The sequence below is a fragment of the Penicillium subrubescens genome, assembly GCF_028828155.1.
Source record: "Penicillium subrubescens strain IBT 31985 chromosome Unknown utg000011l_segment0_segment0, whole genome shotgun sequence".
In the NCBI taxonomy this organism is placed as follows: domain Eukaryota; kingdom Fungi; phylum Ascomycota; class Eurotiomycetes; order Eurotiales; family Aspergillaceae; genus Penicillium; species Penicillium subrubescens.
The window spans coordinates 459210-1543233 of record NW_026643161.1 but is presented as its reverse complement, the minus strand read 5'-3'; the positions used below and the strand labels follow the sequence as shown (position 1 = coordinate 1543233).

Sequence of the window (1084024 nt, the reverse complement as noted above, 5' to 3'; positions counted from 1 at the left end):
AAAAGAAGATACTAATATATACAGAGATCTTCTTCGCTATCTCTTAGGCACGATTAACCTCAGGATCCTATTTAGAAGAGACCTAACCTAGGGACTAGAAGGTTTTATTGATTTGTTATACACTAATACTAAATATAGTAAATCTACTGAAGGCTATATTTAGTTCTTAATAGGTATACCGGTTTTATAGTCCTCCTATAGATAGGATATTGTTTTAATATCCTTTATAATAGCTGAATACTGTATAATAAGCACTACTATTAAAGAGGGTATTGTATTAGCTAAATTAGCTACCGATTTAATACTCTCCCTGCTATAGAATAAAGATAACCCTAAAACGAATCTACTCCTGCTCTATTGTAACTCTAATAATACAATAAGAATTGTCACTAACAGTAAGTTAAGCACTAAAGTGTTATAGATCAATACTCGATATCACTTAGTGCGCGATTTAGTAAAAAAGAATCTTGTTGTATTAATTAATATTCCCAGCAAAAAGAATACAGCGGATATCTTAACGAAGGCAAAGCTATATAGTGTTTTTGAAGACGATCGTGATAGATTACTGTATATAACGAAACCCGTAGACTGTACGAATTGACCTGCTTAACGAATTGACCTCCTTAACGAATTGATTTCTGATGGCGATCTATCGCCACTACGCAAGGAAGCAGGAGAGAGAGGAACAATCTAGTTCGAATACCTGGAGAACTATCTCTGCAGAAGAAAGGAAACAAAGGAAGGGAAAGGCCTATATAGGCCGAAGCAATCAACCTGGCCCTGGAATCAACCTCCAGGAGAATCCCGACCGGGGATTCCCTCGAGGGAGATCCCTATCGAATCTCCATCAATTTCCTTAGTGATTATCATATTTAACCAAATTGCAATCTTTCACATATTTTATGTTTACAAAATTGTTGATTTTGAATACTTTCCTATATAATTCCTACTATTGTCTCCTATCAGAAGATGCTATTTCCTAAGCCTGTTTACTTAATTCTATCACCAAGAAGATTGTGTTCAAATTGCTTCTGTTATATAAAAGTTTTGTTAAATCTCGCGATCGTATGTTTTGACTTCTTCGGCCTAGGCCCTGTAGGGGATATAATAACTCGATCCCTTTAACCTCGATAGGGTTTACAGGGTTTGTCGTCTTCTTTAGCCCTGCATAAAGCAGGCCGGGGTTTTCCTGTCAGGACCAGGCCTTATTCCTTTCCTTTATGCTTCAGGGCCTTATAGACCCTGTTCTGTTTCCTTCTACTTCTTCTTCCTTTCCTAGTCGTCTTCGTCATCCTATTTTAAATAGACCAATTAACTTAGTCTCTCTCTCTCTCCCTCTCTCCGCTTCCTGTGCCAGTAGTACCGTGGGCGCTGTCAGTAACACTATTCTTTTTGTATGTATATAGGGCTAATAGGGATATCAATATACCTTTACCTTGATCTACACTATCTACGCGCGAAATACAAGGTCGCTATTGTCGGCCAGAAAAAGCGGGTCATATTTCTATTAGGCTAAAAGATATACTCAAGTACGGTCCTCGGGCTTTATTTGGATATATAACAGATCAAGTCGTTCAGGGGCAGATGTACCCCCTACTATATAGGCTAACAGCTATCTATTCTAACCTTAATTAGCTAATATCCTGTAATATTGAAGATAATAGTAGCCTACTTGATTAGGGCTTAAGAGGAAGTACCTCTTGTTTTGATTAGAAGAGCCTATCGTATTCTTGTAGTATTATTACAGATTACTACTATATAATTCGTTCTATTAATTCCTGTTAGCTTATATAGTTATATATTAACGTAGATAAAGTACTATAGTTTACTTACTCTCTTCTACGGAGTATATAAAACAATTTTACGTGACTTTGCCCTTCTATACAGCTCACAATCGAATAATTCGTTACTATACACCTCGTCACTAATTCGATAGTAATTAATTCTAGCCGTAGGTTAGCTAATATAGCTTAATCTAAAGTGCGCTAGTTCTAGTATAATTATTACTAGTAAGTATATATAGGAAACGCTTAATAGAATAAGTGCCTCTGTGGATTATAATAGTCGAATTAATGTTATATATAAAAATAGTATATGATGGCGATCTATCGCCACTACGCAAGGAAGCCGGAGAGAGAGGAACAATCTAGTTCGAATACATGGAGAACTATCTCTGCGGAAGAAAGGAAACAAAGGAAGGGAAAGGCCTATATAGGCCGAAGCAATCAACCTGGCCCTGGAATCAACCTCCAGGAGAATCCCGACTGGGGATTCCCTCGAGGGAGATCCCTATCGGATCTCCATCACACCCCCTGCAGGGCCAGCACAGGAAAAGCAACAGGAACAGGGGAAAATCAGTCAATCAATCTAATCTAAACGCGTTTCGCTTAACTCGCTTAACATTCTGGTTTGGCCAATGGGGGCACTTGGATCACTGGGGATCGCATGTGTAGTAAATCCCTTCTGTTCTCTTCGAAAACCGGGTGGGGCTTCGCTTTTGTGAGGATATCAGCTGGATTGGCTTTGCTGGGTATGTTGACCAGGGTAATCAAATTCTTTCGTATGCAATCGCGTATCAAATGGTAGCGAGTGCTAATCCAATTCATTTTGGGTGCAATCTTTGAATTCATGACAGTTGTAATCGCGTTGTCGGAGTCGCTGTGAAGCAGTAATGGGGTGTTCTTTTCAAAATCCTCATCCTGGTTCAATGGGTTCCTCAGGCCAAGGTCAGCGCACAACTTAGCTAGGTAAAGGCCTTCCTTTAGGGCAGGTGTCATTGCGCAGTATTCAGCCATTGTAGACGATGCGGCTACTATCTCCTGTCTATTCGAAGACCAGGAGATCGGGGCGCCTGCGAAGAACCAAATGTAGGCTTCGGTGGATTTGCCATCTTCTGCATCACCGTATGAAGAATCAACGTAGCCTTCGAGGCCTTTCGTAGGATCTCTTCCGAATGGGATTCCCAAGTCGATCGTGCCAGCAAGGTATTGCAAAAGGTCTCTGTAAGCTAACATGTCTGCTTCCCTTGGGGAACCACTTCGTCTTTGCAATTTGGAAACAGCCGAAGCAATATCAGGGCGCATTTTGATAGACAGCCAGCCGACCTTTCCCATCTTCTGTGCGTATTTCAATTTATCGACGCAATCGGCTGGGTCTGGCTTTTCGATGGGTGTTCTCCAAGATGGATTCATTGGAATTGATGCAGGATTAGTGTTTTGTAAGCCTTCGTCGCGAATAAGGTGTGTCAGATAGGCCTGTTGGTTGGCAAGGATCACACTCCCTTCTCGTGTGATATCACATCCTAAGAATCTGCTGAATGGTAGCTCTTTTAGCTTTCTCTTACTCGCAAGACCTTGTCTAATGGCAGCAACTTCTGCTTCTTCACCAGTCGCAAGCATATCGTCAACGTAAATCAGAATGTAGACTGAAAAATCCGGGTTTGTGTAAATACACGGCTCTGATTCCAGTGGCTCAAGACCTAATTCGTCGAGGTCTTTTGTGCACACTTCGTGCCAAAGGTAGCCCGCTTGACGCAATCCGTAGAGGGCCTGATTCAACAGACAAACGAAGTCGGTTCCATCAGGGCTGTAATATTCGTGGCCAGTAGGTTGTTTCATGAAAATTGCACGATTGTCGAGTGCTGCATTAAGATAGGCAGCCACCACATCCCATTGCCACACTCTATAACCACTGATTGCAGCCATTGATAGGAAAAGCTTCGCTGCAGCATCTGATGCGACCGGTGCATATCGTTCATCAGGTTGGAAATCAACTCCTGGGGTTTGGCGGTTGCCACAAACCACCCATCTAGCGCGAAATTCAAGGATATATCCTTCGCTATCCTGTTTCAAGTCATAGACCCATTTACCAGGGAGAATCGATGTGCCTTTAGGTGGTCGTGGAACCAAAGTCATGGTATTAGCCGCCGCAATCTTTCCCAATTGGACCTTCTCTGCTTGTAACCAATATTCTGCGTAGGGTGTTTTCATTGCTTGGAGGTGGGTGTGAGGGATTTCCACCATTCCGGATCTAATTCTCTCGGTCGCAGTACAAATCAATCCTGGGCCAATCACATCATCATCTTCAATATTGCCAGTGTAGTATGATCCATCGTCTTCCCGCAGCACCATTGCACCTTTAGCAGGGTAAGTTGTCATGCCTGGCGTCAATTGGCGTGGCTGTGGTGCCCTTTGTGATCTGCGGGTTGGTTCCAGTGAAGATGATTTTCTAGTTCTTCGATTCGGTGCAATTGGAGGATTCGCATTTGTTGAAATCGTTGATATTGGGTCAACCGAAGATGTTTCTCTTTCTAAGGTAGATCGATTTGATTCAGGCAATGGTTCTGCATTTGACGATGTAATCGTTTCTGCAATTGATTCAGTAGCGGTTGGTGTAGGCATATGTTGATGATGTTGAAGGTGTTGTTCATGTAGATATTCGTCGGGTGGGTTCTCCACTGGACCCTCCACAGTTGGCAATGGTGTATCGGGATCTTGAAGATCACCAAATAACCTCTTCATTGGTGTTCTCGGCTGCAATCCTCGCACTGTATGTGGTTCAATCTGTCGAGGCGAAGGTATTGTAGCCCTTTGAATGCCAGGCCAATGTGGTTGAAAGGAAATTGAGGTAGTATTTTGGTTTTGTTGAAATGGTTGATGTTGGGAAGTTGGTGGATTTGGTAAATGAGGAAGAATTGGCAATTGCCTCTCCACCACGGGTGCTATCCTCGGTGCGACCGGTGTGGTAGATGCTATTGTCTGTGTATTACTTCGTGCAATCGTTGGATTCGAAATTCGTGCTGCTATTGGGGTAGTGTGGGCTATTTCATGGCTACTCGATACCGTCAAGTTTGGTCGATTCGGTGCACTTGGTGCAATCGGTGCCGTGAGTTGCATGCGAGGTTGTTTCCTTCGCCTTTGGGGGTTTATTGGTGGCTCTTGTGATCGTACTTGGGCCAATGCGGGAGGTGTTCTCGTACGTGGGATAGGTTCAATAACCTTTTCTCCATGAATCGTCATCTGGGTTGGCAATTTCGGTGCTTCTTGTGCAATTTCATCAGGTTCAATCGGCTTAGGGATCTTTCGCAATGGTAGTGGTTCTTCCCAAAATGCAACATCCCTTCGTGAAACCACTTGCTTCTTCGAAGGATCGTAGATACGGTAGATATGGCCATTCTCTCCCTCATAACCAACGAGGTAACCTATCCATGCACGTGGAGCCATTTTGTTCCCTTGTACTCTTCGCTCCTTTGGAATATGAACGTATGCTTTGGAGTACCATACTCGCAAGAAGCCTAGGTCAATTGGACCTGACTGTCGAAGGTTTAGTTCTCTGTTCCAAGTTTCAATTGGTGATTCTTGTTGATTTGGACGGCGGATTCTGTTAAGGATGTATGTTGATGCAATTGCGGCTTCGGGCCACAGGAACGCTGGGGCTTCGGGGGCGGAAATCATGAGGGTTCGTGCGGACTGCATAATAATGTGGCCTGTAAATTCTGCAACACCATTCTGTTCATGTGTGTAGGGTGCTGATGGGGATATCAATGTGCCTTTCCCCTCAATCCACACTATCCACGCGCGAAATGCGAGGTCGCCATCTATTCTGACCTCAATTGGCCAATATCCTGTGACATTGAAGATGATAGTAGCCCACTTGATTAGGGCTTGAGAGGAAGCATCTCTTGTCTTGATTGGGAGAGCCCATCGCATTCTTGTAGCATCATCACAGATTACCACCATATAATTCGTTCCATTAATTCCTGTTGGCTTGCATGGTTGTATGTCAATGTGGATGAAGTGCCATGGTTTACTTGCTCTCTTCTGAGGAGTATGTGAAACGATTTTGCGTGACTTTGCCCGTCTACAAGGCTCACAATCAAATGATTCGTCACCGTGCACCTGATCACCAATTCGATGGTGATTGATTCTAGCCGTCGGTTGTCCAACATGGCCCAGTCTAAAGTGTGCTAGTTCTGGTGTAATTGTTGCCAGTGAGTATGCATAGGAAACGCTTGATGGAACGAGTGCCTCTGTGGATTGTGATGGTCGAATTGATGTTGTATGCAAGAATGGCACACCTCTCTTTCGGTATGCGTATGCCATGATAATTGATTCGTCAAGTGGATTAACGAATGTGTTCTTCCAGTCTTTCCAACCCATGCCGTGCTCGTAGTAGGTTCTTGTGGTTGACAGTAGATTAAATGGACCTTCAGGAACATATTCGCATCGAACATCCAGGTTTACCACCCGGTCGGGGAACACTAAGTTGATTCTAGCGATCGCTTTGCCTTTCGCAACTAGTGTTCGGCCCTCCGAGGTTTGACATCTGTATGCATTATCCTTGTATGGTTCAAAGTGCATGATTGCATCGCCATCCACACAGATTGTGCGCGAAGCACCTGAATCAACTATCCATTCGCCTCGAGAACGCGCGATGGTAGCCATTGAAAGTGGAATCGGCATATTCTGGTCTACACCACCTGTGTACATGACCGTTTGGGGAATTCTTCCTTGTTCAAAATCATAATCTTCTAATTGTGATATCTGGTCGTCGTCAAACCAATCATCATCGTCAATCATCGTTGTTGCAAGGCAATCGTTTGTGGAAATGTAGGATTCTTCTAATGTCATTGAAGCAAAACCTGTTGTATCCAAGTATTGAGGATAAAGATCGTCTTCATAAATTGCTGCAGCTGATGGATTCTGATCGGTTGGTTTTGGTAGGGTAGTGGAAATCAACGGCAACTGTGGTAGTGTCGTGGATGGTTGGGTTGATGCTGTAGTAGATGGTTTCGGAGCCATTGGAGTAGGCAATGGTGGTACAGCAGCTGCAGGGGTTGTATTCGCAGCGCTCATGTTCGGATATGGCTTTGACGTGCCATCCTTTCGAATTCGATTATCGTAGATGAGGTTCCAATTGTCAGGTTTTGGGCCATTCATGTTATCACGGTGCTTCCATGGGTAGCTGACCCATATTCCCTTGACTGGCTTCCAATCTGGAGCTCGATGTTCAATGGATATGTGTGCACACACACGAACCATGTGTAGCCTGCCACAAAAGGTGCAACAGCCATTTGGTGTAGTTTGAGGTTCGCTGTTCTTCCATTCCTCGATCCATTTTCCGATATTGGCACCTTTTCCCCTTGGGGGTGTGTTCTTTAAGGGCCAGTATTCGCTGTTGTTGAATCGGCCTAGATTACCAGCATTTGAATTACTAGCATTTGGATTTGGGTTGTTGGATGAAGCTTTATCAATCGATGCAGCAGTAATCGAGTGGAGTTCTGCTGATTCAAGTTCATTCTCGAGTTCGTTGAAGAGCTTATGCAAGTCCACATCTTTGAAATCCTCTGGGTTTGCATAGATTCTGTCATTGTTCGTGTGCCTCGCTACGATCATAGTAGGAATATCTCCGCGGATTTCATGGAGGAGCACACCAGCGATTAGAAATGGTGGAGTAACCATCTTTTGGGCAGTCTTCGCATATCGGTCACGAAAAGCTGTCAGGAATTCAATGCCAGATGTGAATTGGGAACGTCTTGTTTCCCACCATGCAACGCAGTCCTTGATAGCTGCATGGTATCCAGTTTTGTTGAGGGTTTCTTTCAATGCACCGATATACTCATCGGCGAATTGGGTAGGTGTACGGCGTGAGAGCATCAATCTGTTGATCTCCTTCGAAACCGATTGGTACAGCCACGATTGAATATCCTTTGATACTCGGAACCATCGTGCTGCATGTGGTGAAGTGGTAGGTGGGCGCTCAATTTGCGCATCAATCAGCCTGTGTAAATTCTTTTGCTGAAGGATTCGTGTCACATCATCCAGCCAGGTATCAAAATCATTGGCGTTGGTAAGCTTATCATCAATTGCATGAAGTGTGTAGGATTCGGGAACATCAGTGATCTGGGTGACTGCACCCCCTGCAGCAGTAGATGGGTCTGCAATGAAGTTACTGTAATCAACCCTCGCAGCGGGTGATTTGGCAAAAGAAGAGTCGTGTTGTAGACTCATTGTGAAGTTAACTCTCGAGTGGTCTCTCGAGTAGCGTCAGAGTGTCAAAGAAGCTCGAGTGGTATCCCGAGTATCATCAAAGTTGGTCAAAAATCATCAAAATATCAGATCGGGCTGCATAACCTGATGGCGATCTATCGCCACTACGCAAGGAAGCCGGAGAGAGAGGAACAATCTAGTTCGAATACATGGAGAACTATCTCTGCGGAAGAAAGGAAACAAAGGAAGGGAAAGGCCTATATAGGCCGAAGCAATCAACCTGGCCCTGGAATCAACCTCCAGGAGAATCCCGACTGGGGATTCCCTCGAGGGAGATCCCTATCGGATCTCCATCAGTATACCTCTCTTTCGATATACGTATACTATAATAATTGATTTATTATATAGATTAACGAAAGTGTTCTTCTAATCTTTCTAGCCTATACTATACTTATAGTAGGTTTATATAGTTAATAGTAGGTTAAATAGGCCTTTAGGAATATATTCGTATTGAATATCTAGGTTTACTACCTAGTTAGGGAACACTAAGTTAATTTTAGCGATCGCTTTACCTTTCGCAACTAGTGTTCGACCCTCCGAGGCTTAATATCTGTATATATTAGCCTTATATAGTTTAAAGTATATAATTGTATCGCTATCTATATAGATTGTACGCGAAGTACCTAAATCAACTATCTATTCGCCTCGAGAACACGGAACAGTAGCTAGCTATTAAAAGTAGAATCGGTATATTCTAGTCTACACTACCTATATATATAACTATTTAGGGAATTCTTCCTTATTCAAAATTATAATCTTTTAATTATAATATCTAGTCGTCGTTAAACTAATTATTATCGTTAATTATCGGTATTATAAGGCAATCGTTTATAGAAATATAGGATTCTTCTAACATTATCAAAGCAAAACCTATTATATCTAAGTATTAAGGGTAAAGATTATCTTTATAAATTACTATAGCTAATAAATTCTGATTAGTTAGTTCTAGTAGAGTAGTAGAAATTTATAGTAACTATAGTAGTGTTATAGATAGTTAGGTTAATACTGTAGTAGATAGTTTCGGAGCTATTAGAGGAGTAGGCAATAGTAGAATATTAGTTGTAGTTAGATTCGTGCTCGTAGCGCTTATATTCGGGTATAGCTTTAAAGTACTATCTTTTCGAATTCGATTATCGTAGATAAGGTACTAATTATTAGGTTTTAGGCTATTTATATTATCACGGTGCTTCTATAGGTAACTGACCTATATTCCCTTTACTAGCTTCTAATCTAGAGCTCGATATTCAATAGATATATATACACACACACGAACTATATATAGCCTACCACAAAAGGTGTAACAGCTATTTAGTGTAGTTTAAGGTTCGCTATTCTTCTATTCCTCGATCTATTTTCCGATATTAGCACCTTTTCCCCTCAGGTGTATATTTTTTAAGGGCTAGTATTCGCTGTTGTTAAATTAGCCTTGATTACTAGTATTACTAGTATTTAGATTTAGATTACTAGATAAAGCTTTATTAATTGATATAGTAGTAATTGAGTAGAGTTCTGCTAATTTAAGTTTATTCTCGAGTTTGTTAAAGAGCTTATATAAGTCTATATTTTTGAAATCCTCTTATATAGTTTCTATTATTATTTATATACCTTGCTACGATTGTAATAGGAATATCTTCGCGGATTTTATAGAGGAGCACACTAGCGATTAGAAATAGTAGAGTAACTATCTTTTAGGCAGTCTTCGTATATCGGTCACGGAAAGCTTTTAGGAACTCAATACTAGATATAAATTAGGATAAATTAGGAACGTCTTATCTCCTACTATACAACACAGTCCTTAATAGCTGTATAGTATCTAGTTTTGTTAAGGGTTTCTTTTAGGGTGAGGCTGTTAGCACGATACAAAAAGTCTGGCGGCACGATATAAAGCCTGATTTCTGCCTAATTCTCACTAAGTATTTCATACCCTTATAATTACTAATTTAACCACCCTCTTTCTTCTTACACATACGTATCCTTTCCTTCTTCTATTCTATCTTCTACTACTAGGCCTATTATATAACCTCTTACTAGCCCTACTATAATCATATAACCTATATAACAACCTGATTCAATCTATCTACAACTAACTAGGCCAATTTGCTACTTAGTAGTCTGCTGTGCCCTTCTCTTTGATTCCTTCTCTGCTATCACTAATTTCTTAGCCTTCCGACCGCAGCTAACCCTACGCCCTTACCGAATTTTTGTCTCCTAGTTTGATAGTATTCGCCTTGTCGATATATCGGTTCTCTTTGAAGGCAGTAGTACTATAATTCCTATAGTTTTATCTATAGAAACGTAGGTACCTTAGCTTCGCTTTGCCCTAAATTTCCGACCGGTAAAATACTTCCCCCCCTATCGTTACTAACGCTTTATAGTCTCTAGCAGTTTCGGCTGTTTAACCCCCTTTACCTGCGTAGGCTTATTAATCCGAACCCTTCCCATTCGTCTGATTTACTACTAATTCGTCTAAATTACCCGATTTAGTAGGATTAGCTAGTATTGTTAGTTAAAATAGGATAGAAGAAGAGATTAGCCACGATCTATTAGATCTTTTATTATATAATTATATAGAAGACTAAGAGATTTCTAGTAGTATTAGGTATAAGAGGGTAGTAGCTTCCCTACTTAGCTAAATTCCCCCTATATATTATAAACCTTTCGAATTACGCTTCGTAAGATTTAAATAAGGAGATTACGTAAAATTAAAACTTAAAGCGAGATAGGGTAATAGTGTATTTTGTCTTAGATTAAGTTAAAAGCCTATAAATTTATATAGGAAATAACTCGAGAAATAACTTATATTATTATAAGACTATCGCTAGTTAAGGTACGAATTTCTCGCTTAAGCTTTACGTAGGCTCCTTCTATATAAGGAGAAGTAAGCTTATTATAATAGAGAATTCTATTAAGATAGTAGTGTATAAATTGCTTTGCCCTTTTACTAAATTACTACTTTTTAATATATTTAATACTAATTAATAGATTAGATTACTAAGGGCTTTTAGAAAAGAGGCCTTTCGTACTTCTATCCTATCCTTAATAGGCTTAAGGATAATCTATATAAATTTAGCCTTAATAGATCGCTATTCGTCGATAGTCTACTTAGGGTCTTATAAGAGTAATTACTTTAAGATTATTAACTATATATAAGTCTTAATATTCTTTATAATATACATATACTAGAGATAGAGTATATAAGCTAAATTCTTAAAGACCTTCCTATATATATTTAAAAGAGTATCTGTATTTTTAGAGAAGATAATACGTAAGGCTTAAACCTTTACCTATATAAGGTATATTTAAAGAGCTTAAAATATCTAGAGATATAATAATTCTTACTTATTATTAACAAAGCAATAGGCTACGTAGAAGGTTTTCCTTACTAAGGTTTATCTAATAATATTAATTATTAGTGTATTATACCTAGTTAAGTAAATTAGTTTTATCTTATCTTTCTCTTATTTGTCCTATCTTATTAATTAGTCATGTATAATATCTATCTATATAATATTTAGATAAATATAAAGAAATTAAAGGCTAATCCTTAAGATAAAAATGATTCTAATTAACCGCTACCTTTTATCTAATTTGTAGTATATAATCTACCTAGGTAAGCTCTCGATAACTACTTTAATCGATATATACCCGGTAAGGAAAAGGGATCTAATTCGGGCGTAGAGGTTTTTAAGGTCTTTTAAGTTTAGTAGACTCTTTTTAGGCTCTAAAAGTATTAAAATTACTATAGGTTTTAAGCCTTTTTCGAAGTAATTAAGGAGTTGCGCTTCCTTTTCTTTCCTCTCTTTTTACTATAGCGGAACCAGGAGATGTGGTAGAATTAGGCTATAATTATATTTACTATATCTTATTACTATCTTATAATAGTTAGGAATAATATTATTCTTAGCTTTCCGCTAGTAGATATATATTATATAAGGGTAGTTAGTCCTAATCTTAATAACCTTACAAGATTTAGCCTTAGATAAGACTAAAGGGAATAAGATAGTTTAACCCTTATTAGATTAAACCTTCTTGTTACTAGGGTAAAACCCTATTCCTTTGCTGATTCTTAGAGGGCTTCCTTTGTAAGGTTAAGAGTTGTATAGAATAGTAGTAGACTTAGTGGTTGTCGGATTTACGCCGTGTGCATAAACCCTGGTGTAGTGTGCTTATAGGCGCACATAGGTCGATCGAATACCACGATTATAGAAGAGAGACTATCGTATATAGACTAATATGATGTCATATCGATAGCTATAGAATCTGTCAGCATATAGTAGGGGGTATATCGGCCCCTGAACGACCTGATCTCTTATATCTCCAAATAAAGCCTGAAGACTGTGCTTAAGTACGCCTTTTTGGCCTAATGGAAATATGACCCGCTTTTCTGGCCGACAGAATCTGCTAGAATCTTCTATGTGGTAACCACTAAGATATTCATGATGTCAAGACTAGATATCAGCTGATCTATATGATACTATAACTAGGTCATATAGAACCTAGCAGAACTAAATGACATCAATACAATCTGCCTAAATCTCCCGCTTTCTCAATTATATAAGGAATCTAAATCCCTGAGCAGAGTGATAAAAATTCTAAGTCTCTTATTATTCTCTAATCTGAATATATGCTATCTTACCAAGGATAGTAATTCCTCTTCCACCTATTTAACCCTGCTTCCTATCCGTCATAGCCTGCTCACAGAGACGAAAGTGCAATAGAGGTGGGTCGGCAGCGAACAGGTTGAACAGTAGAAGGTCAACACAGTTTAATCAGAATTGCCTTGAGCTCTATTCGTAAGTGGAAATAGTGTTAAACTTGTTCAATTTAACTAGGGAAACAGGCAGTATTTATAACTTTAGGTATATAGCAGAATGTCACAGAAAAAGACTGATAAAAATCTCAGAATAATATAGGGGTATATAAGAGTGTTAGGAAACTTGTTGTTCTTTGCGTTATAATATAATAGTTGATATCTTTTATCGTATTGTATAGTCGTGCTCTGTAGTGTTAATATAATTAGTCCGACTATATTGCTTATAGTTGTGCACTAGGGTGTTTATCCGATTAGTCCGATATATATTGCTTATTAACACACTTAGTGCGGGGTATTGTATATCTATATATTAACACACACCCTTAGCTCTTGATGAAAAGTAAAGTAAGAGCTAAATTAGATAAAATAGAGGAAGAAGGGATAAAAGGGTCCTTCTAATAAATAGGGAGGATTTCTATACCTAGCTGTTAAACGAAAATAGTATATTTTTCGGTAGTAAAGCGCTTCGTAAGTCTATTAGCTAGTATTTCAGCTAATTTAATCTATTCAATTCGTAGCTGTTTCGCCTAAACTTCCTAGCGAATTTAAAGTTGATGAATATTAACGTAACGAAGCTTAGTTTAGAAGGAGGACTTCTCTTATATAAGTAGGTTAACTATCTACTTATTGTTATATTAAATCGTATCTAATTAGTTGGGGTTAAATTAGATAAAGGAAAAGAGGCGTTTAATCTAATATAGCTACTTAGCTGCGTAGCTAATTGTAAGCAATTTAGCTTTAGTTGTTAATATAGTAATAGTCTTCTGCTTACGTGATTTCTATTTAATTAGGCCTCCGAATAGGCAAAAGATAAATCCTTTAGAGCTCTTCCGATTAGGATTATCGGTAAAGCTTGTATCTAAAGCAGTAATAAAGACAGAAGCTCTTATTTCGCTGTTAAAACAGAGGGAAAGGTATTTTGTCTAATATAGGTAGGAAATTAGATAATTAATAGCTTTTAAGTACTTCTCGTTGCAGCGAGTAAGCGATTTTGCTGGCAATTAGTTAGCGAATATAGTATCCGGCCGGGTCTAAATAGTAGGGAATAAGGTTAATCTATATTCTTGTTGATATAGCTTAATATACTTCGGATTAATTTCTAATAAGATTAGATTAAGCTTTTGGGTGATTAGTAGTAGTGTGTTAATAGGCTTATTATTATTTACTAGGTTGAATCGGGTAGCTATCTTTTTAATATACGCTGCTTAATTAAGCTAGGTCTTTCGTTTTAATTAGTCTTGTATAATTCGAATATTAATAAATTAGGTTAATTCGCTATAGTCTTTTATTTTAAATTGTTGTAAGAGAAGGTCTTTGATTTATTAAGCGTATATACTCTTACTTTAATAATAGGTAGTAAGGAAATTATTAACGAATACTATAATAACTATACGATTATTAGTGTAAAGAGTAGGGTTATTAGGGTACGATTAAAATCTAAGTAAGAGAAGTATCTCTTTAATATTATCTTCCTATCTCTTATTAGCGATTCGTAGACTATATACTACTTTATATAGGCGAAGAATCGTCGATTTCTTGCCTAATCTAGGTAGATATTAGTAATAAACTTCTTCTTTTAGCGAGCTATTCAAGAATGTATTAACTATATCTATCTAAAAGGTTTTAAGGTTATATTATATAATAATCGTAATAAGTGTACGAAAGGTTCTAATAGCAAGGGTACTAGTTTAAGCGTCTTAATTATTAGGGATTTAGGTGTTACCTCGTACGTATAAGCGTGCTTTAAATTGTGTAAGGTAGCCTAATTTATCTAATTTATAGGCAAATACCTATCTTATTAGGATTAATTGGTAGCGAGAGCACTCTAATTAGTCTAAACCTTTACAATTTGTCTGATATATATATATAATAAGGTTTATATTGATTAGTTTAAATATATATATATCTAGTAGCTTGTTAAATTTAATTTGTATAGCTTAACGAAATTAGCTTTCAAAAGAGTAGTTAACTAGGTAATAATAGCTAGAAGGTAGTAGAGGAATTAATAAAATTAGTACCTTTACTTATTTACTTTAGTCTAGCAGGAAGGCCTACGTAAGTAAAGTAAGGTTAATATAAGGGCGCTTAACCTTATCTAGGTCTTAGCTAGTATCTAAATCGGATCGTTGTCGCTTTAGTATAAAGAGGGGTTTGTAGCTAGAAGGGTCGAAGTTAGTGTTATTAATTAGTACAAAAGGCTATATCTAGCTAGATTAGCTAGTATCGTCGATATTAGACGGATTAGATTAGTTAGATTAGTCGAATTCGTCTGCTTTTAGATTAAGTAGAGGAGTAAGCGGTTAGTCTTTAAGGATTTCGTCGTGATCGCTTAGAACCGTATCGTTTTAATTAGAAGTAAGCTAAAAGTAAGGTAAATATAAGGTTTCAGAAGGCTAAGAGGGTATAGCAGGATCTATTTTAGCCTCTATAGGACTTCTACCCCCTAGATCTTACTGTATTGTCTGATTATTATTGAAATTAACTAGAATATCTATATCGTTAAGGATTCTTATTATTTCTTTATTGTTAAGAGTAGTAATCACTACGATAGATTGCTATCTTTATAGATACAAATCCTTTAATTAGGTAATAAGGAATCGTAGAATTCGTTTTCGTTAAATTATATATCTTATATATAAATTGTCAGCATATAGTAGGGGGTATATCGGCCCCTGAACGACCTGATCTCTTATATCTCCAAATAAAGCCTGAAGACTGTGCTTAAGTACGCCTTTTTGGCCTAATGGAAATATGACCCGCTTTTCTGGCCGACATAAATTACTCGACGATTAGAGGGTATCCAAATTCGCTAAATATTGTATACTTTATAGCCTACTAGATAGCTAATAGCTACGTATAGCGCTAGCTTAGCTAGTCTAGGAAGCTTATTAATACGTACGTACGCTTTATATCCGAAGATTCGTATATTCGAAAGGTTAGGTTTAGCTTATAGCTAATATAGGGTATTATCGCCTAAATAGGCTATAAGTGCTTTATATAGCGATTGCTAGTTAATTAAGTAGTACGGTATACGATTTTAAATATAAATAGCTATCTTAGCTGCCTTAGGCTAAAGATAGCTTAGTAGGTTTATATTAATCGTTATCTACCTAGCTATCTTTAATATTAATATACTATATCGTTTAGCGTAGCTATTTTAATTAGGCTAATAGGGCAGAGTAGTCTCTAACTTAATTCCGCGAGTAGTTGCTTATTAATTAAAGAAGTCGGATAACGTGATTCACAAGCGAGCGGATCACACAAGCGAGCGGATCACCCCACCCAAAATCGCGTCTTCCTACCACCCTACCTAATTCAACCGCCTACTATACCACCAATTCGAACTGAATCTTCGCAGAAATCGGCCAATCAGGAGGGCAGGATCCTACTAGCCCTTAATAAAATTAAAAATAGCCGTGTCAAATCTATTCGTGCAGCAGCGAAGCTATACGATATACCCTACAGCACACTACATACGCGTCTTAATCACCGAGTATCGCGCGATGATACACGCGCAAACTCGCATAAATTGACCGAATTAGAAGAAGATTCGCTTATTCAATGGATTTTCTCAATGGATTCGCGTAGAGCAGCGCCTAGGCGTGCTACTGTACGAGAAATAGCTGATATTCTTCTTGCAGCGCGTGGAATTACCCCTCCGCCGACCGTTGGTATCAATTAGGTATCAAATTTTATTAAACGACGTGATAAGATTGGAATACGCTTCTCTAGGCGATATAACTACTAGCGCGCTCTTAACGAGGATCCAAAGGCTATAAAAGTGTGGTTTTTGACGGTACAACGCACGATTAATAAGAACAGTATCCAACCTAAGGATATCTACAACTTTGACGAGACTGGATTTGCAATAGGCCTTATATTATCGCAAACGGTGGTTACACGAGCAGAATACTACGGTCGGCGATCAATCCTCTAGCTAGGTAATCGCGAATAGGTCACTGCGATCGAAACGATATACGCTGACGGCTATTCGCTGCCGCCCTGCATTATATTTAAAGGCTCGGTTTATATCGCTGGTTGGTTTAAAACAAATATCCCTAAGGATTAGCGAATCGAAGTATCGAGTAATAGCTGGACTACCAATAATATCGGCCTTCGCTAGCTCTAAAAGATCTTTATTCTATACACTAATTCGCGTGTACGAGGGCGATTTCGGCTATTAATCCTTGACAGGTATAGTAGCTATCTTACACCTCAATTCGATTGAATCTATACTGAAAATGATATTATACCACTCTGCATACCTTTGCATTCGTCTTACTTACTTCAACCGCTTAATATTAGGTGCTTTGCAGTGCTAAAGCGTGCCTACGGTTGCTTTGTGAGCGATTTAGCCTGTACTAGCTATAATCACATCGATAAGCTTGATTTTCTTGCAGACTATCCACGCGCAAGGGCAGAAGCTTTTCAGCCGAATATCGTTTAAAGCAGCTTTGCAGCTACTAGTATCGTACTAGTTGATACTGACAGAGTGCTTTCTAAGCTAAATATTTCCCTCCGAACGCCTTCACCACCATCAAGCCGACTAAGCAGCAGATCTAGCGAATTCACACCAGAAACGCCTAAAACAGTAGCCCAGCTACAAAAGCAGGCTAAAATGATGAAAGATCTAATAGATCGGCGGTCAAAAAGCCCTCTAAGCCCGTTAAAATTAGTGGTTGATCAGATTCTTAAGGGCTACTATCGAGCGTTACACTACACTACGCTACTACTAAAGGAGAACGCCGATCTACGCGCATCAAATAAAAAGAAACGCCAAAAGCGCACTCGATCGACTAGACGGATTACACACAAAGGGGGCCTAACAATCGAAGAGGGCCTACAGCTAGCTCAGCAGCCAATTCAGCTAGTAGAAGCTGATGAGGTAGTATCGCATAAGGAGGTCGATCTGCCTAACCAGCCGATTCAACCGGCCAGGAGGGCTCCGTATACCTGCAGTGGATGTGGAGTGACAGGGCATAGGATTACTTTATGTAAAAATCGAATTATCTAGTTAAATTAATAGGTGTTGGTTAAGATAATCAATTTTGAAATTTTGCAATAGGGGTAGGTGATCCGCTCGCTTGTGTGATCCGCTCGCTTGTGAATCACGTTAGTGCTTTTTCGTTATCTAAATACACTATAAGGACGCTTAGGTTAAATTAGTTTCGTACGAAATCGATTTAATTAGAAAGGGATTATATTAAATTAGTCTTCGAAGAAAGGTCTTACGCTAGCTAATATTTAGTTACAGGATCGACTGAATATAATAGGTAGGAAGTTTTCGTAAGCGATTGCTTAAAGTAAATAAGGTCCTAGTACAGAGATTCGAACAGTTGATTATATTATATTAGTAATCAAGAGACTTAACGTAATAAATTAGTTAGTTTATATACTTTGTAATAGCTAATAGGCGAAGATATATCTTTAATTATAACGTTTAATATATACTCTAATAGGCGTGATATAATATTATAGCTAATATAGCCTAGTCTTCGGTGCTATTAATTAATTGTACTATTAAGTTATTTCTTTATATATAAAGATAGTATAATTTTACTAAATTAGTTAGTAAGGGGAGATATATAATTATATATAGTATAAGTAAGAGATAAGTAAGAGATAGGTAAAGGAAGAGAGATATAATTAGTAGTGTAGCGCCTTATATCTATCACTTTATCCTATTTAATTAGATAAATACCTAATTTCGTACTTAAGTAGCAAATTAGTGTTCTATTACCCTCTTCTAGAGTAGAATTCTTACTATTATAATAGATTCTAGCGCTTACAGTATATTCTGCTAATATAAGGTTAATATAGAATCTAGGGTAGTATATAATATACTTTAAAGGAAAGGTGCTTCTATTAAGAGATTTTGTTAAGGTAACTATAAGCTCTCCGTAACTAAGGATTGTAGTCTTAGTATTTCCTACTATAACAGAGGAAATAACTAGCCTATAGTTTAATAGTAGGTCTCTATTATTCGTGATATAGATTAATACTCCGGTATTATAGCACTATATATCGTTTTTCTTAATAGAGACCTAAATTGTGCTTATTACCTTACTATCGTTGCTTCGGAAGATATTATTAGTTTACTCTCTCGGAATATATACTAAAAATATATCTCTTTTAGTCGATTTAGGTAATTCGTCTGATTCGGCTATTTTGTCTAATTTAGATTTATCTAATTTTTAATACTTTTTGATTATATACTAGTAGGCCTTCTTAAATCCTAGTAAGTATTTATATCGTTATTTAAATACTTACTAGGCCTTTCTGCTAGGCTTCTAATCCTTTAGCTTAACTAGCGGGTTGATATAGCTGTATTAATCAAAATCGTGATAGCTATTACTTAGTAGACCCTTATATAGGTAGGTGCCCTTACCCTTTCGGCCTAGTTTTGTTAGTGTTTCGTTTAATTCCGATTCTTTATTAGGGTTTCGGCCCTAATAGGTTTAGTGTATAATCTGTTGCCTATTATATATAGATAGTATAATTAGTTAATATTATTTAATAAAGAGATTAACTAATTTAGTAAGTATAGGCTACTATAAGCCCTAAGGGATTGTATTACACTAGAATATATAGAAGCCTTAGTCGCTTAGTTAAATAGCCTCTAGGAAGTCGTAGACTAAAGCGAGAGGGTCTTAGAAGTAAGAGATATTAGCCTAACTTCCTTGTGATTTACAAATAATCTACTTTTAGCCCTATATAGTAAGTTAAGAGGATTTAGATAGTAGCGCTTAGCGCTTAATTTTATCCTAATCACGTAGGATTTGCTGATTCTTCGATTAGTCTGATCGGGCGAATATAACGCGTAGCTGTATAATTGCGTTACGTAGTAATAGGCTATTAATTATCTTTCTTCCCTTAGGTGTAAGGTATAATTGAATACCTTACTTAAGAGACTGAATTAATCGTATATATTGCTTAAAATTAGATCTAGACGAATTGTATTCGTTAAGAAGGATTCTATAGATAGATGATTTAGTATAAGATTAATTAGGTGTATAGGTGATGGTTTATTAGATATAAAGGTATTAGACGGCTACCTAGCTATATCAGATATCGGTAGCTTTATCGGTTCCTACGGCGGCGTAGCAGGCAGTTAATCAGGATTAGTGTATTACTATACACTGTTTTCTACTATATAGTCTTATATAGCAGTAATCTAGGAGGTCTAGTGTACGTGGCTTTTTAGTGGATATTTAAGCTAGGTGGCTTATAGATTAGTTAAATCTATTACTTATAAGACAAAAGTAATAGGTAAGATAAAAGTAAGAGTAAAGTGAGATATCCGAAAGCTTTAGCAAAGGGCTGCAGCAATCGGGCTTATAACTATCGGATTTACGCTGTGTGTATAAACCCTAGTGTGGTGTGCTTATAGGCGTATATAGGTCGATCGAATACCACAATTATAGAAGAGAGACGAAAGTGTAATAGAGGTAGGTCAGCAGCGAATAGGTTGAATAGTGGAAGGTCAACACAGTTTAATCAGAATTACCTTAAGCTCTATTCGTGAGTGGAAATAGTGTCAAACTTGTTTAATTTAACTAGGGAAATAGGCAGTATTTATAACTTTAGGTATATAGCAGAATGTCACAGAAAAAGACTGATAAAAATCTCAGAATAACATAGGGGCATATAAGAGTGTTAGGAAACTTGTTGTTCTTTGCGTTATGATGTGATAGTTGATATCTTTCATCGTATTGTATAGTCGTGCTCTGTGGTGTTGATATAATTGGTCCGACCGTATTGCTTATAGTCGTGCACTGGGGTGTTTATCCGATTGGTCCGATGTGTATTGCTTATTAACACACTTAGTGCGGGGTATTGTATATCCATATGTTGACAGTGGTTATATTAGTAGTATTTTATAAGACTCTAGAAAATCTATTGTTAGTAGGGTAGGGTATAGGAGGTTTTTAGTAAGATAGATTGAATTAGATTATTATATAGGTTATATAATTGTAGTAGGGCTAGTAGGGAGTTATATAATAGGCCTAGTAGTAGAAGATAGAATAGAAGAAGGAAAGGATACGTATATATAAGAAGAAAGAGGGTAGTTAAATTAGTAATTGTAAGGGTATAAAATACTTAGTGAGAATTAGGCAGAAATTAGGCTTTATATCGTACCGCTAGACTTTTCGTATTATACTAACAGCCTTACCTAAGATAAGAGGAAAGTAAGAGAAAGATAAGAACTAATTTACTTCGGGTAATTAGGTATAATATACCGATAATTAATATTATCAGATAAACCTTAACAAGGAAAACCTTCTACGTAGCTTATTGCTTTATTAATAATAAGTAAGAATCGTTGTATCTTTAGATATTTTAAGCTCTTTAAATATAGCTTATACAGGCAAAGATTTAAGCTCTACGTATTATCTTCTCCGATGAGGCAGACTCTCTTCTAACTATATATAGGGAGATCTTTAAGGATTTAACTTATATACTCTATCTCTAGTATATTATAAAGAACATCGAAACTTGTATATAGCTAATAATTTTAAAGCAATTACTCTTATAAGACCTTCCGGATATTCTAAAGAAGACTATCGACGAATAGCGATCTATTAAGGCTAAATTTATACAGATTATCCTTAAGCCTACTAAGGATAAGATAGAGGTATAAAAGGCCTCTTTTATAGAAGCCCTTAGCGATCTAATCTACTAATTAGTAGTCGAATATATTAAAAAGTAGTAGTTTAGTAAGAGGGCAAAGTAATTTATACGCTACTATCTTAACGGAATTCTCTATTATAATAAGCTTACTTCTTCTTATATAGAAGGAGCCTACGTAAAGCTTAAGCGAAAAATTCGTACCTTAACTAGCAATATTCTTATAACGATATAAGTCGTTTCTCGAGTCGTTTCCTATACAAATTTGCAGGCTTTTAACTTAATCCAGGACGAAATGCACTGTTACCCTATCTCGCTTTAAGTTCTAATTTTACGTAATCTCCTTAATCAAATCTTACGAAGCGTAATTCGAAAGGTTTATAATATATAGGGGGAATTTAGCTAAGCAGGGAAGCTACTACCCTCTTATACCTAATACTACTAGAAATCTCTTAGTCTTCTATATAATTATATAATAAAGGATCTAATAGATCGTGGCTAATCTCTTCTTCTATCCTATTTTAACCGATAACACTAGCTAATCCTACTAAATCGGGTAATTTAGACGAATCAGCAGTAAATCAGACGAATGGGAAGGGTTTAGATTAATAAGCTAGCTTAGGTAAAGGGGGTTAGATAGCTAAAACTGCTTAAGACTATAAAGCGTTAGTAAAGATAGGGGGGAAGTATTTTACCGGTCGGAAATCTAGGGCAAAGCGAAGGCAAGGTACCTACGTTTCTATAGATAAAACTATAGAAATTGTGGTACTACTGCCTTTAAAGAGAACCGATATATCAACAAGGCGAATACTATCAAACTAGGAGACAAAACTTCGGCAAGGGCGTAGGGTTAGCTGCGGTCGGAAGGCTAAGAAATTAGTAATAGCAGAGAAAGAATTAAAGAGAAGGGCACAGCAGATTACTAAGTAGCGAATTGGGCTAGTTAGTAGATAGATTAAATAAGATTAATATGTGGGTTATATAATTATAGCAGGGCTAGTAGGGGGTTATATAATAGGCCTAGTAGTAGAAGATAGAATAGAAGAAGGAAAGGATACGTGTGTGTATAAGACGAAAGAGTGTGGTTATATTGGTAATTGTAAGGCTTGGCAAAAATCAGGCAGAAATCAGGCGAAAGGTCGTGCCGCCTGAATTTTGAGGTCGTGCCAGCAGTCGCCCCCTTTAAATATAAGATCTAAATTTATATATCTAGTCTTAGCTACTAATACGACCTAATCCGGGTCTAGCGACTTATTGAACTATCTTTTAAGTAGTACGCTACCTCGAAAGATAAAGAAAGGTAGTAATATGAAGCTATTAGCGGAGATATATTCGATCGTAGTAAGGCTCTCTCGCTTATTAACCTCTACGTAAGCCCTCTTACGCCTAATTAATCGAGTACGAGCGGGCTACTACCTTAATATAAAGCCGGTCTTATCGAAATTATAGATATTCCTATACTTAATCTACTTAAGCACCGGTTCTAAGCTGTTAAACTAGTGCTATATTATAGTAGCAGATACCTTCGCTCTCTCTAATTCGATCTGCTTATTAGTAATTAGTAGAAGATTAGGGTTAATCTGCTTAATAAACGAATAAGCCTACTAGTGATTAACTAGCTTTAGCCTAGGGGGTCTATTTTTAACGTTAGCTAGCCGTGGGAGGATTGCTAAGGTTTTAAGTATAGTCGTATTAGGATAATTCCTTTCGTACTACCGCTAAAGTAGTAAGTAGATTTGTAAGATCCTTGATATCTCTACTATTCAGCTTAATATTAAGGGTGCTGAGGCTATTAATAGTGCGTATAATTGCACTCTCTTAGGCCTTAGTAAGCAGGCGTGGGCGATTCTAGTTACTAATCTTTAACAGTAGCCCTTAAGACCTGCGGCGAATGCGCTAGTAGGATACGCTATATTCTCGCGCTAAAGCAGAAATATTGTGATTTTTACTGCTTTGGTAGGCTTCTAAAGCCTTGCTAATTTGATCCTCTTCTTCTACATACGAATTGCTCATAGTGGTGGCGGATAATTTGGGTGCGAAGGTGGTAAATAGGGGGATTTTTGGCGTTGGAAAATTTTTGACGTTGGAACTTAGACCACCCAAACCCGGTAGGGGTTGGGTGGTCAGTGCCACGGGTATAGCTATTGTACCTTTTGTAGCAGGCTATATATAGTTCGTGTGTGTATATATAGGGTGAGGTTAATGGCACTACATGAACGTTACTCGCACTACAAACTAGGCCCTTTTCGGTTAACGTCCGCCCCACCACCAAAAGGTACATTTAAGACCTACAGAAATATCGCTGTCTTTATGTGTAGTCATATTCCTTTGGTTCTTATGATAAATAGCCATAATAATTATCGAATAATAGGTAAACATATAGTGACGTGCTCGAAGTAAATACTGACCCTAAGAGCGACCGCAAAAAAGGGCTTATTATTCATAGAAATATCTAGACAGAAGCCTTGGTAGACCGTAGTTGATTTTTTAGGTGTCGGATGTACTTTGTGGTGGTGAAAAGTTGCCAAGGCGGGTACTAACCCAAAAAGGTTTAGTATGTAGTGCGAGTAACGTTCATGTAGTGCCATTAACCTGACCCTATATATATATCTATTAAACACCGAGCTCTAGATTAGAAGCTAGTAAAGGGAATATAGGTTAGTTACCTATAGAAGCACCGTAATAATATAAATAGCCTAAAACCTAATAATTAGAACCTTATCTACGATAATCGAATTCGAAAGGATAGTTCGTTAAAGCTATATCCGAATATAAGCGCTACGAATATAACCCCTGTAGCTACTATACTACTATTGCCTACTCTAATAGCTCCGAAACTATCTACTACAGCATTAACCTAACTATCCACGAAACTACTATGGTTGCTCTTAATTTCTACTACTTTACTAAAACTAACCGATCAGAATCCATTAGCTATAGTAATTTATAAAGACAATCTTTACCCTTAATACTTAGATATAACAGATTTTGCCTTATTAACACTAGAACCTAATATTAACGAATATATAAGCGATTACTTTACGATAACGATAATTAATAATAATAATTAGTTTAATAACGATAAATAGACACTATAATTAGAAGGGGATTACAACTTCGAATAAGGAAGAATCCTCTAAACTATTATATACACTAGTAGTATACACTAATTTATACCGATTCTACTTGTAATAGCTATAGTTACCTGTTCGCGAGGCGAATAGGTTATTGATTTAGGTGCTTTACGCACAATATACGTAGATAGCGATGCAGTTATCTATTTCGAACTGTATGAAGACAATACGTATACATATCAGACCTTAGAGGGTCGAATACTAGTTACGAATAGTAAAGTAATTACTAGAATTAACTTAGTATTCCCTAACTAGGTAATAAACCTAGATATTCGATACGAATATATTCCTAAGGGACTATTTAATCTGCTATTAACTAAAAGAACCTATTAGGAGTATAGTATAGGTTGGAAAGACTAGAAGAACACATTCGTTAACCTACTTAACGAATTAACTATTATAGTATATATATACAGAAAGAGAGGTATACTATTTGTCGGACTTACGCTGTGTGCATAAACCCTGAGGTGGTGTGCTTGTAGGCGCACACAGGTCGATCGAATACCACGATTATGGAAGAGAGACGAAAGTGCAATAGAGGTAGGTCAGCAGCGAACAGGTTGAACAGTGGAAGGTTAACACAGTTTAATCAGAATTGCCTTAAGCTCTATTCGTGAGTGAAAATAGTGTCAAACTTATAATATTGTTATCAAACTTATTCAATCTAACTAGGGAAACAGGCAGTATTTATAACTTTGGGTATATAGCAGAATATCACAGGAAAAGACTAATGAAAATCCGAAATAATATAGGGGTATACAAGAGTGTTGGGAAACTCGTTGCTTTTTCTATTAAACAAAAATAGTATATTTTTCAGCGGGAAAGCGCTTAGTAAGTCTATTAGCTAGTATTTCGGCTATTTTAATCTATTCAACTCGCACCTATTTCGCTTAAACTTCCTGTCGAATCCAAAGCTAGTAAATATCTACGTAACGAAGCTTAATTTAGAAGGAGGATTTCTCTTGTGTAAGCAGATCAACAGTTTACTTGTTATTATATTAAATTATATCTAACTAGTCAGGGTTAAATTAGATAAAGGAGAACAGGCGCTTAATCTAGTATAGCTACTTAGCTACGTAGCTAATTGTACGCAATTCGGCTTCTGTTGTTGATATAGTAATAGTCTTTTACTTAACGTAGTTCCCGGCTTACCTGATAACCCGGTTAACCCGATAACCCCCTCCAAATTCGCGTCTTCCTACCAACACACCAACTTCAACCACCTACCATGCCACCAATCCGCTCTGAATCCTGGCTAAAATCGGCCAATCAGGAGGGCAAGATTCAATTAGCCCTCCAAGATATTAAAGAGGGTCGAATCAAATCTTTACACGCAGCGACGAAGCTATATGATATACCCTACGCTACCCTGCATGCGCGCTCTTCCGGAGTAGCCCCACGCGTCGATACACGATGGCATCGTCATAAATTGACCCAATTGGAAGAGGATTCGCTAGCTGAGTGGATTATATCTATGGATACGCGTGGTGCAGCCCCTAGGCCCTCTACCGTACGCGATATGGCCAATATTCTACTAGCTGCGCGTGGTGAGAGCCCACCGGCTACTGTTGGCAAAAATTGGCCATCTTCTTTCGTTCAACGGCGCGATGAGCTTCGATCATGCTTTTCTAAGCGATATGACTATCATCGCGCTCTTAACGAGGATCCAAAGGCTATAAACGAGTGGTTTTCGATGGTACAACGCGCGATTGAGGAGAACGGTATCCAATCAGAGGATATCTACAACTTTGATGAGACTGGATTCGCAATGGGCCTTATATCATCGCAAAAGGTGGTTACACGAGCAGAATACTACGGTCGGCGATCAATTCTACAGCCAGGAAATCGCGAATGGGTCACTGCGATCGAAACTATATGCGCTGACGGCTATTCGCTGCCGCCCTGTATTATATTCAAAGGCTCGGTTTATATCGCTGGTTGGTTTGAATCAAATCTCCCTAGGGATTGGCGAATCGAAGTATCAGATAATGGCTGGACTACCGATGAAATCGGCCTTCGCTGGCTCCAAAAGATCTTTATTCCGTACACTAATTCGCGTGTACGAGGGCGATTTCGGCTGTTAATCCTTGACGGGCACGGTAGTCATCTTACGCCTCAATTCGATCGAATCTGTGTCGAAAATGATATTATACCACTCTGTATGCCGTCGCATTCTTCACATCTACTACAACCGCTTGATGTTGGGTGCTTCGCAGTGCTAAAGCGTGCGTACAGTCGCTTCGTGAGCGATTTAACCCGAACTGGCTATAATCATATCGACAAGCTTGATTTTTTAGCTGACTACCCACGCGCACGGCTAGAAGCTTTTCAGCCGAACATTATTCAGAATAGCTTCGCAGCTGCTGGTATTGTACCAGTTAATGCCGAAAGGGTGCTTTCTAAGCTTACTATATCTCTTCGAACGCCTTCACCCCCATTAAGCCGACCAAGCAGCAGATCTAGCGAATTCACACTAGAAACGCCTAGAACAGTAGCCCAGCTACAAAAGCAGGCTAAAATGATGAAAGATCTAATAGATCGGCGGTCAAAAAGCCCTCCAAGCCCGTTGAAATTAGTGGTTGATCAGATTCTTAAGGGCCACTATAAAGCATTACACAACACTGCTTTATTAGTGAAGGAGAACGCCGATCTACGCGCAACGAATGAAAAAAAACGTCAAAAGCGCACTCGATCGACTAGACGGATTACACACGAAGGGGGCCTATCAATCGAAGAGGGCCTACAGCTAGCTCAGCAGCTAATTCAGCCAGTAGAAGCTGATGAGGTAGTATCGCATGAGGAGGTCGATCTGCCTAATCAGCCGATTCAACCGGCCAGGAGGGCTCCGCCTACCTGCAGTGGATGTGGAAAAACTGGCCACAGGATTACTTCATGTAAAAATCGTGTTATCTAGTTAGATTAATTGGTGTTGGTTGCGATTATCGATTTTGAAAATTTCTAATGGGGGTGGGTTATCGGGTTAACCGGGTTATCAGGTAAGCCGGGAACTACGTTACGTGATTTCTACTTAATTAGGCCTCTAAATAGGCAAAAGATAAATCCTTTAAAGCTCTTTCGATTAGGATTATTGGTAAAGCTTATATCTAAGGCAGCAGTGAAGATAGAAGCTCTTATTTCGCTGTCAAAACAGAGAGAAAGGTATTTTGTCTAATATAGGTAGGAAATTAGATAATTAATAGCTTCTAAGTGCTTTTTGTTATAGCGAGTAAGCAATTTCGCTAGTAGTTAGTTAATAAATATAGTATCCGGCTGGGTCTAAATAGCAGGGAATTAGGTTAATCTATATTCTTGTTAATAGAGCTTAACAATCTTTAGATTAATTAATCCTAATAGTATTAGATTAAGCCTTTAAGTAGTTAGTAGTAGTATTTTGATAGGTTTACTGTTTAGTAGGTTAAATCTAGTAGCTATTTTTTTAATATATACTACTTAGTTAAGCTAGGTCTTTTGTTTTAATCGGTTTCGTATAATTCGAATACTAATAAATTAGGTTAATTCGCTATAGTCTTTTATTTTAAATCGTTATAAGAGAAGGTCTTTAATTTACTAAGTGTATATACTCTTACTTCGATAATAGGCAGTAAGGAAATCGTTAACGAATACTATAATAACTATATAATTATTAGTATAAAGAGTAGGGTTATTAGAGTATAATTAAAAACTAAGTAAGAGAAGTATCTCTTTAATATTATCTTCCTATCTCTTACTAGCGATTCGTAAACTATATACTACTTTATATAGGCGAAGAATTATTAATTTCCTATAGCCTAAGCTAGGTAGGTATTAATAGTAGACTTCTTCTTTTAGTAAGCTATTTAGGAACGTATTAACTATATCTATCTAAAAGGTTTCGAGGTTATATTATATAATAAGGTTTGCACTAATTAATTTAAATATATATATATATCTAGAAGCTTATTAAATTCGATTTATATAGCTTAACGAAATTAGCTTTCGAAAGGGTAGCTAACTAGTTAATAATAGCTAGAGGGTAGTAGGGGAATTAATAAAATTAGTACCTTTAGTTACTTACTTTAGTCTAGTAGGAAGGCCTACGTAAGTAAAGTAAGGTTAATATAAGGGCGTTTAACCTTATCTAGGTCTTAGCTAGTATTTAAATCAGATCGTAGTTACTTTAGTATAGAGAGAGGTTTATAGCTAGAACTATCGAAGTTAGTGTTATTAATTAGTACGAATAGCTATATTTAGTCTAATTAGCTAGATTAGTCTGAATTATTAGAAGATTTATCTAATTTTAGATTAAGTAGAGGAGTGATTAGTTAATCTTTAAGGATTTCGTTATAATTACTTAGAACAGTGTTGTTTTAATTAGAAGTAAGCTAAAGGTAAGGTGAAAATATAAGGTCTTAGAAGGATATAAGGATATAGTGTGAAGGGCTGAAGCAAGACTTAGATTCAATCTAACTAGGCCAACATGCTGTTTACAAAAAGCTTAAGGAGGGGAAGTTAATCCCGCGCGTTCCCCACGTTAACATACTAAGGTCCCGTGATACACGTGACTAACATCGGGCACTAGCCTGTAACAATACCCCCCTCCTAGTCGAGCTCGCTAGGGGTGCGACGACATAGGTTTCGGTGCTGATTTGCTGGCGAATCACATCCGAAACGGGGCCGTACCGCTCTTCAAAGGTATCTAAGGCGCTACAATCCTGCACTGAGTCTAATGTTTGCTATGTCTGTTCTGCCTATCCTCTCTATTTCACTAACGCTTCGTTACGATATCCTCGCCTAATCTTCCTCCGTCGTACGGCTAGGATTTGCTCTATATCGTATTCCTCTTCTCTATCAACTAGTAGTAGTAGTAGCTGCGAATCGTTTACTAGCTAAGATAGGAACGGGTCCGTTGCTACTAGGCGAACTAACTCGATATAAAACACTAGGTATATACTAGTAGGTATATTAAGTCGGACAGTGAACAGTGACGGAACGTCTACTACTCGGTACCGAGTATATAGCTAATCTAACTTCTTTGATAGTCGTTGTATACGTACGTTCCGAAGGTTTAGCTAAACCTAGTTATCCTTTTTATAGACAGGCGCGGCCTGTTGATGTCGGTTCGCTTATTCTTCTTAAAGGGCCTATACCGAAGCGATAGCGGCCTAGGCCTAATCGGTGGCTTCTCGTAGGTAATTCACGAACGTTTCGCCTGCCTTTCGCAGTAGGGTTAGGGCGTCTTCTAGCTACCCTGCTTTGTTAATACTAATCGGGTTAATATAGTAGCCGTAGGTAAAGAAGAATAGCGAGATTCTAGTTAAAGTAGTATTACGATTATTAATTACTACAGTAACTATTAGTAGTAGATCCTTCTAGTTATCCTATACGTACGTCGTGAATATATATAGGATTCGTTCGATCTCTTAATTAGTACGCTCTGTTGCGCTGTTAGTCTAGGGGTAAAAAGTAGTAGATAATCAGCGTCGAATCAATAGCCTTTCGTATACTATTTCCTAGAAAGAGCTTACGAATTAGGGGCTATAGTCGCTTATAATCGCTAGTAGCACCCTATAATATATATAGAAGTATATAAGGAACGCCTCTGCTATATCTTTTACTGTTGTATTCTTTATTCTGATTAGAATCACGCCCTTCGTTAACCGGTCTGTTATTACTATACAGTTCGTTACTCCTATAGGTCTAGAGGGTAGTAACTTAGTAATAAAGTCCACTAATATTTCAGCCTAGATTCGCTAGGGGATTAGTAGTGGTTTTAATAACCTATATTTTGTGTCTCGCTATACAGAGCTTCGTCTATAAACTATATAGTTCCGGAGGAAACGTTGTACGTCTTTCGCCGCTCCTAATTAGAAGAATCGTTAAGATAGTATCGAATAGGTAACGTCTTGCCTAGGATATACTATAACGTATAAATCGTAGATCTTCTGTATAATCCCTATACGTAGAACCTTATTATCGGGAATCTAGACCTGTTATCTAAAATAGAGTACCCCTCGATTGTCTAAATAGCACTCCGATAGACTTATCTTAATATTTATTTCAGCGGCGATTCGGCGCTCCCCTGTTAGCAAAGCGTAAGTGATTTGTTAATAGATTAAGTCAGACGCCCTTACCCTTTTCTATTCTACCTAGAGTTCTTCTTCTTTAAAGAGAGGGATATTTCTCTCGAAATCGATCTCTTTATTAGGTTAATCGTTAGCTAATTAAGGGTCTAGCCGTCCTATTTTAACCTTAACCCTTTTAAGTAGTACTTAGAAGTAATTCGATAACCTTTCATCAGTGATACTCTATAGTATATCCTAGCTTCGTCGTAATAGTGCGTCTAGCCTTACTATAAGCTTACTAGGGCGATAATAGAGATCGAAATCGAACTCTGTTAAGAGGTCTGCCTAGCGTATCTACTGTTCGTTAAGGTGTTATACTTTACCGAAGTATTAAAGGTTCTTATAGTCTGTTACGATAGTAAATCGGGGCACTATCTTTAGTTCCGGTCTCTATTTACGTAGGGCCTATATAATCGCTAGGAGCTCCTTATCGTAGATCTCGTAGTTCGATTCTGCTAGGGATAGCTTCTAGGATAGATAGACGTATAGCTATAGTTACCTATTAGGCCTGTATTACGATAGAACTACTCTAATAGCCTAGCTAGAGGCGTTAGTTTTTACGACTGTTTAACGATCCTCTTCGAAGTAAGCTAGGATTAGTGTATTTATAAAGAGTTCCTTTAATTCTATAAAGGCTAGTTAGTAGTTATTATCCTATTTAAAGAAAGCGTCTTTCTTTATAAGCTATATTAATAGTACCGAAAGGTTAGCGAATTAAGGTATAAACAGCCGGTAGAAGTTCGCGAATCTAATAAAGCTTCGTATATCCTATATAGACTTCGGTCTCTCCTATACTCTAATAGCCTTTACCTTCTTTAGATTAATATAGATCCCCTTTCTAGCTTCGACGATAAAGCTAAGGTATTTTACTAACTCCTATTCGAACTCCGACTTCGCAATATTACATTATAGGCTAGTATCTATTAGTTTCTATAGTATATCGCCGACCTTTTAGCAGTAATCTGCTAGCATTCTGTTAGTGTAAATAATTATGTTATCTACGTATACCGACACAAAGTTGTCTAGGTACTCTCGTAGAGTTTAATTAATATACCTTTAGAACGTTACCGGTGCACTAGTTAGCCTAAAGGGAGTTACGTTCTACTTATAGAGCCTGTATTACGTCCGAAATACTATCTTCTATTCTTCTCTAGGGTAGATACAAATCTTATAGAAGGCTACGATAATATTAAGCTTCGTAAACTAGCGGGTATAGCCTATATTCCGTAATGTCTCTCGAATTAGCGGTAAAGGGTAGCGATCCTTTACTATTCGTTTATTTAACCCTCAGTAATCTACGTAGAATCGTACGCTACCGCCTAGCTTCCTAACTAGTAGGATTAGTGCTGCTACAGGCGATTAGCTTACGCGTATAAAGTTTTTCCTAAGTAGGTCTGTTAACGTTTTTCGTAGGTAAAGAAGCTCTTCCTTATTTATACCGTAGAGAGGACTATATAGTAGTAGCTCTTCGACACTATTTCAGTCACGTTTTAGAGGGATCTTATAGTCGATTCCTAATCTATATAGAGGCAGCTAGTCGGCTAGCTATTAGCTAAAAGCGGCTAACTATCGCTAGTAGTGTTTCGGTAGCTTATCCTTTAGGTTAATATACTTCTTAGGGCAGAGTACTCTCTCGATATCGTCTAGTAAAACCTTACCGATTCGCAGGCGATCTATATCCGATACGCTCTATATAAGATATTAGATATATAATACCTCGGCCTACGTAACGCGTAATCTCTTTACTCTAATAGGCCTAATAGTACGATCCGCGCGGTTCTAATATCTAGTTCGCTCTCTAGACTTTGTAAAGATATCTAGGTATCCTTTCTTTGCTAAATATCGTCTGTTTACCTCGTGTAGCTATAGGTCTCTAAGTATTATACTATTGCTTTGCGGTTCGATAATATACGCGAATACCCGGCCTTATTACTAGCTATAGATATTAAGGTCGAAATAGGTAATATAGGTAATTTAGTACTAATTCAGTACTACTCCGTTAAGGATTCGTAGCTGTATCTTAATACGCAGGAGGTTAAACGCCTAGATTAAGGACTTATTCACTGTTGTATAACAGCGGTAACCGCTGTCGATAAGAGCTTATATAAATTAAATTCTATTTACTCTAGTATCGACTATAAATAGTAGTGTCTTACGTTTTAGTAGCTTTTCGACCCCCTTTCGCTCCTGCTCGCGGCTTAGAATAGGAGCTACTCTTTTTCTGAATTATCCTTAGTAATTATACCCTTATCGTCGGAAGTCGTTAAATCTAGGTTACTTATAGGCTTCGACCTCTTTACTTTAACTATACGCCCTTTTTCTTTCTTACTCGAGGAAGTAGCGATACGTACACTATTCGGCTGTTGTGCTAGTAGTAACGTATACCTCGCGATAAGGTATCTAAATCTCCTGTATCGTAAGTATTTCCCTTTAGCCTATTACTAATCTACCTTGTCCTAGCTAACCTATTAAGCTTACTTTAGTGTTCTACTTTTAGGTCGGCGGTATTTCGTATATAGCTTAGTATAGTTTACTAATACAGTCGGTGCCTAATCTATTTCGTCGCTATTCTACCTAGTTAAGTACAGACAACGTGTTCGTTCCTCTTTATTAATATTAAGGGTATCTATATCTAAGCTATTCTCGTAGAGCCGGGAGATTAGGCCTAACGAGGTAGTAGGGATACCTCGATTTATTAATGCGTTCGTTATAGTCTTATTAAGCGCGTTAAGGAGGATCTGCCTTTTTGCTTCGTTGTACTATTTAAGAGCGTTTATATCCGCGAACTCCTTCTCTAATCGGGGAAGGAATCTAGAAAAGCTTATATCCTCTAGTTATCGAATCTAGTAGAGTCGTCTTGCTACGCGTGCCTTAATATTCGGGTCTCTGTAGATACTCTTAAGGAAATCGAGTAAGGCCTACGGTTCGCTAGTGTTTTAGCGGAGTTTTACAAAGGTTCTAGTATTCTTCTATACTAGCTTCTTTAGTCTAGAGAATACGTAGATAAATTAATCCTAGGGAGAATTAATAGCTTCGCTATCTACGTTAAGCTTATTCTCAATCGAAATTCGCTAGGTTAGCTAGTCGCTTATGCTTTTACTGAATAGTTTTAGGTCTAGTAGGCGTAGCTTCGGTCGGTGAATCCTCTCTGTTCGTAAGGGAATCAGCACCGATTCGATAGCTAATCGCGCTAGTGTTGCTTGCTCTTTGTTCGTCGTGGTCGTCGTTACGGCTAACGAGGCCTGCTACTCTAGTATTACCTTAAGGCGATGTATCCGCTCCTCTTAAGCAGTATCTTACTAGTGACGCCGCTCCCTTTCTTTGTTCTGTATAGCCTAGGTCTGTGCTATCTGCTATAGTAGCGTTCGCGCTTACCCGGGAGGGCTTATCGATTCCTGTTGCTATATTACTGCTAGGGGTTACGTAGCGTACTGGTAATACTTCGGTCGCTTTTTGTCTAATGTTCTAATATACCTAGGAATTAGGATCTTCTAGGGCTTTCTAATACGTCTCGAGCGCTAAGAGATCTATACGCGAGGATTCCGTTCCGATATGTGTTCGTCGCTGAATCGCTAGGGATTCAGGGGTATTCTAACGAGTGCCTAGGTCGCTTTCCTAGGGCTTTTTTAATGACTAATGATACTTCTAGGTGTAGAAGGAAGCTTTTTGTATGTGAAGGGCTAAAGCAAGACTTAGATTTAATCTAACTAGGCCAATATGCTGTTTACAAAAAGCTTAAGGAGGGGAAGTTAATCCCGCGCGTTCCCTACGTCAACATACCAAGGTCCCGTGATACACGTGACCAACATCGGGCACTGGCCCGTGATATATAGTAAGGTCTAATTTAGTAGTAGTAGTGCTTTTACCCCCTAGATCTTACTGTATCTAGTCTAATTGTATATCGATATTGTTAAGGATTCGTATAGTTTCTTCTTTATTAAGAGTAGTAATTAGCTATAATAGGTTAGTGTCTTCGTAGATATATATTTTTTGATTTAGTAAGGAGGGATGATAGAAAGAATCTTCGTTGAATTATACGTCTTGTATATAAATAATTCAGCGATTCGTAGGTATCTAAATACGCTAAATATTGTATACTTTATAGCCTACTAGGTAGCTAATAGCCGCGCGTAGTATAAGCTTAGCTAGCCTTAGTAGCTTAATAATACGTATATAGGCTTTATATCCGAAGATTCTGATATTAGATAGATTAGGTTTAATCTAAAGCTAATATAGTATATTATTACCTAGGTAAGCTATAAGTACTTTATATAGTAACTACTAGTTAAGAGATCAGCAAGGAATATAATTTTGTATATAAACAGCTGTTATAGCTACCTTAGGCTAGAGATAGCTTAGTAGGTTTAAATTAATTGTTATCTACCTAGCTATCTTTAATATTAATACACTATATCGCTTAGCGTAGCTATTTTAATTAGGTTGATAGGGCAGAGTAGTTTCTAGGTTAATTCTATACGTAGGTGCTTTATAGCTAAAAAAATTAGATAGGGATTACTCGTTATTAGAATAGATAGTAAGGACGTAAAGGTTAAATTAATTTTAGACGAAATTAATCTGATTACAGAGAGATTATGTTAAATTAGTTTTTGAAGAGAGATCTTTAGCTAGTTAATATTTAGTAATAGGATTAACTAAGTATAATAGGTATAAGGTTTTTATAAGCGATTGCTTAAAGTATATAAGGTCCTAGTATATTAATTTGAATAGTCGACTATATTGTATTAGTAGTCGAGAGATTTAACGTAGTGAATTAGCTAGTTTATATACTTCGTAATAGCTAATAGGCGAAGATATATCTTTGATTATAGCGTTTGATATATACTCTAGTAGGCGTGATATAATATCGTGGCTAATATAGCCTAATCTTCGGTGCTACTAATTAGTTGTACTATTAAGCTGTTTCTTCGTATAGGAAGATAGTATAACCTTACTAAACTAGTTAGTAAGGGGAGATATATAATCGTGTGAAGTATAAGTAAGAGATAAGTAAGAGATAGGTAAAGAAAGAGAGATATAATTAGTAGTGTAACGCCCTATATCTATCGTTTTATCCTATTTAATCAGATATATACTAGATTTCGTATTTAATTAGCAGATAGACGTTCTATCTTTCTCTTCTAGTATACAGCTCTTACTATTAAGATAGATTCCTGCTCTTATAGTATATTCTACTAATATTAGGTTAATATAGAATCTAGGGTAATACGCGATATACTTTAAAGGAAAGGTGCTTCTATTAAGAGATTTCGTTAGGGTAATAGTAAGCTCTCTGTAGCTAAGGATTATAGTCTTAGTATTTCCTGTGAAGGGCTGAAGCAAGACTTAGATTCAATCTAACTAGGCCAACATGCTGTTTACAAAAAGCTTAAGGAGGGGAAGTTAATCCCGCGCGTTACCTACGTCAACATACTAAGGTCCCGTGATATACGTGACTAATATCGGGCACTGGCCTGTAATAATACCCCCCTCCTAGTTAAGCTTACTAGGGGTGCAACGATATAGGTTTTAGTGCCGATTTGCTAACGAATTATATCCGAAACAGGGCTGTACTACTCTTTAAAGGCATCTAAGGCGCTACAATCCTATATTAAGTCCAATATTTACTATATCTGTTCTGCCTATCCTCTCTATTTTATTAACGCTTCGTTGCGATATCCTCGCCTAATCTTCCTCTATCGTACAGCTAGGATTTGCTCTATATCGTATTCCTCTTCTCTATTAATTAATAATAGTAGTAGCTACGAATCGTCTATTAGCTAAGATAGGAATAGGTCTGTTACTGCTAGGTAAACTAACTTGATATAGAACACTAGGTATATACTAGTAGGTATATTAAGTCGGATAGTGAACGGTAACGGAACGTCTACTACCTAGTACTAAGTATATAGCTAATCTAACTTCTTTAATAGTTGTTGTGTGCGTACGTTCCGAAGGTTTAGCTAAACCTAGTTATCCTTTTTATAGATAGGCGCGGCCTGTTGACGTCGGTTTGCTTATTCTTCTTAAAGGGCCTATACTAAAGCGATAGCGGCCTAGGCCTAATTAGTGGCTTCTTGTAGGCGATTTACGGATATTTTGCCTACCTTTCGCGGTAGGGTTAGGGCGTCTTCTAGCTATCCTACTTTGTTAATATTAATTAGGTTAATATAATAGCTATAGGTAAAGAAGAATAGCGAGATTCTAATTAAAGTAGTATTACGATTATTAATTATTATAGTAACTATTAGTAATAGATCCTTCTAGTTATCCTATATATATATCGTGAATATACGTAGGATTTGTTTGATCTCTTAATTAATACGCTCTGTTACGCTATTAGTCTAGGGGTAAAAAGTAATAGATAATTAGCGTCGAATCGATAGCCTTTTGTATACTATTTCTTAGAAAGAGCTTACGAATTAAGGGCTATAGTCGCTTATAATTACTAGTAGTACCTTATAATATATATAGAAGTATATAAGGAACGCCTCTACTATATCTTTTACTATTATATTCTTTATTCCGATTAGAATCACGCTCTTTGTTAATTAATCTGTTACTATTATATAGTTTATTACTTTTATAGGTCTAGAGGGTAGTAACTTAGTAATAAAGTCTACTAATATTTCGGCTTAGATTTGCTAGGGGATTAGTAATAGTTTTAATAATCTATATTTTATATCTAGCTATATAGAGCTTTATCTATAAACTATATAGTTCTAGAGAAAACGTTATATATCTTTCGCTACTCCTAGCTAGAAGAACTATTAAGATAGTATCGAATAGGTAGTATCTTGCCTAAGATATACTATAACGTATAAATCGTAGATCTTCTATATAATCTGACGGATTTACGCCGTGTGCATAAACCCTGGTGTGGTGTGCTTGTAGGCGCACACAGGTCGATCGAATACCACGATTATAGAAGAGCGACGAAAGTGCAATAGAGGTAGGTCGGCAGCGAACAGGTTGAACAGTGGAGGGTCAACACAGTTTAATCAGAATTGCCTTGAGCTCTATTCGTGAGTGGAAAGGGTGTCAAACTTGTTCAATTTAACTAGGGAAACAGGCAGTATTTATAACTTTGGGTACATAGCAGAATATCACAGGAAAAGAGTCATAAAAGTCCGAAATAACATAGGGGCATACGAGAGTGTTAGGAAACTCGTTACTTTTTCCATTTGATGCAGTAGTTGATAATTAGCATCGTATATCATGAAGCGGTGTATAGGGATGCAGATTTATGCATCCGATTGCATTAGCGCGCGCATACATACATACGCTCGCTTATTGCGGGATACGCACACACACACATGTTAACACACCCCCTCAGCTCTCGATGTGAGGGCAGAATGAAGTCAAAGTGAGAGCTGAATAAGATAGAACAGAGAAAGAAGGGATAAAGGGATCCTTCTAGTGAAAAGGGAGGATTTCCATACCTAGCTGTTGAACAAAAACAGCATATTTTTCGGCGGGAAAGCGCTTAGTAAGTCCATCAGCTAGCATTTCGGCTGATTTGATCCATTCAACTCGCAGCCGTTTCGCTTAAACTTCCTGTCGAATCCAAAGCTGATGAATATCCACGTAACGAAGCTTAGTTTAGAAGGAGGATTTCTCTCGTGTAAGCAGATCAACAGTTTGCTTATTGTCACATTGAATTATATCCAACTAGTCAGGGTCAAATTGGATAAAGGAGAACAGGCGCTTAATCCAGTATAGCTGCTTAGCTGCGTGGCTAATCGCAAGCAATTCGGCTTCTGTCGTTGATATAGTGATAGTCTTTTGCTTGCGTGATTTCCACTCAATTGGGCCTCCAAATAGGCAAAAGATAAATCCTTCAGAGCTCTTTCGATCAGGATTATCGGCAAAGCTTACATCTGAGGCAGCAGTGAAGATAGAAGCTCTCATTTCGCTGTCAAAACAGAGAGAAAGGTGTTTCGTCTGATATAGGTAGGAAATCAGATGATTAACAGCTTCTAAGTGCTTTTCGTTGCAGCGAGTAAGCGATTTCGCTAGCAGTTGGTTAGCAAATGCAGTGTCCGGCCGGGTCCAAACGGCAGGGAACAAGGTTGATCCACATTCTTGTTGATAGAGCTTAACAATCTTTGGATTAATTAATCCTGATAGTATTAGATCAAGCCTTTGGGTGGTTGGTAGTGGTATTTTGACAGGTTTGCTGTTCAGCAGGTTAAATCTAGCAGCTATTTTTTCAATATATGCTGCTTAGTTGAGCCAGGTCTTTCGTTTTAATCGGTTTCGCACAATTCGAATACCAATAAATTGGGTCAATTCGCCACAGTCTTTCATTTCAAATCGTTATGAGAGAAGGTCTTTAATTTGCTGAGCGTGTGTGCTCTCACTTCGATGATAGGTAGCAAGGAAATCGTCAACGAATACCATAATAACCATACGATTATCAGTGTAAAGGGCAGGGTCGTCAGGGCACGATTGAAATCCAAGTAAGAGAAGCATCTCTTTGATATCATCTTCCCATCTCTTACCAGCGATTCGTAGACCATATACTGCTTTGTGTAGGCGAAGAATCATTGATTTCTTGTGGCCTAAGCCAGGTGGGTATCGGCAGTAGACTTCTTCTTTCAGCGAGCTATTCAGGAACGCATTGACTGCATCCATCTGAAAGGTTTCGAGGTTATATCGTGTGATAATCGCGATAAGCGTGCGAAAGGTTCTAGCAGCAAGGGTGCTAGTGCGAGCGTCTTGATCGTCAGGGATTTGGGTGTCGCCTCGTACACATAGGCGTGCTTTGAATCGTGTGAGGTAGCCTGATTTATCTGATTTATAGGCAAATACCCATCTTATTGGGATCAACTGGTGTCGAGGGCAATCTGATTGATTAAGGTCTTTGCAATTCGTCTGATGTGTGTGTGTAATGAGGTTTGCACTGATTGGTTCAAATGCATGTATATCTAGAAGCTTGTTGAATTCGATTTGTATAGCTTGACGAAATTGACTTTCGAAAGGGTGGCTGACTAGTTGATGATAGCTAGAGGGTAGTGGGGGAATTGATGAAATCAGCACTTTTGGTTGCTTGCTTTGGTCTAGCAGGAAGGCCTGCGTAAGTGAAGTGAGGTTGATGTGAGGGCGTTTAACCTCATCTAGGTCTCGGCTAGTATCTGAATCAGATCGTAGTCGCTTTGGTATAGAGAGGGGTTCGTAGCCAGAAGGGTCGAAGTTAGTGTTATCAATTAGCACAAAAGGCTGCATCTGGCTAGATTGGCCAGTATCGTCGATATCAGACGGATCAGATTGGTCAGGTTAGTTGAATTCGTCTGCTTTTGGATCAATTAGAGGAGTAAGCGGTTGGTCTCTAAGGATTTCGTCGTCTAGCTCATTTAAATTGGAAGTGAGCTGAATGTGAGGTGAAAGTAAGGTTTCAGAAGGTTGCGAGGATATAGTAGGGTCTAATTCAGCAGTAGTAGTGCTTCCACCCCCTAGATCTTGCTGCATCTAGTCTGATTTTATATCGATATCGTCAAGGATTTGTGTGGTTTCCTCTTCATAAAGAGTGGTAATTGGCTGCAATAGGTTGGTGTCTTCGTAGATGCGTATTTTTTGATTTGGTAAGGAGGGATTGTAGAATTCTTCTTCGTTGAATTGCACGTCTCGTGCACGAATGATTCGGCGATTCGTAGGTATCCAAATACGCCAAATATTGTGTGCTTCATAGCCTACTAGGTAGCCAATAGCCGCGCGTAGTGCAAGCTTAGCTAGCCTTAGTAGCTTAGTGATGCGTACGTAGGCTTTGCATCCGAAGATTCTGACATTGGATAGATCAGGTTTAGTCTGAAGCCAATGTAGTACATTGTCACCTAGGTAAGCTGCGAGTGCTTCATGTGGTGACTGCCAATTAAGAGATCGGTGAGGAATACGATTTTGAATATAAACAGCTGTCATAGCTGCCTCAGGCCAGAGATAGCTTGGTAGGTTTAAATCAATCGTCATCTGCCTAGCCATCTTTGATATTAATACACCATATCGCTCAGCGTAGCCATTTTGATTAGGTTGATAGGGCGGAGTGGTTTCTAGGTTGATTCCACGCGAAGGTGCTTCGTGGCCAAAGAAATCAGATAGGGATTGCTCGTCATCAGAATAAATAGTGAGGACGCGAAGGTTGAATTGATTTTAGACGAAATCAATCTGATTGCAGAGAGATTGTGTTGAATTAGTTTTAGAAGAGAGATCTTCAGCTAGTTAATATTTAGTGACAGGATCAACTAAGTGTAATAGGTATAAGGTTTTTGTGAGCGATTGCTCAAAGTGTATAAGGTCCCAGTGCATTGATTCGAATAGTCGACTATACTGCATTAGTAATCGAGAGACTTGACGTAGTGAATTAGCCAGTTTGCATACTTCGCAATGGCTGATAGGCGAGGATATATCTTTGATTGTGACGTTTGATGCATGCTCTGGTAGGCGTGATATAATATCGTGGCCAATATAGCCTAATCTTCGGTGCCACTGATCAGTCGTGCCATCAAGCTGTTTCTTCGTGTAGGAAGATAGCACAACCTTACTAAACTGGTCAGTAAGGGGAGATACATGATTGTGTGAAGCATAAGTGAGAGATAAGTGAGAGATAGGTAAAGAAAGAGAGACATAATTAGCAGTGTGACGCCCTGTGTCTATTGTTTCATCCCATTTGATCAGATATATACCAGATTTTGCATTCAATCGGCAGATAGGCGTTCCATCTTTCTCTTCTAGCATACAGCTCTTGCCGTTAAGATAGATTCCTGCGCTTACAGCACGTTCTGCTGATATCAGGTTGATATAGAATCCAGGGCAGTACGCGACATACTTTAAAGGAAAGGTGCTTCCATCGAGAGATTTCGTTGGGGTAACTGTGAGCTCTCCGTAGCCAAGGATTGTAGTCTCAGTATTTCCCACCATAACGGAGGAAACAACTAGCCTATAGTTTGACAGTAGATCTCTGTTGTTCGTGACATAGATTAATGCTCCGGTATCATAGCACCATATATCGTTTTTCTTAGCAGAAACCCAAATTGTGCTCATTGCCTTACTATCGTTGCTTCGGAAGATGTCATTAGTTTGCTCTCTCGGAATATATACTGAAAATGCATCTCTTTTAGTCGATTCAGGTGATTCGTCTGATTCGGCTATTTCGTCTGATTCGGATTCATCTGATTTTTGATGCTTTTTGATTGCATACTAGTAGGCCTTTTTGAATCCTAGTGAGAATTCACATTGTTGTTTGAATACTTGCTGGGCCTTTCTGCTAGGCTTCCAATCCTTTGGCCTGACTAGCGGGTTGATGTAGCTGCATTGATCAAAATCGTGATAGCCGTTGCTTAGTAGACCCTTGCATAGGCAGGTGCCCTTACCCTTTCGGCCCGGTTTCGTTGGCGTTTTATTCGATTCTGATTCTTCATTGTCATCAGGATTTCGGCCCTGATAGGTTTAGTGTGCAATTTATCGCCTATTGTGTATAGCCGGTGCGATTGGTCGATATTGTTCAACGAAGAGATTAACTAATTCAGTGAGTGTAGGCTGCTGGAAGCCCTGAAGGATTGTATTGCACCAGAATATATAGAAGCCTTGGTCGCTTGGTTGAATAGCCTCTAGGAAGTCGTAGACTGAAGCGAGAGGGTCTTAGAAGTGAGAGATATTGGCCTGACTCCCTTATAATTTGCAAATAATCCACTTTTGGCCCCATGTAGTAAGTTGAGAGGATTTAGATAGTGGCGCTTAGCGCTTGATTTCATCCCAATCACGCAGGATTTGCCGATTCTTCGATTGGTCTGATCGGGCGAATATAGCGCGTAGCTGTATAATTGCGTCGTGTAGTGACAGGCCGTTGATAATCTTTCTTCCCTCAGGTGTAAGAGATAATTGAATACCTTGCTTAAGAGACTAAATCGATCGTATATATTGCTTGAAATCAGATCTAGACGAATTGTATTCGTCAAGAAGGATTCTATAGATCGATATTTGATTTGGTGTAAGATCAATCAGGCGTATAGGGGTCTTTTGGTCTTCATTAACCACATCTGATAGCTGTGGCTTTATCGGCTCCTGCAGCGGCGTAGCAGGTTGTTGATCAGGATTAGCGTATTGCCACACACTGTTTTCTACTGCATAGTCTTGTACAGCAGTAATCCAGGAGGTCCAGTGTAAGTAGCTTTTTAGTGGATATTTAAGCCAGGTGGCTTGTATTTCAGTTGAATCCATCACTTATAAGACGAAAGTGATAGAAAGATAAGGTGAAAGTGAAGGTAAAGTGAGATATCCGAAAGCTTTAGCAAAGGGCTGCAGCGATCGGGCTCATAACTAACGGATTTACGCCGTGTGCATAAACCCTGGTGTGGTGTGCTTGTAGGCGCACACAGGTCGATCGAATACCACGATTATGGAAGAGCGACGAAAGTGCAATAGAGGTGGGTCGGCAGCGAACAGGTTAAACAGTAGAGGGTCAACACAGTTTAATCAGAATTGCCTTGAGCTCTATTCGTGAGTGGAAAGGGTGTCAAACTTGTTCAATTTAACTAGGGAAACAGGCAGTATTTATAACTTTGGGTACATAGCAGAATGTCACAGGAAAAGAGTCATGAAAGTCCGAAATAACATAGGGGCATACGAGAGTGTTAGGAAACTCGTTGCTTTTTCCATTTGATGCAGTAGTTGATAATTAGCATCGTATATCATGAAGCGGTGTATAGGGATGCAGATTTATGCATCCGATTGCATTAGCGCGCGCATACATGCATGCGCTCGCTTATTGCGGGATACGCACACACACACATATTGACATAATCCCTATACGTAGAACCTTATTATTAGGAATCTAGACCTATTACCTAAAATAGAGTACTCCTTGATTATTTAAATAATACTCTAATAGACTTATCTTAATATTTGTTTCGGCAGCGATTTAGCGCTCCTTTATTAGTAAAGTATAGGTAATTTATTAGTAGATTAAGTCGGATACCCTTACCCTTTTTTATTTTACTTAAAGTTCTTCTTCTTTAAAGAGAGGGATATTTCTCTCGAAGTTGATCTCTTTATTAGGTTAGTCGTTAGCTAATTAAGGGTCTAGCTATCCTATTTTAATCTTAACCCTTTTTAGTAGAACTTAGAAGCGATTCGATAACCTTTTATCGGTAATACTCTATAGTATATCCTAGCTTCGTTATAATAGTACGTCTAGCCTTATTATAAGCTTATTAGGGTAGTAATAGAGATCAAAATCGAACTCTATTAAGAGGTCTGCCTAGCGTATCTACTATTCGTTAAGGTATTATACTTTACTAAAGTATTAAAGGTTCTTATAGTCTGTTATAATAGTAAATCGGGGTACTATCTTTAGTTCCGGTCTCTATTCGCGTAAGGCTTATATAATAGCTAGGAGCTTCTTATCGTAGATCTTATAGTTCGATTCTACTAGAGATAGCTTCTAGGATAGATAGGCGTATAGCTGTCACGGGTTAGACCCGCTTCTTACTATGTGGCCCTGCCACATAGCCTTCCCCGCACGTTCCGTTCTGCCACCGCCCTGTCTGCTTACTTCTATTGTTGTTCCGCTTGATCCACTCCTTCTCTTCTCCAAGCTTTTTGTAAACAGCATGTTGGCCTAGTTAGATTGAATCTAAGTCTTGCTTCAGCCTTTCACATACAAAAAGCTTCCTTCTCGTGATCGAGTCGTACTAGCCAGCCAGCCAGAATTTCGTTTTCCCCTAGCCAGACCCCCGATTCCCCGCCGAAATGGACCAGAACCAGCCCCTTTTTGCTTTAATTCAGCAACTCCAGCAACAACTCGTCGACCAGCAACGCCAGCTAGAGACCCTCGCGCCTACTCGCTCGCATTTCAGACTACCAGACCCGCCTAGATTCGACGGCCGACCATTTAGTCTAAAGACGTGGCTTCCAGCTGTTCAAGCAAAGCTACGGTCGGACGGCTTAGCCGGTCAACAAGCATTCGACTACGTATACGATCGCCTTGAGCCACCCCAGCAAGCCTCAGTCTTACATCTTCGCGAAACCAACCCGACACCCGAAGCAGTCTTCCAGTATTTCGAACGTCTTTGTCATAATCCTCGTGAGAAACAAGATGCAGTTCTCCGATTCGCCAATATCCGCCAGAAAGACGACGAAAGCCTAGTTGCCTACCTCGCCCGATTCGAACGTCTATCGCACGAAGCTAAGGTTCACCAGCAGGATCTACTTCGTACGATTACGCTACACCGCGGACTACGCCCCGCGTTACGCCAGATTCTTGAGCAGTCGTATGACACTCTATTCGATCTCGAATACGATGATTATATAGAACTACTCCAACGTCATGACCGCCGCCAGCAGCGCCCGGTCACCCAACGCCAGAACCAGACTAGCCAGAACCAGACTAGCCAGAACCAGACTAGCCAGAACCAGACTAGCCAGAACCAGACTAGCCAGAACCAAACTCGCCAGACTCAGACTCGCCAAAGCCAGCTAGACCTAATGGACCTTGACCCAGTTCGTATAAACGCCGCCCAATCATCACCAGTTCGAGTGAAATCAAACCGCGTGCGCCTATCAAAACCGCCACTCCCACTAGGCTTTAATAACCCCGCTAATATCGCCGAGCGCGCGAAGCACGGGCTTTGCTACTACTGCGGTGCATGTAGTCACTGGATATCTGCGTGTCCTTTTCGACTTGCCGCGAATAAACGGTCTAAATCCCTCAGTTTAGATTCAGCAACGGACCAGTCCCGAAACGACCCCGATTCGTCGCCGTTTTGGAATTCAGACGGTTACGACTCAGATCACCCTTCTGACCTAGGAGGGGGTAATGTCACGGGTTAGACCCGCTTCTTACTATGTGGCCCTGCCACATAGCCTTCCCCGCACGTTCCGTTCTGCCACCGCCCTGTCTGCTTACTTCTATTGTTGTTCCGCTTGATCCACTCCTTCTCTTCTCCAAGCTTTTTGTAAACAGCATGTTGGCCTAGTTAGATTGAATCTAAGTCTTGCTTCAGCCTTTCACAATAGCTATAGTTACCTATCGGGCCTATATTACGATAGAACTACTTTAGTAGCCTAGCTAGAGGCGTTAGTTTTTATAACTGTTTAATAATCCTCTTCGAAGTAAGCTAGGATTAGTGTATTTATAAAGAGTTCCTTTAATTCTATAAAGGCTAGTTAATAGTTATTGTCTATTTAAAGAAAGCGTCTTTCTTTATAAGCTATATTAATAGTGCCGAAAGGTTAGCGAATCGAGGTATAAATAGCCGGTAGAAGTTCGCGAATCTAATAAAGCTTTGTATATCCTATATAGACTTCGGTCTCTCTTATACTCTAATAGCCTCTACCTTCTTTAGATTAATATAGATCCCCTTTCTAGCTTTAACGATAAAGCTAAGGTATTTTACTAACTCCTATTCGAACTCTGACTTTGTAATATTATATTATAGGCTAATATCTATTAATTTCTATAGTATATCGTTAACCTTTTAGTAGTAATCTGCTAGCGTTCTGTTAGTGTAGATAATTATATTATCTATGTATACTAATATAAAGTCGTTTAGGTACTCTTGTAGAGTTTAATTAATATACCTTTAGAACGTTACTAGTATACCTATTAGCCTAAAGGGAGTTACGTTCTACTTATAGAGCCTGTATTACGTCCGAAATACTATCTTCTATTCTTCTTTAAGGTAAACACGAATCTTATAGAAGGCTGCGATAATATTAAGCTTTATAAACTAGTAGGTATAGCCTATATTCTGTAATATCTCTCGAATTAGTAGTAGAGGGTAGCGATCCTTTACTGTTTATTTATTTAACCCTTAGTAATCGACGTAGAATCGTACGCTATTACCTAGCTTCCTAACTAGTAGGATAGGCGATTAGCTTATACGTATAAAGGTTTTCTTAAGTAGGTCTGTTAACGTTTTTCGTAGGTAAAGAAGCTCTTCCTTATTTATACTATAGAGTAGACTATATAATAGTGGCTCTTTAACACTGTTTCGGTTACGTTTTAGAGGGATCTTATAGTCGATTCCTAGTCTATATAGAGGTAGCGCTAGCTATTAGCTAAAAGCGGCTAACTATCGCTAGTAGTGTTTCGGTAGCTTATCCTTTAGGTTAATATACTTCTTAGGGCGGAGTGCTCTCTTAATATTATCTAGTGAAACCTTACTAATTCGTAGGCGATCTATATCTAATACGCTCTGTATAAGATATTAGATATATAATACCTCGGCCTATATAATATATAGTCTCTTTACTTTAATAGGCCTAATAGTGCGATCCGCGTAGTTCTAATATCTAGTTCGCTCTCTAGACTTCGTAAAGATATCTAGGTATCCTTTCTTTGCTAAATATTGTCTGTTTACCTTGTATAGCTATAGGTCCCTAAGTATTATACTATCGCTTTGCGGTTTAATAATATACGCGAATACCTAGCCTTATTACTAGTGTGATCTATAATAGGGCAAAGGGTGTATAAGGTTGTATTGTCTCCTAACGTAGAACTAAATACATAGTATATTGCCGAGGGTAGGATCACGTACGCGGAAGTGGCATATCACGCGTGTAGGAGTAGTATATCACGTACATAGAAGTAGTAGAAAGGAGGAGACCGCTTACTACTATCCGGCCTTAGCCGAGTAGAAGCCTTAAGAAAAAGATTCCGGGGTCCCGGGATCTTATCCTCCCCTACTAAACTCGATTTCGCCCTAAGATTATATATCCGTATAAAGGAGCGTACGGCTAGTAGTATCTATCTACGAATAGAAACAAAGTAACTAGATATATAAAAGAAAGGAGATAAAGCCTAAAACTTATAGCTCTCTATAAAAGAATAGCGGAAATTAAAGGATTTCTAAATATAGAAGGGACCGGGAGTAGTCGGCTATAGCTACGACTTTAGGCAGGCGTAACTAATATATAAAGAAAGTAGCCGAATTTAGTAAATAAAGAATCAATAAGGGAAATTAATATAATATAAACAGACGCGTTTCCTCTCTCTCTCGTAATTTCTTCCTACTTTACTATCCCTCGAAATTATAACTCTTTACTCCCTCTTATATACGTAAGATTCTACTCCTAAAATAGGTAAGAAAGCTTTAAGATCTTAATAAAGCTTCTAAATTAATACGTATAACAGTAACTACTTACTCTTAAATTAGAAGTCCTGAGAAGGGACTCTCCTAAACTAATTCCTTACTCCTAGGCATCTTTCTATCTATCAAAGTAAGCCCTTATACTTAGGGAATGACTGTTAGCACGACATCGATTTGCTGGCGGCACGACATTTTGCCTGAATTCTGCCTGGTTTTTGCCAAGCCTTTCACGCCTTACAATTACCAATTCAACCACCCTCTTTCTTCTTACTCACACGCATCCTTTCCTTCTTCTATTCTATCTTCTACTACTAGGCCTATCACATAACTTCTACTAGCCCTGCTATAATCACATAACCCACGCACTAATTCAATTCAATCTATCTACTAACTAGGCCAATTCGCCACTTAGTAATCTGCCGTGCCCTTCTCTTTAATTCATTCTCCGCTATCACCAATTTCTTAGCCTTCCGACCGCGGCCAGCCCCACGCCCTTGCCGAAGTTTTGTCTCCTAGTTTGATAGTATTCGCCTTGTCGATGTGTCGGTTCTCTTTGAAGGCGGTGGTACCACAATTCCTATAGTTTTATCTATAGAAACGTAGGTACCCCGGCTTCGCTTTACCCTAAATTTCCGACCGGTAGGATATTTCCCCCCTATCGTTGCTAACGCTTTACAGTCTTAAGCAGTTTCGGCCGTCTAACCCCCCTTTACCTACGCCGGCTTATTAATCCGAACCCTTCCTATCCGTCTGATTCGCTGCCGATTCGTCTGAATTACCCGATTTAGCAGGATTAGCTAGTGTTGTCGGTCAAAATAGGATAGAAGAAAAGATTAGCCACGATCTATAAGATCTTTTATTATATAATTGCATAGAAGACTAAGAGATTTCTGGTAGTATTAGGTGCAAGAGGGTAGTAGCTTCCCTACTCGGCTGAATTCCCCCTATATATTATAAACCTTTCGAATTGCGCTTCGCGAGATTCGACTAAGGAGATTGCGTAAAATTAGAACTTAAAGTAAGATAGGGTAACAGTGTATTTCGTCCTGGATTAAGTTAAAAGCCTGCAAATTTGTATAGGAAACGACTCGAGAAACAACTTACATTGTTATAAGAATATTGCTAGTTAAGGTACAAATTTCTCGCTTAAGCTTTGCGTAGGCTCCTTTTACACAAGAAGAAGTAAGCTTATTATAATAGAGAATTCCGTTAAGATAGCAGCGTATAAATTGCTTTACCCTCTCACTAAACTACTACTTTTTAATATATTCGACTACTGATTAGTAGATTAGGTAACTAAGGGCTTCTAGAAAAGAGGCCTTTCTTGCTTCTATCCTATCCTTAATAGGCTTAAGGATAATCTGTATAAATTTAGCCTTAACAGATCGCTATTCCTCGATAGTCTTCTTTAGAACGTCTAAATCAGGGTCTTATAAGAATAATTGCTTTGAAATTATTAGCTATACATAAGTTTCGATATTCTTTATAATATACTAGAGACAGAGTATATAAGTTAAATCCTTAAAGATCTCCCTATATATATTTAGAAGAGAGTCTGCGTCGTCGGAGATAATAACACGCAGAGCTTAAATCTTTGCTTGTGTAAGCTGTGTTTGAAGAGCTTAAAATATCTAAAGATATAACGATTCTTGCTTATTATTAACAAAGTAATAGGCTACGTAGAAGGTTTTCCTTATTAAGGTTTATCCGACAATATTAATTATTAGTATATTATACCTAATTAACCTAAGTAAATTAGCTTTCTCTTATCTTTCTCTTATCTTTCTCTTACTTTCCTCTTATCTTTCTCTTATTTATCCTATCTTACCGATTAGTCTTATATATAGTATCTATCTATAGAACGTTTGGATAAACACGAAGAAATTGAAGGCTAATCTATAAGATAAAAAGGATTCTGATTAGCCGCTGCCTTTTATCTAATTCGTGTTGTATAATCCACCTAGGTAGGCTCTCTATTATTGCTTTAATCGATATACGCCCGGTAAGGAAAAGGGATCTAGTTCGGGCGCAGAGGTTGTTAAGGTCTCTAAGGTTTAGTAGACTCTTCTTAGGCTGTAAAAGTGTTGAAATTGCTATAGGTTTTAGGCCTTTTCGAAGTAATTAAGGAGTTACGCTTCCTTTTCTTTCCTCTCTTTTTGCCGTAATAGAACCAGGAGATTCAGTGGAATTAGGCTATAATTGTGTTCACTATATTTAACCACTATCTTATAACGATTTAGAGCCTCTTTCCTACCCTTCCGATAGCAGATATATATCATATATAGGCAATTAGTCCCAATTTTGATAACCTCGCGAGATTTAGCCTTAAATAAGACTAGAGGGTCTTTAGTAGGCTTTGGCTAAAGGGAACATAAGAGTTTAACCCTTCTTAGATTTAACCTTCTTGTTACTAGGGTAAAACCCTGTTCCTTTGCTAATTCTTAGAGGGCTTCCTTTGCAAGGTCAATCGTATCATAGAATTGTGGTAGGCTTAGTAGTAGTATAGGTAGTATTGTAGACACTAGTAAATCTATAGTTAGTAGGGTAGGGGGTAGTAGGGGTAGGGGGTAGTAGGCCTAGTATTAGATAGATTGAATAAGATTAATATATAGGTTATGTGATTATAGTAGGGCTAGTAGAAGTTATATAATAGGCCTAGTAGTAGAAGATAGAATAGAAGAAGGAAAGGATACGTATATATAAGAAGAAAGAGGGTGGTTGAATTAGTAATTGTAAGGTGTGACGGGCTTAGCAAAAATCAGGCAGAAATCAGGCAAAATATCGTGCCGCCAGCAAATCGATGTCGTGCCAACAGTAGAACCTTAGAAGAATACTCCAACTTCATCACAATCATTAAACTTGATTTAACTAGCTATAAAAAACAGGCAGTATTTATAACTTTATGAAATTAAGGCAATACGTTAGACTAGAATCTTATAGAAATCAGAAGAAATAGAGTATTGAAGCTCTTTCGTTATATATACAATCTATTAATGTCAATCGTTGAAGATCGTCGTCACGTAGACGTTCCGTCGCATTCTGTCAAGTTCGATAGCTCTTATAGGCTTATACACCTACTTATATCGATACACCCCCTCAGCTCTCAATATGAGGTTAAAGTAAGAGCTAAATAAAAGGCAATAGAGTCGTCTAATGCTAGCTTTCGTTCGATTCTTCTACAGGTAAGATTTCTATGCCTAGCTGTTGAACAAAGGCAGTATGTTTTTCTGCAGATAAACGCTTCGTGAGGCCGTCGGCTATTATTTCGGCCGATTTGACCTATTCAATTCGCAATCGTCTAGCTTAGACTTCCTAGCGAATCTAAAGCTAGTAGATATTAATATAACGAAGTTTAGTCTGAAATATTGATTTCTCTTGCGTAAGTAAATCAACTATCTGCTGATTATCGTATTCGATTATATCTAATTAGTTAGTTTCGAATTGGATAAAGGAAAAGAGGCGTTTGATCTAATATAGCTGCTTAGCTACGTAGCTAATAGTGTTATGATATATCCTGGCATGAGGTTATTCCCAAGTGTTGGTGCCTCAGGCTTCCCGGGCCTGATAAGCCGGCAGGCCTTCCCTATGTGTTGGTGCATCAGGCTTCCCGGACCTGATAAGCCGTCAGGCTTTCTGTGGAGGTTCGCTGGGGCTTCGGCATTAGTACGCGTACGAACTCCTACAGGGAACACCCTTGACAGAGGTTACACAAGCCTCGTGTTTCACCCCGCTCCTATTTCCCTACTAAGGATATATCTCCTTCCTGTTTGAGCGATGAGACTGTATATAAATTAACCTATGTTGAAGAGGTTTTACGATCCTCAAGAAACAGTCTTTGACCTTTCTACACTATTAACTTAGCTCTATTCCTCCTACCTGATTGATAGGCCTCTATCCTAACTTATAGAGTATATCTTTACAATTTCTGTTTCTTCTTCTTCGATTACCTAGGAGAAATAGTACTAAGGACCTATTCTACCCCCTCTACTAAAGGGGCACCGAACCCTCCCTGTATCGCAGAAGAAATCCTAATTACGACCGACTAGGGTTTAACCCTAACCGATCTTAATACCAACCTCGCAGCTACTTAAGCTACTATAGAAAAGCTGTAGAGGCTTAAAGATTTATAAGACTAAGTCGAAACGCTTAGATTATAGCTTATAGGGCGAAACTATAACGAAACTCCGTTAAACCTATACTAGGACCCTTACGAATTATCAGGAAAGGGTTAGGATATTAAGCTTAAAAATATTCTTACGTTCACTCTCAACTCTTCACTATAACAATAACAAGAATAGCTCCTAGACCTTTAATAGCAATTCGAAGGAGATCTAAGGCGCTATTACGACAGTCGGACCTAAATCCTTAGAGTATTAAGCTATATAGATATAACCTGTCGGTAGAGATAGTACTAATATATTAACGAAAAGTCGCTAATTACTAACCGAAACCTTAAAGAAGATTAGCCTTACTTTAAGGACTAGACCCTAACCCTTATTAAGAACGTAGCTAGTCTCTAATCTGAAGTAATAGGCTAGCTCGAAAGGGCCTGCTAGCTAAAAGATAAGGACCTATAAGAGTTCTACGCCTGTTTAGATACCCTAGAACGCTACTTCCTAAGGGTAGCCGAGAAAGAGAGAGCCCTTTCCTTCTTCGCGAAACTTCTATACGACCTCTAAAACAATATCCGCTACTATATTATAAAACTCCCGGAGACCCGTAAGGAGATAATTAATATTGCGTACTACTTCTAGGACTTACAGCGATTAGAAACGAGTCGGAAGCGAAAGTATATAGAGACTACAGATAAACCCTTACGAAAGAGGAATTTAACTAAGAGAACCTAAGACAATAAAAGATCCCGAAAGCCTTAGACCGATAAGAATATACCTACAAAAGACTGCCTAAACCCTATCGGAGAGGACAGGAAACGTAACCGATACTTTAACTGTAGGAGCGAAAAGCATTACTCTAACAAATACCCTAATCCGCCGAAGGATAAACCTACTACCGCTATATAATCTGCCCTACAGGGAAATAACAGCGAGACAGATTAAATCCTACGGATCTATCTCTCCCTATAGTAGGAACCCGAACTCGGTTCTATATCCTAGTTACCGTTACCGCCTGAAATAACCTCGAAACCTATACCGACCTTAATAATTATACTAAGGTCGATCTTATAAGGTTCGAATTTGTTAAAAGGTATAAGCTTAGCTAAGCGAAACTAACTATACCCCTTATCGACGCTATCAATAAACAAGCAACCCCTACCTACGGAGTATAAAACGTCCCCCTAAAGGCTACTAATTCTAGGGGTATAACCCGTTAATTCACTCGCCTATATATAGCAATCGACCGAGACCCCTAGCTATAAGGAAGCCCTATACTCCTCTCTATAACTATAATTCACGACCTAGATATTTATATCGCTAGGCGAAGTAGCCTCTAGTAGTTTAGAACGTTATCTATCGAAATTCTTCTACCTATACGCTTTGCTAAGAAAGCCCGAAACTACGCGTATATCTTCGCTGTAGTTAAACTACCTAAGAAAGTGTAGCTCCCTATCGACTGTGATAACGACGAAACCGCACCGGAACCCTACTGATTACCCCCTAAACTATTAAAGTTTAACGAGCTTTTCTTATCCTAAAACTCGAAGACCCTACCTTTATCGAATAAATATAACTACGCTATTGACCTTATACCCGGAGTAAAGGTCCTGTATAGGCCTATCTACCCTCTATCACAAAAGGAACTCGTAGAACTACGCAAATATATCGACAAGAATCTTAAGAACAGCTAAATCCGCGAATCTAAAAGTCTAGCTAGAGCCTCTATTTTATTCGTACTAAAAACCGATAGAGGCCTCCGCCTCTGTATCGACTACCGAGGACTTAACAAGGTTTCGGTAAAGAATCGCTACCCTTTACCCCTTATTTCGGAGATCTTAGACCGACTCGCCGGTTTAAAGGTCTTTAGCAAGATTAATATCTAAGACGCCTACTACTAAATTCGTATTAAGGAAGGCGACGAATAGAAAACAGCCTTCCGCACTCGTTACAGGCACTACGAATATATAGTTATACCCTTCGGCCTTACGAATACGCCTACAACCTTCTAGAACTATATCTATATTACGCTTTACGATATTCTCGATACCTTTGCGGTAGCTTACCTTAATAATATCCTAATCTTTTCGGCAGACCGGGATTTATATATAAGCTACCTCTATTAGGTGCTTAAATAGCTACAGAAAGCGGGCCTATACGTTAAGCCTAGTAAGTACGCCTTCTACTAAGGCTAGGTTAAATTCCTAGGTTTCGTTATATCCCTTAAGGGCGTTTCGATAGACCCTCGCCGGGTTAGCGATATCGCTTTATAGGAGATTCCTAAAATATATAGGGATATCTAGGTATTCCTAGGATTTTGTAATTTCTACTATAGGTTTATTAAGAATTACTCTTATATTACACTACCTCTTACGGCCCTACTAAAAGATAGTAAAAATAGGCGAAAGCTAGGTTAGGTTAACCTAACTCTTAGCAAGAAGGTAGCGTTTCGCCGCTTAATCGCTGCCTTTTAGTCTATACCTCTCCTTTAACACTTTAATCTATCAAAGCCTATTCAGTTAAAGACTAATACGTCTGATAGCGCTATAGCAGGGATCCTCTCTTAGCCTAACAAGAGCAGGATATAATATCTAGTAGCGTTCTAGTCGCGGAAGTTTAGTAGGGCAGAGACCCTCTATAGAACACCGGATTAGGAGCTATTTACTATTATATATTTGTTTAAATATTAGCGGTATTACCTCGAGGGGAGTGTATACCTAATTAAAGTGTTCTTAGACTATTCGAACCTTTAAGCTTTTATAAAGTAATTAAAGCTTAATAGTAGGTAAGCATAGTAGTGCTTAGCCCTTACACTATTTAATTTTGTGATAAAACATCGCACTAGGAAGAATAATCCCGTAGATAGACCCTCTCAGCGTTAGCTCCTAAGTAATTATAAGGTTAACCTGATTTCGCTGTTAAGCCGCCGAATAGCTAACGAATCGTAGACAACTAATCACTATTCTATTATAGTCTAGTCGCTAACTATAAGTACACTTACCTCGAATATCCTACACTTCGAAGAGAACGAAGATAGGGATAAATCGATTAGTATAATCGATTAGGGGGAGCTTAGGCGTACGCGCTGTCTCCCTAACGCATAAGTAAAGCTAGCTTATACCTCCGAGCAGGTATACCTTATTAAGGTAGGTACAGACCTTAAGGAGCTTATTAGGTAACTTTAAGGTAAAGACCTAGAGACTTAGCGCCGAAAGACCGCTATACAGTCGTTAACTCTAGGGTTTAAGGGCTAGAGTATTAAACCCGAGGGTCTTATGCGGTTCAAAGAACGTATTTATATCCCCGCGGGGAGTAACTTAAGAAACACACTAATAAGTATATATTATAATAACCCCCTTACTAGCCACTTTAGTTATACGAGAACCCTTAAGCTAATAAAAAGGAAATATTATTAGCCGAATATCTATATAAACGTTACCGAATACGTCCGGGCTTATCAGATCTGCTAGAGTATTACAGCAAAAAGATATAAGCCGTATAGGAAGCTACAGCCGCTCCCGATTCCTTTAAGGCCTTTCTCAGAAATTTTAATAGACTTTGTGACGGGCTTACTACTAATAACTGTCGGATTTACGCCGTGTGCATAAACCCTGAGGCGTGTGCTTGTAGGCGCACACAGGTCGATCGAATACCACGATTATGGAAGAGAGACGAAAGTGCAATAGAGGTAGGTCGGCAGCGAACAGGTTGAACAGTGGAGGGTCAACACAGTTAAATCAGAATTGCCTTAAGCTCTATTCGTGAGTGAAAATGGTGTCAAACTTATGACATTGTCGTCAAACTTATTCAATTTAACTAGGGAAACAGGCAGTATTTATAACTTTGGGTACATAGCAGAATGTTATAGGAAAAGAGTCATAAAAGTCCGAAATAACATAGGGGAATACAAGAGTGTTAGGAAACTCGTTGCTTTTTCTATTTAATACAGTAGTTGATAATTAGTATCGTATATCATAAAGCGGTGTATATAGATGCAGATTTATGTATCCGATTGTATTAGCGCGCGCACGTATGTATGCACTCGCTTATTGCGGGGATACGCACACACATATATATTAACACACCCCCTCAGCTCTCGATGTGAGGGCAGAATGAAATCAAAGTGAGAGCTGAATGAGATAAAACGGAAAAGATAGGATAAAAGGGCTTTATAAGAAAGAAGGTAAGCATTTTATGTGGTTTTCAGGAGGTTTTCGAGGTCGATTCGCCTGGTGATCGTGATTGATCCGAAAGATATTGCATAAAGGTAATCGGGAGGCTTGATATGGTGAATTGACCAGTTTGTATGCTTTGGAATGGCTGATTAGCGAAGATATCTCTTTGATAGTGGTGTTTAATGAGTGTGTAGGGGTTCTACCCCCTAGGTCTTGTGTAATCTGCTGATACGGTATAGCAGCATTGTGTGAAGCAGTATTGTGTGAAGCAGTATTGTGTGAAGCAGTATCGTGTGAAGCAGTATCGTGTGAAGCAGTATCGTGTAAAGCAGTATCGTGTGAAGCAGTATCGTGTGAAGCAGTATTGTGTGAAGCAGTATCGTGTGAAGCAGTAGTAAGGGCTAGGTGAGCAATAGGTGAAGATCGAGCAGTGTAATTAACAGATGATTCGACAGTAGTTGATTCGTCCTATTTGATCAGGTAAATGCCTGATTTCGTATTCAATCGGCAAATTGGTGTTCTATCACTCTCTTCTAGAGTGCAATTTTTACTATTGAGATAGATTCCAGCGCTTGCAGTATATTCTGCTGATATCAGGTTGATATAGAATCCAGGGCAGTATACGACGTTTTTCAAGGGAAAGGTGCTTCTATCAAGAGATTATGTTAGCTTAACTTTGAGGTCTCTATATCCAAGGATTGTGGTTTCAGTATTTCCGACTATAACTAAGGAAACGATTAGTCTATAGCTTAATAGTAGATCCTTGTTATTCGTGATATAGATTGATGCTCTAGTATTATAGCACTAGATATCGTTTTGCTTAGCAGTAATCCAAGTTGTGCTTATTGCTTTAGTGCCTTCGTCTCAGAAGATATCTTTGATCTGTTCCTTTGGAATATATACTGCGAATGTATTTCTGCTGGCTGATTTAGTCAAATTAGTTAATTCGTCTGTTAGTTCTTCGGCTGATGATTCGTCTGATTCTTCTGATTCGTCTGATTTTTGATGCTTTTTAATTGTATAATCATAGGCTGTTTTAAATCTTAGTGATGATTTGTATCGTTCTTTAAAAGCTTATTAGGCCTTCTTGTTAGGCTTCTAATTATTCGGTGTGACTAGTGGATTGATATAGCTATATTAATCGAAATCGTGATCGCTGTTACTTAGTGGACCTTTGTATAGATAAGTGCCCTTTCGGCCTAGTTTCGATAGCTTTTCGTTACTATCGGATTCGCTATTAGGGTTTCGGCCCTGATAGGTCTAGTGTGCTATTCGCCTACGGCTAGGCAATACGATTAGTTGATATTAGTTAATAAAGAGATTAACTAGTTTAGTAAGTGTATACTACTATAGGCCCTGAAGGATAGTATTATACTAGAAAGTGTAAAAGCCTTAGTCGCTTAGTTAAATAGCTTCGAGGAAGTCGTAGACTAAAGCGAGAGGGTCTTAGAAGTGAGAGATATTAGCCTGAATTCCTTCTGATTAGCAGATAATCTATTTCTAGCCCTATATAGCTAGTTTAGATGAATCGATTGGTAGATTCTCGCGTTTTATTGTATCCTAATTGCGTAGGATTTGGCGATTCTTTGATTGGTCTAATCGAGCGAATATAGTACGTAGCTGTAGGATTGTATTGCGTAGTGATAGGCCGTTAATGATTCTTCTTCCTTCTAGTGTAACAGATACTTAAATACTATACTTAAGTGATTGAATTGATCGTATGTATTGCTTAAAATTAGATCTAGACGAATTGTATTCGTTAAGAAGGATTCTATAGATCGATATTTGATTTAGTGTAAGATCAATCAGGCGTATAGCGGTCTTTTGGTCTGTATTAACTATATTTAATAGCTATGGCTTTATTGGCTCCTGCGGCGGCGTAGCAGGTTGTTGATCAGGATTAATATATTACTATACACTGTTTTCTACTGTATAGTCTTGTACAGCAGTAATCTAGGAGGTCTAGTGTGCGTGGCTTTTTAGTGGATATTTAAGCTAGGTAGCTTGTATTTCAGTTGAATCTATTACTTATAAGACGAAAGTGATAGAAAGATAAGGTGAAAGTGAAGGTAAAGTGAGATATCCGAAAGCTTTAACAAAGGGCTGCAGCGATCGGGCTTATAACTATCGGATTTACGCTGTGTGCATAAACCCTAAGGCGTGTGCTTGTAGGCGCACACAGGTCGATCGAATACCACGATTATAGAAGAGAGACGAAAGTGCAATAGAGGTAGGTCGGCAGCGAACAGGTTGAACAGTAGAGGGTTAACACAGTTTAATCAGAATTGCCTTAAGCTCTATTCGTAAGTGAAAATAGTGTCAAACTTATAACATTGTCGTCAAACTTGTTCAATTTAACTAGGGAAACAGGCAGTATTTATAACTTTGGGTACATAGCAGAATGTTATAGGAAAAGAGTCATGAAAGTCCGAAATAACATGGGGGAATACGAGAGTGTTAGGAAACTCGTTGCTTTTTCCATTTGATGCAGTAGTTGATAATTAGCATCGTATATTATGAAGCGGTGTATATAGATGCAGATTTATGCATCCGATTGCATTAGCGCGCGCACGCATGCATGCGCTCGCTTATTGCGGGGATACGCACACACACATATGTTAACAATAACCTACAAAGGGAAGCTAGTCAATATAATCCTAGTTATTATCGATAGGTTTACGAAATAGTCACTATTCCTCGCCGTTTCTATAACGATTACCGCAGCAGAACTTACTAAGATCTTCTATAATTATATTAAGCTACGCTTTAGACTACCTAAAGGCATTGTTTTAGACCGGGGGTCCCTATTCACTAGCAAGTTTTAGTTAAATCTATACTACCTTACCTAAGTACGCTTAAGGCTTTCAACAGCGTTTTACCCCTAAACCGATAGTCAAACAGAGCGCATAAACTAAACGCTTAAACACTACCTTCGATGTTTCGTAGCCAACAACTAAGTAATATAGCCGAACCTCCTTAGATCCGCTAAGTTTATATATAATAACGTAGCGAACGTAATAACTAGTGTCTCTCTATTCTAAGCACTGATAGGCTACTTACTAGATTTCCGTTAACGTTTCGAGGGCGAAACTTCTTACAGAGAGGTCCTAGCGGCATCCGTACGAATTAAGAAACTCGAAGCGCTCCGTTAAAAGCTACAGGAACACTAGCGAAAGGCAAGCGAGACTATAACGAAACACTATAATAAGGATTATATTCCTATATAATTCAAGAAGGGAGATCTTATCGGATTATTAACAAGGAACCTAAGGTTAAAAGGAAGCAGGAAACTAGCCCCCTACTTTATTAGGCCCTTCTAAGTCTTACAGACTATTAAAGAATAAGCTTACTACCTAAGTTTACCTTAGTAGTACAACCGAATCCACAATATCTTTTATATATCCTTACTTAAGCTATAGCGGAATCTCTATAGAAAGGATAACGAACCCTTACCGATACCCGAACTCAAGGAGGAGGATAAGTACAAAGTAGAAGAAGTGTATAACGAGAAGCTAATCGAAGGAGAAACCTACTTCCTTATTAAATAGAAGGGCTAGCCCTCGGAATATAACTAATAGGTCTACTACAAGGATATAGAAAACGCTATAGAAGTAATATAATCTTACTCGAAACAAAAAAGAGTAAAGAATTCCCTAGTTATTAGAAGGAAGTAACAAAAATATACTAAATCCCTAGCGAAAGCCGGTAAAATACACAGACAGAAGAAGCCTTAAGGGTAACCTCTAACTAGATTATTAGCAAGGAGATCTGTATAAAAGATCCCCGCCGGAAAAGTAACGAACAGCTACTAAAACTATAACGAAAGTACCTAGCTCTACTAAGTAAAGAGAAGGGAAAAGATAACCCCTAAATTTCCTCTAGGGGTAGAGGAAAATCGATTATAGTCTGCTCCTTTAACTTATCTCCGCTAATAGAAATATTGCTATTATTATCCGAATCCCGGTTATCCTAGGCCTCGCGAACTACCTACGAAACACTGTCGAAAAAGGCCTGTTTTCTTAGAGTCTAAGTAATATATCCCTTGTCTCCGGGAAGTAAGCGAAGGAGTCGCTTAGAGAACTACGCAGCCTTCTCCTCTACAGTATCGAGAGGACTAGGAGCAGGAACAGAGGGAAGCTTAGAGTAGTAGGCTATAAGAAACGTATTATAGTTAGTATAATTTTGCTAGCGAAATTATAGTTAGAATATACCGAAACCTACGATCTATAAATATACCTTAATATATACCTTATTCCCGGTTAACCGATGCTCCTTATAGTAAGCCTACTCTAAAACGTTGAAGTAGTGCGCTAGTTCCTTTATAAATTTAGCGACCTTTCGACGGACCTCTAAGGGATATAGCTACTCTATAAATTATTCCGAATTAGCCGGGTCGACTATCTAGAACACCCGCTAAGCCTACGCGAATATAAGATTCAGATCCTAGCAATCTCCTAGTATCGTAGTCGCGGCCTACAGAATTATTAGCTTTATCTTCAAAGAACTTAGCGAAACCTATAGGAATATATATCGAAGCGCGGCCGGAATACTGCTTGCACAAAACCGAAGCCTTAGTATCGCGAATACACTCTACAGCGAAAGGCAAACCTAGAGTCGCGTCCTACTCAGCGATCGTAGTACGTAGACAGTGTATACACTAGAGGATTATTATAAAAACGGGATTGTCTAGTAGAGGACGAGTAGTAGTGCAGGTTCCAGGAGGTATCGTGAGGTTTTCGGGAGTGAATAGATAGGGAAACGATAGTGAAAGGGTGCGTCTTGATAAGGGTATAGAAAAAACAGATGGAAGAGGATGAAGGAGGAAGAAGAAAAGGAGAGGGTGATATTAGCGATATTAACAAAGAAACGCGTTTCCTTTGTTTACCCCTCTACTAGGTAACCCCTAGTGTTAACCTTCCCTTTTTTCTAGCTTATACGCTCCTTCCTTATTTGACTGCTACTCCTTATAATTGTTTACGCGTCTGTTTACCTCGCTTAAGGGCAAGCGATCCTTGGAGGGAGGATAATTGTTATGATATATCCTGGCATGAGGTTATTCCCAAGTGTTGGTGCCTTAGGCTTCCCGGGCCTGATAAGCCGGCAGGCCTTCCCTATGTATTGGTGCATCAGGCTTCCCGGACCTGATAAGCCGTCAGGCTTTCTGTGGAGGTTCGCTGGGGCTTCGGCATCAGTACGCGTACGAACTCCTACAGGGAACACCCTTGACAGAGGTTACACAAGCCCTGTGTTTCACCCCGCTCCTATTTCCCTACCAAGGATACATCTCCTTCCTGTTTGAGCGATGAGACTGTATATAAATTGACCTATGTTGAAGAGGTTTTACGATCCTCAAGAAACAGTCTTTGACCTTTCTACACTATTGACTTGGCTCCATTCCTCCTACCTGATTGACAGGCCTCTATCCTGACTTATAGAGTATATCTTTACAAATAGCTAGTAATTCGGCTTCTGTAGTCGACGTAGTGATAGTCTTCTGCTTACGCGATTTCTATTTAATTAGGCTACTAAATAAGCAGAAGATAAATCCTTTAGAGCTCTTTCGGTTAGAATTGTTAGCAAAGCTTGTATCTGAGGCAGTAGTGAAGATAGAGGCTCTTATTTCGCTATTAAAGCAGAGCGAAAGGTATCTCGTTGTATAAAGATACAATATTAGATAGTCGACAGCTGCTAAATACTTCTTATTGCAGCGAGTAAGCGATTTAGCTAGTAATTAGTTAGCGAATATAGTGTCTAGTTGTGTCTAAACAGTAGGGAAAAGGGTAGATCCACACTTTTGTTGAAATAGCTTAACGATTTTCGGGTTAATTAGTTCTATTAGAATTAGATTAAGCTTTTGTGTAGCTAGAAGTAGTAGTATCAGGGCTTTCTAGCTGTTTAGTAGGTTAAATCTAGTAGCTATCTTTTTAATATAGGCTGCTTAATTTAGCTAGGTCTTTCGTTTTGATCGATCACGTACGATTCGAATACTAATAAACTATATCAGTTCGCTGCAATCCTTTATTTATAATTGTTCTAAGAGTAGTCTTTTGATTTACTAAGCGTACGAACTCTCACTTTTGTGATAGGCAGCAAGGAAATCGTCGACGAATACTATAATAATTATACGATTATCGGTATAAAGGGCAGGGTTATCAGGGCAAGGTTTAAATCTAAGTAAGAGCAGTATCTCTTTAATATTATCTTCCTATCGCTTACCAGCGATTCGTAGGCTATATACTGCTTTGTGCAAGCGTAAAACTATCGATTTCCTGCCTAATCCCAGGGGATATTAGTAGTAAACTTCTTCCTTTAGCGAGCTATTTAGGAAGGCGTTAATAGTATCTATCTAAAAGGTTTTAAGGTCAAATCGTGTGATAATCGCGATAAGCGTACGAAACGTTCTAGCTATAAGTGTGCTAATACGAGCGTCTTAGTCGTTAAGAACTTATATATCTCTACGTATATATAAGCGGGCTTTAAAGCGTATAAGATAGCCTAATTTGTCTGATTTATAAGCGAATACCTATCGTATTAGGATAAACTAGTAGCAGGGGTAGTCTGATTAGTTAATTCCTTTGTAATTCGTCTAGTGTGCGTATATAACTAGATATACGCTTATTAGTTCAAATACACGTATATCTATAAGCTTATTGAATTTAATCTATATAGCTTAACGAAATTAGCTCTCGAAAGGGTAGCTAGCTAGCTGATTGTAGCCGGATAGTGTAGGTAGAATAGAGGATATTAGAATTTTTGGCTGCTTTTGTATACTTTAGTCTAGCAGGAAAGCCTGTATAAATACTGTGAGGTTAATATAAGGGCGCTTAGTATTATTATAGTCTCGGCTAGTATCGGAATTAGAACGTAGGCGTTTAGTCGATATAGTAAGCGGCTTATAGCCGGAAGGGTCGAAATTAGTGTTATTAATAAGCACGAAAGGCTGTATCTAGCTAGATTAGCTAGTATCTTTAGTATTAGAAGGGTCTGATTAGTCTAATTAGTTAGATTAGTCGAATTCGTCTGCTTTTAGATCTAGTAGAGGGGTAGGCAGTTAGTCTTTAAGGATTTCGTTATGATCGCTTAGAACAGTGTTGTTTTAATTAGAAGTAAGCTAAAAGTGAGGCGAATATAAGGTTTCGGAAGGCTAAGAGTGTATAGTAGGATTTATATTAGCCGCTATAGGGCTTCTACCCCCTAGATCTTACTGTATCGTCTGATCGTTGTTGAAATTGACTGGAATATCGATATCGTTAAGGATTCTGTCGACATGAGTGGGTGCATAAGCCCATAAGAGCTATCGAACTTGACAGAATGCGACGGAACGTCCACGTGACGACGATCTTCAACGATTGACATCAACAACTTGCACACATAACGAAAGAGCTTCAACACTCTATTTCTCCTGATTTCTATGAGATTCTAGTCTGACGTATTGCCTCGATTTCATGAAGTTATAAATACTGCCTGTTTTCTATAGCTAGTTGAATTAAGTTTAATGATTGTGATAAAGTTGGAGCATTCTTCTATCATAAGTTAACTTCCGATTCTAAGCCGAATCGTACGACGACCTGACCTAACCTATACGATTCTTCGCCAATCGTATACTGATTTGACTAACTGTGTACACTCGCTTGCTTGTACACGCCGAAGGATTTATGCTAACCCCGTAAATCCGACAGTTATGAGCCCGATCGCTGCAGCCTGTTGCTAAAGCTTTCGGATTCACTCTTCTCTAATCTATCTCTTACTTTCGTCTCACCTGTCTATCACTTTCGCGTTATAAGTGATAGATTCGACTAATATTCAAGCCACCTGGCTTAACTACCCTTTGAAGTGCTACGCGCACTGGATCCCTTAGTACACTGCTGTGCAAGACTATACACTATCGAATAGTGTGTGGAAATACACTAACCCTGACGAACAGCCTGCTACACCTCCGCAGGAGCCGATAAAGCCACAGATATCTGATGTGGTTAAACGACTATCGAATACGTTCACTTCAGACGAACAACCTACGCGCCTGATTGATCTTACACCTAATCAGCTATCAATCTACAAGATTCTGCTAAGCGAGTATAAGTCGTCGAAATCAGACTACCTTCGCTATATACGCGCAATCGAATTGCTAAAGCAAGGCATTCGCTTATCACTTACGCCTGAGGGAAGGCAAATCGTCAACGGCCTATCCCTACGTAAAGCCATTATAAAGCTTCGTGCTACGTTCGCTCTATCAAGCCAATCGAAGAACCGCTAAATCCTACGCGATTAAGATACACTAAAACGCCAAACGCTGCCTACCAAGCCTTCCAATCTAGCCACATAGTGCCAGAAATAGGTGATTTGCTAAGCCGACGGCGAACAGGCCAATATTGCCCAGTTCCAAGATCCCTTATCACCAATTTATGACTTCCTAGAGGCTATTCAACCTTACGATCAAAGCTTCTACACGTTCTGGCATAACACTATCCTTCAGGGGATAAAGCAGCCGACTTTAACAGAGCTAGTCAATCAATTTATCGACCAATATCGATCAGCCCCGCTGTCTACTAGCGGAAGCAGACGGCAGATTGCTCACACGACCTATCAGGGCCGAAGTCCTGATAACGATAATAACGAAAAACCACCGAAACCACGCCGAAAGGGCACCTACCCTTGCTAGGGTCTACCTAATAACAGTAACCACGATTTCAACAGATACCCATACATCAACCCACGCGCTAGGCCTAAGGGCTAGCAGCCAGACGAAGAAATTCAACAGACCTTCCAAAGGATTTGCGAATCATCACCTGTATTTAAGACTGCGTACGACCTTGCAGTCAAAAGACACCAAAAGCCAGCTAAATCGGGCAACCAGAAGCATACACACAAACGCGAGCTAGAGCAAGCTCCACTAGACGAAGAAACGACGACTAGGGATACTTTCTCTGCCTATATCCCGAAACAGCAAGCTGAAGACCTCTTCCGAGCCGATGATAGGAAAGCTATAAGCACGATTTGGATCCTAGCTAAGAAAAATAACACCTAGTGCTATAATACTAGAGTATCTATCTATATTACGAATAACAGAGATCTACTATCAAACTATAGGCCAGTCGTTTCCTCCGTTATAGTAGGAAATACTGAGACTACTATCCTCGGATATAGAGAGCTTATCTTGAAGCCAACACAATCTCTTGATGGAACTAGTTTTCCCTTAAAGCACGTCGTATATTGCCCTGGATTCCACATCAACCTGATCTCTATAGAAAGAGCTGCAAGCGCTAGAATCTATCTAAACGGCAAAGATTATATACTAGAGGAGAAGGATAGCACGCTAATATACCGATTGAATGCGAAATCAGGTATTTATCTAATCAAATAGGACGAAATGTCTACTACCAGACACTCTGCTAATCACGTTTCCCTTCCTTCACCTATCTCTCAGCTATCTCTCACTTCCGATTCACTTAATGATAATATTGCTAGCCAATTCGACAAAATTGCCCTATCTTTACACACGAAGAAGCCGCTGGATAGAACTATTGACCAATAGCACCGACGATTAGGCCATATCAGCCACGACGTTATAGCACGACTACCACAGCACTCATTAAACATCACTATCAAAGATATATCCTCGCCTATTAGCTATTGCGAAGTATGTAAACTAGCTAATTCACCACGTTAAATCTCTCGATTACCGATACGATATAATCGACCGTTCGAATCGCTGCACTAGGACCTTATTCACTTCGAGCAATCGCTCACGAAAACTTCCTACCTATCATATTCGGTCGATCCAGTGACCAAATATCAGCTAGCGCAAGACCTTCCTTCGAAAACCGATTCGACACAATCGCTTTCTGACCAAATTGACTTCGTACGAAACCAATTCAACCTAAGCGTCCTTATAGTGCATTCAGATAACGAAAAGACCCTATCCGACTTCTTCAATCAGCAAGCAACCGCTCGCGGAATCAAGCTAGAGACTACTCCGCCCTATCAGCCTGACCAAAATAGCTACGCTGAACGATATAGTGCATTGATATCAAAGATGGCTAGGCAGATAACAATTGATGCAAACCTACTAAGCTATCTATAGCCTGAAGCAGCTAAAACAGCTGTTTATATTCAAAATCGCATACCACACCGATCAATCAACTGGCAATCGCCACATAAAGCACTCGCAGCCTATCTAGGCGACAATGCACCACATTGGCTACAAGCCAAACCTGACCTTTCGAATATACGAATTTTCGGATACAAAGCGTACGTACGCATCAACAAGCTTCCTAGACTAGCTAAGCTAGCGCCACGCGCGGCTATCGGCTATCTAGTAGGCTATAAAGCACACAATATTTAGCGAATTTGGATACCCTCTAATCGCCGAGTGATTCGTGCACGAGACGTGCAATTCAATAAGGACGAATTCTACGATTCCTCACTGCCCAATCAGAAGATTCGCATCTATGAAGATAGCAATCTATCGCAGCCGATTACCACACTTGACGATGAAGAAACGATAAGAATCCTTGACGATATCGATATACCAATTACTTCCCTGCAGCATAATCTAGGGGTAGAAGCCCTAGTACGACGGCTAATTTAGATCCTGCTGCACCCTCTCAGCCTTCCGAAACCTCACATTCGCCTCACTTTCAGCTCACTTCTTCTAATCAAAACGACACTGTTCTAAGCGATCATAACGAAATCCTTGGAGACCAACCGCCTACCCCTCCACTAGATCCAAAAGCAGACAAATTTGACCAATCAGACCAATCAGACCCTTCTGATACTAAAGACACTGGCCAATCTAGCCAGATGCAGCCTTTCGTGCTTATTGATAACACCAATTTCGACCCTTCTGGCTATGAGCCGCTTACTATATCGACTAAACGCCCACGATCTGATTCAGATGCTAGCCGAGACGAAGCTAAGCGCCCTCATATCAACCTCACAGCGTTTATGCAGGCCTTCCTGCTAGACCAAAGCATACAAAAGCAGCCAAAAATCCTGATATCCTCTATTCCACCTACACCATCCGGCTACAATCAGCTAGCTAGCCACCCTTTCGAGAGCCAATTTCGTCAAGCTATACAGATTGAATTCAACAAGCTTATAGATATGCGTGCATTCGAACCAATAAGCGCACATCTAGTCACACACGCACATCAGACGAATTGCAAAGGCATTGACTAATTAGATTGTCCTCGCCACTAGTTTATCCCAATGCGATGGGTATTCGCATATAAATCAGACGAATCAGGCTATCTCACACGCTTCAAAGCTCGCTTATGTGTGCGTGGAGACACACAAGTTCTTAACGACCAAGACGCTCGCACTAGCACACTTGCGGCTAGAACGTTTCGCACACTTATCGCGATTATCACACGATTTAACCTTGAAACCTTTCAGATAGATGCTGTCAACGCCTTCCTAAACAGCTCGCTAAAGGAAGAAGTTTACTGCCGATATCCCCTAGGATTAGGCAGGAAATCGATAGTTTTACGCTTGCACAAAGCAGTATATAGTCTACGAATTGCTGGTAAGCGATGGGAAGATGATATTAAAGAGATACTGCTCTCACTTGGATTCAAACCTTACCCTGATGACCCTGCCCTTTATACCGATAATCGCATGATTATTATGGTATTCGTCGACGATTTCCTTGCTGCCTATCACAAAAGTGAGAGTTCGCACGCTCAGCAAATCAAAAGACTACTCTCAGAACGATTCGAAATGAAGGATTACGGCGAACTGACACAGTTCATTGGTATTCGAATCGTACGTGATCGATCAAAACGAAAGACCTGGCTAAATCAAGCAGCCTACATTAAAAAGATAGCTGCTAGATTCAACCTGCTAAACAGCCAGAAAGCCCCAAAACTGCCACTTCCAGCCTATAAGCTTGATCCAATTCTGACAGAACCAATCGACCCGAAGATTATCAAGCTATATCAACAAAAGTGTGGATCTACCCTTTTCCCTGCTGTTTGGACCCGACCAGATACTACATTCGCCAACCAATTGCTAGCTAAATCGCTTACTCGCTGTAATGAGAAGTATTTAGCAGCTGTCGACTGTCTGATATTGTATCTTTATGCCACGAGATACCTTTCGCTCTGCTTCGATAGCGAAATAAGAGCTTCTATCTTCACTGCCGCCTCAGATGTAAGCTTTGCTGATAATCCTGACCGAAAGAGCTCTAAAGGATTCATCTTCTGCTTATTTAGTAGCCCGATTGAATGGAAATCGCGCAAGCAGAAGACTATTACCACATCGACTACAGAAGCCGAATTGCTAGCTATTAGCCACGCGGCTAAGCAGCTATACTAGATCAAACGCCTCTTTTCCTTCATCCAATTCGAAACTGACCAATTAGATATGATCGAATACAATAATCAGCAGACAGTTGATTTGCTCACGCGCGAGAAATCAACATTTCAGACCAAACTTCGTCATATTGATATCCACCAGCTTTGGATTCGCCAGGAAGTCCAAGCTAGACGATTGCGAATTGAATAGGTTAAATCGGCCGAAATAATAGCCGACGGCCTGACGAAGCGCTTATCTGCAGAGAAACATACTGCCTTTGTTCAACAGCTAGGTATGGAGATCTTACCTGCAGAGAAATCCCCTTCCTTCTGATATCTCTCATTCAGCTCTCACTTTGACCTCACATTGAGAGCTGAGGGGGTGTGTCGACATAAGTGGGTGCATAAGCCTATAAGAGCTATCGAACTTAACAGAATGCGACGGAACGTCTACGTGACGACGATCTTCAACGATTGACATCAACAACTTGCACACATAACGAAAGAGCTTCAACACTCTATTTCTCCTGATTTCTATAAGATTCTAGTCTGACGTATTGCCTCGATTTCATGAAGTTATAAATACTGCCTGTTTTCTATAGCTAGTTGAATCAAGTTTAATGATTGTGATAAAGTTAGAGCATTCTTCTATCATAAGTTAACTTCCGATTCTGAGCCGAATCGTACGACAACCTGACCTGACCTATACGATTCTTCGCCAATCGTATACTGATTTGACCAACCGTGTACACTCGCTTGCTTGTGCACGCCGAAGGATTTATGCTGACCCCGTAAATCCGACAGATTCTTATCGTTTCTTTATTGTCGAGAGTAGTAATCGGCTACAATAGATTGCTATCTTTATAGATATAAATCTTCTGATTAGGCAATAAGGAATCGTAGAATTCGTCCTTATTGAATTATACGTCTCGTACACGAATCACTCAGCGATTAGAGGGTATCTAAATTCGCTAAATATTATATACTTTATAGCCTACTAGGTAGCCGATAGCCGCGCGTAGCGCTAGCTTAGCTAGTCTAGGAAGCTTGTTAATACGCACGTACGCTTTATATCCGAAGATTCGTATATTCGAAAGGTCAGGTTTAGCTTACAGCTAATAGTGTATTATCGCCTAGATAGGCTACAAGTACTTTATATAGCGATTACTAGTTAATTAAGCGGTACAGTATACGATTTTGAATATAAACAGCTGTTTTAGCTACTTTAGGCTATAGATAGCTTAATAGGTTTGTGTTAATCGTTATCTGTCTAGCTATCTTTAATATTAATATACTATATCGTTCAGCGTAGCTATTTTAGTTAGGCTAATAGGGCGGAGTAGTCTTTAGCTTAATTCCGCGAGCGGTTGCTTACTAATTAAAGAAGTTAGATAGTATCTTTTCGTTATCTAAGTGCACTATAAGGACGCTTAGGTTAAATTAGTTTCGTACAAAATCAATTTAGTCGGAAAGCGATTATATTAAATCGGTTTTCGAAGGAAGGTCTTACGCTAGCTAATATTTAGTTATAGGACTAATCGAATATAATAGGTAGGACGGTTTTGGAAGCGATTACTCGAAGTAAATAAGGTCCTAGTGTAGAGATTCGAATAGTTAATTATATCGTATCGGTAATCGAGAGATTTAACGTAGTAAATTAGCTAGTTTATATACTTCGCAATAGCTTATAGGCGAGGATATATCTTTAATAGTAATATTTAATAAGTACTCTAGTAGTCGTGCTATAACGTCGTGGCTAATATAGCCTACTCGTCGGTACTATTAGTTAATAGTTCTATCTAGCGGCTTCTTTGTGTATAAAGATAGGGCAATCTTATCGAATTAGCTAGTAATATTATTATCAAGTAAATCGGAAGTAAGAGATAGCTAAGAGATAGGTAAAGGAAGGGAAACGTGATTAGTAGAGTATCTAGTAGTAGATATTTCGTCCTATTTAATTAAATAAATACCTAATTTCTTATTTAATCAGTATATTAACGTACTATCTTTCTCCTCTAACGTATAATCTCTACTATTTAGATAGATTCTAGCACTTATAGCTTATTCTGTAGAAATTAGGTTAATATAAAATTTAGGGTAATATATGTCGGATTTACGCTGTGTGCATAAACCCTGGTGTAGTGTGCTTGTGGGCGCACATAGGTCGATCGAATACCACGATTATGGAAGAGAGACGAAAGTGCAATAGAGGTGGGTCGGCAGCGAACAGGTTGAACAGTGGAGGGTCAACATAGTTAAGTCAGAATTACCTTGAGCTCTACTCGTAAGTGAAAATGGTGTCAAACTTATGACATTGTCGTCAAACTTGTTCAATTTAACTAGGGAAACAGGCAGTATTTATAACTTTGGGTACATGGCAGAATGTCACAGGAAAAGACTGATGAGAATCCGAAATAACATGGGGGCATACGAGAGTGTTAGGAAACTCGATGCTTTTTCCATTTGATGCAGTAGTTGATAATCAGCATCGTATATCATCAAGCGGTGTATAGGGATACAGATTTATGCATCCAATTGCATTAGCGCGCGCATGCATGCATGCGCTCGCTTATTGCGGGGATACGCACACACACACATGTTGACAGACCCTAGTAAGGGTAGGTGCCCTTTTGGCGTGGTTTCGGTGGCTTTTCGTTACTATTATCGTCGTTATCGGGCCCTCGGCCTTAATAGGTTGTATAAGCAATCTGCTGTCTGCTTCCGCTAGTAGACGGCAGGGCTGATCGATATTAGTCGATAAATTGATTAACTAGCTCTGTTAAAGTAGGCTGCTTTATCCCTTAAAGGATAGTGTTATACTAGAACGTGTAGAAGCTTTGATTGTATGGTTAAATAGCCTCTAGGAAATCATAAATTGCTGATAAGGGATCTTAGAACTAGGTAATATTAGCCTGTTCGCTGACGGCTTAGCAAATTACCTATTTTTGGTACTATATAGCTAGATTAGAAGGCTTAGTAGGCAGCGTTTAGCGCTTTAATATATCCTAATCGCGTAGGATTTAGCGGTTCTTCGATTAGCTTAATAGAGCGAACGTAGTACAAAGCTTTATAATAGCTTCGCGTAGGGATTGGCTGTTAACGATTTGCCTTCCCTTAGGCGTAAGTAATAAGCGAATGCCTTGCTTTAGCGATTCAATTGCGCGTATATAGCGAAGGTAGTCTAATTTTGACGACTTGTACTCGCTTAGCAGAATCTTGTAGATTAATAGCTGATTAGATATAAGATCAATCAGGCGTGTAGGTTGTTCGTCTAAAGTAAACGTATTCGATAGTCGTTTAACTATATTAGATATCTATAGCTTAATTAGCTCCTACGGGGGTATAGCAGGCTGTTCATCAGGATTAATATATTTCCACACACTATTCGATAGTGTATAGTCTTACACAGCAGTGTACCACAGGATCTAGTGCGCGTAGCACTTTAAAGGATAGCTAAGCTAGGTAGCTTAAATATTAGTCGAATCCATCACTTATAAATCGAAAGTGATAGACAGGTAAGGCGAAAGTAATCGAAAGATCAGAGAAGAGTAAATCCGAAAGCTTTAGCAACAGGCTACAGCGATCGGGCTTATAACTGTCGGATTTACGGGGTTAGTATAAATCCTTCGGCGTGCACAAGCAAGCGAGTGTGTACGGTTGGTCAAATTAGTATACAATTAGCGAAGAATCGTATAGGTCAGGTCAAAGTGTCGTACGATTCGGCTCAGAATCGGAAGTTAACTTATAATAGAAGAATGCTCCAACTTCATCACAATCATTAAACTTGATTCAACTAGCTATAGAAAACAGGCAGTATTTATAACTTCATAAAATCGAGGCAATACGTCAGACTAGAATCTCATAGAAATCAGGGGAAATAGAGTGTTGAAGCTCTTTCGTCATGTGTGCAAGTTATTGATGTTAATCGTTGAAGATCGTCGTCACGTGGACGTTCCGTCGCATTCTGTCAAGTTCGATAGCTCTCATGGGCTTATGCACCCACTCTCTTGAGGCTTATGCACCCACTCATGTCGACAATATAATATAACAGGATATAATAGAAGGATAATAAAACATAATAGGAGGATAATAGAAGAGGAAGATATAATATACCCGCTAGATAAATATACTCAATCGCGAAAGCTATACCTACTAGGCCTTAATTTAAGTATTCTTAGTACTCTTGCTATACGAATAATAGTCTTTATAAGGAAGATTAGGTTCGTGTATACGCCTTAGTACCTAATAGGTATCTCTAAGGTGTATAGTTTCGCCGTTAAGATTAGTGCAAAGGATTCGGGGTATATATCTAAAGGTCGATACTACGTTAATATATTATCTGTATACACTAATAGCTATTCGCGTATAAATACCGACTTATATTTAAAGGATATAGCGTAAGAATCTGTCGATCGTAATATATATCTCGATACTGTATCCTGATAGCTTTATATAGCTATTTATATACTAGATATAATTTAGACTAGGTGAACGATATACTTAGCGCTGCTGCTAGAGATTAAGCGTTCGGCGGAGAAGGGTATTAGGGCGCTTATCGCGGTAGATAGAGAAGACCTGATTGTAAGGAAAAATATAGCCCTTTTAGCGGAGATAGGTATACAGGAGGCCTCTCCTAAACCCTTCGATTTTTCTATCCTGAATCTCCTCCTGAACTACCTCCCTAATCTACTGCTCCTGTAGAGCGTAGGCCTGAGGATCGTTAGTACGTAGACGAAGACTAAGCTGCTATCGTAGTTGTTTCAGCGTGATAGAGGCGATTTTGAAGCCTTTATAGTGGAGGATTGGCAGGATCTCTTTATCGGAGAGATTATTATATATAAGGAATCGAATACGGTCGCAAAGGGTCTGATTATCAGCCGTATTAGGGGGTAATCGGCGAAGCCCCTAATCACGTAGGCGACGGGTGAGTGTACTGTGGGAGATATTGATCGAATAACGCCGGGCGAGTTCTATGCAGATAGCCTCACTAGTTTCCTGCTGGTTGAAAAGGTCGACGATTTTATCCTTATAAGGGCTTAAATCGATCTAAGTGCGCACCATTTTTAGTAAGTAAATCAAAAAGGAATAGGTTGATATTGATTGATCGGATTCGTATAGTATAGTGATTTATGGATATACAACATTTTTATACTCCGCCTAGCCTCGGCTGGGCCTTGGTGATCGCAGCATTGCGACCCAGAAAGAAGCCACTTTCGCATAGATAGAACTAGTAAATCAGGCTCCTAGAAAGGCTGCCAGTCTGTCAGTGATGAGCCTGCAGCAAGGCATCCTGGAGTACAGTCGGTGTGACGAAGCATGTAGGAGGAAAGATAGGAAAGCGGCCAGGCCGCCCGGGCGGCAAAGGAAGCGGTGAATGCACTTTACCAAAAAAAATTCATACTGACTAAGTGATCCCTATTTCCCGCCGTAGGTAGCTGGACTCTATAATACCGCCATTACCTGGTTTGACCACATCTACATTGCTAAGCAGGAAGCCCCTCGGCTGTAGTCACTTCCTGTGAAGCTTGACAATGCATAGTTAAGGTGAACGGCTGGGGCAAGGTGGCCGGTCTCACATGTCGCCGTATCACAGATGAGTCAGTCAAGGATTCATACTCATTCCAACTCGGTAAGGACCAAGAGTAGCAGGAGATCTAAACGTTCCAGACGGTTGCACCCATTTTCGAAGAATGCGAGAGAATTGTCATCTTGAACGCAAAGGCAAGGATAGCAGCGACCCTAGCGTCGAAGAGAACGAGATCAACCCATTCGAAGCAGCCGGCGTGTTGATTAACAGTCGGCCCCAGCGGACCCAGACCCATCCTCGCGTGCTGCGGCCCCGACCATCTTGGCCATTTCATCAACTTGTCCAAATTGACCCCGCGAACGTAACGAATATAGCGCCCAGACTTGCGCTTTCCCAATTTGAAATGATCCGTGACATGATTATCCGTCAATTACTGACGACCTCTTCAATGGCTGAAACAGCTGGCCGTAGCAAACGTTCAATCATAACTACTAGTGCAAACCTCCGAATGTTTGGCGGTGTTCATCGAGCCGTCACAACTGTTTCGGGGTCGTGCGCCATATAAGAATCCTAGCATTAGGAACGGCAATTAGGCCACGACAGGCCTTTACGACTCTCTAAGTTCGTTTTCAGGAAGTGGTATACTCAACTTTTATGTACAGCGATATATTTGCTGTACGGTATCCTACATATCGCATCTCCTAACTAGTCCAAAATCTGAACCCGTAGCCAGCATAGTGGGTTATGTATAACGAGCCAATTCTTTGATAAAAAGAGTGTATTCAACAAGAATTCTAAAAATGGGAAAGAAAGAAAAAGAGTGTTTAATTAAGAAGAGGAGATGCACCATATAGATGCACCACTATAACAAACCGATTCCACCACTCCATCACGTGACAGCATGCATCCAATTTTCAGATCGTAACACACTATTAATCAAAAAATGGGCCCCTATTGGGCCCCAACGATGGCTCGTGGGCCTAAATAAATGGCCCAAATTCCATCGTAGGCCCGAGAACCAGACCCATAGCCTAGCCCATTTGTGGGTTAGGTATTTGGGCTGGAATTCGGGCTCGGCAGAAGGCCACCATTGCCTTGTATGACCTGTATTGCGGCATATCCACCGCAGCAAAGCCCAACAGTAAAGACATTCCTTGCTGATTTATCTCCTGTGGAAATCGCAAGCCCACAGCAGGCACAAAGGCCGATGCAAATCGCATCGGTTGACATTTTGTGGAGGTAATGTCTTCAATATTAATTAAACTGAAGGTCTCAACATAAAGTGTGGGCAAAAATACTTACATAAGATTGATATTCAACTTGAGATGACACAAGAAGATAGTTGTAAGAAGCAAATTGTTATGTGTCGTGAAGATGAACTAGATTGCATAAATTCTCTGATGCAGTGGATTGAGTAATGAAAAACAAGGTATATGGCAGTTGTATGGAGTATGAAGAAAAAACAGTTTGTACAGCTGAGATTCCCGAAGTCGAGCGGGTGGGTGTTATTTAAATCTCAGTGGGAATGAGCATTAGGTTAAATAGGGTCAAAATTTCAAACCTGCCTTGGCGGGCCCAAACCTAACAAACCAATAAGTCTGGGATATCGAACCAAATCCAATACTCCATCCTGTGCTGTGGAAGTCCTGTCGAATAGGGTGCGGGAGTGATGCATTACCTGATGGAAAGCGGTCCGTGCTATCTGTATATCAGGAATGAAGACATCATCACCGTCTTACGGGAGCGAGTCATCTACAAGTGTTCGGGGATATGACGTGGCAATGCGCGGTGCAATCCATCACGCTTCATAAGAGCTCTTCGCCAACCGATGGCTTAAGGTAGCGGTGAGCGACATGACTATCCAGGTACGGCCCGATATATACATGGCTTGCCCGCTGGAGCAGAATCTATTATAGAGCCAAAGGACAGATGCAATACCTATTCCGGCGACCCACATACAATGATTAAGGTATGTGAAGTCTTTGTAGGATTAGCCTGATAACGACGGCTCTCCTTCCCTATACCCAGCTAAGCTAGCTGCGGAGCAGTGCCGCGTTACAGTGCGATTATTGTATACACTCGACGTATCGTAGAGTAGACCTGATAAGTATTGTTTAATTTGCTACTTACAATGAATAGTTAAAAATTCTATAATTATAGTGGAAATGTCTAGGCTCAAAGGGAGAGTAAAAATTCGTAAGAACGAACTATTAAATAAAGGACTATAAAAGGGAGTACTAACATAGCATTATCCAAGCAGCTTCAATATATATGTCGGAGGTACGTCGAATATTAAGGCTTTCTCTCGGCGGTCCCAAATCTTATATACGTCGGCCCAAGACCAAGACAGACAAAGTACGGGTCGCTGTCTTGACTACTTCGCAGTGACTGACCCGCGCAATATCAAGACGAACATCTATCAGGCCAGAGGTGCCGCCAAGGATTCATACGACTGGATCCTCTATCATCCTCAGTTCTAGTGTTAGCGCGACAGTAACGTAACGACAGTCAGGTGCTTTGGGTCAAGGGAGACCCCGGTAAAGGCAAGACTATGCTACTGTGTGGCATCATCGATGAGCTCCACCTTACCACGAAACTAGCAGATCCCCAAGCCAAGACAATCCTATCATTCTTTTTCTGCCAAGCCACAGTCCCTAAGCCCAGCAACCCTCATGCCGTCATGCACGGCCTAATCTAATAACTTACATACATGTTGGACTAGGAATAAGACACCGAACTCGGCTGGTATCCCATTGCATTGTGTTTGCAAGACTAGTTCAACTCGATCATCCTATAAGCGCGTTTCTCGCTTGCCTTCAAAGCCACGAAAATCCCATCATTAAGGGCAGCCGCAGCTTTCCGGCAGCCGAATAGCTCCAGAGCCTGATCATTACAGCACTGGAGTAATATACCGCATTCAGCGGTCAGCCATGCAATTGACCGCTGAAGCTGACCCTGCTCTTATTCGAGCCGTATCTTCAGTGCAGAATCGACGATATAACAATCCCATAAGCGGAGGTACCAGTTCAGAAGGCTGACGGTGGGAGCCGCGAGGGAGATGTGATGATTTAGAATATATTCAAACTCGGTGGAGAGGCTTGCTGAAGTTGTGGGACCTTGTATTCACTCTGATCAGCATTGCTATTTCTATGTTTACGTGGCTCTTAGACCTGGTTTTCGCTAACTCAAATGCCTTTTCTAGGTGTCCGATTGTGTGATTCCTCCTGCATCTCATCATCCGCATTTGCGTCAACGCGTTGTCTTTTGGACTGCGACGTGGGAGAGGACAAAGGTCGTCTAAGAGAACTTATAGTGGTCGATTAGTTGCTAGATGGTAACCTGACTCTCATGAGTCTGTTAAATACATCGTGAAAATATTCATTATACAGCGTATGACATGTCTATCACCGTAATACTTGTAGCTTCCAATGTTGGTGTTCACGGTTCACGGTTTATTAACCTCTCAATGCCTCATAATCAAGTTGATTCAACGTTCAAATCTGGCCTCGTCGTACCATACGCTTTGACCGATGACCTCGGCCGACCTTGGCTCTCAGATTGTTGCATGTAATCTATAGCCTCCGCAGACATCCGATCTGACTTTTGCAAGTGGCCATGGGAAGCAGACCTTGATCGCGTTCGTTGCGAATTGCAATATGCCTCTGGGGCTGGATCACCTTTCTGCCTCCACAGCGTCTGTATTTCATGGCGTATGTTAAGGCACTTTCTTTCTCTCTATTTTGCATGCGAAGGTTGATCTTCCTATGACTGAGCAGGAGTTCAATAACATTTGACACCCCATATTGAATCGCTCTCATTAAAGGAGTCTCCCTATGCGAGAATGGGCTGGCATCGGCACCATAAAAAAGCATGAGCTCCGCCCGAGCATAATCGTTGTCTGTGGCTGCCAGGCGCAGGAGACTACTGTTCTGGCGCTGGATGTTCCACTTGAGGATGTGGGGTTGCAGTCTGCAGTAGAGATCTCGAAATGACATGCCCAGCGAGCCCAGGCCATGACAGTCTAGCTGAGAGACAATAAGGACAATAAGTGAGATAATCTGGTCTGGAAGGGCTTGGAGTATTCCCTATAGGGATTCAGCGGATGTCCACAGGAAAGCGTGGAGGGCTTGCAGAAGTGATATTAAACTGACCATTGCAGAGGATGAGCGTATATAGATAGTGAGAATCATACAAACGGCAGTAAGTTTGTGAGTGGGAGAGCTTGTAGCTGTTTTCAAAGATTGTCCTGATACAGGGTATGTGTGTGTGTGATATCATTTACCCTGACCCCTCGCGAACGATATGCAGGATACAACTACTTTCTAAATACATGTTGATTGATCCCTGAGATTGTTCCAAACTTCCTGAACGGTGAACTTTGAGCCTCACCTCGTAAAGCCCGTCGTGGCCTTGTTGCCATCGGCGTTATTAGGCTGCCCGCATGGCACGGCTATAATGAGTTCCAATCAGAACTCCCATATTTAGGATGTATTTTCCCGGAATCAAGTCTAAAGAGTGTGAGGTCAGACTGATTTCGAAAACTACTGTATTCAAATTCAAATTCTGCGTTGAGAGGCCAGTGTTGTGTTCAAAAGCCAAAATAAGACCGCAGCGATGCGATCCATCATAAACAGAGTATTGATTTTAAACGTACTGTAGCCGCTTTGAATGACGTATCTAAGGAGCCCAGAGCTTATGTCACCCTAGAATGACGATTGGGTGAACGTCTCGTGAACTTCGACCAAATGAGAAGGTGCCCGTGAGCAATCACGTAGAAATCCACAGCAGGAAGGTAAGTCGCAGGAGAGAATGTACTTCTCCGATCATCGCTGATGCTCTGTGATGTCACCGAAGAACAAATAGGAAGCCTTTAGCCGCGAGGAAATAAGGGTGGCTTTACGATTTGTATCTTACTAGTCAACTTCATGGGCGTGTAAAATTAGATGTAAAGCCCTATCCGGGTTGACACAAGTTAAGAATGCGCCCTAAGCATAGATGAATTTGTTTGGTTCGTAGGATTAAGTATTACCCGGCGAGGCGAAGAAATATATAGTAGTTGGAAGTTTATTCAATTAATCATCCGAGTAAAAATTTGGTTTGAAAAGGAAGATGTAAAGATGCCTGGATTCGTAAAGCAAGTTCCTGCTCTGGTCGAGATGGATCAGGTCCCACGCTATCTATGAAGTCTCTTAAGTGGAGAATAGCAGGGGAATTCATCTGGGATGGCATGAGGACGAGGAATTAAGTGCAGACGGTGTCAGCGAAAACTAAAGATTTGTGGGCATTTCAAAGGTTTAATATGAGATGTCCGTATATAGAGGAAATATACGTGTTGAGGGCACCACCAGTGCAGAGGACATCAGTTTAATACAAGCTTCGGGACAAGAGGAAAGACTGCAATATTTTAGTATTACCTCCTTGCTACAGGGGTTTGGTCTTATATACTACGTAAGAAAAGCATGTGAAGAAGAATCGCAGCGGCATAGTACGAGAAGGCGAGAAAGGTAGTGTCGATATGTTTAGTAACTATGGGGAATTATGGTAAGCTTCAACTTATACTTATTTGGGTAGAAATGCATAAGGAATAAACCTGACCGTCTCTGGCTACAGACCCTCGTACATGTAATCTGGATATCTGTGGGGGAAAAGTGTCAGAAGCCACGGCCAGAGTTTCTAGCTCGTCGCGCAGGAAATCTAGCGCTCGATTCAAACTATCCTGGAGCGTCGGTAAGTGTAACATTCTTTTCTTTTTGACTACGGGGCGCAATAGAGTCGATTGCCGTCTTTTCTCTATAGCAGGCAGGGATGGCTGGGAGAGGAGCGACTGTTGTAGGGTGGGCAGTGGCATAGTAGGAACAGGGGCTCTATGACGGTCAGCGTTTGGAAGATCAAATGATTGTGGGGAGAGTCAACTTTCAAATACGGATCCTCTAGTATTGTGAGGACACTGAAAGGAGTTAACGAAGGGGTCAAACGTAGTTATACGTAAGCGGTCATAATTAACTAGCGCTTGTATAATAGTTTGATCTTATATACCGACAATCGAACAGCGAATTATGCGAGTCCGAGCTGGAAATTGTGATCCACTGTTATAACAAGGGCGATAATTAAGGGGAGGTGGAGGAGATGGACGGGTTCGATACTGGCCGTAGTGAAGGTCGTGCGAATTTACTGGAATCGGAACGCTGCAGCCTATGTAAGGACGAGTTTTGACTAGAGGGGGCAAAGACACTAATCGATAGGAGGGCACCGCGGCGGTTCGATAGTTGTTGTAAGGAATCAGGATCATCAAGAGATAATATCGTACGTGAAGGGACAGCTTTGCACGACCAACACGCCTCGGCTCGTAATTGGCGTGGATGATGTTTATTTTATTCCAAATCTCAGCTCCATTACGACAGTTCCAGTGACTCCGGGGGCCACCGAAGGGCGCTTATAGAAGTAGAAGTTGAACTGCGGTTCCTTGGGTGGCCTTAGTGTGACCTCAATCGGCTTCGATACCAAAAAGGGGTTGACTTCCGAACATAATTGCTGTGTACTCGTATTAACGCGCCAAACCCTTTAGTATTTCCAATTTCTCGTATTCGGGGAAATAAACTTCTTGGCACATTCTGCAACCAGGCACTAGGATATGAAACAAAAAATGGCTCACCGCTCCCACTGTTCTTGGATAAATACCACGAGCCCCTCTGCTTATTGACATAGTTCTCGTTGGCAACTCGCAATTATGGATATCTCAACCACTTTGAATCCAAATGATCTTTTCTCCGCCAAGGGCCTAGTTGTCGTCGTCACAGGCGGAGGCAGTGGTATGCCTTTACTATGTCTGGCGTTTTATGTTCATTAACCCTGATATCTCTTAGGAATTGGCCTCGCCATAACCTCGTGTCTCAGCCAAGCCGGTGCGGCCCGCATATATATTCTTGGCCGCCGCCTATCCACACTTCAGGAAGCTGCTAGCAGCGTCGGCAGTGCTGTTATACCCGTGCAATGCGATATCACTAGCCATTCCTCCGTTTCCGCCGCTGTTGCAAAGATAGAAACTGAGATCGGCTATATCGATGTTTTAATCAATAATGCTGGTGTGCAGGGCCCCGATCACAAGCCTGCTAGAGACGCAGAAACAATAGAAGATCTTCAAGTGATATTGCTCACGGATCCGGAGGGCTGGCAGCCCACTTTTGCAGCTAACTCAAGCGCAGTTGTTGGAGTCTCCGCAGCCTTCTTGAAACTCCTTGATGCAGGAAACATACGGCGGGGCTGGGAAGGAGGGAAGATTCCTTTGGGGCGATCTCGGCGGCGGGATACCGCAGGCTTTACCGAAGATGGGACCCAAGTTAACGATGAGAGGAGCAGTCAGATAATAACAGTTGGGAGTATTTCTGGCCTTAACCGCTTTATAACGGCGGGATTAGCTTATGGCGCGAGCAAGGCTGCGGCGATTCATTTGAGTAAGATGTTGACTTACTTATTGGCACCATGGGGGATCAGAAGCAACGTGATAAATCCTGGAGGTAAGTCACTTATCTAGCAAGAGCCCCAACATCATTGGTTTTTTGTTGGACCGTAACTTACCACTTATAGTCTATCCTTCAAGGATGACAGCTGGCACAAATGACAACTACACCTACATGGAAGTCCCCGCTGGTCGGAAAGGCGGCTATCAGGATATTTGTGGCGTTTTATTATATCTTGTAGGGAAGGCCGGAGCTTATGTCAATGGAAGTATGGAGAATACAGACGGGGGCCGCCTGAGCGTGATGCCTGCAACATATTAGCCCTGGCTAATTAATGTTCGCATAAGATGTCGAAGGTGTTATGATTCGAGGCAGTTGCTGCTCAAGAACCACGCCGCATCATCGGAAATAATTCCCACACTATCTCTACGAAGACCAAGTTGATTTGCTTGAATTTCTGATGTATATCCCCTCAGAGATTAGAATGACCAAGCTTCGATTGGTCTGCTGGAACAGTTTCCATTCGCGGAGCACGGCACTCGCAACGACGCTGCGGACTGATTCCATTCAAGATACAGCCGCGAACATCTCCTGATAGTCGATGCCAAATTTCTGTCGGTAGCCTTTCATCACCAGTCACGCTTTCCGAATCCCATTAGGCTTAGTCTTAAATACACACTTAAAGCCTATGATACAGCATGATCCCTAGGGGGAACTTCTTTTCGTGGTACCTCCCCCCCCCCCCCCCCGGCCCTCTCCTCCCATGTTCCATGATCGAGAAGAGAAGCGTATTCGTTCTGGATGTTGGAAATAGATTGTGGGTCACGTGGCCGCCAAGCGGGCGGAGCGGCCCCACTCGTAGCTATCTAGACCTCTTCGCCCTTAGCAATTTCATCCTCTTTACACTCTCGTCAACCTTCCAGTGTGCACTGTAGCCTATCTCCAACACTGGATAGCGGCCCACCTTTCCAGCTGGTTCGGACCGACACTGTTTCGTGGAATTTCGAAGGATCAACGTCTTTGTTGGTGCTCCGCTCGCCATCAAATGACCTCATTGCCAGGGTGCGGGATGCCAGCAGTGGCCAATGCTTTCAGACCCTGGAGGGCCATAACGACTCGATCCATTTATCGCCTTCTCCCATGATTATAGGCTCGTCGCCTCAGCTTCGGTCAATGAGACCATCAAGTTAGAGGATACAAGCAGCGAGAAATGCCTCCGGACCCGCAGGGCCCATTGCAATCTGGTTAGCTTGGTCACCTTCTCCCGTTGTTCCAGGCTCCTGACCTCGGCTTCGGTCAATTTCATATCGGAAAATGGTATCAAGCTGTGGGATGTCGGCACTGGCGACTGCCTAACAGGCCCTTCATGATGAAAGAGATATCGCAGTAAAATCGCTCGACGTTACTATCTCATGCCTCGAAACTGATAACCGTACCATTTACTTACCTTCAATTCCGAATATAGGACTAACCAGCGTCGATCTCCAGGTGTAGTGATTTAGAGGATATACTGTAGTAAGCTACGGATAATATTCTACCATGTTTATAGAACTTGAAGACATGCTAAACGTACTTCTGCTTCGACCACCTTATGCCAACCTAGAGACATTGTACCCTGGCCCTACAGCAGAAAAGGACTCCAGGGCATTTTGTGGCGCTGGATTATAGCCTCTTCGTTCCAGATACCCCGAGAGCATCCGCGGTTGCTCATCCCTGGGTGGAGGACCCCATCGCGCCTCCCCTGGTGGCAGCCACCTTCGCTGTGGAGCAGATGAGTCGAGCCTATCCTCCTGGCGTCTCCTTCGGTCAAGCTCAGGTTCTGGCGCTGACTCCTCCATTGCTAGCATCATCTCACGTAAATTAGTGAAATCGCCGGACTTAGACGCGTCAATGATATCCGACCATTCTTGGAAATAGCTTTCTTTCGCTCCCACTTGCATGATCAGATGCTTCTTCTTGTGAGCACGGATTGCCTGTGAGAAGCTCTTTCGAAGTTTATCTGCTTCTTCTACCATCATGGCCGCGCGATCTGCGACGTCCAGCATTTGCCGCAGTCTTGACTCCTGGTCGTATGCAGAGATGGCATCGAGCTTGGGTATCGAATAAACAGGGCCTTCAGGAGCCGTTAACGTGCGTGGGATTCCAAGGGAGAAAAGATGACAGGCCTTGGCGGAGAGACTCAGCCGTATGTCGAACTCGGCCTCGCAGTTCACCAACAACAGCAAGCGAACAATTTCAGGTAACCCGCTCCTACTCCCCGGTTCCTCGTACATTCGCCAGGAAGCACGTAGTCTGTCTCTTATAGCTCCGTGGATGATTCGTACACCTTTGAACGTCGACTTCCGAGTCTTTGAACCTTCCATACTGATATTTACATTCGATGGCCCGCCGCTGCCAGCAGCCCCAACTGTAAACTTTTGGCCGGAGGTGATCTCCTGTTCGGAGACCTCCATTCGATCTGCCTGGGGCATTACCCCTCGGATGTGAGGACCATGTTCGGCATTATTGGAGCTGACAATAGCGTCGACCTGGGCATACCGGATGCGATGGCTCATAGAATATGGCCGCATGAAGTTGAGCTTTAGCTGGATCTCATGCATCTCTCTCCCTTCGTGCATGCATGGCCGGATAGATTCCAATTTCGCATCGAAGCTGATATCGTGCTTGTCGTAGCTGGCTAGGATGAAACCATCGCCGTTATCGCGACGTACTCCGCTCCAGATATTGGGGTTGAATTCGGGCGTCAGGTGTATCCCTTTACTTTCTTCCTGAGGATCTTCGCTTGCCTTTTCAACCGAATCACGGATAGGCCGGCCCATTGAATTGTCACTCATAGGTCTGGTATATACCAAAGGCTGTTCCTCGAGTTCATCGGAAAGCTTCGAATATTGAGCAAGCAAGTCCACTATCTCTTTCAAGCCCCCCTGCTTAGCCAGTTGCAGCGCCGACATACCTTCACACCCTTTCATGTCAACATCCGCCCTATACTTGAGCAAAAGCTTCACAACATCCTTCCACCCAAACCGGCAGACCTTATGCAGTACCGTATTCCCATCGTCATCGGCCAGGTTCACATCCGCCCCATACCGAAGCAGAACCTCCATAACCTCAATGCTTTTCCCACTCAAACACAAATGTAACGCCGTCTGTCCCCAATGATCAACAGCATCAGCCACTGCCCGGAACTGAAGCAACATCTCAGCAGCGTCCTGCGAGCCCCCCATCGCCGCTTTATGCAACGGTGTGCGCCCATCATTACCCTTAACATCAATCTCCACATCAGTCTCAAGCAGCAAGCGCAGGATCCCAACCTCTCCGAAATTACTCGCCACATGCAGCGCCGTTTCACCGGTATTCATCATCTTGTTAGCATCCGCCCCACCCTCAATCAGCAACTTAACAGCACCCACGTTCCTCGTAGAGCAGGCAATATGCAATGGCGTGTTTCCGAGAAAATCCCGAACATCGACATCCGCACAGCGTCGGATAATGAACTTAACAATCTCTGGGTTGCCGCTAGAACACGCCTTGTGAAGCGGCGTTTGGCCGTCTTTGCTGTCGACGTAGTCGATTCTCGCTCCCTGCGAGAAGAGAGCGATGACTCTGTCCACGTCGTTTTCGCCGGCAGCATAGAGTAACCGGTTATTGTGCGCGACCTGTACCAGGTTATTTTAAATACTCACCTTTTTTTGGTTACCCCGGGCGAGTTAATTGCACACTCACGTCTCCGTTCATATCCGCCGACGACCCTTGAATACCGCCATCTGGTGCAGATGAATGCCGCTCTGACTCAACCGAAACTACCTGAACTGGTTCAGTTCGGTATCGACTGACTCGGTAATCCATTGAGGTCAGAAAACGGGTCACTTCCGCGAGAGTGAAAAGCTTGTGAATGTTTTGTTTTGGAGGGGCGGGGAAGAAGATGGAAATTGAGGTCGGGCTCAGCCGCACTTCAGGGCACTACAGCCAACGATGTATCCTTAGTACAGTAGTATCTAAAGACCCTCATGAGCTTGCACATGGCAGCAGTCCTCGTCAGGCTATTGGGACCATGGATTCATACTTTCTCCTGGTGTCCGGTGTTGATCCCCGCTAGGCAGACCAAAGTGAATCATCCGTGGTTGTGCAATGCGGCCCGATCTTGCACGTGAGGGTAAGCATAAGGCAAACCCAGTTAGACAGAAACCCAAAATCTAAAGACAGTGAAGAACGCAAGCCAGTTATTTCCGGCACCTTATCAAAACCGAACGTTTTCAACTTTCGGAACTTCTCCAAATTCTGTCTCGCTTTTCGCCCTTGTTTCGTTTCAGGGCCACAGCGTGCGACAGCGCGCGTCACCAGTTATTCTCTTCGATCGCCCTGAAACGAAGAACGACTGAAGGGGTTACAACCCTGCGCGAGCTGCCCGCAAAGTTTGGCTGCGTTGTCACTACAAAAATCGTTCCAAATTCTCGCCGCTGATTGGTTAATTTTCTCGCCAAGACGTATTCTAGTTCGCTTGAGTCTATCTCGTCTGATTGCTCGTCGACTTCTCCATCCATCTTATTAGCTCTTAGGGTTCTAGGGCTTCGTTCCACACTTCTGTCTACGTTTCCCTCCTATGGCTGGCTCGTGCTGAGTCGGCTTTGCTAGAATAACTCTCTTCTTGACTTAAGTTCTGTTAAGGTATTGATATTAAGTTAATACTTTTAACGTTTATCGTTGCTGATTCGCTGGCTTGTGGAATCCGCGGCTTTACGACTTGACTAACATGTGAGAGTACACTGAGTGCTGTCGAAACTACGGTTGCAGTTAGATTTATAGTTTGACTCGATTCTTCGGTCTATTCATGATTCAAATAGATCCAATCGGCTTCGGCTGCTACCTTCCGTAAATTTAAGCACGCCATGACCGTGTAGCCTGAGCTCTTCGCACTCCCACTAGGCCAGATATCTTCGACTATGACGTCATAAAAGAAAACTTACCCTGCTTAGCTCTTTTGTGAGATTTTAGTTTTATGTTTTTTTCTGCCTAGCTTTAATATATGTCCCACTCTTCAACCTGTTCTGACTTTACGGATATAGTTTTGTATCTATGTACTGTACAGAGACGTACGCCGCACTTTGCTACGCAACTTAGCATATATAATTAGCTAATCCTATGGATCATGTGCGTGTACCTACGTTAGACTTTATTATCACTCAAGTTAGCTCCACTTCACTTTCGCACTGATTTATACAGTAGTTTGCGATTTTGCGATGTCTGTATGATTCCCCACGAGTGCACTTTTAGCACATACAACCATAGGGTGTGGAGAGCAGGGCTTCCCGTCCGCTCAGCCGTATTTAAGTCACATGCCGGCCAGTTAGTAGTATAGTGGGTGACCACATGCTAATCCTGGCTGTTGTATGTTTTTATTTCTTCTTGTGGATTAGATAGAATATCTCATTAGTTCCTGGTCTCTCCACTTTGGCTGAGGCTTGGCTTGTGTATTGTGCAGGAGTATATCCGATATTAGGATGTCCGCGCTTCATCTTTCCCGGTCATTGTTCAGGGTGGACGGACCAGCCCGCTGCTTTTGCTGAGGCCTTGATCAATGCTCTTAGAATTTTTTTGGCGAGTAGAGAATGGAAGGCTCTATGGTAATGCTTTGTCTACAGGTCAGGAGTAATAATGAGCCGCCGACTCATCAGGGTCGATCCGACCCCTAGATCGGAGGCTTGACATTTTGAGATACAAGATTTTAAGATCAAGTCCTATAGCGGAGCTAAGTATCATTGTATTTAATCAAAGACCGTAGGCCGAGTAGTTTGAAGGCGCTAAATATTTTGGAAGGTTACGGAAGTTCTTGGTTTGAGATATTACAGTAAGGATTTTGGAGAGAGATTCCGTAGAATAAATAATTGTTGTTAGCATCGCTGCAAGTGGTATATACTATCTACACCGATAGCCGTCTTATACTATGTACCTTCTCTCTGGGTCTCCTAGTAGGTACTGTGGGTAAAACAAGATCGCAACTCCTCACACAGCATCTATATTTACGAAGAAAGCTAGATAATTATGGTTTATGAAAAGAACATACGATTGATTGGTCGATCTGCGTAGTTATACAGGACAGAGTTCTAATGGTTGTAAGAAAACGTGGCCTTTTTGACTGAATTGGGTTTAGGCGGTGTTTGTTGGTGATAACGATAAGAGGGCACATGCATCATCATCGGGGGATCTCCCATTGTTGCCAACTTCACCTCGGACCTACTCACTCTTTCGTAGTTCAAATACCACTACAATGGTAAGCCTTACTCTGGTCCTGGCACTCACAAGTTGATGAATCTAATTCCTCAGGCTCAAACTCCTCAACAACGCCGTGCAAACGAAAAGTTTGCTAAGAACGAGGCCGCCAAGCGCGGAAAAGGGCCAACCGCCGTCTTGAAAGCCAAACAACAGAACAAGTCGCCCATTTCCACCAGCTGGGTTGGTATGTAGCTGGGTAGCTCCTCATCGCAAGCTGTATCATGAAGCTAACCTCAATCTCCAGTGATTTTGGCCTTCGTCGTGTGCGGTGGCCTCATCCTTGAGCTGTTCAGGATCGTCCCTGAGATCTGGAATACCGTGGCCTCGATGCTCTCCCGAATCACTGGGTAGAGGAACCTCTTCCCTCTCCCACACACCCATACCTCCCTCCATTCGAAGATACCCTAAGATCGATTCGACTTCGACCTTGTGTCTACACCCCGACACTCCATACTCCATTGCGACCGGACGTAACTGCTGCTCCGGTATGGCTGGGAAGAGCCTCCCCCCTTCCGCGCTTCCTTCATTGTACAATACTCTTAACCTACGATCCAACATTGCATTGACAAACCGCAATGCCAGTGCCAATACTTTTTTTTGCTGCCTTCAAAGATGCTATTCTATGGACAAAGTCGTAGATCGCTATTATCTGTTTGTAAACAAGTTGTAGATAAACTTCTGACCTTCGACCAGACCACCTGATTGAAGACAGGCCGCAAAAGCAAGAAGAGTGCTAAGTGAGAGCTTCCGACGGATCACTCACGATGTCTCCTGTGTCTGCCTGCAGCTCTTTCTTTGATTTCTCTTTCTTCTCCTTCCGCTTCTTCTTCTTCTTCAATTCGGCCGGCTGGAAGGAGGCCTCATCAATAGTAGCCTCCTGGGTCGACGATGGTGTGACCTTCTTCTTGCCTTTCTTCTTCTTGATCAAAGTGCCTTCGGTCGGGATTCCATCCAATTCAATCCGTTCCGAGGCCCGTTGCATGAGCAAACGCATCTGCTCCACATTTCGCATCGCCTTCTTCATCTCAGCGTCGCCGTCATCCTCCACCAAGATAGCTTCGGGCCCGTCTTTGCTTGCCAGTGATAGGTGTCCGAGCCCGCTAGAGTCCACCTGTAGCAGTGAGCGCTTAGTACCTGTGGGACCACCAGCCGGTCCAACCAGATAGTCGCGGGATGGGATCTCCTCAGTTCCGAATGTCTCATCAGCTGCGACTTCCATTTTTTTGTGTCGGCTCCGGCGGATACCAGGATCTCGCTCCGAGCGATCAGGCTGACTGGAGTCCAACTTCAAGTCCACGATGGGGATGGAATCAATATCCAGTGCGTCGGCGTTCGAATCGTTGGCGAACGGAGGCGTTGATGTCCCTGAAAGCGAGGCAATGTAGAATGGATCGTCTTTGTAGCGTTCCCTGCGCCCGAGTTTTCGCCTCTCGGTCGCACCGGAGGATTCTGTTGCGCCCCGAAGAACGTTCTGGTATGAGCTATCGGGGTGCATCTCAATAGAAGCAATGGCAGGAAGTGCCTTGGCAGGGGAGAGAGCGAGGTCAGAGACGTAGTAGAAATCCTGCAACGAGCCACGCTGGTTTGTTTCGAATTGAGAACCGTCCAATGTATGAAATAGGCTCTGGAGATCATCATTGAACGGTACATCCAGTTGCAAGGTTGGAGGCAAGACCACCTTCTTTTGAGCACTGAATGCTACCGGGTTGAGCTCCAGACCCGTGAAGAGACTAGGAAGGACGGAGGCGAGAAGGAACGGCATTTCCTGGACATCAGGACGTAGTGCTTCAGCACTCAAGCGAAGAACCTCCAAGAACTCGATAGCACGCTCCTGCACATCCAAGTCCGGATGAGCTGCCAACGCCTCAAGAAACTCCACGACTCTCGCCAGAAGGAGAGATGTTTCAGTTTTCCACGAATCACCCGGTCCCGAATCTCGGTTCACCCGTGCAAAGACTTTTGGAATTGCCTGCAGGAATAGTTGAAGTGTCCTTGCAGGCAGGGTGACGTTAGATAGGTCGATCAAAGATTGAAGAGTCCGACTAGGTGAGGAGAGATCGTTGGCATATTCGCCTGCGACCCAAGATATGGGGCCGAGGACGTCACTGCCGACGTTTGAACCGGCCGGAAAGAAATTTGATCGGTTGTCGATCAGCAAAAGCGACTCGGCAGCTCTGGTCGCCTCCAATCGCACTCCTCTTACACGCACAGCGATGTTGCGTATCTCCGATCCAATTCGGAAAGCAGTGCTCGATTTGAAGTTCACGGCAGCGTCCTGGCCAGGCGTCTGATTCCAATACTTGTCTACCTCTGACGGTGGCAGGAGACGGATTAGTTGGACCAGAATACTGACGTACCACTCAAAATCCACAACCTCTGAATAGTTGTTTTGAGAGCAGATGTCTAAGATGCGATGCACGACCTCACTTCGGTAGTCGTTTGGCAAGGCGACCGCAGTATGTGCACTAGGTTCTGGAGACCTGGACCCCTCAGGTTCTTCAAATTCAGGGTGGATAGATGGTACTGTCTCAAGTTCAGGTCCATTTGCCGAGGACAGCGTAGCCAATCGCAGCTGATCAAGTAGTCGTTCTACCACCACTTGCAGGGTCTCACTTGTCACCATTCCAGCAGCAAGCTCCAGTGCCTGTAGCCGGATAGAAATGTCTGGATCGTCCAAGCAGTCCATAATCACATCCTGCTGCATGGACACCAAGGTAGGGTGTGTGGTGACAATACGGTTCAATGCCAGAAGAGCGACGTATTTCACTTCAAAGCATCAGCGGCAATACAAATCAAAAGCATCCAGTAGGGGTTCTCTTACAGTTAGGATCAGAGTCGATGACGATCATCCCTCTAAGCTTCCCAACACAGAGAGTTGCAACGTCATCTCTTTCCTGAAGATTGTCCTCGCCATCAAGAATTCCTCCTTGGATGATTCCATTGATACACTCGTATAGCAGGGACATCGCCGATGTGGTTTGAATAATAGTGACCAAAGGACGCAGCAGTTTGCGGGTCAACCTTGGCTCCAAGGGTGTCAAAGTCGCGAACTGAGAAAATTAGCATTTCCCAATCAAAAAAAGGGAAGGGAGGCTCACAAGCTTGATAATCTTTATGGCCATCCAATTATTGCCGCTGTCGACGAGAAGCTCGAAGAACCTCGGGGCCAGTGGGAGGAAATCGTGTGGTCGCCGCCATCCTAATTCACAGACAACATTGATAGCAGCCGTGGTCACACTGCTATCCTCTTGGTCATCCATCAATCGATCTTGAATTTTGGGCCATCCGAGCTTGAGCGCCTCCGGATACACTAGCGCAAGGCGGTAGAGGCACACAATCGACTTCTTCCGGACGACTGGGCTTGAATGTGAAAGTCGAGATAGAATATCGGGTAATAATGACATGGCCAGTGATGGGGTGATGATGTGCGGTAGAGAAGCTAGCGGTAATGATAACGTGGGGATGGTGGGAGAGACGATGTCCTGGTTATACTGCTCAGATCTTGCACGACGGGAATCGGGGGAGAGACAGATCATCCTGAGAAGCTCAAGTCTCCACCAGCTGATCATAACGGACCTTCTTTAACATATTTGTTGCCAACATCAGCACTTCCGTGTCAGGACGGAAGCTCTGTACTGCCCCTAAATATCCCACTCGTTTTTGAAGGTATTTCGAGGAGGACATTACTTCCAGGACATGGAAGGAAGCCCATGACATGTCGTAGCCAAACATTTCCAGGTAGATGAGCTTCAATAGTGCCGTTGCCTTTTTGTCTATCGAGATTCAGCAAGCGAAGCTGACCGGGGATTCAATATCGAGCGCCTACCCATGTCTTGGGATTTGATCTCCGCTTTACACTCGCGCAAGCAGCTTTGGACATATTCATCCTCCCCGCCTTTGTGAGTTCGGAGACCTTTGATCAGGTCATAGAGGGATTTTTCGAACCTGTGCGATTAAGATTGGTCCGTTAGCCCAGTGGCCAAGCCTATCTTCGGGGAGGTTGTCGGTCGGAAGTACACTCACATCGTGTCTGCGAGTCACCGACTGACAATGACGTGAAATTATTAGACTTCAAGACCACGTTGTAGAATGATTCATCAACCACGCAGCATAGTCTGTACAGTGTGTACGATGGTACTGCGTGGTCCTGATCGTCCCGAAAGCTGAGCTCCGAGTGCGCCGCAATGCCGAGTTTACGTGGGGGGAGCTGGGCGGGTTGACCGATAAGGATCACGGGACCTGGTATCGCAAGCTCCGGGGGTGTTCAAGCGGGTGAGACTGTGAGATGGTCGAGAGACGTCTCCACCATCTCGACGTCCGTCAATCATCACTCCCAAACACCTATTGCACTCTTTTGTTCCCGCAGTTTGTGGGTTGCTTTGAAAGAGCGCAAGACTCGATTCTACAGAGTAACTACCTCTTGATCTCCCCCCCAATTGGCTTATGTCGTTATAGACCTACCTTTTTGCCTTCCGGACCCCCCCCCTATGATGAACTCTTGACTGATCGGATTCCTTCTAGTCTCGTCCCCCCGCACGTCTTCCAAGCACTTTTCACCATGGGTGGTCTCGCAGATGCAGAAGTCAATGGGTCTGATGTGCTATCTGCCCTTCGACTCTCCCAACAGGCCCCGGCAATCCTCGGACATGGTCCAGCACCGAACACGCACGCCGCTTCCTCCAAGTCCTCACGGGATACAGCCGAGGAATACAGCCGTATTGAACAACTTTTCCTCGCCTGCCTGCAAACTGGAGATGACCAGTCCGCACAAACATGCCTTGATCGGCTGAGCAATCGCTTTGGTCCCTCAAACGAGCGAGTCATGGGGCTGCGTGGCTTGTTCCAGGAAGCGACTGCAAAAGATCAGCCAGCGCTGGAAAAATGCCTGGCAGAATATGAGACAATTCTGTCCGAGAGTCCAGTCAATGTGGTTAGTCATTATTGTCCTTTATTTTTGGGCTGCCCTCGGGCAGGGTAGGCGATCGCAGTATGGTTTTAACTGACCCGTCTCTCCATCCATGTCTAGCCTATCATGAAACGCCGAGTCGCTCTGCTTCGCTCACTCCAACGGCCCTCCGATGCCATTGCCGCTCTCATTCAGCTTCTCGATGCTATCCCCACAGATGCCGAGGCCTGGGGAGAGCTGGCCGACCTATATCAATCCCAAGGACTGGGATCACAGGCAATTTTTAGCTTGGAGGAGGCACTACTGATCGCCCCGAATTCCTGGAATGTATGGCTTTGGTTTTTCCCCTCGGTTATCAAACCCCTGCTGACTCATGTCTATCTTTTGCAGATTCACGCCCGGCTTGGTGAATTGCTCTACGTCTGTTCCTCTTCTTCCGAGGGTGATGCAGCCCGACTTGCTGGCAAGTCGGTTCAGCATTTCTGCCGGAGTATTGAACTCTGCGATGATTATCTGCGGGGTTTCTACGGTTTAGCCTTGGTAAGTTCGCTCCTGTGGGGACTGATTGCATCTTGTGGTACCATCTACTGACAAGATCTCGCTCTTTTTTCTTGTTGTCCTATAGGCCTCGTCTCGCGTTCTTGATAACAAGTACGCCCCCGAAAGCCCTTCCGACCCAGCTGTCCCTTCCCGAAAAACAATTCAGCAGCTCCAGGCATTTGCACTTCAGCGGCTGGAACATATCATTCAATCCCGGTCGGTGGATGATCAACATTGGGCATCCAGTCGGAGTGAGCTTATTGCGGCCAAGGAGCTGCTGAATCGCTTCGCGCCGTCCAAATGATGATCGACCGTTATTACTCTGTTTCTCTCTGGATACCCTAATCAAACTTATCAACATGTCACCCGTTGCAAGGATGTGTCAAGGATGTTTTTATTGTTGTAATTTTATCATGTATGCCTAGGCTTGGATCTGAGTGAGGAAACGCAGTCGGCATGACGTACGTGGTGGTGGCTGTACCGGGGCCTACGGGCATGTCGAGTTGCTGACCATGGGCTGCCCAATAATTCTGTTCATGGATTGGATGCGCTCTGTTGATGTGGTGGAGTATACAAAACTGCTCTATAGTAGACGTGGTTGCATGAATGCATGAATCGCCGGGGTTGTATGTTCAGCTCGTCCCTCTTGAGTCATCTTCTCCTTGCATCTCTATATATTTCAGGGGAGCCTAGCTTCCCAAGACCTTTACCATTTGAGGTGATCGCTATCTTATGGTAAAATGACAGTCAATTAGTTCTGGACCAGTCTGTATGTTGGACGTTCTTGAGCCAAGACGTCAAGGCATGAAAGTTAGAGACCGCCGGCCTACATGGAGGCTCATCTGCTGTCTATTATTTCCGGGTGGTCAACCGTTGGTAGGGTAGCTTTCCAACTGCTCGATGTGTACCCAATCGATCCTGGATGGAGACAGATCAGGCTCTTTGCAGATGCATGATGAGTCAGACAAACCGACAGGCTGTACGATCGAGATTCGCAGGCATTAGTTTGATGAAGTAGTACTACTATATAGTATAGGACACATCATCAATCATTTATTGACTATTGATCCTGGATCATTCTACATGGGATCCCTACTACTACACAAGTCGGTTGTTGCCACTTCGTTATCTTTCATCCTTTCCCGTTCCCAGTGCTAGCATCGGGGCTGGTGATTGGGCACAGTAGTCGGGCAGCAGATCGACATGGATCTTAGCCGATCCACTCGCTACTCAGGCGGCTAACTGAATTGACCCAATCCTGATGGGCGAGAGAGAGTATGTATGCCAGAGTGTGTCGTCCGTCGTGAGTCAGATCTTGGGACAGACTCACATTATGAGTCCCCTGCCGGGTTGACTCCTGGAGAGAAGAGCAAAAGTTGGTACCTAAATCTCTACGTATAGTCAGGTAGACATAGGGCACTGAGCACCAGGGGAACATCTGGTGGCGTCTCGATCCTTAGAGCCTGCGCTACTTACGCGCCTTACAGAGTCAGTCGGGATTCTAGGCTCTCGTCGTGCAGGGATCTAAAAGTACCATGCGAGAAGAACCTTCTTTTCTCGTGGTCTCGACCTGTCGCGTTTGGAGGTTCTTTGTTCTTGTGCTACTACGATAATACTTAGTACATAGTATGGAATTCTAGTGTTGCCCTTAGTACCGGAGGATATTGGTAGTAGACTCGGTAGAGGGTAAAGAGTTGTTGTTATACTTAGTATTATGGTCTAACGAGGGTCAACTGATACCCAATCCAGGCCCAATCTCGGTTTTCTGTTGAATTATTTCGTAGAGTTACACACATTCTTTTACTGTAGGGTCATGGACATTTCCATACCAGCTGTACATAGCCACTGACAAAATCTTCACCCACATTTAACTAATATTATTATTTACTCCGATCAGGCAGGCATGAGACACAACACAAAACCCTCCATCCACCCTGGTCTTCCTTTTTTCTCTTCCTCTTCCCTTCCTCTCGCGATAGTCAACTCCCTGGCTATAATATACCCTAGTATTACTATCCCGGCCTATCGTGAACAAGGGCCACCGTCTTAAGCTCACACGATATACTCCTACCATACCTCTTGATACTTGATCCACCCACTTTTTCTCTCTCCGTGATTCTCATCCTTGAACCTATAATATACTTTCCAAGGATTCATCCCTTGTCCGTGCAAAGAAAACGGGAACATTCTGATCCTCCTTCTTGACTCTCTCGATCGGCGCAAGGGGATTTCCCAAGTTGTCCCAAGTCAATCCTCAAGGCCCAAGCCTCACGCCTCCTAAAAACAAGCGGGGCCAGTCAAATGCGAGGTTCTCTCTTCCCTTTACCCCCCGCGTCCACCAAACTGGATCCTGGTCAAAACAAAACAAAAAAACTAAACTGACCAAGAGAGAAAAAAAAAAGTGCCCAACCAGTCTTCCCCACCAAACAAGCACAAGCAGCAGCCCGTCGCCGCCTGGAAAATCCTCCGCCCTCTCCGTCTCGTCCACCACCTCCACTTCCTCCGCTTCCTCCTCCTTCTCTTTTCTTCCCACATCGCCGCCACATTCCCACCCTAAACTTCCCTCCTCGCTTCGTGCATGCGAGACGAAGAGAGAGGAAGAGGGCCTTTCTTCCTTTCAAAACCTATATCTCCCTCTTTTAATTACAGAGGCTCTGCAATCTCTCTATGACGTATGTTTACACTTGCTCTTAATCTTATTAAATTCCCCCTCCATCCCCCTCCCCATTGTTTTGGCCCTTCTTCTTCCCACCCCTGTCCCTTTTCCTTGCCGATCAAAGGAAAAAACAACCCCCCCCCCTCCTAGGGCCTCCACCGCCCGCGCAGCTCAGTCTCCTTGCGCCGAGATCCTTCGCTGACTCTCTCTTCCTTCTCCTTTCCCCTTACAGGCTCAGCATCTCGATTGACCCCCAAGATCCGCACGGCTCGGATTCTCTGTCGGACGAGGACGACTCGTCGCCGGTGCATATTGGCAGCCATGACTTTGATGAGGACTATGATGAGTGGGCGCAGCTGTCTTATCCGGATGAATTGAAACCGTCTGATTCAGCCTCGAGACCAAGGATATCGCACCGTAGTCGCTCGCTCCACGGTTCCCGCTCCGCTTCGGGCCGCCCAACCCCAGCACACCGGCGAATGGTTCCTGAACGCGAGTCACGCGAGTCCTATGGGACTCGCTCCCGCCGGCACCCGTCGCCTCCAGAATCCCCCGACAGTGGCGATTCAGAGGAGTACCCGATTCCGAGCCATTACACCCGCGCCCCTCCTGCCGAACGGAGGTGGCCACAGGCCCCGGCCGCACCGGGTTACCCCCAAGCAACTCATCCGGTCCAACCTTTGGCGCATATCCTCCAGGACAGGCGCCGCCCTACCAGCAGCACCCCAATGGCGAGCTAGTTCGCCTCGGCCCTGCCAATCCTGGGGCTCAACCGTACGGCCCGGGACACTACCCATACGGCGCCCACGGCGCGCAGTTCCAAGCCCCACACGCAGCCGCCATGCACCAGTTCTATCCCCACGATCAAGGGCACCCCCGTCACCCCTCTCGCCCACCACCGCAGTCACGAATGGATCCGCATAATCCCCAACCACACATGCCACCCCACATGGCCGGGCATGTCTCACCCTCGCCATACGGCGCATCGCCGTTCCACCAAGAATTGATGCATTATGCGCCAAACCCATTCCTCAACTATCGAGACCCATACTCTATGATTCCTGGCATGGTACCGCCAGGCTTTTTCCCTTATCCTCAGGTACCTTCCCCATCTCAACTGCCGGAAGCAGCCAAGTCTCCAGCGCCCGCGCCTGCACCAACCCCGGCACCGGCACCAGCACCCGAACCAGCATCCGCCCCAGCTCCCGCAGCTGATGCAGCAAAGGATGAAGCCATTGCGCGACTGGAGAAGTTGATTATGGACGAACGTGCAGAGCGTGAGGCCAAGGAGGCGGCGCGTATTGCTGCAATTGAGCGTGAGAAGGCTGAGAAGGCGGCTCGAGAGCAGCAGCTCGCGCACGACCGGAAGATCGCCGAGGAAGCGGCATTCTTGGCTCGGACAGATGCGGAGAAAAGGGCTGCCGAAGCAGCGGCGGCAGCGAAGGATGAAGCAGAGAAACTTGCGGCCACTGCGGCGTCAGAGGCTGCAGCGGCCGCTACTAAAGCTGCTACCGATGCCGCCGCGGCCGCGGCCGAGCAGGCAGCCAAGGAGGCAGCCAGTGCCGCAGCTGCAGCAGCCAACAAGCCTCCTCCGGAGAAAAAGAAGCCTATCAAATTCAAGGATGCCGTGGGAAGGAAATTCAGTTTCCCCTTCGAGTTGTGTGCTACATGGCAGGTGAGTAATCTTTTCCATCTTTCTATCTTCTTTTTGGAGAGACTGTATATGCATGAAAGTGTGACTGACAGATGCGTTTATAGGGAATGGAAGATCTGATCAAGCAGGCCTTCCTTCATATCGAAGTGATTGGACCACATGTTGCGGAAGGGCATTATGATCTTGTAGGCCCCAACGGTGACATCATTCTCCCTCAAGTCTGGGAGACTGTCGTTGAACCGGATTGGACCATCACCATGCACATGTGGCCTATTCCTGAAAAGCCCAAAGATCCGGAACCCCCAGCTAAGGAGGAGGGCGCGGCTCCCCCTGCAAAGGCCGACCCGCCTTCCGCAGCAGCAGCTCCGGAGCCTAAAAAGAAACCTGAAGGTATGTCCCGTGGCTATTGGCTATCTAGCTGAGCAGAGCTAGAGGAATGCGCCTCCCGTACACTTCTAGGTAATGTACTAACCATTTATCTTAACAGTTGTCAAGAAACCGGTACGGAAAGGCGACGCAGGTGGTTTTGCAAAGTGGATGTTGGGTGGCCGCCCTCCTCCCAAGGGACCCAAGGCTGCAAAGGCCGCAGAGAAGAAACCCGAACCCGCTCCTGCTCCTCAGTGAGGTGTATTGCAGAATATGTTGGATGGCCGGGGCGTGGCTCGCCTTGTGGGGGGCTTCCCCCGTTCTATCCTTCTAGATACATAACCATCCACCACCCCCATACCCCACCCTTCACCCTCCGTGGGTCGAATTGTTGGCCCTCTCGCAATTGAGCTTGGGGCAGGCAAGAGAAGAAAGGCATCAAGCCTTGAGAGTGAAATGTTGCAGAAAAAGTCGGTCACCAAGGACATCGGACTGTGTTTGGACAGCCAGTAGCTTCGGCCTCTTTGCCTCTCGGGTGACTCGTCGTCACCTACCAAGAAGACACATGAGAACCCGGTCTTCAAGGCATTCTTGTGCCGTGGCCCTGGTTAACAGTCGCGAAGGTGTCCATGAAAGGCTTGTCACTTAATTACTGTCCCTCCGTGGACCTTATCGCCATTTACTCACATCTATAACTGAATTGAAATACCCATGAAAATGTTTTTAAACTAAATCTTGGAAGACCCACATATAATTTGGCTTTTGATTTCGCGCTGGACTTGCGGTGGGCGTAAACAACCCTCTCTATTTCTTGCTCTAGACCTCTAGATCTTGCGTAATTTTCCCAGCTGAGCTTCTGTGATAGGCTCGCAGTGTAGAGAAGATGTTCCCATTTATCGCTGAGGAAGTAGCGGCTTCCACCCAATAGGTTCTCCTGACGCATCGCCTAAGAGATCTCCTGTCTCAGCACTGGACACTCCTCTCCCTCCATCTGCGGTCTGCCTCAAACTAGGACTACCTTGTAGAGAAGCACTTCTCTCTTGGCTAGAACTTCCAGAGGGAATTCGACCAGCTGTTGCTTGGGAGCTCAACGATACTGGTTTCCGAGGGACCGCCGGCGGCGATTTCTCCACGACAGGAGCATCTCCTCCTGGAGACTGCATGTTATCTTTAGATCTGCCTGAAGTTCCCCGCCGGGGAGGTGGTAATGGCCGTCTATCAACACGAGCATCTGGTCCCTGGTCTGTATCTCTCGAGCCTGGGATCCAGTCCGGCTCGTCGTCCATACTAAAGGGATTTGATTTTCGTTGAGGGTTTGGAACGAGTCCGGCCTTTGGCGGTTGTACCGCTGCTTTTGCAGCCACGCCTATCATATTATTGATCAGCAACTGAGCTGAGTAATTTGCGCGAGAATCAGCACTGTTTTACCTACCATTATCAAGCCACCATTTGCTTCGATCAGAGCTCGCAGGTGGTAAGCCAGGTGCAATGGGATCTTGCGGGGCACTGTCTTCATCATCCATGTCTAGCAGATTGATGGTATCGGAAAGCGCATCGCGCTGTTTCTCTTCGTAGAGTAAACGTCTGAGATTATCTTTGAGTGCGATGTCGACGATGTCAATTATACAATCGAATTTGGCGTAGACTGGTCGATGATCTGAACACCTTAGATCGGCGGTATGGTATTGTGTCTGTCGCAGGTTGGCTCCTCTCCACAGGATGCGGTCACACCAAGCGGGGATTCGGGACTTATCACTGCAGATAGGTTAGTTGAAGGCTATACCTCTGATGGAATTAGGCCAGGGAGGAGGGTCTCTTACGAGGTATCATAATGATCGGTTCCAACGTCATATTTATAGGTTGGAGGGAATGTAATGAGGCCTTCAGAATAGAATTGGAAAACCCTTCCTGCGCCCATGTGCAGATTCAACTAATAGTCGTTAGTACAGAGCAATGCAAGCTGTGAGTCAAGTTGTTCCCTTACCTGATCGTTGTCGTACAGTTTCTGGAGATCACCTTGCGATACAAGATCGCGAACGATGTGGTTGCCTAGACCAATTCGATAATTGAAGTCACCAAGCCAGATCGTGGAGTCATGGTCGGCGATAGTTCGATTCTTTTGGAATCGCAAGCCACGGTCAATTGTTTCGTAATCGCGATCTCGTTCATCGTCATTCCCAAATCCAGCAGCCAGATGGGCAGTGACGAAGCAGATGCTCGTGTTTGAGAAGTCGAAACGGATTGCACAGCCTCCTTTGTTGCCAGCAATTCCGGAAAGACCGGTCTATCAATTTATTAGCTTCAGAACACACAGGAGGCCAGCAGTTTGATACAATATCATGATGAAGCATTACCTTTTTGACAGCTCCTTCAACATTTTTGATCTCCTTCAGCGCATCTGCTTTTACGTAGATCATCAAGGCAGCGCCTACAAGCTGTCCACTTCGCAGCAAGACATATTTACCGGTTCCTCTCGCGCTCGTGTGTTCATTCAAACAATTTTGAACGGCCCTTTCCCAGCCCTTGCGGTTGCTTGGATCAGTTGACATGATCTGTTGAGGGCTGAGGTCAACAATTTCCTGGAACCCGACGGCGAATATTGTGGGATCTTCCTTCGAATGATCCCCGTCAGGGAAGAGCCAAGAAGAAAGATCTGCGCCTGGACCTTCATCACGACCGTTCACGTTGAACGTACCAACCCACATGCGAATCTTCCTAGAAGACGAGTATTCAGCCGCGCGTCGACTTAAGTCTTCGGTGACTAGATCATTCATTGGGTCATAGAGATGAACCGGGATTTGGTTTGCTAGTCGACCTAGCAAGAGGTCAATCGTCTTTTGTCGCGCTTTGTCGGTGAAATTGTTGACGTAGAGTCTTGTTGCGCTTTTCCTTGCGTCTGCCAACGCTCCCGCAAGAGACATTTTTCCAGTGCGGGTAAAAGAGGACTTGAGGGCCCCAGTTCCTGCATATATCTTAGAAAGTGCATCTCCATTATCGGCCCATAGGGTGGAGTGTCGCATTTGCAGGTCCGAACTAAGTCTTGCACCTTGCTGAGATAAAAAGGCTCCCAGAGCCATCGCACTGATGATGGTTTGAACCAGGTTTGTCCGATCAAGACAATCCAGACAATTAGTTCGAAAAACACCTTCTTGTTGAAGAAGGATGGACGAAGTGCTGGCTGCATCCTCTCTGTCCAAGATCGAAGAGGCCGGGCGGGTACTATCCTCGGATAGGAAATAGGCAAATCCGTCCAGAGAGTCGGCCAATTCATACTTGATTTGATGACTGGCTTCATATCCAGCGGGGCCTCGAGTTTCGGCATGGAAGTCATAATCTGTCATTCGCAAAAGGCTTTGGTGGGGAGATCTCGGGAACCCCTCTTTCTGCCTGACAGAGCTTCGAGCAATATGTTCTCGAAACTTGGCCGATAGATCTGCCTCGCCAGATTTGAGTTCACTGAGTAGGTTAACAATGTGGACAGCTCCGTACTCCAGTTCCAAACTCTCAAAGTGTTGGTTGAACGCGTGCTGGGTTGCTTCAAACGAGCGTGTCACTTCAATCTTCTGCTGACCAGGGATCAGTCCGGGTGTTTGTTCCCAGAAAATGGGCACCGAGCCTCGAATTTGCACATATGAAAAGCAGATCCCTGGAGACACCCAAAGAACTATCTCGGTCTCTACAAAATTCGCCACATTTCCGTCGTCATCGATACCTCGCGAGTTGAATCGTGTACCGGCACGCCGGGAGGATTGCCGAGAGATGATGGTCAACAGAGCTGGTAAATTCGTCCGTACTTTCGGCAAGATTGAGACTGTTGCAGGGATCTTCAGTGTACCGGCATACCCTCGAATGACACATGTCAACATTTGAGATGCATCGAGCTTTGCCTTGTCGTAAGGTGGAAGGTGACTTCGGAACAAAAGAAGGGGGTGGATCATGTATGAATTCCACAACATGTCCTCGTCTAATGAGTCAATGTCAAAAGCGGCTGATTTCTCCGACCTAGTGTGAAAGTTCAGCTGGCTGATAACTTGGTGGATGAGTTTATTAGCTTACCGATCCTGCAAACGATCAGTCAAGTTGAAATCGAGACTATAGTAAAAACTCCCATCTCCAAGAAGCTTCTTCAAGGCCAGGAACGGATGATCGGTGACAACTTCTTTCCCATCCGTGCCAGGCCGCTCATCGACGGCGAATTGGGAGCTAGTTTCGTAGTCCAGGCCATACTCATATTCGGATCGGTTGAGACAATCTAAAATTTTGTTAGAATATCAAAAAAAGGGAAGAACTGATGATAGGTATTTTTCATCAGATGCGTACAGAAGTCTACATTGTCAATCCTAGAAACTGCTTCTGCGGGACGCACAGTAGCCGCTTGCGAGGAGCCGGTAACCACGCAAACAAAAACATCTTCGTTCAGCGTAACAAGACCTAGAGTGCCGTACCCAGCACCCAAAGATCGATATCCCGCAAGGTCCACGGACGAAGCCTCGAGAAATTCGACCTGACAGCGGGGGGCGGCTCTAGGCCCACCCTCTGCTTCGTTGTAGTGGAAGATCAAGACATGATCGGAAGCAAGTAATGCAATTGTCCGTCGTGGCTGATCTTGACAGAGAACGCGGAGATTAAACATGGCTCGTGAAATGATTTTGAATTGTCGCGCTGTCTATCATATGCACTGCTGGAGGCTTAGCCTCAACTGCCCAACGGAAAGCAGGTGGCTCCTGCTGGTCCATGCGCGAGTAAAACCGCTTGATCGAAGAGGACGACCACTGGTCACCGACAGTATCTGTCAAAATATTGGCGCGTATCTTGATTTTCCAGGATTGTACTCTTTTCGAATATTTTGACACTAGATGAGTGGTGATGGATGTGGTTGGATGTGGATGTGGCTGAGCTTGGGGGTTGTATAAGTGATGATTGATACGCGGGGAATGGTTCCTTATCGCCCGCTGACTCAGCACCGCAAGTTTTCAATTTTCTCCAAAAACCTTCTTTTCTCCAGTTCCTGGAGATTCAAACCAACAAAAGTCCTTTCTTCATACACACACTCTCTTTTGCTGCAGCCATGGGTTTGGCCGGGCCCAAGAAGTATGCCTCTCTCCTGCGATTTACATCGCATCCTTACTAACATTTCACAGCAAAACTAAGATCTCCCATGATCCGAACAACACAAAATGGGCCCGCTCCACGTCCGGCTTCGGACACCGGATCATGAGCGCCCAGGGCTGGACCCCAGGTAATCGCCTGGGAGCCAAAGATGCTGCACATGCCGAACACTTGACCTCTGCGAGTATCTCTCATATCAAGGTCACCCTCAAGGACGATAATCTTGGACTGGGTGCGCGCGTCGGACGAGAGGGCCAACCCACCGGCTTGGATGCTTTCAAAGGGTTGCTGGGTCGACTAAACGGCAAGAGCGACACGGAACTTCAAGTCGAACAACGGAAGAGAGATGACGTTCAGTTGGCTCGTTACGTTGCCCTCAAGTTCCAGGAGGTGCGCTTCGTGCGGGGTGGGCTACTGACCCAGGAGAAACTCCAGCGCTTGCCCGAGACACCCAAGGAAGAGCAGGTGAACAAGAAGACCGAAACCACATCCAGCGACGATAACACCGAGTCTGCGACCGATAAATCCTCCAAGTCCAAATCCAAGTCCAAGTCTTCGAAAAAGTCCTCGAAGAAGTCCCGCTCCCAATCCGACGAGGCAGACAGCTCGTCATCTGATAAGAAGAAAAAGAAGAAGTCCAAGAAGAGAAAGGCGGAAGAGGACGATGATGAGCCCGAAACCACAACCAAACGCCGGGCCTCTACTCCTGAGGATAAGCCTTCCACCGAGTCTAAGCCTCCAGTGCCCACGGTTCCCGCCGTTTCACTAGGCGAACGTCGGCCGATTGGCAGACAGGTGTTCCGTGGGCGACACATTGCGCAGAAAAAGAGGGCTCTCATGGACGACAAATCGCTCAATGAGGTGAGTTCATGAATCCAGAGGATTAACCCATTCAGAGTTCAATATTTGATCACATTGCTAATTCTGGTGTTTGGGAACAGATCTTCATGGTTAAGGCGTAGATATCAGGGCTGCATTTCATAGACATACATTATCGGGATTCATGGGCAGGGTGTTTGGCGCAAATCGGTCGTTCGTTACACAAAGTCCAATACATTTATTTTTCAATCGGGGCGAGAACAGTCTATTGGCTGTCTCCGTCTGTTTGATATCTTTCTCACACAAATACTTTCATGAAGTTTCTCCTGCAAACGAAGCTCCGTAACTCAAGTCGACGCCAAAGTCGCGACTCATCTTCCACCATTCCCTCATAGGAGATGATCAAGATTGATAAAACACACGGTCTTATTTTATTTGCTTCCGCCAGAATCCCGGTTGCCCCGACTCATCCCCCTAACAATCATCCGTCTGTGGTGGCCCCACGTAGCTATTGTACCAGGCGCAAAGATGGGCATATTCCAACTTATCATACTGCTCCACATACTCACCAACATGCATATACATTCATCCCACATCCTCTTCACCCATCTCAGTCGTCCCGTCCTCCCAGCCAGGATTGACCTCATAATTCCTCTCTTCAGGAGTCAAGGTAGGCCACTGCTTAGACATGATCTTAACAACAGGCCTGTGCATATGATCCAACGACTCTAAACAAATATCATCCACAAAGAGCGCGAAATTATAGCGTGCTCCAAATCCATATTCTGGGCCCGGTTGGTGGTAAGGCTTATCCTCCCTAAGCTCCTGCTGTAAACAGCGAGGGGATGACGATACTAACGGCAGCTGCTCCGCAACCCAGATATTGAAGTGATCGCGGACTTCATGGGAGGTTGCACCGTCGAACTTCTTAGGATCATTTTTGATGATGAGCTGGTGGTATGGTAGCATATCAGCCGCTTCTGGTCCTCGAGCATTTTCATTTTCAAACATCTCTTGGATTTTATCTTCAATCAGTTGGGGAGCATCCGCTCCCAGGCTTTGTTGTCTTTGTACGTGCAGCGATACATGGAGAAGCCCCATGGAAGATTCGGTTTCTTGTAACCATTACCAAATTCATGCGAATCCATTCAAATGGAATGTTTTCTTCTGGGACGCCGCAATACTTCCGGCGTTGGATGGCATGAAATTGGAAGTTGGAGGGTTTGTTGGTGATGATTCGTGGTAGCAGACGCAAAGCTACTGGGAATGCGAGGCTGAGATGCCTCATGGGTTGAAGAGTCTTCATGTCGATAAAGAATCAATTGTTCTTCCGTTTGATCATAAAGAATTGGTACCAGGGACTAAATTCAGGTTCTGGGAAGAAAGATTAAGGAGAAGGTCTCAAGCATTTTTAGCGTCTCCTGAGCCTCTCTTTTATCACGTGCCAAGATGCAGGGATTACAGTAGTCTTAGAAGCTGTATAGATAAGTCAAGTGTCTGTGTTTCAACTTTGAATTTACATCATTGAAGGGTTTCCAGCGATATACTCGCAAAAAGGTCATGCTGTGACTTGATGTTCAGCCTCTAATTTAACAGATTGAACTATACGGCGGAGAATCTTTTACTAGTTGGTACAATCAAATGACCGAACTAATCAAATAGCGTGATGATTGACTGATGCTCCCAGCCGTGTCTCATATAAACTGCAATGTAACTACTACGACCTATACTATATCTCCATTTATTATTGTAGTACAATGTACTCCGTACACAAAGTGTAACTATGTAGAAACTAAAAATGGGATAACTACCGCTCGGAGCCTCGGTATTACCTAAGCCCGTGGCACCCGACGTCATCTGCCCTTGCAACTGTTAAGAATCTAAAGATTCCCTGCGACACACGCGGGGAGCCCAAAGTCAATATTCCAATCTTCTCCCCGATTCCCTTCTTCAGGTCGTGGTACAGAAAGATGAATGGAGATACCACGCAAAGACGCGAGCCAACCACCACGGCCACCAGGCCTCGAGCAAGGCCCGGGAATGCTGAGAGGAAACGGTATGCACCCTGCTGCCTGTCCAGCCTCCATATTCCAAGATCCTCACTGACATCTCATCAGCATCCACTGGGCACCGCTGAATGTCGGTCTGGAGCGTCGCGCACAGACACTAATCGTGCTCTGCCATACACTCACTATTGCTATCTTCTTGACCAGTTTCTTCTTCACATGCGCCATCCCCTTGTTCTGGCCACTCCTGCTCCCGTACCTGGTCTATATCTCACTATTCTCCACGGCACCCACATCAGGAGAACTCAAGGGCCGGAGTAACTTCTTGCGTCACCTTCCAATCTGGAAGGTCTACGCATCTTACTTCCCAGCCCGTCTTCACAGGGAGGAAGTCTTGCCCCCAACGAAGAAGTATATCTTCGGCTATCACCCACATGGCATCATCTCACACGGTGCATTTGCCGCCTTCGGCACAGAGGCACTCGGTTTTTCAAAACTATTCCCAGGAATCACAAACACCCTCTTGACCCTGGACTCGAACTTCCGCATCCCATTCTACCGAGAGTACGCGCTTGCCATGGGTCTGGCGAGTGTGTCCAGGGAATCATGCGAGAATCTCCTAACCAAAGGCGGTCCCAACGGCGAAGGCATGGGCCGGGCAATCACCATCGTCATTGGCGGAGCTCGTGAATCACTCAACTCTCAACCCTATTCACTCCGTCTAGTCCTAAAGCGACGAAAAGGGTTCATCAAACTAGCCATTCGCACGGGCGCAGATTTAGTGCCCGTTCTCGCCTTTGGCGAAAATGATCTTTACGAACAAGTCGACTCTGACGAACATCCGATTATCCACAAACTGCAAATGCTGATCAAGCGCACAATGGGATTTACGATTCCGCTTTTCCATGCGCGAGGAGTATTCAACTATGACGTTGGATTGATGCCTTATCGACGACCTCTTAATATTGTGACTGGCAAGCCGATTCCAGTGATGCAACAGTCGAATCGGGATAAGATCAATGATAGCTACATCGATGAGCTTCATGCCAAATATGTGGAGGAACTGCAACGATTATGGGATCAGTGGAAAGATGTCTACGCTAAGGATAGGACAGGTGAATTGGAGATTATTGCCTGATTTAAACCAGTGAAGTCTCTCGGCTGGTTGGGATGTTTACAGCCGGTGTGTAAGGGAGCTTTATGAGTATGAAAATCTGTCCATGTCCATATATCTATTTGTCTACAGATACCATGCATACCCAGCACCTGAAATCAGGCATCGAAAGGAGAACACACATCGCAAATTAAAACAATTCACGCTCAAGAAAAGCAAGTAATCAAAAATACATTGTCTCTTGGGCGGGAAAATGCCAGAGAAAAAGGAACCAAATTCTTAATAAAGAGAAAAAAAAAAATCGCATGGACATGATAAAGGTAACATCAAGTAGATAGACGGGGTATCAGATCAATCAGAAGCATCAAAAAAAGGCAAGAAAAAAAATGAAACGGAATGAGGTCCAACTGCAGCAGCTTTATTAACTTGATGGAGAGCCTGGGATTGGCTCCACGGGGAGAGAAGGAGTGGGAGTCAACCCCGGGACTTCAGCAGAGCTTGAACCTCGACGACTATCACCCGAAACGCGCTTGAAGTGTCCAAGAGAGTTTCTGTCCAGATGACCGCTCTCCACTCGGCCTTGAATCATCTCATCAAGCATCCGGGACACCTCGTCCATGTTCTTTCTCCGGTCCTCCTCTCTTTCACCGGATTTCCCGGGAACAGCATGCCTAGAGGGGCTTGTATTTTTGTCGCTCACGTCACCTGGGGGCGGAAGCCGGGGACTGCTGGGCCCAGAAGCCGACGAGTCCACCTTGACTTTGAGTTCTGGGGATTGAGAGTCGCCGGTCACAGCCGCCAGATCACGGTGGCGGGCAGCAGACCGCAGTGCCGCTAGCATTCGGTCTTTATCATCGAGCTGGATGCGAAGCTCATTGATCTCCATGTCTTTCTCACGAAGTAAGGTCATCATGTCTGGGTGTTCAGAGATAGTGGTGGTGGATGGAGCGTTAGATTTGACTCCCACCGACATTCGGGAGTGACTCGAACGGCGAGCCTGAAGTAGTCGACGCTCCAACGTGGAAATGTATCGATTCTTGTCGCTCAGGTCAGCTTGCAGGGCGGTGACTTGTCGCTGCAGGCTTGCTTTGCCATCACCAAACTCGCCCATGTCCTCGTCATCTTCATTGCTGAAGGAGCCGTTGGCGAATGACATCCCTGAAGGGTCATTGCTGTTGACCGACATGAATGAGATGGGTCGAATGGAGTGAGCTGCACCCAATGTAGATTGACTGGCCGATGACCGAAGTGAACGGGTTCCCGCGTCGGTGCTGGACATTCTGGAAAGGCGACCAAAGGCAGAAGAGAGACTACCGTGGTTGTTCACACCGGTTGATTTGGAGCTGAGAATCAACCGGTTCAGATGCTCAATCCGTTCTTTCAAAGCGGTCCTGGCCAGCTGCATCTCCAGCACTTGCTCCTCATGGCGAGCCTGGGCCTCCTTTTCAAATTGTTGCTCATCCCACTTGAGCTCCTTCTCCGCCTGCGCCTTGGCCTGGGTGTCCAGTTGGCCACGAAGTGCTTGAATCTCCATCCGGTAGCGTTCAAGCAGAACCCGACTACCCGCATCACCACCACCACTACCGTATGCTTCCTCGGCCTTCTTTGCATGACTGACGATGCTGTTCTTCGCTCGAGCAGCAAACTTCAAGGTGTTCAGGGTCTCCCCCGAGTGTGCATTGATACCAGCGACTAGCTGAACCGTGCAGAGAATACTCACGAGAGAGTTTCCTGATAGCGCGGGCTGTAGCAATCTCGTCAATTTGGAATCACGGTATGGCAAATGCCTACCATCCCGATCAATCGGATTGCCTTGCTTGTCCTTGTTCTCCGAAAGCTTTGAGATAATGTTACCCAAAGTAAGCAAACTCTTGTTGATGTGGGCACCTTCGGTTCGGCGCTCTTTGTCGTCGGCCGCACGCTCTGAACCAGCCAGATCGATCAAACTCAGGGTTGACACTCGGACACCACCAGGAGCAATGCCAGACCGCTTATCCTGCGAGTCGCCGGCAGGGACTCGTTCGCGACTTTCGACGACAATCTGAACAACCGCATGACTTCGAGAACTGCGCGCATTGAACTGGGTGCTGCTAGTGCGTCTGGCATGGTCTCCTCTTGCGATCACCCGCAGAAGCTGTGTCGGGCTCTGCACGATCTCTTCCTTCAGTGGCGTTGCATACACGCCGCGTTTACTGTCTTCGCGAAGCTTGATTTCCTCCTGTTGAGGTGCAGGGACACCGTTGGTAACCGACGTCGAGAGAAGATCGTGAATTTTTTCATTATAGATCTCCAGATAACTGACTCGGAGCAAAAACTCTCGATGAGGCGTTTCTCGAATGAAGGAAAATATATCGGTGATGGCGAGTGGAATCACACCAGGAGAAGTGGCGGTACCTTGCATCGAGAACGTTTTACCAGTACCTGTCATACCGTAGGCAAAGACAGTACCGTGATATCCTTCCATGACCCGTCGCACAAGCCGTTTCGCGGCTGCATCATACACCTTGGCGTTGTTTTCCTGTGGTGTAAAGACATTATCTGTTTGCGAGGGTTAGCGCAGGTTCTGATTTCCGACCTTGTAAGATCAATCTCTGTGCGCCCTAAATACTTACCATAATAGTAATCACCTCCATCTTTGCCGCGGTGAGAAATCAGACTGCGACGTCCATCCAGTCCCCATTCACCGTGGTTTCGTGGAGTCTCGCCTCCCATGCTGGTATCCGGTCGGACACGGACACTGACAATCACATTGCCCTTGGACTCTTTAGGCTTGCCACCCTTGCCGGTACCCGCGGCATCTTCCGTGTCCTCAAATGTGGTTGCACTGGTGGAACAGGAACCATTGGCAGAAGAGCTCCGACTGTGAGACGGCGAGGCCTCCGGATCCCGTGCCTCTGCCAGGACTGACTTTCCATCTGCGCTGCCATTGAGTAAAGACGGGGTTTTGGAGCTGCGATAGCTGCTCGTAGTGCCTGTGCTTAGCCGTGAGCTTCGCTGCTGCTTCACACTCCCGGAGGAAGTGAGGCCTTGGATGCCTGACACCGAGGATGCCGCTGTGGATGGGCGGCTGGCCGCCTTGGGAGGCTGTGGGAAAGAAGCGATGCTAATTGTACGGCGTAGAGTCTTGTCGGGGCTGCTCGGTGTGCGGCCACTGGAAACAGATCGGACGGCACTCAGATTGGAAGTTGAGTTGGAATTCGATAGCGGGGACCGAGCGAGGGACGGGGGTCTGGGACTGGACGGTGTCCGTAGCTTTGACAGTTGGTATGGTGATGCGGATCGGGTGCCATCGGGGGCCGGGGTGCTTTTTCTGGCAGGTTTGGGAGTTGGTAGTGGGGGCAAAGAGCCCGTTGGAGGGTTTGTTGATGGCCGTGAAGGTGTTGGAAGAGTGGACATGGAGGCCATGGTTCTGTTTGTATTGCGCCGGTCACCGGGGCATGTAATAATTCCCAATTCCCTTCCCCAGATCGTTAATTCAGTTGATAAGTTGCAGGCGAGAACACCACATGCGGGCGAGTTTAAAGAGTTGTTTGCGTCGCGACTGTGAGAGATCTCAAATTGGGCGGCGGCGGGGGGATTCAGCACTGTCAACGCGATTTGATCAGCCACTGATTTCCGATACACAACGGCGATAAACACCAGCCCTTTCCCAGCGTTGTCGGAGCTGGTTGCGGGAGCAGTGGTTTTTCTCCCACTAGACCGAGAGTCCTCAAGAGTGTCGCGCGCGCCGGGTCTGTTGAGAGATTGAAGAATTGTGGGGGTTCGGATACTCACAGGTTCAAACAACCATGCGTTGCGATCGCGACGGGGGAGGTGAAACTCGGATGTCCACGAAGCGCCACTGCCGCAGTGTTTAAGAGAGAAGGTGACCGAGGAGAGGATCGAACAGTTTGGACTCGAGCCGTGCCGATCAGCGATCAGAGGGAAAATCGGGAGATCGAAATAGCGGTAGAGGAAATAATCGAAAGATGGAGTGGAGAGAGAAAAGAGTGTGAAGAAGGCACGACAGTTGGAAGAATAATTGGAGTAGAGTAGAGTAGTAACTAAGTCTAAGTCTGTCTAAAATCTCCAAGTCTCTTTTGCTCCCCCGCGCAACGCGGAAAGGCACCAGGCCCCATTTTGGTTTATTTCTATCCTCCTGAAGATTACGAAGATTTACTAAGTAGGTATGTACACTACCTACTCCTTCTACCTCCTCGAAGGACCTCGAAGGAGAGAGTCCCTTCTACCCTTAACTCTTCTCTCCTGTCCTCCTCTAGGCACAAATACTCTCCTATATTGTCCATCAATACTTGCATGAAGTAAACAATCTCCCAGTCCCCTTGGTCTTTTCTCGGCCAATCCTTTTTTTCGGTCCTTTTGTTTTCCTCCTTCCATCAAATCACACCCAATCCACTAAGTTACCAACCGTCTCCCGGAGAAAAGGGGTAGACATGGCGTGGTGCTAAAACAAGACAATCACAGTCTAATGCTCGAAGGAGTCAAGGTGCCAGTTCCTGGTGGTCTCGAGGGAGCTGAGGGGATCCAATCATGATCTTGGATAGACCAGCTGTGGAGGAAGTTACTCGGGACCCAAAGGAACTTGGTGAAAAAGGGGGGCGAATGAAGGTTCGCCCTGGGCTCTGGTGGAGTGTGTCTGGACCGAATTATTGTGATGATTGGGAAACTCACTGATTACAGAGTGTCCCAAGAAACTTAGAAACTTAGAAACTGGAGACCGGGGCGAAACAAGCAGCAATTAAAGGCGCAGCACTTGGACAATCCAAATGATGGCTGATTTGTGGGACTTCATCTGTGCTGAACGCCCAGACGAGTCACAACGCTGAAAAAGGAAACAAACTCGGGCCCCATGTGCGAACTGAACGTTGATCCTCATTTGATCTTCGCCCCATCATTACCACCAGACCCACTCCGGTCTACACTTCCACTGTCCAGTGTGGTCTCTCCCTCAAGACTGGAGAGAAACAGACAACCTCCAAAGACCACGGAATCTCCTTGAAGATGACTCCCGGATTGTTTACCAAGTCTCTCTCCTTTTTTTCGCCTCTCAGCAGGCCACAGCCCAGTGAGGATCAACAAATAGATCGAGAATAAACGCAAGGGTCAAAACGAACTGCCGTCCCATCCGGTAGACGGTGGAGTCCCTGGTACTCCAAACCGATTTGCCTGGATGATCATAGGAGAGATTGCGACATGACAGGTAGCGGATCGTGCGGCTGACAGATCGAGGGAGATGTCAGTGTCACTACTAAATAGTATGGTTGATCAACGAACTCCTTAGAGTCTCTACCACTCCCTCCGCTGTGCAAGGACCTCCGAGGGTCGATGCCCTCCCGAGTCCCTAGATTGGCGAGCTATCAACTTGATCTCTCGTTGATCCTGTCGGGGGAGAGTTAGGCAGAGATAATAGTCCCATTGACCTGCATGCATATCATGCAGTCGAGGTATGTATATGCGTTGGCCTACTCCCCTGGCGACTATCAATTATGAAACATCATACGGCATCGATCCCGGGACGCAGGAGAGAACAGAACAATGGAAGCCATAACAAGTTTGTACAAAGATCCAAGGAAGTATGGTTCATCAATTTCTTCGTCATTATTTTCATCATCAAATGGTCATTATTTCATACCCCCAAAGTCCAACTGTCGGGCCGCATTCTTAAAGGGACCGTCATCGTTATCGCCACCACGTCGAGCCAAATCATCCCCCATTTTCTTAGTCCCCGACTTCCGCGGGAGATCTTCATTCTTGGTCGGACGCGGCTCGGCCGTCCACCACTTGTGCTGTAAGACCTGCAGGGCCGTGGCGCGCTTACGAGGGTCCAAAACACACATCGACATGAGCAGATCAGCGCCCACCGGGCCCGCCGTAGGGAACTGCCGAAGGAAGAAGTCTCGTCCTTGCAACGGCACCGCCTTGTCTGTGACGTAATTGGCCAATTGGGTTACCCCCGGCCAATTTTCCTCGGTGGGTGTGCCAAAGGCCTCGCAGATCTTGCTAATCTGGTCTAGATCCGACATGCCTGCCAGCAATGGGACTCGCAAGAGTAACTCTGCAAAGACCATGCCCATAGACCAGACGTCCACCGCGCCGGAATATTGCTTGGCACCGAAGAGCAGCTCAGGAGGCCGATACCAGCGAGTGATGACTTGGTGGGTCATATTGAGGTAGGGGTCTGCAAATGATCGCGCCAGACCAAAATCAGCCAACTTGACCTCGCCATCGGCTGCGATCAACAAGTTGTTAGGTTTGATATCTCGATGGAGGACAAAGTTTTCATGGCAGAACCACACTCCTCGAGCCAACATGCCCATCCAGGCTTTGACATCACCCACACCGTAGTGAATATCACCATCTTTTATCAGCATTTCAAGATCGCCTCCGGGAAGAAACTCCAAGACTAGATTGAGATTCTGATCTTTGGATGAAAAGACATCATGGAGCGCAATGACATTCCGATGAGACAGCTCTTGGAGGTACTTGACTTCCCGGATTGCGTCCATGGTGAGTCCATCTTTATATTCCGCATTGACTTTGATCTTCTTGATCGCGACGCATGAGGAGGGGTCGTCGCGGAAGTGTCCTAGGTATACGATAGCGTATGTACCTTCACCGAGTTTTTTGCCTATTCCATTTGTTAGTCTCGATGCGGATTTCTCAGTGACTTGGGTTGCTATGGTATGAAACGTACCCTTGGTGTATTTCCGTCGCACATCATCATTTAGCTGTTCCGTGAGCTCACGTTCCGGATTCGATTGGGCCTTGGCAGCGACTGCCTGGCCAGTTGAACGAGGAACAGCCGAAGCTTTCAACCGTAGGGCAGAATTGGGTGATGCGACGGTCAACGAAGGCGAGCGAGAGGCGAATGGTGAAAGGGCCATTGCGAATGTGAGCTGAGCACAGAGGCTCGAATGAGCTCAGAACTGGAGGATAGAAATAGCCAGTATCCAGGGACGAGATGATTGAAAGACAATCAAAAAGTATATGAGATTCCCTATCGCAGAGTCATCTCTTAAAAAAGAGAAATGGATGTAGATAGGTTGAAAGAATGCGAGAGCTCCAGCAGGTAAATGGCCCAGAAGCTGTACCATGAACGCGCCTCGGAGTATCGTTGATCCCGAAGGTGGTGAGTGGCTCCGAAATTTCTCAGCGCGGCCAAACAGTTGGAAGCCACGGGCAACTCGGCCATCCAACGATATACTTCCCTCGGGCCAATTCCTCCCTCACCTCTCCTCCCTCCCTCATTTCTGTCCTGAGGAGGGCCGCCAATTCCCAGGGAGCGATCTACCCACGCCAGCCCAACATAAACCACAAGCCCAGAGAGTAACTTGCGGGAGTCAGTCCGCAAGTTCAATTCAACCCCGTCATGGCTCTGCACAACCCCCAAGTCCGAAGTCTCCCACGACTCTTCCAAACCCTCAACATCTCCAAACAATGCATTCGCCCACTGCACCGCAAAGCCGCACCCTCTGTGCCGGCCCCAACCCCCTTCGTTCCGGACGTCCAAACCTTCCTCACTCTGATCGGCCGTGAAATGTCCAAGCACGCGAGCAAGATCTCCTCCTGGGAGCAACTCTTCGCCTCCAACTCCGACCAGCTCCGCGAACTAGGCATCGAACCCGCCCGGCAACGCCGATATCTCATGCGGAAGCGCGAGAAGTTCCGCAACGGCGTCTACGGACCCGGCGGTGACCTGGAACAAGTCGTGGACGGGGTGGCCCAATTGCGCGTTGTGGAAGTCCCCCGCGAGTCCGGCAGTGCAGCAGACGGAGCATCATCTGCAACATTGACGCCGGGAATGAAAAAGGCCATTGTGAACCTGGCACCCGATGTCACGGAATACAAGCACAGCGTGACGGCCGAGCTGAAGAAGTTTGCGCATATGAAGATCCACCGGGGTTCGAAGATTATGGGGCCGTTTCTACAGCCTATCAAGGGGTCTCATGGCTCTGCGGCGACGATCTCGGTTCAGGAGGGTATGTGGGAGGATAAGCGGGGAGTGAAGGTTGATGGTGGTGAGCGACGACGGGTTGAGGTTCGGGCGAAGAAGAGGCTCGAGGAGAGGAGGAAAGCGTAAGGGTTTGACTCGGATGGAATTGGCGTTTTCCTGCATATCTCTTGAGCCCTTCCTGATGGACTTGTGTGTTCTATTTGCAATGTACCATACTGCTATACTATCAACTATCTCATATTCAAGGGCTGTAATTGCCCCTTTCAGTTTGCTACCATTCCAGTTCGGGGAGTTATTCATTGAGTACCATCTTCGAAAGTACAGTCAAGAGAGCCTTTCCGTCTTATACAGCTAGATGGTCAGTCAGGATTGTCTGTCATACTTTCTCACCAGCTACTCGCTTTCAAACGTGAGATCGTCTTGAATCGTCTTCAATTAGATAGATATAATAACAGTCACGGTATCAACACAGAAGGGATAACGAAGATAGAAACCGCACAGCGCGATGAAGAGAAATACAAAGGTTTAGTGTACAAGGAGTACGATCGTTCCCAGGACGTCGAGAGTGGGAGGACGAGAGGCGATATCTATAAGAGAGGATGACCAACCTCAGGAGCAACCTCCTTTCTTCATGTCCCCACCACTCCGATGCGAAGAGGTCATTAAATGTAATAACAGGTAACCAAAGTTCTAGTGACTTTCTTTTGTAGGAGGTGCCGACTCGCGGGCTCCGTCTATTCCTTGGTGTTACGCTTCTCATAACGGACAAAGGACTTGCCCAGAGGCTTGGAGAACAGGGACTAGAGATAATGTTAGTTGAGGACTTTTTTTTTAATAAGTATACGACATGTTGTGCATGAATCACTTACCGAGTAGTCTGTCTCAGGAATGCCGGGGGCATCGGGGGGGGTTGGAGAACTTGAATTGCCTGACCAGGGCGGCCAAAATTGTGCCGAGCTGGACGTAGGCGAACTGCTCACCGATGCAGCGGTGACGACCGGCGCCGAAGGGCAGGTAAGGGCTGTTGGTACCCTTGCTCACCAGACCATAACCGTAATCGATCTTCTCGTCGTCCTCCTCATCCTCCTTGACGGCGTTGTCCTCGTCCCAGCGGTGGGGGTTCCACTTCAGAGGCTCGGGGAAGTACTCCTCTGACCGAGCAGTGACACCGGGGGAAGACAGGACGTTGTGGGAAGTGGGGATGACATAGGGGGTTCCCTCGACGGGCATGGGGTTCTTGACGGCGCGAATGATAGAGTGGATAGGAGCGTGGATGCGGAGGGTCTCCTTGATGACCTTGGAGTGCAAGTCGAGCTTCTGGAGGGTCTCGAAGGTCAGGTCAGGCAGATCCTTACCCAGAATACGGAGCTGCTCCTGGTAGAGTTCCTCAATGATCTCGGGGCAGGTGGCCAGGCGCAGAACAATCCAAGCAGCGGTCGAAGAGGACGAGTGCTGACCGGCCATCAACAAGGCGATCATCATGTGGGCGACCTCCTCATCAGGGACCGGGGTACCGTTCTTGTAGGTGCACGACATCAGGTTCCAGACCATATCCTCAGAGTCCTTCTTGCCACCAGCCTCACGACGCTTGCGAATGATATCCATGTAGGTCTCGGTCAACTTGCGCTGGGCAGCGTCACGCTTGCGGTTGTGAGGGAGCGGGGCCCAGGGCAGCATGAAGTTGATAGGGGCGAATCCCATGTCCAGGTCGTGGTACATCTCGGCGAAGGTAGAGTTGAATCGATCACGAACCTCCTTGCCCTGCAGGGAGCGCGACGCAGTGTAGATGGTGATTTCCGCAATGACCTTGGTAACGTCGAAGGTGCCCTTGGAGTCCTGGAAAGCGGGGGAGGTCTTGACAAAGTCATTGACCTCGTCGGTGATCAGGCGGACATAGGAGCGGAGCGCGTCAGAAGTGAGGCCGAACTTGACGAACTATATGTAGCCATTTTGGTTAGTACTCGGCGCGTAAAGATTTAGCAGTGGCGGATGGTTGCCTGTTCTCACCTTCTTCTGCTCCATCAATTTGGAGTTGGGGCAATCGTAGACGACATTGCTTCCAAAGACAGGAGTGGTCAGGGGCGAGTAAACCTCCTCGGCGCACACGTCACGCAGCTTGCCGTTCAGAATGAATTCATTGCCCTTAGTACCCAGGTACACGGTGGTCTTCTTGCCGAGGAGGACGAAGGTGAAAATGTCACCGTACTGCAAAGGAGAGGCATTAGAGCGCGTTCACTTCAAAGGAGTATAGAGGGAGTTTGCGCACCTTTTCACGGGCATTGAAGAAGAACTTGTACGGGTCAATACCATAACTGATGGTGCTGCCAACGAAGGGGAACCAGTGGAAAACGACGGGGGGCTCGTGAGGGTTCTTGAACAGGAGCTGGCGCAGGACATTGATCACGACGGACAAGGCGATGAATGACAATGCGCCGACCGAGACGAGTGTGTAAATGGACTGCGTCGAGCAATGCTCGCAGAACTTGTCGAGGAAACTGTTGAGGAGACCCATGGCGGACGGAGGCGATTAGGGGGTTCGAAGATCAAGTGGACAAGAGGAGAAAGGAATTCCCAAAGCCTTCAGGGGCGAGGCGACGGGGAAAAACAAGATAGAACCACGCGAACGGTAGCAGCTGGTTCCTCCGCAGTTCAAGAGGGAAAATTGGTGTAGTGGAAGAGTTGGCAGTTGTCCCAGGTGGAAGGGGGCGCAAAATAATTATCTCCGCGCTCATTCGGTGAGGACCCGCCAGTGGCCATTGGTCCCTCGTCCCATAGTCTGTTTCCCATGGTTCGATCAAGAATATTCTTGTACAATTGTGCACACTATAATAGACTATATCACATATTTCGCAGTTTGGTTGAACCTATTCCTTAATCCTCAATTCTTAAAGGACCTTTCTTGACTGGACAATCGAGTGCCTTCGACGGAAGTATGGGTTCATACAGAAAAAGGACTCCGATCTCCCGTCCAATAAGGATCGCGCAATCCCCAAATGGGCAGTTTATCACGCCACGTTGGTGGAGGCTTTTGACTCCCCGAATCTACACCCCTAAATGGTTACTTCAAACAGCACCCTACTATAGACTTTGTCAAGCTAGTTTTCGTACATTATATGGTAATCGGGGCTTGTGGTCAGTACACTGTTTATGATTCAACGTATGGCCACTCGGTTTGGAAATTATCGAAGATTGTGTACTAGACAACGGCAAGTATGGCACACACGGGGTCCAGAGCAACGGCATGCTCTGGCGTGTTGTAGAATGACCGTAGTAGGGCATACGAGAAGGGTAGAGGTGAAGTTGGAGGGCAAATAGCGGAACAAAGGGTTATCATTGTATTCTCCCTATTTGACAGAGGAAATATATCCATCTATGACGCTAGCCATGGCGCTAGCCATGGCGCTGAGCAAAGCGCAGTCTATGCTCTAGAGGGTCTTTCCCACTAGCGCGCAGTGGTGGCATGATGTAGGGTCCAAGCAATACTGTAGCAGTTTCACTACAATGATGTTGATTCGAGACGCTCATGGTACTATGAATATTGCATTCCTATCAACGCCAGACTGTAAAAGGACTCTACACTATACATTAAGAAAGCCCCTTTTGTGCCATACCAGTCCCTGTCCCCAAATAGTTACCTTCCTGAACCGCAAAGTAATACATACACAAAATTCACAAAATTCACACAATTCACCCCACTAGACCCCAGTCCAAGTAAGATGGAACCCTGACTAGTCATAAAGGGCAGGATCTCCAGCTTGGCCCAAATTCACAAAGTCCTTGGGATCACGATCACCGCGAGGAGAGGGTTCGCGGCGCGACGCTCTGGGCCGATTGTGCACTCGCTTCCCAGCCTCGTTCTTGTGGTAGACCTTGACTGGAGTGCTGCTGCCCTCGGCATGCTCGCTGAAGTGGACGTCATTAACACTACTCAGCATAGTGCGCTCACGCTCGACCTTGCGCTTGGAGAAGTCCAGCTTGTCAAGTGCTCCAGTGAGGCCATCTGTGCTGTCGTTCACGGTAGGATACTTTTGGGTAAGCCATGGATGTTCGAGACACTCATCCACCGTGATGCGTTTCTCAACGTCCACGGTGAGCATCTTGTCAATCAGGTCCAGAGCCGGGTCGCCAACAGAGTCCCAGTAAGGGGAGGGGTAGTCGAAACGACCCATCTTGATCTGCTGTGCCAGAGTGTAGGGGTTCTCCCGCGTGTACAATTCATCCGAAAAGGGCGGGAAGCCGCAGAGGCAGATGTAAAGTACCACACCCAGGGACCAGACATCCACAGCCTTGGTGTATCGTCGCCGGCGGGTCTCTTGCAAGATCTCTGGCGCGACATCTGTATCGATTAGTCTCGAGAACAATTCCCTCTCTTCTGCGTATCAATAGCTTTGAACTTACAACTAGGTGTACCGCAGCTATGGACAAGAAGTGTTAGCGCATGTCTACGGTTGGGATGAAATGAGAAATGGTCTGAAGTCTTACAGGGTTGTGGTGAATGAATCCTCCCCAATGATCTTAGCCAGACCGAAGTCGCCCAGCTTGACGGTCAGCTTCTTGTCCGAGACAAGAATATTCTCGGGCTTGATGTCCCGATGAACGATTCCTCGATCATGCTGAATTCGGGGGTTAGCACGAGTTCATTTGCTAGACAGTCCGGAACGGAGGAAAACACTTACCAGATACTTCAACCCCTCGAAGAGCTGACGGAACACATGGCGGGTTTCGGCCTCGCTGAGCTTCTGCTTGGTCACGATCAAGTTGAACAGCTCACCCTCCGGGGCTAGCTCCAAAATCAGATAGGCACCATCGGTCTCATCAAAGGTGTCCTTCAGGCAAAGCAAGTTTGGGTGATTCACACTCATCAGAAGAGCAATCTCTTGCTGTAATGCCTCATTCTGGGACTGGGATTTTTGTGAATCACCTGGCCGTTTCTCGAAACACTTGGCGGCATACTGCTTGCCCGTAGTTCGATCAGCACATAGGTACACCGTAGCAAAATGACCTTTGCCAAGCTGCTGAAGTCTTCGGTAATGGTGGCGGAAGCCACTGGCATCTCGCGTACGAGGGTAACGGAAGACAAATCGAGCCTCGTTCAGAATGGAGACTTCATCTCTATCTTCGAGCTCGCGAGACTTGTTACGGCCCACCAAGGCATCATTAACGAAGGTTCCGTTGCTGGAGAGATCCTCCAACATGGCAACCACATCGCCTTTGCGCTTCTCGGAGAAGAGAAGGAAATGCCGGTTCGAAATCGTTGGGCTGTTTATGACCAGATCTACACAGGGAAGAAGAAACATGTTAGTTGATCGTCATGCAAGTGCCAATGAACATGTGTTTACGAACCACACTCGGGATGACGGCCGAACAAGTAGCCGCCAGGGACGCGACCATTCCCTTGTTTGCGCGACTGGGACTTCTTGCTGGATTTATCATTGGCGGACTCATCACGCCCGTCACAACCATCTCGTTGCTTCAAGACGACGGCACCGCTCACACTGTCATCAAGCGGAATGAGGTATCCCCAAACTCCCTCCGCACTCTCGTCGTCCACCTCGTCTGCGTATGTCCGTGGGGGGTAAATGAACTGTGACAGGGCTTGCGTATCCCCTGGAGGCGACGAATAGGCCTGAGAGAAATCATTCGCTGGAGTTTGCTGACTGACATGTTGGTTCGGGCTGTCTGGAGGAGTGGCCGTGACTTCGTTACGGATATCCGTGGCCGTCGAGTTGCCGTGGGTCAGCGGAGTCGGTAGATAGTCATGGATAACCGGTGTCTCGAGGGGTTGGTGTTGTTGCTGACTTGAGATTCTCTGCGAGCGCCGGGGCTTCTTCAAATCCTGCGAATCGAGGTCCACGCTGTGCTGTCGGAGATGGAACAGACGGGGTCAGCCAAGCCGCAAGTCACGAACCACGTCGACGAATACTTACTCTGCCTCGTTTGAGCGAGCTTTTTTCACGAGGCGCCATCTTTCTCACTCATACCACACAGACCCCCGGTATTGGGAATTTGTCACAGGCCAATTAGCTGTGCCGTCTGGATGAGGCTTCCCGGGGCATGGACCGTCGGGGGTAGCCAGCGAGAATTCAGGAACTCGGCAGTATCGAGTCTTCACAGGTGAACTTCGGACGAATCGGAGTTCCTTGGGCCAAACAAAACCAATCTGAAGGGAAAGTGGGTTTGGGACGAGCGGGGGAAAGAAGAAACGGGGGAAGCTTTGGAGGCTCAAAGAAGCTACTTTTTCGAGGGTAGGAGGTCCTCAGCCGCCACCCGCCCCAAGTTGGACATGTCAACACGGTCTTATTTGCTATGTATCCAATTGGTAGGGATGTATATGGATCAATGTTATGGAATAATATATCGCCTAGATTAGGTATGCTAGTAGAAGATATCAATTTTTGACCCTGGTCAAGCCTGGTTGATCATGAATCTTTTTGATTACTAGTTATTTGTTTTCTCGTAGTTACTCAGAGCGGGTCAATTCCTCTATTGGACCAGGGGGGAACCAACCAACCAAGTATGGAATTAACTGCCTAGGTTCGCCGCGTCAACACGTGCCGTCTCCATTCCCCACGAATTCTAAGGAATCTCGAGTCCGACCGTGGTCACTTTCTCTCTCTCAACATCCCTAGACTGAAAGTGAGAATGGACGGGTAAGTGAAATCAATGAACCTGTTTCAGAGGAACTATACCATATGCTAATTAGAAACTCTGACGACCAGTCTCTCGGTCGGGATTCGACGCTCTGCATTCGAGAAGTTGGCGGCCTTGGCCGTCAAGTCTCCCGGCAATGACGACGGTTCGGACCTGGCGCGCCTGGCCAAACAGACTCGACTGGCCCGTCAGCCCGATGGAGCTCTCAATGGAGTATTGAAAGAGCAAGCTCCGACTTCTCGAGTTCCAATGGTATGCATATACCCACGACTGCATGCTGTTGCGGGGTGATCGTATACTAATACCAAGATCTATACATAGGGGATTCGTGAACTCGATGTCTTGCTCGCCCTATGCAAGGCCGCCTCCTCCGTGAACGATCCCGAACATGCCAATCGTCTGGTCTCCCAATTGTCTCGATACTTGCCAGAGTCCCCTACTCAGCTGTTTCGCCCATCACCGTTCCTCCACCAGGTTAAGCCGTCACCGTGGGAGATTCTCTCTCACAGTCTGACTACGGCACTTTTGTCCTTGGCCACCGAGTTTTCATCATTGCGCAAAGTGGCCCTCAACGCGGTCAGCGGATACCTGAAGAACTGCTCCGATGCGGTCAATGCGGTCACCCCGTTTCAATACTCCTCATCCGAAGCGGGCGGACGGGGTGTTGTCCACGAATCGATCGCTGTCTTGTCAATTGCGGTGTCGCTGGTTGGATTCCTGGAGGCATCCGCCAAGTATACTGTTATCTGGACTGCCGGAGAGAAGTTGCAAATCATCGATCTGTTGCGATCAATGCTTTCTGAGTCGTTCATGATTGCCGTTGAAACTGCTTCGTCGACTGTTCGTAATGCCAGCCACTCGGACGCCTCCATCAAGGATTGGAGAAAGTACACGAGGCGGTATGCAGCCCATGGGCGCCCATTGGGTGCCATGCTGGTTCAAGAGGGCTTCATGCGCTTCGTCAAGTCATGCGCCGCATCCTTGATCGGATCCCAGAATCTGTCGGATGACCAGCTTTTGGATGAATACATGGCTGGGGTTGGCATTGCCAAGAGTTACGATGAAGCCGACATCGCTCTGATCGAACGCGTTACGGACCTCATTAGCGAGGAGATCAACCTGCTGGAGGATGGATCAGATTATCTGCAAGTTGGGTCTCCCTCTCAGCAGCGACTGGCCTTTTCCGTGAAGGGCCATGCTCTGGTTGGATTCTTGAACTGCGTTGTTCTCGGTGAAGATGCTGCTAATAATGATGTCCTTTTGTCCTGGCTTGAGACTACTGTGGGTGACCCTCAACAGATGGCGTGTGACGAGCTGGCAATCACTGCGCTCAAGTGCACGGCAATTCTCGCCAGAATGTCTTCAAATGGAGCCACGCTGGGACGACGCTGCTTGTTGAAATATTTGGTCCACGGTCGCGCATCAAAGGGCTCTGTTGTTGCTGTGGCCTCTCGATGCCTTGCCCAAATTTTGAGTATTCTCTCCGAGGATTCCGTGATTGCGACATTGTACTCTCTGGGCAATTCACTGAGCCCCGGCCCCAAGGGTGACCAAGCAAATCAAGATCATGTCCTGGTCGATTCCACTGGGATTACAGGAAACCTGGTCGCTTATGCGCATGCAGGCAATGCAAGCCAAGCAACACTCTCGGCTCTTGGCGAGGAAGAGACCTTGACCAACCGAAATATCGTCCATGCTATTGTGATCATTGCGACCAGCTGCAATGATGATAAGATCAGCGCACTCGCACAGTCGATGCTTCTACAAAAGGTCGGCAAGATCAATGTCTCAGTGGACGCTTTCATCATCCAGGAAGCGGCTGTCCTTGCATTGAGTAGCGGACAGCCTGAGTTCCTGCTGCTGCTGAAGTTCTACAACCGCATTTACCTTGACGGAGTTCACAAGGGTCTTGATATGATTACCGATGCTGTTCAGTGTGCCATGTCGTATCTCTCTGCAACCCTAGACGGCAACTCTCCACTTCACAGACTTTACCTGACCCATCTGCTGGAGAGTGTTGTCAACAAGGGAGATGTCCCTGATGTGGGTGAGTCCGAACGCCATAGGGAGGTTGTCTTCGCCCATGGCGACATCACGCCCCTCTTGAAACCCCTGGCACTGCTTGTATCTTCAAAGAAGGCAACCATGGAGACTTGCAATTTGACTTTGGGCTATGATGAGGCCATCTGCTCGTTGTTCCGTGATGCCTGGTTCAACATCGCCATTCATGGAATTTCGCTCAACTCCAGCATTTATCACAAGCATCTCAAGGAACTGAGTCTCCTCGCGAGCCACTCCCCACCATTGGTTGCAGAGGAGCGTATGGAGTCTCTTGAGAGTGACGTCGAGCTCAACACGGTGCTCAGGAGGGGCACGGGACCACAGCGTGTTCTAGAGCAGAAACGCTCGCTGATTGCGGAGCTACCCGGTCGGGAGTCTGACATCAAGCGCTTGGATTACCCCAGATCGGTGTTTCTCAATGCTGTCTTGCTGGTTGAAACTCTCCGCTCGGCATCTGGTGACTGCACTAAGGTTCTTAATTACTTCCGGGATCCAGCCGTGGCTGCTCCCGAGATGGTCATTTGCATGAATGCCGTTGCAGACAAGGTTGTAACCTGCTATCTCTCGCGCACGCTTTCTGGGGAGTTTGATGAGTTCTCGGCGCCCTACCTTGCGAAGCAGCTGGCCAACTTCCTCACAGCTTGCTGCCATCGCATCGAGAGAATTCAACACATCGCGACGCAATGCACCGACAAGATCATTCGTGAATGCCCTTCTGCTCTCTGCGAGAAGCATTCGCTCTTTGCTTTACTCGAGATTTTGACCGTGATGTGGTTATCATGCCTCCAAGGGGAGCTTGATGAATTCGAGTGGAAGCCAACACTGGTTTCTCCGATGGGCATTGTCAAAGTAGACTTGCCTGATAATTATGCTCTGCGAAAGGCCACATTGAACCGTTTCCTAGAGCGAGCTAGAACATGGGTTACCACAGTCTTGAACATCGCCCCATTGGACATCAAGGGATTGCTTCAGGTACGTGGAGTTTAACGTTCTAATATGCGAATCAGCACTCACATCTATATCAGACATATCTCTCTGAGTACGATGACGATGGTGGCTATGGCCATATCTCATTGGGTCGCTCCTTCGCTCTTGAGATGGGTTCCCTTATTCCCCGTAGCGACCCTCGTCTGGGTAAGTTCTTCTCTGACCCGGAGGTACTCTCTAATCCGCTTGTCTAACATGTTGAACAGGTTCCATTGATAGCCATGAGAGTGAAGTTAATGTCGCTTCCGACTTTATGGCGCTCTATACCACACGACAGAAGTACCGCCGTCCAGATATCTCGTTGCTTGACAATGCAGATGGCCTTAACTTTGGAATTGGCGGTTGGTCAACTAGTCCTATCTCTCATCAATGTCTATACTGACCCGCTGCAATTTCTAGGCCGCAAGTCCGAATCGGACTTCTCAACCGAGTCTGCTAACGCTCTTGAATACTCCCTGGCTCGCCTTTACGGACGTAGCATGAAGGGAGACGAAATTCCTCTCGGAGAAGTGAGAGATGCTCTGCGGCAAGCTGCGCGTTTGATCTGCAGCAGTAGCAACCCTCGACTCTCTGTTGTTCACTACTTGGTGGCTTTGCCCTTCCAGATCTTCACCAAGGATACAATCAAGCTGGGCGTCTCTTTGTGGCTTGGTGTGATCCACGAGAACCCAAGCGTCGAGCCGCGCATCCTGGCACATGTAGTCGAGGCATGGGACAAGAGCATCCAGAGACGCCAAGGCCTGTTTGACCCGACTTTCGAGTATGAAATTTATTTCCCCCCTTGTTCGTGCTCAACAATTTCTAACATCTTGCTTTAGTTACTTGGATCCGCTGCAGACCAAGATCGAGTTGCTGCCTACAGACAAAGCATCTATGCTGAGGAAGCAACAGGAAGCGCAGGACACACTCTCGCCACACTTGCGTGTGCTTCAGTTCTTTGAGAGCCACTTCAGTGCTGTGCGCCTAGGCAATCTCCAGGACCAGCAGTTGTTCTGTCGCCTGATTAACAACACGCTCGTGGCGCTCACTAAAACGAAGGGTCATCCTTTGGCGAGGGAGATTCACTTCCGCATCGTTCTCTTTGGCTTGCGCATCTTGCAGCATCTAAGCCCACGTAATGGTGCCGCCACCTGGAAGCTCAAGGACCAGATTTTGTCTGCTGCACTAAGCTGGTTCAAGCATGCACCAAGGTATGTGTTCTTTTCGAGAACACTATTAACGAGACGGGAACATTTCGCTAACTCGCTTAGATGGTCATTCGGTGGTAATCGCTTGCAGATCAAGGCCGAAGACAAGGTTTTCAGCGACGTGCTTTCCGCTCTGCGGAATGTTGCAGACATTGCTACCCAGGTCCAGGGATCGTACAAGTCCTTGCAATCTAAGCAAGAACTGACCCAGATCCTCATCGAGAATGAGAGAACCCGTCTTCGAGTTTGGCTGTTCCCTCTGGAGCCTGAGCGAAAGCACCACATTCCCGGAATTGGCGGCTCCAAGAACTCCACAGATGTAAGCTCTCCCAGTTTCCATTTATCTAACATTTACGAATCGAGAGACGCTGACACGAAAAAATAGGCTGTTACGGCGTATCTCCGACTTGCGTGGGCTGAGAGCCCGGGTCTTGCCATTCAGCTTGCTTCGCGTTTCCCATCGATCAAGATGCAGACCGAGATTCGGTGGTTGATCCTCAATTTCCCTGAGAAGGCTGTCCATGAGCCGAGCGCTTTGGAAATCATGTTTGACTCCTCCCTGCAGCCTGATGTCAACTTCCAGCTCAAGGTTAGTATCCGAACGGATCTATGCGATGATGTATCTCGACTTGCTGACAGTGATTTAGTATCTGTTGTACTGGGCGCCAGTCAACCCAACAGAAGCGATCACCTACTTCCTTCCTGCATATGGGAATCATCCATTCATTCTTCAGTATGCCATGCGGGCCCTGGAGAGCCATTCTATGGATATTCGTTTCTACTTTGTGCCACAGCTGGTCCAGGCTCTTCGATACGATGCTTTGGGTTATGTTGAACGCTATACCCTTGAAACAGCGAAGCAATCCCAGCTGTTCGCTCATCAAGTGATCTGGAACATGAAGGCCAACTCCTACAAGGACGAGGACTCGCAAGTGGTAAGTGTCTACTATGCCTCTCATATTTCATTAGTCGTGATCTAACTCTCAAAACCTACAGCCGGATCCGATTAAGCCAACACTGGATCGATTCCTCGAGGCCCTGATCTCAAGTTTCACGATTGAAGAGCGTGACTTTTACGAGCGAGAATTCTCCTTCTTCAATGAAATCACCGGCATATCTGGTAAGCTCCGTCCGTATATCAAGCGGAGCAAGCCCGAGAAGAAGCAAAAGATTGAAGAGGAACTGCGCAAGATCAAGGTCGAGGTCGGCGTGTACCTGCCCAGTAATCCCGACGGTGTGGTCGTCGGAATCGACCGCAAGTCCGGAAAGCCTTTGCAGAGTCACGCCAAGGCACCGTACATGGCAACCTTCCGAATCCAAAAGACCCGGCCTCGTCTCGAAGGCAAGGGTGATGCGGCCAAGGCTGTCGTCGTTAACGGGACTGAACAGCGCCAGCTGGGGTCTCGTCAAGGCGAGCAAGACCAGGAGACTTACGAAGTTTGGCAGTCGGCTATCTTCAAGGTCGGCGACGACTGTCGTCAGGATATGCTTGCCCTGCAGATGATTGCAGCCTTCCGTAGCATCTTCTCCAACGTCGGACTGGACGTCTGGGTATTCCCATACCGGGTGACCTCGACCGCGCCAGGCTGCGGTGTGATCGACGTCCTGCCGAACTCAATCTCCCGAGACATGCTCGGCCGCGAGGCCGTCAACGGATTATACGATTACTTCGTCTCCAAATACGGCGGCGAAGACTCAATCCGCTTCCAAGAAGCCCGCACAAACTTCGTCAAGAGTATGGCCGCATACTCCGTCATCTCCTATCTCCTCCAATTCAAGGACCGACACAACGGCAACATCATGGTCGACGACGCAGGACATATCATCCACATCGATTTCGGATTCTGCTTCGACATCGCCCCCGGCGGTGTCCGCTTCGAGCGCGCCCCTTTCAAGTTAACCTCCGAAATGGTCGCAGTCATGAGCGGCACCCACAACCCCGCGCACCATCCTAGCGGGACGTCCGGAATTAGCCTTCCAGGCAGCAACTCGCATAACCCGACGACCACACAGCCGTACCGGTGGTTCGAGTCGCTTGTGGTCAAGGCGTTCCTTGCTTCGCGGCCGTACTGCACGAAGCTGGCGCATATTGTCTCGCTGATGCTGGATAGTGGACTTCCGTGCTTCAAACCTGAGACACTGAAGAACTTCCGGGATCGATTTGTGTTGGAGAAGAGCGAGCGCGATGCTGCGGAGTACATGCGTGAATTGGTGCGCAAGTCGTACATGAGCGTGTCGACTAAGGGATATGATCAGTTCCAGCTTATGACAAACGGTATCCCATACTAATTGGGTCTGATTTGCCTTGGTTATGGCGGTTTAAGCTTTGCTGTTGGCCGTTTTGTCTTCACTGTTTGTGACATCCGTTCAAGTATGATTTGCTTTTTTCTTCTCACCATTTATGGTCTAATAATATTTCAATGAATATGGATCCGCCTTATCATAAGCTTCTTTTTTAGTATGAGCCAGAAAAACATAATACACGTGCCAAAATCAAGTCCTGAATCGCTTAAAAAAATAAAAGTTCATAGCTCATGCATGTCTCACTTGGAGGCCTGGACAGCCAGAGATCGTAGATAACGTCGTGTCTGAAACTTTCCCAGCCCTTCAAGTCAATATCAAATAGTCGATAGCGGCCGGTCATCCACCAGGCGGACTCAGTTAAACCAGCTCCTTCTGTGTGATCCCATCGATTGTCAATTTGGCACCGACTGTACCAATCACCGCGACACCCCGGGGCACCTTGACATCACGAATCTTGAAGCAGCCAAAGACAACCATTCTCGTCAGAGCCGGGCAGCATCGGAAGATGCACTGCGCCAAGTAGTCATCCACCACGCCATTAAACGAAATATCCAAATACTTCAGCTCTGGGTAACGCTTGTTCTCGCCAAAGACTGTTTCGTATGCTGCGTGTGAGATGTGGCGGCAAGAGGCGACGTTCAAACTTTGGAGTCTGGCACCTGAGTGCTCCATCAATGCGATGAAGCTGTTTGATGCGAGGCCGACGGGCTCGGGTGGGCCACCGGGATTCGCCATATCCACGTCGCGTACACGGTGGAAATCTGCGAATGTCAGGGGAGGATTGGGCCATTCGTGGAAAAGATCGGATAGAGCTTTGTCTGTGAATTCTGCGTTTATGGCAAGACGAAGCTTGGTCAGACGTCGACATTTCTGCCGTATTAGCTGGAGCAGCCTGTCATCTGCAAAGTAAAATTCTTCCAAGGATAGGGATCGTAGATTGGAACCGAGCTCAGTGATAATCTGGAGAAGAGGCTCGGGGGTCGTTTCCTGACTGATATGCAATGATAGGTGCTCCAGGGTCTTCATCGTAGAGATTGCTTCCAGTGCTTTGTCACCAATCTTGTTGAGATGCTTCAACTTCAGACGCTGAAGTTGTGTGCAGTTCTTGGCCATGACTTCGGCTGTCTCGTCATCAAAGGCGGAATCAAGGTTCCACAGTTTTAGGCTCCGAAGTCGCGGACCCAGCCGAGTGAAAAGCTCCCGCCAGACTTCGTCTGTCACCAAATTTGGTGAATCTAGATGTAAGTCTTGAATGTTCATATCTCGGTCCATCATGTATTGGAAAATGCGATCCTTCATTGGGGTGACGAATCGCAAGTTGAGTCGAGTGAGATTTGGCATGGTGGCGAGGATCTTATGGTAGTCATCGGTACCAAGCTCTGTACTTCGCGTCAGAATTCGACTCAAAGGGTGAAAGCTTTGATATAGTTATTCATGATCAGTGGTACGTACTAGCACAATCGTAAATGTCAATCTCCTTGTTCTGCGGGCGTAGAAAAAGATCCAAAGTCGTGGAGGTGATCGCTCGTCTTCGAGCCAAAATCTGGCTGAGGCGTTGCATCACTGGTGGCGGAAGGTCGCCAAACTCTTCCACATCGGAGATGTTTTCCGCCACTTTCTATCAGGAGAATTAGCATCCATTGCCATAGCAGAAGGGCAAAATCTTTCTCGAGCATACCTTGATGCAGGTCTCTAGTAGACTCTGAGCGCCCTGGGAAACCAGTCCATCCAGCAGATCAGCTTGATTTTGGCGCCGCCTAATTCCAGGTGTGGGCTTCTTAGGTGAAGCCTTCTTGTTGTCCCCGTCGACATGCTTCTTGGAGCATTCTGCGCAGAGGAGGCCTCCATCGGGGCCCGCCTTGCTGTAGGGGGTGACAGTGAACCGCTTGCCACAGACTTCGCAGTTTTCTAGTTGTCCGGGAACCGGCCGCTCTTTCTCGTCCACCATCTCGTTGGCCAGAGCATCATCGTCATCGTCCGGTTCTCCAACCCGACGAGCCTTGCGGCGGGCGAACTCCTTGCTCTTCTTAATCTTTTCAATGGCTTGTTGGCGTTTGCGCTTCTTTGCCTTGTCCTCTGGCGAGTCCGGCTCTGGTGTTGGCTCATATTCGGGCTCTTCCATGTCAACGTCGCCATCTTCCTCTTCGTTTGTAGCCTGGCGGGCAGCGTCTGCCACTCGTCGGTCGTAGTCATCGCGAATCTGGGCGGCGGAGATATTGTTTGACTGTAGCGAAAAGAACAGAATTAGCCAATGAAGACCGATGAACCAGTAGATAAGTGTCGACCGGTGCACATACAGCAAGGAAATCCGTCAGTGCAGATCGCCTAAAAAGTGATCAATTAGTTGAATGCAAATACTGGAGTTTATGGAGTCGGGAATATGAGGTCATACGGGCCGCGAATATTACTAGCCTGTCTTCGGCTCGCCCTGCAACAAAGTATTAGTACCTCAGTCATCCAGAAAATCGAGGGGTAGCATACATCTTGACCGTAAGGAGAGCAGTGAAGGTGAAGGTGAGAGTACCAGAGAGTGTTGTTGATAATATCGATGAGAGAGTACAGTAGTTGGGCAGTTGCGATTGGAGCGCAGGTCACGGGATCGCGACAGTTTCGCGTTGCACTTAACGCGAGTCTCGTTGTTTCTTATCGACAGATAAGTGGATAAAGTGGCGACGGACTGGCAACTCGATCTCTCGATTTCGCGATCGGGGGATGGAAGAATATCAAAAAGAGAGAGAGAATTAAAAGGGTACTGGAATGAGGCAAATCCTTTTCCGATAGTTGATCTTGGAATGGTCATGAAAATTTTTTGGAGTCGGACCGACCGAAGAGATTTCCTGGTTCCTGATTGAGTGGTTCACTTCAGGCACCTCAGTCGATCGATCACCGCTCCTCTCTCCGATCACCTCGTCTTCTTCTTCTCCTCATCCATCTCTCCCTTCATTTGATCATCATTTCCTTTCCTTCTACACGCTCGCTTGAGAGTCTGGTCTACTCCAACTCAGTTCTTCACTCTCTTCCTTTCCTTCAACCCCTTTTCCGTGTTTACCCTTTCACCCGGCGCCGGGATCTCAGATACTAGGTGAGTGAGGCTCTTAAGTCAAGCGCATTTCTCGAGTTTGCCCAGTTTTTATTTCCATCACGTCGATCGACTTGATGCTGAGTCAAGGTGCTAATTAGGTCAATATCACAGATTAGAGCCCTTCCATCACCTCAGCCATTTCTCAGTTTCCCCAATACTCCATAGTCCCTCTTCCCTACAATCTCCGCTTATCTCTCCCTCCACCCTTTACTCTCCAACATCCACCATCCACCATCACAATGAGAAGAAGATCTCAGGCCGCGGTGATCCCCGACTCGGAGGAGGACGTTGTCAGTGGCACGTCATTGAGGAATTCTTCCTCCTCTCGTCGACAAGCGCCCCCGCGGAAGCCTTCACATTCCTCTCGCGTCATCCAAGATTCCGAGGATGATGGCCTCGCCAGTCTAGACTCGGATCCTCCTAACATTTCTACTTCTCGAAATGGCTCTACAATGGCTGTGAAGGTGGTAATTCCCACAAAGAAAGATGCATCGCCGAGCGACTCAAGCGGCTCGTCCGGTATCCGGTCCACCGATGGGACCACCGGCTGCAGTACCCCGGCGACCAGTGTCGGGACTCCTGCCGAGTCTAGCATCAAGCGGACTCGAGGCCGTGTGAACGCATCGGATCGTGCCCAAAGCCTTCGCACCAGCATCATGACCAGAAGAGCATCCTTACGAGGCCAGCGTGGGACAAAGAGGTCCGCGGATGATGCTGCATTGTCAGAAGATGAACTAAGCCTCGAAACCTCCGACGCGGCCATAGCTCATGCTCTCCAGATGGAGGAGTATGAACAGCCGGCGCCCAAGAAACAGAAGACTGCGGCCTCAAAGCGATCCAGGCAACGCGCACCAGCTGTTCCGGAAATCATGGATCTATCGAGCGACAGTGAATTGTCCGAATGGGATCTCATCGAGAAGTCCTTGAGCTCAGAGGAGGATCTGTATTCCTCGGCCGGCTCATTCTACGAGACGGGACCGCGAGGACAATCAGAGGAACAGGGCCAGGACGATGATGACGACGACGACTCATATGATTGGGATGCGGGGGACCGGCGAAGAAGAGAGGAGAATCAAGCTGACCTGCCCCCGAGCTGGGATGAGCAGAGAAAAGCACGCCGGGTAAGTCTTAGGGTTGAGCGATTCTTGGGTAAGATGCCTCGACAACTGGTCGACTGACGCTGTTCTAGATGCTCGCCGACCGGAAGAAGCTGGAGAAGAAGCATCCAGCCATCATCACTATGTGGGATACGCTAAAGGCAACGCCTATCATCACACCAAAGGCCGCCCCGCAGCCGGAATCCATTACTCGCAAACTCAAACCATTCCAATTGGAAGGTTTGAACTGGATGATGGAGCAGGAAAAGACCCAATACCGAGGTGGTCTCCTTGGTGATGAAATGGGCATGGGCAAGACAATTCAAGCCGTGTCCCTTATAATGTCGGATTTCCCTCAGCGTGAACCGACCCTTGTCCTTGTTCCACCCGTTGCTCTGATGCAATGGGTTTCTGAGATCAAGGTGCGTATCCGGTTCTCCCTTCGAACTGTGAATTTGCAAGCTCATTTTATCTTTCAGGAATACACCAATGGCAAGTTGAAGGTTTGCGTTTACCACAACTCGGATTCCAAGGTCAAAAAGCTCTCGCGGGCGGATCTGCGGAAGTACAACGTGATCATGATTTCTTGTGAGTTACCAACCTCTTTACTTATGAACAGAGTGTGCTAACTTTGCCTCAAGACTCGAGCCTTGAATCCATTCACAGAAAGCAAGAAAAGGGTTGGACTCGTGGCAATGGAACCGTGAAGGAAGATAGCGTGATTCATTCTATCGACTATCACCGGTTGATCCTCGATGAAGCACACAGTATCAAGGTAATTTGAACCTTTCTACCCGCGATTTCTTGAGGTGATGGTGCTGACTTGAGCAGCAACGTACTACGGGTGTGGCCAAAGCTTGCTTTGCCCTGAAGGCTTCCTACAAGTGGTGCTTGTCCGGCACCCCCGTGCAAAACAGGATTGGAGAGTTTTTCTCCCTCTTGCGCTTCCTACAAGTCAAGCCCTTTGCCTGTTACTTTTGCAAGCAATGCCCCTGTGAGCAGCTCCAGTGGTCTGCGAACAAGCAGGGTCGTTGCACCGAATGTGGACATACGTATGTTGACGAATCTGTTATCGTCTAATTCCAGAACCCTCCTTTGAGACACCCGCTGACTTGAGTTTAGTGGCTTCAACCATATCTCCCTCTTCAACAAAGAGATTCTGAATCCCAGTAAGTTGAACTTGCACTACACTGCTCTCCTGGAAGGATACTGATATTGTTATAGTCACGGAGGGAAGATCTATGACAGAGCGTAAGGAAGGCTTGGCGAAGCTTCGGTTGATCACCGACCATATCATGCTTCGACGCATGAAGGAAGAGCATACGTCTTCGTTGGAACTTCCACCAAAACGGTAAGAATTTTGCCAGCTACAACAATCACCCTACCTGGTCGTTTGAGGCTAATGCGTAATTACCTCCCCCAGCATCACCATCCACAATGAGTTTTTCGGCGAGATCGAACATGATTTCTCCCGGAGTATCATGACCAACACTTCGCGCCAATTTGACACCTATGTCAGCCGAGGTGTGATGCTCAACAATTACGCCAACATTTTCGGTTTGATCATGCAGATGCGACAAGTCGCCAATCACCCCGATCTCATCCTCAAGAAACATGTGCAGCCTGGATTCAATGTTCTGGTCTGCCGCGTTTGTGATGAGCCTGCGGAGGATGCGATTCGGTCGCGTTGTCGCCATGAGTTCTGCCGCAAGTGTGCGAAGGATTACATTCAGTCCTTCGACGATACCTCGGCGGTCGACTGCCCTCAATGCCACATCCCTCTCTCGATTGATCTGGAGCAGCCTACCATTGAACAAACTGGGGAAGGAGTGAAGAAGAACTCGATCATCAACCGCATAATGATGGATAAGTGGACGTCCTCGACCAAGATCGAAACTCTTCTTTACGAACTCTACCAGCAGCGAAGCAAGAGTCATACACCCAAATCGATCATCTTTTCGCAGTTCACATCGATGCTTCAGCTTGTGGAGTGGCGCCTGCGTCATGCCGGATTCAATACGGTGATGCTCGATGGAACGATGACGCCTGCACAGCGACAGAAGTCTATCGAACACTTCATGAAGAATGCCGACGTGGAAGTGTTTCTGGTTTCGCTGAAGGCGGGCGGTGTGGCCCTGAACTTGACCGAGGCATCCCGAGTGTTCATTGTTGACCCGTAAATCCCCCACCCACATCGATGTTTTCTTGATCGTCTTTTCGGTTCCTTTTCACTGACAGTTTCCATACAGATGGTGGAATCCCGCAGCGGAATGGCAGAGTGCCGATCGGAGTCACCGCATTGGCCAGCAGCGGCCCTGTGTCATTACCCGGCTGACTATCGAAGATTCGGTCGAGTCGCGAATTGTCCAGCTCCAGGAAAAGAAGGCGAACCTCATTCGGGGTACAATCAACAAAGACCAGGGCAAGGCCCTGGAGAAACTGACACCCGAAGACATGCAGTTCTTGTTCCGGGGTTCGTAGACAGCCCTGGCGTCAATGCGGAAACCCAATTTGCCGCCTCTGCCAAAGGGGAAGCCACGCGGCGCCTGTGATTGTTTTACGGTTCACGATGTCTCCCCGACGTCACTCCAAAGCTGCAGGGTTGACCCCACGAAAAGCAACATGTATGATTTCATGACCCCATTTTTTTTATTTTTGAAACCCCCCTCTATCGTTTGTATGCGGCGGATTCGCAGCGAGTGATTTGACCTTTGCACTTGATCCCCTGTGTTCCTTTATCAAGTACGCTTTAATATGCTTTAACTTAGCTATTGTACTATCAAAAAACAAATTTCACATCATTACAATTTTGAATGGCTCCTACAGTACTTATTTTTTTCTTGTGTACACAACACAGTACTCCACACATGTGCTTGGCATTAATCGGAACCCGGATCTTTATCAGTTACCGTATCCGAGTTGTCTCCACCTTGACTTTCGCAAGGCATCCATGTATGTACAGTAAATGCCAGTATGCCACGGGCGTGTACTGTACTGTAGGGCTGGTGATGGTGCCCACTAGGGAAATATAACTCCAAAGAGTACACCAATAAGGTGATTGATCAACACTCAGGGACCCATTATGATTCCTATCCATTTGTACTGTGTCCACCAGATACAAAGTATAAACCCATCGCGATGACCTCATCCGGCATTAAATCTTGGCATGGACTTGGCGCAACCACAGCCCCTCCACCTCGCAACCGATGATCAATGCAAGTCTTGCGATCGTGCTGCTCTTTTTATGCTGTTGCCTGTGGTAAGGCTGAAAAGCTTGGCTCATACTGGGCTATTTCCCACCCCACCTGCCCTGAGTAACCTGAGATTTCTTAGAGAGAAAAAAAAGGGCGGCCATATCATTTCCCGTTCTAACCGACCTCGCCTAGGCCGTGTCGTCCTCTTCCTCCAGCCCCCACGCTTTCCTTTTTCTTACGCCCCTCTGATCACTGCATATCCTTACCATTCCTACGATTATCCTTACTCTTCGCTCCATTAATCCCATAATGATCCTGCCCGACTAGTGCCGCATCCAGATCCATACTGTTTAAAGAAGACAAACTCCCCACTCGCCATGGCTGCAAATACCGTGGATCACTTTGGCCCGAAGCTGGTCGAAAAGGCCGACAAAATCCAGCAACGCATGAGCACGAAGGAAGACTCACAGCCTGCCGGTGGCTTTGATGCGACCCCCATTCCCCATGCGCCGCCGGGGTATACCGTCAAGTTCACCTTCCACCGCGCGGTGGACCTCCCCTTCGCAGATATCAGTAGTTTCTCGTCGGATCCTTACGTCTTTGCGCGTCTCGAGGTCGATCTGCCCCGCCGTCACAAGCAAGACCCTGGTGTGACATTCCGAACTCCTACGATACACAAGGATAAGAACCCCATCTGGAACTGTGAATGGATTGTCGCGAACGTGCCAGCCTCGGGGTTCAAGCTCAAGACGCTTGTGTATGATGAGGATCCCGCGGATCACGATGATAAGCTGGGTCTCACAACTATTGATGTTCCCTCACTCTCGGAGAACTGGTCGGATATCAAAGAACAACCGTTCAAGGTCAAGCATCGCTTCGCTAGTAAGCGGGTCTATGTCTTGACCAACATCTCCAAGGTCACGGGTCACCATAAAGAGTCGTTTATTTACATGAGCATCGAATGCCTGGGGAAGACTCCGGGTACCGAGGGTGGCCAGATGTATACCGTCGGTCCCAATATCTGGTTCAAGCACTTCTCTCCTCTCATCGGACGGCTAGCTGGTGTGAAGGACCAAGTTCAGAGCGAGGATGGAAGTGGCAAGGAGATCAGTCGATACAAGTAAGTCGCGCGATCAATCTTTCTGTTTTGGTGTTTTGCTCTTCGTGCTGACAATCTGCCCGACCAGTTTCCAAGCCATCCAGATGCAGCTAACCGGGCCAGTCCCGTCGCAGATGTACCACCGCTATGTAGAGTTTAAGCCTTTCGTGGCAGGCATGTTCCAGGCCCAAAGCTTGCGAGGTCGAATCCTGCACAAGGCGCTTCGTCACCAGCATCAGCGCATCTACAACTTTGATCGCTCGACGCTGTATGGTACCTTCCCAGAGCCTTGCCGGGAAATGACCCAAAAGTTCCTTGAGTTTATCCAATATGGCCAAGGTGGACGTATTTTCACCTACGTGCTTATGCTGGATGGCCAATTCCGGTTCACCGAGACTGGCAAAGAATTTGGAATCGACTTGCTAAGCAAACACACTATGCACAGTGATGTCACGAGCTACATTGCTTTCTCGGGCGAGTTCTTTGTCCGCCGTCGCAAACACCGCCATCGCCATCGCTCTCGCTCGCAGTCCCCTGCATCACGCCCCTCCACATCGCATCCATCTACTGAGATTCCCGTTGAGGAGGACGGCGACGAGGACCATTCCAAGGAGGTCCAGGAAGTCTCCACCGATCCTGCGGACTATGAACTTTTCATCGACAACGATAGCGGTACATATCGTCCGAATGCCGAGCTTCTACCCTTGCTCAAGGAGTTTTTCGGCTCCAACTTCCCCGGTCTGCATATCACGACACTAGACTGCAACGGCGACGCTGAGCGTATGGGCCAGCTCAAGGAAGAGCAGCGTGAGTCTAAGAGAAAGCAGGGCCACCTCGTCACGTACCTGCAACAGAACAGTGTCTCCTCCCTGTCCATCTCCAGCTCAGAGGAGGATGAACTCAACGAGCGCAGCGGGTCTGGCAAACAACGCGGTGATCTCTCTCGCCGAGTTCATGAGATGCGCGATGTCAAGGGTCAGATGATGCGGTGGGTTGAACACGATGGCCACGCCGATCGACCCAAGCATCGCCATGGCGCCGGGCGCGATCGAGCAGCTTCGATGGGTGAGGTTAAAAATGCTCGCAAACCTGCGTCTGCGGTAGATTCGGCGGCCTAGGTTGTGCTGTTAATTTTGTTTCCCAGTGCCTCCTTGTTTGTGTGTTTTCTTTTTTTTGTCCTTTCAGCTGCTTAATACACTTTCTGCTCGGTCTGGAACCGAGTATCACGACGTTCACGACCTGGTTGATATTCGAGGCCACGATGCAATATCTGGAAAGGAAGGAGATAGATGGGAGAGAATGGTCGGGAGGAGGCGTTGTATAGTGATTCCGAGTGTGTTTCATAGGCCTTTCTTTGATGATCATTAGTTTTATTACTATTGTTACTTTACGATTTTACACTTACGATGACTATTAATATGGCGTGCACTTTGTGTCTGGAACTCTTGTGCCTGGAGTGTGTAAACATGATAGATGTTGTTTTGATTCCGGACTTCTTATATTTCTCCATTCCTCTATAGCTCAAGCTGCTTCTTTTTTCTTTTTTTCCCTCCTTTCTGACAGTAACTTTAACCAGCGCCTCGCGAGGGACTCGTTGTTGGAGGCTGAAACAAAGCGCCTGATCAGCCCCTCTCCGTGGTAATCTCGGAGCTCTGCACCGAAGAGAGGTGAGAGAGAATCATGACTCTGTCGAGTGACTTGAACAAGCCCAGAAAGTGAATGGAAAGTCATGCAAAACATATCAACTTCCACATAAAACAAAGGCGCAAACTATCAGGCGATCCATGGGGCGTAACAAGCCCAAGATTGAAAGAGGCGCTCCACCGATCCCCCCCGAGGGCATCCACCCCCTCCTTCAAATCGACGCGATCAACCCGATCCCAAGCTTCGACTACTCCACCCTCTTCGCCCCCTCCTCCTCCCTCTCCTCTCCTACTCCTCCCACCAGCCCCCCAACATCGCAGCTTTTCACGACTGAATGACGGGTTTCTCTTGTTTGCCTACTCTCTCCTACGGGCCATCCGACTACCGCGCGCCTTGTCGATGGCCGATTGACTCGGTGCTTATTCCGACTCTTTCTCGCGCCGTGACCTGAATCCTCTGGTGCCTGCGCCGCCATCATGGGCAATGTCGCCAGTCGTCTCGATGACGCTGGGAACTTGTTCTTCAAGGACCAGAATCGCTGTATGTCTGCCCCTTGCCGGCTCCTATCTCCCGAGTCTTGCGACCAAGCTGATCAAATTCGGTGCCCTCACAGTGTCCATCGCCGCCGTCACCATAAGCAACTCCCGCCGCCGCTTGCTGACGCTATCCCCGAATGCGTTCCCTGCGGCCAGATTTATTGCAAAGAGGGAACCTGGCGACGAGACGCCGATCGAATATATCCAGGTAAGGTCTACAAGAGAGGGTGTTTAGGATACCCCGGAGCGGCGGTGTCAAGCGGGCTAATCAATAACAACATTGCAGGATCCTGATCTCCCCCCAACAGCCCCACTCCCGACGTTCCTGCTGCGCCTATCGAATGATGATGAGCTCATCTTCAACTTCACCTTCATTCTCCGCCAGACACAGACCGGAAATGTCGCCGGTTCCACCGTTAATGGCGTTTCGACATCGCTACCCGAGGTGGTGGACACCAACCTTACAGGGCTCACGTTTGCCCACGCGTCCAACTCGAAAGAACTGGATAACCTGATCACAAGGGAGTTCCACGCGAACCCAAACTTGCAGAATAATTCCAACGTCCAGCTCATCGGAAATTACTCCACCGAAGGTTCGCCCTCTGTGTCTTTCGAATGGTGCTGGAGATGGAAGCCTCCAAAAGCCACAGAAGACAAAGGAGGTGGCTGGCGGAACAGCTGCAGCTTCTTGGACTACGATCAGAAAACGAATCGCCTTAATACCCTTGCGCATTTCTCCTTCTGGGTACATAATTCCGTTCGCCCACTACCCAGCCCGCTTCTCTCCTCACCCAACCTAGAGTTGCCCGTGCTGCCCTCACGGAGCCGCGTCCCCTCGACTCAGTCCGCCATTTCGCATTTCAGCGACAGCGATGCTGTTTCAACGTCGAATTTTCCAGTCACCACTCCCCCCGAATCCGCAGACGGACCTCCTTCACTCCCACCACCACCCGTTCCAGCCTTACCCCCGCCCCCACCTCCCGTGAAAGTCGATCTGTTGCATTCTCGCCCGGGAGATGATGTGAGCGTCGCGGAGGATGGCCCGCTCTTCCGTGCCACGATGAAAGCGTTGGAGCAGAAGACAGGGAGCATGCGGGCGAAAATAAAGAAGGTCCTTAAAAAGGCCGAGGCTGCACAGCAAGCACAAGTGGCCTGCAACGAGTCTATGGAGGCGTTCCTGGGCTCTCTGAACGATGCATCGACATCAAATGCCCACGCGATCCAGCCGGCGTTGGATCATTACTTCGAGAAGATCGCTCGTCAGATCCAGAACTACGAGCTGACCAACACGGTACAATTGCAGAAGCTGGTTATTGACCCGCTCATCAAGCTCTACAATAACGACATCAAACAAGCCGAGTCTAAAAAGAAGGACTTTGATGAGGAGAGCCGCGACTACTATGCCTATGTCAGCCGATACCTCGGCCAACGGCAAGACTCTCTCAAGGAGAAGAAACGCGCAGAAAGTGACTCAAAATATCAGGCTAAGCGTCGGAACTTCGAGCTCAAGCGCTTTGATTATTCTTCCTTCATGCAAGATCTGCACGGCGGCCGCAAGGAACAAGAGGTCCTTTCGCATCTGACTAAGTATGCAGACTTCCAGGCACAAGCTTTCTTGGCAGCTGCCAAGAAAGTTGAAGAAATGGCTCCTCAATTAAATGCCCTCGTGCATGAGGTCAACCAAGCGGACAAGGAGTTCCAGTTCCAAAGGTCCGAGCGTGAAGAGAAGCGTAGGGCGTTGGAGAAGAACAGCAACCCCTACTTGGAGCCTGATGTCGTTGCTGGTGCGCCCGCAAGCCTCGCATCGGCGTCCACCACTGCTGCTGCTGCTGCTGCTGCTGCCGCCGCCGCCGCTAATAACGGTAGCGCGTCTGGTGAAGTAGAGTTGGGGCGAGCAGACAGCACTGGCTCACAGCTCCGCGGGGTTATTAGCAACAGTTCTTCTGTTTCGTCGCAAGTGAACGCGGGGTCGGTTGGTTCTTCTGCTGGGATCTCGGCACCTACCGCGAATAACAATGCGGCTGGCGCACAGAACCAGAATCGCTTCAAGGGCATTCGAGATCTTGAAGAGCGAGATAATCTTGGATCTGATCGCACTGCTGGTCAGCAGCGGAAAGAGGGTCTCCTGTGGGCGCTATCTCGTCCTGGTTCGCACATGGATCCGAAGGGTATCAATAAACAGGCATGGCACAAGTAAGTTACCCTAATCTCTCTTCCCTTCCCCTCCTATCGGATTTCTGTTCTTACGCTTTTTTCTCTCCCAGGTTTTGGATTGTTTTAGATCAAGGAAAGCTTTCCGAGTACAGTAATTGGAAGCAAAAACTAGACCTCCACATGGAGCCCATTGATCTGCGGATGGCTTCTGTTCGCGAAGCTAGAAATGCGGAGCGACGCTTCTGCTTTGAAGTCATTACGCCTCAGTACAAACGCATATATCAAGCCACCTCGGAAGAGGACATGGCAAATTGGATACGCTCTATCAATAATGCGCTTCAGAGTGCAGTGGAAGGCCAGGGAATGCCGCCACCCCCGCTTTCGTCCAAGAATGAGTCTTCTAGCGGCCGTGACATTGGCTCAGTGTTGACGGGCAAGAGCTCCTCTGTGTCTGGTCACCATTCTTATTCGAATAGCTCCAGCACCACCGCCACCACTAGCGGTGTCAGTCGCCGCACTACGGTTGGAGCCCGACCTAGCTTCGTGAGAAATGACAGCAACACTTACGAGGAGAATCCCTCACGCTTGCTTCAGGTTGTTCGCGAGGCCGACGAAGGGAATAACTGGTGTGCCGACTGTGGTTCCTCGTCCAAGGTTGAATGGGTGTCCATCAACCTTGGTATTATACTGTGCATCGAGTGTAGCGGTATCCACCGATCTCTAGGAACTCACATTTCCAAGATCCGTTCGCTCACACTTGATGTCCACTCGTTCTCCAACGATATTGTGGAAATCCTCTTGCAGATCGGTAACCGTGTCAGCAACATGATCTGGGAGGCCACGCTGGACCAGTCACAGAAGCCGATTGCCAGCTCCACCCGCGAGCAACGGCTCAAGTTTATCACGGCTAAATACGTTGATCGAGCACACGTCGAGCGTCTGCCGTCCCCACGATCCCGCTTTGCAACCCCGGATGAGACACTGCTAGCATCTATCAAGAAGAATGATATACAAGGTGTTCTCTATGGTATCGCCTTGCGTGCCAACGTGAACGTGGCAGATCGCTCCCGCAACACGCACGCCGTTTTCCTGGCCCTTGCAGCCGCCGACCCAGCCTCTCCAGGCTCCACCCCGACCACCCTCTCCGCTCGCTCGAGTGCAAAGGCCATCCCTTTCCCTATCGCCGAGCTGCTGGTCCAGAACGGCGCGGAGATTCCCCCAGCACCGCCATCCATCCCTCTCTCCCCGGCCGCCCAACTGTACATCAGTCAACGCACGGCCCGCACATCTGCCTTTAGTGCTCCTGGCCTGGGTAAGCCCGCCGTCAGTGATACCTTAGGCTCGCTACCTACCATCCGTGCTTCTAGTAAAGATGGACCGGTCTCGTCTGCGTCCCAGAGCTCCACTAGCTCCTTGGATACTAAGGAGAAAGAGAAGCTCTCTAAGCGCGGGAGTGCTGGTGCCCGTTTTGCCGGGAAGGTGGCGTCTCTTGGAATTGATCGATAAAATCTCTACCTAAATCTCACGTCAACTACCTTTCTTTCCATCTTTCCGTTTCCCTCCTCGTCCCTCCAGATACTCTCTCCCCCCTCTCGATTGGCATGAGAGGCTCTACCTTGATCACGCCTTTTATATACTATCCTATTCACCGTCCGAATATATCCTTCTAATGAGCTTTGCATGACCCACTCCCATTCCCCTTTTGATGACCTTTTTCTTCTCACGTATAGGCAGGGGGTAATGTTTGAGATCATTGATCATTGGTGGCCTAGCTTCTTTTCTTTTTCAATTTCATTTTTGTCTCTTTTGACTCCCCACCTTTTGCTATTGCTTCTTTATACTCTTCTCATTTCCTTATGGAAGAGCACAGGTATGAGGCCGTTTACCTGGTCTCTCTATTTTATATCATGACTTTGTCTTTTTTTGTATTCACTTTATACTTCTTGAGATAATTGACTGGGATGGTGGTCTTGGGTCTTTGACCGGACGGATCTTCCTTGGATTGTCTGTTCTTTTCTTGATGCTTCTTTTCTTGGGTATGTTGGTTTTTACACGGTTATAGGAAGGGTTGTCCGATGTCGGTTGTGAATATTCGTATTGGCGAGTTGATGGGGTTGGACTGATTCTGGTCTCTGCGCTATCTAGTTGATGGCTTGTGAGTTTGATTTGTCTAAAGTTTCTTACTAAAGGTTCATTGCCGAAGGGTCTCTTCGTTTGCTAGAAGACATGTATCTTGCTTAACGTTGAACATACTTAGCGAAGACATGTGCGTCGATGAGAGAGCATTCCATTAGAGTGTACGTGCTATTCTAGAACGAGGTCTACCTAGCTTCTACCAACTTCAACCAAACATCGACGAAAGCGTAGTCACTCTACAAACATAGACCCTATGCTGCTACAATGCTACAATGAATTAGTTAGTCCCAATTGGTAATGTCAATCCAACCAACCCTTCGAAGATTCAAATCAGCCCTGCCAATTCTCCCAACACATTTGACTTTTGCATGTGAGTCAATCACCAGCGCAAGCCCACAGGCCGTTCCATCCTATCCGGACAATACAAATCCTGCGGAGATACCCTACCCTACCGGAGGGGGATGCTCAGCTCCGAATATCTCGTTGCCTGACAGTGGCAATTTCTATCCTTCTGTTGAATGTGATCCTCCACTGACGCCAGCAGCTGCCGATGTCCACTTATCGATCCACATGATGCGACGCAGGTGCATGCTGTGGGGCCCGTGGCGTGCACGGTATGCGGCATCGGCCGAAGAAAATGCTCAGCTCCGAGTGGAGATTGTCAACTCCAATCGGTAAGTCCGTGAAGTTTTGATCGTGGTTCTGCTTTAGCTGAGTTTGGATAGACTATTATTGAGTAGTCGTAGTGGTGGTGCTGTGGCATCTGGTTGAGCCACAGTTAACTCGGACCAGCCGAGTCCAATCCAGTCCAGTCGAGCATAACACACGCGATTAAAGCCCCGCGGATAAAGTAGGGCGAAAAGCAGAAGTCTGTCCGTACAGTGCCACACCAACAATCGCCTCAAAGCACAAAGCACCTGCCTCAAGCAGAGCAGGTACCATGGCCACAGTAACAGACCAATCATGCCGATCCTGCAGTAGCTGATTCCTTCTTTAGGCAAAGGAGCAATAACATTCTGGGGCCAAGTCCCATCACTTTGACTCACCCCAATTGATCTCCAGTCGATCAGCCACGACGCCCTCGTTGAACCATTCTCCATTCCCCTTCCAGAAACAGAACGGGGCTGTGCAAGCCTTTCTGTCTCAAGACAACAGTAACATTGCCTGTGTACCGGGTCCTACGGTCCTGCGATCCCCCAAACCTGTGGAATATGGAGTATGGACACATTTGTCCCACGAAGACCATACACCGAAGTGGAGCAGTAAGACACTCCCACCCCTTTGTGGCGTCTGTAAGTGTCTCTTTCCAAGGAAAAGGTGATCTCCAAAAATGGTACGTGTTCAATTGGATACAGTAGTACCCTGGTTAGTACTGTCCGGTGAACTGTAGTCGGTATGACTATGCGGAGGGCATAAGTCCGAATGAACCAAAATAACATCCCTGACTGGGCCGCGTAGTATCGCCCAACCCCTTCCCATCCATATCTTCAGAATTCCATCAGCGGCGCTCAATTGGGAAGACTTGTGGATGGGGACACCGTTTCCTCTAGGGCTTTTCACCATGTCGCAAAGTGATGCCCATCAACGTATGTGGAGGTAAGATGACGTTGTGTGATTGGGTGGCTGGTCAGGAACGCGGAGATCATAACCGCCTGTGACGTCATGAACCCCCATGTGGCGCCTGGGCGCCTCAGGCTTGTTAGGCTCGTCAGGCTTCCGGGTGGCGCCGATCGTGACCGTGATGTGAAGTGTGCGAAATGAGAAGGAGGAGAAGTTCAACTGGGGCGGGTCTGTCCTCTAGTTTGAGGTCTTGGGGTTGGCATGAATTTTGTGGTAGTGGAGGTGGCTGCCTCGGCTGTCAATAGCATATACCTCTTCTATGTAATCGAAGTAGGTCGCAAGTACGTCCAGTATATGTCTGTAATCGACGATCGGTATGCATGGCAGGAGCGTCGTTTTCATTCTTGTGTAACATAGAGCTCTATGCAGTCATCGGGCTGGAATCTTTGATCCTGCATTGATTGAGTCCCTGACCATCACTGTCTAAAGAAGCTTCGGACAGCGTTCAGGGGTGATGATGAACACTGTCAAGTCTCACAGTGAGGCGGACTGATCACCTGATCCTTCAGGAAAAGGTTTCTTGACCATCCATATGCGAGGATACCCAAAGAGCTGAGCAGCAGCGAGGGAAAGGGCTGCAGCAATTGGTCATCAGAGACCTATTCATAGAACCACAAGCCAGGGCTTGACATGCTTTCCTTCGTGTACTCAACGATGCCTACGAGTAGTCGGCGCCGTATAGTACAGTATAACACCTAATTCAGTCTGCGTCAGTGGTAGCTCAAGCCCGAAGGGGTACTCCGTATGTTGTACGGAGTAGAGATGAGAAAGAATCAAAGAGCCGGAGAAACGTCCTCCTTTCGAAAGAGCGAGATGGCGACTCTATGAACTCGGGGAGGCCGTGTGATCGACAGGCTGATTGCTATTTTGTTTCTCATGTGATTGCCACCACAAGAAAGACCAGCGTATGGGTCGTGTGGAGGGGTCTGAAACAAATCAGATTACGGGACAAAGTCAATGGGAAATGAGGATGCAGTAATCCATAGGGCACACGTGTACCTTTGGTATAGGATTATTGGAAATTATAGATAGTATGTAACCGTGTATACATGATTGCAGTAGTATCAACATAGAGAATACTTGGAGTATATCTGGTTGCTCACCGCCCTCATGATTGGCTGGGGCGCAATGCCGAAGGTGGAGACTCTGACGTCAGAAATCGACTCAACTTCCACTTCCACCCCCACTAGTCGACTCGATTCAAGCCTCTCGAGTCCAGCCCCCCGTCTCGCACGAAAGATAGACAAGAGGTTAAAATACAGCTCCTGCAGCGGGTTCCCGCCTTACCCGACAGGATGGTCTGATCGCCCTGGTGCCCTTGGGTCACCTCCGGGAAACCCAAAATGTTGCACAACGGTCCTCGGATGAAGCTTGCCTTTCTGTAAGGTATGAATGCATTGAACGGTCCTGGAATGCTCATGACAAGCCACATTGGGCTTCTGTGGTGGCGCTATTTATGGGCATTGTCCTAGGGTGATGTTCGTTTCATCCACAACCACACACGGCGTCGACTACCGAAATGGGCAGTAGCCAGTAAGCAGCTTTTGGTTTTCCGGGCGCCACCGGAATTTTTGGAGACCTCATCGCCCATTGGCGGGATCATGATCGAGTCTAGTGGGAGTGTACCAAGTGGTCCTTCCCGGGCTCTCCTCCCCCCGTCTGTGCGGCTAATGTCGTGCCCTCTTTTGCTGCACCTGGGCACCTGGCTTTGGTCCCCTGGTCCTGGCCTTGGAAGTGCTGACGGACCCCATTCTTTGATACCTCATCAGTACCGTTGTCCTCCCTTGGAAGGAAACAGAAGCCCGCGATTATTGTGTGGCCGCCGCCACCACCACCCAATTTCCATCGAGATACACATACTGATACTCTATATTTACGAATTATTATTATTATTATATTTGGATCATTTCGCTTTTTATTCCCCAATTGTTCAATTTCCCCATTATCGATCCACTTATCGACAGTTCACCCACTCCCTCATACATGCATAACCGACACCCCTGACGGTGGCAACTTGGCCTTGCAACCCTTTTCACTGCCACCACCATTGGCTGCCCCAATCTGTAATTTTGGCTTGTCCTCCAGTTTCCATACTCGCGGCCCGCTGGTTGGCACGTCTCTCCCCCATTGCCCATGGTCCCGCTTGTTTCTATTTATGATCCCTTTGTACTGTAAGATCGGTGATCCATGATTGAAGACGGATCAAGTCCGATTTATGCCTTGTGTGACTCGCCATCAGGCATTAACAGATCGCCAATTGCGTTGCCTGACTCTTGGACTTTAATTCCACCTCTCTCAGACCTGCGTCATTGGCTCAATGCCACGCAATTTGTGGCTTGATAACCCCCGAATGGTCTACAATCTCCAATTGGCTTCTCCAATCCCCAAGCGTTCTTTTCTTCCCCCAGCAGATCCGTGGGCTGCTTAAGCCACAACCCACCTGTGGCACGGCCTACTCTGTTCAACGACCCGCTGAGCCGCTTATATTCGAGGAACAACCGAGCCAACTTCTTCAATTTACTACTCTCTACTGAAGGTGAGAGTGGACAGATATAAGAGAAGAAAAAAGGGTTTGCGAGATCAAAAGGCCCGCACTTGCTCCACCTTGCTTGATCACAAGCATTCGTCAACAGAACAATAATCATTCAAAAAGCCCCCCAAGGCTCAAGAATAAAAAGAAGATCGGCGGATTGAGTGGCGCATGGCTGAAAGAAAAACCCGACCAACTTGAAGATCTGATTCAAATCCGTCTGTTGGTGGAGCTTGTGGTGCATACCTTGTTATGGTGATGGTACCTAGTCCCAGTGACTTTTGTCTAGGAGGTTATTTAGTTTAGTGTGCTGCTGTGGTCTGGGCAGGGGATATCCACTTATCCTCCTCGCGCACACAAACACCCACCCCCAATCCCACACTCCCAACGCCTCTCCATCACCAGACTTGACCCACAAGCTTCGACTAGGTACTTCCCAAGACACACCAATACTCTGGGTGCATTTTCTGTACCCTTTTTCCCAGTGTCTCCAGCACAGTCGTGACTCAAAAAAACATACTCCTTCACGGCCTATCACCGCTCACGAATCATCCTGGGTCCGATCAATCATTCAATCGGTTCACAACGGTTCACTTCCCTTGTCCACCTCCTCCACCTGATTGACTCTATTCACTCGCCCGTTCTCTAGACATCTGATGTTTCATTGACCCTATAGCACATCTGTCCCACTGTCAGCCACAGCTCAGACGTGGTTCTGACGATTCTACTCCATATCCCTGCTCTTCTTTGGGCGCCCAAAGCATTCGATTCCGCCACAGTGCTCATCCACAGTCGCAAAGCTCATTCGTCTAGCACGCTGTGGCTGGTTGTCAGCAGAGCAATTCTGTTGTTTGACATCCATTGATCTGGATTTCTGTCAATTCCTTTTTGCTTCAACCTATCCTTTAGCCTTGTATTCTTTTTCGATTCTCTTATTTTCTGATTATTTTTACTCTGCTGCCTTTTTCTTGTCTCCATTCAAGCTCTCCACATTTGCCGTCCGTTAGGAGGTATATCTGGGAAGTCCCAGGTCCCGCGGAGGTTCGGGTTTCTTTTGCTTTGATCCTTCGAGCACTTCTCTTTTCATCTTCACGCTCAACGGTACGTCCGTGCAGGGAGTCTCTTATTGCTCCTCGTCAACTGAGCCACACCCGATCCCTCGGTCCCGCTTCCTGCAGCGGCTTTGCTCCCTTTCCACTAGGTTGGTTCTCTCTTGGCCTATCATTTGCTTGTTGTTTCATTCGTCTATTTGTTTTTCTCTTCTATCTGGATCCCCGTTTGGTGCTTAGGGCCCCTCTTGCCCCGCGGCCCTTCTCACCATCACACATTGTCAACAAACTATATCTATGTTTCATTCTAGTCTGACCCTTCTGACTTGACGGTCACATAGGCTGTTGTGTCTCATTTTTTCTTGTCCCTATTAGCCAGGTAAGCTACAATCTCTCTGATCGGTTCTTGCTGCGTCTACCCTGTTGTCTCGCGTTGTCCCCTTTCCCACGTTCCTCCAGTCTTGCCTGTCACCGAATTTTGTGCGAATCACCAACCCTACAAGGGCTAGGCTCTTGTCCAATCGGTTTCGGGCCTTCTTGGCGGGGTCTTTTTCCATCCCTTTGCCTACCTTTGTGCTATTCGTATCCTCGCGGAGGATTTACCCTTTCCCCTGCCTTTGATAGAAGATCAGGCCGTTGGTCGAGTTTTCACCTCGTGGGGAAAATAGTTTCAACACTTTACCCAAAAGAGTTCCTATAGCGGCGCTCCCAGGATCTCTCCCATGCCCTCTTTCAATTTGTTGTCCCCTTTTCACCCCAGACAGTCAAATTTGCCGTCCGGCTACGACCCCTCTCTATTGGGGTGAAGCTCTCATTTTGCATCTCATATTGATTCATCTCATTTTGATTCATTTATTTCTCCGCCCTCTACCTTATTCCACTAGTGTTGACCAGCAGGCGTACACTTCCGTCATGGGTCACAGTACTGTGTGGCTTTCCATGGGAAAGCCTACCACTGTTGGCTCGGTCGTGCTTAAGCGCCTGGCTGTACGCTATCAACAGCCTTCTGCATCGTGAGGGCACTGTTGTTTCTCTTCCTGGTTCTGCTGTCCCTACTTCCTACTTTTCGTTTGATTGGCATCTTCGTGTCTGGGCTTCTATCACTTACCTTGCAAGCCTACCCACTTTGTTCAAACTGACCTCGTCTTTTGTCCTCATTCTTCTGCAGAGGTTTTACTGACCATTGTATCTATTATCAACAGAGTCTTTCTTCCCAACGCCGCTTGGTCCGTCTAGCATTCTGTGATAGGTTTGATTTCTTTGGTCATCTGCTTCTGTGGACGGTCCTTAGACCCGGAAGGGCCTCACGCTCCGTCGGTTCAGTTCTAGACGTATGTGGTATCATATACATCATCTTCTCCGGCCTTCCATTCTTGTCTCCTATTTACTCACACCAGTCTAGGAAGAGATCTCACCAAACTTATCCTCCCACCACGCTAGTCTGCGAAACCAGGCCCCATGGGCAATGTTTCTCCCAAAAAGATCATTACATCCCAAGCGGCAGGAGATGGGATATCTCTAGCACCTGAGCCCAACATGTTACAATCCAACTCGACATACGGTCAGTGTTTTCCCAGACGATACAGCAAACGCGCAATGACGCATATCCTGGAGCCATATCCGTGGGGAATATATCCGTTGATGAGATGTTTTGATTTTGCAGATGTGTCAACCGCGAACAAGTACCCACAGCCAGGATATTCAATCCACCCGTCGACTTCGACTTACCCTCCCGGACACTATGAACCGCCATCTCCCCTGAATATGAGCAACATGGCTTATTCGCTCCCGAATCATAATCGTCAATCACCGTCATCTCCGTTTGAAGGCCAGCATCTTATCCATCAATACCCGTCTGCCCATCCACAGGGCCTCGTGTACCCGATACAATCCATGGGCCATTATCCCGGTCCAAATTCTGGTGGGAATGTACCATATGCCGTACCTTATGCACCAGGGTTCGTGCCTTACTCGATGCAGCACCCTGGGGCTGGCCAACATGTCGCGGGTCACTATCCACAGTATGTGAATAATCCGACGATGCAGAACATGGGCCCAGGACAAGCCCCGGGCTATGGGGCAGGCTATTACCATCCGGGTTACGCACCGTCTTCTCGACATGGATCACAATCTGGGCCTGTACAAATGCGGCACTCGGGTTCTCAATCCAGACAGGGGAGTTTATCTCAGGGAACGTCGACGGGACACACGAAGAAGGATACAGACAAACGGGGATTGGATGGAGAATACGACGTATCGAAGACAATTGTGGACGGCTCGAATCCGATGAAGTTGGCGCCAGCTTCATCCATCTCACCCGGTACGTGGGAACCTATGTACTCGAAAAGAGCTGTCAACAAGCCCCGCGGTAGGAGACGTCTTCAGGCAAATACTCTTACTGACGTACCTTGTTTCCTTCCATCAGATTCAGCCCTTCTCTCTCAACCCGTACAGACTACACTTAGTACCCCCCGCGGACCACCCCGAAAGCCTAAACAGTCCGGTCACGCCTTATGGGTGGGAAACCTACCACCCGGCGCAAGCGTGGTCGACCTCAAAGACCATTTCTCACAGGACGCAACCACCAACATCGAAAGCGTGTTTCTAATTTCCAAGAGTAATTGTGCGTTTGTGAACTACAAGTCCGCCGCGGCCTGTGCGGCTGCTCTCGCTCGCTTCCACGACTCCCGTTTCCAGGGTATCCGTCTCGTGTGTCGTCTCCGTAAGGGCTTCACAGCTCCGGGGTCAGGTTTGGGTCTCGGTGTGGCGGGTCCAGGTTCTCGGTCTCGTCCGGAGGAGACGAGAGACCCTCCTCATCCTGGGGTTGAAGTCGGATCGTTATCGGAGACCCCGAGTCCTGGACAGCTGGCGGACGGGGAGGGTTCTCGTACTCTGGATCGGTACTTTATCGTTAAGAGTTTGACGGTGGAGGATCTTGAGCTTAGCAAGCAGAGTGGGATCTGGGCGACGCAGACGCACAATGAAACTAACTTGAATCGTGCCTTCGAGGTGAGTGAATCCCCCTTCCCAAGTGGACTTTGTTTCTCTTTGATTTTCTCGACTTCATCTACTCGCATGATAACTCCTCACTGACACCGGTGTACCTACTAGAATACCGATCATGTTTACCTGATCTTCTCAGCCAACAAGTCAGGTGAATACTTCGGCTACGCTCGCATGTTATCACCCATCAACGACGACGAGGAGCTCGCCCTGGAGATGCCACCTCGCCCGGAGCCTCTCGCCGGCACAACCGATGAATTGGAGGTGACTACAACCGCAGCGACTTCCACAGCCCCTAAGGGCCGAATCATCGATGACTCAGCACGCGGCACGATCTTCTGGGAAGTTGAATCCTCAGAAGACGAGCACGACAATTCCAACGGCGAGAAAAGTGTCGATGGCACTGGTGCTGGTGCCGGCCCTGGCCCTCCTATCTCCGCCCCTGGATCTATCACAGTCGACGATGAAGAGGCTCAGTCCTTTGGCAAGCCGTTTCGCATTCAGTGGTTATCGACCGAGCGGGTGCCATTCCATCGGACACGGGGACTCCGGAATCCGTGGAATGCTAATCGCGAGGTGAAGATTGCCCGCGACGGTACTGAAATCGAGCCGACCGTTGGGCGGAAATTGATTGCCTTGTTCCATCTGCCATGAGGGGCTCCCCATTCCCCGAAGGTATGATTCTGGGATCTTTCAGGGCGGGTGATAAGACCGGGCTTTTCCCCGTCCTCTTTCGTTTCCTCTCTCTGTCTCTTCTGGGTTTGGGATTATTTTGGTGAATGGGGTGACTACCTTGGGAATCGAGGAGATACGCTCCTCTGTGTATGCTTTTGTGATTTAATTGTCCATATCAATGGTTCGTAATATGGTATACTTGAATTGCATACTATATTATGGCAAATGATCTGGGCAATTGATCCTTCAGGCATGCATAGACAGCTAAGATCTTCGATCGTCGATCTATGATTGATTATCTCTACCCAAGTGGTTCCCATTCACCTAAAACCCCGGAAGAGAAGAGTCATCTTGAAATGAGGATGTCAAAGGGGGGGAAACACAGCAATCAGAAATCCACACTCCCACAACCCCTCAACCCGGGTGGTGATGGGAGGAGGGATGGGGTCTGTACCAAAAAAACACTATTTATGGGAGAGGAGCAATACACGATGTACGTCCACTTGGGCTTTTGTTGACGATTCTTTACTTTTTCTTTCTTCAAATTTGATCTCCATTTTTATTTCCATTTCCATTTCCACCTTTATTCTCATCTCCATATCACCCCTCTCTACTACTACTCTATGTGGATTCTGGTGGCGCCACACCTCCATTTTCGGTGGTGCCATACAATATTCCCCTGGTGGAATGATACTCTACCAGTGACCAAATCAACCCACGGAATTACTTACTGGGGTGTTTTCCTTTTATGTGCTATTTTGTCATTGATTGCGTTTGTCTTCTTTCTTTTTTTTGTGCATGGGGTAATGTGTATCACTATGACGAGGGATGGAATGTGGCGGGTGTGGGGAAGAGAAGAAGTGGACAGTAGTACAGACTGTAATGTGGTATGGGGTAAAGGGGAGGAGAACTAAAAGGAAGTACGACATGATGACTGTATGCATACATAGGCACATTGCTAAGGTCGAGGTGACACTATATGGAACTTTACAGATTTCTTATGTGTAGAGATATGTATACATAAATAGCATGGCATGTTTATGCAGAGGTCGGGTGTACCTTTTGGTGGTGAGTCCGCGCTAACCCGAAAGTGGGTTTAGTATGTCGTGCCGTGAACGTTCTTGTCGTGCCGTTAACACGATCCTAAATTTAGACATGATCAGTATAGAGACTGTTCACTATCCAATAACCACTAATCTGATTTTGCGTACAAGTCTGCTCCGTGTTCGAGAAGCATTTTTACTACTTCGACATGACCCTCGGCAGATGCAGTGTTGATAGGGGTCCAGCCACGGTCGTTGGTCTAGTGGATATTTGCACCATTTTTGATGAGGATCATGACAAAGCCTAGATCACCACTGCGTGCGGCCTCGTATAGTGGCGATTGTTCTTCCATCTGCGGTATGTCGATACTCGTTCGATTTCTATCTGACGAGTTGAGTAAAAAGCGTCAATCGCTGCAAGGGTATCCGTCAATATCAAATTTGTCAAGAAAGTGTAAGGGCATAAAAGCGATTAGGTAGTAAGGCTATGGTTGAGGTTAGCACTTTAATGAGTCTTCGGTCCCTTGTCGCCGCTTACAATGGAAGGTGTATACAACTGCCGCTGAATTTAACTTGTGATGATCGAGCTCGGCTGACCTGGTTACGAACTTATTCTCAGGTGTCCATGAGAGCCTTTGCCATACTTGTGTCTTCAACTCCGAGGATGTGATCTTAATGAGACAAAACTCCGCTTTTACTTGTATCCTATGAAATAACATACCCATTTCACTAACGGGATGATTCACTATCCTATAACCAGTGGAAACTGCCCTTTACCCTCTTCCACATGGAAACCCCACTTGATACCTGCATATTCCTTTCTTGCGCTCGCTTCGACTAGGAACTTTTCTTTGATAGGTCCCATGATCGAGACCATACTCGCCGCGATTTTGGGCTCCTTCCAGACTCCACCAACAGGTGAAATATCATATCGAAGGATGACCATGGCCACCAAGAGCAGAATCTCGGAGCTGGCAAAGTGTCGGCCAGGACAGATTGTTGGCGATAAACCAAACGTCAGGAACCCTCCCACCCGACGAGATTCCTTTTTCTCTCCAGAGTTCATGAACCGACGTTCGTTAAATACCCCAGAAGTCTCGCCCCAAACTTCTGGGCGCTGAGCCACCAATTCTGATACGATGCTGACCGTGTTCCCGGCCTTGAGAAGATATTCATCCGCAAGGAGAGTGTCTTTCAAAACGAGGCGGGTCGGGGCGGAATTAGTCCGGGTACGAAGAATCTCCTGGAATGTGGAGAGTAGAAGGGGGCACTGCTCCCGAATCGCTGTTAAGTTGATGCGATATGTTCCATCCGTAGCTATAATAAGAGCATTCGCCTGAATCTCCTCACGGATTTCGTCGAGGAGCTTTTGTCGGTAGTATAGGTCAAAGAGGCACCAGAACATAGCGGGAATAGTATTTGATACCAATCCTAGTAGCGTACCGACTTCGAGCTTAGAGTATTCCTCGAGAGTGAATCCACTTTCTATAGATATCTTTAACCGCATAGTTGTAAGTTCCGATGCTTGGTTATGGCCGCCGTCCTGAAAGTACTTCAGAATTGCATTAGCGGCCCTCCGACGACCCTTCCATGCCTTTCGTGCAGTAAGCCACGGTAGAGTATTTGCTATTAGCATAGTAAGGCCGGTTTCGAAGTCCCTTAGGAACACTTAGTATCGGGAGTCTTCTTTATAAAAATATGGTTTAACTCACCACCACCCATCCTTAATTACCTTATCTTTATAAGGGTTCATTGGGCCGTATGCAGCTTCTGTGCTAGCAGCTATGGTAGCATCTTTGCACCACTCGTATAAGTCGAATATGGAGCTCTCCCCTAACTTCTCAATAAATGGCCGAAGCAACTGGATCATCTGAATGTTCATTTTATCCAAAGCTTTCCCCGACAGTGCCGGGGTCATAGCGTGCAAGATCTTAGAGCTGAGACCCTCACCGCCGGCATCTCTCTCCTTAAGGAGATTTAGAGTCCTCTGGTTTGAGATACCGGAGATATTCTTAGCACTAAAAAATAGTAGTGGCTCAAAGCTAAGCGTTTTAGCGTTACGCTGCACAGCTTGCATCAGATCTGGCGAGGTAATCACATAAAACTTAGTAAAGAACATGTCCAAACTAATGATAGGTTGCCCAGGGTGCTTCTTGCTGTTCAAATCATCTGTTATCATCCTAACTCCACCATTTCGGATAGGTCGGAGGAAACCTACGCCTGATTACCCCAGTGATCGACTCCATACCACAAAATGCCAAATATGTGTCCCAGGATCGGAATGCCGCTGATCACTAACGGTGGTTCACGAGGATCATGTCGCGAGCCATTAAACACAAAGTACCCCAGTGCCACGACGACGCCGAGGATCAAGAGCTGTGTTATGTCGATCATGGCGAGCTCTTAGATCAGCAAATTCCTATGAACGACAAGTTTTGGGGAAAGGGGTGAACCTTTAAACCCCCGATGCAGATCTTGATTGTTTCCTTTGAGCGTTCCAGTTCACTAGTTTACTTAGTTCAGCGTCAGCTTAGCATGCTTACAGCTGACTAGCCCGAGATAGCATGTGTAGAGAAAAGTGCCCCACTGGTGTCAGCGTTGAGCGGTTTGTGATTCAGCCGTGGCCCAGAGCTGGTGGCTGAATCGTGGGCCAATTACTGAAAAAGTTCCAGGTCAAAATGGTGTTTGCCCCCAAAAGGTGGTGGACTTCGAAGTTACATGACAGATTGAGATCTGGCAATGCCCTTCAGTCGCATCCGCAGTTCGTCGTATTTCAAAAACACCACAAAATTAGCTATATTCTACCACCTCCCATGAATACGTGATTACTGCTGCCAGCCAATCTTTAAAGGTATTCCGGCCGTGTAGGAAGAGAAGGGAGTTATACCAAGTGACCAACTCTCTCTTATTGTTTTGTTTGGTAATAAATCCGGTATCTATGGCATTTTGATCGTCGTAATACCGAGTACTAGCACCATTCCTGGGGTACCCGACTTTTCTCTGTCGAAGCTTTAGTATGCAAGAGCTTTCAGCCGGCTAAGATTCCCACCACCCCCTGGAACTTAACGATAATTTCGTAGCACACCTTCATCCTATCCCATGGGGGTGATTGGGATTCGGCGTATTCTATTCCATTTGTATGGCTAAGGGTTTTGGGGTTACCATAAATCCCAATCAGGGTTTTAATGTTTTTGCCCCTAAACCCCAATCAATCTTTTTGGCAACACTATACCTCAAAATTTTCATTGATTAGCTAATGTTGGTTCTTCTCTTATGCTGTAAATTTTTAAAGCGATTAGAGCAAGAAAGGTCAATCTTAGCGCGGTTAAAATTGGTCGACTTTTTCTAACCTGTATATGAATACAATTACGTACCATATCTAGAATCTTATATATAAATAAAATTAGGCCCAATTAGATAGAAAATCTTTCAGGCTCTACAAAAATACATTTATCATCCCTCTACGTCTAATATTCACGGAATTATTTGCGTATGAAATTCAATAGATGTAGGTGGGCCTCCTTCCCAATCCGTTGAAACTGTCACTTAAGGTTATTCCTATCCGTCAAAACCGTCACAACAAAAGGTTATTACCGAAGCCACGCACGCTAACTAAATAACGGGGAATCAACACAGACACAACACGTTTTAATAACGTAATTCACAAGCTGGTGGCCCACCCCAAAACACCTGTAAAAGGATGGTCTCCTAGTCAAGGTAGAAGCCCGTCAATCAGGTAGGAGAAAGGTACCATGTCAGATTGTGCAAAGAAGTCAAACACTGTTTCTTGAGGAGCTCTAAAGCCTCCTCTTCGTGACTCTATTTTTTACAGTCTTGTCTCCAAAACAGGAAGGAGAACTATCCTTGGAGATAAAGAGGGGTAATGGGGTGAACACGAAGCATTTGGTAGGACGAAATATCACGTGGCTTTTGTCTATGTCACGTGGTCACAACGGATAAGGCCACTAGGAACAGGAGACTGTAAGTTTTATGTAAATGCGGCTAGTAAAAAGCTGCTGTGTCCCTAGTGATTCCCCGTTCGACGCTTCTCCAATCTTCATCCCGTGACTCGACGCTCGAAAACACAACACCAGCCTGCACACGAGCATACATAAGTCTGCCTGATGGATGGCCTTCGCGACATTATTCTCTCAGAACTCAGGGTTTTGCATCAAGATGGTGGCATTCTTGGATTAATCCAGCTCATTGACCGGCTTCGATCGACCGGCCCTCCGTATCATCCTGTGATTCTCGATCTCTGCTGCCTCATCCGAACACTTTGGCAATTACGGTCGCTGACAAGGGATCAATTATGGCCTGGTAACTTTATGTTGCAAGCCTTTCAGTGGATTTGCGAGGCAAAGATGGCAATGAAAGGACTATTTGCAACGATGACGAGCAAGGTTGTAGATGAGGGCGCGATCCAACAAAGAGCAAACTCTGTGCTATGGGCGCTGAATCGATTTCAGGCGATGACTCGATTGTATGGACTTTTAAAATCCATTGGAAAGTCTGTAGGCTAATCCCGTCATACAGCCTGGTCGCGCCATGTGAGTCTGTTGTCAACAAAGGTGGAGGCCTTCTTATTTGCCGGAGGCACGGCCAGGATCGGTATAAACTGGATTCAGGTTGCACATACGAGGACGAGAACACCGTATTGCAAGAATTTTGGAGCAATCGCAATGCCGGAATCTTTGAGCATATCAGCCTCAAGAGTGGTGGAACACAGTACTATGACCCTAGTAGGTGCTCTTTCATGGTCCTTCACCCGTCGGTCAGTGGCAAGCTTACCAAATTATAGTGTTCTGGTCTCGTGACCAACTCAGTGCGAGGGAGTACTTCACCGTCGGTCGCGTTTTTATGATGCTTTGGGATGTGAACGCCCTTCGAAGGGACCTTCAGGAGATTGCTGATGAGGACCCAACGGTTCACGCGAATCGGCGCTCGTTTATGGTCATGGAGAACTCTTACACCGGACCATACACCGGGCCGGAGACTGTTAGGCGGTTTGTCGTCGTTGCGGAAGGCGTCCGATCATCCTATTGCCTGTGTGTCGGAATCAGGACCTTTAAAGTTTCCTTACTGACTCTCATCAGACCAATAAGTTCGTTCAACGACCACGGCTGCTCCCAGCAGCAGGATCAGCGGAGTTATGGAGTGATTTATACCGGGAATATATCGCAAGCCGCCGACCTTCCAGAGGAGAGAGGGATGATTTATCCGCCTATCTACATTACTCCTGTTGCGCCCAAGCCCTGGTCTCGCGAGGTTCTGCTTAAGACTGACGTACCACCGGTGCCCTTAAACTCGGAACTTCCCTCACTTGAACTGCCTGCCCAATGTCGACTTGACTATCGTCGCCTGTGTGAAGTGGAGCATATCGTTTGCAGCAGGAATATAGGCTTGGTTTGTAGCGAGTCATTAAGAATCCTTGAGGAATACGCTGCGTCTGTCGGTTTGGCAAGCCAAAGCCTAAGCAAGATAGATGAAGACGTCATGGATTTGTCATGAATTCTTTGCGGTCCAAGCACGCGATTTGTTGCAGCTCGCGAAGGGGGGTGCTCCTGGCCCCATGTCAGTCTCGCCTGTTGGTTTGTTTGATAAACTAAAGTTTGAAACAGCTAAAGTCGCGATGGAGATTGGACAGCAGGATCACGCAAAGGTCGGAGGTGAGACTGCGGATACGGATACCTCGCTTACGATGGACTTGTGCCATGCTGAGCTAGCAAGGCCACCCTTTGTCGAAATTTTTGAACGTCGAAGCCACCAATTAACCGGAAGTAAGTACCACACTTTAATGCAAAATTCGCCTGACCTGTGCATTACCTACTAGCCGCCCAAGTGTTTCACCTTAACATTGTGGAACACACTAACAGCCAAACCAACATTCCCAGTAGTATTCAGAGTCCACAAAGAGCCTTGTTGCTGTTCGCTGAACATTCCAAGCACTCTTAACCACTCAGGGTAGCACATTGTCCCAATAGATTCAAGCTTTCTACGTAGAAAGGACGTCTTCCATTTGTTGCCGTTATAGCCTGGTCAAACATCTCAAGATCGAATGAATTCTTCCATGCTGAATATTGGCCCTGAGGTCTCCTTGAGATTTGATTGATCCTCGCCCGCTGCCACCATGGCGAACGAATGCTTTCGCTGAAATCAAACTCGAGCGCGATCGAGAGACAGCGAGAGAAATGGCGGAGTCCACGAGGGAGATATCCGATGTCGTTGTCTGCTCGGACGCATTTGTGCGTGAGGGCTACCTGGGAGCGGCTATTGTCACGCTCAATAATGACAAAGCGGTGATAGAATCTCGCCAGGTGCGGGTGGGCCCGATGGCATAACGTTTTCGAATCTCACATTTACTTTGGCTTAGACAGACTGCTGTTTCATTTAGAGCCAGCTAGAAGGTGAGGCTTACAGTAACACCACATAACCACTCTTCTGCCATTTATTGTTCTGCGTGGATTATCTTTCACCAGTCACCTTCCAGAATCTACCATACATCATCAATTGCGTTGGACTCCTCTTCTTCTCCGTCACCTGTGTCCCAACAATCATCATCTTCGAACTGCCAATTACTCTTCTCACTCAAGGAATTTCAATCTTCATTAGATAATATGTCTAATTGGTCCGAATTGTCCTGACCTAGTCCGGATAGTGCGTCGCTATTAACTAACCCAGAAAGCATTCCGAACAAACCACCTTCGATTGTTGATATTCTGCCCAAGAAGCGATCGTCGTGCCTCTTAAAAGCTAGCAATATCTCACCTTATACCAATTATCGTTTTCAAGTGGACATCCCAGTTCCATTGTGCCACGATCCCATCGAGCGTAACCTTAAGAAAACAAAGATATTAATTTTTGTAGTAAGAAATAGCCCTCCCATATAGGTCTTTCACTTCATCCTACTCCAATTCAGATTCCATTTCGACCATTAGTAGATTATTAGCGGCGCGAACATTTAGACTGATAACTGTAAGTATTCTTGGAAGGCTTAAGACCGTTTCGTCGGGACAGCGAATCTGAGGCGGTAAATTACAGTATATGAAAGTTAGCGTAGGCGAATAGCCAGATATTTTTGTATCTCGTGAGCCCAACCGCTCCCGAAGCAGGCGAGCCTGCAATTTTCACAATTAATCTAGGAGCCTGCCAGATTGTTCATCCCATATCCGAAGGAGAGGAATAGAGTAAATAGGATCAATAGAGGCCCATGAGTGATTAGAGAGTCCTTTCCCCCAAGAACACGGTTAGTATATCGCAAAAGCTCAGAAACAAGCCTTGTTGAAGCCTGTGGTGGTTTGTACAGGAAACCTAGAGATATTATTTCCGAGATTTATCTTACGTTGTTCGATCAATGTAGAGATCAATTAATTATCTATGATCAGAAGAGTAGCTGATGGAACCTTATCAACGAAAGTTCGTTCCGCATTATCATCACATGTCAGACTTTGGTTAACATAGTGGTAGTTCTGTTGCGTTTTTAGGGGGCATATGAACACATAACGACACAACATGCGATATCTTTACATGTGGGTCAGGGCGCTCAGAGGCGTGCTCAGTTCTACTCAGTGAGCAAAAGTGGCGAGGGGCTGAGCACTAAAACGGAACGGGAAAGCTAAGACCTGGCATAGGAAATCCGGTACGTAGGTAGTTAATAATGTATGGAGGACATAGTTAATATATCTTTACTATCATAGATAATCTGCCCTACATCATTTGTCTGGAATTCGTAGATTGCTTAATGGGATAGTCCACCAATCATGGAGAGAATCGGTCTTTCTATCTTCAAGGACTACTAAAGTCTGTCGGAGGATATTTCCAATAAGCATCCAGAGTCTATCCTACAACGACTACTGACCACCTGGGTTAAACGCAGTCGTACTTATGTAACCGGCCAGTCCAAACCCAAAACGGCCCACGGTCAACTCTTTTCCTCCTTCAACCAGTTAGATTCACTTCTCCTCGACTCGTCAGCATCATTACTCATTACTCTCTCCATCCCGTCCGATCCAATCTGATCCCATCTCGGCCCAATCTTTCCATCGTTTCGTCTCCACTTACCCTGCCTCTTGATCCACCCGGTGCCCCGTCGTTACCTTTCGGATACGACAAGCTAACGAGCTAAGACAAACTCACTTGACTGAGTTGGGTAATGGGTGGATACTAACTCTCTTAATATCATGATCTCACTGGCTGGCTGGAATTTGTGATGGCGCTACCCCAGATATTCTGCTCTGTGGACTTGGCCCGAGCTTAACTTTCCTGATTGCAGCTGTCCTCTTTTTTGCCCCCCTCCTCTTCTGCTCTCACTTACTCCTCTCATCTCTGTGTGTGGGAACTCTCTCCCTGTCTCTCTCTTAGTGGCACCACCACACAACTCGTCTGCTTCCTTTCCCCGGTTTCAATTATTCCCCCCCCCCCCCTCGTTCTCTCTTCCCTCCTTCCTGCTTCTCTCTCCTCTTCCCATTTCTACTCTCATCCTACCCATCCTCTCTCTCACTGCTGATCTCTTCCAACCATTCTTCCATTCTTCTACATCTCCCTGGCCCCTTTCAACCCCCCCTTCTTTGCAGTGTCCCCATCAACGTCATCCACAATCACCTCTCCTACGCTACAACTGGGTCCCCTCTTCCCTCCTGGTTGTGCGTACGCTTCGGCTTCACCCCAATCGACCCTTATCGCATGAGAAGGGCGGCGAGTCCGTCCGAGACCCCGTCTTCTCATCCCCCAGCTCAGTTTCCTGAGTTTCTTCGTGCTCTCTCTTCCATCCTACGTCCATCCGTGGCTCACTCGCATCATCGCCATTATCCATTCCCACGACTAGCACGCCCATCCCATCAACAACCACACCTCCATAATCATCATGTCTGACGATCGCTCGACCTCCCCCATCTCCGTCCCCTCGTCGGAGAATCGTCCCCGCCGGGGTTCGTTCGCGGGTCTCCCATTCACCGACCTCTTCTCCAAGCAGAGTAACAATCCCTCCGGCCAGCAGACAGGCAACAACACCCAAGCCAATCAGCAGCGCCGGCTGTCCATTACCACCCTCGGCCTGTCGGGCTCGCCCACCCAGGCCTCCACCTTCGGAAGCCGAGCCTTCCGCCGAGGCAGCCTGTCCAGCTCATGGGGCTCAACCCAGAACAATGAAGATGCCGTGGCGGAGGATGCAGAGGGGTCCTCCCCCGGTGCGACTCCTAGTTCACCCTTTGCTCGGCGAGTGTCCTTTGGGGCCCAAGCTCTACGCGAGGCACGGGCCGGAAGTATAGGCAATGGTAGATACCCACCCCCTAGTTCATCCCTGGCAGGGGCTCGGCGCACCGCGTCGACCGCGGTGGCGGGCTCCTCCATCCCGGGTCATAGCCCTTCTTCTTCTGCTTCTTCCCGATCTCCCGCATCTGCAAGTTCTTCAGCTGCCCCTCTGGAAGAGAGATCTAACGCATCACGCCGCCCAGGCGAAGGCTTCAATTGGACCGAGGCGCTCCGTCACCGCGCCGAGCGTGCCCCATCCATCGGGGGGCCCGTCTCGCCGAATCCTGGCCGTAACGTAGGCCACCAACGTGCCGCATCGATTGCCACGATGGAGCAACCGATTCGAGAAATCCCTAAGCAGCCTAAGCAGAATAAGCCCGATTTCTTCCAGGAGAAGATCCTGCGGGGTGACTTTATGGATTAAGGAAGTATGTGGATGATGAAGTTATCTGCATGTTTTTCCTGCCATATTCTCTTCTATATCTTGTCTATCTGCATCTGTTATTGTCAAGGGCTACTTTCCATCCGGTATCCTCTCGTGTTTGGATGACATCCAACGAGAGAGATGGACGAGGCCCTGGCAGGCGTCATACTGTGTGTTTTTTGGTCTTTTTATCTTCATCGTGGAGTTTTGGAAATAGGTCCCAAGTTGCCTACCTTTCTTATGTCATGATTATTGAGGGGAAGTTTCAGATTGTGATTGGAATTGGGATTGACGCATACTGGATGTTCATCTACAACTGATTACTGTTGATTATGCTTGTCTGGGTCTGGATCGTGTTACCTGGCTATCATTTGTTGTCTCATTTAAAGTACACGATTCCTCATCCTGGTGTTGAGGACGGAATGTCTGATGAAACTAAATTGTCATGAGAATACTATTGAAATACTCAAAAAGATCAACAAATGACAATGCTCTTGTAAACTGCAAATATACCATTCTAAAACTCTCCTTGTCTATATGTGTACTCAATTTCCCTCGATATAATACATTTTACTTCTTCTCTGCCCTCTCTTGTCCGTCCCATCTCTCTTTCTCTCCCTCCATCACTCCTCACCACCTCATCTCTAAGCCTGCGAAGGCCCCGCCTCCGTCGTATCCTCCGCATGAATATGCCCCGGCATCTCAGCATTCTTCCTCCCCGCTGCCTCTTCCTCCTCCCGATCAAACCCCTCGGCGACCCTCTGATCCATCAACTGCGCCGTAGTCAACTGCTCCTCCGGCGCCGGCGCCGTCCATTTCGAACTCTCCCAAGGCTTCACCCGCATAACATACATCATATCCATCTCCTCAAGCGTCTTATCCTTGCCCTCCAGAACAAAGAAATAAACCACAAGCACCGCAACAAACAAACACCCCGCAAACACATACCCATACGCAAAATCAATATCCCCCGTAATAAACGGGGTAAAAAACCCAATCAAAAAATTCCACAACCAATTCGACGCCGTCGCTAACGCCATTGCCCGTGCTCTGTAACGACTGGGATATAGTTCGGCGACGATGGCCCATACCATGGGTCCCCATGTCATTGCGAAGCCGGTGATGAAGAGGCACGCGAAGACGACCATTGCTTTTCCGGCAGCGGGGGTTGCGGGGGGGTTTGCGACGTCCAGGGAGAAGTGCCCGACGGAGGCGAAGATCATGAAACAGATGAACATCCAGATTCCGCCGGCGATGAGCGATTTGCGGCGGCCGAAGTGCTCGATTACGTAGAGGCCGCCAAAGGTGGTGCCGAAGTTTACGCCGCCGAGGATCATTTGGGTTACGTAGGTGTTGCTGATGCCGGCGCCGTTGAAGATGACGGTTCCCTAGAGAAGAGAAGAAGAAAGAGGTTAGCCTCTAACTGGAGAAGGATTTTCAAGACCAGACACCCATGGTAGAGGATTAGGGCTTATGGTTTACAATTTGGGGTTCACTCACATAATAAAAGAAATAATTAGCACCCGTAAGCTGCTGCAACGCCTGCAGCACCACACCAAGGGCAATCCGATACGGCATCCTCGGAGCCTGAAACATTTCAATCCACCCATGCCAACCACCCCTCGCACCCTTCTCTGCATCAAGTTGTTCCTGAATCTCAAGAATCTCATGAACAATGACACGGTGATTCTCCGAGACACCGTATAACTTGCTCATCGTCTTCTTGGCAATATCGATTTTCCCCATGCGGTAGTCGAAACGTGGTGATTCGGGGAAGAGGAGGATTCCGAATCCGAGAATTAGACCCCAGAGAAATGTTATTCCGAGGGGGATGCGCCAGGATGCGGTGTTGGAGATGTGTTCTGTGCCGTAGTTTATGCAGTAGGCAATGAAGATTCCCAGGGTTACGAAGAGTTGGTAGGAACTAGCCCCGAGAATTAGCATTAGCATATCCATATCCATGTTCCCATTCTTCTTCTCTTCTTCTTATCCAGTTTCTTTTTCTTTCTTTCAAGATTATGTTTGGGGTTAACTTACCAAACCATCGCACCACGAATATGTCTCGGCGCAATCTCACCCTGATACATAGGAACAAGCAGCGAACAAGCACCAACCCCAAACCCCGTCACAAAACGACCCATCATCATTTGATACCATTTCCCCGACGGAGAAGAGATCTGGATAATCAGGCCAACATGCAGAATCACACACCAGGCGAAAATGGACCATTTACGGCCGATTCGATCGGCGAGGGGACCGGCGAGGAGGGCGCCTATCATGGTGCCGATTGATAACTGGATAAAAAACCGAACTGTTAGTGATGACACTGGTATACACATCAAACCCTGAATAGTTACAATCTCCCTTTCTTTATTCTCTTTCTGGTTAAAGTGCCCTTTCGAGGTGAATGTGTAAACTTACCATAGAAACAATCAACCCAGACCTAACATTACTAAATGCCCACTCCCCATTCCTAAACTGTCCATACCGCTGCTTATAGTTCATCATTTCGAGGAACCCTGAGATCTGGCCCGTATCATAACCGAAAATAATACCGCCGATAGAGACGAATGCGCCCAGGGTGAGGGAGCGCCATGTTACCCATGGGACGCGGCTTTCGTCAAAGGAGGAGCTGCGGCGCTTTTTTTCGTTGTCGGAGGCTGTGGAGGAGGGAGGGAAGGGGGGTGTTGATTCTGATTGTGGTTGGGATTGGGATTGGGATTGGGGTTGGGAGTTGTTGTTGTTGGTGAAAGGGTTTTTCATGGTGAGGATATACAATGGATAATTGATAGAGGGATTGTCGAAGGAGGAATGAAATGGAAGTGAACTGGGAGGATTCGACCAATATGAGGCAAGAAGAGGATAAAAAGAAGAAACTGCCCAGCTAAGCTCTGGTTTAAAGAAACAAGTTATTAATTAACGAGATAAATCCGCCTCCATCCGCTCCCAACTTGAAATCACACGCCACTATCCCCATTGCAACTATCGAATGTTGGAATGAGCCCGTCATGGATGATGGAGGGGATGAGCCCCGCCGCCACTGGGGTGGCATGCTTACATTATTCTTTGAATTAGATTGAAAATCCTGAATATTCTAGTTATTCTATAGTATATACAGGCCAGTTACTTCTCTTATTGTGGTTCTTCGGTGGTGGCTCTATATATGTAATAACTAATAAGTATACTAGGGCTGTACTAAGGTTAAGGATCGCCGGGGCCTTGGGTCTCTCCCGCAGCCACCACCGCACGTTCCTAACTTCCTATAGGTGGTGGTTGAAGATATAAAGCCACATCGATAATCCTTAATTCTCGTTCCCAGGGCCCTGGCTTTTGGCCTTGCTCTCTATTAAACTTATTTATTTCTGTATATAGTGATTCAGTGATTGCGAGACTTTGCGCTGCCCGTTTTGTTACATTGCTGCGTGTGGTAGGAGGCGGGTACGGAGTAATGACGTCAACCACCAGTTTGTTCGTTTAGAAATGTTTCCGTGGGAGGGATCTTTTTGAATCCGTGTTTTGGTCGAGAAAGGTTGGGGTTATTATGGGTTTCGGGGAGGGGAGGCGAGATTTGGGTAAGGTGGTGTGTGTGTGTGTGTGTGTGTGTGTGTGGTTGGATTTAGGAGGCAATGTATGTACCATGATTTATTGAGCTAGATGTCATTTTAGGGTTATGAGGAAGAGAAAGAAAGTAGTGTTTAATATATGCAACAACAATGTCTCATAATTCATTCAGAATCAAATCAAGGTATCCCTAACTATACGCCAAATCTAAGTGCGATAACAATGCCAAAAAAAATACAATCTCATCTTTTTAATCTCATCTCTCATCCCATCTTTAATAGGCCATCCGCTTGCCAATCTCACTCTGCCAGTTACGCGACTTCTCGAAGCCGTTAGACGCAGTCTGGTAGTCGAGCATGGCCTGGTAAACCTCCTCTTGACTGTTCAGCACGAATGGGCCGTACTGCACCACCTTCTGATCCAGAGGCTGACCAGCCACAATGATAAAGCGGGCATCTGAGTCCGCATTATCTGGCACAGAGGCCTCGACAAGGTCACCCTCCTGTTCAAAGACAACATTGTGGAATTCCTTGACAGTCTGTGTAGAATCGTTCGATCCAAAGATAGTCTTGCCAGCCAGAGTATAAGCAAAGGCATTCCAGCCCTGAGGCAGGGCCTGCGATAGACGACCACCAGGACGAATAGTAACATCTAACAACCAGACAGGCGTATACGCAAGTTCCTTCACAGAATCAACACCATGCGACTGGCCAGAAATGACCTTAATCTCAACACGGTCCTCATCCGTCTTAACGAGGGGGATCTCGCTAGCACGCAGATCCCGATACCGAGGCTCACACATCTTCAATTCCTTGGGGAGATCAACCCAAAGTTGCATGCCGACATTGGGCGAGCCATCGGGGTTCTCGTGGGGCATTTCAGCGTGCATAATGCCACGACCGGCAGTCATGAATTGCAAATCGCCCGGTCCGATGGTTCCCTTGTTTCCGGCGAAATCTTCGTGATCGACACCCCCGGACAACAGGTATGTGATGGTCTCCTGGCCGCGGTGGGGGTGATCGGGGAACCCGGCACCCTTGCCGATGGTGAAGTGATCAAGCATGAGGAAGGGGCTGAAGTTGCGCAGTTTGGCGGTGCCGATGGAGCGGCGGACGCGGGCGCCGGCGCCTTCGGCTTGCTCGATGGCCAGAAAGACCTGGCGGATTGCGCGGGCGGTGCTCATTTCGGTGATGGGGAGGACGATGGGGGTGGGGTAGGACAAGAGGGAGTCGAAGTTGGGATCTGTAGGAGTAGTGGTGGTATTGATGGAAGTCTTAGGCAGATACTGCGACAAAGTAGCTGGGAGCTTCTGGTGCAGGAAAGTAGTGATAGAGTCCTGAATAAATGTAGTAGTCGAAGGACTATAAGCGTAGAGGATTGCTGTGATGCAAATTAAAAAAGGCAAAAGTAGTCTCATGGGCGCGATGGCGGCCTTTTATGTCTCTGGAGGTCGGGACCTCGGAATGTTCGAGTATGGAGTAGAGAAATAGAGATTGAATTATGGAAGAGTCTAAAGTCTAAAGTCAGCGTTAGTCAATGGCTTATAATAAGAATGTTTAAGCAGCGTAGCTGGGCGCATCCAGTGCTTTGCAAGAAATCAGTCAGCGGGGTCGATAGACACATTCGGGGTGATTTCAGCGAATCGTGGCGAGCGGATTTACGGAATTAATCCATTCTGAGTGATGGTTAAGATGACCAAGATGCCCGTCAGCAGGTGATAAGCGGGTCCACCTTGATGCTTTGACACCTTGTGGCCTTGGTGCCGTGGTGCCTATATTCTAAGGTGTAATAATCATTGGATCAGCAAATGACTCCAATAGAAGAACATAGAGTTGTCTGGTTTTGGTTTGGATTTTAGCTGACTATTTCCATTATAAGCAAGGACAGATTCAAGTGAATTAGCATAACTCTAACTGTCTCTGTCGTCGTGTGGCGAGCTTGTTGAACAGACATGCTCTTGAGTGTAAGCAGTATATATTTAGACAGAGAAGAAGTCACAATAGCGATGGATAAGGCATGTTGTTTCCCCAAGCATGTATTCGTAAAGCAGGAATATCTATACTACTCTTGGAAATTGAGGCCGAGTAGTATAATTGTTAGAGTCTCTTCCATGCATCTCATATTGCGATCTAGTCGGACTCGACTTTGTAGTTGATGCTGTGGCCACCTCAGATAATCGCTATCTGATAAGGCCACGGAGCAGCTCCCGCTCTCCGTTCTCCGCTTTACGCCCAGCTCTCTCCACGCGATCGCCTACTGCATAGGCTTACAGCACTCTTGTCGGTTGATCTTGAGATACCGTATTGGAATTTATGATATTTCATCTCTCCTGCCGAGAGATCCCGCGAATACCCTGACGGGGAAGCCCGAGCGCAGCAAACGCCTGTCGACACCCTCTCTTGGCTGTGTGCCATACAAACCACGTCATTGCCAGCCGGAGATATCATATCAGACTAAATTTCCAGCAGGATGGGTCGATCGAGGTGGAATCTCACACCTTGGCTGGTGCTGGGATGCGCTGCATCCAACGCTTGGGCAGCCAAGAGACCGTTCAACATCCATGACGATCTACTGGCCTATCCACAGGTACGTCGAGGACGCAGCGCACCTTACCTTGCCTTATTTGTCGCATGATCTAATCAATCCCGTCTTCGCAGTACCAAGTTCTTTTCCCAGAGGAATACATCTTAGAATCCCAAGCCGAAGAGCTACTCCAGACACATGTCTCGCCCGAAACCCCAGACTCCAGCGTCGAGCGAAACGACCCGCAAATCTACACAGGAAAGGACCACACCGAAGATACCACACAAGCGCGCGAAGACCTGATTCACCCGAAATACGCATACGAAGAGATGATCCTGGACGACCGGCGGCTTCTTTGCCAGATTCCCCGCGTGGCCACCGACGAGGCTAATAGCACGGCTGGCCGCGCAACTCAAGAAGCCGATGAACAGAATGAGCTGGCACGGGCTACTGATCGGGGTCTTGAGCTTCTACGTGAGATGGAGGGAAAGTGCATGTACTATTTCTCTGGTTGGTGGTCGTACTCTTTCTGCTACAGAAACCAGATTAAGCAGTTTCATGCTCGTCCTGTTGGAGGTGGTGTTCCGAGTTACCCACCTGTTGAGGACCCTACTACCCATTCCTTCGTGCTGGGTCGATTCCAAGAGGGAACGAGTAAGGATGGGGAGGGGGATGAGAAGAAGAAGCAGAAGCAGAAGCAGACAACTCAAACCGATGTGGCGGAACTACGCACCAAGGGTGGCTCACGCTATCTGGTACAACATCTCCGTGGCGGTACCAAGTGTGATCTGACGGGGCGAGACCGCAGGGTCGAAGTCCAGTTCCACTGTCACCCGCAGTCAACGGACCAGATTGGCTGGATTAAAGAGCTGACCACCTGTTCCTACTTGATGGTTATCTACACTCCCCGTCTTTGCGACGACGTTGCTTTCCTGCCACCGCAGCAAGATGAGGTCCACAATATCGAATGCCGCGAGATCCTCAGACCCGAGGACGTCTCTGACTGGGAGGCCGGGAATGAGTGGTACCAGGCCCATCAACTGGCCGATGCTGCCGCTGCCCATACGGAAGTGCAAACCGTCGGTGGAATTGTCGTTGGCGGCCAGCAACTAGTCGGCATGGAAGGCAAGAAAATCGAGAAGGGTAAAGTGGCCTCGTTCGGTGAGGAGACCGTGGAGGTGGTTGTCAAGCGCGAAAATGGTGAAATGCAGCGTCCGTCCAAAGAGGTGATGAAGAAGTATAACATTGACCTGGAGAGTATCGAGGAAATGAAGAAACGACTCGATAAAATCGCCGAAGGCAAAGACTGGACCTTGGAAGTTGTGGAGAGCAACGGAGTGATCAAGTTCCAGGGTGCCATTGAGAAGGATGAAGATGAACTTGATGTGAAAGCAGAGTCCGGTTCATCTTCGCAGCAGCCCGCAGACCAAGCCAATGTCGATGATACAGCAGGTTCCGAATCTGCATCTGAGACAAAGAAAAATTCAAAATCGCACCAGAAGCCCTCCGAGGATGAAATGGAGGAGTCTGTTGGCAGTGAGGAAACTTTCAAAGATGAGCTATAAGAGGAGAGGGGGAAAGATCGTGATCCTGTACAGTAGAAGATCAATTGATATAGTTTCTTGAAGTAATCCGTTCAGTGATCCATCGATCAAAATAGATTGTGAAGAAAGGCCCAGTCTGGGGCCTCTGGGCACGACCGGGTTGGTTCCAGGAACAGCCGGTTAGCTTCATGCCCAAAGACGTCAGTTGCCCAAGTTGCCGGGAACCGAGTGGGGGCATCAGGAGAAGCAGTTTAAAGGACACGCAGTTGGGGAGAGAGGGGTTCATAGAGAGGAAATAAGTAATTGGTTAGATTATTATTTGTGGGAGAGAAAAGAAGAGGATAAAAAGCAGAGATAAGTAGTTTGTAGTTGGGTGGTTTGAGGTTTGATGGCCCAGGCACTCGAGCCTACGTAAGGAACGTGACCCGTGAACCCAAACCTCCTAGCGATCGTCTCCCGGCCCACCTTCCCACTCCTCCCTGATTCCCTATTCCCTAATCCCAATTCCACTCGGCCACTGCCACTCTTCTCCTCCCCCTCCTGCCCTTTGGGTCTCTCTTCCTTCTATCGGCGGTTCTTCTATTCCTCCCCGCCTACTCTCTTTCGCCCATCTATCCTCCTCCTATCTAACCCCCCTCCCTTGCCCGCACCAGCCTAAACACACCAGAGCTGCCAAGGCTGACCAACCCCCGGCAACGGCCAGCAACACCCACCCGGTCTCCTCTCCGGATAAACAAGCATACCTCAATCCGAGCTGGCACTTTATCTTCGCTGCTGTCGCTAGCAGCGCTCGGACTCTGTTACTCGAACGAGACGAAGAACCAGCCCAATAGGTGGCTTCGCATTAATCATGGGGTTCCTCGGGGTTTACACGGCTGTGTATGATTACCAGCCTCAGGGAGAGGGCGAACTGGAAATCAAAGAGGGTGATCTTCTCTATGTTCTGGACAAGAACAGTGATGATGATTGGTGGAAGGCCAAGAAGAAGGCTGAACGGGACGATGAGGATGAACCGGAAGGTCTAGTCCCGAACAACTATGTTGAAGAGGTGAGTTCGCCAGGACTTTGGAGATATACAGCCGCGTAGCCCGGTCTGCGCATTGAATGCGCTCAGGGGATGTCAAGAATATGCAATTGGATTGATACTTACCTCTCAACTCGCATTAAACAGGCGCAACCAGTACACCAGGCCAAGGCTCTTTTCGACTACACACGGCAAACGGACGAGGAGGTTTCATTCTCGGAAGACTCCGAGATCCTGGTCTACGATACGTCAGATCCGGATTGGACTTTGGTTGGAGTCGGCGCGGAGTATGGATTTGCGCCGGCCAACTACATCGAAATCGTGGGAGATGCTACTCCAACCGCTGGTACAACCGCCGTGCCTCCCTCTCCACCATCCGCCGCCGAGCCCGCACCGCCGTCTCTTCCTACACGGCCAACGCAGCCTGCCCCCGAAGAATATGAAGAGACCCCGTCTCCGTCTCCCATAGACACCCTGCAGAATCCCGCGGCGGCCGCGATTGCGAATATCATCCATCAGCAGCATGCGCCTCCCAGCGCGCAACCCGAGCCCACACGAGATGAGCCGTCACCACCCCGGTTGCCAACTCGGCCTTCGCATGAGCAGGAAGAGGTTCGTGAAGAATCCCCGCCACCTGCTCTTCCGCGCCGGCCTCCATCGGAACAGTTTACCCCGCCAATGCCCCAATACGATCCCGACCCGTCTCCACCTCCGCCTCGTCCTTCGCAGCCCGCTCCTCCTATGGGTGGAAATAGCCGGCATTATGTCAAGGAATCTCCTCCATACAATCGGGCCGGCGAGATGACGCCCCGATCGCCGTCTGGCTACCATATCTACAACATCAACGAGATGGTCGAAGTCATGGGCAAGCGGAAGAAGATGCCGACGACGTTGGGTATTAACATGGTCACGGGAATCATCTTTATTTCCCCCGAGGGCGACGATCGTCAACAGGAATGGACCGCGGAGAAGCTCACCCACTACTCAATTGAGGGTAAGCACGTCTTTGTCGACTTGGTCCGACCTAGCAAGAGCATCGATTTCCACGCAGGAGCCAAAGATACCGCTCAAGAGATTGTCGCTGCTCTGGGTGAGATTGCTGGAGCTTACCGAGCCGAAGGACTTCGAGAAGTGATCGCAGCTGGTGAAGGCGGTGGTGCTCAAAAGAAGGGTCAGATTTTGTATGATTTCATGGCGCAAGGAGATGATGAAGTTACGGTAGCCGTGGGCGACGAAGTTGCAATCATTGATGACACCAAGGCTGAAGAATGGTGGATGGTCCGACGCTTGAAGAACGGAAAAGAGGGTGTCGTTCCCAGCAGTTACGTTGAGATTACCGGATTTATGCCTCTCATACCCACCCCGGTGGTTGATACTGGTATTTCGAGCGTCGAGCGAAACCGCTTGGAGGAAGCTCGTCTTGCCAAAGCCGCAATTGGAAAGACCAGGACCGATTCAATGGATTCTAGCGAGGTAAGAATGCGACACCCACGACGCTATCCCCAAAGTGTGCCCCCATTGGTTATTGACACACAACTCCCTATCCAGCGCAAACGTGATAGCAAGCGCGACAGTAAATCGGCCAAGTCAAGTGAGTCATTCTATGGAAGCTTCGGAAAGTTGGGAATTGGGTCATTAACGGAATACATTAGAGCCGGATCCTAGCAAGGTGAGGAAGTGGACAGATCGGAGCAAGGCTTTCACTGTGGAGGCGCAGTATATCGGCCTTTTGGACGGCAAGATTCAACTTCACAAGGTCAACGGTATTAAGATTGCAGTTCCTATCGCAAAAATGTCCGTCGAGGATCTCGAGTACGTGGAGAAGGTTGCCGGTGTTTCACTCGATGAAGACAAGCCACTGTCCAGCATTCGAGCTCGGGGAACTTCTGACTCCAAACGAGGCTCTGCGGGTGCGTCCGTGCAGCGTCCCGAGTACGATTGGTTCGACTTTTTCCTCAAGTCTGGCGTTGGGCCACACCAATGCGAGCGCTATGCGCAGAACTTTATTAAGGACTCGATGGATGAGTCTGTCTTGCCAGATATCACCCCGGAGACACTGCGTACGCTAGGTTTGAAGGAGGGCGATATTCTCCGAGTTATGCGCCACCTTGACACCACGCTTGGCCGTACTGGTGCCAAATCTAAGCTTCGCAACGTGAGTTTCGGGGGCGAGGAGGTTATTGGCAATGGCGAAGAAGGTGGACTCTTTGCCGGACCTGGTGGTATGCTGCGTAACAACACTCGCAAGGGGAGACCGGCACCGGCTGTTCAGGCGGGTGACGTTGTTGATCCTAAGGCGTTTGAGCAAGCAGATGAGTCCAAGCCCAAGGCTGAAGAGAGAGCCTCAACTCCCCCGGCTCCTGCAGCCCCCGAGAAGCCTGTTGCTCGTGGGTTCGATGATGATGCATGGGAGGTGAAGAAGCCCAAGGAGTCTGCAGCAGCAGCAGCTCTTCCATCTGGTACAGCTTCGCCCCCACCTGCTCAACCTCCTATCCAGAAGCAAGTCACTGGTGCATTGGCAGACTTGTCCCTTCTTCAAGCCCCTCTGCAGCCGAATGCTGCACAACCCACTCCCACACCGGCCGTCTCAACTATCCCTGCGCTTCAGCCGCAGCAGACTGCTGTGCAGAGCCCACCAGTCCAGCCACAGCAGACAGGTGCCACTCCTAATTTCTTTACCCAAATCGCACAGATCGGCCAGCATCAGCAGCAACAGCAGGCCCAGGCATTCAGCCCTCAACAAACTGGATTCCAGGCGCAAGCCAGACAGCGTCCACAGGCTCCGCAGAACATGGCCCAGAACTCGCTTCTCCCACCACCTCCGCAGCGTCCGCTGTCAGCACCACAGAACTTCATGCAGCAGCAGAACTCCTTTGGTCCTCCTCCATTGCAGCCTCAGTTGACAGGAGTTCCCCAGCCAGGTCCTGCTCTTCCAGGCCAGAGTTTGACCGAGCTGAACCAGCAACGTTTACAGCCTCAGATCCAGATGCAGCCGCAAGTCACTGGCTTCATGGGCCAGAATCAGTACCAGAACGGAATGATGATCCCTCAGCCTACGGGCTTCACTCCGCAGTCACAATTTGGCATCCAGCAGCAACAACAGAACCAGCTGCCCTACACGAACGGCCAACCTGGCTTCCAGGGCATGGCTCCACAAGCTACTGGCTTTGGTGGATTCGCACCACCCCAGCAGCCGATGCAAACTGGAATCAACTCCATGCTACCCCCCGCACTCCAGCCTCAGCAGACTGGTGCTAATGGCTTCGGCACCAACGCATACTCGATCAATAATCCGCCCCCAGTCCCACCAATTCCTCAGCAGCCAACAGCCACCCCTCTGTCGCCTCAGAAGACGGGACCGCCTCCATCAATTAGATTCGGTGTCAAGCCAGATGCACCCAAGAAGCTTGCCCCTCAGCCGACGGGATTGCGGGCAAACCTTTCTCAAGCTAGTAAGTGCATCATCCTTGATCTATACCTAGGCCATGAGCAATTCAGATAACTAACCTATACTTTCTATAGCGCCCAACAACCCCTTCGGCTTCTAGTGGACATTGTGTCTTTGAACATTCGCTCCGTCCTGTCTGGCATATATAATTCTGTCGTTGTCTACCTTTTGTGATACTGGCGATTGGCAAACCCCTCCCTCTTTGTTTTGCGCGAATTCTGTATCCACTGGGGGCTGGAATCTTACATATCTCAGCTTGTCCTTTTCATACTCATTCTTGCACTCGTGGAATTGACATGCGTACATACTATATACCACATCATACCATTACCGCTCTATCCATGGTCTCAAATGTCTCGTCTCGTCTCGTCTTCAGTTTCTCTAATGCAGGCCACGTTTATATGAGCCTGGTTTTCTTGCGAAATTCCCTGACTTAGCGAGCCATCATCGTCCCATTTACCTTTATCCCGTCCCTGTCCCCGTCTGTGTCTTTCACACTTTGACCCATTTACATGCCCTTGCATTCCCTCGTCTCCGTTGATGGTTATGTGGTTGCTTCAGTGCCATTGAATGCCCCATGTCTCTCTCACAGATACTTTCGTTCGCTGTTCTGCTTTTCATTTGTCGCATGAGTGACCATCATGGTTCTTCTCTACCCTGCTCTATCTCTCCTGTTACATATCTCATGCGCTCTGATATGGGTAAAATGCTGTCTTGCATCTTCCATAGCTTTTTCATTTTGCCCTTTTCCTTTTTCTGTTGGGTGTAACTTTGTTTGTGGATGATGTTGATGTATGGTACATAGGATGAAATTTGATGTGTATTTTCAAGATAAATGATTTTCCTCCTTAGATCAAGATTGGGGCCATGCGCAGGCTTCTTTTGAAAGACTTTATGATAGGGATCTAGTTGTGCGTTTCTACGGGTAACCAGAGGATAAGTGCATGTAAAAGCTTTTGTAAGATTGAATGCTGCTTCGGGGGTATAAGATAATAAAGATCAAGATTGACCCGTCTAATCGTTCCAAAGAACCAAAATCACCGCCGGATATCCTGAAAGATATCCATGAATATTCATCACATCATAGATCCCGCCCTTTCTATAAGAAACAGAAGCACCAAGCGCCGGAGATAACCCGCTACCAAGAAAGATATGCATCACGACAAAAGAAGACATCAAAAAAAGCCCTCTATCTGGAGGTGCCTCTCCGTCTAGAGGTGCACTCCTAAGGTACTTCGCTGTCATCCCAGATGCCAAAGACCGGCAGGTCCTCGGCCATATACAACAGACCGTTCTCCGGGAACATCACATCAGAAAGTGGAGAGGGTCCGCCGGACATCGGCGGTTGACCTTGATCTGTTGGTATGGTACCACCGGGTGAACAACCGACTGGAATACCAGAAGTAGTCAGCGCCGAGATAGCAGCGTCGTAAGACAGCGGTGCGCCGTCCGGTCCGTACGAGAGGGCGTCCCAGATATCAGTCCCAGAGGCGTGTGCGCCCGCCGTGGCACCACCTGGTTGTGCAGCGAACATTGAGGATGGGGTATTTCCAGCTAATTTAGCGGAGGAGGATGGTGATGGGACTATGGGGGATTGCTGGGGTTCGCGGTGACTGGGTCGGGGAAGATCACGGACGGCGAGGGGGGATGTAGAGTCTGTACTGCCGCCGACTTGACCGAAGAGTTGGTCGACTTGTCTGCTTCGGCGCTCCATCCATGTCCGGTTGCGTCGTTGGACGTATTCCGCTACTGCGCCGCGGAGGTACTTCACAATCTGAAGGAAACGACATGCGTGAGGATCGTGAGGGACGAAGAGGCCCAGGAAGCGTTCTGCTTTATTGAGACCTTCTTCCAACGGGAGAAGGTTGTCGTAATCGGCGAAGAAGGCTGCGCCGAGAACGACGGCCGAGTTGAAGACTGAGTTTATTAGGAATGGGAGACGGCGTGGGAGAGAACCGAATCGGGCGAGGTCATCTACCACGTCTAGGCCGCGGAGGGCAGAGTAGACACATGCGTCTGCGAAGAGGGAGATGCGGGAGCTGCTGTTGCGTGATTCGGATGTGGAGGATTGGTCTGCTTTGCTTTTGACGTACTGAGCCACGCGGTAGACGAGGAAAGGTCGCGTTAGGAGGATAATCGACCAGTAGTATGATCCAAAGACATGGGCGGCAGCAAGGCTTTCCTCCATGGACTTATTGTCCAGTCGTTCTGTTTGCATCCTGAGGACTGTAGGCAAAGTTCGAACCCAAGCACGATGTTGGTTTGAGATCGCTTCGGCCACGTTGATCGAGATGAATTGTTTCATATAGACATCCGTCAAGATCCGTTCAAAGATACGACACAGCGATATCACAGCTACCGAAAGCTGTTGATCGGGTGTCAAATTTCGCTGCTGATCTCCAGAAACGAGCGTATCGTCTCGAATGTCATAGTCATAATCCGATGTGGCTGGGGGCCGGCCTAATGATGCACTAAGGAACAGATCCATCATCCGTAGACTCTTCCAGACACGTTCTCTAGCTCTCCTTTCACGACCACAGAAAAGTGCATTTGCGTCTTTCCGGTGTATACCGACAGCATAAGCAGCTCGCAGAGCAACACCGAGGTTCATAAATGCGCCGTTCCGCCTGCATGCGCCAAGCATGTACATCGAGACCAAGATGTATGATTGAATAGTGTGAATGCTGGGCGTTTCTTGAAAGGCTGAAAAAGCCAATTGACGACCACTGCTGAAGTACTGTTCCGCGAGGGTCTGATTGATATCGGAGACTTGCGCACCAATCGCAAGGACGAGATAGAAGATGGAGCTGACGGTATCTTCATCACCAGATGGGTTTCCAACCCAATTGGCCAGACGCGGATGAAATTCTTCAAGATCGAAAAGATCTAGCAGTGGGCTTGTAGCAAGGACAAATTGCTGCGCAAGTCGCTGGGCCTCTTCATTACTTGGCGGTGGGATGAGAGGTCCGGGCTGGGTACTCGGGTTACTCTGAAAGGCCTCCAACATGGAATGGCGCGAGTTGTCTTCGGTAAACTCGCACCGGCCAATAGAAGAGGACACAACCCGGCGCACACTCTGTAAGAAGGACAAGCTCGCCGAATCTCCAATATACATGAACTTCCCTTGCCCATCACGCAGAAGTCGAGCCACTTTTGGCACAGGCGCCGTACCCTCCTTCTCATCCCTGACCTGTTGCTCCAAATTCATGCCGCGGTCCTCCAATGAATTCAACAAGCGATCCATAGCCGTTTCGCGCTGCGGCGAAGGCACTATACGTTCGCTGAGTAGCATTGTAGAGTCCTTGGATTCGGGTTTGAGCAAGCGTGCGGGGCGATCGGAGAAATGGCATTCTGGTTCCTTGTTCCGTTGGATACATATTGTACAGGGCTGCTCGCCATTGCATTTCTGCTTGCGTCGCTTGCAGCTGTCACAGGCTCGGCGACATCGGAGTCGCCCCCCTGGGGCTGTACTGGCACGAGGCATCTCGGTGGGTAGGTTGCACGGCTCGTGCCGGATTTAGTTGGTGGGACGGCAGTATCGAGTGGTGGGGGTCATGGAAATGAGGGAACAATATCGAAGGAATGTTGATCTCAGCAGAGAGACTGAGTGCTAAGCTGGGATTAGTTGGATTGCGCGTGGCGCATGAGTCCGCGGCGGAACGGAGGAAGTGCGGGTTGCTGCTGCTTTCCCCGGACTCGGCGACCTGACTAAGCGCGTTCCGCCGATGCCAAGACGAAGTATAGAACTCAGGCAGGGCGAACTACTCCGTACAGTGGGGTTCTTAAGTTTGAAACCACCACCAAATTCCAAAATCATCTTCGTAGTCACTATCTAAAAAGAGAGTAAAATTTTGGTATCCGGGCAATCGGGAAAGACAATCAAACTGAACTTTAGAAAGATAAAAAGAAGAGAAGATTCAAGATTATGTGGTTGGACCGTTTGTCTGGTCTTGACTCAGAGATTTAAACTGTCACTGTATACGTATAGCGATTTCCATTTAGATTTTAACAGTAAATACTAAGCCCTCACGATTTAATTTGGCCTGAATGTCACAATCTTCCCCCAAGTATCCGCAGTGCCCCAAATACCAGATCGCAAACACGTCAACTGCGCAATCTGGCTATGATCCACAAACAAATCGACATCGACGCCGAACTCACGGATATACCAGTTGAAAACCTTGGGATCTGCCGCCTCAAATATCACACGTTCCGGTGGAAGCTCTTTCATGATCCTCGAGACTCCATCGGTTCGCCACGAATTGACATTCTCAGTGATGCCATCGGATTCGATCATTAGGCGCTTGAACCCCGCGTCGAGGAACTTGCGGCCCAAGTTAATCAATTTTCCTGGGTCTGAAGTACCGATGGCTTCGAGTCCAGATGTAGGGGTGTCACCACCAGCGCCGAATTGGATTCCCAGTTCGGGCTTGGGCTCGAGTTTGTAGGATTGGACTTTGTCGACTAGTCGAAGCCAATCGTCTTCGGGAATGGAAAGGAAGCCTGATGATAACTCGATGATGTCGAAGCTAGGGGCATAATGATTAGCTATAGAAGCAAAGATGGAGAGGGATGAGAATGTACCCCAAGTCTTTGCATTTCCTTAAATATCGGTCGAAGACAGTATTCGGATCGGGATGGGTGAGAAGGCGCTCAGCCCATCCACCCTAAAAAAAGGTTATACCTTTTAACCAAACATCCGAACATAGTTTTTGGAGACATACCGTGGAAACATAGACACCATTATCGTGGGCCAGATCAATTAATTCGCGCAGGGTTTTCTCCTGGAACAGCGTAAATGACCCTAAATAGCTCATCAGTCATATGCTCTCACTCTGTTGATCAAGGACTCATTCAACGAGCCTCCGGCAAATTTCAACCCATCAACATGATCACCCATTCTGCAAAGATTTATTACAAGCTGAATACCTTTATCGCGATAGGTGTATCTTACGTCTCCAACACGTCTGCCAGGTATCGCTTCCCCATCACCTAAACCAGCATGAGTTACAATTTGAGCTGTCCGAGTCAATCGTTCATACCGAGTAATATGGACCTCGAATTTCAGTCATGCCAATACTTCTGGGCTTTCCTTGGCGAGGGTTTGATCTTGCAATGACGAATCCATTCTGATCTTGCAAAAGAGTTGGGCTTTCGTTTGGAGACCTCCCTGATAACGCTCTAATGTGCATGGGTCCCGCAACCCTTGGCGATATGAGGCACAGTACGGTGAGTGATCTGCTTGGAAGCAGTTGTAATCAACAGGGTGATACTCGTCATGATCGTTGGTTATGGGTTGGGGGTTAGACACAGTGGAGATGAGCTATACAGCACCGAACCGAGCAACAACAGATCCATCAATTCTTGGACTGTCGATGAAGAGCGAAGAAGCTAAGTTCAATGCGTGGAACGTATTGAGAAAGGAGACCAATATTTTATTCATATCCTGTTTAGATACATTGTGTTCCTTTGTTACCGAGTTGTGCGAGGGTTGACGTCAATTATACTTCACTCCGCGGACTTGAGTACTGCATGCTGAAGATGACCTCAGAAGGAGCCAAACAGACTTGGAAAATAGCTGGACCTTCATTGATATGATACCACTATCTCCAGAGTAGGAATAATCAGATAATGCTAAATCCATTTCACATTTCTAGGATCTCCAGTGAAGCTTTCGGCAGCGTTCCGAGCCCCACCTACAAAACTAAACGAAGTATACAATGTCGACCGGCCCTCCTCTGGGCACAGACCCAACCAAACCGAACCAGAAAGCAGACTTTCGTACTTTGTGAGCTGCTAGTCTGCTTGATGGGCCAGCCTGCGTGGTCACTATTCTCTTATAGCGAGGCCCACTTTTACTAATGCCAAAGCCCATGTAGCTTCTCGGATCCGCCCGGATTCAAAGAGGACCAGGACCAGGTCCTGCCAAGGAAGCCCGGGACCCTGGGATGTCCGATTCCGCGTTCTCGGATTCTGGATTCTAGGGGTTCCGCTGAGTAAAGAGAGAGCCTATACCTAGCCCTTTCTTTAAGTTATTAGAGGTAGATAAAAAGTCATCTTCTATAAAGCAGGGGGGAGGTGACTCCCATCCGCCGGGATCCGGTGTAGAATGGACCCTAGTCTGCATGTTTGCCCACATGCATACGAGTCCCTCTCGTACCAAGGAGAAATGAACAGGGCAGAACGAGCATAGTTATGCAATGCCACACGAAGATATACACAAGTTATACCAATAGCTTGATCTAACGAGAGTCATTTTCGGAGGACCCGAGACGGGTCAAGTCTTGATTATATTCTAATTGTCTCTATCCTTAAACGAAAGTATAGCTAAAAAGGAGTCGGCGCCGAGGCCACAGCGCAGGGCTGATCCAATTTATTTGGTGTCACATTCATCAATTATGTTATGCACATAGATTCGATGCATTTTGGATGATTTTATCCTCCAAAAATACACTGAAGTGGCCTATCAGATCTCGTCAGACTATGATACGGTGGAGCCACCCGCCATATACGAAGTATGAGCAATACATATGTTAGTATGTGCATTGTCTATAGCCTTTGTACGAGAACGAGTACGCAAGAGGCACGCGACACTTGTTTTCCTTTCATGCACGATCTCCTCTACCAATCCGCTCGAGTTCCACAAGCCTTGGCGCATTGCCCTACTGCCTGTCACGCATTTGATTCGATGATGATTCTAATTCGGACTCATCAAGTACCATTCAGTTGATTGACTCGGCATCCGGCCTGTCCGAACATCCGCTGGGCATGCTGTCCCTATTGCCAAGTTTCAGAGGTCGTCGGCGGTTTCGGTTGGCCGTGGCTGCTCTTTCCTCCCCAGGACCCCAGCAAAATAGACCAACCATGGCCAAAAAGGGAAATGATGGGCGGAAATCACCCACCGGTGACTGCCCTCGTGCCTGGTTCTCTCTTCGGATCGGTCTCGGTCTCTACAATCTCACGGCGTTGGGCTTTGGATTCGGCCCAGCATGATTCTGGTCACTTACCCTCCACCAGTGCTATTCTTACGGGGACCCATGCCTCATTTGTATCATATCTGATTTTATCTCTTGTTTCCCCCCCCGTTCTTTTCATCGGTGGCAGCTTCTCTTCGACGTTGTGCTGCGAGAGCTTGGCTATCTTGAACTCGTCATGGGTGCTGGGGCTATTCTCGAGCCCTTGGCGGTGATTGTGCTCCTCTTTGGAGGTACCTGGATCAATAGGGTCACCAAAACCGCGTTTTCACACACATATATTCGGCGACAGTCTTCCGAATACGTACAAGCCGACTCGCGAGACTCTCTGGAGTCAGGATGTTCAAGCCCAACATCCAAGGACGGCCGTTTGAGCGCTCGATCCTGCTCCCCGATACCGCAGATTTCCGATGATCGATGGCATAAACGACAGCTCAAAATCCTAGGCCTGTCCTGGACGATATCTTCTCCCAATACGGAGGTGTTCAAAGACCGACTGCTGAGCCGTCTGCTTCGAAAATTGCCTTTTCTGGTGGAATGCTGGTACTGGGCTCTGGTATATTGGGTAAGTTGACGCTGGCCGTGGGAAGAAAAGAAGATAACAAGCTCCATTCCCTTCTCTAACCGTCGGGTTATACAAACAGACATATCAGCTCGGTCGTGCATTCACCGCCGTCACTCTTCAAGAAGACACCGTCAACGTCGCCAGAAGCCATGCCCTGAAATTGATTGAGTTGGAGGAACGCCTAAGAATCTTCTGGGAGTTGCCCATTCAGCACTTCTTTCTTCGTCACCCTTTGGTCATGACTTGGATCAATTGGATATACTCCTTCATCCATATCCCGGGTACTATCGCATTCCTTGTCTGGCTATATTACTATACTATCACTCGCAATCGAATTAGTGAGCCGCAACAAGGAAAGCCCCGAGGGACAGTGGGTGGATCGCCAGCAGGCCCATTACTGTATCAGGCGAGACGACGCACATTGGCTGTGTGCAATCTGCTCGCATTCGTGGTGTTTACCCTCTGGCCCTGTATGCCGCCTCGTTTGCTTAGCGATCCAAATGTCGAGGGCCCCGAAGGAGAGCTTGCTCGTAGTTATGGCTTCATCGACACTGTACATGGGGCCAATGGTGCTGGAAGTGTGTGGACAGAGAACCGATTCTGCAATCAATATGGTAAGTATGATTGTATTTTCTTGCGCCACAGTCGAGTTCCTTATCTGACTATGTTTGCTTTCTTCAGCGGCAATGCCGTCCTTGCATTTTGGTTACTCTCTAATGATTGGACTTACCATTATGACCATCCCACTTCCTTCGCACCATCGAAGAGCCCTCCGTTCTCGCCTCGGATGGGGCATCGGGCTGCGCATCCCATCGTGGCAGAGGATGGTCTGTCTAGTTCTCGGTTTCCTCTATCCGTTCATTATCTTGGTGGCTATCGTGGCCACAGCCAACCACTTTATTGTGGATGCAGTTGCCGGAGCTCTGGTGTGTGCCTTAGGATGGTGGTCAAATGGAGTGCTGTTGAATCTGTTACCGGTGGAGGACTACTTTCTCTGGCTGGTTCGAATCCATAAGCCAGAGCCAACATCCATCAACATCATCGACAGGTTATCCGATGAGTGGGAATCGGAGGATTCCGAGATACGACCGGCTGTACTGCCACCATGAAGAAGCACATTCTTTGTAGATAGTTGCTGAACACCACTGTGATAGCATGATTGACGTTGGACAGAACTTGTGGATACCCAAAGGACTTCGCCGCCTAGTGGCCGAAGCTCGTCGATGCCGTGTGAATATGGCATAAGCATTATTATTACCAGGCACGTCTTACATAGAACGAAGCTTGATGTTGTTTGGACTTTGTGCATTCTCATGTCCCTGTCGTAGGTTGGTCGATACCTGTGAATACTATAATTTCTTTGTCTTTTCATCCATTAGAACATGATATCTTCAAAGTCTTAAAAGAAGTCAAAATGCTAGAAACTGGTATGCAGTATGCCGTATCCGGAGAGTGACAGGTGTATATTCTCGGTGACGTTTTCCAGCTGTGGGGTTTCAGATGCTTACAGAAGCAGAGAGCTATCACAATGAGACCACAGCCACCAACTTCCAATCGAATTATTTCAAGTCTTATGGCGACAGTACGGCTCTTTCAAATCTCCATTTCTTTTGAATATTTCTTTTCTACACCTTGAGAATCTCTTCTTCATTTAAAACGACATTGCTGTCAACCTGGTAGCTCGTGGTATCTCCTAGTGAGTCTCTAGTCCCATAAACTGAGCCTGAATCTAACTCAGCATCAACGGAATCATATATACGAATTTCTGTGACTGAGTTAGACACTATCAAAGACCTCAGCAGTCTACAATCACTTCTGGGTGGCTCCTGAGCTTTATTCTCCATCTGGCCACCTACGGGGGCTAGATACAGATTGCACCGGCTTCGAGAAGCGGATTACAACTATCACCAGGCCTCAAGAAACCTTGGGTGGAACGAAAGTGGTGTTAATTGACCATCAAACACTTCAAGTGAAGGTCTTGCAGGCGGTGATTCAGACGACAAGCTGCCTATCTACGGTGACATCGCGGTGGAGCCCTGTGCACTCCAATCAGCTCGCCCTACATTCAACTTCGTGAGCTAATTCAAGAGTTTTTGACTCGAGGAGAGCTCTATTCAGCTCTACAAACATCTACCGAGGCAGGAAGCACCCACCGGACCCTTCAGTGCTGCCGTGGTGAAGCTATTCCGAAGTTGTGGCGTCATTGGCCGCTGTTCCCCGTTCTCAGACCCCAACGCGTCCTTCCCGCGATCCGACCTGCGCGACTCTAACCTTCTCCACATCTTTCTCACCCACCTTCCCCTGCCACCCATTCGCACCACCCAACATCCCCCTCTCCCCCAATTCTTGACCCATTCCCCTCGACACACTGGGTACTGCAACCATGGCCGACGATACTCCTGTCGCTGCCCCCGCTGAGGCCGTCGACCAGCCCGAGCGCGCTGCCGCGGCCGGCGACAAGCCTACCGACCAGGAATCCGAGAACGTGACCACCACCGAGGACAAGAAGACCGGTAAGCTCACCCTCACATCCGCGCATGGCCCCCGATCGGGAGTCAAGCTTCTCGATTGAAGCTGGCCCTCAGACCGGGAGGATCATGCCCTCTGTGCGACCACAGCCAGCTAACCTCACTTGCCTTGGCCCGCCTAGACACTGCGAGCGCAACCGACGAGAAGAAGGGCGCCGAAGCTGGCGCTGACAAGGCTATTGACTCTGGTGATGCGAATGAGGCCAAGGATGCCGCCGCCACTGCCGCTGGTGATGCCGCAGAGGCGAACGGAACCCCAGCCTCTTCCAAGAAGGCCTCAAAGGACCGCCGCCGCTCCAGCGGTGTCGCTGAGAAGTCCAAGCTGAACAAACGCAAGTCTATGACCAAGCTCACTCAGCTGAGCGTGCAGCCTGGCGAGTACTACCTTGCGCGTCTGCGTAGCTATGCGCCATGGCCATCCATCATCTGCGACGAGGAGATGCTCCCTCAGTCTCTGCTTGACACCCGTCCCGTCACGGCTGCGCAACCCGACGGAACCTACCGCGCTGACTACGCGGATGGTGGAAAGCGAGCCCACGAGCGTACCTACCCCGTCATGTTCTTCCAGAGCAACGAGTTGTAAGTGATTGACATCTTCGAAAACCCGAGAATGGCCGGGTGTACATTGTTTCAATTGATAGCTGATTGTCGGTCTACGCAGCGCCTGGATCCCCAACACCCAACTTACCCCGATCACCGCTGCCGAGTGCAAGGATGTCTCTGAGAAGAACAAGGCCAAGGGCCTGATCGAGGCATACAAGGTTGCTTCGGAGGGCCACGACCTCGCATACTTCAAAAAGATGCTGTCGGACCACGAGGCCGCCATCCAGCAAGAAATTGAGGAGGAAGAAGCCGCCGAGGCCGCAAAGGCAGCTGCTAAGGCTGAGAAGGAGGCCGCAAAGGAGGCCGCTAAGGAGGCTAAGAAGGCCGCCGCCACCAAGTCCAAGCGCAAGAGCAAGGGCCCCGATACCGATGTTGAAATGGAGGATGCGGACGACTCCAAGAAGGCCAAGGCCTCCAAGAAGCGCAAGAACGAGACTGATGGCGATGCTGAGAAGGTGAGTGTCCATTGCTACATTGCCGACGAGCTTTACAAGCTTTGAAACTGACTTCATGGATAGCCCGCGAAGACTCCCAAGACCAGCACCAAGCTGAAGTTGACTACCCCGAAGGCGCCTGCGGAGGAGAAGAAGACCCCCGCCAGCAAGGCCAAGAAGGCCACCTCCAAGAAGGCCAAGGCCGCGGAGGAAGACTCTACCCCCGAGGCCAAGGAGCCAGAGAAGCAGGTTGACCCCGAGGAGCTGAAGAAAAAGAAGGAGAAGGAGAGTATGTATCACCAAGAGCCTACCGAGGGCGAAGCTATACTTTTGAAGAAAACACAGACTAATTATCGACTACAGTTCTTTTCCTGCGTCACAAGCTGCAAAAGGGATTCATTTCCCGTGAAATGCCACCCAAGGAGGATGAGATGGCCACCATGGCCGGTTATTTCGACAAGTTGGACAAGCACGCTGATCTGGAAGTTTCCATCATCCGCTCTACCAAGATCAACAAGGTTCTGAAGATGATCGTCAAGCTGGACACCATCCCCCGGGATGAGGAATTCCAATTCCGTCACCGCGCAATGAACATCTTGACTAGCTGGAAGAGTGTGCTGGAGACTGACGTCCCTGCGCCATCCGACAAGGAGAGCAAGCCCACTGCGAACGGCGCCCACAAGAACGATGACGGTGCCGATACTCCCAAGGTGGACACCGAGGAGGAGAAGGAGCCCGAGAGCAAGGCCGCCAACGATGATACCCCTATGCCCGACGCCGAAAAGGAAGAGGCCGATCAGACGGAATCCAAGGAACCCGCCGAGGAGAAGACTGTGGGGGCTGCCGCGTAAGCGTGCAACGCCGGGAATGGAGTACAAGTACATGCTCTGGAGTCTTCTACGTTGTTCTCCCTTCCAATCTTGTGTGTCTTTTCTTTTGCTGTCTCTCATGGAACCGGTCTGGGTGCTGCTCTGCTCTGATACTGAACTTCTGATGTCTTTCCTCTCTAACTCTCCTCTGATCCGATTTGGACAGAGACTTGTTCATGTTATGCTGTGTTTCTTTCTTCCTCTATCTCCCCCTCCCTTCCTGATAATCCACCCATGCGTTGCCATTGCCATGTAGTATCTGCAAATCTTTGGGTCTGGGGTTTGAAACTGGTCTGGGCTTTTTGTGGCTTGGCCTGGTTAATTGTTTTGTGTTAATTTAAGGCAATGAAAAATGGTGTCCTTCAATTTAATATTTGTGGTGTTTCTTCTAATGTATCTGATTCGTTCCTTAGTGACCGTATAAATGGGTAGTGGTAGAAGGTGTGGTTGTATCTTGCCCCTATGGCCGATGACTGACCGTAATTGAAAGTATCTCTACTTTCATGCCATTTAGGTATCAAGACAGCCCTCAGCGTAGGGGGAAGTCTCAGTGGAGAGGGTATTCAAGGTTCGAAGAGATCCCGATGTACATAAAGTAGACTATCTGTGGAGGCATGGTATCATCCTGAATCTCTTCTGCGATGGTACAAGGTCTATCATCCTATATCAAGATATCAAACATCTATGAAGATTGTTTGTCATTAGGCACTTCCATCCATCTAAGACTGATATTCGAGCCATATCCAACTAGCCACGGCCAAACATCAAACATTTCAAAGTAAGTCCCGTCGCCTCTCTCATGAATCGAACCTCCAACCTTCGTCTCCCCTATATACTGCACCGTGTTACTGCATCACCATCCACGGACACCGATAAACATCGTCGTTTCTACACTGCACCTGATATCCACCTTTATACCCTCTTCACATCGTTTAAAAGGCTATTGACGTATGAAATAAAGTAAGGCATAGAGGTGTATTACTATAAATCTTTATTCGAAGAATAGTATTACTAAAAAACCTCCAAAAAAGAACTCCCCCGCCTAGGGGTGTGCCCGGCCGTCCGTGGAGCTTACAGCGTCAACACTGGCCCAGTACTTTTCTTCTTTTGTCTGCTCTTTCCTCCAGGGCACACCTATGGTTCACCAATTTATGGTGGGTACCAACTAGGCCATGTGAGGGGGGAGAGTGAATGTTTGTCCTGGAAATCGGTGATAAGCTTGCTTTGACGCTTGGAATTGCCTTTTTGGATCTTGACTCTTTTTGGATGTTGTACATACTCAATGCTGGAATTTGAGGATGAACAAACAATTTGGTGTTTATTTTTCCTATCGCTCTACTATAGACCGGACACCCTTTATAATGGAGGAAGTCCTCGAAAAGAAAACAAGTAACTAAATCTGATGATATGTATGATATAAGACGAATAATCCTCCTGCCCAATTAACAATCCCTGCGCCCGACAATGCAGAATGAAAGATGCAAGTGATTAATCCCAATGTTTCCGATGTTTATCGACTCAAGTCGTAGAGTTTTATATAAGTGCACCGCGGTGTTCTACTCGCCACGTGTGCCGCTGGCAAGACTCTCGTCGACGGCCACAATGACCAGAGCGCAGATGTCATCCACCTTGCCCCCGCGGTAGTAGTCTCCCGGGTAGTAACGCTGCGCCTCCTTGGCGAAGGGGCCATCGCGGCGGAAGTCGACACTGGCAACCTTGGCTTCACCGGCGATGGAGGCGGCCAGAAGGGATTGGAGGGTAAGGGTGGATTCGAGAGATGCGTTCTCCTTTTCGTTTGGTTGAGATGCGGAAGGGTTCTTTGGCGGTGGGAATGCAGTGGCCAGTCCGCCTGGAACTGTCAGTCCAGCAAGAGTATCGGAAATCCCGACGCCATAGTCTTCAGTGGCTGTCCAAGCGCCAGTCAAGACCATACGACTCGTGACAACTTTCAGTATATCCTGATTATTCAGGTTGTCAAAGACACCGTCTGTAGCGAGGATGAGCACGTCACCGTGCTGCATCTGGACATTTGTGACGGCGGCATCCTTGGGGAAGTCTTCCAAATAGGCTCCCCCAAAGACTGACGCCTGAGCACGCATTTTCGGGGGAATCACGCTTAGTTGATAGGGTGTATTGAACCCGTGGGTTTGCGGGACAGAGTAGTGGTGGACGGCGGCAAGACGGAGTAGCACAGAGCCCGAGTCACCCAGATTAGCCAGCTCAACACGGCCATCTGGAAGCGCGACGCCGACAGACGCAGTGCTGCCACCCGCCTTGATCGCCGGGTCCTCCACAACCTGGTCATATCCGGCCTGCAACAGTTGCTTCGGCCGCAGTTTGTCTGCAGGCGAGTCCCAGGACAGAGCCGACTGAGCCATATACCCACACAGACCATGCGAAAAGTCCGCCGGATCGACGCGGGACTCTGTCCAGCCGCCTACACCATCAGCCACCGCAAAGGCGACCGCATCGCCTGCATCCGGGTGGCCTGAAATCTCGGAGCCGATGCGGCTTACAAAGAAGGCATCCTCACCACTGTCAGGGCGATTGCGCCGGCGGACGGTCGGGTTCTTGTCTGTAGAGACACCGATGACATCTGACACCGTAGGATCATAGTTATAGGCATTTTTGAGCGGGTGGAAGCGGCGGCCTTTACCCGACGAGGAGACGGCAACCCGATAGGAGATCCGAGAGGACGAGGGCGAGGGATCGGATAGCCGGCCGGGAGTGAAATGGAAGGACCGCTGGAGGGTGTTGTTCAGGGCATATTTGCGAGAGATGGGCGCCAAGGACGGTCGAGAAGTCCCGGCGAACGAGAATAAGGAAGTTTTTGCGCTAGAGTGAGAAATCCTGTCGCGAACAAGGGTTTGTATTTGTAGGCTGCAGGTGGAACTGCAGGCTCTACAGGACACACTTGGCGGGATCATCGCAGGGGGGAAGATCACGACCCTCCCACGAACGAGAGCTCACTGGAGCATCGGAGGACTCGAGAGAAAGAAGGAAGAGAACGAGTCAATTTGGACGAGTAAAGTATAAAGAAAAGAACAGGTGAAGATGAGAGAAAGTCACAAAGGAAATAAAAAACTCAGGAGCGCAGCTGGCCGAACGGATAAGAAATGAACCCGCAGCCTTATCGCGATTGACCGCCTGGCGTCATTGTAATTTTAATTTTTTGTTGAGATTTATCAAGTTTACTTAAGAAGATATGGTATTATAGACTAATTAAAGGTATTTTTACTCTGTACAGGTCCATAGGACTGCCGGTATGTGGTTATTTTCGTAGACTTATCTCAAGCTAGGCTCTGATGTAGGTATACTAGTTGCTGTGTTGGTAAATTTCTATCTTCTCCGGCTTCTGCTTTATCAGTTCTGCCGCCCGCAACTTCCACCTCTGACTTGCTCGCCCATTTGGCTCAGCTCCAAGCTCCTCTTTTAACGCAGCACCTCCTCTTTCGTTGAACAAATTCATTCCCTAGAAGCGCGAGCTTCACTACATTCAAGATGATGCACCCCTCACGACAGGCCTATGTCGAGGAGGCGGCAGAGGTAAGCGACCATCCATTCACGCGACGATTCCTACTGGTCAAGCCTTGTACATGGATTCGCAAGCTATTGCTTGGACTCGGGGCCTCAATCTATCGCTTTTGTTTGAATGCGCGTCGTCGCATGATATTCTTGAATACGAAGCTAATATGCGACACCTCTAGGAGATGGACACGGGCATTGATCTCGCCAACATCCGTAAGCGATCCCCTCCAACAAGCACTCTATAACCCTACTAACAACACGAAAACAGCTGTCGACACAGACTATGAGATCCCCGCATCAGCAGCGGGCATCGCCCCCGAACGGGCATCCGCCATCGCAGCCCAATTCGAGCGCAAACGACGCGCCGCCGCTATGGTGGTGCCCACAGACGATACCCGCGTGCGCCTACGACTACGAGAGCTCGGCGAACCCATCACACTCTTCGGTGAAGGCGTCGTAGAGCGACGAGACCGTCTGCGCGAGCTGTTGACCGACCTGGCAGACCGACGGGGTGAGGGTGATATTGAGATGGAAGAGGCCGAGGAGGAGGAAGAGGCCGAACAGCAGGAGGAATTCTACACAGAGGGCACAGACGCGCTTCTAGAAGCTCGGAAAGCTATTGCTCGCTATTCACTACCGCGAGCGAAGGCCCGAGTAGCACGACTAAAGGAGGAATCGACTATCCCGCTTCGAACACACGTCAAGCACCGGAAAGCGGTCAAAGAGAAGCTGGGAGGGTTTGACTTGTACGGATCACAGATTGCGGGTGACCGGCCGGTCAGTATCTGTCGATTCGCACCGGATGGGCAGACTATCGCGGCTGGAAACTGGGGCGGCAGTATCAAGCTGCTGACCGTGCCGAACTTGGAGGAAAAGGCAAACCTGAAGGGACATAATGACCGTGTTGGTGGTCTAGCGTGGTTCCCAGGAGCTACGCTCCCGGAATCAAACGTATCACCATCAAGTGTTAACCTCATCTCCGGAGGTGGGGAGGGAAATATCAAGCTGTGGGCACTCGATTCAGACAAACCACTAGCCACGCTGTCTGGACACTCAGGGCGAGTGTGTCGCACCGAATTCCACCCCTCAGGACGATATGCAGCGTCTGCCTCCTTCGATACAACATGGCGACTCTGGGACGTCGAGACTACTACGGAGCTACTCTTGCAAGAAGGCCATTCACGGGAGGTGTACACCATATCCTTCAACAACGACGGATCTCTCCTTGCCAGCGGAGGTCTTGACAGTATTGGCCGTATCTGGGATCTGCGGACAGGCCGCACGGTAATGATTCTGGAGGGCCACGTCCGCGAAATCTTCGCCATGGACTGGGGTGTGGACGGATACCGCGTTCTGTCGGGATCTGGCGATGGATGGGTCAAATGCTGGGATCTGCGACAAGTGCGGAATATCGGCGGGATTGGCGCACACAAGAGTGTTGTGTCTGATCTTCGCTGGTATAAGGGTGCCGAGTCAGCTTCCTTCTTGCCTACTACCGATGGGCAGATGGAGGTTGATGGAGCTCCTGCACCGACGGGCGATGCGGGAGTCCAGCCCAAGAAGTCTGGTACTTTCTTCGTGTCGAGTGGTTTTGACAAGAATGTCAATATCTTCAGCGCTGATGACTGGTCGTTGGTGAAGACGCTTAGTGGGCATTCGGGTAATGTTCTCAGTACGGATGTTAGTGGTGATGCACAGTGGATCGCAAGCTGTGGCCACGATCGTACCGTGAAGCTTTGGGGTATTGAGGGATAAATTCATAAAATCTTTTGTCCTCGTCCATTCGGACTGCTTCTGTATTAGCCTGCTTTTCCTCACGATGGTGACTGTGGGATGTTCATTATGAATAAGATGATGCTCTAGAACTAGTAAATCTATCGACCTTCGAATTCGTGGTAGACCCCAGTACATAAAGGGCCACCCGATTGTTTTCATAAAACAAGATCCAAGAAGTACAGCCTTTCCATAGCATATTTAAATCTCAAATGCCCCTGTACAATATATGCGTACAGAGTGACCTGAAATAAGACTCTTCAAGGCCTCCAGCAAAGCACACGTACTATTACCAGAACCCAGGTCTCGAATTCAACTTGAACAATAGTTAGGGGCAGATTTGAATAGGGCAATCAGATGTATCCGACCCAAAGATGTTCTTTGTATACTATCACGTGAGCGTGCGGGGATGACGTAAGTTGCAGTTTTCCGCGGCAGGATATCTCCGACTCCGACGCTCGGCTTCAAGCTTTCTTCTATCAACAATTTCAAAATGGCCCTCCACGCCCCACGCCTGGCGCGGCACTTATGCCGCTCAGCGACACCACGGAAGATCATCACATCCACCCGACAAGGCCTGATCAACTCATCCCAACGCGATGCGTGCACGCTCTGCCAGTCTCGCACCCAGATAAACCGAAGCTCAACTTTCGGCCTCGGGCCAAAGTCCATATACAAGCCTACAAACACACCAACCCGCCGCGCAGCCTCAACAGCAACATCCTCAGCACAAACTCCTACTGAAACAACCGAACCCCCCATCACCGGCGCCCCAGACATAACAAACCATTACACAATCTTCCCAAAAACCCTCCCAGCGGGACCACCCCCATCCTCACCCTTCGAAATCTCCATCAGCGACCTCCGCCGCGAATTCCTCCAACTCCAAGGCACAGTCCACCCCGACAAATACCCCTCCGGCGCGGCAAAACAGCAAGCCGAAGCGCTATCCGCGCGCATCAACGAAGCCTACCGCACCCTCTCCGACCCTCTCCAACGCGCGCAGTATCTCCTCCGTGAATGGCACGGGATCGACGTCACAGCCGAAGACGCCTCGACCAAGCACGCGCTGGACGCTAACACGCTTATGGAAGTGATGGAGGTGCAGGAGACGATTGAGGAGGTTGGTGCTTCGCCGGAGGCGGAGGCGGAGATTGATGCTTTAAAGGATGAGAATGAGGTGCGGATTAGGGATTGTGTGGGGGTTTTGGCGGGGGCGTTTGATCGGGGGGATATTGAGGGGGCGAGGAGGGAGTGTGTTAAGTTGAGGTTTTGGTATAGCGTTGGGGAAGGGTTGAGGGAGTGGGAGCCTGGGAGTACGGAGATTCGGTTGGTGCATGGGTCTTAGATGGGGGAAGTGTATTATGATTTGGATATGACTTGTATTGGATTGAAGATGGGACTTTCTTGGGATAGTATATAGATTTGAGATATCCTCCCCTCTTGTATTATTTGAGATTGTTATTTGATGGTGGTGATGTACGATATTCTCGGTTGTAGTATAATGACGATGATATCGATAGACATTGACTTGTATGTTCCAAGATGTCAGTCAATTACTATGACGAGCTCTGCTTGTGTAGAAACACATTCTAGCCATGAAATCCTGGGTACACTGTGGAAATCATGAATGGAATCCAATAATATTGACTTCTACTTTCTTGAAGGAATGCCACGAGTCTATTGAAACTTCGGGTCCCATTCATGTAGAAGCAGTAATGTTCTAGATTATAAAACAGGGTGAGCATGAATATTGATACTGTAATCGTCCAATACTAATCTTTCCTTATAAAGAGAGCAACCAAACCATTCAAGTTGAAGCAGAATAACAAAGTACGACCCATCCTGCAACTACAACCTATTCCATTTGCCTTATCAGCGCTACCAACAACTCCCCGCACCACAGACCGCCACCAGAACTCAGTCAAGGCGAACAAGATCAAGTCCAAATCGGCGAACAAAACATTTTCTTGTCTTGCTATAGTCAGCACTAAAAATCTAAAAAAGTGAAGCTGTCTAGGACACGCACTAACTACAATAGAAACCCAAATTCCAGGGCGATGGTTCTGTTCCAAGTGAGGCCCGCATTTGGGAGGCGAGTTGTAGGCGATTGGGCACGAATGGGGGAAGAAGATCGGCTTTAGTTCTACCTGATTCGCCCAACAAACCCCCATCTCGAATCCCTAATTTGCGGAGCTTGATTGGATATGGAGGCTTGCTGCATAGTTGCTTTACTTTTTTACTAATTAGATTTTTACCGATGCGATTGCGGGTATGCACGGTGATGGAAATGAATGTCTAAGAGTACTACTAACTACTAACGGTTCGTGATGAGGTACTACTATAAATGGGAGAACATACTTGACAAGGTTATTCCAGAGGAATATTGTTGACTTCATGATTACTATTGAGAACCCTTTGGGTACCAGACGAGTTGATACACCGGAGACAAACCCCTGGTCGATCCGAGTCGAGTCGGTCTGCTGGCAAGGCGTTGGCGTTGATGATGGCCCCCCTCCTCTTCTCCTCTCCCCATCAGCACTGCACACGTAGCCCGCTACCAGGACTTTCGGCGACTATCTGGGTCCTGTACCCGAGTGATGCTGGGCCAAGATTGACTAAACTCCTGTGGGAGGGTGGAATCAGTGCTGCATACTTAAACAGTTGCGACACCACGGTCGCCGACAGTAGTGGGAATAATCATTTACCTTTTCATCATCATCAAATATAATCCGCCTTTGGGATCACACCAGCAGAGCAGCAGCTCCCATGGACCAACGGGACTTTAGTAGGTGTGTACCACCACACAACCCTCCCAGTACCCCCAACCCATTGTCCCAAGCGGCTTTAGCCTCGGATCTAAAATCGCGGAACATTGCTGACCCCGTCAACCCTCTCTGCACCAACAGTATTATCCACTCACCATCATTCACATTCCTCGTCGGGCCCAAACACACCAAATTAACCATCCAGTCCGGTCTCGCCCAACATGTCTCCAAACCACTGCACAACCTCATGAACAATGGACACACACGGGAATCCAGACACCGCATCGCAGTACTAGAGGATGAAGATGTCGAAACCTTCGTCGCATTCTGCGAGTATGCGTATACCGGCGATTATAAGGTGCCTCGGTTACCGGTGCCAGCACCACTGCTAACACCCGTACCCGCACCAGAGTCATCACCCCGAGAGGATACCCGGACGAGAGCGGTAGAGTGTGTGACCAGTCCAGGACTTTCTTGGAGAGGGACGTATCGTTCGGATTCGGTTTCGTCGGCGGTACCCCCGCCAGCCCCGTCGCCGCCGCCGGAGAGTGAGACTGATGCTCAGACTGTGAAGGCTGAGGGGGAGGTAGCGTCGGTGGTTGAGGAGGATGTGTCTGCTGAAGCGGAGGCTGAGGTAGAGACTGAAGCTGAAGCTAGTCCTGAGACAGAAGCAGTTGCAGAAGAAGCGGCAGAGCCCGAGGCACAGGAGACACCTACCGATGAAGCTCAACCGCCACAAGAGACAGATGAGACCATCGAGCCCACCGAGCCAGTTGAGGAACCTAGCATAGCAGACTGGGCCCAATATCGGGTTTACGAGGATGCACTTGCAGACACTGGAGCGCAGACAACCACTGAACCCGCTGAACGGGCCAACTCGCCAACCTGGGAAGGATCATCAGCATGTCTGGGGATGAGTAGGAGGAAAAGAATTGCGCTGAAAAAGAAGATGAGGAAAGAGAGGATGCAAACCGTGCCGCTGGAAGAGGAACCCCCAGCAAGCTTGACGCCGCCATCGACGCCGCCTCGTCAGGCCTCTGACGTTGTCCAGACGCAAGACGAGCCCGCACCAGATCCCGAGCCTGTACCGATAGAAGCGGAAGACATTGAGCCCGAGCCAGTTGCAAACGAAGACGATGCGCCAGCAGAACTAGAAGAAGCAGAGGCAGAGGCAGAAATAGAGGCACCAACGAAGGAACCACCAGCCTCGTTCCTACCCTCCCCAGCGCCCTCGCCCTCCGCAATCCTCTACGATGGCCCAGAATGGGCTCAACCTGACTGTCCTCCCCAAGAAGAAAATGCAAATTCCAAAGGCGAAGATGACACACCAGGCCCAAAATCCTCAACCTCCTGGGACAATTCCCCAACAGCCTCACAAACCATCCAAGAACCCTCCTCCCCGAAACCAATCATCGACATGTCCTTTGCAAAGCAACAATCCGACTCGTCCCCAAGAACCCCCGGCCTCAGCCTCTGGGACGAATTCGCCGCATTACAATACAACGATGACACCGCAGTACCATCAACCCCAAAGCCACCCACCAACTCAACGTCAACTTCAACGGAACTCCCCTACCTAACCTTCCACGCAAAAGTCTACGTCTTCGCAACACGATACCTCATCCCAGCCCTCGCCCAACTCTGTCTCCGGAAACTGCACACCGACCTCGTCCACCTTCCTCTTGGCGGTGGGAACATCGAGGAAGGACAGACACAATCACAAACACAGGACTACACAGAAGCCGACGCCGATGCCGATGCACAGGCACATCCACCCACTAGACCGGGTCTACCCGGTGCATCAGCAATAGTCCTCGACGTGCTCCGCTACGCCTACACAAAGACCACACGTCTAGAACCAATCAACCCTACCTCTGCGACACAGCTACGTGAGAACGAGCTGCGGAGACTGGTGGTGCATTATGCAGCTTGTCGGGTAAAGGAATTGGCGCGGTGGCATGGGGGTGGAAGTGGGAGTGCGACGCCTGCGGTTAGAGGGGTTGGTGTGGGTGTTGATGGGATGAAGCCGGATAGTTTGCGGGCTTTGTTGGATGGGACGCCTGAGTTGGCGAGTGATCTTGTTTATCGGATGATGTGATGGAGACCTAGATTCGAGATTGGTAGTGGATTTGGGATGGGATTCGGGGGTTGTCCGGGTTTGATGCACTGTTTCCCTGTTGTTCATGATGCAAGAGTGCATAAGTGTATATATGAAGGGGATCCGCTGGACTACTGCTTTTCTTCTTTCTTGGTATCTTGGCCTTTGTATCAGGTTGCATTATTTTGTGATTCTTGGCGTTGAGACTGTTTCATTGAAGTCTTTTCATTTCTTGGCTGTGGCAATGCATTTTTTGTACTCCGTACTCTGTGAATGGAGTTGTCCAAGGACCTCAATTTTGAGTCTGAATATGAGTATCTTCTAGAGAGCACGTCATACATCGAAGACTTATAGACATTCGAGAATAGTCTCCGCATATCGTACATAGGTATGATATATATCTGTATAAACTGATAGAAAACGGTTGACACCATTCAATCGAATACTATTACAACCAATGATGTACCTCATATTCCCCACGATCCACTAACCGTTATGAACTAGGACTGTACAATCCTCCACCCACATCCTCTTTTTCATCCATATTATTCATTCAGTAGTCATCGTACTGTGCTCCATCACCGACCCACCAACAAGCACCCGCCAGGCCTGGGCAGACTTGGCAGACACCGATAACATCATAACAACCGACCAATCCGCCACTCCTCAAAAATGATGAAAGAATAAGCATGAAACGCAATTCTGCCGGTGATCGACAGTCGTGATTCCTTGGTTCTCTTGGCAGGGATTATTTCCGGGACTGAATAGTTCAATAGTTCCCCGTTAGCGCGGGGTGTTGGCGTGGAGGCTGTGAAGGAAATTTAAGATAGGCGATGGATGATGATGCATTCAGGGGTCGCCTAATACAGTAGTTGCAGCTAGTTATGAATCATGATAGTTACGAGATTCAATTAGCATAAAGTTGATTAGTGACAGGAGTTTCATTAGGAGAATAAGTACGGAGTACTGATCACCTGATCCATCACCTGGGCTTGGATCTATCAACATCGCCTCTTCTCCTCTCCACCCAGTCAGCCTATTCGCTGATCATTACAGACTGTTTTCTGCCTTGTCTGGTTGCAATTTCCCCTGACTTGAACTCTTTTATTTCTTTTTTCTCACACAGCCTCACACACTACAGCCCCTAAAAAGCTTGGCAGCGGTCCGGCGATGATGCGTCGATCATCGGCCTTGGCTGACCACGTTGTACAGTTCCTTCCTCCGAAAGGTATACCAAGACTGCTGTCCATTCGGCCCGAGAGGATTACCTCTTTAATATTCATCCCAAAGACCAAGATTTCCGGCGTGAAGTTTCTCACAGAATTCAACAAAGCACAATCTTGCGAGTTGCTCGTTCAGACCTGACGTGCAACTCACCTGGTCCCAACCCGCTCAGGGGTGGATATCAACACACCCGAACCGAGCCACGCAGCAAGAACCACAGCCAGTTCTTGGCACTGATGAACGCTCTTCCGGCCCAGGCAGAGAAATTTCCTTTTCCTGCAAGACACTGACTTCAGACCCCAATTTCAAATCCCCAGAGGGTGGGAACTGGGCATCCGACATCTAACGCCCAACTGTGACCCCCTAAACCCTTAACTCTCCGGCCCAGAGTGGGTCGCCCGCACTGACTCCTCGAACTATAGACTCCATTTTCCCACTATTCCATCCACCAAACAAACCATGTCCCCATACGGAGTATGGACCACATCACCCTGCGCCCCCCTGGCGGCAATGAATGCCTAGCCAGAAATCACGGGGCGATCAATGCTCCAGTTCTTGGCCTCCTGATAAGCCTCTGGATTCTGGTAGGTCCATTCTGGCGAGCAATGCCCTGACGACAGAGTCAATGGCCTAGGCACCAGGTTATACAGTTGCCCTCGGAGACGCGGTGTGTCTAGTTGTCGCGGCAGTTCTTGGTGTTTGTCTTGGCCGTGGATCGTGCCGTGAAGATCTGGCTGGGCGATGATGAATCTGTGGCGGATGGTTTGGACCATCTGAGATGGTACTATTGAATTATCGGGGATTTAAAGGTGATGGAGAGCTTCTTTAAGGGAGTTAATTCTATTCCATTCAATCTATTCATCTGCATTTCCAAGCTATTTCTGATTCTTCTTCCAGTCACTTCATTGCATTTGCATCAGCCATTGCCAATTATCATTGCCGTCTTTTGTTCCCTTTCCCTCTTCTTTTTTCCGGTCCCCACTGGACATCTCGTTTGTTGATATCTTCATTCTTTGCTTCATCAAGCTGGAGGGACTATCATAGTCCTTGACCTCCAATCCACTCTCTTTTGATTCTATCTACTTCCAAGGGGAACATCCAATTGCATTGCTATACAGCACATCTCATTTTATATAACAATTTTCATCACAATGTCCGCTCTCTCCAGCCCAGGCCTCCTGGGCACCGAAAGCTACGAGCTTCCACCACACTCCTCCCACTCCAACGCCTCCAACACACCAATCCTACATGGAGACCCCGAGAAGTCTCAAAAACCATACAGACTTCCCTTCACACAACGACTTCGCCACTTCACCTGGGCCTGGTATACCCTCACAATGAGCACAGGCGGCCTCGCCCTACTAATCGCCAACCAACCAAACACATTCCCGGGCCTCTACCAGATCGGCCTCGCAGTCTACATCATCAACCTCGTCCTCTTCGCCGCAGTGTGCTCTCTTATGGCTACCCGCTTCATCATCCACGGCAATTTCATTGAATCCCTCACCCACGACCGCGAAGGCCTCTTCTTCCCAACCTTCTGGCTCTCCATCGCAACAATGATCACCGGACTAGAGAAATACTTCGGCGACGACCCCGCACCCGCCTTCTCCACAACCCTCCAAGTCCTTTTCTGGATATATTGCGTCTGCACCTTCGCCGTCGCCGTCTTCCAATACTCCTACCTCTTCTCCTCAGTCACCTACAGACTCCAAACCATGATGCCCTCCTGGGTCCTCCCAGCCTTCCCCATCATGCTCAGCGGAACAATCGCCTCTGTCATCGCCGAGCGTCAACCCTCCCACTCTGCCATCCCCATCGTCGCCGCAGGAATGACCTTCCAAGGCCTCGGCTTCAGCCTCAGCTTCATGATGTACTCGCACTACATCGGCCGCCTAATGGAATCAGGCCTGCCCTGCCGCGAGCACAGACCGGGAATGTTCATCTGCGTCGGTCCACCCGCTTTCACTGCACTAGCCCTCATCGGCATGGCGCGCGGTCTCCCAGAAACAATCTCCGTAATGGGAAGCGAAGATACCGTCGCCGATGGCCGGGTCTTGGAGATTCTGGCTCTAGCAGCAGGCGCGTTCCTGTGGGCTTTGAGTCTGTGGTTCTTCTGTGTTGCGCTTATTGCGGTTGTGAGGGCACCACCTACAGCTTTCCACTTGAGTTGGTGGGCGATGGTTTTCCCGAATACGGGGTTTACGCTTGCGACTATTGTTTTGGGAAACGCGTTTGGGAGTGAGGCGATTAAGGGGGTTGGTTCGGCTATGTCGGTTTGTGTTGTGGGGATGTGGGTATTTGTGTTTGTGAATCATGTTTTGGCGGTGGTTCGTCAGGATATTATGTTTCCTGGCAAGGACGAGGATGTCTCGGATTAGGTTGAGGAGTCGTGTTGATTTCTTGTCCGGCGAGTGTCGTGGAGTCTTGCTTTTCATCTTCTGCTCTGCTGGTTTCTTCATCTTGTCTCATGCTCTTTTCAGCATATGGTTTCACTCTTCATGGCGTTGCGATTCCCTCTTTGGTTTGGATATACTGGCATGTTTTGGGCGTTGGTGCATCTTGTGGGGGTCGTTTGTGACACGGCTTCATTTCGATCTTGCATATACACATACACATACATATACACTAGAGCCTCGATAAATAAATGGTCTAAAAGGAGTCAATTCTTATTCGCCCTGCCTCAAAACTGTAACCTGTCCAGTGTTCTATCTATCTGTAACCTCATGCCGACCATCGAACCAGGAGACTAGCCTTCGCGTCACGAGACACGGCTCTAGAATCAGCCCCAACTGATCGGCCATGCTACCTGTTGCTCAAGCTGATGTACCACCGAGCTTCGTGATATGCGTAAGAAGGGCTTTGTTCCAGCATGGACTTGGGTTTGTCCCTTCAGCACGAGTGCCTTGGTTTCCATGGGATCTCTTCATGTCGCGTTGCAATGCCTCCCAGCATGATCAGAGGCCTTGCACGAATGCATGGGGTCTTTGAAACAAAGATTTGAGCAGTCACTTTGACGTTCTCTCTCCATTCTCTCAATCAGTGCAATCTTTCTAGTGTTCTGATTTTCTATTCCCGGCCAAGATCGAAATAACCGCGCGTCAACAAGCACCATGGAGCTCCAAAGTAAGACGCGACGAATCACAAATCTCCTCAAGTCTACTCTCTCAAAGTCAAGAAGACCAAGCGAAGAGGAAGATGAAGATAAAGTTCAGGTTCAAATTCTATCTATTTTCTATTTGACAAAGTGAGTTCCTCTTGGCTTCGTCCCTGTTGACCGAAGTCATCAGGGACTACTAGGCCCCAGCACCACGTCGAGGTGGGAACTCGTCGCTGGGGTAAATCGCGAAAGAGTAAATGTCTTAGATCAAAAAAAGGAGAGTGGGCAAGTCTACGATGAGAGGAGGACAGAATGGGCAGAAGAGAAGAAGAATGAGTGCAGAGGGGAAGGGAGTGTTTACAAGAGTGAAGGCAGCGTCATGTGCAGCATCTGGCATGAGGTAGATGGCCGAAATGGTCAGGGGAGATAGCAGACGATAATTGGTTGAAGAGATCCAAAAGATGAGTACGGCAAGGAGAAGGGGAGTGGGCAGAATGGGCAGAGATGGAGGGGAAAGGGGAGAACCTGGGGGCCAGCAGTCAGTTGGGAATGAAGAAGGGACGATGAAGAAGAAGTCTGGAGAGGAAAAAAAGAGAAGAAGAAGATGGAAGGGAGAGAAGGGAGTATTTAAATGCCTTGGCTTAAGGATGGCGAAGGCTATTTCCAGCGCGCTGTTGATGGGGATGTTGACTTGTTGAGGGTATACAACGCGTCCCAGCAGGTGGATTTTGCTGGGGTTCCAGGATCGACGTCGGAGTCCCAAGAGGGAAGAGAACCAGAAAATCAGGGGGCTGGGAAACTTAGAATATAATCCTGGTTCAGGGCAAAAGGTCGGATGATCGGCTGTCAAGTTCAGTGTTCCTTAGGTCCGTCTGGCCGTTGGGAATACGTATCAAAACACGGCACATGTATTTCTGGCTCCTTCCTACTATGCAGTCGGGAGTCCTGATTAGGGTGCTGGGATGGAAAACTCTGCAAAGGCTCCCGGCTGCACTGTTGACATGCCCAACTGTTTAGAAGGCATGAAAGTTTGTTATTGTCGTATTGTTCCTGTTGGATGGTCGGACGACGTTGTTCAACTAAGCTGCGGCGGTCCGAAATTAGACGCGGTAAACGCCCCTGCCAGATCCCGTGACTTCGTAAACCCTCATTCGGGAATATATACTGTTGACATGACTAGCCTTGTTTGAACAATAAATCCGTCATTCGGGTCGAAACTGTTGGAAGACTTCACATTCTTGCATTCCTGTAGCTTTTGTTATGATATGATGACCCAAGTGTATGGGGAGCGAGCTTCCTTTCCGATAATCAACGCACTTACCTACTTAGATGAGATGGAGCAAGTGGCCCAAGCACTGCAACAAACGGGAAAAATTTCAGGATATCACCGGCCGGTACCCCTTCGGCATATGGCTTACTCGGATGCGCCGTCTTGTATTTTTCACTTGGCTCCGGGACCTTCTCCCGACTTTCGGCCGACCCTGGCTCAATTCATTGATTCCCATACGGTTGGTTCAGTAATTTTCACTTGGTCATTTTCAGTACGGTACGTTTTGACAGGTGGCTGTCACAGCACTATCTATACACATATTATCCCTGCGATGGGCATTATGAATTATGCACACTTCAAGCCCTGTAAGTCATCGAGATGCATTTGGAATACCAGCCACTTTGCATCCAGATCAACTCTTCAGCAAGTATTGAGGGCTTCCCCAAACTTCAGTTCGTCGTCATTATTCTCCATCTCCTGCACATCCTGAAAGATATCCTGATAAAAGCGATCCTTGGCAAACATCCACTTGGTGTACTCGGCATCACTGGGGGCGATTCTATGCCGGATCAAGCTCTCATATGCCTCGATGTCCTTCCGAGAAGAGCCAGGAACGGGGTACGACCAGGGACGAAGGAAGATGTTTCGGCTTTCCAAGTACTGCTGATAACCGGTGATGACTTCCCAAAACATTAGTGAAAGCACTCCAAATCATGATCGAAATTACTGACTAGTGGTGCCTTTTTCTTATTGTAGAAATCGAGGGGAGCACGCTACGTACAGATCAGAGTCTCAGATCAAACAAAGTGGTTGCGAACAGCCTCTGCCACTTTCTTGATAGTTTCGGTATCGTAACTGGGCTTTCCATCACTCGAGAACTGGAAGATAATTCAAAATGAGACATAAATTGCTTCTCTCTAAACAACAGGATAGGTAGATTGACCGTGACTGCTCGAGCATTTTCCGAAACAGACCACATCAACTGGGCATCAACCAGAGTTTCCCATTTCTCGTGTTGCATCCGCAAAAGAGAGTCCATCAGCCTTCTCCGCTTGTTTAGTTCCCATCTTGCATTCACTGCAATTTACCCTGACCGCGTCTGTCACCATCTTAGAGGTTGTTCTGGTGTTATGGACCCTCTTTTCCTTCTTATTGTGGTCTTTGCCCTTGTTCCTTATCGGCGAACTTCGTGGTAATCATCTCGCCGGTTTCGTCGTGGTAGTTGCGGACCAAGCCGCGGTTAGTGACGACGAGATCGTCGCCAGCAAGAACAAGGTCAATCAGCTAGTCGGCCACGACTATCTTGGTTGTGGCATTGTTTTTGATCGCAATTCCGTAGCGTACCCGCAGAGAATGTGGTGGCCCTACCCTGGTCGGCAAGTCTGACGTATGTCTGCACCAGACGCGCTTCACTGCGCTCGTGATCCCAGTACTGATGGATGGAAAAGTGAAATACCATCCACGTCGCAAGGACTTCCATATCGACTTTCCCGCTGTTGGACGGGCCTGGTCTCTTTCCGTTCCGCTGTCCGACGAGTGGATGGGTCATTCCCGTCTCGTGCCAGTGTAGCGCGTAGCGGGTCGAATGGTCGTAGTAAAATCAGCGAGCGCAATGAGAATGGTGATTTTTGTGCGAGGTGAGCAACCGTGTAACGTTCGTCCGAGGGGACCGGGGGAAGTGCATATTTGATCTCGACAAGATCTCTCATTGGGTCAACCTTACCGTTATAAGCGGGGTGGCGTGTCCGAATACATAGATCTCGTGAACTTGAGTAGCATATTCTCCGCGGTGTTGTAAAGCTTGCCCGCCTCCCAGGCCCAGCATGGCTTTGCAGAGTGAGACTGCAGAGAGCCCCCACGTCATATTTATGGACCAGAATGTGTAGGCGAATGTGTTGGATGAGACTGAGGCGAGATTATCGTCTGTTGTGTTGATGGGCGAGGTGGAACCGGAGGACTTAAAGTATTAACGGAAGCAACCATTGCTAGTTGGATATCGCCGTTGTTTTCGTAATCGACCGGCCAGAAGATGTCCTTCACCTGGGTTGCGACCCCGGTACATTCAACGAGGAAAACAAGCTCATCGGAGTGGACGACCCTGGCGAGTAGTACCGGCTTATTGTCTTCAAAGACACCTCGGTGGACAGGGGTAGCTTGGAAATTTGGTAGGCCGAGAGGCTCTTTGGGAGCGTGCTCTTGTCGTACTCCGAAGTGCTAGGAATGGAGTGGGGTAAAGCTATAACAAGGAAGAGCTCGTGTGTCACAATCCCCTTTTAGGCAAGCAGTAGAAGAAGATGGAGAGAAGGAATCAACACAGGAAATATCCACGCAGTGTGGCAAAAAAAGCCTCAAAACTCCGATCAAGAACTCGAATATCCAGAGGGAGAGGAAAAAGTAATTCAGAGCCGTACTTGAAGAAGCAGTCATTCGTATTAAGTGAGATGCTGTGCTCTTTGATTTTCTTCACCACGCTCTTAGCATCGAGCGTTCCATGTTGAGATGGCACTGCTTTCATTCTCCCCTCATACCTCTTTTGGAACCATGTCAGTGGTGCAGGGGGGTTGGATGAGGTCGGCTGGATAGTACCCTTGCGGTATTTTGTGAAGCGATCGAGTAGGTTTGTGCCGTCAAGACTAAAGATTCCAATCTGAAGGACTTGACGGGTGTCGAAAGTGAACTCCAGGTCAATGCTAACGAGCGTGGAAAGTTGGCAAAGTGGGCGTATGAGCGTGCTCAGCCTGGATAGTCGTTGCCAACTTGCTGACGGGAAACCATTGACTAGACGCTGACAGTGAAAACATCTTTTTCGACTTCTGCAGGGACTTCTTGACTATTTTGTTGAGTAGTTTATAGAATTCGTGATATATAGGAGGGCAGTCTCCTGGTATCCTTCAATCTTCAATATGTACAACCCATCTTGAGGAGAGATGCAGATAACTTCATCAGGAATAATATAGTAGCGGACAGACGCCCAGGGTCAAGCGAGACCAGCCGAGAGAGAAGAGGATTTAATGCCTAGTTATAGATGATGGGAAGTAAAAGTAGGAGGAGCGTAACAAGGTTTCTGGAAAGAAGAAGGAAAAATGTATCAGACCCAGAGAGGACGTCTTATAGAAGACCTCAATAAAGAAACCAAACGTTGGTAGTGCTGGAGATCTACATTAGTGTTCAATGACCACTGTTTGAGACATGTCCATTTCAAACCAGTTTTCCCAGTCAGCATAGAGGAAAGACCCCCAAAGCCCTGCTACATCTAGTATCAAAGTGCAACCTCAATGCAGGCCACCCACTTAATCACGGACGGTTCGATAGCAGAATTGCTTGAAGTATCAAGCCTCGGAGCGAATTTCAAAAACCTGGACGCAGCGGTAGAAGGCATCTATCGTCGGGGTTTGAATTGGCGAGGATGTTCATACATTTCAAGATGGACCGATTCATCTGGGAAATAGGAATATGGAATTTGAAAGTCCGAAAGAAACCAGAAGGATTCACAGAGGATCTGTATGGAAGCGAGACCACACCTAGAAGAAGCAACGGAAGACGGGATCTCGCCTCAGCATTTTATGCTGACAAGGATATCATACACCGACCACCCACCCACCTCTCGATGGACCAACTCACCTGAGAAAACAGTAGTCCACGTGGGTTGAGAAACACTTCAGGTTCATAGGGAATGCCAAAGAGGGCCCGTAGCGGAGAGTCATCGAACCTAGAAGAAGCAGTGGAAGACAGAGATCTCCCCTCAGCCTTTGGCCTGCAGAGAATGGGAAGAGAGAATTTTAGAAGAGTTGACTCACCTTGGATGAAAAGAACTCTTGATGTTTGATAAACATTCAAGAGGATCTGTAGGGGAGAGTGACCGAACCTAGGAGAAGCGGAGGAAGACAGGAATCTCCCCTCAGCCTTTGGACCGGAGAGAACGGGAGAGAATGAAAGATAATTAGAGAGAGAGGTCAAGAAGGGTGTACTCACCAGAGAGGAAAAGATATTGACGATGTTTGAGAAACAACAAGTGGGAATAAACAGGAAAGTGGGAGAGTCTAGAAGAAGCGGCGGAAGACGAGGATCTCCCCTCAGCTTTTGAACTTGGTGAGGAGGGGAGGGGATTGGGGATAGCGGTAGAGAGGACTCACCTTATGGGGGACAAGTTGACAGAGGAGAGGAAGGATGAATGGAGGTGAAAGTGGGTGGGGAAGTAGAAGCCCAGAGGAAGAGAGGAGGAAAGATGGAGTTGTAAGAAAGAAGAAGAAGAGGAGGAGTAAGGTTGGGGGTGGGAGAGAAGAGAAGAAGATGGTTGGAGAAGGGGAGAAAGAAGGGGAAATTAGGGAGAGGGAGGAAACTTTTATAATTCCCAGGGAGCAGGAAGGCAGCACTTTGCCCGATTAGGCAGTCTATAGGATTGTCGTGCTGCCTTTGGCTGCAGGGAGGCAGCTGCAGCCCTACGCCCAAGCACCCACTACCAAGGACCTACGTTGCATTGGCCATGGCAAACAGGCTACAATAGTCGATAACCGGATTGGGATTTTGATGTACTACACCTAGATGGGAAATACTGGGGCTGTTATGGTATCAAAGTCGGATTTTGGATCTGTGTATTGAATGGAATATTGAAACCTGTAAAATTCCTGATTTGTAGCGTTCGCGCACAGGAAACATCCAGAAATTCAGGTAGAGGGATAGAATGAAGGAAACAAAAGAGATGTATCGGAATGGAACGCTTGTAGCTATCAAATTGATTATTTCCCCAAGTCTCATCCGCTATATTCACAAATCAATCCAAAGTGTCCGAGTAGTAACAATAAGGGCAGTAAATGCGAGATTGATGACGTTGAAAACGAATGTACCGCACGTCAGTCCATAGTTTGTCCTGCAGTGCCAGTCCCATACAGGTCTCCGAGTCGGTCTCGCAGATCCTGGACTCTCGCGAGCCGACCTCGCTCCCGCAGCTCCAGATAGGCGATTTTTCGCATAATCAAAGGGTCCCCTTTGTGGAGGAAAGCGTAGCGGTTGGCGAACTATCCGAGTAGATCATTGTTGTTAACGGCGTCCTCACAAGCGCTGATGCACTCGTCTTCGTGGAGAGATGTGATCTTTGTGTGGTCCAAAAGCTTGTTCATGGCGTCCGCGATCTCTTCCGGACGTATGGCGTCGTCATGGTCCACACGCACTTCGTAGAGGCGTGGTAGAGGGGTAGTAGGTACCATGATGAGGTGTTGTGGAGGTTGTAGGCTGAGAGGAGCCCGTTTCAGGGAAAGTGACGAGTAGGAATAATGAGTTGCGCAGTGTGTAAATCCGAAAGTGTAATTATGTGAGATAGTCGGCAAGACCGCTTGAATGCGGGATGGAGATGATTATGGAAAACCATAGAGGTGACCAGAAGATAGGAAGTTGGATTTGGAGGCAACGTTTGCTTTCACTTTATAGTTTGGTACCTTGACACCCTGTATAGATGCGAGAGATATAGAAGCGAGAGATGTTAATAGGAGAGAGGAGAAGCAGGAAGGGAAATTCGTTAATTCCTGCAGTAATTCGAAATCAGCCTAGGTTGCCTAATTGGGATACGTACAGGCCTTGGGAACTAGGCATCAAAGTAAAGGCGGTCTTGGGAAGCAGTCAGTTAGATATCCAATAATGGGTTCTTAGCCTGTGGCCGCTATGCGCGGCCGTAGATCGTCAACAATCGTATCAGATAAAAAAGCAACGAGATTCCCAAGACTCTCCTATCTCTATTCTTTTATTTCGGACTTCCTACATCTTGTGATCTCTAATCGTGTAACTTATGTTACAAATACTGCCTGTTTTCTAAGTTTAATTCAACAAGTTTGACATCTTTCATATTGATGAGTAGAGTTTCTAGGTCTACTTGACCATACTGTGTTGACCTCCCAGTGTTCAACCTTTCTGTTTAATACTGCCGTTGTTCGCTCCCTTGTGTTTAGTCTCTCTTCCACAATCGTGGCTCTTTGCCTAAATCGCACGACCTTCGTATCCTATTCCGATCGCGGATGAACGCTTCTGTGCACACCCCATAATTTATGCGCAGTGTGTGAATCCGACAAGATGCGTGAAGGTAGTAGGAGTGATAACAAGATAAGAACGCGACGCGGAATTCACACAGTGACTAGCTCCCTTTCTACCACCCTTTGTACCGCCTATCCTTATCATCTCCCTTAGATAATTAGACCCTCTATACAACCGTATCATCTTCATCATTATCAAGAGTGGCAGGAATGTAAGGGTACTGTCATGGGCTCATAAGGGCCCGTTCGAAGCTATCCCTAGCTCGAGGATTACTGCCAAGATTTCTCAGGTGCGATCAAAGGGCCGGTCAGGATATGTGGGGGTAATCGAAGGTCACGTGGAATTTCGGGAAAGTTCGTGGGCGCACACATATTATTATGACTTCATGCTCCAAGTGAATAAGACTCTAAGCCGTTCTGAGAGGTTAATTGACTTTTGACAGAGCCTAGCATTACTCGTCACCTAACCTTCTTCGGTAATTGGTCTAATCCTATGTTGCCACTGCACTGCATCATTCCAACCCCAACATTTAATAACGCCACCTTACGCACAAGAAGAAATAGCCTACGTCAATATGATTTTAGCTGAAGCTTAACTAAATCCATAGATAGTTATGGCACAGTACGTACCATATATAAGACAGATAATTCTTTCTTGCTAGGCATATGCCATCTCCTCTTTTTCATCGCTCCACGGAGACGAAGGCACTCTACTACACCACACCTATCCTATTGGTATTTATACTACTCTCCATTCCCCAGACCCAACAGTTGCCGATGAGTATGGTTCGAGCTCAACTGCTTACTTTTACTACTAGGAATTATCAACCTAATAAAAAACGTCGATATGGCGACTACAAACCAATACCTTGACATCATCATTGAAGATGACATGAAGTATGACATTCGTATTGAAAATGCTCAAATGGAAAGGTATTTTTGCCAGAAACCGTTCGAGTCTGCAATATTTGACATTGGAATAGCGGCGAATTTTACAGACTGGGTAATCCAAACGATGTCCTAACCACCGATGACATTAATGACATGAGCATTCGTCACAACGGTGGTAGTAGGGAGATCTGTTCTATATGCGAGCCCGGTTCTATGTTAGGACCTTCCGGCGCGATCGACCTTGTGGACGATGTGAGGGATACAAGAATTTGCACTCTCACTTGGCATGCAACTCTGAAGCCCGGAGAACACAATTCCTTCCTGATACGTAATCAAGATCCCAAATACCGAGTCGATATCGGAAAATGGAATGAATCTGGGCCTATTGGGGAAGTTCCGGTTTCTGTCAGCGAGAACTAAAACAACTCATCCTTGTCGAGCATGTTCTCGTCAAGCATGAACTATATGGGAAAGCAATTTGGATCGATTGCCAGGCTGTTTCACTGCTTTGTTGGGTTGTCGTTGGCAGAAAGAAGATTGTTATTTGCGTTGTCTTCGGTTGTCACTGCCATTTATGGAATCAGATTGTCTTGTACACACACAGACTTATTATTCAAAGAATCGTCCTGGACTATATTCAATTATCCCATTCAATTATTCTAGTTAAAGTATATTTTGAAGTCCTATCCCTCCACAAGCGACACCTGCTACTTCAAACAGGAGAAGGGTCCTAGCCAATAGAGGCCCTCCAAACGTTATTATTATTGGCTGGAGCTAATCATGGTTGATCGATCACACGCCCGTACTGATCCGCACATAACCATCGCTCAGATCCACTAATTTTCGATCTCCAATCCCTTGTACTCATGCGACCCGCAATAATCCCAGTTTTTTTTTTTTTTTCGAGAGATTCATCATCCAGCTCGAACGCCTAGGTGAGTGATGCCATGAGAGAAGGACCAGTCTATAGCGCGAAGGAGGTCAATGACTAACCATCATATGACGCATAGCATCCAGGAATTAAGGACCGCGAGGACCCCGAGCTAAAGGGTTATAGGCCTTGCGAGCGCGCAATGGTGGAGCGCACGACCGAGCAGCCATCAGAGTATAGTTATTATCGTCGCGCCGTAGAATAGCACTCTCTAGGGTAGAACCTTCAGAACGTATTGTGCGTTGGTTAATCTGTCTAGCTAAGAAAATTAATAAGCCTCGCGGGCCGCCGCGTCTAAATCGAATGTAAATACAGGGTTACACTAACGTGGGCGCCTAATGTACAGAATATAGGAGGCGAGACTACAGATCAGGTATAACGATCCGGTATATAATATCCTTCGAGTAGTTATTAGAGAACTATTTACCTATACCTTTAGTCGAATCGTGTTTTATATCAAAAAAAACTAGTGAGAAGTTCGTTGACAAATCCTCTGAATAATTTCTCTAGCCTAGTCAGTATTTTTAGTTAACTAAAGTCCTCTATTGTTGGCACTAGGCGGACAATATGAATGTAAAATGCACCTACAACCATGCATTCATCTATTGATTGTTGAGTAGTTTTCAAAACCAATCAACTTGGCATTCTCTGACACCACAAAGCTTGTGGCATAATACTTGGTATGGAAGGACTTTTGATGTGGGCTAGATCTCTGGCTTAGCTGAAGCGAGAGCTGTACTTTGTTACATTCCTAAGCGATGAGACTGATGTGATCCGAGCTAGTGGAGCTAAAGCGACTGCGAATTTTTCGTTGCTGCTAACCTGGCAATATGCTACCTATACGCCACGAAATGCTAAGAGTTATGAAAAGTGGAATGGCGTAGAAACAACCGAAATGACGAACAATGCACCTATGACTAAGGAACTTGAACGAGAAAATTTCTGCAGAATATGCTTAGTGTAAAGTCGACTGGAAGGCCGATTGAATATTATTACAGGTTTTTTGATTCGGTTGAATCATCACCGAGAGATACAAGCGAGAAATAATGTTCTCCTCCCTGGATACAGCATAGAGGCCCTGGAGAACTTCCCATCAATATCCTAGGAGCTACTGTATCACCGCTCTTGCCTAACTAGATTACATAAGAAATATTAAGAGTTTTCTGAGCCGGTGGAAAGCGAGGAAGCCCGAGTATGATGAGCCCGAGTATGATGAGCTTTGGCCAGCTACCAGCAACGAATATCGATAAAGGCACAACCGTCTCAACAGTTTCATTGTCGGATTTCCGCACGATCCAAGTTTTAGTTACATTGTGGTATCATCCTTTCATTTACACATCAACACAACCTTTTATTGACGCAGAGCCCTAAAACATTGAGATTCTCGGTGTCCCTACCTCTGCAATGTCTCTACTCCTAGTGCTATTCTGAGAGTAACATCGACCAGTATCGGCGAGGTGGTAAAGAAACCCCCTCAAAACAAATTTCTTTGAAGGAGGCTAATATGCCTAAGGGTACCCTCAGATGTTCTTTAGAAACTCTACGACAGCTAGCCATATGAGAGGGGTGGTGGGGCAAAGCGTTATTAAGCGGACGCAGCACTGGGAATGTTTAACCGCGAATATCTCACCAACACCCCACAAAACTAGCTTCAAGTCCCGTAAACAAGACCATTCCACTATAGTCTCTCGACAAACGCTTCGGCAATTAACAGAAGCTAAGACCTTATTTACAAGTGTGACATCGATATATTCTTTCGTAATGATATACACCAGAAAGGTCATCAGCATAGAACTTTGTTATCGTGAAATTGACTGCTCCCTAATTTATACACACAATTTATATCGAGGCAAAGGATCCTTTGTCTACCAGCCAAGAAATTACATTACAGACTAACTAATAGTATAAAGGTCACTTGTTCGAGTAAAGTGTTGGAGAAAGCAGGTGGCATTACACGCTTCAAATTATAAACCGGTAGTCCTTTAGAGAATTTTCAAAACTCAAATTCACACGTATCTCAAATGTTACTCTGTCACCGTCTCTGCTATTATATAGTCTGTTATCATACCTATTTGAGTAGATTGTTGTGGGTTCAAACGGTGGTCAGATGAGACTGACTTCGCAATGTGCTCTGCATCTTCCGTGAAAGTACACACGTGCTGAAGACCACCACTGCCGAGTAGATTTATAGCTGCTCTTTTCCAAGAATTGCGAGTGCGTTATCTCGCAATAACTTTGTTTTCAGGTTAGGCAAAATAATTGATACCGTCAAACAGCCTTGAGAATCATGCATAAAGGTAGACGCAAAGAGCTTTTATGTTCCCACAAGTTGAGCGTCATCACTTGCAAAAACTTCCCTGGGTAGATTCGATTCCTGTAGTGAGACACGCCCATGTGCGATCGTGAGAATCCATCAAGACGGCGGCTCCGACCAGTTTGCTGCAAGGGCCACCGTTCGCAGTCAGGGTCCTGATATCGTCCGTCACACCACTGATAGGAACATCCTTCGCTGACTGAACCCGACACAGCCAATGAGGATGACCTGGGACCGAGGCGGGTGCCTGGTAGTCCGCATAGTTCAAAGCACCTAGAACAAACTTAGGGTCCCCAACTTGCAGCTTTCCATCACATATATGAAAGTGGATCTGCTCCTGTTTTCGTGATTTCACCGAATTGATCACCAAAGCCTGTGTCTCTCGATCGTAGAGAGTCTGTCCCCAGTCCCAAGGCTCTTCAGAGGTGAGTTCAAGGATCCCCGGTACCCGCTGTGTGGTCGACAGCAGCTCATCATTCAACCTTATCCACAAACCGCTGGGACTAGATGGACAATTCTTGTGTCTCACGCAGTTGCACACCGAATTGAACCAGAGGTAACATGAGTCGCAGCCCCAATTGGCTTCGGCACAGCCTTCGTTGCAGTAGGACTGCTTTAGCTTGCTTGTTGAGGTGAGGGGTGTATTATTGCAGGTTCCCAGATCACACTGTTGACAAGTTGCGCTTCCTTGGTCACAATCGCATTTGGTGAGGTTATTGTTTTGGATCCAATCTGAGTGACAGTGATTGTCAGGCGCAGGGCCCTGTGCGGAGCAAGTTTCCAAAGCCCAGAAGAGAATCAAGCATATTTTGATGCAAAATATCTTGTCAAATTTCATATTGAAGTTTGTTCCAGTTCGAGGAGCATTGAAATTCATATCGATATTGTAAAGCTGGATACTTTACCATATTAATACGACATTCACCTTCGAACTATTTGGTTATATTTAAGACGACTGCGTCATTTTGACCGAGAATGAACGAAAGGTATTTGGCTCGTAGTTTCGCTTACTATTTGTTCTCCTCACTTCCCCCAGGCTCACAGAAAACTGAAGTTCTAGCCCGAGTACTTGACCGTGGTTCAAGATCCGGCCCAGGCTCGCGCCCATGAGCTGTCGTCTGACCGCCCAAGAGTGGATGACGTATTGCCACTTGGCTACCTAAGTAGCCAGCGATCAAAATACATTACTTGTTCACGAGTGATGACCTGCGAGCCCTCTCGTGGAAAGATCACATCTTGTACACGCGATTGAAGAGGTGAAGGCATGATAACCGCACTGAAGGAGGTCCGCAAAGAAGATGGAATGATATAAGTATCTCGATAACCAACTTTAAGGGAACACGTTGTCCAATGCGGGAATTATTTAGCTAGGTTAGGTACGGTCATTAGAGCAACGTGCAGGAAGAGGGGAAGAAGCCGAGCTAAGTTATGTCCGATCTAGGTCCTAGGTAACCAAGAAGCAACAGCGCGGTTACAGTCGGATGATAACGACTAGCAGACACGAGCAACGCGCAGGGTATTCTGGTTGCTCAGAAAAGTAGCTCAGGGAGTAGCTCAGCCTCAACAGGCAAGCTCGGGAGCGCTCAGGACCAGCTTAGGGCAGCGTGATGAATAACCCCACCTGTGCTGAGGTCCAGGAGTCGATCGCTTCCCGAGACGGTAGCCTTACCGTCACCAATATTAGAAGGGAAAGGAATTTTTAGAAAGGGGAAGAACGATCATATTCCGACTTTTTATATACACCGAACACCGTAACAGCCCACCAGGGCGGTAACATCCAGTATAGCTCATGCAGGTAGAAGACAAACAACACCGGGTATCATGACGGTCTAGTAGTAGACCAAGATAATGCAAGATTTTTTGTAGACGCCATCATGGGAAGAGGCGTGATGTCAAGGGAAAGATCAGAGTCGATAGCCGTAGACAGGTTCTGCGATTACGCAGGCGCTGGGGAGCCGAAACGTCGTTGATCTCCAGGACCGCAAAGCGCACGGTCCATGACCGAACCAAAGACTGAGATGCCAAAGCTCATCGCGAATCATTTAAGCAACCTTCCTGCCCACATTCCCAATTCCACGACCAACGACGCTAATAATCACATCACCATCCTCGTTCTCACCAGCAGCATCACGGATACCCCAGCCCGGAGCACCAAATTTGGCCAGATCACGAGCAAGCTGGATCATATTAGGGTCGGCGATAACCTCCCGACCAACCTGGAGACGTCCGACATCCTCAGAGCCCATAGTCATAAGGGTCAACATAGTCGTAGCCGCAGCCGGGGGTACACAGCCACCCTTGGAGATAGTCTCGAGCAACTGGAAAGCACACTTCTTGCCGATATCCTCGGGGGCTTCGCCGCCGGAGGGTGGGGAGGCAACGTCGGCAGAGAAGAGGCAGCCGGTGGAAGACTCAGCAACGAGGGACAGACCGAATCCAAGACCGATCTTCTTCTTGGCATTGGCGTTGTTCCTGTCCGGAACGGAGATGAGAGGCGCAGACGAGACGTCGGAGAAGATATAAGTGTCTGGGCTGAGGGGGTTGAGGATGCCACGGGCGGACTCGATCATGCGAGCGTTGTTGGAGCCGGAGACACCAATCGAGTATGCGACACCGCGGACGCGCTTTATACGGCCGGGATTCATAAGGTGTAGGGTCTTTGGTAGGCGAATCTGATGGCCAAACGTGAACTGAACCTCACCACCGCCACCGCGGCCATTGGGTCCTGGGTTGGAACGCTTCAGGATGCGCAGTTCGACGTTGTTGAACATGCCGAATTGGTTGTACAGCGGGAGGATTGCGGTGCGGACGCTGTCGACAGACATATCGCCTGTCGGGGTCGAGGAGGTAATCACACCGGGTCCAGAGAAAAGGACCTTCAGAGGCGCTTTGGAGAATGGGGCCAACAAGCACAGAGGAATCAAGAAGTAGCTCAATCCGCGACTGCAGTTTGATGGAAGCTCATGTCTGATTACACCGCCACTGGCGCCAACTCCGCTTGCACTGCCAGTGACCAAGCCGGGCTTGTACACAAGAATAGTACCCGTGTACGAGATTTCCATTTGGGAGCCATTGGTGACAGCTTCGAGCAGGCGCAGGAAAGAAATCTCATGCGGCGCCAGACCAGGGTTCGTGGGCGAGGAGGCGCGAATTTGCGAGATGTGTACGGTGCGGCCGGTCAAGGTTGAGAGGACCAGGCGATAAACGAGGTTGTGATGCGAGGTAAACCGCAGGGGGGCCTGGGATGTTGTCGCCATTTTTGCGGTTGGCTTTGTCTTGGTCTTTTCACTCTTTTCAGCAGGCTCCGCTTGAAGCTCGGCCTGTCGAAAAAAGAAAAATCGACGGCGACAGGTTGATCCGCTCCGGTGGATCGGGTTAAGTCCGGGGGGTCTGAGCTTTATCTCCGCCCCATCGGATTATTGTGCAATGGCCCGCAGTTGATCCCTTTGCATGCGACATCACACCACTGACATCTATTCTCGAAACTTGACCCGTTGATTGATATTTCTTGTTGGTTTTATACCCTGCGACTTGCTACAAGATGCTTCCTCCAGCACTCAACATTCCAAAATGGTATTCATCTCCCACGATGCCCCCTCCATGTTACCCCTCCACCAATGATTCATAATCATTCATCACAGGGAAACCAGTCACATCCCAAATCAATACCCAGACCCTTTAACAGATATGCTGATACATACAAATCTAGGCTCGAGGCAAATTCCCACCTCCTCCAACCCCCAGTCAATAACTACTGCGTGTACCACCCCTCCTCCCCGGCAACAGCCGGTTACACCGTCATGATCGTCGGCGGGCCCAACGCACGAACAGACTACCACATCAACACCACACCAGAGTTCTTCTATCAATACCGGGGCTCCATGCTGCTCAAGACAGTAGACACATCAACAATGCCGCCCACATTCCAAGACATTCCGATCCACGAAGGCTCGATCTTCTTGCTACCGCCGAATACACCGCACTGTCCTGTGCGCTTCAAGGATACGGTGGGCGTGGTGATGGAGCAGCCCCGGGCCGAGAATGCGGTTGATATCATGCGGTGGTACTGCAGGAATTGTAGTGGGGTTGTATGGGAGAAGCGCTTTGTGTGCACTGATCTCGGGACGCAGGTCAAGGAAGTGGTTGAGGAGTTTGCTGCAGACGAGGAGAAAAGACGGTGCAAGGCGTGTGGAGAGATGGCGGCTACAAAATATGGCGAGGGAGAATTGGAACAACCACCTGCGCATCCTGAATGAAGGAGGCCTGTCTTGACTAACTGGCTGTATGAGTAAGGAGAGAAGCGGGCGTTGTCACATATTGTGTTTCACTTGACGACGAACCTGCACGACGGTGGAGGGAGGTATATCACGAGTGATGAATTCAACATTTCCGAAAGACAGCCGTCCGTGCCCAAGGCACTAAGGACTACTTGGTTCCCAATGCAGTGAGAGGACGAGCCCTTCAACCACCGTGACGTACGGGGCATTCAAAAACGACCAAGATTGGGGGTATGATGATTAGATTTTATAGTAATCTCTACATATGTGGCTCGTAGAAAAGCAGTATGGTACGGCCAAGAGCAAGTACCTGACTCAAGAAATACACCAACAGTATTGACAATCATTGATATCAGTGCAAATCCGAAGTGAAAAAGAAAGTTGAAGTTTGAGGGAAAATAAAAAGGAAGTGGCAAATGAAGGCCAGGCAAATGCGATAGATGCAAGTCCCACGAAGCGAAAGGCAAAATGTGTATAGACACGCTTGAGAACGAATGAAAAGATCCGAAAATGAGGGAGGAGTAATACACAGTGTTGAAGGGGGAATGGGGAAGCAACGTCATGTCAAAGACCAAAAGCTGGCAGCTTGAGCAGATCTCATGCTCGAGTGCAAAGATGGTGGAGATGCAAAAACATGTACTAGAATGAAGTCAAAATGTAAAAAAAAGTAGCAGCCATATTAATCACCCCCATTGTGCATCTTCATGTGATGCCATCGGCATCACTCACATATTCACCATTGCCCATTATTCATCAAAAGGACAGTCGATACTCTCATGGCCATCTCGCTCGCAAAGAGCACACCACTTCGACTCATCAATGACTCCAGACGACTTGCCGGCGATAGGGGCCATCGATGAACCCAGGCCGCCAATACCCTTTAGACCCTCGAGCACAACGTCGCGGCCAGTCTTCTGGGAGGGAGCGCTATCCGTGTGGCTGTTAGCGTATGCATTGTCCTCAGGTGCTTCAGTAGGCTTCTCGACGGGCGCTGCGGGGCTTTTTGGCTTGTTGACCCCGGTGTTGCCAGAGCCGAACATGCTGGTGCAGTTCAAGATATCATGACCGCCCGTCTCGCAGATTTCACACCACAGAGCATCGTCATCAGAAGAACGCTCCGACTCGGGCATGGGCTCCAATCGGGGCTGGGACGAATTGGAGAAGCCACGGTGGTGTTGCCGCTGATCGTTTGTCGGCATATCGTGCCAGTCATTAGGGACCACGGTGCGGTCAGAGAGACGGTGAGCGTGGTTGATATTGTGGTTCACAGTAATGTTACCCGAAGAACTTGACGGCTTGTGTTGCTGCTTTGGCGAGAGTGTCACCGTGGAGCTGCGGTTGCGACCACCGGAGCCCAATCGTAGTTCCTGCAGTTCCCGTTCCAGTTCCTCAATGCGTGTGTCCTTGGACTGGGTGGTTCCCTCGAACTCCTGCAGCCGTTGCTCCAGCTGAGAGATCTGCTCGCTCTGCTCTTTGTGGGCATCGACCGAGCCGTTCTCGCCCAGACCGGCAGCTCCAGGGTTGCCCCGGCTCAAAGAGTGGATGATAGCCTTGAGTCCACGGATCTCATCATCTTTCTGTTCCAGCTCGTATGAGCCCCGAGGGCCATCTGCTGCAGCATGGGCATGTTTCAGTGCGGTCGCTGACTGATCCCGCTCTTTCTTCAGTTCCAACTTGGTTCGTTCCACCTCGCCGCGGAGGAACTCGACCTCGGCCCTTGCCTCTGCCTCGCCTCGCCGTGCATCTTCGAGCCCTTCCTCCAACTCTGAGACAAGCTCCTCCAGCTGCTTGAGCTGTTGTGCAACGATTTCAACATCCTCACCACGGTTCTGCAACTCATTGTTTTGCTGCATGAGCTCGTCCAGACGTTGTTCATACACGCGCTCCGTCTCAGATGCGGCGATCTCCAAGGTATCCAAAGTACTTCGGAAATCCGCACGGTGGCCATCAAACTCAGCAGTCAGTTGGGCGATCCGTTCATTCCTCTCGCGTAGTTGCGTGCGGATATTGATCGCATCTGCCCCTTCTAGCTCCTCCATCGTCTTTTGGAATTCGCTCAGTGTCTTCGATTGCTCATCCAATTGCTTATCTCGGTCGAGTAATTGTTTCTCCAAGCTCTTGATCTGATCCTTCAACTCTTGTGTCTCCGCAGACGACGGCCGAGCGAAGTCGGAGGGTCTACCATATGAGGAGGCATTGTCGTCATCCAAACTGATGCGCGAAGGTGGTCTATCGGACAGACGAGAGGGTGCCTTGACTGGGCTTCGTGGGTATCCATTGATGCCAGAAGTTCTGGAAGCTGCGGAGGGTGTGCGCAGGCCACCGAGGCTGAGTTTCGGGGGAGAGACGGAGGTTCGCGGAGACTCCGGACGAGGCAGCGATGGTCGACGGATTCGAGGACGAGCCATCGATGGGCTTGGGCCCATTGACTTGCTGAAATTAGGTGGGGGTCGTCCTGGAGTTGTAGGCACGGTGAACGTATTTGCCGACGAAGACGCTGATCGGCGCGTGACGTATTTGCTGTTGTTCATAGGCACAAAGATACCCGATCCAGGGACGGTGGTAGCAAAGTACTTTCGTCCTTCCACATCGCCGCTATTCTTTCCTCGTTGCGAGTGTTCAGGGCCGAGTTCGATGCCGGCGAAGCGACCAGGCTTGCCCGCCACGGTTCCCAAGTATTTGACGGTGCCGTACATGCCACCAGGCACGTTGACAATATCGCCAACCTTGATGTCGTCAAAGGCCGCCATTTTGCAAAGTAGGCCCCAGCCAGTATGCGAATCGACAGGGGTAGTCGATGTTTGACAAAGGATCGAGGGGAAGTTGTTGACGCGGGCGGGGAGCAAAAAAAGTGCAGATGACAGTCAGGAGGAATCTAAACAATCAAAGTGCCGGGCCCAACGTGGATCATGGTCGTCGGGCTAAAAGGATAGACACCCAACGACGTGAGGAGGAAAGGAGAAGAACGAGATCGAAAACAAACCTGTACAGCCCGAGACACAACTGGGCATATATACAAAGGCCTGGCAGAAAGGGGGCAATTGCGGGACAACAAAGCCAAAAAGGAACTTGAGTTACTTAGTACTTCAGCTTTACCCGTAGTCCCATGGATCTTAAGGTGGAACTCCCGCCTCCACCCTGCGTAATCTTCTCCCCCCATTCATCCACTCACATTACCGCCCGGAACTCGACGACTCTTCTCCGACCTCGAACTGCTTCTTGCATATCCCTCCTTACCGTGGACATACTATTGCAACCAATCCGAGACAATCTCAACTCCTGTCTTTCTTTCAAATACTGCGCTCAGCGTGGGATCCTAGCGCGTCGACTGGCCATTTTCCAATACTCGCGGTCGATCAGATCTCCCATTAATCGGGAAGCTCCATTCTCACCATGGCGCAATATTTCTTCGACCTCCTCTACAACTTTACGGATTGCATGTGTTGCTTTCCAAGCACACCGCAGCTGAAGATTAATAACAGGAGTTTCAAGCTTCTGCGACTGCTAGGCGAGGTATGAATCAAGCCGCGTGGCCGCTCTCAGTCCTTGAACTAGGTGACCTGTCCGGATGAAGACGTGGTCCCAGAACTAACGCGTACACCAAATGTATCCAGGGTGGTTTCTCCTACGTTTACCTCGTCCAAGATAAGACAACCTCGGAACTGTTCGCGCTCAAGAAAATCCGCTGCCCGTTCGGCCAAGAATCCGTCTCGCAAGCCCTGAAGGAAGTCGAAGCTTACAGCCTGTTCACATCGACGGACAACATCATCCACGCGATTGATCACTGCGTCTCGAAAGAATCTGGATCCAAATTCCGGTCTGATGGTGGCGAGCCTGGCTCAAAAACAGTCTATATTCTGCTGCCATACTACCAACGGGGCAACCTCCAAGATGCCATTAACGCCAACCTGGTCAATCACACTCGATTCCCGGAGAAGCGACTGATGATGTTGATGCTGGGCGTGGCCAAAGCCTTGAAGGCCATGCATCAGTATCGAGTTCAGAGCGGCTCCGCATCGACTCGCAAGGCCAAGGGCGTGCGAAGAGAGGGTGAGGAGGCGGATGACGAGAGGACAATGCAGATGAAGCCTAAGCGGCGCGCCAGCCATCGCGCGGATGATGAGGATGAGGAGAATGAGCCATTGATGGATGATGAGGTGACGCGCAGTCAGGAGGGCGTGCAGGAGGGTGGTCTGCGCCCTTATGCGCACCGTGATATCAAGCCGGGTGGGTATCCTCTCGTTCTCTATGCTTTCATCATTACCACCCGAGTCACAATGCTAATTCTTCCTCCATAGGTAATATCATGATTGACGACGATGGTCAGACCCCTATTTTGATGGACCTCGGTTCCCTCGCCCCGAGTCCCATTGCCATCACATCCCGCTCCTTGGCCTTGGCAGTGCAGGATACCGCCGCCGAGCATAGCACGATGCCATACCGCGCCCCAGAACTCTTCGACGTGAAGACGGGATCCATCATTGACACAAAAGTTGACATCTGGTCTTTGGGTTGCACACTATATGCCTGTCTAGTGGGTAAGAGCCCCTTCGAGGCTCGTAGTGATGAGACCGGTGGTAGCCTGAGCATGTGCGTGCTCGGCGGCGACTGGCGATTCCCGGACGAAAAGACCACCGCCACCAAGGGCAAGGGCAAGGTTGGCGTTGATGCCGACAACTCATCCGGCAGCAGCGAGCAAGTGATCAGTGCTCCTGTCAAGGAGGTTGTTCGCAAGTGTCTGCAAGTCGAGGCGGCGGAACGTCCGGATATCGATGAGTTGATCCAAATCATGCAGGATGTCATCAGCGAGTTGCCGGACGACGATGGCATCGCGTAGGCTCATCATATTTTGTTTTACTTCTGTCTTGTCTTTTCATTCTCATCTACCCTCAATTTCCCCGACAGGCTCGGAAGGACTGTCTCGCGCGCGATTTGAAATTTGGCGATCTGTACAGTATAGGTTGAACATTGGTTATAACTTGGCATATAATCTGTCTCTATTGATTTGGTCATTTACCACGGATTCGCTGAAGTAGTGCACATTATGCTTTGGATATTAATGCATGCATTTTTGTCACTTTGATTTTAGATCTTCCAGTGCTGCTATCTGCTCACATAGGCAGGCTTGATGCTGGGTACATCCAATATACCCTCATCATGACGAAATATCGCCATCCACCATTCCATCCTCGCGAGATGGTCGCCATCCAATTCAACAGTCTCCTTCCTAGCATCAAGGCACAGGAACTCTCAATTCTCTACCCACAATGAGCCATAAATTCACACCTGATACAAGGGGAACAGCAGTAGTCGAATGGTTCCCCGAAAGAGTCCAAAACAAAACCTGTACTAACCTACCCACCCTCACCCTCATACTTCCCAAATCTCCTATCTCCATCCAAACTAACATCTCCAACCACAGTCCTCCTAGCAGGCTTCATCCACGGCGAACTCCCCGCCGCAACCGCCGAAGCCCTCTCCCACGGCGGCGCAGGCTGCATAATCTTCACCGGCCGCTCCCAATCCGAAGTCCAACCCGCCATAAACAACATAAACCGCAAATACCCACAGACAAAAATCCTCTTCGTCACAGCCGACACATCCAGTCTATCGAACATGCGCGAGGCAGCCCGGACAATCAAAGGACTTGGTGTCCCCATAGACGGCATCGTTTGTTATCCAACCATTATGGCGGCGGATTGGCAGAAGACTGCTGATGGGATCGAGTCGCATTTCCAGAATAATTATCTGGCTTATTTTGTGCTTGTTAATGCTTTGTTGGAGGCTATGTTATCTGGTTCGAGGGTCGTGTTGATGACGACTAGTATACGGCGGGAGGCGCCGGCGCCGAGGTGGGAGGATATTAATTTTGCGGTGAGTTGGTGCCAATAGGGATCTTTTGAGATGAAATAGAAGTGATTCTCTACTGGTGGATTGGGGCTGGGCTGATATGATGTGCAGAATGGGGAGAGATATCACTCTCTTGATGGGTATTCGCAGTCGATGTTTGCGAATATTCTGTTCGCGAAATCGCTGGCCCAGATATGTGCTGAAAAATCTGTTGTTGCATTCTCGGCTAATCCTGGGAGTAAGTTATAGTTTCCTCGTCGCTGTGTACGACCGTGATTATTTGAGGTCAAGCTCATGAAGGCAGATACTACGACCAACGTGCAAACGTACCTCTCGCCCGAGGACGTGGCATCGTGGCTGCAGCGGAAGAAAGAAGGTAGGTCTGACGATGTATTCATATACATCTGATGGATTTTGCTTTGCCATCCTAAGATCAACTTCTCATACATCTCCAGCTGGCGAGGATCTGCCCATCCTGCTTCAACAAGCCCCCAAGTCCCTTTCGCAAGCAAGTGCCACCATTATCCGGGGCCTCCTCGACCCCATGCTCGCAGGTAAGCAGGAAACTCTCCCCTCCCTAACTACTACCGGTATCATATCAAGTGGAGCAAATCAGTAACGTAAGCTTGATGCTATCAGAACAATCCGGCGCTTTCCTGGATAACTGCGAAGTCCTCACCCTGCCGTACCTAGATTTCCCCGTGGGCGAAGAAAGCGCTACAGCACTATGGAAGCAAAGTGAAGTCTACGTCGAAGCAGCCGGATTAACACAAGTTGTCTAGATAGCATCCATTTCTAGATAAACAACTACTCCGGCTGCTGGGGTAGATCCGTCCTACCGAGATAAGCTTGCGGGGAAGTTTGTCAGACCGCGGTAGATACCCTGCCGGGATAGGAAAGCTGTCTGCCATCGGACCAATTGAGAGAGACTGAGGAGTTGATAAGAGATTTGGTTGTTGGAGATGGATGAGCGGGCAATTGTCCGCCATCGTTAACTTGTTATGTTGATGCTCTGTCCGCCACCGTCGTTTTCTCCGCAAGCCTGGCGCTTTGACCTGGTGGATTGGGGGCTTGTCATTGGTGCGATGGTGTTAGGGTGGCCGGGAGGCGATAGCTTGTTCTTTTGTGTCGGAATGAGTTCCGGGTTGTGGCTTTCATGGGAGGGGGTGATTTGGGGTATATCAAGGCAAGATAGATATGGAAAGGGAGGTACCGTCAGTGGAATCGATGCCAGATACTGATTTTCGTTGAAGAGGCTTGGATTCGACTATAGACGAATGATCTGCGCGGTTCTTATCATTGCTTTTCTCTGGGTAGGACTCGTCTCTTTAGGCGTCCATTGTTGATGTGCGCATAATTGCGATCAACATCAGTGGAAAGTCTTGTATTCACAGTGTCCTCCCTTCCAGACAACTCGGCTGGTCGGCCATAGAAATACACGCCGAGCTGCCTACCCCATAGTCTACTATTACATATCCATAACCAACCACTGGGTTTCATCGTTAGGTAATGAAATCATGGCCATTATGAACAGACCAGGCAAAGATCATCAAGACATGTTTGGGCACTGCGGGGAAAGATTATCTATCGTACCCACCGCTTATCATGCAGGTGTACTCCGTACATTCCACACTGTGACTCTCAAGCGGAATCCAGGCCGCCTTATTTCGTTCATTCTTTCTCCTCTTCTGAACCAGAATTGGTTATCTTCTGCCGACCGGACATCATCGGCAAATTTGGAACACCTAGACTAGGACGAGCATCTGGTGTCTTATCAACGCTGTGATGTGCCCTTGTACTACCGCACGTATATACATCTGCACGTAACCCGCCGATCTTAGCAGGGGTTGTATTTGCTTTTGTGCCTTGCCAAACTCTGCTATTCCTTCTCCCTTTTCTCTTAACACTGCATCTAGGGACCTACTATGGCACCAGTTGTGGATAAATCGGCCATTCCTGGCACAGTGACACTAGTGGATGTGGAGCATGTCCTGCATACACGCCATCTGGACAGTGGAAATGGGGATATTGTGTTGATTCCGACCCCTTCGCATGATCCAGATGATCCGTTAAATTGGAGTCGCAAGCGGAAATTGCTATCGACTGTTTGTGTGAGCGTGTGAGTACTAACCACATTCAATAATCAATTGTGGGCAGGTATAACTGACGAGAATTTGATTGGTCTAGTTATACTCTGTTCGCTGGTATCGCCTGCTCGGTGGTATACTCCGTGCTCACCCCTCTATCAAAAGAGACCGGGCTCTCAGTGAGCACACTCAATGAAGGAACTGGGTACATGTTTCTGCTGGCTGGATGGGGTTTGCTATTCTGGCAGCCCTTTGCTATGCAATTTGGCAAGCGTTTGACCTTTATACTCTCTCTGGCTGGTATCTTGGTATGTTATCCGAAGCTAAGGCATGGTAGAATACTGCTAATTTATCGCAGGGTACTACAATGTGGGGGTAAGAATATCCTGGGCTTTTGATCAAAGAGAGGAGCATATGACTGACCCTATCCAACTGCAGACCATATGCAAACACTCAAGGCCAATGGATTGCTCGAAATGTCATCTCGGGCTTTTTCACTGCACCCATCGAAGCCCTCCCTGAAATCAGCGTGACAGACGTGGTAAGTCTCCCTCATTCAATCCAGAACCAAAAAACCCCGAGCTTGTAGCTAAACCCCTCCAAAATAGTATTTCACCCACGAACGCGGCACATACATGGGCCTCTACGCTTTTTTCCTCGCCGGCAGCAACTACTTCGCCCCAGTAATCTGCGGCTTTATCGCCGAATACCAAGGCTGGCGCTGGGTATTCTACTGGCCCAGCATCTTCGTCGGCTGCGCCATGATCTTTTTATTCTTTTTCATGGAAGAAACAAACTACGTCCGCGAACGTGCCGAAGATAGCACTATCGCCAACGTGCGTTTGAGCTCGTCGAATAGTTCACAAAGTGGCGATCCTGAGAAAGGCGTTCCAGTATCGGATCCGCCGACGCAGACTGAGGAGGGCACTGTTTATACGAAGAAGTCGTATATTCAGAAACTTGCTCTTCTGGGGCCGAAGCAGAAGCAGAATACTATGTTTCGGCGGCTTTGGCAGACGATTTATTACCTTTCGTGGCCGGTTATTTTTTATGCTGGGTGAGTTATTGTGATGGAGACTTTAGAGCTTGATTACTGGATTCTAATGGTCGATTAGATTTTCATATGGTTCATACCTCGTTTTATTCAATATCCTGAATGGCACGGCTTCCATCATTTTGGGCTCCGCACCGTACAATTTTGGGTAAGCAGCATAAGCCCATGAATACATTGTTCCAAGGCTAACAAGCAATAGCACCTCCATGGTCGGTCTCAGCTACGTCGCATGCTGCCTAGGAGTAGCAATCGGGTGGGCCTCCTTCCGAACATATCATGAACTCAGACTAACTCAACACAGCTCCATCTTCACCGGCCGCTTCAGCGACTGGCTAACCATCAAGCTCGCCCGCCGCAACGGGGGCGTAATGGAAGCTGAGCACCGACTATGGCCATTCCTCGCCTGTCTCATCCTCGTTCCCGGGTCTCTGCTTTTGTGGGGTGTCGGTGCCGCACACGAGGTCCACTGGTTTGGCCTCATGGTGGCTATGTGCATGCTCGCATTCACCAATACCTGCGGAATCACCCTGAGTGTGAATTACCTGGTTGACAGCTACCGGGAGCTGAGTGGCGTCGCTATGGCGAGTGTGATTCTTGTGCGGAACACTATGTCCTTTGCTATTGGATATGGGTGAGTTCATGACTTTCAAAGTACTATCCTGTGGGCGGGAAATGCTAATATTTCGTCTCTGTCAGTATCACGCCATGGATCGATAATATGGGGTACCAGAACTGTTTTATTTCGGCTGCTTTTGTTGGTATGGCTTGTGCGGCGGTGTTCCTGGTTATGATCAAATTTGGAAAGTCGTGTCGGATTCGTAGTCGGGAGAAGTATTGGGCGATTGTGCAAGAGAACTGGGAGAAGGGAATGGGTCATTAGGTTAGTCACATAATCAAATATCAGATTCAGTGGCCCAGAAGGGAAGTTCATTTTGAGATTATGGCGTTGAACACGTGAGACTCCTTAGCCTATAGTTCGATTACAGATCTTAGGCTCTAGGAGATGAAATTCGGCCACGCCCGCTTGAAGGCGATTCTGCGTATCGGCTCCTCTTCCTCAATCTAGCACCGTAGATCCTGAAAACAAACGGCATGGGAGCTAACAAGATTGATATCCCTCCCAAAATAGTCATTGTCCAATGTACCCCGATCCCTTCGTACATCGGGCGGGCAGCCATCACCATTCCGCCCGCTACTAGGTAGCGAGCCATCGTAATGCTCGCCAGTGCACTCGCTGCGTGATCCCCATAGCTATCGATGATATATTCGTAGCTACTGATGTAGATCGATATCAGCACAGCACCGAACAGTCCGCACGCAATGAGGCCCGACCACGCCGGGATAGACGGGTAATTTGTCCATCCCAACCAGAATAGTGAGATGGGTAAGAACGGGCCGGCAACAATTGCTGGCCAGAGTCGGAATTCGGGAGGTACCGACGCGCCCCTTTCGTACTGAGTCTTTCTGCGCGCCCATGTATAGAGGGCAGGAGCTGTGAATGTAGCGATTGTTGCACCGGCAGCGATCGCCCCGAAACAGGACCCGGTTTGTCCTGTGGAGAAGTTGTATGTCTGTTTGAAGATGTAGTCAAATCCAGAGAGAAAAGTGAAAAGAATGCAATATAACAGAATCAAGTACGCTCCCAGCACAGCAATCACTGGCTCGGTGCTGAAGAATATAACGGGACGCAGGATGGTAGCTTTCACACGTTGGAAGAAGGAGCTCCTAGAATGCTCAGACATGTAGCGCTGATCGCCAGTTTGACGTCGTAGTTGCTTCGATTTCCAATCGAGTAATATCGGTAGATATGATTCGGGGAGAAAGAGAAGTGCCACGATCCAGGCAAAGGTCGATATAATGAGAGTTATATACTCTGTCCAGCGCCAGGTTAAGTCTGGTTGGGAAGAAATCCAACCACCTGCGATTGGGCTAATCATCGGACCTGAATTACCGCAGTATCAGTATTGGGATATTGAGCTTTAGGAGTTGACATACCTGCAATATTAGCCCAAGCAATCATTGGAAACACGAAAGCACGTTTCACAGGACGAAATTGATCGCCAACACTGGATCCATTTATCGATAGCGTCGGACTAGAGAAAAGTCCCACGAAGTAACGACATATCACTTGACCCGCGAATGTCGGCGTAAGGGCTGACCCAAGGACGAAAAGGAGGTATATAAAAGTAGACACCAGGTAAGTAGGATTCCGTCCAATCGATTCTGACAACGGTCCTGCGAAAAGGGAGCCTGAACCAATCCCAAAAAGATACATTGCCGTTGAGAGATTTTGGGCTACTCGAGATACTCCAAACTCGCGGCTTGCACGCTCGTTGGCCTGGGAGTCGGCGGCGCCCGCCCATCCTTGGGTGAAAATCAAAAGCACGAGGATTCCAATATTTTTCGATCTTGACAGCAGTGACCAGTTTTTGGGATCTATTGGGTCGGCTTCCCCGCTCGTCTTCACCCAGATTTGGCCATTACTATCGGCGGCTAGGAACGTGGTTAGCACTCTACCCGTCTACGTGTATTCGGACATTTTCTCACATGGTGATTCATGGATGAGCTCGTCGGTGCTAATTCGTAATGCAGCGGTTGACTCTTGTCCGACTTCAAGGGTAACGAGCTTCTTGATGCGTCGATTTTGGACCAAGGCCCACATCCGGGATGCAGATGAATGAAAACTACTCACACGATCTCTTTCCGGAACGGGAGGGATGGGGTATTCGGAAATCCAGGTGATATTGACCCATAAGAACGCCCATACATGACCAATTTCCAGACCGGCAGAGAGCGTGTGGTCAGTCTCAGTCTGAGAGGGATTGATTCAGTTCGACAGTCCTCGATGCACGAACGGTGAAGGTCATGGAAGCTTCAGCAGCTTTCAAGGCGGTCGGTCTTCTTACTTTCTGGTTTTCGTGCCAAAAGTTCAGTGATGTCAAAATCGGTGATGTAAATATCAGTGAACAGCCAATCACAATCACTGTCCATCACGTGATGGCGCTGAACCTTGGTGAGTCTTGACCCCAGACTGACATTACTCAGTTTACTCATTGAGCCTGGCTCTGAGCGCCATCCTAAGAGTGGCGGCTTCTCAGATAGGAAAGCTCTGCCCTGCACTGCCCTGCAGTGCTCTGTAAAGGAAACATGGTACATATGGTGCCATAGGTACTGTCATAATGTGGGGATTGCAGCGGTGGGGAAAATTCGGGGAGGAAAAAGCGTGGGGGAGGCAAAGGATCTGTAGAAGTTCAATGCCAACCTATCTTCTATATCCTTGGTTTATTTTTGAATGTTTACATACCTTAGGCTGTTATTTACCAAAGTCTTCACCTGTAGGATGCCCTTGATACTATTTCCGAGGCTGAAGTCATTGGCTTGCCTAATCTCCTCGACGCGGGGCTACTCACTTTTAGCCGGCGCGGGTAAAATGCGCTACACTGGGCTTCTTGGCTATTCTCGAGGTCGCTTAAATAGCAATTGGGTTTCCCTTCATTTTGTTTAAATGATCACGGTATTCTGACTGGCTGGATTACACTTCTTCTGCCGCAGATTCATTCAAAATCACACTCTTGATACCCATCTCCAAGATTGACACCTAAATCCCCACAAAAGGCCCCAAAAGAAACATCAATATGGCTGCTCCCAAACCCCTCATCACGCATCTCTACACAGCAGACCCCTCAGCACACGTGTTCAACGGCAAGCTATACATCTACCCCTCCCACGACCGGGAGACAGATATTCAATTCAACGACAATGGCGACCAATACGACATGACCGACTACCACGTCTTCTCGATGGACTCCATTGACGGTCCCGTCGCAGACTCCGGCGTCGTTCTCTCCGCCAAGGACGTCCCCTGGGTTTCCAAGCAGATGTGGGCACCAGACGCCGCCACCAAGAACGGAAAATACTATCTTGTTTTCCCAGCCCGAGACCAGGAGGGTATCTTCCGCATTGGCGTTGCCGTTTCCGACTCGCCCACTGGTCCTTTCGCTCCTGAGAAGAACTATATCCCGGGTAGTTACAGTATTGATCCGGCTGTTTTTGTCGACGAGGATGAGAAGCCTTATTTGTACTTTGGCGGTCTTTGGGGTGGACAATTGCAGTGCTGGGAGAAGTCTGGCTCTGAGGTTAAGGAGGGCGATAAGATGAATGGACTCGTCTTTAATGCTTCCAAGTCCGGTCCACAAGAGCCTTCTGGTGCAGGTGTGCCGGCTTTGTGTCCGCGTGTGGGCCAGTTGAGCGATGATATGCTCACTTTCGTCTCGCCTCCACAAGAGTTGCAGATTCTGGCTCCGGAGACTGGTGAGCCTATTGCGGCTGATGATCATGAGAGACGCTTCTTTGAGGCGGCGTGGATGCATCGCTACAATGGTCAATATTACTTCTCGTACTCTACGGGTGACTCGCATTATCTTGTCTATGCGACGGGATCTTCGCCTATGGGACCATTCACCTACCAGGGTCGGATTTTGGAGCCTGTGCTGGGATGGACTACGCATCATTCTATTGTGGAGTTCAAGGGCAAGTGGTACTTGTTCTATCATGATTGCGAGCTCTCTGGGGGTGTGGATCATTTGAGATCTGTCAAGGTGCGGGAGATTGTGTACGATGCGGAAGGGAAGATACACTTGGCTTGATTGTTACTTTTGTAAACTTATATCTTGGAAGGAATTGAATAAGCAAGTCAAGTTGGGTATTTTTGAAAAAGTCTGTCCGACTGAGGATCTAGAGCTCGACTATGTCACGACCTTATACGCATTCCGCTAATTGACTTATGAATTATGCAAAATCTAGAAATTGTGTTGTAACCTCTAGGCAAATATAATTGATTGGTGGAGAATTCGTCGAAGTAGGTTCCGGATAATTGAGCCTACCCATATTGGACGAGGATATCTCTCAACGTACAGCCTCTAGCCTATATAACAAAAGAACAATAAAGAAAGTCTTGATTGGAAGGATGAAAGAATTCTATTATACGCATTGTAGTCTAATGCAAAACAAAGCCAATGCGCTATGCCAAAAAGATTCCCGTAAAACCAGCATCCCGGCCCAAGAACAAAGAGAATATCTCATCTCATCAATATTTCCGAAACGGCCCATCACTCGAATTCCTCGCCTTCCTAAGCGCATCCTCCCACTCACGAGCCATCCATTCAAGAACCTCCTCCTCCTCCGTACCATCCTCACTCATCTCGTAATCCCCCTCATCGTCATCATTCCCCTCCCCCTCTACTTCTTCTTCTTCTTCTTCTTCTTCTTCTTCTTCTTCTTCTTCTTCACTCCCATAACACTCCCAAACTGGCTCAAAAAAGACACCATCCCCCAAACCCCCCATATCCAGCGCCGGCACCGGCACCGACAACCCACTATTCACAGCATCAGTAAAACCCGGCATCCCAATAAAATACCCAAAACGGCGTCTTTTCGTCGCAATATCCACATAACTCTCGTCCGGGACCCCCACCCAACTCCGAATCTGGAAGGGATAGGACAACGTCGCCGGTTGAGCGGGATGCACTTGGTGGTAGTGCCGAGCTAGGGTGTCGAGTTGAGGTGAGGTGAGGAGGTGGAAGGCTAGGTGGGTTTTTGGGAATTCGGGGTGTGGTTGGCCTGTTTCGTTGTTTACGAAGGGGGTTAGTGGGGAAGACATTGAGTGCATGGTTGCTGAGAAGGAGGGGTGGTATTTTCGTCTTTTGTTGGGTGTGGTTGATGATGGAGGGTTGGATTGGGGAGGTGGCGAGGATGATGTGGATGGAGTTGAGTTGGATGCAGTTGTGTCTGAGGTCTCGGTGGGAGTGGAGGCTGATGATTCGGAGCTTGACGAGTCGAAGCTGGACCTTCGGTCTTGATGGAACTGGTCTGAAGGCATTTTGAACACGCCAAAGCTGCGAGAAGGTGAAGAAATAGATCAATCAAATAGCAACGCGAATGCCAATGTGGATGAGGTTTGCTAAAAAAAAAAAAAAAAAAAGGGACCGAAAAAGGCCACATTTATAGAATTGATCCGAAGGGTTCAAGAACTCAATTGTATTTGTTTGCTTTGTTCAGTTTGATATGAATGCAGGAAATAGACAATGGGATGTAACTTTCTCAAACATAAAGGTGTACAGGCTTGAAGCTCGCAGACAATTGACATCCTTTGTTTCCCTCCCGAGACGAGGAGATTCCTGAGAAAGCGAACCCGCGATTGCTTTGTTGCAGAAACAGCGATGCAAGAAATGTGAGATAACCCAAAATCTCACTTTAGATCATAATGTGCACGTCAACAGTCGACACATACCCCCTAGAGAGACAAGTTGGCAACACCTGAAGAAAGATCGGGTTCATCTGAGACCGGCGGAAGTCCGGCATACTTGTTGATCCAGTTCAAAACGGTACGGTGCCACAACAAAGAGTTCTCCGGGTTGAGCACCCAGTGATTTTCATCAGGGAATGTCAGGAAGGCACTGTCTACACCTCGCATCTGCAGCACGTTAAACGCGGCGAGGCCTTCTGCGATAGTGAGGCGGTAGTCCAGCTCATTGTGGATGATGAGATGAGGTGTCGCCCAATTCTCGGTGAACCGTGAGGGATCCCACTTCGCCCAGTTCTCGGGGACTTTCCAGATAGGGCCCTTCAGGTCGTGCAGTGGGAAGTACTGCTCCTCACTTGCTAGCTGCGAGGTCATGCTGAATACACCGTCGTGAGTGACCAGCGCCTTGAACTTGCGGCCGAGTGGATGCCCCTGGATCCAGTTCATCATGTAGCCGCCATAGGATGCACCTAGCGCCACAGCTCGGGTGGTGTCGATGTAGTGGAGGTTTTGCTCAATGTACTCAAAGCCCTTGACAAGGTCCTCGTATGGCCGGCCACCCCATTCACCGCAGATGCCGTCTGTAAAGTCCTGGCCATAGCCAGTACTGCCGGTCGGATTGGGAGTGACAACGACATAGCCTTGTTCGGCGAATACGGCAGGGTTCCATCGAGTGCTCCACGAATCATTCCAAGCACCCTGAGGCCCGCCGTGGATCAGATAGGCCAGGGGATATCGCTCCCCGGGCTTGAAATGGGAAGGCTTCACCACCCAGGCATGCACCTTATGGCCCTCGGCTCCCTTGAACCAGATCTCGTCCACCTGTGCTGATGATAAACCAAAGGCAGAGCCTCCGCGGCAGTTCGACGAGACGACCCGGACTTGGTCTGGGTGAGCCGGGTCAATGATAGACCACACACTGTTATCCACTAAGCTAGAGCTAGAAACAAATAGTTTGGATGTCTTGGCCCCAGCAGGAACGACATCATTCACAGTGCCCTCCCATGTCAGCTTCTTCAGTGAATCAGGAGTAGCCTTTCGAACTCCGTCCAGAGGCAACTGGTACAAGACTCCACGGCCGGTTTCCTCAACCTGGATGAGCAAGGACTTGCCGTCCTGAGCAAAGGACACGGCTGAAGGGCTAAGCTCCCAATCACCCTTTCCATCAGCGGTCTCGAATACCTCAAACATCTCGCCATTCCACGGGTTTGGAGCATAGAGAATTCGATTCTTGTCCGACTCATATCCGTCCTTCTGCATAGCCAGTAGAGCAATAGAGCCACCATCTGGGGACAGCACAGGTGAGGCCATTGCACCCTGGAGGCTCGTTACCTTGCAGGGCTTGGCATCTGAGACGCTCATACTGGTCCACGAGAACATCGGAGCATAGTAGCAAGCGCAGGCAGTGTGCGTGGCGGGGTTTAGATTCGGGTCCTTCGCAATAAATACGATAGCCGAAGGACTGATATCAAAGTCACCAGTACCACCGAAAGGGGGAATTGGCGATTCAACCGGTCCCAGCCCAGACACAGAAATCAAATTCGTAAGTCCCGAAACCGAGTACTTGCCCGCCTGTCTGCGCGCCGGCGACAGGGGCGCCTGCTCAAGCAAACCATAAAAGATGGCATACTTCTGCGGGTCAATGTACGCATCCCAATGCCGCACAAACAACGAAGTGTACAGTCGACCGGTGGTGTGTGATTTTTTCGCGTCGTGTGGGTTGAACAGGGAACCGTCTGTATTGGCCTTGCCTGACACAGCAAAGCCAATCTTGCCCGGTTCGATGACAGTGACCTTCAAATCCGACACTGGGCCGGGGACGGTACCAGCGGTGTATGTTCTATCAACCTCGCGCGCATTGCCGACAATGAAGCTCGTGTTGCCGTTGGGCTTGATCTTCAGCCAGACGAGCTGGTCGCTATCGCCCAGCCACTGGGGGTTGCTGGCACTGGGATCATTGGTGATAAGAGCCGATCGGCCAGAGTCAATGTCAATAACACGGATCTCGTTGGTCTTAGAATGCGAGTCGAATGAGTAGGATGTTTGGGTGTAGACAGCGAGGGTGCCTGCGGCGTTGGGGACGGCTGAGGACCGCCTGGGGGCGCCGAGGAGGACCCTGAGGGATGTTAATTGGGGAGCTTTATAGGTATCACGACGAAAACCATATAATGAAAGGCCAATATGGAGGGCGATGATATTTAACTAGAGGTCACTTACTCGGGAGTAAACTTCATAGGGCGGATTGTCATATCAATCAGCTCGAGATGAGGGGACAAGATAGCTAGCGCGGAGCTTCCCAGGGATGAGGGTGTAGACAGGGAAATGTGATGTCAGGGGTAAGAATAAGTAAATCCAGGAGGGAATGGTCCTGAATTCAGCGACTGTCAGTGAGAGTAAAATGTAGTGAAGATATGAACTGTAAGAGGAATGCAAAGACGAGCTTGCTGGGGAGGTTGGGGAATGCAACGTGACTCGACTCCATGCGGGGTATCGTCGCCATGGGTCCACGACTCCAACTAAGATCGGGTCCCGATCTAAACACGCTACTTTGCCACAACAAGCAAAGAGTGACCATGGTACAACCTGATTTATTTTTAACCTATAACAGCGAGTCTCTTGTAATAAAATTAAACAACAACGCGTCTACACGGTGAAGGAACTCACCCTTGAAGATAGATTAGGTAGATGGAACCCGGATATATATTTCTAGACTCGGACTGAAGCCTATACCTGCTGTTTGCTGTTCTTGGGAACAACCAAATTCTTAAAACCAACAGATTAAAGAAAAAGAAATAACACCTTTTGTATCCAGATAGCTCCAAAAACTATTATTACAAACAAGAAAACAAAATTGGAATCATAATCTACTCCTCTTCCTCCTCGCTCTCGTCCTCCTCCATACCCTCTGCAGCATTCACAGTGAAGGTAGGAGCCTGATCCACACCAACATAGCTGTCGCTCATGAGGTACAGCGTCAATTCATGCTCCCCAGGCGTGGGCACCACATATTCCAGTCGCAAATCAAGCTTGCGACCAATAGTAACTCGCTTAATGGCCAGCAGGTTCTTGGTCTTCTCCTCACCAACAACCAGCCACCAGTTCTCCATCTTCTGGTTGGGATAGAAGGGCGCGTGGACAACGGTGTCGACTTCGTCTTCTTCCTCGACCTCCCGCTGGATCTTGACCTTGAGGTAGGCGGGTTCGCCGGAGGTGACATTCTCCGGGTCTTCGACTTCAAAGTCCAGCTCGATGCTGGGGTACTTGTCGTTGGTGAATGCGGCGGCTTGGGCGAGCTGCTTGTTGTTGAGCCCAAGGCGCTTGACCAGGGTGGCGTAGTCCTTGTTCTCCGATGGATCCATGGCCTCCATGAACTCGAAGATGTCGTTGATCCTGCAAGAAGTCGAATTAGTATATGTGCAATGTCGATCTGAGATAGGTGATACATACTCATACTCCTTGGCCACCTCGATAACCTCGGGCGAGAAGTGAGGAATTTGCTTGAGGGGACTATCGCGATCCCACATAGCCTGAACCACCATCTGCGACAGCTCCATGGCATTCATAGCGTTGAGGTGACCCTCCGAGGAGAGAACATCCACACAGGCACTGAGCAAGTTGAGAACTTTCCGAACAATGTCCTCCTGATCCTTGGCAAGATCGATAGGAAGTTGCATCCGCGAGAAGTGGGCTTGCAAGAGAACGAACGCCTTGAAGTGTGGGGAGTCGAACGCGGGCTCAGACATCTTGACTGGCACACGGTCGTATACACGACGGAGGATGTGGTCCTCATGCCGGCGCATCTGGACGGACTCGAACTCGGTGGCCGAGGTGACGATCTCCAGGATACCCTTGAGCTTCGTACGAGCAGAGAGAGACAGCAGGAAGGTTTGCATGGTAATGAAGGAGATGTTGTAGTAGGCGCTGATCATAGCGGCATTCAGAGGGGACACGCTATCATCCTCCTCGTCCAGGTCGATAATCTTGGCGTCGGACAGTTCCTTCAAGGTAGTCTCAACCAACTCGGACAAAAAGGTGCTGAGACCCTCATGGCTCACGTCACTGAGGCCGTAGAAGCTGGGGTTGGCGAGAAGACGGCGGTAGAAGTAGGTATAAGTCATCCAGTCAACAGCATCCTGGGTGGAAGCGAGGGTACGAGTGCTAGCCTCCGTTACAAAAGCGTCATGCAAATAGACCTGGAGGTGGCTCTCAACGGGCAAAGCCTCATTAAGGAACTTCTTGTAGTACTCGCGCTTAACAGCAGGCACCATCAGCACACCACGACCGCTCTTGTCAACGCCGGGACGAGAAGCCTTGCCGAACATCTGAAGGATCTCGCTGATGGGGTAGTCGATGTAGCGGTGCTCACGGCCATCGAAGAACTGGGTGTTCATGACAATGACTAAATGGGCAGTGACATTCAACTCCCAGCAGACATCACGCGAGGCGAGGAGAACCTGGATAGCGCCAATGCTGAAGAGATGCGAAACAATACGCTTGTCAGTCTGGCTTAAAGCCTCGTGATAGTAGCCAATACCGTGACTCAACGAAGTAGCCAGGGTCTGCTCCTGGACGCGAGACAGCAGTGGGGCCAGCTCCTCGACATCCGCGTTCAAGAACCGATCTTCATTATCATCAATGGCACATGCAGCCAAAAGATCCATCGCTGTGGAACGAGTCTGCTTGCGGCTGGGGACGAAAACCAGAGCAGGCTTGTCAGGAGACAGCTGAAGAATTGATTGGTAGGCGGGTCGAGACATGGCAAGCATGAGGGAGGGGAAGTGAGGAATGGTGTATGACTGGATGTGCAGCTCCAAGGGCACAGGGCGAGCGTGAGGACTGAAATTGTAGATAGTGTGCTTGTTGGCGCCGATCCACTCGCCAATATCGCGGGCGTTGGAAAGAGGCACACTTAGGCCGAGAATGCGCATCTCGTTCTCGGTCTGTAGGGCAATGTAATGCATCCGAGAAACAACTACCTCGTAGACGTATCCACCAAAACCACCGAGCATGTGAAGCTCATCGGCGATGAACAGCTGGACAGTCTGAACGTTCTTACGCCTCTGCCACTGACGGGACAGGACGTCCCATTGAACAGGGGTGGCAAGGACAAGATCGGCCTGCTCTAGGAGCTTCAAGTCGGCTGTTGTCTCGCCGGTAAGCTTGACAATGGTCTTGCCACCACCGATGCCGCCTAGTCGCTTCTCCCAGTCAGCTAGGCGCAGGTCGACGAGCTCCTGGAAGGGAGCAATGTAGACCGCACGGCCCTCATTCTCAGCAGACCAGTGACGGAGCAGGGCCAGCTCAGCGCAAACAGTCTTGCCGCTACCAGTGGGTGCGCCGATGAAGACATTGTCGTCTGAGTCGAAGACAGACTTGAAGACCTGAGTCTGAATCTTGTTGAAGTGCTCCCAGTCGGGATACAACTTCTGGTACTCCTCGCGCTTCAAGGCCTTGACGGGGGCACGCTGCATATCCAGCAGAGGAGTGTGGGGAGGGAAGCGCTCGGGGAGAATAAGCTTCTGGAAAGACACGGCGATCTTCGTCTCAGAGTGCATCCAGCGATCGGACACCAGGGAGATGAAGTAGTTGGGAGGCATAGGCTCGGTAATCGGGACAGTAAACTCGACCATGTGCTCGTTCATCTCGGAAATGGCAAATTCACGGCGCAAAAGGAAACGGTCATGGAACAGGATCTCTTCACCATCACAATCCTCAACCAGAATCCAGAAATCTTGAGCGTTTCCATGAACAGCATCGTCCCAGACAAAGTTGGGGCTGATGGTCAATTCAACGCGAAGCATGGATCGGGTAATGGGCTGCACTTGAGCTTGCACATCAAGTCGAGGGAACTTGGAGACAAGGTCACATACAACACGACCAGCCTTGGGCATACCGAGCAGCTCACCCATGCGGGGAGGATCCAGGTCGAAGTAGCTGGGCCATGGAACATCAATTCGCTCAGCCTTCTGGAGAATATCCCTTGGACAGCCTGGGAATTGACGCAGAGGTGACATGGTGGGCCACATACGCTTCTCGGCCATCTTGCAGAGGTCAAGGGCAGTCTTGGCTACCGAGGACCAGCCCTTCTTCAAGCAAATCTCGAAAATGGCGCGAATGATACGACCAGCAGACTGGGTGACGTAGACCATGTCGGCCATCAAAGCGAGACCTTCCAGCTTCAGACGGGAGATGTAGGCCTGAAGGAGGACATTGATCTTAGCGTGAGGCTCATCAATAGTCTCTTTAACAGGGACTGGCACACGGCCCAGAAGCTTGCCAAGCTCCAGCTTCTCATCCTGGCGAACCGGGATGTACTTAAACTCGTCACTAAGAGCGAAAATGCGGAAGAGTTCGATGGTAGTAATGGAAGGCTGGAGGTGCTGGGCGTAGGTGAGCATCGAGTTGTGACCAATGTAGTAATGAGAGGAGATGCGGCCAAGCTCAGTCGACTGGAGACGACCAGTCTTCTTCTCGTACTTGACCAGACCGGCTCTCTCGAGGACCGTGGCGGCAGAATGGATCAGATCGACACGCTTCTGCTCTAGAGCATCGTCATTCTCATAGTCTGCACCGACGCTGTACAGACCAGGTGAGCGGAGCATGCGGACGTAAAGGTAGGTATAACCAAGCCACTCGACACCATCGTCACGGGTGCGAACATTGCCAAGCACAACTTCAGCATTCAGATTGTCAGCAAGCTTGCTCATGAGCTGAGACTCGATGGGCAATTGCTGATTCAGAAGCGAGAGGTAGTATTGGATCTCGGCTTGGGAGGTGATGATGATACCTTCACCAAAAGTATCGTACTGCGGTCGGCCAGCACGTCCGAGCATCTGGAGAACATCTTGCGGGCTGAGCTCGACCCAGCTACCCTTCTCGGGGGAATAGACTTGAGTTCCCTTGATGATGACAGTATGGGCAGGAAGATTGACACCCCAAGCCAAAGTTGCGGTACAGACAAGGACCTGAATGCTGCCATCGGCGAACAGGGCTTGGACGGAATCACGATCCGCAAGACTGAGACCAGCGTGATGGATTCCGAGACCGTAGGGCAGAAGATCCTTCAAGGACGCGTCGTCAACGGAATCAGCCTCCTCGGAGAGGATTGCACGGCTGGCAGCATCACTGCGGAGAATCTGTCCAATGGTCTCCATCTCGATGGCCTTGTCCCTGATATACTTGGCCGTCTTTGCTGTTTCCTTCCGCGAGTGGACGAAGATAAGCATCTGGTTTCGCTTCTGACCAACCTGCTCCATGACCTTGTTGTAGCAGATATCGTTCATGGTCTTCAGCTGCTTGATCGCCTTCTTATCGGTCACGCCGATGAATTCCTGCTTCAGAGGGCAAGGGCGGTAAGAGCCGTCGAAGTGGAACACACCCGTCTCAGGGTCTGCACGGAGGAAGCTTGCCACATCGCGGTAATTGGGAAGAGTAGCACTCAGACCAACAATGCGGACGGGGTCACCAGTCTGCTCAACTCGGCGGATGGTACGGCTGACAATGCTCTCGAGAACGGGACCACGGTCGTCGTGGAGAAGGTGAATCTCATCAATGACGATAAGACGAACAAGATTGGTGTAGCTGGTTTCTGATGCCTTGCGAGTAATGACATCGTACTTTTCGGGGGTGGTGACAATGATCTGGGTATCGGCAATTTGCTGCTTGTTGAGTTGGCGATCACCAGTAAGCTCAGCCACGCGAATGCCGTATGGCTCGAGGCGCTTTCCAAGATTTCCAACCTGTTCTTGGACAAGGGCCTTTAGGGGAGAGATGTAGATTATCTTAAAGTCGTCAAGCATGATCTCACCAGTTTCCGGGTTGCGATTTTTGCCAATCTCGCGGAGAATGGTGAGCATAGCGACGTTAGTCTTTCCGGAACCAGTGGGAGCACAGACGAGCAGATTGCCATCGTCGTGGAAAGCTGTCGGGTAGCACTTGGTCTGAATTCGATTCAGCTCCTTGGAGCTTCCGAAGCCGACACGCGCCCAGTCGGGAAGGTCTGTCGTAGGGATGTTTTTCTCACCAGGCAGCTTCTTGGCTTGAGGCGGGGGGACGTGAATCTCTTCATAGCCCTTGAAAGTTCGCTTGGTTGAGCCTTGGGGCAGCTTGACGTTGGGGTTAGTCATGAGGTGGTTACCCTGGTGGAAGACAAGATTCTCAAGGTTGATCAGTCGCTTGGGCTGTAGACCACCGACCAAGCCATTTTCACCAACTTGCTTCTGCTCCTGCGCTTCTGGCGCTGAAGGAACATCGACATCCATCAAGTCCAACTTGATCTTCTCGGGTCGGTGGGCGAGATCGTCGGTGGTCTTTCCGCGAATTTCATCCAAAACGGCACGGTGTCCAGCCTCGACCATCTGGCTCTCGACAAGGTTTCTTGCGTCTGCGTCTTCAGCAACCTGTCTCCAACGAGTAACCCAGACGACCTTGGTACGGTTAGAGACCAATTTTGCGACGAGATCAGGGTGGTCGTAGTCGAAGAGCTCCATCAAGTCGTTTTCAACATCCCGCAGGGGTTTCTCTGTACCGTCCTCCGCCTGGCCACCGAGAACGTCGAGAGCCTCCTTGGTCTTCTCTTGTTGAATATGGGCGTCGGGGTATACGGCACCAATCTGACGTTGGAGCCAGTACGCGTCGATCTCGCGGGCAGACACGGTCAATCCAGATTTATCCTTGGCCTTGTCGGCCCGGTCCAGACCTCCATCGAGAACCATTTCATCGGCCTCTTCAAGTTCCTCGGCGGAGCCCTCGCCTTTGGGTTGGTCCAGTTCGTCCAGTTCGTCCTCATCGGAGTCTTCATCCCGGATCTCGTCGACGGTGCCCATGCGGTCCTCGTCCTCGTCCTCCTCGTCGAAAACAACAGCCACACCTTGGCGCTCATCGAGCTCGCCTTCACCCTCGTCTAAACCGCCGTCCATATCCTCGTCTTCGTCTTCAGCATCGTAGTCGGTGATTTTCTTGCCTAGGTTGACAAGCTCGTTGAACTCCTTTGGATTCATCGAAGTACCCAACAAATCATCAATCTCCTTCTTTTTATCGAAATCCTTCATATCCTCGTCCTTGAGCAGCTCTAGCACAGCGTCGGCTGCACTGCGAACGACTTCGTGGGGTACATCGCCAAGGTTGGTACCAGTTATCGTAAGGATGAGGTCGTAAGTAGCTCGTGTGGCGGGTGTTCGGGGGCGATATTTGAGGCCCTCGATCAAAGCATCGGCTGCTGAAAGGATACCCTGGCCTCGTTGTTGCGCAGGCTGGCCGCGCTGGCGTTTCCTCTGTTCCCGCAGAAGCACGTCCTCGCCTTCGTGAATAGCACCTCGCTCGAGATCTGCTGCGGTCTTCTTCTTCGACTTCGGAACATCGTCGCGCGCGACTCGCGCACCCATTTCGCGAATGCCAATGCGGCCCGCGAGAGACTCTGGGTCACCGGTGGGCTCGTCATTGACGCGACTGATGAACCGACGGTCCGCCTGGAGAACCAGGTTGGACATCGCCGAGTACTTATATTGAGAGATATTTTGGTCCGCCATGTTGGGCGTGAGGTGGGAAAAGCTTTCCCAAGCAACAGATCAAAAGAGTGATAAAAAGGAAAAATGAGTGAGTCGCGACTCTGATCGGCCTCGTTGCGCCGCACTCAGATGTCGACCGCGTCGCACGTTGGGGGTATATCAGCGATTGAAGGGTGTTCAGGAGGTCTCACAAACCTGGCTCATCCTTCTCTGGCAAGTGAAAGGACTTGTATGGGGGAGAAATGGAGCCAGGGTTGATGAGAGGATTTGCAGATTTGCAGGGAGAGTTGAGCTCGGGAAGATTTCGGTGGCGAAGGCGGAAGGAGGGGAGCTTTTGTGGTTCTGCCGCTTCTCTCCCCGTTGACGTAGAAAGGCGTTGACGTTGCAACGATGCGTGTCAATGCTCGGGGCTTTGCTCAGTTGGCTCCTTGTTTACGATCATCGGTTGACCGAGTCCCAGTCATCGCATCTTTTCAATGCCATGTTCATCGAGCAATTTGCCACCATGCGCGTCGCAGCTCGTTGCGCCCTCGCGTACCCGCGACGCTCCCGCCAGTTGAACAGTACAGAGGCGCCAAAACGAAGGCGACTGTCAAATTGAACGACCTCCCACAGGGTGTTGTCAAATTGGAAACCTACGATGACGGAATGGATGATGCCCCTCGGTATCCTACCGTGGTGCAAGGGCATCGCAATAACATGCAGAAGTTTAAGAACTGTGTTATCCTAACAAGAGTTGGAGGCTTTTACGAGGTATGGCATGGAATTTTAGGAATATAACAGATACTCTCTAATACAATCATATTAGCTTTATTTCGAACAAGCCGAAGAACTTGCGCCACTGCTTAGCTTGAAGCTCGCGTCCAAGAAAACCAGCGCCGGACCCGTTCCGATGGCCGGCTTCCCTTTCTTCCAGCTCGATCGCTTCCTCAAGATACTCGTTCAAGACCTCAATAAATATGTGGCTATCAGCGAGGAGTTTGCTATTGAGGCAGAGGACAAGCTAAAATCTGGAGGCTTGATGTGGGACCGGAAGGTGGCTAGAATCATCACGCCAGGGACCTTGATTGATGAAAAGTTCATCGATCCCTCTGAGAACAACTTTTTGCTGGCAATATACTTGGATGTTACTGCATTAGCAGCGCAATCAAAGGACCAAGTCGATTCTCAATCGTCGCATCACATATTGTCCTCTGTACCTCAGGCTGTAGGCTTGTCGTGGATGGACTTGTCTACGGGCGACTTCTATACACAGCTCACAACATTACAGATGTTACCATCGGCCATCGCTAGAATTGGAGCTCGCGAAATCCTCGTTGATCAGAATGTTCAAGATTTGATCGGCCAGGAACTCCAGCTACTGGTTGGACATGAGCACCGTCTTGTGACATTCTTCCGATTTCCCGAAAAGTTCGCACCGATGTCTGAATGGGACTCCATGCTCGAAGCCCCCATTCCGGAAGATGCCCATGCCACATTCACTCCAGAGGAAATAGCCGCTGGGTACAGCCTACTTGAGTACACTCGAGTACAGCTGCAGAGGACAGACCTCAAACTCTCGCCTCCGCGCCGGCGGCATTTAGACGAATCCATGAGCATCGATCGAAACAGTCTAAGAGGTCTTGAGATTCTTGAGACTGCACGGGATGGGTTTGGTAAAGGAAGCCTGCTTCATGCTGTCCGCAGAACCAGCACAAAAAGCGGTGCTCGCCTTTTACGGGATCGACTGAGTAAGCCTTTCAAAGATTGGACCAAACTTTCACTTTCGCTAATCTCAAGTACATAGCCTCTCCGTCTACATCCATCCAAGTAATCAACGACCGATTGGACCTTGTCTCGGTGTTTATTGACAACCCCGATCTCCGCGATGGCGTAATTCAGTTGCTCAAACGCAGCTACGATGCTCAGCGCTTGGTACAAAAGTTTGCTCTTGGCAAAGGAGATGCCGACGACTTGATTTGCCTTTCTCGAGCCGTTGAAGCCTCCAAGGGGGTTAGACAAGTCCTCTCCGACCATGCGAGACAACTGCGTAAGTCCGATGCGAAACAAAGCCTAGCGTCAATGATCTCTCGTCTTCATCTCGACGGTCCGATTGCTATAGCGGACCGCATCTTGGCTGCCATCGACGAGGATTGTCTCCTTCAGCAGCAACATATCGAAGAAAATACGGCTGCTGAAGCGGCTCGCCTTGCCCAAGAAGTTGCTTTGAACGAAGGCACCCCCAGCGAGCTGGAGGCACTGCCAAAGAAAGTTCGTGCCAAACCCAGCGGGCGCACCGCCACCGTGGATACGGACTTCGGGCCTGTTGAGACATGGATTATGCGCCGCGATGCCAGCAAGACACTGAAAACCCTCCATGAGCAACTGGACGGATTCTTCGATGAGAAGAGTACACTAACCCAGCGCCTCCGTGAGTCCGTGTGTTCCACCAATCTCACACTCAAATGGACGCCCGGACTAGGCCACATTTGCCACGTCAAAGGCGCCAAAATCTCTCAGCAGTCCCTTGAAGATCTAGGCGTCACGCGAAATGTGTCGTCCACCAAATCCACCCGCTCCTTCTACCTACCGGCCTGGACCGAGCTCGGCAACCGCATGGATAATGTGAAAGTGCGAATTCGACAAGAAGAACAAGCTATCTTCGAGCGCCTCCGCCGCGAAGTTATTCTCAACTTAGTCAAGATCCGCCGCAACGCCGCGGTCATGGACGAACTGGACGTGGCCTGCTCATTCGCCACCCTAGCTCAAGAACAGCAAATGGTCCGACCCATTCTCAACGAAGGAACCACACACAAAATTGCCGGCGGGCGCCACCCAACCGTGAAACTGGGCCTCGAAGAGCAAGGCCGGACGTTCGTCAGCAACGATTGCTTCCTCGGCGAGCGCGAGCGCATCTGGCTCATCACAGGCCCTAACATGGCCGGTAAAAGCACCTTTCTGCGGCAAAATGCACTGATTACGATCCTCGCACAAGTCGGCTCCTATGTGCCTGCTGCCTACGCCGAGATCGGGGTCGTTGACCAGATCTTCAGTCGTATCGGGGCTGCAGACGACCTATTCCGCGACCAATCGACTTTCATGGTCGAGATGCTGGAGACTGCAACGATCTTGAAGCAGGCCAGTCCGCGATCATTTGTGATAATGGATGAGGTCGGGCGAGGTACGACGCCAGAAGATGGGACGGCGGTAAGCTTTGCATGTCTTCATCATCTCCACTACCGAAATCGCAGCCGCGTGCTGTTCGCCACGCACTTCCATGCGCTGGCGGATATGACGAAGTCATTTGAGTGTTTGGAGAGGTATTGTACTGATGTCAAGGAAAGCCCCGGTGGAGGCTTCTCGTTTGTGCATCGTTTACGAAAGGGCGTGAATCGGGAGTCGCATGCGCTCAAGGTGGCAAAGCTGGCTGGGTTACCCAGGGAGACTCTTGAGCTTGCGTCTCGTATCCAAGGGCAGTTGAGAGAAGAAATAGGCTCCTCAGACGATGCCAGGTTAATCAACGAGACTTGCGATGACAATCGACCTCTCTCGCATACTGCCTAGACCCTTGCACCGCCGCTCTGAAGCTGAATTTGAGTTTCGATCTGTACAAAGCATATCTCGATGTCCTGTTTATAATAACCTTGTATTATATTTATGACCCGATTTCATTCAGAACTACGTGTCTTATGTAGCGCCACCACTTCCCCAAGTCACATTGCCCTTGACCACCTGACACTTATTCCCACCATCCCCAATGGCTGGATTCTGCATCGCGTTAGTGCTTATGGACCCGGCACCGGGCCGACGATATAAGGCCGATAAGGCGGAGAGCTTGGGCCACATTATGGGGGAAAGCTTTGTTATTATTGTTTGGGAACCTTTGGGCTTGGATTTGGATTTGAGTTTGAGTTGGGGTCATCCCGTGGTTGTCAATGGGTCAATAGTTGCTTATCGTAGCGACGAACTATCAGTCATTCCGATGACTGTCGACTTCTCGAATTTCACTATTAAATTTAGTGACTCCTAATGACTCAACCTGGCAACTAACTATAACACCGCAGGATGTGTCGGTCAACTTGAAAATATCTATATGCAGCATCCTGGATATATCTAACTGCAAGCAATGACGTACCAGAAGTAGACCCTTTTCCTCTGCTCACATGCAAATTATGAAACGCCGTGGATAAAGGGCTGGTCCAAGCGCCCACCGTTCCACACTTTACGGCTTAGAAACTACATCGACTTGTATAGTGGTCGCGGTTTATTGTTATTCTTCCCCATGTGAATTACTCTGTTGTTGGCAGATACTGGCAAGTAAATACATTAGGTTCATCTACGACTAGCTCACGAAACTGGCCCGAATAGCTGGAAAGAGTATACCAGAAGTAATAGTGTGCGTCGATGTCTTCATGGCTCGGCCATTTCCCCTCATTCCAAGGAGCAAACACCTCATCATCCATAATTGGCTACCAACCCCCACGTTGCGGTCCGTAGATGAGACGCGGGACATCGAGATTCCGGAGAAAGGGAGAGGTGGATCTGCAATACACAAGCAGCTATGGAGCAAGGAATAACATCAAGACGAGTCTGATTCGACAAGTCGGCTCCGAGGACATGGATGATAGGTACAGCAACGCAGTAGGCGACGAGAAGTCCGCACTGCAGTTCGCACAAAACAAGTCAGGCAACCAACTCATTCACAGTGTTTTGGAGCACGATGCGGCTCTGTTTTGGGCACGAATTTGCCAGAGTTGCGAGCATCGGCGAGTCCGCGCTGTTTAGATTGATGGTTGACGGTTAGGGCTCGAAGGATGAGCCGTGCATTGACTGGCGATTGGCTACTAGCTCTCCCGTATTGCCGTCAGTTGTCCAAGCGGGTTTCATTTCGGATCAAAGTCTGTATTCATTGGCTAGAATCCCGGATCTTTGCAGTTTACAGTACTGAAGTATGCCCAACATCCAGTCATGCTCGTCATCTGGTTGTTGTCGTGGTTGTATTCGTCTCGCGGTTGGCGCTTGACCGCGATGTCAACGGGAGGCTCTGAATGGACCATTTCTTATAAAATCAGGTTGCTATTTCCCGTTCAGACTGGCCATTTTCTGTGTCAACATAAGATAGGATTTTTCTCTGGGCACGTCCAGTATACAGAAATCTATTCGGACTTTGAACATTGAAGTTTCTATTTGCAAACGGGACCCTTCTTTATACATCGCCATTGTCCGACCTCTATATCTCTTTACACTGATACAGTCCTGTCTACCATCATGGCTGATCCAGTAACACCCACAAAGCCGAAGGAGACAGGCACAGACACAACGTCTCCAGCCACAGGTTCTGGTGGCACAGCTTCGTACGTTTCCAAATGATATAACATCAACCTATGGCTCAATTATGAGATATCCCATACTAGAGATATCTGACTTGCTCCTTTTCTGTCGACAGAAATGGTTCTGGATCCGGAAGCTCAAGCCAAGATCAGGAACTCCGGGGGGTGGGCGGCTGGGTAAGCAGGACCTCCTTTCCCCTGTCTCCATACGCCGAGGATGCTCTATATTAACGGGCGAAGATTGGGGATAAGTAAACCCTCCCCCGCGTCACGCCATACCTAGCCCAGCGAGGAGGCGAAGGAATCATACGGTAAGAGGAGAGATCCCTTTCTAGATTTGACCCGGGCATCAAGAAATGATTCAAATCCGGCCAATCGGGGTGTGATCATTTATTAACAAAACGGTTAGGTTTAACCCGGAATTACCCGATGTGGTTATATTGGCCACTGCACGACCAAGCCGATGACGTTGATGATATTATGGCGATATTGATGGATACTTGCAAGATGGGAAGGAATTTTTCTTGAAATTGCAGGGATGCAATGTTCCCGCGACGGAACATACGGCGACAGCCACAACACACAGACAGAAAGGATTTATCATTGGTTTTTGTTCATATTGGGCTTTGCTTCAGACATTTATGATTCGAGGAATGGGCTGTTAGTGGGGACAATGCAGGGAGCGGAGGCTTCCCCTCTTCTTCTCTCCACCGGGACACGGAATGAGATGCAACTGGATATGAGACTGGTGCTGGCGCTAGTCCTGGGAAAGGGTCATATTGAGGGGTTGTGCACAGATGACTAGCATTATTACTATTATTATTATTATTTTGTATTTGGCTACGGCCGGGGCTAAGCATATACTTGTACCAGCCAAGAATGAATCATTTGTTTTGTTAGCTTCTACTCTTTCCCACTATTGATTGAATCGTGATCCACAATTCATGACTCGCACGCAGCTATCGTGTACTCTTTGGAATGGATTTCTGAATCCACGTCTTTCTTGCATTATACGTATACACCGCTACGGCACCGAAGACCGCCGTTGGCTGTACATTAATACAAATTGTAGTATCGCCGTGTTGCATTCGCAACGCACTAGTGCCCAAGAACGGGATCTAGGAAGCCACTAGTCTGCAATCCTGGTCATTGTCGGATTTCGACATTCCGCGGAAGCAAGTTGAGTCAGTATTCATAAGCATAATGAATGCCTTCAATTGAACTCGGACGGGCTCAGTCTGCTGGTAGGGCTGAGGGTGGATACCGGCTGGCTGTGAGAGTGGAGTCGACCATTAGGCCGGAAGTACCTGCAAGAGGTGATGCATGCTTGCCTGATACCTAATACCCGGTTATCGGAATCAGTTTCCAGGTCCTGGATCCTGTTCAGCATTTATCCTCAGTGACTGGGGGGTACGTTGTTCACAAGCACTTCGTTGAGGTTAAATGAAACATCTTACGAACGTTCAAGATTTGTCGTTTCTGTGTTCTTATTGGTCCTAGGTAAGAGAGTTAGAAGCTTGGGCCGCTATTCCCGATGATTAGGTATCAACAAGGGACAGATACAGTGGCAGTTCGAAGGTCTGAATAATGTGAAGACCAGAGAAGTGGTTCAACCCAGATTTCTTTCGGAACGTCATTTTAGTCATTTTTAAACCGCCTTTCTGATTAGTTCAGGTATCTTTTCCCCACTATCTCTAGATGGCTTGAAACGCAAGGGGGTCCATAAACCAGGGTGTTGTCATTGTTGTGTTGCCTTCCAGTGTCGATGGGTGTTTCCAACGATCGCTCAGTGCAACTTTGAAGTACGCGGATGCAAGCATGAGGGTGCCTGAATGTACATTGAATGCAGCATCCCCTCCAAAGTACTGGGTCCATGGGGCTGAGCTGCTCACATGGGGATGATCACTCGTGTCTCTGGTTGAACCGACACCAGAAGGTACTTTTATACTGAACTTGCTCTTTACCCGTTGACCGTTCGCTATGTTGCTACGTTTGCTAATCCCAGAGCTTGACTCACGTCTCAAAACGAGGTAAGAAGGCTTAATATGCCTGCTCAGTAAACGAAAGGGGGAAAAGTTATGAGGTTAGCCAAGGAAGACGAAGAAGACGAAGAAGAAGAAGAAGAAGAAGAAGAAGAAGAAGAAGAAGAAGAAGAAGAAGAAGAAGAAGAAGAAGAAGAAGAAGAAGAAGAAGAAGAAGAAGAAGAAGAAGGATAATCACTTTCCGAAATGAGTTGCTGATTGAACCAGTCACGTAAGATCAGATATAAATTAGGCTCGGAGGCCGAATATGAGAGCTATGGGGACGAAGAGAAAAGCCATGAGCTAAGCAATGCGAGAAGTGGCAGATTGTCAAGGTAGCAAGAGTCATCTACCGGTGGTTCATGACCTTGCTAAACCTTTGCAGTGAGATGAGTATTGAACGCTGTAAGCGAGAGATGGATGGCAAAAACAATGGGGTTGCTAGTCAATCTGGGTATGCATCTCCCTCTGAAGGCGCAATTGTAATAGCATGACCGTCAGTATCCAGGGCTGTCATCAGAACCAACCTTCAAATTCCAAGTTCAGCGAGCTTAAGACGTGAAATGGATCTCAAGGAAAAGTCCATCTTCGACATGCAGGCCGTGATGTTATTCCCAAGGACCTAGGTTCGATTAATGCTGGGCCGACATCTCATGTCTTGATCAGGGTTGAAGTGATCCGGCTTGAAGTTTGCCCGTGATCTTTCCCCACAGTAGATACCGTGGAGCTTCTCTTTCCACACGGAAAGTGTCTTGAACACTTCAGGAGGACCATAGACACGGCCTGACCCCTCCTTGTTGCCATAAATTAGAAGCAAGCTTTCTTTGTTGAAGATCATGATGAGCCCGAGATATCCGTGCCCTTCGCTACGCTGCGACCCACCCATCCGCTTCCGCGTATGGGTGCGCCACCTTTTCATGCCCACCACCTTTTCATGCCCAATTTTCGAATACACCATGCGATTAATCAACCAAAACTAGCTAAAAACACGCAATTAACCCATATAGAAGAGCTCTCCGTTATCCTTCGCTTCCTTCGCACTATCCTTTGCACTCTGAATAGTCTCATCCGATAGTTGTGAAGGCTTGAAGCCGTACGCCTTCTCCGCTGCCTTATCAATCCTCCGCTTCTCTGCAGCGTTTTCCTTCTCCTTTCTCTTTTTAATTGACCGATTCGCATCACGAGCCCTTAGTATACCATCCTGGCTAAGCGGTTTAACCTGCCGCTTAGTATATACTCGACGTTGGGGGTCTTGCGCAGCCCGAACGCGCCGAAGTGAATCCTGCGTCATAGCAAGCTCCTCCAGCTTATCTAGCTGGTGTTTGAAATTTTTGGCTAAATTTCGCTGAGCCTTCGCTGAATTGACCTGAAGATCTCTTAATATCTTCGCGTGATTCCTCTCCAGCGCTTCGACAGTAGTGGGAGGGCTATTTTCCACGCTAGAAGATAGAAATTCTGGAGATAGTGTGCGAATATACGACCGAAGCTCCGGTGCATATAGTTCAGGAGGATCTTGCTGATTCGCTAGATTATCCACAATCTGACTACCATTGACTGGGTAAATACCACGCTCTTTGAAAGATTGACGAATAATTCGCGGATTAAAGGCCTTTTCGCGAATTGGCCCGATAATCCGCAGGAAATCTGATTTCCCATACGGTCGACCACCCCAGAACGATAGCTCATTATTCGTAAGGCGAAACTGCTGTTTATAATTCAAAAAGGGCTTCCCATCAAGCGGTTGACAGAGGTGTGTAGAATGCGGTAGAAATGCGAATGGTACGATCGCATGCTGCTCGTATTTCTCCAGAAATTCGAGGGTAAGATGCGCGCCGTGCCCGTCGAATATAAGATATCGCTTCTCGCCTGATCGTAAGCGATCACCAGCAGTAGCAGTAATAAAGTAGCCTAGCTAAGCTAGTGCTAATTCATCAGAAATCCAGCCGTTTGGTGATATTGCAGTGCCTGTGTTAGGCGGCAGGGCTTCGCTACTATTGTACCAGGTTTCCATAAAGTTAGATCCGCTACTTTTGAAGATAAAGAGCGGATCCATTAGCCAGCCGTCAGCAGCGATACACTCAACTGCAGTGATAGTCTCGCCTCGCTTAGTTTCAGCTAGATTAGGGTAAGATAAGCGAGAGCCGATAACTTTCCTTGATCGCCCTTGGCTAGGCTGGAAGCCGCATTCATCGAAGTTGTATACTAGCCGTGGGGGTATATTATGGAGGAGAGTTGCTAGCTTATAGTACCAATGCGCAAGGAAGCCTGCATCTTCGGCTTGGATTCGCTTTAATTCCTTCGTCTTCTGCTTCACTGGGGCTAGCTTTAGATGCGCTGGAAGACGTGCTATAAAGCGATACGCCCACATCTTGCTAACCTGCCTCTCCGGCTCGCCCCCTCGTGCGATCGCACGATTCGCCCACGCTTCTATAATCGCTGCGGTAGGGGGAAGGTTCCAATCGCGCATTTTAGCTATCCAATTGATTAAGGCTTTCTCCTGGAATGCACGAAGGGCGTTTCTCTGCGAATCCTGCGGTGTAGGAGGCGATTTGGCCTTTCTGACGCGCTTCGAAAGGGTATCGCGAGACACGTCGAATTCACGCGCAATTTTGGAGAAATTTGGTTTTTTTTCGCGCATAGCGGCTGCGAAGGCCTTTGCCATACGTTCTTCGTTGAAATTAGCAGATTTAGGCATATTGGGTGGTTGAAGTAGCTGAATGTGTGGTGTATTCGAAAATTGGGCATGAAAAGGTGGTGGGCATGAAAAGGTGGCGCACCCATACGCGGAAGCGGATGGGTGGGTCGCAGCGTAGCGAAGGGCACGGATACGTCGCATCACAATATGCCCCACAAATGTATGGGCCATGCTGCAGTCGATGTAGGTGATTCTGAATTAATCCGGTCAATTGGCCCAGCCAGTCGACCTCAAGGCCGTATTTCAGGAGCTTTTGCTCTTCGATCTTCACAATTCTCTCTAGATGTAAAAAAAAAGATCCTGTGCTAGAAAGTCTGTAATATTGTGCAACGTTTTGGGTGGGATGGGTGACTTCTTACCCCGAATAAGCAAGCCCGGACCCTCATGGATCTCGAAAGCAGTGAGGCCATGCTCCAAGGTAAGCTTTGCTGTGGATTTGAACAGGTCCTTGATCTGGAATACCTGCACAGTCGTGGCCCATTCCTAGGTCCGTAGCCCGAGATTTCCGTCGAAATACCATCTTTTGTAGGTAGAAAGCCAGGTTCATGATAGGTTTTGGGATATAAGTGCACTCAAGGTAGTCAGCTGTGGCGGCAATTTCGTAGAAATTATCAAGAGTGATCCAATAAGGGGCGCTGTCGACTAGACCAAGGGCGAGGATCAAAAGAACCTGAATTGCCCAGGGATTAAGTCCATGTAGGGTCAGTTTCTTGAGTCCACCTTCCTTCGATGCTGTCAGCCAACGATCACTCCGCCGCTTCAAAGTATCTCGACTCCATGGCCAGGCGGTCGGAGGAGACTTGAAACGACGTATATTGTAGGTCACCCTTAGGGAGGCGGGTTCGGGAAGCCAAATCATCTTGATGAGGCTGGTGGTCCCTGTTGGTGATTTGGTTGAGAGTATCGGAGACGACGATCAGTAAGTCACCGTCCCGAGCAATGATCAAGGGATCTATGTGAGCCATGGTGTCGTCTTGGTTGACAGGAGAGTAATAGAAGAGGCAAAGAGAGAACGGAGGAAGAGAGAGTGGAGACAGAGAGTAGACGAAGAGAAAGGAAGAAGAGAGAGGCTGGCAGAAGAGAGATTGATAGAGGACAGATTGGCGGAGGAGGTATTAGCAGAGGAGAGAAGGGCAGAGGAGAGAAGGGCAGAGGAGACCAGTATAGAGTAGATAAGGAAGTAGAGTGTCACTGACAGAATAGCCAGTAGCAATGAAGGCCACAGTGGCTACGAAGGGGAAATTGTAAGTTGATTCAGAAAAGGTAGATCAACCTCTCGTGAACTTCAAATACATCTCAGCCTTCGTGGATGCCACTCACTGCTTAATGAAATTTGATAAAGTTGCGCCAAAGCTTCTTAATGTGAAGCAGTAGCAGGAAACTTGGATGATATTGAAGCTATGAGGAATCTAAGTTTGGATGAGCCCTGGGGCTCCTAAAGTAGTGTGGGGCCGAGGCTCCACCCTAATCTACGAAGAAAGCTATCCCTCATTATGGACTCGTATATCAAGATGTCAATAGAATTCTATAGACGGATTTATATCACGTGCACCGCTCAAATTTCTGGGACTTGAAAGATCAGAAACCGATTTGATAAATATATGAGAGAAACAAAAACCAGGCCAATGATTAGCCATAAGTCAGAGATCTGGTTGTCATAATTGACAGATATTTCGCTGAGTTGAGAGATTAGTCTCGGGTACATTATAGTGCAAGGATTTCTTACTATTAATGCACAGAGTACTATCAACGTTTGTTCGGTGGCTATGCTGAGCATCAATTTAGGGGCATAGAAATGATGAAGGAATCTGGGATGGCATTTCAAATCATTGCCCCGCTCTGGGTCTCGGCCTTGAATTCTCTTCTAACGGGTTAAGAAATGGGTTCTGAGATACGGATATGTTAAAGCCCAGTGAACTGATGGCCGATGGTTTTAAAACATCTTGGTTGAGGCTTTGCGTGACGACATTGGTGTTCTACACTAGAAAACAAAGCAGAAGAGGAAGCCGTGTTGAATCTGTCTGAAGGGTAATTCCGTCCTTCTTGCCGACGGGCAGATGCTATTAAGTGACTCAAAGAGGAGTCCACTATAAATTTGAATAAATCAGAATGATGGATTGGTATACAAGCGACTTTTGTACGCAAGTTTGAGGATATCACGGCAGTCAAGAAAGTATGCTGCCATTGCAATCCGAAAGAGATTTTTGGAGGTTACATAATGAGGGCCTTCATCCTCCATGCCATGCATGCTCAACAAGATGGTTTGCACCACCCAGGGATTGAATCCGGGTAACACCAGCCTCACAAGCCAAGATTTCGTGTAGTTCATCTTTCATCGACCGCTAAGCACGGCCGCGAAGTATTTGGAAGTCCATGAGAGACTGTTTGCGAAGACTAAGAATGACTGAGTAACTTGGTCATCCTCACGGGGGCGGCATTTCTCGTTGGCGATCGAAAGGATAGGCACGGGAACGACGTGTAAAAAGATCCATCCAAGGGATCATGAGCAGTGTCTTTTGGTCAACCATATCGGGAATCTTGGATCCACATGTATGTAAGATGTTCAATATGGTTTCCATAACCACGGAATCACACCCTGGAATGTTCAAGTGTAAGGCTCCTGTGAGCAGCTAGTACCCTGCCCTCCGGCCATCTCATTCCCAGTCGTGTGCGAAAGTAGGGTGAAGACATTGTAAGATGCTTGGAGGAGACTTGGAATTTTCGCGACTGGCTGGGTGATAAACCTAAAGGTACAGTGGTTGAGCCACTCCCGACGATGAGAATCAAGTCACCTTCAGGGTCGATGGGTATGATCTCTCCGGTGGTGGTTGGATCTATGATTTCAGGGTACTGGTAAGTGATCAGAGGGCGAGTTCGGAACTTGTGAGGAACGCGAGTGAGAACCGATGAGCTTAGCGGCTGTCAGTTGCGATGACTGTGGATAACCCGGAGAAAGTCAGGAGGAGGAGGAGCTGCCTGGTTCCAGAAGTTTGCCGAATTTGCCTATGGCGGCAGACAAACAATTGGATGATGGGTCTTACTGAGGCGCTCAGGTGCTGAGCCTGCCCTGGAAGACTCTGTCCGGTAGCGTGTCGAACTAAGAAGTCTAATTGGCCATCCCAGATGAGTATATCATATGAATCCTTATATTCGTGCCAGTTCTCGCGAAGATTCCATCACTGTGTGAGCATTGACCAGACCAGCATCTCAGTAATTACCTGAATTCGCTAGGTTTATCGACTTTGAGTGAGTCCAGTACCTTGATAATTCCAGGTTCTTTTCTAAGCGCATGTAATCGCAAAGGACTGTAATCCGGTCACCATGAGGCACAGCGTATTATCGACAAAGCTCTTCATCAAATAGCCAAGCAGTGCGATATGATATCAAGATGGCAGATCAATTTGATTGGCCATCAGTCCTGGAAAAGAGGTCAACACAAAGGCAAATACGACACCCTCAACTTGGAAAAAGAACGATAATTGTATCAAGTCCTAGAGATATATAATTGACGATATCGATTTGCAGAGACAGCACGATGCCTTACAGAAAGCAATTTTATCCTAGTGGGGACCACACCAGTCGCCACAATATATGAGTTACTGCTTCTGATATAACATCCATCCTCTCTCTTTGGGTTGGTAAGTAATTCAGTGCAAAGCCTAGGTAAGGTTTATATCACCATTCAGAAGCCTTAAGAACCATGCAAGGGTGTAAAAGAGCAAAGGCTTTGAGGGAAACTCCCGGTAGCCCAATGAGTAAGTGCTTATCGCAAGCTACACCCATACTGAGCATGTTGATATGTTCACGAATTTTTCCACTCATTCGCAGCGTAGATACCGAACCCGGAGAAAGGGTGAAGTAGTTACACGTGGCTTGATGTACACAAAGTAGCTGTTTCATCAAAATCAAGGTAGATAGACGACCATGAGCAAGAAGCTCTCCAATTACCATTCAGAGATTGCGTCAGTCATTTAACACTACCAACATACGACTTGGAAGATCGTAAACTTCTTAAAATATAGTCTCGGGATCCCACAACCGAATCCGCTTGTGGGGACATTCCCGACCGCGAAAATCCCGCGTGGAGACTAGTCCATACCCCAGCTCCCGGAGGCAACATTAGTCGCACAATCTCTCAAGCGTTATTCAATCATTATACTGTTCCATTTCCAGTATATTTCACAAGCATGACATGCGAAAAGTGCCCGTCCGACAAGCCGGCCCCTGAGCCCGCCCCGGATCACAACCAGCCCCTTGTTCGACGCGTTCTCCAGATGTGCACGAGATTCTTGCCTGAGGGATCTGCGCTGCTTTCCTCATCATGCTGTTGGCTGCCGGTATGGATTAAAATATCCCCTATTGTGAGTGCGTATATGCTGATCATCTAGACGGTCCTCGATTTTCTCTTTGCAGGGTCGGTTACCGCTGCTGGCGTGGAGTACCTTCGGAATGCGCTCTTGGCAACCTCCATCGTGGGACTTGTGTGGGGAGTGCGTCGTGAAGGATTCTCTCGACGGATGGTGTGGCGTATCGTGATCTGTTTCGGATTGTTGGCATGGGCGCAGTATAATCGGCGGACGCAGGTGGTGCGTCCTGGATCGCATAGTTGTCATTAATCGAGGACGTGAATAGAGCTATGGTTCATGCTGCACTTTTTGCTAGTAATCTCTAGGTCTCGCTTTCCTCTCTTATAAAACTTTCTCTTCATGAAGAAACTTCCTCTTTTCGTATATCCTACATCATTCCGCACTACACACACACCAACACCAGAGCACAACACAATCTTCGAAATGGCAGGACGGATCTGTCAGTCCCATCCGGTGAAGCTGGATCGGGTATGTGCATGACAAGCCCCATGTCAACATATTCAGGGTCAGAATATAGCCAGAGTAGCTGATGTTGAAATTCTCCTATGTATGATCCTGGAAAAGAATTACTCGATCGTCATACTCCCAGAAATGAGACTGAAATCGAACGTCGCTGTACAGTACACTTAGAAATATTGATGTATTTGCCGTATTCTTCTGATTTGTAACTATCACTAAGAGCCCTGAATGGCGTCACAAATGGAGAGAGGTAGAAAGCGAACCTCCAAACAAACCATGGGCTCATTTGCCGACGAAATTGAGGTCAAGATAGATGTGTCCGTCCATGCCCGTTTCAAATGTGACTTGTCATTGCGGGTTCCTCCGGCTCATCTCGGGATGAGGTTAGATGGCATGAAAATGGGGTTGTTGAGGAGAGAGTGGATAAAGGGGAGGTGTTAGTATATTTCCAAATCTGGAGCTCTCCATAACCTTCGTCTGATAGTCACTTACCTTGAACTCTAGGCCCCATTCCGGGACATGTGAGATGCCGTTTAGCTTTTCTTCCATCTGCGCGATATGCTCAAGAAGCTGGTCGCCCAGAAGACTCTCATCGGCACATGGAGAACGGCGGGGTGTACGCGGGGATGGTCTCCAAGAACGGGTAACCTTGCTGGCAGTGTTGAGAGTACGGCTGTTGTGGTTGGGGTTTTCCCATTCCTTCGCAGCCTGGCAGAACGAAAATGGGCTGCATGCCGAGGTAGTTACGGCAGGCTCCTCCCCAGAGAGAGCTTCAGTAGACGGAGTCTTGAACTGGCCCGAATATTTCATCAAAGCCCCAGCCTTTTTGGCGTTGCACTTAAAGGTGCAGTGGATTTGTTGGGCCCCGAGATAGGCAATTTGTAGATCGAGAAGATCGAAGCATTGCTTCAGATATGCGTTTCTTTTGCCAAAGATCACTTCCAGAATCCACTTTGGAATAGGCGACGGACCTAGATGAGCAGAGGCGAGACACTTTTGCTGGGTCAACTGTGTGAGGTGTGGAAAGAGGGATTTCCAGCGGAAGATGTACGTGATGTAAATTAATTCCCATGACCAATCGGTGAGCTCTGTAGGGAACAACCGGACAAGCTGCTGGCAGCACCAGAGGCTCCATGTCTGGAGTGCCTCGCGGCAGAGGAAATAATCCGTGGCTAGTGCCACTTTCCATAGTCTCCCGCAAGATACCGGGTGAGGAATTTGCCACTGGCTTCCGTGAATGGCGTTGAGCAGAATTTCCATTGTCTTAGAATCGTGTTCGGTGGTGGATAGATACAACTCGACCGCACCGTTGACGGTGACCGCACGTCCCTCGCGCCAGTTTGTGCTAAACTGCGCTCTGAAGTAGGCAGAAGCAAGGGCAACATGCTTCGAGGACAGGAGGAACTTGGTATACTTTGGACTTTCATCGTAATCGACGGTCTCGTCACATTCGTCACGAGTAAACAGGAGGACGTCGCCATCGGGGTTGATGACGATCACGTCGTCGGTGGACTGAGTATCGCTCATTTTGTCGTCTTCTGTTCCTTGGATGTAAGAGTGGTATCAGTGAGCGGTGATCTTATGAGGTTGTGAGAAGTGATTTTAGGACTGACTGTTCGATGCAGTTGATTTGGGACGAGGTTCTTAGCTGAGCGATCCGCGAGGAGGAGCGAGGAGGAGCGAGGGAGTTGATGTTGGTTGGAGGAAGAAAGGAGGAAGGAGAGGAGAGAGGAGAAATGAAGAAGGGGAAATTGCTGCAGAGAGACTGGAAATCATGTGGAGTTCAACTGCCGCTAGAAGTTGTTTGATCGCTCCGGAGTTTGCGCCGGAGGTCTACGTTCGCCATTAATCGATGTCTAGATGGTTCTCGCTTTCCTCGATCATCTTCCTACCAAGTAGCAAGGCAAGCCTTAGGTGATCTGGAAATGGTGTAGAGCTACCTCTTACCTCCGAGACAAACACACGTAGTGTTGAGGACCATCGCAAGCTTCTGTTTCTGTCATCTTTTCCAGGGGCGTCATTTCTAGATATTGTATCTGAGAGTACTAGACTTGACCAACTCACAACAGAATATGAGTAGTCAATAGTTGTGGATGGGGAATAAATACTCACTGGTCCGCTGACGCCCCCTAAACTTTTGATTCATGGTAATATAGTATGAAACAATTGAGCCGAAACCCGGAAATAGCGTCCTATTGGGATCCAGCTCTTAATCATGGCACTCCGATGAGGATATCATCATAGTGAGAGAGCGGTCGACATAGCATGAAAGTCGATATAGTATAAAGGTCAGTTATTTATCACGCTGGCTCTTACGAGAAGTGGCCAACCTTTGTGTCCTCCTCTCCAGATGTTTTCGGGTGTTTCGCAGTAACGGTGCCATGAGTTGTCTGGGATAGTCAGGATAGTTAGTGAGCGGTATGATGTGTTGAGTGTTAAGGGTGTGCGTACACTATCTGTCAACAGTTAAATGGTATGTACCGTACATCGCTTGATGAGATTACATTCTATTCGATTTCAACTCATAGTAGGCCTTTACTAAGCTGAGAATTAGTTATTCATTGTTGTAATCTAACAAAAATGGCTGTAATCTAACAAAAAATGTGTCGCGAAGCCAGCTATCTCTTTAGCTTTCCTCAGGCATGTTCAGCCCGGGAAGGAGACAGTAGAACTTCTAGATATGCTCTCCAGTCAAGGGAGGTATGAAGAGGCAGAAGCGATGCATCGACGGCCGCTAGAAGGCAGTGAGAAGCTGCTCGGCCGCGAGCATCCTGATACGTTCACCAGTGTTAATTAATTTGGCTCAGTCCTTGACAGACAAGGGAAATCTGCACAGGCGCAAGTGATGTATTGATAGGCTCTAGAAACACGACATAAGATGTTTGTACGTGAGCAATTTTACACTGCGATCAGTCTTGACGTTCTGTAGATTTTGTCGATCAATACAGGAACATGACGAGCCTTCTTAACTCTGGATTGTACCTATAGCATGTACTGTAGAAACAGCATCTATATCGATCTGCTGTAAATACTTCGTGAACCTCGTTTGTGACTGGTTATGCTCATAGGTCGATCCACCGGACTCATGTGCCATTGTCAGTTAGCAGGCCATCTCCCACGGTTAGGTGTGGCTGTTCGCTTAGCGGCGCTAGTATCTTTCATACGGCACGTTGCATATCTGTTTTTTTCCTGTGTATTGGCCTTATCAGTACTCCGTACTGTGATTTCATGTACCTTTCTAGTGCCAAGACTTTCACCAAAATTGCTATGCTCCAAGGCAATATGATTACGATAAGTTCGGAAATCACTTTTGAGCTAAAGGTAGACGAAAGGATGCTACAGTGTCTTTTCTACCCATCTCAGGTGATTTGGTTGATGATCTTGGCGTGATAGTAGTCAACAGCGGACTTTCTAGCACTGCGTCTCGGTGTAATTCCCCACGCCAACATTTGTAATCCGTGTTTGAATAGAGATATCAATAAGCATTTTATGATTGATGTTTGTGCAGCCTCGGGCAATATTCGAGATGTGTATTAGGGATGACGGGGCTCAAATGTGCAGGTACCTGGTGGGCGTTCCACCACACAGGGCATTTCATGTCACCGGGATGGGGGTTATATGACATCGAGGCCTCGTCGTTTAGAAAATTTTTACCGTGCAGTAAAGCAATGTGTGGCTTTCGATTGCCCAGGCAACGGCCCAAGCGACCTACTGGTGTACTATACTCTGCCCGCATCTATCATTATAGAACTACAGTCAGAAGACCTGGGTAGTTACCAAACCATGGTATATATTTTCAGTTGTAACATCCAGCAGATGCCACCGGTGAAATTATAGACATAAGATCCTAGAGGTGGGCCCCGAGGTAATTGAGTTAATGCGTAACTAAGGATATTGAGAAGTATTCAAACTACAGCAGATTAAGATTACACTCACGAGACCCTGCTAATTTAGAAACCATGCATTTTTAATACTGGTTTGAGATCATGTGACCCAGGTAGAAATATGGTGTTTTGGGGTGTCCAGCTCGGCCGGGAAGTACATTAGTAAGATTTGTTTCGTAATCTCCTCCATCTTCTTATCATCATGTGGCGGCGTCGGGTCTTATTGGGCTAGGCTACCCGCCGGCTCCTCAGGACAATCGTGACGATCCCTATCAATCCCAGACCTGCCAGACCAGTCTAAAGTCGGTATCTGATGCATACCGAAGGCAACAAGTCACAAGCTAAGCATGCGATGGCTAGAAATATTTATACTGTATCTTCTCGCACGATAGGGAAAGGAAAAGCAGCTCAATAGTTCAAGGTGGGCAAGATCGACCATCGATAATTATGACTCATTTGAATACGAGTAGCTATCAGCAACCGTTTACTCCGTACATAACTCTCTCTTCTCGCCGCCGCCTTCTGCGCATGAAGTTGAATCCCCTCAATGATTTGCAATACAGTAACATAATGGAACCGAAAAAGATTATCCCAGCATCTGCTTCACCAGAAGCCCAACATCACTTCATGACCTCTTATCCTTGGACTAGCCCGCTATTCGCCGACTCATCCCTACTCCCTATCCAATCAACTCATCAACATCCTTGGCCTGGGATGACCTCCCGCTTTATGGCAGATACCCTCCGCTCGACAGATTCAATTCGTCACCTCCAGTCCTTTTTCAAGCACAACTCTAACATTACTCCGGCAAATACGCACGAACTAGACCCTCTAACGGGAGAAGTCTGGACTCTTTACTCCCTAGGGCGTGCTATTGAAGGACATGAACGTATTTCCCATGGCGGATTTGTCGCTACACTACTTGATCAGCAAACTGGGTCAGCCGTGATTTTTAATCCTGGGTTTGAGAGCCCTAAAACTGCAAAAGTTACGGTGCAATATCTTCGTCCGCTAGGAACTCCGTCAGCGGTGCTTTGCAGAGGCTGGGTTGAGAGGGTCGATGGGAGGAAGATTTGGGCAAAAGCTGTCATTCAGGGAGAAGATGGGGAACCAATTGCTAAGGGGGAAGCGCTGTATATTCATTCTCATTCTAGGGCAACTTTGTAACATTTTTTCTTTCTTTAGGATTTTTGCATTGTCCTTAAGTTGCATATGTTAGTGATAGAACGCTCACTACACTTCGCCACCTTTACCTTTCGTAATTTCGACAATCATCTTACGTTGCCAGGAATCGATGTTTCTTGCCATTTTGTAGGTGCTGTGGGTGTCTGTAAATGCTAGCTGGGACAGCGCGTGTAGACAACACCCATGGTTAGGTGGGATGGTTATTTTTTAGATATATAGCAGTACTTTTTACTCTTGTTTCATACGCCTTGCGTTATTTCCATACAATCATGGAACAGGTTTTCAAAAACCAAAGTAGCCATATTATCGGGATTAGCGTCTCATATGATTAGGGTTTGAAAGAGCGTCTCTCCGTTTCCCCGCGTGGAAGGCAATTACGGCCGGCACTGTATCATTCGATCGCTACAAGCATGGACTTCAGGGCTCGATCCACGCAGAATTCCATTCTCCTGAAAGCCCAGGGACAATTTCTCAAAATAGAGTGACCAGAAACTCCGACTGTCCCCTTATCGTTCCGGCGTGATCAAGACCTTGTCCCCGACACACTGCTCCGATGATTGGCTTCCAAGAATATGACGCATCGTACGGTCATTTCTGGAGTCCCTTCTAAACCGTATAAGCACATTGTGCCCGGCCCACAGGACGTACCAGAGCGAACTAATCACATGTTACTGTAACAAATTGCTGCCCTGATTCTTCCTCAATGTGATTGGTTCAGAACTAGTGTACAAAACTTCATTCACCCCGTATCGGAGGGTGGCGTGGGTAGCATGTCGATCCGTAGCGTGCGGTAGTTGAAGTATCTACACCACAGTGGCGGATCCCAGTCGCAGGCCTGGCGAGATCTCGGAGTAGTGGATACAACGCATGAACAGGTACTCTGACTCAGCATACTGGTGCAATGCCCTTCAATCTTGCTGTGCAGCACTGTATGATGGGAGTCCCGCGAGAAATCTCAGGACCATGATTGGTTGGAACTACATTTAGATCCACAAAACCGCATCAAACACTGGTGACAAGAATTCGTGATTCAGCCTGGTACGACGCCGGCTACGTCATAATTCCTACTTTTATCCTGGGTGGCCCTCCTGCGGTTGCCGCAATTTGAGACTTTACATCTCAGTCTAGGTATGTTCATTTGAAGAGATCTTTTGATTCTGATTACATTGTTAAAGCCCGTATATAAGCTGACAGATAGACTCACAATAGATGTTATCAGAGTTATCAGAGTTATCGAGCTTCACACGACGCAATAACCGCTACAGCCACCAAAGTGGCTCATGTGCTATCCTTTCTAGGCAAAAGCCAGCATGAACACCACTTGCTCAATCAACTGTCGCCGGTGCCTAGAGGGTTACAGTCAAACAATGCTCGCATATACTCAGTCTCAGATTTCAATACTGGTTGGTCTAGATGAGTACTCCAGAATATTCAGTGACGCAGACCATGTTTCCTCCGGTGTTGTGCCACACCAACAAGTCCCTGACCCTCCGAATATATCTGTGATGGAAGAAGCCAGGAACCTCATTGTTAATGATGCAGGTGTTCACCGGTCTTGAGCTATATAGCTTTTGTTCTGCGGACCCCATACGATTCTTGATAAATCAGTGCACCTTGTCAAATTAAAATCTGTTCTTCCATGATCAGTATCCTTTATTGATGCGCTAACTTTGTGCTATAATACCCCATTACTATGAGGCCCTATTGACCCTTCCATATGCTGTTTCTTGTTGAGAGAATGGCGATCTATTGAATACTTTTATCGCTCAATAATTCCCACAATTGCCTGTGATATTCCAGGCTAGCCGGGTAGTTAACTACTGTAGTTAGTTAACTATGTGGGCATACATAATAATGACTAGTACATGCGGGTTTACTATATCCCTTCTCCGGGAACCACTGCTGCTTCTGTTCCGTCAAGATCAAGGGGGTCATGTGACCTAATCCGGCTAGGGCGGAGAGGGAAAAGCGGTCAAATTTATGATAGGTTTTATGCACTGGAGAATGACCGCTACGCACCGCCGTACGGCGGTCGCGGCGCTAGGAATCTCCACTGCTGAGGCTTGCCAGAGTGAGTAGCTTTCTAATGTCCAGAATGCAATCGGCCACGATTCTTGATTGCGAGATGACTTACTGTGTTTAGGATAGTGGTTTCCGGGTCAGGGTGTTGATTAGGCATGCGTCATTCACGAACCAGGGTGAGTCCTCGGCCGCGTCTCGTCACGCGGGCTGTCGCAAATCAAGTCTTAATCCGCAGAGCTTCGGGGTACTTCCTAAGCTGATGATCATATAATGATTTTCACAAACTGTGGCAGTGTATGGGTCGTTACGAGGGAGTGGCTTTCTTGTCAGCGAGAGCACCGAGCTCGCTCGCGATCAATCTCTCACATCTCATGCCGTCATATTCTCATCAAATAGCCATGTCCATTTTTCCGACCTGAAGCCAGCATCGTAGTAAGAATCTGGGAGACACGGAGCACCTTCAATTTTGATGAGGCATTGGAACAGTTGAATAGGTCGCACACACATGTCACGAGTGGGCATGCCTAGTGATAGGTCAATGAATCGGAAATGAGGCGAGGCATCTGGTAGCGAACACATTAGACAGATCGCGATACATGGTGTGGAAACTGCTTGTGGGAGACGCAGCGTCGTGGAGGTGGAGACCGTTGTACGCTTTTCAAGGCGGTTGCGAAAGGAGTAGGAGACTGGCGCCAATTGAAGACACGACACAGTCGGCCGGAGAGACCTTGGTAGGTAACGCGTAGGAGGGAGACTTCTCCCTGTGGGGCGTGGCACATGATGGCAGGGACGGACAAGTCGAGAGGACCCGACGAGACTGTCTATGTGGCCTGAGAGGAGAGACACGCGTGTCAGTGTGCAAATAAGCAGAGGCAGCTACCTCATCCGCACTGAAGACCTGAAGTCTACCAGGGAAGGTGGTGTCGTCCTAGTGGGGCAGGTCCGACCTGTCGTTACTATCTCACTCGCACTAAGAACCTGCGGCTGGGCGATGGATGTGCCATTCAGAATTTGAGCTTGATCTCCACCGCGGAGGGCTTAACGCCGTTAAAGGAAGCCGTTTCCGAAGGACACTCGCACAAATGTTCTATATTTGACGAGACTGGTGTCCTTCCCAGGTGGCTCAGGATCTATCACGTTGAGAGTATATGTTTGGCCCTTATCGAGATATGTCACAGGACGTCTCTCAGACTGCGAAAGTTCATAGAAATCCATCATTTAAGTTTCATCACTGATCAAAGTCGTGATCAAAAGGCCAAACGGAGTCCCAATATTCCATTTCATCCCTAGAGTCAGAATGAAAATTTCGTAAAGATACACCTGCATCTTCGCATCGAAGCTTCAAGTTCTCTACTTTGTGAGCGATCTCAGTTTCGTTCAACCCGCAGTGTCTAATGCAAATGGTCCCAAGTTTCGGACAGACATTTGAATCCAGCAGGAGCTCACACTCTTCGAGCAACCACACTAGCAATTCCATATCGTGATAGAATAGGGATAGTAGTTCCAACGAAGGTGGAAGTATATCTACTAGACTTTGCGTCGGCCTTCCTTCCTCCTGTTCCACAATGCCGGTGCAGGGGGCATGTAGAGTCTTTAAGTTCGTAAAATCTGCAAATGACCCTAGGAAGAAATTCTCATTCTCTTCGGGATCGATACCATACTCGTCTTCACTGATCGAAACTGCCTGCAATGTCGTCTTGTGCAGCAAAAGGGCCTCATAAAGCCTGCGGTGGTTGGATGGCTCGTATGCTACCGTGGCCCCGCCGTGAGAGTAACGGAATGTTTTCAACGCCTTGCAGGATCTTATCCAAGTCTGAAGTCCGTCATTTGCACAAGACATTCTCAAATCAATATCGGTGACGTTTGAGCAACCAATCTCTACGGGAAGACCCCATGGATTGCGTTGATTCTCTTCCTCGGTCCACTCCCACCCGTCATAGAGCATGTGGCCGCCTAGCTTTCGCATAGCAGGGAAATTGAAAAATGGTAACATCAGTTCAGTCTCTGACCAGCCCTCCGTATCCCGGGGCGCTGCCCAGGCCTCTTCGAGATGTGGAAAGACTGGGGTCTCTGCTTTGGCAGCATCTATCAACATGCCATAAACATAGTCCGCTTGAATACTCCAGATAAAGCTGATTTTGCGCAAATTGTTCAGCCTAGGGATCATCAAGGCTAGCCAGGCATCCGTGATGCCACATTCGAGGTCCTTGATCCATGTCACTTGTCGCTTACTGTCACTGCTTGCTTCTCGGACTAGCCTCTCCATGATATCACGATCAAAATCAATATCGCTAGGATAACCATGATTGTCACAGGTTGTCTTAGTCTGCCAGGAGCACAAGTCCAGCACCTGAACTACGCTCGCGAGATCGGGGTTCCGAACTATCGTATATAAAAACTGGGACACCTGTCTAATTTCTGGTACCGGTACCCCGGGACGATAGGCGCACAGTTTGACTTCGACGAAGATGGTCCGGTGCAGTGCGGTGTAAAGTCGTCGGCATGAGCTTGCCAGATGCAGGCGATTATGTTGATTTTCCAACTGCGCGGAAATGAGGCAGAGTGTTTCAGTTGGAAGTTGAAGAAGCATGGTGGGGGATGTGAAAGATGAAAATCAACTGAATGTTAATTCAAGGGGAAAAGGACTGGATACAGTACGTTGCGAAACCGGTGCAACCGCCCCTACTCTTCGCGAGACTTTCTAGACTCATCGCCAACAAGCACTAGAACGTATTAGGAATAGCCCCGGAATATAAATTTTCCTGTACCAGTCTCGAGACTATCCGTCCGTGCCCTTCGCTACGCTGCAACCCACCCATACGCTCCCGCATATGAGTGCGCCACGCCCCCTTCATAGCCACTCGACCTTCATAGATTTTTGAATAAACCATTCAACCATGAAACAATCGAAAAACCATTTCTTCCCCATAAAGCAGAGGGCCTGGTTGCATTGGAAGTAGTCTGTCACCAGCGCCACTTTGGTCAACAATGCCAGATCTACTTGCAGTGGAATCTGATCATTGCGCCGTGTAGAATGTTCAGGGCAATGCGAACACCCTCAGGCTCGAAGCCATCGATTCTGATCTTGACATTTCCTTTCTGAGAAAGCTCCTGGTCTTCAGGCCAATTCTGACCCAGTCTTGCCTTGAAGTAGTCCGAGGACTGCGTGAGCAAGTTGGACGAAACCTTGAATCGAGTCCCCTCTCGTGTATGGCTGGGAAGGAGCGTCGTGAATGAGTCTGATGGATCATCCTTTTCTTTCACGGAGACAATAATCACGTCCCCCTTGGGATCGATGATCTCAACTTTTGGGCCAGCCATGGTGCCAGTACGTTCGATGAAGTGGGATGGAAGCTCTGATTTCACTTGAGATTTGTGAGGAGACGGTTTGCGAGACGTTGATGAACTTTCTGGACTCCGGATCAGTTCGAGAATGAAGAGGAGATTTCCGAGTCGTGCGTAGTTATTAGGCTGTTTGTAGAAGGTTGAGGGTGAAGAATCTGAGAGTCGTTTGTGACTTTGATCGATTGTAGAGTGCATGGAGAGACGGGTTATGAAGAAGAAGAGTATGATAGCACGGAAAGATCCAAAAGAAACAGCGTTCACTAGGATCTTTTTGTTTGCCGAAGTTGCAGAGACAGCACGAGCAAGCGTCGTCAAATTAGATCTTGAAGACGATACTCGACTGGGTGACGGAGTGTCCGGAGGTGGGATGTGTCAGAATGGATGAGTGAAGAGATTGTCAGAGAAAAGAGAAGAGTATAGAAAAAGAAATTCGAGCTGAATAAAATCAAGGAACTTGAGCTAGAACTATTGTGTCGATCGTGGGTAGATATGGCGCGCGTGGTATCGTGGTGGAGATGGGCATAATGCGTGCTTCTCGGGTCACATTAACAAGATTATAATTATTTGTGTATATATTATAGGGGCATGCCGGATTAAATTATCCACTTTAAGCTAACAGTCTGGGTTTAACGTGTCCATGATTCAGCGAGCTTTTTCAACGACCATCTCTTATTTCACTTAGTAATGAGAACCCTGAAATGGGTCCAGGTGTCTTGTACCAGAACAACACTTAAGGTATCAGAAGACTGTCCTCACAAAAACTGTGATCCGTGATTCCATAACCTTTGCTACCATGTATATTTCCTGCTTCATAGTTGGCGAACCGTAGCACAGGCTGTATACTGAAGCCAGCTGGGGGCCCTTATATTTCCTGTCCTTTCTAAGATTTTCGTTGCTAGCAAATTTTTGATGATTATTAAGGAGTTCTCGAATTCTCATGCTACGCAGCAGGATCTCTCCCCTCGGCGATTAGTCTTGATAAAATGCCAAGCCATATTGATTTCCATAACTATTGATACAATTACCATCCTAGCAATTCGGCAATATACTATTCTGAACGAATTATTCAACTGCTGAATACATGTATGCCTCACCAATTATCCTTCCGACGCATCATTAGCCCGTTGGTATCCAAGTCGGTGTTCAGCCTTTTGGATGCCATCGGTGACTGCCATACGCTCTTCGACCGGTGATTGAAAAAGCCTGGCCCAATCAAGCTCAGTTGCCCTCAGACTTGTTAAGCTGAACAACCCGTTGGGTAGCAGTCTCTGTCTTGTGGAATCGCCAGGGCTTGATCTTCCGCTCGAACAGCTCATCGAGCTCAGCACCAGATCGTCTGAAAATTGAAAGGTCAGCTTCACTATTTCAAAGATAGGTTTATAATTTGCTCATGGTCTCACCCGGTAGTCTCCGGAATCAGGAGCCACATGCCGGCAACGAAGGGAAGACCAAGGCCGGCGTAGAACCATCCTGTTTTCAAGTTCCAGTTCCATTTGTTGCTGTTAGTCATGTATGGAACGAGCACATTCATCACAACGCCAGCAACGCAGGTAACGGCTGCTGCGAAGCCAGCAGTATACGGCCTGAGACGCTGAGACGAAACCTCTCCAATGTATCCCCAGCCAGTCGCGCCATTGGCAGCCAAACCAGTGTCTGATAATTGAGTCAGTAGATGCGCCATCAGCGAGGAGGGGGTACTCACTCCACAGGCAAGCGAATAGGATAAAAACATAGGTTGACGCGTTAACCCGAGGACAAACTCCAACAATACCGATGGCAACGCATGATACCCAGCAAAGTGTCGTTCCCGAGCAAGCGAGTAATCTTCTGCCAACACGGTCGGCAACAAGGATTATGACAATGACTGTCGCAATTTGAATCGAGTTGGTGATAACTTTGATCTTAAAGGGATCCGCGAGTCCAGCCTGTTGGAAGAAGTATGTCCCAAATGTTCCGAAGAGACTGAGACCAATCAACTGCTGAGTGAGATTGGTCCAGCAAGAGATAACAGTACGAAGGCCGTTAGTTCCTTGGAAAATGGCATACCACTTTTCGCGTCGCTGCTCAGCTGCAACTTCACGTTCGTGCTCAACAGCCATAACCAGAACTTGGAATTGGCGCTCCAGGTCATAATTGGGCACTCCGCGGTTGAGCCTGAGAAGGTGCTTCTTTGCTTGATCATACTTCCCGGCATTGACGCACCAGGCTGGAGATTCCGGAACAAAAACGTAGATCAGAATCATGAGGCCGATCTGTGCCCACTGGGTATAGATTGGTGTTAAATAGTTTGTCGGATCATCTTTGGACAGATGCTGAAGAGCGACTTGAGCAAAGAAGGAACCTAGCGTCCACCAGAAGCTGTAGCACATCAACAAGCCACCGCGGATGCGAGTAGGCGCGACCTCGGAGATATATGTTGGGACAGTCGATTGCAGGCATCCGACTCCTATTCCCGCGAGGAGCTTAGCTACCAGCCAACCTGGCCACGATCTCGCAAGGCACTCGGCAATCACGCTTGCCACCAGGATGACCCAATAGGTGTACATGGCAATCTTTCTTCCATACCGACTGGAAAGGAATGGCAAAGTAGTCATCCCGATGATCTGACCACAGGACATGATCGAACTCCAGCCACTGAGGATGGGCGATTCAAGTGCAGGCTTTCCATTTTTCCCGACACTGGTGGCAAAGCGGGCGACAAATCCGGTATTGGCAATAATGCTGGCATTGATTCTAGGGAACAAAATACAGTCAGAGAAAGGCGGGCGAAACTCGTTCTTTGGAACTTCACATACCCGATTTGGTAACCATCGGTCGCCGCACTGAAGGCCATCGCAAAGCACACAAGGGTGCAAAGCTTGAAAGTTTTGATAGTCTCTAGAGCGCCTAGGTGTTCATACCCAGTGATCACTTGGCCCTTTGTCGCCGCGACGAAGGTCGGATCAGACTTCTCGAGTCCATCCTCCGGGGCGTTCTCAATCTCTCTTGCAGACGGGTTCGACTCAGTTACAAGCCTCTTTGGGGACTCCATTTCGAAGGACGAATATCACATGAAATAGAACAATCTTGAAGTATACAAAAGGGAAGAGCTTGATGAGCGTATTATAAATTTAAAGCTTGCCGGCTTCTGAAGCGTCAAGTCGGCTGTCGCATGACCCAACAAAGAGCAACAGCCGCACATGAGACTCGGCCCTCATTATACCGAGAGAAGCTCAGTGAAGACAAATACGCGAGTCTTTCTGTCAATAGTTGATGCTCACCATATTTGTCCATGGTAGATGTGGGTACTCTGGGGTTCGGTAGTGCCAGAACAATTACCAACCCCGCCGTCATTTCGCTCCACCGAGATCCCCGCAACTTCCCCAGAAGCTAATTTCCTTGGCGAAGTCGAGCAATTGGCTGATAAGTACAATAACCGACGCTGGTTCTGCCTATGTGCCTAGCATCAAGAGGCGTCAAACCGGGGCCAACTGTGGGGCTGTCAGGTTGTCGAATCGCTGTCATTTTGTACTCGATTGCCGGATTGATACCCGATTCATTTGCCGATGGTTTCTCTAAACACGAATCACATGGAGAGGAGATCATAGTTGATTGAAGAGGACCTAGAGCCAGAGCTGCTGGTTAGTACACCCGTCAGGACCCTTCCTTCGTAAACTATACCTAAGTAGGGAAGGTTCGCGGTGTGGTAGTTTGTGGCCCCGCCAGGCTAAGCTATATTGGGGCTAGTCTCATAAGCATAGGACGACCGTGATCTAGTGTTTTCTCAGGTTCAGGCAAATGAAGTTCTTTCTGACTTTCCTGACATCCCCACGGTGTAGTGTCTTGTCAAAGCTTTCTAGATTTTGGCCTTCTATCCGTTATTTTACAACCTATTTTAGTGTACTTGGTGGAAATCATATGCAAGCGATCATAGTCACGGTTTAGAAATATTGAATATTGAGATGCACGCAATTGACAAAAGCTCGAGGCTACCATTTATGTTTCGAAGAATTCTCCAACTATTCAACTATTCTAATATTGCCCTCTGCGGCGTGCTTTGAACGATTTCTCCAAGTATGATGCGGACTTTTTAGGAGTTCGCCTCAGAGTCTCGTAATTCACATGTGTGATACCGTAGCGCGGACCATACCCAGCAGACCATTCTAAGAACCAATTAGTTGGGGAAAAATAAAGTACTATGAGTAATGAGGTGTAGTACGTACCGAAATTGTCCATGAGACTCCACGCGCAATACCCTTGAACCACGACACCATCTTCATGAATGGCCCGGGAAATTGCATCGAGATAGAGTCCGAAATACCGAATCCGAAAAGTATCGTTGACTGCTTCATTCAGTGTCATTTGACTTTCACCAGGGCAGGGACAGCCATTCTCGGTGATGATGATTGGCAAGTGGTATCGATCCCAGACCCAGTTCATAAGCTTTCGGAACCCATCAGGCGCGACACGAAGCCAGGCCATGCCCGACACGGGTCCAAGGGACTTTCCTTCGCTGTTGGTTGCTAGCTCCTCCACGTTCCCCGTGCAATCATCCTCGGTTGGTGGGCCCGGAAGGGCACGGGCGAATTTAGTGGAGTAGTGATTCATCCCGTAATAGGCATTGGATGGCGCAGTCTTGCGGAGAAGGGTCATCTCCTCGGTGGTGAACTCAGGTAGTCGAGACCCCATTTGAGCCCGCATTTGGGCGGGGTAATTCTTTCCCAAGAAGATGGGGTCCCCAAACCAGCCAATATAGAATTCCAGTCTGCGTTGGGCCGCAGCTTTGTGCTCCTCGCTAGCTGCGTCCCATGGCTCATAGAAGTGACCATTCAGCACGATGGAGATAACCCCATTTTGAGAAGGTTGAAACTCTGTCGCGTACATATCCACAACGGCCGCGTGGGACAGAATGATAGTATGTCCGACACGCCATGGCTCTATTCGTGAATCATGTCCAGCGGCGGCGCTGTGACCGGGAGCAAGGACACCGCTGTGATGACCAAAAATTGAGATAATGTACGGCTCGTTGAACGTACACCATTTCTTGACGCGATCACCAAACCGAGAGAAACACAACCTGGCAAAGCTCTCAAAGTCTGCCTTAAACTCGGCTGTGTTCAAGAATGCTCCATAGCGGTCATAGAGCTCTTGTGGCACATCCCAATGGTATAAGGTAACGATAGGCTCGATATTGCGGGCCAAAAGACCATCGATCAGTCTTCCGTAGAATGCAATGCCATTTTCGTTGATAGGGTCATTTCGTCCACCCAGTGGGATAACACGAGACCAGGCAATGGAGAAACGGTAGACGTCGACATCGTACGAGGCCATCAAGTCCAAATCTTCAAGCATGCGAGTATAGTGATCACAGGCCACATCACCATTCTCATCATTGGTTCGTGATGGCTCAAGATGACTAAAGGTATCCCAAATAGATTTTCCTTTGCCATCTTGAGCAGCACCACCCTCGATCTGGTAAGCAGCAGTAGCTGTTCCCCAGAAGAAATCAGCAGGAAGAGGCAATTCTTCCACATGGCGAGGCTCGACCGCCCATTCTTCCTGGTCAGCACGAAGAACATTGTCCCCGGCCTGGAACATGTTGACGTTCATGATGAGAAGCTTGACCTGAGGAGTCCAAGTCACGGCGTGGCGTTTTTGTAGCTGCGATTTCAGCCAAAAGCTCTCCGGGTAAAAAGACAAACTAATGAAGGCAGGAAGGTCGGCTATTGAGCGGAACATACGGCATATGATGCGCTAATTCAATATTGATCTCGGGGCAATCCATGCCTGCAATTGCCAATTTTCGCGCATAGCTTTGCCGGCTCGGTGCCTCATCCTACCGAAGCTAATGCCTTCACAGCCGCGGCATTATGTGCAGTCTCGTAAGCCACAAACCTACAACTCCTCAAAACGCTATGACCCAAAGCGACCATAGACACTATACCTTCGACGAACAGAAACGACTGAACTTTTCGCACACTACTATGACCTCAGTCGAATCCATCGGTCCCAATATGGATAAGCAGAATTGGCACTGTGATCGAATTACCGCGCCATGGGCCCCGAACACGCCTGGTCCAGATACCGAATGGCTTTTCCGCAAGGAGTTTGAGGTGAAGCCTTTCGTTCAAGCCAAACTCGCTATCACTGCTCAAGGTGTATACGAGGCGGAGATCAATGGCCACCGTGTGGGCGACCATTTCATGGCCCCAGGATGGACATCTTATGATAGAAGACTCCAATACCAGACTTTTGACGTTACGGTTATGCTGCTGAACGGTCGCAACTGTATTGGTGTTCGCGTCGCTGAAGGCTGGTTTTGCGGACGTATTGGCTTTGAAGGTGGCCACCGAAATATTTGGGGACCTCATCCAGCATTGATGGCCCAGCTCGAAATTTATTACGCCGACGACACCGTTCAAATCATACCAACCGACGGCACCTGGGCTGTTCAAAGAGGCCCTATTCAATTGGCAGAAATATATAATGGGGAAAAATACGATGCAACTCTCGAGGTCCCATATTGGTCGACCATTGTGCCCGAAGGAGCTGCCGATTTTGCTTACACTGGACAGCCTGCTCTATGCATGCCACCCCTACCTGATGCACTCAAATTGACACCGGGGTTTGGTGAGCCTGTGAGGCGGATTGAGATTATTCAACCAGTTCAATACCTTGTTTCTCCAACTGGAAAATCTATTCTTGATTTTGGTCAAAACTTGGTGGGATATGTCAGGCTGAAGAATATCAAGGGTCTTCGCGGTCGCAAAATTATTCTTTCCCACGCGGAGGTTCTTGAAAAGCAGGAGCTTTGCGTCAGACCTCTTCGTCAATGTGACGCTGTTGATCAATATATCCTTAAGGGAGACCAGAGCGGCGAGATGTACGAGCCTCGTTTTACCTTCCACGGATTTCGTTATGCTCAAGTCGATGGGTGGACTAGCGACTCCGAATTGATCGACTCGGTCGAGGCAGTTATGTGCCATTCAGATATAAAAGATGTCGGCTCATTCGCATGTTCGGATAAATTGATCAATCAACTATACCAGAACATTCGCTGGGGAATGAAGGGCAATTTCCTTTCGGTGCCAACTGACTGTCCTCAGCGCGATGAGCGTCTTGGTTGGTCCGGAGACCTGGCACTGTTTGCTCCAACGGCAGTACTGTTGTTTGACTGCTATGACTTTCTTAAGAATTGGCTTGTCGATGTGTGGTATGATCAGCAGACACTTGACGGTGTCCCTGCCATGGTCACACCCAATGCAACACTCCCAGACCCTGTCTGGTGTCGTCGGAAGCCTTGTGCAATCTGGCATGATGTCACTATCCTTGCACCGTGGGCGCTGTATGAGGAGACTGGGAAGTTGGAAATTCTAGAACAGCAATATGAGAGCATGACGACCTGGATGAAGAAACTGCCTAGGAATAAGGAAGTTTGCACTCACCTTTGGGATACCAGTATTTTCCAGCTTGGGGTAAGAGATTCTCGACTTCAAGTTCCTCTCCTTTTATGATTGCTGGTATTGATAATAAGCTCTAGGACTGGCTCGATCCAGATGCTCCACCCAACGCACCCTGGAAAGGCAAGACAGACGCACAGCTGGTAGCCAACGCGTTCTTAATCCACAGTCTAGAACTCATGGCTCGAATCACAGATCTCCTTCACAAGAACGAAGAGAAACTCGAATTCGAGAGAGAGTTCGAAGCTGCCAAGAAGCAGTTCCAGGAGGAATACGTGACCTCGAACGGCCGCCTTGTATCCGACAGCCAGGCAGCTTATGCCATCGCGGTATGCTTCGGTCTGCTTACACCCGCACAACAAGAACGAGCCGGAAACCGCCTTGTCTATCTAGTACGAAAGAACAACTTTCGAATTGGGACCGGTTTCGCTGGAACCCCGTTCTTGTGTGAAGCGCTTGCCTTAACAGGTCATATTCAAGTGGCTTATGCGATGCTCCTCGAAAAGGGCTGTCCTTCATGGTTGTATCCGGTCACCATGGGCGCTACTACCGTCTGGGAGCGGTGGGATAGTATGCTGCCCGATGGTTCAATCAATCCTGGTGAAATGACTTCCTTCAATCATTATGCGCTTGGGTCAATCGCGAAGTTCTTGTATGAGAGATTAGCAGGTTTGCAAAGACTCAAGCCTGGGTGGAAGAAATGTCGCATTGCCCCTTGCATTGGTGCAGAACTCTCGGAGGCCTCTGCTTCACATGAAAGTCCTCTGGGTCGCGTGTCTTGTTCATGGAAGACTACTGAGTCCGGTGAGAAGCAAAGCCATCTAGAGGTCAAAGTTAGAGTTCCACCGGGTGTGACCTGTGAGATTATCCTGCCAGAGGGATCGGGGGAGTTGCAGAAGACTGTTGGCCAAGGAGAATGGACATTTGAGACTGTCTTTATGCGCGATTACGAGTGGCCTGTGAAGGCTTTGCCTCCTAAGACTTGATCCGAGGAGAAAATTTAGCTTTGCAAGTTTTTAGTCTGTTTTCAATTTATCGCTTTAGCTCAATTACAATCAAGGCCTTTGCACCTTTTTCAAGGACCCTGCCTGTGCGATATAATCTGTTCCTGGACGCCCTTTTAATCTTCCTTTAAACCCTGTGTCTCAAGATTCTTTAGTTGGTCAAGGAGGCGTAAAGAGCGAGCGATTTTGAATAACAAAGTGGCCAGGGTAACAGCAAAGCTATCTCTTGAGAGTTTCGTGCCTCATCCTGTTAGCGTACAGGCATCTGGTGTATATTTTGATTGACCATGCTGTATGACTTCGATAGGGGAATACTTGAGCGCGCACTTTTAGCCGTTTGCAAATTGAATCATCTGTAACGAAATTTATAGTGAAAGAATTGAAACGTCATTGACGGTAAAGCTAATCTAGCTGTTCATCGAGCAGTATCCCAAAGTCTCCGACCATTCCTAACGTGTAGACACATGCAGCCTTATTGTCCAAAGCGATGTTCTTAAATAAAGTCTCGAGTCTCCTCGGGCAGACGCTAAAATCATCACGCACCATTGAGTGGCTGATAATAGGTCACGCCATTCACAGTCGTAGTCAGAGTTCCATTGGCCTCAAAAATATTGTCCATCGCATCAATTGTCAAATGGAATCCATCAGGCCCAGTCTTCTTGACAGCGTTCACAGCGCCGGTCTGTGCTATATCGGAGACCCAGTCCAACTGACTGAGCCAAGGATTCGAGGCAGTCAAGGTCAGAGTAACAGATTCATAGCCATTGATAAAGTGCTGTGCATCATCAGAGTAATTGGTGTAGTTGACGGATACAGTCTTGAAGCTGCCGAAGAGCGGGTCCCTAGTCAGGCTGGCTTTTGCGAGGCCGCTAGCCTTGCCGTAGAGAGTGTAGTTTCCCGCAGGTAAAGAATAAGACGTAGGAAGAGTTGAGTTAGGTGGGAACGAAGTCGCCCAGGGAATATAATCAGGTGCAGTAAAAATAGGGGCGGGGGTCGTGGGTTTGCGACTGGAAAGTCGTGCTAACATCAATCGGTAGGTTCGACCTCCTTGGGCAGTCGAGACTGGGCAGGGCAGTGGGTTGACACCCCCACAGGCAGGTGAGGTTACCAAGGTCTGCCAATAGACAATACGGGTTCCATCGGGAGAAAAGGCCGGGTCTGCTCTGCCATTCCAGTTCGGGTCGTTGACGCTGCCATTGCTTCCATCACCAGCATAGTTGACCTGTTGACCAAAGTAGTCACCCCGATCACCATAGCGATCGATCAAAATTGGTTGGAAGAAGCGGCGTGCACCGTTATTGCGAGTCGATGAAGCAGCGGTGACGGTGACTAGGTCAATCAATGGAGGAATATACCGCTCTCCGGCCATCCACATCTGTCGATTGGAGCCTCGAGTATCCATGGTGACAAACCACTGATTGTCATGAGAGAAAGCGATGGGATCCGCATATTCTGGGTGGCTGGTGAGACGGCGAACGGCACCGGTGATGATATGCACTGCAAAAAGATCAATGTTGTTTGCTTCGCGTGTTGATCCAATGTACAGAATTTCGTCCCCAGAACCACTGAATCCGCGAAGCTCACCAACGGTAATGGCCTCGTCATGTATCTTCAATTCCGTGCCCTGGGCCATGATAGGCGCGGTGCCGTTTGGATGAACAAGGAGGTTGACATTAACAAGATCGTATCTTGGAACAAGAAGGGTCCCATCAGTTGGATTCTGACGGAACTGCAGTTGGCCATAATAAGCGAACTGGCCACCAGTTGTAAATGAGCTCCAACCCATATGAATACCGTCAGGGTGGAGACGCATTTCCCGTGGACTACCCGACTTGTTGGTGCCTGTTGGCCAGTAAATTGGATAAATATGTGTCTTATTTGGCGTGCACTCGTCGCTGGCCAGGGGAATACCACTGCAGTCCAGAATATTGTGTCCCCAGAGAGCCTGTCGGGAATTTCGAGCCACATGAGGATAGTCTCGCTGTGGGTCGAGGCCGCGAGCTCTCTGTGAGAGAACACCACAGCTCAGGCATTTCCATGGGTCGCCATTGGGAAACTTTGTACCGTCCGCTTTGACAAGGATGATATGTTCTCCGACATATATGCTGGCCGGATCTGGTGCCGCTGGGGCACCAACAAACTCGACATTGACGACCACATGTTTCCCATCGGGTGCGAAGTCGCCTGCCTGGAAGGACTCTGATATCTGTCCAATGCAGCCGGTCCGGTGGGGGTTTATGGAGGCCGTGCACGCGCCCGTGCTGTTGCTTGGTGCAACCGGAGGTAGAGGAAGTTCAACAACGTCAATCGGCTCTGGTTGAGGAGTTGCTGGTATAGTTGACGCCATGGCAAGCGCAAGCGTGCCTGCGATGGCAGAGAAAGTCCAACGCATGTTGGACATGAAAAGAAAAATTGAAAAAACTCTTGATCTTTAAGACTTGGTTGAAAATGATCCATCCTGTGGTGGGAGAATGTAGCTGGCTTATAACCAAACGTGCCGATCCTCCTGGGATGTAACAATACACTATGGCATGTTATACGAACACGAGTCGAATCTGCGTATAGTTCCAAGGTTTGCAGGTCGGCAAAATGTGGGGAAAGGGACTTATCCCGATTCGTCTCAGAACGCGGAGAATGAAGACATTGCCGCCTAAGAGTCAGAATTGTCAGAAAAACACGGTAAAAGAGGCTTTTGCCTGAGTTCCGAAGTCAAATGCGCTCGGTGCCAGTTATACCGAGTCATCAGGTCGGCTTTTGATCATCGAAAACCAAGAACAACTCGTTGTTCTGTGGTGGAATTGGGGTTGGCTAGGATCCGCACGCTGATGCCCCACTGTTTCGAAAACTATACCGAAGGAGGTAAGAAGAACGAGGATCTGCCTGTCACACATCGGCCTTCTCATTGACAACGGCTAAAGGCCAGGCAATTCCCGATCGTGTAGAATCATCCAAATGTGCCGCGGCAACAATGACCAAGAATTTGCCCCAGCCTTCCATCCACCACGCACTGGTCAGAATATGGAGAACAGCCCCATAGTGAGCGAGTGTAACCAACGACCTTGGCTCGAGTTGCTGCATAAGATCCAAATACTCTGGATCTATTATAGCAGGCCAAGCGAGAACGGTAGCTTCATTGTTGCTAGTGATGGAAGAATCACATAGATCCAGAAGGTGCTGATTGGAGCGATCTAACACTGCCCGCAGGCTACTCGGAGGATGAGAGGAGCGGTGATCACCTGCTTGCTGATTGATGAGCGATTCAAGTCGAGAACGCACTCCATAGACATGGCTTGAGCGCATAGCTCGTCGCTCACATGTAGCAAATTTTAGTAGAGGCCGCATATCACCCCGCTCGATCCACTCTCGTGCCTTTTCCACAATTGAAGCTGTCCCACGGACTAATTTGAAAACTTCCATAACTTCGCCCATATGCATCGAGGAAGGTTCGGTTTTGAGGCCTTGGGAGGCGAATGAGAAGCCGGAAATGAGAAATGAACAGGCAAACAGACTCTGGCAGTTTTGAGGGGTCACATCACTGAGAAGTGGTACAAAGAGTGATAATGCTTGGCTGTAGTGTCGCATTGCGATATCTGTATATGTCTGTCGGCGAGGTCCGGAGCATTGCTGGGAAAGATGGAGTGCTGAGAGCCCCAGTATACCATGCATGACAAACGGGTGGCTCAATCCCTCCTTGGGGACTTGACTTCGGAGAACTTCACTTAAAGCCTCATTCTCGGTCAGCGACACGGCCGTCGCTGTATGCCAATGATGGAGAAGTTCAAGTTCGACTAGTGGAAGTCCGGTGTGAATCTCGTCTCTTGGTAGTTGATTGTTCTCGCCAAAACTGCCATGACGAGGATGACTTTGCTGGTAGCTATCGAAAGTACATGGAAGTCCCTTTTTGTGGCAGGATCCACAAATAGGCCGAAATTCGTCGCATTTGATTCGACGCTGCTTGCACAGGGAACAGCCGTGATGAGATTTTTTATGCGAGCGTCGCAATGGCATGGTTACAGGGGTAGACTTGGGGAAGCTGGGCTGAGAAGCGCGTTAGTATGTCATTTATCTTCCAAGCTGGGGTCTAACCTCAGGTAACTACCTCGGGCTGGGCCGTGGAAAACCAATGAGTCAGCAAAACTTGCCCGCTCAGGTTCTCCGTAGGCCCCTAGGCCTCGATTTCCAATTGAGATATTATTCCTTTACAACAAGTCGGCTTTACAAATGATGGGGGAAAAAGCACAGTACAGAGAGACTCGGCGGGAAGCTCCATGGTAGCGACAGTGGGAGGGCGATATGAAGGATAAAGCGCAAGCAGCACGGCAGCACGCAAGAAGTCAGGGAACATGAAGAGGAGTAATGATAGACTTTGTAGAGTGTCAAGATTGGGTATTGATGCTATGAAACATGAAATTGCTAGATCGAGCAAATCAATTCGTCACTGCGACGAAGAACTGTTACCTGCCAGAGAAACCTGGAATGGTAGAGGAGCATTGTTGCGTATTCTGCACAAAGCCCTCATCACAGACCTCATGGTCATTCAGGTCAAGCCGTGAATTCCTCCTAGGTGTCATTTAGAGGGCGAGGTCGACTCATGGGGCTGTACCAAAGACAGCTGAGTTCGTCAGGCCATGACTATCGGGTAGCAGTTGAAGGTGGCAAAATATTTCCGCTTCCTCGTGCCAACCATCCAGCTGAGCTAGGATCATCGGCCGGTCTGCAGAATGCAGACGCTTTGGGATGATGCAAGAAGCGGTTGGGGCTGATCTGCTTCAATGCAGAAGTAAACCGCCCAGCCCATGGTTCCCACATTAGCGGGATATTGGAAATACCAATAGGGATGAAATAGAGAAGTCCATGGCTCTTCAGCTCGCATCTTCTCCTTGTGGTTCTAATCTAGCTTTTTTCGCTCTTCGCTTCATCTCCCGCTTTGATAGAGGCTTCTCAGGTTCCACGGCGGCCTCGGAGCCGAGAGAGGCTTTTCTCTTCAAGGTATCAGTATTAACTTCCGACTCTGCGGAAGTGGCTGCTTTCTTTTGGCCCTTCTGCTTCGAGGTCGTCTTCTCGGACGTTACTTTCTCTCCGCCATGGACGATATCGACGATCCCGCGCCAGCTCGTACGCTTAAGCTTGGCCAAGGCTGTGACCTTTCGGGCTTCTTCACAAATTGCCTCCTTGCCGCGCTCTTGTGATAATCCCCAGACACAGGTCAAGTTGATCACATCCCATGGAGCCCGCAAGCTCAGTGCGCGCCTGGCCTCGCTTGATACGATGATGCCTCGTCCTCCCCTGGTAGCTCTGATCAATGACATTGCATTGCCGATCAAATTCCGGCGCGCATCCAGCCCACTGCCTGTGACTCCCGGGCCATAGCAGATCTCCAAACGAATACCACGTGATATAGCAGCCGACAGCATTTTGAATTTAAAGTGGAATGGAAGTCGCACAGAAAGATCGAGTGATATCACGTCACACTCCAGATTGGTGCAAGCATTGAGAAGAGTTTTCTCATTTGTCGGGCGAAGAGCAACGATGTCATAGGCTTGTGACAAGGTGTTGAGCCGCTGGTTTTGCGCGGGATCGGAGAGAGTAAGGTTGAGACGGGTGAGCAACTGGAGGGACTTGGGCGCATTCGATGGGAGAGGCGGTGGAGTGAGGCTTGGAGGAAGCTTGCCTGTGATTGTTTGGGACAAGGCGACAGTGGTGTAACCCACTGCGGTCAGGTCAGTACCTCATGTGGTCCGCAAGCTTTAAATATGTTTGGAGCGGGTGCCAAGGTCAGGGCAGTATGACTTACGTTCAGCCAGGAAGTTTAGGGTATGGGGTGCCTCGGGATCATCTGGACTGTAGGGGACATTCAAATCGTAAAACATGGTGCCGTTTAAAAAGGGGCCAGGGGACACACTGGGGCGGTTCCTGCGTCCGTTGAGAAATCAAGAAACTTGAGAAACACCGCGGGTCACGACCTATCCGAAAGAGGCAACTAGAAAATCCTACGGAACAACATATCCCCGAGCCACTCGCAGTCTAGCCGTGTTGGGCCTGCTCTCCACAAGCAAGTCCCGTGACAAGGCGGAACAGATCTCGCTCGCATCATATTATCACCCCTCCAAAACCCCATTGCATCAGGACGATCGATAGCACAGCTGAGTTCGAGCTGGCGACTTGCTGGGCCTGCTGCTGCTGTTGTCTTCTTCCTGTGTCAACGACCCTCGACGCCCCCATCTCCCGTTACTAGGCTACACCCCCGCGTAACCCCGCCGCATCTGATTTCTATTGTGGGCGGATTCGGAAGCCGTCTGCAATCACCATGGCGCGCGTCTACGCCGATGTCAACGAGCACATGCCACGATCCTACTGGGACTATGACAGTGTGAACATTTCCTGGGGTGTCCTTGAGAACTACGAGATCGTTCGCAAGATTGGTACGTAACGTTCTGATTGGAGGTCATCCGACCCGGGATGGTGGTGTTATCACCTGCCATTCTGTCTGGGGTGTGGGGACAAGCTCCAGCCTGACCGTTTGCTGACACTATTCCTTTTCAGGTCGAGGCAAGTACTCTGAGGTGTTCGAAGGCATCAACGTCGTCAACTACCAGAAATGCGTTATCAAGGTCCTCAAGCCCGTGAAGAAGAAGAAGATCAAGCGAGAGATCAAGATTCTCCAGAATCTTGCTGGCGGCCCCAACGTCGTAGCTCTGCTCGACGTTGTTAGGGACAACCAGAGCAAGACTCCCAGCTTGGTCTTTGAGGCAGTCAACAACACTGATTTCCGGACCTTGTACCCTCGCTTCACGGACTATGATGTCCGCTTCTACGTTTATGAGCTCCTTAAGGCGTTGGACTTCTGTCACAGCAAGGGTATCATGCACCGAGATGTGAAGCCCCACAATGTCATGATCGATCATGAGAAGCGCAAGGTAGGTAAATTTTAATCCCCACCAATGATAAAGATTCTAACATGCTATAGCTGCGACTGATCGACTGGGGTCTTGCCGAGTTCTACCACAAGGGCACTGAATACAACGTCCGAGTCGCTTCTCGGTACTTCAAGGGCCCCGAGCTGCTTGTCGATTTTCAGGAGTACGACTACTCCCTCGATATGTGGTCACTGGGTGCCATGTTTGCTTCCATGATTTTCCGCAAGGAGCCCTTCTTCCATGGCAACAGCAACTCTGACCAACTGGTCAAGATTGCCAAGGTTCTGGGAACAGAAGAGCTGTTTGAATACCTGGACAAGTACGACATTGAGCTCGACCCGCAGTACGACGATATCCTCTCGCGCTTCCCTCGCAAGCCATGGCACTCGTTTGTCACGGCCGAGAACCAGCGCTTTGTCAGCGATGAAGCTATTGACTTCCTTGATAAGCTGCTTCGTTATGACCATGCCGTATGCTATTCCTGTTTCCATCAACATCGGACGAAATACTAAACAAACATTTCATAGGAACGCCTGACTGCTCAAGAGGCCATGGCTCACGCCTACTTTGATCCCGTCCGCGCCGATTCTCTGAACAACGCGGCTGCACAGTCCTGATCCGCGTCGGCCACGAACAACCTCGACCCTTTTTTTTATCTTCCTTGCAGTTCCTACCAGCACTTCTCCCACCCCCTTCTCCCCTACCATCCTATCTACAGAATTATCGCCCGGTATCACAAGCCACCTTTCGTGTCTGAGTTGGACATTTGCCGTTTTCAGCGGCTTGCGGTCAAGGAAAGAACAAAGAGAATCTCGATGCCACCTCTTCCCAATGTTTTCTCCGGGCTTTCCTCTCGGCGGAAGAGGGGCGATGAATGATCGAATTCCGAACGGAGACGACGTTGATGACAAGACATGACATCTAATCTTCTTGGGCTGCCCAGCCCTGTATCGCCTCGGTTCTACGGGCGTCTTAGTGAGCGCAATCAAATCAGTTGTCCCCTTAAAGTGGGAGGAACATCCTTTCCCTACGCTTCCGCTTCCTTAATTGTACAGCGTCGGTTTCTTCCGTCCTCGCCAATTCTTTCCCCTTTGCCACTCCATCATCCCTTGCTCTGGTGTTATGGATTTTCTTTCCCCTTCCCTGTTTTCATCTGGTTTTGCCTTTCGCCGTTTCTGCTTTCCTTGGTTCTTACTTGCGGCTATTTCTAGCTTAACATGCACATTCAATGGAGTGATGGTATTGGGGAGGTACTGATGATTGGCGACCATACTATGAGGGGTTTCCGAAGACACAATGCATTGCCAGTTCACTTTTCATGACTTTCTTTCCGGTATTTACATTGATGTGCAGATCTGCTGCTGTTGTAGATGTCTCGTTAGTCCTCGCCGACTATCACCTTATCGTTCGCTGATCGGATCGCCCGTTGGCACCAGCGCCATCACGTGAGTCCAATTTCGATAGCTTGTAGCAGCAACTGGAGACCGAACAAAACATAAGAAAAGGGCAAAATCAACAACTATAAACCCGTTTACCAATTTCAAGGGGGTGCATGATTCTAGAGAAAGCCACACTTGCATCTGCCAACCCCAGCGTCGCGTGGTCCCCACCGATCCTCACTTGGGCCCCGCTCGCTCATTCGTCGTGGGAAATTTAATCTGCCCGCATTCGCACAACCACCCCTCCTTGTCGCATCTCCATCCCCTCAAGATACTTATCAGGCGATTCGTGGCGCGATCGGCGCCTTGGAGATTCCCTCCGAAATATCGATCATTCTCCAGGATGGCTCAAAACTCTGCCTCCCAAAACCCCAGTCAGTCCTCTCCCTCCAATGATTCATGACTCATGCTAGAGTCCGCAAGCTCACCAAGAACCTACGATACAGCTGGGGAGCCCACTGCCCCTTTGACCCAGAACCCCCCTCCCGTTGACGAGCAGACGCGCAACCAGATCGCCGAAGCTGCTGCTGCGAACGATGGCTCCGCTGTCCCGAAGGTGAAGTCCGAGAAGGAGTGTATGTACAACCCGCGAAATCGTCGATCCTGAATTGCCCAAGGAAACATGGACTCTTGCTCGAGATGAACTTATGCTGATGTATTTTGGCTACTATACAGTGGAGCGCGAGCGCAAGAAGGCCGAAAAGGCAAAGAAGTTTGCAGAGAAGCAGGCCAAGGCCAAGACTGCTAAGCCCGCTGCTCCCAAGGCCGAGAAGAAGGTGCAGAAGGTTGAGAAGGAGAAGACCGCCGACGCCTATGATCCCAAGGTCATCGAGGAAGGCCGCCTCGAATGGTGGGAGGAGCGCGATCTCTTCAAGCCCGAATGGGGCCCTGATGGCAAGGTCAAGCCTGAGGGCTCCTTCGTCATTCCCATCCCTCCTCCCAACGTTACCGGTTCCCTTCACATGGGTCACGCCCTGACCAACGCCCTGCAAGACACCATGATCCGTTGGCAACGAATGAAGGGCAAGACCACTCTGTGGCTTCCCGGTATGGACCACGCTGGTATCTCCACCCAGAGTGTTGTCGAGAAGATGCTGTGGAAGAAGGAGAAGAAGACTCGTCACGACCTTGGACGGGAGGCCATGACCAAGCTCATTTGGGACTGGAAGGACGAATACCACAAGAACATCAAGAACGCTCTCCGCAGAGTCGGTGGTTCCTTCGACTGGTCGCGTGAAGCTTTCACCATGGACCCCAACTTGTCCGCTGCCGTGACCGAGACCTTTGTTCGTCTGCACGAGGAGGGCATCATCTACCGTGCCAACCGCCTGGTTAACTGGTGTGTTGCTTTGAACACTTCCCTGTCTAACCTTGAGGTCGACAACAAGGAGATCGAAGGCCGCACTCTCCTGGACGTTCCTGGCTACGACCGCAAGGTCGAGTTCGGTGTTCTCACCCACTTCTGCTACGAGATCGACGGTTCTACGGAGCGCATTGAGATCGCTACTACTCGTCCCGAGACCATGGTCGGTGACAGTGGTATTGCCGTCCACCCCAACGACCCTCGCTACAAGCACCTGATCGGCAAGAACGCCCGCCACCCCTTCGTTGACCGTCTGCTCCCCATTGTCGCCGATGAGGGTGTTGAGCCCGAGTTCGGTACTGGTGCCGTGAAGATCACCCCCGCTCACGACTTCAACGATTTCAACCGTGGTAAGCAGCACAACTTGGAGTTCATCTCCGTCCTTAACGACGATGGTACCTTCAACAAGAACGGCGGTCCCTTCGCTGGCATGAAGCGTTTCGATGCCCGTTACAAGGTTATTGATATGCTCAAGGAGAAGGGCTTGTACGTCAAGTGGGAGCACAACCCCATGAAGGTGCCCCGCTGCTCCAAGTCTAACGACGTTATCGAGCCCATCCTTAAGCCTCAATGGTGGATGAAGATGGAGTCTCTAGCTGGTCCCGCTATCGAGGCTGTTGAGAAGGGTGACATCATCATCCGTCCTGAGTCTGCAGAGAAGAACTACTTCCGCTGGATGCACAACCTGAACGACTGGTGTCTGTCTCGTCAGCTCTGGTGGGGTCACCAGGCTCCCGCCTACTTCGTTAACATTGAGGGCGAGGAAAACGACGACGCTGATGGCAACTTCTGGGTCACTGGCCGCACCGAGGAGGATGCCCGCGCGAAGGCCGAGGCCAAGTTCCCCGGCAAGAAGTTCACCCTCGACCGCGATCCCGATGTCCTCGACACGTGGTTCTCTTCTGGTCTTTGGCCCTTCTCGACTCTGGGCTGGCCCCGTAAGACTCACGACTTTGAGAACCTCTACCCCACTTCTGTGCTTGAGACTGGTTGGGATATTCTGTTCTTCTGGGTCGCTCGTATGATCATGCTCGGTATCAAGATGACCGGTCAGATTCCCTTCCGGGAGGTGTACTGCCACTCTCTCATTCGTGACTCGGAGGGTCGCAAGATGTCCAAGTCTCTTGGTAACGTTATTGACCCTCTGGATGTTATGGAGGGTATCCAGCTGCAGACTCTGCACGACAAGCTGCTGGTCGGTAACCTTGCTGACAAGGAGGTCGCCACTGCCACCAAGTACCAGAAGAAGGCCTTCCCCAAGGGTATTCCCGAGTGTGGTGCTGACGCTCTTCGCTTCGCCCTCGTCTCCTACACCACTGGTGGTATGTATTTATCCTGCCCTGATTTACTTTCATCTACTAATCTCGTGTTTCACAGGTGGTGACATCGCTTTCGATGTTCAGGTCATCCACGGTTACCGTCGTTTCTGTAACAAGATCTACCAGGCTACCAAGTTCGTTCTTGGCAAGCTCGGTGACGACTTCAAGCCCCTGGCCACCGTTTCCAAGACTGGCAATGAGTCTCTGTCTGAGCGCTGGATTCTGCACAAGTTCAACGCTGCTGCCAAGGAGATCAACGAGGCTCTGGAGGCCCGTGAGTTCTCCGTCACCGCCAACGTCTCTTACCAGTACTGGTACTCCCAGCTCTGCGACGTCTTCATCGAGAACTCCAAGTACTTGCTGGCTGAGGATGCTTCTCCTGAGACCCAGGAGTCCGCCAAGCAGACCCTTTACACCGCTCTCGAGGGTGCTCTGTGCCTCATTCACCCCATCATGCCCTTCGTGACTGAGCACTTGTGGCAGCGTCTGCCCCGCCGCCCCGAGGACAAGACCTTCTCGATCATGCGTGCCAAGTTCCCCGAGTACCGTGCCGAGTTCGACGACCCAGCCGCTGAGAAGGCTTACGAGCTCATCCTGAACTCCTCCAAGGCCATCCGTTCCATTCTGGCCCAGTACGATGTCAAGACTAAGGGTGACATCATCATCCAGACCTACGACGCTACCAGCGAGAAGACCGTCTCTGAGCAGCTCTCCACCATCCACTCCCTGGGTGGCAAAACTCTGGGTGAGCTATCCCACCTGGGCCCAGACAACAAGACTCCTGCCGGCTGCGTTGTTGCCGCGGTCGGTGCCGAGGCTGCCGTCTACCTGCGTGTGTCCAAGGAGGTTGCGCTTGAGCAGGAGGAGAAGGCCAAGGCCAGCCTTGAGCGGGCTCGTGAGACCGTGCGCCGGTCCCAGGGTGTCATGAGCGCTCCTAACTGGAAGGAGAAGGTCAAGGCTGAGGTCCAGGAGGCCGAGGAGAAGCGTCTCCGCGATGCCGAGAGCGAGGCTGCTCGCTTGGAGGAGCAGATCAAGGAGTTTGAGAAACTGCGTTTGGAGTAAATGCAGAAGCTACTGCCGTTTGGTCTGTAGATAAAATTATATGAATTGAACAACCTCTTTGTTTTTGTTAAACTGGACGCTTTCTCACACGGTTTGATGACATATTGGTTGTAGTGTCAGGTTCCATCGTTGTCCATCTATTGTCTGTGTGCCACGGAGCGCAATGTGAGACAATGCCGAACTATTTCCGGGTAGCAACTTCATCCACCAAGGTACTAGCTGGTGGTTGGGTAGTAGAAGGCAAGCTGCAGCCCCAGTGAGGTCCCACAGCCATAGAAGTGTATCGAAATATACACAACTAAGTATATCGTAAGTTTGCATTCGAAGCAGGTATAAATATCTTCATCCTGGGTCCTTACTACCATCGGATCGTCCCATTCTCATCCATTATCCTTTGCAAGATGTCCTCGCCAATCAACCTTCGTGACCCCGGACGTCCAATACGGGTTGGTGTGGTTTTCATGAATAGGTAAGTCTCTTGAATACTTACCCCGACTCCCTGCCAAACGCTCGGAACCAGCGTAACGGAACATGTCGATATTGCTCCCGCCGGATTCTTCTCTTGTATCAGTCGCAAATTTCTCAACCGCGCACCCCCAAACCTCGTCTCCGATGAACTAAAATCACAGGCCTTGGAATTTGAACATCATTGGGTCACCGAGGATGGCAAAATTCGCGCCCACTTAACAGGAAATCTTCAAGTGATGCCCACATCAGGTCTGCCCTCTCTGCACACCTTAATGCATATCTCTAACGAGACTCATAATTGGCTTAACCAGAACTCTTTCACCAACTGCCCACCACTCGACATCATAGTCATCGAAGCTAACGCAGTAGGCTACCAAACTAGTCAGGCAGAGAAACAATTTCTCTGCAAGGCCTACTCCGAATGTGCCGCACTCCTGTGTGTCTGTGCAGGATTCATGCCTGTACTAGCCGCTGGAATCTTAGAGGGCAAGACCGTAACTGGGCCTATCCCGATGCTCCCTATGATGCGGCGGACGGCCCCTGGGACGAACTGGATTAAGAGGCGGTGGGCTCAAGACGGGAAGATATGGACTACGGGGTCTTTATTGAATGGGATGGATATGGTGGCTGCGTTTGGAAGACAGACTTGGGGTGGCAAAGATAAAAATACCTTGGTTGATAATATGATTCAGGTTGGGTATTGGCCTGAGAGGGATGTTAATTATGCGGATGTAGGTCGTCCGACTTCGAGGCTTTAGGTTGGTGTCATTCCATGAGTTGAGTGGTCGCTGGTTGCGAAAGTACCAGAGGATGTGAGGACATGGGGTCTGAATTGGTACAGACTATGTTGTTTCATTTATCAAGGTAGAATGCAGCGTGTAATTTCCTCGACTGTTCTAAAATTGCTGGGTCCTTGACGCAAATATATTTTGGTTGAGACTTCCTGTACATGCTATACCTGCCCACCCAAATCCCTTCACCTGACCCAAGAATTTCCGAAAGTGTCTATTGAAATGTCTTTCTAGACAGTTCAAACGCTAAATTTCTACTTATAATGAAGGTAAGGGAGTGAACTCAGTCAACGTGAAGAGATGTTATGCATGTCTTTCCTAGCACCTCCATATGCCCGTCGCGGCTAAACCTTCCCTCCGCGGTTTTAGATCGCTTCGACCTGCTATCCGCCCCCAGAAGTCACCATGAAATATAGACATCTCTTCAGCCTTGTCAGTGTTGATCGATAGATTCAATCTCATCTTGTTGCCATACCCTTGTGAAATATAAAGCTTCGAATTATGGAGGATGAGTGGCGTTATATGTGTCCGCGTCCTAGACGAAGAAAGGCGTGTAACCCTTGCAAAGAGCGCAAAATCCGATGTCTTCGTGATGAGAAGCTCCAGGACAATGAGATATGCCGAAGGTATGACAGACACAGAGCAGTTATAGCTGAAGTGGAGAATTTGAGCCTCAAGAGAAGTGCTGTCAACGCTTTCGAGTTCTATATTGACATACAAACTAGATGCGCGAAGCTGGGAATTTCCTGTAATCTCGGGACAGACGCTCGGCCTTCTACTCGGTAGTCCTCTAAAAAAATTCTATCTAATTTTACAATGGCTAATTTGAACTTGTCAAAGTCGCACCGGAAATACTTCCGATCGTTCCAATATGGAGAGCGAAAGATCTCTTACTGGCAAAGATGTTGTTTCCAAGCTGTTTCAAAACGAGCCCGCACCCAAGGATTACTTAGGTGAACTTTACGACCTTCATCGCCAGGCCTTTCAGACGTCAAGCCACAAGGAGTTGCAGATACCCCCTTCCGACTCCTCCTCTAGCAAATCGAATACGGTAATAGAAGATGCAGACATGCTCCTCAATGTGTTCAGAAACCGTCAGCATTATTTCCCATTCGTTTCCATATCTGAAAATGCCTCGGCATCCTCCATGGCGGTGGATCATCCTTTCTTACTTATGGCAATACTGAATGTGTGCTCGTCACGAGTCCCTTCTTTACATCAAAAGACCGACGAAAGGTTTCGCCAAGTTCTGAGCCAAAGAATTGTTTTTCACGATGAGAAGAGCCTTGACTATCTTCAGGGTCTATTGGTATATATTGCTTGGTATTTCAACCTATGCCAGCCACAAAGAGAGAAGTATAAGGACCAACATTTGACTTTTCATGAGCAGGTACCCCTTTCACTTCAAACCCTTGAGCAATCAAGTCTCACAATTCTTGCAAATTGCACTGAACATGTGTACTGAGCTTAAACTTAGTCCGAGTCATCCTGACAAGGAATCTCGGGACGCGTGTCTAGGCTGCTATAATCTCTCATCGATGTGAGTAATCTGACGATTCATCAGCCCTGTCAATTCAATACAATTCTAAATCAACTGCTTAGATTCTGCACTGGTTTAGAGCGACCGCGCTCGGGTACTGCTGCTTGTCCCCTTGGCGGAACCTTCGATGAAACAATAATTTCAGATGAGCAGAATGACATCCAAAAACAACACACAGAACTGCAAATACTCTCCCGCCGAATGGTCCACTATGAAGCAAAACTTGACTGTTGGCCTATCAGTTCTGAGAACAATAGAGCGACACAGGGAGATATAAAAGCTTTTGATTCGGAACTGAAGCAGCTTATCTCTTCCAAGTCAATACACCAGAAAGACAACTGTATGTTGAGTTATCTCCGATTGGTGACTGCGGATTTCTAATACCCTTGCAGCGCCAATCCATCTTTCATACTTGTTCCTGAGAGCAAAAGTGCTGTTCTTGCCCCTGAAAGCATGGGGTATCGACTCGTGCAAAACACGGGACACACATCTACTGGCTCCTCCTATTTCGGATCTGATCGAAGCTGCTATTTCATGCTTCCAAGGAATCTGTAATCTCCTGGAAGCTTTTCTGGCGTTACCAGTTGACCAATACACATGTTTCACAACAAAGGAGTGGTTTCAATTAATCCTGACCACGAGTATGGCATCACGGACATGCTTCTTTTGTCCTGCCAATGCAGGCTTGGAATGGGAAAAATTTCGAGCCGAATCACGCGCTAAGATCGCCACCTACCTCAAGAGCTTATCTCAAATGATGGATAGCATTTCCACTTCCAATAGTGGAGGTCACCCGGACATTTTCGCAATGTTCAAATCGGTACTAGATCTTCTAGTCCCGAAATATGCTCCACATGAGACTGGTACTCGATGTTCGTCGCCCTCACAGGATACAGGAAGCGTGCTATCCGCTACCGAGCAGGACAATATGGATGCAGAACTACCCTGTACGGGATCTAGTAGCTGTCCGATCTTGAATGGTAGTATCAAAGGCACGGATTTCTGGCGAGCTTCGGAAGCAGCCCGGTGTTTTGATGGAAGCACAGATTCGTGTGATTTAGGGGATGGTCTATTCAACGGCTCTCAGGACTGGCTGAATGTGTTTTCACAGTGGGTAGTTGACTTGAACGATGCAGATGATTATGCATGATCAAACAAACGAACATTGACTCTTGATTTGGCCCTCAAGGATCTTCGTGCATTTCAATCCACATGGCTAATTTCCATAAAAAAGGAGAAAAAAATATAGATCATAGTAGTTACGATATGTTGCTGCCTGAAATATCAGGCACTATTCAGGCTCCCATTCTCGAAGCTCCGGCCGGGTGGGTCCTTATCGATAATAGTGCCAAGCCCTCACCCCAAAACTTTTCTGCTTTTTTTACTCCGATCATCCTCAAGACACAAAAAATCACTGCCACCATGTTGCGCGAAGTGTACGTACCTGAAGATTGACTATGCTATATGATTTGACTGACTCGTCATTTTTAGCAAGGCAAAGAACCCGCGCACTGCGCGCATCCTCAAGGCGCGCGAGCCCCAACTCATCGAACCCCCAAAGAAGACTCTACTGCTGCACGGCACAAAATGCCCCCAGTCCCTCGACACCGTCTTGAAGACTTTCCACTCCCTCACAAAGCCCAATTCCGTCCTGTTCCACAAGAAGAATGAGAACCTTCACCCCTTCGAGAACACCGAGAGCATGGAGTTCTTGGCAAACAAGAATGAGTGTGGTCTGGTAGTCTTCGGAAGCAGCAACAAGAAGCGCCCCAATTGCGTTACTCTCGCCCGAATTTTCAACTCACAAACTCTTGATATCTGCGAATTGATTCTTCTCCCTCCCGCTGATAAGAACGCCATCCCACCCATTAACGAGCTCAACATGCCCGTTGGACTCGGCATGCGGCCAATGATGCTCTTCTCTGGTAGCCCCTGGGAGGACCCGACATCCTCTTCGCACGTTATGCTGAAGAGTTTCTTCCTCGATATGTTCAAGGGTGAGGAAACCAACCAGATCGACGTTGAGGGTCTCCAGTACATTTTGATGGTCGGCGCTGAGGAGCCCCGCGACAATCTTTCTCCTGTCATCCACCTGCGGTGGTACAAGGTTATTACCAAGCGCAGCGGCCACAAGCTGCCTCGCGTTGAGTTGGAGGAGGTTGGTCCCAAGTTCGACTTCAAGATCGGCCGCCAGCGCCCCGCTACCCCCGAGGCCATGAAGGAGGCCATGAAGCAGGGCAAGCGTCCCAACGAGGAGATGCGCAACAAGAAGAACATCACCCTGGACTCTATGGGTGACAAGATCGGTCGTGTCCACTTGGGCAAGCAGGATCTGGGCGGTCTTCAGACCCGTAAGATGAAGGGTCTCAAGCGTCGGGCGGGTATTGACTCGGACGACGAGGATGAGGACTTGGAGATGATGGATGTGGATGAGATTTTAGAGGACGAAGGCCACAAGCGGGCTCGTACGGACTAGAACTGATTCTTGCATTGTTGCGTATTTACACTATCTCAAGGCGTTTGGTCCGGCTGGGGTTTGTGCTTCTTGACGCCTGTGTATCTGCAGGTTTCCTGTACCGACATGGAAAAGTATTATAGTGAAGCGATGCTTCTTTACAAATGATTTTCAATTTGCATTGTCTTCATAGATGTAGCTATATTTCTCATTTAGGCTATTTCCAGTCAGTCTGCGTATCATACTTGCACCTCGAAAGTTTAATCTTCCTGCGAAACTTCGATTTGACCTGTGAATGAAGCCTCCAAGTTGGTATCAGACTAGTCTCCAGACAATGTTCAGAGAAGCGGTATTCTTCGGGTACACTCCTTCACAAAATACAAGGTTGAACCATCATTCACATATACGACAAGTCCTTATTACTGGGACAATAGGATGCACCACGATGAAATTATCACTGTAGACCACGTGACCATGACGTCGGCCGTCGGCATCGTCTCACATGCCGAGGCCCTTTTCGCATTTGAGGATCCGAGTCAAAGTGCCGCCCTCCCCTCCCCCATATTCTTATCTTTTCTTTACTTCTTCTCTTCCCAACCCTATGAACATCTCCGACCTACCGACTCGTCACTGTGGTGCACTCCCTCAGTAGTCCCCTCCGTCCGAGTCCGACCTCCAAACGAGGTCTCGCGCGCCGTTATGGATGCGCTCATTGTGAGCAATTCCTCCGAGAAGCACATGCAAAGAGCTGCAGCAACTGACATGATACCTGCCAACTACAGTCCCGCCTGGACGCCCTCGTTCTGAACCCCGATCTCGCACCCTTCTTGTCGCTGTTGAAAGGTGCGCGCAATGGCGTCGTTTACGGGTCGAAAGTGCGATTTCCGCATGCGCTGGTGTATGTTAAGCCTCGAATACTTTTAGAGCGGAATGATACCGGGATAGCTTGAGTACTGACTATTGTGATTTTGCGAATAGTATGATCTTTCTCTTCCGATCTGGAACGTACGTGGACTTCCTCGTCCCCTTTCTCTTCGGAGTTCTCCGAGAACTAACTTATTCCGGCCTTATAGATTCCGAGAAAAGGTCAAGCTCGTCTTCAAAGCGACACGCCAGCATGCTCGAAACCTAGCCACATTTGCAATCATATACAAGGCTTCCATGATTATTCTACGGAACATTTCCCCCGCAGGATCCGGGAAGGAAGGCCGTTATGACAGCTTCTTTGCGGGTTTGTTGGGTGGATACGCGGTCTTTGGCCGGCAGCGGGGAAGCATTAGCCAGCAGGTATGCCGATATCCCCACACCGAGGCCAAACGTACCTCGGGATGTTTATGTCGCAACACTAAACCCCCCAATCCAGATTGTCATTTATGTCTTCGCCCGCGTTATGCTCTCCCTCGCCAAATTGTCCGTCGAACCTAACATGCACCCGCTCTCCTCCCTCATCACCCCCGAATCCCGCGCCCAGATCACCAACAATGCCTGGCCTGCCTTTGCCAGTCTGAGCTGGGCATTCGTCATGTATCTTTTCCGATGGTACCCGGAGACCCTGGCGTCCAGTTTGCGGAGTAGCATGGTCTACATGTGCGTCACCCTCATTATCCCCTCCCCACTCCGCCAGATCTGGCCCTGTTTCTACCCGGATCATTTCAACTAATCAATTCTCTGGGGGATAGTTATGCGGACTCGGATCACTGGGATTCGTTCCGGACCTTGTTCATACACAATAAATGAGATTCTTGCAAAGCATGATGATCACAGTGATTAAGTACACGTACCCCGTTTTTCTTTCCAGCTGGTTTGGGATGTCGCACGGCGTATATACTGGAGTCTTTGTTTTCTTGTTTAGGTCAATCGCTGATACCGCGTTATTTCTTGGAAGATGTAGTCTTGGGATGCATTTTTTTATAAAGGCCTACTGATCGTTATCATTACCCTGTATTATGAGACACGGACCAATTTGCCCTCTTTTTATGCTTTCTATGAGGATTCATTTACATACGCCAGCTAGTGATATAAGATTTTATGCAAAGACCATATTTCTTGATGCTAAAAATGAGGGACTCCTCACTCTCCTGTAGATAATCTCCTCGTCTGGCAGTACTAGTGACTTGCATCATTTCGAGCTCCTCCAAAATTGTACTCGTGCATCCGGCATTCTTATTCCGCGTTTTTCCTTGGGGGCCAGAATTTCTTCTTACCGAGCTAGAATTTCTTCCCGCTGACCAAGGTGTCGCTTCAGCAATTGGGATTCCATCGGCATTTGTTCCAACCGGGTTTTTTGTTCTTGTGAGGACTTGTTGGTACAACCTCGCTTCATCTCTAATCCCTGAAGAAATCCTTTCGATCGGGCTTCTCCAAAGGCCATTTCGTGATTGATGGATTCAATGGTACGAATCACGATATCAAGGAGATTCATGACGTGTCGGTTGGTGTGATAAAGCTGCACACCTTCGCCTGGCAGCCGTAAAATGACAAAATAGACCTGACCCATCTTTGCATGGGGGCTGCCATAGGCGGAGGGGAACTCATGTTTTTGCGGTCTCGCCGGTGCGAGCGTTGTATCTAACGCTGTTGTTGTGAGTAGGGGCTTGATGGACGAGGTAGTGGAAGCTGAGGGAATGGTGCCGGGCAGGAGCAGGATGTTAGCGATGATGAATTTCACGTACTTAGAGAAGCTTTCGAAGCTTTTATGCTATGTCTCTGACTCCTCAGGCTGTGATTCGTGCTCCAATGTATGTTGTTGTTATCCATTGTGAGGCGGGAAGTAATCTGCCTCTACCCCACAGCATTCACACCCCCGCGGCGGGAGTGGGAGCAGGAAGGAAAGGGTTAGGGAACAGCTTTGAGATTAGAGTATTATTGGAAAAAGGCGGGTCTTCATAGGCGTTGTTTGGAATGGAATCTATATTGGAGGCCATGATTTCAAGCGATTGAAGCGATTGAGGAAGCTATGAGGAGTTTAAGATGGCGCGAATCGAAAGTAATGAATGAAAGTGATGTGGAACGGTGAAGGAGAGGATCGAGAGAGAGATTGAGGGAAGAGGACAGAAGAGCGTTCGTCAATTTCCGGCTCATCGGAAGACTTGTCGTCGGGGTCTCGAGGTTTCCACAGCGTCCCACTTAGTCATGACCTTCGGGGCTTCCATTTGACATGACCTGGTAGAATACTAAAAGGGACAAGCTATAAGCATGCAAGCTGGGTACCGGCCGCAATATATGAGCATCTGTGTGTCTTCCACGGTCGTGGATAGAGGGAAGAGTGACACTGTCTGGAGTGACTAGTCTGGTGAGGAAGGAAGGTGGATGTCTACAGTTGCCCGCCATTATATGTGGCAAGCGAATAGGAAACATTATCTCTAAAAGGGAATTTTCCGGCGTAAGGGTACTTTCCCCGGATACTTTGTGTGGTTGATGTTTACGTGCTTCGAAGCAAACAAAATACTATTCTACGTACTTGTCGCCTGGCTGAGCAAAAACAGAGGCACGGATACCCCCGGCAATCTTCTAGATCACATGAGATTGGACAAAAAGATGTTCATTTTATGGTGGCCATTTCATAGCTTTGATGAGAATCCCGAATTTTTAGGAACATGATAATGTGCATCCCATAACAAAGTGGAGGGATTCAATGGTGGAGGTATCCGTGAGATCACCACACGAGTCGTCATGACTGAACAGCAAAGTAGGATTCAAGAGCTTATCATCTTGCAAGTCTACCCGTCTTATCCCACATAGAAATCACTTCTTGGGCAATTTCCACACCCCAAAGAAAGTATGTCCACCACCCCTCCGCATCTTCTCTTCATGCTTCAAACCCTCCTCCAGATGCTCCTTCTCCAAAACTATCACATCACACAAGTCAATATCAAACTCAACCACACCCCAAAACATAACACAACACGACACGAAGAAATAAACTCACGAAAGCTACACTGCCCCTTCTGACATCGCGACTTCTCCCAAACACAATTCGCGCAAGCCCCCTCAAACATATCAGGAATAACAACACAGCCCACGAATTGGCCTTTGCCTTGTTCGCACTGCTCACACTGCGGTGTGACCTTGACACCAACGGCTTGGGCGAGCATGGCGTTGCGCTTGCGGGGTCGTGAATCGAGGAAACTCTTGAGGTTCAGAGCTTCTTTGATGATTATGATGCGTTTGTTGACGGGTTCACGGACCGGAGTGAGATGCATCATGTCGTGCCATGGAGGGAGGCTGATAGTAGTCCATTGGGCTTCGCGGAGATAATGGACTCGTTTTCCTGGGGGAGGGTCTTCAGGTTCAACTTGTGGGGTTGGACTTTCCTGGAGGAGGGCGTCGATTTCGGAGAGGACGTTTGCGGGGAGACCTAGGTCGTCGGTTGGGTTGGATGGAGGAGGGATTTTGCTCTTGAGTTGAGACTCGGGTGGTGCGGTAGAGTCCATTGCGTGTAGATGTTGAGGTTTGTGAAGGAACTGGTAGCTATTGATCGTAAACACGAAAAAGCGAGGGGAAAGGCGTTAGGGAGGAGTACGACGAGAAAATGTTTGATTTAAACAAAACAAGAGATACAATACTGGACGACGGGAAAAGCTAAGATGCAAACATCAAACATCATACTGAACAGAGTCTGCTCACTCGCTCAGGGGTTGTCATATCAACTCTAATAGTACAAGAAGCATAAATAATACACAGGTTCCTTGCCGCAGCAAGACAGAACCTCAGAAATGGAAATAAAAACAAAGTAGTAGACTTTCGTCTACTGGGTATTACCACCTTCAAGTTCGACCAGAATCTTCAAATCGCCATCCATCCAGTCCACAGTATCTGCAGACAAGAGTGCGAAAGCCCAGTCCTTCTCACTTTGAATCGTGATGAGGCCATCCGGCACCAAGGCCTTGACCTTCCAGCTGGCTGCGGCAGCTGAGTCTCGGATTTGCTGATCAATGCTATCCGAGCCTTGGAGGAGGGGAAGACCGGGGATTTGGCCATGATAGCGACGGAGAACCGATTCCTTGATCGTGTCGACATTGGGGCATTGACCTGCTTGGAGGTCGAGTCGAGGGAGTATGCGCTTGCCGTGCTGAAGCACGTTGATGCGGAGGTAGATTTGAGTATGGGTACTTGGATGGGAAGAAGGCATGTTTGCAGCCATGTGGGATTTCGCATCATGGATAGGGACAAATGGCTGCTGTGAATGGAACTGTTGATCGGCTCCCGCTTGTCCTTGAGGACCCGGATGAGCACCATGCCTGGCAGCAATGTTCTCGCGGATAATCCGCGAGACGTCGCGGGTGATACTGCTAGCGCTATTGGGGATTTAGCAAATGATTTTCTCGCGGGGGGAAGTGAGTTCCAAAACTTACAATTCGTCACGCGCAGGAGGGTTGCGTGAACCTCCAATACGCCATGGTAGATTTGTCGTAGCGTCAGCGTGGACGATACGGTTGACATTTGCGTCCTCGCAGCCAGTCGGACAGTCATAATCTCCGTTGTGGACCACATGATAATGGCTATCCACAGCCGCAACCAATCCACGCCAATCGGGCTGCTGAAGACCAGAGAGAGACCAGAGATTATCCAGTTCATAGTCCTGGTTGTACATATCATATGATTTAGACATGTCGTTCCAGTCCACTGTGTATCCGTCCAGTAGCAGGTCAACCAACCCGATATCCATAATCTGTCCAGATTCGATCGGCGCCTGAGTGACCTGTCCTGGAGGTGGCGGCGGGGGCGGTGCCATTGATTGACTTTGATTGTGCATCTGCTGGAGCTGCTGCTCTGGAGAATATCGAGGGCCATTGAGATCCTGGAAGCCTTCATCGGTTTTGCGGCGCCGGCGCTCTTCTGGGCCCCCTCCCTTCCGTGATTCAATCGCATATTGGCGTTGTCGTTCGTTGGTAACCATTCGTCTCAAAAGAGGGATGACCAAAGAAATGATCTTTTGCTGGTCGCGGGGCCAAATGTAAGTCCTTGGCCCCATACCCTCATTCACGACATTTTCTCCGAAGAAACGCTCGCCATTTCCCTCGTCGTCGAGGAATTGTCGAACGCAGTTCCAAAGTCGGAGCTTGACCATTTCCGTATCCCCCTTCCCGCGCTGACCAACACAGTCACGTCGTTCAGGATAATCATCATCCAGCATAAAACCTTTGGCTGCAGCTTGGAGATGCAAGAAGTTTTCGGGTGACAGTTCAAGCGACGCAAATAGTTTCGACATTGGAGGACGAGTGTATTTTTTGTTGCTCGAGGGTTGGCGGAACAGTGCCGCAGCGGAATGGACACCAACTGCGCGCGCTTCAGAAAGCGACTGCGGCGGGACGGGACGAATATCAATGTTATCACCAGCATAGGCATGCTGGCCTGGTTGAGACTGTTGAGAAAGTGGATGCTGTGCTCCGGAGAGACCAGATCCAGCTAGCGCAGGGTCTAGGTTTTCATCGTTTCTCTTTCGTTTCTTCGAAACAGTGCGGGATAGTCCAGATCCTTGGGAATGGTCGTTCTGTACCCGCAGGTGTCGGCCGCCTCCCATTCCCGCGCCAAAGTTCGTATCCCCGAATCCATCGTCGCCAAGATGCATGTCTGCACTGTACCCATCAAGTTGATGATGGCCTGCTACTCCGGCAGCAGTTGCAACAGCGGCAGCCCATTGAGGAGAGACATCTTGACCTGCAGCTGCGGTCGCTGCCTCCACCAAACCAGCGAGCTGGTTGTCGCTAGGAGTGTAACCGCTATTCGGATCAAGATGGACGTTGGTATTCGTTTGGGAGGTGATGTCTGCGGCGGAGGAGGGAGGGTGGTGACTGTTTGTATTTGAGGACGACATAGTTGTAGGTGGGGTGTGAAGTATGGGATGGGTGAATTCTTGAGAAGACGGAAATTGGCAACAGAAAATTTGCGACGGTGAAGCGCCTCAGTTTCCCGGCAAGCAGGAAAGATAATTTGCGTAAATTAAAGCTGGTGGAATAGTCTGGTGTGGTCTGAACGACAAGATTCGGCGATAGATCAACAACCAAGAGCTCCGTGATGACTGGACGATGGCTGTAGATGATCGTGAACGCGTCGGAGTGGCGAGCTGGAGGGGAAATTCCCAGGGGAAACCTCACAGCAATGCGCCCCGCGAGGGGTAGCAGAAGCGTCGAATATCTGAGGAGATCGAAGCTATTGACGAAAGCTCTTGAGCTTCCGACTGATAAGAGCGCAACGCGACGGGGCGATTGATGATGATGTTTGCGTAGTTTGAAGGAAGGACAGACAGTGCAAACCTTGCAGTTTGGTCACGTGAGTGTCCACTCTCCGATACTACCGCAGCATTCCGCACTATCAACAACAAGTGCTCCGTACAAGAGAACATCTCTATTCTATAGGAACTTGAATTCTCTGAATGGTCACCTTGAATCAGTTCCAGTATGCCAGTATTTGAGATAATTGTTCCAAATAAGACGAAGCCACAGCCTATGAAAGACATGGTCTATTATTTCAATCAAATTTGCTAAGGAAGCCTCCCAAAACCAGCAGTTATAATGTACAAGAAGGTAAAACTAACAATATACACCGATGAATGCCATTACTCGGTCTTCATCCGAAAACGATTTGATCAGAGTAGATCGCTATCGGTTCGGATAGATCAAAGGTAGATTCCAAAACATGAAGCACAGATGTCATCAGCAACGCCAGTAAATCGGGAATATAGAAGAGAGATTGCAACTCCAACAAAATACTCTCAAAACTCGGCCTGCGTTGAAAAGAGAGCCGTTGAAGGATTTGTTCCAATGCCTAGAAGCCATCGCCCTCTTTCCAAGGACGACCAGCTTCTAGGGCGCGGTATTTGGGGTTCTTGCCACGCTCAATCGCAGCCTGAAGAGTGTCGGCGACCTTCGTTTCCATTCCAATGACCTCTTTTTCTATCTCAGATTGCTGACCAAGAGGCGGGAGATCCAGGTCCATAGTTTCATCCAATTCTCCCGCAGCCTGTGCCATCCGGAGATCCTCCGCCCAGTAGATCAAATCATCTAGTCGCTGCTGCAAATCTTTCCTTTCAGAATCCATATCACGCCATTCTTGGTACTTTTCAGGGCTGCCGAAGCAGAACCCGTACCCATCACAGAGACAGATACTCTCTTCCACACAGACAACGGGTTTGCCCGTGAAGACGTATTGCCATAGGTATTCCCAGATACGACCCGCGATGTAATCACTTAGATCTGTCTGCAGCAGCCAGTCGCGGTAGAAAATGAACCGAGCACGTGGGATCGTGCGAATGCGATCCCGGGATAGGGCAAACTGAGCGCAGCATGGCTGGGAGAGAACCGATGGTACGGGCTGGTCTGGGAATAGTTCTCCCCAGGCACGAGCCAGCATCACCTCCTCCTGCTTGGTTTCGTCTTCTTCCACGGCACCAGGGTGCATCCATGCGGGACATCCGGGGCCGAACGCGCAACGCGTGTTCATATACCCTTCTCGAATGACCCGCTCCATGCTCAATCGTCGGAGAATCTCCGCTGCGTCGCCACCAAACAGCTCCTCGTTATGCCAGGCATTCTGATGCGAGTGCATAAACACCGCTACGTCGGGGAGATTGTCATAGAAGTCGATAATGAACGATAAATATATCATCACTTCGTGGCCCTTGTTCTTCGGTGGGTGTAGGGGCGCTTTCGGGTCATCCGCAACATAGATGGCAGTGCCCCAGTCCGGTAATTCCGTCGCGATCCAGCTCGTATCTTCCTTCTTGGTCCTAGGCACAACCAACATCTTTGTGTACGTCGAGCCAGGAGGTTTGGGGATACCAGGGACGAAATTGGGCTGAGGGGCGTACAGGCTTTTACTGCCATGACTGGTAAAGTTGAATGCGCCTGTCCAGTTATGGCCATGGGCTGAATAATCCGTGCCATAGTAGTCCCCTAGACCCACGGCCTGCGGATAGCTACTCCATGGTCGTGATAGCTTACGGGCTGTGAAGAAAAGGATGCAGGAGAAGCTGAAGCCGATGAAGAGGACCGCGCGCCGTGAGAGAATCATGGAAAGAGGTAGGTAGGACAAGGACAATTATACGCGGCGAATTTGTCTGTTGCACAAGATAGGAGTTAGCCTCAATCTTCGTCAAGTCGCAGTGTCTGTATCACTGCGCGTCTCACAAGATGGCAATGCGATCAAACTTCTTCCAACGTACTCAAAACTCAGAAAAACACATTGCACCTGAACCAAGTAGATCGATTGGTCTCAGAAGGGAAATCGAGGTATAGCTAGAAAGCAAGTTGTCGCAATTGCAGTCGACGATACTAAACCACAGCGAATTGAGGAGAAAAAGAAGTTTGTCCCCCCTCAAAGGTCTAGATTGGGGCATGTCCGTACCTAATAATTGACGTGCCAGTAACTCAAAAGGCCCATCGCGGGGCGGCGTGAGCGAATGAAGGGCTGAAACACGGTCGAAAGTGGAGCTGTAAGTGGTCCTCGGATTGCGCACCGCGAAAAGATGACGACAACAACGGGACAAGAATTGTGGCTTAACGCATCGGCTGAAGATCCCGCAAAAGGGAGCGACCAGGGATAAAAACCTTACAGATCGGAGGCACGACGGAGGACCAGGAATGCAGCAGGATGAAGGGTATTTGTGTGCGGAGTACAGACGGAGGCCGTCCTGCACCTGTAAAAGGTGAAACTGACTGGCCACTGCAGATCTTTGAAGCCGCAAATGAAATTTAGACCTGTAGCAATGAGAAGGCGCAGATCGCCCCTGAACATCCGACTAGAATTGAACTCTATCTCCAAGACTCTCCTCACTGAGAAGAATTTGGCGATCGAGTACATGACCGACAATCTATGTGTAGTGTGGTCCCATTGTATACAATAACTATTGCAAAAACGTAACAAATAATTCATTTGGGTAAATAACGTTGTTCGATAGTCTCGGTCCTATCAAGCCTTAGTCTCTCCGAGATGGATATATATCGCACTGATACCCATCCGTACCACACATTCATATAATCAGAAACATATTATTTTCATTGGAAATCTCATATCTCTCTATTGCCACCTACATGCAACGATGTAATTGAAAACACATGCAAAAATCCATTCTCTTTAGGTTTGGGGGTGCAAATGAGCCTAAACGTAATGGTGATTAGGTGATGTCTATAGCGAGGAAGGAATTGTTTCTTCGATACTCTAAATCAATCATCCGCATTGAAATCTGAAGAACAAATCCATTCAAAACAAAGAATAAAATTGATCAACCGAAATATCATTCAAACGGGGTGCCTACTATGAAGCAGCAAGCGTACTCAACTTCCATCATGATATAGTTTTCGTGACTTTTGAGGAGAAAAGTCAGAAATCCAGTAGCAAACCTACACTGACTATGTAACGACCACTGCTTTACTATCAATCGTAACAGAAATCGACTCAAAAAATGACCAGTCTCTTGTAGTTGCTTGCAGTCTCTCGAGTGGCAAGAGTGGCGCCTATCAGAAACCTGACATTGGTTATCTCACGTGACAACGCGAAAACTTGCGGCGCCGAGTGTCCCCAGAAGGGAAATTTCCTGGATCCGCATCTTTTGTCTTCTCCCTTCTCCAGAATGCGCTGTCATGATGCAGAGCCCCAAGATTCACGGTCGGCCCGCTGAGGACTCTGCTCCTCTCAAGACATCTTATGCCACCACCAAGAAGTCCCACGACCCGTGGGTTCACTTGCTAGCTGGCGCGTAAGTCTTTTTTTCTCTCTTATGGTTGTCCCCGGATAATCGCCATCAGCCATCGGTGGATCTACACTAACACAAGCACGGCCATACAGGACTGGTGGTTTCGCAACTGCTATCGCTACATCTCCCCTCGATGTTCTGAGAACACGTCTTCAATCCGATTTCTATCAACGTCCTTCCCCTACCTCCGCGACCTCCGCGGCCGCTTCCGCCATCTCCAAACATACAAGCCACAAGACAACTCGAATCATTAGCAATATCTACCAAGCAGAAGGATGGCGAGCGTTCTTCCGCGGTCTCGGCCCTAGTCTTGCTGGTGTGGTCCCGGCGACCGCCATCAAGTTCTACGTCTACGGAAACTGCAAGCGGATCGGTGCCCAACTGCTAGGTACCGGCGAAGATTCAACCCTCGTGCACGCGCAGGCCGCCATCTGCGCGGGAATCGCGACAGCTACAGCAACAAACCCGATCTGGCTGGTCAAGACACGATTGCAATTAGATAAGGCCCAAACAACCACCGGAACCCGCCGGTACAAGAACAGTCTGGACTGTGTCCGCCAGGTGCTTCGTCAGGAAGGCATCAGCGGATTGTACAAGGGACTCAGCGCGAGTTATTTGGGTTCTTTAGAGACTGCGCTTCACTTGGTCCTTTATGAACGGATAAAGACTATTTTGCATACTTCGCTCGGATCGCCGGATGGCAAGGATACAGCCACTCAGAAGGAAATTACGAGCTGGCTCAGCACAACTGGTGCGGCTGGATCCGCCAAGTTTGCTGCGGCTCTTATCGCATATCCCCATGAGGTACGGAGTCGTCCGTCGAGAGACCAGTATTGACACTTGTACTGACTGATTATTCTGCAGGTCATCCGAACACGACTCCGTCAAGCGCCAATGGAGAACGGCGTCCCCAAATACACCGGCTTGGCACAGTGCTTCCGACTTATCGCCAAGGAAGAGGGAATGGCTGGTCTCTACGGAGGTCTGATGCCGCACATGGTTCGCTCGATTCCCTCAGCCATTATCACCCTGGGTGTCTACGAGTTCGTTCTGCGATTCATCGGCACATCAGCATAAACAAAACAACACCACACTACACCACACAACAATAAGTGCATTCGCACACTGTACAATATCATCTCGACCCGGCCTCCTGTATCCAGTCTTTGCTGGACAAGGCGCTGCCGTGGCCTAATTGCATGTATTCTTACCTGGGCGTTGGGGGACTGGAACTTTTTGGGGCTGTGCATAGAATCTCCTTTCAAGGAATGTACCATATATCACTACACATCGGTTGTCATTACCATCAATCTAAGATAGATTGGATATCTGGAGTTGGTTTTTTTTTTTTTTTGCTTAGCTATCCAACAGGATTGGATTGGTATTCGGTGTCGAGCTAGATTTTAGAAGAAACAAAAAGAAATGTTTCTGGCTATTTGGCATAAAATCCCGAAATCATTGATTGTTATATTGAAAGTATAATTTGCACGCCAGTACAAAGGTAGTTCGTGCGAGTCGTCGCTCTAAAGGAACAAGTAACAGGGCCTTGGAAGACACGCACATAGATCGAAGTGAAAAGAACTTAAAACCCGGGTATGAAATTTTGCTCAAGAACGCCATGCAACGCTGATTTAAAGTAAAGAGGGTGGAGATATGGCCACAAGTGAGATGCCGAGGGCTCAGTTTAATAAGAAGAAAAAGTACATTAGGGTGGATCAAGATGCTTCTTCGTCGGCAGCCTCTTCCACAGTGGCGGCCCGACTCTTGCCCTTGGATGGGGATTCAGCAAGTGCAGGATCAACCTCAGCATCTTCTTTGCTGGTCTGGTCGCTGCTGCCCCAGGCAGGAGGGATCACAGAGGGACCGGCCTCTGGGACTTGCTCGGGTTGTACGTCTGTCCACTCCTGGGAGGGGGAGTCTGCTCTATGCTCAGTCGACGAGGGAGCGCTAGGCACGGACCAGTTTGGGATGGCGTTGCCTGTGTCGGCCGGTGCGGAAATTGGTGCACTGGTCTCGGCGGTGGCAGTCTCTTGAGCCGGGGCTTCATCACCTTGACTGGTGACTGCGCCATCTAATGAAGTGGATTGCAGCGGGACAGGTACGGTGGGGGTTGGGGTGACACCCTGTGCTACGCTTCTGGTACCTGGCTCCGCGGAATGAAGTGGAAGAAGGGTCCAACCGGGTGGAAGGGTAAGTCCTTCAGGAAGACGGGAGTCTCCAGCAGGTAGAGGTGTGGCGCCTGGGTTAGAGAAAAACTGGCGACGCGATGTAATGGTTGAGGTGCCGGTTGGCAGACTTGTCGTGGGTGTCGGAGACGTCGCTGTTTGGGCTTGAGGATTGGCTTGCAATCGAAGCCGATCCAGCTCCATCTGAAGTTGGGTCACATGGCGCAACTGCTCTGCTGCAGCGCGTAGAGAGCTAATTTCTTGCGCAATTTGCTGCTCTATTTGCTGCAATTGGGCGCGAATGTTTGCGGACCCGGAGCCGGAGCCCGTGGCGTTTGGCACATGTTGGATGGGAGTTGGAGCTGCCGGACGGTGACCGAACCCAAGCCCAAAGCCGATTTGTCGCGCACCAGCTGGGTTCGCATTGGCGGGGGGTTGCAATGGGGCATTGCCTTGGTGAATCTGCTGGTGAAGATTGTGGAATAGCTCACCACGAACGGCGCCAAAGCCAATTCGGAATGGACCAAATTGATATACTCGAGCTCTGGGCTGCTCTCCTTGAGCACCAGGCTGGCCAGGCATTTGATTCCCACCAACGCCATTGGGTTGAGCGGCGCCTCCAACATTTCCGGGTTGATTGTTGATATTGGCAGCGGCTCCTTGAAGGCGTTGAGGTGCAACCACAGGGCGTCGACAAGTCGGGCAATTCTGTTGTCTTTCAAGCCAGCTTCGCAGGCATGCGAAGTGAAGGATATGCCCACAAGGGAGCTTCTTCGGACGCAGGCGGTCAGGAACACGCTGTGCGGCCGCTGCTGGCCGTGGAGCAGCCTCTCCTTCGGCAGCAGCAGCGGGTTGAGTTGAAGTCATTTCCTCTCGACAGATAATGCAGACATCTTCGCGTGCAACCTCCTCGGCAGTGGCATCAGGGTATCGTTCATTCATGTCTCGGGTCGCGTTCCGATACCGGAGGAAGTCCATAATACGACGGGCGAAAGATCGCATGGTAACAACAACATCGCGTAGGATGTGAATTGGCAAACCAAAGAAGCGCAGGAGAATGGCAAAGAAAACCAAGTAAACGGCGAGCTTAAGGAAGTCTGTAAGCAGGTCAAGGTAGAAGACCCACCGACCCTTCTCCTCCCACCCTGGAACATCAATCTCTAACTCGTTGACGTCGTTCTCATCGGGCAGATCGGTTGGAGGGGAGCTTGCCCCTGCGCGGGCGTGTTCCCGGATAGCTTCGACACGAGCGGCTCGAATCTCGGCCCGGCGTTCCTCCATCTTCACCTTGACTTGCTTGTGGGTGATATAGATCTCCGTCAAGGCGATGCTGTATCGAAGGGTGGTCGAAGTTGATAGAATGGTCAAGATTGCGAATTCAAAGCCGAACATGATCATCATATCTGCTCGCGCCTCCTCAATGACGACGTTGACACAGTAACGGAGCATCAACGCATTGAAGAGGACTGACAACACCAGCGAAAGTGCCAATCGGATATGGAAGAGTCGTGGATTTGCCGGGGGTTGCTGTTCGAGGTATTCCACACGTCCTTCGCCAATCCATCCCCAGACTTTCCCAACCAGAAGCAGGACGAACATGACCAGAAACCAACCGCCGAGCTCGCCCCGGAAGATGGTCATGGCGAGACATGTCTCCGTTACTGCAAACCATGCCCGCTCATAGAGTTGTTCTGTTTCAATAGGCCGAAGAGGTCCGTATAGGAGTCGCTGCAGCCAGAAAAGGATGAAACCGGTTGCAAGGAGACATAGATTCGTTAGGATCTGTACAGTAGCAAGGCACACGGGTCAGTATAATTCGAGCAGGGCTATGATATCCCATAGCCATGGGGAGGATGAAAGAATGGTTTCAAATCATACCATAAGATTCGCACTACTCTGCGATAGATATACACAAGCTGAGTAAAAGTTCGCTCTCTGGTGTAGCGCTTTCAAGAACACACCGGTGGCCAAGGCCACGGAGGCCTAACAGGAGTCAGCGGGGGACACAAGGATAGAGATTCGATTAGAGTTCGGAGAGTTCACTTACCCCAGAGTACGCGGCCAGTCTCATAGCGATTGAACTGAGACTTGCGAGTTGATGGTCATGAGAGGAGGAAGGGGGGAAATCAACCTCTCATGGGTGTTCGGGAGACGTGGAGTATACCTCAATCTGGACAGCTTTCCAGAATAACGCCCGCCTCCGCATATTACGTCAGCCCCAACTATCCTGGGCGCACGTGCCTTCTTGCCTCAGGCCTGTCTTCATGACGGAACAACAAGAAGCCCGTATGACTAAATGTTGCCTATGGCACATTTTTGGTCTAGCGGTATTATGCCCCAACTTCAATGAGAGAAGCGAATCAGGTGCTTTGATAAATCGCTTTTGACTGATCTTTTTATTTTGCTTTAAAGCCTTGTGTAATCTGGCCCATTGTTCAAATCATGATTGCTAACATGGGTCTAATTTGATGGGGTTTCAAATGTATGAAACTCTATACGAAGTATAGGTATCCTGGAGGGTTCCTCGCAATTGGGAATAACGCGTGAAAGCTGAATTCTGTATGAAAGAAGGGTCATAGAGTTAGGTACATGTCTATGCTAAGTGAGGATTTCAAGACATGATAATCCTTAAATCTTGTTCAAAGGCAACACCTCCCTTGTCGTGACTGATTTGACCAGCAAATTTGACCAAGTTTTCTCTCACCCCATGAACACCGCCATCCGTCTTAGTGACGCAATTATTCTTTTGGACTACAGATATGGAGAAATTGGAGCGCTTCATTGCTCTGATGAGGGTCAGCAGATAGTCAACTTCTTTTGTTCCCCGTTATTACCACTCGCACTCTTGACGATCTTGGGAATTCCTTTCAAATTCGCGGGACTCGATTTTGAGTCGTTTGTTTGAGCCATTTAACATGTGTTCAACGAGTTTCGGGAAAGACCATCATTGACTTGTCATAGATTTTGCCTGGTGTCAGTTTCCCTATATCGCGGTGTGAACGCGAAGGCCTTGAACGAGAAACTTTAGAGATGGTTGAGAGTCTCGCTCCAAGCCTAGAAGTATTCATTTCAATGGAATCATTAAGTTTGGGCCAAATCAAGCGTTGGTACAGAAATCACCCAAATATGACAGTTCAAGAATTTCCACTGGGAAGGGACAGCCTCGAAAGTTGCGTTCAAGCCCAGCGTTGGACCTTCCTCAATTTGGGGAGCGTCAAGCTAAGACTGACTGGATGTGTCACTTACCTATCCAAGCATCGAATTCCGCGTTCAGAAGGAAGCTGTTTATTCTAAGGGTCAATAATAGAATTCCAATGGGCTTGGGCTTTATGATAGAGGTGGGGGATCTATTTACCCGTCTGTAGCTTGCTATAGGCTCTACGGATTTCAGAACCCGAAGTGTGGGGAGATCGGTTATTAGAGCGATCGCCGTGACTTCGGGGCTTCCGAAGATACTGTAGATAGATCTCCCTCTATTTCTAGCCAAAATGAATAAGATCTTCTGAGACATTTTCCTGGATGTTCCCAAAGACAGTACTAGACAGAAATCCCACCATTTTCCAATAAACTCACTCTCGAGAATAATCTAATCTTCGACAATCACGATGGCTGAATTACAGACGATCCGCTGGGGTATTATTGGTAAGTCTTCAACGAGATAGATGCTAAACATAATACTCATAAAATTGGGGCAACGGGAATGATCTCGTCCTGGTTCGTAGAGGACCTCGTCCTATAATGGGACGGAATGAAAGTGAAACACATCATCCAAGCCATCGGATCCTCCAGTCTCCAAAAAGGCCAAGATTTCTCCGCAAAGTACTGTCCCAAACAGAATTCCCGGATATACGATAGCTACGGTAAGGTTTACCTCGACGACGACGTGGATATCGTCTACATTGGTACGCCGCACGGATATCACTATCGCGACTGCATGGAAGCTATTGCCGCAGGCAAGAACGTCGACGTAGCTGAAGCGATGTGGCTGCGTCATCGACCGCTATACATTGAGTTGAAGCGACTATTGCACGAGGAGAAGGTGATCGGCGATGTATTCCGGGCAAAATGTGATTTCGCATCAGACATTGGTCTTGCGGATTTACCTGCTACATCTCGCTATCGTGATCTCAGCCTGGGTGCAGGATCGCTACTTGACATTGGTGTTTATTCTCTGACATGGATCATGGCTGCATTGAACGATCACCCAGCTGGTCAGGGAGAGAAACCGCTGATTCTGGCTACGCAAACCCACGAGGAGGGTATTGAAGTGACCACCAGTGCTATTCTACAATATCCTTCGACAAGTCGACAAGGTATCGTGACTACTACCAATAAAGATTCTGCCCCCCCTTGGGGACGGTTTTGCCGTGATACACGGTACCGAGGGGTTTATTGAGATTGAAGGACAGGCGCCTTCAATCCCGGAGTCTTTTACTGTATCCCAAGCAGAAAGGGGGAAGTGCAGAAAGATGTTTCTTTAAGAGAGAGGTATGACACGGTCAGAGGCATGAACATGGACTCGTTGGAGGTGGATTTGTATATGAGGCTCAGAACACGGCTTTGGATGTTCTTGGGGGTCGGAAGGAGAGTCGTATCATGCCTTGGGCTGAGACGGTATACATTATGGAGATCATGGATGAGATTCGACGACAGGGCAAGACTATGTACCCGGGAGAGTGACGAGGTTGCATAAATTTCATCAGTGCTGGTGGTTCATTTCATTGTAATCCTCATTCTATGGTCAACTTCTATACTGAATTTTCAAACGATGTCTGTATGTTGGGCCGCAGATGACTGAACAATATTGATTCGTTCCATGGCTTCTCCACGCATATGGTTCATCAAGACTCCCTCTCATTCGGGTGCCTCGTCTCATTTCTCTGAATCTTACTTTTGCTTCGCAAGACCTGTCAATGATTCAATGAATCTCGCTGCAGGCGGGATAGGCCATGCAAGATCGTCGGTAGGGTCTTCGTGCACCTCACCCGTGGTTACTAGATCCACGAGTACAACAGCAACGTAGCCGCCAATAGCAGTGAGTATATGCCACCTGTATTTTGATCAATAATCTGTCTTTTGTATACACAACATATGGAACATACCATCCGTGAAGTTCAGTCAAGAATGCCAAAGGCAGACCGACCGCATGTCTCGTTTTGATAAGGGTCCCACATGCCCAATCATCAATGAGCCACACGAAGTAGCCCAAGCCAAAGCAGACTGATACTATTAGCGTGTGCCTCACATTTTGGAAGGGCATATCATACATATACCGAAGAATGAGATGTTGCGAAGCTTTTTCCTCAGGAAAGGATCGGGAACTTGCTGTGTAATGATCTTTGACGTCCGCGTCGCGATCATATAAACCGCAAGTCCAAAGCTAACCGCGTGAAGCAAGAACTCGTTCATAACCATGTGAACGACCATCACGATGGTGAACAGTACGGATAGAACAATTCCCACGATTTTGGTTCGCTCTGGGCTAGCCTTGAAAGTCAAGATTCGGTAAAGCAGTGGTGTTGTGAGAAGATGCATCGACAGCTCGTCCGCTAAAAATCAGTTCTGTCAGTCGGCTGTTTGTGAGCACTTGGGTAGCTAGTTGAAACATACACATCTGAGTGTGATATTTGAGGGTCATATGGTAACCAGCCGAGCAGACGCCCACACCGATCAGCCCCAAATACGAGATCGAGCGGAACCCCATTTGCTTTTTCTTTTGGAGTTGTCGAAGTCCATATATTCCGAAGAGAACTAGAAAAAAACCGGTTATTAATCGCGACCTTGTCACATCCCTAGATCCAATCCCGCCTGACTCACTGAAGATAAGGCTGCTGAAAGTGTTGATGAACTCGGCAACAAATCGAGTAACCACATAGTCCTGTTTGACAAGTGAGTATCAACTGCTCAATCAATCATGTAGGAACTTCTCCGAGAGCGTTGTTCACCTCTTCACAAAAGCTAGATTGGACACGTAAGTGGCTTGTTTGTCGGGAGGGGCTTGGAAGATCATAACAAACTTTAGATAAGACGTTGCAGGGCCCCAGAAGGGGACCACGGGGATGGTGGCCATGTGGCAGGGATGGTTGTCCAGTAAATTTGCTTTGATTTGCAGGATCAGGATAGTCGTGGTTATGTGTTCTGCGAGCCTGAATCTTTTAAATGGGAGCCTTCGGAACGCGCGGCGAAGAGTTCAGTGGGGCGAGGGGATTTCGGGATCTGATCTTTACCCGAACGGGTAATTCCAATCTGTACTACAATATTCTCACAATAGTTTTGATTCTTGTTTGATTTGGATAATGTCTTTGTTCGGAGAAGAATTGATCTATGGAAGATGCTTGGCTAACGAACATTTTATCAATGAGCAAAATTCCCCACAAATTGCAAGCCGTTCCTCCATCATGATCGCATCGACTCCACTTTCCGCTCCATTAATCCCAGTTCTGCTCACTGAGACATGCTGACACCATCGTCATCCATACCCCCATCTTCACTTATCACTCTTCTCCGACAGCGAAACCTGATACATGAGAGTTGCGATAGTATCGGTGAGGCCTCTGATCTTAGCATGCTGCGATGCGATGTAGCCGCTCAAAGCATTGATTCTGTCCTTCTGGCCCTCGATAATCGCCTGCATCGAGGTAACGGTCGTGTTGAGAGACTCCACGGTAGATCGAAGGAGATAGTTGTTTGCAACCAAGTCCTCCGTACTCACAACTTCCTCCTTGTCGTTGCAGATAATCTTGACCAGCTCCGGGTGTCCTTCGACTCGACTAGTCACTGCAGCGGGGAATCCGTTACCCGTGGCAGGTCCCTGGGTGATCAGTTTCGAGTTCGAGACTGGCGACTTGAGGATATTTTTGGCGGCTTGGGCGATAGGGACGTTTTGGAATGGAGCAGGCTCGGAGGAGATGGGTTGGGTGCTCTGGCTGGCGATGGCAGTTGCCGAATCCGAGGAAGAAGACTGTGTCGCGTGTTCAATATGCTCGGAGTGGGCTGGGGGAGAAGAAGCTGTGCTACTTGTATTTGCCCTCATGTGAGCCCCGAGGTCCCAGTGAACATGATACCGATCATGCTGTGTAGTCGCCGAAGCCGAAGCCGAACCGGAAGCAGAACGGGAACTCGAAGCAACAGTAGGCGGCGCATCGTGAGCCTTTTCCACGTTGCTTGTGGTCACTGTATCCGGTGAGCTGCCCTTACGATACACAATAGCCGGTCCTTCGTCAACGGTAGTTTCAATCTTGTAGGTCTTGGACTTGTCCGCGCCGGTAGCTTTTTCGTATCGGGTATGACCCTGGAGCCGGGAGTGAACTCGGGAAGATGCGAAGGGAATCACAACATCACGCATAAACTTGAGAACCGTAAGACCGGGGCTAAGACCCATCATCTCGAAGCCGCGCCAATATTCCCAGACCACCTTGACCTCCCAGCGCTGAAAGCTTGTCTCATTGTTTTCGAAGCGTTCGATGATCTTTTCTGTATGCTTGGTGACCTCGACCCATGTCATGGTATCCAGGTTGGGCTCCGCAGACTCAGCTGTGGAGGCGTTGGTGTCCGACATTTTCAGTTGGTGGTGCAATTGAAGGTGATGAAAAGTGGACTCGGACTTGAGAGACCTTGGAAGTGAGTTGATCAGGATGGGAGGGTGGTGAGAGAGGGTTTTTCCCAGAGAGGGATGCAAAGTAAGGTTATGTGGAAGAGGAGATCACCAAGGCGTGGGGAGATGAAGGTAGTAGAAGTTTGGGAGATCAGATCGGGGTGTGAATTCCAGAGCGCTCGAGCTATCGCAGAAACTGCGAGCTAGATAGCAAGGCAACGTAGAAACAAAATCTTGACTCTCTCTGCCGAATGAACTTCCTCAAGAATCAGTCTGGCGAGTCCAAGAAATTATATTCACAAGCAACTACTTCAAAGCATAATATCCACCGTAGTGTCTTTAGCCCATGAGAATTGTTGAAGGCCCGGTTGAAGACTTGAGGCCATTCTATGAGATCCTTGATTCGGAAACTGTCTTCTCTGTGCATAGCAAGAAGGGACCTCCAACTTTCGCTTCAAAAGTTTCAAGATCTGGTCTCATCCTCTACACCGCGGTCAGCGACGAACCCAGGTACTTGGCGAAGCCAGATCTACTCTTATCTTAATCTGGCCATAATATTGACTGCATATGTCTGGAAGAAGGAATCTTGAATGATATTTCTGTGCATCGAATTGCCCCAGGATCGGTCATGAGAAAAAGAGATCAGTAGAATTTCCTCTCAAAATTTCATGATAGTGGTTTTCGACAAACTATGTACCTGGACTAAACCCATATTTTCCTCACGTTCTTGTATATGTCCACCCATCTTTACCGCGGTTAGCTTAAAATAGCCTCGCTGTATTCCCTGTTCCTCCTGAAAATGACCAAGATACCTTGAATGCTTTGTTCATCGTTTTTCCTTTCCCCATATCTCAAAAATATTGATCTAGGGAATACGGCAACTCATTATCCCCGACTGGCGTCATTGTTGAATATCATTAAGCTTTCTTCTATAGAACCTAGAGCAAATTGCAGATCAAGGCTGATTGGTCCTGATCAACAAGGCTAATCGCGTGGGGCTGAGTTCTGGACCAGCGGTAAGCAAATCGAGTGACACGTCACAGAAGGCGCTAAGGTGCACTAAACGTCGTATCTCTTTGGACCCCAAATCCCACACCTCAGTAGGATTGTTTAGAGGTTAGCTTGTAATTCGGAGAGGCGATTCGTGTGGAACCTCGGGCTTCATCATCGATCGCGATCATAAAACAATTGCACCTGGGCTGTTCAGATCTCTACCTGCTTTTTTGAGGCATGAAACTGGCTAATCATTTGACCCTGGGTTAATCTCATGTCGCCCGTGCACTGCCCGTTGAATTCAGCCTCACCCCGCAACTCCCATACATAAATACTCCCCGAGTCAAGGACCTCCGCGACACATTCTAAGCTTCGCGACACATTCTAAGCCACCTAGACTATAGTAATCCCGGTGCCAAAATGATCAAACCCAGTAGTCGCCCATGCTACCACAGGTCGACATTATTGCAATGGAGACAAGGTAGGCAACGCAACTTCTTCCATGATCCAGCCCATACTAATGGTTTAGGCGATGAATGGCGAGAGCAGACTATCAATCCCATGCATTTGATGGCCAGGGACGGCCGTCTGGCACTTGATGTTATAGATAAAGATACCCAGGTTTATATTATGTACGTTCGTCGATGCGCCCGGGTCAATTGGTTGTAAAAAATGCTAACCTCCAAAAGACTAGCGAGTGCCAATGAGATTCGGGACTGCCATGATTGCAAAGTAGCATTGACTGAGACTTTTCTCATGCCCTCAATCTGGTGGACCAATCATCTGAAAAGGTCAAATGGGTTCTTTGGCTGTGAAGCGACTCGAGATAGAGGAAGAATAACCAGTCTAAGTATGTGTCCTAATCCGAGTGATACAATCACAACTCTAACACAACTTGGTAGACACATGGTCCTTCTTCCAGTCAAAAGTGATAAAGTCTACCGACGACTACAGCTGGTCCAAGTTCAACATTTTCACAAGATGGACATCTGGCAAAAACCAAACGGGCATTCTCATCTTCGACAACAAATCACACCCATTCACAGATATCATCCCCGATGAACATCTCCTCACCGACCCATTCTGGGTCTACCTATATATCCTCGAATCCGTCTCCGAATTCGAAGATCGCGCAGTCTGGTCAATTCGCAACCTAATCCGACCAATCGAAAAAGGACAGAAACAAATCCTTACGAAAAATGAAAGGCCAAAGCCAAATTACCGTGAATTACACGACATCGCCCGCCACTCTATCCACGTCACTGAAACCCTCGACGTAGCCCTACAAACAATCGAGCGTATCCTCGAAAACCACCGCGCAAACATGAGTCCCACTAATTCAAGCACCGGCTCAAGTCCCGGCCTCTCAACTCCCTTCCCCCCCTTCCGCCAAGACCGCAACGTCTTACAAGAAATCCAATCCAGCCTCTCCTTTTCACAAAGCTACCTCTCCAGTCTCCGCCACCGATCCATCGCCAATGAAAAACGACTACAGAATGAGATCCAACTTACGTTCCAGACGGTTGCACGACATGACGCGTTAGTCTTGATGGATGATAGTGCGGCATTGAAGACACTTGCTTTTGTCACTTTTACCTTTTTGCCGCCGACGTTTATCTGTGCGATGTTTAGTATGTCGTTTTTCAATTATGATCAGAATCTTGGGTGGAGGGTTTCGGGGAAGTTTTGGATTTATTGGGTTTTGACGGTGCCGACGACGATTCTTTCGGCCGCGTTGTGGTTTTATTGGCAGAGGAATCCGCCTTCGAGGAAGTTTGGGGATCGGATTGATACTTTTTCGAGGGGCTTGGATGGGTATAGGGAGAGTGCGTGATGTGTTGGTATTGTGGAAGTGGGAATGTATTTTGGGCACTGTTAAGGCTGTGTACATCCACCTCACGATATAATACAGTTTTGAATTTATTCAAAACGGAAATAACTTTCATTGGAATGAATATACGATATACTAATCTAGGCTTATCTTCAATTCAATTGTTCCAATTCTTCAGACAAACCGTGGAACCCGCCAAGCCGATCGCCATTTATCTGATCGAATCACGTGCCGCCCCGCCATCGGCGACGTAACCAGCTGAGACAATCGGTCGATCCGGGCAGCCCTGGGGTAATCCCCCCATCTCCATCTTTCTCTTTTCCAATTCCCCCTCAATCACCAGAGCAATGCCCTTGCTATGGCAATGGCCTCCTCACCCGCATTATTCACGGCCTCTCGAGCCCAAACACTGACATACCTACTAGCGGTTTGTCCCTTCTCCATCGCCTTCCTCGTGTTCATCAATTCCTCCGTCTCGTTCGTCGTCACGGATCTGATCGGGTTGCACGATGGTGAGGGCGATGCGGTTGGCACGTTAGGTTTTGCAGATGAGCTGCTTGCTCTCGCTGCTTGTCCGCTTTGGGGGGTTCTTTCTGATCGGATTGGTGTTCGCTATGTAAGTGCAGCGCTTCATGATCATCCCTTCGCTCGCGATGTCGTGGTTGCTGATATGATAAAGGTGTGCACTATTGGCTATGCGGTCATTGCTGTTGCGTTGGTTCTTTTCGTGCAGGCCACGAATGTGTATCCGCAGCTGCTTCTGGGGAGGTTGTTGTTTAGTGTTGGTGGCTCGGCGGTGTCGACGATGGTCACCGCCGTTCTGCCTACCGTCACGGGTAAGGCGTTGCGGGATCAGGCTTATCGGGTGTCGGTCTCGTCCGAGTTGACGATAACCCCGGCACGGTTGAATGGTCACCGCAGTGATGACACGAGTTCTCACGCATCACCATCTGCTCGATTATCCGGGTTTGTTGGCTTGTTTGCCGGCTGTGGTGCGCTTGTGTCACTCGGTGTTTTTTTACCCCTTCCGGCTCGATTTGAGAAACTCGGTCTTTCGCCCACGCAAGCTATCCAACGGAGTTATTACCTGGTTGCCGCGGTTGCGATGGTGATCAGCTTGATCAGCTTCATCGGTCTGAGGAATCTGCCCGAGGAGGAAGGGAAAGGGTGGCGGGCGTTGTGCAATCGACACACGGGTGACCTCGATGAGGAGGACGAGCATTTCAACGGACCAGAAAGACTGCCGTACTGGAAACAACTGACCACGGCAATACTCCTAGGATTCCGGAATCGCAGCATTGGTCTCGGATACGTGGGAGGATTCGTTGCCCGCGCATCCTCAGTGGGAATCTCATTATTCATTCCTCTGGCTGTGAACCACTATTACCGAGTGTCTGGACTCTGCGACGGAGATCACGACCCAATGTCTAATTCCGGGCTTGGGGATATCAAAAAGGCGTGCCCGCGCGCTTACATACTGGCCTCTATCTTGACTGGTGTATCCCAACTGATCGCCCTCATTGCTGCACCGGCATTCGGATATCTCACCGACAAGTCTCGGCGGTACAACGTGCCTCTCCTCGTGGCAGCCTTGGTCGGCGTGGTGGGTTATCTCGCATTCGGGCTACTACCAAACCCGCAATACAAAGGACCCGATGGCAATGCCGGCGTTTTCATCGTGATGGCCTTACTAGGAATTAGTCAGATTGGCGCCATCGTGTGCAGTCTAGCCGTGCTCAGCAATGGAATCCTCGAGGTCGGCGTTGACGACAACACACTTCGTAAAATCTACGCCGAGCAAAATGTCGATCACGAGGGGGCCAATCATCCCGGTGGAGAAGGCGAGAACCAGCCGCTTCTGGCCCGCTCCGTCAACCATCGGCTGCAGCACCTGTCACACTTGAAGGGGTCCATTGCCGGGGTGTACTCGCTGTACGGCGGGGCGGGGATATTGATTCTCACGAAAGTGGGTGGATTGCTCTTTGATGTGTTGTCCTCGGGGACTCCGTTCTATATAATGGCTGTGTTTAATGGGATTTTACTTGTGACGGGACTTGGGTGTGGGATATTGAATCATGTTGGGCGATCTAAGGGAGTGTGAAAGTTGGGTTTAGAATGGATGCTATTTTTATGACTATCATTGTTGTTGACAGTATCATGAGAGAGGGTATTTTGCATCTGTAACTGTAGTGCTGCACCAAGCTGTACTCTGTAGCGGCGTTTCACTGTGGCCGCGCTAGTTCTCTGGGCTCCGCCTCGTGCAGGGTCAAAATGGTCGAGGGGAACATTTAGGTGCAGCCGCGGGCCGGCGCTAGTTTAGTCGAGCACAGCTGCAGAGTAGTGCATACAGTAGTGAGGGAGGATTGCATGTTGGGAAAAGGTAACCTGGGGCCGGCGCGTAAGTAATGCGACTCTATTTACGGAGTACAGACTATCAATAATGGAATATTGTATTCTGATTTCTACGAGAGTATACTTTGTAGGGCACTTTAAAGTTCCACCTGATTTAAGCTGAGGTAATCCCAAGCGATGAACTGTGAACACCTAAGGCATCCAGGCATAAATGAACCCCAAACTCATCGGTGGCTTTTTTTCCCTTTCTCCACCCTCATTTAAATTGAATCTTCGCTAGGACCCAGAAGCCCCCCCTCCAACTTCTTCAAGGGTGGAAAAATAATAATCACAGGGCCGGGCCAGGGAGCAGGGACCAAGTTCTGGACTCGAGATCATGATCAGGAGGGGGGTCTTTTACGAAAAAGACCATCAAGACCACCGGTTTTTTTCCTTTCGCAAACCACTCATCACCCACAGTTTATGACGACCGTCATCACAACCTTCCCTATCGGGCATGGCAGCTGGGCAAATAATCGGCCCAACCCTTGGAAAATTAGATTTTCATGGATTTCCACCGGACTCTAATCCGAGATTGTTCTAGCGTTCTCTGGATGGAGGATACTGGCGTGGCCCCCTTTTTTTCCCACTTGACTTGGTCAGTGACACTAAACTTCGTGAACTTGGGGGGGTGAATAATACTCAATACATAAATACATACAGTATGTACTGAATGAACCCCTGGGGATCCAGTTTGGCCCTGTTCCTGGCCCCGTTTTTTTGAGTTTTGGTACCTGAACCGTTCCCTTTTTCCCTTTGCCTTTTCGTTAGCCGCTCGCCTTCACCCAAATGAGTAAATTACTTCCAATCCCACGATGCCTTGCAATGCGCCTCCGGCTCCTCTTGGCAATTACCAGCCTATCAATGTTCCAGTAGCTTCCCGGGTAACGCTCGCCAAGGTCGCTTTCGTATGTAGCCCAGAACCCTACAGTCTGCTCATTTGTGTTGGTACCTGAGTCCACCCTAATTCCCAGTATGGGCGTATCGCGCTACCCCCCTCTGTCTGTCATGATTGATGATTCCCCCCCCTCTTTCGGGTCCTTGCGCCCCCAGACTAACAAACTAGCAGACTTTTGGCAGGACTAGGGGACTAAGGGACTGGACGAGGGGCCTGGGGGCGGCAACTTCATCTCATCCTTCCTCTCTCTCCCTCTCTCTCTCTTCCTTTCTTCCCTTTTCCACACTCCCCCAGTCTCTACTTACGCGCGCGACGCTTCTGGCCCCCGTCCTTCCCTTCGCTTCTCAGTCTCTCGTTAACGATCTTTTAAAGATCCAGTCACTCTTTTTCGGCCAGTCGTTGATCCTGCTTTAAAGTACTCTTTTCGTCGCCAATTACACTCTTTACACTCCTTGGACCCTGAATCCCGTCTCATCTCAAATCCAAACACAACAAAGTCATCATGCGTTTCCACACTGTCGCTCTCCTCACTGGCGCTACTGCTGCCGCGGCCGGTCAAACCGCTACTCTGCTTCTGCCTGGTTTCCAGGGTCGCACCCTCGAGGCTGGTATCATCAGCAAGGTATGTATCATTGTGCGCGTCGCAATAGAGTCCTCCATATTCGAACACTTGCGCGAGGCATTCAAGACATATCGCTAATCCATCTCTGATATAGGCCGGCGATGCCACCACCTACCTGGTCACCTGCCCTACCAGTGTCGCCTCTGCTGACTGCGGTATCCCCGGCAAGGGCATGACCGCCATCGCTGCCCCCAGCTCTGCTGAGCTGTACCAGGCCTACGCCGACGGCAGGTAAGTAATGAACTTCCACCAACGCCCCCCGGGTATCGCATCGCATCGCATCGCGCATACTAACTCTTTTCCAGCACCGCCACCGTCTCCTGCGCCATCGCCGGCACAACCTACGCCTCCTGCTCCGCTGCCCAAGGCACCGTCACCGTCCAGCACACCCTGGACTCCAAGAACATCAACTGGATGCCCGTGACCGTCACCGGCGACTGCTCCACCAGCACTCCCACTCCCACCCCAACCCCGACTATCACCACCACCGCCGTGGTCCAGACCTCCACTTCGACCTCCAGCCCGATCTCGAGCCCCGTCAAGTCTTCTTCGCGCCCGGCTTCGTCCACCCCCTTGCCAGCAGCACTCCTCTGGCTCCTAGCCAGACTGGTGCTGCTAGCACCTCCGCCCCGGCTGTCACTTACCCTGCTGCGCCTAACGCTGCCGGCTCTCTGGTCGGTAACAGCTGGACTCTGGGTGGTGCTGTCCTCGCTCTGGCTTACGCTCTTGTCTAAGGGAGTGAGAGAGAAGAAACGAAAAGCGATTCTCGGGATTAGGGACGGGATTATTTTTGTCCTATCCTGTTTTTCTTCGACCTTTTTTTCGCAGATGCGTTGATTAGATGTTGATTTGGATGCTCTGCGTTTGCATCTACATCTATATCTGCGCATTCCTACCTTTCTCACTCGGGGGGTTTGTGTGGTAATGTTTCCTTTTCTTTGGATGTCTATCATGTACTTCACCTTACACTGTACACATCTATCCCTATTACTTAATGATTTTTGATACCTTTTTTTTCCCTTTTTCTCTTATCCACGACAGCATGATCCAGCGCACCGGCTCCTGTACTTTTTTTTCCTCTTTTTCTTACATACCTTGATTTGATTTTATTCTTATATGCTCATACTCTGGCTGTTCCTGTGTGTACTCTTAGTGTGGATAGGTAAATCTAACCTCTGACCATATCTTAACCCCAATTCTACCCTTGTATTTCTACCTCCCGATCTCTCCACAGCCACATCCTTGGCCCCATGCCCATGTCCCATCTTTACAGGCTGCTTGAAGGAACCAAAATTTTTCTCGTGCGAAGATTAGATCAAGTTACATGAATTGTGGTATCTTGGGTAGCAAATTTATTGTCAACAATTCAGGCTATGAAATACATTTCAATGGCTAATCAGAGCAATGGAATCAAGGAGAAAAATGATAGGAACTGATGAGGAATGTGATTCCAAAGAGAAGTTAACTTGGGAAACAGGATACATGAGATGAGTGTTCTCGGGGCTGTTGAAATTGCCCTGAGCTTACAGGATACCGAGGCACTCAGGCGTTGCAATCCTGAGTGGCAGGATCTCAACGAAACTGGGGAAAGGTCTCATACAATTGTGCGCGCTAGTGATCATGGCAATGCCCGAATGTGCTTGATGGTACATGGATCAGCGTTTTGGGTAGACATGTTTTTGAAACGTTGTTCGACTTGGGATTCATTCTGTCTCTCTTGACCTCATGCCACTTGAATGCCGGCGCTCTAGGCTCATAGATGTATCATAATCTATGCCCTCGAAAAGATCCACAAGCCGGTTGAGCTTTTCAACGACCTTAGTTCCTTTAGTGAAGAGATACCGCAGTTTCCCGGTCCCATCTCCCTTGTCTGTATCTGCAAGAATTATGAGCCGGCTTGCAGGATCTGTTGGTAGGGCGTTGGGAGCATAGCGTAAGTTGGTTGGTGTGTCGACCAAGATGGGTCGGAGGAAGGCCATTTTACCATCAACGAAATAATCGAACTTCCCAGATCTGCTTTGCTTGACAAGATGATTGAAACAATGTGCTTTGAGGCCGAGGTTGAAGCTATAATCAGCATACGAAGCTGAATAGCTGCCCCAATTACTCTGCACTATTTTGCATTGTTTGCCATTGGCGAGGAAGTCGAGCGCATTCTTTCGAGAGTTATTCTGGGTCGTGTAATAGCTTTTCGTTCGACCAAGAAATAGCTGGTCCCGAGCGGCGCAGCATTTCTCGAAATATTTCCACCAGATTGCTTGCATCTGTGGGTCGGGATGGACTCGAAGAGACTGGTAAGAATTTTTGACATTAATTGCCCATTGGCGCCGAGTTTCGTTTGCACCATGAAGCGCTGCAGAAAATTCCTCTTTCGTCATCTTCATATCAGCCTGGAGAATCTGACTAGATCCCCTTGAAATATATCCTTGCCATAGAGGGAGAGCCACATTTAAGCCCCGATCGGCCCAACGTACTGGGAAACCTTCAGGGAGCCAGAACTCAAGGTCCGAAGACTTTAGGGTCTGTAGAATACAGGCCCCAAACATCTCGAGAAGATTCAGGGAGAGCTGCTCAGAGCTATCTCGCGGATAATGGCCCACTGTACCAAGTGTCACGAAAATAGACTCGAAGTCGTCCTGTCCTTCAAGTTCCTCCCACACCTTGTAATGCAATGAGGGGTATTTGCGTCGTTTCTCGGGGTCGTTGTGTTGGTATTGAATCCGCTCCGAAAGAACAACCGCTTGACCAACATACAGGTAGAACATGTTCGGAATCCGCAGAATATGGAGATAGACTCCGGAGCGATCATCACTGTCAGGGTTACCCCCAATTCCGATCAAGCTAGGATAGGTTAGCTTTCTTTCGTCAGATAGGGCTAGAATAGAGACACCTACTCATCCAATGTGATAGAGCCTTTCTCGAAAACCTCCCTCGCTGCCGGAGTCAACTGATCACAGAGACCATCCTCGATCCGTGCAGAATACCTAATTAAATCTCCATAACGCTTCTTCTGGGTCTCTTTCAGTTGAATTCCTGAGATGATGGAATCTGCAATTAGCCTGAGGGGTGGCTTGGGTAGGATGGGGTCCCCGATTAGAGCGTCCTGGTGGGAAACCTGACGGGGGAAGCTGTTATCTGCCAAGAACGAGGAGAAACGACCACCAGGGAGCTTGCGAATTTCCTCCAAAACTGCCTTTGCATATTTTTCCGTTTCAGTATTAAATTCAACTGAATCATCAGGCTCGGTCTCTTCCTCGACGTTCATTCTCTCTCCCTCGCTGTCCCATCTGTGTCTCTCGCCAATCATTCTCTCTTTTGTCAACCTTTGCCACCATGGGTGTTTGCAGTCACAGAAACCTGGTACGATTCTAATGGGCTCATCCGGAGAGTAAGGGTAGCAGTAGAGTATCCATCCACAGTCCGGACACTCTATTCAGAAGTCAGTACATTTTTTAAGCTAGCACCAGTGGGTCACGAACCGAAGCGTCCTGTTAGCCGTGTGGCCATGATCTTTTTGGAGACCATCTTGGAGGTTCTTGCTGGGAAGTCAGCTCCTTGAGGAGTGGAGGGGGAGGGAGAAGACTGCAAGTGAGAGTGTGAGTGGGAGTGCGAAAATTGGAATCAAGAGCGTGTGAAGGTTGAAAGATTGATGATTTGAGTTAGCTCGAAGACCGACCACCCATAAATAGAATACCATCTACTCGCTTTCCTAATGTTTGTGACAGAGTGGCTGATTTTCTCCTTCCTCTTTATACTCCAGGACCCGCGTTTGCTCCTTGAGCCTATTGCGGCCCTCGATGCTCTGTTTGTCTCGTGCCTTCCTAGATAGTCGAAATCGATGTGCTTTTCCACTTCTATTTCCTTACGTAGTGGCACAGAGTACGCCAACAGTTTGATTGCTCACAAAGACTTCAGTCTTACTTACCAAAAGCAGGAAGGAAGGAGACATAGAATAGTAAGTAATTTATCACAATGAGGCGCCAATCGGGAATAATAGGAAGAAAAGAGCGGTGGAGTGACTGAACGAGCCCTTCTACTTTAAAAAATGTGTTTTTCACGAGTCATCGTTAAGCCACCACTACAATATAGTACAGGTACAAAGCCAGATAATCTAGTAGTACCTTAGTACGAACTGTGTAAGCGGATAAAATTGATCCATAAATTCAGACTACTAGTCGATAAGAGGCCCAACTTATTTTATTATAACGATTGTCACAGTTTGCTCTATACTACTTAACTTCATGAAGAACACTGCACTAGAGCGAAGAGTCCACTTTGGACAATAGAAATAGAAGAGAAAGCTAGTCAGCCTCTACGGAGTCATATGGATAACTATACGTGTAAAGAAGATCAGCCTAGAAGGGCCTCCGCTATTTTTGAACTGGTTCTTTGCATTAAATGTAGTGGTTTGATACATGTAAGCACTCTCTCTCTCTCTCTCTCTCTCTCTCTCTCTCTCCCCCCCCACCGGGCTTATGGGTTTTTTCTATCTTTAGTACACAATAAGATAAGAAAACAAAACTGACTGAGATCCCCTCCTGATGGTAGATTCATTGTTTTTCCAGGCCCTAAGCCTTGTTCTGTCGACCTATAAGAGACCTCTTCTTCCCCCTTTATGTCCTGCTTCGTTAGAGATCTATAGATTGATTGGCTGAGTAAATATTTCCTAGTAGCATAGGTTCGTCGTGCTACTGTACTTTATGTCTTATAACACTAGTTTATGTCTCTTCGAGGACAGCTAGGAGTATATAGCTTGGCATAGTAATAAAATATCAGAGTCTGGTGAGGATTAAGCACCGTTTTTCTGACCACCTTCAGTCTTGATGGCCTAACATAGTTAGAAGACATAGACTAGGTTAGTAGCAGCTTAGAAATTAAATTCGTTTTGTTTAATCTACACATACTATTAGTCTTGGTGGCTTTAAAAGATTGTTTACAAGAGGCACGTAAATATTTTCAAAGGGAAGAGCTTTTGTAAGAGTAGTAGGAAATAATGGCGGGGTGAGGTAAATAAAGCACATGCAGTTTCTTTGTTTTCCTAGGCCCTACAACTACCCTTCTTCAGCCTAAAGATACCTCCCTCCTATTTTCCTTTTTTTCTCCTTTATCTTTCTCTAGACTAATCATTTGACTTTGGTCGTAACATCCACAGAGTCGGGATGCGGTAAAAAAAGGCAAATTTGGTAAGTCATATATGGATTGCTCTATAGAGTCCGTACGATTAAATCTTCATTATTCTTGCTATTATCACAGGCTACAATGTCTATAGGCTCTATCGTAGGCCATAAATGGTGGGTCGCGTGATTAGTCGGTTTTTTTGCCTTCCATAGAACTTGGGAACTCGGACAATAGAGAAAGGGAAAGGATAAGACGAAAGAGGGAAACATTAGATGAGCACGAGAAAGATATCCTGTTTTACTACTTTTTAATCTTTTATTACTTCATTTTAGACATCTTTAGTCTATCTATAGAGAGTTCTACTAAGAGAGTAGTTTTAAAATAAATAAAAAAACTAAAATTTAGCCCGGGGGCGGATTTGAACCACCGAATCTTCGCATTTTTTTCATGGATCTCTCCATTAGTGTATGGTGTGTAATACCGATACAAGTGCGACGCCTTAGCCACTTGGCCACACGGGCTTGTGTGTTGTAAAGTTGTGTTATTGAAAATACATACTGTGATTAATAGTTAGAGTATTCAGTAAATTAGTAACATAAGAAAGCACGGTCGGGGCATCCAGCTCACACGTACCCAAACCTCTAGATTGTATAACATTTTTTAATGCAGAAAAACTTTTAAGCACCTTATTTTACCACTTCTCAAGATTATTACTAAGTATCGAATTTCACAACATGTCGGTGTCTTTACTCTCGCTATCGCTATTTAAGGATTCCGATTCTGACGTATTTATTACTACGTAATCTACTACTAGTACTACGTTAGAGATTAATTAAATTCTCTATGATCTTCCGTCTGTGAGTGATCGTTTTAAGGTGGGTGGTGAGCGAAGAAGAAGAAGGTAGTGGTGTTGTTTGTGTGTTAAAGATATATCTCTTATTTCTTTGTTGACACTTTTGACTTATACCCCCAAAGAAACCATATTTTTCTTTCAAAATATATAATTTACTATAAAAAAGACTATTTCTTTTATTTTACTATAAATAATTAATAGGAAGAGTCTTTAAGAGTGTTATATAATATATTATATAGAGTTGTATAGAGTGATAGTATATTTTAGTGGGGTATAGATCGCTGGAACCCGCTAACTATAGTTCCTCTTGGTCTTAGTTCTGGATAGTGATTGAATATAGGATAATGTCTCTGTGTTTTCTTTCGTTAACAAGCCTGCGTGGCCAAGTAGTAAGGCGCTCCACTCGTATTGTAATTACCAAATTACAAGTCATGGAGAGACCGTCGGTGCAACTCCGGCCGTGGGCAGTTCTTTTTTCTTTCTCTTTTCCTTTTCTTTCTTTCTTTCTTTTTTTTTAAAAATTTGTCTTACTTATCTATCTACCTAACGTCTCAAGCTGTGATTTATAAGATAAATTTGAAGGCCTATCAGGGTTTACAATTTAAAAAAAGCATACATATTCTAATATAGAAGTATATTTTTACAGTACCTAGAGGCTAGAATCCACGTAGGACTAAAAAGCGTCGCAACTTGTAGTTTATTTGGTTGAACAATCATATATCCCGATGTATTAAGTAGGAATAATAAGAATGATATAGAGTAGGGGAAATCCTGACAGATTAATGGCTATGGCTCTGATATAGAGGATCGGCTGTCTAGTTATCAACTTTCTCTCGTGTAGTCTGGCTACATATCGGTCTCGTGTGTTTCATCTAATCATCGAAGAATGATCTGTTTATTTGTTTGTTTGCTTTATTAATTTGCTTGTCTTGCTCTAGCGATACGCTTCACATACGTCCTCGCAGTCTTCATCCGTTTTGTTTAGATTCCATTTGTCTCATTATCCTTATTTCTATGATTTACAGTACATTTCGTCTTTGTGTGATCGATCTATTCGGCCTCAAACATTGCTCTGAGAGATGGTAGTGTGCCTTGCTCCCATTGCTATCGAGGTGGCGTTGTTTATCACTCTGATCTCTCTACTACGACGGTCTTTCTCATTCGTACCTCGATCTGTCATGATCTACTCAATCTGCCACCAGTGCTTACCCTACTCAGTATTAAATATGAAATATAATGTAGTAACAGTATCAGATATTAAATAAAGTTTGTTTTGGGACTATGGACTTCATTATAGCAGGCAAGATCGATAACGTGAAGATCTTATTAACCGTAGAGAATTCAGTGGACTAAGGTCACCCTATTATGGAAATATTACGTATGAAGTAGATAGCTGTAGTTAGCATTTGTTATATTTTACTTTGACCCTGCTCAGCGGGAAAGAAATCCGTCAAGCTAACCACGCATCCACTAATTACAATGCACATAGAATTTCTAAAACTCCTGATAAATCGCTAGGCAACGATGATCAATAACGTGATCAGGGACCAAAAGTTATCAAATCAAAACACGAAGACCAAGTCTGACCAGGATCTAATTCACAATCTCGAAAACCCATCTATGCATTCTCCTCATTATAATCCGAGAATCGATCCCGCAAGGTAACCATAAGCGTAGGTTTATCCCACAGGAAATATACCTTCTGATTTACCCAATCAGCGCTCTCGGGGCACAGGTTGAGATCGAAATTATAAAGTAATTTGCAGAGAATAAGCCGGATCTCGCAGTAAGCCAATCTAGCGTAATCAATCAGATGAAAACAATGAATGTGCGGGGGATCTCTTGGTGATTGACTTACGTCTTTCCGAGACAACCTCTCGGTCCCAGGCTGAAGGGCTGCAGGACGTCTTTTTTGTCCCCGTCAAAACGGGGGTTGTTCCCTAGCCACCGTTCCGGGATGAAATTGTTTGGAAGGGCAAAGTTGGAGGTGGAGCGGTACGAGGCATAGTGGTGACAACTGACGACAGTCTAGTAAAGTGTTAACAGGGCCGTAGAAGAATACTTGATGAAGTGTACGCACCCCCTCCGGTACGAAGTGGCCATCAACGGATGCTCCACCCGCCGGGATGATGCGCGCGAGACTGGTCACGAAAGGTGGATACATGCGTAGCGACTCTTCAATGACAGCAGCCAGATACGGTAGTGCAGCAGAGCTGCGGAATGTAATGTCCTCGGCTGAATGGAATACAGATCGAATTTCGCTGACCACGTGGCTCATAGCGCGAGGGTTCGTACAGAGATAGAAAATACACCCGCATAAAAGTGTTGCGCTGGTTTCGCTCCCTGCAACGATCAAACTAACATATTGGTCAGCTTACCTGCGGAAACGTCGTAGTTTGACAGAAAGGACATACATAAACGCATTAGAATGAATCTCCGCACGAGTCATCATCCTCGGCCCATCATGATCCTGCTCTTTCGATTCACTCAGTCCATTCTGCAAAATCGCAGACATAAAGTCCGACCGGGTTGTCTTCGTCTCCAACCGACGATCAACCCGACGAGCAGCAAGATCAAAATGCTCCACAGCCTTTTGCTTAACACCTTTTGGGATAAGTGCAGAAAGCAAGCTATGAAAGACGGGGAACTGCCGCGCCATACCATCATACGCCAACGCTTTAATAGACTTGAATATCAAATCAATCCACGGGTGTAATTGACTATCCTTCAGACACCCGAAGGATTCACCGAACATCAAGTCACCGGCGATATCAAACGTAGTATAGTTCATCCAATTCTTAATATCAAGAACCGAAGACCCTTTTTGAATCTCCGCCCGCACCTTAGAAATCATCGTATCAACATACCCCGTGATAAGAGGTTCTTGTTCCCTGAGTGCTCGATCCGAGAATGCAGGCGCGAGTAACTTGCGCTGACGAGCATGCGAGGCATTATCTATCTCACCAATGAGATGATTGACGCCATTCGCCGGGGCCAAATAACGCGACGGATCTTTCTGGAAACAACCTCCCGGTCGAGCTCCATAGATATCCCGAAAGGCCCGGGGTGTATTAAACACAAGTTCATTTGGACCGACGCGGATCACGGGCCCGTATCTCTCATGTAAAGTCGTGGCGTCTAGATGGGCGTATCCCCGGAACACGGACCACTGATTGGGCACGCGTGAGATGGCCCAGAGCCTTGGGCCTGGGAAACAAGCGAGGGGTGAGAAGAAAAGCTGGTAGACGATACTATATGCAAAGACAAGTAAGACCTGGGGGTGTGTTTCACAACGGTTAGCGCTGTCTCTGTGGCATATAGAGATATAGTATAACATAAGCAGTAGCATAAGGATTCGACTATAAATTTTGGGAGTGATGTGGTTGGGCAGAAGTGAAATAATAGCTATAGGGACCTGTAGCTGTCATAGATCAGAGAGTATTGATACAACTTACTAGAAATCCTGCAGAGAGGCTCCAAAATAGGATATCAGAGGACAAGCTAGGTGATAGCATGCTAAGATGCAATTTCGATGCGGAGGGAATACACCCTAGAGCCCTGCAAATGGCCTCTATCATGGTATTTTACACTTTTGGTGGTTGTCGGTGATCGACCTATAGTAGGAGTAGTGTCGAGATACACCCCGGTCTGGCTGGTCGTTTAGAGATGAGAACTCTAGGACAGTCAAAAGTGCAATCGAAAGGTCGTACTAGAGCGAAGTAAACCAGTCGAGTTGAAGATGGAATCGGATGGTGACAGGATGAGAAGATAATAAAGCTCAGCTCCGCCTAAAGGATCTCATCTCAGCACCAAGACTGTTGGATGCAGACTAAATGCTGATGGCGTTCATGTAGTGGCAGTAGTGCGGAAGGAAGCGGTAGTATGAGTGGAACAAGTGGTACAGCCTCATCGTCATGTTGGTTTTTCCCTTGTTTGCTCTCATCTCGTGTTGGTTTTTTCCCTTCTTTGGCTTCAACCATGTCGTTGTCTTGGACTGCGATAGTAAATTGTGCATTTCTCACCGAATGTCTCGTATTTGTCTTCGGTGTCGTTTCTCTTCCAGTTCGATTGCCGAACCAACTAATCAATCCGATAATCAAGGTCCAGCTTCAAACTGCGGCTTCCGACCGTACACAATGTGTAGATTGCAATAAGTGTGAACCTGGGAGTTCTTCAAATCTTTTCTAACCCCAGCCAGGAACACCTGGGTATCATTGTTGGACCAACCCAGCACTCTCGTGAACAGCGCCAGAGAGTAAGACTCGACCGCCATCAAAAGCGAGCACAAATTATACCGACCAATTTGTTTCTGGATAGGATTCCCGGACCAAGCACTGGAAGGAACCTACTCGCCAGAAAAGAAACGGAAAGATTCCAAGCGCCCAGGTTAGCCCCCACTGTTCGAAAAAGGCAAAAGTACAATCATACCAAGACACTAAACGAGTCATACATCAAACTAAAAAGACCAGGGTCATTTTCATACCTTGTACACCTCATCCCGAACATCTTCAAACCCAGCCTCTACCAGACGTTGCCGGTGTCCCTCAGCGATATTCATCGGTCTTTGAAATGCCTCACTAGCCTCATGCAATCGATCAAGATACTCGCATAATGTCGGTGCCAGACGCATGGTATCATCATCCGATTTGAGCGTGACTTCAAACTCCTGCAACTCGATCCACCCACCGGGCTTGAGATGCTCATGCGCCTGTCGCAGCAGCCGGGGCCAATCGGCGATCGCACCGCCTAAATCCCGTGCATGGATAAAATCAAATGGCCGGCTGGCACTAAAAAGCCACGGTTCCTCAGCGTCATCGACTAGGAAGCGCAGGTTGGGTGGGACCCAGGATGGTTGGATGGGACTGAGATCTGTACCGATGACTTCGGCGCTGGGATAGCTATCTGCAAAGTCGATGGCCCAGATGCCCGTGCCCGTGCCAATGTCTAACACTCGTTGGATAGAATTGTCCAGCGGGGCTCGGAAGAGTGCACCATTGAGGACTAGATTGCGGACGTGATGCAGTAGATCTTGTCGGTCTTGCTCTTGTTCGTCGTTGGGGAGGACGTAGAGACCCTCACGATAAGAGTGGTATCGTCGACCATTTTCATAGGCGTAGTCTTCTACATCTGATAGCAAGGAAGCTGTATAGCTGGATGTGTCGGAGTGATAGTAATCGTCGTTGTCGAATATAGATCCTTCTACGTCGTTGGTCGAATCTTCCGTGGAGGACATGTCCACATCAGGCGGCTGAAACGAGGCTGAACCGGGATCTGGATCCGGTGGACTCCACGAAGATGGATTTGAAAAATCCTCCGGTTGCATTATGACAGTTTCACTCTGATTTTCAAATGCTGAAGCAGACGTCGTTCGTGATAAAGGCCTGACATCTTCGGATGTGAACGTCACCGCCCGGAAAGTTGAATTTTCATCGTTTGCGGGACGCAGTGGAGACAGTCTGGGTCTCTCTTCAGGGACATCCTCGTCAGCCGCTTCTGAGATGGGACTCAATTGCGGTGATATCGCTAGTTTGTGATTTATCCGATCGTTCCCGGATCTGCGATAGCCTTAGCGTTAAGGCTGCGTGGCGGGGATAAGAATGCTTGGATAGTGCGATCCACATTAGAAGGTTCTGTGGCCTCGGTAGATATCTCCATCCCATCAACGCACGGAGGGAGTCTCTCAATCTCTACTTATGAACTGATCTTTCATCTTCGGGCCCCAGTATGGGCTGGAGGGATAATGGCGATGGGGAAGATGGTAATTCCTGTGACTGGCCGTTCATCACGATCTGGGACTCGGAATTTGACGCCAGAAGGGATCTAACTGATTACACTGCATCGGATTTATGATTATCACGATTTACATATCCAGTGAAGTCGACAATGCGGCCGTTAGAACGACAAGGGCCTGGCAAAGCCATATCTGTGCCGACGCCAGTCCTGCAATCGTCAACACGAGGCTTTTCAGAAGCCATCGCGGGATAACAACCGCAGAAACCGAAGAAACCGGGATTCATGAGGACTGTGATGGTTTCAGGCGTCTTGAGATAACGTCCCGTTTGTCGAACCCGTTAATAACGAAGGAGACCAGTGTAATAAGACGCAGCTAGTCAGCGCGACCGTCTGAGACAGGGACGGTAGGACCAGCACCGGAACTGTATCTGCAGAAAGACCGTAGATGGTGTGAATTAGGATCGTCTCAGATTTATCTGCTTCAGATTATGAAGTTGTAGTGTTGGGGTTGCTGGCGTTGCCCATGTAGAACAAAAAGGTTGGGAAATCACCCCGAATTATATCACAGACTGCATTGTGGCATAGTCGAGTGGATGAGAATGCTCGTGTCCTCCAAGACATGCAGTTTTTATGCCGATAGCCTTTAGCCAGCGTCCGATTTGTCTTCTTTGGTGTCACTTGTCATGGCGGTTTACAAATTGGATTGTACTAGTCGGACTTGCGGAGAAGGTGAACAAAGAAAATTGCATCCTGGTCCGGCTTAGACGCAAACTTCTCGGGAGAACCTTCCTCTCGGCTTACTCTCGTGACTATGACTAGCAGATCTACATTTAAAACAAAAGCGCAGAATGATTCTCGTCTAGCCATGTTATTCCTGCATCAAGGGCTGTAGTTGGCCCCACTTCTAACTAGGGTCTTGTCGTGTCGCGGTGGGTATTATCTCATGCATCATTCACGTCTTGGAAAAAACAGCGCCTTCACTTTGGCCCTGCCCCAAATTAACTGCGCAATCCACCCCGGGTAAACCGCTCCGCCATGCCCATTCCTCGCATATTGGGTACTTGATTTTGACGGGACCGCCGCTCGCTTTCAGGACCTCGCACCTCCAGCCCGGCATGAAGCACGCCGGCACGCAGGATACGCATATGTGCCTCCTGGTTAAAAGAGCGCAGGCTCTCCAGAGTCTTATCCTGAACATCTGTCCTCAGATCGGTCTGGTTCGAAACTAGAACTCCTTTCTCCAAGTCGATACGGGCATCCAGCACGCCCTTCTTCACCAACTGGATGAGTTCTTGGACAAATGGTGATGAAACACTGGTGGGCTGTGCCTCGCCGCCGATTACCTCGGGCGCAAAGATGGTTGCCATCGAAGTCAGAGTGACACGGCTGAAAGGCACAAGATATTGTTTGATCGCCTTAGTGCGGATCAGCGTGTAGAGCTCAGCAACGTGGCGCTGAAGGTGAAGATCAAGAAGGTAATCGGTGCGATAAGCTTCCAGAATGTCCAGACAAGGGCGGAACTTGGAATTGCAGAAGAATGCAATCGCACGTCGAATGTGGGGTTCAAGCTCGAGGAAGTTGCGGAAAGCGCTGTTCTCTAGAACGCGACGCTGTAGATCTCCGCGGTCCATAGATGCCATAGCACATAAACCGCCATATACCGCGACGTCATTGGGAGTGATGATCTCGTTGAAAGTGTCGGCCAGGCTGACATCAGTCGACAGGAAGTTGTTGGCAGCTTCCAGGTATGAACCCGAATGCAGCTGGGCAAGACCCATAGCAGCGGCCATCTTGGGCTGGTTCTTAAGCTGGTCCTCGGGTTTCGACTGGGCGTTGCGCAGGCGGTGCACATTCGCCTGGACGGCAAGCCAATCTCCACGCTCGACGGAGACGTTAATCAGCTTGAACAGCATGGAAGCGATATGGTTCGGTGTTGTGCAATAGTCTCGCATGCGGGTGTATGCTTTCGAAGCGCCGAGCAGATCGCCAGTCTCGTAATAGTGGTTTCCAATATCCTCGTTGCCCATCTAGTAAAGAAATTTAGAGCCAACCAGCGCATATTGAATCGGTAGATACGTACCCGAATGCTCTCTTTAATCAGATTGTTCTTGTACCCCCGAAGCTCCTGCTCTAATCGCTCGGATTGAGCTTGGACCTGCCGTTGTACATTATGAACCCACGCTCCGTCGAGAGAAGCATCCTTCTCCTTCGGTGCTACTTCCGACAGCGCACGCACTGCCTTTTCGTATTGTGAAACATCCTTCCCAGACTTGGCCTCGGCCACTGCGAGTTTCAGCGCTTCGGTTGAGAGGGCTGTGGAGGAGGTTCCAATGAGGTAGAGACGATCGAATCGGGTCCGGCCTTGAGGAGTCACAAGTTAGAACTAGTCCAGTAGAGTGGGAAATTGCAGCGCCAACTTACCGACATAGTTCGCAATGTAAGATTCCAGATCGAATTTGGGAGGGTCTGCCAGATTCCACACGTCAGTTACGAGTCTCCAGCTATCGGCGGGTATGTTGCCTGCCCCGCAGGAGGATCGACGTACCATGGACTTTGATTCGTGGAATATTCTCCTGAGTTTCACTCACACCCGGGAGGCCTTGTGAAGAGGCTCCCAGAGACGCTGACGGGAATGGACCAGCGTATGAGGTCTGTGTAGAAGAGGGGAAGGCATCTGGTAGTGTGTCCATCTTGCCTGCACTGCCGGGGAAAGCAGCACTGGCTCAGACACAGACGGCGAGGGAAGAGTAGCGAGAGAAATAAGCTATTGATCGAGTGCGCAATTCAAATTTTCAAAATTCGAAGGCAAATCGGGATCTGGGTGAAGACGAGGTGTTGTAAGAGTGGGAGACAGGTTGATCATCATTGTGATGGCTCGTTGACCTGGTGAGCTGATAGGCAGTATCCGACCGCCCCAGTCACCGCTATTTCAGCCTCATCGATGCGGCTTCCAGGCTTGCGGGACTGTCATAAACAACTGAATCGAGGTATTTTGTTTTATTATCCGGTGAATAAACATAAAGTCTTCCGTATTAGCCAGTCTATTACGTGGAACTATAATGGTATTACTTCCGAAATGTATTGAATGAGATGCCCAATGAGAACTGCTAAGGAAAGTAGAACGTAACTATGTGTAAATATATTGCTCATAGCATGCCCATTTTATATCCCTGTCATTGAACATGAAGTTCAAATACCTATCCCTAGGAGTCTGTTTCTATGATCCCGAGGTCATACTCCTACAGTTAATTTCAATTTAGCTAACAAAAGAAGAGGAATCATTACCAGAGGAGGAAACGCTGAACACGGCACTGCATACTACTGACCATCTATCAGTGTACAGGGAAGGGAGATAGTGTATTGCCACATTATCGAATGGAAGCTCGATTCTAGAATCTAGATCATCTATGAATTTATAATTTACTTCAAAGATATTTCTAACACATACGACCATAGGGTGTGGAGAACAGGGCTTCCCGTCCGCTCAGCCGTACTTAAGCCCATTATAGTACGCAGTCAATTCTCAACGCGCCCTGCGCTCTAAAATGGCGCCGGATTTGGTCTTAGGGTGAGTGTGGGTGATATGGATGAGAAGTTTGGAGACTGGGGTTGACAGCGCCCACGGCACTGCTGGCACAGGAAGCGAAGAGAGAGAGAGAGGGAGACTGAGTCAAATTGGTCTATCTAGAGCATGAAGACGAAGACGACTAGGAAAAAGGAAGAAGAAGAAGAAGCAGAAGGGAACAGAACAGGGTCTATAAGGCCCTGAAGCACAAAGGAAAGGAACAAGGCCTGGTCCTGACAGGAAAACCCCGGCCTGCTTCATGCAGGGCCAAAGAAGACGACAAACCCTGCAAACCCTCGAGGTCAAAGGGATCGAGTCATCACATCCCCCACAGGGCCTAGGCCGAAGTCACCAAAACCTTCTTGTGACTGAAGCAGTTTGAACACAATCTTCTTGGTGATAGAATCAAGTAAACAGGCTTAGGAAATACCATCTTTTGACAGGAAACAATAGTAAGAAATTATGCAGGAGAGCATTAAAAATGAACAATTTGTAAACATGAAATGTGTGAAAGATTGCAATTTGGTCAAATATGATAATCACCAAGGAAATCAATTCGTCAAGTCTGGGGGTTTCGTCATGCACAGCAATTTATCACGATCGTCTTCAAAAACACTATGCGGCTTTGCTTTCGTCAAGATATCCGCTGCATTCTTTTTGCTGGGAATGTTGATTAATGCAACGAGATTCTTTTTCACCAAATCGCGCACTAAGTGATATCGAGTATTGATCCATGACACTTTAGTGCTCAACTTGCCGTTGGTGACAATTCTTATCGCATTGTCGGAGTCACAATGGAGCAGGAGTGGATTCGTTTCAGGGTCATCTTCATTCCATAGCGGGGAGAGTGTCAAATCGGCAGCCAATTTAGCCAATGCAATACCCTCTTTGACAGCAGTGCTCATTGCACAGTATTCAGCCATTGTAGAGGATGTTGCAACGATATCCTGTCTATAGGAGGACCATGAAACCGGTGCGCCTGCAAAGAACCAAATGTAGGCCTCGGTGGATTTACCACGTTCAGCATCAGCGTATGACGAATCAACAAAACCTTCTAGTCCCCGGGTTGGGTCTCTTCCAAATGGTATTCCAAGGTCAATTGTGCCTGAGAGATAGCGGAGGAGGTCTTTGTATGCATTGGCATCTTCCTTTCGTGGAGATTTATTGCGCCTTTGCAATTTTGACACAGGAGCTGCAATATCTGGTCGCATTTTGATTGACAACCATCCGACCTTGCCCATTTTCCTCGCATAGTCGAGCTTGTCAATGTTGTCAACCACATCGTCGTCAGTTGTTCTCCAAGAGGGATCCATTGGAATTGAAGCAGGGGAAGCATTAGCAAAACCTTCGTCAGAAATCAATGTTGAAAGGTAAATCTGTTGGTTCATGAAGATAATGCCTTTCTTTTGGTCATAGAAAATGTCACATCCCAAAAATCTTTTGAATGGTAGGATCTTCAGCTTACGCTTCAAAGCCATTGCATCGCGAATTCGCTTAATTTCACTGTCAAGGCCAGTAGAGAGTACATCATCAACGTAGATTAACACGAACGTGTTTTTCTCATAATTCGTGTAGATGCACGGTTCAGTCGGCAATAGTGTCAAGCCAATATCTTTCAAATCCTCATCGAACACGTTATGCCACAGGTGGCCTGCTTGTCGTAAGCCATACAGTGCCTGCTGTAGCAATGCAACATATTCAACACCATCAGGGCTTTGGTATTCGTGGCCAGTAGGTTGTTTCATGAAAATCACTCGGTTATCCAATGCAGCATTGAGATATGCGCCCACAATATCCCATTAGTCAATAGTCCACTTCCTGGTAGCTGCTAATGTGAGAAACAATTTAGCAGCAGCATCAGAAACGACTAGGGCAAATCTCTCATCTGGTTGAAAGTCAATTCCTGGTGCTTAGCGGTTACCACATACAACCCATCTAGCACGAAATTCCAAAACGTAGCCATCGCTGTCAGATTTTAAATCATAGACCCATTTCCCTGGCAAAATTGACGTGCCCTTTGGAGGATGAGGAACAAGGACCATTGTATTTGAAGCAGCAATTTTATCCAATTGGACTTTTTCGGCTTGTAGCCAATAGTCTGCAAAATCGGATTTCATTGCTTCCATGTAGGTGTTAGGGATCTTCACCATTCCCGTGCGAAAGCGCTCTGCTGCACAACAAGCAATCCCATCACCTACTGTTACTTCTTCAATTGCAATTGATAAAGGATCCAATGCCATTGGACCTTTCGCAGGATATTTAACCATACCGGGGCCAAGGTCGGCTGGTTTTCTTTCTCTGGCAGAACGTCTAGGTTGAGTTTGTTGTGTTAGCTGTGTTGGTTGTGTTGAAACAATTGCAATTGGGTCAACAGAAGATGTTTCTCGAATTAAACGACCAATTGGTGATTGAACAGAGTGTGGAATTGGGGATTCAATTGGTAATGAGGAACTTCTTGGAAATCCACCTGGGGCAATTGGTGTGGGTAATGATGGTTGTTGAAAATTTTCAATGCTTGGAATTGGTAAGTCGGGATCTTGCTCACGCACAACTTCACTAAACAATCTTTTTGCTGGCGTATTTGGCGGCAATCCACGAACTGTGTGAGGTCGAAGTTGTTCAATTGGGGGTAATGAAGCTAATGGAATAGCTGGACGAGTTTGTTGAATTGGTAAAAATGAAATATTTGAAACATTCTGATTTTCTAAAAATGAAGATTCACGAGAAGATGATTGAATTGGTGGAGATAGAGCAATTTGGGTTTCTGAAGTAGGTAGAGATGGTTGAAAATGCTGAATCCTTGCCTTTGGCAATGCAATTGGTCTCGTAGTAGTCTGAAGTGGTAGGGTAATTGCTCTTTGATGCATTGGTGCATTTGGTTGTAGCACCTCAATTGGCATTGGTGTCATACTTGGTTCAACATATTCATGAGCAACAGGACTCGAATGATGCGATTGCAATTGCGATTGAGGTTGAGTTGAAGGTTGAATTGAGGCTTGAGGGGATCTTTGTTCATGTTCAATTGGAATCTCATCTTTCTTTCTCGAAATTGTCAAAGGGTGGCGTTCGCGAGGTTCATGAGGTTTTTGCTGGTCAATTGGAATTGGATCTTCCAACCTTGGTAAATGGCGAATTGGCAATGGTTCTTCCCAAAATGCAACATCACGACGGAGAACCACCTGTCTTTTCGAAGGATCGTAGATTCTGTAGATATGGCCATTGTTGCCCTCGTATCCAACTAAATAGCCAATCCATGCGCGTGGTTCCATCTTTTTACCTTGCACCCTCTGTTCTTTGGGGATATGAACATAGGCTTTGGAAAACCAGACACGCAGGAAACCTAAGTCAATTGGGCCAGCTTCACGAAGTTGCAAACCGTTGTTCCACTTTTCTATTGGAGATTCAATTTCACCTGGTCGGCGAATTCGATTCAACACGTAGGTTGTCGCCATTGCTGCTTCTGGCCAAAGGTAGGCGGGCGCATTGGGTGCGGAAATCATAAGGGTCCTTGCTCCTTGCATCACAATGTGCCCAGAGGATTCGGCAACACCATTCTGTTCGTGAGTAGCCGGGGGAGAGATTGTAAACGCAGTACCTTTCTGCTTGATCCATGCAATGAATCTCAAAAAGCTCAGATCGCCATCAGTCCGTATTTCAAATGGCCAACAGCCCACAATGTTAAAGATTTGGGTTGCCCAATCAATCAAGACGTCGGAGGAACTGCCCTTCGTCTTAATTGGTATTGCCCATCTTCGTCGAGTTGCATCATCGCAAATAATCAGGGCATGATCAATTCCTCCAATCCCCGTTGGCTTACAAGGCTGAAGATCAATATGAAGAAATTCAAATGGTTTAGTTGCACGCTTCTGAGGTGTGTGTGAAATGATCTTCTTTGACTTAGCCAATCGGCAGGGTTCGCAATTGAATTCATGGTCGCCTTGCACTTCATCACCAATTCGATGATGATTGATTTTGGCCGTGGGTTGACCAACATGACCCAAACGAAAATGTGCTAGCTCTGGCGAAATTGTCGCAAGTGAAAAGGCTTGAGAAACACACTTTGGCGCAATTAATTCAGTTGACAATGATGGTCGAATTGAAATTGTGTGTAAAAATGGCACACCACGTTGACGAAATGCATATGCCTTGATAATGGATTCATCCCAAGGGTCTACCATCACATTCTTCCAATCTTTCCAAGCCAATGCGTTGTCGTAGTAGGCCCTGGTTGTCGAAAGCAAGTTGAATGGTCCTTCTGGCACATACTCACATTGTACGTTCAAATCAACAATTCGATCAGGGAGGACCAAATTGATTCTTGCAATTGCCTGTCCCTTAGCAACCAAAGTTCTGCCTTCTGAGGTTTAGCAAGTGTAACCCTCATTTGGTTTGTAAGGTTCAAAGTGGATAATTGCATCACCATCAACACAAATTGAGCGTGAGGCACCTGAGTCAACTATCCATTCGCCAGTAGAACGAGTAATTGTGGCCAAGGATGAGGGAAAGGGGAATCTTTGGTCAACTTCAAGGGTATTCAGTGCACAGGAGTCTATTCTACCCGCATCAAAATCATTCTCATCCCCCACAGGGATTGCTTCATTGAACCATTCGTCAGTTTCAACCATTGCTGTTGCAAAATGGTATTCAGGGCCATTTCCAAATAGTTCGACTGTCAAGCTTGAGTAGCCATAGGGGTAGTAATATGAAATTGTCTGGGCAGTTAAATCTGTTTGCAAAGAAGAAGAGGAAGAATCCTGTTGAACTGGTGGTGCATGTCCAATGACTGGTTGAGGGGATCTGTCAACAATTGACGACTGAGGATCAATCTTGTTTGAAGAAGAAATTGGTGCTTGGTTCAATTTTAAAGAAGAAGAAGGATTGGGCATATTGTGGTCTGGGATAGGTGGAACTGTTGGTGGAGTAGTGCCATCCTTTCGGATTCGGTTATCATAGTTCCAACCTTGGGGTTTTTGGCCATCCAAATTGTTTCTATTCCTCCATGGGAAATTGATCCAAAGGCCTCTTGTAGGTTTCCATGTAGGTGGACGCTTTTCATACACCAAGTGCATACAATCCTTTGCTGGGTGGCCATGCTTACCACAAAACGAACAGCAACCTTGGGGGGTAACTTGGTTTAGGCCTTCAATCCAGTCCTTAACCCATTTGCTGGCAGCTCCAACACCACCAGGAGGTTTATTCTTCAAAGGCCAAAATTCTGAATTGGAACCACCTGGATTGGAATTTGGATTGGCCCTTGACGCAAGTGCAACTGACTGGATAGATTGAAACGTTTCCAATTCGGTTGTGAGGTCTGTGCAAAGCTTGTAGAACTCACTGATGTTGAAGTCTGTCGCTTTCGCATATTTTTCATCGAAAGAAGAGTGCTTCGAAGCAACCATTGTTGGATTGTCATCACGAATTTCATGTAACAGAACTTGACGCAGGAGAATTGGATTGATTTCAACTCTCTTTGAGATTTTGGTGACGGTATCTCTAAAGGAATTGACGTAGTCAACGGCTGAAGTGTACTGGGATCTGCGAAGAGACCACCAAGTCACACAATCCTTGTTCATTGCATTGTAGCCGGTGACGTTCAACACATTTTTGAGGTTTTCAATGTATTCGTCAGCGAATTCAATCCGAAAATTGCGAGATGTTACCATTCGGTTGATATCCTTTGCAACGGATTGATACATCCAAATTTGCACATCTCGTGAGATCTTCACCCAGCGGTCAGCAAGTGGGGAGTCTCTTGGAGGTCGAGGAATTGAAGAGTCAATAAAACGCCAAAGGCCCTTTTGACGAAGAACGCGATAGACATCATCAAGCCAAGTGTCAAAGTCGTTGACATTTTCCAAATCATCAAGAGGATTGAGTTGATATTCATCAGGGGCATCAGTTGCCTGGTTTAGATTACCTTGCGAAGCTGCATTGGTAGAAACGTAGTCACTGTAGTCGACTTGTGCCGCTACAGACTTAGCGAACACAGGATCCTGGCGTTGTGCCATGGTAACAGGTTGATTAAATCAGAAGAAGAATCAAAAAGGGCTGCATAACCTGACAGCGCCCACGGCACTGCTGGCACAGGAAGCGAAGAGAGAGAGAGAGGGAGACTGAGTCAAATTGGTCTATCTAGAGCATGAAGACGAAGACGACTAGGAAAAAGGAAGAAGAAGAAGAAGCAGAAGGGAACAGAACAGGGTCTATAAGGCCCTGAAGCACAAAGGAAAGGAACAAGGCCTGGTCCTGACAGGAAAACCCCGGCCTGCTTCATGCAGGGCCAAAGAAGACGACAAACCCTGCAAACCCTCGAGGTCAAAGGGATCGAGTCATCAGGGGTGATAGAGGTGAGAGCGGGTGAGAATGGAGAAAGGATTCTCACCACATATTGTTGAATATCCCGGTCACTGAGATAGTCACGGGAGCGCGTGCATATATATATGTCTACCTGGCTATCAGCCTCTTTGTACCTAGATAAGACAATCAACTCCCCATCTACCATGCAATCATTGAAGCGTCACTTATAACTCAACACGCCGTGTCTATTGCGCACTCACCCTATCTCACCCTGGTCGCGCGACCTTAAAGCAGCACTCACCCACTTCTCACCCGGGCGGCAGCCACCGACTACTGCCTGCACATAAGCCCCGCACCATTACTAATCCTAGCAAATAAGGTAGCTTAGCTTAGTGGGGAACCGGATGATCGCCGCTTTATGGTCGTGCGATAAGGGTGAGTAGGGTAAGCGCACAATCAATGGGGTGAGATGCGGAGTGAAAGCAGGTGAGACTCACCCTGTCGCGCGACCACCGTTAATTTTGCTGTCAGATCTTGGGCTCTAGAGAGATAGGCCAGCTATTGCTGTATTATAGCACAGTAGCACGACTCGTAAATGTAGGCGTTGGATCTATATCCTTTAGACTTGACGAGCCCTTCTTCTAGACTTTTGTTGTTGCGCAGGAGCTACGAAAAATATTTAAAGACTTAGACTAAGAAGGCTCCTGATGCAATACATTAGGACCGTTTGTTGAATGCCAGTCCTGATATACCTGCTGCGGTCGGATCACATAGGCGCGGTAGTCCTGTACAATCTTCCACCCTGTGGAGTCGTTTAAGCTTCTAGTTTTGACAAGAAAATACGCTGGCCTGATATTGAAGAGCTTGTATTTGATACCTGATATGTCCTCTTGCTGTCATACTCATTGGATGTATTGTTTAGAACTACGCCAGAGTGGATAATAAACTGATCCACTAGGGGCCCGTAGTCTCCCCAGTTGCAACAGGTGAACTGTTACAGGAAATCAAAACACGACCTTCCAAGCCTCACCATCATCATCTGTAAAGAAATAACAATCTCCAATAGCCTCGACGTCATCATCACGATATCGGCCTCCGTAATAACAACGTCCAATTCTCCTTTTCCGCGCTTATTAACGTTAATTAAATATTGCATTCCCTTGTTTCCAGAGTGCCACTCTTGTGAAAGATCTCCCCAATGTGGTACGCGAAGACAAAATCCCCAGCCGAGCCAAAGTTCTGGTTGTAGTGCGTGGCCCTGGAGTAGTTCAAATGATCACCCACCTCGACTGGCACATATGCCCCAAACGCATTAGTGCCTCCTTGGATGCTGGAACTAAAGGCCAGCAACTCCCTGTGCGTTCCCTCACCACCCCGTGCAATCTTGACACAAGTAACCATAAACAGATTCGGACCGTATCCAAGGATCTCAGCTGAACGGACGCAACACTCTTCTCAATGTACGCTGGTGTCGGCTCGATAGAGTACGTGTCCATCGTGGGGACTTTGTAGGCGCCGCGCACAGTATTGTCCCAGTGGGCGCTTGCGGAGGTACAAGAGGATGTCCCTGCAGAACTTGAAGCATTTGTGCAGCTAGCCCGTCTCTCTCTTTTTCAAGAGGCATAAACAAAGTACTAAGTCCCGGAGCTAATGGCCTAGTAGAATCCCGAGAGGCAAGTGTTTGAGACTTCTGAGCATGGTGATTAAAGTCCTGCTAACAGCTGGCCAGTTTCTGCAATCACAGATTAAAAAGCCTATGACCGGCCCCGAAGAACTTGATCGGCTGCCACCTTCGTCAAGCATTTATCATGCACTGCTTGATCCTGAATTCGTTCATCCTATGGGCAGTCCTTCAGCCCATAGTATTCTAGAAGAAACTCAAACCCAAGTGTTTGCAGGCAAGTCTTCTGGCTTGACTCTTATGCATGGACGTTCCTTATCCTTCGGACACCCGAGGTGTATCGAAAGCTCAAGAAGGAGGTGTCGACCGCATGGCTACAACTGGACCAACCTCCGAAATTGGCTGACCTGGAAAAATTACTATATCTTGTGAGTGAACAGAAAGTGACTTATTAGAAGCTTCAGTGACTTACAGATCAGAATGCGGTTATCAAGGAATCACTTTGTGCCGGTGGTGGCACTACTTCTCCGCTTAGCCGCGTGGTACCCCAAGGCGGTGCCACTATTTGGGGATGCTTTGTTCCCGGCGGGGTATGTGTACAAATTAATGGCTTTATGGACTTTTGAAGAGGACCCAACTAATACTTACTTTGACTTAGACTGTGGTTGGTTTCAGCAGCCACTTTGTTCACCATGCGGTCGATGCCTTTGAGCAAGCCGACAAGTTCATACCTGAGCGATGGCTCAACGGTGACAGTGCAGGAAACGAGAAATTCTTTGTACCATTTGGCCGAGGGCTGCGACGGTGCATTGGCGAAAATTATATCATACCGTTATTCTCAGATGTGTTGTCTAGGCTTTTCGGATGACCTGCTGAATTCTCATCGAACAGCTTCGCCTGGGTGATTTTGAGAACCTGTGTGGCACATGTATTTCGCAAGTTTGATCTAGAAATTGACCCGTCGAGGTTTGTTTCCTTCAACCCAACTCTTAAATGTCTTCTAACAATTATGGTGGCTGATTTGTCTATTTACATCTAGTCCGCTCGAACTTAACTAGAAAGACCGATTTGTCCCAGTGTATACAAAGCCTGTGTTCAAAGTCTGCTTGACACCAGTTACCTCATGAAAGCCTAAGTCTTCGGCATTATCCTCTGTGATTGCCCACCAAGTTGATGAATAGTTCACGAAAGTCCAGAAGATAACATGGTAGAAGCGACACCAATTATTTAGCAACAATCTAGGGCATGTATGATCTGAAATTCGTTGACACCTTCAAGAATAGATAAATGGAATTGAAGTCGTATATAAATGAAAATGTTGTGACAAGAATCTTCGGTTTCGTTCGGCTATAAGGGAATTGCATTCAAACTCTTCGGATGTTCGTTGAGGTCTCTAGAGACTATACATCTTCAATAGTTCGAGGGAGGCAAAAAACACTCGGTCTTAAGATTTCACGTATGGATTAAGGGGTTGAATGTGCTGTCATGCAGATCAATTGAGCCGAATTAAGACTTGCTTGCGTGATTTCCATACATTTACCTAACACTGTTTCGGTGATAGTTTTCAACTTGTTCTATCTCACGCTCGAGTCAAAGGGCCAAGTAAGGGCGTGGTGCCTTGGTGGGGCTTGACGAATATGAAATTTATATAGTTGCAGTGACATACTTGAATTCCATAAATAGCCTAGAATATTCCGTTCAGTTGTTCCAGAGAGCCAGGCCAGGCATGTCAAGGAAGATCTACATGCCTTCAAGTCCCTCTCGTGCTTTGTCCCTCCTGATCGACGACATAGACCTAGGACAAGAGGCTAGTAGCACTACCCGGGGGACAATGGATTCCTTCAAATTGAAGTCTGGAGTCACATGATTCAACCAGCGGTCTGATCTGTTCAACAGTCCGTTCTTTACTAGAAAATATGGAAAACATGGAAACGTCGTAGGCCCGGAGCAGTCTCTCCACATATGGTGATGTGGTGTGAGGATCCGGGAGAACGATGTCCAAAACGAGCAGGTGAGTATTGGCCCTGAAAGCTGGCATCAGATTCTTGACGATTTTCCGTGCATCGTCATCCGTCCAGTCGTGCAAAATCTGCCGCAATAAGTAGGCATCGCCCCTGGTCTGCTCGGGCGTGAAAAAATCATGTGGTAGAAACTCAATCCGTTTTGCCCAGGCATCATTTGGGAGAGAGGACCTCCCTCTCTGTACAACATTGGGGAGATCCTGTACGATGATCTTTATGTTCGGGAACATTTTTGCAATTGCAAAACCGCCGTGGCCTAGAGAGCCACCGACCTATTTTGCAAGATCCCCGGAGTCAGCACAGAACATCGCTTTGGACAGGATGTCAAAATAAATATGTAAAATGGAGTAGAAATTGGTACACAGACATCGACCAATGTTTGAAAGGGGCTCCAATCGATGGCGATTGATAGATGTTTGAGAGAGTGCGATGGAGATGCTAACAAAGCAGTCATACTAGCGTGAAACCTGGCCTTCTGATCAGGGTCCTCGTCCATTATCTCCCATATTGTGCGTCTAGACCTCTTTGTTATAGTCCCGACCATGTAAAGCTAGAGCTGCTGGTCCTTGCAGGCTATTTCCCCTGTCGAATCAAGTTTGATAGAGTCAAAGAATTACGAGCATGCCCGAAGATCGACGTCGCACATGAAATGTGTCATATCGGCAATATCTGAATCACGATGGATTACGGCGGACATGGCACTATGGCGCATGTTTCCTGCTTCATCCAGCAACATCGGCAAGCCGAACAAGGCGTTGCAGCAATTCTGGCGAGATCTGAGCACTGGCCGCTAACTGAGTGTATGAAATAGATCCATTTAGAGGTACCTGCTGCGGGATCCCCATCTGAACCAAGGCTTGCATAGTCCCAAGCTCAACTCCCTGTGTCTGGATTAGCCATATCGTGGTTTGAAGACGGCTGGATATCGGATTGGCAATCAGAAGAACTTACAGTTCCCGCAAAAGTCGTTAGGCGCTCTTGTGGTCCTCTAGCAAGTCTGAGTATATTCATTGCTGCGGTTATCAGATCTTCTCGAGCGCTGAGCCCCTCCAAACTCAGAAACGAAAGATCATAGGGAGAATTATCTGGAGTAAAGTCGTAATTACTATACCCAGCCTCATCCAGCTCGGTAGCGAAGATATTGGTGGCCTGGGTGAGTTCCTCCAAGGTTTTCCGCAGTGTCGACATCTTCATTTGACAGCGTAGGGACCACTGGAGCGACAGATGGTAGGTGAAGAAGTGGTCTACGTGCATATGGCCCCCTTTTATTGGCATGAAATCCAGCCATATGAAGTGAAATGTACAACAATACCCTTGACAAGGTTTCAGGTTGATGAATCTCATCAAAACACCAGTCCTGATTCGAGGTGTTCATACCCAAAGGGGCACATAGACCCACTATCTCGCTGTGCAACATTAAGAATTTGAGGAAAGCAAGGATTCAAAAGAATATGTTTTTGAATTAATATAAACGATTCTGGTCTATATTTCTGGAAATGCGGCTATGTTATTTGTTTTACCAGAAGCAGTCACCGGAGGCTCAGCCGCATGCTGAATATCATGAACATCTGTAAGGACACAGGAGGTTGTCTTAAGCGAGTGATCAGTCAGTAGCTTTGGCGATAAGGCCATGTACTTGACTTAACAAAACTATTTCTGATCATTGCCTGATCAAGCCCGGATGTATACTCTGAAACGACAGATGCAAACCAGTATCAGTACTGGACATCAAATGATATTAGTCAAGAGCTAGATTTACGGTGACGGACTGATTAATAGGCACCAGTGAAGTATGTAGGTATACTGTGGGTTACGTCGGCAACGTCACTGCCCGGTGGAGTGATAATTGCAAAATAAGCCGCGTACTTGGGTGAAGGGGGCTCGTAAGCTCGCCCTTGCGTTTGTGCAGAATGTGTAAATCAGGGGGGCGCACAATATTTCATTTTACTGACATATTCGGGGTTGTAGCATCCTTGGATCGCGCCGAAATTGGCCCACCTTAGTTATTCACGCGCAATGACGTTCTCCAGTCTCAGGAATTGAATGAAATTTATATCGTTCCCTAGAGTATCTTTACTCCTTCAAAGTATCCCCATACTGTCAGACACGGTCAATACATTAGAGACAATGTCTTTTCTCGGGCTGGCCCTCCTAGTGGCTACGAGCTGTCTCATTATCAGATCTATTTACCGCCTGTATCTTCACCCTCTTCGAAGAATCCCAGGCCCTAGACTCGCCGCTATCACCCATTTATATGAGTTTTACTACGATGTCCTCTGCCGGGGGAGATTTATTTGGGAAATTGAGAGACTACACAAGCAATACGGTGGGCCTTCTTTTTTACTACTTACATCCTTCATCCTGCGTGAATTCTAATGGAAATGCGAAGGCCCTATCATACGGATCAATCCACGAGAGGTCCACGTTATTGATCCCTCATTCTATGACGAGATCTACGCTCGAAATTGCCGACCACGGGACAAGGACGCTAAGTTTGTCCCTACATTCGGCCTGCCCTTCTCCCTGCTGAGTACAATTGGACACAGACAGCATCGTTTCCGTCGTTCAATTCTGTCTAGCTTCTTTTCAAAGCGTTCTGTGATGGATATCGGGTTTCTTATTGAGGAGAAAACCCGAAAACTCATGCAACGTTTGGAAGAGTTTTATGAGAATCAGCAGGTTGTACAACTAGACTCTGCCTTTGTTGCGCTGACTTCCGATATTATCACGTCATACTGCTACGGTGAATCCGGTGATTTCCTTGATGATTCGAGTTTTCGTAGCGATATTCGTGATTCGGTTATCGATGCAACCTCCATTTGCCACTTTGTTCGATTCTTTCCATTTGTGATTTCTATGATTACGGCAGTCCCAACTAGTGTCATGAGGATTATCATGCCAGGAAAGGCAGGGTTGCTTGACTTTCAGCAGTCTATCGCCGAAAAGGCCTCGCAAACACTGAAGGGAAGCAGATCATCTATTGCTGGGCACGAAACCATATACGACAAATTGGTTCAGCCCAGTATCCCGGCTGAGGAGCGAAGTATCCAACGCATCCAGGATGAGAGCTCGCTTGTTCTCGCCGCAGGTACAGAAACCACCAGCCGCATTATTACGATTGCCATGTTCTATCTCAGCACAAACAAACCAATGCTAGACACTTTGCGAGCGGAACTCAAGCGAGTCCTTCCAACACCCACGAGCTCGACTACCTGGGTTCAGCTGGAGAAACTTCCATACCTGGTATGCCCATTCGTATGTCATTCATTCTGCCTCAAGATATCTAAGAAACTATTACAGACTGGTGTTATTCGTGAATCCTTACGCTTAGGGCATGGCATTACTTGTCGTCTTCCCCGTGTAGCTCCGGACGAAGTTTTGAAGTACGGGGCCTTCGAGATTCAATCCGGAGTAAGATGATCACGTAAAAGGCACCTGGTGGTAATAAAAGCTCACCGATTCTCAGACACCTATGAGCACCTCTACTGTGCTTCTTCATCGCAACGCGGATATCTTCCCAGATCCTGACAAGTTTGACCCTAACAGGTGGATCAATAAAGGCGAGATAGACAATACCCTCGCGCGGTATATCGTGTCCTTTACTAGAGGAAGTCGTATATGCTTAGGATTAAAGTAAGTAAATGTGTCATTCCATTAGCAAGGTGCTGATTTTTCTAGCCTCGCATATAGCGAGCTATATACGGTCATTGCATACATTGCCCGGCGATTCAGCTTCGAAATGTACAATACCACTCTCGAAGATGTGACTGTCACCCGGGACATGATGGTTGGCTATACTTCAAGGGGGGATCTGCAAGTCTATGCCAAAGTGACAAATTTGATCCAGGAGTAAACACCTCGCATTGTAGTGGTTTTTAACTGAATCGCTTTGGAACTTCGGCCGGGCCGCCTGCGGCAGATTTGTATGTGCTAATATTTCATTCAAATCGAAGATTATTACAATCTGTTACATCATAGACATCGAGGGACTAGAAAGCCATAGCTATACGACTTTTCCTATTGCTCACAGAAAGCCTTTTTTGTCGTGACCCTGAATTCGAGCTTTTCCTGCATCATTCCCTCTCTAGTGAGACAAGCCGGTATATCAGGTATGTCCTGATGACCCAACAAACTAGTTTTAGATGATTTGTTGGCTTATTAAATTGCGAGAGTTACCATTATCTTGTCACAGTCTATCTCTACCGCAAGTCTTTTACAATGAATTCTCTTCCCCGAATATTGTCACTTATTCAATCAACAGCATGTTGAACCTGTAAATACGCCGCTAAATTTTCACTTATCCATCAAGCAAATCGCTTCAGGAATCATTCGCATGATCGCAGTTATCTTGAATAATATAGTTCGGGGATATGCACCACCAAGAGGTCCTTATCACAATCAATAGGTTCGAGAAACCGGAGTCAGGCTAAACCACGAAGCGGGAGGCAAAAATTTGTGGCCCAACGTTTCACAACGTCTGGACACGTCGGATCATCCCCTGCACCCTTGCGGGCTCGCACCCTTGCGGGCTCGCACCCACGGTGCATACAGTAATAAGCTTGGCAGTTGAAATAACACTAGACCGCTATTCGTGCATTAATTAATCAGTCGCTCTGTGCTCCATAGGTAGGTTTCTGCTTGAGAAGCTCACAGTATGATGGTTCACTACTGGAATGATAATAAACACCATGAGATTTATGTTGGCAACCCTTGACCTGGTACAGATGTCTGCGCCAAGTTCCACTTTTGTTGTGTACCGATATGCGTAAATTCGTATGCATTTTTGCCACCTTGGACCGCTACGATCCGAGTCCCGTGGACCCTTGCGCCTAGAGTTATCCACTCCTCTGATTCCTGGTATTTTGGTTCTCCAGATCGATATCGATTCAACCTTCATCTCTCGTTTTCTAGTCCTTTGATTATTGACTAACTCTGATTGGCCCATTCACATATCTTTATTCAAATCCACACAGGCCTTACATGTTGACAGAGTCTGTAAGGGGTGACGGTATTCATGTAGAGGAGCGGGGTTTCATAGAGTCTCAAGAATATTCACAGTAATTATGAGTCAAGTGTAGGTCGCTCCAAAATGAACCATGGAATCAGAAAATGCAGTATATATAGAGTCCCAGACCCTCGGGCATTCTTGCGCCAGATGCACGTGTTGAAGAATTTCTTGTCTTTCCTACGCAGCAACAACAACTACCTACCTACTTTCATCGAATTTGCCAATAATTCACTTTATTCTCTTATAGTCACCCCTTCCGTTCTTTTTCAGCCAAGTCGAATCTGCACCCAAAACGCAAAACTTGTTATGGATTCCATTGGCAAAACATACATTGTTACTGGAGGTTGGAGGTAGCTCCGGCATCGGGCTGGCTGTTGTCGAGAGCTTACTCAACCGGAACGCTTCAGATTATCGATATATCGACAGCCGTTCCAAAAAGCCTGATATCAGCTCAGCAGAAGGGACTTGTGCACCTCCATACAGGATTTGATGTCAGCTCACGGGAACAAATCTCCACCGCTTTCGAGGCCATTTCCCTGCAATCTCCGGATATTCACGGACTGGTCAACAGTGCTGGCATCGCACCCGAGACACTAGACAATCTCGGTCTCCCCGAGGAGGATGATATCTTCAAAAGAATCATGGATGTCAACTTGTACGGGACCTGGAATGCTGGAACCGCCTACCTCAAGCACCTCTGCACACGTTATCCTGAAATCATCCAAGATGAGAAAAATCGAGAGGGCCTCGGGAGCATCGTGAACCTGACCTCAGAGTCGGTCATCAGAGCGGATCCAGACATGGCTTCATGCAATACCAGCAAGCATGCTGTGGTTGGTCTGACCAAGTCTTGGGCGAAAGATTTTGTCAGACGCGGAGTACGTGTCAACTGTGTCGCCCCAGGGCTGACGGATACTCCGATGGTTCGAAATGAGAACTTGGACCAAGCGATGGTTGAGGAATTAATCAACAGTGTGCCTATGAAACGTGCAGCTCGACCAGAGGAGGTTGCAGAGCTTATCGTTTTTCTACTGAGTGAGAGACCCTTCTACATGACGGGCCAGGTGATTCCTATCGAGGGAGGTATTACAATCTAGTCCCGCATGCTTTCCCTTTCGAGAAAGCTTCGTATTTAAATGGAGATTGATAGCTTAATCAAATTGGGTTAACGGAATATTCGGTCCGCTGCCTTATTCAGACCTTCCACCCACACATGCACGCACACACAGAGCTTCTTCAAAAAGCCACCATGGCACTACAACTGTTTGCTTGGTTTAATCTCCATAATCTGAGTAACAAAGTACACTCTGCTTCTTTAAAAAATGTCAAGTATTGGAATAAAAGGTGGGGTCAGAAAAGCTGGGAGCAGTCTCAGCTTCTTATGGCGAATGGAATTTCCAGGACTGTGGACTACACTTTCATAGTAATATAGTGAAATAGACATTCTGGATACCGACAGTCTATCACAACCATACGACCGCGAAAATGTCCTTAGAAGGGAACAGGCAGCTAGCGATAGAAAAGCAGGATCGGTATCTAATGCTTACGAGAACGAAATCGACGCTGATTGTTCTACATATGAAACAAGCTTGAAAGCTCACACTAAGCAATAATTGAGGTAAATACTCTTGAGATAAGGAAGCCAACAGGAGCGCTCAGGGCGATCTTTGAGAGTATGTGCATTCCTATCTTTCGGATCTAAATATTTCTCACGGACAACCTCACATTCTCCACCCCTAACCGCACGGCCTCATTTCATATTGACGGGCAAGAATATCCTAGTCCCCAGAACCCTTCAAAAGTCTCATTAGGAGTATATCATAAGTGAATTTGAACGGTGAACGATTACAATTTCCCTAAACATGTGTTATGAGTGAGGCATCACATATGACTACTTCGATCCTAACACGGTGGCTGCTACACTATCGATCGCTGCAGGATTGGCCACCGTCGAAATATCCCCAATTGATCCGACATCGTCAGCGAGGATCTTGCGAAGGATACGCCTTGTGATCTTCCCAGAGCGTGTTTTGGGAATATCCTGAACAAGATAAACCGTCCGGGGAACGGCAAGGGAGCCAATGCTCTTGAGCACTTGTTGTTTGAGATCCTTTCGCACATCCCGGTCGGGAGGTTGGCTCTTAAGGACCGCAAAGGCGACGAGAGCTTCTCCCGTGAGAGAATCACCCACACCGACAACAGCAACCTCCGCCGTAAATTCACACTCAAGCAAAGCGGCTTCAATTTCGGCCGTCGACAGACGATGGCCGGAAACGTTTACGACATCGTCGACTCGGCCCTTTATCCAAAAATATCCATCCTCATCTTGACGTGCGCCGTCCCCAGTAAACTTTGTAAAAAAAGAGTAAATCACTGCGATATCAAAGTGGGAGTGGGATACGTACGTAATAGCCGGGATAAACATTAAGGTAGGTGTCCATGAATCGCTGGTGATCGTTCCATGCTGTGCGAGCCATGCTGGGCCACGGCTGCCGGAAAGCGAGTATCCCTTCCGGACACGCTGTTTCTACCTCTTTTCCCGTAATGGGGTCTAAGATGACCGGGTCCAATCCCAAGCAAGGCAGTGTACAGCTACCCGGTTTTGTAGGAGTGATTCTTGCTAGAGGAGCGAGAACAAACGAGCCGGTTTCGGTCTGGAAATAGGTGTCCAACAGATCTGCCTTCTCCTTACCTACTATACGATGATACCAGTCCCAGACGTCAGGGGCAATAGGCTCCCCAATAGACCCCAAAACCCGTAAAGATGTCATGGCCTGATGAATCTCCGCATCGCTGAACCGTCTCAAAAGTCTAATAACGGTTGGGGCGGCGTAGAAGTGGGTAACTGAGTGAAGGTCACAGATGTCCCAGAGTCGTGAGACAGTTGGATGGAGCGGACTCCCTTCAAAGATCACAGTAGTGCAGCCTAGCAGGAGTGGCGCATATAGGGCATACACCAACCCCGTGATCCACCCTATATCAGAGGGGGTAAAAAAGACGTCACTAGGGTGCATGTCGAACACATGATGGCCTGTTGCCGCGGCGCCCGTCAGGAATCCCGCAGTAGAGTGCACAAGTCCTTTGGGTTTTCCCGTCGATCCGGACGTATACAAAATGAACAAAGGATCTTCCGAGGCCATTGACTCTGGCGCAATGTCCTTCAGTGGCGCTGTATTGTCAATGACCTCGTGCCACCAGACATCTCGCCCGGGGTTCCAGGAGACAGAATCTTGGCCGTGCTGGTAGACAAGAACGGTACGCACATCAGGGCAGCTCCCTAGGGCTTCGTCGACTGTCTGCTTCATGGGAATGTCTCTTCCCCCTCGTCTGCTCTTATCTGCTGTCACTACCAGAAATGCCCCAGCGTCGCGTATTCGGTCTCCTAAGGCCTGCGCCGAGAACCCATCAAATACCAGCGAGTGAATAGCTCCCAAGTGGTTGATTGCGAGGACTGTCACAAAGGCTTCGGGAATCATTGGCATGTAAACACATACTCGGTCACCCTTTCTAACACCGAGGTTACGAAGAGCCGCTGCCGCCTGGAATATCTGTTTCGAAAGTTCACCATATGAGATTGAATGGCCACAGTCAGGCTCATCGCCTTCGTAGATGATGGCAATGCGAGAAGGGTCCTGCTCAGCGTGACGATGCACGCAATTATACGCTGCATTGAGACGGCCGTTAGCAAACCACTGAAGGTTTCCTTCGGCGAGTTTGCCTTGTCGAATGCTCGTGAAGTCCTTCTCGTACGTCAGAAACTGTCGGGTTGTTTGTGCCCAGAAGAAGTCGACATCGCTTATTGACTCTTGATATCGCTGCTTGTAGTCGGCAAAGTCTTGCAGGCGAAAGCGAGTACTGTGTTCGCTATTTCTATAGAAGGCGTGTCATAAGTATCAGTGTGCAGAATGACTTGTCAAAAAGAAGGGGTGAACTCACCCATCTTTACCAATGCTACCCATGGTTTTCAATTGTCTAAAGCGCAGACTTATTTGATTGGATATCGACTAGTTTCCTCTTAAACACAAGCTAAAATGCCCTTTCCCTCATTTATACATACCACGACTCTTTGCCATCTCATTCTTGCCGTGACACCGTACTGGAAATGTTGTTTTCTGCGTCACAGTAAAATTACTTGTTGACCCACCTCATGCAAGCTGCATTCGTGGTGATACATTTAAACATTGATTGAATTCTCGCATTCTTCAACTATGGTGACACAATGCAGGGTAGAAAATGGGCAGACAAGGAGTAAACAAGCCTAAGACTCATCTCCCAATTCCGTGTCTAACTCTTGTCATCATCTCGGATTCCGTATACCGCTCACCGGATCAGCTATGCGGAAGGTTACACAAGGAAGCTTTGACAATTGCCTTGCAGCAGCTTGGCTGTATCAGTCACCGAAATGACGTCGGCTCCGGGGCGGTCGTTATGTACATATCAGACCCTCACTGGCGCATTATACATGCATACTACATCAATGCGAAGCCTGGATTCATGCAGTAGGAATGTATGCACCCTATGTCTTTCTCGTAATCCAGAGACAGGCGAGGCTTCGCGGGTCTTGTCCTGACCGTCGTAGCCGTGAAGTAAGGAGATGGTCATTTCCCAAGTCTTCACTATAGACATTTAGGGTGGGTCGTTTGCCTTGCTCACGTACCATGGCATGATGCATAGCGAGGTAAGGGTGGCTTATGCACTAAATGTTCCCTGTTCCTTCCCTGATAATGGGTGGGTAAAATGATCTCATTCATTGGAGGAGTTTGAGCTTAGAATATTGAAGAGAGGGAGGACGCACAGCGGCCTTGTCAGATTGACAGATTTGTTCGCAGCATCGCAAAAAACACCCTGCTATGGCCATTAGCATCTTAAGAACGATATGGGCAAAGGAACTAGACGTCCAACTAGAATATGTTGAAGATGACGACAACTTTTTCGAAGTTGGAGGCACCTCAATCAGCGCAGTGCAGCTTGCAGCGGCCGCTCAAACAGCGGGCATTGATCTCACAGTTACAGACATCTATCAACATCCGCAATGGGCAGAGCTAGTAGCCGTCATAGATGGCAGATCCTGCTGCTCCCCCATTGAAACCTGCACCTGATGTCTTGCCGTTTGAGCTCGTGAGTCCTCAGAAAGTGGAGCGGATTCGCGAAAAGATAGCCAAGCGCCTACGTGTACCGGCCGCAGATATTGAGGATATTTATCCATGTTCGCCACTCCAAGAGGCACTCATGATGCTCTCAATGAAGGAAAAAGGAAGCTATCTTTCACAATTTGTTTTTCGGTTGCCCTCCACCGTGGACATCCCACGTCTCCGAAGAGCATGGAACAAGATTGTGGAAGCAAGCGACGTCCTACGCTCTCGGTTAGTTTATTTGGCAGAGGGCTGCTTCCAAGTTGTCGTCAAAAGTGCCATCAGTTGGCAGACAGCGAACGAGTTGGAGACTTATCTGGCCTCCGACAAGGGTTCTTTGATGCTGCTGGGACATCCCTTGGTTCGATTGGCAGTCATCCACCCCCATGCCGAGCATCAGGCCTTTTTAGTCTGGACTATACATCATTCAATTCATGACAGATGGTCAATCAACCTTGTATTGAATGAAGTAAACAAATTGTCCCAAATGGACCTCCAGAAATTCCCTGACACCTTTCCTTCGCCACCTCCAAAGTTTGCTGGGTTCATCAAACATCTCCTGACGGACGACCAGACTCAAATGGAACAGTTCTGGACATCTCGACTTGCGAAAATCCGACCCCGGCAGTTTCCACCTCTGCCCTCGCCATTTTATCAGCCTCGTACCAAGGATATTCTGAAGCGTTCAGCCCCTATCGCCCGTCGGGATCACTCTAAAACCACCATGTCCACTGTCATTCAGGCCGCGTGGGGATTGACTATCGGTAGACACACTGGATGCAACGATGTCGTTTTTGGCATGACTTTGATAGGACGCGATACCCCGGTATCTGGTATTACGCACATGTTGGGGCCAACAATCGCAACTGTCCCTATACCCATGGTGTTGAACCGGGATCAGAAGGTTGCAACTTTCCTGAAACAAACTCAGCAAGAACTGGCAGAGATCATTCCATTTGAACATATCGGCTTGCAAAGAATCTTTGAACTTGATGAATCCACACGCACAGCTTGTAACTTTCAGAGCCTGCTTGTGATACAGCCATATATGGCGAGCTCCGCCCCTGATGGTTGGAAGCAGGTTGACATATCAAATCGCGATGTGTACCCACATGGGTTGGTCGTAGAGTGTCTATTGAGTGAGAACCAGAGCCAGCTGAAGATACAGCTCTACTTCGATCCAGGCCTTCTCACACAAGAAGAGGTTCAAACGATAGTTGACGACTTTGAAAGGGCTATCTCAGTGCTGGGCAATATAGGGCATGAAGGGCATGTTATTCGAGATTTGGGCCTGATTTAGTCATCTACTTCGAAAGAGTAATTTGATTGTAACAAGGCTTCGATTTCTTCTTCCTCTTGGAATGTTCTGGGCTGGTATTATGTCTCAATATTTTTAAATCACCGGCTTTTTCGTCAGTATAGCCTAGCTGAGCCACTATTAAGCTAAGTACTGATTAATCAGAAACCAAACTGCGAGGCCAAGACGTCATTATTGTTCATGCCAGTCAAAAGAGAATAAAGAGCAATATATTGCCTTTGCCCAATGACGTATTTCTGCTCCTGGATGACAGGGACTCTATCGGGCTAGCTTGCGATGACAACTAATAATTCATTTCATACCTTTTTTGTAAAACTTCATACAATGCACCAATTTTGACCAAGTTACCGCTTTTTCGGTGGGACAAGTCTTACGGTCTGAGACTATGAAGGGCACTCAGCGGAATTCATATCTGTGAGCATGCACAAAGAAGACGGTACAATGACATTTGTGACAGATAGGTTGGAGGCTTTGCACGTAATGCATGCAACAGGACCACAGCTAACTCGCAAAGTCCTTCCATTCCTCGAGCATTTTCCCGTGTTTGGCACACAGCGGTTGTAAACCGGTACGCATCGTTGCCGACAGGAATTCTCGCCGGAATGATTTTACTTCCTCCAGTTCCTGCATGTGAAATAATATCCACAATGATATTTGCACCGCTCTTCAAATCGCCCATATGCGTCTGATCTGACTCTATGACACTGCTTTGTATCTGAAGTAGAGCTGTGCCTCCATATTGAGACATAGGATTCGTCGGTCCTTTCATATTTTTGAAAAAGTTCGATCGAAAGGGGCCGGGCTCAATAGCAGCAACTATTATTACAAAGTCTGCGACCTCTTCGCGAAGAGACTCAGCAAATATTGACAAAGCTGCTTTGGAAGCAGCGTAGGGACCCAGACTTGTTAGCCCGACCAAGCAGCCATAGACGACATGACGAAGATGCGACCCGAACAGTGCTTGCGCATAAAAGGAAGAACCGCTCGAGTCAACTGCAGAGGCCCAAAGAGATCTGTTAGAATTAGACCCAGAGTCTCAGAATGCCTGTATTTCAAGGTAAGAGAGGACAGACGATTTCATGCTTGCTTTTATGGCAATTCTCACCGAACCTCTTCAGTTCCTCCTATTTGACACATCCCGGCATTGTTCAAGAGAACATCAATCCGACCATACAATTCTAACGCTTGCTGAACAACTCGTTGGAGCTGTGACATCGAGGGCTAAGGTTTCTGCTCTTGATTTTATCAAGATTTCTTGCCGTGACGATCACCTTGTCTCCTTGGCTGAGAACCTCATGGACGAAAGCATCCCCAAAACCAGACGAACATTCAGTGATTGACCAGACTAAGAAGACCATTTCGTATGGATTGCAAATTAACCTCAGTTAAATTGGAGAATTGAAAGCAGTGAAGTCGCCATGTGTGGTCTAGCTCTGATTATGCAATAAGTCACGTTCTGGGTAAATTGCTGTTACAGTTGACGACGCGATTGTCGCAGCCTATCAAGCTTACTAATAATCAAAAATATCTCTCCTTGCCACCTCCATTCCATACCATTACCAACTCAGCCATGTAACTCATCACATTCCGAGCTTGCAAAGTCTTTATAGTGGCCTCCCCATATCACACAGCTCATTATCTTCACTGTCATGAACAGGCTGCGGCCAAAAGGCAAATTAATATCCTTTCGTGCAAATGCACACCGCCAGGAAATCAATATTTTTCGATAAATACCTGGACAATCAAGGATGGAGACTCAGACTTCAATCATGAGCCATATGTTCCTTGGATTATACTATTGATGTGGAAAGCGCGATTTTGGTGTGCCAAGGAAAAAATCTGCTCGACCATAACCGCCCCTTGCTTGCGTTGCCGTCTCCGTCTCGAGAGTGACCCGCGAAACTGAACCGGCAGCCCTACTATTATTTTGGTTTGCTTTAGCGGTGAGCCGATTTGTAAGGTGGCCTAAAGCTGGTATGCTTCATTTGTATATTATTCGAGACGCTATTGCCTTTCTCGTGAATCTATCTCAAAACCTGAGATCCGTCTAACATGATGCCCTCAGTAACTGCATGAGAGGAGATGGTAATGCGTGAGATTGACTTATTCGACTCTGCTTATCTGAGCGAACACTATGATCTACTTCTGGAGAGCTATTTTGAGAACAAAGTCCGTGATGTGCCAATATATTGGAATCTCTACAAAGCCGTGGATCGGGCGTCGACACTTCAATCCACTAAAGGTCTCTTGGTTCTCGATCTCGGCACTGGTACTGGGCGAATACTCAAAGCCCTAGCCTAGGAAGCAGCGCGAGACAAGGTGAGCCTGTCATCATCCACATTTCTCGGGCTGGACATCTCGCAGCACCTGCTTGATAGAGCAGCCAAGACAGCCAAGATCCGCGACATGAATATCCGATGGCTTCAAGGCTCAGCTTCCGAGCTTCAAACAATCCCCGAACTCGCTACCAAGGAGGTTGATCTCATAATCCTTTCCGCTGGAAGTTTCAGTCACTTATATGAGCCGGGTCAGCCGGAGGAGTTCCTCAATCAAGTGGCTCTGGTCCTGAAGCCGGAGACCGGGCGGGCGTGTATCCCACTCGCAAACTCCTTCATTCCTAAAGGTGGTCGTGAAGCCCAGTTGCCTGATATTGATGCGCCACAGCAGCTGGTCAGTAAGGAATTCCCGAATGTTGTTTATCAGACTAGTATCGTCGGTGGCAAGACGGTTGGGAGCACCTATCATGAGAGACGTGACATGTTTGTGACCAGGAAGCTGGAGGACGGCAACGAACCGGTCATTGAGAGGAATTGTGTTTCAACACCAGTGAGATTGTGGTGTGTGAATGAATTTATGGAAATGGCCTGCAATGCTGGCTTCAATGTTGTTCAGCATTTGCAAGGGCAAGAAGAGACGTACTTTACAACTTCTTGGCAAGGCTTAAACATGGACGGCTCTCTCTGGGACGGCTCTCTCTGCATGATAATGAGACGGCTTTTCAATATCTTATCAAAGAAAATCAGGTAGCATTATTAGGCAGATGATAAAGAGACATTCTGGTAATATAATTATGATAATCAAGATATTTGAAAAGGATTTTCTCTTGGAGATAGAAGGGGCGATCTCAAATCACCGTAGCCTGGATCTCACATTGAGCTAGAAACTCCTCACTGAAAGGATAATCCACGTATCCCCTTTTCGAGCCTGGGGTGTAGAATGTGTCGTGGTGATATTGTTGCAACGACAATCCTGCTTTGATTCGAAAAGGAAGATCCGGAGTCGAAATGAAAAAACGGCCAAAAGTAGGCGCAATCTGGTAACCGGGATAGTCCACATCAACAGCTCGTTGAGCAGAGGAAGCAGTGTAGCCACCCGACAAAGGAATTGGGCGGGATGAGCCCCATGATTTAATGAAAACAGAACTATCTTCTACCGGGTCTTTGCCTTCGGAAGAAGCATCTGTCTCCCATCTGGGGTTACCCAGACTTAAGTAGGCAATATCCAAGCCTCTGAGTTGACTGATCAAGTGCTGAAACTGAGGAATCAGCTTGCTTGTCGTCATCCTCATCCCAAATTCTTCTGCTCAAGGACTGAGCTTGACACCAACCCGATCGGCGCCACCACAACTTTGGTGACCTCCAATGGAAATCGGGATCAGTTCTCGATACTTCCACCCCAATCAATTTTTCGTTTGTTGCAAACATCCTGGATGAATTAATCAATAATAAACCCGTGTGCTCCGTGTATTTCTACTCCGTCGAATCCAGCTACCATCGCATTCCGAGCGGCTTTAGCAAAGTCTGCGATGTAATCGTTAATCTCTTGCCCGGTCAGCGCTCGTGGAATTCGGATAGGGCAGCATCGTCACTCGTGATGAGTACAGGTACTGGGCTGCTGGATACATAATCAAGGCCGGCGTCATCCAAAACTTCTGCGTCGGCAGCTCGCCCGTTTGCCCAGAGTTGGAGAAAAATGAATGACCCCTTCGAATGAACCTGGTCTGTGATTTCCTTCCATGCTTGGATCTGCTCGTCACTCCAGATGCCCGGGGTATTATTAAATCTAACAGCTTTCGCGCTAATTGCGGTTGCTTCAGCAATGATCAAGGTCGCTGGGACAGACGCGCGTTGGCCATAGTATTATTTGACGAACGGTAGCTGCACAAAACGTTCATCTGCCCGTAATCGGGTCAGAGGAGCCATAACAATTCGGTGTTGGAGCTCACAATGACCAATACACAGCGACTAGAAAAGGCGGCTAAGAGGTGGTTCCATGGCCAAGAGGTAGTTGACTAGTTCACACCTTATGCAAATCTGCTGTTCAATTGGTACGTATTGGTAATTTCTGGGTTTGATAAGATGAGGACCATGCTCGCTTGATATAGCATTCTTCCAACTTATTTACAAACAACGTTTTCAGGCCAATGAACTCTTGCTAGAATGAGCAGTGTCTTAATTACCTTGGCTTCCGCAAGAGTGATGAGTCCCAAATATGCATTGCATCATTAGCTGCAAACATGGGACGAAATTTAAGAAGCAAGGGTGCGCTTGACATACATGGAACTGCTGGAGGTGTATCTGATTGGTACTTGGGGAGACATAGGAGATTGCAGATCTGCCTTCTCATGCAAGGCGATTGGTGCATGCTCAGTACTCAGAGATTTGTCAGGAGCATTCGCTTGAAAGCTACTTTTAGTGCACTATACATGCAATAAGCCGGTATTATTTCAAACCAAGAAAATATATGACAAAGAGCCTTACACCTGCAGTACTGAGGCTAAGGAATTCTGTCAACTTTCTGCGAACAGTGCTTTCATTGACAGTGGACACCACCGTCTTCTGATACCTCGCTTGTCCCGCTCCAATCGTTGTTCCACCGCTCCTAAATTGATGAGCAGTCTTTGTGCTTGTTTTGTATTCACCAAGGAGAGTAAGTATGTGAGGTGGATTTGGTGGCCATATGAATGTGGGTTACAATTCGATCATCTTGCCACCCTATAGCCTATGATCCTGACCTACCAATCCCTGCATTAAGGTCTGAAGTTACCGATTCTAGGCCCAGTTATGAAGAGTACACATTGTCTAAACAACCTGTTCGTTTACTAGTTGCCTATGCTGGTTGACCATGACATGAAATACTTGTCTAGGCCAGATAGGCCTAAATAAAGAAATGTCAGTATATTCATCTGTCAAAGATCTATGGCAGGGATCCATAGTCCATATTCCACCAATATCTGCAAAGATTGCATTAGCGGGTAAAAGGTCGTGCTTGACAATAGACATTCTCCACTGGCGCTCAGAATCATGTATGACAACATTCCTCAAACGAAGATGCTACTATACCTGCCGAGTCTGCCATGTAATCAACTGACAGGGCCATCCAATAGCACCTCAAGTATTTGCCAGGCACCCCCACTCTGTAGCATTGCAATCATTATCATATCTTCGAATTCAGCTTCAGCCTGGCTGAAATTGCTGAGACGGCAAGGGGGCCACAGCCTGCAGTGCTACCAGAAGAACCGTGCCGGATTCCCACTAGACTACCGGAACATTATTGGTATCAGATCTTCGCTCCGACGTTCTTCTTTCTCTCGGACTGAGATAAGAGAAGCAAAGGACAGCTTGATTACATTCATGAGGTTGCCAAATCGTGATATTTCAAGTCTTTTGTGATTTGTGTGCTTCATCAGTGGTTGGTACCCCCGCAACCACGTTCATAACCCCAAGCCAGTTGCTGATTGATTTTGCGCAATGAAATACAGAAGCACCGGGACCGACGACTGGGCTGTTTTAAGCACCAAGATCACACGCAACTATAAGCCATTACTCCTTTATCCACGCAAGAATGGGCCCCTTTGGAGCAGTTGCAGACGACAACTCCTGGGGTGACCTCGTCAAGCTAGGTGCCCTTTTCGGGGAGCTCAACGCTTGCCTGGCAAATCAGGAGCTCATTCGTCGTCCCAGCCCAGAGCAAGTAGTGCGGCTTATGGAGTTGGCCTCTCCCACTAGTATGGGCACAGGAAGACCAGTGGGAGAAGTGATCCGCGATGCTGCAGAGATCTTGTCTTTCCGGATCGCCGTAGGTCATCACAGATTCTACTCGTGTGTTCCATCACCAGCCTCTCCTATATCATGGTTGGGTGACACTCTTACAACAGCATTCAACCCTTTTGGCGGGAGTCTAGAAGCTGGGTCTGGAGTTTGCACAATTGAAGTTGCGTTGATCAAATGGATCGCAGACCGATTCGGCTTTCCCACATTTTCTTCAGGTGGTCACTTTGTTTCCGGGGCTTCGATGGCAAACTTGACTGCCCTGACTGTTGCCCGTGATCAATTACTGGATTTTGAGGATCAAACCAATGGTGATGATAGACCATCCAACGGAGTGGCTTACCTTTCCAGTCATGCCCATTTTTGTATCCGGAAAGCTCTTCGGATCATTGGTCTATCGAATCGGCAAATCCGCGTGATCAATTCTGATGCCAACTTTCGGATGGATATCGGGCATTTGCAGCGGAGCATCTCGGATGACCTAGCGCAAGGCCGACACCCATTCCTTATTATCGCCACTTGTGGAACAACCAACACTGGAAGCATCGACCCGCTAGAAGAGATTGCGCAAATAGCCCGCTCAAGAGGCATGTGGATGCATGTGGATGCGGCCTATGGTGGATCTGTTGCATTTTCCAAATCTCATCGAGCCAAGATCAAGGGAATCGGCTTGGCAGACAGTATAGCTTGGGACGCGCACAAATGGCTTTTTCAAACACATGGCTGTGGGGCGGTTCTCTTCCGGGAGAAATCACATCCCTTGAAGAGTTTTGCTTCTTCTGCACAGTATGTTCGCGATGTCGAGCATATGGCCACGGAAGAAGACCAGAATACAATGCTCGACCCGTGGAACTACGGAATGGAATTGACTCGACCGGCGCGGCATATGAAGCTATGGTTTACACTTCAGGTTCTAGGTACAGATGCGATAGACAGGATGATAAGTTCGGGATTCCACCTCGCAAAACATTTGGAAACTTCACTTCGTCAATTAGACGGTTGGGAAATAACTTCTCCAGGATCCTTGGCCATCTTGACTTTTCGTTATGCTCCGCAAACCAGGGATCATATCACCAAAGCCGAGACTATGCCCGGCACCTTTGATCTCCTGAACGAGCTCATCTCGAAGGAACTTACCGCCCGTAATGTGGCGGTGATCTTTACCACCCGTGTACTAGATAGGGTGTGCCTCCGGATGTGCATGATCAACCCCAATCAGACTACTGCCGACGTTGACATTGTGGTAAACACGCTGGATGTTGTTTCACGCGAATGCCATGAAGCTCTCTGCAAGGACTGAGACTTGAAACTAGACTATCTTGCCAGTTTTCTGTCTGTCAATGTGCTCAAGATAGGATATTTCATAGGCCACGAGTGGTTAAGCGGGACTGGAAATTTTGTTTATTTTTTTTTCCAGAATTGGAGATGTTATATATGTAAATTAATCAGCATGTTGACCATGAGAGTATCTGAGGCTGAGGGGTGTTTAGATTGTGTACTATAACCACCGAACGTGAGGGCCTTTCATTGAAAACCAGCTTGCTGCAGCTCCGTCAGACTCAAAGTGTAGTTTGTATTCGATAATGACGGCGTCCATTTCTAGTACAGTAGCCGAGACATTCGTTCCGGAAGACTTGATAACAGTTTAGGGAAGAAGAAATATTGCGTGTTTTGCTAATACACCGACTGTCTACAGAATCAATAAAGAACCGGAAGAAGCAGATCACATTACGCTTCAGATGTTCGCAGACTATCCACCTCAAATAACCAACTTCTGCCCTGTGGACTACTCCTTACTCCTTGCTCAAAGGGCCAGATTCCAGTGGATACATTTACAAGACTTTACATAAAATGATCATGCCGCTCGATAGCTAGATTCGTCATCCCTTCTTTTGCCGGTTAGGAATGGTGTTCTACATATGTCTGTCTCCTATACGCGTGTTGTGTTTCCCTGGTTGCCCCCGGCTGAAAAAAAATACAAAGGCCTCCTTACTTGAAACGAAGGCGCTTCCAGCTATGATAGCGATTCCACAGTCGGATACTTTATATTACGGCACCTATGCACCGGTGGCTTCTTACTACACTAATTATTTCAATTCGTTGCAGCTTCTTCAATCTAACCATGACCGTGGATCAGATCGTCTCATTTTCTGGGTGCAATCGACTAGCACATGATGACCATGCCAAGCTGACTCGGTGGAACTCTGTTGTTCCCCCGACCGTCAAACAGTGCGCACATTCTTTATTCCAACAACGCTCCATCCTCCAGCCAAATGATACCTCTATTGATGCTTGGGATGGGAGACTCTCATACGGTGCACTGGACGCTCTGTCCGACGATCTTGCCGACAACCTCAGCGCACGCTACAATTTAGCAGGCCAATTTATCCCTATTTGCATGTTCAAATCCAAATGGGTTCTTGTGGCTATGCTAGGGGCACTCAAGGCTGGTGCTGCCTTTGTGCTCTTAGACCCGAGTCATCCCTCGGATCGGCTCCGTCAAATATGTCGAGATGTTACTGCGCCGCTCATTATGGTCTCGACACTAAGTCAATTCATGATCTCTACATTGGGGATCAAGGCTGTGATTGTTGATGAAGAGCTTGGCTCCTTATCCACGGATGTTCGTTCGAAGGATGAGTTGCACAGCCCCACTGTTTTTGATCCCAGCAGCGCCATGTTTGTTGTTTTTACCTCTGGCTCGACAGGCAAGCCCAAGGGCGCAATAATTTCACATGAATCCTTCTCTACCAGCGCGATGTCGGCCCTCGAACCTATGCGGATGCAGCAGCAATCGCGAGTCTTGCAGTTCGCCTCCTTTGCTTTTGATGCGAGTGTTCTCGAGCACATGTTCACCGTTATTGCAGGTGGCTGCGTATGCATACCCTCTGAAAATGCAAGGCAGAATCAGCTTTCAAAGAGCGTCAATGATCTCAGAGTCAATTGGGCATGTCTTACACCATCGGTGGCTCGGCTTATCACGCCAGATACTGTCCCTGGCCTCCGGCACCTAATTCTGTGCGGTGAAGCAATAACCTCATCCGATATTGATAGATGGCCCGCACACGTCCAAATGATTGGCATCTATGGCCCGGCCGAGTGCAGTATTCTCGCTACGATTCAAACCGATTTGAGATCTGCCGAGCTGCCGACCGACCTTGGTTATGCTCCCGCAGCAACTTGCTGGGTTGTCGATCCGGAAGACATTAACCAGCTGGTTCCAATAGGTGACGAAGGGGAACTCATCATTGAAGGCGCAATTGTGGGCTCTGGCTACATTCAAAATCAAGAACAATCTGCTGCTGCATTCATCAATGCGCCAACTTGGCTCAGAGACTTTCGATGCGACACCACTGAGGGACGTCCCCATCGCCTGTACAAAACAGGCGACCTTGTGCGCCAAGAACAAAACGGTTCGCTGGAATTTTTGAGTCGGAAGGACACACAAGTCAAGATCAACGGACAAAGGGTTGAGCTGGGTGAGATAGAACACCAAATCCGTTGCATTCTACCGCAAGGGACACAAGAAGCTATCGCAGAAGTGTTCAAGTTCCACGAGAGTGTTATATTGGTCGCCTTTCTTCAACGGACAGAGCTCAAAGGGGCTGAGAAAACAGACCGCTTGTTCCTGGACTCAACACAGAACCATATCGATCAAGCCCAAGCCCTACATTCCCAGTTAGAACTGGTCTTGCCAAGTTTTATGGTACCTCGATATTTCTTACCTATCTCTTATGTTCCAAAGACGCATACGGACAAGATCAACAGACGTCTTCTTCAAGAACAAGCAAAAATGATCACACCGCAGCATTTGAGAAGCTATTGCATCATCCAGTCGAAGTCTACCAGCGAGTCGGCGGAAGATGAACGGCCATTGACTGCTCAAGAACGCAAATTACGTGAGATATGGGGCCAGTTACTTCGGATACCTTTGATTGACATCAAGCGCGACGACAGTTGGATTGGCTTGGGGGGAATTCTATTCTCACCATGAAAATGATCTCCTTGGCGGAAGATGAGGATATCTTCCTTTCGGTTCAAGACGTTTACCGACTCCAAACACTGGAAGCAATATCGGCGACAGTGACTGCAGACAATCAGTTACATGCTGCGACAATCATTCATCCCTTTGCGCTGGTGGATCAGGGTCCAAATTCGCGCACAAGGGGCTTGATTCGAGATATTTCTCGGCAGTATCAGTCTGTGTGCTCATCTTTCACGATTGAAGATATATACCCCTGTTACCCTACGCAAGCTTATTGGATATCTGAGTCAGTATCTCAAGCGGGCAATTACACAGTTGAGATTAGTGCCACTCTTTCGCCGGATACAGACGAGAAACGATTGGCCGAAGCATGGCACCTGGTAGCGGCAGGAAATCCTAGTCTTCGCACGCAGATTGTCGAGGTTTCTGGTGATTTCTTTCAAGTAGTGATGAAGGAAGCCTCTACCCTGCATGTACTTGAAGCCTCACGCTTTGAAGTCTCCCACGGTGACAACATTTGGGGACTGGTCAAGCCACTTGTGTGGGCAGAGAAGATTGGGGTCTCGCTTCGGATCTGGATCCATCATGCCATTTTTGACGGTTTCACCTTGTCTTTGCTGATGCAGCAGCTTACAAAGGCCTACCAAGAGGGCCAGGCTGCGGTGACTCAGCGAGCATATAGCAACTTTGTTAAATGGGCCGTTTCGATATCCCCTGAGGTAGAATCGTTCTGGACGCAAACCTTCCGTGGCTTTCACGGCCAGATTTACCCGGCTCTCCCATCCGAGACATACAGACCGTTGCCAACTGGTCACATTGATGGTGGCATTATCCGGTGCTATAACGATTCTCAACTTGCCACCAAAATTCGCCTGTCGCTGACTTTGACGTTGGCTCGGATGATGAACGACTTTGATGTTGTTTTCAGCGAGATCGTTTGGCGGCGTGAAGCGCCCATTGTGGGTATTGCAGAGACAATGGGTCCCACGACTGCTCGGGTGCCTGTCCGCGTGGCTCTCGCCCCTCTGATGAGTCTTCGAGACACACTTGAGCGGCTCCAGAGCCAAATCTTGCAAAGCACACCTTTTCAATGTGCCGAGATGTGTCAAATTGCCACATTCAGCTCGAGCACGGCCTCTGGGTGCCGGGCGCAAACTACATTGATGATCCAACCCACCTACGACGAGGCGATCTCTCCGCCGTTCAAGCAATGGACCTACCAATTCCACGAAAGCGTTATGCGGGCTCCCTGGGCTTTGACGGTTATCTGCGAGGTGTCTTCAGATCTCGTGCAAATTTCCGCCAAGTATGATCCGAATATTCTGGAGCCACAGCAGGCTCTGCGGCTAATGACGACTTTTGAAGAAATATTTGACTTGATTCAACAGCAACCGGGCTTAAGAGTAAATGAGGTCACGAACCCTTCAGATATACTTTAAAAGTTGCATAAATGGATCGAGATATTGATCCTACTTGCCAGAGCTTAGGTCTATGGAGGGACTTGGGTGATCCTGCCGAGATCACTATACCAGCCATGCCCTAACCCATATTTTATAGAACTGCATTTTCATATCCTTTTCATGCGGAGACAGATATTTTGAGAAATTCAATTAATCTATGCGAAAAACGAATTATTGGGTCGCTGGTCTACTGTGCTTGTAAGTAGAAAGTGTGTATTTACGGATTATTTTGAGTTTTCTATTACTTGATAGAAAACAAAAGACTATGATACTAGGCCTTTATATGACAATATTCAGAGCGTGTTGCGTTCATCATGCAGAACAGACAAGTTCTTGTTTCCGTAACTCGCTTCAAACGGTGTTCGGGTTTGTATGTAAATTCAATGCAATCACTTCCGGGACTCACAGGGATCTCACAAGACCCTCTGTTATACGACCAACAATCAGTAACCTGTCTCATCAGCCTGTGTAGGAAGAGTATTGCACTATACCAGCAATATTGATCAAGACTGGGCCATGCTCTGCTACGCGGCAGCTTCCAGCTCCGGGAATGAATTATCGAAGTGTTGATAGGCTGGGGACTCTGGCGAAAAACCAAAAGTGTGGCAGGTAAAATGGTTCCAAATCAATTCTAATGAATGCCGACTGCAAGTTACGATTGAATAGTGGACCAGAATACAAAAGGAAAGCCAATAGCGGTTGCGGTAAACAGTGCTCCGCGAATCGGAGTCGCCACCCTAGACGAAACTTCCATACAGGACCATGTTCCTCTATGAATTCTGTTGTCGCGTGCCAATTTAACCCGATCCCGTGAGAGTTACATTCTAGATATCGAGCTCACTCTGGGCTCTCACACGTTATACTCGCTCCAGAATCTCTGTTGGTGGTTTCTACCATTTGCTTTCTCTCTTGAACGGCTAAAATCCGAAGTAATGGCTCCGCGACTGGACAAGTCAATTCAGAGTCTGCCAAAAGAGCTCCTTATACAAGTTTACAGATGGCTAGATGAGCCATCTTACACTGCTTTATCGCAGACAGGGCGATTTTTCAGATCTGCACTAGTCCTCGTCATGCCCACAACACCCGAGGAAAAGTTGACTTATCTTGATGCTATGGAGACCAGGTCTAGGTACGTCATAACGCCTATCAATGTTATTGATTTTTGTTAACAACTTGTGTTCGATACAAAAATTACTGCTATTGCAGCTGTTGTTTCAGACTGCGGTTTCGAGGTGCATTCGCAGCCAAATAAATCGAAGGGGAACGTGCCAAGGGGAATGTTTCAAGACATAGTCGGGTTTGCTTAGAGTGTGGATTAAGAACAGGTCTCTATCTATCGGGCAAGGTCATATCACTCCAAAGGAAGACTTGCTTCGTATGCGGCCTCTGCAGGAAAACTTACGCACGTGGATTTTACTGCACGTCGTGTTGGAGCTGCTCTCTGTGTTGAAGCCCGAAGTAACGCCCTATTCCCGCAATGTGGCAGCTCACTGGATTATTGTCAGAGCCGGAAACTCTGTTCACTGTGCTCCAAGCCCTACCAAGAACTGAAACATGAGGTCGGTGAAAGTCTGGACTCGGTGAACTTTTAATTTAAATGCGACTGTTCGAAAGTCAAGTGGAACAAAAGTATGTGAAGATGCTACTCATAGCGCATAATAGGGCGGCAAACTATAGCGGTCGAGCGACGGAATGTGGTATAACATAATGCTCTACTCGCAAAGATTTTCTCAATGAATATGACGTAACTTCTTCAAACAGTATAGAACATTCGAGACTTCCAATGAGAACATTTCAGGCAACAAGATCGCTCTGTGGAAGAAGGTCACTTTGTTTATAATGAGACTTACTGAAACGCAACGAAAGTCAAGAGGAAGAAAAAGGGTCTGATTTGAAAATGTGTGTGTGTGTGTGTGTGTGAGAAGGAAACGAATGGGTCCCTCAGTGATCCGTTTGTATTCGAAATGGACCGAAAATAATGCTTCACCTTGATAGCTCCCCACAAAGCTCGCTATTTTGTCACGGCTGCAGCCGCTTCTTTCAATTTCTCCGCCATCATGGCTTGTTGCGCTTCGTTGAGCCCCTTCACTACGGGCCGCGAGTTTAGCTTGGCTAACCAGACAGACAAATTGGGAAACTCGCTCTCATCATAGCCGTCTTCCGACAGGACGTTCCTGGCAGTGTTCTGCCATGACACAAAAGCCAGATCAGCATATGATAATCTCCCACCGACAAGCCAATCTCTCTTTGCCAGAATCCGATCGAGAACTCCAGAGACTCGACGAACTTCCGTGATGTACCGATCGATAGCGCTCTGCACACGCTCTGGGTGATAGCGCTTGAACCAGACGGCCTGACCAAAGTAGGGCCCTTGCCCGGACATTTGAAAGTGAAGGAACTGGCGAGCATGGTGCGCCTCAGGGCTTCCATGCGGGAAACTCAGTTTCTGATCTTTGTCGTAGGTTTCGATCAGGTATTCGATAATGGCGCCGGATTCCCAGAGGGTAATTCCTGTGTTGGGATCCTCGATAGTCGGTAGACGGCCATTGGGGTTGATAGCTTGATACCCTACTTTCTTAAGGTCGCAGAATTGAGTCGGAACTTCTTGAATGGGAAGCCCCAGTTCCTGCAGAATGATGGAAACCTTCAACGGATTTGGGCCAAATGAGCCACCATAGATTTTGATTGGCTTTAATAGATGAGCCATGATACAGGAGTTGGAATAAGAAAATGAACAAAGTAATGCAGAGTGAGAATGGACATTTCGACCAAGATTGGTGTGGCAGGCTGTCCCTTTTGAACCATCGCCTTGAAACGAAGATTGACGGTATTTGTAATCTTTCGTACACTTACTTCATCAATCCGGTCAACACGTTCCGGACTGTGGAGCAAATAATAAGCACGGAGGAAGCACGGTAGCCTTCATATTTGAGTCCAAAAAGGATTGGTTGCCTATGCAAGGTGGCTGGCTGCCAATGGCAAGCACACACCCACGTCCTCTGCAGTTAAACTACAGCCATGTCTATGCACAACATTAGCGTGGCCAATTAGAACGTCTGTCGGAAGAGCAAAGGTCCCGGAGGACTGTCTACCGTAGATCCATTTCGGCTCTATTTTCGCCATCGAATTAGAATCATTGGGAATTTGACAAATCCTCTCGGCATTTGGGGTGTCATGAGCCGCAGCACTGGGAAATCCTGCCGATTGTGTGGACAATATCGGCCATTCAGTCTACTCCGACCCAGTTATTGATGTAGACAAATTTTGTATAATATCTCGAAATTCGAGGCCAGTTCTGTCGCACATCGGCCCGGCTAACCTTATCCTATAAATTTAATAATTCGTACGAATAAATTCGAAGGATTTTACTGAGAATCAAAGTTTTGAAAAATAACTTTTCGAAAATAAATCCATCTTAGATACTAGAGCCTGCATTGCTGTATGCATCGGCAAGATCCTCCATCTTGTGGGCTTGCAGGAAGTCTTTGAAGGTGACCGGCGTGATTTGTGGGTATTTGGAGTTGTCCAATTCTTTCTTGAGGTAGGTCTGGCCGTTAGTGCAGTAGTATTGGTAGAATCTCAAACCAATCAGCATTAGCGTTGATTCGATAACATTGAACTTAGGACTTGGACACTCACAAAGCAATATAGGCGAACATGTTTGAAGGGTCCTTATGGAAGATTGCCTGCATCTTCTTGTAGAGATCATCGAGCGATCCGAGGCGGTGGAGCTCTGGCCGTGTGCCATAAACTTTGGCGAAGTCTTCAGCGATGTCACGAATTGTACGACGATCACCCAGGACTGTTTGACATGTGTATGTTTAGTGATTTGAGTTGCTGTGAAAGAGTAGGTTGACATGATCTCACAGTGTTGCATGCCCACAGCATTTCGATCCTGCGCCACCGCCGCCACAAACTCCGCGGCAGTGTCGTATGTAGTTGACTCCCACATCTCGTCCCCGTTGCCGTAATAGTTAAGTCTGCAGGACTTTTCGTCCCAAACCCCGAAGTAGCCACTCCAGAAAGTCTCCATGAAGACACCAATCAGAACATGTACACCCTTGACGGTCTTTTTTGTATTCAAATGCGCCTTCACATGCTTCATAGGATCCTTGGCCGGATGCTGGCCAAGTTCCAATTTCGTGAAGTCCAGACAATAGTCGCTTGCGATGTAGCGACTAACGCCCTCCAATTCGCAGGCATCCACGAGAAGCTTTTGGCCATTGGTCATGAGTTCATTATCACCCAGGTAACAACAGATCACCACATCGCATCCGCGAGCGAATTGGCGTAAACTGACTAGGTCGGTCGCATTGCCTTCAAAGACAGTCACCCGAGAGGAGTCTCGGAACTGCTTAGGGAGCTTGGATTCATTACGGCAGAAACCTCGGATGTGAACATCGGGAGACTTGCACAGGTTGTTTGCGATAAGACGGGCAAACTTTCCCGTGATACCTGCGATACCGACCGTGATAGGCATTTCTTCGAGGGCCAGTGAGTTCGATTGTCACGACGGCCCGGCTATGATCAGTTCGGAGTCAATGAGATGGTGGCCAGTTGGACCTTGGAAACAGGCAATAAATACTACGGATCTACCAACAAGGGACGACAGGATGACAAAGCTCGGATGCGTCATGACTAGTTAGTTAACTTAAGTTAGTTAGTTACTCCGTAGTTATTAACTAACTACCTAGTTAACTTACCTTATTTCCGTCCCGCCATCGATACGACAGCGTTATGACCAATCGTTGCTCAGGTACAGACTACTCCGGACCCACACATGCAGCAAGTCCACATTAAGCATGGCCCTGACGTTTTGATTAGCCTGCGAAAGCAAGTTACTCATGCAGGTAACTGGACTAGTTACCGGAAGGGAAGTGCTCGAAACGAGGATTGGCTGCGCCTTGTTTCTGGCAGTAGGTCGAACAGGATTCCATGAGGATCTAGCACGCCGGTCGGGCCGACGGAATAGTGTATCCCGATCCTACGAGCTTCTGCCGTTTGATTATCACGGCGAAGCAATTGGTTAGACCGAACTGACAAATCGTTGATTGAGTTTGAACCCATTCGAGTAACTTACCTCGGTAGCGGGTGGTGGACAAGACCTGAACTTGCTCATATAAAGAGGAAACAATTATTTATATCGACCGAGCGCTAGCTCTGGCCAGAACGAGAAATAGCATCACTTAAGACGTTTATTTGTCAACTTGATTCGACCCATTATCCGCCGAAGATATATTCGACCGAAATTTTCCTTATACCATCGCATGCAGAATGTCGAAGCTTTTCAACCCGCTTCGGATCGGTAGCAAAATGCTCAACCAAAGGATTGCTATGGCACCTATGACTCGACTTCGTGCCGACCAGTCGCATCTTCCCCTGCCCTCCGTGAAAGAATACTACGAGCAGCGTTCTAGTGTTCCCGGGTCCCTCATTGTCACCGAAGCCACCATAATCAGTCCTCGACATGGAGGTTATGCCAACGTTCCTGGCATCTATAATGATCAGCAAGTCGCTGCATGGAGAGCAGTTACAGATGCTGTCCACGAGAAGGGGTCCCATATATACCTTCAGCTCTGGGCCCTGGGGCGAGCCGCAAATCCTGGGCTTTTGAGTCAGGCGGGGTACCCTCTACTCTCGGCGAGTGACGTTCCAATGAAGAGCGCGTTCAGCGATGAAATCCACCAACCCCGCCCAATGACAGAGACAGAGATCCAGGACGCGATCACGGATTTCCGGATCGCAGCCAAGAATGCTATGATGGCTGGATTTGACGGCGTCGAGATTCATGGAGCCAATGGATATCTTGTCGATCAGTTCCTTCAAGATGTTTCCAACCAGCGAACAGACAAGTGGGGTGGAGATATCGCGAACCGATCTAGATTCGCCGTTGAAGTCACGAGAGCCGTTGTTGCCGAAATTGGTAACCAGCGCACTGCTATCCGGTTGAGTCCGTGGAGCAGATACCAAGGCATGCGCATGGCAGATCCCATTCCGCAATTCTCTAACTTGGTCAGTCAATTGGCTCAATTTAAGTTGGCCTATTTACACGCTTGCGAGTCAGATTCGAAAGACGTGAATGATGGAGACTTGAACTGGCTCTTGGAGGCATATGGCAATAGTAGTCCTGTTTTAGTGGCTGGCAACTACAACGGAGACACAGCCCAGACAGCGGTTGATACGACTTACGCCAATCATGATGTAGTCGTTGCTTTTGGTCGCCCATACATTGGAAACCCCGACCTACCCTTCAAGGTGAAGCAGGGTCTGCCCTTCGCAGGATTTGATCCGACAACTATGTATGGACAGGGAACTGGTGGCTACATTGATTATCCGTTCAGCAATGAGTTTGCATCTATCTCGGTGAAGGCTTAATCTGAGCAATGGGAAGATCATCGTATACAATAGACATTTCGTTCACTTCTTTGATTTGCAATTACTTCGCATGGCCTGTTGATAGGAACTTTCCTAAAAATCAAGAACGGGTCTACAGCTCTATGAGTGGCTTGATATTGATGAACGTCAACAGTCCGACAGTCAGGGTCCTTGATAGTCTCCAGATGAGCGAATTCGTAAAGGTTTTGTTTGACTGATTTGCCTGACCCCAGTAGCAGTAGCAGTGGCTAAATAGTCAGTCCTCATCGCCCAGGAATCTCGCGCATCTACACATCTCCGTGTGTCTCTCTTCCCTCTTACAGGGTGGTCATATGTAAGTTAGATCTCTAGTTCGGCTTGGGCAATTGCCACAGAATGGTCCAGACAGGCGTTCCCCGAGCGCCTATCAGAGGCGAATGCCGAGAAGTCCTGAACATAGGGCTTTCTCATGTAGACCACTATATTCAATTTTAACCATAGCGTGCTGCTCACCTTGCGTATGCAGTGGGGTTGATTTCAAATCAATCTGTCGCATAGTTAACTAACTATATCTCATCGAGGAGGCCGTTTGCTCTACCTACAAGCGTTCATCGAAGATCATTAAAAGTCACTCGGTCCCGAAGATTACTACAACTGCCACCAACGACCCTTCGTTAGAGTGTGGGTGCATACTGGAGGTAGTATTTCGTCGGCGGTGACAATTCAGTCCTTGGCGCTGCCTTTGCCGTTTCTGACCTATTACCCCGAGTTCAGGTTGTCGCCAAGACCAATTCCGAGAGCAATGTCAACGACGCCTGAAGTACAGTAATCTCACACGTGTACGCATTATTAATGACGAGCTACGGATGCCATATTTTAGTATCTAGTGAGTTACTTGCAGGTAACCAACTGACTACCAAACTTCCAAAGTTTTGGAAGCTTAGGCATATGTACGTCTCGGCCATAGTTAACTAGGCACGGGCTTCCAGAAATGGGAAATTGGTGGGTGCGCCCCCGGAACGAGTCTGCTAGATTAGACATGCGTGAAAGTCTACCGGCCCGCTGGAACCCGGGTTCCAGCTCAGCGGGTGTCAAGGAGAATATGGCGATATTAATAATAAGGGAGTATGATTAGGTAAGTTTCCCAAAGTCACCTTCAAAAATGAGCCGTGGCGCCGAGATCGTACGTCATTTCATCGACACCTGACAAGAGGCACTCTCACACGCACCAACCTGACTACCGCAGTTTGGATATCACAAAGTCAAGGACAGTGTCCCCAGTGTTCCCTAAGGCCATGGACGCCCGCGAGCTGCAACGTTGGGGTCGGAACTCCCACATTCCAGCGGTACGCAACTTCTGCCCGGCGCCTGAACCTGTACCGTGAAAAGGAACTAACAGTCCAGGAAAGTGCGTGGAATGTCGGGAGCGCAAAGCCAAGGTATCCCTAGACCCTTGCTGTCCCACCCACGAGAGAGATCGCTAAACCAAAATAGTGCTCGAAAACGCAACCTTGTGCGCCGTGCGTCCGCAACAACCGTAAATGTATCTACACATCGAAAGTGTCCCGAACACCGCTCACGCGCAAGTATGGTCCTCTCCCGTAGTCTCTTGTGTATTGAATGACCTGAAGCGAGACTGATATACGGCGTGAAGGCACCTTACTGCTGTTGAAACTCGACTCCATGCTCTGGAATATGCGCTCGAGAGGTTATTTCCAGGCGGTTCAATGCAAGACATGACACGCGACCTGCTACTGATGGATTCGTCCTTCGAGCAAACTGCCACCGAAGTCCCCACCGAAGTTAGCAAATATCAAGGATTATCCACAGATAAGTCCCCAGGAGCAGGGTCCTTTGCCGATAGTTTCCTTCCTTCCAATCATTCTTCGGCCCCCAGCGCCGAGGACCTCTTATCGATGGATATAGACGATTTCAGCCGATCATCAGCAGAAGTCTACACGCCACCAGCAACCATCCACGAAGAGTCCATGTTTATTGATGCATACTTCACACACTACCACACTGTCTACCCCCTCTTACACGAGGAGACCTTTCGAAGTGTGCGAGTCAGCCAACAATTTCCCACACATTGGCCTGTCTTGGTCAATGCAGTCCTTGCTCTTGGGTCTTGGTTGACTCCCGGTACGTCTCTTGGCGTGGAGAAAGCTTATTTCGCCAGAGCCGAAGAGCTGTTGGGAAAAACTCCGATAGGCACCAACGAAATTCGAAGTCTCACCTTGGTGCAAGGTCTAGTTCTTCTGAGCTCACTGGCACAACATCAAGGGCAGCCTGAGAAAAGCATACAATACACCAACTCTGCAGTTCAGATGTCTGTCAGTCTCAATTTGCACATGGAACCTCAAGATGCTCAAAGTACAGAGCTGGACAAAGAGATTCGTCGGCGGATCTGGTGGAGTGTGTACTGCGCAGAAAGCTGTTCTGCGAAAATCTACGGACGTCCGCTTCTATTGCCAGAAGACGCGTTGATAACCACTCGACCAGTCTCGAATATTAGGGAGAATGTATACGCCCATTTAATTTCTCTGTCCCTCTTATTCTGGATGCGAAAGGAGATGCTAATATCAATTTTCTGACAAGGACCTCACCTCGTCAAGCACATATTTTCCTCAACAGTCGGACCAAATAACCATATACATGGGGTTGATCCAACAATCGAGCTATCATCGCCTGGCTAATCGGATATATCGTCACCTCCTGTCCTACCCTGATTTTGGATCTAAGGAGGTTCAAGAAGTGGAGGAGATGATAGATAAATGGCACAAAACTTCATCGGTTTGCCTGCACAACGTGAATCCATCCTCATCTCCGGAATGGTACGTAACTGCACGTCGACGACAGATCATGTGTGATCGAAGCCTTCGCCTCCTCATTCATCGACCGTTGCTGCTACGATGGCTCAGAATACGCGCAATCGATGGAGGGCCTTGCCTGTCCAACGACCCAGCTGAAGTACAATGTCGGGCCAAAGGACTGAAGATTGCCCGTGCGACTATTGAGATGATCTCAACGTCTTTTGTTCGAGGTCAATATTCTAAATTGACTGTCGCATTCACTCTGTAAGCCTAGGTCTGGCGGTATAATTTATCATGACTTATTTGTCTAATTGAACCACTCCAGGTACTCGCTATTCCATGCACTCATCGTTCCCCTGATTCACATCATGGTCGATCCATCTACGCCAAGCTCCATTTCATGCATGGAAGATGTCAATAAAGCTAATAGCGCACTACAAAATCTTCGCTCGGAGCTCGATCCTCTCTCGCAGAGCTTTTTCGTGGCTATCAAACAGCTTGTTAATGTATCCGAACGGGCGCTCAAGGGATATCAGGATATTTCCGCTCCATCCGAGACAAGACAGACCTTGAAGCCAAATGATGTTCGACCTTCAGCAAATAATATTTTTGGTAATGAAGAGCTGAAAATACTCAAAGATCAGGAAGCGAGGGTGGCGCAGCAGTTTGACTTTTCGCAATGGCTGGATCTATGATTAAGTCATCGACATGCGCATAAATCTAGTAAATTCTATGAATCTCGGTTCACTTTCAACAGAGTAAGCAATGTGCTTAGGGGCATAGATATATTTTAAGCTTAGCCAGTCGTTTGAGCACAAGACATGACACTGCATTCAATGGTAAATGTCATTTTTTCCAAGTTTTCGAGTTGATCTTCCGAGTAGCGAACAATGATAAGGGCATCGAGGCGCGTAAGGGGGTTCTAAGAGATCTTCAGTTGAAGGAGGAGGCTTCGTGTACCGACATATCTTCTTGAAAAGTCACTATGGCAAAAGACCTGTCAACTCTTAGAATCGCGAGGTGTTCTATTGGAAAAACAGAATGGGGTAAACTGGCTTGTATCGAGATGGGGTCTTAGCATATTGCAAGATAGTGCCTCTCGAGCGCATTCGCATTCATTAAGAATCAATATCGTTGAATTCCAGAAGTCTATATATATGAATACAAGCAAGGCTAATAGTCTCTGTATAGTACATGAGTTGCTGACAAACGGAACCAGAATAAAGAGCAGACGCAAATACATCAATGAATCAAATCGACGATTTCTCTAGCCGACAGAATGCATTGCGACGGGGTAAACGGTTATCAGAGCCATAAAGCTCAATGCAGCCATTCTGGAAGATCAGTGGGCCCTTTGAATAGACCTCTCCTCTGTCAGTCTTATGGTAGACTTCATCTACCAATTCACGGATGTAGCTGTCCAGATTGGGCTGATCCTGCCACTTCCATTCCAGTTCCCCGCCATATTCCTTCGGTAGATCGTCAGCGGCAATGTGCGAGAGCAAAAAGGATTTAGACTCTGCGGGCGAAAGTACAAAAATCTTTGACCTAGTTTCAGGGTCAAACCACTGACTTATTGCTTCCCACACGGACTTGAAGAAGGCAGGCGCTCCCACGACCTGTTCAAGAAGATGAGAAAAAGAGTCAGTACAATAGAGCAGGAACAAGACACGTAGCTTTGGGGGATTGAATACGTACAAACACCCTTCCTAGGGTTTCCGGATAGTGCGCAGTAGCAATTCTGCTCGCCTCCTGGAGATATTTGCGAATATTCCAGAACTGAAAAACGCTCACGCCGCTGATATCGACAATATGCGTAGATGCGGAGACAGGTTGCTTGGAATTGGGTCGAGGCAGCTCGGAAACGAGCGGGAACACAAACTGCAGCAGGTTCTCATACAAGGCGTGAAGGTGGAGTATATATGTTGGCACTTGAGTATGAGCGTGCGAGTCTGGTAACGGTGCTTTCTCGAGGTACTTCAAATACACATCAAGGCTCTTCTTGGATAGCCTCCGAACTTGGAAAACATAGATGGGCCTCCCCACCTTGTCTCGCCGCCCTATCCATTGGGGATACTTTGAGTTGTCAGCGAATTAGCTGATAATTCAAACCCCTTGGTATATTAGACGCGCATACCATCTTCCGTGTCTCCTCATAAGCGGTCACATCAATGTCTTTGTAGAATCCTCGAATGTCATGTGCTTGTCGCCACGTTTGAAAGTGGTGGTATTGATCGAATGAAGCAGCCACATTAAAGCGCTGCGCTCGCAGGAAACGTCTAGTGTTGATGGAAAAAATTGGTTATCAGTGGACCAGTCTTGTCAGAAAAACGACCCGCATTCCCATCCGCTTACAATATGGTGGTGTCATCACTATTTTCGGCTCTAGTGAACGTGTTGAATCCATTCTGGCGACACAAGCCTTTGAACTCGGAGATTGGATCCTTTGACTCTGCGTTTGGAGCTGAAGTCGGGGTCATGATCGGAGCCATGGCGATGGGAGTAGTCGCAATTGGGTATCAATCTTCCCACTCGATGAGGCAAGGAAAGGTTATATTCAATCGATTCACTCGCAGGAGAGTCTGAGCATCTCGTCCCATACAAAGTTGATATCCAGGTATGCTCTCAGCATGCGAAGGTCCCTTTTAAATATCTAATCGTGGCCTGAATCTACCTAGACTGGACTCTTTGTCAGCATGAAGCGTTCGGATGCCTTCCGTCCGTCGTGAGAAGCGAGTATTTTGGCAAGCCGGGAAACCAGGGATCCATATCATCAGCTGCAATAGATCTATTCAAGATGTCCCGCTTCAAGGATCCTTGAGCCAGGGAAACTTGCCTGCGGCTTATCAAGCCAGGGAATCATGAATTCAATAAGACACGCACCGAGCTGGGCGACGGGGTACCGTCCTCCGCATGTTTAATTGCGAAATGATTTCATCCATTCCCCCTCTCGTCCCAACGAGGGACGAGAGTCTGCGAGCGATTTGTCAGTAGCCCTTCCACGATCTTCAGCGTGTCCCCGGGGTTGCTCTGGCCGATTGCCTTCCTACATCTGGAAAGCCCTGGAAGGACCAACGAAACGCGGGGAATCCAAGTGGGTCCCCTCCACCCCGGAACACACTCTCCCAGCATGGTGGTTGGTTAGCGTTCCGGAGAAAGGAACACGACCAATTGCAGAGCGTCTACCACTCGGACGATCATGAAGTCAATCGCGGTCCACTCTAGTTCCAACTCTTATGCCCGTGGGGGGTGGGGTGGGATTTGCGGTGGTGGCGAGGGTGACTCCAGATTCTTACCTAGTGGAGGAGGTCGGGGTAGTCGAGTCCTGGGTGGACATAACTCCGACGCGGATTTGAAATTTGGAAGAGCCGAGCGAGTATCTGAGTACCTCACTGATCGCCGTCAAGCGGTATTGCGTCCTCTCCGGCGTATTCAGAGACCGATCTGCCAAAGGTCAGTCGATCGTCGATCCCTTTTACTCATCATCATCACCACTGCACCAAAGCGCAACTATTGCTGGTCATCCCGGACGAAAGCTGAACCCCCGTTTCCACCATGAGTCAGTCTTTCTCACATCCAGATGCGCCCAGGGGCTTCAAGCGGAAGCGAACAGCACATGCATGCGAAGAATGTCGCTCACGCAAATCTCGCTGCGACGGAGGTCGGCCAGTGTGTGACAAGTGCAATGAGATGGGCTTTCTATGCCATTACAACCCGCCAAAGAAGTCGTTTGAGCCCTCCGTGCCGACCAAGAAGACCCCGTCAGATTCGGCCACTGCGTCGGTCGCGGCTCGCCTTGATCGCATGCAACAGCTATTGGAGACCCTCATCTCCAAGACCGACGCGGGCGGCTCTCCTTACCTTCCCAAGTCACCACCAGAGACTCTTTTGATGCACTTGACACCGTCAACGGATCCAGTTGATGGCATGGCTTGCATAACCTTTAAGGATGAGACTGACGCGGGCCATTTTGGTGTGTACCAAATATCCCTTCAGCAGAAGTGTAAGAGCGCCTTTTCTTCGCAAATTTGTGCTAATAAAATCTCCTCCCCAGGCCCGACCTCTAATTCGATGTTCCTGGAACATATCGTTGATGCAGTGAATTGCTTTCCTCGAGCGCATACCTTGCAACCTTCCCTGAGGAGAGGGTTCCCGATCTCACCATCGGAGTGGCCATCGCCAGGACCTGCGGCGAAAAAGCCGGCCATACCGTCGATTGCACCTTTCAGCACAAGCGGATCTTCGGAGCCGTTGTCTTATGAAGCCACAATGGGTCTGCTGCAGCGATACTTTCAAAACACAGGTGACATGTTCCCATACTTATCTAAAGCCTCAGTTCTGGCTTATCTCGGGCACAGTGATCAGGTGATGTTAGAGAAACTAAGGCCCGCACCTCGTTGCCTGGTGTACACATGCTTGGCATTTGCCAGCATTCATGGAGGGTCTGAGAATAATCGAGCAGGTGCCATGCAAAATGCTCAACGGAATTTTGAAGCAGCGCGAGCCACGTTGCCAGAGCTCATGTCGCAAACTCCGGACATAGAGACTGGTGAGTGCTTTAGGTATTGCCACATATTAGCAGGACGCGTTATCTGATATCTCCATGACAGTCCAGGCTCTCATTCTGTTTCTACAGTACTCACAAGGGACACAAAGGTCTTCTGAGACATGGGGATTGATGGCAGCAATTGTTCAACGAGCTTTCCAGATTGGACTGTATCGCTCTACTCCTTCAACTGGCATGACCCCTTCAGAAGTGGAGACTCGTACTCAGACATGGCACATGGTGTTTATGATGGATAAGTGAGTGGCCTGAATTATCTTGGACCCCCAAGGTTTGTCTAACTTGACATCATTTAGGATGTGCAGTATGACGTTTGGCCGACCACCCCTTGTCCCAAACAACTACATGGATGGCTCATTGCCCCCAAATGGAACCTTCGAATTGGAAAACAACATACCAGAGCAGTCACGGCATATATCAAGGAATCTGGCTGGCCCTGACCTATTTTTTCAGACCTGGTATGTACTCCATCACAGACGAAGCTTGACACGAATATTCTCCAGGAACCTGTCGCTTACGGCTCCAGTAAACTCAATCTCATCCTGGGAGATATCATTGACACAGTCTACGGAAGCAACATTGAGGCTTTGTTACCAGCTAGTCTGTTAGACTTGCAACAACACGTCATTCGCATAGAGGGACGCCTATCTGAATGGAAAACCCAATTACCTAGACTCTGTCAATTTTTGAACTCTTCCGACATGGAGAACATCCAGCTTCCTGAATGTAGCATTCGTGATCGACGGACCTTTGTTATACTGAGTCTTCGTTACCTGAACATTCGCTCGCTCCTGCACAGAGCCACAATATTTCGATTTCTGGACAGCAAACCCACACATCAAGAATCCCGCGAGTCCCTCAAATCACACATTTCGGTGAACACCTGCATCGAGGCTGCTGTTTTGTCCATCAAGATTATATCTCAGTCGGTGCAAAGACGAGATATACTACCAATATGGTGGTTTTCTGCATACTACAGTGAGTTATATATGGGCTAGAACAATTCCAAGTCCATCTGCTAACCGATCTGCTCTCCAGCGCTCACAGCGTCGCTGACGATATTTGCCGCAATTTCTCTCCTCCTGAAAGAGCCAAGTCATCTTCAACGCTATACAGTCCATGACCTACTATCGATGCTTCAAGTGGCCCTCGACTCACTCGACAATCTCCAACAGGACAGCCTAGTCGTGGATCGATGCCAGCAAGCCCTTCACCTTGTTATTCACATGTGTTGGGCTGTGATTGGTCAGCCTTTGCCCACGGAGTCTTTGACTAGAGATTTGAAGCAGCAAATGCTACCCGCCCGTGAACAAGATGGTAGGAATTTGGGTTTCAGTGATTCTTTCTCTGACCACGACTCCGCTACCTGTGCTACTTTGACCTCTTCAGATCCGTGGGGACTTGAGCAAATTGATATTGATGGTATCTGTCTCCGCGATCTGGTGGGTAATTTACAAGCCCTTACTGGACAATTCTGAAGCAAGCAAAGGGACGTACGATTGCTTGTAACAGTGGATGAATAGTCAATGAAAACGAAATTGACGCACTGTTTGCATTTTGTCGCTGTTGAACCTGGCTGCACTCCCTTCCCTTGATACTGGCTCAATTTTATCAATGTGGAATTAAGATAATCGTGCTGGCATATTGGCATGCCTAATGTTTCTAGAGGGCCATACGGCGTCATAAGCCTCCACAGAGCTTTTCAGACAAAAGAAATCTATAATGCTGATTCCATGAAGGAACTACATCCAAATGATTTTATTTACGATTTGTGAAATCAATTTCTTCCCAAATGGTGCCAGTCAGACAGAATCAATGCTCTAATCAATTCGAAATTTCATTCAAATGATTTCAATTTATATGTGTAAAACAGCATGCTAGACTTATCAAGACCAAGTACATTGAGAACACAGGACTCCTCGGCGAATTAGGACTCAATTATGGGGAAGACAAGGTAAGATTCAAAGTTGTTACCCGAGTAGACAAAGTGTCTTCCCTTGTTGACAGTGCGTTCATGGAACTGGACAACATCTGGGGTCTTGTGACGGAAGCTGTCGTTACCCTGGATCCGCAACTGAAGGGTTTCACCAGGATGGAAGAGAGTCGACGTGGGCAGGATTTCAATGTCGACAGGGACAATCTCGCGGGGTCTCAGGAGGAGTCGCCGGGCGTGGGTGTGGTACGGCCGATCGATGGTAGTTTTCTTCAAATCAAGCTCACGGTGACTCACACGAAGCCACCCGAGACCGAGAGGGCCATCATCAATCATGGAGAATGCCACAAATGGCGTGATGTTTCCATCTTTGTCGAGCTTGTCAAGCTGAACGAAAAGGTCCATGTCTTCTCCCTCATCCGTGGCAACCTAGAGGCGGAGACGCATGTTGCCTGTAAGTTCGGTCTCCTTCGAGAATCGGTGCTGGAAGCGAAGGCAATCATCGGTCACTGTCGAGTTATAAGCGACCTCGGAGATGGCGGAAGGGTTTTGGTCGACCAGTGTGCCCTCATTGAGGTCGAGATACTTTCGGGTGTATTGGGTGCGGGCCAGCGGCCATTCCTGCTCTGGTCGGAATTCGGCCTTCCAAGCACGATCACGAATTTCCAGACGAACCCGGGGCCAAAGGTCAACCTCGCTCTTCTGGCCCTTCAAAAACTTAGTGAAGAACGCTTCCTGGCGCTTCACGCTCTCAGGCTCAAAGAAGTACCGCCATTTCTTTTGACCATGCACTTCAAGCCACTTATCCTTAGAGCTGATACCGACGAATCCATTCAAGGTACCGCGTGTGTGCATACCATGATCACCCCAGTCAGCAACGACGTATGCGGGAGCCGTGATCTTGGCGAGATCTGAAACACATTTCGACCTGTGATAGTCGTCCAGGAGGGGGTGCGCCTTGTTATTCTCAATCAAGTCCTCCACGAGATTAACTCCCGCGCGGCAAGACCACTGGGTGAAATGCAGGAATTTGGTCTCGGGAATGCCACCGTGGTGAGTGTAGTCACGGTAGAAGTCGGTGAAGCCTTCCCAGGGCACAAAGGCAGCCAGGTGGGGAGGGTTCTGGGCCGCGATGCCCCATTGCACGATGGAGAGATAGGAAACGCCAATCATGCCCACTTTGCCGTTCGACCAAGGCAATGTGCCCGCCCATTCAATAACATCGTGACCGTCCCGGCTCTCTTGCTGACTGAAGATCTCCAGGTCACCCTCGGATCCCCAGGAGCCCCGACTGTCGCCGTTGATCACCGCATAGCCCTTCTTGGTCCACACCACGGGGTCGACGCTTTCCCACACGGTATACTTAGAGATCCAGCCCTTCGGAACGTCAGCGCCAGGGAAGATGTCGAAGGTCTTGGGGCCGTGCTTTCCGTATGGGCTGAAAGTGAAGATAATGGGGAGCTTGTCGGTGACGCCTTCGGGACGGAAGACATCCACGTACACCTTGACGCCGTCGCGCATGGTAACGGGGACATCCCAGGTAATGTTCATGCCATCGGCCGTCTCTTCCTTGTTTGGGATCAGTGGAGGACGGGAGGTTTCCTTGAGGGGAATACCTTTCTTCCAGTAGAAAGGCTTCACGCCACAAGGGTTTTTGCCGGTGACTTCCATTTGGTCTGTGGGTTGGGAAGAATATAGTGTAAGTGCCGATCGGGTCGTTTTGTTGGTGCGATGAGAGCGGTTGGTATGAAATTACAGACTGGCAAATGTAGCGGCGGTCCTTGTTATATACCCTGTCCGTCGCCGCAGTCTCACTCAATGAACCCACCATGTTCATCGAGATTGCCAGGGGCATTTACTCACGGCTTCTCGGCATGGCGTATGGGAATTTGCTCCGGGCAATCTGGATCCGAAAGAGCCAGTTGCAAGGCTATTGTCGGACGCGGCAAATATCGCTTGCCTCGGGGTAAAGATACACCGTGATATTCATTGCATTGCGTTGCATACCGGCGGAAGATTGTAGTCCGTATACTATCCACGGTCCGGTAACCCGCAAAATAGGTTGCGAACTATGGGGTAGTTCGCCACCATATTCGGCCCGGGGCGGGATTGCAACCTGACTTGAGGCCGCGGGGGTATTTCGGATGTTCAACGGCACCGTGCCCAAGGCCGAAGCTTGACCTCAATCATTGTGGAGGATGGAGAATGGAGATTCCCCGGAGATGGTCATCCGGTCTGCCTGGCTGCCGTGGGGAAAGACTGGCAAAGAGATCCTCACGTCGCCACTGGCGTATGAAGCGAAGCCGGGTTAAATACCTTGGGCCTTTTCGCGTCAAGATACAGGAATTCCTGATGAACCAGCAACAGCTCTCGTTCAATATTTCAGAAATTATCCCATTCGTCCAGCATCTTTGGATTTGTATCTACGCTTTCACATCTATCATGGCAAGTCACTCGGTCATTGCCATCTCACCCCCGAATACGGGTAGCTTCCACGTCCCGCTCAGCCCTGCTGCGCTAGCCACCGTCAATCAATTCCTTCAAGAGAATCACGACCGGTATCATCCGTTCTTTAATGATCGAGGATTTCACAATCATATCACTCATTATCTGCTCGCGTCACTCTCTCTGGGGGCTACCGCCGCCCAGATCACGCGCAGTTTTGAACAGGAAAAAGCTATTCAGCGCCCTCAACTGCCCCTAAATCTGGAGAACAGCAAACGTCTCGCGGATCCCGAGTTGTTCAAGGATTGCATGGGGAAGGAAGAGTTCTACCGGGATTATCTCATCTTTTTCCAGAATGAGATCAAGGAAAAGGGGATAGGTGGGGTGTTGAACGAATACCTATTCTGCAGAAAGGAGAATGCCGAACTATTGTTCACTCGGCTTTTCGCAAGTACGTGAAACCCTGCAACATCCACGATCACGCATTAACTGTCGCATCAGGCTTCCTGCATCCCTTGATTCATCTTGGCTACGGGATTGAGTTTCAGCAGCCTGCTATCATTGCCGAAGCACTAGCACAGACAGCCGTTCATCAGAACGAGGTTTCTGTTGTGATGCTTGGAGCAGAGCATGCTGCCTCGTCCTTGGACGGTCCGTCGCCTCCACTTCTTGATCTCCTCGCACAAGCGCGCGTGGATGACTCGATCCGCAACGCATCCTGCTGGGGTGATGGTAGCTGGATCGAAGACGTACCTCTTACCCAGGCTCCCAAGAGACTTTGGGATATTGCGGCCCAATGGAGAGTCCAACCTAATGAGCTACATGGGAAGACAGCCGAGATGATCAATGTAAACGGCTTCATGTGCGGAGCGGCTCAAATGCCACCCAAGGAGTACAAGCTCGACTTTTTCTTGATTCATAACCTGAATTGCTCAATCTTCTTCCCCTCCATTCTCAAGCAGAACTGGATGAGCACGGAGAACAAAGTTCGCTTATTGGAATGGAAGGGTCGCTTCGACGTGATCTCCTATGCGGCGCGTGGATGTCCAACTCTGGTTGAGTCCGAAATCCTCAACTATCAGCCCAAGCGGCCGCAGCATGGCTGGGCCAATCTGTTCCAGAGAGTCAATGATCTGGATGATGACTCTCACGTCACGAAGTTTCTACGTGGAATGGCACATGGAGAGCAGTTCTGCGAGCCATACGACTTTGGCAAGGAAAGGTTTCCGTTGACCCGTAGCATGTGGCTTCGCATTGCTCACATGGCTATTGATACAACAGAGAAAGAGCCGATTGCTAAGAATCGTTGGGTCAGAGGTGCTGGTTTTCCTTCTCAGTGGGATCACTTCCATGACAGACTACCATAATGCTTGAAATCCTTTTGTTTCATTACATACAGGGAGCTTCATTTGTATCGACTGTCGAATAGTTTTTGATTGATCTATAGTCATATGGAGAATGTCTGTTTGTTTCTATCAGAAAGTATTGGCTAAGCAATGGGTCTACGGCGTATACGCTCGGTAAACAAGTAAACTCGTGATTAATGGCGGTTACCGGGTTAGTATGATTCCCCTCTACATATTACATGTAGACATAATGGAAATGAAGTATTCTTATGAAGTTATTCTACTTCCGAAACTCGGACTTTTGTTGAGCCACTGAATGAGGTTTCTGTGCTCCCATTTCCACTTCTACTCGTGCAATCACAGGCATTCAGGGTGAGGAACTTCGAAATAACATTCCAGTTGGTGTCCTTTTCTAAAACCATCTTTTTTCGATTTTACGACTAGGGACAAGCGACACAAGATGGTCAATTACTAATGTGATATGAGTAAAGTTGGACAATAATTTTTCTCATGGAGACATCGAATGCTTTCGTGACTAGCTCTGAAATAATCAATCAATCAAAGCCACGTTTTCGGCATGATTTACAGTTGGCTTGTCAGCCAGTTGTTGGTCCGTCGGTGGAATTTGGGGTTCCGATACAGCCGCGAGACCGGACATTAATGGATTCGGATCCTGTTTTCACACCCCTCAGTCCCATAATTTTGGATTGGAGCATCCAAGTCAAGCGACTTACCAGAATCAATTTGTTTGTTCGGAGAGCAAGTTTTCCGCTTTCCTTGACAAATTGCATGAGAGCAACGGATTCCCCAGTCACGGTCTTGTTGTTGGAAAAGATAATCTCGTACGTCGTGATGACTATCAAGTCCATCATGTCGGGTCCGTGGCTATATACCTTCTTCGGGATGTGTAAAAGTCCTGGGAATGAAGCCCAAAATCTAAGGATGTGTTGGCGAATTTCTACAGATGGGGTTCAGTTTCCAGGCAGTGCCTCGAGGTCGGTATATCCACCGTCGAGTATTAAACGCGAATACACGACACGCATACCTTCATGGCCTTTGAAAATCTTTCCAAAAGCCTGGAATTCTCCTTCTGTATGATAGAGCTGGCTCCATCTCACAGCTGCTTCGGCTGAATAACCATCGAGAAGTTGAAAGAAATTCTCGACAGCCAACTTGACATGCATCGGGGTATTTGCAGGCCAGCTTGTTGCTGCAGATTTCAAGAAAATAGGGGTCGACATCACTGAAGCAGACAAATGGAAGTTTGGAATGGAGTCTTTTCCTACACTATCAGCGATCTGGCTTGGGTTTAAATATCCCACTGGCAATACTCGCACCACCGAATTAATCGCAGAAGCCTTGCCTGTTCAAAAGCCCCCGAACTCCTGTTGGCCTACGATACCCCATGTTCTCCGACTATACCCCCACCTTTCAAAATTGTCAACCCAATCAGGATGTCTGGGCGGGCGCAATTCTCGTATCTCCGATCTGGTACCTCCGCTGTCTGCAATTAATTTCCTGGGGCTAAACCTATCCGCGGGTATTTCGGAATCTATGGATTCAACCAGCCAGTGGTTCCCGTTGAGGCGTTCGTTATGTTATTACGTGTTTTCTGGATGGGACGTGATCTGCTTACTAACATGGGCGGTAACGGGATTGTCATGTATCTTAGCTAGTCTCGGGATTCTTTCCTCAATAACAATCCGACCGAGTTTCATCCGATCATATATTCGAGTTGTTATCCTGATACTAGCAACTGGTTTCTTTCGTATTTGATCATTGTCATTATTCTGACCGTTTCTTACGGCCCACCTCGACGGGGAACCGACCCCTTCACCGTCAAGGGGACCCCGCCGACTCCAGAATCCTATGTTGTTTGGGCCTGAACAATCAATATGTTGCGCATGCAAATAATAGTGGAACAAGATTTGTTGCGGGGAAGCGTTTTGCATGATACTCCCACGGAACTCTTCAGCGTTTAGTCTCTCGTGGAACGCTCTCTTGGCCGAATTGGTAATAACGGAAGGCCCTTGTTCCATCAGCAGCCAGTAGACATGCGCGTAGCCTCACAAAGAAGGTCATGCCATTTTCAATTCCAAATAATACTTAGTGTCACTCAAAGCTTTTGTCAGCGGACCATGGAGCCCATGAACTACGCCTTGAGTCCTCGAACAGTTCGGACGAGGACTCGTGCGTTGTTCAATATAATTGTTCTTGAATTTCATGGCGTAAGAGACTCCATGGACAGTCAATATGTTGTCAGAACATATCAATCTTTACCATACTCTGCATATGTTGCGTTGAAAGAGGTATGTTGAGGTGCATACTTGGTGAAATTGTGCAGAGGGTTGCCTTTCTGGACAAGGTGTGACTACAGACCGCGGTAAATCTGTTCCTACTTCGTCCATATGAGCTATCTATAATTCGTCCCTCCATCCTAGCCTAAAAGGAGTGAATACTCGTTTGTAATATGGGGGTTCACATACCATGGTCGGGTGACCCACTCGATCAAAAAGACGACATGGTTTATAGAAAAGGGAATTTGAGAATTACCCTTCCATTTGTTCTTCCGTTGCATTCGGGTAGTATGTAAACTGCAAGTCGCTAAGTGTCAGAACAAGAAAATAAAAGGTTGTTTGGACTCAGTCTCACAATGTTTGTAGGCAATTTCTCTTCACTGTACTCGCCCCAAAATAGAAATGCAAGTTTGTGAGGTGAAGAGTTTGAGTTGAAGCAGACAGGAGACGTAGTATGGCTTTGAGAGATATTGAACGACCTGTGGCGGTCAGTCAGAATGGCGTCCTTAAATATTTAGGAAAGATCTCACACCCCCATTTGACCAATGCGACGGCGGAAGTTATTTGTTTCATAGCATCGGGCACTCCACAATATCATTATCAACCAGCAGGCCAACGTACCGTGATACCCGCCCCAGCTGCGCACCCAAACTTCAGCCCATAGCGGCGTTGAAATCAGCCTCGCCGTTCATTTTGCCAATCCTGGTTTTCAATTCAACGGAATCTGCAAGTGCCGAGAAAGCACTGTTTCAGCCTGATCAAGGTGAACCAATAATGCTGCATGAGCCCAGGAGAGTGAGGATCAGTGCAGTGGTCGCGCGACGCAGGATGATTCCCACCCACTCTCACCCGGATTCTCATCCTGTCTATTGCGCACTCACCCTATCTCGCCCCGGTCGCGCGACTTAAAACCGGCGCTCACCCTAAACTCACCCGGGCGACACCCACCCGACTATTGACCGCACATAAGCCTATTATAGTACGCGGCCAATTTTCGAAGCGCCCTAAGCTCTAAAACGGCGCAAAACTTGATCTTAGGGTGATTGTGGGTGATATGGGCGAGAAATTTGGAGACTGCGGTGATAGATGGGAACGGGGTGAGAATAGGGTGAGAATAGGGTGAGAGCGGGTGAGAGCGGGTGAGAGCGGGTGAGAGCGGGTGAGGAGGGTGAGGATTTTCACTCAGATTACCCAGTCTCCCATTTTCACTTAAGACTGAGACATAAGTATAAGCACAAAGGGAACGAACAGGCCTGGACCTGGCAGGGAATCCACGGCCTGCCTCATGCAGGGCCAAAGAAGACGACAAACTCTGCAAACCCTCGAGGTCAAAGGGATCGAGTCATCAGAAGAGATACGAGGATACAGTGTTAAATTAAGCATTGTAAGCTATGCTATGGATAGGTATAGTTCGTGTCACTCAATTTAGTAGATGGATACTTTCTCGTAACGAAGCAACCAGGGCTAGTTTTTCCAATAATGAACCTGATCCCACCCATAGCTCCTGAAATCTTTAGCTGAGGACTACACTGCAATGAAAAGTTTGCCCTCTCAGACGTCTGTTTGTCAGAATTTCATTAGCTTCAGTACTAGATGGGAGCGAGAGACTTATCGATCTCTCTGAGGTATGTTAAGGACGATTTTATGAACGTAATACCAATCTGCAAATACCGCTACATTTAGGTAGCGATTTCTTTCTAGTTCCATAGAAAGATACCCCAGCTAGGTTCCATAACCAAGCCGGAGCTTGCTATTGCTCTCTCCCCTGTATAGCGCCGGGCAAGCACCAAATAAGTAGATGGTATACTGGACCATAGTTAAGTAAACACTAGCGAATTAATGTATACTCAGTCCTCATGGCGCTTAATATGAGATCTCACGACCGGAGAGGCTCAAGATCGTAAGTCCTTTCCCCGGATATAGAGCTAGGGCTCCAAACTCCTCATAGTGATGGTCTATCTGAGAAAAAAAAATGGTCACTAGTTCAATTCAATTTTAATTAGTGAAGTACCCTAGATTCGGCGACAGGAGAGCTCCTCGACTCTGGTGATTCTTATAGGAACGAGCCCCTCGTTTCTGTATCCTCTTTAGTCATAATCATTAATTCGCCCTTGCAAAAAGGATTACCAGACCAAACGGTTGTGACATCCACGGTGATTTTAGTTTCCATTTTCTTTAATAGAAAAGAAGCCACTAGGACGCAGACAGGAAGGGGGAAAGGGACGGAAAGTAGCTGAGTAGCCACTTCAGCGCTTCTCGGGTATCCAGGGCGATTGGGTCAAAAATAGAGGGGCTCAAGAGGCTTAAGGGGCTTAAAGGGCCTAAAGGGGCTGAAGACCAAAGCGGCAAGACCAGACATCCAAACGAATGACAAAAAACGGGTGGGCACCGACATACAACAGTCAGGATTCGCATGTGGTCACATATCATTCACCTAACGTAGTCCCCGGCCATTTCGTACAGGAGGTCGAGCTATACACCCCACAAACTACAGTAGATGAGATTCTTTGAATTATGATATTCTGAACCATAAGCATCATCCGTAGTCAGAACTAGATTACCCTCGAAGGATTTAAAAGGGTTCTTAGATGCTCATAGAACGGCTTATAATGATCTAATGTCCACGATGTGTACCACCTTCTTCGATCAAAGGATAGAAAAATCTGTCTTTCTTGTAAAAATACGGACCCTCGGGGACTATTCCAGTATATCTGGATTAGAATTATAATTCTGGAGAGAGCGAGCGAGCAGTCTTCGGGTCAATTTCCGCTTATCGTATAACCATTACCGAATTCTTCCTGTATCCGTGGATCTAGCTCCCTTACAAATAAACTCGGCTACTCTCGTCTAAGAAAAGACAGGGATCAGTCCTCAGAAAGTCGAGGTAGATCGGGTTACCAAAAGAGAAGAACCCTCCGGATCGTTAGATATGACGAGAAAGTTCTCTGGTGCAAAGCCCTTATCAGGCGATATGTTGACTCTGCCTCCGAAGAATATGTACACTATATAGGCCTTGCGGTTATAATGGCAAATGATTAGGAGTACAATCCTCCGATAAATAATTCGTTCCTCGCTGCGTTGTTCATTTTGGCAGTGGCCCCGTCGTGTTGGATTTTCTCGATTGCGGCTAGTATTTTCTTGATGATGATTAATTCTTCAAGCCGCCAGAGGATTTGGAATGCTATATCAATGTACCTCTAGTTGAGTGGATTGTGTAAATTGTTTATCCGCAGCCCAGGGATGAATTAGAAGCTCGAGTTCACCATATAGATTGTAGCACCTACTCTAATGCAAGATGGACCAGGGTGGGACCTTGGAAGAATGGGGTTGCTATACTGATGTGCCATCATGTGTTTGGTGACAGTAATTTATACTGCGTACAAGCGGCGGGTGTCATGCTACTAGATGAGTTCATGACCTTTTAAGGGATAGATATTCAACAACTGAGCTAGATTAGGTTCAACTGCGGTCATTAATTCAGACAAAAACGTACCACAGCATATAGAACATATTGGTGAACATATTGGTGAACATATTGGGTATTATTACAGTTCAGCCCGCTTGTTTTTATCATCCAAGACAGCCTGGCCCCAGACACTGAATTTCTGAATGCTTCCAGATTCCGACTACCTGTGGCATGGATGAATGCGAGGTTAGTGTCGCGTGACGTCGCTTTCAATTCAGTCAGGATAGAGATCGAGAAGGGAAAATCCAAAGGCAATAAAGGTTTTAGATTGATTTCGAGCGGCCCAATACCTCTCAGTGAAACCTTCTCTGACTATCTTGGGTGGTAAGGGCTCAACAGTTCATCCAATATCCCCGAGTTTCTCACCGCCATTGAATCTTTCTCATGTATTTAAGGCAAAAGGCATGGCCGTAGGCGTCGCCATGCGAGCTCTTCAATCACCTCGACCCGATGCCGCCGCAGGCCAGCTTCTCGAGCAGCTTCTGTAGCAGCGTTGATATAACCTCAAGTGCAGATGGTTGGATTTGACCTCATCAGCCAAGCATGTAATAAGTGTGCCAAAAGGAATTAATCCCTCTTCGGAGCCTCCTGCTCCTGGCGAGTCAAATTCTCCGACCATAACTTCGCAACCCAGCACGACACCAGAATGTCCACCGTTGGCTTGACTAGCCCACTTGCAAATGTGATTGTCCACGCTGTGCTAGTCGCCAGAAGTGACCCGTTCTTATCATTCCAACTACACTGATCGTCCGGATTTGGAGATTCCCAGTTGGCTTCAATCGTACGGAAGAGCATACTCCTGGTACCTTGTGGATCCTCATGATAGACTTGCCAGTTTCCAGCCCAATTTCGGCGGATGGTGAGATCTCCTTCTAAAGGACTATCGGGATTTGCACGCAGCTTGAGCCCAGGACAGTCAAGGTCCTTGCGCTCAATGTCGTAAAGCACGTTTTCTCGTGAAAAGTTCTCTGGTGGGAAGGGGTATTCAGCCATTCCCAGGCGTCTTTCGGCCCTTCGGATACCGAGGGAGTCAGTCACAGCGGACAGGCGGTGGGAAATTTGATATGGCCGACAATTCGGCATGCTTTCTGTGCCTCCTGAGGCGTAAATAGATTGACCATATTGATATCCTTCATCGAGTGGCTGGTCGAAGATGAAAGTCACTTTTTTCTCCACTGAACTGTCCTTAGCGGGTGCGACCGTTGAGGATAGTTCCAATGAATGCGTCATTGCATTGTTCGATCTGTGTAAGTCGTTGTTACGCTTTGCGCCATTTGCAACCAATAGCGCTGCAATCACGTCATGATTACAGCTGAGAGCCATGTCGAGGGGTGTCTTGGTCTGGTCGGAGACAGCGTTCACGTCTGCCCCGGCTTGAATCAGCAGCTGAACACATTCAACATGACCGTTATGCGCCGCCCAGTGCAAGGGAGCCCAATCGTAGAATGTTTTGATGGATGGATTGGCCCCGCTTCTTAAAAGGTATTCGACTATCTTGGTATCACCACCTGCAGCAGCAGTATAAAGTTCACTTTCACCACCAGTCCCTGTGGTGTTAGGATTTGCTCCGAGGGCGAGAAGCAGGTCCAGGATCTCCCTTTTGGAATGGCGTATGTTTGCGCGCCATGGAGTCTTTCCGCTGTCATTTTTTTCGTCAACTTCTGCGCCAGATGATATAAGGGCTCTGATCATCGATTCGCTCTCGCATCTAGTCGCGCGATGTAACGCCGTTTGCCCAGTGTGATCCTTCGCGTTAACATCCACACCTGATTGTGTCAACGCCTCTACCGCCGCCAGATGGGTTAGCTCGACGCTGAGGAAAAATGCAGTCTCTATAATATTCTCATCTCGGTTGCAGGTGCTTTCCCGGACTCGATCAGCTGCAATTCTAATCTCTGGGCTGTTAGAATCGGCTGCGATGAGCAGTACCACGTTTGGGTCCGTACTAGTCGAATTCGAAGCTTGTTCGACGATCAACTTTCGGACACCAGCCCAGTTTCTCTCCGCGGCAAGCAAAAGTATACCCCTGCCGTGCGCGGTCCGTAGATCCACTTGGGCGCCGCTTTTGATCAGAAGCTCGACCGCCTTCTCAAAGCCTTTTTCCATCGCCACCGCCAGAGGTGTTTTCCCGGACTCATCCACAGCGTCAATATCGAGTGTGTCATTCAGCAATCTTGCCGCAACATTTGTTAGGCCCATAGAGACAGCAACATGCAGAGCTGTGACTTCTAGCGACCGCGGAGACCTCGCTTTGTCTTTCGATATTTCTACGAAGTCTGTACTTGACATGTTGGCGGTACCCTTCACCACTTTGAGGCTGGCCTGCGAGGTGCTTATCCCGGAGTGCGATGAATCCTCGATGGCATCAGCTTTTCCGGGGCTATTTGCCGCTTCTGCCGTGGAGTAAGCCCCGTACTTGATCAGATCCAGCCCATCCAGCAAGGCAAGAAGTGGCTTTCTCTTATTTGGTTCCGATAAGAGTAGATACAACTCCTCGAGTACTGCTGGTTTGAGTGACACTTCGGGGCTCTCGCGAGCATGTCCGCCCATGTACTGAGCAGCATAACACGCCAGTGGGTAATCACTCGCTATCGTCCAGAGTGTTGCCTCGCGAAGAGTTGGTAGTGAAAGGTACATTGCACAGCTCATAGTAATGAGTTCGTGGAAGTCGGGGAAATACTGTTGGCGGCGCTGATCGAAGTATTTTTTTGTGGTGAAGTGAACCAAGTTGACCTTTTTTGTGTTGATATCGACAGTGACAAGGCCAGCACAGATTTTGATAATGTGTTGTGCTTCAACTATATCATCTTCATCGAAGTCCACCCCACGCTCTATAGCTAAGGCATGCTGGAGCTCCATGAGTGACAGGGGACGGAATGCATAGGTCAACCAGCCAAGGGCCTTATGAGCAGTTGTCTTGTGGTACGAAGGCTGCGAGTCAATTCGTTTCACTGCTTTGTCGTATGTTTCATCGAGATCATCAGGTAGAGATTTGAGAATTTCTCGGACATTGTTGACAGTGAGTGCAGTTTTCAAGGCATCGACATGGAGCCGAGCAAGCAGAAACCTGATAACATATTGTCAATCCGGGTCAAATTCCTGAAAGTATGTAGACATGCGTGCCTACATTTTCTCTGCAGTCTTTACCACTGCAGTCTTGATTTCTTGGCGCAATGACGGACGTCGAGTCACAAATTTTAGTAGTCCCCGATGATCTGCCTCTATCTCTTGGTCGATGTATACTTCGATGTCTTGCCTGTTTGCTCTTATCTCAATACGTTTGAAGTTGTCCAATGCTTCGTCTGTGTTCTCAGGAAGTCGAGAGGTCACGATTAAATGGCAATCAAGGCGTTGAAGTGCTTCTACCAACTGCCAGCGGAACTGATCACGACATTCGTCAATGGCATCGACGACGATAAATACCTGGTGGTAGAGCTGTATCGCATCCTTCATTTCCCGCAGTAGAACCTTCGGCGCCATCATGTCTCCAGCAGTCGGAGCCCTTGATGCCTCAAATTCCCTTTGAAGGGAGTTCGGTAGCTGGACGCCATCAGGTGCTAGTAGCTGTTGCAGAAGGCTGCCGATGACGTTTGCAAATGTCTGGTCCGGCTGGTCGTATTTCAGGTACATGAATGCGATACCGACATTGGACTTCTGTCTGGCCAGCTTAGGAAGCTCTTCGATAATGATTGATCTGATGGCTATTAGATGCTGCTCAATTTCAAGACAGGATGGAACTTGGGAGCTTTACGCAATAGCAGTCTTCCCGGCACCAGCTAGAAAATGTTTAGATAGAATTAATGTGAGCCAGTTGACTGGGCTAGACTCACGAATTCCGTAGCACCATAGTAATCTCACTTCCCCAGAGAACCAATCAATCAACTCTGGTAAGTCAAGAAACCATTTGCCCGATCCCTCTGGTATTTGTGACGATGTAGTAAGATGATCTTGTTCAGGCTGCAAAGTACTCAACCAATTCAAGACGGATTTCTTCAGTTGCTTCATCTCCGCTGTGCACAGTCAATGATCTTTCTCGTTTGTTTCAAAGCTTTCGCCGGACGATGCTCGTACCGCTTTGCGCCCTTTTGTCGAGATGCCCCAGCAGCTCCCTAGCCCACATATCGAGTTAATAAAAAGCCTCAATGTCTTATAGAGACTACTACTGAATATAACCATATACGAACCTCTGCTGTGTTAACAAGATAGTGTTTGCATGTTGCTCTATCCTCGAAATGCGCTCAAGAATAGCGTAGACTTCCTTTTTTGTCGAAAACCATTTGGCCTTAGTGCGTAGCTCGCAATATTGACTCCCCACTGTCAAACTTTCGGTACTTGGATCAAACCCGAGTGTAGCGGCAAGATCATCACAGGCATCTTGAAATTGTTGAACCAGAGCGGCTTGGTGGGCAATGGCGTCTGGGTTCAAAGACTCCGTTCGGATCCCCGCCCGAACGTTTTCTAAAAGAACAAGAAGAGATGCGGCTTCTTTCGCTAGGAGCGCCCTTTCGGCCGACGCATGTCTGGCGTTCCTGAGGTAGCCGATGATCCCAGTGGTCACCCGAGCGGCAACATCTGCGGCTGAAAGTATGCTAACAGTGAGGCTGAAAGGATCCATGCTGTTCGATGGTAACAGAAGCGTGGGTTTTCTAGTGTGAAAACCAGGAGCTGGCTGGGATTTTAAGAGGGCTGATTTTCCATTTGCGGGGTTATTGTTAGGGTTATTGTTAAGAAAAACCCGAGGGATTATCACCCAATACCTCTATGCTTGGCCTATCTAGGGTCAGCAGCCTCCCCAACAGGGTTATCGAGCCTCGGAGCGGCCGAGCCGCCAAAAGGATCGAGGCTGACTGCATCATTTCATTCCACAAGCCTTGGTACTCACCAATCATAACCGAGGGAGCCAGCCACCCTTGTTCATTAAGGGGCGAGAAAGTCTCTTGTTACGGCCCGTGCCTTGTGGATAAGAGTTAATAACGTTTGAAATGAGTCGCCCTTTCCCTTTCCTCTCTCCTCCTCTCCTTTAGCTCTTAGCTTTCTCAACTCTCATGAATCTTATCTGTCTCCTGCTTCGTTTTATGTCCTCTCGTATATGGCCGTTCTTTCCAAAAAGGTTATCCGCCCTCACGCGCCAGCGAGGAACCTCGTTGTATATGAGCTGGAGATGGAAACAGTGGAACCGTCTTCAGGATAATGCCATAATATAGCCCCAAAGAGAACTTGTCTCGGTCTCTCAGCAAGAATTCAACATAGTCGACTAATAAACATAGCATCATGCCTGGCATGTCTTTGTCTAGCGAACAAAACATAGCTTCTGACCGAAGTAGTGGAGGAATTAATAATTATTCCCGAAAATTCCCCCCTAGTCTAGCCCCCGTGAATTTCCAAACTCTTTCTATTGGACCTTTGCTTGGTCTCTTTATCTTTATCGTATTGAATTATTAGTGCAATGTTCTGAAATTCAGGCTCGGCTAGAGTGGTTCGCTTCTATTGGATTCGACTGTTATCGAGAGTGTATCGAACTCGTTTCCCGATGTACTTGCCCTCAATAACAGTGAAGTCTATTTCCCGAGGCAAGGAAATACATTGGCTATCACAACAAGCGCGCACTAACTACGCACTTTAGCCTAAGGCGGCATTGAAGTCAGCCTCGCCGTTCATTTAGCCAATCCTGGGTTAGGATTCAATAGATCTGTAAGTGCTAAGAGAGCACAGTTTTAGCCTATGAAGGTGAAACAATAAAGCTGTATCTAAGCCTAGGTAAGAGAGGGTCCGTGCGGTGGTCGTGCGACGCAGGGTGCTTCTCACCCGCTCTCACCCAGATTCTCAACCTCCTATCTATTACGCACTCGCCCTCTCACACCCTAGTCGCACGACGTTGAAGCGGCGCTCACCCACTTCTCACCGGGGCGGCAGCCACCCGACTATTGACTGCACATAAGCCGATTATAGTACGCAGTCAATCCTTAATGCGCCCTGAGCCCTAAAATGGCGTCGGATTTGATCTTAGTGTGAGTATGGGTGATATGGGTGATAAGAGGTGAGAACAGAGTGAAAATGGGTGAGAATATGGCGAGGATTCTTACCCCAATCACCTAGGTCACCTACTTTCCCTTTTCCCTTTAACTCTGGGCCATAAATATAAGCCTAGGGCGTATATACGATCTGCTGTTGTTTTCCCCTTAATACTTAGCTATTCGAAGAAGATGCTCCCGAAAGAGGTCTAAAAGAATCTCGATGAAAGAATTATACGTGCCGCGTTACGTGGCTTCACCCGTGAATATTAGAATAAACGGGAACTGGAGCATGACAGAATAGCATGGGTAAAGAATAAAAGGAATCCAAAATAATTAAGGGGGCACACCAATATGTTTAGGGAGAGCCTTCATCATGCCTCCCCTAATATAAATCCGCAAAAGCAGGTGTCTTGTTCATATAGGCACTCCATGTCGTGAGAGGCTCATCAACAATCTGCAAGCGTGGTCAGCGCACTTCTCACAATTAATGACAAATTTTGCTTGAGAAGACGAAAACCTACATCAACACTCGAGTCAAGTGCCTCGCCACCGTAGTACCCGAACTCTGGCATTAGACGCATATTCTCCAGCAGTTCCTCTTGGGCAACTTCAGGCATTCCAGCTGCCGCGAGAATGCCTTTGAATACCGCATGTGGCAGCTCCGAGAAAACCGCAACCTTCCCAGCGTTGGGGTACTCATCCTTGAAAGTGGCCAAAATTTCGAGAGGCGTATAGTACTTCGTGGCAGCGTAGATCCGCTTGCCCAGGGTCTCGTCTCTCTTTAGAAGAATCCCCTTGACAAATTTGCCCGTATCATACTCTGACGCAAATAGCGGAATCGGACTATCGCCAGGAATTGGAAGCGCAAGTTTCCATGTACCTTCCGGCGTTTTCCGCAAATTGCCTCCGGGGATATTTGACATGTAGAAGCCTGGAAGCATGAACGTGGCAGGAATTCCTTCACTGCGGATGTATTCTTCAACCTTCGCTTTGCTGTCGAAGTGATGGACTTGGGAGAGGATACCACCGGAGACTGAGTGAAGGATTTCCCAAAGCGTTAAAGGTAATGTCCGGCAGAAGATATGGTATGCGAAAATAAGGAAGGCAGATGATACGTACGTTTCGTGACATTTAGTAGGCTGCTCCACACCAAGTGCTGAATACCCTCTTTCTAGTTGCCCATTGTTAAATTACCGATGAATTACTCTAAAAGGAAATGGAAGAAAAAAGTATCAATGGTTAAAACCTCTTACCTTGCAAGCATCAGCAATGTTTTTCCCTTGAGCAAATTCGAGCTCGGCGCTGTGGTGGTCCCAATAATTGGTGACAGCATATACTCCATAAGCACCCTTCAGTGCCTTTTGAATGGATTCCCCATCACTCAAATCGGCCTTTTTGTTCAAATATCGTGATTAGTTTGTCTCTAAACTGAACATTCTCCTAAAGGAGACATACCGCAACAATTTCGGCGCCCTTCAAGGCCAAGGCTTTGGCACTAGCCTTCGTAACGTCGCGCGTAATTGCTCGAACGTGAAATTTGCCAGCTGCACTGTCCGACAAAAGACTGCTGACGACAGAGCCACCTTGCTTTCCAGTTGCCCCAAAAACGACGATTATTTGCTTGGACATATTCACGGACTTCAAAAATGGGTTATTACTATGATCCATAAGAATTAAAAATTGGGACAGCGAAGAATAATAAGCATGATCAGAGGAAGTGTAGCATATATATGGGCTCTGGCCATCCTGTCCGTGGTCATGGTTACCTATAAAGGTACACCATGACAAATTGTATGGTAGGGTTCAGAGCAGGAATTTTGGTGAGAGGATGAGCCGCGTGGAGCAATGGGAGCAATGACAAATACTTAAAAGTCAATTCAAAGTCAAATACATTAATTCCTCCCATTGATGATTGGCTTATCTTCCGTTGTTAATATTTCTTGTTCTCATTCGGTCTCGTTCCGTGTCCCCTTCGTTCCTTCTCGTTTCCAGTTCCCCTCATTCTTCCCATTCTGGGATCTCACTGCATATATCACTGCATATAGGTTGTTGGTTACTAGGCCAAGTGCGAAGATAAAACTAGGTGGATTGATTCGCCATAATGTAAGAACCCTGTAGCAATTGCTCTGTGAGATTACTCGATATCGAGATGGATGAATATCCAGGGTCTCATTCCAGCCGCATCTCAGTTTCGATTTGTTTTGCGAATGATCTTGCTCCCTTGTAGATCTAAATGTATAAGCAACCGTGAGAATATAAAAACGATTGAAAAGCCTACCGATACAGGTGTTCAGAGTGGTCAGTTTCTTTGACGCATGCTCTATCCTCCATATATTTGCCGACGAGCCGCGTATTGAACAGGCATGACAGCTACCTCACAGTTTTGGGCCCAAGAGAGCTTTGGAAAGGTGGCTCCGCACCATGCTTCCATCAGAGCCTTGTGGGAAGGCAAATGGAGAGCTCCAGTACGTGTTGTTCCGACGAGATTGGTAGATGACTTCTGTTGATGAAAGCCTGGCTTAGTGTGCTATGGGAATATACCCCTTTCCTGACGGCGACATCAGGGATTTTGACAAGGTTTTTAAGACCCTTATTGAGGTACGTACGCATGTTGTCGAAAAATGGATTTACACACTATCAGCATGTTAACTTTGCGTGGTTTAGATGAATATGACAGAGCCATATGACCCAGATACCTACGCTTCGGCTTTTTTTCCTGTCGCTGAGGAGCTTGAAACTGCGGCAGCCAAAGCCGATGCCAATAAAGAAACGGCATTGGCTTCTAACCTCTACTTGTTCGATGAGTCTATGTGTCAATATCATTTGCATCGAGCTAACGGTATGCCAGACGTGCCGCCCCTCTATATCGAATATCCCGCTTCCCTATCAGTTGATCCCCCAAAACCTTCGAGGCTTGGGAGCGAGGCAAAGCGGCGTATTCCAAGGGCGGGAAATACCTTACGCCACCAAACTTGGAAGTTTTTATTCCTCATTCCTACGCTTCTGCGCCCGACGGGGACGGAAACACTATCCAAGCTTATGTGCGAATTCCAGAGCATGCATCGAAATCATCACCTGTCCCTGTGGTGCCCTTTGTTTGTGGACTTGATGCCTATCGTACGGATTTTACAAGCCGAATCGATGAACATATTCGTCGAGGATTTGCCTGTGTGAGTGTTGAGATCCCGGGAACTGGGGACTCGCCTGCTTCAAAAGAGGACCCTCTCAGTCCTGACAGTCAGTGGTCAAGTGTTTTGGACTGGATCGAGTCGCAGGAGGTATTTGACTCGAAGAAGATCTGTGCTCGGTCCATGAGCACTGGAGGGTACTACGGCATGCGTATGGCCCATACTCACGCGGATCGCTTGTTGGCGGTCGTTAGTCAAGGCGGGGGGTGCCATCGAATGTTTGACAAAGAGTGGATCAAGGCCCAGGATAGGATGGAGTACCCATATGCGTAAGTGGTTTAGTATATCAGTGTTGCGAGACTTCATTTCTAATCGAAAATAGTCTCGCGGAAGCTCTGGCGTACAAGTTCGGATACGACTCAGTCGAGGCATATAGTGAAAATGCTCAATCGCGATTCTCGCTTCTACAGTGCGGTATTTTTGACAATCCATGCTGTCGATTGTTGTTAATCAGTGTAAGTGGTCCAATCGCAATGCGGTCTGAGAGGTCCAAGTTTCTAACCCATTGATGTAAAGGGCACGAAAGATGAGATTTTTCCTATCGAAGACTCGATGATTCCATTCCAGCACGGGAGAGTCAAAGATGTCAGGTAAAAATAATCCCATGCGGAATCTCCTGATCTACTATGACTAACGTTGGCACCTAGTTTCATCCAAGGCGCATATCATATCGGTAATCCAGGTGCTGAAAGTTATGTGTACGACTGGTTTGACCAGTTTAAGTAGTCGCAATATCAAGCTCGCCGCCCTCTTTCCGTTAAACATCATTTTAGGCAACTGAACCGAGCAGGATCTGTCGCAGTGGCAGGATTGGTGGATACCTGGAGAAAGGAGATCCTGTAACTACAAGTTATCCGCTTTGAATAGTTATGTTTATGCCCACATAAAATGCCAGATAGGGGCTGTAGAGCAATTCATATTCATTGTGATTTCTATTGATGACTCGATCCCTTTGACCTCGAGGGTTTGCAGGTTTGTCGTCTTCTTTGGCCCTGCATGAAGCAGGCCGGTGATTTCCTGCCAGGTCCAGGCCCGTTCCTTTTCCTTTGTGCTTCAGGGCCTTATAGACCCTGTTCTGTTCCCTTCTGCTTCTTCTTCCTTTCCTAGTCGTCTTTGTCTTCCTGTTCTAGATAGACCAATTGATTCAGTCTCCCTTCTCTCTCTTCGCTTCCTGTGCCAGCCGTGCCGTGGGCACTGTCATCTATTGGTGCACCTACATGGCTTACTCATCTATGTTCCGACATTGATGCAACATCTGCCTTCGTGAAACTGGTGACGCGCGTTGCGTCCTGAAACGATGATAACGTAGGGACGTAGAACGGCGGACAGGCAAGGCAAAGGAAAAATTGACATTGTTTTGCCTAGCTAACAGTCGGTCATAAAGATGAGTAATGACCAATAGAAACGCAGATAGTATAACTAATAGCCAAAACACCTCTAACTTAGAAATAGAAAACCGAAAGCCAGGAATTGGCTAACCAGCCGTCGTATCACAATTATACAAGTGCATCGGCGTATTGTTTTACGTTGTCTTCGAGAAGGCCTTTCTAGATATAGTGTTGCAGCCGGCGGCGAGGGCTCGTTTTCGTCAGTAGTTCCTGGCTATATACTTTGTGTGGATTAAGGAGTTATCAAGAACAACTTCCTTAGGGGAATAATAAAACGTAGCGGTGAAGAACGGAGACGGTAATTGATTCGAATGAGAAGTAGATTTTGATATAAAAATTCACAGAAGGCGCTAGCGAACGTCGAAAGTTTAAGATTCTAAGGGCTTTTGCAAGACAATATATAAACAAGGATCACCTCTGTAGTGCTCGCGAAGTAGGTAGTAGTAGAGCGGGAGGGCTACCACGAACGGATACAACCGAACACAAGAAGAAAGGAACGTAACCTAGGATCCAACTAAGCATTAACAAGAGAGAGGCTCAGCGGGTATATGTTTCTCGCTATGTTCTCGCTGTGTCAACGTTGGCGTCGCGCAGCCGTAGGGTTTGTAAACCCTTCCACTCCATTCCTCCATTTTAAAGCAAGCCTTAGAACAAGTCGCGGCTTAGTAGCTAAGTGGTAATACTTTTGAAGTGCTAGATTCCTACTTTCTATAACAATCCACTCGACAGATGATCCAGGAGCAGCTTCACAGGATATTCAAAAGTGGGCCCGTTCAGCCAAGCGTTATTCCTAAACAATTTTCAAATTAGCCTCTGTATCCCTCAATCAATCAATCAATCAACACTCTATTAACCTGTTGCAGCCTAACTAGTGGCGTAATGGCTATGCAGGCGCTTCCTCCGGCGGAAGCAAGAGTGATCCGAACGCCAGACCCGCGCATAAAACAGTAAATACATAGGAAAACGGCGTCATGCCATAGAAAATCAGCCCAAAAACAGCCCAAAAACAGTACCGAAACGCCCTCCAAGCCCTCAGTCCTACGATATATCCCTCAATTCGCCCTCAAAATGGCCTGCTGTTTCCCCTGTATCTCCATCCTCAGGTATCTCTCCTGCTTCGTTATCGATTGGTGGCGTTCGTTGTTGATGTTGGATGTATTCTTCCACGACCTCTCGGTTAGCCGTGGGTTTGGCGTTCCTCCTACCCAGCGTCTTCACCCCCTCTGTATCCCTCTGCTCCCTCATAAATGAGAGAAAAGTCCCGATTCAGAAGGTAAAAAATCCTCCGTGAATTCATATCTTCTGTGAGGATTCATATATATAAGGTATATAGGATGTATGTGTTTAGTTACTGCCTATTGCGTCGGTCATATACTAGATATATCAACTACTTAAGTTACGCCGGACAAGATATTGAGGCGCTCCGTAGTTAGGAGTCCTGGGCAGGGAAATACAAATTCTTCGATATACAGTCAGCGTTTATTAGATAACTAACTAGAGTAATATTTGGAACATTGTACCTGCCCTACCTATCTCTCTACCAGTGAGCGGAAGTATTATGTTCCGGGTACTAATAAACGGCCACTATAGACGTTATATACATTCAAATATATTTGGAACATAGTACTTCCCTTCCCGCCCCTACCGCTTTTCTCTACCGTATAGTCTCTTTGCGGGTTATTATAACGCCTGCGTTTGCAATCAAGAGGTGTAACCGGCTGTTCTGAGCCAGAAACGCTGAAGCATAACTCCGAACGCTCTTAAGAGAGCCCCAGTTAAGCTAAAGAAGGTAGACATTTAGAGATATTACAAGTTCCCCAATAGCCTTCTTTAACTTTTCGAGATTTCGTGCTGTTAGATATAGTTTCGCCCCGGTCATCGACAACGCTTTGGCAGTCTCGACTCTGATACCCGAAGAGCAACCTGTGATCAGGATCACCTTGTCTATCCATTTTCCAATGAGACCTTCATCTCGGACAATCTGCTCAGCCGTCGGGCGCTTATCCCCGGGGCCACTTGGATTAGCATAAGCTGCAGCGTATCGAGATGTTATAATGGCAGCTTAGGTGAAGTAAAAGTATGGGGAAGTAGGTTCTGACACAGCGTAGAAGACTTTGTGTTTTTGCCGAGAACAGATGAGTGTTGACTGACCTGCTTATATATTTAGAGAGAAGAACGAAGGGATGCTTTGAACAGAGCGAGGGCTTTCGTGGTACTCGAGGCGAGCAGCAGGGTGAATTCTCGCGAATCAGGAAATATTGCCTCACCGTAAGTGGAGTAGAATTGAACTCACCACATTTAGAATAAATAAAGACGGGTCATATTACCACTATTTAAGGTTGCGCTAATGCAGCTGGGTGACAGCTCTATATCTTTATCCATGGTTCTCATAGTCTAGAATGGCCTCTTCCGCCTTTTCGTCAGCCGCACACCTTGATCTATTCCCTAGCCCCCAAATGCGCGATAATTTGATTGTCCTTGAACCATTCGTGGATGAATACGGGCTCTGTGAAGGCCTATGAAACTCGATGGAAGGAACTGCGGGAATATTAGTCTGGAAAGACCCTTAGGATCCGAACGGCTGGGAGGTAACACGCTCTTTTATGTCTGCCTAGGGCTTAGCGGTCCACAACTGTTAGGATCTGTTTCGATCTACGAACTATTAGCGTCTGAAACGGGGAGACAAGCTTTTATTTTACGTTCCATAGGCGATTCGTGGCTAAGCTGACCGTTGCATGATTCAATAGTTGCCGTGTTTTTTCGAGTTCCTAGGCTCCTCCCGTGTGGATATAGAGTCACAATAGACGGATAATACATGCTACATTTGATAGGAGGCTTACAGACTCCAAAAAAGGACCTTGTGCTTTTGTCTTTTGATTTTCTTTCCCTCCTCTTCATGCTTGACAATAATTTTGGTTCTGTGGCCCTTATCTGTTCTACAGAGGAAAAAAATACTATCGCTTATTTCATACTTTAAGTCCGTCTCCTCGGATCTCTTGATTGGTCTTCGAATCCCTCTTTAATTAGATAATAAAGCCCAATGGAATACACTAGCGTATCCTTTCGAATATACAGTCCAATTGCTCGATCAGTAGCAGTTTGTTCGAACCTAGGCCTTTTTTAAACAAAAATGTCATTTTGTGCGCCTTTGGCGAGCAAATTATTATTAGCAAATTAGTTCTCATTGTAAGGTTGTAGTAGATGAAGACATACCATTTTCCCAACCCCACGCCGTGTTGTACATCGGTGTCTTGCCATCGGGGACTTGAACGTTATTCCCAGTTTGCTCTATGATTTCAAGTTACTTCTGGGCATACTGTCTGGGAGAATGACTGACTCACGGTTGAAGGCAATCATTTGCTTAGCACCCTTAACACACTTACTGGTATCATCCGCACAATAAGCAGCAACTTGAGCGGCGGCGACATGTTTAGAGGAGGTAGACCCAGTGACATTACATTTATAACCTGCCATGTACCTGGTTCTCTTGTTAGTTAACGGACTAGAACTAGTTTATGGACACTTACATATTGGGCTGACCACAACCGTTCGGGACCTATCTGGTGTCAGTTAAGTAAAACCTAGCTGAATATTCATACACTTACCCAGAGCCAAGCACAGGTGCATCCACCAGGAGGACAAGCTGGAAGATCCTCGGGCACTTCATAGGTAGCAACCCGTTTCCACGGGGTGCTTTAGACATATATTAGGAACCCAGGCATCTATAGTGTAAAAAGCTTCAGAAAAGAACTCACTGCTCCAAAACTGTAAACACAGCCAAGTTCTCCATTGTTACCGCAGCCAGGTCAGACTGATAGCTGATAGCAAACGCAGTGCCAGCGGCCATGGATTGGTTGTTGGTATGCATTGCTCCATCGTCCTGAATGCAGTCGGCGGGGCTTCCAGGACCAGCCCAGTCTTCGGGGTGCTCTTTCCCGTCCGGCCATTCAGAGGTATACTTTCCATCGTATGAAAGCGTAGTCTGCGCGCGGTTGTGTGCAAGTTCCACCGTGAACGTTCCTCCGGCTGGAAGTTGCAGGATGTCGCCATGCGCTGGAGGTGCTGCGTCACAGCCGCGATCATGTTGGAACCACCATTTTTCATGGGTGAGATTGTATAGGGGACCCACGGCTGTGTTTGTATTCGCGTTGTCTGTGGAAAGGTCGGGACCTCCTAGGCAGTACATGCCTTTTACCCAAGCGACTGTGTGTCCTTGAGCAACAGCAATCAATGCTAGGAATGCAACGGGGTGCAACATGATGAATAAGGCAGAAATTCTTGAGAGAAAAGAAAAGCAGGAGCGAAGAGCGTGGTTATGTTGGAAGGAAATGAGACTGAGAGCAAGTAGGGAACTCAGCTAAGGAAGTACAGGTATTTATACAGAAAACATGAGAATACGACTATGGGTGCATCATAATAACTCTGGATGAGAGCTTGGCCATGTTATCCGGGGTACACTTGCCCTGGTTCTTGAGTATTCATTAATGTTGTTTCAGGTTCTCTACTAAGCGGCAATTGCAGTTACATCCATACAATATAGAGAAAAATGCTTTCCGAATATGAAACAGACTAACTAGTATAGGAGATTGGTCTCTCGGGTTCCAAGAGGAATAACTTTCGCTGGAAGCAATCTTTCAAATTGGTTTCGGCCAGCTAAGGTATTTCGGCATGTAGACAAGACTGTCAAGATATTGATTACGAAAGACTGATCGCAGTGTGAATAGTCAAGGCCTGCTTCAAGAGTAATGCCGACCGGGGTGGAGGCTCGCCCTTCACTGAAGCTCCCCTGTGTTTCATGATACTGTACTGGATTTACAGTCGTATTTTAAGAGTACAGTGGCACCGCAAAAGTCTGTGACCACCCTGATTCACCGCTATGTTCTGCCACGATTCTGCCGCACCAAAATTCTCCATATGGACCCTAATTATACAGCGGAAACGGGAAGAGTGCGAAGGTATAACCGATTTCGAAAACTACTGTATAGTTACGAGACAAAGCATCGTATTTTAATGAGAGTAAGTCATGGTACTGAAACCGATACAGGAATATTGATATTCCGTCAATAATATGGACTAGTGTCTCTTGGCGGTGGGGCGAGAGTAGCACTCGAAGAGTAAATGAGGTTGCACCGGTTTCGGGACGTACTGTATGTAAATAATATGAAATGGAATCTGTGAAAGAGAAGCTCTTATAGTAGTAGTAGTTGATAGAATGTAGTTGCTATAGTGGTAGTAATGCAGTTGCTACGGTAATGTATGGTAATAATTCTTGGCAAAATTGATTATGTGATGGGGGTATGAACATAATTGCGGTGCCAGTAAGTTAGTAAAAGCTGCAGTGTCCCTAGTGATTCCCTGCCGCTATTAAAACGTGTGGTGTCTGTATTGATTCCCACTACGAAGAGGTAAATTACACTATTAATGACAGATTGGCCGGAATTGGATGAGAGTGGGGAGTGCGTAAACTATGGCCAATCAAAAGGTGCTGATGAGGGACGCAAGTGTAAATAAGCTTTTCTCCTGCGTCTACTCCGTAGGCTCTGTCAGATCCTGGATTCCACTGACAAACACACTCCATCTTTTGGAACGCCAAAGGTTGTGCACCTAGTGGCTTTCGGGAGAGAAGTCACGTTCAGAGCTAGAGGCGAGTCATCACAAGTGTGGCTTGTGAAGTCCAAGGTTGTCGATCGGGGATGAGTCTTCGCTTGCACGGGGTGGCAAGAACCTCAGGACGAAGTTTCACGCAGCACCACGTGTAGCTGAGTTGCCTAAAAAAGTCTGCTACCACCAATATGTCAGTGCTTCAGTATTTTGATACTCTAGAGCACCGAGCAGTCTTGTTAATTGTGCCACGCGTGCGCAACCGTTGAACGGAAAGAGCTTGACTTAACAATACTAGGGATGTTATGATGCCGACATCCAAAGAAAGTGACGTTCAAAGTGGTGTGCATCCTGTCTTATTCTCTGGAGTGCACCCCTCGAACCATATGGAATATACTCCAAATCTTGCCCAGGAGAACTTTTTCCTCAGCAACACGGCGTCCACTCCGTCCTTTTTGCACGCAGAGCAAATTAGCCCCAACAGTGCGACGCTCAGTGGAACTGATGCCGCTGTCCTCACCGCAAACCTTGAGACAGCATTACCTGGACTGCGACCGCTCAACTTGCTAGCGTCGGCAGCCACCTAGGCAGAGCAGGAATTGGCCTTCCTTCGCGGGTATCGCTTGTATCCCAAGGCTATTGCCTGGTCGTTCATCTTGTCTTCCACCCTAATAATAGAAGGATTTGATACCCTTCTTATTTTCAATTCTTCGTATTCCCTGTATTCAAACAAAGATAGGGAACACCAACAACAGAGTTCGGCTATCAAATTTCCTTATGTAGCAATTTGCCTTGTCAACTGCAGCAGAGGCTGGCGAGATAGTCGGGCTAGTTGTAAATAGCTATTTCGCTGATCGAATCGGCTATCGCTAGACAATAGTCTCTGCGTTGATATTTCTAATGTTCAGTATTTTGTTGGCATTTTTTGCGACGAGTATCCGAATGTTGTTGGCAGCACAAATTTTGTATGGGATTCTATAGGGCATTTTTCAAACATTGTCAACTATATACGCAGCGGAAGTGATGCCTATCACTCTACGCGCCTATCTCCTTAGTAATATAAATCTGTGTTAGATTATTAGCCAATTTTTGGCTACAGGATACTAAGAAAGTCCGTCGACAGTACGTCCTAATAGTCGTATCAGATCCCCTTTGCAATTCAATAGGCTATTGGACTTCCTATTCTAGTCACAGTCGTATTCGCCCCGGAATCTCTATAGTAGTTGGTCCGCCACAGGAGATAACACGAGGCCGAAAGATCTTTGACGAGGTTGACCAAGAAGGGAAAAAATCCATATTAACCAAACAGTGGCTATAATAGAGTATACAAACGAGATTAAAAAGTACCTGAAAGAAGATAACGGAGGTATGTTATATCTAGACGCCTTCCAAGGAGTGATCGACGACGAACCGAGATCGTCTGTATAGTTTAGATCGCACAACAGGCGTACGGTACCAGCTTGATAGGCTAGGGGACAACGTTTTACGAGCAGGCTAGTTTTAGTGTTGACAACGCTCTCAATCTTTCCCTAGGAGTCTACGGACTAGATATAGTTGGCGCTGTAATCTCCTAGTCGGTCTTGTTACGTATCGAACGTCGTAGACTATCTTTACGGCCTTTCAGCCCTGCTAACTATTCTACTAGCTGGTGGTATTGTTAGCGCTCTTCCAACATTCCATAACCAGCTCTAGACTCTCGGGTCTTTGCTTCTGATTTTGACATTTGTATACGATATAACGATCGGACCCGTTTGTTATGTTCTAGTCGCGGAAATCCCATCGACTCGGCTTCGTACCAAAACGGTGGTCCTAGCTTGAATTGCCTATAATTTAGCTAGGATTCTCATCAATTGGATAACACCACATATGCTAAGCCCCACAGCGTGGAATTGGAAAGTAAAGTCCTGCTTCTTCTTCGCTGGAACCACGGCTCTTTGCCTTGTCTAGACCTACTAGAGACTGCCAGAGACCTTCGGCCTAAGTTATCTCGAGATTGACATTCTATTCGAACGGAATGCAAAAACGAGCAAGTTCCGCGAGCTTCGCATGAACCTTGAAAGCTCAGGATATTTTAGTATACGGAATTTTCCTAGGGAGACGGACGTTTGGCAGAGGTATTAGATCAATTATTTAAATAAAAATCGAGGCCTGAGAGTGGCGACCCCGGTAGCGATGCAGGAATTACACTCCTATGCCAATTTTCCGGCGATCAAAGTCAATACTGTGGCACCAAATAATTATGAAGAGCTACTTTTGCGCTGGATAAAGCTAGGGCGAAACGAGGTTCAAGCGCTCTTTAACCCTGGGTCTCATATATGGGCTTCAGTTACTAGTATCTAATTGCTTTGGGGATCTTTGAATGTCAATAATTTATAAGGGCTACAAATGGCTCGGGGATTTTCAAGCTCCCATTTAATGACTGCTACCTTCCCGTGTATTTGCTCTTCCTGTTCCTTTCTTTACATTGATTTCTAACTCCCATTCCGGTGATATGAAATGCCCTGTGTGACGAAACGCGTACCTGGTACTTACATATTTGAGCGCCGTCACTCCAACCCAACATATCGGACTTTAGCTGAGAGCAGCAAAAACAATAATCATTTGGTTTATTATTGAATACTTTCTTTCAAATAAAGATCATGCACTGTTAAAACGGTGGATTACAGACAACCCTTACTACTGGAAAACCCGCTGTTTCCTACAGTGACGCCAGGATCACCTACACGAGCATCTGAAGGAATAGAAAAGATAACGCCGCATTATCTCGACTACTATTTAGCTGTATTGATCTTTTACATCATCCGAATTGAGTAGTTACCACGGGGGCCTTGCAATCGGCAGTCTTCATTATTAGAGGATGGCATAGATGATGTAGGGCCTGGGGTGTCCTGCCCACTGCGTTCTTTCTGATCAGAGTTGGGGCTTTGTTCTAGAAATTTCCCACCTGAAGAAGCTAGCCTGAGAATCCAATGCACTCAGACCGTCTCTGTACTATCTTGGGGAGAAACCCAACATGACAAAGAACATATTCGCCGCATTTTTCTGGTTAACAGGTGGCAGTTGAAGCAATCCGAGCTGTGGTGACGAACCAGTTGGCGAAGGTAGGGGAGAGAGGCACATATAATGATGAAATTTGCTTCGATGTTACTACCCAACGTGTTTTGTCATTAGACACTTTTATAGGACTATTATTAGAACAAATTTGCGTGATCACTCACATGAAGACACTGGCAAGAGCCAGCTTGTACGAGAAATCCGGTGTTGTTACTAAAGGCCATAAGGTCGCTAAGCGCAGAATGCTGGTGATGATGGTTCTTGACCACGATAAATATTAGCGTTGTCAAGATTGATGAAAGATGTCCCGCAAAGAGTCATCTGACTCATTACAAAGGAGCGGAGGAAAAATACTCACAGACATCCAATGCAGAACATAGCTACCACGCCAAATTTTTGAAGGAAGCGCATATGAAGGCCCCATACAACTCGGATTGGTATCAGTATCAAAGTCACGTCACTCAGAGTATTAGTGACTGCAGTTGCAAGATATACGCCAGGCCTATTAATGCATGAACCGACCCCTTCTGGTATCGAAATATCCCAGCCTTTCTGGACTGGATTGCAAGCGAAGATGAGGGCCAGGGTCAGTGCTAGACTGTATCCCGAGATGAAAAAGGCGATAATGTAGATGCTGTAAACCCATCCTTGTGATGATGTGCTGAGGAGTCTGTAATACAGCATAAGTAAAGAAAGCTTGGCGAACGCGAGGCAGGGAACGTAGATAACTGCTGCTGCTAGGACGACCTTTCCGTTCCATGGTCATCGCAGACATCAATTAGCACATCAGCTTTCTTTACGACATATTTTCGTAGAATTGATACCTTGAGAAGCGTATCTACGGTCTGTGGAGACAATTCATCAATATGTCGTCCAATGCCCCCGAAAGCGTAGCCGTCTTTTAATGAAGTTCAGTTTAGCCATGGACGCTTACCAAAGTCAACTCCGTGACACTTACACAGGATAGTGGCTTGGGTGCCGATTGATAGAGACTTGTATCATGTCAACTTTTAGTCCAAATGTTGAATAGGTGCGGGTGCTGTTCCTACCCAAGCAAAGATGATACATACTAATTAGACGTCAACATGGCCTGATTACCTGAAGAATATGTCATTGAGGCCGGATATACGTACCATCATCCCACCAGAACTTCCTCATTATTAAACTCTTAGTATATAAGCGCATGGCCAGACAGCAGGTGCTCAACATTAGTCCGACGGCAACCAAGACCTGATTGGCTACTTGCAAAAACGGATTTGATCCATTGGCGCTGACAAGCTCCATATTCATCAAAAAAATCATTAACGTGGGCTAGTACCATGCCTTTAGCCTGAAAAGGTTGATACAGCATGAGATATCAAGCTGCGCACTTGGCGTAATAATCATGGCTCTAGTGGCGCTATCATATCAATCGTTGAGTCATTCATTTAACTAAGTAAGTTACTGCTCGGTTAGTTAATTAGTCCGCTCCTTTGAGTGAACTTTAACTAAGTGTGACGGCTGACGTAGCAGCGCACATGACCAGTTAACGAATAGTTAAAGCTAGTTAACTAAGTTACAAGATGGGGGATTAGGTAAGTGGGTCCGTCATTGTCACATGACCACTGAACTAGTAGTTGGCGATATTTTGCACAGTGAAGTGTTAACTATTATCGGATTATTATGATACCGGGCCTAATCAATATCATATAGATATTAAGTGGATAGCGAATATTAATGATATTTTGGGAAGAGAATATTCAGGTAGGTGAACTGACACCTTAACCCGCCTGAAGAGCACCCGGATAGAGCGGCGGGTCACCTAGCACCAAACGATGGGCCCTAGGTGAACACGGCCCTACTTTTTGCTATTGTATGTTATTGCATTTTTTATATCCATATCGACAATGGGAGAATAGTTATGGTTAACAAAAGAAGTAGCAGTTGAAATGGTCGTATCGTTGTACGTAGATCCTTGTGCCCGAGCCCTTCTAAGTATATCGAAGGTTGCCATTATACTCCGCGGCTCTTTATCTCCTTTATTTTCCTTTACACAAAGCCCGAACGATTAATTGTCAATATTGTTTAGTCCAAAACATACAACAGAAGATGATGGTAAGACTACAGTAGATCACATGACGTTAAGCTCCCTACACGATATTATTCCTGCCTGAGGCACCGTAATTTCCTCCCTCGGCCTCTCCCGAGCCTCGGAACGCTGAGTAGTAATCACGAAATAATCGGGGTCGGTCAAATCCCCGGATTCTAGATTCTCGTCTCGCTGCTCCAAACCCGCGGACGCGTTGATCTCGCAATTTCCCGATGAATAATTTCTTGATACTCTAATCTCGGCTCTCAGGTCCTCAACCGACACTCGGTTCATCTAGTCGCAATCTACAAGTTCCTTATAAAGCCCGGCATAGCTCCCCCGCAGTATCTCCGCATCCAACTACGAATTCACAACCAACGAAAGAAAACACTATCTCACCAAAATGGCATCAACCAAATCCGTAGCCCTCGTCATTGGCGCTTCCCGTGGTATAGGTCGCCAAATAGCCATTGATCTGGCTAGCGATGGCTACGCAGGTACCTCCACCACTCTTTCTTCCCCTCATCACTATACCACGATCTAAACTAACAACCCTCTTTCCATACAGTAATGCTAGCAGCAAAATCCGCCTCCCCCACTGACACAACCTCTCCCTTCCCACCAGACCCCAACTCCAAAGCCTCAACAATAACAACCGTCGCCCACGAAATCCACCTAGCCGGGCACACAGCTGCAACAGTTGTCGTCGACGTCCGCAACCCAGACCAAATCCAAAACGCCGTCGACGAAACGCTCCGCGTTTTCGGGCGCCTGGACGTGCTTGTGTATAACTCGGGGGCGATATGGTGGTCTTCTGTTGAGAATACGCCGTTGAAGAGGTTCAAGCTTATGCAGCAGGTTAATCCTGAGGGTCTTTATGCGAGTGTTCAGGCTGTTTTGCCTGTTTTTGGGAAGGAGGGGAAGTGGAAGGGCAGGATTGTGGTTGTTTGTCCGCCGATTTATTCGAGGTTTTTTAGGGGGAAGACGGGGTATGCTATGGGTATGTATTGAGGATTCGCCTGGATTTTTGGCTGTGCCTTGAGAGGGTGATTAGTCGCTTATATTGGTGTTTTGTGTGTGTAGGGAAGGTTGGTATGAGTGTGCTGGTCAAGGGTCTTGCGATGGATTTCATTCGTCAAGAACGGAGTGAAATGGCTATTACTGGGATTTGGCCTGCCTCGGTACGTACAATTATCTCCTTCCCGCATGCATACATCCGATTCCACCTCATCTCATCTCATCTAACCTCCATCTATTATCTAGTCCATCGAATCCGCCGCAACAGAATTCAACAAATCGGAAGATAAATCCTACAAAAGGGACCTCCGGAAACCGGTACGTCAATCAATCTAAATTCCAATTCCAATTTCACTTTCCTAATCTATCCTGCAGAAAATCTTCTCCGACGCAATCCTAGCCATGCTCCGCGCCCCAGCTACCACTGTAAACGGCCTCCTCGATACCGATGAGGACTTTCTCCGCGAAAAATGCGGTGTCACCGATTTCTCCCAGTACGCTGTGATTCCTGGCTCGACGCCTCGGCGGATTATGCCGGCGAAATTTCCGGTGTTGGAGGTTGCGGAGCAGGATGATGAGGGGCAGAGAATGGATAGTACGAAGATTCGGGCTAGTAAGATGTAATTGGGTGAGAAGGAGAAGTGGGGTGTGTGGTTGTATTTTATATCTGACATGCTAGGCGATATTTTGGAGACTGTGGGCATGATGAGGCTTGCCAGAGGGTCTGAGAAATGATGTCCCAGTACAAGCCAAGTGGGTTGGACCGGAAATGTAAATATCACTTGTTAGATTGCAGTAGATATCGATCCCATTAATGCAAGCTTAACTCGTACGAAAACGCTCAATGCCGATGCAAATGAAAATAAAAAGAAAAAGAAAAAGAAAAAAGAAAAAAGAAAAAAGAAAAAAAAGGGACACAATATCCACGAGTCCAGCCGAAAAAAAACACCATGACCAGGATTAAATCGAACTCGAAATCAGAATCATTAGAAAAAAGCCCTCCCTGCCTCTAACAACCACCAAGGCTGCTAGCAAAGCAAGGCAAGACAGTGTAGTCAATTATCAACACCAGTCCCCATGCCATATGCCATCACCATACCGGCTTACAGCAACACCGCAAAGCCAGCAACAACACCACCAACCAACACACACAGCCCATAAACCTGGCTCATCTCAACAGAGACACCACGGGGAGCCGCACCAGTAGCCCCACCGGTCTGAATGACATTGCTGGCGGCGGTGCTAGTAGCAGCCACGGACGAGGAAGCGGTAGAGGTGACGTTGACACGGGGCGGGTTTTGAGCGCCGCAGGGGTTGGCAGTGCGGCATCTGGATTGACAGGCGGAATCGCTGCAGGCGTTGACGCATTGGTTATTGGCTTCGGTGCAGATGAAGTACGGCAGGGTCTGGGAGTACTCTGAGGCGTTGGGGGAGATGCCGTTGCTGCAGACACAGCTGTATGTGAGGGTTTCCTGGAGGAGGGGGTGTTTAGTATGTTGAACGGATGGGATGGGCTGGAGAGAGGGAGGGGGTATGACTTACAGCAGTGCAGTTGTTGCTCTCTGGGACGCCGGAGGCGATTTGGAGGCAGAGTAGGGGACAGGCGGATTTTTGGGCACTGCACCAGTATTCTTTTGATGGATGTTAGAACTTGAGCTCTATATTGAGACAGACTGGGGAGGTGTTGCCATGAAGCAGGGTAGGTTGACTTACGACGCGTCTTGATATCGACCGAGTTGGGGTCAATGGATGAGGTAGACTGGCTGTTCACCAGAGCAGCCGTCGAGGCCAGGACCAGCAGCAGATTAGACAGCATGGTTGATCGGTGGTGAGGGTGGTGTGGTGGTTTTTGAAACGGGGATACTGGGTTGAGACTAGATAAGAAAAAACAGAAATCGATGTCAGTCCAGGCAATGACAGATGACAGAGCAACAACGGAGGCAAGTTATTTGCATGTAGATCGGGTTGTTACACGCATGAGAGGTAAAAATAGACAGATCGGGCAGTGGAGGGAATGAAGGGAGGGAGAGAAGAGGCCAAAGTCCGAGGATGTGGACAGGGACGGGGCCTTCCAGTGTCTGGGTCAAACTTACAGTGATCGCTGGAATTCCTGGACCTGCTTCGAGAACGAAGGCAAGAATGGAGGAGATTAGGTGGAGGCAAGGATGAGGGACAGAGGAGAGGGCCAAAGGCGAGGCAGATCCAATGCAAGCGGGTCTTGTAGCGACAGACGGAACGAGTGACAGGTAAGAAAGTGGAAGCAGGAAAGATGAGAAGGCAGGAGGAGAGCACAGAAGAGAGAAGAAGAAGAGAAATAAAACACGCAAGGAGACTACAAGTGGAGCAGAAAAGATCCCGGACGATCACGAGGACATCAGTAGTCTCTCTAACTCCGGAGTGTACTAAATATACTACTACTAAAGACTAGCTTCGGCTGTCTCCTTTCAAGTTCCAGAGTTTCCCTAATTCTTCTTCCTTTTTTTTCTTGAGTCCCATCAGGGTCCTATCAGGGTCTGGCAAGCCGACCAGAAATGTACTAGACCTACGGTGCTGGGACTAGCGGTGGCCCGGGCAGATTCACTAGCGCAATCAATTGTGGAGTGTAGTACCGCGGTTGCATGATTTGTTAAGAGTCAGTCAAACGGTAATTGAGCCCATTGATGGAGATTCTGGGCACCGACTGCTCTCTGCATAACTGTTGTACCCGATAGACAATGTCCATTGCACATAACAAACCCCACGTCGATCGCATCTTTGTCAAACACCTTTTCTGGGGAGCTTCTCAAGCTCCCAAGCTCTAGACCCAAGGCGGTGGACATGTCATGTCGATCCGGGGATATCGGCTATGATTATCAGAATTGACTTTTTCGGTTCTCCCCCTTTTCAAAGAGTTTCCTCAAGTCTCCTACAATCATCCACATTGACGCCGTTTGAAGACATGCAAGTGCAGTCATCATGCCCATCATTGACTCACCGACCAGTCCCCGCTGCAACGAGGCGAAAACAGGTCCGGCGTGCTACTGTAGTGTCCGCCACAGTGTCCTAAAAGACACACTTGATAAGGGATGTCTCACTTCTAGTAGCTGCGCCGATCAAGGGCGCTAAACTGGGTTGGGACTAGTCAGATTGTTGGGGCTTGGAGCTGGTGGCAGTTGGCGGAGGGCAATTGTTTGGGAATTATTCTCCTTGGAGTGTAGGATAGAGATATAGGAGAGGGGAAGTCGGTGTGATTATATTGCAGTTAGGAAAGCAAGTGTATGCAGTTGGTGGAGTTATATTAATGTAATCAACCTGGATTGGAACAGTAGGTGCAATGTGAATTGCATGATGAAGGGGTATGCTGGTCCCATTCCACGGACAGTCAGACCATCCAATCAGGGGCTGGCCCACAACAGTCCTCGGCACTTTGCACTCAACATGGAAATACAGTACATAACAGTAATACTGGATACTGTATGCTATAAGACAGCTTGAGAAGGCTCTCTCAGGTCAGAAATTCGAATCCCTTTATCAGCATTGCCCATGGAGTCATGATCCATCTTGACATTTAGTTCAAAAAATGAGAAATTTTCATATACAATGATAATACTAGGATTCAATTAAAACATGAAACACCTAATCAGCAAATAGAGAACAGTCCCAACTGGTATACTAGGTTTGAGGATGAGCCGGTTAATCTACCAGCTCGCTTTCAAGGTACAACCTGAGGTATCCTCAAAGGCACCACTCTATATGACTGAGATGACTGCCGTGCCTATTGTAGCTTGACTCATGTGCTGGCTGTTGCCTAGAGCTCATCGCTGTGCTCAACAAGCTCGGACCAATCCAGCTCTTGCATCAGGGGTGTCAAGCCTATCGATTCAAGGTACTATTTACTGTGCCACATGCGCATGTGCTCGTACGTATAAAATCTAAGCCACAACATCAAGGCTATGCAAATTTGAGCCTCATTACGTCGTTACATCATTCTATCGCTCGACTTGACTGATTTCTTAAAACTTTCAGGTTTATCAATTGTGGCTGGGGTCGAACACAGTATGTGGAGAAGCGCCCGACTACAGTTCAGCTGTTCTAAGCCAATCAAACAGTTTTTTGATGAATTGTTGGTCGCCAACCGAAAAACAACACATCACTTTCATCTACGGGAATAAGTTGTTTGTTAGATTTTGAAAGTGATCGATGATTATGTATATAAGGGTATATCTGCTCCTGTCCTTGAAATGCAATGAATCGATATACATTCATTGATTGAGCCATTTCCTCATCCGTCTACCTCTTCAACTCCAGTGTCGCCAGGCAGCTAAGCAGTCATCCCACTGAACCATTTTTGATTCGAAAAGTCAGCTATTCAAATTTTTGATCTGTCATTGAGCCTCTTATCCATTAAAGACTAATATTCGTGATAATTTCATACCGACATCATCATGGAAAGTCTTACTGATGCGATGGGTAGCACTCGCTTGAGTGACGAACCTGAAGAGCCCGAGCAGCTTCTATTCAACCCTTCACCAAATAGTGGGATCGATGAAACAATCCTGAATAACATTCCACGTTATCTGTTTCGTCTTGCGACGCCAAACTCCGCTGGAATAACGAATGAGAGATGGGTCTGTTCGGAGTCGGTCCGCCAGAATACACCTTCTTCCATGGAAGATGTTTTCTTCAACATGGACAACGAGAAACAAATCAAGGTGGCCCGAATTCTAGATTCACATCTCTGGTGGCGGCAAGCGCGCAACCCGGATGATAACTTTGTTTCCTGGACTAGCTCGCTGCTTTTCGTCCTCCAGTATATATACTACCGACATTACAAGGACGGAACAAGTCTTGCAGAAATCAAACTATACGTCGTCGATACGATGAAATTCCCCCGTGGAACATTCATGCTTGATTTAAATTTGATCGATATTTTCCGTGACTATAACGATGGTCTAGAAAACCTCTGGTCTCTGCGCAATCGGCCCAACCTTTACTTTGGGGAATATCTCTCGCAGGGGTCACTGATGATCGAAAATAAATGTCAAGCGATCACTGCTGAGGTGATTTTTAAGCAGGATCGACTGCGTCGTATACAGCCTCACTTTGCAGAACTCCATCATGGAAAGAGGGAAGATAAGCCGGAATGGGTGAGAGAAGTCAATCGACTCCGTAACACCATTTGGCCACCTCCTGGCTCGCCGCTGATCTCTCCGACGGAGCTGGGCGATCGTTTACAGGCTGTCCAAGAAATTTTGCAACATGTTTCAGCGGACTGGAAATGCCCCGTCGCCATTTACTTTGCCGCACTTATCGGCCCAGAAGGCTTCATCAGAGGACAAGATACGGCAAATGACAAGGTCGTTGGCACAGATCCCCGATCAGTGTATCTTCCTCGTGAGTTATTCAAGCGTTTCTGCCCATAACTGACCAAAATCACTAATCACAATCATGTAAATTAGACTTCGAACTACCAGACAAAATCGGACCGAGGGATTTCGAAGTGTTCGCACTAGATACAACTCCCGAGCTGAAGCAGGTAAAAAAGCTTGTTTTGGAGACATATCGTTATACGGTCTTCCAAAACCTACTAGGTCGGTTCATCAAAATTGAACTCCCCATTCCCCGTACCCTTGCTGATCTCAGGGCCGTTTTTTTAACTCGAAGATACCGAAGCAAGCAATCCTAATTTGCACGTTGAAAGCGACTCGATAGGGAATCAACCTGCTTCCGCGGCAGCTGATTCAAAGAGAAGGCAGCTGGCTGAGAGGATTGAACGTGACCCGTCGAAGGTTTGCCTAGCCGTTGTACGGATGCTCTCTCAAGAGGCAGCGTTGGCTACTTCCTCGGAAGATCTTTTCTAAGTGGCGCGACCTCACCTACTTTATGCTCACTCATTAGTTATGTGTTGGCTCGTCCTTGGACTCAGATGTGGATCATTCATTGATTTTGCGAGATGGCTCTTCTTGTATTTACAAGGCTGAGGTTAACGAATGAATTACGCATGGTATACAAAATTGCAAGCAATCACCAATATACTCTTGTTGACTTGGCTCTCAAGCTCACTGTAGATGCGGTCTGACCGAACACTGAAATTGAAGTCTTACCTACTTATGGCAGCTAGACCTATTTCTATACAGTCATACCAGCGTGATGAAAAAATTTCTCCGTCTCCCCTGGAATGGAATATAATTTCGAGAATAAAATCAATTAGAGTACGGAGTTTGAGATAAATGACGGGCGGCTGTAGCATAAATTAAGGGTGAGTTACCCGCTGTATTAGTTACGACCATTACAATACCATACTAACAATACATCGTGAACACCTCCGGGCTTACCTAACCTCACTCCACACCCCAAAAGCTCCCCCCCCATTCTCCATCCCATCCGCCTTTGACTTTCAACACGAGCTAAAAGACGAACCACCCCATCCGATCGATTCCTAACAAGCCCGCTTGGACTCGGAAGCCTGGTTTCCAAGGTCAGTGCCCTTCCTCAACTCCATTCTCTGCCCAGAACCACCCAGTATATCAGCATCAAACTGCGCATCTCGCTCCGTTTCACCTGCCCCAACTAAACCCCCCTCCCGGATCCCCGATTCCCACCCCCTCCTTCTATAATTGTCTCTCCCCGCATGGACCGGACCCAACGCTCCGATCCGCATGAGACATACATGCATCGCACCACATGCATGGTCATGCACATGCCCTGCCAGCCGCGGGGCTCAATAGACTGCTCCGCTGATAACCTGATACCACCTTGACCGCTGAAGCTGACGCTGACGCTGACATCGCCTTCTACTACTACTAGCTCCCTGCGAAGCACAGGACACAGGCTAGTCTCACCCACTATCTGATGGATGGAGCCTGCGACTGAGGAGGTCGCACCGGCTTCGGCATCGGCATCTTTGCCACAGCCACAATCCCAGTCGCAGCTCTCCTCCCCGCACGAGAATGGGAAAACCCCCGTCGTCGCCGATAAGAACGTGTCCCTCGATAACAATGACAATGAAAATGCGCCCGACCACGATAATCGAAACGGCACTCCCAATCCCGATTCCACAACCCTAGAAAGCGCCGCATCAAGCACAAAATCCCGTCCCGTCTCCAGCGTCGTCCCACCCTTCTGGCAACGCCATGAACGGTCGGTGTCGAGGGCATCGCTGAGCTCGCTGGCGCAGAGCAGGATTATTCGGTTGGAGGATCATACGGCGGATCCGGATTCGGAGACGAGTCGGGGATTGTGGGCGAGGAGTGTTGCTATTGATGATCATGTTGTTGTACAAGGGAAGAGTGGGGTGGGGTCTTATGTTGTTTGGAATTGTGTGATTCAGACGCTTGATGTAAGTTGAAGATTGAGGGTTCATGGGAGATTGTATGGGGCTAGGGATTGGCTTGGTTTGTGGTTGGGATTGTGCTGATTTGTTCTATAGGGAGGTCCGATTGTTGTTCGAATGAGGTATGCTCGTGTCTTCATTCTTTGTGCTTCGAGTCAACTATTAGTTGACGGGTGGAATTCATGCTAAAGCATGATGCGATCTAGATACTCCGAATTCGACGATCTACGCCAAAGACTCGAATCCGCATTTCCACACGCTAGAAATGCCCTTCCAGCTTTGCCCCCGAAAAGTGTACTCTGTATGTCTCCTCCTCTCCCCTCATGTCCGTCCCCTCTCATCCAGACTAACACGCATCCAAGTTAAATTCCGCCCCAAATTTCTCGAATCCCGACGCATCGGTCTAGAATATTTCCTCAAGTACGCCCTCCCCCTTTCCAAAGAGAAAAACAGTACCGCGATGATCCGACTAACCCCTAACGCTGTCATTCTAGTTGTGTCCTCCTAAACCCCGAATTCTCCAGCTCACCCATCGTCAAGGACTTTCTCTTTGGTCGTTTGTCATGAACATTTTCTTATCGCTTCACGTATATATGCCATGTTTTTGGGGATGTACTTTTTGTAGGAATACTCAATACTCGATAATCGATACTTAATCAGTTTCCCGATTGTGACAGGGCACAAGTCAAGTCCAGTCCCGTTGCGCATGGAGTTATGCGGACTCGCACGCGGTTTCAGTTTTCGTATCCTTATAGGCATTGGCATTTCTGGCCTGATTGAATTCAAATTGGATTCTTTTTTCTTATACAACTGGATTGATGAATATTCGCACGTGGACCAGTCCAATCCTATCCAATCCGACCAATAAGAGTTTATGAAACGTGAAAAGTCTTATTAAAAGCAGGTTTGATGTTGATCACACTAAGAAAAAAAGAAGAAAATCAAAACCCAGATGGGCAAGGTAGGGAGTGAAACCACACTCAACACTCGACAAAGAACACAAAGAAATCAAGAGAGAATGACAACTGCACCCAAAAATGACCGGCAGCGAAAAAATAGGTAAGACAGCAAAAGCAGACACCAAATGTAACCAGGAACCCATCCCATCCCAAACCATCCATGTCCAATGACCCAAACCAAAACCAAACCAAGTGAGAAAAGAGAAAAACGCCTTTGCTATGATACAAGTATCTTCCATCTGTGCATATGATACAGAAACGGGGAGGTCATAAGCATATTATTGGCCATCGGCATGGGCCAGTATAAGTTGTAGCCAGAAGACCTCCCGTCAAAACGAAAAAGAAAACAAAAGAAGGGAAGTCCGTGGAGACCACGGAGAAATAAAGAATCAAGTAATGAAAGCAATGTGCATCATTGTGCAGCAACCGGACCATCCACTGAATCTGATGGCCCTTCGGGTACCTGTGACTGTGATTGAGACTGTGACTCGATCTCAGCGCCAGTCTTATCACCCTTGCCACCCCTCCGCCTAGACACCCAAGACCTGAGATCTGCCCACAAAATCTTCCGCAAACTAATATTCGCCATATGAATCATGCCCAAAAACTGTCTGGGCCCCGGCATACCCCCGGAGAAAACAAGATAAAGTCCACAATCCTGATCCCCATCCGGCCGAAACTTGTCATGATAAGCCTTCTTGCCATGGATGGGTAATCTCCGGAATGTATGACCATACAATTCCCTCGTCAGACTTGCCAATGGGCCCACCATACCGGTGATATCGTCTCGCGCGAGTGCATGAACGGGCTCAAAGCCGAAGCCTAGATATGATACGCCCGCGCGATTCAGCAAGGCCATTGCTGAGACGATGAGTAGATCGCTGATTCCCTTTGCCGCGCCGGGGGCTACGATGCATGGATCAACGTGGTATCCGCCCTCGCCCAGCCGGCGGAGTGCAGCGAAACCGTTGATTGTCCCATCTGGTCCTCGGCTGTATACGAATGTCATCAGCGCGGGTAGCGCGAAGGGATCGTACACGGTGATAAAGGCTTGCGGACCGCCGGAGGTATTCCGCTCCGCGCGCCATGCGTCATAGATCCCGACCAGCTCAGACTGGAGCTGGGCATCTGTGCCATGCACAGCGGGCGCATACACGCCCAGACTAATTCCGCCCTTGGTGCGATTGAGGAGTTGGCGATTCTGCACGGCGATACGTTTCCCGCTACGCTCGAGGAGGACTTCGTTTGTTTGTGGGTTGAGGACGCGCTCTGTTCCGAAGCGAATGGTTGTCCAGCCCTTTGGTTGGGCGAAGTCGCGGACAAATGATGCGCTGGCGCCCATGAAGGCTAGACCCAAGTGGTGTCGGCGGCGGTAGATGGCGAATTCGGCGAGGAGGGAGGGGATCATGTGTGGTTCGCAGAGGGGGTCACCGCCAACGATGGCGACGTGGTTGCGTATCTTGAAGGAAAGGGCGCCGGTGCGGCTTTGATTGACGAAGAATCGATAGCTGTGGTCGAGGATGCCCATGTGTGCGACGCGGCCGTATTGAGCAGTTAGTCGTTGGATGGCGGTCATCGTGGAAAAGTCGTCCAGGCAGAAGACGGCACCTGTATCAGTGCTATTGCTGCTAGTCTGGCCGCGGGATGGAGGGCTGGAGCGAAGAGACTCCATGCTGGGGCGGTGGTGGCTGGATACAGTGGGTGCAACAGTTGATGCGGTTGAGGTGGCGATCTCGTGCGACTCGCAGCCATCCAGGCTTGTCGTAGGTGTGCTGGTGCTGTCCACTCCCGTTAACGTGCGACTGCTACTGCTGCGAGAGCTGGCACATGAGGAAGCTGTGAGCTCTGTGGTAAAATTGCTGCGAAGGTGATCCACGACGGATGCACAGGAGATATCCAACCGGTCATGCATTTTGGTCGACGCGGCAGTGACGGTGTACATCTGATCGACCAATGCATCGCCGAGCTCATCAAGAAGCAGTGATTTCTTTTGTTTTGTGCCGACGATATCGACAGCGTTCTTTCGACCTCGTCGGCCACGCTTCTTCTTCTCCGCCGCGGAGGCGATATTGATCGTGGGTTGCATAGTCGGTTCCATCATGCTGAGGACACTGGTGACCATAATGGGCGGAATAGCCTCATTCGGGGACAGAATTGCAGCTGTCATGATGAGATGTTATGAGATGAAAGTTGAGAAATTCAGTCGAGGGGAAATGGGCGAGTCTGCACGCAACTCTAGGGAGGGAAGGAAGCGGTCCCAGCAGAGCAGATCGCCGCCAGTGGGAAGTCAAACAAATGAAAAGAGGAAGATAGTTGGACAGGTATCAAGCCATACGAGAAATTTAAAAACGAGGAGAGAGGAAAAATAAAATGAGAAAAGAAGGAGAGAAATACGAGGAATTAAAAAAGGAAATCTTGGAGGAAGCAAGAGCCCGAGAACGTGACGCGAAAGGCAATTCGAAGGACTCCCAAATTAAAAAAAAATAAAATAAAAGAAAATAATGAGAAAAGCCCGGAATCATTTAACTACTTTCGCATGGGCATTGCAAAGCATTGACTGCGACACACTCTTGCCTTCCTACAGGTTCATCTATGAAATCAATGTCCCCCCCCCCCCCCCAACCAGAATAAGCTCACCCGAGGTTCCTCGTTAGAAGTCATCAAAACCCGATCCTATTTGTTGTGCCAAACTTTCCGTGCCAGGCGTACCAGCTGAGTCTAATGTCTAAAATTCCTGCTCAAACTATGGAACCAGTTACCAATCACCCGTTAGGCAGAGGCATTTTTTATTCAGCAAAGCTGTTGGTTACAACTTATGGGTCCCTTTTCATGATCCGGACCTTGGCCCCTTCCGTTGGCCGTAGACGAGCCCGCCAATCCTGGCAGACTAACAGCTGTTACGGGGATCTACGGGGTCCAAGGCTGTGGTGGGGCTGGGAAGCATGGGTTAGAGAAAAAAGGGTCCAGAGAGTTTGTTAGACTCAGTCAGCCATCGGCCTTAGGGTCAAGAGTCTACTCATTAGAGTCTACTGTAATTCTATGGTCGCGTGTGGTTGTGGACGCCACCAAGTCTGGAGAAAAAAGGGTCGAGATGCCCGATAGACCATAGAGAGTGAGTCTCTCCTCTGTACTTATCAGTACGATCCGGGATTGTCACTCGGGGCCAAAAGAAACGACCAAATCATAAGAATGCTGGTGCCTGACGGAAACTGGTATAAAATGACGACAGATCAGCCTGTCACCCTGTCGGACGACTGTCACGTGAAATTAAGATTCAGACAAGCCTCATTAGCGTCTCTTGGCACCGGGTCAGGGTCTTCGGTCCCAGACATTCCAGTCTGCTGCCCTTCTGTCAGGGTATAGGACTAACGAAAGTGTATTGGTATACTTGTATTGAGCCGTGAATAGCTTATATTACACTCTGATTCCCACCGTGGACTTTTCAGATTTATTCTTCCACTTCTAGTGTCCACCCTAGTGACAAACCACCCTCCTATCAAAACTCAACCCGGTCGGCTCGCAACGCTACCTCTATCCAGGACAAATCGCATTTCCGCCCCACTTGGCCAGGTCTACAGGGTGTCTGGATCATGAAATCCAACTAATTCCATCGCCCTAATCGCCCCCAGCTTACCAACACCAGAACAGTAGTAGTAGTTCACTAGAAGCGAAACCATAAATGGCTGCCTGGCGGGATTTTCTCGGCCCGCCCATTCGCACTCCGCGGGTTCCGATTCTTCTCCGATTGAATTCGATGGGGCGGAACGCCACTAGAACAGAACGGGGAACTAAACACGGGATACAGGAACACGGGGACTGAAGCTCGGCTAACCAGTTCATCTGGACAAGAGTATACGGGTTTGATACTCGTGATGAGCCTAACTATACGAACATTTCCAATCTCATATTTCATGTAGTCAGTCGATTTTCCAAGTCCGGCGGTGGCGCAGAGACTGCTAAGAATATCTTATATTTCCATCGAGTCACGCATGGCATAGCCTGATAGAATACGAACTAACGAAAGAGGAAATACTGCGCAATACCCGAGCGTGTGAGATCGGGTTCTCGAAATGGGCAATTCGATGCTTGGCTGCGCCCAGAATCGCGATTATAGACCAATTTGGTAAGTAGGCGTCCAGATTGTGGCTGTTATTTTTGGTTCTTGGCGGAAATCCGGATGTCGGATGGCTTTCTTGAGGTCTCTCGGGAGGAAATCTTGAGGTTCCGAGGCGTGGAATGGTATCCTCTTGCTGATGCATCCATTTATGCCAAGATCGCCGTGCTTCGGCTTAGTCCATGAAGAAAGAGGATTGGTAACTCCAACTACCGGACAAATTAATTAAGAAGCATCCTGGTGGACGGTTATCTGTTTTTAATTAATTAATTAGAACTCTAGATAACCCTATTAACTTGAGAAGATCGCGATCTAGAAATAAGCTCACACAAACCACCACCACCACTCTCTATACTTTAATCCTATCAATCGTTCAAGTGGGTAACAAGCCATGAAATCCCAGAGAATCTCAGCCAACGCACAGCAATGGCTTCGGAGGATGGCTGGTGGCTGCCTGCTCGGGTAGAGCCGAGTATCCCAGCTAGTAAATGATAGTTGCCTAGATCTTACTGTACATACTATGTGGGGAGGCCTTTACTAGTCTCTGTGCTAAATCAGCCCTACAATTTTATGGCATCCACTCACCAGGTGAGTGCAGTTTCCGCCCTATCGCACGCAAAGTCGTCGAAGGATACTATACTCAAGTAGGGCTACTCGGCTGTCGGAACTCGGGCGTGGGAAAGCATGGGGAACCCTGCGCGAGGAAGCATACGACGGGTATGATTTGTTGGCTGTTCGGGTCCTGGTTGTCGACATTGTTGAAGTTTAAACATTCTTCTCTATGATCTTGAAGCTGCTAGTAGTTAGAGAGGCCTCTACTTACACAGCAGAGCTTCGAGGGGAACTTAGTGAGGCTTAACTGATCCATCTATAGATGATTGGATTCCAGTCATATTGATGGAAGATATTTTGAGAATTTACGGTGAGCTTGTACTATATAATACAACGAATATCAAATGGAATGAGGAAGGATGGATTTTATTGGAATGATAAAGATGTCTGTTTGTGTTGTTTGATGAAATTTCGTATTGTTCATTTGTTTCCGTTCTTGGAGATAGATTGGAGAGATGAGAAGCAGGAGTAGCGAAAGTATTGTGGATGTCGTGATGTTGTTGAAGTCGATGTGCGATATGGGCCGAAGGCGGAAGGGTTGACAGAGTTCCATTTTGAATGTGCCCTGACACGCAAACTGGAACTGGCCAGCTACGTGACGCCTGTTCAAAAGAAGCTCAGTCTGACCCGGAGGGTGAAGGGGGCCAGTTGAGTGTCCAGAAAAGGGATCGATCGAAGGCGCACGGTATTCGGGATGGATTTGTAGCGGAGAAACGGAGGAAGGGAAGCAAGGCAGTGATTGAAGGCCGAGACGTCGAGCATGGGAAGGTAGACTGGGGTTTCCATCGAATTTGTCCTGACACGCAAACTGGATATTACCAGTTACGTGACGCCTGTTCGAAGAGGAGCCAAGTGACGCCCGCTGTCGATTTCGTTGTTGAGTTGTGCGGATACGTGAACGGACGGACGTTTGAGATCGTGGATTGGAGACCAATGTGTCGAGAGAGGAAGAGGATGATTGACCAAGGTCCCCTTCGGATTTATCCTGACATGCAACTGGTTGCCCAGCTACATGACGCCTGTCCGAAAGACAAAGCCAACATCGTATGTGGTTGTTGCGTGGTAGAAGGATGGTGGAGAGACAGTGATTGGAGGCCAATGTGTCAAGTATACTGAAGTGGCTGTGGTAGAAAGACCTAAGAAACGTAGTATCAAAACTTGATCAGTGATGGGTGGAGTTATGGATGGAGTGATAGTTGGATGGATAGAACATACCTTGAGATAGAAAGGTCAAGATATGAAGGTATGTTATAATGTGGACGTGCCATGTTGTTGACGTGTCAAGGTCAGGTCAAGTGTAGATGGACAAGACATGTTAAGATGGAAGGATCATGTCAAGAGGGAGGTCCAAATAAAGTTGAGTGGCAGCCAGGTGGGCCGGGCCGGAGAGGAGAGCATACCAAGACCTGGGGAAGATGAGGAAGATGGAGAAGATGGGGAGGATTGGAGAGAGGAAAAGAAGAAGAAGTTGGGGGAAGGGAGGAAGCCTTTATACTCCTAGGGGACGGGGGAGGAAGCCCTAGTTTCCAAGATTTCCTAAACGGGTAAATTTGCTGGTCGAGGGGGCTGCGTGCCTTCCTGAATAGGACATTCTGTATGTATTTTGCCTCTGAGGACGCACAAAACCCACAAACAAAATTGCTCCCGCGAGCGCGTGCCTTCCTAATCGGGAATATCAAAACCGCGGATGGCCGAATTCGTGGGATGGGGCATGGGGGAGGGATGTTGTACGGGGAGGTATACCGTGAATGAAACGTGATATACGGCTGCTGATCGTGGATGTGGGGGATCAGAATGTAGAGGGCTTATAGTAGAGACCTGCTACAAGTAGATACGTTGATAATGGGCTCTATTATCCGTTCACTAAAAGAGTAAGTCGTCGCTGACTGCGATACCACTCCAGGCACTATAATATCGAGAGTATGGCATCATCGAGAGAGAACAGCAGCATCGAGGGCACAGCACTATACCAGGGTGCGAGCTAGGTGGAGAGACCGTGATAGTCACGGTGAGCATACTAAGATCACGTCGTGTGTATCATCGCAGCCCGGAGGGTCTTGCTGAATAGGCCAGTATCGCATCCAGGACCATCGGCTACAGGTACACCGGCTACCTCTACGCAAGAACAGGGACGAGACCTACGGCGACACGGCCACGACGAGAGTGACGTCTAGCGACGACACGAGAAGACTGCCACAGCAAGCTCCTTAAAGCTTACGGACAGAAGGTGACTACTCAGAAACTCACATCACGGGGTTCTACCAGGGCAAGGCTCTACAGCGTGATGGTCGAGTTCTTTGGCAGCAGACTTGACCATGAAACGCGTGGGGCGGAGCTGATATATCCTACGAGTCTTTGTGAGCACAGAGGTGCTGACACTCATAGCTCTGACGAGGGACTGGCTCGCAAGTTGCTACCATGGCACTACCGGACTACGAAATGAATAGAGAGACTGGGACTACCACGATGAACAGACAGAAGGTGTGCCATCACACAACGCGGAGAGTCTTGCTAACCATGTGTGTATCGCATCAAGGACCATCGGATTCACTCTACGCAAAAACAGGAGCAAGCCAGTCCTACGAGGCCACGGCCACGATGAAAGCGACGTCCAGTGATGGCACGAGAAAACGCGACAGCGAGCTCGCACACACGGAAACCCTCTAGAAAAGAGCCCCTTACAGCTTACGGACATAAAGTGACTGCTTAGGCACTCAAAGCAAGAGGATCTGGCAGGGTGGAGCTCTACGGCTTCGCGGTCGAGTTCTCTGGCGGCGAACTGGGAACTGGGCTTCTCTATTCTATGAGGCTTTGTGGGCACATGAAAGGCGAAAGACTACCAAGGTGAGTAGTTTGGCTCGTGAAATTTACTGGATTCTGACACATATTGGCTCTCCGGCCAGAGACTCTCCAGGATATTGCGAAAGTGGGGCGGGCTCATTGAAAGCGTGACACTACCAGACTACAGGATGAATAAAGAGACTGGGCTGGCCACAACACTCAGACCGAGATCACAGTATGTGGGGCGTCACAGCATGGAGGGTTCTGCTAGCCAAGCGTGTTTTACGTACAGGATCATCGGCTTCAGGTACACGAACCCCAAACTGTCACGGATATGACGAGTGCAAGATCTACCCATCACGCGAGAAGAGCTCCATGACAAGTCTACCATTGAGGGCACCAAAGCCACGGCCAAAAACAACTCGCAAACGCGATATGGGTGCTTGCTCAGTCACGGCAAGACGATCGGACCGAGCAGCGCTTCGCGGCGCGGGGCCTAAGCTCTTTGGCAGCGGACTTGAGTACCGCATGACAATGCTGTCATCCAACCAATTGTCTTTGTGAGTGTGAGACTACCCACATATTTTTTCCCTCGCATACAGACTCTGCGAGATACCCTCAGTCGGGGAGCAGACTTCTCATGGTCCTCACAGAGATGCTGCCCACAACAAGGTAGAGTGTGACAACCCTCTCTTCTTGAACACTGATGTTGAAGGATCTGACCAATCATCGCCAACAGGTTCCTGTCATGATTACTCCCAACGCAGCCAATGAGACCAAGAACGAAGATAATCCCTCGACATACAGCTCACGCCATCTACGCTAGGTACTTCGGCATGGTGGAGACATAAAGAAGCTCGGGTTAAACGGTACGACAGGCATCCCATCTACGCACGGTACCGTTGGAATGGATCATGGAAGGCCATCTACAGTCTGCACGTTGAGTGGAGGAACACTAGCCGGGGTCGATTCAAATACCCGCTTGGGCGATGATGGTTTTAACTCCGGGCCGGATTAAACTCGGGATACTCGTGGTAATATTCCATGCCGATCAGAATCAAGCACGAGGTCGGTGTTGTTGACACTGATGGATGGCTTTGACAGGTTACCTAACGGTGGCTTAAGCCTTTGTTCCTCCTACGTCGTTTTACTCCGGGCTTTTCGCCGACAGGAACCTGTGCAGGGTCAGCCACAACAATCAGCGAGATCCGATAAGTATACTTCGTTGCAGAACCTATCAACGATGCACTTTTGACCAGCACCTGCAGCAGTGGGAGGCATGTGCTCAACACAAGCAGTGATTGGCGCTTTTGCCCAGGCGCCAAGCCCGTCATGGCGGAGCTTCGCCGACCTGAAGATGGACTGTGATTGGTTGATGCACTCAAAAAAGGAGGCTGACCCACTGACTGCCAGGTACACAAAAATGTTAAGCTCCGCCTCCCCCCAGTATTCTTCCCACGGATCTCGATAAACGACAGAAATAAACAAAAACGGACCCCAATCGAAGATTCGATGCAGAATCTTGTTGACCTACAGGCAATGTTACTCTCGTGCCGAATCCCGGCTGGAGCAGAAGCAAAAACTAACCCGCTAGCGCCCCTCCCCGCTGACCGAGTGCCTGGTTTATTATGGAGGCCGTTGCATCGCTGACCCTATGGCATTCCTTAGCGTCAACATGTGCATGCAGTGATCGTCGCTCATTTGCCAATTGCTTTAGATTAGCTCGCATTATCCGGCTCTTCATGGAAGTTTTTCTCCACGTGGGTCGCGGTATGCTATTCCTGCCCCTCTCCAGAAGCTGCACAGGCACGAGCACGAGCACGACAACATTGACACGAACTTATAAAATGCTGCGACCATCGCGTCTTGGGAAATGATTCTCTCCCTCTCGTTCACCAGCCAAATTTCCTTCTTCCTTCGAGGTCAGACTCAGCTGTTCAATCATGAAGGCCAACACTCTCCTTCCCCTTCTGGGTCTCTCCGGCAGCGCCGTCGGCGCCGTCGTCAACCGCCACTCCAACGGTCCCTTCGGCTACGCCTCCGGTTCCAAGGAGTCCATTGCCAACCTGAAGGACAAGGTTGAGAATGTTGTCTGGATTCTGATGGAGAACCGTGGTTTCGACAACATCCTGGGTGGTGTGCACAAGAAGGGTCTTGACAACGTTGTCAACAACGGACCTTTCTGCAATCCTCTGAACGTCGCTGACCCCAAGGGCGAGAAGACGTGCAGTCAGTTCAAGGACTTTGACTCTGTTATCCACGACCCGGATCACTCCGTCACTGGTGTCAACTTCGAGCTGTACGGTCAGTGGAGCCCTAACAACGACGCTATTGCCAATGGCACTCTCAAGGCCAACCTCGATGGCTTCGTTGAGCGCCAGATTGAGCGTTACAACATCTCCGCCAAGCTCGCCACTGAGGAGGTTATGGGTTACTACTCCGAGGATGAGATTCCTACTATGGTCGACCTCGTGAACGAATTCACCACCTTCAACTACTGGCACTCGTGTGTCCCCGGTGTAAGTACTCTTTCTTACCTCGTCCTAAATCCTCTCACTAACCATTAATCAGCCCACCAACCCCAACCGTCTCTGTGCCATTGCCGGTACCCCCGACGGCCACGGCAAGAACGACAATGACTTCGATGTCTCTGCCATCACCATCCCCAGCATCTTCCAGGTTGCTTCCGAGAAGGGCATCTCCTGGAAGAACTACGACGGCACCAACGGCGCCTTCCTCTCCGACGCTCTCTTCTTCAACTGGACCGTCGCCAACGCCAAGTCCAACGTCGTTCCCTTCGAGAACTTCTACCAGGACGCCTACCTCGGCACCCTCCCCAAGCTCTCCTACCTCAACCCGTCCTGCTGCGGTCTGGACACCAACTCCATGCACCCCTCCGGCAACGTCTCCACCGGCCAGGTCCTGCTCAAGCAGATCTACGATGCCGTCCGCACCGGTCCCCAGTGGGACAAGACCCTGCTGCTGATCACCTTCGACGAGACCGGTGGATTCTACGACCACGTTGCTCCCCCTTGGCCGTCCGCCCCGACAACAAGACCTACACCGAGAAGGCCAAGGATGGCAGCTCCTACACTCTGAACTTCGACCGTCTCGGTGGCCGTATGCCCACTTGGCTCGTTTCTCCCTACGCCCCTGCCGGTTACGTCGAGAACTTCGGTGTTGACCCCGCCACCGGCAAGTCGGCTTCTTACTCTGCTACCTCCGTCCTTAAGACTCTGGGTTACCTGTGGGACCTGAAGGACTTCACTCCTCGTGTTTCTCACTCCCCTGCCTTTGACCACCTGATTGGTCCTAAGGTTCGCAAGGCTCCTCAGACCCTGGCTAACCCCCACCCCTTCCCTGAGGCTGTTTAAGTGAATTGCTTTGATGCATAGGATCACTTCCTTTTTCTTTTTGTTCAACTTTTTTCTTTTCTTTTCTGTGAACGAGCGGGTTGATTCCGTACTGAGAATGTAAATTTGGATATACTTACTATGATATGAACCTTTATTTTGGGAGGGTACTTTGAATGAAAAAGTTCGTTGCTGAATTCATATTTCACTACGTACGAAATTCTCTCGGGGATCGGAAATAGAAAAGGGCTAGACATGATGAGATTAGCGAGATTGGTCAAGGATGTCTTGAAGATGGACCAGGGATGTGAGGAAATGGGTGTTCCCCGACAACCTTCTAACACTGTGGTCTACCGCCATGCCCTCAAAAGATCTGGGTGAAGGAGGTCTCAGTACGCTACCTTTTTAACGGCCCCAAGACCAAGCCCACTACCGCCATTACCGGCGGGGACACCAGCTGCTGCCTTATCGACCCTTGCAGTGAATGTTGTTGGAAAAGTCTTGAAAAAAAGAGCCTTTTGAAGGAAGGGTAAGAAGACTCGGTGGTGCGAAGGTTGTGCGGAAATGGGAGGTGGGACGTGAGATAAGGGGGTAAGAGCATGATTCGAAGAGGAAAGATGACAGAGCTGAGGGTTAATTGGATCGAACAGAACGTGAGATTGCTGAGGGCCCTGGATATGTTAGAAAGACGTTTTAGAAAGACGCGTTAAAACGACATGCTAGGAAGACATGTAGAAAGACCTTCTTAAAAGCGTGTAGAGAAAAATTAGGAATAGTCGCATTTTATGGCCTTTGGTGAAGTTATCCTGAATATGGATATTTGAATATGGATATTTGAGAAGCTTCCACACAGATTCCAGCTTCAATTTGACCATACTCAACTGTTACTCGAATGAAATGAAATTGACCCAGTTTTCTTGCATTGAACAATTGATTCCACTAGTGGCTGCTCTCGAAAATCCGCTCCAAGAGTCACTGCGGCGTTGTTATTTGGTGTAATCTCGCATGAAGCCTCGAAAGTCTTGCTCTGTGTTCACTTGGAAGTTTGTAGATATCCTTGACCCGTTGCTCGTGTGGGAGGAACCAGACCTTAATAGTCATCACCCGGATAGGTGGGATCAAACAGCCCACGAGCAAACATTCCCACTAATTCGAAATAAGCAAACTGTCGAGACCTTCCCGAGTCGAACCCTCGATTCCCAGGTCACCGTACAAACTCACCCCGATGGTCAGACGATGCTCCATCGAGTCCCCAAGATGCCCGCCGCGGTCCTCCCAATTTTCACCACTCACCATATATCACACTCTACACAGCCACCAAAACTTTTTAAAGCCTCAAAAATAGCACAAGAGAAGTGGCCTAGCTCTGCTGAATATAATGATATAAAAAATATATCAAAAAGCCTCTCCAAAAAGGTCGACCGCAGAAGTCAGCAGATGCCTCGAAAAAAAAGAGAACCACCACTCACCCACTGAAACCTCTGCGCTCAACACAAGCTTCATAGCACTCAGAGTCCGACAGCCGGCCACAACTTCCGAGGAATCATGACCTGAGGACCCCAGAGTCCATACAGACCGCTAGGTTCCCGGCGAGTGGCAGTTAATATTTTGGGTTTGAAACCGATCATAACCCCTGTTTGCTAATGCATTCCGCCCCTTTTTCCCCTCCTCCTCGCTGTCTTTTACTATTGTACAGATTTTTGCTTGCTCTCCGTGATGAGATACTTCACGTAGTGACCTTCGTTTGGGATAATTTCTCTATTGTGAAGCCTGGACGGGCAACACGACCCTCGGGGTTCCAGATGTGTATGGTGTTCGGTCTTTTCTTGGAACCTAGATTGTGATGAATGAATACATAATGTTGCAACATCAGGTACATATCTCAATATCACCTTCAGACAAAGTATACAGCACTGTTACGCTCTTCATGAGACGAGATCATGCCACGACCTCCAAGCTGGCGATTTTGGATCCCGATCTTCCTTGCACTACATCCTACAGAAGTTGCAAATACAACAGAAATCAGAATATATTCAACGTGAAGATTTAAGAACGAAACGTCAAAACACGCGGACTCAACCGCATTCATAAATGGCAATAGAAGTCAAGAATTATTCACAAAATACCCCCAGCTAATGTTTATCCCAGCATAGCGCAAGGATGAAAACATCGCTGTGGGGTATCGCAGAAAAGAAGAGAAAATTTCGTGACACAGAAATCTAATTGAGATCTCCAAGGCAAAAATACACAGAAATTGATCGTTGATCAAGTTAGAATCATGATCAGATCAAAACCCGATCAACGCCCGACCTCCATCTTACAGGAAGAGAAGAGACAGCACCGCGGTGGCAGCCATCCAGAGACCCGACGACGCGCCAACCGAGACAGCGGCATTGAAGGCGGGGGACTGGCTGGGCGAGGAGGCGGTAGCAGTAGTTGGAACTGAGCTGGGCTGCATACTGCTCTTCATAGTCGACGAGGCACCAACAGTGGCAACGGAGGTGCTGACAAGGGGGGTGCTGGTCACACCGGCGGGACGGCTGCTGCTGGGGATAGCAGAGACAGAGCTGCCAGGAACGACCGAGCTAGAACCGTGGGGAACAACGACACTGGTGGCGGAACCAGCCGGGACGGTCTCGCTGGTAGCGACGGAAGATGGCGCAATGGGGCTGGTCATGGTCATTGTCGAGACAGTGCTGTAGGTTGACACGAAGGTGCTGGAACCCGAGGTCATAGTCTCGGTCACGGGGCAGATGGTGGTCGTCTCGAAGGTGGTGACGGTGGTAGCTGACTCGGCGGGGGTCAGGGTGATAACCACGGAGCTGGTGGAGCTGGTGGAGCGGGTGGGAGTCACGGTCATGGTGGAGATGGAGCTGTATGTCGAGACGTAGGTGCTAGTGCCCGAGGTCATGGTGGCAGTGACAGGGCAGATAGTCGTGGTGGTGTAAACCTCCTCGGTGACGGTGGAACCCTGAGCAGATGCAGAGGCAGAGGCAGTGGAGCGGGTAGGAGTCACGGTCATAGTAGAGATAGTGCTGTAAGTCGAGGTGATCACGCTGGTGCCGGAGGTATGAGTCTCGGTGACAGGGCAGATAGTCGTGGTGGTGTAGATCTCCTCGGTGGTGGTGGAACCCTGGGCAGGGGCAGTGGACTTGCTGGTCTGGGAGGCATTGCTCGAGCTGGGGGTAGTCTTCACAGAGGTGCTGCTGGCGGTGGCAGACTCAGACTCGGTTTCGGTGACTGGGCAGACGGTGGTGGTCACCGGGATGGTCGAGGTCACAACGGTGGTCGACTCGGCTGGGCAGTTGGTGACAGTGGTAGCACACTGGGTGATGGTCACTTCGGAGGTGGTGTAGATGGTCGAAGTGGTCATCTTCTGAGTGCTGGTCACGGAGTGAGGCACGCTGGTCGAGCTAGGGACGGCAGTCGAGGTTGGAACACGGGTCGAGCTAGCAATACCAGTGGAGCTGGGGACACCAGACGAGCTAGCAACACTGCTTGAGCTGGCAACAACGCTGGAGCTAGCAACACCGCTGGAGCTAGGAACACCGCTGGAGCTAGGAACACTGCTGGAGCTAGGAACACCGCTGGAGCTAGGAACACCGCTGGAGCTAGGAACCAAGGAGCTGCTAGCGGAAATAGTCGAGGTGATAGTAGGAACCGACACCGAGACAGTCGAATACGGGACCGAGCTGGAGAGAGTCTCCGAGCACGACGAGCTGGAAGAAGGCACCGAGACAGAAATTGAAGTGGACGATGCCAAGGGAATCGACGAGCTGGGCAGACCAGTGCTGCTAGGCACAGAACCCGAAGATGAGGACGAGTGACGAGGCACATGGGGAACGGCACTGCCCACGGCCAGGATGGAGGCCAGGGTGATCGAGGTAGAGAACTTCATTTTTTGAGGTGTTGCTGGTGATATGGAGGATGTAAATTGCAGAGACTGAATGAAGGTGGTCACGTCTAGGTGATGTTTGTCAAATGCTGGATAGCGGTGAGATTGAGAAAAGAGTGTGTATCTTTGATATCAAAACGAATGATAAGAAATGGGCCAGTAGGCCAGAAACGAAGGACGAGGCAGCAACAGATGGATGTAGGAACCTACTCCCAAGAAAGTGGGCAGAGCAGACTTCTAAAAGGGACCGCAGCCTTGGGGGGTTCGCTAGGCTGTGAGCATTGACTTGTTGACTTGAACCATCTCCACTTTCTGGCTAAGAGTGGGGATTCGCTAAGTTTGTAGTAGTGACATCAACAGGGTTGAAGTATCGCGGATGGCTAATCTCATTACTTTAGTATTATTTTCTCGATTGTCTACAACTATCAAGAGTGATACCAACCTTAATGATCGTGATTATTCTAAACCATTTCATGAATACGTTGAACGTTCTTGCAATGCACAGTCATTTTTCTTCTAGAGGATCTGGATAGGCATGGAGGATAAGGAGTCCACCGCAAAGCCTGGAATAGGCAATGACAAGCAGGCACCAACAGGGATGAACAGGGACCAGGAAGCAATCGAAAACAATGAACCAGTCATGGCTTGACTATGACAGAATCGAGTCTCCACACGGATCCATCCTCTCCATTTTCGACGGAGTAAGTAGTTTTAATTAGGATATTCTGTACCTGCAGGGTTCGGGATTGACGGACGGAATCAGGGCTCGACCCACCAAAGGAAAATTCTACCATATGGTGGTTCTTAGGAGCCACTATGATGGTCAAATCAGGTTATTTGACTGAGTTATCAAGCAGATATCATTCACAACATCTACAGACCTCTCTATTATCATCGTTGACTATATTTTGTCAGCGTAAGCGAGTTGTCCATGTTGTAATTTGTGACATTTTGAGTTCAACTTACAAGCATCTTAAGGTTTATGCGCAAGGCTTTTCCCACGTGTCATTGGTGCTTTTCTTGACGACGGAGTCCATCGAGCTCGATTCGGTGCAAATTAATTAAGATCGACAGTACACTGCCGGTTCTCCCGCTTCCCCTCAGATCTGACGGATTTCAATCAATTCTCCTCAGAAATATAACCATACGTACGTTATTGAGGGCAAAAAGATAAACCCCAATTGACAGAGAACTACAATATTCGCGAGCCCTTGATATTTCATTAACTTGAATAGAACCACTATCGGTGACTATGGGTGTCTGCCTGCACTATGACGACATTGCTTGCATCCTTTAGAACCCACCCACCCATCGAGGCGAGGCTGTAGAAGATTCCTTCTTACACACATCCGCTATTCCGCGGCTAGCATCCATGCCTGTTCGGATATTTTCCATCTCAGGCAAGTCCTAACTGTGCCCTGCCGATCACTATCCCAGCCGACCGTGGTCAAGGCTCAAGAGTCAAGACATCCAGACGGAAAGGAAATTTGGCACCAAAACGCCACCCGACGATCCTTGGCGAATGTGGCTGGCTTCCACAGGAACCACCCCACCAAACCACGTTGTGTCGTTGCTGGAACTAAATATAAATTTCCGTCCATAAAGGGAATTTTCACTATGATAGAGTAGCACAAGGTATTATTAAAATCAACTACTGTAGATTGTTTCAGAACAAAAGGTTAATTTCATGGGTTCGAATCGTCAGTGTCATGGATCTGTGTTCGAGGTTTGATACTCATCGGAGTACTCCGATGAAAGCTCCAAAATATATATCCACCGTCTCCACGGCTTCCAGGAGCGATTTCTTGATTCCTTCGAATCTACTATGACCACGTCGGACTCATCACTGAGATAACACCACAACGTTGGGTAATGGTAAATGCTACGCCGATAACAGCTACTATTCTTGACTTGACGCTGTTTTAAGCGTCGTCTTTACCTTAATCTCAGTTATGGACTTAGCACGTACTAGTGACTTTCTGCCCACCCATAGATTGTACCTTCGGTATGGTATTGCCAGCCATACAAGAGGTACATACTCTCCAAAAATACTTTTCAAAAATACTTCGGAAATGTTACCAAATTATTACTTTCTCGGACTCTACGCATTTCAGTGCCTATATTTTGACTATATCTTTATTAATAATATAAGATTTATACAATAATTGAGTCGATTGAAGTCCTTTCACCTCAAGTCTCTGATGATTGCCAGTATACACCAAAATCAACCTATCTCTACTCGTTCAGTAGACATTAGTTCGCTTAGTCGTTTGTCGGTCCCTATCGACCCTCCGTGACCGCTTGACAACTGCGAAAGGGAAGTCACCGTCTCCGTCTGTGACATTCGTGTATGATGAGCGCCTTCATACCCAATATTAGGTAGCGGATCAAGGTCATCTCGAGGTTGATCTATCACAGACACATCCTGATCGCCCGTATGACGTCTTTTCCGCCGGTATAGGATGAACGCGCCGATAGTTGCGCCTATCAATATAACACCTAATGGAACTCCAAGGCCAATTCCAACCTTACTTGCTCGTGACAAGCCACCGCTAGTCTGAGAAGTCGTCTCTGTTGTAGAGGGTGATGTTGTTCCCGTGCCAGTCGGAGGAGGGAGAGACGTGGTCGCTGATTGAGTAGGGCTTGAAGTCGTGGATGAGGATTGGTTGACGAAATTGTACGAGACCGGTGACGGATCACTTGTGTATCGTTTTGAAACCCCAAATGTAACACTCGTAATGTTGTTCCCGTATGACTCGCCCTCTGCAGTGAATGGCTGGAGCTTGAAGTTGCAGCCAGACTCTTGGTAGTCTTGGCGAGTCGCGATCCACACGTAACTATTGTTATTGCTTATGTTCTCTAAAAAAACGGGAGTCAGAATGCCCCTAGGAGCTTTTAATACTGATGCAAGACTATCTCACCTTCTAATGCGCGGTCATCGCCACCGCAGCTCTCATAAAGCGAGACCAGAGGGGCGACAACATCCCAGGTTACGTTCACCAAGTCCGCTACTATAAAACGGAACACGGCCTCTGTTGGAAATGTAAAATTGCCTGCCATGTTCCAGCTAGTGGCATGGAAAGAAAATGGCGGGTGACCGTTGATCGTGGGGGGATATGAAGGCAAGGCGACCTCGATGGAAGTCGTTGAGAAAGTGAGGTTAAAAAAGAGGGGGAAAGTTAGTTCATGAACGGATAAGGCGGCTAACTAACAACCCCTGCTATGTGTGATATGTAATGGGATCATTCTCCTCGCTTGCATTAGACTAAGGAGTTTATGGGGTAGCTCCTGTGGTCCCTGTCTAGTGCGGGATGCTAATGCACTACTAGCTCCCCATCGTGATCCCAAATATTCTACACTCATCTGCATCGGAAGGGCAAAAAGATCCCGATATTGAAGCCGATAAAGATAAAGAACCTAAAATGAAGCAGCTAACAGGGCGCGTTGCTCGTCCTTCGTAGAGGGGTTGTCGGCGATAGAGGTATAATATATGCCGCCAAGATTTGGGGTCCGGGTACCCCAGAGGCAGGAAGCGCTAGTTGGTTAGTTATCTGCCGCTAAGACTAGCCACATATTGGAGCTCATCCTGTTCACCAATCAGTTAGGGTAGGCGGCGTCCACCGCCACCTTGCCGGCGCCGTAATGAGGCTTGCTGTATCCGCAAATTTATTTCACAGTTTGTGTACTCTCATCGATATATACTGAGTCCACCCATGCCTGCACCGTCAGATGAACTTCAGAATGCTGAATATGGATCATTCACTGGGCTCGAGAGCTCTCACGACGTGACTGAGCCTCTTGACCATGCCGAGAGCAATCATACGGACCACCAACGAGGAGGAGAGTGTGCAACAGGGCTTGCGGGGGGTGGCCATGTATTTATTCAACGGCGACAAAAATGCGACAAAAATGAAGGCCTAATGGGAAAGTGCGGGATCAGCTGTCATGAGTCATAATGACCGGGTAGGGGGTCAGTACAATATAATGGAGGTTTCAGGCCTGTCAACAGAGGGAGTGACATCCTGCACTGGCATCCAAAGCATGCAAGAATCAGATATTAATAAGACAAATGGAAGCAAAATACAATAGAGATATCAAAGTAAAAACCGATGCCATTAGCATCGGATCAAGCTTTCTTTATTCCAAAACAGAAAAAAAAGAGATTGAGAAGCCAGCAATGGAAGTGACGGGCTAAAAGCATCCAAAACGCCAGGCAAGGTTGAATACTCAAGTTGAACATGTCCGATATAGGTCCCCGAATGAGCCACTTACTATGGCGTGAGGTGGCACCCCGCTGAGTTCAATCGTATCCCCATCCAGCGAAATGGGGGAGCTGCTGTCATAGTAGATGGAAAAGCCAGCGCTAATCATGTATGACGCAGTATTGTTGAATAAATCTGACCTCTAGAATTATTCCGTCTTTTTCTTGTATACAAATGATATACATCACAGTCTTCTAATTTACTCCGGCAGGAATGATATTCCATTGGGATTTAATCTTGTCAAGACGTTCTCCTCTTTCGTTCAAAGAATAATCTAGCTGCAGCATAGCCCTCGGATAGAGAATTCTTCGTCGAGGGGCAGAATATTCGTTCCAAAACATCTGGAAGCGCCATTATACTGACGGCGCGACGAATGTCCACCAAGAGTTTACGGTAGCGCTAATGCCTCAAAGCCATCGGTATGTGGAGTACATGAATCAACAACTTATAAAGGCGTAAATATTTCAAAGCAATCGGAATGTGGAGTACGATATTCAACAACATAGCCTGGCAATTGTTAAGCTTGCGTCAGAAGCAGGACATTTATCCTGACCCCGACTAGATAGGCTACTATGCCAACCAAAAGAGGAACAATCAAGCCATACCTAAAAGGAGGGGCTTTTTTGTGAACTAGAATGACTGATTTATCCAATGAGTTCTCTCAGGAGTTGGCTTGTTCCAGGAGGTAATCCTTCCCCTCGCAATGGGCATCTGTGCTTACTAGCCTTTGAATAATACATGCGATACACCCATTAACTTTGTTCCTAAGGGACCCACAATATATTAATCCAGAAACCGCATGATCCACTAGGGCGACAGCTCTCCATCAGCAACGCCATGCTGGCGACGCGAAGGAGGAAGCGAGCTACCCTGCCCGCTCTCCTGATCTATCTCTAACATCTCGCCCCCAATTCTACTATACTAAAGATTTTACAGATCATCGCCAACAAAAATTGACGCCGCCGAAGAATTGCCAAGCAAAGCTATCACGATATCTTCTAAACCCGCGATCTTTCAGGTATTCCAATCCCAAAACTTGGTGATGTTATTGTTTCGGCATCAGCATCTCATCCGCTCATCAAGCTGTTAGTTTCAAGGGGCTTGCCCCTTAGAAAAAGATAAGCGAGCCTTCCATGGATGTTCTACAGGGTCTTCATCTCATAGTGTAGAGCTGTGGACATTTCTTTCTCCCATGCCTTCCTCCGTTGGCTCAGAATTAAAATACGTTGACCGAAATTGTCAATTACATTGTCCATTATTTGTCTCACTAATGCATGATAAGCAATGTATCTTATGTTCAATGGCTCTACTTTCATCCCCTCTCAAAGTTCCCAGGGGAACTAATCCGGCTTTATTAAGCTCAGCGGCGCCAACAGATCTTTGACCAGAGCATTAGTCGGAGTCACGTATTACCAAGCAGATATACAACAAGTGATAGAGCAACATATCTCACATCTATGAACTGAAGTAATTTTCATATCCTTCGTGGTGCATTATCTCTATTTGGATGCGTTATTATCCGGCTATTCGTCATCGGCACTAAGTAAAGTTCACCATGTTTGCTTATCCCAGATATGTCTATAATATGGAAAATCAATTTTGGCCCTGATGCAGCTACGTCAACCAGTACCTAAGCCCATGCGCACTCTTCTGAAACTCAAAACAGCTGAAAATAGCGCGGAGAAGTAGAATGAACCTAGCCTCCTATCACAATGTTTCCACGCCAAGAAATTCAAATATATGACGTGTACGCATAAACAGGGAGACTGATATTAAATTGATTGAAAAATATCCTTTCGGCTTCATTGCAAGAGTCGGCTCCACTTGGAAGTTCTTCTTTCGCCAATGTAAGTAGGCCCTAATCTAGGTGTAGCAACATCGAGTATCAACGATGGACCGACAAACTTCATATTACGTGCCTGTTTTCGGATAAAACCCCCAAAAGACCCGACGATTCAGCCGTGAGGTCCATTGTCAGGCTAGGATCACCAGCCAAAGTCAAGCCATAGCCAAATCGGAGGCATAGCATCAACGAAGGAAGAATGCTGGTAGTAATCATGATGCCGTGATGGATTGAGTTGTTTGTCACTTGCAAATTTGTTTCGATGTGGTTGAAAGAAAATGATGCAGCTGACAGTGCTCTTGAGGCCGGCTGGGATATCCCTGTTGTTTCAACTCTGCAGCAAGCTTTGGAGGCAACCGTTGAGCACTCCGGGAGCTCTGAGAGAACCTCCATTGATAACGAGACCTTGACCGCCACTGCCAATGACACGTCGGTTATCATCGTCACAGCTGGCGGAGATTTCAATCTCACGGATGATATCATTGTGAAACACGGGTTTTCGACCAACCTCTGGGAGGCTAGCTTTTGGGGTATGAACACCGCAGTGAACATTCAGAACACATCTGTCTCGTACATCACCGATATCAATGTCACAACCCACAACGGCGCCGGCAACATCTACGCCTATGGATCTGAAACAGTCGTGCACGTCGATGGAGCGTGGCTTCATAGCTCTGGTGCAGCTGCGCATGGACTCATGCATCTGGTAACGGAACGATTATTGCGACCGGTGTGCGTCATTATTCTGGGGGAAGCTGCTGCTCGTCCTTCGCTGGTGATATACACCGTCCGCAACCCCCTCATGATATGACCAGCCTTTCCCATATGCCCAATTCCAATCCCATTATGATGATACAGCATGATTTGTAGCCTGCAGCTACCCTCTGCCCACCGCAATCATGGCAGGGAGATACAGGCTCCGGTCATGTGACCCCATTGGAACATCCACCACGATGACTTCTTTGTCTTCTTCTCTTCCTTCTTCCCAGCCCTACAAGTAAAACTCGGGTTTCTTCACCACTCCTTCTGCAAGAAAACTCAACATTGTGCCCTTTGCTCTATAACTTGCCTTCCCGCTAGCATATATGAACACAAGCTGAACATATTTATATCTCAGTCATCATCTTCTCCGCCCTATTTTGGGTTAGCGCAGGATGAATTCGAAATGAGACGCCATTCCACCCAGTACATGGGCCTGCTATCAGAGAGGCTTTCGGATAAACCTGTGTACGCAAAGTTCAAACTTTCTAACGAAGATATGAAACCTCCCTGATGGAATGTTCGCCAAAGCGTCCTCATGATATTTCACCAGCCTCTGACAGCACTCGCTCCGAAAGTTGACCGAAGATGTTCCCCAACCAGAAAACGTCTTTTATACGAGTGGGTTCTGCCTTTGCACCACCAGCTCAAGCTGCCAATCATGATTACCACCTTTAAAGAGACATCTCGCCAATAGCCTCCCGGGACAGAGACTGCAACGGAGCTCTAGAGCATGGATCAGAAGATTTGCGCATATTTCTTAATGCGATCACGGTGTCTGAGTTGAGAAATGGTACTTTCCGGTGCCTGTCAGGGCCGAGCAAGATGTGACCGCGTATTCTGCTGTCATCGCTACTTGCCGCACCAGGACTCCGGTTCTTTGAATCGACACCGTCTGGGGTACGCTGACCAGAACTCTGGTATAAAGTGATTTCACTTTACTCGACTCTTGAATGCGGCGCTTATATAATTTCTCTTGCCTGGCTTTGGCTTGTCATTCCTTCGTCCCTTCAGACAGCCCAACTACCCGGCTCTGCCGGCCTTCCTGTGGTGGTCTTCACATTATCTGATGCATTCACCGCGCGGCACGCACTGGTCACCCTCTCGGATCTAAGCGACCGGATCTTTGTCAAGGAATTTTCTATTCCTCGTCAGTTTTATTGACCCTGTCCCTCAAGAGAGACTTAGACTGATGGTTAGCAGACTATGCGTTGCCGCATTGGGGCACGGATGGACGAGATATAGACGTTCTTCGGATCGTGGTCAGACAGGACGTTGTTCCTCAGCTGTCAATCATTTATGATTTACTGACGCAAGAGATTCGACAGCTATGTGAGCAGTGATCGGTAGGCAGGAAAGAAGTTGGTATCCAGAGATCTACGTGCCGACCACGAGAAGAAGATATACCCTTTAAGTATCTTCCAACTGTCAACATGCTAAGATCTTGTGGCACGCGTGACCACTATCGGCCATTAGCCTGTCCACGGGTGACAAACAATGCTTATTATCAGCATTTCATCCAAATAGTTAATCCACACCTCGTACAAGAAAAAAATAATCCGTATAGTGGCCTAGGAACAGAAATTGCTTGGAGTCTTAACATCACCACGCGCTTTAAGTTGTGCCGAAACCGAAGTTGTGCCGTTTTTATAAATATTCGAAATTGCTGATTAACCGCCTTGACCGAGTGATCCCTATTTCCCGATGTACCCAAATGAAGTTAATCTCAAGCATCCATAATCTGCTGGGGATATAATATCCGGGTCTGGAACCCCAGATAATATGACATAAGCGAATCAAGGGCCTGGCTGAACTTAATCGTGCGGGGGTAACGCTTAGGCCGGCAGTAAGAGAGAGTTCCACGAGTTCCCTCCAAAACCCTCTTCTCTTCATACATGACGAGCAAACAATAAGCCCAGAAACCACTTTAATGCATGGACCCCAAATCGCGTGATGCCCCGGAAAGCGCACACCAAATCTCGGTACGGGTGTGATCACTGTCGACGTCGACGCGTCAAATGTGACGAGCAGGGACCACCATGCATCAAGTGCATTACCCGACAATTGGAGGGCTGCACGTATTCCAGGGTTCTACCTGCATATCTGCTCAACACCCGTCGACCAAGTCATGATTCTATTAAAACAAGTCCCGTCAGCCTTGGACCCTTTGTTGGACCGAACGGTATCGGTCCGCCACCGAAATCCCCGCTGGAGACGCTGGGTGTGGACGAACTGGAGCTAATGCATCAGTTTGCGACGGAGACGTATCAAAGTCTTTGTGTCAGTGAATCGGAGAGAGTGACATGGCAGAAAGTTGTGCCTCGACTGGCGTTGAAGCATCGGTATTTGATGCATGGCATTTTGTCATTGGCTTCGCTGCATATTGCCACGACGTTGGAAGCGCCTCAAGCACGGGTCTATATCGATATGGGGCTTGAGTATCACAGCATGAGTCTTGAGCCGTTCCGGGTTGCAATTGACAATCTGACACCGCAGAATTGCGACGCGGTCTTTGCAGAATCAGTCGTTACCACGGCAATTAGTCTGTCATTGCCACAATTAACTGCCACCCACGGGAATGAAGGGGGAATGATCGAACATATGGTGACGGTCTTCGAACTTCTCCAAGGCGTCAAGAAGATATTGACGATCGGTCGATCATGGATCCGCCTGGAACTCTTCTCAAAAGGCGAATTTTGGAAAGACAGCTCTGCCGAACTCGACGACGATACCCAATCTGCACTGAATCAACTATCCTTCCTGAATAACCAGACCCGTTCAGGCGGTGACGACATCCAGCACGGTATTAATCGAGATGTCATTAATTATCTCAGACACTGTTTCATGAAATCCTCTTTCTCCTCGGATCCCGCTCCGGTCCTTGCATGGCTTGGTTCTGTGGATAAAGGTTTTGTAAATGGCATTCGGAGGAGGTCGCCATTTCAACTTCTGATACTCGCATATTGGGGTATTCTTCTAGCCGAACTCGATGGAAATCGTTGGTGGGCTCGCAATGCGGGGAAGGCGCTAGTCTCTGAGATTCTGGAGTCATTGGATGCTGAAGATCTTTTGTGGGAGGGTTGTCTTGAATGGGTTCGTCGGAAGTTGGGTTCGCACGATGCCCAAGGAAATGGGGCCAATGGGATCGAAAAATCAAGCTATACTTGACTCATGGGGATATTGATTACCAGATACAGCAACTTTCATGAAGTCACTAACTTGGCCACTTGTAGACAACTTGACCTTTGGGTGCCCAGGTCGTTTCGTTTGTCCAATTTTGATACGCTTTTGTCCTCTTCCAGGACCCGCTGGGGGTTATTATAATAGATCGCCAAAAACATGAATCTACTTTACTCAGTCGGGTTTCATACAACCCTTCCTGCCCTTAATTTTACTACTTGAGGCGCCACTGGGATTTGCTTTCAAACTCAGACATGTTGCATTATTTGTACATACAGATATGCGCGCGCCGATAGAAGCCACAGACCAATCCAAATATCACCGCATTGAACCCAGGAAAAACCAAAGGTCGATCGAATTTCTTCTATGCAAAAACAGGAGGATTCAAGCCAGAAGGAAGGCGAAGGAGATCCCACCCCCCGAATTTGTGATCGTCCACTGTGTCGGTGGGGTATGAACCCTCCCTGGGAGTAGATGAATGGCAGCCGGGTATCACCAGTCTATCTTGTCGACAACCGTCTGCATCTCCTCAATGGCGTCTTCAAATGCAAAGACGGCGACTAGTGTCTTATGGAAGGATGGGATGAGTTCAGCAGCAGGGTGGTCCTTGTTATTATTCTTCACGATTTCTTCAATAATGTGATCCAGATTAATACCTCTCTCACCACAGAGAGCTCGAATGGAATGGACCGCTTGGTAGCTGGCCCGTTCAGCAATCTTCCGAACTTCGTGGCAGGGGTCCGTAATAGTCTCGTCGAATTCTTCCCAGTCCTTGATCAGGGTCTTCCAGTTCGGGACGAGGTGGTTCCGTGCGCGTCGAGACATGACAAATCTGTCTCCTTCGTTTCCTCGGAGGGCGATCCAGGCATACGCGTCGTGGAGTTGACCTTTCCGGGGGCCGTGTAGATGAAACACCTGTCCCAGGTCCAGCATTGCTATCTGGTCATTCTCCTCTCCAATACGGGTGATCAAGTCAATGGTAGCCAGGGTCAAATGAATGTCGGGTCCTTCGAGAGATGGGATCGGCTGGTCGTACTCGTTCACGTAGCCAACGATGGGAATGTTTTCAACGACGTGATCGAGCGAGATGTCATTTGCAAGCCAGTAGCCAGAAGGTAGTCGATTTTTGTAGCGATTTGAGTAGTAATCCTGATCTGGGTAGCCGAGTTTCAGGCAGTGTTCAAACTGTACCTCGAAGGGTATCAATTCAGGATCGGAGTTAGAGGTGGCAGGTTCTTCCTCGGTTTTGCTGGGGCCTATAGGAGATTTTGGTGAATTTGCGGTCACAAACGGTTTGGGAGAACATGCTTCAGTTCGCAAGAGGCTCGGGATAATGGTAGGGCTCATGCTAGCGAATGTGCTGGGACTGGAGCTTGGGCTGTTCATCGGTGTGATCTCCGGGGTAGCCATCGGGCTAGCCCTGGGACTGGTCTTTGGGCTGTTATGTGAGGTTTTTCCCGGTGTATCGTTTGGGACTTCTATCTTCATGGTTAATGGGCGGCTTCGGGGGAGGAGGGCGAGTAGAGGAGTTCCAAAGCATTCTGATGTTGATTTTGAGAGGGAGAGCGTCACAGGAGTTGGGAAAGACAGAGAAAAGAACACAAGAAGAGCCGCGGACTGTTTGTGTCCAAAAAGGGAAACAAATCTGGAACAAACTGGACAAGTTTGTCATCGGCTGTGATTGCCCAAATAAAATGTTGGATTCGTACACCATGCAGCTAGTCTTTCTCACATACCCATTCACACTGCTGGAAACCACCATCTTCTTGAAATTTGCATTTTGGGGTCTCTTCAAGAATACCCATACGTGCATCTAGGTTTGATTTGATTTGACATGGCATCAGAGCTCGAGCCTATTGATATCATGGACAGTGATGATTCAACCTCCATCAAAGAGGAGTCGGACTTGGACTCCACTGAACGTCCCTCAGGAAACCCAATGAATCAGGGCTCCCCCCTCTTGAGTCATTCACTGAAAATACCAAAACTGCTGCTACCTCGAAGACCCATATTCCTATGATACCTAGCAGCAAGAGGGGTCCCAAGCTTCGTCCAGGGGTGTGGCTCTCTGCGGGAATTTCCCGTAAATATTTGGTGCACGATATTCCTATTGCTGGAGTCATCAATGAGCACGGAATCCCTCGACCTTCACTGAGGGGGCCAGATATATGGCCCGCCGAGGATACCATCGCAGAGATTACTCGAATGGCCGAGGCTAATGACTTGTCGGCGATACAAGAAGCCAAATCTCTCTTCCACCTCTCTGGCTTCCAGAAAAATCAGCTGCGTGATGCATACATCTGGATTGCACTACGACAACATGAGGATGGCAGTTTTGTCATGTCCAAGTCTGCCAGAGACCGCCTCGTTCCTGACTGGCGCGAGCTTCTAGACTCCAAGCACAATGCTCCGCCTCCTACTACACTTGACTTGCGTCAGAGCGGAACTGCGATGGCTTCTTCTCATGATCTGCCGATGAACCTCAACGAGATTTTCGATCGCCTTGATAACCAGGATGCTATTATCAAATCTCTCTCACGCCAAGTCGAGAGTAAATACACTGCCATCGGGCAGCTTACCCAGTGCATTCATGCCCAAGTGGCTAGCAATCAACATGTTGTTGCTGGTCTTCGTCAAGCTGAGCGTGCCATGGAGGGCCCGTTGGGGGGCTGCCGACAGCAGTAGTCGAAGTAGGATCCTGGGGGTATGGCTGAGTGTCCTCGCTTCGAATCACTGTATGGGTTATCCACGAAGCATAGATATTTGAGTCGGTAATCGGTGTGCAACGAGGAGTATGTCAAGATACATGTTGCCTTTGTAATGACAAGTCCAGGTTTAACTCTACCCATATCTATCATCGTCTACATCCTGCCTTGATATCTCCAAGTTCGAGCTTTTTAGTAGCATTGAAATTGTTCTTGTTACCTAGTACTCAGGGCACTGAACCGGAATATATGATGTGACCATAGTAGATGGGGGCTGAGCGGGCTCCACTCATCATCAGACCTTTGCAAGCCCTCCCGTCGAGGACAATATCCACCTATCACAGTCTCAAACTGTATCATATTTATCATCTTCTGGGATATACACAGTCTACCACAGTCTCTGGCTTGTGATTGGCCAATTCGCGCGGAGAACGGCTTGATAAGCGCTGTCCTAGTTCCCGATCGTGATCTCCTCACAACGGTTGTCCACCTCAGCGCTGGGTCTCCCAAGCGAAAGATCCTAAACTCGAGAGAAGTCAACTAAACAAAAATGGTTTCCTATCGCCCGGCAAGGCTGGAGGATCTAGCCCAAATCCGCACCATCAACACACATTATATTCTCAATACTTCGCTCACATTCGTGCGAACCCCACCACCCTTTGAGTCATACATCGCCAAACTAAACGATCTTAACACTCGAGGCCTTCCATATATTGTCGCATTGGATGATGAACAGCGTGCAGACGATGGTCACGCTCTTGTCCTCGGATACGCGTCCCTTTCTCCATTCCGCCCACAAATGGTTTCATACGCTCCAACTGTTGAGCTCACTCTATTCATTCACCCGGATTATCAATCGCGTGCGATAGGATCTGCCCTCCTTGCGCAGTTTCTTGGGAGTGTTGAAACTGGCCAAGTCTGGCATACCTGTGAGGGAATGGGTGGCCAAATCGAGTTGAGTGACCAGAACGATGAAAACGCGTCCGCTAGCGCTACTCAAGTCCGAAACGTGATTGCTGTGATGGCTGTGGATCCTGAGGGCAAGGGTCAGGGTGAAGCTTTGAGGACATGGTATTTGAAACGAGGGTTTGAGGAATGTGGTCGAATGAGGAAGGTTGGGTTCAAGAGAGGACACTGGTGAGAACCCGAAATAGAAAAAAATTGATTAACCGGGTTTGACATGAAGCTGATGATATACACTAGGATCGACACTGTTTGGCTACAATATTCTATGCCAGAGTAGATTGAAAGCAATTTTCGTGCAAGAGACATCGAGGTATCAGTGCCATATATCTAGAGACTCCGCATGCGATCTTGCTTCGTCGGCATCTGTTACCTTTCTTTGGTGGCATGTATACTTGACAAGGACGAATCATCGTGATCGTGGCACAATTTCTACTAAAGCCCTTCATGTGTTGAGGATGCCCATCTATATAGTATATATCTGTGGCATGTGTTAAGTTAAGTCCTTCTAAGGCGCCTGGTCCTAATCCACGCTTGCAACATGCGTCTCTTCACAGGCAGTTTGTATACCCCACCTATTCAGTTCAATGAAAACGGCCTACCTCGGCGATCAAAGGTATTTCCCGCATTGATTGGTTTATCAGAGCGTCAGAATGATCACTTGGATAATGGGCGATGACCTTCTCATGTTTGTATTTAGTATCAGAATTTGAGGTAGTGTTTGATGCATTCCGAACTAAAGAAGGAACAATGAAACGGCTCGGATCACGTGACTTGCTTTGGCAACTCCAACGTCACTTCGACATTCTATTCAAACAAATTTCCTCATCAAACTTGCGCGAAGCATCTCCTCGCACTACCCAAGAACATCTGCATCGCAATACGAGGTCTGTGCGGGGTAACTGGAGTCACCATGGCACAAGCTCCCCAGGGTCAACCCGACGCCTTGAACGAAGGCCGACGTATCTACCTAGGTCTGGCCATCTTTATCGGTCGCGCCTTTTCGCCTCTAAATGACTCCTAGGGAATCTACCTTACCAGGCGAGCCCCTACGACATCGAGAACCTTCTTGCCGCCAATGGCTTCGATAAAACAGAAAGTATCCACATCTCGGTTGATCCCGTGAGCGCGAGGAACCCCGGCTACTGCTTCGTCGACTTCCCCGACAAGGCGACAGCCGACCGTGTTCTTACCTCCTTGAATGCCCAGTTCAACGGACGGTCCGTCAAGGTCGGGCCATGCGAGCCCAAGAAACAGCAGAACCGCCGCTTCGGCCGCGAGAACGAGTACGCCTTCAATCGATGGGGTGACTGGAACTCGCAGACCCACAATAGCGAGACTACCGCCAGTCGAGGGAATGGCCGAGGCATTAAGCAGGGTCCAACCGGGGCCCTGCATCATTTCGAAGATATGGTAAATAAGAAAGGCTGGAGACTCTTTGTCGGCGGGCTGGACAAGATGATCAATCAAGCGCAACATAATAGTGAAATCGCTGACTTATTCGCTGCCTTCAAACCGTGCGCGGAATTCTCCCATACTCACACTCCAATTTCAGCGCTAATCCACATCTGTGTACTAGTGTCGCCATTGGCAAACGCATCACCCCAGACGAGTATACGAGATCGTTCCCGGGCAAGCACCACTACTGCTTCATTGATTTTGAAACGAAGGAGGACATGGACGCTGCGATTAAGACACTCAATGGCAGTGTTTATATGGGGAGCCAGCTGAAGGTTCGCCCAGCAAAGGAGATGCCGAAGGCACTAAAGGATCGTCGTATGGGGCTGGGAAGTAATCGCCCTGATGAGGATGAAGGCAAAATCCCTTATTCGGACTATGTAGCGGGGTCGAGTCGAGCCCTGGAATCCAGTAACTGGCGCAGGAAGGGTACCTAGTGACTCTATCACGGCACTATGTCGATGGTATTCTATGTCACTGCGACTTTTCTAATCCTACTCAGATAGCAATTCTTGAACCGAAACCTACAGAATATTTTTATTTCTAGGAAATTAGCTCAACGTCCCCGCAGAATGATCCGACCACGCGGACCTTCTCTAATTAGTCGAAATAAATTGCGGCTATAACGAGGTCAGCACTAGATCCTAGGAGGAAACACTGAGAATGAACAAAGAAAATATCCATGGCGAGATTATGAGCCACCTTGGGTCTTCGGCGCCCTGTCTATGCAGTCATCATCGCCTAAAGGAGATGACTCGACCAAATTTTAGACTGTCGCACATTCACACTCCGTGCGAGGGCATCAGTTTTCTACTGTTACACAACCGCCGTTAAACGATCAATTCCCGAAACTTCTCTTGTCATACATCATGTAGGAACAGTATTTTCCCTCTTACGTTCCTGACTGTGATGAAGCCGGAACTAACAAACAGGTAGCAATTAAAGAGGATGAGCCACACAAAATATAGAGGAAAAAATCCGGGGCTTGTCATATTCAGCTGCGGGGGAAAGTGAACAGGGGGCCAAAGCGAAAGCTAATTCATGGAATTACCCGTACTATCAGAAGAATCGCGTGATTGACCCGCAATTCAGGGTCTACTGTCTTGTCAAGAGTATTCGGGTCCTCGTCATTCTACACCGTAATGAGGGAATCGTCTATAACGAAAGCTAATAATACACATACTGGGGCCATGGCCATCCTGTCAGGCAGCTCATGGAAACCAGTCCTCTAACAACCAAAGCGAAGACTGTTGGTCTGTTGGCTTGCTGACAAATGGACGCTAGAGAGAAACGAAGTACATTACTGCAGGCATAGCCCTCTTGGGGTCCGAATGTACGCTTATAATCATACAGTGTATTTTTTTTATCAAGGTTGTGTAAGAACAACGGGCGCAGTGCCTGCCGTTCAAGCACACAAATATAGCACAAACTACTATGCTACTTCTTGGCGACATAGCAGTCCAGTTGGGGGCAATTATTCCAGACAAGGTAAGACTCAAGTTTCAGAACCAGAGAAGGCAGCTTCCAAAGTGGATTGTGGAAGCCCACTCGACCGACAAGATTTGCTTAGCTTAAGGGGCCCGGCTGGATCACTAGTTAGCTAATCTCAGGTAAATTTTGGACACGATGTGAAACAAAAGGTGCTCGCAAGGAAGACTTCATAAAGAAATAAATATGCAATAAGACTTTGGGGTTCAGTTACATCGCCATCTAATACCTGGCATCCAGGTAGTACATCGTTTAACTTTGTTCCTGGGGCCAACTAAAGCGTGAATTGAAGGTCTTGGTTGCTTAACCTGCCAAGTTCCCACCTGCTTCTCTCCACCCGATCGCAGGGATGATTTTTCTATTTTTCTATTTCGCCGCATGGCAGTTAAGCCTTGCGAGCCAAGATTCCTGTTGGTACAAACGTCACAGCACAGATCAGGGATCTCTATCTTAAGAACTACGGTACAATACTTCTATTAATGATTCGCAAACTTCGACAAGCTTCGCTCCAGATGCCAAGCTGGGGGCAGCTTAACGTATCAAGCGGATCCAAACTTTGACCGAGGGCCGTCGGAAAAGAGCGACTGCGCCTTCCGAAAGTCTTCTGTAGTACATATGACTATGGTAGCACTCAGAAGTGACTGGCGCAAAAACCACCAGCCATTTCAGCCTATCGTAGCGGCGACTGGACGGAGAACGGAGTGTTAAACGGAGGGAAACCCGAGACCAACAACCAATTAGGTAGGCGGTACAAAGGTTTCCGCCCCAGCGGCTGCTAAAAAAAATACCAGTCGCTTTTTCCCATTGAGCCGCAGGCCGCCCCTTTTCAGTAGCTGATCGTGTGTCCATTTCGCAATTTGGGGGCGGTCCGTATTCTTGTCCACATCTTTGAGTGAAAAGCTGTGAGCTATCGATAGTCCACCACTACCAAGAAGAATACCAAGGATAATTATCCACCCCTAAAAGCCCACCTTCCCGGCCCGGACAGGACACGATTCAAGTCAATCGAAAATGGCGGAAGGACAGATCTCCGAGCGGGTTAAAGAGGGACCCAATGGGGTTCTATAAGATCTTATAGCGGCCTATAGGGTCTCATCGAGGAGGCCTTTGCGAGCTATTTGCGGGCTATGTACGGAGTAGTTATATAATGGTGACCACACAGTCCGGCCCCGAGGCGAATAAGCTCACGTCACCCCTTGGACCCTTTTTTTGGACCCTGCATTACAATGGGTTATGATGGCAGGAAACGTGTGAAGGTTGAATATGATGCGGGCTCTGACCTGTAGGATTGAAGGGGGTGGATGGCCTAACCGTCGGATTCGTCCAACCGTTCCAACAGTACAACACTTATCGCCACGTTGGAGACTTGGAGTCGTGCAGGAAACAAGTGAGACTAGCTGTGGGGAAACCAGACACTCGCACGGAGTCTTCGGGCCACTGACAGTATCCGAAGAGGTCTCACACGAAGAGTTTCCTATTCCGCACCATCCAATGAACTCCTCAGGGACACCCGCTGAACCAATGAAATGCCTCAAAACCCATGACACAACAAGGTTAGGTAAGAGGAACAAGGCTTTTCGAGTTGCTGGTCGGTCCCCTTAGTGTGCCCCGCCCACAGCCTCGTTTGGGCAAAAGACCGCATGACCCTGAACTTTTTGAAAGGACTAAGATGCACTCACTGGATGAAACCCTGGACTGGGGCTTGCAGGTCCACAGCCAAATTCCCACGCCGCTTGGCCAACTGTAGCAAATTGGGGCCTTTTTTCTTTACGGAGTAGAGGCTTTTGGGCTGATGGAGACGACTGGTCCTGTGCCCATTCTTTTCCCCATGTTCTATTTTATTTATTATTAGGTCCGCCGCTCGCTCGAGCCGGACTCTCCGAGGGAGATTTTCATTTCTGCTTTTCGTGTTTCTCTTGTTGGATGATTTTCGCTCGTTTAGCAGCTGCAGCTGTATAGCACATACTCACACACATACATACCCACGAAGGAGCCACTTGTATGGCATCGCCCATGTCGACCTGCTAATATACATCCTCGCCAACATGTTGCGTCAATCCAATTCGCGTTGGGCAGAAGCCGGCGACTCCGCCGCGATGCTAGGGGGCTCTGCAGCTCGACCAATGGCCTATTTCAACTACTTTTGCTGCGCTCTGCCAGCTCGTGCTTGTACAGCGGCCTTTACTTGGGAATCCTCGAAGAAGTTTTGGTTTAGCTACCTGACTGTCTCAACGATTTGCGCCAAAATTCTCCATATCTACGCTCATGCCGACTCCATCAAAGCTAAACACTTGTTCCTTTGGGGCCCTACATTCTTTGTTCAAGACGCAATTTTCCTTTTGATAGTATTTGCGCTCACTCGCAACTTCCAGCGAGCATGGCTGCGCTATACGGCTTCGACGACGGTCATTATGGGGACGTAAGTATTGTGTACTTCAATATTAGGATGATTAGAGCTTTGCTGACACGGAATCTTTCTATAGATTGATCCTCTCCACGATGGCCGCGGCTAATACCTCATTTTATTTCACCACCGGCGCTGAAATTCACTGGCGACAAGCAGGCGGCTTCAACCGCGATCCCGCTTCGATCAACACCCTGCTCACCGGATTGACTGGCCTTGTCATTGTCGACGTTCTATATATTGTGGCAGCCGGCTTGACAACACCATGGATCTATAACGGCGTGGAATCGATGATTTCGATTTGGATCTCAATGATAAAATCCATTTTCAAGCCTGTCGCACCGTACGCAAAGGCTGGTGTCAACAAGGCTCTTAGCCGCTGGAGCAAGGGCCGGGAGGTCTTTGAAAGAATGAAGATCTACGAACCCGTTCCGTTGAGCGACTATGATGAGGAGGAAGACAAGGCCACGCCTAGCGGTGCGCCACTGCTCGATCACCCACCCCAGACTCTTGAGAACCGACGCTGGAATCTCCATTGGGCAAAGAGCGGCGACTGGAAGCGCGATATTGACTGGAAGCTCTGGTTGAAGCGCGCTCTCGTGGTCTTCCCTACGGCATACATTTTCTTCGTGCGCCTGCTTCGCCCATCAAATTCGTCCTACGGTTTCCTCTCTCAGACAGTCATCATCAGTCCATTTGCGGGTGTCGACTCGGAAAGCAAGCTCGCCCATATGTTCAAGGACCGCACCTTGGATGGTAAGACCACTGCTCTTACTGCGGTTCCAGAGTTCGACTGGCTGCCAAAGGGCAAGTTCCCCGGTTTCCGCGACTGGGAGGATAGATCTCGGTACTCTCACTATAACTCAACTGAGGATCCTCTGCACATTTCCAACCTGGGTCTCGATATTTTGGCACCTATCAAAACCGCTCTCGATAGCGGCGATGTCAAGATTAAGCATATCTTCCTCTTCAAGATGGAGAGCACTCGCTACGACGTTTTCCCCCTCCGAAATAACACTTATCTGTGGAACCGACTTCAGAAGTCCTACAAGGATAACAAGGTCCCCAAGGACGTACAGGATCGCCTTGTTAACCTCACTCGCACCGCCGAACGTATCACCGGATCGCACTCAGGATTCCACCGAAACGAAACTATCAAGCCGTACGGAGGTATCAACCTGCACAATTCTTATACCGGAGGAACCTTCACTCTGAAGAGTATCGAGGCAACCACCTGTGGCGTCGAGCCTCTGGTCGTTGATTTCAACCACGAGTACGAGCATCACATCTACCAACCTTGCATGCCTCACATTCTCGATATGTTGAGTGCGACAACAAACAACAGCAAGAGCGATGACTTTACCGACTGGCCCTGGCGCCCTGCATTCATGCAGTCTATCACTGATACCTACGATCATCAGGACCGCCTTACTCCCGCTATTGGCTTCAAGCCCGAGAACATCGTGACTGTTGAGTCTATCGACGAGGAGCGTGCTAACGACACTTCTTGGACTGCCGAGAAGTTCAACTTCTGGGGATATCCGGACTCTTCGCTTGCTGTCTACTTCCGCGAGGCGATTGAAAAGGCTGAGCGCGATCATGAGCGTCTTTTCCTGACCCACCTTACCGGCATCACCCATCATCCCTGGGACACGCCGAATGGAACGTACGAGGAGCTTATTGGAACTCAAACGAATGCGTTTGGTGGCAAAAGTGACGGTCTGAACCGCTATCTTAACACTATTGGTGTTAATGATCGCTGGTATGAGGAGTTTTTGGATATTCTGGAGGAGACTGGCGTTGCCAATGAGACTCTCATCGTTATGACAGGTGACCAGTAAGTTCCTTTTCCATCGCAAGAGATGAAATCATGCTAACCTTTGATTTAGCGGTCTGTCGCTCCCTGAGGATGGCAACGTTACTCCCTACGATAACCCCCTGGAGACAAACTTTCACGTTCCTCTGATTTTCGTGAGTTTTCATCATCAGTCATGCATAGTATACTGTACTGACCGTTATACCCACAGGCCAACCCTCGTCTCCCCGTTATCCAACTCAACGCCTCCGTTTCTTCTGTCCAAATTCTACCCACAATCCTTGATCTCCTCAAAAACTCCGGTTCCCTCGATAAATACAGCACCCGTGCCGTCGGCGATCTCCTACCCATGTACGAGGGCCAGTCCATCCTTCGCCCCATCATCACCCACAACGACAAGACATCCTACTACCAATTCACCGTCATGAACACCGGCGGCTCAATGGTCGCCATGCGCTCCGCCGACGCTCCCTACCGTCTCATCGTCCCTCTCGTCCCCGAGGTCGAATTCCGCTTCACCGACCTCAGCAAGGACCACCAAGAAGAAAAGCCCATCAAAGCATTCGATTTCAAGCCTCTCATGAAGGCCGTTACTGAGGACCATGGCGAAGAGGCCGCCCAGTGGGTGCACGATGCCGCTCGCGCTGCTCAGTGGTGGGTTACCGATAACTGGAACCGCTATGAGTATAACCCGCGGGTACCTCAGAAACCTCATCAGTCGTGGCCAAGCTCTCATAAGGGTCCTTGAATAACATAGGGACCTAGAAGAACATGTTTCCCAACGACACAACGCAAACTCGCCACTCGGCATCATCTTTTTTTTTCAATCTATATATACCAACTTTTGTATGATTACGGACTCTCGGGATTATTCCGACGACTCTGACAAGCATGGCGCACGGCACATATTTCGGTTTTCGGTTTTTTTTTTTTTTCGTTTTGTGTATATATTCACACCTACTGACTGGGATTGCATATTTGGAGGGAACTCAAATAGTTATTAATGATCATATCTTGAAATCATGAACAGCTATTTCCATAAATCCGCTCTTGAGATCGAAGCGACCGCTCATTGCTTGCAGATCCTAGATCCTTCCACCGCTAATCGAATACTTAAGATGTACGCCAAGTTAAATAGCCCGGGATCACCACCCTATTCACAGCTCCGATCTCGCGATCGCAGACAACCCAAAAAAGCAAGAATAGAAAAGTCGACTCTTGATTCGACAGCGTCCAGGAAGTCCTTCAAGACTCTCAATGAATCACCTGCATCAAAATCTGACACTGCTGCATGCATCTCCCAAAGTAGTCTCCGCCTACACCAAATCAGGCTGCCGTATCCGACGGTCCGCCCCTGGTACGGAGGGCGGCCTGGCTGGCTGATCATGGAGATCATCGTTCATGCATCTACTCTCCTCATGCCCCGCCAATTTTCCTCCCCCCCTCCTCTGCTCTTCAGCTTGGGCTTGAGTTTTTTTCTTTTCTTTGATTCCCATTGCCAAAGATGGAGGTTTCACGGCGGGCACCGTGGCTTTATAATTTTCGCTCTTCGGAGACTTTCATTGTGATTGTGGTGTCTATTGCTATTTTTACTGTAAGTATTACGATTTACGAAGTGTTACGGTCGCTGACTCTTCTCAAAAGGATGTCTTTATCTATGGAATGGTATGTGATTCAAAGCCCCCGGAAAAAACATTGCAAATGTTTACTCACTATCACAGATTGTGCCAATTGTTCCAATTGCATTGGTCAAACGTGCTGGGGCTCGAGAGGAAGAAGGTATCATCTTTCACTTGTGCGATACACATCCCGATCGGCCACTAATAGCTTCACAGCTCAATCCTGGGTCTCGATATTGTTGGCTGTCTACGGTGCCACCCTCCTCGTGGGATCGCGTGGGTTTTCCTGCAAGCACGTCCCACGTTGTGTAACAAGCTGACCCCTCACAGCATTATTCGGATATTTTGCGGACCACTGTCGTCTACGAAGACTTCCATTTATCGTTGGCCTGATTGCATTGGGGGCTTCAACGGGTCTCTTCGTCATTGCTCGATCTTTACCTGTGCTCATCATTGCGAGAGGGCTTCAGGGCTTCTCCGGTGCCGCGGTGTGGGTTGTCGGCCTCGCTATTATCGCTGACAATGTACCCCCAGATCGGGTTGCGGAGGCCATGGGCCATACCTCAATTGCGTTGACATGGGGTGCTCTCCTAGGACCAACTATTGGAGGCGTGATGTATGAGAAGCTGGGCTTTTATGGGACCTTTGCTATTCCTGGTGGATTGATTATCGTGGATGTGGTGCTGCGATTTGCGATGATCGAGGAATCAGGTAAGGGGACCTGCAAGTCATAATCTGTTCTACTGCAGCTTGGGCTCTGACATATTACCCCAGCAGTGATCCAACCTGTCAAGGCAGGAATGGAATCGGCAGTTGATGGTCCTCTGTACGGCACCTTTGGCCGTCAAGAGGATGAGTATTCGGGATATTTCTCATCTGGTGAAGAGACGGCCAGCGAGCAAAGTCATCTTATCAGAGCTTCGAATCCTTGTTTTGAGCTCCCTCGCTTAACCTATGAAAAACAAGCTACGGTGTTGGACCTCCTCCGGACCCCGCGTCTGCCCCTTGCGTTGATTGCGACAGTTGTGATGGCCATTATATTCGCGGCTTTGGAAACGGTACGTTGTCGTCATTGGAACAGCGATCAGTTACCCCAAGACACCGAGAATACTAACAGGAGATATCTACAAACCATAGACCCTACCATTATTCGTCATGGACACGTTCAAATGGTCATCCAGCGGCGCCGGCTTAATCTTCGCAACCACCGCCATCCCAAGCTTCGCAGGAGTCTACGTCGGCAAATTGATTAGTCGCTTTGGCGCCCGTATCCCAGGAACTATCGCATTCGTAATCGCAACCATCTCATGGATCGCGATGCGATTTGTGAACAGCAACACAGCCACCGATGTCACTCTTCTGGTCGCCCTTTTTGCTTCTTCAGGGAGTGTCGATTGTGTTTGTGGAAATCACCGCTATGACAGAGGTCTCGCAAGTAGTCGGAGACTACGAGATTGAGTTCCCCGGGGCCTTTGGTGATAAGAGTCCCGTTGCTCAGGCTTATGCTTTGTTCAATATGGCTTTTGCGGGAGGGCAGCTTCTAGGACCGATTTTGGCGGGGGGAATTCGGGTTTGGGCTGGTTGGAATACTATGACGCTCATTATAGGACTGGTTTGTGGTTTGACGGCAATACCCATGGGATTATTCAGTGGTGCGCCTTTGAGGGATGGGGATTATACTTGGGAAGACGAAGTATAAAGTCAACTGGATTTTGTGTGCTTTGTTTAATTTACTAGATGCTGCAGGCTTCTGTGCAAAAAAGATATCAAGTAGACGCGAGTATTGGAGTCTCAAAAATCGTGTGAAGGGTTAAGAAATGCTGGAGCTGGATTTGTGCCTGGAAATTCAGGCATCGGCTGTTTGGCGCGACCTTATGGCAGGAACGACAAGAGCCGCATCATTGTTTTCATCTTCATCCGCTTTCAAACGTTCGACTTTGCTACCAATTAGCGCTAGGCTCTCCAGAACCCTCCTGAATCACTTCAATCATGGCCCACAATGATATTTACTGTGGCTTGTGCGGCGCCGCTCTCTCTATACCTTTGTTTAGTGCAACTGATGCCCCAGATGAGAGTGGGCCAGGTAATGGCCGACCCAGGATCGAGGATATGGCATGGTTGGAAGACGTCCGCATGCTTCATCAAACCAACCATGAAACCACGAATTTCGAAAGGTCTGTTCGCGTTCGAAATGATAAGTTTGTTGAATTTTTAACTCACATTTGCTCGTAGTGCGAATCTATCGTCCATTGTCACCCGTCGGGATGACGACGGGTGGTGGGATCGGACGGGATATGTTCCAGCTCTTGATGATTTTGAAAATACAACCCCAGATGCCTTCAAGGTTTTTGACCCGTATGTATGACTTGATTCAACCTGAAGACGACGATTCTCATCACAAAAACAGATATATGGAGGGGAGATATCATATCATTCCACTGCACGATGCTTGCAACAAGGTCTTGGCAAAATTCTTGAACTACTCCGTGGGCACTACACCAAAAGATTACCTCAGAGTTCTTTTTGAGGCTTTACGAAGTTTCCACGACACATCGTCTGACTTCTACGCTGGAAAAATCAAGTATGGCAAGATCTCAAAACAACATGGCCAGTTCTGGTATCCAACTCTCACCACTAAAGCATTCGTCTACGATCCGTTCTTCACATCTCCAGTACTGAAGACATATTATGACAACTTGCCCGAGATTGGAAAGGACGGAGACGAAAGAGAGGATTCCGCAGTCTGCTACATGAAAACAACCTCTAAACCAGACCCATTCCGCAAGCTTCCGCCAGAGCTCCTCATGATGATCCTCATGCATCTTCCCGCGCAATCAATACGTCAACTCAAGCTTGCCAGCATCGCAATAGTACAACTTCAATTGCCAGATAGCTTTTGGAAACAGAAACTCAAGCGTGACATGCCTTGGCTTTGGGACTTCCCAGGCCAAGGTACGGAACAAACGCGGAAGGACTTGGATTGGTTGCAGATTTACAAGGACATTTACATCGGAAGCAAAGGCAATGGGAAGAGCCCGTTCTTCAATCTTACCAATCGGAATAGGATATGGAGGATCTCCGAGCAAATCGCACCTCGCTTTGTGAAGTGCCAGGATGAATGGAAAATTGCTCAAGAGAGGGAAAGGGAAAAACTACCCGCTTTGACAAGCGAAAAGGAACGGAGACTCTGGCCGCGCCTGGACTGGCTCTGAGAGTCACAACTTCTTTCAATATGAAGCATAACGTTGATATGCTGGAGCTGTGGTATATTGATAGGTTTACATTTTTCCTAATGCCATCCTTACGTTCCTACAGGCTTTGAACTTCAGACCCCAACCCCCAACAAGCTCCTTAGCTCGCCGCATTCAGCACGACGGAGTTATAACTAGACAGATACAAGAACGATCAGTATTCTAAGAGCCATTTAGAATCGGCGCGGGCAAGAGGGACAAATAATGTATAAATCGGAAAAGTCAACAATATCAGAATAGCCCACATTGTTTTCCTCTTCGCCCCCAAGGTCCTGATATTTCGCATACTGGGTACGCCAATATCTAGCCAGGAGCCCCGTGCGTGTGCCCTGCCTAAATCCTCTCTTGTTGGCGCAGCCAGGAACTGCGCGGAGTAATTGCTACTACCGAGGATGACAGTCCCCAATGCGTTGATAAGCAGGTGAAGACCAGTCGACCAGTTCTTGGTTTTCGAGCATCGACCCTCCTAGAGTACAACAGTCACGAAGTCACTTTCGTGCTTTTGGGAATAGCCGTGAGCAAATGCGACTGCAGCCAGTATGACATTTATCGCCAAGGCAATACAGGCTGCCGTCGCGCAGAGCTGTATCTCTCGAATGACTTGACCCTCTGGAGCATCGAAGTCGGCCGCTTGGAGTCGTCGTCCTGTCTGGCCGGAGTTCCTACCATCCTCGGCATTTCGGTGCAAAGGCATCGCACGTCAGAACACCTGGAGACAACTGGATGAAATTCATCAATTTATCAGTCGTCACTTTCTTGACACGATGGTCTTCGCCCCCAATCCTGGTCTTGGCAATCTTGCATCGCCACCTCGTAGGCCAGAGAGTCGATCATCGCAGCAAATTTGGGGGCTGAGAGCCAGTGGATATGTCTGGGAGGGAAAGAATAGCTCCTCTGCCTTGTTGACGCTGTTACTTGGTGGTTTTGGCTGAAAATTAGCCTTCTTCGCGGTACTTTCGTCACCCTCATGTGCACTTTCGGAATCGGCCGAAGGGGAAGATGATTGGCGCCCTCTGGATCAACATCGGGCAAAGCTATACATTTAGTTCCCCTCTGGCCTCGAGAATCGTCGTGCCGGAATGAGTGTAGTTGGCGCGTCTGATGAATGCGCATGTAGTCGCTTGGTTGACTTGCCGAGGGGTGAACAGGGCGAGTAGACCAACTATGAGTTGAACTTGCAAACTGCACCTTATCCATAATTAACTCTCTGGAGATAAAAGATTGGCCAAGAGTGATTGCGGTCGAGTTGGGGTATGAACGGGTTTGACGTATCGAATGCAACATGATAACCTGATAAGCGACAGCGCGTGCGGGGTGTGCGTGGAGAGGGGTAACTTTGTACAACCTTCAAGATAAAAGCCTCCTATTTTGAGAATTGACTCACGCTCAAACTACAACATACCTCGTTGACCATACAGAAGACGAGTATCCTTCTCTGAATCTTTATCTAAATGGCCGATATTGAGTATCTGAAGGGCCTCGAGGCTGTGCGTGAGCGAGCTCACCTGGTGCTTGGAGCGGCTGAGAGGGACGAACTATCCCACTTCGATTATGACTCTTCGAAGATGTCTGAAGTGGCGGAATTTGTTGCTGGTGTTATCACGGTATGTCTGTGAGCTTGACTCGTGTGCGATATCTGCCACTGACGAATAGAATCCAGCGAGACTTCGGCCCTGATCGATTCGACCAGATTCCCCCGCACGGACGGTGGCAACACTTTGATGTTGGCGGCGTTGCTCGTGTCGACGGCTTAATCAAACACTGGAAGCTCAAGGGACTGAACAGACTCGAGACTACACGTCGACTGATCGATCTTTTCTTTGTCGCGGTTCTACTCGATGCTGGAGCTGGAGATGTCTGGAAGTTTGCTGAGCCCAACACTGATCAGGCTTATGGCAGAAGTGAAGGTATAGCCGTTGCATCTCTATACATGTTCAAGGCTGGTGCCTTCTCAAGCAATGGGGGGAAAGATGTTGAAACGGTTGATGGTCAGTCTCTTTTATTTGACTTGTAATTGTGTTAAGGAGTATACTCACATTGCCACTAAAAGGTCGCGCTTTACTGGCACTAGATGTCACCGGCTTCGAGCAGCATTTCCAAATCACCGACAAGAACCCCCTTGTTGGAGCTGGGTCTCGCGTCAACTTGTTGAAGAGCGTGGGATCTTCCCTTCTGAGCCTTCCAAAGTTCTTCGGAGAAAGCGGTCGACCAGGGAATCTTGTTGGTACGTGTAAACGCCGCATCACCCCGTTCACTACGTTAACACCTCGACTGTAGACTATCTGGTTCAGCAAGCGGGCGATTCTAAAGAGCTAGACTTCAACACTCTTTGGGCTATCCTGCAAGAAACACTCCTGCCAGCCTGGCCCAGAAACCGTACCAGGATTGCAGACAAGCCAATCGGCGACGCCTGGCCTCTTGAAATACTCTCAAAACTCAACGCTGGAAAGGACAGTGGAAATGAAAATCGTACCCTACACATTGCGCCATTCCACAAGTTGACGCAATGGCTTGCCTATTCACTCACGGTTCCTTTCATGCGAGTGCTTGATATGCAGTGGAAGAATTTGGACAAAGGGACCGGGCTTCCGGAATATCGCAACGGAGGCTTATTCGTCGATCTGGGTGTCCTGAAGCTCAAAGAGGAAGCTTTGAAGGCTGGCCTAGCTGCATCGCAAAAGGAACTTCCCAGCTATGAGGCCACGAGCGATGTTATAGTCGAATGGCGCGCAATGACTGTGGCTCTTCTTGATAAGCTGCATGAACTTATCGGTGCGCATTTCGCTAGCCAGGGTGTCAAGTTGAGTATGCCGCAGATGCTGGAGGCTGGTTCTTGGAAAGCAGGACGAGAGTTGGCGGCAAAGTTCCGTCCCGCGACTAAGTCGAGCCCCATCCTGATAGAAGGCGATGGCACTCTATTCTAGAGCTAACTGCGTCATAATCAAGCTTCAGAGACACATATATGGCAACAAAAATAAATGATACTGTTTTCTCTATTGTTTTAAGATCTATCTCCGCTTCAGCCATATCTAACGTCCTTGACTTTCTCCCCAAACCAGTCATCTGTAGTACGCGATTCCTCCGGCGCGGCAAAGTTGATAATGGTACTCTTCGTCGTTGTGTACGCATGATATGCGTCAATTCCATTCTCACTGCCAACGCCACTCGCAGCTTTGGTACCTCCCCAGGGACTACTGGGATCATTGCGATGATGGGTGTTTACCCACACAATTCCAGCCTCAATCTGCTCAGACACTCTGAATGCCCGGGAGAGATCCTTCGTCCAGATACTAGCTCCCAGTCCGAATTCAGTGTCGTTCGCCAGTTTGATAGCCTTCTCCTCGGTGTCAAAGCCAACAACGACAATCACTGGGCCGAATGCTTCTTCTCGCCAGATCGATGATTTGATGATGCTTTCATTGTCTTTTCTAGACACGAGAATTGTAGGTTCGTAGAAGTATCCTTTTGAAAGATTGGATCCATCAAAAGCACTCGTTCCTGTCATTCGTTTGGCCCCAGAGAAATCTATAGCCGTTTCGTTGGTGATAGACTCGTTCACAAGCCTCTCAACATTTTGAAGCTGCTTTGCGGATACAAGAGGCCCCATCATAGAATCGGGATTTTGAGGGCTCCCTATTCTCCTCGTAATTGCCTTGACCTTGTCCACTAGGTTCTGCAGAAGTCGATCCTTAATTTTTGAGTCCACGATAATCCTCGTGCTGGCGATGCATGTCTGTCCGCTCGCAATAAAGCTTCCAAACGCAATACCATTCACAGCAACGTCAATATCCGCATCTGCAAATACGACCAAGGGTGCTTTGCCTCCAAGTTCTGCGGTATATTTGGCCAAATTGCCGCCTACAATTGACCCGATCGCTCTTCCCGCCACTGTTCCGCCCGTAATGTCGACCATCCTGATCAGGGGGTGAGAAACGAGGGCCTTTCCTGTCGTCGCGCCATACCCTGGTAAGACACTGAACACGCCGGCCGGAACACCAGCCTGGGCAAGAATCTTTCCCAGCAATAGAGATGTCAGGGGTGTTAACTCGCTTGGTTTGAGGATGACGCTATTTCCCGCTGCAAGAGCAGGAGCAACTTTCTTCACCGCAATGAGAAGAGGGTGGTTGAAAGGAGTGATTTGCACCACAACTCCAAGTGGTACTCTATCGATGAAATTGTGTAATCTTCCAGTCGTGGGTAGAACTGATCGCTCTTCGACTCGAAGTAAGGATGCATAGTACTTGAACCATTTCACCAGAGAGGGGACCTGGGCCTGCATTTCCTTGATCACTCTTCCTGTCTGCCTCGATTCGAGGGGTATGAGCTCCGGAAGGGCATCTGATAACAGGGATGCGCTTTTTTCGAGAACATCGGCGCGGTGGTGACGACTTGCTCGAGACCAAATGCCAGATTTGAATGCAACGTGGGCGGCAGCGACCGTGGATTCGACGTCTTCGTCTGACGCGGCATGGCAACTTTTCGAGATTAGATTATAGATGGCAAGTTCGAAGAAGCTACTCTTACTGTGCAAATATTTCGCCTGTCGCTGGGTCTTCGACGGGGATTCTGTGCAATATTAGACTTGCTGATAATAATGTCGCGCTTAGAACACTTACAGGTCAGCTCCTCCGGCCTTCTCCTCGCCAGCTACCCAGAGAAGATAAGTATCTGGCATTAGAGAATCAAGAAGAATCTGCGTGAGCGGGTGTCCTAGTGACTTAGGTGAAGGAGTATTGGGAATGAGGGGAGTTTACATGGACAGCTCCTCACGCCTGCGCTGTCATCCTTATCTCGCGGCGGGAAAGCGGGGTTACAGACTGCGACACCTATCTATAGCCCGATAAGATGAGGGGTACCTGCCTAGTAAGAATGGAGGTTATGTTGCATCAAAAAATTTGTCCTAGATTACAAGAATTGCAAAACCAGTTTCGCCTAATTTGCATTTGCTAAATCTTTCAGGGGCCCCCTGCCAAGGCGGAAATGGGTAGATCTTAGTGAACCCCCGTACGCCACGATCATTTTGTCTATTAATATAGCCCTGGGTGGTGTATTGATGCCCGATGCTATCTCATTATAGTATTGGGCTGACATGCAACACGTAATAAAAATCCCCTTTGCGACAGTTCCCCAAACTATCTCTCCCCCGTAATAGAACCGCGAATAGCTAGCACTCTTCAAGCAGCTCTTCTCTCATTGATTGCTTGCAGATATTAGTCCTCACGTCAATCGAGGTTAGATGGATGGAACAAATCCAGATCCGAAGCTTTCACAAAAATCCTTATATTAAAGAGTGGTAGGCAAGTCGAAGAACCCTCGGAATTCATTGATATACCTAGCGAGGAGACAGAGTCGTCTGACCTTAAAAGAGTTGACTCTGTCAACGTCAACGAAGACAAACTGAAGAGAGCCTTTTCCGATAAAATTTCCGAACTTGTTGCCAATGAGAAAGGAGGCCACCATGTCTCATCGTCATTAATGATCGAGTGGGCCGATAGAGTCGATGTTCTAGTGTCGAGGAATGCTGGACTGAAGAAAAATGCGTCGAATGTCAAAATGCTAGGGATCATAGCGTTGAGCCTGCGGAGAATCTCTACGCTTGATCGCCGAGGTCAGCGCTAAGTTCCGTCTCAGAAAATGATGATTCTGACAAAGAATTGTAGACGCTCACTTATTGATATCATGCAGAAATTGTGGACATATTGATACAGTCTTATAAGTCTCGGGTAAATGTCTACCTTACCCAGGCTAGGGAAGCTTTCAAAGGAAACTAGCCTGAGCGTCCCGGGCGATTTGACTCCGGATTTTCATGATCACCTGTCATCTCTTCTCTCGAATTTCGAAAGCTTCCGAGTCCAAATAAACGATGCATCGCGCTTATCCACGCAGGACGGTCTCGAGGAATCAGTTCTCAGCGCTTATGATATCTGCCACAATTACAACGAGCAAGATTTCGAAATTGTTTCGGACAAAGCTTCTAATGCAAAGAAGCTCAGCAATGCTCTTGGCTTTTTAGGCAGGCTAAATACGTGCTTCAAAACTTTGATCAGGGCTGCAGAAAGACTTCCAGGATTTCGGGTCCTCCAGATCATCCCGGTGACAGTTCTACCTGCTGGTAGACGCAAGTCAAAAGCGAGCCCAAAGCATCGCTGGTCACTCACGAAGACTTTCTCTGCACTAGGCCTCAACCTGAATGACCAAACAGTGCAATCCCTTTTCAAAGCTGGGAGAAAGGAGGGCCCCTGGACAACAGGAAGATTGCTCCGAAGATTCGACAAGCCAGAGTTCCAGGTACATGCAGAAGTACAAGTGTTGTTAGCTGCTGCACGGCATGGTTGCACAAGGGCCTCTACTTTCAAATATGTGGGCTGCAGTAAGCGAAGTTGTTTCTTTGCTACAGTTTCGTTGGGAAATATGGGCATTTTGATTCGAGAGGGTGTCATGGTAAGCTCTGGGATCTTTGGACTGTACCCGAAATTTCGTGGCTTACCAACGAGAGCCGCTTGCGGCTTGTCAAGATTCTCGAAGATATCGAGAAAGACATGAAGGATTCTTTCCTTGATAGTCGTAACGATAAACATCAGCATGCTCAAGAATCCATTATTGGAGGCTCCTCCATGGCAACCGTAATACATCATTTTGACAATCCCTACATCAAGTCGCTCGCCTCGCGGCATCTTGAAGCTCAATGCGGAAACATATTACCTGAGACTAGGAAGACCGTCAATTCTGAAAGCTTAAGATGAGCCGCATTTAGACTACGTTATAGAATCTGCTAACAGGAGCCTAGTCAAGGTTCGCCAAGCGACGGTGAATTTGATACTACTAATGTCATATTTCCAGTATGTCAAAAACAGAATACTGATCCAGCAGCGATGACGGGATCCATACTAGAACGACAGGAGTGCGATTCTTGCAGTAAAGAGACTCTTCGGCGTTGAGCGCACTGTAATCGAGATTGGTTTTGCAGTCAGAAGGGTTAAGACCAGATGCCTTTAGCTCATCTTGCCAAGTGCTCTGCTCGCTCGATAACGACTGCCGACATACTCTTTGACGATGTAACAAAGGATCAATTTCCAAGAGACGAAGAAACCCGTGAGGCGTTTGGGTTCAACCGATGTTTCCATTGGAAGGAAGAGTCTCGTCTCCCGGGCCTCTATCGTGGCTTTCTTCTGTTCCTCCATGACCGTGAGATAAGTCCGGTTGAACTGAACAAATGGCAAAAAACGGCACCCTTACGAGGGAGATCGAGAGGTTCTATGCCATACCCGGAAATAGCCGAGGGGGATACTTCCCGTGGTTTCTTCGAAACCAGCATATACTCGAAAACTCAACCCCAGTGCGTGCATCAGCTTCAAGGCCCAGAAAATCTCATCCTGCGAGCGTTCGATGCTGCAAGGCCTTACCTAGAGCCAGAAGATCGCGATAAAGATCTATAAGAGCTTCAGCCTATAGAAAAGCGTTATTGTTTCATTTTCTACGCTTTGGCTGTGGATAGCTCGATCCCGAACCCGAATTCGGTTGAGTTAGATTTGTGGTACGATTTTGGGTTTGCTTTATGCACCGATGAATACCACGAGAAGAACCTAGGAGCTCTCTACAGCAAGCTTGTCGGTGGTGAAAGCCTTTTCAGAGACTACGATACAAGTCTCGGGATTGCTTCTAATTGCGATGCTACCTTGCCTACGTGCTCCTTTGATGAATTCTGGCGAGCATGGCGGGATGGCACTATGGCAGATCTATTCGACAAGTACAGTGTTGACGGTGGTTTAGACGGAGACACCGGATCTGGACTGGGGCGCAATATTGGATTCCATCATTTGAGAGAGTTCCTGGCTTTCCCTTTCGAAAAGCATGAACTGCGCCCTTCCTTGTGGAGGCTTAAGCACCTCCTAGCCTTGGATGACAACACACCTTTAACAGGCTTTCCCGAGATTGTAGAAGCTTCACATGAGTATGGTTTCACGCCGCAGATTGACGCACAAACAAGGATCAATTTACGCCAATCCTATAGAGAGTTGCTTGATACAGTCGATCCGCTTGAGGTCCATAGGGCTATGGAGCGCGGAGAACTGCTGGGATGTTCGGAGAGCCAGTTGATCTTTGTCGGCGAAAGAGCGCGAGATGTGTTACAGAAGATGAACTTAACAAGACTGAAGAAAAATGGGGGCATCAGCCATAAGCTAGCATAGTTTAAACACCCGTTACCTCTTTCTACTGTTCAATGTTGTCTAAGTTGCTATGATTAATACTTAAATGTAAAACGGCGCTCGGTTCTTAAGCTAGACTTCAATGAGCAGACTAGAAACAAGACAGGAGTGTAAATTAGTGAAGCTGATTTTACTCTTCTGTGGAGTGCCAGCTAGAGCAAAAATCGCGCTTATCAGCTTCCAGGCTGGCAGGAGAGACGAAGGTGGCCGGCTGAAAATAACGACCATATTTTGTTCTGAACAAGGTCAGTTTTTGTTCCAATTTGCACTTAGAATAAATGTTTCTAAAAGTCATGTCCATCATTGATCAGGATCTTTCGAGAGTTTCGCAGAAAATTATTCAGAATGATATGTTGTGAAAGCTTCGAGAGAAGAGAAAACATATCAAGACCAGCTACATTGTACACACGTGATAAACACGCAACTATCGACTATGAATCGCTCAGTGCCTCAGGTCTGAGAGCAGGCCAAGGCAAACTGGGTGCCTCAGGAATCCTTTTCGAAGGTCGCAGCATACTGGATACCACAACCTTCAAGATAATAACCAGTCAACACTCGAGGGCCAAATCCAGTTCCAACGTATCCCTTGTACGTCCTCCCGTACGTATCCTTGTCCACGCCCGAGGTTTGATATGACATTACAGGTGCGTCCCAACCACCAGAGCTCACTCTCTGCCAGACAACATCGAAGATAGGATCTCCATTCACAGAGTACGCATTCATAGAGATTGCCTTATATCCATCGGACGCCGAGCCGGTATCAAAGCTAGTTTTTCCAAGGGAATAGAACCAATCACCATGCCAGTCAGTAGCCGTGCGTTTTCCCCACGTCGCGGCGAAGCGGACTTGATTTCCCACGACATAGCGGGTCAGGATGGTAATCCGGAGCTGACCCAGTGAAGACACTTTGGCCTTGAGCTGGGCTTCTGTCATGTCCCGTTGTTGTTCCCAAGTGCCGACCGATGCTTTCTCCCAGATCGTTGCGAACCGCGGCTCGCCATTTGGGAGGTTGTACGCGTTGAGAACGACCGGGTGGTAGTTTTGACCTTTCAGCTGGGTGGAAAGGGTGTCATATTGAGAACCAGTGAGGCCATGTCGAGCAGTCCAGGGTACAGATGTACTCGTCTTTTTCCATACCCCCGAGAAGAGGGTTTGGTTGTGCTCATCGGAGTAGGCACTAATGTAAGTGAGACGGTATCCGTGTTGGAGGAGCTCGTCAAACTGTTGTTGGTATGCAGTGCTATTTAGCCCTAATTCGTAGTGATAAGATGCAGATACATTTGCAGTGAAGGCTTGGGTTGCCAAAAGAATGACTGATGCTAAGAGCTTGACGAGCATGCTGTCTCGTTAAAGCAATTGCTTCTTCTTGAAGGAATGAATGGAAGAAAAGAAGGTTCTAAACAAGGAGCAGTCAAAAGAGTGTAAAGATGATTTTTTTCCTCTTCGACAAAGGAATGGATAGTCTCTGCAAAGACTCAAGAATTTGAAAGTAAATTGAACAAGCCATCATAAAATGGCATCTTACATTATAAAGACACCGAGCCATCAATGCCCACGGCGGGATCGTCGGTCGGCGGAGCTCGTATTATAGCGTAGGAAATATTTCTTGGCAATATCGACGCAGTAGACTAGCACGAATTTGGGGACAAATTGCGAGAAGAATAAGATGGGCGATTGACAATCACGAACTCGGGCGGAGACAGGTGTTGAAGCTAACCAATGATATCAACATATCTTCTACAAAGAGGTATCCCTGTTCGCTAAGTCTAGATTGAGCCTGTCTCACACATCTTCATGCCATGAGCCCCTGATCAATACGGTTCAAAATACTATTACTATCCATTCCGAGGGTACCTCGATTTACCTCGAACGGGTTAGCAGTATGAAAAGCCAATTTAGGAGTATTCCGCCCCGAATAGGGTTGTGCAAGACGCGCGTTATCTCAATCACCATTCGACATACGTCCCTTTCTCATGGGAGCAAATGAGTCCGCCCCTAGGCATAGAAGATATCAATTATTGCTGATGGAGACTCGGATCTCATTCTAGTGTTATGTCCCGGTCAGCAAATCTCGAGAAATTTCCAATGGTTTGTTATCATACCTGTCGCCATTATATATAACCTCGCTGAACGCTCTCCTAAATCATTCCAAACCTAAGTATGTTGTCCTCTATACGACGAAATATGTAAACACTAATATTTAAGAAGGAACTAAAGATAAATTTTGAGATACCTAGAAAGTCATAGTTTATTGGGAAGTACTTTGATCAGGCCACAGAACATTCCCTGGGAGAGCCCATAAAAGCGACCGCGACTCAAAATGGAAATCAAGTCCCGCTCGACAGGGAAGACATGGCATTTAGAGATAACATACGCAACCTAAGAGAACAAAGAACTTATTTCAAGCGTCTCTATACTTCCACTGTGCAAGTGTGCATACATTATGTCCCTGGCGGTGGAAGTTGGGGTACCCCGCAGTGGAGAGCCTCCGCCCTGGGCCCATTACGTCAATTTCATCAATTCAAGATCGCACCTGGACCTGAAAGCATTTCTCCCTTCTACAACATCTCCAATCTGCCATCTATGACACTCCGAACCGTCCATCTCATCGCGTCCCGTAATGCCGAAGCTCAACGGGCGCATTTTGCGATCTTTGTTCCTGCCGAGGGGGCACCAGAGCAAGGAACCTTAATCGAAGCCGTTGGCGCACCGATGGCTGGCTATATGCTGGAATTCAAACGAAATTATTCACCTTCCAATGATTCGATCGAGAATTACAAGATTATTCCAATCGGAGAAGTTGACTCTGCCAATATTGTCGACGACGATTCGGGTGTGAAGAGTGCCGATGTTGATCCAAGGGGTGATATTGAAGTTGTCGCTTCTCAAATTCCGACCCCCGGAATCAGTGAGAACTTTTTGGCTCCGATCAACGATGTCAGTATCGGTGTGTTTTGATATGATGATATGCTAATTGGCGGGACGAGGTGTAGACAACCAACAAGCGAGACCAGGAGTGGACGATGGAGTATACCCGTCAACTCGTGAGTAAACGCCTCATCGGACCCGAGGCGATTCAGATCGTGCATTCGAAGCGGGACCCACCAACTCATGGCCTGGGCTTCCAGCCTAGCTTGCGACGTTCGGGGTGATATCGGCTATGGGAAATTGTACAAGTCTGGCTGCCGCGATAGCGAGAGACGATTACACCGCCGATTAGGTCTTGCGCAATTTTGTCTGCAACTACCCATGGATAATCCGTGTCATTGGTCGATCTTATGGCGTTTTTAGGCAGGCCAATGGCCGTTGCCTACATCTACTTTTGCGATGTTGTCTGACTGCTTGCCTGTTACGAAGGATCTTCCCGCGTTGCTCTCGATGTTTCTTAGGTCACGTTGTTAGACATGGAGGATACGATAAAAATCACAGGGCGTAGGAATGGATCACTCAGGGGTGTAGGGTATGACTGTCTGTGAATAATGTAAGTCATTCTCAACTTTGGGACATGGTAAGGTGGCGTGGTCCGTCCAAGTATCAACTAGGACGAAAATCAAGAACAAGATACTCCCTATTTCAACTCTTGTGACACAGAAGGTTGTCAGCAGCAAGCGTAACAAATCAAGGATATTCTAGGGTTATAAACAAGACTCATATTTCAACGTGATGTTTGGTAGGTATTCCTCGCGTCTAGCAGTAAAGACGATTTCTCATGGTTAGATAGATGGATTGTTGATAGAAAGACCAGTCTCTCGAATGTGGCATCCGTCGTTATGGAAGGAACAATCTCCACACTTCTGTATATAAAATTCCTGAATAAAAGTAGCCCCAGTTAAATCCAGAAAGGACCCAGTGGACTCCATGCACGGCCCAAGAAAACTTGATTTGCACGCCGTTGGCCCTAGTGTTGAACTCTGATTTGACAGCTGTCGGGGAATTTTCAGCGGGTCAGCCCACGCGGCGAGGAAGCTAACGGTCGCGGATCGGACGTCATTCACATCCAAAATTAGAGTAACACCGACCATAAAATAACAATCATATAAACCCCCTTTGCAAAAGTTAATGCGATGTAAGTAACCAGGCAGCTGAGTGTAAGGTGGTTTGCAAGCTGAAACACCAAATAACCCCGCGCTGCCTTGAATTCGCCTCTATGATATCAGTAATCGCCCGCCATGAAGTGTGTGGCTGACGGCTCCACTATAATAGATTAAAAATGATGAATCGCTCCGATCGATCATGATCTCATCCGGTCGAGACTCCGGTGGCTTGAGGGTGCTCGACCCTCATCTTCAACCACTCGTATCGCTGCCGACAGGGGGGTCCCCTGGTCCATGCGGTTTGATTGACATGCTTTGGTCTGCTAACAAGGAATTGACATAGCAAGGGTTGGATTCTCGCTTACTATAACTTGTTTACGGACTCCCGCTGACTGTCAGCGCAGAGTTAGCGTTAGCGAGATTGGAGTACCGTGGGAAGACAATGCTATTGTTCTACTGAACCATTAATCCAAATGTGTCTAGAAGGTGCCATCGGGAAAGCAAATTGATAATAAAACTTGCTGTAGAATAGTTTTGCGATTGTGTACAGTGTATAGTCGCACCGTCAGACAGCGGCTATCTGCAAATAGTAACAGCTGATGTAATGATGATCGGTCAATCTTAGCGCTGGCGTGATACTGGCTAATCCTAAGCTGCATAATCGACGTCGAGGCTTGCAATGAGTCAGACATGATCATGGTCATGAGCCACACAAGATAGGCACGTTGACAGGGGGTGACAGGCGTGGAACAGTGCGTGGGAGGCAAATCAAGGCGGATATTGGAGTCCAAGACTTCTGCCATATACCCAGACAGCACTCTGATTCGCTGGTGGTTGCTTTATCCAAATGGCATACTCCATGGCTCGCAATGTGCCAATAACGGGTCAGCCACAGTTATGATGATATCTCCGCCTGTCACTTTTTGATACAGCAAGTATTGTTTAGTACACGTGGATGCATTCTCCAGTCCAGCCTCAGTAGGATGATATTCAGGAAATAGACCTCATCGTCCTCACTACATGGTGTGAGCAACATCGACATTCAACGGCCATATACATTTTAAATGCACTGTAAAAGCCAAGATCAAGCCTAGTCAAATAGACATCCACATTCTATGCCCCAGAAAAAAGATGTTACACTCAAGACCACTCCGCGTCATGATATACTCCATACCACCACGTTGTGCTCCACATACCCCCATCCCGCCACACCCCCGATCCAGCCACAATCTCTCACTAAAAGCTCCCTATTTGTGGTACGCCCTTGTCAGACACAAGGATCGACCAACTCTAGACGCAATTCCATTGACCAGCTCCGCTGTCAGCCCCACAATTATGATGCCAGCGATGATTGTACCGCCCTATAGCTATGTGGCTCATTCCCTCCCCGCCGTCTCTTACCTATAGTGCTACTACTTCCTGCACCGTGCACTCTGCAGAAGCCTCTGGGTCGGTTCAACTGCTTGGCTAACCGGGATTGGAACAAGCCTAGATGCTAGCGATGATATCAATGGCCCATGACGTAGTACGCTCGAGGATGGTGGTACCTGATTGTGAGGGTGCGTGTATAGATTGCTTGAGGGTTTGGAGAGCTCGATGATATCAGAATTCTTGATTTCTTGTTATAAGTCAGTCTTCTGCTCGGGATAGCTTAAATCTTTCTTCTTCTCCTTCTCTAAGAATATCCATTATTTTGCATTAGTCGCAAACCTTACCTATCTCTCGACTTTTGCTTTGTACTATATCCATTTCTACCTACTGCCGAAATACTTCACGAAGCTATACGACGCTACTATTTCAGAGACACCAGCGGTTATTTCTCTCTTGATCTTTTTTACGACTTGATTATACTGTACGTATTCCATCGCTTCATAGAAGCTTGAAAAGTGCTGACCATATATAACCAACACAAGTTTTAACGACTGTTCCGAAAGTCGATCATACGAAATGTCTGCCGTTGGAAAAGCACCCAAGGTCGGATCAAAGACCGGTTCTCCCGCCAAGCTGCGCAAGGCCTCCGGTTCCAGCGCTGTCTCGAAGCCCAGCAACCCAGAAACCCCAGCAAAGTCCGTCAAGAAGACACCAGCCAAGAAGCTTACCCCGAAGGCCCCCGAGCCTATCCAAGACGACGTCGACGATGTTTCGGTCCCTGAGACCCCTTCACCAAAGTCCAAGAAGAGGATGCCTTCCTCCGAACAGCGCCGCCCTAGGTCTCCACCCGATGATGCCGTCTCCCAGGCTTCAGGATCCGCGGCTCCCCTGGGTAAAGGCGCTTCTGGTTTGAGCAAGAAGGCCAAGGACACTGCTGGACAGGCAAAGGATACTGCCTCTAAGGGTGCTGAGACCGTCACCAACAACGTCCCGCTCGATCTATCTGCTTTGAAGGGTCTTTCCATTGCAGATGGTGGTGAGGTCTTGGGGAAGGACGGTACCCCTCTCGGCAAGGTCGTTGAGGGTGACCCCGAGGACCTGGTCGGTCAGACCGTCGGAGACGATGGCGAGATCGTCGACGAGGATGGTGACCTGATTGGCCGCGTGGACATTCTCCACGATGTTGCTGACCAGGCCAAGGATATCCCTGACGATGCCGAGTCCAAGCTTGACGAAGCAAAGAATGTAGTCACCGATCTGGCCCAACTCGAAGGTCTTCCCGTCTCTGATGGCGGCGTGATCAAGAACTCTTCTGGTCAGGTCGTTGGCAAGATTGTCGAAGGTGACCCCGAGGACCTTATTGGATACACCCTCAACGACGATGGCGAGGTTGTTGATGATGAGGGCGATGCTATTGGTCGCGTTGAGCTGCTTCCTGTCGAAGAGCAGGAGAAGAACATCGAGGACGCCGCTGGAGACGTCACCGAGCAGGTTAAAGGGGCTCATGAGGAAGTTGATGATGACTTTGAAGATGCCGAAGATGGCCTGCCTACCGATAAAGTCAAGGATGCTGCTGATAATGCCGCCGATGAGGCTGGAGATGCTGTCGATGACGCTGAAGATGCGGTGGATGAAGCCGGTGATGCTGCTCCTGATGTCGACGAGGCCAAGGCCACCGCTGAAGACACTGTTGACGACGCTAAAGATACTGCCGAAGATGCAGTCGACGAAGCGGAAGAGGGCGCTGGTGATGTCGCTGATCAGGCTGAAGATGCGGTTGACGAAGCTGGTGATGCCGCACCTGATGTCGACGAAGCCAAGGCCACCGCTGACGACGCTGTGGACGACGCCAAAGACACTGCCGAAGACGCCGTCGATGACGCAGAAGACGCCGCTGAAGATGCTGCCGAGGAGGCCGAGCTGCCCATTCCAGACCTTGACACCCTTGAAGGCCTCACTTGCAACAAGCGCGGCTATGTGATCGACCAGGCCACCGGTAAGCCCATTGGTGAGCTCATTGAAGGTGACCCCAAGAAGATCTCCCGACTGAAGGCTACCCTCGACGACAAGGGTCAGTTCTGGGACAACCGCGGCAACGTTATTGGCAAGGTCAAGGCTCTCCCCGTTGAAGACGAGAACGATGAGGAGGGACCCTTCGCTGGTCTTGAGGGTCTCGTTGTCGGCCAGGATGGCTGGATCGAGGACGAGAACCAGACCCGTGTTGGCAAGCTTGTTGAAGGCGACGCCAAGAAGCTACTTGGTCGCGGTGTCGATGAGGATGGTGAAATTCTCGATCGCCATGGCAGCGTGATCGGCCGTGCTGAACGCTACGATGAACCTGAGCCCGAAGAAGAGGCTGCTCCTGATGTCTCTGTCCTTGACGGCATGCACTGTAACAAGGCTGGTTACGTGATCGGCTCTGAAGGCTTCCCCATCGCCCGCCTCGTCGAGGGTAACCCCAAGGAGCTCGCCGGCAAGAAGATCGAGGATGGTCAGATCTATGACGGCAAGAAGGTTGTTGGTCGTGTCGAGCTTATCCCCGAAGACGAGCTTGAGAGCAAGTCCGAAGGTCCCTTCGCAGGCATGGAGAGCCTAGTCGTGACCAAGGATGGCTTCGTCGAAGATGACGACGGTGCTATTGTGGGTAAGTTGATCGAGGGTGACGCTAAGAAGCTCCGTGGTCGCTGTGTCGATGAGGATGGCGAGATTACCGACAAGTACGGCAATGTGAAGGGTCGTGCTGAGCCCTACGAGCCTCCAGAGGAGGAGGCCCCTCAGGAAGTCGATCTCTCTATCCTCGAGGGCAAGGTTGTCAACAAGAGCGGCAAGGTCGTTGACCCTGCCACCGGCGCTGTCTTCGGTCGCGTTGTCGAGGGTGACAAGCGTCTTGCCGGTCGCAAAGTTGACGGCAAGGGCCAGATCTGGGGCGACGACGGCAAGATCATCGGTCGTGCCGAGCTCATCCCCGGCGCAGAGCAGGAGAAGGCCGAAGGTCCGTTCTACGGCTTCGACAATGCTGAGGTTGGCAAGGACGGTGTCGTCGTCTCCGGTGACCGCATCATCGGACGTGTCATTGAAGGCAATGCTAAGCGTCTTCTGGGTCGCAAGGTCGATGAGGATGGTGATATTTCTGACAAGAACGGCAACACCATCGGAAAAGCCGAGCGCTGGGAGCCAGAAGAGAAGAAGCGAGACATCAACCCCATGTCTGGTCGCAAGGTCAACAAGGAGGGTGAGGTACACGATGCCGATGGCAACCTGATTGGCAAGTTGACCTCTGGCAACCTGGCCACTTTGGTCGGCAAGACCATCGACGATAACGGTTTCGTGGTCGACAACGATGGCAACAAGCTCGGCGAATGCACTCTCTTGGAGAACATTCCCGAAGAGGAAGTCGAGGAAGGCCCTACTGCTGAAGAGCAGGAGACTCAGGCCAAGGCTGAGCAGGATCGCCAGTTGGCCGAGAAGATGTGTCACATCTTGCGCCAGACGCTTGATCAAGTCAAGCCCGTCTGCAAGCAAATCACCGACGTAAGTTTCCTTCCCAAGAGCACGAGACCTAAGGATGTTTGCATGACTAACAAGTCTCTATACAGCGCCTTGAGCAGGCCGACCGCACTCCCAAGGACGAGCTCGATGAAGAGAAGTTGGTCAAGGATGTCAAGCCCCTGATCGAAGAGGGCGGCCGCATCCTCCAGGAGTGCAATGGCTCCATTCGTGCTCTCGATCCCGATGGTCGCATCGCTGCCACCGCGAAGGCCCGTGCTTCCACACGCGATGCCACCCCCGAGGAATACCAGCTGGCCGAGATGATCAAGGAGCTGACTGAGACCGTGGTGAAGACGATTGATAACGGCAAGAAGCGCATTTCCGACATGCCTCACGCCAAGAAGAAGCTGAACCCACTCTGGGCTCTGCTCTCCGAGCCGCTGTTCCAGATCATCGCTGCTGTTGGTCTTTTGTTGAACGGTGTTCTCAGCCTGGTTGGCCGTCTGCTTGATGGACTTGGCCTCGGTGGTCTCTTGAACGGCATTCTTGGTGGTCTTGGACTCGACAAGTTGATTAACAACCTCGGTCTGGGAGGCTTGACTGATGCTTTGGGCCTTGGTGGCAAGAAATAAGTTGTTTCATTATTCGTGGATTGTTTGAATCTGTGTTTGGTCAGCGCTGTTTGTGTTCCTTTTTCTGTCCTTTGGAAAACGATTCCTTGGTGTATTGTTTATAAGTCTTGCTTCTGATCTGGATTTCACTGTTACTGTTGGTTTCTCCTGGTTGAGATACTTATTAATCAAATTGATCGGATTTTTCAACTGAATAATTGTCAGCGTGAACAGCTTCCCTCTTAACAGCCAAGATGGATACTGACCTCCAATGCTACAAGTCTATTGTGTATGCACAATCCACACTCCACACTCCTCTTTCAGACATAGTCATCACCAACAATCGTCAGGCTTATTTATTTGATCTCCTTCTTCATAAAGATCGTCTTCATATCCCAAGGCTTTCCATTGCGATCAACCACATCATAAAAGTTCTGCACAGTCTTGAAGGGCGTATATCCCCTGCGGAGGTACCACTCCTCAGTAGTAAACTAAACAAATGTGTCAGAGTGAAGAAACTGGCATCGCGACAGCTGAATTTTGTAAATCTTACCTTGGGAACGCTTCCATAAGTTGCGAGAGCGAATTCTTCCCTCATCTGGTCCTCCCCGGGAATCACATCCAGCATAAGCATTGTCGCACACAATGGCTCTCTAACAGCCATTGATTCCACCTCGTCCATCGCCGCCCGCCCGATACCTTTGCTTTGGAATTTTCCGGAAACAAAGAAGGTTTTGATCCAAAATAGACCAGGAGCTGAGCTAGCAACCCCCACTCTCTCTACTCCTGGATTGCGTGAATCCAAAGAGATATGTCCGATGGGAACAAAGTCTTTCTGGGTGGCTTCTCGAGACACTCCGTTGATTGATTGCGCTGTATCGCGGAGTGTTTCATTTTCCTAGAATACCCATTTAGTCTATCGCTGGAAGAACTCCAGGATCAGGACAACTTACCTTTGATTCCAGATTCCCATCCTTCACCTGCTCTCGTGCTACCTGGTCATCGGAAGGCAAGACCTTCGGGCGACACCGTTAGCGCTGAATCGAATCTATCGGGGTATTCACAATAGGAACACTCACAATCCAATAGATGCACTTATACCCTTCAGTCTGGTACTGTTTCCATGCGCCTTCGATCTTGTCCTGGTCCCAACCGCACTCGTCTCGCTGCTTGATAAGCCACTGTCGATGAGTCGAGGACTGCGGGTCCCAAGGAATCAGTGTGACTTTTTTGTCTGCAGCCGTGACCGTCATGGCAGCGAGGAAAGCCGCAGCCCAGAGCTGATGATGTTGAACGCTCGATCTTGGTTGAGTAGAGTAGAGAAAAAGGGGCGAGGCTGCGGGCGCCACTAAATAACCTAGTCGTATTTCTACAGTCTTAGGTCCACACTCTTGTACCGCTTGAGTTGGACGGAGATATGAATCTCTTGGGAAAGTTATCACCATACATCAATGTGTGTTCTGATTGGACGCCCTTTCCAACACAACTCTTACCCAAATTTCAACTTTAAATTCCTCAAGTCTAATATAAGACAGTAGACTTGAACGAATAACCCCACGACCGGCAGAATATTATGTCATCATCGGAATGATCTGTAGGCCCGAGGTCAATCTCCGTGCTGATGTGATGATAGATTTCACAAGTAGCTAAAAATAGGACCGTATCTAAACCTAAGTTGTAAGGGTTTGGATCAGAGCAGCAGGAGAGCACGTTTTGTATCTGGATTCCGTACTTGATTTGCATCAGATAATGCCTTCATAATCATGCCATTGGAAGGGAGATGTTATTTTTCGTTCCCTCCTTTAAATCCCGTTGAATGCAACCTCGCAACATACGATGATACCAGTTCGCCCGTGGATGACGAAATGCTCAAGATAGTGAGGTGGAGCTCATTTAGGCTTGTATCTAGAGGCTGGCCGGCTTTGCTCTCTCTAGATACAGTATCCCTGTCGATCATGTGTCAAATTGATAGTATAAGTGTCTTTGCAAGCCATATACATAGCCATAGATATAATCTCCTCAAAAATCAACCTAAATAATTTATCCCCTTCCATGAATTGAACCCTCAACCTTGTCTTCCCCTATATACTTCGCCTTTGTTACTGCATCGCTATCCCCGGACACCGAAGAACATCACCATCGCACCCTAGTACCGCACCTGATATACACCACCACCTTTTTCATCCTTTGATACCGTCAAAAAGACTATGAAATAATTAATTTACTATAACAAAATGGTCTAAAGTCAATCTCGCGATTAGAAGTATAATGTTACAAAAAATCTGGAAAAAAAATGTGCCCGGCCGTCCGTGGAACTTGAAGCGTCAACACTGGCCCAGTACTTTCTTCTCCAGTTTGCCCACTCCTCCAGGGCACACCTATGATTCACCAATATATGGTGGACACCAACTAGGCCATCGGAGGGGGGGAGTGGTTGTTTGACCTGAAATCGGGCCATAACCTTTGTCCGCCATAATTGACTTGCCTCTGTTATACAAGCCAACCCGCTGGGGACTTGCTAGGAATAGTACTACTATCTTCAGTAGAGTTCCATAAGTTTGGAACGCCGACAAATATTCAGAATCCTCGTAGCGCTCACTAATTAAACGGTATCTGTGCTATCGAGAACAATGATTCGAAAGATGTTTAGAAAAGCCTTTCAAGAAAGAGTGATTGAAGCGTGTCTAGTTGGTTTGTTTAGCTGTTTTCTAGACTCGGGCTTTTGAACTACTACAATGATATCTTAGTTAGAAGATGGTAATATCATTACAATGAAAAAAAGTTTGTCTTAAAAGCTTGCGCCAGTAGGTGGTAGAACAATAGGTTCATATGCTGTTCGAATCAACATAGACCGTCATTCCAAATCAAAAGCTGGCTCTGCCGAAGGCCGACAATGACCCGAGTAACATTACGATGGTCTAATTGGAGGTGGCCAAAACAAATTAAGCGTAAGCTCATAAGGCCGAGGGGAATCAATCAATGAGAGACACAATCCAATTAATTGTCTAACTAGCAACAGTGCCCCATAGAAACAACCCCATAAACGCCTTCCCATGCTAATATATGACCCCCTTATGCAGATCCAAGGTGCAATGAACAAATAAGCAAAATAAGAAATGTATCAATCCAATGCCGCCAGTTGTGTCTCTTGGAGCAATCTCAAGACCCGCTCATAGGTCCACATCGTCACGGCGCTGGCCGGCGCAGCCTTGAGCAAGCTAACAGTCAACCCGCGATACAATCCCCGCACTCCCTGCGTGCGCAAGATCAAATTGATAGACTGCACGACTCCGGTGTATTCAGGAATGTTGCGGTGCACGTATCGAGTCCGCGTTGGGCCTTGCACTTGCAAACGCTTCCGCACCAAGTCCAAGGGAAACACACCAGTCTTCGCGATGACACTGGCCAAAACACCAGACGCGGCATCACCAGTCCCGAACGGTAAAGAATCCCACTGGGCCATCGTAGGACGGAACCCTTCGTATGCGGTGAAAAACAATCCCATATATGGTACAATCTGGGCGACGGCCGCTGAGCATCCCCGGAAGAACCCGGCGGCTCCCTCTTGTCGCGCAATCTCTAGCACTGACGATCCCAGCGATCGATAAATCCGTTCTGGTCCCTGGGCAGCAAAGCGTGTGCGAAGTAGGTCGAGCGGGTATGTTGTCGCCGTCGCGATTCCTCCGGCTACGGCACCGGAGACGAAGGATTCGGCGGATTGCGGGAGTCGGTAGGGACCCAATTGCTCCAGTGCTTGGGTCGTAGCTCGGTATGCGGTGAATTGAAGGGCTCCGTAGCAGACATACATCATCTCTGCGGGTATGTTGCCTTTCCATAGACCCTATCACCAGAAAATCGTTAGCTGGTTCCGCCTCCGCAATATGATCGCTGGGTCCGGTGGAGAGTCTCGAAGCCATCGCGACCAAAAAAAACAGACGTACCGTGATTCCCTCTTGCTTCACAATATCCCGCATCGTTGATAGTGTTCCCTTGTATACGGGCCCAACCACCGTCCGGTGCGAGACCGGGTCCGACAGGGAGTGAATCTGCAGCTGCAGGCGGATCTTGACGACATCGAGCGGCGCAATGCAAAAGCGAGAGATCAGCCCTGCGGCTCCGCCGGCCAGTACCACTTGTCGCTTGGTACCTTCATCTTTGAGATGCGCGCCCCCGGCTGACATGACTGTGTAAACGGGGGCTTTGTTAGGAACAGGAATCCATGCTGGGTCCTCGATTACCGGTTTGTTATTTTTTTTATATTTACCCGGCCGGGGGCGACTCCAGGAATGGGGGTATCCGCGGTGATTTACGTAAGTCCGGATTGTGATGCCTTGACACCCGATAACTAAGGCAACTATATACCGATTTACGTCACTCGTCAGGCACCTCGTCCGGAGTAGTCACCTGACCGTACCTCGGCATCCAAGCTCGTACTGCTGTATCGGCGGGTAACGTGCAGTCACCGCGGTTATAATAGCCCGAACTGGCGAGCTGCCCCGTTACTAGCGCAGTCCGGGGTTAAAGGACATCACATGTTGTCCGCGTCCCCTCCTCTCCTGCCCTTCGTTTCTTTCTCTTCGATTTACTCGATTGTCCCAATTGCTTTCCTCAAACGTCTCCAATGCGTCCCGCCTCTCTCGCTGCGGCTCGACGCGTCTCGCGGGGCCTCGCTGGCCCTGCACGGCGCAGTTTCGTCACTTCGGTCCGACGGAGCCAAGTCGAGGAGGATGCGATGGCCCGGCTAACAAGCAATGCAGTCTTGTTCAATGCGATCAAATCTGGTCGCCTGATTGAACAGGATGGAAAGGCTGTCTCAGTCATGCGATTCAAACGTCCCGCCTCGAACGGTCAGCCGGACTCGATCGTTCAAATGGAAGTCACGAAACCCGCGGAGGCTTACCTTCACACGGAGAATCTGGTCTTGTGGTCCGCCGAGCATGGTCGAACCACTCTGCCTTTATACTACCTGCGTGATCTTTGCAAATGTCCTAAATGCGTGGACCCTCACTCGAAGCAACGGTCTTTCCGTACGAGTGATATTCCCAAGGACGTCCATCCCCGAGTCGTGCGATGGGATGGAACACACCTCGAGGTGGAATGGGCTAATGATATTTCCGGTTACGGACGGGACCATACATCTCGCTGGAATATTAAATACCTCAGAAAACCTATCCTGGATCCTCACGAACAAACCTCTCCGAATATGAAGCCTCTTCGGTGGACAAGTAATCTAATGAACCGGTTACAACATTGGGTATCGTATGAGGATTACATGAAGGACGACGCAAAGTTCGCCGCAGCTATGCGCAACCTATCTCGTCTTGGTCTGATCTTCGTGAAGGATATTCCCGATTCCCGCGAAATAGTCGCCAAGATCGCGACTCGGATGGGCCCGCTGCGCAATACCTTCTATGGCGAGACGTGGGACGTGAAGACTGTGCCAGAAGCTAAGAACGTCGCATACACAAACCAATTTTTGGGTTTCCACATGGATCTCATGTACATGAACGAGCCCCCGGGTTACCAGCTCCTCCACTGCTTGGAGAACTCATGCGACGGAGGCGAGTCGCTCTTCGCCGATACATTCCGTGCTGCCAACATCATGAAGAATGAGTTCCCCACTGAGTACAAGGCGCTCTCTCGTCGCCATCTCGGCTACGAGTACAATCATGACGAACACAAGTATCACAACACCCGGCCTGTGTTCCAGCTCGATCCCAAAACAAAGGAGCTTCGTTACGTCAACTACTCGCCACCATTCCAGTCTGCTCTACCTGAACACGAGGGCAAAAAGGGTTCTGGTAGTCAAAGCTACCCAGATCTCAAGCGGGCATTGAGCCATTTGATCAAGATCATGGAGGGTCAGCATTCAGTTTTCCAGTTGAAATTGAACCCCGGCGAGTGCGTGATCTTTAACAACCGTCGCATTGTTCACGCTCGCAATAAGTTCAATACCAGCTCTGGCTCGCGTTGGTTGGCTGGTGCGTATGTGGATGAAGATGCGCTGTTGTCTCGCTACGCTGTGTGTGGTGAGAAGGAGCATACTTCTTGGAAGGCTGCTGATCCTTTCGTGGGTCTCGAGGGACTCCGCAGAGATATCGCGGAGACTTCGGCACACGAGGCAAAATTGGCACTTGCGGAGGCTCGTTTGCGGGGTGGAGAGAAGGGTGTTGAGGAGGCTGGGCCTCTTGGGGAAGTTGGTTCTGCTTTGCAGGGACAAGACACGGAGCCTGAACCCATTAAGCAGAGCAAAGTCTCTGAGCTGGGAAACCCCAACTTGTAAGCGTGATGAGCGCTGAAGCATGAATCCGCTCGGCAAGACTTGGTATAAGTTTGTGTGCATTTGTGCATATTAGCCTATTTTGTGCGAAGACAGCGTTGTGTTTGACCAGCAACATTGCGGTCTAGAGTACCTTTCTCCTGTTACTAGTGATAGCCACTGCACATATTTACGACATGAGCTGCATGATACATTATGGGTAGAAGTTCCAGGGTTTGAATGCATAAATTTTAAAGTAGAGAAATACATATGCTTGAAATCGAAAGGCTTTTCTCATATCAAGCACAAACGTGTATCATCATAGAATTGTTCTTTTTTTCAATATTCGGCCCCCGAGGGTAGGTCATGGGGGTATCATGCTGGGACCGACCATTTAAGACTGCTTGTTGACCGAGAACTGGTCCAGGAAGCTGGGGTCGTTTTCGATCTCGTCACGGACCTATAATATACAATTAGAATCACGGTCAATTTCAATTGGAAGAAACCCAGATAAAAGGCAGAAACGTACGATATCCAGTCCACCAACCAACTCGCCGCTAACCCACAACTGGGGGAAAGTGGGCCAATCGGCATACTCCTTCAGACCCTGACGCACATCCTCATCGGCCAAAATATTGAAGAAGCCATACTTAACGCTTCGCTCACGCAGAATTCCAACAAGCTGCCGGCTGAAGCCACACTGCGGTGAGCTGGGTGTACCCTTCATAAACAGCATAACGGGTGCGGCCTTAACAAGCTGTTCCAGACGGGCCCACAAAGCCTCCTTCGACTGCTCGGGAGTCAGAGCTGGGGTAGCCGAAACGTCAATCGCATTGGCAGCAGGCTCGGGCGCATTAGACGCAGCAGCAGGTGCCTGCGTCGCAACCTCAGGGCCATTCTCGCGGGGTGTAGCAGAGAGGGCAGCGGGGATGCTAGTCTTCGCGCCGTCCGCGGGCGCAGCGCCACCCGCGTGACGCTCAATAGCAGTGCGGACCTTGACAGCGTCGCTTCCGCTAATATCCTCCAGCCTCTGACCACCGCGCATCAGCACAACGAAGGGGACTGCTGTGACGTCGAGCTCCTCGGAGATATCGGGCAGCTCCTCCGCATTGATGCTGACAAACGAGATAACCGGCGGGGAGGCGGCGGGGTATTGGCCGGCGATGGCCTCGAGGACGGCGCGCATCTGCGTGCATGGTGCGGCCCATGGCGTGTGGAAGTAGAGAACTAGTAGCGCGGATGGGGACAGCGAGTTCAGGTGCGACGTGAAGTCGGTCTCCGAGGCGACTTCGATGAGGGCCGACATGATTATGCGGGTAGAGGGGTTTCCCGAAGTCGGAGGGGCGGGTGGGTGTGAGGAAAGAAAGGCAGATCGTGGGGAGAGACTTGGAGGATATGTTGTGGCAGATATAGCCTGGATATAATAGAACTTTCTTTGGCCGCCGGGGTCAATGGAGGCTGTGAGGGTTGTGTAAGTGTACAGAAGGGAGTTGAAGATCGATGGCGTGACGAGGGCGAATTTTCCGGCGATCGTCTCTTATCAGATCGTTCGGCGCTTACGCGTAATTTACAGGGTTTAAGGCGGTAACACGTAGATAGTAAATTACTTACCTTAGCGCCGATAGCTGCCCAACACCTGATAATGGTATGTATGTAGATTGTATAGAAAATGTTATACAGTCGCTAGAAAATTGCAGGGTTCTGTTCGTTGTTCTGCATATACAATGACGTGGTCTGACGGCGATGAGAGGTAAGAACATGTATTTAGAAGCTTAAGACTTGAAGTTTTACTAAATCCACCAGAAGTATAGCATACATATGTCCCCAATGGAGAAATTTGAACAAGCTCTCTAATAATGCAGAATATATATTGATGACGGGTTAGAGGGAGAAAGAGATATCTCCAAGGAGAATATTCCTTAGCCTCTTCCAAGCATATATAGGCTTGCAGACTATCGAGATCACCCTTCGGGACAGGAGTCAAGATTCCCAAGCGATACATAACATCGGAATGGGGAAAGAATCAGACAAGCACCAATAATTTAAAATGAAATGTTACTTCACTGTTTGGTATCATGATTTCCCGATCTTTATTTTCCTTGTGCTAATATTCAATGTTTTGGGCAAGTGGTGAATCCTCATGTACACAATTATTCGTTATTATCAAGATATTTCTCAATCGGATGCAATTCTACTACTGTACATATTCACTCAGATGGCGGAGCAGATGGATCCGGCCGATCTGCCACTTGTTGGATCAATCCCAAGGCGGTACCGAAAGCGGTGCCCAGGTCGGTGCTCAAAGCGGTCTGCTCTCTGTCACTCTCCTTGGTTCCCTGAGGCCCACTTTCTTATCGACACGTGATAATCTGCTTGATTTCTCTGCTGCTCTGTTGCGTTGCGATACTTCCTCCCAACCGCAGCAGCGCAAGATGGGGCGCCACAATAAGCGAAAGCGTGAGGATGAGGATTCCGATCCGGTCGCTGATACTAATGGAAATGGGTTCGGTGTTGCAGATACCCTGTCTCGCTTGAGTCGTCCCTCACTCCCACCCTCTGATCAGACTTCCCAAAACACATCTCAGAGCCCCAAGGATGGACAGCAGCCGAGTTCCAAGAGAAAGCGTGTGGACGGAGAAAAGACCAAATACCCAGACCTCACATATGTGGAGGGCACACTTCAGTCTTCGATCAGAATTTCTGACTTGCAGGGCCTACTGCTCTATTGCTTCGCGGACGGGATCGCGCCACAGTGGATCTCAATCAAGCACTCGGGACACATGCGAAAAGTCGTCGTTCTGATGGTCCCTGGAATTGAGATCGGCATGTTTGACGGCACACTACCATTGGGGCCTCAAGAAGCCAAGGAAGCCGACACCGAGAAGGAGGCCAAGCAACCCGAAGCGACAGACGGAACGGCCGAGGACGAAAAGGCCTCCGACTTCGAGCGATGGAAGCAGGGTCTCCCTCCTGCCGTCCGTTCCTCCACCTTCAATCCTCGACCCCTCAATCCAGAGACCCTGCCTGAGCCCCTCCGTCCACTGGGCGACATGTTCCCGCACGTCTGGCCCGTGAAGGCCCCCGGCGATACCAAGTACAATAAGGTGCATTCACCTCTTCAGGCCATTCTATTGTCATCGCTTCCAAAGTCAAAGGAGAGCGGCGGCGGAAAGGGTGCGCGTCCAGCTAGAGTCGATAAGGGCTTTACGCCGAAGCGGACACCGATTACAACATTCCTAAGCACTGCCGAGGACCTGCGCGAGAACGAGTACACTTTACATCCCGCATTCTTCACTTCAGATGAGGAGAAAGCGTCTCAATTGGCAATTCGTCGTCAAGCGGAGCAGTCTACTGAACATGGCTGGGTGGATACTGATGTGCCCACTTTGGAGGCTGGCGACGTGCCTGACACCGAGGTTGAGCAGGGCAGCATGACCGCAGGCCGGACCGTTCTGTCTCTCGACTGTGAGATGTGTCTGACCGAAGGTGGTCTGTCGGAACTCACTCGGATCAGTATGGTCGGATGGGATGGAGAGGTAGTCCTCGATGAGCTGGTCAAGCCTGCTAAACCGATTATCGACTACCTGACTCGCTACTCTGGCATCACGGAGGAGATGCTGGCTCCGGTCACCACCACACTGGCCGACATTCAAAAACGCCTTCTGACTATCTTGACTCCTCACACTATCCTTGTGGGACACTCCCTCAACTCCGATCTCACAGCGCTCAAAATCACACACCCATTCATCGTCGACACCGCCCACATCTACCCCCACCCTCGTGGTCCGCCATTGAAGTGCAGTCTCAAGTGGCTCACTCAGAAGTATTTGAACAAGGAGATTCAAAAGGGAACCACTGGCCATGACTCTGTCGAAGATGCGCGGGCCGTTCTTGAACTCGTCAAATTGAAGTGTGAAAAGGGCGAGCTCTGGGGTACCAGCGACGCCTCGAACGAGAGCATCTTCCGCCGTCTCGGTCGATCCACCAAGAATGGGAAGACCACCGCCCCCGGTGAGGGACGGACGGGTGCCGTCGTGGACTGGGGAAATCCCGAGCGCGGATTCGGTTCGCAGGCTACCGTTTCAATTGGCTGTCGCGATGACGATGACGTGGTCAAGGGAATTGAAGCTGTTGTCAAGGGTGACGAATCCAACACAGCAATTCCAGGCGGCGGTGTCGATTTCACCTGGGCACGTCTCCGCAACCTCGAAATGACCCGAGGATGGTGTACCCGCATGCCTGACGCGAACAACGGCAATGAGTCCACTGCGGTCACCTCTCTTCCCGAAGAAACCACGCCGACAACCGGTACCTCTACATCTACCACGTACAACAAGAGCCTCGCTGAGACTGTCAGCCGCACTGTCTCAGATATCTCTCGTATCTACGAGTCCCTGCCGCCCTGCACGCTCTTCGTTGTGTACTCTGGAACCGGCGACCCACGCGAGGTCAGCCGGCTGCAGGCTATGCATCGCAAGTACCGTGAGGAATTCAACAAGCGTGTACCATGGGATGATTTGAGTGTGAAGTGGACGGATACTGAAGAGCAGGCACTGAAGAACGCCTGTCAGCGAGCCCGCGAGGGATGCGGCTTCATGGTTGTCAAATAAACTTTTGAAGCATTAAGGCCACTATGGCTGGCTACTAGAAATGCATAAAATACATATCATTTCTTTTGAAATCCACAGGTCTCAACTCCGTAGTAACAGAAGTAAGCCACCTTCAAGTCTGCCTCACTACTCGCTGAACGGCAAATCGAAGCAAGGCCCATTATTCGTTCGACTAGTAGAAGTCTCCGCCGTGGGTCGCGACATCTCCCTTCGAATGATATCCATCACCTCCCCTTCATCTTTTATCGTAGCCACAGTTCCACGCCTCCCTCTACCTCCCTCCTCACGATCACTTTCACTCACTCTACTCTCTTGATCCTCGAGAGTAGTCTCCGCCCTCTCCAACCGCTGACCCTCCCGCTCCGCAATCGCCGGCGCAATCCGTTCCTGCAGATCCTTCTGATCTTTCTCCTGCTTGATCACAGCGTAATGTGCGCGTCTATAGACACCGATCGAGCTTAGCACGAGACCAATTATCTCATACGCAAACAGAACGGGTAGCGCGTAGTTAAGTTGCGGATTACACCCGCCAGACCAGATATCAATAAGCACGTTGAAAATGCTGTGTGCAGGCAAGGCATAGCCCCATTTGTAAAAGGCCGGTGATAGCTCGAATGGGAGCAAGATGGATGTGACGTTCAACATCATCCACGAGATCAAACACATCGGCACGAACGGCGGGGAAACCCAGACTGTAAACGCGTCCAGAACGAGGAAATTCAAATGCGCGAAGAGCCATAACGCCATCCACGTAAGCATGAATTGTCCCCCATGCACGTTCCAACCATTTCGAAAGGCCCATATCGCACCTGTAGTACACAGTGATCCGATGAGCGTGTACACACCCGAGATAATTTGTCGCACGATAGCGATCCGGTGCGGAGTCACGGATGCGTAGAGGTTGAAATTTAGATAGAGACCGTTCACGTAACCCAAGTAAAAGAATTCTTGGATCATGATCAGGATGATGACGAGCGTGTTGTAGATTAGGCGGGATCCTTGCGATGTTGGCTGGAGGTTTATCGAGGATAATGTCCAGGGGTTTGCGTAGATGGCGAGCGCGGCGTCGTCTGAGCTGTTTAGTGCTTGGATGGTTTGTTTGCCGTTGCTTTTCATGTATACGACTCGTGCGGCTTCGGAGAGGGTGGTTAGTTTGTCGTAGATGGCGGAGTCGACGGTTGTTGGGTAGCGAGCTTCGTTCCAGACCATGGTGAGCACGTCGCTGCCGTTGTATGAGGAAGCGGCGGTTCCACCGGCGAGAGCAGCGGTTAGGTCGTTTGATGAGTTGGTGGTTATGTATAACGCGCCCCAGAATTTGATGTTACATACTGCTGAATCGATGGTGTCGGGGTTGGGATATGCTAGAGCTGGACGCTCGTCCAGAGTTGGGAAACCCGGTCCCTTTAGCTCGGCATAAGCATTGCGAACCGCGGTTCCGATGACGCTTCCATCGTAGTCGACGAAGAGGATATTGATATTGTGGGTGTGGGTGGTTTGTTGGAACAATGAACCAAAGATGTAGCAGAATAGTCCCAGGAACAAGAATTGAAGTATAAGCAGATTGATCCCCGCCGCCTTGATCACGGCCAGCCGGCGCGACCTGACGGCAGGGTCATGGATGCTTGGCCGGGGCAATCTTGCCTTGGAATAGAAGCCCATGTGTGATGTCGGTCAATGGTGTTGTGTATGTAATGTCTCGGGTATCGGAGGGACGCGCGATATATAAAGGGTACTTTTAACAATGATTAACAATGACTAATAAATGTGTCAAGAAAATAATCCCTTATCTAAGCCCGCTCGTGTTATAAGAGAGAAGATGTCGAGGCTAAACGCGAGCTAATCTTGGTAAGCCAATCCCTAAGACGGGAGTAAGCAAGCCACCAGTGATAGTCTCAGATATCCACCTATCACCCGCCAGGCCGCCAGAGAGACTGAGGCAGGGATATCCCGGTGACAGAGGGTCTGTGTAGAAGGAAGAACAAGAGATCCCGAAGCGGTGTCTGAATGAAGTGTGGGGGAGAATCTTGAGTGGCATCAGATCTGATCATCTGTACATTCGATGAAGGTTTTGAGTTGTGACTGGCGTCCAGACTTGTCCGCATCGGGAAAGTGTGGCACGGGATCTGGGATCGGTGGGCAAATCATGGCATTTGGAGGCTTGAAGATGAAATAAACGATTTTCTCGGCTAGATCGGCATTCTTTCTTTTTCACGAGGTCAGTGAAGCGATCCAGGGTGTGAAATCTAATGGTTATATGATCTAAACAGTTCATTCACGGTGTCGTGGAGCCCGAACGTCGCGATTTAAACCTCTTCCGCTCGCGTTCGGACCGTTAAGAGCGGGAAAAAACAAACGCCGAGCCCGACTTAATTATGCCTCCGAAGTACGAGAGCTTTGTGAGTCGGTGATTGATGTTCATGGGGTAATTTTGCCCCCAAAAATTCATTATTAGAAAATTCTCTAGCAGAGTCCATGTCGAGCGAGTATAACATGATAATAAGCACACTAACTTAAGCCTTCTCCTGTGGCATGTTTCCTAGAACCTCCTAAAACGATTGATGTTTCTACTTACCATTATAATGTTCTCCGGATTGTTATGGCAAAGCCTCCATTGAACGGAAATCAACATATCGTGATCTTATTAGATGTTTGATGACTAGATAGCCGAGCTCAAAGAGGTAATATTAAGTTAATATGACTCCCTTCGTATCCCGGCTTGAGTATATCCGACGTTTGTAGGATCATTCCTTTCCATATCAATATTATCTTTCACATAACCTACTATTCTCATCAATTCTGAAATCCTTCCCTTTCTCTAATCTCTCTATTCCCATCCTCCTGATTCTACCATAATCCTATCATTAGAATCTCTCCAGACTGTGGGGCAGGCCCACTGCCAATCGGATGGTAAAACGCCATCCCCCAACCGGAGAATCGGAGAACTAGCCCCCACACGCATGTCAAGGACAGGGCGTACGGGAGGCAGTTTAAGAATCTCCAACTAAAAACTCAAATCAAAAATTCTCATCCTTCTCCTTCTACGCCGTTCACACCCTGCAGCCTGCCTATCATGAGTGGCGCTCCTCCCTCCAGTAGTTCCACGACAATGGACACCTTCGAAGTCTCTTCTAGAGATAGTGTGGCTGACCACCACGAAATCAATTTGCCGCCCGTGGATCGCGGGAGAAGAGCGTGGCTGTTCTTGGCGGCTTGTTTCGTTATTGAGGCTTTGATTTGGGGTATGTTTGACATATTGAGAAGTCAGTTGGTGACTTGGTCGTTTATGCTGACTTCTGTCCAATTAGGTTTCACTTTTTCGTTTGGTATCTTCCAGGATTATTATAGCACTCATGAGCCGTTCAAGAGCTCTGGTGATACCGCTGTGGTTGGCACTTGCGCAATGGTTAGTTCTTGATATCAGGTTTTATCCGTGACACTTTTACTAAATTATTACAGGGTATTTCCTATATGTTGCTTCCGTTCGCTTTCGTTCTACTACAAGCCGTTCCTCGCCTGAAGCTATGGGCGGCGCCCATCGGTTTTGTCATCATGTGTCTAGCGCTCTCGCTGAGCTCCTTTGCAACCACCACCGCTCACTTGATTGTCTCGCAAGGTGTCGCTTATGGCATTGGAGCTAGTCTGGCCTATGCCCCCACGATTATTTTCATGGACGATTGGTTCGTGCAGAGGAAGGGACTCGCTTTCGGTATTATGTGGGTAAGTTAAACACTCCACGAATCCAAATGTTTATATACACTTCTCTAATTGCTCTACTAGGCCGGCACTGGATTATCCGGCGTTATTCTCCCCATCGTCCTTCAATGGATGCTCAACGCATTCGGACCACAGACCACACTACGTGCTTGGTCAGTCGTGCTAATCCTCCTGGGCGGCCCACTACTCTACTTCCTTCGTCCTCGTCTCCCTATTTCCCGGACCTCACGATCCCGACCCTTCGACTTCAAGTTCCTCTGGGACACTACTTTCCTCATCTACGAGACGGGCAATATCCTAGAGGCGATGGGCTACTTCCTCCCTACTATTTATCTCCCTTCTTACGCCCGCAGCTTGGGCGCTAGTAACATCGAGTCCTCGCTAACAGTCATGCTCTTCAACCTCGCTTCTGTCTTCGGATGCGTCATCATGGGCTCGTTGGTCGATCGTTACCACGCTACTACCTGCATCCTCGCTTCGACCGTTGGGAGCACCATTGCAGTCTTTTTGATCTGGGGTTTTGCTGATTCTCTAGCCCCGCTGTATATCTTCTGCATCTTTTATGGTCTTTTTGCTGGGTCTTTTACCTCGACTTGGCCCGCCGTTGTCAATGAGGTTAAGAAGAATAGCGCATACACTGAGTCCAGTATTGTGTTTGGTTTTTTGTCTACCGGTCGGGGTATCGGGAATATCGTCAGTGGCCCGTTGAGTGAGGCTTTGCTTAAGCGTTCTGCTTGGAAGGGTGTTGCGGCTAAGGCGTATGGCTCGGGCTTTGGACCTCTTATTGTTTTTACGGGGGTTTCTGCGCTTTTGGGAGGGTTTGGTATTGCTGCCAGGTCTTCGAAGCTGTTGCGGTCGGAGTAAAAGGTTGATTGTGAGGACTAGCTACCCTTGACTTTCAATGGGTAGATATGCATTGGAAGAGAATCTATCAACGAACTAGGCTTATATGATTCTTTGGCCTGAAAGTATGTGCAACGAGGACATGGAATACTCACTAGCTTCAGCGTGAGTAGGACCCTAATTTAAAATGATCTCGCATGGATTGTCCGGTGATCTCGTCATGACATTGTCATCGTCCTTGGACGTCTCCTTAGCATGGTTAACATGTCAATAATTATGTTTAAGAATATTTCCCGGTCATGGTCGTTACTTGAAGGTAGTGTCCTCGCGCCCGATCCAAATCGGGTAGTCCGGTCGTATTGACAATTCTATGGACAAACGCCTCCCACCAGGGTATTTATGCACAGAACAGGTCAGCTCAAACGCGAGCAAAATGACCACTCTCAAAGAAATCTCTATCGTACATCGCCCTTTCACTTCTTAACGGGATCCGTCTGTTTCCATCCATTCCTCCTGTTCCATAGCCCTCCGAGTCATGGCGTCCCGCGCCGCGATCTTGGCCTTTCGTTTCTCTTCTTCCGTAACCCTTGCCTCCTCAACAGCTTTTGTCCCATTTTTACTGGAGCCTTTCGCCGGGGCGGACGAGGTTTCGCCATTCTGCTGGACATCGCCATTGTCGTTGTCATTGCCCTCCGCGCCATTCATTAACAACGACGGATCTTGAGCTGAGGCGTTGGATTCCTCTGCTTCAACCTGTATCCGCGCCGAGGCCGACCCGAAAGACTGAGAACGTGTGCTGCGGCGAAGGCGACGGCGCTTAGCAGTCTGTGGATCTGGACTTGCGGGCGCTATCGGGATTTGCATTGAAGAGTTTTGCGAGGTTGCAGCAACCGTGCCTTCTGGCTCCGGACCGGTAGTGTTGGATACTCGCGGCCGGCCGGGGGGCCGACCGGGGCGTGGTTTGCCAGAACTCAATTCAGGCTCCTTGTTGTGCTGCGTAAGTCGCGGTCGTTTGGCCACGGTTTGCTCTCGGTTGACCTCGGGTGGAGTACTGGTTGGGGTGCTGTCGTTCTGTCGACTAGCCTCTATGCGAAGCTGGGCTGGCCCCGAGGGCAGCTGCCGTGCAGATTGTTTAGGCGGCACACGAACATTGTATGTTGGCAAATTATCCAGTGACAAGTCATCTATCATATCCTCCTCGTCAAACGAGTCCGCGATCGCAGGTGCCTGACCATTCGGGAATGCGTCGGGCCAAGTACGCTTTTTCCCAGCTTGAAGGAGACCAGGGCTCTGCACATCAGCTAGTCTACCATTCATCTGGGATGGGTAGTCCGCGCTGGTCGGCTTGCGCTCCTCCATGAAGCGATTCTTCAATTTCAATGCCTCGATTTCCAGCTTCAGTTTTTCAATTTCATCCGACTTGGACTTCAACTCCTTCAAGACTGTGGCAATCATATCAAAACCAGGTCCACCCATGGATCCATGATCGCCTATGCTCCGGTTTGCTCCGTTCAACTCGATACGAAGCGATGTGAATGAATGCTTCAAGTCGGCCATAGTGTCTTGCAAGTGGTTGACCGAGTTGGAAATCTGATCGATACTTCGGCCTTGATGTTGCATTTGACGATGCATCGATGGATCCAGTGAGAATCGATCATTTGCGCCTGTCGGAACCAAAGCATTATCCTGATCGGAACGTCGGGGTGGTTCTGGAGGGGGAGGGGGAGCAGTTTATCGAGGGCTCCATCTTTGAATAGGGGGTCGGCGGTTCGCATCGTCACAATGTCTCTGAATGACACCTTTGAAATCTTCCAGAGAATGTTGGCACTACAGCGCGGAGTAAGTATCAGTCGCAGAAAAGAGACTCTCAACGGAAACGAAGTCAAGTCACATACCCATTATCCAGTCCACACAGGACCGCCAGTTTCTGCTGACACAATTTGCAGGTAACATCTTGGGCAATGCGGCCTCGGAGAAGACTCATTTCCGATGTCTGCGGAATGTGCTTCTGCTCCGAGGAGATCGAGATACGATGCAGGTCGACACTCAACCATGCCGTCGCAACGGCATAGATGTTAGACAGCTTACCCCATTCGTTCTCCAGCACGGCCAGCGAGCTGGAGCACCGCAGGCACTGACAGAGTACTGCAGTCCGCGTGAGGTGACTCAAATCCATTTTCGCGATGCGACTAGCCAGAAAAGAGGGCGCTGGTGTCGAGAGGAATGTGTGGATTCCCAGCCCGCGTATCCTGATATCGCATGTGCCTGAGTCAGCGGTTCAAGACCCCTGGTCACGCTATTCCTATTTTGGTTATCGATAAGGGGTGTACCTTCGCAGTGACCTCATGGTCGTGAAGCGAATTCAGGCATATTCTGTATATAGGGTTGCACAGGAAGCCAAGGCTGGCTAATTTCCCACTCATGTTGCCAATAATAGGTATGGGGGATATATATCTTGTTTCAAACTTTCGGTGTCAAGAACGTATCATGGCCTGCTCCGACGATATCCCCGTGGCCTTGTCACGTGATGACCGTACTCCCCGCACTCTTGCGCCGACCCCTCGGAGAGTCGGAGTTGCCGCCGATAAAGCTCCATGACTCGCCCACTGCATGCCCTTTGTCGGCCATTTAGGGCTTCCAGATCTCTCCCCATCTTCCCAACAATATCTCCAGTCCGAAAGTTCTCCCTCACAAACTTTACCATGGAGTCGTCGGCCAACGCCTTGGCTGTTAATGGCCAGACTAGTTGGCATGGGGCTGGTGCTGCCGAATTTGACCTGCGAAGTACGGCTTTCCCCAATGTTAAGCAATGCACCATGCTGAACATATTTCATTTTAGGTGACACCATGACGAAGCCAACCCCGGCTATGCTCAACGCAATTTGCCAGACGACTCTCCTCGACGATGTATTCAACGAGGACCCAACAACCAATGCTCTACAAAGTTATGTTGCCGAGCGGACCAAGCACGAGGCTGCTCTATTAGTGCTGTCAGGAACGATGGGTAACCAGGTCGCTATTCGCTCGCATTTGACTCAGCCTCCCTACGCGGTGCTGTGCGACCACCGATCTCACATCATTTGCTATGAGGCCGGAGGTGTCAGTGCATGGACGGGGGCGACCGTGCAGACCGTTGTCCCTAAGAACGGCATTCACTTGACCCTGGAGGATATTCAAAAGCATGCCGTACTGGACGATGACATCCACCACTGTCCGACCAAGTTGATCAGTCTGGAGAACACCCTCAATGGCTTGATTATGCCCCTCGATGAGGCGCGGCGCATCGTGGAGTGGGCCCATGCCAACGATATCAAGGTGCATCTGGATGGCGCTCGGCTATGGGAGGCAGTTGTCTCTGGAGCTGGAAGTCTTGTCGAATACGCCAGTCTATTTGACAGTGTGAGTCTGTGCTTCTCCAAGGGACTGGGTGCCCCTATTGGCAGCATTATCGTTGGATCGCAGGCCTTAATCAAGAAAGCCCGTTGGTTCCGCAAGTCTATCGGTGGTGGCGCTCGCCAGACTGGAGTCTTTGCTGCCGCTGCCCGGATCGCCCTCGATGAAACCTTCGGTACAGATGACCACGGCAAGACCGGCAAGCTTCCTGCAACGCATGCTAAGGCCAAGCAAGTTGCAGAATTTTGGACCAGTCGCGGAGGCAAGCTGCAGTATCCCGTGCACACCAATATGATTTGGCTGGATTTGGAGGCGTCCGGGGTGGGACCTAACGATCTCACATCTATTGGCCAGGAGCAAGGGTTACAATTGCTTGGAAACCGGGTGGTGGTTCATTACCGTAAGTGACTGTGATTGCGAATTTCCCTTGTGCAGCGATGACTCAATCCGTTTTCTGACCTATCAACAGAGGTTTCGGACGATGCAATTGCGCGGCTGAATCAGGTATTCGACATTGCTCTGAAGGGCGACTATCAGCGGAGCGAGGACACAACAAAAGCATATGGAAGTAGCAAGTAAATAAATACACATATATAATGCTGCAGTAAATAGTTAAACCATACCTCGTATCAAATGTACGACCCCAGTGTGACGCAAATAAGATTTCCGATCAATTCCACGGTAGGGTGAGACGCGGACCAGCTTAATCACCAATCAGCCAATCAGAGCTTCCGGTGGTAGCTGAGTCAGCCCAGGAACCGCTGCTTGGTTGCCTCAGGCGCGTGAGATCGTGCGGCTCGATCCTCGTCTTTCTTTCTTCGTTCCTCGGAGGACGACCTGTCAGTCTCCGCCCCGACTTCCACCCCTTTCAGTCTGTCCACGGTGACAATCTCTTCAATCCTCAGAGCTTGTGGATGGTGAAAGAGGGTGCTTGTCAATTTGTGTGAGTCAAGTCTGTCGAGGCGACTCCAAGACAAACTGCTTGAATCAGCTTGTACCAGAATAATGTGCTGACCTTATTCCTTAACCGTCCACAGAGATACCTCTTTTCATTGTTTCAGACCACTAGAGATACTGAAATTCCCTGAGCAAGCTGCCATTAATGGTTCGAATCATAGCATAAATCCGGATCCATCAGCGTGGTGGGCGATTGCCCTGCACAAGCCCCAACGTATACCTCCCTCGAGCCCTTCTTCAACCCCTTCTTCCTTCAGTCAGATCATCCCGGGAACATCAGATTTGCCTCCTGTCACAAAGTTCTGACATCTGCAACCTGTCAGCAGCAGGGTGTCAACGGGCGCTGCGTGTGGAGCTGACACGGCACTCCGCCTGTCAAGGGAATACACCACATTCCAAGACCGCTGTGATATCACCCACCTACCCGAACCTCATCATCTCACTGTATTCAAAACCTGGCAGTTATCATACCCTGTGCTGCCCAGTGTGTCTGTTACCCAAACCTCTGAATTTCCTTTCTGTCGTGGCAGTTCACCCGGGTGATCGCTCTAGTGACTAGCCTTTTGTCCCCTTTGCACCCGCCTAAAAGGTATATATACCCTTGTCCCCGCGGACCTTGGACCATTTCATTTTTTACTCACTGGCCCCTTCCTAGGCCTGCAATCTGTGTATTCATGCCCTTGTTATTCAAAAATCCGTTTTCAATCAGCTCATATACCCCACACCCACATCGGTCATCAGTAGTCTTTCTCCAGTTGTTTGCTTTTCCCTCTTCTTAGCGCATCGCATTTCGCATCTGCATCATATCCCAACTTCACGATGGAGGCCACCCAAGAATCTACTCAGCCATGTGCGGACCCTCGCCGGATGGGGCTCAACAACTCTGGGCTCCATGATCAGGATCTGGCCGACATCATCTGTATCCTGCATCCGAACTCTCATGCCGCGCACGATGCGGTTGCTGCCACTGCAAGCCTAGGCAATCAACATATTTTACAACAAGATGTCTTGGACTTCGAAACGTCTGAGACTGCTGCTCTCGATGTTGCCTTGAGGCTGTCATCGCAAGTATGCGACCTCGGGGTGGGCTTCTGCTTTGGTCGCAACCGCGCCCGTTGTGATGTCCTTCTGGCTGTCGACGATGAAGCGAAACGGGTTTCTAATACTCATTTCCGGATCTACCTGACTGGCGACGGCATCATCATGTTGCAAGACACCTCTACCAACGGCACCATAGTAGACAACTGCCGCCTCAGGAAGAATCAAAAGGAGAATAGTCGGATGCTCACCAACGGTTCAGTCATCCAAGTGGTGACTGGAAACCAAGGATCCGATGAGGTGCGGTTTGTCGTACGAATCCCATCTCGCGAAGGCTTCGCCGTTCAATACACCCAGAATGTCCTTCGTTACTTCGAACGTGTACAGCAGGTGGCAGGAGCCATGCAGCTTAGGAATCGAAATGGCCCAACTCCGCCTGTGCTATCATGGTCGGTCGCAAACACCTACGGTATGCATTGGACGGGCGGCTCGGAGTACAATGTGACAGGGCAGATTGGCAAAGGCGCCTTCGCCACGGTCTACAAGCTAGCTACCAAGCAGCATGGAGCGATATATGCTGCGAAAGAACTGGACAAGCGGCGCTTCATGAAGAATGGTATTCTGGATCAAAAGGTCGACAATGAGATGAAGATTATGCGTGACTTGAAACATGTGAGCTATCTCTCACTTGAGCGACTCTGTTTTTCATTACTGACTTTCATCTGATTCAGCCCAACATCGTTCAATATATCGACCACCATGAACATGATCGATGGATTTACATTATCATGGAGTACGTTCCCGGGGGCGAGCTATCCACATATCTCTCCAGCCACGGCAAGATCGCAGAGGACATGGTGCGGACAATCGCTCGCCAACTCTTACGGGCACTTCACTACCTTCACAAAAAACGCATCACCCACCGCGACATCAAACCGGACAACATCTTGATCGCTTCCCTAGATCCGCTGCGCATTAAACTGTCGGACTTTGGACTATCAAAAGTCACCCAGGAGGAGACATTTCTCAAGACATTCTGCGGTACCCTACTGTACTGTGCGCCCGAAGTCTACCCCGACTATGAAACATACCGACGGGGTGAGCTGAGAAAGAGACGTCGCGTTGGGGATCCGTAAGTATTGTGTATCGTATTGTCATTAGCATGTTTGCTAACGACGTGACAGCCCTCCCAAGACGTCGCCTTACAGCCAGTCAGTTGACATGTGGTCACTGGGTGCTGTGCTGTACCATATTCTCTCTGGAGTTCCTCCGTACTCCGGACGGGCAGAGGAACGCGGTGTTGCCATGCTGCGAAGCATCATGGAATCAGAGGCAGATTTCGATATCTTGCGACGTGAGGGTGTATCGGAATCTGGCGTTGAGTTCGTTGCTCAGCTTCTCAATCGAGATCCTTTCATGCGACCAACGGAAAAGCAATGTTTCCAGCATCCATGGATTGCCGAAGTCCCGGACGTGGATGAATATGAAGACGATGACATCTTGGTAGACGCACGCGACGCTCTCTCGGTCATAGGAGAGGCCGAGGAAGAGCTCGATGCGTCCCAATTGTCGATTCATGAGGACGCTGCATACACACTTGCGACAGGTGCAGAGGAGTCTAGCAGCAACGAAGCCCTTGCCAAAAGGCCACGCATCGAATACATCCCTGCGGGCATTCGATACCCATCTCTTCCCAAAATTGAGAGTTTCCAGGATGGCCAAATGGTTGCCGAGACCCACGCAAGAAGGCTCTTTGGCGAAGTCACCTCTTCAGCTCTACGCAGCTCCTATGCCCTTGGCACTGGGTCGTATGACGACGGTGACTATTATGCCGAGGGCTACGATGCCGAGGGCTTTGCTTCTTCTGGTGAGTCGGTGAGCGACAAACGCAGTGTCTATTCGATCATATCTCTCCCAGAACACCCCTTTGGCAGCACGGCCCCCAGCCTGATGGGCGCAGAGAACCTCGTTAGACGACTGAACATGAACTCCTCGCTCCCTCTATTCCCTGCACAGACCGGCCTGGTTAACCACATTTCGACCCGACAGACCAGCCCTGGACAAATCATAGTACCCACGGAGTTTGTAAAAGCAGGGAGCACCCCACGTGAGGTGATTGCGCCTACATCCAGTGCCAATGAGACGACACCCAAGGCGCCCAAGCTCTCACGCCGTATCGACTTGGAGTTGCCAGAAACCGCCAGCGAGCGTTCCGACAGCAGTGCGCCAGTCAGTCGCCCGCAATCCACCCATCCCCCAGAATTGCCTGGGGGGCGGACTACGATGTAGACTTTGCGACCACCTTGGATGCCCAAACTGGCCAGGCCATCTTGGAGCAACTACGTTCAGCCGAGGAGGAGCCGTCGGATCCTATCGTCCACCAACAGCCTGACGCGCCTGGAATTCCTACCGCTATGCCGGTTACCGAGTTTACCAAGCCGCCCAAACTTCTGGGAAGATTAAAGAGCATCCCCGGATCAATTTTTGAACTGAATCTCCGCCTAGACGGCCGGATGACCTCGTGGGGCCGTGGACCCGACGCAACAATTCGTTATCCCGACAACTTGGACGTGCGTATTCCCGCCTACGCAATCGAAATCACCTTTTGGGCCCCGGGACTTGAACGTCGGATCGCTGAAGGCCAAGATTGGACGCAAGTCCCTGGCGTGATGGCCGTGCTTTCCACAAAAACACGCAAATGCATCTGGGTCAACGGCACGGAGCTACGCAAGGGTGGGCCAGAGGGTCTGCAGTTCGGCAAGCTCTACACGGGTGATATCATCACCATCTACAAGCATAAAGACAACGGGGAGTTTTTGCAACTCCGATGCGAGTTCTACCATGGCGAGAGCGCACAGCCCCGGCCCGAATATGAGGCTGGGTTCGTGGTGCGCCAAGCGCTCGTAGGCAAGTCGGACAGTACTAACCGGTTGTCTGTCCGGCCGAGCCGCATGAAGGAAGCCGAGTGAGGACGATAGTTAATAGATGTTTCTGGATCGGAATCGGAATCGGAATCGGAATCGGGATTGTAATTCGAGATCGGGGATCGGAGATCGGGGTTGGGCTGGGTTTCCTGCATATTTGCATCTGTTTTCTGCTTCTGATTTGGCGTCATTTGCCTTGTCTCTCCGCTCTGGAAATAGATTGACAGCAGGAATTGCATCATGAATTGCATATTGCATCGTGGGGTGTGAGTCTGAGGTAGTACAATCTGTTCAGCCATGTGGAGAGCTCTACAATGGGCTTTGTCCGGATGCGGTGATAAGTAGGTAGGTACGTCGTAGAAGTGGGTTGATGTAGATCGGTTTGCGAAGTATACAGATCGGAGACGAGGTGTACAGTCGATCTCCCGAGGTGCTCTATGACCTTGGTAGGTGGTGTGAGTTAATTGACCAACAAGTAGACTAGCAAAGCGAATCAAAATGAATTATATCCTTGTACAGATGTATCATCCCATACATGGTTTCGCTGGCAAGTAACCGGTGGTCCATCATTCGCCTAGAAGGTTACCGACTTTCTGCTTGCGGCATCACCACCACGACCTTCCCAAACCTTCAATCTGCGACGGGATAACCCCCCTTCGTGGGTCTGTGCTCGGCCAGATAAGCCGATGAATGGATCCATCCGCAATTTCACTTTCATCTTAATGCGTCGCGGGTCTACGCAGGGCTCATTTAATCTCGCTTCGCCGGCTCAAACCCCTTCCCTCCCACGTTTCGGTCGTGGTCGCCTTACACCGGCCGTTTACCTACCCAATATCTTCTACGTCGCGCATCCTACCGATTGAACAACCTTCCAACGCAACTATACTGCAAGTACCTCGACAGGGCATCGCTCATCTCACCCCTGCCCGCCGATCGCCACCCCATGTCCCTGTCGCGATCACCCTCTCCCCACCCGGGCGGAGGGTGGTCCAGCCCGGGGTTAACCCCCGGCAGCGGCGCCTCGACTCCGGGCGGCCATTCACAAGCAACACTGGCCCCGAACGGCATCTCATGGGCCGCGGCGAAGGCCAAGAGCGACGAGGTGCGCAAGTATCCTTCCTTCTCGACGCGGAATAGCGGGTTTTTCTCGCGGCAGAAGCGCAAGATCTCGGCGCGGTTGCCGAGCTTTCGTGGTCAGGCGTCTAGGCAGGGATATGTCGATAAGGATGTTTATGGGCGTGGGCAGTTGCATGCTGGTGGTCCCGGTGGATGTGGGCCTTTGGCCACGTTGAAGATGGTATTCAGACGGGGGAGGACGAGGGTGGTGTTTGGGTTGTTCTTGCTGTGGATTGGATATCTGTTTTTGTGGTCGAGTAAGTGGTTGATGTAGACATGACTGGCGCAGGGTGAAACGTGGAAGACTAACGAGGGATATGTTACAGCAATCGTTCAGTTATATCGACGGTCACCGCTAGGTGGAGGTCCCAAATTCGTGATTATCCTGGGATCAAACGTGGAAGGCGGCGTTATGGAATGGAAAGGTGCGCGCGAATGGGCCATCGAGCGCAATAGCATCTGGAATAAACAACAATACGTCAAGCGCTGGGGTTATCAACTCGAAATTGCCAACATGTTGGCCCAAAAGCGATATTCGCACGAATGGCGCGAGAGCTGGGAGAAAGGCGACGTGATTCGAGAAGTCATGCGCAAGTATCCCCACGCGGAATGGTTCTGGTGGTTGGACCTCAACACCTGGATCATGGAATACGGCACTTCTCTACAGAGCCATCTCTTCAATGACCTCGACTCGCATGTCTACCGCGACATCAACGAGTACAACCCCCTCAACATGACACATCCTCTTCCAGAGTTCTTCCTCGATGACCTCGGTCGTGCCCTCGAAGGCGACGGCAACCCGGACTCCCTTTCCTTACTTCTCAGTCAAGATTGTTCTGGCTTCAATCTAGGCTCATTCTTCCTGCGTCGATCTATCTGGACAGAACGCTTGATCGATGCATGGTGGGATCCCGTCATGTACGAACAAATGCACATGCAGTGGGAACACAAGGAGCAGGATGCTTTGGAATATATCTATCAAAGTCAAGCCTGGGTCCGCAGTGGAGTGGGTTTCTTGCCCCAGCGCAAGATCAATGCCTTCCCGCCTGGTGCTTGTGGCGATGGGAATGATCCCGCCGTGCATTATCAAGAGGAAGATCATGACTTTGTGGTCAATATGGCCGGGTGCAACTTTGGTCGAGACTGTTGGGCTGAAATTTACAATTACCGGGCTATTAGCAGTAAGCATAATCGGTCGAAGTGGGAGTGGATTTCTGATCGACTTGGTTCTGCTCGTGAGTGGGCGTTTGGGAAGAAAGACTAATGGAGTGGTCGTCTGCTGTGGATGGCTGAGCCCTTTGCTGCTTTTTACCCTGCTTTGGATGTTGAATTTGTTTCTTGTCTTATTATGCCTTCATGTTTCTACGGACCCGACACATTCTTAGACGACCCTATGTTGTATCATACGGACTCAAAACTGGCATGGCGTCCTGTATGGTTGTTTGTACATTGGATTGGGAATTTGGGAATCGCATTCATTGGGGGGTTTTCGGTGTTTGAGACTGGAGTTGCATATTTTATGGATGCCAATATTACTCTTGAGTTTCGAGACTATCCAAACACTCCTCTTATTCTTCAAATCCTTGTCTCTCTGAAGTATTCCCTCTACTCCGAAAGCATCCAATCTAAATAATCACGTGACAGCCAATCCATTCCGGCACACATGGTCCCTCTCGCACCCCCAACTTCCCCCCTCCACCGCCCACCTCCCACAACCAATCATAACCACCTCAATCACAACCACCAAACCACATTCAATCCGACCTCCTACACCCGGCACCTTCAAATCGGAACCCTCACCGGCTTCAATCGCGCACTTTCACTCTCTCCCCGGCCGCGACCACACCCGTCAAGCCCTCCATCCAACTCATACTCTCTATCCTCGAAGGATCTTTCCACAATGCCCACCCCAGAGTCCGCCGCATTCCTCGCCAAAAAGCCCACCGTGGCACCGACCTACGAGGGCGTCGACTTCGAAGACAATGTCGCCGTGCACAATGCCCGTGACGCGATTATCCGTGAGCAGTGGGTGCGCAGTATGATGGCTCGTCTGGTTGGTGAGGAATTGGGCAAGTGCTATGCTCGTGAGGGTGTTAATCATCTTGAGAAGTGTGGTGTGCTGCGAGGTGAGAATTGTCCCCGGGTTGGAGTGGAGATTGAATTTGGGAGGAAGGGAAAGCTTGGAGTCTGGGGATTGATTGGCTCGGGCGATTGGGCCGGCTAGATTGGTGTTTGGGGGAATAATGGAAGATTGAATGAATGATGTGCTGACGATTGATACCTGCAGAGAAATACTTCGAGTTGCTCAAGGAGCGCAAGGTTAAGGGTTATCTCTTCCAGGAGAAGAACTACTTTGGCGAGGCCAACAAGTCTTCTTAAACGGTTATCGTCATTCCGTGGGAGAGAGGATGGACGAATTGGGGATTCAATTCAATGTTGGGGGCGGATTGATACCGGGTGACCTTTTGTAGAGTCTGGATCGCTGCAGAGTGTCTGTCTGCCAGAGTTGGAAGCATGAGTCTGTGAATTGGAGTCCAGTGGCTATTTGCGCTCCGGATATCGTCGTTCTCAATGCTGTACGCTAGGGTTGTGGCCATTTTGCGGGGATCTTGAGGTCTCCTGGCTCGGCTTTGCCTGGGAAAAGATGAAGCGTTGGAGAAAGTGGTTTTTCTCTCTGTTGTATTGTACATATAAGATATCATTGCCTGGTCAATTTCATTTTCGTTAAGAATATCTGCTCTTCTTATCAATCTTATCAAGGATAATAATGAAAGTCGCAAGCACAGAGGGGACGGTTAAGCATGCGGTCAATGTCTGAGCTTGTTTCTTACATCTACTTGGCTTGAGTCTAACTATGTATTGCAGTGATGCTGTTCATATTTCTCGCCGTCCTCGGGTATCACATCAATAGTACACATTCGAAGCTGTCTGACTCCGATCAGGGAATGCACCAGGTGCTACCGGACCACCAACGGGGACAGCTTCCTCCTCGCTATCATCCGGGTCACTCCCAAAGCGCATATTCACACTCTCATCCGGTGGAGCCCGCATCCGAACCAATTGATCCTCATCCAGGTAGGCCGGCTGATACGGCGCAGGCGGCGTGTGAATATCTCGACCAGATGGGAGATTAGCCAGCAATGGCGCCGACGCAGGAATTACTTGCGTATTGATCTGTTTCACATCAGTATCAAGGCATGTCAGACTGATCTCGGAAATCAAGACTTACAGTATCATTCATCTTCACCCAATTTGTCTCCAACATGGTAATCACTCGACCCTCCTCGTCACGACCTGCATCATCGCCTGCGTCAAGGACACCTTTATCACCTCGACCTCCACCGGCATCTTTACCAATTTTCTTCTCCTCCCTCCTTTCAGCCCATTCCCGCTTCAATCGCGAGAAACCGCCTTTACTAGATGTCCCACTACCTTCATCTTGACCAGACGAAGACGATCCCGCGGTTCCACGTAAACCCAACGCCGTCCGCGCAGCCCTCAACCACGCAATACCCTCACCAGCCTTCCCAGCCAACTCAGCATCAATACCAAAGAATCGACACGCCCGAGCACGAGCCACTCGTCCAAGAACACCCGCATATCGAGTAACCTCCTCATCCACACGTCCTGTCCTCCCAGCCCCGGATCCAACAGCACTCAACCCCGCCGCAGCTTGCTCAGCATACTCCGCAGCGCGAACGCACAATCTCGCAAATAACAAGGCGCGAACTTTCGGAATCTCAGGTGCCCGCACCATCCACTCGCGATCATTTGGGTTGCGCGCCTGAATACACGCAGTCACGTAAGCATCGTCCTTAAGGACAGCTAGCAACGTAGCTTCAGACAGCGCAAGCGCCGACAAGGCCGATTGCGTACTCGCATCGATATCAGGAACCGTCGCCGTCGTTGCAGCCGAGAATGCAGGCGACGAGGCGAGTAGTGCATGAACCGAGCTAGCCTGAAGCAAATTCCGCGTCGCGTTTTGTACAGCAGCTGTACGTTGTTCCTGGGATTGTGTCGTTGGTGCGTAAAGCGATTCCAGTACTCCCGCACGCGCAAGTCGACTGAGCACGTATCCCAGCGTCGTCAACGTAAACGCAATTTCAAAATCAATGCCCTGACCAGAGACACGACCGCCACGCGGCCGGATAGATTTCGCACCCGGCCCGGTCGTCGACGCGTGTATATTAATCCCACTACCAGCGGACAGCGTAGGTTTCCACGCAGTCTCGATCTCAGCGCGAAGCGATACTTCAATCCTCTCTCCAGCGCCTATCCCACTGGCATAAATTGAGGGGTCATTCTGGATATATTGGGCCGAGAGACCGTGAGAGATTGCGAATAGGTAGGGTATGTATTCGTTTAGAGCGGATAGGACAGTTGGAAGGTGGGCGTCTTGTCGTGGGCCGCGGGGTAGCCGTTTGTGAGCTTTTAGGGCGAGGCGGAGGGCGTGGCGGGCTGTTGAAGCGGATTGGGGGAGGGAGGGGTGGGTGGGGGAGTAGATGTATGTTTGAAAGGAGAGGGGGAGGTGGTTGGGAGGGTGAATGCGTATACCATGATGGTGGAAACTTGGGAATTGGTGAGGCGCGGGGTGTTGGAGAAAGTTGGGGATTGGGGATGGGCGGGAGGTTGTCTCTGATGTCACTGATGGCCAAGACAGGTGGACTTGGCGATGGGAATGGGCATAGCCACGGGATGATATTCATTTAACTCTGTTGGATAGAAAAATTGGGTATACATTGTATTGGTGGTATGTATTCAATCACGCGATTTGGCAAAAAAAAAAAAATAAGGAATACCAGTTTCAATGCTCCTGTCTAAGTAATCCAAAAGTGTTCTATGTACTATATTGTTGAAGGGTATTTATGTCCACGTGCAAGCTACGCTCAAATCTTCCACAAATGTGAGAATATCACAGCATGTCCGAACCACGGCTGTACAGCCGCTTTCCCTGCCACTGCAGGTACACAGTAGGGAAGAAGCTGCAGCCCATGATCAGGGCAACAACAATACCAGAGCTCTTAGCGATACCAACACTCTCAAACATAGAGGTGAACCTAAATCAGTAATTAGCCAGAATTCTCCCCAATTCATCTCGCAATCTCGACTTACCAGAAAGGTCCAATGAATCCCCAAGTTGATCGCACAAAGTTAATAAAAACACCCACACTACCCGCATCCTGGGGATACGTATCGACAGCATAAGTCGTCATAACAGTAGTGACGACTTGGTTGCCAAACGCAGCAATACCAGTTCCCACAACAGGCTTAACATTCCACTGGCCCGGGGTAGCTTGCTCCGTGCACACGAGGAAGACAATCATACCAGCAATGCTTAGCAGGAATCCGATATAGCTCAGCCACAGCCGGTATTCGGGGGCGGGCTTGTGCCCGATCTTCCTAGCACGAGCGTTCATCCACATATCAGACATGAAGCCACCGAGCTGTTCGCCGAGGAGAGAGCCGACAATCAGGCCCAGGAATTGGAGACCGAGTTGTTGGGCGTTGAGCTCGAATTTGCTTTGCAGGAGTTGAGGGACCTCGACGGAGTTCAGGACGGAGGAGAAGAGGAAGACCATCGAGTAGGCGATCGTAGCGAGGAGGACGGGGATGTTTGTGAATAGAGTCAAGGGGTGAACGAATTCGGATGCCTTGATTGGGGTAGGGTCGATGCGGCGCAGGGACATGTATTCGCGCTTGAAGGCGGAAGATTCAGACTCGACGTCGGCGCCAATGTAGCGAGTCTCGGGACCGAAGAAGAGGTAAAGAATGGCCTGGATACCGTTGGTCTGTGAAAAAAAGTCAGTAAATATTTTTATAATAGACAAGATGAGTGCAGAGGGCCAAACTCACAATTGCCAGAACCCAGTAAATCCAACGATAATCAACACGCTGAGCCACGAATCCAAAAATGAACGGACCAATTGGCACACCAAGAGTAACCATAATAGTCCACATTCCCATATACTTCGCACGCTCATGGCGGAAGAAAGTCTCCGTAACAACACCACTTCCAATAGCCATAGCCGGTGAAATGAAGAAAGCCACCAACGCACGGCAAGCCGCCATGGAGGCGTAGTCGGGGCTCTTCGCACAGCCAATGTTACAGACACAGCTCAGGATAAGAGACAAGAGGAAAATCGGGCGTCGTCCAAATCTGTGGGAGAGGGGCTTCCATAGTAAAGGGGCACCTCCAAGAATGGCGATTTGCAATGAGGTCAGATAGCTAACGCGCTGGATGGAGACACCCAGATCAAGCGAGATATCCTCGTAGGCGCAGATGATAGCTGCGGCGGTAAATGTGCCCATGCAGGCGTGGAAGGCAACCAGGGCTAGGTTGGTGGTTTTCTAGAAATGGTGAATCGAGTCAGTAAACGTCCTTGCATACCGGTGTCTTTGTATTGCTTACCTTCCACAGTGCCCAGTTGTATGGATCAGCCGGGTCCATGCTAGGAATAGGATCAAGATCCAGTGTTCCATGCCGTTCAATCAAGTACGCCTTGTGCGAGTCGGACAGAAACCTGGTCGGATCGACATTAACGGCAATATCTTTCTCCTCGACATAGTCTGACGAAGACTTTGCGGGCGTTCCGCCGGGAATATCATGCTCAGTCGACGACATTTTGACAAATATCAGAAACCGTGATCAAAGGATGAGAGTCAAAACTGATCCAGGAAGAGCGAGGAGAGTCCAAGATAAGGACATCAGGGGTTCTCCCCCCAAACCCCGCGTGTGCCAGGCTCGGGGACCGGTGGTCTCCGGGGTATGGGCACTATGGGGCCGGGATTGACTCAACCAGTGGGACATACTGGGGAAAGACGTGAATTCGTGGAGATACTAGGGCTCAAGAAGGTCATCCATCGGACTTTTCGGCCACACAAGGGCGCGCAGTGGAGAAATGTTATATTTGCTGTAGCTACGATAGGTCCATCAAGGCGTATGCCTTGTCGAATCTGTGCATCACGATGGGGGGTGGCGGTTCTTCCGGTAGTTATAGTACGGGGTTTTGCCGGGACAGGAGTAGTTGTTGGGGACTCGGAGACCGTTTGATAGGTAGGGGAGCCGAGTCCAGACTAGATTGGTGATGATAAGTGATGACAAGAGGGCCGAAGATGACCCGATCCACCCAGGTTCCACCGGATACCTCGCTTGGTCTGGCCAACTGCCGATGCAAAGTTCCGAGCTTTTGACTGGAGGAGTCGGGCTGGGCGTGTCCTGGGAACACGGCCGAATCGCCGGCCAAGTCGGGTGGCGCGGGAAGGCTTAGAGTTTCGTCGAGGCTTGATATACAACAGAGTTGAAGAGATTTGTGATGAAGATTCTCTTTGGAATCATTTTGATCCGTTGGATCTTGACGAAACTGGAGGGTTTAGTTGTCTTCGTCGCATTGGAAAGAAAACTCCCCAGACTGTTGTCCACTTTGGGGGCGGGGGATTCCGGGGTTGACTCCACTGGGAACCACTTCAGCCACGCATTTCGGGGTTTTGCCGAGCTGAGATTGGGTCCTTTTTGACTAGTTTTGACATCTAGCGAAAATAGTATTGGCGTTGAGATCGTGTGATTTGCAGAAATTGTTGGTTCTTAGGTTATTTTCCAGAGTTAGTCTGGGGTAGATCTACTCTATCGTGTCCTGGGTTGATAGAAAGCGCTTGCAATTGCCCTATGCAGGTATACCTGATACTTCCTACCAGTAGGGACCAACCAGAAAAAAGGTGTAGTGTGGAAATGGCAATACCCGACATATTACCCAGTACATAGTCCTCTTGAACCAATGACACAATAATTATAATAGTTAATGATAGATCAAGATCTCTCGATGAGATTTACAGAAGCAATAGGTCACGTGATATATATTCCCAAGTTCCAACCAGTTTCTCAGAAGTTCCATACAAAAAAAATGGAAAAAAATGTTTCCGCTGTGAAGCGAACGAATGTGGTTCCAAAGATTTTTGCAAGGGTTTGCAGGGACAGAACGCAGCAACGCTCGTCTAGTGCATACTCCGACAGTACCGAGCACGAGACCGCTAGGCCATGCACCCGGTACGGAAGATTATTCCTCCGATTTAGATTATAACCTCACCGCCTTCCTGGTATGTTGCCTCAGTATACCCCGTCAATAAATCAGTCATTCTTGAGCTATGAAGATGCCATTTTCAGGACTAATCCATCTTTGCTTACCATCATTGCCGAGGCTTATTGATAGATAATTGCAGGGCTCTATCTGATACCATCAAGGTACGTTTTAGTTGAAATGTTGGCTCATACTGTTTGATCTTGATCATCACCGTGGTTTTCTCTTGATACATCATCAAAATTTTCTCAAATCTCTTTGATCAGGCCGGTGGAAACAATTGAATTGTACATCAAGCTAGTCTCGTGATATTTGACTTTCAAAGTCTCAAGATTAGGCCGGGCGATTATGCTTCTGGTTGCTGAACAATTGTGAGCATCCCAGAAGTAGGTCAATTACCACCAGTAGGGGAGGAAACCCTCGCTATCTAGCTGTGGTGGAGCAGAAAGCTGCATTGACACATGGTCGGAAGGGCTTTGGTGGTATGCGATGCCAAATGACTCGGTCATCCTTGATCTGCTGCTTTTGCTGGCCATGTAGAAGCGCCCGAGGTTTCACCAAGGGTTATTGAATTGGGAAGATCGGGGCAGACTCTGACAGGACCTTCTCTGCATGATATCAGGAATGACACTTTGACCAAGAAATATCCCAAAGGATTGCCCAGGACGCAGATACAAAAAATGTCTCGGGCGTTGATTTCAGGCCGAAGGGTAATGTTGAGGGTATACGGTTGGTGCAGGCTCCGCCTTTCACACTTCCATGCGATCTTCTTCCGATAGGTGACTTGGGGCGCTACTAACACCCGAAGTATCACTCGCACCGGGACTCACAGGAGCCCGAGATCGTATTTGCGTGCCCCATTCTCGGATACTCGGTGCACCACCTTCAAGAATAACTGGGTGCTCATCCGCGCTCTTGCCCAAGACTGTCCCCGCGTATCGAGATTCTTCACCAGTCTTACTGTGCTTCTTCTTCAACGCTGTCAGGAAGTCTTCTTTCTCAATCGCGTCCGAATCCACCATATCTCCTTCACTCGGGACAAAGCCTGCAATGCGCCGAATCTCACGGTGGACAGGTCCCGTGATCCATCCAAGCAGTGACTCGAGGCCACGCAGATCTTCTTCTCCAGCCCATTCCTCCTCCCATTCTCTTAATTGCGGTCGTAGTGCGCCGGCATCTTGGAGAGCTTGGTAGACGTCTTCGAGGACTGGAGATGGATCTTCGGGATGCGCGTTGGCGGCGTGCGCAGCTGTTGCGGAGGCCAGGATCATGAGATATCGTCCCGTTAATTCAGAGAGTGACTCTAGGACTGATGGGCGCGTAGAATGGAATCCTTGAGCGCGGAGAATTTGGATGATTGGAGGTCGTAGGAGGGCATTATGGAGGTTGTGGCCTGACATTGCGGCCAATGTAGCTGGCCGTGTGTGAGGTGTGCAGAGTGAGGTAGTAGCGATCGAAAGTAAGCGAAGGGTTGCTCAAGAGAGTTGAAATATCGAGACGAAGATGCGAGGTCAAGGTGAGAGGAGAGATTCGTACACAAAGCACGAGACTAGAGTAAATAGGTGACTCGTCTGTTGGCTGTTGACGGATGAATGGTGGAAGCTCTGCAGCAGTTGATCATCTTGTGTAATCCAAATACAGTTAGCCGGTCTACCGCCTTCTGTTCCGCCTCTTATACTTACCACGTCCAATGTTGACATACTCAAGAATGAACTAAATCAGGCCTGGCTCTCCAAAGGATTAGTTGCTAACCAGAAGGATTAGCCCAGAATTTTGTGGCATATCTTTTTCTACCGTCATTTGCAGGCTATGCCATATTGTACCAATCTAAATACCTCGCTGAGCCCCCATCGAAGACAATATTCTGCCGGACCTATACCGTATTTCAACACCCAGCTGCGCAGTGGCCGTCCGCTGGCCGCAGAAGTCCTCAAGCCAAGCGCGTCCTGGTCCTGGCAGCCTTAACCACCTCCTTCCCATCAACACCCGACAGACACCTCACCTTGCCACCCTTATCTCGCGCCGAATACACTACACTCGCAATCGCCAACCACTGGTCGATCCGCTCGCGTCATGTCTGAGCCCAAGGGCCCGACCCTGAAGCTCAAATTCGGCAAGAAGCCCGCACCGCCGCCAGCGGTGCCTGCGCCTGTTGAAACTGCACCAGCTGCACCACCAAAGCTTACCCTGAAAATCGGTCGCAAACTACAGCCACCACCCGAGCCATCCGAAGAGAAACCAAAGAAGAAGAAGGCATCATCGAAGAAACGGCCAGCCGAGAATGCAGCGCCGCCTGAACCCGCAGTCGCCCAGCCAGGTCCGAAGCGGCTCAAGTTGAACGCCTCCAAGCTCAAGTCGATCCGCATCAAAAACAAGGGCCATGTTCCCAACCGGCCTGTCGGTGTCGGGTACGACTCGGAGGCATCAGATACGGAGATGGATCCATCCATCGAGGAACAGTTTATCTTACGAATGCTACCAGGTGAGGACTGCGATTACCTGCGGCAGGCTATTGAGGAGCGGAAATTCGACAAGTCCGAATTCTCGTTCAAACCGCTTAATCGCGAGGGAAGACGCGCCATTTTCAAGGTTCGGAACAAGCAGTATGCGGCATGCTTGGTTGATTTGCCCTGCATTATCGAAGGCATGAAGAGTTGGGATCGTCGGGGTTGGTATAAATCTGCGGACATTTGCCAAATGCTCTTGGTACTGGGTACCGTCACAAGCGACCAAGAAGCGCTCGATTATCCTATTCCACCAGAGCTGGAGTCTGCCGACGCCAAGACGTTACAATACCCCCATGGTCTAGCGCCACCTTTGCGATATGTCCGAAAGCGACGTTTCCGTGATCGCGTCAGCACGCGCACCATCGAACAAGTTGAGAAAGCCGTCGAGGATTTGGTTGCACAGGATGAACAGTCCCTTTTCCCTCCTAGGTTTGACCTGGTGGACGGTGCAGCCCTGAACCGTGCCGAAGGATTCGTGCAGGAGGATTACGATGAAGAATACGATGAAGAGCAGGATGCTGAGGGTGAGGTGGATGAGATGATGGATGACTTTGAGGATGACCTGGCTGCCGAGATGGAAGCCGCGCTGGCTGCTGGAGATGACGACGCAGCAGCAGCTGTTACAGAGGCAGTGCAAGCGGCAACCGCATCTACACCAGCCGCGCCGACAGAAGGTGGAGGTGATTCTTCAGGTGAAGAGGAAGTCTCCGACGAGGACGACGATATCCCAGAAGATGATCTCGATGAAGAACAGCTGGAGCAGCAGCGCCAGCTCCAGCAGCATCGGGAGGAGATTGCCGAACTTGAAACTCTCATTCAAACTGAAACTGCACAGTGGCAGAAGGTGCAAAATCAAATTCTACGCAACAAGATGGGTCGCCGCATTCAAGAGCTTAAGAAAGATCTGGAGCTTAAGAAGGTGTCTATTGGCATGCCCGGCGAGAACGATGAATGATCGGTCACCGAGCGGGGACGGGATGGGTTGGAGTCAATTCGCATTTACAGGAAGCATCACAGTTGGCGCTGGCGCATAATATTTTTCTCTCATGATACTCCTCAGTTGAAACCACATGAAATTTTTTATTCGATCCTTCCATCCATGATGTTCGCTGGAGAAAGCCGGTTGTAGACCCTGACGTCATCCGGCCATCAGGCAAAGCATATCAGAGCTTCCTGCTCCGAGAACTATATACGATGGTCGGTGTCAATGATAATGTTAGCGTGGTACTTCCACCCCTACTTCATGACTAATATTCTGCCACCCTTTTATTACGACTTCACGTAATTAAACCACTATAATACAATATATTACCGCCTAGTAAGGTGTATGACCCCCCTGCGCGTCGATAACAGCCTGGCAGCGCTTCTGCATCAGATCAATCTGCTGGTCTAAAAAGCTTGTAGGAATCGCATCCCAAGCAGCTCGCACAGCCTCGCGTAGCTGATCATAAGATAGCTTACGATCATAGTCTTTCAAATATCGATCACCGATCCAATCTTTTATCCAATCCCAAACCTTCTCAATTGGATTAAGATCTGGCGAATACGGTGGCCAGTCGATAGGGTATATCCCACGATCGTGAAGCTCCTCAATAGTTAAGAGATTTCGATGAGATGGTGCGCCGTCTTGCATTACAATTAGATGTTGATCTAAATGATTGCGAGCCAGCGAAACCATACCGTCGATAAGAGGCACAATTCGCTCTGTATATCGAGCAGCAGTAATAGTGCCCCATTCCTTCTCCCAAAATAGACAAGGGCCTTTCTTATTATTATAGAATGAGCCCCAAAACATCCAGCCAGGTGCACGAGAAATTCGCTCTCGTATACAAGTATCATCAAATTCCTCACCAGCCCGACGCGTAACATAGATCCGTCGATGATAGACCGATGTAACCCAGGTCTCATCAGTCCATAATATCTTTTCCCACTGCTCACGCGTCTAATTAACGTGCTCTAGCGCCCAGATTAGACGCAGTGCTCGTGTACGGTCGGACAAAGGAGGCTTTCGAAGGGCCTTACATCGATGATATCCACGTCTAGCTAAGGCCCTTCGTAAGGTGACAGAACTAATAGGGAGTTGTAGTTCTTCTATAACCCTAGAGTACGGCATCCGTCGTGTCTCTTTCGAAGATGAGATAAACTCGATTATCTCATCAAGCTGTTCTTCTGATAGCTTTCGACCTCGGCCAGGGGCCTTACGTGGTGTAGGCCTCTCATCAGTGCAAGCCTTTTGGACCTGACGCTGGGTAATGCCCAGTTTTGATGCAATTTGGCTATAGGTAAGCCCCTGAGCGCGCAGTGTACGCGCTGCGATGCGCTGATCACGACTAGCTTTATGGCTAGGGGGTATGAGGGGCCTGGGGGGCCTGGGGGGTATGATCGGATCTTTCGTGATTAGTCTCCATGGTAGGTAGGTAGGTAGGAAGGTAGGTGGCTAGGTGGCTAGGTGGAAGGGTTTGAAACATATGGTATTGCCCTAATCCCTATTCGGAAGGCGGTTGGAGAGGGTATTAGTCATGAAGAAGGGGTGAAAGTACCACGCTAACATTATCATTGACACCGACCATCGTACTTCCAACTTCTTCCGAGTAACTCATAATCTTCCATACAGATATTACTTGCACACATATCTCGGGTCCTCCATTCACCATCAACCTTAACCATCAAAATGAAAACTCGCAGCCAAACCGCTCAACCCGCCCAACCTCCCAAGGAAGCTACCTACACCCAATCTTCCAACCCAATCTCCCAAACACCATCCGAGCAATGCACCCCAGCCCCTCCAACACGCCAATACGGCGACCCAACAACCTCAATCACCCGAGGCCCCAGCTCCAAGCCCTCCAACGACGACGCCCGCGCCCACCTAGAAGCACAACACCACCAAGAACGAGAACATATGCAAAAACGTCCCGACACCGACCTAGAATACGGAGTCGAGCAGCAACCCGCTGAGGGATACATTGCTGACATAGTCTCACGAAAAGGTATGGGGATGCAGCGGGCGCAGGCTGGTGCTCACGCTGGACCTGTTGGTAGTGCTGCTGGGCCTGGACATCCGGGGTTCGGGGAAGAGAGAGATTTGGCGGCGAATATGGATCAGAAGAGGGCTGAGCATGATCGTCTTCTTGGAGAGAAGATTGGGAGAAGTCCTGAGGGGGGGTATGGTGATGTTGCGGAGAGAGAGGCTGTTAGGGAGCGTAAGTTGAAGAGGAATGAGGAGGGTGGAGGGGAAGCTTAAGGAGGAGTCGGGGACACCTGTTGTTGGTTGATCGGATCGAAATTGATGCTTTTTACTTTTATGTGCCTTGGAAGTTGTATCTATTCATGAATAGTTGTATTTGTTCATGATTCATGAACAGAGTCTAAAATTCAGTAAATGAGATGCTGAGTGGAGCGAATGAAGCCTCCTAGCCTAAAACTTTGATCATTACCTCCCTCGCCCTCCTTAGCCCAACACAATGCTTTCAGAACTAAGCCTCATCGCCATACTTCTCAAAAAATTCCTTGAGGATAGCATTGACTTCGTCCCTTGCTTCTAGTTGCAGCCAATGGCCAGGCGTACTAACGCATTTGAACAGCGAGGGACCCAGAATCCCCATTGACTCGGCAGCATCATCAGGAAAAACACCCGTCATTTGGCTTGAAAAGAGCATAACGGTCGGACAGGAGATCCAGGGGCATAGTTTCGTTTCTATCTCATCCTCATTGTTCAGGTTATTCACCAGCACGCGATACCAGTTCAGTGGCGGGCCATGATGCCCTTGCATGATTCTCTGGTGAACAACTCTTTCCTCGTCTGTGATGTACGACGCCATTGGGGCTCGGCGGTCATCTAAAAGCCACGAATCCATAGCCCCTTCAGGGCCGAGATGATCATTCCAAAGTGATGCATCTCTAGGATAGAAGAGCGTAAAAAAGGACTCGCTCTACACGTCGTATAAGCAATGAATCGAGTCCGGTACATAAAAAAAATGTATCAGGATAACTTACATACTGATCCAATATATCCCCCGCACAATCACTAACGAAAAACTTCAAATACCCAAACCTCTCCTTCCCATGAACCTTCTTCGTCATAGCATTCACAGCATCAAGATCAAAGTGCTCCCCTGGTTTCGAGTACGGCACCTCTAGGAATGTGCATGACAAAAGCCTCTCCGGAAAATAGTTCGCGAGTCGAGAAAGAAGAATAGTTCCTGTATCGTGAGATACAGCATGTATCTTTATCAGTCTCTCATGATCCAAGATCTCAATTATCTCTGCGGCCATGTTCTTGGCTTTGTATTCCTCGGCTGAAGTTGGCTTGCTGGTCCCGCCGTAACCGAGGAGATCTGGTACTAGGATGCCGTAGCCGTGGAGTGGGAAGAAGGAGATTTGGTGGCGCCAGTCATAGCTTGATGATGGGAATCCGTGGAGGAATAGGATTGTTGCTTTGGTTGGGTTTGTTGGGGGAATGTGGACGTAGTTGTATGTATGGCTTGTTGAGAGAATGAGGGTTTTGGTGTGTTCGGGGAATGCAATAAGAGCCATAGTTATGAAATGAGAAGGAACCTTGGAAGTGATGTTGTAGTTGCTAGATATTAGTGAGTAATGGTTGTCGTTCAAGTATATAAAGTCGCGACAAGGATAAGCGGAGACTTTCTCGGAGACTTTGTGAGGTAGTATACTCTCCCTTCTAACCTCTCTGGTTTGTTGCTGCATGCTTCCTTGCATATGCTATTTATGTCATCCAAATTTTTTGGTATCATCACTGGCTCTTTGTGGATCCATGAAAGCTAAGTTTTGGATTCGCCGCGAGTCTTTGGTCTGTGATGTACATCCAAGCAGTCGTAGGTCCTATCACACTGGTTCTCAGGGTGGTCCCTTGTATTATTTCTCGGTCTAGCTATTTTGGAAAGGCCCCTTTATATAGCTGCTCTGGTTATTTTACGATCTATTATCTACACATTTTCTGCTCAACGTGTGGCCTTCGCGATAGTCTGCCCGTCCATGGGGATACATCCTAAGTGCCTTTTCTTAATCAACTGTTCTTGGCACTCGCTATAGAGAAGCTATAGAGGTGTTTGGTAAAAGGTTTAATATCAATCTAAAAGGATTTTAGTACTACGAAACCTGTTTCATTCATCATTTCATGGAATACAGCAGAGCCCCGGGTTAGTAACACCTAATCTATCCAGGCAGCTCTACACGACACCGAAAATATATATCCCTTTCCCGTCATTTCCTAACCTTATTGTCTCCCCAAAATTACTATATACCAGAAACTGTACCAGTATATGTGGCTCTAGATGTCTGTCGTTAGTATCTCCGTTTGTCAAAATTTGAACTTGGAGGTGTGTGAAAGGAGCGGGTGCTTTGTTGCAGCCTGCCGTCGTGTTACAGGCCAGGTCTAGTATGTCCCGGAGCTATCATTACTAACCTGTCGACCACGAAGTTAGACGGTTATACAAGTTCACAAGTAGGTGTATGCAAGCTTAGTAGTATATAATACTTTTATCTAATACATTGGTAGAAAACATAATTCAACCAGCTTAAATTCATACTTATGCGAGATGTGCTAGATTATGTCATCATTTTCGGGAGTGGCCCCGGACCGAATGGCATGTGATGTCTGCCGAGGTCTGATTACAATTCAACCCAGCGTGATAAAACGGCCAGAGTCTATAAAGCAACGTTTCAGCAAGAGATAGAGTTAAGAAATCTACAGCTTGACAGAACCATGGCCACTCTCTTCTCCGTTCCGATCACCTCGACAGGTGGCACCATCGTGTGCACCAAACAGGGCAAAGAGGAGGAAAACATCTATGTCCTGACTTTCACATCCCCGAAAGATAACCGACTGACTCCGACGTTCATCGATGCTTTCATTTTGGCACTGGACATCATTGAGCACCGCTACCCTAAGGGCGTCGTGGTGACGACTAGCGGTATTCCCAAGTTCTACAGCAATGGTCTTGACTTGGATCTGGCAACCAGCACAGAGGGATTCTTGGACAAGTGGCTGTGGCGTTTGTTCCGGCGATTCCTAACGTACGTATTCCAAGACTCATAATGCATGACCGAACACGGGCGAGAATAGCCGCTAACCTCGTATTTCAGATACCCCATGCCCACGGTGTGCCTTCTGAATGGCCACGCCTTTGCCGGTGGCTTTATGCTGGCTATGTATCACGATTATCGTATTCAGAACCCTGATAAGGGCTTCTTGTGTGTCAATGAGCTTGAATTTGGTGTTCCTCTCCAAACGCCCATGATGTCTATTTTCACTGAGAAGCTGACCCCGACCACATTCCGGAGTGTGGTCCTCGAGGCGCACCGGTTTGGCGGGCATGCCTCGCTGAAGGCGGGAATTGTTGATGCGGTTGGTGGCTTGGATGAGGCTGTTGGACTAATTCGTGATCGCAAGTTGCTTAACAAGGCAGCTACTGGAATTTACGGCACTATGAAGGAGGAAATGTACTCTCGTGTTCTTAACGGACTGGACGATCATGCTGGAAATCTGGCATGGCGGGACAAGGTGGAAGACCGGAATGAGGAGCTGCGGGCAGAGGGTCTCAAGGAGGTTGAAAAGTGGGAGAAATCATACAAGGCAAAGTTGTGAGATTTCCACCATCTCTATAGAAGATCATTGGTCCCCAAATGGTGCCTGCAGACTGAATCTATCGGTTCCTGGGTCTGGATACGACAATGGGTCGCATGGAGGCAGGCAAACTTCAGAGACCTAACGGCCGGAGAATTCCTGTGTACTACAATTTGTATATACTTGATATACTAATATGATATGAAATATCAGAAGCCGAAAGTGTATTATCTAGCTGAATGGCCTTGACGAAAGTTCATGTCTTCGTCACAACGCGTCTCATAGCATCCCACCAAGAACCGCTTGAAGAAGAGCAAACAACTCTTCTCCCAGCAGTGCCACAGTCTCAGCACTGAGGGAAGACAGTAACACATTTTTTGTGCTGCAGCCGCTTTCAACTGCTTTCCCTTTCAAACGATCTGATATCCACTCCAAGGCACTCGCCGAACCAGAAATCGCTTCAGTCTCATGAGTTCCCACAAGGTCTCGGTGGTATTCAATACGAGCGCCTGCGCCACAATACTTCTTAACAAGGTCATCCGTATCTTCCACGGGGCTGATCTCATCCCCAGTTGATTTATAAACAAACATGGGCGCGGTTGGAGTACCGTGCAGCCCCATCTGGCCTGACCACTTGTGGATTGACCGAGGTACGTCTTCATTGAAGGATGCCTCCCCGTTCTTGAAGTAGGTGAAAAAATCTTGGCCGCTACCCTGAGAGGTGGCCTGTGACAGACAGCCGCTGGCAATCGAATAGAACTGGGCCGACTTTGATGGAACCAAGCTTTCACTCAACCAGTTGGTAAGATTTGGGAATGCTTTTGATTGCCCATATGTCGCCGAGAAAGCAAGACCAGCGTGGGATCCGGTGTTGATGGTCTGGAGCACTGAAGTGGTGTTAGGTGTTGTTCCTCCAACCGCCACACCAGCATAATTCAGTTCCGGTGCATATGATGATTGGAGCTCAGCGGCCCATATAGATGCAAGTGCACCCCCAGAGTACCCCCAAAGCGCATAACGGGGATTGCGTGATAATCCAACAGATGGACCTTCGTCAAGAACAACTCGAGTCGAATCCAGAACTGCATGACCAGACTGAAGGCCAACCGTGAACTCGGCGTTCAGCCCTTCATAATCTGTGGTGAATACCCACCAACCGAGATTGAGGGCTGCCGCAATCTAGTACTTTGTTAGCTTCTGCTCGAAGCGAGCGGCGACTTGTAAACTCACAAACGGTACGTCTTGTGAAACATTCAACCCGGACGCGAAAGATCCTAGATTCTCATGATCCGCCCGCAGAGTATAAGAAGGACTGCAATCGACATTGGCACTGTCATAGAATGCCTGGTATCCGACTAGTTTGGATGGATCCGAGTTGTACGGCTCGATCAGCGTCACTGCCGAAGCAACTGCGTCGCCAAGGCTGTCTGTTGTCCGAAAAAGATACTGATAAACAGCCTTTACAGAGACATTCAAAGGTAGCGCTAGAAATGATTCCAGTTCAGGTGGAACTGATCGAGAGCGGATCATCTCCCCAGCAACATAGTCACTGATATTGCTGGGCTGCTCATACCAGGGATCCTGAGATGGCGGTGTGATTGAAGCAGCGAATGCAGCACAAATTAGAAGAAAGACAGAGAAAATTGACAACATAGTCGCCGACATCTTGTCGCTTGACCTGAAATTTCAGTCAAGTAACGTTAAAAGAGAAGACCTCAACTCGAACTCGAACTCGATCGAGTTCTTCGAGTTCATGTTCACTTCTCGACCATCTGTTTAACATGCCTATTATTAATAGTTCAGCTCGCCATTCCAAGGATATACCCCGCTCATAAACATCGCGATGTGACTAGTTCATGCATGCATGCATAAGTGAGCATGTCGATCTTGCTGTACGAACTATCCAGCTGACTGATCAGGCGCTGACCAGTTGGCCGCTTTCGGATGCATCCAATCCCGTGAACGGCAACGGATTACTAGATTTGGATATTTGTTGCCGAAACATTCACCCAAATCCTTGATTTCGAACATAAATTGATTGGAAATCTTTCTGAACACAGTTTATGCTCAATTTATGTATTAATATTGTACAATGAATAAATCACCTATGGGAAAGACATTGTAGGTACTGCATACATTCCTCGATTCCGACGCTTGGGCCAGCTGCTGGCCAACCAACGAGGCGCCGGAGGCCCTGCGACTTCCATATTCCCTACCTAGTGGTGTCATATCCAATCTCGATGCAATCCTAGAGACCTTCAACAAAAACATCAAAGACTGAGTCAAAATACCCGGGTAGCGCAGTGTCCGTGTCAAGCCGACGACATACAGTCAAGGTCACGTGACTTTGACAGACACAGGCGGTGCGTGAAAGTTAGATGTACTAGTTATTGCTTTTCAACATCAGATGTCCTTAATTTAGTATCCAGCATGTTAGTAATTGGATCTGGCTAGATGTCTCCCTTTATTGTGGGTGTTTTGAATGCAGAATAATTAGAATCCTATTCAAAGTGAATTCGTCCTAGTCTTTAGTGTGATTTGGTATAGATCTCGGTGCCTTGTGCGAGCTGAGTAGAACCATAGGGGCGGGATTTACTATAAGTTACTATTTCTGTAGTCTGAAAAACTCATGTGCAAAATTTTATATCATATGTAGAATAAGCCTTATTCATAAACTTGATCTTTACGGGATGCTAGGCTAGGAAGCCGATGACACGAGGCTCCCGCACGGCTGAGATCCAAGATTGAAAAGAATCAGTAGTCAATTACCGATAGGCGTTTTTGTTGTCTTGATAAATTCTCCAATATCATTGTCCTCAAATATTAGTTGTTTGTTTAAAACATGGCGCACTGTTTTGACCAATCAATAGCGTGGATAACTATTCTAGTAGTGAAGAAATTTCGGCTATTTCCACAACGTTATATGATCATTATTTTGATGAGGAGATGTTATTAAACTATAAGCTCGAGATTATTTTCTACTTTTCTCAAGGGAGAATCTTATGACGCCAAATTTGTTGATGTAATTGTGACTAGTACACTTTACTGCTGTTCTACAGTATATTCCTATGCCCAAAATACTGTTCTCTCCTCTGTCGCAGCACCTGCATTCTTATCCGTTCGGCCTAGAGCAGAGTATTCCTCTTTGAACTCCAAAAATGGCATTCTGTCGACTCTGTGGTACGAAAATCGATCATAAATTGTGGACAGGGAAATCATGGATTACACCCTGGCGGGCCGAGTGGCGAGCAGGTGAGTACCTCCTGCCTAGACAACACGCCTGATCTGACCCATGATTAATGGATAAAAACAGTCTATTCATTCGCACGCGGGGGAAAGGTCTATTTATCTGGAGTTGGGAATTCGGCGGAAACAGAAAACTGGCTTCATTCCCCTAACACTCATAACACATTGAACGATAATCTGCCCTTTCCAAGAAAACATTTGCTAAGGTTAAAGTTGTTGCCATTCGAAAGGTGTACTAACTTGCGAGGACTTTTTGTCTTCCATGAAAGGTGTTGGATAGCCATCCTGCGATCCATAAACGTCGAAGAGCTTGATCTCGAGAAAATCTTGGAGGCGGTTTCGGATGTCCCTTTCCAACATCTTAGACAACTCTACTATTCTAAGTGTTGTATGTTCATCTTTATTAGAAATTTATGTTGAGATTGATACTGACAAATTTTGCGTTTAGATCGTCGCCACGAGGATGCCCCTGACCCACTCAAGGAGCCGATATTTAGAAGTTTGGAACAGCCTACAAGTATGAGCTTGCAAACCCCCAAAATTGAAATCTCTCCTTGGAGCAACCCGAGTGATATCTTCAGATGTCTTCCACTCGAGCTTCTTGAGCAAGTATCGATCCATCTGCCCACAGTGGACTTCCTGTGTCTACGTCAAGCTTCGCGAGCTGCGTCCCCGGTATTTCACAGTCAACGGTTCTGGAAGACTAGGTTTTATCATGGTGGGGAGCGTGACTTTTTGAGTCACCTTTTAAAAGGTTCGACCAGTATCGGCAAGCCCCTATGTAGGGATTGGCGACAAGCATATCACAAGACCAAGAGGAGCAGACTCAACAAAAGTGAGATACATCGATGCAGGATGCGTCTGTGGGACCGGCTCGAATGGCTCAAGGATAGATATATGGCCAGCAGGGCTAGCGATCTGGGGCAGAAGTCAGCGAAAGTACGACGGCTTATAGACACATTGTCTTGGGCAGACACGAGGGGGCTAAACCCCTTTAAAAAGGGCTCTCGCAAGCACTATGCACCGACGGAAAATCACATAAAGCAGACATTTTTCCCGAAGGAATCAATAAATCGGATCGGCATTTCCATGTTTGAGGAATACGGTCAGCGTTTGATTGATCGTGAAACCTTTATCGCCGGGATCGAGTTTATCTCCAAGGAGCGGGATCAACCAAACAAGATATTCGGTTATCGCATACCAGGAAAGCAGGTCTATATTGATTTCGAGTCTTGGAAGGATGTTCGAGGATTTGAATTTGTTAGATCGGAAGGGAGCTACATTCATGCCATACGGATTTGTCATGTCCAAAAGTCGCACTGGGTAGGTTCACCCAAAGCAAACAATCCAGTTACAGAAAGATTGATTTCAGACCGGGAAATACTTGGCCTTCAGGGCCAATTCGATGTAAGCCGCGTTCAATTGTCCTACTGCTACATGGACATTGCTGATACATTTTCATTAGCACTGTAAAATGGTCAACTTGGCAATCGGGACAACCCCCTCCGGCGAGAAGATGGAAGATCATTGCTGACGCGCAACACTGGCTGTCTTTGCTAATACCTGCTCAACCTTTTCATCGCTATAAATTTTCTATAGCTCACCAGATAATTAAATAGTCCCTATCAATTGACTGAATTTCGAATAGTAAGACTATTCCCTTAGCAAAAAGTAGCGAGGGCTGAAGTTCGCAGCCATGCATGTCCCTCCACGCCATTCACCACGCGGCCGTGTAACCTCACACAGGGTGACAAAGCGCGCTTCGTAGACTGTGTAAATGCAGCTCGTTCATGATTGAACTGAGTCGTGTAGCTAACAAAAAGCAATATAAGGATTCAGGCGAAATACATCCCCTGTATCAGAATTTCGGTCTATAAGGAGACGGCTTTGACTGGTTATTACACCGATCACCTCCGAGTTACATCGAACATGTTCGCCGAATTTCTAAGCCGAAATCAGGATATATACATGCTTTGCAAAGAGAGGCCAGAGCCATCGGTGAAGTATAAGAAGGGCGTGGTTTCCACGATACTTGTTCTCAACTCATCAGCATCCATCTTCATAAGTCAATTTAATATCACATTCGGTAATTATATTGATCTTCCCTCGATTTTCGCTCAACTAATGACTTCGATAGCTTGAACCCTTGACCAAAATGCGTTTGCACTTCCTCTTCGCCGTTCTCAGCTTGGGAGGTGCTGCTATTGCGGCTCCTGTAGCCAATGAAGCCGGTTTGTGAGCCCTTATATCTCTAGTCTCCCCATACATCCCTGTCTCTAATTGGAACTACATGATAGGCGCTGATAGCAAGGATGGTGGTATCGGTCTGGGTGGTGGCGGCGGATTCGGAGGAGGACTCGGTGCTGGAGCTGGAGGAGGATTCGGTGCTGGAGCTGGAGGAGGCTTTGGAATAGGAGAGGGAGAAGGTGGAGGAGAGGGTGGTGGTGCTGGCGGAGGCCTGGGTGGTGGAGGAGGAGATGAAGGAAAGGGAGGAGATGAAGGAAAGGGAGGAGATGAAGGAAAAGGAGGTGATGAAGGAAAAGGAGGTGATGAAAGAAAAGGAGGCTTCGGAGGAGGCTTCGGAGGGGGTGGCGGTCATGCTGGCTGGCGCAAGTAGATAGATCTATATAGATCTATCGAGAGTGTTGCTACTGGCACGCTATTAATTGGTATTACTGATGGGACATGTCTGTTTACATTCAAAGGTCGCGTATGTAAGAAGTTGAATGACAGATGGAATACATCGGGCTATCTGGACGGTTAACAGACTCTAAGAAGGAGGGCTGACACAAGATATACGGTCCAAACCATGTGTGCCTCAAGCAATACTCATCTATAAGGCCAGTATCCAGATCTAGATATCCAAATGAAAAATCAAAACTTTGATTCTTGTTGCCAAGATTTCTCTAGTAGGTGCATTTCGTATTGTAAAGTACATCACGTCGTAAGGTAGGTATAAGGTCATAACCAAAAAGCGCTTCGGAACATAATCATGGCTTTTTGGTCTTGCTTGGCCGGGCCAGCCGTGCGGGTGTGTCCAACTGATCAACAAGCGGACGATAAGGCGAAGCCAACAGGTATTCCGGAGCCGGTTCTCTCCTGGGTTCGCCGAGCGTAGGTCTTCGCAGCTGCTCCTCATGCATGCGATCCAGCGAGTCGCCCATGATTTGGTACTTGGCCCAATTTATCGGCGGCATTCGCACCACATTCTGTGGCGTTGGTATACGGCCAAACTTTGATGTGGATGCGCCGTCCGTTTTTGATTTCTTATCGCCTTCCATCTGGTCTTCTTCCGTGTCCATGACATCGTCTTCCGAGAACTGGATCACCGTCCCGCGATCCTCGGTGCGCAAACGCCCAGCTGCCAGATCGTGCGCAAAGCCCTCCGGATCCGCCGCTGCGGCCTCTTTCAAACGGTCTAAACTGCGAATATCGCGCAGAGTCTGCTGCTTCTGCATTTGCAGGATAGATATCGCAGACCGTAGGGCGATAGCATCTGGATTCTCGCTCTCAGAGATAGGCACTGGTGGGGGTTCTGGTTTGAAGACAGGCGGGGCTGCTGGGGGCGGGGGTGGTCGGTAACCCAGGAGAGGTTCTGGGAGATCATGCGATGTGGGTGAAGGTGATAAAGGGGGAGGAACTATCGTGGCGTTGGTAGAGGCGACTAAGTCGAGATGCGCGAACACTGGGGTCACCGGGGAATAAGGTGGGCGGGGTGGGGTGCCTGGCCGATCATTTTGGATCGAGGCCTCAGTTGCATCTGGCGCAGACTGCATGGTACGATAGGAAAGAGAGAATAGGTGCGCTTGGCACGAATAAAGGCGATCAAAGGTGGTCCAGCGCGCAGTCAAAGGCGAGGTGCGGAATGCAGGATTGGAATCGAAGGCTGGAGGCGTTCCAGCGATCCAGACTGGGTCCGCGGGAAGTGACGACACCGGTTGGTGAGGCTGAGTGGGAAAACAGCCCGCAGTGAGGACACCACAAATCGTGAAACTCGATAGAGACGATCGATTGGTCAATCAAGAAATGAGTTTTTGATCAAGGGAATCCCTCCAGTAAGGCTATGACTGTCAGTAATGACAGGCTGAGACACCATGAGAATCGGCCAGTCTGGTCTTGCGGCTCCGCGAGCCCTATGACTGGGTCAGGTACAGCATCCAGGCCCGTGATGGGACATCAGATGCACACCAAATCAAGTGGAGGTGACTATCGGCTTTCACTGGTAAAGGAGAGGGCCTTTGTCTCAGCAAGACACAGTCAAGCGAATTCCAAGTTGTTCGTTTGTTGTTGATCAATTGAGAATCACATCCCCAAGTCCAGTGACTGACCGCCTAAATGACTGTTCACCGCCTTTGTAACAAATATTGGCGGTCAGATGGATGTAGAGTATCTTGCCGGCATTATAACAGATCGAATGATTCCGCACCGCCTCCGAAAATTTTAGGATCAGACTACCATCGGCTGAGCTTCTTTTCTCTCATACAGCCTGCAAAATGAAGCGCACAACGGACCAGAGGCCTTCAATTGATGGCAATGGCCTACCAGAGTCCAAAAAGCGCGCCCTCTCCAGTGAGGAGGCAGGTGCGCGCTTCAGTGACGGCTTGTTTGACCCCACAAAGCAAAAGAACTACACCGACGCATACACAAAGTCGTCCCCGTACGGTCCATTTTACACCCAACCGCCTGTCAATTACTTTGGGCTAATATATTCTAACTTCAAGGTACCTGCACGGTGTTATCTGCCCCTTAATCGAACCCTCCCTGCTGCGATCAGTCCGCGATGAGGTGCAAGAGCATCTGTCCTTCACCGAGAAGGAGACCGATATCTACAAGATCTTTCAATCGGGTGACCTGGCAAACTTGGACGGCCTGGATGATTCCTCTCTGTCCAAGCTGCCCTCCCTGCTTAAGCTTCGCGACGCTATGTACTCAGCCCGTTTCCGGGAGTACCTCTCCTCCATCACCGGCTCTGGAAAGCTGAGCGGCAAGAAGACCGACATGGCTATCAATATTTACACTGAGGGATGCCATCTTCTGTGCCATGACGATGTGATTGGTAGTCGTCGTGTGAGCTACATTCTCTACTTGACCGACCCCGATACCCCGTGGCAGGAGCAGTGGGGTGGTGCTCTTCGCCTATACCCGACCACAACGAAGAAGGATGCCAAGGGCGAGGATGTCAAGATCCCCAGCCCGGACTTTAGCCTTTCTATCCCGCCGGCCTTCAACCAGCTGAGCTTCTTCACCGTTCAGCCTGGTGAGAGCTTCCACGATGTCGAGGAGGTCTACCACCATCGCGAAGGCGAGGACAAGTCGAAGAAGCGGGTGCGCATGGCCATCAGTGGATGGTTCCACATTCCCCAAGAAGGAGAAGATGGGTACGAGGAAGGATTGGAGGAGAAACTGGCCGAACGCAGCAGTCTTGCCCAGCTCCAGGGTCGTGGTGACATCTACGACCTGCCCCGGCCGAACCCCGTGTCTTGGGAAGCACCCGAGGTGTCTGGAAAGGGCAAGGGCAAGATGGAGGAGCAGTATGAGGGCAATGAGTTCACCGAGAATGATCTCGAGTTCTTGGTGCAGTATCTGGCACCGTCATACCTGACCCCGGACATTGCTGAGGAGATGTCCGAAGCCTTCGAGAACGAGTCCTCGCTCAGTCTGGAGCGCTTCTTGAACGAGAAGTTTGCTTCACGTGTGAGCGCTTACATCGAGGACCAGGAGCGACAGACCCTGCCCACCTCTTCTGAGGAAATCCAGGCTACGACCGAGTGGACTGTGGCCTGCCCTCCTCATAAGCACCGCTATCTGTACCAGGAGCCTGTCGAGAATGACATCAGCAACCCGATCAAGGAACTTCTGAACGTTCTCTTCCCCTCACAGGCCTTCCGCAAATGGCTTGCCCTGATCACCGGCGTGGACCACCTCAAGAGTCACAACTTCCTTGCCCGTCGCTTCCGCCGTGGTGCGGACTATACTTTGGCGAGTGGTTATGATGGTGAGGAGCCACGCCTGGAGTTCACGCTCGGCCTCACTCCCACAACAGGGTGGGAGAAGGAGCCAGAGGAAGAGGAAGACGAGGAGGACGATGACGAGGATGAGAACGCCGCCTCTACGAAGCCTCCCAAGGCCAAGAAGGAACCTACCGCCGAGACCGCCGAGCACCCCTCAGTTGGTGGCTACGAGATCTACATGGCCGGCGACGAGGACGAAGAAGACGAGGAGGATGAGGAAAACGCAGATCAAGTCCTCCGCCCCAAGAAGGCCAAGGCCGATCCCGCCATTTACCGCTCCGCAGGCGCAGACGAGGACGACGGCATTCTGTTCAGTACTCAGGCTGGCTGGAACCGTCTCAGCATTGTCCTGCGTGATAGCGGCACGCTGAAGTTTGTCAAGTACGTCAGTGCTAATGCTAACGGTGACCGGTGGGATATTACTGGTGATATTGGTGTGGAGTTTGACGATGAGGATGAAGATGATGATATGGGTGACGAGGATGAGGGGGAAGATGAGGAGTAGATCCTTGTTTGAAAGGACAATTTATTTTCATTTGATCAAGGACAATTCAAAAGCTGTAGATATACCTATGTGATGCCATATATGACCTGCCAATCTTTGCACAGTTCTTGTCCTCATAGAGACCAATGATGATTCAAAGGTCATCTGTCCATCTAGGTTGCTTCAACTTCCACTCCTCCCAAAATCTTTCCAAGTATCCTTTGGAATGAGTCATTTTCTTCCGGATCCAGCCATTCATTCGGGAATTTGAAGTCCTTGTAAACAACTGCTCCAGCCAGTTACATAGCCCAAATCCCTCGCTCTCAACCCTCAACAGAGGAGGCAATATTATGTGTTCAAGATTACCTGAGACCTTCCACAAACTCCAAACTCTGCACCATGAGGGCATGCTTCAGACGTTCAAACATCTGGCACGCCGCTCTGGTAAAAACATTTCTATATCCGACAGCGTCCCAGCCTGGTTTCTCGAAACGTATCTCTGGCGTGCGACAGTTCTCTCCTTCCGATTAGACTCCTTGATGCGGTCAGATTGCGCCGTAGGAGAGCAGGACGGAACCGAGTGCCAATGTAGCGGGCGACTTTGACGGATTAAATTCTAGAGTCCCCGAGCAGGAAGGACGATTTGATTGGCGTATTATATATTTGCAGGATTTAGGCTGGAGAGGTGTGAGGCGCTCAGTCCAAAACAGTAGACGACATGGCTCGATTTAGCCGATTAGGTACCCAGATTCTCAGCGATGGAGGTAGGCAGCTTTGCGGCCTTCCGTTGTTCTTTGGAAACATACAATAGCAAACCTCGGCACTGGGCGTATTCCATCCTGCCATCCGCAGGGATATGAATAGGAAACAGGGTGGATATCTCAATCTAGATATTGCAAAGAAAAAGAAGAAATCATTTAAACAGAACACACATCTTCGTACCTCATGAAAACCTGACCCTTTTTCTCTAAGGAAGTGGAAGAGAATGCCTCTTCTAACGAGCTCTGTCTCTTTTGCGGAGACCGGGGATTCAGCATCGAAGATTATACGAACTCGGGGATCCGAGAGCCCATGAATATCGTGGCCAAAGTATCTGGCCATTTTGTAAAAGCAGTCAATGAAAACTCCTAGATGAGAGGTACCGTCATATCCCTAGAAGCCAGAGCGCAGACGGGCACACTCGTTTTACTCTTGGGCAATGCTCGTTGGAAAGTCCGAGCACACCGTGACGAATGGCTCGAATGGCAGCATGGTATAGCCATGCTCTTCTGGGAATATGAGCGAACCCCCCTGTGGGTTTTGATCTATAATTCGCTTGATGGAATAATAGATGAGGCACAGCGAGGTCAGTGATATCCCAAGCTCGCATCCATCCGCGAGAATGCCAACCACAAGGGGGCTTTCGACTTGTCGCAGTAGCCGGGAAATTGCAGAGGACTGCCATGACTTGAGACCCGTGGTCTCTGGGTTTGAATCTCCTCCATGCTTGTTCAGCCCATGATGTAGTCATCCATTTTCCACATCAACCAAGCAATGGTCGATGGTTTCCATGATCGTAGCTTTGTCGTTCGGCGGCGCTGAATGCCAACGGCAAGGTAGGAGGTCACTCTCAATTGTAGGTTGCAGCAACAGAAGATGTCTTCTCAGCGCCACTAGTCGGAGCCCAGTTATCACCCGCGAGTATCTGAGAGCCATACTCATGTTCTTTGGCGGTTTGTTTTCCGGAGAGAGCACCCATCTCAGTTCCCTCCTCTGCATGATGATAGTAAAGCTGTGACAGTCAAGAGTGGTACCCATGGAGCATTGTCAACCATTCTGGCTCGCCATTTTTCTGAACTTTGTGTCAATGCGAATTCAATTACCGCGCCTCGTTTAACGTCTGGCGTCACTGCGCATCGATGAGGTACGAGACAACTTAATATCCATCATCACATTCAGATCACCCATCACGTTCTCGCCAGTTGACAAAACCTCCATGAGTTTGTTCTTGTCCGAAGCCGCCGGCAGGGAGGTCAGATCGTCCGGCTCATAGATCAGACACCGTAGGGCGAAGCACTCACCGTTGCACTTCCTTTGCAGGATCTGGGGCAGTCTTTGACCATCTCCTTAGGGTCCAGTGACATAGCTGTCGACGATGGCCCGCCAATTTCATCGTCACTGCTCAAAGCGTGCTGACGACTGTCGCTTAACAACTCCGAAAATTGTCAAGGGTTTACAAGGTCTCTTCTCCTTGAACAGCTCCAGTTCTATAGACCGAGGTACACATCGTGCAGAATCGCGTCGGAACCTATTTGAAGGAATAAGAGTCAGCAGTCTTTTTCTGCGAAGCAAGGGAAAGTAGTTCTTATCACTTCTTCGCGAGGAAGAAAGGGAGAGATCCGCTTGGGAAAACTCTTGTCAAAGAAAGACAAATCTGGGACTTACCGTTTGACCAAGCACCAGCCTTATATGCCTCCTTGATCTTGAATCTCACTTTTGTCGATAGGCACCAGGACGAAGATCGCATGCACAGCATCGTATTCCTCCATGGTGACTCGTTCTCCTTCGACCACAGACTTCATTGAAGAAGCCACAGACACCTCCGTGAACAGCGGGTTCCCGCAAGGTACGTATATCTTCGGCTGCTCATGTACCGGTGTAGAAATTCCCCCACTCAGGTAACGGGAACTTGTGCCGGTCGAGATTGGTACCTGGGTGTGAAAGCCTCCGCTGAACCGTATCTCGACTCAGTATACGTCGGTGGAGGGTGTAGGTCTTCGTGGATGGACCACGACCACGTCTACGACGAGCTCCGCGGGATTTGCCGGAGCTTGGAGGTGTCGGAGCTGACTTCTTAGTCTTCTGCGGTGTCTGTGGAGGCAAAAATAGTTGACATGAGGAGGTAGAGGGGGTCAGTGGTTTGGTGTAATTTAGAAATAAATGATAGATGAGTGAGAAGATCGCATAACATGGCCAGAGGCGAGAAGTGTGCCGGAAGCTAGAGATTTTCGGAGGTGTGTGGCATCTGAGAAGAAAGAAAGGGAGAGGAACACAGAAGGAGTGTATATGAGTGGCGACGGGTGTATAAGTGATCTGTAAGAGAAGGAAGAGGAAAAAAGGAAAGGCCTCAATATTTAAGGTAGGATCGCAGATGGCAGAAGCCTGGCGCTTAAGGCCATAGCAAACGTATTTGTCTGGAAAATTCCTGTTATCTAGACACCCTCAATTCTACTTTCCATTAGAGCTTTCAAAGTATCAATACAAGTCTCACTCGATCGCATAATCTAAGAGTATATTACTACCATGTTTCTCAGCGGAAAGAGCCGCATCAGGCTATAGAGACTGGACGATGGTCGAAGATCGCTCTCCTCTATAGCATCGCTGTTCAAAATATCATGGCTCATATTTGACATTGAGTATGCAGGAATAGCGTAGGTATGGAGGTTGAAATTCTTGTGATTATTTGTTTGATTTCTATATGCTGTAGATCTTGCTAACGCGGCCGCATGTCTTGTAATATCTTATCTTCTGGGATCCAGCCAGTCAAGTAGCGTCTACCACCACCATTTTCCACTCACACTCAAAGGTTAGTAGAATGGGCGATATCCTTTGCTTGTGCCAGATTCTCTTGCACAGCGTCAAGCTTCGCCTGGAATCGTTGATAGCAATCAGGGCCAAGAGGAAGTCGCAGCAGATTCTCCTTTCCTGCGCCAATCCCAGTGCCCGTCACAACGTCCAGAACCCTCTGAGCAGCCTTGGTCGGGTCGCCAGTTTGTTTCCCGTCGTGCGTCCTAAACACTTTGAGTGTAGACTCGAGGGGAGTTCCAATATAATCCTCATTCAGTCCAGCGGCAGGTTCGACGAAGGCTGACAGGAACTTGGTTCGGAATTGACCAGGTTCAACGATAATCACTCGAATGCCAAATGGTGCCAATTCTCGTGAGAGGCTTTCAGACATACCTATATTATCATCAGTATGAGTTATCGTATTGACGGAGTTCCAATGCACATCTACTCACCCTCAAGAGCAAACTTTGACCCCGCATACATCGCGCACGAAGGCAATCCATCCATTCCAGCGATACTGCTTACATTGACAATCGTTCCCGATCGCTGCGCTCGCATAAAAGGCAAAACACCCTTCAAAACTCGAACAGGACCATAAACATTCGTGCTGAACTGGTTCTCGATCTCTGCCTCGCTCATGTCCTCAATACTGCCGAGCAGCGAGTACCCCGCATTGTTGACGACCACGTCGATCGCGCCACCGGATTGCTGAATGGCATCTTGCACCTTCTTGGGAGTTTCTACGTTCGTCACGTCCAGCTCCAGCCATGTGCCTCCCAATGCTTCGATCTGGGGGTTCTCTTTGGCTGCTTTTGCGGGATTACGGGCTGTTGCGATGACTTTGTTTCCGGCGTGAAGGGCTACCTCGGCGATGGCAGTGCCCAGGCCTGATGAGGCGCCGGTGACGAGCCATGTTTTGGGGGCCATATTGAGGTGTGATGGAACGGAGAGAAATTGTTGGTGGGGAGGGCTGGATTGTATGGTGGGGAGCTGAAATTCTGATAGGAAAGACTGGTTTTGAGGATGATTGGAGGTCGAAAGAAATCCGGAGATACGGCATTGCATTTAAATGCGCCAGCAGTCTCTGGTGCGGATCACGGAACGAAAGCGCGGAAATAGCGAGGGTTGGACTACAACTACGGCAGCCAATAGTAGCCAGGCCACCTTTGGCAATTGCCTTTAAGACCGCCTTAATTCCGTCTGTTTTTGAATGTTCCTGGTTCCGACTCTCCCTCTTTTTCTATCTCTCTCTCCATCTCTGTGTATATCGCTCACTGTAATAACCCGAAAGAACAAGCTATGAGCTTTCGAGATCGGGTTTGTTACGTAGGCAGTGTAATGTGGCTCAGTTGATTAAAGCGCCACTTGCCAAAGGTGGACACTATCGGCTACTGTAGTGGGACTCAAGCCGGGCCGTAGGGCGAGGCTGTTCTTTCGTGAGTCTACGACCTCACGATCTTGTATTTCTAATCAGACAAAAGCCCTAGTCGGTATTAAGGCGGACTTATCGGGCTTCTTTTCTGTTGAAGAAAAGTGGAACTTTAACGAGTCATGTATTTAGTCGATTCTTTCTGAGCTTTCGGGGCTGAAGGTTTCTCTGATAGTTGTCTCGCGATGAACTGTGTCGCTATACTTCTAAGTAGCGAATGGTCGAGGACGAACATGAAAATCTCATCTCATTAAGATAACCAAACTAAATGGAGAAAATATAAGGGTATAAGCTTATTCGAATTACGTCACATGTTATACAAGAGCCTACTGTGCCTATGTATGTGGTGATAATTCTATGTGGTGTAGCTGAATTTATCAACCCCCAACGAATTATTGACTTCTTTGAGGATTTCAAGAATAGCGCCAGACTCTTTCGAGCAAATTTACTACCTTCTAGATTTCATAGTTTCAGGCAAGATAATAAAGCGAGCCCTATCTCTCGTACACAAATTTCGTAGGCAGTGATAGCGTTGAGATAGGTAAGTCCAGGGTGTTCCCAACTTCCACTGTCAGGTCAGTGCCAGCCAGAAAGATGAGCTTTTTAGCCGAGGGCTGAAGAACTTTCTATCAGCTAGAAAAATAAGCGAGTAGCTAGCTGTTTTGTTATGAACATGCATAGTGCTCTGGGAGCTACATGATCGCCATTATCCCATTGCTATGAAAAGCGGGGAAGAGTAAAAAATGCCGAGGTACGGCATATAGGAAATGAGTTACGGATTGACCAGATTACGAAGGAATCAGAAGTTTGAATAGATCCTACAGTGTGTCTTTTAGAGCCTGAAGCAGATAAGAAGATGTATTATTCTATGTTAGGTAAATTGTACTGTAGTGCGGAAAGAGGGAGAAGGTATGTGACGTGAGTAGGATTCTGCACTTCGGAGATAGGCCCGATCAGTGAATTGTTTAAGTGGGACGCCCCACCTCGATATCGGATTATGTTCTATACCGTTGAAAACGCATCAAAACATTGGTTCTTATTACTTGAAAGCATCTTTTTTGAAAAGCCACATATTGTTACTGACAGCTGAAGATTTGAATAGCTTCAAGCCAGCTCGACTCGGGCGCCACCGGCCGTACTTCCAACATGGGAGCCCAGAGGATTGAACCTCGGCTCGCGGGAAGGGGAGGCTGATCACTCTTTATATCGAGGTCACCAGCTTAGGAATAGAGCTTGAATAGAGAAGGGATTGTCCTTCCAGTTCTAGAAGAAGCCTTTAGTCTTAACCCGACGAGCAGCAGCCATGACAACCTCCACGTTCGACATCGATGACAAGTTCAAGTACTTGAACGGCTTCAACGGCTACCACCAGTATGCGGATTCTCTTCTAATACCATATCCAGGCGACTAATCAAGTACAGGTCTGAAGCCGCAGAGGGTGCTATCCCATCGGTTATCAATATCCCTCAAAAAGCCAAGTACGGGCTCTACACAGAACGCATCTCCGGAAGCTCTTTCACCGCGCCGAGGAAGGACTCAAAGCAGACATGGCTGTACCGACTTCTTCCATCGACATGCCATGAAGAGTTCAGTCTTCTCGGGAATCACCCATTCAATGTCAACAATGTCCTGAACTCAAAGTACCAGTACTCACCCAATCGATCTACCTGGGTCCCCGTACAGATCGCCAAAGAAGCAGACTTCCTCATCGGTCTTCAATTGATAGGAGGCGCTGGTAATCCAACCATGAAAGAAGGCCTGGCATACTATGCCTTCACAGCTGGAAAGTTAATGCCTCCCAACCAGGCATTCTATAGTGCAGATGGAGACTTTCTCCTAGGTACGCTCCTCGACCCTCTCATCGGCAACGCCCTCTCACAAGCATCATAGCTCCGCAAAAGGGTACTCTCGACATACACACGGAAATGGGCTATCTGCGAGTTCGATCTAATGAGATTTGCGTCGTTCCCCGAGGAATACGTTTCCAAGTTTCACTCCCAGCAGGTCCCGTTCGAGGCATTGCGCTCGAACTCTTCGAGGGCCATTTCGAGTTACCTGAGCTTGGGCCGATTGGTTCTACTGGGCTGGCTAATATTCGTGATTTTGAGATTCCTACTGCCAGCTTCGACAATTCGGATGTAGATACAGAGATCATCGCTAAATTCGCTGGCCAGTTGCACCGGGCTATGCATCGGGGTAGTATCTTCAATGTTGCTGGGTGGTCGGGTACATATTACCCCTTCAAGTATGATCTGGGTATGTTGACATCTGCTTCTGTCTTTTCTTTCTCGGTAACTAAGAGATGGAATCTAGGAAAATTCAACACTATCGGTTCAGTCTCATACGATCACACAGTAAGATCTCGCTGCTCATGAGAGTAAACCAAAACAAACTTTGCTAACTCGCCTAGGATCCCTCAATCTTCACAGTTCTCACTGCCCCCTCATCCGTTCCAGGTGAAGCCGTCGTTGACGTCGCCGTCTTCGGTCCTCGCTGGCTCGTCATGGAGAAAAGCTATCGTCCGCCATACTTCCATCGAAACACCATGTCGGAGTTTGCTTTCGTCATTAAAGGGGGATTTGACGTTACCCCGTTGCCTCCACAGTTGGAGGGTTTGTTCTTGTTGAGCAATACTATGTGTGCCCACGGAGCAGACCCGGAGAGCTGGAAACAAGCGACTGAAAAGGAGCTGGTGCCGGAGAAGATTCCTCCTGGCAATTTGGGAATGATGTTTGAGAGCAAGTGAGTTAATTCTTTGCGTTTGTTGTATTATTTGATTACCATTACTGACTGGTTTCACCCATAGGTATATCATTGGCTTGACTGAAACAGCGAACAAGAAGTTCGTGAAGTTGCCCGGGAACAGTGCAGAGTTTGAAAAGGCGCACATCTAAGTTATCTCGAACTAGGACATGTTTTTTGGAGTATTCGATTGGCAAATTGATAACAGATCGCAATTTAAAATCCCTTCATTTTGATTCTTTAGCTAAGCATCTATCGTTGACGCAAAATATGCCATCTAGTCTCAGGGCCTCACGCGCGTGAACGAAGTCCTCATCCATGAATATCTCAGTTGAGTGACTAGGTAGAGATACTAACAATCCCAAAAGTTAGAAAGATATATTTAAATCAAAGTCTTTATTTATTGCGATAACTCATATGAGGTTTTTCTGGTTTTCTCTCTACAGCCGTAAGAAAACGTCAATGCAGTCATGCTTCCACCCCAAGTAGGAGCCGACTTGCGCTGGCCTCGACAACCTTCACATAGATGCCCGACCAAATTTGTTTCTGAAAACTGCCAATTTCCCCTTCAAAGCAAACAAGACCCGTGTCGCCGAGCATTAAACAACAATTATTCCAAATTCTCAAATAAAATCGAAGATCAGACCTTCCAAATATTCACACTGTACTGTCGTCACTCATCAATCGTCAGGTCTCCACGATCTATCGCCCAATGTCGCTGCACCCCTGACATGAAACCAGCCCCAAATCACCCCGCTCCACCGCAGCGCTTAACCAACGGCCCTAACCCCTTCGCCAAGTTCGTCTCCATAATAAGTACCGGGCAAGCTCATCTAATTTACAAAGTACCTACATGCTACTACCGTCGCCGCGGGCGGCAATTGAAACCAGTGAAACAAGGGCAGCAGCAGCCTCACCCGTGGGTAACGGCCGGGTACGCACTAAGTGCTCCACATGGCTGGGATGGGAGACGAGAGAATCGTAATAAATTCGGTAAAATGCTATGACTATTTGTGGATATTCAGGTATTGAATCGTCAGGCTGAGCGGAGGATAGGCTGTAACTCTGATGACGGACCAGAGATGAAGTATCGTCTGTTCAATGTAGGAAATGAAGGTCTGGTAGGTAATTTACTGTGGACGCTTAACTTTACATATAAAACTGTAACCAAGACATGGTCTGGACCGGTCATCGCACAAGAAAAGGTGACAATTAAAACCAGTTCCAATATCAAGTCCAAATCCAATTCCAAAGCTAGACTATATCCCAGATTAACAATGTCTCTCTCTCTGCATCTCTCTGCCGGCCCCGGCCGAGTCCGTTTCATTTCCGGACCCTCCATCTGCAGCACGACCACTGCAGGGACCTTTGCACGCGACGAAGCCAGGGGCGGAAGGGAAGGGAGGGCAGGGCAATTCAACCTAACGCCTCGCCTCACGCTCTACCCAGCGAGGCAGAACAGTGGAGCTTAAAGGTCCACGGCAAATGCAACCATAGCACCCAGCAAAAACCCAGTTGCATACTGCGGTACTACTGTAAGTTCCTCCCTGGATCCGAATCCCTACGGCTGAAAGAATGGAAAAGGAAAAGCAAGAGAAAGAAAGGAATCGAACGCTCAAGGCAGAGCAAAGCCCCGGCGCCGCATGGAAATGATCGGCCAATCCCATCCACGGATGCGATGCAACTCCCCCAGTTTTGGGGGCGAGGGCCGGGTGATCGACGGACTAGGTGGACCGTGGACGTGGAGGCTTTATCCGGGAACCTCATGGCCAAATCATGGCTCGATGAGGGCGTGGAAGGGAAGGGGGTGTGGGGAGGGGAGATGGAAGCAGTGTACATACTACTGGTTAGTAGCTAGTACAGTAGTAGTTGTGAAATCATAGTTTCCATGTTTTTTGTGTATTTTATTTTTTCTTCTTTCGGTCGGCAGTCATGCTGTGATTCACGCGGGAACGGGGGCGTGTCCAGATTGTGGGAACTGTATTCGGCATGGGGATTCATGGATGGGGTCGTGGTTAATCCGCATGCTGAGACTATTGAGTGGGCCAGCAAGGAGGATGTATTTTGATAATGGGATGATTAAAAGTACTTCTGTGCGTCACGCTTATATGGAGTGGATCAAGGAATGAAGACAGGAGGGTGCTGTTTGCTCTAAGGGATCTTTGGCGCTATTTGCATAACCAACTCTATCCAAGTGCCTTTTACAGCATAGTTAGATCGAATAATTAGGTCATATTAGGTCATCGAGGAATTGAACATGTGGATCATGAGCATGGACAGTACTGTGCTCAAAAAAAGAAAAATAAAAGTGGACCGTGAGAAGCCATGCCATCCCTTCCAGGCTGAGGAAACATGGCAAACTTCCCTAACGCTCCATCAAGACGACACAGAGTCGCAACGAGAATTCCTATCGAATCACTAGCCAAAGTGACAAACATTAAGCTCAAAATAACTACAGTGCTGTGATCCGTCAGCGGCAAATAGGGTGGATACCCCAGGAATGGAAGACTGCTACCGTCTCCATGAAAGAATGGCCAAGTACGTACGCGTGTTCGGGTTGAGTGGCGATTCCCAAGCCAGAGACATTCTGCAAGGCTACAGCGCCATGTGGCAATGCTCAGCCGGGATATGATAGGCGTTGAGATGGCTGACTTGTGGACGCTAGTAGGAGCGATCTGTATACTGGTGGAGAGACTAGTTAGAGAGGAGGTTGAGATTCAGCCGAAGCTGAAACGAAACACGATGTGGCGGTGCCCCCGCGACAACGTCGACTATCCGGTACTGATCTCTCGTATGTCTCGTACTTGTTTGTTACATATGCATGTATTCTTGCTGCCTACCCGTTGCAGCGTAACGTAATTATCTGTCCAACTACGGAGTAATGCCCATGTAGTGCTGTTTTTAGAGTCGACATGCACCACCCCTTGGTACCGGTGGAGTTTGTTGGGATGGGGATGGATCGACTCGACTCGACTTCCGTAGGGGCAAACCGAACCGAAGCCCCCAGGCAACAAGGTGACAAGAGCCGAGATCAAATTGACACATCCACTTCGGTAGCTAGCCACGATAGAGTAGTAAAGTTTGCTTTGACAAAAACAGGTCGAGGATAGCGAGCAAGGCTGGTTCGGAGGAGTTCGTTGACCCGTGGCTTGGGGGGTGGCTGCCGCCCGGGGTCCAGCCGAACCTGAACCATTGAACTATCGAAAGGATAACTACCGTATTATTATTGTATATACTAGGCTAGTCGAACCAGCAATTCCACCCGGTAAACGATTCACTGTCGACATGTCTAACTAGGGCTATCGCCTTTTTCTTCCGAGTTTAGCGCATCGGTTGCTCGGGCAGCAAACCCTATGTATGTATGCACAGTCAGATCCTCAAGATGGCCCCGATCAGATCATTGACCCCGGGCTACACTTCGGAGAGAGCTCTGGAAAGCTACGGGAATAAGCTCTCCTACCGCGCCAAGAGAGTTTCGAGTCGTACAAACGACTAGAAGACTCCGAGATTAGGCAGGAACAGTAATCAGTCTCTGAAACTACAGCTAGCTACTGTAACAAGATAGCCGCGCGCGGACCGAGCGCACAGAAACCGCCATACTATCCTGCGCCTAGCCTTGGTCAACTGGTCAACGAAGCATCGAATCGAGGAACAAACCAGTGCTAACTGGCCCGCAGCGCGGGTGGATGCATGTTCCGGTCCAGTCCGGATCGCGATCGAAGACCGTTCAAGCTCCAAGCTTTACGCTCCAGCGCGTGAGCTTGACTGGATCTAGGAGTACAGTAGTTGGGTGGGGGAGGAATAACAAACTAACGAGTTGGCTATCTACAGTACCGCACGGAGTACGGAGTATATACGGTCTGTACGGAGTACTGTACTTTCTAACCACCCCACGCGGACCGGGCGTGGTGTCACCCTTGGCGACCGGCGATTTTAGTTGTGAAAGGGTGGTCGCAGCCAGTGTCCGTGTCCGGGGTTGCACAAACGGATTGGAAGACGGGGGTACAGTCGGAGTGGGTAAGATGAGCCATACTCGGCGGTTATGGGCTAGGAGGTTAATAGTGGCTGGCCACAGGTAGAGTCGTTGTTTGGTCAGGGTTGGTCGGGGTTGGTCGGGGAGAAGGAGGATGGAAGATGAGGAAGGGGCCGAGTATACATGTCAGAAACCTGCAGGCACGCTGTTCGAGACTGGTTGTGTTGAGTACTGGTCAAGTAACTGATTCATAGCTGCGATTATTAAATACACCCATAGAGTCAAGTTAGTTCACACTTGCAAGTTCATCATGCTTTATAGTGTATAGTGACATTTATTCAAGAGGAGAGATAGTAGGTCAAACTAGGCACCACAATTGAGACTGATACCCTGCAGAGTCGTCTTTAGTGGGAAAGCGATCATTTGCCATGTGTGGGACGGAGAGTACATTTGCTGTGAAGAAGCGTGGCTGTGGGTTGGAGAGGTTGTACAGGGGGGAGTAATGTACTCCGTACAAATCCTAGACCTGGTTGACCTTGTCTAGCCCAGGCCTTGAATGTAGATGCATGTACTCGATACTCGGCCCGGCCAGACCTGCAGCCGTGCAGTCGAGGTACTAGGAACCATCCCTGCCGACCGACATACAGTGGAAAAGGCGGGTTTACGCCGATGAACAAGCCAATACAGTATGCAATAATGGATTTCCTGGAGTATGTATCAGCAGTACCCAGTACATAGAAACCAGCTTCAGCTTCGCTCTGTCTCCTCTCTTCGAGGCGAAGATCACTAATGCAGTCAGGGTATGCAACTAGTAATCCCTGTCGACCCGGTCGGTCTGCCATGTGTCCAACGTCGATGGTGATTAGCGTGTTGCCTGCAGCCGCTATTCTTCTTTCATTCTTCTCCTCTCCTCCCCGGTCGCAATGTGCAAAATGGAGTTTGACAGCGCCTCCCCCCCTCCTCTTCGACTGGTACCCTGGGTAACCTAAACCCACGCCCGTGATGGGTCAAGTGGAGCGGAAGTGCTTTTAGTTGAGTTATGTACATACAGTATTTCAAAATCAGTAACTGAGTTAATAATTACTACCCTCTCCTCTCCTTCTTTAGGTCTTCGTCATACACAACATCGCTCGTCACTACTTTACATACTATGATGAGTTTCTGAGGAAAGGGCTGCAAGGAGACCACCCCTTGAGGGCGATCTTTTCGCCACGTGAAGGGGGGAAATGATGGAAGAGAGGAGAAGCCACACACCCTCTTTTTTGAGGCGATGGTATCATGATGGGGGGAGAACAAACCATTGTAGAGTACTCGGTAGATGCTGGTAGACCCATAAACTCACTCACTCTCCACCTTGAGCTTAATTATGAGTCAAATACATCTGGGCAGCATACATACATACATACATACATACATACATACATACATAGATAGTAGTTAATGGGTATGACTGTCCTCCACATATTGAATAATAGTATACCCATCAATTGATCATTGTAGTTGCACATATTTTGTGATAGAGGACAGACCATGGCTCGCGGGTTGCACCATGGTCACCCACGTTGTAGTAACATGACGTGAAGACTTTTGGTCATGATGTAATCAGAAGACGAGACCGTACTATTGTGATGAGACTTGAGGAGACTTGAGGGTTATGATTATGCAAATAATGCTAATCATTGCAGATCATCTCAGAGCTCAGCGAAGGGAGTGTATCCTAAGTGAAGGCGAAAGGGCAGACAGATAGTAGTACATAGTACAGTACTATAGTGGGAGTAGTGACGGGCAACTGCGAGAAAGCAACGTGCGCTTCTCCTTGCATTACCCAGGGATTCGGAAGGGTACCCCCTCTCTCTCCAAATGCCGGCATTTGACAAAATGATTCAACCGCCACGGGGGGAATCGGAGAATGTACCCGTGCCAGTTTGCAAGAAGTCGTGGTGGGAAATGGAATTTATGTATAAACCGCAGACAGTTTATTATCTATGGCTACTCCGTACAGTATATACACTGATTATGAAATAAGTCAAATCTTTCAAAGCCCTTAGCGTCCTTCAAAAACCCCCTTGAAACTGTATTTTACTTGGTTTAGGCTTTTTGCCAGAGGGGGGGCTTGGGCTTCTTCTGGCAGATCTTTATGGTTTTATGGTTTCGCTGCCATGCGAGGATGGGAGACCGCGCGGATCCACTTCCCGCCGAGTTGTGATCCATCCTGTTCCCGTCGGGCTGGTAGCGATGGTGGAAAATGAGTAGCGCGAGCTAGTCTATACCAGAAATTGGGAGGGGGTTATGTATTTAGCCCAGATTTACAGATAGTGAAATAGAGAGAGACGAGGATAATAGTCGGGTTTTGATTTTCCTGCTTTTCTGCAGAGTCGGGATCGGACAGAACGGAGTACGGCGAGGGTGTGATTATAGTTTGATCTCCACCGGGCACCGTTCTTCGGGTGACCACGCCCGGGGCGCGCGGAAATTGGGTGGTTCGTTTTGGAACCTGGATGTGTCGAATTGTGAAGGAAGGGGGAGGCAAGTGGGAGAGTAGGAATCATAATGATTTCAGTGATTTTGATCAGAGCCTAATAGACAACAGTTAGTTATAGTTAACTTAAAGGGAAAACCTCTGACTAAATATGATCGGGGCGATCATCCATGTTCATCACGATCACGATCATGATCCATAATTCTAGATCTTGATTAAACCAACAAATTATGAAAAGAGACGAGTAGCATAAAGTCATTAATCGTACTTAGTACAGTATGGAAAATAAGAATAAAATAGAAATAATAATAAGCTTCGAGTACTGAAAATCCTAGGGAATAAAAATCCTAAATAATTTTGCAGATGTAACTCTGAGAGAATTCAACCTCCCTTGCGTTGCCCCAGAAAGGGTCAGCCTCGTGGCACACAGGTGGAGGGGGTGTTGCGCGCAGTAGCGCACATCCAAGGCTTGGCACATGCACAATCGTATCGTTAGGGTATTGGTATTGTTAGAAATGGGCTGGGTATTGTACGTAACTGCAGTACTGCTGGACTAACTACAGTAGTACTGTACTCCGTTGCGATGAACAACCTTATTAATATTCACCAAGCTCTGATGCATATACCCGAAGGAGCTTGTAGTAATATCGATCATTTCATATCTTGGTCATATTCCCCAGTTAACTCCTAGAGGACACAATTTTTTTGTCGGGCCTTCCTGGTTGACGCGGACGGGACCCTCGGAGACCGGAGGTTGCGAGAGGGACGGTCGATCCTGTCCGCAGACGCGGCAGACAAAGCCAAGGATGGGATCTGTCCAGTAGGCACCGGGCAAAGAAGCAAATACAGTTACAAAAAAGAAAAATGAGGACCGGGGGGAAATGGGCCATAACCTGACGAGAATGAGGGTGACTAAAACTGGCTAGCAAGATCAGATCATACATGTATAATCCAGTCTTCAGTCTCACATAGTTTAGTAGCTAGGCAGCTAGTCTGGCTCACAAGAGTAACTACAGTATCTGGCTGGTTAGCTGGTTAGCACCTTAATTCTGGTGGATTCTTCTTCTGACCGGGGGCCAAAAAGAAGCCTTAATTCGAGCCTTGGGTAGCCTAAGATGGCCAATAGCCCCTCTTCAGGTACTTATAGCTTATACATATCAAGCATGGACAGCCAGTTCAGAATAATGATCAAACTTTCTGACACTACTCTCATCGAACTTCTCTGCCTCTCAATTGTTGGCCCACTTTTTCTGCTCTGTCTACTGATCACTTTCTTATACGAGATCCTCTCTGATCCTCTGATCCTTCCTCTTCCACTCTATCCACCCAACCGTTGCAGTTTCCGCCTGGGTCAGTTCACCCGGACGTGTTGCCCTAAAGAGTGGTCCTCCCATCCTCTGTGCCACGTTCCGAAGTGCACTACCCACTGGGAAGCTTGATGCTCCCTTGTGGGTGGGTTTAGCCTCGTTTCAGCCGGGTCCTGTATTATTCACGTGGGTATTTCCAGTACCGGTATTGATCTTTGATACATGACTTTTCTTTCCCCGGCCTAAGAGTCAATAATTCCAAAAAGAACAGCGAAGAAAAAATCAAAAAAGAAAAAAAATAAGTAGAGAGAAAAAGAAAAAAAGAAAGCTGGGACTCGAACCTGCCAAAATCTCGGACTCTGATCGGTGCAATACATTTTAGCGTGAGATCGTCTTCTTTCCTCCTCTTTCCCGGTCTGTCCATTTTCTCCCCCTCTCAAGGCAAAGCGAAGTCTGTTTCTTGTGTCTCCCCCCCCAATTCAATCCCAATCACGGGCCAACCCATTAACCACACCCGATCACCACTACCACTACTTACTACCACCACCACGCCAACTCTGTTTCTCTCTCTTACTCTCCAGCCTTTTCTCGATCGGCCCTTCTTGAGCTTCCGGCCCCTCTCCAAAAAGTCATTCTGCAGAATCTCCTTCCCACTTCCCCCCCCTCTCCACTTTTGCTTTCGACCCCATTCCCTACTACGGTTTCCTCCTGCGCTTTCTCGGTTCTGCAGAGTCCAGAGGAATTGGCACCCGTTCTACTGGGTCCCTGACAGCGGTCTTCGAAACCCTCATTATTCTCTGCACGGTCGTTACCACTCGCATTGAACTACGCCTGCGATCTGTACCCAATTGGACCCGCTTACACCTCGATTGGAGAATATGCGATAGCCTGGACCCCGTCTATATTCCTCGACTCACTTTTGGACATCAAACCTCTCCCACCCGCCTCTGTTCCCTCGGATATACCTTCGTTAAGAATTTCCTCCCGTTGAACACGTTGGAGCTCCTATATACACTTCACCATGGACTCTGTCGCCCATCGGCCATGGGAGCCTGTCTCCTCGGGCCCTCAAACACCCGCCGCCTCGAATCAAAAGTTACCCTCGATTTCAACGTTAACCGCGAGTATGGGCAACGTCAACCCGTCCGAGAAATCCCCCGGCAACTCCTCCTTAAACACGATTGAACGAGACTCGGGGAATTGGTCAATGCCGCAAAGCACAAGTAGGACTCCCCCTGGGGTGGATTGGGCGCGGCATGCTGACCCTTCAGGATCCTCAACCTACTCAACCACGACCAATGGGACCGGCAACAACTATCCCTCCCTCACGTTCCTGACCTCGACCTCCCAACCCTCACCGAACCGCGGCCATCCCGCGCCAGACCGGTCGCCGTACCCGCATGATCAATCGACGACGCCTTCCTCGGCCGGCGCGCAACAACCCTCGCCCAGCTTCAACACCTCCCTACCGAACCCGGCGCTCCCTTCGATTAACCAGAACTATGATGCACCTTCGCAACGAGGCAGTGTGGTCGAGGTACCAGAGTCGCGGCGGAGTAGCGTGGATAGCCGTGTGAACCAAGGCATCAGCTCGTTGCAAATCAACCCGGCCTCGCCGTACCACAGCACAAACGCGTCGCAGTCCTCGATCGTTTCAAATCTACAACGGGAACGAGGAATCTCAAATGATATGAACTCATACCGGGGGCCGCGGTACTCGGCGGGCAGCCAGCCTTTGTCTCCCTTGGGGCCTCGACCGGGCGAGCACCGATCGTTTGCGGCCGGGAGGACGGCGCCTGCGATCTCGTCTAACCCTCGATCGGAGATTTACAACGCCGAGGCACCCACGGCGGGTATGGCCTATGCTTTCCCAGATCCCGACGTGGCTCGATCGAGCTCCATCTCATCCACTGAGAAGTCCAACCCGCCGTTCTCCCGGAAAGGGAGTACGGCAGAGTCTCTCAGTAGCATGTACTCCGAGCGCATGCCGCGAGGACAACACGGTAAGTCGATATATCTCGCGATGAAGCGACCGGGGTCTATCGAAGCATGGTTCCTAACTTGACTCAGAACTACCCCCGAATGTACACCACCACTCCTTGCAACACAAACAGGTTCGCGATCTAATTGGGGAATCCGAGTCGGGCTCCGGCAACACCCCGTATAGTCGAACACCCGAGCTGCGCGTCACACACAAACTTGCCGAGCGCAAACGTCGCAGTGAAATGAAGGATTGCTTCGAGTCTCTTCGCAACCGCCTCCCCCAAACCCAGAACAACAAGTCCAGCAAGTGGGAGACACTCAGCCGGGCCATTGAATATATCACCTCGCTCGAGAAAAACCTCGCCCAGGCGCGCCATGAGAATTCCTTGATGCGCGCCGAGATAGAGGAAATGCGCGCTCAGTTCTCCCAACAACAGGGCCACGGCCCATCGCGACCAGCCTCGATATTCGAACACCACCCGATGGCGACAACCCCGACGAACGGACAGCCGCCAGGCCCGGCGTTTGGAGGGTTCGGGAATGGGCCTATGGCCCAGGATCAACCACGGACGCTACCGCCGCTCATGAATGGATCCTCGGCTCCGATGCAGGGCATTCAGTATACTGATGAGCGGCGGTAGAGTTGAATGGGACTGGGGAGTAAATGCGGGGTTGCATTTAATCCTCAACCTACCGATTTACCATGGGCTCCATGGATGAGAAATGACTAGTCATGCTGCGAGACGCACCTCAACCACGACTCCTTTTATCACATTTGCCATTCAAGATATCCTCATTTTTAGACATGGAACCTGGACAGGAGTCCTCGAGGACACCCCAGGTTTCCTTTTCGTTGGCCTTTGCCTGGCCTGTCTCTTTTTTCTCTTCTCCATTGTCTCTTGGGTGTGGCCTTTTCCTTTCCAGTCCGAACTGAACTTTGATTCGGACGTCGACTTCTGCTCTGCTTTTTTATTTTCTTTGTGTATTGATCGATCATACCCGCAATCACTCCATTGCTTTTCCTATCTCCACCTCAAACCCATTTTCCTTTCTTGAATGTTTTCTTTTTTCTTCTTTTTTCTTGACTGTTCTGCTCTGCTCTGTTTGGCGGTTCTGATATTATACCGCTCTAGCATCATCGGTATACATGCATGTGTTGGACATGATCAGGGAGGCGGGGGGTTGGTCGGTTGTTTTGGTTGGTCACTGGGAATCGGGTTATAGGCATCTGGGAACGAAGGTGTGTTTTGTGTTAGTCTTGTTCTTTTTCTCTTTTTTTTTTGTTGTTCCTCTCCCCTGTCTCTTGTCTGTCCAACTCGATCGTGAGTGTGTACCAAATATCCAAAATCGTGCCATGGCACGCCATTTGATATCCTTCAAACTCGAAAACTCCCTCCTCCCTTGAACTTCCAAAGATGCCAGCCAGCATCCTAGTAGATACATTTTAATCTCCGATTTCCCACTGTAGATCCAAACACTAATCTAATTATACCCTACTAAGTTCAACTTCTTCAGGCTAAAAAAAGCCCCGAGAGAAGTACATACAGTAGTCTTGTAGTTCTATTTTCAGTTCCGCCGTGCTGATTGGTCCTTCTAAGCGCCCATCCAACCACCAGCGCGTGCCGCCCGGTCCAAGACTGACTTGGACCACACCCCAATTACCTCGTCTCACGCCCGGATCTTCAAGGAGCCAATTAGGGCGCTAGAAGGGCAGACTACTGCAGGAGGTGTGTCTGGGATTTGTGCAGAAATGGAGCTTGGAGTGGGTTTGATTGGGTGGGTGACGGGATGATGTGCAGGTTTTGGGGAGGTGAAGGATGTACTAGGAGTAACTAGGAATAACGAACTAGGGAATTGTTTGGGCTTTGAGCTCGTCCAGTGGCGTGGGGGAAGATCCATTTGATTGTTTGAAATGAAAAGGCCATGGGCTAGATCTTATTCTTGGGGCTGGGTTTTTATTTTTATTTTTATTTGGACTTTGACTTTGTTTCTTTTGATGTGTCTGGTCGCGCACTCTTTATTTTCGAGCTTGACTTTGACTCGTTTGTACTTTTCTCATCTACTTTTCTTCGTTGTGTTTTGAGCTCGAGGACGCGCACGCTGCACTGGTACGATTAGGGTACGGTCTTTCCTTGGGTAGTGATTGTTGCTTTGTTTGGACTTGACATTTGGATGGCTATCGTCTTTGTTTGATCTTGTCATTCATTGCAATTCACCCCCGGAGTCCGTTTCATGATTGCATTGTTTCGGGTGTTGCCTGCGTATTAATAGAAGGTGCTGGATCTGGTCTTTGTTATCTTGTCTCTGCCTGGAGACAGACGTGTTGCGCATTTCTGCACCATCTTGCATCTGCAAACATCTATTCTGCCATCTCTCTTTTTGCTGCATTTGTTGAACTCATACAAGGTATGTTACGGGATCGCACGCGAGAACTGACATTCCCCTGTGCATAATTCGACTCTAACACCTTTCCTTTCAGCTTTGCATACGGTCCTTCGATCATCGCATACTTCACCACCAAAATGCCTTCTCGACGACATCAACAGCCCCAGTTGCAGGTTCCCGTCCTCCCAACATTCCCCCTCTCATCACCCATCAGCGAGGAAATCTCGAGTCCGTCGTGTTCATCTGCAGAGGATAGGGATTTGGAGCGCAACAGACCATTTGACTTCCTAGTCAAAGCGACGAAACACAAGATCGAATTGAAATCGGGAAAAGATGGGAATGGGAATGGGAATGGGAACCGCTCGCCTAACTTGTCTCAGCGAGACCATCACAAAAGACACAGTATTCGGGGTATCACGAAGAAACGGAAGAATGTCGCCAAACCCGTGGGATTGAATCTGGTTACGGATTTTTCACTCGCGGCGCCGCCGAAGAAACAGGTCGATAATGGAGGACCCGCGCCATTCGTTGATTTGAATGATCTCAAGCTGTTGTCAAAGGACCGGGCGAAGGAACGGTCTGGACAGACGAAGGGCTTGACGAGTACGAATGATGATGAGATCTTCGAGATCACGAACTTTACGAATATCCCGAATATCTCCAGAAAGAGAGCTTCGTTTCACCAGCTTCCCGAGGAGACTAGCCGGATACAAAGCGAAACTGGAAACCCGTTTCTGGACCCGAAGGTTGTTGAGAATCCCTTCAGCGATAGATTCGATCATGGCTTGTCCCCTTCCGATCGACATGTCATGATCGGTCTATCAGTGCCTCGTAACGAGTCCTTGCATCATACGAGGGAAATTGATAGCGCGGGGACACCACTCACCCCTTCGATTATTGTTACTCCCGCTCGTGAGGATGCGCCTTGGTCGACGTCAAGTCCGGAGGGTCTACGCCCTCGTGCAACATCCAGTATCTATTCTCAACCCACGCCTCGCCTTTGGCAGAATGGCCCTGATATCCCTCCGGTACCGGCCATACCGGCCGAGCACTCGAGAAAAGCGGCCGAGTCGGATTTTCTGGGCGCCCATTTCGCGGCTATGACTCGTAAACACAGGTCCATGTCTGCGGAGACTATCATTGAGGACGACATTCCGGACCGGACGCATGTGCATGAACCTCTGGAGGATAACGACCAAGCTCCCCTGACCAGACTCAGTGTTAACACCCAGGCCCTCAGACCTGAATCCCAGGGTTGGTGGACGTATTTGCTTTCTCCGCTGCTCGGAAAAAAGTCACCTCTCAGTCCATCGTTTCCTCGGAGTACTGCTCCCATTACGTCAAGTACAAAGGAACCACGCAAGCTCGAATGGTGGGAGAAAGAAGTCTCTTGTTTTTCTCCAGAAACACCAGAGTCGGCCGTGAAGAGCTCATGGCAAGAAGATAAGAAGAGTCTCGAGCAGTCTCGTTCTCTTGGAGGCAATGAGGAGCCGGACTCCTCTTCAGCCAAACGGCAGACCACTACGTCGATGATATTCGGTGGACGAGCTATCCAGGGCGAAGCGGCGGAGTACTATCAGGCTTGTGCACATGAACTATTCAGCAAAACGGAAACGCCCTATTTCGAATGTCATAATCATATCTGCTCGATTACGCCGGCGGCTGTTGTTGCGGCGATTTATGCTGCGCAATTCAAGGCTGATGAAGGGGAGACTCGAGATCGGGGTTTGATATTTGCTGAAGCTCAGGCACATGAGACGAGTCGCAGTTTGCCTCAACACTCTGGTGGGAATAAGGGTCTTTTGATTGATATTGACTCGCCTACGGAAGATGGGTCAAAGGGTCTCGGGGATTCAAAAGAGATTGATTCACCTGCGTCGACTGCTTCCTCGGATTCTTGGTCCTCGAGTATCACCGACGAGGATGAGGTTGACCATGGGAAAGCCCTGCCTGGACCACCACAGGGTGTGACTAGAGGAGTCGTCCCTGATGTCCCATCTGAGCAACCTATCCACCCTCCCCCTGCTGCGGTGCCAGTTCATGAGCCCGTCCCAGCACCCACAGCTTTCATGCCTGAACCACCTCCACCCGGTCCAATTCCAGTAGCTCCTGCAGTTATGCCCGAGCCCCCATCACTGGTACAACCGCCACCTCCCCAGATCATCAACACAATTTCACCGCCGGTAAATAACATTCACTACATGCCTCAACCTGTCGCAATGCCTCCGGAATCTGCTCCGGTAGAAAGGGCAGCTCCTCAGTATGCTCCTATGTTTCCTCCCGTGAACGAGCCCCCGCCTCCAGTCCCAATGCCTCGAGAGCAGTCTCGAGGGTTGAGCGAGTGGCCATTCGTGCCTCCTGCAGCGCATACCCCAATGCATGAGGAGTCAACCAGGGCTGCCCCAGTCCCTGTTCCTGTAGGAGGACTACCAAAGTCCGAGTTGCAGCAGGAAAATCATGTACCACCACCGATTCCAAACCACAATGAGCCAATATCACCTGCATTTCAACGTGCTGCTGCAGGGGGCCCGGGTGCCATTCCAATGAGCTCGATGAACGAAGTACAAGCTCCGGCTCCGGCATACACTCAAAATCCTCGGGATGAAGCAGCTCTACCCCCACGCTATGCCCTTCATCCCGCCCCCGGGGCCGCCATCATGAACTCCACCGGCGATGCAGGGCCGGGAGAAGCTCGACGTCAGCGACTAGAACGGGAAGACGCAATTGGCAGAAAGATTGGCGGGTTCTGGCGCGGGCGAGCCTGCTTCCCCAAGAAAGGTTGCTTTGGGCGTCCAGGACGCGAAGGTCGAACGAAACGCCGCTGGTACTTTTGTATCTGCATGTTCTTCCTGATCATTGTGGTTCTAGCCATCGTACTAGCACTCACATTGACCAGAAAGGGCGACACAACCCAAGTGCAGTCAAATTGGCTCAATCTAACGGGTTACCCACCCATGCCAACGGGTATCTCCACTGTCGCCGGTGCAGAGCCTCAGGTCCAAAAATCCACCTGTATCAAGCCCTCATCACTATGGAGCTGTGCTCTTCCCAAGGGCCAACAATCCGATAACCAGCCCTACGCCGCGAACGAACCTAACTTCCGACTCGAAATCCGTTTCCGCAATGGAACATACAATCACAGCACAGTTCCGCTCTCAAGCAAAACCCGTCGAGATGCGAATTCCTGGGATCCATCACCGTCACCACCCAGCCTCGCAGACCAAACTTTCCTAGGAAATACAACAGATGGGAACTCCCTCCCCTACGCCGGCGAGGAAACACCCTTCTACATGACCCTCCTCTCTCCACTAAAAATCACATCCACATCAAACACCAACTCCCTCTCCCGCCGCTCCGCAACAAACGACACAACAACCTTCCCAAACCTAACAGCCGTCATCCCAGCTCCAGCCGAGAACTCAGACGGCACAGCCGCAGCCGCAACTCTATACCCACTCCCAGAATCCCAACCCGTCCGCCTATACAACCGCGGCCAAGACAACGAACACTACGGATTTTACACATACTTCGACAAATCAATCTTTCTCGCCTCCCGCGCTCCCTTAAACGGCTCCGCAACCGATTTATCCCCCCTAGACACGAACGGTGGCTCAACCGAATCCGACGCCGTCGTCCGCTGCACATGGTCCCAGTCCCGCTTCCTAGTACAAATCTGGACTCAACCGTCTAAAATGGGCTACAATCTACTCAAAAACGGTTCGAATAGCTCAACCACAGCTACATCTACGAGTGCCGCGGCAACGCCTACCTTATCGTCAACATCATCCTCCTCGGCAAGTGATTTCACTCGGCCCGGCTCATTCCCGTATCCGATTAGTATCACGGTTGATCGGCACGGTGGGGCGGAGAAGAAAAAATTGCTGTACTGTTATGGTATTGAGAGTGATCAGCATTATAATATTACGGATCGGAAGTTGCAGCTTGAGGATCGGGGGTTTGGGGGGACGCTTGTTAATCCTGCGTCGGGCATTTTTGATGATTTGGATGGGGATTCGAGTTCGGGGTCGAGTTCGAATTCGACAACTGGGTATGGGGGTGTTGATGGGGGTAGTGGGGGGTGTGAGTGTCTTTGGTCGAATTGGGTTAAGAAGTCTTGATCTTGAGGTTTTGGGCTTCGTGGTGGAGTGGAGTGGCTATCATTGCGGTGGTCAATTTTGTTTTTGGACTTTGCTTTTGCATTTAGATTTGCTTTTCATTGCTGGTGTTATTTTTGTATTGCATCGAGGAGTTTGGATGGTTGGTAATAATGACTTTCTTTTGTTTGTTTTGATAGAGAAAATCGATTTTTTGCATCTTACTTGATTTTTTTCTTGTACGCTGCGCATATTAAGCGACCTTCAAATGATATGCGAAACTGAGTAGGGTCTTCAAGTGAACCAGGTAACAAGGCAATCAGTCGTAAAACTCAGCCATCTTGAACCCATAAGTTTATGTTGGCTTCGCAGGTTTTAAATTTCGTTAAAGTATGGCGGAAAAAGCGGAGAAGTAGGATTGCCATAGGCTGTCTGTCATTGTAAGAGTGATCTACAATTCCTTTCTGTCTGAGGGCGGTTCCCCCATCACACCCTCGACATGATTAAACGCAAGGCTACATGGGGCCAAATAGTGGAGGCAAAATTCCAGTGAAATCGTTGTCGGGCATTGTGGAGTATATTTTTCAGCTCTGTCCTGATTTTTTCTTGATCTTCTATTACTTAGCTCAGGTCTAATTCACTCGATTCCCGTGTCGACGATACAAAATGGCCCGCTATCTACCGTTTCTCCATCATGATGCAGCTTTTACGGCTCCCAAGTCCGAGCGTTCATGCCGATCACAACTGTGGACACCAATCCCCAGAATTTGATTCGCTTGAGGATCAAATACCGAGTTGGGGGCCTAACTCTGCAGCTAGCATCTCATCCTGTCATTCTGATTTGTGGGGCAGAAGTCTAGCATGCGAACTGCAGTAGGAACATGTATATCGCCGAATTCTCTTTCTTGTGAAAGTGACACTATCTCTCCTCTGGCATAGTGTCTCCTCTGGCATAGTGGGTCCATGCCGTTGATTTTGAAAGGGACACTTCCTATTCGGCCAGATAGTGTCAGTGCTAGTGAGCCTTGTTGTCAATATGTGGACTTTTTTTCTCGTGGATGACGACTGGCAGCCTTGTTCTGCAAAGGTCCTAGATGGCAAAATATTGCCGTTATTTAGTTGACCCCCTCTTCCCTACTCGGGACTCCCTGTTGATGGGACAGTTTATTTCCTGTTTGTAATTCATCCAAACCCATTTTGCTTCAGTAACAGCCGAATATGGCTGGCTTCCGTCCCGAGGAGGAGCTTCTCCCTCATATTGTGGACCATTATGCGAAATTCAAGCCAGACCAGCTATATGCCGAGTATCCCAGGTCTCCTACAAGTTATGACGAGGGCTTCCGACCCATTACCTACCGAGCCTTTGCAAATGCCATCAACGGAAATGCCTGGTGGTTAACTAAAACGCTTGGCCGAGGCAACGGCGAGCCCTTGGCCTATATTGGTCCCAATGACCTGCGATATCCGGCTTTGGTCCTGGGTGCTGTGAAAGCAGGGTACTGTATGTTCCTCCCCTCTCCTCGCAACAGCATTGCCGCCCATAAACATCTACTCGAAACTATCAATTGCACGAAAATTCTCACTCCTACTCCACGTCCACCATTTGTCACTGCAATTCTGGAAGCAGTGCCATTGTCAGCGTACGACATTCCTAGTCTTGGCGACTTGCTTGCCACGGAGTACCCGCATTTCGAGTATACCAAATCATACCCTGAAGGCTTGGATGACAAGCTAGCAATTATTCATACTTCCGGCTCTACTGGAATCCCCAAACCGATTACGTGGAGGCTATCCACGGCTTGTGTACACATTCGAATGTGCCAGATTGACGCGCCCGAAGGGTTCGAAAACCAACATAAGTGGTCAATTGGAAAGAGGCAATTCATGCCTTTGCCTCCTTTCCATGCTGCGGGTCTAGCAAGTTTGACTTTCATCAATATTCCAGCAGATGTAATATGTATTATTCCTACCGCCGCGGGACTTCCCACAGCTTCTGCCTTGGTTGAGGCATTGAAACAGACACCGATGGACATGGCGGCTCTCGTACCGTCAATTGTACAAGAACTAGCACAAGAGCCAGACCTTCTGGATTTTTGCGCCCAGAACCTGGAATACTGCTTTTACATGGGCGGCGATCTACCTCAGGCAATTGGTGATACAGTTGCAGCCAAGATCAAGCTCTCCAATCACTACGGATCTTCCGAAGTAGGCCTCCTCACTCCAATTTACGATCTCAATAATCGAGATCGCTTAAAGGATTGGAGATATATTCAATTTCATCCAGATCTGGGTTCTGAGTTCCGCCAGGCTACTGATACTGAGTATGAGCTTGTTCTGGACTGGTCACCGGAAAGTGAGAAATACCAGATGCCATTCAATATCTTTCCAGGGCTGAAGGAATTCCACACGCATGACCTGTTCGTCCGCCATCCAGATCCTAATAAATCTAACCTGTGGCGTTGGAGCTCTCGCTCAGATGATGTGATTGTTTTTCTCAATGGCGAAAAGACGAATCCCGTCTCCATGGAGCAACATATCACGGCTTCCAACCCCGGTGTCACCGGAGTTTTAGTCGCTGGCGCACAGCGGTTTCAGGCTTCATTGATTGTCGAATACGGCAACAAGGAGCTGCTAGACCCGAGTGAAAGAGCCGCTACCATTGAAACCCTCTGGTCGAGTATTGAAGAGGCAAATCAGGCATGCCCTGCTCATGCCAGAATTGCTCGAACTCATATCCTTTTCACCACTCCTGAAAAGCCATTCCCTCGTGCCGGAAAAGGTACCATACAGCGAGCCGCTGCCTTGGCTCTATATTCTTCAGAGATAGAAACGCTTTATTCACACGCAGACCAGCTAGGGACACATACTGATGACGAGCCAGTTGGACCTGGAAGGGTTAGCGAGATCGAGCAAATCTCCGAATTCATTCTACGAACTCTGTCCTCCATCACCAGCTGGACTCCTGAGCAGATCAAGACTTCGGATAATTTCTTTCATCTGGGACTGGACTCTTTGCAGACTATCACAGCCACACGATCCTTCAAGCGTGGCTTTGATCTGCCATCATTCAGCCCGAATCTCATCTATCTTCACCCATCGCTTTCGAGTCTGGCACAGGCAACGATGAAGCTCATGCAAGATGATCAAATTTCCGAGAACGTGGTCAAGGAGGCACAACTACAAGAACGAGATCAAATCCTCACCGAGTTCATCGCAAAAATTGATGGCCCTCACATAAATGCAACATGCACAAACCCTCCGACTTCACATACCGTCTTGCTCACCGGGTCAACGGGGACACTGGGTACATACATCCTAGATACACTTCTAAAAGATGCATCAGTCGCACATATTCACTGCCTCAATCGCAAGGCAGACAGCCTAAATGTACAGCGCCAGAAAAGCGGCGTTTATCATCTGGACTCCACCCTAGACTCTTCCCGAGTCACACTCTGGCATGCAGATCTATCTCAAAACGATCTCGGATTGGAACAAGAGTCACTCAAGCTCCTTCAGGAGTCAACTACCGCCATCATCCACAACGCTTGGAATGTGAACTTCAATCTCTCACTCCCATCATTCAAACCCGATCTACTGGGCGTGGTCAACCTGATCAATTTCACGGCATCTGCATCAAAGACACCTACTCTTTTCTTTCTCTCCTCTATCAGCTCCGTCATGGGCCATGAGACCGATTCACGTCTGACACCAGAGAGTATCATTTCCACCAACACGCCAGGTCCGAATGGATACGCCAACAGCAAATACGTCGCTGAGAAACTTTTAGACCACGCAGCTCAAATACTTGGGATTCGGACATCCTTGGCCCGAGTTGGCCAGGTAGCGGGTGCAGTACGCACACCTGGTCTCTGGAACAAAGCCGAGTATTTCCCCAGTCTGGTGAAGAGCTCGTTGCACCTTGGCGCGGTACCGGCTAGTGTCGGTGCGACACTTGGTAGAATTGACTGGGTACCTATTGATCTACTTGCTGAGGTTTTAACTGGTTTGGCCTTGCGCGAGTCTCAACCAGGTTGCATTAACGTCTATCACCCATTGAACCTGCACCCAACGACATGGGACAAGATCATTGCCGTTGTCGCCGATGAACTTTCCCAGGTTACAGGGGAACCCTTGGATTTGATCGATTTGTCGAAGTGGGTGCAGCGAGTACGGCAGGATATCGAGACTGCTGGTGGAACTCGGAGAGTGGTTGGCGAGTCGGACCTGCAGGTACTCTTGGAGAAAAACCCTGCCGCCAAGCTACTTGAATTCTTCGAAGGGTTACTATCTGTGCAGTCTGACAATGTCTTGGACACACAAGAGACGGCTAGTGTCAGTGAAAAGTTGAGGTCGATCGAGGGTATCAAGGAGGAATGGATTCGCAAGTGGATCAGGGAGTGGATTTAGACTTGATCTGTTCTTAAAATGCTATCCCGGGCATTTTCTTATATAAAGGAGTCTCTTGGATTTTCGGCCTATTATTGGAGTATTGTAACGCGTTTCTACTTCTTCGGCTCAAATGAAGAAAGTGAAAATTCAGACATTGCCCATCCCACAACTCATCAGTTGTCTTTTAGTGAAAACTAGAAATTGAGGCTCTGCTCACAAATGCTTTTTTTCAAGGATAGCTTATCATCCAATGAGATTAGGCAGTGAGAGGGTACCAGGTTGCTCTCCTGGATCAAATAATCTTACGAACTTAGTCTTCTAGAATTAGTTTATTCCGGTGATTTGGATAGGAATCAATACAAGGCGCTGAAAGCTAGTATCGCAAACGCGAAAATTGGCTTCTTCTTCTTGGCATTCGTTCGGAGATTTCGACTGACCCACCACAATTTTCATGTACGATATCCTCTAACGGAAAACTTCAATGAAGTGTTATACAAAGAAAGGAGTTGAGTCACAAAAGCCACGGAGCCGATATCCATTCATCAGCAAGTTCTGCACCTCCAGCTTTAGCAATTGCCTCTTCAGGGTTACTCAACAAGCCTAGGCAATGTTGCATCCATTTCACGCAAAAGAATTATTCTTCAACTTTAAGCCTGTTCCTATGACGCGTGCTCATGCGGACTTGTGGCTTAGAAAGCAGATAAGCGACCTTCAAGACCTGCTAAAAGGCAACTCGTCACGCCACTAGCTATTAATAGAGCATTATGCGTTCATGACACTGGACATGCCCCGGGGTTGCATTCGCCACCGAGATAAGGTTTGAATCTAGATATCATGACAAGGTTACTATCGGCTTGGCCGTTCCTAGCGGCCGAAACGGTCTGAGCAGTGTGACTCTACGGCACATATTCTAGGATAACACAGCTGGAAGACGTCAGGAATTCGTCTAACATAGGCTTTTGAATTAAATTCATATTAGTTCGGTATATTCACCCAAACGCCAATATCAGTACAAAAGAGCGCAGTCTAAAACCACCCAAAAACGCCTTTCCTCTTCACCCTGGAAGTCCCACTGCTTCTCGGTTTCCATGTTCATCTCCAAAATAACCACATCAGTGACATAGATGGACAGCAGCCATTAATATCGAATCAAACGCAGTCTCAAAGTTAAAACGTAGAAAAATAAAAGACAAGACACCAAGGGTGAAGGGACCGAAACACCGGCACAAAAGATAAGAAAGAAAAGATATTAAATATTAACCACCCGCTTAAGCGAGGAAGATGAGAGCACCGTAGGCGACGCTGCCAATACCAGCGCCAACCATGCCGAGCTGAGGAACAGAGACCTTGACACCGGGGTTGGAGGGGACGAAGCCGGTAGAGCTGGGGGAGGCAGGGGTGTTGCTAGCACCAGAGCCAGAGCCAGAGCCCGAGCCACCAGTGCCAGTGCCAGAGCCCGAGCCCGAGCCTGAGCCAGTGCCAGAGCCAGAGCCAGAGCCAGAGCCTGAACCGGAACCGCCAGCGCCTCCAGCGCCGCCGCCGGAGGTGCCGTTGCCGCCACCAGAGGTACCGTTGCCGCCGCCGGGGGTGCCGGTCACGATGGGGTGAGTGCCAGTGCTAACAGCAGTGCCGACCACGGAGGCACTCTTCTGGTGAATTGGGGGCTCGGATTGCTTGGCAGCCTGGACGCCAGCAGCAATGGCCAGGAGGGTGAGGACAGGAGTGGAGAAGTGCATTGTGACTTTTGAGTGGATGGAGCTGAAGCGATTGGCTCAAGAAGGAAGACAGGCTTCTTGTCTAACGAATGACGAAGCTGTGACAGAGTATCAGGATGATATATTCTTCGCGGAGATAGTGGCACAGGGGAAGAACTTACCTATGGAGGAGGGTATTATCCTGATGGGAGCTTTGAAGGGAAAGGTAGTACCATGAATTCGGGAGACGAGGAAGCCATTCTTATAGATCAGAAGGGTGTCCAAATCCGGCCTGTCAGGTAAGTGTGGTAAGTGATGATGCCATGTAACAAGAGGAGGAAAATTTTCTCACATGTTCCTCTCAATACTCTCCTGTGCCTCTCTCTCCCCTCGACAGAGCCCCGGTAGCACAGCTGCGAGACGAGATTTGCACATCGAGGGCTTCCGCATCCGGGGGTGACTTCGATGTCACTCTGGGTCTCCGGCCGAATCAGCTCCACCTTGCGTCTCTGATAGGAGGCTGGTCGGGCCAACTTCATTACTTAATAACCAGCTTGATTGGGAGCAAAGGTGGAGAGGAGAGTCCATCATCGCCGGAGAGGGTAAGTATATGTCACGTGATTTGTCGTCCCAAATAGGAAGTCGATGACATCAAAAGCGGACGACCCTAAATCGGCGTCACGGCGCCAATGGGGAATTCCTCGGTGATTAGTAGGGCCACATGGATAATGACATTGTCCGGGGTGCAGATTTGATGAGAGACTGCTTTCAGGTGTGGCCATCGTTTGGGGTGTTTTGGAAGCCACATCTCGAGGAATGTACAATGTGTCACTGAAGTGATGCACCGGTCGAGTCACAGGCGGTTTGGACGCATCAATTCCCACAGTAGAGATTAAAATTACAATCACTCAGGTCAAACTCACCGATGGTGCTTGCCAGTGGGAGTTGTTTAATCTAGGAACATGGAAGCATCGACGATCGGCGTAAAGACGGGCGAAAGCATTAGTATCGCGGAGGCTTGATCGAACACACAGTATCGCCGAGTAAACTGTGTATTGACAAGACTTTTGGTTTAGGTTCGAGTCGAGCAAAATGAACTGTATCGAGCAGCTCTCTCTCGTTTGTCAGAACGATGAACAATTCGTCCATGTATGCCCCGAGGGCCACTCCCGATCGCTGAGGTGTTCCAGAAAGCTGTCAATCATTGCCTCCCACTGCATCCGGGGGAAAAGCATCCATAGATAGCTTCAGTTTTTGTGCAAAGTGTCACCGTGTCTGATAGTTGCGACATTGACCGTCCATCTGGCAGGAATGCGAAAGGTGTTGACCCCGGATTGAAGATCTTCGATGAGATGGACATTTCCGTCCAACTTTGTCAGTGAAGAAAGTCGAGCCACATTCCATCCCATCTGTCAGAATGCATCTTTGAGTTTGAGATGTCAATTTGCACATCCAGTGCAATAGGAACCGAGGCCATGTTTTGTTTGTTTAGTCCTGTTTCTTTCCGTCACGTCATAGCGGGAGAAGGGCGCAAACGCTGTTTCCTTGCCAGAGTTGCCTATTCCAGCGTCAGTGTTCTTTTTCGGTCAGTATATTCATCAATCACTGTAGCTAGCAGATTCAAATCGTAAATGAGCGTAAATTGGTGATTGAAGCTGACGACTGCACCGACTATGAGGCTGACGAAGCCAAAAAGCACAAAAGCCTTGGCGGATCGGGGGTTGACCCGCCGCCGATCTCCCTTTTGCTTCGGCAGTCAACTAACAAACGCCTTCAAGCATTAAGCTTCAATGTCTTCACGCCGCGGCTGACGCGCTCGCCAGCCATGCCACACCCGCGCAGTCCCTCCCTCCTCTCCCCGGCCAACTACGACAACGATGCGGCCTCTCTGCGATCGCCGTCGGAGCAGGACTCGGACTCCGATGACGACGAATTCCTCCGTCATCCCCGCAGCACTCTAGAACTTTCCCAGCACGATCGAAGTGTCCTCGAAGATGAAGACGAGTTGGAAAAGCTGTTGACGAGAACCGGTCCTGCCCTTGGATTGCGCAGGATCTTCAGCCCGAATGGGAGCAGCGTGCGCATTGGAAAGAGGGAACGGCGACGAGCGCGAAGAGAAGCCCGGCTATCACGCCGGGAACGAGTGAGCGAGGAAGGAGAGCTGATGTATGAAATGGAAGAAGGACTTGGGGATGATGATACCTCGTCATTGATGAGTGGATCTTCGATGGATTTGGATGGAAAAGAAGACTATCTTTATGAACCGGTACATCTTCGTGGCACTCTCCCTTGGACCTGTTATTTGGGACTCACTGACACCTGTCTTTCTTCTTTTTCAGCCCTCCAAGCCGTCATGGCGCAGAATCGTATTCGTTTCCGCCATCATCGCCATCCTGTTTCTTATCCTGTTCCTCGGCGCATACAAAGCCTCCAGTACTTTCCGAGCTGTCCACCCACATGTCCAGCCTCTTCTTTCCAACGGCACCTCGCTATTCGCGCCCACCACTATATTGATCTCACTCGACGGATTCCGAGCTGACTTCCTCGACCGAGGTCTGACACCAGCCCTCAACTCGCTGATTGCGAATGGCGTCTCCCCGCAATACATGACACCCAGCTTTCCCAGCGTGACATTTCCGAACCATTTCACACTGGTAACAGGCTTATACCCTGAGAGCCATGGAGTGGTCGGCAACACTTTCTGGGATCCCGATCTCGATGAGGCGTTCTTCTACACCCATCCTGCTGCCAGCATGCAGCCCAAGTGGTGGAATGCAGAGCCCTTGTGGGAAACGGCGGAAAAACAAGGAATCAAGGCTGGCATCCATATGTGGCCCGGGTCCGAGGCTCATATTGGTATTGTCGAGCCAAGCTATGTGGATAAATACAATGGCTCGGAGGCTCTGCCCCGCAAGATCAATCGGGTGCTTGAGCTCCTTGATCTTCCAGGTCCAGAGGACGAGTCTGATTTGATGCCGCTACGCCCTCAGTTCATTGCGGCCTACGTTCCGGACGTCGATAAGGATGGACACACCTATGGGCCAAACAGCACTGAGATACGAGAGACCATTTCCAGGGCTGATGACCTTGTGGCCGGGATTGTCGCTGGTCTTGAAAGTCGCAATCTCACAAATTTGGTCAACATCGTGGTCGTGTCAGACCATGGCATGGCTTCTACATCAACTGAGCGTCTCGTTCAATTGGACGATGAGATAGACCTAAGGCTTGTTGAGCGCATTGATGGATGGCCGTCTCGTGGCCTGCGGCCAAAGCAGCCCGAGAATATGGAGATATTGGAGGAACAAGTGGCAAGGCTCGGGAAAAAGTATGCAGACGCCGTGGAAGTCTATACCCGAGAGACCATGCCTGAGCGCTATCACTTCTCGAACAATGATCGCATCGCTCCTCTGTGGGTGATCCCGCGAACCGGCTGGGCGATTGTTGAGAGGCCTGAATTCGATGTCAAGAAGGCATTGGAGACGGGAGAGGTCTATCATCCCAAGGGTATCCATGGATACGACCATGAGCATCCACTGATGCGAGCAATCTTCATCGCGCGTGGCCCAGCTTTCCCGCATGAACCTAACAGCCGCCTTGAAGCCTTCCGTAAGTGATGGTACCCAGAGATTGCAAGTAACCCGATTGACTCATCTTTCTAGAAAACATCGAAGTATACAATATCCTCTGTGACTCATTAGGTATCGACCCACTGCCAAACAACGGCACGCTGCGTCTACCTTTGAATCCAGTTGGTCTTCATTCCGACGAGCACGCACCGCCGCAAGTGCGACCGTCCGATCCTCCAGAGCCGTCATCCGCCACGATCACAGTTGGGCCCTCGGAATCAACTACCGCTGCAACGGAGGCATCCTCTACAACAGTGACGCCATCCGCGACAAGCCCCGCCGGCAATGATGACGAGAGTACTAGCTGGTGGGGGGCAATAACGGGTAAACTTGAGGAATTCAAGGAGTGGGCCGGAGAACTCTTCTCTGCTGAAAAGGACAACCATCCCCAACTGTGATAGAGCCTGGCTGGAGTATATCTGGGTCTTGCATTTACTTTTCTATTTTCGCCTATGTCGGTGCCATTTTGATAGATACCCATGTTCAAGCAAATACATACCTTCGTAATTCTCATTTGCATTATTTAGGTAGAGTCAATTATGTCCTGGGTGTTTACTTGTCGTAGCTGAAGGAGGCTCCAGGATTCAAAGGTAATTATAGAGGTCATCGCTGTCGGGTATGTAGCACTTTGGGCAGGGATGGAGGGATCTGCCAGAGTCACGAGTTGTAAATTGGCGGTTCCGACATCAACAGCACCAAGTGGTCGAGCAGTAACTCGGTCAATATCTTCCTTGGTCTAGTGGTCATGATTTCCGCTTGTCATTAACACCGATAAGCGCGGGAGACCGGGGTTCGATTCCCCGAGGGAGAGTTTCTTTTTTGCTTTTTATTTTACTTACTGCCACTATGTACTAGGTCTCAAATGACTAAGAAACCTCCTTCTAATTTTAGGAATGGTTCTTTTGATCCCTTCCATAAAGCCGTTGACTTGAATTTGAGGTTAGTCATATCAAATGGTGATGAGAAGCCACAGCCTTAAGCATATAGAGTTTGTATGTAACGCGCTAGCATACCAAGGGAAGCAGGCTTCAACAAATATCATTCGCTGTGTAGATCACCGGGGTCGACCTGAATAATCCACTAAATCACACCTGACCATACAAACAACACCTTCTAGTCTACGTCTTTCGTCATTCCAGCTTCCCACTGCTTCCTCATGCATTACTTGAGTCAGACAGTTAGGCAGCACTGTGAAAGGCTGCAGCATGCCAGCTGCGGGCGCCCGATGCGGTAGTTGCTAACGCGGGGTCCCAGCTTGGATTATGTGGCCGTGGCTGAGGCTCCAAGACTATTTAAACGTCTCTAGATACTTAACTTTCTTATTTCTTCAACTCATCATCCTGTCCACCTGGCGCCGGGCATGGCGTTCAACCAGTCAGCCCCCTCGTCAACGAGGATGGCCCTCTCACAATCCGACACAGCCTTCTTGGAGGCTTTGGTTCCGGGGTACACTTTTATATCCCGGATTTTCCTTTCATATCTTCACATTGACCTTGCCGCTTATCTACAATATTTCGTTGCACTGGCCCTTTTCGGTGTCTCCATGCGATATCTTTCTGAGTATCTCACGCAATTCTTTGAAACATACCTTGTCTGCACGGCAGAGATGCGCCTCGACGATGAGCTCTTCAACTACTTGATGTACTGGTGGTCCCGACGACCAAACACGAAGCGTACAAATCATTTCTTGGCCGGTGTCCGAACAAATGGCTATTGGGGCGATGACGACGACGATTCCGACAACGCCGATTCGGATGATGAAGACGAAGAATGGAGTGTTGTCGATGGCTCTACGAATGCAGAGTCGTTCGATGACTACTGGACGAAGGTCATCAACCGCGACAAGTACAAGAAGCTGCGCTTTACACCTGCGCAGGGCCGCCACTATTTCTGGTACCAGGGACGACTATTGATGTTGGAGCGACGGTATGAGCAGTCCGGAGCTCGCTGGGTGCTCAACAACGAGAAGCTGTATCTGTCATGCTTGGGTCGGGACCCTTCCATCCTTCATAAGCTTCTTTCCGATGCTCAACACAAATTTGTCGAGCGCGATGGGAGCCGAACGATTATCTACCGTGGACAACGAGGCTCCTCGGGTTCTACATTCGATTGGTGCCGGTGTATGTCTCGACCGCCTCGCCCTCTGGACACTGTTATTTTGGATAATACTCAGAAACAACTATTCTTGGCCGATATCGAAGACTACCTCGAGAAAGGAACGGCCGAATGGTACGCGGAGCATGGTATCCCTTACCGACGTGGGTATCTACTTTCTGGACCTCCCGGCACTGGCAAGTCTAGTCTTTGTTTTGCCGTCGCAGGCAAGCTTGGACTGAAGATTTATCTCCTCAACCTGAGTTCTCGAGCCTTGGATGAGGACAACCTCTACGCGCTGTTCTCTGAGCTTCCTCGACGATGCATCCTTCTCGTTGAGGATGTTGATACCTCCGAGATCACCCATAGCCGAGGACAGTCGATTTTCCCTCGGTCTGGTCCAAGCCAAGCGGACAACTCACCTTCGAACACAGACAACAATTCCTCTCCGGATGAACCTGGCAAGATCAGCCCAGACGGGAAGACTGAGAAAACTGGAATCACTCTTTCGAGCTTACTGAATGTGCTTGACGGCGTGGCTGCCAGCGAAGGTCGTATCCTCGTCATGACAACCAACCACCCCGAGAAGCTCGATGACGCACTTCTGCGCGCCGGCCGTGTTGATATGCAGATCGAGTTCCGCCTCGCAATCTCTGAAGACATTGAGAACCTCTACAAGTCAATCTACTCAGTCTCCAAAGAAGCACGCGTTCGCCAATCACCTCGCCGGGTGAAGCAATTGCAGAACGGTAGCGAAGAGGATGGAGAGTCAGATGATCACAAGCCCAATGGTGTCCACTCACGTCGACACGAGCTGCAGTCTCGCATCGAGAATCTTGCGAAGGAGTTTGCTTCTCTTGTCCCCAGTGGAGAGTTTTCCCCGGCTGAGATTCAGGGATATCTCCTCAAGCATAAGGATCACCCCGAGAGAGCCATTAGAGATGTCGCAGAATGGGTGAAGGAGGAGAGGGAGAAGAAACGTGCGAAGAAAGCAGCTGAGATCAAGGCTAAGGAGTCTCAAGGGAAGAAGCAATCTTAAGATAATCATGAATAGAGACATATTAATGACAATTGAATGCCTAATATCATACTCTCTACTTGATCTGTCTCTGTACTACTGGCTTTGAGAGAAGCTAATCTGTAACGGGCTGGGGGCCTGTTGATTACTCGAACGTGCAAAATGATACCGTAGTTGATATTCGTGAATAGTGATCAAAAAAACCAAACGACAAGATCAATGTTTCTTTCTCAACGAGCGTAAGGGGGTATATAACACAAAACAAACAATCAAAAGCAATATCAAAAGCTCCAACCAAGCTCGAACCTCGTCTCAAAAACAAACCATCTTCAAAACTTATACAATCGAGGCCGTCGTCCCACTAAGACGAAGATCCGCCACATACATGCAACGCTGCTTCAACGAGCTATCACACCAACCATGGAACAACATCCGATCTCCACATCCACAAACCGTCGCACCACCAGGCGAAATAAGACCACCATAATCCCCACCCTTCACCAACTCAACATTCGACTTATGATAAGGTCCCGTAATACTAGTCGCAGTCGCATAGCGAACATCATACTTGGGGTCCGTAAAACAGTGTGTCGAGTAGAACAAGAAGTAAGTCCCATCATGCAGGACCAAACTCGGCGCTTCCACAAGAGGACCATCGCCATCATTGGTGTTTCGGTCAAGGATCTGTACCGCATCTCCGATTGGCGTGAAACCATCTGCTTGAACTTTTTGCAGCAAGATTGGCGTGGAGACTAGAGGGGCGACGCCGTTGTTGCAGTCTCCTCCGTGGCCGACGCTGTTGCCGTCGACTTTGAAAACGACGTATCTGCTGCCGTCTTTGTCCAGGAATCCGGCTGCGTCGATGGAGCCTCCTTGGTCCAGTCTGCAGGATAGTGGGGTCTGGTTGGGGACGTATGGGCCTGTGGGCTTGTCTGCAACGGCTGTTCCGACACAGTGGTGCGGAGCATCGCTCTTTGATTCTCCTGAATAGTACATCACGTATTTTCCGTCCGCCTGTATTGAGGGTTAGTCCTGTTTAATCGTCGGTGGATTAGTAAAGATATGGGGGTGACTTGCTCGCATCACTACATCAGGTGCCCAGTGGTCTTTTTCTGTCTCCCAACCTGCCAGGGTTGGAAGAGCTTCGATATCGAGAAGAGTCCACTTGTTGAAGTCATCTGAAACCGCAACTTGAACCCGTTTGCCGTTGCCGTTTGTCCCAAAGGCATACCACTTCCCATCGGCGGCCTTCATGAAACTTGGGTCCGGGAAATCAGTGTGCAAACCCATCCAAGCACCCTTAGCTCGCTTTGGTAGAAGTGGTGAGCCAAGGACTACTTGGACCAAGGCTAGGAAGAGGACCACCCATCCGGCGGGCGAAGAAAATAGTGAAGACCCCATCTTATCTGCTTATCCAGAGGCAACGTGGAATAAAATTTGGCTTTGATTCTAAACTAACACCTTATCCTACAGGGGCAGACGGCCAGTCTTATAATTATTTCCCACCGCTATTACCGAAAATGCCATCGTGGGTACCTATCCACCTTCCAAGCCAATATCGCCCCTCAACTTGGCAGGATTGGTCTAAGAGGGAGGATAGGTGTTTGACTCCGGACCCTACACGGCACGAAAAAGGCACGAGCAGCCGCACGCCTGACATAGAAGATCCATCAGGTGCATTCGGGATGCGGGAGGGACTGATGTCCACGATCCACTCATGCTCAAGCTACTCGGGGGGCTGAGGTCAGGCTGGAGCCCAATAGTCGGGTTGGATAGTATTCCGTCAGCAGGGAGAAGCAAGGCAGGTTCCGAGGGCGCATGGCATCGGTCAAGACTAGTGTGAGTTGAATGCGTGGAGAAAAGCCCAATCGGTGGGTCAGATCCAAATAGACACCCCCGAGATATGGCGCGGTGGACTTCCGAAGCAGGCGCTGCATCATGAGATAGTTGTGAGGTCAGTAGGGGAGGAGGGAGTTGCGGAATCACGTCGGTGGAGACCATTTCACATTTTGTTTCTTCGTTGGGGCTTAGTTGTCCCAAGTAGCTAATTTAGGAGAGATTGTAAGGCTAGGGAATCCTTTCGGGCCAATACTAAAGACTTCTACGAAACCCTGGTACAGACTATACAGTTGACTAGTCTACTCTGGAAGTGTTGGCGGTTGTGTTGGCATCACAAAATAGAGAATCTTTTAGGCAGGATGATCCTCCCCGGAGGAATCAAAGTTAATCTGGGTGTGGGGGGTGTGGAATATGTCGATGCAGTGTGCTGATTGATCCTTTTGCCAAGGGCTCGGCCCAAGATGATTAAGGCACATGGGATAGGATGACTCGGGGGCGCTATAAGGCGCCGATCGTGGCGGTCAAAGCCTTTAGAGCTTATAGGAGCGTGTCTTGGATAAGAGGGGAAAAAGGAAAGTGTCTTGAACACATCAGAAGTAGTATCAAGCTAGCTGGGCACCATGCAAGGGCGAAAAGTAGACCGCCCTTGGTTCTGGACCATGAAGGAGGTTGTACATGAGCTACCGATACAGCACAGCATATTCCTCGGGACGAAAAAGACCTCCGAGTAAAATTAAAGATAAGGGTCCAAAGTTGGGGGCGAATCGGTCTCTGAGCGACGATAATAATAACCATCATTGTTCTTAGCTTCAGGCGCCCTGGAGAAGGTAAGCCCCAGCCACCCGCAGGGACTATTTCGGGGACCATCGCGAGGACGCTACCACCGTAGCACAGGGCGCGTGGTTATTCCGACTGTCCGAAATGTGCTGGCACAAATGCCAGCAAGAACTATGGACTCGAGGATGCCCCCGATAGAGAATAGACCAAAAAGACATGGCCAGCTGGCGGACAGGGTTGCACAAACTGCCAAGAGTCGACTACTAGGCTGGGGATCTGATTCGCTGGGTATACCTCGCTATACTAAATATCTCCTGGGTGCCAACTGAATTTCAATAATATGGCTGGATATACTTCCATAGACCGAGTCTTGTGCCATGGATTCATCCCGGGACAGGCCATGGTTGCCAATATTGTTTCCCCACATATTCCCGCTTTGGACTTTGGAGAAAACAAAGGGAAGTCGTGTGCCGCGTACTATGTAGTCGAACAGGGTGCTATAAGATGGCTTTTCGAACTAACTAGCGTGTAGCCTTTATTTGTCATTTGTCGTTCAATCTCTGATAGTTTGCTCTTTCTCTTTGAGAGACGACCGTAAAATGTTATAGGCATGCGAATGACTCACGCGGGCGATCTTCAATAACTAAAGCACGTTGTGATCGGTACGATCAACATCGGCAATACTCTATTCGTAAGTACCGGAGATCCCGATTGGAACTCATCACGTTTAGACAACACGGATTGTCCTCGCCGTGCATTTACCCCGCATGCTGACTTTGCAGGCCCAGCAATTGACGGTGGCCAGTGCCGACCAGTCGGTGAGGATATGCCGTGTGCAGCCATGATACCATGATGTCACAGCGAGTCTATTGATTATTGACTGGTCAAGGATCGGCAACTCGCATGACAGGGAAGGTGGGTAGTGACAACATGGTAGGGCCCATTAACTACCGACGATATCGTAAAGGGAAGTGTGAAGATGGCAAAACCTGTCATTTGACTCGGTTTTGAATTTGGAAGTCTAGGTAAGGGTGGGAACAGAAGTAAAAGACTCGGTTTTTTGCGGGATGGTGTAGAGGAAACGTGAGGGTGAGGTGACTGACGTTTGTTCTAGTAATTTGAGGGTTTCCTAGCATTTTCAAGTGTCTCGATTTGGAAGGTCGAAGTAGTGCAGTCTTACTGAGTCATGTACCTTCTAGACAAGCCATTCGATCCGGGATGTATAAGATGACTTTGAATATGCACCGGGAACTTGATGAGTGCAGCATGGATTCATCCGATAAGAATTTCCCCTGGTATATCTACAGATCAGTCGATCTTGATACTCGCCCATGCAAATCTAACAGGTGGTGGTTTGAAGATATGACGCCGATTAGTACGAAATCTCCAGTGATTACGCGTCCCCGAGGCTTAACTCAACGCCTAAATTCTTGCTTTAATTTGACTACATTTCCACTAGATCTTAGATTCATTTCATAAGGCACAAAGTAGAGATAATAATCATTAGAAAGTCCTTTTATCCGATGAGCTAGGAACGTGACTACCTTTATTGGAACATTTACGAGATTACCACCGCCCTCATTATCGGAGGCTCAATGGAAAGGTCTTTGTATTGTACAACAGAAAAAAGAAAATCATAATCACGAAAGTCCGAGATGGCCACTGTGTATAAGCAAATCAATGAGCACCGTCGCATCTATGTTCCCAACGATATCGAACTATGTACATGGGGAGGAGAAGCGCCACAGCCAGTTGATATATTCAAGGGGTATCTCAACAACAGGTCATAAAGATAGTAAAAAAAAGAAAGAAAGAAATAGATAGGGTTGGGTTGGATGTTTGAAAGATTGAATGAAAAGAAGAAGAAAAAAGAGAAGCCAGGCAAAATGGTAAAGACTCCGGGGGCCCGTTATATCGTCAAAGACATGAAGGAGATAGCCAAGCCAAGCCAGGTGAGAAAGATAATGGCAAAGAGCAATGATATGTTAGGTTACCGCTCGTCACCGCTAGCTACTGCACTGCCGCCGTTGCTACTGAAGTAACTCTCGTCAATCTTCAGGATCCATTCCACTTTTTGCGCCTCGGTGCGTGTGGCGAAAAGGAAGGTGTTCTGCGTCCCGTAGACGGCGAAGATATTAGGCCGGCCCTTGGCAGAGAGCGAGCGATCAGCACCAGCACCGGACCCGTCGAGAAGTCGGGCAAAGTCAGGCGCGTGGTCGACACGCGAGTTACGTAGATTTATAGCGTTGATTTCGTCCCCGTCGGCGGAGTAGATGTGAAGATACGGCCGGCGAAGCTCCACGAACCGTCGAACCCAGATGCTGTTGGTGTCATCGGGGGTGAGCACGTAGCCCGACTTCAAGGCTGATGGGTTCTTCGGGAGGGTTTGGATGGTGGCTACGAAACGCGGCTTGAGTGACATTTTGTCGGCTGCATCCGTGCCGTTCGACTTGCGCTGGGCGGCGATTGCTGCGCCGTCGGCGGGAGGTTCGGTGTTGCTCCGGACTAGGATGACATCGGTTGGGTCCTTCTTAGTTGACCAGAGCTCGAGGTACTTGCGGAGTAGTTTGGATTTCCGCTCGTTGAGGTCCTGGTTACGCATCGGTGTTGATCGTCCACTGCGGGCAGGAGAGGCCACCAAGCTGCCTGCGCTGAGAGCCCCGCGGGCAGCATGTAGCTCGGCCAAGCGGTATCGACGCTTACGAGCAGAAATATAGTCCCGAACCAGCGAGACCTTGCGAGGTGCCCATGTTGTCAACAACTCCTCGCCCTTGACATAGTCGTTTTGGGTGTTCATGCGCCAAAGATCGGCGGCACGCTTAGCAGAGATTGGACGGATGACCAGCGAATACATTTGCGTAGTTGAGTGTACAACTCGCGTAGAGCTCCAGAGCTGCTTGAACATCGACTGCTGACGAACGTAGGTACGCCCCAAGATTTGTAGGGTCTGGTCGACCTCGAACACGACAGGGGTCTGAAGACGGGACGAGACGAGGTCCCAGCGAACAGTGACCTGGACTCGATACTTATCTGCCGTCACTCGGTCAAGAAGCAGAGAGCCGTGCAAACTTGAATCCCACTGGCCCACAATAGTGACATTTGATGTGCCGTCGGCATTGTCCTTGACCATCGGTTCTTGGAGGAACTTGAGAGGAACATCCGGGGTTTGAAGATCCTGGTGAGGAATTTTGCCCCATGGGTCGAGAAGGCGTAGGGAGCCAACACGGGCATTGGCAATATCGTCCCACGGAAGACTTTCAGTGGAGCTGTAGGTCATGTTGATCGAAACGCGACGCTGCAAGCCCTGGTGGAGTTGATACGTGCCGGCATCAAGGGGGCTGTTCTGAACAACCTCCACGGGAAGGTATTCGCCGGACTCCGCCATCTCAAGAATCTGAACTCGGGCAAAGACATCATGTCGCTCCTCTGAGTAGAATTCAGACTCTGCAATCCGAGGAGCAGTGCGCTTTTTGGGTGTGATCTCTGCCGAGTCCCGCATATCGTCCCAGCTAAGCAGCTTGTCGAGGTGAACCGATGTGACACGAGCGTAGACACAAACCTTGAGCGCAGCGGATCGAGGACTTGACAATGGGAGGCTCATACTATGCACACTCTCAAAGCGGACAGGGCTCTCCTCGAATCCACTTATCATTTGCGTAGTAGTCGCACCACCTTCTTCAGAAATTCCGGGAACGAAGAGCTGCGCGTGGACATCAGACCCTTCCCATTCAGCAAATCCGACCATGTCCCGCATAACGACGTTGAACTTCAGAGTCGACGAAGGAGCCTGTGCAGAAGATGGCTCGAGGGAAAGCCGAATTATGCCGATGACACTCTGGGTATAAGGCGAAGTGATCTCGATGGAAAAGTCTTGCACTCGGGTCTCGAAAACAGCAGTCAAGGGGATGTCAGCATCACCAATGAGGGAATACTGCGGCGAGCAAGGCTCCGAGAATGGGTTATCCAGTTTGAAATGCTGGATGTAGTCCGGTCGGTCGATGTACTGGTGAAGTTGTCGCATCGACTGTACGCGGCGCTGGAGCTTCTCAATCGACCACAAGTGAATTACACACTGCTTATAGTCAATCACCCGAACGCCAACGCAGGGCTTCTTGGTCTCTTCCAGCACGATGTCTTCGTCACCAGAGATCCCATTCAGCACTAGATCATATGAAGAAGCCATGCTGTGGCCATGATCGACAACAGCGAATTGGAAAACCACATTCTTGTCCATGATCTGGCTCATGACCTGTGCCTCCTTCAGGAGGGAGGCATGTTGCAGAATCTTCTCGGCCATGCGAACGTAATTGCGCTGCGACCAATGGGTGAATACGGTTCGTGCGATTGCAAGCTCGCGCTCGTTCAGCTTGGCAAAACCATTCTCGTAGATTTGCGGTATTGGTTTGCCGATATCACGCATTTGCGTTTCAAAGGTTTCCTTTTGCACCCTTAATTGTTCTTCAAACTCCTCCTTGGCAGACCGTAAGGCATCTTCCATGCGCTGCTTCTCGGTTTGAAGTTCACCCACGTCTTGATTGGAGGAGGTCTCTGCGAGTCTCAATTTGTCCTGGAATTCCTCCCGTTGCCGATCGAGCTGACGTTGCATGTCCTTTTGGACTGATTTGAGAGATACACCATTTGACCCATCATCGTCGGTTTGCCGCGGTGTGCCAGGCATGGTAATAGCCGTATCGAGGGAGAAATTGTCGATAGTTCCATTGGACATGTACTTGTCACGCACTGGGAAAGAACTCATCGAGTCTGAGTCTTCTTCATTTTCAGGAAGTCCGCGACGCACTGCTCGCGCTTTTTGCACGTCCTCGAATAGAGCATCTAGCTCGTCGTCGGGTAAATGGGAGATGTGATCTGGGCCCAACATCGCACTGACAGCTTCTCGACGAGCAAGAAACCAATCGGATTCTCTCCCGCGTTGTGAAGGCATGGGTGAATCCGCCCTACTGGAATCACCATCTATTTCGGAACCCACCTTGCTAGGCGAGCGGTCATGAGTCTTGTGCGGTGCCGGTGAGCCGAGTTGGCTTGTCGTCACGGAATGTCGCAATAAGCTTTGTTCTACTCGTTCGGCACGAGCCTCCTGCGGGTGATTGAAACGGAAAATGTGGAAATCGCCTAGGATAATTCGGAATCCACTCTTGAGTCGCGTGGGCTTGTCGATTCGTAGACCATTGACCATCACGGCAGCACCTTCTGTCGGAACAATAGTCACGATATTGTCGACGTTCTCAAAGGTACAGTGTTTAGTAAGAATTTTTGAGCCATTCAGTCGAATCTCCACGCTGTTTCCCTGGTCCATATGACCCACGGTCGTAGTACCCGGTTTGATATTGTAGACCAGACATTCGGCGAGCAATGGGTCGTCGCTCAGGTTGACCAAATGAGGCATCTTCTTCGGCGTGCTCAATCCAATGAAACCTTTCTCGATGTTGATACCGAGTTCCTCGAGAGCCTGCTCACGCTCTTTGTGAATCTCCTCTGTCTTTTGTAGTTTCTCCTCCCATGTCTGATTGAGATCTTTGTAGAGCTTCTCACTCTGGTTGAGCTGTTCCACAATCTCGGCTTTGCTGACTTTGGTGACGGTACCATCGGCTTGCTGAATAGAGACCATCTGCTTCTCCAATGGTGTGTCGGGAGGGTAATGTTCTTCTTGCGAAATTGCGCCAGGAGCCCCGGGAACTCCTCCGGGAACACCACCTCCAAGTTTGGACCGCAACTGCGCCAACTCCTCCTTCAGTTCGCGGATCATGCGAGCATTCGGATCCTCATTCACAACTGCGTGGTTCTTGATTCGTTTGGCGGAGTCGGCATAACGTAGCGTACTCAGGGTCTCGTCAAAGTTGATGTCCGCAGGCGAAATGGCTGCAATCATAGAAGTCATTGAGTTACCTCCCAAGGAGTCCTTCAGCAACCAGGTGAGTACTGAGTCACGATATGGAACCATTGATGCCTTCTTGAGCTTGCCTGACGACACATCGGCTAATGCAGCAATGACACGACCGAGAGTGGACAGAGACCTGTTAATCTCAGCACCTTCCTTCAAACGGGCACCCGTAGCTCCAGTCGAGTTTGCTCTCTCGGAACCAGCCAAATCGACCAAACTGATCTTCGACACCTTCTCCGTATCCATCGAGGTCTCCGCGTCGTGACGTTTTTGCGTGAGGGTCAAAGTAAACACAGCGTGGGATCGACTGGAGGTTTCGTTCATGTTCGTTGCCGCCACCGTTCGAGCTTTGTTTCCCTCGTCCATCAAATGATCAATTTCGTCGAACGAGCGAACGACAAGCTTCGCCAAGTCTTCAACATATGGACCAGTGGACGGATGCTCGCGAACTTTCAGATTGCCCTTATTCGAAGGGTTGAGCAAGTCGCGAACGCGTTCATTGTAAATTTCCAGGTATGACACCTCAACCGTGACGTTCAAGCTCTTGTCTTGCTGGATGTCGGTGATCCGCGTGAACATAGACTGACAAATGCGTGGAATAACACCATACTCCTGGCCATAACCCATCATCGAGTACGATTTTCCGGAACCGGTCTGACCATAGGCGAAAATACAGTTGTTATATCCACTGAAGGCATTGTCGAGGAGCGGCGTGCCCAGGTCGTCGAAGAGGTTGTCCTGGCCGGCATAATTCGCGTCATTCTTGTCGAATGACCAGTACGATCGATCGAAAGCGAACACCTTCGGTCCGTCGCCACCACCCTTGCCAGCGCCTTTTCGCGATTTGTCCTCCGCGCCAGGCGGTGCGGTGAGCACCGTCTGGTTGCCTTTCATCTGCACGATACATTTTGCGCCTCGGTCGAGTTCTAGAAGCGTTATCAAAGAAGGGGTATCAAGTCAGCCACGAGTCCTCAAGGGGGACGAGAGGGGCAGTGGATTTGTCGTCTCCTTCACTTCCTCCGTGCAACCTTCCACTCACCTCTGCTGTTGAAGGGTCGCACTCGGACCACCACCTTAATATTGCCTCCGCCGCCTGGAGCCATCTTGTCTTTCTACCCCATATACCGGGGGTCGTCACGGAATCGACAGCTCGCTGGAAAGTAGGATCGGATCGTGGAGGGGTTTGACACAAGCGGTGACGGGTCAACGCCGGTGCGCAAACTCCGCGAGGAGCGCGACTTGTGGGCGATGTCGCAAGGGTGTGAGGTATGAGATTGCTGGATCTCGTCTGCCTACGGTTCGTCTGGAGCGGTGTCTGGGGTGTATCGGGAACCGTAGATGTCAACAAAGACGTCATGAATCGAATATTCAGCGCGTGTGTAGGTTGTGGGGTGGGTCAGCTGGATCCCTTGAAGATGGCGGTCAGAGTCGACTAGGACTCTTGAGTCAAATTCCGCAGCGCTGCTGGAGGAAGACTCAAACCTCCAAGAGTCGAATGCGATTGTCGACATCTTTCATGCGGAAAAGCCACCTGCCCCGAGGCCGCGGGACCCCCTTGCTGAGTCAGTCAACTTTTGGGGCGCAACATTTTGGCTCTATGCACACCAACACTTAAAACAACATTGATCTTCAGGATTAAGGACCAGATTCATTCCATCACATCAATCTGAGTTGTTGTCATATATATACCAAACGTGCAGTTCTGTGCCGCGGAGTGCATACTGCATATCGTAGAACAGGGAGGTTATCAACACGACACTGGTATAAGTAATGATGTGTATTCGCCGTCGGACACACTTTCATCCTTTTTATCCTCGTGGAAACGACCAACAGTTCTTCATTGACGCAGATCGAATGACTTTATTTTGATGAATATACCAAAGCATCTATCTGATCAGAAGCATTTCTCTTCAGAGCATTGTCCACCAACAACTGGCTCTCTTTCCTATGGCCCTTGGGGACCTGCTACATCCATATGAAATAAAGTACATGACTCATCGAACAAGGGGGCACTTTGGGATCATATGCGGCTTGTTATAAAGCCAACAACCATGGAGTATCTGATGCCTCATTGGGCCCTCACGTCCTCGATGGTGGGGCATCTCTTACGTGGAGATCTTGATGGTCCGCTTTGCTCAGAACCAACCTTAACATCCAAATCAACTACTATCCATATGGTGCCTCCTGTAGGAGAATATGGACAAAATTCTCTTACAATCGCGTATCTTGAATGCATCTACAAATCTAGAAATAGAGGTGATGATTATGTATGTATAGAGTGACGACGGCCGAATCTACGGGAGTAGGTCAAGCTCCCACGTGGGGTAAGGGTGAGATCGAACCTATCAGACATAAATCTTTCATACATCGATCACTATGGCTTATTTTAGAACTATTTTAGCTATTTGTACCATTTGTGTGTCTACTGTGTATATCTTCATTACCTGGTGATGAAACACAAGCGTTTGGAGAATTGAACTCGGGTTTTGCAGAAAATTTGCCCAGATTCTTGGTACTGTTTCGAAGTATATATTCTTTGCGTCTCACATAACTTGATAGTAGTCAACCTAATGGATTTTAAGAGGAAGATTCATTCCAGTCGTGATCTCTCGAATATACTTAAGAATAATTTGTCCTCTAACAATTCTTGAAATTCTGCCTTTGGACATGACGCTATCAACTAAACAAGACAAATCGTGAACAAAGATGGGCGCGGGCATTCGAGTATGTAGTAGTGTGCGCGATCTCTTCTTACAGTAAAAACATAACTACAGCCTACTTTTGATATCACCTGTGTTTACCCTTGAAGTTTGCCTTAGATCACACCCTACAAATGCTCTAAGAATGGGAGTCGATGAGATATGACCGCTCGTCATTTCAATTCTCGACGCCATAAACATCACCCAAGCCCTGCCACGGAGAATTAGTCAGGCTTACCAGTGTCCACATCCAAGCCACATTTACAGTCATATTACCAGATAGGAAAGCGAGAGCGTAACCGTCTCGATCTCTGCATCCACACAACACAGCCCTACAAATGGCGCGAATGGCGCTTCGCACATATGTACCTCTACACTGTACACCGTATACATACTCTATACTATAGTCGATACCAACACGACACTCTTGCGTCATATCGAGCCCTGCCAACACAGCAGCTATCCCATAATGGAAATTGGAATCTCAGGCCATCGACCGGGGTGATGACAGGCGTCTCGCGGGCCAGATTGGAATGGCGCGCGGATCGGCCGCCTCACTGTTTGGCGTTGGCGTCACGCCCTGTCACAATCACGGTCACAGTCAGGGGTTGAGAATAGATCAGTCAGCGTGGCGGACGTTTGGAGTTGGTGGTTTTTTCCCAGATCAGTGAGACGAGTGTACTTCGTATGTCCTTCGTATGTCCTTCGTATAGGAAACGAGATTATGGGTGGTAGGCGGGAGATGGAACCTGGGGTGGAGGGTGCCCCGAATAGGAGAGATGGCCGAGGGGGGGCTGGGGAGGATGGATGATCATAATAATACTCATCATACGGAGTACTTACTACAAGGTACATTGCCGCCCGATATTGCCTTCCATATCCGAAAACACGGAGTGGCTATTTGCAACCCTAATCACATGATACACTAAACCTAATATGGATTTTGCGTAAATTACAAGTTTTGAATATACATAGCAACTATACCGGATTTTGTACCTATCTGTATGGATACAAGTCTCTGAAAGCCTGGACGAATAGAAGGATCTACACAAAACGCAGCAAATTAAGCGACTGTCAGCAACCTGCTAGCTTCCCCTCCCTCAAGAACAGATTGATTAAAAAGCATTGTACCTACACCCAAGAAATATCTTCTCGTGGAAAGCGGCCTGACCCAGCTTAGCTTGTCGGCCTTCCCTTCTCTCCCATATCAGATACCCTTACAAGAAAAGGGGTGCCCAATATCAAGGCGGACAAATCGACGTCACGGAAAAGAAGGCATTGAATCGGTGGATCCATGTTACTTAGGTATAAGAGCTTGATAGTTGGCACCAAGATGATGGTATAGCGCTATGTCTTATATAGTTAAAGGCGGACTTTAATAGAGACAATTTCGCCCAGTTTCAGATGGCGGAGCACCCTTTCCTTTTCGTTAGTATATCAGAATAAAATAAACCTAAATAACAGTGATCACTCACACCCTATAGTTTATACCTCTATTAGCACTAGATCGTAGAAGGAACATCAATCTAAGCGGGGACAGAATTGAAGATTATCACTCACACGGCAGATTTCGTCTTCTAAAATCTTAAGAGTACCGTGCAGATCTCTCAAAACAGGGATTCTATAAAATATATCATCCTGAACCTATTTATTTGATATTAGCCATAGTTAACTAACTAAGTTAAGTTACTGGTATACTGTTAGTCATAACTGCTACGTATGCAAAGGCACACAATAAATTGCTTCAGAGAAGACTTGGCACGTAATGACCAATGATGTTAGCAATGAGATGTTAACTATCAATGATTAAATAGTCAATTCAATTGATAACTAAATACGGACTAGTCGGTTTATAGTCTAAGCTGTCTTATTGTAAATGTGGGGGGTTATGTGGGTCCTAAACTAGTAACTAGCACTTTAAATATAGGACCCCTATGTTAGGATCAGCGCTTTATATGACTAGTGTTTGAAATAGCGTCTCTCTGTTCCCGACACAGAAGCTATATAATAACTACTATCGTTTATTTGAGGGAATTGTAGCTTTCAGGAGAGTTGTCTCGGTGCTATATTATGCAGATGTTTAAGGTAAAACGCGAGAATATATTGCTCCTGTAAAAAGACAGCTCCCCGAGTCTAAGAGCCCCATCTATTTAACTGTCCATCGCTAGGCCCGCCACAAGCTTCGACCACCGCGATACTCAACACTCCCACTCGATGGCATCCCATTACAAATGGTGTCAGCGACCATATGATCGTGGTTGTTACGGGTCCCATTAAAACCTTCAAAAACTTCATTTGTGAAGAAAGGAAGGAAAGGGTGCCCTGCGCCTTAATCTTGTTCAACACAAATAAGAAATAAGGTGTAGTAATTACTCGATGCCAAGCCCTTTCCGAAACCACCCAAATCTCTCCCGAGCGAGGGGTTTGGTGAACCCATCAGCAATTTGTTCTGTAGTCGGGATATACTTGAGCTTCACTGTTCCGTTGTCCTGGACCTCTCCCTGCCACTTGCGTTGGATTTCCATATGTTTTGTGCGGGAGTGGAATTGTGGGTTTGAGGATAGAGCAATGGCTCCTTGGTTGTCCCCGCAGATAATCGTGGCGTTTGTTCCTTGGTTCATATTTAATTCGTTGAGAAGCCTTCTTAGCCAGACAGAGAGCCTACAGGCCCCTCTAAGTCAAAGGATGTGATAATTAAGGCGGCTAGGCAATTCAATGCCGATCCAACACCGAGCAGCACCCGGGGACAATCCTCTTGCCCTATTCCCATGCACGGCATCCTCTCACCAACTCCTTAGAGCTGCATCCGTCAATGCTGCAGCCTCCTATACGGTAGTCCTTCACCGACTCTTCGGTGACCAGCCAGGGACTCAGGTCCCCGACTAATATTCCTTAGTGATGATAGGGGTCTATAGCATAGACCCCGTAACACAGATATGCCGATTTCAAAAAGAAGCAAACAATTAACGCAAACCTATACCATATTTCGCCTTTTACGTATTCCATTTTCATAGCAGCCGGAGGTCGACCCACGCACTAATACCTACCTAACATATAACTATATAAGGCACAGCGTACCTTACACTAAAGACCTATTTCCCTCCCATAACTTCAAAGCTTTACTATCTTCTTCTTAGTATATACCAAAGATGCATCTTTCTGCGTATCTATCCTTCGCACTTTGTTCAACAACGCTCGCAGTAGTGTTCAAGACGCCCTTAGATGTCACATCTGGTGAAACCTTCACTTTGACATGGACAGTTGAGGATGGGGACCCAAGTTTTATAAACGTGGCAATCCAGAACGATGAGAACCACACATATGATGTGCCTGCAGTGCATGTCCGCACTGCTGACGAAGAAACATCAGTGTATGTGCGGCCTTTCAGACCGGGGTAAGTATTGACGCTGGCGTTTGCGAATGATGATTTCGACAGAGGCACTAATTTCGATATTTTGTAGACCTGGGTACTACATAACGGCGTTGGATTTTGAAGACCCTGTGGTTGTTGTTGGGAAGTCAGACACCTTTGATATCAACTAAGGATTCAAGCTTGCTGTCACTCTGACGACTCATATACTGCGTATGAGATATATGTTTTGATTGATGCCTAGTGCGTCGAGCATCAATAAGATTTATCAACAACCATCTTCCGTCTTCTATCATCTCAGTTCTTCCCTTCGTCCTTCCATATGCTTAATTATTTCGTTTAAATGCTACTACGATAGCCGATAGCCGTTTCTTCGTAACCGAGCCTAACACTTTGTACGAAAATCGATTGACCTTCTGATGGTGCAAGCCTTGAGTTCCAGGCCGATAAGAGGTTAGGTAAGTAATATAGACCCCAATATTAGAAGCACTAAAGAGCGGTGCTTGATTATTCAAGCAACTAGTACTCCGGCCACCTCCCACAGTCCTGGAGAAGCTGTTCGGTAAATGGTTCGAAGAACGGGCCTTCAGTTGAACCTTTGAAAATACGCGACAGAATAATACCGTCCTGAGCATATTCAGGCAGTTATCTAGAAGCGTTGGCCGCAATGAAATTTCGACACTTAGACCGGTGTCACACCGAGTGGTGACCAGCCAGTTCGCCTCTATCCAATCCTTATATCACATCCAGACTCATCGACAAACACAAGATGATATAACCGAAATTCAGATAGCTTATTTTGGTAGAAATCTCGTAGATTTGGATTCTGTTCTTTGGCTTTCTGTTGGGCTTTCTTTTTTGTCCAGCCAGCGCGCGAAAGAGCACGTTTGATGGTAGATAACGATGGTAAAATGTTAAATTCATCCCATAGGAAGATAGCCATCTCTTCGACGTATAGCCAGGCTTTTCAGCGAGGTGGTCGTAGAGGGCGTTAAGCATGATAGGAGCGATACTTGGTTGTCGGCCAACCGAGACTGGGGGAGATCTGGCACTACCAAATAACGGCAAGTTTCTTGCGTATGTTAGTGATGGAGCGCTCACTATACTGTGCCACCTTTGCCATTTGCGATGTAGTGAGTCTGTTCTTGCTGCGTATCATGTGGACAATCATCTTACACTGCCAGGAGTCAATGTTTCTTGCCATCTTGAAGTGGGTTAGGTGTTTGCAAATGCTAGACTGGGAGGAGTGTGAGCGGACGATACCATGGTGGGGCTATTTTTGGGACGCAGCTATTGGACATGTAACGATACGTGAGCATACATTTAGCACTGTTACCATACAAACCTGGAACAAAATATTAATTACGAACCTATCCATATAAGGTTTAGCGTTCCATGTGATTAGGGCGTGAATCTGTGTTTCCAATATAGAATGCAATAACGGTCGCCACTGTATTTCGCATTCTTCTATGATATTCTGCCTGTTCCATAAAGATGTTTTCTATAGCTAAATTGAATAAGTTTAACACCCTTAACTCTTCTCTTATAAAGTTATCTTCCCCATTCGTGGATCTTTTGCTAGATCGCACGATATCTGCCATAATCGTGGATTCTGTTGAATCGCACGATCTCGACCGTGCACGAGCGCTTCGTGCACACACAAGGATTTATGCCGACCACCTAAATCCGACACCTTATAGATTGCTTCTAGAGAGAAAAAGCCACTACTATGAGGAAAATTTGTGTTAAATTATAGTACGGGAAACAATTTGTGAGAAGATACTACAAGTCAGAACCTGTCGATCAGGTAGGAGAAAGGAAACAAGTCAGATTATTCCAATACTATTTCTTGAGGAGTGTCAACTCAATTATATATAGCCTCATCGTTCAGAATAGGAAGGAGGTATATCCTTGTAGAGAGAGGGGATTAGGGGAAAAACACGAGGCTTATACAACCTTCATCAAAGGTCTTCCTTGCACTGTAGGATACCTAGGACATCGCCAAAACCTATGCAGTAAAGAAACTGCGGGATAGAGGAGGAAGTTAGCAGATTGCTAACGGTCGCTGAGTTTACTTGGTTGGCATGAAGCCCTCTGGTCGTCCAGGCTCCAGGGCCTGTATCTATACGAATAGGTACAAAATCAGGTATCGTTGCTGTGTATATTCAAAACCGGTAATTTACGCAAAATCCACATTAGGTTTAGCGTATCATGTGATTAGGGGTCCAAATAGCAACTCTGAGATTCCAGGTATGGAAGGCAATATCGGGCGGCACCGTAGCGGAGAGAGAATAAACATGGAGGGTAATCAAAGAAATTATTTGTTGGCTGACGAGGGTCGAGGGAGATGGCGGATGGGAAATACGTTATCCGTTGTACCCATTCACTTCTATGTGAGCACATATTATCTGAGAGAGATTATTTACTTATTATGTGCGTAGTTTCTGCCCAATGCACCACGAAAGTGAGGAAGCAAGGCAGCCTGCGTAAACCTGTCCGAGATACAGTTTCCACGTCAGGTATACTTTTTGATAGCGGTGAGATACACCTTATCACCAAAGTACAGCGCCTCGACCAAAGTTACCAACGTCAACACTTTTTCTCGTATTCTTCACCGCCGAGTCCCAAGTGTGGGTTGCACATGACCCTGCGCTTCGGGATGCCCGGATTCCCTGACTCCCGTGATTTCATGACAATACACAATTGTGATGATACCGTATCGCATGGATATCTTACGGCTGAACGTGATGACTCCTGTCCTCGGGACAGCCAGCCAGAATCCGCGGAAGGCTGAACTGGCCCCCACCCGAGTCCCACATTTAGCGCCGTACAGCCACTGAGGAGACGGGTTGGGCAGCGACGAGTTCGTGTTGGCCGGGATCAAAGTGATGTAAATATGCGTAATTATGGTAATTATTTGTAATCTGATGTAATCCAATGTAATTAGAGCGAAACTCTTATTGAAGAATGTAATGTATCCAACTCACTCCCCCACTCACCCAAACAGCCCACGCTGATACGTCGTTCTCCGATGAGCCGGACCAGCCAGAAATTGGCCATCCAGCCAGTACAAAATGCCCCGTCCCGCCCGCCCCCTTTTCGCCTTTCTCCTCTGCCTCTTCTCGTTGGTTGCCCGCCCTCTCCAGCCTGTTCGCCCTCCAACCATCGCACAGCGCTGGCCACCCTTACTTCCGCCGTTGGTTTAATCTGATTTCTGCCCATACCATTCGTCCGATCTCTCTCTGGAACTGGTCTGTTCTGGGACAATTGGAGGAAGTCCAATCAGTGTTTCTCTTCTTTGATCTCATTCGACCTTGTTGACTGTTTCCCCACGGTCGGCACTGAGTGTACGACAGAAGGACAGTCTACGACTGGGTCGAGTACGATAGCTAAGCTACAGTACTCTATTCGCCTGGAGTTCCTATCATCAGGGATCTCTTGAGATATCTATTCCCATAGGTAGGTTTTTCTATCAATGATCGTTTATTCTATTGCCCTGCCTGTTACCTCTCGCACTTGTGCTTGTTACTTTTGTCCTTGACCTTTCTTCTTTTATCTTTGATTCCATCTTGCATATCTCGAGTCTATCAAAGAATGGCACTGGGTCCGAGCTTCCCAAGTCAAGGAAAGAACTCGTCTTCACCCATATATACTGTGACTCTCTCTCCATGTTATCATGGCCCTGCTGTCCCCGTGACTTCCTCGTGCGGCTCTTTCAACCCTACCAGCAAAAAGAGAGAGACCAGCATTCCTCATTCCTGCCGTGTAAACATACCCTTTTCCCCATCTCAACTGAGCCAATTCTTCGCGTTCATTTGTCCAATCTTTCCTCTTTCCCTCCACCCCCAGTCTTCAGTGTTTCGCGGAACTGCCCGGGCCCTTGACATCAGCGGCCCCAGTCGCGCACAGAACTCAGCACCACCGCCTTCTCGTTGGCACGTTTCCTTCGATCTCCCCCCTCTTTCCCCCCCCATCCATCTTCTGCCACCGTCAAATCATCGTCTGGCTGGGATCCCTTGATCACTTGGGATTGGAAGTCCAACGGAGAATATCCACGTCTTTGGCCTTGTGGCTCTCTCCCTTTTCCCCTCTCTTCCCCCCCAATTAAGGTAATTGCTTCCAAGCTTTACTGCCCCCTCCAATCCCACGTTGCGCGCCGCGCTGTTAGTGGCCCGTGGCAAAACATAACACACGCGCCCTCCACTGACCATTGCCCATTGCCCGTCTCCCATTGCACTCATTACCCTATTACACTCCAATCCCTCCTGGTCGCATGCAAAGCGCCTGCGTGTTTCATGGTCGGTCCAGTTTGATCGTTATTGGCTCTCCCTTCTCTGCTATGCGCGCTCCCTCTGCTTTTTACCTGCTTAGTCTTGTGTTCTTACCCGACCTCGTCGCTTGCTGCACGCGTCGGTCCCTGGCATCGTTGACATCATCTTTCGAGTGCGCGCAATTCTAACATATGTCTTTGTAGAGTCGCGACAACTGATTCGCTAGACGCGATCAGCCTCGCCTCACTATCTGTCCTGCCTCTGCAGAAGCCGATCGCTTCAGGTATGTTCACGACCTGCAGCAGCCTCTGGCCCAATTCCCGTGCCAACGCATACATCGCCTCCCCTCTCTGTCATCTCTCTCTCTTTCACTGCCCTGGTCGCCCGGCCTAATCCGGTCAATCCAACACTCCCACCCCGCCTCAGTAAACATGGCTATGTTGGGATCATCGTCGCTTGCTTATTCACCCCCTCCTCTCGGGCCTAGGGACAGCGCATTATCTTGCTTTTATCCAGAATGTGACATACTAATCCTCCAATAGATCTCGTTCGTGGAGCTCTTTGACGGCTGTCCTGACCGAGGCGCGTCAACCCTTTCACAATCCGCTAGCCCGGCCCACATTGTGTCGCGTCCCCGGATTTTGTGTTGAACGTGACGAAGCCAAGAGGTAAGAAAGAAAAATAAAACCTCAAAATTCCCAAAGAGGACCCTAGTCCTCCGGTCATTGACGTTGCCTGCCCCTCCGTGCCTGAACTCGGTTTCCCCGGCGCGGCCTCAGCGGGGTGGCATCAACAAGGCGACTGGTTCTGACAACGCATCAAGCACTTTAGTCGAGGGGTACCCCCTATTCTACTGCATCACAGCCCAACCACGTTACACCCGTGGGTATCGACCGATTTGCACAAAAGAGTCAAACCCTCCGTTCGAGACGCGTTGCTGCTCGAGAACTAGCCTTGATCCTTTTGGTCCAAACATTCCGCCTATCGTCAATTCCCCCTCTCTGCAGTGCCTGCACTTTAAGGTATGTCATGTCACTTACCCTATGAAATCTGCCTAATCTACTCATCCCCACCCTGCGGATCCAGTGACCGTATCCTGCTGCGCTCTTGCTGACGTGATGCCCCAAGGCTGCAGACTATCGACTAGCCGTCGTCGAATCACAGTGTGATTACGCCAACTTCTGGAGGTGACTAACTCCCGTCCCGCACGCGCTTGGAGTGATATCGACCCAGCACGTCTGCCAAACAAATCGAGTAGACTCACCTTGGTTTCCTCTCACTTGCTATCGCGCCCCATATCCACCACGGCGCCTATCCTCCTAATTTGGTCCCTTGATAGGTGATTCGGATTGGTAGATCATCGCCCGAACCGATCTCTCGTGCCTGTCATCCCAGCCCCCAAACCCCGGTACGACACGCGCGCGTCGCCTGTGTGACGGAACCTTCTCTGAACCTTCCCCCGAAGTTTCGCAAGACCCTCGTCAACATGGAGTACCCTCCACAGTACCAACAGCCTCATGGCCAACATCCCCATGCTCCTTCACATATGCCCGGTCCATACCAAGCTGGACCGCCACAACCTGGTGCACCCGTGGGATCGATGGCCTCACCCACGAATGCCCAGCCTCCCATGCAATCACAACATCCTTCCCATCAGACATCACCCATCGTCCCGTCGCAGCAGCATTACCAGCAAGCGCAGGGCGGCCCTGGTGTTCACCAACAGATGAATTTCCCTCAAGGCTATGGCGTCTCTCCCGCCATGCCTCAGCCATACGGTATCTCGCCCACGCAGGCTGCCGCGATGGCCACTGCTGCCGCTTCCGGACAATTCTATCCTCTTCAGCAACACGATGGTATGGCTGGTCAGATGGCTCCCGGGACACGAGGCTCGCCGCGGATGGCCGGTGTACCTATGAAGGCGGATCGGAATCCTCGCTCCCCGCCCCAGATGCCCGGTCAGATGCCTCCGATGGGCTCGCAGGTTCAAATGGCGAACCAGCAGATGCCCCCTGGTCGACGAATGAGCCACATCGGTAGCCCCAATGTACCGAGTGCCCAGCCCGTGATGAATCACGTTGGCCGACCCTCCGTCGCGCAGCCCATGCCCGGCGCGCCCCAAGCTGCTATCCAGCAGAACCAGCCGTCGCCGGAGATGGTGCCTGGCGGTAACCAGGAAGAGTCGCCGCTCTATGTCAACGCCAAGCAGTTCCACCGTATCCTGAAGCGCCGCGTCGCGCGCCAGAAGCTCGAGGAACAGCTCAGGCTTACGTCTAAGGGACGCAAGCCGTATCTGCACGAGTCGCGACACAATCACGCTATGCGCCGCCCTCGTGGCCCCGGCGGCCGTTTCTTGACAGCCGACGAGGTCGCCGCGATGGATAAGAAGGCGGCCGAGGGTGATGGTGATGCTGCGGCTGATCTCGGCAAGGAGAACGGCTCGGCAGGACAGAAGCGAAAGTCCAGCGAGGGCAATGATGACGGTGGCAGCGCGAAGAAGACCAAGACGAGCGCTAGTGCCGATGCCAGTGAGCAAGATTCGGCTGAGCCGTCGGATGAGGATGGTTGAATGATACAACTGTTTCCTCGTCCTGGTCGTTGACCGTGTTATCCAGGTCAATCCGAGCTATATCTCAAGCTTCAACTCGAGCTTGAATATGCTTGGCGGTTGACCTGGTGACGATGTTGACTATTTTTCTTTTGTTTCTTTCCTATGTCATTCTTGGATTTTCTTTTGTTGAGACTAACGGCTTATGGATGGACGTTTTGGAACCCCTTTTATTTCTTCTAGCGAGCGATGTGTACGGATGCCTCCCTTTTTACCCATATCACGCCACTTTTGTTCTACCCTTGATGTGCTTGTTCGGCTTTTCTTGATCTGGCCCCTCGCACCCCCCCTGATCCTGCCCACTAACTTGACCTATGATCCTGATCACCGTTGATAGCTTTTTGTACCGGGAGACGAGATGATTTTGTTTAGGTTGTCACCTTTGGGCAGATTGCCTCTGTCGGAGTCGGCGACTGCGTTTCTACAATCATGACCATACTCGTCTTCGGACATCATGATGGGCGGGCTATGCCCTCGAAGAAAGTCAAGGATCTGAGGCTTTTGAACCAATTGAAAGAAAGCCAATGTCTCCCAAGCCCTTGAGCCAACTGTGGGATTGTGGGAATGCGAATGCGATTTACTTAGGCCCAGGCCAGTGAAATGTCAACCGTGACGATCTTCTTCTCTTCCTGCCCCTTTTACTTTACAATCTCCCTTCTACGGCAACACTTGCAATCGCCTTGTGTATATCGACCGACAGTACAGCACTACACTATCTACCAGGTCTTCTGTCAATGTTTCGTTTCTACTAGCCGTCCTTCTCCGTGCTATCGGTGTCTTTGCGTTGCGCGTTGCGCGTGTTGCGTTTTGTATTTTGAACTTCGGTTGGGACATTAGAGAGGTTCTCCTTCACTGGAAAAACAGGTTAAATACTTTATCGTCTGCTGATTTTGAATATTTACTTGATGGGATTTGGGTTGGATTGGATTGAAAAGACTGGATATTCTTTTCTTTTCTATCCTTCCTTTTTTGTAATTGCCGCGATGCAATGTGATGTGATGCGAATGCGAATGTGATGGATTGTTGGATTGTTACATGATATGCGCTGGATTTGGAATGGGATTGGTGGATTCAATTTGTTTTTTGCCTATACCATCGGATCGGAATGAAGATATTGTCTTTTTTGAATAGAGATGTTTTGTTACTGAGATGGAATTGAATTGTAGTTTTGTCTTTTTGAGTCGCATGAAACACACATGGGGTATTTGATATCAAAGAAGCTAGCTAAATCGTTTCACAAACAGATTCTATGTCCAAGTCATCGTCCTCGGACCGGCCAGAAGAGACATCCAACATTTACTACACAAGCTTCCCACACAGGAGAAAAAAGAAGGAAAGAAAGAAAGAAACAATTAACACCAACCATGCAACCCCACTCCTCTCCTCCTCCCTTCCCCCAGAATAAACCATCAGGGCCAAACTCCCCCGCTAAACAGCCTCCCAATCCATCGCATCAACCATAAACTCCCAACCCTCCTCCCTCCCAATCTCGACATCCTCCCCAACCCGTCTACACAACTTAACATGTTCCCTCGCCCGAACGAACCCTTCTTCCAACCCACCGAAAATCCCACTCAAAATCCCCTCAAGATCATAACTCTCCAACGGCCGCACAACATCCCGATCACCCACGGGGTCCCTCAACACCTCGTCCCGCGTCATATCAGCCGTCTTCCACCGATTCCGTAACTCCTTCGCTTGCCGGAGTTGTTCGTAGACGAGGCCCGAGCCGAGGACGGGTGTTAAAGGGCTGGACTCTTCTTCGAGGGCGGAGAGGACGTTTGCGTGGTAGCGGTGGAGGCTTGCGCCGACGCCGGCGTTGTTTGTGTAGGAGGGGCGGCCGCGTGTGGAGGAGGAGACGGTTATGTTGAAGACGGCGAGGAGATGCACGATTGCGCGCTCGAGGAGGGCGTAGTATTCGAAGAAGTCGATTTTGAACATTATTTGGGCTTCGGAGGTGGTGGAGAGGGAGGAGGGGTCTGGGGGGATTGTTGCGAGGCGGTAGGCTTCGGCTAGAAAAGGGAGTTTCCAGCGGAGGCGGGAGATGATTTTCATGAAGCGGGCGAGTTCTTCGGCTGGGGGGAGGAGGCCGTTGTTGTTGTTGTTGGATTGTAATTGCGATTGTGAGTATGTTGGTCCTGATCGTGATGGGGAGGCATTTGGTGTGGGGACGCTGTGGGTGCGTGGGTTGGTGTGTCGGGATGGTTGGTAGTTGCTGCCGTTGCTGTTGTTGGTGCCATATTGGTTGTAGGAGTTGTAGGAGGTGCTGTTGCCCGGGGCCCAGCGGGAGTTGAGGAGGGACATGGATCGATTGATGGCTTGTGGTGGTTGCGTGTAATGGTGGAGGTAGTGGTGGGTGTGGATTGGGTTGGTTGCGCACGGGCCTTTTGGAGATTTGGAGATGCCCGTTGATTGATACGATAACTTAATCTGGATCTTGAGGGTGCAGATCTGAGATGTGATAGGGGTGGTGACGTGTTGAAAGTGAAGTCTGGGGTGATGGGAGTTTGAAGGTGGAAGGAGGTTGCGTGTTTGGAAGATTGATGAGATGAGGTTTTGTAGTGGGCTGTGTTTTTGGTGTGTTGGAGCCTTCTGGTCTATGGTGTTTTGCCGAGGTGAGTGGAAGAGATAAGATTGTACCTTGAGGATGGGTCTGCATTTCTCAATGTTTGTTTTCATACTTTAAATGCGAGGATAGACTTGAATGATACAGAATTTTTGAAATAGAACTGGAAATTTTGCCCATGTGAGGCAGATATTGGATTGTATAATCTGCGTGCGGGTAAATCTTGAGCTGACTAGATAGGCTATTCTTGTTCACAAGGTAGCGTACACGGGCTAATGGAAGAACCTAACGTTGAATTAATAGTATATATTTGAAGAGAATTATAGGAAAGCGATAAGCCAGTATCATGGAACCTGCCAATCTATGATGGAACCTACCATTTACAGTCTTCAAGGCAAGTCTGTGCTTTGTTTTGCGGGGAATCTAGTATCTAGTGTCTAGTACTGCACGAAGAGTTGGACAATGGACTACCTATGAAAATTTGCTCGAGAGATGCATCATGATTCCAGCAAAGGCATAGAGTGTGGACTAGCTCATTCCAATTTTAATCCAAGTGTTCGCCTGCATGACTATACTGAAGCATGGGTAACACATTGGTTACAAACGGACCGTGTAGTAACTAGACCACGATTTGCCAGTTGAATCTCGAATCGATCCTCAAGCTTCGAAATGAATTGCTTGAAATAGAGCCATCGACCCTCTAGGCCTATATTCTTTGTGGATGCCTCGCATTCACAATGTTTTCTTTCACTGTAGTATGAGGGTCTCCGTTTGAAGGCACTCTAAGCGCTGGCGCAGTTCGACCTATCGACCAGATCATGCCGGCAGCCAGCCAGCCAAACCAGCCAAGGCCAAGCACATCCACACTAAACAAAGCTGAGCCTATCGTGCCGGCCAAACTCAACGTTCCAGCCCCCGGCCATATTCGTCCATTGTCTCTGATATCTTGTTGATTGGGGCCTGAGGCATCTGGGCGTTTGTTGACTGAGACACTTCTTCTTTCAACCCAGCCCCGACTTCCTGACTTTCCCAACTCCCTCTTTCTTCCTTTCCTTTCTCTCACCATCACCAAAATCTTCAACTTTCCTGTTTCTTCCCAATTATCTTTGTTGTTTCTGTGCCTGTTTCGGGTTCGGGATCCTCATCTGGTCTAGCCAGTTCGGCGGTCAGCCCGTCATCAGGTGATCCAAGGTGGCCCGTGCCCGTTGACCAGGAACTACGCTAGCCTCTTCAGGATTAGCGCTTCTCCAGCTCTCTCCAACCTTCTGGTCACTCCAACTGATCTCACTGCCTCTCTCCTCCACCCTGCGCTGAAGCTGTCGTTGTTGGCTTCGATTCCAATCGCCATCTTATTCTGGGCTTCTTTTGTAGGTGGCCTACCTCCCTTTCTCTATCGTTTCTTCATCTACCTCTGCCATTTGCTGTGTTCGAACGGCTCTCTTGTCCCTTGTGATCGTTCCCGTTCCTCCGTTCTGCCGCTATCTCAGCTCTCCCTCCATCCACGTCCCTCAAATTTGAAAATTCCTCATACCTTTGTTGCCCAATTCACCTTCTTTAATGTCTTTAATGGCCAAAACCTGTCTGATGGTGCTACATGCGCCATCGCCAGGCCTGCGGAACCCATCGTGACCCTCTTGCTTGGTTCGGCACTCTTCCACTAGCGGACTCTCTTCATCTCTCTTTACTCCACCCCTCCGCTGTGACCATGTGGCGACGGTGCGGTTTCGAATTCGCTGGCCGCGGGCTTCATAGTCCCTCCTTTCATTCCATTCTCAATTCCTGATTACCTTGTCTATAATCTTGTCTTCCCCTCACCTCCCCGGCAATCGTCCACGTGCCGCTCTTCCGCTCTGTCTTCTAAGTTTCGTGGTCTGATATTGACGATTCCGAATATTAGCTTTGCACGCCCCTCTCCGACAACTGATTGAGACCGCTCGCGCTTTCCGTTGACGTTTGCCCTACCGCGCCGGAGTTCCGTACAGAACGCTGTCCGCGGCAGGAGCCGTGACTCAAACACAGTCGCAGTCACACTGAAATAAGACAAGATGGATTCGTATGAAGGTTATGATGCGTCTCCCGGAAAGAACCGCGATATGGATTCCTTCGGAGGTAGAGGTGCGCCAGCGGAGTACCGCCGCCGGTCGCCAGGTATGTTGCTACATCATGGGGTGCCGCCGGTGGAAGGAGAGCAGTTTCGGATATTGACCAACAATCTTAGCTTCTCAAGATCGCCGTGGCCGTGGCCGTGGCCGTTCCCGCTCTCCCATGATTGACCGCTACGAGCCCTCTGAGCGCCGCCCCCGCGAAGATTTCTACAACAACTCCCGTGAACATGCTGCTCGTGATCGCGAAGATCGCCGACGCCCTCCTTCCCCCAATGTCGTGAATATTGACCGTTACATCCCGGGTCAAGACTCCGGCAAGCGACCGCTCCCAACGAATCCCCTCCCTGACCCACTCAGCCTGGACTTCCAAGTCGGTTTTACCTGGTTCGCCGAATGGTGGAGAGCCGAACAAGCCATTAGCGAGGAGAAGGATCGCGCCAAGAATGGCGGTCGACGCCCGTCTCGTCTCAAGGGCGAGCGCGAAGCCCTTGAGGACCGGGACAAAGAACGGGCGCAAATTCAAGCTGCGTACGATTCATACAAGGTCGACTTGCAGATCAAGTTGGCAAGAGCATTTGTCCAGCAACATCGTGAAGAAGAATGGTTCAAAGAGCGGTACAATCCGGAGGTTCGCGACCCGATCCGTGACCGTCTGCTGAACTTCCGAAAGGGAGCTTATGAGCAGTGGGAGCGGGATCTCAATGGTGGTCTGTTTGATGATTTCACTCTCGAGGGTATCTACAAGAGCGAAAGCGACGGTGCTGGTGGTGTGATTGAAAAGGAGGAAGGCGAGGCCACTGCCGTCGGTGAAACTTTGGGAGTCCTAGATTTACTCCCCGTGCGCGGAGGCGAGCTCCGCGATGAGGCTCTGTCTCAACCTGCCTTGCTCATCAAGACTCTTGCGCCGAACGTTAGCCGCGACAAGATCGAGGAGTTTTGCAAGGAACATCTTGGAGAGAATGATGGCGGTTTCAAGTGGCTCAGCCTTAGCGATCCAAACCCGTCCAAGAAGTTCCACCGTATGGGCTGGATCATGCTACATCCCGGTGGCGACACGACGAGCTACGTGGATCGGGGAGATGGTCGCGATGAAGAGATGGACCATGACAATGGCCTGGGTGAAACCGTGACTGTCAACGCTGCCCAAAAGGCGTTGGATGCCGTCAATGACAAGACAATTCATGATCCAGTCCACGGCGATTTCACCTTGCATGTTGGCGTTCACGCTCCTCCAGCCCAGCTCCGCAAGAAGGCTCTATGGGATTTGTTCTCCGCCCCTGAACGCATTGACCGTGATCTTGAGCTGGCCCGACGACTGGTCGCTCGGATGGACGGCGAGATGGGAGACGTAGATGGATTCAGCAAGATTGAGGAGCGTGTCGAGGACCTTCGTGGTAAGGGCTGGCTCCAGCCCCCCGTCACTGGACCCGTCAGTGTCAAAAAGCACAAGAACGGCTTCGGTAAAGACGGCGCCGACGACGGTGAGATGGAGGAGGGCGAGGAGCGAGAGATCTCTTTGGACGACGATGTCGACGATGAAGAGATTTTGGCGAAGAAGAAGAAGTTGGACTTGATGGTCGAGTATCTGCGCCGTGTCCACAACTTCTGCTTCTTCTGCGTCTTCGAAAGCGACTCTGTTCACGAGCTTGGTCGCAAATGCCCAGGCGGTCACCTTCGTCGTCCCCGTACCGGCCTCTCCACTCAAGCCAAGGAGGTCGCTCGTGCCAGTGCCCTGGGACAACCCTTCCCTGTTAGGAAGAAGGAGCCGAGCGAGGATGGTGAAGAGCGAGCTTCGCCTGTGCAGGAGAGGCGTCCTCAGCGTGTTCCCAAGTCAGAACAACAGCTACAGCGCGCGTTTAACTGGGTCAAGACATTCGAGGAGAAGGTTTTGCAAATCCTGGAGCCCGAAAATGCCGACCTGCGCAAGCTTGGCGGCAAGCCTGTGGAGGAGGCTCTGGACGAGGAGCTTGCCAAGTATGTCAAGCAGGAGACCGACGACCGGTACCGATGCAAGGTGCCTGAGTGCACAAAGCTGTTCAAGGCGGAGAATTTCTGGCGGAAACACGTTGAGAAGCGTCACGCCGAGTGGCTTGACAAGATCCAGCGCAATGTAAGTGTGGCATCTCCAAAATTGTCAACAAAGCAGATACTAACTCCATCGCAGCTGTCTCTCGTGAATGCCTATGTTTTGGATCCTTCACGCATCGCCCCATCCCGATCCGATGCCAACAGCAATGGGCACTTCCCTCTTGCGTCCGGTCATGGCCAGGGCGGTACTCCCCGTGGGTTCAGCCTGCAGAATGTGCCCTACCTTGGAAACCCAGGGGCTCTTCCCAGCGGATTTTCCCCAGGAGGCATGCCCGGCATCGTTGGTGCAGGTGGCCCCTGGGGTGGCAATGGTATTGCTACTGGGGATGGCGCAAGCCTGCACCAGCCAGGCGTCATGCGGCGCGGCGGGCACCGTCAACACAACCACCGGTCTGGTCCTTACGACCGTCGCCGCCCTCCTCACGGCACTGGACGCCTCAGCCCTGTCCGCATGCCTGGCATGTATGGCCTTGGTGGTCGTCTTCCTCCTGCCAACTTCTCTGTGCCTGCTGGCCACCCAGCCGCCAACATGGTTCCTCCAAACCCTTTCCCTGACTCCATGGGCGGCGGCGGTGGTCCACAGGGTATTCCTCCGCGCGAAGCAGTGCAGGGCCGTAGCCTGAAGAGCTACGAGGACCTGGACGCTGTAGGCGGATCCGGCAGCGGTGAGCTGAACTATTAACTTCACTCACTCCGTCAAGCCTTCCCTTCCATTTACAGACGTCTATCTACACTTTATTCTCTGTCTTCATTTTCCTTTTTCTGACATCATCTACCCTCACTTCTTTTCCTTTTTCTCTACCTACAAACCTCGCTGGCGTTGGCGCAAATGGACGGATGGGAATTGAATCTGCCCGGTGCGTGCTCATTTGTTTCTCATTTGGTGTTACACCATACATGTTTTCGAGAATATCGCTGTGAAACATCTCTCACATCTGTCATGTCTGTGTCTGGCTCTCATTGCACTCTTTTTTTTTCTCAGTCGATTGTTCGAGTCTTCTATCTTTCTCAAATTTTTATCTGTACAATATCCTTTATCGGTCATAACTTGTGTGACAAATGAAAGATTGAACTGTATGGTGTTCCAGTGAAATTTGTAGGATATTCGTAAGTGATCTTAAAAGGTTTTCTTTCTGGAAAGAGGATCTTCGGCACTATGGAGAAGGCTTCGTTCTCACTGACCCTGGTTGACCATCTTGACTAGACTTGTGAACTGACAGTGCGCCTTCCGCCATCATACTTTGCAGTCACTAGCAATCTTAAATTCATGGTCTCATATCAGGGTATCTCTATCTATCATGTCTATCCCAAACATACCAAATTTCCATAAGACACATTATCATTATATCAAACACAGTCTCACTCCCTTTGGGAAAGCCCTCAACAAGCACAGCCAAACTCATCCCCCATAATCAAGGCATCTGAATAACAATCTCCTCCCAAGAATCCACCCACCGCAACCCCATCCCCCTCACCCGCCGCTCACTCGCTAGATACAACATGAGATAGATATGCATGGCGACTTCACCCCATGCGTAAACTTTTAGTTGCACTGGAATATGGATTTCGCCTGCTATGCTTGCTTCTGTATGGGTGTGAGTATGAGTGTCGGGTAGATGAGGTTGAGGTTGAAGTTGGGGTTGAGCTTCTACACGATCAACAATACACCACACACCCCATCCTGCACGGGCTTCTTTGGCGATGAAGTCTGATAGAAAGGTCCAGAAGTGTGTGAATTGTGTTTCGGTCCATGTTTGGGTTAGATCAGAGACAGGACTGGCACCAGCACTAGAACAGTCTTTTGTGGAGGGTTTCTCTTGTTCATGTATTGATGTTGGTGCTGATTTTGACTCCGCCGCTTTCGGGACGATATCGATACGCATAGCCCAGTATCCGCGCTCGAGCTTATCTAGTTCCCGGGCTTGATGTGTTGGTTTATACGTGCGGGCGGGTTTGAGGCGCTGCGTGAGCATGGATAGGGTTGGGGTGATGTGTGTTGTGAATGTTGATGTGGAGATGGGTGGTGGTGGGGGTTTGAGGGAGAGGGGGAGAGTAGATAGGATGGCGATGGTGTTATGTTGATGTTGATGTTGATGCTTCTCCTGTGCATGAGGGAGAGTCTCTGTTACCGAGACTACCGGGTCCGAGTCTGCGGAAACAGGATTTGGATTTTGGGGGTGGGTAGGGAAAGGGGAAATATTAGGATGTTGATGTGTAGGTGCATGTGAATGCGGATATGCTCCCTGCACCTCAGGAGCAGGTAGACTTCCACATTCGTCGCTTGAACTTGAAAGTGCTTTTTCGACGTGATGTGCTGAGTCCAAGGGCAGGGTGACAGTGACAGTACCTTCTAATGCTGCAACCATGCCGATAGTCTCGCCCTGACCCTGGCCCTGACCCATCTGGGGCCGGGGCCGGGGAGAACAAGGCTCGACCCGTCGCCGTTTAGGTGAGCGGCTTGGTTGATCATGATCATCGTCCTCGTGCAGCTGTGCCGCAGACCTCGTTGCTGACTGGCATGATTCCTGGGCGTATCCAGACACAGACACAGACACAGACACAGACAACTCTGGCTGCGAGTCTGGTATCATGCTTATTAGACTCCCCAACGAGTCGGGCGCAATCTGAGGCTGAGCGTTGATGGCTGCTATTTGACACTCAGATTCACGGAGTGCTGGGACCGGTGGATTGGGTTCGCTTTGATTTGTCCCTGGACTAGGACTGGGTGGGATCGACTGGTGATCCGCGCGCCGTGGACATGGATTTGAATTTGGATTTGGATTTGCGATTGTGGTGGCAGTGGCAGTGGCAGCGGTAGTGGCAGTGCCATTGCCATGACCAGACAGATTTGATTCAGGACAGCCCTCCTCTGCGCGAGGCGATGGCCGATTGTCCAACGAGACCTTTCTCCGCTGGTCCTGATCCAGGACCTCCAAATCCGGATCACAGCGACTATCACTGCTAGTCTGGCAAGCCCCATTTACCTGATCAGCTATTGCCTGATCAGGTATTGCCGGACTGGCATTTTCCACAACCAGGCTCGAAATCGAGACCGAGGATGGCGCGGAAATGAGCTCGGGCTCGGGCACCTGCAGCAGCAAAGAGGAGTCTGAGTCTGCGGGCTCTGCGGGCTCTGCATTCTCTGCAGTCTCCGGGGCATCCGCATCCGCAGGTGGTGGGGGATGTCGGCTCGCTGGGACTAGTGAGAATCCATCACGATGATAATGCCGATCATCTGAGATCAGCAACGGACGCGAGACAGGCACAGGCTCAAAGGCGCTGGATATGGCGGCGACTTGAGCACGGTATCGAGCATCATCGCGGGCGGAACTGGGGGCGGAGACATGAACTAGGATCTCCATGGGATTGGGGCGAGAACCCGATTTAGCCTGGAGAGTGGGATTATTGCAGGATTTAGACGAGACCTTGGACGTGGTGTCGGGTGGGAGTTATTTTCCTGGGATTCTGGATGGTCATAGGTGTGCCTGGATACGCAAATTGATCATTGGAGAGGCGTATTGGGAGGATGGTGGATGGTGGGGTGGTGAGTTGGGTCCAGCCCGGTTCAAGTATTTGTCACGAAGAAGCGAATGGCCGTGCCCCCCCCCCCCCCCATGCAGCGACTATTGGAGGAGGATTGGATGATAAGATGATTGGTGATGGGAAGGTAGAGGAGGGGGGTGCTATTGGGGTTATTGGGAGACTTGCAGATTTAACATTTTGGGATTGGAGATTGGAGATCATTTTGTTCTAGAGTCATGAAGTGGTTGGTCGTTGGTAGTACTTTGTATAGTATAGTAGGAACTATACGGAGTAATCCGTACTATATAGGGGACTACTAAGCAAGATATTATTTGATTATACGACCTATACGTTATCACCTAGCTATAAGCCTACTCCCTAGACTCGCATATCCAACCCCGGGAGTCTATTATTGTTTATTCATCGTTGTAATCCATCATTATATCTTTTCATATAGCTTATAAGGCTGGGCCAAAGAGGAGCCACGCCGTTGAGTGGAGCCAGAGCTAATTATTATTATTTGGTTCTCTAACTTGGCTTGAGAAATGCTCACTTTTGGTACGGAATTGGTCGTATTCCCTGATTATTATATTGGTGTTAGTTATAACTAGTGTATAAACTGTGGTCGTGTGAACAGTTTAAGAGAATACAAGAGAAGTCACCATCCTGATCGATCGAGGAATTTTGGTACTTTTGGTCTTTTTCCCTCTGTACCACAACAGAGTACACCATAACTAGTGATCAACCTATTTGATCCCTTCGTCCTTCATCCACTCTCCAACTGGAATCTTGACTTTTCTCTTCCTATTCCCTCCTCCTTTTCAATCCTCGACTTTAGTATTTTACTCCTCACTCGCCTCGCCAAGCCTTTTTAACCAGCAGTTCCTTCATTGCGATCCATCACATCCACTTTTTGCCCGCTTCCCGCTTCCCCCCCCCAACGGTGTCCGCTCGGACTTTCTCTCATCCCTTCGACTCCCTCTCGGCCACCGTTGAAACCTTGGAATCCTTTCTTCATTCTTGTCCTGGTCTGGCACATCGGTCACTGACAGTCCTTCACGATGGCGTCTGGCGGGGTTTACCCTTTAGACACGCAGCAGTTGTCTGGTGAGTCCCCCAAACTCTCTCTCCTCTCAGCTCCCGTTCTCCGATCGATCTCGACCACAACCCGCCCCGAGGCTCCATCTTTGCGACCGTGCTTTCGATGAGATCGGGTCCGATCTGGTGGCGGGTGTTTCCATCGATGGTCGCCTCCCCTGGCTTCCCTTCCCCAGAAACATTCCAACTCTATTTGCAATTCGCATCCCTCGCCCATCATGGCTTCGACTTCGCCTGCTAACTTCTCCGCGCCGGGGCTGCCCGTATTGACGGGGAACCTGGTGCCATTAACCACAGCTTCAGCGCAACCCGAAACTCCAACTAGAGGTACCTTTGGCACTGAGTTCTTCAAGATCTTCGCAGGTCCCAAGAAGGTGACTCGAGGTAGGTGAATCGTCAAACCTGCGACAATCGATCTCGAATCTAATCTCCGTGTTTTATCTATAGATGGTGCAGCTCCCAAACGCCGCGGCCCCAAGCCCGACAGCAAGCCCGCTCTCACTCGACGACAGGAACTGAATCGCCAAGCGCAGAGGTATGGATATGCATTGCACGACCGCGGTGACTGGCATTGATTGACTGGATTTGTCGCAGGACTCACCGCGAGCGAAAGGAACAATACATGCGAGCGTTGGAGACCGAGGTGTCACGGTTGCGGGAGGCTTACACCACTGAAATCTCCGATGCGAACGTCGCTCTCCAACAACACAAGGAGATGCTCCATACAGTGCGAAATGAGAATGAAATCTTGAAGGAAATCTTGGCTACTCACGGCATTAATTATGCACCGGAGTTGGAGCAGCGGATGGCGGAGCGTGGCCCGCTGGCTGGATTCCAGTCGAGCCCCGTCGCACCTAGCAGCACCGGATCGAATACCGCCGCCTTCACCAACGCAACGAGCAACCAGAATGTCACACCAGCGACCTCGATTTCAACGGGCTTGAGTCCGCAGGTGACCGGTGGCGTAGACCATCCCGACATTTCTCCGATGGGCTTCGTGCCTCAGCAACAAGTATACCACGCAAGTCCGAGCGAAAACATGGCCATGGACCGGTCTGCGTGTCAGGTCGTTGATACCCCCGTGCCAGCACTGCGCGGTGTCTTTGAGAGTGATCCACAGCTTCAGATTGACTTTATCTTAACGTAAGCCATGTCTCGGATTGTTCAAGTTTCTTGTGACCTCAAAGAACCTTTCTAACCGTTATGCTCTCCACTTGCAGACTCGAAGGTCCCTGCCGCGAACATACCGACTACCTCTGCCGTCGATCAATCACAGAAGCCGATGACGAGGACATGCCCTTCTCCGGCCACGCCCTGATGGCCACCTGCCCACCACCCAGCTACATCGCCAACACTACCCCCGAACAGGCATACCCACATAAGACCTACGATCTACCTCTCGCCAATCTCGGCACTCTGCTCAACCTGAGTCGCCAGCTTGTCACCGACGGTCAGATCACGCCAATCATGGCACTACAGTGCCTGAAGAACCATGAGCTGTATCCCTCTCTCAGCCGCGATGATATCAAGGTGATCATCGAGACGCTAAACACCAAGGTCCGCTGTTACGGCTTCGGTGCCGTCGTCGAAGATTTTGAGCTCATTGATTGTTTGAGTAGTGTGCTCGGCACGACAGTGGATTTGAGCGTGTCCCGAGTCCGGGGCGACTCTATGTACTCTTGATATGCCTAAGTGGTGAGCATGCAAGCGTGCGACCTGAGGGCGGGCAAAGTGTCTCCGTCCTTGAGGATAAACGATTATGAATCTGACGTCTGGAACTTGTTCTTTTGCGTTCTCTTGCCGAGTGAAATCAGGGGATAATTTGGGAAACTTTCTCTTGATTCACTGGCTTTCGGTGTTTTTGTGGCTTTAAATGGCCCATCCCTTATTCCTTCCTCTTCCGCACAATAACCTCTTTGTTTTCCCTACCTTTTTCTTTCTATTCAGATCATCATGCCACTTCTATCTGGCTGGGCTCTGACCTTGATGTTTGTGCTAAATTCCGAGGGACTTTTCTTTTCATATTGTTATGGAGATGTATATACTGAAAATGGCCCAGGCTGAGCGTGGGCCCGGGGAGTTTGAACCGTTTGTTTTTGACTGTTTCTACTTTGCTTTGACTTCTTTTTTTTCTATTCCATTGCCTGTTTTCTGGTCTAGTTGATTTGAATGAAACCAATCAGCCTTGCCTTGACAGGTTACTCTTCTACAAGAGGTTCTATTACCATACAATATCAATACCATCCATATCAAAAACCATACATTCAATCTCCACCTCTCCTATCCTCCCCAATCTCATCCCATCCCCTTCCTCTATGCTCTATCAACCCTAACAGCAAAACACCCCGGTCCCGCATAATAAACCAACAAAAACCCCACCCCGTCCTCCCCCAACATCTCCCCCGCCTTCTTCCCAAGTTCCTCTCCCTCCACAACCGCAAAGCCCACCATCATATTCTTCTCATCAAACGCCCGCACAGCTAACAGTCGTCGCCGCTGCTGCTCGGGAACACGCCCATCACACTGGAACGGGATACAATCCTGGAGATCGGCGTGGACGTAGATAGGGCCGGGGACTGTGTAGGGGGATTGTGGAGATGGGAAGGGGTTGTATTGCAACAGGAGCATTGTTTGGCCGGGAAGGCCGTCGTGGAGACAGCGTCGGCAGGGTGAGGAGTGGGTGGTTGTTACGGGTTTGAGGATGGTTGTTGGCGAGGGTGTGAGGGAGGAGGAGGGGGGGGGGGTTGGGAGGGGGGTGAATCTTAGCATTGTCGTGATAATTGTGGTAGGTGGTTGGATTTTGAGTCTGGGGGTGGATGTTAGGATTGGATATATGGTTGTGAGCGCTGAGATGTGGATTTGAGATAGAGACATACATTTAATAGGTGAAGATAATCTGTGATGAATGAGTAGGACTTTCAAGTGAGTGATTCTATAAGGGTATTCAGGATGGCTATTTATTGCTGTTGTATGCTTTTGATATGGCCAATCACCGGACGGGGAGGCATAAAGTGGCGTGTTATCTGTGATTTTGAATTATCCAGTAACATGAATAGAATAATAAGTTTAGTACGTAATTGAATTAGCCTATAGTCGGCTTACTTGGAGACTAGGGTACTATAGCTATGATAATAAGGATGTGAATGACTTCTAAGTCAGTGTATACTATGGAGCTAGGGCCAAGCCCAGGAATCGTGGATGGAAGTTTTTACTGGTGATCTACTAACTTTACCTTGATGTAGAAGACTGAAGAAAATAAAATGAAGCCTCATTTTCACTGAACATTGTATAATTTTCTATTTTCGATTGATATACCACCAATAATTCATCCAAAGTGATTAATCCATGTCGCGTCTGCCGATAAGCGCCACACGCGACACCAGTATTGTTACCTCCCTCCTTATCTTCATCTCCAAGAAAAGCCAACCAAAACCTCAAACACATGCCTCAAAATGCCTCGAAAACACCCCAAACCACCCAATCACCCCATAAAATCCGCCGACAGACTCGCCCTCGCCATAACAGGTCTCAAAACGGGCAAATACACCACCATCCACGACGCAGCCACGCAAAATGCCGTACCGGAATCCACTCTGCGCGCGCGTGTCAAATCCGCGGGTTTTCCTAGACGCGCAAACACCAGAAACACGCGTCGCAGAGTTAAGGAATTTCGCTTAACGAGGACAGAGGAAAATACCCTCTCCAATTGGATTGTTCAGGTCCATGAGGGTGGGAATCCTATCTACCCCCGACTCATCCAAGATATGGCCGATACATTACTCGAGAAACGTGGCGGGACACATGGCTTCCGTGTAACCCGCGAATGGGTATCCGGGTATATACAATTCCATCCTGAATTTGCTGCTCTTATTGAGCAACACAACGAATACCTCGAGAAGGAACTTGGGATGCGGCCTTTCAGACTGGGACCTGATCCCGACAATCCGAAGGATGTGCTTGAGTATGCCGTGGATGGTCTTCATAATACGGCTCAGTTTGCTAAACAGATGAATGAGTTTGAAAAGACAATGCAGAAGGATTTGAGAGAGCGGATGGTCACTAAGGGGCCGGATCATGTCCGTACGATTGCTGCTGCTCTTGAGGAATGGAGGCAAGAGGTTGCGAAGGTTTTGGAGAGCGGGGTTGAGCAATGTTCGGAGTTGGGTGAGTTACTTTTGAATTATGAGCTTGATACGTCTGCGTTTGTGAATGGGTATCGGGAGCTGTTGTGTATCAATCGTGATACGGAGGAGGTGCAGGAGGAAATGCGTGTGGAATTTGGTGGGAAGGTGGCCGTGGAGGAGGAGAGTTAACTGTGTTGTACATCAATCTCGTGGATGGGTCGGGTCATCCTAACTCTTACATGTAATGTAGCATCTTGGCCGTTCATAATTTGGAATTTCGGATCAAAAGAAGGTCAATTACGGAAGAAAAATGGTCCAGGTGATAAATTCGTAATGAGGTTCATGCCATTTCTTATCAAACTTTTGCAACGTATGCACATTCAAGAAAAATAGGTGGTCAAACGTAAGAATCTCTAGTCAAGCAACAGAAAACACATCATCCATAAGGGGCATATATCTACTCCTCATCCTCCTCATCGTTCTCCTCCTCCTTCTCATCAATCTCGGCATCCTCATCCTCATCGAAAGTAGAGGCGGGAACGCTGTACAGACGCAGGACATTGCGGTTGGGGTCCTTGATCAGAACGTACTTCTTGACAGCATCAACCGGCTCATCAGCATCCAGAGAGCGGATACGGTCGACAACGGTGCGGACAATACCCCAACCGTTGCTGAGGTTCAGGTTCATCTGAGTAGCGAACTCCTTGGGCTTGTAGCCAGCAACGCCAAGAACGACGTGGCCAGCGGCGGAGCGGGGGTTGGCACGAGACACGAAGCCGAGCTTCATGCCATCGGCCTTGGCCAGGATGGCCTGGGTGGTCCAGCGGGCGAGCTTGGAAGAGTTGTTCTTCATCTCGGTGGCGAGGACGGCACCACGCTGGGAGGCGAGCTTGCTGCGCCAGTCGAGGGCGTTGCCAGAGCCGGGGGCCTTGCTGTCGAACTCGTTCAGGGCCTTGACGACCAGCTGCTGGTCGGCACCGCCGGTGGGGTTCTTCATCACAGCGTCGACCTCGGTACGGACGATCAGTTGGATGGGCTCCTCGTCGCGCTCGAGACCAATGTCGAAGCGGCGGTACTTGTAGCCCTTGGAGGCAAGGGGCTCGGTCTCCTCGGCCTCGTTGTAGAAGGGGTTGGGGTGAGTGAAGGAAACCTTGGCCTGGTCGGACTCGGTCACGGTCTGGAGGGCGAAGTTGTGGTTGATGAAGGTGGCCTCCATGGCCAGAGCGCTGGGAGTGTTGATCTGCTCCTGCTTGCCCGAGGCCTCGGAAACCTCAAGAGGGGCATCGTAGGCGTTCTCGTTAACGGTAACCAGGTCAATAGAGGCACCGGCGCGCTTGTCGAGGTAAATCTTGCCGCCCTGGTGGACGATAATAATGTCCCAAGAGTACACACTACGAGTAGCACACATGAGCATAGAGAGAATGTCGGAGGTAGCGAAAACGGTGGCCTCGTTCTTCTCGGCGAGCTCATGAATGACGGGATCCTGAGAGGTAGTGACGTTGTAGGCGGCACGCTCGAGGCTCTGGAGCTTGCGCTCGGCACCCTTGACGGGGACCTTGTCGTAGGAGCGGTCGTAGTAGTGCAGGAAACCGTAAGACTCGAGGTCCTCACCCTCCGGGGTGTCCAAGTTCAGCTTGGACAGGCGGTTGAAGTCAACCTCCTCAATCATGTGCCATTCAGGGCGAATGTTGACTGAGGGCTCACGAGTGCGCTGAGGCTTGTCATAGTCCTTCCAGCCGAAGCGACGACCACCGCGGCCACGGTTACCACGCTGATCATAGAAGCGATCCTGGCCACGGCCACCGCCAGCACGCTGGAAGCCACCACGAGCACCACCGCGCTGGAGCTGACCACCACGCTGGCCACCACGGCCACGGAAAACGGTGCCACCGCCACGGCCGAAGGTACGCTTGGTGGAGGTGCGAGTGTTGTCGACGACGGAGAAAGAGGACTCGTCTTCAGCAGTCTGGATAGCGAACAAACTAGAGGAGCCGGCGCCATACACCTGCTGATCTGTAGAAGGGAAGAAATTTGTTAGTGATAGATCTTCAAATAATGTCGATCATCCGGTGGGATGGCAAGCAACACAAAGAAAAAATGTGTTGCAAAGTTGATCGCTTACCTCTGAAGTTCCGGTTGTACTGCTGGCGACCCTGACCAGCACGGTCCTTGGACTCGGCAGTCCAGTCAGCCATACGGCCCAACTTGTCGCCCTTGGAGAAAGGAGCATAGGGAACACCCTCGAGCATGTTGTCGCCCGAGGTGGCGGGACCCCAGACATCCTCAGCCGGCAGAGCGGCGACGAGGTCCACGATAGAAATCGGAGCCATTGTCAAAATTTGTATGCACCGACGACACTAAGGACAAACGGTGGGTTGTGGATAATGAGCGTGGGGTGAAGATTATCGGCGGGAAGTTTTTGTGTCGCGAGAATGTGGCTGGTGCCGCCCGCTGAGCCTGAGCGGTGAGCACCGCCACATCACGTGGTGTGGCACTAGCCCGCAACAAAGGGGAAGTATACGAAGTATACCTTGAAATGTAGTTTGCTTCTGCGAATTGTCCTTTGAAGCGAGTCTCTATTATGTTGTCTGAATCAAAAAAGAGATATATAATTCTATAACAAATCTGGTTCCAAATATCTTTGATACTTTGTCATCGATGTATTCTAGTGCACATCCACTGGATCCTTAACCAGAGAACTCAATTTTGAGTCTTGCAAGGGAATTTGAAGATTCTGAAAGACTTAAAAAAGCCCAGATGAATGTTTGCTATGATATGTCTTAACTTGAACACCGATTGCAAAATGACTCCATATTTCAAAGTTCACTGAGGTATAAGGGGGGTGATCTTGCTTTGCCACCGATTTCAACTCTTTTACAGTATGTGTACTGGGGCTACATTCTCTGCAGTTCTTTTCACGTAAAGTGATCGATATCTTATCAATATTCATGATACTGACGACAGTAATCAGCATCTGCAACAGCAGTTCCAAGAGCCTCGCTTAGAGATTGGTGCCTGAGATCTCAACTAGCGCTACGATCGAGATGAACCATTGATATTGGTTCCAAGGAAATCACCATTGTTCGGATTAACGACATGCAATCAACGCTTCTATGCTTATCTCGCCTGTTCGGATGAATGGCAGGGCTGACTTCCGGTACACTACCTTACCGCAGCATCCGCTGATTATCCATGACAAATTGGATGCATAAACGTACATAGCCGGGGAACTGCACAGATCTGCTGATTTCCCCCATTATTAAATTCGTTCTTCTCCACGATTCGACAGGTCTTTCAGGCCAACCGGGTCATTGATGTTCTTTACAGTGGGTCATTATTCTTGGCAGTTGCGAGTCGATCTCACTGGACAATGCGCCCCCGAAATAGGGCTCCACTGATAAGAACTATACCCCTTCCCGGCCACCAAGAACAGGAACACCACGGTGATCGACCGCCAGACTATTGGATCTTGACACACATGACTTGGATATGGGCTGACTCTGAGGAGATCAGCAAGATCGAGCTTGGGCCATCGATGATCGACAGCCAAGAAGACTTCGCTTAGGGCATCGTGTGCAGGCTCACCGAACTATAGCCTTGGAACCTCGGTCAATCATCTCAGTACCTAGCCCTGATGGATCAATTAGCTGGTTTTACCAAGTGGGCGATGCCTGTACCTGCATAATCTATGCCATATCTCCATCCACTGATCTCGAGTGGCGGCCTTCCGAGTGGTTCAGTAGATGCTATCTAAAGTTTACTTCGCCGATCATTTATTGTTTATTGGCGGATTCTTGGAGACATTCCATTCTAGCAATTACAGCTCATACTCGAATAGTTCGATCTCGAAGATGAGCTGATAAGAGTTGTCCTCTGTATTTGCGAGCCAAGAATCATCCTTGGACAGTGACCGGCCTTGCCTTTAGAAAAAGGTATATAAAGAGCAAGAGGATCTCACAAAGCAAATCACCAACTCAGTATCCATTCATTCTCATCCTCTACAAAGATTTTAGCTTCTACCCTGTTTATATCTTCTCGCTTTTACATATTCTACCAACATGCGTTTCTCCCTGATCACCGTTCTCTCGCTCGCCGGTGCCGGCATGGTGTCCGCTCGTCCGTCCGAGGGCTCTATGCTTGCCAAGCGCGATTCCCCTGATACCAAGGTTCAGGAAGCCAACGCTGCTCTGGCTGGTAAGAAGTTCGAGAATGAGTCTGAGGTCTCGGAATGTATCGCACCCCTGCTGTGCTGCAGTTCCCTCACTACTCCTCTGGATCACATCGTGGACCCTATCCTGAAGGAGCTCGGTGTTGATGCCGCCAAGATTGTCGGATCCATTGGTCTTCTGTGTAAGTGGTTTTCTGGTTTGCACTAAATTTTCGTAAATATGCTGATGGTTTTACTTAGGCGACCCATATGTCCCTGGTACTTGTGACTCGGCTCCCCAGTGCTGTACTGAAGCCAACCTGCTGGTGAGTTTATCGCCTAGAAATCGATAGTATGGAGTCAACTACTAACATGATGCTCCAGGGCGGCACTGTTGCTCTTGGTTGCTCTGCTCTCAAGGAGTAGATCTAATCCGTCTGGGCTGCTCGACTACTGAACTGTGTATGCGGGGGTGGAAGGCGATACTATCTTTCTGCAGATGATGTACATTCATTTCAAGAACAATTTAATTTCTAGTCATCCATTACTTCTAGTCAAAGTGATAATGATAATTTCAGGAGCACGAGAAAACTTGCGCTGATCTTGCTGGTGAACCTCGCTAGGAAGGGATAGAGATATCGTCAATTACTATAGACTATCCCAGGGAAGGCCGATTAAAACGAAGCCTATATGTAAGCCTGGACTGACGAAAGAGGCGTGCTGGGCGCTTAGCTTAGTAATTAGCCCTCGAGCACTGGATTTTTGAAGATTGGAACGATGCAAATTTCTCTGAGAAGACCTCGGTGATTCTTCTACACAGCTGTAGTGATTATCGTGTGTAGAAAGCTAGGTATGAAGCTTTCCTATGCTCCTATATCCGTGAACTTTCGAAAGATGCATCTGAATTTATGTTTTAGGGCTGTTTTTCGTACGATGAAAAAGGAACTTGCCACTGTTATTGCCCTAAATCTGCGGCGTAGAAGCGGGAAGTAGAGCAAGAGATTAAAGCTCTTGATTAAGAGATTGAACTTATCCTACGCGAGAAATGTGGGGTTCAATCCAGGGTACGGCGTAATAATCTACATTGATAGCCTACTAGTAAAATTTCTAAATGCATTCAACGCCAATAAAGTACAGCTTTGGTGTCCCTATCCGCCTGATCTTCGTTTGAGCCTGCATGGCCTTGGATGAAGCGAAGGACTACAAGACAAGAAGCACCTAAATCTAGGCAAGAAGCAATTACTGTGTGGGATTAAACCTGGCAAGATCTCCCGCAGGAGAAGATTCAAGCTTGGATCGAGCGTATCCTGACGCATGATAAGATGATAAATGAATTTCCAGTCTGCCGAATTTACACTAGCCTCAGCTGACGTCTTTCCCAGCCTAATTCATCAAACGCGAGATTTGGGTCGACCGATTTTCTCCTGGAAGGACTGTGTGCAACGATTACCAGGCCGACTCTTATATAAGAATCATCTCCGTCTGATGCTTTCAGAATAAGGCATATGCATGGCCCGGCACTGTCACCATTCGTAGCCCAGTCGTCAATCCTTATCACGGCACAGATATGATGATCAACCTCTCGATTGAACTTCTTAGATTCTGCCTCTTGGAGCTCCGCCGGCCTAGGTCTGCAGCAGAGGCATTCAAACATCAGCGATTGATCAAGAATTGGTCTAAGTGTGAATGATCCGTCGTCAGCCTCGAGTGCACTTGTTAGCCTCTTGAACCCAATACAGGCCGCATCAAGGACAATGTGAGATCCAGGTAAAACATTTCCGTAGGGGTCCGAAGGGTCAGCATGGAGAATATGGTGCGAAACAATTTCAGGTTGATACTTTCGAACCCATGCTGAATCTGAAGCAAGGCTCTCACGAACATCATCTATCCCCACTGGGCCATCTACACTGGCCCAACTCCACGTAGGAGCGACATATTCAGAGGTGGATGTCAACGGTGAGAACATTCGGCCCCAAGCAAGCCCAGATGCGACATGTTTGCTCCAAATTCCGGCTAGGTAGTCTCCCATGCTGCAGTCGCTGATGGCCAGTGCGGCCTTGCCGACAACGAGAAGCTTGTCGGAAAGATTCTCAAAGCTTCCCCAAGAGAGTGCATTCACACTATCAGTCCAAGCTTCAAGCCGTGCAATAGAGTCGTCTTTGCCAGCATAGGGAGTTTCACTCATATCAGTCAAGGCCGACAGAAGTGCACTCTCCACGAATTGCTGGAAAAGCTTCTTATCATAGCCGTTCATCCTTGGACCGGAGTGTTGTTTCTCAATTATTTTTGCTGCCTCAAATTGACAGCCAGATGCACACTCCCAGACTAATTGTCGATCTGTGAAATGAACGATACGCGGTGCAAGTATTCTCTCAATCACGTTCCAGCCCTGCCTGGAAAGCGGCGATTCCTCGATGTTTGTCATCCAGCGTAGCACACGGGGCCTGAGATATCTGTCTTTGGCAATTCCCAATGCTGGAGATTGAACGATATTTCTGTCATGGAATAGTCCAACATTAGGCTCAGATTTTACAGAAGCTGTAAGCATCAGACTTGCTCTGCCGTATATACCAAGGAAGAAGGCCGGCATCGCAGAAAATTCACATGTCGTCAGACAAAGCTGTCTTATCCAAAGATACCGATAGCCCAGTCTGCGAGTGATGTCAATGGCGTCGGCTATGACCGTTGGATAGAGTGAAATATCCAATTTGGCTGGCAAGCTGGCTTTGGATAGCTTTTCGGTGCTGGAGCTCGCCGAGTCCGTGGAGTGATGATGACTCAAAATCATGTACGCGCCCTTTTGTCCGCCAGAAGCAATAATACGTGGAGCGACCATGGGATCAGCAGCGACCTCTATGATCCTCTCCGGCAATGGGACCGACTCAAACTGGTGACAATTTTCATGTTCTGCGCATTGCGACATCCATGAAGATATCTTGGCCACGCATGTGTCATCTCGCGAGTTTCTTGCAATATCATGGAGTGAGTCAAATTTATCGGTCAGTGGTCCTGGAAACGTCAATGATCAAAACTCATAGGTTGAGGTGGAACTGTCTCTTCATACCTTCGTAGTCACTCGCAACGCACATGTCAAGACACAAATCGTCCGAAGACATGGTCATACCGATGACCCCCGGCTCTCTAGCATCTAGACGCATGTTGCAAAATACTATGTTCTGCCCGCTCAATTTGTCTAGCTTGTCCTTGTACCGATCGGATGTTTGTAAAACCGAGCAGAAGAACCTGCAAGACTCGCAACCATTGTCGGCTTTAGTGACAAGATCTTCATATTTACCCAGGACGACACCAAACGGGCCATTTTTGTCTAGATCCCACGCGTAACAGTCTTCGCACAAAGGCATGATCACTAGTAGAGAAGATTGGTAGATCTTGTGAAGAATATGTCCTTGGAGGAAGCGCAATGAGGGGCATGAAATTGATTCTAGGTTTTTGGCAGCCGATAGGACGGTTTATAGAATACATAGGAGAAAGGAAACGTGGCTGCTTTCACCAGGGATGACTAGGATAAGCCACGAAATAAAAATGACCAACCAACTCCCTGAATTTAGCAATAGAATGAAGTCTCTGACATATGACTCAACTTGATGGGACAACTAACTAACTGACTGACTAGTTAACGAACTAACTATGATCAGAATAGAGGCGGTTAGACCCTCCCAGCAATCCGTACTGTAACCACCGGCAATAATGTCTCACACTGGCACAGGATCTAATTCTCCGTGTGGGTTTTGTTAAACTAAAACACGTGGTATTGCCCTTTGAGAAAAGCGCCGAATGACTATGAGCGTTATAGCGAGAGGCAGCGAAATGAAACGTCTGGGATTGTCATGGACTGATGACAACTTTGGTTGTGGACCATTCTGCTTTTTCGCGAAGTGCCGACCCAGAGTACTAACTTTAGTACCTAGCTACAGTACGGAGTACATATTAAGGAGTCGGGGCTACAACGAGGCTAGCGCGCAGGCTAGTGGGCGCCACATGCAAACCCTTTGTTCTCAATGGTTCGCTTCCACGCGAGACCCCTAGAGCGAGGGTCTAAACATCCTCTAGCTGAGCTTTGGCTTAAATGCCAATCCGACCTTGGCTTTGAATAGCGTCCCTTGGCAGCCCCCATTAAAAAGTACAAAATCCCCATTTCCGAGCCCCCAGCCGCTATTTTTCCCCAGAAATCGTGCTTTGCCTTGCTTCTCTTTTAAAATCCCATGATCATGTCAATTCGAAGCTTTCTGATCCTCGCCGGTGTCGTGACCGTTGCTGCCGACCAGCACTTAGCTGACTCCCCGTTCTTAAATCAATTTTTTGTCGACTCTGGATATGTGACAATCTCTACAGCTGGCAGTGTAAGTGGGGACTTTGAAGCTCCAGGATAAGGGTGATATGTATTAATTGAACTGCCTAGGATGCCACCCACACTACTTATATTGCCAAATGTGACAACAGCGGTGCCAATGTTTGTACGTTGCCTACTGCTGGTGCCACTATTGTCACCGGCCCATCTTATGTTGGGGCCTCATACACCGATCTATCGGAGACCCTGTGAGTAGAAACTGCTTTGGGAGATGAACGTGTAGAACTGTAATGTGTCACTAACATTGTCTAAGCTTCTCATCCGTTGGGTGTGGATATATCAACGCTGGGTCCTCGGCCCTTTGCACTGTGTATCAGTCAGGCCAAAGTGGAACTTCTGTGGTCACATTATCGCAGACGGAAACACTGCCCGCATGGGCCGTAGCATTGGGGTTCAATGCGCCGACTGGCACCAGCACCAGTTCAAAGCAAACTACCGAAGCCGTTGCCGGAAGCGCCGCTACCGTAACCACTGGTGCAGCCACTACTGTTGAATCAGGTGCATCTTCTACCAAGAGTTCGACTACTAGCGGGAGCAGTAGTAAAACTGGTTCTGCTGCAAGTGAAACCAAGGCTGGTGGCGCAGCCAAGCTGGCTGAGCTTGGAAATGTGTTTGTCGCTGTTGGAGCAGCTATCATGGGTGGGCTAGCTCTGGTCATATAGAAGGAAAGATCATAAAGAATGGTTAAAGTATATGAGTAATGTATACTTTGCTAGTTATTTCCGAAATTTTCGGTTTGCCCTTGGTTATGAGGAGCCGTCTCATGCGATGGAAAGGAAGATCGGTAATCATCTCGCTCTTTGGAGACATTGGTAGACAGATTACACCAAATTAAGTAAACGAGGACTTGATTGGGCTGAGACCTCTCGTACTTTTTGTATCTGTCAGCCAACGAACGCGAAAAGCCGAGACTGCTTGGAAACTGACTGGTTTAGCATAGCACGGCGGCCTAATGTGTTCAGTCGAATGGGTTACTACACTTTTTAAGTTGTTATGTACAACAGACCCTGGTGGCAGCTTTGATATCTTCACGGCCTCCTTCAAGCTGAGACTCAGAAAATGGAAAGATTATGAGCAAATTGAAGAAGAGAGCTGATCCGATTCAGTTAAGACTAAGCAAGAGATCAAGTGGCAGATAGATCCTCAATTCAGAGCTTGCATCCGCTCGTAGTCATCTGTCGCATTTATCTCGGCTTTCCCAGGAGATATCTGATAGTATCTTTTTTGTTTGTTCCAGGCCGCTAACTGGAGTGGAGTCATCCGATCATAATTTTCAGGGCAAGGCGCCATTTCGGCACTTGTATCAAGTAGTCTCTGAATGATGGTCGTATATCCCCCACATGCAGCCCAACATAATGCCGTGGAGTCGATTTTGCCAATTTTGAGCGTGTCAAAAAAGAAGAAACTCATCCACTTTCTCCCTCATGTCCAGTGATAGCTACCCATGTGGACGGACTCCAGTCAGGGCCGGTGAAATCATGCTGCCGACCGACAGTCTTGTCAACTAACTCGAAGACAGATGGAATCCCCCCCCCCCCCCCCACCCGAGTGCAATTTATAGAAGAATGGCTTTAAGCCATAAGCCTTCCTTTCCATTTTCTTTCATGACTCTGATGATATCATCCAGCTTTCTTGGGAAGGTAATTTCAGAGACCGCGTAATCCACATGCAGAACCAGAAGTAGAACTTTCCGCCGGTTTCGAACAAGTAGGGCCTGCGTCATAAAACATGAGCGGACGGCCTTTTCCTACGCTCAATTTTGTATATAGCCGTTGTCCTTCGCTATCATCTGCCTCCCAGTCATCCTCGGACGTCAGGTCCCAGGGATTTGAGCCCCCATCCAGGTGGCGGGTCAGTCTAAGATCTACATCAGCAGCGCTTATTACAAAGCTTTATCAGCGATAGACTCACCACGGTGGCCATCACTTGATTTGATAATAGAGTAGAGTCACGGGGGTGTGGAGTAAGTTGTAGTGAGGCCGAAGGAAATTGTGGTTTCGGAATCGGTAGGGCTGAGGGTAGAATAGCGTCATAGACAGCTATGTTTCCCACCTTCCCAATTCTAACCCCCGCTTGTTTACCATCCCCACTGGAACTACTACAGTAGAACAAGACAGTCTATGTTAATTAGAGAAGCTCTTCCTCGAGAATATAATGTGGTAAGTCCTGCCATAGCTACCAATAGAAACACGAGGCCGCTTCGTAGACCAGAGGGGTTGGAGGCATCCATAAATTTGCATGGCGTTAAGGCCTTTTACGATCGTGCAGATGTTTGGAAAATAAATTGTGGTAATTCCCGAGGTGTACTCAAGGATTGTGGGCTGTCTACCTATACGAGCTGAAACCTGCTCATGAAGAGCCTAGGCAGCAGTTTTTGATAGTGACGATAGATGAGGAAGAGCTCAGCCCCGCTCGACCCGAGTACTCGGGTCTTGCTTCTTTTGACCATCAGCCCCAAATTCCTTCGAGGAAAGGTCCATGTCTCTTGCGCGCCGCACATAGTTCTTTAATTTTTTTTTTCTAAGATCCCCCGCGTCAGATCTGGTTCATATCTCTTTTGCTCCCATTGATTCACGCTTTGCGACCGGAACTAACTTGCTCTCATTCCACTTGAGCTCGGAGGTCATTATCATGGAGCAAGTCCAGCTTCAAGATTCCAAGCCCGAGACCGGAACTACTACTATTGGCGACGGTAACACGATAACTCACTGCAACCTGCGTAACTGTGCCGTCACCAGCTCTTCAGTGAGGCACAGCGATTTCTCCGACTGTGTTCTCTCGCACGTGCGCTCAGCAAAGCGATCAACAGGAACCAAGACGCATTTCCACCAGGTATCCTACGCTAGTCGCAGCACCTTCTCCAACAGCGTGGTTCGTGACCGATCTGCTGTGCATCGGAGCGATGTGAAAACGTCTACTGTGAAAGATGCGAGCAATTTGAGGCGCAGCACAATTATTGGGTCAAATGTCTGTCACACTTCCGTATCGAGAACAACTTTGGACGACTGCGATACCGAGGAGTGCTTCCTTGAACGTTGCACTTTCAAGGGGATGATCCTGAAGAATGGATACTGGAAAAGAAATAAACTTATCAAGAAGGTAGGGGGCAAGGAGCCAATTTGTATCAAGAAGGACGGATCCGGGCCTGTGGTGAGAAATGTTCTAAAATCTGATTTATGATATATGCATGGCTACTGATAAGTTCCAGAATTATGCGGCCGCCACATGTTCAACTACCGTCCCCATGATCCCTGAATTGAGCTCAAAGACCGAGATGCCTCCTTCAGGACATGATCTCCATCACCTGGACTCCGATGTCACCCTTGAAAGTGAAGAGTCCGATGTTTCTCAAGACCTGCCTCCGCCATACAAAGTCTGATTTGGCATGCGACCGAGAGATTCAAGAACAAATCAAGCAGTGGTGGTTGGAATCTTCCATTCCCTGTATGAGTTACGACTTTGCTATGATATCATGTTTATGTTACCAATTATTCAACAGCTTCATTCACATCACTAGAAATTCCAAGGTAGCGCGTATGTATTTATGTTCTGTATTCAAGATCGAAAGCAGGCTTGGTATCAAAACGAGAAATTACGAGATCGGCTTTGCTTAAATGACCCACCCATTCCAAACTAAGTAGTGACCCATGATTCCTAATTACCAGTGGTACCTGCGACGACGTACTGTTTCTCGGTCTTCAGTTGACTGAGAGTACTGTCGCTAAGGTTCAAGGTATCCTTAACGATCTGCTTGGGAGTAGATGCAATCCACTGGCCAAGAGCCATATCTAGATTTAAAGTCAGTGAGAATTCTTTGAAGTGAACTGGAAGCTATGACCAGAAACGACCTACCTGTAAATTGAGGCGCTTGTAGTACTTCAAGGAACATCAACTCTTCGTCACCAGTATTCTCAATATAGTGACTGTTCGACTTGGGGAAGTACCCAACATCACCAGCACGATAGTCAAATGTTGTCGCAGCATTTGGAGCAGTAAACAGCGTTGCGCGACCCTGACCCTTGATGAAAAAGGTCCACTCATCGCTGGTCGGATGCCAGTGAATCTCGCGCATGCCACCTGGATTAACCGTGACAACAGCAGCAGAGAAGTTGCTAGCGGCGGGGAAAGTGAGCGGATCCACGATCTTGACGGACCCACCAGCAACTTCATGAGCAGGTTGTTCCGAGAAATGGTAGGAATAGCTTTCTGAGCGAGGGACAAGACCAGCTGATGTAGTGACATTTTGCTCTTCGATATCTTTGGGGGCGGGAGTTCCCTTGAAAATGTAGAGTTCATCGTCCGGGATATCGTCAAATGCTGAGACGGAGACTCCGAGGTTCTTTGCCAAAACCTCTTTCTGTTTGGATAATGAGCTGGAGTTCATCTCTGATTTGCTGGACATTTCACTGACCGGACTATGAAGAAAGACCTCTGTGGCAAGGAAAGTATTGTCCTCGCTGAAATCACCTTGGTCAAAGACCAGAAGAAATTCGACACCATCGTCTAGTGCTTGGATAGAATGAGGAATACCACTATTACGCGACGTTAGATATGAGATAGATTAATAAAAGATACTGAAGACTTACGGAGGGAAGAACCAGACATCACCCGCTTGTAGATCGTCAATGAAAGTCTCTCCATTCTCGTTGATAGCCTAGTTATCTGTTAGTTCTATTTTTGCCCAACCTCATCCTCGAAAGTTTCATACCTGAATTCGGCACGAGCCGTTGAGAATCAATGACCACTCAGAGGCAACATGCCAGTGCAGCTCACGATAAGCTGCAGGCTCAAGTCGCATATCAACACCTGCCATTTCAGTGGCATCGGGCATTACGACAGTGTTTTCTTGGCGAGCCCATCCAGCATTATCAATTCCCAGCCTAGGTGAATAGTTAGGAGGCCGCACATATTAATTGATTGATATTATTACCTGTTATGACTTAGTCCTGTATCTCTGATTAGCAAAGGCTTCTCACGTCATCAAATCTATGAGCTTACCCATAGGCCACTGTGCGTTAATCGTCGCCCCGTGATCAGTACCTGGTGGTGCTAGCTTATCTCTATTGATGCGATCATAGTAATAGTTTCCTACAAGGTATCTGTCAGAAAATACATCTTGCGTGGTGACCCTTTAATAAACTTACGGGGACCAGGATCGTCCGAGCCAGTGGTTCCTCGGATAGGCTGAGGGTTCTCAACGTTCTCAAAATCCAGATAAGAGCCAATCTTCGGGTCCTCTTTCTGCCCCGGAAGAAGAGTGTACTTGATGTCAGGCTTTGATCCACTTGCTACTTGCTCAGTGGCAGAGTATCCAACAAGTGCTTCGGAGCCTCGCAAGCCAGGGTTGCTGCCAGAGCTGGTATCCCTACGGGCAGGGGCAGCATTAACAAGAGAAAGAAGGGCAGGGAGTAAGTATACAGCCCTGGAAAGAACCCGAGGCTTCATTGTGATTGGCTTGTCTATTAATTCAGGGTAGCAGCAGATGATATGACTTAGTCTTGTTGTTGAAGAGCTGCACGGAAATCCCAGCGATCGAGCAACCACCACCTTTTTATAGATATCTCTGCAGTGAACCTTTGCCACCAAGAGTCTACAACCCGTCTACTGTTAAAAAACACGTACTAAATCCTTCCCCTCACCATACATGGGACTAAGATGCTGCTACAGTGGGGATGGGCCTAACTTCCCCTCACCGTGGGCCCATGATGAGTAGGGCTGGAAGATTTCAATTCTTTTCCGCTCCTATTACTCGCCAGAAGCATCACAGGGAGGCCTCGAGCGAGAGGGGTGAGATGATTCTTGCGGAGAGCGCGATGAATCGGGCATAGAAGGATTCTACTGTGCATGATTTCCCCACTGGCGGACTTCTGCGATCGAAGAATAGCACACCAACTGCTGTGCAACGGTCGAGTCGATGAATAGTTACATAAAAAATGCAGGCACCGGTCGAAATTCAGGAACCCTGCTGCCTGGATAGCTTTACCAAACCAGGATGCAATTCGTGGATACCCACTCCCTTGGAAGCAAGGAATCGGGGTCCCTATCGGCTATCTGGGTTCCAAAACGGCCCGCGTTTGTCAAAGCCGAGACTTAAGGCAACCCGCACAATCGCATTCAATACTGAACTTGATTTCGGGCTAGATTTTATTTTGACAAATAAAGTGGGAAGTAAAAAGGGATGTGAGGGGTGTCTCAATATCAAGATTACCGATGCTCCACCTGGGACCATGGAAAGTGTCTACATGGATATTGCTATGCACCTGGACAGGCCATCGCCTCCAAGCGAGGTAACAGTAGTGGCGGAATGCCGGAGTGGTCGCACGGGATACTTAGGCATGACCTCCTGTGATCGACAAATATATTCTCCAAGGGCGAAGACCTGTCCGAAGCGATGTCGGTAGACATAGAAGAATAGCGCCCGAAAACAAAAGATCAAGGTCCGAGCCAAGCTCAAAGCCAAGAAGCCCCACTTGCAGCCAGGCAAGAAACAAGCAATTCAAGAAGCACTTAAGCAAACCTCGGGTATCACGGGTGTGATGGTGGAACTTCAGCGATGTACTAATCACTCTAGCATGACGAATCGAGATTGTCTCCACCCGGACTATTCGCCTTATGCACCCTTCTCCGCGCGAGGGGTGAACTCGGACTTAAGCCAGTCGGCCCTACAGCAGAGCTTCCTACACAACGACCGCTCGAGACTAAACCAAATGAAATACTTTACCCGTCTGAAGGATGTTTTGAGAATCTCCGTTGGAGAAACAGGTTGAGGGGATTAAGTTCAATGAATGAGAAGGCACAATTCCACCACTTACTGTTACACCAGCTGCAGCTCACTGCCTGGTCGGGATGAAGCTAGCATGGTTGTCTAAATTGACAATGCAGCTAGTTGTCGAGGCGAGAGCGGAGCAACTAAAATAGAACGTGGTATGCACGTTAAATATAGAAACCTAAAGGCCAGCCGAAAATCCCGCGACCCCGCGCAGTATCAGATCAATCATAATGCAGGAAGCAGTTATCGACCGGTTGAAATGAGGCAGGGAAAAGAAGCAAATTTGAACTCTATGCGATAGAATGTTATCTTGCATAAATTGCGACAGATATTCTTCACGAGACTGGCGGTTCTATTCCAGGACCATGAGGCCTCATAATTGGGAACCTTGCGAGTTGTTAGCGTCAATTAGGACCCACCGCCCGAATTAGGCAAGCACTTCGACTGTCAAGGTACGAAGGTACGAAACATGGCACTTCAAGCCTGTTTGAAGAAATATAGCCTCAATTGGGTCATCGTCTAGCCGAAGTGCGTAAAGCATCGTTTCGTAACAGCAAACAACGGACACATTCCGCGGGCGACGGATTTCGGCAGGGTGTGTACTATGCAGAGAGTGATTGCGTGCCTGAAAATGACTTTATTGGAACACACGAAAGCGAGATCGAGAGCGAGAAGGCTTCTGTGATATGGCAAATGTTTCTCTGTGGAGCGATGGCTTCAGCACATCCCGGTGGTTGATGTAGGCGAAGCTCTACCCCGTATCTTATCTAGACTTTGATCTATGAATACGAGAGCGAGTTTGACTATAGTCTGATTTTAATAATGGCCAATGTCTGAGCCAGTTTCATAGAGTACTGCAATCTCCAGAGCTTGAATTCGTAAGAGACACAAAATCAAGTATAAGTAACACTTCAACTTCAATTTGAATTTTAATGGCTGCACAGGTCTGTGTCAGCCAGAAGGTATCTTTAGCAGCAACTAGAATTTTATGACCTTTACTGTTCTAAAGAGACCGCATGATTGAAAGAATAGATCATTTGCGTCGATTTTGATCGGTCGCTAGCTTAAATATCTTTGTCTGGTGTCTAGGTAGTAGGTATACCGGTGAACAGTATTATTGAATTCCATATTAGAAATAGGTTCACGTTTTCAATCCCTAATCACATTGTACGCTAAACCTTATATGGCGCTTCCGTAATGGATAATTGTTCTAGGCTTGTATGGTACAAACAAGGATCAAAGTATACTTATACTGTACAATAAAATAATGCGCTGCGTATGGTACAGTAATGACGTGCACAATGAAAGGAAAGCCCAATGAAAGGAAAGCCCCTGGAATGCATAGAAAGTCCTCTAGGAGGGCATACAAGTCAAACCAGAGCGGCTAGGGGTGGGCCCCGAAGCCCAACAAGGCTGACTTCAAATCCACTTCCAAGGCACGTCCCGTCCCGCCCCGACCATCTATTTACCTCCACAGCGACAACTAAAATATGGCCGCTATTCCACAGCTACCTGACTATTATGGAATTCTCCAGGTTTCTTGGGATGCAGATACAGAAGCCATCAAGTCAAGTTGGAAGCGTTTAGCCCTGGCTAGACACCCTGATAAAAATCCGGCAAAGAACGCGGTCGCCGACTTCCAGCTCGTGAGTCACATCTTCCTCGACCTTGTACTAGCTAATTTTTGATTAGCTTCATGAAGCATATTCCATCCTTATTGATCCAAGTACTCGCCAAGCCTACGATGCCAAATATCGAGCCTTTACGTCGACAGATGCCCCATATTCGAGCAGCCAGTCGAGCAGGAAAACACCAGATAAAAATGGGGAACACAAATCAATGCAGGAATTACAATCAATGCTAGAACGGTGCGACAATGATCGTCGGGGCCACGAGCTCCGCCTCAATGAGGCACACGCGAACTTGATGAGACTCCACACTGAACTAGCCAGACTGAAAAATGAGGTTCGTTCGTTGGAGCAAGAGAAAGCATCTGGGCAGACTATTTGGAGCTACTTGTCGTCCTTTCTACCTGGAGGGGAGTCCAGAATCACTCAGCAGAGACAAGAGCGGGATCGCTTGTATCGTGAGAAACTTGCAATTCAGCGAATAAAGGAGACTGAGAGAAATCGGCGACTTGCAGATATTCAAGCTTACGATACACTTATTGAATCATACCGTCGACAAGCAATTTCGATAGAGAGGGAAATGTGGCTGAAAAAAGCGAAAGATATGAAGGCTTACCAAGAGCTGGCAAGGAGAATGGCAGATCATATGAAGAGAGAAAACCGGACGCAGGCTCAATACCGGACACAGGACTTCTTTAAACCAATGACTTGCAATCATAGAGGTTGGTGGGTCCGCGTCGAGGGTCGTTTCAGATGTGAATGTTGCATAAAGGAAACTCGGCGCTTCGCTTTCCAGTGCCCTGGGTGCGAGAAGATAGCGTGCGCATCCTGCAGGGAAGTTCTTAAACGCAAAGCTCTTTAGTCTTTATACGGTTTAAATACGAAACAACATTCTATCCTGGGAGTGCTCGGAGAAAATGGAGAGAACGCTGAACAAGATATTCTTCTTGTTGCGGAGTGTAGCGGAGCTTTCATCTGACTGGTTTGTATACAGGGTGCGATAACCTGGGAGGCTGGGGTTTTTTTGAATCTGTAATAATACATAACTACCTAGTCTTATAGCTTACTCATTATTTTTCACGTTTTGCGTTATTTCTAACACAATATGAAACATATAGTGACTACGCTGTATCATTAAATGTGGAAATATATATATTAGGTTAGTGTATAGTGTTATAGGATTTGAAAGAGCATCTCTATGTTTCCCGATATACTACTACTACTATAGAAGGTAATATCGGTTGCTACTGTGTTAGGTAACCCCTATAATGGTGATACAATGCCTTAGGCTACTGGGTGGTTCTTCTAACGAATCAGGGCTGGAAAGTCATCAAAGGAAACTGCGAAAGCCCGCAGAGGACCCTATTATTCAGCAATCCGTTAGCGGTGGGTTCCCAAATTGATTGGCTAGAAGGGCAAATCGATGCTACAATCACAAACGCGACCACATTAACACTCATCCCAAAAGAAACTCATAAGCAGTCGCCCATTTGCGGGGTAAGTTATCGAAATATTTGAATACCTTCAAAGTACTAATAATACTTTTCCATCTTGTCCTCGACTCCTCTTATCATCACAGCCCTCCCCAGCATGTCAAAGACGGCCCACCACGATCGCCCAGTGCGGGGTTGCCAAGACCCCAGCCCAGCGCATCCGGACGCTATTAGACCCATTCGATGGACCCAGACAAGTAACTCTACAAGTGGGGAACTCGTCGAATCATGAGATCATCTCGTGACTCTGTGACGACGCTCTGAGTAAATCTTCCCTTGTGATAGGTCGTCTGAGAGGCTGCCTAGTCCAGCGGGGGGCGGATTCTGCACCGGTTTCTTTGGGGAATAGGGGGGTTAATTTGTGTAGGCTCGACACTCTGGACTAACTAGATGGGTATTGGAGTTGGCAGTGGCGTTGCTACATGTGAGGCTATCTGGGACGAGGGCTGGGTTATTTCGTGCAGATTCGAGCGCACAGTGAGGAAAATCGCCTTCGAGGGGCTTGTACATGTTATGTGTGGAGGGAGGGTTTGAGGGAGTTGGTGCTCGCGTGTTGTGGTTTATTCTTTCTCGTAGTGGTTGATGATTACGACCCCTCTCGTGCATAGATTATGCGATGAGATTGCCTGGATTGTCGCTCGACATAACCCCTAGGAGGGTCTTTCGCTCAGTCTTTCGATCGCTTATCTGGCCCACGTAGCACTATTGGGTCATGATGGCTCCCTAACTGTTCAAGGGGCTTTATCGCGAGACGAGTGGCTGCACAACTACGCGTTTCTTATCGCTTTTTCTACTTTCTGTCGTTCTACTTGGACCACTCTTCAAAATCACTGCCGTATTCTACGAGGAAACATGTAATCTTAATTGATAATAGTAACATTCGTAATTGAGGTAAAAGTAGCCCCAAAACTCCGAGTCAGTCATGCCAATCTATGGCGACATATGAAAGGATCGAACATCTTGATAGATAAAAGAAAGGCCCTGCCTAAGCATTCCTCCTCCGCGTCATTCCATAACCAGTACGGGGGTCGAGATGAAGGTTGCGTGTCGAAAAATCAATGATAAAAGGTGGGGGATATGTGATGGTGGGTAATAATGTAGGTGATACTGATGACAGTGTCGATGACGACCGAGTCTCAAGAGAAAGGAAATCTCGAGCAGATATCTACCTGACATGTTTGAGGTATCTCATGGTCAGGTAGACAGCAGCCAGACTAGTGTAGACACCACCGCCAGCGGTGAGCCAGACAGGACGGTGGACGTTCAACGAGGTGCGGAGCAACTGGCCCTCCTTCTTAGGCTTGGCCTCTGTAAGAAGTTAGATAGATGATACTTTTGATGGAAAGATGATGATGAAAGGGATGGATTTGATGAAAGACGTACCCTGCTGGAAGAGCCTCTGGCGAAGGTTGTTCAAGCCCTGACGGGAACGGGCAGGGAGCTGCTGGAGCTGTGCGATGATAGGGCCAACTGGTGCTGACATGTTGATGATATTGAGATGGATTTGATGGAAATTCTGGATTTCAGGATGTGTTTGATGATACAAGAAGTGTAGAGAGGAGAGTTGTCGATGGGAAAGAGAAGCGCCCCCTTTGACCCCCAGCCCTTATATACCAGAAATCAGATGACATCTGAATGCGGGGTTTACCAATAGCGGGGGGTGACATTTGAGACATCCGGGGCATCCCTGCGCGGTGGCAATGCCAGCAGAGTTTCAGCTTGGATCATGGTGGCTTGCACGCCCAGAATGCTAACATCATGACTTACAATGGTCGGTCGACTGGCTAGAAGTGACGATGTATTCTTACGAGTATCTTCTACAGCTTTCCAAATTCCTAGAGCGTTATAGAAGCTAGAAATGCAAGAGTTGATTCATCGCAGTAGGTATGGGCTGATGGGCGGGCGAGAGACGATCAGGGATGAGGAGGGCGACCAGGATGACCCCCTCAGCATGCCTGGTGCAACTCTGCCTGGGATGATTGGCTCTCACGACCGAGCAGTTGTCTCGACTACGCAACACTGCCCAGATATCGAGTCCATTAGAGTCTATGATGACACAACGATGAGCACCAGGCGCGTAGCGAAAGGGAAATTCTCTCCATGGCTATAGGTGGTTCCCCTGACACCATCCCGTTGGCATGGACAAGCATAAATTTTGGGTTCGCCAGGGGTTGGACCTAGACTGGTATATGTTGAGCCCCAAGGGCACCTCCATACTACATGCATGAGAATATGAAGATATCGTAGTCGCTATGCTGGTTTTCCTAAAGGATTCGAGGTGGGTGCGTTGGGCAGGAGAGTGGAGTCGCCCGTTCGGGGCCCACTGTGGAAATCCGGGGATGCGATCGTGTGTGGGGTTAGTGTACCCACTGGCTAAGTGTCTAATGACCCTAGTTGAAGCTCAGTAGAGACTTATCTACGATAACTTAAGAGGATTAGAAATGAACGCAGATACCGTGAATTTCAAATAACATTTAATCAGTTGGCCAATCTCTACACAGTGAACCAGCCGCCTTGTCTCACGCCCAACCTCGGCCTGAGGGTCGGAATGGCAGCAAGAAGAAGGCGGTCAGTATCCCGTGGAGATTAACTCCAGCTGCTCATAATTCTGGCACACAATGTTGTGGCTTAGCATCTTGCAAATTACCACTCGCGAGTCCAGCAGTCCTCCATACACCCCCGAAACATGATTCGGGGCCTGAAGTGGTCCAGGCAAGGACCTCCCTCACCCACGGGTGAGTCTCGTTGGGGCAAAACGTCCACACGTTGATTTCCCCGTCAACGCTCCCGTGAGTGAGGGTGTCCTGGTCCACCACGTTCAGCACACCCTCCAGCCCGCTCCATTTGGGTACCCAGATAGTCTCCAGATCCTTGATGCCGGTGAAATCCCGGGCTCTTGCTTCTTTCCATTTGGCCCAGACATGTCTAGTCTTGCCGTCACTGATCCACTTTTGCACCCTGCTCCGACACAGCTGGAACTTCTCCGGGGTGCGGGTCCACCTTTTGAAGAACGCGATAGTAGGCCCGCTCTGTGGGACACCGTGGGCCACGCAGAGCCGTCGAAATTTGAAAATGCTTTCCTCATCAAACGGGTCCACCAGTTATATGTGAATGTCAGCCAGACGGCCAACTCTTCCGCTCTTTTTGCGTCTATAGGGATGGTCATCAGGACGATTAAGGGATCGTACCATCCACTTGCAGGCGCTTCGGTCATTTCTTGACCAGTTCCACGGTCCGTGTAGCTGGGATTGCAGATGCATGTGCGGACGGTTGCTCTTTCGTAGATCTCAAGCAGTTTAGCAGAAAGATGATAGTCTGCATAAACGTGCACAGAAGGCTGCACGTGCGCCTGGTACATCAGGACGGTGTCTCTCTTGTGTTGTAGCCACGAGCCCCATTTCGGTCTCGGCTTGTCCTTAGACTTTACCGGCGTGCGTACGTCTCGTAGCGATCTGACGAGCCTCCCAGTTCACATAGGCAATCACCGGAGGCAAATCGTTTTGTCTGGACGTCCACTGGCCGTCGCAGTGCATCGGCTGTGCCAGCCAGTCAGGGTGATTCGCCTCGATGACTAGTTGGGGGATTGTCATTTCAGATCTCAATTCGTAATTCAGCTGGAAGTCGACTAAAGAGGTGGAATTTTTGGGTTGGTGGTCTGTTGGGGTGCTGACGATTCATGATGAATGCTTGATCTAGTGATGAGAAGAACGTGAAGTAAGAATGAGGACGTAAGACTATAAGCGACAATGGAGAGGTGAAGTGAGGATGAGGATACGCACCTGTTGAGGATGAAGGGGAAGTTTGGAAATGATGACTAGAGGAAGAGAGATGTGTGTTGTTTAAATAGAGAAGAAGTGGCTCGACCATTAAAATTATAAAGAATCTACGAATCTTCAACAAGCTGAGCATAGGTAGAAGAAGTGACCATTATGTATTTTAAAAGTAGAGAGGGAGAGAAAGAAGGAACAAGCAGGAAAGGAAAGGACACAGGTTTATGTAGGTCGCAAGAACAAGAACGGGAAACTGCATTGAAGCGAGCGGAAGGAACCAGCGAAAGACCTACAAGCCAACAGAGACGGAAAAATCCGCAGATGAAGAGAAATCCATCAATATGGTACAAAGAATCACTTTCTAGATTGATAATACCGAGTTACCATTTCGGGACAGTGCCACGGCTGGTCTTGGATGTGGCAAGAAGCTGCACCCTCGGTGCCATTCAACGAGCCTCGTATAAGCGGCAGTCTAGACAACATAATGAGTCTCTAGCTAGCTTTAGATTCCTACACAGCATGGAGGAGGTGGAAAATATTGTACACTGTTGATTGATTATATACACTTGGCTATGTGCACCTGGCCTCCGACGCCCCGAGCAGACTCTGGTTTATGCCCCGCGGAACACGGCAGATGCCTCGCACATCGTCGGGTATGGTATTCCAGATGACCTGGCGAACTTCCTTTCCAACCTGCTCAATAGCATCCATGGCCCAGAGAACATCAAGATGCTCATACTCCTCAATGATCTTCGAGTGTACGACTCGAACATAAGGCTCGAACCCCCCTTCGAAGCGTTGGAGAAGTCGACGACCATCCACCAGTGCATCAGAGCCACCAACCCACAGCGCAAAGGGAGGTACTTGGGGACCAAACCATGCTCTGTCGCCGGGAGCAGATAAGCAAGGACCTCCCGGGTCATCTCCATGCTCTCGACCGACCTCGTCTCGAACATGTTGGTCTGCACTTGACTCAGAAGCAGACTGATCTTCTGTGGCGAGAATGCACTTGTGCTTGGCAAACCCGTCGGTTCCTAACCACCACCGCATAATCTCGGCACTGACATATACAGGAGCGAATTGAAACATGCGGTCTCGCAAGTCTCGCTCCCAGCGGGAATCGGACCAGTCGAAGAGGTATGAAAATACACAGTATGCAAGCATGCCGTATAGTCTGGGAGGAAAGGTGCGGTGGACAGTCATCATGAACGGGATGAAAGCGTGAATCCCGAAGAAGACGCGAAACGCTTTGGCAGAGAGCATGCCCATGAAGCGGAAATAGGGTCTGCTGACGAGGGCTCCAGCGTAGGCAGCGGGTGCGAGGGCACAGAATACGGAGAGACGCTCTCCAAGCTCGGGTCGATGCTCCTTCGCCAGCGCCACGAACGTCTCCGTAGTTCCTTGTGAGTGGCATACGAGACCCAGCTTCCCAAAGCCGGTCTCATATAGCACACGAGATGTAAGTGCCACCAGGTCGAGTGTACCGAGATGCCGAATATCCCAGGACCACATGCGTGGATCAGATGGAGACAGAGTGGCGTGCTCGGGCGTCATTCCACATCGGTTGTTTCCCAGCCAAACGTCGTACCCAGACTTGCAAAGATAGAATGCAAGGCTATCGTCATCATTGGTGCAGTAAGCGCCTGCGCTCTGCAACAGCCCGTGAATCAAAAGAACGGGGTACCGGCGTTTTGCACTGGAGCTGGAAGGAGGCCAGCTCTTCGTGCTATTAAAGACCGCAGGTCCACGCTCACGCCGTTGCTCGGCTGGGAGTGCTGCATATTCTTGAGGGTTGTAAACATGCCAGAGTGTGATGATGAATCCATCCTCAGTCTGGACTCGAAATGTCTCAACATCCAATCCGACCCGTCGCGCATAGTATGCAACATCGCAGACAACCGGATCCTTGCCTCCTTCCAGCGGTGGGCATTCATCTGGCCCTTGCTCCTCATCCACGTGTTTCTTCTGTTGCCGAATATGCCATTTCCGGTCTGACTCGGCCCGTGCCAACTTGCGCTTTTTTTCCTCGGCTTCGAAAACTCTCCCCGAAGCAGGCTTCCGACCTTGTAGACTTGCGCTTGCATTGGCAAGTACCATCCCAGCGGTACGGGACAATGCGCTGACAAAGATCGCAGTCAAAAAGCCTAGCGAGAGAACAAAGGAGACCGCTCGAATCGCGTAGTACTTTATGCTGGAGGCGATAGTCGGAGGGCCGTATGCAGGCAACGGCGGAAACAAGAGGTGGTTATGCGTCTTGACGGGGAGTTTCTCTGAGCATGCATTGCCGTATTTCTCGGCTGCATACAGATTGGCCCTTGCTGCATTGCCGCTCGTTGCACCTCGTATAGTGTCTGCGTGGTCATTGGAAAGCGAAGTGGCTCGATCGGAGGGGTTATCAGGGAATGTTGATAGGACCAGTCGAGGTTCAGGCTCGGTCGTCTTCGCTGGAACCGACGTGGTGGTTGTTCCCGGGGGAATATTGACCTCCATGGTCGCGAGATCAGGTAAACGGAAACGAAAGACTAGAGAACATCATGCGGCCCAAAATGAAAGACGAGAAGAGGTGTAGAGTTGGCAAGTTGGCTGCGCTCGTCCTTCGAGGACCGAGCAACTCCCCGCATATGGCCGAGGCTCCTGTCTAGTTCAGGCACAGTCACGTGATTCACAACAGCCAATCAACATGCGTGAACATGAAGAATATTGTGGCCTCAGGCAGATTTAGCCCAAATACCCAGGCAAAACCGGTTGTGAAGAATCCGGGGATGAGGTCATACCATGTTCAATCTATGGAGTTACAGTAGTTGTTTTCTGGAGATAAGGAAAAGCAACTCGCAAACACTGTCGGAATCTCCAACGTTATGCCTCAACCAATGACTAGATCCCGCTTGAACAGGTCATCCAACATAAGCTCCATGCTGAGGATATACTAATACTTTACTGGTTTAGTCCATGGAGATGTTGCAACGAGGTCTATGCTTAGCTATTCGGGTATTGGGTCATCACAATTATAAACTCATAAAGGATGCTCTGTAGTCTGAGTGTGAACTCCCCCAACTACCGAAAATTAGCCGACGGGTAATTACTTCGCAGCACGTTACAATCGAAACCACCTGCGAGAATGATAAGGTATGATCCAGTACTTTGTTTGCCAGCTTGCCGTGCAGATACTACTTAAATCACTGAAGCTTACATATGGCAGTATTCTAGTAAAATGTGGGAGAGTTCGAATCAAGCCCCTCATAGTCCTACTAGTATCTTTGTCACGATGCTCGAGAAATTCTAGCTTCACTCTCCATAAGGAAGATATGGAGAAGTTCTGAGCTGACCAGTCACGGATTTATCATTACGATGTTGCAGACTTATATAGTAGAGAGACGATAAAGGCGCTCCCAGAGCTGATGTTACATTTTCAAGGGAGCAGCATAGATGGCAGAGATCTGCAGAACCCCGCAAAGAACTCGCTCTACGTTGCAGCCGTTGAATGATGAACGTATCAATGAGCGGATGATTAACTATACTCCCTCGAACCCCCTCAAATTTGATAGATGCTACCTAGAAGTTACATAGATGGGCCAGAAGGCCGGTGTCGAGAGGATAAATTGTCTCGCATTCTCATATTCGCCAGGATGCGAATTTCAAGAGAAGCTGGAATATCAAAATCAGAGTAATTATTTGGCAAATCACACTATGAAGCTTGTCTTAGGTCTACTGCTCGGATCATGCTCTTTAGCTCATGGCTTGACATCAGACTCCCAAACCATCAAGCGGGATGATCCAGGCGTCTCTAGCCCCAGTTATCGCATATCTCCCATTGACGGTTCCAAGATTGCACTGCCGACAAAGGAACAACTAGCATGGCAGGATAAAGAGATTGGTGTTATTATCCACTTCGAAATCGCCACCTACCTCAGCGTCGACGGCTGCAATAACATTCCAAACCTTCTGCCCAATCAATCACTCTTTGATCCCGTATCATTGAATACAGACCAATGGGTGGAGACTATCAACTCCCTAGGGGCGAAATACGCCACTCTAGTTGCAAAGCACAATTGTGGATTCACGACATGGCCGAGTGAAGTAACCTTCCTAACTCGTGATAACGAGACGATTCACTACAATTATACGATTGCTCAGTCTCCCGTTCATGGAAAGGATGTCGTCACGAGCTTTGTTGAGTCGGCCCAGAAAGGCAATATTGGTCATGGATTTTATTACAGTCTGATGTGGAACAATTTCTTGAATGTGCAAAGTGGTGGAGTGATCACTAGCTCTTGGACTCCTGGTCAAGTTAATATCACCAACTCGACATATAATCAGGTCGTGCTGGATCAGTTAACGGAGTTATGGACACAGCATGGAAACCTAACTGAGGTCAGAATGCCCTAGGGATAGGCTTCCTTGATGAGTTTAAGCTGATTGAAATATGTAGATTTGGTTTGATGGTGGATATACCGAGACACAACAGGTGAAGATCCAAAGTCTGTTGGAGACTCAACAGCCTGGAGCAGTCGTCTTCAACGGATGCCAAACAAATGGGACGTGCATTTCAGCGAACCCTGGTAAGTCATCATGAATATCTGGAATTTGGAAGTCGTCAGCAGTCGTACTGATGATTATAGTACGCTGGATCGGTACAGAGGCTGGAGCGGCCCCGGAAGAAACCTGGTCAAGGTAGGCCTATTGATCATGTTCACCGTCGGCTAGAGCTCTCTAATTCTCCCTTCAAGTGGTTTGAGTAACGACGGGGGAGATCCCCAGAGTCCCTATTTCTGCCCGGCCGAATGCGACACCACATTGCAAACTGGCGACCGTTGGTTCTACGGAGTCAATCAAACTCTACGTTCACTCGAAGAAATGAAAGACGTGTACCACAAGACTGTCGGTCGCAATTGTGTTTTGGAATTGGATCTTGCACCTGATCGCAGTGGCCTCGTTCCATCTAATCAAGCCGCCCGATACAAAGAATTAGGCGATTTTATCAAAACCTGCTATGGAAATCCTATCGCTCATAAGGTGTCTCGGAATGAGAAGGGCATCTATTCTTTGACTTTTGGGAAACCCACTTCCATTGATCGCATCGTGCTAATGGAGGACCAGACGAATGGCCAGGTGATTCGATCTTACGAGGTCTATGCGAAGATTGCGGACTCTCGTTCCTCCAACGGTGGGCATGTGCCATATACCTTCATTTCCAATGGGACCAGCGTGGGCCACAAAAAGATTGATCTGTTCAACAAGGCAATCTCTGTTACTGGCGTCCTGGTTAACTCTACTTATGTGGATATACCCAAGTGGCGGTCGGTCTCTGTCCATCTATGTGACTAGTCAATATGATGAGAGCGATATATATTCGCTGGAGGCTCCACCAGTGGATGGTTGGAAATTCAAACAAGCCCGATATGCTGCCACATATTGAAACGAATTCCAGGAGTCAACAGGTGCCATCCCAGACATTGTAATAGGCTTTTGGAAGCATATTCACACAATCAGATGATATTCAATACGATGATATTCCTCTTTTTGTAATCCAACGCATTGGTTTTCCCTCATGTAGCCAAAAGTTGACGCTCTCTTCATCAAATAAGACGCTTTGGCCGAGTGGTCTAAGGCGCGTGACTAGAATCTTGTCCTGTTCAAGGACAACAGCTAATCACGTCCGTTCGCGGGCGTCGGTTCAAATCCGACAGGCGTCGTTTGTTTTTGTTCTCAAAAGACAATATTTTTGGTCACGCTATGGTATCGTTGTGTGCCGCTAGAAGGGCTAGAAACGGGTTGTGGAGTAGGCAAAAGGCACGTTGGCGGGGATTTGGTCGGCCAATGTTGAACAAAACCCCGACCTGTCTACATTCGGGGATGATATTTCCTGAGATTTTGAGGTTATTATTATTCATCTTTGAACTCAATTTTTAGCAATAATAACTCGGACTCGGCAACGTCTAATCTGGCGGCGCGAAAATTCAAACTGTCCCGTGGCGATGTGTGGTGGAAGGTCCAATTTACTCTTTTGCAGTAAGAAACTAACCGTACAGAAAGGTCTCTTTGCTTGTCAAAAAGACCAATAACTCAGTTTAGGAAAAGAGAATCTGTTTACCACGCAGCTTGGGCTTTTGAAAACACATTCCTATTACTGTCAATAATGAGACAACGTTCCACCCATAAGATGCAAACGGCCGGATGGATGATCACATGACTATACAGATGCCTCAGGCACTAATAAAGCCACGGCGTAAAAAACTTCACGATGTGGCCAACCGCATCCCTGGTTGGGATCATGCAATGCGTAGGTTAAAGTCGGCAGATCGCCTTAGATCGCCTCACGGTTTACCGAGGTTTTCCACGGAAAAGCGCGGCTCGGAAGGAGGCCAAGTAAAAATTAAACTGGCCTTAGTCAGGGAAAAAAATCTTAGCTTCGAGTGGCGTGGATCAGGGCTGAGAACAGGGCTGAAGCCGATTGGCTTGGCTATGAAGAAACTCCAGAGCCGCGCTAACAGACAGGAACAGCATGTATAGCTTCATTTTAAAGTACATGTATTATGTACAAACTTGTCAACAACTTACAAAGTCAAGATAACAAGCATAGATAATCAATGAAAACACATGAAGTTCATCTGAGTTACTGAGGATCATGACTAACAAGATCTCGTATACCCAATGGATTTGACTCTAGTGGAGAACAAGCCTCGCAATCACGGCTGCAACGGTGGGGCTCAGGGCAAGAGGTGAGCTGTTTCGGGAAGGCGCCGAGCAATCGATTTGTCTATCGAATCCTGCAGGAACCGAAATTTCTCGGCTTTGTGTCAATTCCATTTTAATAGTCCGCTGCTCCTCGCTCTGTCGCGACTCATTCGCGTTGTTCTACCCCGTCCTCCAACCGCTTCGTATACATCCTTCCTCCCGGTCGTTCGGTATACCGCCGCTCACGTCGCTCCGATGTCCCCGAGTAAGAACAATGCCGACAAGGTGATTCCATCTGAGGATGGATTCGCCGATATGAGTGATCGGGAGCAGCAGATCTATGAGGGTGGCATCCAGAAGTTCAATCGTCTTGGATGGAAGCGCCTGACTATCGTTTTGATTGTCGAGGCCGTTGCTCTTGGAACCCTCTCGATCCCGGCCACCTTTGCGAAGCTTGGTATGGTGGCGGGTGTGATCTGCTGTGTTGGTATTGGTCTCATCGCGGTGTACACTAGCTACATCATCGGTCAGGTCAAGGTCAAGTTCCCGCATATTTCGGACTATCCCGAGGCTGGAAGGCAGATGTTTGGTCGATGGGGATATGAGATTCTCTATGTTATGTTGGCCCTCGAACTTCTTCTGTCGGCTGGATCCCACTGTTTGACCGGAACTATCGCTTTCGCCAACATCACCGAGAGCAATATCTGCTCTGTGGTTTTCGGTGTTGTCTCCGCTATCATTCTGTTCATCTTTGCCGTGCCACCTAGCTTCTCGGAGATGGCTATCCTCGGATATATTGACTTCGTCTCGATCGTCATCGCTGTTGGAATTACTATCATTGGAACCGGTGTGGAGGCTAGCAACTCCACTGGATTGGCAGCCGTGAACTGGTCGGCCTGGCCCAAGGAGGGTCTTACTTTCTCGGAGGCCTTCATTGCGCTCTCCAACATTATCTTCGCCTACAGTTTCGCCCTCTGCCAGTTCTCTTTCATGGACGAGATGCACACTCCTACCGACTTCCCCAAGTCTGTTTGGGCTCTCGGTCTGGCTGAGATTTTCATCTACACTATCACCGGTGCCCTCGTGTATGCCTTTGTTGGCCAGGATGTCCAGAGCCCTGCTCTTCTGTCTGCCGGTCACCTCCTCAGCCGAGTGGCTTTCGGTATCGCCCTACCTGTCATTTTCATCAGTGGCTCGATCAACACCGTTGTTCTCGGTCGCTTGATCCACGGCCGTATCTTCAAGAGCTCCAACATCCGCTTCGTCAACACCAAGATGGGCTGGGTGACCTGGTTGGCCCTGATCGTTGTCCTGACGATCCTCGAGTTCGTGGTTGCCGAGGTCATCCCCTTCTTCGATGACCTGCTGTCGATTATCTCCTCGCTCTTCGTCTCCGGCTTCACCTTCTACTTCCCGGCCATCATGTGGTTCATGTTCATTCGTGAGGGTAGAATCTTTGACAAGAAGAACATGTTCCTGACTGTGGTCAACACCATCATTCTTGCCATTGGTCTGATTGTGCTGGTTGGAGGAACCTACTCCAGCATTGTTGATATTGTAAGTTTCTCAAACATAAAATCATTATTTTATCACGATCAAATTCTAACGGTTTCCTACAGATTAAGTCTTACGACAACGGTACCGTTGGAGGTGTGTTCTCGTGCAAGTCCACCTAGTTCTCCACGCGGCGTATGGAGTGTGTATAAAAACATAGATTTGCTGTTTTTGCCTGTAACATAGACTTTGCATAGCTTATTCCCAATGCATGCAGCTTTTGCATTATATGATCAAAGTCCCAGCCCTACTATTGTAAAGCATTTCTTAGAACACTTTCTTTTAAAGTAAGTGGTGGTGGCCTCGCGTCCTAGTATTGAGACACCATCACTAACATACCAGACTCTCCCGATAAGATGACCTTGCTCCAAGCTACGAGCTTTTATAAGACTGATAGCCCGACTCTTAATCGAGCATTAGAAAGGGCACCCTTTCTCTATGTACTGCCGTCCTCGGGAACAACTAAGCCCATTCTGTACGCCATGACGTTATCCAAACTCTCATATAACGCAACGATCGCGCAAGTCTTTCCCAGCACAAATTAGAATGCTCTCTTTTTTGGGTATATCTCAAGCTTTAACTGAGATCGCATTCTTTAGTCAATTTCCAACTCCGTGAAAGAGCTTCACTCCGGGGCCTAGAATCTATATTGCTTGACCCATGGAAGAAAAATTTCTCGACAAAAAGCCAGTGTCAACGAGCTTCTACAAACAAACGACGATGCTATTGAGAGCTTGCTAATTGAATGGGGGATTTGCCTACCGGGTACCGCCAAGTCTCTAATCCTCAGTTTTTGCGCTTGAGGTTCGGGTAGAATAGTTGGAATTCTCATATGTAAATTTTTCTATGTTATGAGTATTGAAACATTATAGACCATGCCGAGCAACTATGCAACCTCAACTCATACAAAAACAAATTCTGTCCACGACAAGATGATCCCAATAACAAAACAAAAATACAAAACCAATCCATCATCTATCATTCATAACCCATCATCAAAATCTAAGCATCCATCTTACCAGAGATACTCTCCATATGAGTAGCCTGCTCCCCACTCCTCTTCTCATTAGCCTCAGTCTCAAGCTGCGCCAAATTATTTCCCCCCTTAACACCGCCCGCCACATCCCTTACATCCGTATAATGCACGGAAGGCTCCCAACCAACGGACTGCCAAGCCCGGGGAACCTTAGCATAAAGCTCATCAACCTGCTCCAAAGAAAGCCCCTTAGTCTCATAAATGCACGTATACACGAAAAGCGCACAGATAAAGCAGAATCCGCCCCAGATAAAGAACACCTTAGACTGGAGGTTCGCATTACCAGGGCCGCTGTTGACCATGTAAGGCGTGGCGTAGGCGATGGCCCAGTTCAGGAGCCAGTTTGTCGCGGTCGTGATGGAGAGACACTTTGCGCGGGCCTTGAGCGGGAAGAGCTCGCCTGTTACGACCCAGGCGACGGGGCCCCAGGAGGAGGCGAAGAAGAAGATGTAGATGCAGACGAAGGCGATGAGGACTTTGTTGGCGACGGTGGAGGAGACGGCTGTGCCGACGATGGCGACGATTAGTTGGGAGATGCACATGCCGACGGCGCCGAACATGAGGAGGGGGCGGCGACCCCATTTTTCGACCATGTAGAGGCCGGGGAAGGTGGAGACGACGTTGATGATGTTGGTGATGAGGGTGATGACGAAGGAGTTTTGGATGCCGGAGTTTTGGAAGAAGGTGGTGCCGTAGTAGACTGGAAAGGAGATTGTTAGTAATGTACGAGGGGAGGGGATGGTTTGTAGTAGGGGAAAGTAGGGAATAAACATACAGATGAAGTTGACACCAGCGAGCTGCTGCAGAGCTTGAATTCCGCAACCAGTCGCCAGACGCTTGCCGATGGAGCCGCGCAGGATCTCGAGGTAAGTAGCCTTGCCGAGACGGAGCTCGAACTCGTGGTTGGCCTGGATCTCGGAGAGCTCCTCAATGATAGCAGGGTGGTTGACATCGACGCGGCGGAGACGGGCAAGTGCCTTGGTAGCATCCTCGTAACGGTCCTTCTTGATGAGGAAACGGGGAGTCTCGGGCAGAATGATCATTCCAGCGACCAGAATAATGGCCCAGGCGAATTGGACAGCGACGGGAATACGGTAGCAACCGGTATCCGTGCGGTCCTTGGTGGAATTGTTGACAATAGCAGCCAACAGCAGACCGATGGTGATGGCCAGCTGGTAAGCACCAACAATGGTACCACGGATCCACTTAGGAGCGGTCTCGGACTGGTACAGGGGGACTAGAGGAAATGTTAGATATGATGGCTCGCGATGTTTCGGGGTATCATTTGACGTACTAGTAGCGGAGAGAAGACCGACACCCAGTCCAGCGAAGAATCGACCAGCCACGAACAGTGGGATGGAAGTAGAGGCAGTCTGCAGGATAACACCAAAGCAGAAGACAAAAGTGTCGAGGATCATGCCGATGCGACGACCAAAGTAATCCGCAATAGGGGCAGCACCGAGGGCACCGAAGAAGGTACCGGCAGAGAGAAGGGAGACGATCATAGAGGACTGGGAAGAGGTAACATCGGGGAGACCGTCCTTGGGATTAACGTATCCAGTCGAGAACATCTCACGCCATTTCTTCATGGCCAAGATACCGCTGATAGTACCGGTGTCATATCTATAGAAGGGAAATAGTCAATAGCAATTCAACTTGAGAAAGGCAGGGAGAGAGAACAGAACTCACCCGAAGAGAACACCACCAAAGGCAACAAAAAGACCAATAATAATGGCCGGTGCAGCTGAGCCGACGGCATCGTCGGGCTTCTTCAATGCGAAGCCCATAGCGAAAGAATTGAGTGAAACGAGTTATGGGAATAGGAGTAAGATATCAGGTCGCAGAAAGGAGGTGATAGTATTGAGGGGGGTGCTGCACAGCAGAAACACCCAAATAATAAATAGAAAGACAAGAAGCGAGAAACGAATCAACGAATATCGCCAATGGAGAAAACAATTGAGAAAAAGGAAACCCAAGAAATCCAAGTCAAATCCAACAGGAGAACCACGAGGGTTTAATACTCGAGCCTCCAAACCCAGAAAAATCAATAAATCCAAACTCAAACCAGCCATGATCAGCAACGCGCCCCCCGGGGGCCCCAAAGTGACCGAAACCAGGAAACCAACTCCAAAGCGTCTTTCTCCGGACCCCAGCAAAACAAAAAAGCGAAATGCACTCCGACTCCGAGATTCTTCCCTGCACGGGGGGTGTTAGTTAGGGTTGGGGTGTGGAGTTGCAGTCTGTAAACAAAACCAGCCAATGCACCGATTGTTAAAAGTGGGGGAGTTCTCCAGGAGAAAGCGGGTGGACCGAGATGAATTATTATTGGCTAGAACTACGGCTTAACCGTGGCCGAAAAAGATTCTCGAAGGGGCGCTCCTGCTGGGATCGGCGCCACCAGGACCCGGACTAGACAGGGGGAACTGCGTTCAGGATGGGCAGAGTAGACTATGGTGTGCCGGGTGTGTCTGGTGACTGTTGAATATTCCTAGAGAGGCTAGGCAATAAATAATTGAGGATACTATTCTAGAAGAATATTCATAGGCCATGTCTCATATCTCACGAGGGCAACCGAAAACGGGGTTCGACGGTTGCGGGTGGCTACAGTACGGGGGAGTGGGAGTAAGGGAAAAGAGATATCGACATCCCTTGTTTACATTTACAGTATTATTGTACATTGATTATTCTGATACAAACATAACCATGGTGCCTCTAATTATTGACCATGACCACAATCAAGATGAGTGAAAATACCAAGGAAATATTAGTATCAAGCAAGAAACAAGGATAGCCACCAACGCGGATCGTGGCGTCGTTAGGTTCTGGGCGCAAACCACTTACGTTATGTTATGCCAGTCAGGTACAGAGAGTCAGAGACAAAGTTTGCATTTCATACGTCAGCTCAAGTAGTGAAAGCAGATAGTTAACCAAACCAAAAACTAAACCGTGAAAATTGGATGTCATCAATCCATATCTATTGGCCAAACCCCAATTCTCCAGATTTTAAAAAAAATTTCCCTCCACATCCCCAGAACGTATCCCCAACTCCCCCAGAACCTAGAAGGTCTAGTGTAGTTACATGGGACAACAGGACGGCACACTAGAAACAAGAACATCGTTTTGATCGACCACCAATGTCGTCAGCATCCCAGCAAAAAGCCAATCTTACGCCCCAATACCGAAAGTCTGGTCCGGGTCGACGCCCCATCCGACCGTAGCTTGAGGATGGGATTCGACAGACTTCGAGACTCAAGTGTAAGATTAGACCCGCTTGACATCGAGGGATGCCATGCGACTCTCACCGGTGCCAGATTTAGTATGTTGATAGTGTAAAATGGGGAGACATGTGGCGATAGGCCCTGAAACGAGGAAAAGTTTGTTGGACTCGTGGTTGTATCCACATAGAAGAGGGCATAGAGTGCATACTGTACATACGGGAAGGCAAGGCAGGGCAGGGCACATACATACTGTACAGTATGTACAATAATTTATTTGCTGTCCGTCTGCACTACGACTGCGAGGCTATCCAACAACCTTACCACACAATCCTACCCAAACAAGCATGGGATACCCTGAAAAGAAGTCTCTCGGGCTGATCTCGGGGTACCATCCGCAGATCGTACAGCACATACGGTGTGTATAGTGCTCGAAAATCCTATCCTCCAGGCTCCCTCCCCGGTCACAATCCGTCCCGTGTAACGATCGGCCCGTGTCTAGCCTGACAGGTAACAGAATCCCTGGCTGAAGCCTAAACACCCACCCTAGTGCGGGATTTTTCCCGGGCCGCGGATTGGTTGGATGACCCGATGGCACTCCGAGAAATGCCCGTTTTAGTCGGCGAATCATGGATAGTGGGGGCTACATACAGCCCGTACTGTAGTTGGAACTGGTGTGAGTGTCTAGGTTTCGGGGTTCGATCCAGGGACTAGACTTGTTAGAGTAGTACTAGGCGGGGAGTTTGGGGCCGAAAGCGTGGGCTCCGGGGACTGGACTGAACTCGGGGACGGGGAGAGGAAATACGGGATATGTGGGGATTCGGTCGGGGTCGGGATGGGAGGAGAGACCATTGGTTGTGTTATTGATTTGAATTTGCTATTGTTGTGGAGGACGTCATTAAGAGACCCAGACGAGAAGAAGAGAAGAGAATAGAATAGAAACCCATGAAAAAACCACGATATCGAACAAGGTCTATTATTGTCTATACATGATACGCTCTGACTAAACACACGCGACTCGTTCCCCAGGCTACCAGCGCCAGATCAGAACAAAGTACACCCCCAGCACAGCCAGCGCAACAGACCGAACAGACCGCGCAAAACTCCTCCCAACAAGCGCAGTCTTCGCTCGCAGACCCTTCGCAGGCACAGCCGGCCGATACAATCCCTTATCTTTCGTGCTCACAGCATCATCATCATCATCATCTAGACCCCGATAAGCCTTGCCGTTGGAGTAGCGGGGGGAAGGTGAAATGCCGGCGCGCCCGATTAGGCCACCGGAGGGGAACGTGGAGCTGGACGTACTAGACTGGTATTGGTGATTGGGGTGGAAGCTGCGTCGCTCGGCGAGGGGGAGAACGGAGCCGTTGGCGGGGGCGGGGAAATCGGGGGAAATGAGTGTAGTGTAGAGGGCCTGAGCGAGGAGTATGGCTATGCTAATGCCCAGGATGCAGAGGTAGTGGATAAAGATACCCAGTTGATCGGGGAGGAGGCAGAGGTGGTTTTGGATGGTGGGTGAGGAGCCTTTTTGGGTGGACTCGCCCGTGATTGGGTCGATGGGGTTCCAGAGACTGGTGAGTACGAAGCCTGGGTGTCGGACGCCCATGGCCCAGGATATGCTCTTCACGGTGATTTCGTTGGGGGAGCCGTTGAATTCGCGGTGCGTGACTTCGCAGTAGTCGTGGTCGTCGCCGGAGTAGACTTGGACCACGTTGGGCCCGGCCTTGGATACCACTTCCGTGGAGATGGTCTGGGTCAGCACGTTCTGGTATTGATAACCACCGCCCAGCCGGAGTGAATTAGGCTCGTCTTCTTCGAGGCCCGGTGCTGATGGCGGAAGACGCTCACGCATTGGACCGCAGGGAGTCGCTGCCTTGCGGTAGAGAGGAACGTGCGTAAGGAGAATGGTAGGAAACCCTGCTGACTTGGGCTGTGGAAGTCGTTCGACAGAATCATCTCCTGCTTCCACGATATAGTGTTTAAAGAGCATATCTTCCGACTGGTCCTGTAGCACCCGGAGCTCCTCCGTCTCCGCGGTTGCTTTGCGGACAGCCAGTTGGTCCAAGAATTCATCTGCATCTTTCCAGATGGGCCGAGGAAGGTCATCTTCATTGCCTTCACTTTTAGGGGAGCTCCCCGTCAGAGGATCAGGTTGGTCCATCGCACTCAGCGAGACGGTGTCGACAGAAACGAAAGTGTGATTCCCAATCACATCAACCCGGTTACCATTGCCAAAGTGACTTTGGAACCGCCGGCGCACGGGTTCTTGGATTCCATTGCCGAATCCCAGATCATGGTTTCCAGGCAAACTGGCAATAATCCTGCGTCCACGACTATCAACGGGAGAGAGGAATACTGCTTGAGCCAGGGTTCAATGAATATCCTCATGAACCGACCATATTCCGTCTTCCAGAATGAATCCTTAATCTTCTTATATCGTGCCTCGGGGCTGGTGGTCGTGCTGGTAGCCCATTCTCGCCCGCCATCAAACAGATCCCCTAGAAACAAGACGGAGTCAGGCTCTAGGTTATCTTGTATAAGCGAGAACGATCGACGCATATATTGATCGGTGTATTTGACCGTAAGTGTCGACAGAGGCCACGGGCGGCCGGGGTAAGTATGAGGATCGACAAGCTGGGGGTCGGCAATGAAAGCGATATGATGCGGCGTGGCACCTTGAGGCTAGATATAAATGGTTAGCTCGAGGCAAACCAACAATGCGCACGTAATGTGGCTTCATGCAGCAGCGATAACATACCCATTTCTCCCAGCTCTCCCAAACACATCGATCAATAGCCTCTTGAAAGACCGTCCGCTCTCCATACCAAATCGTAAACAACCACATAAGAACAACAGCATTGGCGACCGTAAACAAGCGCCGAAAACCCAACACCGCCATCCCGCGGACATCACGCCTCCCCCTCGTCCTCCCAAAACTCGCAGCCCCCTCCGCAAACCATTGCTTCGCCGTAGCCGGCAATCCCTCCAATGCCTGTCGAACGACACCTGATGCTTGTCCAGAAACTGAATTCAACGAAGGGAGGGATGAAGCGCCCGCGCTGCGTGCGTAGGCGTAGCTCATGTTGGCGACCGCTAAGCGTACCTGTATTTGCGATGGGTGTGTACTGTAGCTTGGCTACCCCGTAGAGACGGGGTTGGATAAAGAATCAACGTAAGGAAAGTCGCTGCATGCTCCGAAATGCACAAAATGGGACAAAGGAGTGGATAGTGTGAGAAGGTATGTTCAGAACCGCGACTTTATTTTATCGCATGGTGTGTCGCACATTGAAATCAAGGGGTGTTTGCTGTCGTTCTGGCCGGACCCGTCTGGGGATCGTCGGAGTCAGTTGGTCACGTGCTGGGGCTAAGGTTATGATTAGCGTGGTCTTAGACATCTTCGGCTTACATGCAAATGCCTATTTTGGGATGGGACAATTGACTTGAGTCTTGACCCTGGTTTTGATACTATTTGAAGTCGAGCTTTTTGTATAACCATGAAGAAGCCAAATCTCCTCACCATACACGAAGCAAAAATTGTTCCCAACACCATATGCAGTTTGTGTGAGACCGTTGGCTTTGTACAACAATTACAGCTGGAAATCCAATCCACCGGATCGAGCATCTTCCATTAATGGTAGGTAAAAATACATGCGGAGGGTGGTAGAGATATAAATAATGATCTCGACGCCGGTGGTAGCCCAAATCCAATGCCACACCACCAATGATGCCAAGGAGACAATTCACCTGCGAGGCCAGCCTCTTCTAATAATAACTAGTCCAAAAAATCCATGTCGAGGCGAGCGGGAGTGACCGCGAGGAGGTATTAGGGAAGTAAAGAATGGGGAAGACGGGCGTGGAGGTATTCATATAGTATGAAGGATCACGAGAAGTACGAAAGGGTTGTAGGGTAGTGAAGTGGTGCGACCGCAACAATTACGCAGGGTCTGTGACAGGTAAATGAGCGTATAGGGGAATCAAAATCAAGTGGACTTTTTGGGACAGCACTGGCCAACGCGTGCGCAGTTATCATCGCATTCGAGGAGGCAGGCGTGAGAGTCACCCTCGCGGACGCTGGTCGCGCGGCTGGAGTGGTTAGGGTCCTCAGTGCCGGCGCGGGACGACGATGCCTGGGCCTGGTTCTGGTTATCCTCGGTATCGCTGTCAGGGGAAAACTCGGGCTGAATGGTAGAAGAGTGAATGCCATAAGCGTGCAGGCAGCGGCGCACCTGGCGGGCCAGGCGCATGTACCGCTCTGAGCCCTCACCCTTGATCTCGGTGTCGACCTGAATATGGATTGAAGCGACGAGTTTGGTATCATTCAGTTGCCAGACGTGCAGGTGGTGGGTTCCGATAACACCAGGGAGACGCTCAATATCCTCCTTAATGTGGTCGACACTCATGCCCTGGGGCGCCGCCTGAAGAAGGATGCGGGACGCAGCCTTGCACAGCGGGATGGCCGAGGCCAGGATGATGACCGTGATGACCAGGGAGATACCGGGATCGACGTAGAACCGCCACTCGTAGTCGGTCAACCAAATAATCAATGCAGAAGCAATGACACCAATGTTGCCAAGGGCATCACCCATGACGTGTAGGAAGACACCCCGCATATTGAGATCGTGACCGTGGCCATGGCCGCCCTTCTGGCCCTTCGGCTTGGGCTGAGCATGGTTGTGACTCTTGTGAACATCTTCTTCCGTGGGGTGATCTGGGACCGTAAAGGGAACTCCGTTCTCATCGGTGTAATTGGAAGCACGGTCACGATTGCGCAAAAGTCCTGATCGCTCGGTGGGCACCTCACCTTCGCGGCTATCGGAGTCAGACGACTGCTCAGTGTCGAATCCGCCACGGCTGGCAGCTATAATATCCTGTCGGAGAGTAGCCGGGTGCACGTAGATGTCCTCGACGTTCGCCAGAGAAGTGCTGTATCGGCGAGAGCCGCGGCTCTGTGAGTCGGTCACTCGGCGCTTGCGAGAAGTGGATGAGGGCTCAGTAGCAGAATTGAGGAGTCCGTTCGACCCGGTCTCAAGACCGGAAGCTCCATGGCTACCCTTAGCTAATGTAGCGTTCACGTCTCCTTGATCGGTGGCCAGGTAAGTTGCGCCTTCGTTCTCGTGGGTCTGGCCGTGGCCTTGCTCCACGTCCTCCTCGTCATGCTCAGCGCCATGACCATGATCATGACCATGTCCACCATGCGAGTGGTCGTGGAAAAGGGCCAAGCCAAGGATGTTAGATAGAAGCCCAAGACAACCGACGATGCAAACCAGCTTGGGGTTCTGGACTTCCTGGGGCTCCACCAATCGCTGGACGGCTTCTAGGAAAATCGAGAGACACAAAGCCACCAAAAAGACGCCGTTGACGAGGGCACCGAGAGTTTCCGCTCGTTGCCACTGTGTTGGAAAGGATTTGATGTCAGACCGGTTTGCGCGCGGGGCACTCAGGTACCTTGTGGACCACTTACGCCATATGTGTACATCTCGGAGTTTGTTTCGCGATTAGCGACCTTGACGGCCCAGAGCCCGACGCAAAGCGACAGGACATCATTGAGCTAGGATATGGGTCAGATGGGAGACTGAAAAAAGACCATGCTGATTCGACGCGGGTCATACCATATGAAAGGAATCGGCGACGAGGGCAAGGGAGTGGACGGCGTAACCTAATAAGCAAAGATAGTCAGAAGCTAGGCACAATGGCGGGAGCGGCTTGATGCGAATCTGAGGCAGAGAATACTCACCTGTAATTAGCTCTAGTAGGAAGAATGCGGAGTCAATCACCAACAGGATGATGATCCTGTTGGTCTTGGAGAGTCCCATGGCGGCAGTACGTTCGCGATGCGCTGAGTGGCGCTGGACTGCGCGACAGGGATGGACTAGGGTCAAAGTCAAGGAGCAGAGCTCGTATACCAGAGTACGAGGGTGAGAACAAGTCGGGGAAATGAAGGAGCAGTATCCGACCTGGCGAGGGAGGGTATTAAGAGGGGAAAATTTGCGAAGCGATAAGGCGGGCAGGTGGAGGGCGGAGGGCGGAGACTTGCAGGTGATCCGGACCGCAGCTTTTGATGCTGACGCAGGTGGAGAGGTGGAGCTTAAAAAGCACATCACCGCAACGGTTGAACGGGCCGGGAGAGGTGTCCGATCGGGTCCGAAGTGGCGTTATCATCACGTTGTTTATGGTTATAGTATATAGAAGACACATTCTACAATGCCTATCAAAATATCCGTCAAGAAAGAACCGAGAATCCTAGTCTCCCGGATCTTCCGAGGTTGTTAGCTTTGTATGCAAAACACAGCACATTGCATGAAGCATCTGCATCGGCATTCTGGCCCCCACCGGAATGGTCCAGCCTCGTCAAAACAGCCTAACTCAATCAAAACTAAACGCAGCAAACTCTGGCTCTTTTCTGGACCCTCAATCGCGGCCCTTTAGGCTCCAATTTTCCTAGACTTTCTCTTAGTCTCTCTTTTGCCTTTTACCCACTCGAAACTTTCTCAGAACCTTTCGCTCCAACTGATAGCATGTCATACCTTGTGTATCGCATTGTATTCGCATCCCGACTGGTCTCACAACGCTCTGGTCCCCAATGAAACATTACAGCACAGAATATTGGCAGAGCATATTGTTTGTCACCATCGGCACTCGCCGTGCAGACTCGCAAAATGCCCCTCCTCGTCTCGCGTCAAGGATCTCGGCTCCAAACAAGGAACCTAAAGCCCCTCCCGAACCCGCTACTAGCGGCTACTATCGAATCCACATCGACCGCAACTGATTTTTAGGGCTCGAACAGTGGCTGTGAAGACAAATCGCCAAGTGACAGTTCAAGCGCCGTCGTACACTACGCTCACTAGCGCGAGAGTGCAAAAACGCTAGAAAGGGTCCAGTTGGGATGGAATTCGAACGAGGAATGGGATTGGTCTTCAAGTCCCTCGCTCTTGATGCCCCACGTTCGGGAGTGACCGTTTGCCGAGCATAAAATTGCTCCTGTGGAGGTCTTTTCCGGCATTTCTCCTAGTTGAGGCTGAGCTGTCAAGCAATTTGAACAATCCTGAACAATCCGTAATGCTGACTTGTTGAGCTAATGGGTGAAACCGAGACAGATCCACCTTGTAGCATCGCTAGGGTGGAGCTTTGCTTATTTACATTGCAGGTGATGGGAGCGGCTGACAGCTCTATGAGCCCCTAAGACGCCTGCTAGCTCTATTTCTTTATGCTATAGACGATTCAGCCTGAATGCAATTGCCGAGAAGACTGCCAAAGCGTCTATACAGGACCCCATCGAGTAACGCGTTTGGTTACGACCTGTGTCTATTGGATGATCATCTCGTGGCTATGCTGATTGTGGGGGTCATGGTTTTATTGCCTCAACTAATTGCTGCAATGACTACTTCGACTATAAGTTTAGTGCATGCAGAGATTTACTTTGGTGGCTGACTGTGCATCGGGCTCTAATGCATCAGGAATCGATTGGGGCACATGCTGCTTACAACGAGGGCGACAATTGGAAAATTCAAGAAGCTTGATAGAACGTGGTCAAAAGCTTGTACCAAATCGCTGCCAATCTCACTATTTGCTAAGGATTCTTTCCAGTGTATCTCTATGAACAAATCGTCTTATGGGTTCTCGAATCTTGCAATCCAGCTTTTCACACAGTGATCTTCTTACGAAGGGCTAGAATGCGATCAGTGGCCTCTGAGAAAGACTCCTGCGACAAGGAGCCATCCTGCAATGCTGAGACCAGCGCGGTAACAACAGCCTCTCCTTGCGTGACATTCCGTGCAGACGCAAGAATTATATCCATACCGGCCTGGCTAGCCAGGACACCGCGCGCGGCATCATCGCCAAAGGCATGAAGAGCCCCAGCCTCGATTGCGTCTGTAATAGTGACACCCTGGAAACCAAGTCGCCCGCGCAGCTCATCCTGAATCCAGGCTTTGCTTAGTCCTGACGGGTACTTGGCGTCCAAGGCCGGGTACAGTGCCCAAGAGTTCATTACCATGTCAACACCAGCGGGAATAGCCTTCGTGTACGGGATTTCGTCGACGGCGCGAATCTCATCCAGTGTCAGGTCGATGGTGACGGGCACCTCATCCGTGTTCTCAGTTTTGCCAGCCGCTCCAAGACCAGGGAAGTGTTTAGCTGTTGCGATGATCCCGGCTGCTTGCTGGGCGCTAATGAACGCTGGTCCACATGTTGCGACCAGCGCAGAGGTATTCCCATAGGAACGGCCATAATTATCCAAAAAGTCGCCTGCCTCGCGATACACCCCCAGGACTGGCGCAAGATTGGTATTCACCTGGTAGTTCCGGAGAGCACTCGCAGCGTCCTTGCCAGATTGTGTCGCACTCGCTCGCGGGTTGCTCGACTGGCCAACTTGTTTGGCGCTTTGGACTGGTCCACCGGGTAGTCGTCGGACTATTCCGCCCTCTTGGTCGGTCATAATCAATAGAGGGCTTCCCACATACGTGGAGCTCTGTTTATAGGCATCTTGGAAGTCGCTGATGATTGTGCTGATGTTGTCGGCGACGTTTTCTCCGAAGAGGATGATACCACCCACTTTGCCTTGTTTGATCAAGTCGAATAGATGTGTTGGTGGGTTGAGGCCTGGATAAGAGAAAACAACGTGGTGTCCAACTTGTGCAGATATATCATCTGATCTTCCAGCCTGAGTTGACGTGGCTAGAGAGAAGCAGAGAGTAAGAAGATGTGAGGCTGTAGTCCACCGCATATTGAGGGCTTTCACTGCACAAGAGTGGAAATTCGAGCATCTGCCACCTAGCTATAAGGCGAGACTCGCGTTTTATCAACATTTTCGAACCTCGTATTAATTGCCGGAGTAGAGTTGCCTTTTTCATTGTCCGAGGTTTATGCAGGAACATCGGCAGGATTGTGTTACATTGATCGGCGTTCGTCAAGCCTATTCTGGGCGAGGGGTCTTTGTTGACATACGAGGTTACCTTGCCATCGCTCACCCCGCGTCTCAACTAGAGTATTATTTCCATATCTTGCACAATTGAATCTTGATTTTGGCTATTGATAAGGTGCCCAGCGTTACGCTACTAGTGCATTCTTAGCTTCGAATTCGGGGTGTGGATCTCTTACTCTATCTAGTCTACTGTTTTGGAGTACATAGGGGGTCAAGATTTATCATTGTAAGAGAGAAATGGAGGAGAGAAAGATTACTGACACTGCGGATATTATGCTTCGGGTATCGACCTGAAGCTCGGTCCATCAGAATTAGGCGAGAGATATGTTTCTCGGGAGTGCACACCCCCTCAGAGTAGCCCATGGATCATACTAAGCATTCATCGAAACCAGTCAACATGACAACATAGGAATGAGATAATAACCACTTAATTAATCCGAAAAAAATGTTCACGAGTGTCGTAAGATTTGCCTGTATTCAGTCCCCAACATCGCTTCCGGGCACGATGTTGGCGTTCATCGGGGAGTGGACCCGTACCCCGATCGGCATCTAGCAGGAACGCCGACGCCGACGTTCCCCGGCGTCGCTAGGTCGAATTTCTCCCAGATCTGTTCACAACCTGACGGCCAATCGCTTTGAATCATCATTTATCGAGAAAAAGGAGGACAGGAAGGACTATGAGGGGTCTTGCAGCCGGTAGGGTGCGATTGGCTTATGAACTGCATCGCTCAAGTAAACATGACCCCTCAACGCGTCTAGCTAAACATGCTCCGATCCTATTTCTTCATGGCTTTCTTGGATCAAAACGAGAGAATCGACAGATGAGCAGGTAATATGACCCTCCACCCTCAATCACGCGTTTTGATGCTTATCTGCTCCGATTCAGGAATCTTGCCAAGGAATTGGCGCGTGATGTTTACGCTTTGGTATTAGCAAAATCAAGGAGTCTGAGAATTTGCATGATAAGTCAATCTAACACTAATCTAGGATCTTCGAAATCATGGTGACTCCGGTCACCACCCGAAGCATGATTACATGGAGATGGCATTGGATGTTGAGTCATTCATTGGCCAACATGGGCTCGTGCGACCGACGCTGATTGGCCACTCAATGTAGGTTTCCAGGTCGTGGATTGTTATATTGGATCTAAGTGCTGATAACTTGGTACAGGGGTGCAAAAACGGCTTTAACTCTAGCACTCCATTCACCGAAATTGGTATATAATGTGGTAGCTGTCGATAATTGTCCCATCAATTTGCCTATTGGGCCGGATTTCCTCACCTATCTTGAAGGCATGGCAAAGGTTGAGCAACACACAGTCCGGACACATGCCGAAGCTGACGAGATAATCCGTCAATTCGAATTGGTAAGACCTAGACTGATAATTGCTGGTAATACCTATTTACTGACCGTGCGATATAGGATCCACCAGTCCGACTCTGGTTGTTGAGCAATTTTGTCAAGGAGAACGGTTCGCCTTACTTGAGACTACGCGTACCGTTGGATATCTTGAAAAAGGCCATGGGACCACTGGGGGATTTCCCATATAACAGTGGGAATGTCACGTTTCAGGGACCGACCCTTTTCCTTCGAGCTCTACAAAGTAACTACATCCCGCAAAGCTCCTTCCCCCTGATCTCCCACTTTTTCCCGCAATCGGAGATTGTGGATATGGACTGTGGGCATTGGATTGTGCAGGATAGGCCTAAGCAGTTTCAGGAAGGTATGTTATCAGAGATCACTGTGTCATGTTTGCAAAATTGCTCATGTGTGATTTGTTTCATTAGAGGTGGTGAGATTCTTGCAGAAGTATTGAGAGAAAGTTACCGACTTGGATTGCCGATAAACTTGATTTGATGTCGACAGGACTTACTCTCCGTGGTTGATGCTATCTCCAGACCCTTTCGGCTTTTATACGCATGAAATGGATTCTATGCAAAGAAAATCTCTCGACAGGAACAGGTGGGTTTCAAGGTTCCAGAGCCAATATCGACGATCCTCGATCGTACGATCCATGGTGAGAGGCGGAAATTTGATTTCCATAGCTCGATTGAACCAATCGGACTCTCTTAATATTCCATCGGTATCATCGGCATACCTCAAATCCCAAATGTGCCTTAAGAGTTGTTGCGATTTCTGGACTTCTTCTTGATAAGAGCGCGCGAGTTTGCCGAGAAAGCTCTCGAGTTGTCGAGTATTCTGAATATACATTCTGGTTTTCGTTGTAGAGTGGGATTTTGATTTTTGCTTTGCCGTTCCAAACGCGTTGCTGAAGCGGGTGGCCCGTCGACTACCCTTTTTGGTTGAGACGGCGGAGAGAGAAGAGTACAAAGAGGACTTCTCAGAGTATATAAATGTGGATCACATGAAGTTCGCAGAGAGGTAGTACGAGCTCACTCGTTACTACTATCTATCAACGTAGTGTCACTGATGGGTGGATCTTCAGGAAATGCGGGGCCTCTTATGTATTCAAAACAAAGGAAAACGAATCAGGACGTCGATGATCCACTGGCTGATATCCACGCTTCCTCCTATCTTCTCTAATAAAATTAATCTAGATGATTAGTTTTCATAGATCGTGAGCTTTGAACATACATTGGAAGAGACTAGTAACTGATAAGGAGTTGTTGGGGCATTGCAGCTTGTGATGACTTGCTAAGATAGAACCGACATCAATGGGTGTCAAACACAGGATTGAATCAATGAAAGTAAACACCAGAACTTAATACGAAGGTACTGTCACTCGAGCTCTTCTTGCATGACGGTTTTGACTCATTTTATCACAATAAAGAAGGGCATCAGAATGACATTGTTGGCATTTCTGGATTTTTGTTAGGGATTACAAGAGAGGTGTGTAGATATTCAGGCAGTCTGTAATTTGATTGGTCGAAAAGACAATCCTTAGATCGTGCTGGGGATTTTCTAGAACAAATCTAGAGAAGTAAAGATGAAAATACCATATCAGGAACCTTTCACGCTAAGCCTTTTGTGCCACTGATTCCAATGAACGCTCCTTTATCGAGAGACAGACTCAGCCCAGCTTCCCAAGATACAGACGCTTACCGCGTGCTCGTAACCGCCGAAGAAACTTCCCCGGGTTATTGTCGAGATCAAAAACCTCCGGATTCATCGGGTTCCGCGGACCCACAACCTTCACGGCCCCACTACTGACAACTTCCGTATCGGGAAGTTCAAAGGCGAAAATCTTGGCCACGACTTTAAATCGGCGGCCACGTTCAATTTTGATGGTAGCTTGGCAACAATTAAGTAAAATTTTTTATCGAAAGCAGTTCATGCCACTGATCTGGAGTATTAGCAAGCATCTTCGATTTCTATTCCCCTATTCAGGAAGTTGAGAGTAGATGGCCATAGTTGCTTAAAAATCAATGTCGCCGTGGACAGAATGACTTGGCTGTATAAGAGAGAAATGTGGTACCTTGTTGAGGACATAGTGAAGCTTGACTCTGATATATTGACATCACCAAATGCACTCAACCTTTAATGGAGACTCTACAACTCACGGGTCCCCCATCATGACGACACACGAAGAACAAACAGACATATCCAATATGCCCGATCTAGAGAAACTCGGGAAAGAGCGCCCAAAGACCTTTTCAGGACGAGGTCCTGAGCTAGCATTCTGTTTCTCGATTGTGATGTCCCAGATTCTAGCAGTGAGTAGAGAACCAGCACCCGATACGTCGAACTATCTAATCTAACACATCTATCTCTTCAATAGGAATTCTACATAACAGGGTCCAACGTTCTTCTTCCAACCCTCGTAAAAGAACTCGGCATTCCAGCAGGCACAACGATATGGCCCACCACTGCTCTCTCCCTCGCCGTCACATCAACACTCCTAATATTCGGTCGTCTGACTGACATGTACGGCGGCTATGTCGTCTACAACGCCGGAGCGATCTGGCTGACAATCTCATCGATTCTCTGCGGCGTCTCTCAAACATGGTTGATGTTGATTATTTGCCGAGCTTTGCAAGGCTTAGCTCTTGGAGCCCTACTGCCCTCTGGGATGATGATTCTGGGAAGTACATACCGACCGGGTCCAAGGAAGAATCTAGTTTTCAGCATTTATGGCGCTTGTGCTGCCTTGGGTTTCTTCGCTGGGTTCTTCGTCTCGGGAATTTGTGGCCAGTATTTGAGTTGGAGATGGTACTTCTTTATCGGCGCTATTCTATCGGCTATTACGGCGGTCTCGTCAATTTTCTCCGTTCAGCGCGATTACTCAGAGAAGCGGGAGCTTGGGATACGGATGGATTGGGTTGGGTTTGGCCTGTCGATCTCGGGTGCAACCCTGTTTGTTTTCGCTATTGCGGAAAGCTCATATGCTCCGCAAGGATGGAGGACACCGTATATTCCGGTACTCTTTACTATTGGTGCTATCTTGCTTGGCGTTATGGCTTACTTGGAAGGGTGGGTTATTGAGAATCCTTTGCTGCCGGGTGATATATTCCGGGTTAAGTTCATGACGCCATTGGTGCTGGCATTACTATGTCTCTACGGAAGTCTTGGAATATTTCTCCTCTACGGAGTTCTATAGTAAGTGTTTGTTCTACAGTTGACATTAAAAATACTAATTCTATGCAGCATGTCGGATTTCATGGGTGCTACGCCCCTTCAAATTGTCGCGTGGACAGTGCCGATGGCCGTTGGTGGTCTCATCCTCTCCGTTACTGGAGGTTTTATTCTCCACAAAGTATCCGGAACAGTGCTACTCATCATCTCATGCCTTGGATACGTCGGATCGGGACTATTATTTGCTGTCATTCCACTCGGTGGCAACTACTGGGCTTATGTCTTCCCCGCAATGATTTGTGGCACCATCGCCATCGATATCAGCTTCAATCTTGCGAATATATTCATCACAACAAGCATGCCAAGGGCCAAGCAGGGCCTGGCTGGTGCTATGATCTATTGTACCATGCACATGGGCATTGCTGTCATGCTGGGATTCGCAGATATTGTTGAGACTCAAACGAAGCATCTTGGTAAACGAGAGAGCTATAAGGCGGTATTTTGGTTTCAGACGGGGCTGTGTATCCTTGGGCTTCTGATTGTTCTGGGTTTTGTTAGAATTCGCCACGCCAAAAGCGAATTGACAGTGGATGAAAAGGATGAGGCAGGACATGTGACTGCAGGGCAGAGTGAAAAGGTTTAATCATGAACATATTATTTAGACGGGTAGAGTATGTTAAGAGCAAATTACATGAGAGCATCCGCTCATTTTATTTGCTAGCTAAGGCGCATTGCAACTAGGGAATTAAGTACGTGTATCGGGAGTGCTAGGATAGATGTCTTCTCCATAGGTCGAGTTGAGAGAAACCGATCCCACAATATCTCCCGACTCCAATCGAATCCAAGTGTCAATCTCCATATCCTTGAGCTTAGACTCCGTCACCAGAACCTGTCTGGATCCTCGAATCCAGCTGCCGTATCCACCATATCCAGTGTGCTGTCCGAAGCAAAGATTGATACCATTTCCTTTCACTGACATACCGGGGATCAGGGTATCCCATTTGTAGCACCATGTGTCTCCATGATCATGACCAGAGAACACTCCAATGACACCAGGCGTATCGACCAACGCTTTCATGAACGCCACATCCTGACCACCGTACACGTAGGAGCTGTCATTGCTTCCGTCCGCACACCAGCCCTCGCCTTGCTGTGCTAGGACATAATCGTCATTGATACCTGGCTCCTTGTGGGCATTGACTCCAAGCTGAGTCTGGATAGCCTGGGATGCATTGGTGGGGATGTGAACGAAGACGAGAGAGGGGATATGCTTGCAGTATTTCTTGACCAAGTCCGCATTAGTGGCTTTAAACCAATCCACAACACTCACGTCAACCCAATTCGGTTGCGCGACCTGATTTCCGGCAGAATCGAGTTCTTGATAATAGTAACCGCCGCGACTGTCGAAAAACCACAGCAGCATTGCAGGTGCCCCGTTAGTATCGGCATTCTTGGAGCCATACACAGGGAGATAGTAATTTGTCACGCCAGCCTCACGGCCAGAAACCATCTGCTGGGTTCGTGAGTTTGGCCACTGGTGTTCTCTCGCCAGCATAGCCGAGCGCGAAAGATTGTATTGGCTGTCGTGGTTGCCGTAGGTAGATGCCCATGTCAAGCCGCGGTCAACCAGGGGTCCGACAATCTTGTCGATGTAGACGGTGCTGTTTTCCAAAAAGGCATTTTCACCGGTAATCAGGTCGCCGTTCAACACGACAAGATCAGGCGACTCGGCGTTCAGCACCTCGTTGATCACGGTAACAGTGTTGACATCCTGCTGCGGTCCCCACGAGTCCCATGCATCTACTTGTGTGATTAACATTCTAGTCTTCCAGGACAGTATGGGTGACTTACTCTCTCCAAGGTGAAGATCTTCCAGAATAGAGATTTGAAATTTTCCATTCTTAGAGAACTTGAGAGGGGCAAACCGTTTCCCAACCGCGCTCTGGAGAGACGGTACAGCGAAAAGAGCGATGGCAGTTAATGATTTCCACATGGTGGATGGTGCTAAAGAAGCCAAGACTCGTACCTGATCTCTGGAACCGGAAGGAGCGAGATCTCCTTAAATACCATTGTTTACACACAAACCTCCTTCCTATCTCGAGTAACTATATCCCGTGTTTACCGACCGGAGCTCGCGGCCTCAAAAGGTATACAAACTTCGGCACCAGCCGAGGACTCCATATCGGATAAAAGAGCGCGTCTGGATCTACACGTGTTCGGAATGTTGACATTCTATGGGCCAGGGGCTTGCAGGGGGGAAAGACAATAGTGGGGTAAAATCATAGACACGATCGTATGAATGCCATTTTTATTGGACACGCTAATTTAGCTCGTAAGACCACCACATGTTGCCGATATCAAGGTTTCTACTGTCGCTTAATTAGAATAATGGTCGAGGGGTGAGCTCGAAGTGGAGTCGGCAAATGTACCGTCGGTGCTTGTTGAGCGATTGAAGACATGTTAAATTATCAGTTCCCACATGGCGTGGGGTATGGCTGTCGGTGGGCTTATTGTGGGTCTGTCCGAGGAATAGCCGACAAGTAGGTATGGAGGGGAACAGGAAATGACTACTTTGGCAAAGGATAATTTGTGTTGGGAGATATTGTGGATCAAATTAATTTATGTGGAAGTATTCTACGTCTTGAAAGTCCCCCCTTGTCCATTGTCCGGACCTATCCACAGAGCGACTTGATATCCGCGGGCACGTAGACCTTCAGGATAGCGATCAAATCCGAAAGATGGATCCAATCCAGGGTGCCGTGAATACTCTGCACCGGCTGGCCACTGTAAAGAACACGGGCGTAGTAGCCAGCACTTCCCTTACCGTGGGTTTTCCTAGAGCACGTTAGAATATGTCTATTAGAAGCCTGCGCGTAGAGTTAATAAACTTACCAAACTTCGAAAGCAACGTTGGATGCCATGGCCGGCCAACGCAGAACGTTGATACCCAGAGCTCCAAGGATAGGACCAATGTCACCATCGTGAACGAAGGTATGGCTGTAGTCAAGAGTAGAGGACCCATCCAGCACGGCCTGCAGGTGAGCAACGATCTCACCGATGAAAAGACCCTCCACGACTTGAATGTACTTGGTGACGTACGGGTTGGCGCGCCAGTAGTAGTTCCATTCCCAGTCACCGGCACGGAAAGCTTCCTCTGCCATTTCCATAGTCACACATGCGGAGGAGTTGGACACGCTGCAAGGCAACTCATAGCCGTTGCACAAGCGGGCCTGGAAGTTGTCACAAAAGTGGTCGAAGGTGTTCTGCCACGAGCTAGATGTGGCACCAAGCATAGAGCCAAGCTTAGAGCGCAGGTCGCTGGTCACAGAAAGATGCTCCTTCCACTCGGCGGTGGACTGCAAGGCACTCAGTGTGGAACTGATGGCGCTGCACGAATAACCCTCGTTGACAGTGTCGACCGAGGAGACCATCTGGTGCAGAGGCAGGGCGCCCTCGTAGTCGGGCCAAACTCCGCGAAGGACGGCACCAGCAGAGCCCTGGGTCAGTGCGGATTCACTGGAACGGAACCACACACGATCGTTGGGCTTCTTGGGAATAAGGCCGAGCTTCTTGCCATAGACCTTGTAGAGATCCTTGCCGTGCTGGTATCCATCCTGAACACCGCCGATGGTGATCTGGGGATACTGGCAAGTACCGTTCACAACAGGGAGGAATGGGTTGGTAGGATCCTGGTAAGTTTGAGCGTACATCGGCATAGGCTGAATGCCACTGTTGCTGTTTGCACCAGCATAAAGGTAAGGCCGAACATTATCACACTCGTAAGCTTGATTCTAGAAGGATGTTAGTCGATGTTGATTTTCTCACCGTCAGGAAAAGACTCACTTCGCCACCAGGGAGAAGGTTGTAAGGAGAGCGACGTTGATGGCGCTGAAGGTACTCAAGGTAAACAAGGTCGGCCTTCACGGACCCATTAGCGATGGGTCCTGGCATCTTGTACTCCTGAGACCGCGGGTGCGGCATGGAGCAGTAGTCGTAAGTGCCATACGGATTTCCTCCGGTCGGACCATTGGTGGGAGCCTTGTAAATACCACCATAAGTTCCGATGGAAGCATTGGAGATGTATGAGGTATCATTGAGGTTTGGCGGATAGAAGGTATCCAGGGGCGACAGGCCGAGAACCGGACCAGCAGCCCCGAGGACGAGACCAACAGCGAGGCTGCGCATGATGAGCTGATGATCTAGAGAGTTGGAAGAGAAAACAACTCAACGGGTGCTGGACAGCCATGTCAATCAAGCGCGCGTGTCTCAATTTATCAATCGCGTTGACATCAGAGCTCGGCAGTACGGTCGCACTAGAGATCGACTACGAGGGGCTCCACCTCTCTCAGTGACCAGTCGCGCGATCTGCTTCACCACACGTGGGAATAAGCACTATCCGACGCGAAATGAACCCCACGCTAAGAGATTACAGAGATCATGAGATGTCGTCTGTTGTTCCCGATCGGGTCAAAGGCTAGAATGTGGTGAGAACCAAGTGAGTTCGTGCCCGGAGGTTTCCCGACGATGGGGCCCACCTGTACTTGCCTAAGGGGCGTCTAAACATGATGGCTGCATAAATTATTGAGTGCAGCCAAGAATCGCTTTTCTCCCTTCCTACCCAGTACCACTTCCCACGGTTCAAACAAGAAGACTGACTCACATTTGAACATGCGTGGCATCACTCTGTCTGTGGCTGTCCTGGCCACCTTATGGGCCTCTGTTGCCCAGTCCACTTCGCTGGGTCATTTCGCCCTGCAGAAGGTCCTCGATGATGCCTCTCCTATCTTTGGCTCTTATTCCAAGCAAACCAACAGCAAAACAACATGGATGAAAGGGTATTCCGATGATACCCTTCTGGTCCACATGAACATTCCTGGCACTCACGATAGTGCGACGTGGAACTACACCCAAGCCACGCAAGATGCCAACCGCGGTATCACCGACCTCAACCAGGTCACACCGCCAGTACCTGAAGCACTCCGCTGCCAAGAACTCCCCCTGATTGATATGCTGAACATGGGAATTCGTGCATTTGATCTTCGCTATGCATTCGATGCCACAAACAGCACAATCATCTTCTATCATTCTCAGGGGTTGCTCTCGGAGACTGCGACTCTGGACGATGTGCTGTTTGGCTTCTACCGCTGGCTTGATGATCACCCATCAGAGACTCTGTTCTTGTCCATGCAATACGAAGGCTCAACTGCCAAGCATGCATCCAACAATGCAGCACTTCAGCTGAAGCTCCACGATGCTTTGACCTCTCCCGCCGCTCGAGAATACTTTGTCCAGACAAAGGATCAGCTGGGAACACTTGGACAAGCCCGTGGAAAAATTACTCTACTGCGTCGCTTTGATCTGGATCAGTTGCCTTCCTCATACACAAGCTCCCTGCCGGGCCTTCATTTCTCGCCCAGCCTGTGGACAGACAACAGCCCAGACATTGTTTTGACCTACAACACACAGGAGAATTTGACGGCTTACATTGAAGATTACTATGAGCCTCTTACACCGACCGGCTCGAACGCCACAGAAAACATTCAGTGGAAGTACAATGCTACCACCAAGAACATCATCAAGGCTACCACCGAGTATCCTGACAGCCTGTTCTGGACATGGGCCTCTAGTACGAACCTCGACAATGTGCCTCCAGAGTGGCCTCGGGTCATGGCTCTTGGGAACGGCACATTGACCCCCGCCGGTGGAGTGAATCAGCTTCTCGTTCCTTTCCTGAAGCAGCAGAAGGGCAAGCGTGTCGGAATTGTGATGTTTGACTTTTTCGATCAGCCGTCCAAGCTCATCGACACCTTCCTGAGCCTGTAGATAATCTAAAACACCAGAGACTGCTGAATAGTTAGGAACATGGTACATAAAGTCAATTAATACTCTCCATGTTTCCTTTATTGCGAACCCAAGACCGTAGAGTACGCCAAGCCAGCTCGGTAGCAATCACACGGACTTCAATGCCTTGAGTAAACTATGCGCATTCCCAAATATACTCAGATTCCCTTTTTCCTACAAACTACGACCAAGTCATGAGGTTCGTGTCGATTATCTTCCCATTAGCTGATGCCTGAGGCGACCATAATAGGCTCCGCGGCTGATCGGCATGGCTGAGCCTAGTGGCGTTGATATGAACCTCGGCCTAAATTTTTGGCAGTGTGCCTAAGTGTTCCGTTAGAGGCCTTCCGCGGTAAGTTGATGCTGATTTAAACTTCTTCGGTTTCGTCATTGGGCGCAAGCCGGAGGATCGGAATGTTGAAACCCGAATAGATTAAAAACTAAGCAGCTTTGAGCAAATGCACTCCGGTAAGATAGGTATTCGAGTCGAGCCCTTCAGACATCATCCAAGAAGACTGTGCTTAGTTTGCTCCATCAAAGTATTTTGACTTGGCAGGGACCCATTTGGCCCACGAAGCATAGTGCGCCACTGTTTAATGGGGTAAAATTCCATAGAAAGCTTACATTGGGAGTTATGCTTCATACAGGGTCCAGAGCCAGGGCGGATGACTTGTAAACCTAATACTCAGATCAAAAGCCTCTAGATCCTCTAGATCCTTTTTGTCATCATGCTTAGTTTTTTAACATTCGTCTTACTTGTGCGAAGAGCGGTGATCGTACTCGATAAGGCTGTTGATGTCGTGGACCCACAGAGCGGAATGATCGGGAAGCCGGACCCTTCTGACATCATTGACTGAATAGCTCGGAGTGATCATTTTTCAATTCAAACCAGCCGAGGAACTTTTATCATAATGCACGCGAGCTTCCGTGGGAGATCTGTTCCGAGACTAAAGATATTATAATCTTGGATGTTCTTTTTCAAATTCTCACACACCCTGATCTACTCCTTAAACGAACCACTCGCCCTGCGCCGATCTCCCGATAGACATGGCCCCAGTAGCGCCCGCTACTGGAGGGGCAGCCTCCGAACGATATGACGGAATCCGATCGGAGGACTGGCAAACGGAGGTCAATGATCCCTATTCTCATGATAGTGGTGATCGAATGCAGTTCAGTGGCGACGGATTAGACACCGGTGTTCGAGTGTTAGGTGCGTAAATTTAGATTCATTTGCGATCAAGCTTCACTACTGACCACATGAATTACCTCTAATAGGCGATGGGCGCTTGGATATCCGAATCAATGAACACAAGCCCAGTATCGCAGGGCTGCTTCACCTTCAACGCACCCCTATACCATCCGAGCTCGAAGACGCTGAAGAAACAGACGGCGCCGCCAGGGTACAAGCGGAGGATGGCAAATATTTCCCGCTAAACCTCAACATCGTCATCCAAGTGATTGGTTCGCGGGGAGACATACAGCCATTCGTCGCTCTAGGAAAAGAACTAAAAGCACATGGGCATCGGGTCCGACTCGCCACGCATCTTGCGTTTCGAGAATTCATTCTCGATGCCGACCTGGAGTTCTTCAATATTGGTGGCGATCCAGCGGAGCTGATGGCTTTCATGGTGAAGAATCCCGGGCTACTTCCGAGTATGAACACGATCCGGAGCGGTGCGATTCAAAAGCGCCGCAGGGAGATGAAGGAAATGGTCGATGGGTGTTGGAGATCCTGCTTTGAGATGGGCGATGGCACACACCTGCATCAAATCAAGGAAGACCCATGGAGCGATGTGGTGGATTATCGTCGGCGTCCGTTCGTTGCGGATGTGATCATTGCTAACCCACCTAGTCTGGCACATATCCACTGCGCTCAGAGACTGGGGATACCTCTTCACATTATTTTCACGTAAGCCAACTCTTGGTCCTGTCAACAAAGTTCAGCACGGACTAACAACAAATTAGTATGCCATGGTCACCCACGCAATCATTCCCGCATCCCCTTGCTGTTCTTCATCAACAAGATTCTTGCAAGCCAACGGTCGCAAACTTTGTCTCCTATGCCATCGTGGACATGATGATTTGGGAAGGTCTTGGCGACATTGTCAATAAATATCGCCGCAATGTCCTCTCCCTGGATTCGTTGGACGGAATCACCGCTCCGAGCTTGATCCACAAGCTACAAATCCCCTGCTCATACCTCTGGTACGTCCTATGAAATCCATCATTAACAACTCCAAATAGTGAATCCTGCTGATTTCTCAATCAGGTCCCCAGCTGTTCTTCCGAAACCACAAGACTGGGGTGACCATATCGACGTTTGTGGTTTCAGCTTCCTCCCCTCTAAGCCGGACTATACTCCCCCCGATGAAATCGCACGATTCCTAGAAGCTGGATCAACGCCTATATACGTTGGCTTTGGTTCAATTGTAGTCGATGATCAGATAAGACTAACAAAGGTTGTCTTCGAGGCAATCCAGAAATCCGGACAGCGTGCCATTGTTTCGAAGGGCTGGGGCAACCTTGGTGTCGACGAAGTGGATGTCCCTGAAAACATTCTTATTATTGGAAGTTGCCCCCACGACTGGCTATTCCGACAGGTATCATGTGTGATCCATCATGGTGGAGCTGGTACAACTGCCGCAGGATTGGCACTTGGATGTCCAACAATCATCGTTCCATTCTTTGGCGATCAGCAATTCTGGGGAGATATCGTTGCGAGGGCTGGCGCTGGACCGTCGCCCATTCCCCACAAACGGTTGACTGCGGATGGCTTGAGTGATGCGATCGAATTTGCCTTGAGAGATTCGACACTGCAAAAAGCGCGGGAAATTGCAAAGAAAATGGAAAACGAGTCGGGCGTGCGAGATGGTGTACGCAGCTTTCATCGCCAGCTTGATCTTCGGACACTGCGATGTGCGATATGCCCGTCACGGCCTGCGGTGTGGCACTTGAAACACACAAATCTCGGATTCAGTGCCTTTGCAGCAGCAGTGTTGGTAGAGACGGGGAAGCTCAAACCGGAGGATCTCGTCTTGTGGGTGCCATTCTGTTCCAATTCACGATAAGCGACTAACTTTTGCGTAGGAACCGGCCAAAGGAATATGATACCCATCGTGATCCAGTCGGGCCATTGAGTGCCAGCGCCCAAGTTCTTTTTGGAGCTATTGCAAACTTTGTGACTGGTATTGCAGAAGTCCCTACTGATATGGTTGGCGATATCGTTGCTGCAGGACGTGCCATAGGCCACTCTCGTGAACACCTAGACATCCAGCACAAATGGCGACATCGGAAATGTAAAGGTGCAAACTCGAATTCTCAGAGTGATGGCTCCATAGAAACCGAAGAGAGCGCTCACCAAGATGAGAGGGCTCAAAGTTCTCGACCAAATAACCTAAGTGACCCCGACGAATCTCTTCCAGACGAAGATAGTGAAGATGAAGAAATGATCAACGACAGCAGCGAGTCACGCTCCACGGATATAGTCCCAGATCAAAGTATGGACAGGAGACGCAGTCTTCAACTTGAGAAATCCCAAACCATGAGCTCGCAATTCGCTCCCTCAAAGCCGCACACTGTCCTCTCCGAGGCAGCCAATTTGGGCGGCAAGATGTCGAAGAAATTTGTCAATCTTCTCATTTGGCTACCAACAGACCTCACGCTCAGTCTTTCCAAAGGGTTTCACAATGCCCCTAAATTATACCATGACCCGATGGTGAAGTCGACGCCCACAGTGCATGATGTTCGCAGCGGATTAAGGGCCGCTGGAAAGGTATTTGCTTTCTCCCTGTTCCCCAATCGCAAAACCTTGAGCTTTTACTTACGTTGTGCTTTGCATTTGACAGGAATTTTACGACGGCTTTTACTATGGCGTGACAGGACTAGTAACCCAGCCTCGATACGGATACAAGAAAAAAGGCACCAAGGGAATGATCAAGGGAGTAGGGAAAGGACTGGGTGGAGTCTTCTTCAAGCCACCTGCAGGTATGACAAAAATAGCCACCGAACTTGAAAAATACATGTAATCTGACTGTATCTCACAGGTCTCTGGGGATTGGCAGGCTACCCCTTGAGCGGCTTACGTCGAAAGCTTCTCGATTCTCTGGGTAAATCCAGCGAAGGGCAAATCATTCTCTCCCGGATTGCCCAAGGACATGAAGAAATGTGTGCGTCTTCGGCTGATGAGAGGAGTGAAGTAGTAAGGAAGTGGATGATAATTGAAGAGTCACTGAAGCAGACCAAGAGGACGAGCAGACGGTGTCATTCGCGGCCTCAGCATCATGCACCACATATACCTCAACTTGTAACGCCAGCCTAATGTACATACCCCTTTCAATTTTGCCTAATTTATTTCGATAAGACCAGGGATACGGGGATGAAACGGCCTAAATGCAAGGGTTCCGCTCGTAGAGTTGACCACATTAGGGGATTCGGCCCCAGTCCTAGTGATCCTTTTGATTTTCTGTCGCTCATGGCATCGACGCCATAGCCGACAGCCTCATGGGTCTCTACCGTAGTTAAGGTGAAATCTTGGCAAAGCTTGTCTGGTATTGAAGTTTATCGCAGGACTTACACCCCAATTTCCGAAACTTTATTCAAGGGAAGATTTTGAGACTAATTCCGAGACTAAATTCGCGACCCTGCAGCGCTAAATGAGGAGGTCACAGAGCGGTGATAGATCACAAAACGGCCCCGTGGCGTGCATTAGTCGCTGCCACCGACACTGTTGTTTCTCCGCGAAATCGCTCCGCAGGACCCTGGAGCTGACACGAATACCTTTTATGCCTTAACTCTTTGGGGAAGGTGGTAGAACTGGATGTGGATACGAGACATGGATATCCAGATCGGACGTGATCTCGATCAGTGAGTGTGATAGAGTACTTTTGACACGCAGAGGGCTCACGTGATTAAGTTGTTAGAAGTCAATCATTTCTTTGTTCTACTTTTCGACTTTTCTGCTTTTCTCACCTTCGCACGCTGAAGCTCTTCTTGTTCTTTGAATTATGTGATGTGATACTCTCTTCACCTTATATTACTAGCTTGATAAATACATTGCGTTCCTCTGCTTCGATTCGTGCCTATTTTCCGATCCGCCGGCCTAGCTCCTCCTACGCTACTCAGCTACGGACCTTGCTCATCCCAAACACTCATCAAATGAGTCTAGTCCAGGAGAATGACAGGAAATCACGCCGAACGTGGAGTTCGCTCTGTTACTTGAACCCACATATCAGAGATCGCGAAAAGACCAAGAACATTTCGCGTCTCCCAGGGGCGCGTTGGGTTGATAATTGACAGGTCAAAGTTGCGCAAGAGCTATGTCAGATCGCCAACTCGTTAGCTTATTGCCCGAAAGTGAGAAATTCCTTTTCAGCAACATGCGAAATAACTTCACTAACCTCGAAAACAGTCTTTCCGATCTCGATTTGAGCCACCGGCTTGCCCAAACACTGGAACTTTCCGTGACCGAATGTGAGCTCGTTGGTTCGAACCATCTCAGCCAACTTGGCGGGGTCAGACTCGAGCCAGCGCTCAGGCCGGAAAGCCTTTGCGTCCTTGCCATATGTCTTCTCACTAAGGTGCATGCCATATGCCGAATATCCGATACATACACCTCCCGGAAGGAACACGCTCTCGCCGTCGATGAGGACGGTATCACCACCGGGCGGAACATCACGCGAGAAGATGTTCGCAACGGGCGGCCAGACTCGCAGAGCCTCGCGAATCACAGCCTGAAGATAATCAAGTTGTTTGGCCTGGGTGGCAGCGATGAAGCCTTTGCCTGGTCCCGGCGCAAGTCCATCTCGTACGGCATCATCGACCTCGCGCTGCAATTTGACGTACACGCGGGGATTCGTCATGATATGCAGAAGGATACAACGAATGGCGCCAGCGGTGGTATCAGAACCCGCAATGATTTGCTCCAGCGCCTCCGTGCGCAGCTCATCTCCTGCCAGGCCGTGGCGCATGAATGAGGCTAGCATATCCGATCGTTTATCAGTCGAGCTTGCAGCGCGCTCGTCTACGAGGCGGAAGCACGCGGCCATCATTTTGCCGAAACCGTTGTTGTCCTTGGGTGAGGGTGCAATGAACCTGCCGATGAAGGGTGCTTGAGCGAGCCAGCTGAAACCCAGAGCGAGGGCGTTGTGACCGATAGTCAGCCCCTCCTCGCTCGATTGGAGGTAGTTGTCCACATCTTGATCGCTTTCTAGCATACCGAATGCTTTGCCGAGGCCCACGCTGCTAATGACATCAAGCGTGAAATACTGCACCTTTGTCGCTAGGTCCATAGGTATGATCTCACGGTCGGACGAGACATATTTTGACCGGATGAGATGCAAAAAGTCCTCGAGTCGCTCATTCACGGATTCCTCCAGGTGGAGGTTCTCCCTTCCGGAGTACTATGCCATATCCACTGGTCAGCAGCCTTGAAGGGGGAGAACAAGTGGTGAAAGAGTTTGTCAAGGAAGATAAGGAGGCTATCATACCCCTGGAGCCATTTGCTTTCTGCGCTGCTCATGCTTTACATTGTCCGTCTGGCTGAAGACATTGTCTCTTCGGTACTCAATCCGCGTGGCTTTGTAATACCAGTCGGATCGCTTATAGCCGGGCTTGTTGTTTACATGCATCCAAACTTCCGGAGAAGACGTGATCAGCACCCGAGGTGCGACACGGGCGATGGGACCTGTCTCACGATGAGGCTGTTAGCTGTGGGCGGAGAGAAAATCATCCGAATAAAGATGCCAGCACGATAAGTGCCTCGAAGTGGTCCGCACCATATTTCTGGTTGACCTCCGCGTACCACTCGTGGCAGTTACCGCGCAGCATCGCTATGCTATGGGGCCAGTTCGAAATCCCGGTCCACGTGGGGCCCCGGAACTGGCGCAATCTCGTATACGTGGTGATTGTCCTGAGCACATAGAGGACCAAAAGGCCACACAGGGCCATCACAGCCGGCCCCGACATGGTGTCTATTGCCATGGCGAAACCCGACATGAACAGGTAGTTGACGAGAGTGAATGAAGCTTAAATTTCGTCAACCCCCTCACCCTTGTCTTACGTGGATACTTTGGGACTGGCCGGAGTGGTTCGGGGGCCTGTCATCTGCCGTTGGCTACATACGCCAAGATACGCTAACTCTCATTGGGATCCTCACTACGTTGCCCACGTTCCCGTCAGAAAGCTGACGAGAGATAGCGCTGTTATCGCTTGCCTTATTATTGTTCCCGTTCGTGACTATGAAAAGCGGTGTGGGTGGGTCACTGATCGGAAAACTATTCCCTCGAATCCGCATTGGCAGGTCTCAGACAACCAAAAAGCAACTATAAATTCTCGATACGGCGTGCATATGACTGAGTGTACTCAGGGTGACACTGAGTATTTGAATAACTACGTGGGATCTGCCAGAGAGATCTTCATCTACGTCAAAAACAAGCAACCGCTTCAACGAAATATTTGCAAGAACGTAGCAATACTCAAATGAATTGAAGTCAAATGCCTCTTTATTGATAGGCCGAGAAATATGGGACATTTCTAACGCTCTGCTAAAATACTTAATGGTCACATACATGAATTCCTCGAGGCACCTTCTATGAATGTCGAATGTTGATCACTCTTAGTCTTGCCCGACGACTCTGCCGGCAACAAAAGCAACCGCCTAGGGTCGAAAACCTCCTTGCCACATGGCGCGATAGTGTCGAACAAGGAAGCCTGCAAGAACAGGCTTCCGGGGGCTTTGGGGGTTTCAGTAAAAGCGGGGCTGAGCAGCGCATGTCAGTTTCTCGATACCCTCAGTGTCGGAGAGATAATTGGATCCGCTTACCTTCCACATTTGGTGCAGAAATATCGCTGTTGAGATAGGCTATTAATACCAATTGGACTGCACAGTTTTCATTTGATGACATCTGTCAAGACCTACCTGGATAGCATACCCTGCGGCGGTATTAGCATCATCGTAGATACCTAACGTGTTGTCTCAATCTTCAACGGTGATTTCATCCTCAGCAATGAAATAGTTCACAGAGGATGCTGGAGTAGGTCAGCCCAAGAATGTTGAAAAGAAAACCTTCAGTAATAGAATTAGTCTTACCACCACAAGCCCGTTTACAATTGTCGATTTATTCGCAATTATTGTCAGTAAACTTTGATGACAAATTATTGTTTCTGGAGCTGATCCGTATCAGTGACAAACAACCGAACTGGCGGGTTGTTCTTGAAGCGTGATTCGAACGCTATTGCAGTTGCAGTGTCCGACGTATGCCATTTTTCTTCTGAGTGGCTTGAGTGGATTTAATTCGGTCTTCCGTTGAAAGATAATCTCGAAGAATATGCCTTGGATGTCGGATTAAAATACATACGAAGAGATCTTGCCAAAAAGAGGAGGCTACAGCAACCTGGTCCTTTTCTCCACTTGGACTTCTGAATGGTCCCCAGATAGTAAAAAAAAGAATCCTCTATTCCGAGGTGTTATTATGATATATAGGAGCTAACCGCTAGAGGAACATCTCTAGAGACATTGTTCAAACTTGAAAGATCGAGTTGACGCTCTACCGCATTGTACTGTACTGCTGGAGATCCCCACCGGCAGCGCCATGGTTGCCCTGGCCCTTGTTTGTCTCCTTTCTTTTTTTTTTTTTTGCCAGCGCTCTATAAGATAGCTTCTATAGCTCTGCAAGATCATACTTTTTCTCTTTCTCCAGACTCCCCAGACTGCTTCTTTTTTGCTTCTTGCTACCCGGTGCTTCGCCTATATACATGGGTGTCCCTAACACCCGCATATATTGATTCATATAATCGACAACCCTTTGAATCATCTTTCACGATATAGCCGAGTGGAACCCTCCCTCGATGGGCAGGACGGGGTCGAAGTAAAAGTCGAACTCGAAGTCGAACACGCAGTCATCCTTTCCTGAGCTGATTTCGACCGGTTTGGCGGGAAGGACCCGCGACTTGCGGTCTACCTTACGGACTCTTGAATCTCCATACATGGAGAGCTTCGGAGAGCTTCCCGGAAGCATTGCACACCCCCGAGGTCTAAACTGGTATTCTCTCCCTGCTTCGTGTTATATACCCCTATCTTTTTCCCTCCCACTAAGCTGACTAGTTCAACGACTCCCTCAAGTCACATCAGATTAGCCCGACGTTTATATTATGTGAATGTTCAGCGTGCTATCATGGATTCCTCACATACGCCTATAACAACCCCCGAGAGAGCGTCCATGCAGGCTTGGGTTGAGGAAGCCAGCAAGTCGGTGAGTGTCTACGCCTAAGGCTAGATGCTAGGCGAAAATCTATGTCTAACGTCTGCCGTGAGAAATTTCTAGACACACAACCAGAAAGCGCCTGAGCTTTTCTTTAATGAGGTTCGAACATAAAACTCTCAAGAGCATTTCAGTTGATAGGGAGCTTTATCTGCACGGGAAGTACTCGCACTCAACAATCAATGCCCGCGGTACACCAACTAGGGGATGAGCAACTCCATGCTGGACCTTGAGTTGAACATAATGACGATGGTGGTGGTATTCAGGAAGGGGTATACACAGCGGAGACCGTGCACCTTGATGCCGCTCCTGAAGTTGACCCAGGTGCTGCTATTCCAGATGCTCACTCTCCGTTGATCCGCAACTTTCGCGAGGCACTACATAATGAACATTTAGAGATCTGCCAGCGATGCTGCGAGAGATCGCCTGGCCGAAAGCTCACGTAAAGTCAAGATTCCTAGAGCTTCACGAAGCTTACGACTGTCTTTGGAAACACGCCCAGGCATCCTGCCTGAACAAATGCCAATATGTCAAGTCGAATCGCTCACCAGTACCGAGTATCATCAATCTGAGTGCGGAAATATCTAGTTGGCAAGAGTGATGCTCAATTTGGAACCAGGTTGTTGATCTATATAGGTACTGGGGTCTGGTAAGCTGGCGGGCTAGAAGGAAAATATCCTCTCTTTGCCTTGCCTGAGGCTGTACGTGAAATCCGCCTCTGATGTTTTATATGGCTTTTTCACAATTCCACATCCCCGCAAGAAGTCAGTTCGGCAACACAGGAGCTCAAAAATCTGAAGATGCTCGTCCAGTAAAAGGACATACGTGCAGCTCTTGGACATGACTGCTTCCCTTTGTTGTTCGGCACGTCAACCATAATGTACTCGATGCGAGAAAAACTAAGGGAGTTCACAGGAGTACCATCAACCCTCTATTTCCCTTGTACGGGTTGTGAGGGTGGTTAATATGGTCGATACTAAGCTGTGGACATTGTCTTGATGTACGGAGAGGATGATGGCACTTCGTTTACCAAAACGAAAATGAGAATCACAAGCAATATATGGAGCCACTTGATTGTGTTTGAATGGCTGGGACTTTTGCTTCATGGTTCAAGGAAACTATGTCCTTGAATAACTACCTCTCGCTTTTTTTTCTACATCTGTCTCTTGCTATCAAGTACGAATGTCCTATGACTGGCTAGAGTTAGTGATACTGTTCATCAATATAAGATACGCTCGCATGATAGAGAGTGGATTACGGGTTCGGTGAAGGCGTGGATGGCAGGATATCATCCAGTTTTCGCCAAGCAAGGGCTATCACATCAAAACAACGAAATGAGATACTGCAGCCGTCAGCTTTGTTCAAGATTGAGAGATAATGATGCAAACTTCAAATGTACATCGCCTCAAGTCTATGAATTGCTGATGTAAAATGAATGAAAGGATGTTTCCACCACATAAAATGCGATTTTTTTGTAGACAATATAATGGGCATCATTGGGCTTGGTTGCGCTGCTTCATGAGAACCCCCAAAGGGACATCATCCTCATCGTAGAAATCAGCGTCCTCGTCAACACCAAAATCTCGCAAGCGTTCACCCTCCGCATTTCGCCAAGACTCCTCGCCCTCATCCGATTCATCACCATATACAGGCCTTGGTCCGCGCTCGTCATCTTCATTCCGGTCATCTTGCTGCTTATAGCGCTCGTGAAATCGCTTGCGTCTTTGAATCTCAGAAAATGGTCTTGTGCGCTTGAAGTCTTCTGCTTGGCGATGATGGAATGCCTCGATCTCCTCCCGCGCAGAGGAGTAGGTCTTCAGTAACTCTGAATCATGGCCTGGTAAGGGACCGGCCGGTAGAGGAATGCGATCGGGGTCTGGTGGAGGCCACGATACACCCGGATCTAGATGATCAGGCATTGGTTTGACTTCCACGACTGGCTGATTGGCGGATTGTTTACATACCTTCAAAGTCGTTGATTTCAAATTCCCACCCACTCTTCCGATCTGGCGTGGCCGCCAATGGCCAGAACCAGCTAATTATCTGGAATGGCATTAGCTAGCAACCTCTGTCGGAAATATGGAGTGACTTACATTAGCATTGCCGCCCATGCCATTTTTGATATTTGACCAGATCCCAATATCGTAGGGGAACTCTTGCTTTGCGATTCGAATTTTCTTCCCACCAGGTCCTTCTAGATAGCCGCCCAGAACACGGGCGCGTCGAAGCAGAGTTTCATGCCTTTCAATTTCCCAAGATTCTATGGTCGTTGTGTTGAAGAGAAGAGACCAAAGGCTTCGCACGAGAAGAATGAACAGAGCAAAGACTGTCATGCTGTTCACGACGAACAGGAGAAATAGATGAATAAGCTGTCCGACGGATGGCCCGAGGTACTGAGACACAATCAGTAGTTGAACGGCGACCTCTCATCGGTTGGATTAACTTACACTTGGGAGATCCCTACTCTTCCAAACAATAGCTCCACGCTCCCAAAGAAGGGTCTCGAGGTAACCCATTCCAACCACCGCATAGAAGAGGAAGCGAATGAAGTGGGGAAAAGTGAAATGCGAGACACAGTTGGAAGTCCATGGACAATGATGATCCATCTTCGGAATGCATCTAAATAAAATTAGCCTTGGTTCGTCGATCCCATATTGCAGTACAAACGAACCTCTTGCATGTCTTACAGTGATGAGCGCGAGGGGGTTTATAAGCCTCGCATCTACGGCACCACCGTTGCCGACCTATGGTGATGTCTTTGTCGGCATGACCAGAGGTACTCGACTTCATATCTGCAGGAAGATGCCCTGGGTCTACAAAACATGCGCGGAAGTAGCAGATCCAAATGCATAAAGCAAATATGTTGGTCTTCCACACTTCATCTTTGCGTAGGGGCGCGGACTCGAAATGGAGAAAGAAGTACTGGGAGGTATAAGCCAGAAAGCTGATCAAGAAGCTGACGGAAGGAATTGCCAGCTGAGATATTTTGAAGTCATCGCTCAGCATTTCGAATTTCACGACCTTGCAGCCACGAGACAGGCGTGGAGAAGATTGTCAATGGTCGTGGACGTGTTATTTCTTGGCACGGGGCCTGGATGGGATGACTAATCCCAGGGCATGGGGGACCGATGGAGCTCCAATTGGGACCTGTGAGTCTTGAGGTCGTCGGCCACTCACCTCCGCATTGAGGATCTGAACAACAATTCAGTTGCGAACCGGGAAGTCGCTGACAAGAATATATACTGAGCCAGTGAACTTGTTCGATCGGGGCAATGAGTGGCTAGTCGCGCCTTCTCAAAATGCCGATCGAGGCTCTCCCGCAGGCCACTGTCCGAGCAATTGGCTCCACTTCCGTCATCTCAGATCCCTGCTCAGTCGTCAAGGAGCTTCTGGACAACGCTCTGGATGCGTCTGCATCCTCGATTTCAGTTGAAATATCGCAGAATACCATCGATGTGATTCAGGTCAAAGACAATGGACATGGCATTGCTGTTGAGGATCACCCTTGCGTTTGTAAGCACACTTTTACCAGCAAGATTTCGACCATTAACGATCTGAGAAATGTCGGCGGAACTTCTTTGGGATTTCGTGGTGAAGCGCTGGCCAGTGTTGTTGAGATGTCGGGCGGCGTCAATGTCATCACACGCGTCGCCTCGGATATCGTCGCGTCAAGTCTTGAGTATGGGAGAGACGGAGAACTTTCCCGGTAGGTTCCCACGCTTGACTCTCCAGATTCGCTTCTTTCTGACCGATTGGGTTAGGTCTCAAAAGACTTCTCATCCAATTGGGACTATGGTTCGCATTCAAAACTTTCTGAAGTACATCCCTGTGCGAAGGCAAGCTGCACTCAAGGGAGCTACGAAATGCCTCACGAAAATCAAAAGCCTCATCCAAACTTACGCTCTGGCCCAGCCCACCAAGAGATTCTCATTCAAAGTCCTCAAAGCCAAGAACGAAAACAACAATTGGTCATTTGCACCAGGTGCCGATTCAGCACTTGTTGATGCAGCTGTCAAGGTTGTTGGGCGTGATGTTGCTTCCTGCTGTACGACTAAACAATCCACGCCCAGAGTCAACTCGATTACTGATGGCAGTCTTGACCAAACAAATTATCAAGTTACGGCTTTTCTCCCAAGAGTCGATGCAGGTAATTCTACCCGACCCGGTCGTAGATGAGACGTTCATGGGCTGATGATCGCAGATTTCACAAAGGTCAACAAAAAGGGCCAATTTCTCAGTATCGACGGCAGACCCCTTTCCACATCTAGGGGTGTTGGTCACGACATGGCGAAGTTGTTCAAATCTTACATTCGTGCCGCTGCCTCGAAAATTGAAGCACCCAAATCAGTCAGCGATCCATTTCTTTGTCTCCAGCTTAAGTGTCCCCTGGGAAGTTACGACGTTAATATTGAGCCGGGCAAAGATGATGTACTCTTTGAGGAACGAGAACTGGTGTTTGACCTCATTGAGAGCCTCTTGGCTGACCATTACGGGGCTCTGCCAGACGCGGCGAGAAAGAGTCCGGCCAAAAAGACATCATCATCTACGAACGCCCACGAAAACAATGCCGGATTCGACCTGCTTATGGCTAAAAGACCGAATCAAAGCTCTGGAGTGTCACCCGAGGAAAATCCTCACACTGTAGACATCCCCATCCTCACCAATCTTGACTCGCGGAGATCGTCAGGCCCGCCTAGTGTGCCATCTCCAGAACAAACGCCCAGTAAAGGAGGTCCAAGTAGGGGGCTTAACAACAACCCAGTTGTTGAGGGTGATTGTCCTCGTCAAATCAATCCATGGTCCATCTCACGGATCAACGCTTCATTCCAGGCTCCAAGTCGTGGAGTTGCCCCGTTCCCGGCGCTCCAGGCCAGCCCAGCAGCCACCCCACAAGAATCCAGACAAAGAAATGCACCGCGGAGACCAATATCAATTTCGCCACTTCAAATTTCAGAAACCTCTAGTCCGGTTCTTTCTAGACTGACCCCTGTTTCTCCACTGAGTCGCCGTCCACACCATCAAACGCCTCACGAATCCCCGCTCCAATCGACTTCGTCGATTAGTGCCTCCAGAAGAGCAGCGCGAGAACGAGACAAGGAGCGTTATGGGAACGGTGCCCTTGATACTTGGTTCCAACGAACTACTCAGCAATCAATTGCTCCGAGCTCCCCAGAGGTTCTGGCCGAGCCTGGGACCGTTCCATCACTCTCCGAGCTTGCGGAACAGCGATTCAATCCACCACAAGATGTCCCCACAATTACTTTATCCCGGGACAACAACAGCCGATTACTCTCACCTCTTCCACTCAGGGGGCAACCCCCCGACCCCTCTCCCCAACCGATGGATGGAGTCATCTCGCCTGACAATGAGCACCAGGGAAGATCTATGGACAGTGGTCGCGGGTTCCCAGTTCTCGAGAATTGGGCCGCCAGTATCCACGAAGGTTTCACCCCCGAGAGCTCCTTCGAATTGGAGAAGGCGCTAGATTTTGAACGACGAAAGCGAGAGGCCAACCAAAGACATCGGACTCGATCGGGGCAGTCGAGTGTCAGGGCAACAGCACCGACATCGAATTCTCCCCACCGAAATCGGTATCTTGCCGCCAAAGCTGCATTGGCTGCCGACAGCATCGGCATTGACCCACCTTCTGCGACAACCCTAGCCAATGGCGATCCACGAGCGTATCTCATATCTCTTCAGACCAACTCGCTGTCAAAGGATGTCTCTGAGGATCCAGGGATTTCTCGGCGAACGCGAACCAGCAGGCTGCCTCTTGAACAAATCCCAGAGGGCCTTGACCTTCACAATATTTGCCTGCCCGTGAAGGCCGGTTCTTCTGAGGTTCAAAAGCTATTCAATATTATAGCTCATTGCGATAGCTATACTCGACGTGGCGATAAGCCTGAGCCGTCGCTGTTGACTGATGTGACTGCCTTTGTCCCGTCATGGAATGAGAGACTAAGCATGATCGTCAGCAGACGTTACAAGATGCAGGACACTTCACAGCCGCTAGATTTACGCATCGATATCAGTACTGCCATTGCAGATTTCGAGAAGCAGTTCCGAGCAACTGAGAGCCAGTTCGCTTAAACGAATATTTGTAAACCAGGGTAAGGCTGGGCTTATCTACTGTATAACACACATTGTATACTATTTTGTATTTTATTGGCGTTTTTGACCGGGATGAAAGCGACATTTCCATTCTCTCATACATTGAGCTTTATGACCATAATGCACCTATTACAGGGCTGAAACAGAAACGTACTAAAATATCTTTCTCAAGTCCATTAAACGTTCACATCATTAAAATTGAGCACTTAATAACCCAGCATGCTGACTCGCAGTTCATTACTTTTCGCCATTCTCCCATTCCATTCATACACTTAGACTCCACTGCGAATATACAATTCATCTTCAGGAATCGTCTCGCCCCTGATCTGTGTCTTCTCCTCTTCACTAATACTTGCCTCCGAGATCTCTGAGCCATGACGAGCCCGCGAGATATTCTTGTTGGTATCAAAAGACTCCTGGAAATACGACTGTCGACCCGTGATGACGTTGTCAATAGACAGGGATGGAACACTGGATGCTGTGGACGGACTGCGGTAGTGCCCTGGTCTAGTGGCCTGTGTTACATCGGGTTCGGGCGTTGATGGGGAAACTGGGGACCGCATTGGAGTCGAGGCTGGAGACGTAGCGGGTGTGTCGGAGACGACGTTGAAGGGTGTGGCGAGTTCGATGGGTGAGGAGTCTGTAAAGGGTTAAAAATTTATTCAACGCGTCTTCTTCTCTGGGGGCACACAGGGCTGTGGCATACCATGCATTTCATAGACTGTTCCTCCTCCTGATTCCACGGTTCGTGGCGAAACCGACGTGAGCACGGAATCTTGCACGGAGGACTCGTTGGCCCTGGACTCCAAGCCCGTTGATGTCGACTGTGGTCCAGGGATTGGAGAGGTTGGACCGCTGCCGTACATTAACTGACTCACTTCGGTGCTATCGGCCTCCCTTGCACCGCCTGTCTTGCCAAAGGTTGGTGGAACGCTCTCAGGACGTTGACGGCGTTGACGACGACGCCAGAACCACCACCCGAAGATGAGGAGGCCGATTACGAAAAGACCAACAAGAACACCGATCACTGCGGCAGCCCACTTGGGTAGACCACTGCTCTTGTGATCTGTTGTATCGGCGGTGCTTGTACTTGTACTATTGGAGCTGTTATAGGGCCAGTAGGTCTTGATCGTCTTGGTGTATTTCGTGGCAAAGATGGCGGCTAGTGAGGAATTGGTCCATGATGAGGGGGCGGTAGTTGTTGCGCCTCCGGAGGAGCTATAGAAAGTTTTAGCGAGAATGAACTGTAACCTGTGAGCTGGGTAGTAGTCACCGTCCACCGATCTTCGCCGTCACAATGTCTGGCACTTTATACTCGCTCCACTTCTTTGGATCGTAGTTATCCACAAATGTCAGATTGTTTAAATTGAAGTTGACAATGACGCCTCCTTCCAGACAGTCGGTTGAGCCAACACGAACGCCTCCAAGCGACAGCATCTGGTCTGGATATACTTTGATGCAGCGGTGTCCGCTGCGACCGTGTGTGGTTGCGCCGGTGTGGGCCTTGATCCACGTGAAGGAAGGCAGAGACAGAATGTAAACATCATCCGAGGGATTGTTGTCCAACTCAATGCCGTTGTACCCTCCATAGATGTAGATGTTATGCGAAGAGCCATCCGATGCGCTAGCCAAGACAGAGCAGAACTGTGTCAATTGAGGTGGCGTATCGCCTGTTGTGTTCTGCAGATACCACTTCTGACTCTTGATATCGTAGACGGAGACTGTCTCCATAAAGGTCGGGCTGACTTTCTTGGTCTCTGCAGTTTGTCTAGAATTCAGCCCAGTGTTTGGCCAGAACTGAACCGGGTTTATGACTCCTCCAATAGCCACCAAGACCCCGGAATCTGACACAGGCACCCAGACCAGCTCTGCATTTGAACGTCCTTGGATTTCAGGGGGGAGTGTAGCATTTGTCCAACTGGCGTCGCCCATCGTGGACATATCAACAGTGATCAGCGTGTCGGCTGTGACGTTGGAGTTGTACTGATCGTATGTGATCGGGCCCCAATCTTTTGCGCGCATACCACTGAAGTAGAAACCCAAGTTCTCGCTTGGTGCTGAGACACCGGCGCCGTTGGTGATAAACCGAGTGAGATTGGTAGGGAGGTTCTCTCTGTGCCAACCGGGCCCCCAATTATTGCGGTAGGCGCCATATTGGTAGCCTTCATATCCCAGAACCTCATTAGCAGGCGATGTATCACTGCTTTTGGTCAAGCGAGACAATCCTCTGTGATCATTAATTACGATCAGTAAATTTCATTCATGTTCGAGAAATGCGACAAACCCGTAGAGGTAAAACTCGTTCTGATTTGAGAACATCACACCATCCCTGTGATTGGGGGCCAGATTATTGGCAGTACCACCGGCGATTGTTTCATTATGAATGACACTCATGAAATCGGAAGTAGTGTTGAACGGCGTCGAGAGGTTGAGAGAATAGATGTAGCCCCCAAAATTGCCTGTTCGTGGTCAGTCTGGCCAAACTTGTCGGTCGCATCGCTCTTTCTCTTCAATCTTACCATCATCAACATGATTGACACAGCCATCTTCAAATCCCCTGCGATTGTCAGTCTACGACAGAGACTATGAAAGAAAAAGAGGAGGGCGAGTCATACTGCTGCAACCAAAGGCCGCCGCCGTCAAGGTAAATTGTGTCTTGGAGGATATTGGCTATCTCACGGTCAATTCCGCGGCACTCAAGGTAATTTGCTTCCTATGCGCATTCAATATGAGGACAACAACGATGCTCACCTCGCAAACTTTGCCAGTTGCACATAGTAAGGTTGATCTGCTTTAGCCATGATGAACACACAGCCGCTGCGCTATCCACGGTGAGCACCAACAGCGTCAACGGGGGCACGAAAGGAAACCTCATTTTGCAAGCGCTGGAGTCACAGCCGCATCGCCAGCAATCTCTGGTCTGTCGGTTTTGTTACGATGACCAAATACTCCACGGGACAGGGCGGACTGCAACAAGACGAGGGACTTTGCATGTTGCATGTCGCGGTCGCATTTATCCCGCTTTATCAAACTAGTCGGACGCCAGTCTGACCCCCTCCAGCCTTACCCTTGTCGGCCACTAGTCAGCTGCAGGTCGATGGAAGACGGGCAAGAAGGGGCAGCCAGGCTGCGCCTCGAGATGCGGCTTTGTTCACGTCTTCTTTTGAGGCCCTCCACTTCTTTGTTGTCCACTGTAAGGGAGTCTCCACATCGAGTCCCCGTGCGATACGCACGTAACGAACCGGCCAACGAGAATTGAGACCCTCGCTGCAGCCGGGCCTGACCCTAACCATGAACGGCCCAGCCCCCGGACCAAGACTGTCCAAGACTGTCGATCAGTGGTGGAGAGAGGAACACATCCAATATCTGTCGGGTCCGGCTGATTTCGCTGACAGCGTTTCTTTCATCATCATCGAGGTTTATTGGCTTGCATCCACTAGCGGCGGCCAGCCCGCCTCGTGTCCCAGGGCTTGCATGGAAGCTCAGGTTCTGGGCTGACCGACTCCGCACGATGATGGTGTAATCATTTCCAGCCGCATCGATTGTTTACAAGGCTCGCAGGGTAGCCATGCACTCTTTGAAGAAAAGAAACGAAACTAGCGGGGCCGTGCTGCTGGGTAGCATTTCTTCTTCGCCGGCTATCCCGTCTTCGTGCCTTCCTTTAGTGCTCCCTTCTACTCCGCAGATGGTCTCAAGACAGTCCTCGAAAGCTCGCCAGATAAGTCAATGATGAGGTTCTTGCCTGCTTGTCTGTCGTTGTGGGCGACTAGTGCAATTGCGCTATCAACATACAAGGCCGATGGCTCAATTCCAATACTGACCCCCACGATCCCTGCGACGATTCCGAGCGATGTGGAAGCGCCAGCAGTGACTCCTCGGGCCCTCGGCGTGTCCGCTGAAGCCCTTGGGTATGGGATCACAACCACGGTCACGATTACTGTTGGAATTACAATTGACATTGGGGAGACCGTAACATGCACCGAGACGGTTACTCAGAAGCAAACGGTCACCAGAACTATCACTGGCGAGAGAACCACAGTCACTCGGACACTCACGAATGTTTCGACGGCAACAATAACAGTTACAACTGGTGGCACGACCGTGACAAGCGTTTCCACATCCACGATTACCCAGCCAGGGTCAACAATTACCCAGCCGGGCTCGACCGTCACAGCACCTGGATCGACAATTACTCTACCTGGGTCGACTGTTACTGAGCCAGGCGCGACAGTCACTTTGCCTGGCTCTACGATTACTGAACCTGGTTCCACGATCACTGAGCCCGGATCGACTGTTACTCTGCCTGGATCGACTGTCACTGAACCTGCCTCGACGATTACTCAACCAGGATCTACAGTTACTCTACCTGGCTCGACAATTACTGAACCTGGCTCCACGATTACTGTCCCTGGATCTACGGTTACCTTGCCTGGATCGACTGTCACCGGGCCTGGCTCAACAATCACTGACCCTGGGTCGACAGTTACCCTACCCGGAGTCACTGTTACTGAGCCTGGCTCGACGATTACCGAACCTGGGTCAACGATTACTGAGCCTGGATCTACGGTTACCCTGCCCGGATCCACAGTTGAAACCACAATTGGTGGCTCGACTGTGACTCTCCCAGGCTCCACGATCACTATCTCAGGATCGACCATCACACTTCCAGGTACTACAATCTCTGGCTCTGTGATTACCATTCCAGCATCGACCATCACAATCCCGGCCTCGACAGTAACGACTACAATAACCCAGCCTGCAAGTACCATCACGCTACCCGGCGGGACCACCACTTTGCCAGGATCAACAATAACCTCCACGATCACATACCCGGCGAGCACAGTCACCATTATTGGATCTACAACAATCATCGACACAGTCACTGTCCCAGGTAAGTTCTCGCGTTCTCTATCTACATCTTCAACTTGACTAACAGAACTAGGCCCAACCGAGACAGTGCCTACGACAATTACCGAGACCATTCCTGGGCCAGGAACAACTCAAACACAGATATCCAGCAGGACGGTTACCAGAACTGTTTCACTATCTGTATGCTCAACCCTTGTTGCCAACCCGACGTACACGCCCGCAAGTGCGCTTCCAGAGGACTATACCTGGGGCTGCCCACCTGGTTATCTCTGTAAGCCTCCTCATACAGGTGACCGCGCTGGCTGTAATATTGAAGCTGGTCTCCCCGCAACTGGATATGTCTGTGCACCTTCAGAGTGTGTGATTACTCCTCCCTTGATCTTCAACCACTCGATTGAGGGTGGCCAGCAGTACAACTTTAGCAGAGACTACTACAATCTCGATCCACAGGAGTTCGGTCTGAATTATAGCATCTTCCAATATACTGAAGAGTATGTGGTGGCAAGCAGCAAGCGAAGCATGTTCGCCCCCCTCGGAGACATTTTCCTCAGCCAAAAAGAAAAGAGGGACTTGGACAACATCCCTCCTCTCTGCTACAATCCCTGCAACGATGCTGCTCTGGAGGTTCAAGCTCTTGGCAAGGTACCAGAGCTTTGCCAGAGTGACTCTGCCTTCGAAATAGAATTGGGCAATTGCGAGTCGTGCATCAGTCGTTGGGCCTCGACACCGTCGGATGTGTATTCACAAACTCTGTTGCCCTCATTCTCCCAGTGGCTCAATTACTGTGATGATGTGACAACGACTGCTGTCAGTACGACGACGACTGCTGCCACTACCACAGCACAATCAACACCAGCTAGCACTACTGCTCAGAGTACGGCTACTAGCACTGCGGCAGGCTCAACCAGTGACTCTACGGCGACCGCGCCGACGCCCACCGCCACAGGAGGAAGTACTCAGACGACTTCATTGGGCAGTACCCAAACTGGTGATTCGAGTGGATCCACGACCGGAAATTCAAGCACTGGTGACTCAGGCTCTGCTGGATCAACTTCCGGTGCTTCGGATGCGGGTGGCTCGACTATTGCTGGGTCTGGTGTAAGTGGCTCGATTACCGGAGCTAGCACCCTAGCAACCGTCACAGGATCAAACTCGGCTGGAGCAAGTGGAACATCTGGAGACAACAACACAGATTCATCCTCGGGCTCAGCGGGCACGGACTACGGTGCGACAGGCGTCGATGCTACACGCGTTGGAGCTACCGGTGGAAACACCTCTGGCAAAGCGCCCACTCCAACGAGCTCGCGTGGTGTCGGTGGCTCATCTGGCACATCTGGAAGCCATTCTGGCACCGCGAGTGGATCTGCATCTTCTCCAGCGTTCAATGCGGCTCCATCCGCGATGAAGGTTCCTCGTACGGGCTTATTGGGTCTCTTGTTGGCGATTCTCGCGTCTCTCCTTTAAATGATTAATGGTTACGATAAGTTCTACTTCCGGTCTATAGACCGATGATAATAATTACAACGATTCGCGGCTTCAATCATAGTCAAATCCACGTTTAGCTGTCGACTCATACCTAATATGTACATTTTGCTTTTCATCGATGGGCCACCGCCGGAGATATTTCATGTATGAAGAGGGAGCTTTCAGTTTTGCGGCCTTTAGCGTAGATCCAACAGGATTTGTGTTAGGATTTGCCCTTCATCATTCTGATTGATTAGGCAGTATTATTCAAATTGTGGGCAAACAAAAAGGAATAGTACGTTCGGGTAGCTCCAGTGGACAACCTCGGTCTTGCGCAAACATCACCTCCTTCTCTGCTATTTTAAAGCCCAATTATACGAGTCTTATGAAGTTGAGCCTCATTACAGCTTGGAGCTCATATAATTAAAGTTGGCCAATCAAACCCACAGAAAAAGACTCAATAACACGTCGGAATCTCAGTCCAGTTACATAAGTCTGACATCAACAATGCGCAATACGCATCTTTATAAGTCCTCTCGGCAATTCGCTGCCCTTTTGATTGAGAACCCTAGTAACCATTGTTTATCGACATCGAAAGCAACAGACCGTCCAAGATCATCAATATGGCGGGAGCTCCATCCTATTCGATGATGATCGATCCCAGGCCCCATTCAAGGGCCCCGCCTCCTCCAAGTCCCGGCTTCAAAATGACCACCGGAGACGTTGGAATCCTAAAATCGACTCTTCTCCCCTCATTCGGGCTCTACTCCGGTTTATCGATTACAGCCTATGCTGCTGCGCAAGCGACCGACCGTCTCGAAATCAAAGATTGGCTCTGGCCATCAGCGCAAGTCCTCAATGCCTGGTTGACTGCTATAGGACGGCCAATGTACGAAACCGGAATTACATTCCCCGATGCTTGGAGGGGTCTTACTTGGTCTGAAAAGCTGCTTCTAAGTGGCGTTACTATCTGGGGGACCCGGTTGTTTGCTCGCATCGTGAGTCGGTCTTTGGCTCGTGGGAAGGACGATCCGCGATATGAGGCGCAGAAGAAAGAACCCGGGTTCTGGAAAACAGCTCTGTTCAAGATCTTCCTCCCTGAGGCTGCGTTCTTGAGTTTTATCTCCTTGCCTATCACTGTGCCGTACTCCATGGGTGATACTACCCTCTCGGTGAGCACGAACACACTTAGCACTGTCCGCGCGTTGGCTGTGGGACTATTCAGCTCTGGCTTTGCGCTCGAGGTGATGGCAGATACTCAGCTCGAACTCCATCGCAAGGAGCGAGAAGACCTGTGCCGACATGGTGTCTGGAGCCTTGTCCGACACCCTAAGTATGTCTCCTTCTGTTCTGCACTCCTCGTTTATTGTCTATACTAATCCCTCTCCAGCTACTTGGGAGATACGCTCGTCCATTTATCTTTCCTCTTCATGAACATCACAGATTCTTTCAATCCGATTGTTCTACTTGGTCCGCTTGCCAACTACGTATTCCTTCGCTTGGTCGGCGGTGACAAGGTGACCGAGGAGAGCCAGGAGAAGCGCTACCGAGAACAGAATCCCCACAAGTACGAGCAGCTGCGTAGCTGGCGAGGAGAGAAGAATAGTTTCTGGCCTTCATTGAGAGACTTAACCAACCCTTGGGCTTTGGCAGTTGTGGGATGTGGTTTGATTGGTGTTGTAGCCGAAGAAGTTGTGCGGAGCAGTCTCACCATGCGGTAAATGTGTGAGAGCTTAAATAGATGGATATTATCTTCCTGAGTCTTAAATAAAAAAAAAATCATCATCTATCTATAGCACTGACTACCCGCACGTTATGATCCTTCAGTTATCACTCGGCGGCTGCTTACTCTAGTCGAATGCAAAATTGTGTATGGATTGTGGGATGAAGCCCTTCCATTGTTTAACTCATCTTTCGGCCACACGGGATACTCGGAATAAACTACGTAGACTACCATGCACTCTTCTAAGGAATATAGTTTCACAATCAAAGACAAGAAAAAGTCGACCCCCTCGGATGACCTCAATGCGAAAGAGACATATGTGGGTCCTAAACAGTTCAAGAACTACGGCAAAATTGACGGTGATAAGCAGCTCAAATATGCGTCTGAGTTTTGTGCGAAGCTTAAAGGGAAGAAGCTTAACGCTGGCGAAAAGACGATTGATAAGCAATACTTTGATGATAAAGAACGTGTCTGGTATTCATATCAAGTGGGCTGGCAGACTGGTTCTGATTGCGCCAGCCCTAAAGAACTCGACGCTGAATATCCCCTCGGCAAGGATCACAAGAACAATTGCGAGTCCCTAATGCGGTTCGCGTACTAGCTATGTGATAATGGTGGCCTTGGTGGATTCTACAAGGCTTTGGTTCGGACTGAAGAGACGGGCATTGTTTGTACACCTCGCCTCTGAGTCCTGACGAAAACCTCATTCTAGTTCGATGTTTGCTTAAAGAATGTATTTGTTGCTTTTTTCGCTCATTCTAAACTTCAAGATCCCTCACGAACGATCAGAAGCTTCTAGTAGGAAGCATTCACGTCTACCGAAAAGAGACAGGCGCACAGTGAGCCTGGAAAATAAGTCGCATCGTACGTATATAGCGAGAGCTACTCGGATTCGAGAGTCAGGACAGATATTTATTTAGACTCCAGACTCATCCAGGTTTTGGTCACTCTTTAGCTGTTAATTAGTATAGTTATGTTGAAATTTCTCTGTCATCCTACGTCAGGTGATCATTATTCTTGCTTTCTGCGTTCGGTCGCACTTTCACCTTCCCTCGAAGCACATCAGATATCAACGCGACTTGCCAGCCCCGACCAGAATGAATGCCTATGCATACACGAAGGTCAGGCGTCACGATGTGTACTCCTTGCTATCGTGAAATGAATTGCTGACTCGCTTTGAACAGGGATTGCTGGAAGATAAGACCTCTGCGATTGGCCTTTTACCCACACAATCACATGGAGGGTAACAATCCTTGACAGGCCTGTTTCATAGCTTCTGCTCATCGCATGAAGAGGCGCTCAGGAGCTCTTTGCCGTCCACACGGTCGGGACTCAGCCCGCCACAACGCCGTTTTGTGATCCCGAGAGGGTGTAGAGCCATGTTGCAAGCCAATCACAGAGCGCGAGGGGCACGCTTGTAAACAAACAATATGGGAATGCCGGCGCTGTAATCCGAACACACACAATAATCTTGTCACGTTTTTCACACTTCAAAAGAGAGGTGAGCAGGATCCGTGGGGCGAGTTCCACTATGGAGCCCCCTTTACTGATTGTGCACAGATCGCAGGGTTCGGATCTACGCGAGATAGTCTGGTTGATTGCCATGTGTGATTGAGGGGAGTCGAAAATCGATTCCGATATTCCTATCTCTACTGTATTATTGTGAGTCCCGGTATGCACTGGCCCCAATTTACGAGACTGAGGAAGGGAAAGCGACGCATCTACCATTCGAATTACCACACCATGTGGGTGAAATCGGCACTTCGCACGGCCTAGCGGGAATCGATTGCTCTCGAAGTACAGAAGTGGAGCTGTTATCCCGTGCAAAGAGCTCCACTCGAACATGTTCACCCACTCGATTCCGGGCCATCTGCAGAGTGCCAATCTCAATCTTTCGGTTGGACCCATGGTCGCTGGCCTGTCATGCACCATCCAGTGGCACATCCCGGCCATTCACTGGCTGTTCAAGAATCTAGTCACACCTGATGGCCCCATCTTTCACCCTACTGTCCCTCGAGAAGGGCCCAACACGGAGAGTTTTCCTGTCTCTGGCGAACGCAACTGGAGAGCTCGTACCCATTGATCGACACTCTCTCCGTGCTTGGATCGCGATCGAGACCTATGATTCCCCAAACTTCCCAAGCCGACCCCACCGTTCTTGACTGCTTCGCGAGAGCGCTCCGTGCAGATCCCAGCCGGACTGGACGCCACGCCAGGCTAAAGCTGTGTCCAGCTCCATTCAGGGTCATCGCCATCATTGGAGGCTTGCCCACCAATTCAAACTTCAGCCCGCGTGCGCGGGTCACTGACTCAACATCCGCTAGCTGATGGTGCTGGCCTGTCATGATTTGAAATTGGGGGGTCCTCTGTATCCGCCTGGCTGCCAAACCCTGCAGGTTTCATGCACCGAGTGTTGCCGTTTCAAGTAGTGAATCACGCACATCAGGACTCAAGCTGTGCTGAAAGGACATTCTTAGCTTTTCTTCAGGTCTCGGTGGCGGTTTAAAATATGCACTAGGGTCGGTGGCATCTGCACCTGTCACGCCGGGTACGAAGCTAGGACCAGAAAACAAAGCAAAACAGCCGAATAGTGTAACCGATTGTTGATCGCTCAGCGCCGCCAGCTAGGTACAAATGTAGACTCACGCCCCCTTTCTTTGGGTTGACGCGTTTTCGACCGTGACCTTTCGTCTGTTTCAACCTCTAATCCTCGACTCTGGGGACAACCATGTCGGAGGGAACTAGAAGTCAAAGCTTGTTGCGCCGAGTCATCGAAGCCGCTCTCTTCCGTGAAGACAGGACACCCCCACCCATGGCCGCACACGCTGCCGCCGCCGCTCAGCGCACCAACAGCGGGCTGTATAGTTTTCCTGGCAATGGCCCGCCCGACTTGGAGCAGGGAAAGCAATTTGGGAATTTGACCAGCAACCCCGAACATCTAATTCCACCAAACGACAAGCTTCTTATCTTTCGCGCCTTGACCGGCATCGACAGCGTTCCAGCTCTCACGCAAGGCGGACATCTTCTTCGAACCGCCCCCAATGTCGGCATCTACACGCGTGTTGTGACCAACGAGGGCAAAGCTCGCCGGGCCTTCACAATTTTCAATTACCTTATCAACATTTGTTTGGGCATTCAAATCGTTGTGGCTGCGGCATTAACAGCCCTTGGCGCTGCCAGTGGTCCCCATACAGCCATCACTGCCTTCGGCGCCATCAACACTATAATGGCCGGTATCCTGACCTACTTGCGTGGCTCGGGTCTGCCAGATCGCCTGAAGAGCTACCAGAACAAGTGGAAAAATATTCGAGAATATATTGAGCAACGCGAACGCGAGTTCTGTTTGGTGGGCTGCGATCTAGACGTGCAAGAAGAAGTCTTTATTGTGGAGAGCATGTACCAAAACGTGAAGTCGGAGATGGAAACCACCAAGAGCAGTGGTGATGGCAGACAGCAGCAACCCGATGATCCTAGAATCCGTCGCTCGCTTCTACCGACCTCCAATCACCTCAGCGGTCATCGGAATACGGCAACGCCTGCTCATCGGTCGGATGCACAGGCAATGGAAACACATCCTAGAGAAGGCGATGTCAGCCCTATCACAGTTCCCGAGCCAGCACTTGAGAAGCACTGATTCACGCTTACCGCAAAAGGGGAGGTGGATTATATTTCTCACGAGATTGACACAAAAATGAAACGCTTCGAAGGTTAGGGGCTGCCTCGAACCAACTATCTATCGCCGACTTTCGCGAGGGCTGACAGCAACATTGCGATCCAATCTGGCAGCAAAGTCGTGCGATTATAGCGCCCCAAAATAATATATACTTTTCTCTAATGCTCGGGAAATGGGCCATTTGATCGATGTTCGAACGCCTAATGTCACTACCATGCCACGTTGCCTTGGGGACGCACATACACTCATACCCCAGGCGTCCATCAATGGCGGTTCATCTATCAGAAGGTCGCCATTGATTATTTTCATGTTATTTAATGCCTAGATTTCCTATCAATGATTCCAAACTTATACCACATTCATTATTCTCATGCGTCATTTTCCGGCAGCTTCATGTCGAGCTGTATCTCAAAATGGGTCGCAAATTTACTCATTCAGGCAAAGTGCCAAAAACAGGGCAAACACGGCCGTTTAGTGATAAATTGATGACAAGCTGGTCATGAGTATAGACAATTTTCCTAACCCGGGAGAAGCCAACAAACCAGCTTAGCACCGGAAAAGTCTGCCAGCGACCCCGCTCCCGCCTCCAACAAATCCACCACGCAACACAAGAGGCGTGTCTAAGCCGACCAGCCCAAACCCAAAGATACACCTCGAACGCCATCCTAAACGTGGCCGACGGGGAGGCGCCCCTCCGAAATCAATTCATAATATGCCAATCATGGAGTCCGATATACAATTCGCCCAACCTACCGACGCGCCAAAGCTCGCCGAGGTGTTCTTCGCCGCCTTCTCTGACCGTTTCAACAGAACCATGTTCCCGGATAACCCGGATGTGCGCGCCTGGTTCGAGAAGAACATTCTCTGCGGCGAGGGCATACCGGATGACCAAATTATGCTCATGGTGACGGACTCCTCGAACCCTGACGTGGTGGCGGCGTTTGCGAAATGGGTTCGCCCCTCATCTGTGTCATGTGCGGATCACGATCGGCAGGCTGAGGCTCCAGTCGAGTGGCCCGAGAGCAGTGATGGCGATCTATGCGATCGGTTCTTTGGAACGATGGATGGGCATCATAAGGAGATTATGAAGGGGAGGCCTCATTATTGTATGTTTTTCTTTTTTACTTATCTTCTCATGTCTGCTTTTTTCCAATTATGGTGAAACATTGATGGTGAAAAGAAGTCTTCCCCTTGGAACCCCATGCACCAAGAACCAGTTTCCATGACTGACGTATGACAGATCTCGACCTACTAGGAGTTCATCCATCCTACCAAGGGCGCGGCCTGGCCTCTAAGCTGCTGCGATGGGGTCTCGCCCGTGCCGATGAAGAAGGCGTTGAAGTCTATCTCTCTAGCTCCCCAGCCGGCAGGCCGCTATATGAGAGAAATGGATTCCAAGTTTTGGATGGGCGGTTCTCGCCTTACCCTGGCTATGAACAAGTAAATATGATTCGTCCTGTTCAGAGTCAATGAGTGGATAGACATCATGTGTCTTCTTACTTTCTTATGGATCTATTCAATGTTGATTGAACTAAAAAGACCGCCAGCGGTGTTTGGATAGGCTTGGTCTAGTACATAATTTCACATATATTACATCTACGGAGGCTGATATTATTTCACAAGGCGCAATGAGGACAAACCATCATTCCATCGTCATTCGTAATCATAACCCCGCAAAGAAGATCACTTTGACTTTGCTCCAGACACCAAGCTTCCGGAAGCTCATGCTCCCGCCCGTAGCTCTGAGCTGTTCGATGAACGCCAACGTTAAAAGTTCAACAATCTGCATCAGAAGAAAAATCCGAAATATCATTTTCTTCAAAGATAATTGGCAGGCAAATCGCCTAAAAGTTCCATATTCCTTGATGGGTGGCAAGAACCCATCTTACTGATTATCAAAACAAGAAAGCGGAACCATGGGAAGCCACCACCAGTGAAGCTTTCATCCACGGCTCGTGTGCGGCCTTGGTCAGGTTTTATACAGCATAGCTGCTTTCTCACTTGTCAATGGTTGTTCAAGATCTTGATTCAAACGAACCATTCAATTTGAACTTGAGGTTGGTTGCCAATCATTATCACTCATCTCCAGGCCACAAGGATAATTTCCTGCTTTGATCTACTACAAGTGTCATAATTGAAGTCAAAAGAAACGACTGTCAGGTTTGCAGCCACAATTAGTGGCTATGGCTTACACATGATTGTCGTCAATGCCGTCAACGAGTATCGAGGATGTGAGATCTTCTGGGCCCAATAGAACATTCATGCGGGGTATATAAGGTAGGCAATAGAATGCCCTGCTACGAATTTTGACATACATTGGTTGTCATATAATCAAGTTACTTCATTATTCTATCATGTCGAACTTCATGCACAAGGTCAAAGAAGCCGTTACTGACCACCACGAGAAAGACGACGTGCCCACCAACGAACCTGCCGGTAAGATGACCTATTTCTTGTCATCACAAGATATCTGAGACAGTGCTATGATGCTGATGATCGTCTGTATAGGAACCCACCACACGTACAGATCCACCAACCCCTACAACAAGGACCCTGTTGCGGCCCAGCAGAACCCATCCATGATGAATGCCGAATCTGGAGCAGGAACTGGCCGAGGCTCTGGCAACCATGGTGCTGCTAGAGGACCTGATACATACGACACAACCACTACAGGGGCTAATACAATCAATGCTGGCCCTCACAACTCCAAGGTAGCCAACAAGTTGGATCCCAGTGTTGATAGTGATCTTGGTAAGTTCAATGAAACCTTCTTTTGTAACAAAATTATCGTTGCAACATGCTAATTCAGGGCATCTTCAAGATCACCGCGCCCAGCACCCTGGAACAAGGGGTGCAACGGGAACCCAAAATGTCGGCGCTGCGCCCCAGACTACGAACACCGGTAACATGGCCCCTGGCAGAGAGAATATGGCTCCCAGCGAGCAGCCCCGCGCCTTCGGCACAGATACTCATACATCCAACGAGGACAAGTACAACAAGGCCACTCAAGAGCATAAAGCCCACAAGCAGCCCGGCGTTCCCGGTTCCGGCAATCAGATGTCCAGTGAGGATAGCTACAGCAGCTCCACGCAGGAAAACAAGGCCCACTCTACCACTAGTCACACTACGCCTTGTCAGATGAAACCTACGGCTGAGGAGCCGGGTCCTCAAGGCCGTGCTACCCAGCCAGAGTTTGGTGGCAGTGCCGCTGGAGGTAGTAGCTATGCCCAGCCACCTGTCCGGGAGCAAGCTGGCATGCAGAACACCAATAGGACGGGTAAAGTCGATCCACAAGCCCAGGGCATGGGTTATCAGCAGAGTGATATTGGCAACCAGAGGAGCGGATATTAAGTGTGTCTAAGATTGTGGGTTACTGTCGTTACTGTTTTAAGTATGTACGTAGCTTTAAATATGGATGGACCATGAGTTTTTTGTTTAGTATAGCTCAATTTGATACTCAGAACAAAATATTTACAAGTAATAACAATCTCTAAGGGGTAATCCCAGAGATTAATCTCGGGATAAGCTAAGCCTGTTCAATGGGAATGATGATGATCCGAAAAAACGCCTTGCTCCGCGCATGCCTTGCGGCACTCCTCCAAAATCCTCGCCTGCTTAGCGACATCCGCAAGACGACCAATAACTTCCTTATTTCCATCAACGAAAGTAAAGACTGCGTAGGGAATCTTCACATCTTCGCAGAACTCCTTGACAAGCTTCTGCGTCTTGCGCAAGTTGTGGCGAGGAATGCGAGGGTACAAGTGGTGAATCGCTTGGAATTGGAGTCCGCCGTGGAAAAAGTCCAGCCATTCCGGGCAGTCCACATCCATTGTTGTCCGGAGCATTTTTTGAGGGAATGATTCCTGGGGACCGAGATCCGCGGTGGACATAGCGTAGTGAGAGAGGGTAATCTGCACGTGGAGTGGAGCAGTGACCATATGCGAGATGAGAACGAAAGCGACCTTGTTAAATAGACCGGGAATGCTCAGATAGACGACGCCGTATCCAAACCAAATCCAGAAGAAGATCTGACCGGCGAGCTCGAACCATCGGTGCCACCAGCCTGCGCCGTGCTTAGGACCGAGGCCAAGGTAGATATGCTCCCAGCTCAGGTAATAGAGATTGAAGCGACCAAAGAGGAGGATCGGGTAGTACAAGTAGTGCTGGTACTTGACAGTGACCTTAGCTACCGCGTCATATTCCATGATACGATCGTAGTATGTGCTGCGCAGACTCTTGAAGAAGCGTTGCGACACGGCGAAAAAGGGCATCAACTCGATATCGGGATCGTGCTCTGGGGCATTGGTGACGATGTGGTGGACATTGTGGCTTCGCTTCCACCAGCCAAGGCTGAGGCCACCCAAAAAGTCCGCGATAATCATACCAATCACAGTGTCTGTCTGGAAATCGTGCGTAATACCCATGTGGCCAGCATCGTGGGCAGAGAAGACCAGCTGGTGCCAGAAGCACCCGAGAAAGAAGCCAGACAAACAGAACCAAGAATTCTTCAAAAAGTAAACGAACAGGCCGAAGAATAATGAGTATCGGCATATTTCAACTCCGTAGGAGTAATAGTTGCAGTTGTAAAGCCCGGCTGCGCGAATTCGCTCATTGAGCTCGCGGTATTTTTGTGTGATGTTCTCTTGATGCTCAGCATCGAGAGGAGGATACTTGGATTCGTCCAACTGAATCTCCTGTTGAGTTCGTGCGTCGATCACACAGGTCTGACGTTTGGCTTCGGTTGTTGATAGAGGAGTGGTGCTGATCGAGGAGGATATCGTGGATACGGATAACCTGCGTCTTAGGCCGAATTTGTCGTCTGCGGCTTCGAAGATTGGTGACGGTGGAGCTGAAGCTTCCTCACTTGAGGCCTCAGAGATCAACAAATCATACTCATCTGTTGCTTGCAAGGCCTCGCAGTATGGGCGGAAAGTGCCACCTTGAATAGGTGGGAGGAAGTTGGTCCATCTTCCTTCGATTCGACCGATCTGGAATTTGTTCATGCGCTGGCGCGCTTCCTGTGAATGCAGTCTTTGGGTCGTCAGTTAGTATATACGATTTCGATTTGAAACAAGGAGTATCATGGAGACATACGCGTTGACCTCATCTGTGGCATCTTTGCCAACCATGTGCTTGATGGCCATGCCACCGCCAGGGTGAAACTTGATCCAAGCATCGAGTCTGAGTACTTTGTTGTCCACAATGATAATCAACTTATTCTCGGCAATCATGCCTTCGATCTCAGCCCTTGACAGGACATTGTCCCGTCCTTTGACTGAAGTAGACATGTTGATGGAAGTTGACAAAAGGGAAATTCCGCTTCGTCAAATTGTCAACTATATGAGCAGAAATACTCGGTAATAAACCATTAAAAAGAAAAGGATAGTTAAATTTAGGATAACTTTTCCATTCAATCACTAAAACGGTAAAACCATACGTTATGAGCTTGGTAGCACTGTGGCGCACATCTCCCTCTTCCCTTTTGACCAAGGGGCGAAAGGGGCAGTGCCGTCTCCAAAAAGCGATATGCGCCATGCGTGGCGAGGGCCGTGGGAAAGGGGAGTTAAGGTGGATACGGTACTGATTGTGCGTACGGCTTGTGGAGATACGAATACGCCAGAAGTGGTAGAGAACGTCGTACCAGCGGTCAAAGACTCAGATAAAAGCAAAGTGGACACCATTTCGCCGCGTGGAGTGTGACTTACCAGGGGCGAGGATGAATATGGGGTCGCTAGTGGACCAGCAACGTACGCGTATCCAAAGCCCTACGACGAAAATGACTCGCCGAGCCAAAACAAGCTTAAACTTTGACGGCACCCCCTGTCGCAGATTGACCCCTGTTGCAAATTAAAAGGCCAGATCGCTAAAACTAGCCTCTTCCCCGTTACCCAGTTACATGAGAGTTAGCTGGTCCCACACTTTTAGACGCGGGAGGTTGTACCTGAGGGGTATCTGAGAATTCATTCATATGGAACATTCGCGTAGTATCGGCTATTGCCGTTCGACGTTCTACTAGAGTATCGCCACACTATCTGGTTATCTTGGCAATCCCAGTCCACCAGAACTATCTATTACAGAGAAGAAAGTTTTGCAAAACGGCCGAGGTTGATGTCTCAAGAATAAACTAGAAATACTTAGCGTCTTTTAAGGCCCACGTTCGCGGAGGATTCGTGTGTGAGACAGTCTGTTATCGTAGATTCGTCGTAGCCTATGCGCTTGGACAACCCTAAGGGGACAAAGCTTTTCCACGTGGTTACATCAAATTTTCACAGGCAATGCCATTCAGGAGACAGGGTTTCTCTATGATGTTGCCTGATCCTTACTGGTTATTTGTATCATGATAATTGATGGCGAGATACAGTCTCCGTACAAAGGAGGGCATTGACCGCGGGGAGAACCGACCGTATACCGTATTTGTGGATTGCAACCACTTCAACCAGTTCCTGATCCGGTTAGTCGCCCACTCAAGAGTTAGTTACCTAATTGTCGCCCCCACATCGGGAGGCGAGTGGCTACGCAACCCTACGTACCCACGTACGTATTTTTATCCTGGCCGAGATTGGAGGCAAATTCTTTTTGCGTCTGTACATTACTGATGAAAGAAAAGGCCTATTTTGTATTCTGATCGGACAGCTGATTGCAAAGACGAGTGTTTACATCTAACGAAACCATGCACGTAGAGGTTTGTTACGCGGGCCGCTGTTGAGACAACGGTTTTCAATAACGATGGATTCAAAGGAATCAAATTTGGCTTTTTCTTTTACCCCTCTTGATGCTTGGCATTTAGGCGCAATGAATATCTCCCCTTTCGTAGCCGTTCAGTTCTCGCATCGACTTGCCCAGGCAGCAACCATTGCTCGGTATTTCATCGGCAAGACCATTGCGCCTGCAAAGCCATCACACCAATCTGATTGAATCCCCAAAGCCATAGCCCACCCTTTCAGCTCTCGCTTCCATTCTCACTGTGCTTTCAGATGTGTTAGCATTCAACGCGACGGTTAAATACTTTAAAAAGGCCTCCTCCATCGTACCGGTATTTGACCCTCGGGTTGGGATGATGAACCTAGTACAATCGAAATGAAAGTACCATCCTCTTTATTGAGCGCAGCGTCCTGGTGCCTAGAAACTGTAAAAAGAAAAAGGGATGAGCCGCCCTGTAGAAACAGCAAGCCCCAGCACTTATACGCTGCACTTACATCGAATTACATTCTCTCTGGGCTGGAAAGCAGCCACAGCTGGATTCGGAACGGTACTCGCTGCAACTAAAGGAAGCAAACCCTCGCATTGGCCTTGTGGGAGGAGTTTCTTATTACTTTGCCCACTGAATTACAGGCAATAAATCACCTATATTCTTGAAGCATAGGCATGAACTTTATATTGTAACTGTGATGAGAGCAAGTCCCAATAGTTATTTCCGGGAGATGATGGCTGGGATACTACTGCACTGCTGAGTTACATACTAGCAATATTCAATTTATTTCTTCCACAGAAATAATTCGCGCAAATAGTGCCTGCGCCAGCGATGCCTGTTGCCTAGTTGAACGTGCGGCGTCTTGGTTTAGCTCCGTACCTTGAACATCACGGCGCTATGTATTAATTTCCTCCTATGGCTTAAAGCAAGATTAGGCAAGACCAATAAAACTTACTGCAGGGCTTATATAGGTACCTGGATTTCCATGGTGCGGAGCATCTCTATCTAAAGGTGAAGTCTGAAGCCGCCAGATGGTGCTGCTGATGGGCTCTTCTTCCCCCTTGTTATGCTACTTATTGCTTGCAATACCAAGCCTCTTAATCAACATATTGCTGTTTGCTGTCTTTCAAGATGAGATTGTTATCTATCATTTGATAAACCAATTTGATGTGTCCCCGATTCACTCCTGTCGCAGAATCGTGTAATCTAGTGTTGGCGCCTTGCAGCCTTAATCTCTTAATCGTTTATCTGCGCATGCCTAATAGTGTCCTTCTTCCATTATTCTCTCTCTGACTCCCTGCTATATGTCTTATAACACATCCGTTATGTTCTTCATGATCCCGACAAATTTTCCAATCGCTATTTAGTAGACCATGTCCACTCAAAAATCATGTGTGCACCCATGTGGTGTTCGTCTCGCCTAGAAAGGGGCTCAAGATAAGGATACGATAAGGCTGTAGATGTAATAAGCTCATGGACTGAAAGGGAATAGTCTCTTCTTGCATCCAATGAGGTCTTGAGCTATCAAAGATCCAATCCCATGCATGAGATGCATCGCGGAACTAATGGTGGTGGGATGAAATCCCCACAGCCGCTTACAAATGTCACAGCAGTCTGCCCGGGTTCACTAGCGGGGTCAAAAGGTGAATCAGCAGGAATCAGAACACTTAAGGACTTGCCATTTTCTATATGATAGAGCTTGACTTGAATCCGATCTTATTTTTTACATCACATCGAAGCTTCCCTCAAATGCTTTTATCACACTTCGAGCGCGTCGGTACTCCTCTAACAACTCACCTTTATCCGCTATAATTCTCTGACGTCAGAGGCCTATCCCTCATTTTTGGCCGCTGTCTAATACGATGACTAAAATCTTTATGTACTTCCAACAACCCATCATGAACCAGTCGGACATTTTGCTAATCAGTCCATAGTACCGGGGCAACTGGCTACATTGGCGGTGACGCCCTTGCAACTCTACATGCCGCGCATCCTGAGTTTTCGTATGTCGCGTTAATTCGCAGCAACGAGAAGGCCGAGCAGGTCAAGGCTCGCTTCCCTAATGTCCGCGTGGTTCTCGGTGATCTTGACAACTCAGCTTTACTGCAGCGGGAGAGTGCAGCAGCAGACATCGTCCTCCGTGGGTATCCTAATAACTCAATAAAGGCCTCTTTGAAATCCAGCTAACACTCGATCCTAGACACTGCAGATGCATCTGATCATGTGGGGGCTGCAAAGGCAATCGCCGCGGGTCTGGTTGCTGGGCATACCAAAGAAAAGCCGGGTTACTGGTTACACACAGGTGGAACTGGAATTTTAACCTTCGAAGATAGTGACAAGGGGACGTTTGGGAACAAAAGGGATAAGGTTTACGATGACTGGGAAGGAGTGGAGGAGCTTCTAAATCTACCCGATCATGCTTTCCATCGCAATGTGGACAAGCTCGTCTTGGACGCTGCCGCAAAGCATGCAGATGTGCTTAAGGTTGCTTTAATTTGCCCTCCAACTATCTATGGTGAGTGCCGCCCCAAATGCCCTCCATCAAATTTTGAACCCTTCTCACTGTTTGAGTAGGACGTGGACGAGGCCCATGCTCGCAACGCGGTCGTCAAGTCTACGAACTTGCGAAAGTGACACTGCAGCTGCAGAAGGGTCCAATCATAGGTGCTGGACAGGCGATCTGGAACAACGTCCACATCCACGATTTAAGTGATTTCTATGCATTGCTCGTACATGCTGCGGTCGCAGGCCAAAACGACGATGGGATCTGGGGTCCAAAGGCATACTACCTCACCGAGAATGGGGAGCATCGCTGGGGCGATCTGGCTCAGTCCACAGCGGAGGCTGCCGCAAAGCTAGGTCTCATTCCAGAAGCAAAGGCGGAACCTATTGACTTGGAAAGTGCCAAGCAATATGCGGGCTTTGAGTCGCTAAGCTGGGGATTGAATTCTCGTGGGCGGGCACTTCGAGCACGTAAGCTTCTCGGATGGAAACCTTCATATCCGAGTCTACTAGAGGAACTACCCCAGATTGTTCAGAGCGAGTGGCAGCGACTGCAGGAGTAAGGCCTTTTGAAGACTTCGCTCTGCTTGAAGCCGGGTGATGGCGTCTGTCAACCAAGAATCAACAGGATCAAGAATCTGACGATTTCCACGTTATTTTTCTCAATCAATGCCTTGGAGATTTTCCGGCCCCCATGGCGAGCTTGGTTCACCAACAGCACCTGTATTGACGATTATCTTCAATGTGGCCCCATGCTCTCAACTATGCCTCTCGCTGGCTCATATATTTTGGTCTAGATCACCAAATCAGTCAGTGTTGCTTTACAGGCCATTTGGTAATTGCAAGCAAGGTGTCTTCCCTTGAGACACATTAAATGTTTCAATTTGGTGTATTCATGCCAAAAGGCTTTTCATATAAACAGCGGTGAGCCTGAAGCAAAAGGCCAACGTGTGTTGTGGTAAAGGATGATGGCTTACTAATCTGGATTAATCCCATATCTTACACAGTCATTAGATAGTAATATCATCATCTTTCTGCCTCCCAGCTTATTCCGTAACACACTGGTAGCAAGCCCCTGGTTAGCCAGAGGTCCTTCTGGCTGGGTTTACCGATCGTGCTATTGGAATTCCTGACATTTCTCGAGCGCCTGGGCCTCCAGCGTCGAGGGATACTGGGCAACTGATCATACTCCCATACTTCGTCTCATCTACACCCTCTGATTCGCCCACCACCGCCCCGTGCTCCACCATTCGGCGCATCATACGCGCTGCGTTGGATCAACTGTCCTCGTCAACCGCCTTCACGCTGTCGGCGGTGCTTCCATCGCTGTTCCATCGCCAGCGCCCGCGCCTTGTCGGCTGTCGAAGCTATCGCGAGTATTGCCACGTGACCACGTCACGCCCTCGCTCCTTCCGCGCCAGTGTCTTTCATCTCCCTCTGTTCGTCCAGTAACGTCTGATGTCGCTCTCTGCGAAGCAGCTTCAGCGCTGTATCCTCTTGGGATATCAGCTCGCTACCTTCTTCGAGTTCGAGGACCAGCATAAGGAACTCGAGACCCCTGAGCTTCAGCGTCAGCTTCAGCGTCTTACGGCAGACTACGACATCCCTAAGCTCCCAAAAGAGAACCCTTTCCCTTCTGACTGGCTCTTGCGTCCGGAGCTTGTTAAGGCTATCAAGGAGTTTCGAAAGCTGTTCGACAAGATCCCTGCGTCAGCCGACTCAGCGGAATCTTCCCAGCTGCCAGACCCGACTCCTCAGCCGCCTCCAATTCGGCCTCGTCAGACGCAGGCTCAGTCTCATTCAAGCCCGGTCACCCCGACACCTTTCATCTCTCGACCTCCATCGCCACACTCTACATCTGAAGAATTAACCGACCTGAGTCTCGAATTTGGCCGAAGTGGAAGTCCTGACCGATCTCCTCATTTCGAGTTCTCTCCCCAGACCCTTCAGGATCCCCCACCACCCCCACGGGACCCAATGGAGAACACACGCCCTTTCGCCATGTCGGAGGCCCAGATCGCTGCTATTGTGACTGACGCAGTGACGCGTGCCCTCGCCCGCAATGCCGACGAGGTTCGTACTATTGTCGACGACGTCGTCACTACTCGTCGTGACGAACTTCGCGGTCCTGCAGGTCGTGATGGCCACGACGCTCCCCAAGGCAACAGTCATTGGAAGTCGGATGATGTCGGCTACTTCACCCCCGACTCCTCGTCTGACGTGCACGTCCGTACCACGAAGGGTACGACTTATTACCTGAATGTTTACGCCTTCATCAATCAGCTTAAGGCCCTGGTCCCCTTGAAGTCTGAGGAAGTCGTACGTGCCAACTTACCCTCGTGCCTCCGCGAAGCAGCTGCCCGTTGGTACAGTGCAGAGCTCTCCGATGAAGAGCGTCAGGATTTGAGTGTTCGCTCCCTCCAACTCGGCTGGTATGCCACCCTCGAACGCCGCTTCAAGCCTCGTCCGACAGAAGCGCTTACCAAGGTCATGTCTCCTTCCTCCGTCTACTCGTGGCGTGATGTACGCGCTGGACGCAGTGTCACCGAGTGGGCACAGAATATGTTACGTGATGCCCAGGCGGCTGACATGACTGGCACTACAACCCTTCTCCGTCTCGTCTGGACCCGCCTGGAGCCCGCCCTCCAGCGTGATATCCGTGAACCTACCGCGGCAACCACAATCTCCCAGTTCATGGCAGACCTCGATCAGCGCTATGGCCAGTGGTACGAGATGTCTAAGCGCGCGCGACCGCGTCAGACACAACCCCAGCCCGCGCGTTACCAAGGTCAGCAACAGCGAGGCCCTCAGTTCGGTGGTCCCCGTTACGGCAATGACACTCGTTACGGTGGCCCCGGTTTCAGAGCTCAACTCCCCTTCCGTCCCAATTACCCAGGAACTGACACTCCTCAGCTTACGTGGAATCCGAATCGTGACTCCCAGCAACAGCGACAACCGCAATGGGATGTCTCCGTGCCCCCCGCGAATACGCCACAGACACAGGGTCAGCGTCCGTCATACGCGCCCCAACAGCAAAATCGTCCATTCCAGGGACAGTATCATTCGCGTCCGCAACAACAGCAACAGCAGCAGTCGCCGCGTGACCAGTCTCGTACAAACCAAGCCGGTCAACTTCTTCTTGCTGATAAGCCATGGAACCAAGCTGGCTACTCCAACACGGGCTATGCGGCTCGTCAGCCACGCGATGGCACTCGTCCATGGGGTCGTCCACAGACCGCTGCCTATATGGCAGACCCACAGGAAGTTCCCCCTTCATCCGACGCGCCTGCTCCATCTGACCAGCCCGAGGCTAACATGGCTAACGTCGCTTTCTATGACGGCGAGCGCATTTATGACCCACAGGCAGATGCGTACTACGCGGATGACGATTACACCTCCTACGCCGAATATCCTCCAGAGGAAGATCCACAGGCATACTGGCAGGCGCCGCCTTTTCCTGACGACACCGGCGACCAGCCATGCTACAACGTGGTAGCTGATGAGGCTGAGCCAACTGTTACCTGCCTTCACTGTTTGACGAGCTTCGTGTCTAACAACAAGCTCCACGCCCACCTCAAGGATTGCGCCCCGAAGCGTACTGCTGCCGCTGTCGATGACGAGACGGTCGCGTACTACGTCTCCCCTCAGGCTACAGAGAGCCCAGATGCTCTCCCGCAGGACCTTCCGGTCATCACGTCTGACAAACCTCGCACTTCCCAGCCCGGTATGGCATATAAGACTTGGCGCTATGCATCGACCGTCGTCGGTCTCACCAACCAACAGAAGCTCCTGGTCGCTTGCCTCGACACCGGTTGCGTCATGACTATTATTGATGCGGATCTTGCGAAGTCACTGAACCTTCCGCTGCAGAAATGCACACCTGTTCCCGTCGCCGGCATCGGCTCCCGCCACCTCTCCTCCGCTTTTGTCACATTTGACGTCTACTTCAGGGGTGCGGACAACGCGGCTCGCATTCAGGTCGAAGCTCACCTGGTGGAAAACCTCAAGGCGAAGCTCCTCATCGGTATGGACATCATGGGTCATGAAGGTTTCCGTTTGGACTTCGACACCAAGACTGTCAGGATCCCGTCTTGCATGAACCTGTCAGTGCCCATTTCCACACATGCTAAGCCACACCATGCTGCGCAACGCGCGGTCTATGCGGCCGAACATACAGTCATTCCTCCTCGTTCAATCATCCGCGTTCCCACGCGTGTTCAGACGACGCTACCCGAGGACCGTGACTACGTGTTTGAAGGGCGCCATCACCAGGCTGCTTTCTATTCTCACCTGGTCGACGCCAACTTCGCTTGGGTCCAAGCTGTCAATGACACTGGTGAGCCAGTCACCGTTCATCGCCGCGACCGCATTGGCACTCTGTATGAAGCGGATATGCCCATGGCTTGTGCGGTCCAGCCTGAGGTCGCCGAACTCGGTCGCTCGCCCACGGAAGCAAGCCCCGCTCATGAGGGCCTGCGTCATACCCATGACGATGGTGTCCGACTCCCAAACGGTGTCACCTTGTACGCTGGCCTTGCTCCGGATCTGATTCAGCAGCTTACCGACGTTCTTATGGCGTATGACGTGTGGGGCGACCACCCCGGTGTCGTCGACATACCCGAGGACCAATGGATGACTATCCCCCTCGTCCCTGGCTGGGAGTCCAAGCTGCCTAAGTCGAAGATCTACCCCCTTGGCCCGAAGGACCGTGCTGTGGTCGATGAAGCCTTTCAGCCTTTGCATAATCAAGGCAAGATGAGCTACACGACGCAGCATACGGCCACTGGCTTTCCAGTTTTCGTCGTCTGGCGCACTGTCCATAAACCCGGCCGCGAGCCTGAGCGTAAAGGCCGCGCCGTTGTCGATCTCCGACCGCTGAACAAGGTCACTGAGCGCGACGTCTATCCGATCCCTACGATGGACGACATCATCCTCTTGACGCAAGGCAAGCGGTACATCACTGTGTTGGACGCCGCTAAGTTCTTTTACCAATGGCGCATCCGACGCGATCATCGCGGTCGTATCTGTGTCGTGTCACACAGGGGCCAGGAGATGTTTCATGTCGCTATCATGGGCTTCTGCAATAGCGTGCCTTACGTACAACGGCAAATGGACCTTCTTCTGAAGGAGTTCGTCGACTTCTGCCGAGCATATCTTGACGACCTTGTTGTCGCATCCGCTGCGTTTGATGAACACCTTCGCCACCTCTCTATGGTTCTTGAAGTGCTCGAGCGACATCACGTCTCGCTTGAGCCGTCAAAGGCCTACGTGGCTTTCCCCGAGGTGTCCCTGCTAGGCCAGGTTGTCGATGCCTTCGGTATGTCCACCCCCGAGGACAAGGTCAAGGCTATTGCGAACCTGCAATTTCCTGTCACCCTCCGTCAGCTGGAGACTTATCTCGGCATGACTGGCGCCTTACGTCAGTACGTCCCCTTCTATGCCCAGAAGTCTGAGCCCTTGCAAATCCGCAAGACAGAGCTTCTGCGCGGCAGTCCAGTCAAAGGCCGACCCCGTCAGGAGTGGTCATCCCGCACACGCTACACGCATCCGACGGAGCGCGAGCTCGCCGCCTTTGACGCTATCCAAGCAGTCTTCCAGGACCCGCAGTGGCTAGTGCATTGGGACCGCACTCGACGTCTCTACTTCGACATCGATTCTTCTCAGGAAGGCGGTCATGGCGCTATGGTCTTTCACGTCAAGCGCAGCTACAATCACACCAATTTTAAGGCAGTTCCTCCATCCACTGCTGTCGAACCAATCTTGTTCCTCAGTCGTCTCCTCACACCAGCTGAGAAGCATTACTGGTCGACTGAGTTGGAAGTGTCCTGCATCGTTTGGGTGGTGCGTAAGATCCGGCACATGATTGAAGCCGCCCCGGATGACCTTACACCCGTCGCTTACACTGACCACATCGCCACGATCAATTTGGCTACATCGTTGTCTTCCTCGTCCCCGGACCGCATGAACCTCCGTCTGGTCCGCGCATCCCAGTACTTACAACAGTACCGCCTTCTGGTCTACCACAAAGCTGGCAAGCTTAACTGTGTCGCCGATGCCTTGTCTCGGTTGGCAGCCGTGGACAAGGCTGAACCCCGCGAGGATGATGACCTGGACGCCCTCTATGTCACAACCGCGTCGGACCTGCATCTTCCCGGCGCGGCCGCTACGTGGGATGTCCCCGATGAGGCATACGCTTTCCTCACGTCCTGTGTCCAGCTTTCCGATGACTTCAAGTCTCGGGTTCGTGCGGCCTACGACAGTGACCCCAAATGGAGCCTCGTGCTCGCCGAGCTTGAGCGCATCGAACGCGACCCCGATCCAGTCAAACCGCGTCTGCCGTATGAGGTCGATGACGGCCTCCTGTACTCAAAGCAGGCCGACGGTGATTTCTGGCTCTGTATCCCCGACTCAATGAAGAATGACATCTTTGAGATCGCACACGGCGAAGGCCACCTTGGTTTCCACCGCGCCTGGCAGAAAATGAGGGGCTTCGTCGTACACAAGGGCGCGAAGAAGCTACGCGCATACATTGACCAGTGTGATGAATGCAGGAAGAATGCAGTGCCACGGCACAAGCCATACGGCTCGCTCCAACCGATACTTGCCCCGCCTATGCCCTTCCACACGTTGACTATCGACTTCGTCACCGGCCTGCCTCGGACAAAGAAGGGCTTTGACGCCGTCGCTATATACACATGCAAATCAACGAAGCGCCTGGGTTCGACGCCAGGTAAAAAAGACTGGACCGGCTTCCAGTGGGCCACAGCTGTCCTTCGCGACCTCCAGAAAGGTGACTGGGGAGTACCGGTTGTGTGGATCTCGGACCGTGACAAGAGGTTCGTCACCGGCTTTTGGAAAGGCCTCTTCACTGCACTACGTACGAAGCTTCTGTACACCGCGGCCTATCATCCGTCAGCCGACGGTCAGTCAGAACGTTCGAACCAGACTGCGGAGATCTGGTTGCGACACTGGCAGAACCTCCACCAGAACGTCGATTGGGATGAAGGGCTTGCCCCGATGCAGGCTTCACTTAATGCGTCCGTCAACGCTTCCACTGGTGACACCCCCCATCGACTGATGTTCGGTGTCCACCTCCGTATGCCGTGGAACCTGCTCCGTCACGCATTCGTCGGATCACCCCACGCGGCACGACAGGATGCAGATGAATGCGCCAAGTACGCTGCGATGGTTATGAAGAAGCAATACGATAATCGCCATAAACCCATCTTTTTCAAGAAGGACGATTTCGTGTACCTCAGGCTGCAGCAGGGTACGGATCCCGGGTACGTCTTACCCACTCGCGATATCACTAAGAAGCTCACCCAACGTCATATCAAATGTCGGGTGCTCGAGCGGGTCGGCCGTCTTGCGTATCGTCTTCAGCTTCCGCCACAGTTCGCAGGAGCTCATCCCGTTGTTTCTGTCGAGCACCTGGAGCGCGCTCCTGAGGATAGCGAGATGCCTCCCACACAGCCACCGTCTACGTTTGACCCACGCTTTCCCGAAGATACCGATCGTGCTGACGTCGACGCCGTCCTTGATATGCGCTCCCGCGGCCGCGGTCGCAATCGTCGGAAGCAATACTTGGTTCGCTGGTCGGGTGTCGGCAATGACCATCTCGAGTGGCTGGACGAAGGTAACCTCTTGGGTGCTGAAGAGAAAGTTTTCGAGTATCTCCGAGATGTCCTGCATCACGAGCAGGGCTCTAACAATTAGTCGCTACGTCCGACGCGGGCTTGTTTGTCTCTTTATCGTGTATTACATACCCTCCTTTGTTTGCCCGCCCATTGTTTGCCTATATCCTTTGTTTGCCTGTTTATTATTTGCCTGCACCTTTCGTTTGCCTATCCACTGTCTGCCTACACGCTATTGCCTAATTCGTGGGCCCCTACATTAGCTCTTGACCGCTATCTATTTAATGCTTCTCCCCTCCTCTTCTTCTTTTCCTCCGCATTGCATCTCTCCCTTTCACCCTGATACCATCATCTGCGATGTCAGACCAAGACCCTCCCCCGGACGATCTTTTCGTTCCTCCAGAGACCCCTGAGAAGGGCAAGGCCCCTGCTAAGACTCCGAGTACTCCGAAAAAGACTCGCGGAGGTCGTCGTCGTGGACATTCAGCTCGCAAGGAACCCACTACCCCTCGCACCGGCACCAGCTCTGCTCCCACTACCCCTGGTGCTACCGATACTGACCCCGAGGCCGCGGATGACGGAGACGCCCAAGACGGCTCCCTCGATGATGACAATGATAATGACGATGACCTCGGTGCATTTGCCGCACTGATGGCCCAGCCTCCCGAAGGTTGGACGAAGGAGACCAGGCCGAAGATTCCCACTCGCCCACCTCGGACGAATGTCACTCGTTTCGCCCCACGTACCAAGATCACTTTCGGCTTCGCCCTCGTCTTCTATTACGACGACTCAACCCGATACGCACTGCGTTGGCATAATGCCGGAATGACTCACCCTATCCCCGGACAGCGGAATGGCCAGAGCCCAGGTCCGTCAAAGGGTGGCAAGATCGATATGGAGGTGCTCAAGACGTGGATGGTCTTTCATTTTTCGATCAACGACTATTGGAATCACGAGCGTTTTGAAGCACGTCTGGCGCTGTCGAACGTCCGTCTTACAGACCAGGGCGTATTCTACGCTCTATGCACTATGACCCCTCAGCGCCGGGGCGCCCGGTTCCAGGCTGATTTCGATCAGCACGGTGATGTGCGTACGTCCCGGATCCCACTCGATCCGCCTATGATCATTTGGGCGAACGGTATTCCGTGGTTCACTGTTTACAAGGGTTTCTACGTTCTCTGTGGGTCGTGGAACACGGCAACATACCTCGTCGGCACTAAGTACCGCTCGAGTGTGACCGAATTCCACCTTGGAGGTGCCGTCGCTCCCCCCGATGCCGTCGCCGCAAGCCGTATGGATACACTCACCCAGTTGACCCTCCGTGCCTTCGACTCTAAGTTCTACCCGGACGCTGGACAGGATGGTCCCGTTGACCTAATCCACATCGGAACCCTTTCCCGAGGTCAAAACAAGATCGCCTGCCGTTTCGTTATGCGATCTGATCCCGCGTCATACACGCTAGTCTACACTTCGAAGCTGAAGAAAGGTCTTGGTAGTGCTTTCTTGTTTGACCTACCAAACTACCATGAGCGAATTTGTTCCCCTTCCGACGACTTTCCTGAAGGGTCCTTCGCCGATCCTGTCCCTGATACAATGCATACTATCCCACAGCATGCGTTCGCAGACTACCCCTTCACGTACGGCAAGGACTTCCCTTCTCAGGAAGCGGCCGCCGTTAAACCACAGGTCCTCGAACTGGTCGACTGGAACCGAATGTACGGTCTGATAGATGCCTGCGTGGCTGACAGCAAGGGCCGTGCCAGGAAGCGTGCCCGACGTGAGGCCCAGCGTGCGAAGACGCTGTCGGAAGTGGACAGCAGACCACCCTGGAGCCGCGTCCGAATTCCTACACCTTGTTCGCGCGACTACGGCAATACGGACCTCCGCTATCTGATTTCCAGAATCAGTCATGACACTTTCGAAGTTGCGGGTCCGGTCAAGGACCTCCTCTTTGCCGTCGAAGCCTTGTACCAGGTTCTGCCTCAGGACTCCTGGACCTGGAGTATCGCAACCCAGGACCACGCCGGTCTAATCACCACCCGGGCGCTTATGGACAACGGTGATCCCCAGACCATCAACATGCTTCGTAAGGGTATGTCTGACCACGACATTATGAGGGACGCGATGGCTTTCGCCGAAGGCATGTTGCTGCTCGAGCAGTGCCTGAAGACGCTAGAAGACTCCGATCTAAAGACTGCCGTCCAAGGGATCGTCAACCTGCTCCAGCCTCCACCACAGACTCCGCTCCATACCGTCACCTTCCCCCGTTCTTTGGTTAAGGTTCCACGTCCGACGTCGCCCCATGTCTGAAGCTTCCGTCGTCTCATTCCGGTCGGTCGATTTCGATCCCGCTTGGCAGCTCAACCTTCACACGGTTGGGTATCCCGGAATGTTGTTGAGGGTTTCATTGGACTATCGCTACCGGGGGCGGTAGCGACCTTTCGAGGGGGGCAACTGTGTTGTGGTAAAGGATGATGGCTTACTAATCTGGATTAATCCCATATCTTACACAGTCATTAGATAGTAATATCATCATCTTTCTGCCTCCCAGCTTATTCCGTAACAACGTGTAACCACTGAACCAGGCTTTGAGTTATCAAAGAGCTACTGTGCAGTAATGTCAATCCCCAAGACTATGGATCTAGTAATCTAGAAGTACAATCTTCATAGATTTTGGAACATGCCTTGAAGTATGCTTCGGAGTTACGAGATCGATCCAAGCTATGAGATGATGCCAAAGATCGTAGCGATCGGGACATATATTTGAGCGACTTTGCCCACTAGAATTTCCAACAGGGCCAAATAGGTATGTTCAACTGGTTCAAGCATGTCTCAATTTCGTAGAAGTGGTTCATTTGTCGCGTCCACAGAGAAGCAACATTGCAAGAGCACTTCCGGGTACCGGCTTTCGTATATCACAAACCCCGTTCTTTAGTTGAGTCATGACCGGAGAATAAAATCATCACATAACGAATGATACCACCGGGAATCGGGCCAACCAGCGGGGTAAAATAAGAAAATTCTTATCCTCCCGACTCGCCAAATAATAACCCGGTAAGCCTAATAACAATCGGGCCAGTAAATCATCAACACGACCGGCAAGCCCCTAATGACGCCCGGTCTCTACGGGATCAGGCAGGATTGCACCGAATTCCGGCTAAGTGGAGGAAGTCGGGGCGGAGTTTGCCCGATTCTTGGCATTTTCAGCTGCATCGAGATAGCTTCACAACAAGTGAGATCGCGAAATTCTGGGTTCGGGAAAGCCACAATTTTTCAGCTTATTGACAACGTGCTTGTGTGGCATACGCGACGGGGGAATACTTCACCCTGCTCCAAACGATGGAAGGTCTAGTTCGACCCGCAAGGCGGTTTTCACGACAGGGATCACTGCGTGATCTATATAGACCTTATGCATGCTGTCCAGGATCCTGTTTCATGGCTGTGCAAATATAATTCCTCTCGGACTAGAGCAGTCATATTCATATCCATCCTCGTTCCACTCTTCATCGCCTTCCTATCTCTTCCTTGTCATTGAACAACAATGGCTTCCGAAGATCCATTTGTGAACGGCTTAGAGAAGCCTGACCCGGCGAGTGCTATGAGCAATCCGGGGTCAATCGTTGCCAGAGATCAAGAAGATTCCGATCGTAAAGCTGAGAAATTTGCACTTGGTCGGCGAGGTCAACTGGTGTTTTTCACCTTGGCTGTCCTCACTCTAATGGCCGCTCTGGACGGAACTTCGCTTTCTGTTGCTTTACCAGTAAGTCTACCAAACTATTTTAATATTCTCATCAAGATGATCTTGGAAGCTAACTTATATCAAGACCATTGCCAAGGCCTTGAATGGCACAGCTATTGAAGCCTTTTGGAGTGGAACGTCATTCCTTCTGTCTTCAACAGGTCGGTAAACCTCCATCGAGCTGTTATAAATAGCCATCTAATGCGAAAGCAGTTTTCCAACCAAGCTTCGCATCCTTATCAAATATCTTCGGTCGTCGCCCAATGGTCCTGGTCGCCATTCTATTCTTCTGTGTCGGCGCCATTATCGCTGCGGTCGGCAACAACTTCACCTACATGTTGGTTGGGCGAACTATTCAAGGTATCGGAGGTGGTGGTATCATTGCCCTGAGTGAGATTATTGTCACGGATCTTATTCCATTGAGATATCGGGGTCAATACTTTGGTATCCTGAGTGCTATGTGGAGTCTTGGTTCTGTGACAGGGCCAATTCTTGGTGGGGGTTTCGCAGAAAATGTGACTTGGGTGAGTGTGAATCAAGACGTTCTAGGGACAGAGCTAATCCTCTATAGCGATGGATCTTCTACATCAACTTCCCCTTCATTGGGTTTGGTGTCGTTTTCGTGGTTCTTTTCTTGAGGCTCAGCATTCTCCCAAGCTCACTGGTCGAGAAACTCCGTCGCATTGACTACGTTGGAACCGTCTTGTTCGTTGGCAGCATGTCATCATTCTTAATTCCCCTTACCTGGGGCGGAGTATCGTACCCTTGGGATTCATGGCATACACTGGTACCATTGATTATCGGTGCAGCTGGATTATTCGTCTTCGCCTTCTACGAATATCGCTTTGCCGCCGATCCTATCATCCCTCCAAAGGTCTTCCGCAATCGTACCGCAACAGTGTCTTTCATTGGAAGCGTCTTGCAGGGATTGATACTGTGGTGCACACTGTACTATCTTCCACTTTACTATGAGGCTGTGAAGGAGTATAGCCCAATCATCTCTGGAATTGCCCTTTTCCCAGAGACCTTCACAGTTGCGCCAAGTGGCATGGCAGCAGGCATTCTCATCACCATTACAGGCCACTATCGTTGGGCAATCTGGCTTGGCTGGGTAGTATCTACCATCGGTCTGGGATTGATGTGCATTATAAAATCTTCGACCAGCATTCCAGGCTGGATCCTGCTTAATGTTGTTCCAGGCATCGGACTCGGCCTGCTCTTCCCTTCGCTGGGCTATGCGGTACAGGCATCAGCAACTTCGGAAAACTTGGCGATTGCGGTCGCCATGTTCAGCTTCTTCCGCGCTCTGGGTCAGGCAGTCGGTGTGGCTGTTGGTGGTGTTGTCTTCCAGAACCAGATGCGCAATAATTTGTTGAAATATCCTGCGCTTGCACCCATGGCCGATTCTTACAGTCAAGATGCCGCTGGGCTGGTTCAGATTATCAAGGGGATGGCAGACGGTGTGAACAAATCCGATCTCAAAGATGCGTACACGGATAGTTTACGCATTGTGTGGGCAGTTTGCTGTGCGATTTCGGGTGTTGCTCTTTTACTCAGTCTCCTGACCGAGTCTTATGATATTGACCAGACCTTGGAAACAAACCAGGGTCTCCGGGATCCGGATGAGAATAATGAACCTACCGAGAAGGATCTGGAGGCCTCTGCCGGCAACGCTGTCCAGAAGACAACACCTTGGGCCTATTGATCGGCTACGTTTTTTTATGATTGATGATGCAAGTATAAATTGTATAGCATATTTGATTCCTTAGCTCACAGCCTTAATAATTACATCTCCCATTCATGCGATTTTAACTCTTCAATTCCACATCCTCTGCAAAGTCCACACCCCGAATCAATGTCTTGATACCCTCACCTCTTCTCGTCATTTCCCAAGCATCAGTCTTTTTTCCAAAGGGAGTACCTTGGTAATAAGCGATCGCAAGTTGATCTTTCTCATCAGTGCCAACTCCAACGCCATTTTGTAGTCCCCTGGGCCATATCGGAAACACCCCTTGACGGTGATCTCGTTCATCGAGACTACCGTGATGGGAAAATTGACGTTCGGATTGCCAAGACCCGTCTGAACAAAGAGACCTCCAACTCTCAAAGCATGAGTTGCCATTTGGATACAAGGCTCAGCCCCGGTGGCTTCAATCGCAACATCAAAGCCAGGCACATCCGCTTCTGAAAGAGGAGAACTCTACTGCGTGGCGCGAAGACGTTCAGCATTCTTCTCCGCGGGAAAAGAGCTGTCCGGAATGATTCACACGTCCATCAGATACAACTGACTCCGCAAAGTCCAACTTCTTGCGACTGATATCCACTCAGGTAATCAAGATTGCACCGTACTCTCGAGCAACGGCCACAAAAAGCAATCCTATCGTTCCAGCACCAAAGACGACGACTTTATCACCGGGCTGGACTCCAACTTGTCGTACCGAGTGCACCGCAACAGCAAGTGGCTCAATTAACACAGCTTCATCGAGGCCAAATGGTTTCTCCATGTTGGTCGGGACCTTGTAGCAGCAGTCTGCGGGTATCTTGTAGTACTTTGACAGCGTTCCATGAGTGTATGGCGGGTTGGCAGCGAATTTCATCTGCGGACACAATTATACTGTCCCGCTTTGTAGCGACTGCAAAGACGACAGGCCGAACCGGGCTCAATAGCGATGGAATCACTTGGTTGCAGGCCTTTACCAGCCGGTCCCACTGGGCGGACGATGCCCGAGGCCTCATGGCCCATGACAAGGGGTCTGTCTTGGGAAATGAGATTTTTGACGCCGCCATGAAGCCAAAAGTGAACCTTTTCAGTTTTTGATGATGAGTTTACACGCTTAGACAGCGGATAGAGCGCCAGGGATTTACCTACGTCACTTCCACAGACCCCCGCGTAGGCGATGCAAATTATTACATCGTAAGGATCCTTGATCTGAGGCATAGGCCTGTCTTCAAAACGGGCATCTCAAGGGCCATATAGCAAGCAAGATGGGTTCTGCATGTTGATCTGTAGGAGTGGTAATGAAGGTCAGTCTTCTGGTTACGGATCAAGCTCTTATAGTTCCTAGTTGTCACTCAAATGACGGACGAGGAAATTCCGAGAGACCGGTCATCAAACATGACACATCTTTGTTCTAGGGCGAATCATGAATACGATCTGCTTGCCTCTGCATTCAGATGAGGGGACGGATATCGGCGACAAAAAGCCGAATGTGGTCAGATGGCCTGAGCTTAACTGGGCACTACAACAGTTGATAACCGTGGGCAGACAAATGAATTTCAACCTCCAGAAGTATACGCATGTCAATGTACATCAGGCCAGTCAAATATTCAATTGGAATCATGGTGATCGTCATCGCAAACTAGGTACTCGAAGAAAACAAAAACAACAATAGTCCGAGCACCAAATATTCAAAACGCCTGGTGAACCGAAACTTTCAAAGACGCAAGTCGTGCACAAGGAACACAAGGTCGTAACATCGTGAAAAGAAACTGTAAATAGCACAATTAAACCTCCAAGAGATCACTCACGGCCCATGACTCTCAGCCGCTCCTTGAGCATATCCATCTCCTTGTCATAATCCATCCCAGTCCTCTTCTCAAACTTCTCCCTGTCGCTGTCTTTCAACATGATCGAACGATAAGCGCCGTCGCCGTCAGGCGCACCGACTGTAACCCAGACAAACTTCGTTCCATGGCTTCCTGTGGATGACCGATCCTGTGTTCCCTGCCAGAACATCTCAGGAGGGATCGAATCATCTCCAGAGGCAGCGCGACTCGGAGAAGGGCGGCCGCCGAGTCGTCCATATTTGATCCATACCTTGAGAACATCTCTGATAAAGCTAATCTTTTGCAAGAACGAGTTGGCTTCAAGGATATCCTTGATACGGTCCTCGACAGAATTGATAGACTCCCCGTTGGCGATACTAAGGAAGGTAGCGGCTTCGTCTGAAGCAACAGCCCGAGTATCGAAGCCGGAGGAATGCATTTTGCCCTTTTGGGTAAAGAAGCGCGCCGCAGTGGGAGAGAGATGGTAGAAGTCAATCCACGGAGAAGAGCTGCGAGTGCGACCGGGTGCAAGAACAAGCTTGGTGTGATCGGGGAAGTTGAACTGGAAAGAGCCGTCGCCAAATCCCCAGATACCGACATTACCAAGTCGCTGGTAGAATTTGATAAACTGTCCACTGCTCTGAGCGGGTGTCTCGTCCATGATTCCCTCATCACCATGGCGACCGAGAGATCCGATCATGTATTTCCCGAACTGGTCGACCAGCTTGACCCGCTTGACCTTCTCGACATCTGACCGTTCAGACTCGGATCCAGAGTTGACACGAAGCTTCATCACTTTCGAGTTCTTAGCGTCAAAAAGGGATGGGTGAATCAAAGCACGCCGAATGCCACGGCACCCAAGCAGGCTATCATCACGGTTTTCGTAAAACTCCACCGGCGCCCCGGTGCGAGGGACAAGTTGGTCTGCCTCGGAATATGGGATGCCCTTTTCCTCGGGAGTATCAACACTACGCGCCTTGCGGCGGATGTGTCTCTCGCCATCCCGAACCACAACGCTGGTGGCAGGCTGGCCATTCTCTCCCTTGAATACGCATCCCACGCTGCCATCGTCCAAAACGTATCCGATACCGTATCGATTGGTGTAATCCACCCATTTGATCACATATGCATGGGGTTGCTTTCTGGAGCCGACCCGGCGCCGGGTGGGGCCTTGGGTTACCAGGTTTGCCAACATCAGACGCAAGTTGGTGTTCACGTCAGACAATGAAGTGCCTGGCAGATCCTGACACACGTCATCCGGATGAAAGATGGGACTCAGCCCCAGACTAGAGCGAGCTTTGTTCGACTTGCTATCAGTTCGAGAAAGGCCCTGCGATTGGGTTGTAGATTTGGTGTGCTGAGTGGAAGAGAAAGCTGACTCGGTTGGGCTAAGCTTGGGCCGTTCAGCTCGCTCAGCGCTAATCTTCAAGTCGGGACGCGACACGGATCGCAAAGAAGCCTGACGACTCATGATTCGTCGCTCCTCGACTACTGCAGACAACTTAGCATCACTCGTGGGGATCGGAGGCTGCGGCCCTTGGTTGGCAAGTTCCATCCTCCGCGACTGGGAACGTGTTTTGCCAATTGTAAGGCCAGAAGGCATGCTGGTAGACTTGGCCAGCTGAGGAGCCACAATCTCGCGCAGAGTGGGGGCGTTGGAAGCGGAAACCATTCTTCGAGTGCGAATTGGCCGCTCGGCGAGCCCGCCTGAAGGGACTTCAGCACTTGACAGAGGTGTAGGTTCGGATTCTTTAGGGTTTCGGTAGGAGTTGGTAATGGACTCTGCAAATTCAGATACAACCGGTGCCTTTCGCACGGAAGCCATTCCAGGGCGAGCTTGTTGGCGAAGTGTCGCAGCGTGGTTCTGTCCCTCCATCCTGCGTTGCTGAGCAGCTGCAAGCGCGGCATTTGTTCGAGTAGCTGCAACTGCATGAGTACGAACAGACACGCTTCGTCGAGATAACGTGCTGCTGTCCATTGCTGATTCTTCCGTCCGGATTGTCTTGCGAGAACTCTCCATCAGACACCAGTCGCCCTCGATTTCGTGAGGCCATCGATAAACGAAATCCATGGGCAACGGCACGACAGGCCGAAGACCTCTCGCATCCTCAGTCTCGCACTCTGAGTATGCCGATTTCGAGCAATTGCGACCGACAGACTTGCGAGCAGTTCCGTCGGGTTTTCTGCCAACACCACACAATGAGTAGAATGCGGCCTTGCAAGAGTGATACCGTTGACTTGGATCATCCACTTGGTAGACGTAGGCACGAAGTTTCTCGTCCGAGTCTAAGCCATAGCCCTTGACCATGGAGTCGCCCCGGGGTGATTGGTCCTTGAGCCAGATTGGCTTGTTGAATCGGCATGCTGGGTCCAGTTGCCGGGGAATACAACCATCGTACATGTTGAAAAATGGATGCTCAACAATGTCATCCGGGTCCGGTCGTTCCTCATCTACCAGATTCAAGCAAGCGCTGACGAGATCCTTGGCCTCGTCTGGTATAAAATTGGAATTTTCGGATTCTTTTGGCCATACGTAGGTCAGATTCCGAACCTTCTTGTAAATTTCTTCTTGTGTTTTCGATTGGAATGGTGGGTATCCGGTGAGCATTGCGAAACTGAGGAACAACAAGTTAGCCAGATTTGACTGAATAACAACGCACATCCACTTACCAGATAACACCCAATGACCATATGTCGACTTTTTGAGTATGGCCGCCCTTGCTCTTGTCAAGAACCTCGGGCGCAATGTAATTCGGTGTCCCACACAAAGTGTTCCGTCGCTTCGCATCCTTATCCGACAAAATCATTGCAGCAAGGCCAAAGTCTCCGATTTTGATGTTCATGTTGCGGTCGAGAAACAGGTTCCCCATCTTCAAGTCACGATGTGCCACGAAACGCTTGTGTAGGTACTTGACGCCTGCGCACAGCTGGATCATAAACCGCCTCACTTCTGGAAGACTAAGGCACCGTCGTTTTCGAACCATATCCATTACTGACCCGTTCGGACACAACTCAAGGACGACATATGTGCTCTGTTCGAAGGCGAAGGCGCGATAAAATTGGACGATGAAGGGGTGGCGCATTTTCGAATGGATTTGGAGTTCTGTTCGAAACTATGAACGGTCAGCATGGACCATCAAAACCATTCTGTGACGGTCGCTGTACCTTCTCTTCCATCTTTTTCTGTGGCATTTGTGACTTGACAACTTTCATGGCAAACACGCGACCATTGCGCGCCAATGTCCCCTCGTAACAAACTGCAAATCCACCCTTTCCCAAGAATCCACCTATGGAGTATCGTTCTGCATCCTCCTCGGGCTCTGTGACTACTGATGGGGGTGGATCTGCGTGGTTCTTGGAGGCTGAAGACGACTTTGGCGCCGTGGTGGTCGCGGGTTTGTCCCCCATTTTCCGATCCATTGGAGCCTTGGGCTTAATCATTTGGTTCGTGGTCCGAGGCGAAAGAGCTTCCATTATGGATGTTGCGACGCTGAGGTTTCTGCGTCGAAGTGATCAGGGCAGTCGCAACGGGTATCGTCGGTGAGGGAAAGGCCTCCAATAGCAATTTCAAACGGAAAGATCATAAAATTAAGCAGGATATCAGGTGGCGGTGCAAATTGTGGGTATCAAGGTGCTGCAAATTGGTATCCCTGCAATCATCCGGAGCGTTAGCACTTTGACTTGTATCGAATTCCGCCCAGTCGGCAACCCGACCCAGACTGTTCGGTCGGAAGAGGGAGATAATAGAAGGTTACCGGAATGCAAAGCGCTAAATAATCAAAAACTGTACAATGCTTCGAAAGTCAACGCGATTCAACTTGACCGGGGGTCGGGGGGTTGAAGTGGGGAGAAAAGACAAAGGCTAACTGAAGGACTCCGACCATAATAGATTTCCCGATTTGGAAATCGATAAACAGTGTTTCTCATCACGTGACTCCATAGCAACCTCGAATTTTCAGATCAAATGCTCGACTCTAACCTAATTACTCGGGATTCCAATAATTTATTTGAACCTATTGTTAAACAATTCGAGTTGATATTGTTTTTCTCTGGTTGGCTTAAGTTGTTCTATCTTCTTGATGTATCTGGCATAGTGTAGATCCTTAACGTCGCTCTCGAATATATTTTCGAACAGGCCCACCTCTATTGTACAGCTCTATGGGCCCCTTTGGTGTTTCAACCGAGTAACAACTCCTATTCGTGCAGTCTCTTGTCGAGGGACCAAGACATAAGATACCCCAAACACTTCATCCCACATCCTATCTATCATCCACGTCACCAATATACTCCCCGCAGATGATAGCCCTTCGGACTGTTATGTTTACATGGCTTCCCCCCGCCTCAGCATTCCCGGATTCGTAGTGGGGCTAGTCGAATGCTTGTTGGCAGGCTACTTTCGAAAATTTTGCTCGTGGCTGGTTTCGACAAACTTAAGGTACCTATATATGGACATATGGAGAATTTTATTCACTTGAGTTAACCTGATCTGAAGATGCCCGGATACAACCGAATGCTCTGCTAAAAGCCGGGCAAGGACGTTACCACAGCCGCAGGTAAGCTCATCAGCGCTCAATGGCAGAGCTGATTCATCTAAGGTTAATGGTCAATGCTAGATTTTCTGCTCAATACCTCTTTGCGTGGCCGTCTCCCTTCTAATGTCTAATTTGTTCTGTAGTCACTCACCTTAAACAACTGTTGTTTCCATCCATCCAATCCTGGAGGCGGCCATGGTGCTGACTCATCACGGACTATGCCGATTTTGCGCAGTGGGGACATGGAAGACCGTGGCTGATCAACGTCACGGGCAATTTATACCCGTGAGTCAAGATCAAGGCTGCGGGCCTTGCTCTGACTTGTCTTCCTCAAGCAACCATGTCGTTGACACTCAAGCTCTCCTCCCTTGCGATTCGCACTCTGTCCAAGCCCATTGCCGTAAGTGTACACACTCGACTCACCACGCCCCTGGGGCTAAGCTGACACGCCCGCAGAACCAAATTAAGGCACAGGCTCGCGAACATGAGCGCTTCCGCAACATTTGTGTCTCAATGGCACAGGCCCTCCACCGATTCGACATGCGCCTCCGTCTAGGATCCATTCGCGATAACACCGCAACCCGCAAACAAGCCGAGGCTGCGGCCGAAGCTAAGAAGCACATCCCCACCTCGCCAACGGTCAAAACAGAGGCTGCGACAAAGGCGGAGGACGAAGCTGTGTTGAAAGCCAAAGCAGCAGCGGAAGAAGCGGCTAAACCTCACCATTACCGGATTCGACCTCTGTCCGAATCGAAAGCTATCGAGTCTGGCGCAAACTTCATCAGCGAATCCTTCCTCTTTATGGTCGCAGGCGGGTTGATCTTATTCGAGTCATGGCGCTCTCGTCGCAAGGAGGGTACACGCAGAGAGGGTGTTGAGGATCGACTGGCTGAGCTTGAACAAACCAACAAGACTTCGCGGGAAGCCTTGATAGCCCTGGAGAAGGAACTGCTGGCTCTCAAAGCCAAGCATGGAGAGCTGCCTAAGGGGACACACCGCATCCTGCCCCGAGAAGTGTGGGAAGTTGTTCCTGAGGTCGAGGAGCCTGAAGTTGAAGAGACTTGGTGGACAAGTATCACATCCTACATTCCGAGCTTCGGCCAATGGTCTCAAAATTCGACTTTGTCTCCTGCAGAGCCAGCGCCCGAGACAAAAGAAACCAAGCCCGCAGCCGACAAACCCACCGTGCCAGTGCAAACAGTGAAACCGAATGGAAAATCCTAGGCTGACATGAAGGGATCACGATGGATCTTATCAATACTCGATCATACATATTGAGCGTTTTGGCGTCGCTGTTTGACACATTTATTTTCTTTGATTCATCTCTTCAACTTGGATACCCTCCTCTCTTCTTTCTCGTTTGGCGCTGTATAGATAGCTGCCTATGTTTAGGTATAAAGACTTTCAAATTCATCTTTTGAGAAAAAATATCAGCAATCATCCCACCCCCTGAAATGGAGCGGAGCCGACAACTCCCTGCGAGACCCCTACTTGGATGTATGTCTTTCCATAATTCCACACCCCCGAATCTAGGACCTTTTATTGATCTTAGATTCCTGCACATCTCTAGATCCTACGATCTTCCTGATAAGCGCTTGATGCTGTTCTGTTCCTTTTTCTCGTAAATAAGAGATACGAATGAAAGATGCGAACGTGCATATTGTCAGAGAGACTCAGAGAAGAGCAATAGTAATCATGGTTCTAGACGAAGCGATAATGCATTTGCCATATTCTAAGTAGATCATGGGCCATAGCTCGGCAAACGACTACAGTATTTGTCAAGTATAGTGTCGGCCTAGAACTACTCTACTACAAATGAGGGAAGAGGCCCAAGAATGATCGAGTGGCGCCTAACAAAACAAATCTACATACTGGATGTACCCAACGAGAGCCGTGCAAAGACATCGATTTGCTCCTCTACTTGGAGGCGCTTACGAACATGCCAGGCGTCAGTTTTCCGCTCCCTTCTGTATGCCTAATGACGTCGGTGCTTCTATTCTTGACCCGCACGAGCCACAGTCCCTGACGCCCGTGGCTAACAAATTCTCCTGTTAAAGTTTTTCAGTGATAGTTCATGGAGAGGCAAATTCCGGGCACTAGATAATAGTCCGTAGTCAATAATCCCATACTTCGGATATGTGCCGAGACTTCCGGCTCTCATATAATCGAGAGTTCGTCAGCCCCTGAGGCAGCAACCGAATAGAACCTCGAAACCATAGAAACTGCAGGGCCCAACCAGACCCTCAGCAGTGTGGCGCAGTTGTGCGGGTTGTTTGATTTGGTTTGTTCTGGTTGTACGTAAGTCCGCAGCCCGCACGCCGCCTCCATTCCGCTTCCCTTCGATCGTCCACTCTGGCCCTTTGTCGCCTCAACATCCCTCCTCTGTGAAATTCCTCTTTTCGAGTGACTCAGATCCCCTTGATCACATTTGATTGATTGCACAGAATTGTCGCCTAGGCGCGAGATCTCGGGAGCTTGTCACAAACATGGTGAGTGGTTCATCCCCTCCCCCCGGTGTCGCAAGACAAGGCTACCGGAATGATCTGGACTAACCCCGCGATGTTTCATGGTTTATAGGGTCAGTCACGACGCCCCGCAGGCGGCGAGAAGAAGAGTCGCTTCGGGCGCAACAAAGCAGTCGCCGATGTGGGTGACGGCCGGCAGACGGGCAAGTCGCAGGTCAAGAAGGCCACCTTTGAAAGTTCCAAGAAGAAGGAGATTGGTGTTTCGGACCTCACGCTACTGAGCAAGATCTCCAATGAAGCCATCAATGATAACTTGAAACTGCGTTTCGAGCATGACGAGATTTATGTAAGGGAGCCGCCGGCGCAGCCGACTGCGGGGCAGCTGCTCCGCGCGGGATCAGAATGAAGGCTAACGGGTGTCATACTAGACCTACATCGGACATGTGCTGGTCTCTGTCAACCCGTTCCGGGATTGTAAGTGTATTTCCGAGCTGTGGTTCTATCATCAGGTTGCTAACAGACGATGTCTTCTATAGTGGGCATCTACACTGATAAGGTGCTCGACTCCTACCGCGGCAAGAACCGACTCGAAGTCCCCCCTCATGTATTCGGAGTCGCCGAATCAGCATACTACAACATGAAGTCCTACAAAGATAACCAGTGTGTGATCATTTCTGGAGAATCAGGTGCCGGAAAGACAGAAGCTGCCAAGCGAATCATGCAGTACATTGCCAGTGTTTCCGGGGGTAGCGATTCGTCGATTCAGCAGACTAAGGACATGGTGCTGGCCACAAATCCTCTGCTGGAGTCATTCGGTAATGCCAAAACATTGCGCAACAACAACTCCTCACGATTCGGCAAGTATCTCGAGCTTGAGTTCAACGCCAACGGCGAGCCGGTGGGTGCCAACATTACAAACTACCTTTTGGAGAAGTCTCGAGTTGTCGGCCAGATTACAAATGAGCGAAACTTCCATATTTTTTACCAATTCACAAAGGGCGCGCCGCAAAAGTACCGCGACAGCTTCGGCATCCAACAACCTCAGACCTACCTCTACACGAGCCGTTCGAAGTGTTACGATGTTCCGGGAATTGACGATGTTGCGGAGTTCAAAGATACTCTGGATGCGATGAAAATGATTGGCATGAGTGAAGCGGAACAAGATAACGTCTTCCGTATGCTGGCCGCAATCCTCTGGATCGGTAACATCCAGTTCACAGAAGATGATTCAAGCAATGCGTCAATCACGGATCAGTCGGTTGTCGATTTCGTGGCCTATCTGTTGGAGGTTGATTCGTCGCAGGTCAACAAGGCTTTGACCCTACGTCTATTGGAGACCGCTCGTGGAGGCCGAAGAGGTTCGGTGTATGAGGTTCCGCTGAACACGGTTCAAGCTGTCGCAGTTCGGGATGCTCTAGCCAAGGCCATTTACTTCAATCTCTTCGACTGGATCGTGGAGCGCGTCAACCAGTCTCTGACTGCCCGAGGGTCCATCACCAACTCGATTGGTATTCTGGATATCTACGGCTTCGAGATTTTCGAGAAGAACTCTTTCGAGCAGCTTTGCATTAACTACGTCAATGAGAAGTTGCAACAAATCTTCATTCAGTTGACGCTAAAGGCAGAGCAGGATGAGTACGCCCGCGAGCAGATCAAGTGGACTCCCATCAAGTACTTTGACAACAAGGTTGTGTGCTCTTTGATCGAGGATAAGAAACCTCCCGGTGTCTTCGCTGCGTTGAACGATGCTTGCGCCACTGCGCACGCCGATTCTGGTGCCGCCGACAACACTTTTGTGGGCAGACTGAACTTCCTCGCTCAGAACCCGAACTTCGAGGGTCGCCAAGGCCAGTTCATCATTAAGCACTACGCTGGTGACGTGAGCTATGCCGTCGAGGGAATGACCGATAAGAACAAGGATCAGCTTTTGAAGGATCTGCTCAACTTGGCTGGCTCCAGCAGCAACCAATTCGTCCACACTCTCTTCCCCAACCAGGTCAACCAGGATGATAAGCGCAGACCGCCTACCGCTGGTGATAAGATCAAAGCCTCCGCCAATGACCTTGTTACCACTTTGATGAAGGCGCAGCCCTCGTATATCCGTACCATCAAACCCAACGACAACAAGGCTCCTAGGGAGTACAACGAGGGCAACGTGCTCCACCAGATCAAGTACCTTGGTTTGCAAGAGAACGTGCGCATTCGTCGTGCTGGTTTCGCCTACCGTCAGACCTTCGACAAGTTCGTCGAGCGATTCTATCTTCTATCACCCAAGACTTCTTACGCCGGTGACTACACGTGGACCGGTGATTCCGAGTCCGGTGCCAAGCAAATCCTGAGGGATACCAGTATTCCCGCCGAGGAGTACCAGATGGGTATCACCAAGGTCTTCGTCAAGACCCCCGAGACTCTCTTTGCACTCGAGGCTATGCGAGACCGGTACTGGCACAACATGGCCATTCGTATTCAGCGTGCTTGGCGCAACTATCTCCGTTATCGTATTGAGTGTGCCATTCGCATTCAACGGTTCTGGCGACGCATGACTGGCGGTCTCGAGCTTATCAAGGTGCGCGATCAGGGACATCAGATCCTGCAGGGCCGCAAGGAGCGCCGGAGAATGAGTTTGCTTGGCTCTCGTCGCTTCCTGGGTGACTACCTTGGTGTGGGTAACAAGGGTGGCCCTGGTGAGATGATTCGTAGCGGCGCCAATATCAACAGTAAGTTAGAATCCATGATTTTAGATGAACCGCACCTAACCTTTTACCACAGGCTCTGAAGACGTACTTTTCTCCTGCCGTGGTGAGCTTTTGGTCTCCAAGTTTGGTCGATCCAGCAAGCCTGTCCCTCGGATTCTTGTTTTGGTGAGTTTCTTTGCCCAGCGCTGTTGTATGAGATGGACTGACAGTTAGCCAGACCAACCGTCATGTGTACATTGTGGCCCAAAGTATCGTCAACAACCAGCTGGTCATTTCATCCGAGCGTACCGTTCCCCTTGGTGCCATCAAGACCGTCAGCACTTCGAACCTGAAGGACGACTGGTTCTCGTTGGTGATCGGTGCTCAAGAACCCGACCCTCTTCTTAACTGCGTGTTCAAGACTGAATTTTTCACCCATCTTTCCAATGCCCTGCGCGGCTCTTTGAACCTTAAGGTTGGCGAAAGGTAAGACGAGATCCCTCTCCATTGACTTGAATGGAATCTGACAACGATACAGCATTGAATATAACAAGAAGCCCGGGAAGCTGGCGTACGTCAAGTCTATCAAGGACCCGGCAGCCGGTGCCGTCGACAGCTACAAGAGCAGCACCATCCACACTAGTGCTGGTGAACCTCCCAGCTCCGTGTCTAAACCCACCCCTCGAGCTAAGCAGGTTGCTGCTCGGCCCGTCACCAAGGGTAAACTGCTCCGACCGGGCGGTCCTGGAGGCGGTCCCTCGAAGCTGTCTGCTGCAGCTCGGAAGCCTGCACCAGTTGCTCAGCCTCTGCCCCAGTCAACCCCCCAGCCTGCTGCTCAACCTCGAATCGTTCCTCAGCCTGTAGCGGCGGTTACCGCTGCCGTTGCCGCACACTCTCGCAATCAGTCGACTAGCTCTGTGAGAGCTCCTCCACCCCCGCCCCCAGCTGCACCTCCTGCCGCTGCCGCCGCCCCTAAGAAGCCCACTGCCAAGGTTTTGTACGACTTTAGCAGCGACCGCGCCAACGAATTGACCATCCGCGCCGGTGAGATTGTGCAGATTGTTTCCAAGGAAGGAAATGGTACGTTATTTTCCATTCCAAACTTAATCAAGAACATGAGACTGATATCATATAGGATGGTGGCTCTGCATGAACACGACAACCTCGACTCAAGGTTGGACCCCCGAAGCCTACCTCGAAGAGCAAGTCGCGCCCACACCCAAACCCGCGCCTCCTCCCCCCACCCCCCGCTGCACCTCGGGCCACCCCCAGCCCTATCCCCAACGGCGCTGGTGCCGTGGCCGCAGCCAAGTCCAAGCCCGCCCCGCCAGCACCACCTGCCAAGCGTCCCAACATGGCAGGCCGCAAGCCCGCACCTCCCCCTGCTCCCAGGGATAGCACCCACAGCATGAACTCGGGCGACTCCTCTGGCGCCAGTGGCCGTGGTACACCCAACAGCACTTCCAATGCCAGTCTGGCTGGTGGCCTGGCTGAGGCGCTTCGGGCTCGCCAGAGTGCTATGCAGGGGAAGCATGATGATGACGATGAGTGGTAGATATTTCTCGATCTGCATGTGCAAGATTGTTCGTTTTACGTTCTGTTGTGTGTGCTTCATGTACCTGGTCGGTGCGCAGGTGCTGGATCCGTCTCTTCGTTTCTGCGCTTAGCGTTGGACCTTTCTATGCTTTTTTTCTCCTTCTTCTGCTTCTTGTTACACACCCCTTGTTTCTATTCCACATTCCAATTCCTTTTTCTTTCGTCTTTCTATGACGTTGTTCCTGTGTGTCTTGCAAGAAACGTTGATATGAGATTCTCGACATTGTCCATCCATTCTGGTTTCTTGATGGATATGATTCCAGGTCATTACTGTTTTTCTGTTGGTGGTCATGGACTGGCTGGTCCTGACCGTTTGCCTCTTCTTTCTGTTCCCCTTTTCCAAAGCTCAAGATTTGTTTTGCGGTTCGAACAAGTAGAAAGTACGAGTTTTGCCCGAGTGGGAATATATAGTGTCTACACGAGAAGCCGTTTAATTGATACAAATTGATTCAAAATGGACACATCACATAACATTTATGAAATGCGCATCGTATGCTTCAGAGATCCCTGTCTTCGCAGTCCCAAATGCCAGATATTGCTTCTCTTGATGGATCAAAGTCCTGGTAGATAGACATCAATCCCATCTTCCAATCTACAGGAACTTGCTAGCCAGGCTCATCAATCCAGAAGCACCACCAGTACCACCAATACCACCACCCTGACTCTTCATGTACATCTTCAGCGCCATCTCCGCAGCACTGTTCACAGCAGACTGCTTATCACCGTTCTACCCAGAAACCACAACGTTAGCATGAACCCAATATCACCACCTCTCCTCATCCACCAAATCTCAATATAAACTCACCATACTAGCCCCAGCCCCCTCTTTCTCCTCCCACAACTTCCCCGCCTGCGCCATCGCCAACCCAATCAACTTATTCTTATCCATCCCCCCATCACTACTCCCGCCACTCGTAAACATCTTCAACGCCTGCATCGCCGCACCGGCACCCACAGTCGAAGAATCGTGGCTGCGGCCCTGCTCATCGCCGCCGTTGTTGTACATGGCATTATGAGCCTGCACGGCGTGCTGCTCGTCGACTTCGATGCGGGACGGGTCTTGGAATTGGCCCTTGCGGTCGTTTAGGAAGGACAAAGCGGAGTTGAAGAGGGAGCTGTCTGAGGAGGAGTGGGATTGCGCGTGTTGGGCTGCGCTGCTGAAGTCGTCGCCGCCGCTGTATTGGCCAGAGCCGGAGTAGCGGGTGTCGTTGTAGTCGCCGTGGCGGCGGTCATCACGGCCGTAGGACTCGTTGCGGGACTCGTTGTTGTAAGAGTCGTTGCGGCGTTCATCGCGGCCGTAGTTCTCATTCCGACCCTCGTCGCGGCGGTTGTACGAGGAGTTATTATCCTCGTTGTACGAGTTGTTATCGTTATAGTAATCACGGGAAGCCATTTTGAGTGTAGTTGCGTTTAGTTGTAGCTTCGTTGAGTTGGAATTTGAAAGGTGGATGGATGTAAAAGATGGAAGAGTTGGATAGGCAGCTATGGGAAACTGGGAATGAGGGGTATTTACGTACAGCAGGAGTACGTTGCTTGGTTGGGATCGGAGTGGCGGGGTGGGGTTGTTATGGTGGAGCCCGATCAAAGCTGAGCTGAAAATGAGAGGTAGATGGAATAGGGATAGTTAGATGGGCAGTGCATTGCTGGTTTGGTGGGTTGCCACGTAGACCTGCAGGTCAGGTTAGAGGTAAATATGCATGGAGATTAGTGGTTGAGGGATTGATTGATTGATTGGATGGTGGATGATGGATAAATGGGTTTTGATGGCAGACAGATGGAATGTTCTCTTGCGATTGACTTTGGCATGTGGAGATCTCATCCGCAGTAGGACCACGTTTTTCTCAGGGTTAAACTACTGTAGGATCGATCTAGATATCTGAGCTTATACTAAGGAGCATTCCACAAGGAAGGAGATATAGATTCCAAGTCAGTTGATTCGCGTCATTCTATATGTGACATGCATCAAACAGCCAACAACACCAAGAAAGAACGAAACGATGATAGCATGAGTCAAAGAAAGAAAGAAGTTGCGATGAAAAGGAAAAAAAAAAAAAAAAATTTGGCCCTGGGTATCAGATGCATCAAACACGCAAAAGAAACAAAATAAGAAAGAAGAAAACCACCAGGTCCAATCAAGAAACCTACAACATAAACATCTCATACTCCTCATCACCCAAATTCCTCAAAAACCTCAACTCCCTCTGCCTCCCACCAACACAACACCTCTCATCCGCATCCAACTCGCCCTCACTCAACCACTCATTCGGCAAATCCGCCAACCCAAACGCCTGCCCCCAATTCCGCCGTTCAAACTGCATAAACCCGCCGAAATGCGGATCCGTATTCGCAACCCAAATCGCCCCACCATCAGGCGCATAGTCTGCACCACCAATCTCGCCAAAGAAATCATGAACTTGGCGAGATTGGTACATCTGCGCGTCGATAATGGAGATGCGATCTGCGGGTTCGGCGCAGAGAAGAGTGCGGGGACCGCCGCCGACGGAGGAGAAACGAAGGGAGCGGTAGCCTGCGACGTCGGAGTCGATTGTTTCGAGAGCACGCCATGTTCTAGCGTCCCAGATGATGACTGTTTTGTCTTGGTTGCTTGTTGCGATGTGGCGCATGTCGGGGGACCAGGCGCAGGCGAAGCCGAAATCGCGGTGGCCACGGAGCGGGTGCACGGGGCGGCCGGTGTCGGCTTCGATGACCCATGCGTCTGGGGAGTCGCCGATGACGACGCGGAGACGGCTGTCGGGGGAGGTGGCGGTGCAGTTTATTGGGCGGGAGAGCTCTTGGTCGGAGAGGAAGATGTTTGTTTCGCAGTCTAGGACGCGGAGGTGGCGGTCATTCGAGGCGAAGACGCAGATGGGGGAATCGCCGGATCGGTTGCGGATGATGTCGACGTGGTTGGTGATGCCGTCGTTGAAATCGGGGGTGACTAGCCCCTTTGCGCCGGAGCCTTCGCCGCTGGTTCCGCGGAGTGCATATTCGCCGCAGAACCCGCCTGCGATTGTGAGACCGTATGCTGATTTCATACTGGAGATCTTGACGGGGCTGAGGAAACCTGATTCTGGGGCAGGACGAGTGAGATCAATAAGACAGCGGATATCGTCAAAATCGGGTGTCCACGAGTAGACTTTCGACCGGCTGGCAAAATGGACGGTGTTGTATCCGGGGACCGAGATCAAATTGCGTAGTTGAAAGTGCTCGACAGTCGCCTTATGTTCCGTGTGCATTGATTTTGCCTGGAAGAAGTTCTCGTCCTGCGGGAGCCTTTCGGCGAGCATGTTATGCGAGTAATCGAGGTTATGGTAGGAAGTGTACCATGCATCGCGGAGTGCTCGAGCATCAGACCGTTTCACCTTGAGTGTTTCTGCCCAAGGCATCTGCTGTAGATCGTAGAAACGACCGTTGAACCCGCATGGACGGTGGATCTCTAGTGGTTGTTTCCAGCCCATCATCTTGGACAGAGGACGGAGCTGTGGCGGGACTCGGTTCTCCGAATGGAAGCCATGTGGGATAATGTTAGATTCGACCATCCAGCGTTGGATAAACTCGTCGATGGTCAAATTTCGTTCATATGCTAGATCTGTCAGAGACATTACCGATGACGAACGGGGAATGGTACCATACTGGTTGTGTGGATGATGGAGGCAGGATGCCATTCAACATCCTCTTCTGGTATGTTGTCCACAGGGAGTGGACCTGCCGGAGGAAATTCAGGCGCCAGTGCAGGGACCTGTGGCGGATTGGGATTTGTCGGTTCGTAACTGATAGTTTGGTAAAAATCATCCAGATTCACATCGTGCATTGCAGTCTCGCGCGGCGAGTGCCCAGCGATATACTGGTGGTAGTATTCTTCCTCGTCGGGATAGAATTGGAGCAAGTCATCCAGGTCATCATCTGGAACGGTCGACGGCGATGGGTGTTCTTCCTCACAGACGGAGTCATAGTCCAAGACCATTTCCTTCCGAAGCTGGTCGTTCTGACCCGCAATTGTCGCGATATTCTGCCATGTCGCGGTTCGCTCGATCAAGTCCTGTACGGTGCTTTCCATGTCCATATCACTATCAGTTGTCTGCGAACCCGGTGATGGGTCCTCCGATGCCGATCGGAAGCTGTCCGCGATAGAGTGCGTCAAGTAAAGTCTTTCGGCCGAAGTATCCGACATATTTCCTTCGGCTTCCATGAGCCCTGCACCGGCTCGATGGAATGACGAGACACCGCCAGTAACAGCATTCACGACCTGATTCACGATGAAGGAACCGCTCTCATCGTTGACACCGTGGGGATATTGCGCGACGGCTGCCAAAGCTGCGACTCCGACATTGTGCAACCGCTGATCCTCTTGTGAGGCCATATCGACGGCTGTAGTCACAAAACCAGAAGTAGACGAGCCACGACGAACTTCCGTACTTAGAGCCGACACATCGTCGTCATCAAGAATAGCGGGCCTGCCGCTGGGGACGTCTGAGGGATCACTATTCATACGTGGAAGAGCCGGCACTCCAGCGGTATCACATGACCCATTGCAAGACGCAGGCGGCGAGAGATAGTCTGACTGGCGAGACAAATCTGATGAGGGCAGCGTAGTTCCAGCGTTGCCGTCACCACGCATTGCCCGTCATGGAGGGTCGAAAAAAGTGTCGTTGTCTCCCGGGTCCGGGGAGATACCGAAATGGTGGGGTGAATCCAGAAGCGAGAGCTAAGTGCCTGCAAGACAAAACCCGCACTTCGGAACAAGGCGACGGAAGTGATCTGTAGAACAGTCGTGCCAGGCACAATGCACAACACAGGCAGAGGATCAAATCCCGGAAAAGCAGAATCGATCGGGGTTGATTGGTAGCGGGGGTTACACAGAAATGGGGACCGTTGAAGCAGAGGCTGGCACCGTTTCTATGGTCGCAAGATCCTGGATTCGGAGGTTTCCTTATTGCACGTTCTCTCCCCTTTCTATGTCTTGACTTTCACGAGGGTTTATCACCTGGCAGCTGACTGATACGCACTGAAGTTTCCGCACAGCGTGGCTTACTGGGTCTCAGACGCCGACGAAAACGAAGGTAGTTGATGCGGGCGGAAGTAAAATGCCGAGGGAGGGCGACGGTTGGAGTCGGGGGGGGTAAGTATAAGATGGTCAGATCGCACGGGCTGCAAGGCCAACCAGGGATGGATGGACGGGATAGCGGGGAGTGCGAAGCGCGAGTAGTTAACACCCGGGGGGATGAAGAGCGACCGTAGGTAAATGCAATGGAAGCTAGGCCAGGAGTCTGTACGCCGTACGCCGTTCGATTGACAGGAGTAGTAACTTTCAACGCTACCGGGGCGAGCGACTTGAACGTGGCTTTCACGCCGTTAAGTCTTCAAATCGGACGTCCGGCTGCTGGAGAAGAGTTGGAGAACTGAGCGCAGGCCGTTTTTTGGGGCTAGCGCCTTGACAGGTCCAGGATGGCGGATGCGGGCGATGCGATTGGGAAAGGCACGTAACCCAGGAAAAGCAGGATAATAGGATTAGTTCAGCAGGCACCAACTGGAACTGTCCGAGCGTACTTTTGTCGCATGGACATGACAGACGGGTGGATGGGATGAGACGATGGGCAACGCGAAACGTGCAACGTGTGCAAGGGCAGGGCAAGGAAGATCCCGGTCAAGATATACTAGTATGTAGTGGAGAATAACACTCCTGGTCAAGTCAGAGCCCGGATGATCCCCGATTATTCTGGTGATGTGGTCCCAGACTCCCAAGATAGAAATCGAGGCTGATAAGCGGGATGTAAGATGACGAAACGAGAAGTGGAGTGGAGTTGGAGTTGGAGTTTGGTGGGGGGAAATGGGAAATGGGCGGGCGGTGGACAAGTAGTCAAGTAGACACGAATAAGGTTGGTGGAATGAGAAATGGGGGAGGCAGTGCAGGCAGCTGAAGAAGGAATTAAAGATCCAATAAAGGATGAACAAGAAGACTGAGTCAGGAGATGTTGTTGGAAGCACAATCCTGCCAGAAGAGCTGAGCTGAGCTGCAGCTTTTCCAACTGTGAGGTTCTCAAAAATGAGATGAACGTAAGTATTAGTCAGCAGAGCCACGTTCGTGTTTCTTGTGCCAAGAAAGAAACCTGAATATACGCAGTACTTCCAATCCGAAGTACTCCTCCTACATCAAAGACACGAAACCTACACAATTCATATACCATCCACCTACTTCCAAGAAACCCCCTCCATATCCATCTCCATCTCCCCCTTAAAAGTCAAACCACAATCCCTACAATGATCATCACCCTGCACCTCCATGTAAATAATCATGCAGGGAGCGACGCACTGCAGATCCATCCTGGCCAATGCCCGGATGACCTGCGCTTTGATCCATTGGGCGCTCTTTGGGCTGGGGGCCGGGGGGGGGGGATGATATCCAAGCCACAGCCCTTGACAAGCGGGGGCGGAGTTTATAGCCGGGTCAACATCAAGTAGGATCCGAAGAGCTTATAGCAGCCACAATTATCGCCGCTGTACCCTGTGGCGTGGCTCTGTACAGTACTAGACTCTTAGTGGTAGGACATAAGACACGTATGTGGCGAGTGCAGAAGAATTAAAGGGATTGAGGATCGTGTCATACTATCGAAGTATATTCTAGTCTTTGAAGGGAATGGGCAGATCAAGATAACTACGGAAAGTATCTCCAAGCGTATGAAAGTAATCTGAGTGATCATTATCCTAGTAATGGCCGAGTGTTCATTTACTGTAGTAATTTCCAATGTCTTTTATCCTCCAAGCCTACCAATTATGCTCTGATACTTGAGACAACCGAGAAGATCAGAATGGCATATAATTAAGGCATCAGGTCTCATACAAGTCCAAAAATGGAAAATGGCAGATCACGGATCATGGATGACTCGGCAAAATAGACAGGTCCGAAAAAAAGCAATATGGATTCACTTGGGCATGAACAGGCTGAAAATAGTAATATCAGATTGTACCCGATCTCCTTTTTGACACACGGGCCAACCGTCCCCGGAGTTAGTTGCTGTAGATCTGTAAATTAAGCCTGGATGTCTAAAAGAGGCAAGAGATCCAATGGCGTGGTGAATGACTAGGTATCAAGGATAAATGATAATGGCACAGTATGTAGGAAGGAAATGAACTACTTGTTAAGTTGGGTGTGCTCCTTCGAGTTTAGATTTGAATCAATAGTTCTACTCCTTCGCCTACGTTTGTTTTTACATAGAGTGAGTAGGATGTGGTTCAATCCAATTTGAAGTATGTTTGATTGAAGAGCAACTATATAGGCTTCAACTAGATAAGATATGTGATAGAACCGCTTATCTCAAATGACGTCCCCAACGAATATCTCTCATCCTACTTCTCAGGAACAGACTGAAACTGCACGCTCACCGAACTCGTAACCAGAATATCCGGCGGACTAAGATCCAACATCTCCGTCGGCTCCGGCCCACTACTCGCAGCAGCCCCCCCAACAAACCTGCCCCTTGGGATCTCGTCTGCCCAAACGCAGTCGGGGCACCAAACCCCCCAAAAAGCGATCTAGAGGGAACATGCTGCGTAGTCGCCGTCTGCCCCCCATCCATAATCTCAACCGGATAAACCTCCCTCCCCACAGCCCCCGCATAATCACCCGCCTTACCCACCGCATCAGCAATAGCCTCCTTCCGCATCTGCGAGCGCAAGTTTTTCTGCGTCTCCTCACTCAAACTCCAATCAATAGCGCTGATTTCCACATTCGAGTAGCTGACGAGTTGGCCGACGACTTCGCTCAACTTGGTTATATCGCGGAATATCACGCTCAACGACATCGAGGCTTGATACACCTTAGGTAGGGGTTTGTTGTCTTTGTCGCGGGGGGTGTAGTTTCTTGTGCGGAGGAAGGTTGAGGCGAATTTTGTTACGGCGGCGGAAGAGGTGGCGGTGCCAGTGGTGGTTTTTGGGGAGAGTGTTTTGAAGAGGTCGCTCAGTGAGTTGGAGCGGGTGAGGACATTTTTGGAGACGGTTTCTAGGTCGGGGCCTTCGGATTCTACCGTGAGGCGGAGGGTGCCTTGTTCGGCGAGGCGGGTGATGCTTGATTCGCCGTTAACATGGATCTTGAGAGGTTCCATTTTGTTGTGGGAATTTGGAATGTTGAGATGTTTTGGTAAACTTGACTTTGTTGATGGTTGTTAGGACACTTATGTAGTGCGGGGGAACGCTAGGCACCAAGCTCCCGCAGGACATCGTTCCGCCTGTGCCACGGTGGAGGCGGAGCAAGACGCTGGGCGGTCAAGCCACTTCTGGTGCCTGAATCTATCATCTTTGGCGTCAATTTCACAAGTACTCGGATTCAGTATATAAACTCTCGTCACTCGTATAGAGCTAGACATTGACACATTCAAATGAAGTATAACACCAAAATCATTCCCAAGTTCAATATTAGTCTGCAGATTAAGTACAAATCCAAAGCAAAGGACAGACAATATCGAAAACGCCATCCCGAGAATGTCAACCTCAAGTGCTTCATATGGTACGTACGATGGTATGGAAAATGGTATGTAAAAGGCAAAAATAAATCACAGTCAAAATAAAGTAACACGCAACAAGAAACCAAAAAAATAAACAAGGACGGTCGGGTCCTTCGAGAATGAGAGGCGTGAATGCTGGACCCGCTTCTAATAATCCGAGTACGCCTCGTAATTATTATTCGGATACCCGTTCATACCGCCAGAGGCATGCGTCTGCTGCGGCTGAGTCCAGCCATTATTCCGCATACGGCGCTCCTTCTCAAAGTCGCGCCAACGCTTCATGGTGATTTGCGTGCTGTCGAATTCACCTTCAGCCGCGCCGTGACCCTTATCCTTTTCACCGGCTGTCTTGCGGGTATCGCCCCAGGAGAAGTCGTCGAATTTCCAGAACGCGTACGTTGGCAGGACGAAATTCCAAATTGGCAGGGAAAGCAGGTAGATCAGCATCCAGAGGACGTAGACGAGACGGTGGGCGGTGACCACGATGAGAACACCGGGGAGACCGAGAATCAAGGCGAGCAGGACCAGGGGGATCACCTGGACAGGCTTGCGGACGATGGAGGAAATAACGACGTAGATGGTGAAGGCGATGGCGGCGGGGAGGACCAGAGTACCGATCAGCTCGATGAAGATGACGAATTGCATGCTGAAGCAGAATGTTCCGCAGAGGTCGCGCACGAGCACCAGTTCAAGAAGGTTATGCACGGTACTGTTAATCCAGCGACGACGCTGGGAGAGCAGGACCAGGAACTTGTCTGGGACGACTGTTTTGCAGACGGCCTGTGGGACGAAAATCTGCTTGCGCTTGGGGAAGGTCTTCAGCATCAGGGTGGTCAGGTATCGATCCTCACCAAGAAGAAGCAAGTTCTTCTTGTGCAGGGTGTCAACCACGTTTTCAGAGTAGTGCTCGACAATGTCCGGGTTGGCCAGGATAGGCACCCAGTAGTTCTGTCCACCCTTGGGAGCCTTGATACGGTACATCGAGAAACAACCGGGCAAACAGGTGACACCACCGAAGACGGACTCGAAAGACTTGGCTTGGTGGTGAGAAATGAAGTATCTAGGGGGAAGAATCGTTAGGATGTCATCAATAAACACCGCAGCAGGCAGAAAAAACATACTCGAAAACTTGAATCATCGTAACCCAGCTGTCAGTCTTGTTGGCAATCTTTGTTTCTCCGCAAAGACCCATGACCTCGGGATCCTTGACCATCGCGGAAATCATATGCGTCAAACTATCCGGGAACACCTTTGTATCGGCATCGACCATGAGAACAACTTCGTAGAAATCCGGCGGAATTCCCGTAACATTCCACATGCCATTGAACATCTCAAACTCGAGCTCAGTCATACGCTCGTCGAACATGACCTTTTGCAAGAACGACATCAGGATAATCTGACTGTCACGCTTACCACGGTTACCGGGCTTGGACTGGGTGGCTTCAGCGGGGGTACCGCACTTGACGATAACCATCATAGGCACGCGCTGCTGCTTCTCGGGAGGAATCATGGAGGTCTCGCCGTAGTCATAGAAACCGGAGTAAACCTTGGCCATGTTGTGACGCTTAGATCCAGTGGCAACGGCGACGTAGGAGAAGGGCTGGACTTCCTCTGGGGGAACAACGTGGTCCTTGACCATGCCAAGCACGATTTCCGGAGTCGAGAACTCTTCACCTTTACCCTTGATCATTCCGTCACAAATAACCAGGATGGTCTTGTGGCTGTTCGGGTAGTCGGTCATGGCAATCGAGTCAATAGTCGTCCGAATACCCTCCTCACCTTCAGAGTAACAAGTGACAATGCAAAGCGCGTGGGCCAATGGATAACCAAAAGGTTGCCAGTCAGGTGGAGGCTGCGGAACAACAGATTCGTGAATGAAGCCAGCGGGTCCAGGGCCCTCAGATTCAGAGATAACCGTCGAAAAGCCGGGTTCTTGCTGCCCGTTGCCGACGAGGCTGGTTCGACTTGCACCAGGGTTATGACGGGCATCGACGCTGAGAGTTCCACCACTGCTATTATGGCTGAGTTTGTACATGGGATTGCTGTTGGCGGAACCGGGCATGAGTCGAGAGGTCGAGTTCTGGCTGGCCATGGTGACATGTTGCCTGTTTTGCTTTCCGGTGCCGGTGCTGCCAACCACATAGGGGCTGGAGAAGCGAGACGTAGTAGGCAAGAAACTGGCGCGCTTGCTGACACGCTCAGGAACCGGGGGGTCTGCAACTCGAGGACCAGGTCGATAAATATCGTTAGACCAGTCTTCGATCTGCTGGTTGCGTGTACGGGCATCGGAAGCCATGCTGGTCTTCTGGGCGGCGAAGCGGGGAGCCAAGAACCATTGGAAGAGCAGGGCAAAGGCGAACTTGACGACGACGATGGACAGAATGAAGATCAAAGAGACGTAAAGCACGACCTTGGACGCAATACAACCGACGGTGTCCGTGTCAATGCTACCCACCTTGATGATCTGGGTGAGACACTTGCCAATCTTCTTCTGATCTCCACTTTGAAGATAGTAGGTGAGATCGACACCACGAACAGCAGAGTTCTGGCGCAGCTCATCAAATTCAGCCGGGTATTCCACCTGGTCAGTGTTGAACCACCGCAGAAGATCCAGATCGAGAACATTGCCAGAATACACGGCAAGGTTTCGGCTCTTGTTCTTCGTATCCTCCCAAGTGTAGTATACATCGCCAGACCCGTTCAGCTCGTAAAAGGCGTCCCGGGCGGACGCACTAGTATGGCAGCCCCAGCCATCGTAGTAGGAGGTCGTGAAATTGGGCTCGGAGGAGCCGTCCTGGTTGAACGCTGTGCAAGGGAAATACCAACCAAGGTCTCCCTTGGAATTAGTAGGGACACCACCGCCGTCCTTGGCGGTGATAAGTCCCTTGCAAGCACCGTTGACTTGTTGGAAGAAGAAGCTGCCATCCTGGCCACCGTACTTGTGTGGAAGATCATACAAGACGTTGGTGTCAGCCGGAATGCCCTCGGCCTCAGGGTGTTTCGATCTGGTCAAGTCGTAGGCCTTGCCATGGAAAATCATATATCCACTCCCTACCTCGTTGACCTTCAGACGAACAGGGGGTGTCCCGCAGACCACGGCCGTGAAACCGAAGGTCAGGAAACCCACAAAGGCGGCGATCATGAGAATCAAACTGATCAGGCCGATCTTCTCTCGCCAGGCAGTCCGCTGCTCCTTCTGCGGCATACCAAAGCATTTCAGCACAAAGTCAGGCACCAAGCAACTGACCAAGGCACAATACGTTGTCCACAAGTCTGGCGGCCGTGCTGCATACATTGCTTTCTGTCGTCTCCTTTCCTCTGCGGACGCGCCGCTCTTCGACCCCCGGTGAGAAGATCTCTTCTTCTTTTTCGATCGATGCCGACTCGGCGCGCGGTCCATGGGTTTATTCACATTCCCGTGCGCGCCATACAGCTGCTCCTTCGATTTCGAATCTATGCTCTTGGAGCTGTTTGTCTCGGCCTCGGGGTCGCGGTCGAGCAGGGGGTCATCGCCCGTGGAGGACGGGTGGACGGGCATACGGTGAGATCGCTGTCGGTAATGATAATTGGGGTGATCCCGGTCCATGTGGCGCCGTTCTGGCTTGATCAGGCTCTTCTTGCGCTTCACGTCGCCGCCGCGCTCCATTCTTTCCTCATCCGTCTCGGCGGCCCTGCGGTGACTTTGCGATCGGCGACGGTGGTGTCGGTGGGAGGACGGAGAAGTTGGGTTGTCGCTGTAATGACCAGGGTCGAGGTCTCGGTGTCGCCGACGGTGAGAGGGCTCGCGAAAGGCGCTGCGCTCCTCACGCCGGGGCGAGGCCTTGCCAGGCCTTTGCGGCAAAGACATTGTGGTCCTATCGGCGGGGTTTCAATCAGATAGGCTCCGAGACAACAGAGGAGATTCCGGTTGTGGTGGAAAGATGTCGCACTCACTCTTAGATCGCCGCGGTCATGCACAGCAGTGTTGTTCTGCAATGATTGTTTCTTTGGAGGTGGAAGTTTCGCCGTGCGACTAGCACATAATCGACTCGATGCGATCAGCGGAGAAAACGGGGCTGCCCGATCTGCGCAGGGCTCGTATACGGTCGCGCGTCCGTGAGAATTCCAGTTCTCAGTCAGGCACAGTCGCAGACGCGGTTCGAGAACGACCCGACGAACACTGCGGGCTCAAATTCAGTCTCGACTGGCGCAGACTGCAGGTTCCCAGGTGGTAGTGCTGGACAGCGGTCGGCCGGTGCAACGACACCCGGGGGTGGAGAATAAACAAAGTGGTCCACACACGATGGGTCGAGGAGCGAGTGACGGGAAGACCAGCAGGTCCAATGAATCAACTTTGAACGAGAGGATTGGCCACCGATAGCGAATGCAGAATGTACCTCTTTGACGGATGAGGATAGTACCTGTGAAGGCGAGTCGACGACTGAGGAGCAGAGAACCAGAAGTGAGACAAAGACGACCGGGTGATTCTGTGGGGGGGCGAGGAGACTCAGGGTCCCCGAGTCACGGGCCCAGAACTCTAGCTAAGGGACTTTTAGGGTACCCTTAACTAGTACAGTAAGAACTACTCGAAGGAGGTATTTTATTACTGCTACTAGTGGACTGTATTATTAGTTCTGTAGACGACACCTCAGTAGTGCTGGCTCATTCAGAATTTTAGGTAGTCTTTGGATAGGCCAACTCGATCTTGCATAGTAATTGTCAGGAAGCTCGAATTTATGTTTCTACTTGAATTGAGCAATGCCTTCTCTCCGTCTCGTATTTACCCCCTAATTCATAACCCACTCGATATTGTGGGCATCAAAATCAATAACCCCCCTAAGCAAGTCCCCTAAATTATTAACACTGCAACCACCCTCCAAATCTCCCAGTGTCGCTAGGGGCAATGGCCTGGTACACAGACGTCCCCATCCCACCAATCAGCTGGTAATTGGTGACTCGACCCGTGGAGCTCCGCCGAGTGCGCCGTGGGGAGCGAATCAGACTGCGCCAAACAGACGGCGCCAGTACCCTCGAGGCTAGGCCCGGCTCGGTTGGCCCCCTATGCTGAGGGGGAAGATCAAGCCGAGGGCGTATTTCGTGCACTTTGTCTCGCTGTGATCTTTTGGTGGTTACCCTGCCCGGAGTTTAACTGTGAAATTACTGCAGTATGGACTGGAGCTAAGTTGAAGACGTGACGGCGGCTAACTTGTTTGGGGACTCGACAAGCTCTGTTGGTCACGGGGCTGCTATTTTCGGTGTTAGGCAGGTCATAACTGAGTTAGTGAACTTGATAATGCCGCTCATAATTATCACTTTCGATATGCTTACCTCCTACTATGTGTCTTCTACTAGACATTAAGAATGGTGGAGAGAATATCGATCAAGAAAAAAGGGCTACAAAGATTAACTCATGATCAAATTCACTCTGGTAATAGTTGATGCTGGTCTTCCCTACCTTCCTGAGGCTGCACCTTGCGCTGTCCGAATAACTATTGAATGCATTGTGATAGCCAGCTGTTATTGCCAAAAGTACTCCGCATAAGGCTATGATCATGATTATGCATATCAAATGCACAACTCCCAACTCTCTGTTCCATCACTTCTATTAACCCCTGTCCCGCCGTGTTCCTTCTTTATTCCCTGCCCCGTATATAGAGTTGACAGCGCTCGCGGGCGCGGGATACGAGCCGCCATTCTGCTGAGCCTCGATGTCTCCTTCAGCCGCTTCTTCCCCGCAATAACCCATGAACAAGAGTGAGCCTGACAACAAATATCAATAGGAAAATCGCGTACCAAGTACTGCGTCGCCGATAACTCACCGTCAATTCTTGCTAGTGTACACACCTTGCAGGATGCCAAGTTGATCCTCGATGAAAATATCTCATTGGATTGACTCTACGGAGTAACCCTTCTCAATTAAAATCCTCGTTCCACGACCCAGTAAAATGGAGACATTCGAAACCGTTGAGGCTCTCACCCCCCTTGTCTTACGAGCAGATGAACCTCGTAGCCTTCGTGTTCAATATCGAGTAAAGTAGCGCGACGTATTCATGTCCACGGTGAACAGGGGCCGATTCGCCAGTCTTGGCCCCTGCGCTCGAGCACCATACAATGGAGATCGGCAAATAGATGGGCGATCACCACAGTGCTTGGCCCACCCTACAGAGGCTGACATGCTTGATATATATCTACACGAAGTATTACGTACTGAGAGTTTGACAGTGAATGGCGAGCATTGAACAGTCCAATCCCATATGTCGATATTCCCCAATGTTCAGCAACAGGCTTCCAGCTCAAATGGCAATACCTCTTCATATTTCCGGATGCTCTGGAACCCGGATCAATCGGTCGGTTTAGGATAATCCTGTGCTGATACATATATCCCTTGACGCGGCGCGGTGTAGCGCATGGAGACCACGTTCTTCAGCTCGGACTGGAATGCAGTGGATCTTTGCATCTGACACTGGTGATCGGGAGGGGCGTGGCGTTGGTATGCGTCAAGATGGTGCGAGGGACCTCAGGATGTTGTACCATTCTACAATTCCTTGTACCATTTGATAGGTTAGCAGATATACACTTTGGTCTTCTGGTCTTGCTAGTACTGGACAGGCCGGATACTATAGCCGGCAAAAGTGTCCTCATCCAGGGCTAGTAGATCATCATTACGTGTTCGCATCCAAGATATTCTCTTCTATTCACTCCTCAATTCTACGTACATACAATCAGTAAGGAGGCCGATGTACAGACGATGTACAGACGATGCAAGAGGCCCGTGGCTCGGGCCGTGCGAGAGAAAGGGTTCAAGGTACGGAGTACACACAACCAAAACTGCCCAACTGTCAGCCTCGTACAGAGAAACCAGACAAACTCAATTCCTCCCTTATGAAAAACCTGGAAGACTTGCAGACGCAGATGTGTTGATGCTTGCCAAGGAGATCTCGATGATCTCTGCTGACTTGACCGCCAGTGTCAGATTGTCTCATCGTAGCGGCTACGGTGTGAACGGTGGCGCCAGAGTTACCCTACCACCCGCCATACGGACGGGGTCACTCTCTACTACTACAGTACATCACAAAGTGGAATGCGCTAGGTTGGGCTCTATACTTCGGACAGAATCGCGTCATATCCAGCTCATGCGATTGTGGATAAATGGACATGTGACTTGGTTGCTGCCACGTACCGGACAGGCCAGTCTCCGCCGAAGCTGACGTGCCTGAACCGTGAGCCTGAGGTGCATTCAATTTCCTCGCTTCTAGTAGGTGAGTTCTTTCACGAGAGACCCCACCTATGTAGTTGCAGCTTTTCATCGTGGCGCGGGAGCTGAACCGAAAATCTCTTTTCTTCTCGCTAATCGGAGGCTGAATAGGAAAGAAAGCCAAAGAACGCGCGGGAATGCTTGGACATTCATGGGTAGAGCCAACCAGATCGCATAGTATCCGAGCCTTGAAAAGCCTCATTTGTTGCCGCCCCGCTCCGGAGCCGACATCTTAAGCCTCTTGAGATTTTTGTCGGCATCGGATTCTGCCTTGCTACAGCCTACCAATGGCCCAGTACTGATTGTCTAGCTGAACAAGGGTGAACTCCGCGTGTTTGTCGGTGGAGCCAGTGGATCACAGATCCGATCCTCGCTCTAGTGGTACAGTACACAGCAAAAGCCGTACAGCTGTCGGATGAGACAGCCCTCGGATGGCTAGGCGATGGCTCATTACTGGAGGAGGGGATACTCCATATTTTACAGTCTAATTGGCTCAATAGCTTGAAAGAGGGGAATAGTTTACTTGAGATCTACCGTTCAGCCCTTTTCCAGCCCGCGCTATACGAGCCTGAGGAAGCCTTGAAAAGCCCTGAAAAGCCTTGAATGGGACAACGTCAACTGGACTTTTATGGCGGGCAGGTATAGGGCCGGAAGAGGCGTGGTGTGGGCATAAGAATAGAAAAAGTGTAGTTTCTTGCAGTAGTTTTTACTGCCACAATTGGGCTGCAGTAGAGTCAGAGTATGGGGATCGAATTGACCTGATTCAGTGGTTCACAGAATTAATTCTACTAATTATAATAATAGTTCACCCCACTTTCTGCGCCGCATGACGACCGGATTTTTTTTCTTTCCTTTTTTTCGCGGCTTTTGTCTTGGATTTTGGATCAACGCGGCAATTTGTTAGTAGAGTAATTATTACTTTAAGGTGTCATAATTGATGAACTGATATCGCTTATTGACTTCTATTGCCAGTAGAAAACAAATCCTCCATGGTATTAACTACGAAACAACAATGCCAGTCCTTTTTTCTCGGTCCCATAGGACGGCAAAAGTTAAACCTTGTCAACCTCGTAAAGCTTTAATCGATCGGGGGAGTAAACTAGCGATGGCAGTAAGTGGAGGCGACCCTGGAGCCCTGGAGGGGGCGTGCTTTAACGCTGTTGGCTGGATGGACTGGATGGACATTGACTGGCAAGAATAATAATATGATCATATCCTAGGCAGCTCTTTAGCCTCCTCTCTCACCGTGATCAAAGGGTACCAAGTGTCCAAGTCCACTTAACTCGTGGCACTAATAATTGCACTAAGAGAACCCGAGTCGAGTGAGCAGCCCACTCCTCCAACTACTCCGACTCTCCGATTATTCTTCTCCCCCTCTCCTCGCTTCATCAAATTTGTCCCGCATCCTTACCTTCGTTTATTCCCTTTTCCATGCAATAGCTACTCCAGGTTGGTAAATCCGGTTTATCCTACGATCTGCCTCCTACTAAAATCTGTGCGGCAGCTCTGCTTCCTGGTTCACCTCCACTCTGACCTGAACGAATAAACGACCAAGGACTACTGGGGCTACCCGACCCCGACTAAACCAGGCTCCACGACTGATTCGAGCTTTCATTGGAACCCTGTTTCCTTCCCCAGAGTTTCAGAAAGGAGGGCAAAGACTGCCGCCGTCCAGGATATCTGAATCTCGACGCAAACCTACTCTTTTTCTTCTTCTCTTTCTCCTCATCGGTGGCTTTCATGTTGCAATAAGCCCACCACAGACCTGCCCCGTGCTCCCGGTGTCTTCGCCTCACTCGTTTAATTTGGATCGCCCGTCTCATTTCGCCTCCTGTCGCTACAAAGCGGGAAATTCAAGCATAACTCTCAACACGCTCGCTGTATAGCCTGCAATTCTATTCGCACCTCGATCGCAGCATATTTCCCCGGTCCATCATGGCCTCTCCCGTGGCTGCCGAGCACCCTCCCCTCCCCTCCCCTCCGTCAGCATACCTCCGATCAACGCCTCCCTTCCCCTCCCCGTCCCACGAGTCAACCCCCCGCACGATTCCCCAGACCCAAATTGCGCGGAAACAGCTGACCGTGGTCACCCCGGACTCCGACACCACACCGGTCATTCACGATTCGCCGCGCTCTCCGGTGAGAATCGATCATGGCGCCAATATCCCCCAGGCGTCCACCGCCCAGATCGAGCATTTCTCCAATGGGCCGGTGACACCGCAACTCGAGCTCCCCGAATTCGCGAAAATGTCCATCGAGGACGCTGCGCAACAACGACAGAATTGGAACCCGGCATTTCCACCGAGGCGGGACTCTGTGCAAGCTTTGCAGTATGCATCACAGCATCCATATGGCCATACCCCGGCTAGCAGTGGTTCGTGGTCGGTGGTCGAGAATCAGGTGAAGGAAGATGGTCAAGACCCGAAGCAAAGCGGCGTGCCAGGGGTTCTGAGCCCAAATAACTCCTCGCGCGGCAGCTTGGAAAGCGATGCACAGAATTCAGATGGCTATGAGCCTCTGACCTACCATCACCAGCAACAGCAGCAGAGTTCGTCCAATGTGCGGCAGTCTACATTGGGAACGAACTTGGGTCCCACCGGCTCCTCAGGTAATCTGGCTGTCCGGCGGACTCGAGTTTCACGGCCTCTGTCGAATTACTCTTCGACATCGGATGTGAATGTTGCGAACCACCGACGCAATCTCTCTGCATCGCCATATCTGCAGGGCCGTTCCTCATCACGCAATTCTACCGCATCTCCTGACAACCGCCCGCTCTCAGTCTTGGACCTTCTCAACACATCATACCCTCAACCTGGTCCTGCAGCTCCCCAATTCGATAATTCCCACCTCCAATCCTCCGTCGGAAATAATGCCTCCCTTCTTAGCCACAAGCAGACGTTCGAAATGTATCTCGCAAATGTCAAGAAAACCGACGAGCCTGCGGTGCAGTACGAATTCGCCGTATTCATGATCAATTCCATGCGCGAGATGCCCGCTGTCGACCTCGAAGACTCCACTTCCATCACCCGCCAGCGGCTCATGCGCGAGTCAAAATCCATCCTGCAGCGTCTCGCAGACCGCAGCTACCCCTTCGCACAGTACTATCTCGCCGACGGCTACGCTTCGGGACTTTTCAACAAGGGCAAAGAAGACTACGAGCGCGCCTTTCCCAATTTCCTTGCTGCCAGCAAACACGGCCACGTCGAGGCGTGCTACCGCACGGCACTCTGCTACGAGTTTGGCTGGGGTGTCCGCGTGGACGGAGGTCGTGCTGTTCAATTCTACCGACAAGCCGCGTCGAAGAATCATCCCGGTGCCATGCTCCGTATGGCCAAAGCCTGTCTGGCCGGTGATATGGGATTGGGTAAACGTTACCGTGACGGTATCACTTGGATGAAACGTGCGGCGGAATCGTCGGACTCGCAGTACAATTCCGCGCCGTATGAGTTGGGCGTGATGCACGAGACCGGATACGGTGACGATGTGTTCAAGGATGAGTCTTATGCGGCGCAACTGTTTACGAAATCCGCAGAATTGGGCCACGTCGAGGCTGCGTACCGTCTGGGAGATGCTTACGAGCATGGTAAACTTAATTGCCCGCGGGATCCCGCGCTCAGCATCCACTTTTACACCTCAGCTGCCCAGAGCGGAACTCACCCGCTTGCTATGATGGCGCTGTGTGCGTGGTATCTCGTAGGTGCGGAGCCTGTCCTGGAGAAGGACGAGAATGAGGCCTATGAATGGGCTACGCGGGCCGCTGCTCTTGGTAAGTCCAACTTGGTTGGGTATCATTGATTATATATCTTGTACTGATGTTTTGATTATAGGCCTGGCTAAGGCGCAATATGCCGTTGGTTACTTCACCGAAATGGGCATTGGCTGCCGTCGTGATCCCCTCGAGGCGAACGTCTGGTACGTCAAGGCCGCAGACCAGGGTGACGAGCGCGCAAAGCATCGTATCGCTGCCATCCGGGCTGCAGCCGACGGCGCAAACCCGGCGCATGCAGCTCGCTCTGGAGGAGGCTACGTAAAGGCGATGTGAAGGGCCAAGGTGAGCACTGCATGAATTTAGCAAGCGAATTCTCGAAACTGACATTGAATCAGCAGCAGATAAATCCAAACAAAAGCGCTTCGTTATTTTCTAAATTCGCAACATCCACCATCTCTATTCCGTCACGTCTCACGTAACATTTGTCTTGCCTTTCTGGACCCATTTTATCCCATCTGTCATGATTCCCCACCGTTACCATCCTTTGGTTTTTTCTACATATGCACGCCTCGCCTCGCATCGCCTTTCGAGTTTGTCATTCTCGTCTCAATCTGATCGCCATCCCTGCAGCTAATACATAATTCGATCTGCACCATTTCACGCTTGGAGGATTCTTTTGTCAATTTGATTCTTCTTGGACTGCCACCATTTCTTGGATGTGTTTTTCATGTATAGCGTCCTTTTATCTTCTCTTTTTCCTTTCTTGTTTTCGTCTTTGCATTGGATGCGCATTCTGCCATTTCTTTCTTCTACGATTATTTTTCATCATTCATTTTCTTTTCTATCTGCCCCTAGGGCTACGCACATGGTTACAAGTTCCTTGGTCTTATCATTCTGCTGTTATCTGCGCCGGGCGTCTCTTCTGCAGAACGTTTTCGATTTTTTCTGGTTTCGTTTCATGAATTGAATCTTATGAGATCAGTGATCTCTTTTTTCCTTGGATCTTGAGCTGTTAGTTTGGTAGAATGCTTCTTGACTATGATCTATGGTTGACTAAGTACCGTACAAAATCTGAGATCCGGTTGTGGTTTCATCTATTGCTCTTGGTCTCTACTAAGGACCTGGTAAGGCTAATGACTTTGACCTGCAAGGGACAATCATTTGGCGACGTTACTGGTAGGCCATGTAATTGCTGCAGATCAACGATTGAAAAGTACTTGGGGCAAGCTTACAATTGCTTTAGTAGTTATATTTCTCACTTCGTCAGTCTGTAATTTGTATGAGCATTGAGCCTTCGAGTGACTTCACCTTCTTCAAGACTCAATTCAAGTCCATGGCTCATTCATAGCTTCAAATTGCCCCACATGAGCTGATGCCTGCACTCTCCCACCAACGAAACCCAGCAGAGTAACAAATAGGTCTGTTTCGTTTGCATTTGGCTTGGGTTGAGTCCCCACTTGGCGGGTGTTGCCTGACAAGCGGCCAGGCAGCAGCCCCCTGAGGGCCTGATCTCTCAGGCGCACAACACCAGTCCCAGTCTCATACTCGACCCTTAAAAGCCCTCCCAGCCCAGCCCGGATTCTCGTCTTCTTTCTCTCAAATTCGTGTATCCTCGCTCTTCTTTTCTTCCTCCCATTGACTCAGTCCGGTCCGGGACTTTGGTGCATAGCGTTGGAGTTTCTTGTTTTCTCTCAACGCGCTACTCCAGTCCTCACCACACCTCGTATTCCCTCGGCACTTTCCCCTTTTTCCTGATCTCACTCTCTCAAACTCCTGATCGCTGGTCGTTTGACCTCAGCCACGATGGCGCCGAAACCAATGAAAAATATGGTCATTGCCATCAGTGGCACGTTTCCTGGCTACAAGCAGGGTAAGACAGTTGATCGCGGACCCTGGGGAAATTGACCCGAGTCCGACCCCACGCGGATGTGGAGATGAGGCTGACCCGTGTTTTGTTTTTCTCCTTACAGCCGATATCAAGGTTCTTGTGGAGGAACAAGGTGCCTTGTTTAGCTCTTCGGTTACTGATCAGTGTACCCATCTGATCACGACTCAGAAGGATGTGGAAAAGAAGGGTACCAAATGTGAGGAGTAGCCAGCCGATTCTCATGTTAGTCTTGTGGGGCATTTGATGTTGACAACATAACTACAGACCAAGCTGCTGTTAAATCGGCTACTTGCAAGATCGTGTCAATTTCCTGGCTGGAAGAAGTGGTTGCCTATGAGAAGAAGGTCGCTGAAAACGCCTATCTCCTGGATGCGGGCGAAGCCGCTGATGCAGCTGATGGTGATGATGCAGCGGCTGATACTAAGCAAAATGGGAAGAGGACTACTCGAAAGGCCGCTGCCAAGGCCGCTGACAAGACTGCCGATGATGCTGCCAGTCAAGATGCCAATGGAGATGACCAAAAGCCTGCCAAGAAGGCCGCCAAGTCCGATGCGAAGTCTGCAGGAGCGGCAAAGACCGCCAAGAAGCGAGCTATCAAGGATGAAGATAAAGATGAAGATGATGAAGCCGACGCCAAGCCTACCAAGAAGCAGAAAAACTCTCAAAAGGCTTCCTCCAAGACCATGAGTATCCCTGTGGATGAGAATTTCATCTACGAGAGACCCGACTTCCAGAGTAAGTGACCAAAGCTATGCCCTTGCAATCAATACTGTAAGACTAACACTACGCCAAAGACCCTCAGGTCTACATTGCCAAATCAGGCATGATTTGGGACGCCACTCTGAACCAGACCAACTCTACTGCCAACAACAACAAGTTTTACCGCATTCAGATCCTCACTACGGCGGATGCCAAGAACTTCGTGACTTGGACTCGCTGGGGACGTGTCGGTGAAAACGGCCAGTCTGCGTGCCTTGGCGATGGTACTCTGGAAGTGGCCCAGAAACATTTCGAAAAGAAGTTCAAAGACAAGAGTGGCCTTGCCTGGAAGAACCGTCTCGATACTCCCAGAAACGGAAAGTACACCTTCCTCGAGCGAAACTACGAAGAAGACGACGAAGAGGAAGAGAAGGAGAACGAGAAGAAGGCTGTTAAGAAAGAGCCTACCGAAGAGAGGCCCCCAGTCGAAAGCAAGCTGGAGAAGCCCATCCAGGACCTGATGTCGTTCATCTTCAACCAACAACACATGAACTCCGCTTTGGCATCTATGTCTTACGATGCCAAGAAGCTGCCACTAGGAAAACTGAGCGAGAGAACACTGAAGGCTGGTTTCTCCGTGCTTAAGGAGCTAGCGGAACTGCTAGTTGATTCGTCTCTCGCAACTACCCGGTACGGCACGAGCCTTGGACCTGCTCAGGAGAGCCTAAGCAATCGCTATTTCACCTTGATCCCGCACGTCTTCGGCCGTAACCGGCCCCCGATTTTGGTCAACGATGCCATGATCCGGAAGGAGGTTGAGCTTCTGGAAGCCTTGACGGACATGGATGTCGCCAACGAGATCCTGAAGGACTCGAAGCAGGCAGATGAAATCCACCAGCTGGATCGCCAGTTCCAGAGTCTGGGCATGGAGGAGATGACACGCCGTGAGTACAGCATCGCTTGATATCACAAACCCTCGAACTAACCATTTCAAAGTGGACCCCAAATCAACCGAGTTCAGCGAGTTGTCCGACTACCTAAACAACTCTCGCGGCGCTACCCACCATCTGGAGTACAAGGTAATCGATATCTTCCGCATCGAACGCAAAGGCGAAACAGACCGCTTCACAAACTCCCCCTTCGCAACCCTCTCAACCAGCAACCGCCGCCTCCTCTGGCACGGCTCCCGCAGCACAAACTTCGGCGGCATCCTCAGCCAAGGTCTCCGCATCGCACCCCCCGAAGCCCCCGTAAACGGCTACATGTTCGGCAAGGGCGTCTACCTCGCCGACACATCCAGCAAATCCGCCAACTACTGCTGCTCCTACAACAGCGCCAACCAGGGTCTGTTATTGCTGTGTGACGCCGAACTAGGTGATCCCATGTTCGAACTCGCTGATAGCGATTACTTGGCTGGTGAGAATGCGAAAGCGGAGGGGAAAATTGCGACACTGGGGAAGGGTATTTCCATTCCCGGTGGATGGAAGGATGCTGGTGTTGTTAATGAGAATCTGAAGGGCGTGCAGATTCCGGATGTGGGCGTGGGATCGGTGAAGAGGGAGGATGATGACCGCGTTTATTTGCAGTACAATGAGTACATCGTTTATGATGTTGCTCAAATTCGGCAGCGGTATTTGTTTTATGTTCACATGAAGTGAGCTGAGTGGGGGTTTCGGATTTCCTGCTGTCTTTATGGAGTTTGAGAGAACTGGTATTTGGGCTTGCACTGCGGTGGAGTTTGAGGGTTTCGTTGGGTTAGGAGATATCCTTAATTTCTATCTTGAATAAAATTCAAACAGGCCTTAGAGCATTCACTGGTATGCGTGTGGCCATCGAGTAGCCTCATAACATGGGAGAAGCTCAACTTCGTGGGTCCATGACACACGATCTACTAATGAGATAAATAAATGACAGTAAGTTAGATATTGATAAAACTACATATGATAAGATCAGATACTCCTGTGTCTCAGGCCCATCCACCTCTCCTAGAAATACATGTAAACCCGGGCATCACATTCACTCCACAACATCACGCGCACATCAACCTCACCCGTCCACGTCGATCCTCTCTCGTTGAAGATCGAAGAATCAAAGACGGTTCCGTCGGCATCTCACACAAGCCCGCAATCTGCAGTCGGGGCATTCGAGGATGTAGTATTCCATCACTCTATTGCAAACCTCACATTCAAATTGTCCTTTCATGGAAGGCCATCTGTCGGGATGATCGCAGACTCGGCCATCACGCATGCCCTCCGCCGCTTGCTGTACGGCTTGCTGGTTTGGTAGAGCATGTCGGCGAGCTGCGACTTGGTAGGCTCGATCGATGAGGCGATTCTCGTCCCAGGTTGCACATTCACAGGTCTTCCACTTTTTGGCGCAGATATAGCAGAAATCATATCCGCAGCGGCAACTAGGGAATCATCACTATGTTAGTATCACCGATTTAAAAGAATGATCTGGGTTAGAGGTTATACGTACGTGATATGGTTGCAACCAGTGTTAAGTTCAACAACGTGGCCGCATCGACATCGTTGCCACTTCTGCGCAGTAGCAACATCGAGAACAACATCTTCGGCTGTTCGGCATTTTCCCTTATGCGACGCCTGCTTGCAGATTGTGCAAGTTGTCTTCCCACACTTGCCACAGGTACCGATGTAGCCGCAGACTCGATCTGGGAGGATGTAGGCCGAGCAATTTTGATTCGAGCAGTAGGTCCTTGACGGATCTGCGAGTTCGATGCTCTTTTCCTCGTATTTTCGAGTCAGATCCGGGCCGATCAGGGCACTGATGATAGACAGAGGGAGAGTCTGTCTGCAGCATCGCGGGGGAAAGAATGACTCGTCGCGAATCGCGAGCTCGACGAGTTGGACGAGGCAAACAGTGCAGTAATTATGGAGACATGGTGCCTTGGTTATGTCGATGGACTCTTTGATGTCATTGCATGACACACAAGCGCATTCAGAGACGGGGACACCCTGCGGAGGCTTGGCCATCTTGGAGGATTCGGGAATTTCGGGCTTCATGCGCTTTTCCAAGTGTGCTTTGCTTGGCGCTTTGGCTTCGTGCTCTTGGGAAGACTTGAGTGGTTTGGCTTCACCAGAGGCCTCGGGACTCTTTGAGGGGGCTCGCTTTCGTGATGCGCTATAACTTGGGGATGGCAGACCTGCATTCATGTGGTAAATCTTTTCAGCACCGAAAGGCGTAGGGGCTGTATTTTCCGTTCTTCCGCCCATGCGAGCAATACGCATTGCCAACTGGCGATCGGCGTGTGCCCTCGCTTCCTCCTGTTGGAACAACGTAATGGTCGCTCCATCGTCCCGTACAGCGCGGTCGAGGCTACATGCCATCGCGAAATCCTTCTCTAGATCTTCCTGGTTAATGAGTTGGCGATCCCATTCCTCAAGAGCCACCTCGAGATCACTAGGGCCCAGCCTGGGCTGCTTCCCCTTTCTGGTAGCCATCGCCTCCTCAATGTCGAGATGCAGGAGCTGGCGGATGAGGGTGAGGATCCAACAACGCTTGATGAATCGGATCCAGATGAGTATGTGAAGATTACTGAGGAGGAGGAGGAATATGGTTTTTTCCGGTTGGGTTCAGACATTTTCGCAGGGTTTGAGCTGACGTTGGATGAAAGTTGAGATAAAATAAGGAGAGAGGAAACGAGTTGGGATGAACTTTGGGATGAAACACGGAAGGGAGAGATGACTGTGGATGTAAGAGAGATGAAATGAGGAGAGAAGAGATGGTTTTGGATGAAAGAGAGACGAGAAGGGGGAAAGTTGGGGGATGAGAAGTTGAAGTTGGATCGTGGAGGAGAGGAGTGCCTTTCTCTCACTTGCCCTCTTTTCATCACGGCCACTTACAGACAATCAGAGTCCAATCCCTGTGGCACCAGCAAACGGTCCCATTAAAGCAAAATGAGAATTCTCTTTGGCTTAAAGAGAAAACACTTCTGATGAAAGCGACATCGACGTCTTTGCCAACCTGAGCTGGCAAGTATTTTGAGGCATTACCTGCCATACCAGTCGGCAACTATGTCAATTGTCATATCGATATCAACAATAATCCTACAGTCAAGTCAGGGGAAGTAATCAGTGGCTCGAGACTAAATCTCAGAATGATCTGTACACAATCCTCATCTCCCAAAGCCATGTGACTTGTATACAAATCCAAGGACATATCTTGTCTCAATCCGGTTAGCGCAATTGACCCTGGACTGGCCAGTTGCATGAAACCACGTGCAACGGGCCAACGGCGCCGTCTGGCCACCGAGTTTCAGTCTTGACATTCAATTACCCCATAAAATCCCTCCCATAGCCCGAGATCATCGCCAAACCCCCCGCAACCCGTTCCAGTCGAAGCCGAGGACATTCCGATCGGGAACCCGAGATGCGATGAGCTAAGCCTAATTCGGTGATTAGCCGGGAGACTAACCACTTTTGTAAGTGCGTAGCCTATGCGCGCCTCTTTGGCAAGTGTTTCTCAGTGAATACCTCAACATGATTTACGATAACGAAGAAAAAAAATGGCACAGAAAAGACTGGGGAATATTACTTATAGGACTCGCCGGGCCTAGATCGGCTTTTTCATTTTCCAACTTTCCCATTATTTACGTTTTTGAACATTCTACCCCGATATATTCCGGCAATCAACCCACCTCTCACGAGACCAACGTACAAGATACTATCACCAAAATGGGCATCAAAAGCACAATGCCCTCCCAACCACACATCAGCGTCATCGGCTCTCTAAACATCGACTTCGTAACATCCACCCCCCGCTGCCCCGGCGCAGGCGAAACCCTCACAGCAACCTCCTTAACTGTCACAGCTGGTGGCAAAGGCGGAAACCAAGCAACAGCCTGCGGCCGGGCCTCCTTCACAGCCCCCGCAACCCAAGATGTAACCGTCAGCATGATCGGAGCCGTCGGCGCAAACGATGTCTATTACTCGACTCTCCTCAAGCCCGCGCTGGAAAAATCAGGCGTGAGCACGGCGAATATCGAGGAATCGGAGCAGGCACAGACGGGCTCGGCGACGATTATCGTTGAGGACGGTGCGGGAGGCGAGAATCGGATTCTTGTTGTTCCTGGTGCGAATCATATGGGGATGATGGCGGATGCTGGGGCACTTGTGGATGTTGTTGAGACGCAGGTGGTGAGGCCGGGGGTTGTTGTGTTGCAGGGTGAGATTCCGAGGGAGACGACGCTAGGGTTGTTGGAGTATTTTAATGGTGGTGTTTCTGGGGAGGAGCGGGTGCATGTTGTGTTTAATCCGGCACCTGTTTATCCTGAGGGGATTGAGTTGGATGCATTGAAGCATACTTCTGTGCTTATTATGAATGAGACGGAGGCTGTGCAGATGTCGAGGTCGATTGCTGGTTTGCCGGTCTCTGACTCGACTCAGCCGACTGAGCTGGATGATCTTCAGCCTGAGGAGCTCGCACCGCGGTTCCATGAGACTGCTGGTGTCCAGATTGTTTTGATTACGTTGGGCGCGAAGGGTGTTTATTACTCGACTCGCAGTGGCCGTTGTGGTGCTGTGCCAGGAGTGCGAGTTCCCAAGGTGGTTGATACCACGGCAGCGGGAGATACATTTGTTGGATACTTCTCGACAGCCTTGGCACGATTCCTCGCCAAGGGTGAACCTCTGGAGGCATTCGACAGCGAGATTGAAAGCGCCGTGAAGACCGCTAATGCTGCGGCTGCGAAATGCGTCGCCGCACGAGGCGCAATGCAGAGCATCCCATTTGCATATGATATTGAGTAGAAGAAAGGTGGAAGCACAGATTATTGAGAAACTTATTATACAGATAAAAGGAACTGGCGTCACGGAATATACATGATAGAAATGACATTACATATCCATCTCATCTGAATCCTCATCGAATCGTGCAATCTTCCACACAGATTGAAGCGCTTCTGTCTCGCGATCCAATTTGATTCCCGTAGTAGCCGTAATTTTCCGGAATATTCCCATCAATACGGCTTGTTGTGACTGGTGGGTCATATCCCGTGCAATCAGCAAGAGGCTCGCAACGAGAACAGGATCCCACTGCTCGGGCGACTCATTGCTGGCTGCAATTCCGGCGATGGATTGTGCGTGCCAGATATGCGACGTAAAGCATCGTGGCCCCGGTAATGATTTCAGAAGTCGAGGCTTGTGCCCCAAGAGTAGAAGCGAAGTGATGTGATATACAGCATTGGCGACCAGCGCCATTGGTGTTGTGTAGATCAAGATCGGCAATGCCGAGTCATGGTCTGGATCGATTTGATCTGCTTCGCCGCCGCGTATATCCACAATCTGTTGTGCGTCGACCGGGCGTTCGTTGTACCATTTCTGGCAGTCGCTCCAGAGAAAGGTCCATTGAGATAAGAAGTGAGACTGTTGCAGGGCAGGGAATGCAGCGAACTGTGAGGGAGAACCGGGTTGAGGAAGTGATGCGTCAGGGCCGCCATAGATGAGAGACAGACAGTGGCCGAGCAGAGATAGCGCATGCTTGTATACTTGGTTGATGGAGCGGGGTTGGAGGGGAGGGAGGGGTGTTTGGATCGGTGAGCCGTCACGGTTGATATACGAGCGGAAGGGAATGAGAGGCTGTTTGGCTGCGAGGATTGAAGATGCCAGGTCGAGTCTGAAATGAAGCCAGAATATTCCTTCGCCTAGCTCCTCTTCCAAGGCAGCTGGGTGCACCAAGAAACCAAGTGGTTCGGTATGTGGTGAAAGGAGATTTCTCCAATCTTGCAGCCCTGACTGTAGAAGATCTTGGAGGAGCAGGAGTGCGCGTCCAGCATGCCCAATGGATTCTGTTTCTAGGTCAAGACTGTCTTCTGCCTCTCCTCGAAAGCGGAGGCTGCTATCGAGGTCCTCCATATGCGAAGGAACTGCAATAAGTGGCCTTTGACTCGCAGACAAGGCGAGTATAGCTGCCTGCAAGGGCCTGTTCGTTCGAGAGAGCAGAAGTACTTGGATCCCTAGGGCGCAGTCGGGGTCTCCGACATCAATCCAAGGACCAATGTGGTAGCGAAAATGTCGCAGTAGGTCTGTTTCATGGTTGCTGCTCAGTAATGTCGTCGACCGAGATGATATCTGAGCAAGAAGTGAATGGTTAACCCCCTGGTTGAACGCCCCATGGGTTTGGCGAAGAGAAGTCGACGCGTGTTGGAATGATGATGGTCTTTGATGCAACTCGACTGGCGTGTTTGAGGTGAGAATGTCGTTCAAGTCCAGAGTAGTGCGAGTTTCGGGTGGATTGTGATATACAGTTGCATCTACGGGATTTGAAATCTCTGATTTCTCGAAGTCGCTGGCTTGTAGCTCCGACGCGCCTTCGCTGGGCTGTTGAGACTTCTCCTTTGCAGCTGTATGTACAGCCGGCGAGTCATCCACAAACTATATCCCCCAAATCAGCATTGCACTCATCGAAATCAACATCGTGCAAGACCATTGCACTCACCGTGATGGTGCCATACACCTGTCTCGCCCCACCACCAGCCTCCCCCGACCGAGGCGGCACAAACGCCAAATCAGCACCGTACTTACAAGTGAAGCCTTTCACCTCACAGTTGGCACATCGCGGCTTCTGCTCATCGCATTTTCGTCGTCTCTTCCGGCAGGTCAGACAGCCCGTCCTCACCCTCTGCTTGCCCGCCGGCGTGGGTTTCCGAGGCATTGTGTTGGACTATAGCGCGCATGACCCCAGACGGGGGAAGTGGAAGAAGCCAAACGGGCGATCTGTAGCCTCCATACCCCCCGAACAGTGCTCAGATCCTCTGCGGAGGGCGCCGTCAAAAACGTGCAAAGGCGAGTCCATCCAGCCGGGGAAGTGGGGCGGGCCGAAAAGGGCAGGCCGATTCGATCAGATGATGCGGTTGGCTCCGCTTCGGGTTGGTTTTTTTTTCTTTCCCGCATCATCGTGCTGCTGTGGTCGAGGTCGGACGCCACCCGAGGTCAAGCCTCGATCGACTGTCGATGCTTGATTCTCTGTATATTATACGAATAGGGCTGTTTGATGCGATGGAATTTGAATCTGCAGGAGCAGGTGGTGGATCTTGTTACACGTGCATACTTTCTTCAAACGACAGGTATTGTCATGTGACATGATGCAACTTAGGCAAAGTTCTATCAATTACGTTGTTGATACACTATTGTTGATACACTAGAGTTTGCATGAATTACTATCTGTATTCATCATAATACTACATTAAAACATGATTGAGTCATCATCTAAATCCATCACAAAACTAAGTATTTGTGAGCGCCATGCCAAGCATGACACTCTTTCACAAGGACTCGATGTAATCCGAGCCCTCTTTCTTCTCCGCATCACGTCCAGTAGCCGAGCCCAGTCTCTCAACAAAGGCAGTCAGTCCAACATCACGCTGGGCCTCCCGGAGAAGCTCAGCATCCTCCTGACCCTTCTTGCTGCCGAACACCTTGTCCATCTCCTCCAGGGAGGCATTCTTAGTCTCAGGCAGGAAGAACCACACCCAAAGAATGCCAACGAAAAGGAAAACGGCAAAGAAGATATAAGTTCCCCACTGCCAGGATTGCAGCATGGGAGGCACGAAGAAAGCAATGGCGAAGTTGTTGACCCAGTTGCTGGAAGCACCAATCGAGGCACCCTTGGCACGGATGGACAGAGGAAAGATCTCGGAAACGAGAGTCCACGAGCAAGGACCCCAGGTAGCTCCGAAGCCAGCAATGTACAGCCAGATGAGAGCTAGAAGGAAATGTTAGAGGTGTTTTTCAATCAAAATTCGGGAATGTCACATACCGACGGCGGTCCAACCGGCGGCGACGTGGCCGGGCCAGTCGTGCTGGAACTTGGCGACAATGACTCCGACAATAACCATGCTGCAGAACATGACGATGGATCCGACAATGAGCATAGGCTTGCGGCCAACCTTGTCAATGATCAACTATAGGAGGAACCGTTAGCAGTGTAATCGCAGAAGAGTCGTCTCGAGAGTCAACTTACCATGGCGGGGATGGTCGAAATGAGGAACACAACACCGGTGACACCAGTGGCCAGGAGAGCAATAGTACCACCAGTCAGACCAAGAGACTGGAAAACATTCGAGGCATAGTAGATGACTGCATCCGGGTTAGCGATTGAAACTGAATTCTCGAAACCCACAAAACTTACTAGCATCAATACCACTCCACTGCTGGAAGAACATGATCAACCAAGCAGTAGCGACACGCTTGAAGTTGTCCATAGAACGGACACAGTTGGCATACTGCGCAATCTGGTTCATGAAAACACTCTGGCGCTCACGCTCAGCCAGCTTAGGTGCCGACTTGGCAAAGGCACGCTCTTCAAAGACAGCCTCAGCCTTGATCTCCAAGTACTCGACCTGCACAAGCTCGTGTTCCAGGGGCAACTTGCGCAGCCAAGCAAGGGTAGTCTGAGCCTCCTCATCACGGCCCTGTTTGACCAGCCATCGGGGAGAGAAAGGCATGAACCAAATACCGCAAGCCAGGCAAGCAGCCGGGATACCCTGGATAATAGAAGGCAGACGCCAGGCGAGATCAGACTGGCCCGCACCAGTTCCACCGATGTAGTTGCTCCCGTAGCCGACCCAGAAAGAGATCATGATACCGAGGATAGTGGCGAGCTGGTAGAAGGAGACAAGCAGACCGCGCATCTCGGGAGCGGCAAGTTCGGCGTTGTAGAGGGGACCGACACCACTGAAAAGACCAACACCAAGACCGGTGAAGAATCGTCCAGCGTACAAGCAAGCGGGGTTACCAACCGTGGCACCGACGTAGAGATAGGATCCCAGAATCACCCAGCAACAGGCGATGAACATGGTGTACTTGCGGGAAATAATTTCGCCAAGAACACCGGCGGAAAGAGAACCGATGATACCTCCGACTTGGAGAATTGAGGTCAACCAACCGGTAGCGGTCGATGATGCCACAACGGTCGGGAAGTTCTCTGTGAAGCGTGTCATGACAAGACTTTGTCCGAGAACACCCTGTTGATAGCCATATTCGAAACCGCCAAGACTGGATTTAATGTTAGCATCCGAGAAAAGAAAATTGCCCGACGGAATCGTCCCGAGGACATAGTCGGCATAATGAGAGAAACGTACGAGGCGAAGAATGCGATAAAGAGAACCTTGGGATTATCAAAAATCGACTGCCACATCGACTTCTTTGCGATCTGAAGACGCGGAGTCTCCTCCACATCCACTGAAGTTCGGTCGGCCATTGTGCAAATAAAAGTTCGGCCCGAGAACAAGCAACTGCCTGAACAAAGAGACAAGACGAGATGGTTCTTCGCACAGAAGAAGTGATGAATTCTCAAGAATGATCTGATCGTCAATCAATCTGTTAGAACCCAGCGGGGCGACGATGCATGTTATATGTGTTTTTCCTGCACTCCACGCGCCCTGTAAGAAATAAGAAAAAAAAAACTTAAACACACTACCCCGGGCTCGGCCTCCCGAGAAAAATCGCGTGGCCCCGGAAAAAAAGAGGAAACGCGGAGGCAAACGAAGTGCGGAGGACTCCCGCTAATCCCCAAAGAACCCTGAACGGAGGCTATGATGCCTTCTTTGGGCGACTGTTAGCTAAGGGGTCGGGCTAAGTGGGGCCTGTGGTTAACGGAACGGGCGGCGTTTGGCTGAGAGGTGGTTGTATCCCCACGGACCCTGGCCGGCGAGTTCTGGGAATCAGCCAATGACGGTGATTCTGTACTAGTCTAATCCGTAGTGGTAAGACTAGCTCCTGCAAAATGGCAAATTGTCCCGTCGTCTGATGGTCTGCTTTGGGAAAGCAGAGGCACCGTCCCTCTCTTTCGGAAAGTCAATGCGGGGAGATCGTGGAGCGCTCGTGGAGTTTGCGGAGAACGATCGTGCGGATATTTGATGTCATGGAATTCAATTTTATGGAGAGAATCGGCAGCGGCCGATGTGACGATGGGCAGGCAACAGGTAAAGAGTAGGTATAAAGGTTTGGGTGAGAGAACGGAGGGGGAAGAAATTAATCGAGAGTGTTGTTGGGATTTTTTTTGAGACTTTCGTTGCTGATTTCGTCGAAATTTGACTACATTACGCTTAAAAAACAAACAAATCGGAAAATTCATCATCATGCATTGGCGCGTTTCTTTGCCAGTCCTTTCCCTCGCTGCTGGGGCGGTTGCAAAGCACTATGCCATCATGGACAATGACTGGTATACGGCCGGATTCGTGCCTTATCTGATCGCTCTTGACGGAGACATCGATGTTCTGGCCTTGGCCTCGGGTAAGCATTTGTACTCATCCAGTCTAAGCACTAGTCACACACGCTAACCAATTTCCCTAGACACTGCCAATAGTTGGCAGCCACAGGTCGCCTTGCACGCCGTCGCTACTTTGGAGGCCGGCAATTTGAGCTGCATTCCCGTCTATCCTGGCGCGACTTGGCCATTGATCAACACCCCCGAGCGTTTCCAGGCATGGGAGACTATTCACGGCAAACTGCCCTGGGAGGGTGCATTCGCACCTGAGAATCAGACTGCTGAAGCCGCAGGCAATGATCCTACTTCGGGAGACCCCAACCGTATTGTCAAGGAGGCCTTCAAGGAGGGATTCCCCAAGGGAAAGCCTAACAATTCGACCTCAGCTGCGAACTTCATGGTTGAGATGGTACACAAGTACCCGGGTCAGGTTTCTATTTACTCTGCTGGTGCCTTGACCAATATCGCATTGGCTGTGCGCATGGATCCCGAGTTTGCCTCGCTTGCTAAGCAGCTGGTGATTATGGGCGGATATGTGGATTTGAATATGCTCGAGGCTACTGGTAGCATTATGTTGGCCGATTATCAGTCCGATGTAAGCTTCGTTCTGATGGAAGATGGTTTTCAACCGCGCATGCTAATATCTGATTCCTTAGATCAACCTCATGATCGACCCTGAGGCTTCCAAGATCGCTTTGACTGCCGACTTCCCTAGCATCACTATTGCCGGCAATGTCGCCAACCAGGTTTTCCCTACTCAGAAGTTTGTCGATGAAGTCAAGACTGCCGATAATGCCTACGCTCAGCTTTTCGCTAAGTACTACGATCTCTCGTTCCCCTTCTGGGACGAGACAGCTGCGGCCCTGATGGTTGATCCCACGATCGCCACCAACCAGACATCAGGTAAGAAGTACTATGAGACAAGCCAGCGACATTGATCTAACAAATTTGCTTTACCAGTTTACCTTGACGTGGACACTAGCTACGGTAGCCCGAACTACGGTAACATTCACGTTTACCAGAAGGCTCTTGCACCTGGTGGCATTCGTGAAGTCAACTATGTCTTTGAGGTTGATGCTAAGAGACTGACGGAGCGGATCAAGCACTCCTTGATGCATCCCAAGACCTGTGCGGATCTTGCCTAAGGATTCCTTTGGGAACAGGGACCGCTGGAGTTTGTTTGTAATTAAGCGTTGCACATTGACTGTATAAATACTGTAAATTTTGCCTCCAGGCGAAAAACTTTGAATGGAACATGTATATTACAGGGCAACTAAGAAGACAGTCTCCTGTATTCAAGCCAAATTAGTCCTCGTGGATCAGGGAACTAAGCTTCAAAACATCCAGAATTAACAATTTATCGCTAGAAACATAATTTCTTTCCGTATCTCAAATCGCTGACAAAATTTCACCCGGCTCATAGCCCCACGCCCGCTCAAGATCCTTCAACCTCCACAGTGCACCCCAACCAGTCGTCTCCTCAACAATCTTAAACAGCTTTGCCACCTCAACATGCTCACTGTGATGACTGAGAAGTTTCCCCGCAATGTACAGCGGTTGGATAGCATTAATCAGATTTCCAGAATGAGGATTCGTTAAAGAGATCCCACAAACTCGGCGCGCGTGCCACACAGACGAGTAATGTGGCTTGGCCGGAGGCTTCTCGGCCTCAGGGGGTTTCATATCCAGCATCATGATGCAAGCAGCATGATAAAGTTGGTTCCCTGAGATAGCAGCCCAGTGAGCGAAGAGGATCTCTGGGAATATTTGACCGCCCCCGATACCCGTCGTTTTAATAGGTAGCATGGCCGGAGGTCTTTTTTCAAGCCAGAATTGTAGCTCTTCCCAAAGGCAGGCCCATTGTTCGGCGAAGGGGCGGGTATCTTCCACCATTTCACCGACTTCCATCTCGCCCAGTTCCACGTATCTAGTTTGGCGGCAGGATAGATCACATGTCTTTGCGCAGAGATACACGGCCCAGTTTGCGTGCATATCTGGAGAGGCACAGCCGTCTTGGTAGAACATATCTCGGATCATGAGTTCTCTCTCCCTGGGACTTATCGTCTTCGGTAGATCAGGGACCCATTTCTCCAATGGAAGGACTGTAGACTCGGTACCACCAGAAATTATGGCGCCGCAGAGTTCCATGCGCGCATAGGTCCAGAAGGTAGCGGAAAGATGACCTCCGGATAGCCCGTTCACGTTAAACGAGTCGAAGAGAGCCGCGCACCCTTCGACGTGTCTCCTCCAGTCGCGTGGACTAACGGACATCAGCTCCATGACCGCTAGGATACATACTGTGACCAGAACATCAGGATCTTTCGCCTGGAGTAAAGGTGCCAGCAGCCTAATCGATTCTTGATAAAGCTCCAAGCTATCATATGCCTTGTCGAGACAAGCCTTTCGCTCCGTCTGACGAGCGGAGAATGCAAGAATAGCGTAAAACAAAGCGGGCGATCGCTGCGCGAGGATCGGAATGTGCACACCAAAATGACGCGACTCGTCAAATTTATCGAGATAAGGCGCACATTCAGTAATCCAATTTTTGAGGTAGAAGATAAGTCGAATTTTAGGAATAGACACCCTTGTAAAATCTAGTGTTGGTCGCGATTTCGTGGGCCCCTCTGATTGTTCCGAAGAGACTGGTGCTGAAGGGACTGGTGAAGTGTATTCACCAGGATCAAGGCTGGCAACAGAAGAGAAAAGCACACAGCGAAGTTCCTCTTGCAACTCGAGGAATCGCGGGTTGGCGGCATATTCATCCGCACTGGAAAATGTCCCTGGGGAGAGAAAAGCTTCTTCTTCAAATAATGGCGCATTATTGAAGGATTCTGGCATCCTTGTGTCTGGTATAACTGTTGCGACAGGCTCTTCCATGATGCGAGGGAGATTGTGACCTGAGAATTCTGGAGTAGAATGTAGGATGGAAGAGAAAGAAAGAGGCGGACCAAACCCCGGCTGGAGTTAAAACACCCCGTGGGAGGCGAAACTTTAGTTATGGTTAGTCAGGGCCCACTTACTGCTGGGGCTCCGTGGGCGTAGATGGGTCCCGCCCGAAATGACCTAGACTTGGGTACGGATCATTCCCGGTGTAGATATTGGTTTCCTTGTAAATTAATGCTACATATTGATGTCTAGGAAGTACGTCAATAGTAAACCTAGAATATGCCCACAGAGGACTTCTAATCAGTAACCAGACTTAACATAAGCAAACACTCGTCCCCGACCTTGGCCGATTCTCGGATGCCGACCCTATCTAGCACGTTGTGTTTCGTTCTCCTGTATTAGTTTTTCTTGCTCTTCTAATACACTGTCCAATACCTGTCCTAGTGTCTGACCAGCACCGATCGTCTGATCTATAGATGCTCTAGTATCCAGCAAGACTTGGAGCAACTTATCTCGTACTCTTTTTGGAAAACCTGTTGGTAGGGGCTTAACCTCCGCATTTTCATATAGATTTCTAAGCATTTGACCCTTTATCACTTCGTGAAGGGGGGTTTTTCCCTTGTTATCGATTGTATTGGCATCTGCGCCCCTGCTAACGAGGTGCCGAATAGTATTACCCCAGTCCAGATTCTTCACTAGATAATGCAGTGTAGTGCAGCTATCGGCATCAATCCAGTTGATATTAATGGTCTCGAGAAGGAATTCTAGAAAGGCAGAGGGTATAGACTAGGGCTAGGAGTGACTGTATAGTATATAGAGGATACTGCGACTCTTGTTATCACACGAGTGTGTATTAGCCCTATTCGTGATAAAGGATTTCACTAAGGCGGCTAGTTGTTCTAGGCTACCGCTAAAAAATGTAAAAGGCCTTATAGTATCCCTAAGAGCTGTTGTATTTCGGCTATTGCGGGAATCTAATATATCTTTTGAAGGATTAGCAGCTAGAAGAGCTTAATAGCTTAAGGAATTGCTACGTAGCCGAAAAAGTATATACACCGCGAAATAGAAGGCTGTAGCACTGTGCTAGTCTCGCGTATTAACAGGGTCGGGCTTTAGGTCCAGCAGAAATTTAACGCTGTCCGTTATTCGTGTTACGATATACCTGACATGAGGTTATCCACAAATGCCGGTGCCTCAGGCTACCAGGATCTTGGTAAGCCGCCAAGCTTTCGGTGGAGGTTCACTGGGGCTTCGCTGCCAGTACGTGTACGGACTCCTGCAAGGAAGGCCCTTGTAGAGGTTACACAAGCCTCGTGTTTTCCTCCACTCTTATTCCCCTACCAAGGATACATCTCCTTCCTGTTTTGAGCGATATGACTGTATATAAATTGATCCATGTTGGAGAGTTTTACATTCCTCAAGAAACAGTCTTTGACCTTTCTGAACAATTGACTTGGTTCCTTTCTCCTACCTGATTGACAGGCCTCTATCCTGACTTATAAAGTCTCCTTACAATTCGAGAGATAATCTTATCTATATTGTCGCTTTCTTCGCGTCGATCTATAATACCGGTTAAGGCCTAGTAGAGCGGAAGTTGTCCTTTATTATCGGCTATAGATGTGAAGGGCTGAAGCAAGACTTAGATTCAATCTAACTAGGCCAACATGCTGTTTACAAAAAGCTTGGAGAAGAGACGGAGTGGATCAAGCGGAACAACAATAGAAGTAAGCAGACAGGGCGGTGGCAGAACGGAACGTGCGGGAAGGCTATGTGGCATGGCCACATAGTAAGAAGCGGGTCTAACCCGTGACAATAGACACTATATCCGAGAGCTTAACATCACTACGATGATCTGTAAGTGCCTGTATAGCTTCTATATTCCAGAAGAGGGCTACGATATGTAATAGGGCCACTTCTTCGCTATAATCAATCCTAGAGCACTAGCTAGACTATATCTGACGGCTGTGGACGTCCCCTCTGTTAACTATAAGATAAGAAACTATCTTATAGCTCGTATAGGGAATAGCTGCGCCGAGAACGGTGCGTTCCAGGACTAGTAATTTGTCTAGGGGCCCCTGTAGTTCCTAGTAACTATAACTCCTCTCTAAGGTATCCGACTCAGATACCGAGCAGCCTATACTAAATATCTAATAAATAAGATCCTCAATATAGTCACGACACTTACGCGCCTTCTGCCTAGCAACGGCACTTTGCCTAGCTTTATCTGATACTATAAGCCCCCTACTTCTCCTAGCGCCTCGGCCGCGCAGAACAAAGGCGTCCGATCACAGAAACTTCGGTTATGCAAAGTCCCTAGCGGTGGGTTATAGTCTGTCAACTATAGCACTAGATCCCGATCCGCGGCAGCGCAAGCCTCGTGAATAAGGTAGACAGAGAAGCGGTTGAGATAATTCTCTAGAGGCTCAGTTAGAGATGTATCCGAAAGGTAAATTTTGATCAGTGCACGCAGTGTATTATAGCTGCGATATCCCAAAGCAATACTAAAAGGATTGTAATAATCGACGTTGTAGGTTTGTAAGAAGACAGCACAGTGTGGGCGCTCATTGTACAAATAAAGAGCCGATATATCGTTGCACTGGATGATTGAATAGAGTAGCCCCTGATAGGGCCCTTCGTACACAGGTGATCTATCCGTATCGTGGAAAGCAGGCGGTGTATTTTCGAAATCAGGGTGACGCTGATGGAATTTGGTATAGGCCATCGTGGAAATGAGAGGAATGCAAGAGCTGGAAAGTGGTAGGGGTAGAAGGAAAAGAGGACAGACATGGCGAGCGGCTATGCTAGGCCGTCTAGAGGTGGGTCCCGAAGGTGTATCCCAAATCTTGCTTTAAATACTACTGACGTTGAAGTTTTCTGCACCACAATTACACACACTACTTTGGCCCTTGACTTAGAGTATGAGAGGTAGATTGTTACTTAAGTCACCTCTTGCACACCGTAGTACTCGTCCACCTGGTCTGACTATGTAAAGAAGCCAAGAGGGCAACGGTTTCAGGGTAAGAGATACAGGCCAATGCGTTGTACATGGGTGTGTTTGCCGGACAGGCCTACTACACTGGGAATTACAAAGTCGCAATCAAGATGAGGATAAGCAAGAGTAGCTATAAAAAGGCGAAGCAAAAAAAAACATACAACAGCCAGGATTCGCATGTGGTCACCCACCATGCTACTAACTGGCCGGCGTGTGGCTTAAGTACGGCTGAGCGGACGGGAAGCCCTGTTCTCCACACCCTATGGTCGTATGTGAGAGAATTAAAGAAATATAGATTTATGTAAATTTCAGGTTCGATCATAGAGATCACAGCCTAAGTCTTCGTTAAAGTTGAGAATGGTCACACTAGAGCTCGATGTGGCTATAAACTAATTTACCCACTGTTTCTGACCGCGCTGGGGTCTAATGTGGTCAGAAATTTTGTTTATATTATAGTATCAAGGCCTATAGGGAAAGGGACGTATATTAGAATTAGGTACGCCGCCAACGCGAAAGGAAGAATAGTCAAAAAAGTAAAACTTTGGCAAGGGTTGATATTCGTTCAGATTCGTGAGTTTCGCAATAGCACCGGTTGCAGTCAGCGATGTCAAGAGTATGTGAACCTTCATTTTGCTGTTGAATGATCAAGAAATTGAGAATGCCCGGCGTAAAATTGAAAAGTCAAGGAGACGATTATTGTGCCTTGATGAATCACAGTGTTCAATGACACAGCGCAGAAGAGGCTTTAAATAGCTTTGAATTCCTTGTAGCAACGTATAGTTCGTCGCTTGTCTCACGTTTGCTCACACCCTTACTCGGATAAGGGTGCTCGTGATTTGCTTGTGCTCAACATTGAGGAGCTTGCATTGGACCCCTACGAAACGGGATGAAGTGCTCCATAGATAGTACAGGGAGATCGACATTGCATCGAGAAAGCGGGTCAAAGCTAACAACGCATGAGCGGCAGCAGGGGTGATGCAAGACTACAGCTAGACATGCTGGATATGTCTATTCTCTAGACGCGTAAAGAACTACCAGAACCAAGGATTCAAATGGTTCCGAAGAGGATATTGTATGCACTCCTCCAAAATTGTGTGTTCACTTAAGATTTAGTCTTGAGATATGATTGGAAGTTAAGTTGAGTAACCCGGAAATAAGAAATCTTCATTGTTGTCAAATGCGTGGATGCTATTCACTCGGGGTTGGCTGAAGCTTTTATAGCCCGACAAGGTAATTGGGCCCAGTGAAGGGGTGGGCGTCACGTCATAGGTAGACCTACTAGGGCGGAAGCTGGTTGATATCCCATCCAGCTCTACCATCAAAGTCAATAAGGATACCGCTTTCAATGTCTTCGGTACATAATGAACATCTCTCACCCAATACATATGCTAATCCCCGGGCATGGAAATGTAGGCTCTACGTATAGTCCAACTTAGCCTCCGCTGCCGGTAGAACTCCAGAACAGTACACATATACCATGAGGAAAACTCTCGCCATAATTTTCAAGTAGAATATCCGGTGAAGGTTCTTATAAGATTGATTCGTGAGTTACCTCATCCAATCTTTCTATGACTGACGGGTATGAGATACATTATCGGGATCTTGAAGTCCTTTGATCGTCAAAAAATCGCAAAGCGGTGAGCTTCCACAAAGTCCTTTATTTATTAAGTTCTTGGTTTGGTTACAAGTCCAGGGCAATACAATGTCCCTTTCACAAGTGATCTAATTAGGTATATCACAGTTACGCATATTTATAGTTACTGGCTAAAGAACTATTCTGGTTGGATTACGAGTCAGTAAAGTATCTCAGATAATACATAATGGCAGTCGAACTATATAAATCCTCCGAGCCCAGTCATGTCCTCGGCCGCTGTCCTGACCTCTATCCAGCTCACGCTCCTGACACTCTTGAACCCTACCCTCCGATTCCGCCTGCTGTAAGTCAAAGCCTTAGTTTTTCTGAAACGCACATTGACAACTACACACTTCTCAGCTAGTCAAATTTGGCCTATCGACCAAAATGCTTTCCTACTACGTGATCATTCATCTCAGTTGGGAGGACAAGTTTCGGGATACTACTTCCTTGCGCGAGACGATCCTCTGCGCATTTGGACAAGACATTCGACCGATTGAGGTCGTGAACTTTGCCGAGCCCCTGAGCCCGGACAGTATGCCAATCAAAGTTGAGGTTTCCCAGCCTCTTAAATTGACGGAACAAAATAAAGTCATCCTCAGGAACCAGGCACATGATATTGCCCGAGACTGGCTATTCCGTTACACCTCACATGGTGAGATTTCTCCTGCTCTTAGCATGGTTCACTGGTCTCGTCGTTAACTAACCTTTTGCTCTCCCGACTATTCTGCCTTTCGCGCTTGGCGACGTCTTTGATTTCAATGCACCTTTTTTCTCTGCAACTCTTGATACTTTAGTAGCAACCATATTTCTCACCTGAAATTTACCGCTGTGCGTAATCATATGCAGTTGTAGCCAACGCATTTTTTTTTTGGATTTGTAGCTGATCACTTTCCAGTGGATTGCTAGCTTTGCTCTCACTTGAGACGAGGAATGTACAACGCGGAGCATTGCGAATAGATTGCAAGCTACGAGTACTATCGCAATACAAAGAAAATATAGTATCCTACTGTCCTCCTTTTGGACGAAGAAAAAAAGTTAATTCCAAGATGGTAGACATCAAATAAATCAAATAACCCACCGATTTTCTAATTTGAGTGAACAAAGAAAGCATATAGAAAAAAGACACATAGAGAGATAGAAAGATAGTCATGTTGCATGATTACAATGGAAGCATGCTACATTCTGGTATCTATAAAAGCATCATCGAGGATTCAAAGACTAATAACAAAGAAATAGTATACTTAGAAAGATTCAAGAACAATTCTTTCAACCACATTAGGCTTGGGGAAACAGTGGGAAAGGTAATTAACAACTACATCAAGCTCCAGTGCGACCACCCTCAACGCTTAGATCTCTAGTATCAAAATCGAAATGGCTATATGTCTATATGTCCTTGAGAACTGTCACATACGACCATAGGGTGTGGAGAACCGGGCTTCCCGTCCGCTCAGCCGTACTTAAGCCTCATTATAGTATGCGGCTAATTTTCAAAGCGCCTTAAGCCTTAAAATGGCGTTAAACTTTATCCTAGGGTGGGTATAGGTGATATGGGTAAGAAGTCTCGAGGCTGGGGTGAGACAGGGTGAGAATATGGTGAGACAGGGTGAGAATATGGTGAGAGAGGGTGAGAATAGGGTGAGAGCGGGTAAGAATCCCCACTCAGGATCACCCACAGGCCGTCTTTTACTGGAGACCACCATAGAAATATGAGACCTGGGTGACTGCCTGGCCTTCTGTTCTTATTTTCTGGGCGTTCAGCCATTTCAAAGATGATGCTCCCGAAAGACTTCTAAAGGCAACTCAAGGGAAAGAGCTATATGTGCTACGTCATCTGGCTTCACCCTAGAATATCAGAATTAACGGGAATAAGAAAGTAATACTACCCGAAAATTTTGAAGTCTTTTACCGAGGACTATATGATAAAAAAAAGAAAAAAATACCTAAGCAGAAGTCGGCATATCAGAACTTGATAAACTTCACGTCAAGATAGGGAAAATATATGTTGTCAGAATACCCATATAGTGGGTCCATCCCGCTTCCGTGCGATCTTTCCGTTTTGCCTACTGATTTCCACATGCATCTCCGTCCTGTTCTTAGTTATAAATACTACGTGTTTCCATAAATAGAATAAAAAGCTTAACAGATTTAAATTCAATTTGACGTCTTTGTTATGTATAAGATAAAGCGGCCTTCTTGTATCCAGTCACTGTTCACCTGAACTTTCTCTAGTCTGCTAGTACTCGAAGCTTTTATGCACACTACGCTTCTTGTGTGCACGTTTCCCCTTATGCCCCACGCTTAAGTCCATCAGAAACATCCTCTAGGCTACCTATGCTGAAGGGCACGATTAGATTCTTTAAGGTTCTCGTTAATAGTCTAGTATTAACTAGATAACATCTTTTCATTTTCATTTTATTACAGTCAATGTTTTAGGATTATTTGGCTTTATTTATAGTAAGCGAGACAAACACTGGGAGACTTTAGACGAGGACCCTATGGCCGAAGCCGTTATGGCTACTTCCACTCCGATACTAAATCGTATTATTGAGTACTAAGCGGGAACTAACCCTAGGCTCATAGCGGACCTACCCGCGGGATGCCCCGAGCCCAGTCTGCTCCTAGCATCGCCCGAGTCACGTACATGTTAATAGTATAGCAGTTTACACGCAGACGGCCCGGTATCTAGATCTTCTATACTATATAGTGAATCCCTCCGCGTTATAAGATATAAGTATATTATTCCGCCCCTAAGCATACGCATCGAAGTAGAATAAACTATAACCCTAATATAGAGAAAAAGGTAATATTTAAGGGCTAATCCGAGGCTTAATAGCTACGTTACTCGGTGTTAGCCCATAATGCGGAAATCTTTTCTAGGACACGCTAAGAAATAACGATATAGTGAAGCTCGTATTAGAAGAATGGAATTAAGGAAACCAAATAAAGTAAGATAACAAGATAGAAAGGCGGCCTTCATAGCCAATTCGGACTATACTCGAAAGCAAAGTGATGTGTTAGCTAAAGTAGGCCAACATCATATAAGACTAGTAGTTAAATATATCACCTAATACTTAAGAGCATGCTCAATTAACGAAATTCCGGCAAAGAGAGGTAAGTTCGGTACGGTAATTCTGCTATTCATAATTGAAGTCCATTAAGGAATTATCAGCGCTAGTGCCTTGGAAGTGGGGCCCAGAAAAGAGAAGTAGTCTATAGGGAGGAAGCCGTTTTCGCTACATACTGTACCCCTCATCGGGAGTTCTGATGTCCTGGAGATTTTTACGCGCATGAGTCTATACTCAACCTAGAGAGGAGTCTTTGCCCGTTCTACCTGCAATTAATCAAAACGAATCCCTGCGACACCTTAATGGTCCCTCCATCCCTCTGGGGCAGGAACTGCAAGCCAATTGAGAAGTGTCAAGGAAATGTGGAAAGAAGCAACTGAAGGAAAGACCCGAGTTGTATTCTTGGGTTACGGGTGGGCCATTGATTGGGAACACTATTACACTCAATAAAATTTTGGGTGCAGTACAGCCAATCCCCCTATGTTCGGGATAGGCTTCCATGTTTTACTTCAGGAGATTGTTTAAACCCTAAAGCTAAGACTATGGTTAATCCTTTCTAGGCTAGATGCAGCTAGCCTCATATCATGCCTGCATAAAACAAAAAATGTAAAATACCTAAGAAGGCAAAGATAGGTCGGCACCTATGACGAATATATTGGCATTTGTTGCGAATGTTCGTTACGAATATTCGCATTGGCAGAAACTTGGCATCACGAAAGCGAAAGCGAAAAAGCTTTTTCAGTGTCCGTCGAATGAGAGGCTATATGTCGGACTCTCATGTTATCTTCGTGGTGTGATTAAGCTAACACGTTAATTGGTGGCTAATGTCGGCACGGGGAATGGCTGGCTCTATTAGCGCAAAGGGAGACAAGATTTAATGTCCTCCAAAAGGGAGCTAGAAGCAAAATGGGCCAATCAGGTTCTACTACAGGATGAAGACAACAGCCCTCTTCCTAACGGAGTTTCGGTCAGCTTTCGAACCGAGAAAACTGAACCTAATTAGGAAGTCGCCTTCTCAGCTTGTATTTCGAAAATATGATGGTGAACATCTGAAATATAACAACTATATTAGGGCTCAATTTCCTGCTAAGTTAGATTCCTGATGGTGGTTAATGATTGATTGCTCGGGAGCGGCAGGCAAGATTTTGAGACCCCAGCCTAATTACATTGAGTGATGACATCATTGACCCAAGCGTACTTGAAGTCTCCAACTTGATAAATCTTCCGCCTCAAGATTACTTAAAATGTAGGATAAGATTTTCACTTTCAATTTCATTACAGCAACTTCAGATTAATGGATCCAGGTACTGCACTTACCATCGTGGCAAGCGTACTTTTGTCTTTTGCAACAGTTGTGGTAGCATTGCATCTAATCTTTCGATTTGGCGTGCTAAAAGTATGGGGATCTGACGACTACTGTGTCATTGGTGCTATTATCATCTCAATCGGGATGCTTATCACTATTAACTTGGGTAAGCTACACGACTTATCTTTCATTCGAAGCTAATATGTCTCAGGGGTGCATCTAGGTATTGGAAAAGAGAGGTCAGTTAGCGATATCAATACTGCAGTATTAGGTCGAGTGAGTTGTCTATTCAATTTTCGATGCCATGACTGACTGTTTTCAGACGCAGCTAGCCACCCAGATACTTTATATTACATCGAGTGGTCTGGTCAAAATTTCGATTCTTCTATTATATCGCCGCATCTTCATCACGTTAAGGAGGATCGCTGCAATATCAGCAGTAATTATCGGGCTCATCACCCTTGCGTTCATATTTTCTGCCATTTTTCAATGCAAGCCTGTCGGGAGCTACTGGCTCGGATCCACAGACAATCAGGGCTCTTGTATTTCATTACTCATTTTTTGGTGTGACGTTGCTGTCGTTTATCTTTTAACCAATATCTGGATATTTTGCTTGCCATTGAAGCCGATGTTTGGTAAGTTTTGAGACCATTTCATTCAGGGAAACTCAGCTCACTTCAAATTAGATCTGCATATGAAACTGAAACAGAAATTCATAGTTGCTGCTCTACTATGCTCCGCTGGGCTATGGTAAGCCCTACGTTATTTTCTCTTTCACACAATGTCTCACTTCCTTCAAGCACAGTAGTGACAGCAGCAATAAGGCTTGCCTACGTGGTACACCTTTACAAAGGAACTGATGATATATTGAACGTCGTGCCAGTATATCTATGCTCTGTGGTGGAGATCTCTGCTGCCTTGGTCGCTCTGAGTGCGCCGTCTCTGAGACTGCTTTATCAAAAATGTGCACCTTACCTTTCGTCGTTCATTGATGACCATAAGACCAAACCCCGTGAAAATGAAGAAGCTACATAAGCCACGTTACCTGTGGAAATATCTGGCAATCTAATTGTCCCTGTCGATCCTTCTTTGGCCGCCCTGCCCTCTATCCGAGGCGAGATATTTTCTTTCTGATTGCCGATGTGGCTTAGGTATAAGAGTTCTCGACAAACAACTAAGGTTGAAATAGGTTGATCTTTTACATCGAAACTGACAAGTCTGCCAAATATTTAGTAGTGGTGGCAATTCAGGTTGGAGATGGCATATGTCTTAGAACTGCAACTAAGGCGCTTTGTGAAATGAGCAATCCTTTTCCTAGCCCTATCAGCAATGACTGCACCTTTTGCATCTGCTTTGCGTTCCTAATGAAGCTTTCCCCTGTTGTGCGGACCGTGAAATCTTCCAAACAAGCCCATTTTCATAAGTGAAGGAATCGGCGACACATTAATGGATATGTATCTCGGAATTCCGCTCATTTGAGGTAGTCATGGTCACTTACACACGATGTTCTACAAAAGAGGAGAACAATGACTACATGGAAGATAAGATGACTATCGAACCCAAAGGATTTCGAGCGAATGATTTTCACTAGAGGCCTCATATAGAGATAGCGGGGAGGAGCAACACTACTCTTAGCGAACACCAGTTCGCTCATTCAAGGGTCTACATTCTTACCGACCGGCAATTCCATAAATGAATAGCCAATCTTCTGGATTTCTTCCTTGCAGATTTGCATGGTCGGACCGGTCACTCATCGGGACAATAACTCTGATCACTGGTCAAAAGACTTTATCGCGGGCGATACTGACGCTCTCTATCCGCCGCTAGCTCTAGCACAAATAGCCCACTGTCATACAATTCAGTTTCTTGATAAATAATCTGTCAAGCTTTAACCAACCTAATGGGGAACGAGCCCCTTCTTACGAGCTTTTGCCTTGACAAATATCCGCCGCCTTACAACCGTTAAGCTGACCTGTGAGTATATAAATGGCATTTAATATAAGATAAAAGCAACGAGGACGCCAATGCAAGTTGGTTGTTTCAATTCAAACTTGGATGTTATGAAAGTGAGCTATTTGTACTAGAGGTAGCGGTGGATAGAGAGCGTCAGTATCGCCAACAATAAACAAGACTTCGACGCAGGTTGTTTGTTTCGATTCAAGACGTCACACTTTGCTAAATCATGGAAAACCGTTGTACCGCGATTGCGTCTGTGTTCCTTATGCGGTACAATATTAGAATCGACGTCAAGTGCTCCAAAAGCTAAGCAACTTGCTCATGCCGGTGATAACGACATTTAAATCCAAGACAAAGATGTTCCACTGAGTGAGGTATGTCGAGGAAAAGCTATATAGATACTACGCGCCTGAGATAAGCCCACTACTACTTTATTAATTCATTGGTAGAAATGATCTTGGGGGCTAAGTCGACGTCGGTTATGTGATGAGGACACAATATACCTTAAGCTTTGTCAGCTCACTAGATCGAATCTAAAGTAATAGTGATGTAAGGAGCGGTACTGATACGAGGCTTACAGTGCATGTATGATTCCAGGGATATCACCCAACAAGGTGAGCAAGATGTTGACGTAAAAGTCTGCTCCACATCCTCTTCGTAACAGCACAGCAAGAGGCGGGAGAAAAACGGCTAATATACCAAGGCAGATGTCTCTAGTTGATAAAGGTCAGATAGAACGACATTTGATCATGCGTAAACTGTTCAAAAGTCAATATTCCTACTCACGACGCTGTGACAGGCATTTTCAACGTTCCTCAAGTCTTGCAATCTCTCTTAAGACTGGATACAGTTTCGGGATATGAGAGGTCTTTTGATGAGCAAAAGCTTTAGGTTGGAGTAGTCGCTCTGATTTTGGAACCATGGATTTTTACGAAGATGCTTAGTCAATGACGTAACTGCCAACTAACTATGCTGGTCATATTGTGTGGAGCCAAGAAATTTGCTCCCTGAGCTATATCTGAAAATAAGGTGAATTATTGTCGCGAAGCAAGATTGTCTGTGCGACCACATTCTACAGCCTTCGTCCACTTACCAGTAATTGCAGAGTCAAGGTAAGTACTAGGCAGAGCTTTTACAAGTACCGTGGCTAGGCTCGACTTAAGCAGGTTACAGGAAAGAAGTTATCGAACGCTGCCAGGGATGGGATGTTCTCAGAGCTACTCAGTGAGCTAAAGGGCGAGGGTCTGAGCATTAGACTTCCGCAGAGCCCACAAAGCCCTAAGCCCAACCCGGGCCCAACCCGGGCTCAACCCGCAAATGGGTTGGGTTTTGGGCCCGAGGGCCCGGCCTACCGGTGGGCTATAGGCCTAAGGTAGGAGCCCACTGCGGATTAATAGGGGCCCAAATAGGCCCTAAACAGTATAAACTTGCCGATTCTTGACATTTGTGTTACGATATACCCGATATGAGGTTATCCACAAATGCCGGTGCCTCAGGCCACCAGGACCCTGGTAAGCCGCCAAGCTTTCGGTGGAGGTTCGCTGGGGCTTCGCTACCAGTACGTGTGCGGACTCCTGCAAGGAAGGCCCTTGTAGAGGATACACAAGCCTCGTGTTTCACCCCGCTCCCACTCCCCTACCAAGGATACATCTCCTTCCTGTTTTGAGCGATATGACTATACATAAATTGATCCATGTTGAAGAGGTTTTACATTCCTCAAGAAACAGTTTTTGACCTTTCTGAACAATTGACTTAGTCCCTTTCTCTTACCTGATTGACAGGCCTCTATCCTGACTTATAGAGTATATCTTTACAATTTGTATAAGCAATGCAGAATTTCCTAGTAATTTTGAGTATTTAAATTACTGTCTAAGGCCGCTAATTGACTGATAAGATTAACTGATAAGATCGGTTGATTAGATATTAGGATATTAGGTAAGGTTAAATTAGCTATATACTAATCTAATAACGTTTATACAGTTCGTCATTAATATGCTTCCTCTTCCTTCCCAATGTCCGCACCTGAGACGGTGTAGTAGTGATAGTAGTATCGTTATCGTTAGTATCTATTAGATCACTAGAACCAGACTTATCACCCTACTCTTTAGTGTTACTAATTGTCGGATTTACGCCGTGTGCATAAACCCTGGGGGTGTGCTTAGAGGCGCACACAGGTCGATCGAATACCACGATTATGGAAGAGTGACGAAAGTGCAATAGAGCTGGGTCGGCAGCGAACAGGTTGAACAGTGGAAGGTCAACACAGTTTAATCAGAATTGCCTTGAGCTCTATTCGTGAGTGGAAAGGGTGTCAAACTTATGACATTGTCGTCAAACTTATTCAATTTAACTAGGGAAACAGGCAGTATTTATAACTTTGGGTACATGGCAGAATGTCACAGGAAAAGACTGATAAAAATCCGAAATAACAAGGGGGTATACGAGAGTGTTAGGAAACTCGTTCTTTCCATCCGATGCAATAGTTGATAATCAGGGTCGTATACCATGAAGCGGTGTATCGGGGATACAGAATTATGCATCCGATTGCATTAGCGCGCATACGCATGGATGCGCCGGCTTATTGTAGGGATATACACACACACACATGTTGACAAGACCTTCTAAAACAGCGGTCGTATAGCCTTCCTACACTATCAAAACTTATGCTTGATCAGATTATTAAGGGCTATACAAAAGCCCTACACTATACTGCGCTACTAGTGAAGGAGAACGCTGATCTACACACAGCGAATAAAAAGAAACGTCAAAAGCGCACTCGATCGACTAGACGGATTACACACGAAGGGGGCCTATCAATCGAAGAGGGCGTACAGCTAGCTCAGCAGCTAATTCAGCCAGTAGAAACTGATGAGGTAGTATCGCATGATCAGGTTAATCTGCCTAATCAGCCGATTCAACCGGCCAGGAGGGCTCCGCCTACCTGCAGTGGATATAGCCAAATTGGTCATAGGATTACTTCATGTAAAAATCGTATTATCTAGTTGAATTAATTTGTGTTGGTTGAGATACTCGATTTTGAAGTTTTGTAATGGAGGTGGGGTGGGTTGCCAGCTCGCTTGTGAATTACGTTAGGGACTTTATAGCAATTCAGACTTGTTGATATCCAATTGGTGGGCGGTATGATTTACTAAGCAGTATTTCCGACTAACTAGTTAGTTACTTCTGACAAATTCCACATTTTATTTCCATCACTGAGATCGTCATGCACCACTGTTTTCCCGCTTCCTCTACTAGGGATTCATTCCTTTCCTGGTTGAGCAACGAGTAATGAAGAGGAGGTTTTACGTTCCTCAAGAAACAGTCTTTGACTTCAGAAACAAAAACCTTGGCTCCTTTAATCTACCTGTTTGACAGGCCTCTACCCTGACTTGTAGAGTACATTTTTACGGTTTCTGGCCTCCTCCCGAGATGTCTGTCTTAGGGCCGTCCGGGGCACGCGCAAGTATACCGAAACGCACGTAACTAAGCTAATATTAGCGTCCGTGGAACGATTGGTTGACGGTATCTTAAATAACTGCGACCGTTATGAAAGCGATCTGGATTGGTATAGACTAGTATGCATATGGTCGAATAAGAACTACACTAATATACGGCGATGCCATAATGTCTAGAAAAAGTAGCCCGGGCGGTAGCGGAGTTCATTTCGCAAAGAATTGGATGGAATAGACTGATTGGGGCCTAACTGGGGTTCAAAAAGCGCTCAACTGTGCAGCATCCCTCGTGACCAGTTAGCGAGCGATAAGGCCTTCATGAGGCTACACGGCCTACCATATTTACTGACGGAAAACCAAGTGGGAAGAATCAACCAATGATGCTGCTCTTGGTGGAGGTTACACTTCTCAAGCTTGTATCCCGCATGCGTTGAATCAATGGTAATTCATGTATACCAATTTCAACATCTATGCCAAATTTCAATATACAAAGAGACGTTTGCGGCCTTTTACGATTATTGGTATGAATAGACTCACATCGCTCAGTGGCTGCGGTGTGAGATGAGCGACTAGAGTGTCGAACAGTGGACAAACCCATGGTTGGTTGTCCAATTGCCAAGCTGATTAGCAAATCTCATATCCTTGTCGCTGCGCAGCCGTACCCCGCACGGTAGGAAGTTAAAAAAAGCGACCATTGTTCGACAGAAAAAGACTCGGCCTAGAGTCCCCGTCAAGGCAGCAACCTGAATTATTGATCGTTATCCTAAGATCAGATTTTAGGAATCTGTTATTGATGGTTGCTCTAACGAAGCCACTATGCTAGCATGTTTATGTTTTGAATGTTCGTCACGCGCCTAATACTCAGGAGCTCCAGGGGGCCTGAGGGACTAGACGTCAAACCGCCAGTGACTCACCTACCTGTAATCTACCATCCATGGACTACTTAGGATTACTATTTTCTTAGCGTCCTGCGGTTGTTTTTCACCAAGACCCGCGGACCCAGGGTTCTTACGTCACTCACTACCAAAAACGTAACTACCCTTTCTTTGTAAGTAGTTCTAGGCCAGACTGCTATCTCTTGTCCGGCCCCTGATAATTGTCAAACCAAGGTAACGAGAAATGATCATTTCCAGATCTTATGAGTTTATGCTCGCGCTTATAAGGAATTGCCTTTACTTTCCTTCAAGGTTAAGTCAAGGAACAAGCTAGATTTACTGGCAAGCGAGAGCAACGACTAGTAAAGGGGCAATGGCAAAAAGCGCAAATCACCCGGAGGGTTGAGGCTTTGCAAATTCAAGCCGGCCACAGCAGTATCTTATGGGTCCATCCATTGGTAATTTCCATTTTCCCCACAACTACTCAATATTCCTGCCAAGACACAAGATCCACTAGGATAATCCAGCAAGCTACCCGCCACATTGTATTATAATAGTCACCGCTCACACGAACGCAGCCAGGACGTAATGCACTTTAATTGTAGAAAACAAGATCTACGCTGGATTCTGCTGGTATGGCATAAGCGGCGAAGTCACGATACCATGCGTACGGTCCTCTAAGACCTGCGCTGTGCCGTGGCTATTTTCGAACCGGAAGTAAATGATTCGATGATATCTCTCCCAGGGAAAGCTAATCCTAAAGTCATTGGCCGGCAATAATATGCGTTGCCTTTGTGATGCAATTAAAAGTCAAACTAGCAACATGATCTAGACGCTACGAGAGAGCGTGTGATAGCGACAATATAGTCGGTTCTAGATGGTCGATTTATGATAAGGCCGATCTTAATCCGCCACTTAATCTATATAAAGGCTGAGAATCCCTCTGGCTTTTTATGCGAAAGATAAGATATAGAGAAGACTCTATCAACAATTATCTATTCGAAATGCTTCTGAAGAACGTTCTTGCCACTTTTGCAATCGCAGGCCTAACTGCTGCTTCTCCTGTCGACGGAATTGAAGCAAGAGCAGTATCCGGTACTTGCGCGAAGAACGCAAATGCGTGGTGCTGTGCCACTGCATTTCCTTTCAGCATTTTCTTTATCCAGAAAGTTGGTTCGAATTGTGTCCGGCCCTGTAAGACCTCCCTAATCACCTTTAAGAAAGCAGCATACTAATCAGCATCTCCAGCCGGAAGTGGACCTAGTTATAGCTGTTCCAATAAACCAGGAAGACCTAATTTCCTTTGCTGTGACAACAATGAGCTTACAGTGAGCTAACTTATTCAGAACTTATCAAACAGGAAGGCACTAATGGAGAATAGGATGATAAAGGTGGTGTCGTTTGTGTTGTCTAAGGAAATATTTTCGGCCTATTGGTGTCTGAGCAAGATGCTCTACGGTCCTTACAACAGAATGATATTTACCTCTAGCAGAGGCATTCAAAACCAGCAAAAATATCGCTGTCTGGAAGGCTTATATGAGACCTGAGGAAAATTGCGCTCAGTATGAATAGTTGTGATAATAATGGCCTATTACCGACGCAATGATTTAAATAACAGATAGCTTTGCGCAAGAAAACCCTCCAAATTACTCTTAGGAAACAATATGAGCCGAATTGAAAGAGTAAACGAAATGCGGGAGAATCTACATTAGCAACGTAGGAAAAAGCCAGATCACATACAAGCAACTCTAATACGTTATTAGCCGCTATGTATTTGAGAATTCGCCATGTATCTAATACGTGGATTCGATATTTCATACTCCAAGTGCTGTACAATGGTACATCCCTTCTCCCACCAAGCAATTTGTTTGATAAACAGATTAGGGAAGCGAGAAACTTACCTGTGTCAGCTACTTTATTGATAACAACTCCCAGTATTCTATATAACAAGGATCAGGTTAAGTGGGACACGCTTGATGGTCTTCTCATTGTGTTGTGCCTACTTTGTGGCCTTCATGAAAGGAAAATGATGTACCCGGATACGGGAGCTTTGCTTTGTCGTCTTAAGTCTTGATTGGTCCATTTTACTCCGCTCCACATTGAGGTTCTCTGGCAGGAAAACAATCCTCGTGTTCTGCGTAGACGACTCTACCGAATCAGCGAAATTCCTAAAGTCGACTCTGGCTAACAGAACAATGTTAGGGTTCGTAGGAGCACATAAAGTATCATAACATCTGGGGTGCAACCCCCACTGATCCTATTAGCAACGTGATTACCAACAAGTCGCTGCCTTCATACGCGGTATACCCATTTGGGCTGGTTGCATCATAATAGACGGAGACCAAATTTAGTCAAAGTGAAAAGGGATCGGTTTGTGGTCTGGTAATCAATCGTGCTGTTTTCGGACAGCTCTGCGTCAGCCATCCTTTTAGAGTAGCTGCGACCGTGGTTCCCGGGAAGCCCTCCCCCAATGTGGTGACATCAATAATCCTGAAACTATCATCGGCTTCCGGGTATAGGATAATGGAATGTGGATGACTTTGCGCAGAACATAAATAATCTACAATGCTCACGTCCACTGTGTACTCTCTACGATAACATCACAGACCCCTGTAAGCTGTCTCCACCGTATATGGCTCTTGGTTCTCATGCGAATTGTTTCACTTCTAGTCTACCCACAGTGATAATGAAGTTGTCGACCTGGGCTCTCCATCTCACAACTCCAGGTGCCGCTAACGCCTGGCAGCTTAAGGCCGGGTCTCAAACCTCGACCGGTTCCACCACGCAGGCTGTCAATCCGTGTTCATCCCGAGTGGCGCGCAGATCAGCTGGCACGGATCCCGTGGAGCCAACACCGTTCAGTTATTTAACGTCCAGGGTAGCTGCAGCAGAGTGTTTCGGACTGTGATGGGTGTGGGGGATATAAATGCGTCCAGCAATATCTACGGCTTTGTGGTGAAAGTATGATTACTATCGGGACTATTATGAGAAGGTTAGGTAATTGTATTCAATTCCACAAGCTTTTTCCACCTTAATCAATATCTGAGCTGTGACATAGATTATATCGGGGATCTGCTGTTATGAAGAGGATCTTGATCGATAACTGCAAGTAGCTCTTGCAAGAGCACTGCTTTACCAGCCGAAATCACGTATTGACTCACTGGGGGTATATTAGAATTCGATGAGTAGCTCAATCTCTGAAATTTATCGTCGACAGTCCGATTGTAGTCTTCACTTCTTGCTCTGCAAGACTGTCACATCCCAGGTTATGGTATGACTACGACTATCATCTGCAAAATGGCGGTTGCTAAAGAATTGCCTACGACATCACCGCCCTCTTACGGAACTAATGCAACACGATATACTTGCTTTAACATGCAAAAAGTAGCGTCCGACTAGGTTTCAAGATTTCCTGCGCATAACTCCCGGCCCTTGCGTCCACATAGATTAGTCACCCGTGACCCAACGATTTGGCTGTATGTAGCAGATTTTGCAGTCTAAAGTGTGTTGAGGATTGGAGACGATTGAGGACAATTGAGCCTACTTGCTTGGGCAACATCCGCTCAGGCGCTATTTTATTTGAATTTGAGTAGTCTGAAGACTAGTCTGGATACAGAACAGCTTGCGAAGGTGCACGAGAAGATCGAGTCTGTGCACGGCCTTCTGGTGTGGGCGATGGTATGGTAACGAGTGTAGCTGTTCAGAACTATTGCCTTCGGTTCTAGCATAAGGATATCCTGTATATTCCGAACTAGGGGGAGATTGTGTTATGATATCACTGACATGAGGTTATTCACAAATGCTGGCGCCTCAGGCTACCAGGACCCTGGTAAGCCGCCAAGCTTTCGGTAGAGGTTCACTAGGGCTTCGCTGCTAGTACGTGTACGGACTCCTGCAAGGAAGACCCTTATAGAGGTTACATAAGCCTTGTGTTTTCCCTGCTCCTATTCCCCTACCAAGGATACATCTCCTTCCTGTTTTGAGCGATATAACTGTATATAAATAAGCAAACACTCGTCCCCCACCCTGACCGATTCTCGGATGCCGACCCCCTCTAATACGCCGTGTTTTCTTCTTCCGCTCTAGTCTTTCTTACTCTTCTAATACACTATCCAATATTTATCCTAGTGTCTAGCTAGTATCGTTCGTCTGATCTATAGATACTCCAGTATCCAGCAAGACTTGGATCAAGTTATCTCTTACTCTTTTAGGAAAACCCGTTAGCAGGGGCTTAACCTCTATATTTTTATATAGCATTCTAAGTATTTGACCCTTCATCACTTCGCGAAGGGGGTATTTCCCTTATTATTGATCGTATTGATATCCGCACCCCTGCTAACGAGGTGCCCAATAGCATCACCCTAGTCTAGATTCTTCACTAGATAATGTAGTGCATATATAGTATATAGACCCTGTATTAGTGGAGTCGTTCAAGAGCAATGAAGAGATATATAAAGTGATGAAGTTACTAGAGCAGGGGGTTGCAACGACTGTATAGGCAGCGATCGGCTAAGATTTGGAGACGAAAGGCGGAGAATATCTTGCTGAGTGCGGAAAAACCACATGGGATAACGATAATAATGAGATTGCCGGTGTAGGGTTCGCAGGCCATATTTATGACGCCGAGAAAGAGGCTCGACTCTGGAAAGACTCCCTGAAGATGGAGGGGCTGACGGATGATGAGTAGGGTGATGTGAGGCAGAGATGAGAGCAATGACAAGGTTCCAGTACTATATCACTTTTTACCGGACTGCTTTCTGTCGGTTACTGCTGCCAAGGCACAGAAGATGCCAGGCTACATCAGCGAGCATAGCAAGAATGAATCGCACATTTGATAACTTTTGATCGGCGCTATTCCATCTTCCACTGTCGAGTTATCGTGGGCCTTAACAAGTTTTCGTATGCACTGCCATTGAATTTTATCAATTTCCATAATGTCTCTCCCTTTACGTGTTATCGGGCCAGGTTCATTATTTCTATTCTTGGGATAAAGAGAGCGCAAAGCCAGTCACAGGCTCAACGTAGATACATAAGGACATAGTTCCTCTCATTAAACTCTTACGGGGTTTATGAAAGCCCTATCGTTGCCAGAGGAACAGCCAGAAGCTCTTGACCGTGTCCCACGCTTTCGAGTAATGCCCTGCTGGTTCGGCAGCACCTTAAGATTGGATTAGCCAGGATTAGCCAAACAGGATTCTGGGTCATCCTCCGCACTTCGGCGGTTTGCCAGATTCATCCAGCCGGGATCAATCAATCATTAGCGAAACACAGTGGAAATTGCAAACATAAATATATAGGCTGCAGTCGAATCGATAATAATCGTATAGGTTATAGTTCCTGCCACATTTCCACTTCCCCTCTAAGTTTGATCTATAAGTCTTTTTACTTTCGTAGCAACATCCGTTGCATCATACCTACTATATATTTTACAAGACTGATGTCAGATTGGCACGCCGCAGAAAAGAGATGTAAATGTCTACTGTGCCTCTTTACCCCCTATTTAACGCTGCGTGCGAGAGCGGTGGTGGCGAAAAGCTCCTCAACATCCCGAGTCGCATAGGTTCCTCCCCCTTTTCATCCTCTAGTGGTTGCTGATTTCCACCAACTCATCGCAACTATCCGCAGCCCATTCCTATTTAGCGAGAAAGCCTAGCGTAGCCTCCTAACTCTTTATCTCGTGCGGCTCGCCCTAGACAATAAGTCCCTTACGTCCGGCGGTTACTTCATCCGGATCACTTCCGGATACAAAGGTCAGCTACAGCTAGGCCTCGACATGGTCCGGTTCCGGTTCCTCAGGTCAGAACCTGGAGTCGGACCATCCGGGTCCCAGGTTCCAACTTGTAGAACTGGAACCGGACCAACAACCCTGCAGGCTCTTCCCAGTTCGCACCTGCAGGAACCTGGAGTGCATAATTTTGCCAAGAAATTTCCTATTTTGGCTGGATAAATTGCTGATTCATTCCTTTTTATTACTGTTATTTACACCTGTTCTGGTTTCGGCATCAACTGGTCTTCGACTGTACCTTGCTAGTACATGAAATTATATGAAATGATCTCGTATGTCAGTTATTTCGGCTAGAAATATGGCTTCACCTTTAGATTCAATCTTACTTTAGTCTTTGTGGGTAGGGAGATAGTATACTAAAGAGATCGTAGTGTAAGATAGTGGAAATATATATTTTGCCTTATGTAGCTCTGTAGAACCGCTTTAAATAATATAGACGCCTAGAATCTCAATTGAACAAGCTAAAAATATGCTTAAATGAACAGGATAGCTCTCAGAAGTAACATTAGCTTTTTAAATTTAAATCGGCCTGCTAATATAAATAATTTTTGTCGTCCAAAGTAGCTAATCTACTTGGCCGTAGTATCTGCTGAAGTCTTCGGTCGGCTGATTTCTGTAGAAATGCTATAACCCTAGGGGCTGCTAGGTTCTCCGGGGCTGCTAGGTTCTACCCAGTTCGACCCGGGAAGAACCTGAGAGAACCTGGCGGTGTAGGTTTTAATAGCTAATTATCACGCGCAGCGGCAGTAGACCTAGTCTATATTGAAATATCCACGCGTTCGTACAGCTAGCGACGACCGCGGTATGCTAACTTTTCTGATAAATCCTTTCCTAGTTATAGGGCTTTCTGTAAGTCTCTTCTGTCTATCTACTCTCCCTCACACCTCTGTTCTCTTATTTATAATGTTACAGAGTCAACTCTCTTAGTTCTCCGATTAGTATCCCTTATCTATCTTCGAGGATACACCTCAAGATAACCTACTTTTCCTTCTATCCGATAGCGTCTAATCCTTCCCCCCTAATGCGTTATACGGCGAGACTTTAGATTATACCACGGATATTGTTTTTTCTCACCCTCGATCAGTATCTCCGCCAGAGATCCTTAAGCGCGTTGGATCTCTAAGAAGGAAGAACTTTATATTGTGGACGGAGATAGTGAATAATAAATTTGTTGAATAGTGGTTGAAAACCGAGTTTGGTAGCTGTATCAACCGCAATCTGTTCGAGGATAAGCGTGGAGCACGAACAGCAGAATGCTGGAAGCATTTTCACTAAGTTGCTGCTATTTCTGATAGGGAACCGAGGGTTATATACAAAATATGCGATTATACCCTTTTATACCCCGCAGATAGTCACCGAGGAACGTCTTCTATGAATAAACACTACTAGGGGAGTGTTAATTATCGGAAAAAGACACCACAGTCAAAGGATATTCGAAGACTTATCCAAAATAGGGTAAGTTAACAAATATATCTACTTATCCGACTTATAATAATATTAGGTTTACACTAGACATATCTCGCACCCCAAAAGTCTGCCTTTACAAACGATGCCTGGATTAAGAGGATTCTTATCTTCCTCTCAAGCTTACAACTACCGTTCTAGCTTGTTGAACACCCCCAGTTTCGCGCTTTGGTTAAAACAATCTGTCTTGCCCTAAGTATACCCGAATTACCTACATCGATTACTATCCGTCGTCGGCTATATATAATCGTTAAAGAACGGCAACAGAGTCTCCTTTAAACGCTACCTGAGGATAGGAAGCTCTCTATTGTATTAGATTGTTGGACCTCACCTTTCCGCTAGGCCTTTATGGCAGTTACTAGGTATTTCATTAACTAAGACTAGAACTACCGCGAGATACTGCTTAGCTTTGAACCTGTTTATGGTTCGTATACTGGTATAAATCTTGGCGTAGTTCTCTTCCCACTATTGCAGAAGTATAGAGTTGAGGATAGGGTATTGACCATTACTACTAATAACGCGTCTAATAACTCAACGCTAGTAGAGAGCCTTAAGGGATCTATTCAGGGGCTTAAGCTACTAAGCAATATACCTGTTATCTATATGCTATATATTGCATACGTTATTCAGCTTAGTCTAAAAGAGCTTCTTGGCTAGATAGACGCTAATCCGAAGAATAAGCGGGAAGAGATGGATTTTACTAGTGGAACCGTATCCTCTCGCCGAGATAATTATGAGATTATCTACACGCTAAATAAGGTACGGTTACCTCTTACTTATCTTTCTAACCTTACTAATAGTCTTCTATCCACTAGATCCGAAAGCTTGCTGTCTATATCAACAAGAGTCTCTAGCGCCGAGAGTATTTCTTAGAGCTCCAGACCAAAGAGCTAAAGCTTATACCGATGTAAGATGTTAAAACCCGCTGGAATTCAACCTTTCTAATACTCCGGCGAGCGAAACGGCTACAGTCAACGTTCAATAAGTTCTGCCGGGTATATAACTAGGTAGATCTTCAACTAAACGAAGAGGAATAGCGCTAAGTCGACTATCTTCTTTCAATCACCTAACCGTTCTTCAGCTTTACTAATGAGGTCTTAAAGAGCAGGGATATCACTATCCACACCGTCTTTGGCATCTATAATACCCTCTTTGCTCACCTAGAGAAGTCAAAGGGACAGCTAGTGCGAAAGCAGGCTAAGTGGAAGACTGTGATGCTTAGAGCACTTGAATTTGCAAGGAAAAAGCTTTCGCAGTACTACATAGCGACAGACGATATTAGCGATAATCTCTATCCGATTGCTACTATTATAGCACCTCAGAATAAGATTAAATTCTTTCAGAAGCTAGAGTGGGAGCTAGAGTGGGCTCCTCGATACCGTAAGAGTCTCGAGAAGTACCTTATCCTATATAAGAAGCGTTATTTGCAGTCCTAACCTATACGTGGTAGTGTACCCTCCGTAGTATAGGTCTCTAACCTAGAGTTGATAGTATTAACTGCCTAATCTAGCTAGTCTTAGACGAGCGTTGATGATGAGCTTAGGCGTTACCTGGGTAGTAGTAAGTGGACGTTCTCTCTCGTACTTGTTATATACTAACCTTGCCGATAGGTACTCGTCTGATCAATCCGCGTGTGTTTTAGAAGGATAATTAGAATGAACTTCCTATTCTCGTAAGCCTCGCAAGAGATATCCTTTCTACTCCTGTATCTAGTGCTGGTGTTGAGCGGTTATTTAATTCTGCTCGTGATATCTGTCACTACCGCCGAGGATCTCTGAAGCCCAAAACTATCTAGGATCTTATGATAATAATGTGTACCACTCGCTTTGATATTGAATCGGAGAAGCTAGCCTTTATTGATAAGTATCTATCTATACAAGAGATTTATACTAGAAAGGAAGAGAATAAGGCTCAGAAAAAGAAGGAGGAGGTGTTCGATCTGATTAGTGATAATAAGGAGGAGGAGGAGGAGGAAGAGGACCACACTGATACAACATCTGAGCCGAATCAGGTAGCCGATGAGAGTGTCCTTAGTAAAAGACTAAGAATCGAACCAACAGCAACAGCTCTACCTAGTACCTAGGCGCCGCTTATTCAACAAGACGGGAATAGTGAAGACGAAGAAGATGGGATACCTCTTCCACAGAATAGCTGTACCCAAAGGCGTACATCTAGGCGGGTTCCGAAGCGTATACGAAGAGATGAAGATTTATATGAATATCAAAAGCTATAGAAAAGATAGAACCCTAATTACATGCTATTATATTGCGTTAAAATCTGCCTAATCTGCTTCAATTCTATTTCTTCTTTCCGTGTAGAGATGTAAGACGAATACTTGAAAATACGGACCAAAACTGCATAAAATATGCAGGTCACGGGGCTTCCCTAGTTTGCAGTGTTTGAGGAACCTGCAGGGTCTTCAAGAACCTGCAGGGTCGGTTCCAAGAGCCCAAGTGTAGAATCGCGGTTCTAAAAACCCAGAACCTGAACCGGGTCTTGGCGGTTCTGGAACCGGACCGGACCTGGAGAGTCGCGACTCCTGTCGAGGTCTAGCTACAGCCCTAGGAATTTTTACCATCTCGCCGTCACGCGTCTAGCGTCGAGTTCAATAGGTCACCGGTAAGGTCCTGCAGTAGCTCCCAGGGGTCGAAGCTGCCTTCGTATCGGATCAAGTTCTCGCGGACGCGGGGGAAGGGAATAACGTTGATCTAGGTAGAATAGTCGTGAGTTTGCTGGAAGGCGGTCAGGATAAGGGAGGAAGGGATATCTACGGCGGGAAATAGGGATCACTCGGCCACAAAAATGAATAAGCAGATTTTCTACCGGCAGAATATCGATTTCGGGCCTTCGGCAATTCTGATTTCCACACAAATCGTACACCCTCCCACATTACAACAGGTGAGTGCGATTACTGCTAGAAATCGTTCCAAAACGATTCAATTTAACTGGCCAATGAGAGGATATAGCGTGAGTATCTATCGATCGCAGTATATATCTCAATACCGTATCCTGATAGCTTTATGTAGCTATCTATATGCCAGACGTGATTTGGCCCAGGTGAACGATAGGCTTGGCGCTGCCGCTGTAGATCAAGCGTTCGGCGGCGAAGAGCATTAGGGCGCTCATCGCGGTAGATGGAGAAGACCCGATTACAAGGAAAAACATAGCCTTTTTGGCGGAGATAGGTATGCAGAAGGCCTCTCCCAAATCCTTCAATTTTCCCGTCATGAATCTCCTGCTGAACCACCTCCCTAATCTGCTGGGCTTGTAGAGCGCGGGCCTTAGGATCGTCAGTACGTAGACGAAGACCAAGCTGCTGTCGCAGTCGTTTCAGCGTGATAGGGGCGATTTTGAAACCCTCATGGTGGAGGATTAGCAGGATCTCTTTATCGGAGAGATTATCACACACAAGGAATCGAATGCGGTCGCAAAGGGCCTAGTTATCAGCGGCAGTGGTAGTAGGTAATCGGCGAAGCCCCTAATCCTGTAGGAGACGGGAAAGGGTACGGTAGGAGATATTGATCGAATAGCGCCGGGCGAGTTCCATGCGGATAGCCTTATTAGTTTCCTGCTGGTTAAAAAGGTCGACGATTTCATCCTTATAAGAGCTAATATCACTGTGCGAGCGCCCCATTTTTAGTATGTAAATCAAAAAGGAACGGATTGATATTGATGATTGATCGGATTCGGGTGGGTATGGTAGTATAGTGCACAGTGATCCATGAATATACTCACATTTTTATATTCCACCTACTCCACCTAGCCTTAGCAGGGCCTTAATTATCACATCATTGCGACCCAAGTAAAAGCCACTTTCGCATAAATAGCACTAGGAAATCAGGCTCCTAGAAAGGCCGCCGGTCTATCTGTGATGAGTCTGCAGCAATGCATCCTGGAGTATAATCGGTGTGATGTCAATGCATGAGGATAGCGACCCGGGTAGTCGGGCGGTAGGAGAAAGCGGTAAATGCACTTTATCAAAAAACATTTTTGTGGCCGAGTGATCCCTATTTCCCGCCGTAGATATCGGGCCTAAGTGGGTAGAGGGTCGTATCGGCACGGCAAGGCGAGGCAATAGTGCAGATAGTCGTGTCGGCGGGTACAGTGTTGAGGGTACGCATATTCGTGATCAAGGCGCGACAGACATTACAGCGAATGAGATAGAGGAGGTGGTCCGAGGAGAAGGGAAAAATAAAGGGTTGGAGGTGGGTGGTCGTGCATAGTGATTCACGGAGCACGACTGTACGTTTGGCTGTGGAGACCGATATACCCGCGTCCGTGTGATGCAGTCCATGGGAGAAGGCCGTGGTTGTTGCGCTCTCTGGTGTTGGCGAGATTGCTTGAGAGGGAATGTGGTCGGGCTCGTCGAGGCGCCAGCGCTTGACTCGGAATGGGCGCGACTCCTGAAGATTGCCCGCGTCTCCGCGCTTGAGCCGTAGTCCTGTAGCGGGTTTCTGAGTATGGAATGCGTTATCGGAACGAAGGGCAGACTCACGGCGTGCTCGTTGATTCTTCCGGTTCTGGACTTTCCGGCGCTGCTTGCTGGCCTCGGTCTGAGATTCTGCGTCACGATCGTCGACGGCCTGTCTCGCTTCGCTCTGGGACCAAGCGAGCCGAGTCCCGACATACTCCATCGTCCTGGTTCAACGAGAGCCTAGTTCCGTGTACTGTAGTATTTCGATATGGAACATGTAGAAATGAGAAATGCATATGAACTGTAATACTTTGCGGGTCCTAGTTCGGGGCTGAGAGATATCGCCCCGCCGCTTCAGGTGCGCTAAAGTAAAACCGTAGGCCTATCCTGAGCAAACTCTTAGGAGAACTACAACTACGGCGTCTGGAAACTCCCGGTGGGCCCCAATTACCAAATATGGGGGACGCTAGGCTGGAAACGGCAATAAAGTCATCGTGACCACATCATACTTGAGCTATGGTATCTCTGAACTATATGGACCCGCGCACAGAAACTTATATTCACCGTCGCCACTATCTGTTAGACTGTTTCCAACCCCGGCATCTTGACTCCACGTCTCTGACCTAGGTATGCTGTGTTGAAGATAGGCTACAGTGCACACTGGAAGGTTGACAAGAGTGTAAGGAGGATAAAATTGCTAAGGCGAAGAGGTCTAGATAGCTACGAGTGGGGCCGCTCCGCCCGCTTGGCGGCCACGTGACCCACAATCTATTTCCAACATGCTATACTACATTTCCAGGGATGGATTCGACTTGGAAGAGTCTTCCCTGTCGTATGCCTTGTGTTAAAGGCCCTCGCACCAATTCAATGAGATCATGATTCCTTCTAAACCGCAATCTTTGTTTTGAAAGTCTCGGATATAGAATATACCGGTCTTAATTTTTAATTTTTTTGTATGAAAACATGTATGAACACCCTCAACTGCTTTCGCAACTCCATTGAGCAAGGCCTTATTCCGAGATGGCTTGTCATCCCTTGCGGTGAGACTTCAGGGACAATGAGAATGTTAGTTAAGTCACACTCTGTGGCTGTCTTGGGTCAGGCCATCGCCATTGCCTGCGTATTTCTAATATATACATTCAGACTCCGAAACAACACCTAGCTCCTGGTACACATGTGGACCTGCGATGCCTTCTCCTTCGACCTCCTCTCGCACCGGGTGTCCTTCACCAGAGAATCACTTCTTTCATCCCACCAAATAGGGCAGATGATCCCAGCATCTGAGATTCACAATTATCTAGAGAAGGGCAATTTGTGCTTTCGCAAGGCGTTAGCTAACCAGGTCCGCTCCTTGAGTTACCCGATCTACTGACTAGTTATCATGCCTCGTGTAGGACATTCTGCGTTTGGAAAACGACAGCCTCCTGGGGAAGATGCTTCATGAGCAGAGCTGTATCCCAGTAGAGCCAAACCTCCTTGAAATTCAATCCGTCCACAGCGTCGGCGAAGTCAGCAGGGCCGATAATCGAGATCCAGCTGAGTGGGATGCTGACAGTCGGCTCTTCAGTGTCGTTTCCAGAAAGCCAGATATTGCGTGTCCATTGGGTCATGATGGTGGTGGTACCATCCTCATTCTTGACTTCCCAGAGGCTGTGGAAGTCGTGGCGCAGTCTTTCAAATTGCCCGAAAAGACGCTTCATCCACGCCCACATCTCATCTCCGCCATTGTACAGGGCGTTGTTCTGATTGTGGAAAATGACATCTTTGGAATAGAACCGCAAGCCAGATCCGTGGTTGAAGCCATAGGAATCAACCGTATCGACATATTTCTTAAAGAATTGTTGAGTCGGAGTCTGTGGACCGGTCGCGTCCCAGGTAGGAGCAGAAACACAGCTTACTAACTCAGGCATAATTGGAGAACAAAAGTTCACGAAAGGAGGTGCGGAATAGAACGAGAAGTCTCTTGTTTGATCTGGATTAATGTCTTAATGTTCGAAAGCATCTTATAGTTGGAAGTTACGCGGACGTCACTATCCGGAACGAATGACCTATTCGGCGATTCTTGATTATAATACTGCCGAGGCGCAAGTCGTTTCTATGTTTTCGTAATCCATACAATGTACTGCAAAGCCGAAATTTCAGTTCCCGGTGACCGTATCTGAGCCAGAATAGCCACTCTCGGGTTCCCGACCCGAGGTCACCAACGCCCTGATCAGTAATCGCTCGCCACGTCGAGAGTTCACCGACTTCGGGGGGGACAGTTCCATTGAACTGCACGCAAAATGTACATTAAAAGCCCTCAGAACAATCTTGTTGGGATTGATATTTGTCAGATTTCCCTTCTTCTATTCAATCAAATTTATTCAAACTCCAATTTTCTACAATATGGGTCTCGACTACAAAGTGTTCACCAGCAGACGTTCTGGCGTGAATCGGTCCACCCCAGCCGGTCACGATCATCTCAAGTGGGTGCCGACCACTTCGACATTGATATTCGGCCAAAATGATGCGGTGCTGGTCGATACGCAGTTAACCATGGCTGCTGCCAAAGAGTTGGTAGACTGGGTTGTAGCCACTGGGAAGAACCTCACGACGATCTATGTCTCCCATGCCCATGGCGATCATTTTTATGGCACCGATGCCGTCCTCGAAAGATTTCCAGAAGCAAAAGTTGTGGCTACGCCGGAGACTGTCTCTCGTATGGCTGAAGCCATCGATCCCGAAGGGATGGACTCCTTTTGGAGAAATCTTTTCCCTGGTCAGATCCCGGAAAAGCTCGTGATGGCCACCGCCCTGGAGCAAGACCACTTTATGTTGGAAAACGAGCGATTAGAAGTGATCAGACTGGGCCATACAGACACAGATGATACAACGGCTCTCTGGGTACCTGCAATTGGCTTGGTTGTTGCGGGCGACGCAGTCTACAACCACACCCACCCATTCCTCGGGGAGTCGAAATCCCCAGAGGCCAGATCAAAATGGGTAGCAGCGCTCGATAAGATTGCGAGCCTAAAACCGAGAATCGTCGTTGGCGGTCACAGTGACCCGTCCAAGGGATTCTCTCCCGATGCCGTCCAAGCGACCAAGGATTATTTGAATGACTTCGCGCGACTGGACGAACAAACATCCACTCCCGAGGAATTATACTCCCAAATGATGGAATTGCATCCCACTCGATTGAATGTTGGCTCACTATGGGGAGGTGCAACGCTCGTGAAAAAATGATTCTATGCGTGGTCTCCTTGTGGACTGAGTAACCAACGGGTTGAATTAGTGCACCATCATTCGGTATTAGCTTAGGATAATCAAGAGCACGTTCTTTGAAGTTTGTACCCATAATACACTTTGCTATTACCGACAAGTATATAGGTAGATATACGTCTCAGTGGCAGAGATCGATCTTACAGCCTTCCAATCAATTCAGGATCTAAAATCATGATCTAGACGCGAATTTTGCGCATCTCGAGCTGTTTAAAGTAAACAAAGCCCTCAATCATTAACATTTGTGTTGTAGCAGGTTTCTTGTGAAGCACGTCTCCACTGATAGATGGGTTAAGACAAGTCAAAAAGGATGGTACTCTGTAGTTGATGGTGTAGTTTCTAAATGTCCTTTGGGACGAGAAAAATTATACGCAACAAAAAAATCATCCACTTCAGTCCCATTCTCTTCTGTGCAAGAAACCTTTATGAAATTTCCGAATTGATTGCGGCTGTCACGTCTCACGAAGAACCAAGCCATTTCCCTAAGAACTCAATCTGTCCTTTAATATTCTGTTCAAACCAATCCCCGGTATAAATATCAAAATGGCCTGCGCCATCAAGATACAAAAGCTGCTTTGGCTCTCTTGCCTTTTCGTAGGTGGCCATCTGAGATGCCGTAGTAACAAGGATATCATTACCGGGTATGACCATAAGCAGAGGTGTCGGCGAAATACGATGCACCATACCCTGTCCTTCAAAGGTAAGCATATAGAGCTGGGTCTGAATGGTAACAGAGTTCTCCCAGCGACCACCACAATCGTACGAGCCGCGCACCTGCTCGTAAGCATGAGATCCGGGAAACATGGCAGTAGTGGCCCCTGACAGCGCTGCTTCCAAGTTTTCCGCAATAAGCGGGACCCTTTCTGGGTCTGATCCTGCAGTGATACGAGCACGCTCTTTCAGAATTCCCGGAATACGGTCTTTGAAGGCCAAGGATCGCGTTTCTCCGGAAACTGCAGGACATTGTACGATAGCAGCTTTGATCCGTTTGTCCACAGCAGCTGCGTACAAAACATTTCCTCCGGAGAAACTCGTGCCCCAGTACACTATGCGAGTATCATCCACACTAGGGAATGATGTTGCGAAGTTGAACGCATCGTAGTAGTCGGCTTGTTGAAGGGTCGGGTTTGACTCTTGCCGCGGTAGTCCATCACTGTCACCCCAGTTCCGGTTATCATAGAGGAGTACATTGTACCCGGCTTGCTGGAATCGATCCGCAAAGTTCGGGAGCCAATAATGGCGAACACCTCCCAGCTACTTGTTGCAAATGGATTTAAATTAGCAAATTTCACGGGGAAATCCAACATCTCAATATCTCACGGAATACGCACCCCGTGGGTCATGATCACACAGGGCGATTTCCTATTTTGGGGATAGAACCATCCCCGGAGCATAGTGCCATCGCAAGTTTTGAACTCAATTGTTTCACGAGAGAGGACCATTGTTGCAAGAGATTATTGTTCCAGGTGTAAGTCGAAATTGAAGATTGCCGAGTTGGCTATTGAGACCGACAAATAAATTAGCAGCTGCGATATTATAACATTGTCCTTTTTTTTTTTTTTTGGCCCTTTTGCAAACCTCGGTTTTTATAGTGGATAAATAATCCAAAAATCATCAAACCTTCTTGACCTTTTGATTACGTTCGCTTTAGCCGACCGAGGTTGCTTAAATCATCAGCCAAGCATACTTAAATTAAGCTTTCTGTTATGCCGAAGTGGCAACTGTATTGGCTACCTTCATTTTGATTGGTTTACATGTAATTACTAATATCCATTGACAAGCTGACTTAAACAAAATCAACTTGGATAACTATATTTATTATGATGAGTATAGACGCTGCAGTATCTTCCTAAGAATATGGCTATCCAATCAGTCAATGTAAGTTATGCATCACCACACGATAGAAAGAACTAAGAGCCGCTAAATTTCGCAGTAAGCGATACAGAAACACATCGTTACGCCCGTGTATTTACTATATACTCTTCCCTAGCCATACATAGTCCCATGTCCAAATAGTCAAATAAATTCAATAGCAATGTCTTTACATGTGTCATGGCAGTGGTCACCTAAATAGAAAGAAGTTCAATTTGAGATCACACGAAGGGAAAAGTTGGTTCGTAGTTCCCTTTCTTTAGTTTTTCAGATATGAATACCAGAAACAACAAAGTGGGATAGTGGTCAGTCACTGTTAATTTTTTACAGTACCTTCAGGTTACTCGAGATGCTACATATTGAAGTAAAGCAGCATGTATATGCAATCAAGTAATATACAATTCGGTTCTCTGGAACGGACCGCATGCGCCACCCATCACATAATGTCCTTCACTGCGAAACCTTGTCAAACAAAGCAATCCAACATTAAGCAAATGGAGCTCCTTCGCCTGGCTCATCTACCCCTAGAGCAAGTTTTCCCACAGTGGTTGCAGACTCAATCAACTGATGAGCTTCCTTCAGTCCAGCCAGATTCAACTTCAGACGTTTGTTGAGGTTTGGTACCAACTTTCCCTCGTCTATGTAACGGGCCAAGCTCCCAAAGATTCGCTGATAGTTCTCTAGATTTGTACGATGATAGGCTGATGAGCCTAGCCAGTCCCATGAGAAGGTCATCGACTTTGACATAAAATCGGTCCCATAGAGATCAAACTTGGCTTGCACAATTGAGCAAACTTTGGCGAAGGGTGCACAGATTTTTCCAAGGGCGTGGATATATTGCTCTGTCCTTGCGACCACGTAGACGTACCTGGAATGATAAGTGTCAGCATTTTTGAGATGCAAAGAATAAGCCAGGATGACAGGCTGGAACTTACCTGATCGGGACACCCAGGTTCAAGGCTTTGATCTGGGACTCGAGATCCGCCCTATGATTCACAACATGGGTGGCACCCATTTTTCTGCATGACTTCATAGTCTCGGGTCGGGATGCAGTTGCAATAACCACGGGAAGTTGCAAAACTTTCCTGGCGATTTGGATGGCAGCACTTCCAACTCCGCCCCCGCCATTGATCTAGAACAGTCAGATGTGTCTTTGAAATGCAATCGAGTAGCAATAGCTCCTATAACATTGGCTCAATGCATGAATGAAACTCACAATAACAATGCCAACGTTCTCGTTCTGCTTAACCTCCAGCCTGTCAACAAGTGACTGATATGCAGTACCGAAGGTCAGGCCCATACTAGCGGCTTCCACGAAGTCAAGCGACTTCGGCTTCTGGGCACAGAGACGTTCATCGACAAGGACGTACTCTGCAGCACTGCCTTGGCGTGTTGTGGAGCTCACGAAGAAGATATCATCGCCTGGCTTTAAATTTGTGCACCCAGGGCCGACCTCTAAAACGGTTCCGGCACCATCAAAGCCAATGATATGGAAACCCTTGGGCACAAACTTGTAGTAGTCTATTGAATAAGTATGAGAGTCTCCTAGCAAAAAGGAGTAGGCTTATTACCAGGGGCATCATCATAAGTCCCCTTGCGAACTTTCGTATCGATAGGATTCACAGAACATGCCTTGACTCTAGGTGATGTTAGGGTGGATATGGCAGTATGTTATCTGAGAAAACTTACTGAATAAGAATGTCCATTCCTGTAGGGCTCTCCGGTCGCAGAACGTCGCGGGACTCGAAGTTGTTGACTGCACCATACTTGGCGACTCCAATTGCTTTCATAGTTTTTGATTCCATGGTGACAATGGCTAAGCGTTTTCTCACAAGGGTCCTCCATAGGAATCTTAGTGGAATGCTTATTATATATTTCAAAAAAATACAGCACTCTATTATCTCAAACCGAGGTTTTGTCAAAAGCGATTAGATTATCCTACTTGAATTGATGATTATTCTTCTGACTTCGGAGCGGTAATCCCCGGACGCCCATCTCGGCACCTTGAAACATCGGGCCGCGGCTCTAATGCAATGAACCGTCCATCCTTCCAACGTTGTGTTCAAGTCCGGCCTCTTATCGGCTGGGAGCCTGCTCTCACTGACGCTTTTTCATGTAAGGGTCGTGGATAGATTAGGACCACGTTCCCGAAATTGAGAATAATGCTAACAGGAGAGCCTGGTCTATTATGCTCGGAAAGACCTCGGCCATCATATTTGCTAACCTAAGCCACACAGCAGTGTGCTTGGTACTGTTGAATATCGTGCGACCTTGTAGAACGACGGTGGAAGCATTCCTTCACTCTGAGTGACGTCAGAACTAATGTGGCAGTATATTATCTGAAGATTGATTTTGGACCTTCGAAGGGACTGGCTACGATGACGGCCGAAGCTTATTAAAATCGTGATGAGTAATCGGATTCAGGTTGCGAGCGAATGCTGGCTGACGAATGCCTCGTTACGCCACTGGGGCCAAAAAAGGCTTTGGGGTCCACTAGGTACCCTCGGTATCGCTGTTGACTCATCATGAATCTCCTAGTTTACTACCTACTCGCGCTTGTATCGACATCAGAAGGGATCCACGGTGGCTCTAACGAACTTCTAAATGCCTCTTGCTATAATAATGAAGAATCCAAAGTAAAATAAACCCCAGCTGGGCCCCATTTATCCCAAGATCTACCTTACACCGATAACTAGGGACATCTCATGCTGTTTGCGCGATGGCTTCGTTGATAGCAGAGTCATGGTTAACGGTGATGACTTTCTCGTCCCATACAACATCGAAACTTCATCTGTGCTACTAGCTAACTCTGTTTAGGTGGAAAATGCCATTGGCCAACGGCCTCAGCTGACCGGCGATGTATTTGCTATGCGGTATCAGTATAAGGCACTCGCGGATCGGGCAAATGCAACCCGAACCATTTCCCAGAATATTCACGTCGGTAAGGGCGATTTTCGAGCCTAGATAAAATGTGATTCCAATGACTGCGCATACAGAAGACATAAAGGTCAATTCCGAACTCACTGTGAGAACTTACACACCTACAGCTGGTCCAGCAGGATCCAACCCACTCCCTGTCGGATTATACTTCCACGGAGGCGGGTTTTGCTGTGGTGATTTAGAGTCCGAGGATACCTTCTGCAGGCTTCTTGCCGAACGTCTGCCTTGTATTGTCATCTCGGTGGGCTATAGGCTTGCGCCGGAGCACAAGGCCCCCGCTCAGCTGGATGATGCGCTCGAGGCTTGGAATTGGGTGAGTTGCACAACTTACTATCTCATTCTGACAGTTCGTGTTTGCTTACGTTTCAGGCATACAACAACGCGAGTACTTTGAACGGTGACCGTGGGAGATACTTCACTGTTGGTCAGAGTGCAGGGGGCAACCTCGCTCTGGCAGTGGCCCGCCGATTGATCGTGCTTGGCCGGAAAGATGAAGTCAAGGGGATCGCAGCCATTGCTCCGTTCGTCGTCCACCCGGATGGTGTTCCTTCGCGTTACAAGACCCTGTATCGTTCTTTTGATGAGCTCGGAGACGGTCCCGTCAACACGAAGCAAGCCATGACCCAATTCTACGGTTGGTGATGCCTATGCATTGATAAGCCGTCAGTTCGTTGACCAAAGTGATTACAGAAGCAACCCAGGCACCGCCCAGCGACCCAGACGTTTACGTTCTTAATGCGGAGGCGGATTTACGCCAATTCCCTCCGACCTACCTGGCAGTCTGTGGGATTGATCCACTACGAGACGACGGCCTTATCATCCACGACGCCTTGAAGACAGCTGGGTATATTTTGCTCCTGCTTTAGTGCCTTCTTATGGATGCTCATTCATTCTAACCTTGCCTATTGCAGAGTTTCTGTAAAACTGGATTATTACCAAGGTTTACCACATGTGTTCTGGGCTTTTGAGTGTCCTGCTCCAAGTGGCGATTTCGTGGCGGATGTCTTGGCTGGTGTTAGAACTTTCACGCATACTTGAGAGACCATTGCCACGCAAGACTAGGTATATGGCGCCCAAGGTACGCCAAGTGGAGGGCGGTATGTTTCTACTCAAGAGTAGTGTCTCTGAGCGGGATATATCAGGACAACGAGATAAAACGCGTGTTCCATCTTATTTTTATAGCAGTCAGTGCAAATATAGCAAATACATCCATGCTCTTGGGAAGATGGTGTCCCGGGAGGCGTACAAAAAGACGGTTATCGGGAGGTGGCAGCTTCGTAGCGGGCCTATCAGTCTTCGTATTACTGTTGGCTTGCTTTGCCGCGGCATTCTTAGCGGGGGGCGCGCTTCGGGTGACAGACGCATATGTGGACTGGGCAAGACCGGAGGGGGGACGAGAAGGGGAGGTGACCGGGGGAGGGGAGCAGGGACAAGGACAGGAGCAGGGGTGAGGGGAGCATTGGTCAAGGCACGCCGCTGATGTAGGCATTGAAGTGTTGTTGGGCTACATTAGCCAGGTCATTGCTAAGGGTAGCTAGCGCTCCTATCTGGCGAGGAGTGAGGCCAGTATTCTGGCGCCGGTGATTGTCAAGGAAGGCTGCTATAGGGCTAAAGATTTTCTGGCCTTCGAGAGCTCTGGCAGTGGCTGTAGTGGTTGTCTCCTGTAGTGCAGCCTGTAGAAGGCCAACAGGTTGGTTATCACGTCGTGCCATGATGTTGGCGCGTCGCGGCGCGTCATGTCGCGTGATAGGTGCCGGGCAGGAATCTGGCAGCGGGTGGATGGGGAGCGGTCCCTTGTCCTAGGCAAGATGCCTGGGAGAGCCTGGTCTGACGATTCGACAGAATTCCTGCCTTCTTGGGTGAGAAGGCGCCAGGGGATTCTCCTAGGGCAAGGAAATCCACCTCATGTTGGTGGCCCATGGGCACCATACATAGTACTTGGCTTAGGGCAACATTGAAGTCAGCCTCGCCGTTGGTTTGGCCAATTCTTGGTTGGGATTCGATAGTATATGAAGTGCCAAGAGACCACAGTCTCAGCCAGACCGAGGTAAACCAATAATGCTGTATCTGAGCCTAGGTGAGTGAGGTTCAGTGCGGTGGTTCGCGCCACGGAGGGTGGGAATCACCCGCTCTCACCTAGCTTCTCACCCGTCTGTTGCGCATTCACCCTTCTCACCCCCGGTCGCGCGACGCTAAAGCGGCGCTCACCCTCTTCTCACCCGGGCGGCACCCACCCGACTATATTTTCCCGCACATAAGCCACACGCCGGCTAGTTAGTTAGTAGTATGGTGGGTGACTATATGCGAATCCTGGCTGTTGTATGTTTTTGCATTTTAGTATGACTGTCCTTGCCGCTTTTCTCTTCAGCCCCTTCGGCCCCCTTCACCTGAACGCCCTGCTCACCCCTGAAGAGCTGACGACCCACCACGGCTAAACTTGCCCTCTCTCCCACCCCTCCATCCCCTTGCGTCCCACCCCCGGCAACTTGGGGTAAAACCTCAAACACCCTTTGCTAGTTCTCCCTAAAGTCGAAATCATTTTTGTTGCTAAGGCGCCCACCACGCCTCATCTTCGAAGAGCTCAGACTTATTCACCCATTCCTTCATTTTGTCATCATCAGCTGGATCGTAGTGAGTTCGGAGTAGCACCGAAACAGATGTGGTCCTATACATGCTTGCCGCCTTCATACGAAGCTCGTCGGATCTCTATGGCTTTAGAATCGTCTCAATCTCGTTTGCAGTTGGCTGTCGGGATGGCGAAACTTCGGACGCTCTTGATTGACCCATGATCCATTCGCCAGGGATTTCGGAGAAACGTGTAAACCAGCCGAAGTCTTTGGTTGGCCGGAGGTTCCGTTGACAAAGAGTTCTCTCTACGAGGCGTTAGCAACTTGATGGTCGTTTAAGGACAAAATGTTCGCACGATTAAATACTGCTCAACTGGTAGCCCGCCTGTTGAGGGACCACTGGAAACACGTGATCCACGTGATTCGCACCCCCTTAGGTAGCACGTTCGTATTCTTAGCTTAGACAAATCCCAAGAGTGTATTACTCTATCACGTTTCACCGCCTCCATGGTGGTTGTTCGGCTATCATAATAATGGGAGGAATGCGGCAATTAAGGTCGATATATAACCAAGGGGGGAAGCTGAGGCCGTGACTGGTGTATTGGAGGATTCAGGAGGTGATTGAGGCACCGCAAGCTTTTTTTGGAGCCTGGTAGAGCTTGGAGGGGATGAGTTTAAGGTTGTCGTTTGTTGGAAGCCGCTCTATTACTAATCGGGACTAGTACCTATAAATCACCCCACTTTGTAAAGCTTGGCACTGCGCGCAGATGTAGTATTGTGTGGTCATTCGTTGCTCTTTGCTTTCCCTTACGCCTCCTCCCACCCTAGTTAATCTCGTTGGTCAAGACTTTCCAGACTTCCAAGCTGCTCTGTTCTACCTTCGTCTACCTCTTGCTAGAGCTACCTCCTCGCAAGAATCATCATGGCACCTCCTTTAAGACCGAGTGACTTCGATGCTCGATTCCTCCGTCGCCTGGTAGGGACTAAGGTCACTACCATTTACGCCATCGACCCTCCACAAGAGCCATCGGCCGTTTCTCCCTCCGCGTCTGGCATCTCTGCCTCAGTGGCCTCCCTTCCTGCGGTTGCCCCTCCAGAGGTCTCCCCCCTCCGGCCTCGTTTACTCCGGCCTCGCATACTACGGCCTCACACGCTACTGCCCGTCCTACTACGGCATCATCCGCTACAGCACCTAGCCTTTCCTTCCCTGGCTCTCCGCCCCCGGGGATCTGCCGCTCGTGGATCATCGCGGAAAAGCTCTCTGAGAGAGCAGTCTACCTCACAAAGGAAGAATTCGAAATGGGCGTTGGGACTCCTATGACAGTTGGTAAATTCCTGTGCCACCTAGAGGAGGGTCCGGCGCATATAGCGTTCATGCGAATCTATTATCAGATTCCTATCACTGGGACTGAGGACGCTGATCTGGCTACACTAGTCCAGCAAATCCGTCCTCCTGAGGTGTGTGGTGAACGAGAAGCGTTTAGGCTATTGATGAGTCAAAAATGTAGCGCTGTTCCACGTTTCCTTGGTTACGACGAAAGTACGCAAGGGGAACATGATCTTGTTCCTGGTGGCTATATCAAGTATCTTGTATGGGAGAAGGTCCCTGGGGAGTCCCTTACAGAGGAATTCTTCTGGAGCTTAGATCTCCCTACACGTGATGATATCCGTGCTAAGTTTCGTGTTGCCTTTGAGTCAGTTTTCGCAAACCCAGGATGGGAGATGGAATGAATGCTAACACAATTAATAGAGAGATACTACGTTGCGGTGTAGTACCACAGATATCAAGGATCTCCAAAATCATCTATGATCAGTCTACGGGCAATGTGTACGTCAAGGGTTCCACAAATGCCGAGAAGATCTACTAACAAATTCAGTCGCATCTCGGGGTTTCGAGGGGGATGGCCAATCCATGATAAACTTCAATGGTCAGATACCCGGTATGTTGCGTACAGACTGGCTAAGCAACCAGAAGAGGAGTGGGACTGGCGTCGTCACCCGGAGAACTGGGAGTTATGAACTTTCAGTAATTCTGCAGTCAAATTGAGCTCTCGCTGCTTCTCTACCGGAACCTCCACCCCCATCCCTTCTCCGCTACCCTTTTACTCGTAGGTTCAAAAAACAGTTCTATAGAAAGACTATCGCAACATTTTAGACGGTAACTTCGCCGCATTGTCCCATGAACTATATGACAAACGGCTCTGTGGGCTTGCGTAACTCTTCCGATGCTGGCGTTCGGGCTGGGATAACAGGCAAATGGCTCACGTAGTCGATATACCAGTCCAGGAAGCTCATAAGCTTTCGTAGGCCATTCAGTCCCCGACCCCCTTGTCGGTAAACCCCGCAAACCCCGCAAACCCCGCACACCGTAGTCAACAGCACTAGCACTAGCATGCTGCCTACCGACACTTGAAACCTGAAGAGAAATAGGGCCTCAGTCAAAGGGTGATGCAAGTCGAAGCTTTCGTTTATTTTTCGGTGCCGTGTTTCCTACTTGGACACTACATCTCCCTTGGTGTAATTCAAGCTATTATTCTCGTCATTTACGAGGTGCCGACGAGAATCTAGGTATCTCTCGCCGATTGAGGTTTGCATCTTGGCTTTAAGGCGCGATTTGCCTTGTTCCCATGATGTCGCACTGGACCGAATAGTTCGTCCTTGTAGCAGCCCTGTAGCATCACCGGGCACTTTGACAGAAAAGGCTAATGCAGGTGTGTCATGCGAGGGCTGATATTTGACATCCTAGATCGCTGGAATTGATGTTATATGTTGTTCAGATACTGCCCACTAAGTAATGCGAAAAGGACGTCAAGATCGATCTAATCCTCTACTCCCCAAATGAGCCGTCCCACGTCATATCGTCCCATTCCACCTAATCTTGGAGCAGAAACTAATCCAATCGCTCTGTTCGGACGACATTCGGGTAAAGATAGGGCAATGACCGAGCAAAACTCCTTGCTTTATGCAGTGGAAGTTGAATGGAAGGTACATTAATTCACAAATTAAGAACCGACGGACGCTTTCTTATATCTCTAGATAGGAATTTGAAGATGGCCCTAAAGACATTTGTATTCGGATATCTTGAAGAACCTCTGATCAATGTTTCTGAGTAAACCATAGAGGTGTAGTGTTGTTCACTGGTCCCTGATTCAAAGCATTACATTCTACATAGAAGAAAACATTGCCTGACAGAGACAACGGGGAAATTTGTCTCGCCCCGGTTGTATGAAGTGGATGCCAGGATCACCGGAGAATACTCGATCCTCCACAAGCCTTGTCATCAACGAGCTGTCTGAGGAAGATCGTCTCTTTGTAGTTGCTGAGGAATCCATAGACACACCCCAGGTTCTGCATGTACATTATCGGTTGGGCGAGTATCTTCCTCAGGTCCCTGTCGAAGTCGATCTTATCGTCAATGGTATGATCGGGAACCCAGGGTACCTTGAGCTCCCCAACGTCTTTCAAATGGTGATTATTATCCTTCAAAATCACATCAGGTATGCCGCTGTAAGTGGACTGTACGCATCTGAAATCTGCGAAGCGTATGCTCTTTGATTGTGATTTGAAGATAGCGTTGAGAATGTCGCCGAAGTGTTTATGGAAGCGGCCTTGCACACCATGCTCGTCCCCAACCACAATGTTTCCGTGGGTGTAGGGGTCTCGTGTACGAAGTGTTAGGCCTAGGCACTCATTCCGCCAGGTGTGGCTCTCATGCATGGTCTGCACAGCACTCAAAAAGCCTGGCCATGGCTGAAGGTCACCAGTAAACTCGAGATCGTGTAAGGCGCTTGATGTTGTATGGTATTCGCCGGGTTCGAGCTTCGGCGCGGGAGACTCGACCAACTTCTTCGGGCCGATATGAAATGCGGAACGAGGCATTTCGAGAAATCGGGGCTTTGCGATGACGAAGACTATTAGAAACATCTTGAGTTAGCAGGCTACACTAACACTGATAGCAGAGAGTGCGTACGGAGTAACGGCTGAGCAGTGAGAGATTTGCTTGAAGGCTAACAGCAGGGCTATGTCAAATAGGGAGAGACTGTAGACGATGCGAAAAGTCGGAGTCAGACAGCTCGGATGTGTGTTGACTAGGTAAGAAGGAGCGCGTATCTCAACACGAGGACACGATAGACGTGTCTCTAACGAGACCAGGTTAGACGCGACTCTTTGACGGGACCATTGACAAACCGTTGGCAAAAATGATTTTCCAGATCTGGCAGATCATGACCCGCCAATCGACGCAGAACTTGCAACATGTTGTCCTGCAGCAACAACTATACAGTATTGACCTCACCCTAGTCGGAGTCTCCAAATGGACTTCAGGTTCTCCGCCAATTAGCTAATAAAGTCCATCTTGCGCTCATGTCAAGATGGAATCTCCATTACATCTGCCGGACGCGCAAGCGCTCTATACCGCGGAACGAAATATCGAATTTCTATTGGAATAATGTGTCACCATCGTTGAACACTTGTAATGTGTCTCAACAAAAGAGCAATGTACAAACTACGTAGAGATTTGAGGTACTAAATCTCAGGTTCCAGGATGGTTAGTACTCGACCTTATCAAATTCACGATACTGTTTTAACTACACAACGTGACACAGTCACATACTTGCGGACCGTCGCCTGACTTCAGAATTCGAATGGATTCAAAAGATCATACCACCAGTATATCATTTTGGCAGAAGGGTTGTTTTGAAGCACTGGCAAAGCAATCCTACCTAGGTATACCTTACGGCGTCACTTTTCTTGACGTCTCACCTCTTGTCAAGATATATTATACGCTAGTCTCTCCAGCTACCTACCAGCCAGCTTTACCTGGCTTTCTCTCATCCATTGAAACACATATTTATGACCTTTTTCTTATGCCAAACCTACGCCGACACGCATATTTCTGCTCTTATTCGCCCTCTTAGCGTACTAGCCTATGCTGTCTCTGTTGAGGTTTCAGCAGTCTTCAATGCCGCTGAGGCTTTGATGGATACCATGCCGTCCTCCCTGAGACACACTAGCCTTGTATGGTAGCGTGGACCTTCGGGAAGCGTGTATAGCGCACTTCCACTCAGGGGTTATCTTAGACCTAAACATCTCCAATATTATTTAATTGCAGGCTTGTGCCGTTCCCTTCATATCCTATCCTATTTTTACAGTCTCAGCTTGATTTCACAGCATTTCTGTCTAAGAGAGGGTAGGGACTCAGATGTATCAGCTATATATTAATAATATCACTACTACAAAAACACTATTCTAGTAATTGACCTAGATAGCTTCCAATATTCCAGAGAAATATGATGGGATCTGGTGGCTTGCATCAGCGTCAACCGACAATGCAATCAAGATCTGGGACTCGGCTACTCGCCACTATACGACGCACAAAGGGGTTACAGATAGGGTCGGTTCTATCGTCTGGTCGCATGATAGGATGCGGCTTGCATCAACATCAGTTCATGATCATACAGCTAAGATCTGGGATCCCGAGAATGGTCGCTGCATACTCACACTCAATCCAATGTTCCTTAGCCTGAATTTACCGAGTCGCCAAATTATTAGTTAAACAGCTTCACTCTTCATCCGAGAGGCCGCTATTGAAAGCGACCGACTGGTGGCGAACTTCGCCGCTGGCGCTGGGGTGGATGACTTTTGGGCCACGGTGGATCCTGACCAACATCACCTGGTTATATGCTACATCACCAAGGCGTCGAAGCAATTGCATGCCCGCTCGATATCATTCCGGCAGGTAGCAAAGTAGTGCCTCCAACCAACGTACAATCCCAGCATCACCAGTTGCTGGACGCCCTCTTCAACATCCGGGTCAACGATGGCCTAATTGAATGACTCAAAAGCAGCAGCAGCAACGGAAACTCTCGGTTCCTCCGCACTGCAGCCCCTCTGCCCAGCAGCTCAGTTGCAAATCTCCACGAGCGCATTCTCCACCATCACCCGCGTCATGCCACCCACAAACTTCTGCATCTCACGGCACCTAAGTTTGCCGACTGCTTAGTCGGTAAAGCAGACCTTATCCGGCTGCTCTTTGGCTCCGCAACAGGTCTGGACCTGCTACAAGTCTTCTATACTCAAGCGGGTATGCCCATCGCAGCCTCACGGCAACTAGCCGAGCTTTTCCGTCGCGTGCTTTTTGCAGCGCCAGAAACAAAATGAGCCCATCAAGTTTGATGAAGTAAGCGCAGGGTTCGGTAAAATGACGGGATTTATCTTGGAAGCGCTCGTGACCTCGGGAGTCCCTTTCCAGTACACCTCCACCGACGTGTCGGCTTCGTTCTTCAAAGCCACACGCCAGCGATCCTAAGGCTCCGGTCTCTCAGTTGACTTCGAAGTGCTGGATATTGAGATACCTGCAGGATCCCTTCCACACTTGCATGGTCAATTCCACACCATCTTGTCAACCAACTGTCTACACGCGACGCCGCCTCGGCAAAGAACGTGCGACGACTCCTTCGACCAGATGATGTGGACGGGATGTTTCTCGCGCTGATCGAGATTACTGAGCGGTTTTACTTGCTGGATCTGGTCTGTGGGTTGTTGGATGGGTTGTGGCGGTTTGTGGACGGGCGGCGGCATTGTCTGGCGAGTGAGGCTTTTTGGAAGGATAGTCTCATTGAGGCGGGATTTGATCAGGTCGCTTTTACCAAAGTGCGGGTTGCGGGAAGGAAACGGAACCCTCAAGTCATTGTTGCGTGGAATGGGGAGTAGTTGATGAGGGAGCATGGATGAGCTGTGCGCAACCTTCAGATCAACGACCATTCAAGGGCCCTCAAATTATATTCTTTCCAGGACTTCAGCAGGGTTATGCTTTCACCATATCCCTCTTCGAAAGTAGAAAGCAGCCTATCTGGCGTATTGATTCTCTGGTTGTCTACTGCTCTGGCTTTCCGGGAAGGTGTGTATGTGCCTATTTGGCCTGAATGATGTGCGCTTTTCCATAGAAAACTGCATACTAACTGGTCAAAGATTTCTTAGTGTACCCTCATAGTCGCTCTCTGTACGCAGTAGGACTGTCCGTCTGATTTCTGAGTTATCGAAGGCGCCCAGGTTTACCATATTATGGGTGTAAGCCAGCAGTGAGTCTTTTTCCGTTATGATTGCCTTCGACTTGAAGCAAGAGGGAAACGGCGGAGGGGTGGAAGTGAAGTGGAAGGGGTGTGGGAAAGGGTGAGGGCTACTGGGAGCAACTGCCTGAAATTAAGGACATGGTGTCTGCTCCCGCATCGCGAAATCTTTCCCTTGAGCAAAATGTATAAAGGCACATCTTGGGGCAGGGCTTCACCCCTCTGGGTGAAGAATATTCAGGTGGGTGAACTGTCGCCTGAAGCCGCCCGAACCAGCCTGAAGGCCGACTGCGTAAAGCGGCGAGCCGCCCACGACCGAACGATAGGCGCTAGGTGAGCATCGCCATAGTATGGCTGTTGTATGATTTTTTCTTCTTCTTCTCAGAGCCATTCTTATCTTTATTTAGCTAACGGCTGTATAATTCCCGGGGGTGGCCAAAGTAGTGTATTTGTGGTGCAGAGGACAGTCACGTCAATATATTCCCTGCGGTAAAAGTTGGGATACCCCTCGGGACCCCTGGGATAGTTACGTACCACCTTACCACTCAAGTACAGTAGCTAGGAACAAGCTACCTTGTGCATAGGGCGATATTGTAGTAAGTTACTCATAACGTACCCCTTTTGACCCTTGACATATCCGACTAGGCTGCATCAGCTGGATTTCGGAGGGATTTATCGAGATCAGGAAATGCGGGTGGTGGGCTTATGGCGGCAGAATATTATGTAATCAAGTCAATCTCGATTCAACCTCAGGGTGTTCAAACGGGTTGCAGCTCTCAAACACTTCCATGCGCAGTCAGTCACTGTATGTCAAGGCTGACTGACAGTTACACCGTATTGGATACCATACACATTTCAGATCACCCACTTCTCGCATGATTTTGTTCCCGGTTAACTTCTCGTCTGCTCCGCTTTCACCTTACTTTGTTGCCAACTTCCTTCTTTGATGATCTCTTGCTTGGGTCCATAATTTCCCTGAGCACCACCACAATGAGGCGTAGCTACGAGGTACTTGAATGATAAAACGGCACTACCTTTAAACTAACAAAGATACAGAATGCCTTGAGGCTCCTTGAGACAAGAAGGCGGAAAGCCCGACCGAAAACCCCCGCGGTACCCGCCCTGCCTCAAGATTCCACGACCACTTTGAAAGGCGTACCTAGTTTGGTCGGAATGAGGGAATGGCTGCAGGCACTGGGACACTCTGTAAGGATCCTTCATGATAAACCTGCCATACATCACCACTTACTAGATCTAGGAAAATGACGTCGACAACCTGAATATAATCCATGTTACTGGCACAAAAGGGAAGGGCAGTACCTGCGCTTTCACCAGATCCTTTCTTTATACACATGGCTTGAGAACAGGATTCCCAAAGCGAATCGGACTATACACTTCCCCTGATTTGCAATGCATCCGGGAGAGAATACAGATTAATGATCAACCAATCACGGAAGATCTCTTCACGCGGTATTTCTTCGAGGTCTGGGAAACTCTTGCGTACCCAGAAAGAGCTGCAGAAACCGAGGGCTCAAGACAACCACGTTATCTGCAGCTTCTGGCTTTGCTAGCATTTCATACCTTCATCAAAGAAAATGTCGACGCAGCGATATTCGAGACACACCATGGCGGAGAGTATGATGCCACCAACGTGATACGGAAGCCTGTTGTGACTGCGATAACATCTCTGGGGATGGACCATGTTGCACAACTCGGTCCTACTGTCAAGGACATCGCTTGGCATAAATCGGGTATTTTCAAACCCGGAGCACCTGCATTCTCTGTTATACAGGAGGCTGGACCTAGTGAAGTTCTACGGACACGTGCGACCGAAAGGAATACTGATTTGACATTCGTCTCTCCCTCGAACACCCTCCCTGTCAACAAGAAAGTGCTAAGTGCTCCAGTACAACGATTAAATTGCTCTTTGGCTATTCAGCTAGCTAGCAGATTCCTACAGCTCAAGGATCCCGAAAATGTACTCGATACCGATGACATATCGAAGGGCATCAACAATTTCTCGTGGGCTGGCAGATTTGAGGTGATAGACAAAGGCAGTTCACGATGGTTCTTGGACGGTGCGCATAACACGCTGAGCCTTGAGCAAGTAGCAGAGTGGTTCTCAGAGAACCTACATGCTGCAGATACGCCAAGGTAAGTTCATATAATTTTATGCTGTTCGTGGTCATTCCTCATTTGCTAACTCGTATGCAATCCAGATACCGTGTCCTTATATTTAGCCACTTTTCTGAAGAGCGCGATGGAATTGATCTAATGAAATGCCTAGCTCATGCACTATCTAAGCACGACGCGAAGCCTGATCATGTTATTTTCACTACGTACCACGAGAGAGAAGATGGGACTGTGAGAATAGGTAAGCAAATAGAGACAGCCCATCTCACTTTTTGGGGTATTGAACTAATTATCCACTTGGCAGACAAAACACTCAAAGTTCCAGAGACACCTTTCCCGGACCTTTGCACGACATATTCTTCGCTTTGGAAAGAAATTCATCCCCATGCTACAGTCTCAACTGAACCAACTATTGAGGGCGCCATCAGGCTTGCGGAGCGAATCAGTATAGAACAAGGTGGCATGCATGCTTTTGTTACAGGGAGCTTACATCTTGTTGGAGGGGCACTCAGTTTCTTGCGTCCCTAGATGTACGATTGAATTTCGATCAACTTTGCCTATCATGGCTATTCAGTATAGTTGCCACTGCCTTTCCAAATATCACAGCCCCAATGATTATTCTTCCACTGAAGCAAACTACAACAACAACGTCAGAAGCAAGAAGCCCATGAAGTGATAGTATCCCATTTGTCGAACCGTATTCATATTCCATGCTCCAACCGTCAACGGACCGTTAGATCCTGCGCGAATTGATGGAGCTTCGGGACGCAACTCTTGAAGCTTTCCCGGAGTAAAATAGACTGTAGCAATAGATAAATATATTCATGTTGATAACGGAGATTTTTAATGTTCGTGTAGTTATTTATTAAGCTAGTCGTTTAGAAATGTCTGGGTCCATTTTTTGGTTCTCGAAAGTGAATCGTTACCCGAGGTATTTGTGTGTCCCCATCGTGTCCCCATGTTCCCCACACTATCCGGTTGCCCCTGATCGATTAAGGACAGTCTCCCCACACAACCCAGCTCACTCTAGATCAGTCTCAACAAGAAATTTTCACATAAATACAATATTAGCCGATAATTTGTCTTGTAATTTTCCACCGGAATCTAAGATCGCTCCAGAATGTCATTCACCATCACCACCTCCCCCAATGACGATTTCGCGCTTATCGAAGACAACAACCCAGACAAAATTTACGCGCAGTTCGAACAATTGCGCAGTAAATGCCCAGTCGCACATACCTCACAAACCGGGGGCTTTTGGCTTCTGACACGATATGACGACGTAAAGCGTGCTGCCTCCGACACAGATACTTTTATTTCATCCGTGAAAGCAGTAATTCCAAGCGACCCACGAGGCATTCGCCGTCCACCGCTTAATACGGATCCACCAGCTCACACACCTTACCGCACAGCGCTTGATCGCACTCTTAAACCTGCGCGGTTGAAGCGACTTGGTCCGATCCTTGAGAAACACGCACAGCGAGAGCTTGACGCTCTACTGAATGCCAGTTATTTGGACGACCAAGACGGTGACAGTGAGACCCCAGCGGCTCAAATTGACATCTCTGCTCAATTTGGTGCGTCTTTTGCTGCCTGGGTCGAGGTGGCGTGGTTGAACCTTGAAGATGAGATTGCACCTGTTCTGGCGACCACGGCGGCCAAATGGGTGAATGCGTGGCGTCAGCAGAATGCCGCAGAGACAAGCGCACAATCTGCGCGGCTCTATGATCTAGCAAGGCAATTGTTTGCTGATCGAAAGAAGTCAAAGCGGGATCCAGAATCAGATCCAGCTTCCTCGCTATTACTCGAAGTTGGACCAGATGGACAGCCGTTGGATGACGAGCTTCTTATGTGAGTACTGATCATGACGTGTTACTTATCCTCTGCAGAATACGTGCTGATTGAGTCGCATGCAGTGGTGCTCTTCGCCAGTCACTCGTTGTCGGCATGGTGGCTCCTCCAATCCTGCTGGGCGATATGTGCGCTCATCTCTCCCGCGACCGAGATCTACAAGCCAAGCTTCGGGCTGATCTATCACTGATACCTGCTGCTGTGGAGGAATTCATTCGCCTATACGTGCCATATCGCGGATTCTGCCGCACTCCCAAACACGATATCGACCTTCATGGCCGTACGATACCGGCAGGGCAGCCGGTGACAATGACATATGCAGCTGCAAATCGTGATCCGGACGTTTTTGAGAATCCTAACACCTTTATCCTTAATCGGGAAAACATCAACTCACATCTTGGGTTTGGAAGAGGGAGACATCGTTGTGCGGGGATGCCTCTTGCTAGAATGTAAGATCTTCAGACCTTGTTAAATAGAGTGGGGAGGTACATCTATACTAACACCAGACAGGGCTCTGCAAATTGCGCTTCGGGTGATATTACAACACACGGAGGACTTTGAAGTCAACGGACCCCTTCAGTATGCGGGCATGCCGGAGATGGGAATCACAAGCTGCCCGTTGCGTGTAGTGCCAGCACGTTCTCAGTGATGGATGAGAAGGTTGTATATTCTTCGTAATCCGCTTATATTGCTGGACCCAGCCCCATGAATTCATACACAGCCAAAAAATTTTGACTTAATTCAACCTATATTTCAGTTCTTCGTACTCCGCTACTAGTAACCTTGTGCTATATGAGATTGCTTTGCGCCAGCAAAACAACGGTCTAGTCTTGTTCACTTTCAATATAGCTGGGACGCAGACGTATTTCTCTCGCAAATATGACTTCTTAAATAGCGCATTTCGACGCTTCCTTCTCAATCAGTATTTTTGCTGTAGGTCTAGCTATAGGTCTAGGGATACATAGAAAATTGTTCGTAGTGGAGATTCTTCGCAGAGAGTTCATTTCATACGCTCTATCCAAGCCCCAACAACCTCTTCCATCTCCTCAGCAACACTCCACTGCAATGAGAGAGACCTGAAAAAGCTTCGAATTGATGTCAACTCATACGAAAGATCGCGCAACGGTCCTCTAGCAGAAATCCCGTCATTCACGAACGACAGAGTCTCGTTAGGGATGGTATGCGGTCCTGAATTATCTACTTGTTCATCCATGGTAGCAGCCTTAACAACGGCCACCCAGTCTATTGTAGATGGCAGAACCACTTTCCCGGCTCCTGCCAAAGCAAAGGCACTGTAGGTGGTCGCTGCAGCAAAGACAGCACCGGGGACATTGATATCATAAGCCATCCCGAGCGGGAGGTGTGTAGCAAGCTCTTGGAGTTGCGAGGCATGCAGCAAGGCAATACGCGCATTCTTGCTTTGGGCCCAGCGGCGTGGATCTATACCCTGTTCATCGCGACTGTCGCCTCCAAATATGCGCTGTGGGATCCCATGAAGAGAACACATTCGGCGGGTACCTCTTGCGGTGCTGACAACCAGATCCAGACATATTGTGTGCCACTGCAGCATTGCGACCGCTTGGTCTGGCAGGGATAAATGTTGGTTTTGCATTATCTGTTCCCGCAGCCTCAGGACCGCATTCCCGATATCTTTTTTCGAAGGTACCCCTACTGGTGCCGGTTTCGTTCGAGTTGCGTCTGCAACCAGGGACCGGATACCTTCGAGAACAATCTTGTGTTGAAACAAAGAAACACTGGACTGCGGGCTCATGCTCATAGTCGTCCTGTTGTCTTTTGAAAAAAGCGTGTGGAACACGTCGCAAAAACGAGAATTATTTGACGGTAATAACCGGCAGTTGAGACTCGCCTGGATCCAGTCCTCGGCCGTGGCCGCATTAAATATCGACTCGTCGCTTGGCAGAGTGAGCGGGTTGGCCATGTGTCGAGCAAATGTCGGGTTACCACTGAACTGTGACACCACGCCATCCACGATGTAAAGCCCAAGCAAAGTGCGAAGTCTAGTCTCCTGAGCGATCCAACGATGCCAAGCCTGCAGGATTACTTCAGGATGCGCGTCTGGAGAGGGCAATGGAGGTTGCTCCAGTCCTTCGTACATGCCGCAGTGACTAGCCCAGAAGAGCGCTAACCCATGAAAGACTTGGCTGGTGGTTCTCAGAGTCCGACTTTTGGACAATGCAGCATATATTTGACTAAGCAGCATTGTTTGGACAAGGCAGACTCCATTGCATGAATCATATGGCCTTTTTTGCAGAATCATTGTGTGCCATGATGTTGCGACGGCAGTGTGAGCGAGCTGCCAGAGAGCATCGGCCTGCTTTTGTGAGTTTATCTTCCCTCTATTATTGACGACTGGCTCAACTCACCTTTAAATTTGCATCTGTTGTCCCTAAAAACAAGGCACCAAGTGCAATAGCATTCAGCAAAAGAGGCGGGGGACAATCTCGGAAAACAAATGTTCGTTGATGGATGACAGGAAACATAGGCACTATAAATCTGAAGAACATGTGCAGACTGCTGTCCAGAAACCGCGAAGTGAGTCCTACCAAGGCCGATGGAGCTGTCACGTTGGAGAACTAATTCAAAGTCAGCGGGCCGTTATGTTGTTTGACTTGGTGATGATATAGAATTACTGTCTCGTTGATGAGCCCGCTTAGGGACTGGATCGCTCGCTCCCCATCTTCTGCGATGCTACTGCGATTTGATGGTGCGATACCCCGCCCATCAGAAGTGACCTGCAAAGGAGTTGGAGGAATGCTGAGGGTCTGCGGCATGAGAGAGGCCGGTTGGTTCCAGATGCCAGGGTCAATTGCCAGGATATTCTGCAACAGGCCCTCGGAGTCAGGCCAGAGCAGCGAGGAACAATCTTCGAGTGACAGGGTATCCTGACTCTGGTTCACGAACGAAGCCTCACCTGGCTGTTGTTGCAAAGACATCGGTGAAATCGCAACATCTTCTGGGGTGTCTCCAGCTCCCATTCCTGGATGGAAATCACCCCGATGGACGCGCGCATGTCGATTTAGCACATCCTGGCGAGCGAAGCATCGACCACAAACTGGACATGTGAAGGGTTTGTCACCGCTATCTGGAAATTTTGTTAATCTGGAGTTCCCCACTTTCGCAATGTAGAACCTACGGATTCGTTCATGTCTCTATAGAGGCTTCTTAGCCGTGAGTCTCCAAGAAGTGAGGCATGTAGCTTACCTGGAGATGTTCTCGTTTTGTGTACCGTTTTCCGCAGACATTGCATTCCAAGTCGAGTTTCTTGCGCCGACGGGGAAGGGATGGAGGCATTTCGATATGAAGAAATACACAACTTAAAGGCTAGACACACATCGTGCATGTGCCCCCAGTCTCCGTGCTGAGATGAATCTGAAATGAGGTGTCCGGTTCCCCAGAAAGCGGTGGGGAAAAATTCGACCACTTCACAGGGCCTTTGCGGGGTAGCTGGCATGTTGTGGGGAACCACGGGGAACCACGCTTCACGCTTTTCAATTTGTCCCCAGGATTTCCCCCAACCTTTTCCCCACACTTCTGGCTAAAGAGATTCCAGATCAGCATAAATAGCAGAAATCCCCATTATGTTCATCTTTCCAGAGTCCCGGTTATCCAAATACATTCTCAGCTATGACGACTAGCTTGGCAGTGACTGACGACAAGACTTCCGTCGCGGAGGTTGAGATTGCAAAGCATGAACCCGCTCCTGTTCGCTCTACAGTAGCTCATTATGAGCCGGTTACCGAGGAAGAGAAGGCATTGGATAAAAGAGTCAACTTGAAGTTCGATCTCTGCGTTATTGTCTTTCTCTCTTTGGGCTTCATTGTGAGCTGTTACGCGCTTCCCCCCTGCACAGCAAGACTCGTTGGCTAACCCCGATCATAGCTTTTAGGCATTGACAAGACAAACGTCGGATTTGTCGCGACCAGCACATTTGTCAAAGATGCCCACCTGAAGCCTAACGATATTCCGAATTCTTTGTCCTTGGTAGATTTCCATTTTTCAACAGCACACTTCCGAGTTGGATACTGACATTTAATTAGTTCTCTGCCACATATGTTCCTCTCCAGCCTATATCAAGCATAATCGGTCGCCGAGTGGGAGCAAAATGGTGGATTACAGCTTTGATGACTGCCTTTGGAAGCATCTGTATCGCACACATGGCAGTTAGAAGCTCCTCGACCTTCTATGCTCTACGTTTAATTCTCGGAGTTGCGGAATCCGGTTTTACACCAACTGCTTATTATTATATGTCGACATTTTACCCGAAATTCTCGCTGGGATTCCGTATGGGTATGTTCTCGGGCATGTACGCAGTGGCGGGCGCATTTGCTGGCCTTCTCGCATACGGCCTCCTTCACCTGGAGACATCGTCCCTTCGAGGATGGCAGATGCTGTTCCTTGTGGAAGGTATCATAACGGTCGTTGTGGCTTTGGTTGCTGCTGTTATAATGCCGGCAGACATTTCTAAAGCTTGGTTCCTGACGGAAGTGGAGAGAGCGCACGCGTTGCGTCGAATGGAGAGGGATTCCCAGACGACCTCTGATTCCGGAATTAGGGATGGTGTTGACAGTGATGGTGACCTATATACCGCGAAGGATGACCAAAAGATCACTATGCGAGACATCAAGGACGTGTTCATGGATTGGAAGAAGTTGCTGATTATTGTGTTCAATATTCTCAGTGTGCTGGTGAGATTTGATCTTGTTCCCTTTTTATTTTATTGGTTACTGATATTTTTTCAAGCCTGTCACGGCCTTTACCACTTTCCTACCCCTTGTTGTTCAGGGCATGGGTTACAGCGGTATTCAAGCAACGCTTATGTCCGTTCCACCTTTTGTTGTGGGAACCGCTGGCTTGCTGGCTATCGTCTATTCATCAGACCATTTCAAGGAGCGCAGCCTTCATACTTGCTTTGGAATGGCACTTGGTCTGATTGGATGCCTGGTTATGGCGACTTCGTCAAATCCGCGACTGAGATATGGCTTTGCTCATGTTTGCCTTTCTGGAGTATTCGCCGGGGGCCCTCTGATCGCAGTATGGTTGGCAGGTAACACGCCACAGAAGGTACGAACTCAACCGGATCGTTGGAATTGTCCATCTACTGACACAATTAATTATAGGGACCGAGAGCGATAATTCTTGGCCTCAATGGCTGGTCTAACATTGCCGGTGTGATCGCTGGACAACTATTCAAGCACTCCTACGCGCCTTCGTATCGCTACCCCCTAATCGTCACAATGATCTTGATTGCTGTTGGCATTGTCGGATTCTGTAGCGTACGAGGACTCTATATGTTGGAAAACAGGCGTAGACGCAAGGAAATCGCTACTTGGGACCAAGCCCGATTTGCGATGGAAGAGTCAAGCACAACAAGAAGAGGCGATCAACGTCACACGTGGATCTATAGCTATTAGTCTGGCTCAATGCCAGTTAATATGGCATGCACTAGTATTTATGAGCATTTGGAGAATCTAAGTCGTTATAATGCACCGCTTGACACATACGACCATGGGGTGTGGAGAACAGCCCTCACAACTTCGGCCTCGGCAATGAATTCGGGACTTTTGCATCACATCTCAGAGCCAATCGACCATGCTGACAGATTATGCGAGTCGGGTATTCCAGCACTGAACCATCCACATAGATCCTCAATAGAGCCTAAGGAAGTTGGTATATCAATATCCGTGGTGATTGCACATGCATCCGCTGCCCAGGTTCCCTGCCCTTCGCCACTTGTAGGGCCTGGCACTTCACTGGGCTTATTCCCCTGACAGTCGCCCCCCGCCCTAGACTCAAGTCCAAGGATGTGGGAAGCAATCGTCTGGATCTCCCTCACATTTCTTGCTGTTCTTGGCCACACTTTGCCTAGTGCCTTGAGACAGCCGATGATCATTCGGATCTGGTCTCTTGCAATCATCAATTCTTTTCCACTGAGGCAAAATTTGCAAGCCGAAAGCAGCGATAACACACCCTTACTAATCATGCAGGTGACAAAGGGGCTGTGGTGGAATTTGCCAGTAGGTAACGCTATAAGCTGGACCTGTGCCTCCACCGCGCGTAGGACACGCACGGTGTGAACATTTATCAGGTCCGGCGTGGGCATATCAGGGCTTGGCTTCCGGGCGCAGCTCGAAATTTCTTCAACAGAGTAATGTTTCAGATCTGACAATGGTCGGTGCAAGCCAATGGTGGCTCTAAGGCACGATCAACATCGGGATACTCACTGCATGACGAAAGAATCCGGTTGGCTTACACATGAATGAGCAAGTGCGCTTGAAACATGAGCTCATCAATCTCTCCTGCCTTATCCATGACTTGTTTGCGATTATCCGGCAACAAAAGCAACCATCCATTCAGGATGGAGTCGGAAGCCTGTATCACGTTCGTTGAAACCTCATTCCCGGCGATATTTGGGACCGTGGATATTGCCGAGGCTATGCATCGTACAGCACCAATAAGGTAGGCAAAGGATGAAAATACGATATCATCGGAGGTGAATTCACGGCAGTCGAAATCTTGCAGGGTTTTGGGCTCGGGGATCTCCTGTGCCTGGATAAGCTATCTGAAACGTGTGGAGACTGGAGAAATATTGGAGTAGTCTTGGACAAGCAATTTTGACCATACTTACCCCTGATTCATATTCCGATTCGTCGCAAGGTAGGGTCATAGAAGTTTCGATTTTCAAGATTTCAAAATTCATAGTTCCCAAAGTCCCTGCATAATAGGCATCTACGGTGAACAACATCCACCATGTCCGCCTCCAAGTTTCCTGTAATACCGAATCGTTGTCACCATGCTTTGTCAGGAATTCATTTGCAGACATTCTCAAATCAATGGCGAGCCGCATTGCAGTTTCCATTTGCCACTTAGCTTCAGTCTTATGTTCGTACCAGAACAGAGGTATGGAGTATAAGAGTCGGCATTGGACCAGAATGGGATCAGTTGGTGGTACTTCCATGAAGCAGGATTCGGCATGATCTTTCAGCGGAATAGACCATTCTTGCGACCTCATAATATTCCCGACAAAGCGCATGATGGCGATAAGCGGTTTGACAGTAAGCTGTTTGGACGGATCTTGACAGATCCTCATTAAGGCCTTCCATGGTAAGAGGAAAGGGTGTAATCGGTGAAAGTTCCTGTAGTATGAATCGATCAAGGGATCATTTTCAATACTAACAAGCTCAGCGGAAGGGCCCGCGATAAATGCTTCCTCATCAACCACGACTCCATCGAGTAGGCTGTCAGTATGAGGATTCACTTCGGCTATTGGAGACATGAATCCCTGGAGCTGCTGGCTGTCCATCGGCCGCGGAGCACTCATGCTCTCCATCGGTGCAGTGCATTCAGCTGTCGCCCATCGTGTGTCCTGCTCTATCCGAGCCGCACGATTGAGCCCGCCTCTTCGCGACCGGGCATAGTTGCATTCCTGGCTGCCCTCAGCGCATCGGCTGCAAGTTGGTCGTTTGCCGTCGCATTTCCGGTGACGCGACCGGCAAGGTAAACAGGCTAGCGAGGATCGGGTCAGTCTGCCTATCCGTTGCGTTTTTATGGGATCCATGGGGTCGCGCGTTAAGAATATATCGAAAACTAGTGTGAGATCATGTGCGTCTTAATCTGACGGCTGACTGCCGTGTGCGTGGTGCTGTTGGAGGGGTGCGGTCGTGGTTGGAAGTCTTTTGAGCTGACAAACATCCTCGGATTTAGGTTCAATGGACTTGGCTCCGGCACCATTTGCCTAATTGGTTAGCACCCAGTGACCTCATTAAATATACCATAGATTTGCTCTCGAGAACTATCACTAGTTTTAACAAGTCTCTAGCGATTATTACTAGTAGTTATAGATGAATATTAAAAAACCCGAGCAGGTCCCTTCTTTACCAAGTTGGATGATTTATAGACTTTCCATAACCCGTACGTGAGTACGATAGATGGCGTAGGGAAATACGCTAACCTTATTAGGATCTAAAGGCCACAAAGATAAAATATAGATGGCCAATCAGGGCGGATTTGCTAGTACAAATAATCGTGGCTAGTTTTCCCTCCACTTAACGTAGGCCTGCCGTGGGTAATTTTAAATACCTTGCTAATTGAGTGAAAAACGCCTTTCAATCCCGCCGCGTGAAGTTCAATGATGTGGAATCGACTATCGGCTATGCCCACCTCATCCAGGTGGCCCCAACCTATGCCTGGAATTGAATTCATCAAGTCAAATAGAACTATTGAATTGATGTGTAATGATGGGTTTGACTTTGATTTGTTCAAGATCAATTATTGTGTAAGGAGATATTTACAGTGCCAAACCCTTTATTGCTCCAAGACACACTATTCTGTATTGAAAGAAAGAGAGCAGACTAATTCTTCTTCAGCTCATACAGTAACACCAGGAAGCCCGAGTTACAATAACTACTGATTCAACGATAAGTCAAAAACAATCTTCCCCTTTGAATGTCCTCCATCCAGCCTTTTGAACGCCTCTTCGAACTGTTCCAGTGGCCATACGCTATCCACCATTGGCCGACACCTGCCGTCGTCAATCAACTTCGTTATCTGCTCCAATTGCTTCCTATTCGGCTCCATCACGAAAAAGACGTCCTGGACCCCTTCACCCTGATAGTTCTCTGGGCAAACCTGCTTCGGCGGCTGGAATATACTTAAAATGACGCCACCATCTCGGACAGTCCACCAAGCGTCCTCGAGAGACTTCCGGCCGATACAATCGATCACGACATCCACCTTCTTTCCCGGTTGCTCTGCCCAGTCACGCAAATTTGTTGTTCGATAGTCCAGAACCTCATTTGCTCCCAAAGACTTCACAAGCTCCAGATTCTCAGGACCGCAGGTTCCTACAACATCGGCTCCGAGCAGGCTGGCCAGTTGTGTGACCCACATTCCGACGCCGCCAGACGCAGCCGTGACAAGCACTCTTTTTCTACTCCAAGCTTCGCGTGCAGCAGACACATTGGTCTCTTCCCCCTTGAAAATGCCGGCATGGATGAACAGGATTTGCCAGGCAGTCTCAGCCGATACCGGAACCGCAGCAGCCTCTACCCAGCTCAACTTCTTCGGTTTGTGCGCAAGTTCGTCGGTGACGCCAATGGTAAAGTCACGTGCATTAGCCGGGCGAAGGTAGTTGGTCCGAGCATACACCTCGTCGCCAGGTTGGAAGGGGGAGTCGGTAGGTGCAGAGACGATAGTGCCGCTGATATCGGGGCATGGCACTAACTCGCGAGGCTTTGGTGGAGGAAAGTTCTTGGGCCAAAGCAGCTCACCAGCGCACGGGGAGCAAGCTTGGACGCGAATCAGGTGTTCTCCTTGGGATAGGTTGGCAACTGGAAGTTGTCTCGTCATGAGAGAGAGATCTTTCGACTCGGAGTTTGGCTGAACGAGAGCGCGCATAGTTGACGGGAGTGGCATCCTGAGTTTTGAATAGCTGGGTTTGTAGAGCGGGATTTTCATTGATAGAGTTTGCTAGGGATACGGCTCCTTCGGGGTCTTTATATATATTGTCTACCTTTTCCTACGGTATGCGTGTTCATTACAATTGACAGGTTCTACCGAGGGCGTACTATTCTCGGCCGTTCCATTGCGGATAAGGAGGGCGCTCTGACATCACCACATTTCAGAATAGCCTACACAATAACCCCCGTCCGGAAGTTCCTTTACCACGACTCGCGGGTAGCCCCGGGCTTGACTTGATAACGGACGGCCCAGCTTTGGTACCTGCGGACGGGTTCTCTATGGGGCCACGGACAGCCTCAATCTTTTGGCGGGTAGCCCGCAGATATTTTGAAGCGGGTATCTGCTCCCCCTCTGAGGAGGTGTTTAAGGTTGTTAGGTCCACTCGCGCTGCGCGCACACCCCTGGACAACCTGGTGCGGATCAGACCCACAACGCGGTTATGAGAGGGATATTCATGCGGAATAACAATAATTCCGTATCCGATAGGCTATCAACCAAACGCGGCCAATCATGGGAAGCAGATCAATGTCGTTTCCCGCTAGAGACTGCTACATAGTAGTGTTCCCTGACGGCATGCGGTGGTTAGCTGGGTCATAGACCCCATGGGCAGGTGTTCAATGCCTTCAAATTTTGTGTGCTCTACACTTCCCTCCACCCTTTTATTGATGTTCAAACCAAACGCATTTACCTCTTATCATTGCTTTCTCGAATGATACTTGAACCAATTCTACATCGGAAATACGTTAAAATGGCTGCTGCAAACACAAACATGGTTCAGTTTGGGACACCTATCAATTTGAAGAGTGCGTGAGCACTAAAAAACCAGAAATCAAAGATGTCTGATTCCTGGAGACTGACTTCGAGCTTGAATTGTTTAAAAGCAGGCCAATACACAAAAACAGCAGTTGGGGGAGGGTATAGGACACCCGCTCATTACTTTCCGCTTGCACACGAGATCGCTATCGCAACGTTCTCAGAGCTCGGGGTTCTCATGTTTTCCTGATTGTCTCACGCGTGGTTTCAGCGCTCGCCTTGTATGCTCGGCTTTCGGACTTATATAAGCTCATACGGGCACGTTGAGCAAAGCGATTTACCGCAGTTAATGCAGGAATCGTAGAGGTCCGGGTTGAAAGGGCCGAATTTGCACCCACAACAGTACCATGACCTCACCATAGCCGATCCTAAGCCTTGACCTTCGGAAGCCATATCGTTGAATACTGAGAATTCATTCTCGTCGGACCCTGTTCGTGGCAAGGAAAAGAGAGCAAGCTCTTCCGAATGTTGACCCACGTGGCGTTGGAAAATGGTGGTGGAAAGAGACGCCTTCTTACAGATGGAGCAGTCATGTACACCATATGTGACTAGTGCAGAGCGATGAGCTTGCCAAATATGATTGTACCATTTTCGGCGACCTTCATAGAGCTTATACGGCGAACGGGGAAGATACAGACATACGGCATCAGATCCCGGAAGATGTAGCGTGCCCATGCTTTGTTATCTCTGACAGCGATGATGTGAACGCAATATGGACATTCGAAGGGTTTCTACTGGGCGCCGCTTCGGGGTATTGGTGGTATTTTTGGAGCCTCTATACCTGTCCCCTTGAGAAGGATACTACCGTATGAGGTTTCGGATCCGCCGGCATCAGATACTATGTCGTTGGATTGACCAGGAATAACATCTGTCGCAACCGTTTCCGAGAGAACCGTTGATTTGCCATCTCCCTCACAATTAATGCCATAGCTTAATTTCACATGGTGTCGTTCACGGTAATTCAAAATGGCCCTTTGACGTTCCATTGCAGAACTGATGCGATTGATAACTAGCTCATCCGCATCCGGATATTTGTCGGAAACATACTGCCTAGCCCAGAACTGGAAGGGCTCATCATCCAGCTTGACTGTTCCGACCAACCGGTCATGCTGCGCTGGTTTGCGGATGATCTATTGACATCTGATAGAGTTGGGTGATTGTCTCAAACAGGTCTTGGTGGATTTGTTGGATCTCTATTGTTGATGGCCATCTTCTAAAATATCTTCTAGACCTTCAAAAGCATTTTCCTGTGAGCTGTCATCTTCTTCCTCGTCTATGACTTCCGCGAGGTCCGTGAGCAGCTCCCGAACTCTCTCTAAAAGCCTCACTATCTGGCTCTTAATATGAGACGCATCCTTAAGGCGGTAATCGAGTGACGATAGACTAGTCTGGTGAGCACCGATGTTTGCTGCCCATACGTGAAGGCGGCCCAGTTCATCCTTCCAGTCTTGTAGAGCAATTTGATCGGTGTGTTCACAGAGTGTGGAAGAGATTAATGAGGTGAACTGGGTGAGACAGCTCTGCAGCAGTTCCGACAGCGTTGCCATTATGTGGCACGAGTATTGAAGCTAGGAGATGAGGTCAACACTGAGGGGCGAGATATTGCGCTGAGCGTAAGGCTGCCGTGTCCATGTTTAATTGGCCCCATATCTCAGTCCTTTTGGAGCTGTAAGCGCGGGGTTGCTGAGCAGCACAATCCGGCGGCTGAGATAAAAATTATCTTTCTCAAGCTAGCACTCAAAAAGTCTGAATGAGACATGGTCACCGGTATCGAGGTTGCTGGTATTGCCCTCGCATTCTTCCGCTGTTAGTAAACCAGATCGACGCCTACGTTCGAGGTATTGAGAAGATCAAGGTTCTAAGGCGCTACCGACGGGAGTTTAAAAGCTATTCAGATGGACTAAGTACACAGCATGCAGTCCTGTTGAATACACTGGAACAAGCCGTGGAGGGTGTTGTGGATGACGAGGAAATGATTTCCAAACTCATCCGTGATCCACAAGGTGCGGGATGGAAGGACGCAGACTTGCGAAACCAACTCCGCTTGAGGCTGGACCGAAATTACGACGTCTTTATCAACAATATGACTGGTCTCTCAGATTTGCTGCAACAGCTATCCCACAAGCTATGGATTGGTGCAACTGATTTGAAGGTAAGCGATTAATGTTTGCTAATGTGTTTGTATCGGTCTCCAGATTGATGGATGTATTCTTTCAATAGACACCTATCACCGAGGCTTGGGAAATATGGAAACTTCGGAAAATCATCAGCAAGGCAGTTTACGACGATCTTCTGACGAAGATTGATGCAACAAATACAATACTCAACACTCTGATTGACCAGTCAGTTCACCGGGACGAGGCCAAGAAAAAGCAGCAGCCCCGGAATTACCTCCTCAAGCGATATCAAAAGGCTCGCAAGCATGCCGAGGGGCTGTTCAAAACAATTATCGGAGGGAGCTCCTGGAGTTGCCAATGTAGGGAGCAACATTGCGTTCATCTGCAGCTGCAAACAAATCTCTTTGAAAATACCAACGAGTGCATAGGAGGTAACATCGATGCCAAGACCCAATTTCGAATAATCTTTCCTAACGATAATGAGACAGTCCCAAATTGCTCATGGACTAGGACAGAAGTGTTATTTGAGCCTTCGCAGGTTGAAGAAATTGTGACAATGTATACCAGTCTGTCTCGGCACGGCGATCCCAAGTCCCATAACTATGAGGCCGAAGATCCAGTTCGATATTCTCCTTGATGACGAAGCTCTGCCTGCAAAAATGAATCTAGAGGCTCTATCTATTCCGCCAATACAAGACATTTTCGCATCCCTCTATCGCCGGAACGCAGATCGGACGGCAGGAACCCATAGGTTCTATATCGGACAAGTTGGATTCCTCTGTCAGATATATGATGCATACCGTGAAGAGACTGCCAAAAAAGGTTCCTCAAATATCTCTCTAGGAGGTACTTTCACACACCAGTCGGCGAGACCGGCTTCACATTGCCACTGGTCTAGCATGTGGTGTGATCCAATTCTACGGGAATTGGCTCAAGTCCTGCTGGGATAGCTCTGACGTTTACTTGGCCGTTGATAGGGACGGCATTAATGTCATGGTCGATAATCTATATTTATCATGGCCTCTTTCCGCCACGGGCAAAAGCAAAGTGAACACCATGACAACGGCAATCATCCTGAGGGTGAAAATAATCGTTTATTACCACTAGGGCTTGCACTGGTGGAGCTGTCTCTTGGAAAGCCAGTACGCACCTTGCTGAATCCAGGGGATGATGAGGGCGAGGATATACTTGTAACCAAGGTCAGAACAGTGTCTCGTCTTGTCAGGATGGTTTACATGGAGAGCGGCACCAATTACGCCGAAGCACTCAATAACTGCTTGTCCTGGTCCGGCCCATGCCTCGAGAAAAATTTCGAGGAAAAGGTGTTCAAAAATATGGTTTCTCCGTTGCTGAAAGACTTGGTCAATTTTGAGGGCTTGGCATGATACAAGACACAAGCACGATTCTGTAATAAGGTTGATAGTTTCCCTGCCCAAGTGGTTCAAACCATCTGATATTATATTTCAGGAGGACCCAATAGTTCCCGCAGCGACAAATTATAGTCCGATAATCCACAAAGCTAACATGCAGGTATGGAGAGGCCCCAGGAAAGGGTTCTAGCCAATTGTGGCCCAGTCGTATTGAATGAAAGTCTACTTAAAGTTGTTCTAGTCTAAACTAAAACCTCAATTCTCGGTACCTTGGGCCAAATTTATCTTTTCTCAACCCGTTGAAGAAGTTGCGAGATTTCCTCTTGTCCCCTGAAACTTGCAATCTGTGCTGCCGTCCGTGTCTTGTTTCCCGACGTGGCAGAGACATCTGCGCCCGCGTCAAGCAACATCTGGACAATCTCATAATGTCCACCTTCCGCCGCCGCCGCGAGTGCTGTATACCCATTGTAATATGAGCCTTGTGCATTGGCATCAGCTCCCTTTTCAAGCAATCGCCGTACGATTCGGTCATGGCCGCCCAAAGCCGCGCCTTGTAAGGCTGTCAACCCCTTGTATCTGACAGCGGGCGCATTAACACAAGCTTCATAATCAAGCATAATCTCTACGATCTTGTCATGGCCTCCTGATGCTGCAGCTTGCAGAGCGGTGCGGCCGTTATTCTTAGCCGCAGGCGCATTGATTTCTGCGCCTTGCTCGAGCAGGCATTGTAGCAGCTCGATATGGCCGCCCTCCGCAGCAGCCTGTAGGGCAGTTCGACCCATATACTGATGGGGTGGACGATTCATATCCGCCGCCGCAGAGACCAGACGATGAACGATATCAATATGTCCTGCTCCTGAGGCCAGGACGACGGCTGTCATGCCACCATTGTTTCCTCCAGCAGCGTTGACATCCGCTCCTGCCGCTAGCAAGGCCTCAACGACGGCGAGGTGTCCATTACAGGATGCGGCCTGAAGCGCCGTTTTCCCATAGTACCCTCTAGCCGCCTCGTTTGGGTTGACTGTGGCCTGAGCAAGAAGATGCTTCACCTCACCCAGATCGCCTTTTGCGGCGGCGAGCTGGATAGGAGACCAGATGTTCTCATCGTCCACTTCGTCAAGCTGAAATTGATGAGGTGGTGAAGCTTGGTCTCCGTGCATTTTGAGAGGACTCGTTCCGTGCCACCTGGTTGTAGTCTTGTTTTGACTCGGGGGAAGCTGGCTTATCCGGTTGACACGACATGGACCCCGATCAAAAACAAGCTAGTCAGCTCATGCACGAATACCCCGCTCCGAGTACTGAAACATGATAGATAACTAAATATCACGAAGAAGTTAATGACGTTGCAAGAATTTTTGTAGAGAAACGGCTGAGCCGACACATAAACATGACGTATCTCTGCGTTATTTGTCTGTGTTGACTGAAAATCCTACCCTGCTGTCGACAAGCCGCAAACTAGCACAAGTTTTGCGACTATTCAATTCAGCCTCAGAATTGCGAATGGAAGAAAAAGCAATCAGGTTACCAAAGCTTTCTCTTTCAAACCTTAAAAATTGAAGGAAACGAGCATCTCTTGATGTGTATGTACCATTCAACCAAGTTAAATACAGGTGATCGTTCCGCACAGGACAAGCTTTTGCCTTCAGCCCGCCAACATATAGGTATCATCAAACCGCCGACCGTGGGAAAGAATGAGAATATGTGCAAACCCTTGCAAAAAGGTCCCGAGAGTGATGTCGTCCGAGTCAGTGCCTAGTGCACGCAGACCTGATTAAATCGAAGAGAATGCGTTAGTTCATAGTGCCAGACAAATGTCAATACCGAAAATAATGACTTACTCCGCTATCATTGCATGATAGACCGATGCAACAAGCCGTGGGCTGTCCAAGAGACGCAGTGGTATCGCATGTGGAATTTCCCTAAAAAGAATGGGTCGGGTAGTCAGATTCGCGGTCGCATGTTCCTTATCTTGGTGATGGTCATCAGGCTTACTCCACGGCAGACTTCAAGAGCACGAGGGAAGGCGTAGGCACTGCTGGCAAGCAGACCAAGGACGACGACGGAGAAACGCATTCTGGAAAAGGGATTGGAGTTGATTTGGATGTCGAGTGCGAAGTATCTGGGGATAGAACCAAACGAAAATTAGCAGTTGACCAAAGCACAAGAGTTGAGGGTAAACAAGGGATGCAGCGCGATCATCTAGCAGGGACAGGATGAAGCTATCGCTCAGTAGCAAAAGGTTGCGATGTTGCGATTAAGAAGGCGAGATGTTAAGAATCACAAGGAGCAACATACCAAGCTAATATTCGAAGTAATGACAGATTTCCCCGACCCGAGCAATATTCAAAGAATGTCAGGTAACTGGGGTGGAACGTCTTATAGCATTCCTAGCGATTCGCCGCCGCCCGACCGCCACGCACTCGTGGAGTAGGGGCCAGCCCAGCCATCCATCCTGATTCCTCCATGCAAGTGAAACATCACTGCCAAGAAAAGATCTACAGGGGGAAGCTGGGGGCCGATCGACCCACGTTGATTGGACAACTTGGTGGGCTGGGTAACGGAAGGTTCCTGGGCTGCTCTTTGCCTGTCTTAACGTACCGAGATTCCAGTCAATTGCTACCTCTATGACAGGCTAAATGGCTGCGGGGAGAGTTTCTGCAGCTTACCGTGAAGGAAAGTATCAACTGGGAAGGGGTTTTTAATCGAGTTGCTCTAGGCTCATGCACGTTTGATAGGGTGGCGGGTGCTACCCGAGACCTTGTTTATGGATCTCTTGTTCCCGAAATAGTTGACGGAGTCGGGTCTTGCGAACTACTTCTCTAAGCGACAAGCTGGGACGTCTTCAGAGCTCGTGGGTCATTACTCGATCCACTTTGAGTAAACCAAGTTTGGCGGTGTTGGACAAGAACGAGACAGCAGGATTTCCGATTCTTATCGGACAATCGGACAGCATCCATTTGTTGGGATAGGGCGGAAGGAGTCGTAAGCCACCACCAGCCCTTCACTCTCCCAGCAATGAGATCTCATGTCACCCTGCAAGGCGGATGCGGTGCACATCGGACTTTGTTATAGTGGGCTGGTGCATGAGAGCCAAGGGTCTTGGCGGAGGATGTACAACTTCGCTTGCCAAGTGAGGAAGTGATATACTTGTGGGGCAGAAGAAGGGGGGCAAGAGTGTTGATACATATGTATTCATGTGCAGCACTCGGGTTTCATAAGTTTCAAAGTATGGCCAAATGGATGTTCAGAATCATCTTACCAGTCACAAGTTGAATGATAGGTTTAAAACGATACCTATTCTATCAAGAAAGACAATTGAAATGACAGTTGGAATAACATTTAGGAAAGCATTAATGACCTTTCAAAAACCAAGAAATGGAAGCATATCTTTCAGTTGATTTCTCTGATCTCTAGACCTATACATTTGATCACTGTATGATAACAATGGGTTATCAATTAGATCGACTAGCTAACAATGCATGGTAGGAGCATTGCCTAAAGGAATATCCAGAGGCTTCCCCTTGCCCATCAAGCTCATGAAGTTCGCGCCCTGAAACCTGGCCTTCCCGTTTAAACCCATGTTGCCTACACAATTATGACCGCTCCAGCTCTAACTATCAGACCTTCGTATCTCTCAAATCCACGCTTCGTGATAGCGTGCAGTGTATTTCACCTTCTGCAGCTTCATCCCAGCATCCTTTGCCTCTTGCTGCAAAGTCGGAATGTCAAGCGCCGAGGCATCCCTGGAAGGGGGAGGCGCTTCGAGTCGGATCTCGCGTAAATGTTAGAGGTAGGTCCGCACTTTGCGCACCTTGATGATATCACGCACGCTCTGGGCGACAAGTTTGACTTCTTCCTGTTCCTTGGGTGCCATGATGTGTAGCACCTCGAGGCAATCTGGGAGCCTCTTGTACACTGGGATGGGGGCATTGACCACCCAGGTGGTAGGGTCATCCTCCTCCGCCCATTCGCCCGGGCAGTCTCCAACAAGATGCCTGGGGTTAATATGCAGTGATTTCAAGGCATGAAACTCGACAAGATTCACCGGTCCCACGAACCCTTCAATAGAATCGACTCCGGAAGTGTCAATATAGTCAGAATAGGATAGCCACAGACACTTTAACCCCTCGCGAATGGGCTCCGAAGCATGAATGAGCCCTGAAGCTGATAAACGGAGGGGAGGGCACTCAGCTGATTGCCTCGCTTAAGAAAGAGGGTTTGCAGGTGGGGGAACTGCCTTAGAATGAGCTCTAGATCATTGTTTCCGGCGCGGCAATTATTGAGCTGTAGATAAACGAGTGATGACTTTGTCTCGTCGTTTTTTTGGTGCTCTTGCTGCTGTAGGTCCCGTAGGCCAAGGTTGTCCCCACAGAAATGGGACTGAGTCGGAATTGTAAGAATTTCAGTCGCGAATGAGGAATATGGAATCAATTCATTGCAAAAAACAAGCGCAGGTGAGTGAGGGATCCGAGGATAGGCCTTGCGCCGGAGAGATCTTTTCTCCCAGCGAATCGGCGTAGCACTTCTAGCATCAGTCCTTTACAGGATTCCTCCATCGTGTACACGATCAAGGTGCTCAGTTTGGGCAGGCATGTAAGTAGAATTGCGATGTGGGCGTCGATATTGGAAGGATCGACCCGAATTGTATCCTGCCATCGCTGACGGAAGTTGCGACATTCTTCCTGATCCATCGTACCCTGAGGTATTTTCACAGTTTCAATGGTTCGAAGCAGAATTTCGAGGTCAGGCTCAACTTCCGGTGTAAACCAGTCTTCCCCCATGAGATCTGAGTATGGTGAGTACCCGTCAAGCCAAGCTTGATGGTCAAGGCAGAAAGTAGCCAGTGAGTTCATGTATGGTGCCAGAGACGGGCGGCGAAGAATGGACTGAGTCAGAATTTGGAGCTTAATTGCTTAGTGTCAGTACTAAAAATGACAGGAGGGATTTTCGGATAAGCTCACTCGAAGAGTATGCGGTGTCCATGGATAGACGACTTGTTTCCCACTGGGGTTGCATTTGAGCAGTCTTATATCCGAATACGGGACTGGCGTCATGATGTCGCGAAGCAGCTGGTTGCAGGCTGCCAGGGAAGCCAAGGTCCTGTTTTTCTCTTGAAGGCACTTCGCGATCAAGATAATGATCTCCACTGGCAGATGGAGCAGTGACATGATATCGCCTTGCGATGAGGGATGATGGGGGAAAGAGAGGATGGAAGGAAGGTCTGAAATCCCCAGAGGTGTAAAGAGGGCAGGAGGACCAAAAGAAAACAAAAGATCATGTGACTGGCTGCCAAAGTACAAAGGGCATCTACGAACAAGATGAAGTTGTGTTTGTTTTGTATTGGCGAGAGTCACTCTTACTCTGCGGCCTCTCCGCCTGGGACAGTGCGCAAATTTTCAAAATCATCTTTGCAGTCGCGAATTGAAAGATAGGCTAAGGAATGAGACCTCGGCTATTGAAAAAGAAAGTTTCAATGGCCTTCGAGAAGGCCTTGAGAAAGACCTTTTGAAAAACAGGAAGTGGAACCATATCTGTTGAGTGGTTTCTCAGGTCTCTAGACTCAGACTTTTTGAATTGTCACTGTATCTGGGGTTGGCGACTCCACAGGAGCCAGGGAAGCAAAAAGTGGGTCAAGTATGGGGGAATAGACAGATGACGAGATACAGCGATGTCGGATTTATCTATTGATAATAATGGAGGCAAGATAAGCGGAGATTTGGAGCGGAATGAAAGCCATCTACACTCCCCTTTCCCAAAGCTCTTTCACCCACTTCACGCGAAAGTCACCATGCGCGAATAATGGGTTTGCTATGACGGAGACAGACCCACGCGAGGAGTTTCCCTCGGAAAAACATAAGCCATTTTAGAAAGCGTTCCTGTTATACAACAAAGCTGAAACTTGCACATAGCATTTTCATATAGCACATCTCACACCAATCGGAATCTCGGGATCTTCAAGCCTCTTTGCGGCTACGCAAGGCATAAATCCTTCCGCGTTCGGCACTCTCCGACTCTGCTCGACCCGCGCGGCGGACGGGAAATTCCCAGACCCACCCAAGTTGCCCGACAGATTTTTCTTGGCCGGACTGGGGTAGCATCGAATTCTCACCTGTAAAGATTTCTTCTTTCATTTTCCTGTGTTATTGGTCAATGCTGGTCTTATCGTGTCAATTGATTCACTAGGGCTGAAATATCTTATCAATTTGGACGTTGGAGCCACGGCCGAGCCACATCACTATAGCTTGCCCATCATGAGTGACGAAGAGTCATACGTTGCCGACGGAAAGGGCATGATTGATGAGCCCCTCAAGAAGGATGGTGAGAAGGCTCTGTCTGCCAAGGATTTGGAGCCCTTTGGCAATGAAGAGACAGCGGAGGTCAAGTATCGGACTATGAAGTGGTGGTAAGTAACTATTTCATCGACATGCTTGAAATTTAGACATTTTCGAGGCTAACAAGGTATTAGGCACTGCGGCATGCGTGAGTATTCATCGTTAAATTATCCCTGATTATCTAATGATGGCTCCTGTCTCTAACAATTTGAACAGTCATGATTGCGGAGAATGTCTCCGTTGGAATCCTGTCGCTCCCTTCTGCGGTCGCAACTCTGGGCATGGTACCGTATGTATTGTATCCTTGAATTTGTATCGTTCCCCCTCACTGACCATATTCATCAGTGCTGCAATTATAATTCTTTTCATCTCTGCTCTTTCCTGGTATACTGGTTATGCCATTGGCCAATTCAAGCTCCGTCACCCCCACATCCACAGCATGGGAGACGCTGGCGAGCTCCTGATGGGTCGCATCGGTCGTGAGGTGCTTGGAATTGGCCAGCTTCTGCTGCTTATCTTCCTCATGGCTAGCAACATCTTGACCTTCAACATCTTGATGAACGTACTGACCGACCATGGTACCTGCACCCTTGTCTTTGGTGTGGTCGGCCTTGTGATTTGTTTCCTTGGAGCCTTGCCTCGTACTATGGAGAAGGTCTACTGGATGTCCGTCATCTGTGAGTGTACCCTACAAGAGCTGATGAGTAGCTCTGTTCCTCGAATTGAGTCTGCTCCTGACTAACTCTTTTCTAGCATTCTTGAGTGTTTTGGTCGCTACAATTATCACCATGATCACTGCTGGCGTGGAAGCTAAAGAGCACGTTGTGAACGAGGTCACTACGGAAGTTACTTTCCGCGAGGGCTTCCTGGCTGTCACCAACATCATTTTCGCTTATCGTACGTTCATCAAAATCATATCCGCTGCTTATCCTGAGAGTACAAAAGCTAACGCTAAGAACTGCAGTCGCCCACATTGCCTACTTCGGCTTCATGTCAGAGATGGAGGATGCGCGCACCTTCAACAAGTCGCTCGCGATGCTTCAGATTATTGACACCGTCCTGTATCTTGTCAGTGCCTTGATTATCTACCACTACATTGGACCCAACGTCTCGTCACCCGCCATCTCGTCTCTGAGTCCTGTTATGAGCAAGGTTGCTTGGGGCATTGCCATTCCTACTGTAAGTCTCTATAATCACTTCCATGTTCATTCTTTTGTTATTCCCACACCTGTGAGTTTGGTCTGACTCACGATCGCAGACTATTCTTTCTGGCGTCGTCCTTGGCCACGTTGCATGCAAATACATCTACGTCCGCATCTTCCGCGGTTCCGACAAGATGCACAACCGCAGTCTGCTCTCCATCGGATCCTGGGTCGCCATTTGCATTGGTGTCTGGATCATTTCCTGGGTCGTGGCGGAGTCCATCCCCGTGTTCAATGACCTGCTGAGTCTTATTGTAAGTTTGAGGAGTGGAACCAACCCTTTGCTTTTGAAACTTCAACTAATGCAAATTTTACCTACAGAGTGCTCTTTTTGGAAGTTGGTTCAGCTGTAAGTTTGAAAATACCTCTCATTCAAAACAGTCCCCGTGTCTGACATCCATCACAGTCGGCCTCCCTGCTGTCTTCTGGCTTCACATGAACCAGGGCCGATACTTCCAGAACTGGAAGAAGTCTATCTTGACGATTACGAATGTTCTTATTTTCATTATCTCTTGCGCCATTGTAAGTTTTACCCGATTACTGTCATTCTACAACCCATTGTCTTTTTCATCCTTCACGAAGCTAACGATCTGAAGTGTGGATTGGGTCTTTACGTGTCAGGTGTTGCCATCCACAGCGATTCGGGCTCCAACAGCTGGTCCTGTGCTAACAGCGCTTGATAAACGACTAAATGCATTGTATCTTGGAATATGAGGGACGGATGTTTTTAAGCAAATAAAGCTGGTCTGAAATTCTGTAACCGAAGCGCTACAGGTGGTAAGGTTAACAATATCTCTGGCACGCTGTATCAAGCTCTGGCTAATCAGAGTAATAGCGAATGGCTTGTGATTTAGTTATTCCCATGGTCTATTCTCAGTGCCAGTAGGTCTCGTCTGCAGGGGCTCTTGCTTCTCCAGAGGACGATGCTTCTCTGTGGACTTCTGGGAGTCTGAAGTTTCGTTGAAATTCGAGGGTAGCAGTGAGAGGCTGCTCGCTGCAAGAAGGTCTGCAACATTAGTGCTGCCGCTCGGCGCAAGCCCACCACAGTCTTCAAATTTTTTCAGAACCTTGTCGATTATCTCCGCCTGGCCACTCATATGTAGGAAATTTCCAATACAAGCGTGGATTTCGAGAAGTCTAGGATCAGGAAGTTCCCACCTTCCCATGTGAACTTTGAATCTCACAAGCCGATTCCGAGGTAAATCTCGTATTGCCACGGTAGCAGTGTCTGCGAATGTCTTAATTCGATATTGGTGAGGAAGTCTGGTCGCTTCAAAAACAACTCTGAGTTGACCGAACTCTGTGTGGAGTTGAGGGTCCATCATCATAACGTTTCTTTCCTGATTAAGATTCTCCGAGGTAAAGGACATACGCCGAAGGATTGGAAAGTAGCGCGTGAGGTTGACCCAAATCTTTGCATGTCTGTCCACTGCCTCGCCGCTCGTAGCCTCGAAGGACCCAAGTGCAAATGGGATAATGTGTGCCGCTTCAAGGTGGGTCGTCAATGCGTTTCGTGGGTGTTGGCTGTTGTAATTGTAGTGCCCCGTTGCAACGCATTTATTGCCATCTCGCTCTAAACAGTGGTCCCGGAGTTTTGATTGAGGGCTTCTGTTGATAGGCTCGATGTTTAGGCTCTTGAGGTTTTCGATCGAATCATCAACACCAGGACGCGGAGACGGAGTGATTTCAGTGGGTGTCTTGCCACCTCGTGCTTTTATAGGGATCAATAAGCCAGTCCTGATACTTTGGACCAGTTGCCGCATCGTCTCATCGTCTGCACATTCTGAAACGTCCTCCGCCAGGTTGTTTTTGCCATCAGGAGACAGGACCTTGAAGAAATCACGCAGAAATTCCTTGGTTTTGTCGGTGGGTTGAAGTGAGTTGTAGCTTTTCAGCTTTTGATCCAGCTTCTAGCTTAATTATGAGTATCAAGTAGACTGGAAGGCTCAGAAAGACTCACCGTCTTAGAGGATGGCACCGGCTGAGAGGATGATGACATTTTGCCGACTCCCCAGATTCGGGGCGAGCTTGGTGCCAGATTAGAGGTAGAGCAGTTCCAAGGAAAGCAAGGTGGCCGAATCAGTTGTAACAGCTAAGCAGAGGATTGATGATAATTAATGAGTCCGACAAGTTGAAGCCACATGAGGATGGTGATGGTGATGGTGAATGAGTGCGATTGGTTGAAGGAGAGTTAGGTGGGGGCGGGAAGCCAGTCCTTTGACTGGCAAGCCTAATCGGTAAGTCATGTGACAGCCTATTACTCGCTTTTCTGCCTACGGCCCTCGGTCTGCTGGTGGCTTCTGCCATATTCAGTCACGTGTCGTAGTCTCCAGTCACCGCAAACCTCAGAAAAGAAAACATATAGACCTATAAGCATCTACTTGTGGCTTTCTGCCTACCCATAACGCGTTACCGCGTTATGGATGGGCCATAATGTAATATGATTGTACCGCTAATATTCACGAGTAGATCATGGGAATCTCAACTCAAAAGTCTTCGAATGTGTTGGTTGCGCTATCTTGAAAGGATTGCTCTGATCTAGACGGAGATAGTCGATGGATTTGTATGTCCCCACTTAGTAACTAATTATTTCCTCCTCATTTACTGAACATTTGCTGACCAGTTCGAAACACTCAGGGTTGCAGGCCCACCAGTGAAGGGCTCAGTGCCAAATTGTAGATCTATTATTCCTGGAATCAGTAATCATTCAGGAACATGGAACAATTAAGGGGGAAAACAGCATACCAATCAAATACTGAGAGCTAGCAGGGAATCCCTGGTTCTGGGTCAAGTAGTTGAAGAAATGCTTGATATCCGTGGAGAAAGATTTGATTGGCGAGGATGCGACGAAGCTGTATGTTTTCTGTGACCCATTTGATCCATACCAAAGCGCCCAGGAGGTACCATCAATTGTAGCGGTAGCAATTTGAGAGCCGATAGGCTGGATATTACCATAACGACCAAGCCTAGGATATTTCGTCAACGTTTTTGGACTCTACAAATCAAGATTCATTGTTGGCCATACCAGATCATGAGCTCATAGTCTCCACTATACGTGACGTGGTTGATATTGGCCGCCGTAAACAGATCGTAGGCAACATCGGCATTGATATTGGTGTTGTCGTAGCTCCATTGTACAGAAGTCGGGATGCTGTTCACCTGACTGACGAGCTTCTTGGTGAAAGAAACACCTGAGTTGGCATAACTCTTCACTGAGCTAGATCCCCCTGACCAGGTCCATGTTGTAGACCAGGAGACACCAGAGCCCGAGATGGAGTTAACTTTGGTGCACTGGGAGCCAGAACCAGCGCTTTCACCCCAAAGATTGTTGTTGACTGAGTAAGCACCGCTTGTATAGGAACCGTATTGCGCGCAAAGTGTCGTTATCTGTGCATTAGCTACAGAAACAATCGCTGCAAAAGTGATGAATGATTTCATTTTGAGACGAAAGGAGTCTTCTTGATATAGAGTGTGAATGTTTTCTTATGAAGCTTGTGTTGGAGCATAGATTTCCACATCGTCCTTGAAGGGCCAATTTATATTCCTTCACTGAGGCTGATCTGATTGAGAAGGCATGGTATACATCTTTTCCAGCCACGGAGTAGTCTCCGGTACGATGCCACCGTAAGTCATTGTAAAAGTTGTATCGACCCCTGAAGCACTCGCTAGTGGAAACTCAAATAGTATGATGAATTCCCTTGTTAGAAACAAGGATCTGCAAGTGCATATCTAGAAATTTGCCGGTGCTAGTAACTTTACCTTATCTAGTTAGTGAGCATGGGGCTAACCTGTCCTTGCCTTGCCGTTCTCCACTTCTTGAAACACTCCCGGGCCACCCCCGCAGCTTTTGTGCGAACGATGCTACCCTAGAATCCGGACAACTGGCTTCCTGCACGGGAATGGCATGAATGGTGGCTTTGAAATAGGGTATTGACTTCCTTAGCCTAAATGGCCCGAGGCAACAAGACGCGATTTTACCACGATAAGGTGAAGTTCAAATAACTTCGTAACACGCAACATGACGTTTTAATGGTACTTCTCTATTCACCGTCCACATTTAGTCAGAACCATTGATTAATATCAGTCGTTCTAGGATGAATTAAGAAGCTTCAAGCGTTCTGAGTGGTTGGAAGGAGGGAAAGAACCGAGATGTGGATATCTTCCTGATGTTTAAGCACACGGTGATGATTTAAAAACATATGGAAACAACCGTAATGGTAAAAGACCGCAGGGTTATAATAAGATCAACAAATTTAAAGGTAAATTCGAATCTTATTCAAAACACTCAGGTACGCAGTTCGCGATTGTCCACTGGGCAGCTATTACCGAACTTAGCAGCTGGATGGGCTGATGTTGACCTTGAGATTTGGGCTACTGCTTGTCCAACCCTTTCCAGTGAGCGCATAATAGCTACTAACATCAATGTCGATTGCGTTGGTGGAACTACTGCCACATCTCTCATCGGCCGGAACATCGGTCTTGCAGTAATTATACGCAGACTCAGAGGGGCAGCTGTCGGATGAATTAGCAATGGAAAGAAGCAAAAGCTTCAGATCAAACTTACGCGTCAATGACATTCACTTTGATGCAGTTTCCAACTCCACCAACAGAGGCGCCTCCGTATCCGCCGGCGTTGCAAACCTGAAAGCACTTGCCGCAGGTGGTGGTTGGACACGCTGGACCAGTATATCCAGAGATGGGGTTTTGTCCGTTACTATTCATGTGTGAGTAATTACTTCCTGAATATGGTGGACACAGGGCTCATACCATTTAGAATAGTCAATTGACCCGCTGCATTTGTTGCCACTCCATATATTGGGTGAAAGATCACCGATGGCCACTCCATACGTGCCAGAGACACCGGTCTTCGGACCACATACAGTGCTAAATAGATCTTAGTCTCGTGGAACATGGGCAAGCATTGAAAACATACTTGCTCTGCGCGGCGTAGTTGTTGAAAGTAGCGACACCGCTGTAGGTTGATCTCTTCTCGAGTGATGCCGCTGAGGCAATAGTCGCAAGAGTTAGAATAATTTGGGACTTCATTTTCAATATTTCTCTTTGTGAACTGCTGTGTCAATGACTTGTTTTGGATTGTGGTTGGTAGTGGACATCATTTGCTATCTTCTGAGGCATCTTATATAGATTCCAAGTCTGATTGACCTTGATGAATGTGTCACGGCTTGATATAAATCCCCATATGGTGAATCTGAATCTGGGAAAAGCATTATATCGAGACCGTGCCCAATGTGGACCTATATAACGGAGCCAATTTCAAACCTCGACCAGGTCAAGAGGAGATGTCATGTATTAGGTTAGGTAGCTGGATTGCGATTACCTAAACATCATTGATTGTCAGTCTCGCCTTTAAGCTTAACTACATTCTATTCGGCATGTACAGATATTGGAAAACTGGGGAAATCCCCCAAATCTATCAAATTTGGATACTTCTCTGAAGAACCCAAAATAGCGCCGGACAGATGTCGGCATTTCTGTCGATCTTTACCACTCTCGCTACGGATCAGGCCGGGCGTTCTTCAGCACAATGTTACCCCGGAGTCTCGGGGTCCCAATGAGCCTGTTTTGCTTAGCAAGCTGTTTGATTACTAGGTACTCAGACTACCGGCATGAACGCGGGGAATTCCGTAACAGGAAAGGCCTACCCCGCAACCTAGTGTTGTGGAATTCTCCCCCACAAATTGCATTCCTAGCCTTCACTGACGTCTGAATTAATTCCATAAATATAACATGCCTCATCCATATGTAGATTCCATTTCCCATATTCAAGGCCCTCTGGGCAAACATTAGAATTGGACTAGGGTGCCAGAAAGGGGACTCGAAGGACATTCGGACATAGGGTTGCTGACGATTCGTAAGGTTTGTGGAGACCCGGCACTAACCCCAGTAGGATGCGGGGACTCAATATTGATTCAGCTCGGACAAATAACTAAGAACAGGCTAAAAAGATGAAAGATGACATAAGGTATATCTGATCATGCCTGAGACAGAACTAAGTAGCGCATGTGACAATAGCAGCAGTCCTATCATATATGGCCGTATAATCACAAGTCACTCTAAGCCATTGGTACCTAAAAACATGGAAGGCTGGGATTGAGAACCTAATAGCGAAGTAGCGATGAATCAATTGCGGCTGTTGGAGTCGGGCAATCTCCTCGGACGTTTCTGTTGCCATACTTGTATTCCTAATTTCCATTCAGAGCGCAGCTGGAAACAGCGTAATCATCATTGTAAAAGCCATGAAACCGTCCAGATATATATCCCACTATAGGTGGTGGTATGGTACGAAAAAGGAGAGAACTTCAATTATAGTATCAAACTGAATTACACAAAATGACCAGGGTAATCAAAGGCAGTTCAGACAAGAGACAGAACTAGAAGGCAGGGGAACGGTTCATGGAATGGGAGATAAAGTGAAGCTGAAATGAGCAATAGTTGCATCTTAAAAGAAAAGGCTAGTGATGAGAGTGGGCAAATGTTTGTAAAGGGTCATTTCCAAATGCTCTTTCATCACGGGTAACTTGACTCATCCGATGCTTTCACGTTCGCGTTTAGAGACACTGTGAGTAGTATGGGTTGGAGACCTGGCAGGTGTAAGGACTAGCACAAACAGTAGGGTCAGTCCACCCCTGACCTCCACACTGACCCCAGTGTTGAGCGACGCCAGTGCTTGTTGAACCACTGCTGGTTGTAGTAGTAGTAGTAGAGCCGACGGTTGTAGTGGTAGTAGACCCGGCACTTGTAGTGGTGCTGAGCGTGGTAGAACCACTGCCAGAGGTGATAAATGTAACCACCGAGTAGCCGGGAAGGGTAGCCGCAATACTGCCGCCGCTCAGGGTGATAGAAAGGCTGGAAGGTGACTTGACCGAGTTGTCCATGTAGTAGGCCTTGGCCGATGAAATCGAGCCGCCACCCAGGGAGACGCTCTGCGAGCTTGCGCCCGAGTTGATCATAACGGTAACAATGGAGCCATCTGTGTTTTTGAAAGAAGCTACCTGAGTGTTAGGAGGGGCACCAGAGGTAGCAATGCGGACAGCATCCGGCCTGATGTAGCGGGAGAACATGGCAAAGGCCCACAGAGAGCCCGAGGCAGTCACCTGTGTTGAAGAGCCAGACCCCGTGAGGGTGACAAGTCCAGCGGCATTGCTGTTTGATTGTGCACCTAATTATTTGGTTGTCAGGAACGATACACTCTTCAGTGAAGGGAAGCTTCTTCACTCACCAACCCAGTACAGGAATGCACTGAGATTACACTCAACGAGACCTTGGTAGATGAGTTTGGCCCAGGTGAGACCTTCATTGAATGCACCGCTTGAGTACCAAGTCGTGCTGAATGCATCATCCAAGTCCGCATATTCAGTCTCCCATACTCTCAGACTAGTGTTGATAGGGGAGGTACCCTTAGAGGTGTACCAGTGAGAGGTAATGCGAGACAAATATTGATCAGCGCCAGCTGAGATAAGCTGCTGTGTGAAAGTAACCTGGTCGTTCCAGCCCTCAGCATCGCAGCAAGTGATGCCAGTGGACAGACCAGCGCTCTGAATGGCTTGGTGAAGAATAGGGATGAAAGAGGCAGCCTCGGTACCATCAGACGACATTGAGTCATAGCTTGGCCTGTGATTTGCGTCAGCTCAGTTTCTGACGATACCAGAGTTGTTTAAGCGTCACTGCTTACGCAAATTCAGGCTCGTTCAAAAAGCCAATGAAGTCAACGGTGATACCCTGGCTCGCGTAGTCTTTGAGATATTGCACCAGGTAGTTTGCATAAGCCTGTCTCCAGTCGCCAGATGAACAAGTATGTCCAGTCACACCACACAGATATCCACCGTTGATCTACTCTTTGTTTAGCTTTTCCCACGGATTTTGGAAGGTAGCAATGTACGTAGTTATTGTTGGTCTTCATGTACCCAGGAGCACTCCACGCATCGGCGTAGATGTACTTGACGCCCATTGCCCGAGCCCTCTTAGACCAGAAGATCTAAAAAATCAACGAATATATTAGCAAGCCTAGAAAGTGAACGGAGACATTATCAGAACAGAATAGGGCTGTAGATGTCACGAACCTGGCTTGAGTCATCACCAATAGCCCTGTAGGTCGGAGCTGCAGATGGGGATCCAGGGCTTTTTGGCTCAATGCTACCATTTGGATCCGCTGCAATTCGGTTACGCAGGATTGTCATGCCAGCTCCCTCGGTAGTGCTGAACATATAGTTCAGCGCCTGGGTTTGTTGCGCTGCAGGTGCATTTTCGACTCCACCGCCGAAGCCAAAGGCTTCCGAGAAGCCGAATCCATCAATCACCTGGTAGGTCGTGCCTGCGTTGACAGTGACCTTGGTCTGAGCCGTGGCAAGTCCAAGCTGGAAGGTGACTCCAAGAGTTGTGAGAAGGGAGATATACATGATCGAAGAACGATTGTTTGATTTACAGATCGTAATTTTCTTAGGCTTGGCGAAGAAATAAGCATTCTTATAAATAGGAAGCATATGCCATAGCTACATATCTGTACATTCCAAATACGGGTAACCCATCTGCGTTCTGAGGTCGGTGATTGAAATCACCGAATCAAGGTTGTTAGCTTGGTGCTACTAAAAACCTATCTTACATCCTATACCTTCAAGTAACAACGTGAAACCGACCTAGCAAAGTATAAAATGCGAACCCGATTTGATATTGAAGGAATTTCGCAACCGTTGACAGGGGTGGCGCATTTAGCCGGTGACTCGGTGAAGGATAGTAGTCTGTGAAGAAACACATGCGAGATGCGCGAACCCAAGGAGCGAACCTAGATTTGAAGCTAAGAAGATAATAAAACCACGTATCCCTGAATACATTGTTCCTGGGGTAAACGTTATCTGGACCCTGTAATTAGGAGGCCGATGCCTGCGTACCGAACTCCGTGACAATTGCGGTTAACAGGTTGTGAACTTTTAGGTTCTACTGAGGTTGTAGTTCGAGACAAGCATTTCTCCTGTGGGGTAGGTAGGAGCTTATGAGCGTCAAGTAGATATCTAGTGGTAGCGCTTAGATTGCTTGCGTGAGACATCTTGGAACGATGGCTGAAGTAGAGCGCTATATACTGCTCTAGCCTCGCTTAAAAGACTGATCTAGCCCCTTTACAGTCAGTTTCGGCAAATCGACGGCATCGAACAGCCGACTGAAGCCCGATACTCCTTCACGGAGACGTGATCGTCGTGATGATCAGGTAGGGGCCTTGATTCATAGATTGATACAATATGGAAATCCAGTCATCCAGACAGGCATTAGGTAAAACTAGTTGTCTTACCAAAGATTCAAGAAGTAATAAGACAATTGATTGATGGCAGCCTATCGCACTCAAAGCAGAAAGTAGGTATATTCCAGCTGTCTTTGCATCGGTGTGGGATGCGTAGTGACATTCGGAGGTCCGGACCGGGATCAAAACGTGGCTTCGGCTAAGATTGGACCCTGCACTGTCTAGGTGTTGATGCGGGGTCTACGCGCCTCTCACTGAATTAGGGGTAACTAACAGGCCTGTTGAAATGAGGGTACGTAGACTGGCTGTACCTATTTTCTGCGAAGTATATTTCGCGAAATTGACAGACGTCAAGTTGTCTCAGGGTAAGCCATGACAAGCCGAGCCATATCTAGTCTTTGAAGTCAATGAGCGCTGGTTTTCATGATGAGATGAAATCATCATGACCTGACACCATTGCCGGACCTTTGGTCCTAATCTATCGGGTGGCAGCGGCGGACCTTGTGCACCTGAGGTCTGGCTTCTATTTGACATACATACATGGTGACTAGATTAAGCATCGGTCCGAACACATGTCAGGTTCCCAGGTCTTGAACGCAGGCCCCTCAGGTCGTGAACTTGAGATCTTCGGCATGAAGAAACCCCCACATTTGCCGATCCTGACCGAACGTGGCTTGCTGAATCCCGCTTCACTTCAGATGCGGCTGCTTCTCCCGTTGCCAAGTTCTTCATCCCCGTAAACTCCACAGCTAAACGCACTGAGAATAGTATGGGTTTCCAGCCGAACAGGTTGACCCTGCAGCGCATGCAGTCGGACCTGTCCAGCCACTTCCCCCGCATTGTCCCCATTGAGTCTGAGTAGCTCCAGTTGCAGTTGTGGGGACGGCTGTGATAGTAGTCGGTTGCGATGTGGTGCTGGTCGTGCTGACAGCCTTAGTCGTCGTAGTAGCTGGCGTTGTGGACGACGGAACTCCACTCTCCATATCAAAGGAGTTTACAACCACGCTCCCTCCAAGTGCCGAAGTGGCATAATTGAAGATGCCATACCGATAACCCATGAAGAAATTCCAGGTATTGTTCAGGACGTACGGGTTGCCAATGCCTGCAAAATTCAAGCCGTCGGTGCTATACGAAAAGCTTGCAGTCCGGCCGCTACCAGGCTGAATGTTGGCAGCGGCGCGCAACCAGATTTTCGAGGTCCCACTAGGAAGATTGACTCCAGATACTTCACTCCCGGTTGACAAAGTTGTCCAGCCGGAGCCCATCGACAGCCCCTGTACCATGCTCAGTCGGAAAGTACCGCTGTTGTTGATGACGGCTACGTAAGCGGAGGAGTCGCGGAGCATAGCCAGGCCGCTGCGGTCGCCTGAGTGCATGTTTCCAATGGTGAGCTCGATGGTAGCGTATGACTGTGGGCCGAGAATACGGTGCGTCAGAGTATTTCGAGCTGCATACAGGTCGTTCGTCACTGTGGCTGCGCGCAAGGTAAGGCCGTTGTTTACAGAGTATGAGGACGAGTCGGGGTTGTGATTCCATTCCCACTGGGGACCAAGGGAGGTTCCCTGGAAAGTATCGGTTCCAGTCGGACTGGCGAGTACTTGAGGCGTCATCGGGTAGGGGTAGGAAGTTCCCCAACCTCCGTTCACAGTGGTAACGACAGGGAATCCGTCCGACCCAAATGTAATCGGAGCCAAAACGGGGACACGACCTCCAGGGTAGCTGTCCACAAAGGCCATGTAGTACCAGTCGCCGTTGGGCGTGTCGACAATGCCTCCCTGGTGGGGAATACCACCCCCAGAAATCGGTGTCGCGATATTCTTTTCCAACAGCTTCTGAGTATATGGACCCCAGGGGCTGCTGGATTTGAGGACATACTCCGCGTTGGCAGGGAGAGTATTGAAGATGTAGTATTGCCCTTTGATTTTGTAGAAGCGCGATCCTTCGATTGCTCCTATGGTCGATGAGAACACTTGCTGTGTCTTCACCTGACTGAGGCCGTCTGAGGAGAGTTGAGCAACGCTGATTTGAGTGCCTCCGTAGGCTACGTACATGGTGTCGTCGTCATCTATGAGAAGGCCGCAGTCATAATAACATGTGTTGATGACGCTACTCTGTTTCCATGGTCCCGTAGCGGAAGGCGCAGTGAAGACATAACTCTTGCTGAACTCAACGCAACCCATCCAGTACCAGGTTCCGGTGCTTGCGCGATACCTCATCGTAGAGGCCCATATTCCCTTGACGTATGCCGAACCGCCTTGGAGGCTGTACTTGGATCCCCAATCGAGTGAGGGTACTGAATGGCCGATGTACTCCCAATTCACAAGGTCGGAAGATTGAAGAATGGGCGCACCGGGTGAGTAGTGCATAGTAGATGCGGAGTAATAGAATTTGTCTCCAACACGGAAGACATCTAAGTCAGCCAGGTCCTCCCAGAGGACGGGCTGGTTGAATGTGGCGCCATTGACAGCAACAGCCAGAAGGCCCAGGAGTGAAAAAGCTCTCATGGCGAAATGTGAGGCAAAAAAAAACTGGTATTCACTCAATCCAAGAGTCCCACGAATCCCTATCGATTAGCAGGTCAAATGGCTATTTCTACTTATAACGCGAAGTGGGCTTTGGATTATCTGCAGTTCTCCACGAGGAGAATAACTAGATGAAGATATGATGTGAGACATTCTGTGTCGATTCATTGGATAAATCGTCTTTTTGTTATTATGGAGTTTTCTGTTTAGCCTGACTTCTGACAGCAATCTGATTCGCACATATATCAAAGCCCGTCAACAAGGATTCATCGGGTATTGGGTATTGAGTGCTGGATGCTACTGTGGCTAGTTATTGTTACTGGCATCGTAACCCTCCTTATCCGATGAGCCGTTAACACCGTGACTGATTCGGATTTATCCCACGACCCTGGATCACCCCGCCGGAGTTGCTCTTGCAGTGGCATCACGGGGAGGACGGAAAGCGGGATAGCGTGCAGATATTGACCCCTGTGGCGAGAAAGTACTGCGTGAACTACGACGCGCATGTGTTCGCAATAAGAAGCAATGGTCAATAGAGGCAATATCCTACTTACAATGTCATCCTTTAAAGTTCAAGATCCCCACAATCCCCAGGGTCTCCAAGGGTGCTGAAGAACGTCCTCGGACGCCCCACATCCACAACCCTGCTCACCGGCAGCTCCAGAAGAAAGAGTTGCCGAGGACGTTTCAGCACGTCCCCCTGAAGTTCTACTTCAATGACATTTCTTCACACAAATTCCCCGGATTGGTAGCTAGTGCAAATCTATCCGAGATTTTAGGTTTGCTGGAGGTATCAGATCACGCCCAAAGGAGATGCTTCGAATAAGACTTGATCTTTGCGATTAGGCTAATTAGCCCCATTCTAGCTCTGCTCGGAGCTAGGTCCTTGTCAACTGTCAGACCTGTCAGGAAGTGCTCCGTCGGCATGTCTGCAGTATGTGAATGCCTATAAAAAGCGTGCAGGTACCAGCGATAGTCGTGGTGCAATAAGCTTCGACATCATCAGATCTATTGCTCCCCTTTATTTTATCTGTTTGCCAAAATGATGCGGCTTGCTAGCCTGTCGTTGGTCCTGCCGCTAGTGGCAGGCCAGGCAGCACTTTACGGTCAGTGTAAGTAATACCATCCTCAAACTCCAAGCCCCGCAGGATGAAGAGCTCTAACATTTGAATCCCTAAAGGCGGCGGAAGTGGGTGGGCTGGAGCTACGACCTGTGTCTCAGGAGCTTGCTGCACCTACTCCAATGCATGGTATTCTCAGTGTCTGCCATGCAGCTCAACCTTGACCACTACTACTAAGTCGTCGGCAACTTCGAGCTCAACAACTTCGACAGTTCAATCGACTTCATCGGCGACCTCCACGTCCAAGTGTAGTCTTCCCTCAACCTACAAGTGGACATCTAGCGGGCCTCTAGCAAACCCTGCGTCGGGCCTCGTCTCTCTTAAGGACTTCACTGCCGTGCCATACAACGGAAAGCACCTTGTGTACGCGTCCGATGTCAACAGCGCAGGCAACTACGGCTCGCTGGGCTTCAGTCTATTCTCGGATTGGAGCGCCATGTCCTCCGCCACCCAAACCACCATGAGCAGTGGTGCGGTTGCCCCGCAAGTCTTCTACTTTGCGCCCAAGAGCATCTGGGTCATGGCCTATGAATGGGGTCCCAGCCCGTTCATGTACAGGACATCCAGTGACCCGACAAACCCGAACGGATGGTCCTCTGCCCAGTCGCTCTTCAGCGGCTCCCTCGGCGGAGGATCCAGCCCTATCGACCAGGCCCTTATCGCCGACGACACAACAATGTATCTCTTCTTCGCGGGAGACAACGGCAACATCTACAGGTCTTCCATGCCCATCGGCAACTTCCCAGGAAACTTTGGCACATCATACACCACTATCCTGAGCGACTCACAATTCGCTCTCTTCGAGGCTGTCCAGGTTTATCGCGTGCAAGGACAGAACCAGTACCTGATGATCGTGGAGTGCATTGGCGCAAACGGCAGATACTTCCGCTCCTTCACTGCTACCAGTCTCGGTGGCTCGTGGACGCCGCAGACCTCAGGCGAGTCTGCTCCATTCGCGGGCAAGGCTAACAGTGGCGCTACTTGGACCAACGATATCAGCAGTGGTGATCTTATTCGCAGCAGCGCTGATCAAACGATGCCCGTTGATCCTTGCAACTTGCAGCTCCTTTACCAGGGACGGGACCCTAGCTCGACGGCCTCTTATAACCTCCTGCCATACCGTCCTGGTCTCTTGACTCTGGTTCGCTAGTATGATGATTCAACTTCAATTGAATCCTCTTTGAGCTTCAATAATCAATAGGACTTCAACTTATCGTTCTGATTGCATTTTCGTAAAGCTCCGTTTCATTCTTTATGCTAATCCTTTGATAGTCTGATTTCCAGGGATTCTACAATGTGAATGTATTTTCAGAATGATATTTATTCTTTCATCAGCTATCGTAAACGAGCTTCGAATGGTAGCAGAAAGCAATAATTAAGGCACTCTATTACCTAAAATCATCACACTGAACCTTAATTATTGCAATGATAAGGCTGAGAGACGGCATTAACAAGCTAAGCAGGAACTAAGATCGCGCTGAAGTGTTTACCCCGCATCGAGCGATAACGCCAACTTAGACACTCACAGCATCCATTGATTCTAGCCTTTACTAACCAACTTACTACCATATCACCAACACACAAGCCACCATATCAGAACTTCCAATCTCCCTACCTAAAACCACCATGAATCCAACACTCGCATTCCCACCAACCCCAACCATAAAAACATACCACCTCCCCTCCCCATCCGGCCAAATCTACATCCTCGACTCCAACCCCTCCACGCCATCAAAACCAACCCTCCTCCTCATCCACGGCAACAGCTCCTGCACCCAAATCTGGCACCCACTACTAACATGTACACCGCTCACACGAACACACCGCGTCATCGCACTTGATCTGCCCGGTCACGGGTGCTCGGATGATGCACCAACAAACCAAAAAGGGGATGTGTATACGATGCGCGGGTACGCAGAGTGTATCCTGGGTATACTTGGTGACCTGGGTGTGAGGAGGTTTTGTGTTTTGGGGTGGAGTTTGGGGGGGCATGTTGGTGTTGAGATGTTAGGTCTTCTCAAAAGGAATAATGATGCGAATGCGAACCTGAATCTGGAGATGGAGATGAAAGGCCTCATGCTCATCGGCACACCACCCAGCCTAGGCCCTACACAAGTCACAGCAGCATTCTCCAAAACGCCCCCATCACCCTCCATGGCCCTCGCATCCCAAGAACATCTCACCAACCTCGAAGCACAAAACTACGCCGTCGCCGTAACGGGACCTCCCTTCCAAGAATGGCAGGTCGAAGCCGTATCGAGAACAGACGGCCAATTCCGCAAAATCATGTTTTCGAGTTTCACATCCGGAATCGGTGTTGATCAGGTAGCTGTCGTTGAGAGTGAAAAAGATGTTTTGATTGCGGTGGTGAATGGATCGGAGGATCCGTTTGTTAATTTGGATTATTTGGATGGGTTGAGATGGGGGAGGCTTTGGGCGGGTGAATGTGTGAGGTTGGATGGGTTGGGACATGCGCCGTTTTGGGAGGATGTGGGGAGGTTTTATACTTATTTGCAGGGGTTTCTTGTGGAGTGTGAGGCTTAGATCCATAGACTAGATGTATAGAGAGTGGCAGGTGTGCCTATCTACTGGCATTGGGTTGGTAAGAATTGAACGTCGAGGGGGGTGTGCATGCCAACAAAATGTATCTATGTACTAGAGCGAGCTTGCTTCGAGGAGCATTGACTTGATCGAGTCGCGTTGACCACCAGAGAAACTAGGCCAAAGTCATGTACAAATCCTACATGAATGGATTACACAAGAGATTACCGTTCATGAAATGCATCAATGAATAAAGATATACAAACAAGGCAAGATCGAAAACAAAGAGATCAGGTGGATGTAACCGGGGTCAGTAGACAACATCAAATAAAAAAGGTATATCTACCACATAAACTTCCAAGATAATAGACAGGAGAAAACAAAAAAAAGCACTGGGAGGAATGCCCCACGGACAATGCCCTGACCAGCCACCGCGAGAACAAGCCCAGCCGATGAAAGGCCAACCCCATACTCGAAGAAGAATAGCTGAAACAAATTAAATAAACTCCTTAATCCTCCTGTACAAAGATTTTAACAAAAAGGGTGGCAGATCAACCCATCAACGTGGCGCATGGCTAGTTGCGCTTAGAAGACGGAGGCACAGCCCCAGTGCTGCTCAACGTTGTAAGCACCGGGGTTCTTCCAGTCATCGTTGGCGTAGGAGAAGAAGATGGACTTGGAGCCAAGAGCGGCAACAATGGACTTGATGGCAGTCTCCTGCTCGGCAACACCGGGAATGGCGGCACCGTTGGCGTCACCAGCGTTGGGCCAGCCAGTCTCCAAGTTGACAACATCCTTGTTGCAAATGCCCTCGAGGACCTTGAGCTCCTCCAGAGCGAACTCACCGGCCTTCTCGGCGGTGACGGCAGAGTTGAAGAAGGGGTGGATGTTGGCACCGACAATGTCGACGGGGCTGCAGAGGGTGGAGGCACCGTACTGCTCCCAGACGTTGATGGGCTCGGTGGTGGTGATGTGGCCAGTGTAGCCAGCGGCCTGGAAGGTGGACTTGCAGGAGCTGATGAAGCCGGCGAGCTGGGAAGCGGAGCAGTAGCCGGAGGAGACAGCCTCGTTACCGACAACGATCAGCTCAACCATGTCCCACTGGGCCCACTTGGCAATGGCATCAACCTGCTCCTGGGCGCCGGAGATACCGGTGGAGTCAATGTAGACACCCATGATGATGTTCATGCCGAGCTGTTTGCAGGCAGAGCCAATGTTCTCAAGACCGTTGCAGTCAGTGGAGTAAACACGGACCAGGTTGAAGCCCTTGTTCTTGATGACCTGGAGGTTGGAAAGGACCTCGGACTGGGACATGCAGGCACCGCTGGAGGTGTAGGGAGAGAAGGTCATACCGTACTGGCCGGCACCGGTGACACCAGAGCCGGAGCTGGCAGTGCTGGAAGTAGCAGCAGCAGCGGAGCTAGAGGAGGAAGAGGAGGTGGCAACGGGAGCAGGGACAGCGGTGGTGGTGGCAGCAACAGCAGGGGCGGTGTTGCTGGCCAGGCCGCTGGTGGCGTAGGGGCAGACGTAGGTGTAGTCAGTGCGGGTCACAGTGACAACGGTCTCGGTCTGAGTGTAGGTGCCGGGGGTGATGGTCTGGGGGGTGGGGTAGACAATCACGGTGCTGGTGGGAACGGTGGTGACGGTGCCGGGAACAACAGTGTAGGTACCAGCAGCGGGGCAGGTATAGGTGGTGGTCTCAATGACGCTGGTGACGGTGGTGCCGGTAGGCTTGACGGTGGCATAGGGGCAGGTGATGACAGTCTCAGTCTCAACAACAGTGGTAACACCGCCGATGGTGTGGGTACCGCTGGGAACCTCGGTGGTGGTAGCACCGCAGACGGTGGTGGTGTCGGTCACAGTCAGAGTGGTGGCCGGGATGGTATAGGTACCGGTGGAGGAGAAGCTAGTCACACCAGGAGTGGGCAGGAGGACCAGAGTGGTGGTGGGAACAGCGGAGGAAGAGACCGCGGCCACAGAGGGAGTGACGGTGACAGTCATGGTGCTGGTGCTGGTCGAGTGGATGGTGCTGGTCAGGGTGGTGGTGGACTCGATGGGGACCAGAGTCGGGGAGCCGTAGTAGGTGATGACCTTGGTGGTGCAGCCACAGGTCTCCTCAGAGCCAGGGACGAGAGAAGAAGAAGAAGCAGAGGCAGAGGCAGAGACCGAGGCGACAGAGGAAGAGGCATCGCGACGGTTGTGAATAGCCTCATGGCGGCGGTGCAGGTGGGCATCAGCCATGGCCGAGCCGACCAGGGCAGCGGCCGCGAAGATGGAACCCTTCATGGTGAAAGGAGGTTTCAAACGTTCACGTTAATTTAAAGAAGGAATGCCCGCTGAACGAGTGAAGCGGTGGTCAGTGGAGTTTGAAGACTGTGAGGAGGAAGGGAACGTGGGTTGGGGGAGAGAGAGAAGGTGAAAAAGGAGGGAAGGCGGGCACTTCAGGCCTTTTGTTGGAGCAGGGGACTCGTCACACTATGGGGGGAAGAGAGGAAAGGGAAACACGGAAGGGAAGTTAGGGGGGCAGAGGGACCCAGCCAAAGAAAAGGGGAGAGAGACGACTTGACTAGTACAGGATAGAAAGCTCCACCGATCGTGAATTTTCCCTCAAATTTCCTTTGCTGTAATCTGGGCTTGTTCGTAACTGGGACTATGGGGTCTAAAATGGAGTCGAGTCTAGATGTGTGTTCAGGCACACTGCATATCTGATTGGTTGACTCTCATAGACCCATTTACAGCCTGGCAATGGATTGGCCCGCACGGCTCGGGCAGGAGTGGAGTGGAAATGATCAATACCGTCATATACCGTGAGAATACGCTTCGAATACAGACCGGAGGAATCATCCGCAATTCGACCAAGTCCATCAACAAGTCACCTGGGCTAGACCACCTCAGGGACTAGTCATCTTGTCTGCTGGGCGCCTATGCAGGTACGCTGATGAGCTCAAGGTTCGGTCTGACTCTATAATTATGTACTTGGTACAAAGCTGGATATGAGTTCAATTACCACCGGCACTCTAGACAGATGATTCCAGTCTAAACATAGAGGCAATAATAATCTCCCAGTCCACGACTCAGCCTTCGCCCCAGTTGTGCAAGCAAAAATAGCCCTGTTTGTCTCACTGGGGCCAAGTCTGGGCTGGAAGTACACCGCCCCTTACAGAGAGTTGCCCCTGACAGACAGTCTGTACACTGTACAGAGTACAGAGGACCCTGCGCAGGACCTGCCAGCTGCATACAGCCGGACGGCATAAGGCGGACGAGCAATGAAGAGATGGATTTAACCATTGATAATCGATTATCCCAAGCATGGAGTACAATTTAAGGATCCAGAATCCAGAATGTTCGAAGTGTCCATATTTGCCATCTCATCGACCCCCATCCCCCAAATGTTCAGCGACCCTGAGTAATAATGTCAGCTGAAATTTGTCTCACAGAAACCCAAAAACCCGTAATTTGGTAATTTCCCATGCGCCATGTGGAGAGATCTCTAAGCCCGATGGGGCCAAGTGGCAGGTGCAGTGGAGACTGTCAAACATGATGATTGGTTGCCGGTGGACTTTAATTTCCGCCCTGCCGATCCTCATTCGTGGCGGACTCGATTTTGGTAACTTGGTACCACTCCCGTACCAACTTTACAGGTTGACACCAAGATTTAGGGGGCTCGGCACGTATTTTATTCATTTCTTTTTGTTGTTGGCCACCGTGAACTTCAAACTTTGGGACTTTGGACTTCCGAATGTAACGATGCCCTACGGAGCGGATAACTTTGCCTCTGGACATCCCTCACCAGTGGCGAACATGACATCGGTGGGAGCCTGAACACATTGGATCCGTGGGTGCAATTAAAAAGTGAGAGCAAAGAAAGACTCACAATACATCGCATTGCCAACAGAGCAGTCAACAGATGGAGTTGTACAAGGAAGATTACTCTCTCGGTTGCTGGCGGATATCCATTGTTGCCTTCGTCAGCCTGCAGCCTGGTCCTGGCCCTGGCCCGATGAACTAGAATGCGAGTACGACAACTGTATGCTTCGTGCTGGGGAATGACATACCATGTCGTTCACAAGCGTGCCCCGCGTGTCTCTCTCCGGAGAACCTTCTATACGCAGTCTAGCATCTCCTCTTGTAGAAAGACTGTCTTGGTCCTCTTGGTCCTTGAACAACCCGATCCAACCGCACGCTCCGCATCCGAGATCGCCCACGGCAAGAGTGGGACATGACTGGACTTAAGTAGTAGTGGCCCCCTCTTCAAGTCTTCATCGGCTGCTGATCTCAATGCGACGATGGTCTAGATCTTGCTTGGGTTCCATCGTTGATCGTTTTTTGGGTGAGAGAGTATTTATTTGACATCCAGATATCTGTTCAAGGCTTCATCCCCCGGGAATGAATGCCATGTTTCGGCGCTTGTGTTTATGGGGTAAACACAACTGCCGTCTGTGGCGCATAGCCGAGATGCTGGGCGACGAGTTGAAAACGGGGGCCTTTCAATGTTCATTGCCAGAATATCCCCATTCCCCTCGTCTCCCGAAAATAGCTTCCCTCTTGCCTACAATAAATGCCTGTGCACTCTGACCAATGCTTTCGTTAGCGTGGACTAGCCTCGGATCACTTACTCCCGATCACCTCCCATTCCTCTCCCCGAGTCCCCTATTCAATCTAATTATTGAACGGGATGGCTGTTTCCTGGAACCTTCCAACGAAGCCCGTTTTCATGAGTCTCGATTTCAGGGGAAAAGGGGAAAGGGGAGGGGGACTGCAGACTTGACTTACGTTTTATCCGCCATGCATTCCCTACCAAGACTCACTCACATCCATATCACACTACTATGGGTGTAGAAATGCTCGGCACTGGCCAAACTAAAAGTGACTTTCTAGGCATTGGCAACAATCCATTCATCCCCACAATATAATTGGTCTCGAACCTGGGAATCTGGAAGGGACGCTATGAAGCGCCAAGAAGGATAGTCGATCTGGGCGGTTCGGATAGCCCATGGTCGTTAGCACGAGGCTTGGCGGGAGTCTGCTTTTGAGGTTATTCAGGGGCTGAGGGACAAGTGACGAGTCAGGGGTTGGCAACTTGGCGCTTGCACGTTCTGTGTGGAGTACATACATTTTGTGAATGTTTTTTGATCATCGGCTAGACGTTTTGATTTACTGGCTGGCTCGTTGGCCAAGACATTCTCGTTAAAATTGTAGACAACAATTGATCGCGGGCCGCAGCAATTATGTACTACATAGACCAAGGGATCAAAGCTATCCAGTGTTTTCTAACATCCCACCAATAACGCCTTAGGGCTATGTATTGTTGAGGTGTTAGACTTGGGTTGAATATTCGCTAACTTATTACTTGTATGCATGAATCTTAAGGTACAAGCATGTTTGTTGTGGCAACGCTGCCGTTGCCCCCTCCAAGCGGTTGAAAGTGCGGAACCTCGGCACGAGTGTACCTAGACCACCACGAAGAACAACAGCAACTCAAGCTCAACTCTTAGATTCAGAATACATTGATGATTGTGCCTTGACTCATTCATGACTCCTTTGGCATTCTATAGATCCAAGTTTGTATTTCTAGACTTGTATCTGATTGGTAAGAATAGAATCGAGCGCCATGATGCGAGATATATATTTGGAGCCGGCAACACTAGTCAGGACAGTCGTCAACCTCCATCCGGTATGGTCCTATCTAACAATCCCTAAGCCAGAGGATCAAATTCAAAATTGAATTTCAACTTCATACCAAGAATTTCTCTTAAGATACTCACATAGGACCTGCTCGATGATTGTCAAGGGAGTCAGCGTAGATATTGTTCTCTGGTGACAGCCACCCAGATTATGCGAGACTGGCCATCTTGAGTTACCGCAAGCGATGATAAGTACAAATATAATTGAGATAATAATCCGGAAGCACGGGGAAATACGTATTGGATGCCCTGATAAAGGAGTTTGCGGTCAAAAAAAGTCGAAAAACCGATAGGAAAGACGAACATGAGTAAATAGTAGCTGACCTCCACGCTTGTCGAGCAACCAGCCCTCGAGATCAGAAGCATATACATCATTTCAGTTCATCGAAGTGGAATGGAACGATCCAAGAATGTTCCTGAAACATTATATCTGATTTCCTGTCTCACTGGACCCCCTTATTTTGCGCCAATGATGTCTTCTATCATTTGTGGCAAAGCTCCATATTCTGGTAGCAAGGCAGTATCATGGTCGGTCTCAGGAAGCACCTCGCTATCATATAGCAGGACGGTACTATCAGCGCCGCTCCCAAGCTCTTCCGAGGTAAACTTCTTAAAACACGTGTCGAAATAAGCAGCTCCTTTCCTCCCGATCAACAGATCTGACTCGGCCCAAAATACCTTGACAGCGAGACGTCGCTGCGACGGAGGCGTGGCGGGAGTACTAGAGTCCGATGATTGTTGCGTGCTGAGTGGCTTGCTGGCGAAATATTCTCTCAACTTTGCCTCCAGTTTCGCTGGATACTCTTCGTAGCTTTCACAGGCTTCCCAGGGTCCAGCCTCCTTTTTCTTCAGCAATAGTAGACACTCGTCGTTTGCACCGCTTGTGTCCTGGCTGAAAAGGGATTTCTTGATTACCTCGGACTGTGCCTTGGCCTCAGCGGCTGACACGCCGCGGAACTCACGGCATAAGTCATTTTTCGCGCTAGAGGCTGCGGATGGCCCAGAAAAAAGACCGCTTGAGAATTGAACGGTTGGCACGACGTTAGACGCTATGAAGCGAACAAGGCCGTCGAAACCGCCAATAACCTTGGAAGGCATATATGATGAGAGCGATAAGTAACTGATACCACTAAATTTGGGGCTCACCCACGGCGTCAGAAGGTAGAGCCTAGGATCGGTCGGAGATAAGATCTGCGGCATCAAGTAGACCGTGTTAAGCGCGTAGATAACGCCGCAGCTATGTGCGCCAATCGCGACGTGCCGAGCGCCGAGAATGCGCATCAGTGCGGGCACGGTTTCGAGCCAGACTGCCAGTCGTTGTGACGGAATTACGGGCGTTGATCCACCCATTCCAGGGCTATCGTGACAAAGAAGAAAAATGAAGCGTCAGCCAGGTACATGACTAGCACTGCTGAACTCACCTACCGATCCGCGACAACAAATCTCACACCCTTCTTCTCGCTGATATAGTCTGCCATCGTGGCCAAGTACCTTCCACCGTACAAGCCGCCGATGAACAATATCGTCGGCGCCGTGTCGCAATCCTCGCCGGCGACGGCGTAGGTCACGGTGAGTTCGCCATGGTCGTCGGTCGCTGGTAGTGTAAACCGGCGGTTGAACTTCTCCCGTGCGATGAAGTCTCTAGAACGGGTTTGTAATTGCTCTGTAGTGAATTCGGGATCTGCTGCAGGCGTGGGTTCAGGTGCTGCTACAGGCTGGTCTGGGATGGCAGCGGCCATGATCTCATCGACTGCGATGTTGTAGATCGGAAGGTGGGGGTGGTCGGCGGGGAAACAGCGTGGAGGAGCGTCAAAAGCGGCGACGTCGATACAGCATGCAATCTATTGGTGGCGTTCGGTGTTTATGAGAAGAAGTAATGCAGAGCTTGGGTCATCCTCGGGTGATAATGAAACTTGAGATACGAAAAAGAGTCTGAGCTAGCTATGTAGCTGGTGCCTGGGATTTTAGCGCTAACCTGATCCATAAGCCAACGGAACGCCTGAGCCATCCAAGTCACGTTACTGAAGTGCCGACAGAAGCGGCTTACGTCGGATCAAACCGACATTTTCCTTCAAATCATGTTCATTATGTAGAAACATTTTAAAGAAGTGTCTTCCTGAAATGGAAAGCCACGCAAAGGACAAATGGGGCAAAGACGGTGCGGGGTTGTGGAAAGCTTCAGCCCATTGTCAAAGATCGATGTATCTACTATGCCTTGCTGGGTCGATCTCGGATATAGATATCCCGCCATATTTAGGCTAAATCAGCGCTAAGAATCGAGCTGGTCTTACGTAGTTATCTAACCTGCGGACCTTAAAAGCATACAAGGTAATTAAGCAGTATGGAATTTGTACACACCCAACGAGAAGTACCACTGCCGACTAATGACTTCAATGAGCATAAGAATGACAGTCCATCAATACAGCAATCCCATTCTTCCAGGGTTCTACCCCGATCCGTCATGCATTTTAGTTGATGGTACCTTTTATATGGTGCACTCGAGCTTTCACTTCTTCCCCGGATTACCCATTCACAAGTCAAAAGATCTAATCAATTGGGAGCATATTGGTACATCCATCCTTGTCATACAGCAGAACGAAAAGTTAACAAGAGATCCAGGGAACGTCATCTGCCGACCGGAGCAAATCCGACTCTACTGGGCCACTACCAAGATCAACAACGCAGCAAAAAACGAGGTGTTCACCGGAGGCCTATATGCGCCTACTATTCGCTATAACGATGGCCGTTTCTATGTAGTGTGCACATCCTTAAAGGGCACAATCAACATGCCGCCTGATCTGGACTTTGCACCGGAGAATTTCATCATCACGGCCACTGATCTCGAGGATCCCACCTCATTCAGCGACCCCGTCTACTTCGACTTCCACGGGATTGATCCAAGTTTGTTCTTTGACGAGGATGGCCGAGTGTATCTACAAGGCAGCTGGATCCACGGGTACCGCAAGACTCCAGCAACGGTTATACGACAAGCGGAAATCGACCTGAGCACTGGTCAGTTGCTCTCTCCGGCATCGGATATTTGGTCTGGACACACCGGAAAGGTCCCCGAAGGCCCACATATCTACAAGAAAGACGGATACTATTATCTCTTAATTGCAGAAGGAGGGACCCACCGTGGGCACAAGATCACTATGAGCCGTTCAAAGAGCATCTGGGGACCGTTTGAGTCCTTTGAGGGTAATCCAGTTTTGACTGCGGATGCTACTCAGGCATGTATCCAATGTGCTGGACATGCTGAGCTTTTCCAGGATGCTCTTGGCTACTGGTGGGCTGTTATGCTCGCGCGACGAGAGTACGGCGCGAGCTTCCCGCTCGGCAGAGAGACTTACTTGACGCCCGTGGAGTGGCCGGAGGGTGAATTTCCTAATTTTGCACCTGTGAAGCTTGAGCAAGAGTTAAATCGGCCTGTGGCCGAAAAGGTGGTGCAAACCTCCTTCACACCTGTCTCGCTCGATTCCCCGTCGACCATTTATTTGAGATCTCCAGATCTGGATCATTACGCCCAGAGTGGGATTGCAGTTTTCCTCACTCCCACGAAATCTAAACTCGAAGCACCATCTGGAACCATGACCTTCGTGGGACAAAGACAGACATCTTTGAACTCGATCGCCCAAGCGATTCTCCCTGTGAATGATATTGTAACAGGGAATATTTACTATGGTCTGACTGTATACAAGGACCCTTTCAGATTTGTTGCGATGGAATACAGCAATCAGGATCGATGCCTGTGCGTGAAAGTGCAAGAGACGGGCAAGCCTATGATGACCCTTTCTTGTCTCGCTATTCGGGAGACATCCTCACTACAGCTGTCCATCGAGTCGTCTACTCAAAGCTATTCCTTCCAGTGCCTTCAGACGCACAAAAGTGGAAAGACGGAACATTTCAAGCTAGGTGAGGTCCCTAGCTCTGCTCTTAGTGGAGACGACTTTACAGGCACTGTCTACGCCATATATGCTTCAGGTGACGGTGCTCCTGTTAAGTTCGAGAATTTCCAGATTCGGAACTAGCGTCCAAAGGTAGAGGTCAGCTTCTGTGTGCCTGGGATGATTCCTATTTTTTGTTGGCTTAGTGAATTTCTTCTTATAAATTTTGGTTGGGTTTATGTTTGCTCTCGCCGTCTCATCGTCTCTCATCTTCTCTCCTTCTCCCTTCAAGTCATGTCTTTGCTGAGAGGCCTTGAGTTAGATGTACTGTGTCTGATATGGCTCAACTATTAGTTCACTGGAGATATTCCCGAAGCTTTTGCGTTCTTTAAATTCCGGAACTTTATATGCCTGATGAGACGCGCTGATTTCCCCCGTATGCATTTTTCAATTGACCAATCTATCAGCTAGGGAATGTAGTTCAAGCATCGTTACTACTGCTCTGAGTATTAGAAAAAGCATCCATTCAGAGCACAGATTAAGCACCATACTTGGCCTCATATAGCTCGCGTCTTAAATGGATCAAATGTGTTATTCCTTATCTCAACATTAAAATTCTAGGAATACTCCATAATCAACTGATCGAGGAGATACTCATTCTTGTCGACGCAGTTGCTGCACAGCATTCCATTAGCCCCCGATTATCTGCCTCAAACAATGTTCTCACTCCCCCTCATAGTCATTCCTCTACTGTTCAGCTCGCGTAACTCGTTCTCCACGTTCGGCTGCTTCATCTGCGTGCTTCACATCCAGAATTAGAGCACCACCTTGAACATGACTAGTACCGCCAAAGAGGGTGTCCATCTCTTCTAATGGTACTTTCTTTGTTTCTGGAATCATGAACCACACGAATACCGCGAGGAGGAAATTGCAGGTCATGAAAAAGAAGAATGATTTCCTGTCATCGTTAGCACGTATTTCAACCCCACGCACCTAATGCAACATGGTGATCATGAAACTTACAGCCCCTCGTTTCTGTAAAATATAGGGAAAAACTGCTGGAAGATGGTATTGGCAACGCCCTGCATCTGCGAGCTCATACCGACAGCTTGAGCCCGAACATTCATGGGGAAGACTTCCGCGGTGTAAATCCAGACAGTCGCTCCCCAGCTTGGTTTGTAGAAAAAGATGAAAAGGAACATGAGGAACACGATGGCAATACCAACGGGCTGTGTCTTTGCTCCTTGGGGGGTATTTGGTGTCTCAAGGCCAACCATGGCAGTAATAAACATGCAAGTACCCATGCCGAGGGCGCCAACAATGAGCAAAAACCTACGACCAAAGCGATCAACGGTCCAGGTGGCGTTAAGTGTGAAAAGAATGCCAAATGTGGCATTAAGAGCGTTGATGAGATTGATGGTATCCGTCGAAGTCCAGATTTTCTTGTAAATAGTGGACGAATAGGAATTCAGCGTGCCCTGGCCGCTGAGTTGCTGCCCAATGTTAAGAACGAAGACGAGAAGAAGACGCTTGCGGACGCTGGCATCCTTGAACAGAGTAAAGTACGCCTTTCTACCCTGGTCAAGCGTTTCCTTCTCATACTGGATAGCTTCGCGGATTGTCAGTAGCTCCTGATCAATCTCTTCGTCAGTCTCCCGAACTAGTTGCAGGACCTTTCGTGCGCCATCAGTATCTCCCTTGCGCTGGACAAGCCATCTGGGTGACTCGGGCATGAATGGTAGCTGGAGCAAGATTATGACGGGAAGTAGGAGTTGGAAGATTACCACAAGCTTCCAGTCCCATTCCCCAAGGCTTGCTCTGTGTTTGCCAGCTGCATAGTTCACCCAGTAGGCAACAAAAGAGCCAACGGAATAGAACATTTGCCAGAATGCCATAATGACACCTCGAATATATGAGGGCGTAACCTCGCCAATATAGACTGGCCCGGCAGCTAATTATTCGCACGTTAAATCATGATCAGAAAATACGATGATAGTTATTTGAGCATCATACCGATAGCGAGAGCCTGGCCAGCTCCGATAATGACCCGACCAGCCATAAAGGTCCCCATTCCATGGCGGGGAGCAAAGCACTGCATGAAAGTTGCAATAATCGTAAGGAAGCAACCAATCCCCATTCCCCATCTTCGGCCAAGCCAATCGGCCTAGTAGTTGCATCAGCGACTTAGACTTGGACGAACGAGATCAAGTACGCATCAATTCCTACCAGTGGACCTGCGAAGAACCATCCTGTGATGATACCACCCACGGTGTACACGGTATTCAAGAGTCCAAGCATATAGCTATTCTGTAATCCATGTCAGACAGAACCCATGAGATGGATATTCGGATTGATTACCGGATTGTCAAAATACTTAATCCAGTTGTTGGAATTTTGCACAGAGTTGAAGACAGATGCATCGTATCCCATCAACACCATGCACCCGGCTGCCACCAGGCAGATATACCTGCAACATTGTGAGAAAGGGAAAAAGACAACAAAGGCTCAATATCATACCAGTTGTAAACTGCAGTCTTGGAAACCATCTTTTGGTCCAGTTCTCACTTGAATTACGGTCAAGCCGCAGAAGAGCAATTGAGTTGTTGTTCAGTGTAGAAAGATTCCACGCACCTTATAACATTTTGAGGATCACATCTCAGTCTTTCTTTTTTTGATTAACTCACGACTCGCACAATCACGGAATAGCTGTTGTGTCTACAGGATTGGAGGACTTTCATTCTTAATTGCCACGAATTAACTGTAAGAGTGGCCAGGGCACGCCGCAATCAGCCTGGAAACCCCGGATATTGGAATCTTAGTTGAGGGTAAATCAGATCAGATCTCTTTGGATTTACCCAGGCGCTCTATTCCTGGCTGTGGCGCTAATAAACGCCATCAACAAATCCCTACAGGGGGGGAACTAAACCACTCTCCAGTCCCCCTTCTATTTCTCAAATCCAGGCTTTGGACTTTCTGATCGTGGATTCAATGTTGATAGACTTGTATGATTGTGGCAATCGACCAATTCGTCTGATTACGCTGTTTCCACAGTCGGTCTTCACAACAGAATTCCTACTGTCACTATCAAAATGATTTTCAGAGAGTAAGCTTTGGTAGTAAAATTGTTTTTTTTGTTTAATCGCAGCTATCAGGCTAATTAAGACCAGCATTTAACCCAAGCCATGCGGGGTAAGAGTCTTTAAACTTTACATGAATCATGTGCATTTGTGGCTTAATACTACTCTCGGCGAGTCGGCGTTAAGCCACGAGTATGCTGACTGATGGCTGTCATCACCGGCACTAATTTCAGACAATCGGACCGAGGTTTGGGATTCGGTTCTTGGCAAGACTAGATGGGGTGGCATCCAGTGACTCGGGTGTTGAGTGTCTGAGCCTTGACTAGCTAGAATTGCTGAATCATGTAATACCGGGGCAGCCGGGGTGTGCATGGCTACAAATATTGTCATGGATATTGTTGTTAGGCTACTTGTTAAATAGACCCTACGAAGCTGTCAGGTGGCCATGGAGAAATAATGCGAGAGAGGCCGTTTGATTCTATGGCGAAGCCTACTTGTTCGCATAATCCATGGAGGCAAGTTTCGAAAAAAGAAAATTGCCAAGTAGAAAAAGAAATCACAGGTACAGATGGTAATAATATTTCCCCTTACATTGAAGAATTGAGCTCTGCCATCTGTTTTCAGCCATTGAATTTCTCAGAATGAAAGCACAATCGATTATTCTGCGAACATCACAGTATAAGAGACCGACGTCCTAATCACATGATCTTAACGGGTGGTCAGGATCATGCCATATTGCAGGTTGAATCAATCCAAGCGGTTGGACCCTCTTCGCCATTTGGGGTCAAAAAGACCTTCTTCGGCGAATTATACGGCTCCCACCCGCTATCATCCAGTAGGACAGTATAGTTGTACCGAAGACGCCCAGTCAGATTGAATCCAGGCCCAATATCATTGTACTCGGCCATGAGAGTTTGATTGGTAATGGGAGCAGACCAAAGAACATATCCACTAGCGGCGATGGACGTATCCTCGTAGGTATTTGCGAAGATGCTCCTATGTGCGCTATTCCATGGCCGCCCCAGGGCACACTTGCCCAGATAAGTCGCTTCCACCGAGCTGTTTGCCGCTTTAATAGTCGAGTTGTGAATGTACGCCCCAAATTTGTTGGTGTAGGTTGTGTTAGTTCCCTTCCAAGCTGTGATACCACCACCACAGCCTCGTAGAACGAGATCACACTCTTCGAACCATGCTGTGCCGAACCCGTAGAGAAAGTCCGTCTGGCCAGCTATGACACTGGAGTAGAAGTATGCATTTCCGAGTTTTCCAATGAAGACTGTATCCTGATAACTGTAGAAGCCAGAGTAGTAGAATCCACCGTTGGCGCGACTAAAGCTCAAGGCGTGCGATGGGCCCGCAGACCGATCAGCATAGACATTTCGAAAGTCGATGTTGTACGTTCTGAAGTCTCGGCAGCCAAATGGGGTGTCTTCAGGAACAGGAAGGCCGGATGGGCCGTATCCTGTCAAGCTGGCATTGAGAGTAGGTGCCACAACCATGACGCTGGTGAAGACATTGTCGGTGTAGATTCCCTGAGAAGTAGCAGCAGCCCACAAGACATTGACTTGATTCTGCCTTGCATCTGTCGGATGATTTGTCTGCCCAAGAAGTGTCAAAGGGCCCGAACGGGTGATGTTCAGTTGTTCGGTGTAATTCCCAGCAAGAATGAGGATTGTTTGGCTAGAATCATCATCTGGAAGGGAGTCGATAGCACTCTGAATTGTAAGGAATTTGGCTTGCTTGTGCGACTGAGATACAAGAACAGTATCCTTAGGACATCCATGAAGTGGATTCCCTGGATTAGATGCTTGGCATGCTTGACGGTAGGCGTGAGGCTGAAGTTTGCCAAGCGTGTTACTCGAGTCACTCAGGGGCTGACCCCAGGATAGAGCGAAGAGCCACATGGCAGTCAAGAAATATTGAATAGAAAAATTCATGGCGACAAAATACCAGTCCTGAAGACTGCTTGGCACTGCTAATTTTCGAGTTGGCTATAATGTCTCTGCTGTCTCTCCGTGAAGCCAATAATAGTATATTCATAGGGCCGATGAAGCTACAATATTAATAAAACGGATATCGCGTGTTTTCTTTCAGGCTCAATTTCAATTATCCATCAGCCTATTCTCTTTTACCGGTCTATCCGCAGCCTATCCTGATATTCATTGTGGTTTTGTTGGAAGTTAAACAATTCCATATGTTCTTTGATGACACAAACCGCAAGATATAGTTCCAAACCAACGCCTACGGATAAACCTCGGCCATGATCCCACCAATAAGAAGTTGAGATGATCAGCCAAGAGAATCCTCCAACCACCCATGCACTCATGTTTATTATTACACCAGTTGGCTGCCTCGGACTCGGAGCCAGCCACATGTGGACTGTGACATGGCTGCTCTACAGTCGGTTCCGGATACACACTCCGGGATAATCAACTTCAATCTCGGATCCGTGTTCGGGTTCGGATTCGGGGTAAATACTTCCGTTATTTGGTCCTTACGTCAGGGTGAGAAATCGGTGAAATGGCTAGTACCGAACACGTCCAATAGAATCAGTCGATCGGCTGAAGGCTATGAGAGCAGTTGAGCTATCTTAGGGATCAGCATAATCTGAGCTACGGCTTGTTAGGACACCCTCTCAATTTGTCATCTTAACCAATCTCGCAACCCAAGTAGGATATTCTTTTGACTGTTCCCTAGTCAGGGTGCATAGTGTCGTTGAATTGATCCTAAATGGTGACCATTCATGTTTACTACTATGATACTGTGGAAACTCATGTCTCCCGGCATCGTACAGAGTGAGATCCGGCCGTCCTTGCGAAGATGAAGTACCTATTCATTCAGCTGAATCGACGAAGCATTGCAGCGCCTATAATTTGAATTGAATCAGCTAGATTCCCATCACCTACCTATTTCATGCAACTTTTGCTCTATTAAGCAGCAATCAAGTTTCAAGGAGAGGCATACCCCAGTGATTCCTAAGGTGAGTTTGTACTCGATGTGGAATTGATCTAGATTTCGTGCGGTATGTGTTGCCTCGGGCATTCTTTCTCATATCGTATGCATGGCAAAAGAAGTTCCTTGTATTCGTTCTACCTATAGCTGACCTGTTTCAATTTACCAACGATGAATAGCTAGGGCTGAAATGCTCCATCTCTCAGCAAGTGCGCCACGCCTAGAGTACTTTCGTGCCCAGTGCTCTAGATTCGGCTAGACAAAATCAAAGTTCCCCAGAGATCCCGTCAAGCACATGTAATATTCCTCAGGTTGGAGCCTTGCATGTTGACACAGTTGAAGACAGCCGCCTTACCGCTCGGGGGTGTCACGTTAATGTTCACAACCTCGATATTGTGACAGACCTGTTGTTTCTCAATTAAAATGAAGTCAATACCATTCAGGGCCATTCAACATACATCAGGGCTACTGCAAGTTAAGTCGCCAATCTTTGGGTCATACTTTTTCGAGGTGGTTCCTTGGAAATCTTTGAACAAAATGTCCTCAATGACCAATTTGGACTATTACGAGGTTAGCGATGCCAAAATTGTGAGACCACGCTACTTACCGGATACTGGTTGCAGGCATCTTGACTCTTGGCATAATAGCACTGTGAGACAGAAATAACATGGTCGTTGTTCACACTGTGCATGTTTTCATAGGTCACGTTGCGGACAAGGCCGAGTCCGCCACCACTCGTAGAGCCTGTGACGTTAGGAGGAACTCCGGGCCACACCTTGATTCTGGCAAAGTCTCCAGCATTTGTCATGGTGATGTTGTAGATGTAAAGATCTTCGACGAGGTCCGTTTCGCCTTGGTATTGTCCAAGGCTGCCGACGGAGATGCCGTGTGATCCGGTGCAGTCGAGGCCCTGAACAACCACTTGAGTAGAGTTGGGCTTGAATGAGACACAATCTGCTCAAGTCAGCATATTTGGGTCATTTCATAGCCGGGGAGTTTGTTCTACCATCTGTATTGACGATTACCGAGTTCTGAATGACTATGTTTGAGCTTCGATAGATATCCCAGCCGTCCGTGTTCTAGAATATTTAGCAATTTTGTTTCCCGTTGGACAAGTGAACGAGGTGATTAATTTACCTTTGCTGGGGCCCCAGTCAGCTGGCTACCAACAAGCATGGTCATATCGCTCACGAGGACGTCAGTTGAGTTCGAGATCAGGTTGAACCACCCAGGTGGGTTGAGCATCTTGAGTCCCGAAATAGTAGCGTGGTGAAGACCGTCTGTGCCTAGTAGACAAGGACGCATAACGCTCGAATTCTTGGCCATGGCACTCCACCAGAACTGCCCGGCTCCTTCAGCACGATAAATCAGTATTGGTTTACAAGATGACCAGAGAATGAGGAGCTTACCATCGATGACACCCTTTCCATCACCGTAGATGTTCACATTCTTACCCCCAAAGCGCCAAAACATGCTCGCGCTTTGATAAGTATACTGGAACGCCTGAGTGGGCCAAAGATCGATATCTTGCTTGAAGGTGATATTGCCCCAGATAGCAAAATCCACGTCGTCAAGGAATGTTAGATCCAGGGCTGTTGCAATCACGAAATCGCCAGATGGCAAGAAGACGGTGCCTCCACGGTTGCATTTGTGTGCTGCAGCGAGTATAGCTGGTCCAGCATCTGTTACATCTGGAGTGACCTTGCAAACCCTACCATGAGGTCTGTTCGAAGGGCCAGGTTTGAAGTTGCTCGGCTCCTTAGGGTGCGCAAAGACTTGAGGAGTCTTTGGAACAGCCTCAGCAGAGACAAGGACAGAAAGTCCAGCGACAAGAGCTGAGAGTTGCAAAGTCTTCATGTTGACTTAGAATATAGAGATGGAGATTGCGGATGAAATAAATGTGTAGTTGTAATTGTTCAAGTATTCGCGGCTTGTAACATTTATATATTAGCGAGGAATTAATTCTATTGTATATAGATTCAAAATTACTGTTAAACTACTGCTCAGTATAGAGTCCAGCCAATCTGAATGGTAGATGCATAACGTAGATCTTGATGCGGGGTATAGTCTGCCCTGAATACTAAAAAATACTTATTCGGAGATTCAGCCTGAATAGACAGGCCAATGAGACGATTTTACTGACACCGCTAGAGTGTCAAACTTCGCTTCTATATTGGCCGAGACAATAAGCTTGCGGGGTATGCTGACAGGAACAAAGCTTTCCAGGTTGGACATTTGCATAAAAATTTAGGTCTTCAAATACACATTCCTTTGGAATATTCGATATAGCCGCCGCAACTGAATGGTATTCAACCGGTCCTTAGGCTATGTCTCGTAGTTTATGACATGTTCAATATATATTGCGGTGAATTCAATGCCGCTTTGACTCGAAAGTACGTGCGTTGGAAGTATATACTTCGCGTCGGGTAGACTTGGCAAAACAATATTCCCACCAATCCGGCCCGATCGATGAGACTCATCCAATCAACAACCAGTAGATACAAGACTAGCATTGCTATAACAGGAACTGACTTCATGATACCCTCGGAATAATAATGGGTCTGATCCTCCTTGGGCCCCCTAATGGTGACCTTCACAGACCCTTAGATGCATAATTTCTCCGCGCCTTTCCTATACTGGCTGTACAAGATTAATGACTCGGGTTATTCAAAGACTGTTGTCCAGAGTGTGGCATGGTTGCTTATAACCCTAGGCCGTTGGAGATGGGTGATTGCACACAGAAGGAACAGTTCCAGTTCCCAATGGCAAGCAAGAATTGATAAATGAGACAGGATCGATTTGAATGAAATAACAGGGATCTTATCAATTCACTCAATAACTAAGCCACCGATTCACCTTTTTAGCAAAAGCCACACACCAATCATCCACATATATCGTATAGAAATGTGATGCACAAATTACCACCGCACCAAGCAAAACACCTGTCGTCCACCAAGCAACATGAAATGAAAAAGGATCAGCACCCAACGCCGCACCACTAGTCCCATACTCCTGCCCACTCAATATTGAATAAATCAAGTCCCGCAATGGATTCCTACACAATTCATAAATGGTCTCGTGAAGCAGATATAACGCGAACGAGATTTTGCCTAGATACTGGACAGGTCGCGTGTTAAGCGGTCGTTGCAAACAGGGCAACTCTCCGATGGCATAGACCAGCATGGCTGATCCGATTGTTTTCCAGCAAAAGTGGTATATGTTCCAATTATCCTTCCAGCGTGCTGGTTGGAGCACGGAGAGGAATTGGTATCCTGGTGGGAGGTGCCCGTCGTTGCCGAGGCAGAGAAGATAGTATCCAGCGATAAACGTGAGGATAGCACCAATGCGTGAGACAGTGATGCAGTCAGGTCTTTTTGACTTCATGTTACCACATCGACGCTTACCGCCCCACGAGCCTAGACGAAGAGGTGCGGTGAAGAATGAGTTGGGTCTGTCGTCGTCTTCAAATTCTGCCATCTCGAATTCGGCGTTGAAAGGTTCATCCGAGGGCAACGAGGCCGTAGTCGTAGTAGCTCTTTCAGCCAACCAGAGACCCCAGATAAAGCCGAAGATATCCCAGTTGCCATACCAGAGGAAGAATGATGCGATGATCGGAAGACTGTAGAACCTCGACTTTGCTCGCCAACCCGAGAGCCCGACAATAAGGAGGTAGACAACGTTCGACCCTCTAAACTCAACTGGCATAGTCCATAGCTGGCCATTCAGAGCCCCGCGATACTCAAAGGCAATGATGTTTATACTATCAGCCATGTAATTGAGTACCCACGTGATGTGTTTCCAGGGAGCCGTCCATGGTTTGGGCAGTGTATCGAGAAAGGCCTGATCAAACGGCCAGTGATACAGATCAAAAAAGTAGAAGATCTGAGCAAGACTAGCCGTGACCAGCACCGGCAGATAGATGCGAAAAACCCTTCGCACGACGGCAGACGAAGCTCGCGCCAAGAATTGGGGGCTATTTCGAGCTTTCAGGAGACTGATGGAGATCGCATACCCGGAGATAACCATGAACAAGGTTACCATTCCATGGGCAGAGAAGAGGATTCGAATCGGTGGTAGTTGGACGAAATGGCGGTTTCCTTCGGGCGGATCGGTCCAGAAAGACACAAAGGGGTGCCACACGTCGCTCATGAAGAAGTGATCCGCGGCTACGATAGCGGCTGCGATGCCGCGGAGGCCGTCGAGCCATTTGGTGCGTTCCATGGGGGAGGAGAGTGTTAGATCTCCTATTCTTTTCCGAATTACCCCCTCATTCACGTCGAAACTGTTATGACTCCATGAACCTGGGAGGTGTGAGTGTTGGGGCTCAGCTTTGATATCTGATGTGAGCCTGGAGAATAAAAGGGTCCACGCTAAGCCGCAAAACTGTTGTACCAATCACAACGTACTCTGTGAGACATACTACCATATCAGGTTTAGCGTACCATATTTGGCTTAGCGTGGGTCTAGAATAGATCTTTAGGTAGAAATGGCCCTAGTCACGATATTTCCTTGAGGCTCGTTGGGTAGAACTGACCAGAAATCCTTTTCGTAGATATTGAGATCGGGATGACTGATCTTGATATACGTAGAAAACTAGTCTTTTCTGAGTACTATACTCGGCTTCGCAAGTTCCCCCGACCGTGAGAGTTCACCCTCCTTGGTAGCTGGATTAACATGGCAAATCTCAAGTGCGTTCAACTTCAGTTTGAGAGGAACGCACATGTTCATATGCCTCCAATAATGCTGAGAGACCGAAAAGCATCCTCAGATACGAGCGCGAACTTTAATCACCTCCTGTGATAGAACTGAGACCCAAGCCAATCACCCTAACCTCGCAAAGGTGCTATTCTACCTCCTAGCCGATGTATCCTAGCGAATATTAAGGACGAAAAATTGCTGTGAAACAACAAGAGCATAATTGGATATATTGTTACTAAATACTCACTTCAAGCTTTCTGAAGCCGTTCCCATCTCCATATCTGGTCTCAAGCCCCATGCAGTAGTCTAAGAGGACCGTGTTAGTACCGAATCTTTGGTGGCAGGAACTACATGGAAGATAACAAATATCTTCGTAACTATGTTTGAGTCGAGTAATTAGAACTCGTCAATTCCAAAACACCAGACGTCTTTCCCTCTGAAATGCACGTATCCAGTGTTCTACAGCGTCAGCAAGGAGCCGTCGAAGGTACAGCAAACAGCTCCGCTCTTCCAGGACAGACATTCGCAATTATCCCAACCTTACCAAATCCAAACGATTCATAATCACATTCTAACAGGCTAAACAACAGCAAGAATCCTGTACCCATTTCTCCTAATTCCTCCTACGATCCAATCTCACATCACACCACGCCACAAAGTATTCCCGGGGGCCAAACACGGCCCGATCATGCCACCTGAGAAAATCCCACCACCACCAGCTGACCAACAACCAACAAATCAATTCACACCAAATACCAACCACGATAACGACTCACCAAAGAGACATCCAACAAGCCCCTGCGCCTCTCGGTTAGTTCCGAAACTAACCTACAGCCTCCATACAAAAAAAGCGGTGGACTATCGGGAATCCTACTCCCGCGTGGTTCGGCCGCGACCACACCACACCACTCGTGTCCATCGACGTCACGACTAAGAATTATTGTACACGATGGCACCGATAACCCCGGACCCAATTGTTCGGGCGTGAGATCATGTCACCTATCTACGAGTAATAAGCCTGATTTGCCGCTTTATGGCTGGTTCCGACTTTTTGGTAATAGGCAATTTATGGATTAGGAACGGTTAGTCGGGATAAGTGCGGGCGAGGAATTCAGTTGGTTTGGTTCGGCCGCTTAGATGAAGGTGGTACCATGTTCGAAGGAGGTCTTGCCATGTGCGATGAGCCTCTGATTGAGGTTGCGATTTGTATGCTACGTACCTATTCCATTCCGTGGGATTTTCGCGTGGTGGCAGCTATATAAAGAAAGTATCGTCGGACGTGGGTGATATTCTTCTGTTCATCAAAAGACATTTCATATCTACTCAAGTGTACTCTGGTACAAATCTTCTACAACATACATACCTACCTACCTATCAACCATCAGCAATGGGTTCTACATCAGAGACTTCCAAGACAGCCCGCCTACAGAACGATTTCGGGGCTGATTACTGGGTTCGCAATAAGGAGACGCATAGGGTGAGTATCCGCATCATTTTCATTATACTTCTGTGTTATATCAACTTTTTACTAATTATGTCTAAATTCAATAGCAAGCTACCGCTGGACGAGGTCTCTTCGCCGGTCTCCAAGATGTCAAGCACTACAACGTCGACCACGGCTGGGCGCGTCGTAAGTCCGGCGATGCTCAGACTGGATTATTTGGGTCCTTGTGGAATAGGTACGCATCATCTACTTTCTTTACGACTCTTTAGTGTCATCAATTTGTGAGACTTGTTGCTAAATTGATTTTGCCAGATTCGTTGGTGGATCGGCCTGAACCTTCGTTTGATTTGCCTCGAGCAAGGCGGACGCACTGGGAAAGGATCTTGATGTTATAATTTTGTGCTGAATCCATTTGGAGGACGGCATTATATTGCTGGTTATGATAGCTTGGGAGTTATGGTGCATTTCTAGATTTTTATACTGCAAATATTGATTGATTCGAACAAATCAATAAATCTGTTCATGGGAACTAAACGTGTCATTCCCTCAACCCTTGATCAGTGCAAGATGGCCTCCACCACAAGTAGCTCCTTAGACATAATGTGAATATCCTAGATCAATTAATCTATCTTAATGGATAAAAATGCTGGATGATATGTACAACAAACTCCAAACACCCAACCCAACCCAAAATATTTTGAACTAAAACCACGAAACCAAAGCTAGGTCATCACACACTAGCTTCTCCGAGGCTCTCATTCCCAAGAAGTAATCTTCATAGTTCCCTTCTCCTGCAAATTCTGATGCATCTTAAACGCCTGGAACAACAAATGCGGCTCATGACCCATGCCCTTCCTCAGACACTCAAACTCAGCCCGATCAAGATAATCCGTCAGAATAGGCTGATAATCCGGATGAGCGCACTGCTTGATAATAACGCGCGCACGCTCACGCGGCGACAAACCCCGCACATCCGCCAGACCCTGCTCAGTCACAACAACGTCCAGATCATGCTCGGTCTGGTCAATGTGAGTAGCGAACGGAACAATGCAGCTAACACCGGTAGGATCGACCTTGCTGGGCCGTGTGGACGGGGTATGCATGATGCTGTACTTGGAGTTGCGGAGGAAATCGGCCGAGCCGCCGAGGCCGTTGAGCATGCGCGAGCCCATGACGCAGGTGCTGTTGGCGTGGGCGTAGATGTCGACTTCGACGGGGGTGTTCATGCCGATGACGCCGAGGCGGCGAATGATTTCGGGGGAGTTGGAGACTTGTTGGGAGCGGAGGAGGAGTTTGCCCGCGTAGCGCTCCCAGTTGTCGTAGAACCGTTTGAAGCCGTCTGGTGAGAAACGGATGGAGGTCGCGGTGGCGAAGTCTAAGTTGCCGCTGTCGAAGAGGTCCAGGAAGGAATCTTGTAGGACTTCGGTCCAGACCTTTAGGTTGGTGAAGTCGGCGCCGCCCTTGCTGAGACCACCGACGACGGCGTTGGCGATGTTGCCGATGCCGGATTGGATGGGGAGGAGGTTCTTGGGGAGACGGCCGTGCTTGACCTCGTGCTTGAGGAACTCGATCAGGTTGGTGGCGATGGCCTGGGAGCCCTCGTCTTCGGGTGCGTTGGGCTGGGTCTGGTCGGGGTAGGTGGATTCGACGATGGCGACGACCTTCTCCGGGTCGACGGGGATGTAGGTAGTTCCAATACGGTCTTCGGGGGCCATAATCAAGTATGGCTTACGACCGGGAGGGAGATCAGAGCCCACGATATCGTGCAGGCCCTCGAACGAGGGACTCGACGTGTTGACCTCAATGATAACCTTGTCGGCCATCTGGACCAACTCAGGCGAAGCACCGACTGAGGCGCCGGGAATAATTCCGCCATTCTCAGTAATCGCAGAGGCCTCAATGACAGCCACATCGATCTTATTGTTAGGCTTGTTCAAGGTATAGTAGCCCTAAACCAATCAAAGAGAAAACGGTTAGCGCCGATCATATCCCAACTTTCCGCTCTCCGCGGCGGGAACCCCCGAACCCGCAGTACAACACATCCATCGAAGCATACTTACATAGACCAAATCCGAGGGAAACATGCTGAGATGCTTATCAAAGAACTTAATCTGTCCGTTATTGATACCCTTGGCGATTTCCTTTCCGACCTGGTGCGGGCTACGGCGCTCAATCATGTTCAGACGAGCCCAGCGATTCTCCGTCTCTGCACCGGACGAGGCACCCACGAAAAGGGTATATTTGAGTTGACCCTGTAGATTGTTCTTTTCGACATGGTCTGCGAGTGCGGTGGGGACCATCCTTAGGTAGTGGGAGAGCGGATTAGTGAATGCTCCAACTGGTGCAGTTCAACGCGAAGGGATTGCGACACGAGGAATGTAGAGCCCAATTGCGCAACAGGAAACGTACTTGGGATATCCCACACCTGTGAACCCGGACCAGCCGATGTACGAGCCATGGGGGAACAGATCAATGAGATCCTCTGCCTTGGCGAGCTTGTTAAGATACGAGGGCCGGCGGACACGGCTCTTGAGCAAGGCGGAAGCAGCCATGCTGTATGAGTGGATGTAAACCCAGAAATAAAGAAGCAAAAAAGAAGCGACTCCGGGGAGAGTGGAGAGTGTCAAACGTTTGTAGAAGGGGGGGAAAGAGTGGAAGAGAGAAAAAAATGGCCGGAGCTTGGGAGGGGGAAGGACACGAGATGTTAAATACGGTCGAATAACCAACCCCACGGGCAGCCCCAAAAAAAGGACTGAAAGGCAAAAAGGTCCACTGGAATTAGAGGAAAAGAATAATACCGGAAGAAGGGAAACTCTGGTCATCTAGCAGAATAATTGTGGTACTGGTACAGTATTCTGGGTAGATTCTCTTCCGCGGGCTTCCTGTGTTTCCTACAGTTACGATATTATTACCACGATGACTTGTACTAGCAAGATAAAATAGATGGATACATTCATAGCTATAATCTCGATCTAATGCTCCTCTTCCAGAACCCAATTGCCTCGTTTCCCACCCCTGACTATCACTACAATCAGAACTTCTTTTTCCTCAATCTCCACCCCACAGCCAGCCTAGTGCAACTTCAACTTCATCTTGACGTCAGCTCGGCATTTCTTCGGCCTCCTCCGGTATTTTCTCGGAATTCCCCGGGACATGCACCCCTCTACCACAAACCCATCCCAAATAGCCTACATGCCCCGAAAATCTCCCCCAAAAATAAACACCGCGAATCGCCAGCCGATCAATACAACCGTCTGATCCGAGCAAAGACTGTGCGTACAATGCAGGTGGTAAGTGCCTAACAGGCAAGATGTAACTAATCACCGAGTTTCGCCCACGCCTAGATCAAATCGTCGCAGGTGATCGCCGGGGAGGCTCCACTCGGCCCGCACTAACAACTTACAGTAGTGAACTTACTCCGTACTTCCACCGTCTCGGACTGTTTCGGTTACTGAGGCTCGGCCGCACGGAGCTATGGAGCTGAGATCTCTGCCTCTTGTTCTGGACGCCGAGGGTATCTCTGTTGTATCAGTGTGTGGAGTGCATATTATACGGGGGGTTGAGCTCGGTGACTATTATTGGAGGCCGATCGTTGAAGATTCTCCCTTAATCTGAGCATGCTAAATTCGATTTTTAAGATAGAAAAGATGTATGTGCTCTCGGTGATATGCCTGCACAAAGAATCCCGGTTACACTACAGAGTCGACTACTCTACTCTACCCTACATTACTACTTTACACCTAATCAAAACAAAAATCAACAATAATCAAGTCCAGGCAAATCTCCATCGGTTATACATAAAATATATAGAAATACAATACAATAAAGGAGGAGGAGGGTGGGGGTGGTTGCTAGGAGACTCTACAAGTGCAAGAAGAATTAAAGCGCAAGTCAGTGATCCATCCACTCAGTCTACCCAGCTCCTAGCCACGGGCATAATCAACCCCTGACTCCCTGATTGGCCATGCAGTGACAACCATCTTCTCCAGATGAAATTCATATCCTCTGTGAACTTAAGAGATAGAAAGGAGAGGAGGATGATCCTCGTCCAACTTCAAGAGCCGGATATTCTCCGGCATTCATCGGTGGACGTCGGAGCCATGGAGAGAAAGCACCACCATATAGCCAGACCAGACCTAACCAGGCCTAGTCAGGTGAAGGAATCCGAGGACACCAGTCAAAGAAAGTGTATAGAGAAGAGAAGAATCTGAACAAAAGCCCATTCAGTATACCAGGCCTATTGAAAGTAGAGTACCCAAGATGAACCAAAGAAAAGCCACAACTAAAATACAAAAAAAATAGTATCGAAGAATCAGAATCAGAATCCAAGAAAGAAGAGAATATCCGCATCAAACTCATTGCGCAATTTCCTCATGTGAATCAAAAAGAAAGAAGAAGAAAGAAAGAAGACGCCATTCCATTCTCTCCGGCAAAAATGCATGGTCCCTGCCTATCCCTACAATCATCAGAAAAGTACTATCAAATCCACACCACCCACCCACCCGCCCAGCCTCCAGAAGTCCATCTCCTTAGTGAAGTCACGGTACACGTAACTTACGCCTCTGTAGCAGCTGGAGGTTCGGCATCTGCCATGTCGGTATCAACCTGCTCGGTTGTCTGCTGAACGTCGCTCTGGGAATCAGCAGTGGCACTGGGTGCAGCAGGAGCCGCGACAGGCTCCGCCGTCTCAGCAGGAACAGAATCCTCCTTCTCAAGCGTCCCATTCAACCAAGACCGGAACCGCTGATTCGACTCATCAACCTTATCCTTACTCAGACCACGTGCCCAATTAGGATTATTGACAAACTTCTCCACAAAACGATCATGACGCTTCTCACGAGTAGAAGTCTTCTCCTTGTTCTGCTCCTCTTCTTTGGCCTTGATAGCCTCTGCGTCAGCATCCTTATCGAGGATTGGCACGGTGGAGCGCCAGAACCAATCGTGGCTGGGGGGCTGGTAGAGGATTGTGTAGTTATTGGCGCAGATGCGAATGATCAGGCCATCGTGGTGCTGGAGACGGCGGTAGAAGCGGTCGTATTCCTCGTCCTCGTCGAGTTTGTGGGGGAGGTTGCGCTTTAGGAAGGGCATGCGCATGTCGGAATATGAGACGCCTTCGGTGGGATCGCGCATGGAGTAGGCTGTGACGTAGTAGGACCAGCGGGCTTCGGGGTGAGATCTTCGCTGTCTAGGGTGGCGTCTTCGTTGGTCATGACCTGGACGGTGACGTGACGGTCGGATGGGAACTGCACGGGTATTTGATTAGTATATGGCTACCAGATGAAGACGAAAAGATACTCACGTAGGTAATACGGTACATATCGCCTTCCTTGATCAACCTCTCCACCTGCTTGCGGTATTGCATCTCTTGATGATGGGTGGTTTCTGTCTTTTCGCGTTCCTTGAAGAACAGGTTCGCGATATCCGAGCTGCGGTCCTTGATATCGGCAGTGAATATCATACCCACGAACTTGCCAATAGATGAGAAGATGCGCTCCAGGTTGTACAACAGATAACCACCTTGCATGTAGAATCGACGGAGAGTCTCTTCCAGGTGGAGCTGATCGATGTCCCCGCGGATAACCTCCTCGCACATCCGTACAATCTGCTTGTACAGGTTGGCCTTCGGGTCAACATCGTAGAAGAAATCACCGGGGAAGCGGTCAATCAAGCACAACTCGTGGGCAGGCTTGGGCAAAAGACCACGGCGGACCTGCTCGTGAGCCTCGGCTTCCTGCTCCTTGATGCGCAGCAGCCGAGAGTACAGAATCTCGAAAGTGCGCAGGAGGCACAAGAGGGTCAAATTGGAATACATGTGGTACTCAGTCTTCTTGTACTTCTCGTTCAGGGTGTACTCGCGCTCCAGATTGAAGTTACCCTGGCCAGGATGCTCCATCCACTTCAACTCGGCGACGTCAAAGTGGTCCTCGGGCTCGGAAACGGCTGTAGAGGTCGCCCGAACATCCGGAGTGGCGAGCTGGGTCGTGGCAGGCGCAGAAGCAGGCGCAGCATTGGGAGCAACACCATCTTCCTGAACCTGGGCATTGCTCTTCTCTGTCTTGCGCTCGAGAGTCTCACGCAAGAGATCCAGCTTCTGCGTGTTGACAGCCTTACGGCTGGCCATGGAAGTATCATCAGCACCATACTGATCCTCCAACTCCTCGGCAGGAGTAGCATTGAGCATCAACTCATCCATGTAATCAAGGAAAGCCTCACGGTCCAGTCCAAAGAAAACAGGAATAAAGTCTTTGACAAAGTTGATCAGACGAGACGGGTCCGCGCCAAAGGCGTTGCTACTCCGATCAAAGAAGAGGCAAAGTAGATGGGCAGTGTCCAGCAGAACATCCAGATCCTGGAACTTCATCTCCATCTGGTACTTGGGGGGCTTCAGTCCGCCCTTGCGCATGGTCTGGGTCTCCTCAAGCTTGGCCTGAAGATCTGCTTGTATGTTCTTAGCAATGAACAGCTTCTTATCGGTTGAACGAGTGGCTATTGCCTGGTGATCCAGACTGCGCCAGTAGGCGCGCTGCATCTGTTCACGCCAGACCTTGTCCCATTCGCGCTGACACGCCTTCCACTCCTCAAGCTTTTGCTTAAGGCGGTAGAGAACGATAGGCAGAACCTGGCATGGACGCTCAAACATGTCGCGGATAATCTTCTCACCACGCTGGCGGTCATAGACCTTCTTGATCACGCGCTGATAGATGGCCTCACTCTGACCACCCAGGCCGGGAGGCAACTTGAAGTTCGCCCGCTCGGCTTCAGACATGTGCAAGAACTGTTGGCAAATAGGCTCAATGAGCTGAATAGTGCGGGTGCAGGCCTCGATGTGGTGATCGTAGTCGTGACGATCCTCTTCAATGCGGTGCAGAGCATCTTCAAACTGGTTCTTTCGGTGGGCAACGAATCCGGAATCTTCCGAGGCCCAGGTGGGATGTGAAGCCCACTCATCGTTCAGGACATCATGGCAAAGCTGATCACGGCCACTGCACGGCTTCTGGCGCTCGCGCTTGGGCAGCAAACGATAGCTTGGTCCCAAGGACCGACAGTGTGCGAGGTTCACCACGCCAGCCTCAGTCTGGGGCTTGGGGTCGATGGTCTTGTCCTCAGGCTCTTCCACATTCATGAAGCGCTTGAACCAGCTCATGAGCTCAGCGTTAGAGCCGATGAAACCCTCTGCCCGCTTGACCAGAACAAACCGATCAATCAGGTCATTGGTGTACAGGTTGCACAACTTCAAGAAGTCACTGAAGATCTGCTTGTTCGCAATGAACTTCTTGACACGGTCAAAAAAGGCAATCTCCTCCTGGCTGGGTGTGGTCATCACACTTGGGGGAACCGGTTCGGGGAGAGCAGGGATCAAAGTTGGAGAGACGTTGGCCATGTCAGCGCCAGAAGGCTTGCCATGGTAGTGCTTGGGTCTCTGTGATTATTCGTCAGCGAACAGAACGCGGTGTGCGAAACAGAGATGGAGGTGAGAGAAGACAGGGAATGGAGCCAAGCCTGCCCGTCACATCTACACCATGAAGTAAAAGATGAACTAACTTTGTTTCCATTAGTGAAAGAGCCCGCAGGGGGACCTCCTCGAGCCTCGGGCATGCGAGCCGCGTCAACACCAGCAGGTCCGGACACGGACGAGAGACCAACACCAGGGCCACCACGACGCTTCTTACTCTCCTTCCCGGAGTCCTTAACGTTGAACTGACCGAGAGGGGGCATCTTCACGTCACGGCTGGGAGTAGAAGAGGGTAAGCCAACAGGCTCACCACGGAGGTTAGAGGTAGGGACGGCCTCTTCGGCCATTCTTGCCTGCGCCTGCTGCTTCGCGTGGGCAGCAGACTCAGGCAAGAATTGCTTGAAATCCTCCAAGAGGTCAGGAGCAGTGTTGAAAAGTTGAGTAACCTGAGCGTAGACGTCCTGGATGGGCTTTGACTCTCGCTGGTAGGTCTGCAAGATTTCAAGGAATTGTTTGTAGATCTCAGGCGCGGAGGAGAAACGGTTCTGGGAAGAAAAGTGTCAGAAGAGTTATGGGGTAAGTGGGGAGAAGTGAGGGAAACAGACCTTTATCTTGTTCACATAACTGATCGCATGGTTGAACTCGACAGGGCCCCGCTTGTTCAAATCCGCATGCCCACCCTGAAGCATCCCACCTACGCCGGCCAAACTACTCATTGTTTGATTCGATCCAGCTCCAGAAACTGGGAGCATCGACGGTCTTCCCAACCCAGATGCCGCCGAAGCTGCCCCCTGCAACTGGGCCACACCACGATGATCCTGAGGATGAGACAGCGCCGAAGCACCCTGAGCCTCCTGGGTTTGATATCCAAAGTGATGATCTTGAGGAGGGGCCTGCCCTTCCTGCTGGTACATGGCAGAAGGACCCATCATACGCGAGCCGGGAGAATATGAGCCAGGTGCACCTTGCTGATGACCTTGTGGCTGTTGCTGCGGAGTCTGCTGCCAGCCAGGGCGAGACTGTTCGTAATAATCAGCACGAGGGTGAGCGCCATGGCCCCCAGAAGGACCCAGATCATTAGCAGCATCAAGTGAGCGGCCCGCGCGGGGCATGCTCAGGGTGTTTGTCCCAGATGGGGTGGTTACGCGAATCGCATCTGGATTGTCTTCAGTACCGCATTCGATACGGTATCCTGGAGGCAAGAAGGTGTTGAAGCCTTGGATGAGGGCAGGATGACCGTTAAATAACGTCGAAACCCTCTGAATGACACCTGGAGTGTCGATGCTATTGACGCACTATTAGTACCCCTCAAGCTTCACACCCCAAAACAGGGGAAAGTCTGGAAAACTCACGCTTGACTCTTAAAGTCCTTCATTATATCCAAGAACCGATTGTACACATCGGGTTGGTCTACAAATCGCACCTTCACCTGATCCAAATAGCTGAGGGCATCCTGTTCCACCAACGGTACGTGAGCCCAAGGCATGTGCAGTGAGAACCCGATTGGGCCACTTACGTTGAGAATCGGCTGCTGACCCTGAGCCAGGGCCGCAACATTCCCGGGGATCTGCTGCCCCTGTCCATTATATCCCATCATGGGAGGACCTGCAGGGTGTTGCATATATGATCTCGGGGTACCATCGCCGTGCGGCATCTGAGGTCCACCGAAAAGAGCCGCCGGTCCACCGGGTTGTTGGACATTGGCCTGTGGGCCATTGGGCGGGTTGGTGCCGAGATTCGACAGAAGACCGTTCGGGCCGTGGATGGAATTGGGCACTTTCGAGGCGACCGGCTGGTGGAGGGGAATTGAGCCCGTGTGGCTCTGAACCGGGTGGTGCTCGCGTTGGCGTTCCATTTGCTGGCGCTCTATCTGTTCGCGCTCGCGGTGCGCCATCTCTTCCTGGCGCTGGCGCTCGAGGATCTCACGCTCTCGAGAGTCCCGCTCGCGCTCCCGGTTCAGAGACTGGGGGGAGGCATGTGACATGGCCTGGCCAATGCCGGGAAGAGAGTGACCGGTGCCATGAGCCGGGCCCGCGGGGTGCTGTCCGTACGCAGGCGGTTGGTGAGGAGCCCCGTGGCTCTGGCTCAATTCTGCTAGGCCGGGGAGGGAGTGACCGGCTTGGCCACCGGGGTGGTAGGGACCTGTAGAGAAGCGCAACAAGGTTAGTTCATGCATCTTACCCAGGGGACTCATTCGACTCCCGAGGTCGAAGACAGTCGCTATCGAAAGATTGTAGAGGGCATTTGCTAACCGGATGGAGGAGGGAGAACGGGCCCCGAGGGTTGCGACGCCGGGCCTTGCTGAGGGGGATTTTGACTATAAGCCAAAAGATCCAATATTAGCATCTGATAAAGCACCCTATCGGTCTGAAGTAAATCATTCCATACCCGAACGACCCCAAAGGCCGTGGCTGTTGGTTCATCTGATCCATGCCAGGGTGCGACGGAGGCCCACCGGCCGAGGGATGCCAGGAATCATTCCCAGAGTTCATGATGAGCTCATGAACTCGGATGCGCACGTAGAAGCAAGATCAGAAGGTATAAAGCGTATAAATCGATTTCGAAAAGGGGGTTGTGGGTGAACACAAAACGTCTGACGCAGGTGTCGAGCTCCAGCTGTTTCTTTGGGTTCTGGGTTCGCTATTCTCGCTCACTTGGGAGGTACCACTCTGAACACGCTGGGTCATAGCATGGCCAGCGCCTTCGGACTATATAGAAGAGGTATACTCGAGACACAGCCTTTGACAACTGCGATGACGACGACGAGATCTAAGGACAAGAGAGTGCGCGCGACCGATCGCGGGCTTCTCCAGTGGAGGCTTTCCTGACCGACTCCCGCTAATCCAATTACAGTTACGCGTGGATTGCTTCGGACCTACCTTTGTCCGGGCGAATCAGACGTTTTAATACAGTATTATTGGGATCTGCTCTCGGCAGAAGGGGGGCTGCCTGGTAATGGTCGGTATTGTCCGAACGATTGATTCTGTCCGCCTTCGTCATCGCCCGTTAGGACGGGCAGAAAAATCCCGCCAGAAATGGGCAAATTCGAGTGGGTGAGAGAGTGAGGGTATGGGATGGGTAGTGGGCAGTCGAAAGTTCATTGATCAAATAGGGGGTTGGGCTTGGGATGGAACATGGACTACTCGGACAGAAGACAGAAGACGGGATAAATAGAATATTAAGAGCTCATTCATCAGAGAATAAGGTATCTTGAAGAGACATGAATCACCACATCATCCGTAACCCCCTAACCCCCACAACACACCCACGAGTAAATGGGAAAGCCATCATGAAACAACGCCTCAAGCAGGCATAACATTCTCTATCATGAAGCGCCTCCGTACAGCGCCTGTGGAATACCTAATAAAAATTGCATACAAACCAGGAGACGAAAAAATGGCGATGGAGGAGAGGAGGAGGGCAGTCAAATGAGAGAAAAACATGGAGAGCTCGAGCGCAAGCAGGGGTTCTGGGGTCCTGCGGAGACTCGCGAAATGGATGGATCCTCTTTGAACAAGAAACAAGAGGAGACGGATAAGGTTGAATCATGGAAAGTCCTGGGATTATGGAATCTGGGCGTGCTGCTATGGCAATTATTTTTGCTTTCATTTTTGTGGGCTGCGTCCTGTTTTTTTCTTGGATTTCACTCTCCCGCCACGGTCAACAGTCCTTCCCACCAGCCACCCGATCCAATCGCCAAGATGTGCTTGTCCAGAAGGAACATGTATGTGGCGTTCCGATGTAATGAGCGGCTCTGTGCCACTTACAGAGCAGAAAAGACGAAGAGCTAGAATCAGATGAATCGAAATCAGCAAATAGCTCCATAAATCGTCACGAAGATGGGCCACAGCCCAGAGACAGCACTTACGTTGTTCGTGGCCGCAATTGCAATGCTATCCTCGAAGGGATGCCAGCTCATGTGCAAGATCTTCTTGTTGAAGTCGATCTGATCGGCATCGGTCTCCTTCTTCATCCGGCTACCAGGGCCAGCAGGGCTGCCGGACCTGGAACCGGCCTTCTTTCCACTGCCCTTATTCATCGGAGTCGGTACGCCAACCTTCTTGGCCTTGAAGGCCGACTTATCCGCCTGTAGCACAATCTCTGTCTCCTTTTGCTCTTCTGTCGGGTAGATCATGAAGTTGTTGTTATAGCTGCCGGTCATGACGTTCTCGGCGTCACCCGAGAAGACCACCTCGAACTTGTCGAAAATGCTGTCATTCTCATACGTATCGCAGAGGCGGGGTCGCAAATGTTCGTGAATGGGAATCGTCTTCACCGGCTGACGTTCCATGTTGACATCCCAAATCTTCACAGTCAGGTAGTCCCTCGACACAATGTACCGGCCGTCATGTGAGAATCGAACGTCAGAGATGGAGGAAATGATTTCGGAAAAGAATGAGCGCGACGAAGCATCCTCTTCTTGTTCAAACACTGTTTATGGGAAAACTTGTATGAGTACGGAACGGCAGTTGGACAAGGGATCCCAGAATTGGCAGGTTGTTTCAACTCACACTTGGCATGCTCATCGCAAAGAGCGCGCTGGCGCATATCCGCCAGCTTGATAGTTCCCTTGGAGCTGGCGTACATGAACCAGTTACAGCTGACCGGGTGGAACTCGGCAGCTGTGATGACCTCGGTAAGTTCCTCCATGTTGGCAGGCTTGATATCCACAATGTTGAAGCTCTGGTCCTGGATGTTGAGGTTCCACAAGTTGACTCGGAGATCATCACTGCTGATGAAGGTCTCGCCATCACTGTTCACGGAGATGCTATTGATATGATACGCGTGGGCGTTCGCATACGTTCTCCGTGGGACGGCGGCAACAACAGTGTCGTGGTGTGTCAGACGAGGCATCTTAAGAGCTCCAGCATCCTTGAAGGTTCCCCGAGGCGCCCGAGGAAGGCCACCACCACCCACGGCACCAGCTGGAGTCATCTCATTCGACAAGTTGTTCTCTGCCACCACTTTGAGAGATTTGTCGAATACCTTCCAAAGCTTTATAGTCTTGTCGTTTGTGGAGAGGAGGAAGTGGGATGCATTCTGTCGTCGACACCATTTTATCTTGTTGATCTTCTCTTCGATCTCTAAGGATTTGAGGTAATCGAATTCCGGCTCGTGGGATTGAAACTCGGTATGGAACTTATACTCGCAGGTTTTTTTCTGTAGTTGTGCCGATCATTTAGCATGGGAGCTTTGGCCACCGGAAGAATCGAGAGAGCTAAAGAGCTGAAGGGAGGGAGGAAAAGAGGAACATACCGTCTCATTCCGCTCAAACAAAACCACACGTCCACCCTTGTCTCCCGTAGCCAAATAATTACCGGTGTGGTCGAATTCAACGGTCGAGATGATATCAGCTGCGGGAAAACCTTGAGTCAATCTGGCCGTTCCTTCGGGTAAGGTGATGGAGCTCGTGGGGATGGACTACCTTCTGTGATATCTTCTACATCACCTTTATCGCCGAAGCATCTGAATAGATCCATATCAGTCAAAAGTTCGCCCGCTTAACGCGTCGCCCCGAGAAATTCCGGTGCATCACGGTCACAAAGCCACGGCATGGCAGCTCCATTTTCGGCGGCGACTCACTGTGTGAACTTCCAGGTGGGTGTGCCTGGATCTCTGTCTACCATCTTTTCGTTCTAGGGTCGCCCTGGGTCGCAAAGGATGCAGTCGGGGAGACGGAAAAGAAATCGGCTGAGGTAAATGACTTTTTGAGTCTCCAAAAGCTCTATCGGAGATGATGCAAAAGAACTTGGAATAAGGTCGATCCGGAGGATTGACGACAAGGCGGAACCGGTCGGACAGACGCAGAGCCGCGACACGAAGCTGGAAAATTCAACGGAGAGAAATGGCGAGAGTCGACAGTCGGTCACACTTGGTCGGTCGATGGGTTGCGAGGGGCTCGACACCGATGACGAGAGACCGCGAGGGAGGGGAGGAGGGGAGAGAAGGAAGCGGGGGAAAGGTAGGGCAGAGAAAACAGCCCGATAATTCTTTCGAAGCTAGGATGAACCGATGACCGTCCTGGCGTTGATGGCTAACGCAGATGGACCAGGATGGGGGGGAGGAAGGTTGAGTGGAGGAGGGGAGTGGTTGAAAAGAGGAGCAAACGACCCGACTTGTTATGAGTGGACCCGCAGCAGAAGAGCTTGAGAGGGGATCATAGGAAAGACCTGGATGGGCAGAAAGCCAAGTTAGGATGGAATGGACTTGATTTAGGAGAAGACTATGGAAGGAGCGAGAGTAGGGTGAGGATAGGAAGATAAAAAGAGAGAATTCTTACAGGTAGAAAGAAGTGTTGGTAGAGTGGTGGTGGTGGTGGTGGTGGTGGTGGTGATGAGTTGGGTTTTTGATTTTGGGTGGTGCTGAAGGACGGGAAAAGGTGAAGAGGTGAGGCGGTGGTGGATGTTTGGTGGGGGAGGGGGGCAGACAGTGACAGACTCAGCACTCTAGTTAACTAACTAGTTAGTAACTACTCTTAATACTAGACTACAGTACTTAACCAAATCAAAGTCACCTTTTTTTTTCCTTCCTTTTTTCTCTCGCTCTCTTTCCATTCACTTATTCCACCTTGGCGACCAAGTCGAAAACTTCTCTTGGATCAAAGATCTCGGCAAAATTCGAGAGTCTAGAGTCCCATTCGCCCAAGAAAATTGAATGTCGCAAACGTGGACCGCCAAATGCTGACATCAACACTGGCGGATCACTGTAACATGGCCCGAAGCAGACAACGACAAGAACGACGCCTTGGTTCCTGGATGTGAGTATTAATTTGACATCTAGTGGATTGATTTCGAGAGAATAAATCAATTGATATGATCTTAATTCATCTATATGCTGTGTAATTATATGTAATGGCTTGATATTCGCCCTGTACACTGTCCCCTCTTCCCTCTTCCCTGGACAGCTGCAGCTTGTACCATCGGATCTCCGCCTCTGTCGTCATCCTGTTGGGGCCTCAAGTAAATATCCACGAAAATCAAGCATTGGACCTATCATTCTACTTGTAGGGGCTCCGAAGTATGTAAGTGACCAGCCGAGGTCATGTATATTCGTCTCGAGTCGTTCTATGTCTTCCATAACAGAGTCTCTGCCAGCTCAGGGCTATCTAGGCCGACATATATATAACGTGTCATACTACACAGCCAACATTAACACTTTGGCTATAATACACCCAACTCATCCTTGTAATATTTAGATCAACAAATATCCCTGCATTCAAGAAAGAAGAACTTACCCTCATTATTTAGAACCCAATCCTCTTAGCATCAAGTTCATCCTATACTAACCAACCTCAGCCCTATCCACCCTTCACATGCTTCCCTTCCTACTTCGTCCGGCCCAGGGCTCCTCCCTTTACCCGACCGAACCCTTCCAACTCTCCCCTCAAGCCATGAACCCCAAACGTCCGTACAAAATCCCTACAATTAAACACCAACCCACCCTCAAACCCCCCTGAAGTCCCATCCACCCTCTCTCACACCCTTACCCTCTTACCCTCTCGCCCGATCGGGCACACCCACCACACCGCCAGAACGCAAGACCAGCCAGCCATGCCCGACGACCCGGAGAACATGCGGGGTACCCGCGACTCTGCCCGCCGCCACAATCCCGACCACGACGAGACCCCGGCCGCGATAACCGACGCAAACGCTCCGAGCAAACCCGCCTCAACGAGTGAGCATGGAGCGCCCTCGCTGGCGAGTCGCATCCAGAATTCCGCGGCGGGTCTAGCGAGGAGCGCGATGCAGGGCGCGGGTTCGTCCTCGGCCTCGGATGCGGCGAGAACGTTGGCTGGTGCGACGCAGGGGAAAGTCGCGGGCCCGTCGGCACTTGCGTCGGCCGGGTCGGGGAACCTTGCCAGCAGGGATATTGCTGCGCGAGGGTCAGGGGTTGGAGCTGGAGGTACATACTCGGGACCTGGGACGGGGGAGTCTTTTCGTAGCGAGATGACGAGTTCGACAGTCGGTGGATTTGAGATTCCGGCTTTGTCGGAGGAGGCGTTTCAGCGATTGGGCGTGTATACGGATGAGATGAGCGTACAGCTTGGAAGTGAACAAGGGAATGCGTACCGCGATTCGAGTCTGTCGGATCTACAAAGTGAAACAGGGAATTGGAAGGGCAAGCAGCGGGCGCATGACCCAAAGCAGCTGGATTATACCAGTGCCTGGGAGCGCGCAGATAACCCCGGGTCCCAGGTACACACGTACGAACCACAACCCAGCGACGGCGCGGCTGTGATCTCCCTGCTCACGGATACATCGTTCGACCCAGACTTCGGGGGCACAGAAGATCTAGATACCGATCTAGCCGCGGCACCACCACCATTGACAGCCGCCGAGATCAAAATGTTAGACTCGTTCCGACGACAGATCGGCGATTCATCGGATCCAAATACCCAACATCAAGCCCCGGGGCTATCAAGTCTCAGCTTGGTCCCGGATATAGACACTTTCCTCCAGCAGAACGATCCATCTGCGTTTACGCATAGCACGGATACAAGTGCGGCGGCGAATATGACCCTCCGCGACTCGGTTCTCGAATACCTCCCCGGTGCGGAAGATTGGGTTACCGTTCATGAGCGGTACCATGATGAAGTCTGGGGGTATCTTCGACCTGCGCTGGAAGCGGCTAAGGCGGAGATTGAAGAGAGGGGGCCGGAGACGCAGGAGGGAGATGAGAATGATGGCCCGGCTGTGAGGAGGTTGAAGATGATATTGAAGCATATGCGGGAGTGATGGTTGCATTGAATTGCATTTTTGCGTTGCATTATATACGGATTATAGAGGACATGTACAGATAGTTTGATTTGAACCCATTAAGCGTGTCTAGAATTAATCTCAATTATTTGACCCACGCTAGAGTAGCACACGCGCGAGTATTCTGTATCCTTTCTACCTGGTTGTGTACTTTTAAGGCTGGGTGTCTACAGCAATCGGTTTTTTATAATTCTACAAAGGGAGTGGACGTGTTGCGTGTTATCTATGGGGGACTCGCAGGTCAGACCATACCCAGCTACGCTTAAGGAGGTCACTTACCATAACCTCATAACCCTCTCACAGATATGTACCGCTACTTCTTAGGTAGAAAAGGGCTGGCTGTGTTTATGTACTCTTGTACATCTAAGATCATTCCAGAACCCCTGGGCGCTTAGAACCTGCATGCGCCACAATCACCTGACAGCGGGGATCTGGGTTCAGCTGGGGTTGCTCTCAAGGCTCATGACAATTTCATGTCTGTGATTACCTTAGCCTTTGACCTCAGCGGAGATGTTTCCTAATAAACACACTCAAAATGAACCCCGAAATCTCCTTCGGTGATTCAAACTCAGGCCTCCAAATAGGAATCAACAACGGCCCACTAAACACACAGCAGCTCCACCTTACGGGGGACATCAACATTCGTACGAGGTCACCTCGCATCTTATATACATACCATCCATCCATCCATACTTACTTATCATCTATATCCACCAGAAAACATCACAACAATCCGCCCCCTAGCCCACTCAGTCTACAAATCCCTCTTCAACGCACCCGACCTCTTCACCCAAGTCAGAGATGAACTCGGCCTCCTCGTCTCCGTGCTAATAGCGACAGAGGAACATGCACCCAAGTTCCGGCCCGATGACCCCCAATTATCCGAGTTGGAGGATGTGTTGAGTGGTTGTTACAGTGTACTTCAAGATCTTGTACGGTTGAAGGAGCATTTTGATAATGTTGGTGCTCAGACACAGGTTACTTGGGAACGGATGGGGTGGGGAGGGGAGGAGTTGGCGGAGATCAGGGGGAAGTTTTCGTTGCATATACAGGTTTTGAATTTTTTGAATACGAGGATGTTGAGGTGAGTATATATGACCCTCAACCGTTGACCTTTGGCTTGAGAAGGGGAATTTTTGCTAATACGCAACTAGGTCCTCTCATGAAAACGTCGAACGGATGTTAGAGGCGTTTATCGGGGAGATTCGCAGCGGGAAACGTGAATCGGCGGCCATGTCATGTGTATCAACTGCATCACTGACTGTGGATGAGAAAGAGGCGTGGAGAATGTTGAGGAAGGAGCTGCAGAGTATTGGCATTACTCCGGGTCTTTTCACGCAGCATCGGCGGTTGATTCTCAGCACACTTCAAAAATTCCTGACTCAAGGCCAAGTCGCAGATTTTTCCAGGGTGTTTGAAGCAGAGGAGACAGAAACTGCATCAGAAGCCGCTGTCATCAACACAGATAGCTCTGTTCAAACCGCATACAAGAAGCTCACTGCCAGTGACGAGGAATCCCCCACTGGACGTCAATTGGAAATTCCCGTGACAGCATCGGGGACTAAACAAAAGAAACGACTAAATATCATGACACGCTTGACATCACGAATGATGCGCTTGACTACTGGGAAATCAATTGATAAGGAAATCTCAAAACCGTTTACTGCTGGACTTCGATACCAGTTTCACGGGGTCTGCATGGTATGCCTAGAGGATATTGAGGTTCCTGATTCCTCCGGGCCAGCTTCCACAAACGAACATAACATCCTTGAGGACTTACCTAGTAACTTGATCCACTGGAAATTCATGGATACCCCTTGCGGACACACGTTCCACATTACTTGTTGGAAACGCCGCCTGGAATATCCCTCGCGATGCCCTATCTGCTATCAAACCATTTCCTTGGATAACAAGTCTTTGGATTCATCACCCTGCGACAACGAACTCAACACTCAAGAACAAACCCAACAAACTTCCGTGGATAAAATCTATACGAAGGATCCTAGCACTGGTCGACCTGTTGTCCTTTTCAATGTTGTGGGTCTTTTCGATTTCAATGTCGATGGCGATCACCTAGAAAGTGGGTATCCCTATCTGACGTACTCACAGGGAGAATTGTTTAGTGTCATAGCCGAAAAAGAGGAACTCTGGTTAGCTTTTCATCGGAATGACGCCGAATGTAAGATTGGATGGCTCTGGAAGGTGCAATTTTACCAATGAACATCCTTCTTGTGAGACTGTCTTTCAAATTTTACGTGGTAAAGTTCGAAAATTCAGATATACTATATTCAAGAAATAGCTTGTCTGTTTCAGTCCGCCCCTTGATATTAATGACTTTACTCCCTCAAAGCCTCTCACGGGGCCTTTGCAAGGCATTTATAGCCTCCATAACATCCATCATATCATCAGCTCTAGCTGCCGGACTTCCCCACCGCACATAGCCCTCCTGATCAACAGCCCAGTGGCCAGCTGATTGCCATCTACTCCCACTCTCAGTCGGCCTATTCCAAATCCCCTGTCCCCTCCCGAGCTTCCAGATATTCACCATCGCCGCGGCACTGAGAACATGACCCCACGGTACAACTCCTAACCCCCATTTCGCGTAAGTCTCACGCTCCGCATCAACGACTACCTTCACCGAGCCTGGACCTCCAACGGCATTCAGCCATTTCTCAGTTGACGGCTGGTCACTATGAGATATAGCAATAAAGTTGATATCAGGGTGGTGAGTAGCCGCAGTACGCATCGCAAGTAACGTTGCTTCAGCGACTGTCGCAGGGAATACCAAAGTCAGCTTCGCTTCAATTTTAATTGGTTTTCTTGCGCGACGCTAACATACCTGGACACCCGCAGTGTCGAAGAAAAGCAACGATGGTTGGCTTCCCATGGTCGGCGGGAATGACCAATTCTGGGTCCGAGGGGGCCTTATCGCCGGCTCTGGGGACAGTTGCTGGCTCGATGTATGATGGAGAGGACCATGACTTTAACTCTTTGGAGATATTCATTCTGATGGAGGTTGTATTTATTGTTTTGCTTTCATCGTTTCCCGTGATAACATGCGAACTTGCTGAATGATAGCGGGGTTTACTTGCCCTAAGCCCAAATAAGAGTGGCTTAGCTACGTCATTGCCTTGAGAAATGGAGGAGTTCTGGATACATGTAAGCGAATGGGCTAGCCACTTTTTTCTCATAGACAGTTTGCACAGATCTTTTGTAAATTGATCTTGGATCAGCCGAGAGGCTGGCTTTGACTCGCGATCTGCCTTGGACGATGTATACCGGCTAATGGTTCTAGAAGAAGGTGATCCTCGAACTTGATTTTCAAAATCGTCTTATCAGTAAACGATGGACAGTCAAGAACCCTTAGGATTGAAAAACGACGGTTCAAAAGCCAGCCAAAAAGATAATTTATAAAAAAGAGTGCTAAAGCATATGTATTCACGTATGTAGTCGGATGTCGAGGCCAGATGAACATGTTCTCCACTATATCCAAAAGGGGTATAGTGTGTCCTGAAGTTGTCGTAGGATTAGCCTCGGCCCTTTTTGAGTGATCTTAATACATAAATAAATTAATAGATTGAGGGCTCTTTCTTGAACAGCTCAGTCCAAGTCGATAGAGGGAATAAGTTATAGGCCATTTGGAAAATGTGCATGCTCGCTTTTCCCTGAAGAGGTACTGTGGCCAACATCGATGTCCTTATGCAGAGCTAATCTCGAAATTGACTAGTGAACCTAATTGCCGTTGCATTGACTGCTTGGATGAAAATAGTGTCTTGCGGATGGAAAAGGAGTAGGTAAACCACTTTCTATTAGCTTTTGATTCAATGTTGGAATTATTCTACACCACCAACCCAGGTAAAGGTGAATTTGGCGCCTGAAACGGCTAAACTTGACGCCATTTTAAGCATCCCGCCTTCCAGAATCTTAGTCATCGATCTCACCCCCGACAGGATCTAGCTCAGCCCACTATTTCCGTCAGCTCCCTGAGTAATCACGGATTATAAAAGGAATTCCCGGAAACCTTACATCTCTACCCTATCAAGTTGGGATAATGGGACCGAGGATTGGAAATTGGGACTTGGATGTCTTCTCGGGGGAGTTGAGCTGCTTTTCGAGCCACTGATGATAAGCGAGGAGCGCTAAGCCTCAATCTGGCAGATTATTGAACCCCTACTGTACCTCCTCAGCTCTACGAGTTTGTCTCCATCCATATTCCACTTCTCTGCAGGAACACTCCTGCAGATTTGCGGCTGGAATTACTTTCGGAAAATATCCTTGCTCCTCCTTTAACACCAGGGATGCAGTCACCGGCTGCGTGTGTCCCCTGCGCCCAGAAGAAGCGCAAATGCGATCGTCTCCTACCCGCGTGCTCGCGCTGTAGCAGGTGCGCTTACCCGCTTCAAGAATCTGACATCCTCTGACATCCACTTCCAGTGTCCGGACGAATGAACGATGTTGGTACAAAGATCCGTCCCAGCCTATTGGCCCTGTAGGGTGAGCTTCGTCCTCTTCTCCGCTGTTTCTGTGTCGACATGCCTGCCTTCAAGCTGGCACTCATCTGGCTTGAACATCAGCTAATGAGTTTGTCGTCGCGCGTGGTAGGCCAGTTGTAGCATGGCAGCAGCCCAAGGCCGAGATGGCCTGCAGAGAGTGTCGGAGTCAGAAACGAGCCTGCAATCGGGTGTTGCCCTCATGCACTCGCTGTGAATTGTAAGGCCGAGACCGCTTATCATTATCATTCATAGAATATGAACAGTCTTTGCTAATATGAGCATCACAGACAGTCTAAAATATGTGTCTACGACCCTGACCCGGCGCGCAAGCGTGCCTTGACCAAGTCGTCCCGTAAGTCTTCCAGTCCTCTAGTATTAATTTCGTGGCAAACTAAATTCTCATCCGATTTAGACCAGAATCTAAATAAAATATCGACCGGGATTTCCAGAGCCAGGGCGCATGTGCGAACCCTCTACGGGCCGGAAATCTGCATTAATTACCCCGTACAAGGCTCAAAGTACATCCCAGGCTTAATTCATCACTGTTGGACTTTCCCTCTCCCGGGTCCATCTCTTGGAATACTGACCTAATCACTCGTCTCTAGTTTGCTCAATTCTTGTAGTACCAGCCACGGCTGCTCTGCCGAACAGTCTTGCGGGACATGTCCAGTCAACCTGGATGCTTAGTGCTTTGGGCGACCCATGTCTCTTGCATGCGACTCTCTTCGCCGCATCGGCGCACATGGATGGTTTACTCGGCCTCGCTAATAACCCACGCACAATCTACCACCAGCTCCAAGCAGTCAGAATGCTTCGTGAGCGACTAACGCAACCGAATTTTCGGGTCAATTACGAAACAATAGGGGCCGTCTTGGGGTTAGGCTTCTTCGATGTATGCCCACACTCATTCCATGCATTATTTGTCTGGCTACATACTTAAAATTTTCCCACAGATAGTCATTGGAAACGTCGATGGCGTCCAGGCGCACAATAAGGGCCTCATCCAGATGGTGGCTGCGAAGCATGACCGAGGACCAGAGACCGAGGCGTTGATGGGCCTGGCCAACATGTGAGTAACCATGTATATTGCAATCTCGTTCGCAATTCACTGACCCTTAATAGGACGCACTTTACCCGCTCCATGGTCTCACACACCGATGCCCTCTTCCTCCCCTACTCGACGATATCACGCGGCAGCAGCCTCCCTCCCGTGCATCCTCTTGCAGGGATCTTCCCCTCGAGCCTTCTCAGCCGAGTCCTCGCGCGCGCTGCGGCCCGCACCGATAGCCTCACACCACCAGTTTTCACCCCAGACACCGTGCTCGACCTCATCAGCATCGCACATGTAGTGACCCACCAAGACGCGACAACACCTCTCCACGAATCCGTCTCCGACACGAGTGCAGCAGCAGAAGCAGCAGCGACGACACTAAATCTCGGCGCTGAGGCTCTACGACGCGCATCTTTCTTCCCTTCCCTCGAGGACCAAAGTCCAATGGCTCAAAACATGAATAAATGCGTTCAGATAGCCGCGAAAATCTGCCGTAATCTCCTCCTCCTACGCGCCGCAAGGACCGAACCAAGCACATCATCATCACCACCACCACCAACTTCAACAACAATGGTAAGTAGAAATACTCCGATAACACCAATAATAACATCATCAATACCCATATCCTCGGCCACCAAACTTCATCCCCTGCACGACGAAATGTCGCTCTTAAAAGCCACGCTACCGAAAATCGAGTTCATCCCGTGGTTACAGCACGCGCCGGAGGCATATGTCTGGGTATGCTTTACAGCCGCGGCCGCCTCGGCAGCACCTTATTACAGGGGCGAGGAGGGAAATGGTCAGGATGAGAATGACGACTGGACGTCGTTTATTATCACACCCATGCCGGTGATTACGGCGATGGACTCGGCGGAGCTTCGCCTATTGCGGGAGGGGTGGGCGTATTTGAGGTGGTTGCGGGGGAAGTATTAGGCGGGGGTTTAACTAGGCATGACAGATTGGCGTTTTTGTGAGGTGTCTTGGGTGTGCCTTACAATAATTAAGCACGGAGTTAAGAACTAGGGCATAATATTTATGTATTATTCAAGCTATCTCTAATCATTCTGATGATCATAGAGAAATAAGCCCTTCCTTCAGTCGAGTTTAAATACCATCATAGTGGGAGGAATCAGCAAGTAGGTGCCTAATTACATTATCTAACCTATCGGACCTTTGGTTCATACAGATATACTTCTGTTAAATCCGCTGCAGGCACCTATCGCTGTCTCACGTACTAGTGGCCGGGGTCTTACACCTTCCTATTTTGGTATGCAAAGAAACAATTTTACTTCACACGCCTCCTAAATGGTAAATGCGGAAGGAGGCGGCTGAAATTTGACGCTTTACATAGATTCTTCCTCCGTAATTAGAGCTCAAACCTCGTTAGCCTAGTACCCCGCACCGTATGAACTACCACTCGACAAAGTGCAGTGATGTTCCATCAGATTTTAACACACCCACGGAGTAGACTCACCGCTATCCCCGCCTACTATATACGGACAGAATATTATCTAATCCAGGACGTGTTCCAGAAGATTTATGGAACGTCACTGTTGATTCGTTAAACCTAACAGTAACCACAGTGACTTGCTTACCGCACCAAGGCCAAGTTGCTCAGCTGGACTAGAATAGTTGCCATGATATGAACAAACACCATATTGAGTAAATTGAGTTTTTCATTATTGACAGGTGATCTGTCGTTGTCCAGCTGAACTAGTATAGTTGCCATGAGCTCTAACCAAACACCACATGGAGTAAATTGATTCCTTCATCAATGACAGATAATCTGTCGACTACAGCTACTATTTAAACAAGTGATGTTCCCGAAACCTAGGGCTTATTCCTGACAGCTATCAACTCAGAATTATATCTTGCCTCTAGAAGTATATTCATATTACAATATGGGCGAGAAAGACTTTTGGTCCACCGAGGTTCGTTACCTTCCGATGTAACTTTTCTACAAGCTGACCAGTGTATAGACCTACGAAGCAGTTGCTTCCTTTGTGCCTCACTTTGCAGACACTCTAGTCCAGAGCATAGAGTTCAGCCCTACTGATCGGGTCCTGGATATTGGATGCGGTGATGGGAAATTCACCACCTCTTTTTCTCCCGTAGTGGGATATGTGATGGGAGTTGATTCTTCCCCGGCAATGATTGAAGCTGCAAAGAAACTGGACTACGGAGGAGCAGTCACGGACTTCAGAGTTGTCGATTGTCGGCTCCTGAATAAGGAGGTTGATATTGTCAATGGCAACTGGGATAAAGTGTACGTTCTTATCCTTCTCCGTTGAATACGTACTAATATATGTATAGAGCCTCTAATGCTGCCTTGCACTGGGTTCTGAGAGATCCAACCACCCGTGTCTCTACACTGGAGACAGTGTTCCGCTCCCTCAAACCAGGAGGCACATTTTTCTTCGAGATGTGTGGATTCGGCAATGCACCTGAAATGGTCACATCATACATCTTTGCACTTGTGAACCATGGGATTCCAATCGAAAAGGCGGAGGAAATGTGCCCCTGGTTCCATCCCTCCGATGACTACATGAAGGGTCTGCTAGAAGACATTGGCTTCCAGGTTCAGAAGATAGATCTGAAGCCGAAGCCTCTGAAGATGAATCCTGAAATTAATGGTGGGCTTGAAGGATTCATGGGGCTTCTTGGGGCTCCATGGTTGGATCTCCTAGACACGGAAGAGAAGAAGAAAAGTGCTTTGAAGCAAATGTGCCGCATGCTGCGACATGGTACCACGAAGGAAGATGGGAGTCAGTGGATTACTTATTATAGCTTGAGATGTGTGGCTGTTAAGCCTCTGTCTTAGTAGGTAGATTTGTAGTTAGATTCCGAGAACAAGAGAGTGAGCACAATCCATGATAGTTCAACACTTTACAAAACAGCAAACGCCGATCCATTGGCCTTGAGAAAACGGTAAAACTAGACTGAGAATCAACCTCTATCCGTCAAAATGCTAATCATATCCCCTCAGCCCTACCCGTCATCACGCCGATCGTCTTGGTTGAACATTCCCAGGGTGAACCGTCAACATGTGCGTCCGAAGTTTATCACCGCGCCCAAGGTCGAACGTTTTCTCGCAACAAGGGCACGCGGTCGCATCGGGTGAAAGATGAGTAGACTGGATATGTCGCCAAAGAGTTGCACTAATGGAGACGCTCTTTGTAGAGGTGCAGTCTTTCCAACCGCACAAAAAAGGCCCTGTCTTGCTCGTTCTGGATAAATATCAGAAAAAACTCAGTCAAAAAGATCATTTCCATTTGTTTTATTTAGCAACGTACACTCTTCTTGCCCCTTGGCTGCAATGGGGAATTGGCACCCCGTGCTCGGCCACGCGATCTGCGTGAGGTATATGACATGGTGGTAGGCCAGGGCGGCCATCATGATACGAGTTTATACTCGCTCGAGAGCTGGCAATGGCCTCATGCGCTGTCATTTGCGAACGTTGGAATGGCCCTGCGCTAGCACTCTGGTGTGTGCTGGCCGGACCGTTCTGGCTAAGGGGGAGGTGAAATGTGTTCTGGTGATGCCATTCTGGCGAAACGTCTTGAGTAAAGTTTGGCGTGAGCTGATCCTGATCCCAAGTTGTACTCGAAGGTGCTCCTTGCTGCGGAGGTGGGCCTTCAACTGGGATAAGTTATCCAGCCGGTACTTTGGTTTTGGAGGCTAAAATCAGGGGTTGTCGATGTTGGCGCCATGATCAACAAAAAAGAGTGAATTGAATTCAACGAAGCCGGAGAACGAAGGCAACACTGGAAGAAGGCTGGGAAATTTTGGAGTATATTTGGTAACCAAAAGCTATGTTGAATGACTGGAAAACTGTCTTTAGATAAAAAACTTCTTATACTATTAGAATATATTGGACATTTCAGCACATGAATGCTTACTCCAGATGCTGAAAACTAGCAAGCCCGATTATCTACGGGTCAGTCACCCTTGTAAGTTGACGCCTCAATCCAAAACTGATCCTAGTTTAGGCGGTAGGCTCTCCAAGGGGTGAGTGAATTGGCTCTTAGGCCCTGTATTATTGGTCAAAATGTCCAACAGCAGCCCACTCCGTCCGAGGAATTTGTGCGGAGTTACCCGCTCAAGTCATGAAGAATGCAGGACCTCCCGGATCCGGCGTTAGCGGTAAGCTTTAACGTTTTCTTTTGCTGCCGACAATTAGATTAAACTTTCGATGGGACTATACTTGGTGAGATCTGATATGTTCTAGATGAAAGGAATAGAACTTTTAACATTATCCGCTAAATGCCATTGCCCTTGGAGCAACAGTGTACTTCTGTGACAGCCTTAAGGTTGCATGGTTGTCATATTTGTAGATGACGAATTTCCTAGCCAAGTCCTAACTTCATTAATCATCACCCAAGAAAATCAAGTAGGCGATCTTTGATTAGTTTTCATGTCTAATAGGGTCTGCTAGGTCAAAAGGTTTTTGCAGAGAAAAGAAAAGAAGCGGAGCAGTCCGAAAGCGTTGAGAAAGATTAGGGTACTACGTAGTTATTGGCCGAAAACCAATGGTGTCGAACAAACAAGGAAATTGATCGCGTTATTATACTCCCCTAGCAATCCATCGTCGATATGTATCATCGCTTCCCTACGCTATCCACTACCGGTGATTGATAATCGCCCTCTAGGCTGTTAGGGTCCCTGCTGAATGATCATGCCCATGACGTCTGCGGCTCAAGTCCTTTCTTGGCGGCCACAAGCTAAATCTAGGCGGATTTGAGGGTTCGGTATTTGAGCCTTGCCGGAGAGAATCTCAGATACTAGGTAGGTATTAACCCATAAACTCATTCAATTTCATGTGATATCTAAGACTGCAGTGTTTTCTAGGTGATTCTTACTAACAGTCTCTGGATTATGAGACAACGATACGGTATTCAATTGAGGTATGAAAGAGTCTCTAGCCACCCAGCGGCCGATATTTATTGCAAAAAAGCAGTAGCGGGGCTTATCATTTGGTATAGTCGCGTATGGGAGATGCCCGAACGACGCGTCGGACGTACCCAGTCACGCGTCTGTGCCATATCTAATTCTAAGCAACGCGTCTCGGAGATATCCAAGCAAACGATTACCTTTAGAGAGTCAGTCATCTCGATAGCAATTTGTGTGGCAGTACAAAGGATAGGCGATAACGGGGAAGAATGCGGGGCACATCTTCTTTTCCCTGAAATAGAAAGAGAAGTAATGTCGTGTCTATCACATCTCCGCAAATGCATAGTATGTACAGTAGTCTTGTTATGGATTGTTTTTTTTGAGCTTCACTTCATCTATTTCCTTACCACTTCAACCTAGGCCTCTTGACCCAATCTCGCTTTCGATTTCCCAACCCATCGCTTCGGCTATGCTCAATGTAAAAATGCCATACATGGCCTTTCATAAACCCACTTCCCAATGCCCAGACATACTACCTACAATATCCGCCCCTAAAGGAGATCCCCTCTACAAAAATAAACATAATTCCCTTCTAATATCCATTCAGAATCGCGGCTATTTACACAGCAAATCTAATCCGCTACATTAGAATACACGTATTATTTCTTTTCATCGAACCCGAAATATCCCGTGAAGGAATTGGAGACCTCAACAGTTCAGGAATATATAGCCAGTAGCATTACAAGGCACCTGCATTTTTTAGCCAATGATCAGAGTTAGAAGTGTGAACGCCGTACTGCCTCGTCGTTGATTCTAGTCCAGCCTGGACCCTGGTTAGCACTCTTCGCTGTCGCTTGCCGGACCCACTCCCCTTCCTCATCGTGCGTAGTTTTGTGTCATGTGATGGTTGATGTGAGGTGTCAGATTGGACGCCCGACTTTTTGAGACAATGGCTTTACCAAGCTATTGCCGGGGATGCAAATCAATTACGACATACAGGAAGACGGCACTTTCTACTCGGTTGAATTGAATGACATGCATCTCGCTTTAATCAAGTCTAGTCTGCATTGTATAAATCTCGCAACAAAATTCCTGTCTAGAGAGCTCACACCGCAACAGAGTATAAGATGATTCATGAAAAACTTGGAGAAACTTCACGCTAACATTATAAGAATAGAATGAGAAAGGATGTTGAATCCTTTCTCCATCAACAACATGTATCAAGTACATGCCATAGGCAACCTTTGAGGTTATACCTTCGAGAATAGAAATGCAAAATGAGAGTGGGCAGCACACTCTATCTGTCCGAACGATCGTTATATCATCTCTATCATGGCCCTCAGCACGCCGATCATCTTGCTTGTACACGCTCTGGGTGAACTCTCACCACATGTTCGTGGAATTTATCACCACGCCCATCACGGAACATCTTTTCACACCAAGGGCACTTCCCTAGTGGTAAAAGATGGAAACCCTGGATATGTCGCCAAAGAGAGCTTTTGGTGGAGAAGCCGTCACGATCGGGGCAACCTATCCAACCGCATCCGAAGGGTCCTGGTATGCTCCTTCTGGAAGGTTGTCAGAAGAAGAAGCTAGCCAAGAAACCTCGACAACCGTGCTATACAGCGACATACCTTCTTCTTGTGCGTTGGCCTGATAGAGAGAATGATACTTCCCGGTCGGCCTCGCCATTCGCCGGAGCCACATGGCTTGCTGGTAGGCCAGAGGAGCTTTGATGAAGCAAGCCCGTAGTTGCTTGAGCCCTGGAAGACCTCTGATCGAAATTGTGTGGCACCGGCTCGTGTTGGGATGGACCTCCGTTGACGCCGTGGTATGACTGAAGCGAAACGTTTTGACCACGCGGGAAGTGCCATGCATTCTGGCTGGCACATTCCGATGCCTCTGGTATGTAAGGCCCATGAGAGTGGTTGGTAGATGTTGGGCTGTGATAAGCTCTACCAGGCTCCGCCCCATGCTGAGGTGGGCTTTGCTCATGAATAAAGTCACCGTCCATCCAGTCCATAGTCTGGAAATAGCGATCGAAGTCAGGGTCGATCCGTGTCGACGCCATGATCCGGATATAGAAGAGTTGATCAAGTGCAATGAAATTTAATGACGAGGGGCAGACACAACGAAGGCGGGAAAAGGGCTGGATTTATAAAACGCCAAACGCACTGTGTGCGAATTCTACCCTGCTCAAAAAGATGAAACCTAAGGCCTTGAAAAGTCTTCTGGGGCTCGACTGCCTATATCCCACCAAGAGAAAAGGGCAGTCTTAAGAAGGTAGGATAGATGCTTAAAGCCCATGACGTTTGGGGCTAGTCAAGGACCACCTATATTATTCAACTTAATTCTTCAATTTAATTATTCAATTTAATTCTTCAATTTAATTATTCGATTTAATTATTCAATTTAATTATTCAACTGTGTTTTTTATTGTTTTTATTAATCCTAGGTTCCAGTTCCTGTTCCCCGGGACCCGGGACGGGAGAGCCACTTGGTGCAGCTCAGCCCATGAGCTTATGATTTCAGTAGGCAATCGTACTCACTTTACCCCACATCCACTATGGAAAGAAAAGAGGGGAAAAAACGTTGCCACCGAGTGATGCCAATAAGGTCCACTATATTGAGATTCATAATCCCGACTACTTGTGGTAAATTAATAGTAACGAAAGAGATACTGTAGCAGCTTGCAACTTTGGGCCTGACATGAGATACTAATCGAGCTGAGATTTGTATCTTCCCGACGGACAATATGTATAAGCCATGGTATCTTAGATACAATAGAGTTATTATTTAATATTATTATATTGTGTTGATGCGATTATATTGCCAGGGAACGACATTTTGTAACCGGACTGACCACCCACTTTCTGGAATCGGACGCTGCAGCATCAAATCGACGGACCATCGCTTGCGACGCGGCCATCGAATGCTAAATGCGCAAGGCAGAATCCGGTTCCATAGAGCTTCTTAATCCACGCTGCACGACATCTACCGAATTTCCGGGATTTCAGATGATGTATTTATTTTATTTTATTTTGTTTTGATTTTTTGATTTTGGGGAGACATGCGAGGCAGACTGAGATTAAAAATCCAATATTCTTTGTTGGAGTGACGTTGGGTTCCACCGATTGCCCTCCCATCCCCAGCCGACACGACGAGTCACCTGGTACTTGGGGTGTTTGGTGGATCTACAGTAGGCTGATTACCCTTCACCCTACTATCGCTCAATTGGAGATGCCACGCAGGCAGCGATTGGCCCTCTACGAAAGGAAACGGCCAAGTCCGGAACATCAGAAGAAATCAGAGGTGCTACATAATCCTTGGCCAAAGACGGAGCGTTTGGAACAAGAAGTCTACAAGTGTTGACTCCCCTGGCGATCGACTTTCCATTTGTACCACATACCCTCACTAGACTCCCTAAACCCTATTGTCTTGGCAAAACACGTAGTTCGTAGATGTCCATCGGTTGTTGCAATGGTAATTATCCCCCGTCCAATCATATCGACTGAGTGACAGGCCCTTCGAAGCCTGCTACAGGAGGCGATGTACCTCCCTTTCGGCAGTTGCTGTTAAATTTACGGTGCGGACGATCCATGACATCCAGGCGGACCGGACCATTCTTGCGCTTTGCCGGAGAAAATACTGGCTACTACACTCTTACCTATAGATTCCATTTACAGATTACGACGGGCGACATGGCGACATCAAAGCGGAAATTAAATTACAGATAGCTGCATAAAATCCTGAGATCGACGACAAGGCATCTAAGAGACCTTCGGTAACGTAGCGGTGAACGAGTCAGTGCTGGGAGACTTTTGATTAATCAACCGTCAATCCCTGTGGGAACCGAGGATAGATCGAAGAAGACGGGGATATTATTATTTTCCTTCGAATGGAGAATGACACAGGCCCAGACCGTTCCTAGGTCTTTTGTTTAGGCCTTTTTCCTCGTTCCTTCCCCTTCTTTCCCTCATCGGGTCCCCAATTCTAGCGATCATCCGCCATCCGCGGAGGCCTGGTCCAGATGCCAACGAAATGAACCTACTTTCCAAAAGTACCCCAGAGTAATCAGCACTAGCCGATGGAGCCCGACCACGCGAGAAGTCGCGACGATGTCCAGTTCGGATGGATCCGTTTTTTTTTCTGTTCCCGCGGCTGGTTTTCCTTTTCTCGTCTCCGCTTTTACCCAAAGGGCTGCCCGGAGATTCGGTTCCTAGCTTCCATTAGTGGAGAGCTCGTCTGGGTCTTCTGGATTGATCCATAAAAGACCGATTTTGAAAAACCGAAAAGGAAAAAAAGAAAAAAAAAACATAGGGTACAACGCCCTTGAACCCAAATTTCTAGATTAACCCATTTAAACCCCTTGCAAAGAATAGTTCGTTACACCCAGGTATTACTGTATCTCGCCTGCTGGCGCAGACGGGTTGGACACCCTAACCGGGGGATGGCGACTCGTGCTGTGAGACATTGAACGTTGATTCGAGGAACTGGGTAATTGAGACAGAGAGAGCTTAGCCTGCGGCTAAGGCACAGATCTCGGTATGCTGACGGATTCCCAGATCTTGGTCCGGCTATCTATGGTTTCTCCACAATGTCTGGAAATCCCCGTACCTAGTCAATGCACCAATTAGTCTCCGACTTACTGCAACACAAGAATTGTAAAAGAGAAAATACTACTATTAGGCTCCAGTGGTCGAGGCCCGGAAGCTCGGGTAGCCATACTAAGTATTGGTCTATCATAAACTTAAAAGACAGGCGCATGGCCCCCACTTCTTTTGTCACCCTTCTCTTTCACCATTATCTGCGCCACCTTTCTACTTACTATTATATGTAGCCTTCGAGCCCCATGTACTTTCACCCCCTCCACGGCACAAATGCCTCATTATCCCCTCAATCCCATTACCTTGAATGATGCACGACCTCAAAAATGACGTACGTGGCTTTCCTCTCACCTTGCAGACCTCCCAGACATACAACTATAACATCCTCCCAGCCGGAAGACCCCTCTACGAAAACGATCATACTTCCCTCCTAACATCTATAATCGCAACTAACGACACGCAAAATCTAACCCGCTACGCTGAAATACACGCGCACGTCTCTTCGTTGAACCCGAACTACCATTTTACGATGTGGATCCTTTCTTCATAGCCGCCGAACGAACATGGCAGTATCGATGTACTCGCTCTCCTCGCCAGCATATATCAACCTGATCCCTGGCAAACGGAGAGTTTTCAGTCTCGACTGGAAAGAAAAAGATCGTTGTTGGATATTGCTTGTTTTCGTGCGAGGTTTAAGATGGTGGAGATTCTTATGAACTGTGAGCGTCTCCGTTAGGGAGGAATTTTGATGGAGAGGGATATATGGATGCGCTGCTATAAGCGTGATATCAGTGCTTGAGATGATGAAACACGGGAACGTGGACGATGCAACGTTCCTAATTCTGATATCGAAAACTTTATGTACAGTTTGTTAGACCGAGGCGCGTCGGTCCGTCCCGTCGATGACCATGATCCTGGTATAGATCAAGGATCTTCGTCACAGCCACGAGCGACTATCCTCGGAGCAGCGCTGCATTGCGAAGATATAAACTCGCTTCTCGCCTGCTTGCCGAAGGGGCGGATCTTCATGTCCGCCCGGTTCAGTCTAAGCCATTCGAAGGTTACATGCACGACGTCGCCGCGATGCATCCCGCTAGGATCATGGAATTTGGAGTTTATTCAAGCGATAGCTGAACATTATACCGAGGACGACTTCCACTGCACTGGGCTTTATACCATCTCGACGGATAAGCCAAGAGACAATCAGAGCAGGAAACGCTCTCCATCGGACTCAAACTCGTACAGTTCCTTGTCGACGCGAATCCAGAAGCCATCACCACATAGACACCCAACGGAGCAGCATTCAATTTCACCGTAACAGGAGCGTCCGCGGTCCGGGCATTCTATCTCTAATAAACCTCCTTCTAACCGCGAACCCATCTCCTAATACAATCAATGCCCGCGAGGAATCCGGGTCAACAGCCCTACCAACCGTACTCAATTCCCACGAAACCAGCACATTACCTCGGACAAATTACTTCGCACTACTAATCACCCTCCTCATCTCCCACGGCGCAGAAAAGTCCCTCCACGATAACCGGAATCAAATAAGACTACACGAGATAGCGTCAAGTCCATCATATACCGACGCCATCAATTCCGCCCTGCTAGAAACATTCACCCCAGATGTTAGATGTTGATGTCAATAAGCACGATGTAAAGAGGTGGACGGCATTTCATTTTAGGGCGAGGAATTTGCGACAGGTTGATGCTAGCTGGGTACTGCTGCTCCGGAGCGTGGATGTTGATACTGTTAATAAGAGGGGGATACGCCCTTGGATGAGGTTATAAGGGGAAAAAGGGGTTTAAGGAGGGAGGTTGATGATGGGGTGTATGAGTGGCCGACGGAGGAGGAGAGTGTGGCGCTTGAGGAGGTTGTTGTAATGTTCAGAGATGGGGGAGGTGGAGAGATGGGAGGAATGAATTGAATGTTAGAGGGAGAGGGAGATGGGATTACGCGAGCTTGTGCAGACTACAAATACGCCATGTATACATCACTCTAGAAATTGTATTTCAAGAAAGGTACAATGGTAGTACGATATGTTACAAGACCAGAACACTCCCCAGACAGATTGAGGGGACACCACATATATCATCAAACGAAAGCGAAAGCCAGAACAGGACAGGACAGGACAGGGGAGGGGGTATGTTATTTAGAAGGTCGTTATAAGAGCAGGAAGCAGCGGGCGAAAGATCATACTAGATCAGACGCTTACAGCTCTAGGCTGGGGGTCTGGCCCTTGACGCGGCCGATGACGGTTTGGGCAGCGTACTTGGGGATGACCTCGTCGTCGTGGAGCATGGCGAATTCTAGAAGGAAAAAGAGGTTAGCGTTATGTTTGATGAGTGAAAGTGGGGTTGGCGTGTTTGGACATACCCTCGGTAGCATCACGACCCATAAAGTTGAACAGAGCGTTGGCACCGCCGGGGTGCTCGTCCAACCAGTTGGTCACATCCAGGACGATACCCTTGACGACAATCCACAGGTCATCCTTCTTGTTGTGCTTGGCAATCTCCTCCATGGAGAACTCCTTCTCAGGAATCTTGAAGCTGGCCACGGGGTCGGTCTTGGCAGAGGTGTCCTCGCCGGCGGGGGTGGCAGCAGCCGCGGAGGCAGCACCGGGGGCAGCAGTGACGGAAGGCAGGCTACCGCCGGCAGCGGCACCGCCCCACTCAACGGAGATCTTTCCGGGGGTGGAGGGGTCAATGTGCAGGGAGATCTGGCCAAGACGCTTCTGGGCACCGGACGAGCCAGTGCTGAGGAGCTTCTGGAAGAGGTGCTGCGAGGCAGAGTCACCGGCGACACGGCCGTAGACGACACAGCCCAGCAGGGAGGAACCACCGAGACGGTTAGCGCCGTGGACACCACCGGCCAACTCACCGCAAGCGTACAGACCGTTGAAGGGCTGCTTGTCGCCGTTCAGGACCTCGGCGTGCTCGTTAATCTCGATACCACCCATGGTGAAGTGGAGGACGGGCTCCATGAGAGCGACGTGGAATTCGTCGTCGATGGAGAAGGGGAGGTTGTGGAAGAACTTCTTGTTCCAGGGGTCCTTCTTCTTGCCATCGGCAATGAGGTTATACTCGTCAAAGGTCTTCTTCAGAGCAGCGTCGCCACAGCCAATCTCGGCAGCGAGCTCCTTGCCAGTCATCTTCTTCATGAGACCACGGCCAGAGTAGTGGCGGGTGTGGAAGTCCAGGACCTTGGAGGCCTTGCTGTTCAGCACGAGACGGATGGGCCACTTGCCCTTCTCCTTCTCCTTCCACATCTGGCCGGACACGTAGTCACGGTGGCCCAGCTCGTCGGAGAAGCGCTGGCCGTCCGAGTTGAGCAGGAGACCACCCTCGCCACGGAGGGCCTCGGCAGCAAGGAACTTGAACTTGGCGTTGGGGTCCTTGGGGTCCACCAGACCGGTAGGGTGAACCTGAACCTTGTCCATGTCGATGCCGTTGGCACCAATCTCCATGAGCATCTTCTGACCGTCACCAGTGGCGTGGGTGCCGTTGGTGGAGGATAGACCGTAGGTGTCGGGACGGTGCTTCTTGAGGAGGGAGGTGTCGCTGAAGTCAGCAGCGTAACCACCGGTAGCCAGAACGACGACACCGTCGGCGGTCTTGGTCTCGCCGTTGAGAGTGTAGGTCACACCGGTCACGTTGTTACCGGACTTGTTGACAGCAGTGACGTGGGCCTTCTTGACGATCTGAACACGGGTGGGCTCGGCCTCGGCGAGCTCCCTCAAGGCGCTGCATGAGGGCGTAGGTGATGGCCATGCCGGGGAACTTGGCATCGTGGCCACGGTGTGTGCGGGGGAAGGAGTGACCGCCCAGACGGGAGACCAGGGTGAGATCGAGGTTGAAGACATCCTGCAGCCACTCAACGGCGGAGGCGGACTTGTAGGTGAGGACCTTGATCAGGTCGGGGCGGGCCTTGTCACGGGCCGACTTGAGGGTGTCCTCGTAGAAAGCCTTGACGCTGTCGCCAATGCCGAGGTCGGTCTGAGTGCGAGTGAGGGCTCCGTTGATGCCGGAGGTGGCCTTGGTTGAGTTGCCACCGAAGAAAGCTTAAAATGGGGGAGAGCACATGTTAGTAGCCGGAGGGTGACGAGAGGCGCGCGGATAGGAAAATGGTGTCTGCGACAAAAAGAAAGAGAATAGCCGCTGGAACATACCCTGCTTGTCAAGAACGAGGACATTGCCGCCGTTCAGGTAGACGGTGTGAGCGGCACTCAGGCCGGACACTACACCACGGAAATCAGTCAGTCGATGGTTCCTGGGGCAAGAGAGAATAATGCGGGGAATGGAGGCGACTTACATCCACCGCCGACCACAATGACTTGGGGAGCTGCCATATTGTGTGTTGGCTGATGTGAGTGGGGGGAGATAAAAGGGGGAGGTAGGGGGAGAGAGAAGAGTGAGAGAAGAAAAGAAGAATGTTTCTAAAAGGTATAACGGGGGGCTTGTGATTTTATGGAAAAGAAGAGAATCCGAGGAGAGAGACGGGTATGTCCTTTGGGAGGGGGATCCGGGGCAGCTCAGAAGCCGACGTTCTATCGGCCGAGGCACGCGTGGAGAAAGAAGTGGAGACACGGGGGAGGAGATCAGGCCAGGTTGGTAATGGAACAATTACGGCTGGTTCGGGGAGACACAAACTGGAGTAAGGGTAAGAGCTGATCGCTTTGAAACCTGGGGAAAGCAAGAGAAATGAAATGATGGAGAATAATTACGATAGGAGGGTTGCAATCACATGCATTTCTGGTCGATCGTAAGACCGTCTGATCTTCACATGCACTTCGCGTCATGGACATTCCAATGTAGATGACGAAGGAGAGGGACTGGGAAGGAACAAGTCATACGAGAGTTATACTCAGCAACAGTTTCTTATTGCAAAACCTATACAAAATACAAGAGTCTAGATCTGCTCAGTTTCCATCTCGGTAAACAACATCTTCACAATATTCCGATATCTTGATCTCTCCGCGACCCGCGGAAGTGTCGGTCGGGTATGCCCCGTGGGCCTCGGAAGTAAACAATGTCACACTTGTAAATGGCCGAGACTCGATCTGAGTAATGTAACATGCATGTTCATCAGGTATCAACACGTTGAGTGAATAGGGGGATACTATCTGAAGAGAATAACATCCTCTATATTAATATCTATAAAAGACATCAACCATGTATTGACTCCATCTCGAATCCACTCCTGTCAACTTTTAACTTGCACCCCCATCTTCACCTCCCAACCAGGCAGCATCAATTACCGACCGCTGACTGATTCTCCCCCGCTGATTGGTGGAACAAACTCTCTTTAGCTGACATAATCCGGGGATCGTTCCTACCCTTTTTGGTCTAAATGACATCACCCCTTCACCCCCATTCACCTCGGGTCAATAGCCGACGGAATTCATCTCTCGGTCGGTCGGTGAGCGAACTATGAGAACTACAAAATCAGCTGAATTCCCATCCTTTCCCATCCCGCAGCTGGCATTCTTAGCTAGAACGCATGCGATAAACTCGGACTCGGGTTACACGAATCCGGTCTGCATGTTGTTGGGACCGATCCGGCTCGGGGTAATGCGCCCCGAGGATAGTGAGGTTCACATCTCGCCCGAAAACGGACCGAAGCGGACCGAAGATGGGGGATAGTTGAGGATTGCAGGGAGATCGGGTAAATGAGGTACGAGATTCGTTGATGCGAATATCTCGGCGATGGATTGGGTCTCCGGTGGTATTCTTCTTCGGCACCGCCGGTGTGAGTGGCATGATCTTAGGACACGCGACTCGGATCATGGTGAACAGTGTCGGAATGGAAGATATGCGAAACAAAACATCTTCGGTGCACTAACACAATCTCAATGCGCATTTTATATGTCAATGAATTCATTCATGCATTATATGTTCAAATGCGATTATCTACTCCGAGAGCACCGAGAAACTCAGCATAACCACCATGCTATATACACCTGCAAATTATCACCACTGATCCAAACTAATCCATCCAAGTCACACTCTTCGTCACCAAAAACTCATTCAACCCCTCATCCGCATTGAATCGACCCCATCCACTATTCTTCACTCCCCCATGCGGTAGCACCGGCTCATCATGAATCGTCATACTATTAATATGCACAGCCCTAAAGAAAAACAAGTCAGCACATCAACAAACATTACTCGACCTGAAAAAAAGAAAACTTGAACTCACCCAGACTGAATCTTCCTCGCAAGGGCAAACCCCCTCCTCAAATCCTCCGTAAACACACTCGCCGACAACCCATACCCACTCCCATTCGCCATCCGCACCGCCTCCTCCTCACTCTCGAATTCCATAAATGCTGCCACAGACGCAAACGCTTCTTCCTGCCACACGGCCATATCCTCGGTGACTCCGCCCAGGATGGAGGGGGCCATGCGCACGCCTGCGTCGGCGGGGAGGGGATTATTTGTATCTGCCGAGCCGGAGATGAAATGTGCGCCGGCGGCGAGGGCGTTGGAGATAAGATTCTGCACTCGGGTTTTTGAAGCTGTGTTGACGAGGGTTGGAGGGAGGGTGGATGATGATGTCCACGTGGCGAGGGCCTGTTTTAGTGCTGTGGTGAATTCTGCGGCGATGGAGGAATGGACGAGGATGCGGTCTGTTGCCATGCAAATCTGGCCGGACTGAGACAAGGGGACGAAGCATATTAGATCCTGTCCTGTTTCCACCCACTGACAACCTGAATGAATGCCCAGGGGTGTACAAAACTCACATTCAAAAAAGCACCCGCCAACACGCCTTGCACCGCAACATCCAACTTCGCATCCGCGCATACAATCGAACTATTCTTCCCACCCAACTCCATGAGACAAGGCTTCAGATTCTGTCCACATGTTCGCGCAATCTTCCGGCCCACCGCCGTACTACCGGTGAAATTGATCTTGCGCACAGCCGGATGCTCGATCATGACGTTGACGACCTCGGGTGCATCTTCTGGTCGACAGTGTAAGATGTTCAGACAGCCCGCGGGTAGACCTGCGTCCTCGAAGGCACGGCCGATAGCCCAATAGCAGCGTGGAGTGAGTTCGGAGGATTTGAGGATCGTTGTGTTTCCTGCTGCGAGGGCGCAGGCGGCGGAGCGAATGCCGAAGACGTAAGGCGCGTTCCTGTAGGTTGTTAATATCATGACCATAGTTCTGCCCGTACCAGGCATATATGCTCCCCAGTATTCCCTGATAGGCTCTACACCTCTATACTGTTGCAGAAACATACCACGGAACAATCCCCAAAATAACCCCCATAGCCTCCTTATACACAATAGCACTCTGCCCCTCCGCCTCAACAATAGGCACACTCCCACAAATTCCCCCAATCCTCCCCGCAACATCCCTCAACATCCTAATCGCCAACGGAACCACAAACCCCGCCGACGCCCCCTCATCCGCGCCCATTTCCGTCCGCATATAGCCCGCATTCTCCTCCAACCGCTCCTCCAGCAGGTCGGCAGCTTTGAGGAGGATGTCGCGCCGCGCGGTGGGTTTGGTTGCCGACCAGCTTGGGAATGCGGTGGAGGCGGCTGAGACGGCGTCGAGGGCGTGGTGGGTGGTTGCGGAGGAGGAGAGCCAGCAGGGGGTGTTTGTGTAGGGGGGATGTTATGGGGAAGGTTGTTGGTGTGTGGATTTCTTGGCCATTTATTAGGAGGGGGATTGTTAGGAGGTTTGTGGTGGTGTCTGTCATTTTTGTGGTTATTGGTGTTGTTCGTGGATAAGGAAGGTTGTGTATAGTCGATTTAGATGGGATGAAGAGAGGGATGTAATTCTTGAGGAGAAGTTGAGGAAGTACTACTGTATCACTGATTTGGAGTCGAGATGGCTAGCCCCGCTATCCAGCTTACTCCGATACGAGTGGAACTAAACTACTCATGGATGAAGTCTTGGTTGTCCAGTCTGACTATATTGTATGGATTTGTATGAAGATCCCTTCCCTAAATCTTCAACCAACCACTGACTAAATCCATACCCACTGCCACGCCAGCAATCCACAAACTATTTGATTTTTGTCCACCGCAAGGTCCCCAGTGAATCCATGGAAATGATTTCCAATAGACAGTGTGCGATACTACACTAGAGAGTATATGCTGTCCTGACGACCGAGGTAGCTATCCCCGAATGTCACACCCCCGCTGTGGCTGAAAGGCCCCGCATGTCAGGGTCTGCACCAATTTAATTTTAGTGGGATGGACATGGTGGCGTCGGTGGAAGGCTGGTGCGGGTTATTGCTATCAACTGAACAATTATAATTGTAGTACAACAAGGGAGAATGAATTTTTGCATTGGGATATGATCAAGGTGATCAGTTATGAGGGAACAGCAAGATTTTTGGGGAGACTGGCAATAGTTTGCCCCACTGCCAACCTGTCCTCGAAATCTCGTTCTGTAGACTCGGGCTCCACAGTTTCGGTCTCGGGTACCTGGACGATGATGATCGATTTCTATCCAGGAGACTGTTTTTCCATGCTGTCTGTGCAATTCTATCAAGATTCAATTAGATTGATGAACCAAAAAAGCATACCAAGTTCCACATAATATACAGTGCTCAGACCTCTTTGAGCATTCTATTTTGGACCCTGCAGAAGCTTCCATGGATACAGCCGGGGTCTCGTGGCAATCATCCCCGATTCTTCTAAGTTCTCGGATAACTTGGCTATAGACTCAATAATCACCCTGTAAGTATATCATTCCGTGTGCTCGGGCAGATTCTGGCTCGGGACCACGGGCGAGTAAGCCACTATTGACTCGGGATCTACACTGTCACCCTGCGGATCGAGAATGGATATCGGAGTGGATAACCTGAATCGGTGAGTTGACGGAACGTGGTTTACAGCCATGAATGAGTTGCATAGAACATGTGGGTGGGTGAGCTATTGTTCCGCGCAGTCAAATAATTTAGGCGCATGAGTGTTGCATACATCCTGATCTATGTTTTACTCTGTATATGCTTCATAAATCACCAATCATGTACATGTACAGCTGACAGGAGAAGTGTAGCCTCAAATTTCAGAAATGGCATGACTCGCCCTAATTTTCAGCAACGTGCGACATCGCACAAGATTCACGACTCACCATATCAGATGGCGATCGGAGCCACATCTTTCCCGATCGGGTCTGCAGAATACTCCACCTACTATACCACGACTGCTGGAACCAGGAAAAGAACAGTCCCACCACCACTCCCCACTGGAAATACATGTGTCATTCGAAAATCACCACCGCGGCAGACTTCCCCTCTCAGTCAAGATGTGCAGCACTAAGTCCGGCGAACCATAAATCATCACTCTGTCTGACGGGGGTTCTCCACGACCAGCTAGCGATGTCATGTCATCCAGTGCGGTGCTAGCACACTATTCGCCTAGCTCAATCGGTCAACCAGGAATTGGGAACGATAGTGGCCTCCACTCTTGTGCAGGTCCCTACGCGAGGCGCACATCACATCCCGGGCTTGGATGGTGATTTGCTGCTGATGATCGACGTGCGTCTTTTGAGATGGGATTGGGTCGGGATGGATGGTACCGAAAAGTGTGAGGCTGTCTCTCCCTGGACTCGACTTGTACATATCTATGGTGGAGGACGCTCAGGGGAGATTTACTTCCCCAGGAGTTTCGTTCTTTTTTGTGTGGCTCACACCCTCCTGGTTGCTCTTTTTTTTATTGCGTCTTGTCTTTCATTTTATCTTTGAATTTAAGGACCATTGGTGGTTGCTATTATGGCTCCCAGTGCGCGAGGCTGGCAGATGATCGAGATCGTCACCGTTTTGGTGGCGCTGTGTTTTATCTCGGTCGTGCTGAGAGTAGTTGCCCGTTTGCAGAGGAGAGTTGGATTTGGCATTGATGACTATTTGAGTGTTGTATCGATGGTGTTGATGATTGCCATGCTTGTAGAACTGGGGTTGTGTGAGTTATTCATTACAGCCTGCCTATGAATCTTCATCCATGCTGACTGATGCTAGGGTGCTCCATCGGAGGCAACGGGGCCCACGTGAAAGATCTCAATGCTGATACTCTCATGAACTACTGGAAGGTATATATGACCAAACTACCAACATACAAAAACCACCATCTAACAATTCCATAGATCTTCCTCGCCAATCAATTCACGTACTTCCTCCTCTGCCCTGCCATCAAAATCTCCATCATCTGCTTCTACCGCCGCGTCTTCACAACCCCGCGCTTCCAAAATTTCACCTTCGCCCTAAATTGTCTAATCAGCGCCTGGGGAACAGCCATCTTCCTCGCCTGCGCAGGCCAATGCCGTCCCCTCCGCGCATACTGGGACCACAGCGTCGACGGCCAGTGCTTCGACGCAAACCTCTTCTTCATCGTTAATCAAGCCTTCAACATCCTAATGGACTTTGTCATTCTCGCCCTTCCAATCCCGATGATCTGGAATCTGCATCGTGCTTGGCAGGATAAACTCGCCTTGAACGGCGTTTTCGCACTGGGTACTTTCGTTTGCTTCGCTAGCATCTACCGAATCGTGGTACTCTTCTGGATTAGTCCGGCTGATCCGACTTATACCGTCTACCAAGCTACGCTCTGGACACATGTTGAGCCCTCTGTTGGCTTGATATGTTCCTGTCTTCCGATTATTCGGGGTCTTTTCCCGGCGTTCAAGTTAAGGAATCGATCTAATCGCAGTGATCGGCCTTATTATATTAATACTGATATGAGCAATTCCAACTTTTTGAGTAAGTCGAGTCCGCGCTCGCCGGATTTGGAGTATGTGAAGATGGAGGCGGGGTTGTATGGGGCGCAGATTGAGCGGACAGGGATGGGCAGGGGGAGGGGGATGCTGGGTGATGATTTGCATCCGTTGAATATTAAGGTTCAGACTGATATTGCGATTACGCCGGAGAGTGAATCGAATACGGCCGAGACTGTGCATGGACAGCATCACTGAGAATGGTGTTGTGATTGCCATGCTGATACGATGTGATGAAATGAGGGGCGAGCTAGGTTACTGCTGTATATAGAAGACAAAGTCGGAATTCTTCCGATTTATCCTATTAGGAGCTATACACTAATTCATGTTCAATCATGCTACCCATACAATGCATATATACACGCATATATACATCCATATACTAAGAGAACAATCAGTTATTACTCCTCAACAACTCCTACCTCCTCAAATCCACAAAAGATCATTCCCAAACTCGGGTCTTTCGAATCAATTTGAGTTCTATTGTACCACCTTCGCAAACTTCAAACTCCATCTATCGCTATATCAAGAGCATCATATCATCATTCATCTCCTTTCATCCCTGATATCTCTCCCATCTAAACAAAAGTATCCTCCAACTCAAACATAGGCGGCCCCAACGCCTTCGGCGGCCACCCAATCCTAACATCAACCCTAGTCTCAAACGTATATCTCCCCGAACCAACCCACCTCCCCCCTCCCTCCCCATCAGCATCACCCGGCAACACGACCCTCGCCCACGAATTCGGCGGAACAACAACCTCAAGCACAAACCTCCCCCCACCCCTCTCCTCAATCTTCCACCGACACTCCAACCTCCCATAAACAGTCTCATAAACCGCCTCCGCACTCCTAACCGTACCCCCCGGAACAGGATTCACAAGGACCCGTCTCCAACCAGGCTCCAACGGACTCACACCGGCTACACTCTTATGCAACCAGTTTATTATCGAGCCCAGCGCGTAGTGATTGAAACTAGTCATTTCGCCGGGATTCACGGCTCCGTCGGGACGCATGCTATCCCATCGTTCCCAGATTGTGGTTGCGCCCATGGTAAGCGGGTACATCCATGAAGGACAGGTTTTTTCTTGGAGCATGCGGTATGCTAGTTGATGGTAGCCGGCTTTTGTGAGGGCGTGTGTGATTATGGGTGTTCCGGCGAATCCGGTTGAGACTTGGAATTTGGCGCGACGGACGAGGCGGGATAGTCTTGCGCCTGCGTTGGATATTTGTGTGGGATTGTTGAGCAGATTGAAGACTAGGGCGAGACTGAGGGCTGTTTGGGTGTCGCCGACTAGGTAGCCCTCTGGGGAGATGTATTTTGTTTGGAAGCGGGCTTTTAGAGCGAGGTATTCTGTTTCGTAGCGTGTTGCGTCGGCTTTTTCGTTGAGGATGGTCGCGATGCTGGAGAGGGTGCGTGTTACGTGTACGAGGTAGGCGTCTGCGACGAGGGTCCCGTCTGTGCGTGCGTTACCGGGTTGGTCGGGTGGTGCGGTTGGATCGAGCCAGTCGCCTAGTTGGAAGAGGGTGTCGTCCCAGAGTCGGTCTGGGCCGCGCTGGACGCCGCGGTCGAGCCAGGCTGTCATGCTGGGGTATTGTTTGTGGAGGATATTGGTGTCCCCGTAGCTTTGGTATAGAGTCCAGGGGAGGAGGATCGTGACGTCGTCCCAGATAGCTTGTGGGAAGACGGGCCACAGGTCTTCGGAGATAACGTTTGGAATGACGAAGGGGGGATGGCATTTGGTGAGGCGAGTTGTTCCGCGGCCAGGTCTTTCAGCCAGTCGCCTAGCATGCCGGCGGTGTTGTAGAGGAAGCTGGCTGATGGAGCGAAGACTTGGATATCGCCTGTCCAGCCGAGACGCTCGTCGCGCTGGGGACAGTCTGTTGGGATGGAGAGGAAATTGCCACGCATACTCCAGGTGGCATTTTCGTGGAGTTTGTTGATCATTGGGTGTGAGCAGTTGAACCAGCCGGTGCGTTTGAGATCCGTGTGCATCACTTCGGCGGTTAGACTGTCCAGGGTAAGCGGGTTGGTATCATCCTCGGGACTCCATCCGTCGATCTGGACGTAGCGGAAGCCGTGGAATGTAAATCGTGGTGCCCAGTTACGGATTTCAGTGCCTGCGGAGGTGATGGTGTCTGTGCATTTAGCTACGCGGAGAGGGCGAATGCCGAGTTCTTGGTTTTCGAGGACTTCGGCGTGAATGAGGGTTACGATGTGGTTAGACGGTTTGATGAGTGATGGGATACGGATACGACCGACGAGGTTCTGGCCAAAGTCGATGATCGTCTTGCCTGTCGGTGTCATGATTATTTCAATCGGCTTGACGACCTCTGTGACTCGCACGGGCGGTGCATTGGGTGATACGAGCTCTGTTTGGGGGAATTCGGTCTCGCGAACTGCGTCCCAGGAGGATTCCTCGGGAAAGGAGGTGGTAGTCCAGCCTTCTTGTTCTTCTCGAGCATCGTATACCTCACCATCGTAGATTTCACTGGTGATCAAGGCTGAATCGTGACATTTCCATGTGGAATCAGTCACGATAGTCTCCTTTTCCAAACCGGAATCAATCTCCAACTGCGCAATCAGGGCCATCTCATCACCGTAGAGAAACCGGCGACCACCGTGGAAACCTAGTCTGGTGGCATACCATCCTTCGGCCACCTCTACCGCAATGGTATTCGGCCCGTTTGCATTGAGGAGCGACGCAACGTCGAATATCTCATAGTTCAATCGGTGCTTATAGCTCGTCCACCCGGGTGCCATGCAATGATCACCAACATGAACACCATTAATATAAGCTTGAAACACTCCAAGACTGGTAATATAGAGACGCGCTTGCTTCACAGCCGCTGCAGATAAGGCGAATGTCTTTCTAAACCGGAGTGGTCGCAATGGACCTTCCGTTTGCTTAACTGGGCTGGCAATTGCTTTTGCAATCCAGTCTTCCCGGTTTAACAAGCCACACTCCACGGTCGTCCATTCAGACCATTCTGTCGGCTCGGCACGCGATCCACCATAGGCGCGAACGCGAACTTGGGCGGCTTCACGAGACTGGAGGGGTTGGCTGGGCCATGGGATAAGCACGGATTCGGAGGATTGAATAAGGTGAGATTCTGGAGATTCGGAGTTGCGGATAATTTCAAGAGTGTATGCTTTTTGCTCCCAGTCGGGGATTGTTTCGATGGTGGCCGCGAATTTCCAGGAGATGCGGGGTTGAGCGACTCCGATGCCTCGTCCGGAGGCGTGTTGCTCAAAGGATATCGAGGTAATAGATGGTTGTGAGGACATGATGATTTCCGCTGGAGATGAAGGAGGGTTGCTAGAACAGCTCAATTCTCATGATTGAAGGAAGTGAACGACTAGAAAAAAGTTAACAAAAATCATCTTGGTGACTTGGTGGTTCTGGTCACGTTGCACATCTCGTTGGTTCGGGGCAATCGACCCCGATGAAAGATGCGGCACTCGGCCTCGCATGATGATTTTATCCCGAATTCCCCATTTCTACTGAATCATAAGGACACTGATGATCAAGAGACAACTTAATTAGGACGACTTCTCTTGACGGAGATCGGACCGACTTGCCGTCAAGCTCCACATTGAACATCTCCACAGTACACGAGGAACGTGGAAGATGTGGATACAATGGAGAAGTGAAGCTACGGTGTCGGTTAGGGTAGCCGAAAGCAGTCTACAGTCCTCGTATGATCCGATCAAATGTTGGTAGGTATGCCGGATATACTGCAACACTAAACTAACAGTCGTAGCCACCCGACCTCACAGAGCCAAGAGTGTCTCTCATATACTAAATGACGAGACTAATTGATCGCCAGGAACTGCAGAACTCTGAAGTCGGCTGGTAACTCTCGTCTCTACGCCACTCTCAACATGAACTTAGTATATCAATCTACCTCTTCATCAGTCTTCTCATATTCAAAACTCAAGATCAAAGGGTAAAAGTTGCCTAAATCGCTAGGGCTCTGTCCAGCTAACCCGTAATGCCTAGGGTTAAACACCACAGTCACCGCCGATACACCAAATTCAGCCACATTCCAAGGAATCGCCCTGCAAAGAGAGAGGGTTACCATTTCCTGATTGACGGCAGAACTTCGGCCGATTGCCCAAAGGGCGTGTCTGCAGTCTTTTAGTTCACTACTGTACTTGTGATATTGACCAATTAGAGTCACTACTCTAACGTTAGTTAGTTAGTTAGATGAGACTAAATCGATCCCGACCCCAGATTGCGCCCCAGGATTCAGTCAACCTGCATTGCGGAGAGTGCGATCGGCACTTACAAACTACAAAACTAATATCCCGAACACAGTCAGATCCTACTTATCATATCTATACATATCATTTATTTTTTAATCCTAATTCTCAAGACTCCTTCGCCTTTCGTGAGTCATCCCGAAACGAATCCCCAAAATCGGGCCGCAAAGGGCAACGGAGAAACGGAGAAATGGAGACAACGGCCGGCCGTAACGGCCAATAGCCAACCCGGAAATTGACGCGGCATCTGGTTGAGGTTTCACTCTCCTTTTTTTGGCTTTTCTTTGCCTTTCTAGACCTCCTCTTACCAGATTTTTGCCCCCGCCGAACTCGGTACGTTTAGCGGTTAGCGGTTAGTGTTCAGCTTTTTTCCGGGGGGATGCAGGCGAACTTTGTCAGTTTCTGGGGATCGTGCACCCACACCTCCGCATTTCCCTTTTCCTTCTGATTTTTTCAGTTATTCCAATCAAATCAGAGGATCCCCATCTTTTCCCCCCAATGCGCCCATATGGGCCTCGCATGGCACTGTCGAACCTGGTGATGTGATAGTCCTAGCCTATCCTGTTCTTCCGGGGTAGTAGATGCCATCTTGAGACGAGGCACACAGAGTGGGTAATACATAAAAGGCCCTTGTCTCCAGCTTCGACGATCTATTGCTTGACTGGATCGTGGCATTCAATTATTTTATATTGTCTCCCTTTCTCATATTGTACTCCCTTTGATCACTTCTTTTATATATCACACATTGTATCCTTTCCTTGTCCAGTCGCCTGCACAATGGAGAAACCTAGCACCGACTTCATCGAAGACACCGATAATCAACAACTCGGCCACATCGCCAACCAGGAAGACCATGAATTGACCAAATGGCAGAGTCTGAAGAAATATCCCTGGACCTTCTTCTGGTGCACCTACGCCGTCTGGTGTATCCTGCTAGTCAGTTTTGAGAATCAAGCTTCCGGTAACGTCACCGGTATCCCGGAGTTCCGGAAGGACTTTGGTCATTACTATGAGGGTGCCTGGGTGTTGGATGCGAAATGGCAGTCTGCGTTTGCTGGTGGTCCTGTCGCGTCGGCTGTTGTTGGTGCTCTGTGCTCGGGTCAGATTGCTGATGCTATTGGGCGCAAGTTGACTATCTTGATTGCTCTTGTCATCAGTGTTGGTGCTGTTACGTTGGAGTTTGTTTCGACGACGAACGAGATGTTCTTTGGTGGAAAATTTCTTAATGGGTTTGCTGTGGGAGCGCTGGCTTCTGTGCCTGTTACTTATGTCGGCGAGGTATGTATCCCTCTATTCATCCATTGACTCATTCAACCTTTGCAAGTTGCTCACATCTAATTTACTTCTATAGATCACCCCGCTCGCTCTCCGTGGTACCCTCACTTGCTTGACAGCCCTCGCCTATGTAATCGGCCCCCTCGTCGTAGCCCTCATCACCAACTCCACCGGAACCTACACAAACCGTTGGGCCTACCGCGCCGTCTTCTGCGCCCAGTACGGCTTCGCTGCCATCGCTCTCGCCGGCATCATGTTCATGCCCGAGTCCCCCTGGTGGCTCGTCTCCAAGGGCCGCGAGGACAAAGCCCGCGCCTCCCTCCGCAAGCTAGGCTACTCCGAAAACGAGACCACCAAGAAATTCGCCCTAATGAAGACCACTCTCGAGGAAGTCCGCCAGGAAACCGAGGGCGCTACCTATCTCGAGTGTTTCCGTCGGTCCAACCTGCGCCGTACTATTATCTCCATTCTCCCGCTGAGCATCCAGGCTTTATCGGGTGTTGTCTTCGCTGCTGGTTACTCTACATATTACATGCAGCTGGCTGGGTATAGTACCGAGATGAGTTTCCGCCTGCAGATCGTGCAGCAGATTGCCTCACTGGTCGGTAACGTCATGTCATACTTTGTCATTGACCGCGTCGGTCGTCGCAACCTTATGTTCTACGGCTTGGCCATCCTCACTGCGATCCTGATGTTGACGGGTGGTCTGGCCGTCGTCGGATCGCAGACTGGTAACCCCAATGCGGCGGGTGCTATCAAGGGAACCGTCGCTTTGATACTCATCTACTGCTGGTGGTATAACATGACCATCGGTGCAGCCGGATACACCATTCTGGCCGAGGTGTCTACTTCCAGGCTCCGTATCAAGACTATTGCCATCGGTCTTGCGCTGCAGAATGCGCTTTACACGATGTGGTCGTTTGTCCTGCCTTACCTGTTTAATCCCGATGAGGCCAATCTCGGTGCCAAGGTGTCTTTCATCTTTGGTGGTCTTTGTGTGATTTGTCTTGTTTATTTGTGGTTCTTCCAGCCTGAGACTACCGGTAGGACTTATGCTGAGCTGGATGAGATGTTTATAAAGGAGGTCCCCGCTAGGAAGTTCAAGACTTACAAGACTGATGCTGAGGCTTTTGGTGTTGCTGCGAAGGGCAATGGGGAGGCTTAGATGATTGATTGGATCCATGTGGTGCACATAATTGGGAGTGTTGGGGATGCCTGGAATGTATGTATTTATGTACAACCTAACTTTTTATATGGACCTTGCTGGTCTCGGTCTGTGATATCTCAGGCGGGACCCGAGGGGAATTTGCTGTTGATAAACACTCGTTTGGAAGACCAATCAAATACAAAGTAAAAGTACATTAATCATTCTCCCTTTGATGTACGTATACAGTCTCCCTTCCTTCCCCAAAAATAAAAGATCAAAATGAAGAAGACTCTTCATAACCACGCCACCTAGATAGATTTCCATGCCGCGAACTCCACCCCTCTGACATGGCAAGATCATGCCTAATGCCTATGCGTTCTTCGATGAGAGGTACCGTTAACGATCTGGCAACTCCCGCACCTCATTTGTTCCCTCCTGGAAACTACCACCACTTGTGATCTTCTCCCCACCATTATGCCGGCGTTTGTCTCTTTAGCTCCCTCCTAGCCTTTAATAGACCACCTCACCCTCCGGATCTTCTTCCCTTCTTCATTCCCTTTTCACCCAACACACCATTTTCCCCACGCCTCTTGCCCCCCTCTCACCTATATACGAGCGTTTATGACACTGCGACTTATATACCGATTCTACACAGAGTATACACCATTCTACCGAGAGAGTGCTGCACACCTGGGATCCGGAACCAAGACATATTTACCTTTCGCTCCTGTGGCTCAAGAGCAGAAAAGCACTCAAGCGGATCTCTCAGTCGGCCAGCCAGGCAGCGGAGTGGCAGCTCTCCGATGGCTTATCGCCTGTCGGCATGGCTGATGGACTCCAGTCAAAAGCGCTTTCAGGACATCCTCCCCCTCCTGTCCTCAAGGCGCTGGTCGAAGTATGCATGACCTGGGAGTCTATTTCCTAGACATTTCGCCATCCCGTTCAAGTCGACTCTGAGCTCTATGCGTTCACCTGGTTGCTGGATCCAATCTCGATGGAAGAAGTTCCCTTGTGCACAAGACCACCGTCAATAAAATGCCATTCAACCAGATTTTCCAGCCGGCCAGGCTTCGGAGTTGCAGATACCCTCCACTGGCTTATTACCTGTCGACTTGGTGCATGGTCTCCAGTCAAAAATGTATTCAGAACCCCTCCCCACCCTGATACCATCATTCATCAAGGTGTGCATGACTTGCGAGTCTCTTCCCTAGCCAATTTGCCATCCCTTCCAAGTCGACTCTGAGCCTTATACGTTCACCTGGTTGCTGAATCGAATTTTTGTCAGAAGTCTTTTGTGCACAAGACTACCGTCAACGCAAGGCGGTGCATTCGTGGTGGCCGAGCTTTCCAGAGTTGAGGAAGATGTGGACTTGCGCGAGCACTCCATGGGCAGCAATGATGCAGGTAGTTGGCAGACAGACGTTGCGGGCTTGTCAGTGATTGTTGGACTTGATCATCGTCCAAGCGGAGCAGCAGGCGTACATGAGATATGATACAGCACGCTCAAAGGCGATATATTGGTCTTCAACACTATCATGAGGCGACAGGTGTCCAAACCGGCGAAAGTGGGACGCATCGTGTGTGGCTGGCACGGCCAATGGAACCCGACTGCAGAGGAGCTTTGGCTCGTGCTGTATTTCTGACCCAGATCCCGGAGACCGACGCTTTGTTACCGTCGATCACTTCCTCCCTTTCTTCGGTGAATCGATTCGGGGAACCCGTCCATATTGGTATGCACGTCGGCGCGAGCGACGCCGTATGCTGTGGTGAAGCAAATCGGGTCAGCGCACAGAATGAGGTTATATCGTCACCAACCTGTCTCCTGGTTGCCGCCACAGAATCCGGATTTGGCTGGGACTATGGGGAGAGCAGTTCGAGACATGAGTCGCGAAATGTCAGCTCTCGCTGGATTCCTGTATGCGATGTACGTCAGGAAACATCAGGCCCTGCGAAACCAGGAGCAGGAGCATGCGACATGGATGGAAGATTATTACCAGAAAGCGTTCGGGTGAGGAGATACCAGATCAAGATTGGGGATTGTTCAACGCGGATCTGTTCGGCCGTAACAAGACAGAGTATCCAGTCATTCTACCAATTTATGTACTTCTACGGAATTTCGAAATATTTTCATCAGTGTGTAGATTAGGCATCAATTCGTATCATTTCGTCGTATCTGGTCTATCAATGTACCATCTGGCTAGTAGCAAAATCCTGGGTAAATGTCAGCATGGAAGTAATGTTTCACCGATAAAAGGTTGTCACTCACTGGGAACTGGTCGGCAATACTGGTCGCAACACGTTCAACATCTTCAGCGAGCTCCTGTACTCCTTGGTCCCATTGACGCAGGCTCGCTCCATTTGCACCAGATCCAGCCGCAAGCTCCGAATCAAAGGAGATGATTCCATCAATCTGGTCGATTCGACCACGAAGACGACCCTGCTCTACCATTCGCGCGGCGTAAGCCTCCGCCTTCTCGCCAGCGGAGAAATCGCTTGATGACTTGAGTCCCAGAATCTCACCAAGAGCATCGACATTGATGTTTTCATAGAGCTTGCTGGCAGCCACGAGGTTATGCTCGATGACCGCTTTGTCGAGAACGGTGGTGCCATCAGCGGTAACGGCTAGCTGGTGGGGGGCGAGCTTCTTGGAAAACGCAGCGACTTCGTCAGCATTGAGGAGGCGGTCCAGGAACATCTTCTCCAGGATTGAGAATTCTTCGACTGATGACGCACGGTCATCCTTGTACAGGCGAGAGAGCGATCGTGAACGCTGAGGGCCGGCGGGGGCCAAAACTGCACAGCGGATGGCGGCTGAAAGCGCGGCGAGTCGATCACCTTCATCGACGCCAGGGGCCAAGCTGACATTAAAGTATTCCTGCGCAGCATCTAGGAACCGCCGGCGGGCATCGAGAATCCGGGCCTGCGACAACTGGAAATACAACTTGGAATCGTGGTCTTCGAGCTTGCTGGGCAAGTTCTTGATGCGATTCAAGAATCCCTCCGCATTGGTGGTATCATCGTCCTCCAGGTAGTATCGCACGATGCGAATCCACAGTCGAGCCTTGGCCGCATCAGATACCAGTCGCTGGGAGCTGTCAATGTTGATGCCCGACAGCGCCCGCGCCGCAGCACTATATTCTTCCTGTGACTCATATGCTTCTGCGAGAATCTCGCGAATCTGTGAATCTTGTTCCTCCACCGATGTAGCGCGCGACTGAAGCAGTGTGACAGCGTGTTGTCCAGTCTTGATCTTGACTTCTGGGTCGAACTTTTGCAGGGCAGCGATGAAGGAATCGAGTAGCGGACGAGCTGATGCAATGCTGATTTCTTCGTTCAGAATGGAATCGAGGTAGTAGACGATATCTTGGGCGAGCTCATCGCCGGATGAGCGAGACACGATGTCATTGAGGAGGTTGTTGTATTGTTCGAGCTTGGTGGGTTGGTGGGAGAGGGCTTCGATAGATGCTAGAGCGGCAGCAAACTTTTGAGACGCCATAGTTGAGTATGGAGGGTTGTCTCTCTGAGGCGAGAGAAGATGTGGCCGCCTTTCAACGGAGCTTAGACCAGGTAGTGACGCTGGAGAGTTGGAGAATGCGGGTGGGTTGGAGATGGAGAGTGGATGGCCAGGCTTATCGATAAGCAAAGGCGGAGAAGAGAAGCCGTTTGGTATCATCAGGAGGTAATGGCCATAGCAGAGTGCAGCAATGAATTTGATGGAGGATTTGATCGGTATGACGTTTTGAAATACGCGTCTCAGAACTTGGGCTTCTTTGTTTCAAGTCAGGTTCGACTGTGTTGCGTAGATATATAGCTGACATTATCAGACGGTACGATCTAGATGTTTCACATGCAGCTACCAATATCAGGTGTAATAGTTTAGCTAGATGTCATGGGATTTTGATCCCTCGAACAGTACAGCTCAGCCCACTTGCTTCGTTACATTTTGTCTCCGCAATGACCAAATACCCATATTGGATGAAAGAAAGAGCATGAAGTCATCGGAGGCCCCCAGGAAGTTAGATCAACGTGATAAAGCGGCTCTTCCACTCACCGCCTGCCCAGTCCAGCTGCCCAGTTGATAGCTCTCTGCCCGCTTTGTGGCGCGACTTCGACTTCGCTCCTCTCACTCCAGCTCTTCTCATCCACTCTCCCTTCTCGTCGCATATCCCAACTCAGTCTCTCCGTGATCGCAAACTAGATTCATTCCTCATCAAATCTAAATCAACAACTGCACTCGCTTCCTCCAACCGCCACCATGGCTCAGGTCAAACCAGACCCGGATGCCATGTACATCAAGCCCGACCCGGATAGCAAGGAGGCAGTCCTTGCCGACCTAGAAGACGATGATATCTACGAAGATGCGGGAGATCTGGACTTTTCAGCATCAGCACAGAATGTATGGCTCTCACGACTGCCGCAGCAGCTCTGGGACCATTGGGCAACGATGGATGAGAATGCGGATGATGACGAGGAGATTGAGATCGGAACAATCAGGATAGAAGGTGAACCAGGGGATCTCAAGCGGGTATGTCGCAATTCACTTGCTTTCAGCTTTCAGGTGCTCACACTCTTTTGACGTGCACAGGTTAGCGTGCGACTCCACAAACGCGAAGGCAACGAGGACATTCCCAAAGACTACACCCTGCAAAAGCAGGCCATCTCCACAAATGCGGCACACATGACCCAAAATACCTTTGTTTTCACGGAAAAGGACATCCCCGGAGTTGAAAACCGCCTAGCGTCATTTGGAGAGAAGCGCTCAGCCTTGTATGAAGCTATGAAGCGTGACGCGCGGAGGAGGCAACAAGGCAAAAAATGGGAGCCCTACGTGCGGAAAACGGTTCCAAGTGCGTTATACCCATGATCTCGTGGTTGTGACAGCTTTGTTGACATTTTCCTAGAACAAACGGCCCTGGTCGGACAAGTCAGCGAGGAGTTCAACTTCTTGCCAGTCGAGAACGAAGAACTACGACGAATCTCTGAAAAAGCAGCCGTCGAAGCTATGAAACCGAAAGAAAAGGTCCAATACATCGACGATATTAGTCCCGACATCACAAATGCAGCCATTCTCCTTCCCTCGAACAAGGGCCACTTTGTGGTAAGTCTTGCGCTCTTTGCAGTCTGGTCGCATCTTCAACTGCTAATGACTTCCTCAGCAACAACTCAAGTCGACCAAGGCCAAGGCCCAAGAGAACAAGTCTATCCGTATGCCTCAGAACGAGCTGCTGGACAAGATCTTCGAGTGCTTCCGAGAATTCCGATACTGGCCATTTAAGACCCTCAAGGCCAAGCTGCAACAGCCCGAGTCATACCTCAAGGAAACCTTGGAGATGGTTGCTCACCTGGTCAAGTCTGGCGACTTTGCCATGACCTGGGAGCTAAAGCCTGAAGCTCAGCATGCCAACTATGCCTCCATGTCATATGACAACGTTAAGGACGAGAAGCCACCTGACATGGATGACTATGATGATGCTTCGGAGGAGGATCCTACGGGTATGGTAACGGATCATGATTAAAAAGAAGCTTTAGCGAAGCTCTCCACCACGTGGATTGGATTAGAAATCTACCCACCTTAATACTTTTGACATGAATGCACACTTGTGGTCATCGCAGCTTTCTTTAGGTTGCTAACAGGTTGGGTCGAGAAGTAAATGGCCCCGTAAACTATGTAAGAGAGAGCATGCTTGCTGTGATTCTGACAGGTAAATGATAAAGAAAAACCTGGTACTCGCAAGAGCCGGGATTGATTTTCAGTGGTATTTCCGGGATGATATGTCTTCCCATTTGAAAATCGCCATTCAACTGTAAGAGATGTCTTGCTAATCATAAAGATGAGCTTGATTGTTTATGTTTGGCTTTGCGATTGCAGATCATGTCACGTGATGTGATTGATATCTGCCCCACGTGATTGAATCCGCCACTAGCGGCTATGGGTGCGTCGTCATTTCGCAGCTTCCAACCTTCTCAGCAGCTCTTTCGTTTTCCACTGTTTTCCAACTCCCATAGATCCCCAGTCCGCTCGTAGACTGATTCTCATCTTTCCTTCTTCCTCGTCTACCACTACTAACCACCCAGTTCCTGACTTGATCAGCTCACCATGACAGAAAATGATGAACTGTTGGCCAGGATTGGCCAGCTCGCAGGTGAGCTGCCAGCGACCTCAGTTTCGTCTCAACAATATTGCTCACACATCACTTTCGCAGGCCAAATCAACAGGCACAGAACTCAGTCTACCCAGCCTTCATCTCACCAGTCGCAATATGTGTCTCGTCATGCCCCCTCTCACCCAGGATGGGCACCTTACTCTCGAGGCAGAGGAAGAGGTCGTCCTGCGGCACCTCATCGAAATCGCACCCTTGTTTTGAACAATGGAACACCTGTATCCGGTCATAGCAACGCCTCCTCACCTGGTCCATCCAGCGACAACGAAGGCGAGACGCGTCAACCGACAACTTCCAACGGCTGGGTCGCAAAACGCGATCGTCATATGCAGCTGATCAACTCTGCTGTTTACGACAAGGAGAAAAAAGCCCGTGCCAAGGCTATGGAGGAGACTCGGAAGTTCAAGGAGCAAAGACGTGCCGAACGCGAACAGACCAAGGTTCTTCGGTACGCGCAGGCTGCTGGTGCTCGTGCGACGGTGTCGACCACCGCGCAACCTGCGGCTGCTCATCAGATCCTTGTCAATGAAATTCCCTTCAAGATTACACACGGCGGCAGCAAGCTAGTTCGGGTATCAAGTATGAGAGCCTTGCACGATCCGTGTGTTCCTGGAACTTGCTTACCTGTTCTAGATGATCCCAACACGGCCAACACCACGCCAAAGCGAGTCAATGTGGCTGGTGTGACATTCGTCCGAAGCAAAAATGGCAACCTCCACCGTCTTGGAGCCGTGGCCTCGAAACAGTGCGTCTTTGACTCGGTAAACACTCGAGTCTGTGCTAACTCCTACCGAAGAAATCCGACCACCGTCAAGAAACGCGCCGAGCTATGCAAAAGATTCACCACGACCGGTATTTTACTTTCCAACGGACCGCACCCTGCTCCGCCAACCTCTCCACTTCAAGTGGACACTAACTTACACTTACCCTTTCTAGGTACATGCTACAAGGGCCCATCGTGCCCATTCGTCCACGATCCCAGCAAAGTAGCCATCTGCAAGGACTTCCTTCAGACAGGCCAATGCAGTGCCGGTATGAGCTGTGACCTCTCCCACGAACCCTCACCCCATCGCTCTCCCACCTGTATGCATTTCCTTAGAGGCCGGTGCTCCAACCCTGACTGCCGCTACTCGCACGTCCGTGTGACACCCGGCGCCCCAGTTTGCCGTGCCTTTGCAACCCTAGGATACTGCGAGAAAGGCGCCTCGTGTGAAGAGCGACATGTGCACGAGTGCCCGGACTACGCGAACACTGGTACCTGCCCTAAGAAGCGCTGCCAGCTGCCCCACGTCGACCGTGCTGGCCAGATCCGCAAGGCTGCTGCTGCCGCAGCGAAAGCCGAGGCGTCGGCTAACGAGGATGAGTCTGACCAGTCTAGCGAGGAGGAAGATTATGATGCGATCGACTCTGATGATGTTGACTCGGATGAGTTTGATGATGTATCTGTTCAGCTGCTTGAAGGGGTTGATAGCGGCGAGATGGCACAGCAACATGATTTTATCAGGTTCTGAGCAGCTTCAACACCGACTCGCCCATTACGGACGGATATCATCTCTTGGCGATTCGTAGTTGCCTGGATAGCGTTGTTTTGTCTTTTTTTCATGCATTGCCCCCTCCCCTCAGATGGTTTTCAGCAAAGCCTATGATACCCTGGAAGAACACAAGAGAAATTGAAAAAAAGAGAGAAACGATAGGAAAGAACAGCGAGAAAAAAAATGGAGTATTATTAGTACATATCTGTCGTGGAAAATCTCCGGAGTACATACTGTAACAATTGTGTTTGGAAACAAAGACCGCTGGCTTGAAGGTCTCAATTCATTTGCCGACTCTGCTGTCTATAGCAAGTCAACCTTGAAAAGATCTATTAGGACTCATTCTACTTACAATGGGGAGTGAGGTAGTGCCTGTCTACTGACAATGATAGCTTTGAATTAACTTGGGAAGCGTTGTTCTGGATATCTTTTACATTTGCTAAGATCCTGTCATACATCGGCCCGGGCCAAGGAAGGGCCTAAGAAATAAAAGGGGCGTCATCCAGGTTCTCTAAGGGTCATGCGAAGAGGGCTAGTGAAAATAGTGTAATTAGAGTCGTGATCTCAGGGTCGGAAGCTCGGCAATTACTCGATCAATTCCGACTTTTATTTGTGTTTTGGACTATCTCGCGGTTAAGCCAGGGCCGTGTTTGTGTAGGAAGTAGTAGTAACGAGTTCGTAGTCCTTATGAATATGTGTGGTGATATACCGAATTCCCGTGTCTGATTAGGTCTTCTTCGACCTGCGGACCCTCAATTTTCAAGGTTCTTTGGGCAAAGCTTAGCCCTATCGCTAGCCCTATCAGTATCGGCAGAGAAGGGAACAGGATCCACCGGCCCATTCCATTCTTAGCGAATGGAAACAGTCGGCGTATATATAATTAACCTGAGGCCCTCAAGTCCCTAGCAATCCCCGGGAGGGGGACAAAATGCGTGTCTTTGGTACACCATGTCTCACTGTAATCATCAGCCTTGCTTTGCCATTCCCTGCGGCCACTTACGAGGATCTGAATTACAACGCTTCCCTGCACTTTCGACCCGATTATTCGACCCGATAATGTAACATCGCTTCATGACCCGTACTACTGGGTTGGCTCTTACTACAATGGGACTGCCGAGTTGGGATTGATGCCTTTTACGGGCCTCGCCGTGGGGAATAGCTCTCAGTGTTCGTCACTCGCTAATACTACCATCACCGTGCAATATGACACTATTCTCGCCCTCACCGAGCCGAGCGCCTCCCTGAACCGTGGCAGCGACCTCGTGAATGCTTTTCTCCTTCTCTGGCACACTGGCTTTGACTTTTCCTCTATTACCAGTTATGGTTTGCAGCTCATCGATCTCGTATCCTTGCAATGGGATCTCTTCTCTTCTGAGTGAGTTCTCCCATTCCCCACAACACTGATCTCTGACCACAAAAAACTAACTATGAGGGTATCAGACCTCTGTATCGTGGGTATTTATATCCTGGAAACTTTTTCAACTGGAAACTCAAAGGCAGCAAGCCATACCGACTCTCGAGCACCATCACCACAGACTATGGTGGCCTCGGGGACATCATAGTCAACATGACGAACTGTACCAACACGGAACTTGTTCCGTGGTTAGTCTTTTTGAATTATGGGACCCTAGGGAATGGTACCTCTGTCGGAGATATCGGGTGGCCGAATATGACAGTCAACCTGAAGTTCGACCGCGCGACGGCAAACTATACTGTCCATGTTTACTTCGAGGCCTATCGACTTTTCGGCAAAGGTGAAGATAAATTCGGCGGTGCCCCTGCTCAAGGGCAATTCACTTTGCGATTCGCGGGTATATTAGATGCCTACCACTCGGATGTCTTGGACAACGACACGACCACACCGACCTGGCTGCGTACGGTTGGCTTCAATAACAATTCGCAAAACATCGGATTCACGGGGGCAGCGGGGAGGATGTGTTCCCTCGCGGATGCGGGCTCATGGGCTCTTGCCTTGGTGATAACGCAGGTTGTGTGGCTTATCCTCAGTTAACATTGAATTTTGTCTTGCTATACATTCGAGTACCCCGGAGCTGGATGGGAGCTAGCCAAGCAGATCATGACGGATGCGATTAGTGGCAATGGCCAGACCAAGCTGACAGACACCTACGGCGTGGATCTTGAGAGCCTGTACACCATCTCGTACACGTGCTAGAACACTACGGGCACCTACGGGGGTTCCTTCGCCGTGGACGTCATAACGGCCTCCTCAACACTGCCAACTTGCTTCTACAACCTGCCCGTCTTCACTGTCGAGACCTCGGACGAGCCTACCATCAACAACTTCCTGTCCTCGCCTTGTCTCGTGTACGAGCAGAACCAGACCGCTGAGATCGCTGAGCCGGGCGTCACCTGGTTGCCGAGTAATCTGGCGGATGTCTTTGTTCTGAATTTCTGTGAGCGTGGGCAGCTTTCGAAGGAATGGCTAGACTGCCCAGGAATGCAGCGCAGTCTAGCCTAGCTAGAGGGTAAATGGCTTATGGGAGGCACGCGGAGGGGAGGGTTGAGATTGCACTCTTCCATTGATGGATAGTGTATGTATGAAACCACTTGTATCTAGATCGTCAGAAAAAAATGTTTACCCCTGCTGTGTATGCCTTTTTCGATTCCCCCCTTTTCAATAAGTTGAGGCTATATCTGATAATGCAAATATGGTTGGCTGGTGGGGTATAGAGTAGCGACATGTGTGACCACAACCATCTGCTTAAGGTTGAGGGACATGTGGTTCGCGTTCGCTATTCATCCGCTCCTCCTGGCGTAAGACTTTGATCGTAAACTCGACAGTAATCTGCCCCGTCGGGAACCTCCAAGTACTGCTGTCCTGCCGTATCTTGCGGACTGCACTCACTAGGGCTCTTAGGACGAACAGAGCATGAACGATACTACTCGAGTCAGTACAGCCCCTGAAAAAGCCAGAGCTAACATACCCGAGCATAATCCCAAACGCAAACCCAACCCTCAGCAGAACATCCACAACCGCCGACCTACACTGCTCTATGCTATTTGCGCCCACACCAGACGGACAAGCAGGACGAAAACCCAACTCCTGAAACCCACGTGTCGCGAACGCGGCACACCACATACCAACCAAGGCGTCAACAACGAAGGCGAAGAGCGCATAGAGCCCGCTGGGTTCTTTACGATGGCGGGCGATGTTTAGTGCTAGGCTGATAGCGGAGAGGATGCTCTGTCTTTCTGTTAAACAGTACTCCTTTATGAGGGAAATGAATGGAATAGCGGCGGGAAGAGTACCAAGTTGAAGACAAAATTGGCACATTCGCCGGTTGCCCAGTCGAGCCCGGGCCCGTTAGGAGAGCATTTGATCCAGATGCTGGTGGTAATGGTAAAGAGGAAGCTAAAGAGAGAGGTTGCGATAGAGAGGATTGTTAGGCCTGTTCTACGCGAGAAGGAGGGTGGAGGATCCGGAGATGATGAAGTTAAGAGAGGAGTAATTTCCCCTGGAGGAGAAGTTTCCATTGTTATGGGCGAAATGGTATTTGAGGAGAGAAGAGTAGCGGATGTTGACGCGTGTTGTGGTTAAACTGGAGATTAGCGCTTATGGTGTCGGCTACGCCAAGCCATTGCGGCCACCTCTCTTTACTGCGAAACAGTCTGCTTTCCTCTGCAGGGACAAACCCTTCTTTATGTGTTTAGTGCAAAGGTCTCAGTTCCATCGCCTCGGGTGATCCCGCTGGCCCCCGAACTCCACGTGATCTTTCTACTTAAATCCCAAGGTGCGAGGTGCCACCAATCCCGCCGAAATAACTGACCGTCTGAGTTAACTTATATCTTATTGTGAGGATCGGTGCTTTTCTAGAAGACCTCACTACACACTCCTTTTATAGAGGTACGGCCAAGCAGTGCAAATGAGACAACCGGCTCCGTGAACTTCGCATCCCTCCAAAGTTTCACACTAGGGCCTGGCGAATAACTACGCGAGCAATCAGGAACCAATCAGGCACTTTGTTGACCTCGAGGGGAAAGAATCCTCCAGTATTTGGGGGCCGTCAACGGCTGATAGCAAATCAGAAGCACGATATTCTGACAGCGTGACAGGGTCTAGTGTATGCACTTATGTAAGACCACACAGCCCCTCCTTGTCACAAAATGAGGCTCCTCTTTTCGACAATGATTCTTCCTCCTCCAGATGAATCTATTCCTGCCAGTCAAACGTCATGGCATCCGGTAGCAGTCTTCTCATACGCCGGGACACTGGTACAATAGATATTCGACTTGAATACCGTGACCAATCTCAGGTAATTGGATTGATAGGCACCCTGGTCATCATTTCCACGGCCGTTGCGTTTGGGTTTGCCATTTTCTGGGTAAGTCGATTAGGACTAGAAACAAGAACTATTTAAGCTCATCGGTGATAGGTTGACTACACCTGTAACCATGTTATTGGGACTCTGGCTGCCGTCGAAGACTCGCACCCCGAGAACTATGTTCGCCTCGAAGGCGAAAATTCTAACGATTCCTGCGACCCAACTGATCTCAATTTCATTCCTCTGGTAGCCACTAAGCCCATCACTAGCGGGCTACGGTCAGGCATTAAGCACTTGCGCGCCCGTGGCGGCATCTGGTCGTGCTTCCGTGGATTTCGTATGTTCCTGGCCTTCACGAGTGGTGGTACGGTCGTGGGCTTTCTAGTTCCAGCTACTATCCGTATTCCGATCCACTTCTCTATCCGTTTATTTCTTGGGCAGTTTGTCGCTAGAATGCTCTTTGCCACCTGGCAGATGGCCTGGGTGCATCTTGTGATCGCCGATAAATCTCCTCGGAGATCCTACCGGCGGATGCTTGGCCTTCGGCATTGGTCTAGGATTGCCCCTGCGGCAGCTTTATACAATGTCCTTATGTGCGCGTCTTTCTCTATACCTTTAGCCGCTAGAAGCTTCGTCGGTTGGACCGTTACGAATGTATTTGCCGCTCGGGGATTTAAAGAGCTTCTCAATGCTCTGATCAGCATTCTTCCGGGTATCTTCTTCTTGTTGGTTTCTATTCACGCCAGGGCTATATACACCCGGGTGGCTGCTTCTATGCTGCCCGAGGAGGACGACCCTATTGTACCTTTCGACCGCCTTTTCGGTGGCAAGACAAACCTCAACATGGCTAGGGGAGGTGACAAGCTGGGTCTGAAAGATGCTTGGGTCACGTTTGAACGGTCTGCTCGCTCTCGCTTTTTTAGAACTATCCTCAAGGCTCTGGCTATTGAGGTTGCACTGGGCGTGGTCGGGACTATTCTAGTAATGGGCGAGGTGTTTTTCATGAACTCGATTAGATAGACCTCGTCTTCTCGCTAGTCTGTCCCACGCCACTAAAGAAAGGAAACCAAGAAACCGGAATTCACTGAGATCAGTTTATCTAGGAGAACAGATGAGGAGAAAAAAACGGAAATAAGCACGTCGAGGCCTGTATAGGCAATTGGAACGAATGACAAAGGCTGGTCCTGAAAACGTCTAATAGTGAATTTCAAATCATCCTCATTTGCAATGAAGGTTCAATTCCCATCGGTAGAATAATGAAGTGTTCCTCGGAATAGCTATGTATATTCTAAGATTCTCGCTAGAAGAGATAAGTCTTTGGGGAATTTATGCTGCACATTGCCCTCGTCGCTGATCGAAGAAAAATACCTTCCTGCATGTAGAACAGTCCTGATGGTGTCTGGTCACTCTGCAAAAAGCTCAGGACACTGTAATGTATTGTATCGTAGCAAGAGAACGAGCCGTCCAAGTTCAGCGGGGATTTGCCTTGGGCAAGTATTCGTTGGCCGTTCTGTTACTGTACCCGCCGGTTTGGCCGCCACTAACACAGAAGCCGTCCTCTCTGGATTTGAAGATCTACGCAAGCGAATTCTCTCAACACACGAGTGCATAGAGTCAGCCGCGGCGACTAGCGTCCGCTTCACCGTGGTTCCTCGATGTTTTCTTAAATTCTCTTTACTGACGAGCACCTTGAGGGAGTTGAGAACGCTAAAAACTCCCGTTTCATCCTGATATATATATTTTCCAAATCCGGGAGAATGGCCGGATCAGCCAGTTCACAGCTAATGACGGCAAACTAGTGCCGGACTTTGTCTTCGATCTGCCCTGCCCTGCCCTATCCATATCCTCAAACCTTGAGACTAACCCGAATTGAATACTGATCATCTTTAAAAAAATCAGATCGTTTAGCCAACGTTGCAACGTTTCTGATCGAAGGTGGTCTTGTGGGGGCTAAAACCTCCGATAAACCAAATCTCTTCTGCACTGATGATTTCGCCGTTGTCCCCAAATACGGTGGGAACGACCTCGCCTTGGACGGAAACGGAAAGGAGATGGTAATTAGCTACGACGAGGACGGAGACCCTGAGACAGGGTATACAGTTGCCGATGTCTACCCTCATATCCAAGCAATGGGAGACAACATCACGCCTTACTGGGTCTCTTTATTAAAGGGATACACCTTCGCCACGGGGCCATACGTGAAACTATGTGATAAAGAGAAGCGGCAGGGAATCACTAGCCGGGCTGACTCATACCCTAATACCGAGGCTGGTAGCCCAAAGAGGTTCACATATGCATCTTTCAACCGACATATGCTTCTTTGCCCAAGATCTTTCACTAATGAGGCCGGGAAAGGCCCTCACTCGCAGCCCACGGTGGCAGGATTGGTAACCAGTACCAGTTACCCCAGTAAGGGTGATGCGCGATCCATGGATCGTTTTGGTACGCTCAGCTGTACATTGTATCATGAGTTGTTCCACATTGTCGATTCTGCGGGAACTGATGCGGATAATGGCCGTAAGTAAACTGCGCTCTTTTTCTCATCTCCTTCCCCCAGCTGATCTTGCTACCCAGTTTACGATGCGATCAAGATTATGCTCGCAGGAAAGAACAAAGATGATAACCTGGTCAATGCTCCGGAGCCATATGTTCTCCTCGCTCTAGCGGCCTACATGTATGAGAATCCGCCTTCTGGTGCAACAGCGATGTGGTACTGGCCGATTGGTGGTTGGCAGCAACTGCAGAGCTGAGATCCAAGCAGTGACACTTATACAGGATGTATGGATAGGAAATACCATGAACTATAGTAGACGAGTAGTAGAACGAGCCAAGTACATAAAGCTATCTTTGCTACATAGTGCTACTAGCCCGTTCCGACACGGCCAAATAAGCGTACTCGCTGCTAACGATAAAAAGCAAGACCAGTCTAACAGCCCCTCACGTTAACCTATACTTCTACCACTGTCGCATCTTAGCAAGTTATAGGCCCGCCTACTAGACTCCGCAGCTGAGTAGCCAGGATATGACAAACCTGATACCAACATAAACAGACCAAATTCAATCATAGGAGGCGGAGCGCTATGACTACTTTAGGCCCTTGGGACATATTTACCGCGTAATAATCCGCCAGATAACATTGCATTTTGCATTTTCTTGATTCGGGGAAGTGAGAATAAGGAGAATTAAGACCTGTCCAATGAGCCTTCTGATGCTAACCTAGTGGTCTATAATTTTACCATTCAGGACTTTGTTCCCCTCCAACCAGATTTCCTTATTCATTGAGATGGCCTGTGATACGTCCAACCCTCGAACTGCGCATATAACCATGTGCCAACCTCTCGTTTCGCCCCTTGATCTCGCAGGAAATTTGTCGTCTCCTGATCTCTCAGTTGTTCGGCCAACGCAAGTGGACCCCCGATTACCCATGTCGGAAGCTCTTCGATCCAACCGCGGTACTCAACATTGATATCGGCGCCACGTGCGACCAGCAATTTGACTAAATTTGTATATCCGCGAAGGACTGCCCGGATTAACGGTGGTATCAGTATGTCATCTATAGCATCATGGCTATCGTCAAAGGCCTGTGTTGGCGTGGAATGGTCGCCCTGATCAAAATCCGGTAGTGTACCGTTATCCAGCAGGATATGAGCGATCCGCCCATCAGGGTAATCCATGCTGAGCGCAAGGGCTCGCGTTCTCTGCAATCGTGATGTTCGGCCAACAAGCATCTGAACCATCTCCTCGTGTTGCTGCAGGACGGCTTTCAGCAAGGGTATAGCCTCCTTATCCCCAGTCCAGTAACTCGGGTCCGCCTTGCCTCCCGCCAGCAGTAATTGGAGAAGTCGAGTATCTCCCTTATCTACTGCCCAAACCAGTGGTGTATATACCCCAGGAACTTGGCAACCTCGGAATACATAATTGAGGCCAACTCCAGTGGCCAGGAGGAGTGGAAGAATATCCCCGTGTCTTTCAACTATTGCACACTGAATAGCATCTTGTATCTGCGGTGTAGTTGGCCGGGTCGAATCAGGACCATAGTGGAGTAAAAGATCCACGACCTCCTTCGCACCTTGGAACGCTGCAATCTGGACCGCGACGTGCCTTCTATCTTGACGAGCGCCTCGGCTAAGCAGAGTCCGGACGAGGTTCGCATCGCCATGAAGCACGGCAAGACACAACAGGGTAAGGCCCTCTGGATTTCTCATATTGACGTTGCATCCTCTCCCAATCAAAAGTTCCACAATATCCAAATGTCCGTGTTGGGTAGCGAGATACAGTGGATGCGGCGGTGGGTATTTGTTGAAGTGGGACGGCGTGCTTAACCCATGATTTCCCCGCGGTCCGCCGGTAGAAAATTCTCCGGTGGAGGTTGAAGTGGGGGCTATTTCGGCGCCGTAGCTCAGGGCCTTCTGTAGAATTTCCATGGCTCCATGCTCCGCCGCCCACGCGATGGCCGCGCTCGGGGGACATCTGGCATCTGCATGATAGAGGATTGGGTCAAATATGGCATTGAACCGACGGCCTGCGCAGGCTAATGCACGGAGAGTCCGGAGCGATGTGACGTTCCTCCCAATTTCATGTAATATTTCCGTTGGTAGGCCCTCTGGGGAAGGAGACATCATCATCACTAGCGGAGGGAAACTTGTTGTTTGTAGTTTAGGTGGGCTGAGGGTTCTCGGCAACCCTTAAAAGGTTGAGACAAGGTTGCCAAGACACGAGGTAAGCTTAATTCAGTAACCTTGGCGGCTTCGGTTAACTTAATTAATCTATTTAGTCTATATCTGCAGCTAGTCGCTAGAGGTTACGCGTTCCTCCGGGTGAGCATACGTACTCCCCAGGCAGGGTGTAACAGTGCCCTTTTAGCTTTAGACTAACAACTGCATTCCGCGAGGTACATCCGTTGGACTCGGGTAAAGAGACTCGCTAGTGACATCCGAATCTTCTTGGCGTAATTAACCAACCAAATGGGGAAAGTATACTAGATTCAAGCCGACGGGGAATAAAGGCTCCGTTATGCTGTATCAATCCCCTTCCAGACACGAACGTACCGCCATTATGCCGCCTGTTATAATTATCCGTACAATATCTATTTTAGACTACTATCACAGCCCGATACAAATTCTTCCTTGCACAATTACGTTTTCCAACTTGATATGGGCGCTGCTGGCTGTCCTCTCTCTAGTCCATGGATACGTGGTTTCCCTTCCAGGCACTGCTGCCCCCGGAACGACGGATGACTGCAGTGAATGGATTGAGTACTCATCCAGTCTTACCTGCGCTCTAATTGAACAATACTTTGGCATGACAGAGGCTGAGTTCGAAGCATGGGTGAGCCAGCTAGCCCCCTTCCAATAACCACTCATTCTCGCACTGACATGCCAACAAGAATTCGATTGTTACTGAGCTTGGATCCGGCTGTACCCTAATCGAGGGACTGTATTACTGTGTCCAGGTCAACTTCACAACGATCACTGTTAGCTCAACAAATCCAATTTCAACTACCACAGCACTTGCAACATCCACAACATCATCCACCGTAGTAACCACCACAACCACCACAACCACTACAAGCACAACTACTACCAATGCCATCGCCACCCCCACCCCCTACGAAATCGGCATGGCAGATGACTGCGACGCTTTCCACCTGGTCATTGACCATTCTTTCATGAGTGGTACAACACGGACCTACTTACCCACTAACCGTACATACACATATTATAAGGAGGTAGTAGGTAGGATAGATATATCAAAAGGAGAACTTAAGTTTGTTTTTTTCTCGGCACCACTGACAAGGCCTTAACGCAGATCATTTATTAGGCTTGCAGCAGAAAGTTGCGGTCCTCTGTAATGTGCCCCTTGGCTAGTACGATAACCATCAACGAGTTCCCCATATTCAAAGCGTGCGATGTATTCTTTTAGAGGGAGAGAGGCAATACCTTCCAGAGTCTCAATACATACGGGTCCTCGACTTGAAGTGAGCAGCCCAATCTGCGCTAAGGTCTTGGCAGTGGGGCCAAGAAAGAGAGTCTCAGTGTGCACTGGTCAAGCGAATTTCGAGAAACCCTATACAGATGAGAGGCTGGACGAAAGCCTGAGGGAAGAATTTTATATAATAGAACATTAAAGCAAGATCTCAGTCCAGAGCTGAATTCCGCACCTGTCAAGGACCAAGAAGAAACAAGGCTATGATGTAGTACTCAAAAGCTTTATCTAATTCACTTGATTTATCAATGTCAATCATCTCCTGCAGTATCATCCATCACATCCATCAGCACGTCTGTATTGAAGTGTGAAACCTTTGCCTTCGTCTTCTCTGGGATATCTTGAACTGCTGCTTTTGCCTGCTGAGTTATCCTTTTGATGACATTCTGACGAATTTCTAGATTTCGGTCACTCATCCAGTGATTCAGCAAAAGGAAAATATGTAACTCGGCAGACAGAACACCATATGGGCCCCCATTGAAGAGGGATAGTATCGGATTATAATGCCAAGTGTGAATTATCACCCTCTTCACGGACGCCATAATGTCGGAATATGACGGGCCCTGCTCTTTATACGTGATCCCTAGGATCTGTAACATCTGTGGGGGACTTAGACTGATGGAGGCGAATGGAGAATCATCTTCGCATGGCGGAAAGAAATACTTCATCTTCGCTAGAAGAGGAACGTGGAGGAAGGCAGGAAACTCCAGAACCTCTAAACATGGGAACGCACCCACGATCTGTCGAAACATATGCGCATTGTAATACCAAAGACAAAGGCATTCTTTAATGTAGAAGTTCTCCAGAGATACCAGACCGGCTTGCACCCACTCATTAGTAACCTGGGAAGGGTCGACCTTGCCATTCGGGAACCTTGCGCAACTGTCACCAACTTTCATGCCTAAAGCCCAGCATTCCTCGGCAAATGTATCCAGAATCTCATTCGAATATGGCCCGTATCCAAGATGGGAGGTTTTATTTCTCATAACATCCATCAACTCGTCGTCCCGCCAGACGACGGCGTAGACATACTCGAACGAGATGGCGGATTCCGCAATGTTTTGTTGGAGAGAGTAGAGGTCCTTAAGCAAGTGCGGGTGGCAGAATTTCACCATACAATCCCGAAGCATCGGGAATGTCTCCATATCCTTATCAAGCAGAAGGCGACGAAGTCGGAGTACTACTCCTTCTCTTGTTTCTTTGCCGCGGAATACCAGGTGATGCAGCGCTCTTGTCCAGGAGCCGCAGACTCCACGGAGATTCTTGGTTCGCCAGACCATATCTCTGAGACGCATCGTGCGTATAGAATATCTTATTGAGACCTCCCTCGTGTTGTACACTTCATCTAGTAGGACTTGGTGGAATATTGGCTGGAGAATATCTGATGGGAATGACAAAAGGAGTTCTGGTGAACGTGAGGTTGGTTGGGATAGATAGCCATCGCTAGACATCCTGAGGGTATTTTCGAGGTCGAAGAGATACCTGGAGAGCAAAAAGAAGGAAGAATATTGGTGAGGTTTGGGGGTAATGGAGCGTGTTCATCGGCGCCTAGCCTGTCCTGAGAGATCAAAGCAATACGATCGCGAGGAGAAGAGGAAATATACGGAGTAGTTAGTTAGCCCCACACCCCCTACTTAATATTCTGCCGGTCACAAAACTTCCGCCAACGATCTATCATTACAGTAAATACAACCAATAATGCTCCAGTCAGCCCTAGTAGGGCGTAGAGAACATGGAGGTGCGTAAGAAGGGAGCAAATGAAGCAATATTGCATTATGCGAACCTTTGTATAGTCTTATACTAACGCATTTTTCGTAGGCGGTAAAGCATACTCTAGGCGGTCAGTGAAGCGGGGACCGGGGCGGTATGTCCCTTATAAGGAGGCGGTAAAGGAAGGTACTTTTGGGTGGTCAGAAACTTTTGCGGTGCCACTGTAAGTTTGGTATATCATGTGATGAGGGTTTGAAAGAGCATCTCTGTTTTTCCAACATGGGAGGCAATACCGGTCCTGATTGTATCGAAATGGCTTTCTGCCAAGACCAAAGAACGGAACAGAATAAAATAATTATTTCTCAATGTATGGGGAGGATTATCCGCTAATATTCATCTACAGTCGTTACCGCATTTAATCTCTCTACAGCCAACCGGGTCCTATTGTGATCTGGGCCTAGGGTCTTCTCGTAGCCTGCTAGTGCTCGCTGGTACATCTCCTATGCCTCCCTCAGGTTCCCCTGATCAGAGTAGAGATTCCCAAGGTTATTGACTGTATTGAGAGTCGACGTATGATCAGCACCGAGCGCTTTCTCACAACCTGCCAGTGCTCGCTAGTACATCTCCTCTGCTTCCTTCAGCTTCCCTTGATTTCTGTAGAGATTCCCAAGATTATTGACTGTCCGAAGAGTGGATGCATGATCAAGACCAAGGGCTTTCTCCTTGCCTGCTGGAGCGCGCTAGTACATCTTCTCTGCCTCCCTCAGATTCCCCTGATCAGCATAGAGGTCTCCTAAACCATGGAACGCTCCCCACACCGCAATATTATGGCCTAGAGTTTCTTGCTAGCAAGAAAAAGATCGCCCTAGTTTAAAAAGCTGCTTTTCTATAGGAGTCTAATTAATATCGGTTCCATCAAACCTCAGAGTAAGGCCTTTCTGCCGAGTGGCGGATACGACAACAGAAGTGTTATCCGATTCAGGTTTTCGATGTGGATACTTTCGTACGAGTAGCTCCTTTAGCTTCGGTTGCAAAAACAACCTCCAGTGAAGTCGAGGGGCTAGAACCAGGTCTTGTTCTGTATCTTTCGCCACTGTCCTGTTATTAAGAGTGACCTTCCACTCGATCAAGTAGTGGATACAAGTTGGTGGATCCTCGTCATATGTTCGACCTCCCTCCCAATTACCGAACTGGAGTAATGGAAACTATTCTTTTCTGAAGCAGTTTGTTAAGGAGAGGCATAATCGACAGGGGAGATGGGATCGACGTTAATGGTGCCTATGTCGGACGGGGAGGCGGGCGACTAACGGAGGTTGCCGGGTGTTGTTCCATAGCCAGGTGTTGGTGCATATATCAACTTTGATATCATAGCTGAGAAATGACAACCGTATTCTTCCTACAAACCCCTAGGCTGTGCCCGTTAGTAGGCCGCTGAAAATTACACTCGTTCAAGCGCTAGGCTGCCCCCTTGCTAGGTGACAAGTGTTTCCCTGCCCCCTGCGGACTAGTGTGTCCATCACCTTTCGCTGCTTTTGAGCCTCCCGTAAATTGTATATTGTGGAATGTTGAAGACATGGATGCTTGCTGTCAACGAAAAATTCTCTCTTCATCTGCCCAAGTCCCCATCATGCTGATCTGAATCATTCATCCTCAATACCTTGCAAATAGCGCTTTACGTTAAAGGGGTGAGGAAGTGTGACAAATGCTACGAAACGGACTAGACCTCGGCAAGTCCCATATTAATTCCAAATTTTCAGCTTTGTCCTATAGAACAAATTCCTATAGCCTCACGAATAACACGACGAATGCATATTCCGCTCCAGAATTTGACCACTACTGCCTAAATGGCTTTGATTCACAAGAGACATCCGTAAGAGTTAATGGCTGTCGTAGTCAACAGGATCGCCATGCGTTGGCGCGCTTCCCCCAGATAAATTCAATATGTAGACACTGCTCGTTGGCAGTGATGCAGGCATATCCCATCTAGGCACAATGCGTCCGTCTGGCCGCAACTTCGAGTACTCACCTTGGGCTTGTAAAATGATTGGAAGATGTATGGCTACTATAGTCCACAGAAATGGTACGGTTCGAGGGGCGAAAGCATAAGTCTGTGTCGTGTAATATGCCTATCAGGTTACAATCGAAAAGAACAGAGGGCTCGTCTTCCGATTCAAGGTATATACACTCCCTAGATCAGAGAGTCAGTTATACTACCGGCTTTGTAGTAAGTTTCATACTTGCAAATTAACTGAGGCAAGTTTCCAAATCACTCCTTGAACCTCGCTCAGTATACGAGCAGACGAGCATTTCTAACCTTCCAGGACACGGATTTATAATGCGGGTAGAGTTCCCGATCACAATCACGGTACCTTGGTACCTAAATCAAAATTAAATCCAGTCGCACCACCTAACGAACTTACGATGTGATTAAACCGCAGCATTCCCGTCCGGCCGCCCGATGAATTCCGCGGTAGCGCGACTGGATGGAAAAAACATAAGTTAGGTGCTCACTATTCTTGTCTTGTCTTGTCTAGTTCGGTAATTCCTCCGACAAGACTCAAGTGACCGACTGGATGATGTCCGGGCCAACCGTTCGCATTTACTCGCGCAGTATGCTCCGGTCAGCGGTTTTCTGGTGATCATGATCGTGTGTTGTTACTCTTATTACTTTTGATCCGAATCCTTCTGTTTAAGCGAAGCTGTATGTACAGTATACCTACTTATGCGTATGTACACACATCACTATTTTAGACGGGTTATATGGCGAGATGGATAAATTTGAGTTTTGTATATCGGGGGATTGCGCGAGCGAGATCGGAAGGTGGGCATGCATTTGACCGAGCCACCCGCGGTACCTACAGTATTGCTGACATGAAGGTTAGGTTTTTTGTGTTTCTGGAACTGCAGGATGCAGAGGAGATCGCTGGGTGGGAGGATGGGATGGGGTAGTCCCGATGCCTTTTTTCGTTTGCCTTGTTTTTGCTTTTGCGGTGCCGCAGTGGAGTATGGCCGTTTGGGAGGGTTCGGTCAGGATGTTGGAGTTTGGGAGAACGGGGCATTGGGGCGGAATGGGTTTGCAGAGGTTGATGTATGTTGGAGATTTGGAATTATCTGATGTTCTGATCTGAGTTTGTTGTTGTATCTCTGGAGTATTGGGATAGGTCGCTCTCGCGACGGATATCCGTAAGTCGGTACAGTGGCTTCCGAGGGCCTTGTGCTTCAGTGTTCCTCTGTGAGTGTAAGCACTCTTGAACTCGAGACAAAGCGAATTTTTTCGAGCTTTGGAAGATTACTGCACATGTTCGGGTTCTTGGTGGCATGACTCGCCATATCAGATCAACGCCTGGACAAGGTCAAGAGAATGGATATCAAGTGAAAGAATGAACATAGAAGAATTCAAGACCAGCACAATGAGCAAAGGCATTAGAAACTGGAGCCCTAACTTTGAACCCTCTCTTTAATTTCCCCTACAAAAACAACCATCGAGGCAGATGCCCAAGAACCCCCAACCAAAGCTCGAAATGAGTCACATCTTCACAAATCCAGAACACCTACAATTATCAATCACGAACTGACCTCAAAATAGCGGTCTACAACTAAACAACTCGATCATCATCCCTTCATCCTCCCATAGGGCCCATCACCGCACATCCTCATCAAACACAGCTTCCAAAGTGGGATCCCAAATCTCGAATAGGAACGCCATCCGGCAGTGTACCCAGTCCAAACAACCACCCACCAGCCTTGTAAGTCTACCGTACCCTACCCTACCTTCTCGGCCAGGCATGCCTCGAAGCCTAACTACACAACCCACTAACTACCACTAACATGACCAGACCAGGCCACAGCCAGTCCAGTAAGTCTAAGCCTCAGCTCCCGAGCTTTCTACAATCTGCCTGACTCCCTCCCTCGGACGTGCCGAGCCTACAGTAGAGTCTAGAGCCTAGAAGCAGAGATCAGATCAGATCAGATCACTAGGTCAAGTTAGGTTAGGTTAGGCAGGGACGAAGTCTTCCCCCTCTCAGTGAACAGGCTAAAGTGAGGCTGTGGGATGCACGTTTCAGAGCGTCGGGCCTCCTCAGTTTTGCGGAGTATTTACTTTCTGGGCTGGCTGGCTTGGTTACTGGTTGGTACTGTAGGTGCGGGAAATGGGTCAGCCTGTCATGGGAGAATGGGATGTCAGATGTAGTGGGATGGTTTTGGGGTAGGGCCGGGTTTTCAGGTGGGGGTTTTAGTGGGCTGGTTGGATGGACCTGGCAGAATGGATACTGGACTTCGTGGGGTCCCTACATACATACTGTACTGTAGATCGGGGGGCTTCTTGGATGTGAGTGATTCTATAACAGTCGACGATGAATATTTTCTAGTTGCTGAATACTGATGCTATTCCCCCTACGGTAGATTATCGTGAAGGGCGTTATAGATTGTATAGAAAAAAGAACTCAGGTATTGCAGTAAACCCATGTCCGTCAGCCCAAACCAGAATAACAAGAAAAGAAAAACGGAAAACGAGATCAGAAAACGGAAAATCAAGATCCAAGATCAAAGATCCAGGCCCGTAACGAACTGGCCAGTCACTGATTTTACTCTCCTCCATCAGCCGACATCACTGACAGCCCCGTTCATGTCAGGACAGAACAGAAGAAAAAGAGGGAGAGACCAGTAGTATGCGAGAATCACCTCTTCACTAGTCATTCTCTCATCAGACCAACGCCCAAGTTACAAAAGTACCATGAACCCAAATGTCATTTTCATTTTCATGCTGCGTGTATGTATACTCGGTGTTACTTCTTATATGTACAGTACTGTAGGTACAATGTACGAGGCACACAGGCGGTACTCTACCACGCGCATGACATTCTCCCCCAAGGCACAAGGGACAAGGCACGGGAAGATGCACAATACTGTACAGTCCAAACCTACTGTGGTATGAACCTACAGTAATAATTATCCTGCGAGTGGTCAGGTCAGGGTCAGCCCCTCCCCTCCCCGAAACTGGTCTCGGTCTCGATCTCAATTGGATCATCCGGGCGCTTTCACCGCCATCTGCGCGGGTTGGTCTGGGCGATTCGCGATTCGCGAGTCGTCACTGGTAACTAACGGGGGCGCCGGGTCTAGTGGGGGGTGGACCTATCAGGTCGTTGGAGAGGGAGGTGGTTTCATCTCATCTCATCCTGTGTGGTTAGGTGGGTGGGTGGTGAGTGGTGTGGTTGGTGGTTGGTTGGGGGTTTCTATGTATAGAGCGCGAGCGTGAACGGACGTGGGGATTGGGATTATTGTATGTACAGGAATACGGGACAGGTTATGGAGGTGTGTCCGAGGATTATGTTGGTTGATAAGGAGGGTAGAAACAGGAACAGGAAATGAAAATAGGTAGTATTGTGCGCTTGGGGCGGAGAGTTGGTTTGGGTTTAGTTTTGGGTTTGATTTTTTGGGGGTGTAGTCCTGTATGGAAGGATGATCACTGTAAGTACTTGGTTGATTTTTCTTCGGTGTGCTTGTGTACATATTATTTGGGCAGTTGAGATAGTTTCATTATGAGATTTGGGACGGGGATTAGTACGGTGTAGTTTGATTATTACCGAGGAGGGGTTCCTCGATAAACGAGCACGAGGTAGACTAGAGGACTCTCGATCGGGTTCCGCATCACGATGGCATCATCGGTCGATCTGGGAGTATTCTAGCGGGTGGTTATTCTTTCCCGGGGGGACGCTCGTCACCAGAGCCGTCAGCCTGGAATAGGCGAGTCAGGCTGGGTCTTGAGGCCGTGATGGCGGGCTTGGAAGGGATTCCGCGGCTGGACCTGGACCTGGTTATACTGGGAGTACTGTAATCCTCAGGGCGTCATCCGGAGGGGACAAGTGATCAATGCAGAACATCCGTGCATCGCAGGCTGCCGGGGGAGATAATCACACAGTGTACAGAATAGTGTGCAGTGTATAGTGCTGAGTACAGAGTACTCTGCAAGGCGGAAGTTGGAACCATGGGAAGAGGGGGTGGATCACCCGCGGGCCGGACCCGTTTGGATCCATCGGAACCAGTTGAACAGTGTATCAGTGTATAGAATCTTAGAAGAGTAGGACGAGGGGTCTATCAATGACCCGAATGACAGAATGACAGAATGACAGGAAAGCACAGACATTCTTGTCTTGTCTCAGTGGGCCACTCAGAAGATCAATCGATAGGCTCTCGTTTATCGATAAGCCGAGGGGTTGTGATAGTGTGGTAATTAGGTAATCCAGAGTTACTGCCAAACCGGAGGAGGTATTGTAGTTCAATATTTGGGTCACAATAGATTCAAACTATTTGCAACACTCCGATCTATATACTCCATCCTATAAGATGCTCTATCACGTTGGGCTCCCATAAGAAAAGCTCACCTTTCCCTGCCGTATTCAGACACCACAAATTCTCATCCAAACAAACCGTGAAAAAGAAAAATCCCCCAAAATCCCCAAAATGCACGTCTGCCCAAGAGGGGCAGAGCAGCCAATCGTAGCCATTTCGTCTGCCCGGGGGGCTGCCCTCCATTTCCCGCGCAGACCGCTGGATGTACCGAAGACTTGGATGGACTGGGAAGAAGTACATCCAATACTAGAATTACCACCAGCAAGAGTCAGCCAAAGCAGGTACCTGTGACTAAACCACACGGCGAGATTCAGCACGGGCATGCGCCTGCTACAATTAGCCTGCGTCTCCCCCCCCCGACTCGGAACTGACTGAATGACTTGACTCTATTGCTATTGCTATTGACATTAGTCTACTACTGTACAATTTCGGCTTGTACAGTTCCCCATTTCTATACACTCCGATCCGCCCCTCTCCTCCGCCTCTTCTCGGTCGGCACATCGTGATCCTCTTTAGATCCTCTTCCCTCATCCATATTATCTGCTTCACCTTTATCCGTTTTACTTTCTCCCTTCGTCTTCTTCTCCTCATCTTTTTGATATCCTTTTTTTCTCCATCCCATCTATATTCTCCTCCCGCCCCGCCTCTCATATTCTTTTCAACTCCCACCACCAAAACCCACTTCCATCTTCTACTACACACCGCCTCTTCGCCATGGCACGATACGCCCAGTTCGATTTCTACCAACAATCCCCCTCAACGCTAGACGTGCCTCCATCCGAAGAAGATGAAATGAGTGTCCTCGACGATAAAATTCTCGACTCAACTTCCCCCGGCCTCTCCGACCCCCGCCGCCCCTCCTACGACACAGATCCAACCGCCTTCTCACATCGCAACTCCGTCTGGTCCAACTACTCCCATGCCAGTTCCGACCAGTCGCAGTCCCGACCATCCCATCTCCCCCACTCCGTCCTCGACTCAACAAGCGGGCAGTTCATGGCCGTTGACGGACCGCAGCCCTACGCGCCGCCCCAGGCATCATGGGCGCTCTCCCGCACCGCCTCCGGCTCTTGCACCCCCACCGCATACGACCAGTATCCCTCCGAGGCAGAGCAAACCGCTACCTCGGGGCCGTTCTCTGGTGGTGCGGTCGGGCCGGTTGGTGCGATCCCCATGGGTGCGGTTTCGTATCGCGGCGCGGTGAACTTTGCCGCGCCGCCTGGAACGGGCGGGGTGGCCATGTCCCCGCAGTCAAGTCAGGGTTGGATGCCGGCGCCTATGGATTTATCGGATGCCGCCGCGGTCAAGAGTAATTGTTATCGGAATGGGTCGCCGTTGACACTGCGGAGGGATGGTATTCGGAAGAAGAATGCTCGGTTTGAGATTCCGGCGGAGCGCACGTTGAGTAATATCGACCAGTTGATTAGCCAGTCGACCAATGAGGAGGAGGTGAAGGAGTTGAAGCAGCAGAAGCGATTGTTGAGGAATCGACAGGCAGCGTAAGTTAATACGGGGGAAGGAGAGCGACATCTTTGTCAATCTTGATGCTGGTATCCATACTGATCACCACGAATCACAGTCTCGACTCGCGCCAACGCAAAAAACTGCATACGGAAAAACTCGAAGAGGAGAAAAAACACTATACCCATACCATCAGTCAACTCGAGGATATAGTCTCCAGTCTGCAGAAGCGGGAAGCCGAGTTGATGCGCGAGAAGAACGAGTGGATCGCCCAGCAACAGCAGATCACCACCTATCTGGAGAGCATGCACATGGAGAAAGACGAGATGATCCGTTCGCACACGCTGGAGACGGCCGAACTGCGCAAGAAAAACAACATCCTGCTCGAGACGGTCGAGAAGCTCGAGCGTGGTGGCAAACCCACCATGGCCGATCAAGCCCAAGCCCACGCCCACATCCAGACTGCCGACTTTACCGGCTTTGAAAATCTGTCTATGGATACCGGGCCTTGGGATGAGTTTGGCATGGCTAATGGTCTTCCCATGGATACTGTCTCTGCTTCTCACGTCCACACGCAGTCGCAGGCACAGGCACACCCGCAATCCCAGCCTCTTCAAGTCACCGAGCGTGCGGCCGACAAGCCCGCCTCCGACTACCCCTTCAGCTGGAACGCCTTCTACATGTGTCTCCTCTTCGGTGCCTTCATCGCCTCCAACGCCAACACCAGCCTTGCTGGCCGCTCCCTCCCCCAACTCTCGGAAGAGTACCGCGCCGAGTCTGCCAACGTCCTCAAAGCCGTCCTCGCTTCTTCCCCACCAGATCTCACCCACCCCTCCGCCATCGCTGTCTCCGCATCCGCGCCTCAACCCTCCATCACTATGGACATGACCCAGATGGGCGCCTCGCACGCTCGCTCCTCCACGTTGGACGAGTTACACGATACGCTCGTCCTACCTAGTGAGGAACAAGAGCGTGCCCAGGTGTTCTCGCTCAACGTGGATCAGTATAATTCCTTAACTACATTCGAGGACGACGGCGCTCCGTTCAAGGCGCAGCCCTCAAACCTGCAAGCTGCGCTGGCGGCGATGAGGAGTAATGCCGCGCAGCATCGCGTGCATGGTGGCGAGGACGTGTACTCGCGCAGCTTGATGTGGGAGCGTGTGCCGGAGAAGGTGATTCGTGATTTCCGGCGTATGGTGCAGGAGTTTGGTGGTAGTCCTGTCAAGGAGGAGATGATGACCTTTTAGAGTTGAGGGGTCCGGTCTTGCCTGGTCTTTTGAAAGCCTGGGCGTATCAGTGTTTTGACTGTGGCTATCACTTGAGATCTCTCCCGACACTCGAAGGGTTACTCGTCTACTTATTGACGTCTCCGCTCTGATCCCCCACTCCCCGCTCTTGACACTTCGTCTGGCCATGCCCGACTTTTCAACGACAGGAACCACCAGCAATGGTCTGGTTCTCAGATACGCTGGGCAATCCCCAATAGAACCAGCGTGATGGCGAACCTACCAACCCCACTTTTCTTTCTTTTGTCCCTCATTTCTTCATGATTTGTTTTTCAACACAACCCCTTTTTCTGTGTTTAGCGACTAGCGATGTGCTTTTGCCCTGCTTCGATTCTTTCTACTTTATCTGGTTTATCATTGTCGAGTTCTTTGGTTTTGATTTTGTTCTGCGTTTTCCAGCGTTGTTTTTAGCGTGGTAGGGAGCGGCTTATTGGTTTTTTTTTTATCTTTTTTGGTCTTGTTGGGTTTGCGTTCATATCATGGAAACTGGAAACTGGAAACCGGTTGGGCGGTGGCATTGGATACTGGAAACGAAATGTGAACTTGAGACATGAGAGCATCGACTTTGAATTTTGGGCTGGTCTTATTTACTGCGAAATCTGGTTGAGATTTCGGGATTTTGGAAATTTATGTTGTGTTGTGTGTACAGACAGATTTTGCCTGTTTGGTGATGGTGATGATGTGGACATGGTTCATGTGTTACGAAATTATGAAGATTCACTGTTTTGATTCTACCATGCTGTGTTCTTGATCCTTTTGCTTTTCTTCTGCACTATACTTACTTTTCTGGTTGGTTTTTTGACTGTCATCTTGATGTGGGTGGATGGCTGACATCTTATTTTCTCCGGATGGATATTTGTGACTGATTTACTTTGTCATTCTCTTCTTTCTTCACCTTGTCCTCGGATCTATCGCTTCTCGCCTTGATATCAGCCAAGCCCATCGGTCATCAACCGGCTTGGCGCTGGATGTGGATGTGGCGTGGACTCCGCTTCCAAGGTTGATCGATGATCCTCCTTCAGGACTTGGTGGAATTCTTTTTGTTTTCTTCCTTTTGTTTGTCACTTCTACGAAGCGAAGCATCTTTGTTTACTACACTGCGATATGGAATTGGCGGCGACGCCCGAACGAAACGAATTTTATGAAGATATGATACGAATCTGCAATTACTATGATACTATGATATGATGTGATACTTGGTCGAGATTCTTGTCTTTGTACGCGAGATGATGAAGATTTGATCTATGTATGTTTGCTATGAACGACTATGATTATGACTGTGACTGTGAATACACTGGTGATATCCTACCTCCATTCCGATGGAGGAGCATACTTGATCCATGACATGACATGACGATATTATAATTACTTTCCCTTGGCCGATATCGTCTATTTCTATTCTCTATTGTCCGGGACATCATTGGATGGATCCATAGGTAGCCGCAGTTCGCGCCATCTCGGCCTTTTAACCGTTATGATACTAGGTCTGTCTGGTGTGGGTGGCTATACATGAACGAATAAAGTCCACGGTAAATACTGAAATCCTGTAATCGGCTCTCTCGGACGGGCTCGTGCTTTTGCGTTATAAATGCGGATCTACTTCAACTGACTGTGGTGGTGGTAGTTGACTCGTCGATATCATCCTCCCATCCAGAGACACCGACAGATATGTATAACCCAACCAACCAACCACAATCCATATTGACCACCTTGAGCAAATTTTTCTTTCTCTTCGGCGTTACCAAGGTTCCCTCCCTGCTATACCACCTAACAAATCAGGATGAACCTCCACTAAAACTCAAATCTCCCGTGGTAGGGCATTCTCCACGTGTAGTCTTGGCCGGGGGACCTTGGTGGTAAGTCATCTTGATGGTCACACCCAATGATCTCGCCGAGAAATAGGTCCACTGTCAAGCCTCCAAGAAAAGCTAAGAATTATTTCCAAGCCTTTCAAGCTTTCTGACCAAGATTTTTGGACTGATGTAGTGTCTTGAGAGGTAGTATCGCTGTTTTTGTTAGAAAGTGGTTTGTCTGGATGAGGCCTGGTGGGGAGGTTGGATATTTACTTCGATATTAACATTTACGTAGAAAAGCAGAATCTGCGAGCGAGTGATTTATTTTTTCAATCTGTTCTATTACTGATGGAACCATTACAAGTACAAAGGCAGGGTTTCGTGAGACTAGACCATGCGATTGGGGCCAAAAATCGTTCGGTTGGAAGCGAACCTCCCAAGGTCCTCAGGGCGACGGCAGTCCCGAACCAATCTCGCCCATACAGCAGGTTTATAAATTAGATGTGGAAATCCTTTCCCTGATGGCATTTCTTTCTCAGCTCGTGCTCATTTCTTCCATAGCCTTTCATAGCCTTTCATTTCAGTTCTCGGCTTTAGCCTATTGCTGGCTGTCAGCCTCTCTATACCCTCTATCAAATTAGGGCTTGATCACATCCCGGACAAGGATACAGTTACTACCGTCCACAACAACCACTATGTCCGACTTCGACCCTCACAATGTCGACCTCGACACCATAGACCCCGTCCAAATCACCTGCTACCTCAACAGCGGAGGCAACGAATACGATGGCCGCCTCGGCGCCCGCATCTCCGCCATCTTCGTCATCCTAGTCGTCTCCTCGGCGGCAACATTCTTCCCGGTGCTCGCCAAAAGGGCCCCCCGTCTCCGCATCCCACTCTACGTCTACCTCTTCGCCAAATACTTCGGTGCGGGAGTCATCGTCGCAACAGCATTCATTCACCTGCTCGATCCCGCTTACGATGAAATCGGCCCGGCCTCCTGCGTAGGCATGACAGGCCACTGGGCCGATTACTCCTGGTGTCCCGCCATAGTCCTCACATCCCTAATGATGGTCTTCCTACTTGATTTCGGTGCGGAGCGCTACGTCGAGAAGAAATACGGTCTATGCCGTGATGACCCCGAACCGATCATGGCGTCTGGAGTGGAAGTTAACCAGCTCGGTCTGCGGCGATCAAACTCCAACTCTCATTCACAGTCTACTTCCGCACTTGATGCAAAGGATAAACACGCTAAAGAAGTCGAATCCCAATCTATGGATGAGGGCGCAATGGAACGTTCATTCCGCCAACAAATTGCCGCCTTCCTCATCCTCGAATTCGGCGTTATCTTCCACTCGGTAATCATCGGACTGAACCTCGGTGTAGCCGGCGACGAATTCGCAACTCTATACCCAGTCCTAGTCTTCCACCAATCCTTCGAGGGACTCGGTATCGGTGCACGGATGAGTTCTATTCCCTTCCGGAAGGGCTCCTGGTTACCCTGGGCGTTGTGCACGGCGTACGGGTTGACGACGCCGATCTCCATCGCGATTGGACTGGGTGTGCGGACGACGTATAACCCCGGCTCGTTTACGGCGAATGTGGTTTCGGGTGTGCTGGATGCTATTTCGGCGGGGATTTTGATTTATACCGGTCTTGTGGAGTTGTTGGCGAGGGATTTCTTGTTTGATCCGCATCGGACGAGGGATGATAAGAGGCTTGCTTTTATGGTTTGTTCTTTGTTGTTGGGGGCGGGGATTATGGCGCTGCTGGGCAAGTGGGCGTAGACCTACTGGCTCAGGCTGGTTGGTCTTTTTTTCAAAAGAAATCTTTTTCTTTCAACCAGAAGAGGGGTGAAAGGGGGTTGAGTTGAGTTGAGTGGTGATGAGATGCTGGAGCTGGAGCATCTGTTGTCTTGTTTGACTATGCTACGATACTTGATACCCGATACTCGATACCTTTGCATTAGATAGACTAGGATAGGACTGCTTTGCTTTTGGATTTAGTTTGGATATCGATGTGCTATTTTCACTTTAGGGGGTGTATAGCGAGGGACATAATACTGGTGGATTGAGTGGTACTCGTCCGGTCGTTACAGTGATTAAAATTATGGATTATTGTCATTTCCTTTCTATCTGGAGCTTCTTCCTTCATGCAACAGAGCTTTATGTCAATCTCGATTATATCGACGATTAGGCAGTCTGTATTGGTATCGATGCCTCTGCCTGTGCAACGACCGCCACAACGAGCACCTCAGAAGCTCGGACTCCAACCAACACTATTGCCGGCTGTCAGGACTCTTGAAAGTTATCCTTCATACCGATTTTCTCAAATGGTTTGCCCAAGTTTCTGTATGGACAAATTACTACTAGACATTTCTAGTAATCGAAAGTTCGTTTATACGCTTTGCGGATAATTTCAGTCATTCTTTCATAGAAGAACAAATAGCCTCCCAAAACCAAACCCAAATAAATTTAAGAAAAAGCCCCCCCCGATCACTCCTACCTCTTCGATCCCCTCTCATAAGCAGGTGGCGGCTCATCCTGTCCCAGCGACGGCATGCTCTCCGACGAATCACCACCATTCTCTTTCGACCGGCGAATACGCCTCATCACGAAGAATGCCAAAAATGCCAAAAGCACCACGGCAGCCGGGACACCAAGTCCAATTCCGATCTTGGTCTTCTTGCTCATTGAGTGGTCGCGGGGTAGAATTAGAGAGTCTGTCACGATGGGCACAATGGATGACTCGGACGCTTTGAACCGGATTTGAATGCCGGTTGCTGTGATGGCTCCTACTGTCGTTACGACGGAGAGTGTAGGATCCGTGTACGTGATTGTTTGTGCGCTGTTGTATGTTTTTCCGCAGTAGTCTTGGCCGTTACAATCGAAGCCACTGTAGATTATTTTAGATTGGTGGTTTACAGAGGACTTGTAGGATAGATGGCGATTGACTTACCTTGGGCAGCAGATAACAGTCGTCTCATCCCGTTGCGTGGTCGTTGGTAGTGTGCACGTTTTGTATCCCACTGGACATACCCCGGGACTAAAGTACATATTGTAACGCCATCCTTCCGGACAGCATTCATCGCCGTATGGACCCCCGCATCCCTGGATTAGATCTGGTCTTCCGTACACTGCTGTTGTGCGTGGTATGGAGCAGGATGGGGGTGGTGTGAACGTGGTTGTGAGCGGTCCGGCATTCTTTTTGGTTGTATCGATGCGATTGACGTAGGTCGTATCGTAGTAGTATCCAAAGGTTCCGGTAAAGATGCTTGATAGCGCGATTGTGCGTAGAAGCGTGTGTATCGGCGTTGGGCTTTTCATACTGACCGGTGGATATAATCAGGAGTTCATAGATGGTGGTTCTCTCTAGACAGAAGATTTCTTGAATTTAACCAGCCTCTTATTTATAAAAAGTAGCTCTTAAATACTTATACCATAACAGCCACCCGTCCTCGCGCGACGATCATCATAACGCCAAGTTCCGCCTTGCCCACATCTCGTATTCAGACCTACTTGTGTCCCTTCGGCTACATGGAGATCTTATCCTATAGGCCCGGGCTCAAAATCTGGGCACCAATGCCCGGTAGTCATTGCCCTGCTGCGGACAACAGTGGAGACGGTATCAAACTTGAAGAGGCGCTATTCTACGATGCGTGGGTGTTCGCGCTAACCTGTGTGATGGAGACCTGCATCTGCATGACTCGGGCGTTGCCTTGATTTCAGGGTAATCGAGAGATAGTTTACTTGTGGGGCTGTGCCTGTGCTATTTGTAACTTGCTCGAATGTGAGACTTCCATGAGGAAATGGGGTTCGATGTTATTGGTTAGTTTATCTCAAGGGATCGCGCGGAATTGGATGGGCGGAAGATGCCGGCGAGGCTGAAAGGGGTGAGGAGGTTGATGCATTCTGGAATACTTCGCCACGATGGTCAATATCTTTCTGGATAATTATACAGCTTCTACGAATTTGTTTTGTTGTACGATGCGTGGTATGAGCTATTCTAGTTCATGACAGAATAGAGAGAGTATTGAGCCTCGCGGCTAGGATTTACAGCTGTCCTTCCATTTTCTCAAGAGAAACTTTCAATTTAGCTGGACATGCTAATGGTTAAATTGAAATATCAATGGAGCTTTCCAGTCTTCATGATCCTATCCCATGTTTGAAATGAGCGACTGAGCAAGGGGACAAGTGCAGCTAAAAATCAATCCAAGGAACATTCGTTGACGCAAATCCTGCTGAATCTTCAAGGTGTTAATGACTCCTCAAATTCAGTAGTGATATGAGTACTTACAGGGTCCATCATTTCTCTCCGTTCCCCTTCAATCTGCCTGTTTCTTCGCTTCATTAGGCTTGCGAAAACGGCACGATCAACACCATAGAGCCCGGGTCTCGGGTTCATAGAAGGAGGGGGCAGGAGGTCGTTGCTCGCAATGACGCTTGCAGGTGCCATAGGACCAATTTTTGCACCCCGGGTAAAGCTTGCTGTAGGATTGTAGGGCATGATCACCGAAAGGGATTCAGGATCCGAAGACATAGCAAAGAGTTGCAGCAAGTAGTCTTGCCGCCATGGACCGCCCAATAGATGTAAGGATTGTCGGAGATGGTCTTCTTGTCTTGATATTCCTTGTTTTCATATTCACAATCGAGAACCTCTGGGTTTGGCGATGAGCTTGAGTGATAGACAAACATTTAAATTGTTGGAGGTTTGAAATTGGGGGGAAACGTTGAAGATAGGTTTGTGTCTTGCTTGAGAGTGGGAGAGTTGAGGTATAGGTGTTACCCCGGGATATTTGATGTTTTATAACCGAGAGGAATGCAAATCCGGACCTTTCCGGAGTTTCATTGGTCAAATGGGATATTCCAGAATGTCTATCAAACGTAAGGGATACAGCACTATCTCTTTCGCGGTTCATTCCTTCAATAACTGCTCACTGCTCTCTGAGTACTATTTAGCTCAATGATCAGACATCTTCAGCATGCTCACTCTTCCCAGTCCGCTCATCCTCCATCACCTTCTTAACAGCCACCAAATCCGTAACCCTAGCCTGCTCCCCATCAAACACAACTGCAATCTCTTCCAACGAGTACCCCTTCGTCTCAGGATAATACAAGTAAACAGTCACCAGAATAACCATCAATATCGCCAAAAAGACAATATAATACTTCCAGGCAATAGCCTCAAGAGCAATAGGATTAATCAACTGATTGAAAATCAGCGCCACGTAATTCGCCATCATCGTGATAGAAAGCCCCTTTGCGCGCATGGAGAATGTCCACATTTCAGTCGGATAAGCAACCATAAGAGGCGTAAAAGCGATGTCGTATCCGGCGAAGTAGATGAATAGGAATGGGATGACAGCTGTGCCGATGGCTGCGGTGCCGGTTGTGCTGAAACTGGCGGATAGTGCGGTGATGAAAATGTAGCTTATTAGCATGATTATTGTGGATGTGAGGAAGAGTCTACGGCGACCTGCGCGGTCGACTAGACAGGCGCCGGCTATGCTCATGATTAGGTTCCAGAGTTGGAGGAAACCGTTGATGAGGGTCTGTTCTGTGACGGAGGTGATGCCGATTGTTTTGAGGATCATGGTGAGATAGTAAGATACCACGCCGCTGGGAGATGTAATTTTGTCAATAATACGTTCAGTTCAGATTGATTGCACGACTCGAACTCACCATCCATTCCATTGCGCGAAGAATCCCAGGGAGACACTTAGGAACAATCGGTATCGATTGCCCTTGGTTCTCACACAGTCTACCCAGCGGGACTCTTTCTGCACACTCTGCTCCAGAGTAATTGATTCGGTAATCTCCTCCATCTGTAAAGCGACAAGCTCCGAATTCTGATCTCCACCAGCATGATAGCGAACCAAGATCTCCCTCGCCTCCTCCGCTCTCTTCTGACCAACCAACCAACGCGGCGACTCAGGAATCAACAGCGTACCCGGCAATGCCAGAAGCGGAAGTGCAATTTGCATCAGTGACGGGATCCGCCAAGCCCAATCCCCATCAATATTCCTCGTTCCGAACGAAATCCACGCTGATAGCAATGAACCCCCGTAGAACTGGCACATATACGCCGACGTCACGAACGAGCGATGCGATGGATACGCAATCTCCGTAACTAGAATGACAGAAGCTTGGAACCAAGTCCCAGCAACCCCGATGAAGAATCGCGATGCGATGAACCAGTTCAGGTTTGGTGCGCCGGCTTGTAGGCCCACGCCTAGCACTAGCCAGATGTACCCGATGAGAATGGTGCGCTTGCGGCCGAACCGGTTAGCTGACCAGGCGCCGATGGGTTGGAAAACCATGCTGCCGATGCATTGAAGGGCGTTGATAAAGCCGAGCCAGGCACCTGTTGGCTGTTCCATGAAGAGTTGCCATTGGGTGAGAGATTGGAGGCCGTTCATGAGAGATATGTCGTAGCCGCCAGTGGATGAGAAGAGAAGCATACTGCAGATGTATGCATTGAGAATTAAGAGGTGGGATGTCTGCCACCATGGCTTTGGGTTCACGGGGAGAACCTAGAAGGGTGGTTAGCGTTGAAAAAGCCTCCGTAGCAGGACGGTTTGTGTCTATACCGAGGCGAGATCTCGCACAGCAATAGAAGTAGAAGCCTTTTCTGACATCGTGATGATCACTTAACACCGTGAATGGCCGAGGACGGATAGATGTTGCTCGATTTGCACTCAACTTGTATGAGGTGGTCCAGGGGCCATATAAGCTTTTTCACGGCCCACCGTGCTGCGATAACCTATCTCCCCCCAGAATTCGTATATCTCCCGCAAACAACTCCCGGGATGTTTCACTTTGCGGGACAGGACATTGAGGTTCCAATACTCCAGGTTCCGGGGTATGCTAACGGATCTACGCGGAGAAATCGCGGGGATTTGAGTGTGGGGAGATGGAGTTCAGCCGTGGTAACGGCATGTCCAATGCCGTCGTGTTATATGGACCCATTCATCTTAGAGTTCTAGAATTAGTCTAGCTCTTACCGGAAAGGGCGGTTGCTCTCGGGATCAAAGATGCAGCTTGTCTTCAATCGGTTAGACATACAAATTGGCCTGGATGTTTCCTGGGAATGGAGGAGATGCTGCTGATCGGTAAGGGGTGACAAATGCAGTTCCGAACGTGTTGAGCCGAAGATTAGCCGATCTGGTGAGATGCAAGCCAATGGATGGCAGGACCGAAGATCTGAAACGAGGCTGAATGCGGGGAACATTCAAAGATACTCTCGGTTGAGGAAGCGAGGATTTCGGAGGTTTATCCAGGTTCCGAATGATTATAAGTTTGTATGACCTCGGCATCCGTTTCAGGGAGGAGAGGTAGATAGACACTGGAGTATTCCATTCATGTTCGTGTATTCATAGACCGATCGAAAGACAACATTAATCAAATACACTCGTAGACATCACGCAATTATATGCAATATGTAAGAAATTCGTGAACCGAATCGTAGTCAGAAAATCATAAAAGACCCATGCAGTATAACTCCTAGGACGAGGGGCTCTCAGCCCAGGTATGCCAAACAACCCCGTCATTTGGGATTGTACTTTTCTTTCCAGATCCTGCGGAAGCGGAAGTCAGCAAGGTACAGTTCCGAGGATTTAGTTGAGACACGAGTAGAAGCAACGTACCAAGAGTTCCCAACAGTCGGACTTCCGTTCTCCTCGGCAAGTCGATAGTATTTAGCGGCCTTGAACTATATTCCGACAAATATTAGCAATGCTCTAAGCTTCGTTCATCTCGTCAATGTCCAGTCATACCTTATCCTTCTTTCCACCGAATCCTTCGAGATAACACCACGCAACCTGGTCCATGGCATCGGTATCACCCAGGTTCGCTGCAGTCTCGTAATATTGCCTCGCGGCGGCGGGGTCTTTCTTGACGCCCCAGCCCATGCGGAAGCAATTTGCTAGCTCAAAAATGGCGAGGACCAGCTCGCCTTTGGCACTGCCGCCCTTTTTCATGCCTGCACGGAGGGCCTCGGACTCTACAGCAGCCGAGTTTGTTGCCGCAGCCGAGAGATATGTTACTGCGCGTGCCTCGTCTTTTGTGCAGCCCCAGCCGTGTCTAGGCAAAGTTAGTATTTATAGATATAGGTATTATGTGTAAGACACCCTCATACCTCAAAGCTAGGCCGTAGAGAACCTGGCTAAGCGGATTATTATGGCCATTAGGGTCGGCTAGTTGGCTGAACATCAGAGTCGATCGTTCCAGATCTATACTCTGTTTGATTAGCAACAAGTCCACAATAATGCCCCGGCCTTCTCAAAACGACAATTTGTACTAACCTCCTTCTTCATGCAAGCGAATAGCCTCTTGGATATTGATCTGTCCACCAACTGTCAGCAACCCTGCGACACCCTCAAGCAATCCTCCCTCCACAGTGCCAACTTACATCATCCTGCTGATCCCCAAGTCGACTATGACTTGAACTTCTCGATCTCCCCTGCCCACCACCAGGCAACGACAGATCCCCCGTGGACGGCGGCGGCGACTGCCCAAAGTGCGGATTCCGCTGCACCAACACCGTCGCCCTTTTCTCCCATTGCGCCTCCCGCTCTTGCTTATCCACCCCCTGCTCGTCCTCAATCTGCGGCAGACCCTCAGGAATATTCGCAGACGACTCTTGCGAGTTACTCCGGCTGCGGCGGTGGAGGAGATTCGACAGGCGACGCTCGCCGCGGGGGCGGGGCGGAGATGGGCTGGAAAGGGAGCGAGAGGAATTGGAGCGTTGGAAGAAGAAGCTCCGGCGGGAATTGGAGGAGCCGAGACGAGGGGATTCGGGGGTTTCGCTTGTGTTGCGCGTGTGCTCGTCGTGTGGGTGTGCTGGAGGGGTGATTACTTCTTGGCCGAAGGTGTCGGATCGTAGGAAGGTGATTTCGGGTGGTGGCGGGGATAATGGGGGATTCTGGGGAGAGCTTTTTGATGTGGAGGACTTCTCGGTGAGGTCTTCGCGTTTGTGGAGGATGTCTCGTAGTGAGGGCATCTTGAATTCTTGGTGGTGGTTCTGTCGATCTGCCGGGGTGTGATCTGCGATACTGCGATATGCGATGCGGGCGTGATGCGGAGGGCGTGGAGATGCAGTTAAGAGTGGATCGATTTGGCAGAGATAGGGTCAAGTAGTCTGGGGTAGATAAAGATGCTTTTTGTCATTCAGGCACGATTCATGCTCAGGGGACAGAGTCAGCCACATCAAGAATAGCAACATCAGCTTGGAGCTCGGGGCTGTGCGGACTGCGGAGAGTCACTTCCATTGGGTCGGCCCCGGCGGCTAAACGGAAATACGAAGCGCTTAAATAATGCGACCCTAGACAAAGGGAGAACAGCATGAGAATGAAACAGTATATAATTGAATGTTTGACTAGAAAGATCATTTGGATCATGCTTTATGCAGTTCCGATAGATCTCATACATGCATGTCCCACATGTGGCGTGCGATATCGGTCCCTGCGTTTTTAGCGCGTGGCCTTCAGATTAATACCCACGGGGCATATCAAGGACCCTGATAGCGATAACAAACATAGTTTCTGTTGGTTATTTCGTCTGGTTCGGGTCTTGAGTTTCCTGGCTCGGGGATTTAAATTGATTCCCTATGAACAGCTGATAGCGGACTTTGTGGTATCCGAGACAATCATAGTACACCATCAACAAACCAGAATACCAAATCAGCATTCCACATGCCGACGAATTGAGAATAAAACAGACCCTCTTAGTCAAGGAGCTCTTCAATATCACGCAGCCTCAATCCAAGCGCTAACATAGACAACAATTGACGATGGCAATGGGCCCTACTGGTGGACTACGAACAAGACCCAAGGGGAATATAGACCAACTCAGACGTAAAAATGCCCAAGAAAGTCCAAAGCATGCATCAAGTCAGGTCGATAAAAGAAATGGTATTGCAATTCTAACTCAGAAGATGCAAATGACCCCTATAGTTTTGTACACATTGGCAATAGCCGAGGGAGCCATCAGAGTCTATCCAATTAGGCCTTGGACGCCATGATACCTAGAAGCCCGTTAGTACATGTCATGATGCCAATCTGTATTTTTTCTACGATGGCACTTACGCTCAACATCAGCAACGCTCTGCTGGAGGATCTGCTGGAGAACCTTGGGGTTCTCGAGCTCCTTCTGGATCTTGCTGATGATGGACTCGGCAAGCTCACGCTGCTGGCGCTGCTTAACCTGGCCCTCGTAGCGGACCCAGGAGTCGAGGACAGTCTTGGCCTCAGCAGCAAGGGCGGTGCGCTGCTCGAGCTCGTAGGCCTGAGCCTCGAGCTGGGCGGTCTCCTATAAAATTGCACACTCCGGTCAGATCAAGGTCTTTCTTTCCCCGGAGTATACCTCCGTTCGCCCAAAACGATATGCCATTCATACCTTAGAAACAGCGAAGAGCTGCTTGGTGACCTCGACAACACCGGACATCTCCTTAACGTTGTCAATGCGCTGCTTAACAGCGTTGGTGTGGTCGGCACGGGCAGCGTTCAGGATGTCCTTGTGCTTCTGGACCTGACCCTTGGCCCACTCGCCGTAGGCGGGACCACCGTACTTGGCAACGGCGGTGAAGACGGAGAGCAGGCAGAAGGCGGCGACGGTCTCCTCATTCATCACGTAGAGCTCGTTGCTGATGGCGGCGATGGACAGACCGGCGGCGGCGGACAGGGTGGCGGTCTTGGACACCAGAGAGTTGCCGGGAACAGCATCGAGGATCGACTGAGCCTTCTTAGCAGGCTCCTCGGCGGGCACACTGGAGGCCGCGCGGGTCGAGGTCAGGGCAGCGATGGCAGGGACACGGGCGGTAACGGAGGGCCGTAGCCGGGCGGCGCCTGGAGAGGGAAAGCGAGTCAGCTACCTGGATACGTTCGTACGGGAGGGCAGAGTCAATTTGCAACATACCAATGGCGCTCTTAGCAAGACGTGCGACCATTGTTGCGGATGGGAAAGATCCTTGTGAATAGGGTGGGTGGTTCGGAGAGGAGACTTGAGGTCGGGACGGCTAGGACGGGCTTGCACACGCTAACCCGTTTTGGAAACAGTCCAGTGCGGCGGAAAAACCCGGGCGCCGAGCTCCAAAAAATAATCTCAAGGTACACCCAAAAAAAAGTTGAAGATAGTAGATCCGAGATCACGCCAGCAATCTACGCGACACTCGCCCAAAATGCCTGCGACCGTGGATACCTCGAGCTCAAAGAAGCGCAAGAGCACCAAAAATGCCGGTGCCCCCTCCAAGCGCCGCGCTGTGGCTGAGGAAGACAGCTTGGCCGAGACCTTGTCGAAGGTTCAAGAGCTGGAGACTCAAATTGCGGAGTCGCGCAAATACTACAACAATATTGCGACCCTGATCTCGATGCTGAATGTGGAACAATCAGCGAAAAAGCCTGAGCTGGCAGTGGCCGTCTCTCTATGCCGAGTATTCAGTCGATTGATGGCAGCGGGCAACCTATCTGAGAGCAGTCGCGATGCCGAGAATGAGAAGATCGTGGTGGCGTGGTTGAAGGAGCGATGCTTGGAATATCAGCGTGCATTGCTATCTATCATTCGTGAGGCTGATACTACGTCTCAGGTGGGTGCAAATCTGGTTGGCTATCCATTCGTTAGGGCTCCGCTAATCAGAATACTAGGTTACGGCCCTGACCCTGAGCATGCGCCTCGTGAAGGAATACAGTACTCACATCTCTGGAGCAGACAGCAGTATCTGGTCTGGTTTCTTCAAAGACATCATTGAGGCCCTGGTGGAGGCCCAGAACGGCGAGGAGGTGCGAGCCGAATTCGTCGCAAAGTTCATGAAAGAATATGAAGATATTCGATACCAAACATTTGGACAAATAGCGTATGTCTTCCAATTCGCTGTTCCATTTTGATCCTTTGCTAATTTATTATAGTGAGTATGCCGCCGCTCGACGAAAGACCGACATTATCGAGATCCTTATTTCCCTCCTCTCGGCCTGCGACGAAGCACCGAGCTCTGATCACGAAATTGACGTCGAGAACTTCTTCGCAAAGCCCGAACCAAATAATAAACGTCTCCGCACTGTCCATGGTCACAAGAGGCGAGCGCAGGACGCATGGCTGGCCATCCTTCGCAACAATCTTTCCCAGGGTCAACGGAAGGCTCTTCTGCGTATTATGGTGCACACCATCGAGCCCTGGTTCACTCGGCCTGAACTCCTGATGGATTTCTTGACTGACTCATACAACGAGGGTGGTGCCATTTCTCTCCTTGCCCTGTCCGGTCTTTTCTACCTGATCCAAGAAAAGAACCTGGACTACCCGCAATTCTACGCCAGACTCTACTCGCTCCTCGACGCAGACCTGCTTCACTCCAAGCACCGATCACGCTTCTTCCGCCTGCTGAACACTTTCCTCGCCTCGACCCATCTTCCCGCCACCCTCGTGGCAAGCTTCATCAAGCGTCTCTCGCGTCTCTCACTCAACGCGCCTCCCTCGGCTATTGTTGTCATCGTGCCATTCATGTACAACCTCTTCAAGAGCCACCCGACTTGCACCTTTATGATGCATCGTGAGATTCGTGATAAGAAGTTTGCCGCCGAGATTGAGTCCGAAGGCATGGAGGACCCATACGACCCCAATGAGACGGACCCTACCCGCACCAATGCCATTGAAAGCAGTATCTGGGAAATCGAGACTCTTCAGTCCCACTACCACCCCAACGTCGCTGCCATCGCACGGATCATCTCCGAGCAGTTCACGAAACAGGCTTATCAATTGGAGGACTTTCTTGACCACACCTATCAGGGTATGGTGCAAGGCGAGCTTGGCACTGGAGAAAAACCACTGCGCAAGATTCCAGTGGTCGAGTACCAAATCCCCAAGCGTATCTTCACAGACCGCCTACTGGTGGAAGATGACGGTGTGGATTCTGGGGCTGGCTCTTTCATGCGTGGTCTCTGGGACTTTTCGTCCTAATTTCTCAACGTCCCAATTTTGCTGACCGCCCTAAGGCTTGTCTGATGTACGTTAGCCCTCAGTTCTTTGATATTTTTGCATATACCTAGACGTGATGGGCGTTGAAAAGGAATTCGTTTTTTATATTTTCATAAATTTTCTCGTTAATTACTGGAAGACTAAGCTGTCGTCTGCTGGCATTTTATGCCCAGCCTATACACACGCAAAACGATGTTTTCATCGGCCTCCAATTCCTCTCTGCTTCACCAAGGCACCAGTCCGAACGCTCCAGCCACTCCCAGCCTGAGCTGAAATTGACGTCAAGAGCTGCTCGGCTTGCTGTTCAACGAGCCGTCACTCTAGACGAAAAGGTCAGCACAATGGATCTCACAAGTCGCCCCACAACAGTGAATACATAGGTGTACTTACATCTTGTCGAGCTTCTTCTGCCGCTCCACAACGTTCATGCCTACGAGGGCGAACACCATCACCTAGTACCTGCTGACCATGTACGCTCCATCCCGTGCCAATGCGAAGAAAGCATCGGTCACATCCGGCCACCATGGCAACAGGTTTGTGAGCATCCAGGCCAATCTCACCCGAACCCGCCAGAAGACACCACAGACCTCGCCTTGACGATCGGCATCAAGGTCACGGGCTTCATTGAAGAAGCGCGTGAAAACCAGATCGATGGCATGGTTGGACTCGGCTGCCTGCACCCGTCCAGCGACATTCACACACAGTCGGTCAAGACGCCAGAAATACAACCGAGTCAGTGCGGTAACCCGGTGTATGAAAGGCGCAAGCCGCTGTTGGACGTTCCTCGCGAAGGTGAGGCCGAACATCAAGGTGTGTCTAGCCATCCACCGACGCGAATTCCGGGAGACGCGGGTGATGCGCAGGAATTCGGCCCTCTCCATGACCAAACGGTACCGGGTGATTATCGCAATGGTCCCGCGGCGAGAGCCTTCCAGGCGGGCTTGGGTGGTCGAGTCCGGGGTTGACTGGGGCTCCGGGTCCGGCTGCATGGTTGGGATCGATTGGTGGAGGTGATCAAGAACTATCTGCATCTCGCTTCTCAATGGCTGTTCGACGGGCCAGGCACGGGTGCTGAACTCGGGGATACCCCCACTCGAAGACGAAGATGAGGACCAGGGAATGTCATCTTCTACTGGCGGAAGAGCGTCGGCGGTTGAGCTCACAGATGGAGCCTCGCTTTCCGCTGGAGCTTCATCCTCAGGCGAAGCTGCTCTCTCGGCAGGAGGCGGCGAGTGAGACATCGGGAAAGGCGGATATGCTCGAAGCTTTATATTGAATCGCAAGATGGGAGGGGACTCGCAGGGAAAAGTGAATATTGGGTCTGAGATGGGGTCGCGACGAGGAAAGATTGTCGGAGAGTCTGCATATCTCATCAAAAAGCGTTTGCATTGGTCCTGGAAGCAATCGACCTTGCTGGCGTATTATTATACGGTCACTTGTTCGGGATGAATGGCTGAGGTGCAAGGGAGGCACCGAACACAGTCCCACCAGGGAGGTGCAAACGCAATGGTATCGAAGGCATTAGGTATCAATCGACGTAGAGAATGACTCTCGGCAGCAATATGTGATAGATTGACCAGATCGAGTACAAATACCGTTGCAAATTGCAATGACCAAGTCCAATGATGGTATGGCGAGAAATTATACACCGTGTGATTGACGATTTGTTCCAGGTTGAGCTGGTTTAACTTCATTATGTTGCAGAATGAGTCTTTCAGTGACCGACCGTGCCCAATACCGATACAAGGTTCGTCATGAGCAGTATTGTGGATAGTGCAAAGGTGCATCTTGTCGAACGTCTAGTGCGCAGCGAGACGATGCCGATAATAGAGGAGAGAGTATATCCATGGTGTTTATAGTTCGGCAAATAGAATCTTCCGCCCCGATAGGGGGACCGATTCATAGGAGATACTATCGAAGAGGACATCAGTCACGCGACCATGTATGATTCACGTTTGCGGTTTTCATACGTAACTAGTATCGAGCGTTAGTCAAGTGTACTGAAGACTCTTGTCCTCACTTTATGGAATTCCCCTTCCAAACGAGATTCTTGGACTGTTGATGTCCACCGACGTCAATCGGCTGGCAGCCGCCCTTGCAGATTATAAGATCGGCCGAGCAGTGATAGTATAAACACGGTTTTTGCGTACTGGCCACCCCTTGGTATGACACTCTGTTTAGAATGATTTTGAGAAATGCTTGTCAAAATGCCATGTTTGCAACTGCAAGTTTGGACGATACTGCCTACCCGTCTACCCTTGAGTTGTATCAAAACATCTCGGGAAGGGATAACATTCCTCAGGTTCCAGTGAGCTATTCTACTGGCGTTCAATGTACACTTCTTTTTTGCAATAAATAACGAATCATACGTAGTCTAGCAGATTTGGTGTTTAATAATATATCAAAGATTTGCTGTACATTGCCTGTTCGACAAACGATACTACAGCTGCTGATTCTCCGCTCTCGAGCGTAATACGATGCTCAGGTAGCTCGTTTTGTTATTGGAGAATCTTCCCCTCGATGCTCAGGCCGCTTATTGGGTAGATTTCTTCAAGTATTTTGAAGTCGCATACTTGATTGGGCAAAACTTGAAGGCCTCAACATCCCCGGAATGCCGCATTCTCTCCCAGACACACTAGAGCATCAACAAAAGAATACTAACATGCGACAATTCAGGTCCATCTTGCGGGGCTGGGAAAACACCAGGCTTTTCTTGCAGTAGAATAAAGAATCGTGATGCGCCACCGGGATCTCGCCTTCTACTCTACTGTATCTACTTCCGACGTCGACTTTTCTATGCACCACTCCTTTTAATCCTACAGCTTACTTTCTTTAACATCCGAATCAAACATTTCCGCCCCTTTTCTTCCAACCAACCGTCACTATGCATTTCGCCGGTGTCCTCGCCATCTCGGCTTCCCTCGTTGCTGTCGCCTACGCCAACGACCCTCTTGCCTTCACGGCTTGGCCCAAGGATATCCAGGCTGGAAAGCCTGTCACTCTGACCTGGGCTGGTGGTGCTACTGACCAGGTACTTACTTGTTCTCATTGAGGCGTAGATGTTTGAGGTCGCTGACTCGGGTGGTTGCATTTAGCCCGTCACTCTCACCCTCCGGAAAGGAACCTCAACCAACCTGCAGGATGTCGAGATCATCACCGCTCAGGCCAAGGATGGCACCTTCACCTGGACCCCCGGTGACAATGTCAAGAGTGGAGAGAACTATGCCTTCCAGATCACCCAGGGCGGCGAACGCAACTACTCTGCTCTTCTTAAGGCTGGACCCGCCGTCAAAGCCGTGTCAGCTTCGCAGTCTTCACAGACAAACACTGCGACTGGTACCAATACCAACTCCGCTCAAACCAGCAGCACTAGCAGCAGCTCCAGTACTAGCAGTGGCACTACTGCCACGCAAGCCTTTGCCACCACAAGCAAGCCCTTGATCAGCTCGTCAGCTGCCGCTACTCCATCCAGCAGCCCGGTTTCCTCAACTACAGTCACCAATTCCGTCACTGCTGCTGAACCCTTCGAGACCAGCAACATCAAGAATGGCAAGAAGGCCTCTGCCACCAGCAGCGTTCAAGATGGCGGCGCTTCATCTCTCCAGTCCTACTCACAACTCTTCATGGGTGCCCTGGGCATGCTTGTGTATCTCGTTCAGTAAATTGTATCGACCGCTGACGATGATGATGTTGAATTGGGTACACTATTACCTGTCGCTCGTTCCAAAACAGCCTTCCATCTTGTGTTCTTACTGTTCTGACCCATTCTCTTCAATACTGGACTGGGCCACCTTCAATGTACATAGTCCAATACCCCCCTTCATATCACTGAGAGGCGGCTTTGGTCGGGCGTTGTGGAGGTAATTGAATTGGTTTCAAGACATGTTGATTCATTCCTATTTTCCTCCTTTTATCTCTCGGATGGTGGTAACTGATGTCATCGATCGTGACAATGCAAGTCTATCGATGTGACACGTTAACTAAAAGTTTGTCAGGGTCACTGTTTACTCCTAAGCACCAGGGTCTCGGCAGCGGCATGGTGATCCATGTACCAATCAGGTTTAGCGGCCGAGTTAGCGCGATCCGTGCCTGGCGGAAATAACAATCGATAAGGGATCTTGTCAAACACAACTCCGTCCACAGCTCTACCTCTTTGTCTACTCCAACATCCTCCCTCACATCCGTTAGCTCTTTTCTCAATTTTGACAGCTCGTTCGGTCTTCCTCGGACCATTCTGTGAGAATTGACCAAGGAGCCATAAATTATCGCGAGTGCCGCGCGGACGAATTGATCCGCTCACCTCCGGCGCGCCCACCATTTCCTCCTCCTGGGATGTCGAGTTGACTTCTCGATTAAGCCGCTGACTCGGCGATGGTCAGACTCCGCGACAGGATCGCATCGTCGCATCTGGCCCTTTTGAAATTTGAAAACGGTATGTCAGCTTCTTCCCTCTTCTCTCTCCCCTCGTCGGCGACAACAGACGAGCAGTCCATCTCCCGCACCAACACCCTCTCTCACAACCCGCACCTGTCACCATGTCATCCATGGGGCGGGCGATCCGACGACTGGGCTCCTCACGGAAGCTCAACACAGCAGAGGGGATCAGCACTGACTCGCTGATCTCGATCCCAGAAGAAGCGCCGCAAGTGAATCTTGCGCCGGTGGACACTCAGTTGAACATGCACCGGTTCAACACACTTTTTGAGGAGGAAATGGCGGTAGAAGGCCCCAAAGGTTCGTTCAAATCTAACTGTACATCCTCTCATACATCGCACCTACTAACCTTACGCAATCGCTGCACAGACTCTCACACCTTGCCCGCGCAAGCCCCCACCTCGGCAAGTCCACGCCTCGGCAACGAGGCCCCGGCAGAATGGTCGGCTGTCGGCCACGCAGCAGCAACCGGCAAGTCAGGCCGTGTCATCCACAACCTGCAGGAGGAGGTGGCTCGTCTGAAGCGGGACTCCGCCCTCTGGCAATCCAGAGCGGAGGAGTCTCAGCGAACCAGCGAGGCCCTCAAAATCCAGATGGAGGAGATGGCCGATTGGCTCCGCCACAAGGAGCAGGTCAATGAGACCAGTCTCAAGTCCATTGACCGGAAGAACCGCAAGATCGAGGAATTGCGGGCCGAGCTGCATGCCGAGCGCACCAAGCGCCACGACGCGCAAATCGTAGCAAACGAGACCAACGAGGCGATGCGTGTGGAACGCCAGAACCACAATCGCGAAACCGCTCGTCTGCAAGAGGAGGCCAAGTACTTCAAAAACCAGTACGAGGTCCTGAGCAGTGCCACGAAGCGCGAAAAGGCCGACCTGGAGCGCCGGGTGGACAAGGCGTGGGAAAAGGTGAACTCCATTGCGGAGACGTCGAGCACCCAAGGCGAGTGCGCTAAGCGCCTAATGGTCATCGGGGACCAGAAGAACCGAGAGATCGACGGGCTGTACGAGGTGTATAACAAGGCGAAGGCCTTACATGCCGACTACAAGGAGACCAAGGACAAGGAGTTCCGGGGCACCATCGATCGGGCCCATGCCAACAACGCACTGATCGATGCTACTCTCAAAGAGCTCAAGGAAACTCAGGACAAGATGAGGTGGGTGATTCGGATGAGTGAGCTCAATGAGAGCAAGAAAGCCAACGGACAGCAGACCAAGGAAGCCGAGGAGCAACCAACATCCGAACCCCCATCCTCCTAGTGCGCTGGTTGCCGCTCTCAACCCTTGGAACTTGGTAACGGGCTAGTTTCTATGCTCAGTTCCAGTCCACGGCCCCCTTGATTCCTGTCCTTTCTTTCCTGTCTTCTGCTACTCGACATTTGATCTTTCGGTCCGTCTTTCTTCCGCCCATGCCATAAACGCCTGAGGTCCATCCGCCGCGCCATCATCATCAATACAACGCCTGTCCTCCGTCCTCCATCATCCGTCCTCCGCTTCTCTTGGTCCGACACCCCTTCTCTTTCCTCGACCATCTCTTTTTCATGTTCAGACCTTTCGTGGTTTCCGGCGTTTTGGCAGCGAAGATACCCATTGCTGCAGTTCGGTCAAGAACTCCGTTTCATCCCTTTTCTTTTACCATACTTCGCCGCCTCTCCCGCCTCTGCTGCTCTTCCTCTCTCCTGCCTCCCTCATTCTTAGAGTTGATGCCGTGATGACCCTGCATTATTTGGTTCGGTTTCTTTCGTGCTTCTATCTTCATGCACATTTGCATCTGGGTTTTCGTTCATGCTACACCGCATCTATGGGCGATATTCTTACTTTTCTCTGTACCAATACCCTTTCTTCTGATGTTTTCTATTCCAACATATTTTATCTCTGTTCCTCTTTTGAACAGGGTAATGCACTAATATTTTATCTCTAATTGCCTAATTGTCGTTCACTGTGTAAGCTTGACCATTCTCGAGTGGTTATGTCCCCTCGATAAGTCATCCGCAGCCCATCACTCGGAGCCACAATTGTTTCACGCTGGGGAAAGGGAGATTCCGCTCAATGGGTCCTTTTATGCAAGTCTGTGCCGTGTGGATTGTTGGAGATTACCGATCATAGCGCCCATCGACTCTTGTCGGATCTTGTCTCTCTCCCTTAAACCTGTCGACCTTTCCAAACATCTCCCACACTCTGCTCTCCTTACTTCCTTTCTTTTTTGCAACTATCTTCCTTTCTTCTTCACCCTTGGTGTAGGTGCACGTGAATCTTCCTTTCTATCTACTACCATCAGGTGCCGATTATTTCAGTTTCTGACATTATCACAGAGGCAAGCTCGTGGGAGGTCATTGTACCTTGCACTAGTCATTGATATCACATCCAAACCCAACTTGCTCATATCTCTATGACACTCCGTCATCATGGCGACCGAGCGTGAACTACAAGTGGCCTGTCTGTGGGGACTTCAGAACATTGCGGTATGTTCATGTCCTTGCCTTGAATATAATGTGATTAAATTTAGCTAACACGATATACATACATAGTTCCGCGAATTACAGGAGGAGATCATGTATGAAAGTCAGTTTTCCTTGAAGTGTATCAAGCTGATGGAATATAGAAACCTATCGCCTGGCACCCAGGTCAATTATTCGCTTCTTGAAGATGTGAGTACTTTGTTATGGATTGCAACTAGTCCATACATGCTGATCATTCATTTCTCAGGTCTTGGTTATCAAAGGCTGCTTTGATGATGATACAGAAGCCGCCGTGGTGGCATGCATCAAAAACTATGTCAAGAAACACATGCACCACAACCTACCCGATGTCAGTACTTTACTCGGATCAACATCTCCATGAGCCATTGAGCACTGATCCAGTCATACTATGCAGGCGCAGTCACGAATCCGTCAGATCGTCAGTATTGACGTTGGGGCCGCCTTGGGTAGCCGAGAGGGTCTGAAGTATGTCAAACCATCATCGTCGCTCATCAAAGAGGCCGAGGTCCGGGACGATGGTGCCTCGACTCCCGTGGCCACTGTTGCTCCCATTCAAGTCTCCCGGGCATGGATACCAGCTCGTATCAGAGTCGATTACTTTCGAAAAGATCCACACAGCATTCTTGATCGAGTAGCTGCGGCCACCAGTACGAACATCAGTCTTGACCACTCTGGTTCTAAGGGCATCACCATTCGTGTGTCTGCGGATGTTCCCGAAAAGGTCGACGATGCAATGGAAAAGCTCGGGAAGCTGGACCCTCTTCTGGTAAGGCTTATGAATGAACAGTCCCCCGAATCAACCACAGATATCTTACTTTTACAGGCACTTATCAATACCCCTCATCGAGCCTTTGCAAGTTACGTCCCCGATACATTTGGCCTGCGCTTCGGTATCCTTGAACTCGAGAAGCTGAACGACATCGCACCACGACGCATCCTCGTGGATCCAAAATCGCAAATCAAATACAGTATTCCCGGATTCTTGGTCCCGGTCTCCTGTCGCATCGATCCCGGTACCAGTACATTCCGCATCTCCGAGCACCTTCGCAATCCTACCGGAATCGAGACTGCGGTGCTCGGTGGAAATCGCCAGACTATAAGATGTTGGTCAGGATTCACTTACCCGGCAGTTGGCAAGCCTGGCGAGAATAGGGGTGCGCAATACTCAGGGCTCGTCGTTGTTAATCAGCCGGCCCTGCCCGGTGCTGAGCGTTCCGCTGCTGTGAAATCTCAAGCTCGTGCATCCGCCTCAGTGAAACAGGGACAGGAAGCTGACACTAAGGTTACCCCCGCTAGGCCTTCAAAAAGCCCGTTGGAGACCACAGGGTCTGAAAGGACAGCGAGAGTCGGTCGGCCTCCCCTGGCATCTCGATCTGTGTCTTCTTCTTTACCTTCAACCAAGCTATCAGGGGTCAAGACACGCAGGCCAGTCTTACCTGATGGCACAGTGCCCTTGACGAAGGCTAGAGCGCCTACACGTTCCACTACTCCCGCGGATTCTAAGAAGTCTACTCAGTCTGAGTCCCAGGGCTCTGACGCTCAGAAAAAGGTCCAGTCCGAGGTGTTCGGGCCAGGAAAGCGTCGACCTAGCCTTGTATTTGCGAAGGAGGTTCTGGAAGAAATCCTGAATTCAACCGAAGAGGTGGAGAAACCTCAAAGCTCACCAGAGAGACGACTGAGCACCGGTTCTTCCTCTGTTTCGAGTTCCAAATTCAAGGTCGCAACGCAGTCAGCGATTTCATCTGCCCAGCCTGTCACTCAGACTAGTACCAGAACTGGCGCTCATCAAGAGCAACAAAAGTGTATCAACTTGCTTGATAATGAACCTGTTATTGCCGGTGATGAGAAGACCACCCCTGCAAGCTCGCATTTTGAGGTAGCGTCGTTATCTGAGACTGCATCGACATCACCTGTACTTCATTCAGCCAAATCGACGAAAGATAGCGCCCCATCTGAGTCACCTGCATTTCAAGCGGCGTCATCAGAAGTCTCAAATGCCCTATCTGAGTATACGCAGAATTCTTCTAAGTCTTCGAGACAGGTACCTGAGTCTACACAATCGCCTGTTCTAGCCGGTGATGCTGTCTTTCATGACGATCAGGAGACCCCTCGGCCAATGAAGAGTCTCCCTCTGACTCCCAAAGGCCCAGCTAGCCTACCAGCTGACGATCAGAGCACCCCCCAGTTAACAAGGAGTCTCCCGGTCCCGCCTGCCGAGATATCAATCATCCCAGACGATAGTATTCGAGGAACTTGTGGATCAGCCGAGTCGCCTTCTAGTGTGGTTACTGGCAACCCAATCACCGCGCAAGCTACTGGTTACGGAGGTCCTACCACCCAGATGAATTGGAGTCCTTCGTATACTGTTTCTCCCCACTCGGTTTCAAGTGAGGCCTGGTTCCAGGGCCTGGGTATCGTATTTGGGGTACCAACTCAAGGTCCTCTCCCTTTGGGCCATGACATGTATGTCCCATTTATGCCATCTCTATGTCCAGGCCATCCCATTATCCTCCAGCCCATCTATTGTCCGACACAATTTCCTGGCTTCAGTATGCATCCTTCAGCCCTGGCTACATCAGGTCCATCCCAGTGGTCTACGGGGCAGGCTCCACCAATCTCGCAGCAGCAGCAGCAGCAGCTTCCTGGCACGACCTTCCAGCAAAGACAAACTCCCAGCCAGCACCCGTCTGCCTCATCTCTCGAGTATGGCGGAGGTTCCGAGAGTAGTGCTGCCTCCGCTGCTGGTACAGCTGCAACTTCCGGTGATAGTTCTCAGCCTCGGTCTCAATCGATAGTACCTCAGAGCCAGCGTGATTCAGTTGATCGGCCTATCTAGGAGAGGCTCGCTGACCCGGATGACGGAGACAAGAAGGATTTCCATTCACTAATGAATCAACGCACACCAAACCCCAGTGGCAATACAAAGGAGAGTTCCAACTCGGAGTCGAAGGCAAAAGGGAAAAAGCGCTGGACGCCCTTCGATATCCATTTCACCGTAAAAAATGATGATACATCTACTTCAGCAAGTCTCCTACCCCCAAAAGGGCGGCCGCACAATAGCCCAGCTCATGCCGGATTTGTCAAAGAAGTTTACAGGGCCCTCGCCCCCATTCTCACTACCGCCCAAGTCTTCCCGGGACCTTTAGAACTAGAGATTCAAATTGGACTTGTCACCATGATGAACAAGCTAAGAGCCGCAGAACAAAGCTACATGAGCTTTGATGAAATGAAAGAGGTTATCTCTCCTCGTGGAGAACTCAATCGGCCAAGCACAGTTTTTCTCGGCAGACTCACATCCTTGCCTGGTGATATCGATCACATTCTCAACGTCCGCCCCGATGGAGCCCGTCTCTTCGACGGCGACCCATCCACTTTCACCATCGATTATGAATTCCACTGTGTTTTGAAAACGGTTCACCACTCGTCATCTCAATCGATGAGAAAGGTAACCCCACAGTCAAGAAGCCCGAGGCTATCTTGAGGTCTGTTCATATCAGCTACCCAGATCGCATCTGGGATGCTACAGCTGTTCTTCATGGCCATTTCAGTCCTCATGGCAAACTAGATCCAGAAGTCGAGCGTGCCGTGCAATACATCGCGAAGAACTTATGGGTGGAGCCTAAGCGTAGCATTCGCCTCTTGACTCGTGTCGACAACAACATCCTCAGCGTGAAGAAGGTCATTTTAAAGCGCATCAGCTACCATCGCTGCACAAACGATCGGTACGTGAGCGATATCGGAGGTGGAATCGCCATGCACGGCCTTCAACTTCGAGTCACCGAGGTACAGGACCTGGCCCTCACAGCCCGTCAATCAAATTGCGACATTTTGGAGGCCGTTTGCGAGTCTTTGGATGACATGTTTACCGCTCACCGGCAGTGGTGGGAGATTGCATTGATCAGACCCTTCCATTCAAACCGCTCTTAGCCAGGGTGTTCCTACCACCATTGGAGATAATCACCGGAATTGGTGCCCCATCGACATCTTGGGTATCCAGACTGAACTCATCACCTGCGCGCCTGCTTCACCAACTGCTCAGTCGATCAATCACTATGGTCTGGGCTCACTGCTGGCCCTCGCTACGGCTGTTGTTGAAAATATCGATCCAGTTGGGTATTCCAACGCTGGTCCAGCTGGGGATAGGAACAAGGGGCGGCGGATGAAATTGCTGGAATGGAATAGTCGTGATTGAAAACTCTTCTTGATGGGAATGCAGACAGACAAATCTTGACTTTGGTGATGAACGGAGATCTTTCCATTTGATTAGTCAAGATATGGAATTCAATGCAATTGTTTGGAATCATGATTAGACATTGGCACTGTAATTGATGTCAAATTTGGAAATGAAAAACAATTGCTGTTCATTCTCTTGCCATAATTCTATCTATAAATGTTAACCCATACAAATAGCATGCAATCTCCTCCCTACTGTTGCACCTGTGATCCCACTCACTGCAAGAATTCACACCTCTCCCCACTCCCCTGCCCTAGCATCCGCCATTCCAAACTCATTCGTAATCCCAGATCCCTCTCTAATCCAATACGCCAAATGATCTGTCACCGTCTGTCGAACCAAAGTCCCACCAGTCGTATTCAAATTCATCAGCACAGGCGCGTCAGCGTTCCACCGCGGCTAATCTATATCGCCATTCGTTCCCTCGGGAACGGTAGCATTAGCCATCCCACCTTTACCGTCGGCAATAGATATCACTGGTGTATCGTTTATGATGAAGTTTCCCAGCATGCGTTGGAACACGTCTCTGAAGTTGGTATTTGGCACGGATGCTCCAACTGAGAAGTAGGCTGTTAGATCCGCGCCGTGGTATGCTGGTGTCACTGAGTACTGGTACTTCCAGCTTTTTTCCCTTGATCTTCGATCGCTTCTGAAGAGAAGGCATCAGTTAGCCAGTACGATGTGCAGTCGAAGGCTGACTCTGCGAAGATGTTGAAGGCGGTTTGTTGGAGGCCTGTTGCGAATTCGGATTGGTTGAGGGCTGTTGGGTCACGGTTTCCGAGGGTGTCGTAAGGAGGGCCGGTTGATTCGGGAGATGATGAAGCCACTTTGTATATCGAGAGGAGTTCGGCGAAATCTGAGGGCGTGAAGTCGGGAAATGTTGATTTGAGGTATTGCATAAAGGCGGCAGTGGTGTTTGTAGTTGGAGGACTGAGAGGGACACCGTCGTTGGCGTTATTCCTATGTGTTTTTAGTATAAATTAACGAAATTTTGGAGACAATACTATGCTGGCTTACCCCAGACATCATACGCTTGCCGCCGACTTTCTTCTCAGGTAGTTGTTTTGACGGAAGTTCTTGAATGAGTTCTCCATCTGTGACGGGTAAAAAAGCCCAGGTACCCCATGCACCTGATGTGGAAACATTGCCACTGGCATACTGGAGCTTCTCTGTGTCTGCATGTACTAAGCAGTCGAATATGGAAGAATCACTGGGCGTCCTATCATCATCATCACACCCCGCTCGTGCTGCAAAGTCGTGACAGTGCGCCGTTCGGCACCTCGTCGTTATACTTGAATTGTGTCGCAGTATAGGGACTCGCGGCGATGATCTAGCATGTAGTCAGAATAGTTTCAAATTCTTCAACAATGCTCACACTTACATTATTGAACAATCCATCGTCCTTGCCTCCATGTGCCGTAGCCTGTAGCATCACAGCCCCGGCCCCTGAAGACTCGCCCCCGATAGTTACCCGGGAAGGGTCTCCACCGAACTTGGTAATATACTCCTGTATCCATTCAAGTGCAAACCGCATGTCAAGCAGACCAGCATTGGTCTTGCCATATTTGTGTACATCCTCGGACGACAGGAACCCAAACGCGCCCAGTCGGTACTGGATAATGACGGATATGAACCCATTTTCATTTTGTCTTCATCCAGTCGCTAGGATCATAAGTCGCCCCAAAAAGACCGTAGCCACCGCCATCTGAGTAAATTCTGCAACTATCATAGCTAGAACTGATACGACAGGGCAATTCATAGGAGAACAGGAAGGTCTTTCACCCCAGCAGGAGCGAAAAAGTTCAGAAACAGACAATCCTCATCACCCAGGGCTGAATTGAATCCATAAACTTCCGGTAGTTTCGCAGCTCCCGACTGAGGGCAGAGAGGTGGCTGTTTCGTGGCAGGAATGATGGCTGTTCAATTCACTGATGGGGGCTGTGGGGCTTGCCAGCGTAGCTTTCCTATGGGTGGCGCGGCATATCGAATTCTAGTCAGTTGTTAGCACGAGGACTCCCGTCTGCCCGGTCATAATGTAGATTTTATCTCCCACCCTTTGAATATCTTGATGTCATAAGTGTCCTTATAAACATCCTGATATCTCGCGTATCTCAAGTCAACTACCGGACTGGCGGTGTGGATGAGGTTGGCAAGGGAGGCTGGAGCAAGGGTTAATGCTAGCAGCACGAGGCTGTGGATTCCAATCCCAAAGCCCATCGGAGATCTTCTGCGATAGTAGGTAATGTGAAGGAAAGGAAAACACTCATCAGGGATGAAACAAGAGTCGATAATTGGCACCTGTCGCAGCTGCCGACATGCAGTTGCGCCCAGACAAAGCCATGATTAATGGCATAAATGGGCACATTGACATGCTGTCAATCCCGTTTCTTAGATTCCGGTATCCACTTAACAGTGAACGCGATTATACCCTTGTTGACCTATCATTGCATTGGTCTAACTTTGCAGGGACCAGTGCCTATGTACTAGGGCTAACTATTGAACACCAGGGCAGAGGCCATGGGGGGCCTAACACGATGTAACTTAGTGCCAGTCCACACATGCTCCTTTGTCAATTCCATCGTGAATATACTAGAAGTATTGAGCTGAGTGCTACTCCATCTAATTGAGGTCGACACCTATTGCGAAATGAAGTAGGCGTTTCTTGTCCAGCTGACGAAACTCGGGGTTAGGGTCAATTGGAATATATATTGTTAACAGGCCGAGTCATAGATACCCTTGACAACTTCGAAACCAACGCCTCGCAACTGGATAGTACGTAGTTTTAATTAAGATTGTGATAATAAACTTAACTAGGAATTTCTCATTAAAAAAGAGAGAGCAACAGCTCAACCATAGCTACCAATTACGCGTTCGTAGTATAAAAAGAAAAACGAAAAAGAAAAAATGACCGACGCAGGGGTCGAACCTGCAATCTCTTGATTCGTAGTCAAGCGCCTTGCCATTGGGCCAGCCGGCCGTCACGTGAGATAGTATTCGAGGCCAGTCGGCCAAGCGATTCTCAGATATTAGTTTGCCAATATTTTGACTACATGACTGCCTAGACAAGCTTCAGACTGTGTTGCTCGACTGCCGCCGCTAGGTCAGGGGACTAGAATACATCTTGGCCTATTGGAGACTAACTATGTATTAAAAAATAGTGATTGAAATGAAGATACCGTGTCTTACATCCCAGTCCTCTCCTGAGCTTTGGCATCGAAAGAATGGGAAAATTGGATGGTTCATGTTATCACCTCAATACTTTCTTTGATCACAACAAACCACCTGGGCCATTTTCTATGCGAAATGGTAAATATGGGAGAAAGTTGGCGTCAATGACATGAAAGAGGTGCTTCGCATTTGCACTGGACCGATATGAAGAGTTCACTCTATATATATGCTGGAATACCCATAGCCATCACTTATTCCACAATGAAAGAGAGTCTATATTCTAGTGATGATTTATTCAAGAGCTATGCATCGAATGTACATCATGAAGTGCGCCACTGCAAAAGAAATTAGTCATCTAAACATGCAGTCAATCTATTCAGTCATCATCCTCCGGCGCATCATCCACACTACGCAGCCACGCGCTACGAGCATCAACCGCCGCCTTCCGCACGTCTCGCTTAGGATCATCCAAGACAGCACGCAGGGAGCGCAAGACTTGGATCTTTTCCGGTAGAAGTGGGGAGATAGACGGGGGTAGGCGAGCGGTACCTGCTGAATCACCAGGTGTCTGTTTAGCAGCCAAGAGGTAAAGACATTTCAGAGAATCAGCACGGAGACGAGGCGGGTTGACGACGTCAGACTTGATCTCTGTAGTCTTGAGTAGTCTCACAACGAGGCTGTGGACGTGCCCGCACTTATCGATCACAGCGACGCCATTGTCGCGGATGATCACTGCAAGAGTGTCGAGTGTAGCTGCGCGGACGGCGACGGAGTCGGAGGTTTGGAGGTCAAGGGATTGGAGGAGGAGAGGGAGTAGAGTGGGAAGTTCAGGCATGACTAGGGCCGTGGAGATGGTTGAGAGGATGCCGGCAAGTGCTGTAAGATGGGCCGGCTTGATGTGGTCCAAAGCCTTGGTGGGTTCGGAGTCGTCACTCGCGACAACGTTAACTTCGCGAATTCGCGAAGAGATCATCGGGATGACAGTTGTGAAGACACGTTGCTTGCACAGTAGGCGGATTGATGCACCATTTGTTGTGGAGACTACGTCGTCGTCACCAAGAAGAATGGAGAAACCACGAGCAGTAGAAGTGCTAGTCTGCTGATCGGGCGATGAAAGAAGACCCAAAAGAGAGGTCAGTATATGGGTGGTTGTCGGAGCGAGTCGGAGGACAAGGGCCTTGGAGAGCCAGAAAATGGTGCGGATAGTAGCTGGGCTGTAACTCTGCTTATCCGAAGAAACGAGAGAATCAAATAGATTCTCTGCAATATTCAAGTCTTCCTTTGACAGGAACTTGTTGACAAGCAAAGCCAGATGGCGCAGGAATGCCAGGTGTGTAGCCGGCTCCGAAGTTTCAGATACACAACGCTGCACCAAATCTGAAAGAAGCTCCGACATGTTGGGGGAGGTATAAGGGATGTGGCTGCTGCAGTCCTTGGACAGGCCTGCGAGAAGGTATGTGGAGATGATAATCGTGCGTTCTTGATCGGCTGTTGCGCCTTGTGCGAAAGGAACGGGAACAAAATCCTCGGTTGCAGAGAAAAGTTTGTAGACATTCTCTGCTACTTGCTGCTGTTTCTGGACAGAGACTGAACGCACAAGCAGGTTGCAGAGCCGACCGAGCGTGTCCAGGACAATAGAATCTTTGAGAATCTGGTTCTTTCCCTTGCTGGACGCCGACTCTGAGGCACTACGGCAGAGGCCAACAACGATCTTGTCGAAGTAGAGATCCACGCTCGGATCAGTATCCATCTTTCTTTGCTGCATGACAAAGAATAGGGTCATGAGAATGGCCCTTGGATACTCGATAGCACCAGGTTGCTCCTTTTGGAGCAGAACAGTCAGCTTGCTGAACAGACGGCGGAATAGAGTCTCGAAGATGTCTCTCTCGACACTGATCTGAGCCAGGGTATCCAGTGTAGAAAGATAGGTCGAGTTTGTGCCATCATCCTCATCTGGAAGCGTCGCGACAAACGCAGGAAAGGTGATATCCATAATCAGGCGAGGCTTATGCTTGGAGATTTCAGCAAGTGCCGCAATCGCTTCCTTCTTCAAGTCACCTCGGCCGGTGGACTCCTCCTGGAGCAGAATCTCATCCAGATACTGAACGAACAAGCCAATCTCATTGTCCTGGAAGAAATCACGCAGGGTGGAAAGACGAAGGAATCCCTTCAGAGCAGTCACCCGGAAAGAAACTTCTTCCTTGGCAGAACCCATCAGTGCCTGACCCAGAACATCCGAGAATTGATCCTTGAACTCAAGCAATGGGTTCCCGAGCGAGACTTCACCTCCTCGAGTTGTCCATTGGCCGAATACTTGGATTGCGGACTCGAACAGCACTGACAGAGTCTCAATAAGAGCTCTTTGCTTGGCGATGCCATCTGCTTCTTGGTAAATGGTGAAGATTGGGGCGACGACAGTTTGAACGATGATGGTAAACGCAAAGGCTGAAGCAGATGACAAGAATTTGAGAATCTGCTGCGCGGGCTTCGCCTGCTTCTGCTGGGGCTCTTGCAACTGGTCATTGCACTCCTTCGTGATTGGGCGCAGATACTGCGCAAGGGGCAGGTCCTGGGAGACCTGAGTGACACCTTCCGAGAGGCGTTTGGCGATGTCTTGCAGAGCTTGCAGAGAAGACTCGGAGAGGAATTCTTCTTGAGCGTTGAGAATCTCAAACTTCAGCACCTCCCAGATAGTAATTGAGTAGCGAGACACAGTGTCGGGATCGTATGAGTGAATACAGGCGATCAAAGTGTTGAGAGCGTCTTTCTGGAAGGTCATTAGCTTCTGTGAAGGTACAGAATCTACAATGAGCACGTACTTTGACATTGACAGAGGTAGAGTCTAGCTTATCGAGCAATGCCGGAATGGAATGAGGAGCGAAATGTCTGGTGGAAGAGATACAGTCCTGCAGGCGACCTTTCAAATCCTGGGCAGTAATTCCGTATGGGTCATTTGGTGGAGGTCGGAAGGTGATTGGGAAGTAGTTGTACACCGAGTCAAAGAGCAGCTATAAAATTTAGTAAAGAATGGTAACGCTGCAGCGATAGTGAACATACCTCGACGTGGTTTGTGATGTCCCATTCCATCATGACCACCTTCATAATGGAGAAAACCATCATCAAATTGCGTGGGTCCTTCTCACCCGTCATGAGATCCACGATTCCAACGAGGGAGGTTTCGCCCATATCGCGCAATGCTATCGATTCCTAGTTAGATATAGTAACAGAGAGGGCTGGACCCTGTACAACATACCGGCACGGTGTGATGACATCAACTCATTGAGCAATTGGTAAACCTGGAACCGCTGCGATTGGGATCGGGATTGGAGGTCCTGGAAATGGGAGAACAGACTAGAAATCAGTTAGCACTATGTCTCAAAGCCATACCACATAGTCCAATGCCATAGAACTGCCCAACTCTGACCCGGATTGAACATACGCTTGCGCTATCTCAGCAGCCAATTTCTTCGTAAACCGATCCAGCTTTTGCAGCGTATCCAATCCCGCAACAGCACCCCCATCCTCAATTCGATCACAGAAGAAGGACGTCAAGACCTGAACCTGTTGTCGGGTCAGGAACTTGGGCGGCAGCGCCTTAATGACCGAGGTGAGGAAGGAGACGGCCTTTCCACGGAGTATAGGATCTTCATCATTGATGTATTCGCCAAGTTGCTGAACAATTTCAATTAGGGTCGTCTTCTTGCTCTCGACATCTGCATTTAATTCCTCAATTAGAGTCACACGACTTGGTGAGTGCGGGGGAGTGTGGGCCGATGATCGGACTGACCTTGGGCGACGCCGTCGGCGATGCGTTTAGCTTCTTCTTTGTCGTGGTCCACCACTAACATGAAGGTCTGCAGGGCCGACATGATGCCAATTAATCGGCCGGTTCAGGCCAAGCGTGTGAAAGAAGTGCAGTGAACTGCTTCCGAAGATAAGGACTTCACCGGCTTTGTTTCCCCCTCCTCCCAATTTCTTGTGGTCCTTATCGATTACAGTCAGGTGATATGTAATGGACCTCTCCACATCACGTGCGACTTGTTGCGTCATGGGTGAGAGTGGCATGCGAGTCCTTGATAACGCCGCATACACCCAAGATGAAGGACATAAGGTCTCTCGCATCGATATTTCTACTTCTAAACCTTACTAGCTCTGCTACTGCACTTTGGGGCCTATCCATCCCTGTTCCACAACAGCAGCAGCCGCTAGTTCCATCGCAGGGTCAACAATCCATTATGAATAAATTCATCCCAGATATCATCAAATCCAAAGTTACAGCTCCGAGTGAGGACTTTGTCGGTGGCGCAGACCAACCAGTTGTCTCGGATGTTCTTCCAAAGACAAAAGGCATCAATATATTTGCTCAAATGACCCGAGATTTCGACTCCATCTCTTCGCGCCTTAATGACGCCTCCCACAACATCACAGTCCTAGCCCCGCGTAACAGTGCTGTGCAGGACCTACCCCGCAAGCCATGGGAGGATCCTGAAGACTGTGCTAAGTTTGGAGGAGTGCATGCTTATGAGGGTAGTGATGGCCAGGAGCGGGCGAGACGCAATCTGCGGCGTTTCGTAGAGGCTCATATTGTTCCTGTCAGCCCGTGGCGGGAGGGCGAAGAGGTCGAAAGCCTGGGAGGAGAGAAGTTGAAGTGGTCAAAAGAGGGCGACAAGGTTATTGTAAGTTCTACTTGTGAGTCTGCGCTGCAGTGTTCATAACTAACTGGCTATAGCTCCAACCGGGAAACATCGAGGTGGATACCGTCGCTGAGAAAGTCGCCAATGGAGAAGTCTGGGTGTTGAATGGCGTAATCAACTACCGCTCGGATTGATCGTACATAGTTATGAGATTATGAGATGAAACGATCCATGACAACTGGAATGATAATTGCTGGAAAGAATCGACCATAGTACAAACAAATTGATGTAAAGGTTAAACGCCGCAATCTCTTTTATCTATTCAGAGCCAGTGAGTTGCCCTCCACTGGAGCAGTAATATACACCGACACTGAGCATGAAATGCGCCTCATATCATCAATTAGTTCACCTCGGGCGCATAGTTCCGCAGAACGCGCTCCTCAACACCATCGAGAATGCAGAAGTGCTCCATGACCTCCAGGTTCTCTGCCTCGCTCAAGAACAGCTTGTCGGGATCCTGGCCAGGCTGCATGGGGTTCATCATAGCCGCGGGGTTAGCCTGGGCCATCTGCTGCGCCATCTGGTTGGCAGCTATGTAGGGTGATCAGCAATTAGTCCAAATTCCCAGAAGAGTACGTTCTTAGTTCCGGGAATAACCTACAGTTATCACTGCCCAAAATGAATCCAAAAACGGACTGCAAGCCCATCAAGTTGAGGAAGTACCACGACAGACTGGACACCCATTGGACATCTAAATCACGGGTCATCACACCAGACTGAAGCATGGACTTGAAGCGAATAGTCAATGGGAAAGGCAATTTCACTGTAATTTCCAGTCAGCACGTTGTAATACCAATCGCGATTAGTTCGTCCACGTACAGATCACGAATCCCGAGAAGAAAGCGTTGATCCAGCTCATAATCAGAGTCTGCGGAATCATCATCATCATGTTTCCCTTGAGCATGCCCATCATGGCTTCCATGCCTGCTGGGTCAGTCATCGGGTTCGCCGGCGGCTGGCCACGGTTGTTGGGATCCTTGAGGAACGCGCCGCTCCGGAAACCGTTAACAAGGTAGTTCTTGCGGGCCTCGAAAGATTCCCGGTCCAGAACGGCGCATGCATGGTTACGGAGGTTGACACCGCGGAGGAGAGCATGGCGTTCGCGAGACTCGGCCAGGGTGGAGGCGGGCTTGGGCGGCGTGTTCATCAGGACCGTTGCATAGTGGCGGAGGATACCGGTCAGGATCTGATGGAACAATGGATTAGCAATTGTCTCTCGAAGTATTTCGAATCGTCCAGATCGCAAACGTACCATAACCACCGAGATGGGGAAGAGGATCCAGTAGCTACATCGTAAGGGTCAGTACGGGCGCCGTGTCATTGTGACTTGAAGGAGGATCAATCTCACAAGAGAGCCGGATCCCGAAGGATAGTCTGCTCAACAACAGCCATGGTGAAAGACCAGGATGAAAAAAGAATGGCTGGTGGAATGAGGCCAACGAGTTGTCCGTGGCTGCGGAGGGGGAAAGGAAGGCGAAACCCTGACGGAGGTACGGCAGCGTGTCATTGGCCCGCCTTAGCTCCAGCTCTCTCCAAAGGGCCACGCCGCATCTTGCGCTCCTCGCGATAAACACTGAAATCTCTCTGCAACACAACACACTTTGCTCTCTTGTATCTCCTGATCTAAAGCAATATCTCATATCTATCTCCAAGCCTGTTCCATTTGGATTTAAATTGCTACCATGGCGGACCACAAGGTACCAGTCTACTCTACCAACGGTCCGTAGCGTCTCGATTTACTCCTTCGTTCCAATGCTTTCGTCCTCGGCAGCATGGACACCACTCTTTCGAGTCCAAGCTAACATGTCCCAAATTAACAGACCTCAAGTCAACTAGCGACGATGCTCTCCTCCCCTACCTAACCAATCTCCCTGCACCATACACCTTCTCTGTCGACAACACCAAGAGCAACATCCGCTTCGTGCTAGGCTACAGCGCCGTCGCAATTGCAGCTTTCACCTTCTATGCAGACCGAAAACTAGGCTGGGAAGCAACTACGTCACCCTGGATTATTGCCGCAGTGGTATCATACTTCATCCTCAATAGCGCGTTGACGTTTTGGATCTGGGCCGTCGAGGCTGGAGAGGTCTTCCACGGGAAGCGCAAGACTGGAGAGACTGTAAGTGAACAATATCTTGATCTCACTAGCTGAGAAGCTCGGCAAAAGTTCAAGCCTTTGTGCAAGAGACTAATCATTTCTGCTCAAATAGATTTCTATCTCTTCGTCCGTGCAGAAGAATTCCGTTCCTTACAAGCTACACGTGGTATACAAGTCGCCCACCGGCAAGGTTCTGCAGGATAAGAAGTTTGAAGCAGCCTTTACCAACTGGTTTTCCGCCGATGGCGTCTTCCACCCAGAGCCTTACCGCCGCTGGTTGGCTGGTGAGGTTGATGTGCTGAGATTGGCAGCCAAGGAGAACGAGAAGAAGGCTGGCGTTGGAAAGCAATAGGATGCCAGCACTAGATTTGGGCAAGAGAAGTAGTAGCAATTTCGCTGTTTCGGAAGGACAGAAGGAAATCTCACATATCAATCGTCTTAGCTTTAGGTTGTCTTACAGGGTCGATCGAAGGGCCAAAAACATGCATTTTGAAATGCGAGAGCGGGTTTACATCTTATAGTCGAATGTGACAATCTAACGTTTATCAAGCGAAGCTTTCTCTTTTTCTGTAGTTAGGTGTTAATTTCCGGACGATGAACACAACAAGTAAGAAAAAATAACAGCAAGAATGGAGCGATCGCATTCCTTAGTATACTCAAAATGGCTAAAAACAACAGAGTCTATATGGATAATCTTTTAGACATAACAACCTCGTAACATCCATCAAGCACAATAAACAGGCGTTTAAGAAGACGCCTCCAGGGTGCCCGGTCGCTCGGTGGCGGCGGCAGGCTGAACATTGTCCACCCGGCGGTTCTGGATGAGTCTCTGTGAAGTTGTTAGAATTCCGAAATCCATCTTAGATATCTGGAATGAAACGATGAAGACATACCAGCAGATTGCGCAGCAGGACAACGATGGTCACCTTGCCAATAGAAGGCACGAAGAGGGAGGCCTTCTCCTTGACCTCAGGGCCGAAGTTCTAGAAAAGGATGTTAGACAATGGACCGCTGATGATACAGTAAGATCTCGAATGGAACATACCTTCTCGCTGGAGAAGTTGATACACACGGCACCCTCGCGGAGCAGGCTAGTATCAAACTTATACTTCTCACCGGGCACACCCGAGATGACAACATCGCACAGCGGCGCAACATCCTTAAGAGTGGCACCCTCCATATCGACAATCTCGTGTCGGCGGTTCTTCAGACCCTCGCCACGGGTGAACTTTTGCACACCGGTGATATCAACACTGTACACGCAAGCACCGTCATTGGCAAGCAGCGCGGCCAATGGACGACCAACGACCTCAGAGCGGTTCACCACACAGATCGTGTGACCGAACAGACGGTTGCCGTAGGGAAGGATAGTGTTGTAGATGTTGAGGTACTCGAGGATCTTGATGTTGGCCAGCGGGGTGCAAGGCAGAATGCACTTTTGGCGCTTGGTCTCCGGGTCCAGGAAGCGGATATTCTGGTACATGTTGAAGATGTAACGATGGCTGAGACCCTCGACATCCTTGCCAACATCGACGATCTGCTGCAGGTACTGGTCCTGACGGTTGTTGAAGATCGGGTAGTAGACGATGATGCCGTCGACGTCCGAGTCGCCGTTGGCGGCGATGATGGACTCTTCGATGTCGTCGCGGGAGACCTCGCGGAGGGAGTACTTGAAGCCTCTATAGAAGGAATTACATGATTAGCTTAGGATCTATACTGCATGGGAGGTGCGGCGCATGTGGGGTTAAATATGACCTTCCTCTCGTCGCGATCTAGAGGAGGGGCAGGTATGAATCATACACAGTCCACCCCACCAAAGGCCACGCTCAAGAGCGATTGACAGCGCAAAACACAAACGAAAGCAAGGACTTACTGTTCCTCGCAAGTCTTCTGCGTCCACTGCGCATACATCAGCGCAGCGGGGTCATTGTTGGCCAGGAAGCCGACCAAGTGCGGCGGCTTCTCGAGGGTCTTGAGCCCCTCCTGGACCTCCTGGAGCAGGCCATTGGCGACATGCTTGGACAGCATGACCTTGCAGGAGGACTGGGAGGCGGGTGCTGGGGCCGACATGGCGACTGGTATAATTTCGAAACGCAAGAGCTGAACGAATAAACCCTTTTGGTTCACGCGGAGGACTCGCAATTCTGAGGGGAAAAGATTGTTCGCTTATCGATAAGAGTTCGGATGCCGCATTCGGCCTCACTTGCCGAAGTCGCTGCTTGGAACTATGTACTAGTTAGAGGGGGAATAAATCATGCTACACTTGGTGATAATATTCATTAATTGAATATTCCAATTCTGTACTAATAAATTGCCACAGTTGGAAGTCGTAAATTCCATCCCACCTCTCCTATATGAGATATTTTCGAATGAACACGCCTTTCTCTTGAGGTTCTTAGTAGAATGCCAAGTCGATAAGGTCCGAATACACGAGGCCAACTTCATAAAATATCACATGGTGTATGGCTCCAAAATACTAGCAAATCAGGTTTGTAAACCTAGTTTAGCTCGTTTCTCATCTCTTGTCATCAATTAGTACTGAAAGCAAATCGTTGATCATACAGCTCTTCTATGATCTCCCGGAATTTAGATCTTGCCCTACTTCACCACGCCAAGAAGTGTCATTTCTAGGCCTATATAGGTTTCAGTTAAACTTGACTTGGATCACTGGAAATAATATGGACAGCCATGTACAAGCATAACTCATACATTTTATACTGAAGGTAGTTAACTTGAAGTTGGTGCCATACGTCTCTTCTAGTAGTCAAGTACACAAGTAGTTATACCAATCATAAAACTCCTTAAGAACTACCCTCAGATGTAGCTATCTTGCTGGCTAGAGGATATGGCGGCAAAATAGCTCAGAACTGCGCCACAAACTGCGTAACCATACTAGGGTGGTTAGGGCACTGAGAGTGTAATAGGCCCCCTCGACCCTGGTGTGCTGGAAATGGGCTGACAGTACATCACATCCAGGCTCTTTCGTCCTTTTCTCCTCTTCTCCACAACCCGCCAGCTGCTCAGACATGATTAGATAGAAGAGTTCCCGGACGAGATTCTTCTCCATATAGTCTCCTTTCTATCCCCCGAGTCCTCAATCTGGGCACTGGCACAGACAAAACCGCCATCTTTACGCCGTTTGCCCCCCTTGCCTTTGTCGGTATAACGTGGTCTATGTCGATAACACCGCCCTGGACTGGGCAGCACAAAATGGAAATATGATTACATTTCAAAAAGCGCTAGACGCTGGCGCTCCCTTGCCAGCAAATCCACATTTTGGCAAAACAATGGAAGAACCTGTCGTGAACGCGTATGGCAAAAACGTCGGACGGCGTGTTTACGAAGAATGTCGGGCCCATCCGGCCTCACTCGCTGCCAAGGGTGGTCACGAGGAAATGATTAGATTCATGATTGGACGGGGTGTCAATGTGAACCTTAGAGACGGGGATGGATTCACGTTGCTGGCTTTTGCGTCTATCTACGGGCACACCTCGCTCGCGCGCTTCCTGCTTAGCCAGGGTGCTCGCCAGAGATTCAGCAGCCATATGAGCCACTACCCCTTACGGTTGGCTGTATATCATGGGTATGAAGATCTTGTTGATCTCCTTGTCGAGAATTTGAAGCAGGGCTGGGCAGATGGGTTTCTCGAGCAAATTCAGGATGCAGTCTGCGGCGCTGTAGTTGCAGGTCAAACTTCGATGGTCCGATATCTGATTGAGCACCATAACGCGCCAGTGACCTTTGTTATGTATTATGGCCATCCGATGACACCCCATATGCAGGCGGCCAGAGACGGGAGGGCTGATATGGTTCGATTACTTCTTCAGCTCGGGGATGAAGTCGATGTTGGTTCATCGCTCTCACCACGACTAGGGCAATCTCCTCTTAGTCCTCTCGCAGAGGCTGCAAGGGGAAATCATGCGGAAGTCGCCTAGATCCTGGTCTGGCTATCACATCTCATTATCCGCACACGAGAGTTAGCAACGTCCGCTGAGGAGAAGAACTTCCCAAGGGCAGAAATGCTACTCGATAAGGGAACCCATCCTGAGTTCCGCCAGGAGGACGTTCCCGAACCAGAGACCTTTCCAGATTGGAGCCTATGGCTACAGCCATTGCTACTAGCCGTAATCAACCGGGACTTGACCATGATAAAATTGCTGTTGAACAAGGGGGCGAACGCTAGTGTGTGGTGTTCGTACCAGCCTGAGCCCTCACCCAGTGTATTTTACCAGCATGTACTATTTTGGGCTGTCGAGTATGAACCTCGGTGGCGGCACTTTCAATAACCGGACCATACGGAATATTCTAATTATGCTATGGTGAAAATCCTCCTCGAGGGTGGTGCGAACCCTAATAAGTTCGATATTTTCGGGCAAACTCCGCTCTCATATGCTGTCAAGGCTGGACATGAGACCGTTATGAAGTTTCTGTTGAATCATGGCGCAAATCCTTACTGGGCAGTCAATGCGACTGGCCAGAAGCCGATATTCGATCGTGGGACGAAAGAGTCTATTCGAGCCACATTAGAAGAAGCCGAAGCAAGACAGTAGTCTGCATACAGTCTTCATGTTAACCTCATGGTTCTAATAAGTGTAGCTGAATAGTGATTAGTGACAACAGCAATACAGTGAGAATTTTATCGTTTTCGTAGTTGGGCGAGAGATTAGCTTGCCCTTGTACAGTAGGGTTTCATAAGTCTGAAACTATGGCCAATGTTCAATATCATCTTATCAGTCACGAGTTGAATAATAGACTAAGAAATGATACCTAAGCTATTACTAAAGACGATTACAGTGACTTCTAGGAAGGCCTTTCAAGAACAAAAAGTGAAAGCATATCTGTTGGGTGGTTTCTCTAGTCTCTAGATTCAGATTTTGAAATACCACTGTAAACCACTGTACACCACCCTGGGTTTTCGGCTTATAGGGTTCTCGATACTCGAGGAAGCAAGTCTCAAGGCAGTGAAAGACGAAAGAAATTCGCTGAGCTCGACATGAAGACGGGCATTTATATTTTGATCGCCGTCCTCAATGCCGCAGCAGCGGGTGCTTGTGTGGGATCAGCTTCAGGTGTGCAGGGTGTTCACGGGCGTGACGTACGCCATACCCTGGATGCAAAAGCTTCCTCGAAGAAGAGGGGTATCTTATATGATCTGCTCCGCAAGACTTGTGTGAAGAAGAAAAACCGGGGATTAGCAAGCTTTGCGCCTCCTTTACCCCATCGCAAGCACCTCATCGTGCTCGAGGGTATCCTGCCTGTGTGGTTCTCGACTCTTTAGAGACCGACAAAGGATGGTCCTTGCTCGACATCATCTGCCTGGCGGATGTGCGAGGCTATAAGATCTGCCATCAACATTCCATCTGCTCCACAATGGGAACCCTGAATGATGCCTTTCAGCCTTTGCAGGGGTATCGTATGTCACCAAGCAGCTTTGATCGGGTCTGTGCGTATCCCAATTGCATGGCCCCGGAACAGGAGGTCTGGTTTGGCTGCAAAGGACTGGCGGAGTCAAAGGATACCATGAGATCTCGAGAAGTAGGGGTTACTACTAGATACAGGCAAGGCATCAGACCAAGTGACATGGATCCCTGGAAGGATAGACATAGTTCAACATCAAGCCTCGCATATGAGTTCCCCCCAGCCAACTACAATCTACAACCTACAATATACAAAAAGACCAAAATAGAACAAAAGAAATAAATTGCGGATCCAACATGGAGAGACACATGGAGACCAGACGGAAGTTAGAAGACTAGTCTGGCCCTCCTCCCATCTCGCGCCCCCCGCGCGGAAAAAATCTAAACGTACAGGATATAATCACATTTTGGCAGCCCACCCATTCAGCACGTTGTCCCGTCCAAGCAAATCATTCCAGGACCGCCGTTGAGAGCAAGAGAAGAAGAAAAGCAAAGATGATAATCTCCTTTTCCCGGACCACAGTTCGACGACGCAAGATTTTTACATCGCTCTACGATCCAGTACTCTGTGAAATCATATCATTTGTTTTCTTTCGCCCAAGGGGCATTGTGGAAAGAGAAGCTGAAAGGAACAGAACGAAACAAATGGGGTCAAAATTGTACAAGCTATCTTGTCTATACACATAGAGTCAGGCAAAAACAATGAACGATCGCCTCATGCTTTTTGTGGACAAGGGAAATCATTCAAGAGTTCTCTGCGCATCTATGCGTTGAAAGAGCTGTTGAAGGCACCAATGACCTCCTTGAGCTTGGCCTCAAGCTCCTTGGAGACCTGGCCCTCCTTCTCGATGGTCTGCTGGATCTCGGGGTGGCTGCTCTTCAGGTGAGCGAGGAGGTCAGACTCCCAGGTGAGGATCTTGGCGACGGGGATGGAGTCAAGGAGACCGTTGACACCGGCGAAGATCAGGGGAACCATGTCGGAAACGGCCATGGGGGAGTACTGCTTCTGCTTGAGGAGCTCGGTGAGACGCTCACCACGGGCAAGGGTCTGCTTGGTGGAGGCATCAAGATCGGAACCGAACTGGGCGAAGGCAGCGACCTCACGGTACTGAGCAAGGAAGAGCTTCAGGGAACCGGCGACCTGCTTCATGGCCTTGACCTGGGCGGCGGAACCGACACGGGAGACGGACAGACCGACGTTAATGGCGGGACGGATACCCTTGTAGAAAAGCTCAGACTCCAAGAAGATCTGACCGTCGGTAATGGAAATGACGTTGGTGGGAATGTAGGCAGACACGTCACCACCCTGGGTCTCAATGATGGGCAGGGCAGTCAGGGAACCACCACCGTGGGTCTTGTTGTTCATCTTGGCGGCACGCTCGAGCAGACGAGAGTGGAGGTAGAAAACGTCACCGGGGTAAGCCTCACGACCGGGGGGACGGCGGAGCAGCAGAGACATCTGACGGTAGGCAACGGCCTGCTTGGACAGATCGTCGTAGATGATGACGGAGTGACGGCCGTTGTCACGGAACCACTCACCCATGGCGCAGCCAGTGAAGGGAGCGAGGTACTGCAGGGGAGCGGCCTCGGAGGCGGTGGCAGCAACGACGATGGAGTACTTCATGGCATCCTGCTCCTCAAGGGTCTTGACGAGCTGAGCGACGGTGGAACGCTTCTGACCGACGGCAACGTAGATACAGTACAGCTTCTGGGACTCGTCGCCGGAGTTGTTCCAACGCTTCTGGTTGAGCATGGTGTCGAGAGCGACGGCAGTCTTACCGGTCTGACGGTCACCAATGATCAACTCACGCTGACCACGGCCGATGGGCACCATGGAGTCGACACACTTCATACCAGTCTGGACGGGCTGGTTGACGGACTGACGGGGGAGAATACCGGGGGCCTTGAGCTGGGCACGGCGCTTCTCCTTGGCGTTAAGGGGACCCTTGCCGTCAATGGGGTTACCGAGAGCGTCGACGACACGGCCGAGCAGCTCGGGGCCGACGGGGACATCAACCTAGTGGAAAGAATGAGTATGATGGTTGAGAGGGAGTGACAATTTTGGAGATAGGGACCAATATCAAAATTGGACCTAGACCTCCTTTGAGGAGAAGAGAGGTACTTACAATCTCACCGGTACGCTTGACGGTCTGACCCTCCTTGACGAGACGGTCGGAACCGAAGAGCACAACACCAACCTGGCCGGCCTCGAGGTTCATGCACATACCCTTGACACCGGAGGCGAACCTGGAGATCCTGTTAGTTTTCCCGAATGCCAAGACTTTTCGGGTAAAGGAGATATATCACGTACTCGACCAGCTCCTCAGCCTGGACGTTGGTCATGCCGTGAACACGGGCAATACCGTCACTGTGAAGCTCAATTAGTTTCTAATTCGTTGCATTGTCGATTGGATGATATCGCGGGCGCGTTTGTCGAGATTGGATCGGGTAACCGAATTTTTCTCTTCCCGGGCAACCCTAGCGATTTCCTTTTTTTTTTGACGTACCCAACGGACAGAACGCGACCGGTCTCAGCGAGACCAGCCTCCTCCTGAACACCACGAATGCGCTGCTCCAGGATGGAGGAGACCTCGGTGGGCTGGGCCTTGGCCTCGGCGGCGTAGGAGCGAACCTGCTTGGAGGCACCGGCGAGGGGGCCGGGAACAGCCGCGCGGACCTGGAACGGGAGCGAGAAAAACTTGTCAACGGGGTGCTCTTCGAGCCAACATGCGATGAGGCCATCCTCAATGGATGATCGAAGGGGAGGGATGGGATCCGAGGACCAATCGAGCTCGAATTCGAGATGGAAAAGGTCGAACAGGGCGAGATGGAGATGGCGATGGAGAACGAGGATGGCCAGGATGGATTGGACTCACCGAAGCGACACGGCCAGTGGCCGAGACGGCGCGGCTGGACTGCCGCAGAGCGTTCCTGAACATTGTGAAAGGGGAGGGTTCAGAGGATGGGAGGATGGAATTCTCTGAAGGAGAGATGTAATTGGGGAGAGGAGGTTCGGAGAGGAGAGAGAAGGTTGTGGACGGGTGGGAAGGGAGAGCTTTGTCGGTCGGGGGGAGGCCAGGATTCTCAGGACTCGCGCTAAACTGCTTGGGGCAGGGGACGCTCCGATGTGGCCCTAGTGCGGACCCTCACCACGGTGTCTTCTTTTCGTGCTTGCGGAAACGGAGGTTCTGCTGTCTCACTGTCTAAATGTGATGAAATTGATCTTTTAGAATTACAACCTCTAATTTGACTCTAAATTCACCCCCTTTGCACTTGTATCTGTCATGTAGTGGATTGATTGTGGGAGGTGGAAGCGGCCCAGCCCTTCCCGTTTTTTTCTCTTCTCGGATCGGCGGGATCCCAAGTCAAGTGACTTGCTTAGCTAATGTCTTTCGTCACGGCAACCACAATCATCACAGTATTACCTCTCTCTATAGTTCAAGAGTATATTATCATACTTCTACATGGTTGAACTACTGACATCTCTCAACTGATATCCCTTCCATAGTATTCATTAGTTTCCATGGATCATCCTCCGAAGAGGCATCACCGGTTACCCCAGAGGGTCTACTGTCGGGTCCTGCCCCAGCAACCACCAGTTCCGAGACCGGTCAGACAGATGCAGATGCGCTCTGGGCATCACAACCCGACGAGGGTCAATGCAACCCCCGCATAAGCTCACTGACGCTCATAACAAGCTCGTTTTATCAAGATTCAAAGCGCAAGTAAAACAAACTCATACGCTTGCTTCAAAAGAATTTCCATAAAACAATTTCCCCCAGCAAGAGTCAACCGGAATAACCGAATGCCGAGATCATCCATCCACTGAGCCATATCCGCCGACCAGCGAGTTCTCAGCAATGCTTCACTGCGCCGCCTTAACCTTCTGTTCCTTGCGGAACTTGGCGATTTCTACCTCCACGCCCTTTTCCATCCGCGCCTTGAGTTCCGGTCGATAGCCAAAGAAGAACAGAATCTCCATCCAGACAAACAGCGGCGCAAGCAACACGGCCTGAACAAGGTTATCCAACAGCGCCGGGGCGCGGCCCTCGAACTTGCCGTGGCCGACAAATTGCGCCAGCCAGGACACAATGTGAATGCCGCCAGCCCAGTAGTTCACGCCCATTCCGTAGGTTCCGAGGAGGTAGTTTCCGCAAGCTGCGAAGCCGATCACCAACGGGGCGAGCAGGCCGCCCGCGACCGGTTCGAGAAGGACATAGAAAAAGGCGTAGATGAAGGCTCCGATTGTACCAGCGTTGGCAGGGAGGTAGTTGTTGGAGAGAATATCCGGGGTAGGGAGGAGAGGAGGGCAGTTACATGCCTACAGAGCCGAGTCAATTATCAGCTTTGCTGGTGTTCCCAAAAAAAGATGTAGTGGGATGGAAGAGAAAGAAAAAAGACTCACCAAGACAAGAGCCGTAAAGAGCAAAGCAGGCACACAGGTGATGTGAATAGCCACGTTCACCTAATTTATCTCATCAGTCCAATGCTGGGGCATCACGGTTGCACAAGGAGGGGCCACTATACGGGGTTATTGTGATAAGCTCCATACTGCGGAAGGTCAGCCACTGCCCCATAGTAAGCAACACGTTCGGGTGAGGCCGGGAACTCACAAAGAGAAGCTGTTTCTCGAGGTTCAGCGCCATGTTGAAGTGCTGGCCGGTGGAGAGGAGGTCGAAGTCGATGGTCGGCAGATGCTGGAGGGACAATTTTGGGGAAGAACGTCGCTGGGCTACATCATCAATTATTCGGACGCGCCAAGTGGTACCATCAGGCGTGCACAGTCGTCATGTGCTTGGGCCGAGGGACTCACAATTGGTGTTTCTGTACGGTATGGAGGGGGAAATATAGTGTGTTTCATTGTAATAATACGTAATTTGTGACAAGCCGTTGAACTGATATAGAACCAGGTCTCGATGCAGTCAATTTCTCGTAAGATGCAATAATTAATGAAAAATAGGAGTCATTGACAGTATGTAGTTAGTGAGTATTTTACAGATAGTACAAAAATTCAAAGTAGCATAATTACGAGGATATTCCGTCAACAATCGGAGAGTCGGATGAAGCTCAAGAATATTGAAAATCATCGACCATATTCATTAAACCGGACTTAAAGCATGCATGTGCATGGCCACTATTCAAACATGAAAAGAATCATAAAACTCCAATAGGTCGTTGACCCAAGAAAGGTGAGAAATGTATCCTCCTTCAACCGTAATTCCCCTCTCCCTAGATTGATCGTTTCGTCACTTGAACCTGAACTCCTTCGAGCAGGACCAGAGCACTACATCACATTAGTCGCCTTCAGGCAAAAATCAGGAAACTGTCAACTTACCCGCAATTTTCAACGACCTTTATTCCATCAACGGGCTTAAAGTCGTAGCGCATAAGAAGAGTTGGGATGAGCTGCCAAATATCAATTTAGCACAGACAGACTTGATTATCAGAAATGAAAACGAATAGTGTCTTACCTTAGTCATTTCAAGCCAACTAATGTCTAGTCTCAGATAAGCCAGGGCAGTCTTAGAAAATTTTGAATGTGTAGTACTTACTCTTTCCAAGACATGTTCGAGACCCTCCACCAAAGTTGAAGAAAAATCGCTCTGGCAGCACCAGTCAACATCTGAATGAACAGTCAAAGATATAACGATCCACAGTATACATACTCAAATAATTCTGGCGCTCCTGGTCTAGCCATCTCTCTGGCCGAAATTCTTCAGCGTCCGGGCCCCATATCTCAGGCAGCGTATGGATGACCCATGGTATAGTTCCAACGACCGTCTAACAACATCAGATCTGGAAAAATGAATCAAGCTTTGGATGTTACTCACTCCCTCTGGAATAAAGTCCTTGCCAATATGCATTCCCCCAGCTGGCACATCTCGGTCCATGATCATCCCAAAGGGTGGGTGAAGGCGCATCGACTCATACATCACAGCCTGGAGATACTCGCAAGCCTCAGCTTCTTCAAAGGTAATTGGATCATTGAGGTTCCCTTGTGCTTTCTTCTCCTTAAACTCATCCATCAGACGGTTATAAGCATCCGGGTTCTTCAGTAGCATAAGAAACGCCGCACAGAGTGAGGTTGCCGTTGTATCTGATCCCCCAAAGACGTTCGATGTCATCATGAATGCAATGTCCTGGTCTGTCAGCTGTGGTTTCGCCTTTTGAGTCTTGAAGAGCTGGCCCAGTATATCCTTGCTGTCACCACCGCGTTTCTTCCGGGCACTGATTTCTTGCGCTGCAAGTTGGAAGAAATGACCATTGCGGTCTGCTGCGGCGAGCCAGTTTCCAAAGATGGGAGTTATTTTTTGATTCAGTCGGAAGATCCACCCGGCATGCATTAGCCATGCAATAGATGACATAGACTTTTGGATTCGTAGGAATAGGCCATGATCGTCTGCGGCTTCGAGGTATCCGAATGGTTTTGAGAAGCTAATGGCACCGATGATATCTGCATTTCGTCAGCTCTGGTTGAGAATATATTAGGTATCATACACGTACCAAAGGCGTAAAGCTGCAGCCATATTCCTAGATCGAAAGTGTGGCCACTGATCTTGTCGAGCTGCTCGACCATTTGCGAGATCACGAGATCCACTTTGGGTTCGAGATGAACCATGGAGTCCATGGAATAAGCTCGAGCCACGAGCTTCCGCTGTTCAGAGTGGATTTTCTCATTGCGCTGGCCAACAAGATCAAATGAGCGCGTGCCTTGTACAACATTGTAGGCTGCGGCTTTGTGGAATTTATTCCCCGCCTCTATGGGGTGGTGGTCAACAAGCCTCGAGGTGAACCTGCAGGGCTATGGGGTTTGACGTACTGTATATTTCTCGAAAGGCTTCTGGATCTGCGATGCTCCTGGATATGAGTTCAGCATAAAGCATGTCACGCTTCGTCTTAAATAGGTAAGGGTAAAGTACAGTTCATTTGGGGCAACTCTGACAACGTTGCCATATTTCTTGTGTAATGCAATAAAGTCCCGGTGCGCATGTCCTCGAAGCGACAAATAGGCACGATATAGCTTGGTCAGTTTAGCCCAAAAGGGCCCCGGATATTTCGCTAATGGCGAGAAGAAGCACTGATAGATGACGTAGAACAGCACACCACAGATCGAGAGGATCTCAGCGGCGTAAAGGCTCATGAGAAACGGAGACATAGTAGTAAACATCGTAAGTGCTCCAACTACCGAAACACTGGAAGACAAAGCAGCACGAATTGCGGAATCCGCAAAAAAAGCCTTTTTGACTCGAGCTTCAATAAACCGGGTAACCCGGCCTCTATATATCCTGAATCAAGGGATGAGAGAGAAAGCGGTCGATCCAACCAATCTTGTCCAGTCCAACCAGAATTCGAGCCGCGAGGGGAAATAATTGCTCTCGGGCCCTCGGGCTCTTTGTTAATTACATCGGAGCTGCATGATGATATCGTGACCCCACCTGGGGTTACAGAGTAATGAACCATTCAAGGGTGTACACAACTCGACATCGTGCATAAAGAAAGTCAAATAAGAGCTTATACATGATTTGTGCCGTATCTCGGCTTTCTATTTACAACTTTGATCCAGCTATATTCTGTTTCTTGGATGAGATTACTGGAGCCTACGTAACCCCAAGCAAAACACTAGGTATGATCTTATAGTCCCAGACAGGTGGGTCGGGACATGCATGGGCGACCACCATGCAGGCTTATATCCACATTCTCGGCAATTCATTTCTGCGAGAAGTACATACATTCTTTGTTTGACAGCCTCTCATGAGGAGGTGGAAATCACTAAACAAAAATGGAGATCGTCATGAGTCCGAAAGTGGAGGGGTATCCGGGTAGATCGGTCAATTCACCGGACATAGCGGGGTCCGGAATCGGTACAGTATCGAAACAGGGCTTGAGATTAAGTTTGACTATGTGATTTGGGCGATAACTAAGCTCTTCGTAGACTAATATACAAGGTCAAGTTATCTAGAATCTGTGGACCTCCTGTATTCTGGGCGTTTTATTAGTCAAGATTCTTCCTGGGCTGTTGACTTAGAATATGGCCTGGACAAGACTAGTACCATGCTAATTAGCACACAGCTGTTTTCCATAATTCAGTGATGGCCTGGATTCAAAGTCCATTTCCTGAAATTGTGACAAGTCGGACATTGGCTAGGGACTGCTGCGGGACCCAACTGATCAGCACTGCGATCAAACGGCATAACGGGCTTACCTATCAAATGGTTATCACGCGATGCTGGCTCGTTTGATAGCTCCACTGAACGCGCCAATTTAAAATACTGCGGCCTGAAATACACTATATCTTTCTATTTGGATAGGATTTGCTGTCCGGGCCTGAGTTGGATTAAGCCATTCTATTTCCTTGAATTGCTTGTCGTACAAACCAAGTGTAGTTCCTTCGCCTTAGTACAGCAGAAACACATTATTTGAGGGTCAATACAGTAATCGATTCCTGGACCAGACGGAATAGAGCTCTTGAACTACCATTCAAATCACAGTGTGCCGTATCTTGGTATTGATGATGTGGGCGTGGGGACTGTCTCAAGCACTTTGTTCAACAAGCAAGATATATACTTCTCCTGGTCGATGATGCCAACAACTATACTCTTGGCAACGACCTCAACTTGTCAGAACACAACAAAGACCACCAGGTAAATTAAAATTATCTCTACAACTCAAATTCTATCACTAATCCCCTTTCTCTAGATTGTATCGTGATAGCCTCCATACTCCCAGTCCAACATGTGCGGAACAGTCATCACGTGACCAAGGTTATCCATCAACTTGGGAGCGGAGGAGGGACCAGCCGACAATCTCAGGCAAGCTCCAACATCGCGCTGGTAGCATCTGTGTATCTGCCTCTTTTCACCCAGGCAGGTTCACACCGCTTCCAAGAACCATTGACGCTCATTTGACGCGATTAATCCCCTCAAGTTTCGCCTCGCCCGCAGGTCATGAGCTAGCAGCTGTCGACACCGACCTCTTGACCTCTCCTCCACAACCCATTGCCTTCCCGGGAAAGCAACCACCGTCCTTCGGCCCTGATCATTCGAGCGACTACAGAGAGCATCATACTCAAAAGGATTTCGAGGTTCATTCAGTATCCACACACACGCCTTTTGCGCCGGCACCGCCCACGCTACCAGTCGACTCGCCCAGTGAATTGACTTTGAGCCGCTGACAACCGCAAATATGTTTTTCCTCAAGGAAGAGACCAAGGTCATTACCATGCACCCGTCCTATTTTGGACCGAACATGCGCGAATTCCTGATCGCCCGACTGAACGAGGAGGAAGAGGGCCGATGCACGGGCGACCACTTTGTGATCTGTGTTATGGACATGGTTGACATTGGCGAGGGTCGAGTTGTCCCCTCGAGCGGAAGTGCTGAGTACACCATCAAGTACCGTGCGATCATCTGGAAGCCGTTCCGTGGCGAGACGGTATGTATCTCGGAAGCTTGGATTGGATGCTTGACAATTGGGTGCTTGACATTGGGAGCAGCTGCTGACAGGTTGGCTCTTATTAGGTCGATGCGATTGTCACCTCCGTCAAGCCTACCGGTATCTTCACACTGGCCGGTCCTCTATCTGTCTTCATTGCGCGCAAAGTATGAACTTACTCGGGTTTCACTCTTCGAGTCTTCGAGGAGCGCTGCTGACATAGAAACCAGAACATTCCCTCCGATATCAAGTGGGAGCCGAATACCGTGCCACCACAGTACACCGATCATGCCGACCAAGTGATTGAGAAGGGAACAAGTCTGCGCCTGAAGATCCTCGGTGTCAAGCCGGATGTGGCGGCGATCAACGCCATTGGCACGATCAAGGAGGATTACCTTGGGTGAGTACCTCCGCTTTTCCACGAGGTCTAATGTTGGAGGGCTAACCGTTGTGTTCTACTTAGACCCTTGTAATGAGAAACGAGCCGCAAAATACCCAATTCCTCCTCTTTTCCATACCATCACGATTTGTACTCGATTCTGTCTACCCTGTCAATGGCATCGTGAATGCCAAGACCGTTCTTCTTGCGACGAAGAAGAAACCCACCAAGAAAAAAGAAATTTGTTGAAAGGGCTCTCCAGGGCGTCTACCAGGATAATGAGGCGACGATTGCAGCCTATGCTCATGCAAGCATGACCCTGGCGAGCGCGAGAGATTCATGAAATCAGACAGGCGCACATAGATAGCAGCCATTCTGGACTGCTTGCTTGCATTTCCATGTCCACCCGCAATCTTATCATTTCCACCATCCCCCCATTGCTGTCATTGATATTACAGGACTCCGCTGGGGGCCAGAACGGTGCTGGTCTGGGCCCGCCGAGCAGAAGAAGATCAACCCAGGCCCCAGAGCAATTGGGACTCGGTTCATTCCATTGTGCTATGGCTAGACCAGCTTGAGCTATGTACCATATTAACATACAATTGCATCTGGGATTGATAGCTATGCACGGAGTATACACCCGGACCAACCCAACTATGTAGTACTGTAGTTGTAGTCTTATGCATAACACCACATAACTGGCCGGCCATGAACTCTAATTATTGCAGGACCCAAGACATTCACAAGTTGCCCGAGAGACGGAGCCAAAAGGGACGCGAAGGGGGCTCAACCGTGGAACTCACAAACTAACAAACTGGGGCTCTTCCGTTCCACTAGTGAAACACTGGCGTGTTTTTTAGGTCTTGAGGAGTCCCCCGTGCGCGTGGTTGATTTCATTATTTCGGTCATATTTACCTGTTGAGGAGGGAGCTGGAAGTACTCGGTACCCTGATAACCATAGCCAGTTCTATATCCACTCCTTGTACCTGGTACCTTGGAAACGTCCTCGTCGCGTACCTGCAGAAATCCCAGGCTGGTTCCCAATTGCACGTTCATTCAAGGACTTCCAGGACACGTATGGACCAGACTCTCCCAAACAGTTCATCCCATGCTCCATAGAAATTCCTTCTAGGCGTTCTTGAGGACCTTCTTTACCAGTCTTGGGTGTCATCCCAGTCCCACCTGCTTCTCCTTCTCCTCCCCGTAGCTTCCCCTCGGCCTGGCTCATTTCCCACCCCTGATATCTTCCCGTCATCTCCCCCCGTTGTTCCTAAACTCTTTCTGCAACTTGTTTACCTTGCAGATTGTCTTGAAAAAAACCCACAGGGCCAACCATGACTTACCTCAAGGACAGCTATCAGCGGTTCCTGGCGAACCCCAGGACCGCGCCGTTGGCCGCCAATGCCTCGCTGATCTATGTCCCCACTACCACCAAAATCGAGGGCGCCGACGCAATCGCAACCCATACGACACGACAGGCAAGGATTGTCAAGAAGAACTCCGAGCGCATTATCAATGCCATTGAGAGCTCTGATGCGTTGTGCTTGGATATGGAGACCACCCTGGAGTTTGTCGAGGGTGGTGGCGCGTATCTCCCCTCGCTCGATGATAATTTCCTGGCCGACCGCGTCGTGACTTTCCCCACGGTAAACAATCCCCGATCTTGTTGCATGTTTGCACGGCGCCAAAAACGTTCCCCAGAGAGCTAGGCTAATGCACGTCCGTTTATCCACCTGCAGGTCCACATCGTCCACTTCAATGCCGAACAAGAAATCCAACAAGTCCGCATCTATTGGGACCAGGGCTCGCTACTGAAGGAGGTGGAGGTGATTGGCGCGCGCGGCCGTTCCTGGCCAATTCGCCCAGCACAAGAGCAGATTCGTCAGTTGAAGTCGGCCATTGAACTGAAGTCCGCTGCGCCTGTCCTCAAGCCATCCTCCGAAGGGAACAATGACTTGCCCCCTCGACCTGCGTCCCCAGGCAAGCGACACATCAAGGACCCTTACGCTGCGGACTCGCTGTTCGATCTGCTCTCTCCCCAGAAGGGCGACGACGCGAGAGAGCAGAATGATGCCCCTAGACCTTCATCCCCCGGCAAGCGACACACTCGCGATCCCTATGCCGCTGCCTCCTTGACAGAGCTGCTGTCGCCTAGCAAGGACGACTCTGCTCCTCCTCGCCCATACGCACGTTCATCTGCCCAGCCTGCGCCCCGCCAGTATGGCGAGCTATTCATCGGAGACGATGACGGCATGCCCAGCACACCCTCCAAAGCTCAGAAAGTGATCGCGCCCAAGGCTGGATCCAAATTCCAGGGCAACCGCATTTTTGAAGACGACGAGCCCACAGACGAGCGCGCCCCGTACAAGACCAACCCTCTGAAGTTCAACCACTTTGAGATTGGCGCCAACAACGCCGACCGGGAGGTCAAGGAGGAGCCGCAGCGCAAATCGCGTAACCAGTCGCAGTGGGATTTTGGCGATTTCGCCACTCCAGTGAAGAACACTGAGGAGGCCCGTGGATTCGGATATAGCGATGACGACGCGGAGGCCGAGTCTCCCCCTGCTCGTCCCGCAGTTCACAAGCCTCGTCGCGACGCGGATGTGCACTTTGAGATGACGGATGACAATGACGAGGAGGACGATGGCCGCGTTATCAGTTCCTATGAGAACCGCGGCAAAGGCCTTTACGAGAACCGTCTCTTCAACGAGGATGGTACCCCAAAGACCACCGCTGGAGAAAAGAATAAGCCCGAAGCCCTCGGTGTGACTGGTAACAATGTCAGTCGCAGCAAGGATTTCGACCCTCACTGGGAGATGGCCGACGAATCCCCCGCGCCCACCAGCCGCAACACCCCCAAGCCTGTCGCTTTGGATCGTGCCAGGGCTCTTCAAATGATGGAGTCATCGTGGGATAATTACGATCAGTCCCCTGAGCCTACTCGCCCTGCTACGTCTCTGCACAACCCATCTCGTCACAACCAGCGTTCTTGGACTATGGGTGACGAGTAAACGGTTGCAGACAGACTTGCATCGAATATGTCTTTGAGACGCGAAGAGGGGAACCGGGGCTACTTGATTGCTCCATTAAAAACAATACTTTACACCTTTCTGCCATGGTTAAGGCTACACTGCCAATGGCCTGGCCACACGAGACTAATGTTTCCTTCCCCTGAAATCACACCCCCTGATCACGAGCGATGTGTACCGATACCCACAACCATAAAACTACCTGCAAAGGACAGACAGACAGGCCGGAGGACGGACGGACAATACGGACGAGAAGAAATTGGGTCGTTTGCGTGGATGAAATGGAGAGAGTCCTTCTGTGCCTGGTTTATTTTCAATTTCTCCCCCGTGGGGCCTACTATTATCATACCATACCACTGTGTGCTTGCAGCCACCTTGCCATTCTTGTGACTTTTTTTCTTTTTTTTTTCCCCCTCTTTTTGAGTGTCTTTCTGTGTTGTGCTGCTTTTTTGGTTTGTGCTTTTGTACGATTTATTATTCCCAGTGTTAGAGTGTTTTATTTGATTGGTTTTCCTGACTTGATTTTGATCTTTCTTGAGTAATGTTATGGAATATTGATGAACTTGTGAGACGTTCACTCAAGACGACCTGTGAAACCACTGGAAAGCCGAGTAATGTTATGGAATATTGACTGACACGTGAGACATCCACTCAAGACTTCTTGCGAATCCCGCGACGGCTCCTCGTCTCAGCTCTTAGATCCGCGGGCCTTCTCCAAAAGTCGCTGTCATCGTCAACTTCATACTCACCATCGAATTTAACATCGTTATCAACGAAGCCATCGTCATCATCACTAGACAATATAGACCCAGTCCACGATACGGGCGGCTCGTAAGCACAGAACTTCCACCATAACTGTCTAGTGTTGTCTTGAAGTCACTTTTGGTCACGCAGTCACATTCTTCGTGAATCCTGAAGGTAACTTCAAGCCGGGGAGAGTATGCTTTAAGGCGAGCGGTAGCCAGCTCTAATATCTCCGTGTGAATGTCAGGAGGACTGCAGGCTCTGGGCGTCGCAAATATGTCGCTCTCGTTCACGGATATGAAGCGGCCCAGTGTGAGTCTCTTCAGGTTGGGACAGTAGCTCTGCAGCTTATCAAGGATGCAAGTTGCAGTGCTGTCAAGGTGCAACCCACATCTCCAGCACATCTGGGGGAAATTGACCTCAAGGCTCTCGATCCATTTTGTGTTCTCCGGCCCAATTTTTTTGAGGAACGAGAGGGTGAGATGAGATGACACACGGAAGAAGTCGAACGTGTTCTGGCTGTATAGGACCGAGCGAGCCTCATCGTGGATCTGTTTGTTTGCGCGGAGGAGGTTCAGGGCTAGCTCGGGTGGTGGGGATTTCGTTGTGATGCGACCTTCAAAGACCATGGCGTAAAGCGGTAGATAAAGTTGCGGACTTCACCGGGAAGGTCGAGGAAGGAAAGGCGAGTCGACATGTTGGTTTTGGATGGCTTCGATGGCTTGAATCGCTTGGATCGCGCCGTAGCACGAAGAGCTTTGATATCTGGTCAGTGGTGAAGGTGTAGACAAGTTCTCGAGAGATAGGGGAGATACCTTGTGAGGGTTCTTGAAGCTGCCGCTATCAGAACTAGACCATTCAAGTGAAGACCACGAATCGACATCGAAAGCACGGAGTTTCCAACCATAAGTGTCCAGCTTCGCCTTGAAGTCACCCTGGGTCACGCAGTCACAGTAGTAATCGATTCTCAAGGTAACTTCCAGCTCTTGAGACATTGCTCTAAGGCGAGCGGCAACCAACTCTGGTATCTCCACATGAGTTACTTGACGGGAGGAACAGTGAAATTGAATAGGTCTTCCTCGTCGAAAATGCTGTCCAAGGAGTCCAATGTGAGTCTCGTCAAGTTCGAAAAAGAGTAGGACGATAAGCTTTGATGTCTGGTCAGTGATGTGGGTATTCGAGGGAACAAGTTCTCGAGAGATGTCCGTGATACCTTTTGAGCGACGTGCGGATAAGGGGAGGAGAAAGAGCCTGGTATCAGGAAAGGAGGACAGGGAGGGGAAGAGTTATTGATGTCAGTGTTAGGAGATGGAGGATCTGGATAGCAAGAGATGTTTAATAGTGACGGGAAATGAAAACGGAGAAAAGGAACCCAGCGGTCTAGAAATAGAAGTAAACAGACGAGTATTCGTAGAGGATATGTGCGTCTTACCTATAAAGGTTCAATCTTCTGCTGCGAACAGCCCAGTAGCAGTTCAAAAGTCTGAATCTAGAGACCGGCGAAACCGCCCACCTAGAAATGCTTCCACTTCGTGTTCTTCGAAGGGTCTTTCTTGATAGCTTAGGCATCAGTGTTTAGTCTAGTACTCAACTTGTGGCTGAGAAGATAATTCTGAACGCTGGTCACATTTTCAAATTTATGAAACTGCACGGTACTTGCCTTGATGTAGAGATAGATAGTGCTGTTCATTTGAACTAACCTTAGATGTTGTCTTCAACCCGTATAGAAGTTCACGGCCAAGAGATGCATATCAGAATGGCTGGCTAGTATGAGTGGCCTCGATCTCTCATCCAAGGTCCTCTACTCGCAATCCCAATAGCCATATTCACCGGAGCCATTTTCAGCATCAAGGTCGGATTCACCACTGCCGCAACAGTAACAATATTTGGACCGGGCCGCCTTCCAGCCGTACTTAGCAAGGAAACCCTCAATTCCCAGTGGCCCAAATCCATCACAGAACTCATGAACAACACCAAGGTCTTTCAAGATTGCTTGGAACAGAGCATCGAGAATCGCGCCAAGATCTTCAAAGAGCTGGTCGGGGGTGGCCTGGATGTAATGAAGCAGACTCTCCATCTGCCAGGCTGCGCATCGGGCACTTCTCGAACCCGAGGGTCAAAATTCGTAAGTTGGGACAGTACTCCTGGATTTGTCCAAGGCTTGAGCACTGGATGGGTCTAACTGCATTCAGCCTTGTTGCAGACAAATTCGGGGCACCTGAATGCGAATCGCCCCGATTTGGCGGGGCATTATCAGGGCCAATCTGGTCCAAAAAGGAGACCATACTCTTTCCAGTCCAGTCATTGCCGAGGTCAAAGGAATTTTCTCCGTAAAGGATTGAGGTGCTTTCCTGGGCTGTCACTTGACTAGCCCGGACAAGGTTGAATGCCAGATCAATAGGCTTGTTACCGGGGTCGATGGGGGCTGAGCCTACCAAGGCGTATCGGAAATCATATTCCTCAGTTCCCCCGGAAGATCCAGAAAGGAGAGGCGGGTCGCCTTCTCATTGGTTTGCCGGTGTCCAGGGGATCTCGTTATTTGTCAGTAACGGGAGCATAAGAGGGAGATAGATGTTTGAAAGATGTTGTCGATACTGACCAAGGGAGGTGATGAATGGTATTTGAGAATTGAAAGGATGATCTCTTGATAATAACTGATGGGAATTTGAAGAGCGGAGGTGGATAGTTGAAGATGAAATGAAGGCAAAGCTGGACGGATCTATTTATATTAGAAGAATAGGCACACGAAAACGCGTACAAGAGCGCAGGAAAGCGTTGGAAGGGCAACCAAACGCAAGGCTGCCTAGGAGAATCTGTTTATGGAGAAGATACTCCGGAAACTGGATTCTGTTGATATCAGTTTGATTCTAGTCTGCTTCCAATGTTTGCTAGAGTCATTCGAAGATAGGAAAATATGGACGTGACAATGGAGTCTCGTACATTGACAATATTCTCGCCGCAAAAGGCCGATGGCGATGTGACCTATGTCGCGATACATATTGATGGGCTGAATTGCGTTGATAGTATTGAAATCAGTGGTAGTGACGATAGCTGCTCAATTCCGGCCGGCTATAAAGGGCACGGATGCTCATTAAATATAGAGAGCCAGGGCCCAAAAATTTGAATTCTCAAAAGACAAAGAGCAAGGACGCCGAAATTAGGAGAGGGATGTTCAAGGACCGCGTGAGGACATAGGAAGTCACTAGCGGAACATATCTATCTAGAGAGACAGCGAGCGAGGGTAGAACGGTCAGAAATTGTGGCAATTTTTGCAGAATTCAGATCCCCATCCTTCCCTGTAGGCGTCAATAGCGGGGACATACCCATCATCCTCGGATATATCCTCCTTTGGTATTGATATAAATACAGTTCTATATCCATAGATCTCTCTCACCAATCCGGTTTATAGAATAACTCGAGTTGAGTAAACCATGGGTAGGATTTCATTCGACATCCTCGTGAATGAGGCCCCAGTTAGAGATCAAATAAGAACAGGACCCGGTCGAGGTCTTCGTTAAACTTGGACGGGCAGACCAATGCGTATGACGTGGGATCCGTCTTCATAAAGAGGCGACATGCATGCGACCTTGTGCTGGCCGCGTGCGAGAGTGGCGACGTGGATAAGGTACACTGAACCATTCGCGCTCCTCGCGGCTTGGTAGGTAACCGAATCAAACATGCGCAGGATTAGCTGGATCAGAGAGCCCTCGAGACCGGCCATCGCGTCGTCCGGCTGTATGAGAGCGCACCCAACGTAGAACTCAGACTCGCTTGATCGATCTTTGAGGCTGACCAAGTCAGACGCCGTGTCCAACCTTCCACATAAAGGCACAACCCCTTGTCAAGGGGTCACTAGGAAAGGCCGGTCGCCCAGATAATCATTGGAGGGTTACAGGGAAAGCGCGACGCATCAGGTCCCCAGTTTGGTCGAAGTCGGCCTGGAACCGCGAGCTCCAATCGTGCGGAGTCATCGTGCAGAGACAATAGAAGACCCCTTCGCCATTGAGGCGGACGAAGGATAGCGAATTATACCAATGAGTATGGAAAAATATAGGTAGCATTGTGTTCAATATCTTCGCTGGTCTAAGTGAAACATGCAGGCCCCGTTAAGAGAGTATTGTATCTCCCCAGACGAGTTTGTGGTTGCAAATCATGTTTTGGATCTGGTTGGGGAGGCCGAGCAGAGACAGGCGGGCTGGCTGTGGTTCGGCGCAGCATTGGTGGGTGTCACACCAATTACTCGGATCTCTGTCCGCGATGTGAGTAAGAGAGGAAGATGGATTTCCCAGAGATGATTTTGATACTTATCAAAGATCGTGAAGACGACATCGTGAAGAAGAAACGTTTATGCCTTCTTTAATGGCCAGGCCATGCTCTGCAAGCCTCTTGGTTCTTGTAAGAGTATATGCCCGAGTGGATGTGTATATAATGAGAGTGTAAGTATATGGAGAGGTAGGAAATTGAGAGATGCAAGAAAATTGCGCAGAATCGTCTTTGGATGTTGGAAGAAGGACAAGGGAAATTACACCGTCAAACCGTGGATCAACTGGAAGTTGCCGGCATTCAAAGCTTCTTTACAGGGACATTCCAATATTCGGTCATCGAGAGCGGATGGCCTTGAAGAGCGCGTGCTTCAACATTGAGAGCATAATCGAAATGGATGACAATTACTACTATACTGGAGACTGACTATTCTTGAGCAAGGAGTGACAATATTGGGGTAAGGATCAATTTCCAATTTCTATGCTACGTAAAACTTAACAAAGAGTCAAACCACAGATCCAAGGTCCAATAGTCCGTGATAGATCTCCAAGTATCCGAGGGGAATCGAAAATCAATAGCAAAAGGAACGCGGAACCCAGAGCTGCGAAGACAGCAGCGCCGGGAAACATCGGAAACTGCGGCATCCAAAGCCGTAGAGAGAGCAGCGTCGACATCCTGAGGAGAACGACATCCAAAGCCGCAGAGACACTGAAACCGAAACAAGGTCCGCGGCACCTAAACCGCAGAAAAAGCAGTGCCAGAAACCCAAGGTTAGCGGCTTCTAAAGCCAGAAGAAAAGCAGCCCCAAAAGGTAAGATGGCGGCTCCAAAGCCGCAATAATAATACAACCAAAATTCCGAAGGACAGCGACATCCAGAGTCACAAGAAGCCAAGGAGAAACCAAGAACTTCAAGAACAACATGACCACAATAAATCGCAGACCAGGAAGGATGGATTCAATTCCAGCCCAAGAGAAAAGTAGGCATCCAAATGCCCGACACATTCACAAAAAAGTAAAAAATATTGCAATCGCCCTCCCAACCAACCCAATGATTGAAATACTTTCGCTTAAATGTAGAACATGGAATTCTTGACGCTATGGTGAACAGTTGCCTGGCTGGCCTCGGGAGCACGCTCACCACTTTCTCCACCGACGACACTACCCGCCGGAGTACCACTGGGAGTTGGGTCGAAGAGACCGCTCATGTAGCAGCGAGCGCGGGTGCAGACGAGATCGGCGTAGTAGGCGGGCGGACACACACTAACAGCCTTGGTGGCCCGGCCGAAGAGGTAGCACATCTTGTGTGTCAGGTCCTGGAGTTTGTCAGCGGCGCCGGCACCGGGTGCCACGCTTGGGTGCAGTGGGTAGAAGATCTCGTCCCAGACGGTGAAGTAGTGGGCGGGACGGGCGGTGCCCTGGAGCGCGGAGTGGGCTTGCAGGTAGAAGTCCCAGTGGCGGGACTCGGAGATGCCGCGGTCGACGATGGTGCCGGGCTGGGGGTTGGCGGAGCGCTCGGTTTCACTCTCGTTTGTTGGGTAGAAGCGGGTGTTGTGGCGTTTTCCGACGATGACGATGGCCATGCGGGGAAGACCCTTCTTGGTGTCGGAGGCTGGGTAGATGGTTTGGCAGGCTTTCTTGAGGAGGGGCAGTTCTTTCTCAATGACTGTGTCGTATTGGCCCTCTGACACGCCGTCACGATAGACGACGATGTTCTCTGGGAACTTGCCCTGGTTGTGATTTGCCCAGATCCTGATGCGGGATTGGAGAAGGGCGTCCAGGTCAGAAACCATTTCCTGGCGCGCGGGCTGGATGCGGATGTCTGCGGGCCACTGTGCTAGTTGCGCATCGACCGAGGCGACGATGCCGACCACACTGGGTGCGGAACTGGTGGAACCGGGGGAGGGGTGAGTAACGTCGAGACCAACGAGCATGGTCTTGCCATCGGCGAAGAAGCCCATATCCGAGTTTCGAAGGGTTTGGTTGGCACCACCCAGCTTGAGGTTAACCTTGAGGCCTACATTTGCCCAGTATTGAGGGCCAGGACCGCCAGGTTTCGAGAGCTTTTCGGCTTGCACGTTCACATTTTGTACACCACAGCGGACGTCGCAGACCTGCTTGACAATGTTGTAGACCTGGGCTTCCTTGGCAAAAAGGATACCCAAAATGAGCTGGGGTTGGTGCTTCTGTTGCAGTTCACGTACGGCCCTTTCGATAGCCGGAGCGTTGTCGACATTCCATTGATACACGAGCCTAATTCCTGGCTTCGGCTGATCAACCGCGATGCCCATTTCTCGGAGAGTCAGGGTAAACCCAGATAGTGCATGATTCAGACTTTCTTGGGTGAGACCGGGCCTGTTAGAGTCGATACAAAGCCAAGTCCAGTTCTTGAGTGTAGCAGGCTTAGAGAACTGAATGGACTGCATGTTCCAGCTGCCACCCCTGGCCTGAAGCACTTTCTGCTTGGCGTACATGATGGGGGGTGCTGGCAGGACACGGCCCTGCACCGTGATCAGGTTGTTACCTAAGTTGACGCCGAAGGAAGCCTAGAAAAGTGAGAGAAAGCGAGGGTGGTCAGCTGGACTTGAAAGCTTTTGCAATGTGGCATTTGGCCGATGCAGGGGAGTTAGAAAAAGAGGGTAGATTTTTCGCTTACCAGGGTGGCGTTTAGTGGTTGACCGATTCCCAATAAACCAACACCTTTCGTGGCAATGGACTCAGCATTCTGTGCTGGCGTACGATGCATGACAGCGAATCTGAGCATGTTCTGAGTCTGTTTTGGGGAGAGTTTGGTTTTGACTGGTTGACCAGCCTCAACATCGCAAACATCCGCAGGAAGGTAGACAGGCTTCTCTCGAGTTCCAACGTTGACCACAGGGAGGTCAGGATCCACGGCGAGGCCGTACTCTAAATAAAGTGGTCAGTTTGAGTAGAATGTCATTACACTCACAATGCATGCGGCTCACCTTGCTTGAAGAAATCAGCAACACTGATGTATTGACCGGCTCGAGCTGGGCCAGCCTTGGGAGCGGCCTTTTTGCCCCTTTTGCCCTTGCCTTCCCCATTTCCAGGTGATGTAGACTGCGAGCCAGGTGCCTCCAAGAAGAACCTAACATCGTGGGGACCAGATCCGTAGTTCTTCACCTGTGGCTTGTTGGCTGATGTGCCACCATCGCGAGGGGTGGCCAGACCCGAGATGGTCTTCACGCGAGCGGGCCGTTCTTTGCCATTCTTGCTCTTGCGCTTGATGTGTGTAGGGCAAACGCGCATGCGCTTCACAAAGGCTTCGAGTCGGTAGAGACTCTGATTGCGGTTGGCATCCATCCACTCTCTCAAGGTCCATGCCAAGGGGCCCGATTTGTAGCAGGCCAAGTATTTGACTTGGACATTCAACAAGACACGGGCTGTGGCAGCACGCACACTGACGAAGAAACCGCGTAGCACCTCCAGACCGCCCTCAAGGGTGGCCTTTTCCATGAGGCCTTGCTGAAGGCTGTAATGTCTATTGCCGCCGATGGAGGCGACCGAGCGTTCTGTCTTGGGATGGTGGCCGAGAATCACATTCAGAGCCTGGACAATTTCGGGCTTGGAGGTCAGCATGTCACCTGCATTGGTGGAGGTGAGGTAGTTGATCAAGTCGGCGGGGTTGATGTCACCAGTGTGTTGAACGGTGACCTTGAAGACCTTTGGGTTTTCGGAATATTCCTCATCGTTCTCGTCCTTGTAGCGCACATCGAGTTGGCCTTCAGTGAGCTTGGTGACGGAGAGGAGAGTTGACCGGTAGTCGGTTGCAATGCTCTTCAAGTTGGCAGAATAATGTTCCTCCAGCAGGAGACGCACGATCTGTCGTGCCTTTCTGCCAGCAGGCTCTCGTCCGCCCTCTGCGGCGATGGCGACATGATAGCGATAGATTGGTTTGCCCACCGAGGTCAGAGGCAGGTAATTAGCATAGAGCGTGACAGGCCGACCGAGAGTGCCGTATCCTGGCCGGTCGGGATATGCCTGAGCAGGGTTCTTTGCATTCTTCTGGCGACTTGCAACAAGCGCCTTGGCCATGGCATCTTCTGTCTTGATGACCGTAGCATCAGGTGGGGTGATAGGCTTGCCCTCACTGGAGGGTTCATGGGGTTAGGGTGATTGCTCAAGAGGTTTGAAGATGGATTGTTGTCAAGGGTTGATGGAAGGTTTTGGACTCACTTGTAGATCCGAGGGCCACCACCACCTCCTCGGCCTCCACGGCCTCCATAACCACCACGATCATTGCCACGGCCTCCATAACCTCCACGATCATTGCCACGACCCCGATAGTCTCCACGATCATTGCCACGACCCCGATAGTCTCCACGATCATTGCCACGACCCCGATAGTCTCCACGGCCGCCCCGATCACCACCGCGACCACCGCGATCGCCATATCCACGATTGCCACCCCGGTCACCCCCAGAAGGGCGGAAGGGGAGATTTTGGAAATCCCCTCGGCCACGACCTCCTCCGCGACCACCTCCGCGGTCTCCACGGTCTCCGCCACGATAGTTTTGACCGCGACCACCGCCGCGGGGGCGGGGTTGATCTGACATGATGTCAAGTTAAGAGAAGCTGCAATAGGAATCTAACAGTAGATGGTAACAGGATTAAGACAGGGAAGAAGTGATGTGATGTGAGAAGTGAGAGTAGAGAAGTAAGAGAAGTAGAGAAGTAGAGAGAGAGAGGTGAAGTTGTTGGTTCTTGAGCTTCGTAAATACTTCACGGCACGTACCTATCGTCCTTGTTTCCCCCACCAGCTTAGTCACCAACAAACAAAGAAACCAAGGTACGAAAGTTCCGTCTGGGGGGTCGAGGTAGATTCTGGATGTATCATTATTTTGCTTGTGACCGGTACTCGCCGAGTCCATACAGTAGGAGTAGTTCATGTTGTATACTGTACATTGTCAAAACCTATAGCTCCCGTATGAAGAGTATGGAGTATACAGATCCAATACAGCGGGGTTTCTTAAGTTTACTGTGGTAAAACCATGACCAATGTTCAGAATCACCTAAGCAGTCACAAGTTGAATAGAAGACTACCTAAGATATGATACCCTAGCTATCAATCAAGAGAATTCAAATGAACCTTCAAAAACCATTCAAAAAACAAGAAGTGGAAGCATTTCTATCTAATGGGTGGTTTTTCTGGTCTTAAGAATCAGATTTTTGAACTACTGTACGAGCCGTAGTAGTGGGGCTGGAGAAATGCGGTGTGCCACACTGGAAACATCCATGCAAGTTAAACTGAAAATTTTAGACTGTCACTTTGTTTTTAATGTATACATGGAGTGCTCTGTTTGGCAGTATCGTTGTCATTATATACTCCATACTTCTTCGAGATACTCCACAGTAGGCGACCCATCGAAGTTTTAGGGACCATGAATCATAGGTCTTAGCCTATTAGGCTATATCAGCCACGATATAAGAGGCTATGCTCAAGTTTTCAGTAGCTAACTAATTATTCCAGGCCACGTCTGGGCCTTCGATGACTCACTCCATCCCTGCTGGGCTTCTATGGCCAATCATAATGCCGGATGGGGACCAAAAACCACGCATTCCAAGGCATTTGGTGTTGGTGCTGACAAGTGTGGGATCCTGGATGAAGATTAGTCTCCGAGTGGATGGAACAGAGTAATATCATTGGATATTCGTATGGAAGACCCTCGTTCGTGAGGCAGCAACGACACGACCATCTGCATCATCGCAGTATTGCCCGCCGAGGAAAGGGAAAGTATGGCGGTGGCCCCATCCCGACCCGCACATTGGCTGAACCACAGAAGAGCCGTGAGATCATCAACGGACGGACTATCGTGGTGATAAGCCCCCAAAAACGGAGATAGCTCGGATTAATCATCAACGTTCCCTTGACGAAACTTGGGTGCGCGGAAACTTTGTCCCCTCTTGATTCTCTCGTTATTCTCATCGATCACCGGCTCAAAGGGGATTTGCGACTGGTATACGTCTTTATCACCCCTCGGAACCCACGTTTAGCCCCCAAAGACCGCCTCCTCTGCACGAGGCGACTGGGTCCAGTCTCCGACGACCCCTCTTAAACCCGTCGCAAGCTTTCAGCATCAACCCGAGACTTAGCGCAAACGGGAGAAGTCGTTCCAGTCATCCGGAGCGATTCATCACACATTTCGACTACGTCCATTCCAGCAAACGACGTGGACCGGATTAGCGCGACCTGGACGGCTCTGCGCAAGGCTAGGGCGGACAAGGCGCAACCCACACAAACTCGACGCGACTCCTCAGGGGCCTATCGCCAGAATCCTTTACGAGACAACCGCGAGCACAAAGTGTGTGCCCGACCGTAAACGCGGCCCACTGTTGAACCAAAACCAACTGGAGACGAACGAGCTCGACAAGCACCTCTAGGCTGTGCGCATTCAAGACCGGGCTCCAAAATCGAGGCCATCCTGACGGCAACCGGCAATTTACTGAGCCAAGGCATCTGGAAGAGTTGCTGAACTGGAGCGGGGTCACGATTCGTACTCGCTCGCTGCCCCTTCGAGTCCACACCACCTCTGAACAAAGGCGGAAACGGCCTTTCAACCCCACTCAAAATGACACCCACACCACCATCCACCACCTCATCCAGCGCGGGGGCCCATTCCCCTGAATTCAGGGTCATTCGCAAGCGAAACCGAGTACCTTTGTCATGTGCACCCTGCCGCCACCGAAAGTAAGTGTCTTCAAAAGAAAGTGAACCCAAAAGAATGAAGAAAAAGAATTAAAATGTTCCGCCCTCATAGAGATTCAAGTCTAACGATGGATTTGCAGACTGAAATGTAACCGTTCCCATCCTTGCGAGAACTGCGTCAAACGAGGCGACGCAGCATCATGTAACTACGCCCAGGCCAGCAGCCGCAAAAAGAACTCCCCACAGCAGACGTCCCCGACATCGCCCGATGACATGCAAAACCGGATCGACCGCTTGGAAGGGTTGGTCTTATCGCTGATGACCAATGGTAACCAGGCAGCTGGGCCGGCAGCTGCCCTGGCTGCAATCTCAGGGGAAAGTAGTGCTGGGTCGACCGGGTTGTCAAATGAGATTGATATCGACGATATCGACGATGACGCTGAGGGCGGTCCGGAAGAGAGCGACACGGAGCAGGTGACGAAATCATTTGGTGTCATGAAAATGGACAGCGGCAAGTCCTACTACATCAGTGAAGCCCACTGGGCTTCAGTGCTGAATGATGTGAGTCGATGCCGGTACTTTGCACCTTTGGACCCGACTAACCGCAATCTCATTAGATTTCCGAAGTGCGAAACTTCTTCACCACGCATAAGAAGCAGTTTGACGACCAGGCGGAGAAGTTGAAGGCTACTCGGCCAGAAACTGATAATCCCGGAGGCTCTACGCTGCTCTTCGGTGCCATGAAGCCATTAACTCGACCTGAGATCCTGGCGTCATTGCCCTCTAAGTACACAACTGATATTCTCGTTGCCCGCTATTTCAACAGCTACGACCCAGCAACGCATGTCCTCCACGGCCCCACCTTCCAAGCACAGTATAATAAGCACTGGGAAGATCCCACGAAAACAGAGCTAGTATGGATCGCAATGCTCTTTGCCATGATGAGACTATCGATGCTTTCATACCACCGGGAAGGTGATGAGCCTCCGGAGTTCCGGGGCAAGGCGATGGACATGGCGGGGTCCTTTAGGAACTCGGTAGCGCAATGTCTGACTCTAGCAGACTACACAAAACCACATCGTTTCCTAATCGAGACCTTGGTCTTCCACCTTTACGGTGATTTCTCACAGACTAGGGATGCAGATATCTCGATCTGGGTTCTTTCGGGCGTGATTGCCCGTCTGGCGATGCGCATGGGATACCACCGTGACTCGAAGATGTTCCCCAACATCACACCTTTCCAGGGTGAGATGCGACGTCGAGTCTGGGCCTTTGTGCGACAGGCAGATCTTCTATTTTCATTCCAGGTCGGCATGCCGAGTATGCTTCGCACCACGGATTCTGACACAGATTTGCCGCGAAACTTGTACGATGATGACTTTGACGAAGACAGCAAAGAACTGCCGCCAGCTCGCCAGATAAGCGAGCCAACGCCCATCTCCTATCTGATTACCAAGGCTCGTCTTACGTACGCCTTTGGCCGGGTCAATGAGCACTATTCGGCGGTTTCATCGTCCTCGTATGATAAAGTGATGGAGATTGATGCTGATCTGCGGCGGGGGCGGGATTTGATTCCTGATCACCTCCAAATTCGTCCGCTAGACGAGTGCCAGCTTGACCCCATCAACCTCATCATGTCGCGCTTCTCAGTAAGCCACTGTTCAATGGCCCTGCTAAGCACTTTTACTGACCCATTTGTAGGTAATGACTGTCTACCACAAAGCACAATGCGTGTTGCATCGACCATATCTCATTCGCGCTCGGGAGAATCCCCGCTTCACATACTCCCGCCGCACTTGCATCGACTCGGCCCTCGAGATTCTTGTGTTCCAGGCGATCCTACACGCAGAAACGCGCAATGGACGCCTCCGCGGCCGCACTGTCGTTACCTCCCTCACCTCTGCCGACTACCTCCTCGCCGCCACGATCGTCTGCCTAGACCTCTACCAGACCTTCCAGCTTCAGGCCTCGAACCGTCCCTCCGGCGACACGTACACATGGGGGCATGAACGACGCGAAGAGATGACGGGGGCGATCCAGCGCTCGAAAGAGATCTGGGACCAGCTGCGTGATGAGAGCATGGAGGCGTTCAAGGCGAGCTCCGTGCTTGGTGTCATGCTGAATAAAATTCATAGCGCCGTTCCGCCGCTTGAGAACACCTCAGGCACTGGCGGTGCTATATTCGAGACGCAAGACGAGAAGCAAAACGCGGCTATGACGCTAGGCTTGCTCAGTAGCGGCATGAGCCCGATGAGCCAGGGCCCGCCTCCGTTCACGGACCCGTTGTTCAAGATGAGTGATGCATCGATGCCGAGTAGCATGCCAGGCCCAACGGCTGAAATGCCAGGGCCTCTGTCGCCATTCAGTAGCATGTTCGGAACGATGCCGGACATGCAGGTCAATCTCGATTGGGTAGGTTGACACCACTTCTACTGATATGTATGATTTAGGTGGGATAAGTTACTAACAACGTGTGCAGGATGCATGGGATACGTATATTCAAAACCCAACTTTCGATACATCAAACCAGTTCTGGCCCATGATGGACCCTCAGCGCCAACAGACGCCGCAAGGAGTCGGAATGACCCAGCCTCCGATGACTAGCCCCTTGGGAACCACTCGGACATCTTCGATGTCGAATGGTGCCCCTTCACAACGTCTTCCCAACATATTCTCACCACCAGGGCCCTCGCCTGAAAGCGTTACATCATCGGTACCTGGCTTTACACCGATGTCCTCGCAATCGGGTAATAGCGGCCGTAGCCAGGGCCCGCTGTGAGAGGATGCCCTAGATCATGAGTATGATATGATGCCATGCGTTTTTTGCCCTTCCAGCTTTTTCGCGATTGTGCTTGTTGTGTTGCCATTACCTTTGTTATGCCTGGGATCTTGGTGTCTTAAGAATGGTTACAGGAGGATTTGGATCGGCTTCTGTTGATTTTATTACAAATTTGTGTTTTCTGGCGTGTTTCCGTCCTTGGAAAAGTTTGGGTTTGATATAGTCAAGTCTTTGCGGATTATTGGACAATGCACTGTGCAATGTACTAGGTTAGGTCTTGGATGTACCATATTGTTTCATGCCAATATACAGACTCCTCTCTAAGAAAATTTTCATCGAATAATAGTCTAAACCTATTGAACAATAGCCATTGATAGTCGTTGAAGTAAGGTTGAACAAAGTGCTACCGTATTGGCTTTCCCTTCCCATGTCCTCTTGGCTGGACACCCGATAGCGACCACGTGATCAGTCTTATCGCTCCCCAGAACTTTTTGATCGCGGCGACAACCGCGCATTGGAAATCGAGATCAGATATCTATTCTTTTCGGAGCTGTGAATAACTAGACTCTCCGCCACTAGCGCATCTAATAAAATGTGAGTCCCTCAAATGATGTTCTGTTGAATTATGTCAACGTCTCCCGAATCGCTTACGCATCTCGATCGAATCGGACCATTGCTAACTCAACTCTCTTCAAGGCATTGTTTCCGACGAGCATCATCACGACTCCTGGGCTCGGCACTCTCCTCTCAATCTATATCGACAGTGAGATCTCAGTGCAATATCACACGCCGCTCTATCCCTCGTCTCTCCCCGCGGAGCCCACACATCGCAGCCCTCCAAGTCCGGTGGAACTCAAATAAAAACGACCCATCAACATCAGCGGACCAGAAGGAACACAAAAATGAAGATGTAGAGGCTGCAACACAACCCAAGCCTGTGTCTTCCAACCTTGGAGCTCAGCAACAACCCCATAAGAAGGCAGCGCAAGCCCCCAGGGTCAAAATCCCTCCCAATGAAACCGTCTACATCGGCAATCTGTTCTACGATATCACCGCCGAAGATCTGCGGAAACATATGGAGAAGTACGGCACAGTGCTGAACACGATGATCACCCACGATAATCGGGGTCTTAGTAAAGGGTAAGCTTACAGCGCGAACCTCATCCCGGGTGCACTCTCTGACAAGGCCGACTAATCCCATATCACCCTCAGATTCGGCTACGTCCAGTTTAATACCATTGAGGAGGCGACAGCCGCAGTCGAAGGCATGCACTCCACCATCCTCGAAGGCCGCCATGTAGTCGTGCACTACGCCCGCACCCACTTCAACTACAAACGCGCCTCTTACCCACCCACCGAAACGCTCTTCATCGGCAGCCTACCCCTCGAAATGACAGATCGCGATCTGCAAGACCTTTTTCACGACGTTAAGAACCTGATCGATGTCCGGATTCCTGTCGACCGCCGCTCTGGCATGCCGCGTGGCTTTGCGCATGCGGAGTTTCTCAATACCGAGGCGGCAATGCAGGCTATGGAGATACTGGCGATGAAGAGACCGTATGGGCGGAAGTTGGGCGTTAGTTTTGCGGAGAGGAAGAGGGTCGGTATGATGAAGCCTAGGCCTGAGCCTGTGGATCAGGAGCAGGCGAAGGCGGAGGCGGAGGCTAGAAGGAGGGATAGGGCCCGCAGGGAAGCTGAAGAGGCTGAGGAGGCTGAGAGGGCTTTGGAGGAGGAAATTGCGTCGGAGAAAGAAGCGAAATTGGAGGATGTGACTCCTGTGGAGGGGAAGAAGGTATAAACACTCTCTTCCAATCTTGTATTATACCCATATAGCATCGGATGTATAAAACTGTACCATATTGACCCAAATACTTCCTTTTCACCACCTATACTTGCTCCATGACTGGCCATCAGTCGGTGTCAGTTTGGTGGCTTCTAGATCGGCAGATACCGCCACACGTGACCTCCGGGGAACCTCGGCTGACGGAAAGCCCATTAGTGAGCCATCGAACCCCACGTCTTCCAAGACGAATATCCGGGGCACGTTCTTTTTCCTCTTCACTCCTCGTTCTTCGGTGTCAAGTCAATTTCCAACACCGGTTCACACCTCTTTCTCCTCCATATCCGATACAACACACACACTTCATCACCATGTCGTTCCTCGGCGGAGCCGAATGCTCCACGGCGGGAAACCCCCTCACCCAATTCACCAAGCACGTCCAAGATGATAAGTCCCTCCAGCGAGACCGCCTGGTCGGCCGGGGCCCGGGCATGCAAGAAGGCATGCGGTCACGTGGTATGATGGGTGGACAGGACCAGGTATGTTCTTGGAATGTTGCAGACAACCCTGGCCCTTCCCCGAGGAGGGGAGGGGCCGCAGCGGCGGTCTGTGTACCACCGAATCTGTGACTCGGCGACTAACGGCAAGGCTCCTTGGACGCTCCGTCCGAGGGCCGATTGTTTAAGATGATGGACGATTTCATGCAGCAACCAGGCCAACAATTAAACGGACCGTCGCCACAGCCTTTCGCCATGGAGCATATGCGCCGGGAACTGGAGAATTTCCAGACCGCGCCTCCACGCACAGGTTCACCCGGATGGGCCGCGGAGTTTGACCCCGGCGAGCAAGCCCGCATGGAGGCTGCTTTCCCTGGTGCCGCGCAGATGAACAATACACCTGGATTCACGCCGGCCGAGTTCGCGCGCTTCCAACAGCAGAACCGGATGGGTATGCCACAGACGCAGAGCCCCACGACGGCAACCCCACCACTTATGGCGGGGTATCAGCGACCGATGGGAATGGGTGGATACATGGGCGGCATGGGCGGTATGGGTATGATGCGGCCGATGGGCATGCAGTCGCCGATGATGCAGCAGCCGGTGGAGGGACAGACACAGGACAAGGGCAAGGGCCGGATGGTCGAGCTGGACGATGAGAACTGGGAGGCTCAGTTTGCCGAGATGGAGACCGCGGGGAATGAGACTCAGACGGATGAGGAGGCTAACGCCGCGATGGAAGCGGAGCTGAACGAGCTGGACAGGTCAGTGCCCACCTCCGATGATGCCTTCGAATCCGTTTGGGAAAGAATCCAAGCTGAGACTGCTACGAGTAGAAAACTGGTTGAGGAAGGAGGTGACTTTGAGGTCACTGATAGTGTGCACGTGGGCGACCTGGGTGATTGGGAGGGCTTTGATAGCCTGAACACGCGATTCCGGGACCCACAGCTGGGTGACTACATGTTTGAAGAGGACAACGTTTATTCGGCTGTCAACAACCCCTTTGAGGAAGGCGTGAAGATCATGCGTGAGGGAGGAAACTTGTCATTGGCTGCGCTGGCCTTCGAAGCTGCCGTCCAGAAAGATCCCCAGCACGTGCAAGCCTGGACGATGCTGGGTTCAGCACAGGCACAAAATGAGAAGGAGCTGCCTGCTATCCGAGCTCTGGAGCAGGCACTCAAGATTGACGCAGGCAACCTCGACGCATTGATGGGCCTGGCTGTCTCATACACTAACGAAGGCTACGACTCAACTGCTTACCGCACCCTCGAGCGCTGGCTTTCGAACAAATACCCCTCGATTATTGATCCCAAGGAAGTCTCCGGTGATGCCGACCTGGGCTTCACAGACCGCCAACTCCTGCATGATCGCGTGACCGAGCTATTCATCCAGGCTGCACAGCTCTCCCCCTCTGGCGCCCAGATGGACCCAGATGTCCAAGTTGGTCTGGGCGTTCTCTTCTACTGCGCTGAAGAGTACGACAAAGCCGTCGACTGCTTCTCCGCCGCTCTGGCTTCCACTGAATCTGGTAGTACCAATCAGCGTGAGCAGCTCCATCTCCTTTGGAACCGCCTTGGCGCCACTCTCGCCAACAGCGGTCGCTCCGAGGAAGCCATCGAAGCTTACGAGCAGGCTCTCACCATCAACCCCAACTTCGTCCGCGCCCGCTACAACCTCGGCGTTTCCTGCATCAATATCGGCTGCTACCCGGAGGCCGCACAGCACCTTCTCGGTGCACTATCCATGCACCGCGTCGTCGAGCAAGAGGGTCGCGAGCGTGCTCGCGAGATCATCGGTGGCGGTGGTGCGCCCGATGGATTGGACGACGAGCGTCTTGAGCGGATGCTTCACATCAGCCAGAACCAGAGCACGAACCTGTATGATACGCTGCGTCGCGTGTTTAGCCAGATGGGACGACGTGATCTGGCAGACCAGGTGGTTGCTGGCATGGATGTGAACATCTTCCGCAAGGAATTTGAGTTTTAGTTAAGATTCCCCCGGATCTGATGTTGGAATTTGCATACGGATCGGACTGTTCTTTGTTTGTCATTATTTGTGCTGTTAGGATTGCCGGATGGGTCTGGCTGCGTCTTTATGGTTCATTTTTAGGTAGTCTACATATGATACAGCTGGATGGATATGCCTTGAAAGATATCAGGATGAGTTTCCAGACGACAGAATGGTAGTATATAATGAAGAGGATAAACAATTCAACACGATGCGGCCGCACCACCCGCATTACGCAGGTCGTATAGAAATGAATTGGCTTAGAAGAGGGGCTCGCAATTTTTCCTAATTTCAGCTGTAGAACATAAAACAAGATCATTTCAAGGCTCGTCGGGCTTGCAGTGCTTGCAGTGCTTGCAAGAAACACAAACGCAAGTGCGACAAACGCTTGCCGGTATGTAGCCTCTGTGATCGGACTGAGCGTGCTTGTGAGTACGATGAGACTCCTAAACCACCTCCCTCGGCGGATGAGTTCGAAGCTCTACAAGCTAGAATTACAGACCTCGAGGCTCGTCTGAGTAGCGCTCGTGGTAGTACTGCTTCTGTTGTTGGCCCTGGCCCTACACCACCGTCAACCGCCAGCAGCCCAGCATCGACCAATCACACAACCTCTTCGACCCGATTTCCATACGCCATGTTCCTCGATCTTCTGCAGACCGAGAATAACGTTCTCAAGGAGATGGTCCGCCAGCTTGAGGAGGGGTTGAATGAGGACTCGCAGAACTAGATCTCTGTTAACGCTCGATTTCGTTTTATGTCTTAGTCTAATTTCAAGCATACATATCAGTACACCTTTAATAATCGCGCCCAACTTCGGGGCCTTGACCGTAGATCTAACTAATCGGCCATGTGGGCGAGAGAGATCGAGTTCCAGTCCCTGCGTAGCTCCTTAACTAACGTGATCTTCCTCCCGTCCACGATTAAGTCCTCCTAGCACTTCTCGAAGGTCTGCACACGCAGACGTCGCCTCACGCCCTGTCGAACCACCCCCAAGTTCGAGATCCTGATTTTTATGATGTTGTCGGGCAGGAGGCGTAAAGCAGTGTCCGATACACTGGGATCAGGCATTTTTAGAGAATATAGGTTGTGTTTGCTCCTCATCCACTACATACGACCATAGGGTGTGGAGAACAGGGCTTCCCGTCCGCTGAGCCGTACTTAAGCCCAACGCCATTTGGCCATCCCAGCAAATAAGGTAGCCTAGCTCGGTGGGGAAATGGGTAATCGCCGCTTTAGGGTCGCGCGACCAGGGGTGATTGCACAATAGACAGGGTGAGAAGCTGGGTGAGAGCGGGTGATTCTCACCCTCCGTCGCGCAACTAGTGTCCATCTTGCTGTCTCAAAATTTGGACTCTGAGAAACTGTCCAAGCAGTGTGCACGTCATCAAAAGGTAGTGGAAAGAGCCTTGTTTATATAGACACTTAGGTATTATTGACTATTCGGACGCTCGTTAATCTATGACACTTACTATTGTATTAATTTAAGTAGGTCATTACATTTATGTACTGTAGCAGTAACGTTTAGAAGCACTGTAATGCCATATCCTTAGTTATCCGTTTGCAGCTAAGTCCTGAATACCCGTGTCGCTGTGTTATGATCCTATAACCTTGGGTACTTCGTGTCCCATTCTCTTGGAACACTTTGGAATAGGTTTATGGATGACCTCACGCTAGATAGCAATATCTTGAAGACCTAGTTCCTTCCACAGATCATGACTTGCGTCATTATGTATAATAGATCCATATGATGAAAGTTCCGCTCTATATATTGTGCTGGTGCTGAATCTTCTGCCGGGCTTGCTTGGGAGTTCCTGTCCGTTTTGTCCTTAACCGTTAGACCTCATCAGCGTGATCAGAGAAGGGTGGGTTCAATGAAACTTTCACAACCCTAGTACTGAGTTTCCGATTTGCATCCCACCAAGAGTGAGACGGCAGACCGAATAATGGAGATTGCAGCAAGCTCTGCTTTCGCAACGGGTAAACGGGCCCTAAATATTTTGAACAAATGGCTGGACGATGTGGAGATCGCGAAGTCCTGGTACGGAAAAGACTATGAACAATTTACAGGACTAGGCAAATGGCCACCCAACAAGAGCTTTCGTCTCACGATCAAGCATGTGTTCACAATAAAAAAGGATGACTGGCAGAAAGTTATCGAAGAGTGTCTCTCAGACTGTTACACATGGTGTCGTCCTACTGAAGGAGGAGAGTGCTGTTGACTACGAATTTTTAAGTCGCTACCTAAAGGTATTAGGGGCAGATTTTTACAGAAACCTACGAGTTCCCTACAATCATTGGCGATTGTTGAATCATTACCTGCCGCTCGCATCGGCTTATGGGGCTTGGTCGTTCTCGCCTTTGCTAATGGCGCGGGACAGAGCTTGAGAGAGGGTTCGACTGGAAGCTTCGTGGCGAAGTTGTCTGCCATTGACTTCATCGTGACCATTTGGCAGTACGATATAGCCGGACCAATATGTGCTCATCTTGAGCCAAGGGAGAAGGGCTCCGGGGGTCGAACTTTGCTTACTTCTCCTGAATGGAATAACTTGCTGTAGAGCGGTCATACGTTCAAGGAGTGTGACCATATACTCAGCTGGCCGCTTTCTGGTGAGCCACCAGAAGAAGCGCTAGGTGATTTGACCACAAACGTGCTGAATGGAGAATTAGCTCTGATCGTCATGGACGATCAGTGGGCCCAACAGCTCCAAAACAGCTTCGCAAGTTAGTCTATGCCGGCCATGAGCGATGGGAAGAGCTAGAAGATCTTATGAAGAGCGGAACGTTTCAGGGAAACGGTGTTAAGGGCCGCATCGGAAAAATCCGATAACTTCTCTTGGCCTTTAAACTCCTCTTGGTTGATGAGTCTCTGTCACCGAAAAGCATTATTCAAGAAGAGAGGAGAGAAGACACGCTGCACTATGCTCAAAATCAGTTAAAACTTGTTACAGAAGAGATCCGGAAGCTTGATGCAGACGAGAGAAGTATGCCAGGTTAGGACGATCAACAAGCTTTGCGCAAACATTTAAAAAATGAGATCTTGCCACTGCAAAAGAAGATTGTTGCCCTAATTCGACTATTGACCCTGCCAACAATAGTGAAACCTCACTTAAGCACACGTGGAACCGGCATACACGTCTCTCTAGCTTGATGTTTGTTATGTCAACCAGAAACGCTGCTTTCTATACGCCTACGCTGCTACGTCTCCTATAACAAATCCGCAACAATAGTGGAGAGGTGGGCCACCAAATTCAACCAAGCCACGGATGGAAAGTTCGCTTCTGAAAGCTAGCGCCTCAACCAGCACCCTTTATTTATCGAGAAGCTTCGCTCGCATCCCTTGCTTGCAAATGAGGTCGCCGTCATTTCTTCTCCACTCACTCAAAAAAACCTCCTTCTATGTTGAGAGCTGTCGCTGACAGTGGTGAGTGGTGGAGAAACTAAGTGGGTTCTGGGATGCAGTCTCAAGTCCAATGTATTTTGATCAACCCCACTTAGTTACCCAAGCCCCTAAACGGCTCAGTTCCTAAACACCCAATAGAAGCTCTATACTTTTGAGATATTTAATAGATTTAGTACATGAATGCAAAATGCAGACACAATTACAAGCAGGCAATTAGGATAATAAGTGCTTTCGTGGAGAATAGGGGCTGAGCGTAGATAAATTCAAGCCTTGCATAACATCCTAGAGGACGTGTCAAGAAGCTAAGGGCAGGGTTTTTTATGATGACAGTAAATTGTTATGACAATATGTCACGTAGCATTTGTTATCTTTGTAACAGAGAAAGATCTTTGCAGTCCTCAAATATAAATAGCGACTACTGTACTTTATAGCTCTACATTTTCTACATTTTGAGGTTTGGACAGCCCCAACAACAGGTTTAGAGGGTGCTCATGCGCAGTTAAGAGACCGTCCCTGGTGTTGAACTGAGCTACGTCGTTCTTTGTTCCATTTGCTAGAATTCTATGAGCCGCGAATTTGTTCTAGTAAAGTGCAAGATGGCCGGTGGTTCAATCAATGAGTCCACTGACATGTGGTAGCACTGACCTGGAGTGTAACTTGATACCAGCTAGATTCTTGATACCTAAAGTACAAGCTTTGCCTAATGCACGCCTATATTTATAGTATTTATACTTAGATATTTGGATAGCCTTGATCGTTACGTCCGACTCCATCAGAATCCTCGTGGTGGACAAAAGCCGAGGTAGAGTGTATGTGTAGTTATTTGCTTTCCCATAATATGCGCAGGAAGCCAGTAGAAGCTTTGTCGATCGTCTTGTAAAGTATACCATGAGGTCTCGAGGGCCACCACCCTCTTCTCCCATTCCCAATAGCTATGGGGAGGGGGTCCTTTCTATCGCCGCACGAAACGGGAATATAGGGATTGTTCGATGTGTCGTTGATGCCGGGGATCTTGATGTCGAAGCTTTGACCGACATATTACCGGATGCAGTGAAGGGCGGTAATCTGCCGGTGACAAGGCTACTCATTAACGCTGGCGCTGACGCTTGCGTTCTGGATAATGCTCGAAGGAGCCTCCTCTGATCAGTTAAGATGGATCGTTATAAAGCGCGGAGTAGTAGTATTCCGTTTAAAAAAGACTTCGCTGTCCTCGTATAACTTATATGTACTGTCCTTGTTCCAAACAGTAGCTGTATGTACCTTCCTAACACCTTAGACGTTAGATCTGTATCTAAAGCATATTATTGTAGCTGGCTTAGGAAGTGCTGCTCCAGCTCAAGACCTTGGGATTAGAGCACCCGCTGGTCTGTGCTCTTCTTCATCACTTGCATGGTACTGTGTGGCTGTTATATCCCCCTAAAATATCTATTCTAGCTGAGGAGCAGGGTCAGGCTTGGCTTGAATGTCGCCTTGGGCCAAAATAGTGTGCTTGTTGTCCGACACCATGAATATTACCCGAAAGGACAGAATTTCAGCGGGATTATTTTGTAAGTCGCCTATTTAATGTGTTAGTCATGATTCACCCAAGACTAACTAATTGCTAGGTATTAACAGCGTGGATTTATTAGTCGCTTATATAGTCCGAGCAAGTGTCCCGCGGATATAAATTACCGAACCACTCACTGTTCACTGTCTTCCAATAGGAGGTTTAACTTCTTTAGTTAGATCAACTCACTATAGCACTAGAGGCGCTAAATCATTGGTTCGATTACAAACAGACTGCATGGGAGGACAGCATATATGGACTTTACTGAGCGACGCACTTAGCTACTGAACACGATTCTCCGATTAAAAGTATCCAAGGCTTTCAGAATAAAAAGGGACGACTAGCAGAAAGTCTTCGAACACTGTCTCTCCGGCTGCTATGCATGGCATCGCCACATTCAGGACTCCAGAGAAGAGTGCTGCTGGCTATTTGTCTACTATGCGTTATCAGACGAGCTACGAGAACGATTTCTTTACAGGCCAGTGGAATCGCTTGCATTATTTGGGGTTGTCGCATCGCTCCCTGCGGCTCCTATTGATTCCTGGGGCCTGGTGTTCCTTGCTCTCGTAAGTGGCGCATCGGTTAGCGTTAGGAAAGGTTCTACCGGTGGTTACTTTGCCAAGTTAGATGCGAGAAGATTCCTTACCGTCTGACAAAAAACATTAGAGGACTTATCGCAGCTCATATTGAGCCAAAAAGGAGCATCCGTCTCAGGAATGAATCAGCTTCACACCAACTGAATGGAACAACCTACTTTGGTTCGGTCATACCTTGAAAGAACAGGACCATGTTTTTGGCTGGCCGCTTAAAGGCGAACCACCAGTAGAGACCCCTAAAGACCCAACGAAAAATATACCCAACGAAGAAATGACTCAGATAGTCATAGATAACCATTGGGTTCAAAAGCTACAGAAGCAACTCCGGTAATGACCTATACTTGTTGTAAGCAGTAGGAAAAAGTCCGAAAAGACGCAGAAAGTCCTAAGCTTAAAGAACATATTCACTTAATCTAACGGCATCTCTTAAGCTCATAGCTTATCTTAGTTAATGAGGCTCAACCTTCCGAAAGCTTGCTTATTGAGGAGGAGAGGGAGGAAGATACACTCCACTATACTAAAAAGAAATTAGACTTTATTCCAGATTTTCATTCTGCTAAAGAAGGGGCCGATGATAATCACGGCCAGGGAGGCGAGGAAGAATCTAAACTTAGGAAAATATTTAAGACTACCTTACCAGTCCAGGAAAAGATAGTTGCTTTAACTCGGCTGTTAACTTTACCGCAGAGGATTGCTCCGGAGATAAGCACTAGAGGTGCTAGCACTTATGTATCTTTAGCGTGACTTAGTATAATACTCTATGAGTCAATGTATCTGATCTATTCAAGGGAAAGCTCGTGGCAAACCTATGCTATAGTTAGACCGCTGTTCTTCCATCATCTCGGTCCACTTTGTCACCCCTGACGAAAAGCTAAGGGACAACTTCAAAAAAGATTGGGATCAACTTAATAGCGACTGGATTTGGCTTATCCTCGATGAAAAGGAGACAACGGTAGGCCACTTTTCACCATCTACATCGAAGATAACGGCGATTTCAAAGTCCGCGCTCGGTCGGGCAATCTCCCAGCGGCCATTCAAAACGCCTTGAGACCACTGCTAGCTGCGGACGCAGACAGCATGAAGGCACTTGTACGTCGCCTGGAACACCTTGCGAGGTTCAGAATGACAAGACAATTGGCCAATCCGGGCGTGCGGCCCCGCACATTATCTTGTCTCATCTCGATCAAGGTAGATACTGTACCGGAGGGCCAGAAAGATATAGGAAATAAAATTCTGTCCGTGCAAAAATTATTTTCTGGTTCGATGAAGTAATACCTGCGGCCCATGGATTAGGCACAGCTTGTGTCTCTGGACAGACCGTTTACACCGCTGGTTCTGGACAAAAATGATCACGAATTAACGTGCTTCCTTTGGCTATATCTGCCCTGACTCATACTGCCTGACCCATACTGAAAATGTCGGATGACTTGTTTCCAACCACGGTAACCAATATGATTGGCTTTTCCATTATGCGTGACTGCACAGTATAAAACAAACGCCTCCCAGTAATGACCTATGAGCTCAGATACAAGAAGTAATACGCATTCAACGATCAGTCCATAAAATTGAAAATCAATTCAGGCATTGTTCCGTACGTTGCGGTTTCGTCTCTAGCGTGCGCTTGGCTTCACACCAGGCTTGAGCTACCTTTTAGCGAACCTTCTACTTGAAATTGGCATTGATGGACTTGGCATATAATTTGAGGGTTTACCCGGTATAAAAGAATCAGATAAAATTAGTTTTGCTCACGAGCTTGGCCTATGAGCTTTGTCTTTTAATGCATATATCGTATGCACCAAAACAACCGTTCTCACCCTGACAGTCCAGCACTGTGGTAAAGCAGTCCCCTGTTGTTGGACACCCGCACCGTACCCAGGCATTAGCACATTTGAAGATGCAGTTATTCAAAGTATTCGCACAACTTTGGCCTCCACTGACCCGCGCACATATCTGCTGCCTCCCAGTAATCTCCCCCACCACATTACCACCACTAGGAAGACCATAGGTGAATTCACCTAGAGCCCACAATAGAACGACGTAGGACACTGTTTTATGCCACATTTCTGCGCGTAAACCCTGTGAAATGAGTAATCGTCACGAAGACCGTGAATTCTTGCAAAAGAGGAGCAGCTCACTTTTCTTGTTTAAAGTATCAAGTGTCAGTGTCGTAGGAGTAGGGCAGGGTATAGCTTTAGGGAATCTTTCGGTGATAGATTGCGAGTTATATTTTGAGTAGTCTTAGCTTTTAGGGGTCACTTAGTTATAAGTGACTTCGGGGCTTTTTTGGAGAAATTTAGAGAGTTTGCGAACTTAGGGGCCTCTTAGGATCTTATACCTTAGTAGCTACTTAGCACTAAACAAGTGACATAGTCGATGAGGTCACTATCTATAGTAGTGTAATACTATACCTTCCTCTAAAGAAGCCTAGACTTCTTTAAGAGACTAAAGCTACTTAGCACTAAATAAGTGATATAGTCGTTAAGGTTACTATCTATAGTAGTATAATACTATACCTTCCTCTAAAGAAGCCTAGACTTATCTAATATATTTAGTCTCTTGAAATTCTGAAGAAGTCTAGACTTCTTTAGAGGAAGGTATAGTATCACACTACTATAGATAGTGACCTTATCAATTATGTCACTTATTCAGTGCTAAGTAGCTACTAAGGTATAAGATTCTGAGAGGCCCCTAAGCTCGCAAACTCTCTAAATTTCTTCAAAAGCCCCGAAGTCACTTATAATTAAGTGACCCCTAAAGCTAAGACTACTGTATGTATATTTCGTTTTGGGCCGGAGCTGCCAGAATTGGCGTCGTTTGACGCCGAAAATGGCGTCGTCGGCCCAGGGGCTTCATGCCACGGCCCTAAAGCGACACGCCCACGCACGCGCTATCGGACCCGCGACCCACCCGACAAGCCCCACGCCTGGTGGCAAAACAGCCCCTTGACCATGACCCACCTGGCTATCACCCTGTTATCACCCCTTTCTCACCTGCTTCTCACCCAGCGCTCACCTGCTTCTCACCCGCCCTCACCTAGAGCCAACCTAGCGCTCACCTATACGCACCCTCGGCTCACCTCCCATTTCTTGCCGATTCCTGTAACGTCAAAACCTTTCAATGCATGGCCCCAGTCGGAGACGGAGATAGAAAAAAAAAATTGGTCCGCTCGTATCTAGTAGTAGGGGCTATGGCTTTTCCAGTAGGGGCTATGGCTTTTCCAATATAAATAGTGCACGCCCATGCTTTTTGAGATATATTCCCTTTCCTCCCAACTATACTCAAATCCATACTCCACTGCCACACTTGACCTCCAAGGCTAGTTTTCCTCCCTCTCGGTATCTCCCCGCGTTGCAGGTCGCTCCGATCACTGCCAACGACACGATAAGATGATTAGGCATCAGCGTCGATCTGGCCATGGAAGCCCTTACTTCGAATCGTCTTGCACAGAGTCCGAGAAAAGTGACGCAGAATCCGAAACCAACATGTCAACTCCGGAGCGTCCTTCAGTGTCAGGTAGACGCAACTCTCGAATTTTCCTCGCTCATAAACGTGGGCGTAACCGAAGGTTATCAATCGGTTCTAGCTCTACATCTGATGATGACAGAGGAAGTCGGACTCGCTACACAAGGCAGAAAAAGAAGCCCAGACTAGGAATACAGCCAGACAACATAACAACGGTCAAAGGCTGGCAGAATGACGCAGGCTTAAGCGACGCTGAAGTGGGGGATTCGACAACAGATCCAGATATCGAGACGGATAACACTTCATCTGATAGCGATAGTGATGGCTATGCAGAAGGTACGAAGACTCAGATTGCTTTTATTAAGAATCGTTGGGAAAGGTAAGCGAAGTCCACCGGTGGATATTCTCTGTAATCCATTGCCTAACTAGTGCCCAGATTCTGTCGGAAACAGCATCAAAAACAGTATATCTCTCCCAATTCGAGATGGAATGAGCCTCAGAACGCCCTTCGGGGGGCAGGAAAGAGAGAGTTCACTAAGTTTCTTTACTGGCTACTTCGAGTAGAGCGGGGTCAGGATAGGCGACGGACAAAAGGTATCCGGAGGGCTAGTACTCTTGGTACGTATTGGAAGAACTTTCTTCGCTATTACGAGAAAGCCAACGAGGACTCAATGCCACATGATCTGGCACGAAGAATGAGAAAGGTTAGACTTGAATATTCTTGTAATGAACATAGTACTGACGGAATGATTTCTGAAGAGCATTCGGAAGATTGTGAAAACGAAAGGGTTGATCACCGATGAAAAAGAGAAGCCACCGCTATATATTGAGGATGTGGTTGTCTTGCAAGAAGCGGTTCTCCGTACGATGGAAAAGCGGTTCTATATTGGACTTCAACGAATGCAACAATGCCTCTACAATCTCATGGCCTGCTTTACGGTGAATCGAATCAGTGCAATGAGAATGCTTCAATACAAACACATACAGTGCTCGATCCAACGAGATCCAAAAGGGGGGCCGCCCCGTATTCTACTGGAGATCACCTACGAGTTTGCTAAAAAGTATCTTGGTGTGACACAAGGGTATGGGTTGATGAACACTTTCTATATGATAAGTTGCTCTCTGTAGATACAAACAACTGACATTAAACAGCAACACTTTCATCATTCCCGAGATCATCCATGATCCCTCGCTTATGTTAAGCCCACATGAGTTTTTACTGGGTATTCTCTTCGACGACGATGCTTTCCGTGCCCCTGCAATAAGATCCCGGGACGACCTAAGGAAACTTTGGCTAGAAGATGGCCGGCAGCAGCTACAACTACCCCTGAAACACGAGAAGGCAGATCATTATGTATTCTGTAAGGTTGTGGCAACTCGCGGCGTTATTCAGATTGTGCGAGATCAACCGATCTCATCCACAGCTCTAGGAAAGCAGTATCAAACTTTCGGGGAAATTGCAGGCTTTCCTAACCTTTACACACATTGCAACCGTTATGGTGGTGGGACGATCCTCAATCAAAGTAGTAAGTCACTTAGCTCTTAATCATTGGGTGAAAGAAGAAAGGAGAACTAAGCAGGTAAAGGACTCGTGAGCGACGCACAACAAAACTTGATCATGAAACACGCCAGTACTCGAACGTTTTTGAACCATTATCTCCCACGTCGCATCGGTACAGACATGCAGGCCTTGATGCGAGGTCTGGAACCTGACACAGCGATGATGAGAGCTGTCACTCGGATGGGCAGATGGGTTGATACACGACGGCCTCGCGAACTTACTGATGCTCAGAAAGCCAGTGTTGAAACAATGCCGGAGCTGCAAGACGCGATCCACAAACGTGACAGGTTTGCTCTCAGTCTGAAACAAAGCCGCAAGAAGAGCCGCACTGAACTGGATCGGCATGAACAACTCAAGAGGGATGTAATCAACACACGCAGTCGGCTCCTTTACAATCTTCGCAAGCGTGTCCGGGAAGAATTTGATAGCAGTCAAGCAGTCGAGGATATTCAGCGACAGCTTGCTGCGGGAACAGCAGTTCATGACGACAAAACCAAGGAGCGGTTGGTAGCGGAGGAAAACATGCTGCCAGAGCAGATTTTTCTTTTGGAAAAGCTGATGACATGGCCGACCTCGTTGTCATTGGAGCGGGAGTGGAAGCGGCGCAACGAGGCAGTTGAAGCCGTTCGTATGTACTGCCGTGTGCGAGAAGGTGGGCCTCGACGAGGACGAAGACCGAAGAACCCCCCCACCTGTCGTGATAGTCTTGCACCACACAGCGCCCCTACACCAGCTTCTACACAGATCCCCATGTTACGTTTGCCGCGCGACGATGCTTTACGAAGAGCAGAAAAGTATATCCAGGCCGCCGCCCGACCACTAGGATGCTTCCAATGTTTTGGAAACCTAGAAGAATCGGAAGACTGTCGGATGAAACAATATTCTAGGCATAAACATCTTCTTCGTCACTTTAGGACTGCACATCTGGATGACCGTCACTGCAAGTACTGCAAAATGTCACTGGAGCATGAAGATGGTCTAAGGAGGCATGCTTATGAGAAGCATAGATTAAAGACTTAGGCCTTTCTGCTACCGTACGTTTTGAAATTGGTGCAACCTCTGAATGACATGATTGCTCTTTAGACTAAAATCCCCTTGTATATATTCAAAGTTCTTTCGAGAATTATGTACGCATTCTTCCATACATAGGTTACAATAATTTCAGGCGTGAACTCATTTATAAGTTCGATATATCAGACACCTCTATGCCCTCTCCTGAAGCCGGTTTCCTCGAGAGGTACTATTTAACATTAATCACGAGTGGTGCAGCTAATGATGCCCTAGACCTCGTTCCTTCTATTTTCTTTCCTTCTTAGCTAATTGATGGGGTAAGACCGAAGTCCTACCTACTAATTTCAGGAGCAACAGCGGCTAATGAGTCGAAGTGATGAGGGACAAAGAGAAGTTTTTTTCCTAACGTGAGAGCCTACTAAAAGGTTTGTTTGAAGTGTGTTATGTCACATGATGATTATGCAACTCAAACATCCCGGAAGCGCCCGAGGCTAGTAGCATTCAGGGTCCAGGGTATGGACAACAAAATTACAGAGTATGCCTATCTCGGATTTCCCTGCATCCTTTCTCTATTTTGCCCCAGTACTAGCAATCCTGACAGCGGTGCGGAGACAAGATCTGCGCTGAAGAGCAGAAGAGCCGAATGATGGAAGGGGCCCTGCCTAACAGCCCAGGGAAGATAGCGCTTCTTTCCCTGCTCTACTGATGACGACCGTCGCAACGAGCGTCATGGCTACGGCACTGAAACTCTATACATGCAGCCCAGCGGGTATACTTCAGCCCTCCAACTCACTACCATCACGACCAGCGTCGTAAACACGCCCACAACGATCATTATCCTCGCATCTGATGCCACTGCCTCAGTCTTCTCAGCCTTTCAGCCGTCAGGATGGGATAGTAGGAGTACGACGGATTTTCTTACCATTAGTCCAGCCGTCTGCCTATAGCACTGGCTGTATCAAGAAATGTCATCGACCAAGCACTACTCGGCTGCGTACTGCTGTGCTAGGTATGTCTATATGCCCCTTCATCTTATGTTGTTTCAATAGTCACCTTGTCTGTTCGATTTCCCTAACTATTGAGCCTCAGTGGTTTCGTATTTCGAGCACCGGGGCATGCTCTGCTGTGGTAAGTTGGCATGTTTGTGCAAAATTCAAATGCGGCGAGACCACCATCACCGCGCCGTTGGCGCCTAACAAAGATATAACGGGCCAACAGCTAATCTCTCTAGGTCTGAAAGGCTAAAACAGGTGGCACACTTTAGTTAGCCACATCAACCATGGATTAAAAAAAGTTACCGAATACGAACGACGGTTTCTTTTTGCCTCATGCTCATACAAACGTCATTATTCCGGAAGGCCCATTAAATATTCTATATAGCTAACGATGACTTTCAAAAACGTCGTGAACATTTTGACTGTTACAAACTACAATCAACATAAAGACTATGGGACAAGAATTGAATCCAGAATTTGAGAAAGTGATCGGGCATCATTTCCATGACCAAGGTTTGGTGGAGGAGGCTCTGGAAGAGTCTGGACTAGCATCTGCAGGGAATGAGCGGCTGGCCTTACTAGGAGACAAAATTCTCGACCTTATGCTGCTTCGTCGTTGGTACCATGAAGGCAACACTACAGGTATGTCTATCCTTCCATAATAGGTCTATCCTTCCATAATAGACATCAGGCTAATATACACAGAACAAGGGACATGCCAGCTTCAGACTTACGCCTGCAACAAGCAGTTAACCTCTATGGCTAGAGCCTTGGATTTGCAGAGATTTATCCACCAAAGACCAGACCTAGAAAGGAGTGTACCAGATAGCACATTGGCTACTACCGTGGAAGCTATTCTTGGTGCAGTTTGGCTTGATTCCGACGAGGACGTACAGCAGGTGAATGAAGTTATGGAGAAAATTAGGCTGTATCCATCCTCTGGCCGCGTTCCTACCTGATGTGCGGGATCCTCCACAGGTGAAAGTTGATTTAAATAATTTAACTATCCATCTATTTCTGTATTACGTATTGTCGATAATAAGAATCCGAGGGATTTCTTATGACTTGGAATATGCTACCCTCGGACAACAACAAGCTCTTATTCTTTTACAGAGCACCTAACGAACCAGAATGCCTTTGTCCGTTGTCACTACCCGACTTGGAAAAGGCAATACCACAGTCGGACAACCGGGCGGTTATCTTCCAATGAAACTACAATATCATGATGTTGGGTATACTTCTTATCGAAATTTTCATGCAGTCAAGGTTCGAGCGGTTCTGTACCAGGCAGGAAGACAGACACCAAGACAGAGGCCAATTCTGACCTGAAGATTGCCTACCGCCTAATAAACACAATGGACGACACACTGCATTGCGCTGCCATACGGGCTTGTTTAGATCTTGACTGGTTTCCAGAGGGTCAAGAGTCCTGCTTGAAGCTTGGAAGGTCAGAAAAGCGCTATTCACGAATGTTATTGAGCTGCTGAAGAGAGAGCAAGGGCTTGATTCCTCACTATGGAAACAATTATGCTCAACAATCCTTCTAGATGGATGTACCTGTGAGATTTCGGGGGCACGTAAACCAAAATACTAAGCCTTTTCTCGACGGAGGCCTATTGCTAGGATACTTCACGCCACGGGCACGGTGTGAAATATTTGGATTTAGGTGTACTGTCCGAGGCCGTAAAAGGAAGCGTTTGCACCGCTCCCGACTAAGGCCTCACTGAGGGAATGAGGCACGCTGCCACGGAATTGTACTAGCGCCACCCGTTGTGAGGCAATTTCATAGCGTAAGGGCACGATTGTGATCTCAGTCTTGATTTGCGGTCTCTCGTCAATAAGTGGTCGTAGTGGGCCCCTTGCAACGCGGTCTTGAGATCCCCGCCGGGCTGCTCGCTCGACAGGCCTGTCACCCTTAAGACGCGCGACTTTCTCTGGTTAGCTATCGCTATTTGCCTTGCTATTGTGGTAAATAAGATGAGGGTGGACCATACCTCGTTTGTTGATAGAAGGGCAGCTCACCTTTCCGGTGCGGCTGAATCCACTAACAGCCGCGGCGTATTGAGCATGGACCTAAAGTCACTAATATCATAAATTCTTGTGCATATTCGCAACCTTATGAAATCCGGTTTGCCGATTACGTGTAATGGCTATGTCACTGCAGCTCATTATAACAATACCCATAGAATTCCTAACCAGATATCGCCATTATTAAGTTGCTGTTGTCGACTTGGAGCCTTATTTGTAATACCCTTGAAGCCGAAGCAAATTCGAGGGGCTGGTAAGAGCGACATCGCTCTATTGATCTCGATTATACATTGCACATCATTAGTGGACTTGACCACAAGACATTCATCGAGCCCTTGGATCGATAAGCCAATCCGAGTGCTAGGTCAATCGTCGAGCGGGGTTCTCTGGCTGGATTCTTTGTTTGCTATCTGCACGGTACTTTGTAGAGCAAACAAAGAGAGCGCCGAGATCAGGTGGGAGAGAAGACAGGGGCCCCTTTTGACTATTGCTACATATATCCTTAGATCCTCACTTATTCTCCTAGAGTTTTTCTGCCCCTGACCCAATCTTGCCGAAGCCTTCAAAGTGCACATTTCATGTGCCCTCACCCATCCGTAATGTCGAAGAACGAGGGTTTTCGCACACTCTTGCCTGCGAATGAAAAGCGGGTGATAGGGTCTGTTGTTACAGAAGCAAAAAAGGAAATTCGGCGCAATGCTTCTTACGCTTGTACAGAGTGCCAGAGAAAGAAGACCAAGGTCACAATCCCGGCTTATCCTAGGTCAGAGTACGGAGCTAACATACTATCTTTCATTTAGTGCTCTGGAACGACGCCATGCACAAGGTGTACAACCGAAGCCCGCCAGTGTCTATACAATCATAGTGGCGATCGCCGACGCAAAGCATATACTGCCAGGCTGTTGAATTCACATGCTGCTCTTGTTCGACTGGCTGTCAAGCTTCGGTCCACAAGTCTCAAAGAGATATTATGGTTGGTCTGGCAAATTCAGAGCTTGCCGAGTGATCAAGACGCAGTCGAGTATCTTCTTCACACTCTGGATTAGTACATATGGGTCCTTCAAGTGCTGCTTTTCATCGATGAAGTGTCTCACATCGACTACCTGATGTAGCCAGAACGAAGCATCGTACGTACAGTGAATAGCTCAATGCAATATATTTCCATGTACCTACACATGAAGGGTTCAACTCTGTCAAATAGATCATGCTTGTCCGTAAATCATTCATGTTCGTTTTCATGAATGGCCCTCTAGTCTTTTATGTGTGCTCCTTTTCCACCAAGCTCGATGGGTTATCGCAGACCTTCACTACCTGATCACTTTGAAAGGAAAAGAAGCACTTACATCAGCCTAAGGACGCCGGTTGAAAAGCAAATTAAGATACCCAGCTAGTAGCAAACTGCAAATAATAACGTAGTGGAATATCTCTCAATGGATGAGGAGGCCGCAAGGCTGACTCGCATACCGAGCGCTGACGGCGACTGTCTATCGCCTCTGGCTTGGTGGTATCGATATACCGGTCCATGTAGATGAGCCGAAGCAAATCTAAGTGATGGGTTGACTTAGTCCATAGAATGGTGTTCTAGAGCATTAAGCAATATGCTCCAGAAGACCTTAGCGAATACCGAGCCGACACTGATTATCGGCCTGTGTAGCAAGGCATTGGTGCCCGTTTCAGCTCCATTTCTTCGCTGTTAGTGTTGAGTCTCAAGGTGCTGTCGCTATGATGCAGCTCCAGGTCCTCATTGTTGATACTGTGTCGCGAGGCAAAGTTTGCTTGAATTGTAGCGGCGTTCAGGTGGCTCATCGTATCGTAGTCCGAATCCATTTTGTCGGGCTTAGTTTAAGCGTTAAAGGTAGTAACCGTGATGAAATCGGCTTTGTAATTGCTAAAGCCTTCTGGAAATTCAATTGCGAGATAATTCCAGGACGACTTACGGTCCTTGTTGGTTCCTGGGAAGGTGCTGGTATGTACTCCATCAGAAAACTGCGGGCGTTGATCAGTGCTGACACTGAGCACCAAATGGTTATTTTGAACCTCATGAAGGCAAACTAAGCGCTTTTTCTCACCCAACCAGCTACACTGGTGGCTACAATAATACTAGATTATTTGAACCCCAAACTCATTACATCACCGGTGAGAGCCGCGGTATGCCTCTAACTACTGAGCATTTACGCAAAATGTTCAATGGCTAGTGAGGATTTGATGAAGAGGAAAGGTCGGTAGGTTGAAATTGACGTAAATGCTATATATACCCTAGATAGGGGGTTGTGTCTGAGAGTGCGAGGAATATGACACGGCCTGATGAACAACCGATTGCCACCGTTGCTGCAGATATACGAAATGAAGAAGGGCTGGATGGTCGATACTCTGGAGGCAACCACAACAGGTTTGATCCATTAAAGGTTATCCAGGAGATGTTGCCACTCAAGCCAAACCCATGTATTTTTGGTAGGGTCAAACGACTGGCGCCGGGCGCAACAGGCTCAGTGGACCCTAAATTTAAGGTGCCAATCACTGTGTGAAGATGGGTGGGCGTACTTCTATCAAATTGGAGGAAGTGATAAGAGTGAATGTCAAGGGTGGACACGCATTGGCCGGTGGCAGGATTCCAGATCCTGACGGTCTTATCACTCGACGCTGATGCGAGTCGGCTTCCATCTGACGACCACGTAATCGACATGACCCCTCTACTATGCCCCTTGAGGGTAGCCGCGCACTGGCCGGTGGCCAGATCCCAGATCCTGGCGGTCTTACCACTCGACGCTGATGCGAGTCGGCTTCCGTCTGGCGACCAGGCAATTGAGGTGACTAAGCTACTATGCCCCTCAAGGGTGGTCGCGCACTGGCCGGTGGCCGGATCCCAGATCCTCACGGTCTTATCGTAGGACGATAATGCGAGTCGGCTTCCATCTGGCGACCAGGCAATCGAGTTGACCGAGTCACTATGTCCCTCGATAGTAGACGCGCACTGGCCGGTGGCCGGATCCCAGATCCTGACGGTCTTATCACTCGACGCTGATGCAAGTCGGCTTCCATCTAGCGACCAGGCAATCAAGTTGACTGAGTCACTATGTCCCTCGATAGTAGACCCGCACTGGCCGGTGGCCGGATCCCAGATCCTCACGGTGTTATCAGCCGACGCTGACGCGAGTCGGCTTCCATCTGGCGACCAGGCAATCGACGTGACCAAGTCACTATGTCCCTCGAGGGTAGACGCGCACTGGCTAGTGGCCGGATCCCAGATCCTGACGGTGTTATCAGCCGACGCCGATGCGAGTCGGCTGCCATCTGGCGACCAGGCAATCGACGTGACCGTGTCACTATGTCCCTTGAGGGTAGACAGGCACTGACCAGTGGCCGGATCCCAGATCCTCAAGGTCTCATCATGAGATGCTGATGTGAGTCGGCTTCCATCTGGCGACCAGGCAATCGACGTGACCCGGCTACTATGCCCATCGAGGGTAGCCGCGCATTGGTCAGTGGCCGGATCCCAGATCCTCACGGTCTTATCGTAGGACACTAATGCGAGTCGGCTTCCATCTGGCGACCAGGTAATCGAGTTGACGAAGCTACTATGCCGCTCGAGGGTAGACGCGTACTGGCCAGTGGCCAGATCCCAGATCCTGACGGTCTTATCACTCGACGCTGATGCGAGTCGGCTTCCATCTGGCGACCAGGCAATTGAGGTGACTAAGCCACTATGCCCCTCAAGGGTGGTCGCGCACTGGCCGGTGGCCGGATCCCAGATCCTGACGGTCTTATCGTAGGACGCTGATGCGAGTCGGCTTCCATCTAGCGACCAGGCAATCGACGTGACCGAGTCACTATGTCCCTCGAGGGTAGACGCGCACTGGCCGGTGGCCGGATTCCAGATCCTTACGGTCCTATCGTAGGACGCTGATGCGAGTCGGCTTCTATCTGGCGACCAGGTAATCGACGTGACCGAGTCACTATGTCCCTCGAGGGTAGACAGGCACTGACCAGTGGCCGGATCCCAGATCCTCACGGTCCTATCGTAGGACGCTGATGCGAGTCGGCTTCCATCTGGCGACCAGGTAATCGACGTGACCGAGTCAATATGTCCCTCGAGGGTAGACAGGCACTGACCAGTGGCCGGATCCCAGATCCTCACGGTCCTATCGTAGGACGCTGATGTGAGTCGGCTGCCATCTGGCGACCAGGTAATCGACGTGACCGAGTCACTATGTCCCTCGAGGGTTTGAAGACATGAACTCCAGCTGCCATCTACTACTGGACTGTTCAAAATCCAATCGGGTTTCTCTTTCTGATAACATGTCCTGGTGGTACTTTGAGTTGGGCTAAAGACAAGTCCCGAACTGTATACCTGAAGGGGGCTGATTTCGATCGCATTTCTGTGGTATCGAATGAATCGGGACGCGTCTTGAACTCGGTCTAGCAGATCCCGTGACTCTCCTTTTTTCTGTGAAGTGCTTAGTTAAAGTCGAGCTATTTTCAAAAATTTCAAAAATCACTCACCTGGAGTAAGTCCTCTAGCTTCAGCATAGCGGTTATTCCTTCTAGTACGCTTCCCAAAATCCCGAGGCTTTCGAGCCAGTGAAGATATTTCTGCTGTAAAAACCTATACACACAGCCTCCATCATCAAGGCTATGATACTCGTCTTCACCACACCAACCTTCTAAAAGGTGATCAACCCAATACACACACGAGTATTTTACTGCTGTTAAAGGATTAGAGCGTAGATGTGTGAATCCATCGGTTGAAACTCCAAGCTTAAGATCGAGGATATTATGCTGAAGTGTCTTGAACATAGTTTGTAGAGATCGCGAGAAAATTGCAAGATGTTGTGCTTCTTGGCCCTCCGGAAACACCTCGATCCGTGCCTTTTCGAGTAGAAATTCCTTTGCAGACTGATGAATGAAAACAATAAAGTCCTCACGCCAAGTCAGGAACGAGCCACAAAGTGCGATAATCTCCAGTAAAGCTTCATCGTCATCGGAGAGATCATCAGGTATTTCAACTAGGGCAGTTAGTTCATCAAGAGTAATAGGACGATACGCAATTAACATAACAGCCAGTATTCGCTTGCAGATCTCAGCATCTTCAGACGTTCGAACCTGATCAATCATTCGACCGTATAAAGCATCTAGTCCAGGAGGGAACTCCTTAAGTCTTTTAAGGACATATCTCCGCGATGTCCTGTTGAGATCTTAACAAACTAGGGCGACCCAGAGGAAAGTGCCTTGTGAGTGTGACGATAAGTGACGGTAAACAACATCACGCATTTCATCTTTATACTTTTTGACTTCTGCTAATTGGTGGACCTTATGCCGAATGAACTGTTGCACAGCGTTATGAACGGATAACTCGTTTAACTCTAATGAGATAGGCGCTGTCTGAGTTGTAGTATTCAAACGCTCTTCGATACCAGGCCAGTTGCGGCTCGAGACAATCCACTTCACGTGTGGGTAGGTGGATGATTCCTGGACAACTAAGTTCAGAAGGAGAGGGAGGTCCTTTGTGCATTCGTCTAGCGCATCGATCACCAGATAAGTATTCTGTAGGGTGGGATCTTTCAACATATCGTTGAAGATCTTTGAGAGCGCATTCCATGCGTTTATGTCCTCAAATAGGGTCTTTCCAGCTTGATCGTACCGGCTCCGCACATGGGAGAGAAGCGATGCCTGCCTCACGACCAGTGAATATATCAGGCCACGAAGGACGGCTGTTGCACTATTGATTCGTACGTCCGTAGCTTGGCAAAAAAAGAAGGCGAGATTTGCATTATCCCCGATCGATCTGGTCAGTTCGTTGATGATCCCGCACAGTAGCATTGTCTTGCCTTTGCCAGGATCACCCTTGATCCAGAGGAGACGGCTGCTCTGGTTGTCTTGCCACTGTTTGAACTGCTCGTTGTCTAAAATCCATCGATACGAGTCTATGAGCAACCCTCCGTTGGTTTGTTCGATGCGGTCCTTGTCATCATGTGGACTGGTCGTTCGCAGATCCCGCAAGCACGCTTGATTCAATGACGCCTCCGGTTGCACTGGGGCAATCCAACTATTAGCCAGATTCTGTGCGAGTCGTGATTTCTACTACGTACCGAACTGAGCAGTAATATCGCCATGGTTCTCTCCGATTTGAAGCCCCGAGTTAGAGCCGTCGTATGAAATATTAGTTCCCATAATAGTCCATGATAGTCCTCAAATCAGGTTGATGCTTGGTAGTACCGAAGTTGGCGTTGCCGAATTGGAAGTTTACCCCGCAATCAGCTGACCGATGTATTTGGTCAGGGGAGCCAATCTTATCGATTTTACGGGCACACAGGTCAGCGGGACCCATAAAAGTTCATCGGGACCAAAAACATTCTGACTAATTTTGCATTCCGCTGAGTTGCCGGATCTTAATAGGACCTAAGTCCCTAAGCCATACAATATTCTTCAATACACGGATTTCTTTTGGATTTTTCTGTATTTAAATTTAGGTAACCTATATGTGGTTATGAAACAAACAGATTAAAGTAAATATTATAACTTATTAAGACCTAAAATATTTTGGGTCCCGATGAACTCTTTTTGGGTCCCGTTGAGCTGGAACCCGCGATTTTACTCCGGATATATCGACAAGAGGTTTATGCTGACATAATAAGTAGTGACCACGCAGTGCCAGTTCACTCATAATCGTAAAGTAAAAGCGTTTTAGTTAATGATCAGATGAGGCCACACATCGCGCAATGTATTTTATTTCAAGTACATTACATAAAAAACAATAAGGTGACTTTGTGCACGAATACGTTTCACAATCTTACGAGAAACTAAGTTAAAGATAGACTAGCGTGTTTCAAAATAGAGTTCGAGAAAGAATCGAAAAGAACAAAGAGGTGAAACTGATTTCGAGCGGCCCTGTACTCCGTACAGTACAGTACATTAGATAATAGATTTTCTGAGGATGGTATATCTAGTAGCGGCAAAATTCTCTGAGGTAGATGGTCACCAGGGGATGCTCAGAACTGATCGAAGTGAAACCAATCGATTACTGTATTTCTCCGGCCGGAAACAATTCTTCCCGATCGAAATAGTTCTGTTCTGATGACCATATAATTAAACAATCAATCAAGGAGTGATGCTGGGAACGCTAGAGATCCTTTTCGTTTCTTTGAACTGGTGTCGGGTAATAGGAGCCCTAGAAAGGTGAGAAGGCTTAGAACGCAGGAGATACTTTGCCGTGACGTACTAGCTGAGAGCGAAGGAACGACCAAAATCCAGATGGATCCGCGCTGAAGATAAAGACCTGCCCAGAATCTCGAATCCGTATGCCTAAACATACATCTGCCCCGCAAATCTGGCTAAACTCGTGTGACTTTTTCTCTAGGCTCGTTTTGCGCCGGTCTCTTTTTTGTCGAAGTGATTTCCTCCCCTGCGATCCACGAGAAGCACTAGCCATTATACCGGTAAGGTGAGGGTCCGAGGTTGTAACGGGGGGCCAGGTAACGGGGCTTGGTTTGACTTGTACAGCGAGTATTAGCTAGCAACTAAGAGCGTGGAAGAGGGGGACACACGCCTTTTATTTCTTTAAAAGCCCACGCAGGTATATAATATGTCATCACACCTTGTAATTTATTGAAAAGTATAGCCACCGCATTCTCCGAGTGGCTGAAGGGTAACACTTCCAACACTAGCTACTTAATCGCCGCGACCACCAAAACGGATCCCTTGTCTAGTTGATGAGTAATCATTTAATAGAGTAAATTGAGTACAAGGATCACGGTGACAGGGAAGACGGTAACCTTAGTTCAGGGGAGACTGGTAAAAGTTGTAGTCTGAAGGCTGCGACACCATTTGGTTCACTCACTGACCCCACGGACCCCGCCCGCCCGCCGTGAAAGAGTCAGATTATCGCGAAATAGGGTTGCGGGTAGCCTGCTCTCTCTGGCGTCCGACACCCAATTTTTTCTAGGATTGTAAAGACGAGACGCTATTGTTAGAAAGATGTGGAATTTTTTTGACTATAAATATTGGTCCTCAGTCTGATGCCTCTGTTATGCTATCGCTGGTTCGATAACACGCCCTCCCTTCAAGAATAATCTACCTTCATTAGTTATGCGGTCTGTCAACCTTCTTATACTAGGCCTAGCATACCTCGCAGGAGCGCTTGCAAATCTAGTCTCTGAGAGTGTTAATACTACCGAGCTTGATATTCGCCGCACCAATGCTTATCGATCCATCGCCTACTTTGTCAACTGGGTCAGTGCGCAATAACAACACCAGAATAAAATCACCCAGAACCACTGACTGGGCATATTAGGCGATCTATGGTCGTAACTTCAATCCTCAGGACCTCCCGGCCGACCAACTAACGCATGTGCTATATGCATTTGCTAACGTCCATCCAGATACCGGAATAGTGTATATTTCGGATTCTTGGGCCGACATAGAGAAGCACTATACTACTGATTCATGGACTGATACTGGAAATAACGTTTATGGATGTGCGAAACAGCTATTCCTGCTCAAGAAGAAGAATAGAAATCTCAAGATCCTACTGTCTATTGGCGGTTGGACCTATTCAGCTAACTTTGCGAAGCCCCTCGACACCGCCACGGGCCGTGCAAATTTCGCTTCCTCCGCTAAAGATCTAGTGATGAACCTTGGCTTTGATGGTATTGACATTGATTGGGAAGTAAGATCGGCAAAATATTGATCTTTATTACAAGAGAAATACTAATAGACACCTAGTATCCTGCGGATGAAACACAGGCAGATAATATGGTTGCAACGCTTCAACAATTACGCTCGGTATGCCATAGCAACACCCCTACCCCTTATTAGGCTCGAACTGACAGAAAAATAAGAGCTTAGACACATACAGCGCTACAGAAGACAGAAATTATCACTTCCTGATTAGCGTTGCATGCCCGGCTGGTATATTCTTCTAACCCTATAGTTTCATTGCTTCGTTTCTGATCCAGATACAGGACCAGCAAACTATCAAAAACTCCATATATCAGACATGGACAAATACCTTGATTTCTGGAACCTTATGGCCTATGACTACTCCGGTAGCTGGGATACCACCGCTGGCCATGACGCCAGTATCTATGCTTCGACTAGCAACCCATCTAGCACGCCCTTCAACACTGACCAGGCCGTCAAATACTATATCTCGCAAGGAGTAGCCGCCAGCAAGATTGTTATAGGTATGCCACTCTATGGGCGCTCATTTTTGAACACTAATGGGCCTGGTACTTCTTACACCGGCGTTGGAAGCGGTAGCTGGGAGAAGGGAGTGTGGGACTACAAGGCGCTACCCCAGCCTGGGGCAGAGGTTAGCTACCTTGAACAACCTATAGCTAGCTATAGTTATGATTCGTCGCAACGGACGATGATTAGCTATGATGACCCTCAAGTTGCACGAAAGAAGGCAGAGTATATTATGTCAAAAGGTTTGGGTGGGGGGATGTGGTGGGAAAGCAGTGGGGACAAGAAAGGCTCTGATAGCTTGATAAAAACGGTATGTGCCCTGATCCAGCTATTTCTCCTTGCAGGGTTGTCGTTAGCTAGGGGGTTTGTTTACTTACCGAACATTCTTCCCTTAGGTTGTTAATAAATTTGGCGGTGTCTGCGCTCTGGAGCAAGTCCAGAACGAGCTGAATTATCCGTCATCCTCTTACGATAACCTAAAGGCTGGATTTCCTTCCAATTAAGAGGCCGCTGTTAACTCAGTCAAGAGAATTCACGATAGCGTCTATTCCGCTCGGCTACTAAGGCGCCTATGGAGGAACGGTCGGTTATATATGAATAACATAACATTTGTTTTGAATAAATTGACTACGGATTCTTTTTTACTAGTATAAAATCTAAGGACTAGTAGGATTTCCTGAGAGAGCGGTTTGTAACCACTCTAGAATCTTAAGTACTTTTTATTCTATTTTACAAACCAAACAGGACGCTAGGCCTTGGACTAGAAATTGAGTACCGTTAGAGAATATCCATATCCAAAAAACCTCTTCTAGTTAGGTCTCTAACTCTCATATTTGTCAAATACATTAGTATGCAGTTTATTGTTCACGTAGCTTGACCGCGTGGCTTTATATTACCGCTGATGCTTTACCTAGAACTTAAATATAACTGTCAAACGGCGTGTTCTGTTTAAGAGTATCGTGCAAGAGGCCGTAGCCGGGGCTCTTAGAGTCTGAAACCTATCCCACGTGAGGCTGTCTAGACGTCACGAAGTGATTAAACCATAACGCTCACGGTTTTTATGGACAGTATATGCAACTTTACTAGCGGGACTACCAGAGTAAACGGACGGAAACCTGATTCCTTACGTTTTGAAAAACGTTGGAAGCATCCTAGCTGTGACAGGATAAATGGAATATAGGAAAAAAATCCATTAACATACATATAGGACCAGATTCGAATTACTAGATGAGCAACACAAAATAAAGGACCAAGTCTTAAATATGGCCCAAATACAGGAATAAGAACAAAATGAACACCGATTAAGGCTCCCCCTTTCGCGAAAAGAGCAAGCGAAAACTTCTTAAGAGAACTATACCTAGAGCCAACGATGACCACAATCAAACGCTGGGATCCTCAAGACTTTGCTCCAAAACTTCCTGAAGATAACGTGTTTCGTCACGGTGAAGGCTGACTTAGGGATTTTGCGGCCATCCGAAGCAAATTTTCAGTCTCGCATCCACTCACAAGAACGGGCTCAAAAACACTGGGAAGTTTCGCGACAATATGCCATTCAACTACCTTCTATAGACGTTATCGACGAAAGTTTCCTAGCAACCTGAAAATAATTTAGTCCAAACCAACATTTTCAGTGATCCGCACAGGCTGACCTTGGAGCATGCAGTCGGATCTTTCTGGGCTTCGGAACAGGCCTGCTCTGTCATGTCGACTACCACCTGCCGCTGAACGGAAGTCACAAGCTTCTCAGTGTTGTCGGCGGAGTTGATCACATGGAGCTTGCCATTCCAGTCGCTTTCGATAATGCGTCCAATAGACCACCATCTCTGCGCTCTTTGTTGAAGCTCTCCGCGTCTATCTGTACGAGGAATATATTAGTGTCGGGTGCTTCAAATTATAAAAGCGAGTTGAAGAGCATTACTCACCCTATAGTACTCTTTATGCAGCCAAGCTTTATGATACGAGATTATGTCACGCAATCCACCACCGCCCCTCCCGCCTATGGTGGCATAGACCGTTATAGGGGTCCCTTTGTTCTTTCCCCCGTAATCATTCATTGCGGTATAGGCGAACCAGTAGCAGTTATTACCAATAGGTTTGTACGTCCCCCCATTTTTGCTCACTCGCGAGATGGTTTCAGCGAGGCTAATGAAGCTGGGCTTCTTGTCGGTGTAAATGTAAGACTCTAAAGGGAGAGGAAGGTCATGTGGACCGTTCCATCGGCCTTTTTCGCCCTTTTCATCAAAGCCAATTGTCACTCTATCCACCGAGTCACGGCTAAAGGTGATTGGATTGATACTCGTGGTAATGACGTCGATGCTACTCTTTGGTACTCTACGCTCCGCGTAAACACGCGCTCGTTTATTTGACAATTCATCCTCAACGACGAATTGTATGTATTCATGGCCCCAAGCTGAGTCAAGATTTTTGACTCGCGTTAGACTGACGACGCGAAGAGATTCGTAGTCTTGGCTTGTATTGAGAATATGCTCGTACTATTCCTCTGGTAAGTAATGCTTCACTTTATTCGAAAAAACAAGCGGCATCGTGGTAGACATAGGAAAATAGTAAAAGCAAATCGTATAATTGTCCAAGGATACAGTACAGTACAAAGTATTCGAGTAGGACTGTGAGCGAACTCTCCTTTGATTTGTAGTAAATTTCAAGTATGAACCGGCGCCTTAAACCTATATATCGGAAACAAGTAGAGCTCTTCTATCGGGGTGGAGCTAATGCTGTACGGTTGGAGCATTTCACTTCTCCCTCGGCGTGGTGGATTAATGCGTGTGAATATACAAGGTCTGATCGCTAAAACGTGTGCTAACAAGAGGGAGCCCGAAGAGATTTGCGATGCTTCCTTTTGCTTGGAGGACTTGCTGATACAAGTCTATTTCCCGATGAACGAGGCTCAGGGCTTCGTGCAATCTCCGAAAGGGTTTGAGTCTGAGCACCGATTTATTGGCAAGAAAATCAACACGACACTCTAAGTTCTGGTTCGATGGCGGACTAACATCCACTATGACATTAGCAGTGCTAAGAACGATTATCTCAGATAGGGTCAAAAGTACAATTATTACCTAATTACTCCTTTTCTGTAAATAGCTTGGATCTGATGTAATGAGTAGTTGCTGGCCTGATGGAGGGACGCGCAGTGTGGCTATTTTGTATAATATGTATCTTCTAGGCTATTGTGGCTTCCTATTGGATGCCCGCTCTGCGACTAACTTAAAACAGATCCTTGCCCTGCGACCACTAAAACGGATCCTTGCCCTGCGACCACCAAAACGGATCCCTGTCTGCAACCACCAAAAAAGATCTATGCTTGGAAACTGTGAACTCCAATCCTTTGTCAAGAGTCGTGGGTTGGCGGCCGGGTAGTTCCTTCCAGATATACAATATTAAGATGTTCTTCGTGCTTTAGGAAATGTTGTCCACAGGGAACCAAATTAGTATCGGCAGGGATCCGTTTTAGTGGTTGCGGCGTATTCGCAGTCCTGTTTTATTCGCAGGTTCCGTGGAGCTAAACAGAGAATTTACCTGGATAAGCAATAGGCGTATCGTAATCCACTTCCCACTTTTGAAGCCACTAAAATGGATCCCGCTGATTGACTAGTGTGATCTCTAGTTAACTGTCCAAGTTTTCCATTGTTTGCAGCTTAGTAATTCCTATTCCCCTCCTTAGATATGTAATGGAGGGGCTTTTTTGGTGCTCTAAAGGATTGATGCCTGCAGATATCCTTTTGACTAGTCGCAGGGATGTGTTCTAGTACCCAGAGAGATAAAACATGGCGCATTTGCAGTTCTATATCATTCAAGAATACTTCACTGTCTAATGGGGACCTTCACTGTGGATAGACAAACTTACTGTGTTCTACTGTATATTGTAACGCCACTTTTCACCTTTTGTTACCGCTATGCGTTGGGTTTTGGGTACAAGTTTGTGGATCCACTCCAGGTGCTTAGAAGTCTTGTTCGCTATTTGAGTATACTTGTATTGTATTTCTAATGGACATAGATTGAAAGCGACGAGGGAAAAGCCGCCACTGTACTCCAACGACTACGCTCCGAGACTATTTCCATCCCAGAATTATAGTCCCGATGAAGCAGAAGTGCTGCTAATAAAATCGCTGCGATGTACGATCTGCCATGGCTATCGATCTGCCTGGTATCACAGAAGACACTCGAGTGATCCGATCAGATTTCCAGCGGTAGGAGTTTGTTCTCGTCGACGAACGAAATGCAAGCTATATCAACTGAGATGGAGCGCCTCTGTCGTGGACTTGCTGGTCATTCCGGAATTACCGGCGGATTCGCACATGGTACAAACGGAAAACTCTTCGAAGAAGCCACTGCTAGTTTGATATATATGTGACAATAATAGTCTGATATCTGTGCAACAATTTCTGATGTCATTCGTTCTCCTAATATGCTGGAAGAACATGACTTTCTCGTAAACAAGTTGATTGGCAGCTCTTTGAGGGAGTGTTATCTCTTGTCCTGTAGTAATAACTTTATAATCTGGTTCATTGTGGAGTCACTAAGGATATTACAATCACACAAAGATCTACTGGCACAGTAATCACCGCTTATATATATTACCATACATGCGATATGTGGTTTTCCCTTGGAAGCGGAGTACTATAAGGCCTCATGGAGAATCTTGAAGCGTGATCTGTCTAGGACGATCAGCAGAATCAATTAGCTGGGTATAATTATCAGTAAGATATGGTAAATATAAAAAGAGAGGGAGGCCATTGAAAAGTTTGGTTGTAATTGCAAATAAGCGTAAATCAAAAATATAAAGCAAGAATAATCTCAGATCAATACAAATTTCTCCCCTTCAATATCAGACAGGATTCCCTTCCTTCTTTAATGACAGACGGAGTTTGACGTGGAAGTCGCAGAAGCAGACTCGCTATCTAATACGGTAGCCGATGGAGAGACCGTGCTCGAAGAAGAGACCGTGCTCGAAGAAGAGACCGTGCTCGAAGAAGAGACCGTGCTCGACGAAGAGACCGTGCTCGAAGAAGAGACCGTGCTCGAAGAAGAGACCGTGCTCGAAGAAGAGACTGTGCTCGAAGAAGAGAAGGTGCTCGGGGAAGAGATCACCGACATGGACAATGGGCTAGTAGTGGTCATTAACTTATAATCAGACGCACTGCACCAACTGCCAACCCGTAGTCCATCGTTCAAGGTGCATGCTGACTTATCGCCGTTCTGATTGAAGAAGGTGACTTCACCAGCATCTGTGACCTTTATCCAGGCGACATCCTTGCCATCTTCAGTCCCACATGCTCCTACACTGAGGGTGGTGAAATCTTTGCGCTTGCCGTCCACGATCTCGCTCAGCTCTGCAAAGCCGGTCAGTATCTGGTAGTCAGGTTCAAATAGGTAGTATTGATACCTGAACAATCGGTTCCATTGATCTCTGCAAATGGTTCAGAGTAACCTGTACATCCATGGTTATCGTTGGACCACATCAGGCATTGGTGATCCTGGTTGATGACTCCGAGGGAAGCCCCCAAAGAGGTGCGAATAAAAGCTCCAATGAGAGCTGCTTGTACCAGAAGGTTCATTTTAGCGGATTGACAAAACTAGTTTTAAGTAATAGTAGATGATGATAGGGGCCACGCCGCTCTTTATAGTCAGGCTATATAAGGTCTCAGCTCAATCTACCTGCGACTATCAAAACGGACTCCTGCAACTACAAGAACAGACCCCTGCAATACCCAAATGGTGCTTCTGGGGCAGGAACTGCAAGCCAATACGGAAGTGCCGAGTAAATATGGAAAGAAGCTACTGAATAAGATACCCGATTTGTATTTTGAGTTACAGTACAGTACCACTATGATTGATATTTTGTAGAAGATCCTCCAAGTTTGGCTATGAGATTTTCGGACCACGTGAAGTGTATATAATGAACGAACTTCCCCTTCGACCAACAAATATTCTCCTTTTACCAACTAATATTCCTTTTGTTCCAAAATCGCTATGGGAAGATTTCTAAGGGTTCTAATGCGTGAGTAATGATTTTTAACACACTTCTAGGTATCTCACTATGGTTACAGTGCCGACCGTTATTGCCTTCCATATCCGGAAACACAGAGATACAACTTTCAAACCCTAGTCACATGATACGCTAACCAAATGTAAATTTCTCGTAAATTACTGATTTCGTATAAACATTGTAATAATACGGCAACTTGTATGAATACAACATTTAAGCACCAGAGGCCTGCACGACGAGCAGGCGTCATGCACACCGAGCAAATTAGTTGACCGTTGGCTATCCGTTGACTTCCCTCCTCCATCCCTCAGTTACTTCACTGCAGAGGGTCTGGCGCTGTCCTGGGTGTCGATATCGGGTCTTTATTAGGCATCAGGCATGCCCGGCTAATCCGTTAAACGCTCCACCGAATGAAGGCATGAAACCATTGGCAAGGACTCTCTTCGTACTGTATCATGACCATAATTTTTATGATATAGGCTTTCAACTCTGCAAAGAATCTTTTGATGGGGTTGAAATTCGGCGAATGAGGCTGCAATGTACGTACGATAATTTGACTCACGCGTCAGCACATGAGGTCTTGATCTGGTCTGAATGATGGCAAGATACGTTACCTGTGACAAGCACAGATTTTGTCTCCAGCCACCTCCCACAATGCTGCAGAAGCTGCTCAATAAACTATCCGAAGAAGGGGGCCATCGGTTGAACTTTCAAGTACGGTACAAAATGATACCATCTTGAGCAATGCAGGCAGAATCTGGAAACTTTGGCCGCGATGAATTTCGATACCTGGACCGGTGTTACACTAAGTGGTCACCAGCTAGTTTACCTATATCCTATCCTCTTACAGTAGTATTATAGGGCGATATACAGTATGATTTTTTCGTAGGTCTTTTACGAAGAAATTAGAAACTGGGAAAAATGAGATGGAAACTACTGACGTCTGCTATACACAAAATCTTATGAAAGAAACCTGCCCTGTTGTGTGCCCCAGAGCTAATAAATTGCCATCAATCACAGAACAGCTGGGTCGAAACTCAGAGGGAAGCCATAGTACATTATTGCCGTTCACCTCTATCCACTGCTCTCGGTTGATGAAAATCTCTGGATTCCTGTGGGCTAATCTAGAAGCATGATTTTCACCCCTAGACTGGACTTCAAGGACGCCCAAGTTGGTGATTAAACATGAACCATCCTGGGCAAAGTCAAGCTGTTTGATAGATCCCTTGACATTGATGGTCTGCTGGAGTGCGCCTGACTCCGTGTCCCAGAGGCATACTGTCTTATCATCAGAGCAAGATGCTAGCAGCCGGCTGTCGGGTGAGAAGGCCACTGAGAGGATCGAACTGAAGTGGCCCTCGAGGATATTCAGGAGCGCACCAGTCGCCGGGTCCCAGAGGCACACTATCTTATGAGAAGAGCCGGACGCTAGCAGCCGGCCGTCGGGTGAGAAGGCCACCGACCAAGTCGAATGCGAATGGTCCTCGAGGGTCTGCTGGAGTGTACCTGACTTCGTGTCCCAGAGGCGTACTGTCTTATCATCAGAGCCGGACGCCAGCAGCCGGCCGTCGGGTGCGAAGGCTACCGACATAACCGGTTGCGAATGGCCCTCGAGAGTATGCTGGATTGCGCCGGTCGCCGGGTCCCACACGCGTATAGTCATATCATAAGAACAAGATGCCAGTAGCCGGCCGTCGGGCGAGAATGCTATTGACCGGATTGAAAGTGAATGGCCCTCGAGGGTCCTCTGGAGCGCGCCCGTCGCGGGGTCCCAGAGGCACACTGTCTTATCATCAGAGCAAGATGCCAGCAGCCGGCTATCGGGCGAGAAAGCGATCGACCGAATCGAATGTGAACGGCCTTCGAAGGTCTGCTGGAGTACACACGCTGTGGGGTCCCAGAGGCGCACTATCTTATCATAAGAGCCGGACGCTAGCAGCCGGCTGTCCGGCGAGAAGGCCAGCGACCTAATAGAACCTGAATAGGCCGCGAGGGTCTGCTGGAGCGCGCCCGTCGACGGGTTCCAGAGGCGTACTGTCTTATCATCAGAGCCGGACGCCAGCAGCCGGCCATCGGGCGAGAAGGCCACGGACAGAATCGAACTTAAATGGCCCTCAAGAGTCATCTGGAGCACACCCGTCGCGGGGTCCCAGAGGCGCACTACCCTATCAGCAGAGCCAGACGCCAGCATTCGGCTGTCGGGCGAGAAGGCCACCGACCAAGTCGACTGCGATTGGCCCTTAAGGGTCTGCTGGAGCGCACCCGTCTTGGGGTCCCAGAGGTGCAGTACCTTATCATCAGAGCCGGACGCTAGCAGCCGGCCGTCGGGTGAGAATGCTAGCGACTTAATCCAATGAAAACGGCCTGCTAGGATTTGCTGGAGCGCGCCCGACTCCGTGTCCCAGAGGCGCACTATCCTATCGGCAGAGCCGGACGCTAACCGCCGGCCGTCGGGCGAGAAGGCTACCGACCAAATCGGACCAGAATGACCCTTGAGGGTCTGTTGGAGCGCGCCCGTCGACGGGTTCCAGAGGCGTACTGTCTTATCAAAAGAACCAGACGCCAGTAGCCGGCCATCGGGCGAGAAGGCCACCGACCGAATCCCGTGCGATTTTCCTTCGAGAGTCTGCTGGAGCGCGCCCGTCGCAGGGCTCCAGAGGCGCACTGTCTTGTCGAAAGAGGCGGATGCCAGCAGCAAGCCATTGGGCGAGAAAGCCACAGACTCAACTGAACCTGAATGCCCCTCGAGAGTCTGTAATTCGGCGCTCCACCTTTCCTCAACTCGAGGAATCTGAGATATCCAGGGAGGAATCTCTGCTTTAAACAACTTACGCGTTATTGACGTCTCGGGGATAAATATAAGACCTGCGACATAAAGCTGAAGAGGCGCTTTATCGGCTATCTGGCGATTTCTAAATATAAAGCGCTTTGCATCACGTAGAAACTCAGCCATTACGGAGTCGTTATGGCCCTAGGCATATTAGTGTTGATCCGGAAAGACTGTCTACAAAATTACTCACTGTTATCACTGTGTGGAGGAGATCAAGCATAGACACCACCTCTGATATTAGACCTAGCAGGCTCATCGCTTCCACCCAGTGCAAGAAATGTCTCTGGAGAAATAGTCGCACTTCCTTCTCGGCGGACAAGGCCTTGCCTTGCTTGAGATGGTATATCCAGTACCGACAAGAGTATTGCAACTCTGGTGGTAGATACTGGCGAATAAGTTGAGGGTTGATGTCTGCCCTAATCATTCCAGGGCTTGCTAGCTTACAAATATCTTTCTGCAGGTGGCTGCACATGGTTTGGAGACATGATTTAGCAATTTCTGTATGCTTTCTCGGCTCATCCACATAGAACTTTGATCGAGGCTGGACCAAAAATTCCCGAAATGATAGATGTAGTATCCTTACAGGCTGATCTCGATCATTGGGAACGCTCAACACCGATCGGAACGAATCCAATCGATTGCTGACCTGGTCTGCACTAATTCCAAGGAATGGCGACAGTGCATTTATCGAAAGGGGAACAGTAAGAATAATGATGGCGCCAACTATACTCTGGAATTCTTGCATAAGCTGTCGCTGCTCGAACTCATTACTCTCTTGGTCGTCCAGTAGTCGCGTTAGAATTGGTAGGTATGTCTTATCCATTCTCGACACGTATTTAGCTTGGTCCGTGAGAAGCTCCGCGAGGCGCGATTTAGGCTCCCATTTTGAGTTTTCGATATAACGGCACACAGTGGCAGCCGAAATAAACAGTGGAACGGACATGGTGACCAATTTTTGGATGACGTCATCGCCTGGCCAGGCTTGGGAAATATTTCTGTCGCGTTTGATCTTTGCAAATCGGTGCTGTAGGAATAAATGTATATCGTGTTCTGTCATCTCTTCGGGTATCTCATGAAGAGCTAGGTCCTGATATTCATGATCCGCGATCTCTGAAAAGCCGATGCTAATAGGGAGCTCAGGCCTGCTAGTCAAGAAGATCCGAATGCAGACCGCTTTCGCCTTCTGTAAAAGAGGCAGTAATCGAATTATATTTTGGATATCTTGATCATGGTCACATTCGTCTAAAGCGTCGATCACTATCACAGCGGTTCGAGGCTGTCGGCCGAGTTGGTCAAGATAAAGCAGCGGTTGAAGGAGTAATTTTTCAAACTGCTCCCTGAGCGATTTTGACGCAATATCAGGGTCATCATGGAGTGCCTTCTGCACGCCAGACCTCAGCTCAGGAATCCTGAGCATCAGTTGCGTTGTTAATGTCGTAAAAAGCTTCTTCGCGTTTCCCCGGTTCCCGTCACCCCTCTTAAAAAAGAAGCTGGCGCCTAGATTGTTGGTGTCTTTGAGCGATCTTGCCACTGTCCGAGATATTGTCGATTTTCCTGTCCCAGCCATTCCTTTTAACCAGAAGATACACTTTCCGTGCAGTAACTTAGCCCATTTTCCAATCTCCTTGAGAAGCCTGGTTCTAGTGCCACGAAGACATTCATCCTCATGTTGGTTCGCAAAAGAGTCAATTGCTGCCTCTTGAACAACCGGCAACTTGCCCAAGTCAATCTTTTGGTCCAAACATTCGATTGCCGTCATGGTAGTTCTATTGAAGGTTAGCGAGAGTGCATCTCATTATATGCAACAAATATATATAAACCTCTGGCTGCTGTTGAGACTAGTCAACTCCTGAGTAACTGTAGACAGTCAGCACAATAGCCCGAGTAAGTACAGGACGCGAAGGTTTCTCATAGAGTATGATTAATTAAACATCAATATCATTGGAATATTTATATGAACGATGAATTCATGTGATATTCTAACCTTGTTGGAGTTCTTGAGTAACACGCTCGGCCCAAGGAAGCATGGTATCAACACGCTGGGGCCGCAAAACCAGAAGTAACTCTCGTGCATACGCAGCAGCAGCGAGCGCCGCATACTTATGCCAGTCGTCATTCTTGTGAGAGTCGCAGTAATCGCAGATTCCACGAACTACCAGACATGGGACATTATTCATCAGACCCGCGGCTTCCATCTCAAAGCAGAGAATGTTCAGCTCCGGGTCTTCCGCATATGTATCCCGTACAATGGCATCCTTGAGAACTGAATTTCCTGACGCGATAGTCCCGTAGTGAACATATAGTAAACGGTGGTTCCGGCGCTCTGGCCGGTCCACTACCGAGATAAAGTCACAGCCGTCGCAAGTTGGTCTGTCCATATGGGGATAGTTTGTAGCATAAAGCCGGTCAACAGCTGGTCGTTGATAATCTTCCATATCATCGAGACGCTGAAGATGTTCCGCTAGTCTGTCTGGCTTCCTTTTATCACTGAATAGTCGACGCATCTCTGTAATTACTCCTAAAAGTTTCTCCGGCGGCGCGTTGAGTTGACCTGTCCTGTGAAACCGACCATCTTTGAACTTGCCTAGATCATATTGTATCACTCCGCCGAATCCATCTCTTGGTTGACTCACAACAACGTCCCCTAAGCGGATGTCATTTCGGGCGGTCGGAGCGCCGCCTCCGATTCCCACCATTAGTGCGAACCGTAGATGTGGGAACGTTCGAACCATATCTCGGGCAACACAGGCAGCTGAATTGGTGCCATACCGACCGGCTGGAAGACAACCAATCACCACGTAATGCTTCTCAATACGACCATAGGCGTACGTGTTATCATCATTGTTTTCGCTGATCTCTGGCCCGGGGAATTCTTCGTCGAGCATACGGCATGCACAGAAATATTCTTCTTCTAGAGCACAGATCCATGCTACCGTGTAGGAGTCCGTTGAATCAGGGTCTCGTTGCTGAGGTCGATTCATTATATCAGTAGAGAGACGAGCTACTGTGTTTTCACGTTGTCAACCCGAATTTGTGGGCTGGATTGTCTCCAGATAGACGGTAGGACGGTAGGATTAGGTGGAACCAGGGCATGCTTCAGTTTGAAGCTTGAGGAGAAAGAGGGGTAGGCGCTAATGGAGGTGCGGGCTGTTTTGAAGACGCGTATCTATTGGTGCAATAGCTCGAGGTAGGTTTCGGCTGGAGTGTCGGCCCGAACCGGGCTGTTATCGGAGTATGAACGAACGACGCAATTAGGAGGGGGGGGGGGGTTAGGCACGTAACACTACATATGTAACAATATAGATTTATAATGTTGTCCTTGTTACCATACAAACCTGGAACAACCTTTGAAATTCAGAGGTATCCGTATACGGTTTAGTATGTCATGTGATTAGGGTTTGAAAGAGTATCGCTGTGTTTCCGAATATGGAAGGCAATAACGGTCGCCACCGTAACAGTTTCCATTAGGTCGAGATAAAAGATCTCAGCAAAAGTATAGGGACAAATTTCAACTTAAAGGCGTTCCCGTGTCGACAGCCCAGTCAGCACTGGACGAACTGATTTTTGATCCCAAATGGAAGCCTAAACCGGAATGGGAGCTGGATAGAGGAAACGATTTTCTTGGAAACCCCTCGTGGATATTTACAAGCAAGGAAAATCCTGATTTGAGATTTGATGAAATGAAGCTGAGGATCTACCGATCCTTTTCATTTAGGCGCGTGGGTAGTTGGGACAACATAAAATATGTGCGCGAGAAAGAAGATCCTCCGCTTGGTTTCCTTAACGATGAGCGCCGGTTGAAGGCAATTCTGACCGATTACATGCCCCGGACATACTTAGTTTAGCCATCTCTCTATGTGGCGTCGTGGAAACCACTGCTAGCTTAAGTCGCATTTGGTTTGGTTTTTTCGATGTTGCTATTCAAGAGGGTAGCGTGGAAGACCTAGAGATTTGCTTTCTAGTTGTGTGTTAGTGTACAGTATGGATGGATGGATGGATGATCTCATTTACCCTGACCCCTCGCAATGAAAAGCGATATGCAGGCTACAACAACTATATATCCGCGTGCTTACATGTAGAATATTCCACTTCCTGAAAACGAACTTAGAGCCTCGTCAAGGCCTGCCTTGGCCTAATTGCCGTTCCCAATGTTAGGCTGCCCTCGTGGCGCGCGGCTCCAAAACCGTTGTGACGCCTCAGCGAAGTCTAGTACAGCCTGAACTGTCCTAGCCCGTGCGACGGTGTCTGGTTTACCTCTCTTACCGTCGGTTGAGACTCCCAGCAGACTCGAAACACTGCCAAACGCGTCTCCCGCTTCACTCCGTAGCTTCCTTCGAATACCCCTTAATTCCGGACAGTCCACCAGCACATGGGTGACCGTTTCTTGTGCGCCGCACACGCACTTATCATTGTCACGAAAGCCGAAGGTCTTGGCGTAGGTAGATAACCAATTGTGGCCTGTGCGTAGCTGTGTCAACAGGTACGCTCGGTTCCTCGGCAGACTCCCGTAAAGCCTTCTCGTGTAGTTTGCGGGCAGGGCGCTGTCAATCTTCCGGAGGTGGCCGCCTTTGTTGGATGATCTCCATTCCTGCTCCCACTGATCTAGGATATTACCGCGGAGGCGCGCGCTTTCCCTCGATAGTAGCGGGCGGAAGGGGTGGGTTTTGCCTGGGCAAGCGGCGTCCTTGGCCAGTCGGTCTGCAGCATCGTTTCCTGGGTTATCGCAATGTCCTGGCACCCATTGAAGGCGAAGCGCGATGCCTGCTGCCTGGGCTTCCGTGGCGGCTTGAAGGATCGCGTAAACGATCCGCTGTCCAGATTTGTTCCTTGGGTTCTGAGTTGCCTGCAAGGCTGATCGACTATCGCACAGGATTGTTGCTTGTTTTTGTCTGTTGGTTGAACCCTGATGGGCGAGCATGAAAACCATGCTAATCGCGTAGAAGATGCCAATGAGCTCCGCAACGTGAACCGACCACCGGTCCATTGGTCCCACTTGGATTTGTTTAGATTCGACGACCTGTAGGTTGTCGTCGAGTGTTACGACAGCAGCACCCAGGTGGCTCTCGCGTCCGGAGGCATCTGAATAGACAACAATGTCCGACGTGGACCGTGCAGCTTCGGCTCGCTCCACGGCTGTTTCTCGATCTGATCCAACGTCGATAACCGTGAAGGGTTCGGCTCGCCATGGTGGTAGCGGGCTTGGGTCGATCGTTTCTAGTTCGTCCAATCTTTCCAGGTTCATGGTTTTCAACGCTTCCGCCAGTGGGAAGCGAGGGGATGTTCCGATATTGTTCCTTCGTCTCTGAGCTCGTAATAGTGCGTTCCAAATGGGGTGGCTGCGTGGTAGAGTATGGAGCTTTGCGATGGTCCTCTGGGCTCGGTGGCGGAGGCGGAGGTGTGTTGGAAGGACGTGTGCTTCTACCTCTAACGTGGTGGTTGCCACTGTCCTAAAGGCCGACAGGATACGGATCAGGGGGACTCTCTGAACAGTGTTTAGGTGGCGTAGGTGGGTCTTATCGCGAAGAGGGTCGTGCCAAACCGTTGATGCGTAGTCTACCACTGGAGCGACACATGCCTGGTAGATCTGGCGCATTTGTTCTGGGCGGAGGTGTCGTAGCCCAGCCAGAGCGATAGCCACCTTCGTAGCCCGCTTGATGGCTTGCTGGACGTGCTCTTTCCACCGCAACTCATGGTCGAAGATCACACCTAATAATTTGGCTTTTGATGATGGTTCGATCGTATTCCCGTTCATGACCACTTCGCCTTGCAACTGCTCACCTTTCCTCCTAGTAAGGTGGATGAGCTCGGTCTTTTCGGTTGCAAAGGAGGACCCTGTCCGTCTAGCCCATTCCTCGATGCGGGGAATATCCTCGGATTGGATGTTGGCCAAGTTCTCCTCAGCTGAGTGGCCCACTCGCCAGCGGAAATAGTCATCGATGAAGGCCGACGCGCCGCCTTGGGAGGTGACCGGTTGGTCAACCAGGTCGGAGTTGAAGAATATAAACAGAATTGGTGACAGTGGCGAGCCCTGTGCTAGACCAGCGTTAAGTAGCGGCGCGATCTCTGTCCGGAAGTCGTCGAAACCGATGCTGGCGAACCGGTCGCTCATAAAACTTGCAATCCACTTCCTCGCGGTGGCTGGAATCCCCTTTGCATGAAGGCGAGAGTCGAGGCTGGTTTTGTTGACTCCATTGAAGGCGCCTTTCAGATCGAACGCGATGAGCGTCACAACTTTGCATTTATACCACGCGCGGTCGATAGCGTTAGAGAGGACCAGAAGGGCTTGTTCCGTGGTCCTGCCCGGCCGCCCTCCAAATTGTGTGTCGGGTAGCAGACCGTGCTTCTCGGCGAGGTACGATAGTCGTCGAGCTACAACTGTCTCGAGAAGTTTCCCCAGAGTGTTCAGGAGTGAGATCGGGCGATAGGCCCCAGGGACCGAGTAGTCCGGCTTTCCTGGTTTCCGCAGTACCACAATCTTTGCTCCCCGCCACCGCCTAGGGTGGTGACCTAGCTTGATTGATGCCGTGAAAATCCTGGTGATGAGCTGTCTCAGAGGCTGCCAGAGGTGCTTCCATACGAGGGCCGGAAGGCCGTCTTCCCCCGGTGCAGTGGAGCCCTTTGTTGCTTTGAGGGCTCGATGGATTTCTAGTTCCGTGATCGGTGGCCACGGTAGCTCCGGGGGTACCTGGACTGGTGGGTCTTCGTCGGGCTCGTTCATCTTGGGGAAGAAGGTGTCAAGAAACGCTTGGGCCTTTTCCTCGTTCTCGGCTAGCTCGTTGGACTCGACCTGCAGGGCAGGGATGCCCCCCCAGGTTTCTCGCGGTTTCATATAGGTAGCGGCCTTCCACAGTTTTCCTTCTCCCGCACCGTCCAGGAACTGTTTCCAGTACAACCTTTTGGCCTTTTCGATAGTACGGGTCCAGGTCCGACGTTTTTCTTGCATCTCTTCAAAGAGGGTCTCCGACTGTGTATGATGACGCCCATGCTCCGCGCAGCTCTCTTGCCATTTCCGGCGGACGTGGTTAACTTCGGATTGTTGGGCTTTCAGGTCTGGGGTGAACCAGCGTTTAGAGTAGGGGCTTAGTCGTCGATTCGGGGTGTGGTTCTCCACAGCCGATATCGTGATTTCCGTGAGCCTTTCTACTGCCTCATCTAGGGCCGGTCTCGTTTTGATCTCTTTCCATGGGCCCATCCGTAGAAGAACTTCAGCCCCAATCCTATCCCAATCGGCTCGTTCGTATGCTTTCCTCAATTTTGTGGTGGGCTTGCGGTAGGGTCGGAGGCTCCACTCCGAGTACGTTGCTCGGTGGTCAGACCCATAGTTTTCGTGGTAAAGGTGGCATTTAATGAGCATGTCCGGTCGGTCTGACACAGTCTGGTCTATTGTAGTGCTTTTTCCTGGGTCATTAAGGGGCCAAAGGTCGCAGTGCCTCGAGGTAGGCAAGTGTGGAGGTGGTGGCCAAGAGACATGACTACACAGCCAAGATTGCCCGTGGCAAAGACTTAACGAGTTCTTGGAACTGATGTAAAGCAGCTTCACCAGGCCCGCTTGTTCAGGCCACTGCCCTGGTTTTCAGCACGCGCATCTTTCGATGGACGCCCTCCAGATATTGAGGTCCCGGCAAAAACCTCTCACCCCAGGTGTCTCCAGGTTTGCTCCTTAAGCATGCATCATCAGCATTTCAGCTAGAACGACATCACATCTATCGCCCAGCCGCAGGTTCTCAGTGCGAGTGAGATAGTAAGACAGGCCGGACCTGCCCCACTAGGACGACACCACTTTGGCTGGTTAATTTCAGGTCCTCAGTGCGAGTGAGGTAGCTGTTTCTGTCTATTTGCACACCGACACGCGCGTCCGTCCTCTCGGGCCACATAGACAGTCTCGTCGGGTCCTCTCGACTCGTCCGTCACTGCCATTATGTGCCACGCCCCACAAGGAGAAGTCTCCCTGCTTCGCGTTACCAGCCGAGATCTCTCTCTGCCGGCCGACCGTGTCTCGCAAAGGCTGCTAGTAGTATCCCCATTGGCCCTGCAGGATACCCTCGCTGTCCTTCACTAACCAAGCCTGTGTCCCTGGCTTTGCAGCCCTCTCGAACACCCGTGGCTGTGCCTTAACGAGTCCGTCGAGGGTCGTCGCCAGACTGTACACCCCGCTTGGAAGAAGCCACGGGCTGTCCAGATCAGAGTTGCCCGTAGCTTCGCTTTAACGAGGTTCCGACCCAGGCCATTCCATGGAGCTCCCGATCGATCTATTCAGTCTGCTGCGCCGCCAGTTGTATTCCCCCTCGCCGCTCAACGCCATGTTGTGTGTTTCCATTTGTTCGTCTCGTCTTTCGTGTGCTGTCTTCGTTGTTTTCCTCGTTCAAGTTCGTAGGGCGTCTCGCGATCTCAGAGGGTGTTCAAGCTCAGAGGTGTCCTGTCTCCTGCCTAGGCGATACCACAACCACTGGAGAACAAGTCCAGCTTCGGTCTCGAGTACGAGTCGAGTAGGCAGTCGTCGGATGGTTTTCATAACCCGTTTTCCTCTGGTTTGTGTGGGGTGGATGGGGTGTCGTCAACCACGGAAAACTCTGCGGCCCGACCCCTATTCACCCCACGCGGATTCTTTTGGCTTCCCGTCCACGAAATGAGAGGGTACTGACACCGGACACCACGAGAAGGTAGAAATCCATCGTCCTAACTGCTTGACGAGAGCAGTTACCTGGCGTGCTCGCCAGGGGCTGTTAGTGTACAGTACGTCCCGAAACCGGTGCAACAGCCTACACTCTTCAAGTGTTTCTCTTGCCCCACCGCCAAGGCACACTAGTCTAGATTTGGAGTTCTTCCGGGAGTGGCGTGCGTATGCGTTCGTACGTAGATTATGTAATATTTTCAGGCATGTATTCACTTGTAAATTCAATACATCTGATACCTCGATGCCCCTCCTCTGATACAGCCTTCCTCGGGAGGCACCGTTTCACAATCAATCACGAGTGGTCCAACCAACGATGGCTCCAAACCTAGCTCCTTCTAAGCATGAGCTTATCTCTGACATGATCCACAGTGGCGAACTATCTATAACTCAGATGGCACAGGCCGCTGGTTGCAACAAGAGCACCATCTCGAGACTCTCGTCCAATATAAGAATGTTTGGCAGCGTCAAGTACCGCCAATTAAAGGCGGACGACCCCGTAATATCACTCCAGTCATGCTCAACGCTTTGTGCGACCATCTGATTGAGAAGCCTGCCCTATATTTGGACGAAATGGCTGTTTTCTGTGGGACGAATTCGCACTTCAAGCAACGAAAACGAGCATCAGTCGCGCCCTTAAGTCCAAAGGCTGGTCGAAAAAGACTGATCAGGTCAGAGCCCGAGAATGCAACCTTGATCTCCGGGACGAATACCATCATTTTATTTCAGACTTCAAGTCCTACCACCTTGTCTACGTCGATGAATCTGGCTGTGATAAAAGGAGAGGGTTCAGGCGAACGGGTTGGTCCCCACTTGGTACCGCGCCTGTTCAAGTATCGAAGTTCCATCGTGATCAGCGTTATCACATTCTGCCTGCGTATGCGCAAGATGGCATTGTTTTATCTCAAGTGTTCCGTTATAATTCCAAAATTATTTTATGAAATTACGCCACTACGCTAGCTCCACTGTGAAGGGAAAATAGTATATTCTATATTCAAGTACCTTCCTCATCTACTACCAATATCCAACATCTCTGTTTCCCACTCCAGTAAAGTTTGAGAACTGGATATGGTACCGTAATGATTGAGCCCAAGTATTTGCTTCTGCTTGGCCAGGCAATCTCGTAGTAACTCGAGGGCTTGGGTATTATAGCCTGAAGATTTCCAGGTAAAAGCGAGATTGGCCATACTCATCAGCGTGTCGGGATGGTCCACGCCGAGCTTCGTCTTGCGAGTCTCCATGACCTGCACCTCGAGCTGTTCCGCCTCCTCCCATCGGCCCTGATTCCAATACGTCACCGCTAGGTTGGCCATACTCGTCAGCGTGTCGGGATGGTCCACGCCGAGCTTCGTCTTGCGAGTCTCCATGACCTGCACCTCGAGCTGTTCCGCCTCCTCCCATCGGCCCTGGTTCCTATACGTCGATGCCAGGTTGGCCATACTCGTCAGCGTGTCGGGATGGTCCACGCCAAGCTTTATCTTGCTCGCCTTAATGACCTGCACCTCGAGCTGTTCCCCCTCCTCCCATCGGCCCTGGTTCCAATACGTTGATGCCAGGTTAGCCATACTGGTCAGCGTGTCGGGATAGTCCACGCCGAGTTTCGTCTTGCTCGCCTCAATGACCTGCACGAAGAGCTGTTCTGCCTCCTCCCATCGGCCCTGGTTCCAATACGTCGATGCTAGGTTGGACATACTCGTCAGCGTGTTGGGATGGTCCACGCCGAGCTTCGTCTTGCGAGTCTCTATGACCTGCAACAAGAGCTGTTCCGCCTCCTCCCATCGGCCCCGGTTCCTATACGTCGATGCCAGGTTGGACATACTCGTCAGCGTGTCGGGATGGTCCACGCCGAGCTTCGTCTTGCTTGCATCCATGACCTGCACGTCGAGCTGTTCCGCCTCCTCCCAACGGCCCTAGTTCTTATACGTCGATGCTAGGTTGGACACACTCGCCAGCGTGTTGGGATGGTCCACGCCGAGCTTCATCTTGCTCGCGTCAACAACCTGCACGAAGAGCTGTTCTGCCTCCTCCCATCGGCCCTAGTTCAAATACGTTGATGCCAGGTTGGACATACTCGTCAGCGTGTCGGGATGGTCCACGCCGAGCTTCGTCTTGCGAGTCTCCATGACCTGCACCTCGAGCTGTTCCGCCTCCTCCCATCGGCCCTAGTTCCAATAAGTCGCCGCTAGGTTGGTAATACTCCTCAGCGTGTCGGGATGGTCCACGCCAAGCTTCGTCTTGCGAGTCTCCATGACCTGCACCTCGAGCGGTTCCGCCTCCTCCCATCGGCCCTGGTTCCAATACGTCGATGCCAGGTTGGCCATACTCCTTAGCGTGTCGGGATGGTCCACGCCAAGCTTTATCTTGCTCGCCTCAATAACCTGCACGAAGAGCTGTTCTGCCTCCTCCCATCGGCCCTGGTTCCTATACGTCGATGCTAGGTTGGCTATACTCGTTAGCGTGTTGGGATAGTCCACGCTGAGCTTCATCTTGCTCGCCTCTATAACCTGCAACAAGAGCTGTTCCGCCTCCTCCCATCGGCCCTGGTTCCTATACGTTGATGCCAGGTTGGCCATACTGGTCAGCGTGTCGGGATGGTCCACGCCGAGTTTCGTCTTGCTCGCCTCAATGACCTGCACGAAGAGCTGTTCCGCCTCCTCCCATCGGCCCTGGTTCCTATACGTCGATGCCAGGTTGGCCATACTGGTCAGCGTGTCGGGATGGTCCACGCCGAGCTTTATCTTGCTCGCCTCAATGACCTGCACGAAGAGCTGTTCCGACTCCTCCCATCGGCCCTCTCGTAAATAGGCTTCGGCCAACATTGCAGCACTCGCAAGGGCCTCGTCATCCTTCGCACCTAGCAATTTGACTCTATACTTATGCGATTTCGATGCCATTTCCCTTACATCCGCAATATTGCCGCTTTCTGACGCGTACCATGCACCTCTATAAAGCAGCGTGGCCCATCGCAAGAGAGACTCTCGGGATTCTGGCCGTTGAGACATCGCTGACCGAACGTGAGGATAGAGAGACCGGCACTTCCCCCAATTTTCATACCGACCCGTAGGGAACTCTCCGTACATATTAGCGATAAAAATTTCCTTCCACCGTTCTGTTTCTCCATAAGATTTCAGCCACGCACGCGTAGTCAGTTGCACTAGTCGATGCATAGCAAAGGAAGTGCCATTCTCGCTAATAGATATAAATAAGTAATTCCGTAAAGTTGTGACATCATCTTCAAAGTCCGGACTTCCGTCGGATTCAGATATTTCCCCGTCACTAGAGTCGTCGAAGAGTTCTGTCCTTGAGGTGCAGACAGCCAGCGGCTGGCGGATAACGCTCTCGGGTATCTCTTACCGATCGAAAAAGCTCATAAGAGAAAGTAGTTCCGCTGCAGATGGCTTTTCGTCGCGAATATAGTCGAATGATATTTGCCAAGTCACTAGAATTGAGTTCTTTGCTTCCCAATCCCGGTCAAGTTGACCTGCCTCTTTTTGAGAAGTTTTATCGCTTCGTTATCACTCTTCTGAAAGTCTCTTAGGTATTGTGATACTGAATAGCGAGGCGCCCGATTTCGAATATAGCGCGCGGCCTGAGCTATTGCAAGCGGCATAAACTCCAGTTCTTCCACTAAGTGTTGGCTCTCTTGGCTTTCCTCGGGTTGATCAAGCGTCTTCTGAAGAAGCTCCAGTGCCTCAGACCGTACCATCGGTTCAACTTCAATAAGGTCCTTATGCTTAACCATCCTGAGCGCAGCCTCTCTGCTTCGACTAGTGATAATTATAGATCCATTCTGGCATCTAGGAACGTATTCTAAAAGAGGTTTCGTTGAGGCGTTTAGTGGCTCCTTCATTGAAGCCCCTTTCCCTGCTGCCGGAAGCGAACAAAGGAACTTATCATCATCCGCATTATCAAGGATACAAATCCATTTCCCCTTATTCTCATCCCGCAACCAGTTTTCGACCAGTTTAAATATGTTGGCCTTGGGATCCTGACGAGTAGGGATCTTTAGCTGCTCAGCGATGTCCCGGAAACTTTGCTCAAACCGGGCCACATTGCTTGCGTGGATCCAGAAAACCCATGTCTCTGGTGATTCTGATCGGATCTGATACGAGTATTCGATGGCAAGGTGCGATTTCCTTTCACTGGTGAGCCGCGGGCCAGGAACTGGTCGCCTCACACTTACCCGACACCACCTAGGCCGACCAGGGCTATTCTCGACCGTAGGATCGAGCTTTTCTCGTGAATCGACTGAAGCAGAGTCCTACGACAGACAAAGTCTGGATCGCGTGGGAATGGGATGATTGATAAAGGGTTCGGCGGAGTTTCTGGTCGCTCTAAAGGAGCAGCGGCTATTAGTAAGGCGGCCTTGATCTTGGTCGGGTTTTCTATCTAACCCTGAGGCAGATGAATTTCAGCGTGGATCGAGCCACTGCTATGTCCAACCTGGAGTCCACGATTTTTGTCCCCAAATGATATCGATGTCATGATGAAGTACTGTAAAGTGCCTCGTGTGTGGTTTGTGGTAAGTATTCTTCCTGGACTCCCACAAGCTGAAAGAGGGGCACTCCTCAGCCTCATCATGTGACTCCAAATCGCTAAGCCAAGAAATATCCGCGCCTCTTTGCCTCGTTTGCATGACCAGCGTTAAGGTTGACACCAAAAATTGATGCGGGCACTGACCCCACCCAGAAGGTCTCACATCCAGTGGGAAGTTAAAGCTGAAACAATAGGAGTGGCGGAGGGAAGTGTCAGGTTGCTAGGTTCTCGAGGCAATCCCTAGATCTAGTGTTTGACATGTTTGCATTTCTATAGAAAATTCTAGTTCCCTTGGGTCGCCAATACAGTTACGAGACAAGGCACCGTATTTAATGAAAGTAAATAATTGTATCGAGACTGGTACAGGAATATCGATATTCCGGTGCTATTCCTAATATGTCCTAGTCTCTCTTGGCGGTAGGTTTAGAGAATCACTGGAAGAGTGGAGGCCGTTGCACCGGTTTCGCAACGTACTGTAGCTGCTATGTACTGTACAGTACCTATTAATGTGGGAAGACCGAGAAACGGTTTGTGATGGTCTGGTGATAATCTGCTTTCGAACCCAATTTCTAGTCCTTTATCTGATTCTGGTTTACAACTCTACCTTCCGTCAAGGGAAGCAAAATTTCAACGGCTTCCAAACGCCTGTTTCGATTGCGGCACACAGTCACATATTTAAGTCTAGAGCACTTCCCAGCAGATTATGTCACCCGTACGGCCAGCAGTGAACACCGGTGACACGCGAGGACATTCGGGATCCTTCAAAATGGTTTGCCATCTTTTCCCGTTGCATAAAAGGTACATGCCGCAAATCGGGCTCAGATGACGTCTTTTGGAAATAGTTTTCCTGGTCCCAAAAATGTCAGGGCGCTGTATGACGCGAATCTTCTTGTGGGTGGCAAAAGAATACTGCGTCTGCACAGTGCTTGGTTTGAAAAGTCTCCGTGTGACGCTTTTCTTAAGCTCGATCAACTCATAAGAAAATATGACATCGTTTATATGAAGCACAATTTCCGGTATCTTTATCGTGCGCGTCTTATCAGGATTTGTAAAAGTGGTTTCGGGTAGAATGACTTTGTGCTTTGCTTTGTTGTAGCAATATCCTTCTCTGAGGGACTCGAATAGCAGATGCTGGAAATATTGTAAATCACCATTCCAATCGTTGATTGACAAAAGAACATAATGACGCCGAGGTCCATTGTAATCAGGCTTCCCAATCATGTCCAAGGTTGGACCAATAAGGCAAGGGCAAGCCTCTACTTCCAACGCCTTATCAATCCATTCATCGCTCTTGAATATCACCCTCCATAAAATGTTTTCTTGTTTCTCACTATAAAGGAGAGCATCAGCCATATTCTTGGTAGAATTGGGGAGCAGTGCATCCGCGATGAGATCGAAAACTTCTCGTGGGATTTTCCCGAGATTTGGCATGTTAAAAAGGGATATTATATCTCAAAGCTAGTAATATTAATCTTAAAGAATATGAATGGTTCATCCTTAAATTCGATCAGTTCGGCAGACAAACTGTTAAAGATATAGAAATACAACCGAGATTCTTCTTCATAAGAATCCAGACATCAGTGGGCGAAATAGAATAGGTCTTGTCGGCGACTGCAGGGATCCGATATGGTGGTTGCAAGGATTCGTTTTGGTGCTCTCGGCGACCTGTGTAATTGTAGATGGATTCCCGTTGGTCTGCTCGCCGCACAAGTAAAGCTATGTCTGTGCGTGGCTTATGTGCGGCAGATTGTCGGGTGGCTGTTGCCCGGATGAGTTTAGGGCCAAGGTCGCGCGACTAGGGTGAGAGAGGTACCTGATACCAGAACCTGTAATTACGGTAACGTTACAGATCTACCAGAGATATATTTAGAAGAGCTAGTGGGACTTTTACTGACCAAATCAAGCCTAGTGCAAGGGAAGTGGGGGCGCTGGGAAAGAAAGCGTGTCTCTTCGGAGGGGAATCTGTTTTCGAATTCTACTGTACTTATCTGGAAAATCAAGACTGCTCTTTCCTGAACTATTTACTCGTATCACAAATCGAAAAATCGCCACCGCGAACTCTTGCGGTTCTCTCAGCTAATAACTCCGTATGAGAAACTTTATCTACAGTGCCTTGAGCGGAAAAGTGGTATCGATATCCCAGGGCGGCATATATATCGTACTGTATTGTTGCCAAAACGAAAAACGATGGTATCATCGGAAGGCCAAGTCTTCTGCCTAGAGTAGTATATGTTGTTCGACTCTTCTTGTTGGAATATCTCTCACAATCTCGCCTGTTCTTCAAGATGAGCGCTACTTGTCTTTTGTAGCTTGTCTTGGGATCTACTTGAATATGGAACAGCGTTCTTATTAGATTGGACTATACCAGAGCGCTTTCTTGAGATATTTCAAGTCTCAGGAACTTTTGTAATATGAGCAGGTTCTCATAGTACGAGTTTTGTCACGGGACTGGATTCTCAAGAATGGTGCCTTCTTAGGAGGATCGTTATATAACTTAGTTTCCCAGGAGTTTTGGCATCGCAAGAATCCAATCATAGGAGACTTGTCTCATGAGATAATTCTCGACACCTTAGTCTTAAGAATGCCTACACGAGACAAGCCCCGTCACGGGATGGGATTCCTGGTATTGTATCGCTCCTGGGAACTTCTTCAAGTTACGTCTATACTCTTAAACCGATAGACGGTCAAGGAAACTATTCTTATATTGTATATCCTTCTAGAAAATCAGTCACAGACACTGGTCGGAAAAAAAACGACCGCAGCCTACAGCTCCTCCTCAACCTCTTCTAGCTGTTCGAGCTGTCTTCTTTTCAAAGGCCTTTCTGGCTTGTCTGGGAGCCGTGGCAGTAGAGCCGTGGCTCCTATAAGTTGCTTTTGATCTATAAGTTTTCTCTCCTCTTCAGTTGAAAACATAAAAATAGTATTAATACTGTCCGTAGTTCCTGCGCGAAAGCACATAGCAGGACTGACACTGTGTTGAAGATGGTTATAGAGCGCAAAACCTTTCCGCATGTATTTTATAGCAGATCGTTCTACAGCTTTACTGTCTGAGGGTTCCACCCGGATAATATCAGCCACTCGGAATTGATCACGCTCGAAAGACATGAATTTGAAATTAATAACTGCACTTGAATGAACAGCTGCAGGACGAGGCGGCTCATAATGGATCGGCTGTTCCCTGGTATGTGATGGAGTATCCATATCAGTCATTGCGGCTCTTGCCTGGTCGAGATTCGCATTAGACACAGCCTTATCCCTCTGTCTAGCAGGATCTTCAAAGGAATTCACTTCCTCTTCTATCGCCCCTAAGGCAGCCACATGAGATTGATTTTGTCCAGTATCCGAAAGCAATGCTTGATATTCTTGCTCCAATCGTTCTCGTTCCCAATCTTCATCAAGTCTCTCTCGTTCCTGAAGTGCCCGCATTAAATTTTCGTCGAATCTGCGTTGTGCCTCGATGTCTCTGTCTTCGACAATGCTACTTCTCCTTCGCACAGAATACACAGAGGGAGAGTAAATTCTAGCAGGATTTAGGTCCCCCTGCTCTGGATCTTCGTGTTCCGAAGCACTCTCTTCGGGGGTTGAAAGTTGTCCTGGGCTTTGAGAATGGCTAGTATGTGCATCGCTACTCTTATGTTGGGAAGCGATGGGAGACCTTAAATCGAGAGGATCGAGCAATAGCCTTGGGGAAACCTTATCTGCCTCTTGGCCTTCCAGCGCCTCTGCAGAGTCATTTTGATCTTCGGCAGCTACGGAGCTTTCAATACTCACGTGCTCGTTCTCAATGCCGTCTATGGGGTCAGCAAGGGCTACTAGGTTATCTGTTTCCTCTTGGTAGTTCTCCTGGACTGACCACGACGGGTTGACCTCTCCTGGTTGTACGTCGGGAGCTGGATCCGGCGAGTCGCTTTCATTGACGAAGAGTGGGGATATATCTCGCGTAGTTATACTGTGTGGTAAGCTTTCCGCTGTTGATTTTGAAGACGAACGTCTTCTAAAGTAGGCGAAATAAATACAGCGCCGAACAAACAAGGTCGTTAGGGGAGGAAATGGCGTTTCGGCATGTACATAATCGAAGAAAAGGTGTGGAGTATCTTGTGCATGGGTTTTGTTCTGTGGGAAGCCACTTCTCGCTCGAGAAGACACCCTAGTGTCTGCAAGGATCTCGCAAGTTGTTTCTCTGTGTTCAACAGCTGCCGAGAAACACTCAACTACACAATCAACAAGAGTCTCGAATTGTTCAGGTTCGTAGTGAAAATGATCCGGCTTTCGGGCTCGGAGCAGAGTATTACGTGTAATCAAACGGTCAGGTGACCTTTGGAGTAATTGTTTGATCTCCTTGGACCAAAAGCTAAGCCGGCGGGCTAGTCCGGCTATTTCAAAAAGTACACGCTCATCAAGCTCTCCGCGTTCTGACTTGGTCAATAGCTCCTTATCGTTCCTAGCGGGTGGCGGCATCGACTCATAATGTCGTATTGCGTACAACCACAGCTGCCGATATCCGATATCGAGACTATTAATACTGTTGGTAGCCTGTCGACGATACGCGAACTCGGAAGTTTGTACTAAACAATCTTGACTGTCTGGTGCATTCACAAAATTTCTCTTTATAGTATTCTATATAGACCCTTTCGGGGCGCCGAAAAGCCGTTTTATGCAATGTGCGTAGCGTTCGAAAAAGTAGAAATCTTTCCAGAACGTATATAGAGATAGTATAATCCTATCGAAATGCTTAATACGTCTCCAAATTTCTTTGCGTTGGGATTCATCAAAGGAAGAAAATATTTGCCGGCCAAGTATGAGTCCCTTGATTTTGTTTGCATCGGTCTTGCAGTTTCCAGGAGCCTTTGATTGTAATTGCAGCACAGTCTCAGGATCAATGCGTGTGAGAGCAGCTCGGTCACCGTCGACAAAAGACAAGTATGTGTCAAAAATGTGATCAAGGTATGTGAGCACTTCCTGGATAGCTGTTAGAATACTGAAAGTGTACAGGATCTGGAACATATACCTCGATCGACCTAATCGCAATAAGCCGATAGAGCAGGCTGAGTTTCATACCATCCAGCCAAAGACCCGGAATGGCAAGTAACCTATCAAATCCTTCACGTAGTTGTTCATTGGTCTCTTTGCTTAGCTGCTTTATTCGGTTTTGGTTGTTCTCAGATAAGCGCGACAACCACTTCCGTCGAAGCAAACTATTTCCCTCGCTTTCGTACTGTCGGATTTTCCTATATATCTCGCTATCTGTTGGTTTCCTCTCGTTAGCGTACTCCTCAATCAATGATGTTCTTAGGGGTACACTAAGGTCTATTAAATGGAGATCCGATCAGTTTAGAAATAAACAATTTCTTGTTGAAGACATACCGTCCAAGAAGAGATCTACCGTCCACCATCGCTCGGCGGGCGCTAATACCTTAGACGCAGTATACAAGCGGTGACGGCCATGAAGACCTCTTAACTGCCCTTTTGGAAATGTTAAAGTAGGTATACTTTTCCCAGAGCTCGTTAAAAGCGAATAAGCGTGGATATCAGCGTTCTTCAGCGCGTCCGCTAACGCCTGCTGTGAGAGGGTGGCGGGTACGTAGTTGGCGAGCTCAAACCGGCGGTAACCGCTCTTTTGGAAAATATTACAGAGCCTTTCTACGTTTCTATGATCAACCCACTGGCTTCTTGGACCCCTAAAATGGATCTCCGAAATCATAACTCGGGCGGCGCCTTTGTACTTCAATCGCTGCTCGTTAGCTTGTTTGACTTCATCTTCGGTCAGAAAAGCACGACGTATAACGAGAGTTTCTGCGAAATTGGTCTTTCGATATAGGAATAGTAATATGACTGTTTCCTATTAAAGGGCTTCGTAAGCTTGAGCGTGGGAATTTTATAGACGTGCTCCAAATGCTGATAAGGGCTGCACTAAAGAACCTTTTATGGGTACGATCAAACATGGTCTCGTTGGTATCTGATCAAGGTATTGGTGGTCTCAGGGATCCGTTTTGGTGCTTGCAGGGATCCGTTTTGTGGCTGCAGGGATCCGTTACGGTACCTGTATGAATACCGTGGTGAGAAGCCCTACGAGTTCTAGTGCCTGTTGTGGCTCCCCTTAGTTTTCCTTAGCTTCTACTTATTTCTGCAGCAGATATTTCATAAAGCTGGAAATTGCATCTGACTTCAATTGAATTAGGTTCACCCGTCTCTTCCAACCTTACTACCTGCTACTCTATCCCTAGTACTGATGGACAATGAAGAGAGAAGATTCATATGCTTCAATATCCCCCTTGACAAGGCTATTGATGGGCAGGTCAACGATTCAGGGCCCGGGCATACCAAGAATACAAAAATAAACAAAGAACGTGGTCATGAGCGAACTACCTATCTAACGGCACCCCTAAGGAAACGGAAAACTACGTATAATCAGACACCTTCCCCTAAAGCTAAATCTAACAAATCAACTGCCCAAAAAGTCAAGCACGAATCACTATAGAATACATTTGAAAAGATTTACGAGTGCGACCTAGCCGGACAAGCGGTGGTTGTCGCAAAGAAATCCAGGCCTAACCGGCTCTATTTCCTTAGGACATTCCCTGGGGACGACGAACTTGATGAGCTTCTTCACAGACTCCTATTCACTGAGCACGAAAATATTGCGTCAACAACAGATTCCTTCGCTACTACTGAGGGTCTTTTTATTATAGGTGATTTTATGCCTCTGACCCTCGGGCATATTGTGGCTTGCCGTCACTACCCAGATAAGGAACAGCTGAATGCTATAATGACCCAGGTCGGCTCCCTGACCCTGGCCCTGGTCGATGTATATAATAATGATGGATGTACAGATTTTGAACGGCCTTTCCTACATAGAAACCCAGGGCCTACAGCATGCGTCTCTGGACTCCTCCGGGATCTTGATGGACACTAATGGCTATATTAAGATTGGTATCACCGGCCCTTATTATGTAGACCTAGCTGGATTTAAGCTGACGAAGATCTAGGCCGTCTTGAAAGATGTACTGCAAGAACCAAGGAAAAGCCTTACCATACAGATATAGTGGGTAGTATTATGATGGAGCTGTTACAAAATTACACCAAGGACGATGGCATTGTTGGTATTGACAATATGGATCGTTGGCCCTCTGATTCACCTCCTGTTACTTTCCTCTCCTCCACGACTTCTGCTAGCTTATTGAAATCTCTTATGAAGGTATGGCACTTCTTTTCCAGCGCAAGGAGTACTTCTGATATTCTCTTGCCTTAAGCACCCCCTGATCAGCGAGATACCTTTTCGTAAGGAGACCCTTATCGGGTTAGCTTGGTTTGCTATTCATTCTACCAAGACATTTTGGTCTTACACATTATAAAATAATTCGACACGTTAGAGTGCATATTTATTATGATTGCCATATACTGCTTTCCATCGTTTCTTATTATTCCGATGTTCTGTCGTATAATGAACCTGTTTGGTATTGGCTGTATCCTACAAATAGGTAGGTAGTCTATTGTTAGTCTTCGTATAAGGTGTGGTTTTGGTTCTTGTATCTTAAAACCAGTATTTGTATTAAGTTCCACGCTAACTTTGAAACAATCTGTGTTTAGTTTCTTCGATACCCTTCTTAGCTTTCCTAGCTTCAGCTCCCCGTGTCTACGTGCATGGATATTAGAAAGTGGGACGTTTTCTTTGATTGCCCTTTACTACTGTATTATCTAGACTATGGTTGATATTCAAGGTTGATCAGGTTCAAACGTTGATCCAAGTGGCGTCGCACAATTTCCTGCAATCTATCACGGATATCTCCAGACGCGGACGCTAGTAGAAGTAATTCAAATTAGCTTTATACGTATCAAAAGTATACGAGAGAGCTGTCTCACTTAGAAGAAGCATTTCACCCCGATCAATTTGTAACGACGGTTCTTGCGTAGGATTCTTTTCAGAAAGTTCACTTATGACAATGTCTTCGTAGTCAGGGGCTCCTTCGTAAAAACAAGCTCGCTTATGATTTCTAAAAGACAATTTTTCAAGCAATGACGGATTTTTTCCCATATAAATCGACACACTTAGTATCTGCTCGCTTGTCAGATTCGATTCCTTCGGTTTATGTAAGCTCTTACGTACGTATCCATTATTTGGGATATCTTCTTTCAATAAATTATTGATATGCTCCTGTGCTATGACCGCAATTTCTACTTTATTAGTTGGGTTCTGCTCTTCTTCAACGCTTTTGAGTGACCTACCACGATTTTCAACTTGCCAGACAAGATGTACACGACGAACACGCAAAGTACATGTTTTATACCCTTGGATCAATTTCCTAGCGTATGGTAAGACAGCCGAGAGCCTAGAGTCGCTCGAAACAAGCAGCACGTATTGGTAGTCGTTAACGCGCTCGCTGAGGCTATGAGGCCCGCTGTAGAGGGCCATGGAGGAGTACCCCTCCGAGCCGATAGTTCGTAATTGGCGACCAATTGTTCCCGTAAGACCTTTGCGAGGCTGAACCAGAAGCTCTAGGACTGATTGCTTTTCCTGTGACCACGAAATAACCGTGAAGGGGTGAGTTTGTGTCCATGACCAAAAGCTCACTGCAGGGAGCCACAAGTTGATATACTGCCCAGCTTTCACATTTATTGGCCTTGGTAGGAGTAGTCGAACTTTGAATGGGGTTGTAGAGGTTTCAATGGATTTATGTCCGTGCCTTGATAAAATTGCCCTCGGGCATCTATTTCCCGAGAAAATTCCGTTCCGATATAGCAACCCGGCGAAGAACAAGCCTGATGTGGCAGCAAAAGCACTTATACCGATGATGAGGTATAGCCATGGCAGCAGCTCTCTTTTTGGGATGTGTCTCCAAAGTCCGTATACAGCCACAATTGTCAGGCCCTGGTGCGATCTAAGAAAAAATTCATAGGAAATGTTTCGCGCAAATGGAAGTGACATCAACGTAAGAGCTCCTAAGCTTGCAACTGCCTATCATGTTCATCAGACTTGAATATAGAGCTACCCTTTTCTGTTTTATTTTCACATACAATGATGGTGAATATACCTCGTGTACTTAACTGAGTGGATGAGCTCTTAAGGTCAAACCCAATGGCCCCGACGTGAAGCACCGCCAGCCCTATTGTCATCCAACCCGCCGCTCGATGCATCTTGCGATATCTTGCTAAAGAAACACCCAGAAGATCGGCCGCGTAGCTCAAGTGGCCTGCTCCCAGGAGTAGTACCATATTGATAAGAGATAGGCTACCGGCGCGTCGTGCAACATTTTCTATCGAGGTTCCACGGAAAAGAACGAGGATGGAATTCACCGTGATATATATCAGATGTTCAATTATTCCGATTGGGCTCTAAGGGCCCCAAAATCTGTGGCGAGAAACAACATAGCGATAAATAATATGACGATAAATAAAGACACGAACAGGACCCTTCCACTAAGTGAGTGACCTTAGAAGTCTGATGAAGACGAGGCCTAGGAGTATGCTTCCTGCTGTTATAGCGTAGATAGCGAGTGTATCCATTGTTAATTTACTGTACCACAGCATGCATAAAATTAGAGAGAATCGGTGGACAGACCGTTAAATATCTAGGGAGCCGAGATGCTTCTTACCAATCCAGAAACCAGTAGGCAAAACATAATGGGTCATGGCGGATATTATGACGGTAAGAGATAATCTATCTCCTGAACTGTCGACCCACAGACTTTGATAGTAACTGTTTTCGTAGTCGCAGGGATCCGTTCTGATGGTCGCAGGGATCCGTTATGGTGGTCGCAGGGATCCGTTATGGTGGTTGCGGGAATTTATATGGTGCCTACAGGGGCACGGTTTGGTGATTGCAGGCGTACGTTTCGTTGGTCATAGCGACCCGCTTTATTCTGACATCTGATCCCCGCTACTAGATACAATTTCTATTGGCAAATTATACTGTAGAAAATTGAAAGTGATATCTCGATTTTTTTAAGTCTTATTATGCAAGAAAGTTCCGAGTCTCGGGCAAATTGACAGAAACAAGGCTGTCTGGATCAGAACGAATCTTCATTTGCGAAACATTGCAGCATCTAAGAATGAAGGAAATCATGACGTGCACTATGAATTTTATCGTGCTCTCGCTTTACCTCTTCAAGCTTGACAAGCTTGTACACTATCAATAAAAAAAATGAAGATGCAACGGAAAGACTGGACACAATCACCGTCAGAAGAGCCATAATTGACCAGTCACCTCCATGCCCAGTGTAAAGGCTGACCATGGTGGTTAGAAGACTAGCGGATGAATTGAGAAGAGTTGGCCTAGTAGTGTAATCTCAGTGAGGGATCCTAATATAAGAGAATACACAGAAGGCAGGGCGGAGAGGACATTCGTTACATACATGAATATACGATTGATGAGCTATATATAGTTGCTCCTATACTTATAGTAAAGCCGACCCAGGAGTGCCAATCCCACGACAAAGAAAACACTCGCTAGCGCAAGTAGTGGGGGATTTTGGATGCTCTTGAGGATAATTTCTCCCGCTTCGTTATCTGACAATGTATTGTGGAGGGTGTCTGATTTTTGAAGAGATGTGAACGTGCCAGGAATTACAAGATAACCTGTAAGTAAAACCCAATGAGCTCCACTTGCTAGCAGATTATATTGCTATGGTGCCTTGTCGGCTTCGAGGATCATTCGAACGTAGCGTGTCTCCAAGGGCTCATATGATATCCCGCCTTCTGGATCAACCCGGGGGGAGAAAGTAGAACCTATAGTTAAGACGTTGCTACGTGAGACCTTTGCGGATACTGCTTTCTTTTTGTATTCCCTGCCAAGACCTTTCTCAGGTGCCCAAACAGTCTAAGTCATATCTGTGGAAGTCGTCTTGAATCCATTTTACGCAAGCACTAAAAGGTCCTCGTTATATAATTGGGATCAATACGACGTCGAAGGAATCAGCGTGCCATAATCTACCCTAATTGCGTAACATGATAGAATCATATATAAAATGCGATGAAACTTAGATTTCTGTCTCGTTGCTGCTATTTGTCTCATCCTGAATGTCGAGATACCTTAATTCCACCGCTTTATGGAGATCCTCAAGAGTAGCATATAGCTTATGCCTTGCGGCAAAATACTCCTTGAGCCTTTGAGGTTCGCGAGGTGGGATATATATGCCTTTCATGTCATCGAAAGTTTTGCGGATTAGCCTTGGCTTAGTGTAAAGCGTCTCCTGTTGAATTCTTAGCAAAGCTCTATAATTGAACTCCTGGGAAACTTACGAGTAATTCATCCCTAGGTGGCCATGAGGGGTTGTAGGAGGAATTGTAGATATAATTCTCTCGGTCGTGAACGATAAGCAGGTAAACTTCTGCGCCACAAATTTCCGAAAGCTGGTGAGCTTTCTCCTTAAGGGTCCTGCATCTCTTTTGAAATGTAACGCGGGGGTTTCTCTGCGAGTCAGGGCCACCCATCGTAGACTGAACGAGCCCAGAACTTGAAACCTGGCAGAGATGTGACTTAGGCTATAAGAATTTGAATCTGATATGAATGGGCAACAAAGGAAGTAGCCATTATTTATATTTTATGGGCTACTCAAAATCTATTCTCTGGAGGCTCCAGGGATTATTCAATATCCATATCTGATTCGTGACTCAAACTTAGGTGCGTTTTCTAGAGCCGGGGTCTCTGGATTGCCAGGATTCGGCGACCCTTCTTTTGTTTCTAGTGACACTTTTGTTAACATCACAGGCCGGGCACGGTTTGCGATATGGCGAACTATGATCTCTGTGGCCGAATGATGACTGCAAACCTTGTCTCGAAGCAAAGGTAGCCACACTTTCGGGAAAGCCAGATATTTTCTACCTTTTCTTTGTCTGTGACTGTATGTAGACATTAACAGTATAGTCCAAATGGCGAGTCAAGAACGAAATTGGATGATTGTAACAACTACATGAAGCACATAGACTGTCCATCCCCCCGAATACATCAATTAGTCCGCCGTCTGAGACATAACTAAGGCCTTCTGGGTAAAGATTTTCTAAGGCAAGGATGATCTCTCGGGCTGGGCCTTTACAACGCACTGACCCGGGGCACCAAAACGGCACATTTGTTTGCTCTGGTAACGAGCTAATTTGGAGAAAGAACCTAGAGATCAACAACGTGGTTGCTGCGTCCCGGGCTATCCGTGCGCTTCCGGGCTGGAGAAGTATAAGGTCACGATAATCATTCATAGCCCCTACTGCGTCAATCGCCTGTGGTGTATTTGCTAATGAGACATCTAAGCGATGACAGTCACCTCTGACTGACTCGCTCAGCCTCCCTACCCAATTCTTCCACTCGGTGTCTGTGTCCATTGTAGACATCTATGCGTTGAAACCCCTGCGAATAAAACCGTCACGAAAGACGTGGCGAAAATGAGGGATCTGCTTATTTGAAGGGGCTTTTCCGGTTCCTATCGATATCATCCGTATGGATCCCATGAACAGGGGCCAGATTTGGTTAGAAACCTGGCTCGCGACCTCCCCAGCAAAGTTGTGTTTCAATCCACTATCCTGAAAGGAACCAACACCCTCAAAATCTACAGGGGTAAAAAAGCTTGCGAACCAATCATTTAGTGAACTAAGAGAAGCTAATGCATGGGATGAACTTACAAAGGAGCGGCTGCTGTGGCACGCCCACTATGTTTTTGCCTGTTAGCGTAGTTTCGCCTCCAACCACGTAATAGGGAAAAACGTACGCTTTGCATACGCTAGGCTCGTTTCGTATGTCGTCGGGGCGTATTATACGGTGCCCTAGGAGTGTCAGTAAAAGCACATCACATAGTCACGTATAACTTGCTATATTTGTCCTTCGAGTCCTCGGATATGTTGAAATTCCCAATGACAAATGCACTTGTGTCCCTAGAAATACTCGTTGCAATTACTCCCACCTTCAGACCGGACCGTCTATGACCCGGAAGACGTTCCCGTGTAGCACCAAAAAGACGGCGATTTTCTCTAAACGCGCTCTTCAGAGCGGCATCGAAGACCTGAGAGTCATAACAACTATCGTGTAGAAGCCACTGAATCCATTTAACCAGTTCACCTAGTAGCGACTTGTAGCCCGAGACGTGGAAAAGCAGCGGGGGCAAAATCGACCGTCGTCTCTGCCTGAAAATTTGGTTCGCCAGTGTATTGAATCGTTCGGAGCATTCTGCAACATCCCACAACATTGCAAACAATCCCAGAGCAATAAGCCCCCCTAGTATCCTATAATCAGATTTGCTATGCCAATAAATTGGGGTCGTAAAAGTTTGATTTTGACTGACCTGAGCTTGTGCCGATAGCGAGGTCCACCACATTGTGGATGGTCGAAGGCTGCAAATGCTCCTGCACAAGAAGAAGGTATTCCAAAGGTATAACGCCTCTGACCCCTCCCCCATCGAGTGCAAGGATAGAAGGGCTTATGGTTGGTGGAAGAACATCTACGATGAGAGGCTTTCGGTAGAGGCAGTAAAGACAGCCTGTGACCGTAAATTGGTACTCTAACCCCGCCACCGGTTCGCCATAGACCTGGGCACAGCGATCGCAAAATGTATGACCGCAGTCTAAAACATGTTGCGCGCTATGCAGGAGGCAGAACAGACAGATGAGATTACTCCGTAAACAACTTAGTCGACCGCTCTGAGATTCGAGTTGCTGTTTTCGTAGGTCTGCTACGTTTATCAAACCTCCGGAGAAAAGGTCGAACTGTTCAGAGAAATGTCTCTCGATTAGATTTGTCTGTTCTTCTGGGCATAAGCCCGACCAAGTTTCTTGAACTTTTCTATGCGCCTGAATCAGGATCTTGCGGTACAGGGATCCGAAAACATCACGGGGATTTGTTGCTACAACTGTTAGGTTCATTAACATAGAGAGAGTATTCCTAATATACCAAACATTCCTAGTACGTAATGATCCATGAAAAGGGCCGATGCAATAGATGGAGCTAACTTATCCGAAGATAAGCGCGCGCGATCGGCGATCTCAAGATAGTGTACGAGGTTTGATTCCGTGCTCGGACATACCGGGCGATCCCTTCGCGTGGCTTTCACCACATCGAAAGCATTCCGGTTGTCGAGAGTATGGTGAAACGCTGATTGGAACAGCGCTTGAAAGTGAGTAGCATTTGGACGAGCATGATGTACCTGTCGAAGGAAAGATATTTCCGTTACTTCGTCGGTGATATAGGCTTTGATCCGCAGATAGTTCGCCGTTTCTGATAAACCGCCCTTGTGTAGACCAATGAAGGAAACCTTGGAGAACAGTTCAGACAAGTCTTTGTACCTATTTTTTTGAAGATACTCGTAGAACACGCTGTCGAATGATCTTTCAAGATTCTTATTTGTGGCTCCAGTCCTATATATAACAACCAATCTCGGCAAAAGTGTCCGAGGTAGGGAAGATGCCGAACCCAGTTCCATGCAGTTAACCAGGAACTCCTCGACCATTCTCATATTTGAAGTGTCATCAATGAAAATACATACTATATCCGCGAACAGAAAAACAAGCCGTGACCACAGTACTTGCAGCAGTCTGCCCGCAGAATAGTTATCCCACGACACGGGTTGACCCATTCCAGCGTCGAGTTTCAATTTGGGATGGAAGCGTTCCCCCTCCATAATGTCACCGTCCGCCAAAAGAACGGGCTCTCGACTTTCGAAGGAGGCGACATCGTATCTAAGCTGGATCATTGATTTCGAAACATGTCTCTTGATATTGTTCTGGTTATACAACCGCTGAAGGGCGTGATCTTTAGTTTGCCTGCCCAGAAAGACACATAACGATGGGTACTGGTTTTGGGGGTCAGGCAACTGGTTGACCACATTTGGCAGGCGACCGTGATCTAGGACAGCTAAACTGGAATCCTCTCGGACACCGATATCAAACCAGCCGATATCTATCGTATTCTGCATTGTGTGAGACACATGAAATGGAATCACTTTTCTTTCTTATTGAGAGTGATGGGCAATGTATTTAAGCTCTAGTTTACCCCTTCATTTTACGGATTGTTTTATAGCTAGGGTGATAATGGAATCTGGACTTACGATACTGTGACTATAGGCCACCGTGAAAGGGTGATCACTTCTTAACCCCCTGACACTAATACATCTACCTACCCCACGCTCACCCTATTCTCACCCACTCTCACCCACTCTCACCCACTCATCGCTCGTCCTACGTCAATGTACTTTTGTTATGAATGAATATAAATATTGGTGGTGGCAAATGGCAACTAGAAAATCCTTGCCACAGTGCCTGTTCTAGTTTAGTATCTAGTTTGACTATGCGGCCAATCAAATAATACGGACTTCCAACACAGGCTCCTGTTGGTACGGAGTGCGCTCAAGTGATGGGACATATTAAATGGCCTCTGCAACTAGAGGTTGCTTTTACATTCTTCAATCATGACTTTTCCTGGTAGCACAGGCCCCTACGAGGCCCCGATGCGTTGTCCTTCTATGCATGAAATATCGACAACCAGTCAAATCCTGTCGTACTTTCCACAACTTAATGAAAATGAAAGTGCAGTTACAGACAACTCCGTCCTGAATATTGATGAACTCTTACATGATGATGACTTGCAACTTCCTGATGTCGTATCTTATACGTATCAGGATCTATCAGAGGCCTATATGGCGGAGGGACTCTGCAGAAATCCAGTCAAAACCTTTCAGCACAACGGGTAAGCAAAGATAACCTTTGCCCTCTGATTGTTGAGATGGGTGCTGTTGTTCTAACCACACGTGAACGCAAGTTACTCTTCAATCCCGATGCCCGGCTTAAATGAAACAAAGTTTGACTTTTCCCAAACGGCTGAACGTTTACTTCTCCAGATGGAGCAGTTTACATTCACGATTCACCAATACGGCGATTCGGCGAACGAATTGGAGTCAAAGATAAACGTATGTACAAACTCCATTGGCCGCATTGAGCAACATGTGAACGCTATAGCTCATTAGGTGGATAATATGGAAAACCAGCTAGGTAGCATGCTAGGTGGCATGAACTATCAGCTTGATGATGTGAACGAAAAGATGGTAAGCCTCGATCTCAAGCTCAAAACTCTGGATGGTTACTTGTTAGAGATTGTAAAGCGTGAGAAGGATATGATGAGAGATTTTTGTGATTTTCCCAAAAGATAGCTATCCATCAATCAACACATATCACACCGCTAGAGTAACACTTGCGTAAGGAAACCAAAGACCCAAGACATATTCATTTGATATATATATAACTAAAAATGACTGCCTTACTATATCCTTAACATCTCCCACAACTTAGTAGGCTATTTCAACTAGCCAAAGTCCATTTTAACAAACAACGATCTTATAGCCTTCATGTTCTAGAAGTAACCCCCCTCTACTTTCCCTGATTCTGACTGCCAGAGGTCCAAGTATTGCCGCTCTGATTCATGCAGTCGTGCTGTAGCCTGAGAAAGTGCGTCTTCCAGTGAATTGAAAACAGCATACATCCGTTCCTGAAGCTGCAATAAAATTTGTTTGGTCTCTTTGTGCCATTGAAGCTCTGCCTTGAGATAACTCATTTTATATGCGAAGTCCTCTATTCGGGTCTTCAAATCGGGAGAAGACCTCTTCGCACGCTGCAATCGGGAAGGTAGTCTCTCGAGATTGGATGAAGTCCCTCCAAGGCATAGGATTTGATGGTCTGCCGGTGTTATGTCCTCAGAGATAGGCTTAAGGCGCTTAATTGGATACCGACTCATTGTAAATAAGGCAGAGACTGCGGATCACTTGGATGGATAAAGGGCTTAGGAAGTTATGCCACAGCCCTACTACCCGGGAACGGGTTTGTATTGTATTACTTGGATGCTAGACTACCTTTTTTCATCGCACCCGATGACGCAAGCGAAAGCGAGCACCGGAGAGGGGGGCAACTTGTATCTAAGTCGGAAAATGGAGCTAGTGCAAACAATAGAGCTATCAATAAATAGCAAATTATTGCGTCTAGATGTCCGCACCACTTATGTTTCTGCCCGTGGGTGGGCCTACTGTGTTCCAAATCAAGGAACAAAAAATGTAAAATGGATATGTACGTTTGTCTACGCGGTGACTCATTAGCAAACGGTGCCCTAACAAATATAGGGAAGCTATAGGCGTATAGTAAAAAGCCAATAGCGAACAAGAGCAACTGTTAGGATCTACGCTTCTATCCTTTTTTGAGAGAAAAAAAGACCGAAAAGGAAAGTCAAGGAAAGGGAAGAAAAAGAAATTGAAGGAACGGAAAGGAAATCCAATCGGTTCTAAGAGCTTGGGCGTTTGCCCTACCTCTACACTAGCTGCGACACCATTCTGGTGACCGCGCGACAGGTTAGTATTGCGAGACCTGTTTTCCAGTACCTAACATGCACTATGAGTCAGAATAGCGACACCTAGATGGTATCCTAGTCCCTGTGAACAGTAAGGCCAAGGTACGTTGGATACTGGGTATATGGATCTCGCTGTATCCTCTCAAATTGACGAATACAACGAAGGAAATCGCCTAAGGTGCTATTATATGTGGACATGTCTCTCCGATTTACGGGAGCCTTCCCCTCCGAAGAAGAGGCGCGTCAGGTAAAGCAGGAAACCATTATATTGTCTACAATTAATAACCTTACAACTTATTTTTAGAAGAGCACACAGGCTGTGGACGATGACCAAAATATATTTACCTGCATCGAAGCTCTACTGCGCCAAGAGCAGCAATCAAAGCACTACCAAGACCAGTTGGAATTCAAAATCAATAGTGATGTGGTAGAGTTTCAACGCTCCCGTGCCTATACCCTGCAGTTACAGAGGGTGGTTTGCGGACTCCAGTATCAAAGATCGCAGCTCGAGACCTTATTGGCCCATATGGCAGAGGCCTGTCGGGTTATGGCCCGAGATTTAGGGTTTGAAAAGGAGAAAGTACAGGAACTCGAGTCTCGTCTCGCTCAGGTTCTAAGCATTGAATATCTGCTGCAGCACTTGGCCCCCGGAGAGCGCCAGCGCGAACAGGTCAATGGTGAAGGGCTGAACGGTCATCTTTTGCTTGAAAATCAACACCAACGAGAATTGATCTTAAGTCTGGAATCCATCGTTCGGGAGCGCGAAGAAGCGATACGAGAGCTGAAATCTAGGCCTCTAGAGATAATGCAAGAGCTTCGATTGGCGAGTTTCGGCCAGCATCACCCAGGTGGATTAAGTCCAGACGAGATAAGCAAGGGTATGTCGGAACAGTCAAGCGTTGAGATCATCACGGAAAGACCTTTGTCCTTTACTCAAGAAGCCAAGGAATTTTGTACATAACCTTTTGCAAAGAATACTGCACAGATAGTGTCTCCTAATATTTTCGCTTACAACGTTATTGGATATCAAGCAACAGGAGTGTACGGACCTGCTAATGCCGACAAGGACTAGTTTGTCTCTTTGCAAAGACTATCTTTAACTGATCGGCAAAAGTACCTCGACTATGTAAGCGGATGTTTTGTAGACTTGGCGAACTTTTGTCCCTAAACGGTCCCTATTTCCAGCGCTAGACTAGTGATCCTTGGCTTACTTTAGGAGAGCTCGGAAGACCTATTCCTGGGCCGTCGCGAAGGCTCAAGAACCCGTTTGTCTATGGGACTGTGCCTGAAATCTGATTGCGGACCTACAGTGGGCGTTATTAGGGCCAGGTCTGGCCAGCATTTCTTGAAAGGTTAAGCGGGGGCAGATTGAAAAACTGCGCAATATGACTGCATACTATTTCAGAGGGAGCAAGGAGATTGCGATCGGCGCGTTCGTCTGGGGGGGCTCGTGGTAATCTGACTGTGCTCCGGTTAGTGCGATCGGCTAAGCCGCCGCATTATTGGACAAACGACCCTACAGACTGTTTGACTTTCAGACTTTGTCTTTAATTCGTTGTGGCTTACTTAGCCCTTGCTGGAAACTTGGATTACCGACTAATACAGTCAACACAGGTACATAGTCCGGTCGAAATGCAATCTATACCTTGTTAAAGGGGCTAGATGGAGTAAAATTTTTGGAAAATTACCATGTGGTTATTTGGTATGCAAGTTCCGGCGGTTCCGGCTTTACTGTTGGCGACTTAACACCTTTGAGGATGTCCTAGGAATCGGTCGTTTGATGATTCCTTTGCGGTTAGGTTATCCGTTTGCAATTCGCACTATTGTAGGCCCACCACCTTCCCTTTGAGTTCTTACTATATATCCGCGTTATGACCAAGTCCCACGTTCCGGGCTCCCCGAGCGCTATACGGCGTTACTGGGGATTTCGGAAGCATATTAATCTAGTACATTAATGTACATTGGCGCGTATTTTAGGGTTCTGGGAGGATTACTGGGCCGTCCCGACGGCTTAGGGTAGGTATTCGTCCTTTCGTCATGTGACGAGATAGGCACTATGCCTTCTATGCCTTTGAATAACATCATTTAGAAAGAATACGAATATCGTTTAAGCTTGGACCTTCCTAGCCGCTAAGTCCAAAAGTGGAGGGATGAAACCAGCGTTGCGCTCCGACAGCACTTGATTTATAGTTGTCTGCCAGTCTAATCTCACGCTTATCAGAGATATTTCGAATGTAGCGGGATTAGCGCGGTTACTTAGCTTGCTGTTTAGTGTGATCTCAAGCGTTCAAGTTGGATCTGCCGTGAGAGTGTGACTGGCGTGACCTCGCCAGGATGTCAATGACTATCACCAACAGCGCCTAATTCCCAGTCAAGATTGGCCCCAGCGGTATCGCTCTCTCCATCAGTCCAAAAATAGATGATTGTTAAAGCGGGGAAGGGCCACGGAACGTACTCATAGTCCGAAGAGCATACATGAGATGGAGTCTACATGTAGCGGGCAGCTCGAATCTTGGAAGACAAAGCGTACGACACTAACCTATCCCGGAGGGTGTGACCGTGATTGTCCGTGCATTTGTTCGGCAAAATATAGCCAAGGAGAGTGTGATTACTGTTGATACGTGTCTATAACAAATTACCCCAAGGCACACTAGCCTTCCTTCCGGAACCTCCACTAGCGGGCTAGGCCCAGTCGCCTCAAGATCACACCCCTATAGCCAACCATACTAATAAATGCCTGTTGTGGAGACATACCAGGAGCCTCTTGATTTGCAAGCAGATAAGGACCTCTAGTCTCTAAAACATCTCAGAAAAGAAAGGAAATACTACAAGTATTAATCATTTGAGGATATACGTAGACGTAAATGGCTATTCTCGAAATCCCCTGTACAGCCATCTCAATACTCAGTATTTTCAGCTATCACTTGTCGCATCAATACCTATATGATGATTAGTACTGTAATAACGTGTTATTACCCTGTGGAGCAGGTCCAAGACCAGGACATCATCCGTCAAGCCACCGGACCCTCGAAATATCAAATACAAGGAATGTCGCAGCACCAAAACAATGTCGTAGCACCAGAACGATGTCGCAGCACCAGAACGATGTCGCAACACCAACACAGTTTTGCTCTTGTAGTAGTAAAGGTGGGGTTTTACGTCATATAACGTCTTAAATCAAAGGAGATGAATTATGAATTACCAGCGGAGCAACCTTGGTCAACTTCTCTTTATTCTGTGTACGCCTCTGCTTCAGACCTGAACAATACAGATGCGAGATGGGCCCCTTTTTTTTATTTTGCTTCAGCGAGGGATGATTACCTGGAAACCGCAGACCACGATGTTTCTCGCTACCTGGTTCTGTTTGGCGACTATCGGTGCGTCGCAGATGGCGAATTTATTACTGCCGGGTTTTCAG

At 48.6% G+C, this 1084024-nt stretch overlaps 350 protein-coding genes across 350 annotated transcripts; 172 read left to right on the top strand and 178 right to left on the bottom strand.

The window, feature by feature from the left end:
• Positions 1-80639: 80639 nt before the first annotated feature.
• N7473_012880 (SDR family NAD(P)-dependent oxidoreductase) lies at positions 80640-82074 on the top strand (the record flags this gene model as incomplete). The annotated part of the gene is made up of 3 exons (XM_057158819.1): positions 80640-80721; positions 80776-81426; positions 81497-82074. The coding sequence occupies 3 exons, from the start codon at positions 80640-80642 to the stop codon at positions 81688-81690; spliced, it is 927 nt and encodes a 308-aa protein (XP_057002773.1). The 3' UTR covers positions 81691-82074.
• An 884-nt stretch (positions 82075-82958) lies between these two features.
• On the bottom strand, positions 82959-85215 carry N7473_012879 (ankyrin repeat domain-containing protein; the record flags this gene model as incomplete). The annotated part of the gene is made up of 2 exons (XM_057158818.1): positions 82959-85025; positions 85093-85215. 2 exons carry the CDS (start codon positions 85213-85215, stop codon positions 82959-82961), a joined length of 2190 nt encoding a protein of 729 aa, XP_057002772.1.
• Positions 85216-87634: 2419 nt separating this feature from the next.
• N7473_012878 (RAMP4 family protein) lies at positions 87635-87990 on the top strand (the record flags this gene model as incomplete). The annotated part of the gene is made up of 3 exons (XM_057158817.1): positions 87635-87637; positions 87691-87823; positions 87884-87990. The coding sequence occupies 3 exons, from the start codon at positions 87635-87637 to the stop codon at positions 87988-87990; spliced, it is 243 nt and encodes an 80-aa protein (XP_057002771.1).
• A 248-nt stretch (positions 87991-88238) lies between these two features.
• N7473_012877 (putative AP-3 complex subunit delta) lies at positions 88239-91583 on the bottom strand (the record flags this gene model as incomplete). The annotated part of the gene is made up of 4 exons (XM_057158816.1): positions 88239-90405; positions 90461-90689; positions 90738-91176; positions 91441-91583. Coding segments are annotated over 4 exons (2844 nt in total), but the record flags the coding sequence as incomplete, so codon positions are not given.
• A 362-nt stretch (positions 91584-91945) lies between these two features.
• N7473_012876 (uncharacterized protein) lies at positions 91946-93842 on the top strand. Its single transcript, XM_057158815.1, has 5 exons — positions 91946-92048; positions 92161-92569; positions 92666-92872; positions 92936-93085; positions 93171-93842. The coding sequence occupies exons 2-5, from the start codon at positions 92198-92200 to the stop codon at positions 93387-93389; spliced, it is 948 nt and encodes a 315-aa protein (XP_057002769.1). The 5' UTR covers positions 91946-92048; positions 92161-92197; the 3' UTR covers positions 93390-93842.
• Positions 93843-95752: 1910 nt separating this feature from the next.
• On the top strand, positions 95753-98019 carry N7473_012875 (uncharacterized protein; the record flags this gene model as incomplete). Its single annotated transcript, XM_057158814.1, has 5 exons — positions 95753-95757; positions 95974-96389; positions 96440-97416; positions 97500-97785; positions 97883-98019. The coding sequence occupies 5 exons, from the start codon at positions 95753-95755 to the stop codon at positions 98017-98019; spliced, it is 1821 nt and encodes a 606-aa protein (XP_057002768.1).
• Positions 98020-98654: 635 nt separating this feature from the next.
• N7473_012874 (SacI domain and endonuclease/exonuclease/phosphatase family protein) lies at positions 98655-102394 on the bottom strand (the record flags this gene model as incomplete). The annotated part of the gene is made up of 7 exons (XM_057158813.1): positions 98655-99127; positions 99194-99516; positions 99582-99691; positions 99746-100045; positions 100116-101763; positions 101818-102013; positions 102082-102394. The coding sequence occupies 7 exons, from the start codon at positions 102392-102394 to the stop codon at positions 98655-98657; spliced, it is 3363 nt and encodes a 1120-aa protein (XP_057002767.1).
• A 435-nt stretch (positions 102395-102829) lies between these two features.
• On the top strand, positions 102830-103832 carry pxr1 (telomerase inhibitor/ribosome biogenesis protein PXR1; the record flags this gene model as incomplete). The annotated part of the gene is made up of 3 exons (XM_057158812.1): positions 102830-102852; positions 102903-103731; positions 103812-103832. The coding sequence occupies 3 exons, from the start codon at positions 102830-102832 to the stop codon at positions 103830-103832; spliced, it is 873 nt and encodes a 290-aa protein (XP_057002766.1).
• A 442-nt stretch (positions 103833-104274) lies between these two features.
• Positions 104275-104790, bottom strand: N7473_012872 (uncharacterized protein; the record flags this gene model as incomplete). Its single annotated transcript, XM_057158811.1, has 1 exon — positions 104275-104790. One exon carries the CDS (start codon positions 104788-104790, stop codon positions 104275-104277), a length of 516 nt encoding a protein of 171 aa, XP_057002765.1.
• Positions 104791-105659: 869 nt separating this feature from the next.
• N7473_012871 (uncharacterized protein) lies at positions 105660-106833 on the top strand (the record flags this gene model as incomplete). Its single annotated transcript, XM_057158810.1, has 2 exons — positions 105660-105745; positions 105807-106833. The coding sequence occupies 2 exons, from the start codon at positions 105660-105662 to the stop codon at positions 106831-106833; spliced, it is 1113 nt and encodes a 370-aa protein (XP_057002764.1).
• Positions 106834-107230: 397 nt separating this feature from the next.
• Positions 107231-110214, bottom strand: N7473_012870 (putative kinesin family protein (KipA); the record flags this gene model as incomplete). The annotated part of the gene is made up of 2 exons (XM_057158809.1): positions 107231-109347; positions 109422-110214. The coding sequence occupies 2 exons, from the start codon at positions 110212-110214 to the stop codon at positions 107231-107233; spliced, it is 2910 nt and encodes a 969-aa protein (XP_057002763.1).
• A 2216-nt stretch (positions 110215-112430) lies between these two features.
• Positions 112431-113693, bottom strand: kin28 (TFIIH complex serine/threonine-protein kinase subunit KIN28; the record flags this gene model as incomplete). The annotated part of the gene is made up of 2 exons (XM_057158808.1): positions 112431-113437; positions 113504-113693. The coding sequence occupies 2 exons, from the start codon at positions 113691-113693 to the stop codon at positions 112431-112433; spliced, it is 1197 nt and encodes a 398-aa protein (XP_057002762.1).
• Positions 113694-114178: 485 nt separating this feature from the next.
• On the top strand, positions 114179-114889 carry N7473_012868 (mitochondrial 37S ribosomal protein mS41; the record flags this gene model as incomplete). The annotated part of the gene is made up of 1 exon (XM_057158807.1): positions 114179-114889. The coding sequence occupies one exon, from the start codon at positions 114179-114181 to the stop codon at positions 114887-114889; it is 711 nt and encodes a 236-aa protein (XP_057002761.1).
• Positions 114890-115180: 291 nt separating this feature from the next.
• On the bottom strand, positions 115181-117450 carry N7473_012867 (cytochrome P450). Its single transcript, XM_057158806.1, has 5 exons — positions 117030-117450; positions 116771-116968; positions 115744-116698; positions 115633-115691; positions 115181-115563 (listed from the first exon to the last, which is right to left on the bottom strand). The coding sequence occupies exons 1-5, from the start codon at positions 117273-117275 to the stop codon at positions 115498-115500; spliced, it is 1524 nt and encodes a 507-aa protein (XP_057002760.1). The 5' UTR covers positions 117276-117450; the 3' UTR covers positions 115181-115497.
• A 1041-nt stretch (positions 117451-118491) lies between these two features.
• On the bottom strand, positions 118492-120729 carry N7473_012866 (uncharacterized protein; the record flags this gene model as incomplete). The annotated part of the gene is made up of 6 exons (XM_057158805.1): positions 118492-119099; positions 119162-119178; positions 119246-119376; positions 119440-120038; positions 120107-120623; positions 120691-120729. The coding sequence occupies 6 exons, from the start codon at positions 120727-120729 to the stop codon at positions 118492-118494; spliced, it is 1911 nt and encodes a 636-aa protein (XP_057002759.1).
• A 676-nt stretch (positions 120730-121405) lies between these two features.
• Positions 121406-127938, top strand: stt4 (1-phosphatidylinositol 4-kinase STT4; the record flags this gene model as incomplete). Its single annotated transcript, XM_057158804.1, has 11 exons — positions 121406-121413; positions 121483-121666; positions 121736-124447; positions 124501-124609; positions 124669-124803; positions 124862-125222; positions 125281-125652; positions 125713-125968; positions 126035-126238; positions 126297-126584; positions 126646-127938. The coding sequence occupies 11 exons, from the start codon at positions 121406-121408 to the stop codon at positions 127936-127938; spliced, it is 5922 nt and encodes a 1973-aa protein (XP_057002758.1).
• Positions 127939-128067: 129 nt separating this feature from the next.
• rad7 (uncharacterized protein) lies at positions 128068-130461 on the bottom strand. The gene is made up of 6 exons (XM_057158803.1): positions 130435-130461; positions 130346-130381; positions 130251-130278; positions 129632-130177; positions 129406-129571; positions 128068-129332 (listed from the first exon to the last, which is right to left on the bottom strand). Coding segments are annotated over exons 1-6 (1800 nt in total). The 5' UTR covers positions 130437-130461; the 3' UTR covers positions 128068-128310.
• Positions 130462-131274: 813 nt separating this feature from the next.
• Positions 131275-134613, top strand: N7473_012863 (DNA repair protein RAD16; the record flags this gene model as incomplete). The annotated part of the gene is made up of 9 exons (XM_057158802.1): positions 131275-132156; positions 132225-132554; positions 132612-132720; positions 132774-132907; positions 132964-133184; positions 133255-133301; positions 133357-133483; positions 133556-134308; positions 134382-134613. The coding sequence occupies 9 exons, from the start codon at positions 131275-131277 to the stop codon at positions 134611-134613; spliced, it is 2835 nt and encodes a 944-aa protein (XP_057002756.1).
• A 1090-nt stretch (positions 134614-135703) lies between these two features.
• Positions 135704-137543, top strand: N7473_012862 (C2 domain protein; the record flags this gene model as incomplete). Its single annotated transcript, XM_057158801.1, has 2 exons — positions 135704-136446; positions 136514-137543. The coding sequence occupies 2 exons, from the start codon at positions 135704-135706 to the stop codon at positions 137541-137543; spliced, it is 1773 nt and encodes a 590-aa protein (XP_057002755.1).
• An 827-nt stretch (positions 137544-138370) lies between these two features.
• On the top strand, positions 138371-142987 carry N7473_012861 (putative ARF GTPase activator (Csx2)). Its single transcript, XM_057158800.1, has 4 exons — positions 138371-138609; positions 138683-138813; positions 138892-140798; positions 140870-142987. Exons 1-4 carry the CDS (start codon positions 138546-138548, stop codon positions 142263-142265), a joined length of 3498 nt encoding a protein of 1165 aa, XP_057002754.1. The 5' UTR covers positions 138371-138545; the 3' UTR covers positions 142266-142987.
• A 6880-nt stretch (positions 142988-149867) lies between these two features.
• N7473_012860 (putative YT521-B-like splicing factor) lies at positions 149868-151751 on the top strand (the record flags this gene model as incomplete). The annotated part of the gene is made up of 3 exons (XM_057158799.1): positions 149868-150414; positions 150520-151103; positions 151206-151751. The coding sequence occupies 3 exons, from the start codon at positions 149868-149870 to the stop codon at positions 151749-151751; spliced, it is 1677 nt and encodes a 558-aa protein (XP_057002753.1).
• A 1809-nt stretch (positions 151752-153560) lies between these two features.
• N7473_012859 (cytochrome P450) lies at positions 153561-155209 on the bottom strand (the record flags this gene model as incomplete). Its single annotated transcript, XM_057158798.1, has 3 exons — positions 153561-154473; positions 154528-154971; positions 155034-155209. 3 exons carry the CDS (start codon positions 155207-155209, stop codon positions 153561-153563), a joined length of 1533 nt encoding a protein of 510 aa, XP_057002752.1.
• A 1630-nt stretch (positions 155210-156839) lies between these two features.
• On the top strand, positions 156840-158326 carry N7473_012858 (uncharacterized protein; the record flags this gene model as incomplete). The annotated part of the gene is made up of 4 exons (XM_057158797.1): positions 156840-157298; positions 157352-157557; positions 157617-157863; positions 157912-158326. The coding sequence occupies exons 1-4, from the start codon at positions 156940-156942 to the stop codon at positions 158324-158326; spliced, it is 1227 nt and encodes a 408-aa protein (XP_057002751.1). The 5' UTR covers positions 156840-156939.
• A 121-nt stretch (positions 158327-158447) lies between these two features.
• Positions 158448-158751, top strand: N7473_012857 (uncharacterized protein; the record flags this gene model as incomplete). Its single annotated transcript, XM_057158796.1, has 2 exons — positions 158448-158595; positions 158720-158751. 2 exons carry the CDS (start codon positions 158448-158450, stop codon positions 158749-158751), a joined length of 180 nt encoding a protein of 59 aa, XP_057002750.1.
• Positions 158752-161678: 2927 nt separating this feature from the next.
• On the top strand, positions 161679-162488 carry N7473_012856 (uncharacterized protein; the record flags this gene model as incomplete). The annotated part of the gene is made up of 1 exon (XM_057158795.1): positions 161679-162488. The coding sequence occupies one exon, from the start codon at positions 161679-161681 to the stop codon at positions 162486-162488; it is 810 nt and encodes a 269-aa protein (XP_057002749.1).
• A 644-nt stretch (positions 162489-163132) lies between these two features.
• N7473_012855 (sugar porter family MFS transporter) lies at positions 163133-165377 on the bottom strand (the record flags this gene model as incomplete). Its single annotated transcript, XM_057158794.1, has 4 exons — positions 163133-163876; positions 163989-164412; positions 164526-164782; positions 164910-165377. Coding segments are annotated over 4 exons (1893 nt in total), but the record flags the coding sequence as incomplete, so codon positions are not given.
• Positions 165378-166323: 946 nt separating this feature from the next.
• On the bottom strand, positions 166324-167466 carry N7473_012854 (pirin family protein; the record flags this gene model as incomplete). The annotated part of the gene is made up of 1 exon (XM_057158793.1): positions 166324-167466. The coding sequence occupies one exon, from the start codon at positions 167464-167466 to the stop codon at positions 166324-166326; it is 1143 nt and encodes a 380-aa protein (XP_057002747.1).
• A 1052-nt stretch (positions 167467-168518) lies between these two features.
• Positions 168519-170137, top strand: N7473_012853 (PRKCSH domain-containing protein; the record flags this gene model as incomplete). Its single annotated transcript, XM_057158792.1, has 2 exons — positions 168519-168635; positions 168707-170137. The coding sequence occupies 2 exons, from the start codon at positions 168519-168521 to the stop codon at positions 170135-170137; spliced, it is 1548 nt and encodes a 515-aa protein (XP_057002746.1).
• Positions 170138-170966: 829 nt separating this feature from the next.
• Positions 170967-174688, top strand: N7473_012852 (cytoskeletal protein-binding protein SLA1; the record flags this gene model as incomplete). Its single annotated transcript, XM_057158791.1, has 5 exons — positions 170967-171164; positions 171288-172613; positions 172689-172731; positions 172793-174592; positions 174663-174688. 5 exons carry the CDS (start codon positions 170967-170969, stop codon positions 174686-174688), a joined length of 3393 nt encoding a protein of 1130 aa, XP_057002745.1.
• Positions 174689-175813: 1125 nt separating this feature from the next.
• On the bottom strand, positions 175814-178072 carry N7473_012851 (putative C6 transcription factor; the record flags this gene model as incomplete). Its single annotated transcript, XM_057158790.1, has 1 exon — positions 175814-178072. The coding sequence occupies one exon, from the start codon at positions 178070-178072 to the stop codon at positions 175814-175816; it is 2259 nt and encodes a 752-aa protein (XP_057002744.1).
• A 549-nt stretch (positions 178073-178621) lies between these two features.
• On the bottom strand, positions 178622-179825 carry N7473_012850 (phosphosulfolactate synthase; the record flags this gene model as incomplete). The annotated part of the gene is made up of 6 exons (XM_057158789.1): positions 178622-179117; positions 179173-179255; positions 179313-179400; positions 179439-179489; positions 179543-179580; positions 179631-179825. Coding segments are annotated over 6 exons (951 nt in total), but the record flags the coding sequence as incomplete, so codon positions are not given.
• Positions 179826-181740: 1915 nt separating this feature from the next.
• N7473_012849 (phosphatase PAP2 family protein) lies at positions 181741-183236 on the top strand (the record flags this gene model as incomplete). The annotated part of the gene is made up of 3 exons (XM_057158788.1): positions 181741-182127; positions 182207-182741; positions 182809-183236. 3 exons carry the CDS (start codon positions 181741-181743, stop codon positions 183234-183236), a joined length of 1350 nt encoding a protein of 449 aa, XP_057002742.1.
• Positions 183237-184510: 1274 nt separating this feature from the next.
• Positions 184511-186543, top strand: N7473_012848 (uncharacterized protein; the record flags this gene model as incomplete). The annotated part of the gene is made up of 5 exons (XM_057158787.1): positions 184511-184640; positions 184778-185234; positions 185317-185713; positions 185777-185981; positions 186056-186543. 5 exons carry the CDS (start codon positions 184511-184513, stop codon positions 186541-186543), a joined length of 1677 nt encoding a protein of 558 aa, XP_057002741.1.
• A 1574-nt stretch (positions 186544-188117) lies between these two features.
• Positions 188118-189488, bottom strand: ppmA (type 2C protein phosphatase PTC7; the record flags this gene model as incomplete). Its single annotated transcript, XM_057158786.1, has 1 exon — positions 188118-189488. The coding sequence occupies one exon, from the start codon at positions 189486-189488 to the stop codon at positions 188118-188120; it is 1371 nt and encodes a 456-aa protein (XP_057002740.1).
• A 478-nt stretch (positions 189489-189966) lies between these two features.
• N7473_012846 (putative pre-mRNA splicing factor) lies at positions 189967-192029 on the top strand. Its single transcript, XM_057158785.1, has 3 exons — positions 189967-190107; positions 190269-190302; positions 190358-192029. Exons 1-3 carry the CDS (start codon positions 190063-190065, stop codon positions 191842-191844), a joined length of 1566 nt encoding a protein of 521 aa, XP_057002739.1. The 5' UTR covers positions 189967-190062; the 3' UTR covers positions 191845-192029.
• Positions 192030-192355: 326 nt separating this feature from the next.
• On the top strand, positions 192356-193210 carry N7473_012845 (J-type chaperone JAC1; the record flags this gene model as incomplete). The annotated part of the gene is made up of 1 exon (XM_057158784.1): positions 192356-193210. The coding sequence occupies one exon, from the start codon at positions 192356-192358 to the stop codon at positions 193208-193210; it is 855 nt and encodes a 284-aa protein (XP_057002738.1).
• A 1421-nt stretch (positions 193211-194631) lies between these two features.
• On the top strand, positions 194632-196728 carry N7473_012844 (uncharacterized protein; the record flags this gene model as incomplete). Its single annotated transcript, XM_057158783.1, has 1 exon — positions 194632-196728. The coding sequence occupies one exon, from the start codon at positions 194632-194634 to the stop codon at positions 196726-196728; it is 2097 nt and encodes a 698-aa protein (XP_057002737.1).
• Positions 196729-199103: 2375 nt separating this feature from the next.
• N7473_012843 (tellurite-resistance/dicarboxylate transporter family protein) lies at positions 199104-200333 on the top strand (the record flags this gene model as incomplete). The annotated part of the gene is made up of 1 exon (XM_057158782.1): positions 199104-200333. The coding sequence occupies one exon, from the start codon at positions 199104-199106 to the stop codon at positions 200331-200333; it is 1230 nt and encodes a 409-aa protein (XP_057002736.1).
• A 2409-nt stretch (positions 200334-202742) lies between these two features.
• On the bottom strand, positions 202743-203871 carry N7473_012842 (uncharacterized protein; the record flags this gene model as incomplete). Its single annotated transcript, XM_057158781.1, has 2 exons — positions 202743-203002; positions 203667-203871. 2 exons carry the CDS (start codon positions 203869-203871, stop codon positions 202743-202745), a joined length of 465 nt encoding a protein of 154 aa, XP_057002735.1.
• Positions 203872-207172: 3301 nt separating this feature from the next.
• On the bottom strand, positions 207173-207526 carry N7473_012841 (uncharacterized protein; the record flags this gene model as incomplete). Its single annotated transcript, XM_057158780.1, has 2 exons — positions 207173-207306; positions 207376-207526. 2 exons carry the CDS (start codon positions 207524-207526, stop codon positions 207173-207175), a joined length of 285 nt encoding a protein of 94 aa, XP_057002734.1.
• Positions 207527-209189: 1663 nt separating this feature from the next.
• On the top strand, positions 209190-209653 carry N7473_012840 (aegerolysin family protein; the record flags this gene model as incomplete). Its single annotated transcript, XM_057158779.1, has 2 exons — positions 209190-209275; positions 209326-209653. The coding sequence occupies 2 exons, from the start codon at positions 209190-209192 to the stop codon at positions 209651-209653; spliced, it is 414 nt and encodes a 137-aa protein (XP_057002733.1).
• A 4867-nt stretch (positions 209654-214520) lies between these two features.
• Positions 214521-215735, bottom strand: N7473_012839 (RNA 3'-terminal phosphate cyclase-like protein; the record flags this gene model as incomplete). Its single annotated transcript, XM_057158778.1, has 1 exon — positions 214521-215735. One exon carries the CDS (start codon positions 215733-215735, stop codon positions 214521-214523), a length of 1215 nt encoding a protein of 404 aa, XP_057002732.1.
• A 284-nt stretch (positions 215736-216019) lies between these two features.
• On the top strand, positions 216020-216734 carry N7473_012838 (3-hydroxyanthranilate 3,4-dioxygenase; the record flags this gene model as incomplete). Its single annotated transcript, XM_057158777.1, has 2 exons — positions 216020-216051; positions 216188-216734. The coding sequence occupies 2 exons, from the start codon at positions 216020-216022 to the stop codon at positions 216732-216734; spliced, it is 579 nt and encodes a 192-aa protein (XP_057002731.1).
• Positions 216735-217501: 767 nt separating this feature from the next.
• Positions 217502-219505, bottom strand: N7473_012837 (CAP-Gly domain containing linker protein BIK1; the record flags this gene model as incomplete). Its single annotated transcript, XM_057158776.1, has 1 exon — positions 217502-219505. One exon carries the CDS (start codon positions 219503-219505, stop codon positions 217502-217504), a length of 2004 nt encoding a protein of 667 aa, XP_057002730.1.
• A 643-nt stretch (positions 219506-220148) lies between these two features.
• N7473_012836 (putative serine/threonine protein kinase ENV7) lies at positions 220149-221592 on the top strand (the record flags this gene model as incomplete). The annotated part of the gene is made up of 3 exons (XM_057158775.1): positions 220149-220268; positions 220370-220982; positions 221054-221592. 3 exons carry the CDS (start codon positions 220149-220151, stop codon positions 221590-221592), a joined length of 1272 nt encoding a protein of 423 aa, XP_057002729.1.
• Positions 221593-222022: 430 nt separating this feature from the next.
• N7473_012835 (putative oxidoreductase, short-chain dehydrogenase/reductase family) lies at positions 222023-223387 on the top strand (the record flags this gene model as incomplete). Its single annotated transcript, XM_057158774.1, has 6 exons — positions 222023-222101; positions 222178-222629; positions 222717-222843; positions 222910-222981; positions 223061-223159; positions 223209-223387. The coding sequence occupies 6 exons, from the start codon at positions 222023-222025 to the stop codon at positions 223385-223387; spliced, it is 1008 nt and encodes a 335-aa protein (XP_057002728.1).
• Positions 223388-224530: 1143 nt separating this feature from the next.
• N7473_012834 (putative MFS transporter) lies at positions 224531-226626 on the top strand (the record flags this gene model as incomplete). Its single annotated transcript, XM_057158773.1, has 9 exons — positions 224531-224724; positions 224793-225000; positions 225051-225067; positions 225131-225233; positions 225301-225749; positions 225808-225894; positions 225946-225999; positions 226048-226377; positions 226443-226626. The coding sequence occupies 9 exons, from the start codon at positions 224531-224533 to the stop codon at positions 226624-226626; spliced, it is 1626 nt and encodes a 541-aa protein (XP_057002727.1).
• Positions 226627-226735: 109 nt separating this feature from the next.
• N7473_012833 (MFS transporter) lies at positions 226736-228408 on the bottom strand (the record flags this gene model as incomplete). Its single annotated transcript, XM_057158772.1, has 3 exons — positions 226736-227688; positions 227742-228239; positions 228294-228408. 3 exons carry the CDS (start codon positions 228406-228408, stop codon positions 226736-226738), a joined length of 1566 nt encoding a protein of 521 aa, XP_057002726.1.
• Positions 228409-229381: 973 nt separating this feature from the next.
• N7473_012832 (glycoside hydrolase family 43 protein) lies at positions 229382-230392 on the top strand (the record flags this gene model as incomplete). Its single annotated transcript, XM_057158771.1, has 1 exon — positions 229382-230392. The coding sequence occupies one exon, from the start codon at positions 229382-229384 to the stop codon at positions 230390-230392; it is 1011 nt and encodes a 336-aa protein (XP_057002725.1).
• A 440-nt stretch (positions 230393-230832) lies between these two features.
• N7473_012831 (uncharacterized protein) lies at positions 230833-231624 on the bottom strand (the record flags this gene model as incomplete). Its single annotated transcript, XM_057158770.1, has 1 exon — positions 230833-231624. One exon carries the CDS (start codon positions 231622-231624, stop codon positions 230833-230835), a length of 792 nt encoding a protein of 263 aa, XP_057002724.1.
• Positions 231625-232038: 414 nt separating this feature from the next.
• On the bottom strand, positions 232039-234296 carry N7473_012830 (oligopeptidase family protein; the record flags this gene model as incomplete). Its single annotated transcript, XM_057158769.1, has 2 exons — positions 232039-234163; positions 234265-234296. The coding sequence occupies 2 exons, from the start codon at positions 234294-234296 to the stop codon at positions 232039-232041; spliced, it is 2157 nt and encodes a 718-aa protein (XP_057002723.1).
• A 615-nt stretch (positions 234297-234911) lies between these two features.
• N7473_012829 (ATP-dependent RNA helicase BRR2) lies at positions 234912-241574 on the bottom strand (the record flags this gene model as incomplete). Its single annotated transcript, XM_057158768.1, has 2 exons — positions 234912-235437; positions 235495-241574. 2 exons carry the CDS (start codon positions 241572-241574, stop codon positions 234912-234914), a joined length of 6606 nt encoding a protein of 2201 aa, XP_057002722.1.
• Positions 241575-241943: 369 nt separating this feature from the next.
• Positions 241944-245096, top strand: N7473_012828 (mismatch repair ATPase MSH1; the record flags this gene model as incomplete). Its single annotated transcript, XM_057158767.1, has 3 exons — positions 241944-242306; positions 242362-243283; positions 243340-245096. The coding sequence occupies 3 exons, from the start codon at positions 241944-241946 to the stop codon at positions 245094-245096; spliced, it is 3042 nt and encodes a 1013-aa protein (XP_057002721.1).
• Positions 245097-248842: 3746 nt separating this feature from the next.
• On the top strand, positions 248843-249094 carry N7473_012827 (uncharacterized protein; the record flags this gene model as incomplete). Its single annotated transcript, XM_057158766.1, has 2 exons — positions 248843-248892; positions 248956-249094. 2 exons carry the CDS (start codon positions 248843-248845, stop codon positions 249092-249094), a joined length of 189 nt encoding a protein of 62 aa, XP_057002720.1.
• Positions 249095-252324: 3230 nt separating this feature from the next.
• On the bottom strand, positions 252325-252543 carry N7473_012826 (uncharacterized protein; the record flags this gene model as incomplete). The annotated part of the gene is made up of 1 exon (XM_057158765.1): positions 252325-252543. One exon carries the CDS (start codon positions 252541-252543, stop codon positions 252325-252327), a length of 219 nt encoding a protein of 72 aa, XP_057002719.1.
• A 3222-nt stretch (positions 252544-255765) lies between these two features.
• On the top strand, positions 255766-256194 carry N7473_012825 (uncharacterized protein; the record flags this gene model as incomplete). The annotated part of the gene is made up of 2 exons (XM_057158764.1): positions 255766-255915; positions 255967-256194. 2 exons carry the CDS (start codon positions 255766-255768, stop codon positions 256192-256194), a joined length of 378 nt encoding a protein of 125 aa, XP_057002718.1.
• Positions 256195-256788: 594 nt separating this feature from the next.
• On the bottom strand, positions 256789-257931 carry N7473_012824 (uncharacterized protein; the record flags this gene model as incomplete). Its single annotated transcript, XM_057158763.1, has 1 exon — positions 256789-257931. The coding sequence occupies one exon, from the start codon at positions 257929-257931 to the stop codon at positions 256789-256791; it is 1143 nt and encodes a 380-aa protein (XP_057002717.1).
• A 6792-nt stretch (positions 257932-264723) lies between these two features.
• N7473_012823 (uncharacterized protein) lies at positions 264724-266085 on the bottom strand (the record flags this gene model as incomplete). The annotated part of the gene is made up of 1 exon (XM_057158762.1): positions 264724-266085. One exon carries the CDS (start codon positions 266083-266085, stop codon positions 264724-264726), a length of 1362 nt encoding a protein of 453 aa, XP_057002716.1.
• Positions 266086-266492: 407 nt separating this feature from the next.
• N7473_012822 (BTB/POZ domain-containing protein) lies at positions 266493-267035 on the bottom strand (the record flags this gene model as incomplete). The annotated part of the gene is made up of 1 exon (XM_057158761.1): positions 266493-267035. The coding sequence occupies one exon, from the start codon at positions 267033-267035 to the stop codon at positions 266493-266495; it is 543 nt and encodes a 180-aa protein (XP_057002715.1).
• Positions 267036-268058: 1023 nt separating this feature from the next.
• On the bottom strand, positions 268059-269871 carry N7473_012821 (putative MFS alpha-glucoside transporter; the record flags this gene model as incomplete). The annotated part of the gene is made up of 4 exons (XM_057158760.1): positions 268059-268176; positions 268241-268493; positions 268543-269573; positions 269636-269871. The coding sequence occupies 4 exons, from the start codon at positions 269869-269871 to the stop codon at positions 268059-268061; spliced, it is 1638 nt and encodes a 545-aa protein (XP_057002714.1).
• Positions 269872-270851: 980 nt separating this feature from the next.
• Positions 270852-272429, bottom strand: N7473_012820 (glycoside hydrolase family 1 protein; the record flags this gene model as incomplete). Its single annotated transcript, XM_057158759.1, has 2 exons — positions 270852-270982; positions 271043-272429. 2 exons carry the CDS (start codon positions 272427-272429, stop codon positions 270852-270854), a joined length of 1518 nt encoding a protein of 505 aa, XP_057002713.1.
• A 404-nt stretch (positions 272430-272833) lies between these two features.
• N7473_012819 (alpha-L-rhamnosidase) lies at positions 272834-275265 on the top strand (the record flags this gene model as incomplete). The annotated part of the gene is made up of 2 exons (XM_057158758.1): positions 272834-274294; positions 274360-275265. 2 exons carry the CDS (start codon positions 272834-272836, stop codon positions 275263-275265), a joined length of 2367 nt encoding a protein of 788 aa, XP_057002712.1.
• A 553-nt stretch (positions 275266-275818) lies between these two features.
• On the bottom strand, positions 275819-277675 carry N7473_012818 (uncharacterized protein; the record flags this gene model as incomplete). The annotated part of the gene is made up of 1 exon (XM_057158757.1): positions 275819-277675. The coding sequence occupies one exon, from the start codon at positions 277673-277675 to the stop codon at positions 275819-275821; it is 1857 nt and encodes a 618-aa protein (XP_057002711.1).
• A 491-nt stretch (positions 277676-278166) lies between these two features.
• On the bottom strand, positions 278167-278865 carry N7473_012817 (uncharacterized protein; the record flags this gene model as incomplete). Its single annotated transcript, XM_057158756.1, has 1 exon — positions 278167-278865. The coding sequence occupies one exon, from the start codon at positions 278863-278865 to the stop codon at positions 278167-278169; it is 699 nt and encodes a 232-aa protein (XP_057002710.1).
• Positions 278866-279658: 793 nt separating this feature from the next.
• Positions 279659-281204, bottom strand: N7473_012816 (ribonuclease P subunit p30 family protein). The gene is made up of 2 exons (XM_057158755.1): positions 281078-281204; positions 279659-280993 (listed from the first exon to the last, which is right to left on the bottom strand). The coding sequence occupies exons 1-2, from the start codon at positions 281151-281153 to the stop codon at positions 280146-280148; spliced, it is 924 nt and encodes a 307-aa protein (XP_057002709.1). The 5' UTR covers positions 281154-281204; the 3' UTR covers positions 279659-280145.
• Positions 281205-281590: 386 nt separating this feature from the next.
• Positions 281591-282817, top strand: N7473_012815 (casein kinase II subunit alpha/alpha'; the record flags this gene model as incomplete). The annotated part of the gene is made up of 4 exons (XM_057158754.1): positions 281591-281705; positions 281827-282200; positions 282251-282670; positions 282728-282817. The coding sequence occupies 4 exons, from the start codon at positions 281591-281593 to the stop codon at positions 282815-282817; spliced, it is 999 nt and encodes a 332-aa protein (XP_057002708.1).
• A 1165-nt stretch (positions 282818-283982) lies between these two features.
• On the top strand, positions 283983-287383 carry N7473_012814 (valine--tRNA ligase; the record flags this gene model as incomplete). The annotated part of the gene is made up of 4 exons (XM_057158753.1): positions 283983-284013; positions 284086-284214; positions 284315-286324; positions 286380-287383. The coding sequence occupies 4 exons, from the start codon at positions 283983-283985 to the stop codon at positions 287381-287383; spliced, it is 3174 nt and encodes a 1057-aa protein (XP_057002707.1).
• A 401-nt stretch (positions 287384-287784) lies between these two features.
• N7473_012813 (class I glutamine amidotransferase-like protein) lies at positions 287785-288609 on the top strand (the record flags this gene model as incomplete). Its single annotated transcript, XM_057158752.1, has 2 exons — positions 287785-287852; positions 287904-288609. The coding sequence occupies 2 exons, from the start codon at positions 287785-287787 to the stop codon at positions 288607-288609; spliced, it is 774 nt and encodes a 257-aa protein (XP_057002706.1).
• A 2995-nt stretch (positions 288610-291604) lies between these two features.
• On the top strand, positions 291605-292658 carry N7473_012812 (rRNA-binding ribosome biosynthesis protein RPF2; the record flags this gene model as incomplete). The annotated part of the gene is made up of 2 exons (XM_057158751.1): positions 291605-291618; positions 291674-292658. The coding sequence occupies 2 exons, from the start codon at positions 291605-291607 to the stop codon at positions 292656-292658; spliced, it is 999 nt and encodes a 332-aa protein (XP_057002705.1).
• Positions 292659-293111: 453 nt separating this feature from the next.
• Positions 293112-294374, top strand: N7473_012811 (Tim17/Tim22/Tim23/Pmp24 family protein; the record flags this gene model as incomplete). The annotated part of the gene is made up of 6 exons (XM_057158750.1): positions 293112-293351; positions 293420-293535; positions 293616-293642; positions 293711-293924; positions 294001-294224; positions 294317-294374. The coding sequence occupies 6 exons, from the start codon at positions 293112-293114 to the stop codon at positions 294372-294374; spliced, it is 879 nt and encodes a 292-aa protein (XP_057002704.1).
• A 2007-nt stretch (positions 294375-296381) lies between these two features.
• On the bottom strand, positions 296382-297070 carry N7473_012810 (DUF3716 domain-containing protein; the record flags this gene model as incomplete). Its single annotated transcript, XM_057158749.1, has 2 exons — positions 296382-296485; positions 296566-297070. 2 exons carry the CDS (start codon positions 297068-297070, stop codon positions 296382-296384), a joined length of 609 nt encoding a protein of 202 aa, XP_057002703.1.
• A 196-nt stretch (positions 297071-297266) lies between these two features.
• On the bottom strand, positions 297267-299846 carry N7473_012809 (uncharacterized protein). The gene is made up of 2 exons (XM_057158748.1): positions 297992-299846; positions 297267-297934 (listed from the first exon to the last, which is right to left on the bottom strand). The coding sequence occupies exons 1-2, from the start codon at positions 299452-299454 to the stop codon at positions 297385-297387; spliced, it is 2013 nt and encodes a 670-aa protein (XP_057002702.1). The 5' UTR covers positions 299455-299846; the 3' UTR covers positions 297267-297384.
• A 558-nt stretch (positions 299847-300404) lies between these two features.
• N7473_012808 (DUF3431 domain-containing protein) lies at positions 300405-301649 on the bottom strand (the record flags this gene model as incomplete). The annotated part of the gene is made up of 1 exon (XM_057158747.1): positions 300405-301649. One exon carries the CDS (start codon positions 301647-301649, stop codon positions 300405-300407), a length of 1245 nt encoding a protein of 414 aa, XP_057002701.1.
• Positions 301650-303179: 1530 nt separating this feature from the next.
• N7473_012807 (putative mitochondrial carrier protein (Rim2)) lies at positions 303180-304668 on the top strand. The gene is made up of 3 exons (XM_057158746.1): positions 303180-303333; positions 303423-304134; positions 304195-304668. Exons 1-3 carry the CDS (start codon positions 303218-303220, stop codon positions 304405-304407), a joined length of 1041 nt encoding a protein of 346 aa, XP_057002700.1. The 5' UTR covers positions 303180-303217; the 3' UTR covers positions 304408-304668.
• Positions 304669-305045: 377 nt separating this feature from the next.
• hrdA (E3 ubiquitin-protein ligase HRD1) lies at positions 305046-307566 on the bottom strand (the record flags this gene model as incomplete). Its single annotated transcript, XM_057158745.1, has 3 exons — positions 305046-307277; positions 307374-307478; positions 307543-307566. The coding sequence occupies 3 exons, from the start codon at positions 307564-307566 to the stop codon at positions 305046-305048; spliced, it is 2361 nt and encodes a 786-aa protein (XP_057002699.1).
• Positions 307567-309243: 1677 nt separating this feature from the next.
• N7473_012805 (Gfo/Idh/MocA family protein) lies at positions 309244-309891 on the top strand (the record flags this gene model as incomplete). Its single annotated transcript, XM_057158744.1, has 1 exon — positions 309244-309891. One exon carries the CDS (start codon positions 309244-309246, stop codon positions 309889-309891), a length of 648 nt encoding a protein of 215 aa, XP_057002698.1.
• A 491-nt stretch (positions 309892-310382) lies between these two features.
• N7473_012804 (ceramidase) lies at positions 310383-311565 on the bottom strand (the record flags this gene model as incomplete). The annotated part of the gene is made up of 7 exons (XM_057158743.1): positions 310383-310545; positions 310598-310715; positions 310763-311044; positions 311106-311246; positions 311313-311373; positions 311441-311453; positions 311513-311565. 7 exons carry the CDS (start codon positions 311563-311565, stop codon positions 310383-310385), a joined length of 831 nt encoding a protein of 276 aa, XP_057002697.1.
• Positions 311566-311982: 417 nt separating this feature from the next.
• N7473_012803 (uncharacterized protein) lies at positions 311983-313053 on the bottom strand (the record flags this gene model as incomplete). Its single annotated transcript, XM_057158742.1, has 1 exon — positions 311983-313053. One exon carries the CDS (start codon positions 313051-313053, stop codon positions 311983-311985), a length of 1071 nt encoding a protein of 356 aa, XP_057002696.1.
• A 1599-nt stretch (positions 313054-314652) lies between these two features.
• On the top strand, positions 314653-318014 carry N7473_012802 (putative MFS transporter; the record flags this gene model as incomplete). Its single annotated transcript, XM_057158741.1, has 4 exons — positions 314653-314714; positions 314772-314932; positions 314985-315713; positions 316339-318014. The coding sequence occupies 4 exons, from the start codon at positions 314653-314655 to the stop codon at positions 318012-318014; spliced, it is 2628 nt and encodes an 875-aa protein (XP_057002695.1).
• Positions 318015-319344: 1330 nt separating this feature from the next.
• Positions 319345-321014, top strand: N7473_012801 (putative GPI anchored glycoprotein). The gene is made up of 3 exons (XM_057158740.1): positions 319345-319824; positions 319919-320055; positions 320130-321014. Exons 1-3 carry the CDS (start codon positions 319705-319707, stop codon positions 320659-320661), a joined length of 789 nt encoding a protein of 262 aa, XP_057002694.1. The 5' UTR covers positions 319345-319704; the 3' UTR covers positions 320662-321014.
• A 513-nt stretch (positions 321015-321527) lies between these two features.
• On the bottom strand, positions 321528-323089 carry N7473_012800 (uncharacterized protein; the record flags this gene model as incomplete). The annotated part of the gene is made up of 2 exons (XM_057158739.1): positions 321528-322665; positions 322719-323089. The coding sequence occupies 2 exons, from the start codon at positions 323087-323089 to the stop codon at positions 321528-321530; spliced, it is 1509 nt and encodes a 502-aa protein (XP_057002693.1).
• A 4138-nt stretch (positions 323090-327227) lies between these two features.
• On the bottom strand, positions 327228-329373 carry N7473_012799 (cytochrome P450; the record flags this gene model as incomplete). Its single annotated transcript, XM_057158738.1, has 5 exons — positions 327228-327591; positions 327654-327823; positions 327876-328152; positions 328210-329069; positions 329251-329373. The coding sequence occupies 5 exons, from the start codon at positions 329371-329373 to the stop codon at positions 327414-327416; spliced, it is 1608 nt and encodes a 535-aa protein (XP_057002692.1). The 3' UTR covers positions 327228-327413.
• A 518-nt stretch (positions 329374-329891) lies between these two features.
• Positions 329892-331118, bottom strand: N7473_012798 (class I SAM-dependent methyltransferase; the record flags this gene model as incomplete). Its single annotated transcript, XM_057158737.1, has 2 exons — positions 329892-330140; positions 330279-331118. 2 exons carry the CDS (start codon positions 331116-331118, stop codon positions 329892-329894), a joined length of 1089 nt encoding a protein of 362 aa, XP_057002691.1.
• A 1408-nt stretch (positions 331119-332526) lies between these two features.
• N7473_012797 (COP9 signalosome complex subunit 1) lies at positions 332527-334218 on the bottom strand (the record flags this gene model as incomplete). The annotated part of the gene is made up of 4 exons (XM_057158736.1): positions 332527-333555; positions 333609-333889; positions 333950-333994; positions 334074-334218. The coding sequence occupies 4 exons, from the start codon at positions 334216-334218 to the stop codon at positions 332527-332529; spliced, it is 1500 nt and encodes a 499-aa protein (XP_057002690.1).
• Positions 334219-342848: 8630 nt separating this feature from the next.
• N7473_012796 (cytochrome P450) lies at positions 342849-344069 on the top strand (the record flags this gene model as incomplete). The annotated part of the gene is made up of 6 exons (XM_057158735.1): positions 342849-342874; positions 343289-343439; positions 343491-343601; positions 343670-343815; positions 343903-343977; positions 344051-344069. 6 exons carry the CDS (start codon positions 342849-342851, stop codon positions 344067-344069), a joined length of 528 nt encoding a protein of 175 aa, XP_057002689.1.
• A 1685-nt stretch (positions 344070-345754) lies between these two features.
• N7473_012795 (uncharacterized protein) lies at positions 345755-346220 on the bottom strand (the record flags this gene model as incomplete). The annotated part of the gene is made up of 2 exons (XM_057158734.1): positions 345755-345919; positions 345984-346220. 2 exons carry the CDS (start codon positions 346218-346220, stop codon positions 345755-345757), a joined length of 402 nt encoding a protein of 133 aa, XP_057002688.1.
• A 939-nt stretch (positions 346221-347159) lies between these two features.
• Positions 347160-348885, top strand: N7473_012794 (cytochrome P450; the record flags this gene model as incomplete). The annotated part of the gene is made up of 5 exons (XM_057158733.1): positions 347160-347397; positions 347422-348275; positions 348333-348443; positions 348499-348665; positions 348711-348885. 5 exons carry the CDS (start codon positions 347160-347162, stop codon positions 348883-348885), a joined length of 1545 nt encoding a protein of 514 aa, XP_057002687.1.
• Positions 348886-350346: 1461 nt separating this feature from the next.
• N7473_012793 (SDR family NAD(P)-dependent oxidoreductase) lies at positions 350347-351137 on the top strand (the record flags this gene model as incomplete). Its single annotated transcript, XM_057158732.1, has 2 exons — positions 350347-350383; positions 350467-351137. 2 exons carry the CDS (start codon positions 350347-350349, stop codon positions 351135-351137), a joined length of 708 nt encoding a protein of 235 aa, XP_057002686.1.
• Positions 351138-351931: 794 nt separating this feature from the next.
• Positions 351932-353999, bottom strand: N7473_012792 (acetate--CoA ligase; the record flags this gene model as incomplete). The annotated part of the gene is made up of 3 exons (XM_057158731.1): positions 351932-352390; positions 352446-353910; positions 353977-353999. The coding sequence occupies 3 exons, from the start codon at positions 353997-353999 to the stop codon at positions 351932-351934; spliced, it is 1947 nt and encodes a 648-aa protein (XP_057002685.1).
• Positions 354000-355098: 1099 nt separating this feature from the next.
• On the top strand, positions 355099-356472 carry N7473_012791 (acetyl-CoA synthetase-like protein; the record flags this gene model as incomplete). The annotated part of the gene is made up of 1 exon (XM_057158730.1): positions 355099-356472. The coding sequence occupies one exon, from the start codon at positions 355099-355101 to the stop codon at positions 356470-356472; it is 1374 nt and encodes a 457-aa protein (XP_057002684.1).
• A 2424-nt stretch (positions 356473-358896) lies between these two features.
• Positions 358897-359517, top strand: N7473_012790 (uncharacterized protein; the record flags this gene model as incomplete). Its single annotated transcript, XM_057158729.1, has 1 exon — positions 358897-359517. One exon carries the CDS (start codon positions 358897-358899, stop codon positions 359515-359517), a length of 621 nt encoding a protein of 206 aa, XP_057002683.1.
• A 97-nt stretch (positions 359518-359614) lies between these two features.
• N7473_012789 (uncharacterized protein) lies at positions 359615-360052 on the bottom strand (the record flags this gene model as incomplete). Its single annotated transcript, XM_057158728.1, has 1 exon — positions 359615-360052. One exon carries the CDS (start codon positions 360050-360052, stop codon positions 359615-359617), a length of 438 nt encoding a protein of 145 aa, XP_057002682.1.
• Positions 360053-362334: 2282 nt separating this feature from the next.
• On the top strand, positions 362335-363840 carry N7473_012788 (pyridoxal phosphate-dependent decarboxylase family protein; the record flags this gene model as incomplete). Its single annotated transcript, XM_057158727.1, has 1 exon — positions 362335-363840. The coding sequence occupies one exon, from the start codon at positions 362335-362337 to the stop codon at positions 363838-363840; it is 1506 nt and encodes a 501-aa protein (XP_057002681.1).
• Positions 363841-364662: 822 nt separating this feature from the next.
• Positions 364663-367964, top strand: N7473_012787 (uncharacterized protein; the record flags this gene model as incomplete). The annotated part of the gene is made up of 2 exons (XM_057158726.1): positions 364663-366439; positions 366487-367964. The coding sequence occupies 2 exons, from the start codon at positions 364663-364665 to the stop codon at positions 367962-367964; spliced, it is 3255 nt and encodes a 1084-aa protein (XP_057002680.1).
• A 2032-nt stretch (positions 367965-369996) lies between these two features.
• Positions 369997-370692, bottom strand: N7473_012786 (glutathione S-transferase family protein; the record flags this gene model as incomplete). The annotated part of the gene is made up of 1 exon (XM_057158725.1): positions 369997-370692. One exon carries the CDS (start codon positions 370690-370692, stop codon positions 369997-369999), a length of 696 nt encoding a protein of 231 aa, XP_057002679.1.
• Positions 370693-371400: 708 nt separating this feature from the next.
• On the bottom strand, positions 371401-372465 carry N7473_012785 (nmrA-like family protein; the record flags this gene model as incomplete). Its single annotated transcript, XM_057158724.1, has 3 exons — positions 371401-371563; positions 371625-371787; positions 371853-372465. The coding sequence occupies 3 exons, from the start codon at positions 372463-372465 to the stop codon at positions 371401-371403; spliced, it is 939 nt and encodes a 312-aa protein (XP_057002678.1).
• Positions 372466-373259: 794 nt separating this feature from the next.
• N7473_012784 (alkene reductase) lies at positions 373260-374360 on the top strand (the record flags this gene model as incomplete). The annotated part of the gene is made up of 1 exon (XM_057158723.1): positions 373260-374360. One exon carries the CDS (start codon positions 373260-373262, stop codon positions 374358-374360), a length of 1101 nt encoding a protein of 366 aa, XP_057002677.1.
• Positions 374361-375634: 1274 nt separating this feature from the next.
• On the top strand, positions 375635-377847 carry N7473_012783 (Zn(II)2Cys6 transcription factor; the record flags this gene model as incomplete). Its single annotated transcript, XM_057158722.1, has 6 exons — positions 375635-375685; positions 375749-375778; positions 375834-375925; positions 375994-376861; positions 376938-377416; positions 377478-377847. The coding sequence occupies 6 exons, from the start codon at positions 375635-375637 to the stop codon at positions 377845-377847; spliced, it is 1890 nt and encodes a 629-aa protein (XP_057002676.1).
• Positions 377848-378402: 555 nt separating this feature from the next.
• N7473_012782 (SEC14 family lipid-binding protein) lies at positions 378403-379644 on the bottom strand (the record flags this gene model as incomplete). Its single annotated transcript, XM_057158721.1, has 4 exons — positions 378403-378771; positions 378851-379228; positions 379290-379431; positions 379508-379644. The coding sequence occupies 4 exons, from the start codon at positions 379642-379644 to the stop codon at positions 378403-378405; spliced, it is 1026 nt and encodes a 341-aa protein (XP_057002675.1).
• Positions 379645-380707: 1063 nt separating this feature from the next.
• N7473_012781 (uncharacterized protein) lies at positions 380708-383555 on the top strand (the record flags this gene model as incomplete). Its single annotated transcript, XM_057158720.1, has 6 exons — positions 380708-381155; positions 381207-381701; positions 381763-381955; positions 382013-382174; positions 382243-382694; positions 382755-383555. 6 exons carry the CDS (start codon positions 380708-380710, stop codon positions 383192-383194), a joined length of 2190 nt encoding a protein of 729 aa, XP_057002674.1. The 3' UTR covers positions 383195-383555.
• Positions 383556-383643: 88 nt separating this feature from the next.
• N7473_012780 (uncharacterized protein) lies at positions 383644-384054 on the bottom strand (the record flags this gene model as incomplete). Its single annotated transcript, XM_057158719.1, has 1 exon — positions 383644-384054. The coding sequence occupies one exon, from the start codon at positions 384052-384054 to the stop codon at positions 383644-383646; it is 411 nt and encodes a 136-aa protein (XP_057002673.1).
• A 24-nt stretch (positions 384055-384078) lies between these two features.
• N7473_012779 (CocE/NonD family hydrolase) lies at positions 384079-385320 on the bottom strand (the record flags this gene model as incomplete). Its single annotated transcript, XM_057158718.1, has 1 exon — positions 384079-385320. The coding sequence occupies one exon, from the start codon at positions 385318-385320 to the stop codon at positions 384079-384081; it is 1242 nt and encodes a 413-aa protein (XP_057002672.1).
• A 771-nt stretch (positions 385321-386091) lies between these two features.
• Positions 386092-387461, top strand: N7473_012778 (questin oxidase family protein; the record flags this gene model as incomplete). The annotated part of the gene is made up of 2 exons (XM_057158717.1): positions 386092-386545; positions 386596-387461. The coding sequence occupies 2 exons, from the start codon at positions 386092-386094 to the stop codon at positions 387459-387461; spliced, it is 1320 nt and encodes a 439-aa protein (XP_057002671.1).
• A 6309-nt stretch (positions 387462-393770) lies between these two features.
• Positions 393771-397818, bottom strand: N7473_012777 (uncharacterized protein; the record flags this gene model as incomplete). Its single annotated transcript, XM_057158716.1, has 6 exons — positions 393771-396270; positions 396331-396897; positions 396955-396979; positions 397034-397213; positions 397275-397312; positions 397388-397818. The coding sequence occupies 6 exons, from the start codon at positions 397816-397818 to the stop codon at positions 393771-393773; spliced, it is 3741 nt and encodes a 1246-aa protein (XP_057002670.1).
• Positions 397819-399599: 1781 nt separating this feature from the next.
• Positions 399600-400846, bottom strand: N7473_012776 (NmrA/HSCARG family protein; the record flags this gene model as incomplete). The annotated part of the gene is made up of 5 exons (XM_057158715.1): positions 399600-399671; positions 399739-400250; positions 400337-400388; positions 400471-400608; positions 400673-400846. The coding sequence occupies 5 exons, from the start codon at positions 400844-400846 to the stop codon at positions 399600-399602; spliced, it is 948 nt and encodes a 315-aa protein (XP_057002669.1).
• Positions 400847-401580: 734 nt separating this feature from the next.
• On the top strand, positions 401581-403131 carry N7473_012775 (alpha/beta hydrolase family protein; the record flags this gene model as incomplete). The annotated part of the gene is made up of 7 exons (XM_057158714.1): positions 401581-401682; positions 401741-401815; positions 401882-402056; positions 402149-402674; positions 402728-402860; positions 402922-402995; positions 403053-403131. The coding sequence occupies 7 exons, from the start codon at positions 401581-401583 to the stop codon at positions 403129-403131; spliced, it is 1164 nt and encodes a 387-aa protein (XP_057002668.1).
• Positions 403132-406913: 3782 nt separating this feature from the next.
• Positions 406914-408051, bottom strand: N7473_012774 (lignocellulolytic auxiliary activity family 14 protein; the record flags this gene model as incomplete). Its single annotated transcript, XM_057158713.1, has 6 exons — positions 406914-406939; positions 407007-407081; positions 407135-407271; positions 407321-407349; positions 407399-407486; positions 407549-408051. The coding sequence occupies 6 exons, from the start codon at positions 408049-408051 to the stop codon at positions 406914-406916; spliced, it is 858 nt and encodes a 285-aa protein (XP_057002667.1).
• Positions 408052-409702: 1651 nt separating this feature from the next.
• Positions 409703-409981, top strand: N7473_012773 (uncharacterized protein; the record flags this gene model as incomplete). The annotated part of the gene is made up of 1 exon (XM_057158712.1): positions 409703-409981. One exon carries the CDS (start codon positions 409703-409705, stop codon positions 409979-409981), a length of 279 nt encoding a protein of 92 aa, XP_057002666.1.
• Positions 409982-414919: 4938 nt separating this feature from the next.
• N7473_012772 (uncharacterized protein) lies at positions 414920-416157 on the top strand (the record flags this gene model as incomplete). The annotated part of the gene is made up of 5 exons (XM_057158711.1): positions 414920-415013; positions 415085-415516; positions 415600-415697; positions 415780-415851; positions 415909-416157. 5 exons carry the CDS (start codon positions 414920-414922, stop codon positions 416155-416157), a joined length of 945 nt encoding a protein of 314 aa, XP_057002665.1.
• Positions 416158-416391: 234 nt separating this feature from the next.
• N7473_012771 (uncharacterized protein) lies at positions 416392-417885 on the bottom strand. The gene is made up of 4 exons (XM_057158710.1): positions 417627-417885; positions 417247-417407; positions 417076-417164; positions 416392-417005 (listed from the first exon to the last, which is right to left on the bottom strand). The coding sequence occupies exons 2-4, from the start codon at positions 417347-417349 to the stop codon at positions 416637-416639; spliced, it is 561 nt and encodes a 186-aa protein (XP_057002664.1). The 5' UTR covers positions 417350-417407; positions 417627-417885; the 3' UTR covers positions 416392-416636.
• A 2072-nt stretch (positions 417886-419957) lies between these two features.
• On the top strand, positions 419958-420935 carry N7473_012770 (uncharacterized protein; the record flags this gene model as incomplete). The annotated part of the gene is made up of 1 exon (XM_057158709.1): positions 419958-420935. The coding sequence occupies one exon, from the start codon at positions 419958-419960 to the stop codon at positions 420933-420935; it is 978 nt and encodes a 325-aa protein (XP_057002663.1).
• A 1433-nt stretch (positions 420936-422368) lies between these two features.
• Positions 422369-423412, top strand: N7473_012769 (PX domain-containing protein YPT35; the record flags this gene model as incomplete). Its single annotated transcript, XM_057158708.1, has 5 exons — positions 422369-422851; positions 422942-422967; positions 423052-423146; positions 423208-423265; positions 423340-423412. The coding sequence occupies 5 exons, from the start codon at positions 422369-422371 to the stop codon at positions 423410-423412; spliced, it is 735 nt and encodes a 244-aa protein (XP_057002662.1).
• Positions 423413-424216: 804 nt separating this feature from the next.
• ergS lies at positions 424217-425971 on the bottom strand (the record flags this gene model as incomplete). The annotated part of the gene is made up of 1 exon (XM_057158707.1): positions 424217-425971. The coding sequence occupies one exon, from the start codon at positions 425969-425971 to the stop codon at positions 424217-424219; it is 1755 nt and encodes a 584-aa protein (XP_057002661.1).
• Positions 425972-433254: 7283 nt separating this feature from the next.
• N7473_012767 (putative phosphatidylglycerol specific phospholipase C) lies at positions 433255-434685 on the top strand (the record flags this gene model as incomplete). Its single annotated transcript, XM_057158706.1, has 3 exons — positions 433255-433830; positions 433883-434332; positions 434368-434685. The coding sequence occupies 3 exons, from the start codon at positions 433255-433257 to the stop codon at positions 434683-434685; spliced, it is 1344 nt and encodes a 447-aa protein (XP_057002660.1).
• A 2296-nt stretch (positions 434686-436981) lies between these two features.
• On the bottom strand, positions 436982-438562 carry N7473_012766 (uncharacterized protein; the record flags this gene model as incomplete). The annotated part of the gene is made up of 1 exon (XM_057158705.1): positions 436982-438562. The coding sequence occupies one exon, from the start codon at positions 438560-438562 to the stop codon at positions 436982-436984; it is 1581 nt and encodes a 526-aa protein (XP_057002659.1).
• A 2240-nt stretch (positions 438563-440802) lies between these two features.
• N7473_012765 (uncharacterized protein) lies at positions 440803-441619 on the bottom strand (the record flags this gene model as incomplete). Its single annotated transcript, XM_057158704.1, has 3 exons — positions 440803-440920; positions 440980-441418; positions 441481-441619. The coding sequence occupies 3 exons, from the start codon at positions 441617-441619 to the stop codon at positions 440803-440805; spliced, it is 696 nt and encodes a 231-aa protein (XP_057002658.1).
• A 3307-nt stretch (positions 441620-444926) lies between these two features.
• On the top strand, positions 444927-445475 carry N7473_012764 (uncharacterized protein; the record flags this gene model as incomplete). Its single annotated transcript, XM_057158703.1, has 1 exon — positions 444927-445475. One exon carries the CDS (start codon positions 444927-444929, stop codon positions 445473-445475), a length of 549 nt encoding a protein of 182 aa, XP_057002657.1.
• A 1901-nt stretch (positions 445476-447376) lies between these two features.
• Positions 447377-448591, top strand: N7473_012763 (Zn(II)2Cys6 transcription factor domain-containing protein; the record flags this gene model as incomplete). Its single annotated transcript, XM_057158702.1, has 1 exon — positions 447377-448591. One exon carries the CDS (start codon positions 447377-447379, stop codon positions 448589-448591), a length of 1215 nt encoding a protein of 404 aa, XP_057002656.1.
• A 504-nt stretch (positions 448592-449095) lies between these two features.
• N7473_012762 (uncharacterized protein) lies at positions 449096-450013 on the bottom strand (the record flags this gene model as incomplete). The annotated part of the gene is made up of 1 exon (XM_057158701.1): positions 449096-450013. The coding sequence occupies one exon, from the start codon at positions 450011-450013 to the stop codon at positions 449096-449098; it is 918 nt and encodes a 305-aa protein (XP_057002655.1).
• A 424-nt stretch (positions 450014-450437) lies between these two features.
• Positions 450438-451288, top strand: N7473_012761 (uncharacterized protein; the record flags this gene model as incomplete). The annotated part of the gene is made up of 2 exons (XM_057158700.1): positions 450438-450502; positions 450535-451288. The coding sequence occupies 2 exons, from the start codon at positions 450438-450440 to the stop codon at positions 451286-451288; spliced, it is 819 nt and encodes a 272-aa protein (XP_057002654.1).
• Positions 451289-451812: 524 nt separating this feature from the next.
• N7473_012760 (GNAT family N-acetyltransferase) lies at positions 451813-452945 on the top strand. Its single transcript, XM_057158699.1, has 2 exons — positions 451813-452445; positions 452512-452945. The coding sequence occupies exons 1-2, from the start codon at positions 451859-451861 to the stop codon at positions 452549-452551; spliced, it is 627 nt and encodes a 208-aa protein (XP_057002653.1). The 5' UTR covers positions 451813-451858; the 3' UTR covers positions 452552-452945.
• Positions 452946-453184: 239 nt separating this feature from the next.
• N7473_012759 (RNA recognition motif domain-containing protein) lies at positions 453185-454166 on the top strand (the record flags this gene model as incomplete). The annotated part of the gene is made up of 3 exons (XM_057158698.1): positions 453185-453245; positions 453296-453788; positions 453851-454166. 3 exons carry the CDS (start codon positions 453185-453187, stop codon positions 454164-454166), a joined length of 870 nt encoding a protein of 289 aa, XP_057002652.1.
• Positions 454167-457262: 3096 nt separating this feature from the next.
• On the top strand, positions 457263-460185 carry N7473_012758 (uncharacterized protein; the record flags this gene model as incomplete). The annotated part of the gene is made up of 4 exons (XM_057158697.1): positions 457263-457636; positions 457701-459458; positions 459511-459592; positions 459649-460185. The coding sequence occupies 4 exons, from the start codon at positions 457263-457265 to the stop codon at positions 460183-460185; spliced, it is 2751 nt and encodes a 916-aa protein (XP_057002651.1).
• Positions 460186-460941: 756 nt separating this feature from the next.
• On the top strand, positions 460942-462514 carry N7473_012757 (MFS transporter; the record flags this gene model as incomplete). The annotated part of the gene is made up of 7 exons (XM_057158696.1): positions 460942-461031; positions 461082-461102; positions 461159-461216; positions 461273-461332; positions 461387-461767; positions 461831-462114; positions 462194-462514. The coding sequence occupies 7 exons, from the start codon at positions 460942-460944 to the stop codon at positions 462512-462514; spliced, it is 1215 nt and encodes a 404-aa protein (XP_057002650.1).
• A 531-nt stretch (positions 462515-463045) lies between these two features.
• Positions 463046-464268, top strand: N7473_012756 (uncharacterized protein; the record flags this gene model as incomplete). The annotated part of the gene is made up of 3 exons (XM_057158695.1): positions 463046-463230; positions 463289-463411; positions 463464-464268. The coding sequence occupies 3 exons, from the start codon at positions 463046-463048 to the stop codon at positions 464266-464268; spliced, it is 1113 nt and encodes a 370-aa protein (XP_057002649.1).
• A 1384-nt stretch (positions 464269-465652) lies between these two features.
• Positions 465653-467314, top strand: N7473_012755 (URC4/urg3 family protein). The gene is made up of 4 exons (XM_057158694.1): positions 465653-465911; positions 465968-466295; positions 466358-466531; positions 466585-467314. The coding sequence occupies exons 1-4, from the start codon at positions 465759-465761 to the stop codon at positions 467229-467231; spliced, it is 1302 nt and encodes a 433-aa protein (XP_057002648.1). The 5' UTR covers positions 465653-465758; the 3' UTR covers positions 467232-467314.
• A 12-nt stretch (positions 467315-467326) lies between these two features.
• Positions 467327-468982, bottom strand: N7473_012754 (aldehyde dehydrogenase; the record flags this gene model as incomplete). The annotated part of the gene is made up of 3 exons (XM_057158693.1): positions 467327-468782; positions 468832-468873; positions 468924-468982. 3 exons carry the CDS (start codon positions 468980-468982, stop codon positions 467327-467329), a joined length of 1557 nt encoding a protein of 518 aa, XP_057002647.1.
• A 2538-nt stretch (positions 468983-471520) lies between these two features.
• N7473_012753 (uncharacterized protein) lies at positions 471521-472496 on the top strand (the record flags this gene model as incomplete). Its single annotated transcript, XM_057158692.1, has 2 exons — positions 471521-471643; positions 471753-472496. The coding sequence occupies 2 exons, from the start codon at positions 471521-471523 to the stop codon at positions 472494-472496; spliced, it is 867 nt and encodes a 288-aa protein (XP_057002646.1).
• Positions 472497-473000: 504 nt separating this feature from the next.
• Positions 473001-473852, bottom strand: N7473_012752 (uncharacterized protein; the record flags this gene model as incomplete). The annotated part of the gene is made up of 1 exon (XM_057158691.1): positions 473001-473852. The coding sequence occupies one exon, from the start codon at positions 473850-473852 to the stop codon at positions 473001-473003; it is 852 nt and encodes a 283-aa protein (XP_057002645.1).
• Positions 473853-475097: 1245 nt separating this feature from the next.
• N7473_012751 (uncharacterized protein) lies at positions 475098-475666 on the top strand (the record flags this gene model as incomplete). Its single annotated transcript, XM_057158690.1, has 2 exons — positions 475098-475451; positions 475508-475666. 2 exons carry the CDS (start codon positions 475098-475100, stop codon positions 475664-475666), a joined length of 513 nt encoding a protein of 170 aa, XP_057002644.1.
• Positions 475667-478245: 2579 nt separating this feature from the next.
• N7473_012750 (LEA domain protein) lies at positions 478246-482179 on the top strand (the record flags this gene model as incomplete). Its single annotated transcript, XM_057158689.1, has 3 exons — positions 478246-478400; positions 478462-481450; positions 481516-482179. Coding segments are annotated over 3 exons (3669 nt in total), but the record flags the coding sequence as incomplete, so codon positions are not given.
• A 196-nt stretch (positions 482180-482375) lies between these two features.
• Positions 482376-483272, bottom strand: N7473_012749 (uncharacterized protein; the record flags this gene model as incomplete). Its single annotated transcript, XM_057158688.1, has 4 exons — positions 482376-482510; positions 482573-482917; positions 482973-483035; positions 483099-483272. The coding sequence occupies 4 exons, from the start codon at positions 483270-483272 to the stop codon at positions 482376-482378; spliced, it is 717 nt and encodes a 238-aa protein (XP_057002642.1).
• A 1868-nt stretch (positions 483273-485140) lies between these two features.
• Positions 485141-486200, bottom strand: N7473_012748 (thiamine transporter TPC1; the record flags this gene model as incomplete). The annotated part of the gene is made up of 2 exons (XM_057158687.1): positions 485141-485860; positions 485961-486200. 2 exons carry the CDS (start codon positions 486198-486200, stop codon positions 485141-485143), a joined length of 960 nt encoding a protein of 319 aa, XP_057002641.1.
• A 440-nt stretch (positions 486201-486640) lies between these two features.
• Positions 486641-488302, top strand: N7473_012747 (putative Gamma-butyrobetaine hydroxylase subfamily; the record flags this gene model as incomplete). The annotated part of the gene is made up of 1 exon (XM_057158686.1): positions 486641-488302. The coding sequence occupies one exon, from the start codon at positions 486641-486643 to the stop codon at positions 488300-488302; it is 1662 nt and encodes a 553-aa protein (XP_057002640.1).
• Positions 488303-488497: 195 nt separating this feature from the next.
• Positions 488498-489776, bottom strand: N7473_012746 (PICOT family protein; the record flags this gene model as incomplete). The annotated part of the gene is made up of 2 exons (XM_057158685.1): positions 488498-488738; positions 488808-489776. Coding segments are annotated over 2 exons (1035 nt in total), but the record flags the coding sequence as incomplete, so codon positions are not given.
• Positions 489777-490710: 934 nt separating this feature from the next.
• Positions 490711-492888, top strand: N7473_012745 (RNA exonuclease; the record flags this gene model as incomplete). Its single annotated transcript, XM_057158684.1, has 1 exon — positions 490711-492888. One exon carries the CDS (start codon positions 490711-490713, stop codon positions 492886-492888), a length of 2178 nt encoding a protein of 725 aa, XP_057002638.1.
• A 126-nt stretch (positions 492889-493014) lies between these two features.
• N7473_012744 (SNG1 family protein) lies at positions 493015-494547 on the bottom strand (the record flags this gene model as incomplete). The annotated part of the gene is made up of 1 exon (XM_057158683.1): positions 493015-494547. The coding sequence occupies one exon, from the start codon at positions 494545-494547 to the stop codon at positions 493015-493017; it is 1533 nt and encodes a 510-aa protein (XP_057002637.1).
• Positions 494548-495994: 1447 nt separating this feature from the next.
• Positions 495995-497466, top strand: N7473_012743 (uncharacterized protein; the record flags this gene model as incomplete). Its single annotated transcript, XM_057158682.1, has 4 exons — positions 495995-496127; positions 496194-496291; positions 496345-496605; positions 496666-497466. The coding sequence occupies 4 exons, from the start codon at positions 495995-495997 to the stop codon at positions 497464-497466; spliced, it is 1293 nt and encodes a 430-aa protein (XP_057002636.1).
• A 459-nt stretch (positions 497467-497925) lies between these two features.
• N7473_012742 (uncharacterized protein) lies at positions 497926-499654 on the bottom strand (the record flags this gene model as incomplete). The annotated part of the gene is given in 3 exon segments (XM_057158681.1): positions 497926-499035; positions 499047-499272; positions 499341-499654. 3 exon segments carry the CDS (start codon positions 499619-499621, stop codon positions 497926-497928), a joined length of 1617 nt encoding a protein of 538 aa, XP_057002635.1. The 5' UTR covers positions 499622-499654.
• A 381-nt stretch (positions 499655-500035) lies between these two features.
• Positions 500036-501461, top strand: N7473_012741 (threonine aldolase GLY1). Its single transcript, XM_057158680.1, has 3 exons — positions 500036-500229; positions 500285-501238; positions 501308-501461. The coding sequence occupies exons 1-3, from the start codon at positions 500040-500042 to the stop codon at positions 501415-501417; spliced, it is 1254 nt and encodes a 417-aa protein (XP_057002634.1). The 5' UTR covers positions 500036-500039; the 3' UTR covers positions 501418-501461.
• Positions 501462-502614: 1153 nt separating this feature from the next.
• N7473_012740 (uncharacterized protein) lies at positions 502615-504712 on the top strand (the record flags this gene model as incomplete). Its single annotated transcript, XM_057158679.1, has 4 exons — positions 502615-503505; positions 503565-503965; positions 504018-504641; positions 504685-504712. 4 exons carry the CDS (start codon positions 502615-502617, stop codon positions 504710-504712), a joined length of 1944 nt encoding a protein of 647 aa, XP_057002633.1.
• A 71-nt stretch (positions 504713-504783) lies between these two features.
• N7473_012739 (uncharacterized protein) lies at positions 504784-505802 on the top strand (the record flags this gene model as incomplete). Its single annotated transcript, XM_057158678.1, has 2 exons — positions 504784-505054; positions 505123-505802. 2 exons carry the CDS (start codon positions 504784-504786, stop codon positions 505800-505802), a joined length of 951 nt encoding a protein of 316 aa, XP_057002632.1.
• A 563-nt stretch (positions 505803-506365) lies between these two features.
• N7473_012738 (putative alpha-1,6-mannosyltransferase subunit) lies at positions 506366-508137 on the top strand (the record flags this gene model as incomplete). Its single annotated transcript, XM_057158677.1, has 2 exons — positions 506366-507130; positions 507200-508137. Exons 1-2 carry the CDS (start codon positions 506701-506703, stop codon positions 508135-508137), a joined length of 1368 nt encoding a protein of 455 aa, XP_057002631.1. The 5' UTR covers positions 506366-506700.
• Positions 508138-508536: 399 nt separating this feature from the next.
• Positions 508537-509252, top strand: N7473_012737 (putative NADH-ubiquinone oxidoreductase 12 kda subunit; the record flags this gene model as incomplete). The annotated part of the gene is made up of 2 exons (XM_057158676.1): positions 508537-508999; positions 509161-509252. 2 exons carry the CDS (start codon positions 508537-508539, stop codon positions 509250-509252), a joined length of 555 nt encoding a protein of 184 aa, XP_057002630.1.
• N7473_012736 (uncharacterized protein) lies at positions 509249-509470 on the bottom strand (the record flags this gene model as incomplete). The annotated part of the gene is made up of 1 exon (XM_057158675.1): positions 509249-509470. The coding sequence occupies one exon, from the start codon at positions 509468-509470 to the stop codon at positions 509249-509251; it is 222 nt and encodes a 73-aa protein (XP_057002629.1).
• Positions 509471-509605: 135 nt separating this feature from the next.
• N7473_012735 (pH-signaling protein PalC) lies at positions 509606-514057 on the bottom strand. The gene is made up of 6 exons (XM_057158674.1): positions 513283-514057; positions 512727-513221; positions 511986-512662; positions 511790-511930; positions 510103-511441; positions 509606-510047 (listed from the first exon to the last, which is right to left on the bottom strand). The coding sequence occupies exons 1-6, from the start codon at positions 513493-513495 to the stop codon at positions 509778-509780; spliced, it is 3135 nt and encodes a 1044-aa protein (XP_057002628.1). The 5' UTR covers positions 513496-514057; the 3' UTR covers positions 509606-509777.
• A 1637-nt stretch (positions 514058-515694) lies between these two features.
• N7473_012734 (Bromodomain associated domain protein) lies at positions 515695-516345 on the bottom strand (the record flags this gene model as incomplete). Its single annotated transcript, XM_057158673.1, has 1 exon — positions 515695-516345. One exon carries the CDS (start codon positions 516343-516345, stop codon positions 515695-515697), a length of 651 nt encoding a protein of 216 aa, XP_057002627.1.
• Positions 516346-517018: 673 nt separating this feature from the next.
• On the top strand, positions 517019-518407 carry N7473_012733 (transcription initiation factor TFIID subunit 7 family protein; the record flags this gene model as incomplete). Its single annotated transcript, XM_057158672.1, has 1 exon — positions 517019-518407. The coding sequence occupies one exon, from the start codon at positions 517019-517021 to the stop codon at positions 518405-518407; it is 1389 nt and encodes a 462-aa protein (XP_057002626.1).
• A 1716-nt stretch (positions 518408-520123) lies between these two features.
• Positions 520124-520696, top strand: N7473_012732 (uncharacterized protein; the record flags this gene model as incomplete). Its single annotated transcript, XM_057158671.1, has 1 exon — positions 520124-520696. One exon carries the CDS (start codon positions 520124-520126, stop codon positions 520694-520696), a length of 573 nt encoding a protein of 190 aa, XP_057002625.1.
• Positions 520697-520928: 232 nt separating this feature from the next.
• On the bottom strand, positions 520929-521988 carry N7473_012731 (uncharacterized protein; the record flags this gene model as incomplete). The annotated part of the gene is made up of 2 exons (XM_057158670.1): positions 520929-521384; positions 521449-521988. 2 exons carry the CDS (start codon positions 521986-521988, stop codon positions 520929-520931), a joined length of 996 nt encoding a protein of 331 aa, XP_057002624.1.
• A 1189-nt stretch (positions 521989-523177) lies between these two features.
• On the top strand, positions 523178-524059 carry N7473_012730 (enoyl-CoA hydratase/isomerase family protein; the record flags this gene model as incomplete). The annotated part of the gene is made up of 2 exons (XM_057158669.1): positions 523178-523488; positions 523558-524059. 2 exons carry the CDS (start codon positions 523178-523180, stop codon positions 524057-524059), a joined length of 813 nt encoding a protein of 270 aa, XP_057002623.1.
• Positions 524060-524317: 258 nt separating this feature from the next.
• Positions 524318-525703, bottom strand: N7473_012729 (uncharacterized protein; the record flags this gene model as incomplete). Its single annotated transcript, XM_057158668.1, has 2 exons — positions 524318-525217; positions 525269-525703. 2 exons carry the CDS (start codon positions 525701-525703, stop codon positions 524318-524320), a joined length of 1335 nt encoding a protein of 444 aa, XP_057002622.1.
• Positions 525704-529535: 3832 nt separating this feature from the next.
• N7473_012728 (uncharacterized protein) lies at positions 529536-529883 on the bottom strand (the record flags this gene model as incomplete). The annotated part of the gene is made up of 1 exon (XM_057158667.1): positions 529536-529883. One exon carries the CDS (start codon positions 529881-529883, stop codon positions 529536-529538), a length of 348 nt encoding a protein of 115 aa, XP_057002621.1.
• Positions 529884-530274: 391 nt separating this feature from the next.
• N7473_012727 (uncharacterized protein) lies at positions 530275-531060 on the bottom strand (the record flags this gene model as incomplete). The annotated part of the gene is made up of 1 exon (XM_057158666.1): positions 530275-531060. The coding sequence occupies one exon, from the start codon at positions 531058-531060 to the stop codon at positions 530275-530277; it is 786 nt and encodes a 261-aa protein (XP_057002620.1).
• Positions 531061-531777: 717 nt separating this feature from the next.
• Positions 531778-533800, top strand: N7473_012726 (oxidative DNA demethylase; the record flags this gene model as incomplete). The annotated part of the gene is made up of 2 exons (XM_057158665.1): positions 531778-531941; positions 532006-533800. 2 exons carry the CDS (start codon positions 531778-531780, stop codon positions 533798-533800), a joined length of 1959 nt encoding a protein of 652 aa, XP_057002619.1.
• A 1588-nt stretch (positions 533801-535388) lies between these two features.
• Positions 535389-535756, bottom strand: N7473_012725 (uncharacterized protein; the record flags this gene model as incomplete). The annotated part of the gene is made up of 2 exons (XM_057158664.1): positions 535389-535531; positions 535657-535756. The coding sequence occupies 2 exons, from the start codon at positions 535754-535756 to the stop codon at positions 535389-535391; spliced, it is 243 nt and encodes an 80-aa protein (XP_057002618.1).
• A 269-nt stretch (positions 535757-536025) lies between these two features.
• N7473_012724 (uncharacterized protein) lies at positions 536026-537171 on the bottom strand (the record flags this gene model as incomplete). Its single annotated transcript, XM_057158663.1, has 4 exons — positions 536026-536066; positions 536204-536251; positions 536413-536629; positions 537058-537171. The coding sequence occupies 4 exons, from the start codon at positions 537169-537171 to the stop codon at positions 536026-536028; spliced, it is 420 nt and encodes a 139-aa protein (XP_057002617.1).
• A 39-nt stretch (positions 537172-537210) lies between these two features.
• Positions 537211-538401, bottom strand: N7473_012723 (putative short chain oxidoreductase/dehydrogenase). Its single transcript, XM_057158662.1, has 2 exons — positions 537778-538401; positions 537211-537718 (listed from the first exon to the last, which is right to left on the bottom strand). Exons 1-2 carry the CDS (start codon positions 538388-538390, stop codon positions 537339-537341), a joined length of 993 nt encoding a protein of 330 aa, XP_057002616.1. The 5' UTR covers positions 538391-538401; the 3' UTR covers positions 537211-537338.
• Positions 538402-540057: 1656 nt separating this feature from the next.
• Positions 540058-541648, top strand: N7473_012722 (uncharacterized protein; the record flags this gene model as incomplete). The annotated part of the gene is made up of 6 exons (XM_057158661.1): positions 540058-540125; positions 540176-540594; positions 540645-541010; positions 541068-541108; positions 541165-541496; positions 541561-541648. 6 exons carry the CDS (start codon positions 540058-540060, stop codon positions 541646-541648), a joined length of 1314 nt encoding a protein of 437 aa, XP_057002615.1.
• An 8628-nt stretch (positions 541649-550276) lies between these two features.
• N7473_012721 (uncharacterized protein) lies at positions 550277-551879 on the top strand (the record flags this gene model as incomplete). The annotated part of the gene is made up of 3 exons (XM_057158660.1): positions 550277-550478; positions 550527-551258; positions 551326-551879. 3 exons carry the CDS (start codon positions 550277-550279, stop codon positions 551877-551879), a joined length of 1488 nt encoding a protein of 495 aa, XP_057002614.1.
• Positions 551880-553760: 1881 nt separating this feature from the next.
• Positions 553761-557741, top strand: N7473_012720 (uncharacterized protein; the record flags this gene model as incomplete). Its single annotated transcript, XM_057158659.1, has 1 exon — positions 553761-557741. One exon carries the CDS (start codon positions 553761-553763, stop codon positions 557739-557741), a length of 3981 nt encoding a protein of 1326 aa, XP_057002613.1.
• A 1194-nt stretch (positions 557742-558935) lies between these two features.
• Positions 558936-562124, top strand: N7473_012719 (NRPS-like enzyme; the record flags this gene model as incomplete). The annotated part of the gene is made up of 1 exon (XM_057158658.1): positions 558936-562124. One exon carries the CDS (start codon positions 558936-558938, stop codon positions 562122-562124), a length of 3189 nt encoding a protein of 1062 aa, XP_057002612.1.
• A 1250-nt stretch (positions 562125-563374) lies between these two features.
• Positions 563375-563842, bottom strand: N7473_012718 (Glycine-rich cell wall structural protein 1; the record flags this gene model as incomplete). The annotated part of the gene is made up of 1 exon (XM_057158657.1): positions 563375-563842. The coding sequence occupies one exon, from the start codon at positions 563840-563842 to the stop codon at positions 563375-563377; it is 468 nt and encodes a 155-aa protein (XP_057002611.1).
• A 192-nt stretch (positions 563843-564034) lies between these two features.
• N7473_012717 (uncharacterized protein) lies at positions 564035-564471 on the top strand (the record flags this gene model as incomplete). Its single annotated transcript, XM_057158656.1, has 3 exons — positions 564035-564099; positions 564198-564402; positions 564439-564471. The coding sequence occupies 3 exons, from the start codon at positions 564035-564037 to the stop codon at positions 564469-564471; spliced, it is 303 nt and encodes a 100-aa protein (XP_057002610.1).
• A 1154-nt stretch (positions 564472-565625) lies between these two features.
• N7473_012716 (nucleotide pyrophosphatase/phosphodiesterase family protein) lies at positions 565626-567824 on the top strand (the record flags this gene model as incomplete). Its single annotated transcript, XM_057158655.1, has 3 exons — positions 565626-566066; positions 566140-567406; positions 567460-567824. The coding sequence occupies 3 exons, from the start codon at positions 565626-565628 to the stop codon at positions 567822-567824; spliced, it is 2073 nt and encodes a 690-aa protein (XP_057002609.1).
• Positions 567825-568786: 962 nt separating this feature from the next.
• N7473_012715 (BCS1 and AAA domain-containing protein) lies at positions 568787-570559 on the top strand (the record flags this gene model as incomplete). Its single annotated transcript, XM_057158654.1, has 1 exon — positions 568787-570559. The coding sequence occupies one exon, from the start codon at positions 568787-568789 to the stop codon at positions 570557-570559; it is 1773 nt and encodes a 590-aa protein (XP_057002608.1).
• A 315-nt stretch (positions 570560-570874) lies between these two features.
• On the bottom strand, positions 570875-571939 carry N7473_012714 (glycoside hydrolase family 43 protein; the record flags this gene model as incomplete). The annotated part of the gene is made up of 2 exons (XM_057158653.1): positions 570875-571552; positions 571616-571939. The coding sequence occupies 2 exons, from the start codon at positions 571937-571939 to the stop codon at positions 570875-570877; spliced, it is 1002 nt and encodes a 333-aa protein (XP_057002607.1).
• Positions 571940-575144: 3205 nt separating this feature from the next.
• N7473_012713 (kinesin-3 motor protein uncA) lies at positions 575145-580156 on the bottom strand (the record flags this gene model as incomplete). The annotated part of the gene is made up of 2 exons (XM_057158652.1): positions 575145-579979; positions 580093-580156. 2 exons carry the CDS (start codon positions 580154-580156, stop codon positions 575145-575147), a joined length of 4899 nt encoding a protein of 1632 aa, XP_057002606.1.
• A 189-nt stretch (positions 580157-580345) lies between these two features.
• Positions 580346-580564, bottom strand: N7473_012712 (uncharacterized protein; the record flags this gene model as incomplete). Its single annotated transcript, XM_057158651.1, has 1 exon — positions 580346-580564. One exon carries the CDS (start codon positions 580562-580564, stop codon positions 580346-580348), a length of 219 nt encoding a protein of 72 aa, XP_057002605.1.
• A 4337-nt stretch (positions 580565-584901) lies between these two features.
• On the top strand, positions 584902-585295 carry N7473_012711 (uncharacterized protein; the record flags this gene model as incomplete). Its single annotated transcript, XM_057158650.1, has 2 exons — positions 584902-585146; positions 585214-585295. 2 exons carry the CDS (start codon positions 584902-584904, stop codon positions 585293-585295), a joined length of 327 nt encoding a protein of 108 aa, XP_057002604.1.
• A 5584-nt stretch (positions 585296-590879) lies between these two features.
• hapB (CCAAT-binding transcription factor subunit HAPB) lies at positions 590880-591962 on the top strand (the record flags this gene model as incomplete). Its single annotated transcript, XM_057158649.1, has 1 exon — positions 590880-591962. The coding sequence occupies one exon, from the start codon at positions 590880-590882 to the stop codon at positions 591960-591962; it is 1083 nt and encodes a 360-aa protein (XP_057002603.1).
• Positions 591963-593429: 1467 nt separating this feature from the next.
• N7473_012709 (uncharacterized protein) lies at positions 593430-594305 on the bottom strand (the record flags this gene model as incomplete). Its single annotated transcript, XM_057158648.1, has 1 exon — positions 593430-594305. The coding sequence occupies one exon, from the start codon at positions 594303-594305 to the stop codon at positions 593430-593432; it is 876 nt and encodes a 291-aa protein (XP_057002602.1).
• Positions 594306-596612: 2307 nt separating this feature from the next.
• On the top strand, positions 596613-599442 carry N7473_012708 (putative arsenite resistance protein Ars2; the record flags this gene model as incomplete). Its single annotated transcript, XM_057158647.1, has 3 exons — positions 596613-596715; positions 596786-598782; positions 598837-599442. 3 exons carry the CDS (start codon positions 596613-596615, stop codon positions 599440-599442), a joined length of 2706 nt encoding a protein of 901 aa, XP_057002601.1.
• Positions 599443-600172: 730 nt separating this feature from the next.
• N7473_012707 (uncharacterized protein) lies at positions 600173-602122 on the bottom strand (the record flags this gene model as incomplete). The annotated part of the gene is made up of 1 exon (XM_057158646.1): positions 600173-602122. One exon carries the CDS (start codon positions 602120-602122, stop codon positions 600173-600175), a length of 1950 nt encoding a protein of 649 aa, XP_057002600.1.
• A 1221-nt stretch (positions 602123-603343) lies between these two features.
• Positions 603344-605063, top strand: flbB (the record flags this gene model as incomplete). The annotated part of the gene is made up of 5 exons (XM_057158645.1): positions 603344-603389; positions 603678-603764; positions 603828-603915; positions 603975-604523; positions 604601-605063. 5 exons carry the CDS (start codon positions 603344-603346, stop codon positions 605061-605063), a joined length of 1233 nt encoding a protein of 410 aa, XP_057002599.1.
• A 630-nt stretch (positions 605064-605693) lies between these two features.
• N7473_012705 (DUF1203 domain-containing protein) lies at positions 605694-606149 on the bottom strand (the record flags this gene model as incomplete). Its single annotated transcript, XM_057158644.1, has 1 exon — positions 605694-606149. One exon carries the CDS (start codon positions 606147-606149, stop codon positions 605694-605696), a length of 456 nt encoding a protein of 151 aa, XP_057002598.1.
• Positions 606150-606832: 683 nt separating this feature from the next.
• Positions 606833-607693, top strand: N7473_012704 (uncharacterized protein; the record flags this gene model as incomplete). The annotated part of the gene is made up of 1 exon (XM_057158643.1): positions 606833-607693. The coding sequence occupies one exon, from the start codon at positions 606833-606835 to the stop codon at positions 607691-607693; it is 861 nt and encodes a 286-aa protein (XP_057002597.1).
• A 268-nt stretch (positions 607694-607961) lies between these two features.
• N7473_012703 (eukaryotic translation initiation factor 3 subunit D) lies at positions 607962-609834 on the bottom strand (the record flags this gene model as incomplete). The annotated part of the gene is made up of 2 exons (XM_057158642.1): positions 607962-609517; positions 609627-609834. The coding sequence occupies 2 exons, from the start codon at positions 609832-609834 to the stop codon at positions 607962-607964; spliced, it is 1764 nt and encodes a 587-aa protein (XP_057002596.1).
• A 1647-nt stretch (positions 609835-611481) lies between these two features.
• N7473_012702 (hydrophobin family protein) lies at positions 611482-612241 on the top strand. The gene is made up of 3 exons (XM_057158641.1): positions 611482-611854; positions 611913-611977; positions 612036-612241. Exons 1-3 carry the CDS (start codon positions 611563-611565, stop codon positions 612075-612077), a joined length of 399 nt encoding a protein of 132 aa, XP_057002595.1. The 5' UTR covers positions 611482-611562; the 3' UTR covers positions 612078-612241.
• An 801-nt stretch (positions 612242-613042) lies between these two features.
• On the bottom strand, positions 613043-615013 carry N7473_012701 (putative HET domain protein; the record flags this gene model as incomplete). The annotated part of the gene is made up of 3 exons (XM_057158640.1): positions 613043-613075; positions 613102-614660; positions 614716-615013. 3 exons carry the CDS (start codon positions 615011-615013, stop codon positions 613043-613045), a joined length of 1890 nt encoding a protein of 629 aa, XP_057002594.1.
• An 816-nt stretch (positions 615014-615829) lies between these two features.
• N7473_012700 (uncharacterized protein) lies at positions 615830-616797 on the top strand. Its single transcript, XM_057158639.1, has 3 exons — positions 615830-616012; positions 616072-616208; positions 616274-616797. Exons 1-3 carry the CDS (start codon positions 615875-615877, stop codon positions 616680-616682), a joined length of 684 nt encoding a protein of 227 aa, XP_057002593.1. The 5' UTR covers positions 615830-615874; the 3' UTR covers positions 616683-616797.
• A 1718-nt stretch (positions 616798-618515) lies between these two features.
• N7473_012699 (uncharacterized protein) lies at positions 618516-619531 on the top strand. Its single transcript, XM_057158638.1, has 2 exons — positions 618516-619170; positions 619229-619531. The coding sequence occupies exons 1-2, from the start codon at positions 618652-618654 to the stop codon at positions 619397-619399; spliced, it is 690 nt and encodes a 229-aa protein (XP_057002592.1). The 5' UTR covers positions 618516-618651; the 3' UTR covers positions 619400-619531.
• Positions 619532-619674: 143 nt separating this feature from the next.
• Positions 619675-621465, bottom strand: N7473_012698 (putative oxalate decarboxylase; the record flags this gene model as incomplete). The annotated part of the gene is made up of 8 exons (XM_057158637.1): positions 619675-619808; positions 619873-620377; positions 620432-620552; positions 620607-620674; positions 620729-620900; positions 620951-620966; positions 621019-621108; positions 621165-621465. The coding sequence occupies 8 exons, from the start codon at positions 621463-621465 to the stop codon at positions 619675-619677; spliced, it is 1407 nt and encodes a 468-aa protein (XP_057002591.1).
• A 5610-nt stretch (positions 621466-627075) lies between these two features.
• N7473_012697 (uncharacterized protein) lies at positions 627076-627393 on the bottom strand (the record flags this gene model as incomplete). The annotated part of the gene is made up of 2 exons (XM_057158636.1): positions 627076-627218; positions 627294-627393. The coding sequence occupies 2 exons, from the start codon at positions 627391-627393 to the stop codon at positions 627076-627078; spliced, it is 243 nt and encodes an 80-aa protein (XP_057002590.1).
• A 1086-nt stretch (positions 627394-628479) lies between these two features.
• Positions 628480-629500, bottom strand: N7473_012696 (uncharacterized protein; the record flags this gene model as incomplete). The annotated part of the gene is made up of 4 exons (XM_057158635.1): positions 628480-628518; positions 628586-628985; positions 629099-629279; positions 629338-629500. The coding sequence occupies 4 exons, from the start codon at positions 629498-629500 to the stop codon at positions 628480-628482; spliced, it is 783 nt and encodes a 260-aa protein (XP_057002589.1).
• Positions 629501-630250: 750 nt separating this feature from the next.
• Positions 630251-632170, bottom strand: N7473_012695 (putative ab-hydrolase associated lipase; the record flags this gene model as incomplete). Its single annotated transcript, XM_057158634.1, has 1 exon — positions 630251-632170. One exon carries the CDS (start codon positions 632168-632170, stop codon positions 630251-630253), a length of 1920 nt encoding a protein of 639 aa, XP_057002588.1.
• Positions 632171-633367: 1197 nt separating this feature from the next.
• Positions 633368-635005, top strand: N7473_012694 (alpha-L-fucosidase; the record flags this gene model as incomplete). The annotated part of the gene is made up of 4 exons (XM_057158633.1): positions 633368-634051; positions 634110-634239; positions 634300-634351; positions 634408-635005. The coding sequence occupies 4 exons, from the start codon at positions 633368-633370 to the stop codon at positions 635003-635005; spliced, it is 1464 nt and encodes a 487-aa protein (XP_057002587.1).
• A 1326-nt stretch (positions 635006-636331) lies between these two features.
• On the top strand, positions 636332-638031 carry N7473_012693 (N amino acid transport system protein; the record flags this gene model as incomplete). Its single annotated transcript, XM_057158632.1, has 3 exons — positions 636332-636399; positions 636496-637912; positions 637975-638031. The coding sequence occupies 3 exons, from the start codon at positions 636332-636334 to the stop codon at positions 638029-638031; spliced, it is 1542 nt and encodes a 513-aa protein (XP_057002586.1).
• Positions 638032-638911: 880 nt separating this feature from the next.
• N7473_012692 (sugar porter family MFS transporter) lies at positions 638912-640732 on the bottom strand (the record flags this gene model as incomplete). Its single annotated transcript, XM_057158631.1, has 4 exons — positions 638912-639645; positions 639721-640182; positions 640240-640568; positions 640635-640732. 4 exons carry the CDS (start codon positions 640730-640732, stop codon positions 638912-638914), a joined length of 1623 nt encoding a protein of 540 aa, XP_057002585.1.
• Positions 640733-643190: 2458 nt separating this feature from the next.
• On the bottom strand, positions 643191-645242 carry N7473_012691 (putative manganese ion homeostasis (Fr); the record flags this gene model as incomplete). The annotated part of the gene is made up of 3 exons (XM_057158630.1): positions 643191-644493; positions 644517-644842; positions 644919-645242. The coding sequence occupies 3 exons, from the start codon at positions 645240-645242 to the stop codon at positions 643191-643193; spliced, it is 1953 nt and encodes a 650-aa protein (XP_057002584.1).
• An 898-nt stretch (positions 645243-646140) lies between these two features.
• On the bottom strand, positions 646141-647973 carry N7473_012690 (cation diffusion facilitator family transporter; the record flags this gene model as incomplete). The annotated part of the gene is made up of 4 exons (XM_057158629.1): positions 646141-647550; positions 647622-647708; positions 647770-647816; positions 647895-647973. 4 exons carry the CDS (start codon positions 647971-647973, stop codon positions 646141-646143), a joined length of 1623 nt encoding a protein of 540 aa, XP_057002583.1.
• Positions 647974-649799: 1826 nt separating this feature from the next.
• On the bottom strand, positions 649800-650882 carry N7473_012689 (putative glycosyl hydrolase; the record flags this gene model as incomplete). The annotated part of the gene is made up of 1 exon (XM_057158628.1): positions 649800-650882. One exon carries the CDS (start codon positions 650880-650882, stop codon positions 649800-649802), a length of 1083 nt encoding a protein of 360 aa, XP_057002582.1.
• Positions 650883-651703: 821 nt separating this feature from the next.
• Positions 651704-653536, top strand: N7473_012688 (putative alpha/beta hydrolase). The gene is made up of 6 exons (XM_057158627.1): positions 651704-651909; positions 651967-652006; positions 652068-652192; positions 652251-652446; positions 652503-652803; positions 652868-653536. The coding sequence occupies exons 1-6, from the start codon at positions 651758-651760 to the stop codon at positions 652894-652896; spliced, it is 843 nt and encodes a 280-aa protein (XP_057002581.1). The 5' UTR covers positions 651704-651757; the 3' UTR covers positions 652897-653536.
• A 1029-nt stretch (positions 653537-654565) lies between these two features.
• On the top strand, positions 654566-656256 carry N7473_012687 (putative MFS multidrug transporter; the record flags this gene model as incomplete). The annotated part of the gene is made up of 3 exons (XM_057158626.1): positions 654566-654754; positions 654820-655637; positions 655686-656256. The coding sequence occupies 3 exons, from the start codon at positions 654566-654568 to the stop codon at positions 656254-656256; spliced, it is 1578 nt and encodes a 525-aa protein (XP_057002580.1).
• A 102-nt stretch (positions 656257-656358) lies between these two features.
• N7473_012686 (metallophosphoesterase family protein) lies at positions 656359-657606 on the bottom strand (the record flags this gene model as incomplete). Its single annotated transcript, XM_057158625.1, has 2 exons — positions 656359-657413; positions 657465-657606. 2 exons carry the CDS (start codon positions 657604-657606, stop codon positions 656359-656361), a joined length of 1197 nt encoding a protein of 398 aa, XP_057002579.1.
• A 679-nt stretch (positions 657607-658285) lies between these two features.
• On the bottom strand, positions 658286-659798 carry N7473_012685 (histidine phosphatase family protein; the record flags this gene model as incomplete). The annotated part of the gene is made up of 3 exons (XM_057158624.1): positions 658286-658448; positions 658506-659404; positions 659457-659798. The coding sequence occupies 3 exons, from the start codon at positions 659796-659798 to the stop codon at positions 658286-658288; spliced, it is 1404 nt and encodes a 467-aa protein (XP_057002578.1).
• Positions 659799-660281: 483 nt separating this feature from the next.
• N7473_012684 (phosphatidylinositol-specific phospholipase C) lies at positions 660282-661436 on the top strand (the record flags this gene model as incomplete). Its single annotated transcript, XM_057158623.1, has 1 exon — positions 660282-661436. The coding sequence occupies one exon, from the start codon at positions 660282-660284 to the stop codon at positions 661434-661436; it is 1155 nt and encodes a 384-aa protein (XP_057002577.1).
• Positions 661437-662501: 1065 nt separating this feature from the next.
• Positions 662502-665820, top strand: N7473_012683 (putative UDP-glucose,sterol transferase; the record flags this gene model as incomplete). The annotated part of the gene is made up of 7 exons (XM_057158622.1): positions 662502-662664; positions 662730-663363; positions 663420-663659; positions 663724-664491; positions 664542-665226; positions 665300-665438; positions 665498-665820. The coding sequence occupies 7 exons, from the start codon at positions 662502-662504 to the stop codon at positions 665770-665772; spliced, it is 2904 nt and encodes a 967-aa protein (XP_057002576.1). The 3' UTR covers positions 665773-665820.
• Positions 665821-666638: 818 nt separating this feature from the next.
• On the bottom strand, positions 666639-668417 carry N7473_012682 (cytochrome P450; the record flags this gene model as incomplete). Its single annotated transcript, XM_057158621.1, has 4 exons — positions 666639-666767; positions 666851-667852; positions 667940-668136; positions 668228-668417. The coding sequence occupies 4 exons, from the start codon at positions 668415-668417 to the stop codon at positions 666639-666641; spliced, it is 1518 nt and encodes a 505-aa protein (XP_057002575.1).
• Positions 668418-672204: 3787 nt separating this feature from the next.
• pfa4 (putative palmitoyltransferase with autoacylation activity Pfa4) lies at positions 672205-673717 on the bottom strand (the record flags this gene model as incomplete). Its single annotated transcript, XM_057158620.1, has 5 exons — positions 672205-672614; positions 672676-672754; positions 672805-673104; positions 673159-673330; positions 673383-673717. 5 exons carry the CDS (start codon positions 673715-673717, stop codon positions 672205-672207), a joined length of 1296 nt encoding a protein of 431 aa, XP_057002574.1.
• Positions 673718-674010: 293 nt separating this feature from the next.
• N7473_012680 (putative DNA mismatch repair protein) lies at positions 674011-676801 on the top strand (the record flags this gene model as incomplete). The annotated part of the gene is made up of 3 exons (XM_057158619.1): positions 674011-674417; positions 674473-674858; positions 674913-676801. 3 exons carry the CDS (start codon positions 674011-674013, stop codon positions 676799-676801), a joined length of 2682 nt encoding a protein of 893 aa, XP_057002573.1.
• A 293-nt stretch (positions 676802-677094) lies between these two features.
• N7473_012679 (uncharacterized protein) lies at positions 677095-679697 on the bottom strand (the record flags this gene model as incomplete). Its single annotated transcript, XM_057158618.1, has 7 exons — positions 677095-677462; positions 677529-678040; positions 678096-679049; positions 679107-679281; positions 679342-679379; positions 679438-679492; positions 679574-679697. 7 exons carry the CDS (start codon positions 679695-679697, stop codon positions 677095-677097), a joined length of 2226 nt encoding a protein of 741 aa, XP_057002572.1.
• A 416-nt stretch (positions 679698-680113) lies between these two features.
• Positions 680114-680320, top strand: N7473_012678 (uncharacterized protein; the record flags this gene model as incomplete). The annotated part of the gene is made up of 1 exon (XM_057158617.1): positions 680114-680320. The coding sequence occupies one exon, from the start codon at positions 680114-680116 to the stop codon at positions 680318-680320; it is 207 nt and encodes a 68-aa protein (XP_057002571.1).
• A 228-nt stretch (positions 680321-680548) lies between these two features.
• N7473_012677 (uncharacterized protein) lies at positions 680549-683155 on the top strand (the record flags this gene model as incomplete). The annotated part of the gene is made up of 2 exons (XM_057158616.1): positions 680549-681713; positions 681765-683155. The coding sequence occupies 2 exons, from the start codon at positions 680549-680551 to the stop codon at positions 683153-683155; spliced, it is 2556 nt and encodes an 851-aa protein (XP_057002570.1).
• A 707-nt stretch (positions 683156-683862) lies between these two features.
• N7473_012676 (DUF1295 domain protein) lies at positions 683863-684876 on the top strand (the record flags this gene model as incomplete). The annotated part of the gene is made up of 2 exons (XM_057158615.1): positions 683863-684488; positions 684546-684876. 2 exons carry the CDS (start codon positions 683863-683865, stop codon positions 684874-684876), a joined length of 957 nt encoding a protein of 318 aa, XP_057002569.1.
• A 234-nt stretch (positions 684877-685110) lies between these two features.
• On the top strand, positions 685111-685479 carry N7473_012675 (uncharacterized protein; the record flags this gene model as incomplete). Its single annotated transcript, XM_057158614.1, has 1 exon — positions 685111-685479. One exon carries the CDS (start codon positions 685111-685113, stop codon positions 685477-685479), a length of 369 nt encoding a protein of 122 aa, XP_057002568.1.
• A 1242-nt stretch (positions 685480-686721) lies between these two features.
• Positions 686722-686961, top strand: N7473_012674 (uncharacterized protein; the record flags this gene model as incomplete). Its single annotated transcript, XM_057158613.1, has 1 exon — positions 686722-686961. The coding sequence occupies one exon, from the start codon at positions 686722-686724 to the stop codon at positions 686959-686961; it is 240 nt and encodes a 79-aa protein (XP_057002567.1).
• A 645-nt stretch (positions 686962-687606) lies between these two features.
• Positions 687607-688512, top strand: N7473_012673 (uncharacterized protein; the record flags this gene model as incomplete). The annotated part of the gene is made up of 1 exon (XM_057158612.1): positions 687607-688512. One exon carries the CDS (start codon positions 687607-687609, stop codon positions 688510-688512), a length of 906 nt encoding a protein of 301 aa, XP_057002566.1.
• Positions 688513-689113: 601 nt separating this feature from the next.
• Positions 689114-690256, top strand: N7473_012672 (GNAT family N-acetyltransferase). The gene is made up of 2 exons (XM_057158611.1): positions 689114-689657; positions 689792-690256. Exons 1-2 carry the CDS (start codon positions 689264-689266, stop codon positions 690022-690024), a joined length of 627 nt encoding a protein of 208 aa, XP_057002565.1. The 5' UTR covers positions 689114-689263; the 3' UTR covers positions 690025-690256.
• A 649-nt stretch (positions 690257-690905) lies between these two features.
• N7473_012671 (uncharacterized protein) lies at positions 690906-691902 on the top strand (the record flags this gene model as incomplete). The annotated part of the gene is made up of 3 exons (XM_057158610.1): positions 690906-690987; positions 691060-691302; positions 691373-691902. The coding sequence occupies 3 exons, from the start codon at positions 690906-690908 to the stop codon at positions 691900-691902; spliced, it is 855 nt and encodes a 284-aa protein (XP_057002564.1).
• Positions 691903-692087: 185 nt separating this feature from the next.
• Positions 692088-693839, bottom strand: N7473_012670 (fatty acid desaturase; the record flags this gene model as incomplete). The annotated part of the gene is made up of 2 exons (XM_057158609.1): positions 692088-693582; positions 693646-693839. 2 exons carry the CDS (start codon positions 693837-693839, stop codon positions 692088-692090), a joined length of 1689 nt encoding a protein of 562 aa, XP_057002563.1.
• A 3265-nt stretch (positions 693840-697104) lies between these two features.
• On the top strand, positions 697105-698307 carry N7473_012669 (uncharacterized protein; the record flags this gene model as incomplete). The annotated part of the gene is made up of 4 exons (XM_057158608.1): positions 697105-697121; positions 697177-697382; positions 697443-697757; positions 697817-698307. 4 exons carry the CDS (start codon positions 697105-697107, stop codon positions 698305-698307), a joined length of 1029 nt encoding a protein of 342 aa, XP_057002562.1.
• An 895-nt stretch (positions 698308-699202) lies between these two features.
• Positions 699203-705460, top strand: N7473_012668 (uncharacterized protein; the record flags this gene model as incomplete). The annotated part of the gene is made up of 1 exon (XM_057158607.1): positions 699203-705460. One exon carries the CDS (start codon positions 699203-699205, stop codon positions 705458-705460), a length of 6258 nt encoding a protein of 2085 aa, XP_057002561.1.
• A 275-nt stretch (positions 705461-705735) lies between these two features.
• N7473_012667 (uncharacterized protein) lies at positions 705736-707688 on the top strand (the record flags this gene model as incomplete). Its single annotated transcript, XM_057158606.1, has 1 exon — positions 705736-707688. The coding sequence occupies one exon, from the start codon at positions 705736-705738 to the stop codon at positions 707686-707688; it is 1953 nt and encodes a 650-aa protein (XP_057002560.1).
• Positions 707689-708919: 1231 nt separating this feature from the next.
• On the top strand, positions 708920-710822 carry N7473_012666 (uncharacterized protein; the record flags this gene model as incomplete). Its single annotated transcript, XM_057158605.1, has 4 exons — positions 708920-709138; positions 709203-709278; positions 709331-709641; positions 709689-710822. The coding sequence occupies 4 exons, from the start codon at positions 708920-708922 to the stop codon at positions 710820-710822; spliced, it is 1740 nt and encodes a 579-aa protein (XP_057002559.1).
• Positions 710823-711441: 619 nt separating this feature from the next.
• On the bottom strand, positions 711442-711714 carry N7473_012665 (uncharacterized protein; the record flags this gene model as incomplete). The annotated part of the gene is made up of 1 exon (XM_057158604.1): positions 711442-711714. The coding sequence occupies one exon, from the start codon at positions 711712-711714 to the stop codon at positions 711442-711444; it is 273 nt and encodes a 90-aa protein (XP_057002558.1).
• A 923-nt stretch (positions 711715-712637) lies between these two features.
• Positions 712638-716137, bottom strand: N7473_012664 (PLK family serine/threonine-protein kinase; the record flags this gene model as incomplete). Its single annotated transcript, XM_057158603.1, has 3 exons — positions 712638-715278; positions 715334-715776; positions 715829-716137. The coding sequence occupies 3 exons, from the start codon at positions 716135-716137 to the stop codon at positions 712638-712640; spliced, it is 3393 nt and encodes a 1130-aa protein (XP_057002557.1).
• Positions 716138-717535: 1398 nt separating this feature from the next.
• Positions 717536-718419, top strand: N7473_012663 (OPA3 family protein; the record flags this gene model as incomplete). The annotated part of the gene is made up of 2 exons (XM_057158602.1): positions 717536-717595; positions 717652-718419. The coding sequence occupies 2 exons, from the start codon at positions 717536-717538 to the stop codon at positions 718417-718419; spliced, it is 828 nt and encodes a 275-aa protein (XP_057002556.1).
• A 1262-nt stretch (positions 718420-719681) lies between these two features.
• N7473_012662 (class I myosin myoA) lies at positions 719682-723890 on the top strand (the record flags this gene model as incomplete). The annotated part of the gene is made up of 9 exons (XM_057158601.1): positions 719682-719684; positions 719773-720006; positions 720089-720134; positions 720197-722377; positions 722430-722521; positions 722574-722821; positions 722874-723415; positions 723471-723509; positions 723643-723890. 9 exons carry the CDS (start codon positions 719682-719684, stop codon positions 723888-723890), a joined length of 3633 nt encoding a protein of 1210 aa, XP_057002555.1.
• Positions 723891-724523: 633 nt separating this feature from the next.
• Positions 724524-725324, bottom strand: N7473_012661 (uncharacterized protein; the record flags this gene model as incomplete). Its single annotated transcript, XM_057158600.1, has 2 exons — positions 724524-724658; positions 724737-725324. The coding sequence occupies 2 exons, from the start codon at positions 725322-725324 to the stop codon at positions 724524-724526; spliced, it is 723 nt and encodes a 240-aa protein (XP_057002554.1).
• A 748-nt stretch (positions 725325-726072) lies between these two features.
• On the bottom strand, positions 726073-728549 carry N7473_012660 (WD40 repeat domain-containing protein; the record flags this gene model as incomplete). Its single annotated transcript, XM_057158599.1, has 2 exons — positions 726073-727514; positions 727565-728549. The coding sequence occupies 2 exons, from the start codon at positions 728547-728549 to the stop codon at positions 726073-726075; spliced, it is 2427 nt and encodes an 808-aa protein (XP_057002553.1).
• Positions 728550-731275: 2726 nt separating this feature from the next.
• On the bottom strand, positions 731276-732030 carry N7473_012659 (SIMPL domain-containing protein; the record flags this gene model as incomplete). Its single annotated transcript, XM_057158598.1, is given in 2 exon segments — positions 731276-731461; positions 731473-732030. The coding sequence occupies 2 exon segments, from the start codon at positions 732028-732030 to the stop codon at positions 731276-731278; spliced, it is 744 nt and encodes a 247-aa protein (XP_057002552.1).
• Positions 732031-732314: 284 nt separating this feature from the next.
• Positions 732315-736276, bottom strand: chsF (chitin synthase CHS3; the record flags this gene model as incomplete). The annotated part of the gene is made up of 2 exons (XM_057158597.1): positions 732315-733489; positions 733551-736276. 2 exons carry the CDS (start codon positions 736274-736276, stop codon positions 732577-732579), a joined length of 3639 nt encoding a protein of 1212 aa, XP_057002551.1. The 3' UTR covers positions 732315-732576.
• A 5322-nt stretch (positions 736277-741598) lies between these two features.
• On the top strand, positions 741599-743705 carry chs3 (putative chitin synthase activator (Chs3); the record flags this gene model as incomplete). The annotated part of the gene is made up of 2 exons (XM_057158596.1): positions 741599-743429; positions 743491-743705. 2 exons carry the CDS (start codon positions 741599-741601, stop codon positions 743703-743705), a joined length of 2046 nt encoding a protein of 681 aa, XP_057002550.1.
• Positions 743706-745175: 1470 nt separating this feature from the next.
• N7473_012656 (uncharacterized protein) lies at positions 745176-747617 on the top strand (the record flags this gene model as incomplete). The annotated part of the gene is made up of 5 exons (XM_057158595.1): positions 745176-745242; positions 745343-745456; positions 745525-745995; positions 746055-746903; positions 746956-747617. The coding sequence occupies 5 exons, from the start codon at positions 745176-745178 to the stop codon at positions 747615-747617; spliced, it is 2163 nt and encodes a 720-aa protein (XP_057002549.1).
• A 430-nt stretch (positions 747618-748047) lies between these two features.
• Positions 748048-749513, bottom strand: N7473_012655 (BRcat and Rcat domain-containing protein; the record flags this gene model as incomplete). The annotated part of the gene is made up of 2 exons (XM_057158594.1): positions 748048-748369; positions 748438-749513. Coding segments are annotated over 2 exons (1398 nt in total), but the record flags the coding sequence as incomplete, so codon positions are not given.
• Positions 749514-750653: 1140 nt separating this feature from the next.
• Positions 750654-751727, top strand: N7473_012654 (ribokinase; the record flags this gene model as incomplete). Its single annotated transcript, XM_057158593.1, has 1 exon — positions 750654-751727. One exon carries the CDS (start codon positions 750654-750656, stop codon positions 751725-751727), a length of 1074 nt encoding a protein of 357 aa, XP_057002547.1.
• Positions 751728-751814: 87 nt separating this feature from the next.
• Positions 751815-753630, bottom strand: N7473_012653 (uncharacterized protein; the record flags this gene model as incomplete). Its single annotated transcript, XM_057158592.1, has 2 exons — positions 751815-753350; positions 753415-753630. 2 exons carry the CDS (start codon positions 753628-753630, stop codon positions 751815-751817), a joined length of 1752 nt encoding a protein of 583 aa, XP_057002546.1.
• A 610-nt stretch (positions 753631-754240) lies between these two features.
• N7473_012652 (sugar porter family MFS transporter) lies at positions 754241-756177 on the bottom strand (the record flags this gene model as incomplete). The annotated part of the gene is made up of 5 exons (XM_057158591.1): positions 754241-754680; positions 754735-754879; positions 754939-755054; positions 755107-755972; positions 756059-756177. The coding sequence occupies 5 exons, from the start codon at positions 756175-756177 to the stop codon at positions 754241-754243; spliced, it is 1686 nt and encodes a 561-aa protein (XP_057002545.1).
• Positions 756178-757057: 880 nt separating this feature from the next.
• N7473_012651 (uncharacterized protein) lies at positions 757058-758330 on the top strand (the record flags this gene model as incomplete). Its single annotated transcript, XM_057158590.1, has 4 exons — positions 757058-757211; positions 757272-757780; positions 757842-758088; positions 758146-758330. 4 exons carry the CDS (start codon positions 757058-757060, stop codon positions 758328-758330), a joined length of 1095 nt encoding a protein of 364 aa, XP_057002544.1.
• A 244-nt stretch (positions 758331-758574) lies between these two features.
• Positions 758575-760062, bottom strand: N7473_012650 (putative C6 transcription factor; the record flags this gene model as incomplete). Its single annotated transcript, XM_057158589.1, has 1 exon — positions 758575-760062. One exon carries the CDS (start codon positions 760060-760062, stop codon positions 758575-758577), a length of 1488 nt encoding a protein of 495 aa, XP_057002543.1.
• Positions 760063-762409: 2347 nt separating this feature from the next.
• Positions 762410-762793, bottom strand: N7473_012649 (uncharacterized protein; the record flags this gene model as incomplete). Its single annotated transcript, XM_057158588.1, has 1 exon — positions 762410-762793. One exon carries the CDS (start codon positions 762791-762793, stop codon positions 762410-762412), a length of 384 nt encoding a protein of 127 aa, XP_057002542.1.
• Positions 762794-765083: 2290 nt separating this feature from the next.
• N7473_012648 (uncharacterized protein) lies at positions 765084-765398 on the top strand (the record flags this gene model as incomplete). The annotated part of the gene is made up of 1 exon (XM_057158587.1): positions 765084-765398. The coding sequence occupies one exon, from the start codon at positions 765084-765086 to the stop codon at positions 765396-765398; it is 315 nt and encodes a 104-aa protein (XP_057002541.1).
• Positions 765399-771600: 6202 nt separating this feature from the next.
• Positions 771601-771829, bottom strand: N7473_012647 (YqaE/Pmp3 family membrane protein; the record flags this gene model as incomplete). The annotated part of the gene is made up of 2 exons (XM_057158586.1): positions 771601-771739; positions 771813-771829. The coding sequence occupies 2 exons, from the start codon at positions 771827-771829 to the stop codon at positions 771601-771603; spliced, it is 156 nt and encodes a 51-aa protein (XP_057002540.1).
• Positions 771830-776357: 4528 nt separating this feature from the next.
• On the top strand, positions 776358-776767 carry N7473_012646 (uncharacterized protein; the record flags this gene model as incomplete). Its single annotated transcript, XM_057158585.1, has 3 exons — positions 776358-776547; positions 776602-776681; positions 776735-776767. The coding sequence occupies 3 exons, from the start codon at positions 776358-776360 to the stop codon at positions 776765-776767; spliced, it is 303 nt and encodes a 100-aa protein (XP_057002539.1).
• A 9842-nt stretch (positions 776768-786609) lies between these two features.
• On the bottom strand, positions 786610-787236 carry N7473_012645 (uncharacterized protein; the record flags this gene model as incomplete). Its single annotated transcript, XM_057158584.1, has 1 exon — positions 786610-787236. One exon carries the CDS (start codon positions 787234-787236, stop codon positions 786610-786612), a length of 627 nt encoding a protein of 208 aa, XP_057002538.1.
• Positions 787237-788395: 1159 nt separating this feature from the next.
• Positions 788396-788926, bottom strand: N7473_012644 (uncharacterized protein; the record flags this gene model as incomplete). Its single annotated transcript, XM_057158583.1, has 1 exon — positions 788396-788926. One exon carries the CDS (start codon positions 788924-788926, stop codon positions 788396-788398), a length of 531 nt encoding a protein of 176 aa, XP_057002537.1.
• A 475-nt stretch (positions 788927-789401) lies between these two features.
• N7473_012643 (MBL fold metallo-hydrolase) lies at positions 789402-790241 on the top strand (the record flags this gene model as incomplete). The annotated part of the gene is made up of 1 exon (XM_057158582.1): positions 789402-790241. One exon carries the CDS (start codon positions 789402-789404, stop codon positions 790239-790241), a length of 840 nt encoding a protein of 279 aa, XP_057002536.1.
• A 495-nt stretch (positions 790242-790736) lies between these two features.
• N7473_012642 (alpha/beta hydrolase) lies at positions 790737-791719 on the bottom strand (the record flags this gene model as incomplete). Its single annotated transcript, XM_057158581.1, has 2 exons — positions 790737-791531; positions 791609-791719. 2 exons carry the CDS (start codon positions 791717-791719, stop codon positions 790737-790739), a joined length of 906 nt encoding a protein of 301 aa, XP_057002535.1.
• Positions 791720-792635: 916 nt separating this feature from the next.
• On the bottom strand, positions 792636-793954 carry N7473_012641 (uncharacterized protein; the record flags this gene model as incomplete). The annotated part of the gene is made up of 5 exons (XM_057158580.1): positions 792636-793017; positions 793085-793281; positions 793366-793670; positions 793721-793788; positions 793839-793954. 5 exons carry the CDS (start codon positions 793952-793954, stop codon positions 792636-792638), a joined length of 1068 nt encoding a protein of 355 aa, XP_057002534.1.
• Positions 793955-794868: 914 nt separating this feature from the next.
• On the top strand, positions 794869-796127 carry N7473_012640 (alpha/beta hydrolase; the record flags this gene model as incomplete). The annotated part of the gene is made up of 6 exons (XM_057158579.1): positions 794869-794901; positions 794967-795090; positions 795146-795402; positions 795459-795723; positions 795780-795933; positions 796001-796127. The coding sequence occupies 6 exons, from the start codon at positions 794869-794871 to the stop codon at positions 796125-796127; spliced, it is 960 nt and encodes a 319-aa protein (XP_057002533.1).
• A 425-nt stretch (positions 796128-796552) lies between these two features.
• N7473_012639 (uncharacterized protein) lies at positions 796553-796801 on the bottom strand (the record flags this gene model as incomplete). Its single annotated transcript, XM_057158578.1, has 1 exon — positions 796553-796801. One exon carries the CDS (start codon positions 796799-796801, stop codon positions 796553-796555), a length of 249 nt encoding a protein of 82 aa, XP_057002532.1.
• Positions 796802-798578: 1777 nt separating this feature from the next.
• N7473_012638 (uncharacterized protein) lies at positions 798579-799675 on the top strand (the record flags this gene model as incomplete). Its single annotated transcript, XM_057158577.1, has 4 exons — positions 798579-798703; positions 798754-799350; positions 799407-799484; positions 799534-799675. The coding sequence occupies 4 exons, from the start codon at positions 798579-798581 to the stop codon at positions 799673-799675; spliced, it is 942 nt and encodes a 313-aa protein (XP_057002531.1).
• A 1224-nt stretch (positions 799676-800899) lies between these two features.
• On the bottom strand, positions 800900-801535 carry N7473_012637 (uncharacterized protein; the record flags this gene model as incomplete). Its single annotated transcript, XM_057158576.1, has 1 exon — positions 800900-801535. The coding sequence occupies one exon, from the start codon at positions 801533-801535 to the stop codon at positions 800900-800902; it is 636 nt and encodes a 211-aa protein (XP_057002530.1).
• Positions 801536-805713: 4178 nt separating this feature from the next.
• Positions 805714-807384, top strand: N7473_012636 (bifunctional folylpolyglutamate synthase/dihydrofolate synthase; the record flags this gene model as incomplete). The annotated part of the gene is made up of 5 exons (XM_057158575.1): positions 805714-805731; positions 805780-805929; positions 805982-806877; positions 806943-807097; positions 807161-807384. 5 exons carry the CDS (start codon positions 805714-805716, stop codon positions 807382-807384), a joined length of 1443 nt encoding a protein of 480 aa, XP_057002529.1.
• Positions 807385-807976: 592 nt separating this feature from the next.
• On the top strand, positions 807977-809385 carry N7473_012635 (uncharacterized protein; the record flags this gene model as incomplete). Its single annotated transcript, XM_057158574.1, has 4 exons — positions 807977-808707; positions 808773-809156; positions 809218-809286; positions 809337-809385. 4 exons carry the CDS (start codon positions 807977-807979, stop codon positions 809383-809385), a joined length of 1233 nt encoding a protein of 410 aa, XP_057002528.1.
• A 322-nt stretch (positions 809386-809707) lies between these two features.
• On the bottom strand, positions 809708-812019 carry N7473_012634 (uncharacterized protein; the record flags this gene model as incomplete). The annotated part of the gene is made up of 5 exons (XM_057158573.1): positions 809708-811039; positions 811092-811301; positions 811359-811810; positions 811862-811877; positions 811930-812019. The coding sequence occupies 5 exons, from the start codon at positions 812017-812019 to the stop codon at positions 809708-809710; spliced, it is 2100 nt and encodes a 699-aa protein (XP_057002527.1).
• Positions 812020-812352: 333 nt separating this feature from the next.
• N7473_012633 (uncharacterized protein) lies at positions 812353-814139 on the top strand (the record flags this gene model as incomplete). The annotated part of the gene is made up of 5 exons (XM_057158572.1): positions 812353-812547; positions 812608-812709; positions 812766-813413; positions 813469-813789; positions 813846-814139. 5 exons carry the CDS (start codon positions 812353-812355, stop codon positions 814137-814139), a joined length of 1560 nt encoding a protein of 519 aa, XP_057002526.1.
• A 155-nt stretch (positions 814140-814294) lies between these two features.
• On the bottom strand, positions 814295-816055 carry N7473_012632 (uncharacterized protein; the record flags this gene model as incomplete). The annotated part of the gene is made up of 3 exons (XM_057158571.1): positions 814295-814919; positions 814979-815283; positions 815354-816055. The coding sequence occupies 3 exons, from the start codon at positions 816053-816055 to the stop codon at positions 814295-814297; spliced, it is 1632 nt and encodes a 543-aa protein (XP_057002525.1).
• A 1073-nt stretch (positions 816056-817128) lies between these two features.
• On the bottom strand, positions 817129-818121 carry N7473_012631 (NADP-dependent oxidoreductase; the record flags this gene model as incomplete). The annotated part of the gene is made up of 1 exon (XM_057158570.1): positions 817129-818121. The coding sequence occupies one exon, from the start codon at positions 818119-818121 to the stop codon at positions 817129-817131; it is 993 nt and encodes a 330-aa protein (XP_057002524.1).
• A 1607-nt stretch (positions 818122-819728) lies between these two features.
• Positions 819729-820544, bottom strand: N7473_012630 (uncharacterized protein; the record flags this gene model as incomplete). The annotated part of the gene is made up of 2 exons (XM_057158569.1): positions 819729-820111; positions 820229-820544. The coding sequence occupies 2 exons, from the start codon at positions 820542-820544 to the stop codon at positions 819729-819731; spliced, it is 699 nt and encodes a 232-aa protein (XP_057002523.1).
• Positions 820545-820754: 210 nt separating this feature from the next.
• Positions 820755-821751, top strand: N7473_012629 (uncharacterized protein; the record flags this gene model as incomplete). Its single annotated transcript, XM_057158568.1, has 3 exons — positions 820755-820803; positions 820917-821149; positions 821218-821751. The coding sequence occupies 3 exons, from the start codon at positions 820755-820757 to the stop codon at positions 821749-821751; spliced, it is 816 nt and encodes a 271-aa protein (XP_057002522.1).
• A 379-nt stretch (positions 821752-822130) lies between these two features.
• N7473_012628 (uncharacterized protein) lies at positions 822131-822499 on the top strand (the record flags this gene model as incomplete). Its single annotated transcript, XM_057158567.1, has 1 exon — positions 822131-822499. One exon carries the CDS (start codon positions 822131-822133, stop codon positions 822497-822499), a length of 369 nt encoding a protein of 122 aa, XP_057002521.1.
• A 266-nt stretch (positions 822500-822765) lies between these two features.
• N7473_012627 (ankyrin repeat domain-containing protein) lies at positions 822766-823644 on the bottom strand (the record flags this gene model as incomplete). The annotated part of the gene is made up of 1 exon (XM_057158566.1): positions 822766-823644. One exon carries the CDS (start codon positions 823642-823644, stop codon positions 822766-822768), a length of 879 nt encoding a protein of 292 aa, XP_057002520.1.
• A 376-nt stretch (positions 823645-824020) lies between these two features.
• Positions 824021-824900, bottom strand: N7473_012626 (uncharacterized protein). The gene is made up of 4 exons (XM_057158565.1): positions 824780-824900; positions 824477-824603; positions 824323-824403; positions 824021-824251 (listed from the first exon to the last, which is right to left on the bottom strand). Exons 2-4 carry the CDS (start codon positions 824555-824557, stop codon positions 824237-824239), a joined length of 177 nt encoding a protein of 58 aa, XP_057002519.1. The 5' UTR covers positions 824558-824603; positions 824780-824900; the 3' UTR covers positions 824021-824236.
• A 1218-nt stretch (positions 824901-826118) lies between these two features.
• On the bottom strand, positions 826119-827337 carry N7473_012625 (uncharacterized protein; the record flags this gene model as incomplete). The annotated part of the gene is made up of 3 exons (XM_057158564.1): positions 826119-826256; positions 826296-826558; positions 827028-827337. 3 exons carry the CDS (start codon positions 827335-827337, stop codon positions 826119-826121), a joined length of 711 nt encoding a protein of 236 aa, XP_057002518.1.
• Positions 827338-828735: 1398 nt separating this feature from the next.
• Positions 828736-830698, top strand: N7473_012624 (uncharacterized protein; the record flags this gene model as incomplete). The annotated part of the gene is made up of 10 exons (XM_057158563.1): positions 828736-828887; positions 828951-828964; positions 829033-829105; positions 829162-829493; positions 829570-829713; positions 829781-829995; positions 830075-830272; positions 830340-830367; positions 830425-830540; positions 830615-830698. 10 exons carry the CDS (start codon positions 828736-828738, stop codon positions 830696-830698), a joined length of 1356 nt encoding a protein of 451 aa, XP_057002517.1.
• Positions 830699-830872: 174 nt separating this feature from the next.
• N7473_012623 (HNH endonuclease signature motif containing protein) lies at positions 830873-832017 on the bottom strand (the record flags this gene model as incomplete). The annotated part of the gene is made up of 2 exons (XM_057158562.1): positions 830873-831928; positions 831979-832017. The coding sequence occupies 2 exons, from the start codon at positions 832015-832017 to the stop codon at positions 830873-830875; spliced, it is 1095 nt and encodes a 364-aa protein (XP_057002516.1).
• A 602-nt stretch (positions 832018-832619) lies between these two features.
• On the bottom strand, positions 832620-833456 carry N7473_012622 (glycoside hydrolase family 12 protein; the record flags this gene model as incomplete). Its single annotated transcript, XM_057158561.1, has 3 exons — positions 832620-832699; positions 832764-832984; positions 833044-833456. 3 exons carry the CDS (start codon positions 833454-833456, stop codon positions 832620-832622), a joined length of 714 nt encoding a protein of 237 aa, XP_057002515.1.
• Positions 833457-834349: 893 nt separating this feature from the next.
• Positions 834350-835064, bottom strand: N7473_012621 (uncharacterized protein; the record flags this gene model as incomplete). Its single annotated transcript, XM_057158560.1, has 4 exons — positions 834350-834530; positions 834583-834732; positions 834786-834902; positions 834952-835064. The coding sequence occupies 4 exons, from the start codon at positions 835062-835064 to the stop codon at positions 834350-834352; spliced, it is 561 nt and encodes a 186-aa protein (XP_057002514.1).
• Positions 835065-836587: 1523 nt separating this feature from the next.
• N7473_012620 (uncharacterized protein) lies at positions 836588-838435 on the bottom strand (the record flags this gene model as incomplete). Its single annotated transcript, XM_057158559.1, has 5 exons — positions 836588-837198; positions 837259-837650; positions 837712-837869; positions 837919-838014; positions 838100-838435. 5 exons carry the CDS (start codon positions 838433-838435, stop codon positions 836588-836590), a joined length of 1593 nt encoding a protein of 530 aa, XP_057002513.1.
• Positions 838436-840017: 1582 nt separating this feature from the next.
• N7473_012619 (putative xylosidase/glycosyl hydrolase) lies at positions 840018-841772 on the bottom strand (the record flags this gene model as incomplete). Its single annotated transcript, XM_057158558.1, has 1 exon — positions 840018-841772. The coding sequence occupies one exon, from the start codon at positions 841770-841772 to the stop codon at positions 840018-840020; it is 1755 nt and encodes a 584-aa protein (XP_057002512.1).
• A 1060-nt stretch (positions 841773-842832) lies between these two features.
• Positions 842833-844061, top strand: abfII (putative extracellular glycosyl hydrolase/cellulase; the record flags this gene model as incomplete). Its single annotated transcript, XM_057158557.1, has 2 exons — positions 842833-842902; positions 842971-844061. 2 exons carry the CDS (start codon positions 842833-842835, stop codon positions 844059-844061), a joined length of 1161 nt encoding a protein of 386 aa, XP_057002511.1.
• A 476-nt stretch (positions 844062-844537) lies between these two features.
• N7473_012617 (alpha/beta fold hydrolase) lies at positions 844538-845455 on the top strand (the record flags this gene model as incomplete). The annotated part of the gene is made up of 1 exon (XM_057158556.1): positions 844538-845455. The coding sequence occupies one exon, from the start codon at positions 844538-844540 to the stop codon at positions 845453-845455; it is 918 nt and encodes a 305-aa protein (XP_057002510.1).
• A 582-nt stretch (positions 845456-846037) lies between these two features.
• Positions 846038-847738, bottom strand: btgE (putative cell wall glucanase (Scw11); the record flags this gene model as incomplete). The annotated part of the gene is made up of 1 exon (XM_057158555.1): positions 846038-847738. The coding sequence occupies one exon, from the start codon at positions 847736-847738 to the stop codon at positions 846038-846040; it is 1701 nt and encodes a 566-aa protein (XP_057002509.1).
• Positions 847739-851592: 3854 nt separating this feature from the next.
• Positions 851593-852875, bottom strand: N7473_012615 (alpha/beta fold hydrolase; the record flags this gene model as incomplete). Its single annotated transcript, XM_057158554.1, has 2 exons — positions 851593-852493; positions 852562-852875. The coding sequence occupies 2 exons, from the start codon at positions 852873-852875 to the stop codon at positions 851593-851595; spliced, it is 1215 nt and encodes a 404-aa protein (XP_057002508.1).
• A 666-nt stretch (positions 852876-853541) lies between these two features.
• N7473_012614 (glycoside hydrolase family 43 protein) lies at positions 853542-855164 on the top strand (the record flags this gene model as incomplete). Its single annotated transcript, XM_057158553.1, has 1 exon — positions 853542-855164. The coding sequence occupies one exon, from the start codon at positions 853542-853544 to the stop codon at positions 855162-855164; it is 1623 nt and encodes a 540-aa protein (XP_057002507.1).
• A 603-nt stretch (positions 855165-855767) lies between these two features.
• On the bottom strand, positions 855768-857566 carry N7473_012613 (sugar porter family MFS transporter; the record flags this gene model as incomplete). Its single annotated transcript, XM_057158552.1, has 6 exons — positions 855768-855978; positions 856044-856971; positions 857034-857184; positions 857247-857327; positions 857379-857487; positions 857538-857566. The coding sequence occupies 6 exons, from the start codon at positions 857564-857566 to the stop codon at positions 855768-855770; spliced, it is 1509 nt and encodes a 502-aa protein (XP_057002506.1).
• Positions 857567-858822: 1256 nt separating this feature from the next.
• N7473_012612 (uncharacterized protein) lies at positions 858823-860034 on the bottom strand (the record flags this gene model as incomplete). Its single annotated transcript, XM_057158551.1, has 1 exon — positions 858823-860034. The coding sequence occupies one exon, from the start codon at positions 860032-860034 to the stop codon at positions 858823-858825; it is 1212 nt and encodes a 403-aa protein (XP_057002505.1).
• Positions 860035-861336: 1302 nt separating this feature from the next.
• N7473_012611 (pectin lyase fold/virulence factor) lies at positions 861337-862906 on the bottom strand (the record flags this gene model as incomplete). Its single annotated transcript, XM_057158550.1, has 6 exons — positions 861337-861453; positions 861508-861609; positions 861657-862003; positions 862056-862128; positions 862187-862401; positions 862459-862906. The coding sequence occupies 6 exons, from the start codon at positions 862904-862906 to the stop codon at positions 861337-861339; spliced, it is 1302 nt and encodes a 433-aa protein (XP_057002504.1).
• A 975-nt stretch (positions 862907-863881) lies between these two features.
• Positions 863882-865270, bottom strand: N7473_012610 (acyltransferase family protein; the record flags this gene model as incomplete). Its single annotated transcript, XM_057158549.1, has 1 exon — positions 863882-865270. The coding sequence occupies one exon, from the start codon at positions 865268-865270 to the stop codon at positions 863882-863884; it is 1389 nt and encodes a 462-aa protein (XP_057002503.1).
• Positions 865271-867134: 1864 nt separating this feature from the next.
• Positions 867135-867525, top strand: N7473_012609 (uncharacterized protein; the record flags this gene model as incomplete). Its single annotated transcript, XM_057158548.1, has 3 exons — positions 867135-867224; positions 867299-867426; positions 867504-867525. 3 exons carry the CDS (start codon positions 867135-867137, stop codon positions 867523-867525), a joined length of 240 nt encoding a protein of 79 aa, XP_057002502.1.
• Positions 867526-867946: 421 nt separating this feature from the next.
• coaT (acetyl-CoA hydrolase ACH1) lies at positions 867947-869743 on the bottom strand (the record flags this gene model as incomplete). Its single annotated transcript, XM_057158547.1, has 3 exons — positions 867947-869140; positions 869252-869492; positions 869601-869743. 3 exons carry the CDS (start codon positions 869741-869743, stop codon positions 867947-867949), a joined length of 1578 nt encoding a protein of 525 aa, XP_057002501.1.
• A 2002-nt stretch (positions 869744-871745) lies between these two features.
• On the bottom strand, positions 871746-877136 carry N7473_012607 (transcriptional regulator SIN3; the record flags this gene model as incomplete). Its single annotated transcript, XM_057158546.1, has 8 exons — positions 871746-872434; positions 872487-874611; positions 874734-875189; positions 875250-875928; positions 875997-876097; positions 876161-876786; positions 876897-876961; positions 877033-877136. 8 exons carry the CDS (start codon positions 877134-877136, stop codon positions 871746-871748), a joined length of 4845 nt encoding a protein of 1614 aa, XP_057002500.1.
• A 1271-nt stretch (positions 877137-878407) lies between these two features.
• Positions 878408-880271, bottom strand: N7473_012606 (protein phosphatase 2A regulatory subunit CDC55; the record flags this gene model as incomplete). Its single annotated transcript, XM_057158545.1, has 6 exons — positions 878408-878431; positions 878513-879075; positions 879156-879804; positions 879901-879998; positions 880070-880110; positions 880228-880271. 6 exons carry the CDS (start codon positions 880269-880271, stop codon positions 878408-878410), a joined length of 1419 nt encoding a protein of 472 aa, XP_057002499.1.
• A 1923-nt stretch (positions 880272-882194) lies between these two features.
• Positions 882195-883379, top strand: N7473_012605 (uncharacterized protein; the record flags this gene model as incomplete). Its single annotated transcript, XM_057158544.1, has 1 exon — positions 882195-883379. The coding sequence occupies one exon, from the start codon at positions 882195-882197 to the stop codon at positions 883377-883379; it is 1185 nt and encodes a 394-aa protein (XP_057002498.1).
• A 556-nt stretch (positions 883380-883935) lies between these two features.
• Positions 883936-885620, top strand: N7473_012604 (RING finger protein; the record flags this gene model as incomplete). The annotated part of the gene is made up of 3 exons (XM_057158543.1): positions 883936-884044; positions 884118-884484; positions 884555-885620. 3 exons carry the CDS (start codon positions 883936-883938, stop codon positions 885618-885620), a joined length of 1542 nt encoding a protein of 513 aa, XP_057002497.1.
• Positions 885621-885744: 124 nt separating this feature from the next.
• Positions 885745-886405, bottom strand: N7473_012603 (uncharacterized protein; the record flags this gene model as incomplete). The annotated part of the gene is made up of 2 exons (XM_057158542.1): positions 885745-886169; positions 886240-886405. The coding sequence occupies 2 exons, from the start codon at positions 886403-886405 to the stop codon at positions 885745-885747; spliced, it is 591 nt and encodes a 196-aa protein (XP_057002496.1).
• Positions 886406-887698: 1293 nt separating this feature from the next.
• Positions 887699-889877, top strand: N7473_012602 (Zn(II)2Cys6 transcription factor domain-containing protein; the record flags this gene model as incomplete). The annotated part of the gene is made up of 6 exons (XM_057158541.1): positions 887699-887784; positions 887835-887894; positions 888181-888245; positions 888499-888785; positions 888847-888962; positions 889016-889877. 6 exons carry the CDS (start codon positions 887699-887701, stop codon positions 889875-889877), a joined length of 1476 nt encoding a protein of 491 aa, XP_057002495.1.
• Positions 889878-890845: 968 nt separating this feature from the next.
• Positions 890846-891765, top strand: N7473_012601 (class I SAM-dependent methyltransferase; the record flags this gene model as incomplete). The annotated part of the gene is made up of 3 exons (XM_057158540.1): positions 890846-890875; positions 890924-891210; positions 891258-891765. The coding sequence occupies 3 exons, from the start codon at positions 890846-890848 to the stop codon at positions 891763-891765; spliced, it is 825 nt and encodes a 274-aa protein (XP_057002494.1).
• Positions 891766-895364: 3599 nt separating this feature from the next.
• On the bottom strand, positions 895365-895905 carry N7473_012600 (uncharacterized protein; the record flags this gene model as incomplete). The annotated part of the gene is given in 2 exon segments (XM_057158539.1): positions 895365-895452; positions 895469-895905. The coding sequence occupies 2 exon segments, from the start codon at positions 895903-895905 to the stop codon at positions 895365-895367; spliced, it is 525 nt and encodes a 174-aa protein (XP_057002493.1).
• A 4528-nt stretch (positions 895906-900433) lies between these two features.
• osm1 (putative fumarate reductase Osm1) lies at positions 900434-903172 on the bottom strand. The gene is made up of 5 exons (XM_057158538.1): positions 902754-903172; positions 902611-902679; positions 902223-902502; positions 900819-902185; positions 900434-900751 (listed from the first exon to the last, which is right to left on the bottom strand). Exons 1-5 carry the CDS (start codon positions 902788-902790, stop codon positions 900654-900656), a joined length of 1851 nt encoding a protein of 616 aa, XP_057002492.1. The 5' UTR covers positions 902791-903172; the 3' UTR covers positions 900434-900653.
• A 756-nt stretch (positions 903173-903928) lies between these two features.
• N7473_012598 (uncharacterized protein) lies at positions 903929-904228 on the bottom strand (the record flags this gene model as incomplete). The annotated part of the gene is made up of 1 exon (XM_057158537.1): positions 903929-904228. The coding sequence occupies one exon, from the start codon at positions 904226-904228 to the stop codon at positions 903929-903931; it is 300 nt and encodes a 99-aa protein (XP_057002491.1).
• Positions 904229-904427: 199 nt separating this feature from the next.
• On the bottom strand, positions 904428-906149 carry N7473_012597 (aldehyde dehydrogenase; the record flags this gene model as incomplete). Its single annotated transcript, XM_057158536.1, has 5 exons — positions 904428-904572; positions 904641-905095; positions 905185-905578; positions 905685-905902; positions 905964-906149. 5 exons carry the CDS (start codon positions 906147-906149, stop codon positions 904428-904430), a joined length of 1398 nt encoding a protein of 465 aa, XP_057002490.1.
• A 2025-nt stretch (positions 906150-908174) lies between these two features.
• N7473_012596 (uncharacterized protein) lies at positions 908175-909367 on the top strand (the record flags this gene model as incomplete). Its single annotated transcript, XM_057158535.1, has 3 exons — positions 908175-908361; positions 908418-908488; positions 908543-909367. 3 exons carry the CDS (start codon positions 908175-908177, stop codon positions 909365-909367), a joined length of 1083 nt encoding a protein of 360 aa, XP_057002489.1.
• Positions 909368-909747: 380 nt separating this feature from the next.
• N7473_012595 (glycoside hydrolase family 78 protein) lies at positions 909748-912458 on the bottom strand (the record flags this gene model as incomplete). Its single annotated transcript, XM_057158534.1, has 2 exons — positions 909748-910844; positions 910865-912458. 2 exons carry the CDS (start codon positions 912456-912458, stop codon positions 909748-909750), a joined length of 2691 nt encoding a protein of 896 aa, XP_057002488.1.
• A 1755-nt stretch (positions 912459-914213) lies between these two features.
• Positions 914214-915876, top strand: N7473_012594 (uncharacterized protein; the record flags this gene model as incomplete). Its single annotated transcript, XM_057158533.1, has 2 exons — positions 914214-914714; positions 914788-915876. The coding sequence occupies 2 exons, from the start codon at positions 914214-914216 to the stop codon at positions 915874-915876; spliced, it is 1590 nt and encodes a 529-aa protein (XP_057002487.1).
• A 1471-nt stretch (positions 915877-917347) lies between these two features.
• On the top strand, positions 917348-917870 carry N7473_012593 (uncharacterized protein; the record flags this gene model as incomplete). The annotated part of the gene is made up of 2 exons (XM_057158532.1): positions 917348-917773; positions 917802-917870. 2 exons carry the CDS (start codon positions 917348-917350, stop codon positions 917868-917870), a joined length of 495 nt encoding a protein of 164 aa, XP_057002486.1.
• A 169-nt stretch (positions 917871-918039) lies between these two features.
• Positions 918040-919354, bottom strand: N7473_012592 (PCI domain-containing protein; the record flags this gene model as incomplete). The annotated part of the gene is made up of 2 exons (XM_057158531.1): positions 918040-918069; positions 918125-919354. 2 exons carry the CDS (start codon positions 919352-919354, stop codon positions 918040-918042), a joined length of 1260 nt encoding a protein of 419 aa, XP_057002485.1.
• A 759-nt stretch (positions 919355-920113) lies between these two features.
• Positions 920114-921374, top strand: N7473_012591 (transcription factor IIF subunit TFG2; the record flags this gene model as incomplete). Its single annotated transcript, XM_057158530.1, has 4 exons — positions 920114-920383; positions 920444-920705; positions 920760-920956; positions 921015-921374. The coding sequence occupies 4 exons, from the start codon at positions 920114-920116 to the stop codon at positions 921372-921374; spliced, it is 1089 nt and encodes a 362-aa protein (XP_057002484.1).
• Positions 921375-921955: 581 nt separating this feature from the next.
• N7473_012590 (CCCH zinc finger protein) lies at positions 921956-923530 on the top strand (the record flags this gene model as incomplete). Its single annotated transcript, XM_057158529.1, has 5 exons — positions 921956-922001; positions 922062-922598; positions 922653-922764; positions 922816-922871; positions 922956-923530. The coding sequence occupies 5 exons, from the start codon at positions 921956-921958 to the stop codon at positions 923528-923530; spliced, it is 1326 nt and encodes a 441-aa protein (XP_057002483.1).
• Positions 923531-924678: 1148 nt separating this feature from the next.
• N7473_012589 (uncharacterized protein) lies at positions 924679-926030 on the top strand (the record flags this gene model as incomplete). The annotated part of the gene is made up of 3 exons (XM_057158528.1): positions 924679-924926; positions 924992-925526; positions 925725-926030. 3 exons carry the CDS (start codon positions 924679-924681, stop codon positions 926028-926030), a joined length of 1089 nt encoding a protein of 362 aa, XP_057002482.1.
• Positions 926031-926273: 243 nt separating this feature from the next.
• On the bottom strand, positions 926274-927046 carry N7473_012588 (uncharacterized protein; the record flags this gene model as incomplete). The annotated part of the gene is made up of 3 exons (XM_057158527.1): positions 926274-926451; positions 926497-926756; positions 926822-927046. The coding sequence occupies 3 exons, from the start codon at positions 927044-927046 to the stop codon at positions 926274-926276; spliced, it is 663 nt and encodes a 220-aa protein (XP_057002481.1).
• Positions 927047-927718: 672 nt separating this feature from the next.
• Positions 927719-928854, top strand: N7473_012587 (uncharacterized protein; the record flags this gene model as incomplete). Its single annotated transcript, XM_057158526.1, has 2 exons — positions 927719-927894; positions 927946-928854. Exons 1-2 carry the CDS (start codon positions 927745-927747, stop codon positions 928852-928854), a joined length of 1059 nt encoding a protein of 352 aa, XP_057002480.1. The 5' UTR covers positions 927719-927744.
• A 737-nt stretch (positions 928855-929591) lies between these two features.
• N7473_012586 (uncharacterized protein) lies at positions 929592-930584 on the top strand (the record flags this gene model as incomplete). The annotated part of the gene is made up of 3 exons (XM_057158525.1): positions 929592-929607; positions 929734-930351; positions 930409-930584. The coding sequence occupies 3 exons, from the start codon at positions 929592-929594 to the stop codon at positions 930582-930584; spliced, it is 810 nt and encodes a 269-aa protein (XP_057002479.1).
• A 525-nt stretch (positions 930585-931109) lies between these two features.
• N7473_012585 (ankyrin repeat domain-containing protein) lies at positions 931110-932453 on the bottom strand (the record flags this gene model as incomplete). The annotated part of the gene is made up of 1 exon (XM_057158524.1): positions 931110-932453. One exon carries the CDS (start codon positions 932451-932453, stop codon positions 931110-931112), a length of 1344 nt encoding a protein of 447 aa, XP_057002478.1.
• Positions 932454-934070: 1617 nt separating this feature from the next.
• On the bottom strand, positions 934071-935114 carry N7473_012584 (uncharacterized protein; the record flags this gene model as incomplete). Its single annotated transcript, XM_057158523.1, has 1 exon — positions 934071-935114. One exon carries the CDS (start codon positions 935112-935114, stop codon positions 934071-934073), a length of 1044 nt encoding a protein of 347 aa, XP_057002477.1.
• Positions 935115-936425: 1311 nt separating this feature from the next.
• N7473_012583 (uncharacterized protein) lies at positions 936426-936879 on the bottom strand (the record flags this gene model as incomplete). The annotated part of the gene is made up of 2 exons (XM_057158522.1): positions 936426-936719; positions 936838-936879. 2 exons carry the CDS (start codon positions 936877-936879, stop codon positions 936426-936428), a joined length of 336 nt encoding a protein of 111 aa, XP_057002476.1.
• Positions 936880-942591: 5712 nt separating this feature from the next.
• On the top strand, positions 942592-944585 carry N7473_012582 (putative bZIP transcription factor; the record flags this gene model as incomplete). Its single annotated transcript, XM_057158521.1, has 2 exons — positions 942592-943376; positions 943457-944585. The coding sequence occupies 2 exons, from the start codon at positions 942592-942594 to the stop codon at positions 944583-944585; spliced, it is 1914 nt and encodes a 637-aa protein (XP_057002475.1).
• A 2527-nt stretch (positions 944586-947112) lies between these two features.
• On the top strand, positions 947113-948204 carry N7473_012581 (uncharacterized protein; the record flags this gene model as incomplete). The annotated part of the gene is made up of 1 exon (XM_057158520.1): positions 947113-948204. The coding sequence occupies one exon, from the start codon at positions 947113-947115 to the stop codon at positions 948202-948204; it is 1092 nt and encodes a 363-aa protein (XP_057002474.1).
• A 714-nt stretch (positions 948205-948918) lies between these two features.
• N7473_012580 (uncharacterized protein) lies at positions 948919-949743 on the bottom strand (the record flags this gene model as incomplete). The annotated part of the gene is made up of 2 exons (XM_057158519.1): positions 948919-949312; positions 949376-949743. The coding sequence occupies 2 exons, from the start codon at positions 949741-949743 to the stop codon at positions 948919-948921; spliced, it is 762 nt and encodes a 253-aa protein (XP_057002473.1).
• Positions 949744-951383: 1640 nt separating this feature from the next.
• Positions 951384-953054, bottom strand: N7473_012579 (Major facilitator superfamily domain general substrate transporter; the record flags this gene model as incomplete). Its single annotated transcript, XM_057158518.1, has 3 exons — positions 951384-952035; positions 952099-952949; positions 953007-953054. 3 exons carry the CDS (start codon positions 953052-953054, stop codon positions 951384-951386), a joined length of 1551 nt encoding a protein of 516 aa, XP_057002472.1.
• A 740-nt stretch (positions 953055-953794) lies between these two features.
• N7473_012578 (tetratricopeptide repeat protein) lies at positions 953795-955748 on the bottom strand. Its single transcript, XM_057158517.1, has 6 exons — positions 954827-955748; positions 954720-954759; positions 954554-954647; positions 954192-954498; positions 954063-954127; positions 953795-953993 (listed from the first exon to the last, which is right to left on the bottom strand). The coding sequence occupies exons 1-6, from the start codon at positions 955415-955417 to the stop codon at positions 953963-953965; spliced, it is 1128 nt and encodes a 375-aa protein (XP_057002471.1). The 5' UTR covers positions 955418-955748; the 3' UTR covers positions 953795-953962.
• Positions 955749-955814: 66 nt separating this feature from the next.
• On the bottom strand, positions 955815-957392 carry atp4 (F1F0 ATP synthase subunit 4). Its single transcript, XM_057158516.1, has 4 exons — positions 957331-957392; positions 956812-957260; positions 956502-956724; positions 955815-956440 (listed from the first exon to the last, which is right to left on the bottom strand). The coding sequence occupies exons 1-4, from the start codon at positions 957359-957361 to the stop codon at positions 956418-956420; spliced, it is 726 nt and encodes a 241-aa protein (XP_057002470.1). The 5' UTR covers positions 957362-957392; the 3' UTR covers positions 955815-956417.
• A 200-nt stretch (positions 957393-957592) lies between these two features.
• noc4 (ribosome biosynthesis protein NOC4) lies at positions 957593-959361 on the top strand (the record flags this gene model as incomplete). Its single annotated transcript, XM_057158515.1, has 3 exons — positions 957593-957997; positions 958056-958264; positions 958317-959361. The coding sequence occupies 3 exons, from the start codon at positions 957593-957595 to the stop codon at positions 959359-959361; spliced, it is 1659 nt and encodes a 552-aa protein (XP_057002469.1).
• Positions 959362-959831: 470 nt separating this feature from the next.
• N7473_012575 (uncharacterized protein) lies at positions 959832-960620 on the bottom strand (the record flags this gene model as incomplete). Its single annotated transcript, XM_057158514.1, has 1 exon — positions 959832-960620. One exon carries the CDS (start codon positions 960618-960620, stop codon positions 959832-959834), a length of 789 nt encoding a protein of 262 aa, XP_057002468.1.
• Positions 960621-962263: 1643 nt separating this feature from the next.
• N7473_012574 (GPI anchored serine-threonine rich family protein) lies at positions 962264-963041 on the top strand (the record flags this gene model as incomplete). The annotated part of the gene is made up of 2 exons (XM_057158513.1): positions 962264-962410; positions 962475-963041. 2 exons carry the CDS (start codon positions 962264-962266, stop codon positions 963039-963041), a joined length of 714 nt encoding a protein of 237 aa, XP_057002467.1.
• A 478-nt stretch (positions 963042-963519) lies between these two features.
• Positions 963520-965680, top strand: N7473_012573 (uncharacterized protein). The gene is made up of 3 exons (XM_057158512.1): positions 963520-963811; positions 963868-964113; positions 964183-965680. Exons 1-3 carry the CDS (start codon positions 963751-963753, stop codon positions 965073-965075), a joined length of 1200 nt encoding a protein of 399 aa, XP_057002466.1. The 5' UTR covers positions 963520-963750; the 3' UTR covers positions 965076-965680.
• Positions 965681-966220: 540 nt separating this feature from the next.
• On the top strand, positions 966221-968170 carry N7473_012572 (uncharacterized protein; the record flags this gene model as incomplete). Its single annotated transcript, XM_057158511.1, has 6 exons — positions 966221-966277; positions 966344-966463; positions 966522-966623; positions 966690-967061; positions 967119-968061; positions 968145-968170. 6 exons carry the CDS (start codon positions 966221-966223, stop codon positions 968168-968170), a joined length of 1620 nt encoding a protein of 539 aa, XP_057002465.1.
• Positions 968171-969470: 1300 nt separating this feature from the next.
• On the top strand, positions 969471-970222 carry N7473_012571 (uncharacterized protein; the record flags this gene model as incomplete). The annotated part of the gene is made up of 2 exons (XM_057158510.1): positions 969471-969693; positions 969753-970222. The coding sequence occupies 2 exons, from the start codon at positions 969471-969473 to the stop codon at positions 970220-970222; spliced, it is 693 nt and encodes a 230-aa protein (XP_057002464.1).
• Positions 970223-970928: 706 nt separating this feature from the next.
• Positions 970929-972746, bottom strand: N7473_012570 (CAZyme family CE10; the record flags this gene model as incomplete). The annotated part of the gene is made up of 7 exons (XM_057158509.1): positions 970929-971178; positions 971229-971489; positions 971554-971687; positions 971767-971859; positions 971911-972141; positions 972459-972519; positions 972583-972746. The coding sequence occupies 7 exons, from the start codon at positions 972744-972746 to the stop codon at positions 970929-970931; spliced, it is 1194 nt and encodes a 397-aa protein (XP_057002463.1).
• Positions 972747-974073: 1327 nt separating this feature from the next.
• On the bottom strand, positions 974074-977566 carry N7473_012569 (MET18/MMS19 family protein; the record flags this gene model as incomplete). The annotated part of the gene is made up of 6 exons (XM_057158508.1): positions 974074-976464; positions 976517-976705; positions 976755-976894; positions 976951-977048; positions 977137-977410; positions 977485-977566. 6 exons carry the CDS (start codon positions 977564-977566, stop codon positions 974074-974076), a joined length of 3174 nt encoding a protein of 1057 aa, XP_057002462.1.
• A 192-nt stretch (positions 977567-977758) lies between these two features.
• On the top strand, positions 977759-978525 carry N7473_012568 (uncharacterized protein; the record flags this gene model as incomplete). The annotated part of the gene is made up of 2 exons (XM_057158507.1): positions 977759-978373; positions 978427-978525. Coding segments are annotated over 2 exons (714 nt in total), but the record flags the coding sequence as incomplete, so codon positions are not given.
• A 206-nt stretch (positions 978526-978731) lies between these two features.
• N7473_012567 (ER membrane complex subunit EMC3) lies at positions 978732-979783 on the bottom strand (the record flags this gene model as incomplete). Its single annotated transcript, XM_057158506.1, has 5 exons — positions 978732-978922; positions 978993-979154; positions 979211-979577; positions 979644-979677; positions 979740-979783. The coding sequence occupies 5 exons, from the start codon at positions 979781-979783 to the stop codon at positions 978732-978734; spliced, it is 798 nt and encodes a 265-aa protein (XP_057002460.1).
• Positions 979784-980073: 290 nt separating this feature from the next.
• N7473_012566 (signal peptidase complex subunit 2) lies at positions 980074-980841 on the top strand (the record flags this gene model as incomplete). Its single annotated transcript, XM_057158505.1, has 3 exons — positions 980074-980110; positions 980212-980510; positions 980602-980841. 3 exons carry the CDS (start codon positions 980074-980076, stop codon positions 980839-980841), a joined length of 576 nt encoding a protein of 191 aa, XP_057002459.1.
• Positions 980842-981056: 215 nt separating this feature from the next.
• On the bottom strand, positions 981057-982613 carry N7473_012565 (methylenetetrahydrofolate dehydrogenase (NAD(+))). Its single transcript, XM_057158504.1, has 4 exons — positions 982363-982613; positions 981535-982168; positions 981383-981472; positions 981057-981318 (listed from the first exon to the last, which is right to left on the bottom strand). The coding sequence occupies exons 1-4, from the start codon at positions 982557-982559 to the stop codon at positions 981235-981237; spliced, it is 1005 nt and encodes a 334-aa protein (XP_057002458.1). The 5' UTR covers positions 982560-982613; the 3' UTR covers positions 981057-981234.
• Positions 982614-983776: 1163 nt separating this feature from the next.
• Positions 983777-984424, top strand: N7473_012564 (ankyrin repeat domain-containing protein; the record flags this gene model as incomplete). The annotated part of the gene is made up of 1 exon (XM_057158503.1): positions 983777-984424. The coding sequence occupies one exon, from the start codon at positions 983777-983779 to the stop codon at positions 984422-984424; it is 648 nt and encodes a 215-aa protein (XP_057002457.1).
• Positions 984425-984805: 381 nt separating this feature from the next.
• N7473_012563 (uncharacterized protein) lies at positions 984806-985039 on the top strand (the record flags this gene model as incomplete). Its single annotated transcript, XM_057158502.1, has 1 exon — positions 984806-985039. One exon carries the CDS (start codon positions 984806-984808, stop codon positions 985037-985039), a length of 234 nt encoding a protein of 77 aa, XP_057002456.1.
• A 443-nt stretch (positions 985040-985482) lies between these two features.
• On the top strand, positions 985483-985767 carry N7473_012562 (uncharacterized protein; the record flags this gene model as incomplete). Its single annotated transcript, XM_057158501.1, has 1 exon — positions 985483-985767. The coding sequence occupies one exon, from the start codon at positions 985483-985485 to the stop codon at positions 985765-985767; it is 285 nt and encodes a 94-aa protein (XP_057002455.1).
• Positions 985768-986669: 902 nt separating this feature from the next.
• N7473_012561 (F1F0 ATP synthase subunit alpha) lies at positions 986670-988845 on the bottom strand (the record flags this gene model as incomplete). Its single annotated transcript, XM_057158500.1, has 5 exons — positions 986670-987923; positions 988033-988153; positions 988218-988274; positions 988414-988583; positions 988783-988845. The coding sequence occupies 5 exons, from the start codon at positions 988843-988845 to the stop codon at positions 986670-986672; spliced, it is 1665 nt and encodes a 554-aa protein (XP_057002454.1).
• Positions 988846-989771: 926 nt separating this feature from the next.
• Positions 989772-990552, bottom strand: N7473_012560 (2-hydroxy-palmitic acid dioxygenase MPO1; the record flags this gene model as incomplete). Its single annotated transcript, XM_057158499.1, has 4 exons — positions 989772-990227; positions 990312-990371; positions 990434-990457; positions 990520-990552. The coding sequence occupies 4 exons, from the start codon at positions 990550-990552 to the stop codon at positions 989772-989774; spliced, it is 573 nt and encodes a 190-aa protein (XP_057002453.1).
• A 1044-nt stretch (positions 990553-991596) lies between these two features.
• Positions 991597-993047, bottom strand: N7473_012559 (cytochrome P450 family protein; the record flags this gene model as incomplete). Its single annotated transcript, XM_057158498.1, has 3 exons — positions 991597-992360; positions 992411-992663; positions 992727-993047. 3 exons carry the CDS (start codon positions 993045-993047, stop codon positions 991597-991599), a joined length of 1338 nt encoding a protein of 445 aa, XP_057002452.1.
• Positions 993048-994726: 1679 nt separating this feature from the next.
• N7473_012558 (DNA-directed RNA polymerase II subunit RPB7) lies at positions 994727-996350 on the top strand. Its single transcript, XM_057158497.1, has 4 exons — positions 994727-995338; positions 995425-995505; positions 995569-995738; positions 995802-996350. The coding sequence occupies exons 1-4, from the start codon at positions 995090-995092 to the stop codon at positions 995809-995811; spliced, it is 510 nt and encodes a 169-aa protein (XP_057002451.1). The 5' UTR covers positions 994727-995089; the 3' UTR covers positions 995812-996350.
• A 701-nt stretch (positions 996351-997051) lies between these two features.
• N7473_012557 (uncharacterized protein) lies at positions 997052-998728 on the top strand (the record flags this gene model as incomplete). Its single annotated transcript, XM_057158496.1, has 2 exons — positions 997052-997363; positions 997457-998728. 2 exons carry the CDS (start codon positions 997052-997054, stop codon positions 998726-998728), a joined length of 1584 nt encoding a protein of 527 aa, XP_057002450.1.
• A 669-nt stretch (positions 998729-999397) lies between these two features.
• Positions 999398-1000119, bottom strand: N7473_012556 (uncharacterized protein; the record flags this gene model as incomplete). Its single annotated transcript, XM_057158495.1, has 2 exons — positions 999398-999601; positions 999637-1000119. 2 exons carry the CDS (start codon positions 1000117-1000119, stop codon positions 999398-999400), a joined length of 687 nt encoding a protein of 228 aa, XP_057002449.1.
• Positions 1000120-1000149: 30 nt separating this feature from the next.
• Positions 1000150-1000485, bottom strand: N7473_012555 (uncharacterized protein; the record flags this gene model as incomplete). Its single annotated transcript, XM_057158494.1, has 1 exon — positions 1000150-1000485. One exon carries the CDS (start codon positions 1000483-1000485, stop codon positions 1000150-1000152), a length of 336 nt encoding a protein of 111 aa, XP_057002448.1.
• Positions 1000486-1001291: 806 nt separating this feature from the next.
• N7473_012554 (uncharacterized protein) lies at positions 1001292-1001567 on the bottom strand (the record flags this gene model as incomplete). Its single annotated transcript, XM_057158493.1, has 1 exon — positions 1001292-1001567. One exon carries the CDS (start codon positions 1001565-1001567, stop codon positions 1001292-1001294), a length of 276 nt encoding a protein of 91 aa, XP_057002447.1.
• Positions 1001568-1003004: 1437 nt separating this feature from the next.
• On the bottom strand, positions 1003005-1003211 carry N7473_012553 (uncharacterized protein; the record flags this gene model as incomplete). The annotated part of the gene is made up of 1 exon (XM_057158492.1): positions 1003005-1003211. One exon carries the CDS (start codon positions 1003209-1003211, stop codon positions 1003005-1003007), a length of 207 nt encoding a protein of 68 aa, XP_057002446.1.
• A 373-nt stretch (positions 1003212-1003584) lies between these two features.
• N7473_012552 (uncharacterized protein) lies at positions 1003585-1003824 on the top strand (the record flags this gene model as incomplete). The annotated part of the gene is made up of 2 exons (XM_057158491.1): positions 1003585-1003749; positions 1003804-1003824. The coding sequence occupies 2 exons, from the start codon at positions 1003585-1003587 to the stop codon at positions 1003822-1003824; spliced, it is 186 nt and encodes a 61-aa protein (XP_057002445.1).
• A 386-nt stretch (positions 1003825-1004210) lies between these two features.
• N7473_012551 (putative RNA interference and gene silencing protein (Qde2)) lies at positions 1004211-1008468 on the bottom strand. Its single transcript, XM_057158490.1, has 4 exons — positions 1007949-1008468; positions 1006718-1007862; positions 1006408-1006658; positions 1004211-1006297 (listed from the first exon to the last, which is right to left on the bottom strand). The coding sequence occupies exons 1-4, from the start codon at positions 1008326-1008328 to the stop codon at positions 1004822-1004824; spliced, it is 3252 nt and encodes a 1083-aa protein (XP_057002444.1). The 5' UTR covers positions 1008329-1008468; the 3' UTR covers positions 1004211-1004821.
• A 1873-nt stretch (positions 1008469-1010341) lies between these two features.
• Positions 1010342-1013197, top strand: N7473_012550 (uncharacterized protein; the record flags this gene model as incomplete). Its single annotated transcript, XM_057158489.1, has 5 exons — positions 1010342-1010460; positions 1010559-1010979; positions 1011036-1012067; positions 1012120-1012830; positions 1012898-1013197. 5 exons carry the CDS (start codon positions 1010342-1010344, stop codon positions 1013195-1013197), a joined length of 2583 nt encoding a protein of 860 aa, XP_057002443.1.
• A 625-nt stretch (positions 1013198-1013822) lies between these two features.
• Positions 1013823-1014995, top strand: N7473_012549 (nucleic acid-binding protein; the record flags this gene model as incomplete). Its single annotated transcript, XM_057158488.1, has 2 exons — positions 1013823-1014337; positions 1014410-1014995. The coding sequence occupies 2 exons, from the start codon at positions 1013823-1013825 to the stop codon at positions 1014993-1014995; spliced, it is 1101 nt and encodes a 366-aa protein (XP_057002442.1).
• A 353-nt stretch (positions 1014996-1015348) lies between these two features.
• On the top strand, positions 1015349-1018208 carry N7473_012548 (tetratricopeptide repeat protein; the record flags this gene model as incomplete). The annotated part of the gene is made up of 4 exons (XM_057158487.1): positions 1015349-1015516; positions 1015664-1016238; positions 1016311-1017459; positions 1017884-1018208. The coding sequence occupies 4 exons, from the start codon at positions 1015349-1015351 to the stop codon at positions 1018206-1018208; spliced, it is 2217 nt and encodes a 738-aa protein (XP_057002441.1).
• A 9177-nt stretch (positions 1018209-1027385) lies between these two features.
• Positions 1027386-1029066, top strand: N7473_012547 (DUF3435 domain-containing protein; the record flags this gene model as incomplete). The annotated part of the gene is made up of 4 exons (XM_057158486.1): positions 1027386-1027424; positions 1027473-1027567; positions 1027638-1028011; positions 1028072-1029066. 4 exons carry the CDS (start codon positions 1027386-1027388, stop codon positions 1029064-1029066), a joined length of 1503 nt encoding a protein of 500 aa, XP_057002440.1.
• A 1438-nt stretch (positions 1029067-1030504) lies between these two features.
• N7473_012546 (uncharacterized protein) lies at positions 1030505-1031011 on the top strand (the record flags this gene model as incomplete). Its single annotated transcript, XM_057158485.1, has 2 exons — positions 1030505-1030694; positions 1030758-1031011. 2 exons carry the CDS (start codon positions 1030505-1030507, stop codon positions 1031009-1031011), a joined length of 444 nt encoding a protein of 147 aa, XP_057002439.1.
• A 2707-nt stretch (positions 1031012-1033718) lies between these two features.
• N7473_012545 (uncharacterized protein) lies at positions 1033719-1033907 on the bottom strand (the record flags this gene model as incomplete). Its single annotated transcript, XM_057158484.1, has 1 exon — positions 1033719-1033907. The coding sequence occupies one exon, from the start codon at positions 1033905-1033907 to the stop codon at positions 1033719-1033721; it is 189 nt and encodes a 62-aa protein (XP_057002438.1).
• A 418-nt stretch (positions 1033908-1034325) lies between these two features.
• On the bottom strand, positions 1034326-1038335 carry N7473_012544 (uncharacterized protein; the record flags this gene model as incomplete). The annotated part of the gene is made up of 4 exons (XM_057158483.1): positions 1038167-1038335; positions 1037283-1038109; positions 1036581-1037228; positions 1034326-1036524 (listed from the first exon to the last, which is right to left on the bottom strand). Exons 1-4 carry the CDS (start codon positions 1038246-1038248, stop codon positions 1034326-1034328), a joined length of 3756 nt encoding a protein of 1251 aa, XP_057002437.1. The 5' UTR covers positions 1038249-1038335.
• A 7840-nt stretch (positions 1038336-1046175) lies between these two features.
• N7473_012543 (uncharacterized protein) lies at positions 1046176-1046836 on the bottom strand (the record flags this gene model as incomplete). Its single annotated transcript, XM_057158482.1, has 3 exons — positions 1046176-1046385; positions 1046436-1046611; positions 1046665-1046836. The coding sequence occupies 3 exons, from the start codon at positions 1046834-1046836 to the stop codon at positions 1046176-1046178; spliced, it is 558 nt and encodes a 185-aa protein (XP_057002436.1).
• Positions 1046837-1052076: 5240 nt separating this feature from the next.
• On the bottom strand, positions 1052077-1053078 carry N7473_012542 (uncharacterized protein; the record flags this gene model as incomplete). The annotated part of the gene is made up of 1 exon (XM_057158481.1): positions 1052077-1053078. The coding sequence occupies one exon, from the start codon at positions 1053076-1053078 to the stop codon at positions 1052077-1052079; it is 1002 nt and encodes a 333-aa protein (XP_057002435.1).
• A 6697-nt stretch (positions 1053079-1059775) lies between these two features.
• N7473_012541 (kinesin light chain) lies at positions 1059776-1060639 on the bottom strand (the record flags this gene model as incomplete). The annotated part of the gene is made up of 1 exon (XM_057158480.1): positions 1059776-1060639. The coding sequence occupies one exon, from the start codon at positions 1060637-1060639 to the stop codon at positions 1059776-1059778; it is 864 nt and encodes a 287-aa protein (XP_057002434.1).
• A 291-nt stretch (positions 1060640-1060930) lies between these two features.
• Positions 1060931-1061770, bottom strand: N7473_012540 (uncharacterized protein; the record flags this gene model as incomplete). Its single annotated transcript, XM_057158479.1, has 1 exon — positions 1060931-1061770. One exon carries the CDS (start codon positions 1061768-1061770, stop codon positions 1060931-1060933), a length of 840 nt encoding a protein of 279 aa, XP_057002433.1.
• Positions 1061771-1062207: 437 nt separating this feature from the next.
• Positions 1062208-1063286, bottom strand: N7473_012539 (uncharacterized protein; the record flags this gene model as incomplete). Its single annotated transcript, XM_057158478.1, has 3 exons — positions 1063163-1063286; positions 1062952-1063102; positions 1062208-1062904 (listed from the first exon to the last, which is right to left on the bottom strand). Exons 1-3 carry the CDS (start codon positions 1063251-1063253, stop codon positions 1062208-1062210), a joined length of 939 nt encoding a protein of 312 aa, XP_057002432.1. The 5' UTR covers positions 1063254-1063286.
• Positions 1063287-1066067: 2781 nt separating this feature from the next.
• Positions 1066068-1069110, bottom strand: N7473_012538 (DUF3723 domain-containing protein; the record flags this gene model as incomplete). Its single annotated transcript, XM_057158477.1, has 4 exons — positions 1066068-1067907; positions 1067932-1068271; positions 1068363-1068611; positions 1068669-1069110. Coding segments are annotated over 4 exons (2871 nt in total), but the record flags the coding sequence as incomplete, so codon positions are not given.
• Positions 1069111-1069782: 672 nt separating this feature from the next.
• Positions 1069783-1070537, top strand: N7473_012537 (uncharacterized protein; the record flags this gene model as incomplete). The annotated part of the gene is made up of 4 exons (XM_057158476.1): positions 1069783-1070109; positions 1070135-1070234; positions 1070348-1070499; positions 1070520-1070537. Coding segments are annotated over 4 exons (597 nt in total), but the record flags the coding sequence as incomplete, so codon positions are not given.
• Positions 1070538-1071004: 467 nt separating this feature from the next.
• On the bottom strand, positions 1071005-1072805 carry N7473_012536 (ferric reductase family protein; the record flags this gene model as incomplete). The annotated part of the gene is made up of 4 exons (XM_057158475.1): positions 1071005-1071102; positions 1071165-1072257; positions 1072317-1072632; positions 1072732-1072805. The coding sequence occupies 4 exons, from the start codon at positions 1072803-1072805 to the stop codon at positions 1071005-1071007; spliced, it is 1581 nt and encodes a 526-aa protein (XP_057002429.1).
• A 539-nt stretch (positions 1072806-1073344) lies between these two features.
• Positions 1073345-1073655, bottom strand: N7473_012535 (uncharacterized protein; the record flags this gene model as incomplete). The annotated part of the gene is made up of 2 exons (XM_057158474.1): positions 1073345-1073573; positions 1073618-1073655. 2 exons carry the CDS (start codon positions 1073653-1073655, stop codon positions 1073345-1073347), a joined length of 267 nt encoding a protein of 88 aa, XP_057002428.1.
• Positions 1073656-1073673: 18 nt separating this feature from the next.
• N7473_012534 (uncharacterized protein) lies at positions 1073674-1074117 on the bottom strand (the record flags this gene model as incomplete). Its single annotated transcript, XM_057158473.1, has 2 exons — positions 1073674-1073922; positions 1073959-1074117. Coding segments are annotated over 2 exons (408 nt in total), but the record flags the coding sequence as incomplete, so codon positions are not given.
• Positions 1074118-1074473: 356 nt separating this feature from the next.
• N7473_012533 (uncharacterized protein) lies at positions 1074474-1074792 on the bottom strand (the record flags this gene model as incomplete). Its single annotated transcript, XM_057158472.1, has 2 exons — positions 1074540-1074792; positions 1074474-1074512 (listed from the first exon to the last, which is right to left on the bottom strand). The coding sequence occupies exons 1-2, from the start codon at positions 1074729-1074731 to the stop codon at positions 1074474-1074476; spliced, it is 231 nt and encodes a 76-aa protein (XP_057002426.1). The 5' UTR covers positions 1074732-1074792.
• An 830-nt stretch (positions 1074793-1075622) lies between these two features.
• On the bottom strand, positions 1075623-1078192 carry N7473_012532 (uncharacterized protein; the record flags this gene model as incomplete). The annotated part of the gene is made up of 5 exons (XM_057158471.1): positions 1075623-1075837; positions 1075911-1075923; positions 1076087-1076499; positions 1076567-1077124; positions 1077172-1078192. 5 exons carry the CDS (start codon positions 1078190-1078192, stop codon positions 1075623-1075625), a joined length of 2220 nt encoding a protein of 739 aa, XP_057002425.1.
• Positions 1078193-1080802: 2610 nt separating this feature from the next.
• On the top strand, positions 1080803-1081567 carry N7473_012531 (uncharacterized protein; the record flags this gene model as incomplete). Its single annotated transcript, XM_057158470.1, has 2 exons — positions 1080803-1080853; positions 1080911-1081567. The coding sequence occupies 2 exons, from the start codon at positions 1080803-1080805 to the stop codon at positions 1081565-1081567; spliced, it is 708 nt and encodes a 235-aa protein (XP_057002424.1).
• Positions 1081568-1084024: the final 2457 nt, after the last annotated feature.

Bases quoted from the DNA above. Each gene is read 5' to 3' on its own strand.
- N7473_012876 (XM_057158815.1), top strand. From the start codon at position 92,198: ATGGGTGGTCTCGCAGATGCAGAAGTCAATGGGTCTGATGTGCTATCT. The intron at 92,570-92,665 runs GTTAGTCATTAT...ATCCATGTCTAG, and splicing joins CCGAGAGTCCAGTCAATGTG to CCTATCATGAAACGCCGAGT. The intron at 93,086-93,170 runs GTAAGTTCGCTC...GTTGTCCTATAG, and splicing joins GTTTCTACGGTTTAGCCTTG to GCCTCGTCTCGCGTTCTTGA.
- N7473_012867 (XM_057158806.1), bottom strand. From the start codon at position 117,275: ATGGGTCTCCTCAACAGTTTCCTCGACAAGTTCTGCGAGCATTGCTCG. The intron at 116,969-117,029 runs GTGCGCAAACTC...TCTCCTTTGCAG, and splicing joins TCTTCAATGCCCGTGAAAAG to TACGGTGACATTTTCACCTT. The intron at 115,564-115,632 runs GTAAGTGATTCA...CATTATCTCTAG, and splicing joins TTCCTGAGACAGACTACTCG to TCCCTGTTCTCCAAGCCTCT.
- rad7 (XM_057158803.1), bottom strand. The intron at 130,178-130,250 runs GTATGTGCACCG...TTTTCGCTACAG, and splicing joins CACTGACGGATTTCCTTGCT to TCAAACAATATCTCCGCCGC. The intron at 129,333-129,405 runs GTACGTACCACT...CGCGAAGTACAG, and splicing joins TGACATTTACGATTGTGCTA to AGCTTGGTACCGATGACTAC.
- N7473_012861 (XM_057158800.1), top strand. From the start codon at position 138,546: ATGGGCAATGTCGCCAGTCGTCTCGATGACGCTGGGAACTTGTTCTTC. The intron at 138,814-138,891 runs GTAAGGTCTACA...ACAACATTGCAG, and splicing joins CGCCGATCGAATATATCCAG to GATCCTGATCTCCCCCCAAC. The intron at 140,799-140,869 runs GTAAGTTACCCT...TTTCTCTCCCAG, and splicing joins AATAAACAGGCATGGCACAA to GTTTTGGATTGTTTTAGATC.
- N7473_012846 (XM_057158785.1), top strand. From the start codon at position 190,063: ATGATGCACCCCTCACGACAGGCCTATGTCGAGGAGGCGGCAGAG. The intron at 190,108-190,268 runs GTAAGCGACCAT...CGACACCTCTAG, and splicing joins ATGTCGAGGAGGCGGCAGAG to GAGATGGACACGGGCATTGA. The intron at 190,303-190,357 runs GTAAGCGATCCC...ACACGAAAACAG, and splicing joins CATTGATCTCGCCAACATCC to CTGTCGACACAGACTATGAG.
- N7473_012816 (XM_057158755.1), bottom strand. From the start codon at position 281,153: ATGTTTTACGATTTGAATGTCCCCTACAGTCCAGATGATCCCGAGGCA. The intron at 280,994-281,077 runs GTAAGTCATACT...ACCTGACCGCAG, and splicing joins CCTAAACTTCCTGGCTGAAC to TGGGTTACACCACTGTCGCC.
- N7473_012809 (XM_057158748.1), bottom strand. From the start codon at position 299,454: ATGTCGTCCTCAAATACAAACAGTCACCACCCTCCCTCCTCCGCCGCA. The intron at 297,935-297,991 runs GTAAGTTTTGGA...AATCCCCAATAG, and splicing joins CCTCCTGCGCGTGACGAATT to CGCTAGCAGTATCACCCGCG.
- N7473_012807 (XM_057158746.1), top strand. From the start codon at position 303,218: ATGATGCAGAGCCCCAAGATTCACGGTCGGCCCGCTGAGGACTCTGCT. The intron at 303,334-303,422 runs GTAAGTCTTTTT...ACGGCCATACAG, and splicing joins GTTCACTTGCTAGCTGGCGC to GACTGGTGGTTTCGCAACTG. The intron at 304,135-304,194 runs GTACGGAGTCGT...ATTATTCTGCAG, and splicing joins TTATCGCATATCCCCATGAG to GTCATCCGAACACGACTCCG.
- N7473_012801 (XM_057158740.1), top strand. From the start codon at position 319,705: ATGCGTTTCCACACTGTCGCTCTCCTCACTGGCGCTACTGCTGCCGCG. The intron at 319,825-319,918 runs GTATGTATCATT...TCTCTGATATAG, and splicing joins AGGCTGGTATCATCAGCAAG to GCCGGCGATGCCACCACCTA. The intron at 320,056-320,129 runs GTAAGTAATGAA...ACTCTTTTCCAG, and splicing joins CAGGCCTACGCCGACGGCAG to CACCGCCACCGTCTCCTGCG.
- N7473_012771 (XM_057158710.1), bottom strand. From the start codon at position 417,349: ATGCTGTCTAATCTGCTGCTGGTCCTGGCCTCGACGGCTGCTCTGGTG. The intron at 417,165-417,246 runs GTAAGTCAACCT...ATCCATCAAAAG, and splicing joins GGTCGATATCAAGACGCGTC to AATACTGGTGCAGTGCCCAA. The intron at 417,006-417,075 runs GTAAGTCATACC...CCCCTCCTCCAG, and splicing joins AGAGCAACAACTGCACTGCT to GAAACCCTCACATACAGCTG.
- N7473_012760 (XM_057158699.1), top strand. From the start codon at position 451,859: ATGGTTTCCTATCGCCCGGCAAGGCTGGAGGATCTAGCCCAAATCCGC. The intron at 452,446-452,511 runs GTGAGAACCCGA...GATATACACTAG, and splicing joins GGGTTCAAGAGAGGACACTG to GATCGACACTGTTTGGCTAC.
- N7473_012755 (XM_057158694.1), top strand. From the start codon at position 465,759: ATGGCCGATATTGAGTATCTGAAGGGCCTCGAGGCTGTGCGTGAGCGA. The intron at 465,912-465,967 runs GTATGTCTGTGA...AATAGAATCCAG, and splicing joins TTGTTGCTGGTGTTATCACG to CGAGACTTCGGCCCTGATCG. The intron at 466,532-466,584 runs GTACGTGTAAAC...CCTCGACTGTAG, and splicing joins TCGACCAGGGAATCTTGTTG to ACTATCTGGTTCAGCAAGCG.
- N7473_012741 (XM_057158680.1), top strand. From the start codon at position 500,040: ATGACTCGCCCACTGCATGCCCTTTGTCGGCCATTTAGGGCTTCCAGA. The intron at 500,230-500,284 runs GTACGGCTTTCC...ATTTCATTTTAG, and splicing joins TGCCGAATTTGACCTGCGAA to GTGACACCATGACGAAGCCA. The intron at 501,239-501,307 runs GTAAGTGACTGT...ACCTATCAACAG, and splicing joins CCGGGTGGTGGTTCATTACC to AGGTTTCGGACGATGCAATT.
- N7473_012735 (XM_057158674.1), bottom strand. From the start codon at position 513,495: ATGTCGTCGACTGAGCATGATATTCCCGGCGGAACGCCCGCAAAGTCT. The intron at 513,222-513,282 runs GTAAGCAATACA...CACCATTTCTAG, and splicing joins ACAACTGGGCACTGTGGAAG to AAAACCACCAACCTAGCCCT. The intron at 511,442-511,789 runs GTGATATTCTCA...CCAATTCCCAAG, and splicing joins AGCCGTGGTTCGGACATGCT to TTTCCACCATCATGGTATAC.
- N7473_012723 (XM_057158662.1), bottom strand. From the start codon at position 538,390: ATGCAATGCCGTATCTCCGGATTTCTTTCGACCTCCAATCATCCTCAA. The intron at 537,719-537,777 runs GTGAGTAGATGT...ATGATAATATAG, and splicing joins GTCAAAGTTTGCTCTTGAGG to GTATGTCTGAAAGCCTCTCA.
- N7473_012702 (XM_057158641.1), top strand. From the start codon at position 611,563: ATGCGTTTCTCCCTGATCACCGTTCTCTCGCTCGCCGGTGCCGGCATG. The intron at 611,855-611,912 runs GTAAGTGGTTTT...GGTTTTACTTAG, and splicing joins CGGATCCATTGGTCTTCTGT to GCGACCCATATGTCCCTGGT. The intron at 611,978-612,035 runs GTGAGTTTATCG...ATGATGCTCCAG, and splicing joins GTACTGAAGCCAACCTGCTG to GGCGGCACTGTTGCTCTTGG.
- N7473_012700 (XM_057158639.1), top strand. From the start codon at position 615,875: ATGATCATGTCAATTCGAAGCTTTCTGATCCTCGCCGGTGTCGTGACC. The intron at 616,013-616,071 runs GTAAGTGGGGAC...TGAACTGCCTAG, and splicing joins CAATCTCTACAGCTGGCAGT to GATGCCACCCACACTACTTA. The intron at 616,209-616,273 runs GTGAGTAGAAAC...ACATTGTCTAAG, and splicing joins ACCGATCTATCGGAGACCCT to CTTCTCATCCGTTGGGTGTG.
- N7473_012699 (XM_057158638.1), top strand. From the start codon at position 618,652: ATGGAGCAAGTCCAGCTTCAAGATTCCAAGCCCGAGACCGGAACTACT. The intron at 619,171-619,228 runs GTGAGAAATGTT...GATAAGTTCCAG, and splicing joins AGGACGGATCCGGGCCTGTG to AATTATGCGGCCGCCACATG.
- N7473_012688 (XM_057158627.1), top strand. From the start codon at position 651,758: ATGAGGGGTCTTGCAGCCGGTAGGGTGCGATTGGCTTATGAACTGCAT. The intron at 652,007-652,067 runs GTATTAGCAAAA...ACACTAATCTAG, and splicing joins CGCGTGATGTTTACGCTTTG to GATCTTCGAAATCATGGTGA. The intron at 652,193-652,250 runs GTAGGTTTCCAG...AACTTGGTACAG, and splicing joins ACGCTGATTGGCCACTCAAT to GGGTGCAAAAACGGCTTTAA.
- N7473_012672 (XM_057158611.1), top strand. From the start codon at position 689,264: ATGCCAATCATGGAGTCCGATATACAATTCGCCCAACCTACCGACGCG. The intron at 689,658-689,791 runs GTATGTTTTTCT...GACGTATGACAG, and splicing joins GAAGGGGAGGCCTCATTATT to ATCTCGACCTACTAGGAGTT.
- N7473_012626 (XM_057158565.1), bottom strand. From the start codon at position 824,557: ATGCGTTTCTCCGTCGTCGTCCTTGGTCTGCTTGCCAGCAGTGCCTAC. The intron at 824,404-824,476 runs GTAAGCCTGATG...CATTCTTTTTAG, and splicing joins CTCTTGAAGTCTGCCGTGGA to GGAAATTCCACATGCGATAC.
- osm1 (XM_057158538.1), bottom strand. From the start codon at position 902,790: ATGGCAGCTCCCCAAGTCATTGTGGTCGGCGGTGGAT. The intron at 902,680-902,753 runs GTAAGTCGCCTC...TCCGTGGTGTAG, and splicing joins CATTGTGGTCGGCGGTGGAT to TGTCCGGCCTGAGTGCCGCT. The intron at 900,752-900,818 runs GTATGTCCAAAC...TTTTCCTTCTAG, and splicing joins GGGTCGTGATGCTACCGAGG to AATTCGCCATGCTCCACGAC.
- N7473_012578 (XM_057158517.1), bottom strand. From the start codon at position 955,417: ATGCCCTCACTACGAGACATCCTCCACAAACGCGAAGACCTCACCGAG. The intron at 954,499-954,553 runs GTATGAGGGTGT...AACTTTGCCTAG, and splicing joins CTCTACGGCCTAGCTTTGAG to ACACGGCTGGGGCTGCACAA. The intron at 954,128-954,191 runs GTATGACTGGAC...GTCGGAATATAG, and splicing joins TCGGTGGAAAGAAGGATAAG to TTCAAGGCCGCTAAATACTA.
- atp4 (XM_057158516.1), bottom strand. From the start codon at position 957,361: ATGGTCGCACGTCTTGCTAAGAGCGCCATTG. The intron at 957,261-957,330 runs GTATGTTGCAAA...TTCCCTCTCCAG, and splicing joins TCTTGCTAAGAGCGCCATTG to GCGCCGCCCGGCTACGGCCC. The intron at 956,725-956,811 runs GTATGAATGGCA...GCAATTTTATAG, and splicing joins AGCTCTTCGCTGTTTCTAAG to GAGACCGCCCAGCTCGAGGC.
- N7473_012573 (XM_057158512.1), top strand. From the start codon at position 963,751: ATGGTCAGACTCCGCGACAGGATCGCATCGTCGCATCTGGCCCTTTTG. The intron at 963,812-963,867 runs GTATGTCAGCTT...ACAGACGAGCAG, and splicing joins CCTTTTGAAATTTGAAAACG to TCCATCTCCCGCACCAACAC. The intron at 964,114-964,182 runs GTTCGTTCAAAT...ATCGCTGCACAG, and splicing joins GGCGGTAGAAGGCCCCAAAG to ACTCTCACACCTTGCCCGCG.
- N7473_012565 (XM_057158504.1), bottom strand. From the start codon at position 982,559: ATGTCGGCCCCAGCACCCGCCTCCCAGTCCTCCTGCAAGGTCATGCTG. The intron at 981,473-981,534 runs GTATGTTCCATT...ATCCTTTTCTAG, and splicing joins TCAACTTCTCCAGCGAGAAG to AACTTCGGCCCTGAGGTCAA. The intron at 981,319-981,382 runs GTATGTCTTCAT...ACAACTTCACAG, and splicing joins TCCTGCTGCGCAATCTGCTG to AGACTCATCCAGAACCGCCG.
- N7473_012558 (XM_057158497.1), top strand. From the start codon at position 995,090: ATGTTTTTCCTCAAGGAAGAGACCAAGGTCATTACCATGCACCCGTCC. The intron at 995,339-995,424 runs GTATGTATCTCG...GGCTCTTATTAG, and splicing joins AGCCGTTCCGTGGCGAGACG to GTCGATGCGATTGTCACCTC. The intron at 995,506-995,568 runs GTATGAACTTAC...CATAGAAACCAG, and splicing joins CTGTCTTCATTGCGCGCAAA to AACATTCCCTCCGATATCAA.
- N7473_012551 (XM_057158490.1), bottom strand. From the start codon at position 1,008,328: ATGTCAGATCAACCCCGCCCCCGCGGCGGTGGTCGCGGTCAAAACTAT. The intron at 1,006,659-1,006,717 runs GTGAGCCGCATG...CACTTTATTTAG, and splicing joins TGCTGATTTCTTCAAGCAAG to AGTACGGCCTCGCCGTGGAT. The intron at 1,006,298-1,006,407 runs GTAAGCGAAAAA...TCACTTTTCTAG, and splicing joins AACCACTAAACGCCACCCTG to GCTTCCTTCGGCGTCAACTT.